Source organism: Diorhabda sublineata, chromosome 3 (genome assembly GCF_026230105.1).
Source record: "Diorhabda sublineata isolate icDioSubl1.1 chromosome 3, icDioSubl1.1, whole genome shotgun sequence".
NCBI classification, from domain to species: domain Eukaryota; kingdom Metazoa; phylum Arthropoda; class Insecta; order Coleoptera; family Chrysomelidae; genus Diorhabda; species Diorhabda sublineata.
Genome location: NC_079476.1, coordinates 12177768 through 13286233, shown reverse-complemented (window position 1 = coordinate 13286233; position 1108466 = coordinate 12177768). Strand labels below are relative to the sequence as shown.

At 30.7% G+C, this 1108466-nt stretch overlaps 16 protein-coding genes, 3 long non-coding RNA genes and 1 pseudogene across 22 annotated transcripts; 10 read left to right on the top strand and 10 right to left on the bottom strand.

Annotated features, from left to right (window-relative positions):
• Positions 1-17191: 17191 nt before the first annotated feature.
• LOC130441200 (protein Spindly-like) lies at positions 17192-19476 on the bottom strand. The gene is made up of 2 exons (XM_056774768.1): positions 19222-19476; positions 17192-18749 (listed from the first exon to the last, which is right to left on the bottom strand). The coding sequence occupies exons 1-2, from the start codon at positions 19357-19359 to the stop codon at positions 17607-17609; spliced, it is 1281 nt and encodes a 426-aa protein (XP_056630746.1). The 5' UTR covers positions 19360-19476; the 3' UTR covers positions 17192-17606.
• A 29804-nt stretch (positions 19477-49280) lies between these two features.
• On the bottom strand, positions 49281-51647 carry LOC130441668 (zinc finger protein 512B-like). The gene is made up of 2 exons (XM_056775449.1): positions 51636-51647; positions 49281-49946 (listed from the first exon to the last, which is right to left on the bottom strand). The coding sequence occupies exons 1-2, from the start codon at positions 51645-51647 to the stop codon at positions 49281-49283; spliced, it is 678 nt and encodes a 225-aa protein (XP_056631427.1).
• A 54473-nt stretch (positions 51648-106120) lies between these two features.
• Positions 106121-144373, top strand: LOC130441667 (keratin, type I cytoskeletal 9-like). Its single transcript, XM_056775448.1, has 6 exons — positions 106121-106169; positions 107534-108371; positions 115886-116461; positions 120675-120821; positions 122681-122772; positions 143509-144373. Exons 1-6 carry the CDS (start codon positions 106158-106160, stop codon positions 144256-144258), a joined length of 2415 nt encoding a protein of 804 aa, XP_056631426.1. The 5' UTR covers positions 106121-106157; the 3' UTR covers positions 144259-144373.
• A 42362-nt stretch (positions 144374-186735) lies between these two features.
• Positions 186736-192015, bottom strand: LOC130441896 (facilitated trehalose transporter Tret1-like). 2 transcript variants are annotated; one of them, XM_056775744.1, is made up of 3 exons: positions 191906-192015; positions 191248-191398; positions 186736-190237 (listed from the first exon to the last, which is right to left on the bottom strand). In XM_056775744.1, the coding sequence occupies exons 2-3, from the start codon at positions 191375-191377 to the stop codon at positions 188886-188888; spliced, it is 1482 nt and encodes a 493-aa protein (XP_056631722.1). In that variant the 5' UTR covers positions 191378-191398; positions 191906-192015; the 3' UTR covers positions 186736-188885. The 2 variants fall into 2 exon arrangements, with proteins under 2 accessions (XP_056631722.1, XP_056631721.1); XM_056775743.1 differs by having other exon boundaries at positions 191248-191408; positions 191906-191940.
• LOC130441897 (uncharacterized) lies at positions 191531-204149 on the bottom strand. 2 transcript variants are annotated; one of them, XM_056775745.1, is made up of 3 exons: positions 204102-204149; positions 200038-200178; positions 197725-198518 (listed from the first exon to the last, which is right to left on the bottom strand). In XM_056775745.1, exons 1-3 carry the CDS (start codon positions 204115-204117, stop codon positions 197824-197826), a joined length of 852 nt encoding a protein of 283 aa, XP_056631723.1. In that variant the 5' UTR covers positions 204118-204149; the 3' UTR covers positions 197725-197823. The 2 variants fall into 2 exon arrangements, with proteins under 2 accessions (XP_056631724.1, XP_056631723.1); XM_056775746.1 differs by lacking the exon at positions 204102-204149 and having other exon boundaries at positions 191531-198518; positions 200038-200259.
• LOC130441666 (facilitated trehalose transporter Tret1-like) lies at positions 197308-197790 on the bottom strand. Its single transcript, XM_056775446.1, has one exon. It carries the CDS (start codon positions 197788-197790, stop codon positions 197308-197310), a length of 483 nt encoding a protein of 160 aa, XP_056631424.1.
• An 8043-nt stretch (positions 204150-212192) lies between the features above and the next one.
• LOC130441665 (uncharacterized) lies at positions 212193-215030 on the bottom strand. The gene is made up of 3 exons (XM_056775445.1): positions 214103-215030; positions 212888-213949; positions 212193-212755 (listed from the first exon to the last, which is right to left on the bottom strand). The coding sequence occupies exons 1-3, from the start codon at positions 215028-215030 to the stop codon at positions 212193-212195; spliced, it is 2553 nt and encodes an 850-aa protein (XP_056631423.1).
• A 57572-nt stretch (positions 215031-272602) lies between these two features.
• Positions 272603-276127, top strand: LOC130441664 (uncharacterized). Its single transcript, XM_056775444.1, has 4 exons — positions 272603-272617; positions 274494-274683; positions 274786-275129; positions 275426-276127. The coding sequence occupies exons 1-4, from the start codon at positions 272603-272605 to the stop codon at positions 275987-275989; spliced, it is 1113 nt and encodes a 370-aa protein (XP_056631422.1). The 3' UTR covers positions 275990-276127.
• A 23145-nt stretch (positions 276128-299272) lies between these two features.
• On the bottom strand, positions 299273-1046505 carry LOC130440979 (neurobeachin). Its single transcript, XM_056774400.1, has 40 exons — positions 1045994-1046505; positions 878868-878972; positions 712454-712580; positions 691774-691874; positions 678019-678114; positions 637837-637958; positions 622181-622307; positions 622003-622122; positions 616525-616671; positions 609201-609329; positions 595804-595944; positions 586119-586264; positions 583589-583802; positions 578717-578969; positions 576721-577108; positions 575552-575688; positions 574286-574602; positions 572275-573095; positions 570495-571123; positions 567741-568054; positions 567465-567644; positions 560214-560357; positions 559348-559455; positions 557385-557559; positions 552578-552796; positions 548893-549011; positions 543214-543318; positions 540361-541098; positions 539137-539463; positions 538962-539082; positions 537671-537807; positions 329730-329847; positions 329168-329386; positions 313492-313745; positions 309307-309834; positions 308808-309066; positions 308316-308753; positions 305293-305489; positions 305017-305168; positions 299273-303620 (listed from the first exon to the last, which is right to left on the bottom strand). The coding sequence occupies exons 1-40, from the start codon at positions 1046150-1046152 to the stop codon at positions 303530-303532; spliced, it is 9222 nt and encodes a 3073-aa protein (XP_056630378.1). The 5' UTR covers positions 1046153-1046505; the 3' UTR covers positions 299273-303529.
• On the top strand, positions 385912-389346 carry LOC130440983 (protein mab-21-like). Its single transcript, XM_056774405.1, has one exon. It carries the CDS (start codon positions 385958-385960, stop codon positions 387053-387055), a length of 1098 nt encoding a protein of 365 aa, XP_056630383.1. The 5' UTR covers positions 385912-385957; the 3' UTR covers positions 387056-389346.
• Positions 399387-401498, top strand: LOC130440984 (protein mab-21). Its single transcript, XM_056774406.1, has one exon. It carries the CDS (start codon positions 399567-399569, stop codon positions 400662-400664), a length of 1098 nt encoding a protein of 365 aa, XP_056630384.1. The 5' UTR covers positions 399387-399566; the 3' UTR covers positions 400665-401498.
• On the top strand, positions 654555-658861 carry LOC130440986 (uncharacterized). Its single transcript, XR_008909576.1, has 3 exons — positions 654555-654714; positions 658360-658444; positions 658577-658861. It is a non-coding gene; the product is annotated as an uncharacterized LOC130440986 (long non-coding RNA).
• On the top strand, positions 916197-924216 carry LOC130440980 (myrosinase 1-like). The gene is made up of 6 exons (XM_056774402.1): positions 916197-916397; positions 918205-918284; positions 918722-919407; positions 919925-920359; positions 920444-920547; positions 923795-924216. Exons 1-6 carry the CDS (start codon positions 916342-916344, stop codon positions 923979-923981), a joined length of 1548 nt encoding a protein of 515 aa, XP_056630380.1. The 5' UTR covers positions 916197-916341; the 3' UTR covers positions 923982-924216.
• On the top strand, positions 932103-935243 carry LOC130440981 (myrosinase 1-like). Its single transcript, XM_056774403.1, has 6 exons — positions 932103-932174; positions 932578-932657; positions 933001-933686; positions 933823-934257; positions 934343-934446; positions 934939-935243. Exons 1-6 carry the CDS (start codon positions 932122-932124, stop codon positions 935081-935083), a joined length of 1503 nt encoding a protein of 500 aa, XP_056630381.1. The 5' UTR covers positions 932103-932121; the 3' UTR covers positions 935084-935243.
• LOC130440982 (lactase/phlorizin hydrolase-like) lies at positions 946615-970366 on the top strand. Its single transcript, XM_056774404.1, has 8 exons — positions 946615-946711; positions 948544-948827; positions 955635-956027; positions 956086-956180; positions 967036-967332; positions 967425-967562; positions 969332-969435; positions 970023-970366. Exons 1-8 carry the CDS (start codon positions 946662-946664, stop codon positions 970159-970161), a joined length of 1500 nt encoding a protein of 499 aa, XP_056630382.1. The 5' UTR covers positions 946615-946661; the 3' UTR covers positions 970162-970366.
• An 11242-nt stretch (positions 1046506-1057747) lies between the features above and the next one.
• LOC130441663 (uncharacterized) lies at positions 1057748-1058533 on the bottom strand (annotated as a pseudogene).
• Positions 1058534-1065775: 7242 nt separating this feature from the next.
• On the top strand, positions 1065776-1086765 carry LOC130440985 (ribosome-recycling factor, mitochondrial). The gene is made up of 4 exons (XM_056774407.1): positions 1065776-1066637; positions 1066697-1066834; positions 1067163-1067373; positions 1086379-1086765. Exons 1-4 carry the CDS (start codon positions 1066460-1066462, stop codon positions 1086617-1086619), a joined length of 768 nt encoding a protein of 255 aa, XP_056630385.1. The 5' UTR covers positions 1065776-1066459; the 3' UTR covers positions 1086620-1086765.
• A 5270-nt stretch (positions 1086766-1092035) lies between these two features.
• LOC130440977 (uncharacterized) lies at positions 1092036-1093274 on the bottom strand. The gene is made up of 2 exons (XR_008909574.1): positions 1093101-1093274; positions 1092036-1092976 (listed from the first exon to the last, which is right to left on the bottom strand). It is a non-coding gene; the product is annotated as an uncharacterized LOC130440977 (long non-coding RNA).
• LOC130440976 (deoxycytidylate deaminase) lies at positions 1093193-1096220 on the top strand. Of its 2 annotated transcripts, none has more exons than XM_056774399.1 (5): positions 1093193-1093249; positions 1093599-1093858; positions 1093910-1094145; positions 1094834-1095047; positions 1096065-1096220. In XM_056774399.1, exons 2-5 carry the CDS (start codon positions 1093836-1093838, stop codon positions 1096189-1096191), a joined length of 600 nt encoding a protein of 199 aa, XP_056630377.1. In that variant the 5' UTR covers positions 1093193-1093249; positions 1093599-1093835; the 3' UTR covers positions 1096192-1096220. The 2 variants fall into 2 exon arrangements, with proteins under 2 accessions (XP_056630377.1, XP_056630376.1); XM_056774398.1 differs by having other exon boundaries at positions 1093200-1093322.
• A 2215-nt stretch (positions 1096221-1098435) lies between these two features.
• LOC130440978 (uncharacterized) lies at positions 1098436-1104173 on the bottom strand. The gene is made up of 2 exons (XR_008909575.1): positions 1104038-1104173; positions 1098436-1103631 (listed from the first exon to the last, which is right to left on the bottom strand). It is a non-coding gene; the product is annotated as an uncharacterized LOC130440978 (long non-coding RNA).
• Positions 1104174-1108466: the final 4293 nt, after the last annotated feature.

Here is a 1108466-nt window from a genome sequence, read left to right as displayed (position 1 = left end):
AAATGGAAAATAAATTTAGAATTTTCAAACATTCTGTACTCATTTTAAAAACGAATCATCGCGACAAAATTAGTTTAAAAATATGCCCACTTTTTTTATCTAATCAGAAAACACCCTGTACAACATTTCATTCGTTCATAAATCTAGTTAAGAGCTTTGGTACTTACCACAGTTCTGATTCAAACGATACTCAACAGCAACACCTTGTCACTAATTTCAAATATTAACTTACACTTGCTTGCACTTGATTGTGTTTATGACCAGTCTTATTGTACGTTGATTAAATTAAATGAACATTTTGAAATGAAAATGGTTTATATATAGTGGTGGTGAAGTAGAAAAAAAATTCCGATGCCGCATCCCTTTAGCTTTGTCCAAACAATTCATTTCTTATCCATAAATAAAACCGCTAAAATAAAGTTTCTTTTATTCTTTTGACCAATGACCTGCGAACCGCTTGCCGACTTTGACATATATAGTCTTTACAAAGTAAATTGACACGGCGAAAAAAAATTGAAAGGAGGCCGCAGCGGCGAAACATTTGAAAAAAAAGCCGCCCGGCGAACAGCAGCACGTTTTTTTCAAAGGTTTCGCCGCTGGTACCTCCTTTTTTTTGCCGTTCCAACTTACTTCGTAAAGACCATACGTACATAAATAAGCCGCCGCGCCGCACACAGAAACCAAGCATACTTAGTCGTGTCAAAAATATGGCCCTCAGCTTTTTTTATAGAAATTTCAATTTTTTATGCTGCATTGTCAGTTAGAATATATGTGTTATTAATTTGTATGGACAACAAAATAGAGCTTACGCGATATTATTGTATGAACTAAATAAATATGTGATATTTCATAACTAGGTCGAATGATTATAATTAACAAAGAAATATGTAACTCTTAATGACTAGGTTAATTATTTATAATGCTTTATATTTAGGTTAGTAAATTATTTTAATTAAATAAAAAAACACTATGGTTCATTGCAATATAAATTTAGTACCAACATTAAGTACAAGATATGATGTCAAAATAATATCTAGACTACATTCAAATAACGAGTCTTCGTTTTGAAGTTATAAGCCAGAGGTGGGGAACCTTTTTACCATTAGAGGCCACATTTAAATTAGGCAGCAATAAGAGAGGCCGCATAAGCTGATTGACCTAAGAAAGTGACTTTTGTGAAATTATTATAATTTTTCTATAGATTTAACAATTTATTGCATTATATAGAAAAAATAAAATATAATGTTACATAATTTTAAATATAATATACATATAAAATAATATAAAAATATTAGCTGACTAATGAATGGCTCTGTGTAATCGATGATACAACCAATCAATATCGATGTTAACATATCGTCTGCTAGCATGTGGCTGCTCTGTATGACAAATTTTGTAAATAGTATTTTGTAATTTTACTTTATTTTCAAATAAATATTACATAGAACATTATTCGTTTCTTTTAGATATGTAAATTACATAAACAATGTGGAATTTTCAGTAAAGTGTAAAATTATTTATTTGGATATAAAGCCAACATTTCGGCAATACTCTGAAAAAAGTATAATTGCTTTCTGAAATTCTTAATATCCGAATAAATAATTTTTCAATTACCTGACAATTCTACAATTTTTTAATTCCCAATATTCCTTTTAAAAAACACTCTACCATTTTGTACTAGGTGGCAAAGGGCCGCACAAGAATCTCGCGTAGGCCGCAGGTTCCCCACCTATGTTATAAGCTATCAACTTTCTTTTATACATAATTTCTGAACTATGAAATTTCACTTTCGCTAAGATTATTATATTGTTAGTTTCCGTCACATGTTTCTGATATCATGTGTCAACATTTTACAAGGGTCTAGGTGTTATATTAGTTTTAATACTCAAATAAAAAAAACTATTTTCGTTGTTGGGGAACATGGAGAAAAAATTATTTACAGTTTTAATAAAACATTATTTTTGGATATCTACAAATGTAATCCAAAAGAATTTTTTCGTGGATATGTCATAGTAGAAGAAGGTTGCGTACACCACTATACAGAAACAAAAATTATTTTTTCCATGTTTTGAAAAAATTGTTAACTCACTGAACTAAGTGTGTTGACTTGAAAATAGGTCATGTTGAAGAATATAACATTGTCTCGCAATAAAGTAACTTTTCCATAGAAAAGCCACTTTGTGTTAAATTTAAACAAGTACAATCTAGAATATCTGTAATTCCAAAAATATATTGTTTATATACCCCTAAAAATATATGACTATTTAAAAAGATGAAATGAACTTAGAAAGAGAAATATATTTTACACTGAAGTGTGTGTAGAGGATCTACTGCGTCATATTCTGTAATATAAAAAGACATTTTGTGACTACTAGTTGACAAAGCTTCAAGATAGTAATAAAACGCGACATTGTAGGCATTTTTAGTCAATATTTCTTGACACTTTGAAGATAATTTCAAGATTATCTTTTATATCGTCACAATGGAACCTTATTTAATTCCATATTTGATTGCTCGTCTACATCGAACTTGAATAGACCAACCTATTGATATTATCTCGAAACATTGACAAAAGTTGAATTCTAGAATCAAGCTGGCCATGCGAATGTGCCCTCTCCGTCCAATCAATGCATTGGGAAAAATGCTTTATTCGATTGTAACATGCCATTCGGCTTGTTACGTTTTTCTTCAAACATTTTGAATATTCCTTTGTTCACGTATTGTGGCACAGTAGTCACTTCGGATTTATTTATTCTAACTTTCGAGTTTTTGAAGAAATTAATTTGTTATCGACCTCCCACTCCATTCGAGAAATTCAATAAAACTTCTTAATTGATTCGAATTCTTCCTCTAGCTATCTATACTTTAAGTAAAAGTAAATTTTAATAAATTTGTGGTGATTTTATTCTTTATATTCGCTGGTAAGTTTTTCTCTGCTTTTTTTTATTGTGCTCAAAAAAATGTCAGTTATTTTTCTAGATTTCCTTTTGTTTTAAGCAAATTTTGAATGATAGTTTCCATATGAACTCGTATTTTCTGTTTATTTGGGGAACAGAACGAATAGAATAGATTCCTGTTTGGTTATATTTAAAAAAATATAAATTCAGTTTTTTGATATGTTAGAACATAAGCACCCTTTGTTCAAATCTGTTCTTTCTACTCGTTCCTTCTCCCTCAATTTCCAACTGTGCTCCCGTTTCCTTCCTCATTATAATTTTTCTCCCGCAGTTCAACAGCTGCCAAGTTGGGGGATTCCACAACAAGGATACAACCATCAGACTACAAACTCAACCTCAACTCTAACATCTGGGAATCCAGTTAAGAGCTGCAACCATTCCGGATTTCTATAGATAAGTCCCAGCCTTATCTTTAATATATAAATAAGTCTGAGTTGTTTTTAATTTATAATTGCTTTTGTTCGTTGTGCTCTTTTGGATATGCAATTAATGCGAATTTATTATCTTTTCAATAAATTTATTTGTTGCCGAAACTTTTTTTATTATTCTTAGCAATAAATATTAATTTGGATAATCGTGTCCGGGAGTAGTTTTAGATTGTTTAATTTTTATTTTCAATTTAATTCATAAAGTGGTTCCAGCTTATCCGCCTTTTTTTTATTAATTTTTAACGTAGTTCGTTCAAAAGCTGGTGGCGTCCAATTTAATATTAATTGTTCACCCCATCTGAGTACCAGTTTTTATATACTTTAACTGAGGCCGAATACCACTTCCTGAGGAAGAGTCTCCTGCCGGGGATTTAAGGTTACACGATACATCAATGGAAAAGTAATAACAATACCATTTAAAATATTCGCATATGACGAAAGCGGTGTTGTACACACTTTGAAACAAAGAATATTTCTAATACTATTTCGACCTGTTCTACTAGTCTTCTTTCAGATTGGCTTTTTCTTGTTCCATCTTGGTCAGGAATGGTGTCCATACTCATAACTTGTTGTAGTATTGCTACCTCAATGGACACCTGAAGACGGATAGGTTTAGCAGAAAGTTATCCTGCAGAGAACTGAAACTTCTAACCTCATCTTCTTGAAGTGAGAGAAACTAAGGAATTTCAGAGCATAATACCTTGGAGGAAAGGAAATAGAGGACGAATATCTCTGGCAGCTAGAGCCATCGCAACCGATTACGCTCCTCATTGACTGATTCTTACTGCTAACATCTTTAAAATTTTAGAGGCGTAGTACTTTTAATATTAGTTTTGTGTTTATTTGACAATTCACAGTCAGAATAAAAACTGACTTGTAAAAACTACTAATGTATAATTTGTATAATTATTGTTCATATAGTATCTATTTCATATCTAGTGCATACGTTCGGTGGAAATTAAACTCTGAATTTGGGGAATAGCTTAATGAGATGAACTATGAAACTTTTGCAAAATTTACCTACTGGTATTGTTCTTATTTTGAACAAAATGTCTTGTTACGACTAATACTCCGCAGTTATATTTTATTATGAAACATGTGAGACCGAAACATAAATGATACTACATTGTGGACAAATTAATGAACGAATGTAGAGTTCTAGTTTAGTTCGTGTTGTCTAGGGTATTATTAATACAACAGTCGGTAGGTAAGATGAAAAGTTTATATCAACAAAAAAGGTAACAATATAAAGTTTAAAACTAAAGAAATGACAATTGAATTATAAACGTACCGAAATAAGAGAATGGTTCATCCACACGTCTACGTCTGAAATTTGAGCAATCCGTCGTCTTTACGTCTTTAAAAAAAATAACATCTTTTCCGGAAACTGGACGTCTTGCGGATTCACAGAATATCTTAAACAACAGTGCTTGCCACTTCAAAGCAAGTCTTTAAACAAAGTAATACCGTCTTCTATGGAAACCGTACGTCTTTAGGATTCACAGAATATCTTAAATCGTCAGTACTTCGAAGCAACTAACTAACTCTCGCATGCTTTTCGTCCAATTATTATATTATATGACTGACTCTCTTACAATGAGCTCATCGCGATGCTGTTGGGTGTCACAAAAACTACTTGGGTACTTAGTTAAAGTTAAAAGAATATAGATGGGATAAAAATTAAAACTAAGTGAAAAAGAAGTCATTAAGAAATTTTTGTACCTCATTCTCGAAAAAAATGAAAAATTCCATCTATGCGGGATCGAGAAGCATACGCTGATAATAATTGATCAGCCTTTATGAATACTTGGTCAGTTTAATTTAATATTAAAAAAAGCAAGTGAAAGAAGTAAGTTGTCACTGTCGTAACGCACATGTTTTGAGCCATTTAATTATCAGGGAAGTGAGTAATTGACCACACTTCTTTACTATGAATCAGACGGGAGAAATATTTCTTTACAATCTTTTTTTTTTTCAGGAAAACAATTAGACATGTACTATATCAAATATATAATTTTGAAGCAAGAACAGGATATTTTTTAACTACGTGAAGGTCAAAGTGCATGCATAGGATTTGGGGTATGCCCAGTTCACTTTATTGCTTTCTACAGGAGAAGCAAGAATGAATGGGAGCTGCATGATAATTAATCAACTAAAGAAGTACGATCCCACGATTAACCGTCTACTGCGATTTTCATTAGAAGAGATACAGTTGTGAGAATTCAACCAATTGAAAGGAAAGGAACCGAAGAACTAATTTAAGTAGTATATTGAGATATAACTAAAAACGTTGGGGCTGTAAAACTTAAATTAGAATAAACATATTTTAGAAATAAATTTTCATGGTAATTTTTCACGTAAATAAAATATTTCTAGGTCAAAAAATATATTTTGATATAAAATTAATAAATAATAAGGTAGTTAACTTACATTTCCCAAATCCTATGCATGCACTTTGACCTTACGTAGTTTAAAAAATATCCTATTTCTTTCTTCATTATTATAAATTTGATAGCAGTATATGTCTTATATTTTTATTGAAAAAAATATTTCGTCTACTCCGTGTGGTTCATAGTAAAGAGCAGTGCTCACTGCCCTGATACAATTAACCGGCCCAAAGCGAATGAGGTGCTATAATTTTTTCAATAACCTTGATCCTGAAATTTTTTAACGCTGACCAATTAATGAGACCAAGTGGCATTTTATGAACAATTGCTGACCTTTCAGATGCTATAATTGGTAAATCGAAATTCTGTAAATGAGGTATTAAGATAGTGTAGCTAGAATATAGGTAGGTACATGAAACATTAGGTTAAAACTGTTAATTAAAATTAAATCAAGTTTGCCATAATTTACATTAACATTAGAATTGATCATTAGGAAATTAAATTGTATTCTGTTTTCAAAACAACAATTCCCACAGAATCAACTAAAATGAAAGGCAGAGGTTAATAATTAAATTTTGAACATCTTATAATATTATATATTTTAAGATGCCAAAAAACTATATGTAGGAGCTAGGGCTCAAGTTGTGAGCTTTGGCTGCAGTTGAATAGCTGCTATTACAGAGGAAAAAGTGATAAAACGATTTTTCATCAAAACATGAATTTTTGACAAGAACATATGTGATCTTCAGTTCTTCAGGAACTGGTATGACAAATTAAGAGGATTGATATTGCTTGTTGATTAGGCACATTCTGGTAGGCCTTGTTCTTTTACGCAATTTAGGTAAAAATCCAAAATCCAAAAATCCATTAATTTTTTGGAATCATGACTGGCTCAAAAATTTTAAATTCTGTAAGCTTCGGTTACAAAAGTAAGTTTAATAATTTGAACATAAATAATAGGAGTATCATTTTCTTCTAGTTTTCTTGTATCTCAAAATATATATAGTTACCGATGTATATGTATCTGAGCTAATTATTATATCACATGCAAACGAATTGATAGTTTATTTTTATAGATAGTTTTTGTAGTAGTTTATTTATTCTTTTAATTACAGCCAACAATATTAAACGTCATTGTTCACGTGGAAGCGCGTTAAAATATTTCTAACACAGTGTTAAAAATATTCTCAACAACTTTGTGATTATTTGAATATTAAAATTCATCTTGAAATTTCATTCCAAATTCTCCTGTTTTATTATCAAGAAACGGTAGTTATACAAAAGACGTTGTATGACATTTGTGTTATAAGTGATACCATGTGTTTTGTGAAATTGTTCAATTCGCTCCGCTCATTCTAGAAACTTTTTCACTCACAACATTTCTAACACTCATATCAAAGATAGCTATTTCGTATGTTTATAAATAATATTTTACCACAATGTGTCGAAAAAGTTTTAATTGTAACAGAAAATTTGTTACCTCAAATTTCATATCTTGAATATCCCTTGAATTTTTCAATATAAACTCCACAAATTTGACTATATTATTTCTAAGATGAGCATATTTCTAAAAGTATTTTATATCCAAATGAGATTGCAATGATTTGAAAATACTAAACAAGTATTTTTAAATCGATTTGCATAGAAGTCTTCAAGTAATGGCTTATGAGAAGAGTTTTTTGTGGTGCCACAGTCGCTCAATATAATTGTTCATTTGTGAATGTTTTGACCGCCTCAACAAAACGGTCGGGTAAAATGGTTCTATTTAAATAAATAAGAACTATTTAAATAATATATGTTTTCACACAAATTCTAAAGTTTTTTTATGAGTATTTTTATAACAATTTGAATAGTGTTCAAGTTAGATATAATAATCCAGCTTAATCCACGTGGGTTAACAGAAAAGTGATAAAATCATGAAATTTTATAAGTAATTTTGACGTATGTAATCCATGTTTTCCATGTGTCACCATTATATTTTAAGATATGATCAGAATTGCTTAAAATGAACAATAAAATTGGAATAAAATCACATTTTAATGTACTTGAATATCAACAATAATGTTTTTATGTAGTTATATAGGTACTGAGCTTGGGAAATTAGTATGGGAGATTAATATAAATTTTATGTTAAAGTTTTGCAATTTGATAAAAGAGAATTCTTAGAATATTGTTATCAACATAAACAATTATAGGAGAAGTATCTGCATTCAGGTAGAACCGTTTTCATAATTTTTTATAATTCTATGCGAATTGGTTCCATTTTTCTGCTGTCTTTCTGTGAGTCTATTACATTGATAATACATATACAAAGGGATTAAGAGAAACTTGACATATGAAAATTCAAATTTTGAGGTTTATCTATCTGCTTTCTTCATATTAAATAACACTCTATATATTATTACGTACCTATGTCGAGGAACCCATTCTTGATGATAGTTTAAACATAAAGTTTTGCTCCCCTTTACCAGTTTAACTAAACACTAATTTCATTATAAAACAGTGTCCGAATTTTTATAAACAAATGTGTTTATATTTTGTTTCAATAATATGGACTTTGGACTGCGTGACTCAAATTTATATGAAGTGAAACAGATTTGTGTATAATATATTTAAATATGAAGGAATAATTATAACATAAGACAAAGATCTTGTGAAAATATATTATTTTAAATTTCATTGAATATTTCGGAAAAATCAATATTCATATTAAAAAGTTCTCATACACATGGAAACTATAAAGTTTGGTGTTATAGACAATTGATAGCCATTATTGCAATACACTTTATATAACCACTAAACAAACACATTCACCGGCGCCCGCGTTTCTATAACTAAATTATTTGTTATATTGTTATTTGTATCTTATTGATACCGAAGATCCCTGTGAATATGAATGTTGTCGAAGTGGTAATATGAACTGTAAACTTAGTTAAACCGATTTAACCAAAAATATCAATATATTCACTACAAGTCGATATAATAACTTAAGTTTCATTTACAATAGCTAATAAAATATTTACCACTATTAGATCGATTATCACATTCATATAGCATGTTCAGTTACATATTGTAATAAGAAAAATTGATTGTTTGAATTAAAATATGAAAATTATTATTATTTTTCAAAATATCACATCAAATAAGGAGAAAGTGTAAAAAATTGAGTAATTTGTATGTATTTTATATTTCGATACGATAGAAATGATGCATAGAGCTGAATATCAAATTCTTTCTAAAATAGTAACAGGTGATGAAATACATGTCTGTATATTAATCCTTCCCGCCAGGAGAAGCCATAATATATTGTGTAGATGTCATATGTCATATGCACATTGCACAGCAGACAGTGAAATTTTTACATGAAAATAATTTAAGAGTTATTAAACATTAGCAATTCATCATTTTTTTAGTTTTCTGTTTTTAAAATTCGGATTAGACATTAGTAGATTGTAATTGTTTGGGGGAGTTATTTTGGCATTTAAACCACTCTGTATCTACACCTAGAAGATATTTTGTACAAGACCACCTCTGCTAGGGTATTGGTATTTAGCGGTGCATTGACCTGTCAGAAGACCGACGACCAGTTAAATGTGTATTGTCATGAAGAAGTTTTTTTAGACTTCTTAGCTGATAAAGTTATGAATCTTTTGGATTGTCTTAGGCCCGGAGTGTAAAAACTCTATTTTTAGCTATCCGTTTAGTTCATTAGTAGCATTAGCAGGGTTCTGGTCTAAAGTATAAAGTCGTTGCTCCTCCTTTTTTTGGTGAAGCTGTTTGCTTTCTCATTACCTAGTATACTAGATAGTGCTTCTTAAGGTTGTTTGCACTCTCGCGCTAGCTTATACGTACACTTTCGTCTTCTTGGCCGTTTGGAATTCTACATAAAAAATAATTAGTGATTTTACTAGCGGTATGAAGGTTGGTCCAAAAATGCCCAATCGAATTCTGCGCGCAAGCTTTGAATCATCTGTATGTTAAAGTTTACGGAATATCTTTTTTGACCAATGATTGATGGTCATTGATTATCACTTCGAATTGGATGTCTATATCCTTCTCGTTATGCATTTGATCCTTTAGTTTGTTACAGCTTTCTAGCTTATCAACTCAACAATTTCTGTTTGCATTACACTTCGTTATCGTGAGATATGCATCAGTAATTATTATATGGATTAGATCGACGCGCGACCGTTAATGTAATGTGTCTTAGAATATATTCCAGTTTGCGTTGTTTTATTTTATTACTGTGTTGTAGACAATAAAATTTTTGTATACAAGAAAGAAGTAGAGCGATTTTTACCGCGCGTCCAATCTTGGGTTAAGTGGTGATGGAATTTGTGTACGTGAAATTCTAAACGCTAAATACTACAAATTTGTGACATTAACAAATTTTTGTAACTGTAAGTTGTCCTAAAACAGTGTTATACATAGAGTTCTATGTATATAATTAAAGGTTTTTAAAAATCGTTTCTCAATTTTTTTAAAAGTTTTTTTTGTCCTAACGCGCTTTGATCATAAAGAGATGGAATCATTAGTTATTTGATTGAAAATACTATCATTAATCTTAGAAGTAAAACTTATCGGAACTGAAATAGTCAAGATTAATTATTGTTGGCATTACGGGTGATAAAATAGAATCATTTTCTTTCTTCATTATGTGTCCAGTACAATTTTTCCATATATCATTATCATGTTCCAACCACTACAGCACTCAAAGTAGGTAAACAATTATATTTGAGTAGTTTTACCTTTAATGCACTCCAAAGTATTTTTATAGGATTAAAAACACAATAATATCGGAACAGTATTAATAAGGTGTGCAGAATCTTCGCAAACAGGAATTGGGGTTGAAACTCAAAGATCCTACTGTAGATGTACACAGCAATTGTGAGACCAATCATCACATTTGGGCATTGTTTTGGGGGTACTAAAACTAGTTTGAATACCAAGAGGAACAATCGCTCGAAGGTAGAAGACTGGCTTGCAAATGTGCAACCGGGGCCATAAAATCATGCTCAATAGCTGCATCAGAAGTGATTTCAAATCTCCCACCTCTGCACATAGTATTGGAAAGCGAGGAGAAAAAACCATAGAATGATCAGAGACATAATAACTAAAGAAAAACCTTTTACTAAATAATGACCAAATTTGGGACATGCCTCAGGATAATATACCAAAAAAGTTTAGCTTTAATAAAAAATTTATTTCAATATTAGGCTGTAGAAGTAAGTGGGATTGAAACACCTTACAAGAAATAACTGCTATTAAATGATATACGAACCTAAATTCAAACACTCTGATAGCCTGGACAACACACTAACGATTTTTCAAGTAGAAATTTATACAATTAAAAAAATGTTCCCAGTTCAAAGTAGATAGTAACGATCGCAAATAGGAAATAATCATCCTATCCGATAGCCAAGCAGCCATCAGAGCTTTAAGTTCTAATATCATAAATTCTAAATTTGTCTAGGATTGCCTAGACGATCTAGGCAAAATAAATAAAGTTACCCTCCGGTGTGTCGCTGGATTCCGGGACACACCAGAGTGAAGGGAAATGAAATAGCAGACAAGCTCGCTAAAGCCGATGCCGATGAATTATATGTCGGATTTCAAACTTTTTCGGTAATAAATACACACCATTCTCATAGGAATTATCAATGTTCACATTTCGTTAAGAGTAACTTGATCTCTTTGGAGTTTTAGAATAAATTTAAATGTATCATTTTAAAGAAAGGTTCTCTTCAGAAGTGTCAGATAATATTGTTTTGGATTTCCAAAATAACCATGATAAAATTAATGAATTGTTATTTTCTTAATGTTACCTTTTCATTGAGGATTAATTCTGTATTAGTCAACATAGTTTTCCAATTGCATTTTTTTAGAACATAGAATGGCTATTTTTAAAAGATTTTTTTATATATCGAATTAGTCAGCATTGGCTTCTTTACATTTCTCAAGACTTCCAATAATTCTCGTCAACAATTAATACGTAATCGTGACGTAAAAACCTCCTGAAAATTCATTCGGCAGTTTTTGAGTTTATTGCGGTCAAAGAGATGCGGCGGATTCTGTTTTATAAATTGTAATGATAAATTTGCCACTGAATTTTCATTGAGACATCTGTTTCTTGAAAATGTAACCAGGAAGATAATTATTAAACTTTTCTAAGCTTCACGTCCATGATACCTTCCAACACTACATACAGAATAAATTATTTGTTAGAACTGAAGATAATGATATAATTAAATTCCAATAAACTGGTTGAGGATGAGAAATTATATTTCAATTTAATAAGTATAGAATTTATTTTATCTGGTTGTACCTGAAATATCAATACTTACCTATATGAAACCTGAATTATGTCATAGATATCAAACACAACATTTAAATTATTTAAATTGGCAGTTACAATGTTTAAACAAGATAATTTTAACCGATAATATTTCTATGAAACGAATCGCTTATATTAACTTTATTATGACAAAATATTATACTTATACAAGGATTGTCCCAAAATTATCGAGCTCACCTTCATATATCCGCATTGATGATATTCTTTATAATTCACTGAATGATAGTCTTCCTAGTAGTTCACATTTAAATTAATAACTCATTCCCAGAGGTCTTCTCACTTCCTTCAGTTCTGTAAATCAATTTCCGAGATTTTCTTCAGTTTCAACGGCATTTTTAACCTGGGTAAGAGTCAAAGCAGGAGTCTTGATCGGAGGCGAACTATTTGGTGCTTTGTTGAATATTACTGCAAATGGTTGAATAAAGGCGCTTGAACTTTGTCGTGAAGGAGCTATGGCTTTTCATTTCGTCAATCTATATTTTCAATACATCGATGTAGTACTCTGTAGTAATCGTGTGAATGATCGGAGCATATTCATGGTGTAAAAAACCTTCATAATTAAACAGTTAATAATTTAATGTCCTATTTTGGACTTTGTGATTCATAATGTTGATTTATACTTTGTATATTGTAGCTTTGTTTCGAGATCATAGCAATGAAGCTATTATTTATCTACAATAATAATCTTATTGAGTATATTTTTATCATCAGAAACCATTTTCAAGTTGTCCTAAGCGATTTCATAGGTTTGTCATTAGCAATTTATGCGATAAATTTCATACAATTGTTAAAGTCTGTTAAAATTCTCCCAACGGTAATTTCCTTCACACTAAAGAAGAAAGCGGGGTTTGATTCTTAAATATGTCCGACTGAAAGAGAAAACTACAACTTTCCACAATAACGCTTGCAAGCAATTCGAAGACGATCCAAAAAGAAAATGTAATTATTAAAATTACATAAGGAAAAATAGAAAAACGGGTGGTGAATAGATTGAAACGAAAATTATCAAAAGTAACCTAAAAACGTACATTTTATTTCTTAAATTTGGAGGCAATGTTTTGAAAACAGTGCTACTCTACCCCACACAAATTTCCGAATTTTGATACAAGCTCATTTTGAAGTATCACATTTGTATGGACACTTTTACACGCAGACATTAATCTTTAAATACTATATTCATCATCAAGACTAACATAAAACAGTGCTTGATGCAAAAGTAACCAGTGAATTTAAATAAATTATAGAAGTAGTGATAAGTTAATTATTATAGTGTCTAGGTGTGTAAATAAATTAAGTGAGTAAGAGACAGTATGTATGAATTCACCCCACCGTTAGACAGTTTAAATAAATACGAAAAACATTACAATATATTGATTTATTCAACTTTCGCGAAGATTTTGCAAATACAGCTGTAACTAGGAATTCTGGCAATGAGGTACAGGGAATATTAATAGAAAAATACTCAGCATTTCTTTAGGATCAAAAAAAAATTACAACACGATCAATTTGATATGAGAAAGTTCAATATCTATATTACCAAGAAAACGAAACTTATGATAATATAAATATCACAATATGGGCTATATTACATGATCCTCAGAAACCAAAATTACCTACCTAAATCGAGAATGTCATTTCCGTAATGATCAGGATTTTTCGTACTTAAATAACTAAACGTTCAACAAGAAGCTGGTCCGTGGTAATTTTCTATCATTTGTAAAATTTGGTTGGAATTGATTCTCCGATTATACTTCTAAGCAATACAGAAAAATATGTTTCCGGAGATATTTTTTTATTGAGGTTTGAGCCTATACAAAAATATAAACCATAATTTTTAGGCCTTGTACTGTACCACTTTAAAAGGATCCAACTTGATAATCTGCCAACAGACAAACAGATGTTGTCTAATTCCACTACATGATACATTTTTTGACGAATTCCACAAATTGTGATTACATTTAAATTATCTTCATACTAAAATAAATAAAAATATTGTGTTTCCTTATTTTCATAAGTGACCACGCTCAAAATCCTAAACTGAAATTCCAAGATTTTTTAAACATTTTTTAACACAAAACATTTACTCTAATTAGGCTGGCCATAAAAACTTTATTCAGAACCGGGCAGTCATATTATTTTTGCGGTTGAGATGAAGGGTACAAGACAGAACTCAAATTCCAACATTTATTTTGCATTCAAATTTCGAAGCCTTCAAAACATCAAAAGCTGCAAAATATTTTTAGGATGTTTAGTACTGGCCTAACCCAAAACTAAATAAGAATGTTTTATAGTTAAGCGTGTTTATGCAAAACACTCATGTTTATGAAATTATTGAAACAAAATACAAAACATGGTATTTACAAAACAAACATCCTTTTTCAATTTTTTTTTCCTTAAATAAAACAAATCAATATGTATGTATCAATATGTACAGCAGTGACAGTTCAATCAATATTTTCACTTGAATGTTCTAATTGTTGTGTAGTTTCTTTTTCTTGGTTCCAAAAGTACTTCTGGGAACTGCTTATTTTTTCAATACACTTTTGATTTTCATGAGCATTTCGTAAATTTCATCAACATGGAATTTACCGTCTCGATCTGTAGACGAGATTTTTCAGATTACCAAATGTTATTCATCAGGGAAAATACACATTCAACTGGAGCACTTGTTCTTGGGAGGCACATCGCAAACTCAAGGACCTTGAGAATTACATCATAGAAAATGTCTTCATTACTCAGTTTGGAAAAAACCTGTTTCCACCTTTCCGCAGCTGCAATTTTTAACAACTCTATTCCACTTAGATAAATTTTCTGATACTATTTTGATCTGGTTGTTATCAAACGTATAGAGGTTGCTTTGAATGTCATCCTATGACGGAAGGGTTTGTAATAAGACTTATTGTAGTTTGTGAGAGCCACCCACATATTTAGGTAGTCAACAGTTATTTCTACTTCCTTTGGCAAATTCACCAATAGCGATTTTACATTGCAAAGGATAAATCCTTCATTCTCTCTTGACACTTTTCAGTGAACTGATGCGCCAAGCTACTTCGGTTGCTTGCAGATCTGTTATATTTCTATCTTCACACCGGTTTCTTCAAAAGTGAGGTAACAAACACCAGCCATAGTTTGAAACATGGGTTTTCAAAGTGCTGTTTACTAAAAACAGGACGTTTTTTCTGGGAAGGAAATGAAACTTCAATCCCTCAAAAATTTTAAGAATGCGATCAATAGCTAGGCCAAGAGTCAAAAAACGGATGTTCCCTTGTTCTAATAATTTTGAAAATTCCACTCCAGCAAATCCACAGAATTTCTTCAATTTCTCTGTTCGCACTGTGTATATGTGGAAGTACTTGTACACCTTACTTACACATTCACTAACTGACAGAGACAGAGACAGACACGCCATTAGCCTCCAACACAGGAGAAGGGATGAGGGAGAGGAAAATGACCTTTGCACCATCCCAATGCCCAAAAATTACACATATCCTGACGCCAACTCGACTCAGCGTATGAGCAGTAGGCGCAATAGAGCTTAACAAACATAAATTAGCATACATTTTTTCGAAATCTACATGAGGATTTATTTCATTATTGATATTCTAGAAGTGAATCTAAATTTTACCTAATGTGTAATAAGAAATTAGCAAGTAACAGTTTTTACTTATTTTATAAAACTCAAGTAATTCAAATTTTCGTAATACTGGCAAAAAACGGGGCTTTTCGTAAACCGACGAGACAACCAGAAAAACCTAATAACGGGATTGTCCCGTTAAAAACGGGACGTATGGCCAGCTTAAGAGCGCTTGTAGATGTCCGTTTCTTTCACCGGTCAACGGACCGTGTTTTTTGCCGGATTAGCGGTGGTGTATGATTTATAATGGATATGTGTACATGCACCGGACATGGATCCGGCGAACAATATACGCCGGATGCACCACCGTCGCTTCCTCTCAGCGCAACGGACACCATTCGGGCGTAAGAAAGTGCGGTCATCGACGCCTGTTTTCTGCCGTCTACCTGCGTTATTTTATGGCGACTATTGACATGGAATAAAAGTTAAAAGGTTTCTTTCTTCAACCTAAAGTAACTGTAAAATTTAGTTTTATATTCTCCCAACTGTGTAAAAAGAGTATGAAATGCATGATATAATTCGAGTATTTTTTCTTATTGTACATTTCACATGTGCGTAATCTCTGACTACCAGTTTAAAACTATTAACTAGCGCATGTAAGGTAACATCCATCCGGTAAAAAAAATATATGTATACAAGGATAGCCGTTTATTGACGGTCCGCTGTCCAGTGAAAAAAATGGACTTCTACAAGCGCTCTAACTCTAATCATTTTAAAGAATTTTCATAGTTCCGGACATTAAAATGAGTTGAAAAAATATGGACCAAGTCCACATCAAATGATAAATAGTAAAAATCTTCAGGTATTTCAATAGGAAAATCCAATATAAAATGACAAATATACTGATTTTTTGTGATCAAATTTACAAGATAAAAAACTTTATGAAATATGTTTGGGTATAAAGTAAGAAATGGAAGATTGATCATTTTATAATTATGCAATACTTTCAATTAAATCGTGAACTATGTATTTGTGTACAGAATAAGTTCTTTACCTTAAGTATCAATACAATTTTATATTATGAACAAAATACACATTTAATGAATATTATGTGAGTATACTCTTAATATATTTTTCCTTTTAAGTGGGCTCAGAATTTAAAAACAATTATACAGTCCGCTTAATGGTGAGCCTTAAGGTTGAAAAATGGTGATTTATAAAAGACAACCTGTAAATTTAAAAGACCTTAAATAGTAAATTGTTGGTACATGTTTTAGTATAAATAAGACAAGATACGAATTTTTTTTTAAATATATACTAATTTATGTAAAATCCATTTCACAAATTTTATTGTTGATATTTGAAATTTAAAAATAATGAAGCATTAATTTATTTATATATTATGTATTGAAAACCACTGAGATAAGAGGTTGATGTATTAAGAAGAGCATCAATTGATTCAAGTGCCATTTGATAAGAAAAAGTTTATATTAGTTTCTACATTCAATTTATTTGTTTCCAAGTTGAATGTTAAAATTATAACATTGGACATATGATATTGTTCAATCTTTTATTAACTTCAATGCAACTTTTAGATCAATTTCCCGTCTTAATTTCGACATATATTAATTGTTTCCCACTAACAAAAGGTAACCGAATTGGCATTGGCAATATTCATACTGAACTCACTGTTTACAGTACCACTACACCTACACTCACAATTAACTGTCTAACTGGCGTTTCGATAACTAAATCATCATCTTCAGACAATGAAGGTAAACTGATTACCTTTATTAGTGTAGTGGTAGTGTTAACAGTGTGTTCAACATTAACAAAAGGTGTCAATGCACTCATACATATTATCAATACTATAAGTAACATAATTTATTACTAAATTTATACAGTTCAACTTTCATAGGTACATGGTTTTTTCAAATCAAGTAAATGATTTTTAATAGTTTTAAATCTTAGATTTTCTGCATCTTTTATCTTGACATATTCATTTTGAAAATGCTCTTTCAATTTCCTTATATCATTTTCATATTGGGCGATGTCATGTTTGAATTGTAAATTACTAGATAATACTTCTCTTTTACTGTTAGATATTTCTTCTTTTTGTTTTTGTAATGTAAATGTCAATTCCTCAAATTCTTGCTGAATGTCTTCAATTATTTTATTCAGCTCTGAATATGCAGCTAAATAACAGCCCTCAATATCAATCAGTTTTTTTCTTTCATTGTTTTGAGTAGATTTAAGAAGGCGCAGTTCAGCATCTAATTTTTCTTTTTGGGTTTTCAGGTCTTTCAATTGTATATCCATTGAAATATGTTGATTTACCATATCAGAATTGAAATTATCAGGTATAGCTTTCAAACAGCGACTAAAGTGATCTAAGATTTTTGATTCGTACGTAAGTACATCCTCCATGTGTATAACATCATTTCTTAATGTCTCATTTTCAGATTTCAATTGTTCTTCAAGCTTTTTCAAATTTGAGTATTCTTCTTCCGTTATCATTTCTTCTAAGCATTGTTTTTCTCTGGCTGATAAAACATTTATTTGGGAAGTTGTCTTATCTACAGATATTTTTAACAATTCCAATTCTTTTTCTTTCTCTTTTATTACTAGTTCTTTTTCAGCTCTTTGTGCACAATATTCTGCATGTAAATTCTCCGTTGCTTCAATATTTTTTTGTAATCTTTCCTTATCTTCCAACAGTCTGATTTTTTTCTCTACATATTTTGTGATATCATTGCTGATTTCAATTTTCTGCTCATTTAATTTATCATTGTCTTCACGCATTTTTGTTATATCTCCACTAATTTTTTCAAAATCATGGAATATATTTTCAAAGTATGTTAAGAAATGATTGCAGATACAAAAAAAACTTTTTGTTCTAATGTATGTGGGTTGACAAATATCTCCTAGGAGAAATTGAATATCTGCACGTTTGAATAATACGTTAAATTTTTGCATTTTAAACAACACCAATTCTTCTGGACTTAGATCTGTTTTGGCCTCTCCGTAAAATCCTATTGTATCTAAAATCTAAAAGGAAAAAATATTCGAGAATAAATAACAAACAAAAAGTTAATTTTAAAAGTGAAAAGGAAGATGCTAACTTTTTCTGAGAATGAAGATTGGAATAAGATGAGGAAGGAGCCTTCTCAGTGAAGAAAATATTTATAGGCCAATTGCATCTTTGGATAAAATAGATTTTTTCAGAAAATTGGTCTAACATTGCTGTTAGAATAATTTAGCTGTTGCTCATGTTATGGATAGAATTAGACCATAGTCTGCCTAGTAATTTATCGTTTATCATGCATAATAGACTCAATTACTTGTCCTAAACTCATCAGAATTTGAAGAGAATATATGATATTAGACATAGTACCAAGATACCAAATAATATATTTGATATATATCCTCATCTATATAGGATAATTTCAGATATACATATAAGTGTTTTATGAATAAAAAGATGTGTTCATAGTATATTACTATTGAATAATTGACTTACTTTTTCTTCGCAGTCCATCAAAAAACTGGTATAAAATTGAAATACTTTGTCTGGAGTTGGACGTTGAAGATTTTCTTGTGTGAAGCTAAGATCAGGCCAACGCTCTTTAATTTGTTCAATTAAATTTTCGTCAGGCATTGTAGTTTATAACTTTAATAAATTAACCTTCCTATTTCATTTAAAAACACGAAGGTTATAGAACTGTCATTATTCTGTGCGTACAACTCCTATACGCATAGACTAATTTTTTAGCCTATCAAAAGAAGATTCTACTCAAAAAGCCGTTAAAACCATAGAGAGCGGAAAAGTATAGAGGTTCAACTTAAATGACTCTATCTAATACGTAACCAGTTACTAGTAACTATAAATAAAAGATCTTCAATTTCTTATTTCTTAGACCTTTTGATGCATTGATAGAAGATCTTAGAGCATTTGTCATATTATTCAAGGAACTAAACCGTTGAGCAGCTGTTATAAAAATCTAGTGGTACCTTGGTGGTACATACAAGGATGTGGTTGATATCGTCTTACAAATTCCACACATTTTAGAGCGGAGTCCTTTTAATTTGTGCTAAAGTTAGTGGAATTTAAACGTGAAAAACGTGATCAGATATGGATACAGAGCCACACTAGGAATATGTTGAATTTACTGTGCTCTGTGAGCAGACGTTAAGTTTTAGCTTTTCAGGAGAAAAATTATTGAGTTTGTTTATGAGTTTATTTATTCTTTAAAAAGAACTAGATTACTTTTTGTTTAGTTTATTTAAACGAAATTCTTTTCATTAAACTCAAAAAGTGTTGCATTATAAATTGATAAATGTAGTAGTATTTGGTCTAGATGCTTTTTAAAGAATAACGAGACAGGGGTCCGCTTCATAGCGTGTTGAGTTTGTAGCGTACGAGGATGTATTGATATCTAGTTAGCCTAGACCAGTTCCATGCATAAACAAAACATAGCAACGAACAATAACTTATTAGAAGTGTCAGTGTAAAGTTTGACGTCAAAAAAGTAAACCAGACTTACGCAATAAATTAAAAGAAAAAAATGTCCACCGAGATTGTGAAAATCGAAAAATTGGAGTATCGAACCCTCATCAAGTACCTGTATTTAAAAAAGTTAAGCGGTAAGCAGATTTACGAAGATATACTTAATACCCTTGGTGATCAATGCCCTTCGTATGTGACCGTGAAAAATTGGACTGCAAGCTTCAAAAGAGGTAAATTTTCCATTGAAGATGATGACCGATCGGGAAGGTCAGTTTCTGTGTCATCCCCCGAAAATATCTATGCAATTCATGACATGATTTTATCAGACCGTCGAATTGAGTTAAAACGGATATCTGAAGCACTGAATATTTCATACGAAGTCTTCCATCATATAATTTACGTCAATTTAGACATGAGAAAAATTGCTGCAAAATGGATCGCGTAGAAGCATCGCGTTCGCTTTGAAAACGATGTAGACTTCTTAAACCAAATTGTTACTATGGATGAGACTTAAGTACATTTCTACGATCCAGAAACGATGCAATAATCGATGGAATGGCGAGACTCTGGTTCTCCAAGACCTAAGAAGTTTCGTGTCCAAAAATCTGCTGGAAAAGTTCTTGCTTCAGTTTTTTGAGATTGCCATGGAGTAATCATGATTGATATTTTGAATAAGGATACAACAATGATTAGAGATTACTCTTCGACATTACTGACAACTCTACAGGAAAAAATTAAAGAGAAAAGACGCGGAAAGCTATGCAAAGGTGTTTTGTTTTTGTAGGACAACGTCCCTGTACACAAATCTCATATTGCCATGCAAAAAATTCGTGATTTAAGGTTTGAATTACTAGAACACCTCCCTTATTCACGAGATTTGGCTCTGTCCGACTATCATCTCTTTCCTTAACTGAAAAAAAGGCAGAGCAAGAAGAAACATTTTTTTTAAAGGTCTAGAGACGTTGCAGGTTCGCAGTAATAAATGTATCCAATTAAGAGGAGAATATGTTGAATAATAAAATATCTTGACATTGAAATTTTGTTTGGTTCTATAGTAGGTAAAGAATTTTTCAATATATCCTCTGATGTACTACCATACGATTCCGCTAGGGTTTCACAACAGTTTCTCTTCGGTTAGCGGCTTTTTATGCTTATTTAGAAGTTTAAAAAGCGTACGTTTTACAAAATATTTTTCGCTGTATTACACGTGTTGTATTGTACAATACAACATTTTCTGATTAATGAGATAGATTTAGTGCGCCTCTTTCAATAGTCTAAATGATTTTTCTAACAGTTAAAAAGAGTTACGGTAATTGAAAAAATTAGCTTTTTCAATTGTTTGTATTTTATTTATATGATTAACATCAACATATTAAGCAACTCTTTTGAAGAAAACATCAGTATAATGGGCGAATAAGTTACAAAATCCAAAATTAATATTAGCCATTCTGGATATTATTTTAGAGCTGATTTTTTGCAGGATGTCTTGGATTTTATATGAGTAGATACATTTTACTTAGTTGACAAAAGTGACGTAATATTTTCTTTATTAACTGGGTGTCCACTTAACTAAAATAAAATTACACTTTATAAACTAATTTATATTAGATTCACTCTAGTAGATTTGAAAACTAGGTGAGTTATGATATGCTTCCGCATGTTGTTGCGCCATTTCTAGCGACCTAGCTGAATCAATAGCTTGTGACAGCTTCAAAGTATTGTATTCCAAAAGTCTTTGCTTTATACATGATGAACTTAGACGTTCTATATAAGAATCTCTGTTTTTATTATTAGAAACAGTTTGAAAATTGCAATACCTGCTCATCTGTATTAAAATATGTACTTTTTTCCTCAGGTACATCCTCTGTTTTGTTTTAATCGAGATGTCCACTGAGTGGTATTGAGAGAGTTGGATTATTTTTCTTCTTTTTTTTAACGGTATATACCTATGCTTGTGAATTAAGATGTTTTCTAGCCATTTTTTGAAAATAACTATTTGCTAATATACTGTTATAAGTTTAATACAGGCACTTGTTTGACGCAAAGTAGTAACATGAACATTTAGTAGCAAAAGCGTTTACAAGTCGATGATGTATCATATTTCTATTTATCGATGTAGAATTGAATAAAAAGACAAACAACACAGTAAACAAAGCTCTCGCCAAATTCAACTTTTAGTAGGTCAGTTACTCACGTTACGTCAATTATACCGTTGTCTCTTTTCACGATTACTACTGTGAATTTAAAGAAACCATTACATATGTCTTGTAGTTGGTCTTGTGAAGAGAGCAATCGATCTTATTTTGTTATGTTTGATTTCTATGGATAGAATAAGATAGTATATAGAAAAAATGTGCTCGATAAATCGTAGATTGGGTAACGTAATGGAAGACCTCTACCGTTTCTAATTTATTATTGGATAAACATTTTCTTCAAATTCTTTCAATTTGAAACATTCTGCCAAAATATTTTTAGCCCTGTAACGAATCGGGCAGAACAACAGAAAACTATGCAAAATAGATCTAACAAAATTAAAAAGTCGAATATTTGAAGCAAAGAAATCGAGTTTGGCAGATTTCTGTGAAAAAACTGGAAAGAGACAGCAAAGGAAATCAGAAATTGGTTCAAAAAACATGTAGATCTTTAGAAAATGATAAGAAACGGGACGAAACACACATAAAAGATGAAATTGGTATAATTTTAACAGAGGAGGCAATAATAATAAAAAGGGAAAAGTCGTATTTCAAGCAACTACTGATGGGAACAGAAGATAACATTGAGGAAATTGATAAAATAAATGAAAAAGAGGACCACGATGGAAATGAAGAAAAATTAACGAAGTATGAAGTTATTGAAGCGATCAAATGTTTGAAAAATGGAAAAGATGCGGATGTCTACATCGAGTTCTAAAAAAATATGTTTTAAAGGATTAATTTTAAAATGACCTAGACAAATATTTAGTTTTTTAACCGCCGCATATTTCAGAGCACGTAAAACTTTGAAATCTGATATATTTAATTTCTATATCACTCAATTTTACGTAACCTCAGTTAAAAAATGTAATTAATGCTGACAGGTAATTTTAGTGTTTCTCCCTTTCACATCAAACTATTCGGAAACAATTTAGTTTGGTAGTTGTGAAGTAGAGCAATGCAAGGATATTCACCACATAATATTATTCGGTTGCGTACATTACATGAGAATTTTGCAAATGCTAGTGCAATTGTAAGAAATTCAAAAAAACTTTTTATACGGTTACAAATTATTGCAATCGAAACCGCACTTGAACTTTTTCAATCGCAAGGAATCTTTTGGAATTAGACGTTGTATTTTCCTTCCAATTCAAATATTCCCCCTATTGACAAGAGAAATCTGTGCAAGTGGAAGTTAATACATCTGCTTTGGTTCAGTTCTTTTTCGAGCTTTTAAACTTCTTTCGAAGCTGAAAAGTTTCAAAATATCTATTATTGGATTCTTAGAATTAGTTTGTTAGTTAGACCAGTTAGAAATTCTATTATTCGAGATTTCAAAGGATCGAGATTTTTTCAAAAGGAAAAATATACGTCAGTGATTCGGTCAAACAACTAGTTAACTCTTCCGAGCTGCAGTGAACAAAATTATCATAGCCAACATGATCGCCAACGTCCGATAACGGACTCGGCACTATAAGAAGAAGATAGAAATAAATTATCAAACCTGTTCAAAAAACTAATCAAATCATTTGATTTTTCATGGCTTACTTAAATAAAAATTGTTCCTATACTCGAATTCCCTCATTTCCTCAATTATTATTCTCTTGTTTCGAATCTTAATAAAGCAAAATGCTTGTTTCTCCCTGTATCCCCTGCCGTTTAATTATTAGAAAGGTTGTCGCTCTATCTCTTGCGGGGTCTTAAATCCTTCGGCGCCCTATGGGCCACTTGTCTCTAGCTATTTTGACCATTCTGTCTTCATTCATTCGACTTATGTGTTCGTTCCACTATCTCTTCCCAATATCCATTCGTTTACGTTGTCAATCTTACATGTTCTTTTAATGTCCTCGCTTCTCTACCTACCAAAAAGTGTTTTTCCAGCAATCCTGCGCACTATTTTCATTTCCATGGATTCCAATTTTCTCTTTGTGTTCGATCTGTATGGTTTGGTTTTCGCTGTGTACGTTAAAATAGGCCGGATGACAGCCTTGCAGATTCGGGATTTGGTGTCGATTTCGAAATATTTGTTTCGGAAGATTGTATCGTTCAGGTAAGCTGAGGTTCGTGCTGCTTTTGCCGCTTGGTTTCTTACCTCCGCTTTGATATCCCCGTATCCTGATATTTCCATTCTTAGATATTTAAATTTCATCTCTTGTATAATTTCATCATCTACAACCAGTTTGAGTATGATAGGTGTTATTCAGGTGGTCATACATTTCGTTTTTGGTGCAGATATCTTCATTTTCAAAATTTTTGCCGTTGAGTTGAATTTGAATAGTAATCTCTGTAAGTCATATTTCTGCAATCAGAACAGCATTATCGGCATAGCATAGGATCTTGACGTCTTTGTTCCCCATATCATACCCCTCCAGGTTACGAGTGCTTTTTATTAATTCGTCTATAGCGATGTTGAACAATAAGAGAATCTCCTTGTCGAATAGTACAAACTATTTTAAAATTGAATTAATTTTCTGCTAGAATCAGAATTTTCCACTGCGCATCCGCAGAAGGTACGACCATTGGAGCAGCTGATCCGCCCTTAAAAATATATTTTTATGAATAAAGCTATTTACGCTTTGATTTATTCAAAATGTTGCCATTTTTCTGCCACCAGTATACGTTTTTCTAGAGCACGGTTTTTCTCATTTTCTTCAGTTTTTTGGGGGTGCAAATAATTTTATAGTATTTTTCTGGTATATACTGTGTATATTACGAGAGAATCTTGATTAAAATGCGCTCATTCCTTATAAAGGAAGGATCTGTCAGCATAAGTTTTCTTGCCGAAAGGGTTTACGTGAGGCAGTGAAAACATACACACATTAAGTCGTTCAGACAACCAAAAAGACAAGAGTGTATAACAAACAGGCTAACTCTTAATAAAAAGATAAGACCTATCTACAGAATCTCCCAGGGGAAAGAAAGGGAGTCTACGTGGGAAACTGCGATGTGAACGAGGATGAGGACCTGTCAAAATGACAGGGGGTGGAGGAATGTCCTTCTTTGCATCCATCCGTACATTCATTCTGGGTGTGTGCGTGTGTGTTTATACAGTTCCACTTGATGCTCGTGTTTTGAGTCTTTGATTATGTATTTTGTTACTTGATATTAAGGGATTTATTGTGAAGTTGAATAATAACACGTTTTATTTAGATTATTTCTATTAAAACTCGATATATCTACATTTCACGTAGTAAGGCAATAAGTCCTCTTACAATAACTTATTTCTATTATAATATGATTACAACTAATAAATTTCCATATTTTTTCTAATCTTTAGTGATGATATATATAAATTTGAAAGTTTATTAGTTTTGAGGTAGCACTATGGACTACTACTACTACGCGACAATAACATTTAAATTTACCAGTATTTTATGAAGAATGTCAAATTAGTTGTTTTGGTTCAGACCCCCAATCGATGTCGATTTGTTTACAACAGAAAACATTGTTATGATCCATCTGAAAATATGTGATCTGTGGTAGAGAATCCTCGTACATCCATTTCCAAAACTGCATTACAATATGATATTACTGTAAGTTGGATCTATAAAATTACTGGAGTTATACTAATCCTAGGGTTACCTAAAACTTTTGTGTACAAGACAAAATGTAACGAAAAACTGAAGATATATATTCAAAAAATATTTTAGTATTACGTCAAAGACAGTCATATTGTAACATGACGTCAGAATACTAGTCTGAAACGGATCCTAGTACGCATGGCCCACAGACCATCCGTTTCAGACTTGGACACTCAATGTTAATTTTTTAAACAGTTTTCAGCGCCCCCAAGTTGCAATAAGAATGAACTAAACGAAAAAAGCCGGCTTATCTGTGTGTGTGTTTTCTTTTTTCTTATTTTTTTTCTTTTTTTATTTAGAAGGAATATTGGGAATTAAGAAATTGTAGAATTTTCAGGTAAGTGAAAAATTATTTATTCCGAGATTTCAGAATTCCAGAAATCAATTATGGTTTTCTCAGAGTATTGCCGAAATGTTGGTTTTATATCCAAATAAATAATTTTTCACTTCACTGAAAATTCCACAATGTTTATGTAATTTACATATATATAAAGAAATGAATAATGTTCTATGTAATATTTATTTGAAAATAAATTAAAATTACAAAATACTATTTACCAAATTTGTCATACAGAGCAGCCACATGCTTGCAGACGATATGTTTACATCGATATTGATTGGTTGCATCATCGATTACACTGAGCAATTCATTAGTCTTGTCTTTGCAAAAAAAATTTAAATTAGCGCTAGCAGCGTCAACTACCTTGTCTAAGAAGTAAACAAAACTCGGTTTCAGATCTCCCATTTGAGTGTCACATCTTGCTTTGGCTTCTCTGACTCTCATTTCTCAACGCTTCCCTGTTGCGATCTTCAGCAAACTGTAGTTAACAGTGCGTGCTTATAACAGTTACACGGTTTTATTGTATTTCTAGAAAGTATACACTTTGTTAAAGATATTATTTGATATTCGTTTTTTTATCCATCATGTCAAATAGTAAGGGAAGAAAATTAGGTGATGAAAACAGAACATTTAATGTAGAATGGGAGTTAGATTTTTTCTTTACTGCTGAGAAAGATTAAATGATGTGTTTGTTGTGCAATATAATGTGCAATAAAAAAGCGCATGCAAATAAACACTACTTGACTCATAAAGAACATAAATATTTCGCTTTAGAAGGTGAATCACGAGAAGTTGCATTTCAAAAGTTGAAATATGAGAAGCATCATCAGCAGGCATCTTTTAGTGCCTTTGTAAATCAAAATTCCGCTGCAGTTGCTGTTACGTATAAAATAGCACATATACTTGGAAAAAGGGGCAAACCATTTAGTGACATTGAAATAATTAAAGAATGTATTGTTGAAGCAGTGAGTATGTTAGATCCAAGAAATATCGACAAATACAAACAATTACCTCTTTCAAGAAGAACTGTAACAGATAGATAGCACAAATTAGCGCAAAATGTAACAGTCAACTTCATACAATTATACAAAATGAAGATGTTTATTTTTCAATTGCTTTAGATGAAAGCACTGATAAAACAGATTCGGCACAAGTTTTATATTCTATTCGTGCTATAACTAAAGATTTTCAATGTTACGAAGAACTTCTTGCGTTGGGTACACTAACTGGAAGAACTCGCGGAGCCGATATTTTCGAAAACTTCAAAGAAGTATGTAATAAATTACAATTGAATGTCAGTAATTTAGTCAGTGTCTGCACCAATGGCGCACCTTCCATGAGAGGCAAAACTGAATGATTCGTTGCTTTGTTGAATAAGGAAAAATTAAACTTGAAAAAATTGATATCATTTCACTGCATTTTGCATCAGCAAAATCTTTGCGCAAAATCTACCATTTTGCAAGACACTCTGGATAGAACCATTGCCATTGTCAACTATATTCGCGTAAATGCAATGCGTCATCGTGAATTTCGGCAGATGCTCTCTTTAGATGAGGAAACGTATAGTGTTGACCTACCATACTACTGCAAGGTTCGCTGGCTATCAACAGGTCAGGTTTTGATAAAAGTTTTGTCTTTGTGACGACAAATTTTAAACTTTTATCAAGAACAAGGAAAACAATGTGATCTATCAGATGAAGTATTTCTCAGAAACCTTGCATTTTTGTCTGATATGATGACAAAACCAAACAATTTAAATATTTGCCTCCAAGATGAAACGAGGTATATTTATGAAATGTGGAAAAAGATCCAAGCGTTTAGAAAAAAATTATCATTTTTCAAAACATTGCTTTGTCGATCGGAAATATCTGCACAACACTTTTCGAAACTAGCTAAAATGTTAAATGAGCAGAACTGTGAAAATAAAATATTCTATGAATATGTAGGTGTCTTGGATTGTTTAATAGAAGAGTATACTAATAGATTTTCTGATTTTGACGAGCACACTGCTGCTATGAAACTGGCATTTGAACCACATTTAATAGATATATCCGAGGCTCCTGCAGAACTACAAATGGAGTTAATTGATTTATGGGAAGATAGGATCATCAAATCCCTTTTTAATACTAAAATGGATTTACTTTCCTGCTTCGGAAGTACCTACTGTTGCGAAACAACATTTTCTCTCATGTCAAAAATAAAAACAAATTTAAGAACGCTAATTACAGAGGATGAATAATTAAAGCTGTGTGTTACGAAGCTTGATCCAAATATACAATTACTATCAAACAAAAAACAAAGCCAAATAAGTCACTTAGTGAATAAAAAAATATTTTTTATTGTATTTTTTTATAATATTTTATATGTATATTGTATTTAAAATTTTGTAGTATTAGATTTTATTTTTTCTATATAATGCAATAAATTGTTAAATCTATAGAAAAACTATAATAATTTCACAAAAGTCACTTTCTTAGGTCAATCAGCTTATGCGGCCTCTCTTATTGCTGCCTAATTTAAATGTGGTCTCTAATGGTAAAAAGGTTCCACACCTCTGATGTATACGTTTAACAGTGTCAGATCTCTTGTTTCAAATTTCCCGATTTCAGGTTGTTTTCTATATATTTTTTTTGGTTATATTTATAATTCTGTCGATAGGGCTATTAATGCTATTCTTCTAGAATTATCCCATTTTGCCAGGTTTTTTTTATCACATTCTTTATTTATAATCTAATAAAAACTAGTTGTATGTATTTCCTTTTTTATCTTTCAACGATCATTAGAACATTTACATACTAGGTAAGTAAAATTGCACAAGAATTTAGAAATCTAATCATCAAAATAACAAACATCTGTTAAAATATTTTGTAAACGTGTGTAAATAATTTTTGCTGTTTCATCAATATTTCAAATCGTCTTCTTTCATAATATTGATAATATCGTTAGTTGCCACGTAAACACTGAACTCTTGTATATTATTTCTAATCTCTGAATAAGAATAACCGAGAAATTGAGTAGGAAAAATTCATTAGAGACGGAGAGTGACCCGTCGATTATTTTTACATACAAAAATGATGTATACACAGTGTCCTAATTTATAGATATGTTGACATCGATGATTTTGTTAAATGGTAATACTTTCATTGAAATGTCTCTATTTATAGGTTATGTGAAGTTATGCATAGCTGCCAAATACCTATTCCTAACCTATTACAATATAATAAAATGTATCAACGTTATGAAAAACAAGTCAATAAATAATTGAATTTATTTCAAAACAAACGCTCATAATGTTTGTTGGCCTCTTACTATATGAGAAAATCTTGAACTACATATGGCTTTCTAAGCACATCATAAAAAGAAGTCCAAACGATTGAGATCTGGGGATCTTGATAGCTACTTAATAAGCCTTTTTTTACCTTCCCATCTGCCTAGAAATATAGCATCTAAATACCTATGAACAGGTCTTGCAGAATAGAGAGGCGCATCAATATATTGTAACCACTCTTTATTCAGGATATTAACATATAGAGGGTTAGGAAACAAATTAGCCAATGGGGACTCTAATTCTTCTGGCACGAATTACAAATTTCTTACTCTAGTGAGGATTTCTTCAAAGAATTTACTTTTCTGGGATATGTATTTTGCCTCTAATCGTCACCCCAATTCTGGTACTCAATTCTCATTACCTTCTTGCTTCGTTGTTGGTTTGTTTGAAAGTGAATCCACAATCTTGCGACACAATTTTAATTTTAAATTTGAGGTACTCAAGCACCTCAAAATCTTCCCAACAGACTTACTTATTATGAATACCTTAATGCGCTCTGAGCTTCTTCTGCCAGTTTAGATTGAAAACTTTTTTGATTAAGTACCGCCATGAAGAGAAGTCCAAATTATTGAGCTCTGGAGGTCTCAGTGACATTTTCTATTTAATCCCTCTGCCAGGAAAACAGCATCAGGATACATACTCAAGAAGGAAAGAAAATGTGGAGGTCAATCATCATGTTGAAACTATTCGAAACATTCGTATGTACAAGGTAAAAAACAAATAAGTTAGTTGCGGAATGGTTTCTTACTGATATATTCTAAATATCTTACTTCCGCTAAGAATATTGGTGTTGAAGATTGATAATCTGTTCACAAATTTGCAGTTTCTTATTTCCTCCAGTAATTTCTAGGAGATTGTAGTGTGTAACCATGTAAAGCTTTTATTCACAATGAATATTTTAAAATTATTAAAAACGACAGCAATACCATCTTTTTTTTAATATCTAGACCGTTTTTTACTAAAACGATAATGCATACAACTTGTACAATTAAAAAAAAGTGATATCCAAATTTATTTTTCTTGTCCTCAGTAAGAAGGTTTTTGATATTCATTTTTCCCATACCCTATGAAATTAACCATTATAATGATAGTGCTGTAATTTCCCAAGATAAACGTTGTCATCATATCTTTAAATGGAAATATCCTGTATATATTTTTATTGTATGTAAGAAGTTAATATAGAAAATGATATTCGACGGATCCAAGTGTTCTTCAAGAGAAAAATTATTAGTATTGGAGCTATTGTATTTATTCCAAAAACAGACTCATATTTTATATATAATAAGAAGATATTTTCACATTGATCACCTGTTCACCCATCGTAGATTCTTAATCGGAGACGGGTGAAAGTATTTGGTAAGTACTCCTGTTTAAAGAATTACCCTCTCCAAATATTAGTATATATACCCACCTTCGCTGAAGGGTAGGCATCAGTTAGTTCCGTATCGAGTTTGGTAGCAATGAAGCCTTTTTTGGTAAGACTGATATCGTTTGTCGCGATTGAAACTAATATTTTATAATTTTATAACTACATGAAATATTGAGTAACGAAAAAATGATGGAATCTTTCAGATTGTTTCCATTTTGAATATTTACTTTTATAACCCCCCTAAAATATAGGTACTTAACTTTTCACCTACAAATTTTCACCAAAAAATTTATTGAAAAAAATTATTGAAGCCTGAGAATTAATAATTAGGGATAGAAGAAACATTTTCTTAATAATATTCAACAGGCAAATGTGTTTAAAATAACAGTATCATTGTAAACGGTCAGATTTTTGTTTTTTCACTAAACACATGTATGCATAAAAATTTGTTTGTGCTTAATGAGTATTCATCCCACCTGTGATTTATACAGGGGAAACACCGAAGGGTAATAATTATAACAAATTATATAATTTCATCATTGCTAGGACCAATACAATGCCTAGCTCTTTTAGGAAGTGGTTCTGGAATCCTAATAATATTTTAGAATTTGTGTCGACTAACTTGTTTTAGTTCACAAGGAATGTTTGCTAATTGTATCATTTGGATATGTAAGAAATTCCTGGGTTGATCGTAGCAATGGCCATGATTCTAAACGATATAACTTGAGGCTCCCTTTGCAAATAGCTAAAGGTTGCTATACACATTACGGTTCACCAGCTGCAGGTAGACTGGATCGTCTGTGAAATTTCTTAATGAATTACATGAGGGATATAATCTCGAGATATTATACTATTTGGACATTTGGTAACCTAACATATTTATTTAACGGCTCTCACACGCTATCATCGACACTTTTTAGTCTATTAGTGTCCATGATTCACAGCCTTAAGCCAATATTAATTCAAAAATTGCTGCCTGAAAATTGAGTCTTCGTCTTTCTTGAGACTTTTGCTTGCTTGCATTCTCTAGTTTTTAATTAATGATGTGACCACTTCAATCACCACAACATTTCATTCATGTCTTTCATTGAAACATTTTTTCAAATCTAAAAACAGCCAGTAGTTGGGGGGACCCTTGTAGGATATCGAAATATCAACTTTGAGTAATAACTTTCTGCATCGATATTTTTGTGTTACTGTTACTTAATTATTCTGTGCAGCTCTTCAAACTTCACATACATTTTAATTTTGAACTTTATTCGATACTAATTGACGATAGAAAGTGTTCATCATCTATTTCTGTCTAAAATTATTAAATGATTGCTTCATCTATATTCTATGATTAATTAAACATTTGCGTCGATATCAATCTGCATTGAAATTCTGATAGCTTAATTGATATATATATATATATATATATATATATATATATATATATATATATATATATATATATATATATATATATATATATATATATATATATATATATATATATAATATAACATTTGGTTTTCAGATATGCGAAAACAAAATTTTATATTAAGTTTATGACAATCAGCTATGTATGTAGATATTGTGGTGTCATATATACTCCTATCCAAAGGACCTTCAGTACCTAGTACCTTCAGGTGTCCATTGAGACGACAGTGCCCCGATAGGGCTTCTGTTAGTATTCGCATATTGTTCTTACTTATGTTGATACATTTGGTTATAGTTTCCCAGAAGCTTCTGTCTCATAAATGCAATCCCAAACGGTATTGTATTTTAAAAAACTGGAGCTTGAAGCTCTAATGGCTGCTGGCTATCGGACATTGAGGTGAACTTTTATTCAAAGTTTAACTTTTTTGGTACATCATTCTGAGGCATGTCCCAGGTATGGTCTTTAGTATGGTTTTTCTTTGGTGATTGCGACTCTGAACATTCTAAGTTTTTTTCCCTAAGTTCTCCAGTAATATGTGGAAAGGTAGGAGATTTGAAATCAGTTCTAGTGCAGCTGTTAGGCATGATTTCGTGGCTCTAACTGTACATATGTGAGTCAGCCAAAAGTAAATGCTTAACTAAAAGGAACATAACTTAAATATTTCTTTGAATACAATTATTTTTGAATTTTGCTCATTTAAGTGTGTTGAAATAAACTAAATTTTTTTAGGTGGTTACGTTAGTTCTAGCAGCCACTGGTATTGTGAGATGTGAGGATAAGAAAGGAAAGAAAAGTGAAAAACGAGGTATTTTTTCGAGTGATTTCGGAAGTGGCCATAGTGGAGGCTCTAATCTAGACATTGGCCGAGGAAGCTTCGGAGGTCACGGAGGTAGAATAAAATTTATTGGGTTTATTGGGAGAACTTACGAAAATTTTGAATCAGTTAAATAAGTATATTTATATAATATATAATAATGCATCTAAATATTCCTGATTTTAGGTCTCTTCTGTTTTAAAATTAGTTTTCTTTGATAATTTTTAAAAGAAATCATTAAAAAAATTTTTTTCAACAGAATAGACCTTAAATCAAGAACATTTGGATGTATTAATATATTAAAAGATCTAAGAAATAATATATAATTTGATTGTGAAAATAAAATCTGCTGCTTATAGAATATAGACAGATTCAAGCAAGCAAAACATCTCTAAAACCTGCCTCCTATTTTGATATTTCGTAGATATTATTGTTGTTAGATATTCCAGAAAGTGGAAGGGTGGAGAGAGAAAGCTTCTATAATGACAAATAAAATCAATGGTATGTCCTGAAAAGCTTCGTCAATGATAAAAATATATTTCACTCTTATCATTTGGCTTGTACAGTTTTTTAGTTTAGATTTATTGGATAATAAGCAGAAAAAGAAAACATTTTTTCCTCTACTTTTACCCCCTCTCCATTAATGGAATTTTCTTCAGTTGATAAATATTGATAACCAATATAGAAACTTGGAAAATTGATTCTGGCATTATAATTTTTTCTAGGTAGTTTTGGTGGATACCAAGGAGGTAGCCTAGGAAGTGGATTAGGAGGTGGACTAGGCGGTGGACTAGGCGGGGGACTAGGTAGTGGATTAGGTGTTGGACCAGGTGGTGGATTTGGTGGTGGAAATGGTGGAGCTACTGTTACCACGGTTAGCCGTACCGTCCCAGTGCCTGTCCCCCAGCCTTATCCAGTTACAGTTAATAGACCAGTTCCTGTACCAGTACCTCATCGAGTAGAGGTTCCCATTCCAAGACCAATTCAAGTAAGTGATTTCGAAGGAACATGAACAAAAATGTTTCTCAAAAATATCCATTTATAGATATGCGTGAGTACATTATTATAACTTTCACTATATTTCAGGTTTCAGTACCAGTTGCTCAACCAGTAGAAGTACCGCGACCATACCCAGTCGTCGTTAGACGTCCAGTTCCAGTAGCAGTTCCCACTCCAGTACGTGTACCAGTTCCACAACCAGTTGGTGTGCCAGTACCTCAACCATATCCTGTCACCGTACCACAACCCGTTCCAGTGAGAGTACCACAAACCGTTGTAGTTCCAGTTGCTCAGCCTATTGTTGTTGGGGGAGGTGATGGTGGAAACAGTGGTGGTCTTAGCGGAGGATTCGGTGGGAGTTTTGGAGGTGGATTCGGCGGTGGACTTAGTGGTAGCCTAGGAGGTGGATACGGGGGTGGTTCTATTGGAGGTGACCAGTCTCTTGGTGGATATGGTAGCAGTTTATCATTGGGAAAAAATTATGGAACAGGATCATCAACATCATTTGGAAATTCACTATCCGGTTCAATCGGAGGTCATGGAGGAGCCACCAGCTATTCTACCTTTTCACATGGACACTCCAAATATTGATGATCTTAAAGACTGAGATATCTAATTTTTGAGCATGAATTTGTTTATTCATGTAACGTGTAATGTGATTTTCATATTGAATAAATAGATATTTTTTTCAATTGAATTCTATCATTTTTCTAAGAAAATTATATATAAATGAAAACGAATACTGAAAAAACATTTGCATTACATGGGATACTATTATAGAACCCTTTATTTGTCCAACATATCGTATTCCATGACCTAATTGTGATTTATGTGTAATTCTTTAAGATCAGTTTGGATACTTTGTGGATCATTCTGATCTTTTCATCTATTGATTCTATTGCGTTCAATGCCCCTGAGTTGAGACAATTGATAACAAAAGTTTTAGAGAAGTACATCCGTCTTTACTGTAAGCTGGTGACCATACATCCAAAAAATATATTGTTTTTTGACCCATTAGGTTTTTTGGAGGCTTTTTTAAGATATTGGCATTGGTGATAGCAGAAATTTTAACAAGGTGCGGGCTGATTGTGGGACTGAAGTAAATTGTACGATAAGGAAAATTGTTCAGTAAATTTTCACTCTGACGCCTCTACAGGTAGACATTAAGAAAAGCAAACTTTATACTTTTCACTGACAGTAGGAATAGTAATTCAAAATAATATTGTTGTTCTTCGTATTACATTTAGACCATGTGTGAATAAATAATTATTATTTGATTAGTATTAGTATAATCACTTTCACTGTCACTACTAATTCCGTTCAAGATAACAAAAACTCGAAGGCTGTCCGCTGAGTACCTAATACTCAATGGTATCTTAAGAGTTTACTATCCAAGTGGTTTTGTTTTGATTTCGTGTGGAAGCGACTTGACTCTTATTTGTGGGAGGGAAACTGTGCAGCTCTGGTGTATGGTGAATCTTCCTTAGATGGCGACCGTCAAAAATTGGTTTAAACATTTTCACCGTAGTCATAAGTTAATTTTTAATTAGCTACGCACAGGTATCCCGATAACGGTTACCACGGAGAATAACGTAAAACTGCTGGTGGGCGTTGCGTGAGGTATTTATTTTGTTGAATGCCAGTACTGTAACTTCGAAAGTTTTTTTATAGAGTGTATAAAGTTTACGTACCTAACTACCAAATATCAAATTTGTATTCCTTAGCAATTTTTGTGCTTGGTGCAAAATTAACATCCACTCATTTCTTATGCTAATCTTACAGTTTGAAACAACAACAAAATTATTCAAAAATATTGAATTTCTCTATTTGTTTAAAACAACTTCATAAACAAATAAACATAACATAAACTTACTAATTACTGCCTTAATTACTGCCAATGTTTGATGTCTAATAGACCAGTTAAATATGATTTGAAAAAAAAATAATCACAATTTTTTATTTATTTAATTTTGCAATAGTTATAAAAAATCATAATTTACATTACAACATTTATCGTAGGCTCCACGAAGTTTGAAATTTATGGGCCAAATATCATAACTTTCATCCCATACCATTATTAAATTAAAATTATGAATAATTGAGAATTTCAGGAGTTGGGAACTTTTTATTGGAAATTTCCTCTTCTTTAACGAGCTTTTTCAAAACTGCTCAAATTTTAATATGTTTCGAGTTATTTTTTCGTTCAAAAATATTTTACTAGAGGTTATTTCGAATCGAATGAGCTATCGCTCATATTTTTAGGACCTTTATCTTTATTTTTCACGTTTTTAAACTTTTAGACTATACTATGTCTTTCTGTTGTTCCCCTTCGATCTATGGAAGATATAAACAGGTCTTGAGAAATGAGGCGACTACCATCTTGTTAAGACATTCGAGACATTACATAAACAGAGTTAGGAAACAAATTAGCCAATTGCAGCACTAATTTCTCTTGTAAGAAATCTAAATATCATATTTAATGGAGAGATTCAGATAACTTGAATCCATATAATCCCTGCTCCAAATTCAGTTTTTTGGGAATTGAATGACCAGTGCGGATTCTCATCATCCACAGTTTGTTTCAAAAATGTAGTTGTTTATTAGGATCATCTTCCAGTAACTATTGCAGCATTGTAAGTTTGTAAAGGTGCTATTTAGATGCTTCAATAATTCATCCTATTGGTCATTGGTTAATTTTATCAAAATTAGATTTTCTTTAGCAATTAGATGTATTATAGTATTATATTTTAATATATTCACAGTAATTTTTTCATACATACCTGTTTTCATTAAATTGCCTATCTCTTGGATTTATGTATTTTGTTTTCAGAATAAACATGTGTTGCGCTTTCCCTCTTTCTTTATCTTTACATTAATATTATTTATTTCTTGTATTTCTCTAATTGGTACGGAATACAAATTCAATACTTGGAAGTTATGTACAACTTTACACACCCTATATTAATAGACATCATAATGAGAGTGTTGCCTTTTAAAAAAATATTCGATGATGTTATATTGCCCCACCGTCGCCAAAGGGTTAAGTTTGCCAGACATTAGTTTATCATCTAATATTTTGGTATAAAGTATATCATCATTTCCAAGTTTTCCTTTGTATAGAGAACTAACGGAAAAAATATGAAATATAATATTCTTTCATAGAATCAAGATATATTTCCTTTAATTTAATACTATTTTACACACAAAAAAGAAAAGTAAAACTAAGCTAAATTAATACATAATAATTTTTGAGGAAATAGACGAACCTTTGAAATCCTATACTATGCATATTCATTTTTTGTGAAATTGATTCACATAATACATAATTCAGTGCTATCTATAATTTATTCATTCCATTGATTGCTGACCTGTGAATGCCTCCAGCGTTGGTGAAAGTCCAGCAGAACAATTCCGTTTGTCATGAAGTATTTCTCACTACAAAAACCGTTTTAAATAAAAAAAAATGTTTAACATAACATTGAGTTTTGCTGTAGTTCATTTATAGTATTCAATATAACATTAATTAGATGGAATTTTAGCCAAATATTAGGTCTCTGAAAATATTAAGAATTGGGAGAATTTATAGATGTAAATGGGTTAACAGCTGATACAAAGGTCTAAGTCTCATGAATATTTATCAAAATATTTTCATTATCATATGTTAGCATCAGTAGACAATATTTTCAATAAATTATATTTTTTGGTACTGGAGGTCACCTACTCTATTAAAATTGAGAATTGTCTCATTATTAGAAATGGACAAATGATGAAATCAAACTTAACATATATAAGAAAGATGTTATCGACATTCAATATCATTTATTGATCATCAGTTAATTGTAGGGCATCATGAAGATTTTAGTGAGTATCATTTAAAATTATTTGAGTCTATACCTTAACACAATAATTTTCATTCTCATGACAATAATATTAAATATACAAACTCAGTTTTCAGAAAGGAAAATTATTTGTCAAACGGCTTTAACGATTTTTATAAATTATGGTTTGTGAGTGTTTCAAAAACAGCTAATATTATGGTGGTACATATTTACATTTCTGGGAGATTTCTTTCTTTTTTATTCTGAAAAAATAAGATTGTTCAGTATTTTTCTTAATATTTTTTATTTCTTAAAAATTGCTAAATTATTTTCATGTAACCTTTCACAGTATTTCTATATCTAACTTATACTCGAATTGGAGCGCATGTTTCACGTCTTTAATGGAGTTTTGTGAATTTGGGATCATGTTTTGTAACTCCTCATACAACTCATAAGGTTGGAAGTCACTGATCTCACCTACTTTCAGGACTGTGTGTAATTCCTGACAGTTTTTTTTGGAATTTTTTCTATACTTGTTTAAGTCATAAAGAGATCCAAAATTTTCAAAATGTTGATTTAAAGGCATAAATCTCGATGTTAGTTATCACAGAATCAATCATGGTGTTAAAAAACTTTATTTCATACCGGCTATAGGTGATCGCTGCATTCAAAACCAAATATCCTTTTCTTTTTGGAAACTCCTTTTTTTTTTAAATTTTTTGGCAAATCATAACTGTTTTTCTCAACAAATTGACGAGCGTCACACAAGCATGAATCCAGTTTGTCGATATTCTTTGATCCAGTCACAAAACGTACGCAAATGTTCAAGAGTAATGCTTAAATGGACTTGTACAGATTGCTATAATTTACTTATTGTATTGACACGCGTTAATAACTCATGCCATTTATGTAATGATATGATAAATTCAAAACTAAACATTTCGTTTAAAGCGGAATCGCATTCATCGAGTGTGTCCGATTGTTCCGGTTGGCATTTTAAGTTTCATAGTATGCTTTAATTTATCTTCGATTTTTTTTACGGTCAATCAAAAGATTACTTTCGATATTGATTACCTGTAAAATGTGAACGCATAATATACAGTAATTACGGAGATATTGGGATCCAAAGATTTTCTAATGACGTCACACAAGCATGCCCGGAATTAAATATTATTATTAGAATAGAAGCCATTTACAGAGTAGAAGGCACTTTCCAGTAAATATACCCTCAAATGATTACGGAATGTGGGAAAAGATGATATCGATTTGATTTCAATTGGCTAGGGATTGTGCATTTTTTGCATTGTAAAATATTGAGTCCTTAACTAATTCTGAACGTAGAGTAGGTAGATAAAGGTTGTGCGCCGCGTTCCTAAGTAGATAGCCGTGCAACGATTTTTCTGAAATTGGAGAAGCGTGCTTACGAATTAGGCAACCGGATTCAAAAATGAATAAGGCAGGAATTTTTAATCTTTTAATCCCTGCAGTGAGCCCTGCTGTTTAGTCCGAGTAAATATCTAACAGCTCTCTTTTGTAGTTTGAAGATTCGCTCAAATTGAGTCGCACCACACGTACCCCAGAAGGGAAGGGCATATCGGAGATGCGACTCAATAATGGTATATTAGACTGTTAAGGAGGTGGATAAGTTCAGTTTTTTAAAAACTAATATCAGCGCATAAAAGAAGAAAATTAATTTTGTAGAAAAGGTAGCAATATGTAATTCCCATTTCAAGGAATTGTCCACAACAAGCCCTAAGAATTTTACAGATTCAACGACTTTAATAGTAGTGTTATTTAATAAAAAAGGCTGCAATGTATTTTTTTATGATAAAACTTTGGTTTTAGAAACGGTGAGACGGGAAAGATTAGAATCGCACCATGATTTAATGGTGATTAGGTCACTAGATACGGTCCTATGAAGTGCCGTAAAATCAGGGTTGCTCTAATGTATGATGTATTATATTCATATTTACCGATGTAAACGTAAACTGGAAGTCTAATTAGTTCTTGAAAGAACTGATTCAAACAATAAATACATGTTAAATCCAAAAATTAGATAAAATATGTCTTTAAAGTCTTGCGAAATGCGGTAAAAAATGTTTTAAATGTGATTTCAATTTGCAAATTATTGTGCATTTTTTGCATTGTACATACACTATTGAGCGCTCAATTGATTCTGAACGTGGTCTAGGTAAATAAAGGTTATGTTCCGCGTTCCTGAAAGGATAGCTGCGCAATGATCTTTCTTAAATTTGAGAAGCGTGCTTACGGACTTGGCAAACGGATTCAAGGATGAATAATGCAGGAGGAGTCAATATTTTTGATCATTTGAAGAATTATCTGCAGTGAGACCTGCTGTTTAGTTTGAATAAATATCTAACATTTCTCATTTGTGATTCGGTCAAATTAAGTCGCACCACACGTACTCCAGAAGAGAAGGTTATATCGGAGACGTGATTTAATAACAACATAATAACTGTTATAGAGGTGAATAAGTTTAATTCATCAGAAAGTATTCTTAGCAGAAAACAGGCAGATCTTAATCTAAACATTGAGACACAGAAGATTAAAATTGCATAATGATTTAAGGGTGATTAGTGCCGTGACATCATGGTTGCCTCGTACTAAGCCTTGAAGCACTCCAAATTCTATTGGCCTGCAAGAAGACATCGCTGTACCGTAGTACTGTAATTTATTAAGTAAATTATTATGATTAACTTAATCCAAATCCTTACAGTTCTTGCAGCGAATTGATGGTTGTTTATGATGGATGGATGGAGTAAACATTATTTAGGAAAGAGAATATAGTATTATTTGTGCTTAAAATACTTGAAAATCCAAATTGATGGGTAGCAAATATTGTATATTGTGAACAGAAATTGATGTAAGCCTTTTTTGACTCTTAGAAAATGTCGGGAGGTAATTGGGAGATAGTTCTATGCTTGATCTTTATCTCCTTCTCTGTGCGAAGGTATAATTATTGCCGTCTTGAGGCTGGAAATAGTGCTGTTTTGAAATGAAATGTTTATTGAAGTGATAAGGTGATTTAATATGCATTTTGGCAGACTCGAAAACATTTTAAAATTTCACTTCATTGGTACCAGATGAGGATTTATTTTTGAAATCATTAATTTTACTGCGAATCTATGCTAAAACTAAAGACATAAGGAAAAAACGGCGTAAATTCGCATTTGTACCAGGGAGATACGAAAGCGGATCATGAGAAGTTGCTATAGAATTCGATAAATTCTTGGCTACATTCACAGAATAATAATATATAGTAGTAGAGATTGTAATCGACAAAGCCTTATTTCTTAGATCATTCACAATAGACCATGATTCTTCCACAACATTACGAGAATTGACCAGTCTCCTTTTGTCATAAATATCCTTAGCGACTTTTATTCTCTTATGAGAAATTTTTCTGTATAGTTTTAAGTGATTTTTAATACGCCTGAGGGGAAAAGAAGAGGATGCCAAACTAGTTAATGTTTTTATGAATCTAGCATCACCAGAGAGAATGTAATTGTGGTAATTGTATCAAATATATAAACATAAAAATATTATTTCACTGGACCTTGAGCACTGCACGCTTTTTTACATTGAAATATTTTATTAATCACTTCACCCTTATTTAAAGTGTAAAAAAATTATAATTTAATTTTTAATATGGTTCACTTTTAAAGGGTTTCATTTTTTAAAACTAGTGTATTATATAAAACTCGAGTTTGCTGGATGCTTCCAGGAAACTTTGAACTAAAAGTTCAATGTATCGATTTTTCAATTTTTGGTACAAAGAGTTTTCGCATCTAAATACCTCACAACAATAAATCTTACAAAAAAACATTCAGTATGTGTAAAAATTTATTCAACTGTTATTTTTTTAATTTGAAAATAATCCATTATTTATAAACAAAGTAAAACTCCATTTTGTATTAGATTTTCCAATCTTTGATTAATTTTGTCTATTAAATTATTATGGTATCTGAGTAATGGTCAATTTGATGGAGTGTATTTCTTTGTTACAGGTCTGTATATTGCTGTTAACTACTGTAACATTAGCTCAAGAAGTGGTCGAAGAAAATATATCACCATTAGCTTTATCAATTATCAGACTTTTATCTTCCGCAGGTAGTTCGGCGGAAAAATCTTTAATAGAAAGACTAATAGCACTTTTATCTCAATTAAAAACAACAAATACGTCACAATCACCCCAACGATCAAATTTGGATCAGAACTCTGATTTAAAAAGATCAGTGAGTTTAGGCTCAGCTCCACTTGAAAATTCCATTTTTCCACCCCAGTTTAATCCAAAATATTCAGAGAAGCCCATATGGAAAGGACTTGCTCCTTATAAAACTATTGCTAAACCTGCGTCGGTTTCAGAATTACCAAATTCAGATTCAGTTTATGTACCAATATCTGTGCCTGGAAACCCTCCAAACCCATTCAATATACGCCAGCCTGATCTCGTCAGAATTAATACGCAGCCATTTGGTTTAGCAAAGAAACCCGTACAATTACCAGTTTTTTTATTACTCGGAATACCTGTATTATCTAAAGGAGAACCACAAACTTTCGGAATTGATCAAGTTCAGGGTGTACCAATTAAAGAACATGTTCCAGTATTAGAAAAAGAGCCTGTTCTCCAAAGAGTTGTGAGAGGGCTAGTACCTCAGCCATACGTGGTAAGAGAACAAGAAGGTGTACCTCAACCATACATAGGCAGAGAACAAGTTGGTGCATCGCAACAATATGTATTGAGACAAGTACCAATTGGTAGACCGTTATTGTTCAAACAGCAAGTTTATCAACAATCTCCAGTACTTTTACAATTTCATTAATAAACTATAGAGTAAATATTTTGTAATTTTATTTCGAATTATAGCTGCATTGTCTACATTATGTCTTAAATACATGTATCGTAGAATGTGGATCACTTAAACAATAATTTCATTTTAATGACGAATCATTAATGTTATTTCACCACAACCATATTTTTTGGAAAGATTTATTTCGTATGTAAAAGATCTATACACTCCGATTCAACGCCAAAAAGATATGTGTAGATTATGTACATTCACATTACAGTAGGTAGGTATACTAGAGAATTTCTAAACCTTGATTTTAATCAAGGATTATAAGTAAGTCAGGTAACAGAAGGTAATAGAAGAGTGCAATAAATATGCTGATATTTTTTGAAATAGAAAATTCGACATTCATCTATTCGCATGTAGTTTTAGTAGATATTTGCACCAGTATTTGTGAAGTCAATCGATTTAAAAAGTCTAAAACACCTCCAGTCTCTACATACAAGTGAATATTAACGAATAGAGTTTAAGCTCATTCATCCTCGTACTGAATATTATGTATATACGTCAATTTAAAATTTCTCTACTATTCATTCAAATAATGGTCTCTCGCTTCCACCCGATCTTGTAAATGTTTGGTTTAACTCCCCTGCACTCCGTCTAGCTCATACTGAAGAGCTCGGCGTGAGTGCTCATTGTCCTATTCTAATTCAACAGTCCAAAAGCATACGCATTACGACAACCTATTTAATATTAAATTAAATTGATTGAATATTTATGTAAGCTGACCAATTAACAATGAAAGCTTCTCGATCGCACAGAGATATTTTCTTTTTAGGGAAATAAAGTTCTAAAATTCTCAATGACCTTGAGAAACTCCAACTGATAGAAATTTTTCTAATGCTGCCCAAATATTAAAACCTATTAAAATCTAAACCATACAACAGAATCACTAGTTAGATAGAAAGACTGATCTTTATGGCCCGTAATAGTCATTCCGAGGGTAACTACATTTACAGATATGCGTTGCTATATAGCTATTCAATATAAAATTCATATACAAGAATTTATCGCGCTTGAGAGCTCAGTCAACAGAATAATCCTATAAATTCTTACTAAGCTTACCATCCTCGTTCCATACGACGTTTAAAATAGGAAATTCAAAATGAAATTAAAGTAAAATATATAATTCTAATTAATAATTTGACAGTTGCATCAAAGATACGCAACTGTTAGATGATTACGACATTTGATGCTCGGTTTCAATATTCAAATTCAGTCTGTAATTAGAAGTTACAGGGGCTGTTATGTGTCATGGCTTATCTGTGAACATATATATATATATATATATATATATATATATATATATATATATATATATATATATATATATATATATAATGTTTATACAGTTCAGATCGAAAAATTTCAGTTCCCCATTTGAAATATTGGAACATTTAGAGTTCAGAGAAGACCTTGTCATGACTTAAAAACTAGAATATCTGCGAGATTTCATTCGGAATAGATAGCACAATACCAAGTTGCGACGCTAGTAGTGCTTATGTCATCAAAGCCGACTTTAGAGCAAAGTTTTAGAGTTGTAGAGGACTTAACTGATTGTAACTCGTTAGGTACTGATATACTGAAATGATAACTAACTCATTATTGGGAGAAATAATATTTGCAGCGTGTAGTATTGGACTTCATCCAGTCTTTACTTTCACTCTTCCACCAACAACCCTTACTTTTTAATATAATTTTATATTTTTCAATTCCCTGTCGATAGTTGATCAATTAACACTAGATCAACTATCCCCGTCACGGGTCTACCGGTGACACAACTCTCGTAGTAAACACACAAACAAAAAATAAAATATATTTTCATACTCCGGAAATAATTTATTTGTCAAAACAATGTTTGCCGGAACAGCTAGTTATTTAAACATATGAATTTCTTTAATTCCTTACTTCTTAGACCTCTTTTATATGGTTTAGTAGATAAATTATCTTGATTGTAAGTCCCTATCTATCAAAATTTCGTATAAAAGCATATAATATTGACGTTTCGACTACTTTCATTCTCTATCAAAATATCATTTGACACTGACAATTTACGTATTTATATCAATCAATACATGACCTACGAGATGAATACAAAATAAAATCAAAATAGAAACCTCTTCTAACAAGAAAAATGAATATTTCCTTAATTTTAACGTTTAAAAAATATGTAGCTCTATAATTTAGGTATTTTTTATCATTCCTAGCTTTCTTGTTTGCATGTGAACCACTTCTAAAAATTCTCTTTTCCATGTATTTGATTCTGTTTCAATAATTTCAAATCTTTACAACTGACTGTTTTTTTTTATATTTCGTAGTTCGTTGATGCAGTTTTATTTTTTTATCGTGCAGATGGCCTTTTAGTTTATTTTCTAAATACTGAGATGTTTGTCCTATGTAGACAGCGTCACAAGGATTACAAGCTACTTGATATACAATTTTACTTCTCAAGCACTTAAAAATAAAATAAGTTATATTATATTTTATAATGATTGTGACGCTGTCTACATAAGGCAGACATCTCAGTATTTAGAAAATAGATTATGGACATCAATACGATAAAAAAATAAAACTGCCTCAATGAATATATATATATATATATATATATATATATATATATATATATATATATATATATATATATATATATATAATATGAAATATCCTTCGAATGGTAATGATTATTTTACATTTCTTATGCTGTTTCTATTCTATAAATAAAGTGTAATTCATTATGAGAGAACTAGCTCTTAGCATATATACCATAAAGTTTATTCTAACCACTCAAGAAACTGCTTATTGAATATACAATTTTGACGGGAAGTAACCGAATATACTTTTCTATTCTCGATTGACTTTATTTTATATTGGCGATTTAATGTTATCCATAGTTGAGTAGCTTTTTAAAATAAACTTTTTTACCAGTTTAGCAGTGATGAGCTCTAGTTTTTGGAGTAATATTTTCAGAATAGTTTTGCAGTTTACAGATTTTGAGTCTCTTGGTGTAATATAAAAGTATTAAACAACTTGATCTAGAGAAAGAAACGTATTTGAAATTATTGGAACATATATACAAGTATTGATCTTAGTCTTACTAATTTTCAGTACGCTTATATAAGCTTCACCTGTATGTGAGATTGTGAGCTTGTTTGTTTGTTTGTAACTGTTTTTTGTGGCTTATTCCTGTTAGTATATCCCACTACTTTAATTGCGTTTGTTCGCCGAGCGTACTAAGGCGTCATTCCTCCGAATTTGCCAGTCGTGGTTTTATATTCCGTTCACGCTATAACAAAAATTTGTTTGTTTTTGGCAAATTTGTTTAAAGAAATTATGACTGCAAAACTTCTCTTTACATCGAAATAAATTTTACAATTATCTGCCCTTTGTTGGATTTTTACAATACTAATGACTAGAACTTGAAGAAAGATTTCAATTTTGACAATAAATCGAACTAAAAAGTGGAAATTAAATATAGTTTAAAAAAAATCAAGAAACACACTTTCATAGCATATGAAAATAAAAATGAAAAATAAATAGTTTAAGAAAACAAAAAAATACGTTATTAAGATACTAAATTGTTGAAAATAATTCTTTTAAAATAATAACGAATAAAATATACTTGTATTATTGTGAAAAAAGCGTAGGGCGCTTATACGCATATTTTGCACAAATTATTGTTTTAAGATTATTTTTAAAAAGAATTTTCATCTTTTTAGTTTAATGTGCTTTAACAGCATGTTATTCAGTTTTTTCAAACTATATTGTTTTATCAATATAGAAATGTATTAATGGTAGTGCCGAAGTATCATGTTTTGTGTAAATAAAAATTAGAGGTAAACGTTTTACCCTTCTTTTTTGTGGAGACAAAACAATTATGGATGAAGAAAACTACAATGAACTAATAAAGTGTTCATTTGGATAACATATTAACTTCTTATGTTTGACACTTGGCATCTTATTGAGAAAAAAGTCTTGAACTATTGTTAACCGTGATGTACTTTATCTATTTTTCCTTGAAGGACTATAGAAAGTATCAAAGAGCTGCTACCACCGCAAAATTTAAATACCAGAGTGAGTATTAAAGAAGCGTCTGTAATACCCTTTTGCACGACAAAAGTGGTGCATTTAACTAGTTTTACGTATAATTTGTAGCCCGGTAAGGAATCCAAGTGTTGCCAAAGAACATGTTTTCCTGAAAGCAATTAGATCAGAACGCCATCTGATTACTGCCCTTTAGCCGTCTGATCATTTCAAAGAAGTTCCCGTATTTGCGTTGAATAAAATATTTTTGGTTTCAACTGTTGAAAGTGTCGATTTGAAGTAGATGAAACACTATCGAGTAGTGAAAAAGTGTTACTACGGAAGTCAGTCGGAAATTTGTACTTACATTTACTTGTCCTATGACAAAGGATAATTTCAAATATATTTGAGTACCCAAGACACAAATATGGAGATTAGTAGGAAAATCTATTATTGAACGATCTACTTCATTTTTTATTTTTAATCGTTTTGTACAAGTGGGAGATGTTATAGATCATACACTAAAACATGAGAAAGTAAACTGAAAACTAATAAAAGTGAAGATACAACCAATGTTATTCAACAAATGGTATATGACTTTTATGAAGCCAATTTAGTGCCAACTTTGGACATGATTCAGAACGAATTGCATACGTACCATTATTATAATCATAAATGTTTAGAGATACTAAGTTTTGTGGTTTTAAACATAAAAAACTTTACAACAGAATAGTCATTCTACAATCTTGTCATATCGTTGACTTTCTACAAAAATATTTGAAAAGTATTAAGACATACCAAGACTCGAACAGAAATATAATGTATTTGGACGTAACTTGGTTTGATACAAAAGAAGTAGTTAAATATGTATTTCTAATTCTGAAAATTCTGACAAATACTCCGTGCTCAAGGGAAAACGAATATCTATTCTTCATAATAGCTGTAAAGATGGTTCTGTACCAAATGCTTTTATTCGCTAAACATCCTATTCAAATCCTATGCTAAAATGGTTGACCTATCAGCTCCTACCAAATATTCCGTCAAATTTAGTAATTGACATGAATAACCAAATATCGAACACATATTCGAATAGTAAATTGAGAAAATAGGAACACAAAAATTGCCACAAGTAAGATATAATATAATTATACAAGTATGTTGATAGAATTTATAGAATATACTTTATTAAGGCTGTGTTAGTATTTTGTTTTTGTTCAACTACTTTGGGTAGGATAGTGATTGTCTACGTCAAGTTATATAAGAATTTGATGATATATGAAAAAAAATTCTATTTTATCCCCGCCAATAATGATTAATTTTAACTATTCCAATTTCGAAAAGTTTTATTTTCCAAATAAATACGATAGTAATTTTTTATATTTAATAGAGATTTATATGATAGTAAAAAAGAAATTATACATACGAAACAAATGCATGGGAAATAATCTAATGAATGTGAATGTGAAAAATTTGAATTTTATAGCAAAGGTTAGGTTTAAATTTAATTAATTTAAATTTAGTTTAAATTAAATGCGAGCCAGTTATCCAATATCCTATATAGTAATTTTCAAAAAGCACAAATAAAATACACAGATTTCCAGTTCAGAAATTATCTTATTACATTATTGTCTTTCATAATACAACTTTGTTATTTTAATAATGGGACGACGCCGATTGCGGCAGAATCCTTCCCTTTTCCCTATTTTTATTGTTTTTTTGCTCCTCTAAGTAACAATGGAAACATCATATCGATATTCGACAGGTGATAAAAAATTTTTGTCCTTTATTCCGTCATACATTGGGTTTAGAATCCAACTAGGTAATTGAAGGATACGTAATCACATAAAATCGCTTTTAAATTCTGCCAATGAACATACAGTTTGTCATCTTTGACAGTGAAGACGGATAACTGACGAATTTGTTCGTATATCGATTTTATTCTGTAGGATCATGTTATGTCGACAGCTTATGGTATATGTTGGCGTTCTATGTTTATATCAGATAATGAAAAGGCAGTAAGAAATTTAAATCATGGATTTCTGATCAGTTCCACTTTAGACGATTAACTCTAAGTGCAGAATGCTATAATACACCAAGAAAATGTCAAATACTCATTCGAAAATTCGAAAAGACACACATTATTAGAACACAAATTTTCTTTATAACCTTATTATTACGGGTATACTTATTGGATGATTGGCAATTGATAAAACAATAGAGGTGAAACAACTTTATTTACAAATATTATTATCATCGTGACATGGTGATTGTGTGGTGGTCGTTGTTAGCCTTAAAGATAAAACCAGTGGTACAACTATTATTTATAAAGAAATGGGGATGAAATTGGTATTGGTATCGGTCTTGGAATGTCAATCGGATAAGGATGTGGTATTCCTACTCTATAAGGGACAGGGAGTGCAACTTTCACTGGAACTTTAACCGGTACTGGCACTGCCCTATCAACAGGAACCGGTACATGCTTATCTATAGGAACAGGGAAAGGTTGAGCTACATGTATAGGATATGGGCGATCTAAGTGTATCGGTATCGGTTGTGGAACGGCAAATGGTATTGGACGGTTGATAGGAACTGGAACAGGTTGACTAATTGGATATGGCACATGTCTGGTGATAGTTGTGTGAATTGATTTTCCTAAATCACCAAACGGAGATCCCAGGCCTAATGTTCCTAGACCATAATATGGTGAAATTAAAGAAGATCGTAAAAAAGGTGATCCAAGGCCTAAGGACGAGTCCCAACCTATTGGAGATCCTAAGAAAGAGTGACCATAGCCTAAAGGAGAATGTAGGCTCAGTGAGTCACTTGGATGAGATGGATCTAATTCATATGAAGAAGGTTCTGATGACTCGGCCTCTAAATCTTCCTTCTTTTCTATTTCTTTAGCTTCTTTTTTCACTTCTTTTTCTGCTTCTTTCTCTGCTTCTTCTGCAGATGTAATTACAGCTAGGACGAATAAAATTACCTATAAAATAAAAATAGTTTAAAATCAGATATAGACTAATATCATATAGGAAGATCATTTTTCTGATGTACATAAGAATTTTCTTGATATTTAATATTCATTGCACATTAAAAAGAAAAGTCGATAACTAATCTCAAAAATATGATTATTTTCTCAGAGCAGCAGGGAAGTTAACAATTTATTACTAAAAAATGATGTATAATATGGCAGAAGTCTTAGAAATAGCAACAAACTTATGTATTCTTTTTTCTCGTATTTAGCTACGCAAAGGTTTTCGTTTATTCCAACAATAAATGTACTTGGAAGACTTGATTTGAAAAGGAACAATATTGCCACGAAAATTCCAATTACGTAACACCAACCTCACTACTCAAATTTTAATATTGACCTGGATGAATATTGGCTTCTTAGTATATCAAACTTGTTTGTAGTAAAGTAACTACCAGGATTAAGAAACAGAATTCAAGTATGGTGATAAAATTAATAAGGGCCTCCTCATCTCAATATTTACAGGCTCTTGACCACGACTTCTAATATTTCTTGTGTAAAACTATACATAATTCTTAATTATTTTGATAAAATTTTCCATTAAATTCTAATGTGATCTTGTTCCAACATATTGCTTCTCCATTTCTTGTATGTTCTATTTTTTATATTGATTTCTAATTCTAAATATTTTCTGTTATCGGTGGCTATTTCCTAAAAAATCCTAAGGAATATCTTTTTTCTATTCCTCTATTTCATCCGTTAATTATTTTCCTCTTCGTACCTTCATGTATTAATTTAAATCTTCATCGATTCCACGACTTTTTACAATAATTCGTTATATATTGGGTTATTTCAAATCCCTTCTTAATATCTTCTCCTCTATACCTATATTACCATCGTTTTCTCTCAAAAACGTTCGTCCCATCTTCTCCTTTTTGTCAACAATGCTGCGTTTTTTATTTTTCATTTTATTTCACATATCTATTCAAACGTTCTAAATATAGTAAGTGATGCCCAAAATCGAATATAGTGATGCAAAAAAGCCTTCATATTTATCTGAGCGTTATTTTTAGAATATTACTAATTATTCTGTTTTCAAAGATAATATTAAGACCTAAAATATATAGATAAATTCAAATGATTATTTTTTATTGCGTCTTGTGACATATAGCTAGAAAATTGAAGAATATGATTATATGAACACTTCACTAGGCAGCGATATACAGTGAATGGTATTATGTGTACGGTAGTTTAACAACGTACTGTTCCTTGATAGATTTCATAAAAAAAATTTAGATTCTGAGGAGCAGAGGGATAGTCGAATCGGTTTACTCAGATTTTTTTCAATGGCATCATAATTATGAGTACTAAAAGACAAAAACAGAGTGGCACTTGACACTAATATCAAAATATTACTTACATTAAAACAATTGTATAGTGTATAATGAAAAAAAAATTTGGAGGTTCGAATTTTGTCGGGAGAATTGGCTTAGAATAATATTTTGTTTTCAATAAATTTTCCTTATATTTAATGCGAGGCCAAACATCCCGCTCTATTTTTTAACTTGTAGTAGGCTAGATATACATTATTTTTTCAAATGATGCTATCACCCTGTTTGGTAAAGAGAAAAATTGAAATTTGAATAACTATACAAAAATTACTATGATCTGAATTGTAATTTTTAAAAAGTTTCGGCTTACCAATATCTTCATGATGCTTTTAGAAACGTTTTCAACAAAAAATGATACTTTGTGAGTGATTCGGTATTCTTTTATACTGAATTAACATCTTTAAAATTAATAAATATATATTTATACGCATTTCAACATTGATCCATATGATACTATTTTCCATATAATTTTGAATGCCATTTTAAATAAGAAGTCATTTTTTTTATTAACGTACCAATGAAATGAATTATGCAACTATGAGGACGATAATAAATTACGCAGATGGTATTAGAAGACCTTCAAAAGTGCGTGTTTGGGTGGTTCATGGAACTTGTAGTTCTTGAATAAAGTATTTTTATGTCATAACCTTGGAAACACCCCAAGATGTGTAAATGATAACTATATGTCAAATAATCGATCTAATTAATTGTATTGATTTATTGAAATCACCTCACATTGCCAATTTGTTATAAAATGAGGACATGATGTATCACACATTTTTTTGAATACCTTTAGAATGTGAGGAAATTTTAATATAAATTATTTTCACTAACTTTTGTATAACTTATGTCGTGTACTTTTGTTACCGATCATCTATTTCTGGCATTTCACTTCCATATTTGAGAGAGGTTCTAGATGATCTGTACACATTTTATTCGGTTAACGGTTAATGGAATCCAAAAATTGCCTGAAAGAGGGAAAATGTCATAGCTTCAAATGGGCAATATTTTAAATAATACTATTGTACATGTTTTTCTTAAATAAACGTTCGAATTTTGAAAAAAAAAAACAGCACGAATTGATTTATAGACCACAATATATTTTGATCGTAGGATTACATGAAATAGACAATTATTGACACCACGCGAAAAGCTAGGTATTTTTGGGCATATTCAGAGGAATCTGTAGTAATAGATGGAAACTCAATCCTAAAATAACCTTGAATCTACCACCTCTACATACATATTTTCGTAGAGGTAAGGCCAGATCTGTAATTGACCAACTAATGCTCAATGAACAGGAAATGTAACTAGATAATCCATTGATTTAATAGTCACAAGATTAATAAATTTATCAACAACTCCAGAATAGCTCAACTAGGTAGGGAAGATCGGAAGGGAATACACACATCAATACAGGCAAGAGCAATCTAGGATACCAGCGATCCAAAAACATTGGAAGATGTAGGAGTAGTAGTAGTGATGCTAAAGTAAAATATATGCATCGCAATAAGCTCAACAACGGACGTTACAATTTTCCAGCCAGATATGGCAACGATCCATTAATGTGTTGAAGAAATCAAAAAGCAGGAAAGAAATATTGTTTCATCACTATCTTCACTACTAACATGTAGGGTGACCATAATAAAGGCACGGTGGCCTGAGTACTAATGCACGAAGGCCATAAAAGCATCGAGAAGGTGGACAATATGGTTAAACAAACTGCATCATTGCTATTTGTTGGACAGGAACCCTTTTGTGGCACTGTAAAATTAGTTAGTAAAATGGTCACAAAAATGGGTAAAGAAAAACGGCCAAACTTTTGTGACTGTGTTGACATAGCATCATTTCTAAAATGTGTGAGATTGACAAATAAGTACTTATGCAAATTCTAGATCAGAAGTGATGGCGGAGCACATTTTGTGTAGTATTGTGACAATTTAACAAATTCACGGTTTTCGACACTGAGTATATAGAAGCCATTGGAAAGGAACTACATTGAAGATTCGGTCTCTAAGCTGAAAGACTTCATAAGGTGACAGGATATTTCTGAGGGACATACCACAAGCCACCTCTGTTGAATTTATATATCCCTTTGTTAATCCTATTCGAATGATAATATCAACAATTTATTATAGGATGTATGGGTTTCTTCTAATTTTTCACAATTTGTTTTTGTTTTTGGAACTGCGCCAGATAAATAACACCGTTCATACAATTTCAGTCTCAAATTTTTTATTTTTAATATATTGCCTGCCACGCCAAAATACATTCATGAATATGAATGTGACTTTAAATGGAGAGAGATTTCATATTTTTATGCCTCTCGTGTCTCAGGAAACGCAACAAAAATTAATTAACTGAATACATTGCTGGTCCTACTTAAAGATTTTATTTTAATGACTCATCCAATATCAATCCACTCTACGCTTTTGAGTGGCTCATCTTTTCAGACATCGCATTCAATTATCAATAAATCCACCTCATAATTTGACATAATATTCGATATTTCATTTTTTCCAAAGGTATTTAATGTATACTATACTGCGTGATTCTTAAGTAGTCGTCATAACTCTATTAGCTGACAAAACCATCTTGGCCTTGGCCGAAAAGCTCTCTCATACCTTAGCAATGCTTCTTTACTAAATATATATTCACGTTTTTCAAATTTTTCTTTAAATACTAACAGAAGTCAAATAACAGACTATGCCTGTTACAGTGAATAGGCGGAAAATTCAAGGATTAATTCAATCGCTCTAGTTTGATAACTGCTTGTTAAATACCACTTTTTTATTAATAAAATTGCGAATGTATCGTATCACAATCGTAAATATTCATTCCAATATTAATGTAGTTTAAAAGATAAACATCTGTAGCAGTTTAATCGCCATAAATATTCATTTTTCAATGTCCAATCAATAAAATTTTTCACCATATGGTCTCAACAGATGATTATTTTCCCAACCATTATTATTTTTTACTCAATGAGTGAATTTTTTTGGTTTAAATTAAATATTACTACTCATTCACGACGAGATTAATCAAAGATGAATATTAATTGTACACATTTTAAATATATAAGAAAGGAGATGTAAGGTCAAATATCATTTTTGATCATAGCTTCGCATCATGAGAATCCTCGTAAGTATCATTTAAAATTAACAATTTTATAATAAAATCAAGTTACTAGTTTCATTCCTCATATGTTATAATTGATCACATTTTCACTTTTGTGATTATTTGTAAGCTTTCCTCAATCTCAACAAAACATATGGATATTAAAATAAATTTGCAAAGACATGAACATATTTATGAAAAGGTAACAATAATTTTTTTGGAGCGCTTTTTGAAATTCTGTTTTATTGCTTTTCAATAGGACAGGTCAAGTGGCACTTTCTCCAGTGTTCGTTCACAAATTGTCATATTGCTTAATGGTTGCTAGCTTGTGCCCTTTCTTCTATTTCGTATTTCAAATATTCCATTCTATTTATATTTTTTCCATCCCCTCTCATTGTTTTGATTTTACTGTTAGTCTTATAACTGTCATATCTAATAAATGTTAAACTTACATTTCAGCCGGTTTGCTTAGGCTGATCTAGAGCTGGTTATAGTTCATTATCATGAAAGTACTGAAAAATCACTTTAATTTCAAAAGCTCAATTTATACTACTGTAATAGAATGGATGAGAAAAATAAAATGAATCGGAAGAATTTGAAATGAGATTTTTCATCGATATGACTTTGTATGAATTTGTTTTGAACTAATACGCAATAATTTATTGCAGGTTTATTTGCTTTTGTTCACTACTGTCTCATACGCTCAAGAAAATAGGAAGTTCGCACGACCTCGACCTATTCGTGAAAATGAAACAGGAGGAAGACCATCGCTAATATTCAATTTACCTAGACAAGGTTCATCTTCTAGCGGTAATCAGGTGGATATATCTTCAATAAGAGACTTAATTGCGCTTTTGTCTTCAAAGAATCCTTCATCACAGAGTTCTAACGAGAATGAAGTGTCTTCGAGGCCTAAATCGTCAGTGGAATTACCGGCAAATTACAGAAATTCTGGTAGATCTGGATGGAGTTCAGGATTATCTGCTTATAAGACTGGTACTATTCCTAGAATTACTCCGATTTCAGAACCTAATCCTGATCAAATTGATGTACCAATACTACCACCCACAAATCGTCGTTATTCTGTTGCTGTACCTCAACCTGATTCCGCCGATAGTGAAAAACAGACATCTGAAACTGGAAAAAATCCAGTTAACGTTCCAGTATTCATACTAGTACCTGTACCATATAAAATAGATGCATCCGAAAGTTCTAATAATAAACCGTCAAATCCTGAAAAAGTTTCATTGCAGACACAGGAAGAATTAGCTGAATCAGAACAAACGCCAGAACAACAACCAGCTGAAGAAGATGAATCAGAAGATGCTTCTCAGCGAATTGTGAGAGCCCATGTGGGTATACCACAATCATACATAGTGAGAGAACAGGTTGGAATACCGCAAACATACATAGGAAGAGATCAAGCAGGAATACCTCAAGCATACTTATTAAGAGATCGACTGCCAGTTGATAATCCTGAATGGTACAGACAACAAGTTTATCAACAACAGTCACCGTTGTATTATTAATTTAAACTAATAAATTTATGTATTACTGAGTTTTTCGTAATTTAATTTCACATTACGGTTATGTATTTGTAAAATTCTCTAAACAGAAACTCTTCAATAATTATTTGACGGCAGAAGCAAAAAATATTATATTACACAAAAAATTTGTTCGCTAAACGAATTTATCATTCCAAAGATGGTGTTTATTATTCTAGGTCGAAACAAAAATACCTTTTATAAACTCAAAGTTTCAATAGAAATATCAATATATGTCTGTAGGATAGTATACTGGTACTATTTCTCCGCAAGTCATTATGAGCTTATTGCCATACGAAGGAATGCTAAATAAATGGAGTAAAGAAAGGAGAAAATCTCAATGAACCAGATTTTTAAAAGAATATATAACTATGTTAATGAATAAAGTGATAGCTATCGACGTCATAAATCTTCCACCGTCTACTTGGCAGGCTTCCATGCTATGATAAAACTCAATATCGCTATGCTTGTTTTTATAAAAAACCAGGCAAGCCTGTTTAAGGAAAACAACTGAGGGATAACCTGTGATTGAACCTTAAGCAGTGTAATACAATGAAGAAAAACGTTGGTCCATTTTTTGGGTCAGTTTTTATCAATTCGTTGTACAAGTCAATTTGAAAAACTGTTTATTATTCACAGTTTGGAAGTGTTCTTTTTTCATGTCTCAAACGAAAATGCTCTTGTCAGAGATAAAGAGTGTCAGATTTATTCTATATATTTAATGCAAAATATCCGAAAACTCACATTTCACGGGATGCTTGAAGGGCAAGTTATATTGAAATTCTTGCAATTGCCTTATTTCTGTAGGTAGTTCCACATTTCTCAACGGTTTCCTTGCCTGACAATCATGTATCTAGACTTATCATAAAGCCACCCATTTAAAGTACTAATATCTTATCCAAGAGATTGTGTTGACGTTTCTGTGAGCCGATGAACCCATATGACTGAAATAATAACTTTCCACTGAATATACTTATTTTTGCCAAAAGCTTTTTATTTAAGTGCACTATCTAACAGACGTTTAGTTTTTAGAGTCACATGGATATGTGAAACTGATTGCTTTGAATATAACTGCATAGGTAGGTCTCATCAATAACAGAATATTGGGTCCATACTTTTATGAGGAGAAAATCACAGCTAAACGGCTAGCTAAATTGGAGAAAACAATTCAAATACATTTAATAATTCGAATATAACAAAAAAAAGAGTCCTCCACAATTTGATTTGAAATTTACGGAATTTTGATTGCAATATTAGTGATTTATATGATTCTATTAAAGTATCCTCAACGTAATCAAATCACAGAACACATGATAATGAGAATGGTATATGAAATTTTTCATTATTACAAAGTTTTGGATCCAAAATTATGGGTAGAGCTTAAAAAACCTTTCCAATATACGGTTACAATAATTGGAATCAATTAGAAACAATTTTGAGAATAAATTTAGAGAAGTGAAAACAATCTTAGTCGAGATCTAGTTGACTAGTACTTAACATTTCAATGCCCAACTACCACAGTATTATCACCGACAATTTAAAATATTATCTATGATTATTTGAATAATTCTTCCAACAAAGAAGCTCTAACCAAATTTTCCTCAGGTCTCAGAGAACTCTTAGGCACAACTATTAGAGCTATGTGACCCACTATTCTAGCTCTACCTCTAGAAATATATCCAAGAGAAAAATAAATACGAAAATACGAATCAATGATAAGCTCCATTTTTCAAATTTGTTCTCAAAAATATTCTGTTACTATTCCGAACTTATAGAATTCAAAAGGAATTATAATTTCAATTTGAACTTATCAATTAATGAAAAAATATCTGTTGCATATTCACGAGAGGCATTAACTGAAATAAAAAATGGAATCATCTATATACAGAAACTGTAACAGAAAAGTAGATATAAATTATTTTATTCGAAAAGATCATATAAGCTATGAAGAAAAGAAGAATAGCATAGAAATGGAATAAAAAGTTTCAGATTCCTTTTTTTGACAACACAGACCCCTTACTTTTACAAATAAATTAAAACAACAGATGAGATATCAGTATAAAAAATCTTATAGTTATCCTTATATACACAAAGAAAAGTTTAAGTATAAATTGGATCAATGCAATCATAGTCAATCTGAACATCATTAATTTGGGTAGTAACGAAAAAACCAGAAGAAGAAGAAACTTCGCATCAAGGAAAGTTACCTACCCCTTATAATTCGTCTATTATAAAACTTCTAAAAGGAGTGGACAAGTTGCATTATAATAATTTATTTATATTCATTCGATACGCAATTAATATTTATTTAGTACATAGTTGTTACCATGTTGCAATCAATAGATTATTCTTTTTTAGATGACGCTGACTGTGTTGAATATATATATTTTTTATATATCGCACTTCTGCTGAAATAGTGTCATAAGACATAAAAAAAGCTGATAAATGCTGGAAATTAGTTCTAACTTCGTTTTTCACTTTTCGGAGGCTAACTGTGCGGAGGTGCGATATAAATATAATGATAAAAAATATAGCTTTGACCTGATGTACAGTTTGTATTTTTCACTTTCATTTGAATAAATTCGTTTTCAGCAAATCGATTCGAAAAGCTGTACTTAACTAATCTGTACACTACTTTGAGTATGGTATCATAGTGTTTTTATTTGAATCAACCTTTGTTTGGTTTTTTGAAATGAATTTTGTTATCCAATAGTCTTCTTTTTCATATTTGCAGGATTTATGGAAAGGTATTTTTAATGTGGTCAAGTTCTATATCGCATCTATTTACCATTCTAATTAACAACACTTGAATTCTGGATATCATCCACTATCAAAAAGTATGCCAGTTGACTACAAGTGTACATTGTCTTATATTATGTAAATATTGCTTTTGCTTCTGACACATAGTTGAAAGCTCTAGAAGGGTTGAATATATTCGATACCAACATATGCTTCTGATATACTACATCAGCGGTTCTCAAACTTTTTTAGTGACGGAACCCTTTTGGAAAGCGAAATACTTGACGGAACCCTACAATAAAACAATAGTCTCTAAAAGTATATTCTTTATTAATAAGCATAATAAACGTAGAATGTAACATATACTTATTACTTACTTACATAACAAGTATAATAATAGAAATAGAAGATAATAAAAAAGAAAAAAAAATAACTAATGGGAGGTATGAAACTGTTTTTTATTTTTCATTAATTGGTTGATATCAGGTTTGATAGAAGACAGTTGAAGTCTCATATCAGGTTCGGCGTCCAGTCTATTCCGGTATTTTGTTTTCGTGGCTGCATAGGTTGAGAATCCTGTTCTGCACAAATATGTTGTTGGAAATGGAAGAAGAATATTCAGAGCCATTTTGGCAAGCATTGGGTATTCATCACGGATTCTGCACCAATAATCGTTGAGAGATGTCGTTTTGAACAATGACTCCATACTTGTGTCTGATGACATTTCTAAAAGAGATTCATATATCTCATTTGACATACTTTCGGGCTTTTGCAAGGTGGGTAAAAAAGGATTATGAATCCATGAATTCAGTTTCAATTTTGTATTCTGTTCTTCGGGAAAATACTTTTCAAAAGATGCGCGCACCGAAGTGAGATATTGGACCAATTCTTCAAATACATCATCTTGAAACATTTCTGAGTCGTTATCGCTAACAAACTCATTGAATAACGTAAAGCTTTCTATTTCTCTCTTACTAACGCAAATAATCCAAAAATCTAATTTTCTTTTAAAGGCAGTTAGGTATTTTGTTACAGGCCTGGAACACTGTTGTCTGTTTACCTTGCAATGATAAATTTAATTCGTTCAGTTTTTGAAAGATATCCGCCATGAAAGACAGTCGGAACAACCAAGTTTTATCATACAAACGGTCTTTCAAATTGAAAGAAGTATCTGAAAGAAACATTTGTAACTCGGCTTTAAGTTCAAATAGCCTTGTTAAAGTTTTACGCCGAGACAGCCATCGCATTTCTGTATGGAACAGTAGTGTTTTATGTTTGCTACCATAATCTTCACACAATAATGAGAACAATCGGGATTGTAGTGGTCGTGATGTGATAAAATTAATAATTTTTACCGCTTCATCCATTACTAATTTTAGGTTTGACGGCATTTGCTTCATTGCTAGTGTTTGTCTATGCAGGAGACAATGATTGGAACCACAATTAGGTGCTTTTTTTGTATTTTAACTTGCAATAGGTTTGCCATAAAGTTTAATTGAAGAGCGGCGTGATGTTAAACTCTCCTCGTAAAATGCACTGTTTCAAGTTAGAATGAAATTACTTTACTGTGCTGGGTGGCGACTGAGTTCTAAATTCTTGCTGGGGTTTCGCGGAACCCTAGGTACTTTGAGTATGGCGGTACTACATTATTAATTTCATGATTTAGTTTGTTGTCTAATTATTTTCGAATTATTTTTATGATTATAGAAACTAATATTTTTCGACTTTTTGAAATTGGCCAAATAATTTAAGCCTCCACAAGGTCTCATTTATTTTCTCGACGTCAGAAAATCCGTTTCATCTACTTTAACCTGTTAACAAATTAATAACATTTCTTTCTAACTTCTCTGCGATGGAGATTAGTAGTAATAATATGCATTATAAGATGGAAACAATTTTATTTGAAAACATTGATACATAAATATTGTGATGTTTCATAGCAGCAATGAGGAATGATGATGATGGCTATAAATATAATTTTATTTTTTTAAAATTGGTAGTTGGAAAGGTAATTGCCCTCTTAAAAAAATTGACTGTGGTAGACTAAAAATGGATTGAGGTACAGGTACATGTCCTCTATAAAGGGCACGGTGTGGTAGTCTAGCTTGTGGCGTAAAAAGTGCTGGAGATGGAACTGGTACAGCTACAGCTCTTGGGACCGGAACTGGATATGGTTGCGGTACACCCACTTTATATGGTACAGGAATTACAATTCTTACTGGTATCTTCACTGGTACAGGTACTGCTCTTTCAACAGGAATGGGCACTTGCCTTTCGACAGGAATAGGATAAGGTTGAGTGACATGTATAGGATATGATCGTACTACATGTACTGGAACTGCTTGTGGTACAGCAACTGGTACTGGTCTATTGATAGGAACGGGAATAGGTTGAGTAATTGGAACTGGAACGTTTCTAGTTTCAGCAGTGTAAATTGATCGACCCAAACCAGCGAAAGGAACGGTATAGGGAGACACCAGATGAGAGTTCCGTAGTCCGTATGGTGTAGGAATGTAAGGAGATCGTATCAGAGGTGATCCATAGCCTAATGGAGATTGCCAAGCAGCTGAAGATCCTAATAATGAATTTCCAGGGGCCAAAGATGGATAGTAACCTATTGGTACGCCTAAAGACGACAAAGGAAAACTATATGGTGTGTGTATTGCCTCAGGTGCCTTTTCTTCCGATTCTTCAGGCTTTTCGACTTTTTTAGTTTCTTCTGCATGTGCAGAAATAGTCAAGAAGAGTAGAATAATCTGAAAAAAAAACATATATCATCGTTACAATTTCAAAAATTATACATTATATACAATCATATATTCAAAAAAAATTTGTTCGGAAAGGCAGCAGATTGCTTGATTTGCTGTTATTCAAGAAAGCTTGAAAAATGGCAGAATGATTTTTTCTTCAGTTTATTTCCACTACTATTAACAGGTGAAATTTAGATGAAAATTCAGTTTGAATCTATTACTTTCGAAACATTACTCACCAAAATCTTCATGATGGTGTTCAGAAAAGTTATGATCAAAAATGATATTGATTTGATGTTTACCTATTCTTATATACTTAATAAACATTGTTAAGGACGATACATTCCTTCAAATTTCAACACTGAAACAGATGCTACATTTTTGCATAAATTTTGACGCAGTTTTTAAAGACTGTTAATTTATAGCAATTTTTATGAATAATCTCAATTATGAAATGATCCTTTATTACACTAATTAATTAAACAGATGCTCATGTGTTCCCATATTACTTGCCTAGAATTCAATCGATTTATGTAGATTATTGTGTAGTAAATTTATATCATTCACTGAAACTACTGTTTTAATTTCCATATATATAAACAAATTGAGTGAGAATATTTTTGATAAATACATATCAAGTTCTCATCCTCATCAATGACATTGACATATTTAAATTAATTATAAAAAAATACCATAATCAAACTTATCAAAGTAACGTTTATACTTATTATTCGCTAAGTAAACAATAATATACCGAAAATATTAGTTATAGTTGAAAGCTGTGAATTGTATTTACAATTTGATAGATATTTCATATTTGGCCATACCCAAAATTTGCATTTGCAGGTAGGAATATTAAATTTTAATTACTCGGTTAATTTCCTATGAACATACTTATATGGTCACATTTGATATTAGTTTCATTTTTTCTCACACTCAATAGTAAGTACATTTTGGGTTTACGAATTGTACAAATGTTTCCAGCCTAGTAATCGAAGAGTGTGATTCCAATCTTGGTACAAATTGTCTTATGAAGGTTTGTCAAAATGAATTCAGAATATTTTTTTCTGTTTGCGATCTAAACATAGATGAGAAATTCAAATTTCGTGATTAAATACTAGAGAGAGATGAGTTTATGATTGTTTGGCGATTTTGCTTAGGAAGATTGTGATTTATATTGTATGCATCAGAGACGATGGATCTAAATTGGGTAAATACTTATGCGTGATAATACTAAAAAAAAAATAAAATATTGAATAAGTATAATCAGGTTTTACCCGATCTAGTTTAAAATTCACATTCATAAAAGAGAGTTTACTAGTTCCGTTCTTTTATGAAGACAAAAAAATGAGTTCTACTAGAAACTGCAGCCCTTATTTCTTTTAGGAGCTACTTAAGGTATATTTTAAGACCTGAAATCAAGAGCATTAGTAAGCATAAATACGAGGATATATTGAAAAACTCTTACCCTACTATAGAACCAAACAAAATTTCAATGTCAAAATAGTTTATTACTCAACACATTCTCCTCCTAATTGGATACATTTATTATGGTGAACCTGCAACGTCTCTAGATCTTTCAAAAACATTGTTTCTTTTTGCTCTGGAAACCAGACCCCCACGGCTTTTATTACCTTCTCGTTGGAAGAAAATTTACGACCTTTTAAACTTTTTTGCAGTTGAGGAAAGAGATGATACTCGGACGGTGCCAAATTGGTAAATAAGAGGGGTGCTCTATTAATTCAAACCCTAAATCACGAATTTTATGCATGGCAACATGAGATTTGTGTACAGAGGCGTTGTCCTGCGAAAACAAAACACGTTTAGATAGCTTTCCGTGACTTTTCTCTTTAATTTTTTTCCGTAGAGTGGTCAGTAATATCGAATAGTAATCTCCAGTTATTGTTCTACCCTTATCTAATAAATCTCATGATTACTTATGGCAATCCCAAAAAAACTGAAGCAAGAACTTTTTCAGTAGTTTTTGGAACTTCTTAGGTCTTGGAGAACCACAGTGCTGCCATTCCATCGATTGTTGATTTGTTTCTGGATCGTAGAAATGTACCCTCATCCATAATAACAATTCGGTTCAAGAAGTCTACATTGTTTTCAAAGCGAGCACAGAACGAACGCGATGCTTCTACCCTTGCACGTTTTTGGTCAACATTCAAACATTTGGGGATTTATTTTGCAGCATTTTTTCTCATGTCCAAATTGACGTGAACTAATTTGATGTACGTGCAAATTTTCAATGCGGGACGGATAAAAATCATTTTTTTTGCGATTGGAATGAAAGGAAATAGGAGAAAGCGAGATTATATGAGTATAGTGAATAAGTAATGAGTATGGTGAATAAGGCATTACCTTCAACTTGCGTTTTAGATTATATTCTCCGTCTTCTGTGATCAAAAATAGTTATGTATGGAACCTTTGAAGCATGTTCGTTTGACTTGGTTCTGTTCGGTCAGATTATGGAGTACCCTAACGTTAGCTTTGCTTATTTTTCCAAGTTGTGCAAATATTCTTAGTAGTCGATCAATGTTATTTGAGGACATTTAAAAGATCCTCGATTATCTGATCTAGATTTTCTCCCACTTCTGTTTCTATAATGTCGTTGTTTAATGATGTTAGTCCCCTTAATCGATAGGAGTCAGTGAGATCAAAATTACCAGATCCATATCCACTAACGTCTAATGCACTTAAATAAATATCGCAAATGGTTTTGCAGAATACACTTAATGCTTAATGTAACTGTAAATGTAAATTTACAAAACATATAATGAAAAACTAACATTCAAAATCGAGATAATTTCAATAAAGATTTTTTCTATAATAATTCAATATTTCAGATTTTATGCTATGTTCTAATTTGATTGTCTTATCTTATATTAAATAGTTTTAAATGACTTATCATTTTGCATTTCTGCGAGCTCTTCTTGATACTACACATTGGATATATTAGACAAATTAACTAATATTGATTGCATCATCCACAACGACGTATATAAGGGGGGGGTTTAGGGGGTTTAAACCCCCCCATATAACCGTCCATGCATACAATTATTATCATCATCCTTCTACGTAAACAATTATTCAATCTAAAAACTAGACTTAAAGTAAACAAACTTATTTTGAATGCATGAAACATGGATGATTCATCCATGTTTCAAATCAGAAAATCTTTCTCTCAAATGAATGACAAGTAGAAAACATGAATAAATTTTACGAATGAAATATTCAAAAGTAGATAAAATTGGTTGTTATATCAGAAAAAAAAACAGATTAAGCAAAAACAAAATATAGCTTACTTATATTAAAAGCAAGATCTTTCTTTCCCTTTCACCTCCGTAAAAAATGATAACATTAATTGAAAAAGAAGCCTAAAATAATACGAAGTCTACGACTAAATACACAGTGGCTGTGAAGAAATGAAATGCTCCTCAGACTCATTTGGCGTCGGTCAGCTGATCTGTGACATTTGAGACTGATCTTGGCTTACGGCACCACTTGCCTAACTCAACTGCTTCCGAGTCAGGTGGTGGTTTGTGAAAAGAATAAGGTGGTTTATCTCAATTATTCAGTCAGCTATACAATTCATTTTAGGTTGCTTCAATAATGAATATTTTAGGTGCATGTCGTGTAGTAGAACTGCACAATACAAATTATAGTTTTAGAATACCATACATATATTTTTATTGACAAATACAAAAACAAAAATTATTAGAATTTCGGACAATTTTTATACCATACTATTAAATCTTCCTCCTATCGATATTGAAAATGATATTATTCTTTAACATTGAAAATGAAAAATATCACTGTGAAAGAAATAACTTGTGTAATGGACAAAGACATTGCTATATTTTTAAAATTATTAAGTTGGACTTATAAACTCTACGTTCGCGCCCACGCTGTCGTTCTTGTTAGCCTTACGTTCTAGTTCACGTTGACTAGGCGTTGTAACGCGAGCACGGACGTTTGTGATTATGACCACATTTCGTAATATGCTGAACGCGAACGAAGGCGCCAACGCGGGCGTTATAGTAAAAGTTGGTAAATTGACCTTTAGATTATAATTTACATATGGGAAATTGTTTTGGTTGTTCGTTAGTAACGTTATTAGTAGATGCAGGAGGTGATATAACTTCACTGAGATGCCATGGGGTTGGCAAGCAACTACTGTGCCTAATGGATAAGTCGATGATTTCAAAAAGTTTTATAGAACCCTAGCCAACAACATCAATAACAATAAAACAATAAAGTTGCATAATTTAGACTCACATATTCAGTTTACTTATCACTCAAACGTTCAAAAAAAACCTAACCTAACCTAACCAAACGAGTGTACCCATCAGCTGATCGCATATACCAACATGGTCTTTGACCCGATTGCTTTGTTGAAACGAATCTAGTTTTCTTTCCGAGCATTCAGATCATGATCGGGTCAAGTCGATCATTGTTTCTGAAAATTCTGAAAATATCGTCAATGTCAAAATATTGGGATTAACCTGAAAGCATCTGAGCCTTATCTTCAATTATCAGAATCAATTGATGAACAACACATTCTGCTACACCTCTAAAAGCATACTTTAAAAAATGTTGCGAGCAAAAAATATAATTTATAGATCTTAAATTGCTATTTAATGACAACATATCTATAGCCTATAAGGTTTATATTTGTTTGAAATCTATATCTGCTCATATGGTGAGAGATTTCTTTGGTTGGTCATTATTTGAGAATTCATATTGTACCTATATAACAGTAGGCGTAAACCAAGCAAATGATTTTTTTGCAAATTTATTTTTTTCTAAATTTCTTCTTTTCAAACTTATTGATAGATTGTTATATAATATAAAATCAACATACATCAATTCTAGTTCCAAGAGGAACGTACTAAAATTTTAAATATGTGATCAAATGTTAATTAATTATTATATTTGTTTATCTTTCATTGGAGTTATTTATCATTTCCTTGGAATGATTATTTTATCTTGATACACTTTTTAACTTTTTAGTAATTGGGCTAATTGGGCTAAAACGGATATCTGAAGCACTGAAAATATCATACGAACGCGTTCATCATATAGTTCACGTCAATTTGGAGATGAGAAAAGTTGCTGCAAAATGGATCCCCAATTGTTTGAATGTTGACCAAAAGCGTGCAAGGATAGAAGCATCGCGTTCGATCTATGCTCGATTTGAAAACGATGTAGACTTCTTAAACCGAATTGTTTCTATGGATAAGACTTGGGTACATTTCTATGATCCAGAAACAAAGCAACAATCGATGGAATGGCAGCACTCTGGTTCTCCAAGACCTAAGAAGTTTCGTGCCAAAAAATCTGCTGAAAAAGTTCTTGCTTCAGGTTTTTGGGATTGCTATGGAGTAATTATGATTGATTTTTTGGATAAGGGTAGAACAATAACTGGAGATTACTATTCGACTTCACTGAAACACCCCCGTTATTCATCAGATTTGGCTCCGTCCTACTATCATTTCTTTCCTCAACTGAAAAAAAAGTTTAAAAGGTCGTAAATTTTCTTCCAACGAGAAGGTAATAAAAGCCATGGAAGAATTTTTTTAATATATCCTCGTATTCAAGTAAAAATAACTTAAGGGGCAAGAAGGTTTTGTATTATTTCTCATTATTAATTTTATCTAGTGGGAGAGCAGAGAAATTGATTTCATAAATTGGTCAAGTTGTGAGGGTGAATTGAAGCATTTTATGATAAGAATAAATCCACATACTCGATAAACATAACTTATAATATAAAAAATAAGTATATAATAAGATTAGACAAATAACTTTTCTGATAAAAATCTACAGCATCTGTTTTCAATAAAAATTTGTGTTTAAATGTTTTGGTATATTTCTCCTATTAATTCGATGATGTCAACATTGTGTTGAAATAGAATTATTCTTCATATACTAAATATTATATCTAATATATAATAATAATTGGAGATAAAAAATTGTTAACAGCTGACACTATAGTTTGACTGCAATACATATTAATTTTCAAATTTCCATAAAGAATTAGTCCGATACCATATGTTACCATAGAAGATAATCAAAGTATTTTTATGTTCAATTGTAAACATTAATAAAATTCATCAATATTAGTGTTGAAATTTAACATATATAAGAGAGAGGATGATGAGCTCATGTATCATTCATCCCTCATCAGTTTCTTATAACACATCATGAAGATTTTGGTGAGTATAACTTGAAATTATGGCTGATATACAGTATTTAAGTGATAATTACAATTTTGTTTATATAGTTTCCACATTTTGTACTCCCATTGAAAATGACGTACATTTTAGTTTTGATTTATTTAAGCATACTTGCTTTCTATCTTTTATTAATTATCATTAGTTCTCCACAATTTCTTCTGTGAGTGCGATCTAAACTACTTTTGGCAATTTGTAATTCTATATGTTTTATGGATGCTCTCCATATTCTATATTTTTTCGCTGCGTTTTAGAGTCAGCTATGCCGTTTTTAAGCTTTGCAACAGAATAGTGTTATTAGTTGATCATAAAAAAATTCATTCTCATCCCTTAGTATTCTCTGGATATGAATTAAAATATAAAGTCAAGATAAAAATTGAGTGAAAATACTCAAGTGGACTGAATATCGAAAAATCATCAAAATCGCAGAGAAAAGTGATAAAATACTCAGTGTGATAGATGACTCTGGTGGCTTTCCTCCCATTTAGCTAAATCTGGTTGAATATTGATTGAGTTGCAGCTATTTGTGACCACATTAACGATTTTTTCAACTAAGTATGATGTTAAAGAATGTAATAAGGTTTATGTGTGGAAATATTCCAGAATTCAAAATACTGTGCAGTATCCAGAACATCCGATAGTTAAATTTATACGTTAAATTTATGTGGAAGCTCCTCGTCTGTGCTGATGTTAATAAACTCTTTGCATCATCACATTGATTTCATCTATGGTTGTAGTATTATACGGTTTTATTTTTATTTGAGTATTGCAGCTGTTGACTTGAGGAAAGTCTATTTGAAATGCTGGCATTAACATACTTAAATGAATTTAAATTATACACAAAAATTTTGAGATCATCAATTCATAACTTTATTGAGAACGACCTTTATGTATAAAAAATATAAAACTTGGAAATAACTTTTCCAATTCATTGATAATAATGTGAGAGTTGGGAGTAATTTTATGTGGTTGGAATTGGAGTAGGATAACCTGTATATTGTTCAAACAATGCACATTTGTGGTGAAAAAATAAGTTGATCTAATTATTTTCAATTGCAGGTTTTTACATTCTTAATTGCGGCTTCATTTGCCGAAGAAGCCAAAAAATCAGGAGAGCTTGGAAGCTCAACGGCGGGTAGCTCAGTGGACAACTCATTAATAGAGAACCTAATTGCTCTCTTATCATCGAAAAATCCTTCCTCATCTATTTTGTCAAGAAATGAAGTACCATCTCAGAAGTCACGTTTTGATATACTTGCTGCTCTAGGAGCACCAATAAGGCAACGATCAGTTGAAAATTCCCCTTCACAGCTTTCTGATGAAGTACCTCCGGAAAATTTGAAACCTTCAAGTGGACCTGCATGGAATGGGGAGAGAACTTTTTATACGACTATATTAACAAACCCTAATCAAGCTTCAGAGCCCCAATCTAGCGCCGATTCGACACCTGCACAAGTTCCAGTCGAATATCGTCCTATATATCGTCCTTATCCAGTTAATGTACCTCAATCTATTCCCGTACAACTTGATACACAAATTCCTTATACAAAGAACAGGCAAATAGCTATACCAATAAAAATACTATTAGAGATAGGATTACCTGAACCATATGGTCAAATTGAAGAGCAAGTCCCAACGCCTGCTCCAGTTGTAGAAAAAGAACCAGTATCTGTTCCTCAATCAGTTGATGGGTCACAGCCTAATGAAGTTAGAAGACGTAGAACCAACTGGTACAGTTTTTAGTTCCAGTATGATATTATCAACATATTTATTAGTATATTTATCGACATATGAATAATAAATTGATTTAAAAGTATATTTTACAGTTATTTTATTCCACATATTAGATCGAAATTACCTTAGAAAATCTACAACGGGACTGCTATTTGATGAAGTATAACTGTGAACTTCGACTATCTAAGAAATATTGGAGATATCACTTGCTTCGTCACGCATATTTTGAGGTAAACGCAAATTTTGAGCAATTTCTTTTGTGATATGTGCCTGATACACGGCAAGCATACATTGCAATAAATATCTTTGAATGTCTTTTGATGTAACTTGCAACACGGTAGTTTGCTGCAAATGAAATTCAGTGAATATTCGTAATTCTCTAAATATACCAAGGTTTGCAGAATCTTACTGTTGACCGAAGAGTAAGCTCAAAAGCACGAAAAAATTTTACATGGTCTATAATTTTATATACAACATACCTATTATTCTTTAATTGGTCGTTATATTTTGGAATTATTGATCTATTTAATTTTTGTCGTATATTTTTTTACCTGAAAATCGAATTCTAATTTAAAATAGAAATGTAGCTTAAAATTTTATGGTTTTTAATTTTTTCTTATAGATACAGTAGTGTCATTACTATACTAGTAGTTGGATTAGTCGTGTCTTAGCGGCGATTACATTAGTACAGTAAATGGATTTTCCGCTTATACTAATAACTTGCAAGAGAGATACTAATTCAATTTTAACATCCTCCCTTTCGAGAAACTCGCACGGCGATAACTAGTCAGTCATGCGTGGAGGGGGCCAGTTTAGGCCGGAACAGTGCCGCGGTTTCTTTGTTTTGATTTTGATTTTCATCCACTTTGGAAACTGACAACCCCTTTAGATGTGTTACTTACTTTTAATCTAAAAAGAGAACTTTCCCGGGTAGCAGCTTCTAGAAGTAACTATAACAATGAAAACGCCGCTCAAGCTCGCGAGTTAGTGGCCAGTACACTTGATCAATTTGATTTATCCCAAACGTGTATTGTTCAGCAACAATCAAATTTTTTTTCCAAACAATTCACTTTCAACACAACATTGTACTTTGTAATTTCAAATGTAGTTTCTTTAAATTATATACGAATATGGTGACTTCACTAGTTATGACGTGGAGAAGTGAATTTATTTTTTTTGCATATTATTTCTATAGAGTGAATAAAAATTAATTCTAGTTTTTAAATGGAAATTTTGCTGCTACTGTTAAAAATTATTATAAATAAGCTCGTGTGGTTTAATGTTTCAGCTGATTTACCAACTATTTAATAAACTTCATCTTTTAGTAATAAAAGAGAAAAATTTAAGAAATACACAAAAACATAATAGCAATTAATCGTCACAAATCAAGCTGCTATCAATCGGTGAACACCAAGTTGATTGCCTTATGTCGAATAAAAAAGTAAATTATGGATACTTTTAGTGGAGCCCAACGCAATTTTCGTAGGATATGTGTATATAACTAAAACTTAGAGAAAGTGGTCGTTCATTCCTTATTCTTGTTGTATGTACATAAGCTCTTTTTGTTTATGGATCTCCTAATTGTCTAGGATATTTTTGAAAATTTTTAAAGCTCCTCTGGCCTCTGATAGTTCGCTGCCGTGTGGCTCTGGGTCAATTACTATTTCATATTTCTCTTTTTCCAGTTGTTATTTGTTGACTGTTAGTGCTCCAGTTTCTCTGACATCAGACCATTTTTCTCCGTCGTTTGCTGGACAAAATCTTCTATTTCGAAAATGGCCTTTTTTATTTCGATTTTTGCAAGGTTGTTTAGTTTCATCTGCTCATCTATTCTTTTCTTAAAACCTCCCTCTTTTACTTTCTTTTAGTTCTCTGTCTGTTTTCGTTTATTGTCTTTGATTGAGCATCAAAGCTCCAGTGAGTATCAGCTCTGTTGTGGAGGTGACCTGATAACCTTTCTACTGATATTTCCTACCGAAATAGTACCTCTTTTGTTGTTTTTTTCAAAGTTTCCTTATTTCCACCTGTCTACCGCGCTGGGAACTTGCCGTTCACCCCCTCAATTCAGGTTAGGACTAAATATAAATTTCATTGTCAAGAGTAAGAAAATGAGAACTGTAATTACTTTTAAATATTCTTTTAATAATTTATTATTATTATATTATATTATATTATTATTATATTATTCACCCCATTTACTTTACTGAAAATATTATGACAATGTATGACTGCTGCTTTCCTCGACTTATAAAATTGGATTCTGATTACATAATAATGAATTATTTCCATGTCCATTTGAAACTAATGAAAGTCTAGTCTACAAAAATACAAACAATGAAAAAGTTGATATGAATAAAATCAACGTTATGATAATTGAATTAGAATTAGAACGACAAAAATAATAAAGAAATGGGATAATTCCTTAAAAATCCTAACACGATACGATGATTTGGTCCCTTCATTTTTTCACGTGAAAATTTCGATGTAGATTCTATTCTCTATGTATATTCAGAAATACTATGTCACAAAATTTGTGATCCCATCCCTAACTGCTATCGACTCAGCTGACTATGACTGTCTAAGAGTGGCACAAGTCTATTTAGAACAAATTTTTGTTTGTTATATCATACATTATGTCATACATTTTTCAGAACAAGAGTAACTTATTTAGGACAATTCAATACGTTTCAACATTTCATAACTATTTAACTCATATTTTAGCTGAATTTGTTTATTGTTATACTCGTATTTTAGCGAAAAAAATTACATTGATTTACTGATCATAGACATGTGTCACAGGAGGTTTTTGTTAACAACGGTTAATTAGGGTTCGAATTACCAATTATAATAACAAAAACCGTAATATCGCTAAATTACAAATTAAAATTTGAAAGTTAATGTGAAAATCCAAACTTTAACATCTCGTAAAATACAAATAATCGGTTAAATTATTACAATAACGGAAATAGGCGGTTTGATTCTCAAGAAGAAAAGGGCAAAAAACTGGCAAATTTGATCCCAAAATTATATATAGGTACATGAAAATATATTTAATCTTAGCATCATCATGCATCACATTTTAAAAGAGATAACCAGTTGAATGAAGCTGTAACATTGAATAATTTTCCTCTATTACATAAAATTGAAAGTGTATTCATTATAGACATAGGTCACATAATATGTAAAAGACTATACACAGTGGAATGAGATACATTCAATAAAATGTACATGTTTTATTTCCTTTCGGTCTCAACCATATTTGTAAAAAATCTTACTAGCAATTTCAGCATTTAATCATAATACAGTTTGTAATATTTCAAATGAATCGACACAAAATCCCAACTAACTCAACCTAACCTAACTCAACCAGCTCCATCACATACTTTGTTACAGCAAGATTGCCAGTTGACCAACATTTAGCACATATATTTTATTGTCACAACTATGCAAGTTCGCTGTTTTTTAGCCCTTGACAATTTCCCTTTATAACTAGTCATATATAGCTAACTCATATTTTTTTTTCTCGCTATAAAAATAGGTTTTTCTATTAAAAGTTATTTCTATTTACCCTGCACCTTAGCCTTTATCTATACGATTATACAGTTATTGACTATTATAGACTAAGAGAGAAGCGGGGATTAGCTATCAAAGTTGCTCAAAATTCATTTGCCTATAGTATCAATTTTATTTATGTCCAATCCGAATCACTTCAATTATATGGACAGTGTCTGTAATACCTCCTAGTTTTCTTATATATTCTGCTCTTTACGTAAACGTTATTTCCACTCGCTTATCCTATATTTTTTCTGGAGTCGTCTTCACTATTGCCCTACTTTGAACGTTTTTCTTCTTTGCATCTTCCATCAAAACACCTCTAGCATTGCCATTAAGTAGACCTTGCTCATTGAATCCAATTGGCAATACACGGGTGCTTTAGATTTAGATTCTGAAATCAACTTCAATGAAAAGTTTATGATTTTCTCTGAATTTCATTCGCAAATTTTCACCAACATTCTACCTCTATCGCATGCTGCTTCTATAACCGAGTCACTAATTGCTAGTCTAGGTTTCCAAGAAACAGTCTCTAATGTCTAGGACTGGATGTAGACTTCTATTCAATTACTCGGTTAACAGTCTATATTTTCTTCAGTTCCGATGTTTATAAATTATCTACCACCTGGGAAACCGAACGTTTCTTGCTTCGGCAATATAAAATATACACAAAAGATAAACATGTCCATCTATTTCATTCATTACATTTGAATGATGTAATGTATGTAATGTAATGAAATGTAATTTCTAATTACTACTATCTGCACTCTAATATGAAGTTATGATGAAAATGGTTGGGAGGAATTTACCCATTGATAAAAGGTATCTATAGAAGGTTTTATATCGTACTATATCTGCTATAACCGAATTTATCAACATCCAAAATTGCCAGTACCATTCACAAATTGCGACAATTTGGAAAGAACTAAAAATTGATAGTGTTAGGAACACTGTTATGAAAGAAATTTTTATTTCTTCCTAAATTAAAGGATTCCAAGGTTCTAAAAGTTGTTCTCTGCATAATATACATAACTAACGTAACGTTTATTTATACATAATAGTACGATTGTGACAATATCAACTTGAAAAGAAACCCAATCCCATCATTTTATATACCAGTGTAAACTTCAGTAACAAGATTCACCTCAAATCAAAATGTAGGACTGTATTTCAGTAATTAGTAATAATAAAGCGTATTAATTCTACAGTATATACAGTAATTTAAAATGAAATGGTGGATAAAATTCTGTGTACCGGTTGGAGAAATATAAATTAATTTGGATTATGAGAATTCCAGACGTCACTGAACAACATATTTTGAAATGGTAGAGCTTTGTGAAAAACGTTTTTATGTAGAGAATCGAGCTATAGGAATAAAATTATAGTATTATATCTATTTTATTATAGTATTATATAGTATTATATATTAAAAAACTGGGATTGAATAAAAGGATCTTCATTTTGTAAATCAATAAAAAAACGTAAGCATTCCATACTTTATACAGCAAATAATCCTAACACGGTTAGACATGTCTATTTGTTTCAATATGAATAAAAAAATGTAAATCAATTTCTAGGACCTATATTTTACAACTCAGGAATAAAATTAATAAATAAACATCTTATAAAACGAAACGGTAAAACTGTGGAAAAAAGATCTATATCCACCCGTTCGTGAGGTTCGAACAAAGTTACGGAGCTATGGCAAATATTTGGAAACTACGCAGCTTTAAACAAAATTTATATATGTTATTTCTGATTAATTAAAAAAATGGAGGTTAATTTCTGGAAACTGTTTATTGTGGAAATAAAAATTTAAAATATTTAAATGTAACTCACAATGTAAAATTTTCCAATTTTTGTTTCGTTAGACAGTTGTACATTATCATATAAGCCTGACTGTTTTTTATTGCGGTCACAAAACTCAAAATATTAATTTGTTTGCTTTTGACTAGAGCTTCAACATTAATTTCAACTATTTATCTAATAATCACCCGTAAATATTGCTATAAGAGATCGTGGACTACCTCAAGTTTTTCGTGTATGATAGCAGTTGCAAGTGCTTTATCTGAATATTCATCTGACACAATTATCTAACATATTTAAGCTTACTTCAGAATTTTCGTGAGGATCAATTAATTATTTAATCATACGTTCTTCAACAGGATTTATTTTGATACAAAGAGGTGACTTTCTCGAATTTGAACTTCTATTGAAAAAACGGTCGGTTTTCAGCGTGAGTCTATACATAATAGTTTTTATATTTGAATAAAATTTGATGAGATTAACTTCTATAAATGATAAATATGTGGAAATTTTACAGTTAGTCTATCAAGCCATCCTGAAACAGCAGTTAAATTATGACACACTTTTTGAATTGTTATATTCACCAATTTTCATAAGGAAATGCATAATTTGCAAATTTTTTAACAATTGTTGAAGATGTTAAGATGGCTAAATATATATTAAAAATTTTATAATATTTATTTCTTCGGTGAAAAAAAGTTATAGGTTCTACCTCGATTCAAAAATTTTAAACTGGTAAACAAGAGAATATTAGAGTTCGCCGGATTTAGGTTACTGCGGTGCATAACTATTACGCACTTTGGTGATATTCACATAACTTTCTTCTTAGTAGAATACATTTCCATAATTGTTACTAAATAAGTAATTTTTCTTTTATATAAGAATATTCAAATGTGTTGATATAAATAATGATTTGACAGTTTCTACCATATAAATTTAGTTCCGAAAACACGTAAACAAGATTACGAAAAGACCCCATCTTTTAAATATCTGTAATGTGTTATCCGGAAGAAAGAGAAAATATGTAACTAACATATAAAAACACTGGACATGCCACAAAACAGCGTCAGTGATCTGCCCATTCTAGTCATTGTTGTTAAGCAGAATGAAGACTGTTGTAAGTGTTATTTCAATTTTACGATAAATGTGTACAGATTATTGAAAAAGTAATCAGGTTGTATGTACCCTTCATATAAAATTTGAACAATTTTTCAATAGTTACAGATGAAAACTTTAGTGTATTGAACGAACCTCTTCATAATAATAAGTGAAAAAATTTCTCATTCATTATAAATAATGTTGAAACGAGTTTTATGGAGTTTGAGGGATTCAATTTTTTTATGTTTTTCAATTTAAGCATAATTTTTCGTAATATGCCAATTGAATGAATTTAATTCGATTCAAAGCGAAAATAATCCCAATCATAAAATATATATTGAGTGACTAATTTCTGACCTCAGAAGTATTCTAATAATATAAATTTTCGTGTAAATTATAGTGTTCAATTGCTTTTTAACTTCTTAATCCAAATATAATATTAGGAATATATTCAATTTAAGTGAGTGTTTTGAGTTCAAAAAGAATTGGAGGTGTTTACACACCTCAAAATTATGTCACAAGATTGTTGAATCACTCAGAAATAAATAAACAACGAAGCAAAGTAAAAAAAAGAATGTAATGATTAGTAAGTTTGTTATCCTCAAATAATGATCATGATCATTTGTCTAAAATTTATAACAAATTTTTTAATAGAAGTAATTCATTTTATACATTGATAATTATATCTGAGACTGAAGATTAATAATGGAACACAAAACCACACAACACACATTAGAAGCACAAAACAGTCTATTTCTATTTAAACTAGATCTTATCTTATGAAATTCATTTGAAAATAAGAATATTAGGATATGAAAATATTATTTATTACCTATATATACTACTCCATTACAAAAACCTTTATCAATTCGAGCAAAGAAGAAAAATTTGAAAATAGTTCTCTCTAAAAAAAAAAAGACCTTTATTAATAGATTTTCTTCTTATCTGTAGTTTTTTTTAAATTGCAATTGTACTGCTTTATTATTTCTTAAAACTTATGACAACAAACTTTGACAGCTTAAATCGGTATCTTATCAAGAATATAAGCAACTGTTCAAAACTTGAGTATGTTGCTTTAATTCGATTTTAAAAGCTGGAAGAAAAAAATAAATTGTATGTTTTAAAAGGGTATGTGTTCAAAATGTTCAAATTGTTCAATAAATTGTGTGCAGTTTCCACCCAAAGTGGAAGAGCATGATTTCTAAGCTTCAATTTCACAAGCATTTTCTTAGTGATCAGATATCCTGTGTGGAAGTGGTAGATGAAAAAATATTCATATTTTGGGGTCTACATCAACATGATATTGATGCAGAATGTTAGTAACAACTTGATCTCTATATAAATGCCAAGTCAGGTTTCTTGTACCTTCATGAAATGGGCAAATTTCTTTAACTGGCTGTTTATGCGAGGTCGTCAATGGATTTTGTCTACTATCTGAAAACAATAACGAGAGTCATATGTGCAGATCCTCCATTTATTACGTCAGTGATTGTGCTTTAATGCCTTAGTCTTTGTTGCCTATGCGCAGGAGTCAGTGGTAATCTACTTCAAGTCCCATGAATCTTGAATTACCATTACTTTCAGATTGTTTTCCAAGCCGTAAGTCCAATTAAGAATTAAGTATTAAGGTTTAATGAGGAGGTTCTCCAATAAAACCATAGAAATAGTACAGAAGCACTAAAGTACCTATTAGTATAAGACTTTATTAAGAGAAAATTATATTTATTGTTAGAACTCATTGGAGAAATTATGTTCATTACTATCTTGAAAGGTTACACCGCTCTTAAAAGGAAACAATTTCCTGAATAGTATCGAAATTGAGCAAAGAATATAATTCTTGCTTCCGTATGGTCGATGTATTATTAATTGTACTCTACATATTGGTAACATTTCATTCGCTTGTTGCAGATATTTTTCATTTTGGTCAGTGTTGTAATCACATTAGCTGATTCCAAGAAAACCAAGCGTGGTGTCTTCGGAGAACACAATTACAACACTGATCCATCTCCGCAGTATGGCCCACCAGATAACTACAATAGTCCGGTAGGTGCTGATGGTCCAGGAAGTTTCAGTGGTCCAGGGGGCTTTGGTGGTCCAGGAAGCTTCAGTGGTACAGGATTCAATGTACACGTAGAGACCGGTACTAGAGAAGACTTCGGTGGTACAGGTAGTCCTGTTGGTATAGGATTAGGTGGAGCAGATATTGGAGGACCAGGATCCGGAGATCTTAGAGGAACCAGATTTGGGGCACCGGACTTTGGAGGACCAGGATTTGATGGACCAGTATTTGGAGGTCCAGGATTAGGAGGACCGAGATCTGGTGGACTGGGCCCGGCAGGTACAGGATTTCTTAACAATCAAGCAATCAACGGGCCTCAGGTAGGACCGGATTATCCTTTGGGTACCGTAGTGAATCTAGGAAGAGAAGTTCAAAACCATGTCCATGTAATAAATAATGTTGGGGTCCATGTTGGAAGACCGATAGGGGTACAAGTTGAAAGAAAAATCCCAGTTAAGATTCCCCAACCGGTAGATGTACCAGTTCCAGTAGATGTACCAGTTCATGTCCCCGTAAAAGTTCCTGTAAAGGTGTTTAAAGATGTTCATGTTCCAGTTGTTCAGAAAGTACCCGTACCTGTTAAAGTTGGACACGTTAAGGTGCCTGTTCGAGTTCCAGTGAACATTTACCATAAACATCCAGTACCCATTCATATTGTAAAAAAGGTACCTATACCTGTTCCAGATCCCATTATTGTTAAAAAGATTCATATTCCCGTGATCGCTAAAACTATTCTTGAACCTCTTCCTCAAGAATGGAATAGTAGGTGGCGATAAGCTTTATAAAAATTTGTTTTTGTTCTGTTATTGAATTCCAGTTCTTTACGATTAATGTAATTATTTTCCACGGCAGAATTGTCAAAATATTCTTGGTTCAACTCATTATAGTCCGATCAATTTAGACATTCGAAGTTTCATAAATTAACACCAATCTGAAAATCAGTAAAATTGCTTATAACATAATTGAAAATAAAACTGGAAAGTTCCCCGTCATTCCTGTGCGTGGAAAAAATATTATTCAAGGTCAAAGGTCAAAAAATTAGTTTTTCGCTATTTTCAACGAAACGATGTTTTATCATAAAAATACCTTAAGCAAAAATATTGGGTCATAAAATTATCTACATAAAACATATTAAAAGAATTTTTGTGTGTTTCTGAGATATAATGATTCAAAAAATTGTAATCGTCATAATATGCACGCGTTTCCACGCCACCTATAAGGTATTATACTTAACGTGTTTTTTAACGTAGTTCCAGGTCTAATTTGAAACTATTGCAAAATAATTGAAATTGACAGAGATTGAAAAGATAAAAGCGATTTAAATTAAAAAAAAGTTGTGAAATTTGATCGTGCGAGTCGTAACTTTTAATTCTTCTACTTGTTCTTCTTATTCTCATTCTGAGTGCATGTACATTTCGTCAATAGCGATGTATCGCATGTTGCCTCGCTGGAATCAAAAGGATCCTTCACTGTTGGTGATTTAATATTAAAGCACGACCGGCTAAAGTACAAAATAGTCTGATTTTATTGCAAACACATTTAGCACTGCATCAATTTTTGCAGTTGCAAAACAATCAAACCCCAGTCTGTGGGATGTAGTTGATAACCAAGCGACACTTGAACTTGGTAATATACCCGAAAAATATGTTGATGAGTAGGAACTGAGGTTGGACGATGACAAGCCAAATGAACTTGTTATTAACTTTTAGTATTTTTAACGAAACATGCATATCGATACTTTTCTAAGTAGGTAGTTTTTTAGGAGCTCCGTACATAGAAAGAAGAAAGCGAATGCCGTTGGTAATAACTTTTTGTCGAGTTAAAGCATTGTTTTTAAAAATTTCAGTACATTGAACTAAATCTTGTTTTTCAAACAATTTGAAAACTGTAAAATGCAGATGTGGTATCACAGCCAGTTATTTCGTGTAAAAATAGTATATGATTTTGACACTTTGCAAAAGTATATAAAATTTTTGATGTTGAACTTTTCCTGGATTTAAGGAGAAAATGGTTTTTTCAAATTTAGTTCGAGCAGTATAAATTTACATATTCACCACCAACATATACTACAACTCTAAAGATGTATATACGAGTACGTGGCGTATATATTACAACTTTTTGAATAGTTATATCTTAGAAACAGTGACTCGTAGGAAAGAAGTATTGAACTTTCCTTTTTGCTGAAAATGGCGAAAATCCCATTTTTTTACCATTGATCTTGAATGAAATTTTTTCCATATATGAGAATGATGGGGAACTTCCAAATTTTATTTTTAATTATGTTTTAAACAATTCTAATGATTTATAACTTGATGGGAATTTATATAGCTTCACTCTTATTTTTTGGTCCAATTTGACCGGACTATTAGCACTCATTATTTTCCATATCTTCTTTTTTGGTTATACATATATTATAGCAATACTACCGACCCTCATCTTTCGAGTTTACATAGTTATTTTAAGCTGCCGATTTAACATATTGATAAACCCTGATTTCTAGTTCGATAGGAAAAAATTCAACCATTTCAACGAACAATAATGACAATGATAAAAATCAACTGCAAAAAATAGGAAGAGAAATAATGATAATAATAACTAATTGAATGATGTGCATATATAATCCAGATCTCACTGTTGCTCAGAAGATTTGAGTACTTGTTTTCCATAGAACCTTTCAAAAGCTAGAAACAAAACCGAATACTACTTTGCAAGTTGATAAATAATTGTTTTTGTTTTGTTACATGAATAAATATTGTTTCTAAAAATTCTATTTGAGTTTTATTTGCATACATTGCTGAGATATTGCAATTTAAGAAAAACTATACATAAAAACGTACTAATTTTAAAACTGTTTTTTAGAGTACTAAAACATAATCTGGTATCTACACAATCGAATATTATTTAAAAATTTGGAAAATTTGGTTGGATTTAAAGCTGTTTTTCTGAATTAATGAGGAATAAATATTTGAAACTACTACAAAAAATATTGGGAAAACACTCTCAATAACATAATTATTTCTTCATTTAATATCATCAAGGGATCTTCCATATTTATTTTCGAATTATTTTTTTGAGAAATTTAAAACAAAATGTTTATCCACATTGTGTTAAAAGAGCCTAATGAATTAATGGAAAAAATGACCTAAATGTTTCGCAGACTTACAGCTAAACAGCTGATGTAATGACGTTGGGTGTTATCAAAAGCACTCTCTAGGTCAATGAATGCTGCTAGAATAGCCATTGGGCTTTGGCTTAGATATTGTGCTTGAGATACTCTACAGTATTTCTCTTAATAGCTTGTTCCTCTTTCCGCCCATTTCTATGGATTGTCTTTGTGGACCTTTTTTTTCATATATCAACTTGAGCATGACAAGTGATCGAATTCTTTCGAGTTCCTCTATCGTTCTGTTACTCTTGCTTACTGGCATTTATCAGTCCGTTATCAGAAAAGGCTGACGCTGAGGCTATCAATATTTGCCTCCCACTGCCATTCATTGGTACTTCAATAATAGCAGTTGTCGAATCTTGGCTGATGAATTCTGGAATACGTACTAATTCAAAGTTAGTTCTAGGTAGTAAAGCTGCATTTATCTGTCTTGCTCTTTGCCAAATATTAACATACATGATTTGATGTTGAAGCCTTGAATATGGTCACTTTGTGCCCATATTTTTTTTAAATTCAATGCTAATTTCTTCTCCAAATATTCTTTGCCTGTAAGAGAAACCTCGTTCGATACCTGGGGAAGGTATGCGTTGGCTAGTCTCTTGATGCGCTTGGCAGCTTCCTTGCACAACCACTGTTTTTTTGGGCGGATGATCGCATGACCAAAATTTAACTCATTTAATGTTTTTCGGTCTCTTAGGAGTCGCGCTGTTCACCTAAGAAAATGTAGGTAGCGAGATGTCCTTTAGTACTGCATCTGATGACCTTCCAGTTTGTAACATTCAGAGCTTCGTTCTGAAATTCAATGTGTTTGACGATTTTCTCTGTGAAAGCCTTTGAAAACCTAGGTATATCGGATTCCTTTACCATCTTAAGAAATATTTCTTCCTAGAGCTTTATATTGCTGATTACGTTCTGTAGGCACCTGTTTATTTTCGTAGACAGGGTCTATTATGGGCACTGATGAACTTGAGATTTGTCTTTTCAGTCACAAATTGTTCAGCAATGGCTTTAATTAGATCCACTGTCTTCTCATTGCTCTTCAATTATAGGACACCGAGCTCCTTAGCGAGTTCTTTGTCGGTCAACATGCTGAGCACCGGTCGATAGTCACCCTTAAAAATGACGATCGACCGCTCCGCCTTCTCGTCAACGTCAAGATCTCGCATCTCCTCCCAGAGATGTTCATTTCCCCAAAATATATCATATATGTTAGTTCAGTAAATCAGTAGTTGTGAATTCTCATACTCGATATTAGTTCCCTCGCTCTTGTTGATACTGTTCGGGTCTGATTCTAATAAATAGGACAGAAGAATAGAAAGACATAAAAAAGCGACATTGTCAAAAAGATTTTCTTAAATTACGATGGTACAATTGTTCTTATATATTAATTGAACTGTATCGTAATTTTTAGGATGCAATCCTACACATAACCGAAAAAGAACGGAATATTCATGTTCACTGAATTTATTGTGTTATAACATTTGATATGGATGTGGCACAACCATATCTAGTCTTCTATTCTAGTCTTCTTCTTCTCTTGTAATAATATATATATATATATATATATATATATATATATATATATATATTGTTATGGTATTAATAGTGTGTAATGTTTATTTTTATATTTTTTTTTTAAATAAAATCAGATTTTAATTTGGGCGCCATTAATAATTATTTGAATTTCTTTATTTTATTATGTTATTATTATTTTTTTTATTCTCAGGGTATTATATTGTGAGGTCAAATTAAAAAATTTTATTGCGATAAATTGTTATGGTTATAAGGTCAGATTATAATAGTTTTAAGACCGGGTCTGTTCTTTATAATGAATAAAATTTTTTTAATTGGAAATTGTTACGGCCTTGCAGAATAAACAGATACTCCGCTGTAGTTCCACTCCTGTTCTTTTCCTTTTCACAACTTCTTTATCTTGGAAATTGTCCCTTTGTGAGTATTCTCACTTATTTCACTTTATTTAATTGTTTTCACTAATTTCTTATTACTACACTTATACAATTATTAATTATCAATCCTTTGAATGCCTTTTTTATCAAGATTTTAATTTTTTTAAATTTCAATTAAAATTATTTTACTCTTTTTTCTCTTGCCAAAAAAAATTTTTTCTCGTTGTTGATTTTTTTCTTCATTCCTGTTTTTTTTTAAACAAACTTTTTTTTTTCTTTTAACCAATGATATTTATTTTAAAATTGTCATTTCTAAATTTTTAAATTATTGTGACTTTATTCAAATAATATTATTCTATAATTTCTTTGTTGTATTTATTTCATTCCTATGCTATTAATTTTATCATTGCAGTTGTCAAAATTTTTATATTTTATCATTTATAACCTTAATATTTATGTTGGTATGTCACACAAATTTTTGAAGTTGGTGCTCCTGTTTTTATCTGTCAATTTATGGATTAAATTCTTTGATTATACAGGATTTGTCAAAATTAAATAATAATTTAGAATATAGTGTTGGCCAAAACTTAATATAAAGAATGTTATTTATTTTATTGTGATAAACTGCTCTAAATAACCGAATAACAGAACTGAACTTATTGCTTTATTTATATCTTATTATTGTTTAATAATTTATTTTGGATATATTTATACCATAACAACATTCCCAAAATTTGTTTTCTTGATTTATTTTATTTATAAAAGAAATAAGAAAACCAAATTTTAATTCTTCTTTTTTATCCTCTGGACAATCCATTATAACTGCATCTTCCCCTTCTTCTTCATCATCATAATTTTTATTCAATTCTTCCTTGTACATATTATTAACTACTTTACCTTTTTCCTTCAAAGCTATTATTTCAAAGTTAATCCATGTTCCATCCAATTTTAATCTTCTTTCTTCAATATCTATTATGGCTTTATGTTTTTCTAGCTCATCATATCCTATTATTATTTCTGTCTCAATATCTGGAGCAATTAATACTTGTAAATTAAATTCTTTTCCCTTAATATTAGCGTTTATATTTATTAATCTATTAATTTCACATATTTTCTTTGAATTAGCACCTATTAAATTTATTTTTGGGATTTTAATAATTTTATTTGTAGGAATATTTAATTTATCAACAAAATTTTCATTAATCATTGATGCTTCTGATCCAGTATCAATAAGTAATTTAGCTTCTAAATTGTTAATTAGCCCATTTATAATAATTAAACTATTATTCCCATCTGTGTCTATATTTTCATTTATTTTTATAAATTCATTTGGATTTTCATATTTACAAATATATAGATTTTGTTTATTTGATGTGTGCGTATTTAAAAATTTTCATTGTCATTTATTTGTTCAGTTGTCTGTCTTGTATTTTCCCTATATATTTGTGCTGTATGTAATCTTGTCTCATTTATTTTTGTTACATCATAATCTCTGCTTTCTGATCTATTTCTTCTATCTTGATTGATTCTTTGAAAATTTACTCTTCTTGTCTCTTGATCTCCATTTCCTCTTTGCATACTTCCTTCAGAATTTCTACTCTCCAGTCCTCTATATTGTCTATTGTTCCTGTCATTATAATTATTTTGTCTGTATGAATCATTGTTGTTTCTATTGTTAGTATTAGTATTGTAGTTTCTGTTATTGTAATTATTGTTATTATTAATTTGTGCATTATTATTATAATTTCTATTATTATTAAATCTATTATTTGTCCAATTGTTATTTTGATTGTTGTTTCTCTGATTATTTTCATTGTTTCTATAATTTGTTCTTATATTTTGTTGTGAATTTTCATGTCTGATCAAATTTCTCTCTACTCTTTGTAGATACATAGATAATTGATCCAATTTTCTTATATTTTGTATTGCAATGGTCTCAGCCAATTCTGCCTTGAAATGCCTTGCTATGAACATAACGATTTCCTCCTCAGGGATTGGTGGTTCCAGATATTGTGTCATCGCATGTAGTTGGATTGCATAATTGTTCAAACTATGGCTTCTATTTTCATCAAACTTTCCGAAATATAATTGTTCCCTGATGGTTGATTGAGTATTTTCCCCCCAGAAATATTGTAAAAATGCCGTTTCAAAATCTTGAAATTCCGACATATCTTTTTCCCTGGCAGAAAACCATATTAACGCATGATTTTCTAAATGATCTCTTATTATTTCCTTTATGTCTTCAATATTATTTATTCCTCTTATTCGATTTTTCAAAATTCTTATGAATATTTTTGGATGTATTTTTTTAATATTTCCGTCAAATTTTTGACTAGTTGCTCCATAAATTGTTTTTACTCCTCCAACATATTCCATACTCATTCCTTTTTTCTCAATTTGTTCTATTTTTCCTTGTATGTTCTTTATTTCCATTTTAAATTCCCTTTTTGTTTTATAATTCTCTTCTTCTGCTATCTTAAAATTCATTTTTATTTCTTTGTTCATCTCTTCCTCCATATCTTGTATATTTTTATTCGTTTTCATTATTTCTCTATCTAATTTCTTTATCTTCTCAGTATTTATTTCTATTTTCTTACTATTCCCACCTATTTCCATTTTTAATTCATTTTCATTTTTCTTAATATTTTCCATTTCTCTAGATTGTATTTTTTTTACTTCCATTAATCTTCCTAACATTTCATCTCGAATTTCTTGTTTTGTCTCTTGTATTTTGTTTTCGGCATAGCTTCTTACTTCTTCCAATTGTTTTCTCATATCTTCTATTTTCTCTTCCATTCTTTGACTATTTGTATTCATTTCTCGTTTCATTTCTTCTTTAGATTCATCCATTTTTTTTATCATAATCTGGAACATACTCATTATATCCATCCTCTCTTTCTTTTTCTGTGAATTTTCTGCTGTTTGATTTTCTATCATTTCTTTTGTTTCAGTTCTCTCTGTTTCTTCATTATGGTCTTGTTCCATATAATGTACTTGGAAATCACCCATTCCATGTCTCCTTTCTTCTTCATCTGATTCTCCTTCTGCTCTTATTTGTTTCCCATCTCTGAGTGTCATTCCTTTTTCCATTTTTCTTGTTTAAATTTGTTATTACTGTAAACTCTTCAATGCCAAATTTTGTTATGTCCAATTTTTTTTTATGCCCAATTTTTATATATGCCCCACGTTGGGCGCCATATTGTTATGGTATGATAATAGTGTGTAATGTTTATTTTTATAAATTTTATTTTAAATAAAATCAGATTTTAATTTGGGCGCCATTAATAATTATTTGAATTTCTTTATTTTATTATGTTATTATTATTTTTTTTATTCTCAGGGTATTATATTGTGAGGTCAAATTAAAAAATTTTATTGCGATAAATTGTTATGGTTATAAGGTCAGATTATAATAGTTTTAAGACCGGGTCTGTTCTTTATAATGAATAAAATATTCAAAATATACAATTTCTTAACTAGCTATTACAATTATTTTATTTTACAAACATTCATTCATTCATTCATACCCATAATTACATTCATAAAACTAAATTATATGGAAATGTGAACTCAAATATTATATACTAAAAGAAATACTTAAACTTAATAGAACAGTACCTTAAGTGTTTGTTATGTTGTATTTTTTAATTTTTTTTTTTTAATTGGAAATTGTTACGGCCTTGCAGAATAAACAGATACTCCGCTGTAGTTCCACTCCTGTTCTTTTCCTTTTCACAACTTCTTTATCTTGGAAATTGTCCCTTTGTGAGTATTTTCACTTATTTCACTTTATTTAATTGTTTTCACTAATTTCTTGTTACTACACTTATACAATTATTAATTATCAATCCTTTGAATATTTTATGCCCTTTTTATCAAGATTTTAATTTTTTTAAATTTCAATTAAAATTATTTTACTCTTTTTTCTCTTGCCAAAAAAAATTTTTTCTCGTTGTTGATTTTTTTCTTCATTCCTGTTTTTTTTTTAAACAAACTTTTTTTTTTCTTTTAACCAATGATATTTATTTTAAAATAGTTACTAAATTTTCATTTCTAAATTTTTAAATTATTGTGACTTTATTCAAATAATATTATTCTATAATTTCTTTGTTGTATTTATTTCATTCCTATGTTATTAATTTTATCATTGCAGTTGTCAAAACTTTTATATTTTATCATTTATAACCTTAAAATTTATGTTGGTATGTCACACAAATTTTTGAAGTTGGTGCTCCTGTTTTTATCTGTCAATTTATGGATTAAATTCTTTGATTATACAGGATTTGTCAAAATTAAATAATAATTTAGAATATAGTGTTGGCCAAAACTTAATATAAAGAATGTTATTTATTTTATTGTGATAAACTGCTCTAAATAACCGAATAACAGAACTGAACTTATTGCTTTATTTATATCTTATTATTGTTTAATAATTTATTTTGGATATATTTATACCATAACAATATATATATATATATATATATATATATATATATATATAAAATTCTCGTGGCACAGTTTTTGTTGCCATACTCCTCCGAAACGGCTTGACCGATTTTGATGAAATTTTTTGTGCTTATCCGGTATCTATGAGAATCGGCCAACATCTATTTTTCATCCCCCTAAATGTTAGGGGTAGTCCACCCCTAAATTTTTTTTTTATTTTCTAGACAAAATTTTTAATTTCTATTTTTTTATGATACAACATACAAAAATACATACAATCCTCAATTTTCACCCTTCTACGATCAACCCTTATTTTTTAATAGCCATCTATTGATACAGTTTGCGACGACAGCGAAGCAGTAAATTCTCCCACAGAGTTTTTGAACTCACTGGATTTGCCAGGCATGCCACCGCATAATTTACAATTAAAGTTTGGATCTCCAATTATCTTGCTTCGTAATTTGAACCCGCCCCGGCTGTGCAACGGTACGCGATTAGTCATTCAAAAATTAATGAAAAACGTGATCGAAGCCAGGATTTTAAATGGCAAGTTCAGAGGTGAAAATATACTCATACCACGGATTCCTATTATACCTACAGATGTGCCAATTCAATTCAAACGTATTCAGTTTCCGATTAGATTGGCATTTGCAATGACTATCAACAAATCCCAAGGTCAAACGATGTCTGTTTGTGTTAGATTTGAGAACACCATGTTTTTCACGCGGACAATTATACGTGGCATGTTCTCGAGTGGGTAAACCATCCAGTTTGTTTGTATTAGCTAAAGATGAACTAACAAAAAATATAGCTATAGCATTAAGAGATTGATATTGTTTAATAGTGTTACTGTCGTAATTGTTTAATTAATGATATATAATTTTAAGGAATAAATTATAATAACTTAAAAATAATGTTTGCCTTTTGTTATTTTTATATTCCCTCATCGTTCACAGCGCTCCATGCTTATTTCACGCATATACCACATTCTTACATACATATAATGTACACATTCTAACATACATACATACTTACAATAAGTAAGCTATTTTTTGTCTACACTAGAAATTACTAGGAAATTATTTATATGGCAAAACAACGTTTGCCGGGTCAGCTAGTTATTTTATATATTTCGTTATCAAATTTGAAGGATATCGAAGTAACTGTTAGTCCTAGCTTTAATACATTCGTCTTTAGTTATGTCTGTATTTTTTATAATTTTGTTCCTCAAAAAGATTTTTATATAGAGGTTTAACCAATGAAATGAATACATGTTAATTTGGTATAAAATATTTCTCAAATAATTAGATAATGGTGTAAGAGGAATAACGGTAAGTTAAATCTTCGTAGTAACAATTAATATAAGGTGCAAACTCATAGCGAGAAACTGCTAAGTATATGCCGCACATACGTAGATTTCTAGGAATTAGGCGGCCATAGTCGTAATTCCAATAATCGACTAATGACAAACAATTTTTTTCCTGGAATAGTAGACTACCTGATGAACAATATCCAACCCCACCCACATCCCTAGACTGCATTACTAGTCGAAACTTGATTGTCGCACTTACTGGTAAGGTAATACAGGTAAACCTTTATTAAATTAATATGAAATTGTATTAAATATATTGTCAATAAATGACTTGATGAGCCGTCAATAATACCCTTTTTTAGAAATGTTGTTTCTTTATTTTTCAATTTCAATCGAAAAAAAACTTTACTTCCGCACCTTTCCGAGTTACATTTTTGATTTCATTATATAGTATAAAGTCTTATAAAGAAAACTGCTTAAAATCAGCTGCTAGTTTTTGCTAGTTTTAAAAATAAACGAGTTTGAAATTTTTTTGACAAAAATAGGAAAAAATCGGATTTTATGTTTTTGTGCTAATATTATTTTTTATTGTTATAGGTTCACCTGGCTGCTCGGGGGTTAAAATGTTGACTCGTAAATACCTCTTCGATAAAATGAACGAGCAACATTCATTATCGATAATGAAAAAATTAAATATTTAGAAAATTATTTACTCGTGTGTAACGGGGACATAGAAGAACATAAAAATGTGATAAAAAAGAAGTTTTCGTATTTTAAATGTTATTTGATAAAGAGGTGGTCTCGGGCGCATAGAATACTTGAAAACTTTTTGGCGGCCAATAATTCTTGGTTGGAAGGAACATTTGAGATCCCCGTAGACACGCATCAAAGGCCAGGATGACCTACCAAATCTTTTACCGAATTTTAATGATTTAACAAAAAAAATGATGTATGCCCTGAAGCTCTTGAATTTGGCCTTTCCGTATTACATGCAAGAATCCCGATAATCGAAAGTGTGCTGCATTTAGCACATAAATTGCCCGTGTAAAAATATCGCGAAAGACGAACCGAAGATGAAAAAAATCTAGAAAAGCAGAAGAAACTTGATATTCAGCAAATATTTAGAGAGGAGACAGGTCTCTTAGTCGATATGCCAAAAAGTAACTTCGGAAACACAAACTATGGAAATACCAGCAGAAGATTCTTCGAGAACCCTGAATTGGCTGCAGAAATCACTGGGATAAGTTATGACTTGATTATTAGATTAAAAGTGATATTAGAAGCCATATCAAGCGGCCATAAGATTGACGTAGCAAAATATGATAAATACGCCATGGAAACTGCGAAACTATTTGTTGAGTTATATGGAGCTTCAATAATAGAAAATTCGTTACTATTAACATCCGACCCATTTAGAGAAAGACCAAAAAAACCGCTTCAAAATTATTTTTGCCTGAGACAATGCAGCTATTAATTCCTGCTGAGTCAAACCGACCAATGGAAATTGATGAAAGCGGTGAAAATTTAAATGTGGATGAATAAGTCTCCAATGTATGATTGATTATTTTTAGTGAATATCTTTTTAGCTTATGTAACTTTAATATTGTATAACGAATGTAAAGATCCTTTTAATAATATAATATATTTACTTACTTATTAGAACAAAATAAACTTTGTTTTATTTAATAATACATACCTGAAAGTATTACTAAAACGTAGTCCCTCCTTGGGGAAAGCCGTGAGTATGTCATATGTATTTTCAATATAATATTAAAAAACACTTTGAAATTAACTACGATCTCGAATAAAATATTTTTTGATAAAAAATCACAAGTAGGTGCGCCTAACCACCGTGAATTAACAAATAATTTCGATAAGTTATTCCAAACACAGAATTCATTTTATGTAACTATTTTGTAATATAAATATCACATAAAATAATTTTGGCCACCTAAATCCTGAAAAACGATCTATGTGTGCCGTTTGTTTGCAGCAGTTGTCATATTTTTCAAGTTCATGTTGTAATAGGTTTATCTTTACTTTCTACCAGCATCAATTTTTACTTACAATTTTTTCAAGTGTATATTTTTAAGATAAATGTACAATTCTAAGTGAGTAGTGTTATTATTAGTAAATTATTGCAGTTAGTTAACAGATGCGTATGGAGCATTTAATTATATTTAGTTAGTCCAGCCATATACGTCAAAATAAGGAATATGCCTCGGAATGACAGAAAATAGCTGTTAACTAATGGATTAATCAAATATTACAACAATCCATTAAAGATGAAATGTGATGAAATTGGGAAAGTGAACTGATTTCAAAAATTGTATAATTTTGTATTAATAAAGGATTGTGAATGTAGAAATTATGAGATTCTCATAAATAATAATAAAATTACTAGACCCAATTTATTGTGAGGAGATGTAGTTTTTGTGTAACAAATACATGAATATAATAAAAAAATTCATGTAAGAAATTATATAAATGGTATTAGGAAGTAGTTGCAAGTTCTTTTTTAATACAAATAAGTTTACCAAGAGAGGAGTAGTTAACAGTTTAAAATATTAATGAAATATATAAATTCCACAGAATCTTATTTTTTGCTGAAATTACTTTCTATTCAATTATCATTTTTTATTCTCATACTTACATATAAGTTTTAGAAATTATCAGTTTATTGAAGGACACCTGTTGATCTTTGAAAAACGAGCTATTGTTATTTGTGAGCGAAATAATACCAATTCAAGTACTTAGAGATCTGTGATATGGTTTGTAAATTTTTCTTGTTTGAGATATAATAAACCAAATAATGAGTTATGGTTTTAAATTCTTTCCAGCTCTTTGGCTATCGGGATTTATTTGGTTTCTATAGTTCTGGAATATTTGTTTGTCATATTTGTATTTGTTTTTCTTATCCATCAGTGTGGTGTCAGCCATGTTGCGAGGAAATGTTCTCCCCGATTACAGTATTTTGTTCCAATATATTTTTAGGTATTCATGCATTTTTCAGAATTGCGTATTCATGTTAGAATCGAGGCACGGTTTTGACATTTGGTTAGTATTTTTATGCAAATTGCCGTGGGGTGTTATTGGCAACTGTTTTATTTATATCTGTGGAGGTATTTGGTTGGTGACAAAGATATGTAGTCGTTTCTCTTTCTCAGAAAGACTTCTTTCCCATTTGTCATTTAAATCTTAGGACTGATAATATATACTTTGGACTGATTAAAAAAATCGACTATTTTTTTCTCTTAAATATATCGAAAACATTGTTGGAAATAATGAAAAAACTCTTTCGAAAACCACAGCCCTTAATATTAATATTAAGATATTCCGCAAGAGAAATTTCAATTTACCCTATGAATAACATGGGAAGGCTTGTTTTTTGAGTTAAGCATTTTATAACTTTTTAAAGATTCATCACAAAGGTTATATCAAATCATTTTCTTATATATAATTGAACGCTCAACTTCAAAATCGTTGAGGAGAAATAAAACGTGTTAACTATATCGGTTAAATTTTTTTTCATTATGGTTCCATTTCCTTCATTATTTCTTCTCTTTTCCATAAGTTTGAAATAATAGTTTATTCGTCCATATTTTGAAATTTAACTTCTTTGCGGTGATATCATGCAAAGAGTGACTATACAGATTTTTTGGAGATGTCAGTTATTTTAGGAGTTGTTCCAAAAGAAAATTTTTCGTTTAAAAGCCCAGGAACCATGAGTTATGCTTGTTGGATATCTAAGGCAATATATTGTTTAAATATTTTCATTTTTCGGAAAGAATTCTCACAACTTCTGAGATAAATAGCTTCCGAGTGCAAGTTTATTACAACAAATTATGTACCAGCGTGGTTTACTTCGACTTCAGAGACTTTGGTTGTACAACAATTTTTGCATAAAAATTGAATCAATACAAAGCAATAAATTCAGTAACATCTACTGCAACTCCTGAAAAAATGGAGAATCATCTATGGTATTTGTAAAATGAAGTAAAAGAAGAAATATTGTTAATTTGAAATATCTGAATGGTTTTAATACGAAAGCCAAAAAATTGGGGATGAGTTAAGAAGACTTTGAAAGATTTCTGCAGAAAGATATGAATTTTTTTTTATCGAAAGATTTTATGTTGAACTGTTGACCTCTTGATGAGAGTTATGATGAATGTGTGAAGTTTTTGATAAATTGACGTTGGTTAACGATTGTGATAAAACTACTTTAATGTCAGAAAGTAGAAATACGATAGAATTAGAAATTTCATAGTTAATGAAAGCATCTATTTAACCACAAAAACTAGAATACAAAAAAATTGTGTTTCATCAAAAAATTGGAAAGAAAAGAGAAAATTATTTTTTCAAGTTAAATAACTTCGAAGCTGGTCAGTTTGTCGAAAAATTATGAGCTTTTTGTGGAGCGTTCAATTTTATATATAAGAATGATTTGGTCTAGCCTTTTTGTTGAACTAGTAACAAATTTTAAAACTCTAAATTCAAAAAAAAAACTTTACCATGTTAATCATACAGAAAATTTAAATTTATCATAAGGGATATCTTAATATTAATATTAAGAGCTATAGTTTTCACAGGATTTTTTCCATCTTTTCCAACAATATGTTTTATATATTTAAGACAAGACCAAAATTATCGATTTTTTCGATTAGTCTAATATACATGAAATAAGTTTTTAGTTGTTTCTGTATGAGTTGTTGATATATATTTTCTCTCTATTTAGACTTAGATTTGGAACAGTTCTAAAAGAGATATCAGTTAGTGACCTTAGTACATTTCTTATATTATGTGATTACTCCTTATTAGTGCAATAACTATACTTAAATGGTTTACTTATACAATATCCAGTGTATTTAAATAGCGTATAATACATATGGAACATTCGATTGACCTCTGTATTTTGATTGGGCAAAATTTTTAGTTGATATCGTAACTGTAATATACTTTATTACTTTGCTTTTAATTATTATGTAATTCGCCATTTTTAATTTGTTGGGCTCAATTATAGAAAACATGTCCTCGATACCAAAAAAAGTAGTTTTTTTAGAAAAAAATGTTCCCTAAATTGGAGACGCGCGATTTTCAAAAACAAACTACGTAATAGGATGCAGCCAAAATTCTATTTATTACTAGTTATTATTATTATATTTTACTCTAACAACAACTAATCTACAAAGATATGAAAGGTCGTCATAAAATTTTGGATAGTCTGGTAAAATTCTTAATTTCAAAAGTTGAAGGTAATAATTTTCCGTTTTTTATTTGTCGACGAACCGTAAACAAATGAGGTAATTTTTTAAACGCATAGGGGCAAATTTTTTATTATATCTTTTGTTCAATATGTCCCATGAATTGGTAAACTTGTGAATATCTAAGCGCCTTCAAATCAGGGATAACAGGGTCACCAATGGTTCTACCGTGGCGTATTGAAAAGCAAAAGTTCAATTTAAATGTTTCTTATTAGCAACTGTTATTATAATGTTGTGTTGCTTCAATAATATTTAGTGCATAAAACCATGTACATTGAACGACGAAGAAAAAATAAGAATTAATTAGTTTTATTTTCTATAATGGGCCTAAAACTGGAAAATTAATAAATAAGAAAAGTCACCTTATATATAAACAGCTTCCTTGTTTCTGTGATAACACACAAGGAAATTTGAACAGCTGGCACTGTTTGTGAAACCTATTTTTTACGACAAACAACACATATTTCCTTTTCTGTTTATTTTCATAAAATTTCAGTAAATAGGATAAAAAAATGTTCGTCTCAGAGGTAAGTGTTTGATTGTTGTTCTATCACTTGTACATGTATATTCAAGAACAAGGAGGAAAAGTATTTTATTTATACCACTTTACGTTTTTTCATTTGTAGCCCTACATCATCAACTCCTCCTTGATATCAGTTCCTATAGCTATAAATTTCAATATATATCCTGTCAAACAGTAACAAAATGTTCACGTAATCTATGTTTGAACGTTCAGGCCACTGTTTACACTACCACTATACCAACACTCATAATTACACTGTCTGACTTGCATTTCGGTAACAAGTTATCGTCCTTTGAGACTAAAGGTAAACTTTCCATTTTTTACATGGTTCTGTGCCAACTCATACCATTTTTGTTTATGGAATAATTTAATGCAGGTTTCCATCGTAAGTGAAAAGCAATGAAAAGAATCTAGTACTACAGTATTGTAATATTTGCTTCATAACTATTCTCTGTTTTCTTATTGGTTCTTCTAAAAATAATTGTTTTTTAATTTTATCTTATAAATAACCTCTATGTTCATATCTAGCCAAAGTGATATTATTGAGACATTTAGTGATAGATTCGAATTTTCAACAATCAGAATTCAGCCCAGTAATCCCGTGATTCCGCTTTTAAATGTTATTAAAAGGCTTCAGAGATCATGCGTCTTTTGCGTATACGTCGAGCCCTACTTCATAATATTTTATTTCAAATAGTCTTCAGGAAGTAAATTATTAATAAAATCATGAATAATTGTACTACTTGACACCTTAAAATAAATAGAATGAAGGAACTGAATTCATATTGCGCTAATGTTTTACCTACAGCCAAAAATATCAATTCGATCTAACGATATACAATCCTTTAATGGTTCGTTTGAAAAGGAAATAACTAATTCATTAACGGGTCTCAAATCTGATAGTCTAACTAGATAACTATTGTTAATCTAGTCATTTTGCCATAAAATGAGGTCAACTTCGGAATGAGAGACGGTAAAAATTTCGGATACACCTTTCTTTTGCTTTCTAACAATTAGAACCAAAATCTAATAGATATCAAATAATTTTTATTATTTATCAGTTAATGGATAAACATAATATCCTATATTTTAAATAGATTCAAATAACACTCACATGCTTTGTGCGTTTTTAAAAAATAGATAATATTATTATATTCTTTCTGTATATCTTGAAAACATATTAATTCAGTAGTAGAAGAAAATATATCAAATTTTTAAATTTTATCTTTATTTAACAGTTGTACATTGTTTACAATTCAAATGTGAAAGTATCAATGATATTTTTTCTTCGTCATCTTCTGGACGTTCGTGAATATTTGTTCTATTTTGATGAACTAAGTTGGAATTTATGGAGCCTTGGTGATGTTTCGATAAACTTTGTCGTCTTCGGAGGCCAAAGAGAAACCAAAAAAATATGAAAATAAAATCTCTCCTCCATGCTATGGCCCATGTTGCAAACAGTCATGTTCTTATCGACATTTGTTTCCTTAGGGCAATACCCAACCACTAGAGGAAATTGGACTTGCCATTTCCAAAATACACCTAATTAATAAAATGACCCTTTATACCTGTTTCTTTCAATCCTTATCGAAGATTCTCAAAGTTTAAAGTATGCAAAGATTGTAATAAAAAAGATAAATTCAATTTGTGGAAAAAATGAAAGAAAGAAAAAAAATATTAACTGAGCAATGAAAAAAAATGGAACAGAGAGGAGGAACAGAAATTGCTAACATTTTTTCACAATCAAGGGGAGGTAACAAATGTATTCAAAAATAACGGAATGAAGATGATATTTAAGTGATATGTTTGAAGTATTACAACCGGAAAATCTCTTTTCTTTTACAGTTAAATAATGAAAAAGAACCCAGAAAACTCACCTTGAAACATAGATAGAATTAGAATATATAGATACCCACTTAGGTCACGGGGCTTCATGTTTGGTTCTTGAAAATGCCTGCATAGGGGGCAAGTTTAAGATAACTTGTAGTGCTTCCGTGGAACATGATTGCTGTGACTCTGTAATTGCAAGGCAAACGTTACTTTGCAGCTTATCTAGGGTTATTTCTCAATTCCGATCTTTGTTTATGGACAACATATAAAAGCTGCATAGAAAATAACTGATCGAATTAATCGTTTTGGATTTTAAGCCCCGTGTTCTTCAAACAATTCCACAGTAGTTATATAGACCATATCAATCCTTATGATTTACTGCTTGAAAGTGCTAACTCCAAGTCCCCAGGATGATATTTAAGAGGTTTATACTCAGACAATTACTAGGATATTTTTAGAGTAGATTAAGTAGAGTAGTTTTATCCCATTTGTCACTCAGATCGAAGTCGATAATTCTACTATCCAGGGTTGCCTTAATCGAAGCCATCATGCTTCTCGTGTTACCAGGGCCTTATGGATGGAATGTGTTGCCGCAGGAGCTTCTTAAAAATAATTTTTTCAATAATTTGGGAATTATTAATTTTTCTATAGTGTTTGAGATAAAAGATGAATTGATGGGAAAATATTATTAAGCTAATGAGCTAGGTCTCATACCAGCTTTACGGATGAAGCTAACTCTAAATTCTTTCCAGGACTCAGGCACTTCATATGATTGACAGATTATAAGATGTTTTGTTTTGCGCAAGGAGATCTTCATCGACCTATTGATGTTTCAAAAATAGATCTTATATTCTCAGAAACTATGATCCTGCGTTAACCACAAAATTTTTCACAATTTACGAGAATAAGAGAGAGCTACTGTACCAAAGTTGTTATCTTGAAGCAAGCTTAGCGATTTAATACAAAATCACTAAAGTATTAGCTTCAAAATTGAAATAAAAATTATTGGGATCAAATATCATTATTACAGTATATATCAACTGTATACAGAGCAGGCCTATCAAGAGAGATTATAGGTCACTTGACTGAAATCATCCACAGTAATCTGAACAAGGATATCGAAATGTGTGCCTTCGGTAACATAATCGTTTCGACTGATAACAAAACATACGTCTTGGTCAGAGATGTATTCAAACAACAAAAGGTGAAGAATAATGTTATTAAATGGGTATATGGGCCATTGACAACGTTAACAAGTTATTATAAAGCAGAAATAAACATTGGGAATATACCTCTCAAACTTTCAAGAAAAATACGCTTAATTGAGTCAAAACCGAAACAGCAGCTGTAGTATAAATGATTATTTGAGAGCGAATTACTTTGGTAGTGCCTTTCGTGACTGAATCACTTAAAAAGGTTCTTTGTAAATTTAATACTGGGAGATCTATATCGAAATTTTAGTGAAACTATGCTACAACTTCTTCCTGACTTTCTTACAGGAAATTGTTGCCTCAGAAAGTATATACTGAAACTGAGTCTAAGATAAATTAATAAGTGTGGATTCTGCGAAGAAAGCAAAAAACTTCACCTAGCTACAGAATTATTTGCCATTATAAGATAACGCAGAAAAAACGTGGAGTTTGGAAGGATTCTAAAAGGGAAAGACAGGTGTAAAATTTCCTGTGGAGAAAGTAGCTCTGGTAGGGGGTCAAAATATATCTTGAGGCCACAATATATCGATATCACCTGTACAATGTAGGATTCGTTAAATTCACAATCTTCAAAAGTTCAATCTCGTATATGTTTCGTTAAATATACATAAACCATCCATCAATAAATCCCCAATTCATACAAAAACAATTTATTTAGCCAAATTTTAGTTGATGTATCAAGAAAGTTATTTTTGATAATATATAGGTTAACTGAGTGGTTAAAGTTGCGTTAATTAATGATAGGCGTTTATCTGCAAAGTTTAAATTTCTACCCTCTTAACATAAATCCCGGCCTGCTCGTCCATAATTCAAGTTTAGTATTCATTAGAGTATTGAGCTCTATTGAAAAACAAATCAATGAAAAGGTTGTTTCAGCACATGTTTGATTTATTTTATAGCCTCAAATTGCCAAAGACTGCAAATGCAGATTGTCGGCAATATTAGACGAATAAAACAGTTTCATATACATAACACTTCTTTTGCTCAACATGTATAGTAGTTTCTATTTCAAATTATCGGTAAACGTGTTTTTTATATAGAAATTTAGTTTTGCGCTGACCACGGCAATATATTTTAACCACTACTTCATATACCACCTTCAATACAGAATTTCAATAGAAAAAGTAATATCCTTGGTGAAACTATCATGTATTAAGATTCCTTTCAATATCTGCATATATTTTTAAAGGTTTTTAAAGCACTCAACCTTAAAGATTGTTTTCATTTCATATATTTAGCGTATTTAAATTGCTTAGGTTTGTGTGAGATTCTTATGTAATTTCATATTTAAGCAAGCTTTTAATATTCCATGGTCTAGTTAATCAGTACCGTCTATATATTATTAGCAAGCTATACAATTACATTTCAGATTACCGCACATCCAAGAAACAATTGATTTAAGAGAAAAGGGAGTGTTAGTCATAAAAACGAAACTAATTTCAATAGAGTGTTGAAAATATTTTACGTAAAAAGATTCTTGGTGAAATCGCAGAATTTGATATAGTTGAATTAAAACTAAATTACATATTCATGAGTTTATGTGAAATATTTATGGAGTTTATTGAGATATATATTTTTAGGAAGAAATAATTTCAACAACTATTATTTTTTATCTAAATACATTACAAGCTGAGACAAACAATAATTGCTATTTAATTGAATTATGTGATTAATGGAACCATTAGTCAATTTATCGAATTCTTGAAGTGGAACAATAATTGAAATATTAAAATCATATTGTTGTTTCATTGATCAACATAATATGATATACTTATAGATTTTTTACATAGCCACTACTCCTTTCTTTGTTTTACTAGTTTCATTCCAATAACAACTCATTTGAAAAGTTTATCAATTGAAAAATTTTCCTAGCATGCTTATTGGACTTCTTACCTAAACAACTCCAATATTATATTCCCAATGATAATGTGATAGTCTAATAGTCAATATCTACTATTATTCATGACAAAATGGTGTGTGTCTTGGATAATATTGCTTAATACTTCTAGTGAAAAGTCAGTATGTGGATTTAAAGTTTTCCTTGATTGTGAGAAGAGAACCGTAACGTTCAAGTCATCTTATAAGGTACATTTGCTCTTTTGGAGAGGCAGATGAAGAGAACGCTAAACTTTTTAATCGTCACAAGTATATTCCTTAAGGCAGTTGATACATATTAGATTAAGTAACTAGCTTAAGTAATGCAGTACACTACTGCGGAATTTTCCTGACTTCGCTGAATTAGAACTAGAGCAAACCACATGCGTTTCTGCCCTTATCAGGTTAGGAAGATGAGTGGGAGGTGTAAAAATATCAGTTAAATTTATATTCTTATGGTGATGTATGTATATATGGATTTGAGGTCTCATATACACTGAGATCCAAAGGATCTATTATGTCCCCTTTTTTGCTGTGATATTGGAGAACTTGGATATTGGAGATTTTTGTCTTCAATCTCATACGCACCCAGATGTAGTGCTCTAGAGTACCTTAGTGTTTAACACTTCGAGAGAATGTGGGTAGAGGTTTCGTCCTCTGTGCGACAAAATCTGAACGCCGCATTATCTGCTAGTTCTAGCGCCTTCATGTGTTTGTTAAGGTGACAGAGCCCCGACAGAACTCATGTTAGTATTCGTAGACTGTTCTTAGTTAGGTTAATACATTCAGCAGATCTACCCGGGTTATAGTTTTTCAGAAGAGTCTTTGCCTGTCTCAGACCCTATAGGAGTCCCAATAATTGGTTTTGATCATATCTACCTTCTTTTCCAGTGCCTTTTCCATTGTTCTGTAGCCGATACTACAGAAGGGTTCGGTTCCCATGAAGGGCTTGTCTGCCTCCGATTTAGCGAGCTTATCAGCTATTTCATTTCCCTTTGCTCCGGTGTGTTCTGGAGTCCACTGTAAGGGTAATTTTTTTACATATCCACATTATTCCATGTTTTTCAATGTGACGCACAAATGAGCTATATATTTTTATGCGTTATTTCAAATACAAGGGTGGTTCAATTATAAATCGGAAATTCTCTATAAAAAAGTTTGTTATTAATTTACAGAGTTAAAATTTTTCACAGTTTTCCTAAATAGTCTCCAATACACTTTTACCACTTCTTCGGAACTATTCGCGCACGAAGGATGCTACTACCACATTGGTGGAATAAATAATAGTAACATAATGAAAAATCCTGAATATAAGAAGGGTATTCCAGTATTTCTCAATCCAATTCTCTTAAAGCTTCCATCGTAAGTTATATAGTATACGGTCTGGCGTTGTTTTGCAGGAATATCGCACTAAAGATTGGAATATCGCGTTGTTTTGATCTGTAGATAGGTATCACCGTGTTTATTAGGAGGTTATTGAAACTGCGCGTTCGAAGTTCGTTATTCATTGAAAAAATCAGCGCCAATTACTCCTCTCAGTTCCTAAAACACTGTACGCAACGCCTTCAACACTGACAGTGTAACTGTTGCGCCTTCGTCTTCCTTCCTTCACTCCATAGACGCGCGTGCTTTCTCTGGAATATAATGGTGTACTCAAGTCTCGTCTATAGTGAATATTCGGTACTATTTCAGAAATGTATATAGCAATAAAATGGGGAATTCCGTCAAGTTCGGTGTCGGCCATAGGTGTAGGTCTTGAAATATTTTGTAGGGATTACTTAGGTAGTATATTTACGTATAGTTACGTTTTGCGTTTAACAAGTACCGTTTAACCTTCTATTAGGGCCTCTGTCTAATTCCAACCCTATTTCAGATTCGGCTTAACCATGCGCCGTAAGGGCAATGGTGCCTTACCCAAAATTTTTAGACCTTTATAAGTATATTTGTTTAGTTTAACGCATCAGTATTTGCTGTTAAGCCCTAAATAGTGTTCACACTATTATGTGATTAGTAATATAATGGCGACATTTACACCATCGAAAAGATGTTCCAATAATTCTCCACTATCAGTGAATGAAAAAATTATTATTTTAAATGTACACGATTGCATCAAATACGATTACCCGAAATTTACTGTACAAGAAACTGTCGACCGATATTTCCAAATGACTGGAGTTGGAAAGTTCACCGTTTTTAAATTAATGCAGGGGAGAAAGATAGCAGGCCAAGTGGAACCTCCCAATAAAAGTCCAGGAAGACCAGTAAAGTCCTTGATGAAGACACCAAAAGTGTAATTGGAGGAAAGTTCACTCTTTTTATTTTAAAAAAAGAAATACCCACCCTAGATAAGATTTTAATGGAGTTTCGCCAGGATGACAGTATTCCGTTGATAACTAAAAAACTTTTATGGACCACTTTGATAAATATGGATTTTGCATTTGACTTGAAAGCGATGAAATTGTTTGCTGGCGACGAAAATACTTAAGAAGTATACAGAAGTACAGAACAGAGCAGATGAAAATCTTTTATCTTTATGATACGTGGATTAATGGTATACAGTACCAAAAATGCGACAAGACAAAAATATAACCAGTGCTCGCCAAGCTTTCATGGAAGGCCTATCAACAGGTATTAAGGTGCCTTCAGATAAACCAAACGGTTAAACGTGTTATGTTCTTGGGTAGTGAATTTTCATCAATTATAGGTTTCTGTGACTGTTTTTCACAAAACAGCAATTTATTTATATACTCGGAAAGAACACACAATTTAACTTAGGAACATATAATTGTTAAAATTGATTTCAATCACAAAATTATATCAAAGGTTTCCAGCTTATTTCACAGGTTTCCGTCTTAGATCCTCAATATCAGAAAGCTGCAGTTTCATATCGCGATATTGTTGCAAAGCATCTAATTTCATCTTTTTCATCAGCGTATAACTTTACAGAAAGATTGTGATTTGTCAAGAAAATTTTGAAAATTCAGAGATATGACTTGATATTTCACTGTGGATCATAGTTAGTTTTATTATTCACCATTAATGAGGGGCAATAAGACATTTTGCAAGTTGCGAATTTTTATTTTTTAATTAAAAAAAGTATTCGCACGAAGCCTGCTCACAATCAAGAAATTATTGGAATTTTAGTTTGGAAATATTAACTGGTCTTGTTTAGGAGTATGGTAGTTTATGAATATTTGGTTGCATATAGTAAAATTGTAACAATAAAAATCTTCTTAATGTGGACCTTTTTCCCCAACACTTTTGCCAATAGATATACATAGAAATCGAAAAAAAATATACTTCAAAGCATTACAATTAATTAAGTATTAAAACATAGGTTCTGGAATAAATTACATATTCCAGTTTAGTAGAATAGGGATAGTAGTGTCTGTACGTTTGGTTGCATATAGTAAAATCATATATTAATAGAAAATCTTTTTTGATGTTAAGAGAATAATAATATTCATTGTATTTCAATGTATTATAATAAAACACTTAAGACATTCATTTCTTATTTAAAAATGACATACTTTTTTCAATTAAGGTTCATAATGATTTCCATTAGAGTAATGAATGATATTATGAGAAAATTTGTTATGATAGGCAATAATATACAAATTCATTGACTGAAATTAGTTATTGCATTAATGCAATTTGTTTAATGTTAGATATAGACGTTAAATTTATTACATTATTATGGTTGCTGGTTTGTAAAATTTCAGTTCGCTCTACTTATACCTGTTATCATTGACACCATACCAAATAATTGTATTCTCTTGGAATAATTTTACATTTGCAATGATCAGAGCAAAATTAACATGGTTAATAAAATCGATTAATAACTATAAATATGAGAACAAATTTATTTCAATATAAATATAAAATTTTACCACATCTGATAGGATTCAGTTATCAATAATATGATCTATTAAATATCTTTTCCACCTTGCTTCGTATTTTTTCACTGTTTTATAATATCAATTATAGATGTTTTCTACGTGAGTTTACTATCATTTTTACTATACACAAATACAATGCATGTTTCTATTGAAAAAATTATCGTCTTGAGAGGTCGAAGGTAAGAGGGTCAGTGAATTACACAATAGTTTCAGGAATTTCAACCCAACTTCTGACATTTTATTTTAATTTCAACTAATATAATTACGGTTATGCAGGTTTAAATTACACCTCGCAAATTTAGGTTGCACGATATTTTTATTGATATCACTAAGATGTTAAAATGATTATTGACTGGTGGATAAAGGAAGATTCTATGTTGAGCCACACAAGAACCACATATATGTCAAAAATAATCACAAAGAGAAGGTTTAGTTAGTTCAATGATAAAGGCCATATAGAGACACTCTAATAAACATACACTATTCTCTACACGAGTTACACCTAACAAGTTTGAGAGAAACTGAATTCATGTATACTTTGAAATATTGGTATACCAACTCACAATAAAAAAAATATGTGAAGAGTACTGATTTCTTGTTTAATTACACAATTATTTTGGTTAGGTTAGGTTAGGTTAGGCATATTTCCGTAAAATTGTGAACCTTGGGGCTGAAGATAGATTTTCCATAATAACATAACAAATAATAAAACCGAGTATGTGCTGTCTAATAGTGATTTATAGCTGAATAGAGGTGAGCTTAATACGTGGACTTTAATTCTTTCATCATTTGAGGGGCGAGGTGAAGAAAAAAGAAACTGTTATTAACGCATAAATTCAGCATATCAGTTTAGTACAAAAAAATGACGAAGGAAAATTATTCAATAGTCAATATTCTAAATGAGGAGAAACTGAATAATTGATAGAAAAGTTTGAAGCTTCAGTCTCTGTAAACGATTACTTGACCATCGAAACGCAGACTAAACAGTGTATTTAGTACGAAGTGATCCATGCTTTTGAGAATGAAGAAAAACAGAAAATAAAATCGAATACCAGTAGAGGTACATACACTTGTGAATCAATTAAAGCAACGTGATAGTTAAACTATTCCATTGGTTGAGATTGGTTGAGATGTACATTCATAATAATTCCGAAAAACAATATAGAAATTATAGATTTTTTTCTCATATTCCATATGCTCAAATTACTTTTGATAATTACACTCCCTTATACGACGAGAAAGTTAACGAGATTTTAATAACACTTTAGATTCAGTAATGCTTTCTTGGTTGATTCCAAGGCTTCAATCTGCCTACTTCTTGGAGTTTCTCCGTGGTAATGAAAAGCTATAACAAAAAATATAAAATGATTAAAATAGAAAATAAAAATAGTATGCTTACCATCGAGAACACTTTTGACACTAACACAATCACTGCTGGTCTTCAGTTAACTGGTTAGCTAGATGCCTAATTATAGGGGACCTATTTGCAATTTATTGGTTTTTGGCGCGTGTGAGAAATATATTATTGGCGAGAGGGGTGGAGATCGGTTTCTCTGGAGGTTTTAAAGGAAATGTTATTGTTGGCCGGAGTGCTGTAGGAGCGAAGTAGATGAAGAATGTGCTTCCAAGTTGACGATAATATCTGGCTATCGTCCCTGCCGTCCCGGAGCAACTAAGAAAAGAGGTGATTCGTTACATACGGACCACGGAATCGGATCGCTTCATAACAATTAATGAATAATCACCTTCTCTTGATAATGGCTTTAAAGCGGAAGCCGAAACTTTTTTGTAAGTATTTATCAAAATATTAACTTAGGAAATGTCGAAGCTTCAATATTTATCTATCTTTTAAAAATTATTAAAAAACTAATTTTGAAACAAAAGAGACCTAAAGTCAAGAACATTTAGAAACAAACATATCAAAAGGTCTAAGAAATAAAAGATATGGCGTTTCGTCTAATTTTAAGTCTTTATCAAAATAAGATATTGACACTGACAATTTGCGTATTTATATTAATCAATAGATCGCTTAAATCATGAACATCAAAATAAGAATGAAATCAAAATAGAAATTTGTTTTAATTAGAAAAATTAATTTTTTCCTCAGTCCTTACATCTCAAATATGTAGCAGTACTTAATCAATCATCAAAACCAATTTTGAAACAGAATAGACCTAAAATCCAGCTAAGAAATAAGAGAGGAAGTAGTAACAAATATATAGAAAAGGGTCTAAATTTATCTTTATCTTTATTTACTTCACTAAACTAACATCTAAAATGTATGGTTCTATTTTATGAAACTGCAAATAATTCAATTGAGGCTGCTGTATATTTTTGAAATGTAACAATTAACGAAAAAATATTTTATGTGATTTTTATTTGGATATTCATGTTATATGTTGATTAATATAATATCGAAAGGTCAATTTTTATATATCATATTTCACATATCTAAATACTATACTATAAATTCTTAATTTTTTGCGATCAATGAGAATAATAATTTTTAATAAGTCATTGATCTAGATATATTATAAAAATTAAAATGATCGTTATTAGTACGAAGGAAGCGATTTTAAAAATAGATTGAAGACGGTGTTTCACAAGGTTCCAAATTTTTTATTAACCTAGATCGCGGGGGAAGAGGGAAAGTATTTACCGGTAAACACTATCACCACAGGGAGGATGGTATTTGGTGGCTAGTATAAATACAACCGCGCCCGTCTCAACTGCATCAGTTCCTCTCTACTTGTTTTTATTAGTGAACATGAAGATTCTGGTGAGTTCGCCAACTAGATTATTAAAAAGGCGGTATTAGAATGTTAATCGAATATAATTTAATAAGCAAGTGCTACACAGATGTTCAGGCTTCAAACTTAGAAATTATTTGCATTTTACGTTATGCCAACAATGGTTTTATTATTTGTATTAATGAATACATTTTAGAATAAATCGACCGTGTAGAAAAATAATCTTTGAAAAAAATGTCCTTTAGTTTTTTTGAATACTAATTTGTAGCTTTTCTTTCAAATTTCAATCATTTTCAATCAATCTTCAATGAAATATGATATTTCCCTTCTATATTTGACAGAAACGATTGATTCCTATTTATTTAATCAGAATTCGAAATATAGATTTTTATTCTTAGTCATTAACTTCAACCTAATTTGTAAACATTATATTTCAGTCAGTTTGACAATAATTTCAATGTATTTTTACAATTAATTTGAATCAAATAAATTAACTAGTTACTTTATTAATTTTGTATTGAGGTATGATTTAATTTTTCATAATATATGATAAAGTTATACTATAAAAATTTATGATTGATTTTATTGTAAATTTGTTAATAACGTGCTAGTTTCATTAATTGGAGTCAACTATATTCGAAAAATTATTTCATTAATACGTAATAAACTGCCTATTCGTAATCGTGAACGAAAGTACATCCTCTATTTTTTATTTCGGAATATCATATGAGGAAATTCTTACATATATGGTATTGGTTTTGAAATACAATTAAAAATAGTAGACTTCATCATTCATTTTATTCCATAATACCACTTACATTTAATAAGACCAAATTCTACAATATATTATACATTACATTGATATATTCCATAGATTTTATATTTTTCTTCTCAATACAACAGTATCTGATCAATTAAAAATAAATCAGCCATTTAGTCTTCTGAGAATAAATAATTATCTCATAGCTGTATTGTAAATTGTAAATATAAAAACAAATTCTCGTCGGATATTACTCAAATATTACGAATCTCTTGAAATTTTGGTAATAATGTTTTGATAATAACTTTTTTCATCGAACAGCTATTCTTTTGATACTTTTCTTCTATATCTCACTTTCCAGTCGATATTTCGGTAGGAACTATATAAGCGAATTTATTGCAATAAAATTAGATGAATTATATAATTTTATCTTAATGACATAACTTACTGCTCTAACACCGATACAACTGGCAGAATCAAATAGTCAGGTTTCATGTTTCTTATTAATATCTGATATATTATCTATAACAGTATTTCTATCAAAATTCATATTATCTAATTATTCGTAGAGCAATTTTTAAGTTGCATAATGAATACTTATTTTTATTAATACCCTATATTTCCTTTTTTCAGATTTGCGCTATTCTTATAGCTTCTGTGCTAGCTGAAGAAGCACCAAAGAAAAAGCGAGGACTTCTTCTTGGAGGTGGTGACAGCTTTGGTCATGGTGGTGGAAGTGGCGGATATGGAGGTATCAGTCTAGGAGGAGGTCATGGTGGATTAAGCGACCTTGGAAGTAGTGGAGGCGATTTTGGAGGACAAGGTGGTTTTGGCGGTGGAATTGGAGGTGGTATTGGAGGAGGAATCGGAGGAGGTGATGAAGGTCACATAAGTCACATAACTTTACACAAAACTATACCTGTACCAGTACCCCAGCCCTACCCTGTTCCAGTTGAGAGAAAAGTACCTTACCCTGTTAATGTACCAGTAGCTGTTAAAGTAGATAAACCTTACACAGTTCATGTACCTAAGCCATACCCAGTTCATATCGATAAACCATACCCCGTCAAGGTTGTTAAGAATGTACCTGTACCCGTCAAAGTACCCTATAAAGTACCAGTTCCAGTGAAATACCCTGTACACATTCCAAAACCTTACCCAGTACCAGTTCATAAACCAGTACCAGTTCACGTACCAGATGTTCAGATAGTGAAAAAACCCGTTCCAGTTATTATTAATGCTGGTCATGGTAGTGGAGACTTTGGTGGTAGTGATGGAGGATATGGGGGACTCAGTTCTGGAGGATTTAGTGGACACGGAGGATTTAGCTCTGGAGGATCAAGCGGATATGGAGGATCCAGTTATGGAAGTCTTGGCGGCCATGGAGGATTCAGCTCTCTAGACTTAGGTAGCCATGGAGGAATCAGCTCTGGTAGCTTCGGTGGATATTCTTCTTCTTCTTATGGAAGCGGTTATGGACATCATTAAAACAATTGTGAAAATCATTTTTTTGTATGCAAATTAGAAATAGCTTCACCGTTGAGAAGGTGAAGATTTTTTCTAAATTGCTGAGAACAGATTCTTCATGTTTTCTCATGTGATAAGTCTTTCTTTCTCGAAAAAAATAAAACATGTAAAATTTCTACGTATTTGTTAAAACAGTGAATAAATGATTTATTTTTTTTATAAATAAATTTTTAATTGCTCTCAACTCATCATAAAATAATATTATGGGGTAACCTTCATTATTGATAAGATTCCATGAACTTTGTGCCCATAATGATACTTTTGTGAGATAATAGGTTATAGTTGTGCCAGTAATTGAGTAAAATGGGCGAACACATATATTTAGCAGATTATTAGTACTTATTTTAATCAATTCAACGTAATCAACTAGATTACGTTGTTGAGAAACCAAATAGAGACAAAACTAGCACATCTTAACCTCTTTTGAAAGCCTTGTGTCTCGTGTAGTGTTAGATGGTACTTTCTTTTTCTCGGTTTTGTGAATAAACTTCCATTCACAATAATTTGAAAAATTAGATAATCATTCCCAACAATATTAAGGCATAATTTGTTATTTGGAACTTTGGATGGAAAACCTTTAATATGGGTCTATTTCATTGTCATCCAAGATTTCTGTATGATATATTGATTCATAAGATGAAAAGTTATGAATGTTTGCAGAACATGTAATTTGCTAACAATCTAGCTCTGTAGCTCTGTAGCTCTGTCCTAAAGAATCATAGTCTTGCCCCCAAAAGGTGTACTGCAGATGGCTTCTCACTAGTACAAGTAATTCGAAGATGCAGTACATTTATCGATTTTTAGGGTATTAAAAAGAGACTGAAGGAAATCAAAGAAGGCTAGGTCAATACCGTGGGCATATCACTAATTCGTGTCTGAGTCGATTATTGCTTCTTCAAATAAAAAGACGGAATACGTATAATTGTTTCGAGAAGATTTTAACTGAAGACGTTAACAATAAATAAGGAATATGAATTGTCACTTCAAAACTTGTACATTTGTACATATTTATTTTCTTAAATTGTGTAAAAAATATTGACGGCGCAACTTCTCCATTGTAGTTCATTAATAACAAGTGTAACACCTTCCATAATCCCTAGACGCACTACAATCATGGTTTCGCTTCGTACAGCATCTTCCTGAACCGTTGCCATCAGCGTGCTGTTCTCATATGAATGAAGGATTACCTCTTCAGACTGAACATACTGTTTATAGTACCACTACACTAGCACTTATTCTGTCTGACGCGCATTTCTATATCTAAGTTATCGTCCTCGGGGACTGAAAGTAAACTAAAATCTAATAATTTGGCTTACCTGTATCGTTAGGAGGGAATCTTCACATTTAGTCCTAAATGAATTAATTTTCGCAGGAGAAGGTTTATTGGTGGGAAAATTCAGTATTATTAAACAGGTTAGTCAAGTTATTAGGTTTTAGTTTACCATCAGTCTTTGAAGACGAAAACTTGGTTATCGAAACGCGAAAGACAGTGTAGTTGTCAGTATTGGTGAAGTGGTAGTGTAAACATTAGTGTGTTCAGTATAAAAATCACCAAGTTAATACCTCTTCATACCACTTTAATGGCTCTGTTTCTAAAAATCGATTGGAAACTATATAGATTCATTACCACTATTTCCAGAATCACGTCTTTTTCCATATCAGTAGCAATTTCCTTTGCGTGAACTTTTCTGCATCAATTTTCAATTGGATTTGTGTTTCTCCGTTTCTTTCAGGTCACTTAATGTCTTAGCCATGTTTATAACATTAGTTATTTAAAGTATCCCACTTCTGACATTTATGTTATCCTTATTTATTCAAACAGTTTTTCAACGGGGTGGTGATTTTATGCACACGGTGTATCTAAATTACTTAATTCATTTTTACACTTGCAATAAATACACTAAAATATTCACTATGTACTCACATTCATTACTAATCACCAATTGTTAAAGTGCTAATTTATTTGAATTCACTGATTACTCCTTACTATTCCGACGTGTTCACTATGGTATCTAATTATTTAGTGACTATTGTGGTAAATAAAGACTCGTTTTTATACACTATAATCATAAGCACAATGTTAGAAATCTCTAATTTGCCGTTAACAAATGAAAAGGTCTTTCTAGAAATTCAATCTATAAAAATAGGCACATTATACTGTAAACAGATTATAAAAGCAGTATAAAGAAATTGCTGTCATAAACATATGTAAATGGAAATTGTATCCGGTGCATCCGTCAAACTATAGATCCTATTAACTTAATACTACAGAAAATCAAAGAAGCTTATAGAAATAGAGAGGTGAGAAATTTTTATCAAGAAATAAAGAGGTGAAGGCCAAAACCAGGCAGCATCTTATTTTCTGAAGAGCAAAGATGGACCACTACTAAATTAATAGAGTTATCATTGTTTCTTAATGCTTTTTTTTATCTTGGGTAGCGCAAACAGATCACACGTACGTCGATTTTTCGGAGGTTTTCCGACCTGTAAAACTTCTAGCGTTATTACAGCGTTCTTATTTGAGGTTCGGACTCCACGATCCAAGAGTTTTCACACGTGTACCATATGAGGTTTTCCAGCCCATTTGTTCGCCGGGGAAAACCGACTGGGATTTTCATATTTGACCTGTACAGAGTGCCAGAAATGCCGGTTGGTGATGTACTAATTACGGGCCCCCCATTTCCAAGCTAAAATGTCGTGTACCTTATCGATGCTGTTTATATAGCCAGCTCCCGACTATTATAGGTTCCGTATACCGGTCAGATTAATTTTTTTTTCTTTATTTCATTAGTGGATTGAACATATATATATATATATATATATATATATATATATATATATATATATATATATATATATATATATATATATATATATATATATATATATATATATTGTTATGGTATGAATATATTCAAAATAAATTATTAAATAATAATAAGATATGAATAAAGCAATAAGCTCAGTTCTGTTATTCGGTTACTTAGAGCAGTTTATCACAATAAAATAAATAACATTCTTTATATTAAGTTTTGGCCAACACTATATTCTAAATTATTATTTAATTTTGACAAATCCTGTATAATCAAAGAATTTAATCCATAAATTGACAGATAAAAACAAGAGCACCAACTTCAAAAATTTGTGTGACATACCAACATAAATATTAAGGTTATAAATGATAAAATATAAAAATTTTGACAACTGCAATGATAAAATTAATAGCATAGGAATGAAATAAATACAACAAAGAAATTATAGAATAATATTATTTGAATAAAGTCACAATAATTTAAAAATTTAGAAATGACAATTTAGTAACTAACTTTTAAAATAAATATCATTGGTTAAAAGAAAAAAAAAAGTTTGTTTAAAAAAAAGGAATGAAGAAAAAAATCAACAACGAAAAAAAAAATTTTTTTTGGCAAGAGAAAAAAGAGTAAAATAATTTTTATTGGAATTTAAAAAAATTAAAATCTTGATAAAAAAGGCATAAAATATTCAAAGGATTGATAATTAATAATTGTATAAGTGTAGTAATAAGAAATTAGTGAAAACAATTAAATAAAGTGAAATAAGTGAGAATACTCACAAAGGGACAATTTCCAAGATAAAGAAGTTGTGAAAAGGAAAAGAACAGGAGTGGAACTACAGCGGAGTATCTGTTTATTCTGCAAGGCCGTAACAATTTCCAATTAAAAAAAAAAAACAAACACTTAAGGTACTGTTCTATTAAGTTTAAGTATTTCTTTTAGTATATAATATTTGAGTTCACATTTCCATATAATTTAGTTTTATGAATGTAATTATGAGTATGAATGAATGAATGAATGTTTGTAAAATAAAATAATTGTAATAGCTAGTTAAGAAATTGTATATTTTGAATATTTTATTCATTATAAAGAACAGACCCGGTCTTAAAACTATTATAATCTGACCTTATAACCATAACAATTTATCGCAATAAAATTTTTTAATTTGACCTCACAATATAATACCCTGAGAATAAAAAAAAATAATAATAACATAATAAAATAAAGAAATTCAAATAATTATTAATGGCGCCCAAATTAAAATCTGATTTTATTTAAAATAAAATTTATAAAAATAAACATCATCACACTATTAATACCATAACAATATATATATATATATATATATATATATATATATATATATATATATATATATATATATATATATATATATATATATATGTCACCTACGCCATTGCCCTTAGGTGGACAGTATATTGTGCTGATTAAGAACTTATTCTATTGTAGAATTGCTTAGCTTGTGTTTACTAAAAGATTATTTAATTCACGATTGTAATAAAAAATATCAGTCTTGTAATTGAAGTTGTTGGTAGAATTTATGTTAGAAATAAAGTTAGTTTTTGAAAACACGGTTCCAGTAAATTAAAAGTTAAGTGGCGCAGTCAGTAGGATAGTCAATCGGAAGTTAAAGCATATAAAGTTCGGTTCGTTTCTACGATTTGTTGACTATTCGAACAAGTAAAGTTAAATTATTGGAACTCTTAGTTGGGTGAACTGAGTAACTCAACTAGAAGATCTGTGTTGTGCTAGAAACCGGAAGAATCAAGAGGATATTGGTTGTTCCTGTGCAGTCCGAGCCAATGGAAAGGATCTTCATTCTATTGCTGTAAGTGTTTTAATGTCATATAGAGGAAATATTAATTATTTACTTGACACATCTGACGATTCTGACTCAAATTCTGATTCAAATAACTCAAATTCAGGCTCAAACTCTGTTAATACTAAAATAAAATTTAACTTAGCATCACCAAAACTTTTTTCTACGAACAATTTTAATAAAATGGCTACTCCACAATTACCTATTTTAAAAAAGGAGTATCTTGATATGATACCCGAATTTGATGGAAACAATGCATTACTTCCTAGGTTTATAGAAATTTCAGAGAAATTAGTAAGTAAGTTTTATAATACTGTGGATGTAGGGGATTTTCAAAATGAATATTTGATGTCCAGCATTTTAGCAAAAATAAAAGGTGAAGCAGCCATAAACATTTCTTCTTGTACGATAAGAACTTGGGAAAATCTAAAAGATGCACTTCTTAATACTTATGCTGACAAAAGAGATATTTACACTTTAAGTATAGAACTTTCAGAAATGAAACAAGGTAATGAAACGCCTTTCGAATTTTATAATAGAATTCAACATTTATTAAATCTTCAAATTTCTTATCTCACGACACATTCTAATGTTAGTGAACATTTAATTTTGGGTAATTACTATAAAAATTTGGCTCTCAGAGTATTGCTACGCGGTTTAACAGAACCTTTAGGCAGATTAATGCGTACGAAAAATCCAGAAAATTTGAATATTGCTTTAAATGTTCTTAAAAATGATTTTCAAGTTTATATGACCCAGAATAATCATCCGAAAAATATTTTTTCACCCTTGAATACGCAAAATAATTCACATAAAAATAAAACCAATTTCCAAAATAATGTGGCATATAGGCAGCCACCTCCTAGGCAAAATTCTATTCCGAATTATCAATATACTAATCGAAATTCCGCATCAAACCCGCAAAATCGTCCTTCAACTTCTTACACTCCTTCTAATAGGAATAATTCAAACTTTTCTAATAATGGTCAAAACGTCTTTAAACCCAATCAGAACCAAAAATTTCCAAATCCAACTCCAATGAGTATGTCTACAAGAAATACATCTAGACCCCCTCAAAATTATCAAAATAGGTTCCAACACAATCCGAATCAACCTAGAAATTTTATCTCGGAAGAACTCCATAATATAGACGATTCTGATTGCACTAATGATGAATCCGATAATTTTTTAGAGACACCAGCCTCGGAACCAAACCAACATTATCGAATTGTTAAACTTAAATAATTCAGAAAGCGTGTTACCCTATATAATTTTTCCAGAACAAAATCTTAAGGTTTTAATTGATACTGGTAGCACAAGATCCTTTGTGACACCAGCAGTTGCTGAGAAATATTTCAAAAAATCTTATGTCAAAAAACCCTTCCATGTAAAATCTGCCTTTGGTAGCAGTCAACAAAATTTCTGCACACTCATTCCAATCCCTAAAATGTTTAATTATAGGAAACCGCTCAATTTAGAATATTGCGTTTTCAAATTTCACGATCATTTTGATTGTTTGTTAGGATTGGATAATTTAAAAATACTTAATGCAATTATCGATTTAAATAATAATTTGCTTATGACTCCTTATAGTCAAATTAAATTGAATTACTTTGACATTAAAACTGGATCCACAAATTGTATAGTAGTGCCTCCACGTTGTGAACAAGTAATTAAATTAAATATTGAAAATGTAAAAAATGGTAATGTAATTATACCATATACACGAATTGGGAAATTAGAAATCCCTGAATGTTTAACAAAAGTTGAAAATAATATAGCTTTATGTACAATTTTAAATCCTTCAGAATCCAACTTTCGAGTAGATTTAAGCCCTTCTATTAGTGTTGAGACATTCGATGAATACGAACAAACCCTCAACCCAAATTTTAATGAAATTTATTGTGAAAATGTTAAATTTGATGTTTCGAAAGTTAGAACTGAACACATGAATTCCGAAGAGAAACAATCTATTAAAATTAATTCAAGAGTATAGTGATATTTTTCATGTTGAAGGAAATCAGCTCACCTTCACAAGTAAAATAAAACATCACATTAAAACTTCTAATGAAATACCTATTTATTCAAAATCATACAGGTATCCTGAGATTCACCGAACGGAAATTCAAAATCAAATACGAAAAATGTTAAGTAATAATATTATTAGACCATCCAATTCTCCATGGTCTAGCAACATTTGGATAGTCCCAAAGAAGCTAGATGCTTCTCAAAAGCCGAAGTTTCGACTCGTTGTTGACTATCGAAAACTGAATGAGATCACAATTGGAGATCGATATCCATTGCCAGATATTACAACGTTACTAGATAAGCTTGGACGTTGTCAATATTTTACAACATTAGATCTCGCTTCTGGTTTCCATCAGATCGAAATGGCTGAGGAGGATATTCCGAAAACAGCCTTTAATGTAGAAAACGGGCACTATGAATATGTGCGCATGCCTATGGGTCTGAAAGGAGCTCCTGCAACCTTTCAAAGGGTCATGGACAATATCCTAATGGGTATACAGAACGAAAAATGTTTGGTGTACCTTGATGATATAATTGTGTTCAGTACCAGTTTACAAGAACACATCACAAATTTAAAAGAAGTATTCAATAGATTAAGAGAATCTAATTTTAAATTACAAATTGATAAATGCGAATTCTTGCGAAAAGAAGTAGCATATCTGGGACATATTGTCACGCCAGAAGGTGTAAAACCGAACCCAGATAAAATTTTAGCAATTCAAAAATTTCCAATACCAAAAATTTCAAAACAATTAAAAGGTTTCCTTGGACTCCTAGGATATTACCGAAAATTTATAAAAGATTTTTCAAAATTAACTAAACCATTAACTATTAGACTGAAAAAAGATGCAATTATTAATGTAAACGATTCAGATTACGTCGAATGCTTTGAAATGTGTAAAAATCTGTTGATGAATGAACCAATACTTCAATATCCAGATTTTACAAAACCCTTTAACCTTACCACAGATGCCAGCAATTATGCTTTAGGTGCTGTTTTAAGTCAAGGCAAAATAGGCTCTGATTTACCTGTGGCTTACGCCAGCAGAACCCTAAATGATTCAGAATGCAACTATTCTGTAATCGAGAAAGAACTTCTTGCCATAGTTTGGGCAACCAAATACTTCCGCCCCTATCTTTTTGGCAGAAAATTTACAATAGTTACCGATCATAAACCACTCCAGTGGTTATTCTCACTTAAAGATCCAAGTTCAAAACTTGTTAGATGGCGCTTGAAACTTGAGGAATATGATTATGATATTGTATACAAAAAGGGTGCTTTAAATACCAATAGCGATTGTTTATCCCGAATTCAAATAAATATCAATGAAACTGAATTACAAGAACCTCAATGTTTATATGGAGAAATTTAATAAAAAACTCTCATCAACTCCCGACGATAATGTATCGCTAATAGTTGAAACAGATAACGAAAGTAATAATAATGAGAATGACGACGAAGATATAACTGTTCATACAAATGAGGAAAATCCTGCAATTGGTATACCAATTTCAGATTCAGCGATAAATGTTGGTAAAAATCAATTAATATTTTCGGAAGTAAATTTCGAACCAGCCGTACCTACTATTATGAAACTATATGAAAATAAACAAAGAATTGTTGTGCAATTATCTAAAAACAATTTTGAGCAAGATGTCATTAATTTCGTAAAAGAATACATAGTACCAAAAACTAAATATTTTATTTATTTCGAAGACCCAATTTATGAAAAATTCAGTGTCGTTCTACAAAATCACTTTCAAGATTCTCAAATTGACTTTGTTAAATGTAATAAAAAATTAATAGATGTTCCCTTAAATGAAATTAAAGAAGTGATTCAAAATTACCACGAAGGTAAGACTAATCATAGAGGACTAGATGAAACTGAAAATCAATTAAAAACTTTGTATTACTGGCCAAATCAAAGAGCATCTATACAAACTTATATAAACAAATGTGAAGTTTGCCAGTTAAGGAAATATGATAGAAAACCAATAAAACCATTTTTAAATGTTACCCCCACAGCTACTAAACCTTTTCAAATTTTGCATTTAGACACGATAACCTTAGAAAATAGTAAATTTCTTACGATAATAGATTCATTTTCCAAATATGGTCAAATGTATGAATTAAAATCTAGACAAGGAATAGAGGTAGCTCATAGTCTAATTAAATATTTTACACGCCACTGTATACCAGAACAAATAATTTCGGACAATGGAACTGAGTTAAAAAATTCTGTTGTAAAAGAACTATTAGAAACGCATAAAATTAAAATTCATTTCATAAGCTCTCAACATCCAGAATCGAATGGAATTGCTGAAAAATTCCACTCTACGATTATTGAACACGTCAGACTTTTGAATAATCAAAAAGATTTTAAAAATGAGACTATTGAAAATAAAATACTTTACGCATTATTAGCCTATAATAATAGCGTTCATTCTGCAACAAAATGGAAACCAAACGAAATAATTACCGGACACATAACCAGTAACACACCTTTCGATATAGAAATTGATCAACAAGTAGTTAATAATTATATACAAAATCATAAAGATAAAATGAAAATTATATACTCGAATTTAAATAAAAAATTACAGGAAAATAAATCAAAAGTAATCTCTAAAGCAAATAAAAGCCGTGAAGAATTACCAGATACAATACCCACTAAAGTGTATGTACGTAATAAACAGGCACAAGGTAAAACCAAAAATAAATGTGTGAAATGTGAAAAGTGAAGAAATCAAAAGCAAAAATAACCGACTAAAAACAGCTAAAATCGCTACTAGACACAAAAATACTTCAGAAAATATTCATCTTTCAAACATAAAACGTCCTAAAAAGACTCCTTATAAATTTATTTTAGGTTCGTCATCGCCGAAGACGCAACAGTCAATATAAAAGATGTTACCCATACTTCCCATAAATCTTGGATATGCCAAGCTGCAGAAATCCAGTCATACTTTTGTTCATTTTTATAATTTAAGTCCACTACTCGTAGAATATAATAAGTTAAGTATACAATATAATCACGTTAAATATAATATGTCTAATAGTACATTTTTTCATTCTGAAACAGAAAATATTGTAAATATAATAGAGTACACTAGGAATAGTATAGAAGAAAAATTTGATAACGTTAATATTCATTCTACCTTAGATACACCAAAGAGAGGGTTAATTAACGGTCTTGGATCAATAGTAAAAACAATAACAGGAAACTTGGACTCTGAAGATGGAGAAAGAATTAATTCAATTATGGAACATTTAAAACAAAACCAAGAAAACTTGCAAAATCAAATAAGAATGTAATATTCTGTTAGTCGCCAAATAACTGATAATTTTAATAAGACAATTCAGGACATTCAGTATAATGAAAAATTATTAAAAACGAAAATATTTGAGATAAGAGATATTCTAGATTTTCAAGCAAATGCGGCAAATATTAAATATTTAAAAGAGTTATTCAACGAACTTCTTATCACATTCAATGTAATTCAAGACATTTTAGAAACGGTTGAAAATTCCTTGACCTTCTGTAAACTTAGAACATTACATCCAAGTATTATAAAATCTCACGATTTATTTGTTGAGTTGCAAAAAGTGCATTATTACTACCAAGCGGAATTACCCTTTGAATTAAAACATAAAAATATTTTAGAATTTGAAGCCGTCATAGACGTAGTTTGTAAAGTAGAAAATAATCAAATTCAATATTTTTTATCGATACCCATTAACTATGATATTTTATTTAATCTTTTTTATATGTTACCTATACCTACAGAAATTGAATCAGAATACGTAACATTAATACCTAATTCAAAATTTTTACTTAAATCAAATAATGTCATTAAACCTCTAAATGACATTTGTACTCGCGGCAATATATTTCAATGTCCTAACCATTTGCAAGACAATAATAATTATGGATGCGAAGAGAACATATTGCTAGCAGGAAATTCTACATATTGTCAATATACAAAAATTGAAATAATTAAGAATCACATTGAAATTATTCCGGAGATAAATCAATTTTTGGCAATTTTTCCCGTAGAAGAAAAATTAATCATAAAATGTAAGCAAGAAACTGAAGTGAGAACTCTTAAAGGCATTTATTTAATAGAAAATTCAGCATGTAAAATTATATTTAGGAACCAAGAGTTAATATTTCAACAAAAAACGTTTGGACAACCTTTTGTAGTAAATGAATTAAATTTGAAATTAGATCAATTACACGTTTCTCCAATGAGGATTGATTTAAAAAAATTAAAATTAAAGGATATTCCAAATCAACTGGTAACGCCAATATTCACGGATAACACTAATTTTCACATTCCCAGTATTTGGACTATTCTTCTTTATATAGCATTAATATTGGCCTTCTTGTGGATTTTGTATAAGAGGAGACATTCAGGAAGAACAAGTAAGAATCACCCGCAGGCAACAGAAGATGGGATCCAGCTTCCAGGAGAAGCTTCCTTCTAAAGGGGGAGGTGTCACCTACGTCATTGCCCTTAGGTGGACAGTATATTGTGCTGATTAAGAACTTATTTTATTGTAGAATTGCTTAGCTTGTGTTTACTAAAAGATTATTTAATTCACGATTGTAATAAAAAATATCAGTCTTGTAATTGAAGTTGTTGGTAGAATTTATGTTAGAAATAAAGTTAGTTTTTAAAAACACGGTTCCAGTAGATTAAAAGTTAAGTTATATATATATATATATATATATATATATATATATATATATATATATATATATATATATATATATATATATATATCTTTATATATCTTTTAACGGTAAGGTGGGGGTCACACCCGACACACTCCCTTCCGTATTGAGTGTCTCGTCCCCCCCCCCCCAACTATTTGTAGTACGAGAGCCTAAGGAACCGTATCAGTCGGCCTCGAGGGACGCTCGGTGCTAGATACATTGTTCTAGCAAGTAAGATTTCACTAACTGGAGCAAGTTTTCACGCCTACAGTGGGGGCTGGGTCGTTCTATTTTATGAGTGGTATCCCGTACGTTAGAAAGGAGATAAGGAAAAAGAAAGGTGATTTGCCAATTCCTGCTCAATATGTTCTAAAGTTTAACTCAACAATAAAAGGAACTAATAGGAATGTAACCATTGATAACTGGTTCACTTCCTTTGAATTGACAGATGTCTTTTGTGAACGAAAACTGACAATCGTTGGTTCATTTCATAAAAATAAACCACAGATACCGTCTTCTGCTCCACAGGGTTCTACCGGTACCAAGATAACAAAATGATTCTTGCTCATACACCAAAACCTAAAAAAAAGGCTCTACTTCTGTCAACTTTGCACCAAAAGGGGGAAGAGAACGGCAACTCAGGAAAACCGGTGAGTTTTATAACTCAACAAAAGGTGGTATAGATGTTTTGAACAATCTTTGGCACGATAAAACAACAAAAAGAAAGAGCAGTAGATGGCCCATGAGGTATATTCTTGGAATCCTCTACATGGTAGATGTAAATGCATTTGAAATATTTAAATGGAGCTCAGATTGTGAGGAATTCTCAATTCACGCACTTGCAGACTTCCTCAAAAGCCTTACTTCTGGACTGGCTGAACTACATATGGGTCAACGTCTGGAGAATCAATGCATTTTGAGAGCATTGCAATTTGCAATAGAAGCCATTTTGGGCAAAGAACCTCCACAATCGTTAACTACTGCACCAAAAAGTAATATAGAGCAGAAAAAAAGAAAGTACAAGTTATTGTAATCCTTCAACAGGGCAACAAATTTTGTGTAAAATACAACAGCAGTTTGTGTGAACAATTATTTTATGTCCCAAATGTGCTACTAATGATGAACATTTTGATTAGTACCTTATTACTTGTGATTCAATTTTTTTATTGGTTTATTTTTATTGATTGTAACACATGAAACATGTTTTTGGAACCGAAAAAGTACTAGTCGTATAACTAGTTAGAAAAGTGGTTTCAAAAGTACTACACTTTGTTATTTGATAAGACTCAATAAAGTCTACATTTGATAGTTTCTATATATTTTATGTTATTATTGCTGTTACCAAATGACAACCGAGAGTTGCCAAATAGATATTATTTTTGCTTCAATGTAAAGTTAAACTTTTAATGTAGTTTTCTAATTGAAATAATTATTTTATTGGTATGGAAACTGAATGTGATTGTTCATAGGTAGAATAAAAACCGTTATAACAAATTACCAAGTGACGAAAGTTCCTTATAAAATATTTGTTTTGGAAAAAGTTATAAAATGTATTCCTGATTTTTTGAGTTATCAGGTTGGTGGTGAAAAATGAATATGAATGTGGTAATTCGACTGATGTATTGTTCTATAGAAAATAAATCGGATAGTTGGGGGGGGGGACGAGACACTCAATACGGAAGGGAGTGTGTCGGGTGTGACCCCCACCTTACCGTTAAAAGATATATAAAGATATATATATATATATATATATATATATATATATATATATATATATATATATATATATATATATATATATATATATATATACTTTTTAATGAAGAATAGTTTGAAAGGCAAAACAGAAATAAGTCCAAAATATAATCCATTACAGCTAGTAGTATAGGTCATTGGTAATCCAAAGATTTTATAATTTTAGATTTTAGATTTTATAATTAGAGTTTCTCTATTAAGTATATAAGTGAAAATTGCAAACTGAATCTGTTTATTAGATTATTCCCTAATACTTGTACTATTGAAAACCAGCATTAGGTTGACACATTAAAAATAAAAACTCTTCCACAATTGTTCATCTGCACATTGACGTCAAATTTTGTAATGCTGGTAGCCTACAGTTTAGTAAACCCAGTGTATTAAATGAAATTTTAATACATGCGTTTTCTGTTTATAGATGAATTATTTATGTCCTGAATCGAAAAAAAAAAAAAAAAATAAAAGCAACTAAAAATATATTAAAGAAAAAGTTTGTAATAAATACTTTATTTGTTCAGTTTGTCAGTATATAATATTAACACAAATTTTCTTTTTCATCAAATAGGTAGGCTATGAAGGGAACAGATTCCTACATTTTCATAAGTTTCGTATACAAGTCTGTAATTTGAAATAAATTCAAAAGTTCAAATACTCTTCTTCAGTGTTCGAAACTGTAGGGTAGTAATTCCAATGACGATCTATCACATGAAATATGAGGTGTCCCAATTAAATGATATGACGTCACTGTCAATTTTTTTAAATGGCATAGAAAGGTATCAAGTGATTATAAAAATTTCTAGTCCTCATTAGTTCAAATTCTTACTGTATATAAAAATACAGTTTTGAGAATAAATTGTGGATTAATTATGCTTATGTGTAATGATGGTGAATTTACACAATTTTCTACATTGGGTGGATGAGATTTCACATGTGATGAGACACTAAGCTCAACTTCCCGAGAAAGTGAATGTATTGTTGAAAATTGTAAGATATTAAGTTATAGGATTAATATTCTCTGACAAAAGTCTGCTTTCAGTAAGATTAGGTGTCTACATTTCGCAAAGAACTGATCGTAAATATTTCAATGTATTTCCAGACAGACAGATAGGAGGGTCTATTAAATGTGCACTGAAATCTCCACAGTTTGATACCACGGATTTCCTTTTACGTGTTTCTGTGAAAAGCAAAGTAAATAATAGCAAACAAAATGTTGAAAAGCTAAAACCACGAAATAAAATAAGAAATGCTTAAAATCAATTTCTATTTCATTTAGGTTATTGTCAAGTAGTCAAAAGTCAATAGTTATTTGTTTTTTACAGCTTTCTTACTTTCACTCACTCTTAAATGAAAATTTTGATAGTGGACACTTCACACACCCTATAAAATAGGGAAAATCAAAATTCCAGTACTTCATTTTAACAATATGAGTGAGACTCTCCAAATTGGAACAATCTGTATTAATTATCATTCCATGTAAAAAATCGTGTCTGGAAGTACTTAATGACTAATGTGATTATTTTCCAAAAAATAATTTATTATTTGAACTACAAAGCTAGGAATTGGAAAACTAATTGCTTAAAAGTGATAAAAACTGGTTAATGGTAGAAATCGATAATATGAATAAAAATGTGATTATAAAAGATAGATAATGAAAAATAGAAAATACTAAAATAAATTTATCATCAACATTAACACTAATAGGGGAAACGATCGAAATGTTTAGGGGTTGAAACCAATTGCGACATCACTTCTTCCTAAAACTTCACGATTGAATTCTTTTTATTTTGATATTTGAATTTCATCATTTATAGGATCTTCCTCGTATCCTTCGACCATGACAAAGGATTTCCTCCAAAAGAAATATTTGTATTGCTATTAGACTAGGCATATTTTTAGTATAATTCAACCTTTGTAGAACAAATTTTGTTCGTAAGTGGTGAGCAAAATAATTTGGTGCGACTAAAGTAGTATTTCACGCTCTAGATACCATAATAACTATAATATTTTATATTATCTTCTTCGAAACATTATTATATCTATGATTCATTTATGGCGGGCACTCATAATACACAGAATGACACTGCTATTGAATAGAATGTGGTGCCAATTTTAGCGAGTCTCTAATTTACGTATTACAGTTCAACAACTCCAATAGTAGAGTTAAACATTCATTTAATAAAAAATGTGCAATAATTGAATACGCAACATTTATTTATAATAGTTTAGCTCCAACTTTTGTGGGTATTACCTTCTATTTAATGCGAATTGTTATCCGACTAATACCAGTAATCATGTAATATTATTCATGAATATATTATTTACATCGATTGCTTCGTTGAACTGTAATTTTTTATCAAGACCACCTTCTTTCAATTCTTGGCGTAATTGTACTTAATGAATATGGAATTTATTTTTTTAAGTATCCTTCTTACAAATCTCTCACTCATTACTTTATTTATTTCATCACAAGTTTTGATTCTGAATTTTTAGATTCTTCCTATACACTCAGAATTAAATTCAGTCCATCATGTTCATTTGTAGCTGTTGTTCCTTGTACACAATCAGAAATATTTTTCACACTGCCAATTTCATTATTTTTCGTAAATTCCGAGTCTATGTCGACTTGGAAATTGAAAATTTCATGCTGTACATAGCAACTTGCAAAACTCATTTTGGCATCAAGAAATGATGTATGATAAATAACTATTAAAATTATTGTTTGCATATAATACATTCTAATAACAATAGTATCATCCTTCATTATTTTGTTAGCTTTTAGAAATAAAAGAATACTACTTCAGTTCAATTCATTGTGAAATTTCCTAAAATAACATCACAATGAAATTTAAATAAAAAATTTGATTTTAATTTCACCAAAAGATCAAATACGTGGTATATTTGAAACTGTAACGCATCGTCTTTTAAATGAAGGTATTATTTAACACTCTTTTTTCATTTTAGGTGTTGTTTCCACCCATACTAGAGGGTTGATGTAATCTAGTTTAAAATCAACCTACAACTGTTTCATTTCTGTATGCATCTATGTTTGCATTATTTAAGAGAGCGAGATAAGCATTGTTCAAACATTACCATTTCTAAGTATTTCTCCAGATGTTCATAATATTTCCCTCTGAGCATCGTCTCTTATTTCTACCATACTAAGACTTTTATCATGATATTACAAAGAAATTTATCTTCTTAGCGCATTTTTTGTAGAAATCAAATAAAATAATCAAAATATGATTCCCTTTGCCAAAAAACCTCAAATGACATGAATTGACGTGAATCGATTTCAATCGACGTCAATAGACATCATAAGACATCGATAAACGTCATATGACAAGATTGGCTTCAATTCATGTCATTCGAGGTCATTTTTCGTTCCATTAACCGATTATAATGAAATTGTCAGGATTCAATGAGGGTAACATTATTATTGATATTTTCCTGGTTTCATTCAAAAAATGCCTTAAAATATTGGTCTTAACATGCATAATTCTATACTGTCTGTAGGTAATAACTATGTTGAATATATATCATGTATTTATATAGAGGAAGTAATTACTTTAAGATATTAAAGAATTATTTTTACTACATTTAGAACCAAACAAAATACCGTGCGACCAACTATGCATTAAGAACAGAGCTTGTGAAATTATTTCGAAATATTTCGGATGTGATGAAATAAATTAAGTTGTTGAGAAACAAACTATTTATTCTTAATACAGAGCACTTATCTAAATTTCATTAAGAGTAATGGTATGTTATCGAGACAATCTTTTGTAAGACATTGTTTATGAAATATTCACTTCATTACCAAGATATTCAATAGTCGTATTATAATGTCGAGGGGTTGACATAAAAAAGTAGAAAGCTAGAATTATTCTTAAATAATTGAAGGTCAATTTTTAGGCAATTGTAGTGAGTGAGTGGAAGAAATGAATTTTTCATATTATGTGTTTATAAATAATTGAAAACCTTGATGATGAAGAATATAATTTTTAAAAAGAGTTCGGATTTGTTATACGAGATAGGGAAAAATTATTAAAAATATACCTATTTCAAGTATATTTTGAAACATACACGATCACTTATATTGATACAGGCAACTAGCTTTTTATTTTTCCAAATAAAACACTCAATTTTTATGGAGTAATTTGAAAGATAAAGGGAGATTTTGTTATTATATTGCTGCAACTTCAGCACATTCGAGCACTACAAAGATTAAACAGACGTTGTCCTGCATGATAATAACGAAACATATTCATTTCTATACACTAAAATTAAAATGTCAAATAATAAACGAAATGATCCAATAAACACAAAACTTGAAAGAGTAAAATAATGCCAACCTACTGTTCGTAGAATACAACGGTATTCAACATCAACTGCATTTTAGTGGTAGTAGTTTAGATAAATAAAAAGAAAACCGATCCACTCATATGCACACAAAAATGGAACGGCGCTTACCGTGCTGATTTAAGAATGGAAATTTTCCAGTCCTCCACTCGAATGTATTCACAAAAATTAATTCAAATCGATCCAGCTGTTTAGCTGCAGTATAGATAAATAACCTAGATACCGTCTGTAGCTCCATCTGTGCATCTAAACCATCCAGGCCGCCACCCAAACGCAGTACAAAAACATTAATTCAAATCGAATCAGACGTTTAGGAGGAGTTCAGTGATATAGACACGTACAGTAGAATTATATATAAAATTGAAAAAATTATATAAATTCATTACTCTCTGATTCACAGTAAGTGAATTATCAAAAGAGAGTAATAGTTAAGATGGTTGTAGTATAAAATGTTAATGGAAAGAGATAATAGACCATATGGCCAAAGTCTTGAAAATTTGACTGATGCATAGCAGATTATGGATAATCTAAACAACTAATAATCATTTTATATATATTTTAGTGAATTAAACTAAAGTTTAATATTAACTTGTAACAGATCAAATGAAAAGAACCTCGAAACTATTACATAAAAATTGAATTCGCAATGAGTTATTAAAATAGCCATTTCCGTCGCTCCGTAAAAGCAAGCGATGTTCAAAAATACTTACCAATTTAAACTTATGAACTCATTTATAATATAATTTCAGAATCCGGATTCCAGATATCCCGATCTATTTTTTACAAAAATATCTGTTCAAATGTTACTAGAATATTATTTTGAGTTGGAGCGATATCATCTTATATCTACATTCCCTGACAAATATTCAAATTAGTAGTATTTATCAAATTTTTGGTAAATTGTTACCTAGGAAATATTAATACATTTTTCTATTAGTTGGTATTCGTGAAAGTGGATTACACTGACATAGTAATAATTATTAAATAATTCTATGGTCATCGCTTTAAAATTTCATACAATAATATTTTACTTGCAAAATCAACCAATTCGTAGTCGCCAAAAACCACTATTTTATGAAAGTACCGAACAAGAATAGAAGTTATTTTTTTCTTTCTCTAAAATTGAGACATTACATTCAAATTCAAATTTTATTTTGAGAACATAAAAAATAGTAGTTTTCGCTTGTCAAATTTCTGAAACTTGGCTTGTAATCAATATTTCTTGACAAAGTTTTCACGTCAGTCACTTGAACTACTACTAGAAGCAACAAAGTTATCCGTAATACTTTTCGTTAATGCGGAAAATTTTTGAAATATTTTTCCGTCTCTTTGACTTTACAAGTGTAATTGAGAATGTTGTGTTTAAATATGCTCATTTGAAGAAGTTTCTGAGAAAATTTCAGCCAGATATGTGCATTAGAAAAAACTACGGCGACTTGAATATGAAAGCTTACTCCGTCAATTTCTTGCATAAAGTTTGTAATATTACTGATACTGCGCAGCTGCCAGCGACCATCTATTTAAAACTTGAAATTTTCGAATGAAGTTCACCTCATTTTTGATAGTTACCATAACGCAACTCTCAATCCAAAACAAGAAGAATGAGAACGCAGGAGGTAAACAAATTGATATTTATGAAAATCGACCTATCGATCCAAAGAAAGCTCTTTCTAGTAATGAAAATAAATTGAACTTCAACAAATTGGTTTCTAAATACCTTATAGCGCTGCATTTATTGATAAAAATTTCTCTGTAACCACATTGATGCGGATACAGATACATGTATTATTTTTAATATTACTATATCGAATGGACTCCCTAGCATATTGATCAACCTCGTAATCAAAATTCATGTACTTGTGGAAAAATTACGCAAGTCATTAATTACATCAAATCCAGTGGTTGTGACACTATCGGTGCGTTCTTTACATTGGAAAAAGTTTACTCTCTCTTAAATGAAATGATTGATTCAAATGAGAAGTATGTCTTAGAAATGGTTAGTGATTCTATAGCTATTATTTGTGATCCAGCAAAAACTTTATATCAATACATTGTTCCTCAATTCTCTCGGGTACAAACATTCTTTTAAAAACATTTCGGAAGCAGAAAATTACCTCTATCACATTTTGCTTTAGAACAGCATATATTACGTCCACTAAAGCAAATATATAAATGGAGTCAATAAGCAACAAATTTGAATGACAACGAATGGTTTGTTAGAAACACAAACTATTATCAAGGTATAACCGCGATGGAGCTACTACAAAATTATGTTTCTAACTAAATCCCTTTAAAGCCCCATGTTCAATTGAAGTATGTCCTTGCAAAGAGGATAATTTAGAATTTGTGATGTTTTCGAGTGAGAAGAGACTTGAATATATAGAAATAATATAAAATGAAGATGATGATAATGAAATGAAATATCTAATATATGGAATATATATGGAGAATATATGGAGCACTAAACCTATAAAACGAAAATAATAATGTTACCGAAGTTACAATGTTTTAGTGAGTTTTGGAAAAACTAGCTAAAGTATCACTTCGAAAACTGTCCCTTTAATTTGACAGAGTATTTATTGAACGTTAACAAAGCACCTAGACAGCAGTTCCGAAAAGTCCCTCCTTGCAATTTTGGCTCCTTCCAAGATTGACAATGCCACTCACAACAGACCAATGAGTTGGGACACAGTCGGTTGAAACTGATGTGACAATGTATTGAAAGGAATTTCAAGAGCTCACTTCCAGGACTTCTTCGGAAAATGGATATACAGTTGTGGATGTGTTATTCAATCAAATTGGAGCTAATTTGAAAAATGCTTCTTACCAAATGATAGATAATAACACCATGAAAGTAGGCTAAGAAATTTTGGGAAATTACAAGGTTTTAATGTAACTGGTTGAATATAGAGTATATGTCGAAGGATTTTGATCACAAAGACTTCACATGTCTGTATTCTAATATTTTCGACAAGCAACATTTTTTCCTATCCAGATGCTGTCTATTTTTTCAAATCTTTAGTAAATCAATTTGTTATGTATTTTACCCGTGGCGTTCCAAACAACGTTCGTCGATAAACACACCCTGGCCTTCTTTTTTTCGGCGTTAGTTTCATCTACGGTTACGAAACAGCACAAACCGTCCAAATTGCCAACCACTACTGCGAAATTGTCGTACGATTGGGCATACGGAGCATCCATCTGTTTCGTGCCCAATGGTCATTCAGCATTAAAACATTGAGGTATGTGGGAGTTTCAAGAATTTTTCGAAACTCAAATCTTCGATCGATCAACACCATATCGAGAATTTCTTCATTTGTTTTTGTCCCACAGACATTAAATGAGTATTCAGAACGTTGAACATCTTCCGAGCTTGCAAGGTTCAACGTTATTCAGTAAAACACCAGCCTTTTTATAGTATTTGTATAGTATTTGTTTCTTTGAGTGATGTTTCGGTTCCAACAAAAATAATGGTTAATGAGCAGTTGAAATCCACTTTTAACCATTTTGAGTTAAATGATATATAACTGTTAACAGGGGCAGAGTTGCCCTTTCTGTTTAGAGAAATGAAATTTCAAAACCCATTTATTTCTTCCAGAATTATCAGATGATGCTTCAGACCTCCGGTTGAAATTTTGTGATCGACCGATGGAGTTTTGCAATACAAAATTTGATGAGACTAATCCTTTTCGAACGGAATCACCATATTTAAAGATTCTAGTCAAATATTACTATCGTTCAAGAGAATGGCCATAAATTTTTGGGTTTACCATGATGAAGCACCCCTGCTTGATTCCCGGATTTCAATGCTGTAGATTTCACACTTCGAGGTCAACTGAAATCTCCACATCAAATGACCAAAATTCTACCTACCGACCAATTCGTTACTAATTAACGTGACCTCTGAAGAAGAAAGCGTAGCTTACGAATTTATCAATAGGTTTGCATATTATAAGAAGGAGGACAGCGAGCATTTTTCTTCTTATTGCCACCAAACTGTATAGGGAACAATTAGTAGATTTTGTGATATTTGCCAAACTTCTGTTTTTGAAAAGAATCGTACTTGGCCTCATACTCTATTAAAATCCTGCTGAGGATTTGACGAGTGATATTTCTCCTATTAAGCTGATTTTATTGTTTATTATTTTGCCTATTTATTGCTTCTTCAGTTTTGAGATAGACAAATAAAAACAAATATTCATATTGTTTTATTGTTTTTCAAAATGTTTTCTATTAAGATCAATAAACTTTTGCATTCGTTTAACTCAATTGTCAAAGCAAGCAAAAGAAGAAATAATTGGGTGCCAAACAAGGACTGTTCCGCGGATGACTTATCAATTCGATGTTTCAACTGTGTATTGTCGTGGTGGAGGATTATTCGTCTTCTGCGATTGGTTTCCCTGATTTTTTCGAATATCTCTGGTAATCAAATACTGGTGTATCATTCGGAACTGACCTTTCTACGTTGCTCTAATGGAACGGTGGCGACCTAGCTAGTTATTCCAAAAAAACAGCTGACCCCTTGCTTCAAAGTGCTTCTCTTGGGAACTTTATTTAGTTGTTGTTTAGTTTCCGGTTTATATGCAAAGATCCATGATCTTATAGATGTCTTGTGGAACACTGCGCTTGAATTTTTTCAGCGTTTCTTAGCACCAATCGAAACAGGTTTTTTTGCGATTGTCAAATTATGCGATTATTCTGAATGTAGGTGAGTGGAACTAATGCTCAAGTATGCGTCAATCTCATGGTATGTGACATGACAATCTAGCAATATCAGTTAATGCAAGCATCGATGTATTCGAGCAAAACAGTTGATTTTGGATGACCTTCAGGAAATTTATCCTGTAGCGAGTTGATCGGCACAACGCTGTTGGTTTAATCTATTTCGAAATTCATAAAAAATCATCGCATCAAAATGTTCGCCATATTTTGACCAAGATGAATGTTTCAAGTATCTGTAAACTACTCAAATAGCACTTATATAATACATTCACTATTAATAATCTTTATAATGGCAATCAAAATTGATATATTTACATTAGTGTCTTAAACCTTAAGTAGCAGTAATTATAAATGATTCTTGGAGCTCACTATTTAAAAAAATCGCATACGTTGAACTAAGTTCAGTAAAATCACTAGAATATAAGATTTGGATTACTCGAAGCTAACGGGAAAGAAACACTCTAAAATGTAAGTCCACTGATAGGCCATAAGGTTTATCTTTTTGTTATCTGATTTTAGAATTACAGTTAAAATGAAATCAAAAGAACATGAGAATTTTGTTTACGAAATTTTAACAATAAATTACTAATAAGTAAGAATTGTATTATAGTGGAACGCCCAGGGGATTTCACCTCGAAAAATGGTTTCAGTGAATGATTTTTTTGGTTGAGGTGGCATTTTCTTCTTTATACTATAACTTGTGAAGTTTACCAAAAATTTTCTTGTGCTTTTAATTTTTTCATTATTTAATTGAAAGAAGATGAAAAGATAATATTCCAGCATATAATTTAACTTCAGATAGAATTTGGATATGACTGGAATAGGTATAGAAAATTATCTTTTGAAGATACTTGGGTCTATGAAGGGTCATAGAGACCTTGGGCAGGTAGTTAACGGGAAGGAGAGAGGAAAGGTTGAAGGGACGGCAGCGGCAGCTGCAAAGTACAACAAATGTACGTGTCCTGTATATATTGTTTATCTAAATTAATCACAACAGCTTTAATTGCCTATATAATTTATACCAAAGTGATAATTTGAAATTTCAAACTCTATCTATTATCATACAGTTTCCTCATTGGATACCGTCAATATGTTCAGATTAAATTATTCATTCAGATAAAAAACTGCACGTTCTACATATTCAATATTGTAGAAATTATCCTAATAGAAATACTCTGATTATTTATAAATCATTAATTTCTCCACGACATTTGCTACTATCGAGATTATATAAAATAACGTTTAAAATGCCCAACAGTCAGCCTGTTAGTGTTTTGCTTTCTAAATATTCTTTTATTTTCACCGACTATTGACATTCTTTGCTACAAGGAAATGATTAATTGTAAACAGATAATCGGGTTGAAATGTGATCTTGTTATTCAACTCAATAGAATAAAGTTGGAAGTATATTATAATATAATTTAATTAAAATATAAATTTTAATTAAAAGCAAGGATGGTTTTATAAAAATTCTTGGGAAGAATAAAAGAAAATGCTATCATATACTCCATTTACCACGTGTAATCATTATGTTGTGGGATATTCATCAGTTTATATTTGCATGTTAGAATTCCTTTTTTCTCCATAAAATTGGAAAATATTTTGACACTCCACATTGAGAGGAGTGAATAAAAGCAAACTGTATTCGACTGCAACGTATGAATAACAAATTTGTCCTGTTTTATACTACCAAAATACAGATTTCTATATTGTTCAGGACTTTTCATTGGTAGGTATTCTCATTATCTCGTTATGTTCTAGATAATCTCATCCATTATAACTCTAAACTAAACAGGACCTGTGTCTGTCTCTATAGTAGTCTTTACAAATTTCCAGAATTCTATTCTATATCAGTAATTTTTCTATTTTTTCCAAAATATAATATCTTTAGTCTCATGTGCTTCTAATTTCCCTCGAAACTTCCTACAATGAGAAACGTCAAGTTACTCATTAGTGCCATTTAATTATTCTGGTTGGGGCCGTTATATGCATGACCATAACAAAAAATCAAAAATTAACTGTAGATATTCTTGTCGAGCACACACACAATAATCAATATTCAGATCTCCACATAGAATTAGTTTGCTTTTTAGATCTAACGACTCCAGTAAGGTCAGTAGTTTGTGACAGAAACTTTGCACGTCAGCGTCAGGTGTTCTATAAATACATTATTGTGATACATTGGAGTGCTGTCATGTAGATCTTACATTTATTGACAATTTCAAGAGGATCATCTCCAAGAATTACAGAAAAGTGAACACAGAAATCTTCAATAATGTCACAGACATAGAATTATATTTCAACTTGCCCTTTGCCTATATAAATATGTAGTTAACGAACATGTGTAGCTGTTCTAACTATGTTGTTTGAAAATCGTTTTAGCCAGAGAAGAAGTTGAGGAAAAGGAAGATGGAAGTGAAAATTTCAGAAAAAATGTTGAGTAAAAATTTCTGATTAATGATTTTTGTTGATCATAATTTCTTTGATCAAGAATCATCCTTTTTATCTGATTATAAAATTGTGTTTTCTTTCTAAAATGAACTTTAATAATTTATATATTATAGTAATTCCTGTTACCAGTAAAATTGATATAGATGCATTTTGCACAATCTTAATTCAATTATTTGTCTCCTGCAAATGCCTTGTATACTTGTATTTGGATTATCTCTACTACTAACCATACATCGACTCCATTTTTCAAGTTAAATTATTTTTATATACCCTTATTTCCATATGCTGTATCACCTGTACGGCTGAAACAATCCATCACTTTTCTGTTTTTTAGGAGATCTTTCAAGATACATATCAGCTATAAGATTTGACAATGTTATTAAAAAATAATGAAAATGATACGAATGGTAATAAAGTACCAAATGAAATCTAAAAATTTATTACATAGAATAGCTCTGACTTAGATGATCCTTCTTTCTAAATTTCAAATGAACAAAATATAAGAGCAAGTTCTCAAAATGATTTCCAAGAAAATCCATGAAAGCTGCAAATTACTGGTGTGTCTCAATCATAACTAGTGTTATTTGAATCCACATATCATATTATAGGAACAAAATGCTAATATAACTCCACACAGAGGGGAATATGTTCATAATTACCAATCCATCTATTTGGAAAAAGCTGACCAGCTTAACCAAACATGTATTATAAAGTGACTACCATCCTGTGGCCGGAGGATTGAATTTTGTTGTGCCAAAGGATCTTTCTCGGGTGATTATTAAAAGGTAAATAGGTTACTTTAGTCTATGTACTCTAATAAAATTTCCATGGAATACCCCACATGTACAATTTGCAGTCTAAATTCACATGAAACTAGTTAAACAAACCTAGTGTGTATTTTCGTTCAAATAATAACAGACATTATGTATTTTCACCACACCATTGCTAAAGAAGTACCTTTCTTGACTTAGAATCTGATGTAAAAGCAAGGAATCAGCGCAATCGTAACATCAATAACGGGATAAAATCTCATTTTCTGTTAAAGGTTTGTATTGAATGACTTTCTAAAGGGGAATGTGTTTTCATAATTTAAATTTTCTTAAAGAAATGTAGGGGAAATATCAACATATGCAAGCACCTTAAAAACATTGTCAATTTGTCTGAAGACATTAAGAAACCGTTCTTGGTACAAAGAAACTACTCGTTGTGTATATTACTGACTTAAATCAGTATTTATACGTATATATACGTATTTATTTCCATTGTTGTAAATGGCATTGTGGGTACTTATAACAACAATTGATATTGTACTCTATAACGTGAAATTGTTAGAACTTTTTCAACATATGAACCAATTTTCAAAACAAAAAATATGAATCCACTCCTATTGATTTCGTCTCTATGAACCATGACACGCATTAAGCTTTCTGTTGGGGTGTCCACATCTTTACTTATAACTGTTCAGCCTATAGAAAAAAAACTTTATAAGTTGCAGTAATACATGTAAAATACAGAATATAAATATCTTGTTTATGTTTAAGGATAATTCTGAACTCGCTGTATATTGAAAAGAGTTTAGTATTTTATTACAATTTCCCTTCAATAATCACATGGCTTGAGGAACTAGAGACGTATGTTTCGTAACAAGTTATAGTTAAAACATATTATCTTAATAATTTTCGTCCGTATGACAATTGTTTAACGAAATAAAACTATTTTATGATATAACTAAAAATTATATTGTTTCAATATATGATATAACTGGCAACAAAAGAGAATTGCCTAATATAATCAATCCCCACATTTACTTAATCATGTACTTCCAAAAACAGATGGATACTATGCTCTTTGTTAAATCGAACTTATTATGAAAATCGTTAAATAACGCTAAAATCTTACTGACTGAGGTTTTTAATTTTGATTGATGTACCAGACCATGACCTGTATGAAATCATTGTTATGATACAAAAAGAATTAACGGTTCAAAAAACCTCAGTATTTCTAAAAAAGCAGGAAATATGTACTCAGAATATATTAATTATGAAGCAATTAGAGTAATTGCGTTAATAGAAGTTTATGAAAAAAATTATCGATATAAAAACTCAATAGAAATGTATTGAAATCTACAAGTTTAAATTACAGCTTTCTAAACAACATTGTTGTAAACACAAGTTTTATACACAAATGAATCCAAGTCGAGAGAAAGATACATACATACATATATATATATATATATATATATATATATATATATATATATATATATATATATATATATATATATATATATATATATATATATATATATATATATATATATATATAAATACATTTTATTAAAACATAATATCAATATAGATCACACAACACATTATCACCACTATTCACTAAACTAAAAAAATAGAGGCAGTAAAAAATCAAATATCATATACTTAGTTCAAGACAGAAACTATGAAAAACTATTAATCAATGAAATGGTATGCATAAAACAAGTTAAGTTTTTAAGAAATCTACTAACATGTTTTTATCTATCTACAAATATTTTTATTTCATAAAGTTATTATTCTTTTGAAAATGCTCCCAAAGAAGGAGCGAAACGTTAAGTTATGTGTAGTTAAGTAAAAATATGAAATATAAACGATGATTGATTATTTTATTTCATTCAAACAACCTATGAAACCCTAAAAACTAGAATAAAAATTAATATCATACTCAAATGGTTGAAGAAATTTATATTTAAAAATCGGGTTCTCAAAACATCCTACGACGTTGTCCGTCTATCTCTGCAGTTCTTATAGTTCGGATATTGTATATTCATTGATTTTCTCATTCCATGCTTCCATGATAATGATGGACGTCATATCTTTCTGTTCCTCCACTTCATTATTCTTTTTGGCAATATATCCTGCAATATAACTGCTTTTCCTCAATATATTCTATAATTGTTTCTTTCAGGTTCATTCGCTCTTTTCTTGTGTCTTTTCTGACTCGAATTAACCTTGACATTTTATTTGCTCTTCTTAGGTTATCCATTTCTATATTTTTTTTATTGGTGGTTTTCTTATTCTCCACTTTTCTGATCCATATACCAACATACTCCTAATCATTGAACTGTATATCCTTAGTTTTCGCTATTTTCCTATTCCAGTATACCATAGTACTCCATTTAGTAATTTAGTTATTGTTCTTGCTCTGTTTATTATACATTCTATTTCTGTATCATCTGTCCCATCTTTGTAAAAAATAACTTCTAGATATTTAGTTCTCGCATCTCGTTATAATTTCGTTATTTTCTAGTTGTATGTCTGTTGAATCCTCTTATGTATATGAATACTGTGTCTTTCTACGTTTATCTGCAGTCCCCATTTTCCGTATTATTCCTCAAGTTTGCGTGACATGTAATCTATATCATATCTGTCGTTTGTACATATTACCTGATCATCTGCAAATTTGAGGATGTATTAACAAAAAAAAATCGTTCTGATCCGGCGGCGCTATGTAAATAAGCTGGTGAAGAGGACTTATCTAATCTGGTAAGACCGTTCTGGAAAGCTTATATTTCTTTCTCGTAGTAGCAATTCTCTACTCTAGAAGAAGGTTTTGGACAATACAAAGTGCTCTTCTCCTGTGTGTTGACCTTTTCATTTCTCCTGATCCCTCTATGATCAGAAATGAATCGAATATACAGATTATATTGTTTTTGCCTGTTACATTAAACTTTCTTCGCTATTTCAATTAAAACTTCCAGTTGATGACAGTATTATCAACAAAATATGTGGTGATTATCGATATATTTGTATTGGACACATTCTTAAGGCTTTTTCTAGGGCTAATTTGCCTTTCTTTAGAATGCTTTCTCACAATTAAGAAGAATATCTATAGCATTTGCATTACAGCTTAACCAAAACTGTCTATTGTTTTACTAGCAGTAATTCCAGCTTGTGTTTTTCAGATATAATCAACTTTAGAGTTTCAGTTTCTGATGTGATAAGTACCATATTTGATAGAAAGACCTTGAACCTTATAATTTTCGTAAATTTTTTATTTTATTTTAAAAAAATCGATAATGTAGCTCACTTTTCTCAATTTAGTCCATTTACCTTTTTCTGCATTGAGAGGGTTGTTACAAAACCAGTACTTTATTACGGTCCGTTCGCTGTAGAACTGGAAGCGATGTTTCATATTTGAGCCTCTTGCCAAACCTGATTGTCGTTCTGGGTAAGCCGCCTAATGTAGTCTTGTTTAACCTTATTGAAGAGCTCATGGACCCCTTTCCTGAAGTCAGATACTCTTTCTTACCAAGAAGGAGTATCTTTGCCAGATCCAGAAATTGACCAATTCATAGTTACCCAACTAGAAGAAAAAATTTATTTGACAATACCCACCACTGATCTGATGAAAAATCCCATCATCTTCAATGCCAAAACATTATTCAATCAGCTACCTTCAGAATCAACAGTGAGAAATACATTTAATAAGTTCTGGATATTGACAAAGTCATTTCTGCTTAAAAGACTTTAGGGCAGAATTCTACAATCTACCATAGACTGGCATAATTCAATATTTAGTATAGAGTACGATATTAATATTGAATTATAATTATTACTAAGCCAAATTGTTATTTTATATTATCTAATATAAAATTGTATTGCTTTGTCCGTAAAATTAAAAAATTTTCTTATGGCAATAAAGCTTATCTCCCTCTCTCTCTCTCTCATTATTTTTCTAGATCTGTCCTACTTTTTCTTCTAGATCGTATTTCGAATGATTAATCCGATTCGATTCAGTTTGTGATGAGCAGATTAAATTCAGAATTGCTTCTTTTATTTGAATAAAAATATTGAATAACTGTACAAAACCTTTAGAAAGATTCGTTGATTTCAATAGTGCTGAGTGTCTCCTAGGGCAATTAAATTACTCGAAGCTGGCTCAATACAGACGGATGCTGCAAATTGACTAAATATGTCCCAATATACCATTTCGAGAATGCTTAATCGGTTTCAGGAAACTAAAACTATCGACGAAACATGGAACTGGAAGATCCATAGTAATACATGTAGAAATTCTTGTAATACCTGTACAATCACTTTTTAAAACCATAGATGTACCGATTTTAGTATCAAAGAAAATAATATGTAATGTTAATCAAAATCTAAGCGACTGCATCATTGACCGCAAGAAAGGCAAACGAAAAATGTTGGCTGTTGCTTGAACATTCTTTTGTATTAAATTCCTATAATTTTATTTTTCTAAATTGGAGCTCAATTTATTCTTCAGCATTCAAAGATAAGAATGGAATACTTATCACATCTTATATAATACGCGGATTGTCACAGAAGTACCTGTCCTGACCTAAAGAGGCGTTAGTTGCTGAAAAAATGCCACTGTATTGGAAAGTACACATGTTTCTATCGAGTATTCGGCAATGTTTCATAGATATAAAGCTCAATTTTTACGCCGTTTCAAAACAATGGATGAAACGTGGGTCTATCACTTCAAACCCGAAACAAAAAAGCAATCTAAACAATGGGCTGAAAAGGTAGAACCGGCTCCAAAGAAGGCAAAGACCGTTCCATCTGCATACGGTCGGTTTTTGGTTAGGTTGTCAATGATTTAAAGTTTGAATTGCTACCTCATCCACCATTTTCGCTAGACTCAGCCCCCTTAGATTATTTTCTGTTCCCAGATTTGAAAAAATGGTTCAGTGGTCAAAGATTTTCCAACAATGAAAAGTTAATGTGGAAAGTTATTGGTTATTTTTAGGAACTTGGCGATTCTTATAAAAAAGTTATCGAATTTATTGAACATCGAGGAAAAAGTATATGGAGCTAAAAGGATGTTACGTTCAAAAATACTTGGGACCAAACTCGTACATTATACTTCATTGAGATGTTACCGGCTCTGGTACGCATATTGTATTTTGTAGTTTTAGTTGTATCCAATAATCTTAAATCTTGTAGGATACATACTAGAAAAGATGTTCTTACAATCACTGTATTCCGTTTTTTTGAAATTGACTATATTATTAATCAAAAAATGAGATTATCTTGCAATTTTGTCGTGTTGTTTCAATACTGTTTAGATAATAGATATGATGTTTCTATTTGCAGTTCGTTATCTATACTATAACACCAGTTCACAAGAAAAGGTGCAGAGTACACCGTTTATTCAACGCTATAAACGTCCCACGTTGCCTAAATGCCCAACAACTATTGTACTATTAAACGCGTTCAAGAAATGAATTAATTAGTCATTCATAGAGAATTTATTTATATATAATAATTGATGCCTGACGAATAAAATTAAACCTGTACTAATTACCGTTATTTACTTCAATTTAGCAACGATTCGAAGCAAAGTTAATCATTCCGCAAAATCTACATATCACTCGCAGAAAACTACATAACAGGTAGGTAATTAAATTCTTGAGCCACTGTGTCTCACGCACAGTGAAATCTTAATCAAAACAGTGGCGTAACTTAATATCATACATCAATCATTGACAACGACAACGTACATTTCTCTATACTATAAAATCCCAAAAACTAAGGGAACACACAATTCTTTGATACAAGTAAAATAAGTTTTAATATTAATATGGATGCTTATACCACCAGGTAAAATTGAATGTGTTTTGTTAAAGCTAGTAATGACCAATTTTCTTCACAAATATTTCACTTACATGTTTTCATGAAAGATTATTATTTAAGTACATTTTAATTTTTATTAAATTTTTTTAGAGTGCTATAAATATTAGAAAACAGAATTGCTGGTAGATTAACTAGGAGCGGGGATACTGATGCGAGATGCTATTAGACCGATTGTGAAGAGTGAGAGTCAAAGATGTAGAGCAGTACAACAGAGGACCAAGACCTAGCATAAGGTTATCTGGGATCGTCTCTAGATTCTCAAAACGGTTTGGGGTTTATTTATGCGAGACATCGAAGAAAACGAATTTAATAGTGCCATAACCATTAGCATGAAATTAAAATGGAATACTATTGTCTCTATTGATGAATCGTGGATTTGGCTAGATAGTGTGATGGTCAAGAGATGGTGAGAAAAAGACCACAAGAGCTTTGGAATAATAGTTACGGTATGTTGCCTTTCTTATGGCTCAAAGTGTCCTTTATTTTCTATCAAACCAAAAATGAATACATAGTTATATATTCAAGAAATATTGGAACGTCTTCTGATTTTTCACCTCGAGATATTCAACAATCAAACTTTTCAGCAAAATAACGTCATATATAACGCGGATGCCTCGAATGCAAATAAACTGGGAAGTCACTTTTGTATCTTGTAAATCATCCATTCTGTCTTTTGTCACAATGAAAAAACAGTGATTGTTATCGAAAAGATTTTAGTAGCAATAAGATGATAATCAAAATTTTGATAATAAATTTGTTAATTACGTTTTAAAATAATATTTGGGCAACTACCGGCAAAACAATATTTTTGGACTTGATGAATATTCGCAGACGCTTGTCATCAGGAAATCTTTTGTTTTTACTATTAGATTTTCCATATAAGACCATCAGATTCAATAATCATTACACTCTTCAAATATAAAGAATAATTAAACTGAAGAAGAAGTAAGTTTCTGACTTTTCTCTAGAAAAGGACAATGATGGTTAAGGAAAAATTTCATCAGCAATAAGGTGGAAATCAAAATTTTGAAAATATTGGTCAACTTGTTGATTATGATTTAAAAAATTATATGCGTAATTGAAATTAAAACAATATATCTGTACATAATAAATGGTCTCAGCCTATCCCAACAATTTACATTGTCACCCGGAAATGTTTTGTTTCCACTACTACATTCTCCATATAAGAATATGAAATTGAAAAATCATTGCGATAATTTATCAATTTATAATAACTGCTACCCAAAAATTCATGTATTTGTTTGATAACTGGACATATTTCCTTCAAACTATGAATATAGTATATAACTTGCAAATGGTTCTAAACTTTTGATTTGGGTTTTGGTAAATTTGGTTCCAGAAATTGTTAAAAGGTATAAAACTTTGTAAAACCCTCATCCGTTGTTAAATTTCTTATCAATCATTTTCATTTGTTCTTCCTATATCTTGATTATTTCTATTTATTACAAGAAATTAATCTGGTATCAGTTTTCGTTAGGTTACATTTTAACTTTTGTTCTCTATACGTTTTTTTTATAAAAAATAATGAATGTCAGCTTATTTTACTATCCTTCTCTAAAAATCTACCCTAACCATGACGATATCGATATTTTTCTCAAATCTGGATTACGTATAAATTTAGTAGTAGAATTGGCTAATTATTTTTAACCTCTCTTGGGAGGGGATTGGCACATTCCTCTCATTTGTCTGTGGCTATTTGCATGTTTTAATGATAATATCTTGGTCATCTTCGTACTTAAGTTCTAGCTGAAACTATTTTTCTCTATAATTAAAAAAAAACCTTGAGAAATATATTGATAGGCGCTCATGTATATGGTTGGTGGAGTGTATCAAAATATTACAGTACTGTAAAATAGATTCTATTATTGTAGACATATGCATTCACTACAGCTTAAGGTGGGGATGTTAAGAAAGCAAAAACAAACATTTGACATATATATTTCGCCATTATATATACGCACCAAGTTGAGGGTAGCAGCAACAGTCGTTCAAACTCACATCAGTGGCAATGATGGGCCTCCAAGTAAGTAAAATAGTGTTTTGGGTGAATTTTTCGAATTAATCGCGATTTAATGAGTTACTCGAATTTGTAGAAAAAATTTCACTGATTGATTTGATTTTAACATATTTTACTAAATATTTATTTTTTTATAAATACAAAATATTTTGATAAAGACTGAAGTAACGTCGAAACTTCAATTTGTCTCAATCTCTCAAAAATTATTAAAAAAATTTATTTTAAAACAGAACATTTAGAAGCATTAATATATCCAAAGGTCTAAGGTATAAGAAATTAAAGAAATTTATATATTCATGTTTCTAAGTCTTCTTGATTTTAGATCACTTCTGTTTCAAGATTTTTTTAATAATTTTTTAAAGATAGATTAAATTGAAGTTTTGACTTTTCTTTAAGTCTTTATCAAAATACATATCTATAATATTACTACTTAAATTTTTAAGTAACTCAGATTTTAGACCACTAAAATATTTTGATATTAATATTCACTAAAATTATTAGAAACCGAAAGTGAAGATAGAAGTTTCACCTTTTGTTGTTCAGAATTTGTTGATTGATTATAATTCTTTTGTATATGATATCTATCACTTATTGAGGATATTCATTCAGTTAAATGAGCTCTATCTACAGCTCTATCGGAAATGGGAATCCGATAATAATAATTACTGATTTATTAGTAATTACTTTTTGAACAGATAGGATGAAATATTTTAAAAAGTTTATTAACACTTTGAATAGGTACCAAGTTAGTTTGTATTTCGGTTTTTGTTATTGTTTTTTTTACAAAGATTGATATGAATACCATTTTTAGAACAGCATTAATACAAACATTTATCCACATACCTTATTTGTGTATATTATAGAGTTAAGCAAAGTAGAAGCAATATCATCACAATAGTACAATAAGCTGCAATTGAAAATAATGTAAAAATCAACAAATATAAGTTACACAGCATATGTGCTGAGGCCTGTTTCGCTGAGTGCAGCCGAGCAATTAAAAAACGCTAAAATATTTAAAAATAATTAAGTATGGCCGGTTTTTAATTATTTCATTGAATTGATGAATATTAATGATACTTATAACTATCATCATAAGATGGTTTAATAATAAGATCTCCGTGCTCCAATTGATTTGATGAATATTAAAGTGATTAATTCTCTCTCTCTCTCTCTTTCTTTCTCCCCAATTTAAATTATTTTTGTATTTATAATAGAAATCGAATTAATTGTTAAGTACAACTTTCTGCCAATATATTTGCATAAAATTAAATTGACTAGCTTAATCTTTCTTACTTAAGTTAGAAGAAGTTAATTTTGAATGACTAACAAAATTTGGCAATATTTTATCCGATTCCTTATTGCACAATAGACCAAGTGGAAAATTCACTATTAACTATTTAATGATAGCTAACTTCTTGAAAGACTAAATAGACTCTTTATCAGTAGCTTGCAATTTAATATGAAATAACAATTGATTGCTCTATGGTAGAACTGATATTATAATTTGTTCACATAAATGTAGTTGATATATTTTTTTAAAGTTTATCTGCAGTAGAAAAGCACCAAAGAACTCGTTACAATAATATTTGATATCTGCTAGGTCTATTCGGCATGATTCAATTTGATATGATAAGCTCAAGACAAACAGTTGTTTCTACGCATCATTCCTCTATTTTAGAATCTCATCATACTTTTTTATTTCAGAACTGCGTTTTAGTCTTCCTGGCGGGTCTTTTGTTGGTATCCGCTCATCCTGGAACCGAATCAAAGGCTGAAGCTAAGGAAGAGAAAGTTTCGTCAGTTGTCAGTAAAAAACAAGATAAACGTGGTCTTATCGATCTCGGTTATGGAGGACATTATGGCGGTGGTCTGGAACTTGGTGGATATGGTGGTCTAGAGCTTGGTGGACACGGTGGACTGTATTCAGGATATGGCGACGGAGGTTACGGTGGAAGCTACGGTGGAAGTTACGGAGGAGGTTATGGAGGATTCGATGACGGTCATATTAAGAGTGTTACCATCACCAAAGAAGTTAAAGTACCTGTCCCAGCACCTTATCCAGTTCATATTGAGAAGAAAGTACCTATACCCGTTCCTTACAAAGTAACTGTACCTGTAGATCGTCCATACCCTGTCCATGTACCAAAACCTTACCCAGTCCCAGTTGAGAAACCAGTACCTTATCCCGTTGTAAAGAAAGTACCCTACCCCGTGAAAGTACCAGTTAAAGTACCATACCCAGTTCCTCATCCAGTACCAGTGCCAAAACCTGTACCATATCCAGTTCACAAGCCAGTGCCATATCCAGTTAAAGTACCAGTAGTCGTTGAAAAGAAAGTACCAGTTTTAATCCATAGCCACGATTACCACGGATATGGAGGTGGTTTTGGAGGTGGATTTGATGGTGGTTCGCATAGTTTTGGAGGTGGACTAGATTTTTATGGCCATCATTAATGCATAAAAAATGAAAATGCGACTGTTAATTCTATCTCATTGTTTTTATTTCTTTGTCAGTATTTTTGTTGCACAGTTGTTTATTGCTCATCTTTAACCTGTAAGATATCTTTATTTATACACTTTACTACGTGAATAAAATCGTTTTTTCTAATCCATTTCTCACTTATTTAATCACAAATTGTTTTTGGATTACATATCAAAGCGCATATACACAGTATTATTGAAATTGTATGGTAGTGACTAAATGCACAATTTATTTAAGTTGCAGCTGCTTAAAAAGGATTGAATGATTTGTTGAATCTGATTCCATGTACATTCATGTAATGAAGCGAAAGTTACTAGAAAGCATACTTGAAAAAAACAAACCATGCATGTATGTATGAGAGAATTTGAAGGATTACGACTTCATCATTACCATCGATGTGAAAAGTCTATAGTATGATCCAAAATAATGTCAAAACTTTATATAAACTTTGGCAGCACATGCCCCAAATTATAGAAACTTGTACTTTTGATTGGTTTTATGGGAAGATGAAAATTCACATGGTATTAGCTAAATAGAGAAGCAGTACCTTGTTAGGAACAACTTTATTGACGGTACTTTGACTTCGCAAAAATATTTGGATTTTTAGTATAACCAGCTCTGGAAATTGTTTGATGATGTGCCACTAAATACTTATAGAAATTTATAGGTGGATAACATGTAAACACAAAGTTTATCAATACTAATAGACAGTAATATATAAAGAAACATGCAGATGGAGCAATTAAAATCGCTACCGCACTAGAAAATGTTGAAAGATAGTGGCGTTTCATCTCATTAGATGGGATTACTGCCGACTTGAATATGAAAAAATTGTCGACGAATGTCAACATGATACACACAAAAGACATACACACACACACACACACACACACACACACACACACACACACACACACACACACACACACACACACACACACACTATGTGCCTCTGACTTCTACTGATTAGTCTCAAATACCCTGTTTAACCTGTACAGTACGATAATATCCAACCAAAATACTTGAAAGGTACGAATCCTATTAGTTTTGATATATCTAATAGATAAATATCTGTTATAGATCCCAGATTTCATATCAATTTAAATTTCCCATTGTAAACAGAAATTGAAGATCTTCACCAGAATAAAACACTTCTATAAGTACAAAATATAATCTTTAGATTATACTACTTCTTATTATCATATTGACTGAAATAAATACCATTGGCAACTTTTGATGCACCATACATGTGATCACTGACGAGAATCAAAAGTACGAAATGCTATAAGTGGAGCAAAAACAATTAAAAATTGTATTAGAACTATAACAAATCATACAAAGCAGAGGAAAAAGCATGGTGGATTTCCCCAATCTATTATTCAAACAACTGAAGTTGATTAGGAATTTCAGACGATATCGCAGTCGATATATATTAAAACTTTGGAGAACATTATTATACTTAAACTTATAGAAAAAATTTTTTCATTGAATGAAATAGAAAAGAGCTTGAAAAATAATACACCAAGCAAACAAAAAAATCCTAGTTATATCTTTGAACATGACGTCCCTTTGGTTCCCCATAGAACCAGCAACAGAGGAAACTTCTTTATAATTTAGACTGAACTTACTTTTTTATTGAATATTTTATTCTATCTTCATAGTCTAGACAACTTTAACTGAAAGTCGGTAGAAATTTATTAAATATGCGACTATACCTCGAATTAGACAGCTTTAGGTGATGAAGAATAGTTTATCTTTATATGAATGAATAAATTATGTTAGCGTCTATAGTATGTTTTATAAATGTTTGGTAGTTGTATGGCATTACCCATAGAGGAAAGTTTTAAGGGCACAAGCTTGGCCCAGTCATGGTAAAACTCTGGAGTGATAACGAAGGGCCAAGCTTGGTCGCCAAGACTGGGCCAAGCTTGGTCACCAAGACTGGGCCATGCTTAAATGCCAGGGCTGGTCCAACCTTAACTGCCAGCACCGGGCCAAGTTTAAATAACAAGACTTATTCATTATAAAACTTTTTCTTCTTTATCGTTATTTCATTTCTTCATTTATTTTTCATTCAATATGATTTTCTTGATTTTAAAAATAAGCGAACATAAATCTTTATATTTAATCTTACTCTTACTGTAATTAACAACATAATAATATCAGTTAATTAGTCAAATAAAAGTATTAAACGCTTATAGATTGCACAAGTCTGTACCACTATCGTTAACCTCACTCACTGAGCTGACGTTCACACTTAAATTATTTAAGCTTTGCCCGTTCACAATTGAGTTTTTTTTCTCTATTCAATGCACGTCATCTTTGAACTAGAAGTTACGCATCAGACATGGTTACTTTTAGTAGTAATAAATAAAAAAATTTGATAAGAAACATACACACTGAATAAACTACAGATCGGATTGATTAGACCCATAATAAAAAAAAAGTATGACAGCCTGGGTTGACAATAAATGGTCAAGGCTGGCACAAAAGTAAGTAAATCAAACTTGACTCTAACTGCCGTACAAATCGTTCATTCTATTTAAGCTGCTTACTACATTACATTGTTGATTTCTCATTGGAGAGCATTACATTCTTGGTACCTAATACGAAAAAAAATGGATATGTAGATGCTTGTAGTTATTAGTTTTTCTATTTGATATATTTTTTATTATTTTTATGATTTATTGAATCATGTGAAATATTGCTACTTCAAATTTTATTCTAAAATTGAAAAACTACTGTAACAAGCTGGTATGCTCTTATAGAACGTTTATTTACAGGCTTTCGAACAACTTAAGAAAATGTTCTACAAAAAGAGTGCGTACTAAATCACTTAACTCATTACTAAGCACTACCTACATAAACGACTTCTAAGAAAATTTGAAATATCAAGGAAAGAAAAATTTATATGGTAATAGTATATAATCACTCCATCTCAATTTCGTGCTTCATGGAAGAATATATAATTGCAAGAATCATTCTACACATATATCTCTTCAACCTTTTTGAAAGAATTGATATATTTATCCATTTTTGTATATATACAGCATTAATACCTTGCAGATGAATATCTCGAATATCCACAAATTCAAATCTATTATTTTTTTCATGATTGCAACTGAAAAAAATCCACTTGTTGAATTTCCTTCTAAGCCACACTTTAATCATTACCGAATTCATTTCCTAATGGTAGTGTCGCATTTTTCTTGTTTTGATTCCAATTTTAGAGGGCCATCAGCAACAAAACCTCTTCCAATATGCATATCAATCAACCAACAAATTTTAAGCCTTCATATGCCCAAGTTATGAACGAATAATATATTTACTTTATAATTTATGTGTTATTACTATATTTGGACACATTTAAACCAAGCCATTTTCTAAATTTGTTGAGCGATTCATAGATAAGGATGTAAAAATATAACAGAGGTTAACGGAATGAAAATTTATGTGCCTTACAAGTAAATTTGATTACATTAAAATAGCTAACAATTATTATTAGATGATCATTTCTCAAAAATATTATGTTCTTCTGTATATTTTTAATCGATTAACAATAAATGTGAGCAGTTGATAAGAAATTTATTGTTTGCAAAATTTTATTAGCTACTTTTTATCAGGAAATCTCATTGTAAGCTCCAGCAGTATTGTGTAGCCGTATTATGGCGATCCCATCGATCTTATCATCCATGCGTCATGGTTTTCGATGTATTGGTGGAATCATCATTCGTTTATCTTATTTGTAATCTCTTTGAACTGAAATTTATCTTAATGACTGCACTTCCTATAGCACAAAGCATAACCACAATTCCAAATGATTCATATACTTCTAATACTCTTGATGTTTTTAAAACATAATTCATAGGTATTGGAGCTAATAACCACATGCATACAAATTGATTGATTTCTCTCGTTTACAGTATGGCAAACTTAAAATACAATGCTCTATCACAAATCCAAATTCTTATCACCAAACTTTGATAACGCCACTGAAAAGTAACTAACGTATTCCTTATCAACATAATTGTGAATAAAATTTAGAATACGTATTCTAGGTAAATTTTTATATATGAAATCACATTTTCTGAATCAAATTATTCACCATCTTCTAAACCTCTAGATCTCACACACACCTCTAAAAATTGTGAGATGAAAAAATTTTATTTTATTTAAACAAGTATCCTATTTTAATTTACTTTTCGTCTTTAATACTTGTATTCCATAGTTCATATAGAAATTGACAATTTTCAGTTTCAGAACAAAACGCTTTTTATGAGTTGCAGAATATCTAATGTCTTCCAAACTTCACATCTAATCTATGACAGGTAGAATAGAAATTCCAACAATTTAAGGCAGTTGAAGATCCTGACGTAATGTAGCAAATGTGTTTTGTTTTATGATACAACTTTAAGAACATTCATTTTTTTTAAATATTATACTTTTGATCTAATAATTAATTGTAGATATTAGAATTGTACTATAACGGCATGCCTAGCCCTAAAATTTACAAACTCTGCGTAGAGCTCGACTTTGGTATACAGTCCACCACATTTGATAACGAACTACTGGACTAGATTCGCAACTCCCAGTATCGAATTAAAGAATTTGATTCAAATAGTTTCATAATGCATATAAAAAAATGGTTTTTCAATATAACTACATATTATTAATTGAATGAACAAGTTAACTAATCCATCAACCTAAGGCTTAAATAAAATTAAGCAAATACAACGAATTTCCAATGCAGTTTGAAATCTTATAAGTATGTATTATTTATAATTTTCTTATATACACATTTTCAAAGCTTTCCTTGATTCGTTCATTCGTTTCATATCTCCAAATATCATACCCCCAAATATCATGCTCAGTTGCTTCTTCAGTTTTTCTGGTACCCGGTTGACCTTAACTATTTTTTCTGACCTTCCAGTTTGAATAAGACTTTTATATTACCAAATTGAGAGAATATATGGGAATCATTAGATTGGTTTTCTCGAAAATTAATATTATACCTAGTTCTAACTTCATGCCAGTATATTTACTCATATTATTTAGGAGAATTATATTTAAAGTTTGAATAATGCTAGAGTCGTTATCAAGTTTTATCAATGCATCCTTGAATTATCATAACAATGATTATATAGATTATGGTTTAAACGTACGTACTTCAAAAATATATTTACTCATACAATTCAGCAGAATTCCTCTTAAAGTTTGAATGTTTTTTCAATAATTATGCTATAATAAGACTTGGAAAACTTAAGACGCAACTAATGCTAGATGTTAAAGGTTCCCATGCAAAAAAACCTTCATAAGTAATTCAGTAAATTTGTCGCCTGAAAGTATGGTTTTTTGCACTTGGTTATGATGTCGGCCTGGTTTATTCTTAACCCTTAAACATCATCGATCTTACTTATCATCTTTTTTTTAATGTCTTATCATGAAAGTACAGGGATTCGTTAGTATAATCTGGGTGAAAATTCAAACAGGAGACAGAATTACAAAAAATGGTCGAAAAATATGATAAACTTTAAGAGGCATAATCTCGGAAACTATTGGGTCTATAGAGACATTTCTAGTATAATATTGTAGCGAATTCAGTCTACTTTGAAAACTTACTGAGAAATTTTTTCCAAAATTTAGTCCTTTAGGTTTTTAATCGCGAAAATTAGAAAAAACGGCCGATTTTCAGGCGTTCTAGAATTTTCAAGGTCATAAAGTTATAATTCATTAGGCCAACATCATAAACAAGTCTGCAAAAAATCAGAACAACCGAATTTAATGCATACTATGATGTATAAAGAAATTAGAACTTTATACCGTTGATTGTGTCGCTACTTGGAATGCCACCCTTATGCGTCGCATTCGCTACAAACCAGCTGTCCTGCTAACAATAGGATTAAGGTTTGAAACCTTATCTGGGTGTTATGAAAAAAAATTAAAACACAAAATATTATTGTATTGTCCATTGTTATATTTGAAATTTGTAAACAAAGCTAGTTATGTTTTTAATTGAAGTTATCTAGGTATTTATTTCTGATAATAATATATTATATAATAACATTTTGCAAGTAAGTCACTTAAAATATTTAACTCGCACGTAAATAGTATTAACGACATATGGTCACCGAGATGGCATTTTTATATCCTGACTTCTCAAGATTCGGTAATCAACTCAGAGGTCGGTTACGTGTTAATTCGTAGTTAAGACATCAAGCGCTAATTCACGATTAACATACTTTAGGTAACACTATTTATGCTTCTTCATTCGTTGAAAATTGGATCGGTAAATAGAACAGTCTAGTCAGGAAATCTTTGGCTTTCAAAATTTCACAACATTATTTTAGTTTTATTTAGAGAATATTTCTAATCACTGACGTAACCCTTGGCATCATAAATATACAAGTTATCCCAAAATTAATACAGATAATATTGGATACGTTATTTAATCTTGAATGTTCCAATCCACTTCTATAAAGTTGATTTTAAAGAAAGTCCTTTTATCATACATATGTCAAAATTTTAGACTACTCGTAATTTACTAAAAATACTTTTAATCTGAATTAATTTTCATTTGAATCATTTGTAATGGTTCATATCATACATTATCCCCTCTGTACAGAGTACCCGCTATTCTAATAAATTGAGCTCTTCGAAATAAAGTAAACTGTATTATAAAAACAAAAAATAAACAAACATTTTTCTAGCATATAACCAAAAAAACTCAAAATAGAATAAATTCCATATGATCATGGACATAATAAACAAGAAGTAAATTTGAACAGAAATGAAATTAGAAATCCTTAACATTTCCTCACTTTGAAAGGCTACGACTTTCAATAATATCAAATTATCCATTAATTGATAATGCACAAAGCTTTGAAACAGCTCGTTTCACTTAACTATGTTTAGTTTTCAATTTAACTACGCGCACAAGTCATGTTTTCAACATCAGCTGATCAGACTTTACATTTGGAGTACTTTTGTTCCACTTAGTACGACACTGCAACTCATTCACATATTCTGATGACCATCGAGTTAAAAACTGCTGCAACAGAACCTAAACTTTCTGGTACTGTGACAGACGAATAGATAGGAGAATTCTTTTCTAATGATCGCAGTCCAGCTTCCACAAACTGCCAGAATTTGAGGAATTGGCTGATATAAATCTCCACAATATGCTCTAATTTTCAAAAATATTAGCTAAAGACCCACTATAATTTTTAAGGAAACTCCCTAAATCTGAAAGTTCTCTATTAGCTTCAACAAAACTTGACCCATTATCTGAATAAGCTTCCAACGGTTCCCTCTCCTTGCAACAAATCTACGAAAAGACGCAATGATGGTTTAAGAAATCAAATTTGATTGGTATCAACAATTTTGCACTGGTTTATCTTTTATGAAAATTGGGTTGACATAATGAACTCCTACAGAACTAAACGGAAAAGATGATGAGACTCTTGGTTTGGGTAATATGCCCATGTGCTGTGTAAGAGTGGTGGGATTTGCCCCAAAATAAGTTATGCACATAGGAGAAACCTTTCTTGCAAGATTCTACCCCCTGTAACCCAATAAGTTTGTCTATTAATATTTAATAAGGTTTGGGGACCTACTTGAAGCAATTTACTATGTTCATAATACAATAATTCTGTAAATCAATGTTTAGAAGCTTAGAAAATGTGTAGCTCCGTTGCAGAACTTATCAAATCTCTAGATGATTGAGAATATCAATCATTGGAAGTGATAAATCAACATTGAAAAGAAAGAAAAAATGTATTCACTATAGAAGAAATTAAAAGTGAGTTTAATATTCACAAATTATTTCCACTTTAGAAAATTATGTGAAATAAAGTCAAATAGGAATTTATTTCTTTCGTGATGATTTGTCTTGATTTTATATTTTTTTTTATGAAAATTAGTTTAAAATAACTGGTAAAAATTTGACGACTTCGGTCTTTGTTAAAATATGACTTGACACTGACGAAAAATGTCTAAGAAGTGAAACGTTAAAGCATAATTTAAATTTATGCATCTGTCAGTTTCGTTCTATCTAGAACCGATTAAAATAAATTGTTCTTATATCTAAAGGTAAATCATTTCTCGCCTCTCCATTATGAAATTTCAATTTCTCAACAAAGAACAATAAACACATAATTTCATATGAAATTAACAATAATACACAAGGGTGTGTCCCTCTAGATAGTAATAATGCTCACTATATCGGCTTATTACTCATATATTTCTAAATAAAACAAATAATAAACATCACGATTACATAATTCTACGTATAATATGTAACAAAAAGTGCGTCTTAACGAATTAGCATATCAAGCTACCTAAGGAAATTATGTAATTATTACGACGGAGCTAGAAATCCGAACTGAATTAGTTTTGACTGCAGTAAAGTTAAAAGGTTATTATTATACGTTTTACACGGTTAATTATGCGTTTGAAATTGAAAGTATGTGAGAGCTGTACAAATTCCGTGTTGACATCAACTAGGTCATTTAACTCAGCAGCGTAGGATTTTCGCGAAAAAACTATTGGTGCAGCTCGTGATTACTTAATTCCTTAATGATAGCTTATTAAAATAATTGTTATATAAAATTAATATTGACAAAATGATTCCGTTTATGAGATAGTTGATTAATTTAGAAGCACGAGGGTCGTCTAGAAAGCTTAAAACCTCAACATGAAGATGACCGCAGCTGGAAAATATATTTATTCATACGTTGAGAGATTTTCTCCAAAATTTCAGCCAGTAGGCACTTCGTTTTTGTATAAGTGATTAGTTGTGAAGATTTTTCTGAGAATGGCATCAGTAATCTGTCTGCTCTTTGAGCGCCACGTTTACTCATTTTGGAATAAAAGCGTACTCGAATGAGTATTACTCAGGCTTTATTGACGTGGAATTAGCGAAATGAGTCAGTTCTTTTGCATTGAGTCATAACTGTAGATGAAACCTGGACATACTACTTAGCTAATGAGCACAAAAGGCGAGCCTGTTCCAGAAAGGAAATGATGGTTTTATCGACCTGAAAAATGATAGTGATAGTCATAAAATGTTCATATCGACTATCTTATAAAAGTATATCATTGCTTAATAAGTGAAAAAAGAAAGCGTCCGCATCTGAAAAAATAGAAAGTGCTTTTCCATCAGGACAAAGCACCTCCTCACAGTTCAATGATCTCCATATCTAAAATTCACAAATTTCACCTCGAATTTGTTGATCACCCGGCGTATTCACCAGATCTGACTCACAGCGACTTTTTTCTGTTACCCAACCTTAAAGTTCCACTTGCGCGAAAGAGATTTATATCAGACTATGACTTTAACGCATATTTTGAGATAAAAAACGCCAACTATTATTTGGATTACTTAAAAAGGTTATAAAATTGAGGAAAAAGTGTATATACTTAAAAGCAGACAAAGTTGAAGATTAAAAATGACGGGTGGTTAGGTTGACTGCTCAGGTTGTCACTCCATCTTTTCCTAGGTCTTCCAAAGCTTCTTTCTCTATCCATTAGTGTTCTTCCCGCTATTCTTCGAACTATTTTCATTTCTGTATCCATTTCAATATCCGTTTCGTTTTGGAGGTCTGAGGTCGGGTCTCTGCTGCATAGGATAATATAGGTCTGATTACGGTCTTGTATATGCGGGCTTCTGCTTCAGTTCGAATGTATCTATTTCGCCAGATTGTGTCATTTAGGTGTGCTTCTGCTTTTGAGGCTGTTGTAGCTTGGTTTCTTACTTCCGTCTCTACGTCCCCGTGTCCAGATATTTCGATTCCCAGATATTTAAATTTCATTTCCTGGTGTATTTATTTTGTTTTCCACCACAAGCTTACATCTGATCGGTGTCTTAGAAGTAACCATTGATTTTGTCTTTGCCGCTGATATTATCATATTGAACTTTTTTGCTGTTTTGTTAAATTGGTACAGTAGCCTTTGCAGATCGTCCTCGTTCTCCGCCAACAGTACCGCATCGTCTGCATAGCACAGAATTTTGACCTCTTTATTTCCCATTTTGTATCCTCTTAGTTTGCGTACTTGTTTTATGATTTCATCCATCACAATGTTGAATAGGAGCGGGCTGAGAGCGTCCTCTTGCCTAATGCCCCTATTTGCAGGTATCTGTTCAGTTAGGTCATCATTTATTTTTGCTTGGATCATATTTTTTGAGTATATATTTTCTATTATTTTAATGACATTATATGGTATCTGACATCTGTCTATCATAGAGAAGGTTTATTATGTCTTTTAATTGTATTCGATCGAGTCAATGAAACACATGAAGGCCGGTCGATTATATTCGATCGATTTTTCCGTTATTTGTCTTATGACAAATATTGCGTCCGTGCAGGATCTTCCCGATCTGAAACCCTATTGTTCATCTGCTAGTGAGATACATTAAGTTATTTTATTTGTTATTATCTTTGTGGTTAATTTCAGCGTTGTGCATAGTAGATTTATTCCTTTATAGTTCTCGGCCATTTTTTTATCTCCCTTTTTAAATAGTGGAATCGTAATGCTATTTCTCCACTCATCTGGTATTCTGTGTTGGGCGAATATTTTTTTGATTAGCGTTGTTAGTTGTTGGTTTAGCTTCTCTCCTCTATATTTAAGTAATTCGTTGGCGATGTTATCCAGACCTGGGCTCTTTCTGTTTTTTAGTTTTTGGAGTGCTGTTTCTTTATCTTCCTTTTTTATATTAGTCTCATCACTTATTACTATCTCTGGTGTATTTGGCTCGGTTTCAGTCTCTTCTTCCTTGTATAGTTCCTCTAAATATTTTACCCAGGTATCTCTCTCTACGTGTCTGGTTCTGATGAGCTCATTTACTTCTGTTCTCTGATTTCTTATTAATCGCCAGATTTGTTTTTGTAGCCCATAGAAGTCGCTCTCCATTCTTTTGGAGAAGGTTTCCCAGTAGTTGTCTTTCATTTGTCTTACTAGTGTTTTTTTATCGTTACGGATTCTCTTGTATTCTTCATATGCTTCTGCCGTTTGTGACAACATGTAGTTTACGTACGCTTTTTCTTTTTGCACTGTTCTTAGACCTTGTTGGAGAACCACGATGTTTTGTTCGTTCCTTGTTATTGCGGTCTTATAGTCCGAGTTCCAAGCGATTAACTTGCTGCTTCTATGATATTTTCTTTTAATCTCTTCCAACTGTTGTTAATACCATCATTTTCTTCTATGGGGTTTTTATCGATTTTCCCTTTTAAACGGTGTTAATATAGTTCTTTTATGGTTGTGTTCCACATGGATTCGATGTTTATTTTTTCTGTATGTGCTCTTGGTTCTCTATTCCTTCCCAGGTTAAGTTTCATTTTGATTTTGCCCAGAAGCAAACTGTGGTGACTTACTGTATTCGCGGAGTTTAATTTATTGGTTACGATGTAGTCTATTGTTAATTGTTGTTCCCGGGAGTTACGGAATGTGGATTTGTACTGTGTTTTGAGATCAAAGAAGGTGTTGTTGATTCTTAGATCACATAGCGAACATAGGTTCATCAACAATTCCCCATGGTCGTTCAATATATTTTCGTTAAAGCGTTGTTTTACGCCTGGTATCACTTCGTTACCAATGCGTGCGTTAAAATCTCCAAGTTGTTCATAGAAACTTTCTCTCTCTTGTTTTGGCTTATCATCTTCGGGTGCATATATCGACATTATATTTAATAATTGAGTTTCTGTTCGCAGTTTAACGATTAGTATGCGAGATGATGTATATTGACATTCTTCTATGCTGTTTGTACATTTCTTGTATATTGCCAGTGCCATTCCTTCTTTCGCACGTTCGTCCTTGCTGACTCCACTGTATATTACCATGTAATCGTCATATATTCGCTGTCCATTTCCCTTTTTTTGGTTTCTTGAAAGGCGCAGATATCGATGCGGTGGTCTTTTAGTTCTATCATAACTTCTTGCTCGTTGTTGTTAAAAGTTTTTATATTCTAGGTAGCAAATCGCAGAACATCTCTCCTCCTCCAATTCGTTAGTCTTTTTTTCTCATGGGTCATCGTCTTTAAATCAGTCCTATTCCGAGGCAAATTTGTGGGTCTATGAGCTATATTCGGTTTTACGGTGGATGGGCTGGGCTGCTAACCCTTTCCACCAACCCTCCTCCTTTTCCCGGGCTTGGGACCGGCAATACAATCGCTAAGCTACTCAATCCACCCAGAGATCATGCAGGCGGAGTTAAAAATAAAATTACATTAGTTTAAATAGTTAATTGTGATCTATGTTCTACATATGTATGAATTAACATTAACTAGTTATTTAACCAAATTTGGCATTAAACCATTATATTGAGGATCTAATGAATCGTATGGTGGCCCCGATTGGAAGTTTTTTTCACCTGTTACATGTAATTAATTAAAAAAATACAGGCCTTAACTGCATTAACAGCTTTTTGGTTAAATATTTCTGCTTGAGCAAATGATAATTATATATATATATATATATATATATATATATATATATATATATATATATATATACATTTTTTAAATCGTATTCTTGACGTTGATAGAAATATTTCAATTTTCAGTTTTCAAATTTTTCACAAGAATACGATTCAAAACCAGCTATATTATTAGCGGTTTCTTATTTTCTTGAGGTGGGGTTGTAATTTCGAAATTTATCCTCATTTACCATTTACCATTTACCATCGGAATCTATATTATCGGCGACTACACTAGATTTCTATCTAAACAGTGATTCCATTTAGAAGTGAGGATGGCGCCACTTAGTGTTCGCTAGGAAATGTTTAACTACATGTACCAGCGACGCCCTTTAACGTATTCAGTTCGTGTCTCAAGTCCAACTGAGAGTTGTTAAACCGCTCTGATGAGATGTACAACCACTCATTGCAAATTGCAAGTCATTGGGAATGTCAATATCGACAAAAGGGTCGAGACATCACGCGTTGTATTCCAATATTCGTCAAAGTATTATCCAGGAGAAAAGTTTTCTCAATGTAAAATGGCAGAATTCATTTTAGAAATATTGAATTTCGTAATGGTTTGAGGCACTACATAGACAAGTATTCTGATCCGCTATTTTGAGTCTTTGGAAAGCTATGAAGTAAAATCACTATATATTTGTTAATTTAGATGTCATCTGCTACTTATAATCCAAAATAAGTTTTTTTGTATAATTAATAATTACTTAGCAAGTAAATGCATGATTTGGTGTTATTTGATATTTGATACGCATTGATGCACATAAAATAAAATGTAGAATTAGTTATTGAAAATTTAATTATTTTAAATAAAATGCAAAACAAACAATTATTATTGATCAACAACAACAAGTCTATATGTTCTGCTAACTTAGCAGCTACAAGTTTTTTTAATTTTTAAACCAGCAACAGTTTGTAAGCTACTGCCTGGCGAAGGAACCAAAATGGCTGAGGAGAATATCTACTTCTATAGTACTTTAGTTACAAATGCACAAGAAAAGAAAAAAGCCAAGTAAAAATAGAAAACATAAGTCGGATATTGTTGTGTATTGCCCATTCTGTACATTTATTTTGTGTTATATTTTTGAAAGGAAATGTATTTAATAATGATATTTAATAATTTCAGAATTATTTGAAGATTGAACAAAGAAGGGGCCGTATTAACTAAAAATAAATAAAACTATAAGATGTAAAAAATAAAATCTTTGAAGAAATACTGGGTAATTATATAATCAAAGTTTATTAAGAACTACAACGACATAGAGAGTTGATGTGTAATTGTATTGCTGTGACAATGGAGAAAAACAAATAGGTTTAGGAAAACTAAACAGTAACTCAAACAAAATATTTTATTAAAAAAATAGAAACAATGAAATCATAACAATCAGTCTACCAAATTAAATATTACAAAAAATAGCTCTAGTGTTCTCCTTGCTCGTTAGGTTGCCAATTTTGAGTCTGTTGCAAACCATTTACTTCTTGTTCATTGATGGCACCGTCCTGAGCTGGTTCTTGAGTTTCATAATTTGCAATTGCTAGAAAAATATGAAATTCTAATGACGATTTTTTCTGAGAATTTTGCGATATAACACTCTCAATAGGTGCTAAGATCCAAGTTTCTTCATACTGAAACCTTGGATCTTGAAAATTGAGGAAAAATGTGATATTACATAAATGAATATTTAGCTGATAGTTTGTTGACCCATGCACAAATAGAAAAAAATGATAATTTGCAAAAGTACTTGAATGTTTAATATTTGTTTAAAAGACACTATCATAGGAGAAGCCTAGAAAATTTAAATATTTTTGGCAAGTGATGCGGTGTGCTTATATGGAGCAAAATGAAAATTTAATGTAATATTTCAAAATGTCGCTGTTGTTAAGAAAATTCGAATAGCAAACATAATAGTTTATATCCGGAATGACAGGTATTCTAGGAAGAACAAGAAAGTATGGTTGAGAGTTTACATTGGTGGAAAGAAATACATTGAAAAAATTAGATATATAATGATATTGTGAAAAAACAGAAGGCGATATTGTACAGCCATATATAGTTTGCGACGTAAGAAATACTCTTTTCCCACGATATGATCGTAACTGATTGTTTGTAGAAAAAGCGGTGGCTCTTTAGAATGGCAATCAATCATTGAAAAAACGAACAAACTATACGTTACAGAGGTGTCAGAGAATTTAAAAAAAACATGTTCATAAAAATTACTCCACATACCTTGATTATCTGCACCTCCAGCTTGTATTCCATGTACAGGTGACGATCCAGCCCCATAAGAATCATGGTGTTCACTTACAGGTACTGGGTACGGTTTTGGAACTTCTACAGGAACAGGAACGTGCTTAACAACTTCATAAGGTACTGCATGTGGCACTTTGATGTATTTAGTCTCAACTACAGGGTACGGTTTAGAAATGTGGACAGGGTAAGGATGAGGTACTGGAATTTTCACAGGGTATGGCTGTGGTACTCTAACGGTTTCATGTTTGCTCACATGAATTTCATCTCCAGGAACAAATCCTTTGGAATATTCACCGAGATCAAGAATGTCGTATTTGGGATAACTAATGGCGCCAAAACTCTGAATATCTGGAATACCTTCAATTCTTGTGTGCCCTATACCTGGCCTTGCCTTTGCTGTTACAGCTAAACAGCAAATTGCAATAATAGCTCTCTGTAATATTAAAAAAACACATTTCAGCGATTGCATGAAAGGAATTATTGAATACTACAGGATGTTAAGTAAATTTTGCGTCAGAAAAAGTTGATTTTTCAATTCTACTGGATCTAAAACATATTATTCACGGGGTGGCATCAAACTCCAATATTTTCTAAAAGGAAGAGTAACATTTTTTTAAGTAAAGTGTCTAAAAAACTTTTTACTGTAACTGAGATACTATAGGAAATTATTCTTAACAGAATGTTATGTCACACCACATAAATTGAAAAATGAATATACTTGCTGGTATCGTTGGTATGAATTTATTATGTTATCAAAGTGAATTCAAAATTCCAAGATAATACTGCTACATCCACAATTATTATCCTGAGTCGATCGATGTCACATTTTTCGAAAGACTTATAATTTAGTATCAATGGAAATTATTATTTTCACAACACAATATATAGTGCAAACATGAAAAAATGGGAACACAAATTTGATAATCTAATCAATAATTTCATCATGTTGTTAAATTTTAAATTTCTAATATTCCTAATGTTATTTTTGTTACGTTTTATGTGACATATTTTGCTGAAAATTCAAAAATAATTTCAACTTTAAATTTTGCTCCATATTTTGTACAGTTTTAATTATAGTTTTGTTAATATTATATGTACTTCTTGTGATAATATAAAATATGAAATAAAATTTGAAGAAAATCAGCCAAAATTGAGGCACTGGACTGACGGAATGGTTTAATGGATATCTTGTCTTTACAATGTAGAACAAATAATCAGAAATAATGAGACATTGATCGCAAAGAGAAGGCTGTTAGTCACAAAAGTAACCTTGAATTGAATGGCGCCCACAAACAATTGATAGTTTTGTTTGTAGGAGGTCAATATTGTTTCGAGTGGATATTATGAAAGATAGCTTGTATCGTTCTCTTTACAACTAAGATAGAGTAAAAAATATTACACTACACAATGTATTTCAAAGCCAAAATGACTCACTTTCTTTTATTTTCACTTTCACATAATTTTTGCCATTAAACTGAATTATTTATAAAATAAATCGTTAAATAATATTCTTACTAAATATTATCAAAATTATGTAATAAGTGAATGAAATTAATTGCAAATATTACGTATAACCGAAAATTTTTTGTAAGAGGAAGTGGAAGAAGATAAAAAATGAATAAAAGTTGTGAAACTCATAGAATGATTATTTATATTAAAGATACTGAGGCCTGAATTCCTAGTAATTTCCTTGCAGTTCCGCTTTGTTAATCTAATCTATTGATGGTTTGAATAAAAAGCTCATGATTGGCAATTTGTTATTCTAAATAACAATCTTTTTTCAACATTGGTGGCTTTATTTGATTTTCAATTATCATTGTTTTATTAATAAATTGGTCTTATTCCGTTTTATAGGACTAAATCGTTTTGAATCTCTTTTTATCATGCACTGAATGTGACTGAGTTTCAAAAATGTAAAGTGATATTCATATTTGCTCTCCAAATTTTGCAGTAATCTCTTATTTTCCAATTATTGAACTAAAAATAGAAGTTTTTTGTTGCTAGCTGCGAATTTAGCATTCAATCAATTCATAGAAACGTTTTTTCATGTTTCATTATGGTTAAAACAAATGAAAAAAGTGAAATATAAAACAACATCTATTTGATGATAAAAAGTTTAATGAATTTTGAAAGTATTTAGCTGGGTAAGATTTCTTCGATTTCTCGTACATATTTCTTTGTGAAAAAACTGTCATTTTCAATAGAATAAGGGTAGAAGAAATTTACATTTGTAGTTCAAAGAATCTAAAGTTTGGCACGCGCCAAAATGATAAACCAATCGTTTATAGATAAAATAGGGACACTATTATAAATGTGCCAAAAAAAGGAAGCATCCATATTACGAGCTTAAAGTTAACTGTTCAAATTGGTTTTTTTGAACTGGAAAATTATTTTTTATTTATAGTATATAGGATATATATATATATATATATATATATATATATATATATATATATATTCATTAAAAAACTAAAAAATCTTCACCTTAATTTCAACGATTGCCTTAATATTCGATGGTATCGACTTCAAAATGAGACCAGGAATTACGAAGCATAAATCACTCTAAAGGAAACTTTTAGAAAACAAATTGTAGAATTTATTGACAAGTCTCTACGCTTTTACTTCGAAGGTTCCAATTGTTGATTTTTTATTCATTTGACCTTTGTTATACACTCAATTGTTTATGTGGCATAGACCTAAACAAGCTGAACATAAAATATTTTTTATCAAGCACCCTTTATTAGAATCCATACCAATTCGTGATCCTCAATGAAAAATACAGAGCTGGCGATTTTTAAATAGATTGAAACCAATTCTAAAAAAACTAATTTCATTATTATCTATATTGTCAACAATTTTGATATATCGAGATATATGCATAATGTAAAAGGTTGCTCCATATTTTTTAATTTATTCAAATAACCAAAAAATATTTTCTAAGAAGCACCCTCTAATAAAATCACTACCAATTCGTGATCCTCAATAAAAAAATACAGAACTGGCCATTTTTTATATATTGAAAGAGTATCTAAGCAAAATTAATTTCATTATTATCTAGATTGTCAACAATTTTGAAATAATATATGATGTATATGTTTGGTGAATGTGGGTACCTTTTGTAATTCAATTCCAACTGAACGCCTTTTCTAAATAATACAGTGATTAAGATACTCACGAGCGTATGATTGAAAACTGTAATAATTGGAGTGAAGGGAACTGCATTCAAACTATAATTATTTTTTTCCTGTGTAACAAACTCTACTTCCACTTTCATTTGAAGGTATACAAAAACAAATTAATAATCGAGACATGGCAGTCGTAAACAATTTTTGAAAGGAGTAAAACGCAAAATAAACAATTTCCTTCTGGGAAGTTTATTTGTTTATAATCGATAACAACGTGAAGCTGAATTTTCGTAGAATTTCATTCACACCGATAATATTCGTGCATTACAGGAGAAAACAAGATACCTTTTAGTGTGTATAGTTGAAATATTTTTCATATTAATTAAGATGAATAGCTCTTAACAATGATTGGTGACAAGTAAACTCGGATAATAACGAGATTAAAACTGATAAAATTAGAAATACCTTATGGAAAGAAAGAATTGTAGGTGCATTATAAAACGACATGAACCTTTATAATATATAGAAAAGATTTTAAAGGAATACGTACATATAAAGTGAGAAAAAGTTATTTTGGAACTTAATTAAAAAATTATCACTTAGATAGGTGAAAATTAAAACAAAACAAAATGCATATATCTAGTACAATCTGATAACAAAATACTTGAATCCTTCCGCAAAGATATTTAATTTAGAAATTTTAAACGACAAGAAATATTTTTTTTCCATTATATTTATGGAAGAGGTTTACCATGATTAAAATGAAAAGGTTTTATTAGCTTGAAAATAGAGATATACATATTTTCAGGCAGCTTTATGTTTTCTATCTAGTTCCGTTCCTTCCTTTATTTCCTGAGCTTACAAATTCAATTTAAATAAAACTTGTTACAAATTCAAATATGAAAATGAGAATAGAGTTTTTGAATAATGTCCTCTCTATATTCATTCAATAGAGAAATTCTAGCTAAATAATAATTATAATATAATATAATATATATAATATAATATATATAATATATATAATAATAATAAATTATTTATTTATTTACATTTGATTCAAATAAATTGTTAGCATTGAATTTTTAGGTTAAATATTAAAAAACATCGATGATCGAATCCTTTATGAAGGCTTGAAAATTGACATTGGTATTGGTATTTTAGGTTTTCAACATTTATATCCGAAATTATTAGTTTTCAACTAATTTTGTCCTTATAACTATTCAAGGGACCTGGAAGTGCTGATATATACACATTTCCACACTGTGGATAAGTTGGGATTAATGATAATATACATACATTATAGGTAAAGATAAAAAACCTCGGGTCTTGGCATTTTGATTAAATTTGTTAATCTAAGGTGTATCATAAAGTAAATTCATCAACTAATATATGGGTTCCCCTTATGCAGTCGATTTTAGAGCTTGGAAATTCTCATAACTTATCATAACTCACACTCAAAACCATTTATTTCATATTATATGAATAGTTATTACTTTACTAAATTGGAAGTACTTGAACTTCATAATATTCTAGATGATTGTTTATAATAGTTGATTATTACTTTGTATTTTTATACCCGTTTTACCCGATCAATATGTATGTACGAACAGAAACGTTGCAAGTATCTGTTCTTTCATATCTTATCGACTTTCAAGTGCTACGCAGTGTTTCCAGTTTGTCTATATTTGAGGATACATAATAGTGAGTATAAACTAAACGATATGAAAAACTAGAAGTAAGAGTGGGAGTAAGTGCAACGATTCTATCATACACATCTATCATATACAATTCACGAACACTCAAGTTATTATGAATATCATATAATTTTCCAATTAAAAAAGTCCTTTCTATTAAGATTATAAACTTCAAGAATAATTTTATGTCCAATAAATGTATATAGCGAATCTATTCGTAATCACTGATTGTGAAAGCCGGTAGAATAAATTATCCTCGGTTTTAACACTTGTTACATTTCATTTATCATAACAAAAACAATAAAACTGTCAGTGGTATTCAAAAAAATCGGAGTCAAGAAACAGAAAATAATGAATCATTTATGATATTTACAAAATAAATTTATATTTTGTGAATGATTCCAAATTGTAGAGGAAAAATTATTGAGGTTTATCTAATGTAAAATGAGTTGGTAATCATATAACTATTCAAATTCAAATAATAGTTGATTATGATTTTTTTCGTAATTATAATTTTCTAATTACAGAAAATTTTCAATATACTTACAAAGGTATTCATGTTAATATTACACTTGATGGTTTGGTAGTAACTGCGGTGGTGATAGGGGAAAGAGCTTTTATATCGGAACCATTATTTCCGGTATCTATCTCCCTGATTCTTTTACATTTACTTCCACTTTCTTCAAAACCCGAGTGAAAGAGGATAGCTATACCCATTTTAATTGTAACAGTTCAATAGTTAATAGTTGGATGACGAAGACAGACTTATTTTTACTATCACCTAAAACTAATTTCATAGATTATGTATTAGTTAAATGTTAGAATGTATTCGTAATCTTTGGGTTACGTTGCCAAGCGATTTGGTGACAGTATTTTACATTCATCACTTAATAAATTCATACAAATGCAAAATGATGTTCTTGAACGGAAAGAGCTTAAAATATGACAGTATATACAGGTAGTGGTCGTTATGTACGAATTTTCTAATCAATAAAGAAATTAAACAAAGTTTATACAAGTACTACAATTCTTGTATAGAAGCAGAGCCATAGTCATATTAGTAATGGTGAAATTCAATAAAAAAATATTTAACAACTCTCACTAAAACACATCTGGTACAAAAACATTATAACTATCCGGTAGTAGTATTGACCAACGAGCGGTTTAAATACCTGATTATACTTCGACAACAGCTGAAATTAAAACTAGTGTATTTACAAGTGACTTACTCAACAGTTAATTATACATTTATGTATGTTTGTAGTACAAATACTGTTCGTTTTGTTTTCAGTTCCATTAACACGTTTCCTGTGAATAAGATTAATAACACAGATCAAAAAATTTGTACCGCAAATTCTACGATTGATTTCAAATGTTTGTATTTCACAAAAGCCACCTAACCTAACCTAACCAGCACTAGGTTTTAAGGTTAACAAGTGTGTTGGAAACCAGATCTTTCTTTCTCTATGTACTAATATTAGATGCAACCATCAAGGATATAAACATATGCAAGGTACCTTTTTGTCAAGGAAAATAACTTAGTGGTGCTATAGAATAGATTCCAGATGATTGAAACTCCTTTATTGTTTTCAACGGGAACAAATATGGATAATTTGAAATTGGCAAATAAATTTGATACTGAACTGAATAGACAAAATATCCTTACTTTTGCCACCTAAAAATGAACATGATAATAGCAATTGGTTACAAGGGATTAACGATTTAGGGACAATAAAATATAATCAACAAACTTTTGATTAAAATTATGTGGCTGGAGGTAGTGAATTTTTTGTTGTAGTGACAATCGATCATTTAAAATTTGAAAGCATGGTTTCCACGAAGTCTATTTTAAGGCGGATACAGACGTAACTACAAGCTTGACAAGCATACATGATCAAGCTTTTTGTGAAAGCAAGCTTGAGCGTCTCTGGAAAAATCTGCACGAGTTTCTAAGTTGTAAAAGCTGCTTGATGAATGAATGAATTTTAATTATGCATACTTGAACAAACGGGGCCCGCACAAGCAAGTTTGAACGTGTGTACTGAAAATGTAGAAGTTTGCACAAACGAACGTCAGTCGTGAGAGAGTTTTTATTGTTAGCACCATGTCTAGCAATCTGAAAAAAAGCAATCGGGAATTGTTAGAAGACTTGACTTTATTCGAGTGTATCAAAGTCAACCGTGTCTGTGGCGTGTTAAATCCAAAGAGAGGCAGCGTACAAAATGTATTAGAAAAATACAGATTAATTGATGCCAATGCCAACAAGGAAGCATTTGTAAAGAAAATAAATTCCTTTAGAACTAATCATAGAAGAGAAAAGAAAAAAGTTGAAGAATCTCTTCGCTCTGGCAGGGGTACAGACAAGATATATTAAGCCCTCCTTTTGGTACTACCACCTATTTGATTTTCAGGGGGATCATGAAACTTGAGATCTTCATAACTCCTTCCGGTCGCAAGAAAACGCAATGTCGCTGTTAATATTTCATGGGGTGTTATAGCTTCTCTCATGACTGATCAAAGGTGTCACAAGGGATAAAAGGTTCAGGTAAGCTTCTTCATCCATTCTAAGGTAATTATGCCAGTCACGCGGATATCTCCAACTCACTTAATAAATTAATGTGGGAATAAGCTTTTCTTCTCCTTAACCAGTTTTTACACCACACGCTACGTTTCTTTTTTTGCATTTTTTATACACAAGGAAACAAGCAGCCAAAGCAAGAGCATCGTCGTCATCCGAACTTGTCCGATATGCTTGTACCGTGTGGTGGCGAAGGGAAAATGCGCTTACTTGCACAAAAGCTTGATCATGCATGCTTGTCAAACTTGCAGTTATGTCTGTAGTCGCCTTTATATTTTGCTTTCTGATGTCCAAATTTCAAAATTTCTAACTACTTTATCAAATGAACAGCAAACGTTTGGATTCTGTCTTGTTTTTGTTTTTCTCGCGCTACTCCCACGAAATGTACCTGATAAGTGCGTCAAACAATTCTAATTTCGTTTCAAAGTTTTCACAAATTCCTTCATCTGTCTGTATACAATATACATAATATACGAAAGTAGATTTGTTTTATTCAAATCATTATATCTCTTGAAGGCCAATTTCTGTTACAAACTGTTCATTTTTAAGTCCGCTATTGCAAACGTACGAAGGTACATTTTGTATAATTACTCTAGTTTCAAATGAGAACATTTGCCAATTTTTAAGGAACATAGATTGTCTATGTTCTTCGAACTTGATATTTTTCTGAACAAATTTAATAGTTTTTCTTAGTTGTATAATAACCAATAGGAAATTATATTTGTTATATTACGTATTGCACTGTCAATATAATCCATCTTCTATCAAACACATTTTTCTTAGTATTTTTATGTTGTTGAAAATACCATGTTATGATTTTAGCAAAAAAGGATACTCTAATCTTATATTAGAACTTGGATAAAGTAAGATTTCTCCTTTTAATCTGGATGCAGATTTCTCAGCACATTTTTTTGAGAATTTCATGTATATTTTAAAGTCGTTCAATATTTATAATTGTTATTAAAGATTCTATCTTCTGTATATTCTTTCCATGTAAGTGGAAAATATTTAATTGTTCTGCTCCAAGTGATACTCATATTGCGTTATAAATTGTCATCATAACCTAATAATATTTCACGATCATCAGAAAATAAGAAATATCAGAATATGAACATTTATCGAATATCAAATGACCAATACAAGAGTGAGCGAAAGTTACGACTGGTAGAGAGAAAAATACAAAAAAGTCACAATAAATAGAAAATACACAAATCGAAATCCAACGGACATAAAAGTCTGAAAAGTTAATTGTATTAAGTTTTTTTGAAAAATTGCTCATTTAGAAGGAATCACCTCAGTATGTTGTCTTAACATGAGGCTTTTAATCGAAGTTTAGTTGAAACCGGTTGAAAACAATGATTTGTTTCCGTTTTCAAATAACTATCTTGAAATACGTTCACTTTAAAATCCCCCCTAAACTACCCGTATCACGTTACTTTCAAGAAAAAGTTCGATCACAAAGGGGGAGTCTACCTAGTAATCAATCTAAAAATATTGATGGTGACTTCAATCGAAGGTTGCATTCATTTATTTATATTCATTCCGATTAATTTAGAGATCTATTAGTTTTTTTTATTTTGTTGGTAATTCGAAATATTAAGTTCTACGTTAGTAGATAAGTAAGATAATGTGAGGAGTTCTTATTTGGATAAATATATTTTTTATTAATTTCTACATATTAGTGTATATCTAGAACTACTTCATTGCATTTTTATGTCAAAATTCTTCAGTCATACTCTTTAAACGATTATTCGATAAAAATAAATGAAAACACGCTTTCATATCAACTATAAATGAAAAAAAGGTAGAGTGATTAATGTATAGTATATTGTTTAATTATCAAGGAATGAACTTTCCTATGGCTCATGCCTTAAATCATACGTAAAAAATTAGCAATCTATGCGAGTTATATACTATAATTTTTCTATAGCGATAATAGATAATAGCGAGATGATGTTACAAATAACATGAACTTCAAACTCAATGTCATTCAAAATTTTCATTTAGGTACAATAGAAATATCAATTACACAATTTTCATGCTTTTTAGAAGGTTTGAACAAATAATTATTCACAATATTGATGGTTACATTTTTACAGTAATAAAACTTAGTAATTGAAACCTATAGGCATGGTTATGACATATCCGTATTCTTTTTTAATCCAAAATATTTTATTTTAATTAGATAGTAGGTTTTCAGAGTTACTTATTGAGCTCAGAATTTTATCGGCGTTATTAAATTTATTTTTCATGAAATCGTCAAACCTTCTGCAATTGTGGTAGATTTTCAACCTCCATGTCTCCTAAATGAAGTGAATTCTTCGCCAACATATATATGTATTGTTGCTGATGATCGTGAAAAGTATAAAGCTTAGGGCTTGGAATATTCAAGCAATTAGCATTTGTTGTTCCGGTATGACCACTTTTATTAATACCAACTTTCTGTACTGTAAATTTTCCTTTCTGATAATTTACAAAAAATTTTTTTTGTTCAACGTGTCCAGGGCGAAAGTCGTTGTATTCTTATAAATATCATACAGTACACCAGTTATTGTGAATTTTCTTGGTACTTTAGTTTTTGTATTAGAACTGAAGAATCCAAGTCTCTACAATCTGTTGTTGCAAGTTTGTAAAGTTCATCCTCATAATTTCCAGAACCAGTGTAACCTGAAAAAATTTAGAAAAAAATTACTATTAAAAAAGACCCGTGAGTGCGGTTAATAATGTGTAATTGAAAATTATAATAACTTACCTTATTAAGTACAACATTTCAGGCGCGTTTTTAATGAATTTGTCGATTTCTTCTTTACATTTGAAGGAGTAACAATATTGCAATTAATAAAGATATCAAAATATTACATCTTACAACTATGGTGAACTCACGCGATAACTATTCTTGAGAATTCCCACAAAAATATATGGACTAATAGAGTAGGCCATATGTCTAACAATTAAAAAATATTAGTGGAAATAGAAGAATATTAATGAATGTAAAAATTATAAAATATTTCAACTACTATTTTATCAATACACAATGTCCGTTATACGTCATCAAAGAGATTAGTCTTAACATAATTGGAAATAATGGAAAATGATCCTAGCTTAGCTAATAATCAAAATTATTACCATTATTCAGAATATTATCTAAAATTAATATAAATATTATAACATCTATAGTACCCAAAAACCAAAATAATATTCTGCACTTGAATAGTGTTTTGCGGCCTTGAAACCCGTTATTTATAGTGAAAAACATGGTAAATTGACAAAAGTGATTTAGAAATTTACATTCAGCTTATCAATAATTTAATTGTCATTGTCTTTTAAATATTTCAATAATTCTTTAATCTTGTTTTTACTTATATTTATTAACTGTTGTTTTGTGGAGCTTTATTATAATATGAGTATTTTTATGAAAAATGATTGAATTTTGCAGGAAACTGTAGTTCAATCATTTATAAAAATAGTGAAACACACTTTTTAAATGTTCTTTAAGCAGTAGAATGAAAATATTTATACAATGTTCCTCCAACATCAGCAGCGATATTAATTAGTCTGGTTGAAGCAATTTTGCCTCTCTATGTCACCCAGTACCGTTACTGAAAACAGAAATCACGAGAATACCTACACAATAATTTCCATTCTAGAATACAAATATTTTAGGAATATAAGTTGTGAACTCTCCAATTATCTCGATTAATAATTGTAAATATGTTCCTATGATTTAGTTTTCAACTTTATTTCGTTGATTTAATAGTGTGTTTCACTTTTTACTTCAATGTAATTCTATCATAAACATTTTTAGTAGGAATTTAAGTGATTTGATACATTCTTCGTGTTAATTCTGGAAATCGAGGCAATCCAGCTTGTTGACAACACCAACCTAGAGAGAAGGCCTTTCGAGTTAGTTATCTAAGTGCTCGGTGAAAAAGCAGAGAAAAGTGCGGAAGTTTACATATTAGTGTAGTGTAAATCATAATAATTGTAGTTATGGAAATTCAAGGAGCTTCTACTGAGTATAACCCTTAGTTTCCAGATATTTATAATAATGTAGGATAGATAAGTTGATCAAGATAATGATTACATTTCAGGTTTTTATAAAAAATAAAAAAAAATCTTTTACCAGGTCGTTATTTATATCATTATTAGATGGTTGCTACACTACTGTCTTATTTTAATAGAATATCATTATGTCGATTATGACATATCTAAAATTGATCAGGTCAGGTCTGCTAAAAAATGTAAAAAACTGTAAATGAGACATTTAATAACTATATCGTACATGCATACTACATTATTATCCTGGAATGATAATTGTGTAATCTTAAGTTGATATAGACATACTTAGTTACTACTTAAGGTATTCATGTTATTTATCGTTATTAAATCCTTAGAAATATCGAATCTAGATCAATTTAAAAATACGTTAACATTCGCTAGATTGACGGGTTGTGAGTAATGTTTCCATACATGTAGTGTAAATAATTAATGTTGAATAATTTTGATACATTTTTTAAAAAATTTTTTTCGAATAATATGTTATCGAGTGTACGCATGAAATAACTTTAAGGTGATCATATGTGAGGTATTGATGAAGGATAAAAGATTAAAAAAATACTGTTGTAATAAAATATTACTAGATACAAAACAAATGAACATACTTTCTAAGGTTTGTCTATAGCAAAATATCATGTTATTTATGAATCACTTCTATTATCCATTTGGTCAATCACATCTAACTTTCTTAACGTGAACTTTTATTTTTGGCGTTAATAGTTTAATATTCCCATGCTCCTACATTTAAAATAGTTGTCTTGGAAGCCTCTAATCTTTCAATTCCTATCCTATCAAAATAGTTTACGAAAGCAGAAAGCATCTCATGAACTATGATATGAGCTAGAAATCCGACCTATCATCCACTTAGTTTGATATGGAAGTGTCGAGGAAAGCTAATGAAACAGACAATAACAAAGGAGTATTTCCTATTCTGGGTTTCTTAATATTTATTAATCAAAGGATATGAATTGAACAGGCCTATTCACTTTTCAAAAAAGAAGCATAAACGGCTTTTAAGACATTAAACTGGTTCTTTGGTGTGAGATAGTAGAAATAGTTTGGAAAAAAGGAGAAAGCCGAAGTAAAATAACTCCAGCCTTATTCTCTTACGTTGAAACAAACGGAAAAATTCCAAAATCCAAAAGGAGATCAGAAAACAAACTTCAGTACAGATTTAAACTCCTTCATGTCATCACAGATATTAAAGCTTATTAGTACTCTGGATCTGGAAAGATAGTTGTAGATTGTGATATACCTATCGGCCTATAACGTTTTTTTGTCAAATATTTTACTGATTTCGTTAATAAATTATTATGGCATAGTTGTCACCTGTTTTTCATACACTTCCAAATTAAAAAAGAAGTTGTTGTCGTGTCTCCTTCTATTCGAAAGTTTCGATAATATCAGCCTCTATTTTAAAATGTCCTCTTTACCTACGACGGCTACACTGGTTGCTCTATTCGGAGAACCAAGGATAAAACTTGTCAATAGCCATATCATCATTAACGGCGGCAACTTCGACAGCTTAGATAGCTGTTGTATTCTACATTCATACCGTCTTTCTTCAGATTCGATCCATACAGGGTATTTCGCAAAAAAAAACAACACAGAGCAGAGAGGCATATGGGATTAAAACCAATTTACCTCTATACCAAGCTGCATCCCTGAGGAGAAATAGACTTAAAGCTGGACCAAAAATTTTGAAAAAAATTAATTTTTTAGCAACCCTTCACTTTAAACACACCAAATTTGGCACAATGTATGACACTGTCGAGGGCTTTAAGTAAAAGTAGAAGGCGATCCAAGCACTCTGAGGTTTAATTACAGGTGATCCAACATTAAAATTGCACAGACGGTTTTTATCTGTCATTTGATTAAAAAAATTATTTTCTTTTATAAAATTTTGTCATTTGAAAGAAAAGTTGCATTACCAAAGACATATTTCCTACCATGTTATTAAAGAGTTACAAAAAAAGTCCTGTGGTAGCTATATATCAAATTAGACAATTTGAAATTCATTTCTTGTAGAACTTGAAATGTCATGATTTTTTTCTCACACGAAATTATTTTTCGCCGAAAATCAAAGTCTACTCTGGCCAGTAGCTTTTTACTATATTGTCTGTAATGTGATTCCACAATTCTTATTGGGGAATCATTTGAAGAACAGACTCCTTTAACGTCCCCGTAATCACTTTAATGAGGTCCAGTAACCGGGGAGGCCTATTTTGAGGACAATTTACATATTATATATATATATATATATATATATATATATATATATATATATATATATATATAATTAGCCAAATTCCAATAGATGCAACATATTTATTATAAAGTAAGTACGTGGTCTGCTATTTTTCATTTATGTTGTGAACAAATCCAAAAATTTTAGCCAAAATAAGAAATGTCCGTTTCATGTCACCAAGAGAACAATATATTTCGTATACCTACAAAAATTGGAAGAATTAAGAAAGAAAATTCTCGACTTTTCTCGACAAATAATCTCTTCTGATTCAATGTAATTAAATGTTTTGGAGTATTTTCAATATGTCTGAGTTTTGGAATATCATGAATTGTCATTTTCATAAATATTTTTTTCTGAAATTAATGGAAGTTACGTTAGTTTAAATAATTTTGAGCGGGTGAATATTTTTTAGCATTTATATAACATAATCTTTTCGTTGGGAAATTACATCATACAATTGCTTCTCAACATATGCTATTGACCATTATTAAAATAAATGTATAAATGTTAATTTTACCTATTGATTTAGAACAACACGCATCAAATCTCGACTTATCCAAAAGTATGTGAAACCATTTTTTGAAGTGACATTTTTCCAAAGTTTTGCATATTTATGTTCACTAATTATCCTTTTATTGCTTAAATTTTGAATAGAAAATAATTCTTTTTCAAAACTTAAATATTCAAATATAAATTCTAAATACAATGTTTTATTTAAAAAAGACAAGCTGGAAGATCATCAAAAAGATCATGTGACTTGAAGTATACATAAATACTGCTATTAAAATTGAGTATAATTAATAAATAATATTAAATAAATTAAACGCCTAGTATACTCAGCATTTTATGTAAATAGATTTGTACTTTTCCTTTCAACAGATAAAGACTATATTGCAATGTACATTGTACACCTATACATCAAATGAGACTACTTAAATCCTACTAGCATATAGTTGTTTTCTGATATTCGGTTTACTCAGTGGATTTTATCCTCGATGCAGTTTGAAAAGTGAACGGTGTACGTACCACTTTCGCTCATCATTCTTAATTAATTTTTTGTAATAATTTTTTATGCGTTAATATCTAATTCGATGCAGTGCCTTGAACTTCCGATTTTGATTATTGACAGTGATCTCTCTTACATAGATCATCAAGATGGAATCTATAGATACAACATGGAGTTTCAAACGGAAATATTTTTTTATTATCCTATTTTAGGTAGAATTATCCGACAACTAAATACACTGCAACAATAAAGCAAGAAATGTGGAAACTGAAAAATATATCCAAGTACTATGAACAAGAACTAAAAGAATGGAACAACAAATTTGAAGGCAGTAATATTAATTATTAAAAAATGTCAACCACTATTATTTGAAGAAGCTGACTTTGGAACTTCCTACTACCTAGGTGTACTCTTAGAGTAGACCTAAATTGGATCTGTATTTCACCTGAACTGATCCGATATCTGCGACTATCACGGCCGACGTCGTCTGACATGAGTACCTACATTGAACGATCCGATCTAGTTGTGAACCTCTTACGTCTTTCAGAAGTAAGGGTGCATGACTTTAACTTGGATATATTTGGAAGAGACTTTTTATAATAAGTCAATTTTCGCAGAATCACAATCATAAATTTCAAATATATCACCGAATGGATTCTTGAAGGTATAAAGTACCGTCTGGAAACAAAAATTTTCGAACGGCCGTCTAATCGGGAAGTGATAGAGAATCATCGAATCGGGTTGGGAGTGAAGAAAGACTGTAGGTTGAAGTGCTAGTGTTTCTAGCCAATGAATGTCGTGTTACAGGTTAGCTGAACTTTTATAAAAATATATATTTTGCTCAATACTAGATAATAAGATAATAACACAAAAATACAGTACAAATATTGAGTATATCAATCGTGGATCATCAACACATGATTGAATTAAACTATGTTCGTATTGCATAATATATGATGCACTTGGGTTAATTCTCTTCATTAAAGCCTCTTGTACCATATGATCACAAACAGTCAAGGATTGGCCTTGCGATTTTTTAATCGTCGGTCGTTGAAAAGGCAAGACAAATCGGATCCTTGGAATCCTCGCAATTAGAATTAAGAATTTTAAAAATCTTTTAACTTCATCTTCGTATGTTACACAGTCAATAACCATCTGTTTTTTTGTGATTAGTAATAATGTTAGGGAAAATTTTGATGAAGAGCTGGTTTTTCAGAAGAAATGATATTAATTCGTTCGATTTGTCGACAAGAATGTGGTATTCACCAATATTCAGCAGTTACTTAAAATAATCTTTCAAGAATGCAACTCATATTTGCTGCCACTACCATCAAAAATTCTCGACTTTCATGCATATTATATAAACATTAATCAAGATCGAAGCGTTTCAGCAACTTATACTTTGGTCCCAGATGATGATTCTTGACGCTATCACTTGTTTTCCAATGTCACTTGTCAGTTGTTCAGTGGTGTTCAAATTTAATGGCAATTTTACGAGGTGAATGGCCATACGACATCCTTCTATCTAACAACAATAATATTATATATTATATATATATATATATATATATATATATATATATATATTATATTATTATATATTATATTATATATAATGGTATAATGCTCGCCTATTTTTTTGGCATGACTGGATATGTCGCCGTTTCATTAGAGCAACGAAGAACAGTCAATTCCGAAAGATACAACCAATATTTGATTACCAGAAGTATCAGGGAAATCAATCGCAGAAGATGAAACATTCTCCACCACGACAATGCGAGCTCTCACACATCAGTTCAAACAAAAACGTTTTGAACAATCAAAACATCGAACATCTACACCTGAAGAAGTGGTTGATGCGCTCAAATTATATGTTTTGTAGGTACCTCAATCGGAAAAAATGTTTCAACAAATGGTTCAAACGCATGCGAAAGTTTATTGATCTTAATGGAGAATATTTTTAAAAACAATAAAGCCATATCCAATTTTAAATGTTTTATTACTGATATTATTCTACATTTTGTAAACTAAAATATGCCATTATCCGCATATTGTACATATATCTTGTCAATTCAAAACCTATTATTTACATTTGTTCTATTTGATGGGAAATTTTATATCAACGCTATGAATATTAAATGCTTGACAGTCACGAAAGCCATGAGCATTTTGTATGTGAAAATGTTGTTTCTTTTATTTTTTTTTATTAATTATCCAATGTTTTCATACTCTGCAATTCAGAATCGAGGTAAATACAAAAAACCAATCAAATCGATCCAGCCGCTCTTCGAAAACATTAATAGTAAGATGATCTAAAATTTGACAGCAATAATTGATATTAGGATCCGTGGTTATATTCCGTCCAATTAATATCAAACAAAACCTTTTGCGTTCAGCACTTAACTTGAACTTCATAATGACAGAATAATTATTTCATAAAAATCTGAACGGAACTGAAAGCTTATGTTCAGTAGAATAATGATTAATGATGGTGTGATATAAGATACTAGTGGAATGTACTATGTGCATGCAAGGAATAAACAATTACATATATTTAAACACAATCCGATGTATACACAAATATATCAAATGCTGCAATTTTTATAAGACTTGTTATATATAAAAATCGCCACTTAATTTTTTTTTATTTTGCAAGCAGGTCGCAATTAGCTACAGGAATAATAAATGTGTTATATTTGAGTTAATATATTAATGTCGTTCAAATATTTCAAAGACATTTTGGATATACCAATTTCTGCCGAGTGTTTGTTCTATAGCAGCGTTTTCTAAACTATGCTCCGCCGACCCCCAGGGCTCCGTGGCGATTCAAGGGCTTCGCGAAGCTTACTTGATTTTTTCATAAAATTTCATAATTCAGATAAAATTGACGCTCTACGAAATTGAGAAATGAATCAAAAGTAATCGTCCCATTATATTCATATATACTTCTACTGTTGAATTACTGTTTGAATCATCGCTCCTTCTTGAGTTTAATAGTGGGGGTTGTCTACCTCAACCTATCATTATCTTACTCACTGCATTGATCATTAGTGGTATGTTATTATTTTTATAATTCTAACCTAACGTGACATAACGTGAAATCTAAGAGATTTTATTCAAAGGTACATTGAAGTGTTTAAGCAGGTTTGTATGTATTTACTTATGGATTTATGTTCAATGTTGCATTATTTAGCTATAACAATTAAATTATTGTGAAAATTAGTAAATAAAATCAGCGCTGCTAGAAGTTCGAAATGAAAACTTTATCGTCAACAATAGGGTGAAAGAAACGTTTTCACAATTACAGCATAATAGATATAAAAGTAATTTACGATTAACTGCATTGTTCGAAGTTCAAACCTTTAATATTTCAGAATATATGAAATGTATTATTAACTGTTTCTTTTTCCGATGTCAACCATAATATAAAAATGTAAAAATTGGTAACCATCTAAAATAAGTTTTAGAATCTAAAGTTTATGCTGAAGTCGTATTTTTTTGTATCGTAAAAATTCTCAAAATTTTGTTGCAGGATGGAAGGAGGCTCAAAAAAGGTACTTTAAAGCGTAATATTGCAGATGTTGGCTCTTCATATTCTGCTTCGAACTCAACAACTACCCCTTCCGCTAAAGATAGCGATGGTTGTAGTAATGAGAGTGCAGTAAATAGAATGGCTACAAATGAAGAAACGCCAGATATTTCTTCTAAAAGTAATCAATCGAAAATAGATACAAAAAAGCTTAGAAAGTATGATGAAAGTTATATATCTTTAGGATTCATAAGCAGTAATGATAATCCTCAATGTGTTTTATGCAGTTCTTCTGAATAGCTCTTTGTTTCCCACTTAAATTCGCCGGCATTTGGAGTGTATTCATAGCGAGTTCAAGGAAAAAAATACGTTATTCATGCGAAAAAGTGAAGAACTCTCAAAACACAAAAGTTTCATGGTTCAAAACACAAAAACAGTTAATGAAAATGCAACTGAAGCGTCATACTTAGTCAGCTATCAAATAGCAAAACAGAGTGAAGCAGAAAATCTTATTAAATCTTCCGCCATATATATGGTAAAGTGTATGCTGGGTGACAAATTAGCAAAAGAAATTGCTAATATTTCACCTTCGAATGACACTGTATCAGGGATTTAGCAGCCGATATAAAGAACGAATCAACTTTTTCGCTTAAAATCATGCGAATTTTCATTACAAATGGATGAATCTACTAATATAGCTGGGCTCGCAATATTAATTGTCATTGTTAGATATAAATATGAAAGCGGAATATTAAAAATGTCGCCAGAAACTGTTCTAATAGCCACTGTATGATTCACTTGCTGCAAAAAAGTTGCTCTCCTCTTATAAAATTGCTCTTAATGATGTTAGAATTGTAAATTTCATAAAGTCTCGGCCGCTAAATAATCATTTCAAATTCAAAATATGTGAAGACATGGGAACATCCATCTTTTCTTTTACATACGAAAGTTCGATGGTTATCCCGCGGAAAGATTCTATCCGCATTTTTGAACTAAAGGTCGAGGTCTGTGTATTTTTTCTGGAACAAAATTTTGAGTTTAAAGATCGATTATTCGATAGAAATTGGTTGTTTAAAATTTCCTACTTGAGCGACATTTTTAACAAAATAGATGAACTTAATTTAACTCAAACTGTAAAAAGCTTCTATCATTTGCGACTACATATATGTGTGAAGCGGGGTTCTCCGTTTATATATCTACTAAAAATAAATACCGCTGAAAACAGATTAGATGCCGAACCTGACATGAGAATACAAGTCTCATCCATAAAACCTAATATTAGAAAGATTTGCGAAAATGAAAAGCAATATCATTCATTTTATTAATATTTTCCTGTTTGAGTGCCTTTATTTATTTTGAAGCAAATAAAAATTCTAGGTAATTATAAATACTTTTATTTCAAATTATTCATTAAAACCATAGAATTGAAGCGCAGGCTCCGCAGAAAAAGTGGACATTTAAAAGGTCTCCACTCATCAAAAAGTTTAAGAAATGGTGTTCTATAGTATGTTTAAGGTTATTGTCTTGTCTTGATTTGGGCAGTCAGTTATTAGGTGTTTTACAGAGTGTGGGCTATTTGTAACCTAATTAATTTAACTTGGAGTGTTCTTTCGCTGATCGACTGCAACGAGGATGTCACTTCGGGTTTCACATCGCGTAGTTTCGATTTCAATGGTTGCCACTCGTTTTGTTACAGTTTTTGCACTTTTATTTAAGTAGTGATGTCAAATCATTCCACACTACCAGTTGCACTTTATTCACGGTTTCACTAAGCACTGCTTGTCGAGCAGTGTGGTCAGCTTCTTCGTTTCCTCCTATGCCAATATGAGAAGGAACCCAAAGTATTATCACACAATTTTTCATTTATTGCTGTTTTGTACGTTCAATGCACCGCCTTTTCCATCAGTGGTTTTGGATGCATCTGTATATGCGAAGTGAGATTGGGTAAACTTATTGAGTCTAGAGGGAAATTCTCTTCTGATTGGGGTCATTGTTGGAAAATATTTGACCAACGAACCATTTTTTCAAGTCTGGGAACAGAAATAATCTGAGGGGGCTAAATCTGGCGATCAGGTGCGCGAAGTAGCAATTCAAACTTTAATTTATTAATTTTTGCTATTTCAATAAAGGATGTGTGAGCTAGTGAATTGTCTTGATGAAACATCACTTTTTTCTTATTCAAATGAGGCCACTTTTGCTTGATTTCTTCACTCAAACGTTGAAATAACTTCGCATAATACTCGCCGTTGCTAGTTTTTCTTTTAGCATGGTAGTCAATGAAAATTATCCCACGCGCATCTCAAAAAACCCACGACGCTAAGACGTTGCCTGCAAATGGAACAGTCTTTTCCTTCTTTGGAACCGATTCTCCCTTTTCAGTCCATTATTTTGATCGTTTTTTTTATTCGGGTGAGGAACCCAAGTTTCATCCATGATTATTCGGCTTCATTTCTGTGAAACGTTGCCAAACATTCGATGGAAACATCTTTACGACAATGTTTTTGCTTCATTTCGATGTTTTAGAATGTCTACTAAGTCTGCTAGCTCGTGCTTTGTGAATTTTCTTTAACATTTCTGGAGTCAGTACCTCATTTGGTCGCTGGTCTTCGCAATATTTTTCTGTTAATAACGAAAGTCTCACCCTGAGTAGAATCCAGTTCAGCTTTCATATTTGTTGAGCTAATGCCTTTCAAATAAAAGTATATACTCGTACATACCAAAGACCAAGTTTACAAATTCACTGAAAACGTTCACTATTAATGGCTGCCAAACAAATACTAAACAACGTGGCGTCTACCAACTTAAAACATATGCTGTATAGACAGTGTACTTTCTAATACAGCGGTATTTTTCAAGCAGCTACCGCCATCTCTAGGTCAGGCCAGGACCATCCTCGTATTATTAACTTGGTACTAATCCGCATTCAGTGAGTAGTTCATCAACTATGTCATTGCTAAAGTTGGATAATGGAGAGTCAAATTACTTCTCCGATGAACACGAAATAACTATTGTTATTTTTCCAATGTACTTGTAATTTCTTGATAATAATGATGTAAGTAACTCAAATGTACAAGCAGCCACACCTATTGTTTCAAAAACTGTTCAATACCATAAATCTTGAGCTGTCGATTTTCATCTTGGAAATGAAGGAATGAGTATTCAAATGAACTGTGTTAAATTACAAGTGAGTAGATAGTAAAATAGAAAGAAGCAATTAAAGAACATTTTATTAGTTATATTAGCTATGTGAAAGAAGAATGTGAAAATAAATTCAGTATTAATAATGAGTTGCAATCTACGGTTAATGATTTATCTAAAATTGTGGAAGGTTAGTTTGAAGAATTAAGAACTGCGGATGATACAAATTCTATAACATATAATCTCTTATAGAAGTAAGTTGTGTGGGGTACACATTCGATAGCTTTTCATATTTTCGGAATATCCTGTATATATATATATATATATATATATATATATATATATATATATATATATATATATATATATATATTAAAATACGTTGAATTTGTTGGAAATACTATGACTTTCTAAAAGACTACATCATTACTTGTCACTTATAAGATCAGCAAATTTTCAAATAGTAAAATCTAGTTGGAGATGAATTTTAGGGGTATACTGGAGGTATACAGCCATACTGTTCTGTTTCTACTTATTTCATAGTTTATTTATTAACAAATTGTTCAAATGAAGTTTGAAGATATATGTTAAGACTAAGCATATAGAAGATATTCTAAGGAACGTAGCTAGACTTTATCAGGATTTGAATGAGATCCTTGCAATAAAAGCACCCTTAGTTATCATTGTGATCTTTCATCAAAGTCTTTGCAAGGCTTATTGAGTTAAATTGAAAACTGATTAGAAAAAATTACAATTCCTGAATTATTATCAAAATATATTGAAGTTGTCTATAATAAGCAAGTTACGGACCTGGAACTTGTTAATCTTTCATAAAATAATCATTGTAAAATCAGCATTCATTCCATTACATATACTTGTATTATAGAAATATTTTTTGATGTTAGTTCTCCATTTGATTTAAGATTTTGATTTAATATTTTGATCGTAATTTTATCTATAACTTATAATCGTATAAAGTAAATAAAGTTGTTATTTGTTTTTAAATTAAGTGTTTTGTATAAAAAGTGACAATTCTAATGAAATGGTATCTGGAGAATAGATAGAATTGAATGTTACACAATCAAATCAAATTCTTTTCACTTTCTTAATGGATATTATTCCTATAGCCTGTGTTTCCGAATATAAGTTCTCAATAAGAATGTATGATATCAGTATCTTTCAAAGTGATTGTGAAATTTAAACATTCATTCCACAAAATAATCTATTTCATGGACTAGTTTTAATTGGTTATACAATATGGGAACTTATTTTTGTAAATTTTCCAGAAAGCAAAACTAATAAAACAGGAACTCTTTTTGTCTTAGTTCGCAAATTTTTATTCAAATTTATAGTTTTGATTATCAGTATTCATTAGGATTTACTGGTAGCGTCCCAACATATCAAATGCCACGAAATGAGTGGGCTCAGTTCAATAGAGATATAAAAATTACTACAAGAGCTCTCGCCTGAGGTGTAGTCAGGGACTTGTTCAGAGTTGGACAAGAAAGAAAGAAATGCAAAACTGATTAACCTTAACATAATTTAGACTTAACTTGCGAGAATTCTCAATAAACTTTGCAAAACATTTTTTAAAAATTTTCCTCTGTTATTCAACTGCATTTCTATGAACACTCAGCATGCAAATGCTATGTTGTATGACTGAAAAGAGAACTCGAGCTTCCTCAAATAATGTTACCAATTTAATTTCCTGTGGTTTGACTTCCGACAAATTTTTTTTCCCCAACTGGTTCAATCAGCTGCAGTGGAGAATTCCTCCGAATCATGTCGCAAACTATCAAGTTTTCTCAAATAATCTCCCTACTTCATAAGCATTACTTGAGAGTCCAATATAAGCGGATGAGTTCTTATCAGAAAAACGTTATTCCAAAGACATTATTAATAAATCTAAGTATAGTATAATCAACGATGTACAATACTCGACTTCGAAGCTACTTTTGCAGCTTGACCCGCAAATTCATTCCCATATATTCTAGTGTTAGATGGGGACACAATAGATATGGGTCTGGGTCGCAGTGTATATGATACCCCAATATCCACATATATACGTACATAGTGTCAGACGGTAACCAGACTAAAGTAACATTAAAGCTTGCCAGATGTTTGATAGAGTCATTAACATCTTGATATACGGGATATATTTATCTAATACCGCCATACTCAAAGTGTGTTCCGCGCAACCCTAGGGTTCCGCTGTAGGGGTTCCGCAAGAATTTAGAACTCAGTCGCCACTCAGCACAGTAAAATAATTTCATTCTAATTTGAAACAGTGCATTTTACGAGGAGAGTTTAACATCACGCCGCTCTTCAATAAAACTTTATGGCAAACCTATTGCAAGTTCTTTACTTACACCGATCCCTGTACAAAATACGAGAGTCAGAAGATTAAAAAAATATATCTCTACAGTAGCCCAAATATTTATTCAGGACGGCACGGGCCTAGATAAAAAGAATAGACTTAATACTTAAGTTTAAGGTGATTTATTTATGCTTTATGTCTCACAGATGAGATCCGCAAGCCGCTTTAGCCTTTGTCTTGATGAAAACCGACCGCCGATATCTACTTGTGAGCGCGCAGTCACTTTGATAACAGCCGCCGCTGAGATTAGACGCTATAGTTGTAAACAAGCGACTTTCGGCTATATAACTTCAAAACAAGTCGAGATTGTTTACACCGCATTTTTTGTATTTCTATTTTTATTTCGGCTTTTTATTTATCAAAGGCGCCGACTCGAGTATTTTTAAGAATGTTCGAGATCGAGGCTATGACTATAAAAGCGACGACCGCGCTTCGACACTCGAGTCAGTCGACGATAAGCGTTCGGAGCGATAAGTACCTATTTGCTAAAAACGAAGGTTTTTTTGTTCTACTGCTGTATTCTGATTGTATCAGTTTTGTACATATCTTCTTTGGACTAAACTCTTCTACTCAGTAACGATCGTGCGTTAATTTGACCCCACCACCCTGACAAGTAATTATTAATAAAGAAGAATGGAACGTTGACTTAAAGGCGTTAAACGTGTTGCAACAACATCTTCTAACGAAGCCGAATGTTCAAAAGCAGTATGCGCGGAGTGTACAGCAATTATCGATGATAATGATGCAACGACGTCAAGTTCCACGATTTCAAAGGCGAAAAAAAGGAAGTATGATGAATTATATATCAGTTTCGGATTTGTTGATTCCAACGGCTCACCTCTCTGCATGTTATGTAGTAAACTGCTTCCTAATAGTTCCGTGGCACCTGCCAAGTTGCGCCGACATTTAGAAACTGTACACCCCGAGTCTAAAGACAAGAATAGAGAATTTTTTGTACGTAAAAAAGAACAGTTAATGGAAAGTCAAAAAACTATGATGCAAGTAACCCAAACTATCAATGAAAAGGTCACAAACACATCATATTTAGTTAGCTATCGCATTGCACAAGAAGGTGAAGCGCAAACTATCGCTGAGATTTTAATAAAACCATGTGTGTTAGACATAACAAAATGTATGCTTGATGAAAAATCTGCAGAGCATCTTTCTACTGTGCCACTATCAAACGATACTGTTTCACGTCGAATTCATGATCTGGCAAGCTACGTCAAACAAGAGCTAGTTACACGTCTACAAAAAACACGATTCGTCTTGCAAATGGATGAGTCTACTGATGTCGCTGGTCTGGCTATCTTGCTGGTTATCGTGAGATATCCATATGAAAGTTCTTTTGAAGAAGACATGCTTATGTGTTCACCGTTGCCCACAAACACTACCGGAGAAGAAATTTTTACTAAAATAAATATATTTTTTGAAGAAAATAATCTCAGTTGGAACGATTGCATTGACATTTGTACAGATGGGGCCAAGGCGATGACGGGTAAAACAGCAGGAGTCGTGTCACGAATACAAAAAAAAGCACCTAATTGTGGTTCCAGTCATTGTCTCCTGCATAGACAAACACTAGCAATGAAGCAAATGCCGTCAAACCTAAAATTAGTAATGGATGAAGCGGTAAAAATTATTAATTTTATCAAATCATGACCACTACAATCCCGATTGTTCTCATTATTGTGTGAAGATTACGGTAGCAAACATAAAACACTGCTGCTCCATACAGAAATGCGATGGCTGTCTCGGGGTAAAACTTTAACAAGGCTATTTGAACTTAAAACCGATAAAACTTGGTTGTTCCGACTGTCTTTCATGGCGGATATCTTTCAAAAACTGAACGAATTAAATTTATCATTGCAAGGTAAACAGACAACAGTGTTCCAGGCCTGTAACAAAATACCTAACTGCCTTTAAAAGAAAATTAGATTTTTGTATTATTTGCGTTAGTAAGAGAGAAATAGAAAGCTTTACGTTATTCAGTGAGTTTGTTAGCGATAACGACTCAGAAATGTTTCAAGATGATGTATTTGAAGAATTGGTCCAATATCTCACTTCGATGCGCGCGTCTTTTGAAAAGTATTTTCCCGAAGAACAGAATACAAAATTGAAACTGAATTCATGGATTCATAATCCTTTTTTACCCACCTTGCGAAAGCCCGAAAGTATGTCAAATGAGATATATGAATCTCTTTTAGAAATGTCATCAGACACAAGTATGGAGTCATTGTTCAAAACGACATCTCTCAATGATTATTGGTGCAGAATCCGTGATGAATACCCAATGCTTGCCAAAATGGCTCTGAATATTCTTCTTCCATTTCCAACAACATATTTGTGCGAAACAGGATTCTCAACCTATGCAGCCACGAAAACAAAATACCGGAATAGAATGGACGCCGAACCTGATATGAGACTTCAACTGTCTTCTATCAAACCTGATATCAACCAATTAATGAAAAATAAAAAACAGTTTCATACCTCCCATTAGTTATTTTTTTTTCTTTTTTAATATCTTCTATTTCTATTATTATACTTGTTATGTAAGTAAGTAATAAGTATATGTTACATTCTACGTTTATTATGCTTATTAATAAAGAATATACTTTTAGAGACTATTGTTTTATTGTAGGGTTCCGTCAAGTATTTCGCTTTCCATAAGGGTTCCGTCACTAAAAAAGTTTGAGAACCGCTGGTCTAATGAATTGTAAATTTTCTTCTGTGTAAACGCTAGCGAAATTCAATTAAGGCACAACTTCTGCCAGCCTTGGATTTAATATTTAGATACTTTAGTATACAAAATTAAATTATAGTGATTAGAATTAATTCGTTCCTAATTTAGAAATGTATTAAATTTTGGTTGTTGCTTTATTCAAAGAGGACAGGATGAGGTAGGAATAGAAGCTATCTCAGACAGATTTTATTTTGGTCATGAGTATTACTAGGATTGATGGAACAGGAGTTTAGAGTCAGTAAACTGGATTCTCAGGATGTGCAAATATTTTTGCACAGTTTGACATGAGAAGTAGTTTTCATCTCAGCCATAAAAGTTTTGGATTTAAGATTAGTTGCTTTCAGCATGACTGTATGTAAAAGTTCCAAGGCAATTTCTTAAAGCTGTATTGTTAACGGAATTAAGAGTTTTTGATTAAGATTTGATATCTTATCATTTATGGCTATTATGAAGAGCGTTGGAGCAATCCTTGGAATACGCCATTATCTCGGTAGTATTTCAAGGAAATTTAGCTATTGGTGGATATCTGGAATGATCTATCTATTAAGATATATTTAAAAGTGAACATGTTACCTTAAATGCTGTATTTTCAGTTTAAGTATTGTTGATTTTGACAGGGTATCAAAAGCACTTTCAATATCAAGTGCAATAGCTACATTCTGTTTTTCATAGACGGAATCTGCAATAGATGTCTGTAGATAGATAGAATTGTCCATATTAATTTTTTTGTGTTGTTCCAAATATTTTTTCATTAATCATCTTTCATAATAATTCACACGTTGTATATATTAACACATCAAATGTCTCTTTTCAGTCATATTATTATGAATTCGGTTGATTCTTGTTCTCAATTTTGTAAATAATTTTCTTTTCTCTTATCTATAGTTCTATCTATTCTATGAATCACTACCTTAAGCTATTCCTCAAATTCGTTACAAAGAAACCAAAAAAATTAATATTTCTAAATACATATTATCAAGCTTGCGATTTATCGACACATTTAATTTCTTAATTATTCAATTCTCCTGTATAACTTTTCAATATAAAACATTATAAAACAAAATATTCAGAAGAAAGTGTTGCTCTCTTTCCGTGACTATGAAAATTCAATATTATTCAATAAGAACACTTGTCCAAAATGTACTTGTCACACATGAAGATATCAATACATTTTTTTCTCTCGCTTGATCTGAGAAAACATTCTCTTTCTCATCTAGATAATTCACAAATATATTACTTTCTCAAAATGTATTTCTGAATAGTTCATCTCACACGCATTTGATTACATGATGACATTCAGCACAGTAAAATAGTTTCCTTATTGTTGAGAAGAGAAAATATAATTTTAAGAAAACAATGTGGTCTCTTTAATAGTTATTTATAACATTTACACTCCAAGAAAATGTAAATTGCTAATGCATTTTCAAAGTGCTATAATATACTACTATATCATACATTGTTAGAGCCAATATTCAATAATTAAAAAAGTTTTTAGTTAAATTCGATATTTTTTGACCTGAAGCAGATAAAATATCTTTTTGTTTAATTCTGATACCTACTTGAAAACATATCTATGGCTATACACTTTATCATTTTATCTTATTTGGGTCACAGAGACTAACATTAGACCACTAATAATTACAAATAGGTATATACGAGGTAAAAGAAAAAAATTCGAAATTACTCGAGTTGGTTTTCTAAATATTTCAACCAGTAACATTTGTTTGTATTATAATCGACATTGACGAAGCTATTGCTTCAAAACACAAACAAATATATTTATATTTGAGTTACTTATTTCATTTTTTGCTTAGACTAGATATACAGTGTGTCCACGAAACGCAAACTTCAGATACCAGATATGATTTGATATAACTTGCTTTTTAATCATTATTGTTTGAAATATGCTCCAAATAATAGCCATTGGCCACAATATATAAATCCAATCCTTACTTTAAGGATCTACTTATTAAAAATTCTTAATCATTCCGAATTTTATCACATTCATCATCCACTCTTTTCAGAGATGTATTAGATATTGTATAGTTACATCAAACTGATTTTACCTAGCCGCTGTATTGGAGGTAAATTGACTGGTCCTCCTGATCAAATACGTAGTGTTAAGAAATTGATGAATTACTTGACTAAAATAAGAAGAAAATTATCGTATGTGAACCATGAATTTGGTTCACATAACCTAATCTCAAAAATTATTTTACAAACGAAAGGTAAGAGTAGTTGATTGTCGATTACACGTATCAAAACATTTTTGATAAATTTTTGCTTATGTTTCGCCTCTTTTATGGCATGCAGATTTTCAATATTTCGAGCAAACCTCTAGGATTTGTAGTTTGCGTTTCTGTATTCTATTATAGTATGCACAATTTAGTATTGGATGTAAAGCATGAATTTTTCTATTTTTTTTTGTAAAGAGAATATGCACACATTCTGGACAATCGATAAAATTTATAACGAAGAATCTAGCAACACCTGACATCTAATTAAACTTATCAATATTTACATGAATAATTTTCAAAGTGAGTGATTGAGTCTAGATTTAATGTCTTAATAAAATAATGAATTCAATGGGAACACTTGCATCAATCTATTTTGTTATTATTTCCAAATCCTTAAGATTAACAAGGAATAATCTGTTGATTATTTCACCTCAACTGGTTCACTGAGTCGGGAATTCATATAATTTATGGTAAGTTTTAAATTCAAATCTTGAGAAACTTGTAAAAACTAAGCGAAAGCTCTGATTTTATTGCCAAAACATTTGTATAGTCATATATACAGTCTATCACCAGCAAGCTCAGGTAGGTTCTTACAACGTCTTGATGTTCTTCATTAGTAGAAGAGTCTCAATTAATTGAAGGAGATGATAGTGATAGTTATCTGAGGTAGGTGACTTCTCACTCGATTTCAGCAAAGAAACACATCATTTTCGTCCGTTAAATTTTAATCGATTTTTTTTTGGTTTGTTGCTGGAGTGTGTGTGGATTCATTTCACCTACGGTCAATTTCATATATTATTGTCTCGAAGCACAGTCATTGATACATTACACAGCGATGTTTATCCTCAGCTCTACATCCTTCAACTTAGCGAGAGTAACAATAGTATTTCGACGACGACGCAGGGATAGGAGCCCGAAATGAGACAGTTGCATAGCAAGGGAATTCGCAGACACACTTCCTACCACTACGTAATTTAGTTTTAGAACAAAAAACCGAAATTGAAAAAAGGCCTCGTGTTATACAAGTTTGAAGTATTTGAAGATTAGTACATTGATGTAAGTGATCAATCTCTGTACCCCAATGAATTATATAGAAAGATAAAATATTTGCCATAATAATTTATAGAACTCAATCAATCTCGATTGAATTCATTTATTACAAAGTGCTTTAATGTTCACTTGTATTTCGTTGATGCTTTTCCCGCTAGTTTCCGGAATTATTAAGTAAATAATTAGGGCGGATAATAAACTTAAGGATCCGTATAACCATAAGCACCAATGCATGCCTATATATTCAACAATATAGGGATAAGTACCCGACGAAAAAAATAATAACATTGAAAAAACTATAGATACAACAGATATACCCGTCGATCGAACATCTGGTGTAAATAACTCGCCAATAGTTACTAATGGTATTAGAAATATTCCGAAAGATGACAAAAGAATATAACTTATAATACAGGCTAAAGGTAACCATTGCATTTGGTGGATTAGAGGAGATTCGATATATTTCAAATAGAAGAAACAACCTAGTATCAACAAAGGCACTCCTGATCCCATTGCTGAAATTATAAGTAGTGGTCTTCTTCCGCATTTTTCCACGATAAACGACGCTGCAATGCAAGCGATAACTTTGAATGAAGCTGCAATTATAGGTAAATGACTACTGTTGAATTTCGTTTCAGTCGCTATGAAAATAGGTTCCATAAACGGTATAATGATACCGAATGCACAAAATATTTGTAAAATGGCTAAAGAAGATGCCAACATTAATGAGTATCTTTTTTCTTTTGTACTAACTAGTTTTATTAACAACATTTTTTCTTCCGATAGTTTCTTTGATGTTTGAATATTACTATAGATGTTACGTAAATCTATTTGCAATTCTCTTTCACTTTTATTATGTCTTAATCTTTTAATATCTTTCATACATTTTTCTATTTTGTGTTTTGATAAATTATAAATTGGAGATTCGGGGGCAAGGAAGAAGAAAATGAATAATAATATCATTGGACTTAATTCGACTAAATTGAAATTTTTAAAATTTAGAGCTGCTCCAATGCTATAACCTAACGTGTAACCGATGGGTGAAAAAGCAAGAGCTAAACAACTATACTTAGCTCTGTTGTGGTCCTCGCAGATTTCTATTACATAAATAAAAAATACATTTGCTGCACCAGTAACAAAAAAAGAATAACCGCATCTAAAAGTTATAATACAAATGATGTTCGTACTAGATGATAACGCTAAAATTGAAATAATTATTCCGAGACTCGCAATTTCTATAGATCCTTTTCTTCCAACTAATTCCGACACATAACCTATTACTATTGGTCCAAGTAATATCCCTATTATCGGTAGGCCTGCTAACATAGAAGTTTCAAAAGTCGTTATACGTCTGCCTAAAGGATTTTCTTCGGTTACATTAGATTCCAATTTTGGTATTACTGACGAAGGCCACACGAATGATAAACCGAGATATAGAGAAAACATTGATCCTAAAATACGAGAAAAATATTCATGATAGTAAGTAATTCAATATGTTTTATATTCTACTAAATTAAATATGTAAAACAGAAAACAAAGTTTTAGGAATGAATTATTAAGTCCAAGGAAGCGGGAGAATGTAAAATGTAGTATTACTAACGTCAAATAAAATTACAAATAAACGTTCCAAAAACTTTATTAAAATATTCAATGTTCACGTACTGGTAAGAGGTGACGACAGTTGCTGATTTCCATGGTTGTTATGAATTGTTATGAATTTAGTCTATTGCCACTATTCGTCTTAATGTTAAAAGAAATAGAATGAAACATGTTTTTGAGTTCAGTTCAAGATAACGTCCAATTTGCAAGGTAATTATTTGAAGATGATTACAGCTCGTTCAAGTGTAACTGTTGTCTTTGAAATCACATAAAAAGCAATATTTTGGTAATTTAGTGAAATAGTAATTATTCCTGCCATCACATCTCCATATATCTCCATATAAAGCTTCCTACGTGTCATTTTATTGAGGTTGAGAAAAGAAAACAATCGAAAAGAGCCGTATTAGGTGAATATGGCAGATAAGATGAGATCATGCTAGGATATTATCATAATATTGATCAGTTATCGTTTTCTTCTTTTCTCAACAATAAATGAATATTGCATCTTTGGAGCTCTAAAACACTGTGGCAATAAATTTGGCCGATGAAAAATGATTTTTGCTCTCTTGAGAGCACGTTTATGGTTAGGTCAGGTCAAGACGACAAATTTATTTGGATTACCTTCGAAGATGTCTAAATAATAATTCTAATTTTTAATGATAGCAAGCTCTAGATCAGTTTCAATATTGCCCACATATTGATGAATCGAAATTCCACGTTCACAACAAAGTGGATCGTAAAATTGCATGTATTGGAATAACGAAAAATAAATAAATACCTAAATACCTAAAGACCTACATACAATTAGAGATAGAGACGGGGTAAATTAATAATCATGAGATTGTTAAAAATAGCAATTTACCTGAGAGAACAATGAGAACTAGAAATCCTGTATCATTTTTCCTGATAACTTTAAATTTTGATGGTTCATAGTTACTTCCTTCAATAACATCTGTCTCTTCTTTTAAGGGATTGATTTCTATGTCGTCCATGGTTTCATAAAATTGTTATTACTAGAAATCACTATACGTATACGTTAATTACTACTAGATAATGTTAATGATTACCATTTCACAAATCAACAATTTCAATTTTGTTTATGTGGGATTTGGAGTACCGTGGTAAATTCAATTGATAACTGTTCATTTTCATTCATAATTTTTATTATTAACACCATCACTCATTAACAAATATAATCTTAAATATAATATTTTTATTGTATTTAGATACAATGACAAGGAGATTTGAAGGAAACTGTCCAATAGTGTGAATTATCTTAAATGTATTAAATTCAGCTAAGAGTTCACGAAATATTGTCAAGCAGTTCTTTATATTAATAATTATATAACAATATTTTCCACAATATCTGAAAAAACTCCCAAACCGTTTATTTGCAATATAGTACGGCATGAAATTTTTAAAATATTCTAATATATGTCAAACAAACAAAATTTATGTGGTAAATATGAAAATCACAAAAACAAATTATAAAAACAAAGTATAAAAATTGCATTACTTACTAAGATTATCCAACTTAGGTATATACATAAAATGCAGTAATAATAATGAGATCGATAACAGCTCAACATAGATTTTATATAAGTTAAAAACAGGGTTGACCTGATTTAAGTCGAGCGTTTCAATTCATTTACAAAAGTGGTTTTTGCGAATATTAACAGCCTGGTATAGCTGTTGAGAAATATATTTATGCATGCCTAGAGAGATACTAAAATTTCAGCCATTTTGGACGCTTAGTTTCAGTTTGACAATTGTGTAAATGGAAAAAGTAGAGTATAGATCTGTTATCTAATATTTTTTATGAAAAGTAATACCCTTGATGAAAGAGGACTCTGCATCATCATTTACAACCGTAAAATTCTGGGCGGCCGAATTCAAATGTGGCCGTATCAACTTGACTAACGACGAGCGTTCGAGACTGCAAAAAAAATGCGCCTGCCAGCTTCAGCCACCTTCGGATTAAGGTTAGAGAGATAGGAGAGGCTATCGTTATATCAAAAGAACCCATCTTCCATATATATTTTGACTGAAAAAATATGTATGCGTGAGGTATTCGCCCGTTGGGTGTAGCGTTTGCTCACTTTATATTAAAAGCGTATTTCCTACATTTCCTACGCCTTGATGTGGTTCAAGCGAAATGAGTCGGATTTTTTGCGGCGATTTACAACTGTAGATAAAATTTAAATCCGCTACTCCTGAAACGAAAAACTGTTGAAACAGTGGATTAAAAAGAGTAAAGTTTTCATTGGCCGGAAAAGAATGATGACATTTCGTTGATCACGATGGCTTGAATTCACGAACCGCACTTCGAATCAGTGCACTATCCACCGTATTTATCACATCTGGTCCCCAGCGATTTTCTTCAGTTTTCTGTTTTCCTAAAATTTTACTTGCAGGAGAGACATTTTCATTGGACGAGGACATTCTGGCATACGTAAACGCCTATTTTAAGCAAAAATACGGCAAGTATTCTTGGAAGGGTTAAAAAGGTTAGAGCATCGCTGAACTAAGCATATAGACCTAAAAGGAGACTATGTCATCTTCCACTAAGAAATGATTTTGTAAGTAGAATTTTCAAATTTTGTATTTAAGCTGAAAATTGAAAAATAATAACGTCTTATTTCAATGTTTGTGAAGGGATTATACAAAACAGATAGCTTTTATAAGATATTTCTCCACGTCTTCGTACCTAATTTTGGTCAATTTCATAAAACATATCATATTTATTCTAAAAATGGAAGTAATGAAATATTAAACTTATATTTTCTAGACAAAGCCGCTACTTGTTAGTAGTAACAACTAACATATTTTGAATTAAAGTGTATTCAAATGAACTGATAAAAATTGTAAATTGACTAATTATAATGTAAAAATTTGATAACATTCATCTTTTACAGTCATGATATTAAAATTTCTAACTAAAAGTCTAAAGGAACTTTATATACTTTTACCCATAGAGCCCATCTGGGGCAATATCATGAGGATACTGAAAGGTGCCTTCTCTTTTTTCTTATCAATTTATAGGGTGATTTGTGAAATTGACCATAAATTTAAATAAGCTATAATGTTTACTCAGCTCATTTAATTTTTTGGATGTTTTCATGATACAGTACACTTCTATCAAGTATTCGACTAGTATTGGCTAAACTTAAAAATTCTAGGACCCACTTTGGAAAAATCAATTCAGGGATTCGTATTGAATAATATATTTTTTAATGCAGTGATGTCGCATCGTTATCAACAAATATTTAGTAAAAGATCAAATCTTTATTGTCACTTTGTTTTGTCGCTAAGGGGATAATCAATTATTTTTAAACAAAAATGCATTGTTGCATTCTAGTCGATAAACAATAAATTAAATTGATTGAAATGTCCTCATATATGTGTTAATGTGTGTTTATTATAAATTATTAAAATTGTATATCATATAATAATACATTGTATAAACTGTAGCAAAAAAATAATGATAAAAAACCTTAAAACGTTTTAAAATCAAATTGGCGTTGACCGTTTAACGTTTGTTGATATCTTATACCCATTGTCATTATCAACCGTTATTTGTGTGTAAAAAATTTCTTCGGTGTGAATCTACATTACGTATTATTGTGTTAGCTTTGGTAACGCTTTTGTCACTTTCGTTCAAAATGCCACATCAGATTTTGACCAAGACGAATATGCCCATAACTTTTGTTTATGGGTTCTGTAATAGTACCAGGAGAGAAAATATCTCAGGAGATTAGCTGATCATCGAACTTCCACTAACATTTGTATCAGTTTTTAAATATTTGCAGGGAAACGGCACTTTTACTAGTGAAAAAAAAGAACAACATGAATCGCAGGAATATGACGTTATTGCCGCTGTTAATATGGACCCCACAATAACAAGTCAGCGACTACATTCTGGAGATGAAATCCGTAGGTTAGAATTTTGTGGATGGATTCACAATTATCGACAGATGAAGCCAATTTAAATAATTCCCATAATTCACATGGACAGAAGAAAGTACCAATGCTATTTGAGAATGTCGTTCCCAGTTAAGGTTTCAGTTAATTGGTGTTATAAATTACTGATTAGTAGATTTTCAGTTTTTTATGGTACTTTATGAAGACAGGTCTATTTTACCAAATTTTCTTGTCAGAGCGAACGTTGTATCCCGAGGGATGTATTTTCAGCATTATGGTGCATCCCTCCACTTTTTAGTGGCAGTAAAACCACATCTAAATAATATTTATGGCAACCGGTGGATAGGATGTGTAGATCCTATTTCATGGCCTTCCCTTATTTCAATTTCGTTGATTACCATATTTGGACACGATTGAAGCAACTAGTTTACAGAGACAACCGAGAACAACTACTTGACATAATTATAATTTTTTGTAATACTATTAGAAATGATCCAAAGCGTATCCGTTATTCAAAACGGCAATTCGGAAACAAAGATGTGCAGATACTGCTGGGCTCCATTTAGACAATCTATTTTTAACTATTTTTATTTTGTTGCAATTATTGTACTTTTTTCAGTTATTATTTTTGCGTCCTAAGTACATAATTTTAGTTATTGTTTTAAAATTGTTACTCGCCATTGTTATTATTTGCTGCTTTTTGTTGTTTGGTGTTTGTCGTTATAGTAATTTAATAGTTAATCATGTTAGTTGAGAACTTGAAATTTATAACATTTATTTAAATTAACACCTTATACATCACTATGGTTGTTCCATGTTTGATAAGACCTGATAATACACTCAAAATTGGATAAAAATACATTTTTGTCGCGTATGTGAACAATAAATCACTCTATAGATTAATAACGACACTTTCTAGTAGCCGCATGGTATCTTCCCTGAGGTACTATACATATAGTAGAAGTATGTAAAGTTCCTCATGATCCACTCTGTATATAGAGCAGATATTAGAAAAACTTTTCAAGTATTTACCCTATACTAGAGGTTTTTCCAAATAATAATGGTATCATAATATAATATTATTCGTGTAATAGGTGCAACAATGGGTACATTATTGCGTAAGAGTTACTCGAAAACATACATCAATTTTTATATTATCTCTAAACTTTTTCCAAATCATAGTTTTATCGTAACATTTTAAAAATTATAATTCCAGACTTTGTAGGAATATAAAAGAGTGTAAATCAATACGAAAAACGTTACTTTATCTATATTTTGATTCGGTATATTCTGGATAATTATTATTGGCATAGTCCTCTATTTGAACTTGGATGGGCCAGGCAGAATTTTCTTTGCTTTTCAAATCTTTTTATTAGTATCAACTTCCATATAGCCATCGGCAACTATGGAACTCTCCAACTCCGTGTCGCTTTGAGTATGTTATATAATCTTAATCATTCAGTGGAAAAGTACCTAGCAAATAATCGGATATATATCAATCTTATAGATTTGAACAAAAGCATGTTTTACACCTTGTATTGTTCGAAATTTTATTTATATTAACAGGGAGAAGAACTTAAGCAGGTCTGTTTACAAAGTAAGGGACATTTGGAGTAATACGTTAAGATAAGTTTATCTGCATTTGGAAAAGCGAATGAAACTCAATTTTTCTCCGAAATCATCAAATAAATTGAAATACTTATTATAACGATGGACAAAATCCTTCATTGAAATTCAACCACTCAGTGACGCGCTGTGCTATGAAATTAACTAGGTGAAAGATCAGGACCATGCGGCGAATCAGGAAGAAACTGTGTGGTTTGTCTTATGAAGTCGGACTTCATGCAGCAAAAAAATTTATTACGGAAGACGTTTTTTGAACAGCTTGCCTTAAGTTACCCAAAGTTTTAGATGGCACTACTTCTTTAGTGATAAGGTTTACAAACATGTTCTTGGTTTTTTAGGGCAACTTATTTGTCTCCACCCTATGTAATATCTCACAATTGATGTGTCTTTCCCACGTCTCGAAGGCAATTACGATTTGATCCAGTCTAATGTAGACGTCCAGGAATGTCAAGGCTGCCCCTATTCGCTTTATGAAAGTTTGTAAGCAGTTTTGAAATCCATATTGCACAAACTTTGTGATAGTTCAACGTTTGTTCCCAATTCAAAACCAAAAATCTTAGGACACTTGTGGAAACTAAGTTGAAGCTCCGATTTTACCACCAAAACATTTGTAACATTATACAGTTATCGCCAGTAAGATCAGGTAGGTCCTTACAACGTGTTGATACTCTATATAAGTAGCAAGACCTCCAATAATCGATAGATATGATAGCGACTTAGTGCTGGGTTAGTACTGTAAATTGAGAAGTCCTTGCTCGAGCTTTTGAAGAAGTTCTATTGTGATATACCTGAAGTCAAGAAAAGACACGCCATTTTCGTTCTAAAATACCGTAACCACTTAGTCAAAATATATTTGTTAAGGGAGTGTATGTGCATTAATTTGACTTTAATAATTGCAACTTCATCTAAGACCTTCGGCCAATTTCTCACAGCACGGTTAGTAATACATTACACAGCGATAATTATCCTTAGAGAAAGTAACTTTGCGACGACTGGTGGATTAGAGCTAGTTCTGATGGAAGTTGTAACATGGGAACGGTGATATCTAACAACGCGCCGACCTGTTTCCTACCGCTAGGAAATTTACTTTTAGAAAAAACGAAAGTTGAAAAAACAATCTTCGTATTATATAGGTTTAAAGTATTTGATAATTAGTACATTGATGTAAGTGTTCAATCGTTTAATTTTCATAGTACCCCATTGTATTGTCTAACAAGATAAAATATTTCCAATAAAAATTAATTATTACAACGGGCTTTAATGTATGCTTGTATTTCGTTGATGCTTTTTCCTCTGGTTTCCGGAATTAATAAGTAAATAATTAGAGCGGATAATAAACTTAAGAATCCGTATAACCATAAGCACCAATGCATCCCTATATATTCGACAAGGGATAAGTACTCGACGAACAGAATAATAAAATTGAAAAAACTATAGATACAACAGATATACCAGTTGTTCGAACATCTGGTGTAAACAGTTCACCCATAGTGGCTTGAGGTATTAAAAATATTCCTGTAGTAGTCAAAATGGTATAACCTATAATACAAGCTAGAGGTAACCATTGCATTTGGTAGATTAGAGAAGATTCGATAGATTTCAAATAAAAGAAACAACCTAGTACCAACAAAGACGCTCCTGATCCTATTGTTGAAATTATAAGTAATACTCTTCTACCGCATTTTTCCACGATACACGATGCTAAAATGGTGGCGACAACTTTAAATGAAGCTCCAATTATAGGTAAATGACTACTGTTGAATTGCGTTCCAGTCGCTATAAAAATTGGTTCCATAAAAGGTACAATGATACCGAATGCACAAAATATTTGTAAAATGGCTAAAGAAGATGCCAACATTAATGAGTATCTTTTCTCTTTTGTAGTCACTAGTTATATTACCAACATTTTTTCTTCCGATAGTTTCTTGGATGTTGTAATAGTACAATAAATGTTACGTAAATCTATTTGCAATTCTTTTTTACTTTTATTACGTCTTAACCTCTTGAGATCCATCATGCATTTTTCTGTTTTGTGTTTTGACAAATTGTAAACAGGAGATTCTGGAGCTATGAAGAAGAAAATAAATATAACTAATAGTGGACTTAATTCGATCAAATTAAAATTTTTAAAATTCAAAGCTGCTCCAAAACCATAACCCAACGTTTGGCCGAAATGTGTGAAAGCAACAGATAAACAACCATATTTAGCTCGGTTATGGTCCTCGCAGATTTCTACTACATATATTAAAAATACATTAGATGCGCCATTAACGAAAAAGAAACTAACAAATCTGAACGTTATTATACAAATTATGTTAGTACTAAATGATAAAGCTAAAATTGAAATACATATTCCCACACCCGCAATTTGCAACGATCTTTTTCTACCAACGATTTCGGATACATATCCCATTACTATTGGACCAAGTAATATCGCTATAGTCGGTAGCCCTGCCAATATAGAAGTTTCAAAAGTCGTTATACGTCTGCTTAAAGGATTTTCTTCAGTCGAATTAGATTCCAATTTGGGTATTACTGACGAAGGCCACACGAATGATAAACCGATATATAGATTAAACATTGACCCTAAAATACGAGAAAAATTTATTATTTATCCGTGATTTACTACTGTGTTTTTTCTACGATCAAATTAGATATATGGAATGGACAACAAGGTTTAAAAAATTAAATGAAAGAGTGAGGGAATAAAAAATATCCATTTTTCAGGTCCCAAAAAAGTTATTCAATATTGTTCTCATTGCTTACAATCACATCAAAGTAGTACGTCGCCACACCAAGCAATTTCTATAGTACTTATCGTTGGATCTGATCTTTTGTCTTTCCAATGTCATAATAGTAGCGGACGTTAATCGAATCGTAAATGTCTGGTTTTATCATTCAGTTTAATTAAAAGTGCAATTTGAAAGGGTCATGAATAATTTTTTAACACCAACTACTTAATTGGTACGCTTCCTCTCAAAACACCGTAAGAATACTTAGTTGTTAATTAGATGGGAGCAATGATAAATACATCTTCACCAAACTCACATAACTAGGTCGGTTACAATAAAACTCCGACACCATTAATATCTTGGAAAGTCGGATTGTGTAAGTTTGTGAAAGAAAATGGCTTAGAAGCATGTCCTTCAGCAACAGAATTTTTCAATGATTCCACATAAATATTAATTTCAATATCCTTGATACAATTTGTAATCAACAATTAGATTCCATTAGATTCCATTTTTTCTCGATATCATATAAGTGTTAATCGCAAAAATCACATCATCTACTAAAACTAATGCTAAATCAAAGAGATACAATTCCATTAATGGAATGGACGACTTTCTTGAAAGCATATGCCTTCTTGGTTAAATCATTTTTTCACTACCTTCATGAATGTTACGCAAATGAGTCTATATAGATCCCTTTCTTTATCTCCAAAATTCTTTGTAATATCGAATGAATAGTATGCATAGACAACATCTTGTACTGCTCGGATATTTTCTAAAAGTGAGTACAACTTGTTCGACTCTAGCCGTTGTCTTTTAAAACGATGCAAAAATACAATCTTTTGGTATTTCACTAAAATACATGATTGTTTATACCATCACCTCTTCCTTTTTCAGTTTCCTACGTGTCATTTTATTAAGTTTGAGGGCAGAAAACAATCAGAGAGCCATATCAAGTGAATATGTCAAACCAGATATGAGATCATGCCAGGAGATCACCATATTATTGGTCAGTTATCGTTTTGTCCTCTTCTCAACAATGCAGAAGATTGAATCTTTGGGCTCCCGAAGCAATGTGGTAATTGATACAAAGTCTTTCTGCTTATATTTCTGGGATGTTTTAACAAATTTGTTGTTTCTGGGATTCAACGGTGTACTTAGATTTCATCTACTGTAACATATAAACGACAAATTAATTTTGATCACGTTCGAGGATACCAAACAATCGTTGTAACTTTTAATGATAGTAAGCTGTAGATCAGTATCAAGTAATCGTGGAATTCACTATTATAAGTATCGCCTACCTATTGATGAATCGAGATTTCACGTTCACATGTAGTGAATAAATTTGCATGTATTGGAATAAATAAACAAACCTGTGATAACAATGAGAAGTAAAAATCCTGTATCATTTTTCCTGATAACATCTAATTGTGATGATTGGTGGTTACTTCCTTCAATAACATTTGTATCTTCTTTTAATGGATTGATGCCTATGTTATCCATGATTGTTATTACTAGAAACTACGAATACCTCAATTACTATTAGTGTTAATGTTAATATCATTTCCCACAATAATAATATTTCTCTTGTACCAAAGACAATATATATATATATATATATATATATATATATATATATATATATATATATATATATATGCATGGTTCTTAATTGTCGGTCGTCTGGAGCGACCAAAAAAAGCCAACATATCAACAAATAAACAATAAAAGCAGCCTGACGTTTAATCGTTGCAAAAGTGTTCATGATGTCCCGTTTAGGATTTATTAATTAAGATTATTTTAATTTGCTGGTAATATACGGAGAATGTGATAGGGTTATTAAACGAGACTGCGATACTTTCCGTTTGGGATATCCGAATAGCTAGACCACCCTTGATACACTTACGCAGCAGCAAATTGAAACCTGTCGTAGACAATGAAGCCAATGAAATTACAGTCTTGAGATACTTCAGAGCGTATCCTGAAAATTCATAACCGACACGGAAAGAGATTTGGGAATATCAGAGATAAGTATTCACAGGATCCTTAAAAAACACAAGTTCCATCCGTATTCAATTTCGTTGGTACAAAATTAAAAGCCAGGTGACGATCAAAGAAGAATTGCTATTTGTGAATTTATATTAATTAAAACTCAGGAAGACGAAAATTTTTTAAAAAACTTAATTTGGACCGATGAGTGGAAAATTCAGAAGAATGGAAATTTAACCGGCGTAACTCCATATATTGGAGTGATACTAATCCTCACATGTTCTCACATGTAATTTTACTATTTAAATTTGAGGATGAATTTCACTTTAAGCTTTTGTTTATTTCAGGTAGCAGATATTTAGAAATATTAGAAAATGACCCACTAAATCTGAATTGGAATCAACTGTGGTATAAGCACGAGACAGTGGTGCGCTTATAAATAACTTTTAAAGACTCATTTTGAGGCCCGATGGATAGCACATGATGGACCGCATCAATGGCCTCCACGTTTGATTTTTTTCTTTGGGGTCGTATAAAAGATATCGTGTATGCTTCGCCGCTAACTACAAAAGACGATTGTCAGGAAAGAGTTCGGAATACATTTTGAACTCTTTCACCACAAGAAATTCAAAACTCCACTCAGCACGGGTTTTTAAGAAGAATCCATAAATGTTTGTAAGTTGGGGGCAACCATTTCGAACATTTACTTTAGTTTAATTTTTAGTTTAGTTCTTCTCGTCTTTGTGTAGTGTTTTTAAATATTTTTTAGTTGACTAAAGTATTTTAATTTTTAATATGTTAACTTTTGGTCAGGTTAGTTCGCCATCCGCAGGTTAATTTTAGACATATGAATTTAACAACAAAGACCACTTAATTTAAAGCGTAGACTCCTATGGTAAAGAAGAAAATGGGGGTTGCCATTTGAAAAAATTAAGTTTTTAGATAGCGAAATTCGGCACCCTATATAAATTTTTGTCAAGGTTTTCACAGATTTTGTAAACTGTAAGTGTTATTTGTTTGAATCCCAAAAATATTAGACCTGACTCTATTAAACTTAGAAATATAATTTTTTTATTGGAAGGTGTGTGTGTGTGTGTGTGTGTGGGTGGGTGGGTGTGCGTGCGTGTGTGTGCGTGTGTGTGCGTGTGTGTGCGTGTGTGTGCGTGTGTGTGTGCGTGTGTGTCTAAAAGAACTGGACGTTAAATCGCGTTGGAATTTTTAAAATTCTCGACATTTCGGCTCTAGCTTTGGAGCCATTATAAAGAGAAGGGTGAGGAAAGAATGGTTATTCGTTCATTTGGTAGTTTTATTTCGAAGGTGAAATTCGAGAGAATAGGCAGATTAAGGCCTTGAAATCAACCAAGAAAAGAGTTGATCTGTTGTGTAGAATAGGCTGATTGAGACCATGGAATCGGATCACTTCTTACCAGTGAATGAATAACCACCCCCTTCTTTTGATAATGGCTCCAAAGTGGGACCCGTAAACCTAGTTCTTTTCTTCATAATCATAATATATATGTTTCTAAATTTTCTTGATTTTAAGTGATAAAAATTTGAAGTTTAAACATGTTACAGTCTAAACAGTGTAAAAACATATCAAAATATGTGTTTACACTGACAATTTGCGTATTTATATTAATCAAGAGATCACCTTTATCATGAATATCAAAATAAAAATATAATCGAAATAGAACACAACGTAACATAAAACGTAACATTTTTCTTTAGTTTTTATATCTCAAAAATATGTTTTACTTAATTATTTATGTATTTTTTATCATTTATAGCTTTCTCGTTCTTATGAATGTGAATTATTTCTAAAAATTCTCTTTTTTCTGTATCTAATTCCGATTTAGGAATTTTTGAATCGTTTTATGGGAATTTATGTTTTTTTTTATTTTTCGCGGTTTTATTTTTTTATCGTATTTATGACCTGTTAGTCTGAAAGGTCATCAATACGTTAAAAAACACTAGCTACCAATGATAAAAAAGGTAAAATTTATAGATTTATTTTATAAATTGTAATGCAATTACGATTATTGTGATAGATGGTTGCTACATATTTTTGATATATGAAAACTTAATAAAAATTACTTTTTCGTGTTGATGCAGATTTATACTATGCTGCGTCTGTAAAATATTAGGAACATTTGACTAAGTAATTACAATCAGTTCTTTATATTGAACATTTCACAACAATTTTCTTAAGAGCAAAAATTATGTGGTATATTTTCTAAGCAAAGAAGTTAAAATTAGAAAACTAGATCTTGAAAATTTCACAACTTACTTATATCCAATTTCCAAACCAAGTGTACTCGTATACTTACATAAAATGTAGTAATAATAATGAGGTCGGTTATAGCTCAACATATTTTATGCAAATTAAAAACAGGGCTGGCTTGATTCAATTGGATGTATCCAAAATCCAATGTGGTTTACAAGTAAGTACTTTTAAATTTACAATAGACTGATTATATAGCCAAATATATAAAAGAACTACTCATCCTATCATGAAGGTTCCTTTTACAGCGTAACCTCCAACAAAGAAAAGACTTTTGGATTTTAAAGATAGATTCTTTCAATTTTGAAGTCATGTTGAATTTAAAAAAAAATAACTAGAAGAGTTGTCTGGAAAGTTTTCACTTAACAAAAATAATATATTTTATTTTCAAAAATGATTTTTAATTCCTAGCTTTTGAAACCTTCAAAAAATGAGTATTTGCTGTCTTTCTCCTCAAACTTAACATATGTAATAACATTATGATAAAAATATCTTTTCTATAGCGGAATTTTTAGACTAGGAATCTGGGGACCAAATATAGTGAATACTAGGGGAGGTGAACCAATTCGAAGTGCAATTTGTGAATTTTAGTGATGTCGATCATCGAAGTATGAAAAGACTTTACCAAAAAGACACTTAACTAGGAATACATAAATTCAAAACACCTATCAGTAATTGTTATATTACTGTGTGAGAATGATACAAAAGCATGATAAACCGGAGGAAACAATAAGGAAATGTATAAATCAATCTTATTGTACCTTTCGGTATTTTTCTACGTCCATATTCCCAATTTTACCCAAAATCATAAAATATATCATTTTTATGCTAAAACGGAAATCCATATAATTTTAAATAACTTTAAATATATTCAAATGAGTCATTATCAAATCGCAAATTGACTCATTATTTTTAAATACATACAGAGTGATAAAAGGTGATCTAGGATAGATAGAAAATTGAAAAAATATTTGGAGTTCACCCAATAAAACACCATCCATATTCAAGATAAAGGTAGTCGAAGAAAAAAAAATTGTGCAGAACTTTTACGATTAGTCCGCAATTACTAGCAACATTGTGTTAAAATTTTATACGAATATGGTAGCTGATATATCCAATGAATTTATCTGATTCTCATAGAGGGAGCTAGTTACACGGTTTTCATACCTTTGCAATATTGCATTTATCAACCAGAATTGCAAGTAATTTTAAAGATAATTCAATTTTACATCAAAAAGCTACTCTTGATAAAACTTAATGCTGTGTACCGTTTTCGAAAAAACTTCAATTTGAAAATTATGGAGTAATCACCGATGGTATAAAGTATTAATACATATCAATTAAACGAAAAATTACAAGAAGAAAATTAAAAAAAAAAGTTATAACATGAAATGGAATTAAATTAGAGTAGGTAGTAGAAACGAAAGCCCTCAGTCCCAATTTTTTTAAATGTATCCGCTTTATCAATGGGATCTCATTTACGCGACAAAAAATTTTCTATTCACATCATGCTTACTAATTAATAATAATTATTATTAGCTTCATCAATACTTTATACCATCGGTTTTCATAATTTTCAAAATAAAATATTCCGAAAAAGGTACACAGTATCGAGTTTTATCAAGAGTACCATTTTGGTGTTAAATTGAATGATGTTTGAAATTGCACGTGCAAAAATGAAGTAATTCTAATGTAGGATCTTGAAAAAAGTTGTCCATTAATTTGGATCGTTATCCAGAGTTCAAAAAATACTCTGCCGTGACTGCGGAAAGAAGACATAAGCTCAAGCAACCCAGTTTTATTGTAGTCGTCACCTAAGATTAGGTGATATATCATTTCATCTTTAGCGTAAAACTTGTTCAGAGCCTCAACTCATATTCTGTAATAAAAAATTGATATTATTTTACAATATTGCTTACATTATATGAACGCAGACCATCTGCAGCAAATTTCATTGCATTGTAAGTTATTTGGGGCTCCACATCAAATATCTATTAACCGTTTTGAGAGGTCTCGCTACAACCCTCAAGTTGACATTGAGTCGCCATGGCTTTCTTTTTGTTAAATTATCATTTGTCAATATTTGAAATATAATTATTTTTACTTGCTTTGAGATTATATGATGTGGATTTCTCATGAAAACATTAATTTTGACACATCACTTCAACCAAGACAAAGAGCTAGGATCAGCGTCACATAGACAGTTTTATGTTTTTCCTACTTGGTGTTCATTATAATTACAAAACACTAAACTCAATGTGATACTCCTTGATTATGACTATTTGGAAGACGAAAGAAATTCTATAACAATAATTTTATTGAACACATTGCAGACCACTTAAAGTTTCTTTATCATGTGCTCTTACAGCAACTTAAAAGGTTTCGCGTTTCATTCCATAAATTTCTGCTACTTATTTGAAATGAGTACTTAAAACATTATGACAGAATATCGCGTACATTTATTCTAATATTGGGTTTTTTTTAGGAAATTATGACGAAAAGAACTCAAATTAAATAATTACATCATGTGAAGATTTCTTAAACTCTGCTACAAAAACCACAATGGCAAGTTTATGACTAGAATAACTTGAGAAGCGATATATCATTGAAATATATCATAAATTCTGATTTATAGAAATTTATGTCGTTACAATAGCTCATTAGTGCGAATAAGATTAGTACAAAGGTTTGAGCATAGATGGCATAATTATAATTATCAAATGAAACTAGAATGACTTACAACAAAATTATATTGCTAATACGTACCTTTGTCCATTAAAGATTGGACCCTGGTAGACATACATATTTCTTATCTCTCTTAAGTCTTAAGCATTAGTTCATAATTCAGAATGATACATATCCATTTGCACATATCTATGAAGACAATAATAGTTAATGCTAGTTAATGTTATTAAAGTTTATTAAGGTACTTTGATGGAGACTCTCCTCAAATGTGGTAAAGCATTTATGTTCTAAAGTAGTGTTAGTAACTTGAGGTCAATTAGAGATAGAAAAGTGTATAACTAACAGAAGATGAATACAAACAAAACATTTATAGAAATAAATAGAGCCCGAGTCGTAGACTTAGTTATTAATAAAGTGTATCTATTAAATAGATCGACTTTATTCGTCAGCGATTCGCAATTCTTCAATGAGACATCAATTATTTATCAAGTACTAACAAAACATTATAAATAATTCTTCAATTTTCTATTAGAACATTCCGTTATTCAGTGAGGAGCGACATCTTAATATAGTGATTTAGGTTATATAGTAAAGATAATTAATTTATTATGACAGCTTTCAGATTTCGAAATTGTTTCTATTTACTTTATTCAAAAGTAAAATAGTCAACGTTTTTTTTTAACAGTGACTACCAGTTTTGGGTGCGATTACATCCAATAAAAACAGCTGTATTCAAGAAATTAAATATTTTTAGTTTCGTTCAAATGCAGAAAACCAAACATTTTAGAATTTTTCAACACAACAATTGCTTGTAACTTTTAATTTGATTTCGTCGTATTTTTGACTTGATGTCTTAAAGTGATTTATTTTAATATACAAATTTTATTATTCTATTTTATGATTTTATTAAAGGGGGAGTCATATATTGAACAGAGTCGTGTAAAAATCAGCTCTCGTCGATTAATCATTTTACAAGTGTAAATATAGTTATTTAGTGAAAAAAAAATCTACAACCATTATCGCAATCATCACCCCATCTCAAAGTAAGCAAATTTAAAATCTTCATAACGAATTTAAAATTTGAATGCTAACAATCAAACACGATTGTTGTTAGTCAAGGTACAAAACCTGTTGCCGCTTATCAGCAAAACAACATTTAGAAACCAGTACCGGTTAAAGTACCAATATGTTAATTAGATTCAAAGAAGATGGATGAAAACAGCACAAACAATTTTACTTTTACCCTACCTAATAACCCTCCACAATCTTATTCATCCATTACAAGCCAACAAAAAACAATTTTTCCACCGAAACAACAAGCAATAGTAATTAGCTCACTAAATCGAGTAAAATTAGAAGAATACCTGATAGCCGTAGGCACTATTATCAATCCCAGCAAAATTATATTTTCATCAAGAATAACCAATAATAGAATATGCATATATCTAAATAGAAAAGAAGACGTGGACGAATTCTTAACAAAATGCAATGGAAAAATCAAAGTGAATAACGAAATTCTTTCTATACGTCGACTTATAACGCCTAGTGAAAGATTACTACTATCGAACGTCTGTCCAACTATACCTCATACAATTATCGAAAAGGAACTCAGACAATTGGGCCTCCATCTGTCGTCTTCCATAACATTCCTCAAAATCGGTACTTCTAACCCAAACTTTAAACACATTCTAAGCTTTCGCCGTATTGTTTACATATCTCCCACACAAATTACAATACCTACCCCGATTCTTTTTAATTTTGAAGATACTACATACCGAACGGATCAGGACATAACTCTAATAATTGTCAGAACACATCAATAAGCAACAAGATCAACAAACATCGTCAATCAAATCTACAACAAACCTTCAGATTCGAACTAGACCACAACAACACATATAGCTCCTACCAACCTCAAACATACCACTCAATCCACAACCGATAGCAGAAATTCTAAAAAACTAACCATATCAACAGAAATACACATGGATACAGATACAACGAATACAAAACGCATCTTATCTGAGATCACAACACCTACACCACATCAAAGGATACATTTAATAAACCAAACGAACAAACAATTAAGAAAGCGAAAAAGATAGTAAACAACAAATCAAATACACAAACAAGTACTTTCTACAAATTAATGGAGTCAGCACAACAAATATTTGAAAACGAAAGCCAAATCTTAACTTTCGCGGAAGCCGTTGATTTCTTCGAAAATGCAATAGGAACAAAAGATCCATTAAGTATATCAAAAATATATACAGAAGATACAAAAAGCTTCTTAAAACTACTCGCACACATGCATCCATATTTTACAAACAAAAGAATGAAAAGCATCAGTACAAGAATCAGGAAAAAAATCATGGGCAGCTAAATTTACACCCGTCAACTATCGCACAAGAAATAGAAGAATACTCTGAATCATCAATTGAATCATCGCAGGAATAATGACTAATAATAACTCAATTTTACAGTGAAATCTAAGAGGATTCTACAGAAGATTCGAAATGCTTAAAAACCTACTCTCCGAACTATCACCAAACATAATATGCTTACAAGAAACCAATTTTAAAAATCAACATTATTACAACTTGAAAAACTACACCTGCTTCTACAAAAATAGAACGTACAATGGAAAGGCATCTGGAGGTGTAGCAATATACGTCCACAATAAATATAACACACAACAAATCATTTCTATATCAAACAATATTGAATTAATAACTGTAGCAGCTGATATACCACAAAGAATATATATATCCTCTCTATACATACCCCCAGACCAAAATATCGATACGTCAGAACTTGAACAAGTTCTAAAAACTATTCCAAGTCCTCGATTGATTTTAGGTGATTTTAACGCTCACAATACACTATGGGGATCAAACTATATCACAGCCCGAGGCAAACAATTGACAACATGATAAATTCCCTAAATCTTAACATCTCAAATGACGGAAGACCGTAGATCGTAGATGCTGTCAAAACACACATAGGATATACTAAAATATTATTAAACCATAAACCACTACCTTGGTGGAACAAAGACTGTCAAAACGCAATCAGAATTTATAAGTCCTCTTTTAACAAGTTTAAACGGAAGAATACTGTAGAAAATTTAATTGAATATAAAAAACAAAGAGCCCGAGCGAGATATATTATGAAGAAGAGTAGACAGGAGTCATGGATTAAATTCGTATCTACAATAACATCTTCAACTCCACCATCCTTAGTTTGGCAAAATATTCGGAAGATGTCTGGAATAAAACAATCCCCAAGAATTCCATTTTTAGTTAAAAATAACACTCTGATCACAAATTCAAGTGAAATAGCGGAAGCATTAGCTTCACAATACGAATATAACTCTAATGATTCAAACTATGATGCAAAGTTCATAAAGAATATAAAAAATATCGAAGAAGAAATTTTGGAAGATTTTAGTGAAGAACAATCAAATCCTATTAACTGCGCGTTCAGCCAAATAGAACTTTATGAAGCTCTGAAATCACAAAAACATACTGCCCCTGGTCCAGATCAAATACCAGTAGTATTCCTACAAAAACTTTCAGATAGCACCAAAAACTACCTATTAAAACTGTATAACTACATTTGGACTAATAAAGTCTTTCCTTCAAGCTGGCGCGAAGCTGTGATAATCCCACTTTTGAAACCTGACAAAATAAGAACAAAACCAGAGTCTTACCGGCCAATATCCTTAACGAACGTCCTATGCAAGATTATGGAGAAAATGGTTAATCGTAGACTACTCTGGGTACTAGAACAAAATAATTTATTGCCACCAGAACAAAGCGGATTTCGCCAAAATAGGTGCACAGCTGATAACCTGATAGACCTAGAATCCGAAATAAGTGAAGGTTTTGCCAATAAACAAGAATGCATAGCCGTATATATGGATATCACCAAGGTATATGACATGGTTTGGAAACACAATATAACCTCAAAACTACAAAAGTGGGGTCTAGGAGGGAACATTCTACACTTCATAAAAAATTTCCTGACAGACAGATACTTCCAAGTGAGAGTAGACAGAAGCCTATCAGCTAAAAAACTACAGAAGAATGGGATTCCACAAGGGTCTACAATAAGTACCACTCTATTCCTGATTGCTATCACCGATATTCTTGACAAATGCTCTCCGCTAGTCAAAGGAAGATTATACGCCGATGATTTAGTACTATTTGCAAAAGGGAAAAATATAACCACTATCCAAATACATTTACAAATCGTACTCGATAACCTAAGCAACTGGTCTAACACCAACGGATTGAAATTCTCGTAAACTAAAACAAAATGTATTCTCTTCTCCAGAAAGTACATACAAGAAAAACCTATATTAATCTTGAATAGTCAAAATCTAGAGTTCGTAGAATATATAAAATTTTTGGGCATAACTTTTGATAAAAAACTCACCTGGAAACAACATATTGACTACCTTAAGAAAGTCTGTCAAAATGGTCTGAATCTATTGAAAACAATTGCCAGCCATAAATGGGGCGCGGATTCCACCTGTCTGATAAATCTATATAAGGCTCTTATAAGATCAAGGATCGACTATGGCTCCATAGTTTACGCATCATACGAGAAAACACACCTCAAGCAACTTGACGTATTAGAAAACACTGCACTAAGAATCGCCACCGGCGCATTTCGAACAACACCGATAGAGAGTCTCCACTGTCTAACTGGAGAACCACCCCTTCGACTGCGAAGAATGCAACTTAGCATAACCTACGCAACATCAGTAATATCAAATAGAAATAATCCAGTAAATTACAACATCAAAACAGATCGCTTTAAAAATTTATTCGGAAACAAACAAACAACGATTCCCTTCTACGAAAGAATTCGCCAATACACAAACATCTTGACAATCGAACTACCAGTTTTCTTTCCAACCAATATAAAAACTCCTCCCCCTTGGATAATCCCTATTCCTACCATCAACGTTAATTTGAGTTACTACAAAAAAGAGGAAACAAACCACCCCCTGATAGTTCAATCATTTCGCACCCTCGTTGAAGAAAACCTCAAAGAATACCATCTTATGTACACTGACGCATCCAAAACACCTAATGGCGTAGGAGCAGCAGTTATACTAGCAAACGAAAATTTTGCATTTAAGCTATCTCCTCACAATAGCGTCCACACCGGCGAACTTTATGTTATATTTCAGGCATTAACAATCGCCAGTAGATATGAATATAAAAAAATTGCAGTAATTACTGATTCTATGAGCTCCATCAACACCATTAAACAACTCTTTCCCAAACACCCAGTAGGCTCCCTCATTAAAACCCAACTATACCTCCTCCACCAATCCAAAGCGTGCGTCCAAATTATCTGGGTCCCATCGCACACCAATATCCCAGGAAACGAAAAAGCGGATCAATACGCCAGAGAAACAGCAGATAACAACAAAGCAACAATTGTGCGCGAAGTGATGGTCAGTGATTTCAAAGCGGTAATAAAAGCGAAAGCTCAGTGTAAGTGGCAAAGTGAATGGAACAGGTCGCAGTCAATATTGAAAACCATTAAACCATACGTTAAACCATGGAAAGGTAGCCCAAAAAGTCGCGCAGATCAAATAAAAATCGATCGCTTAAGGCTGGGTCATACTAAAGCAACACACTCCCATCTATTTAATAGAGAAAACCCACTGATATGTGAAACTTGTAACGAGAACATTAATGTTGAACATTTATTGTTAAACTGTCGAAAGTACAGAAATGAAAGAATACTTAACAATTTTTTAGACAATATAACCACCTTACTCAATGAAAATTGTAATAATGCAAACATAATTAAGTATTTGAAAGACACCAAATTATATCACAAACTATAATTGACATGTCGCTAATAACCTTTGTAGTTGATGCGACAATAAATTTAAAAAAAAAATTTATTAAAGGAATAAATAATATATACATTGAATAATGAAACAGATAATTATTAAGGGAGGTAAATAATAAAATGATAAAACAACAATATTTCTAATAATATTAATCAAAAAGGTAACATAGCATAGACTTCACTGTCAAACCAAATATATGTTTTCACATAAAACAACATTTTTTTTTTGAAATTTGAATTGTTTTCAGTGCGATTCTTGTCCTTATGTTTCTCACGAAAACTTTTCTATTTCTGGTTAATGTCTAATTACTTTTAATATTATGTTTGAACTATTCGCAAAATCAATAAAAATATTTATTTAGTACAATAAGATCTGTTTATAAATAAATATAAGTAAAAAAATTAATTCATTCTAATTAGGGACTCATGAGTAATATACGAATATACCTGATTATGCATATGAAATATCGGTTAGTACCGGAGTATACTTCTGGATGGTACAGTTAGACTAGTCAAACGAAATATCAGTTACCGTATATATATATATATATATATATATATATATATATATATATATATATATATATATATATGGTGGCTAAACACCCCAGATGGGGTAACGCCGCTCTTACGAGCTTTCTAGATCTTTTTTTTTCTTTGTTTCGGGGTAGATCAGTCCCCATTCTCTTCTGTTTATATCTTGTGGCACATATCCTGCCAGGCTCGTCTATCTTTCGTTTTTTCTTGCCAGTTACACATCCCAGTTCTCTTAAGGTCGTCTTTTACCTCTTGCCACCATGTAGACCTTGGTCTTCCTCTTCTTCTAGCACTTCCAGGGGTCCAATCTAATATTGAGTACGCTACTGTTACCTCTCCTGCTCTCCATACATGTCCCAGCCATCTTGCTCTTTGTTGTTTAATTTTTCTTACTATGTCCTCTTTAATTTCTTGTGCTATTTCATGGTTCATTCTTCTTCGGTACTCATTTTCTGTTAGTTTCACTGGTCCTAATATTGTTCTTAATATCTTTCTCTCAACAATTCTTAAGTCTTCTTCTTGCTTTTTTGTCATAGTCATAGTTTCTGCAGCATACATCATGACTGGTCTAATAACTGTTTTATATATTCTCATTTTTATACTTTTTCCTAGTATTTTGTGTTGCAGTAGTTTTTTGTTACCGTAATATGCCCTGTTAGCTGCTGTTGTTTTTTCTTTGACTTCTGCCTCTTTATTTCCGTCACTACTTAAGGTTGTTCCTAAGAACTTGAATGTATCTACTTCCTCAAAATCAAAATTTCCAATTTTTATTTTCTGTTTACCTCCTATAATACGTTTATCTAGCCTCATTATTTTTGTTTTCTTTTCATTTATTTTGAGACCCATTTTACTTCCTTCTAGTACTATTTCCTTTAGCATTTCTTCCATTGTGTTTCGACTTCTTGTGATAAGTGCTATGTCGTCTGCATATGCTACTATTTGTCCACTTCTAGTTTTTATTGTTCTCTTGTCTATTTTACGCATCACATATTCTAGTGCCAAATTGAACAGCGTCGTTGATAAAGCATCCCCCTGTCTTACACCCTGATTTATTTCAAATTCTTCTGTGTTCCCCACTTGTGTCCTTACTGTGACTGTTGTTTTCTTCATTGTACACTGTATTAGTTTTCTTAGTTTGGGGTGTATTCCCAGTTCTTTTAGTGCCGACATGAGCTTACTTCTTTTTATCGAATCAAACGCTTGTTCAAAATCTATGAAGAGTATTTCCACTTCCATTTTATACTCATGCGCTTTCTCCATTATCTGCTTGACCGTATGGATAGCATCTATTGTAGATTTTCCAGATGTAAACCCGGTTTGGTACTGTCCAATTATGGTTTTGGTTTGTTTTGAAATTCTTTTTTGTATGAGTGTTGACAGTATTTTGTATGCGGTGTTTAGCAGCGTGAGTCCTCTGTAATTCTTACATATCTGTTGATCCCCTTTTTTGTGTATAGTAATAATTTCACCAGTTTCCCAATCCTCAGACATTTTTTCTTCGATCCATATCTTTTTGATCAATTCATATAGCCGATATTGGAGGTCAAAGCCTCCATATTTTATTAGCTCCATATTAATGCCATCTAATCCAGGTGCTTTTCCATTGCGGCTTCTATTGATTATTTCATAGATTTCCTCTCTTGTTGGTTCATCCGTATTTTCGGTTGCATTTTCTAGATCTTCTATTTGTTGATATTCTTCATCTTGGAGTACTTCTTTATCTGTAAGTATTTCCTTAAAATATTGCGTCCATGTCATTTTGTACTGGTGTTCATCTTCCGTAACTTTTCCGTTGCTATCCTTTATGCCTTTTATCTTCCCTTTATTTACCTTATTTTGTTCATTTATGCTCTTATAGAACTTCTTCGAGTTTATATTTATATTTTCCCTTTCTATTTCCTTTATTTTGCTGTCTATCCAATTTCTTTTTGCTCTTGTATTAACGCTTTTTGATTCTTTTCTTAACTCATTATATTTTTGTAAGTCCTGTTGCTTGCCAGTTTGGATCCATTTTAGTCTTGCCCCGTTTTTTTTTATTTAGTATTTCATGACAATTTTCATTATACCAGCCTTTATTTGTTGTTTTATTCCGACATGTTCTGCTGCTGCTTCTTTTATACAGTCTTTGATTTGTACCCACTCCGTTTGTATATCATTTGACTTTGTCTGTTCTCTTAATTTTTTTGTTAAAGTATCTCTGTATTTTTTTCTTGCATTTGTGTGGTTCAATTTTTCAATGTTCCATTTCTTTTTTTTTTTAGCGTCTCTTCTACATCTTTTAACCTTCTGCTTTATAGTTGCTGTAACTAGAAAGTGGTCCGTATCTGCGCAAGCTCCCCTAAATGTTCGGACATCCTTTACAGAGCTTTGTTTCCTTCTTGTTATTAATATATGGTCTATTTGCGTGAATTTTTTGTTGTCCGGGGCACTCCAAGTCACTTTGTGGTGGTACGGATGCTGGAATTTGGTGCTGCTTATGACCATATTCGTACTTATAGCTAAATTGCACAATCTTGTTCCATTATCATTTGTTACATTGTGTACTGTATGTTTTCCTGCAACTTGTTTTATGTAATCTTCTTGACCTATCTGTGCGTTAAAATCCCCCAGTACTATAGTTGTATCTTCCTTGGGTATTCCTTCGATTTCCTTCTCCAGATTCTCATATAGTTTTTCTTTTTCTTCTTCTTCACCATTTTCTGTTGGTGCATACACGTTTAAGACTGATAGGTTAAAGGGGGTTGCTTTTATTCGTAAATACGCTATTCTCCCGTTTACCGCCCTAAAGTCTATTATATTATCTTTTAGTTTTTTGCTTACTATAAAACCTGTCCCACCTTGCCCTTGTTTCTCGTTTCCTGAGTATAAGAGGGTGTACTCTTTTTTGTTTATAATTCCCTGTTCTTTCCATCTAATTTCTTGTATGGCTGCTACATCCACCTCATATTTTCTTAGTTCAGCTGCTATTTCTTCCATTTTTCCTGGAGCCAGCATAGTTCTAACATTCCATGTACTAATTTTAATTTCCCTTTTTTATTTATTCTTTTATTTTTTTTATTTTTAGTTCTATTTCCCATTTTATTCTTGTTTTTTGCTATTTTCGGTATTGTTTCATTATCCTTTAGCACGTCCTTGATCTTGCCATTGTTTTCATTGCATATTTCCATATTACCATGGTTCATTAGTTTTTTTCGTCTCTTGAGATTTTATTTAAGTGCGCTGTCTCCATTCCAGGTGATCGTTCACTTGTCGTTCTTTCCCCACTATTTTTTAGTAGGTTCCTTTCCATGTCCATCTGATCTTTTTGAAAACTATACATATCATAAACATTTCCTTCCACGTGCAGCTTATCGTATTTGATATGCGCTCTTTTTCCTTCTTGCCTCGCCTTCTTAAGGTAGGGTATTAGTACTTTCCTACTTTGTTGTACATTCTTGGTATAGTCCTCGTTGATCCATATATTCGTACCCTTAAGTTTTTTTGCGCTTTGTAATATTTCCATTTTCCTTTCTCCTCTATTCATTTTTACAAGTACAGGTCTATTCTTATTTCCAGCAAAGTTTCCTATTTTTCTTATTTCACTTGCCTCTACGTTTAAGCTTACATTTATGCCTGTTTTATTTAGAGCACGTTCGACTTTTCTTTTAACCTCTTCCAATTTCTCGTTTTCATTATCTTCAATGCCACGTATCGTTTGTCTTAACTGTTCGTTTTCTGTTCTTATTTTTGCCATTTCTTGATTATTCTGATCTAATTTGTTGTCAATAGCCATTATTTTTTCATTTAAAGCTATAAACATTGCTTTTATTTCCTCCATGTCTTCATTCCTTTTTTCCATTTTTTGTCCGCTAACCACAGTTTAACAAATCAAGCGTACCGGAGGCGCTATTAGTCAAAAGCCTACTCGGTTAAACTTTCCACACGCCAGAGATCTGACCCAGTTTGCCAAACCGTCGTTAAATTCTTAATCCGCTTCTGTATTTTTATTTCTATTGGAAGAGTAGATGCGATAGCAGCTGGTTTTCGCTTATCTTTTGCTTCTTTTTTTCTGATGTTAACAATTATTACTTGCTGAATTTTAATGGATTATAAATTTACTTTACTTTTATTATTTTATCGGTCAATCCACTGATAAATAACTAATTAAAACTGACTTACTGTTATGATGTATCAATCCTCAAAGGTTGTACACTATTTTTATAATTTATTTTTCACTTTTCACTAGTTTTTCTTGGGTTTTATGTAGACCGATCTAACACACTTCTGTTCACTAGCGAGCCAGGGCAGGTTACCGTTATAAGTTTTAATGAAAATACATTTTAGATTGTCCATTAGTCCTTTGATCCCAATAGACAAACATTTTATTATATCTATTCATACGCTTAATATGACAGCTGTTTGGACAAGAAAATGTTCTTTTCATGTATTATTAAAATTTTACAGATAGTGGTAATATTACTAAATATTCAAAATAGAATTGAGATGAGAAAATGTTTGTCTAGCAGAAATTAACGCAAACAAATATCTTTATGAGAATTACAACAGAATTTACTCCTTTAAAGCTGTTAAGTTTATTGAAATAATGCATATCTATACTTTCTATTATTAGTATAAAATGCAACTCCTCATATGAATCTTGGAATTTTGATCCTTATATTAACAATCTATTTGTTAAAGAGCATGCTCATTTGGGAATTATATATTATAGGTATGCATTTATGGATATGATGCAATACAAGAACTATCTTATATCATTCAATAAATCACATAAAAAATAATAATCAATGTATTCAAAATTTGGAACAGTTTATATAATAGCTATCACAAATGCTTCCCGAATAATTGATAACAAACAAAAGTTTTTGGTTCAGAACGTTTTTATATGATATTATTTATTATAAATTATAAAATTTGCACAAAAATTTTTAATAACTGTATAAAGTGTTGATAAATGAGTATAAAAAATGTGGAAATTCTCTCCGTACAGCTCAAAATATTACAAAAAATTGACCTAGTATATGAAGTGCCTATCAAAACTAGAGTAAATATTATGCGTCCACCGTTAAATAATATTGGTCTCCTGAGCATTTTTGTACCGAATAGGCTCTTTATAATCGATTTCGATGTTGGTTAACTAAATTAGGTATATTATTTAAGCCCTCATTGGAATAAAATTTTATCTGAAATTTTTTTTACATCTTTATTTCCTTTTCTTATGTTATCTTCAAATTTATTCCAATTATTTATCATTATTTATTCCAAGCTACTGTGGCAGAAAGATAAACTATTTTTAAATTATTTGTGATATGTTTTGTCCAGAGTTTTCTTTTTAATACAGTATATTATTGAAATTAAATAATTTGAGCGGATATATAACTTTTTAAAAAGAAGTTTTTATTTAAATAGAGCAATAAACAATGAACAATATCATTATGTATATGGAGAGAACAACGTTCCTTTAAAGGTGAAAAGTAAGTCTGCTCTCCTTATCGCCTGGTGGAGATAATTCTAGTGGCCGTTTATCTTAATGAGTTTATGATTGTGACTCAATGTCCAAGTTCCTTAGCTTTGATTAAAAATTCTTCGATGTATAACTTCTAGCATGTGTTTTAATACCGATCAATTTCTATTTTGATAATTGAGGTACTCAAAGAATGGATTGTGAATCTAGTAATATAGCTTTTTATAATCTATTGTAACGTTCCATTGAAATCCACATTGATAAATTCTTGACGTAGATATGGTTTACTTAATATTTGTAAAATTCATTCCAAATTTTTGTTCAAGCATTCATCTCAAAATGGCACCAAGATTTTTCTTTGGTTGAATTTTTAATTCACGTCTCGCTTTCGCGAACCATTGGGATATCTTAATTGTTTTACGTTTGAAATTTAATTTGACTAAAGAATAATATGAATTATTACTTTCCCAGAATATCGTTATGAAATTTGTGGAATAAGTTAGATTGAAAATACTATTATTGAATAAAAAAATACAGAAATGCGTATTTCCCAATCAGAGTGAAGCCCATGATGAGCAAAAAATGCATATATGAAATAAGAATATTTAATATTATCAATTTTTTATCGTTTTCATTCTCTTAATAATAACACTTTGAAATTAGCGACGCCAAGTAGATATAATGAAATTTTGAAGCTTGATATAATAATTTTAAAATATTCTTTTCCATATAGAAATATAAATACTAATTAAAAGTTGATTTCAAGCTGCTTTTTCCATTCTACTACCACCTAGAACCACTCCTAGAATACTTTAAAGGTATAGTCCTATGTATATTCTTGTATTTGAATCCGTTTCAAGACATTTGGAATTTTTGTGAATGAATGCATGTTTTCTGATATATTATGGTTTGTTAATGCAGATTTTTTTTGTATCGTATTGATGACCTTTTAATATATTTTTGAAACACTTAGATGTCTGCCTTGTAAAAAGTGTGTCACTATTGTTACAAAAGTACTTGATATATAATATTACTTCTTTTGTTTTTTAGTGTTAGTGAAATATCCCGTGAAATTTACTAGGCCCTTAATGACATACTAATATCGTATTCATTGAAATAATTGGATAGTTGTTGGGAAAAATCCTTGTATATACTCGTATAGTAAGAAAAAATGTTTAACGTTTTTTTACAGTATATTTTTGTTCGAATGCAGTTTTGGTTCACTCAATAGCTAATCATCTAATCTCTGGATCTGTGGTTGGATAACTCTAACAATCAAACTTATAATCAATGATCTATCTTTTTTGTGACATAGGATTGCATGATTTGAAGTTATAATATCTTGATGACCAAATTGTTTTGTATATCATTCTGTTCTTATGTTATTGTTAATTCTATATAATGTAACATCAAGAAACTTTAACATTTTGTTCCATTTCGATTGCCAATAGAAGTTTTCCATAATAAGAGTGGAATTTTTGTTTTCTGTTTCCAATTTCATTTTTAGATAAAACAGTGAGGTAATCATCTGCATAGCGGCAATAGAATGAGATATATTTTATTGGGATCTAAAGATGAAACTTCATTCACTTCATTTGGTATTTCAGTATCAGTTAAGTTGTTGATCAATTTTTATGCCATTTCATGTGTATTTTTATGAATATCAATAGATTGTTTTCTCAATATTAGTTTATCAATATTTTTAATTTTTTTTGCCTTTTTTTAAAATTTTTCTAGAATTTCATTAAAATTAGATTACCTATTTTAATTTTTATCTTTGAATTCATTTTCTAATGGCCTAATTAGAGTTGTTGCGTGATTTGAATATTAGTATAAGTAATAAAGAATATCATACATTATCAAAATATTTCATTAAACTAAAATTATGTCGCTGTTTACATAGGAGAGACACCCCAGTATGTAGAAAATGGATTGAAGGTCATCAATATGATATAAAAATAAAATTGCATTAACAAACTATGAAATATCATAAAACATACAACCAATTATGAAAACTCGAAAATTCTTGAAACGGAATGAAATACAAGAAAAAAAAATTAGAAATCATTCACATTCATAAAAACAAGAAAACTATCAATTGAAAAAGACCTAAACATAAACATTCATACCTCTATTTTATAAATTTGAATGAAACTACGAATAATTTAATTGATGGCTGCTCCATATTTTTGAACTATAACAACTTATGAAAAATTATTTTTTGTGGTTTTTTATTTTATTTTTATATTATTTTTATTTTCATGTTCTATAAATGACCTATAAAAATATATTTATCTTAATGCGATTATGTGCCTTTACTCTGCACATTATATCATGCAAATATCTCATCAACGACTATGATATCAGTAAATTTTTGAGTTTGATAATGAGTTGTGACCGTATTCATGGAATAATCACAATAAAATAAATACCAAAGCAATTTTAAGATCCAAGAAACATATTCATCAAGTACAATATGATGTTTATTTATCTATGATAAAATATTAAAAATTCAACAAGTATCCGTTATGTATTTCAAATACTTTTTGTTTCTCACTTTTCGAATAGTTCAAATTTACGTCTATCTGTATATCTAGTAACTGTAAAATATCGATTAGTACCAGAGCATACACCTAGATGGTATAGTTACACTAGTCAAAATACACATCAGTTATCATTATAAATTTTATAAAATACGTTGTATGTTGTCCATTAGTGTTTGGACCCTGATAGACAAACATTTTTATTATCTGTTCATACGCTTAATATGGCAACTATTTTCTCTAGAAAATGTCCTTTTCCAGTGCCCTAAAGTCTTCCATATTATTAGTGAATAGTAATAGATTTAAAATTGGAATAAGATGAGAAAATGTTTGTCTAACAGTAATTAATCCAAACAAAATATTCTTACTTCGTCAAAACAGTCGAACTAAAAAATTTTATATACATTCATTATACATATATAAATACAAATTATAGGTAAACTCGCGAGTGATGTTATTTTTTGTGCAACAATAACAGTTGCTAAACTGTGAGCTAAACTATTTATTTACGTTACTTTTTGGAATTTTCCGGGGTGACATGGTGATCTTTAATGACTTCTATATCCAGTATTAACAACTATAATCAAGTTCAATTATTACCAACCGAGTGGATTATTGAAAATTTATTATGAATTTCACTGCTCATATTATCTGAAATTGCTTATTAACTTCTGAATCCTAATAGACAGGCATGTCTTAATCTAATCATATTGTAATGTTTTTCTTATTTATTCACACTCTTTCTATTCGTGGCGCTAATTTATATATTTCGTCCCATTCACGTCTACATCCACATATACACTGTCATTGTGACATTTGAGAGAAGCTATCAGAATGAGAGGGTCTTTGGAACGATGTTATAATATAACAAGGCCAATATTCAATTGAATGACAAACTTGAGCAGCTGGCAACGTCGTGTACCAGCTGTAAATTCTTTAGACTGGGAAGTGTTTATTTACCTAATCCGTTGTCTCAGTGCTGCAACTTCTACAGATTTTTGTAACAAATTTGCTTCGGTCCTCATCATACCATAATAACATGAATGGTTTCACATTATGACAAATATGTGATCACACAGTGAGTGATCAGAATAATTATGGGAACAAAAGTACAAGATATGATGATTGTATTATATAGGTATATTACATAGAACTAATACTACTATGATAATAACAGAAATACGTCGGTAAAACTAAGACAGATCACGTCCATTGCTATTTGAAAACTGATCGAGTTAATCGGGTCTGTCGTCATCTGATAGGATCGATCCTCTCTGCTCCAGTAGACCAGTTGCTAAATGCGATTATTGCATTTCATTTCATTTGTTTATTTTTTTTTTCAACTAAAAAATTGTTTATTGTTCATAAATGGCTGTCTTCTATTAAATCTTTTAAGCAGCGTAATTCATAGGATTGAGTTTTACGGTTTTTATACTTCTCGACGTTTTAGCTTTTAGTTTTAAAAATTAGGGCAAAATCCGCGTGATGTGGTAAACCGTTGAAAACTGCTCGATTTCAATTACCAATAATCTAGAATCTATTATGCAATTATATAAATATGCAAGAATTAACGCTCAAAAAAGTAATAAAAATCATACCATATTTTAAATTTGAAATTTCATCTGGAGATTGAACGCGAGGTTCGAATACTGTGGTCTGAATCTCGTTCTGGGTAAGGATCGGTAATCAGCTGGTAGGTGATTCGAAAAGTCCTGGAATGTTAATATGCTGCGTTATTCAATTTTTGTTTAATAGCTTTTCGTAGGAGAAGGGTACATACAAAAAAAATTGTTAGAAGTGAAATTTGTGACAAGATTAAGCATTATTTTTGAGAAAAATTCTATCTTTCAGAGTCTCACGTGACTCACTGGTCTCAATTTTGCATGATTACTTGGATTATGAAAGCTTTTTACAAGATAAAAGCTGAATTTGCTGATAAAATCAATAAACAAAATTCACAGATGTTTTGGCTTTATTAACCGCAATATACCTGATTCTATGTGCCGTTTTGTGGCCATAGACGAAGAATGCATTCATTCATTACAACATACCAGAGACCAAATAGCAATCAAATAAATGGATTTCTTTGGGTGAATCGGCTCCAATGAAAACCAGAGACCCAATAAAATCAAGAGAGATTATTCTTTGTGATAAACATGGTTTAATCCACTACCTTCAAAAGTATGAAGTAATCAATCTAATCATGCCAATTTGACGAGGATTTGAAAAATCGGCCGATAGAGATTTTATTTTTACTGAAATCATCTTACTAACAAATACATATTTTGATAGCTTCGACAAATCTCAAGATTAGGAAAGGATAAAGAAGAAAAAAGAAACGTCATACGAGGATAATACAAAACTTTCTAATAGAAATTGCTGTGTTTCATTCAAAAAGTTAGGAATTTGTTCACATACTCTCGTAATAATAGATCAATTTGAATAATTATTATGATATTTACTTAATAAAACGAATTTTTTCATTGTTTTTTGAAATTAGAATATGTCTCTTTTATGTTTTAATAAATGAAACCAATTATTTTTATGGTCTTTTTATGAAGAAAAATAAAGTTAGACTCTATTATATCGTTATTGTTATTTCAAATTATCGTAGCAGTTATGAGTTGAGTATATAATAGTTTCCTTTAATTTCTATTTGAATGAAATGAAAAATATGACATCAGTCAAACTATTAAAAGAAATTTGGGAATTTCTGTTTACTACATTCAATCAATTGAAACATTATGAATATATCCTTTTTAGAAAAGGGGAAGGTATAGTACCTAGAAAAAGATAAACCCAATATTTACTACCTGTACCCACCCTCTTAACACTTAGACATGTCCAATAGTTATTCAAATTATTTTTGCAAGTTATGTTTTTCCTTTTAAAGTGAGAATATTATTATAAGTGATCTCTTAACGGAATTATGGGATCATCGAGTGAGGAATTAACAACTAACTTACCATATTATTTTGGTAGTATCGATTTAATTCGTAAAGAAGCTCTAAGAAAGTATAGAGAATCTTCTAATAGAGAAAATGAAATCGAATATTTTCACATCAACGAAACGATGAAAAAGATGATTATTGCCAAATTAAGGACGGGAGATCGTTTATGTGGTTCTGTGGACGCTGTACAGCAATTCTATAAATGCTTAGACAATATAGTGAAACATAACGCGAAGTGTCGTTTGATATGTAAATTAGAACCTAATCCCTTATTCGAAGTGCACCGAAAAGGCTCATCAAATGCATTGAAAGGATTGTTCGCAGTTCATAGAAATATTCAGGATAACGTGCAACAAAGATTACAGTGATGGTTTTAGGGTAGAATAGTATCAAAGTATGTATGCGCATATTCAAAATTTGTGATAATTGGAGCTGTGTAGTATTATTGCTGAAGGTTGTTCGAGTTATTTTTATATAATATATAAAAATGTTGAGCACATTGTTTAAGTTTAAATTGTTGTAGAATGTATTGAAAAGATTTACAAATATTCTTTATGTGTAGCATATATGAAAATTTACTAGTTAGAAATATTTGAGAAATTAATTTAATTGATATTTCGATATTATATAGTGTGTGAAAAATTATTTTATTGAAAATTGTTATGGGTTTTATGAAATTACAAAAATATACATTGATATATATATATATATATATATATATATATATATATATATATATATATATATATATATATAATTCATAAAATATAAATATAAAATATTTTATTCTTCCATTTCCATTTAATTTTTTATATGTACGAAATATGAGTTACAATAAATACTTTCGAAAACTTGTACAATTTGATTTTGACCCTTTTCAGGTACACAGACAAAACAATTATAAAATTCGAATCCGTAGATAGTGGCGGAGTAAGAAATAATTTAATATTATACCTGAAATTATACGCAAATTGAACTGTGTATTTACTGAACATTTTAAAAAGCAATTCGATGTTTGTGTGTTGCAATAACATAGTGATTCACAACGAAAAAAGGTTTGTATAATTTTTGGAGCAGGAGTTTACTGCGGACAACAGGAATATTCCAAAAACACGGAAATAATTTACCCAAATAAATAGGAACGCTAAAAAATAATAACAATGGGGAAAGTGTACACAAACGATAAAACTCAGAAAATAATAGAATGTATGGATGAAGTGAGTATAGAAATGGCGATGACAAATATTTAACGACGTCAGGAAAAAAAAGGTAATAGTAATCATACACAAAACAAGACTAAGAAAACGTTATGAAAATTACCAACCGATATGCTCAAACGTTAATTGAATCTATATCAAATTTTAAAATTGAGACAGTATGAGAAACACAGGTTAGAAGAAGACCAAGTAGCTTTCTCCTTGCAGACAAAAAAGCGATACCATACATATACTCAGACAAATGATATTCAAAATACATAGACTTAAGAGCGTTTATCACCATAGGTAAAGAGAAAAAAGGACAATTATAAAAGACATTGAAATACTAACAATAAATATCTTTCAGTCATAGAAAGAATTGGGATTAAATAGAATGGAATAAAATTAGATACAGCAATAAGACCTGTAAATTCGGAGCCAGCTAGACTCACTAATTTGTTATGTACAAATGAGAAAGCATTTATTCAAAAAGAAAAACCATAATACAAGAGCATATTAGAAACGAAACACACAAAGTTGAAAACATCATTTACAGACGTCACAATCATCACAAACTTACATAAACGTGCTTTTAGTACTAGCGATTTGTGCCCCTACATGTAGGCAACACATTATAGCATTTCTCATAAAATGAGTCATGTTTTCTTAGCTTGTTATGGAAATATAAAAACTAGGAAGCTCTCTTCGCTATGAGCCATTTGTTCGATGCTAATAACTACAATAAACATTAATATAGCAGATTAGCCCAGCTTAGTAGCCCTAATGAAGTGGAAATTGGATGTATTCAGAGATAAATTAATAATTTATATGCTATTAAAGCGACTTGAGATTTATAGAATTTAACGGATATAAAATATACCATACCACACATCCTGACAATTACTCCAAAGAGGGTAGTGCAGTCATAATAAGAGACGGTATTATCCTTTTTGAGGAGATGGAATACAAAACAAGAATAATACAAGTTACATCAGTAAACATTAAAACAAAACGACTTGACTAACGACACGTTTACGGAATACTCACTAGGGAAGGCAACCAAAAGATGAGGCCAATCACCAAAATACTCCAATCAACAATCATGGTGGTAGTTGGTCTAAAAACAATCAACAAAAGCAAATAGATTTGCAGAACATTTAGCACACACTTTTACAGCTACTGAAGGAGAAAAACACTTGAACAGTTAATACAAAATCGAGGCACCCTGAAAATATCTTATACTACTACCAACGAACTATCCACAATAATTTAAAATCAACTGAAAAGATCAAAGTCTGCTCCTCTGTTTTCTTAAACGTGGCTCACGCATTTGACAAAGTTTGGCTTGAAGGGCTCAAATACAAACTGACCAAACTCTTTCCTAACACTGTAAGTCATGAACACCGGCAACACCAACCTTGACAAAAGACTGAGGGGCGAAGCCTTTTGAATTATCTATGTGGTTAGTGTAAAAGCAGAGCAAAGTGCAAAATTTTACATATTAGTGTTAGTGTAAATAATAATTGCAATTGTAATAATTGACGGAGCTTCTACTAAAACCCTTAGTTTCCAGACATTTATGGTAATTTAGGACTGAAAAAATATTTCTTTAATCGTGATAATGATCAGATTAAAAAAATATTAAAGCAACTTGTTGGCTGGCAATGTTTTACAGGGGCGGAAGATTCTATGAGTGACTCTCTTAATAATTATTCATGTATCAACCGGTTAAGTAGATGATTATGTTCATACCAAGTTGAGAGCCTCTGGACCTAACATTCGTGAATCCGATTGTATTCATGGTGCGCACAAACTTCATACCAGTTCGTCTTGAAAAATAAATATGAATTTTTTGTTTAATTTGATTTATCATTCATTATTATTGTAGGCGTTTTTATTGTTACGGAGATAAGTATTCAAATGTTTAATTTGTCAAAGGGAAAAATTAAAAATAGAACAAAATTTTGAAATTCTCGACGAAATTGCAGAAGGCGGAAAAAGCAACACAAAAGTTGGTTACAAGTAAAATCCAGAGGCTCTTATAACAAACAATTTTTAAGGATTATGTCAAAAAATGGTGTAAAAAACTTATCGAAACTGTGATGTTGGGTACTTCAATTATCTATCCGAAAAATTCCTCTGAGCTATCTCTCTGCCTAAGAATATTAATAATTGTAATTATCACAAATGATGTGAATATTTGAAGTAAAGTTTAAAAGAATCTGGATCTTTGTTCTCTTCACAGACACTAGAGACCCAGGCGATTAATCATCAACCAACATTTGCTGCAAGAAACATAACCCTCAGTGGAACCTTCCAAATTGCAAACTAATAAAGAATAATATTACGAACTCGTCCATAATGTAAACCGTGATGCCGCTCCTATTTGATTATTTCAAAAGAATTTGAACTTTGGTAGATGCGTAAATTCGCAAAAGGCTATTTACATGTTTTTTTACACCAGCGGCTTAGATATATTTTTAAATGTTTTTTCTAGTCAATAATTGTAATTTTTACTGAACAGCGTTGATTAGATTCGGTTTTGTACCTTTTGAAAGCAATCATAATTAGTTTCAGTATTACAGCTCCATAGTTGTAACGTCCATTTAAATATTTGTATACTAGGACATTTTTAAATAATAAGATTCTTCCTAGATCTCTATATAGTTTTTCATATTCGAGTTTCAGCTCTTCCTCTTTTTTTTCATAAGTTTTTACCACTCCAATTTGCTATCCAGATGTAGTCCTAGATATTAGACTGTTTTTTATATCGAATAATTTTATTGTTCAATGTAACTGGGAGATTAAAGAATAAAATTGTTATGTACAAATCTTTTTAGTCCAGATATCAATTTTGTTTATTGAAGTTTCTTCTCTAATTACTTCTCCAATAGTGCCGTCTGCAAATGCACTACTTTAATCAGTCGAAGTTCTCAAAATTCGCTTTCATGTTTACCTTTGAATTTAAGGTTTTCATGGTAGGAGTGTACTAGCTGAAGATTAAGTATTTTCTGATTCTTAGTTACAAACCCTTGTGCTTTAGTTACAAACTCTTTCATTTTTAGCAGTGTCTGAAAAAACAGCATAATTTATTTTCTTCAAGAGATGTCTCTATCATATTTTGTATAATATGTACTTGATCTGTTACGTAAGGCAAATTACCGGGGTAGAATAACTTCGTTTTTATCAAGGATTGTTTGCTTTTTTATTTTTTGTATTATCTCAAATACAAAATTCTAGATGAAAGGGACAGGGACGTTTAGATATGACGTTTTTAAAATTGCAGTTTTTTCTCAAGTTTTATCACCCAAATTTCATTGTCATAGCAATCATTATCCGTTATCGTGTAGAACCTCTTGATTTTCTCTTGAAATGATGGAAAAATAAGAATTTCACACATTTGAATACATAAGAAATTATTTGCCTCGGTGTGATGGATGGAAACTGGTGGCGATCACTATTTAGAAATATAATGAACAGTATACAAGTGATTTATTGTCATTATTTTCAATCATAGTGAGAAGTTGCATTTGGGTTTTGAATAATTTTTTGTTCTACCACTACAAAAAACAATTTTGTGGCTATACCGCTTCCATTAGAACTACCCAGTGGAGTGAGACTCTGGAAATATATTCAATAAAACTGACTCCTGAAGAAGATGTCTGAAACAGTTTATAGTTTATAATATTGTGAGCGTATTTATATAAACTGACTGTTAGCTGTAATATCACTAAACATAATATGTAGTTGATACCTTTACGCAACACCAATTATTTCATTGTGTAATCACTTTTGTGCTATAATAATTAAAAAATATAATTCAAAGTTTTATTTTCAACCTTGACCATAACTGGGTTAAATTTCTCCTATGAACTTTGTAACTGTAACAATAATTTTTGTAATGATTTGATCTTTTTGATTTCTGACAGAATTTTTTTAAACTTTATTCACTTTAAATTAACATAAATATTGAGTATATACTTTCTACAATTTGCTTAATGAGGTTCAAAATGAAAAAAATTATACTAAAACTATAACAACTAATATGGTGTTAGTTTGTGGTTTGTATAGATGTACATTCATCAATATAGCTTTGCAACCTACCTTAAAATTCAGAATGGAAGAGTGAATAGCAAAGAATTATTATCGAAAACTAAATGAAAAATGTTGTTTGTGTGCTAGTAGAAGAAGTCTAAATGATATTAGAAGTTCAAATATATTTTCGTTATACGAAACTTCTATCCCCCTAAGATTTCGTTTAGACCTACCTTTTCATTCATCCCTTGAAATTGGTATATTATAAAAATATATTTTGATAAATATGAATAGGTTGACATACCTGTTTTACATATTGTGTCAATATGTATAAACGAGTATAAATTTAATCATTCTTGTAAGGATTGACAGACAGTCTTTTGATGATATATTTAAAACTTTTGAAAATTGTTGAATGTATTTATTGAGAGGTAGAAAAAATTGAAAAACAAGACAAGACTTGCGTAAGAATTGGGATAATAATTAAAAAAAGGGCAAAATATGCATTCAAGACAGGAATCTGCTTACCTTGATCAAAGGGTATAAACTGTAAAACAACGATCAATATTTTTGATGTCATCTAAGCTTCTAAAACAGACTTTTGCTAAAGGAAATATACTTGTTATTAATCCATAATATAGAATAAGATAATTTCACATAATTAGTTGTATCCAATTAGTAATAATTCAATAATAATACATAACACACTTACTTTGATTCGTAACTAAAAAGCCTACTTTTCATAACATGTGATCTGAACTGGTATTCAACAAATTTATAGAGTAAATTCAATACATAACGACCAAATTATCAACCTATGAAGATGACTAATAATTTCAGAGCATAGGACTATCAATAAAAAGATGAAAGGTTCTGTCTGAAATTGTCAGTTTAAAAAATTTATTGTTAACGTATAAGAGAACGTTAACGCATAGAGAACAGAACTAAAATATCGAACACTACACAGAAACATTATTCTTCATCAGTTTTGAGTTGGTACATTCAATTATTAGATCATATAAAAAATAGTTAGATACCAAGTTGGAATTTCTGGAACTGTGGACGATATTCATACTGAATACACTGTTTGCATCTCCACTACACCAACACTCACAATTACACTGTCTGACATACGTTTAAATTATTCAAAAAAGCGTACGAGCCGATTCTTTAACTCTCTGTTAAATCTCCACACAATGTGGTAACATCTTCTAATATCACACCTGGACTTCTTCAACATAATTCTTCATATACTGATTTTACCATGTGTTTTTCTTTTACAGATAATCAGCTCCTTTTTAATTAACAGATGTACTACTATTCACTTGAGTTTCCATTTTTTTTGACAAAAAATTGTCTGTACACAACGCAACTATCCAGGTATGCCCTTATGAAAATATGTCCAGAAAGCTAGAAGATAACAACACAGTTGCCATATGTATTGCAGTCGTAATAACACGTCCATCATAGATAATCCTCTAGCTGTCCTTCATGTGGCACAAAAATATATCTCGATTGTATTGATATGAATATAATTATTATGCGCTGAAGTAAACAGTAAATTTTGCAACTCTACGAGTATTTCAGACCTTAATAGATGTAAACGGCAAAACCATCACTTGATAGGTGAATTTGTGTGGAAATGAATAAGTAAATATTTAGCCGCTCTTCACTAATGTTTCCCGAACTAGAAAATGAATCCCTGACAATTCTATTGATTTTGTACTGTAGGAGGTAATAAAAGCACCGAAAAGAAAAACGCGTTAAAAATTTCAATGTTTAGATTGTGTTTTGCCATTTTGTGTAAAAACACGAATCCAAGAGCTATCTTGGATTCTTTCTTTTAATGTCACTGTGAAACCTCAATCCATTTCGTTCAAAATCAACGAGCACAGGTAGATCTTGCTAGTCAATCAGTCATTCAGATAAAATGTTTTATGTTGTATTTTCTATCGTCTCATTATTCTAGAGTTTTAATATTAATTGATAAATGTGTACCTAACTATTTTATTGTATTCTAATAGGTACTATACACGAAAAGCTGACGTTTATATTTTATTATGGTCTTCTCAAGAATGGCTGCATCTAAAAATACAAGTTTTTTTTACACCGTTCGTTTGAAAAACTATAAACACAAGTACATGTTGTATATTCATTTTTTTTAAATAAAGTTTTCTCTGTTACAACAACGGATTGCTTATCACTGGACAAAAACTGCCTGTTTTTGAATTAATCAATAACATGGTATAATATTCCAATGTACATTTTAGGGATTACCTACTGTTATATCTAATATTTATCCTAAAATTATACGAGGATAGATTGAAAAATTCTTAGGTTATTATAGAACCAAACAAAATTTCAATGTCATAATATTTTATTACTCAACATATTCTCCTCTTAATTGGATACATTTATTACAGCGAACCTTCAACATCTCTAGACCTTTATAAAAAATGTTTCTTTTTGCTCCGCAAACCAGACCTTCACAGCTTTTATTACCTCCTCGTTACAAGAAAATTGACGACCTTTACACTTCAATTGAGGAAAGATATGATAGTCGGACGGAGCCAAATCTGGTGAATAAGGGGGGTGTTCTAGTAATTCAAACCCTAAATCACGAATTTTTTGCATGGCAACATGAGATTTATGTGCACGGGCATTGTCCTGCAAAAACAAAACACCTTTGGATAACTTTCCGCGTCTATTCTCTTTAATTTTTTCCAGAGAGTAGTCAGTAATGTCGAATAGTAATCTCCAGTTATTGTTCTACCCTTATCCAAAAAATCAATCATGATTACTCCAAGGCAATCACAAAAAATGAAGCAAGAACTTTTCCAGCAGATTGTTAGACACAAAAATTCTTAGGGTTTGGAGAACCAGAGTACTTGAGATATCCGTTTTGGCCCCAATTTGACGGTCTGATAAAATCATTTCATAGAATGCATCGATATTTTCGGAGACTGACACAGAAACTGGCCTTCCTGATCAGTCATTATCTTCAATTGAAAATTGACCTCTTTTGAAGCTTGCAGTCCAATTTTTCACGGTCGCATACGAAGGACGTTGATCACCAAGGGTATTAAGCATATCTTCGTAAATCTGCTTACGTCTTAACCCTTTTAAATACAGGATGGATAATTGCTGGGATAAAATCATTCTCATTCTTGTCTACCTTGTATATAAAATTCCTAACAAACCATAATTGTACATTTCATATTTTTTAAAAACCTTAATTACATAAATATGTTAATTCAATTAAATGTACAAATATTCAGAACATGTTAAATATTTTTCATAACTTTTATTGAAATAAAAATTCATGTTTATTTAGTCTACCGAGATATCGCAATTTTTAAACATAATATAGTACGAGTATTACGAAACAGCGACAGATGTTTGCTAGACGCTATTAAAAGTACGGAACTCAGAACTTCCCATTTTTGTTCAATGAAATAATTCTGTGGCGATTAATATCTACCTAACGAAACAGGGAGTCTCCACTAATGCACAATTTATGAAAGAATAGGAAATGAAAGTAAATGTAACATTCATTTGATCTTGTTTTTTTACAATTCATTCTTAAACGGTATGAATTTGTTACATTAATTAAGGAGTGGCACAGCAGGATGATGCTTTAATTAATACTATTAAACTATTTCAAGCACACCAATTTCTTATTACATAATTTGAAAATATGATTCGTTTTTTATCTTTCTAAAATAGGTTCAGCCAATAAATTAGATTATTGAATTTCAAAGGATTGCACGTGAAGTAATATCAACTTTATTTTTTTTTTTTTTTTAATATCATTTCTTCTATTTTTAGTCTCCACTTTTTGTATGGCGCGTCAGGAACAGCAAAAAATGCTGTTGTTGTTTCAGGTAATTTGATCATTTATCAAACCGTTTTCACGTATACGGCGTCCTTATTCTGTTCTCTCTTTATCATAAGCGCAGTCACGGAACCACGGCTACAGCCTTTTCTTCTACAGCAACCCTGTCTTTGCCACTAACTTTAGCGGCCGTTTCATACCAAATATATTTTGAGGTCTTTTGATTCAATGCATGAGGAAGTCTTCTTGCAGGGATGTTGCTGAAACTTACCTCTTGGTTCTTGGTTAAGAATACCGGATTACTCTTTTTCTAGTTTCTCTTAAAAAAGTTAAAGAGCTGACAAGAATGTAAATACTACCATATAATAAAACCTTGATAGTCCAAAGTTTATAAAAACCCATAATTCATTTTCGAAATAATTTTTGTAATTTAAACTTGTATTTCCAAATATTCCATTTGTACACTCTATTCATCACTTTTCGGTTATTTCCCTGTTTATAATTACATATTATAGATTCATACAAAGTCATATGTGTACGCTCATGCTGTATTCCGAATTTTGTAACCTTACTACTATATTTTTGTAATGGAATATCAAAGTTTACATTCAATTGCTATATACCTCTTACATAAGAAGTCTGAAGTCGGTTAAATTAGCCAAATCAAATCAATATCTGATATGTCAGGTATCACAATTGTTTCTTCCTACTTAGGTATGAAAATAATTGATCTTAAAAAGAATGTTACCGTAATATTTATAAATGGATAGAGATTGGGTCACCAGATATACCACATAAACTCTTTGTTTAAAATGGACGATGCACTTTAACAATAATTAACGAATGGCCTTCATTTTTCCAAAGCTCATTCTAAATATAGATTCGCAAAATATTTTATGCCAGAGATCATTAATCCAAAATAAACATACCTCATATTTCCATAGCCAAATAACTTTTAGAATCCTATCTCATTTCATTGGTACAAAATATTCACCAATATGGAAACTTTACTTGAGTAAGTGTTTACTTATTTTCTATACAAAGTTTAGCAATCTAAATAAACATAAAATTCATTGAATATCTAATAAATGAGTATGAATAGAAATAACGTAAAAATAATTGAACACAGTGGCGGACTAACGGAGGGCCTGCGATCTTGGGGGCCCCAAATGCCTCCGAGTTATTTAGATCAAATCCTAAACAAGACTAAAAATGTGCTTAGTACCATCGAAGTTTTAAAATAAATGAAAGGTCCCACAAGAAGCGTACTTTTGAAGAAGTTCAAATGAGCTATAATGTCTCATCACCTCTTACTCCTTCTCAGAAAGTAAAATGACCTACACATCTTCAGTGGTAGTGCAATAAAAAAACCAAAATAATGCTTTTGTGTGGTTTCCCCTTGGGTAAAAACATAACAAAAATGTTTAGGAGAATAGATGACTAACAAATCGGTCGCCTGATGGTAAGCGACACGCTTGTCTATAACAATTCATTGCCGCGCAGAATGTTGCACTATCCTCGTCACCATGAGATATTAGTTGTTAAATCTCTAAATTATATTCGTTCTTTTCGTCATCTACACAGAGATGGCAAATACTGAAAGAGAAAAAATTTAAAACGTTTATCGGATACTCGCTGGAATGCTCATTACGAGTCAGTAAAAGTTGCAAAAGAAAACATAGAGACAAGATCCAACAAAAGAACATCTAGATACAAGATCAGGAGCAAGCCTGCTCCTGCCGGCTCTTTGTAATTTTACCTTTCCAACCTATATACAATTCTGTCTTTCTATACTGGAGGAAGTAAATTTAGTTCAACAATATTTGCAGTCTCTAAAAATGACTATGGATTCAGGAATCACCAAACTAAACGCCTTGAATGAGTATTTAGTGACCGAACGAACCACGATTGTAGACAATGCTGTAACTTTTGGCATGAAAAAATGCAATGACATGGACATCAACATCGAGAAACGAGGAAGATAAAAAGAACGATGCCGGGTGAATCAGCTTATGATACTAGATTATCAATTCAAGAAGAAATACGTCAGTCAATGTATGATTGCATAGACCGATTTATACAAGAATTGTCGTCACGGTACGGGGCCATGAAACAAATCAATAATATTTTCCAAATTATTGAAACCAAATTTATGCTTCAGATGACCATCTGGCTGTAGCGTTTGAAAATATGATACAAATTTATGGTGATTTTGACAAGAAGCAAGTTTTCCAAGAAATAAAAAGGTACCGCAGGCATGTAAAAGATAGTAGAATGGACGTTGCTGCCAAATGGAGAGCCCAGGAAATTTATAATAAAATGGGATTTCAGTGAATTGTTACCCTGTATATCGCTTCAATAGTTTTGGACCATTTGCATCTCGGTTGCATCATGCGAGAGGAGTTTTTCGAAACTTAAATTAATTAAAAATTTTCTTCGATCTAATATAGGTCAAGAACAACTGGCTAATCTAGCCGTGCTTTCAATAGAAAGAAAATTTTTAAAAGAAATCGATTTCATAGAGGTTATTGAGGAGTTCAGTAAATTGAATGCACGAAAACATAACACGCTACAAAAAACTATCTTTTATTTATTTTATCCAATTTTTTTATCGATCCATTCTTAATTTATTTTCTTCGCCCATATCCATTCCATATTATAGGTATATATGTTTATTTAGCCTAAATAATTTAAGTCGAATTCAAATTTCACTTGCCAGATTATAACGAAATAAACATACACTTATTTATACATAAAAGCTTGTAAAACTACATTTTTAAAGCTGGGGGCCTCATTCAGCTTTGCCGCCCCGAGCCTCTAACGGACTTAGTCCGCCACTGCTTGAACAGCTGGAATTTTGCTGGGTAAGAGTCTCTTGACAGCCGGCGGACTTTTAAGTAAAGAAGTAACCGAATTTGTATAGGGTTTGTATATGGGAGGAATAATCTGATGTTAGAGTACCTTATCCATTTCAAATGCGCTGGATATTTCTCTATCATAGCCCATAAGGGTTCTCTCTACCTCCCTGAAGATATAACCACTTTACCAAAAATAATGTATTGTTGTTATTGTATCAAGATAGTTTCATATATCACAAATTTCATTCAATTTCTATGTGGTAACATAGAAAATAGTCTTGTATACTTTAGAGTAATAGTAGTTCAAAGTATGAAGCTTTATAACAAAAGTGTATATTTAATTTAAGAAGTTGAAGCAATATTTACCCAACACAGAATACCAGATGAGTGGAGAAATAGCATTACTATTCCACTATTTAAAAAGGGAGATAAAAAAATGCCCGAGAACTATAGAGGAATAAATCTACTATGCACAACGCTGATATTAACCACAAAGATAATAACAAATAAAATAAATGAATGTATCTCACTAGCAGATGAACAACAGGGTTTCAGATCGGGAAGATCCTGCACGGACGCAATATTTGTCATAAGACAAATAACGGAAAAATCGATCGAATATAATCGACCAGCCTTCATGTGTTTCATTGACTTGCAGAAGGCCGTCGATCGAATACAATTAAAAGACATAATACACCTTCTTTACGATAGACAGATACCATATAATGTCATTAAAATAATCGAAAGTATATACTCAAAAAATACAATCCAAGCAAAAATAAATAATGACCTAACTGAACAGATACCTGCAATAGGGGCATTAGGCAAGGGGACTCTCTCAGTCCGCTCCTATTTAACATAGTGATGGATGAAATCATAAAACAAGTACGCAAACTAAGAGGATACAAAATGGGAAATAAAGAAGCCAAAATCCTGTGCTATGCAGACGATGCGGTACTGTTGGCGGAGAACGAGGACGATCTGCAAAGGCTACTGTACCAATTTAACAAAATAGCAAAAAAATTCAATATGATAATATCAGCGGCAAAGACAAAATCAATGGTTACTTCCAAGACACCGATCAGATGTAAGCTTGTGGTGGATAACAAAATAATACACAGGAAATGAAATTTAAATATCTGGGAATAGAAATATCTGGACACGGGGACGTGGAGACGGAAGTAAGAAACCAAGCTACAAGAGCCTCAAGAGCAGCAGCATACCTAAATGACACAATCTGGCGAAATAAATACATTCGAACTGAAGCAAAAGCCCGCATTTACAAGACCGCAATCAGACCTATATTATCCTATGCAGCAGAGACCCGACCTGAGACCTCTAAAACGAAACGGATATTGGAGATTACAGAAATGAATAGCGGGAAGAAAACTACTGGATAGAGAAAGGAGTGAAAACATAAGACGAACATGCGGGATAGATAATATCAATGACTGGGTACTGGATAGAAAGATAAAATGGAATGAGCACATTGACCGCATGACGGAAGAACGAATTATGAAAATATCAAGGGACAAATCACCAGCAGGACAAAGAAGCATTGGAAGACCTAGGAAAAGATGGAGTGACAACCTCCCAGGTGACTGAGCAGAGGCAATGACGTGAAGAAAAACAGGCAATGATGCCTATACACAGCAGGAAGAAGAAGAAGAAGCAATTATCAAGACATATATAACCACATTACATGTTATAACCCCAAAAAATACAAAACAATGGACTTCAAATGTATTCTGAAGAATTTTATGATAATAAACCAACCCCAATTGTTGCTGATACCCTCTATTTTCACATCTGCTTGAGATCAAATTATAATTAAAAGAAAATATAATTTCTTAGTTGAAATGAAAAGTTAATAGACATTAAAAATTTCATCATCTGTATTATTTATTTCAGTTGCTGGTTATCCTTCTGACTTTGACGATTTGTCTGAATCTCTGGAAGGTTTCTGGAGTATCCACGATAAATGGGGTATATCTAAAAGAGTACCACGTCCTCCTTTTTTTTGAAAGTGATTCGTCTTCTGGTTGGGTAAAGCGGACCCGGTACGGTCAACAAAATTTGCACTTCCACGGGTGTTCTGGACTTAGTTCAGTTGTAGGTATTCTAAAAGAAAATACCATTCTATCACTAAGAAACAGAACTTGCTCCTCTGGAGCCGATATTATCAGAACTAGGTTCATTATTAGGTACACCAAAATTTTACATAGTTGGTGCAGCTACAACGTTGCTAACTTAACACTGACCAAAAGGGGACTTATTCTACTTGTATGCAGATCCTTCCATTTATTAAATATTAAAACAGTAGAACTCATAACAAAAAATAAATCACAACAGTTACTCAGATTTTCTGTAATATAAAGCGAAACCTCACGCTCTAATGGTAGTTGAGCATCTGTTGAACATGTGTTAAAATGGCGGATGTAAAAATTAAACATAAATTGTGAGGTCAACGTTTTTCTACACCTGAAGAAGGGGTTGATGCGTTAAAATCACATGTGGTGTAGGTCCCTCGATCGGAATGAAACAAATGCCTCGACAATTATAAATATTTGTTTCTATTTGTCTATCTATTCCTTAAATAGTAATGTATGTAGTTTGTTTGTTCGAATATGAATAAGTTTTTATCATCCCCTCTAATTAGTAACTTTAACTTAGCCTTCTAAACTATAAGTAACAAAATCACGTGCTTAATATATTAGCGATATGAATAATGATAATAAAATATTGTATGGATTTCCAACTCACATAATTAATTACATGGAATAAAATGGAGAATAGTTTCATATAATCAATAATTGCGAACTCGGGCTATAATTCGTTATGATATAACCGGATATCATCTCGTATCTTATAATGAAAAAATAAATGAGGCTCTCGCCTTTTCAATGATAAATCAAGTAATCGCCTCTCTATGATTTCCTCAATAAAACACATCATCCCGATGATTTCAGAACAAATGAAAGTAAACTTGGGTGTGGTGAGATCCAGATTACATCAAGTGCCAATAAATCAATAAATTCAGTGGCGTATCGAAAAGCCAATCGAAAAAAATATATTCACAGTTGAGCAAAAATTATGTGTACCATTCATCAATAAGCTCCTTAGCTATCTGATAGAATCACGATAAATCACGTGTTTATATTTTTCCCTTATCTTTTTTCAAACAGTTATCAAACTTCATTCTATTCAATAGTTAATAATCTCTAAATTTTTCTAACTGGATAATATACCTTTGTGACAGAGATGTCTATTAAAGAAAGTATTATATTGATGTTTCTCCAATTCAAATCAAACGTTATTGACTGATATGCGGTCTTTAAAGAAACCGTACAACTGAAAAAACTACCCCAAAGGATGGAAACAAACCCTCTATAATTGCAGTTATGTGGAATTTGTCTCTATATATGTATTATAATTAACAGAGAACTGCTACTGAGCACCTTCCTTGACATGCAATAATAGTACAGGGTATTAAGTCAATCAATTTACCTAATGTATATACCTTTGTAAATAAAATTGGGAAAAAATGAATAATAGTTTTTTTGTTTTCAAATCAGATAATTCTGATACACAATAAATACTTGGTATTCAACTACATCTTCTCGCGATTTTTGTGCTTCTTGGTAAAAATTTCTTAATTTTTTGTTTTTATAGTATTCTTCAATATTTTCTAGTTTATTGCCCATGTATATTCTTTTTTCTCTCCAGAGTATCTTTTTAGCGCTCTTTCGTATTTTTAAATATGTTTTAACACTCTGCATCAAACCATCTTTTCTTGTTATTATCTTCTACGAGCCTATCATTTACTCTGCTAACTTTTCCATTATTTTTTTTGCTAGTATCCACTCCATTACCATATAGTCGCCTTTGATATTCTTGGTATCTGCTGCTTCATGTTTACGCATCTTTGCTTTTCACATCTTTGACTACCTTTTGATGTTTTCTCTCTATTAACATATGGCACTTTGATATATTTATGCTTTTGAATGGTCTTGATTTTAGGTCTCTTCTGTTTTAAAATTAGTTTTTTTTTTAATAATTTTTGAAAGACAGTTAAAAGTTGACTTTTCGATTTATTTCAGTCTTCATCAAAATATTATATTAGCACTGACTATTTCCTTCGAAAAATTTAAGCCAACCAAAAAGCTGTAATATTTTATGTTCACCTAGCAACGATCAAATTTCAGCGATAATACTGCACTAGTGCAAATTATCGATAATTTGCACTAGTGCCAAATTTTCGTCTAGGATTAATAAACATCATTTGGTTTTAATTTTATATTTTAAGAAAAGGAACAATTATTGTTTATTTTAAATTAAATTTTTCTCAGGAAATAGTCTGCCAAAATGCCCTCTCGTGCATGTCAAATTGTCTCATAATTTCCTCTCGTGCACATTCGCGCACGCGAGAAAATTAAATTATCGACAATTTGACATGCACTCGGGACATTAATATTGACTATTTCCTTCGAAAAATTTAAGCCAACCAAAAAGCTGTAATATTTTATGTTTACCTAGCAACGATCAAATTTCAGCGATAATACTGCACTAGTGCAAATTATCGATAATTTGCACTAGTGCCAAATTTTCGTCTAGGATTAATAAACATCATTTGGTTTTAATTTTATATTTTAAGAAAAGGAACAATTATTGAAAATGCAATTAGAATATACAACTTTACTGGAGGCCGACGATGGTGTTTCTATGCTGCTTCCACCACTTCTTATTGTTAGTTCGCTACTGTCATTTCACATTTTTTGTACAATTTCCTCGTGGTGTTTGTTCACTATTTACTTGGAGGTAACTCTTTATCGAGGCCTGATTTGAGTGTCCGTAGATACCAATTCAATGCCAATATGATGATCGTCAACTACGGTATAATTTAAAGAATAACAAATTTTAAACACAAAATTAAGTTTATTTTAAATTAAATTTTTCTCAGGAAATAGTCTGCCAAAATGCCCTCTCGTGCATGTCAAATTGTCTCATAATTTCCTCGAGTGCGCGAATGCGCACTCGAGAAAACTAAATTATCGACAATTTGACATGCACTCGGGACATTAATATTGACAATTTCTGACTTATTTCTATTAATCAATAGATCACCTGCATTATTAACATCAAAATAAGAATAAAATCAAAATAGAAGTTTGTTCTAATAAGAAAAAATAATTTTTCCTTAGTCTTTATATCTCAAATATGTAGCAGAAATCAATTAAATTATTATTATTATAATAGTTTTATTAGAATTTACAGAGGGTGGTCCTACATCTAATGTAAGAAGTATACAGTTAAATGGAGGGAATGACAAAATAAAATTGTGAATAGAGTAATAACCTATAATTAAATTAAACATTAATATCAACAAAAAACTAGGTATTAGACAAATAAGAATTATTAATATTGATAATCCAAAGAGTGATAAATATCAACAAAAAAAGCGATAAACAAATATTGTTTAAAAACCAATAAAAATAAAAACTCAAACTGTAATACATACAGACCCGGACTAAATACAAATAGAATAGCATAATTAAGCCACAGTAACATAGCTAGACGAGTTTTGCCAGCCCGGGTAAGTGTTGGGGTCTGAATTGAGTACGAGAAAAACTGAATGGGACGCGAAACTCGTTAAGGTACGTTGAGCAAAAAAAAATTAATGATAAAAATGAAAAGGATAATATGGAACCAATAAAAGAAATGCTCTCACAGGTAAAATATGGTCTCAAGAGTATGGAAAAAAATAGACAAAAATGCATATATTAGAGATGAATTGAAGCAAGAAATTCAAAGGATTAATCAAATAATAGCCGAAAAGAAGAAAGACTAGAAAATATAGTAAATGCTAGTAAATAGCGAAATATAGGGAGCTGAGGCATATATGGAGAAGAAGTCGAGAGAAAATGACTCAGAAAATGGTGGGGGAATAAAGAGAAGTCAAAAAACTAGTAATTAAAGAAGAGAGAATTGATATATTGGAAGCCGACAAAGCAATGAAATGAATAATGGCTAAAGATAAACAAGGAAAACAAATGGAAGGATGTAGTGAGAATGGCATCATTGAATACCAGCATAATGCTGGCAATGGAAAGAATGGAAGAAATTGAAAAAGAAATTTTGGAATACAAAATAGACCTATTGGCACTCTATTTTATGGCGGAGAAGATGAACAAGGATGGAATAGTACAAGGTTTCATGATCAGCAAAAGAATGAAAAGAAATGTGCTAGAATATGAAGTTATAAGTGGGAGAATATCAAAGCTAAGAATAAAAAATAGTATAGCAAACAATAATAAATATTCAGAACAACAGAAGAAGCAAAAGACGGAGACAAAGATGAATTCTATAAAAACCTGGTTAAGGTATGCGAGGAAGTCAAAAGACATACATTGTTAATTATTGGATATATGAATGCAAAAAGGAAAGGAAGACTCCTTAAGTAGTGTGACAGGAAAACACACCTTACACGAAACAACTAACGATAATGGAGGACTCATATGTAGTCTAGCCGAGGAACTCGACATGTATATTAGTAGCACACCTAACTAGCTTTAAACATAAAAAAACATAAAATTACGTGGATGATACCAGGGAAACTAAATAGATCACGTCTTAATATCAAAAAGAAGATCAAAAATTGGAAGATCACACAAAGATATTGAGACTGATCATCAATTTAAATCAAGAATGGTAAATATAGTGAACAAGGCGATGAAAAGCACAAAATGGAATTTGCAGAAACTGAAAACGATGGAGGACAAATACAGAAAAGCAACTACAACTACTATTGATGAGCAACATAGGTACAAAAGATGGATCGGATCTTGATATATCAAAAAAAAAACAAATTCATTCGTAAAGATTCAAAAATTCTGGGAACGGAATCTAATACACAAAAAAGAGAATTTTTAGAAACGGTTTATATTCTGTTGAAACTAGCTTCTGTGTGTGGCTATAGAATCCATCAATTTTATAACACACCCTTACATGCTATTCTTTAATTTCACTCGTTCACCAGTATAAACAGTGTGTTCATTATCTAGATTCAGTTCGCAAGGAATTGTGTGAAGGTGCCCTAATAGATTGCCTTTTGGCTGTAAAAAGTCCCACGTATGGAGATATGGAGATAAGCAATCCGATTTGAGTGAAGATGTCTCCGAATGAACCTAATTCTACGAGTATAGTTTCAAACTTTGTAATTCAATGGCTTATCATAAAATAATTAGTCTGTAGCAACAGTTTTTTATTTGAATATGATCAATTGTGTTAATATTCGTATAATTAGAGATAGGTTTGCGTTAAACCTCAGATCACTTAGGCACTAAAATATCAAAATTAAAATTTTAAAATATATGCAATTTGGATATATGGGTACAGTTTCAAGTAATTACTTTTGCTCTAATTAAATAAAATAAATTTATGATAATGTTAAAATTTATACCAATGATGCATTAAATAACAATTTCCATTTATAATTCTACCTTTTCTTAATCCTCCCATGATTATATTTTTGTAAATAATAATATTATTGACAAATGTTTTATATTCATCATGTTACAACAGTAGATATCTTAAAATGTGAGAATGGTCGAACTTTCCCAATTAATTAGAGATTAAAATATGCTATAACAAAGAAAGATACGCTATAATCTCAATAATTTCTAATTATATTTCATGAGGAGTTTACGTGTTCTTTTATTAATTATGAAAGGAGATATGACGAAATTTGCTAATACATAATCATATGACATCATACATTAATTAGTTGCCAACTTTTCACAACACGCATGGGAAGTATCTATATAACAAAATATAAGAAGATATTCAATATATCTACCCTTCTCCATGATATATTTTGTCTCAAAATATATTACCAATATGTATAAAAAATAATTTAGGGTGTTTTTTGTCAGAGAAGAAAATTCGGCGGTAAACTTCAGATGATGCAATAAATTCTTGAAGTATTACAGAAAACAACAAAAGTTGAGGATAAACTCAAAACATTTTTCATTTAAGTGAAAAATTTCAGAATTTTTTTTCGTTTTCTCTCAATACTTTTGAATTGAAAAAGTTGTATGAGAAAGTTTTGAGTGTCCAATTCTCAAAATAAAGTAATGAAATTTATAGTTTCAAGTAGTTCTTGCTAAATTCTTAGCTCAATACGTGCATTAGGCATTAACTCCGCAAGGCTGGTTGTAAATATTATTAACGTTGTCAATTCATTTGATAGAATATTTTAATAAGTTGCTTGATTCAATTCATATATTTGTCACATTGCTCGTAATATATCCTTCTTTAAAGGAAGCTGGTATGGAAGAAATTTTACACTGGTGACTTTTTTCGATATATCGGTTGTACCTTGATGGAATGACAACGTCCGGCTTACCCTAGGCTCCTCTCCTTGTTATTCCTATCTCTCTTGAATATCGAATGTGTTTTTTTCGATCACTTGAAATTGCCGCCGAGCAAAATGCATAAACCGGTTGTCCACCACGTCGCGTCGTAGAGAAAAGTGAATAAATATACTGTTTGTTATCACTTGTCGGGATGGGCACATTTTTTAAATTAAACTCAGCGTTTTAAGTTTGGTATGGATATAAAATGCTATGAATGTTCTAAAGATTTATGATATCTTTTGAATTTTGTGTAATTTTTTTGTTCCTATGACCATCTAGGAGTACGATAAAGTTGCTACTAATATTTTTAGATGTCAATGTTGGAAGCAGTTGTCATTTATAAACAATCATATCAATGTTAATAAGACTCCTACTGAATTTAATTATAAATTGTACGTACGCGAATTACGTTTTCCTGAAGGAAGTTTTATATAAAATCTTTGTTGAGGTGTCAAAATATAGTAATTAATACTATCAGCATAGGTCGTATCCCAAAACAGCATGGATGAAATAATGCCGATTAATCAATATAGTATATAAGGGTCTCTTTCAATCCAAGGTATGATTCTAAAAATAATATTTTCTGGCCTCTGGAAATAGTCAAGAGGATTAATATCGGGTGATTGCGGAATCCAATCCATTTTCTGAAATATTGATTAACATTACCTGAATAATAACGTGGAGTTCCATCTTGGGATAGTCAAATATTATAATTTAGGATATTTTTGATACCTAAAAGTTTCAAATTATAACATCACATACATTTGGAAGAAAATGAACCAACTTAGCTATAATACTATTTATCAATAAATTCATATATGTTGGAGCCTTAAGGTAACTTTTTATTAAAAAGTAGTCAGTCACATTATAACTTGTAATTCCAGCCCATTTATTAAAGGTTCGTTCGACGATGGTTCCTTGACCTTCAGCTATAACAATATTGATTCACTCATAAAAATTTTTGGATTGTATCAAAACCATTCCTCACGTGCGTCTATGCAATCATCCGATAACTCTTATACCAACCTTACTTTGTATGAATAGACTTTATCATCATATAATATACTCAATACAGATCTCAAATATCAAAATCTCTGTACTTCATTTAGGATTTAAAGTATCAAAGATATTACACAAACAATATAGTTTCGAGAGAAGTGAAAGATCCCACAATAATGTAAATACAGTCCTAATATCGGCTATACCTCAAGAACTTTGTGAATAAAAATTTATAAACATGCAAGCCCTTTCCGAGATAAAACAAACTATTAGATTTGATAATTTTAATTTCATTTCTCAACATTTACCACATAATTTGGTAAAAAGTAATTCTCAGCTTTTTAAATGTTTATTCCTAGATTATTTTATGAAATTATTTTGGAAATTATATAGGAAATAGCCTTTAATTAAAATTGTTCGTTACGAAGTTGTTGAATAAATTTAGTACAAGAATTTTTCATTAATCTACACTTATATCAAACAACAATGCCACTAAATCAAGCCAAAAATCTTCCATACAGTAAAAATTCGAGTTTCTGTGTATCTGATATCAAAATGTCAAATTCTGTCGATTTATTAAGAACATCTGCATTTTTTTAGTTCCTTTCTCTTGTCAATTCCGAACGAAGTTTCTCAATTAAACCAATCGCTAAAAGATAACATTAAATGCAGGACTAAAAGTGAAGTAAAAGTATAAATTAAAAAATAAACACTCATTGCTCATAATTATTTCTATATTTATCTCGTGACAGGGATTTGTGATGTCAAATATTTATTTTAAATTTTCTATTCTGAAATTCTTGTTTTACTTCACAATTATTGAGGTCCTCAAAAAATTTGTAGGAACACAAGAATGAAAATAGCATATTGTGATAAAATGGACCTATACAAATACGAAAATATGAAAAAGATAATTGTAACGCGTAAGGTTTTTATGTTACATTTATAGAACCATATTAATTGGTGAAATATTTATTAAAAAAATAATTTCACGTTTTTAAATCGTATATATTGACAATATTAATACTTTAGCTCTACTTTTTCCTCTTATGAGGGATCGCACGATCTCTTTTTAAAAATCAACAGTAATCACCCATCATGGCGGAATCCCATCGTCCTTGATATCGAATTTCCATTGTTCTAATATCTTGGTGGAAACTGTCACCCTGCTTATCACTGACAGCTCCCAAATTTTCGGGAGAAAATGTAATATGGGAATGAAGGAAATAAATTTTCAATAACATACAAGAACCAAGGGATTTGTAGGCGTCTAGAAGTTCATTAACTAATTGTTGGTAGTTTGGATCCGTATTATTGCTCAAAAATCCCCTCACTACTCTAACAAATGTCTTCCATGCTCTAAATTCCTGCCTGGTGAACTTTTTTGCAAAATTGTGATCGTCCAGAAATTTTCTTATTTGTGACCCAATTACCTTCCTTTAATTTGGCATTACCCAAATAGGGAAATACTTCTCCAAGGTATTTGAATCCATCACCCTCTTAATCCATAGCCTTTATAAAGTTTTTCATCAATCCAAGTTTAATGTGAAGGAGGGGCAGAAGGACATTTTTGGATCTACAACGGGTATAAACTTAACATTTTAAGATCCCGGTTGTAACTCATTTCTTGCTTGCCACTTTTTTTACATATTGTTGATCTACTGTCCGACTGCCCATATACAAAGATAACAGCAATGTTTCGTAAACCCTCCCTGAAGTCCCATTAAAATTTCCATCACCTTCAGGTTCCCACATATCTGCCACTTATACTTGTAGTTAATTTTGTCTAAAAGCAAGCGAACATTTTCATGAATTTCTTTCATCTTTACAGAATGAGCAACTTTTATAGACGGTTTCAAATTTCCATTGTTAATAACACTGCTTTTAAACTGTATTTAGACGAGTCAATAAATAGGCGCCACTCACTGGGATTATGTTCAATATCAAGTTCCTTCATTAGGCCATCAATGTCCGTACACTCACACAACGAATTTACCATACTGTAGAATGCAGAAAATGTAGCATTTCTTTTTCTAAAGGCCGTAATTTTTGTCTAACAAGTTTCATTCGTTAAGACGGGAAGCAAGAAGTTCAGACTGTTGCTTTGATAACCCTAAATCATGTGCTAAATCATTCAACTCACTTTGAACAATCAAATGTGGCTCGCCGGACCTGGTACTTGGAGTAAAAATAAGGTCGGTTCTTCGGAGCTTCCTGATGATACGTTATCTCCAGTATCTTCTAAAACAATATTTCGCGAATCTAAAGGCGCAATCGGTACTGGTAAATCTTCGTTATGGGGAACAGGTCGTGTAGCAGACGGCAAATTTGGAGCTCGATCTGGTGCTTCCTTTTCTTAGAATAACCTTCAGTCTTTGTTATACAAAAATAGCAGTCGTCAAAATGGTTAGTAGGTTCCCGTCGTATCATTGAAATTACAAAGGCATGCTTCCCATTCATCTACTGCACCAATGATACGTTACAACTAACACAGCACGTGTGGGGGGCCCACTGCTTGTCTTGGTCTCCAATTAAAGTACCAAAATATCTGAAGTAGGCTTTTTTCACATTTTCGGAAAAGGCCTGGCTTGCAATTTCTCAATAAATTCTCCATAAATATAGTAAAATTTGTCAGGAGAAGTTTTGCAACTGCAGCGCGTATGCCTCGACATTTTCGTCTTTATAATCAATTTTTGCACTATGAACCACTTACTACGAAACTCATCAGAATACTAAGTTTTAATGTTATTTTTATGTTTATTATTTTGAATAATACAGTTCAGGTATTTTTTTGCCATAAAATTTGCCGATATTAACCGCCTCTTTATAAAATTACCTACCTGCTAATGTAAACAGAGATAATTAAGCTATTGAAAAGTATTATGCGTTAGGACTTAATAAATATTTCTTCTATTATTGGTATTTAATTGGTATTTTAATAATAAAGGTCTCGCCTGTGTTACGAAAGTCTTGTCGGCCAGTGTTATTATTACCTGATAACTAATAATAAACTATTAAGTATGATTAACGAACTATTTTTTTATTCAAAATTATCTGCATACATCTAGTGATTAACGATGGCAGAATAACGATTTCGATATACAAGTAAATTTTATATTTTTGTTATACTGCACTAGAACTTCAAGAACTATTTCTCCAGTATCAACGTTGTTTGCAACATCTACTTGCTCCCCAATGCCGGGGTTCTTCAGTATCTGTGCAGGTTGTAAAGAGGTTAGATCTATGCTCTCACAGGCCATTATTAGCATCCTTTGAGGGTGCTTGTTATAAAATGGCAACTAGTTGAACTGGAGCTTCTTCTCCCATACCACAAATATGAACTCATTAAGTTTAGTGCTTCTTGAAGCGGCAGTCTCCTGTGATAAAGTTAATTAGGAACTTGATTCTATTGGGATCTCAATACACTTTGGATCTAGTAGTATCAGAGCTTCAAAGAAGATACATCCAGAGTGTTTCTATTTCGGTTTCCTACCACAAAAACACTTAGGGTTATTAAAAGACATTATTACTTCTTTCTTGGTGAGTGTTATGATCTCTTAATTTCCTTTGATGCCTGCATCCACAAACCCAGATTAGACTTAGCTAAATGAGACTCTATGATTCTTGTTTATTTTATGGAGTACTTTTATTCATGGATACTTATTTCAGTGGAAAATAAGTATCCATGAATATATAATTTTGTAATCTAATAAGAATCACTTTTAGCGTTAAAATTGAATTTTTTCTCAACATCACTGTTGATTTTTATCAGCGATATCTGACAATGGTATACAAATTCTCACCAATATTTCCAGATATACCGTGACGTGTTTTGATTTAACTTCAAGATTATCAGAAATAGTCACTACCCTCAATAACAATATGCGAAGGAAACGATATAAAATCAACCAATTTGTTATCGGCTTTTTAAAAGTTCATTCAATTGATTAACTTAATATAATATAATTCTACTATAATCAAAGTTGGCTAATCAAAAACGAATATTGTGTAATTTTTGAGCTTTGGAAGGGTAGTTACGCAGCAGTTGCGACCAAAATAACAAAATAGTTTTCTTCAAATCCGGTAAATTTGGTCTTCTGCAACACGACAATGACAGGCCGCACTGTGTTAGACAAACCTTGGAAAACAGTTATGAATTGGAGTGGGAGGTACTGCCTTACTATTATTTACCAATGTCGCACCCTCAGATTTCTATTTATTTTGATTGCTACAAAATTTTGTTAGTTTGTTAATGGAAAAAATTTGTATACTTAGATGATTGAAAAATCTAGTCGTTTGAATTTCATTTAAGAGAGGGACATTGTTTTCCGTACTATTTCTACTTGGATAATAAATTTAATTCTGCTTTAATAACAGTATTATCGTGTTAAATCCACTGTCATTTGAAGTGGAAAAACTTTTTCTTCGATGTTATCCATTACAATAATAAACCAAGCTTCGTCACGTTTGAGGACGGACACAAATTACAGTTAAAAGAGGTCTACACTCAAGTCTTCGTGATAATAGTCAGTTTTTTAGATGTCGCTAAATGTTTCGATAGGCAATTAAGTTACTATCGTTCGACTGTTCGTGATTGACAACCTAAGAATAAACTTCCAAGAGCAGGTTTCAGATTGCTTATTATAATTATCATCATCAACTCGTACTTTTTCAGACATAGAAGTTACAAAATCTATTTTGTTGTTAGAATTTCTTAATTAAAAATTTTATAAATTCTCGTTCTCGAAGATGTGTGACGATGACACTTTTGCCACACTTCCACAATAACTTATGTTTCCACCGTTGAAATCGTTTTTCTCAAATATTCATACATGTTAGACACATTCTGTTATAATTGAAGTCCTAAATGTTTACAACCACATTTTAATGTATCTGCACTTTATGTACTGGGTTGGAGTTCCATTTTCATTGGGTAGTCCTTGCTAAATAATTTAATTCCTATGACGCTGTTAATATAAGTATTCACCTTTATTTTTTGCGACAACTTTAAAATATTTAAAGAAAACTTTAACAATTTCACTAAAAATACATAAAGAATGTCAAAATACTAATGATCACTAAAAAAAGCTGTACTTATAGTTTATACTCGTTATAATGCTTCGTTTGCGAGTGTTTTCAGTAACCCTTAATGTAGTTGACTAATTGCATTTTTTGTTATATGAACGGTAAGGAACTTCTAGGCCATTAACATGTTTGACGTGACAGGTAATCAACGTCTGATAGAATTGTAAATTTGCGCACGTGTTAATGTACTCATTAATCAATTGTTCCAATTGATACCAACATTTTTAATTCATTTACCTGTACTAATAGGACCGCCGTCAAGTTTTCAATTAATTTTATTGGTTGGGGTCTAATTATTTTGTTGATTTTTACATCAATTTCGGGCTAATAAAATAATCGATATTATTATTTTTGCTATTGCTTATTAAATTTGTTCCTTTATTCTGAAAATAAATTTCTTAGTCAAAAATATTACACCTGATTTCAAGCTTACAAACTTATTTAAATTAAGGTATCTTTTAATATCTAGAAGCGATCTCGCAGTAGTTCCTTTCACTGAAACAGAAATAAAGAATAAACGTAAAAAAACTTTCTCAATGATAACTAATTTTCATTTATTAATATGTATTCTACTATTAAAATAGAAAATTAGCTTTTTATTATTATTTTTACATTATAAATTAGAATACAATTAAAATAAATTAGATACTTTTATAAAAAGTTTATATCAGTGAGATAAAACTCAATCCTTCAAACCATTGTTCCAGAAGTGTTGGGCTCTTCAAAGTAAATTTAATTAAAATATTCATCTGAATTCCACGGCAAAATATGGTCACTAGAGAAATTAAACAATTTAATATTGAAATTACGAATTCTGTTCATTGCGTCCTCAAAATTTTATTCATCTGCCTGTTGAATGCCCTTCGAAAAATAATTATTTCAGAAACGACGTGCATAGATCTTCCGTTTTCTGTAAATATTTCAATATTTGTTTTTGGTATAATTGAAATTGTTGAATATTTTTCATTGTGATATACTTAAGTAGCTTAATTGCAGAAATTTAGCTAGATTTGCAATCCCACCGTCAAATGTAAATGATATATTAAGTTAGGTCTTATTGAATAAACCAACTGGATGATTTTTTATAATATCCTAACAGAAATCTCATAACAAAGTCTACTTCGATTCCGTATCGAACCGTCGTAGTGTACAGTCATGTAGGATAAATAAAATAAGTAGTTATAGTTTATTTCAGAAAGGTATAGGGTAATAACACCTCATTAGGTATGCAAAGGGACCACAGAGTTATCCAACGAATATTTAAGCCCCTTTCATAGTTTGGCATTGACTTCATTGTAATTTTTTTTTATCAAGTGCAGGTAGTACTACCCAGGTTGTGGTTAATATATGGGTTTAGCCAATTGTAATCCATTCACAAACACTGAAAATAGTGTGCCAAAGGCGTGCCAGTAGGATACTCGTCGAAAGGAAAGCCGAATCTGAAATAGGGTTGGAATTAGGCAGAGACACTAATAGAATGTTAAACGGTACCTGTTAAACGCAAAACGTAACTGTATAATCTACTTCCTAAGTAATCCCTACACAATATTTCGATATTGACACTTCAGACCAGAAAACATACTTTTTCTAATTCTCTTACGTAATTACTTGAAATTTTAATATTAAAAACAAAACTATTTCAAGACCTACACCTATGACCGACACCGAAATAGAGCCGAACTGGACGGAATTCCTCATTTTATTACTCTATACCTTCCTGAAATAGACTATAAAACTAGTGAGTGCAAATTCCAAAGTGAATCAAAACACACAGTAAGAATTCCAGTTTAACTTTTTTTAAACAGCAATAATTTGACAATTAAAAATTCAACTAAAACTAAACCCTCTTTTGATACCTGGTAGAAAATATTCTGCCAGATCCGTACTGAAAAATTTGAACGATACTCAAAAATGGATAACAATATACCTCAAAATGAGTATACGCCCACTAAAAAAATAAATCAACAAACGAAAACATACTCTTCAGTAGCAAACCAACCAACTAAAAGAAACAACTAGAACCCATCTAGAAATCAAGCTATCCTATTTGAAGCAATCGAAAACACTAAGCTAGAAGATTCCTTAAGGCTCTAAGCCAAACCATACAACAAACAATATAATTGTTTGCTCAAAGCTATCCAATAATATAATATGTATATATTTGGCAATTATATACAAAAAATTGCCCAAACACCATAACTACTTCAACGCACTCATACCCAAAAACCATGTCACCAAAAAATTTAGTCGAAAGTACCAAACAACATATGTAATGATCAACAGTATCAATTAAATACCCAAACAGCTGAGCCACAAACCTTGAATGTTCATAAATCTAATTATATCGAAACTTCGAAAAAAAAAGACGCACACCGACAACCAAACCGAGCTGGATACCGATACCTCAATTGAAATCCATTTTAATTTGTCTACATAAAACAAATTTTAAAAATAAAATCCATAATTTGAAAAATTTTTTTGTTACAAATCAAGAAAATGCTAGAATAGCTAATGGAAGAGTAGCGACCTATATCAAACATACAATAGATATCACACTAGTCCACCTTACAACAGGAATTGAAGCAGTTAACGTAAGAAAGAAAGATACGATTACCTTTTCATTGGGTAACATATATATTCCCCCAAATAACGAGCCTACGATAGAAGAGATTACTGAGCTACAAGAGCAAATTCCAGGTATTCAGTTAATAGTATCTCAACCTCCTGAATGATGAAAAAACTAGGCATGACATAAAAACTGACGATGACTCTGCTTTGGGTATAAAGATGTGTCATACATTTCTCTCATATAAACTGAATTGGAATGGATCAACAAATTTATATGATAGTGACCACTATCCTATAATAATCGCTAATGAAAAGGAAATTATACCGCATCCAACTACAAAATGGATAATTAACTCAGCAAATTGCAGCGAATTTCGAGAAATCATTCAAAATCTCAATAAAATGAATGAAAACGCAGACATCGATAAAGAAATACACTTTTTTACCGAACTAATACATACGCAGCAAACGAATATGTCGGACGGTACGACCATAATAACAAATACGGTTGCTGGTTGAACTCTAGCTGCCAACAAGCTCATTTAAAGAAACTGGAGAACTACCACTTTCTTTCCGAAGACAATATCTGAGCATCTCGTACGCGGACTCCGTACATATTACTGCGTGAATTGCGGATTTTTATTAAATAGATTAATTCACATTATTGTCTACGTGTGCACTTTCCATGAGTGCCACGCATTTTTTATGTATTTAAAAACATACGTTTATAACATTGATTGCTCGAATGCAGCTTCACTGGTAGGTTTATCAGAATAATATTACATCCAATTGTTGATATAATCTAAACCTACGCTTTCCAGATTATCACCGAAATGGCTAAGCTTGTAAATTTCACTTCAACTTTACACATAAAGTTGTTCGAATACTATTGATATGATACAAGTATCGATACTTTCTTTTGAAACCTTAAAATTTGATATCAATTCCAACTCTTCACTACTTGTACTTGTATCTATATCTATATCTTGGAGTTCATTGTGGCTAGAAAAAATTTCCATCAACGCACAGGAAAGCGAAAGACAAGGCAAGGAAAAAATAACTTAAAACGATCCATCACTTGGTCTGATGAATCAGAGACGTATATGTAAATAGACTGCGTTTCATTAAGCCAAGAGTAGAAAAACTATCGAACAAGCGGGAGAGAAAAAAGATTTTTAAAAATATTATCTGTATTCTGTATTTTACTGAAAATTTTTATTATTAAGTTGTTTGATACAACGACATTTTTTAATATTTATTTAAATTGTTTATTCAATTTCATGCTTTTAATCTTAATATGTTTTCTTCCTGTTTTCTAACTGAAAAATAACAAATAACCATACTTAACAAAACTATTTTTTCATTTTAGTATTCTAATGAATACTGAAGTATTTATTGATATTTCGCAGATTTCAAATAATTTTCAGTTAGTGTTAAGAAAAAATGTTATTACATACTTAATTGTACGTATAATAAGAAATTTAAGAAAAAACTATTTACGTCTGAAGAAGTAAGGAAATCATGTTTCAATATTCTGGAATGAATTTTGGAAAATGTTCTTGCATGACATAAGAAACATATAACATATGATATCCAAATACAGAAAAATACATTTTTTTAGATGGTACCATTCATTATTAATGCCATAAATATTTTTTAAAAAATTTTAAACGAAGGAATTTTCAAAAAACAAATTTCTGGATTTAATTTAACTCCATTTCGTATTAGATGAGAAAATTTCACACTAAATGTGTGCAAAATAAATATTTTTTTTTTATTTTAACAATGACTCTCATTTTTCTTATGCTCACCAAAAAAGTTTCAATTGACTTGGTTATTTTTGTTTCCAGGAACCTCAACCTAGTTGTCAGCTTTGCTGTTCTGTTGCAAGGCATAATAAAAATTATTTTCTTTAACTGTTATCACATACGTATACTTAGGTAAGTAATTCGAGTATGAAGTGGTAATTTCCAAACTTTTGCGTATAAAAATCATATGAGTTTATGGAGGGAATATTCTTGTTGGAGAACTGACAATTATTTTCAAGATAGCAGATTTAATCTGCGCAAAAAAATTCAAAAGGAGGGTGTTTTCTGCAAGTTTCATAAAATTGTAAAGGCCGCTTGACATGATGCAATATAACTTGCGGTGCAATGCAGGACGCAATATTTCTTGATCAAAAGTGTTCGCAGATGAAGTTCAACAGTCTAGTTACTTCTTTCTTGTTCATTTAACTTAGCTTTGTTTTAAATTGGTGTAAAGGGGGTTACAAAATATTTAATAAAATTTGACGTTAGGTATTTGTTTAATTTACTTATGGAATTTTTGTTAGGGACAGCCATCATTCAGTGATAAGAGATTTGTCAAACGACATCTAATATTATTCTATGAAATATTCTGACTTTGGAAAAAATGCATGCAATTTCTGGCACGTTGTCTTGCACCTTGTCAATCTGCCTAAAGTTTTACTGGCAACAAATTGTAAAAATATTTTTTGATACAATCGCAAATGTAATCTCTAACATAGGAGTTTTTCGCATGGCATAATTTGATTCTTTATAAAGTGTAAATACGTTTAAATAAAAAAATAACATAAAAAAACTAACTCGAGAAAACCTTTATTGTTATTAATTTATCACTTCTTACACTTGTTTCTTATATATGAAATTTCCGATAAATTACATCGGAGCTATGACAACTTGTCAAAAAACTCATATTTATGGGTTGAAATTTCTCAAAATAGTATATTTCTATTCCAAAACAATGATATGGACATAATGATTCGAACAGTTCTGAGGTCTTCAAACCTATTGGTACACTAAAAAATGTAAGTGTATAAACTCTTACCCAATGGTGAAATCAAGCTTTTAACAAATTTGTTTCAACTATTCTCTACTCATGATTATTTGTAGCGGTGTGTGATTTTGAGAATAGTACAACTTTTGGTCTCAAATATCCATGTTCTAATAAAAAGGTTATACGTATCGACCTATTATTATCGCCGTTTAGCATTTACGTGTCACTGAAAGTCCTTCCACATACTGCACAAAATATATTTGAAGAATGCCCTACGGCATCATAAAGATTCTATTACTACAAAATTATCAGGGCGTGAACGTGTAACAGGAAATTAAGAATTGCATAAAAGATAATTTCATTCACAACCTTAGATATAACATTCTCTTGTAATTTCGATGAATTCACAATAACATACATGGAGAAGACTGGTTACAAGTGCTGCTGATTTTATAACTTCCTTTGTTTATAATTAATCAGGTCGATGAATTATGAGATAGGGAATTATAATTAAAACTAGTGAAATTATTAAAAAAAGTTACATTGTTTTATTATTATTATTAAAAATTTATTTACAGGCTGGGGCTGCGTCGTCTTATGATTTGTTTGTATGGTAAAAGTTTGTTTGGTGCAGAGGGTTTACTGTGTTTGCAAATTGGAGGGTAAAGTCTGCCCATTGCAATCTTAGCCTTTTGTACTTGTTTAGCAATGTGAGTGTATGCATTTGCATATCCTAGCACGTTGTACCATAGGTATTTAAGGATGCCGTTTGGAAAGATGATTTGTCCGTTAATGTAAAGATGCGATTGAATAAGCTGCTTTTCTTAGCTATAGCTATATAATTGTTTTATTGTTTCTCTTTATTACAATAACCAGAGTTATATACACAATTATTTGATTTTCAAGTTAAATTCGGTTCATTAATACACATAGTGAGTCAAGTATTTAACGACTCAATTATCTCAGAATCGCCTTGAAAGATTTTTGTGGGTGTTATGTAATACCTGTAATATCTAATTCGCAGATTGTGCAAGATATATATCCTTCATACTTAAAGTAGCACATTAGTTTTGCAACAATAATAACTTTTATTTTCCAATGAACTATTGATATTAATATTAATATTATTTGAGTCTTTCCGCAAAATATTTCCATAAATCACTCAATTAAATTCTAAATGCAGTTGTATATTGCACTTCTATACTTATAAACTTTTGATGATGAAACAAACTTTCCAACGCTTCTCCCTAATGACTAAATATTATGAAAAAAACCTGTTAAATATGTTAACGCCCATAAAATTTTAAAAAACAGTAATGTGTAGAATAGTAAACATATTTCTACAGAAGATTCTATACAAAAACTGTAGCTTGAGAGGAAGAAATTAAAATAATTTTATCCTAAACAGTTACGTATGAAAATAATTTACGAGGGCTGCTACTCAAATTTTGAAATAGATATACATAACAAATATCTATAATTAGATATGACTTTATTGTTTTTCAAAATGTTCTCTATTAAGATCAATACATTTTTGCATGTGTTCGAAACAATTATCGAAGCTACCTCCAAAACGCATTAACCGCTACTTCAGGTGAAGAAAAAGTTGACCACGCAATTTATTTTTTATCTGTAGGAATAAGAAGAAATCATCAGGTGCCAAACAAGGATTGTACTGCATATGAACGATCAATTCGATATTTGCACCATTCAAAAACGCTTTCACTCATGAGTGGAAGCTGGCATTGTCGTGGTGAAGAATAATTCGATTTCTGTAATTGGTTTCCCCGATTTTTTAGAATTAACAAATGTTGGTGTACCATTCAGAATTGACCGTTCTACGTTGTTCTAATGGAACGGTGGCGACATGTCCTGTTATTACGAAAAAATAGGCAACCATTTGCTTCGAAGTGCTCCTTGCCTGAGCAACTTTGTTAGATTTGGTTCGTCTTGAGAGACCCACACAGCCGATTGTTTTTTATTTTCGGATACATATGCATAGATCCATGATTCATCGCCTATCACGATCTTATATACGACTGAAGCATCGCTATTGAATTGTTTCACCATTTCTTTGCACCAATCGACACCAATCGAGCGATTGTCAAATTATGCAGTATCCAACGAGAACAAATTTTTTTGATAACCAAATGTTCATGCAGTATCAAAGTGGAACTAATGCCAAGTATGCTTCAATCTCTCGGTATGTCACATGACGATTTTTCAATATCAGTTTACGCACAGGACCGATATTTTTTGATACAACAGTCGATTTTGAACGAAATTGATCCTGTATTGAAGTGCAACCACGATTGAATTTGGAAAACCAGGAAAATACGGTGGATCGAGAAGGTGCTTCATCACCAAAAATAGAAGCGATTTCAGCGGTACACCGCTTTTGTAAGTAATAGAAATAAATCGCCAAAATGCTCGCGATTTAATTCCATTCTTTGACCAAGATGAATGCTACAATTATCTGTAAACAACTTAAATAACACTCATATAACAACACATCCTAAGTACCATTAAAAATGTCAAACTTTCTGATGACAATGTCAGATTTGACATATCCACATGAGGGTTGCCAAATCTCAAAACTTGAGTAGCAACCCTTGTAAAGCACCGTTTAACAAGATATCAACCGACAATTATGATTTTGCCGAAATAAGTGAATTAAATATTTAACTGCTAAGGAAATAGTCGACTTAAAAATCAAGAAAAAACTAATAAGATTTTCTAGATATATCTAGAATATATAAGGAGGATAAAAAATATGAAACCTACTACTTAACCTCACCTGGAAATGCTCCTATTACCCTGAGAAAATATTCTCACAAAAATAAGAACAAAATCAACGATATGCAGTATATATGTAATTGATAAAGGAAGAGTCCTTTTTAAAAAATATAGTCAAACTAAAAATTGACTTTCCGACATTCCGACAATGTATGTTCGCTACTAACAACTAAAAATGGTTTTCTATATTATATTAATTTACATGACATAAGCAAGTTTTTTACAATGGCATCATATTTTCTTATATATCTGTATTAGGTGAAAATGACATAATTCAGTCAATAACAGTAGTTACAATAAGCATAAAGGTATCTCACAATATATGCTAATAGAAACTAATGGTGATACATTGTAGATCATTTCATAACTGCATTGATAGGTAAATAAATTATACCACCTCAATATTCATTAGCTACCAGTTTATATATTTCGGCTTCAATAAACTTGTTATGGTTATTAGTATTGAGATATATATGTAATTACACAACTTCTTATCCAGCCCTGAACAATCGATTAACTAATTCCGTGGAGCGAATATGTATAATATAGATTTGCATCGGTTTTAAGCTTTAATTCTTGTAAAAATCTTAAATTCATGGGTTTCAAAGTTCAATATTCCAAATGGCGTTTTATAGAAATATTCATTGATATTTAATACTATCAATATTTAAAACCACCGCAAATCGGAATTAGTTATTGTAAGTAAATTTTATCATTGTTATACATTTATTATTGTACTTGACCATAGTTTCAGTCCCAGACAATGAATACAAAAGTATTCGAAAGCTGGAATATATAAAATTAAAAGTTAGTCTACTGTGATATTTCATTGCCACATTCCCAGCATGATGTCAATCGACCTTTTTTGTCGATATTAACATTCCCAATGTCTCGCAATTATAAGAAAAGGTAGGTACTAACTAGTTTCGATGCTATTACATCTCATCAGAGCAATTTAACAACCTTCGTTCAGGCTTGAGACTCGAACTGAAGACAGCGACACTCTTTGACGTTAAAATGTTAGCATAGATCAAATGAAAGATTGAAACGTTGGCACTTTAAAAAATCTTGGACAGTTTTATTTTGAGTCCTCAACCCGCAAACACTTTTCGAAATTATATATTATTAACATTAAAGTAAGAGAATTTAAAAACAATCTTAGACTAATTATGGGACTGGCTAGTAAAGTTAACTAAGTGATCAAACCACTGTGAAATGTACAAAAAGAATAAACTGACCAATTCAACAGATCCCGCCAAATCGATTGGAAGATGAATCTTAGGCACGTAATTGATAAATGTATTTGCCTCATATTTAGACAATGTCCCTAAACTCCTGAGTCAAAAAATAATGATGGAACGTTACCGGGGAAGGCCATTGTGAAACCTCATAAATTCAGCTTCGATACGTGGAACGTGGAAAACAGCTGAAGTAATTTTGATTTCCAAACCAGGAAAACCAGTGCATGAAGTAGATCTACAAAAAATATCATTTTTACCAACTATTTTAAAGTAATTTGAAAAGATACTATTAATAAGAATGAAGACAAAATATGAACAAAACAAAGTTATTCCATTTCACCTGTTTGATTTTCGCAACAGGCATTCCATAATAGATCAAGTACATCCTATAACTATAACAGATAAAATCGAAAGATCTATTGAAGAGAGAACATGCTCAATTGTTATTTAGAAATTTTAAAAGCATTTGATAAGGTGTGGCATATATGTTTATTATTAAGAATAAAAAAATAGACTCGTGCGCATTATGTTCAGCTAGTACACTCCTAACTGAAATATTCAAACAAGAAAGCGAATGTTCGGAACTTCGCATCAAACATTTTGAACTTGTATGAAAAGTGATAGTAAAAACACAGTTTAATACATAGCAACCACAATAGCGAAGTTCGTATAATCATTAATTTCTTAGGTGAACCTTTCGGAATACCTAGGACAGCAATGTACCTAATAGATTAAGTTAAATGTAATATGTCGATTAATCTCGAGATTATGTGCATTTTTTCTCTCATAAGAAATATGTACCATACGTAATAAATAAAAGAAATCATATAATACAGTAAAATCATTCGAGTAGCGTGAACCTTTCATTCAAATCAAATCCACACATTCAACGGATTAAGTGGATGCGACCATACGGCATACAAAACGTTGGGTAATATGCTCCTCCTGAGCGAATCCGAGACAGAACACTAGTGTGTGGTGAAGTAAAAACGTTTAGTGGAATATTTTCTCCTAAATTTATTTTTAAGAGAAAGTCTTAATCACAAATAAGGAACCAAACCATTTTCCTTAAACAGACCTTACCCGCTCAATAATATTGACAATACGGTATTGTGTTGACAATGAAATTGATCGTGTAAGATGAAAATTTGAGAATTAAAGACGATATTGATGAAAATCTAGATATTCTGAGTTTAGAGTATCAATATACAAAACTAGAGGGAATATTAATTGATTCAGTAGAGGGGATGATGCGTGGGATCGGAAAAGTAGAGAATTAAGTGTAGGTAGATACAACTAAAAATATAGGTACAATTTTTTTCACATATTGTGGTGTGCGTTAAATAACTTTTGTGTTGTATTTTGTATTGTATTCCAGGATTTAAAATTAAAAAGAATTCATTAATGGTGACTACTAGAGGGAATCTGAGAATTAAATTCAATTAACTCGGTTTACAGTATAAACGTCACTCGAATGATGTCCAGTAGCGAGTATCTGAGAGTGTGGATGGCTAGCACTCCTAACGCAGCCGCTCACCAAGGCACGTGTCGAGAGCACTAAGGAAGCGCGTCTAGAGAGTCTGGACTGGGCAATAAAACATATTGGTATAGTTCGTTCCAACATATTTCGTCCTGATTCCAATAAACATCGAATAGCAATTCTTGAACAGGTAGTTGATAATCAAAAATTAGTACTTACCACGTGTTTTTTATGTAGATATATTTTCTAAAAAATAGTGGATTGAAAACAAAAATCGACTTGTTTCGGAATTCTATCATTTTATTTAGCTAATATTGACTTTAGTCGTGAAGCGTATAATGAGAGGGAAGAAAACAATGGTGTAATTCAAGTTTAGTCTACAGTAAGCTAATTTTATTGTGAATTGGCAAAAACAGAAGCAAATTGACAAAATTATATTAACTGTTTGTAGGAGTTTATGTTCATAAACTTAACTTCCTTTGTAGACACGATGTTTTATGTTATCAACATAAAGTAGAAAGGTAACATAAAATATAAGAAAATCACCTTCAAGGTACTACCCTTGGATTACCAGAAATATCCTGATATTATAAATCTGATTATAATCATTTTCATCCGCGTCCTGCTAGCGTGTAAGCAAATGTTTTCGCGTTTCTTCATACATTTTTAACCAGTATATCCCAATAATATTAAAAAAGTAATTTCAAATAAGACATAACATGTCTAAATGAATCGTTACATAAGAATTTAACGCATCTGTGCACCAAGTAAGTTTATAATAGAGCAATCTCGTACATCGGAACCAACGGCTTGTAAAGATTTTGAAAATTATTAACTGTTAGGAACTCGAAAACTATAACTAATTGCCTGTGGGGTGTGATGCCCATAGATCAATCACGTGATACCTCACACTACTAATGGAGCGGCGAGTTAGATATACAACAGTTTATTTCATCAAAGAAGCCCATGAATGACAAATTTTATATACCCGAATGATATTTTTCCATAAATAGCTGTTTTATAGTTGTATATACATCTGAACTTCCTTCATATAAATCATAAGTCTTGCTATAAAAAATTATGAATTATAAAACATATAGGATATAGAGTGTAAGTTTGAAAATATACGCACTCTCTATCTTTCGGCCTCATTAATAAATTCTAAAATGTGAAGTGCCTCATTATTTTTAATTGTTCAGTCTGTAAACTAGTTTTGGACATATTTTTAAATTTCGGACTGAGTTAGCCAGACAGTCCTTAACTGGGCATCAGAAGGAAGGGCAAACCTGAAATAAGTACAACTTTAATATAACCAACAGTTTCCTTTTATATATATAATATAGATTAGTAAATATTTATATCTTTACATTCACTTCTCTGACTACAATTTCACACTAAACACATCTACGCCAGACAAATACTCATCCACTCATCATATTATTTCAATGCTGTCTTGTGATTGGCCGGACAACACAGCCACTAGTGTTACCTACCATCAAATCTATAAATTTATTAGCGCTAATGAACCAAGAGAGTGCGCTAATGTTTACTTTCCCCTCCCGCACCGGCGAGTTTCCATATTCCCCTTAGCTTCATCGATGTTATCGCAGACCAATATATACATATAGCTTATAAGAAGAAGAAATGTAATGATACAATGTATTTCCTTATCAAGCCTTGTGTCGTCTTCATTGGAATGTTGTATTTCTATAATAAATTTTGTGATGTGATGAAATATTTTGTTTTTAAAAAAGTTCAATGTGCCCGTTCTGATTCACGATATTTGCATAATTGGTGAATATGTGCAAATTCGTGATGGTTAATTGGTTAATCACTCGTAAATAACTGAATCAATATAAATAAATAAATAAATTACAGAATAAACTTTGAGGAAATCAGGGCAATCCTCTCTAGTGAACGTTTTAAAATATTTGTTTATGTAATGGAGATGTTAAAAATATAAATTATATCGTTTTAATCCATTACAGAACATCTTAGGAAAGTGTAAAATTACTAGTAAGCTGTTTCGAAGTTGCGAAATCAATTCGACAATTTGACTAAAGGTGTGTTTATTTCTGCATTAGTTTATTTTACAGAACTATTATATTTGAATAACAAATTTTACTACGAACTTTTTTGTTTTTTATATTATACTAGAAATAAATGAATGAATGCGGGTTTCGTCCATTTTCTAATTTCAGTTTAAAATACCAAAGAAACTAATTATTCTCTAACTCCATAATCAACAATTTGGTTTCTACAAGGGCCGAAAATTTAACTTTTGGCCCGTGTAGTATATACGATTTTTCTTCATAGTCGGTCGAAAGTACGTTATTACTTTCACTTTTTATGACATTAATAATTATTTATTAAGGTTGGAGGTTGCAATACTAATGACAGCAATTAACAATTTGTCCTAGCAACAGAATAAATACTCCCTATATACTAGTGTAATTACGCATGAGAAATTTTTTTCGTCCAGGGAGTAAATGTTGAACTTTCGTCCCTGTTACTAGGGACGACAGAACGTGCTTTCGACCGAGGTATGAAGAAAATTTTGTTTTCTTAGTACTGCCGAATCAATCAACTTTTAGGCGCTTTTTATAGAAATTTATGTATAAAATTCATTAATTGTCAAAATTTTTAACAGTTGACATCCATACGCCTCATATGGTATACTATTCGTACATCCCTCTCTGTGTTGAGTTTTCAATATCCAATTTGTTCCTGTGAAATTTGCATATATGTAATACTTCTATATGGACAGTTTAAATTGGAAGGAATTTCCCACTATTAAGATGCCTATAATACAATATTTTATTCCTCGTTTCAGATACCTCGTACACGTTGCGCATGCATGAGAATGCGCAGATCCGAGCTGAAACCTCGGAGGATAAAGATATCGTTTTTATTCTGTCTTCATCAGTGGAAACAGTTTCCACTTATAGAAACTGTCGTCATGCTATCTTGTGAGTAGTTGTGCAAGTTTGCTTTTTCTTGTCCAAGGTCATTGTCATTTTTGTTCATCTATCTTCGTTCATTCTTGCGACGTTCTCCGAGCACTCCGAACAATTATTCATTTTTATTTGTTTTCTAATCCATTTTATCGTCTTTATAGATTTCAAACGAATATCGAATCCCTGTCACAGTAGGTAACTTGGAATTTGAGAGTCATATTTTTCGATTATGCCCAAAGCTTTACACCATATAGGAGCACTGGGACTAAGTATCGCTACATCACTCTTATCCCCATTCTCATTGAGGATTTTAAATTTTGCTTCATAGGATGTGACTAAATTCATCGAATGCTGTCAACACTAACCTTACCCATTCCTCTGCTCAGTAATTTTGTTTTTGATTATGTAACATCTCTTATCTTCTTTGAAAACATCGTCCATTATTAGTATAAAGAGTTTATATTCTATAGCCTTGTCTTATGCCTTAATTCAGTTGTATAGGATTTAAGATTACATGTGATTCTACTGTACTTGAACATAATTATATTTATGATATTGTATTATTTCTTATGTGCCCAGCTTTATACTTTTCTCTAAAACATCTCCAAGTTCTTTGTTTGCTGGATAATTATAGTTGTTTGTACGCATTCAATAATTTCCCATTCCGATTACGGTATACACTTTTTAACTGTTATTTTAATCTATTCTTTTCCATATCAAATTTTTATCAAATAACGTTTCATCTGTATATTATTTTTACCTACTCCCTTGTTCAATTCTATTAATTCAAAGGTTTTGTTCTCTGCTGGGTTAGTTCTGGTCTTTTTTGTAGTAATTTTCCTGTTTCTGCACTTATTCTACTTGTCATTAATTATTGTTATATTGTTATACCAGAAATTTCGCCCTAATGTGATTTGAATTGAAGGAATATTTATGATTGTACTATTTTTTAACGTATTTGCCATATTTGTGAACGGATAAAAATTTCATCAAAGGCCGGTTAATGAAATTGAAAGTATGATTTGCAAGTTCGAAAGTGTTATATTCGTAAATAATGTAAATATATGATCATAATATTTGAAAAGTTTGGATGAAGCTCAGTTTTATGCTAACACAGGCCAATAAAAAAAAGTGTTGGTGCTGGAAATCCAATAATTGATGGTTTTAATAAACTAGTTTCAAATTTTTGCTCTAGATATTGAAAAACACCTTAATGGATGTTTGTCCTGATACGATACAAAAATTTCCTACCTAGAATTAAATTATAATTGCCAAATATATAAAGAATTATACCTGAATCATCCTTAAACGTTAAGTAAGGTTAAACGATCCTACTGAATTTTGGAATTGCCTATGACCCAGGACTATCGTTCTAAATACGAGGATGTATTGATATCTAGTTAACCTAGACCAGTTCCATGCATAAATAAAATTTTGAGTTACCATAGCAATGAACAATAACTTATTAGAAGTGTCAGTGTAGTTTGACGTCAAAAAAATTAAACTAGAGTTACGCAATAAATTTAAAGAAAAAAGATGTCCACCGAAATTGTGAAAATCGAAAAATTGAAGTAACGAGCTGTCATCAAGTACCTGTATTTAAAAGGGTTAAGAGATAAGCAGATTTACGAAGATATGCTTAATATCTTTAGTGATCAATGTCCTTCGTATGCGACCGTGAAAAATTGGACAGCAATCTTCAAAAGAGGTAAATTTTCAATTGAAGATGATGACCTATCGGGAAGGCCAGTTTCTGTGTCAGTCTCCGAAAATATCGATGCAGTTCATGACATGATTTTATCAGACCGTCAAATTGGGCTAAAGCGGATATCTGAAGCACTGAATGTTTCATACGAACGCGTTCATCATATAGTTCCGTCAATTTGGACATGAGGAAAATTGCTGCAAAATGGATCCCCAAATGTTTGAATGTTGACCATCATCTCTTTCCTCAACTGAAAACAGTTTGAAAGATCGTAAATTTTCTCCCAAAGAGGAGGTAATAGAAGCTGTGGAGTTCTGGTTTGCAGAGCAAGAAGAAACATCTTTTTGAAAGGTCTAGAGACGTTGCAGGCTCACTATCATAAATGTATCCAATAGGAGGAGAATATGTTGAGAAATAAAATATTTTGACATTGAAATTTTGTTTGGTTCTATAGTAGGCTAAGAATGTTTCAATATATCCTCGTATATTATTGAGTTTTTAAAAATGAATTTGGGATATCATCTTATAGCTTTCATCGATTTATAGTGTAGTTTTAAACACCCTGCGCATAAATAAATAGATCCATAAGCAAACGTAAAGTGTTACGATCTGACTTTGTAAAAAGAGATTATCCTTCCTATTGATACTTAAAAACCTTGATCGAAATGTATTCTTTTCATAGCAAATATATTTCAATTCCTAATGGTCTTTCCCCCATCGCGTGTAAAGAACAAATATGAAATAATTACATCGAAAAAGTAAAAAAAATAATATCTAATAGTTAATTTGTGTTGATTTGAAAATTATAAACTTCTTGTTTAGACAAACAACAAAATGTATATACAAAGTATGCTTGCGTTTCATATTTGGATCAGCAGATCTACAAATGAGCATTTGTATATTAATATGAAGCTGATCAAGCAGTGTGTAGAATAAAGCAATTTGTTAAAGATTCAAAAGTCACTATTTCACCATCATTCCATCTGGAGCTACCTAGGTCGCTTTTCAGAAAGCTTGAGTGACCAATATAAGTAAATTTTGTAATAAATACTTAAATCCATGTGTCTTACTTCGTAATTAGTAGTAATAATAGTTATAACGTGAAATTTACACATATATAAACAGAACATAAATAATAGATGTACCATATCCCCAAAAATGAATTTGATAGCACCCAAAAATTGAAAACACTAGTTGGAAGATCGTAGACACCAAAATGTATGCTTATCTGTGAAATCTTTCAGCCCCTATTGTTAAGTTTCCAGCAGATTAAAGTCAATATAATGTCTAAAATTTTCACGACTGTGTTAATAGTAACTTCATCATGAGGCAAATTTGAGTTAACAATTCTATTTCAATTGAGGGAATTATAGCTACAATTGATTTTAAGACTATCGGATCCATTAAGCTATCAGAATTAAAATTTTCCAATTAATTTATATGACTGGCAGTTTGACTGGACGAAAATTATAATCAATCTGAAAATTCAGCTAATAATGTTGGAAGAGAATCAATTGATTATGACACGGATCATAGAATTGGTGATAATGATGAGGAACTTGACTATTTTATGTGTGAACAATTTGAAAAAATAACATATCAAGCTCATATCAGCTTTTGCACCCCAAGTGTCGATTTTAGTAACCTTTTTTGGATATTCGAAAAATTAAACTCTCTTTTTGAACAATTCGAGAAAGTAGTATGGCTACCAATTATGTATGCTTCTTCAAAGCATGCTTACATGAACCTCGAGAAAAAACCAAAAATATATTTTATAACGAGACAAATTTGAATATATATAACGTTGACTAATAATGTCTAATAATGTAATGTCTACAAGAAAGTGAACAACAGTAATTTTTTTACCGACCAGCTATGACAGTTCTCTATCAGAATTTATTTTTCAAAAGTTAACTAAGCTCATATTTCAGAAATTGACTTGAAACTCTATCGACTTAATGTAATGGCATGTTAAAGCTTCATAATAATAATTTTATCATAGCAAAGAATAAAAAGTCAAAAAGAGCAAAATTAGTTATTTATTCAATAAGATTAATAAGAAAATTCTCAATTTTTACAGTAATATCCTCCATATTTTCTATAAATTTAGTAGCAAATGTCGTTCAATGTATAAGAAATTAAGCTTTCATATTCTTATTATTCTTTCTATCTTTGCAATGAAACAAAAATGCACTCATTCAGGTATTCTCTTAAACAGAAACTTTCCACTAAATGCAAGTATTGAATGATTAATATTTACTTTCATTATATACTATAGATTCGGAGAACAAATCTAAAATATCAGGATATTAATTCCTTATGAACCCTATTAGTTGCGTATGTATCTAGCAGATACATGCTCTTGATAATTACAGTTTTCTCGATAAAAAACTGTTGGATTACCAAATGCAATGTATTTTCTGTCCAAGGTATCTTGAATCAACTCTAGAAGGCTAGACTCAAGCGGCTTTCAAATGGCAACAACATTGCACTTACTAGATAAAACATGACAATTCTCGTTGCACTTTGGTATGGCTCAAATGTTTTGAAGAACGTATTTGCTCTTTGAAGATATTCCAAGTTGTGAAAATAGGTTATTAAGCATTTATTTATGAAATTGGGTGCAAAAGAGTAACGAATTCAATGATTAGGAAAATAAGGTTGAAACAGAATCTATTGATTTTTACCAAACTCCTTGATTCCACAATAAGGTGAACGTGAAACGTAGCGGGAATGAACTCACAAATTATGTTTTCTCGTACGTCAGAATAAATTCATAAGTATGCCTATAATACGAATACACGTAATCCTCAACTAGACTCTTAACAAGGAACTTAGAAGTACTCAAAAAGACGACGCTATACGTTACAAATTCAGTATAAAAGTGCATTTGAGTCCTGTTTTATTCCAATCTATTAATTTTCTTTTCTAAACTGAAAGAGTATGATAACAATGCCTTCCTTATTTGTTCATACTGTACTAGGAACGTTGTACGTTTATTGAAATGTGAATTGAATAGGACGAATGGGTCGTTATATGTGTACATGCATCTAAGGGTATAAACATATGGACCGACGAGTATGTATGGACGGACGAGCTGAGTTTTGGAACAAACCGAACAACGGAAATAGATTTAAAATTTAATTTATCGCTAAACATAAAGGAATAAGTTTATAATCATCAGTTTCAACACAACTTAAGCCGATATGAGTTACACATTGATAGTCTGGGAATGTTTTTCACATGAAATTGATTGGAAGAAACACAGGCCTTACAGTGTAAATATGGTGAAGTGGTAGTGTAAGCAGTATGCAGTTCAAGTTATCTTTTGTTTATCCCCTAAACTAAGTTTCAAAAAATTTTTGATGTAGAATCAAATAAAGGATGATTATAATGTATCAGGTTTGTAGGGAAAATACCGATTATAAGTTCGTTGAAACTCGAAAAACTAAATTAAAACTCACTTCTATTTGCCGCTTTTTGGGGTGATATCTGGAAAGGGAAAGTACGAGGACATTTTAATTTTTGTTTTAAAAAAGGTTCATCATCATTTCATATTATTATATGGATTTTTTGCATGAATTAGGAAGCACCCATATATGAGTGTTTCATAAATTATTAAGGAAGTGACTTTTTTTGTAAAACACCCATCTCTTTATATTCTTTATGTCATAATTATTAAATCTTAGATAACTTATATAAATTAATAGTTTTACAAAAATATGTAACCATGTGCTAAGGATATTTCGCAAACATTGGTACAACAATGGATATAACTAGTTTCATTCATATTTTATGCAACACATTACAAAACCCAAGAAAAGAATCAAAGCACTGTTACATTCGCTTAGTTTATCAATAATCAGTTCATCTTGCACTATTTCGTAGATAGAAAGATACACGGTTAAACGAATGTCACACGTTCTTAGATTAATCATTAAATACATGTTTTACATTTATTAGTCTCCTCTAATCGTATAAACCGATCAAATCGTGACTTCAATTTATAAATAAGTACCTATTAGTTTTTGCTACATATCTAATTTTTCTATGTATGATGTTTTTAATTTATAGGAAACTTTAATCATTAAATAAGAGAACTTTCGGTTCCTGAATTTCATTAACTATAATGTAATACCATATTTGTAGAGACTGATTAATGTTGTAAAGAGATTTTATGTACCAATGAAATGAGAGGTTTTCCCTAAAAAAATGTTTTTAATAAATTATGATTAAATAAATAAGACCACTATAATGTGAAGAATTGTTCAACAGTCGCTATAAAAATAACCGGAGAGTTTGATGTGGTATATTATTATAAAAAGAAATTACGGAATACGAACAAATCAAATATGATAAGTCGCGAAAAAGGCGCTGGTGTGGAATAGGGTCTCTAAACTTAAAATTTATTGTTAGGGATCAAAGTATGATAATCACATACTTAAAAGATTCAAAACGATTTACTAAACTATTTCAAACAAAATGAAGTGAAGAAATAAACATGAAAATATTATCATCAAATTTTGACCCTAGTATTTTATTGTCGACAGTCACTTGATTTCACAATATTTCATCAGGTTATATCAAGCTTAATAAGAGATGGCGTCTAGTTCTTTCGCTGTTAAAACTTAACCTCTTTGCATATCATTTACAATCGAAACCTATACTTGATCTTCACTAAAGGAACAACGATATTGCCAGCTATTTTGTCAACCACACAATTTAGATCTCCCTTCGCGTTTTCACATATCTTTCTGAAGTAGTTTGCGAAACTACTGCTAGTTTGAGTATTCCACTGCTGTTTTAGAGTTTCTACAGCTTTTAAATGTTGGCGAACCATCTGAAATTGAAATAAAACTTAGAATTAGATAATTGAATAAAGTATGTGTAATTTGAAGAGGAACCCCGTACCGTCACACCCTATTTAACAAAAACACAGAACAGAGAAATACACTCAACTGTTGGCATGCACTTCTTCACTGCTGTGTGATAAAGTGCAGAACTTTAGTAAGCAATAACAGAAAAGGGTAATATCATCGGTCCCCTGAAGAGGGAACTTTCAAACATATCTCGTTTTGCTCCTATATCCTGTTGCGCCCCAATTAGTAAATGAAGCAAGACAAAGCAAAACAAAACTTCTCATTGTCACAAGCAATGGGAAACAATTTATGGTTGTGCATACAGTTGGTGGTATAGGTTTCATAGATTATAATGAAAAGGTGGTTTTTCACAACACTATATCAAGCAATTATCGGTATTTCATCGATTATCAATACTTAAAGTTCTGATTTTAAAAATGTCTTTTGAAACCTTCATGTCATATAGAATAATTAAAAAGAAACCCAAGTGTTTCATGGAAAGGTGCAAACTGCTGGCGATCGAACTACACTTAAATCACTGAAATCGTGAGTAGCGAACTAATGAAAATGTTTATTCCCAGGAAACGATAATTGATTGGATACATCCACTTAATTTTAATATTAAAACAGTGAACAGTCACAGTGAGTGAATAAAGCTTAAAATAAAAATGCTATGAATCTTAGTAAAATCATGTTTATACTACAATTTCAAATTATTCTACTATTCATAGTATCTAATTTCAGAAAATGGTATGAAACTTATTATGGGTAATATAATGGACAATGTGAGCAAGTCTTTTTAAGTTTATAATTTATGAGGAACCGTAATTATATATTCATATATTGCAGTCATTGTAAAGATGTATAATCTCTGCGATTTTTTGGTTAAGTATTGATGTTTAAAAATGAACAAAATGATTGCTAATAATTTAAATTTAGCCTTCAATTGCTTCATGTCGATCTCTTTAAGTGATTGTTATTGATTAGGAAAGCTTGCCGGGTAGTGGCTAGTGAATTCACTTAATACTTAATGCTTAAACTTTCAGTCAATTATGTTATGCTCCAAATTTGGAAATATAGCAATGATTTGATCAGTATTAAAACTGATCATTGGTTTGGTGAATCCAATTGTATTTTATGTCAAAACAAATAATTTAGGAAGCCTTGTGCTATCCACTTCCTCAAACGTATATTCATGACGGGTATGAAGGTTGACTGTTGTATTGAAGTAAACGGAAAACATTTTGGGTCTTCTCAAGTTCCTTATTTACTGACTTCTCAAAAGAAAACCTTTTTAACATGATATGAACTATAAAGTGTCTTAAGTGATCGCAGGTTTTCTGTGGTACGATCGTAACAGTTGACTGAAGCAATTTCGCTAAATATTTCTAATAATACTGACAACAATATTAATTATGAGATCTTTGTTAGGGTATGAATTATTAAATATATGTATAGATAATTTTATATCAAAGATATTCAGCATTTTTTGAAAATTTCCAAATTAAAATAAAGTACAGAGTGGTTCATTATATTTCCAGGCAAACAGAAATATTACAACTATGTAAATACAAAATACAATCATAATATCGTTTATATCACAATACTAACAAACTAATATTTATAAAAATCTTGCAAGCAGCTTCCGAGACAATTGGGATGTTTCCTGTTCAAAACTCAAAGTATTAACGAAAAAGTGATTTCAGTTTAAAACTGCAGAACGGATTAATACTCCAATCTGAAAATAAATAATTTTGTTTTGCTTTGAACATATACACTGCTGAAATTTGTTGAAATGGAAATTCAAAAAAGCATCCAAAAGACGAACGTGAATTTTTTAATATGAGTCCATTTTAGCATAAGAATGATTTATAATTAACAAAAAATGGAGGAGTGGAAGTAAATAATTACGAACTACCTGAAAATCAATTTATTCGCAATATCTTGAAAGCATTGAAAGATTTAAGAAACTAGATATTAATATTCCTTCTAAAAATGTTTTGGATCTTTTATTTAGCTTGAAAACCTATGAATTTTACTAGTAACAAATAAAATTTATAGGTTAGTCGCGCGAAGTATTAAAAAACTAAGTCTTTCAACTTTTTTGTTTAAATTAATCAATGAAATCTTTTGATCTCAGACATTATTTATTATTTTATATATAAGCTTGGAATATTTACATTTTCGGAAAAGAAAATTCTCGATCAAAAGTATTATTTCAATCAACTAATAGCCTAAAAGTTTATTAAGAAGATACAGTTTACGATAAATTTGCAATTTGTGGTCGAACAAACAGTTCTTCGAAAACAAAAATATTTAAGCTTTCAGTAATGATAAATATATCTTTGACACTACTTATAGAAACGAAAAAAATTAAATAAATCGAAAAATTAATATATTTTTATTTTACAATATTTCAAATAGGTTAAAGGTGATTGATAAAATTTTATATTTATATTTATTCTCCACTTTTATGAAACCGTCAATAGAGTAATTTTAAATGAGCTGTTACATGAATATTCTCCTATTTATATTATTATACCTATATATTAAGTTCCGCGATGATCCATAACTCGCACCGATATACATAAAAAGATATTCTTGTGTGTTCACTAGTGCATCCTAATCGGATAACACCCAGCCTAGATTAGCAAATGGAGGCGGGTGAAAGTAAATAAGTGGTAAGTACTCCTGACTGAAGAAATACCCTCTCCAAATATTAGTATATATACCCACCTCCGCTGAAGGGTAGGCATCAGTTAGTTTAGCATCTTAAGTTTGAAAGCAATGAAACCTTTTTTGGTAAGTACGGAAGGTTTTTGAAAAAATGAGTTTGGAAAATATACATTTTATTATAAATTTCGAAAAATATTAATTTGATTTCAATTACGAAAAAGTTGGATATTCAGAAAATTTTCAAGCAATAGTTTGTTTCTTTAGATTGGTGAAGAGTTTTAAGTGTTAAAAGATACCCTGCTCTTGAATTAATCAATAAAATCAAAAATTAGTGAGGTAATTCATAAAAGAGAATGAACAGTTTTCAGAAAACAATCATTAGCGTGGTTTCTAATTTAGTATCAGAATTCAACTATGTAGCCTTAAAAAATCTCTTCGGTATTATTACAATTCCTTTCGATAATACAATTATTTTTATTGTATTCTAAATTCTACCGATTCCAAATACAACGGCCAAAAAGAACCGACAAATATGATAGAAATTGAGATAGAAAACCATATATCAAAGAACAAGCCAAGTTTCATTCTTTATCAAGTTTTATAGATTTATGTCATCTTTATTATTACCTTATCCTTTTCTTGATATAGATCTTGCTTGGGTTTGGTTTATTTTCAATTCACCGTTTTAATTCTACCGTTCTTAATATTCATTCATAGCATAAAAATAGCTATAAATATGTATTTCTACTTCAAAGATACATTTATATGAATTATTACTACAATTATCTGATAACATAACTATTCAACGGTATTCATTTTAAAATATGCAGAGAAAATTGCTAGTTCCTCTTTTAAATTAATAGATTTATAACATCTTTAGAGAAATAAACCCAAAATGAACATGTTATAAGTTTTATGTAGAAATTCGCTTAAATGTCTGATAGAAAGCCAATTATTGAAGAATAATGAGAAATAACTACGGCAGTAAAAGAGAGAAATTATCTAATTCAATAAGTTTTAGTGGAAGATGGTAATTAATTAGCGATTCAAATTATCTCGAAAAATAAATTATATTCACATTCTACAGTTCGAAGATATACCAAACTTTCTTTTTAAAAATAATGAATTTGAAATATATAACGGAGAGCGATAAATTTTGTTAAAATCAAATACTAAATTATTTTTGTTTAACACATATTTGATGAATAATTTGTATCTTTACTTTCAATATTCAATAAATTTTCTATTCTCTGACTTTTGAAAACACTATACTAATATTTTCTTTAGTCAAAATTCTGAACTTTGTGTCGTAAGAATATATTAGAAATAACTTTTCGTATGAGAGATTCTCAATATTTTCCTCTAATACCTGACACGGTAATGACACAATAAATTATTACTAAATGTTGGGAGAGTAAATTTAAAAATAAACCAAACAATTATCTTCTTATTGAAGGAACTAGTCCATTCGATTGTCTTTTATTAGATTTCTTTTGTTCTACAGTAAGATTAGATATTTTTGCGTATGTCTTTCTAAACACATTCTGGCTACCTTTGGATTCTATGTTTTCTTTCTATGTCCATCATTCTAATATCCTATTATTTCTGTTTCTGTTTTATATCTCCTATCGATCTAAACTCGTCCATTTACACGGGATCTTTTTTGTTCTGCTCATATTGTACCTACCACATATATTATATATTTTCACCTTAATTTGCTGGATTTTTCTTGGTACCATTTGCTTCATTACCAGTTTTATGATATTCCCTCTATTTTTAGTTGATATAAGTTGACCTCCATTCAATTCGGTTTTTCTCAACTTTATGATTTTTTTATGCTATGCTATTCCTATTAACTCAATCGAAAGATCATTTTAGGTCAACAATGTACGTCAACAAAAATTTGTTGTACTCAGTTATCTCTTCAACAATTTTTTTAATACGAGAATGTAATATATGATTAATTTATAAATTTAAACAAAAATTGCTTCCACTTTTTCAGGTTGCCACGCTAATTTTAGCAGTCGCCTGCGTTGTTAGATGCGGCGAGGCTACTAAAGAAAAAAAAAGTGAAAAACGAGGTATTTTATCCAGTGATATTGGAAGTGGATATGGAGGAGGACATGGTGGAAGCATAGGCCTAGACATCGGTAGTCATGGCATTGGCGGAGGAAGTTTAGGAGGCCACGGAGGTATTATTTATTTATAATTATATGAAACAAATATCACGACTCAATTTATTGAAACATATTTTATAGAAATAGCTGAAACAAAGGTTAATTAATCTGTTCTAGGTGATCTTGGAGGATATGGAGGTTCCCTTGGCGGAGACTACAGCAGTGGAATAAGCGGTGGATATGGTGGAGGATACGGTGGTGGATATGGAGGAGGATATGGAGGTGGATTTGGAGGTGGTCTTGGAGGCGGACTTGGAGGTGGATTTGGAGGTGGACTTGGAGGCGGACTTGGAGGCGGACTTGGAGGTGGACTTGGAGGTGGAAGTGGAGGAGCCACAGTTACAACAGTCAGTCGCACTGTTCCAGTTCCTGTCCCCCAGCCTTACCCTGTTACTGTAAACAGACCTGTACCTGTACCAGTACCTCAGCGTGTAGAGGTTCCCGTTCCCAGGCCAGTCCAAGTAAGTAGTGGACTAACTTTAATATATTTTCCGAGCTTGCGAATACTTATATATTCATCATCTGGAAAATAATTAATTAGATTAAGAATAAAAATTTTTACAAAAATTAATACAATTCAAAACCACCGAAAATCTAATTATTTCCCAGACGATGAATACATAAGTATTCGAAAGCTCGGAAAATATATTAAAGTTTTCCCAAATTGGTGTTTCATTGTCACGTTCCCAAAGAGAAATCGTTCATAATATAGTTGGCAAAGACTTCGTTACAATTAACATTAAATATTTAATTTTAGGTATCTGTACCAGTTGCTCAACCAGTAGAAGTACCAAGACCATACCCAGTCGTAGTCAACCGTCCAGTTCCAGTAGCAGTACCAACTCCAGTTCGTGTACCAGTTCCACAACCTGTCCGTGTTTCAGTACCCCAACCATACCCAGTTACGGTTCCACAACCCGTACCAGTTAGAGTACCACAAACCGTTGTAGTTCCAGTTGCTCAGCCAATCGTTGTTGGAGGAGGTAGTGGAGGAATTGGAGGAGGCGTAGGAGGTGGAATCGGCGGTGGATTCGGCAGTGGATTCGGCGGTGGCCTCGGTGGTGGATACGGTGGTGGATACGGCGGTGGATACGGTGGTGGATACGGCGGTGGATACGGTGGTGGATACAGTGGTAGTTTTGGAGGAGGATATGGTGGTAGTCTAGACGGTGGACTAGGTGGACATGGAGGTAGTTTCAGCAGCGGTTCTCTGGGAGGAGGTTATTCTCTTGGAAAATCAATTTCCTTCGGTTCGTCAGGAGGTCATGGGGGTGGTGCCACCAGCTATTCTAGTATTTCACATGGACATTCCAAATACTAAAGATCTAAATAACTAGCTCATGCTGAAAAATTTGATATTGGAATATGTTTTTGTTTATTCGTTTGAGTTGTGTGATATTTAAGTATATGTATATATATTTTTTGGAAGTTAAATAAACATATATTTTTTTATAAAAAATTTAGTGTTATCTTTCATTTAACAAATAGTATTCCTAATGAATCTACCCATGACTTTTGAATAAAAGGATAAGCAATTTCGGAAACAGTACAAAAATATATTGTCTATGGTAACAATAAGAATACTATAGAAATATATGACTTATTTAAAAAGACAAGAAGAACAGAAAAAGGAGCTACAACTCGAATAATAGTGGAACTACTAATTTAACTCATCAATCTTACATTATTTAATATTTCACTAAACTATTACACCCAAAAACAAAAGAAGTGATATTAGAATAGACTGACATCTCAATATTTAGAAAATATATATCTGATTTACGAATTAAAACAAAATATAGCATATAATGAAAATAAATAGAAGTCAATTATGTGTATTATATTGAACATAGGATTTGGAATTGAACCAAATTTAAAGAAACAGTTGAGCATAACATTACAAGAACATGACACACCTAACTAGAAAAATAAAATTCAACAAAAACGGGTTTGACATTAGACACTGTTTCACTAAAGAAAAACACCATTTAACACTTAATTTGACTAATCAGTGACTACTCAACAAATAGAGGTACCACTAGTTGCTTCAAAATTATACAAATCAGTTATAAAAATAACAATTTGTGAAAAAAATTCTATGTCTACCCATAAACATAAAATTTCTCTTTCCTAACTTTGAACATCAGAAAACGTCGTTTATATCGTCATATTTAATTTCTTGGACCAGTTGAGTTTCAATAGGCAGTAATGCAAGACCGTCAAATCTATCTTGGCGCATGCCCACACATAAATATGCTTTTACTCTTTTTAGAATGGAAAAATATATTTCTCCTGAAAAATTTTTAGTCAGAACACAAAAAATTAGGAGAGCAATACATTGCATATGTTTTGTGCAGGTACATATTTCATTTCTGCTAAGGAATCTTTGAATTGATAATGGAAATGAATTGCCCAACATCTATTCCAAATTGTCAGGATACTTACTGACTAGTTTATTGGTAAGATTTTTTAACTCGATTGTATCTATTTCAGATAAATTATCAAAAAAAAAAGAAATTTTCAGAGAGTTCTTTACATGCACTTTTACATCCGGCTAATTCTATATTGTGTCTAGAATAGGGTATTGAAAATTTATGCGGAAATTTTCTTATAGGTGTTCTTTCACTTACTCGTGAGTCATCTGGCTGGTTGTTTCTGTTTTTTGGCAACGATTATCATAACGATAATAATCATGAACTTCAGGTAATGCTTTGGCTTTATCTTCATATTCAGAATATTGTCTGTCTCTGATATCTTAAAGAAAGAAAGACAGAATTATAAACCTGCAAAACGAATAAATTAGCCATAAATTGCAGTGCATCAATTATTGCGCACCACTGTTTTTCTAATGTGTAGCAAGCATCATGTCAACCAGACCAACAAGTTTAAGAAAGACTCTTATCTTATGAATTTGTACGATGCACCAAGATACCATCAAATATTGTTCATTTCCTAAGATTTCCTCCGATTTCTAGTAATAGATCCATAGGTATGTATGTAATTTTTGGTGCAATAGTCCTAATAAAATCATAGTTCCGACAATATCTCTAACTTTTCACTCTTTTAGAAAAACTTCCTTTCAGATCGCCAGGCTTCATGATCTGCTGCCGTGGGACATAAACGTGTCGCGCCGGTTATTGGAGGCTTCCAGGTTTTCTCGATTTGTTTCTTCAATTTTGGTGTTTGTTCTTGGCGAATATGAAATCTGCTTAATTTATGATAGTTCGCACAATGGATTTATATACATTCTTACCATCAATTTGTGTCTTAGACTCATGTTCCTCCGATCATTCCAAAGCATTTCATTTCATGCGTTACTACTTGCAGGTGCTGACTCCTTGTCGGTCTCTGGTCGAAGATCACCCCGATATTTAATATCAGGCCAATGGGTTAATTCAGCCTCATTCATTCTGAGGGGCTTCGAAACATACTTGTTCCTTCTAGTGATTAGAGCTGAGTGGTCTTTGAGAGGTTTATACTCAGACCTTCATTAGCACACCATTGTTGGGTGATTATTAGGAGATCATTGCATTTGACCCCATACTGTTTAATCATGTTTACTTCCCATAATAATTGCCAGGTCATTCGAAGACTCCATATCATTTTTGTAGTCCGCCTCAAAAAAAATTCTGTTCTCAACAACATGTCTTGGAATAAGGTATCATACCTTAGATAAGATTTCATAAGAAACATTTTTCTAAATTATTTTTTATAACAAAAAAATGTTTTTCAATGTTAAACAATTGCTTTATAATAGGTTTTAAATTTTAATAATGTATGAAAGTATATTATATATAAAACGTACATCTCCTAATAGTATTGGTAATAAAAGATTATTAAAAATAGTTAGATCTCTGTCTTCCGTAACATTACTCTTGTACACTGTTTGTATTGCCAAAAGTGCTAGAAATTTTATTTTCATCTGCCTCATCTTCCTGAAAAATTTGTTTTTTATTAGTTTTGGGATCTCTTGCACTTACTTTATGATAAATGTTTTTATCCGTTGTCAATTTATTTTATCTGAGCTAGTATTTTCAAATTTTAGAAGTTTCTAATTTCTTGTTTTTCTACGTTCATAACTACTTTTTCGTTTTTATAGTCAGAGGCCTTTGTGCGTTTTTGTTCTTTTGTTGTTTTATTAGTTTATGTTATATTTTCGTAATGACCTGTAGTTGCTTGTTTGTGGGTTTGGGCGGATGTATTTTGGGCGCTAAAGGATTAATGAACTTTTTACAACATGTAAACTAGGCGCCAAGACGGGTCATTTTAATCCTATGTGTATTTTGGGCGCTAACCGACTGAAGTACATGATTTATGAAATACAGTTATTTATTAAATCACCGACATTTATAATAAGATATATTTTGGTATTTTTAGATTTTCCTATAAGAGAAATGACCCATTATCACTTAAGGTCTGAAAAAATTTACCGTTAGAGGGGGCTACTTTGCACTTTTTTTAAGTGAAAAATCTGCCCTTAATAAAGTTTCCTCACAACATTCTTGTAACACTCTACAGAATAAAGTAAATGTTATATTTCTTTATATTTTTATTTAGTACTTAAGTACATATTACATATAAAATAAGAGACTTACATAACCTAACCTAACCTAACCTAACCTACTTAAAAATCTATCAACTTTCCCTCTATGTCGGATTATCTACCCTTCTTGGTCAGACAGGTAAAGAAGGATGGCTAGCGCCCAAATTACACCCGCCAGTGGGTTTGTACGTAGTCTGAAATTATTATGTGATCATTAAGGTCAAAAGCGATTGTCCTTTTATTACCTCTAACGGTGTATATTTAGTGACACCATGAATCGAGTTGTTTTATCCAAGTATAGCCCGTTTTATAATTGATCTGATGTTCCGATTTTGTGTAGAATGAAACCTTCCTACTGTTTGAATTGCTGTTTCTACCAGTGGTTCACTTCTAAATCTGCCGTTTTTTTTGTGGGTAATCCATGATGTTGATTTATTTTACAATGTTATCGGACATTTTTGGCCAATAAAATAGTAAAAGTAAGTGTAAAATTTTGTTTATACCGCGGTGGCAAGTCTCAGTTTCATGATAAAATTTAAGTTTCTCTACTTGTGCGTACTTTTTGTCTGATTGTTTTTGTATGTTAGGAACTACGTTAGTTTTTTTATTTGCAGTGCTACTAGGTCCTATATTAATTAGTATTTCTTCGAGATTAGGACTATAAACTTTTCTATTATTTCGTCGGCATCTCCTACATTATTCATTATTAATTCATTATTTATAGCATTTAATTCTACGCATGAATTTCTGTAACTGCGACGAGTTTATTTCGGATGGATTGAGGACTTAATGCAAAGAAAATTGGGTGGTTGTTTTGTGAAAGTATTGCACCTATTGCGTAATTAGAACTATCTGTTGTTATTCAAATTCTTTATTGAAATTTGGATAAGTGGAAAACCGGTTCAGATGTCAAGATATTTTTACATGTTTCAAAACAATCTATAAAATATTTTGTTTGTATTACTTTTTCGTTTTCTTCAGACATTTGGTAATAGCTTTTGTGATTTTCACGAAATGTTTTATAAATTTACGGTAGTAACCTAGCAATCCCAGAAATGTTTTTATTTCTTTTTGTGGTTTTGGCTTCGGTTTTATCCCGTTTGTTGTTACTATATGGCATAGGAATTCTACCTATTTTCATAAGAATCTTGTTTTATCTAATTGGATTTCAAGTTTCGCCCCGCGTAATTTTGTAAAAACAATTTTAAATTTTGATGATGCTCTTGAAGTCCGGTACTGTATATTATTATATCATTCATATAGGTAGCCCATATACATTTTGTTTTGAAGGTTTTTCGAAATTAATTCCATAACGCGTTGAAACGTAGATGGTGAGTTTCTAAACCCAAATGGCATTCTAAGAAACTCATAATGGCCGTTAACGACAATAACGTAACGATATTTTTTTTCCTGATTGGTCCTATTTCTTATTGACTACCCAAAAAGGGGATGATCACAGTGAAGTTCGGGGTCGAATTATACCTTTATCTAACACTTCATTTATCTGGAATTATTTATTTCTTATTTGTAAATATAGGGTTAACTATACGATTTACAATGTATACGAATTTATTTGGTAATTTTAATTTCGAGTTTTGTCTTGCCGTTAAAAATAATCTATCAACCGGTTTAAAGCAGATGTCTGAAAGTTTTCGAACAAGTTTTAAGATTTCTGTTTTTTTCTTGCGCATTCATGAGATTTGTTCTAATTAATTTTGATATATCCATTTTTTCTTCTAATTTTCCGTTGTCTTTGTTTTTTAAATTAAGGAACGAATTAATATTAAAAATATCATAACTAGATGTTTCGAATGACACTATATTTTTAAGGGTTATTTGAGATTAACTGAAATTATTTGATCTGTTTTGTTTTGGATTATTTAGATCAATATTAAATTTCATATCCCTTAAATCATTTAATCCTATTTTACCATTGAAGTACTCATGGAAGTCAAATAATTGAAAAGAGATTTGGATTCTAAAATTCTGGAAATACTCCAAGTCTTTATAATTACACAATATCTTCACTACCCAAAGCTGTCTTAGTTTGTGCATTGATTCGATTAACGGAATTTGGATAAGTTTTTTCTATAATATGAGCCGTTTATTTTGAAAGTGGCTTAAGTATTGAAATATCTTAGTACATTTGAAAATTTTACATCACGTACACTTTCAAAATAGTATAAATACTGAAAATCCTAATTTTGGAAGTCCACTTTTTATGGACGATGTCGAAAAGTGCGGCCCAAAATGTTGAAAGCAGTGATGAAGGTAATTTAAATTTTGATACGTTTTGATATTAAATTGAAATTTAAAAAATAATATTTAATTTAAAGAAATTATTAAACCTATGGTTAAGGACAAAATAACAAGATTTCTTGATTCTGAAGGTGACGAGGAATTAAACACATTCAACAGATTTAGAAAAAGAAGAAAAATTTTAGAAGTTCATTCCTCAACAGAGGAAGAGGAAGTAATTGAGAATGAGAATTTACAAAACATCACTTTCAAAGAAGGATTCAGAGAACACACAGAAGTGGTACTTATATCCAGAAAATTCGTAAAATTAAACGGAACTCAGTAAAAAGATACGATACACAATCGGGAAAAATTATTCCTGCCAAAGTTTTTCAAAATGAAAATTATCAATGCCGAAAAGACTGCTTGAAAATTTTAAATGAAATAGAAAGAAAACGTATTTTCGGAATGTTTTGGAACTTAGGAGACTTTAATATATATAAAATATATTGCTATACGAAGCGACCGGACGCAGTGTTGTAAAAAGAAGATGTCAGAGAAACGGAAAAGGTTCATGTAGAAATGAGAGTTTTTACGTATTGGTTAAATTCTAAAACAGGTTGCTGTTTGTAAAAAATTCTTTTTTGATACTTTTTAAATAAGCGAAGGACCATTGATACGTGTATTAAAATCTGAAAACGTTGGCAACGATTTACGTGGGCGTTTGCCTGGATCGTCGAGAAAAATATGTGATGAAGCAAAGATGATTGTTTAAAACCATATTAACAGTTTCCCGAAATTTGAATCCCATTATACTAGGGACCATAATCCCGACAGAAAATATCTTCATCCTGAACTGACTATAAAAAAATGTTTAATTTTTATGAGCTTCACTGTGAAGAAAATAATTTAAAAGCAGTTAATGAATGGACTTATAGAAAAATATTCAAAAAAGATTTTAATCTACATTTCCACCAACCACGCAGACACATGTCAAAGATGTGATCTATTAAACATTAAAGTCAAAGCAACAGAAAACCATGAAGAACAGAAAAAACTTATGGAAGAACATGATATTCATTTGAAGCTAGCAGAATCGGCTAGAAATGCGTTAAAACAAGATCAAGAGCGAGTATCAAGTAATCCATCTCATTATTCGATTTGAAGAAAGCGTTACGATTCCCAAAGTTAACTACTTCAGAAGCTTACTATAAATGTAACATGTAGATTTTAAATTTAGGCTAGAGGACGTTATTTATTTATTTTTTTAAATCTAGCTATCCTTGTAAAATGTTGAATGGAAACATGCAATTTTAATTATAGAATATAAACGTAGAACAAATTAGCAATAGAATAGCGAAAACTGCATGTAAATATCTTTTTCGTATTACGAGATATCTTAAGAAATGTCTAAATTTTAAGCATTTTCCTTTAAACATAAATTACTCCGGTTTGAGTGAACGGATTTTTTGACTCCTCAAAATTGTCTTTCCTTGTTCTATTAATAATACTTCCAATTATTATGACAATATTACTTATGCTGTCACCGGGAAAGTGCGTTATGGAAGTTAAAATGGAAATATATAAAAACAAGTAGTGGGCCATGAAAAAAACAAAACAAAAATATATGTCTTGTGTTAAATTAATAAGCCTAGTAATTTGTTTATTTACGTGTCATTGCGATTTGTGTGCATTAAATTCTATATAAAATTTACTTAAAAGTTATATTTAAGATGATTCTTACAAACGAAGAAGCATCTGATATAATAGGCATTTACTTTGAATGTATGAGAAATGCAACTGTTGTGGCGAGGGTATATACTATACAATATTCCCAAAGACGTCGTCCCGGTAGCAAAGTTTTTCGTCGATTCATACACCGTTTAAGAACGACTGGAAATGTAAATATTCCTGTATTTAGAAGACGCGGCAGAGGTCGTTCAGAGGAAAACACAATAAATGTTTTGGCGTATGTGCAATTTAACCTGTATTTAAGTATTAGAACAATAAGTAGAGACTTGGAAATAAGCAGAACCACCGTTCAACATATTTTGGTAGGACACAGGTAAATTATGATTTACAAAGATATGTTTCTTATTCAAAATATACCAGCAGTGGACATGGTTATATGTTAACATAATAATTTATTTATCATTCTGGAAAGATATTTAATAGGACATTATATTTCTTTTAGATTTCATCCATATCATATAGTACTGCATCAACAATTGGTTTATCGTGATTACGACAGAAAGTTGGATTATTGCAACTGGTTACTACATATGGTATATGACGACCCTCAATTACTGTCACATATTTTGTGGTCAGACGAAGCTACATTTAATAGTGATGCTACGGTTAACCGGCATAATATGTACTATTGGTCACAAAATAATCCACGCTGGATGGAAGAAGCTCAGAATCAGGGGCAATGGTCGGTGAATGTATGGTGTGGTATTGTAGATGGTCAGATAATTGGACCTTTTATTTTTGACAACGCAATTAACGGGGAACGCTACCTAAATTTTATAAGGGATGAATTACCACTTCCTCTAGAAAATGTATCACTAGCAACTCGTAGGTCTGTGTTGTTTCAGCACGATTGGTGTCCGGCGCATTTCTCCAGACAAACTAGAGAATTTTTAGATAATGCTTACCCTGGTAGGTCCATAGGACGTGGAGGCCTATTTTTTGGCCAGCCTGGTCACCAGACTTAACCGTCTTAGATTTATATCTGCGGGGCCGGATTAAAGACCTTGTTTGTGCAATTAGACCCACTACTAGAGATAACATGATCGAGAGAATACGAAACGCCATTCAGAGTATTTCGAGACCAGAAATTGAGACTGCTGTTCAATCTACTCTTCAAAGAATAAACACTTGTATCGAAAATGATGGACGACAATTTGAACATTTAGGTCGTCACTACCGAAATACCTTAAGTTATATTTCCATTTTAACTTCCATAACGTAGTTTCTCGGTGACAGCATAAGTAATATTGACATAATAATTGGAACTATTATTAATAGAACAAGGAAAGAATTTTGAGGAGTCAAAAAATGTTAAAATCCGTTTAGTCAAACCGGAGTAATTTATGTTTAAAAAAAATGTTTGAAATTTACATATTTCTAAGATATCTCGTAACACGAAAAAGATATCGACATGCGGTTTTCGCTATTCTGTTGTTAATTTGGTCTACTTTTATGTCCTTCAATTAAAACTGCATGTTTTTATTCAACATTTTCCAAGGATAGCTCGATTTAAAAAAATAAATAGCGCCCTCTAGCGTATACGCTACTCAATAGGTTGCTTCGAAATTATAACTCTTACATTGGTAGAAAGGAGCTTTCTTCAAAAAGACTAAGTTTGCATAGATAGGTTAAGTAGCACTGGACTCACAGGCGTTTTTCCATAATAAAGTTCCCGCTTCCCCCCACCTCTTATTTGAAGAGGTAGACTAATACTTATAAAATCAAATATACGCTGAATTTCTTAAAAAATAAGATAATCATAGTTTAAATTCATCTTAATTAGACAAAATTTGTAAATTATTCATTTTATAATTTTTGGTATTTAATTACGCCTTCTGGCGGTGGACCTACAACTCTGTAAATACTTTCCAGGTTTTTCTCGAGGTCACTTTTGTTATAATTTTTTTTACCGAAGCTGTACTATAAACGGTTCCCGAGATATGGGCGAGAGCAATTCTTATTGGGACACCCGGTACGTTTGGGATGAAACAAAAGCTTCTAGAGGTTCCCAAAAAGTGGCTTCATACCTCTTGAGACACCTAAAAACCCTGAAAGGTGAAAAACACATCATTGCATATAGTGACATGTATGGAGGACAAAACAGAAACATCAAAATATCTTTAATGTGGTTAATAATTCTATCGATGGGAAATGATGTGGAAATCATAGACCACAAATTTTTAATATCAGGGCATTCATTTTCAATATTGTATTGCCATCGTTATATATAAGGTTTAATAATTGAACGTGAACTACCGGTATCTACAAGTAATTTTAATTTAGAATAATTAACATCTGATGGAATGTTAAGTTCTATAAAGGTGTTTCTTGTCGTAGGCTTGTTTGTATAAAATTTTCATTTTCCGTTTTTTCATAGTTTAGTTTTCGACATAGTACGTTTGATTTTGATCATTATCACCTGTATTCTGATAGTAATTTTGTTCGTCCTGATATTGATCTGATTGATTATAGCCGTTTGTGAATAGTTCTTTGGAAGTAAAATTTGGATTTTATCCATATTTTCGAAACGGTTGATTTTGATTATATGTAATTGTTATTATTTTGTGATAATGTGGAGGGAATTCTGAAGGTTGTTGATATAGGTGTTGGTTTAGGAAATTGATTCATGGCGCTTTAGTTCAGTCTGAAAACGTTTTGTGGAGGTCCAAATACTTTTCTGTTCGTCGGATATCGGATATAGAAGACATTTGTCTAGGCTGGACATTTATAAGTCGACTAGGGAATTGATTAGCTGGTTTATTATTAAAGACCAGATTTATAAGCACAAAATTACTAAAAAATCGTAAAAAATCATCACATTCCGTGAAGAAAGCAAATATAAGACGATGTTGAAAAAATACAGACAATAATTTTTGTATTATCAAAGTATTCAGGTATACAAAAAAAAGTTACTACTAAATAAAATCTAATCGTTCTGAAAAAAACTTTCCACTAAATACTGTTCCAAATGCTCCATTGTCAAACTATGTATTTTATCATCTAAAAGATTTATACTAGAAAAATCTTCTTTCCACATTCACACTTGTAATAGGGGCGTATTTAAAGTTTGACATGGCATCTGGATAAAAATTTAATTCTGGAAAATTTTCGCACTTAAAACTTGATATTTTAATCAATATTTGAAATTAAATATTTTTGCAAATACCTCTCTATTTTATTTGCAATTAAACTGCCAATATATCCCGGAACAGCATTAATATTGTTTTTAAAATCCTCTATTGAGGCAACTGAATCAATCAAGGTACTTTTGTTGCTTTTCAATGATATAATTGTTTTGCTAATGCAACTAAAATTGGTTTTGATAGAAGCCAAATTATTTCGGAAATCTCTATTGTTAAGAACGATTTGACAATCTTTTATTCATTCACTTGAGCTTTTGGAAATTATATTTTCAAAATTTTGGGAATTTTCGGCATAATATATGGCAGTATCAAGCCATGTTTCCTATCTGGTTAACACTGGTTCTGGAGAAAATGGAATATTTGGTTAATGTTCTTTAAAAATTTGCACTCTCAAAGGTGCTTTAAGAAATATTTTTTACCATTACTGATTAATTATTCACTATTTGAAATTGTAAACGTATGGTTTCGGTAATACTATTAATCCCATGAGCTAAACAGGTGCAGTGAATTAAGTTGCTGTAAAATACTTTCAAATTTGTTGACGCCTTGACCTTGTAAGCAAATGCATCTGAAAGCATTTTCACTTAGTATAGCTTCCGGTAATAAAAGTTGGTTAACACTTTTTGTACAAATTTGGACATAGTGTTACTGTTTGTTTTGCTTAATTCTTTTGAACTAATTAAAAATCCTTTTGTGAGAACTTCGACGCACAAAACACTTATCAATAACTTTGCGATTCGCCGACCACAACTATCTCTAGTTTCATTAACTGTAAACCATATATAATTGCTTCCAATTATTGCTTTAATTTGTTTAATTTTATCGCAATATACAGGAGAAATATAGTTTTTTGCGTTTTCGTCTGGTAGATGTGTATATGTCGTTTGCAATGTTTTTCCAGGAATTATTTGAAGTGATTCTTTATTTACTTCTTTAAAGGAATATTTGATTTTATCATGGCATTGCAGATATTTAGAATAAATTATTGTTGTTCATTACCATTTCGACCGGACGTAGAGGAACCAATTGTTTGTTGCTCAAACTTATTAACTTTGTACTTTTTCATTTATTCGAAGTGTACTTTTGTTCTCAGATGTTGAGCTATGTCGCATTTTCTAACACACAGTTTACAATAAAGCAGTTTTTAGCTACCTATATGAAAAAAAAATTGCCGGGTAGGACATACACCCTGGTCCAAAAAGCAAGTTATGTGAAGTTATTTTGCTCACTTTATATAAAAATATCTGTATCAGATTTTAACGATAAAAGAACTTTATATATTCATGACCATTCATTTTCAATATTATTCTGTTTGTAGCTCTGAAACTGTAAACTTGTTTTAAATAAAGTTTATTTTTAAAAATATATTTTTCATACGAAATATCATAACTGGCGCAGTCAGTAGGATAGAGTCGTAGTTTTGTGTTTTCGAAAAGTCACGGCATCGAGACCGCTTTTGTGAAAAAACGGAACGTGAGTTTCAACTCTTAGACGAAAACGACCTACACCAACCAGAGAAAGCAGAATCACGTAGGGAGAACTTCAAGAAGTACCTGTAAGTACCGAGTTTTCCTATTACACTTCCCTAATTTTAAGATAGGTAAAATATTTCCCGGTCGGGAAGGTCAACTACCTTTTATATTTAAGCATTAGAAAAATATATATATATATATATATATATATATATATATATATATATATATATATATATATATATATATATATATCCTGTTTATTAATTAATGAATAATTCTGACATAAATATTGAAGAATTGATTTCAAGTTTCAATAAATCAATAAATTTAGAATATACTTAAGAATAATAATATTCAAATTCCGATTTTTTATGATTTTGATAAAGAAGATTTTAAAATATGTGTTGACTCACACGAAATAGCTGCCGTGAAAATTCCAGTCAGTTGTTTCAATGGAGAAGTCATAATACCCAGTCAAAACATAGATAATCTTTATTTCCCAGAAACTATTACAATTACAAAAAATGGTTTCGCGAAAACTGAAATAATAAACCGCAGCGATAAACGCGTTGAAATTATAATTAAAGACAGACTGAATGTGATACCTCTTACTAATACTATAAAACAAAATTATAATTTTTATTATACCAAGGATATTTTACAAAATAGATATTTGGAAAATTATGAAGAAAATATACAAAACTTCATTAGAACAGAACACCTGAACGAAGAAGAAAAAGAGGCTATTCTTAAATTATGCAACGATTTTAAAGATATATTTCATAAAGATAAGGACAAATTGACTTTTACGAATGAAATAAAACATGAAATTGAAACATTGAACAAAGTACCCGTACACACGAAATCATACCGTTACCCCTATATACACAAGGAAGAGGTTCAACGACAGATAAAGAAGATGTTAGACGATGGAATAATTAGACCAAGTTCTTCCCCATCGAGCAGCCCCGTATGGATAGTCCCGGAGAAAACCGACGCCAGCAATAAAAAAAAATGGAGAATCGTCATAGATTACAGAAAAGTGAACGAGAAAACTTTGGAAGACCGTTACCCTGTACCACGAATAGAAGATGTATTAGACCGGCTAGGCAGATGTAAATATTTCTCAACCATAGACCTGGCTTCAGGCTTTTATCAAATCCAGATGCATGAGAATTCCATATCGAAAACAGTATTCAGCGTAGAGAACGGGCACTACGAATATTTACGTATGCCATTTGGACTCCGGAACGCCCCTGCCACTTTTCAGCGTGTCTGGACAACGTCTTGAAAGATCTCCAAGGAAAAATCTGCATGGTTTACATGGACGATATAATTATCTTCAGTTCAAGCCTAGAAGAACATATAGCTAATCTCAAGCTACTCTTTCGACGACTCAGAGAAACTAACCTTAAAATTCAACTAGATAAATCAGATTTTGTTAAAAAAAAAGTTGAGTTTGTAGGCCATGTCATCACACCGCAAGACGTTAAGCCTAACCCAAAGAAGATAGATGCCATAAAACAATTTCCTCTACCTAAAAGGCTAAAGAAATAAAGTCATTTTTAGGATTACTAGGCTGTTATAGAAAATTCATCAAGAATTTCGCGAAAATTACGAAACCTTTTACCAAATGCCTGAAAAGGGGAGAAAAAATTGTTCATTCCCCCGAATTTATCGAAACATTCGCACTTTGTAAAAATTTGTTAACAAATGACCCTATCCTACCATTTCCTAACTTTGAAAAACCCTTTAATGTTACAACCGATGCTTCCAATTTCGCATTAGGTGCCGTGTTAAGCCAAGGACCGATTGGTAGCGACCTACCGATTGCTTACGCGGCGCGCACACATAATCCCGCCGAAATCAATTATAGTACTATAGAAAAAGAACTTCTAGCAATCACTTGGGCTGTAAAGCATTTCCGACCATACATTTATGGGCGCAAAGTGAAACTAATCACTGACCACAAACCCCTTAAATGGCTCTTCAATCTAAAAGAACCCAATTCGAAACTAATACGATGGAGAATTCTACTAGAGGAATATGATTTCGAAATACAATATAAGCCCGGTTCGCGAAACTCTAATGCCGATGCCCTGACCCGAATAGAAATCAACGCAATGGACATCGAGAACGAATCTTTATTAGGAAACCCAGGAGACATAGACGAAATAATAGGAACATATGCGGACGAAAATACCACTAACAATCAAAACCTAACGGAACAAAAGAAATAAGGGACGAATTGGAAAAACTTTTGAATTCAAATGATAAAACTCCTATCGAAAAAGATGATGACGAAACAGTACACTCAGCACAAGAAAATCCAATACTAGGTATACCGTATAGCGAAAATATAACTAATTCTTACAACAATCAATTAATAATCAAGCAAAACGTACATAAAGCTTTCAACATAACTAAACAAACTCCATTTGACACAAAAACGCGAATTTCAATTAATTTGACTAATGATTTCGAAAAAGAACTAATCATGTTTTCAAAAACTTTATAGATCCGAAAAAACTATATTGTCTACATATCCCAAATTCCTCAACCGATTTAATCCCAAGATTAATTACTACTCTCCAAAAAACTTTTAAAAATTACGCATTCAAATTAGTAGTTTCGCGTAAATTTGTCAGAGATGTAGAAATGGCCGATGAACGCAAAGAAATTTCACAGTACCATCACGAAACTAAAACATGCCATAGAGGAATAAACGAAACTCTAGAAGCTTTAAAATCAAAATACTATTGGCCCGACATGAAAAAGGACATATCTTAATATATAAATGCATGACATTTGTCAACAAGCGAAATACGACAGACACCCTCCAGTCATCAAATATTCACTCACGCTTACTCCCACAAAACCATTCGAAATGATTCACATTGATGTATTTCAGATGATGAAAACAAAGTTCTCAACATTTCTAGATTCATTCTCTAAATATGGCCAAGCTTATCTCTTAGAATCAGTAAACACAATATCAATAATCGAAGGTCTATCTCTTTTTATATCTCACTTTGGCGTACAATCAGCGATAACTTGGTGATAGTGGAACTGAATTCCACTATCAGCTATTACAAGAGTTTTGTAAGCTACACAAAATCAAACTACATTTTACTACACCCAGAAATTCTAACAGCAACAGTCTCGTTGAAAGGTTTCATTTATCATTATTAGAAAATGCTCGCGTTATTCACTTGCAAAATTCAAACATGTCCCCCAAACAGATCATTCAGAATGCTGTGTTAGGATACAATTCTTCTGTACATTCAGTAACTAAATGCAAACCTTTTGATATAATCCTAGGTGACACTAAGGCACTCGACCCTTTCGACCTTACCGAAGAAACTATTATAAATGACTTTTTAGAGAATAGACGCAAACGACTTAGTAATCTTTATCAATCAATAACAGAACGGTCATTAAACGAAAAGGAAAAAGTAATTTCAAAACAGAACGAGAATCGCGAAGACCCTATAAATTTCGACGACAATCAGACAATATTCATTAAAAACCGTAAAGCAAAATGAAATAAAATAAAACCTCGACACGTGAAATCTAAAGTAAAACGTGACTTAGGCACAAAAATACTTTTAGAAAAAAATAAATAGATTCATAAATCTATTGTTAAGAAACCTAGTAATAAGTAAACTCCTTCTTTACAGAATTATGAACAGAACAAAAACAAATCTTATCCTTACCCTATTTCTAATCCTAATTCCCATCTCAATAACTTTCGACATAGAAATTCATGAATTGGACACTCCAAGTATGCCACATGACTTAGGACCAACTAAAGTGATTGAAACGAAACATACATTCTTACACTATATTCAAACAAATCAACTAACTAACTAACTACAAAATATAGAGTACTTTTACGCTAATTGTGCTAAAAAGGATATATCATATTTTCAAAGGCTTTTGGCTCAAAATTAAAACAAAAAAAATTTATGATGTCGACCGTATCTGTTTCCGATAAAGCATTAGAAGCTAGCTATTACATTGCAAAATTAATAGCTCGTGAAAAGAAACCTCATACTATTGGAGAAAAACTTATTAAACCAGAGCATGTATGGAAATTGTGCGAGTTATGCTTGGACCTAAAGAGGTTCAGGAAGTGAGTAAGGTTTCACTGCCAGCTGAAACTATTAAAAGACGTATTGGCGACATGTCAACAGATATTTTGAACACGCTTATTTTGAAATTGATCGCAGCTAACAATTTTGCTCTTCAATTTGACGAGTCAACGGATATTAAAAATCAAGCACAATTAATTGCAATTGTACGTTTTGTTGACGAAGATTGCATAAAAGAAAATTTTTTATTTTGTAAAAAACTTTCCGAACGAACTACTGGAGAGGATATTTTTCGAGTAACTGATGATTTCTTCAAAATACATAATCTACAATGGAGTAACTGCATGAGTATTTGTACTGATGGCGCCGCAGAAATGACTGGTAACATAAAGGGTTTTGTTGCCTATGTAAAACAACAAAATCCGGCAATACAATTTACACATTGCTGCATATATCGGGAAGTATTGATGGTGAAGAATTTACCAGAACAACTTTTAAAAACTATGAATGAATGCATCAAAATTATAAATTTTATTAAATCAAGAGCTTTAAATACAAGAATTTTCGAAATGCTTTGTGAAGAAATGGGTTCAGAACGTAAATCTTTATTATTTTATACTGAAGTACGTTGGTTATCCCGAGCAAAAGTGTTGGCTAGATTGTTTGAACTTCGCTGTGAAATGCATCAGTTTTTACTAAATCAAAATATGCCCGAACTCGGCCAGCACTTCGAAGATAACAGTTGGATCGCCAAACTTGCATATATGGCTGACATTTTCGACCATCTTGATGAACTTAATAGAAAAATGCAAGGTCCGAATGAAAACTTATTAACCTGTTCCGACAAATTGCAAGGGTTCAAAAATAAACTGGAAATTTGGCAGAATGAACTAAGTAACAACTCTTTAGAAACGTTTCAAAGGGTTCATAATACAATAATTGAAAATAGGCAATTAATTATCGATCTGGCCCAATCCCATTTAACAACACTGGAAAATAAATTCGACTACTATTTTCATTCGATTAAAAGTGAAGAATATGATTGGATTCGCAATCCTTTTGCAACTAATGCAAAAAAATCTGTTGATGCATTTTCTCTTAAATTTAAAGAAGAGTTTATTGAACTGAGTAACGACGGAACGTTAAAACTACATTTTGGAGAAGTTCCATTGGATGTTTTCTGGATTCCGGTTAAGAATGAATATCCTCAAATTTCAAAACAGGCTATTTCAATTTCAATCCCCTTTTCAACAACATATTCATGCGAACAAAGCTTTTCGACACTTGTTAATTCAAAATGATAAGCGGTCTTGCTTAAAAAATCTCGATCAAGAACTTCGAGTTGCACTATCAAATATCGAGCCCAGTATAAAATACTTGTGTTCCTTGAAACAAGCTCAAGTATCACATTAATTACCCTTTTCGCCTATTTTTTTGTATTATTGTAGTTTTGTAATTAATTATATATGTTATGTACATATAATACCTTAAATATGTAAAATAAAACGAATTAAAATATTAATTAATGTATTATTTTCTGATGTGTATACGTGTTGTTTTATTATATTTATACCTATTAAATTTGGTGTACCGTGAAAACCAGAAAAAGCTTTTGGTGTGCCACGAATAAAAAAACGTTGCGGAGCACTGAAATAGAGAAATTGCTAGAAAATCAAAATTCTATCAAGCATCAATTAGAACTTCAGACATCATTAAATTTCAACCTTATCGACCACTATAACAGAACCGTTCTAAGCCTAAACAAAAATCAACTCTCAATAAAAGTCAAACTAAAAGAACTCTCTACAGAATTAAGTAATTTTACCGAAGATATATATATATATATATATATATATATATATATATATATATATAACTATGTAAGATTTTCCAACGCTTTAGATCAAATAACATTAAACTGTCAAAATCTTATTAACTTTTTAGACAATTTAGAAAACGCCATCATGTTTGCTCACTCAGGAGTTCTACATATATCAATAATACCAATTAGCGAACTACTAAAGTTAGTAGATCATTTAAGTAAAATCTACGGAGAAAATAAAATCATTAGATTCAATAATCCATTTTATTATTATGAATTAGCTGGTATACAAACTGTAATCCGAGAAACTAATATAATCTTTGCAATACACTGACCTATCTTAAAAAACGATAATTACCAAACCTTTCATCTTATCAGCCTCCCCTACCATAATTCCATAATTATTCCCGAAAAATCCTTTTTAATACTCGGTACAAGCAGCCACCAGTATGAAGACACACCCTGTGTCTAAAGCTGAGCAGTCTCTACTTGTGCCAAAATCATGAAGACATCAATGCAGACTCCTGTATTATTCCATTATTAAAAGCCGGAAAACCCACCTGTCAAGCAAGTCCAGCAGTTTTGACCCATCCAGTCATTGAAAGGATTGACGAAAAATTCATACTAGCATTACCGACCATCGTCCCAGTCAAAATCGAATCAAACTGCGACAAGATACTATTGATTAAACAAAATACCCTAATCAAAATTCCTACAGGTTGTCAAATCAATACGGAAAATTCCACGTTTAGTAATACTCAAGAAACAACCGCTGTAAACCCTCTAATACTCCCAAAATTTGATTTGGAATTCGCTGGAACAGAAAAGTACACAAAACAACCTATTAAACTAGAAATAATCGACCTTCAATCATTCAAGGATTTGAAACTCCAAGCTGAATTATTAGAACCAATACAAAATCAAACAGTACACCCTGCAATATGGAATATTCCCGGACTTCTAGCAATCATAATACCAGCCATGATAATCTGGATATTTTGGAGACGTTTCAAACTGAAGAAGATGAAGAAAGTCAGTCAACAACCCAAACAAAACAACTCCTTTGACGGTGTCGTTTTATCTTAAGGAGGGAGGAGTTATGTGAAGTTATTTTGCTCACTTTATATAAAAATATCTGTATCAGCTTTTAACGATAAAAGAACTTTATATATTCATGATCATTCATTTTCAATATTATTCTGCTGTTTATGAGAGTTTATGAAGACTTAATTGATTGGAACTATAGGACTGAACACAAAAGGTATTCCATCGACATCGAAAACTAACAAAAGATATTGCATTAATAGATTTTCCTCGAAGTGACAGAAAAGAACTAGTAAAATTCTTAAAAAAATTATTTAAATGAAGATTGCGAAACCAGATAAATAGGAATAAGTAACAATATAGAATTTTCAGATAGATCTCCTAATTTATCGCCTCTAGTTAATTCTCCACAAACAATAAAATACGAATCAAACACCGTGCTCTATATTGAAAGAAACTGGTTTGAAAGGAGGAACAAAATTGGTGTCCTGATTACAGAGTAGTATATGTTCCAAAATCTGCAATATAATGGAATAATATTAACCTCTCAATTTGTTGCCACATTTGTTTTGTATCGATATAGGATCAATAAATAATTTAAAAAATTACTCATATTTTTGAAATTAACGTTTATACTCGCTATACTCGTTTATAATGTGGGCGCAATGCACTCGATTTTGTTGCTGTTTAAATGCCAATAATTCTGGAATTTAAGCCGCAAATCTTTAACAATTAGACCTGTATAGAATATTTAAAAAAATCAGTTGTTCCTACGAGCATAACCATTCACTAAGGAATAATTATAGTTATTCTTATTTTTGCGCTGCTGATTACTATACCCGTCAGTTATCACGTTTTTACCACATGATTCTGGAAAAATATATGCAATCTTGTACCTACAGGTGGTGAGTTATTAGCCCCTTTCTTTAATTATTGATTATAGTATAATTTGGAATATTGTTGAATGTGAAATATATGAAAATATTTCACTATTTGTAGAACAAATTTAAATAAAATGATTAAAAAACGTTTATCCAGCATTCTGTTTTATACTAATTAATTACTGAAAATTATAACAATAGTTATTTAGACTTTATGCTTATTACAAAATTTCTAGATTTTGAAAATATTGTCATAAGATCAAATAAATTCTTGTCAACGGAGCCTTCGTTTAGAAATTATACGTCTGCCTCTCAGGTTTCGAAATTTATGTTTACACTTAATTTCTAAACTATAAATTGGAACACTATAAAATTTTTGTGATTGATAAAGTGTTTGAGGATATTTAAATAAATAAATAAATAAACACAGTGTAAACAAACTCTCAAAAAAGACAATTATCACATAATTTAAATAATAATAATAATCTAATATATTTTCTATAACTATCTTGAAACAAGTTTTAATACTTCGCAATCACCTTTTAATACCTTGTTAAACAGCTGCAAGCGAAATGCCACAAAGTGCGTTCAGTAAAGTCAACAAGTTGAATCATTTTTCTACTTTCCCATTCACGCTGTTGTGGTATAATTGTTCATCTGGGATACACGAACGTGTTCTGCGCACTCTTTCATCGCCCTCGAGTACCTACGCTATACTATAACAACATACTATAACAAAGTGTTTGTGATTTTGTGGAGTGTGGAATTTTAATTATAATAAATACAAGAATATTTTTTAGATAAGAAGAAAAGATTGAAAGCTAGAGGTAGTTTATTGCGAGATATTATTTTAGAAAAAACTGTTGTAAGTGAAGAAACAAGCTGCACAAGAAAATTTACTCAAGATATTTATACACAAACAGGTTGGATCTGTGGTTGTAACCAAAAAAAGTGTTATATTGTTATATAGATGTCGCTGATCTAGAGCACTTAAGTTTAAAGATAAAAAGACACGAAAACTCCAAAAGCCATCTTTCTGCTTATTGATCAAATATACCCAGACACAATGAAAATGAATCGAAGAATGGGTATAAAATTTTCAATTGTATCAAATGTTGTGGACATTTGAATTGATTCTTCGCGTACATAATGAAAGCGATGCTTCCTATAATCGTGGGATATTTCTTGGAATTATAAATTTTTCGGCTGAATCAGGTCTCTAAGTTAGCACCTAAAAAACTCTATATCCAGAAGAACCTTAAAAGAAATACAGAACGATTTATTACAGTGTCTGCTAGAAGTCTGTAATGAACAAAGAATTGAAGAAATTAATACTGTTGGCTAGCAAATTGAACGTTGAACTACTTAATTATTGGAACATATAATACAGACACTGTTTAGTTGACGAAATTTTATACTGTTATAAATCCTTCAATTCGAAATTCACCAAATGGTACAAATGATAAGCGGTCAACATACAGGTCTTCAAGCATTAATTTAATTATATATTAAATTCCATTAATATAGCAATGTACGTACATTGCTATAACCATTCTAATTTGATTATGTCTAAAGTTGCTTCTACAAATTTACAAGTACGTGTGTTGTTTGAAGAGTATTGTGGCAAATTTCCCGAGGATAAACTCACTTTTGCAATGTTCCCATTATCCCACACCTGATAAAGAACGATTACGAACTGAACTGCCTATTATTTATTCATTTATTCAAAAAATGATCACAGGGCATTGAATTGAGCACTACGACGTCTAAAATTTGTGATAAAAAGTCATCTACCAGATACACTGAAAGAGACTAAAGAATTATTAGATATTTTAATAACAAATTCCATGACATCAGAGGACGAGCAATGAGACGCTAAATCAAATTAAAACGTTTCTTGGAAATTCAGTAACAGCCATTTCTATGTTATAAAAAAGTTTATATCGGAAAAAGATATTTTTAATGACAAAGTGATTACAAAATATGTGAACGAAAAAGAACGTAGGATACAGTTAATTAAAAAAAAATAGATTGTAACATCGCATCGAAGGTTCTGCCCTGACATAAAGCATATGAACAATCTCTCTACACGTATAAGTTATGGGAATTGTTAAATAAGGTAAAGTCGTATATCTAATCTTTTCGAAAATTGAAACACTGCTTATTTTTAGAACGATAAAAGTAAAATATTGAAGTATAGTACAGACCTCGGTAAAAACTTCACGAAAGGGATACAATCGATGGAAATTTTACATAGACGACAAAACTTGTACAAGATAAGTTTTTTCTAAATCACAATCATTTTTTGGGGGTATCTTAAAAGCTTGGTCTATTTAACAATGCATACAAGGAACGAAATAATGTAAAAATTAAGGTTTCGTAATTACGTTATAAGGACAGGAATACTTTAAAATACAAATATCCCATGTACTCAGAACATAGATAGAAGTACAAATTCAACATTAAGTATAGTAGGTTTATTTTTATTTTCTATTATCTTATTATTTTGAAGTTTTGATATCTAATGTGACAATCGCCATCTCTGTCATCATGTTCTAATACCCTTTAAAGGATTATGATTAAGTAGTAGCAACCAGACTTTTATGTCGAAATATTCATTGCTCTCTAAACTTTTGAAAAAAACTTTACAGTGTCTCTGGTGGCTTTTAGATTCTTGAAATTCTTGTCAAACAATTGAAATTAAACAGGAAACGAGTGGTTTCTATAGAAGAATTCTACAGCGACTTCATATCATACCTTTGACAAATTACACTTTTACTAAAGCTAGGTTTATGCAGCCAAAATTAAAACTAAATTAAAATTAACATTGGACTAAACGTTCTTAGTGGTAATTTTTTAGTTTATGAAGAAAATTAAAGATAATTATAAATTACTAATAAACCGATGACATTCCCTGTATAGGTTTTTTTTGTCATACAAATATGGAAAGTTCCTGACATTGTCTATCAGTGTTCCATCGTCTAAAGGACATTACAGACATTGTTTTTTCGTATTTTTTATATCAGTTTTAAAAATAGATCCTCACAGCGGAAATCGATGCAATAATGCGAATACTATTTTCATAACTGAAGAAAAGTATGTAAAAAAAATAATACCACCAATACAGACAGACATGACGTATTCTGTGCTCATAACCTCACATAATCAAGGAATTCAACTAAGAAGGTAAAAGTTTGCGAAAATTTTAATTTAAATTTACTGTTAATTTTATACTTGAACTATACCATTTCAGTGTCTTTTAACTAGTAATTTAATTTGTTAGTTTAATGTTTAATTTTGGCTGCCTAAAGGAAACTTAAGTAACCTTTCAATACTTGATTTTATCAAAAACAACTGTTTACCTATGAATCTGAAAAAAAAACAAATAAGTAATAAACAATGGGAGAAATTTATATGATTTTATAGCTGATTCTGTAAACTGAGCTCCTGAAAGCTATATTTCTTGAGAAATTTATAGAGTTCAATTTTATACTGGAATGAAAAAAGTGAAGATTTTTAAAGAAACGACATTCAAAGTGAAATTATATGTTTTGGTTGTTATGTAACTAGGAAAAGCTGTTTTTTAAGGTGGTTTTAAATAAAACGAAAATACAATAGTGAACAAAACACATTTATTTAATAGTTATCATGTATACAAATGAATGAAACATTATTGCTAACATCAAACATATCATATTTCTTACAGTTAAGTACATATTTCATAAGTAGTAAAATAATAGGTTAAGTAAATATTTCAACACACGATTAGTTGACAGCGCTTCATAAAAAAGGAAACAATCTTACTTATTTACAATAAGTTTGATTCTCTTGGACAGATTTGCAATATATTAGGTAATATACAATTGCTGGAGGGAATGTGTTTTTGGGTCACAGTATGTGTAATATACGTAATTTTGAATATCGCACATACCATGTCGAAAAAGTGCGCCGTTACGGCCTTAACAATTGCTGGTATCAGAAGTGCAAGCTGTAAGCAACACTACGGTGCTTATAAACTTACATTATCGAAAGAAACCAGACCAGCCCACAGTGACATGACAACTAATCAACTTATCAAACAAACATTTATCTAATAATCTAAATATTAGTCGTTCTGCAAAATGTCCATCACACAATTATGTAGAATATAGCCATACTTCTATAGAAGAAGTAAAAGTTTTATTCATTTCAATTTTTTGAGTGTTTAGGAATTTTAATGGTACTTACAATTTTATGAAATAATAATGACCATTTATCTCTTGAAAAATTGATCCAAATAATACTGTGGAAAAAATTGTTTCTCAACGATTATCTTTATTTAAGCAACTATGAGCTATCATCGTCGAGCGTATTAAGAGATATAGAAAAACAACATCATGTAGGAAAACATACTTTATTCCAGATGTACGTACCAGACTTCATCTATGATTTTTGCAACTATAACTTAAGAAAAATGGCAGTTTTTAAGTTAATCTTGCACCATTTCCTTCAAAAGAAAAAAGAGAATTCTGGCAAATGCTATTGTAGCATTTTTTAAGTACGTTAGTGACCTTTTCACATTATATTGAGCTAAAATCGTGAAATACTTTTCAACAAGTAATTAATGGCTATTAATTTTTTTTTTCATTATTCTGATTAGATGAGCTAGATCTGCTAGATCGTTCAAGGACATACACATAGCGGATGTACTCAATAGAGGCAAAGTATTTTCCATAATATTAATCTGCCGCGACAGATCAATATAACAGAGTCAGATGAATTCAATATTAGAGAATTAAATTTCAAAATAGAATCAACTTTTCAACGACATAATAAATATCTGATCATATTCCACACTCAGTAGTTAACTACGATTTTGCGAAATTTACGTGAAGGTGACTGCATCATTTCACTATATTAAATTTCCTCAAGTGAAAGAGCAATATATATCAAATTACCTTTCTATAAGTTGATATCTGCCATCCTTATCTACTAAATTACACATTTATATTTTAAAATTTATTCATGTGTCAATGCTAAGTAAAAAATACAAATTGAAATTCAATACTTTCTAGTTTATAGACTTCAAATCATGAATAAAAGGAGAGGCAGAAATGGAAATAATTATGTAATGAAGATGTAGAATATATTTCTAGAGAAAGTTGAGACATATGGTGATGAAATATTGAATAAAACTTTGAAGTTGCTTAGGAAAAACCAAATTTACTAATATTTATATAGAGGAGTACTGAGAAATATTAAGTAGGTTAAAAATCTTTGAAAATTTGAAAAAATTTAGCAGCTTTATAAATAAAATGTGAGCATATAATTTGCCCGTTGGATGAAGCAGTTCAAACATGTCGATTTTATTCTTCGGCCAAAATTTTTTGTTGTACTCATATTTGTTGACATCCTCACGGTTGAAGTTAAGACGTTGTTACCATTATTTTAACAAAACTATGCTATTTTATTAGTAGTATATTTTCTAAACAATAAATTATAGCAGAAATTAATTCAATTAACGCTGATACCATCAGAATATTTTGCAAGACTTTCAACATCACCTTGCATTTTGTTAATAGACAAAAGGTTCACACTTCAAGGAATAATTAAATTGATGGTAGTTTTATTCAGTCATGTTCATCTGTTTTACTTTTTATAAATTACATTAACATAGAAAAAACATGACAATATTTAATACTATCAAAAGAGGGTATTTAAATTTAAAAAGAAATGATAAAGACTTCATAATGTGATTGGACAAGACATCAAAAATATGATTTAGTTCAACCGTTTCGTACTCCCTAGATGTTTATAGCTTTTCAAAGTATCTATGCAATCAATATTTCCAAGAATATTAACAAAAAAGTTTCATTTTTATTGACCTATCATCAAACATCTTGGCAGAAATTTTTCCATGAATCACGAACTCACAGTTAATTAATAATATTGTACAATAAATATTGTCAGTAAGAAGAAATCAATTGTACTGTCACTGCAGGATTGATAACTTTTTAGTACTTGCCCTTGTCTTTTCTAGTAAGTACTTAAAAATGCACGTTAACAACCTAAACTACGTTTACTAGCATGTCACTTCAATATAATTCTAATATTGTGTATTAATTTAAATCAAAACCACTGGAACTTTTATGAATAAATTTAATGACACCATTTTTGCGTAAAATGATAACAGATAAACAATAATTTTTATAGTGTAAATTGAAGCTGATTTAAAAAAGAGTTCTTGAAGCTTGTGTAGATTGGAATGGAGAGTAAATAAAAACATATTGATTTACACAATAGTAGGAAGAAGTAATAAAAAACAGGAAGATGAATAAATCAAAACTAACGAAAAACTATTGGAAAGTGAGAAATTATCGACAAAAAAGGTCGAAAAAGTTGCCTTATGGATATTCACTTAATGTAACAATCAAACAAAATTGAAAATTAACATATAATCAGCTAATCAGTTTCTTATTTAAAGTGAGTTTGGAAGTTAAGACATAACAGAAATCGGTTGATTATGGAAATTATTTGAAAATATATTAATTCCAACATCTAAAAAACCATCTAAGACTTTTAGAGCACGTCATTTCCCACCCAAATAAGGAAGGTGGAAGTCATAAAATGTTATTTTCCAACGATCTCCATGAAATACTTAATAGCTCACCACAAGAATTAGTACAAAAAGTTGTGTATTTTGCGCCAATGGGAAATACGGAAGATCTTGTGTTGTTCATTAGAAAAATATAGCATACAACAGGTGCAGATGCTGGATATTTTTTACTTTTGTGACAATATAATGAAGTTTGTTAGTTATTCAATATACTACTATTTAAAATTACCCATGGAATATGGGTGTTATGTGCTTGTTGAATAATTAGATATTTATTGATCATACCCATTAGTGCTATTTGGTTAAATTCCGTGAAATCGTTAAAATAATGGATACTTATTAATTATTTATAAAACATAATTAATTAAATGCGGTCAGGAATAATTGTTTATTAACAATATAAAAAATTAATCAGTCACGCCGTAATAATAAATATTTTCCTACGTAAAAAATATTAAGTACAAGCATTTTTATATTAATAGTCACAATAGTTATTGGGTGCGTAACTATTGTGTCAGTAAATTTTATAAATATAAAAAATAATTGATAGGGACGAGGGCAAGTATAAAGCCTTACAATTAACAAATATGATAAAAACACAGGATGGTTCTCAACAACAATAATTTCAAAAGACTTCGCGATAATATTATAAAACATTGTATCCTTCGCATTTTAGAACCGTACCTCAATAAGTGTCTGTTCTATATCTCTTCTTTTTGTCAAAATGCGATTTTTGCTATTTTCTAGAATCAGGGGTATGGTAGTTTTATTGAGAGAGAATGAATTAAAGAATTGATGAATATCGGCATGAATCGAAAACCATTTTAAATATAAATTTAGAATAATTTTTAACAAGTATTCCATAATATACAAGCGGAGAGTTTCAAATGTTCTTTATCATTTATTAATGATAAAGTTTCCAATTAACAATAAAAACCATCAAATGTTTCTATTTATTCTCAATTACGCTACACAAAACAAATACAATACATATTTCAAAATGGTTAAATACAACTACAATGATTAAAATTCAATATTTAAAGTATCCCACTGAAAGAAATACTATCTACAAATTCTACGGTAATGGTAAAACTCAATAATCTTATTGACTCATCTAATGAAAAAAGCTATATTGCACAAAAATAACTAGATATGAATACATAAGATATAAAGTATTTGAATAAATTAAAGATATAAACAATCATTTTTAATTTAAGTACCTGCAGGTACTAATTAATAATTGTTGATTTTACTGACAATTTTTAATTTGTCTTCTAATAGCGTTGCTGAAACTCGTGGTGCCATCTATTGAAGTCTATGTGGAAAACTACAATTGAACCAAGAACCAAACCGGCCAACAAGAATCTAAAAATAAAAATCATTCAATTGACCTTAACGAGGATATTTGTTGTTTTCAAACTATTTGTGAGAAAAATTAGACTACATAACTAAACACTTCCATAAAGAATATTTTAGTTTAAATTAGTCTAAGTATAGTGTCAGTTGAGTGGGGATTTCCATTGATCATAATCACCATGACACTACTATAATTATAAATTTCTCGTTACAATTTTGACGTTTTTTTTTTCATCTGTCAACTTTACTGGTTTTATAGTCAATCCGATTATCTGGAATAGTCTCGAAGACAGTCAGAAGAGCTCTAGAGTATTATATAACTGCATAATTATACAGAGAGAGAACAAGGTGCGGATAAAGATGAACAATCTCCCAACCTAACAATATCTCTAGCCTTATTACATTATTCTAATATATACTTTAGTGTCTTATTTGGTGAACTGTCTGCATCACATCAAATATACTGCTGCCAACAATATACATACCTTTGAAAATTCGAAAACTCGATATCGCTCAAGAAACTCGAATACATCGATTTTATTTGGATGCTTTCTGATTTTGGGGTGTGGGAATACAAATTTCATAATTTCAAACCGTAGCCCTGGCATGGAAGTCATTCTCAAAAATGAACACTAAACAATGGATTTGAATAGTGAAAAATCAACAATCACACCTCGAGAACATAAAAGATAACATTCTTCTCATACTCATATACAACAAATATTCCAGATTCAAGCACAGTTATTCAGTGTTTAAAAGTAATCTACTACAATGTAAACCCTCTAATGTTGCAAATAATATTCCACATTTTTTGTTTGAGTGCCCTCTATTGGACAATAGCTTAAATTGTGTAATATACCTTTTCAATAGTTTACGTGATAAAGCAAATTCTTGTTTCAACCTTTAGGATAAAATGCTTGATTTATTTTAGAAAAACATCATTTTTAGACATTATTGTTCACAAACGTTGATATATTTCAGTTCAAAATAAGCTTTTTTGTCAATAAAATTTATAAAAGTTTCTGGAAACAGAATAAGTATTTATAAGTGAAGTAACATAAAAAATTATTGTCAACAGAGAGCAAATTATTTTTTGTTCTTTTGTTTTCAGTATCGGTTTCCAAACATTGATTATTGGAATTTCATCTCTATCTCTGCATATAGACGAAGAGTCAATAAAATAAGGATTAGAAAGAATCTTGTATAATAGGCTAGGCTCAGGCGGCGCTAGTTGGCAAAAAAATCACCTATCGAATACACAATATTATTAAGAAATAGATATTCCATTATTTTTTTTCCTAATCTTTTTTTATCTTAAGTTTCTACAATTGATAACAGCGAAAATAATAGTAAAAATCTATTAAAGTCAAAAACCATTTTCTAATAATAATAAAGACAAACTTACTTTTGATCATGCGATAAAGCAAGCGATCTGACGCTACTATCGCATGCCGGAAAGGCATACAATAGAGCCAAGTTGAAAGTTCTCCATACTTCCACTATTCCCTTGTCGCCACCAGTCATTAAATATTCTCCATCTCGACTTAGTAGTAGGCACTAAAATATAATAATAAAAAATAAGTTCAATTCAATATCTAGGTTTGAAAACAAATTTTATACAATTTATCAATATTTTTTCTAGTAGAGATACTTAACAATTTTATTTATAATAAATACTCACCTGCAAGTTATCATTGTGTGATTCACTGCGTAAGCGTTTTCCATTAATAGTGAAAGCTGCTATATTCCCTTTATCATAATTAACAACAATTACACCTTCTCGAGACATGGCAATATTTTCGGGTGAGTTGAATGTATTAGGTGGTTCCAGTGAACGAAGTAAATCACCAAAGGTTGTATGCACCAACACAGGACCAGCTATAAAATTTGTAATATATATAATTAGAGCTTCAAGCTTATTCTAACAAATAATAAGTCAAAAAATCGAAAATTAAATAGATTTTTTGTAACCTTAACCCCATTGAAATTTTGACACGCAAAGCATTAATGCTTAGGTGCTTTGGAAAGAAATGTATAGGTTAAATAGAAATCAGAACTAGGTATTATGTTCTACCTTCCATTACTGGAATGTAATAGATAACATTGAAAAAAAAACTATATCTGTTCTAATAAATTCTAAATGGAACATATTATACGAAAGAAATATCGCTGAACATTATTCAGTGTACAATACACGTAACTTAGTTTTCATTATTCTCTTTACAACCTTAAGCCGTATTTTTATTACTAGCAGAAAGATTTCAAGCAATTGTTTATAAGGCGCTATATCTCTTATAAGGAATATAAGGTACTTAACGGAGTTAATACTCCAAATATGGATTTACTTAAGAGAAAGTTATGGTATTATTGTTAAATGCCCATAAAATTATATAATACTACTTATACATCACTACTTCTAAGTATACGTTAACATTGAGACACACAATTCGAAATTGACATTAGTCTGGCCCAGTAGTTTTTCATATCGGATATATTTCACAAATTATAAGAAAATTCTCTTTGGCTATGGGGATGATGAGTGCCTGTTTATTCTAAAATACGATGAAGATCTTTGAGTAGTTTCTATGAAAATGGTAAAATAAAAAACTGAATGATGCAGATATTCATAAATAGCCCATCAAATAATGTGTGCTATATTCAATATGAAGGATGTGAATGAGAGTACAATTTTCGGGGTCTTGAATTAGAGGAAAAGTGGAGACAAAAAAAATTCAGTAAGGTAGTCCATTCAATCAATAACTTTCACAATACAGCCATTTGGAAAAAGTTCAATCTTTTTATATAAATAAAGATATTCCAACACAAAATATGCGTATGTAAAAAAACATGAAGAAAATTATACGTTGAAAAAAAACTTGATTGATAACAAGCAGGAAGTATCGACCTGTAGAAAAGACAACTGATTATTTGTACAAAAAATTGCTTTATAAAGAATATATTGTGCTAGTAACAACAATACTTTCAAATTGGGTGATGTATGTCATCTACATTCATAACTCCAATCATTGAAGAATTCAAACTGAGGATGTTCAAATGTAAGTTAAAAAAAAGACAGACTTGTAGCATATGACTGTCCCTGATACTCATGACTAGTTTAGGGATCATCTGTCATTCAGTTTATTTGATCCGTCTGTTTATCCTTATAGTTTTTGTTATAAAGATAAACTATAATATATAAAAGTGTATTACAGCAAATCTATATTGGTTAGCAACTGATTTCGAAACAATTCTATTGGTCATGGAGAACAGAGCAATTGTTTTGCTAGAGATATTTGAATCATAACTTTATGTTGTCCATCACCAAAAAAGGTGGAAAATAGTTATTTATATACTTGAGCCGCAAAATATTTTTTTAGCTTACTAAAAAGAAACTTAATGGCCACCGCCCTTGGCGGCTGAGGCAGAACAAACTTGAGGTAGCTAAAATTGTTGAAGGTATGGTATATATACTATTTTTCATGCAATCCTCAAAATTATGGAACTATGGAATAAATGATTCATTTAAAATCAACAGCAGCTCAATTTTATTAAAAACATGTAACAATATTTGGAATATTTCTTACTTCACTTATTGTGGCACAGTAGTCACCCCTGATTTATTTATTCCTATGTACAAGTTTTTGAAGAAATTGTCGTTTCTAAAACGTCTTCTATTTACATTTTTCAACTGAAGTTTGAAATCAAAGTAAATTTAATAAATTTGTATTTGCTGATAAGTTTTTCTAATATCTTTTAACTTTGCTTTTTATATGTAGTGCTTACAAAATTGCAATTATCTTTCCTTTCATTTTAAACAAATTTTGTATACATATAAAAACTGAATTGATACTTTTAAAAATATAACCATACAGGAAGGTGTACTATTCTATTCATTCTGTTCCCCAAAATGAATGGAAAATACGAATTTACACGGAAATGATCATACAAAATTTGCTTAAAATAAAAGGAAATTATTATGATCTAACATATAAAAAACTGAATTTATATTTTTTTAAAATATAATCAAGAATCTGTTCTATTATATCCGTTCTATTCTTCAAATAAATAGAAAATAAGAATTAACATGGAAATAAGTATAAAAAATATGCTTAGAATAAGAGGAAAGATAATTGGAATTTTCTGAGCATTATATAAAAAATCAAAGTTAAAAGATATTAGAAAAACTTACCAGCGAATATAGAGAATAGTATCACTACAAATTTACTTAATTTACTTTGATTTTAAATTTAAATAAAAATATTACTTGAAGTTGCCATGGTTATTGGACTTGTGTGTGTTATTAAGTTATTTATTTGGTTATTTGAATCCATACGAATGGTAAAGTACTCGATATGATCGCCGAGACTATGAGAAAAAGACTATGTAAATAAAAAACAACTTTCTAACTCAATTTCTGATGCGGTAATGTCTTGTTGGAATGTGAGTAATGCTACTCCCAAATAATATAATGCGATGTCGATAAAATAATTATTTCTTGTTATTTGAAAAATCAAAACTGTGCTGCATAAAAAATAATATTCTGACTTATTCTCAAATAGCTAAATTTATTAGAACACGTTTGGTTTGGTGTCCGTCGCTATGAATAACAACTGCAAAAATTAACTACGAGAATTGTATTGAGAATGCGAAATACACTCTTCGCTTTAGGTTATACCTACAAAAAAACTTTCTTTAATTACTCACCGTACGAACCAGAAACAACTAAGCCAAGCTCTGCTGATATTACAACAGAAGAAACTGGTTGCTCATGACCTGTTAGCGTTGCTCTTGGTGTTGGAGTTTCTCCTTCTCCGACGATTGTTTGTGTTCTGGCATTCCAATGCCACAATAATACAGTACAGTCAGCGGATCCAGAAGCAATATAACAATCAGAGGTTATATTACATTCAGAACGAGATAAACATGTTACCACTCCATAATGTCCGAATATTATTTGAACAATTTTGGCGGTTTCTGTAGAGAAAACACGAAAACTATTATCCCAAAATCCGCAAGCTACTAAAAATTTACTATCGACTGTAGTTACGAAGCAATTTGAACGTATCTTCAAATTTTGACTAAAGTTATCTCCCAAGTGACGTCTCTGCATTTGATTTTGAGTATTACTGTTATTACTAACCGCTAAAAAATAAATATATTTAGTTACGTCTTACTACCAATCTTTCACATACTCACAAAGAACAGTATCCATTGATAGTGGTAAATTAGACGCCTGATTTTGTGGAGTATCTGCATAGCTTGGAGATTGTGCTACTGCAGCATACGCCGAATTCCATTTGTTCACTGCAAACTGTTGATGCATAGTAACTGTTACTACTGATGGATTTGGTAACTGTGGATAAGTATTGGCCGATATATGAATAATAGGACTGTTGGAAAGAAACTTCATCGTCATACAAATGTCATCCGGAATTGTTGAAAACATCATTGGCGACTGAAAATATGATAAATTTTTTTGGTATACCTACTAATTCAAAAAAACTTGCTTTTACAAAAATATATTTGACCTCTGTCATTAAAGTATAAGAAGTATCTAAGTTAAATTTTATAAAACAAGTTCCATTCTTGCATTAGTTTCAGCAAAAGATTTAACTGTCTCTTCACTTCCAAAAGTTTCCTGCTAATACATTTTCATGATTAAGGGGAAATAATAAATTCAAGTTGTAATATTTACCAGATGCATTGCTGAACTTCTCGGTGGATGTGGTTCCATTAATAACTGCGAAGGTGTCTGTCCAAAGTTCCTAATTTGATTTTCGATAGCTTCTTTCATTATCTTATCCTGAATGGACTCGAGATCAACACTGCCTTCGTATGTTAAGTAATAGAAGCAGTTTGTCGCCCTAATAGCTTCCGGTCCTTTTTGTTTGTATCCAAAAATTAAATCAATCCATTGATGAAGTTGACATGATACAAATTCAGATTCAAGGGCCATTCTATTTATTCTAACGAATTCTTCTGGAGAGTTAGCCCATGGCGGTAACTCTACATCTCCAATTGGTTTACCTTCATTTATACCTAATCGATAGCGATTAGAATTAACAAACATTTCAGGAAGGAAAAAGAATTCTGGAATTAATTCTTTTACGTCAGACGTATCTCTTTGGCAGTTTTTCCATGATAAAGATATAGAGGAAAATAATCTATTCGGATAATCAAATTTTCCACCTTGTAATGACAGAAACATCGTAGTAAACGGTTCCTACAAAACAAAAATATAAGTTACAATTATTCCATAAGGTTTTTGATAAAGAAAATGGAAAATGTTCCATATTTAGTTCACAAGAATACGAAATTCCAGTACAATGTGTATGTTATTATTAATAATATTTATAATACTTCACAAATTATTTGAAAAATGTGATCAAACCCCGATTGGATTCACTCAATAAGTAAATGTTAACAAATTCTCAAAAGCTAATTTTTGTTTCCAACAATGAAGGATTATATAATTCACAATATCTCATGATCAAGATTTATATTACATAATATTGACGTTTAGTATTAAACAATATTGAATTAATTTATGGGGAAGATCCTGCATTTAAAGAATTAAGAGATGAACTAGAATGATAAAATTAAAATTAGGAAATACAAAACATTGTGTAAAAAGAGAAAAGGCGAAAGACGTTGATTAATTATGTTCTGAAATATAGCATCAGAAAATGTAATAGAAAGTGGAAGGAATCAAAAGGTGCCTAGCATTAGCTGAAGATATTGCGGAAGAAGAGAAAAGAGAAGTAGTTATCTGGCTGAAACAGAGGAACATGGGGCTGGAAAAGATACTAAGTATATTAAATGGACTAGGAGTGACGAAAAGAGGGAGAGGAAATCTGGAATAATTGCTGGAAAGAGGAACATTTACACTTTGTAAGTTTCATTGTCTAGCCTAGTTGTATAAGCTAAACATTTTCTCAGTAGCGAAAAATTATTTGGAACTGCTTAGATAAAAAACTTTTCTCTTTTTTAAAATTCAGTAGTGAATCTTGGATGAAAACAAAAAATATTAACTACTAGGAAAAAATAGATGAAATATGGCTAAGACAAAGCAATAAAGAGGCTAAGGACACAAATTAAAAATGAAATAAAATTAATGTAATAGAGTACTCAAACATAATTAATGGTTGGATTTGAAGATGGAAGAAAAATAAATGAATTCAAAGTGATGTGGTTGGATGAGGCGATGGATATTAGCGGATTAAAAACAGGAGCAGTTTGAGGTATACCAACTCATGAGCCCTTTATGCCTGTAGTGCTATTATACATATACATGGAGAAAACGATTGGTTATAATTTGAAGGAAGAAAAAGTATGTGAAATATGAAATATCAAATTTGAAAATGAAATCCTGTCATCTTATTTTGAGCACTTAGAAGAAAAATTTCAGATGATAGTATCAACAGGATCAAATAATTGTTGATTGTAAAAAGGTATCAGATTGTTAATTGCTAAATTTTCGCTGAATACTTTCGAAATTAAAATTTTAGTTACTAATAAAAATCTGTCATATTAGAAACACAAACTCGAACAATATAGACATAAAAGCTGAGTCCAATACTTATAATAATATATAATTCAAAACTACATTGACCAAAAATATTTTTTAATTAGAGATACCAACTCTATCCTCGCAAGAAGAATGTAATTTCACTCGTACATATAAAAGATTAATTATATGAAGTTGTTTGTTTTTTTGTTGTTTATTATCTGTGTATATTTACAACGAGATGGCGACAGTTACAAAAATTAGGAAAATTAAAGTAACGTGTAAGATATACTACCCAATGAAGTTCTATTATTTGGAATTGACATTTCTATTTTTATTCCCATTGTTGATAAAAAGCTGATACGAAAATTTTTTTCCAAAATTCTAGTCAAGGTCAGTAATTACCATGACAAATAGTCATCATTTACCCTAGGCAATATATTAATATAAACGTAGATTAGCCAAATAGGTATACGAGCCATTTCACTTGCCCCACTAGAAAAATTCGAAATTATTAAACTTTATATTAAAATACCAAAAAGGAGCTGTTAGTAAAATGTTTTAAACTTTTAGTTTTACGTCTAAAATAGGTTTTGGATGAATATTGTCAAATATTTTGAATGATATTTAATATGATGGAAATAGATAGGTCTCGATAATCATTTTTATGCATATACAGTTGTTTCCAAAATTGTGTTCAAAGTTTCATTAGGTCTAAAATACGCAAATAATAAAGTAAGCTGTGTAAGTCATATTTTCACAAAATGTTTTTTTTTAAGTGACAGATAGATTTTTGAAGTAATAAGGTGAGTATAATTTACAAAATGGGTAGAGGAAAAGTTATTCATGAAAAAATTCGATTAATCGTATTACACTTATTCAAAAATGGAAAAAAGAACTCGCGAAAGTTGTAAACATGTCAAAATACAATGTACAAAATATAATTCCCTTGTATAAAGCAAATGGTTCGATTGTCCCTAAACGCCGGTACGAAAGAAAATCGAAATTGTCAGACAAAGATAAAGGAGCGTTAAAAAGAATAATTCAACAAAAAAGACGTGCTAACTATCGTCAACTAAGTGTACTTTGGAGTAATGCAGTGGGTTTCAAGATCCACATGTCACAGAGAGGCTCAAAAATTATGATTTCGGACATACAAGGTGAATTTTGTAAGAACTTAGTTTAATGCATAATTTTCTAAATTTAAATTTTCTTTACATAGGCCAAGGAAAAGTCATTATTGACTAAAATCCAAAAGAAAAATAGACTTAAATGGGCCAAATAGCATAAAAATTGGAATTTTGAACAGTGGAGCTGTATACACTGGAGTAATGAGTCTCGTTTTGAAGTTTGCGTTGGTGACGATCGAAGTAGAGTTATTCGACAAAAAAATGAAAGCTTTTCATTCAGATTGTTTGGAGCGGAAAGTAAAATTTCCGGCATTTGTGGTGGTGTGGGGCTCGATATCTGCAAGAGGAGTGGGGAAGCTGCATTTCATAAACTGAATTATCAATACTGAAAAGTACCTGGATATTTTAGAAGAAACATTGTTGCCAACAGGAGAAGTAAGTTCAACCGCTGGGAAAGCCTTCAATCTTTTAGCAAGATGGAGCAGCATGCCATAAGTCAAAAAAGGCCTTAAAATAGTTCTCAGATAACAATATTCCACTTTTAAAGTGGGTTTCAAGTAGTCACCCATAGAAACACTTTGGCATGAAATGAAAAAGCAGTTGCGTGCAAATCCAGCTAGAACTGTCATGGAATTAAATGAAATATTACAAGAAATTTGGGATGATTTTACTCCCGAATACTGCCATAATTTAATAAACACCATTCCTCAAAGAATTATGGCTGTTATTAAAAATAAAGGGAATGTTACGCAATGGTAACTTTCAAAAGTATGTTTAATATTTAAGCTTTTCTGATTACATTTGGTTTTTGTTTTTTTTTATTTGTAATTATAATATATGTTAAGACTTGTAACTCCTTTAAAAGTATCTAAAATGTTTATAGAAAATATAAAGTGCTCAAAACGAAACAATTTGCCGGTTTTTAATAGCTGAAAAAGCAGTAATTAGTAATTTTTTTCAATTGGACCAACTGAAATGGGACGAGAACAAAAAAATCTTATTAGATCTTACTGCGTCAGTAGTGTCTATTTGATGGATACAAATATGTAGAAAACTGTCATCGTTATTGATGGAATAAGTTGAAAAATTAATCGAATGAAAAAAATGATTATAATATTAACCATAACAAATATCCAAGAGACTAATATGACTTTAAAGTTGTAACAAAATATCTGTGAAATAAATGAATAGCACTTCTCCGTATAAAATCTGTGAAATTGAACTAGCAAATGAGACTACATACCAAACGAATAAGCCAATTGTACACAAAAGCTGCAGTGGAATAGTGAGTTCCATAATGGAATGGTGGAATGCTTTCATGTTCCCACGTGGAATATCTTTCTTCAAAATATGCTCTTCTACTAGGATTCAACGCCCCTATTGGTTTCGAAAGGTCCCTATAGTTACTAGGCTGACTAAGATCTAAATCCTTGGAGTCATAGTTTGTTAATACCCATGGGAAAACCGGATACTGGTTGAGATCATTGTAAGTACGTCCTATAAGAAATAAAAATTGTAATTTTTCATAAAAAAATGTGATGTACGTTAAGTAGAATAATTTAATTACATATAAATTTTCTATATACAATAGGGTTTCATATTGACATTTAGAGGGGTAAAACACTGTAAAAAACTTTGTTTGTTAACTTAAATTGCTACACATATATATTAACATACTTTACCGAAAATTAGTTTCATATATTATGGGAACTAAAAGTGATGTTACTTCTGCGCATATCGATATTTATCAGCTCATTGTATACTTTGAACTCGAGTCAAAGACATTTGAAGGTTATTACGACTGGTTAACTTTTTATTTTATTATTGAATAATAGACTTTTTTGAAATTCGGGGTGAAATGCCTAGCTAAATACCAGAAGAGCAGATCCAGCATTTTATGCTTTTTTAGATGTTTATTAAAATGCCGCAGATTTGGTCATTTTAATCTCTCTGACTCCTATCTATCAGGAAAACCAACAACATCCTTTACCAACCTTGATTGTCCAAACAAGAGCCTTTGTGGCAGACTGGAAAAATAAGCACAGTAGGTGTTTGAGCAAACAAACAAAGCCAATCGATCTATCAGATGTAACGTAATGCTTCAACTATATCATACAAAACCGTTTTTTGATCGCTTAATTATTGAAGACGAAAAACGGGTCCTATTTGATAATCCAAAAATATCGAGCAATTATCAACAGAAAATACGTTATTCTGTAATACTACAATGCAAGTTCGTACGGTGCAAGAAATAATGAATTGGGGTGGAAAGTACCCTCGGATTTTCATTAATTCCGGTCGCTGGGTTAAATTATACATATACCTCTAATTTTACATGCAAAATTATCACAATAATTTTTTTATATTATTATTTAAAATCAAGTTTTCAAATTTTCGGTGTATGGTGTTGCACTGATGTCAGTTTATGATAAGCTTGTAAACAGTTAACGGCATTGTTAAGTGTTCATTTGTTTTTCTGTCTTTTGAAACTTATTATAATTGGCTTATAGTGTCTCAGTGTACCCTACTAATACTTCAATTGAACTAAGCGTCCACTATATCTTGAATTTATAATTGTGAACATCACTTTTATTCAAGTATAAATTATTTTGTTCATTTTTCTAACTTTATAATAAATATTTTGTAACCATAAGAAAATAAAATTACTGGTACATGGATAGCCAAAAAAATTAAATAGCTTCAGTCATACTGTATTAGATGTTTACTATTTACTGACATCAATCGCAACTGATTAGTGTATTTTGTCTGTATATGATCACATGACAAAATGTTCAATTTCTTTCATTAAATATTATCGTTTATAACAAATAATGGGAGAAAAAAATTATTATTTTGGAAATTTTTGAGACTTCATCAATGAATAAAAAAATATATATTCATTTTCCACCACTGTCAAATACTCTATTCTTCTATTTCAAGGCTATTTTATTAGTAATCTTTTAATAGTACAGTGGTCAATAAGAGATGGACAGTCACAGCTATCTGGCAAACAGGTACTAGTTAACTGACATCAGACAATTTTTTTCCAACAAAAAAGTAGTTACAGAATTTATTACTTAAAGTTTTTCAAATTTCGAAATCATGAGTTTTTTAAATAAGTAAATGTGAGCAGAGTAGAGAAAAATAATGAATGTTGAAAAATGATACTACAAAAATAATTTAATGTAATGAAAAACCACTTTTTTAACCAACTTTTCAACATTAGTCATTATCTGAATCACCTTATTCTACATCATGATTATCCGGCTCGAATAATTCTGCATCCCATAATTCTATGAAAACTGGCATAACATACTGTAAATAAGTTATAAAAACACTATCAAGAAATTGTCGCACTTTATAAACAACGAGATTCTTTTCCGCCAAAATTTAGATTCTATTAACATAATAGAACGGGACCGGACTCACAATCTACATCAGTATATTGTTCATATTTTTATTATATAAAGAAGACTATCACGGTGGTATGATGTCGAAACTCTTAGAAAATTGTTTCTACGGTAAAAAGTCGTGGCAGTGAAAATAACTTTCATCAATTGAAAATATTTGTACGTTGTAAACAATCGTTACTAAATGGTCATGTTTTCAATATGTAGATAAAAACTAACCTAAATACTATCAGAATTCATACGTTTTTTAAGCTACGTAAAAAGTATTTCGAACTACTTTCTTAAAGATACAAATTCAGAGGAGTATCAATTTTCCCACGCCACTATCATTGATGTAACGATAAAAAAACTAAATGCACCTTTGTATCGTAAGTTAAGCATATTTTGATGAATGAAGGAAGCAATTTTTTGCAAATATAAATAATAGCAATCATCTATTATTTCCACGTCAGTTTATGACACATAATAAATAAAATGCAACGATACTTTGGTGTCAATCAATCAAATCAATATCTCTATGCGAAAAAATCCGTTTTTTTACGAAAATGAATTTTATTAAGTACACTTAAAAAGTACACTAAAAAACTGGTCGTCAAAATCAATAACAGATTTCTAAAATCACATAAAAACTCTTTTAATCGTATTTTTACAGCACAATTAACAATATCTAGGTATCGCTCAGTTACAGGGTAGCGATGACCAGAAACAAGAAAGGCAAGCTTATCCAGATAAATTCTCAGTGATGGATTTACCAGCAGGCTGAGTAGGATGTAGCCTAGGCCAGCAAATTTTGTCCGGCAATTTTATATTTCGATTGACAAAGAGAATCTGAGAAGATGAGTGTTGATGAGCCCAACAAGAGAATTTTAAGTATATCGACGAAAAGGCAATGGAATTACGCATATATAAAATATACTCGAGAAATGAAAAAAGACAACAAAATAGAAAATTTTATGGAACACCTGATGACTATATTGGAATGGCTGCTTGTGATTACTTCAGAATTAACACGTTTCTCGTTGTTATACACTCAAATTCGAGTTACCAAATTGTTAAAAAATTTTCATTCCTTATAAAATTGAATATTGTTACCATCGGTTCTAACAGAAAATTTAGTTTTCAGGAAAAATTGTATCATAATGATTTAGAATCGGATTTAGTTCAGAAATGCGTACACTTTCATCTTTTATCACATATTACTCTGTGTACACCAGCGTAAAATTGTACTGGTGTGCGAAGCTTTTCTTGGTTGAGAACTATTTAATACTAATCTATGTCGAGAAATACTTGACGCTGTAGCTCTTTTATACATACATACAATTAGACCCAATGAAGAAGTTTTTATTCGACAATAAAATTATTTTGTTAAACTGTGAGTGTAAGCATACTTCACATTACTTAGTACATGATTTAACTTGATTTAAAATAATATATTTCATCATATAAATCAATAATTTTTTGCTGTGCAAATAATCAAGGATCTTATACGGATCCTTATTTTTCAAATTATTCAGTCAAGATTTTTTTGATAACAAAAGAAATTTGAGAATTGTGAACTGAAATATCGAATTTTAGAAGTTAGTAGAGTCGGCGGAAAATTAATAGCCTACAGACGGAAAATCTGTAAAGCTGCCATTGCAAATTCTCCATATTAAAATGTACATTTAGGTACAAATTTGATTGGTTATTAATAGAGTGCAGTGAGAAAAAGTCATTAAAATCAATTTAATCTAAAATAGCCATGACAGCTTTGCGATATGTTCATTAATTAATGAAACTTAAGAAAAACACAATATGTCTCATCTGGTTATCAGATGGGTGTAAGTCGATCTCTCAATAGCTCTTTGACCATTAAATCAGGCACGTATTTTCTCGATGTCGACGGACAGTTCCGCATGACTTGCTTTGATGCTTATGCAGATCTGTTCTAGAGATGGACTGGTATAGAATTATCGATAGTATTCTGATAATAGGATTATGCCAACAAAAATAATCATATGAAAAGCTAATATGTTTTTCGAAGGATGCTTCACGGGTTTTGCAAGGACAATATAGCATCAACCTTGAAAAAAATGAATGGATCATCATTATAATTTACATGCCAAATTTATATAAGCCCATAGATTTTAAAAATGATAATATGTATTACTATTACCCAATAGCTAGTTTTTTAGAGAAGTTCACAATCTCAAAAATTTAAGAATAAAGAAAACCAAAACATCACCTAATTAGTTTAACGATAAAGATTCAAATCCATTGTTCAACAGGATCATGCCGAACAGTTCTAATTATAGCACGAATTTTGTTGTTCAATTCTTCAATATCATCGAGCCGACCGACGTATACTTTATACGCTTAATAACACCACAAGAAAAAATTTTGAAATTACTCAAAGGTTGCATCTCTTTTTCCAGTAATTGTTAAATTGATTTAATCAATAGAAAGTAATGGATTGTCAACTTGGCATGGCTATATCAATTATTTCTAAAACAAAGTAATTTATTATTAGCTTCAAATTTAGTAATTGTGACATTTGTAATTAGGCTGAATCAAAAGCTTAATTTGATGAAGTATTTATATTTTTTTTTTCAATCAACATGAAATATCCAATAGGGTGGGAAGATTTGATAAAAAACAGAAAATATTGATTTTGAGAGGGCACGACGGTATGACTCTAACATTTTCCCAAATAAACAATATATTCAATAACAAATATCCAAATGCCACTCACGAAATCAGGTATTTTCAAGATATTAAGAAGGTTTAAGCAAGTTAAAAATATGAAAACTTTTTTCGCCAAAAAGTACCTTTAAGCATGTTAATCGATATGCAACTGGTTTATACACATAATATACAATTAGTTCATACTTATTAAATAATCTCGCAAATAATTTTTCATTGGTCTGTCATAGACACGCAACTAAAATATTGGATTTCAAAATAGTACAACAATACTTATGTTTCATATATCATTATTAGAATGTTCTCAATTTTTCATCGACAAAATATTAACTTTTTTCTCATAGTAATAAATGAAGTGCATTGCATTCTATATTTTCAATATTTCAATAGTCAATATAACATCAATGCAGGAATATTTTAACTTATTCACATTATAAACAAATAACAAGTCTACCAAATAGAATACTCATTGTGGAGCAATTAAAATAACACTATCTCATCGAGAATTCAAGAGTTGAGGCAAAAGAAACTTATAACGTGAATATTAAATATTCAAATGAACCATAATTTTCTGTTAGTTAACAAAACCACTATACCAACTTTCACAATTCACCCTCTGACGTATTTAGTTTCAACAGGACTAACGAGCTTGTGAATAGTGAACGTGAAATATAAACTAGTTTATCGGCCTGCCAGGATAAATAATAAGTTAATAGTAAATAAAATATATTTAAACATCATTATGATGTTGATTCCAGTGAATAATGTAATTCGGTGACGCTACTGATTAACATATATATCAGACGAACACGTGATATATACGTTTTTAATTTAGAGCCAGCCTTTCTTGACAACTGCAAATTTTGCGTGCGACGTTCCTAAGAAAAAATTACCGGTCGTTATTTACGCATCGTCAACAGCCGAAATTATTTCCTCGTTACCGAGAAACGGAAAATTTTTCCTTCTTTCTTTTTAATGTTAATTCTCATACAGATTTCACTTAATTAGTTAAGGCATGTATATTTTCGGCTGTCTTTTAATGTCGCGGCATTAACCGGTTATTAATACAAATGTGAATAGAAGTACATTGAAGTTTGATTTGTGATTTATTCGATGTCGTAAGTAACAAAAAAAGGAATAAAAAAAACCCAAAAGGTATCTTTAGCTTTTTTTACTGGCAATGTTTGAATAAAAATATCTCTTGTAAAAATAATACTTTATACAGATGGTGTCCAAAAATTTAATATTGAAATTTGAAGAACAAGTAGGTGGCAAATTAATGAGTTCAAGTAAGTAAATTCGATGATTTATTTTATTAAAAATAAATTCAAATGGCCTATTTGAACGAACATTTTTGCCACTTTTTGCACATGTTCATCTGATTATGAGGTCACAGGAATTGCCGATCGTTCCTCATCCTTAACAGACCTATTTTCATTTTAAATCGATCACTGGTATACTACATTATCTCCATAGAGTCAAAAATAAATAGTTTGCGAAAATGTTGATTACTGATAGTACAAAAACTTATATTTTCAATATCACAACATTTTTTTTCCTTACGTGAACGTCTTCCTACCCCATATCTTATTTCGGAAGTTTGTGTTGCAATATCATGAAGTTAAAATATCATGAATTTTAAGATAAAAAGGATTTTACATTTGTCTATTTGAATTCGTTTTTGCATTTTTCAAATCTGGTATTCATTGAGATTCCATCATAAATAATTTATGTTTATTCACTTTCATATGTGATTTTCATTCCTGTCGAGGAAGAATGGTATAACATAAAGAGTTTGCAAACTGCAGCGAACAATCATTTGGGTAGAACAAAGACTTACAAGAAAAAATGATTCAATGAAAGCTGTATAAGTGTAGTAGAAATCAGAGTCAGATCTAGTCTAAGATGGATGAAAACGAACAGAAATGAAAACGGAAAGCGATAATAAATTATTAGAAAGGAAAAGTGAACGTGAGTGATGGATAATAATGTTAGAGAAATAGAAAAGGAATACTGAATAAAGCACGGAAAAGGACGATTAAACGAAGGAGAATGATCAAGGAACATTATCAGAAAAAATAACAATATAAGAAGTTAGGGAGATCGTAAATAAAATGAGAAATGGGAAAGCACTTGGTAAAGATGAATGCTTTTGTTCGTGGTTTCAAACACGAGCATTAACCCGGTCGCGATTTTACTGAATATACTTAACACTAGCACAAGCCACGCCTACCGCACATCCGCACTAAATATAATGTAACGACATTAAAATCAAAAAGGTCAATCGATTCACCATACAGAATGACCGTTATCTGAAGGATGGATTTTGTGCTATAATTACGGTAGGTTATTATTTACTATATTTATTAATTTATTTATTTATTGTGGTTCTACTAAACATTTTGCAGGGTAAATAAAAAAACATGTAAATGTAATTTCAGATTAAGTTCCAACATAGTCATCGTATTGAATGTGCAGAAGCGTTCAGCTACTTAAATATGTCAGATGCCACTAGGTCACTTTTCTTTTCTATAATTACTTTGATGATGGATTGGCACCAAATGCGGCAAAAAATTTGCACGAAATGAAACTTTTGAGTGCAATCGCAAAGCAAGACATAGCTTATCAACTGGCCGATTCGCAGATTAATCCAAGAGACCGTGAACATATCTCTTTGATAATTGGAGGTATTTTGGAAATTAATTTATAACAGTAATAAAAATATTAAAACCTTATTTTTAGGAAGGAACATTACGGCGAAAGAACTGTCGAGAGTGTTCTGAAACTAGTGGAGGAAAAGAAAAGGGCCAATGCTGAAGATGGGATCGACATTCTTGTAGACAGATATCCGTTTGTTATCATCATTTTGACACCCATAATGAAGCGGTCTCATGAACAAAACTGGTCATCCGAAGTTTGTTTTGTTGATACAACTGGATCTTGCGATCAAACTGCAACATGTGTTCCATTTATTTTGGGCGCCCACAAAATTGGAGGTATACCTTTAGCTTGCTTGTTACATTCTGGTCATCTTTACGAAAAAAACTACCAAATGGGTTTGGAGGAAATGGTTTTCCAGCGGTTTTTATGACGGATGATTCCCAGACTGAAAAAAAAGCTTTGTCGACTATGTTTCCAGAATCTCATCTATTACTCTGCTCGTTTCATGTTTGCCAAGCGTTTTGGAGGTGGCTGTATGAAGTCATTGAAAAGAGTCATCGCCGGTCATTTATGATGGTATTTAGGGCGATTTTGTACACAACTAACGAAATTGATGTCGCATTATTATATAAGACACTTTTCGACGATTGCAAAAAGTACAGCTTGTTGAATACCTCAAAGCATACTGGGTGAGACGCACAGAATGGTGTCACTTCATAAGAAACATCTTCTTACTAGAGGCCACAATACCAATAATTATGTCGAAGCGTCAATAAGAGTTTTTAAGGATGTAATTTTACAAAGGTGTAAAGCATTCAACTGTATTGCGTTGCTCGAATTTGTTGTTAAAGTATTAGAATCGTATCATACAAGAAAAATATTGAATTACGCAAACAACAGAGCAATTCGGCACGATATTTTGTTCGACAAATTTAAAGGTGCCGCAAGTAAGCTGCTAGTGCAAAGCATAGATAACGAGATATATAATGTAACCTCATCAACTGATTCGCAGGTACTTTACACGGTTAACTTTAGATGGTTTTACATGTTGAGTTTGCTTTAGTGGATCTGGCGGTGCATACTGCAAACACATATGTGCCGTAGAACAAAACGCTGGAGTACTAACAGAATCAGCTCCAGTATTAACATCTGATGACAAATTTACTTTGGCTTACATTGCTCTTGGTACAAATATACCAAAAATAGATTTCTTTAAATGCATGCGACAGAACAGTCAAACGTTGAGAGCGTTGCGGGTCCTGTAGTCGATACTCGATGTGTCAACATGCATATGGGTGTAAATAAACCGTGTGTTTCACGCCTATCACAAACTCCTTAAAATCGCAGTTTGATCGAATACTAGGCCTAACAGAGAAAAATATTAACAGTTACAACCAAAACATTGTGGTTAAATTTGTAAAATCTTTGGAATGTATTACGATTGTATCTTAATTAACAAATTTTTATCCTATAAAAACGAAGACAACACGACGTATAGGAATACAGCCTACATCTATCAGTCATCAAAAAATACTGAGCGCTGGAAAAAGAAGAATACAGTCAGGCCGACCGTCCAGCAAAGAATATAGTCAAAAAAAGAAACGTACCAGTGTTAAGCGGAAACATGATCTAATTGGAAATATTGAAAAAAATGTACCAAACGATAAAATACATTGATTTGATAATAAGTTACGTCAGTGGTTCGGTCAGACAACTAGTTCACTCTTTCGAGCTGCAGTGAACAAAACTATCACAGCCAACATGATCGCCAACGTCCGATAACGGATTCAGCACTATAAGAATAAGAAGAAAAATGAAATAAGCATATAGCTAATGAAGTATGGAAAAACCAAACTTCAAGAATGAATATACCAATTAATTAGGAAAATATGGTTTGCATCTGAAATTCTGTAACAGTAATAAAAACGACTAGCTACTAGCACTCATGAAATAGTGGGAGAATATCAATGCAGCTTCACACGGGGTAGGTCAACAACAGACGCAATACATACAATAAAACAAATAATGGAAATAGCACAAGAGCATCAAATAGACCTAGAGATGCTCTTAATTTTCAACAGGCCTTTTATTAAATAAAAAGAAACAATTTATTGACAGCACTAAAAGAACAAGGTCTAGATGCAAAAATGCGAATATTAATCAAGTTTACTGTGTGCGAAACAAAGGTCAGCATACTAACCAGGAGAATTTGATAGTTGGGGATTAATAAAGGAGTAAGACAAGGAGACTTGCTATTGGTAACACTATCCAACTTAACGTTAGAAAACATAATAAAGAGAATTCATAAAGGGAATTAAGGACAAGTGGTAGACAAATAATCACTCGCGCTGATTATAAAGTACTTGTAACCAAAACAAGATCTTTAATGGAGACAATGTTAAACGAGATAGTTACAGAGGGAGAACGGATGGGTTTAAAAATCAATGAAAACAAAACAAAAATGATGAGATTTGGAAAGCAAGGGGGAAAGATGAAAGTTGGCGATAATGAATTTCTGAAAGTAGAAAAGTTTAAGTCCTTCGGCATTATGATCCATATTAGAGGAGACAAGAGTATTGAAATTGAATGAAAAATAATCAATAGAAATAGAGCCTTCCATCTTAATAAGAAATTCTTGAAAAGTACACTACTCATAAAACGAACGAAGCGTTTTCTTATTGGGAACGTGGCAATGAAACACACAATGAAGATTATCAGAATAATAATGGGACCAGTAGAAGTTAGCTAAGGGGAATAACAATAAGAACGAACCGAATAATAACTGACGAACTTGGCGGAGAAGATACTGTAAAAAAATCAAAGCTCAGATGTAGAGGGTATGTTTGCGGCGCAATCCCATAAGGGAATTATTATTATATGATGTTCTGACTATTTAAAATATCGACATCACTTTTCAGTCAGATGTTAAGAAGGAAGTATTATTCAAAATACTAATCCTAAAACATTTTTTGTTGCTGTTATCGCTTGGTTGAGACTATCACAACTAATGAAAAATGAAAAAAAAAATTACAACTATATTTGATTTTCCAACGGTCTCACATTATAAGTCTATCATAAAAATAGAATTGAGTTATAATTATTTTACTATGTTCCACTAGATATAGGATTTTTATTTACTTATATCGTTCATTCTTTCTCATAATATTTTTAATCTGTCGCAAATATAGATAACTGTCATTATTTTCGGTAACAATAATTTAATTTAAATAATGATAAATTTAATGGGTATAGCCGAAATTAAAGAGATGATGTTCGAAATTGTACGCGCTTATAAGTCATGGAGTCGATAACATTCTGCAAGCTGCAAAGGAGATAAAAAACTCCTATCATTGCTGCGAGTATCTATGTACTATTGAACAAGTCCCATCTGCCGAATAGAGGGCACCACAAAGAACATTTTTATACTTTTCTTATCTTTTAGAAGAAACCTTTTGAATTTTGAGCTCATTCACTCTGAAAGTATGTTAGAATTGAGAACAACAATTCCGAAACAGTGAAACAAAAAAGTGCGTTGTTTGAGCATTGTCTTCTAACTAGAAAAATTTGTTTACGCTATTCTATTTTTCAATATGGAATAGATTCTTTGCAAATAAATGAGCTGTATATCCTCCTTTCCCATTGAAAAAAACATTTTTTGAATCAATATATTACCGGGAGCAAACCTGGAGATGCCACTCTTCATCTGAATCAAAACGGCACTCATATCATATAAGTTTCGCAAAAATGCAATAACCGAATATATTGGGATACACTCGTCTAGTGTTTACGATACCATATGCAGTAAAAAAATGTTAAAAGCAATATATTGAACTTAGAAATGCTTATGTACCAATTATATTCTAATATGGCCTCTGTAGGATGCTTTTAGACCTGAATAAATTTTTTTAAAATGTGAAAATGATTGGATAAGCATTGGCTGTATCACAATCGAAGGAAACAATTTGAGCAAATGAAACAAAATTTGGCTAATTAATTTGTTTTTTCATGGTTCAGATACTTGTTATTCAGGTACACTTAAAACCTGTCACTTTTTAAAGCTTTCTATGATTTTTTTCAAATGTTTCTTTGTCGTATTCATTGATGAACTAAGTTCATTTGTTTGACTGAAATAATGTGCTTTTCATTAATTCATCTTTCAAATATATCAACCATATTTTTTTGACATTAAGAATAAAATATCACAACTGTATTGAATAGATTTACCGATTTGAGGTTAATTTATAAAAGAAATTCATTCATACTACTGAATTCATACTACTTTGAAAACTCATTCTAAAATAGAATAACAAAAGGATGAGTTATGCCCACAATTATTTTTTGGATGCACGTGAACCCCCGAGTTTTTAAGTACAATACGTCGCGACGCAAAATGAAAAGCGGAGGAAATACGTCGTTGTGAATTAGACATCACCTCAGTCAAGTTAATCCACAACAGACAGCGGATTACTTTCTCCCCTTTTTTGTTCTTTCGATTTATTCTTCAATGATGCCATAAATATACATAGAAACTTACGTAGTTACCACACTATAATAAATATCAATTAGAATTAGATTCATCGTAATAGGTATGTTTGTAGATAAAACTGCTAGATTTTAGGTAATATTCTTAAATTTTGAATAAAAATTATTAAAAAAATTCCCTTATTCATGAAACTTTGTTACCTTACAGATTTACCTGGTATTTACTGATTTTATACATAAGATTTCTGAAATTGATAGGTATGCAATTAAGTGGATGCAGAGTATTGTATACCATGTTCTTCATTATAGAAACAACTGGAAACTATTTCTGCTAGTTTTGATATCTACAGCTAGAGGAAGTAATTCAATAGAACAAATGAAAATACGAAATTTTACAAAATGATACTAATCGAGAGACATAATAAAAACAACAATCGAACTCTGCATAGGGATGTTGGAGAGCATTGTTATGAACAAATGTCTGCAACTAACAATTTTTTTACTTTAATAAATGTAATCATTCGATATGAATTAATGAGTAATATGCACACAATTTAATTTTTTTTAAATCGAGATATGTAAGAGTTTTAATGACTAATTATAAAAATAGACCTGATTGGCAACAGAATAGCGGAACAGTACACCAATATACAGGGTGTTCCAAAATTATTGCATGTATTACTGCAACTAATAAAGTTTTTTTTCAATAGGCTGAACAGTTATAAGTGAAAATGTGGACATCGCAACAGAAAGCTCAATGCGCGTCATGGTTCATAGAGACGAAATCAGATACACAGGTTCCACAGAACTTCAGGAAAAAATTCCAAAGAGTCCCACCATCCAGACCATCCATCCGTGCATGGCACACGAGCTTCATGAGCACCGGATCAGTATTGCATAAAAGTGGAGCCGGACGACCCAGCACAAGTCCAGAAAATGTGGAGCAAATACGGCAAACATGCCAGCACAATCCGAAAACTACAATTCGTCAGGCTTCAAGGCAACTCCAAATGCCTACAACCACAATCCACCGGGTTCTTCATAAACAGTTGCGTCTGTATTCCTATAAGGTACAGTTGCTGCAGGCACCGTTACCAACAGATCGACCAAAACGTGTGGAATTTGCCGTAGACATGTTACAACGTATTGAGCAAGATGAAGATTTCTTGAAAAAGATCTGTTTCAGTGATGAGGCCCCGTTCCATGTGTCTGGTACAATAAACCGCCACAACGTACGAATTTGAGGTTCTGAAACCCCACATGCAGTAGTCGAGCTTCAACGAGACAGCCCAAAGGTTAATGTGTGGATCGGGCTTATGCGCAACAAAATCATTGGTTCTTTCTTCTCAATAGAAACCACAGTTACTGGCTGCGTGTACCTGGATATGCTTCAAAACTTTGCTCTTCCTCAGTTGGAAGAATTACAGCCGATTGTTTACTTGCAACAGGATGGTGCACCACCACACTGGTTGACAGCAGTTCGGGAACACCTCAACGAAACTTTTCCCAACCGATGGATTGGACGGGATGGCCCAATTCCATGGCCATGGTCTCCGGACATAACACTCGCCGACTTCTTCTTGTGGGGTTATTTAAAGGACATTGATTACCGGACACCGGTTAATGACATTGATGACTTGAAACGCCGAATTACACACGCTTTTAATACAATCACAGGCGACATGTTACAGCGTACCTGGCTTGAAAATTACAGACTGGAATTGCTTAGGGCCACCAATGGTGCGCATGTTGAAGTGTACTGAAAAAAACTTTAGTAGTTGCAGTAATACATGCAAAAGACCGTAGTTTTTACCTGGCCTCTACTTAACTGCCAATCATTGCCCATTGCCAGTTTATTTCTGATTAAAAATTTCCACCTAAGCTATCTTATTAAAACGACCTCTTGAACTTTTATAAACTTTATAGATAAGTTTTTTAACGAAAAACATAAAATAAATTAAAACATTCATAACTAAAATCGATCAGAAATCTACCTCCACATAAATGAAGGTTTATAGTTTACTTCCCATTAATAATTAACTGTGGGTTCTTGCCGGTTTACGAGACAATTTTTTTTTAAATTTCTTCTCCTTTCAGCTCTTGCTTCTTTTCGAAAGTTGCCCCTATAAATACCAATTTTTCTTTTTAATTTTTGTTTGTATGTACTCTATTAACGTATTATTGTTTTTAATACGAAACAAAATTTAGTTTCGAGATAGCCTTAATAACAATATGAACAAAAATCGCGACGTTTTCCATTTTTTCAGAACAAACGAAATAAGTTTCGTGTGCGCGAAAAATTTATTGTGAATTGTACCTACTCCTTTTCTAATAAAAAAAAGCCGAAAAATCCAGTAACTCTTTTATACGGTTGCTCCTATCAATAAAAGTGACCTAAGTAAAAGTTGCTGCAAAAAGGGTGTGGATGTGGAATCAATTTACGACGTCAAATCATAGAGTTCCGATTAAAAAAAGAAGTGTCTTCTGGGTCACCCTGAACATCAAAATTAAAATTTAAACACAAGTCGCCTTATGCAATCTTTTCCTAAGTATATTCTACTCTCCCTAACAATCTTCCTTGGAACTTACTAAAGAAAATACTGTTGATTACTTAAGTTTTATGCATCCCAAAAATTGTTGATATTAGCATTATCCATTTTTGGTCAATTTTAAGTAAATGAGCTACATGATTGACACAAAAATAAGTATACTCCCATTTTTGAATTATTTCAGTGTTTCAATTTCAGTTTTCTGGAGATTGGAAATAGATATTTTAGATGTATTTATTTGTTTTTGTGCAAAAGACTATAGTATGAGAAAACGTAATTTCTTAACAAATTCAGATTTAAGTATTGAGAGTTTGAAACCAGAAATGTGTGTATGAGTGTGAAGAAAGTTTAATGAACCAGTATAAAGTGCTATTTCAACGTTTTTTTCGTATCTTTCGAATTATAATATAAAAGCTAGATAAATTTAGAATTTGAATATTGGTGTTTGTAAACTTGTTCTACATCGTTAACACATGACGTTATGGTCTTCTTCCAAGGACCTCGTAGCCAAAAGATTGCATAAAATGCTGGAATAGCTGGCTCACCTAACCTTATAATCTGTCATTTTCATCTATAAGGTATATACTACTGACAATTTTGATATTTTAAGACAGAGTCCTATTATATAATTAGTAATATGTGAAGTTTCTTAATAAGAAATCCCACTATCGAAAAATAAACAAAGTATTTGCTTCAAGTAGGTATTATCCTTGAGATTGAGTTTTTTCATTATATCTATGACTTTCACGTTATCTATCAACGCTTGTGAGCTAATTAACGATGGAAAACGTTTCTTTTCTAAATTCGATTAATTTGCGTAGAACTGTGCGAGGAGGAAAGAAATCTTAGATATAGAACTGGCTAATGGTTACCTGTATTTTGAAGTGCCTTTTTCATTATTCTTTTTAATAATAAAATTCAGAATACATTTTTTATTTTCAATTTGTTACATTTCATTTTCAGTGCATGGAAGAGCTTCATCCTTTTCATTTTGAGACTATTACTTATTATTTATCGATACTCTTCATTTGAAAAATAACATGACATTTAATATTTATATTACTATGAACTAGTATAAATATAATTAATTTGGATACAACCAGTATGCTGTGTAAAATTTGAGTTATTTACTTACCAGCTATAGTATTTAGGAACATTAAATATTCAAAATTTGATATTTCTCTTCTCTGCCACTTTTGAGTCATGTTTGAATTTCTCATTAGCTGTCTAGCAGACATCATACTGGCTCTTCTGGTTTGTTGAATTCCATATTTAATGCCTACACCCATTCTAGGAAGAGCTTTAATAATTTTCTTTACAGTAGCCTGGTCAGGAAAAGCGAACATTATCGAAGCTGTGGAAAATGAAAACAATAATTTGATTATATCTTAAATAAAAGATGAATAAATGGCAAAAAAGATTTTGTAGGATAGAATGGAATGAATAAATTTATTGTTACATATAATTATTGTTCGGAAGTTTTGAAACTCTCTCTAAATAAAATAGAATTTGAAAATTATTTATCACAAAATACGTGAAATTATAAAGTTTTGGCATTTAGTTACATGAACAACTGAAAAACTACCAATTTCAAAAGAAGTGGATCGAGGAGTGGACATGGAGATAAGTTACCATCAAACATTACAATATTGCATCAATTCAGAATAGTGAATCACTTCATCTATATCTATACTCACTTCTACTTGCCAAAAATATCTCGATTGCATTATTCTGTAGTAAATATCTTCGGGAGAATATAGCTCTTACTTCTGAAAAATACCATTTTCCATGAAGATGGTCGCAATATTTCAATACCTGAAACAAAATTGGCGAGATTAGTAAAATTATTTCTCATGAATTGTTCGAAAAGACATTTCTTTGTGAAATTCTTGAAACAAAACTCCAAAAAATAATAAAAAATATATATATCAACTAAGTTTACGACAACTTCAGAAAATCAAGCAATAGTAAACCTTCAATGCTTGTATTCAGAGAAATTCAAAAGGCCAGTGAAAACATACTCGTAAGTAGATACAATTACAAAATTGAAATTACAAAATTTCAAAGAAAATCACGCGAAATTAAAACAACATGGAAACATAAATTCAACAAACATGATTGTAGTTTCCAAAACTATTTAAACAAGTTTAAGCAAAATATATATATTTCATTGTATGTATGTACATTTTGGAGAATCCATATTTGTTGTATGATTTTTTATAAGCATAATCTAATTTTTTATTTTCTTTCAAAGGAAATATAGAGTTAAAATTAGTATAATCGTGATAGACATGAAAAATTTTCTCGATTTATAATTTCATATATCATTTGTTAGGTATTCTAATAGTGTTACTCTGCTCAAAAAATTACATTAGGTTTGGATATTATAAATGAAGGATTAGGATAATCTTCCTACTTATACTTTAAATATTTGAGGCGAATAATTGAGACATATAACTGCATACGTATAACGCAAGCTGTGGTTTGTCTACAAGTTGTCGATCAGTCATCAAAATTTTTTTTTAGTCAACAAAAATGCCTACCAGTGAACTAGAAGGCATAGACACAAGTTTGTTTAAAGAAATTCGGATGTTTCAGAACATTTTATTGATGATGTATGTATGGTGCACCGTTATTCGGAAATTAATGAACATTCATAGATTTTTTAAATAATACATAATATATATTTTCGGTTTTTTATGATCTATCTCAAATTTAAAATTCAACTGTTAAGAGCGGACAATTCGATCTTCCATTTTAAAGCTATTGAAAAATTATAGTCCGAGGAAACGTTAGTCGTACAATCATAATTAACAGGAACAAATAACTTCATTTATTTACATGTTTACAATATCTTCTATTTGAGAGTTTCTATTATTAAAAGCTGATATGAATTCATGCAATCGCTGAATCGTTATCTGATGAGCTGTTATGATTATTGTATTTCTCAGTTGCTCACATATTTTGTTTTGTACACAATTTTTTTTTCTAATCCTCAGGAAAATAGTAAAAGGTGATAAATTGGGGAACATGGTTAGCCACAACTTTTTCAATCAATCTGTCTTGGAAAACTTCATTTAAGTAGTTTCAAACAGCAACACTAAAGTGTAGTAATGCACCAGCCAAATCTGATTGTAATTGTTATCAATTGCTATTGCAGGTACTATTTGATTTCTTAAGAAATCTAGATACTTCCGTACGTTGAAATTGTCTTTTCCAAAGAATGGTCCAATAAGAGTGATGCTGAAAATACCAGCCCAAACATTAACTTTCAAAGATTCTATATTCCATCTGGGTAGTATCACTGTAAAATAAGTTAATAAAGTTTTTGAAAGGATGTTTTGTGAAAAATTTTCCTAGTTTGAGTGTGATTTTTAGTTTAATCTATTCCTTCCAATAATTTCACAAGTTTTGTTTATTTGGTTATTATTTGAATACGTAAAAAATCAGTTAACTCATCTTTTGTGATCACCGTTACCTATAATCATAAAAATCACTATTCTGCCCTGTTCAGTAAACCTATTAAATATTAAAAGTATTTAATTACAGTAAATACCCTAATAAATACTTTCCACTAAGGACAATAAAAGAATAAACCATGAGACTTAAATACAATTAATATTATCAGATGAACCTACTACTTCTTGACATAAATATATTAATATATTAATTTCAGTTATAATTAACTGTGATTGTGTTGTAATTATTAGGGTTTAGCATGGTGGATGTATCCACCATCTAAGTCCACCTTCTACAGATATCTCTGAAAGGTGGTGAGTAAAATCATGTGTTAATTTTTTATTATTGTCACTAGGAGCAGTTATTTCCAACATTTACAATAAATAGTTTCTTGTATTCATCATAGTAGAAGAAAATTGAAAATGTTTTTATCTTAATGTTGAAAAACACAATTTTACTCACTCACTTTATGTGAGTGATATCTGGGAAAGGAATTTTGTTACAGAAAAGATCGATTATAATTTCATTCGGGAAACTACTTTCTTTCATCTCAATCTAGAAATACCCTGTATATAAGAAATATACACCCACATATCACCAATTGAACTACTTTTGTCCTTTATTTGTCTTAATTATCAGTAGCCGGTTTTAGTAATACCCACGATTGTATGCAGCTAAAATTATTACACTCAATGTACAAAAGAATTATTAGAAAATGGCCGCTCTTTTATGGGAGGAGTTGCATTGCTGCTTGATTACAATTTTTATCGATCTGTTTACCAGAACGAATCAACTGTTGTTTTTCGGGACATGCGCCTTATTTGATAGAAGCTGTGAATTGTGAAAACGTTACAATTTACAGGTAAGGGTGAACATATACATTCATATTCGAAGATATTCAAATCACAGTAGTGTTTTGTTTCCAACCAATAAATAGTGATTATGTTTCCTGGAAAAATAAATTGAAAAAAATAATTACTCCAGGTTAAAACGAAATGGTGAACGTTCTGAGTTTTTGATAGAATTTTACAAATAAATCAACAGTTTTCTATATCTAGTACCGATTTTCAATTTTGCATTTATTTTAGTTATTTACACAGATTTGACTATGTAATCTAATATTTTTTAATGAAAACAAATATGGCACATGGTGTATTCAACAATGGAATTTAGAAAAAAAAAACAACCAAAACTGTGTCGCCTTCATTTTTCTAGATAAAATTCTAATGTAACATTAAACCTAAAAATCCCGATCTGCTGCCTATCTTAAGTTATCAACATTAAAAAACCAAATAAACAATACTGGACATCTTTTAAAATACTAAACCAAGATATCAATATTTTTTCTACGACTACAATCATTACTTTGATTCAACTATTGAACATTTATTATACATTATTTCATACTACACAGGTTGCTAAGCAAACCGAAATGAATAGTAAATATATACCATAACGAGACAAGAAGGTAAAAAATTTCAACGAGTGTGAGAAGTTTACAATTGCATATTTTTGTAGATATTTCCTTGGAATATTACACAAAATTAGTTGAACCTACTTTTCTCCACAAATATGAGAAAGTAGTTTGTAACACGATAAAGTATGGGACAGTTAACATAATCTCCACATGCAAAAATCATCAATCAATTTGGTCAAATTCAGCATAAGATGGTTAATTACATTTAGTTCGCCGCAACACTGTTTTTTATTTATTCAGTTATTCATTTTTGGCACATTATTCACAAAAAAACGTGCTATTACTAGCCTTTTGTCCGTACCTACATCCATCTGTCCGTCCATTTGACTGTAGCAGCGATATCTCCTCACAGGAAGCATGTAGTGAGCTCTATTGCCCTATTGCATATAATTCTTTTATAGCTGTAGATGAGCCCAAAGGAAAGAAATTTTGAGCATTATTAGAAAAAAATTAGACAGGTAAAAATTGGACGTTTTTACCTATTACGGTTTTGATCAAAATATTATTTGACATTTTTGTCAATGTTAAGTAATATTTTGATAAAGGAGGAGAAAAAGTCTAAGAAAAAAGAAATTAAAGAAATTTATATATACATCTACATGTAAGGTGAGGGTGGGCATTTTTTTTTAAGTTAGCTGGAAGTTGATTGAATTGTAATGACATTTGTTTATTCAAAAACTTAGTCTAACGGTAAAAAATGCGCTATAGTGTCTCGCGCGAGAGTGCAACGACTTTTTCATTTTTATGTTCTTCACTTTTTTGTTTTTTAAAATTTTTTAAACAGATATAGGTACATAAATATTTCCACCTTTATTCTTCTGAGAAATCATTATGGCTTATATGCTACTGTTATTTTAGTTGGGGTGGGTATGGATATTGGTATGAACAGCGCGAAACTCAGTTTGAGACATTTTTCAAAATAACTTGACTGAGTGGTCGTTCGAGCTCTACTACAATAAAATGGATCAAAGCATCAAGTTAGAACCTTTTTTAAAACTTGTTGCAACATCTCAAAATTTCTGTGAACGCACCCTATTTACTATCTGAGACCAGGAACTCCTTCACCGCACTACGTATATAATAGAGTAATATTTTTGATCGTGAATGTCAGTGGCAGACCTCTTTGCTTTTCCACTAACCTTCTACAATAAATGATTGATAACAGTGATACAATTTATATTTTTAAATTTTATCATTAATTATGTAGTTACAATTAGAAATTAAACAATGAAACATAAAATAATTTTTATGAACAGTACTTACAAAACAAATGATTCTTCTTTAATATTTATTCCATATAATTGTTGAAAACTAGTTAGATTAGATATTTATATTTCCATTTCTACAACTGCCAATTGAATCTTTTTAATCGTTTGCCTGTCCACTCCATAATTTTTAGGATGACATTGAATCACATGGCACTTTTTGGCGTCCCAAAAAATAAAGAAAAAAAAACAATGGGTTTACCATCGAAACATCGCAGTGTTATCTCGGAATTCTTATCGAAACAAGTCCACATAAACTAGCTGTCAGGTGGCAGTCCTCTTAGTTATAAGGTAAAAGATTAGACAGTCGTGCGGACAAGATAGCGTAAGGAATCCGTCAGTGAAACAAGAGAGTCTCTCATTATATATAACATACCTTTTCTAGGAATTTTTTATCGATGAATTTTTTTGAACGTAGTTAATTTGATTTATTATTACCTCAACAAGACATTTTGTCATAAAACTGTTAGTGGTTTATTTAAAACTAGTTTTAAAATTTATTACTGAAAATAGAATATATTGCGGTAATATCATCTTCTACCAAAGAAAAGACCAAAATTACCTTTAAATAAAAATATGGTGCAGAGTTCTTCTACATATTTTGTCTTATTAATTATTACAGTATTCAATGGATAAACAAAAATTAACCTACAGGAAGCAATAATAATAAAGTTTTCCAGAGTGTTTTTTTAAGATACATGTGTACTTGCATAAATTCGTCTATACCGTTTTATAATATTTTATCTTGTCCACCTTTTATCTCCAGGAATCTGTAACTTTTTGGGTACATTGGCGATACATTATTGAAAATCAATCGAAAAACTCACACAGCATATTGGTTCTACAGATTCCTCTACCATATTTACCATATTTTCAAGCTACTGTTCCTGTCAACTTACGAGTTATATAGCTTTCTCTTTCAAGTTTTTAAAATAATAATAATTGTAATAAAAGTTGTCGACTATTTTCAAATTGTGACGAGACACATATTCTTTCATTTTTGCTAAATTAAGTTTGATCAGATTCAGAAAAATTCATAAACTTTTATTGCTGCTCTAACTGACAAAGACACAGTTTACTAAAAAATTATTTTATATCTACCTAACCAAATATTGAGCATATTGTTTACCAGGAAGTAGATTTCATGTTATGTCAAGTAGGTACCCCTATTCCATACAGTTATCAAGAGCCGAAAATTTGGATAACTTATTCTATATCTTTAAGTGATATAGTTATGATTTATCAATATCAACACTTTCGCACATGTAAAATTATTATTATAATTATATATATTATTTAAATTTTTACATTAACTTCGGATAATCGATTGCATTAGGATCATAGAAAAAAAACTATAAAATTCTTCAAAATACTAAGAAAATTTATATCGTTTGACAAATATTTCAAAGACACATTTAAGCTGTTGTGTGTTGCTATCTAAGTTTTGAAATATGGCTGATGTGACATTTTTAATGGTAAACGTACTCAGAACGTGTTGTCATACGAGTGATATTTGAGTTGTTTATGGATCACTTGAAAACATTAATCTTGGTCAAAAAAATGGAATTAAATCGCGAATAGCAGTATGCCGATCAATTCGCTTTTGGTTATGAAACACAGTCTTGAGCTACCTTTATTGCATGAACATTTGGTTGTCAAAAGCATTTATTCGCGTTCGATACAGCATAATTTGACAATTGCTCAAAAAACGCTTGTCTCGATTGATGCAAAGAAATGCTGAAAAAATTCAATCGCGGTGCTCCAAACGTCTATAAGATCGTCAAAAGCGACGAATAGGTCTTTCAAGAAGAGCCAAATCCAACAAAACTTATTTGGGCACAAAACATTTCAAAGCAATTGATCGCCTGTTTTTTCGGGATAACGGCATGTCGCCACCGTTTCATTAGATTAGAGCCATGTAGAACGGTCAATTCTGATTAGTGTTTTGTTTGACAGAAGTGAAAAAGAAAAAATTAGGACAATCGCAGAAGACAAATTATTCTCCAACACGACAATGCGGGCTCTTGCTCATCAGTTCAAAGAAAAACGTTTTTGAACAGTCAAAACATCTTCATATTCCCGAAGATCAAAAATAAATTGGGGTTAACGTTTTTCTATACCTGAAGAAGCGGTTGATCGGTTCAAATCACATGTTTTGGAGGTATCTCAATTGGAATAGAAAAATGCTTTAACAATTGTTGAAACGCATGCAAAAGTGTATTGATCTTCATGGAGAATATTTTGAAAAACAATAAAGTCTTATCCAATTATAATTATTTGTTCTTATTTGAATATCTCAAAACTTAGGTAGCAGCCCTCTACAGCAGAAATATTCCCAATAGAATTGGAGGATAAAGCTTACCAGTATCATACCAAATTGAGAAATTGCATAATTATGTTATGAAAACTATGTGTATGAATCGACGTTTTTCTTTTTAACCTCCGATAAGTTATAAGCGAGTTTATATAAAAAAATAAATTAATTAGCAAAATTTTTCATAGACTTAAGTTTAGTTTGCGTTGTTTTGAAGGTCTTCGTTATTTTGAAGGCGCTGTCCTCCTGTCAATACCTTTAGTTCTAGAAAAACTTGAAAGTCACCGCACCGCACTGTACAATGGATGAATGAAAAGGTCCCATTTAAATAATTCAAGAAACCTTTTGGTTGCTCCAGTAGTGTGTGGACGAGAGTTGTCATATGTATATTTATGTCAGAAGTCAGCATTCCTCTTCGTTTGTTCGGAATGGCTCTCCACAAACGTCGTAAAGTTCAATAAACAACTACAATTTACCTTTGCCATGAAAATAATAACCAATAATGGCAGACATGTTTACGTGGCCGTATCATTAAGCAGAAACTCCCTTTATATCACCAATATAAGTATGTAGTGCAAGACTCGTCCAGTCGCCTACAGTGCATGTCTTATTATTCGTGTAGCGTCTATAGTGATCGATCGGTAGATGGAAACAATGTATGCGTAAGCGTATGTCAAATTGACAATTGACCTATCCGGTCTATAAGTCCAAGCCACCTGACATCTTAAAGATAATTCCAAATGATTTTCTCAAATTTAGTATATATTTACGATGAACTAGAAACGTTTTAGTTTACGGCTAAGTGTTGGTATAGTGACAGTATGGCTACTGAATAACCAGAATAAAGACACAATATTGAATTCATTCCCACTGACGATCCCTGTACAGCTCCATACGATGTTTACATTCTTGAAAGCTTCTATTAGCTGGTTGAAAACCTACGTCGTTATTATTTCAATTCTTTTCAAACGCGCAAATTTGTCTAGTATAAACGGACTGACATCTACTTTCTATAATAAAAATTTCACTTTAGGCGCATAAAAAGTCGGAGGTTTAATTGTAGGCAGCGTGGCAGTTGTTTCTGATTTAGTAGTTGATCGATAGACTTTTAATGATTCAACCACAACTCAATTTACAATATATATAACATTACATACCTTACTGCTCTGTATTCATTATATTATGTAAAATGCGTGGCAAGCTCCATTTCTGTATATAAATAATATAGACAAGGTTCAAAGACATCGTGACAAATTGTTTTTCTAGTTTCAGTGTACGTCATATTTCACTAATATATTTCGAATATTATTATCCTTGTTGAGTGACAACTGGTAAATAACACAGCGGGGCATAATCCTCACAGAAAATAGTAGTGTCGAATTACGAAGGGTGGTACATTGTTTTTGTGTCCGTACTGACTGAAGATAAATACTGAATAAGCAGCGTTGCCATTTCATTAAACAGTTGAAACAGGGGGCTTCAACATATATGCTTAAACAAAAATGTGTATTCCTAATATTTTATGGTCGTAATTAAGTTGTAATAATGCTATATCACATGGTATTTACGATGAACAGAAAATGAGAAAACTAGATATCATAATTATTTCAATAAAAACTACTACATTTGGATATTTGGCAACATCCAATAGTAGATAATAAAATATTAGTCAGTTGGGAGTTGTACGTAATCGAAGTGCTACCCTCTTGGTCATTAGATGAAAACAGGAGAGAGATTTTATGTTGTTAGACACAAAAGAATTGAAATCTGGCTTTAAATATGCAATCAGTAGGAATAAAAATGTGATGAATATTTTATAAATAAAATTAAATGTGTGAAACATGTTTTTATGATCTATATCACAGAAAAAGAGGTGTTGTCACGTGATGATTCTGCTATTCCAAAAAATTGTATTGCTAATGATATTTGAATCAATTGAAAATTTTGATTTTTCTGATAGTTAAGCCCATATACATTGACAAAAATATATTATTTCTACAAGATAGAGTTACATCAGATTATGCAGCAGCAATATGAGATAATAATCAAGTTACTCCGCAGTGATGGATCGGTAGACGTGACTAAGTGTAAAAACTGATTAAATAGTCTTAGATGTTGCGAAAGAATTCCAACATCGTGTATTTTTTTGATAAGACATGAACAGTTTGAGAATATGATTTAGATTGAAATTCATAATCAGAACTTAAGCCGGACACAAATGATACTTAACTAAGGATAGTTGACCTTGGGGCGAATTTAGGTATAAACAGTCACAGTTACAATTCAGATTAGGAATTATGTTGACAACGGAGATCTGCCAATCCATTTTGTCAACACGATTATATTCATTTTATTCTCATTCGAAAATGTGTTCTGTTCGTTTATTAGCCATATTTCTAATTCTTTTAATTTATTTTTTTTTCTGCAAATTGCTGCATAATTACTAAAGCAGGAACAAATATAAATCTATTATTCCAAGAATAAACTCTTTTAGACAATAAATATATTATTCTATATTATATCTAACAATGTAACTTTAAACAAGGGACTGGAACTTTGAATAACTGCTGCTACAACCTACTCTCCAAACTCACAAAAAACAGTTCATTGAAATATAAATTTTTGTTACAATTACTATCAGATATGTAGATTATAATACTAGAATATATGTTTGTGGGCATTTTGCATCCCTTCATTCGTTCAGTATATCTTGGTAGTTCACTATAAGATTTATTTATATTATGCTAGCTCACAGACTCAAAAGCTTGGGCTTAAACCAACCAAGGTAAACGATAAAAATCATCATCTACTAGGGTTGCTACTAAAGTTTTGAGAGAAAAAGAAAAAATCATTGGGTGCCAAACAAGGACTCTACTGCGGATGACCCATCAATTCCATGTTTTGACTGTTCAAAAACGTTTTTGTTTGAACTTATGTGTGAGAGCTCGCAATGTCGTGGTGAAGAATCTGGGAAACAAATGCTAGTATATATAGAATATACGGTTCCACGTTGCTCTAATGGAATGGTGGCGACATGTTCAGTTATTCCGAAAAACACGCTTCATGCGTGAACAAGTTTTGTTGGATTTAACTCGTCTTGAAAGTCACATAAACCGAATTTTGTTTAGTTTCATATGCATAAATATAGATTATAGACGTTTTTTGTATCAAAGCAATTGAATTTTTCCACGTTTCTTTCCACCAATCGACAAATGCTTTTTGGAGCGTTTGTCAAATTTTTGCGATATCCTACACTTACAAATATTTTTGACAGTCAAATGTTCGTGCAATATTAAATGTATGGGAGTGGACATGATGCCCAAGTACGCATCAATATCACAGTATGTCACATATTGATTTTGCAATATCAGTTTACGTACAGCATCTATGTTTTGTAGCACACAACCGACTTATGACGACTTTCACGGAGTTCATCGTGTAGCGAAGTGCGACCACGATTGAATTCGGAAAACCAGCGAAACACGATGGCTTGAGATGGTGTTTCATAACCAAAAGACGAAGAGAGTTGTTCAGCATATTGCTGTTGGTTTAATCCATGTCTGAAATTCACAGAAAATCATCGCATGAATATGGTCGTGATTTAATTCTATTTTTTGACCAAGATGAATGTTTCAAGTATCTGTAATAACTCAAATAGCACTCGTATGACAACACGTTTTGAGTGCGTTCACCATTAAAAGTATCAAACTGTATGATAGCAATGACATATTCTCAAAACTTATGTAACAGCCCTATCTATGAAATAAAAGAAAACTTTCATAAACTATGTTTTTATAAATTAGAAACAAATATGATTTATGGGTTAGAAATCTTTAGTCACTCACTTTTTCTCTGTTAACTGTACCGTACAATAAATACTCCTCCAGAGTATAAATCTCATTTTTAGACTACACTTGTTAATATTCTTGATTAGGTTAACATTATTCTAATCTGTGGTTTCATTGATAATAATTATGAATTAAGCAAATGAAAATCTATTTTTCTTGTTACAAACATCCAGAAATCTATAACTGCTAAATAATGAACAATGAATAGAACAGCTTTTTAAACTCGCTACACCTTTTCATTAGAATTTTCTAGGGATAATTGAATGTGCCTAATGAAATGCAATAACTATTTGATTGCAATAAAAATTCGTTTAAAAAATTTTTCATCCGAGCTTTTAGCCTTTTAACATTTGTCGGTTGGAACTTACAAGCTTAGTTTTTTCATGTACCCCCAGAGAATGAAGTGCAAAGTATTGACATCTGAAGAGGTCGATGACAATGTTATGATTTTCCTTCCACCTATATATCTTCTACACTAAGAGTTTTGTCAAAGAATATTGTTCCTATAATTTAATTTATACAATGCCTGCCAAAAAACTAACATTTTGCTGTTGAATACAGCCTTCCCTCGCCCAGCATGCTTCTCATTCGTCTAATATTGAGCCAATTTGTTTTTTTTATTTACCTCATTTTAGAAACAAAATATTCTCTTTGAGAATATTCGTGTTTGGTTGATCCATGAATTGTTTAAAAAACTACAGTTTCCTACCAGAATCTGTTTCCTGTAATTCCTTTGGAAGTTTGTATGGATGTAATTTATGTGCTATAAGAATTTCTACTAATTTCAACATCTTGGTTATCTGCTTTGTAGATTTAGAATAAAAATTAGGTAGTAGTTCACATGTTCACTGAAGGCTGGGTGTCGATAAATACATGTATGTGTTACATGCCAATTTTCTCTAAATTATCTCCCTCTTTTACTTCCAGTGGACTGGAATTGGAATCTTATCGTATTAGTAAAATAAGCAATTTTCCAAAATACTGACATTGGAAAACTACTTTCTGTTTATTTGAAATGCTGGTTTTTAATAAAGTGTGTTTTTTTAAAAATTTGATTGCTCTTGTAATTAATGAGAAGTGAAAATTTGATATTTGGAAGCTTTGTATAATCTAGACACTCTATAATAATAGCTATCATCAAAATGACACAATTCCCATTTGATAAAATAAAGGATAAAGTCATATCTTTAAAATTATATACACCTTATTATTGTATGAAAAAACTCGTGAGTGAAGATACAAATTGAAAAATCGGAGAAATTAATTTATGAACTATCAAATTTATTCCAAATCATAGGCTGTTCATATAATACAGAAACAAAATTTCATTGAAAAATTATGTGATGCAATAAATTTAATGCACACCAAAATATCCCAGCACCTAAATATCCCAGATATTTTGAAGGGAATAACTTGTTAATTTTATTTCTAAGATGAGGGCTTGTTTCAAATTAGCTGCTATTTTCAAGGGACAATTTATTATAGTAAGTGGTAGTGGCGCTAAGACTAAAATAACTATATCCGCATCCTGTCTACCATGTGGTTCGCCATTATACGAGGGAATTCTCGAAATCAGTGTTAAAATCAAAAATAAACTGCACTGGTTGTTACATTTCAAATTAGTTAATCTTATTTTAATTTTTAAATTGAGAAGAACTCCAACAAAGCAAGCAGACCTAGTTCTTCCATGAATTGGTACACTTTTTTAATAAAACAGTAGCAATTGGTCAATATTTCAATTATTTTGTTCACCAACTTAAATGTTTTGAAATTTCGACTTTGCTATGTCCTTACTCGCACATATTCTTGGCTAAGATGATGTGACTGATAGTTTACCATATTCACATAAAAAATTAAAAGATACATATATGTATGTATTTCCAATCTTTATTTTCAACTATTTATTGATATTTCCTCGTATTCTTTGTACATCAATAATACTGAGGTGGGTTTGAAAGAAACACTTTGGGAATGCTAAATATGTTGTGGGTATGCCATGTTCGCAGTTGAGAAAGCCCTCACACAGTCTTTGAAAACTATGATATTTTAATTAGTTATTATTATGAAAATTAATTAATTGAAAGTTTCCTGTTGTGATTGTGTGTATTATTATACCGGGTGACGTTAGACTACCTCTAGAAGCCTATTAACGAAATACTCAGTTTATTGAAAAATTTTTAATTATTATTTAAATTGAAAATATTAGTTCTGTCATTTCTCAAAATATACAAATACAGTTGAATATTACCAAAACTACATAAACACTATATAAGTTATTTTAAATCAAAGTTTATTTTTTTCTCACCTTTAAAATTATACGTAGAATATATTGTAAATCACGACAGTTACGTGATGACAGATACGAATTCAGCTCTGATATTTTTTATGTTAACAGTAGTATTAGTAGCAAACCACAACATGAATGAGACACATACGAAAAATCCATATGGTATACATAAATCTGCGTTAAAGTGATTTAAATAGCTCTAGGAAGCATCTTTTAAGGAAATGTCAGTTGATCTTAAGTGGCGCCTTTCATTAAAAATTACAATTTATATTGAGATGGTCAAGGCGTTAAATGATGACATGTTACAAATATCGAATTATGTCACTTAAATTAATGAAATTTTCGTTATCAAAAACAGATGTGCATTTTAACCTATGCCATATTTTTCCTTGTTCTGTTTCACTGAGAATGAGAAACAAGGTTTTTTAATGCCTGATAAAATAATGAAAAATAAAGGTAGGCACTGATTGGTAAAACTTTGGGGCTTAATAATAATAAAATGAGTAAAATGAATAATAATAATAAGTTATATCGAACACCAATGGTGGTTTGACGCACGTTAAGAAATTTAGAGTAATAAAATGAAAATAAATTTTTTCTGTGTGTCAATGAAAAAAATTGTAGTAATTCTCATTGTGAAAAAATAGATATTGTTAACAAATATTCACTATAATTTTTTTACCATCATATAATATTTAAAGCACACAGCAATTACTGGTATATTTCTAATAACAATTATTATTAGAAATGGTGAATAAGATTTTTGATCCTATAAAGACTTTTTTTATGCAAAGTTCAGCAGATATCAGTGGTTAAATATGTGGTCCGTTATTTATCTTGATGTTTTGTATAACTGTAGAATGCTATATAATTTACTTATCAATGAAACAACGATTTGATTAGTTGACCATGAAATCATTTATTTGCTTGAATAAAATTTTTGAATTTAAGGAATCAGGAAGTTTTTCATTTTCATTTATACATTGATGAAAACATGTGTTTTAGATTCATAATTATTGGTAGGTATATTAGTCAAGAAAAAACATTTATCAACTATGTCGCTTTTTCTCATATCTGTCTACAAGTGCATCAAAAACATTCACTCTTATTTTCACGAAAAACGCCAAGAGAATATCAACCTTTGTCGATGTTTTCTTTGAAATTACAACAACTACGTGAGCAACTGAATAATAGAAGAAAAATACGAGGATTAATAAAAAAGTATATTTTGGAGACTGTGGCTCAGTCCACATCGAGTCATCATGATATTCCAGTTTTAAATATGCGCCAGAATTGGAAATCTAGCCAGGTGCAGTTTGTAAGACGGTAAAGTTAGTTCCGTGGGCAAAAGGTGTATTCAGTTTAAAAATGGCGGAACATTCACGTTGAAGAGAATACTGGACGCTGCAGTATTGTGACTGAAGAGCTTATTCGCTAAAGTTGATGAAAATATTCAAGAAAATTAACATTTCACAATAATAAGCTTCACTGACTTCGATTTTTATATTTCTTCCAATTTTAATAATCAAATTAGCAAAATAGTAATTTTTTGCGATTCTCTTCATATTACCCTACCAGTGATATAAATTCATGTTGCCATGGGGTAATTCCATGCCATATTGTATAAACCAAAATTGTTTAGATAGTTGTGAAGAATTGTTATTTTTCAACCGGACAATTTTTTTATATTATTCATTGAAATTCAAATAAAAAAGGTCCTATGACTTTTTGCTATTCAATAGTTAATAATAGTCTTAATAGAGATTTAACTCATGCGCCGATTCCTTAGAAATGAAAAATGAGGATTGGTCTCACCATAAAAAAAGCCAAAACCTTTATTGTTATTAAATATGTATTAAAGATCTGTAACTTTTTGGAATATAATTACAATGATTGCAAAACTGATAAGCGATACGTTCTCTGACGACAGTTAATGTTTTAAACATGGCCTTCATGCGTTCAGTTTTCGAGTATTTGTAATTTTCGTAACATTCATTAATCTATTTTAGGATCATTGCTTTTTTGTATACACTGCTCCTTGGTCTCTTTCAAATTTGATTAATTTTCAATGACAACAATATTTAATTCATTGTATACCTGGTCAACTAAGAAAGGCTCATTCACTGTTTAAAGTTTCAATTTTTTAACAAGGAAGAATAAAAGCAAACTTTCAAAGCAAAATCTTTGATGGATACGAATCCTTAATATTAGAAATGAAGATTCATATTATACCATGGACTTCAAAAGAAAAAATACCGGAGAGGAAATGACAAGGCCTATGAATTTTGTCGAGGAATAAATTTCATTTGACACTTCAATATAAATAAAAACAAGGAAATAAGGGTGAGACCATTAGTTTGGTTAAGTAATAAATTGAATTACTTTGGTATGATTGCCCCCTGGAGAGAATGAAACCATTATACACCTAAATAGTTTTGTTCTAATTGAAGTGATGTCTTTACACTTTCAAACTGCTCCTGATTTTTATGAAAACAAACCATTTTCCAGATAGTTAAGGGCAAAGGATCTAGTTATTTCAATTTGCAGCATTTAAGTCGCTAGTTTGCAAAAAAACATTTTTTTGAACCATTGCTTTTAAAGTTTTCAATTTTTGTTGCTATAATTTATTCATATTTATTATTGTCGCTACACATGATATCTCAGAAGTATATTCATGCCCGAGCAAGTTCGTGATAAGTACGGTGCATATAATTAGCTTTTCACCAATCATGTAGTTTTAGATAAATTATGCTCCGCCTTCGGTAATAAAAATATCCGGTGTTGTTGTCTTTTCAGTCTTATAAACCTAATTTATTTAAAAATGGTATCAACGGCCGATTATCACATTTACTTTTAAAACAGAATATTCAGTTAATTTAAAACATAGATAAACTATAAATAAGTTCAATTTGTTTGCCTTAAACGAATTATTAAGAAACCAAATGAAATGTGTTTTAATTGTATTCCAGAGACAACTCCGACAATTAACAAATCCCTTATCCATAAACATCATAGTTAATAACTGAAAAGTTTTTATTACATTTATGTATTTATATAATAAATTACCGTTGTTAATTGTATAAACAATTATGCAAACTTCATATTTATATTTATTGCATTGAGAAGGTGATTTGCCAATAATTTCAGTATTATCCCATAGTTGGCATAGTTGCACAGGTATGTGAATGATATTTTATTCATAGTTCATACGAAAAGAACCAACGTAAACGATTTGGAAACTTCATTCAAAATGTCCAACTATAAAATAGGATATAATGAATAGTTGAGATTTTTAAGTACCTTCAATTTTTTCTAAAATTAAGGGAACATATCCAAAATTGACTATTAAACTCAAAATTTGAGAAAACTATTCCACGATGTAATGGCGAATAATTGATATTTATGTATATATTTCAATGAGACATTCTTCAATGGAGACAATAAAATTACGTTAAACGATTTTTACATAAGTGCTCCCTGTCACGTGGTTCGAGTAATGTTCCAGGTGCAAGAATGGCCGTCCACCATATCTCAGTAACGGATTATATTACAGCTTCAGGGGGAAAAATATAACGAAAGTCGCCCTGAGAAACGAATGGAAATTATTTTCAGGATTTTAGGTCCACCACACAAGTGCGTATACGGCGAATATGGAATGAAAAAATTTACCCAATCAAGTTGCACTTTATATTCGATGATCGATTTTCTCAACAAATTGTGCCCATTTTTCATTTTACAAGTTACAAGTCTCTCTTCAAATCTTCAAATAAGACGTAATATCAATTAAAAACTCAAAAGTGGAAAATAAATAGTTTACAAAAAACAAAAATCATGCTTTAATATCATATGAAACTAAAAATTACGCACAAACTAGATAGTTAAAAATAACATTTAAAATGAGCTTAATAAAATAATGAATGAAAAATAGTAGTATTATTGTTGAAAAAACGTGGGGCGCTTTATTCCATATGTCTCGTACATCGAGCGCCCGTCGCTTTTTCAAATACTAATATTTTTCATTCATTATTGTTTTAAGCTTATTCAAAAAAATATTTTCAACTTTTAGCTTGATGAGCTTTGAAAGATTGTTTTATAAACAACACGACGAAAGATGAAAAATTAAATTTATGCTGAAATAAAATCTTATAGTAATCAAATGGAATATTTGTTGTTAATTGAATAAATTTAAAATTTATCACTTGCTTTCGCGACCCGACAACGCCAAGAGATCTCAAAGTTTATAAAATTATATAATTTGTTTACAAATAGTTATACTACTCATAATTATTTTATTTACCCTTCTATTTGCAAATGATCTCCATTACAGCCCGCTTTATTGCAGCATATATTGAGAGCATTGGGTCAAATAAGTAAGTAGAGGCAAGCGAGAATCTAGTAAAAAAATCAGTAACAGTAACATATTATGGATGGCTCATTGGATTATCTTATTTGATGCGGTAAACAAAATATAAAAATCAGTAATAATCAACACTATGTTCATTAACAATTCCACAACACATTTACACTATCTGACGCATGTTTCGATAACCCATTTATCACCTTCAGATATCCACGATTCAAACGTTATATTTGATGAAATTGACTTTCATCTTAAAATTACAAATATAATTTTGACACTTACTTAGTTAACATCATTATACAATAAATAAACAACCCGAATAGATGATGCTAATTAGTTATTACGTGGGATGAAGACGTCATGCGAAAATCAAAAAAAAAACACGTGGAACTAATTCATCGAACCATATGGAGGCTTTTCAGCAGACATGTCAGTTACGGTTTTGTTTCACTTTGAAGCAGTTGATACGAAATGAGAAAAAAAGTTGTTAAACTGTACAGCACGTAAATTAATATATAAAAGTGTCACATTTCCAATTCTAACCAAAATGAATACGCCTTTTTCTAAAGAATTTTTATGTGTTACGAGAGAAGAATAATTTTTTCATGGTAATATATTCTGTGTCATATCTTACAAAAATGAATATTATAAACATTTCAATAGTTAGCAATTTATCGCATTTATATTAGGCATCTATCGAAAATAATCAATAAAATTCCCCCTGAAATCTAGTATAAAATCATTTCCCGTGGTTTGGAAACAATAAATTTATGGCTTTTCACAATTTAATTCAAGACATTTTATGCTTAGAGTCTGATGTACTAAACTAAATTGAATATCATGATAAAGGCCGCTCAATATAACAAACCGTTTCGAAAATTTTCAACAATAACAATAATAAATACACAAATATTTTACGTGTGTAAATACAGTGAAGGAAAAGCAACTGATGTCAGTCGTCAAGCTTCTGGGAACTATATTACTTTTACTGAGCAACTACATTACTTTTAAAATAAATTAAAAAATAGTTAAACTCAATTAAAGAAAATGTATCAAAGTAAAATGCAGTACAATCATGTTTTAACAAGAAGTAATTCACTTCATCTTATTTCCTTCTGTTTTATCAAGTATTCGATATGATTTTACCGGTTCCTTTTGTACCCTTTTTCCTATACCATTCTATTTCTAGTCATTCTTTGTATTTGGTCTGCGCAATTTTTGACCTATTTCTCTTGGTCGATCCATTTACATCTAGGCATTTTCTTCATTTGTTATTTCATATTCGATACTCCATTTTATTTGAGTAATCATATCTTGCTGCATTCTTATAACATGTCCAATGCAATTTAGTTGCTTTTTATTTATTCTCTTTATTTATTAAATTAAATAGGTATTCAAATGTTACTCGTTCACAGGATATTTATAATTTTTTCCTTCATTGTTTTCCTCTACTCCACTCCAACTCTACTATCAGTTTTTCTATTTCTTCTCCTAATTCATAAACAAATATCCAAAGGTAAAAATCATAAATCTGTTACTGCTTAACAACCGTATAAGACTGTGATAGGTTAGCCGTAATAAAACATTATAATGGAACAGTTTTAGAATTTTGAAGTAAATACAGGATATATATTTCAATCAATTTTAGTTTGCATATGCAACGTTCGTTTTCTATCCATCGTCTTGTCAATTCTTTTCTTCAAGCAGAAATTTACTGTCGTCATTTTCAAGAAAGAAAAAAATGTTCTGCATACCTGATGCAAATCAAGTGGACACAAACGAAATCAATAGTGTTTCATTTCATGTGGAATGTGTGTAGTAACTGGAAAAGGGACTAGAGTCAGGTATAATAAATAAACAAGCTGGAATTGTCTGTCTTTTTTAATTACATTAGTGAGATCAAGAGATAGCAAGGATGGCATCGTATATCAGAGTCAACCATTGGCGCGTACATGGCTAAGGGCTAAAAATAGATGAAGACTATCGATAAAATGCTATATCTACTTAGAGATCATTAAGCTATGTTAGGAATTGAAGCATCGTAATCGTTGACGAAACATATCGAAACAATATATGTTATCTTCAACTTACCCAGTTCTGTATTTTAAACAAATAAAAATAATGATATGGTACACAAGTTTTAAAATATAACTGGATCAGAGAAAAATTGAACGAGATTGCTACTTGAGTTTTATGATGTGTCAAATGTGACACTGCTATTATAAAGTTTGACGTTTTTAATGATAAACGTACTCATAACGTGTTGTCATAAGAATGCAATTTGAGTTGTCTACAGATACTTGAGACTAAGACGTTCGACGTATGCCGATCACCTTGTTTCGACTTCTGGTGATGAAGCTGTGATGCCAGAAAACATCGATGCTGTGCTTAAACTGATACTGCAAGATCGTCATGTGACAAACCGTGAGATAGAGGCATAATTGGGCATTAGTTTCTCTCGCACACATTCAATAATGTATGAATATTTAGCTGTAAAAAAGATTTGTTCGCGTTGGATACCGCATATTTTGAGAATTGCTCAAAAAAAGTTTGTGTCGATTGGTGCAAAGAAATGCTGAAAAATTTCAATCAAGGTATTTCAAAAGAACTCGAAACTAAGCAGTAATCAACTGTATGGGTCTTTCAAGACACACCAATACAACAAATGTTGTTCGCGCACGAGCAGTTCGAAGCAAAAAACAGTCTGTTTTTGGAATAACTGAACATAGATTAGAGCAACGAAGAACGGTCAATTCTGAATGGTACACCAGCGTTTGTTTACCAGTTCTATAAAATTAGGGAAACCCATTGCAGAAGATGAATCATTCTCCACCACGACAATGCGGGCTCTTACACAAAAAAAACATCAAATTGATGGGTCATCCGCCGTACAGTTCTTGTTATGCACCCAATGATTTCTTCTTATTCCCGCAGATTTCGAGGTATAGGTTTTTCTTCACCTGAAGAAGCAGTTGATCTGTTTAAATCACATTTTTGGTGGTATTTATTTTCATAGATAATAATTTGAAAAACAATAAAGCCATATCCAGTTATATATATTTATCTATCTCAAAAATTAAGTAGCAGCCCTCATAAATAAGATGTGATACTTGATTTTGATCTATAAAAATTATTCACACCTTTTATAAAAGACACCATTTTTGAAATTCAACGATTCAGAAATTAAAATAATTGCGTTCTTTATTGAGAATATAGAAATCAGTCTGAATTCTAAGACACTGAAGAAAGTCGATTGTCTGATTCATACTCATTCAATACTAAATTGACCTAAATTTCGAACTATGTAAAAAACGTTGAATATTTCTTTTCAATCAGAAGCTCTGGATTTGTTTCAAAATCAATCAGAATAGTCCGAAATCTCAAATTATAATGTCCAAAGTTCTAACAGCTACGTGAGTATAAACTAACCCAGAATTGCTCGATAATAGTGATTGGTTTTTGGCTCTTTTTAGAACTGCTTTTTAATAATTTCTGAAATTTATATTAATTTTTATTGTGCACTGTACACATAATATAACACTAGCATTCGCTTGGTGAAAAGGTGAAAAAAACGACCGAGAAAGAATTGAAACTGTGTGCTTCCACTGTGTGCTTCCTTCCACGGAATTTAATTATATTTTAATTATCCGGAGTATTCTTACAAATTTTTAGTTCCAAGAATTTTGCCCTTTGCATGTCCTATTCGACTTTTTGTTGGTTTGGAAAAATATTAAAAGCACTATCAAAGACGAGAGATAAGAAATTCATAGTTGTGTGTTGAGAATAATAATAATAAAAATAATAATCCAACCTCCTAATAAATGCAGAAGATCTCTTATTTAAACTTTCATTATTAATTTAGTCCTGCGAATCTTTTCGCCCACATTTCAACGATTAGTAGATAAAATATTACATATTGTCATAATAATATAGGCTTCTATTAAAGATTTCTTGAATAAAAAATACAAAATATGAAATAATATAACATATTTAACAATTATACAAAACATAAAAAATCATTTTTCTATAGTCAATTATCAAAATTTCTCATATCCCCAATTAGTTGCCCTATACGTTCTAGTGTTGTATCGAATGCATCTTCTAATATATATATATATATATATATATATATATATATATATATATATATATATATATATATATATATATATATATATATATATATATATATATATATATATTGTCGACTTTTCATGAAAAACTTAACATTCTAACTTGAAAGTTTTGAATATACGGGTAAGATGTTTCATTCTCATTTACATTTCACGGAATGGCACATAACTGCCAATTAGCATTCACGTTGCTCGAACGATAAAAACATTTTATAAAACTACCCGGATAGTATTTCAGTAGAAACAACCGTCAATTAAATTTAATTTCATTAAATCTGTACCGGTTTGGTTCTTATCAGATTTACAATATTTTATTTCCACTTTCCATAACAAGTACAAGGCTATAGTAATTTTTTTCAATACTGTAAAAGCTGCCAGGTATATATTTATTATTTATTTAATAATAAATTGAATTATGTGGTAATGAGTCTATGATTTTGAGAAAAACTCAAAAAAAAATACCGTATTGCCAATTATCAGTAAACCAGCTAGTGACATCTAGATCTTTTTGAAATATGTTGAATAATAAGTGAACTTGACACGTCACTAATCGATCAGAAGCCATTTATATTTAAGTACTACCTGGTACTTTTCATTCTCTGTGAAATTCCATCTATTTTTTCCCACATTTTGAAAACTTTTTATACAATTTTTGTGAACTTTTTGAAAATCATAAATGAGCAAATATTTACAGACAGAAAATTTCACTTTTCCACGGGACAGCGAAGCGAACAGATCTCTTACGCCTAGATTTCAATGAAGCTACGCTGGTCCTAGAGATTCAGCACGCGTTATTTCGTTTAATTTAATGTTTCGTATATATAGTCGCGTCAATGAATATATAAAACAGGCAATCTTCGGTCCACAAGAACAGCTCCGATTTTGATGTTTTTTTTTAAAATTTTGTTTTTTTTTATTCTTTAAAATCAGAAACCTCTTCGAGTGGGGACGGAACTATTTATCTCGTTTAAACAATATCTGTGATATTTATGAACAAAAAAAATTTCTCCTATACAATATCGATTAAAAATTTGTAAATATATTAATGAATGTTATAAACAATTACCTATAAGTTTGTTCTGTGTAATAATGACATGGAATTAATTTGTGGACCAAAATATAAATTTTTTATTGACCATAGAAAATTCATTATTTTATATACAAAAAAAGTACATTTAATTTTCATTCTCATTTCGCGTTTCGGAGACTTCTTCATCTTCTTCAACTATGCAGGTTGGTGAGCAATGAAGACCACATCTTGTTTTGCAAGAGCAAAATATCAATTTTAAAATGTTGTCAGGTGCTGCTAGTTGTCATTTTGATTAGTTTTAAATAATTCTCGTTTCGCCAACCCCATGCTTCAGGTGGTATCGATGAATTATTTTTCCATTGCTGAACTTGTAAGTAGTTCATTCAAGTATTTGGCAGTTTTAGCACCATACATTGTTAGAATACAATCAATACCATCTATAAAAAGCACCTCTTCATTTTGCTCTTCAACCATAAAATTTTCAGCTGCTGCATATAATTTTTGATTATCATCAAAAACTTTAATAAAACTACTTTTTCCTTTGTTATAGAAAGCGGATGTAGTATCACATCCAGTGAATTCATGAATAAAAAATAGATGGTTTTTTTAATATTTGGATATTTCTCTAATATCGTTTTTGTTGAGTAAACTCGTTTCAAGATATTATGTTTTAGTGGTTTAACGAAAACATTTCTTTATCATCAGGTGCTAATGCCATCAATAAAACTAACACATCCATATCTTCAGCTACAACAACTATTTGAAGAGAGGAACAATCTATAGCAGATTGCACATTTAATCGATCAGCATCAAATTGGGCTTGGGTCCACTCATTATTATTTTCGCCTAGTTTTTTGCAGAGAAGATTAATAAAAAAATTTCTCTCAGACACTTTGGTTCCATCATTATTATATCCACCAAAAACAACTTTAACATTAGTGCCATAATTATTACGTAAATATCTAATATAATGTTGACAAATATCTGCAATTTTTTATTTTTTTCCCATTTTAATCTATGGAGTAGCATACCACCATCAATAATATAGAAAAATTTAGTAACATCACTAAAATCCGTTTGGAATTGTACAAAGGCATCATAATGCTGATTTGGTGGTTCTCCTCGTTCCAGCGTTATCAAACAGTGAAAGAGGATAGGGAGTCAGCTCGTAGTCAAAATGTTACAATAAGATTAATACATGGAGATTTTTTTACAAAAAAATAGAGACCACACTGAATTTTCCGTCCCCGCTCTAAGAGGTTTCTGATTTTAAATAATATAAAAAACAAAATTTAAAAAAAAATTCATCAAAATCGGAACTGTTCTTGAGGGCTTCCGAAGCAAAAGCTTCATTGACGCGACTAATACTTTGCTATCCTCAACTTTAAGGCTAGTTCCTATATGTATACAATCAGTTACTTGTTAATAAAAATTTTACTCGCTCTAACGTGTCAAAGCAATGTCCCAGATTGAAAAGGCTATATGACTGATACCTATAATCTGGCCGCTCATTACAGAGAGTAATCACGTGCATAGTGCGTGAGAGAGAAATTGTAAGCCTGAATCACACCATACACAACATTTTTATTTGAATTTTAAATACTTTATTTTAACATCATATCATATAAACAATACTTTTATTTATCAATTGCATAGCATTCATACATTAAAATCTTCGTTCACTTAGTTAACTACTAAATGTTATACCTACATATTTCACACGTTGCCTTGATTTTTTTAAAAGTATCTATAAATATAGATAATTATTATTTTAATCGTAATTTTGTTTTCCCTAACCTTAAATAGCTAGACGGTTTTTCAAATTTATGGTATATTAAATAATCTAATACTGTAAAGTAATATCTAAGAAAGAAATGTCGTACTACATATATATATATATATATATATATATATATATATATATTTTCAATTTGTCTAAAAATACTTCTGTCACACTAAATCAAAAATTTCGTTTAAAAGTTTTCTGTATTTAAAATTGAAACGACATCATTTTGAAGTATTGATAAATAATTATCGCCTTTCAAATTATCCAAAAAAAAAAAGGAATTAATGATATAGTATCCATCGAACTCTCAACAAGCTGTTAAGAGTATTGTGTATAGATTTTACGAGTTAGTGAAAAAGTATAGTTCCTGTATATGTATTTTTGGTACATTTATTATGGCTGCATTCTTATATACGAAGTTTTCTACTCAAGTTGTGATATAGACAAATAAAAACAAATTTTTATAATTGGATATTGCTTTATTGTTTTTCAAAATATTCTTCATTAAGAAGCATTTTTCCATTTTGATTGAGGTACCTCCACAACATGTAATTTGAACACAACAACCGCTACTTCAGGTGTAGAAAAACGTTGTCCTCGCAATTTATTTTTGATCTGAGGGAAAAAGATGAAGTTATTGGGTACCAAACAAGGACTGTACGGTAGATGATCTATTAATTCCATGTTTTGGCTGTTCAAAAACGTTTATGTTTGAACTGAATTGCTTCCCTAATATGTTCGAACACTTCTGGCAAACAAATGCTGGTGTACTATTCAGAATTGACCGTTCTACGGCTCATCTTGAAAGACCCATACAGTCGACTGCCCTTTAGTTTCGGGTTCATATGAATAAATCCATGAATCGTCGCCTGTCATGATCTTATGGACGTCTTTTGAAGCACCGCGGGTTAATTTTTTCAACATTTCTTTGCACCATCGACATGACCTTTTTTTAAGTGATTATCAAATTATGCAGTATCCGACTCGTACAAATCTTTTTGACAGGCAAATATTCATGCAATATTGAATGTATGTGAGTGGTACTGATTTCTAAATCCCACGGTATGTCACAAGACGATCATGCAATATCAGTTTACGCACATAATGGATGTTTTCTGGCACAACATCCGATTTTCGACGACCTTCACGGAATTCATCCTGTAGCGAACCTCGATTGAATTACTCACATTAGTGTTGCATATCTTAAAACTTAAGTAGCAACCCTCGGAATATAATCACATATTTTCTTGAGTATCTATTTTGTTGTTCATCTAATATGTCTAATTTCGCGGATTCTGCTACTTCCTATTGAGTTAGTGTCTTTTCTGCTAAAGCAAGCCTTTGGACAATTGTAGGCTGTGAAACTTTGAAATAATTTGTCTATAACAGAAGTGGGGAACCTTTTTACCATTAGAGGCCACATTTAAATTAGGCAGCAATAAGAGAGGCCGCATAAGCTGATTGACCTAAGAAAGTGCTTTTGTGAAATTATTATAGTTTTTCTATAGATTTAACAATTTATTGCATTATATAGAAAAAATAAAATATAATACTACAAAATTTTAAATACAATATACATATAAAAAAATATAAAAATATTATAAAAAAATACAATAGAAAATATTTTTTTATTCACTAAGTTAGTGACTTATTTGGCTTTGTTTTTTGTTTGACAGTAATTGTATATTCGTATATTGTAGATTCGTAACACACAGCTTTGATTGATCCTCTAAATGTGCATCTGTAATTTGCGTTCTTAAATTTGTTTTTATTTTTGACATGAGAGAAAATGTTGTCTCTCAACAGTAGGTACTTCCGAAGCAGGAAAGTAAACGGCGAGCATGTTCTGGAAGGCATGGATATTCAACAGCATTTTTCCAGATTTCTATGGGATCCTTTTTAGCGTTAAAAAGGAATTTGATGATATTATCTTCCCCTAAATCAATTAACCCCATTTGTAGTTCTGCAGGAGCCTCGGATATATCTATTAAATGTGGTTCAAAGGCCAGTTTCATAGCAGGAGTGTGCGCGTCAAAATCAGAAAATCTATTAGTATACTCTTCTATTAAACAATCCAAGACACCTACAAATTCATAGAATATTTTATTTTCACAGTTCTGCTCATTTAACATTTTAGCTAGTTCCGGGAAGTGTTGTGCAGATATTTCCGATCGACAAAGCAATCTTTTGAAAAATGATAATTTTTTTCTAAACGCTTGGATCTTTTGCCACATTTCATAAATATACCTCGTTTCACCTTGCAGGCAAATATTTAAATTGTTTTGTTTTGTGATCATATCAGACAAAAATGCAAGGCTTCTGAGAAATACTTCATCTGATAGATCATATTGTTTTCCTTGTTCTTGATAAAAGTTTAAAATTTGTTGTCGCAAAGACAAAACTTTTATCAAAACCTGACCTGTTGATAGCCAGCGAACCTTGCAGTAGTATGGTAGGTCAACACTATACGTTTCCTCATCTAAAGAGAGCATCTGCCGAAATTCACGATGGCGCATTGCATTTACGCGAATTTAGTTGACAATGGCAATGGTTCTATCCAGAGTGTCTTGCAAAATGGTAGATTTTGCGCAAATATTTTGCTGATGCAAAATACTGTGAAATGATATCAATTTTTTCAAGTTTAAGTTTTCCTTTTTCAACAAAGCAACGAATCCTTCATTTTTGCCTCTCATGGAAGGTGCGCCATCGGTGCAGACACTGACTAAATTACTGACATTCAATTGTAATTTATTACATATTTCTTTGAAGTTTTTGAAAATATCGGCTCCGCGAGTTCTTCCAGTTAGTGTACCCAACGCAAGTAGTTCTTCGTAAAATTGAAAATCTTTAGTTATAGCACGAATAAAATATAAAACTTGTGCCGAATCTGTTTTATCAGTGCATTCATCTAAGCAATTGAAAAATAAATATCTTCATTTTGTATAATTGTATGAAGTTGCTCTGTTACATTTTGCGCTAATTCGTGCTATCGATCTGTTACAGTTCTTCTTGAAAGAGGTAATTGTTTGTATTTGTCGACTTATCTTGGATCTAACATACTCACTGCTTCAACAATACATTCTTTAATTATTTCAAAGTCACTAAATGGTTTGCTCCTTTTTCCAAGTATATGTGCTATTTTATACGTAACAGCAACTGCAGCGGAATTTTGATTTACAATGGCACTAAAAGATGCCTACTGATGATGCTTCTCATTTTTCAACTTTTGAAATGCAACTTCTCGTGATTCACCTTCTAAAGCGAAATATTTATGTTCTTTATGAGTCAAGTAGTGTTTATTTGCATGCGCTTTTTTATTGCACATTATATTGCACAACAAACATCATTTAATCTTTCTCAGCAGTAAAGAAAAAATCTAACTCCCATTCTACATTAAATGTTCTGTTTTCATCACCTAATTTTCTTCTCTTACTATTTGACATGATGGATAAAAAAACGAATATCGAATAATATCTTTAAGTGTATACTTTCTAGAAATACAATAAAACCGTGTAACTGTTATAAGCACGCACTGTTAACTACAGTTTGCTGAAGATCGCAACAGGGAAGCGTTGAGAGATGCGAGTCAGAGAAGCCAAAGCAAGGTGTGACACTCAAATGGGAGATCTGAAGCCGAGTTTTGTTTACTTCTTAGACAAGGTAGTTGGCGCTAATTTAAATTTTTTTTGCACGGACAATCAGCTGACTAATGGATTGCTCTGTGTAATCGATGATGCAACCAATCAATATCGATGTAAACATATCGTCTGTTAGCATGTGGCTGCTCTGTATAACAAATTTTGTAAATAGTATGTTGTAATTTTAATTTATTTTCAAATAAATATTACATAGAATATTATTCGTTTCTTTATATATATGTAAATTACATTAACATTGTAGAATTTTCAGTGAAGTGAAAAATTATTTATTTGGATATAAAACCAACATTTCGGCAATACTCTGAAAAAAGCATAATTGATTTCTGGAATTCTGGAATCTCCGAATAAATAATTTTTCACTTACCTGAAAATTCTACAATTTCTTAATTCCCAATATTCCTTCTAAATAAAAAAAAAATAAGAAAAAAGAAAAAACACACACACAGATAAGCCGGCTTTTTTTCGTTTAGTTCATTCTTATTGCAACTTGGGGGCGCTGAAAACTGTTTAAAAAATTAACATTGAGTGTCCAAGTCTGAAACGGATGGTCTGTGGGCCAGAGCCTCGCTCATGCGTGCTAGGATCCGTTTCAATATGTTACAATATGTCTGTCTTTGGCGGGATTTTTCGCGCAACTGTCATGGCGTTGATGTACAATAGTTGTTTGAAACGAACTCTACCATTTTGTACTAGGTGGCAAAGGGTCGCACAAGAAACTCGCGGAGGCTGCATGCAGCCTCGAGGCCGCAGGTTCCCCACCTATGGTCTATAACAACTTATATTCCAGTTATAAGACTATTTAATTTTCTTTTATGTTCATTTTTGTACTAAATATGAAATAGATTGGTCTTTATACATGATATAACTATCTCAAACTCTTAATTTTAGTGAAAAAAATTGGGTGTTGTGCCTGTTATTTAGATAAGATGTTTGTCTGTTCTCTACTGTATAAAAAAATAATTAGTTAAAATTTAAGTAGTAGAGTTGAAAATAACTTCAAAACTTTGATTTACTAAATAAAAGAAAATTAACATAAAAAAACACATGACTAATATTTTTAAAATAACTTAAACAAGTAATTTTATGGGATACCCCCAGTTAGAGTTTTTTATAACGATGTTATTTTTAACGTGACAAAAAGGTTAATATAAAATTTAATGTGGATCATAAACTGTTCTATGTGTACTGTATCAAATTATATTTATGACTGCATTCAAACTTACAGTGTACGCCACATTTCATCTTTAATGCAGTCATTTGCCTACTTGGATATCTTATAATCGGTTATAATCTTAAACTGCGACTTGATTTCGTACGAATTACGATAATGCAACAAAAGTATGATGGTTTAGATGTTGGATGCAAAATTGCTCACAAAATATATGAGTTTAAATTGTCGGGAAGTATTTTAATGTGAGATCTAAAGCATAGTATATATCTCTTTGGTGATAAGGTGAAAAAAGCTGTTTCTTTGAAGAAAAATGATCAAAATTTAGATAGTGTACTGAAAGCTGAAAAATAGTTTGTTGCTATAATCGGGCCGGTCGGTAGTGAGAGTGATAAAAAACGCGTGATCGGCTCATGGGATGCTAGTGGTACCTTTTATAACAATTCGTATTGGCTGAAGCAATGTCTGATAAAGTCAAGTTCACACAGCTGCACGTTACATAAATTTATTATTATTATATTCTAAAAATTTTATATTAATAATTATTCTAAGCTTTTGTTTTATTAAAAATTAAACTACATTTCTAACATGCGCTTTTACAGTAAGAATTATGTGACTGTATAATAGCGCATGTTAAACTGTGTTTTGAAAGAAAAAAACGTAATAATTAATTGGAGAAGAAGATTTCCAAAGGATATTAAAAAATTCGAGGAGGAAGGAAGAAAAATATATTATCTTGACGAGACTTGGGTAAATGCCGGTCACACAGTGAACAAAGTGTTGACTGATACTACAATCTTAAGTGCACGAGATGCATTTATCCGTGGCCTTTCAACGGGCTTAAAAAACCCGACGGGCAAAGGACAAAGATTAATAATCTTACATATTGGTTCCGAAAATGGTTTTGTAGACATGTTTCAATCCAAGAAATCGGGTGACTATCATAAGGAGATGAATTCAGATAGGTTCGAGGGTTGGTTTAAGGGAATTTTAAATAAACTTGAGGACGGATCAGTCATTGTAATAGACAATGCATCCTACCATTCCAGAAAATTAGACCAGTGTCCCACAAGTTCCATAAGAAAAGCGGACATACAACAGTGGTTAAGGGAACGAAATATTAATTTTGAAAACAATATGGTGCGGGTAGAGAAATATTGGCATTTGTTAAAGAGAATCGGCCATTAGTCCAAAGATATGTCAACCCAATTGAACTCATATGGGCACAAATCAAGGGTGAGGTGGCAAGGAAAAACACAACATTTAAAATTAGTGATGTCCAAACTTTATTTACTAAAGCTTTAAATAATGTTACCCAAACCAATTGATAATTTAATGAAAAAACAAGTGAAACCTCTAATAATAAATTTAAGAGCTGATTCGTCCTCGTCGGAATCCGATTCCGATTTAGATTAAAATAAAAATTCATCCGCCCTTGTATCCCTCTCAACCACCTTTTTTGAAAACAAAGAATTTATTCAGGAAAGGACCTTGTGTTGTTTATAAAGATTATTATTATTTATATCGTTTTGTATGAATTTACTTTATAACTATGTATATATATATATATATATATATATATATATATATATATATATATATATATATATATATATATATATATATATATATTGGGAACGTGGCAATAAAAATCCAAAGTGGACTTTAATATATTTTCCGAGCTATAAAATAATTATGTATTCTTCTTGTAATACCTAACCATATAGTATGTTGGTGGAAGAAATTGAGAAGATAAAAAGTAAAAAATCTTAAAAGCTTTATTGTTTATATTTCTACAACTCAAATGTAAAACATATTCAAATGCGAACCCTAGGGTTGTGGATAAAATTTAAAATAAACTTGTTATACCCTCTCTAGGCTGTCCCAAAAGTTCAATTGAGGATATATGGACTGCTATAGATTTTTCCTAATGTAGGTATATTTTCATAACATTGGAAAAAATGCACAAATTCGACGTCAAAATAACTGTGAAATGTTGCTGCAAATTTATATTTATATCTAACTTTTGAGTGTCTGTAAACTTTCTACTGTTACTAAAATTTCAATTATATTCTAAATTGATAAGGGTTCGTATTTTTATTCTCAAAATCTAATGTTAAACTAATGGATAGTTTCATTGCTTTAAGAAGCGGTCGAAGCATTCGAAAAGTATGTCTCCTACTGGGTAGGTCTTTGAAGGATGGTTCATAGATTTAATAGCAACGACAATATTTTCGATGAAATGCATCGATTTGTTCCCTCTATTCTCAATATATAATAAGAAATTCTAGAATTACTTTGTTAATTGCTCATCCAATGAAACACAGAAATATGTAAAACAGATTCTTTCTGAAATACAATCTTTCACTAAAACTTCTATAGCAATCTACCTCATCATTCCGAAACAGGTGCTTTAAATGGAAAATATTATGGCTGTTCTAGCTATGGCTTGGTTGAATTTTTAAACATAAATTCTTTCAAAAAGGTGCGTCTTCGTAATGCACATAACAATTATTTGAAGTGATTCTTTGGAGAAAAGGATGAAACGCCAGGTATTGTGATCGACCGGTATCGAAAAAGGAGAATTAACCTTCTAGAAGTAGTCCCAAATAACAGCAGTCATTAATAGTCAGAGAATGTATGAACTATAGCGAACATACAAAATAAATTTACAGATCGCAGTGCACACATCTCTTAAATTTTAATTCAAACTAATATAAATATAAATATAATACTAAACTACTGATTGAAACGATATCAAAAATGCAAAAATATTTTAACAATATCTAAACATACATATTTATATTCAATAAATTCCGCTATAACTACTTATTATATTTCTTGTACATTTCTTCCATTATTACTAAATTGTAATGAAAATCAAAAAAGTACAACGGCTGTCTATGAGTAGGTACGTAGGCACATTATCATGAAAAAAAATTTACATCATAACAATTAAGGACACTAATATCTCAAGGATACATACATAGAATAGGCTTAAATAGAATTATTCATTATTTTTACTGTCACTATTTTAAATTGGAAAAGCGAATAGTGAAAAAACAAGGTGAGAAGAATCAAATAAGTTTAGAGATTCCTTGATACTGATTAAATAACTTTTTTCCACGTTGTCAAACTTTCTATTTGCAGAATACTAAAAAATAAAGTTAATATTATTAATTGTATAGATTTCTTCATTTTTTCACAAGCTAAATCTCGCCTTGCCATTATCATTACTATTACAGAATAATACATAAAATCTCAAAAAACATGAGTCATTTTGATATATTTTTGGGGTTAACAATACTGACTGCAACTACAACTTCAACAATTTTTCAATCAATTGAAAATTCCAGTTATTATTTTTTGTAGTAATTTTTCTTAACTTCCAATGTGGATTATCTCGAGTCGAACAATGAACTTAATTTATGCGATGAGCCCTATCCTACAGTATTGTAATAAACTAGTTTAGTAAATTCAGATGTGAAAGATCTACATAGCTATTTATTTTTTGCTAGAAATCATTGCAGAAATTCATCATAGCATATAAAGTATTCATACTGTTTTTCAGATAATCGAATTTTGATTTCACAAGAAGAAGGACGAGTTGATAGTCTATTTATCACCTATTAACTTCTTTTTATGTCCACGCATGAAAAACAGACTGTTTCATCAATGGTTTTCAACACCCGATGATTTTGCTCTGTGTTCAAATTGGATATTATGGAGCGAAAATAATGTTTTTGAAATTGGTTGAAACACATGAAAAATGTATTAATCTTATTGAAAAATATAAATCGTGAATAATTGTTCTCCATTATTAAGATAGGAATATAAATGATAACCCTCGTATTTTCCTGGAATTATAAATATCAACTAAAAAATTTTATAGGACCTTTTTTGCAATAGTTACAAGATAATTGATAAACAAATATAAAATGGTTAGAAATGAAAGAGATATGGTATACATAATTTGTCATCTGATTAAAATCGATCTTTGCAGACCCAATTAATTATTACATCAAAACCTGCAATCGATACCAATTGAATTACAAAACAATGAATCAACAACGCATCTCTCACTAATGCAACTCCAATATTCGGTCCATGGGGTCCACGTTATAGGGTAGAAAGAAGAGAGAAAGCACTAGAGCATGAACCATTTGTAACGAAATTAAGAACGCGTAATGTCGCATTACTCGACACTAATTTTATTTATTGTAGTCGGTTCGCCCTCCCCCATTTTCTCTTTCCTTGTTTTTAATTCGATTTTGAGCAAATTAATGCGATTTGTACGGGTTTTAGTCAATGCATTACTTTCGCCCCTTTCCATACATACATGACCTCAACGATGCGTTAAGGCAAGTGAACTTTGGATTCTATCAAATTAAAAGAAAAACTCTGAAAAATATGTTAATTACAGCTCCATATACGATCTCCAGACTGCACTTAAGGAACAAACTTCATCCATTTATCATATTGAAATGTTTTTATAAGATGAAAATCAATATTGAAATATCACACTCGTATCATTATTATTTATTCATTCCCTTTCATTCGGATTTTATAAAGTTGAAATGTACAGTTAAAAATATTGTTATTGTAGGGAAACCAAAAAAAGGCAATATTATTTTTTAATTAATTTAATTAGGTTTATAGGTTAATGGCATGATAAGCCATTCAGCTCATTCCTTTAGGCAATTCTTGATTGTATTCACCTATAGGTGCCAGCCATATTGGACTCATTATTGAGAATTTCGAAACGATAACTATTAAGTAAAGTAATTTATCCACACAGCTGTAATATTTTGAAATTACAATCGAATAAGTTTGAAAATTTTCCTATAAGTTTTCAGTAAAAATTTATTACTAAAGTAACAGCGGGAATCTCATACTCGCACTCAAACTCAACGAGAAATATCCTAGTTAAACTTATAATATATATAAGAATAACATGAAAATTACAATATCTTTAATATTTTCCGTTATTGTAAACCCTCGTGATTCAATTTTGTACTAAGTGTTGTGATTATTACTGAGTATCTTGATTGAATTCGAACTCAGGAATTTGATGTCTTGATAAAAATGGCCCCAAAAACATAGAAAATAAATTGTATAAATTACATATACCAAATTGTGATAATTATCATAAACATGTACTTTTGGAAACATTTTATCCAAATTCTAAGTTAGTAGCTACATTAGTAATGGAAACATTAATTCCACAATTCGTGTAAATGAAATGTGAAAAGAAACAAAATAAAACATAACTATAAATTATTTGGGAAACTTACCAGACCCTACAACTCGATTAGAGATGATTTAATGTACACGAGTGCCCCTCGTTAATGTGATAGAGCACGAAATCATTGTGCACCCTTCTCTGATCAAACATCAAGAGAATAGCGTTTTCAATACACTTATAGTGTTTACATTTGGCTAAATGTTTGGGGTTGCATAGTGTGATAAAACGAGTGACAAAACAAGATACTTCAACCCTCAAGTATCTAATCGTTAAGAGTAACAAATTGCAATGATTTAAGGGTAACTGTAAGTGAGATTGTGAATTCCTTAAATCTTAATGTTGAAATGGAAACAGTCCAAATGCCACAGTAGTTGATGAAAAATTCAATATCGAAGAGAATTAATAATAAATAATCCATTGCATTTAAACAACTTGTATTAAAATGAGTATGCTTCAATCCTGGTAGAGAAAAATTTTATATTTTGAGTCGTGCTGTTTTGTTCATAATATGCTGATCCCCATTTTCTCTTAAACAATTTATGTCAAATCTAATAGACAAATGACGACATAAAAAGCAGAAAGCGGAAGAGATAGGGTGACAGAGTTTGTATGATTCGTTTAGTCTGGGGGCAAACACAGTTATAGTTATCTTTTATGAAAAGCTCAAACAAGTAAAAAATACTCAATACTATATGGTAGTAAAAAATTGAAAATATATTAAAACATAATAATTTACTTGGACAAACAAAAAATAATTGCAGTAAGAAGTTAAGTATAGTTCGCTCCATGAGATTTCGTCTTGGCCCCAAAAATAGTATAGATCAGTAGGTACCGAGGACGTCGTTATAATTTTACATAGGAAATAATATTACCAGTATCTGATCAGGTAATTATAAGTCGTCAATTTAAAAATGTTATTACATATTGTAATCATTTGAAATAAAAAGTTTAACAATCTTTAGCGTTTTGTTGAAAAAGTGCATCCAACTTCTGGTGAAAAATTAATTATGAAAAATATTGAGGTTTTCAATGAATAGCCCCAAATGAAGTAACGCATCATTAAAACCAACCACATCTACAGAAAATATCTTACTGAAACCTATTTGTAACCAAATAAAAAAGTGATAGTATTCGAACATACATGCATTACAAAATTCCTACCTCAGATTGTATTAATAACGACAAAACTAATATCCAATGTGGCCATTTTACACTTTAGAAAATTATCTCGCTGAGTTGAAATACTGTGAGTTCTATAAAAGATGCAGCAATAATCGTGTCACACCGTTCAATAATCTGGCAACAAAATTATTTGTTGGTCATAGAAAAGTATATAAGTGGAAATTAATGTTACTGAGGTATATATACTCGAAATATCGGACAAAAGCACCATCGACGCATTACAATTATTACTGAGAAGGAGGTTGGATTACAAATAAGCTGTTGCTACCAACACTTCACATTTTTTTGCAAATCTTATACGATATTTGAACGAATCGTACAATAAAAACACTTTTTTGTCCCTACGTATGTGCAAAATACATTTGTGTCAAGCAGCAGATACTGTCAGTAAAACGTCAAAAGTTGTCTCAAATTAACCATTTTGACTATATTTATTTCCTCACAACATTGGTTAGGAAAGGCAGTAATAATCGTTTTTAATAATAAAAATCGTTTATTGGTCTTTTTGGATCAATAAAAAAATAGAAACTTTACGAAGTCTTCAATGAAACCATAAATTGAGATGTAAAAAAGCATGTTTTCTTATAAATCAAAGTAACTTTTATATCGACATATTTGATACATATTTCTTTTCTCATACATAAATATAGTGAAGTAGCGCTCTGACTATTGAAACAGTAATGGCGCATTAGTCCAGATTTCAGATATAAGCCGGTCTTGATCCTGCCAAATGGAATGTTTGGGAAGTGAACATGTGGCTGGTACTGAAATTAGAAGGAAAAGCCTCAGGGTAAACCACCAACGAGTAGAAAAGGTGGATCCAGGTGGTGAGCTCCACGATAATTCACTGATATTAAGCGTCACAAAAGCCATAAATTAAGCGTGAATCGAAATGTATGTGGTATAAGGGGAGTTCACTCATACAAAAGCGCACGTCTATATAATATACGAAATAATTAATATATTGAACAGTAACCAGCAATTGCGAAGAAAATCATCCCGTTCATTTAATGTTTACCAAAATATCCGATGTATTTATATAATAAAATTACCTCAGAATCGTAATATGAAAAATGAATGTATTTTGAGAGAAAATATTTGAAAAAGATAAAATGATTGTTAGTAAAATTTAGCGAAATGAATAATGTAAAATGAATAAAACGATATTCAACTACACAACTATCACAACTCACAACATAAGGTACGAGAAAAAAGGGACTGTTGGAAAAGCTTGACGATGTCTTGCTGTTGGAATTCACCACGAAAAAAATAATGTTTCAATGAGTGGATATTGTTTGGAATGACATATCCAAGGGATAGATTTTCGGATCGAACAAGCACTTTAAACTGGTGAACTATCTACCATTATATATATTTTTAACAATTCACTTACTTGTGTGAACCTTTCCTGTTTAATATAGTCTTTTTTAATGAATCAGGGAGTAATAAAATGATGAAGCATTCTTAATTTCCACCAGTCCAAACCTTCATCTATTTTTCTGTATAGCTTATAGTTATAAAAGACCAATAAAAGCCCTAATTACCTAAATTTTAATTAATAAATCAAATTCAACTCAAATTTTGTCAAGACAAAGTTCAAATAACGAGAAATATTGTATCGAAAAATAATCACTTGAATAAATTCAACATGCTAAGAAAGAAGCACCTTTAATCTGAATTTCCTACAAAAACATTCACACGAATTAGTTGACGTTATACTCCCGCCTGAGAAAAAATAAGGTTTCTAAACGTCGGGTCACCACTATATTATTCTCTACAATTTGGCTGTGGAAATGTTTGCCACCGCCACCATGAAGTTCTGATTTCAATCCTTCGGTTTTTGAAATTTGTGACAATCTGACAATCTGTGAAAATCTAATTTCCTTCTAGAATTACGTAGGAAAATTGTGAATTTGATCAAAAATAATAGACAAGGGTTATTTAATGTGTATTGAAGATAGTGGGAATTTTGAAAATCTCGTCTGAAGTTGTTTATTTAAGATTAAGAATCAAATATATGGATTTTTTTATAAAGAAATAACTCAACAAATATTTTCTATTTTACTTAGATATCAGATGAAAACTTTACTAAAATCCACAAAGTATAACTAGTGCTCTACTAAGTGTAAAAATCTATATTTACCTAAATCTATATTTACCTAAACTTTTTAAACGTGGTATCTCGAAACTAGCAACATTAAATAAACACTTCATCGATTGGAAATTCTTAACGAAACATCCTAATCAAGAGTTAATATTTATTTAACTGAACATAAAGTGAAACTCCATTTTCCCCTTATTGGTTTTCACCTTAATTTGAGTATTGCGAAAACGAAAATTAAATTTTCCATTTTCTACCTCTAATTAAGTGTTTTAATAAGATAGCCACTTTCATCTCCTAAAGGCCGCTTCGCATGATGCAATACAACGTGTGATGCAATGCAAGACGCAATATTTCTTGATCAAAAGCATACGCAGATGAAGGAAGCTCAGCTGATTGTTTCATGCAAGATGCACTTGCAACATTATCGGTTTTATGTCATTTTTATTGCAGGAGAAGTCTAGTTACTTTTGGCTTAACAACCACCAAATGTCAAACTCAGATCAGATGACCTTCGTAAAACTCAGGTTTGTTATATTCATTGTTAAACTAGGCACAAAATATTGAATAAAATTTGAAGTTAGGAATTTTGGTAAGTAGCAGCCACGATGCAATAGCAAGAGACTTGCATGATGTCAAGCAACGTGCAATATTCGTCCATGCAATATTTTGATTTTGCTAGAAATTGCATGCAATTTCTTCCACAATGTATTGCATCAAGCGGCCATAAATATATATTAATAACGCATTGGATAAAATTTCAACAAATGGTCAATATTTATTTACATTATGTTTAGAGGCAACAAACGTTATCTTTAGTTTAGTAAGTTATTTTCAGTATACCGAGCTGTCTACTAAAAGTACAAAATATATCTATAAAACAGTATTGGTATAAAAAGTATACCTACGTACAAAGAAGCTGGCGCCAAACAAAATGACAAATAGGACAAGGGACATCCATCCTATAATTTATTTCTTTGGGTTTTTATTTTAACGGCTATAAAACAGTATGTTAACGAAGAAGATAATCATCTTACGGTAGGTTCTCGTGAAATAATGGTCCTGTTCAAATTTTCTAATTTTAAGAAGTGTCATCATATTATCTGTTCATTATTATTTACTAATGAGGATAAGCGAAGGTCTAGCATTCCTGAATTTTACATTAGTACCAGCTCATTAAAAAAAGAATAATGTATGATACTTCCCTTATAAATAAACAATTTCATAGTTCAATTATTACGGAATATTTTGCTGATAATAAACTGAAAAAATAATCCAATGTTCAAATTAGTTTTGAATAAACATTGGGAGTTCTTTTAAAGTGTTCTTATGTCACAAAGGGTAGAAACTAAATCATAAATCATAAATCTTTTCTCTACATCTTATAACCACATGCCAAGAAAATTTGTTTATTTTCCAGAAATTCAGAAAGTTTGGAAATTTTCGAAAAATTTATGCGTATTTATCATAAATAAATCTTGAAATATAAGAAAATGAGTTTTTAAACAAAGTTCTATAGCAGCATTATAAAATTCATGGGTCTTCACTGACTATTCACCAGTCTTAGGATCGAGGATCACGAAGTTGTAAACAATGCTCAAAGTGTTATTTACTACGTAAAACTTATACAGGGTGTCCCAGAAATTGCACGCCAGGCTGACACGGGAGGTAGAACAGCTTTAGATCTATCAAATAAAAGCAACATGACCTCAGTAAAAGTTTTTTAGTTTTCGAGATATTAACACTTTTAGGTTTTTTCAGAAAATCTCTACTTTTTGCCCTATTTTTGTCTGTTATGGGCATAAAAAACCTCTAATTTATAATTCTTTTTTTTCTGGGCTACCACTAATAGTTGGTTGAGACAACCCAGTATTCATTTTAATAAAAAGTAGCACGACATTAACAAAAAAAACAACTCAATCTTACCTTTTGTTTCAAAGCGAAAACCTTAACTAAAGTTTGGTTAGCGACTGTGAAAAAAAAATGTACCAGACTGAGTCAGAAAATGTTCTTAAAAACTAGCCTGCTTAATGCTCCTTCCAAAATGGTACAACATTTATAGTTTTTTTTTACTAAAAATTGAATAATACCACGTTTTGTCATTGAAGTCGTAATTCTTCGAAATTAAGAAACTAAAAAATAATAGTTTTAATTGAATGTGCAGCCTTCTTTTGTCTCCATATCACTGAGAAACTGAATGACCTTAAACATTTATTGACTATCTGGAGAAGCAAGAGGAAGACCCAAATTTTTTCAACTACGTCTTATGGAGCGACGAGTCGGCCTGTAAAAGAGATGGGTATCTTAATCTACATAATATTCACAGTTGGCAATTAGAAAATCCGCATGAAGTAAGACAAGACCGTTCGCAGCACCAATTTAAAATAAATTTATGGACCGGGATCCGGGCAAATAATTGGCAAATAATTGGCCCATTCGAACTCCTTGCTACCCTTAATGCAGCAATATATTTAGAATTTTTACAAAATGATCTACCCATTCTTTTGGAAGATGTGTCTCTTGAGACAAGAAGAAGAATGTGGCTGCAGAATGATGGGTGCCCTGCTCACTATGCCCGAGCAGTTAGAGCTTATCTGGTTGACACATACCCAAGAAGATGGATTGGCCGGCTAGGACCAATTTTGTGGCCCCCACGCTCCCCAGACCTAAACCCACTGGCCTTTTTCTAGTGGGGATGTTTAAAAGATAAAGTGTACAGTAAACCAATTCGATCGGTCGATGAATTGCGGCAACGAATCAATGAAGCAGCTCGCGAAATTACTAATTTAAGTTTAGGACGTTTAAAGACACAGTTTTTAAGAAGATGCAGGATATGCATAAGAGCAGGTGGCAGAAATTTTGAAAATCTGCTATAATAGTTTATTCTAAATTAATTCTGAATGGTAAATATTTATTTGAATGTTGTAATTGTAAAATCTAATGAAAATAAAAAAAATACACCCCTATGTTTTGTACCCAAATTATTTTGATGCCAGCCTACAACAACAATTGTAAAAGGATAATGGATAACTCTATTAGACATTGCTAAACTAAAAAGCGATTACAGTAACTAAAAAGTTGTAAGTTGAAGACAAAAGTCGGCTTAACTTTGTATTACGTATTATTTTTTATTTGAAGTATTGCGAAAGTAGTACGACTTCAATGACTATACTTGATATTATTTAATTTTTAGTAAAAAAAAAACTATGAATATTATACCATTTTTTAAAGAGCACTAAGTAGGCTAGTTTTTAAGAACATTTTCTGACTCAGTCTGGTACATTTTTTTTTCACAGTCGCTAACCAAACTTTAGTTAAGGTTTTTGCTTTGAAACAAAAGGTAAGATTGAGTTGTTTTTTTTTGTTAATGTCGTGCTACTTTTTATTAAAATGAATACTGGGTTGTCTCAACCAACTATTAGTGGTAGCCCAGAAAAAAAAAAGAATTATAAATTAGAGGTTTTTTATGCCCATAACAGACAAAAATAGGGCAAAAAGTAGAGATTTTCTGAAAAAACCTAAAAGTGTTAATATCTCGAAAACTAAAAAACTTTTACTGAGGTCATGTTGCTTTTATTTGATAGATCTAAAGCTGATCTACCTCCCGTGTCAGCCTGGCGTGCAATTTCTGGGACACCCAGTATATATTAAAAAAATACAATAAAGTCACAACGGATCGAAAGACGCCGTATAACTTAAATCAATATATAGTGAAAAATTGAATAGTCCATTTTCCCCGCGCGTGTCCGAGTTCTAACAGCAGCGTCGCTGAGATAGAGTTGAGTCAAGAATCGTTCGAGATGTGTTCGGGGAGACGATTAAGAACATTATAAGAGAAAGGCAACTTTTTATTCCTAAAATAAGGCAACTTGGAATTTCCTAAGTCAGGCGTCGTTCAGTCAGGTGGCAAAGAAATGTTGTTTTATTGAGATAGTTGCTTGGGGGAACGGTCGAAGAATGAAGAATGTGAATAGAAGTGTACCTGTATTATGTATTTTTAAATACATCGCGAGGAGTCACGTGGCTTGGTCGCCACAATTTGATGAATGAATAGTTCCATGAGGTTAAATGAGGTGTAGTATTTAAGATAAACAGGAGGTTAATTACTCAATTCAAAATAATTTAGTGATACTAGTTATAGTTATAGTGCAATTCACACCCAAGATATCTTTTATTATTTTAAATGAAACATTGAATTTTACATCATCATTAAAAATTAATTTTACGTTGGTGAAGTATTCCCTATATATAAACGGTTAAATAGTTATTTCGATTTCTAAGCACAAAATCGATATCATCTGTACCTAATAAGTTCTTTTATTTCTTTCCTTTATTTCTCATTTGCTTTATCTGATTAATTCATTCATACTCGTTGTATTTTCCTCGGTTTACTGTAAAATTATTTTCCAAATCAATCAATGTTGATTCAGTCTCATTCTATATCCATATTAATTTCACTGTTTCTTTCATATCCCCAAATTTTATATCAATTCTATCAACGTCAATTTGAATATTGAATTTTGAAACATGAATTTCAAAATTTTTTACAAGAATTCCATTCAAAACCACCGAAAACCTTAATTAATTATTTCCCAGACGATGAATACATATATATTCGAAAGGTCGGAAAATATATTAAATTTAGTCCACCTTGGTGTTACCACGTTCCCAATAAGAAACCGCTCATAATATAGCTGGCAAAGACTTCTTTTCAACCTATTATGTTAGTTTTAGTATCAAAATCTATTTGTTTGTTGTCTAGGATACTTTTACTTAGTTTATCATTCTCTCAACCTTAGTTATTCACAATTTGCATTATATTTGCAGTTAATACTATGTCAACTACATATATAACAAATTACTAAGTTAAACTGGTTCTAAATTTTTGTATACTATCATTATATTCGTGTATCCTATGTATTCAACCATTTCTATTCTTTTATCCATTACCAAAATAGATAGCACGGGCTTAAACTGTCTTTTTCTTTTATCCTTATTTTCATTCGTTCTTTCCCCTATCTGCATTTTCATATTCCCATTTATAGCTTTTAAAGCAATTTTTAGAGTTATATATGTTGGATACAAGTCTTCTCCTTACTAGATATTCTTTTCTCTCAGGCTAAGTCTTCTGTGTACATTTATTTTATCATTTGTGACTAATCGGAAAAAAACTACTTGTTCTTATTCTAAACTATGTTCCACATATCCTCTAAATCTTAGTCTAAAACAATGGTACAGAGTTGAAGTTACGAAAATTATTTGTTTTTATACAATTCATTGCGATTTCAGCTTTCGCTTTCATCATTTTTTTTATCTTCTGTGCGTATTTCCTTTCTATATTTTTGTGTATATGTTGTGTAATATTGTGTCCATGTTGTGGCGAAGTCAGAAAACGAAAAGCAATCTGCAGATGTTGCTTCAACTTTGTACGGACAAACATGTTCAACACAAGACGTGAATCAAATATAGAAATACACTTATCTACATCGAATACTGACAAAGCCGCAAAACCAACCCAAAAAAAAGATACAAAAGCAGAGATCATTCAGATTCTGATTCTGATTGACATTACAGTATTGAAGTATAATAGAATCCGTCTTCCATCAACGTCTAAAATATTTTGATGAAGACTGAAATTAGTCGAAACGCCAAAATTTTTATCTGAATTTCAAAAATTATTTAAAAAAAACTAATTTTACAACAGAAGAGACCTAAAATCAAGACGATTTAAAAATATAACCTAATAAAAGGTCTCATTAATAAAAAATTAGAGAAATATTATGTAGTATATGTTTAATATACAGTGCTTTTCAGATAAAAGTATCCACCTTTAATAACTTTTGTAATACTGGTATTTAGAAAAAATACAAAAACACGTCACTTTATGTTGGAAGGAGCAAGCATTATGGCTTATATAAACTTACTGGAAAAGCCACCCCCTCACCCCTAGCAGCATCCCCTTTATTTTTTTAAATTACTTGTCATATTTTTTATGTAAAATTTGGATACTCCTCTTTGAGCTGATTTCAAAAATGTATAATACTTGTAGGTTAAAGTGGTTAGTTTATGAGATAAACAATTTTTCTTTTAAGAGCAAAAATTTTACTTATTATTTACTTTCACCTTATTTGCCTGTACTAAAATGGGTTGTACAACAGTTCAAACTCTTTAATCTTTTTAACTGTGCTATTTATTATGAAGTTACAATAAGTGTTCAAAATGAGTACCATTCACTTCCATACAATGGTATAATCTATTTTGAAATGCCTCTCTGACATTGCTTAATACGGTTGGATTTAATTGTCGACATTCATTTTCTATCCTCTCTCGTAAATCATCCAGAGATTCTGGTTGGGTAGCATAAACTTTTGTTTTTAAATACCCCCATAAAAAGAAGTCTAGGGGTGTTAAATCCGGTGACCTAGGTGGCCACTCCATCATCTGCCCCCTTCTACCTATCCAACGAGCGGGGAATGTTTCGTTTAAAAATTGTCGGACAGGCATAGCATAGTGTGGGGGAGCTCCGTCTTGTTGAAATACCAGTAAATCTTCGGAAAGGTTATCATCATTTTCTATTATTGTTGTAATACGTGGGTCAACCCCTTCCCTGAGTAACTCAAGATATGATTCACCATTTAAATTTCCGTTGATGAAGAAAGGTCCGACAATGTGGTCACCTAGGATACCACACCAAACGTTTAACTTTTGGGGATGTTGTGTATGGAATTCACGCATAATATGTGGATCACTTTCAGCCCAATATCTACAATTATGCCTACTTACTAAGCCATTTAATGACCATGAGCATTCATCAGAAAGGCAAATATTGTTTAACAATTGTGGATTGTTATTGATAATTTGCGTCATTGATTCGCAAAACTCTAGACGACGATCAAAATCATCTTCATTCAACTCGTGCACCAACTTAACTTTGTATGGGTGGTACTTGAATTTATGTAGAACTTGGATAACTGTAGAAGATGAAACACCGATCGCTCTACTTATTGTTGACAACGATTGGGGTTGTTGAGCCTCTAAGCTGACTTGCCCTAAAATTGTCACTTGGATTGCTTCGTTATTTACGAGTCCCTCTCGCTTATGCACTTTATTGCAAACAGACCATGTTGTGGTAAATTTCTCCATCAGTTGAATTACATACTTATGAGTTGCATGTCTTCCGTCATGTAATTCGTTAAATATTCTAGCAGCAGCTCTTGCACAATTATTATTTTGGTAGTATAAACCTACAATTTCAATTCTTTCTTGCAAAGAGTAAACCATTTCAGAGAAACAAAATAAATAATGTATCAAATTACACTATCAATAGTGACTACAAATTCTAGTTGACAATGTCAAACTTTAATAAAAAGTAGTGTTTTTTGTTGTTTGGATTTTTTAAGTAGAATAAATAGCACAGTTAAAAAGATTAAAGAGTTTGAACTGTTGTACAACCCATTTTAGTACAGGCAAATAAGGTGAAAGTAAATAATAAGTAAAATTTGTGCTCTTAAAAGAAAAATTGTTTATCTCATAAACTAACCACTTTAACCTACAAGTATTATACATTTTTGAAATCAGCTCAAAGAGGAGTATCCAAAATTTTACATAAAAAATATGACAAGTAATTTAAAAAAATAAAGGGGATGCTGCTAGGGGTGAGGGGGTGGCTTTTCCAGTAAGTTTAAATAAGCCATAATGCTTGCCCCTTCCAACATAAATTGACGTGTTTTTGGATTTTTTCTAAATACCAGTATTACAAAAGTTATTAAAGGTGGATACTTTTATCTGAAAAGCACTGTATATTATATATAATATATTACATATTATATGTAATATATGATATATATATATATATATATATATATATATATATATATATTATATTATATATTATTCAATACCATCCAGTCGAATACTTGGATTGAAACTAAAAACACGGAATGTACCCAAGGGAACCAAAAAGGCAGAATACTTCATATAACATGTATGAGCATAGTTAATAGCATATGAAATAATAATAAAATAACGTCTCGTTTTCTTAACTATTAGATTAAAGTCTGCTTACACTTACTTCATGTAGTATTATTTATATACTGTGATTTTTCACCAGTTGATTAAAATGTGATATCAGAAATCACAAAACTGGTAAGTTTGATCATACAGGTCATGTCATTCCATGTTTTCCTTTCACGGAGTAATAATTTATTGATTTGATATTGATAGAAAAAATTGGTAATGTGAAGTGAAGTATTACTTCAGGCGGTAGATATTGAAAATAGAATATATTTAATTACACAGATTATGTAGTTTTAAGCCGTTTATTTTTTAGGGAAACATGTTACTGCCAAAGCAATAAATGAAGAAATGAAAAATAAGGAAATTATTTCTGTTGAAAGTATCTCCTTGTAGAGGTTACTGAAACATTTAAAATTTTAATATAAAAAGGAAGACACCAGAAGAGCAATTATAGAATGAACAAATATTGCTAGCCAGGGAGCAAGATTTCTTCAAAAATATAGTGTATCTGAAGACAAGTTATATTTGTAGTTGTCTTGGTAGCACAGTAACATTAATTTTGGATTTTGTAAATTATTCACCCATTCTATCGATATTTTTATCCAAAAAGTTTTGCTGAATATGTCCATGTTAATCATATAAATAAAATACAAACAATTTAAAAAATTATTTTCTAATAATAATGATAATTTCTACTGAGTTGACAGAAATTTTGATTTGATTCATATGAATATTGGTGCTGACCTAATGATCACGTCACGTAATGGAAAACCTCCGCCGTTTCCACTGGTAATATTTTTTTTTAAATTTGTAGACGAGTGCAGACTGCATAAAGAAGAGATTGTCTAGTGACTTGATAACTTTCTTTAAATGAATCGCTTTAAGTACCAAAGTTGTTATTACAAGTTTAAAAGTTTACCATTCTCTTTGTGCAGAGGAATAGCAAAGCATAAACATATAATGGAAAGACGAAATTTAAACAGGTACCTCAACATAAAATTTGTTAGGATTCTTCAAAATTTTTGGCTATCTCCCAAAATAAATTTTCGAGATAGTAGGAATACAACGAATAGATTCACTGTTAGTGTTTATATTTTCGAATAATAGATAATAAATTTTTTATTTATTCAAATACTGTTGTTAACTTTTGAAAAAAGGAAGTAACGTTTATTATTTATAAAAATGATATACTCACATTCAAAATATATATTGTTTGTTTGCTGACAACATACATTTTTTTGTAAATAATCCTAAATTCGTTATTTTCAGAGTTGCTACTTGGCATGTGATGAATGATGTATTTACTGTAATACATTAAAATAATAAGTATCGTTCCTCTCTTGTGTGAATTTATCACATTGTATTTTTGTAAATTTCTAACAAAAACTGATAACTCAATTCTCAAAATATATCTTACGTTATTCTAGACTGTTTTGGAGACAGAAATATGAAGACACGATTGAAAAGTAATCTTTTTGTTCCTTAACATTGTTTGTAATAGGTAAAATATATTGATATCATAAGAGTATATGAGTATATGTTTAGAGATTTTTATTCATAACCACTTTCACTCTTCTTTCATCCAACCTAACAGTAACATCAAACAAAATGCCCAATGTTTAAGATAGAGAGAAGGAAACTCCACTTCATATATTATTCAAATACGCTTCCCTCCGAAGTATTAGAGAAGACAACCTGGAAGCGCGGTGGAAAGGAGCGCGCGAGAACACATGGAAATCAAGATATATTTACGCTTCTTACCTTAGCACACTAAGTAGGTGCCTATAATATGAAACTCCAATCCATGAATTTAGAATCCAATTCTAGTTCGAATCCAAATTCAGTGACAAAGTTATCAATTAAGAATTCATACTTTATATTTATTTTATAGCGTATAAATTATCTCCAAGTTTAAAGGTTTTTTTTATTACAAAATTTGCATCAACCGTATACTAGTTATTAGCGATTTAGTAAAGATTAAGTATTTTATCTATGAATAATTGTTAAATTAAATTTATGATAGAGATCTGGTAATTTTTAGGGTAAGTAATATTGTATTTTGGTCCTAAAATTTCACGTATTGTTTGATTTGATGATGATCTTTCTGAGTGAGAGATGATGTCTGAGATGATGAGTTAAGAGATGGACATTCTGCAATTATGTGTTTTATAGTCAATTTGCAATTGCAGTTGCTACATTTTGGTTCAGGTTTCGCATCAAATAAGTAGCTGTGCGTCAGTCGCGTATGGCCTAGACGCAGACGTATTAGAAGAACTTCATCTCTGCGATTTTTCGGTAGTATTGTAGTATTCAGAAGCGATTTGTTTGCTGTTGAATATACAATTGATCCATAATCTAGTTTTGATTGAATAAGTGTTCGGTACAATGTTAGTAATGTTTGTCGATCTGCACCCCATTCTTTGTTCGTTAGCGTTTTCAGTAAGTTCAGTCGTTTGTTGCAAGCTAGGAAAAGATTTCTAATATGATAGTTCCAGCTTAGTGTGTGGTCGAATAGTATTCCGAAAAATTTTATTGCTGTTTCCATTTTTATGTCTTCATTATAAAGTTTCAGTACCCGTATGTTTGGTGTGTTCTTTTGTCTTGAGAAAAGAATATAGCGAGTCTTTGTAGTTGAAAAATTAAAACCAGTTTTTTGTAACCACAGTTCTAAGTTATGGATAAAAGCCTGACTTTGTGAAAAGAGGTTTTTAATATTTTTTCCTTTACAGTAAACAACCAAGTCATCTGCGTATAGTCGAGCTTTTACTGGTAACTTTAAGTTTTTCAGGATGTCGTTGATTGCGATGATAAAGAGTGTGGGACTTATGATTGATCCTTGGAGTACACCATTATTAAAATATATTTTTTTGGAGGTGGTGCCGTTGGTTTTAACTCTAAATGTTCGATTTCGATAATTTTTTTATGATGTAATCATGCCTTGCAGTGTCAAAAGGTCGGTTAATGTCAAAGAAAATAGCTAGACAGCTGTTTTTTAGGGCAAATGCTTCGTTGATTTCACTTTCCAAGTCTATTATGTTATCCAGGGCTGATCTATGTTGTCTAAATCCGCTTTAAAGGTTCTGTCTAATCGTTCCGAAGTTCCTTTTATGTTCGCCACAAGTTCCATGGGATATAACACGCTGAGGTATTGTTGTATTGAATAAGAGTATGAACACAAACACAATCAAAAAGTATGATTATACATGTACAATATACAGTGCAAACAGCCTTCATTAGAATTTGTAACTTTATATTTCGCAAATACATAAATGGAAAATGAATTGTATCATGCTACGGTAGAGTGGTAGTTAATTTCCTAATTATTTTCCTACTTTTAGTGTTAGAAACGTTTTCGTTTTATATAAAATTCATGATACAACTATCTTTACATTAGAATAAAACTGCTTCAATTTCACAAAACGTTTATTGATAAATTTGTGTTGGCTAATCCCGGTACTGCATTGAATGTCCAAATAAAGGCAGGCAAAAAATGCTTGTTTACAAGTATAATGGAAAGTTGTTCTTTTTGCTTTTTTCAACCTTTACAAAAGTATAAAGACATCTTAAGTACTCAGATGATCTGGTGTCCACGAGCGGTACATAACCACAAAAGAAACGTTACTTATTGTCGTGTTTATCTTTGTAATAGATGATGCCGACTTGAATTGGTATTCTAAAAAGATTTGCACAAAAGAAATTCTTGGTTGTTACCCTTATTGGGTTTTATCTTGGTATTATAGAAAGTAAAGAATAACAATAAAAACTAGTATAAATATTTACATTTATGTACGATTCATTTCAATTATCAAACATTCATGTATAATACTTTTTGAATTCGTAAAACACACTTAAAATGAAAAGTGTGTATTGATTAAATGATCCGTGAACAATTCTTTCAATAACTCAAGATTGAAAAACGCTTTTTCAATGACTCGGACGCATGACTGCATTGTTGTAAAATTATAGGCTGCATAAACAATTGTTCCAATATGCATTAACTTCATTAACTTAGTTCCTAGTAAATGTAAAGTAAGAGCAGAAATTAAGGAAAATTTAATTTATTAGTAATAATTGAATTCATTCCGCATGCTGTATGAGGGATAGTGAAAAAACACAATTTGAACACTTTTTGATGATAAGTATGAAAAAGTGTCAAACTATGTTTCAAATCTATGCGAATAGGGTCAGTGAGCGAGAACAACTAATTATGATATTTTTTTTTAAAACTCATTACTTGGTATATGTAGAAAATGCTTTCAAATTACGAGCCAAGATCAGAAAGTTGGTTTTCTAGGCGTGTGTAATAAGGAAGTCTAGGCAAGCCGATGATTTATGCCACACACAGCTGGATATCAGATTTTCTGAACGGATATTAAACGTAGGTTATAAAACTGCGAATGAGAAGATCCTACTTTCGACTAGAGAAACAAGAAAAAGATTTTACTGGTTTTGTTTGATTATATTATTGATTTTAAAATTAATTTCTTTATTCGATTGTTATAATCCTATTTCGGATTATATTTACGGTTTCAGTCGCTTGATTAAATTTGTTAGGACTTTCATCAATTAAAATATTGTACCAAGATATTCCATATTACCAATAACTGGGAAAATTTTGAATTTTACATTCGTAAGAGATAAAAATATGGCAAACGGTTTTGAACCCTTGTTTAGCATATCCTGTTAAAACTAAAAATTATTTGATTGAAATGAGTTTCCGTTATCCATCCACAATTTTTTGTGGATGATTATATCAGAAAATGGTGTTTGCAGAAAACTTCATATAAATTTTTATTCAAAAAGTTTGTAGTACATTACAAAAGTAATATTTTCTCAAACTGATTTGATTGAGTGGCATAGTTACAACACTGCATAGTAAATTTATTAAATGATTAATATTCTGTTATTTTATTTGACTAACCCAACCCAATTGCAAGTGTGCATTATTATGTTATATGGAATTTTACAAATTACGGCTACCGCAAAATTTGAAAATTCATATCTCTAATGTTTGTGTATTCTGTTTAGTACCTACCTAATGTTGAAATACAATTTAAAGGATTTAGAAATTCTAGGTTTCAATTTTTGGTTTTTCCAACTTTACAAAGCAGATGAGGTACTAGATTCCTGGTAATACTCTTAATGAATCCGTCACGAGCTATATTATGTACTCGGACTACCTTTGTTGACGTATCGTTATCTCAACGGATTATAAATCGTCATGGGTTGCAGTGCACCTAGAAATATGGATAGTCATCCGGAACAATTTACTCCTATATGGCTACATGTACTTCTTATTTTTCCACTAGATGTAAGAAGAAAAAGGTGATTCAAGCAGAATGGAGATCATTTTCCTTTACTGGTTACAAACATTTAACTATAGGATCAAAAATGGATGGAGTATTTAAGTTTCTTCTTTTTATGTTAAATTGTTTTCAATCGGGTTTTAGTCAATTAAAATTTTCGTCAAAAACTACCAGTAATGTTGATACGTTCATTACGTCTGTTGTCAGAAAGTTATTTCAACGTTCAATTAAGAGAGAAATTAAATTATGAAGATAAATGTTCTACTAATCTTTTGAACTACCATATTTTCACAGACAATATCTCAAAAAGAAAATTAATCTCTCACTCACCGCCAACATCGACACTCAATTTATGTAGTGACTACTAAACAATCGGGTAGTGACAACAATCTGTGGAAACTTATTAAATACGACGGATGTATTAGAGAAAAATCATACCTATAATTGGATTGATTGTAAACATGTATGTATGTAGCATTTACGATTTCAACATCTCAAAATTTTCCTTATTATAAGAAATTCTTATTTGAATTCTAGTTCTGTTATACATTTTCAAAGATATTACCTAAAATTTGAAAGCCCACTACTAGTTAACAAATAAGGCAAATTTTCGATGTTTCGCTTCACGTCTGAGATACCGAAAAATGTATGTATTAAAAAAAGTTGTTCAAAATATTATATTAATCCCATATATGAACTGCTTTCCATGAAAAAATTCAAATTTCCAATTTTTTTATTAATTCGATATATCCACGAAATTATTTCGAATTCCTTTTAAAAACATTTCTCCTCACCATATGTACAAAGACTTTCCCAACAACTATCGAATTATTTCAATAAATATGATATTAGTCAAAAAGACTAAACTAAAATCTAAAATACACAAAATCAAGAGAAATAATATCATATATCAAATACCTTGTAATGGTTGTGACGCTGTCTACATAGGGCAGACCTCTCAATATTTGGAAAATAGACTAAAAGGTCATCAATACGATGAAAAAATAAAACTGCATTGACGAATCACGAAATATCAGAAAAACATAAATTTAATTTTAAAGATTCAAAAATTCTTGAAACGGAATCAAATACACGAGAAAGGGAATTTTTGGAAATTATTCACATTCATAAGAACGAGAAAGCTATCAAGGATAAAAAAGACCTAAATAATTTAGCAACTATTTTGTAAATTTTGATACAATTAAACAGTTAAGAAAATTACTTTTATTTAGAACAGATTTCTATTTTGATTTTATTTTTATTTTAATATTCATGATGTAAGTGATCTATTGATTAATATAAACACGCAAATGGTCAATGACAAGGCATATTTTGATAAAGACCGCAGCAGGTCGAAACGTTCAATTTTTATTTTGTCTCTAAAAAATTGTAAAAAAACTAATTTCAATTTAGAAGAGACTTAAAATAAATATGATTTAGAAACATAAACATCCATATTAATAATACTATGAAATTGTTAGATCAGTTGAATTCATTTCAAACAATTTTGTTTTATATTTAGAAAGTTCTTTATCTTAGAATAAAAATGCACATAACTTTAAGAGAAAAAGTTGAAATAATCCGAATGTGAGAAGATCTTGTTCGTAGCGATACGGCTATTGCTAGTTAAGCGTGAGGAAAGCAGCTGCAATTTGGGTAAATATGTATTGGCAATATATATTTCTTTCAAAATAAAGATAACGAAAATGATGAGTACATAAAAATATTTGCTAACTTATTCCAATTCCACTGAAATACCCCATGTATAGTATCTACAAGACTGGTAGTCACTTCCATTTTATGCTGGGACATGAGGACAGACGAAAACATGTCTAGTTTTTATTTTGTGTATGTTCGAAAGTGCGAACACAGCCTTTAGATTTATGATGCACTTTGGAGAGTGCGAGATGAAAAACACTTGTCGGCGATAGCGACCGAAAAGACGCCGCTCGAATCCCTTAATGAAATATTCTAATATTAGGACGAAAAGTCGTCCCATTTAACACTTATCGTGAGAATTTATTTCCATTCCATTAAACTGTAAGTTATATTATTTAGTTTACATTCGAAAAATCTATTCGCAAATTTTTAGATGTTTCAATTAACAAATCTAAAACTCAACATGAATAAAGATAATAATTTAATAGATAAATTATATAAAATGCAATAAGTAACTTTTCAATGATTGACCACATGAAAGGTGGTAAATAAAGAAGCTATCCGTAAGATGGCTGCCACAATTACTTGATGCATTGAAAATACAAAAGAATATCTGGATACCTTCAAACGCAATCAAAGTAAATTTTTTCGTCGGCACGTAGATGAAATACCAGAAATCGTTTTTCGACCAATCAGGTAATAACCACACAGGGTTTTGGGATAACAAATTGATTATCGATACAAAGAGAAAATGCTAATTTTCTATCACGTTCTAATGAAGAAAAAAAACAAGCACATTTATTAAAGAATGAATGTTGCAAGAAAATTCCAAACTACGTAAGAGAATTGTTTGATGTAAGGTGATTTCAGAAAATTAAAGTTAAGGTGTAAAGTTAAAAAAAGTTATGTTGAGGAATGAAATATTTTTTACAGAATGTTTCTTCCGTTGAAAAATCACTCTTCTGTCAAACTGTCCTCGTACAACATAAATGTGCAAAAGTACTTTGACATACAAGATATTTTAATTTTGGTTAAATTGTAATCTTAGTGCTATAAATAGGTATCCATAGATTTTTAGTTAATGAGACTAAAAATCTATTTATACTAAGGGGCGAAAATAAAGAAAATCATGACATGTGCGAAGTGTGATCAAAAATACAATGAATTATTTCTTTTGAAATTAAATGAAAAAGAACCAATAGCTTTCAATGAAAATCCTTCGAAGTATCTATTCTTGGTTGAGATTGAAACTTATAAAATTATCAATTAGTCCATTACAGTTCTTTCAGAATGTACCTAAACCGGAGCTAACAAAAGAGTGAAAATAAAACTTCTGACTTCCAAACAATTCTTAGTAACAAAAGTAGAAATTAACCAAAAAAAAAATCATTTTCACATATAATGGCACATACATAGAAAATTATCCAAATATCAAAATTGCAAATTCTGCTGCCCAAATGGAACTCTGAGAAGTCAAGACCAATTTTTTATCATGAACTTACAGTTTTTCTAGTTGCTTCAACAAATTAATCAGAACAAGATTGAGACTAGGTCATACTTGATTAAGGTATGCTAATTGGATTTTCAAAGAATATAACCTAGTATATAGAATACCAGTAGTATTTTTTGTTGCACAAATCGTTATAAATTTTTATTAGAAAATACTAGAAATATTCCAGAGGTTCGATAATCCGAAACACGAAGTGGATATGATTGAGTGATATGAACAAAAATTTGTCAAAAACACAATCTGTTATATAGTTAATTATACAGGTACACCTTTTCAATACAAGGCGTTGATTTTCGTTGACAGCAAATTTTTAAATACAGTTATCCTACACGTGAACCTTATCGGAGGGTATTTTAAAATATGGAAAAACGTAGGGTCAATCAATAACAATATTTCTGAAATCATATCGAATCAAAAATAAACCTACGTACTGTTATCAAGTGGAAGACATAACGCTATCATCATGACTTTCACGAAAAACAAGATTTACCCGATAAATAGGAACTAGTTATGTGGACCAAACTAGCTGATCTTCCCCAATAGCTTTAAATTAAAAGAAAACTAGAGGTAATCATAAACAAAAGAACCAGATATTATATCGGAGATTACCTTTATTTGACGAAAAATATATTTAATGAGTTTTTCATTTTATAATTGGTAATTTTCACAGAAGAATTGAATTGTATGACTTGGCTGGGAAGCAGAAGAAAAGTTGAATATCTATTAACATAGGAATGTGTGAATTCTTCACTGAAGAGGACAATCTGTATGGGAACACATGTAGTTCACTTATTACGTTAACTACAACTATAAAAGTAGATACAGTTTAGCTCAGGAACCTAGCAGGGAGATGGGTCGGGTCTATGCTTTTTCACTTTTTGGAAATTTAGTCACAATGAATCCCTTCACGGAAGAGCAACGCGCGCTAACTATAAAACAAAACAAAAATTCTTATATCATTACTCGCTACTTATTTCGATCGTATTATCGATTACACAATATTAATCAATGTTCAACTGTAAATTCAATTAGATAAAAGATAGGTTAGAAACTTCGTAGCAACCAGCACGACTAATGAAAACGGCATAATTTTATGCTTTAGCGATACTCCGAATAACTTTTCGTCGGATATTGAACTGCATCCTTTCAAGATAGAGTTAGTGTAGAAATTGAGTGAAAATTATTTGAGGGGGAGGAGCACTTGAATGGGCATGTCAACAAACAAATTTGCTGATTTTGGAGTAGAGAATTCCCTAAATTGAAGCACCAAATACTTACACATTCTTGACAAATGACGTTTTGAACTGCGTTATCTTCAAAATACGTTATTGACCGGAAAATATGCGCGGCGGCGATTGAGTTGTTAACTCTGCAGAATATAAATAAATGTTACCAGATTTTTACAACCACAGTAGCATACATTATTTTTATGGTTACAACAATAGAAAATGAATGCAGCAAGATGGCACAAACTGTTGAATATCCAACAAGATTTTACCTGTGTTCTTAAACACATTGATCTCCCGCAGAATAGATATTCCATGGTATCAGTGCAGCCTAGTCGAATTTCCAGTCAATTTCAATTTCGATGGGATTTTCTTGAAAGTGACTAAACCGGAAAAAGATTCAGGTAACATTCACATACCCAGTGTTATATGTGGAGGAGTTTCATAAAATATAAGGGTCAGGTTTAAGGAATTACGGTAGCGAGACAGACACTTGGACCCTATTATTTTTCAAAAATAATTTTTCATTCTACATTCTTTATTTATATGGACATTTGTTTGAATACAATATGTTTATCTTCTTCATAGCAATTCCGAAATGTAAAAAATTATAGCCTACCTGTATAAAAATAAATACATAATACGAATATATATTTTTTTATTATATAATAATTATTTCTGTGTAAACTACAATGAAACTGAAAACTTATAATATATACCTAAGATTCAACTGACATTCTAAAGGATCGATAACATCTCTGCGCAATTCATACATACTAATAATATAGGTGGAGCATGAAAACACGCCTTTCGCTATGCCACACCTCACAAAATTCTACGGGCACCACTCTAGTACAAACCCGACGGTCCATGTGATCGGGCAAAAATATCAAAATGCTGGTCCCGGCCGATATGCTGGCCGCCCAGTCTAAAATGCTCTATCAAATAAACAAATATTATGGTGAACGAGTGCAAACTAGAATGACAACAATCGCAAAAACAATTAGGGAAGTATGTAAAGTAGTTCAAGAAGTTCTCAAAGAAGTGGAAGTGCAAGAACCCAGATTTATATCTTCATTGACAGAATGTAATGGAAAGTATGAAGGTTTGGAGGTTATTTCGCCGATAGAATTCGAGGTAGTGCTTTATTTAAATCAAATGGGTGTGTTTAATTTCGTCGATGACGGAACATTGCCGGGGTGTGCCGTATTGAAATTAAGCGACGGAAGGAAAAGATCAATGTCTTTATGGGTGGAATTCATTACGGCATCTGGATATTTGTCGGCGAGAAAAATACGGTCGAGATTTCAAACACTGGTTGCCCAAGCTTGTGATAAATGTTCCTATAGGGATAGTGTGAAAATGATTGCAGATACTTCGGAAGTAAAATTACGAATTCGTGAGAGATACGTAGTGCAAATTACACCTGCTTTTAAATGCTCCGGAGTTTGGCCTAGGTCTGGTTCACATTGGCCGTCACCGCACATACCCTGGCCACATCCAAATCTTGTAGCAGAAGTTAAAACAGAAGGTTTTGATCTTTTAAGCAAAGAAAGTGTCGCGGCGCAAGGTAAGCAAACTTCTATGGAAGGTGACGCGTGGGTTTTATCGTTTTTAGAAGCAGAAAATCGCCTTTTACAAGGAGGATGTAGGCGAAGATGCCTCAGTATTCTAAAAACACTTCGTGATCGACATTTAGATCTTCCTGGTAATCCCGTAGCCAGTTATCATTTAAAAACATTACTACTTTATGAATGCGAAAAACATCCAAGAGAAAGTGAATGGGATGAATCATGTATAGCAGACAGAATCAATGGCATATTTTTACAACTAATTTCATGTTTGCAATGTCGACGATGTCCCCATTATTTCCTACCTAATTTAGATTTATTTAAAGGGAAGTCACCGAGCGCTTTGGAAAATGCAGCGAAACAAGTATGGAGGTTGACAAGAGAAATGTTAACAAATACTAGATGTTTGGAAAAATTATAGACAAAAGTTTTTTTGTTGTATTTATGTGATTATTTATATCTTTGTTTTTGTTAACATATTGGTTAAAAACTGAAATATTTCAACATAATGCCATATTGTTATAACTTGTAAAGTTATGTTCATATTCATGTCCATTTATATGTAGTTTATTTTGTTAATGAAATATTTTTTTATTGTGTAAGATCATATTGTGTTCATTATTTCTCGACATTTAAAAAACAAGTGACTACACTATACAAAAAAGAATTATTGAGCAATTGAATGTATTTAAAAAAATTCTTCTCAACGAGGAAAAGTTGTATGATAATATTTTTTGTGGTAGGTAGTCTTAAACATTTTCAATATTAATCATTGGAATAGTTAAAAGTGATATTTATACTAGATTTTTAGATTGACACGGAAGTTTTTATTATGAAAAATAGGGAAAAAATTGAGATTAAAAATAAAAAACTCTTTGAACATGATGATTTCATCATTAATATCTTGAGTAGCCAAATAATATTTTGATAATCGAATTCTAATGAAATTTTATAGGTACCTATAGAATAATCTTGTGTAAGAATGTTTATTGTTTTTATGTATTTGTTAATATTAAAATGTTTCACTTCGTCTCACGAATTAAGTTCTGCGAACTACATATAAAAGCAATTAATCTCTCAAAAATATGCCTTATTCTTTATTTTACATTCCCACTCAACTTTATGAATTTTAAATGTATTAACTGTAACGATATGAAACAAGCTTGGTATACCTACCTATATACAACAGTAAACTGTTACGTTTTTACTAAAAATGAAGGGAAAAATTGTAACTTCTTCACTGGTTTCATTCGATTGACCTTATTGCTTTCCATTCTATTGTTGTATCCTATACACAATTATTATTCATTGTAAAATTCTCTTTCCGATTATATGTCTTCTTAGTGACTACGGGTGGCAATTATAGCCCACCATAAACTACTATGTATTTTAAACTGATTTTCTACTTTCAACCAATGATTGCGAATTTCAAACGATTTGACTAGAAACGTAATTTGAAGATTTTTTAGGTTTACTTTCGAGTAATTTTCTTAACAAAGTTTCTATTAACATATATTAATTTCATATTATAAAGGTATACACGTTATTTTTATAACAATTTATGTGCATTTTCACAATGATCTTATTTTTACTCACTGTCACTTTCTCTGTCATTAATAGTAAAGACGTGGAAATGGAAATAAACATTTTTTATTATATCGATATTATCAGTGCACAGCAAAAGATTACAAACTATTTGAGTGTAGCTTTAGCCTGAAGTTATTGACCATGCACATAAAACATCTTATTCTGCAGATAATGCAAACTGTAGTTTATGGAAGGCAATTGTAACTAATAAAATCATCTATCGGAGTAATTGAAAAATCCTTTTTTTTTTCTAATTTTCTAAAGTTCTAGTTTATTTTTTATTTTAATAACATTTCTTTTATTTGTGATTCGTTTTTTCCCCATCTTTGATGAAAATTTGTATTTTCCATAAATAAGAATATTTCCTGATTAATCATTGTAAAATTGTTTCAGATGTTGGAATTGCAGTGGTTGCTTTTCTATGTGGTAGAAAAAATTGATATAAAACTGGTTAGATTATCATTAAAATCCGATATTTAGCCATCACATGCCTATATAATATATCTATACTCCTAAAGTTATGGGAATACTTTTGATTCATTATTACCTCACAACTAAACTCTAATACTTGATGTGAATTGTGAAATAGATGAAGGATCTCAAAAATTCGCAATCATTTCAAAAAGTATGAAATATAAACAAAAACGAATTTTCAAACAACGAAAAATATGGTTAACAACAACAACAACTTTTACATTTATTATATAACCGAATAATAGCTCCAACACGTGTTACATAAACGGTTGTAAAAAAATAAACAAAACTTGATCAAATTTAGTATCTGCGTTAAATTTAATTAGATATACAATTACTTTCGTGTAATTCATTGATTTATAGCTTTAAATAGTATGTAGGACAATGATATTATCAATCAATCTCGTATTCTAGTGCCATCTACCGGTATATTTTGCATTTAAGATATTGTACATAACATACATTCTAAATGTTACATCGTATCAATGTAATGTATATCTTATTTTAGTCGTATTTAATGTTTATTTATATTTGTATTCAGAAGACTGCGGTTATATGTCAAAAATAAATATTTTGTTGAATTTCTATGTACATTTTCAAATTAATTTATTAAAAACGTACTATAATTATATCTTTTCTTGTGTCCTTTAATGAATGAAATTCTTAATTCTCATCATCTATTTACACCTTCATTTCAAAAATTTGGGAAAAGTGAAGAATCAAATTTCTAATCTATTAAATACAAATAAATAATAGAAGGCTGTAAGTACCATGTAGACAAAATTGTGTACGTCAGAGCCATAGTCTATTTTTGGGTACCTACTAGAGTGAAATAAAACCTACTTACTAATCCAAAACTAAAATAAATGTACCTGAGCTAAGTTGTCAGGCTTTTATTGGTATTTTGTAACCATAAGCTTTACATAATAATAGATCTGATCAAAATTACGATGTTGTATCATTTTATTACTCTCTTATACATGAAAATAGACTATAAGACGTAAGTCTAATTATCGTCAAATTGAGTTTCTTACTGATTTATGTTTATTTCTACTTTACCAAACCATAACAAAATAAGTCCTCGAAAAGTTTATTTTTAGGATATAGCAATGATTACAAGAAGTCACATCCTTTTATGGTAAAGAGCCACAAAACAAAACTCCATTTACTACCCAATCTGACCAACTCACAGAGCTTCTATCTTCGGTGGCTCTGCACTTCAAACTGCACCGTCCATGACAACCCTAACAGTTTTCTATTGACATCAACCACCACGACAAAATGGACTCATTTCCTTACCACTGGCTATTCCTTCCATTCAAATGACAATGAAGAAAATTAGTAGTAATAAATATAAAGATCTCATAACGCTAGTCCAGGTACCAGATAAGTACTAGCCATACTTCCAAGCAATAGCGCATAGTGATAATGAACCCGACTTTCCTATGTGGAAAACTTGCTTCCAATCTTGCTATAGTTTACATTTATGTGAATTAAAACTTAGTTCAGACGGTTTTTAAGGAAAATGTTGAGTTATATAGAGTTCCAATACAAATTTAAAATAGAAATTATGTATAGTCTATTTTTATGTACGAGAAAGTGATAAAATCTAATTTTCAATGCAATACTTAGTACATTCATTTTAATTCCATGAATCTCTTCACAACATATTTCACTAAAAATACAATGGTAGGTTTTTTTCATTTTTTAATTGTTTAGTTTAATTTCAAGGTGCAGTTTTCAGAATCTAGTGTGATTATGGGAAATTTGGGAAATCCAGGAAAACCAAAATTTCAAATAGAAAATAATTTGAAAGGAACATTTCGATAATAGACAAAGTTCTTCCCAAGATTCGAGATAGTAAGGATTACCCTGAAATGAGTCGAGGCATACTATGAAAACTTTAAATAAATGGGTTTTTGCCGGAAAAAGCATTCCCCAAAGTCGATTTTAATAGAATGAAGCGATATTGTAGTATGAAAAAGAAATGTATTTCATTTAAATGGTCCAGATTGTGTATTCTTAACAGTTTAGTTCTGTTGCAACTTACAAGGTGCAGTGTGCAATCTATTGTGAACTCTAGTGTGATTATGGAATCTTTGGCCGCGTTAGAGATGATAAGGATTACTCTGAGCTGAGGCGAAACACACCTTGGAAACTTTTGAAAGGAATAGGTTTTTTTTCGCTGGAAAAAGCATTTCAGGAAGTCTAAATCAAATAAGAAATATGTTTTATTTAGATAAAACATGATTAGATCTCAAATAAATTTTGACAAAATTATTACAAGTCGAAGACAGTCTTTTTCAAATCATTTATCTACTGGTTTAGATCCACTAATAGGAAAGGGGCGTAGACTGATAATAGTACACGGCGGATCAAACGGTTTTGTTAAAGGTGTTTAGTTGCCTTGTGAATTTACTCGTACCGGTAACTATATACCACGAGGACATGAATGTTACTGTCTTCAAACATGGTTCAAACAAAGGATTGTATTGTATAGTAGCAATGGATAATGCGAGTTATTACTCGAAACTTATAAAAATTGACCCCAACAAAGTGGTTAAAAAAAGATTTACTCTCTCTTACTTACTTACCCTCTCTTCATATTGCTATCAAAAATCATCACTTAACTTTTGATTTTTTCCTTGACCAAGCAAAGAAGAAACTGTATCAACAATAACATGTGAGATGAAATGAGATGAGATTCTGAGCATTTGTTTCAAGTTCTTCGAAAAAATATCATGAAAAAATTGCTGATATTTTTGAGGACTATTTCTTTTAAATGACAGATTTATCAGCGATCAATTTTGTAACAGCAATGGACAATGATAGTTACCATTCGAGAAAATAAGAAATCTTCAATCGGTTGATAATCGAAGAAGTAGTGGCAGAAGACGGATTACTTCAAATATTCTTATTGAAGTCACACCAATCATTAAGTACTATTAAGTAGCAAAAAAATAGAGTTGTGGTTACCACGTAACACCAATGAACTCATGTGGACTTAAATAAAGGGATATGTTGCGAGATACAACATTAAAACTTTTGAATGTTTATTAACTATCATGCAAGTCGTCTATCAAAGGCTTGAATATTGTTTTTTTCGATTGTGAGAGTATAGTTCCATCAGTGTTCATTTCAAAGGGAAACAACTGTAAACTTTAATTTTTACAAAGATATATACTATACACATTTCCACCTCATTCTTCTAGATTCAAGATATTGTAGTTTATTTCAGAAAGGTATAGAGTAATAAAATCTCATTAGATATGGGACCACAGAGTGACCCAACGAATATTTGAACCACTTTCATAGTTTGGCATTGATTTCATTATAAATTTTTTTTATCAAGTGCAGGTAGTACCACCAGGGTTGGGCTCAATATATAGGTTTAGCCTATTGTTATCCATTCACAAACACTGAAAATAGTGTGCCAATGGCGTGCGAATGGATACTCGTAAAAAGGAAAGAATTTTATTTTAACAGAATAAAAATTAGGCATTATGTACATAGTATTAGGTACACTTATTTTTCATTGAACATTATACAAAAAATACATTATGCAGAAATTAAATTATAAAACATCATAATACTCTTCGTCATCTGAGGAACTGTTATCTCCTCTTGACGTTATAATTAACGGGTCGACGGTCCGATCGATCAAGTAGTCAAGATCCCACATTTTCTCCTCTTCTTTAATAACACGCTGGACTGCTTTTCGCCAGTTCTCTGGCGTCACCTCCTTAATGGCTTGATCAAATAGTAGCTCAACATCTTTCATTTTGAATGTCGTCTAGTGTCTTGCTACAAATCCTTTCACTTTCACTGCGCCCATATAAATTCTAAAGGATTTAGTTCGTAATGATATGGCGGTGTGCGCAGCACAGTTGCACTATGTTTTTCTGCTGTATTTTCCACGGCGTATTTCATAAAATGATGTTTGTGTGAATTTGCTATAGCTAATATTTCTTTTTTATATCAAATTATCTTCAAATTCAATACTTTTGGAGATTAACCAGTCAATAATTTCTTGTTTTCTCCAAGATGAAGTCTTCTCTATGCGTCGAGAATAATAACTTGCGTTATCCATAACTACTACTGAATCAGCCCGAAGATATTTTATCATTTCACCAAAATAGTCTTCGAAAACATCCGATCCATGTCCTCGTGGTAATCTCCCGTTTAGGCATGACTGAAAGGTTAGCAAACCTTCTTTTAAAAATCTCTCTTCGCTTCCAATATGGACGATTATTAGTCTTTGCACTTTACCTGAAGGCACCTTAATACCCGTTGACAGGCTTTCCATGAAAGCTTGGTGAGCACTGGTTATATTTTTGTCTTGTCACATTTTTGGTACTGTATATCCACGTCTCATCAAGATAAAAGATTTTCTTCTGCTCTGTTCTGTACTACTTTATACTTCTTAAGTATTTTCGTCGCCAGCAAACAATTTCATCGCTTTCCAGTAAAAGGGCTTTACTTTACTATAACTTTTGTCGAAAAGAAAACAAAAAATGACAAATGCTTCATATGTAACTTAGTTGTTTACTGGTGCGGTGAACCACAGAAAACCCGTTGTCCAGCAAATACAAAGTAGAGAAATTCTTGAAATAAACTGTTGATAAACGATCGAGACAAGATAATGGTTTAATACTAGATTTGAATTTCAGGATTAGCAATAGTTTCGTTGGTTGAAAATCTGAATAGGATTAGCTATTGGCATGGTTTTTGATATTCTATTATATTTATAATGAGATTCTGCAAATTTGAATTAATTTTATATCCATTTGATTGGTTTAAATACTTAGATCTTCAAACAAAGTTCCTTTTTTTAATATTTAAATCTAAAATCTTAATCTTAAGAAGACCATGGATTGCACGATTATGAGTATATTAAACAGAATCATATTTTTTGTTTTAGAGAGAAGTATAATTTTTAAGTCTAAAGAAGCTAATTACTATACGGAATGATTGTTGTCATTATTTTTATAATAATATTACCCTGAACTTTAGCAAAAAATGCACCTATTTGTAACACGACAGTTTTCCTTATTAATAATGCACCGTCTCATACAATCTTTAATTAATTATTAACTGTTAATTACTCAACAGTTTTATCCACTTCTAAATTAATAAACTAAATAAGTCGTTAACGTTATTTCGTTATGTCATAAAATTATCTTGTACAAGTTGAATTAATATAACTTGACAGGTGATCGCTTTCAAGCCGCAGATTTAGATTAAACATTAGAGATACCATAGCGTAGTTTTTCTATCCATAATTTTTCAATGGTAGATAGTTTAATTGCCAGTTTCTTTTTTTAAATACGTGAGCTGTTGAAAAATTCAGAACACATATAGTGCAATATCTAGTCTTTAAGTTCGCAACATAGTGTTGGACACTTTTTTATTAATAATATGAATCAAAAATGGATCTTTATAAAATGTTCTGCATGATGTAAAAATTAAGATGTAGCCATCGTATATTGAAACTTATATTGCTCAAATGTAAGAAATAACATAGAAAGTATTGAAAACTTGAGAATGTAAATTAAATAAACTTATTTTTATTAAAATTTTGAAAAGCTTTTAATTTTCCAACTTTTATTCATAAAACAAAATTATTTATTTTATTATTTATTATAAATAAGGTTATAAGTAATTATGCAATGAGTTGTTTACAATTCACTAAAAAAGTAGGTAGTTACAGGAATTATGACGAAAACCAATTTTTTAAAAAAAGTTCGTAACTCGGTCTAAGACACCACATCCTTCAGTCAGATAAAAAGACTTATCAGCGATCATTTTATAATATATATTCCGTTCATTTAGTTAAGACCAGACCTTCTGTAGTATTGTTTAACTTCATGATTTCTATATCGTATTTTTTTCAATTTGTCCAGTTCGGTACTTTGTATCATTTGAGAAAATGAATTTGGATTTTCTCTAAAACGATTTTCTTTACGAAACCCCATAATTGGTGCAGTCAGTAGGATTCGTGCAAGTTGCGGAATGACTATAATTAGTACACTTTCGTCAATAATAATTACCTCACCACTACATCAATTTTTCCCCTTAAAAATAAGTGTGAAGTTGCTTTACATATTTTAGAATTTTCCATTAGGGCCATATACAGAAGTTGCTACGATTTCAAGTTTACACCCTGTACTTATATATAAACAGAGAAAGTTTCAAAAGAACAATTCCATACTGTTAATTTTCAATTTTTATAATAATTGATGTTGGCGATGTATCTATTAATTGAACCTTCTTTTGTAAAAGTAAATTGGATTCTACTCCTGCAGGTATTTTTTGAAGTTTAGTAACATTTTAAACAAAAACTTTCACTGTCGGGTAAAAAAATATTTTGACTCCTGGTGTAAATTTTATTATAAAAAAAATATTTATAAAACGTTAAAGAAACAACTGAAAGATACTGAACTGAAAATACAAATCGTATTCAAACCTAATTGTAACCGGAAAAAACTAATATAAGTAATTGAATGTATATACACAGAATTAGGTATAGAATTAATTTTTTCAAACATTCTGTTCTTTTCAAGCGTCAATTAAATAAAGTGACATAGATATTATGTTAGGTTAGTGTCAATTGTAAAAGGCTTAATATCAAATGCCAAAAATACTTATGCATTTGTGTAAACAATATTCATTTTCATGTGGAAATTACGGTACTTACTTATTTTTGAAAATAGCTAATTTTTGTATGTATTATAAGTAACCGAACCCGAACGGGAACAAAAACCGGAACGAATCAGCTTGTTTTTCCGAACCGTGAACCGGAGTCCGGAACGTTTTTTTTCTGCTGAACCGAAACTCGAACTGGTTCATCGGGAATTAAACTTTATTTATAATAAACATTAGAAGAAAAAAATATAAAATTTTAAAAAAGTAAAGATGTCGTACATAAGTTTTAATGCAAGCGGCCCACGGACCGTACGTTACTCATCCCTGGTATAGTTTATTGCCATGCTGGTTTCCAGTATTGGAATGTGATGCTAAGAAAAATGCCGACAAACGTACCGATTTTCATCTGAAATGTGCATTGCTGGGAAATTCCCTTCTTTGTAGTTTTTACATTTCCCACCCTTAGTGTAAGAATTTGAGTATTTAAAACCATTTTTTTAATCAGTGTCAAACCATCTTTACGACAGCACATTCATAGAAAGTGGAAGTTTTAGTTAGTGAATAAGTGCCACAAAAAACTATTGTATGCATTAAAACCTTTATTACATACAATGTAATAATAAGATTAATAAGTACTAATGTTAGCAAAATATTCTATGCACGCTACCTACGCTACCTAAGTCAAAGTGTCGATTTAAAAGTGTTAGTGTTCATTTCGCATATTTCTAAGAACCTCTCGCTATAAGATTACGTGCGCATCATACATATATGTATGTAGTAGTTGCATTTTTCTATAATCTTTAATCTAATAAACTTGTAGTGTAAGTATATTTCATTTTCATTGTTAATAAAAAAATATCAGTTTTTTTTCCTATTAATAATAGTATTTATTTTATTAGTAATTTCAAGATGCGTGAAAAAAGAAAAAAACAGTAGCATCACCGATTTTTTTAAAAAGAAACTCAGAACTAGCAGCGAAGATACGTCAATGACTTAGTAAAATGCAACATTGAGCCAAGTATCCAACACCAACTTCAACGCTGATCTACTGGAATCTGTTGCAGCCATAGCATCAACGTCAACGACAACAAGTACTTATAATGATAACGATTCTGACGAAGTCTCGTGGCCTAATATTTGGAGTGCGGAAATGTAGTTAGAAAAGAAAAGACCGTTTCCTTGGTTACTTTCCGAATCCGGAAAATTAGGTTGCTCTTTTTGTATCTAAAACCCGTGGTGTAAATATTTCAAAGGAATGGATTTCCACATCCGTTTCTTACTACGGTAAAGATAAAAAATCGCAGTTAGAGTCATTAAGAAAAAAAATTTTGAACAAGCGAAAACAATGGCGCACATTAATTCAGAAAAAAATTTAAACAGCGAACAGCATCAGCCAATAGAAAATGTAATAGACAATTTAAATAAGGCGTCTATTAAGAGCATGTCTTTAGTATTTAGAACTGCTTATTATTTAGCCAAACACGACCGACCATATTCGGATTATTATAATTTATTGCAATTGCAAGAATTAAATGGAACAATTTTGGCACCTGGTTTACGGTCCAGATATACCTGCATAAATATAATTAATCACATATCCAATAATATGAAATTAAGAATTTGTTCAGAAATTATTAAAACAAATGGAAAGATTTCGATTCTCATTTTTGAATCTACAACATAAAGTAAAAAATCTACTCTAATTATATTTTTAAAATTCGAAATAAATAAAATCAGCGAACCACGATTCCTTTTTTTTTATTTAATAGAATTTTCCGATCAAACGGCATCCACCATTACAGAATACCTTTTAAATAATTTGGAAAAATATGGCTTCGACGAGAATGATTTGAAACAAAACTTAATTGCATTTACTAGTGACGGAGCAAGTGTAATATTAGGAAAAATGTCAGGAGTGGCTACAAAATTATTGAATAAATTTCCAAAAATAATCATGTGGCACTTTTTAAATCATCCTCTGGAGCTCTCAGTTAACGATTTTCACAAATTTATGGATAAATTATATACCAATTATCATTAAACTCCTAAAAATCAACGCGAACTTGAATCATGCGCGGAAAATTTGGGAGAAGAAATTAAAAAAATAGGACGTGTTTTAGGAATAAGGTAGATGGCTAGTTCATTCAGAACTGTTAATGCAGTTTGGCAAAATTTAAAATCTTTTGCTGAACATTTTCATCAAGCCGTAACTGATTAAACTCGTTCAAAAATTGATCAGAGTTTTATATAAGCTTTCCATCTTGTTTGAAGCGTTACAGAACAGAAGTGTAACGATAGCATATGCGAACAAACTGATCCGTCGAACTATTCGCTATTTGGAATCACTAAAAGACGTTAAAAAAGGAAACAAACTCATAGAAGCATTAGAGGCTGTCAAATTAGGAACATTAACTTTAACAGATTAACATAAAATTACTATTATTAACAGAAATCAATTCCTTGTAAGTCTCATTAATAATATGACTAGAAGACTACATACAGAAACTGATTTGATAAGTAAATTTCGAGTACTAGATCCAACGGAGTGGCCAACAGATATTGAAATTGGCTATGGAGAAAATGAAATCCAGTCATTATGCACCAGATTTAATTCAACATCACCGATGCAATGTATCAATGCGTTTAGCGATTATATTGATACTGTAGGCAAAGTAATTCCTGAAGATGTAGAAATCTTAATTCGATACATAAATATTGTACCTTGCAGTTCGGCAGAGTGCGAGCGCGGATTCAGTGATATGAATATTATTTTAAATGAACAAATAAATAAAATATTAATTGAAAACGTTCATCGTTCAGCGGATGACAACAAAACAAGAAAAATTCAACCACAGTTTTATAAAAACCATTGGCGTTTTCATGTATTGTTAAAAATATTTATGAAATATTGTTTGAGTACTTATCTACTATGCGTATTTTATAATTTGTTAACTAATTTTTATTAAAGTTCCTATTATTGTAATAAACATATATATAAATAAATATAAATATATATATATATATATATATATATATATACAAAATGGGTTTCGTAATGATTTTAGTTTCCTTTCTTTTATGCTATATACAGGGCCGATCCTGGCGACGGTCGAAAATTGGGGGAAATCTCTCCCCGTCGTCGTCAAATTTGGGACATGAGACCGCACAGATCGGCCGCCTACCCAGGGTCGGCCCTGTCTATATAATTATATATACGCGTTCTGGTAAAAAAAATTAGCACAACACCACTGGTTAGGTGAATTCGTCTAAAGAATGTCATACAGAAGCGTCATCGAATAGAGAACAACTACAAATCAGTATATACAGCTGAGTTTTTTCAAATTGATTTTCTTCTCTTTAGAGCGAAACATAGAATTTTTGTGAGAGACAACGCACATCTTTACAGCCGAAATGTACTTACGAAGCACCAAATAGAGCAAATAATTAAAAAGAAATCCATGTTGAATGCAGTGTGGTAGATTTAAGAAATACGAGGTTAATATTCAACTGAAAACAGACAAAACAAACAACAATTTAATTAAAACTTAAGTTTCCTACATAAATGACAACAAGTGATAGTGAAAGAAAATAAGTACACAATACAAAGTACAAAATTATTTTTGAATTTCGAAATATGTTTGTATCTATATAAAATTTCAATAGAACGATACTTGTATAATTGGGATTAGAGTTTCATAAAATTTTTTCGTTGTCTCATTTAACATATTATTCGAAAAGTCCATATAGGATATATCGTTATTCATGGAAAAAATATCTTCAACACTCAGGTCATTTTTGCCGTAAACTTCTCGTTATTATCAACAACAAACCACTGAACTGTATATACTTCGACTATTTCTATTGTGATATCAACACAATCGATCACTTTTCCCCCATCTCAAAACTCCCATCGAAAACTCTATAGCAACCGTATACGTTGGCTCCCATTGGTTATGTTCCGTGGGAGGGTCATAGGGTAAGTATCAGCCCAAAGAAGGAGGAGCCTACCTCACCTGTTCCTTTCTCATTTTCCATTAAACAGTATTGTTACGACAGTGTTAGCTGATTCATCACCGACAACCGCGAAGTATCCGATAACGATTCGACATTGATATCAACGTTAAAGGAAAACATTCCACCCCCACCCCGTTTTACCCGAAGAAAACATCGTAATCAAGGTGGCACCGGCGGAAAAATTAGGCTCTAGTAGCCACGAAACCGCGAAGATGCTCGTTCCGCCGGATATGTTGGCCGCTCAATCCAAAATGGTTTATCAACTCAACAAATATTATACGGAAAAAGTACAAGCGAGAAAATTGCAAACTTCGAAAACGATACAGGAGGTGTGCAGAGTAGTTCAAGACGTATTAAAAGAAGTCGAAGTACAAGAACCGAGATTCATATCTTCTCTCACCGATTACAATGGCCGATTTGATGGATTAGAAGTTATATCACCATGTGAATTTGAAGTGGTGATTTATTTGAATCAAATGGGAGTGTTGAATTTTGTCGACGACGGTACGTTGCCGGGGTGTGCTGTGTTGAAGTTGAGCGACGGAAGAAAAAGATCAATGTCTTTATGGGTAGAATTTATTACAGCGTCTGGGTACTTGTCGGCGAGAAAAATGAGATCGCGATTTCAAACTCTTGTAGCACAAGCTTGTGATAAATGTTCGTACAGAGATAGTGTGAAAATGATAGCAGATACTACAGAAGTGAAATTGAGAATCCGTGAAAGATATATAGTGCAGATAACTCCAGCTTTTAAATGTGCCGGTTTGTGGCCCAGAAGTGCAGCGCACTGGCCTCTGCCTCAAATCCCTTGGCCGCATCCTAATATAGTGGTGGAAGTGAAAACAGAGGGTTTTGATTTACTTTCGAAAGAATGTATCGCTTTGCAAGGTAAACAATCCGCTATGGAAGGAGATGCATGGGTATTGTCATTCATAGAGGCTGAAAATCGTCTATTACAAGGTGGTTGCAGACGAAGGTGCTTAAGTATATTGAAAACACTTCGAGATCGACATTTAGATTTACCAGGTAATCCTGTAACTGGATACCATATGAAAACATTGTTACTTTACGAATGTGAGAAACATCCGCGGGAGTCTGAGTGGGATGAATCTTGTATCGCCGATAGAATCAACGGTATCTTCTTACAGCTCATTTCGTGTTTACAGTGTAAACGGTGCCCACATTATTTTTTACCCAATTTAGATTTGTTTAAAGGTAAATCACCTAGTGCTTTAGAAAATGCGTCTAAGCAAGTTTGGAGACTAACAAGGGAAATGTTAACTAACTCTAGATGTTTTGAAAAATTATAGTTGTTAAGAACACTGTAAGTATTCTATCTCAACCTCAAATTTATTAAATTATTTTTATAATGATCAAATTTTTTATTTGATTTCAATATATTTCAATATTATATTAATAATACTAAGGTTTTTGAGTACTTATGATTATTAGGTAAGTATTTGATATTTTTTCTGAATAAAGCATTCGTGTGAATTCGATTATTATGTTTATATGGTCGGAAGCATTGACATAAAAATAATTTAATAAATTATAAGTTGAGATCATCATTGTTTTTATTTTTAACTAATCAATTGTTTGGTTAGCTTTTGTTTTTTTTTTATTAAATTATAATAAATATCGGAAACGATGAATTTTCGATATGCTAGACTGTGATTTTTATATATCTAGTATTTTTAAGTAGTATATAGTATATTTATTTGAAAAAATATTGTAAAAGTTTTTATTATAAAATTGGAGTTTGCTCTACCACGTTGTTTTTTGTAGTAAAAACGTTGAGCACAATGTGGTATTTTTATAAAAAATAAAAATATTTACAACAATTGCCGTTTTTCATTATAACTTTTGATAGACAATTAAAAAATTGATGAAAGCTATGTTTTCGCTGTAAATAGTTATATTTATGTGAAAATAAGTCATTTTGGAGTTGAAATTAAACTCTTATCTTTAGCTAAGTAATAATCAATCAACATTAATTGAGCAAGGCATTCAATCGTATATTAGACAATTATATTCAGTTACTGTTTTTCATCATATAGTGAAATAAATTTGTAATATAAAATTATAATATTGTTTTTTTTTTAATATTATTATCATCAGATTTAAAAAATATGTACATATTAAATCTTTAAAGAAGAAAAATTCGTTTAAGTGATTGATTCCACATTTATCAATCAATTTAACAAAGATTTTCAATAGAATCATAAAGTATGTACCACAAATCAATTTGACTCACGAGTTATTTTTCGTTTTGTTTCGATTTCATCTTCCTTATCAATCAATTGTATGAATTTTTCTTATATAGTCATTTTCATAAGTTCCAACATCGTATATACGTATTAATATGAGTAGTTTTAATTAGAATTAGACGCATCATTAATTTCCCTGGTTTCAAGATATCAATTTTGTTATGGCCCTTATCAATCTCTGAATTTTATTTTATGAAAAAATTTCAACATATCCCTCTTATCCAATTTCCATCTACCGCGTCTTTTCAAGTTGGTTATAAGGTACCAAGCTCAAGTACCAAGTACCAAGGTACCAAGTTCAAGTCACCTACGTACAAATCCAAAAACGTCTCGAAAGTAAAGAAGTTCAAAGAACTTAAGTTTAATTTTTAATTAGAGAAAAATCAAACAATTTTTTTGTTCCCAGGTTCAACACTCTCCCCTTCTATCGATTTAATAAATCATTCCCAAATTTATATTCTTGGCGGTTACAGAAAAATCAATTCATTAAGGCGTTTAAAACTGACTTCCTTTACCACGGAATACCTTAAATACTTTAGTTTAATCTATACCTAAATGTACACATATACCTAAAGTAATTAGACGTTAATGTTAATTTATGATTTAAATTTTATGTGTTTCCGAATTTTTTACGGATATGGAATAGAATATATCAAATAGTGAATTTATGAAGTTGGTTTTCTCCACATTCCACAGTAATACCTGGATCGGATCTAGATAATAAGACGATCCAGGATATTTTACTTACGAAGCCTTTCTATTTTCTAGTTATTGTTTTAGGATAAAAAATACCACCTCAAACCCCATGTGCATAAATATATCTACTATTTAACATGAAAATTATTAACCAAATAAAAGTTACTATTGATATAAGTCTTATGTCGATGAATTGAAAACTTTGGTAGTGCTTCTTTCAAATCCTTAGTAGGTACCTAGAATATGTATGCATTCTCTGTCCAATGATAGTTATAGGGTATACTTTTTTTATCAACAAGTTGTCTACACTTCTTCTAATATGTTGTCTATTCCTCTTTTATTGATCTGTCTCTCTATAGGATCTCGATTGGATTTTTTATACCTTTTTACATGTCCATATTAAATTAAATATTTCTTTATATTTGCAATTGTTAGATTCTGTTCAAGTTTATTTTAACAAGTTATCCAATCTATTTTTACTGATATCGAAATTACAAGATCCATTATCTCCTAGATTTATTCAGATAATTATAACATGCAAAAACCGAAACAAGTATCTATTGTTTTGTAGATATTGCAAAACATATAAAGGAATAAATTGACCAAAAGAAGCACTGTTAACTAAATAAATTAAAGATGCCGCTCAAATACGTGGTTGTTGAGAAGATTTATATATTGATAGTCAATGAACTCAAAATGATTTTTCCAAAATGATGATTGCCGTCTATGAACCTTGTTTCGAAACATTTATTATGAAAAATTACATCGATTGTAAGAAAGAGCGGTAGCAATTTTCATGAATTATCTGTCGACTCGTGTTAGATTCTTTCAGATTTTTGGCTACTTGCCATATCAATCCCTCACTTATATCTGAACAATTATTCTTAACACAATGCATAGCTCCGATCAACATCTTACATGATTTTTCGCTTTTTTTCAGTATTCGTAGTGTTTTTTTGACTATGAAAAGTGTGAAATGAGAAATTGATTCTTAACATTTATAAATGTTAACTTATTACAGAGGTCAAAAAATAAAAAGAAATGGTTTCGAATATCCAACAACTAATTTCAACTGTTTTTTTTGCTAGCAACTCTAATCTTTGAGATATGGTTTAGTTGAGTTTTACTGGTCAAAAATAAAGAACTAAACATAACTTCGACCGAAATTAATCAGCCAAATATATATTTGTATTATACCTGAATCAACCTTATTGTGAGACAATTACGAACTTGGCCCTTGGTCGTACTCGATTTTTCGCATAGTTTCATTTAAAAATATAATATAATAACAGTGATCTAAACAATGGCACAAACAAAGAGTCGTAGCTGTATGAATCATTCCAATATTTTTGGTTATGTATGTGGCAACTACAGTGTAAAAGAAAACAACAAAATTATTTCTCACTCATTCAAAAGGGAGCAGGATAAAAATTTCATCATAACATTAAAACCACGGAAGATGGGTATCAAGGACGATAGGATATCCACATTCTGACCCTCTATTGTTGGAGCCTTCAGCATTATTACCCTAATAAACTCCACACTAGAAAATCATAAATAAACAAATACATGAATCCAATTTTAAAAATTGTTTATAGCAATGGACAAAATATAGAAGCTACTTCGGATTCTGCCCCCAAAAATTAATCAGGAACAGTTGCAAAACCGCGGGCAAAAATTTTTTTTACCTGTATCATTTTTAGTCTGTTATTGTCATAATTAATAATTTCAATAGTCCTTATTACATATAAGTTGCAATGTATTGTATAATTGTCGAAAACGATGTGTTGTATGCATAATTGTCTTATTAGGTATACTCCCCTAGTGAAATTGCCCCTTAAGTTTGATTTATAAAATGGTTCACATGAATTTATATAAAATTTAAATCTAGAGCATTGAAAATTGAATAAGAGGAACACCTTTTATAAAATTGACTATTATGATTGATTATGTGTATCTAAAATATAAACATGATGTTTCATCTGATACAGGTTCTATTAATTCATTCAGTTTCCAGTGTTTTTCTTGAAGCTTATAGAAGAATGATATCCGAAATAACTAAGATTAGAAGTGGCTTGTATTGTAGTATCTTCAGTTATTTCGATGCCAAACAAATTTTCTTTTATTTGACTTAGAGAAAGAATACTAAAATTTGTACCCCAAAATGTTTCAAGTTTTGAAAATTTCAAGAAAAGAAAAATTTTTTTTATAATTTCAAACTTCTTTTTATCTCTTCAGGGACTACAACTACCAAATGAGAAACCTACCTATACTAATCAATACTTTTAGTTCTTCAACTAACATACAGTTTTAGTTGAGGAAAAAATTCTCATGTTTATTGACATTTTTCTTTGATCAATTCAGTCCCAAGTTTTAGAATGATTTCCTAGATTACAAACAATTATTAAACGTTACTATAAAAGATAGACAACCGAAGATTACTTACTACTTACAAAAGGGTTTTCTGACAGTCCCTACCCATAGAGAGCTTCACAAATCTTGTCGGATTTATGTAACAATTAATGTCTTTTGAATGCTTCTGATGTTACGGTTTCAATTAAAATAGTACCTTGTTATCCACATACAACTAATATATAAGTATCCAGGAAAAGTTTTGAGTATTCCATGAACACAAATTCTCGGGGTGGTTGTGTGCTATAAACTTGTGAGTCACACGTCGTGACCAAAACAGTAATTTTTTAAGCTAAATCTCAGAATTTATGAGTTTCCTTAAATTTTATAAGTTAGTTTCGATACAATTTTCAAGCAGTTTATTTTAAATCACTTTCAATAAGTTTAAAATTTTTCTCAGTTGACAATTGTAAACAGCAATATTATAGTAGTTCATATCTTAGTATATTAAGAAAATATATACTAGTTCATTAATTATAAATTTACTAATTGTTAATAATAAGAACTGAAAGATTTAGTCAGTGTTGGATAATCTTCTAATAAAATTACGTAATTTTGAAATGAATAGTTTAATAATAATTATGAGGCGAATAACTATCATCATATTCACATATATGTATCTGAAATAGTATATTTTATTCTGAAAAATACTAATATTGGTTGAAATTTTTGGTGATTTATTTATTTGAAAACATGAGTAACGTATAGGATAGTAGTTATGAATATAATTATTAAAGCCGGTTCTGTAAAGGTATTTGGGAACAGCACATACACACGTCAACCGTCGGTGGTTGAGGGCAGGTCTGACACAGCAGGGGTCAGGCGCCACTAAACTACACGCCACTGCACAGGAGCTAAGAATTTTCATCTAAAAACTATGGGTTAAATGAAGTTAATTTATTTTTTGATTTGATCACGATTATTATGACACCCTATAAAAAACAATGTATGGATCAGATAAGTATCTACAATGTATTATGTATGTATAAATATAATTTGCTTGCGAATGGTGGATTTTCAATAGACACGTAAATATCGGATCAAATTATCTTTAGAATTGGAATATTTGTATTTAATCTGTGAAAATTAACAATTAATGCTCAGTTTCTCTAAATAATTTGTCATTCTGAATTCATATTTCCAATCTCCTTCCGGGACAATCTCGATAATTAATTAATTAATCAATTTGTTTTTTTTGTCTCCATTATTTTCCTTATACCTGATTCGGATACTCTTAGATTTTATTAAAGCTCTTAGTTAACGCATACGGATGTCAGGTGGTCTGTGGTTCCATCCAAGCGATAATGGGACGCGGTAATCATTTTCCGTTTATTTTTGGAAAAATTCGTTAATTCTACATAAGTGAGTCCGGGTGGATGATTTTCAAGATACCAAACCTAAATGAGTATCAAAACTAAGAAAACTAATGCTATAGCACACGAAAATGGAGAAAATATTGCAAAATAATGAAAACTGTATCTACTAAGCGGATGAAACTTGACACCGAAAAAGGGAAAGCCACAGTGAGTGCCCACAAAAAGAGAATGTTTGAACAAGGATTAGGAAATCAAATTCTAGGACCAAAATTCTTTGGCGAAACTTCATTTAAAGTATTTATAATTTGGAATTAGTGCCGCATTTCGCCTATTTCTTTCCTTACCATACATGCTAATGATCGGTTTAGAAACATCGGTTTTCAACAAGATGGTGCGCCTCCCAATTTCACAAGACCTGTTCTTGATCATCTCAAAGCTGTATTTCTAGATAACTAAATGGGATCTATTGAATGCCCACAGATTTTCCCAAATATCAATACTTTGGAATTTTTTATGAGGATACTTGAAAAACAAATGATTTACCATGAAAAGAGTATAGAATAATTTTCTTAGAAATGTTAACCACGAACTTCGATCGCGTAATGGATTTTGTGAAATAGTATTGATTGAAGTAATGTAAGATGTTTATTGCAAGAAGGGTTGTTACCTAAGTTTTGAGATATGGCAATACCGATGTGGATATGTCAAATCTGATATTGCCATCATAGAGTTTGACATTTTTATTATTATTCATTACTTTAAATGAAGGAAACCAATCACGGAAGGCGAATCATTCTCCACAACGTCAATGCGAGCTCTCATATATCAGTTCAAACAAAAACGTTTATGTGCTTATTTGGCACCCAATTATTCCTTCTTATGCCGTAGAAAAAATATATTGCGAAGCCAACGTTTTTCTATACCCGAGGAAACGATTGATGCAATCAAATTACATGTTTTGGAGGTACCTCAATTAGAATGGAAAAAGTACAAAAGGGTATTGATCTTAATGGAGAACATCTTGAAAATCGATAAAGCCATATCCAATTATATATATTATATTATATTATATGATGTAATCAGACAATGAATCAGGTACGACATATTAATTATAAAATGAAGCAGCTCTCAATACGAATCATTTTTTTTCTGAGAAATATTTCTTGTATATAGATACTTAACTACTGTGGTTAAAATATCTTATTATTGATCACTACCTACAGGAATGAGCAACTGGATAATCGCCTATAAAAAACACGAGTAATTAATTATTCAATGAACTATAAACGTTCAAATATGTGGGTAAACAAAAACAGCCTATATGTTCGCCAAGAATAGGAGAGTAATGTCCCGCATCTGTCACATTTCTAATCGAATTTATTCAATACGTTGAAAAATTAACAAAAACCATTATAAACATTCCTTAGTGAATACCTTATAATATAATTTGACGTCAAAAAATAACATTCATACCTATATCTCCGTGATAAATAATGTAATTCATTAAGTGCATTAATATGTTATTAATTATAGTTAACAATACTTGCTTAATTTTATAACGTTTCAAAAGTTAATTCAGCTTTAATTTATTGAAACAAACAAAATTATTCAGTACGTGATACAAAATATTTTAATACATTACAACAAAAAGCTTCTAAGGAATTTTTCAGTTTCAGCTACTTCTTCTTTCGATTTTGTGCTGCATTTTTTCAGTAGACCAGTTTTTAACTATTCTGGAATCTTCTTTCGCTAACAATCAACCAATGAATGAAAGGTAGCATTTTCACATTTACATATATAGAGGGAGCTAAAATTGAAACGAAAGATACCTACTAATTGTTTAAAATATCTCTTCAAGAAACTTGTTATTAATTTTAGAGACCTTTTAAGGCTCAAAAATCTTGCATAATATTAAAGCGGTGTAGGAGAGCGACTGGCCGATTCTACTAGCTAGTTGCTATTTTGACGATAACTTTGATTTCCTAATTGATGTGTTGATTTAATTAAAATTAAACATGTGGCTGTTTGATGTGGTTTAAGCAATATGTCCTATATAGGTTCCTTATAAATGTCCAATTATTTTTTACAAATAATTAATTCGGACTACAGTAAAATGCTTTGGGTTAAAATCAACATTATCTTCAGTAGGGTTTTTCCATTATCATCCATTGTTGTTGAATTGACAAATTACAGATTATTACATGTCTCTGAAAACATAGAAGCATATGCATCTGATGTTATTTTTTTTATACATACTGTTTTGCTTTGTCGCACAATGTGACAATTAAACATGAAAAAGTGATAGTTTCGGTGATAATTTTCAGGAATTTATTGATATGATGGTGATCAATGTGTGTTGCAACAAAAACTGAAGCATGTTTCATTTATATTCCGTTTCTAAATCATACTAAATTTTCGTATATTGTATAGATAAATATGTATTAAAAATAGGAATTCAAAACCCACAATTATAGATGTTCACGAGTACAATCAGTGATGTAGTAGACACAATGGATACCCCGTTGAATGAGAAACACCACAAAATATTTTCTGTTTCGGTATTGAAGTATCGGAGTATTGTTATTCTCGCACGCATTTCCGCACCATTTACTTCAATACACTTTATGATCCGCTTTCGTAAAGATCTCTTAATATCAAATAATCCTTGTCTATTATTTTTAATTACATCCGCGGCTTCTTCTATTTTGCGTCGCAATTGTGAAAGAGAAGTAATTTTTTCTTTGTAAACTAATGCCTTAATTTGCGACCAAATTGAAAAATCCAAACGATTTAAATCAGGGCCTCTTGGTGGCCAAGCAAACTCACTTCAAAGATGCGGAAACTGTTCGTTTAATTATTGACGAACGTGCAAAACCCACATATTTTGTCTTAAAGCGAGGTGGGCATTTTGAGCATATGCTTTGAGGTTTTTTTATTTTTGTTTACAAATTTGTTATTGTTACATATTAAAGGAATAATAAAATTTTTTATGAAAAAATTAAAATTTATTGAACTTTTTAGAACTCGATAACCAATTGAGTTACACGAATCAAAGAAGAGTAACTTTTTTTTGTAGAATTTAACGTTTTTTAATATTTTTTATTATTTTAGTTGTAAGTTTAGCCCAAAAAAAGTTTACTTTGATTTAATTAACACAAACAAGTGTAACTAGCGCCCTCTATGAGCAATGTTAAATTAGAGTGCAAATTATGATTCCTCATGCCAAAAAACGTAAAATTGCCAATTTTCAAAGAGAAATTGTGAAAACATAAAAAATTATTGTGAAAATCAAAATTTAAATTTAAACTTTAAACGCCCCGTATCTCGGAAACTAGCAATATTTGCATAAGGCATATTGAGCAGAATCATCATATTTTGAGGTCTAGAATCTACAGTTCAGAGATTGGACAGTCTTAATGAATCACCCTGTAGATAATAAAGAAAGTGACTAACAATTGAAACGGCCGGTATTCATTCACATTTTTTCTTGCAAAGGCTATTCAAAAAGCAAAAACTGCATTGAAAAAAATAATTATCCGTAAAAAATGATAAACAACATATTCAAGAAAAGGATAAACATATACTACAATCAATTTAAAAACAAAACTGAAACGAAACATCAAAACATAAAACATTTATCCTTACGATATGTACAAGGATTTTACAAAAAACTATCGAATTATTTCAATAAATATGAAATTAGTATAAGTTACAAAGGACATAATACATTATCCAAATATTTCACTAAACTGAAATCTATATATATATATATATATATATATATATATATATATATATATATATATCTTCATAAAACAAAATAAATTATCAGTTAATGATAAACAAGACAGAAAATCTTGAAAAAATTTTATTATAATTTAATCAATTAATTTTCAAACTTATATATCCAAGGTAGGTAAACTGATATCTAATATTAATCTTCTCTAATATATTATGACATTATTTTTTGACATTTAAAAAATATTTCTAACAAATTAATTTTATTTCATATTTTATCAAATTTATATAATATTTATCAATTATTATATAAATTTGCGATTTTGCACGAAACGCCAAGATAAGATAACATTCTAATAAAAAAATCACCCTCATTGTATATATGAATATTTATATAATGAGTGGTTTCTTATTGGGAACATAGAAAGGAAACACCAAACTGGACTTAACTTTAATATATTTTCCAAGCTTTCGAATATTTCTATGAACGTTAATATATATATTTAATTTTGAACTCTATTATTTTAAAAATCCTCATTAATTATTTCCCAGAGATGAATACATAAGTATTCGAAAGCTCGGAAAATCTATTAAAGTTAGTCCACTTTGCTTCCTTGATACGTTCCCAATAAGAAACCGCTCATAATATAACATTCTTTACAATTCATATTATATATATATATATATATATATATATATATATATATATATATATATATATATATATATATATATATATTAATTTTTTCTTAGCCCTTACATCGCAAATATTAAATTATTTGTAGTTTTATTAGAATTTACAAAATAGAGCTATAAATTTGACTCAAATTATTTAGGTCTTTTTTAACATTTATAGTTTTTTCGTTCTTATGAATGTGAACCATTTCTAAAAATTCTCTTTTTCGTGTATTAGATTCCGTTTCAAGAATTTTTTAATCTTTATAATTGAATTTATGTTTTCTAAATACTGAGATGTCTGCTCTATGTAGACAGTGTCACAATGAGTACAAAGCATTTGATATATAATGTTACTTCTTTTGTTTTCGTTATTTGTTGTACATATGGTAAGGAGAAATATTCTGTTTTGATGTTTTGTTTCTATTTTGTGTTTCAATTGATTGTAGTATCTGTTTATCCTTTTCTTTAATATGTTATTTATCATTTTTTCCGGATAATTATTTTCTTTCAATGCAGTTTTTGCTTTTCGAATAGCTAAGCATCTAAATTCAGGATCGGATAGTTGGATAGATCTATCATCCAAACTTATCATCACTGATCTTTTTTGTGACATAGGATGACATGAATTGAAGTTCAAATATCTTGATGACCAAGTTGGTTTTGTATACCATTCTGTTCTTAAGTTATTGTTAAATTTATATAATGTGACATCAAGAAAATTGATTGAATTTTTTATTTATGTTTTCAATTTGATTCTTTGGTACGGCAGTAATGCAATCATGTACATCCCGTAAAAAGAATGGAATGGAAGTTTGCTTAACACAGTTTACTCAAGATCTACCATTACCAATTGTGCTATAACACTTGATGGTACAAAATTAAAGAATACACAGAAATACAAAATTTTTAAAAGCTATAGAGCTTACACTTACAACAATGTACTTCAAATATGAAAATGAAATACACAAACAAATTGATGGTTGTGCTATGGGTGCTTCGATTTTAATACGAAAAAAATAGAACGGCATTAACGAACCTTGGAATATAAAAAAAATATAAATTCAACTATAAAAATTCAAAAATTCTTGAAACGGAATCTAATACACGAAAATGAGAATTTTTAGAAATGGTTCACATTCGTAAGAACGAAAAAGCTATTAATGATAAAAAAGACCTAAATAATTTAAGTAAAATTTATATCTCTATTTTGTAAATTCTAATAAAACTACAAATAATTTCATTGATTACTGCTAGAAATTTGAGATGTAAGTCTAAGGAAAAATTAATTTTTCTTAGTAGAACAAAGTTCTAGTTTGATTCTATTCTTATTTTGATAATCATGCTGAAGGTGTTCTATTGATCAATATAAATACGCAAATTGTCAGTGTCAATATCATGTTTTGATATTGACTTAAAGAAAAGTCGTAACGTCAATTTTATCTATCTTTCAAAAATTATTTAACAAAACTAATTTTGAACCACAAGAGACATAAAATCAAAAAGATTTAAAAGCATAAACATATCAAAAGGTCCAAGAAATAAGAAATTCTTCATGCTGTGTATTTTCTGTTATTATTAATGGTTGGTAGTTAAAAGTAGTTAAAACAACTAAATTACTATTTAATTCATAAATTGCCCTCTTCTATAGACAATATTCCAAATGTCGTTGCCTCATACATATAATTGTTTGACCAGCTGTGTACGGCGTATGGCTGTTTTAATGAAATAGTTAAACCATAGTTGCATTCTTCAACAGATAAATATATTCTAGGTTTAAAATCGAATAGTTTTCTTCAAAAGTCCCAAAGGTTAACTACCTTTTAGTTATAACTGTGAATTTACAAATAATAGGGTAATGTAATTCCCAAAAATACCTTTTACAATTTGAGTTATCTGGAGAATAATGTTAACCGAGAGATAACTACGAGTGAAGAAAGTGGCCATTAGATTGTCTTAATACGAGAAAAGTCGTTCACTTGAAGAACAAAGAAGACTTCCGTATACAAATTATTGTCGATTCCTATGTTGGATTGTGCTTTTTTATACATTTTTCAAAGCTAGCTGCTTTCGGTTTATTTTATCACAAAACTGCCAAATATAATATACTTCAAATGTTGCCTCAATCTCTTGATCGATTTTCTTTGACAATTTTGTTTATAATTTGAAGTGATAGAGCCAACTTTTTATTTTTACATTTGTTTGAATATAAATAAATTGTAATGTACGCCTTTCACTATTTTATTAAGATTAAATTTTATCTAGATCATTACAGTACCTAAAATGATATTTTTCTGTAATGATGAATTCATCAATAACTAATTATTATTTTCGCTATAAACCTGCCACATATGTAACTCAGTACTAAATACCTGCAAAACCCGCAGAGAATATACCGAATAAAAATATTTCGAAAGGCTATAATTCACTCTGTATGAGCACATGACCGTTCAGGAGATTATTTATAATAGTAATAGTAATAACCACAGATGAGCGGAAAGGATGAGAATAATTTAATGTTGGTATTTTGAACAAACGTGCCGACAATGTGTAAAACACGGTTTAGGAAAATCAATCAACAATAACTCGGTACAAAACCATACTTGGATAAAGCGGTATGGTGGGTAGATTAGTCTCAATCACGCAGATATCCATTGCGTTTGCGCACTCAATTATCAATGAGCGTATTGAACAGATTGTGAAGACATGAAACATTAACTATTTAATTAAATTAAAAGCAAATAGCACATAATATAGTACCATTTCATAAACGCATATGAAAAAGACAGGTGATATACATATATTAATTATTGGTAAAGGTATGAATAAATTGATTTTGGTTTTATTTTTTTATTATTTCTAGTATAAAAACTTTTGTTTGAAGTTTTGATTTTGATTTTTAAAAATTTTTAAAAATGTCTGTATATATGTATTTTAAACTATTTTTCACAAATCACATATTATGATATGCATTCTTTCGATATTACAGATATTTCTAGTAATCTGCAAGATATAAAAGTATATCTGATTTATCCCTTTCTTTCAATACAATTACCATTAGGCAATTTAGTTGAACAACTAATGACGCGCCACCACCTGATAAGCGCAAAGCTGAATTTGGGCTTTCCAAGGGGATTTTTTCGCTACCAGATGTTTTTCTATCTCGCCTTTTCGTCTGAGGCCAAAAAGAGATGAATGGACAACGTCCAATTCAAGTGGCAGAATGTTATGGAGGTCCATTGTAGAGGAGGCCTACACCGAGCTGTAGTGCCGCGCGATAAGGAAATTATTCTATAGTTGATTTGCTCTTCTAAAATCCTTCATAAGTAGTCTCATTACATTTTATGTATCAGAATATTACCTCACCTTTCATTATGAGGGAAATCAGCACGATATTTTTATGATAAAAATCAATGGGGATCGGAAAATGAATTATGAAATTCATAGTTTTTTCTCTTTTGACATTTATCTTGTTGACTCTTGTTTTTTTTCTAAAAGGTGTATTTTTATTAGAGGTTCACGAATATAATTTGGCAACTCTGATTTATTTGACAACTAATTTATTAGCTTCTATTTAGATTGGTATTACATTTCATTATGAATAAACATACACCAACGCAACGCTTGCAAGTTATTGAGGTTTTTTATCATAATAATTGTTCTGTTCGTCAAACTTATCGTGCACTTCGTCTATTTTATACCGTACATGATCGTATATCTTATACCGTACATTCAGAAAGCCGTTCTCAGCAACTTGAATTGTATCCTTGCAAAATTTGGCTCAAAAGCTGTTGTCGATTAAATTGAAGAATTATAAACAAAAATGGTTTCAGTCTGATTGGATATGTACCTACATATTTTATTAGCAATCGTTCAGAAGTGTTTCAAAATATTTAGATACGTTACCTCTTATTTACGTGTTCCATTAATTTTGAAGTGGATTGTTCCAATAATGCAAAGTATATAGGATTAAAACATTTCATATAATAGTTCCATTATTTGGCTCCGAAGATTTTGCAATTCAATCCCACTGGATTATTTTGTTTCAGGTTAAGTAAAGCCACGTTTCCAAGTCGATAAATCAGAGACAACACAACAGAAAAAATATCCCTACTTCTACTAATATAATATTTTGCTCCTTTGATTCAGATGAGCTTCAGCACATTTTTAATTAATTTTTTTTTCAATATTTCTGACGCCCGCGTCTTGCTTAAACGTATGTATTGATGTACTTGGTCTACTTAAATGCATATAAGGAATGAAACGCTGTCAAAAATAAAGTTTGTTAACGTTATATAACAGAATTCAGGATTCGTATCCAAGTAGCATAGAAGTTTGTTTAGTATTCACAACTAAAATGGCTTTCGATGTACCTAATAGTTTTATTATATTTATAAATTCTATGGCAGATTTTCTGAGATTTCTCATTTAAGCACAATCTAATTCAAAAATTCATATATCTCCCACACCATATAATTGGTTGACTTCAGACAACAGAAATTATATATTATGTTTGTTAAAATTACATTGGGGATGTTAATATCGACAAAAAGGTCGATTTACATCACGCTCTTCAGAGGAGTGATTCATTATTCGTCGTTTATATTTTTGAAATATTGAATTTCTAATAGTTGCAGCTTCCTATGTTAATAATTCTTCTTTCCATAGCACAAGAACTTACAAAATAATCGATTATTTGATAAGTAACAAGACGTAATATGTGGAAAATGACGAGAGCGTAGTTCGAGTGGTTTTAAAGGGTGACAAGTGAAAACTGATAATCAGTTAGCAATAAAAAATGTTTTTGATAAGCTGTTTTCTCTGTGAAGTATTTATTTGATTGTGTTATGTTATATCTTATACAAATATTTAATCAAAATCAAATTCTTGTTATATCAATCGTCACGATATTGATCGTTCAAAGCTTAATATAACAGTTAATTAACAACCAAATCCTTGGGTGTTTTATGAGAGATAGCGTTACTACCATTTTTTGTCAAATGTTGATGGATCATTTTTGTTTTATATTTAACAATAAAATGCCTCAACTTATTCTGCAGTATTTGATTGATGCTTTGAATTGTTTCCAGTCTGGAATAATCTGTTCTTGATTGTTCAACTTCAGATCATGAGAGAAATAACCACTATAAATTCATATTTTCGTGAGTTGAGTAACTTAGTGATATTTGAAAGGTTACATACTTCATAAAGGATAAGTACATAATTTATATAAGATACTTATAGTATTTTCGAATATATTTACCGGATGACTAAAATATAAACTATCTATAAATATTTATAATGAGTTAAACTTGCAAGAATACCATAAATCGACAGAAATTATTCCACGTATTTTATGTGCATCTATTTCTGCATTTCAAAACACCGAATTATTTCTGTCTTTTTACAGTCGGACGAAGACTATTTTAGGGTTGATTCACGGATCTAGTCGTTTTGAATGACAAGAATCGTTCATCAAACTTCCCCTCACCTCGTCTAGCATTGAAATGGTCGAAGCAGTGTTTTACGAGGTGAGGTATAATAAATACAAACGTAGTTTTGGTTTCAGTTTTATATTGAATTTTTGTTAATGTTATAATAATATAAGTTATAATGAATTATTTTTTGCGGGAGAAGCTTTATTGGTAGGAAAATTTAGGATAAAACTGGTAAGTTAATAGGTTTTAAGATAACTTGGTTATTGAAACGCGCTTCAGACGGTGTAATTATGAATGTTCGCATAAGCAGTGTGTTTTGTATAACATTGTAGAAGATAAAACACCAATATTAAGATTAGTTAATACGATCAGAAGTATCTAAGGAAATTATAAAATGAGAAAATAACGACAATAACAAGATATTATCAATATGAATTTTAAAGATAAGATTATAAAACAGGAGGAAAGAAAAATTGTAAAGCGGTAGAGAAAGATGTATAATGTACGGAAGTAATATTAAAAGTGAAAATGTTCAACATATAATACAAGCGCATCCGTGCGAAGTAGTTGCAAGAAAGACGAGTCAGTATATTTAGATAATTATTAGCCGATAAAATCCTTATATCAGTCATATCAACTATTCATCTGAATAAACAAAGACTGTATAGGAAACTTAAGATGTGATGTAATGTAATTGACACAAAACATACTAGAATATACATTTTATATTTCAAGAAGAAGTTGGATTTAATAGAAATCTAAGGACAGGATCAGAAATACACTTTTACAATGACTATATTAACTAGAGAGATGAATTGCAATTAAAGAAATATACTCTATACAGAGTATAAGTCTCAGTGTTGGTACGGATGCATCATTCTCCTTAATCTTGGATTGAGCCATAGATGCGTCGAAGTTCCTCTCCCATGAATTGAGTCTCAGTTCATCTCTAGCAGTTATTGCCCAAATTTTAGAAGCATACATGACAACTGGCCTTAGTGCTGAACAGTAGATCCTTTTTTGTGCGCTTGCTGACTGGACGGGATTTCAGCATCTTCTGGGCATTTTAATACGCCTTGCTTCCAGCTTGTTTTCAGTTATGAAAGAGCCAAGGTACTCGTATTTAAATTTAGAAACATGCTCAAAGGTGTAACAATGAGCCCTGTTCGATTGGAATCTTCATTCAGTGTCCGGAAGCCCTCTCTGAACACTATTTCCCTTCTACTTAGCAGGTCAATATCGTCTGCGTAGGCCACCTTCTGTCTTAATCGTTCAATTGGGTTCCTCTCGGGTTGGTCCGCAGCCACCTAAATATTTTTTCCAAGGTCAGGTTGAACAGAATACACAAAAAAGCATCCTCTTGCTTCAGACCTATTCTGACGTTGAATAGGCGTGACGTTGTGCAGCCTACCTTCACCTTGTAGTTGGTGTTGCATAGGGTCAAGACTACCACTCTTATTAGCTTGTCTGACACACTAAGTATACTCAGTGTTTCATAAAGATAGCTTTTTTTCACGCAGTCGTTAGCTTGCCGGTAGTCTATGAAGAGTTGACGCACTTTTATATTGTATTCGTAGCATTTCTCAAAGATACAGCGGATGGTAAATATGTGATCTGTCGTGATCTGCCTCCAGCCTTCTAGACAGTATCCTGGCCATTACTTTTTAGGAGACGTTCAGTCAGTCATAAGAGACATAGTCACGCATAAACAAATTCTATATCATTTTCGTGTACTATATGTATATATAGTTAAAAAAAGCCGTAAGCATCACGAAAGTCGAATTTTTCGTCGAATGAAGAATTTAACTAATACGCAAAAAAATCTTTCCATAAAATGAATTTCTTGGAAATGATATCAATTCTCAATCTTATTTCTTTATATGGAAAATTTGCTATTCCTCAATAACTTTTCATTTCACAAGTTAACTCTCTCTCTAATGAAAATTCATAATTTCAATAGACCCGGTGGTCTCGAACCCTCTTGTTCAATTCCAATTGACAACAAAGAAAAAATTGTCATAATGACAAGAAATTTCGAAAATGGGAAGTAAAAAAAATCACCCTAGCAACGATCATACTCGTATTATTCATTAAATAGGAGGCGGTCCAGTTCAACAATTACAACGATTTCGGGCGTTTTGTGCTAGAAGAACTGAAGAAGAAAACTTTGAACTTGAGGAAGACAATTCTTCAACATCACCCCTACTTGCATGCGAAGTTCGAACCCTCTAGTTAAACTTTTTCTGGCCAAAAAATAAGAAAATATAACAAAAATGGAGAGGGGTGGAGAGGGAAAGTTTCGACCTTAGACAGGAAATCATCTCGCAACAAATTGAACCTACAAGTGAAATTTCATTTTTCAGTCGCTTTTCCTTTGACCTGCAGAGGTGAGCTAAGGTCAAAAACCACTTTTTTGCACTGCGACCCCTCGAAATATTCATTTGTTTTCAACCAAACTCTAATAACATCAATCCGCCGCCATAAAAGCGAAAATAAGAATTGTAGCTTAAACAGATATATATATATATATATATATATATATATATATATATATATATATATATATATATATATATAAACTACAGGCATTCGAAAAACCATCATAATCGTGTTCAGGAGATCTCAAAACATGGGAAAAATGATGTGCGCCCCATTCTTCTTCTAGTCATGCCTAACGTAATAGTCTAATTTTTCATTGAAAAATTCGACTAAAAATGTATTTAAGATTTCCTCATACGGCTCATCAACTTTGTGCGAATTTTGCGAATGAGAATTTTCAGTATTTTCATATATCACACATATTCAGCATGTTGATACATTTTTAAGCTAAACTTTAATTATCCTTTCCATCAACAGCATACTCGTATGCTCTAATCTTCTTTTTTAGTCTATGGTTCTCTATCAATTGGAAAAACTATCTTGTATATCATTAGTTGAAAGTGGTCAATCCTGTTTCATACATTATTAAATATATTAAATACAAAATAGTAAATTCAAATTAACTTGTGTCCAGATTTTTTTAGCTTACCATATAATTGGCTAATCAAAAATTCAAGGGTTTACTTTATGGTCGCACATTTTTCCAATTTGTAGTAACAATATCAATAATGTTTGACATGCACAACTTAATTTTCATATTCATTACTTATTTCATTTAAAATTATTAGATATTCTGAAACTTAGAATATTTTACGCGTATTATGTAACGTTGATTGGGCATTTATACATTCAGAAATTTTTAAATAATCTACATATACATCATTCAATCAAAAGAATTAACGAATACAAGAACAGAAACGTTTTAATAGGCGAAAAGGAGTTAAGCTTTAATTTTGATTGTGTGCGATTTCATAGCATATGATTCATTTTAAAAATGTTTACCATAGCCATAGCCATATACTTTGGAGTAATTATTAGAATTAGAAATGTTAGAATATATTTTTATTACATATTGTAAACTAAGATTATTTTCTTTATCAAGCTTCTCTTGTTATCCATTATGAATAATTTCACATTTTCTGTTTACTACAACTGCTACGCACCTCTGTTACTTCTTATTTTAAGAATATTTTTTAATACCTAGTATCATGAACTTCACCTAATCATTATAATTAGCTATAAAATCGTATAATGAGGAGTTGAGTATATTAATCAAAATGTCGGTACCTCGAGGTACTAGACAGATGTTACGACCAGACTTCTACCTACGTTCACTGAGAATTATTTATTTATGTATTTACAGTACGAGCAAACTTATAAAAAAAATCGATAAGCATTTATTCGATCGTAAATCAAACGGTACTGGATTAAAATTTGCCGCACCTTAGTTTGCCTTGGTAATTTAGAAAAAAAATTGTTGCAATGAAGAACAGACAAGGTAACAAAAAAGATTTTAGTGTAAGAAACTATAAACTATTGAAATTCTATAAAGATATGAAATAAAATGCTTCTTATCACAGAAGTATTCATAAATATACATGAATCAAAAGTTTATGTCCATACCATTATTGACTATTTTTAAAAATGACCAGCCTCAACAGGACGCCCCGCGTTGAATTGATGGAGATTCATTGTTTAACTACATCGTAGTGAATTTCCGTAAAAATTTTTTTTGCGCAGGCCAGATATAAATATAAATTACACATTCATAAAAATAATAGGTAATTAATATATATATATATATATATCCATTATTATTACATAATCGTAAGTATTGATAATAAGAAGTTTTTTAGAATTTCGGTAGATTTTTTCATCAATAGGAAAAAGAATTTGACATAATTTAATGCATTTATTTATTTTCAATAACTCACTTCATGCAATATAACTTTTTATTAATCTTCCCGCAGTTACACCAAACAATATTTGTGTTAACTTCAATAAACCTCATAAACGACTTGAATAATAGCCAGACAATTAAATTTTAAATAATTTCTTTCTTCAATATTTAACAGCCACTTAGTCCAAACTCAACACGGTCTCATCTGGTTGACAGCTTTGTAAAAAGAACGTTTCCCGGATGATCTATACCCGTCTAAGTGGTAAAATGTGTTAGTTATAGGTCGGCAGATAACCCATAAAAGGAAACCATATCAACCGAAAAGTATATATTCCAATTCTGGTTCTTAGATAACGGATTTCTAGGAGTAGTCTGATATAGTAAAATTTCTAATGAAATAAAAAAGAATATTATTAAAAGTATATTAAAAGTAAAATATTGATTTTTTGATGTTAGTATATTATTTATCTCTTTTCCGAGTCATCGACATAATTTTTTTTTAACTGTTTAACTGTACCACATATACACCATTCGTTTAGTGTGAAGAAATTTTTAACCTGACTGAAAGTAATATAAATAAGACCAATCTTCATCATCCCTAACCGCATATTTTAATAATAATACGGAGTACGTAACAATAGTATGGAGGCATTATTAATAATATCTATTCAATATACGTCACCATTTTTAAACTTGCCAAAGAACGTGGAATTACTGTTCCTAGGATGCCACCATATCATTGGTGGCCATACGTGGCTTGTCATAATACAATATCTATAAATGACAATGTGTTATTGCAATCATTATCACAAATTACCAAAGAAAAGTGGCAAAAAGCTATAGAAGAAGATACAGGGTGAATCACGTGAAGATGACCTCGACTTTCCAATAAAAAATATTTTAATAAACTTTTCTATTTTGTTCATAAGTATATCATTTGAATTCTTCATTTGATCTAATTAGTTAATCAATGTTTCGCTTTTGACCATAGAATTTTGTACTTGAGCCTTATTTATGTTTTATTATTTAGGTACCTAAAACGTTACAGCTTGTTGAAGAAACAATCTGGTCGAGCTGAAATACCATAAAACTATATCAACGAGTGTATACGAATAAATATCCATTTTAGATGGAGCCACCATGTGGCGTCTTACCGTAATTGCGTTTACTTAGGTTGAAATTTACTACATATAACCTTCACTATATATGAGGATCTGTAATATTTCCATCCATCTTAGTTTGACAGCTGTTGTGCGCGAATATATTTCTATATAAAATTTTGGCCGTCTAACCATTTTTTAAGTGGCAGTAGGCATAAACCCAAAACAAATAATCAATTTTTATCGAAAATGATGTCAAAACCGAATCGGTTAGGTCTTCCGACAAAAAATTCAATGGGAGGACACAGCAACTTCAATATCCAAATTTTTTTCTAAGCAGCTTTTAAAATAGTGGGTACACAGTGATAAGCTGTGTATCATTGAAAATATATGAATATTTTGCACCGTCTATTTATTAATATATGTGTTAATATTAGATTTATGAAGTATATATTATCAAGGATCATAATAATGATAATAGCCATGAATATTTTAGACAACCAAGTACAATAATATGGCGTGTGATATAATGATTGTTGACAAATCGATTTTTATAAGTTTCTCTTTTTTTAATAAGGCGATCTGGTATAAAAGTAGCTAAATTTTAGTAATGACATTAGCAACCCAGGACAACTTCTATTCTCATGACATTTGTGTCTAGATCTCCGAATTTTGTATAGGTCAAATTTACCGTCTTCACCAAAATCTCTTTCATGCGCTGAATCATTGAGCACGCTTATTACATTGATCTCCATTAAGTAGGAATTTTTGGAATTATTGGTTATATTCATATTGAATACACTGTTTACTTCTACTGCAGCACTAATACTCCCAATTACACTGCCTGGCGCGCGTTTCGATAACTCAAGTTATCATTTTCAGAATAAGTTTCAGTTTACCTTCGGTCCCTGAAGACTATTACTTAACCGGACACGTGTCAGATAGTGCAATTGTGAGTGTTGATTTGGCAGTAATCAGTGTGTCCATTGTTGATCCCTATCGAAAGAAAATTGCTAACCTCGATTTCCTACATTCGTATAGTGAATGACAACCATTCTTGCAGGTGTATAATATTGTATTCAGTAATATTGTCGTTGGTGATCCTATGAGTTAATTTCGTATTATCTAACCCCATGTTTTATATCCAATTTAGGATATGTTCAATAGTTGGAATATAATTTTTTTAATGATCGAATCCTGTACCCAATTGCGACTTTGCACACACAATAATCAATTGTACGTGGAGTCCCAATTTAAAAATATGATGTCATCGCTGATTTTTTTATATGACAAGACCGTCATTTTGGACTTTAATAGGTTGTGTAAAGTAGTTATATTTCATAATTACTAAATATCAAATTTTTCTTCCTAATTAAATCATAAAAAGTAGCAAACTTATGAAAAAAGGGATTGGAATTCTTTTTGAACATTACTAATAACTTGGTGGAATTGACCTACACTTACTTCTTATTGGTACTTATAGTCTCTTAACGTTTACCGATTCAGTCTGATAAACTTTGTATTATAGGTACCTCCAGAAAAAAAGTCGAAAGGATTAAGATCTGTATTTTTCGGTTGCTATTGGATTGATTTGGTAGAAAGACTATTCAATTGCTTGGAAATGCAACATCAATATACTCACAAATCAGTCTTGTGAAATTGAAAGGCACACTATTGTAAAATTGTAAAAATTGTAAAAACCAGGTTAATCTATTTGAGTTTCATTAAAGAATATTGTCTTATAAGTCGATATCTCTAAATTTCGATACTCTGTACCCATTATGATTATATTTAATGAATTGCGATTGGAAATATTAATCAGATACCCTTCATTTTTCACAACAAATAATTATTATTGGGATTATTAACTTTATTCCAAACCACTGACTCATATTATAATTTTTAATTTGCCATTCTGATATATCACTTTGTTAGTTTCATTGAATATTGTGCTGAAAAATAATTTTCGTATTTCTATATTATATTTTGTATTTTTATGGATATTGGAAATTTTTACGTAGATGGTTTAATTTGGAATCTCTTACACAATTTAAACAAACAGCAAAAAAGTTAGTTTTGTGAAAAATCATTAGTGGACGGATTTGTCTCAATTATTACAAAAATAGTTTTAAAATATTAGTGTATGCTGTTACTCGGTGATTTAAAATGAATCAGAGTCTAAGTTTATTGAAATTTCTGGAATAAATAGGCGTCTCAATATGCAATTAATGGACTCTGATTGAGGGTGTTAAAAGCCGCTGTAACTCTTTTTTTCTATTTGTTTTATTCAGAGAAAAACTTTCATATATTTTGTGACTTGATTTCCAATCTTTCTCTCCAGGCCTCCCTTCTATCGAGAAATTCCTAACCAAATTTTATCACCAAGATCATTTTTATTTCGTCAGCGTTTGTGGATGAAATGAAAATTTTTCACAGATGAGTCTTTTTTCCTAAACCACGTGTAATAGTAGTCATTATGTAAGAATACCATTTCAAATCAATGTTATCGAAGATTTCAAGAATTCAACTAAATTTGAAGATGGCTAAAGGACTTCAATAATAAATATAACAAAAACTTTCAACTCAGAAAACAGTAGGTTGTGGCATTTATCTATTATATTCTCCTTTTATCTTTCCTCTTCGAGCTATTATGTTTTTTTCTATTTTTCGCCCACATTCCGTTAATACATTTGTATATTGGATCACTGCTAACTTAACTGGTTAAAATTTGATTCACTGATAAAAATTAATTAAAAAAATATGGTAATAATTGTATTGAATAAGAAAACTTTTTTCGTGTCAAATGAATGCAATATCTGAAGGTAACTTTTACTTCTGTAAAATTATTCTTCCATTAGTATCGAATTCATTAACTATTTCTATCAATGTTGATTGCACAATAGTTCTATACGGATGTCTCTTATTAGAAACAGCTATATGCGTCTAGAAATTTTCTCATTCACTAGTTAAAACTAATCTGCCGATTTCAAATTATATTTTAAAATCGACTAAAACATTATGACGTTCATTGACAGATATAGCTTGAATGAGCTTCCTATATCACGTAAAACTTCGTTTTACAACCGTAATGTACACTGATGTAAATATGTCAAATCTGATATTGCCATCATAAAGTTTGACATTTTTAGATGTGTTGTGATACGAGGGCGACTACGACGACGGCGAATTTCAGTCTTCGATGATGAATGAATCCGTTTGTATTTGAAAACTCGGAATATAGTATATAGTATATATAGTATACATAGTATATATAGAAGATTAAAAACAGTTTGGTGTTTGATTCTTCAGGAAGAAATATATATATATATATATATATATATATATATATATATATATATATATATATATATATATATATATATATATATATATATATGAATAAATTTCTTCAATTTCTTATTACTTAGACCTTTTGATATATTAATGCTTCTAAATGTTCGTGATTTCAGGTCTCTTTTGTTTTAAAATTAGCTTTTTTTATAAAGGTTGAAGTTAAGTCGAGCGGTTTCTTATTGGGAACGTGGCAATAAAACACCAAAGTGGACTAACTTTAATATATTTTTCGAGCTTAATTAATCTTAATTAATTATTTCCCAGACGATGAATACATAAGAATTCGAAAGCTCGAAGAATATATTGAAGTTAGTCCACTTTGGTGTTTCATTGCTACGTTTCCTATAAGAAATCGCTCATAATATAGCTGGCAAAGCAAAGACTTCTTTGCAACGTTACGACCTTTCTTCAAGTCTTCAATCAAAATGTTTTGAAACAAAAGAGACCTAAAATCAAGAACATTTAGAAGCATATATATATATATATATATATATATATATATATATATATATATATATATATATATATATGATCGACTTTGAATTGATATTTTATATAAATATACAATGAGGGTGGTTAAAGTTAGTAAATGATCTCATTCAGAAAATACAATAATAACAATAAAAGCAAATCGAAATTTCAAAACAAACATTAAAGTACATTCTTGATCCATAAGAAAAATGTGAGAGTTTAAAAATATTTTCGCACATAAATAACAGCAAATAAACAATGTTCACATGATTTTTTAATAAATTATGAAGCATTTCACATAGAAATATTGTTAGCAATATAGATGTTTTATAATTAGCAAATTTGATAGGTGATAATGATTAATCACTTCAATTTTGTTTAGATAACACGTAAATAAGAGATTATTGATGTTATAATTATAATATCAGGAGGAGTTTATATTAAATTTATTTCCTATCATTTTTTAATACGGTGAAAGACAAGGTGAAATCGGAGCAAGGTGTAGTAAAGACAGATTTGGAAAAGGAAAAATTTTAAGCACCGTAAAAAAATTTCCCTTTAGAACTTCTTTTAGATAATTCACAAAAAATATGTAATGTAATAGAATGTTTTTCTATAATTTCGATTCCACCAAGCACCAAATAATCCGTTTGTCATTTTTGATGAAAAAAGCCTTTACTAGGTTCTCATCACATAGAAGTAAACTAATATCGATGGTATTTATTTGCATCTCCAATCAGAATTAACAATCGACTAATACCACAAGAAGTAATTTTTTTATACTCATGTTTCGTCTCCAGTAGCAGCAACATTAATGTAATTTGAAAACAAAAAATTTCATTGTAATCTATTTATATAAAGTTACGAATATATCAAATTGTTGGAAGACATGCACATAAATAAATATTTGAAACCCTCAAAATTTACCGATAGTTTGGTTAGAAACGATTCCTATTGATTCTTATTTTGATACATAGCATGTTAATTACGCAAGTAAAATTTCAGTAGCACGCCGCTGAGTTAATATCTTACAAGAAAAATAGGTGTGATGGAGTAGAAACACAGCTGGATTTAATAGAGTGGGATGTTTGAGCTAATGGAGTCGACATTGTCGCCAGCCAGGTCTATGGTGTTATGTCTCCGATAAAACGAGGACAGCTGAAGACGACAAGAAGTATATAGTCACAAATTTATAAACAATATTACAAACTTTTACGGAGAATACATAAAACAAAAGTCCTTTATTTGCCTTAAAGAGGATATATAGTTCATAATTATTAATCTATATCTTGACTAGGTACTTCAGTTCAATCAACAGTAAATACTAGGACGGTTATTAATCCGGTCAAGGAACTGATACGATCTATCTAATTATATGTGTATAGGGATATACCTTAAATGGGATTCTATTTCCATATATGTTTCTCAATTACTGTACGAACGAGTAACACAGGCACCAATACACATGCTAACGAAACAAATAAATAGAAATTCTTAAAGTCTTAAAATGAAGACAATATATTATGTTCTACAGATATGCACTAACAAAAAATAGCAGTAGGAATTATATTAATTATGACTCGGTAGTAATAATTTTTTAATTGCTTTAGTATATTGTTTTGTTTGTGTTTGATTTGGTCGTCACGTCAAAAATTGGAAAATGGAACAATAACAATGATAATTTCAACAGCTAATACACAAAAATTATGAAATTATGAGGTATATATCCTAGTTATTCCAATCGCCGTAAAAATTTTAATCAAGTTGTGATAGGTCTAAAACTAACGAAATATTGAAATTCATATAAAACTTTGTGGACTTACTTTGGGGATAGATGTCAATTTCGAACATTCATATTGGCACTAATAGCGTAACAAAATTTTATTTTATTTTGATTTCAACATTATTTTTAACAAACAAGCTGAATGACGGGAAATCATGTGAGATATGAATTTTTTTTTTTTCCAAAAGTTGGAAGAACTTGCAATTTTTTAAAGAATAGCATATTCTTAGGATCACTTTCTCTGCTAAGAAAACAAACACTCGAAATTTCATGAGCAGTATAAAATTCAATAATCATAATTGTTTAATAAAAAAACTGGAAATAATTCTGATTATCAATATATCTATTCTAGGTATTTTCTTTCTCATATATGTTCCAATATATGTAATCATGAAAATGATACATTTTTTTATCCTTGTGCTGACAGATTTAGGAATAATAGTGTGATATATTTATTAAGTATATGTATAATGACAGTAAACTTCCGATGTTATAGCTACTTGAAATGAATTAGAAAAACACTTAAGACAGCGATTACACAACTCCACACCTGATGCTGCCATTGTAGCAAATTTTTATTACCTTGAAAATGCTTTTGGGGACGAAATAATGCGCATTAATATTTCAGATATCTCATATAGTTCACATAAAACAAAAAAAAAATAGATTTACATTTGTAATGTAACATAGATTTTGACTATATTGTTAACTTGTCGCAGCATTTTTTCTATTCCGATTGAGGTATTTCCAAAATATGTGATTTGAACGCATCGACTACATTTGAACGTTCTCCAGGCATTAAAACGATGACCTCCAATTTATTTTTGATATGCGGAAATAAGAAAATATCATTAGGTGCCAAACAAAGATAGTACGGCGGATGACCCATCAATTCGATGTTTTGACTAACCAAAACATTTACCATTCAGAATTGACCGTTGTATTTTGCTCTAATGGAACTGTGGCGACATGTCCAGTTATTCCGAAAAAACAGGCCACCATTTACTTTGAAGTACATTTGGCTCGTCTTGCAAGACCCATACAGTCGATTGTTGCTTAGTTTCGGGTTCATAAACGAGGCTGAATCGATATCTAGTTAGCCTAGACCAGTTCCATGCATAAACAAAATATTGCGTTACCATAGCAACGAATAATAACTTATTAGAAGTGTTAGTGTAGAGTTTGGCGTCAAATAAGTGAACCAGAGTTACGCAATAAATTAAAAAAAAATGTTCACCGAAGTTGTGAAAATCGAAAAATTGGAGTATCGAGCCATGATCAAGTACCTGTATTTAGAATAGTTAAGTGGTAAGCAGAGTTACTAAAATATGCTTAATACCCTTGGTGATCATTGTCCTCCGTATGCGACCGTGAAAAATTGGACTGCAAGCTTCAAAAGAGGTAAATTTTCCATTGAAGATGATGACCGATCGGGAAGGCCAGTTTCTGTATCAGTCCCCGAAAATATCAATGCACTTCATGACATGATTTTATCAGACCGTCAAATTGGACTAAAACGGATATCTGAAGCACTGAATATTTCATACGAACGCGTTCATCATATAGTTCACGTCAATTTGGACATAAGAAAAATTGATGCAAAATGGATCCCCAAATGATTGAATGTTGACCAAAAGCGTGCAATTGTAGAAGCATCGCGTTCGATCTGTGCTCGATTTAAACCGATTTGTAAAGAAGAAATATTTTTTTTAAAGGTCTAAAGAAGTTGAAAGTTTGCTGTAATAAATATATCCAATTAAGAGGAGAATATGTTGAGTAATAAAATATTTTGACATTGAAATTTTGTTTGGTTCTTTAGTAGGCTAAGAATTTTCCAATATATCCTCGTATAGATCAGTCCCCGAAAATATCGATGCAGTTCATGACATGATTTTATCAGACCGTTGAATTGGGCTAAAACGGATATCTGAAGCACTAATTATTTCATACGAACGCTTTCATCATATATGTCAATTTGGTCATGAGAAAAATTGCTGTAAAATGGATCCCCAAATGTTTGAATGATGACCAAAAGCGTGCAAAGGTAGAAGCATCGCGTTCAATCTGTGCTCGATTTGAAAGCGATGTGGACTTCTTAAACCGAATTGTTACTATGGATAAGACTTAGGCACATTTCTACGATCCAGAAACAAAGCAACAATCGATGGAATGGCGACACTCTGATTCTCCAAAACCTAAGAAGTTCCGTGTCCAAAAATTTGTTGGAAAAGCTCTTGCTTCAGTTTTTTGAAATTTCCATGGAGTAATCATGATTGATTTTTTGGATAAGGGTAGAACAATAACTGGAGATTGCTATTCGACATTACTGCCCATTCTACGTGAAAAAATGAAAGAGAAAAGACGCGGAAAGCTATCCAAAGATGTTTTGTTTTTGCAGGACAACGCCCCTGCACACAAATCTGATGTTGCCATGTAAAAAATTCGTGATTTAGGGTTTGGATTACTAGAACACCTCCCTTATTCACGAGATTTGGCTCCGTCCGACTATCATCTCTTTCCTCAACTGAAAAGAAGTTTAAAAGTTCGTAAATTTTCTTCCAACGGGAAGGTAATAAAAGCTGTGGAGGTTGGTTTGCAGAGCAAGAAGAAACATTTTTTTGAAAGGTCTTGAGACGTTGCAGGTTCGCTGTAATAAATGGATTAAGAGAAGAATATGTTGAGTAATAAAATATTTTGACATTGAAATTTTGTTTACTTCAATAGTCGGTTAAGAATTTTTCAATATATCCTCGTAAATTTATCCATGTTTCGTCGACTGTCAAGATCTTATAATAAAAGTCTTTTGATCGCAATTTTTCAGCATTTCTTTGCTCCAATCGACATAAGCTTTTTTCAGCGATTTTTTACAGCTAAAATAACTTTAGGTTTTGTGCATTAGCATTTCCGTGGAATAAATTTTATATATATATGTATTACTGCCGCTCGAAGATATCGAAAAATGTATCCGAGTTGCATCGAATAGCTAAGTTTTATGTTTAGTCTATTACTTAATAGTGATCAATTTATTTAACCCTAAAAGCGATGTGAGTTTATTTTTAATATACGCGCATAAAAATAAGGGTTTGGGTGCCAAATCAAGGCGGTAGGGTATTAATCGTTTAAGCAACGTTTTGAGAATTTGCATTATTATTTAGAAAAATGATTTGCCTTTTCTTCAAGTTCTTCAGAATTCCTTCTAATCTTGGTGAAAATTCTACGATGTAGAAGTAAACAGGAAAAAAAATTTTCATCTAAAAACGTCAGTTAATAAATCATAAGATATAACATTACAAAGATATATTGCAACATCTTTCGTAACAAATTTTAAGCGTAATCTATGTAAGTAAGGTAATTATCAGTAGAAATAACCCAAGGACATTGATTAATGTTCGAAAAAATTTTATAAAAGATTTCGGAATCTCGTTCCTTTCCTTAGGTGGAGGTCTATTGTCTATAAGCAATAAGCTTTCGGAATGTGTTATAAAATTTTTGAGCACTTGTCAATGTTCGAGGGTTATTCGGATAGAATATTTTGCTAACAGAAAACATACAGAGCAAAACCGATTTATTTTAAGGTGCAATTAACAAAATGACAATCAGAAAAATTAAGTGAAGATCCAGACGTGTTAGTTTCTATAGAAGATGTATTTCCAATTCGAATAGGTTTTATTGTGTTGGCATTATTGTGACCCGTACGCTCTTACTTTTGTAGACCACTTTTGGCCAATCAACTAACCGCCGTCGATCTATTGGAGTGATAATAATTTTTTTTTTTTTAGTATTCAAGCCACTCGCTTCGGCAGATGATTTCAACCAATTTTGAAACCTATTTCCTCCAATGGGCATATTATCATTCCAGTGATCATTTTCGGATTTCCGGTGACGATTTATTCTTAGGAATAATCTGTTTCTACAGAACTGTCTAGCATTATTTCCTATTACAGGGATCTGATTGCAGTTTTCGTCGTATATAATCGCGGGCAGTTCGCGCTTGTTGAAATACAACACTATTGAATGGATCAATAATAACTTTCTTTTATAACATTTTTTTTGTAACAGCTTACTTGTTAGGTTCCACATGGTTTTGGCCGTAGTTTCTTTAAACTTTATACCATCTTTTCTTGCTATTCACAGCCCAACCCTTTGGAAGCCAATTCTTCTGCCGGCCGATTTCCATCTAATTAATACTTTCTATCATTGCAAAAAGCCCTAAATTCGATCAATATTCTCGTCAGTATTACAACCAAATCTTGACATTGTGAAATATTAAATATTTGAAACGTCAAAATCGCAATAAATCAATATTTTTCATGGCAACGCGTTATCCTGCAAAAACAAAATACCTTTGGATAGCTTTACGCGTCTTTTCACTTCAATTTTTTCCTGCAGAGTGGTCAGTAATGTCGAATAGTAATCTCCAGTTATTAATCTACTCTTATCCAAAAAATTAATCATGGCAATCCCAAGTGTCGCCATTCCATCGATTGTTACTTTGTTTCTGGATCGTAGAAATGTACCCAAGTCTCATCCATAGTAACAATTCGGTTTAAGAAGTCCACATCGCTTTCAAATCGAGCACAGTTCGAGCGCGATGCTTCTACCCTTGCACGCTTTTGCTCAACATTCAAACATTTGGGGATCCATTTTGCAGCAATTTTTCTCATGTCCAAATTGACGTGAACCATATGATGAACGCGTTCGTATGAAATATTCAGTGCTTCAGATATCCGTTTTAGTCCAATTTGACGGTCTGATAAAATCATGTCATGAAGTGCATTGATATTTTCGAGGATTGACACAGAAACTGGCCTTCCCGATCGGACATCATCTTCAATGGAAAATTTACCTCTTTTGAAGCTTGCAGTCCAATTTTTCACGGATGCATACGAAGAACAATGATCACCAAGGGTATTAAGCTTATTTTAGTAAATCTGCTTACCCCTTAAACCTTTTTAAATTCAAGTACTTGATGGTGGCTCGATATTCCAATTGTTCGATTTTCACAATATCGGTGGATATCTTTTTTCTTTTAATTTATTGCGTAACTCTGATTCACTTTTTTGACGTCAACACTGACACTACTAATAGGTTATTGTTCGTTGCTATGGTAACGCAATGTTTTCTTTATGCATGGAACTGGTCTAGGCTAACTAGATATCAATACATTCTCGTAGCTTCGTTGTTTGAAACGCAGAGTTGATTAAAAATGTAATCGAGAAACTTTAAACTTGGTTGACAGTTCAAAGAGCGGCGTTACGACTTCTATAGGACTGGGTCGAAATTTTTTAACCAACTTTTGTTCAGCCTTGACTTTGCTCCTAGCGACTCCAAATCTGAAAGTTTTTCTTGAGGACCAAAGGTAGAATAGTGATGATGAATATATTTTTCAAGATATATGTACGGGCGCAACGATTTATGAAGTGTATATATAAAAATCGCACTATTACAAATAACTGGAAATACACCAGAGCCATACTGAAAACTAGTGTGAGAGTTGAGATAACGAAAAATTACTACAAACATAGGTTTATCCCAACGATTAAATAGTAACAATTATTTACATAACACGCTTGGAATATGAAAACAATTTCAACACCCATATTTCAGAATACATAATGAAAGAAATAACAAAATATTCGTAACCAATCAAGACAACTTTAGCAACAAATCAAGACAACAAATAATTTTTGGAATCAATTGCATTATTCACTATTGAGGGATTTTTTATGAAACATATTGATAAATGTAACTTGGAGACTCACGATACGTATACATTTTTTTGATAATATTTTGTAATTTTAATATAAGCACGATAACGTAAACGACAATATAATCATAACATTATGATATCAATATCCCTTTTGTATATCCAAATTTTTTTAATTTTCTGAGATTACAATTTTTTTTAATTAAAATTCCATCGAAGAAAATTATGTTACTATGAAAATCTTCTGTTTATTAAAAATTATCGATCAAATACCGACTGAAAAAACAAGATACAAGTTCATTTAAGATACTTTTGAAGTGTGAAGGAAAGAAAGTGAAATTAGAATCTTTTCGCGTCTACCGTTTAGGAATAAATAAAAAAAGCAGTTTTTAACAGGTTGAGACACAATACAAATCAATTTGAACCACGAAACAATGGCTTGTTTCCATCGGACCGATTAGTAAGTTTGATTCATTTGGATCGGTTAGTTTTTAGAATGATCTGCGCATATTTTTGTTTCACCTTGTAGTTCGTTAATTATTTAAAAGCTTTTTCGAATGAGATATTAATTTCGGCACATATCAAAACACTTTAAAGAGGGATTCGCATTTGTTTTTTAGCTAGGCAGTACAGTGTACCAGGTGTAAGTATCACTAGACAAAAAAATTGAACTAATTGAGCTAATAAGTTGTGAATATAATCTGTTGAGGCTTTCTATTTTCAAAATGTTTGTTTAAGCAGTTACAGATAATATTTCCTATTTTTTATATTATATAAATCTTTACATTAGACTAGTCTATTGTTTTTCATAATATTGACCTTTATTCTCTTCGTTCCATCATTCTATCTCTTGATTCCTGTTTTATTTTTCGTCTCTTCATTTTATTAATGCTGTGATCCACTTATTCAAGCTTTCATTGTTTTATTTTGCATTTTTCAATCATACATCTATATTTTCTCTGCTCTTTAATATTATTATAAAGACAGAAGAAAGACGATGTAACAACAATAATTTTCGATATAAAAATAGTACATCTAAAAATAGTTGAAATTGTTTTGGACTCTAATTTCTCGAGAAACTCATTCATTATAGAATATTTATATAGAAAAACGAAATTGAAATAATTGAAATATTCAATTCTTACTATAAAAAACTTTGATCCACAACCAAGATTGATGTCAAAAATATTTGAAATTTTGGAAAAATTCCCGTTCTCCTCGTAGGATTGTGTAATAATAATTTGGCCCTTTCTTTAAAACCTCCTTCTGTCGATGTGATCGAACTAATTCGTGTAGACCATTATCGTTGTCAATTGTTTCTTTTAACGGGCCCTGTTCCAAGATATCTAATTTATTGAAATACACCGTATGGTGTATGTGTTCACTAATACATCAAGTTTGCCGTAAACAAATAAAAATGTCTTCTTAGAAATTATCTCTATAAAACCTGCACAATGTGAATAAGTAACAAAAATTTATAATGTATATATAAATAGTTGGCGTGTTAACCAACCTTTTCTGCTCAAATTTGGAATTCAAAAAGTAGTTGGACCTATCAAAGTTCCCAAAAAGTTGAAGAAAAAGGACAAACCAAGTTTATGTTATTTTAAGATATGCTTAAAGCGGCCATCTTTAAACGGGGGCCTTTTGGATAAAGGAAATTAAGGTTAGATGGATTTAAAATGAGTGAATGAGACAATATTTGGCAAGAGAGTTTTGGGGACATCCAGTTACATAAGGAAAATATTAACTGCCACCAAGGAGCTTAGATTTGAATCTCATCATTCCATTATTTTAGAGATTTATAAGATATATTGTTTTATTATAATAAAACAATATTTGAAAATAATACACAAATTTCAGGTTTGCTCTTTTGGGAGCATTTTCAATAAAATAAAATAGCAATAAATAGAGCAATAAAACTATGGTTAGAACGTTCAAATATGAATCAAAAAGTTAGAGCTAAAATCATTTCAGCCTACTTCAAAATTTCAAATGAGAACTTAATGAAAAGTCATGAAAACTAACTTTTACTTCAAAATTGAAGTATCTTAGTTTGAAATAATTTAACTAGACTAGATGAATCCTAATACTTCTTTAATTTAATTATTGAAAATAACATTTTAGAGATTTATAGTTTATGTCGAGTTCTAATTAGATTATTTTTTTCCTTATACAAAATCCAATAGATGCACACTTCCCTCATTCAATGTATAACGTAAAATGGTAAATCTATTTTAGAAAGTTGTCAGTCTCATGGGAAATCAGTTGAGAGCTCATGAGGTACTCATGCAGCGACCGAGCACAATATAAAGTTTTAGTAGATTTAAGGAGAGGAATAGAGCTGGGACTACTTCAATAGGTTACATAAAATGCCACGATTGTTTTGTAGTTGAACATGCAGTAGTTTCAGTTAATGAAGAATATTTTTGATTTCTTGTATAAGATTTTTGTTTCAATAATAGGTATATGGAGTAAGCAAATGAAGATCAATTATTTCTATGTCAAATTTTGCCAGTCAATAAATGATAGATACAGAATACTTTGATGATAATTTAAAAAAAATATTATTGAACTATATTTATGGACATGAATTATTAATTAAAGGGAATATATGTCATAAATGTGATGACAAATTTCTTAATTCTTAGGTATTCGTTATATGCTTTTGCTGATATAAACAGTCTATATTATACTGTGTACTCCCAGCTTTAGAATATTTATATATATATTATTTATCTACGGAGACTAAAATAATTATCGTCATAAATTTTCTAGAAACATAGTGTTATGAATCTTGGTATATGAAATTATTTACATTAACTAGTTAACATAGCGCTGAAGTAAAAATTAAAATATTCTAGACATTAATGAAGGTTAATATATAATTATAATTTTGTTATCATGTGTAAATTTCTTTTATTTTAGAATTGAAACCTATTATATTAAAGTTTCTTACGACTGAGGTTAAAATTCTAATAAATTTGTTTCCTCGAGTCTAAAAGTTAGCCATAGAGTAAGCCTTTTCAAAATACGTGTTGATCAAATGCAGGGTATAAGTTACTGTCAGTTATCTTTGAGAAAGACCAATGTATTTTTTGTTTTGTTTGTGCAAAGAATTATATAAGCAATTTTAGTCAACTTTTTGTTCGTGTTCTATTTTTTATTTTGATATTTGAATTGTATTGATGGAAAAATGGCCACTGAAAAGATGGTAATAATATCAACCAGAAAGAACCAAACGTAGCAGAAAACCGTCGAGAAGTGAGGTGATAATCAGTCATGGAAAACTATTAAGTATAGTGGTTTGGAGGATAGGTTTACTTTGAGAAGAATTAATATACTTATCAAGTATCTAGAATCCGCAAAAAATAAAAAAACGTGCTATGTGGGTTTATAAGTTACGATTTTTCGGAAATTACGTACTAAACCTATTCTCAGATGCAAAAGATAACTTCAAAACGACTTTGGGATTCTCAAGAACTACGATCTATTATTTGCTGTTTTTAATTTACTCGGTTTGAACTTGGCAATTGAAAGTTGCTTTTTTATTTTTATAAAAAATGTAAATAGTCATTGTTGATAGTTTCTTATCACTTTCTGTAAGAATTATTAAGTCATCCAAACAATTTGTGTTCAAAGTATTCAATATAACATTTTGTTTTCAGTTACTTTGAAATGTACGTATTAAATACATTTTATTTCACCAAAATAACTACCCATCTCGGTATAAGTAGGAGATATACTAGCAAATGAATCTTCTTTATAGCTTTGCGTGCTTGAATTAATATATACTACAGGTATAATTTATTTTCTTGTGAAATAATTAACTAGATCAATTCCGGCGGTAATGTGATCCCAATCGGAAGGGTTAATTCACTCAAAGGAATAAAACCATTTGTTTCAAGATAATGGAATATAAAATACAGCTACATTTTATGAAGTACGAAGGGTTGATTTTTACTTTTCGTACGTATCCTTGCATTACCTAATCTAATAAATATTCAGTTCAATTTATTTATCTATTACTCTGGATCGTAATCAATCTGAAATAGTTAGAAATTCATATCGATTTTTTACATCGTTTACAATATTTATTTCTATCAAAATCGGCACGTTTATTAATTACCTAAGGTGTTTACAGTCACGGCAGTTATATTGTTTGTGAAGTCTAATTAAATCAAACATACTAGACTTAACTGGTTCTCACAGGCGGCGGCGGCTTGCTAATTTCTTAATGTTCAAGCTGTCGTTATTACGAATAAATTAGAACTAATTCGATATATAAATTGTCAACTGACACTCATAGAAGAATGTGCTTCATGGATTAGATTTCTTTATAAAAACGTCCGTTAAAAGTAAATAAAACAAAATATGATTGAACGAAAACAAAAATGTTGCGACCAATTTTCGAAAACCATAGATAAACACAATTACACCTTTTATCTATAGTATAAATAAATTAGTACCCATTTCATTTGATTGCCGACAACAAATACCTGTTTAAAAGAACGTACATTAAATGTGGAACAAGATACTAAAGTCGGTCATATAATACAATTGGCGTTGAAGGCAATAAATTCTAAAAGATTTTTAAGGTAAAAAAATTATTTCATGTAGGTATATATCGGTATTGGTCCGATATTTTTCTTCGGCTTATTTTTTGACGTAATTTCGTTTTATTGTTTATGCAACATGTTAAGTTAGTCTACTTTGGTATTTCATTGCCACCTCCCATTTTTCCGAGAAAATGTAGAAGTTGTTTATATTTGTTTCATTACAAAATTTTGGCAATCGAAAGTGTTGCAATATTTATGGTGGATACAGGAGGTAATGAGGCATTATTCATTCAAACTTTTGATCAAATAAGGACGAGCATAGTGGTAAATAGTATACTGTCCAAACTTAACTAAAACAATTTCTTACGTCTTGGTGTTACCTCAGGTAAAATTATACCAGAAAGTGAAGCATCTGCATTGCACTGGTTATGATGAAACACCGCAATAATTATTTCTACAACTGATGTCTTTATGATATGTTTCAATTAATAATAAGTGATAACGAAAAGTCGATTTGGAAAGAAGAAAATAACTTATGTTATCATAGAGCTTTTATATGAAGAGGAAGGATGGCAAAAATCATACAGTTTATAGTTCATAGTGGAATGTTGCGTGGTCAAAGACCGCTGCACACATAGATCTTCTGATAGGCCCGTCGTGCTCTACCTCAAAATACCAATGGATCATTTAAAAAGCCAATCAGGCACTTGTACCTGTATCAAACTGGGAGGCTTGTCTAAGTGTTCGAACATTACAGGTGTGAGTGCTGATTACTCATCGATGACGTGATATGCAGATTCTTCCTCCTTCATGCACCTGCGGCATTCCTATTGTGTAGAGATGGCATCTTAGATGACCGTGTCTGGTGAAAATGCTAGTTACTAGTTGAATTTTGCACCTATTTAAGGGGAGCAGTTGTTTAGTAAGAAATGCAAAAGGCCTCTCTATATGTGCCTTAACTTGTTTCATGTCAGGTATTTCCATCCATCTTCGTAGAGTTTACCTTACGAGCAGACTACTGAGAGATGTAATGGCAACACTTTTGGCTGCATAAAGAATGGATTCTGAGCCAATTGATTGATTTGCTGATCCCTATCTGACGAGCGAGTCAGACTCGTCGTTGCCCTTGGTGCTCAAGTAAGCCGGAACCAATACTATAAACACCCAAACAAGAAGACAAAAAAATGCGAAACAAAATTCAATTGATTTGAGGACTTGATCTAATCCGTAGAGGGGGAAACGCAGCAAAACAGAAAGTGCACTTTTCTAAAAAGTTACAATAATTGAATGGCAACCTAACTGGAAGAAGTAAATACAACACAATTTTTTTTAAAAACATACAAAGGTCTAGCTCAAAAACTCTCGAAGTGTCAATGTTTGGTCACAGTAATCTTTATGTGGGCCTGGTGAATAGGTTATTTACAAAGCTTGTACCGGATGGATTACTAGAATTACTAAACCACTACTACTACTTACTATTTGTATCTGTTAATTTTTATTGAAATAAAATCAATTCTGGATGGTACAATATTATATTTAATGGGGCGAATGGAATAATAAACCAAACGATATATGGAAAGAATAGGGCTTGATACTGTTACAAACAAGATTACGCTCACACAAATGGATCAAGTAGTATTATATGGCCCCTATTTACAGTTGGAAGACCAAGACCATGTTAATTTATCCAACAACGTAGAACAAAAGCTTTTTATGTTATTGTTTTATACAATCTTACATACAATACATGCATTTTTTTAGGAAAATACATATCAAATCCTATATAAATTTTGTTGTCATTTGACAACGAATTGAATCAAGGAAAGTAGGAAGTAGGAAGAATCCAAATTATTCGCCAGAACAATAAAACTCATACAATTATTTAGTAACATATGGCGATAAAATATTTTTGTGGATAGTATTCAAAGACATATATCTATATAGTGTATAAGTTTTTTTACATTTTCATTATTAATTTTTGTAGTAATAAATGTGGGTTACGTGTAAATTTGCTTGCAAATACCTAAATTTTACTCAAGTCGTGAGGTTTTACTTACCCTACACACAGCCAACTCTGATTGGTGAAAATTAATTGAAATTGATCACTTTTTCATTTCAATCGAATAAAACGACCAGTAAGTGACTACATTACCTAGGCCGAGTCGACTCCTTTAACGTAGACATGAATACCATCTTTTTCGTACCTTAATTGGCTGTCATAAATCTTGCTGACATGTGGTTTCAACTGGACGGAACCAACAACGCGCGTTACAATTAATTTACTCAAGAAACATTACATAAACGAATCTAATGCGGTTGGCTCCACGACTGAAAACTAGCGTTCGGCGAATAATTAGCAAAAAGTTTATTGATATTATTTATACGTATTTCAATTTTAACTTGAATTTGGCTAAGAATTACAAACACTCTAAACTTTTCAAAATACATTATTTATCGGATATTATATAATTATAAGGATCGAGAAAAAATTTAAACTAATTTTTTGTCATCGACAAATTCAATTCATGATTGTCAAAAACTTATAATCCCAAGTTCGATTTCCTATGTTGCAAAATTATTTATTTATTTTAAACCATAATTTAATTTTTGAATCGGATACCATTTTATCGATACAAAAATGTGCAAAATATTAATATTTCGAAAAATTTCCATTAGGAAGTTACATTGTAACTGAATTAACATTACATTTTCAATTCGGCAACTTCCTGTATAACAGTGGAAAGTGTGATTTTGTGAGTTTTTAAAAGTCAAGTAATAAATAAGACTTTTTCAAATTTATGCAATTCACGATTTTATCTATAGTTCCTATCATTTCTAATTGATTGCACATGAGCTAGCATAATAAAGTTAAAATAATTGCGTAATTGGATATGAGATCCGTTAGTAGGTAACTAACGACAAGTTTATTATATAGAATGCTTATTAGTATGCAAGCTCGGTATATTAAATCTCTTGGTCTATAACATAATCAATTTTTAAGATCTAAGTAATATAGAAACGGAAATATCTACATTTACGTTTTATTTTGTATATTTTAATGTTTCATTATTAACAATCATTACGTGGATTGAATGAATTACTTGATAACCATACATGAATCAAGATTTTTCCGAGTTTCCTTATAAATATCCTGTCGAAAAAAGTATAGGAAGGGAAGACGAAATCTGTATATTGAGTTCAAGGAATTAGCACACAGCTTTCATTTATTCATTACTCGTTTGATAACGAAGTACCATAACTTTTGAATTAATCTTATTTTAAGTACTTCCTTTGGCAAGCAACACATTTGTCACAAACTAATTTCATTTAGAAATCATCTGTTAAAAATTCCTTAATTGGACGTGATTATTGCATATTTTCCTTTTCCTTTCCTCACGATATCCCACAATTGAAAAGCGTACAAAATTAATGATTCTGTTGTTATCTAGTATGATTGATGCTATAAAAATTAATTTCCAGTATTTTTTGGTCACAACTCTTACATCTATACGAGGATATATTGGAAAATTCTTAGCCTACTAAAGAACCAAACAAAATTTCAATGTCAAAATATTTTATTACTCAACATATTCTCCTCTTAATTGGATATATTTATTACAGCAAACTTGCAACTTCTTTAGACCTTTAAAAAAAATGTTTCTTCTTTACAAATCGGTTTAAATCGAGCACAGATCGAACGCGATGCTTCTACCATTGCACGCTTTTGGTCAACATTCAATCATTTGGGGATCCATTTTGCATCAATTTTTCTTATGTCCAAATTGACGTGAACTATATGATGAACGCGTTCGTATGAAATATTCAGTGCTTCAGATATCCGTTTTAGTCCAATTTGACGGTCTGATAAAATCATGTCATGAAGTGCATTGATATTTTCGGGGACTGATACAGAAACTGGCCTTCCCGATCGGTCATCATCTTCAATGGAAAATTTACCTCTTTTGAAGCTTGCAGTCCAATTTTTCACGGTCGCAGACAAAGGACATTGATCACCAAGGGTATTAAGCATATTTTCGTAAATCTGCTTACCTTTTAAGCAGTTACTTGATGATGGCTAGATACTCCAATTTTTCGATTTTCACAATTTCGGTGGACATATTTTTCTTTTAATTTATTGCGTAACTCTGGTTTACTTTTTGACGTCAAACTTTACACTGACACTTCTAATAAGTTATTGTTCGTTGCTATGGTAACGCAATATATTGTTTATGCATGGAACTGGTTTAGGCTAACTAGATATCAATACATCCTCGAATATGTGTGCCTTTTAGGTACAAGGTGTACAATCGTAAGGAGCACATACAATTATGAATTGTTATTACTGTTTGTAGACGTATTTTCACGATTTCGTGATTCCTCTTTCTGTCCTAATAACTGGTAATTTGAATTTTGAAGATATAAGTCGATTCTATGCTCCAAAATATACCTAATAGGTGTATTTTGCAAGAAATTGTTTGAGAGATAAACAGGGGATCATCACACTAGAGTAGGTTTTACAGTAGTGTCATTGACCATCACTAGAAAAAAAAGATTAAATATAACATCCGAATTCATCTGATCATTTGTACTTCATAGATTTCAATAATAATAATAATAATAATAATAATAATAATAATAATAATAATAATAATAATAATAAAAACAATGTATTCTTGAAGCTACCATATTATAAATACGTTAGAGCCAGTAACTTGCCACGTTTTATAAAATTTCACTATGATATGTGATTGCTGTAGAAATGAAAAATATTTTGTAGAATTGCATTGTATGTATCATATGTATGTATCTCATAAATTATTTTATTTGTATAAAAAAAGGGTTATACCGTACCTATTGAAACTAAACAATAAAACGTAATAATTGAACCTTAAAATTATAATGATCATAATTAATTGAAATATAAAATTTACGATTTACTTTTAACTGGTATCGTTATCATTGTAAAAATGCCCTTTAGGCGATCACAATCGTCTCATCACGCGATTCGCCGTTATCGTCTTGTAGACTATTATGTGTGTTATAAGAAGAAGCGGTGCCTTTTGCGCCGACCCGCAAACTTGTAGCCCACCGAGTGATTTATCATCTCTTTCAAAATAATGAGTCGATATTAGTTTATGCGGTGCCTTCAGATACCAAATCAACGGTCAAAAACTACTTTGCATCTGCCTTCGTTAAAGGGGGTTGGAGATTTAATTGTAACAACGGGCCTGCTCTTTTTGTTAGTATTTTTTTATGTTCATTACTTGCAAAAGATTCCAAATCAATTTCGAGTAGATATACTTTTAGCTGTTGTTTGTTCTTAGATATGCAGTTTTCCAGCATTTATTATGTAAATATTTCATTTTGTTTCAGTGTAATGATGTTCCACAATTGGTATTGTAAATGAATTAAGAATTAATAGTTAAATGTTGAGAGAAGGTTGTTTTAAAATTCGAGAATTAAGGGACGATAGATACTACCCCGATAGGTATCGCTTCGTCTAGTAATATTCTAGAATCTAGATTATAACAGGAGCTTAAACGAGTGTGCCAACGAGTACGCACATGAAACTTGTAAAAAATCAAACGATAAGTTACCTTAAGTTCACGTTTCGGATCAAGTTCTAGTCCGCTAGACAGATGTGAGATGGAGAAAAGTTGATGTTTTTGAGTAAGGGTTTGTGCAATTGAAAAATAAAATGTGTCGTTCTTAGTGAGTTAGTATGAAACTTGTATAACTCGATGAATACTACAAATAGACTGAGATACTGTGTTTCCGCTCGAGTATACTTTTTCCGGCTTTCTTTCAAAATATCAAAGTCGATGTTTTAATTCCTGTATCGGAATTGGGATTGTATCGATAATCTCGATCGATATGCATAAATATTTCTGATAATCCATCTATCGGGAGCTTATTAGAGAAACCAGCCGGTTACTCACGTTGACTGTAGTATTCGATTGAATTATTCTATGCAAGAGTGACAGAAATTTCTTGTTGAACTATCTCAACAGAAAGGTCTTTGAACACCGAAAACGTATGGAGCGATCAATGTAGGGATTACTCAAACTAAGCAAAAGTATATATGGTGGGAATAAAAATTGTTATGATTTCAATTTCGTTAATATCCACAGTCTGTATAAATTGATACTATTTCATTTTATTCACGGAATGCAGTTACTTTATCGTAACTGATTATAATGGACATATTCCAAAAATAAATTGAAAAATGTTGAAAAAATTTCTGTTACATATGTTTGATATAAAAATAAAAAATATATCTACATCTTCAAACTTCAATATTGAGTTTTTAAAGTATATGCTGCAGCATATATCATTAAAACAAAAAATATAAACAGTCAATTAACAAAGTGCACGAAATCGGGAAAGCATATTTCATACGGCATGAAGCCATTTTTCTCTGCCACATCAAATAACTTGGGAAATTCCGACCAAGCGCGTTCAATATTTTTATGTTTCCTGCTAGCTCCTACGGGACACTTAAATGAAAACAAATGACATCTACAGTAACACTCCTGAATATTGAAGGGTAGTGGAGGAAGATAATCAGGATAGGAATAGGATAATTTAATATCTTAAATGAAATATTAATTTTCTTGAATAAACTTTTCTTTTCGCCAAAAACTTGTTGAATAGAGTATACAAAATGATTTTAATTCATCAAGTTCACTTTCTTTTTCTTGGTCCACTTTTCAATGTTACGCTCTCCGATTTTGATTAAACTGATCCAAAGGTTAATAACGATTCTATTTACTGGTCTACATTCAGTAATGATTTAGAAGCGTTTTCAAAAGTCGACACACTCTTTCCGCCAAGTTGTGCTTAAGTTTGTTTGCATTCTAACTAAGCTTCCACCAAAGCATCATCCCTCCTTTCTCATTCTCGTGAACATCTGAATGATCTGTACATGCTCAATAAAACATGTCTTCGCTTTCCATATTTTCATTGGGCAATTTAACATATTGAGGCTGGGGGAACCAATACATTATTATAGCAGTTTTATGACATTCCGTTGCTATTATCTGTAGTTTAGTTAAACACAGAACATCATGAACTGTGTCCCTGTATGTATGATTTCTATTTTGTTATTTTAACTACTTGGTACTTTCCATCAATATTTTGGCTGATATCTTTGTTTGGAATCTCACTAAGGCGACTTACTTTGACATCTGCCATTTATAACTATTACTTTGTCAAACATCCATGGTTACGTCGGTGAAAACACCAAAATTGTAACAATAATTTTATTAGGCGAAATAATCAAAACAAATGAAATGGCATTTTTTTGTATTCTGATTTAACTGCATTACTATCGCTATTGAAAGGCCGAATTGGGAATAGGAATTTTCTACTTCCATTTCAGCATCTTGGTATCAACAATTCCTTTAGCAAAACAACGATTCGTTTCTATTCTTAATTACTGCATGATGCATGTTTCTGACTTTCCAAGGATAATCTTTATGGTGCCATTATTCTACCGAAAAAAGTATTGGAACTCATATTTTTTGTACGATGGATAAACCAACTTTTTGACTCCAGTGAAGACTTGAGAGTTCCAGATCACTCAAATAATATAAATGCTAAATTTTTTATTTCGTGATAGGAAGAAATCGAACGATATTATTTATTAGCTGTATATTGATGATTTGTAACATCTAATCGAATCAACTGGCAGATATTTCCTAAAAAATGTAATTGGTGTAGCTTATATAATGGTCGGTAATCAGAAAGACCAAGTAACTAGGTGTGTTTCTTATGTTATATTGACACACTTTCAACATTTTTTTTTCGGTGTTAATTTATCAAGTTTTCATTTTATCCTTCCAGTGATGGCTCCTTTATCTCCATCTTGTCCTCTTCACAAACGGCAATTCCGGTTTTACCACTTCACCTGGTTCTATCTCCATTTCGTTCAGCACACCTTCAATAATATAGTTGTTTCTCCTTTCAGACATTTCTAAAATAATTGATTTATTATAATCCATAAAAAAGGGTAAAAGGGGCTCCTTCTAAGTGGATTATGATTATGGTAAATTTTTTTTAACTCGATCCTACAGAGAAAATGGAAAACAAAATAATGTGAGACAGATATTTCATACCAATGGACATTGATATTTAGTATATCATATAAGGATTTTAAATATTGAAATATCATAGAAGTATTGAATTGACTATTATTGAATAATAAGACACTTAATTGATGTATTCAAACCATTTTTGGAATTTGAAATATAGTCCAAAGAAGAATTGCCACCTAATGTACAAACTAGTGGAAATTAACCTATTTTTAGTAAAACAGAAAGATCGAAGAACAGAAGGCCCCTAACAAACAGTATATATAATAGAGATTATGAATAAAAAGGTTAAATAACTTAGGAAATAATATTCCTTCGGCGTAACTCTACCTCTTACACTACGACAGAGAATCACTTCATAATAAAGCTCTTTTGAGTTGATTTTTCTATTTAAAATAGATGGAGCTTGCAAATGTATCATTTTTTAAGATATAATAATATATGTTGAAATTCATACTTTTGGAAAACGATGACAAGACGAGCTGGTCAATAGTAGACCCGTAGGTCATCCATTGTGTACGTCTCGGAAGTATATACTGGACCGTGAGACTCTGCAGCGTTAATATTCTGGTAAGAAGTTACAATTTTTTTAATTAATGATTGGTTAGGTAATTAATGATTCATTTATAAATAATTGGAGTTCTTGCATGATAATTTTCATTAGTTACATATTTTAAAGTGATTCAACTCATATTTATATTGATTTACCACTATAAAATGCAATAAAATAAATTTCTTTCAATGCTAAGTTTATCTGTCACAAATTAAATTATGTATGCAATTGAAGTTATGTTTCTGTTATATATACTATTAACTGAAAACAGATAGTACTAATAAAACAAATTCAGAACTAATCGAACATCATTATCAACCCGCGTCTGAAGGTAAGTTTTCTGAAAAATAATTGTGATACAACATAGAGCGTTGAGTATCAATATATTTATTGCGTGCGCAATTTCCACTTATTATCTTATTTGCTTGCAGCTCATGAGGCTGCAAAATTATTAACACAAAAATACGTTTATTATAATTAGAGACTCACTAATTATATTCACTTCAAAACGTTCTTACATACATAAATAACATAGTATCAATTTATTGTCATCGTCATCTTGATACCATTTCCAATTATTTATAACGTTTTGACATCACGTTATGGAATCTATACATACCAGTACAAAATTTGAGAGATCACAAATAACAGTATTTGGCCGATTTTAAGAAAATAAAGTCTTTTGTCATTTTTCCATATAATGCATAGTGAAAAATTTATAAATTTTTGAAATTCAAAAAATCGACGATTTTTACTAAATTTCGAAGTTAATAACTTGAACAGCTGAACATTTTTTAAAATTGAAAAACCTTACTTATTCTTTGAACCTTACTCTACAAATTGGTATAATTCGATAATATGGCAGGTCTGACGTTAGGCACTTATCTCAATTGACAATTAAGCGCTTTCTCAACGTTTCTCGGCGTTGCGGCGCGTGGCGTATATATGGCGTATGAAATACAGAAACTGAGAATTATTAACATTTTACTTCGTCCAAATAAAGGAGATAATTTTTATGGTTTGTAGACCCTACTTTACTAGTGTACTCTGACCCAGTCAAATGATGAGCAGCTACTATACATCGGTATTTTTCCATTTCCATTATTTTTGCAAACTTATGAACAGGTAAATTTCTTGTTGTTTTATCAAACAGGAGGGCAAAAAAAGGTAAATTAGTTAAATCATTTTCAACAAATGTTGCTTGATCAAATAAATGTACGGATTTGTCTATTCTATCTTATGAACAAAATTCACACTTAACCTTAATTTATCGCTACACAGTGCCGCACAATCACAGTACATGTCAAAAACATGTATAAACATGCCCATACCGCGAGCAGAAAAAAAACACACAAGACTTGTCTTGTTTACTGCTACTCACGAATGGAAACCCGTGAAATCTTTTGAATTTTGATATTTAAATTATATTCCTATGATTAATACTGTCATTAATATTGTACAATTTCCACACTTCTATGTTTTTTTCATTTTTTCCATTTCATTTTCTCAATTGTCTTAATGATTTTATAAAGTAATAACAATAAAATCACTATGTAATGTAACAACTAAAAGTTATTGACAAATATATATTATTATTATTATATATTATATTACTAGTAATTAATTTTATTTTTTTATTTATTTTATTTTATTTACATTTAGCTTAAATGCGTTTACTTACAATAAATCAGGTTGTAATTTATTTGCTCGTGTAATTAGAGAGTAAATGGAATGATATTGTTAATGTTAATGCGATAGTTTTGTTGTTGATCTTTTTTTTAAGGCAGATAGTAAATTAGCGACATCAAATGCGCGCTAGAACAGAGCCACCTGCGTTCGGCGCGCGGTGATCGAGGCTTGTCGCCACACGCTGCAACGTTGAGAAAGTGCTAAATTGTCAATCCCGATAAATGCCAAACGCCGCCGGACCTGCACTAATATCGAAGTATATCAATTTATAGAGTAAGGTTCAAAGAACAAGTACGATTTTTCAATTTTTTAAAATGTTCAGTTATTAATATCGAAAGTTAAAAATTTATAAATTTTTTTATATGCATTATAAGGAAAAATGACAAGCGACCTTATCTTCTTAAACTGGAGCATACTTGCTTAAAAAAATTGTCCGAATCGAAAAAAACCATTGGTTCATAATTTGTTTAAACAATTGCGAAATAAAGTACTGACAAATGACTTGATATCTTGCTGCTATTTGATATGTAAAATGCAGGTACATAAATTGTAACGAGAAACTATAAAGTGAAAAAACCATCCATTTAAAAGAGCATTAAGTGTTTATTTTCATTTATTAAGTTCATTATTATGGATATTTGTGAAAAATCGGAAGATGGCTAACCCCAAATTGGATCAGTGTGCTAGAGACCCTTCGTTTGAAAATAGTATTTAATTTTCTTTTTCAAACTACCATTTATAATGAGTATTACAATCTCGGTGACTGTGATGTTGATTGCGTTGGATAATAATGTATGTATTAATTTGTGTCAGATTTTGTTGCTGTCTTAATTTTTCATTAATATTTACTCAATTCAACCATTTGTATTAAAATATAAAAACTCGTCGAATCAAACCTTTTCATCCTTATATAGTTAAAAGTTTGAGACAGAAAAAATATATACACAGTTATGTGCCAATAATAAGCGAAATTCAAATTTTTTAGATAAATCTTTTTTATTTTCAAAAACAATTTGGTTAGATTAGGTTAAAACGATATATGGAGATCTTGCTAGGTAATGACACTATAATGTGCTAATACATATCCTGCCGGTTCATATAACATTACCTGAAATTTGTCATTTTCCTTTAACTGTATATAGTTTGCCATTACCGATACAATATAATTTTAAAAAAGGAGAAAAATTAGTATTTTTCCATTATTTTATAGTAGGAAATGTCGGCTACTACAAACATTTATTTTCAAATTTCAAAATAACACATTGATAAATAGTATTAGATATAAAAAATTATTTCAACGTAATTTCTTTATTGGAAAGGTTAATATTCTTTGTTTATTAGATTCTGCGATAACATTCAAAACCATGGCAGTTTTGAAGAGAGAATGAAAAGACATTTCAAATGAGATATCACAAGTTGCAGTTATCACCCAAAGGGTTATTATGTTATTAGCTATCAGGAAATATGGTAAAAATGGAGATTTTCCATTATTTCACATGATATATAAAAAATATTTCCAAAGGAATGGAAAGTTTTGGCGTTGTTTGAATTATACTAAATAATATCAAGAAAATTTGTATCAAATAACCACGTAAGTTGAGGGTGAGTATTTATAATTTTAACAGGGAAGTAAAATATTTAGATTTCAAGAATTTTTTTATGTAATGGTTACGTTGAACTAAACGATACGCATAGTTTACACACAAAAATGGCTACATAAATGAACACATCCTTTTAAAGTATCAGACACCGCGATTCCATCCCTTCGTTTTTCGCTTGACTTAACTAAAAGGATGGGTTTAGGTACTTTTTCTTTATTGTTAAGCTTTGCTTTACATAAAACTAAACCAAAAAGGTATATCTTCCTTTAGTATAATCTCTTAACAAAAGGCCCCACTTGATTTTGAGCACTGCATTATTTTGAAAAAAAACGTTTAGATTATGTAAGTTTGAATGCTTCACAGATGAAATTTTATAGAAAATGATAGTGAAGCCAATCGTAACGTTTTCTTTATGTTGATAAGATAGATCATGGGATCAAAGCGAGATTATTTTTTTTACTTTTGGTTGACCTATTCCTATCTTAATTTTACAAACGTTCAACAATAATATATAGTACTCCTTTAACTGATTTTCTGATGAGACTGTTCACAGAAAAAAAAAATAAATTATAAAACATGATTTCGTGATTAACACTTATAATTATGAGAAATTTAACCAAATACTATATAACATTAGAAATTCCATCCTTAACAAACATTAATTTATACAAAGTGAGTTTTGAGTATGAAATGCCTTTCGAAGTTGGTTTGCTCAACTCTTCTAAAATTGGGTATTTTTGGAAATATGATGTATTTTATTATTTTAACTAGATTTTTTTATTTAATATTTTTTCCGATCATTGTAATATTCATATGATCAAATTATTCGAGGAAGATGATGAAATTTTGATGATAATAAGAAACGGGTTGCTACTTAACTTTTGAGATACGACAGATAAAAAAATATTTATTATTGGACATGGCTTCATTGTGGTTTACTATTTTCTATTGAAATCAATACACTTTAGCAGTTTAAATTAATTCCGAAACTTGCTCCACAACATGTCATTTTAACGCATCAACAGCTTCCACAGGTCACAATTTATTTTTGATCTGCGAGAATAAGAAGAAATCATTGGGTACCATGCGAGGACTGTACAGCGGATAACCCATCAATCTGATAGTTTGACTGCTAAAGATATTTGTTGAACTGATTTGTGAGAGTTAGCATTGTCGTAGTGAAGAATAATTCGTTTCTGCGATTGGTTTCCCTAGCACCTCTGACAAATGGAACGGAAGCGACATGTTCTGTTATTCAGGCAATAATTTGTTTCGAAGTGCTTCGGGCGCGAACAACTTTTGTTTCATTGGGCTCGACCCATATAGTCGCTTGTTATTTTGTTTACAAGAAGCACCGCGATTGAATTTTTTCAGCATTTCTTTGCACCAATCGACACAATCTTTTTTTCTTTGAGAGATTGTCAAATTATGCGGTATCCAACGCGAGCAAAATGTTCCTGCAAAATTGAATGTATGTGAGTAGAACTAATGTCCAGGTATGCCTCAATCTCGAGGTACGTCACCTTAACGTAATTCATCCTGTAGCGCACTGCGACCACGATTGAATTTGGAAAACCAACGAAACAGTAGCTGGAGATGGTACTTCATCACCAAAAGTTGAAGCGAGTTGATGAAGATGAATATTTCAAGTAAATATCTATTTTATTTCTTACTTTTTAAAATAAAGGTAATCCTTATTAAAAGTTCTATATTGTCAAAAACCTAAAATACTATAATCATATATCGAAATTTAGCAGTTGTATACACAGTTTGTCAAAAAAGTAATTTTTGCTAAAGAGTAAAAAAAACTTTGTTTCTGGAAATTATTATAAGGAAAAAATGTTTATAATTGATATTATGAAAAATATAAAATACTCTGTTTACGTAGAAAAAATTACGACATTTTTCCTATAAAAACGTGTACTTTATAGCATCTATGATGCACTGCCTTTTTATTTCAATAATAAATATAAATGCAGGGTGATCACATGTATTATACGGCCTCTAGCGAGCTTACGCTTAAATTTTTCTTACAAATTCTCTCACAACTCTATTAACATTAATTATTAATTAGCGATTCTACATGGAAACTTGAGTTAACTTCATTACTTCAATGCATTACTATTAGTTTTCTATCATTTCTCATGATTGTTGTGTGTATTGTTTCATCAATGCTCCTAATGTCGATTTCGAACATCACGTATATTTGAATTAGTAATTAATCAAGAAAATTAGTGTTGCATATCATGAATTATATTGTAATTTTTTTCTTATTTATTTAAACAGTTTATAACGATGGAGTGAGTTTATATACAATGTTTCTTTTTTACTTACTTAATTTGTTTAGGGGAAGGTCGGGCAAAGTGGATACCTCAAGGTATTTAAGGTTATAGCAAAAAAGGTATACAATACAAAAACAAAATAATTATCACAAATCAGTCTTTATTTATTGCTCTTGCAAATCAAAATAATCAACTGCAATTAAAAAAAGTACAAAAGTATTCGCTTTGCCCGGTACCCCGGGTAAAGTGAACACAGTACTTGGGCAAAGTGAATACCCATATTCAATCTCTGAAATAACTTTGATAAACTGAAAAAAAAACCATAACTTGACCATAAAATTAGATAATTAAGATTGGCAATTATCACAGGTATACCCTTGAGTGCCATCAAATGCAGAACAATCTTCGTGACACCATTGTTGACAAATGTCACATTGCATCCAGTTTTCAATTGGTTTACCGTCTTCTTCAATATATATTTCACCGCAAAAAAAAACATAAAATATCCTTAAATTCTTTCATTTTCTTTGGCTGCTTAACCTTTTTAGCAGTTCTTTTGTCTTTCTTCTCTGTATTAGTCTTCTTTGTATTAGTCTTCTTAGGAACATTTTTTGACTTATCATTCAGTCTTTTAGTAATATTCTTAACTTTATTTTTGTCATATTTCTGCTTTTGATCTTCCTTGATCGGGATACTGGTTAATATTTCCGATTTTTGTAATTTACTTGTCTATCCCGATGTGTTCGGGATAACATCAGATCATTTACCGACTGTTTATACAAATAAGGATTTCTCAATAATTCGGTTCTAGAATATAAACAAAGAAAAAGGCCTTCCTATAAATTGCTTCTATAAAAACGGCTATACATAAGTTATACCAACAAATCAAAAGTTTTTCACCAACAAATCAAAAGTTTTTCGTTCTTAAAAATTTGAACCTGGCTCGTCCACTATACTTCAGATTCCATTAACATAATTGAATAGGGCCTGCTTCAAGTCCAGGACATGGACGAGTTGATAACAGTATTTAGCTTCCATGAAAATAATATTGGGGTACTTGGATGGTTTCAGAAAAAAATAGCTTTGGATAGTTTCTATTCAATTTTTATTATATTTTTTTTTCAATTCTTTGACCAATTTTTATTGAGAAAAAAATGATTGAAAATTCAAAAATTTTGTAGGTAGTTTAAACAATTCAGTAAAGCCGTCATATTGCGTAACGTTATAGGTATTTAATAAACCCTGAATATATGATACAAAGTAAATACGACAGTTATTCGCTCGGTTATTCTAAAATAAGTATTATTATTAAACTTTAATTAATCTGGAAAATGGTATATAAATCGTGTTTTGTGTCATGTGAAAATGGCACGACTAAAACACCCCAAATTTTTTATAATACAAAGAAATTCAAACATACAACAAAAATGGTTTGAAAGTGTTGCATCGTTTTGACGATCTTGCGAGATGTAATTATTTTTGTTGCCAGAATCATTTTAATGTAAGATTAAAATTTAACGCATTATAATATTTTATAGTAATTAAATTTATTATGCTTTTCATTTTTAACGTGATTAAGTGATAATGTAGGAACTTAACCTATAAAAGGTTTATTCACTCTATTCTATTATACAGAAAAATGTTTTATTTATTAAAACTTCTTGAGCTCTTACGTTGATTTATACGTAACTAATAAATAAAAACTGTTTTTTAAAAACTGTTGTATAAAAACTCACGCTACGTTGCTTATCAAGCAGACAACTGCTAGTTACATACGCCGCTTATCAAGGAAACTTAAAAGCGCAGCAGAAACATTATACTTTCTGAGAAATTGTTACTTAACAATATATGTAGATAAATCTTACTTTCTTGTAATATCATTTAATATAATTCATTCTCTGTTCACATCTCTAACAATAAACTTGTAATTGCTAGAATAAATATATTTTTTAAAAACGAATTTTTCGTTAAGAAAACCACAAATTGGCGCAGTCAATAGGATCGCGCAAGTCGTGGAAATCAAAAATCACTAAAAAGTTTACGGGCATACGGTGCGTAACAAAATTTCGGATCGTGTGAAATAGTTTAGTGACTTCACGGCTTTAACGTTTCAACGTTTTAAGTGCGAATCCAACGAACAATATTAGACTAGCAATTATCGTGCAATAGCCCTTTAGTGGTGAACATTGGAGGTGACAGGGAATCATCGAAGGAGAAGATTTTAAAAGCCTGTTCTTCAGAAACGTAAGTGCCTTATTGTCCTCTTCTTGCCTTTCCTTCTTTTTTTTGGATTTCGGGAAGATAGTATTGATTATTAAGTTTTAAAGTTTCAAAAACGAATACAATTAAAAAAAAAGAAATTATCAATTTAGGAGTGAATTAAACTCTAGTAATCTCGATAACATAGTTCAATTGTTCAATAATATTTCTTTAGTCGAAAGTAACGTAGAACAAACTAATACTAACAAAATGGCTCCTCCTGCAATGAATTGGGATCTTTTCAAATCCAAATTATCAAATATAAATCCTTTTAACGGTGACAGCGAATATTTGATTAAATTTATTACAAGGTGTGAGCATTTAATAGAGTCATATAGAATTTATAATGATACAGAATTAAATTTATACATTATAGAATGTATTCAAGAGAAATTAGAAGGTAGAGCAGCCTTCATGGTCGGTAACAGAGTTGAATTAAATACTTGGCCAAAATTAAAAACGGCCTTATTACAGTGTTTTGCTGATAGAAGGGATTTAAATTGTCTTGTGCAAGAGTTGATCAGAGCCAAACCATTAAAAAACGAGCATCTTATTGATTTTGGAAGTAGACTTCAATTAATTCGTAGTAGTGTAATTCAAAGAATTAGCAATGACCCTAATATAACTGCCGAAGAAAGAAATTGTCAAATAAATCAATACGATAAAACCGCTTTAAATACGTTTATTGCAGGGTGCGACGGTACTCTGAAAAATAATATGCATTTACGAAAACCACATTCTTTAGAAAACGCGATGGCCTATGTGGCCGAATCCGAAAATTTTGAAAGACTGTACGGTTCTTGAAACGATAAAAATAATCGACAAAATACACCAATTCAAATTTTTACAAAAATCCTAATACGTATCAAAATTTCGTACCAAATAACAGACCTGTTAACAATTACCCGAATTCTTATAGCAATCGTCAATACTACCAACCAAATTTCGTACAAAATAGAGAAAGTTGACCAAATCAGCCGATACCTATTCAATCCATACCACAAAATAAAAGATATTTTACTAATCGACAAGTATTCGGCCGTCCCAAAAATGTATTCAAACCTAACCAAATTCCACAAAACCAATTACCAACACCTGAACCGATGTCCACGACATCACGTAATTTTACTGAACGTACTCGAAAACCTATCAATAATAATAATAATAACAATAGATTTTTCCGATCAAATCCAAACGCTAAACCAAACTTCGTTTCCGAAGAGTTATACTTAAATCAATATGCTAATTCAGACTATAATCACGACAATCAATATGATGAATATGACGAAATAGAAATTGACGGAAACGACGAAGCTAATTGCGATGAGAATTTTCAAGCAGCTCGTCCATCAGACGGGAAAACATAGAAATAAATATACTTTCAGTTAATCCGCTACCATATATAGAAATTGCAAATCCAAAAATTAAATTGCTAATCGATACTGGTAGCTCTAAATCAATAATAAGACCTTCTATTGCCGAAAAATACTTTCTAGATACAATTTATCATTCTGATACTACTATATCTATTAGTCTTGGAAGTAAAAACGTTAGGTATCGAGCGCTTATTCCTGCATTTCCTGAACTAAAAAATAAAAACTATCAAATCGATTTTATACTATATGATTTTCACAATTATTTTGATGGAATTCTCGGTATTAAAGATTTAATAGGTATGAATATAAATATTGATCTAACTAATCGAGAACTATTAGGACCTCACTTAAGATTACCTTTTAAGTATAGAAAAGTAAGCGATATTGAGTTTTCCTTTTCAATAGACCCCCGAGATAAAACGATAAAGAAATTACCCGTAAATATAGATAATGGGATATTATTGTAGACGCTCGAGAAATAGAAAATATAATAATTCCACAAATTTTATCTACAGCGAGAAACGGTTTCGCACCAATAGAAATTCAAAATCACACAAATAATTCGATAACGATAACATTACAAAAACCAATTCAGGTTACTCCATTTAAATATTCACAATATGAACTCTTTAAATTTGAAAGCTTTGCTAATGATTTTGATGAAAATAATTTTATAAAACCTAATGACAATAATAAAGAAGAAAAACAAAAAATTATTTCGTTGTGTAAAGAATATTCTGATTTATTTTTAAAACCAGGGGATAAATTGACTTTCACTTCAAATGTTAAACATATTATAAGAACCAAAGACGAGGTACCGGTTCACACTAAATCTTATAGATATCCCTACGTCCACAGAGAGGAAATTAGGAGACAAATTCAAGAGATGTTAGATAAAAACATAATTAGACCATCCTGTTCCCCTTGGAGCTCCCCGATATGGATTGTTAAAAAGAAAATGGACGCATCAAATACCCAAAAATGGAGACTGGTAGTTGATTACCGGAAAATTAATGAAAAGACAATTGATGATAGGTATCCGCTTCCCAATATATCCGATATATTGGATAAATTAGGTCGAGCCCAGTATTTTACTACCCTCGACCTGGCAAGCGGCTTCCATCAAATACAAATGAGCGAATGTTATATAGAAAAAACGGCTTTCAACGTAGATGGAGGACATTACGAGTACCTTAGAATGCCTTTCGGTCTTAAAAATGCCCCTTCTACATTTCAAAGAGCTGTAAATGAAGTCCTTAAAGACATCCAAAACAAAATAGGCATTATATACATGGATGACATCATATTCAGTACTAGCCTTCAAGAGCACATACAAAATTTGAAATTGTTATTTTCAAAACTACGCCACGCAGAGCTTAAGATACAACTAGACAAGTGCGAGTTTCTTCGCAAGGAAGTAGAGTATCTAGGTCACGTTGTAACTCCTCATATAAAACCTAATCCGAATAAAATCAAAGCAATTCAAAATTTCCCTATCCCAAAAACCGCTAAAGATATTAAATCCTTTTTAGGACTAGTAGGTTACTATAGAAAGTTTATAAAAAACTTTGCTCAAATTACGAAACCGATGACGATATGTCTAAAGAAGGATCACATAATTAAACACACAGAAGAATTTATTAATTACTTCAATACTTGTAAAAACATTTTAATTTCAAAACCAGTCCTTGCGTATCCCGATTTCAGTAAACCTTTCGAATTAACTACTGACGCTTCTAAATATGCCATAGGTGCTATTCTATCTCAAAATAATCATCCTATTTGTTATGCTAGTAGAACACTTAATTCAGCAGAAATAAATTATTCTACAATCGAGAAAGAGTTACTTTCGATAGTCTGGTCGTGTAAATATTTTCGACCGTATTTATTTGGTCAAAAATTCACAATTTTTTCAATAAGTCAATTACAACTTTAAATAAAAATCACGCAAACTTTAATAATGGGTTACAACTATTTTCAGCCTCTGTATATAATAGAATTGAAACACTAGTTAGTTATCTAACGTTTCAAGGTATGTTGTATCAGATTAATTTAGACTGTCAGTCAACAATAACGTTTATAGATAATATTGAGAACGGCAGTTGTATTTTCGAAACTTAATTCTGTACATACGTCTATAATTTCTAGTTACGAGATACTGGACATAATTCAACATTTAGGAAAACTATATTCGGAAAAACAGATTCCTAAATTTTCTAACATTTTAACATACTATCAATTTCTTGGAACTCAAGTATCAATCATTGATTCCAAATTAGTCTTTGCTATCTACGTACCTATACTCATCTCCGAAACATTTGAATTTTACCATCTTTTTCCCATAATCCAAAATAATAAAATGTACACTCCTAAATTCCCTTACCTGGCACGAACGCAAAATGAAACCCAATCAGAAAAAGAAGAATGTCCACCACTCGAAGGTACATACTATTGCCGTCAAAATTTTGTCTAAAGAGATAATTGCATCCTTAGTCTACTTGAAGGGAACACTCTCGATGATTGCCAAATTCTAGAAGTCAATATCGAAGAAACAATCATTCAACAAGTTACAGCAAAAGAAGTCCTGATAATGCCGATTCAACAAGAAAAAATACTTTCAAAATGTCAATCCGATCGATACCTCGAAATAGAAGAACCATCACTTGTCAAAATCCCAAAAAATTGTGAACTATGGATCAATAATCAACGATACATCAATGACGACGAAATCAGTTACGGTAAACCATTTGTCCTGCCTAAATTAGAAACAAACAAATTATCAACTTCAAAACACTACGAAAAATATAACATAACAAATCTCAATCTCGGTGATCTTTTCCAAATCAACGAATTGTCAAGAAAATTGAAGCCGATCCAAGAAATTTCCAATACACAGAGTCATACAACAATAATCGAAAGCCTTTTAGCGATAATATTCATTATTTTAATAGCAGGTGTCTTGTTCAAATTCAAATCAAAAATTTTAGTATGCAGAAAACACACAAAAGAAAAAAGTCAAGAAAACCTGGAAAGGGCCCAAAAATCGAAAAGTCAATCCATACTTTTCGAGACTTAAGGAGGGAGGAGTTACATACGCCGCTTATCAAGGAAACTTAAAAGCGCAGCAGAAACATTATACTTTCTGAGAAATTGTTACTTAACAACATATGTAGATAAATCTTACTTTCTTGTAATATCATTTAATATAATTCATTCTCTGTTCAGATCTCTAACAATAAACTTGTAATTGTTGGAATAAATATATTTTTTAAAAACGATTTTTTCGTTAAGAAAACCAAAATTTGCTTAATGTTTTTATTAAAACTATGACTTCAGAACTGAAAACCAAAGACAATCCTTTTCTTATATATTTAAAAATTTGAAAGTTTTGCGATTTTCAATTAAATATTTAGATATTATTTTTTCACTTTTAATTAAATATTTTACTTTTTGACATTATTTCATATCAAGAACAAAAAAATACTTTTTAAATAATGCAAGTTCACTATTCAATTTATCAAATAGTGAAGCAGTTAAACGACTAACAAAAATAGAAAAAAATTAAAAACCTCTTAACATGCCAGATTCAATGTTCACATTTCTAATACAATTTTCAATCATCGGGAGTACCCGGTGGGGTACTATACACAATATTTTTAACATACTACGGCCAACTGCATGGACCTCCCCGTCCTATTTGGAATCCATCGATTCTGTGAGTCACAGTTTAAAAAAAGTGTCTATATTCAGAGTCATAATAGTGAAAGTTATGACTTATCACTAGACCGTTTTTATGGAAAGTAGCTGAATATGATTCAGATGGTAATTGTTCGTTACAAGAATTTCAGAGACACTAGAATCCTGTATGTCAGGCAATTTTTCGGTTGCCTGACATCGGCTTTGAATGATGTTAAAATCTTTAGCGTTCAGGAAATTTTTGTGCAATACACTTGACGTCAAAAGGATGTTTTCAAGACATCCGTCTGTGATTACATCATAACAATTATTTCCTGAAGAGATCATTGTTTCAACTTTTAAAATGTCGTATCGTTTAAAAAGTACTATCGTTCAAATAAAATCAAAGTAAACTAAAATATCCAGCTAAACTAAACAATATTATAATTTAAATGACAGGTTCAGACATAAATAACTGCCAAGCGACTTGACAAAACATTACTAATAAAAAAATACATTATTTTTAATAGTGTGAATAACTTAACTAAACTCTTATGCACTAACGGTAATTGATATTCATATGGCTTTTAAAAAATATTTTGAAAAATGTTAGCCTATTAGAAATCGTATAGATATAGGTGACTCGCCCTGTATTATACTGAATAAACTATTTGTACTACCATTTCACCAACACTTAAACGTTTAGTTTTACCAGACTGTGTAATTGTGAGTATTGATGTAGTGGTATTGTGAACCGTGTGTTCCAAAAGTCTAGCTATATTAATAATAATAAAAATTAGACTTGTGAAGATGTACATGTTAAATTTTACAAGCAACACCAAACCATGACAGAAATTAATGACATTGCGTCGCAAGCTGTGCTAGCAAATCTCAACTACTGAGCATCCTTCGTTGTGAAAAAAGGCGATGTAAAAACATATATAGAATTGAAGATTATGAAAAAACATATATAGCACCCTTACAAACCTCAACAAATTCATACTTTAAGGTCAGAGCATAACGATAGACGATTTGACATCTGTTGTGACATACAGTAAAACCCATTTTTATCAAGATGTATCATTTCGTTGGATGGAGCAACATTCTCTTCAAATGTGAGAGTTTATAGCAAAAAATGACGTTGAAGGAGTGATACCAATAAACAAGTATAGTTTCTTACTCTTTCGAATGTACTGTTACAAACTAATTATAAAGCAATTGAGAATTATTCAATAAAAAGAGACCATTGTCTTGATAACAATAATTTTTCAACTAGAAATGGTTAGAATTGTTTTAATTTTAAATTGATAATTATCAAATGTGTAGTAAAAATGAGCAAATTTCAATTACAAAATCTTTTTCACAGAAAATGTATCGGAAAAATTTTTTTTCAATATTAATACATAATGTTAAGTAATTGATAGTTATTTTTAAGTTCAAACATTTTTTCATAAAATAATAGTTATTCATGTATCAAGGCACTATAGTCATACTTTTTGTCATGAGCCTGGAGATTGGAGATAACCAGTTAATGACAAAAAGAGACTTTAGTGTCGCGTTACAAATTATATTTTTTTCAAAATTGCCCAAATAAAAAAATACTTGTGAAAATATTTGAAATTGAGGCGAGCAGAATAGGTGCCTCGTTTTTTACACAGCTGAACAATATAATTTTTTAAAAATCGGCATGCCAATCTTTTCTTTTTCATTCATTTAAATTAATGGTAGTAGAACAGTTTGAATAATTCGTAATGTTTAAGTGTTGTAAGCTGGTTGATGTGTAATCGACTGATATCGAACATGAAGTGGATGTCAGTTCAATTACTTCAGTGCCTAAGTACTAAAAAGAGATTTTCATCAACCAATCGGCATTCACATTTCACCTTACTGAAACTACTGCTAAATTTTGCTATCTGATGGTTGTATTTTAGTTTTTGGACCATGCTTTCAATAGAAAAAAAGTTTTCCCCATGCCTACAACTTCCGTCGACACACAGTAGTGATATGTGCAGAAGTTAAAAAGAAGGCAATATATGCTCTAATTTATATATCCTAACCGAAATCCCATACAAGATTGTCTATAATTTGATTATCACCAAATTGGTGGAAGATATATTCAAATCAGGGCGTAGAGAAACTGCATCAAATGAAAACAAGTATTGTATAAGATGTTTGAGTCGTGTTAGGAAACGATACTTTATAAGAAATGCATGCCCTAAATACATCCAACAGTAAAGGAATATGAAAGATGGAAAAAAATAAGTCACCTATTTAAAAAAAAAATTCAGAAAAAAAAGCTTAACAAAAGAACTGAAAGAGAATTTGAAAGATTATGTTTTTTCACGATTACCTACAGAAGCTGATCATATAATAATATGAATCTTTGATTTGCCAGAATCAATGGTTTCATCTAAACAAAGATGGGGTAACTCGAAGCCATGGACATACTGTAGTTTTAGATCAAATATTTTCTGGTAGTTCGATAGGTAGTCAAAACCCAATGTTGGAGTCGCTATGTAGTCCCTTTAGATTTTGTGAGGAGATATATAAAAATCTAAATCTAAAAATTTTTATCCAACAGTTATAACAAGTACACGTGAGCAAAAAACCCCTTTCTCTTATTATAATTTTTTACGTATTTTTTCATTCGTCTAACCAACGTTGGCATGAGCAGAAAAGAGTTTATCAATTACTGTGAGCAATTACTACTAAAACTAAACTAATTGATGGATTAAACATTGATTCCTTATTTTTTTTCACAAAGTTCTATGTAATTAGTAAGATAACGCGGTATTTATGAAATATCAAAGATTAATCAACGTATGTTACGATTACCGAGGGTGGCCCTCGTTTTGGATTTAGGGTTACGAATTGTTCCATTGTGAATTGAACTACGGTTACTCCTTCATGATTTATGAAGACCCTACAGTTCAATTGATGCACTAAAAAGGATATGAGGTCATACCCTTCTAACACTATTCCCTTGAGATCCGTAGCATTGAACTAATGCATACTGTTTTAGCAAATGACAAATAATGATGATAAAATAATGATTACAATAGAGTGATGAAAATTCTTGAATTAATTTGAGTTATATTGATTTCAACTTTGGATCACGGAATGGCTAGAAGTTACAATAACACTCAATTTGTGAATTGAACATATTAAGCTAGTTAAAAAGTTAGTTAGAAGGATATTTCAACTGTATATACTAAGGAACCAATCTGGTTAAAATCTAGTCAAAATTATATTTTTTCGATAATGTGTGAAGTAATCCAAACTGCATCAAACCGAATAAGAATAGTATGCTCTCCAACTTTAACAATAGGATACTCATAATAAGGTAATTCATTCCACGCCACCTCTGTGTCATGTCTGAGAATCGGGTTTTAGGAGGACACTGTAAATTTCTTGACCTTCTACCGATTATGTCTCACACGAGTGCAGTTGGGTGCGATTACGGGGATTTTGGGGAGCCAAGGAAGGTTATGAGTTTGAGCTCGGTGAAAGTAGTCCAAAGTTTATCTGCTAGAAATCAAAAATGTTTCCAATATTTCTAACCTCCCATATTGGCCATGATGACAACTTAAGATGATCTTGATCAATCAATAAGTAATGATCTCAACAACGTTTACCTCAATTCCTTCTTAGACCTCGCTAGACTGTCATGTATAAATTTATCACTGTTGAACTTCACAAATAACACCAACTGGGCACGGTATAAGTAAAGTCTATCCTTTCTACTTCATCTATAAGCACTTCGCATTCCAAGAACCCTTCCATGTATTCTATTTCCTTCTATGTGTTTAAATGAATATTTCGAATTCGAACTGAACAATATAGATTGCCACATGTCAAGACTATCACTGACAGTTCTCAGTTTAAATTTACATGAAATCGGTAAAGAGTCAAGTAAATGCGATGTAGAAACGAAAAAAACGAATTATACAAATACCGCATATAGATGATTTTATTTAAGTTTATTACCTTTATTCTTTCTTCCATTCTGTTTTCGTCATCTACAGTTAGTCTTCAAGATTTAGAGTTGAAATGAATTCCTCCAATGCACATTCATACACAATAAGATTTTGTCCATAATATCCGATGTTGCTTGGCAAGCATTAAAAACATTAATTAATCTATCGGCACCTTCCTTTTAACTATTAAGTCTAATATATCTGATGTCATGAAAATATTTTGTTATATATACCATTCTAGTTGTTAATAACTACAGAAATATTTGTTATTGGCAATTTTCGATCCATGAATTGGATTTTGTGAATATAGAAAGAAAATTTGATCCACCAAGTTTTTGCCGAATATCACCCTCGTATAATACATATTAATGATATTTACCTAATAGGCAATTTTTTCTTTGGAGAAATATCGTCTTAAGTTCCCCTCTGTTAACAAAACGGAGCTAAGCTAAGTAATTTTATTATGATAATGCATTTTGTCGTCTTAAAAGCACTCCGCCGCCACCATAAATTTCATTAAATTGGCGATCATTAACAAAAATACCATTAATATTAGATTAGTAAATGGTGTAACATTAACGTTTATCGTCAAGATGGTGAAATATTTATTGTTTGCAAAGTACCTGCATAATTCTGCACCTGTGTATTAAAAGGCTACGGTAATAGTAACAAAATAAGAAAATGTAACTATCCATTACATATAAATACAGCTGCTATTGCGAGTTAGATTCAAAAAATAATAATATGTACAATTCCAACTAAAATACAAGTATGTATAAAACAATTGGATATGTTGTTGGAAAAGTAGATTCTCCAATAAGAATCAATTCGGTTTTTTTTAGTGGCAGTTTTTAGATATACGGTTGTATTAATGTAGCATTCGTTTTACATTTGTTAATGTTAGTTTACCATATTTCCTAGGCAGAATTATCTGATGAATAATCCTTTTTTTATGTTATTGTTATACTATTCAGAAATTTTTATCAATAATATTGTACCGAGATAGGATAGTTTATTCGTTGGGTCGGTTATTCTTCTTTTTCCTGTAACTTATCCTTGGCCTATATAAGTATGCAGTTATCGAATATTCTGGAGATGTTCCGACCATATTCAAGATTATATAAGATGATCATAAGATGTTTAATCCGAACATAAACAACTTCTGGGCCTACAAAAGTTGCTCGGAATTTGTCAAAAAAATTTACATATAGAAATTTAACCATAACGAGCCAGCAGACGATAGCTGACCTAATTAAGAAACGGGATATTATAAATTTAATTGCAAAATATTTTTCATGAGTGTTCATAGTAAGATCTTTGTTATAAAGGTCGTTTCAATAAAATATATTTATTTCTATTTCAATTACAACTTTCTTTATAGTAAGTGTATTTTTGAAAACAATTATTGATGGGCGTCAGCTTGTTTGGAGGAGATGTAAATCAATATTCATCAGGGTATTAGGAAAAGTGTTTTCACTTGGTAATTGTAACTTTAGAAGTGTGTAGTAGAAATATTATATTTTAATATATTGGATGTATAGCATCAAGAATATTAAATTTACACAATATTTTGAACTGTATGAATTCAATATTATTTCATTATAAAATTAAACCATAAATTTCAATCAATTAACCTCCCGATAATCAATACATAGCATATTCGAAAGCTTGGAAAACATATTAAAAAGATTACACTAGAATTTTATTACTTTCAAAATGATCAGCAGGTGCAAATTAATTCTTTCATCACATTTTTTGCAAGCACAACATGTATTATAACATGTTTTTCATATCAATTGGCGTTGCATGAAATTTGTCACAGCTATTCATACGCCATTCTAGTCATCATTTTATTATTTGTATTTTATTAAGCCACCATATATTATTTACTGCCAAGAAATATGTGGTTGATAGGGACGTTAATCTTAATTGAATCGACCCGCCTTCAGTGGATCGAGATCAAAGTAACCGATATAACGATAGGACCTCCCAACCGCCTCCTAAACACCTACCCAGCTCATTAAGAATGAACCACACGATCTGTGTGACTTAAGGAAACAGTTAGTCTTTTACTTCTAGGGTTTCTATATTAGTACCTGTGAAAAGCTTTATTGCCAAAAATATAATAAAGGTTTACTTGTTTTGTTGGTTGAGGACATTATAATGCTGTAATATGTTAGAAGCTTCTCTCAACGAATTGAAAATGTATCATCAATATTGTAACCATTTTATTCAGATGGTAACAAGTATCCTCCAATTTTGCAGTTGTGATCATTTGATATAATATAACTGCTTAAACTGCATATAAATTTATCTCTGTCATACATAGTGTTTTTTTTTGGTAAATATCAATAATTTATTTTTTAAAGCGAATTCCTCTATGCTCAATTCCTTTCATATAGTATAAATAATAATATAATAATATAAATTTCGAAACGTAATTAGTACTTCATTGTAAATTTTCATAGAAAGCCGAGTGAAATTTTAATAAACTTACTGTATTTTCATTTTTTCATCAGTACCCTACTTATTAGAATCGAAATTGATCAGTATCAAATAACAGCACGAGAGATTATAAACGATAATTTGTGAAATGAAAAGAGGGATATTACCAATAATTGAGTATCTAATGTAATATTTAAAAAAAATCTATATATATTTTATATTTTTTCAAGTTCTTTTATTGAAATATAAGATGTAATCGTTATCCTTTGTTACTCATTTGTTTAATAAAATATTTATGATAGCAACAACAATTCATAAATCTTGTAGAACTTAATGGTTTTTCAGTACCAGTTAATGGATAATGTATTATTAAAATTTTTTATGAACTTCTATCTAAGACCTCTATACTTTGTAGTGAGTCTTCTTTTTCCATAGTAAATAGAATATATGGATCCCCGCCGTCAATATGCTTTATCAAAATAATTTGCGGGAGTAATTTCGCCCACATTTTTTGTGAAGCTATGTCAAAAAGTAAAATTCGTAAAAATAAGTAATAAATTTACTATTAAATATACCTATTACGAGGTTTGCTACTTAAGTTTGGAGATAGATAAATAAACACATACATTTTTAATTAGATATGGCTTTATTGTTTTTCAAAATATTCTTAATTAAGATCAATACACTTTTGAATGCGTTTGAACCAATTGTCGAAACATTTTTCTATTCCGATTTAGGTACCTCCAAAACATGTGATTTGAACACGTTAACCGCTTCTCAGGTGTAATAAAACGGTGACATTGCAACTTTTGATCTGCGGGAATAAGAAAAAATCTGATCGGCAGATGACTCAACAAATCGATGTTGTGATTTGTTCAAAAGCGTCTATATTTGAATTGATGTGTGAGAGCTCACTTTGTCGTGGTGCAGAATAATTCTGATAACTCTTATGCGATTGGTTTCCCTGATGTTATCGAACACTTCTGACAAACAAATGCTGGTGTAGCATTAGCATTGACCATTCAACGTTGCTGCAATGGAACTGTGGAGGCATGTCCAGTTATTCAGAAAAAACAGGCGACCATTTTCTTCGAAGTGCTTCGTGTGCGTTCAACTTTTGTTGGATTTGGCTCGTCTTGAAAGACCCATACAGTCGATTGTTGTTTACTTTCGGATGCATATGCATAGATCCATGATTCATCACCTATCACCATCTTATATACGACTGAAGCATGACGTCTTTTGAAGCACCGCGATTGAAGTTTTTCAGCATTTCTTTACACCCATCAACACGAGTTTTTTTGACAAATTATGCGGTATCCAACACTAACAAATCTTTTTGACAGCCAAATGTTCATGCAATATTGAATGTATGCGACTGGAACTAATGCCTAAGTATGCTTCAATCTCTTTAGCGAAGTGCGACCACGTTTGAATTCGGAAAACCAGTGAAACACGGTAGCTAGTGATGGAGCTTCACTCAACTCGCTTCATGTTGAAGTTGATCGGCACATGGCTGTTGGTTTAATCCACGCCGAAAGTAATAGAAAATCATCACACGAAAATGATAGCTATTTAATTCCATATTTTGACCAATATAAATGTTTTAAGTATCTGTAGACAACTCAAATAGCACTCGTGTGACAACACGTTCTGAGTACGTTCACTATTAGAAATATCAAACTGTATGATGGAAATGTCTGATTTGACATATTCACATCATTGTTGCCATATCTCAATACTCAACCCTTTTATAGTGATCACCTAGTTTTATATATATTTATATATTTTTTTCTGAATAAAGTTGATTGTCTGAATGATACAAAAAATACATGTATTAATAGCTCCTATAACCGTATTATTATTATTCACATTATCGAGTTTCATATAATTCCATATCACGTTTCTTTATTATAAGAGGACATTCGACACGTTCTTTAATTCACTGTCGTTCATGTCAGAGAAGCGTATCATACTTAGAATAAAATACGTAGGGAGATAGATGTTTAGGTAAACCATATGTCTAGTAGTTTCATAATGCACTAAATAAAATACCGATTTGTAAAGCTAGACATTTTCACAATACCCTAATATGTTCACGCCAAACAATACTACAAACATACATAGAGGTAGTGACGCCCATATTCATGAGGGGTGCATTTTAGGAATGTGTGATTTGTTTCAAATAGAGATACAGAATGATGATTTATAGGAACCTAACAAATTTAATACATTTTTTCGTATAAATTGAACAGTATAAACTCATTAGAAATGGTCACTGTTAGTTGAAATACACGTTTCATATACTTTGTTTCAGTTCCTAAATCAATATTTCAATTTTTCTCTAATAATTTAATTATTCCTTTTATTACAAATATTTTATCACTGCAAAGATCAATAGATTTTCTTCTTATTTTTAACTTGAATAACTTATAGTTGTCTTCGATTTTTATTTTTCCAAAAATCTCATGCTTGTAATTTGTATACTGGCTCTTTTTATATAGTCTATGAATTTTAGAATAATTTATTTCAATTTCACGTTATGCTATTTTTAACATATTTTCTAGTTTTTTTAAATATTTACCTTAAGTTGTGCGGTTGTTCTACTAAAATACTATAACGTTTATCTCATAATATTTATCACATAATTCGAGTTTTTCTTTTCATTACATAAGATATTACGCTTCTTACACTTTCAGTTAGAAATATTCAAAAATGTATTTTCATCCTGTGATACACGAACTAGAGCTGTAGTTTGCTCTTTTTTATTAATTTTAGCGTAAGTGTAATTCGTGTTCAAAAAATAATTTTATGGAGCAATAATAAACTTGTGTTTTATGAGTATTAATACAGTTTGTTGACTACCACAGCTTACCACTTGACAAACGATTTCTCATTTTGCCAGATGGTTTTAAATTTTTTAACTTTGTAATTCTCGAATATATATTCAGATCTCAAGTGGAACAATGAAGTTGTATATAATATATTGCCCTACCTATATACAATCTATTGATGCTCAACTATTAAAAAAGCCCAAACCTTATCAAGAGAAAACAATAATCCAGAAAAAATGATAAATAACATATTCAATGGTAGGATAAACAAATATTATAACCATAAATTCTGAACATATACCTTTCTTTACCAAAGGTAGAAGAGAAAGACATTATTTTAATAAATATGATATTAAAAATCATAAAAGGCATACTACATTATGAAAATATTTCTCTACACTAAAATCATAAGTATGTAAATTATAAATATCATATATGACGTTTTTGTAATAATTGTGGACACATGACAGATGTGCCAATATTTAGGAAATAGATTAAAAAGTCATCAAGTAACATGAATTCAATTATACAAATTCAAATATCCGTGAAACCGAGTCAAATACAAGAAAAAGAGAATTTTTAGAAACAGTTTATATACAAAGAAACCAAAAACCTATTCATGACACATACGACATAAACATTTTGGGTGAAAGTTTTCTCTAATATCACAACTGGTGATAAAAATGATTTGGTTAATTTTGATATGGAATATGATCTATTGATTGATATTTGAAATGCAACTTGACGTAAACATTGCAAATGTTGTATATTGAGTCACATGAATTCAATAATTCATTAACGTTAGTTGACTTTTCATTTAGTTCCAGTAAATACAAAATCAGGAATTTTGTATTTTATTTTGAGAAGTTTGATGCATCCTTCCGATATACATTCTGTGAAATTCTAATATTTGAAAAAATTGCTATAAAGTAATAAATTGTAGTTAATTAAATTCAAATCTAGTAATTACTTCGAATAATATTTGTAGTAATTTTAATTTTAAATACAATTTTTCACATTCATCTATACATTCAACATAACAACAAGTTGGTTCTTCCAAGCGTGAAGCACATATTTTATTAATTTTCCTCTCGCTCATTTACTTTCTACGCCAATGCAAAATCGATGTAACCTGAGAAGTTCACTATCGCTCGAAACAATCGACGAGAATAAAGAGTTGGCCATGTATTATACCGGGTATTCAGGACCTTTTATAGGATATTAAGAAAATTTTCAAAGATACCTTGAGTGTGATAAAAACCACAGTGAAAAAAAAACACCATGTGCTATGCTTCTTTCGCTATCACGTTCTCATGGATATCACATTAAATGTGGTATAAAATCATTTTCCAGGTCCGCTTCTATTCGTAGATATATAATCCTTGTGTTTATTCAACAACGTAGAATAGAAATATAGTATTGAATTTAACTACTACCATTAGTGACTTTAATAATTACAAAAATTAATTTCACAAATAGAATGTAGAAATTTCGATCGGGTGTGAAAATATTTCTTCCCGAAGAGATTAGCTTGTGACGTCTTTTCCTGTAATTGAACTACCCGATATCATTGCCATACATGTGAAAACTGCGATGTCAAATATAGATGCAAGCCAATTTTTCAGACAATTTTAACAAAATTAGTGAAAAATTGATATTGATATTGTTGCCGCAAAAATAGCACCTTTGTAAAATTGGCAGCGACAAAACGGGTTTTATCTCAGAATGATTTATTAATTGCATTTCTTAATCAGTTAATCAATTACAAAAAAGAAGTCAAGAAGTAAGAAAACGAGAGAAATATTTTTTCAGTAGAAAATGCTAAGCAATTCTTAGAAAATGCTTCAGATGAGATATACTCCGCCACAAAAGTAATGAAAAGCATAAGATGAATAGTAATTGTATTTTACCCATCTTTTTTATATAATTATTTGTACTTAAATGTTATATATATATATATATATATATATATATATATATATATATATACGTATATATGTATATATATATATATATATATATATATATATATATATATATATATACATAAAGAAGTTTGTGAAGCACAGTTGAGTTCAGTTTATAATAAATAGTCGTAGTAAACAGACCGAAATATAAAGTAATCGAATAATGTAAATAAATTATTTTTATTAGTTAAGTGATAGTGATAAGTCAATTATATTGAGTTAGTGTAGTGTAAAGTAATTGAATAAATTGAGATACTAAGAGACAGTGTTTATTAATTCAACCCACGAATATAAATCGTATAAAACATTACACATGGTTGACATAGCAATTCTTAAGAAGATTCAAACAAATGATACAATTGAACAATTATACGAATATTAAAGATATGAATGAATGAAATAGTGAATTAGAAACTTCACAATTATTATCGGTCAATATGTTTTTGTTTCTAGTCCTCAAGAAGACTATTTATTTCTACTTGTCATTTCCTTAGTATATATGTAGGCACAATGCAAATGGTTTACAATTTCTATTAACCTTATTAGTAAATCAATTTTCTTGATTATTAGTTCTAATCTAATCAAAAATGTGTTATTTAATAGCAATAATTTTATTTTATACTTTATTTTATAATTATATACGTTCAGATAAAAAACCCTGCTTATTATTTTATTATTTGCATTTAATAAAATAGTTTGGTTTCGGCATTCAATGCATTTTATAATTATTTCAATTTGTTTTTTGATTTCCAGTTAAGTTTGCGATTTTTCTATTTAATTTATGAGTTTGCTTTTATTATTATAGACTATTTAAATTAATTGAGGGTGATGGCTTTTTGTGGACCATATGAGGTAAACGATACAGTAAAAAAATGTAACGGAAATCAATCGACAGTTTCGATATAAAGATTTACATGTCCAAAGTCTGTTTTAAATATGTATAAAGCCAATTAGTGTCAACATTGGAGATGATTCAGAACAAACTGCATGTATACCCTAATTATAAAGAGATATTCCGAAGTATTTTATTCGCAGTGATTTTAAACATAAAAAATTTGACAACAAAATTGCTATCAAGGAAACATGACTTCGAGAGAAGTATTAAGACATACCGATAGAAATACGGTGTAAATATTTGAATGAGTTGTAGTGCATTAAAAGCAAAACTACGCAAAGATGATGTTTACCTACTATAGGTGCAATAGTCTTTGAAAATAAATGTCAAGGTATATCGAAAGTTGACAAGAATGTAAGGGAAAATTATGTTAACACGTAAAAAAGAAATAAAATTAATATTGTATTTTACCACCCGTAACGCCCATAAAAATTAATCTTGGTCATGCAAACATGCAATTGAACATCCAAAAGCTTAGCGAAGACCTTAAAATATCGTATTTGGAAAAGAAAGTCGAACTTTAAGACAATTTTTTTTCATCTTGGTTTTTCCTCCCGCCGCTGTTCACTTTTGATCAAGGTGTTGGCGTCTAAAAACTGCCTTATTCACCAAATTTAGCGTCAAAAAAACGTTTCGACACTATTTCTAATATTAAGATGGTTACGACAGAGCTGATAAGAATCGAAGGAGATCATTTCTATTCGCTCCCAACATATTGGCTTCAAAATCCTAGGCCCAACATATTATGTTTGCACTGTAGTATTCTAATATGTAAATTCAACTTTTTTTCGAAAATATTTGCAGTACCTTAATTGAAGTCAAACCTTTATTATTATTATCCTGTGCCATTACGATGGATTGAATAACGTATATGTAATCAGGGGCATCCGTCAAAAATAAATAAGTCGGGATTGAGTCAGGTGGCGAGAGGGAAGAGTAATTTCACGCGCCACTAGAGCGTCCCATTGGACCTCGTCGTGAAGCTCTTGTTAAATGACTCCTGCAACATTTTAGGTTCATTATTTATGGTAGTGGGATGCCAAGCAGGATAATCACGCTTCAACGAATCCTGATTACTTCTTTATTCAACATGTGGAGAAGTAATCCCGGTTCTAGTTCCGAAGGGATTTTAAAATGACATTTGATATTTGATGGCATCATTACAAGTCTGTTATACAGCGAAAATAAAAATTGCTCAAAAAGAAAATTGCATTTTATATAAACATTATTTCTATAATTAATGCCTAGAGATTGATAAATCAACCAAATGATTATTTTAATAATCTTGTGGATACCTGAGTACGTCATACACTCCCAAATACTCATCCATTCCTATCAATTGATAAAAAATTTCCAAAAATAAATAATATTGTATTTAGATATAGATACCAGACATCAAAAATAACGAACCAATTCTTCCCAATATTTGGAGAAATTACATTTCTGCCGTTTCCTTTCGCCCTGGTTAAGTAATTAATACAGTAAAAACTCTTTATTCGCGGGGTATATGTTCCAAAAATATGCGGCGAATACAGAAACCGTGAATACGGAATGGTAATTTGGATGGGATTATGGGGTATACGTTTCTAGGTGACAAAATAAATAAATAAATACATAAAAAACAAATATATAAAACAATCAATTTTATTTAAGTTTTTGAACATTTTGAACGGTTTGAAGAATTTTCTTCTGGATATCGCTTGGCAGTTTTTAAAAGCTCCTTCAATTTAGACATACGGAGCAGTTGCATTAGCAATTTGCCTCTTAAAAATAAGGCTTCGTTCCATAGACGGATCAATGTCCATAAAGATATCGCAAAGCTCATTTGTCATTCTTAAACCTTCACTAAGATTTTTCAAATTAAATGTCACAATTCCAGTGCTTGTTGAAGCCTCTTCTTCAATAGGCTGTGAATTTAACATTTTCTCCAATTCAGTTTCAGTCAAATCTTCATCTTGCGATTCAAACAATTCCTGAATGTCACTTGATTCTATCTGCTCGAACCCATCTCGTCCTATTCCATTCGTGATTTCGGCTATGTTTGCAGTCATAGTTTGAACTTGCACAGATTCTTCATCATTTTCCACAGTCAGAGCTGGCCACAGTTTTTTCCAGCATGACTTCAATGTGAGTGGCTTCAGTATAGTGGATCCTTTTATTATTATGTACGTACTTATAAGATCCGCGAATAAAGAAATTTTTAGCTGCGAATATAGGAATTGGGTTACATTTTTTTACTCCGCAAATAATGAAAACGCGAATAAGGAACTTTTATTGTATTTCACCATTCATTTATTTATACGGCGTGTTTTTAAAGTACTGTTCTTGAATAAAGCCGCCGCTGCACTGCATTTAGCGTATAGGTAAGGTACGATACTGCTACGAAAGATAAGTTTCTATTACGAACGACCAGTTATATTATCTCCAATAAGATCAACACCCTTTTGCATGCGATTGAGGTACCTCTGAAACATCTGATTTGAATGCTTCAATTTGTGGCGAATTGAATTTGGAAAAGTGATAAAAAAATCATTGCACGAAAATGTTCTATCCCATTTTTTAAACAAGATGAATGTTTCAAGTATCTGTCAACAACTCAAATCTATGAAAAATACGTTCCAAGTACGTTCACCTTTAAAAATGTCAAACTTAATGGTGGCAATGTTAGATTTGACATATTCACACAGTTGTTGCCAGATTTCGAAACTTAAGTAGTAACCCTCGTATTGCCACATTAAACATTTAAATAGACTTTCTCACGCATTTTTTTCATCAAATGAATTTTTGGATGTGTCCGATTTTTGTTTTTCCAAGAATGTCAATCATTTCTTTCAAATACTCCTACTTTGGAGTCTTCTGAGACGCAATGTGCTGGGAATAATTTGCATAACTACACTGGTTCTTTTTCAATACTATATGAATCGTTGAGCAACTCATTTCACATCACATGTTACTTTCCCATGACTGAACATTTTTCTGTTTGAACATTTAGAATGTATATTTCATGCAGCCATGAGCTTGCCGAGTGGTTTTTTAATTTTGGAACTATGCTACTTCTGTGAGCATTACATTTTCTTCGCAATGAAATATATAAACTGCGTATTGGTGTCTTCTTCTTTAACTCATATACACACCAACCCATCAAACATTTATTAATAAGAAAATAAAGTCCCATATGTGTCAATAACAATAATATCACTGTCACTATCAAAAAAATGATCACAATTTGATCATTTATTTCAGATCACATCGTTATATTAAAAATTATTTATACGAAATGAGTCACTATGTATTCTATTCCACACACTAAAATAAAACTTGAAATGCAAATGAAGCGCAAAATGCCAATACAGTTATTGTATAATAAAACTGTCACAGTTAAAGACTCGATGAGTGTATAAAAATTGGCAAGAGATGACCGCCGAAATTCTCAATCGTACCCCTTAGCACACCTGACGGAATTCCTCTACGAGAACCGAACAATTAAATCAACGTGTCTCTTATGTCGGTGTCAATAACGCGAAAAGTTGATCTTATTGAAACTAAAGGTTGCCAATTTGTTGTTTCAATAAGGTTTCTTCGGAAAATATGTAATTTATATATGTTAAGTATTTAAGTATGTTACCCAGTTTAATAGATATTGCGCAGAATTTCCTAATCCTTTCTTTGATGTTGACCGCCATAAATATTCACACAGGTACGAATCCAATCATTCACGTTACGTGGTTTGTTTGTGTGCACCAGTTTAGGAAATGAGGAAATTTATCAATTTCTACTGTTGTATTTGGCCCCCCAATTCGAATAGGGTTGCGCTGAATATAGGTACAAGTCTTTGGATCGAGGATTGTAGATCATCACGACAGTTAAAATTTGATTTGGCGTCGTTCGAGATGCGTTCGCTGCAATGCCAGGTAAACGATTGGTTTGGTCAAAACTGGGACGACGTTCATGGATTCGTATAAGTGAGGAATAGGAGGTAGTGTCATGAAACTGTGTGGAAGGTAAGGGGACGTAGGTATGTTTGTTTTGTGTTATATATGCTACAAAGTTTATTGTAGAGTATTAGGTTAATTACTAGTAATTCTCTATTGAAAGCGTTGTAACGGAACTCCGTTGGGCTGAACTTCTTTGAGAAAAAGGCCAATGGCTGCCAAGTAACGTTGATATTTTATTATAAAGCCGCAATCACTTAGAAGTCCTAGATGTTGCAGACACATGCAAGTTCTGCACCGGTTTTCGGGTGTGTCAGCTTTTGCTAGGTCTTGTTCCGTAAAATTCAAGATGTCGAGGTTCTGACGTAGCTGCTTACGGCTGTGGGTAATCAATGGTGGTATATACTTTCTCTGTCGGTGGTTTCATTATGTCGTTGTTGATGACATAACCAAGGAACAATTTCTCGTTGACACTAAATACGAACTTATGTACGCTGAATTACGTCGCCATATTTTGCTAACCGTTCAAACACTTCTCTCTGGTTTCCACAAGTGGATTGTTACACTAGTTGATAGTAGTTTTGACTAACAATAAATAAGCAACACCTTTCTAAAAGTTAGTTTTGAACCGGTTTAATAGGTGTCAACACGGATTAGCACGAACCCACAGCACTTACGTTTAAAACAAATCAACTTTAACGAATTGGGATTTGTAGCCATATCTTGGGCACGGATATATTTCTGGCTCTTATGTAACATATTTTTTTATGAAAAAACTAATCAGTATAATAAGAAAGATCCGATTTTTTAAATCTTCTCCGGATGTATTAATTACTGTAACATTAATTACTGTTGTGAGTAAAGATAAAAGTAATTGATATAAGAAGTTAAGTATGTCCACTGCCTAGCATATCAAGAGGAATACGATGGACCACATCAATCCAAGTTCATTATTTATAAGTATACAGAAAAACTATTTTGAAATTACCGTGAATATAGATTGATGTTGCAAAGAGGCATAACTCAATTTGACCGGCATATCCCAATAATTGAATACATTTTCTTAAAACAAGATTATTAAGTAGTACAGTTCAACTTCGTTCAAAATAAAAAAAATTAATTAATATAACCTTGAACTTTTCCCCGAAACACGTGTTCTAATTTCAAGAAGAATTAGTCGCGTGTACTAAAGTCAATTCTCAATTTTGATTCTATTGCCGTGTGTGCAGCATTTCAGAAAAAGTTTATTAGGGGGAGGGGTACAATAAACTTGGTTAAATACACATTTTGTATATTGCCGTTCAAGATGCATAAGGGTATTCCTTTTAATTGTGTTTCGTCTAAGTTTTGCTTAACTGTGGATGCTATATCGTTTAATGAACCCACTATGTATTATATTTTATTTATTTTAGATTGCAGCATTCACTTCTATTTCATGCATGTCGAGGGAAGTTAATTGATATTATAATCGTTCATATGTGGATAATCAAATCAAAAACCTAAGCAGTTTTCATTCATTTCTATCCAAATTTATCTCTTTTTTTATTTTGATTGATGAACAATTCGTGGAATACTTTTTTATTATTAGTTATTAGGTGTTCTATTTCTCTTAATTTACCAGAACTTTTATTTCTTCGCAAAAAATTTGATTGAAATTCCCTTGATAGTTCTGTTTTACTTTTATTTGTTTACTATGCAAGTATTTTCGTGTTCTCTAAAATAACCCTCCTGAAGAAACAAAACAAAGGGTACACTGCATAAAAATCAAAAACTTTAACCAGAGAAAATATAATAGAATTCTTGTTACATTCACCCGATGAGACATATCTCATATGGAAAGTATGTATTATTACTTATTAGTTTTAATCTTATACGAAGAGTGGTTGTCTTTTAGATTTGTCTAATAATAGCTGTTGCGGGCGGATTACGATGGGATGAATTAAGAAAATTAAAATTGAATGATATTCAAGATAAAAATGATGTTTTAATTATAACAGTACCAGAAAGCAAAACTGGCAAACGTATCTTTACTGTAACAAACAAAATTTGTCTTGGTATTAATCCCATCTAATTGTTTCGTAAATACTTAGCATTGAGACCTCCACACACAAATCAATCAAATTTCTGTCTCAGCTATCATAAAGGCAAGTGTTCAACCCAAGTTATGGGAATTCATACCATGTAATATTGCTAAATATCTACATTTAGGAAATCCAGAAGATTATACAGGCCACTGTTTTAGACGCACCTCAACGTCTCTTTTAGCTGTTACTGGCGCAGACCTTCTGATGTTAAAAAGGCATGGTGGGAGGGCTTCTTCCACTGTAGCGGAAGCTTATATAGATGACTAAATAACAAACAAGATTGAAAGTGCTAACAGAATACTTTCTTCCACTACAAATACGAAGAATCAATCAACAAATTCTATCGAAGACATGAACACATCTACAAATTGTATCGAAATCACAAACACATCTACACATCCAGAGATTCCATCAAAATCTAGTAGAGATATACATATTCCATCTGCATCCAATTCAATAAATATTAATAATTGTCCTGGAGGTACAATCAACATTACTTTTTGCAAATAATAAATTAATATTGACATTGCAAAGTACATTATATTGTTCAATAAATAAAATGTTAGAAATTCTCTATTATTTATTTTCTTTCCTCAGTGTAATTGAAAAAGTTTCGGATCTTATGCGTCGTCTAAAAAATGTTGTGTACGCCTCGGCTGAAATACTACTTTGTTGGACTCGTCTGTTGCTCGCCTCGCTACGGTCGTCTCGCAATTTTCAGACTCGCCCAACAAAGTAGCACTTTCAGTCCTTGACATACAAATAACTATTTGTATAAGATGTATTCAAATAGAGACTGTACGTTTTAAATTCAAAATTATTATTTAAATATTTTGATTATTTTTTAATACGTTAATTAATATCAATTTTATATATCCATTATTGCTAACAAACCAATCCCCCGATTCTTATAATTCAATTTAATTTTTGGAATGTACCATTATTCAAACAAAAGAAAAATAACTCATTCCCGTTTGCCACCAAGTCATGTGAAAGTCTTCACCGGTTCCCGTGGTACAAGCAACATGTGGCCATTTACAAACAATCGAGAATTTCTTTAAAAAACCAACAACACTGACAGTATCACCAGCAGAACTCAGAACCGCAGAAACCGGTAAATGGAGATGCTCTTCGGTAACACGTCTAGATCGATGCCATTTCGCCTTTATTTCTTATCATTCGAAGAGTATAAGAAACAATGGGCTGTTTTGCGCAACAAACAAAACCGCCGAAAACGACAAATAAAAAATTATTCGCATACCGAAAACTCGGAACAACACACCATTCAAGATATAAATTGTAAGCCAGTTTAAGAACTAGTTTTTAAATATTACACTGTTGCCAATAACGTTTTCCTTTAATAATAATAGAGATTCAATGATGATCCCAGTAGGTCATGCATTATTAGTTATTTAACGAACAAGTGTATTAATAATTCATAATCTAGAATAGCCATTTTAATTAATGTCTTCGTTACAAAACTTTTGCGTCGACTACTTTTCAAAAATAGAGATATACTTTCAATTTTTATATATCTAACAACAAACAACAATCACTACTTCTAATTTATATTAATTACAGTTCCTAGTGGTAGTTTGATTTTTTGCTGTATAGCATTTTAATAGATCACTGTTGCTACAGCAGTAGATTTCCAAGAACCAAGTTTAAATAGCTAAAAAGTCTGCACCAATATTACACATTATCTACATTAAAGGGCGGCAATTTGGAAAAAGTATTTATGCCCACAGGTTGTTTGAAACATTTTATGAACAATGTTAAATCATGTACGCCAACCAGAAAGTTGTATTCCGTGGTTGATCGTATTGAAAATGTCATTTACTTCCTTATTTACAAAGATAAATATCCAATTATTATATATTTTTTATGCTTTAACTATCCTTAGTTTTGAACTTTTAATATCAAAATATCAAATACAGGGGAAACTCGATAACCGGACTAATTGTTGTCGTTAGGGATTCCGATAATCGAAAGTCCGGATAATCGAATGTAAGTATGAAGAAAAGCGGGTTTTGTGAATTAAAATAAGTTTAATAATAGTAATATTTATTAATAAATAATAATATTATTAATAAAAATAGTAATTTTATAATAAGTTTGATTTGGTTTAAAATATTTGGTAATATTTGGCATTTGACGTAAGGTACTTTTTCTCTTCATTGCTGCTATATCACGAATTCGTTTCAGCTGTATCATTTTTCAAACAATTTGAGAGCTGTTTCCAGAGCCTGAAGTGCTTCATCATGAGATAGTCCTACATCATTTTCCACGTTTAGAATTTCTTCTGTTTCATCTTCTTGCATTTTCTGATGTTCATTTATCTGCAATATGTTTGAGCTGTAATGCTTTTTCACAGAATAAAGGGCCAGATATCGGTTGCCCAGTTGACCGTTTTGTAAAAACCAACAATACAAGTCGTCTTCTAAAAGTTCGTTTTTCGGTTTTTTTATCATTTTCCGATGTTTATTCTTCCTAATCATCACTTATCGTGGATGTACCTACACCATACTCATCAGCTAACTTACGACCAGTTTCTTCTTTTCTAAATGAATCAATAATATTTATTTTGTCTTCAAGCGATAACACTTGACATTTTCAAATATTTAAACGCGGCACGCACATCAGCGTGGGGCAGCGATCCCGAGGGGCGCGGGCGGGGTAATGCCAGTTCCGACTCGTCCGAGCTTGCATAAATTCCACTTTTAGTACATATGTTAAAGATTTTGTAACTTGGCTCAATATTACTTAATTATTTAATTGGTCGCAGTTGATAGTCCAGATAATCCCGAACCCGTATGACTGAGGGCCAGATAATCGAGATTCTACTTTATATAGATTTAATTCACTCAGTGGTTGACATTTAGAAACAGAATAGGAGACTAATTCCCATACTTTCTAATTTTCAAATTCTTGTTATTTCTTTATAACTTAACCTGTTTCTTATTCTTGAAAACCACAATGGGCTTGGAAAATTCAAAAAAAGTATATTCTTTTTGAACGAAAGTAAATATATAAAAACTTAATTTTAAATGAACAATGGTGTTTATTTCAAGTCGATAGAACCAGTATACCACCCGAGGTCCGTTCCAAATAGACACTACGTCATCAGCGCCGATTGTGTAGGAGAGCGGCAGGCCTGTTTGACAAAATGCCACTGGCTAGAGTGACTTGTCGTTATTTTGAGGACAATGAATTAACTTGTTGACAAAAATGGAGCAGTATTTTTTTCGAGGTCTATCATACAACTTGCCCCAAATAGATTCCCTTGCAAACGCTATTTATTTTGTCACAAATAACGATTTTATGACTGTGGAAATCGCGGCATAAAAGCATCAAGGTCATAAGTTCAGATTATATATCAGTAATTATCAAGGTGTTTGATGAAAAAAATACATGTGAAACTGCTCTTTTTATTGAAGAATATGAAACCTTAGATGAGTTTGCAATTGTTTAGATCCAGAGAATTCTCTTCTTCTAACTTTTATTTTATGTCTCATACGATTATTATTGAAAGCAATCCTTCATCAGATCAATAGCATCAATATCACTACTACAATTAACCCACTTCCCTTCTTTGGAAGTATGTGTAACATTTGCTAACTCCATATTTTGGAGAATTTCTATGCGACGTCTTTTTGCTGCAGCACGTTTTTCAGATTTGATAGACTCAGAACCTGACTGTTGATACTTGAAAATATAAGTTGAAACACCTTTTCTGTGGTACGTTCCCGCCCATCATCTTCCATTTCATATAATTTTCCATATCAGTTTCAAGCTGGAATAAAAAATCATGGAATACTATTACTTTTCTCTATATGTTTTTAATATTTTGTAAATGTTTTTTTCTGCAGGAACCCATATATCAAATATTGTAATGTTTTTCTTATTTATTCATACTCTTTCTATTCGTGGGTGAATGACATTAAAAACACTGTCTCTTACGTACTTAATTTATTTAAACACTTTACACTACACTTAACTAACTCATAATAATAAACTCATCACTAACGCTCAACTAACTTATATAATTCAATTAAATTCTTCGGTTAATTTTCTATTTCGTTCCTTTCACTATGACTATTTATTATAAACTAACTAACTCCGCTAAACAAACTCGTTTATATACCCAAAAAGAAATTCTCAGATGTTCTAGAAAGTAAAGAAACAACAAATGAATAAATAAACTTTCCTAGAAATTAGTTCAAAAGAAACAATGTAAAGAAATCGCCGGATATGATAAAAAACAAACATCAAACGAGTTCCGAGTACATCAAACGTGCGCCGTACGTCTTCGTCGAATTTTAAAATTCCACTACATCCGGACAGTCTTGCACTTTTTAGCGTGATTTGGATGGAGCAATAATAAAAAACTTTCCTGTTTTTCGAACCCAACTTTAAAATTAGAAAATGTTTCTCTGTGAAGAGCCACGCGGTTAGGACACCATCCAAATACATATATTCACTCGTTCGCTAAATTAGAATTTTCCACTCGTTGGAAAAAAATCAACAACAAAATGTAATCACCAGAAGAACTGAGTTGAAAATGTCTAATTTGTTCTATAAATTCATGGCAACTTTTGAGTTTTTGTAACTTTTTAGATAACATTATTGAAAACATGTCTTTAGTTATTCGACTTTTCCTTGAAAATGAAAAATTAGAAAAGTAAAAAAGTTTTAGAATTGAATTAACCATGATATGAAAGTGAAATTTGTTAAATCCACTTATAGATAAAAAACTTTTTTGTGAAATTTTGAAGTTAGGTTACTTGTAATTAACCCTCCTAAATATGAAGATATAAAAATTCAATGTCGTTAAATATGGAGGTGTTACAACTTTTTTAGATTTTCAACTTTTTGTTGTAAAATCACGATGACGACCGACCAGGAATGTGTTATTTGTACCAACTAACCAACCAACGTTAAAAAAGAAAAAAAAAACAGAAAACTGGACACAAATAATTTTAGGTAACAACTTTTCTAAAGTAGTTTAAAAAATGCTTGGAAAAATTTTAAAACTTTTTCAGACTGACGTGCTAGAATAACGAAAAAGAAGGTGAAGAAACACGAGGTACATTACGAATTTGAAACTACAATCAATTTGTTAGATGTTTCAGAGACTAAAATTAATGAATGATCAATTACCGGTATTTTTCGGTCTTCATATTTATATTTGTCAACGATATACTATAATAAATAGTATATAACGAAATGCAAATTAATACACTCGTTTATTTCCAAAGTATTGTTCAACCACTCCCAACTAATTATTTCAAAAACAAATAGTTTCAATTATAGATACATGCTTAATTTAATGCTTATTTTTTGTATTATGTTAAAATTTTAAACAAAGACAAAAAATGGCAGTGATAGCCTAGAATGATAAAATGCACAAGTGGCATAATTTTGCAGTTTATATGCGGATATTACAGAGCGAAAGTTGCAGTTACCTGTGAAATATTCTGAATGTTTAGGAGTCCTATTACTCGCAACTTGTTCACACGATATCATGATATTTTTTTAAGTATGTTGCGTGAGAATTTTATCATATAAAATTATTAAAAAAGCGTAACGTTAAAATTTATTCTTGAAAACATTAAAAAGGTAGTTTTACCAATACATATGAGCAAAAATTTAAACAAAAATTATAGAAACGTATTTTAGCGAAGCTTCTGCAAAAAAAGTAGTCTCCAGATTCAAATCAGAAAATAAAGACAGCATTTTAAGATATCAGAAATGTAGGTACGCCAAAAAAATCTAGGTTTGTAGTTCCAGCGACCGAAGTCATGGGCAAAACTGTAGAAAACTACGATAAAAACTCACATGACGGCTTACAAAAAGGTTCTACCAAATATCTCCCATCGAGATCGTGTCGGCCGAGTGCCTAAGGATTAAATTTTACTTGAGTTCAAGCGGTGTAGTTCACATTTTTCCAGTACGTTTTCGAACCGCCTCCGATCTTGCTACAAATCCAATCACATTGTACAGTTTATTCGTTGTATTGTAGGATGCCTGTCGCTGATCAGTTTTTTGTCATACAACGTTCTAAACTTACTGGCAAAATGTTGTCGTCCAGCATTTGTGTTAAGAGTACTCTTCTTCTGTAGATCTTGTTTTCTAAACAGAATATACCCACAATTTGGGTTTTCTGGTATTTTTCAATAAATTTTCGCCATTCTTCTTCTTCCAAACCAATTACTATATTTTTTAAACATACTCGAGTAAGATTGTTGCGATATTGTTGGAATTAAGACTGGCCTTAGCTCCGGCGAGTTTAACCGAAAATCGGATATGATGCAAAATAATTTTTTTTTTAATTTTTTTCATATTATATGTCAAATTAGTTGTGAATGAAAGATAGTCCTTCCTGATAATTTAATGTTGAACTTTGAAAAACTGCATATTTGAATATGGGAGGGCCTTATATAGTAAACACATATACCCAAACATTTTTTATGGAGGCCTCTTTCATACAATCAATCACTTAGAATTCTATATTTTGACATAGAAACTATTGTTAATTATATGAAGGATCACTTATCAGATACCTATAAGCACATTCCAATTATTTAAATTTGATTAATTTTGTAGAAATTTTTCTAGAAAACATTTTATTTTCATTTCCTTCGACGAAAAAACTAATATGAATATAATCTACAGTGTACACAATGTTTATTATGAGTATTATGAGGTACGAAATAAATGATTTATTGATCTTGGGCAAACTACCATTAGCCCAACATATGATAAATCTTCCATTACCTTTTCAATAACAAACTTGGTATCAAAATATCTAAATTCATTTTTTTTTCTGTTCTACTCAGTGATAATGCTAACTAACTATTTTTTCTCGAATATATAAGCACAACCAATTAAAAAGAAACAACTATATTAAAAGAAAATACTTAACATATTTATAAATCGGTAGTAGAGGATCCCAAAAGGGAGATTTTGGGATTTACTCGAAAGCATAACGTCGGCTTAAGTGGCAAACCTCGTACAGTAGGCACAAAAACTTAACGATGAAATAATAGTCCCAGAGCTGGCTACAAAAAACAGGGTCGATAAGGTGCGCGCCATTTCAGCTTGTAAACTGGCGGTTCCCACTTAATACATCACCGAACGCCACTTCTTAAGGTCAGCACAGGTCGGATATGAAAATGCCAGCCGGTTTTCCCGGACGAAAAAATTGGCTGAAAAACCTCATAACGGGCGCGCGCGAAACCTTTTGTAACGTGCAGTTTAAGCCTCAAATAAGAGCGGTGTAATAGTGCAAGAAGTTTTGCAGGCCGGAAAACCCTCGTAAGAAGTGATCGAAAGTGTCGGAAAACTCATATGAAAAACCTCATAACGTGCGCGCGCGAAACTTTTTTATTAGGTTTTTTGGGTCTCAACTAAGAGCGGTGTGATAGCGCAAGAAGTTTTGCGGGCCGGAAAACCCCCGAAAAAAATTGAAGAAAATCGGCGTATATTTGAAATGAAAATTTTTCATATTCGGCTTAATGGAAAATTATTTTTGATGTCTTTATTCAAAATACCTGTTTGAGCTACCCGAAATTAAAAAAAAAATCATCAAGATACGATGAAAACTCGGAATTGGAAACTGAAGCCACATACGCTTCAACTGAAAGATCTGTTCTTTGTCCAGATGACATCGAGTTATCACGTGAATGTTTTACTGGTGTATCATACGATAATTTTGATCGTTTTACAGAAACCAGTAGTGGCAAAGATACTTTGCACGATACAGTGGGTATAATATATCAAAATGATTTTGGTGATAACCACGATGCTAGAGATTTGTTGAGCAGTGACATTCGCGAATTGATGAACAAATACTATCCCAATTTTGATACAAGAACCGCTAATCCAAATAATGATGATGATTTGTCTTATAACTTGCCCAGTAATGATTCGGTCGAAGCGGCCATTGATCTCGACGTTGTAGTAAAGCCGCCTCCTCAAAAAAGACGCAGGTTTGAAGGTGTAAGTACCGCCATCGAAGACTACATAGGAAAGCCAAAGTTGAAAGCTAATTTGTTACCGGTTGATCATGAATTAAGAAAAATTAATGACTCATCATACAAATTCGCGCGTAAATTAGACAAATGCTGGATGCTTAGTAAATATTTTGAAGTTCCTAGAACACCAATGTGGGTTGGTTTTAACAGTCTAGTTATTATTGATAATAGCATAAAGCAAAGAGTATCTTATTTAACGCCAATCAATGAGTCACCAACAAGTCGAAGTGTCGTCGCGGCCACACTCAAAATGAGTGAACAAATCGCGATAGAATGTAACCAACCAGAAATTCAAGTTTCGTACGATTTAGCAATAGCGAAACTGGCTTATCAAATCCAAGGACATGAAGTACTGAAAACCAATTTGTTGGGAGGTCGAGTCGTTCCAAAATATCAAACTTTATTTATTCATCTTGGTGCATTTCACATTCAAGCCGCGTATTTCAAGGCTATGGGAAAATTTATTGATGATTGTGGCTCATATGATGATTGAAAGTGAATTGTTAGCTTCCGGATCTGTTAATGGTTTTTTGACTGGAAAGCACTTTAATCGTTGCAGAAAACTCCACCCGATTGCTGCTTTAGCTATTCAAATTTTACATTTTGAAAGTTTTATTAAGCTTCATGACATTCATATTGGCAATGATCTTATGTTATTATTCGGAAGTTTGAAAACCAAAAAAATTGATGAACATCTTTTTGAAAATGAAGCATACACTGAATTAAATGACTTGATAAATAAATACGAAAAGTATGTGCAAGAAACTTTGAACAGAGAATATGGGCACACGCCAAAGTATTATTTGATGTACGTGGAGTACGTTAATAATTATCAAACGTTTTCGCGAAGTATTCGTGTAGGTGACTTTGATATGTACAAATTTATTATTAACATACTTTGTGATTTATTTTTCGTTTTTAATCTCGTCAATTATTGTCGATGGATTCTTTGTATCTTGATAAGCTGTTAAATGTTGTTCAAACTCATCATTATGTAGCTTATCAACTGCAAAAAGGATTTTTTGGCATTAAACGAACCGATAAACCATTTTCTCGAATGCCTATTGACTTGACTCTGGAACAAACGTACAATGCTGATGCAGGTAGACTGCTTACCGGAATAAATTGTTTTACTAATTCAATTAGCGCACGTCAAAAATGGTCCAAATCGCATTGTTTTCGATCAACATGCACCACTCATGTATTTATGGAATCTGGAATTAAGAAAAATCAAGACACAACAGCAGATTTAGAACCGCATAACATAATCAAAAGCAATGACAGAGTGATAAAATTAGTAGAGACTATAAAAAGGAAGTTGAATCCTTTTGATCAACAAATCGACAAATCTTTATTGTATAACATCAGTACGGGAAAGCCTGCTACACCGGAGATTGCTAATTTTCTTTTAAACGCAAATATTTCTGGTAATAAGTTGAAAAATGATTTCATTAAAGAATGCGCTGAGTCACAAGATCGATTCGAAAAATCTATCAAGTAGAACAAAATTTTTAATTTCGTATCGGCAAGTAAGAAACAAACTGTCAAGGTAAATGATAAAGAAAAGTTGATCAAAATGCAGAGGGATTTATTTGGTAGAATATTGGTAATTGCATTAAAGAAGGTACCAGATGTTCAAAAAATTTTATCATTTCCATTAACTCCTGTGCCAAACAACTTTTGTCACCTAGATGGAACAATGTATTCGACAGAAAAAAGCAAGCTTTTGAATCCCATTGTTGGTCCGGAAGATTCGAGTACAGTTACAAATTTGCAATGCAATGTGATGATAATCGATGGATTTTTTTACCTTTATGGTTTACGAGAGACTGAATTGACGTATTCAAAGATTTCTACAACTATTTTAAAAAGAATTGTTAGCTTTAAAGCTCCAATCATTCATCTTATATTCGATCAGTATTTTTCCCCTTCAATTAAAGATTACGAACGAAACAAAAGAGGCCCACCATCAGACCGTCAATATATCATCACAGCAGATATGAGATTGACATCCACTTTCTCGGCTGAATTACGTAACACAAATTTTAAGAAAGCACTTGTACAATTTTTAATTGAACATTGGAAACAGCCAGAAATGGCTGTCTTTTTGGAAAATAAAACAGTCTTTCTAAATTATGATGAATGTCATCAGTACACACGAGGAATTGGAGAAAATGGTGAAGTAAAAGTTGACCATTCTATTAATACGACCTTTACGGCGCCTAGACACGAAGAAGCTGATACAAAAATAGTTTACACTGTTTGTAATCTTGAACTTCCGATCGATGAATCTGATTTATCAAAAAAAAAATAGGGCTATGATTAAATGTGATGATACTGATATATTGATTATTTTATTGGGGAATCTGCATAAATTGAAACAAGATATCCAAATTACTTTGTTATTTGGTGTTTCCGACCACATGAGACTTATTGACGTGAGAAGCATACATGCTGAATTAGGAATTCAATTATGTAGGGCACTTCCAGCTTTTCACGCCTTCACAGGCTGTGATTACAATCCTTCTTTCTTCAAAAAAGCTAAACAAAGACCGTATAGCATCTTGCGTAAATCAAGCGCTTTTCAATTGGCATTTGCTAATATGACTGACAACGATAATATGGATCAAGAGAGCGTTTTTTCTGTAATTGAAAATTTTGTATGTCGCATGTACTCCCAAGCTAAGAGCGTTGTCACAGTTAATGAAGCTCGATACGCAAAATTTATGAGCAAATTTAAATTCGAAAATACCGATGAATGTTTTGATAAGTTAAGTTCCTTGAACATTGATTCCACAATGATGCCACCTTGCCAAAGAGAACTTTACCAGCATTTTTTGCGGACTCATTATATAGCTTCAGTATGGGGAAACGCTGAAAAAGTAGCTCCAACCGAGCTGAAACCTGAAGAATGGGGCTGGAAGAAAGAAAATTCAGCCTACGAATTGAATTGGTTTGATGGCGATCAGTGGCCACCTACTATCAAAGATGTGATAATAGAAGAAATCGCAGAAAGTGATGGTACGCGATTTAATTTTTTTTATAATTTATCGATTAGTAGAATTTCCCATGAATCAAATTATTTTTATTTTCTAGATGAAACACCTGAAGAAGAGGAGGTAGATGAAAATAGTCCATTGCGTGCCGAGAGCGATACTGATGACAGCGATGATGACCTGGAGAACGAGAGGGATGATTGGGATGAGTGAAGGAAAAATTATGACCAACCTTGGATGTTCATTCTATATTATTTACGTTTCTGATGTTAATAAATTTTACTTAATTTTATTTATTGATCATACAGCTCAATTCTATTCCTTTTATTATAATATTGCATCTAAAAAGTATCATAATAAATTAAAAATGAAATGCGCGCGTTAGATAAGTAAATACTTTAACGCATTTTCGCAATGATAGAGGCGAGCGCCGAGATTATCATCTTGCCTCAACGTTCCTCAAAGTTTCTTGGGGCATCACGAGCCGTTACTCAATACTGAGTAACTTTATCAAAAAGTATAACCAATCCCAGAAGTTTTAAAAAAAATTTGATCAAAATCACTTGATAATTGACGCAGTAAATGAATTAAAAAAAAAAAAATTAGAAGCCCGTTTTTGCGTTGTTGGCGGCGGCTCGAGTAGGTGGAAAATGAGTAAGCGCTATAAAATCACGCGCGCGATAAAAAATGATTATATTTCAGCGAGTTTTCATCGTATCTTGATGATTTTTTTTTTAATTTCGGGTAGCTCAAACAGGTATTTTGAATGGAGACATCAAAAATAATTTTCCATTAAGCCGAATATGAAAAATTTTCATTTCAAATATACGCCGATTTTCTTCAATTTTTTTCGGGGGTTTTCCGGCCCGCAAAACTTCTTGCGCTATCACACCGCTCTTAGTTGAGACCCAAAAAACCTAATAAAAAAGTTTCCCGCGCGCACGTTATGAGGTTTTTCATATGAGTTTTCCGACACTTTCGATCACTTCTTACGAGGGTTTTCCGGCCTGCAAAACTTCTTGCACTATTACACCGCTCTTATTTGAGGCTTAAACTGCACGTTACAAAAGGTTTCGCGCGCGCCCGTTATGAGGTTTTTCAGATGAGTTTTCCGACACTTTCGATCACTTCTTACGAGGGTTTTCCGGCCTGCAAAACTTCTTGCGCTATTACACCGCTCTTATTTGAGGTTTGAACCCCACGTTACTAAAGGTTTCACGCGCGCCCCTTATGAGGTTTTTCAGCCAATTTTTTCGTCCGGGAAAACCGGCTGGCATTTTCATATCCGACCTGTGCTGACCTTAAGAAGTGGCGTTCGGTGATGTATTAAGTGGGAACCGTCAGTTTACAAGCTGAAATGGCGCGCACCTTATCGACCCTGTTTTTTGTAGCCAGCTCCCCGTCTATAAATTGAATGAAGAATTGACGTGTATATTATACCTTTAATAGAACGCTAATAAAAATAAGAATCATTTCATACATACGAAACTCATACAGTAAAAAAATACACAGTATGATTCTAGACTTAAAAATCACAAAAATTCAAAAAACCTAAGTGATGTGTTTAAAAATTCATTTTGCAAATGTGCCAGTTAGCCATATTTTGCGGGATTCTCCGAATATAATGATTTTTCAATAAAAATTCAAATAACCTCAAATATTTCCTAAACCATGCGGAAATCAAATAATTATCTTTGTTCTTATCACTAAATCAAAAAGAGCAATAAAATATGGGGTTAAAAATTCCAAAGTTGATGTGGATACTGAAGAATTGAAACAACCTGTATAATCCAAAAGTCAACAATCTAAAACTTCCTTCAAACACAAAGAACTTTTTGATAACTCTTACAGGTTGGGAGAAAAGTATATGGGTCATCTTCTGTTTTCACCCTGTACAACAAAGCAAATATATGAAGATAATTCGAAATAATTAAACTGATATTAACAAGAAAAATTTTTTAGCCTAATAAATTCGGCAACTGATGCGTCGGTTTATAGCAAAAAAAACCGTTATTATCCACAGCAATACTTAAACGATTCTGATTATAGATATATTTTAAAAATTGTATAATTACTGCCAAGAATAATAGAATCACAATCTGCCTACATAAGAAATAGATCATTGTACTATTAGCGATAATAAGAATATAGCGAAAAATAATGATTAATCTTACATGTTACTTTGTAATGACTTTTGATCGACGAATTTAAGTAAATTGTTAGGTATACGTGGGAAATAACCATAACGCGCAGTAGCAGACGCGAGATTTTGAACTCGAGACTACTGTACGAATTTCACTAGTTCGTACAGCTACGTCTATTCAGTTAATGATAATAAAGTCGCACGGGTAATCAACGATTGGTATTCATGTGCTAGTCACGAGGAAGCAGATACATAAATTGTATTTTCTCTATGTCAAATGAAAGAAGATTCAAGAGTTGCTATAAGAGCTTCATGATGTTCTATAATGCACATCTACGACCATCGATTAAAATATGGATAGGAATTCCTGCCGTTATAACGATGCATCTACTTTGTATACTAAGCTCGGACCAATAATTAATATTATTATTATACGCAGCAGGTATTATGATTAGGATATATTGTTTTGTTATCGATGACAGAAGCTTTCTTCTGATCGACCCAATGATCTATTGAAAACTTGACAAAGGCTTTATTGAACTTGATATTTTTCAATTATTTGTCCAAAATCAAGTTTTCCAAATCAAGTTCATATTTGTTGAGGACCAGAGATGTAGAAGTCTTTGTCATATACAATTCCAGTTAGCGAGCTTATTGTCTGTTGGCGCCGAAGACACTATGGAGAAGATGTGAGAGAGTTCAAAATATGGGAAAACTGAAGGGGACAGAGAGGCGAGGAATGAGGAATACATGGTTTACCCCAGTTGCATGTTCGGATCTTTATCAGCGATTTTTATAACTTTCGTCTTACTGAAATTCAGATAATAGTTTTATTGTTATTATGGCATAATTACTTCTATAAAGAAAATTTTTTTGCAATTAGTTATCGTCCTACTACCTTAGGTTACGCTCTGGTAATCAGATTGTTGGAGTATAGCAACGATGCGCACACTAAATATAATTGTGCCTGTGCGAAATGAAAATGCCAGGTAGACGGGAAACCAAGAGAGCCAAATTTTATTGCTCTTCCCCTTCCGTCTGAAGAGCCCCGAAGGATGACCCACCACGGTCAGTCCGCCACCAGCCCACGCGACAGCCAGTCGCATTCAGCAGTTCACATCCAGTTATCAGTGTTTATACAAAAGTGTTTTTTTACAGTCCATTCATTTATAATTAAACGAAAGACTTTTTCAAGTGCATTTTATATACTGCGTTACGTGCATACTTTTATTCATGTATTATTGTGCTTCATTTATGTATTATTAATAAAGTCAATCTAATAATATTTATTGTTTATTAACATTTAACAACACAGATTAGTAAAATAAGAAGTTGTTTTAAAATGATTAACCTCCCTTATCTTAATCTGACGCACTCTACTATTCCAGATGATATGACGGGACTTCCTTCCCTTTATATTAAGTGCTCATATAGGCTTGAAGTACTTATCAATAGGTAAGGTCTCCCACCTATATTAATCGATGTTATCGGTTACAAAATCCCCCCTTCCTTTAATTAGAGCAAAAACAAAGGTTTTCAAAAATTGAGTAAGTAGCAATGATATTCTAATAAAAAATTTTTATATTATAAAAGTTGTTTTAACTGTATAAGCAGTTGCACGGTTCCTGGCGCATTCACCATTTTCCAGAATGATTATACACTGCAAAATACATTTAAGCGTTAATCAACGGTTACAATAAACCAGTACATTGCTATTCCTATAGCTAATTTTTTAAAAAGCTTCAAGATTTGGGCAAATTTTTGTAGAAACCCCTAATTATTAAAACAAAATATTTTGTACGGTCTGAAAATTCCCGCTATACTTGGTTTTAAAACAAGTCGTAGATGTACAACACATTAAAGCTGTAATGGATAAAGCAAAAATATGTACAAAAGTTTGAAATACATTTGTTAAGCGCAATAAAGTAGGTAGGATCCATTCTTTCGATAAACGTTATTTATTCATATCAATCTTCTGATGAGAAATAGTTGAGTGACTAATTCATCGAAGACTCTTACTTTATGACGGTGGTATTCGGCTGTTTCAAAAATAGTTTTTAAAATTTTTGAATAGTTAAGAATATCAATTATTTAAATTTCTTAATAAACACCACACTGTACAGTTGTGAGGAAATTTCAGTAACAGAAGAAAAAACAGCGATTGAATCAGCATTCAAATATTTTGTTTCTAATGAGAAGGAGTCAGCAGCCCTTGTTTGGTTATGAATCCTTATAATAGGTAGTAATTGAATAATAAATAGAGTTTGCGTTATGCATAAGTCCGAAAAATAATTACTTGGTGGAATATTTCACAATTAAAATATTTGATTTGAAAATGATACCTAAAACCAGAATGTAAAATAATATGAAAATTGATTATAATAAAATTACTACAATATATAGTTTAAGTAATAATAGTGGAATTTTTGTTTATACTGCAGCTTTTTGATTTAGGGCACGATCATAATTTTATTATAGAAAGAAACAATTATATTTGAGTAAATACTAAAACTCATTACCGCTTATGTAATTAATATATAATATTAATATACATATAACTAAATAATTACTGTGAATATTTGAGAACTATTAAATTTAAAATGTAAAAATTTGAACAATAACCAACAAATCAAAATAAAAAATCACAAATTCTTTTTCGAAACCGATAATAAATCAAACAGATAAGAGGTTAGTGAATAACGATGTACGAGTGTACGACTGTTATTGTATGCGAGCCAGGATCTAAAGATACGTCAAGAAGAATGCCAACATGTTTCTACCCATCATTCCTATGATTGATCTGGTTGGTTCGATTGGATACTTTGTATATATGCATAGCAGAGGAAGCTTTACAAGTCAAATTGTGCACTACACTACCTAAACAAATATTGTTAAAAGTTGAATAAATATTCTCTATTACAAATAAAAAAAAATAATGATAAAACTGAACGTGTATGATATGAATGTATTTTAATATTCCCATCAACTTTTCTTTATTAGTAATATCAATATTGCAAGACATAATTTTTAACTTGATGAACTAAATCACGAATTTTTTACATGGCAACATCAGATTTGTGTGCAGTTGTCCTGCCAAAACAAAACATCTTTGGATAGCTTTCCGCGTCTTTTCTCTTTAATTTTTTCACGTAGAGTGGTCAGTGATGTTGAATAGTAATCTTCAGTTATTGTTCTATCCTTATTCAAAAAATCAATCATGATTACTCCATGGAAATTTCAAAAAACTGAAGCAAGAACTTTTCCAGCAGATTTTTGGACCCGAAACTTCTTAGGTCTTAGATAACTAGAGTGTTTCCATTCCATCGATTGTTGCTTAGTTTCTAGTAACAATTCGGTTTGAGAAGTTTACATCGTTTTCAAATCGAGCATAGATCGAACGCGATGCTTCTACCCTTGCACGTTTTTGGTCAACATTCAAACATTTGGGGATCCATTTTGCAGCAATTTTTCTCATGTCCAAATTGACGTGAACTATATGATGAACGCGTTCGTATGAAATATTCAGTGCTTCAGATATCCGTTTTGGCCCAATTCGATGGTCTGATAAAATCATGTCATGAACTGCATCGATATTTTCGGGGACTATCACAGATACTGGCCTTCCCGATCGGTAATCATTTTCAATGAAAAATTTACCTCTTTTGAAGCTTGCAGTCCAATTTTTCACGGTCGCATACGTAGGCATTGATCACCAAGGGTATTAAGCATATCTTTGTAAATCTGCTTAGCTCTTAACCATTTTAAATACTGGTACTTGATGTTGGCAATCTTTTTTCTTTTAATTTATTTTGTAACTCTGGTTTAATTTCTTAACGTCAAACTTTACACTGACACTTCTAATAAGTTATTGTTCGTTGCTATGGTAACGCAATATTTTGTTTATACATGGAACTGGTCTAGACTAACCAGATATCAATACATCCTCATAATTTGTGTTTTAATGTCGTGACGTATTATTGGAACCTCGCAAACGGTAAGATACTCTCTACTTTATTTATCCCATATATCTTATATGTACTTTGAATTTCTGTAAATCAAACAAAAATATTTGCTATTATATAACTATCCCCAGCATATTTTTTTATAAAAAATAACTACATAGCCCTGTATACAAAAATACTGATGCTATTTTCAAATCAACAAACTATATTTTAGAATGTTCACTTTTTTGTCGATACTCCTTGATGATACACAAGGACCGAAAAAATAGCCCCTGGAAAAAGGGCGAACGGCTCGCGTCGCAGCAGGTACCTACGTTAGAAAATTGTTGCTCACGGTAGTAAACCAAATATTGCGTCAAGTTTCAATTGTCGTCGTGCATAATAATAATAAAGATGGTTTACGAGTGGGCTTTATTTTTTGAACCTCTTGACGTGTACACAATGGCATCCAACAGAGCGACAGAGAACCCCTACGGAAAGATCCGTTCTCTGCCTCAGAGAGCATGAATGCATACTTTTACTCCTAAGCTAGAGTGATCGTTTATAGACCAGAGAATGGGTAATTGAAGAATTAATTCGCAAGCTAAAAGACATCAAAGATAGTTGAATATAATTTGGAATATACAATATGATACCTTCAAAAATATATCGGTAGAATAAATATTTATATTCCATTAGTTTGATACAAAGAAAACGCATAGCGATTCGTCAAAAATCCAAGTACTTTTAAAACCAAAATTATGTTGTTTTATTTTGCCCGTGCTTTTTTAGATATACAGGGTGAGTCGGAAGGAGCGCACCAATTTCTAGGAGTGTATTATACACGTGAAAATAACGTAAAAAAATCATATGTTCTTATCCGATTTTCATTTGTTTTCAAATTATAGAATATTAACAAATAAACAAACATATAAACAAAAATCTAGTGGTGTGAGGTCTGGAGATCTTGCAGGCCAATTAATGGGACCTCCACAATTTTCAACCTTCTCGAATATATATTTCCCTATTTCCCTTTTAGTATCCCTTTAGTTCTACTTCCCGTTCGATCTTCAAGAATATTTTCTTCAGACTCTTCACACTTCTCGATATTATCGCTAGATCATCTGCGTATGGGAATATTTGAACGTCGTTATTAATAATTGTACTTATCAGTTTGCAGTTCTATATTAATTAGAGTTGTTGATAATCCGTTATCCTGTCTGACTCCACGAATTATATAGAAATCTTTAGTTTTTCCGTTTCTCGTAATTACATGTGATTCAACATCAATCTGTTGAGCTCTGTTAATGTTTTTGAGACATGCAATTTTGACATGTTAATAGTATGTCACTTTTCAGACTGTCGAAAGATTTAAATCTACAAATAGAATGATAGAATGACATGGAATGGAACCAAAAAATCGACAATTGTTTGTCCAAATTGTCTCAGAGAATGTCAAAATTTTGCACCAAAATAATAAAAGGAGTTAGATCAATGAATTAAAAATTTAATTTGATGAGAATTGCCGTGTGTTTGATTTGTTGTGTATGAAGCAAACTATAGGGTGGGCAAAAACTTTTTAACCGGTAGTGTATACATTACACTTTGATTATACTTTTAGTCCCCGGAAATTATGGAAATAATTCTGCATTCCCCTTTTATTTTAGAAAAATTATTTTAAAATGATAAAGTACTTCCGTGTATGAAAATAAATGAAAAATAACTAACCTCAATAACAACAGACGAAAACACATAAGTAATAGTTATTCCCTTTTTTTCAATAATATAAGTGCACCCGATTCTGTTAGTTCTAGAGTTATATTAAAAAGGAAATAAAATCAAAGTGGATTGATTAATGGGAAAATCAAATGGATTATAATTATAAACAATGAGGTCCATATGTATATTGGATAAATTTATGTTTGGCGTTTTGTTGTTTAATTATGTATACCCCATCGAAAAATTTTAATATAAAACATTTTAGTAGATCGAACAATATTTCAAATGTAAAAGAATTAAAGAGGGAATTATTCAGATTATACAAAATAATTACGAGGATTCCACAGTGGTTTCGGTTACTATCAAATTTAATTAAACATGCATAATAAAAATGAAGCGATGTTCTTCAAATCAAAATTTTATATTAATTTTCTCAAATGTGATGCTAGTAAATTTAAAAAGCATATTCCTAAAAATCCATATGAAACAAAGTTACACGATGTCAAATTGGGAACAAAAAATAATCTAAAAATAACTTTATTCCATAGATATGGACCATCGAAAAAATAAAATAATAATCTGGATATTTCATTCATTCGCGTGGTTTTACAGAAGGTAGCTCAATTTTGACATACCAAAATGTTTATTTGACATTGGCAAACCTAATTTAAAAATATGTCACTTACTACATAAATATCAAACCACAATTTTTTTGATTATATTATGAAGACTTGTTAAAGTCTGGTTTAATCCACGGAGTAGTTAAGGATCGAAATTATCCAGAACATAATTATTAAGTTTATAAAATAGTTAATAAATAAAATATAAAATTCATAATATAAAATAGTTTATAAAATGTGTTGCGTTTAGAAAAAAAATATATATATATATATATATATATATATATATATATATATATATATAATTCTTTTAAAAAAGTGCTAAATTGAAATCCAATATAGACCTATTTCGAGATTTTTCATCCCACTATTTAATTAACTTATAATAAGCTTATAGGTTATTTATATATATATATATATATATATATATATATATATATATATATATATATATATATATATATATATATATATATATATATATCATATATTCTCAGTTTCACAGAATAAAAACTTGCAAATTTAAACCACAGTTGACATCGTCTAGTTAGTTTCCCATCATAAAACGATGTTTATCTCTTTTGATTTAACGTAGTCCTGACATTTAGACCGTCGTATATTTTCTCTTGTAGACTGAAATCTAAAGTGCCATTTGGACTATCATAATCAACGTTGTGTTAAGATATTAAAGACGGTATTGAAACAAACATTTTCTTAATCTTCCAGTAAGAAAATAAAGTGAGAAATAGCTAGTAGTGTTAACAGATTTTTAATTTGGTCGTAAGATATGATTGTATGATTTAATATAGTCTAGGGCAAGGGTTCTCATCCGATAGGTCAAGAGCCTCAGGAGGGTCATGTGACGGATCTAAGGGTCGCGAGGAAAGGTGACAATTAAAAGTAAAAAGCATTCAGGCCACAGATACCATTTGAGTGGCGGATAATAAATGAAGCGACTATGTATTCAAGAGTTGAGTCCGATTGTTTAATATCAATTGTAAATAATGCAATTTAACTCTCAAACGCAACTATGATTAGCTTCCAAGAACAATTCGAGGTTAAATCTTAACGTAGGCATTATTATTGTGAGACAAAAGACAGACTTCGCGAAATACATAGCAAAATTGCAAAACATTTTTGATAAAATCCAGCAGAACGGCTTATTGAAAAACTTGGTTTTTTCCGGACACAAAACAGGAAATCCTTTCACACAATTGTAAAAAGTAGAGAAAGAAGAAAAGAGCTTCAAATCTACCTGGAATATGGAAGCCTGCATTTAGCGTTTTGAAAAGCTTTTTCAGAAAATGTTTTCTTATTCACATAGATCCAATTGTATTTTTAACAGAAATATAATCATTCAATTGCTTTATCATGGCTTCAAGACGTAGTAATATGAGTAATTAGAGGAATGTGTGAATGGATGTCACCAATACTTGAGACATACTCTTTGAATTCTTGTGTAAGTTTTCATTTTCAATTCGTTTATCAGTTATCAATAAATAAGTGCTCATCAACGTTCTGTTCTGAATAATGCTGGTATATTTACATGTTTCAAAACAATTTTTATTACTGTCTTTTTGTGTGCCGACGCCTACTTTATCATTTTACTAGAAGGGGTCGCAAATCTTCTCAACTTAGAAGAAAAAGTATAGTCTACATACATTTCAATTGCATAAGTGTATCATACCTTCAACTTATAATATTAACTTTCAGCTATCTGTTTATTACAACAGCGGTTCCTTTTTTCAATCAGACAATAAAAAACGTTGGTTAGCTTAGAATCATGAACCAACTGGTTCCTTATATAAAGATCATCAAGAATATTTCACCTTCTTCCCCTCCGGTTGGTTTTCTTATTCTTCATCGAGCATTTGATATCTGTAACGGTAAAACAATAAAACACGGCGGGCGGCGTTGGCCCATGGGCGACGGGCCATGGCCCGATGGTAGATGCTTGTGTGCGTGTAGTCTGGTCGTCAACGGGCGGTCGACGACGGCGCCACTCATTTCTTCTCTCCCCTACGCTTGGAAAGCTACGTCGTATAAGCACATCTACAGAGGAATTCTGAATATGTAGATGGAATGGTGGGAACTTCTTAAAATTTGGTTAGCTACTAAACTTTAATAGAAGAATTCACAAAAAACTAGATATTGTTCAATATCGACAACAATTTTATCAGTAATCTAATAAATTAGTTATTTATTCTGTAGACCTTTTTTCTACTTGGATTTTTTAGATACGATTCTAAATGAACGAATATGAAATGAAATGAAATGAAATGAGTAATAGGTGAAATATGATTTTTAGATTGTGTACAAAAGTATGTAATTTTCCCCATTTTTATCCAGTTTTTGGAATATGAAATTTATTTCGACGTACGACACATACTGAAAATATAACGCTTTCGTTATTGATAACTAAGTTTCATTTTTCTATACACAAGAAATATTTTTAGGTAACAATGTTTACCACAATTTGAAGAGTAGACTGAGAATAGCTTATTACTCATGTACTATACGGTTTTATAAACGTTGTGTCAGTGGCAGATTCCGAAGATGATCCGGCATTAACTAGAATCTCACTAGAAGATGGGGGAAATAGGTATTCATTGTTTAGCGATTCTATATTTCACTATATATATATATATATATATATATATATATATATATATATATATATATATATATATATATATATATAAATGCATCTAAATGTTCTTTTGGAAAAGTCGAAACGTCAAAATCTTTCTTTTAAAAACTATCAAAAAAACCTACTATTTTGAAACAGAAGAGACCTAAAATCAAGAACATTTAGAATAGAAACTTTACTGGAAAGCTGGAGTTAAAATAACTACGTCCAATATTTTTCAATATTTTTTCTAGACTCATTTTCAGAATATAATGGATAATAGCTAATAATGTATGAACTCAATATAGCCAGTTTCATATAAGAATAACTTTTATGAATAATCATTGATGAGCTTCTAAATTTTAGATATTTCTATTGTATATGCATGTAGATTCAAAACAGTGATTTCTAGACTGGGCGATTAAAAACAGTATGGAAACTACTGCGAAATGCCATGAAAAACCAGCAACAGCTGAAGACAAATCTTTAGATGTTAATGTCATATTAGAAGATTGAGTAGCAAGCAAATAAGAGAACATAAGGTAAACGTGGTAACACCAGATGCCCAAAATATAGTCCGTATAAATCAGTACAATCATGTGATTTTGAAGCTTTCAATACGTATTGTAACATCGCTGACTGTTCAAATTTTTTCAACTCTACCTTTGTATTCCCGAATATTAGGAAAGTTTCCATTCACAAACAATGTTTTCAGATAACTATGAAGGTAATTCATTTGTGAAAAGTGGTAGTGTCGATTTATCGTAATTGTAAATCTACAGCCAGGAATAGAAAATTTAGCTAATTATGTAATTTGATGTCACAAGATGTATGTTGAGAGCCTGGTACATTTACTTTTAGCCTATTACAAAGAATAAACGAGACCAAAAATTTTACTGAATAAATGTTTCATTTAAAATTTATATAAGAGGAAGGAAGAATCTTTTCCACTAAAATTGTGACAGATAATGAGAACAAGAAACCGAAAAGTGACAAATAACCAACCAGAATCTTGCGGAATTTTCTACGCTGCGCTATCTAATATTGGGTTAAGTTCTTCAATAATAGACTTGTTAATTCAAATTATTACTTATCGTTTATAACATATTTTTTAGATTTTTTCCTAGTAAACCTAAAGTTTTTTCTTGATTATAGTACTCCATTTAAATCGTCAATTGTTCGGATGATTCCACATAGTAATTGTTCCTTATGAACGTTTTAATATTGTTAATAAATATCACTCTATTCAGGACGGAGTGGTACATAACGTAAGAAAATTCACTCGTAGCCACGAGCTGAAAAATAAACAGAGGTTACCTGTTAGTGTAGTGGGCCGGGTAATTACTATCTCCGAGATGATGAGCCTGTGTCAGTACTTGAAAACGGGGGTTCTCACAACCGGCGACGGGTTGACAGACGCTGCCTGCCAAAGCTAACATGATAATGATAGGCTTAATTAGGAGTGCGTTTTGACGAGTCGATGTTTGCTCAAAAAGCTCGCGCTTTGTGCGCACTGATTATCTGTAAGGTGAGTGTGGTTTTGTTTCTTCTTTCATCGAGATTGCACAACCTTTGGCTACAGGTATAAACTAGTTGATACTGTAATTACTATCTGTAGTCTTTATATTTTTAAAGATTGTTGGGTGGCAACACGTTTTAAAGAGCAAAAGGCGATTTACTACATCTGGTATATTCCGTTAAAATATAATACGGAAACTGAAATACGTTTATACAGTAACAGAGGTTTTAAAGTAGTAGTATCATCAATATCAGAATTCACAGAAGGAATTAATACTTAAATACTAAATGCTACATAAAAAATTCATGAAATATATGTAAAATCATTTTTCAATCGCCAATTATCAAGATAGTTGCTATTTATATTTCTGATACGATGATGGAAAATTTCATTAATTTTAAATAAGATTCATATGCATTTCAACAAATTTTTGACGTACTTCTTCAATTATATATCGATGTTGAAAGCACAATCGTTTTTCCGAATCGTTGACCGCATAAGTTATTGGATGTCAATGTCATTATCATAATATAAAATATTTCGACTCTATTCTCCTTTTTATTTTTTTATTTATAATTGACTGACTTGTATTGGTCAATAATATCGCAAAAGCAAGCAAACATCTGCATTGACATGCCGCCTCCTTGAATAATATTGCTGTATTTGTCTCATGTTAGAAAAATCGCCAATTTTGTTGTCTTGAAGAAAGCAGCCAATTGTTGATTGCATTTTGTCAAATTGAAATCTTGCTTCATCATAAAACGATGTCGGACGATCTTCATATCTTCTTGCACTGAGACTAGAATGCGTTCAGCGCACTTTCTATTCAAATTTAGAATTCAAAGAGACAAAATTCCATTAACTAACATGAATATCACTGCGAGACCGGTAATATCGTTTTTGTGGTAGTAAGTAAATGTGAATATTTTTGCACTTGGATTGATTGGTACTACTAAACGAAAGTGTCTAAATTTCTAGATTTGCACCGTATAATATAATACAAATGCCTCAAATTTTGAAAGCATATAATACGAAATATAACGAAATCTCAACGAATTTTGAGAAAGAGTTTACTATATAAATACGAGACAAATGGAAAGTTCACTTTTGGTAGTGCGACAAAAAAGAGCTCGAAGCGCTAGCAGAAAAAATAAATTAGTAGTTGGTGAATAGTGCGTTATAAATAAAAATTGGTTCAGTAGTAGTGAAACCTGTAAATATATAAGAAGTAAGAAATATTTATTATATTTAAATTTATATCAATATATATCAATAAATATCCATCATAAATAACTTTGCAAAACAGCATTATGAAAATAATCATTAATTAACTAAAATACAATATTGGTCTTTTATGTTTAAGGTTTCATTATATTTTATGGATGAATTAATGGAAAATGCCAAAATAGAAAACTTAAAAGGAAAATCCGAAGTAACAGATACGCAGTAACCCAAAGTCGCAAAGAATTATTGAAGAGATGCCATAAGTAGAATTAAATTGAGATCATAAACTAGATAAGCACATTATATCATAGAAGGAATAGTAGTCTAAACTGGAGAGTAGAAAATAGACCATCAGAAAGCATAATGAAATTTTCAATCTTTGCAATTATTATATTAATCGTTAATATGAAGCTACTGTTCACTCTATAAAATATCGGATTATGAATAATTATATTAAATAAATATTTTTTGTTTTAGTCAAACAAGTATTTAGTTAAATCGATCTTAAATGTAAAAAAATCGGTTTAGAAAATAAATTCAATTTGTTAATTGTGTCGATATAGTTTTCAATTTCTTATTTCCTCTTTCTAATATTTATTTGTTTTTGTTCAAATATTCATTTGGAATAAACATATCTACGTTTAGAATATTAACGTCCAAGAGTTACAAAGACCAATTATTCATTTTATTTGACCAAGTCAGTTTTGACTAGAAAATTAGACATCTTGAAAACAGGTAGATTCCCTTCCCACTATGGGGTCAACTCATTTTCCGTGTTGTTGGGTTTGTGTAAATATTTGACAGATGTTATGAATAATGCGACTGGCTCCTGTTTAAATTATCTGGCTATTATAAACAATAATTACTAGGCCATTTTGTAGCCTTCATAATGGAATCCTCTAAATAGTAGTTTTGATGAGCAGTCAGTCTACGAGCTACTGAATTGAGTGTGTCTTATTAACATGAATGGTATGTATTAATAGAATATTATAATAAGTTACTTAAACATAATTATTACATTTTTTCAGTAACTAACTAATTAATTGGAATTTAATAACTAGCGGACAGCGGATTCTGGGGTTTCAAGCAAGCAAGATAACCTCAATATTTTTTAGAAAGAAACGATATTTGAATAATTCTTTTGTTCTTCAAAAGTTAGTAAAATGTGGAACTTGTAAGCATTTTTAAATACTAAAACATTATTTTGATGACAGCGTGTCATTGGTGACAGTTCAATCAATTAACTAATTCACACCAAGAGCAACATGAACGAGCATCCACCAGAGTTATGCTTTATACATATACAGATGTTATACATATCTGAAATACCTCAGCAAATTTTTTTAACATTTCAATGTACCAGTCGAAGCGAGTCACGTTATGTCGGATCCAATGGGAACACATTTTTAAATTACCAAATGAACATACAGGATCTTGTTGATGCAAGTCATATTAATACCGAAGATGACGTCAATCTCAAGGTATATCACACATACATCTTGTTTAATCAATTCGTGCACAATATCGATGTTCTTAGTCACGACGGCAGATTTTGAATGAACTTCAATGATTCCATTTGAATTTATTAAAACAATATTTTACGGTGTTTTGAAATAAGGACGTTGATATTATGTTCAACAATGTGAAATTTACACCAGTCAGTGACAATCAGAAACAATCATTTTTTCATATTTTATACTATAATTTAATAGTATCACATAAGGAGACTTGAGAAAATTTTAAAGACCCCACCACCCCCCGAAATCCTTTGCAGTATTGACGAATTTATATTTTTTGAAAGCAGATGCCTTGAAGTGATGTCGTGAATTTTGAGAAAAGAAGCTTTACCAAAGATAAAGGAAGGTTGTTTGATAATATTTTTTAGTCATTAATAATTAAGTTACAGTGATTTTTTTGTTTCTTTATGGATTCATTTTTCTCATTAGATTCTGTTACACAATTCGTCATTACATAGTAAACCGTTAGTTAGACTAGTCATTGGAACCAATACGATTAAGTGAAAAATAAACGAAGTTCAATCGCGAAGAATCTACACCATAATCTAAAAAAACGTTACTCAAACAAGTTTATTTTATAAACGATTAGGTGGTGATACGAAATTATTGTTTCTAGTGATATTTTTTTTATACAATATTGATAAAATTATTTCAAAAGATAATAAAATTTACATTCATTGAAGAATCATTGTTTTGGGAAGTTTGCCATAGTTTCGTAACCCATAACTGACTATTAAATATGCAACTACGCATAGATATTTGGTTTCATGCAGTCAATATCTTTTAAATTAAAACCGTAAACATAGATTAGTAAATATGAAAATTAAATATGCTGTATTATTTTTTTGCTGTTTCATTGAATTTTTTTCTTATTCTGGAAATTAACTCAAAATTCGAGATATGTAGAATAATACGATACATCAACAATTTTGAACACCATGAGCACTAGCTTCTGTAGAGACATGAGCACACTAAAGTAAGGAGGAGCGCGAGCATTTCCAAAAGAAAATATTATTTTGAAAAGTGGATTAACTGACAGGCGACTACTGTCGCTAATGCTAGCTCAAACGATGATCTTTATGATCGATGCTGAAATATGCAACGTGAACTTTTCACAGATTTTTAAAAAATTTTATGGTTTTTCCTGTATAAATATGAAAGTGGTGATTTGTATCACGCAATGTAACAACAAGAAAAACAATTTCTTAAAGAATATTAGGATAGCAGAGACATCAATGAACAGTCAAAGCAATGAATACACGTACACCCAGCAAACAAAAATTTAAACAGAGTTTGGTCAAAATTAATTGTTGTTTTGAGACGAAAAAGGCGTACTTGTTTGTAATTTCATGAAATAAGGAACAACAATAACGAATGAAACCTACTGTGACTACATCGCTTCCGGTTTCCGATACAAACTATTGTAATGTTTTTCTTATTTCCGAATTTATTTAAACGGGGGGGGGGGTAAATTTATACACACTGTCTTTTACTTACTCAATTCATTAAAACACTTACACTAGTCTCAATTAACTTATATAATAATAATTAACTTATAAACACTAGTGTAATTAAATATGCACTACTTATATCTACTTTTCTAATTTATTTAAATTCATTTATTACTTCAATTTTGTTCCGTTCACTATGACTTTCAATTATAAACTAAGCTCTAACTGCTAAAAAAACTAGTTGATATACCTAAATCGAATTTTTCAGAAATTCTAGAAAATAATGAAACTCGCCGCTATGATAAAAACATGCAATGAAGTCCATATCAAAGAGCCGCATTTGAAGTATTCGCCAAATTTTAAACCCCCATTATAATAGAACAGGACCAGTTTCACGTCCATGTCGTGGACGACTTCGTAGCAATATAAGAAAGCACGACCGCATAGCATAGAGAGGTATACAAAGTTTCGCTATTAACGGAAAGTTTTAGTCGAATTATCATAATACCTCAGTACGTCTCTTATTTATAGTTTAACGAAATTCTTGAAGAATAGGGTGATCGGAATTTAGTTAAAGAATGCTGTGAGTAAACTTGTTTCATTATGATTGTTTGAGTTTCTGATTTATCATGGTAGATGAAGCTTAGGTCAGCAATACGGATAACTATTGCTCTCTGGGAGACGGATAGTCAAATATTGGAATATCATGAATATTTGGGCGAATTTATTTAAGACAGATATGTTTCGAGAGTTTGGAATATAAAGATAAAATTCAATAATTATAATGTCACCGCTCTACAAATATACTGTTTTTCAAACTATGTTTGTCGTTTTGAAGGAAAGTTTTGAAGAAGTATGGAAAAATGTTTAATAAATGTAAATTGTTATTGTATATTGGCAATAATAAACTGTTACAGTCTCGCTGTAGCAGTTCATATTAACATTAGTTTGTTTTGTTACTGGGTGGTACAGGATAATAAGGAATGACTGCGCCCTACCGTGCAGGTGCTCTTTTAGGGATAGCCAATTATTTGGTTACCTGCCGCGAATATATTACATTTAAATGTCCCGCTTTTTTATCAGTGCCGGATTTGAGATAAAATTAGGAGGTTTATTTGGCACGCACTTTTTTCAAGTATGATTTTTGAAATTCATTCAACAATGTTGAATTACAATTGTCAGCAGATATGAAAATATGAGCTAGATAAGACTTATGAAAAATCCAGGCTGTCATTATAAACATACCTCTGGCCAAAAATGTTACACTCCTTGTATTCTTCAAAAGTTGACGAGTCAAACAACCTACTGTAGAGATGGAGATATTTCCCATCTTCATAAATTAAGGAGAGCTGCTAATAAAGAAAAAACGAACAGTAAAATCGAAAAATAGTTATATACGAGTATGAGATGTAGCTCATAGCTCGAGAAGCAAAAAGAGAATCTGTTATAGTGGTAGTCATGTGTCTTGATTCACGACAGTTTGCGCTCACTGACCGGCACTTAACCATTTTTCCGTTATTTAATGAGTTCAATACCAAAAAAGAAACTTTTGCAACATGAAAAACACGATAATATAAATATGAGACAGGTAATCCCAGAAGCGCATTAAGTCAGCAATGGGTAGGAATTGATGGGGAATATCCAAACCGAGAATGTTTAAGTAGCGACTGAAGGCAATAGTGATAGTTTCATTCGATCTCCTGTCAGAGAAATAGTGGCTATATCAGCTTTCTAGAGCAGCAGAGGTCACGAGTTTTCGAGGGTGACCCCAACTCGCCATATGATGCTTGATGCTGTAAGACGACAACGCCTACATCATTCGAAATGTAGACAGAGAAGTAGATTCCTATGTTTTAGATTTTACATAACAATATAAGATTATAACAAAAAAAACAATATAAAGCGAGAATGGAAACTTGATAAGTGATTAAGAGGAGTACAAAGGATAAATAGTGACTTGGGGATCGAAATTTTTGAGCATCTCTCAGCTGCTGATAAGAGTTCTTCTTAAAAATGCAGATTATATCAAAAAATATTATCCAAAAGCTAAAAAAGCAGCAGATTACATATCAGTAATATAAAATACACCAAAACAGCAAAATATGGTTAAATTTCTATTCTGTAGCATACAAATAGCTAACACCAATTTTCGAGAAAAATTGAGCATCAAGGCACCAACAAATAGGAAAATTGTACAAAGTTCGAATATAGAACGAATCGAAATGATCAACTACCTACGTATTGCGTTTTTTCGACGTTCCTCCTCTAAAGATATGATTCCACGTTCACAAAGAAGTCAAAAAAATACTGATTATACTGTTTACACCACCACTCTACCAACATTCACAATTACACTGTCTGACGCGCGTTTCGATAACAAAGTTATTGTCTTCAAAGACAATAACTTGGTTATCGAAACGCGTGTCAGACAGTGTAATTGTGAGTGTTGGTGTAGTGGTGGTGTAAACAGTGTATTCAGTATGAATATCAACAACGGTTCCAGAAATTCCAACTTAGAAATGAAAGAAATGGTGAAATGAATAATAAGCTACATAATTATCACTCCAGCTATCCATTTGATAGTTTTATACATACTATCTCTAGTTCATTTCTTACGGCCTCTATATCGGAATCATTATAATTTAAATTTAATGTTTTTAACAATAAAGCTGATTCACGTTAATATAGCAATGAGTTTTCCACTGTATCTATTGATTTCCGGGTCCTGAGAAAATATTTCCACGAGATTTGCGATTAAAATGTAGTAATGGTTACTGAATTATTAGTCGAATTTGAACATTTTCTTCACTCACCTCACTCGATATGATTTATCAACTCTTAAAGGTTAAATCCGGCGCTGTTGATCTTTTACTGTTTTTTTCGGCTACGTAGCCTGATGGAGTTACTTCTTTTTGTTTCTTCTTTCGAAAATTCATTTACATAACTCGATCTCGATATAATATGTAAATTTAACCAAGAATTTTGATACTACGGAGCTACCAGTAAGCCTGGCATCGTAACAACATTCAATTCATCGCCTAATCCATTGTTTTCCGTTAGTAGTTAGTTATTGGTTCTTTATATCTCGTTGTATGTAGGATTTCAGCATTCTGAGTATATAAACAAAAGTAAATGGAATTATGTGACTTATTTCCCTATTCGATTCAACTTTCCAAAGGGATTATTTCATCAGTCTTTTCTAGGTAAAATTAATTAACAATAAATCAAAACAAACGTACATTTACAAGTAGAAGATAATGGTGATAGTCTTTTGTGATTACATGCTTATTTACAGCGTGTTCAAATACTCAGAATGTCCATTATATATTTCCTATAGAAAATTTTCAAAGCCACGTTACACAACATGGTTACAAACCTCTACAAAACTCAATAATAACAAATACTTTTGAAGGGATCAAGTAAAACCGTAAATGCATCAAGTATTTGCCAATAAAATATAGTTATTAAAAATTAACAAATTTTATCGTTCGAAATAGCGTCCATTATTTCCTATATAGTGATGACACATGTTGTCAAACTCTCGTTGCACGTTATTGTTATCTTGAAATCTTTCAAATCTTGAGGTTGGGTTTTATGAGCATTTTATAGATGCCCCATCAGGGAGAGAACTACAGGACCGGAGTTATTTGTAAAAAGTATATTATTTCTTGGAGAAAAGATCACTAGTTGTGTTCTCCTCAAGAATGAAGGTATATATAATAATACTATTCCCAAAAATACCAACCCAACCAGCCGTTGTCTTTCTTTTCATTACTCCAGTAGGGATAATTTTACTTGTTAACATGCATTAGGAAAATACGTACAATCATCAGTAAAAAAAAACATTACGCAAAATAATCTGGTTTTCAATTATAATAGCCAAATTCAATTCTTCTTTATCTAATCTCAATATCAAATCGAGAATTAAACTGAGATCTTAACTCGATTTTTTATTGACAGGATTTTTTTGTCTCGCTTCCAAATTTCTCGTGGTTCCCGTAAGCGCTTCACTTTGGCAAAGAATCTGTTCGCTGCGTGCCGGGTGGTACGATGTAGCAGCATGCAAGTAGATTAAATGTGACCTGTTACTCCATGAACACCACTATTTAAATATCAAATGCGACTACCACACGTGTTATAACATCTTTCACCTACATGTCAGTGTAAATTTGATGAGATTTTATAATTCCCCATTGAGCAATGAAGATTTAAAAAAACGTATAAAAATTGAGCATGAAAAGATTGAAAAAAGTGAGTTTTATCAAAGCCTTTTTTATTAGTGGAAAGAATCGTGTACATTTTTGATGTCGGATATCTAGTGTCAATTTCTTATTGGATTTTATCACTGCACTTTGTAACGCCAGGAGCAAATTTCACTAACTAATAAATCTAAATCTTCCCCAATTCCCAAGTTGGTTTATATATTTCAAATGAGGTATAAGTGGAGTCATAGCATTTGACATTTAAAAATTGAGGTTGTTAGAGGTTAAAGGATGAACTTGAGAAAACCACTTAGCTGTCAAAAAAGGCATTTCCAAGAGAATATTGCAATGTATTGGAGTTTTTTTGTCACATGGGTGGTAAGGTTTAATATGCAAGTATGTTTTGTTTTGAGCATTAACTTTTAGTTAAATATTCTCCTACAAAAGTTGGAATATTCGAAATATTTTCAAGAAGAATTTTTCAAGTAGAATGATTTACTCTCGTTGTGTCTCGAAAGTCCATAGAAGAATACTAAATCTTGTCTTGAATTAATGTAGTAAACAAAAAAACGTTTTAAGATTTCGTGAAACAATAATAAATAGTATAAAAATATAAATAATTTATGATAGTAACAAATTAATAAATATTTTTTAGGTTCAACTGATATTCTTAAGACTCATAATAATTGGTTTCTTATGTTAAACCAGTTAATCCTAAGCCAATTACCCCTAAAGTAACGTTAACAATAAAAAAACATGTTCTCAATTAGCGAATCGATGCAATTTGCGTTGAGTTTAGTTTTGCAGTTGTTAAATATCTTTGTTTTTTAGAAAAACCATTTATCAGAGACAGCGTTTATTGAAATTAGGTATACGGGCTGCATATTTATTGAGAAGAACAATAAATCATCTTCAGGTAGGCGTGTCTGGTTGACAGCCTTATGTAAACATACTTAAAATGTTATAAGTTGAAATTTAATTATGGACTCAATGGTCTACCTCGATGCGATTTATTCGTGTAGCATCTACAATTACCGTTTTTTTTACTACCGATAATTATACTAGTTTTTTGGAACTTTGATCATTCTTATAGTGAATATCAAGGGCGAGACTGGAGTTTTCTTGTTTTGAGTTCAGAATTATACTTTAAACATTAAGTGAACTCACACTCGTGTTTACGAATAATGAACCATAACACTGAAAAAAGTGTGCCAGTGATGACAAAAAAAATTACTCATTAACGCTCTATGGAACCATACGTATAAATGTTAAGAAAAGGTAATAGTACATACGGTAACACGTCGAATAAGTGCAGTGATTATGAATAAGTTCAACTAATGAAGATAGAAAGCCAAAATGCCTTTACAAGGCATTAAGCAATATAGTTCTGGAAACAAAAGAATATAATTGAATGCGTAAAATACAGAAGTAATCCGAAAAACTACTTTATTAGATAGAGACTGGATGTTCCACCCAAAACATCCAGTAAAATCGATACTATGCAAATTAATTCTAGTGTAAACATAGCAAGAAAAGGTATGGAAAACTGACATATGGACTACTCAACTGAGACCAAAGGGATCGAATGTAGAAATAATTTGAAATTTTCAGATATACAATAACGTCTCGCTGATCCAAACCCTGGGTAGTTTAGTACACGCTGTAATCCGTACATGTCGCAGTATGTCAATCATTTGTTTATAGTTACTTGACAGTTTTTTATTTATCACTTTACAGTGCTAGTTACATCATCAATAAAAGACAAATTGCGTATATTGAAATGTTAGATAAAGATGCTGCCATTGCTCGGAAGTTTGGTATAGGTATTTCAACTATAGGCGATATAAAGAAGAGCACAAATTAAATCTGGAAGTTTGTTAGCCAAAAGAAACCACGAAATAAATAAAAAATCCTGTTTTAAAAGATGCCTTGTACACATAGTAAAGTAATTGAATTTGTAAATAAATAATTCTTGATCGATAATATAACAATCAGAATTTGGTACTTGCTCACACATTATCACAAGTCCAACATTTAAAACACTCACCACCAACGAAATTTGTATTGCTTGGTTTTGTGCAAGCAAATTTGCAAATATCTTGTAACGCAATTTTCATTTTATTGCATTATTTGCCGCTAGAGGAAATTTTCTAAGCCAAGCCTCTACCAGAAATCCCATTAAAATTGTAAATTTTAGATACGAATCAAATAAATAGTGGAGTATCCATGATGCTTACCTATCAAATGTGATAATACGCAAAAATGATGTAAGCATTTTTATAAACCAAGAAAAAAAAGAAAAATTTTGTCTTCAAGTTATAAACAAGCATACCTGCTTTTATTAAAAAAAAAACAATATCGCACCCCAATGTTATTTAGTTCCTATCGATCAGCACAAGTTCGTTTATTATATGTGAATGTATCAATATATAACATTTTGTGATTAAATGAAAGAAATAAAAAAAATTCAAGTTAAATTTGTGTCATTTTTTATAACTTACTCTATATATTTTGAGAGTTGAAATAACCACCAATACTAATCATATACAGGTACAATTTGACAAGTGACACAAATAATAATATATTCACGAGGAGCAGAAGCTTAAATATAAGTTATGGGCAATTCTGGTCATTCTGTAAAAAAATAAGTTACTTTCTAACACCTTCTTCCAGAGTCATCTATAAGTACAGGGTTTATAAAATAACTGCTAGTTCTGTTATAAAAAAGTTCAGTTATAAAAACTGAATCCCACATTGGAATATAACAATTTAAATATGTTAAATGGCGCTTAATAATGGTCCACAAATAATAATGTGTGCTTAATAGTAAGATAAAATTTATTAAGCACGCCCGTCGATTTCAGCTGATTGTTATTATTTATTAGTTTGTTCACTTTTTAACTCGATACGATGTCTAACAATCGCATTGAATTATGCAAATAACATACATTTATTATAATCGTATAATGATAAATGTGAGTTTTTGAAGTGGTTTAAGTTGAAAATAATTTATGTACAGAAACTTCAATTAAAAACATGATTAGAATAATTATTCTAAAATTACAGCAAGATCAGATTAACCACGATGATAGATGGAAATTATTGAGTCCAGTCTTTTATTGCTGATCAATTTGATTTCATACTTGAATGACTGGCGTAAGTGGTCGAAAAACAATTGTTAAGGAATCTTGAAAAACTGAGTGTGTAATCAGCTTACAAAAATAGTATCTACCTCAATTTTCGAAAAAAAGCTTCTACAGCACAAAACGTAAATCGGCTTAATTTTATTTTATAAAGATAGAGTTGAATCGACATTTGTTCTTTTGTATATTCTCTGGATCTGAAATTATTTTTAGTAATTGCCAGATATGTGAAGAATAGTTTCTCTCTATGATTTTGTTCCAAAGTGGACAATTTGTTAGCAACTGGTTGCCTTGATCACATTCCATTTAATTCTATGGCTCACTTAATATTAAAGGATGTGACGGTGTCAAACACAGGAAATAATTAAAAGAAACATATAAAAAATATTGAATTACTTACATATATGATATGATAAGATATTGTGAATAGTTACTTTACTGTAGAAAAATATTTTTCGAAATAATCTGCTTTTAACTACCTCTGCCAGCACCTTTTCATTTTTCTAATATATTTTTGCACAAAACAGATAGTAAACGGAGGGAGCTACAGTGGATGTAACAATAAGTCGTAACGCAAATGGTGATGGATTAAAACTATTTTGGTTTGGAATCTTAGAATACTGTGACCATGACCTCACAGCTACCTTTTTCATATATAACCTTCAAGCATAATGCATACTAGTTGGGTTAAAACAATGACTTTCATGAGATGAAGTACTTTCAGGAAAATATTCACGTAACTGTTTCTCCAATTGTTTAACACGCAAAAAATACTGTTTAAACAACACTCAAAATTGTCCATATGTAAACTTTATAAAGACTTAAAGAAAAAGAAAAGACCTAAAATCAAAAAAAAAACATATATATATATATATATATATATATATATATATATATATATATTATATTATATTATAAATCCACCTAAATGCTCTTGATTTTAGGTCTCTTCTTTTTCTAAAATTAGTTTTTTTTGATAATTTTTAAAAGAAAGACAAATTTTGACGTTTCAACCTTTCTTTAAGTCTTTATCAAAATATGATATTGACACTGCTTTGCTTATTTATATTGATTTATAGATCACCTTGAACATGAATATAAATAATCTGAGTAGAATTTATAGTTCTATTTCGTAAATTCTACTAAAACTACAAATAATTTAATTGATTACTGCTATATATTTGAGATGTAGGGACCAAGAAAAAATTAATTTTTCTTATTAGAACAAAGTTCTAATTTGATTTTATCCTTATTTTGATGTTAATGATGACGGTGATCTATAGATCAATATAAATAAGCAAATTGTCAGTGTTAATATTATATTTTGATAAACTTAAAGAAAAGTCGAAAATTATCAAAATCAAAAACTAACTTTAAAACAGAAGATACCTAAAATAAAAAGATTTAGAAACATAAATATAATATATATATATATATATATATATATATATATATATATATATATATATATATATTATATATATAGAGTATATCAAGTATTGGTGAATAGTGTTGTTAAGTATTGATTGTTAGTTTATATATGAATTACACAAGTAAGATACACCGTCTGTATAAATATACCCCAACTTTATAAAACTGTTTAACATTTCATAAACCACCATAGAATTAAATGTAAGCTTATATGTTTATTTGTGGTGGATTTTCTCATTGCAGCATATGATGTCTCGTAACCAATTTTATAATTTTCAAAATAAATACTAATTATCATCAACTTACCAAGTCCACTAAAAAAATATGACTTACCTGAAATTAAAAAAATAAAAGTATTAGATATTAGTACAGATCAATACAGTAAGAAAGATTTGTAACAAGATGCAGTTCCTGAAATAAAATAGTATTCCCAATCTTTTGAATGTACTACTTATTTTCGTGCGAGCTATATTTCTTATTTATTATACTAATCTCATTTACTACTATATCTTATAAACTGGTAAGGTTCTCACAGGTATAAAAACTTATAATTAAGGAAACCACCTGGATAGGACAAAATGAACACGGCTATGAAAATATCAAACAAAGCAGATCTCATGGCCGGGCATCTCGAGCATAACCGAGAATAGTGTCCAAAGTCTGGAGCCGAGTACACATTGGATTCAGTCTAAACAGAACGATGCTAATTATGAGATATCTAGGAGAAACAGCTATAAGGGAGGACAAGAATATAGCTGCTGCTTCAAATATCCAAAACAGATATAGAGATTGAAATTATTTAAAATATGCAGATATAAAAAAGGTTCATAGAAAAAGGAGTAGGACCGATACTTACATAGCGAGGAAAAATGGGCAAAGATAGATAAATCAAAACAGAAATGTAATACTATGAAGAGTTAGGTTATGAGAGATTTGTGAGAGACGTTGGAGTAAAATTTTAGGATCCATTAAGCACGTTTTTGTATATTAGTCAGATACTACAGGGCAATTTTAGCACTATTTAATTTTGACAATAATCTGGTGAAAGTAAGACGTAAACTAAACAAGAAAATTCTCCTTGATTTCATCATAACCAGTAGTCCTAAAGTAATCTTTCAACAAGAGATCATTTGAGTACTTTTTAGCAATAGAAATATTTTAAATATCACGGAAACATTCTGCTACGGAAACAACGCATAGATCGATACTTTTTAAAGTAAAAAACACAAAGCATTCATACGGTCAAAACACCAAGACTAAGACTTGGTGACAGACTTTAATCCTAGCAGCAATGTAAGGAAATATCACCAAAGAATGATTTGCACAAATTTATTGTTGTCGTAGAAGAGAAGAATTAAATTTAACTATTCATATAATTTCGAATTGACTTGAGGTACCAACAAATTAATTGTTTTTAGTTTTGTGTACGATAGGAGTGACTATTGATGCTGCTGAATAACGAAATAAGAGAAAAAATTGACAAAAAACAAGTCGTTCGGTATATTACATACTATAAATATTAAATGGAAGTTGATTGATTATTGTAGCTGAGATCAGGTGAAAGTACATTGTAAAATGAGAATGATTCATTATAAATCGAAATTATCCAAAGATTTGAAAGAAAAATTACAATTTATTTTTACATAAAATAAACCGGTTACATCACATCAATTCTTGTACTACTCAATCATTTTCTCAATAACCATTATGCAAATGAATACGTCGTTTATGAAATGCAGACCTTATTGTAAAATAACAAATACAAAACGATAGAACAAAACAAGTTTGGTTGCATTTCTTGTAAGTTCTAGAGTCTGTTCATTCTGTAGCCGACATTCATTAACATCTTTTTTGCAAAAGTGTTTCATGTAGACTTTCAATACCTTTTCTTCTGACTACATATGAATTGCAAAATTTTTCCGGCGACCTCAGTTAGTCTAGAATCTACTAATTGATTCATTTTCAACATACTTCTGACATTCTACACCATCAGAAAATTGCGAACTCATCTATGTATTTCCATTATAAGCATTTCAAATCATACACGAGTTTTGGAATAAAAGAACGAAATACAGAAAAATTTGTTACCTACGTCTGAAAGAGTTTCGGTCGTCAAAACAATAAATTGCTAGCTATTTCTCCAATCTTGGAAACAAGTAAAAATCACTAGTGCAAGATTTGAATTATAGGGCTGATGAGAACTTTCTTCAGCGCTTGTTTCTAACTTTCATACTAAAGTTGCGCGAAGTTTGACAGTACTGCTCGAAAGATTCTTGTAACACCACGTTAAAAAAACCAATCACAACCAACCCTTGTCTATACCAAAACACATTGGTTATAATCTCTCATGCTGTATCCCTTCTCAAACTCATGCAGGTCTGTAAGCAAATTTTGGCACCCATCTTGTATAAAATTTGTGATAGCTTTTAATGACAACTCTTAACTTCAAAGTCCGTGAATCTTGTGAAAACTAGCTGAACACCGTGAAACAGCAGTTTTTACGAGCAAACCAATTGTATTTATACACAATTTTCGATTAGAACTTTGAGTCATTATGTCGTACATGTCCCACACAGTTTTTTGCAGCGTGGATATTTCCTTGTTGTGATAGCAAATGTTACTACCCATAAAAAAAATTACTAGTAATCAACAATCAACAAGTATAAACAAATAGTTAACGGTTTCCTAATGAAAGATGCTCAAAGTGTTGGTAACGTGCTACCTGGAAATAGTACTTGTATTTTTAAAATAATTTGTTTCATGTTCTATTAATATTAATGGTTTTATCGATAGCACCAAAAAAAGTAGAGTCAAGCCAGGCGATCTTGTCGACACCTTTATACCACCCTTTCGACCACTCCATTATTGAGTGGGAATGCAAATCGGTCAATAGTTTGTGCTACTATTATATTGGATATACAAATTTACAATTGAATTAACACTCCACCATCTATACCACAAAATAGTGATAGCACCGTCATCACAATTTTTTTACTAAAGTCAAAACATCAACGCCACTTGAATTTTTAGTATGAAGGTATTTTGAAGAAGGTGAGTAGTAACCATTTTTTAATTAATACCTTCGAACAATTTCATTTCTTAAGATCTGTGAATGACATTTCAAAAAACTGCAAATCGACATATTTTAATTTCGACCCAAAACATTCTTAGTTTGGAAAATATTGTGATTTAATAACAAGTACAAATCATGATTATACGAATCAGTTCTGCTTTGAACTGCTTTGGATGGTTCTCTATCTATTTTTTTCAAAACACAAATACAAGGTCCGGGCAGAGTTTCTACAATTCTGCAGATGATAGGTAAGTTATTTCTGAAATATAATATTTATCTTATTTTTATTTGTTGTAACACACATTATTGAGATTGATTGAATAAAACATTAAATTCTGTTGTTTTGGTACAAAAAATACCCTTTACTTGAACAAGTAACATGCAAATTGTTTGTATAGAAGTGCTATTATAGATATATCACGATGAGTATAAATAAAAAGTCTCACTGACCGAGACCTGAACCAAGGGAATTTCCAAGTTACTTTCTTTTGGGAATTCTAAGTCATCTTTCTTTTACAACCTCTTAGTGTCCTAATAGCATGCAATTAATTTAATCCTCTTGGATATATCTGGTACACGCTTTAGGAAAAGCCAACACATTTATAGGAACCCAGGCAAGCTAATTCTGTCTCAGGGCAGCGAAGCGATCAGAGCTCGATTGCCGAGATCTCAGCGGATCTACGCAGGTTCCAAATATATAATTTTATGTATATTATTTTGTTTGGTATATATAGTAAATTTGAGTTGTTATCGAACTTTCATTATTGTGCTACCTCTTGACAGTCCTCGACTCTAAAACGAGCGCCCATAATATAAAGTAATGTTAATGTAATATCTGGCATACTTCAATATGACATCGCACATCATCACTTGTTAAAATTATTTCAGGATAAGTGAAATTGACAGCAGCTGTAAATGACCGATTTCTCGTTTCTGGTGCTTGAAAAAATGTTACGGTCGAAAGTTTATTTCTGAACTGGAAGTAATTAGCAAAACATAACAATTGATGTTGCAATGAACTAGTCTTGATCAATACTTTACCTTTTACCCACACTGAATGGTTAGTGAGTATCTTGACAGATTAAATGAAATCTTAAATAAATCACATTCTTCTTCCGGTTGATAACGCTAAAAAACTACTGCCAAGTTGCCATAAAATTACTTCAATGGTGCGTGTGGACCATCATATCGTGAATGTTTTCAATTGTTTCGTATATAGAGACCTGAACCGGTTGTTCAGAACGTTCGGCAACTTCCGTGTTTGTACAACCCAAAAAATTAGTTAATGCAAATGCCTGTTCACAGGAGTAGTGTTTTCTCAAAGAGATGGAAAATGCAAAAAGTTAAGGACTTATCGATCCACCCTCGTACTAAAACCATATTATTACTTCTTAGTTAATAACTTCGGTTATCTTCTGATATATTTTAGTGAAAATGCAGCAAATCAGCGTTATTCAATATACGTATACATCAACCCTTGTTAGCTCTCATTTAAATCAAAAAGAATTAAAATATTCAGTTACTAAGTTGGCGCTGACTCATTGTTAGGGTACATCCCATCACATCCATCGTAAGTCGATTTCAATTAGCAGTTCCCGATGAAAGGCAAACAGCCGCAGGCCCAGTTACGGCCCAACCAAGTCGACGGCCGGCCGGCGTCCGGCCCCATTTACCGATTATTTATAACATAATTATATGTGTATTGTGACAGGGTGTTGTGAGTGTGCGTGGGACTTCAGTAGTCCGGACCCAGACCACCGAGTCGGCACTTGTTAATGCTAGTGATTATCCTTTAGAGGAGAAAAGATTCAATGCGTCCTCCCTGATCTATGTCAGCTACGTTTGTATTTCAGTAATATAATTTATTGATCTAGATATTATAATGATTGCCAAAGGGTCTTTTAGATCAGTTTCACTACAATAGAGTAGGTATAGAGTAGGTATCTAGAGATACAAAAAACTATTCATGACGGGAATTTAATTGCTTGGATAAAAATCATATTCACGATAACGCGAATACAAACTGTTGGCTCAGCTACTGATGTTAATCTTCACAAAAAATGGTCAGGATATTTTATTGAAAAGCACATATTAGTTAGAACGACAAGCAGGCATAACTTTACTAAAATAATTTTCGAGACATTTTTTACATCTAATGTATATTACGATGTGATGGAAAAAAGAGAATTCCGTCCAGTTCGGCTCAATTTCGGTGTCGATCATAGGTGTAGGTCTTCAAATATTGTGTAGGGATTACTTAGGTACTCGATTATATAGTTACGTTTTGTGTTTAACAGGTACCGTTTAACCTTCTATTAATGCCTCTGCCTAATTCCCACCCCATTTTAGATTCGGCTTAACCATGCGCCGTAAGGGTAATTGTGCCTTACCCAAAATTTTTAGACCTTTATAAGTATATTTGATTAGTTTAACGCATCAGTATTTGCTGTTAAGCCCTAAATAGTGTTTACGGTATTATAAGATTAGTAATAAAATGGCGATATTTACACCGACGAAAAGATGTTCCAATAATTCTCTATCAATTCTCTATCAGTGAATGAGAAACTTATTATTTCAAATGTGCACGATTGTATAAAATACGATTACCCGAAATTTACTGTACAAGAAACTGTCGACCAATGTTCCCCAACGAGTGGAGTTGGAAAGTCCACCGTTTTTAAATTATTGCGGGGGAAAAAGATAGCAGGTCAACTGGAACCTTCCAAGAAAAATCCAGGCAGACCAGTAAAAGTCCTTGATGAAGACACCAAAATTTTAAAAAAGAAATACCCACCCTAGATAAGATGTTAATGGAGCTTGACCAAGATGACAGTATTCCGTTGATAACTAAAAAACTTTTATGGACCACTTTGAGAAATATGGATTTTTCCTGGGAAAAGCATAACCGTAAAGCACTTTTACTGGAAAGCGATGAAATTGTTTGCTGGCGACGAAAATACTTAAGAAGTATAAAGCAGTACAGAACAGAGCAAAAGAAAATATTTTATCTTGATGAGACGTGGATAAATGAAGGTTATACAGTACCAAAAATGGGGCAAGACAAAAATATAACCAGTGCTCGCCAAGCTTCCATGAAGGCATGTTAACGGGTATTAAGGTGCCTTCAGGTAAAGGGAAAAGACTAATAATCGTTCATACTGGAAGCGAAGAGGGATTTTTAAAAGGAGGTTTGCTAACCTTTCAGTCGTGCCATACGGGAGATTACCACGAGGACATGGATTTGGATGTTTTTGTAGACTATTTTGGTGAAATGATAAAATATCTTCCGGCTGATTCAGTAGTAGTTATGGATAACGCAAGTTATCATTCTCGACGCTTAGAGAAGACTCCAACTTCATCTTGGAGAAAACAAGAAATTATTAACTGGTTCAACAAATGTATTGATTTTGAAGATAATTTAATAAAAAAAAGAAATATTAGCAATAGTAAATTCACACAAACATCGTGTTATGAAAGACACCGTGGAAGATATAGCAGAAAAACATAGTGTAACTGTGCTGCGCACACCGCCATATCATTACTAACTAAATCCTATAGAACTTACATGGGCGCAAGTGGAAGGATTTGTAGCAAGACATTCAAAATTAAAGACGTTAAGCTACTGTTTGATCAAGCCATTAAGGAGGTGACACCAGAGAACTGGCAAAAAGCAGTCCAGCATGTCATTAAAGAAGAGGAGAAATTGTGGGATCTGGACTACTTGATCGATAGGACCGTCGACCCGTTAATTATAACGTCAAGAGGAAATGACAGTTCCTCAGATGACGAAGAATATTATAATTTTTTATAAATTAATTTCTGTATAATGTATTTTTTGTATAATGTTCAATAAAAAATAAGTGTAGATGTAGTAAGTTTTCTTATCAAGAGGTTGCAATCTGCGTAAAAGAAAAAATTGCATCAGATCAAGAATTCTAGTTGGTCAATAATTCCAAATTTACTGTAACGAAATTTGGTATGGAGAGCTTCTTGGACAATTAGTAATATGGAGTTTGGTCCTGCTAGAAAATTGAACGAACTATTTTCTCTTTCCATTTTTTGAATTCGGGACCGTCTTCTCTCCACTAACTTATAACTAATTTATAACGATTTATTACAATTAATGTGGAATGTATGCTTACTTCGAAATTTTTCTCAATATTACTAAACATCTTTACGGCGAAGTCAACGCGTTATATCTACTGGCATCATTTCATATTGTAGTTAAATTTTGTAAGCATGTAATTCAAGAAGCTTATGAAGAATATTCTGAATAATTGTTTAGTTATACCAAGGTCCAAACTGATGCTAATAAAAGTTCTACTAAACTCAACTCATAGGTATAATATCGTGCTCACTCCATGATGAAATCTGTTAAAAATTTGTTGACATGTCATGACATGAAAACCTGGATAATGTACCTAACCGATCTTGTGATATACTGAAGATTAAAGTATCTATAAGCATTAGTACTACCAACATCAACAAAATATAAGATCATTTGACCGTAAAAAAATATTCCTGTTGGATTAATGTTTTCAACACCCTAACAAGCTAAATGAGAGTATTTTACAAAAAAATAGAACTAACAAGGACTTGTTTTATCTTTGTTAGAACAGAAGTATGTTTAGTAACACTAAAGTAATTTCTTTCTGTTTCTTAAATCCAATATACAATTTTTAAAAATATTTTTTTTATTAAAATTACTTCCTTAAACTACCCATTTTAAAGGTCGGATGTTCTTTGTAGTTATATGCAAATTGTACACAGCAACAAGTATCCACACCTTGGCTGGTTTCATTTTGGTATAACGAAGCTCTGATCTTTGTCTACTTCCGTACTTATTTTTCTACTCCACACCAAGATATCGAAGTTGTAATTGGGGTTTTTATACGAACTCCAATAAATAATATGATCAAAATCACAATAAAAATCTTTTTAAACTTAGATAGACCTTTTTTTGGGAAAGTGTGATTATATATATATATATATATATATATATATATATATATATATATATATATCTTGTTACTTCGAGTTATTATCTTTTTTTTTGGAAATATTGTCTGTTAATGTCTATTAAATTATTACAGAAAGATATAATTGGTGTTTGAAATGATTTAGAATGTGCATAAAAAAGTATACATCCTACAAATTTTGAGTGCAACTGAAGTGAGTATTTTACAGGATTGTCTATTAAATTAACACGTGCGTTGATCAACAACTATACTAGGTAACCTACAAATCTATTTGTGTAGCTAATTCAAAACAAATTATAAAACTTTTTTATTTAACATTATTTCTTATAGGAAGTATTAAATAAATATTAAAAGGTAAAAAACAAAATTACACATTATTTATTTACAATTCGATACAATAAATTGTTTCAGTCCTATTACCTCACGGTCAATTATATGTTGCGTGTTCCAGAGTTGGTAAAACATCACATTTATTTGTTCATAACCCTCAAGGATAAACCAAAAATATTGTACATTCAATGGCATTACTATGAATTTAATAAATACACATTTTATGATATAGTTTGATTTTCAAGTTTAATTAACATAAGTTTAATTTTTGATGCACACAGCCTCTACATCCTCATAGTAAACACATACTCACACGCTGTCGATTGGTCGAATTATGATAACCATATATGTAATTACGTTAGATATTGTCATAACTTTTTAATAAAAATTTTTGAATTCAGGGGTCTTTTCTAAAAAAAATATTCCTCGGCCCGCCTATTTTCGAGATATCACCCTTAAAAGGTGGTGTTTCTAGAAAAAAATTTTAGAAAAAAAATAAAAACTCAATTTTAGTCACCACCTTTTAGGGGTGAAAGGGGTGGGCTGGTATTATTATTATTTATAGTATAATAAAATACAAAAAAACATATGATGATAATTGAACATAGAAAAACAGGTTGAAATAGAAATTTCAAATTAAAAATTTTTCTGTTTTCCATATTCGCGACTGATTTTTTTATCCTTATGAACAGTGAATATTTTTTTTAATCTTTCACATAAAGAATATATGAGCATATTTGTATTACATGTTTTAAGTTCTTCAAATGGCACTTCTGCAGTTTTAATCCCAATGGAAAATAAAGGGAGTAAAAATTTTCTAACACAATTTGTGTAAGTGAAGGTACATATCCTCCAAGGAAAGGGTGTGTATTTACTTTCTTCACCACCTCCATATTTACGCGCCTGATAATTACTGTATTGAAATAGTTGATCAAAAAATCACGTACGAATTCAAAAAACTTAAACTGATGATAAGAAATGACTATATAATACGTAGATATTATTAAAGACAAAGAAAAATGACAATAATTTTTCCATTTGAAAGAGGCACTTTATTCATTTTACATAATATTTTCTTGTACTTAGGGCTCTGTATCAACGAAATAAAAAGTAAGATTATGTACAAAGTTTAAGTAGCTTTTGTTTATGCTTATATTTTACATTTGGAATCAGGCGGACTAAAAATTTGTTATATCATTTACTTCTACGAATGTGGATACCACTCGTGTGCCCAATGGAATCAACATTAATGAACGAGAAAAACATAGAGCTGTTTGCAATTATTTAGAAAACTTGAAGTGAATACTTTTAGTTGACTGGATAAACATGAATGTTGAGATATTGATATAAACACAAGGGAACATAAAAGCGCCATTTGTGGTTATTGGCAAAAAGGACACTGCAAGTAAAATAGCTAGTATGTTTGTCAAAATAAAATCTAGGGCAAATGAAAACTGATTGCAGGTTATTATAGGTTTTGCGTTTTCCCTGACTCTCAAATAAATGTACCGTACTGGTAGCACATTAGAAAAATAAAGAAAAGCAACGGTAGCCTTTGTTAATATTTAATGAAAAATATGACAAAAATAAATATGATGGAATCTAAACTGAATAAATCCATAAGCGTAATGAAAAAAAACTGACCCATACTTATGTCACTCATGATTTAATAACAGCTATAAAGCTTTTAACATAGTATATCACAGAACTAATAGCAAAATTCTCAGTTAGTTGACAGTTGGAAGGAGTTCTCATCAAATAATGAACACATGATTATACATATTACTAAGGTGCAGGTGGAATACACCTGTTGTACAAAATTTCTGAGAATTTATGAGAATTTAGTTGGGTGTTTCAAGAAATGTAGGAATACTAATTATATATATTTATCAACGAAGAAAGGTATAGGATAGGAAGAATAAAAAAGCGCATCTATTACACAAAAATGATTGTTGACAGAAAAAATTCTCCATAGAACAAACGTAATAAAATAGTGTCAGCACCATTACATGGTTTTACAGCTTGCAACATATTACTATTTTTGTTTTCATGCGTTTAGTATTAGTGTTGATATCATCATGTTAAGTAACTTGGATGAAATGCTTTAAAGAGCCTCTAAGGATAGTGTTCGTTATTCGCGATTAGGATCGTATTATCGATATGTCTTTCCTCTAATCCACGTAATTTTTTATCTTTTCTTTTAACTACGATGAAAAGTGGGCTTTTGTAATGTCCTTTTCTACCAGCATTGGTTCAGTTAGTTTATTATGAATTCCCAATTATGATTGGGTGGTAAGAAAGCTGCTCTGAGTGAAGAAAATATATGATGTGGTTGTCTGAACCGCTGAGAGTCTCTTGTGTTAAACACTAATCCATCCAAGTAACGCATAGCATACTCTTTCATTATCGAATTATTTTATAAACATCATATAACTATGTGAGGAACATTGCAGGTTTTTAAGGGTAATTTGGAGTACGTATTAGCTTAGTGTACCTTTAGTTGGTCGATGTATATTGTATAAACAGCTTTATTGTTGTTTTTTACGTACCATTGTTTGTACATAGAAGCTGCTTTCTATTTAAGAGATCTACAGGTATAAGAAGTTCCATTTCGTCTATACAACCATTCTTATAACCATCAAGATTCGATGGAAGTAGTATGTAATTGATTGTTAATATATCATTTTAGCTTTATTATATAATATGTAGTGTGACACCTCTACTTAACTTATACTTTCTTTATATGACATTTTCCATTTTCTTTCTAGATGAAATGAAATATTAAAAATAAGCAAACAGATGTTATAAATTCATTTTAAAAAAAGTTAGGTGTAACTATTAATCAAGGATGTGTGAATGCCACTAAACTTATTCGGACAAAAAGGCAAACACGTATGTATAAAATTTTATGCCGCTATTTCTTCTTTGTTAATGACATTGCTAAAAAACTTCGGAGACAGTATCGAGCACGGTTATCTTTCGACATAAAAACGATATTACCTTCATGATTTATGGTCAACAAATGTGAAATTGTATGTATACAGAGTGTCCAAATAAAAAAAAGGAATTTCAGATAAAATTCATGTATATTTGTTTCGTATGTATTTTCATTTAAGGATTACTAAAACTAAAACAACTACCATTTCAATAGAATATAAAAAAGAGGTGGAAATTCGGAAATTACAATTCAAGAAGACGGCGATAATATATTATAGAATGATCACTAAACCAATTTATTAGAGATGCATACCATTAACTTTATAAGCAGTTTTGTCAAATATTGACAATAGGAATTCATTTTTGAATTCACATTAAGTGCGCTAATGGAATTTGGTCAATTGGTTCATTTATTATTCCGCCGAATTTATGAAGAAACTTTAAAAAAAAGATGGGTATGCACTTTCACCAACTCATTACAATGTAAACAAAGGATGATTCTACTTCAGTCTCACTGTTTAGAAAGTCATATTCCAGGAATGTAATTACAATGTACAAGGAACTTATTTTTATCTACGATTTGAAATTTCGTTTATCAGGAGAAAATTAAAATTAAAAAAGCTCAGTTTGAACAGAACGCACTTGTGTGTATTTTTTTCTCGTCATTTTATTATTTAATATTTACATGTACTAAATTATACACTGAATTTAACAGGATGCTTTATAATAATGAATATTAAATCTAAGTATCATATTTTGAGATATATACTCCTCGATCTACGTATGCCTTATATCGACCTCAGTTCAAAAAAATTAAAAAAATGATAACCTCTATGTTGCTCAATCTATGCCCCTTTTAAACTTCTGCAATTGTAAATGGAACTACACTACCAATTAAAATCAAAAATAACATGTAGATATTCGATTTTCCCGGGATAGTTATGAATAAATAAATTTATACATAGGTCATAAATTTCGGATGAATGCAAATTCAATGGTAAATTAACAATAAACTGCTTTCTTCGATCAAAAATAGTCAGACTTGTCACAAAGTAAATGTTTTGTATACACTTAGCAGGAGCATAAAATGCAACCCACGTCAATGTTTTCAAGTAATAAAAGTATCATCTCAAATAGGATCATCGGTTTGAATGGAATTTATATCAAAATAAAACGAGTCTGACTCTCAAACTGGTATATACTAACAGCCAAAACAAATAGAAATTTGCATAATGTTGGTGGTCGTTAATTTTTAACTGACTATTAAAGTGAATGGCCGTATAGATTTAAAAATCCATTGAACGTCAATTTGTAGTTTCATTTTTTTTATATTTTAAAAAATAACCGACTCATATATAGTTTAATCAACGATAAAGATAATTGCATCTATTGGGGGTGATCATTGAAAAAAAAGGTACATTGTAGGATAACCAAATCATTCGGATTTACATACAGAATAGGGACTCGGCGAAACAGTTGATCAGATTCTGCCGTCGGAAGGATACAGTAAAATTTGCATGTCCCTACATATAAGATTTGAATGAAACAAACATACATAAACAGAAGCTTTCAAAATTATTCTGATTTTGTTTTGCTCTTTAAAAAAATAAAAAACGGCATTAAATAAAATAATCCAAATTTCCCATCAACATTCAGTCGGACTCCTTGATTAAAACTAGAAACAGAGGGTGAACCCGAGGGAACCAAAATGGCAGTACGCAATACCTTATATAACATGTATGAACGAAGTAAGTAAATAAACATGAGAAACAATAATAAAATACCGTCCCATCTTCTTAACGATTGGATTAAAGTCAGCTTACAATTTGAATAAACTTAGGAACACACATCATAGTGCATGAAGTATTATCCATACAATGTGATTTTGCACCAATTTCTTATAGTGAGATACTTGAAACTCTTTGAAAACTGCTTATTTAATGTGAGTGTAAATATACAGATTAGATAAATTTGAACTTTTTATTTTTTAGGGATACAAGTTACTGTCAAAACCATAAATGACGAATTGAAGAATAAAAAAAGTATTTTTGTTAGAAGTACCACTTTATCGATTTTATTAGTACATTTAGGATTTAAATATAAAAAGGAAGACAACAGAAGATCATTAACAAAACGAATAACTTTTATGAACTACATAAATATGTACATATTTATATAAAATCTTTGTCAACTTGCAAAAAATCTGCTCTCCTGTAGTAAGTCATATTAATGTTGGATTTTGTAACTAAACCAGTATATCGATATTTTTATCAAAAGAATTTTTCTAAATATGTTGACGTTAAACATATAGAATACCAACAACCAAAAAAGTTAAATTTGTGAAATATTAGTCATAACGGTTATTTTGATTTAATTCATATGAATATTATTAGTGCTGACGTATTAGTTACGTGATGGAATTTCTTGCAATTAATGGAAAATCATGGGAGTTTTGGTACATTCAAATGACCATCGAAAAAAAAAACAGGACCTATTACATTATTCTCCAAAATCTGACAAAACACTTTTATGCTCCTTCGATTGTGATTGTAGTGAAAGTTATGATTATTTCACAAACCTTTAATTGGAAAGTAGTTTTTTCTGTGAAAAACACAAATTTGGGGAATGTTATTCCTCTGCGACTTGTTATATAATAACGACACATTTACCGACAAAATAACTTTATATTCATAATCACTTTTGCAATACTAATCTACATCCAAAAATATAAAATATTGATACTAACAAGAACAACAAACATAAATTTCCAGTCATGATCTCACTACAGCTGGTTGAAATTTAAATGAAAATTGTGGAGAAAAGTTTATTTTAAATAAAAACATTTTTTTCAAAAACCAGTTCTGATTTTCAAGAAACAGTTGGAGCTCCTGCAGTTACTTGTTGCTCGAGGAATGTGTTAAATCACACTGATTATAAAAATTATGAGTTGTTCCATATTTATTCCAAGTTATTTATAAAAGAAAAAATGAAAATTAATGTTGTTGGTTTGCACACGATAGCGTTATAAAAAGTGGCATATGAAGAAATGCCTATTAAATGACGCTACGTATTCACAAAATTTGATACATATCACACTCTAAATGCATAGTAACACTTTAGAATTTCTATATATAGTAACATGATATTTATAGAATTTTATCGACAACTCCCACAAATGTTGATTTTTCCACAAAGTTGGAATACGGTGAGCTCTTTAACAGCATTAATATTTAGAAATGTGAATGCAGCATCAAGAAGTAAGATCAACAGTAACATACAGTAATGTGAACGATCAGGAAAATAAACAGACAAAATCATACTACTACTACAGTCTAGAATTCAAATTGTAGTTATAATTTGTGAAAAATTTTAGTTTCCAGTATCAGACTTACAATTAACAATATTTGTTGCTCATTGAATGATCCACTATTTTTTTGTTCCTATCTCCAATTATATAATATGTTTTAATTTTTTTGGATTTTATCCCTGAAGTAATTATTCTTAATCTTATTAAATATCGTTTGTATTAGAATAACATTCAACAAAAGTTCTGGATTTAAAACTAAGGAGGTATCAAGAAAACTGTGAAATTGTGAAATTAAAAAAATAATAAAGGTGGAATGAAGATTAAATATATCGAGAGAAGACAAGACAATATAACATATAACTTGCTTATTAATAAGTATCTTCTCTTAAAGGAAAAAGGTGACTTTAGATTTCATCCGTATAATAATTAGATTCGGTATCTCATTTTCATTTCATAATTTGTGGTTATAGACAACAAAAGAGGGTCAAAAAAATCACGGTGGAAAAACGATGCCAGTTGAGATGGGAAGTTCTACCACAACCTTCATATTCTCCAGATAATGTTCCCATCTTGAGGGTACCTTAAAAATGCCTTGACGGATTTTTTTTTGGTCATTATTACCACAAAACTTTTAAAATAAAGAGATTTTACATTGAACACAAGTAGTTGAAAACAACGGTAGCTAAATCCACTCAATTGTTTCATTTTATATAAATAAAGCGACATGGTTGTTACTAAATCCGTAGATATTCAAAATGCGCCAAAACGGTAATCCAAAAGTTAAAAACATGTTGTAGCTCTATCTATTCTACCGATCCTTGCTTGCATATCCAGACATTGCGTTTGGTAATGTGAAGTGTGTTCATCCAATGAAGATTTTCTGTTGACCAGTAGCGACAATTATGATATATTCATTATTCCCAAAAATAAGTTCCCTTATCAAAATTATCTTCCAGTAACTGATTTATTTTATAAAGTATCCCTCGAAATATCGAGGTGGAGAGTCCGGAAAATTAATTCCAGTTGTATTCGTTTTTTATCTCCATAACCACTCATTTGTAAATCACATTTTTATGTATAACTTAACGTTTCGCTCCTTCTTTGGGAGCATTTTCAAAAGAATAATTAATATTTGATGATTAAAATCTTTGTAGAATAGATAAAAACATATTAGTAGAAATCTAAAAAAATTATACTATATTAAAAATATAGTATTAGAATCAGTGTATTTACCTCGAAATTTCAATAAAACGATATTATACCAGGTAGATTGAAATAAATTAATTGATCAAATTATGATAAATTTGGCTGAGGTTTTTTATATATTGTCTATAATTTACAGAACATTTATCTTGTTTTATGTGTATTAGTGTGTTAGTGTTTATGTAGAGCAGTCGATGCATTTTTGTTGTATTTGTGACCATTTATTCTGTTTTCTAAATATTGCGTAGTCATTCCTATATAATTTTTAGGACAATTAAAAAAACAAAAATCTTAGCTCATGACACTAACTATCAATATTTTGAAAAAGACCGAAGTAAGTCGAAACATCATTTTTTATTGTTTATATTATATTGTATCTCTTGAAGGTTGCCATAAGAATTTTAAGTATTTAAGGGGTGTTTCTTTTTCGCCCGTGAGTATCCAGGTAAAATATCTTTACCTTTACTAAATCATAATAATTTTGACAAAATACTACTAATCAGGTTAGCTCTTCTCAAAATAATCTTTCAATTAATTTTAATTTATGATTTTCTGTCCGAAGGCTTTGAAAAATTTCTTCCTATATGTTCAATCTAATAAAATTTCTTTTATTCATCGACTCTTTGAGATACTTGTCAAATTAGTTCCTTGTTTCTTATATCTTTTCCTAATTTTTCATTGGTTAAATTCCTCATTGTTTCTTTTATTTCTGTCCATTCCGTTTTTTTATTTTTTTGTATTTTTCAACATTCCAGGTTATTGTCTATTTTGTATACAAGCTGATGTGTTGAATATTAATTCTACAGTTTAGTTTCACCATATTTTGGAATTTCATTATTTATTATACTTTGACTTATTAGAAAGTTTCCAAATTTGGTGACAACATAACTAAGAAAATCAATTTTTATAAACATTCATGAAATAAAATATTTAAAACAACTCACTCTTTGACTTAAAATACGCTTCATCTTCCAGAATAACCCTTTCTTCCCAGAAGCGCCAAAAAGGAAGAATAATGTTAATAAATACGAGTAGATCTAGTTATTTAGGCTCTAAAATTTCTCAATTGTCTACCAGAAGTACTATATTGTTGACTCTAAACTCATTCTACATGGACGTTTATGAAGCAATGATAGTGGTAAATCGTCACTTAAATAAAAATTCAATGTTTATTAAAATCAGTTATAATATCGCGAATGCCCACTCAATCTTCTTTTGCTCATAAATGAGTCGCTCCCTTTTCTTCGTTTTCAAATCAGTAATAAAGCAAGCACTATTTTAGCCAACTCATTTTACTGTGAGTGTGGTGAAACGTCTACATGGCCATACATTCGTACGACTGCAGCACTTTTATATCGCCGTATCAGTACGGTTGAATAAATACAAATGAACATTTATGTATCCACTAAAGTTTTGAGCGTGAGAAAATGTTAAAAGCGTTAAGACACAGCGGACTACTCAAAATCGTGATGTCGATAGCCAGCTACAAATTTACGGCTCATATACGTCTGTATACAGGACAACGCAGCAGTAGCCGGCCACAAAGCGACTACGGATACGATTAATATTATTTTGTTTTTGTATCAGAGTACCATAGATTTATAAATGTTACATTCGTGAAACTAAAAGCTATAAACCTACCATGTTCATGCAGAATGGGAAAGGGAGTACTTTTTCAGTTGGAAAGGAATAAAATCATAATTTCAGGATAGTACACATTAGAATTAAAAAAGGACGCTAAGAAAAAAAAAACAGAATGCAATCGAAATTTCAATTAAATGAGAGTAACAATCAACAAGACTGGAACAAGGCAGCTACAGAGGCGTCATGGGAAACCGTACAAATTATGGTTAGTTTCTCTTTTAAAGCTGCAAATACATTGTTTGATACCTTTCAAAACAAAGCTGAGATAATCTCTTCTATTAAATCTGATCAGCTTTTTGCTAATAGAAGATTTTATCCAGTTTAAATATGAGCACTTTCCTTATATGGGCAAGATCGTTTACAAACAAAATTTTTCACAGTACAACAGCAATACCCAAGAATAAGTTGATATTCTTACAGATTTAAGACTACAATTTGATCAACGATTCCAATATGTTAAAAGCAAATCGATTGTAGTACAATTCGTCAACTCTCCTTTTGTAGAGAGAAATTTGTCGACTTTCAAAAGAATTTTTAAGAACCTTTTATAATACTAATCCAATTGTAATTAAAGTTCAAAGCTATTTTCAGCTTTATTTCCTTCTGTGAAGCATCTTTTTCAAATATGAAATCATGAAAATCAAACTTAAAAAAAATTCTTTCTAACCAAAAAGAATTCCAGTTCTGTCAATGAAATGAACATTTTAATTTACCATCACACATATAGATTTTTAAACTATGAATGTAAGTTTATAGACAATTAAATGTATATTAATTCTATTTCTTAGCAGCTCTCTAGAAGATTAATATATGCTATAATGCTAGCTCACAGAATCAAAAGATAGGCCATTGACAGTCATTTTTTGGTTCTGGCTGACTTCGGTCTCAATAAAATTTACAAAATGAGTCTCAAATATTTACTTTTTATCAATAAATCGTAACTATAGATGAATGATAATTGAGGATATATCGCAAAAGTTTCAACCTCAAGATATAATTTATTTTTTCTGCTCCTATACTTTGATGAATTTTTTAAATATGTACCACTACCATTTTGATGATATTCATTAAGAGTTTGTTCATTAAGGTACAAGTTTATAATCAATAGAAATGCAACATCTTGCATATTTGGACTACAACTAATGCCATGACCACCTTACGTATCTGAAATTTAACAACTTCAACAAATTGTAGCAAAAATTTCCGATTCGAATTCAATTTTTAGTTTTTTAAAAGTAAAATCTGTGAAAATAGTAAAAGTTATATCCAGAATTTAACTCCTTCAAATATTATAGACTAAGCCAAAAGAGCCGCAAATAATTTGTTGCCAGTAAAATCAGCTAAAGTATACGATCAATTTTACTCTCAATTTATGGACTGGAAGGACAAAAATAAGACTTATTTAGAAAATTAAAGTCTATGGGCATATTATTCAATTTTAAAATCTTTCCAACAAAAATGGACATATCCAAATCCGAAATTCTTCATTTTGTAGCTTACACAGTTTGCTTAGATAAGTCTTCAATTATTACTCACAATTTCATTATAAGTTTAATACATTTTTGAAAATAAAGTGATTATTTTTATTTATTACGATTCGTCGTAGAAAACACAGTGTACGGAGGTCGCATTTAATATTTATTAAGACACTAGTATTCATTACGACACTCGCCAAGGTTCCTGTCGTAACTTTCATACATGGTGTCTTTGATCTCAATAAAATTTAATAATCTACTATTAATACATCGATACCTATTCGGAAACATAGCGTCAATACTGAGACAAGAAAAATATCGAATAAATCAGGAAAGAAAACATCAAATTTCTGGAACAATAGTTGGGTTAGAAGTTTAGAACAAGTAGAGGAAGAAATTAATGGGTTATAATCCGAATGGTGCAGCTTTGTCGCAGGCAATTATGCGAAATTAGTTTGAATACAAAATCAACATACTGTTTGAATTAATATAGAGCTCCGAAATACTATATATTTATTGAGTTGTTTGCATGAATGTAAAAGTACGTTTCTACAAAATTGAATATAATTAACATTTTTATGGTGTATATCAACTGAAGAATACAAGGTGTTCTACCGGAAGTCTACTGTAACTTTGTTATTTTAAATGGACCACTCTGTACATTAATACATTTTTTAAATCTACGTCAAACTTTAGTATACTTTTGTCTTAAATCTTTCTTCGAAAAATGCATACTTTTTGAGTTTTTGAGTTTTCATATCTTTAAGGGTATCTTCGTAAAAAAATAATTTATGAGTCTGCAAGGGTCAAATGTTTTACCAAAAAATTAATAACTCAAAAAGTATGCATTTTCGAAAAATTTTTATAGACAAAAGTATACAAAAATTTCACGTAGATTTCAAAAATTTATTAATATACATCCATTGAAATTAACAAAGTTACAGTCGACTTCCGGCCAACTTTGAAAATATTTTTGTTAAAAAGATCGTATCCGTAAACCCAAATGTAGAAATTTTCACGATTTTACTATAAGTATTTTGCCATATACAGATAGTTTTAACTCGTCGTGGGACATCCTATATAGTTGAACACGTTATTGAGTGAATAAGTGTGAATTCTTCAGATAATTTAGGAATAAATTTACCGTTACTTCAAAATAACGGTTCAAAACATATTTTAAATCGCACTCATTGCATATATTTTTCATAACATATTACTTTACAAATATATTTGTCAAGAGCACATAATTTTAACTTTATTTGTTTTACACTTATGAAAAAAAAACGTTTATGGAAACATGTTCTAACAAAAATAATTAACAGGTATCAATAACTTATTGATCTTATTTAATTCAATTGTAAAATTGCCTTCCTTCTATTTGACAGTATAATCGTAGTATAAGAAGTTAATATAGAATTTCGTAACTGTCGGAGGGCTTTCTCAGTTCATGTCGATTATCAAGTTTTGTCTTTTACGCAATGTTTTTTAGATTGCCCTAGGAAAATTAATCTGCATGCCCAAACAATAATTTTCAAAGCTTTTATTTTCTATGCACCGCAATCATCTAGGATTAGTATAACTCCTATATTTTCAACTGTATTTATTATCTGTATTATTTGACACGTGGCTGCATCGAAAATGATTATCTTACTAGTATAATGGAGGTCTGCATCCACCTTTTGCATATGATTTAAAAAAAATCCATTCTTCCGTTTTCTCAGATAATTCGTCTATTGTTACTTTTTGAGGAAACTCATATTTCTTGATAATCTTAAAGATGGATCCTACGCTTCCGTATTTTACCAAATGGATGAACAAGAATTTTTTACCAAACCTCACAGAAAGTCCAAGAATTTTCCATTGTTAGGTATGCTCTTCGGTCGGCTAATTTGAAGACACTTTTCAGTTGAACCTACTTCTTCATAAAGTTTCACAATCCTCCAATCTGCAGTATAGATAATTTTATCGCATTTTGTAAATATAAACATGAGTAAATAAGTTACCTCACCATTAGTGCTTTTACAATAACCTTGTATCAGAAGAATTGTTATTATTTTTTTTTCGGTAAACATAATTCAATTTTCAATACAACACCTTTCACTAATGGAAATAAGAAATAATTTACATTTGGAAGCAATTAATGACTTACTACTTTTTATTTAAAAAATGTATAATTTTAATTTTATACGACTGTAACTTTGGATCCCACAAATAAATAGTTATTTACCGTTACGGTTGTATTTATAATGTAATATATAACGAAAAACTGGAAATTATAAAAGGTGTACTGTTTTGAAAAAATATATTAAAAAGATATTGTGGAGTAACGATATTTTAAAATATTTATTGATTTTAAAATAGTTTATGATATAGTGTTTCATTAATAATGGCAAATATTTTTTGTTATTGAATTCTGAGATCAAAACATTAAAATTAAAGTAGACATATTTTTCTTTGTTATTTTTACTTCGTAGAACGGTGATTCATATGAATTTTTTAAAATAATGTTTTTAGTACTATCTTACATATTCTCGTCTTATTTAGCAGGACGTGTAGCTACTCTACACTATACTACAAGAATGCTTAGGTACTAAAAATGTCTGATTTCTGATCGTTATCAACTTCGTAGTCACATTTAGTTTCCAACATCATGAGTTTCTGATTGTAATGAGGTTAATTTACCATAATTTAGTAGGGTATGAATTTGTAAATTATGTTATTTATTAGTCGAAATTTTATATTGGGAATACTCATAACCGAAAATTTATTTATTTTGTTTAATTTTTATGTACTACTACCACTTTAATGATATTCAGTAAGATACAGATTATTCAATAAGATACAAATTTATAACCAATAGAAATGCAGCAAATTTTACTCTCAATTTGTGGAAAGGGAAAAAATAAGGCTAGCAGCTTTTCAGAAAACGTGGTAATTGTTTATTTTGATGAGCAGAAAAATTGAAATCCCAAGTCTACGGACACATTATTATACACTGGCGAGCAAAAAATTGAGGTTACCTTAAAATTTCCATGTTCTTTGAAATTTTACGTTTTCAAATAGTATTCGTAAACTATACATCATTACATGTGTTTTTGTAAGTTGAATGTGATACTCTATGCTAAAGAAAAAGGCATTTTTTTCTTGGATTTTGGAGCCATTTTCTTTGAAGACCAACTCTGTACGAGTTTGTGCAGTAATTCCCGCTCAAACGATAACTGACCCAATGGAAGATGCTCGTCAATGCAAACTCCAACATATCTTTCCCCAGATCTTTTCCACACTCGTCGACGTCCATCTGACCCAGTGAGGCAAAAACACGACTTATCTAAGAACAATACCCAGCTCCAGTCATCATCATACCAACAAACGTGATCACTGGCAAATTTCAATCTTAACGGTCCATTCACTAACGTTGACATTTCTCACTTCTTCCAATTGATTTCGCAGTGAAACCGCAGTAGCTGTCTTATTCCGCACACTTGTGGACACCAAAAAACGGTCATCCTGTTCAGTGGTAACTCTTTTTCCCCCTGACCCTGGTCTTCTAGTGATCAGGCCAGTCTCCAGAAAGCGCTGGTACACCCTTTACACACCACAAAGACTAGCACCAACAATTCTTGCAGTTTCACGTTGCCCCCGACTATCTTGTAACAGCGCAACAATTCTTGCCACAAAAATCGGATCTAAAGGCATTATAGGCCTGTTAAATCACTACACTTTGCAATTGTTAGGTTTTACACAAAGAATCAATAGTAAATTGGGAAACAGGCAAGGGAAATGTGAATGTTCAATTAGCGCAAAGGCACATTTTTCATCAAAGTCGTACTCTAATATATCGAATGACAGCTAATCACAGCTGTCAAGTCTCGGAAAAAATTTGCTTTAACGCCTACTAATCTTTATCAATATTGAGGCTAAAATGATTCGCAATCTCTAAAGTGACCTTAATATTTTGCTCGGCAGTGTATTTTAAGGTCTGCACTATCTTCCGATTATAAACGGAACATATCCTAAATTACATGTCTTACTTTAAAGAACTTGAAACGTGAATTATTTTGAAACAACCCTCTTAGTAACAATTAAAGATTCAAAAACAACAATAAGAAAATTAACCGTCACGGGAAAGTATTATGAGATCTGGAAGAAGTATATGAATCTTTGTCCAAAAATCCTTTTTTTTATAAATTACATCAACTGAAAATGAATCAAACAGAACGTGGGAATAAACAAATTTGGAAATATATGAGAAGAAATTGCTTCTTACTTAAATTTTCCACATCCTAATCTCACAATATTAATTAATGCAGGTGGTGACATAATTTAAACATCATCATAATTTCAAAATAAAATCAATGCAGACAAACAAATTTTGAATTCAATTGAATGCAGCCAAGCTAATAATGCAATAAACATTACCCCATCCAGATCAATAATATGAAAACTAATGACAAATTTGGCGAAAGTAAAGCAATTAAATTTAATAAATGTACAGTCCAAAATTATTTATATAAATCAATCGTAATAATTATAAAAAACTAGATTTTATAACTTGTAATAATTTCATTATAAGTTGAATGAATTTTGAAAATAAAGTTAGGGTTTTTCATTATTATGATTGATCATAGAACAAATAGTGTATGCAACTCGCATTTAATGGCTGTTAAGACATTCGTATTCATTACGACACTCGCTAAGGCTCGTGTCATAGCTTTTTTGCATCGTGTCTTTGTAATATTAAGGCTAAATTAAGTTATATATTATGTTGTATCTTACCAATTATTGGATCTGAAATTCATTCATGCAAATAATTGAAAAAGATCATTTTATAGTCAACGATGTAAAACATATTTTCCGGTGACCTACATGAATAACTTCACAGTATTTCGCCCTAGGAACTAGCATGAAAGTTGTGCATTTTGCATCAGTACTATCAAGTATTTCAAGTTGGTCGTCGGAAAAGTGTAGACAGGAAACTTGGTACTATGATCTAGTTGCACAATATGCTATTCATCAAGTATAGCAGGGAATCTAAGATCTAGTGCATGCCAGAGGAATGTGAACAAGATATTTCATATATAACAGTTTTATCGACATAAAATGACTTATTTGGATGAACCTGCATACCTATGAAAACAGTGATAGATTTATAGTATTAGTTTATATTTGGAAGCGTTTGCAGAATCGCGAGAAATTGAGAACTTAAACAGTTTGATTAATTGCTTGATTATGTTATATTTGCCACAAAACATTTTTTAAGTTCTGGATCTAGGTACCAACTACTAACAGATCAAAATGTTCTATAATAAACTTGAAACATTGAAATTATCTAGAGCTCACCTCACTGTCTATCTTCTTGAATTCTTCGTCGTCCTCATCCACCTCAAAATAAAGTTCTGCAGATGTAATTGATACCATACCAGGAGCAACAAGTCCAGGAGCAATAAGTTTTGCCTTAGTGCTAATATTTACAGGACCTACAAAAGCATATTTCTTCAAGTATTGAGATTATAGAGAGACAATTGTGTTATACATGACTTATGGTAAAGCCAATCTTTAAATTTAGTGATAGTTTGAGAAATACCAAAGTTACCAAAGTTCTAGTTTTTCAAATTTTATTATATAAACAATTTTTGCAGTCATAGTTCCGGTTAAATTTTCTCCACAACAAATATTGAAAAACTACCTATGGCTGATGGTTTAAATCCAGATTATGGTATATTGACAGAGATTTGGGATGAAAGCAATCCTTTTAGCTAGAGATTACACTGACAACCAATAATTTTGATAGAAGCAGGTCATACAAATGTTATTCCAGCGATTCTAATAATTTCGGATATATATTTTAATTAAAAACTAGCTACCAGGATATTTAACGTTTTTTATTTCATTCTAAATCTATTTATTTTTATTGCATTTTGGTTGTAAGATTGGGTACAGTTGGTAATCGAATTGAAAGATAGGCCTCACATATTTGTTGTTTGTTTTCCTGGCATGTTAGTGAAAAAAATTGAGGTAAATGAAATTTAGGATATAAATAAAGTTAAGAGAACTTGAAGATTTTCTATATCATACAAACTAGTTGAATTTCGCAATTTTTGATCAATAGAAAGTCTGTTACAAGCAGCAATGTATGTTTGACCACAATTAACATTATCGCAGTACATAAATAACAGGAGTTATTTTGTGTTATGTTCTTTTTTTCTATGTTATTAATTTATATTCTCTTGGTTTACTTCCATCCTTAATATCTTTTATTAATCAGTAGTATCTAACAGCAGTAGGTAAAACTACTTTTTTCATTTTTTGTTTTATAATATAACTTGATGAAACTTATGAAATTGAAAGATTTACTATGAAAAGTGGTCTAAAGTCTTCAACGATTGAAATAAATAAATTATGTTGACATTTCATCTAAATTTTCTTGATATGGCTTTGTTTTATCAATATTTATGTTAGATGTCAAAGTTCAGTAGTAAATTTTCTATTGCTTTTTATTTTATTTTATACTTAAGGGCAAATTGATGAATCGACAATAATCCCCTATTATATTTTAATGACTAGAGATTCTTATCGGACATTTCTTTTACTACAATAACTATAAGTATTTTTATTTCTTGTAACTATTTACCATTAAGATCTGTATCTAAATCACGGTCGTCAACCATCAGTTCACTGTCATCCATGAGGTCATTTTGCATTTGTTGTTGACTTCTAGTGGCCGCAAGATGTGCATGAAATTCTTCTCTAGCCTTAAAAATTCAATCATGAAATTTATGTACTATAACAAATAATATTGTACTTACTTGTAGAATGGCATCCTCAGGGGCCCCATGTTCAATTGCAGCCTTTAAACTAGCCTCTGGATGAGTAGTTCCCAAAGGATTGTGAACAAATCGCTTCCGACGTCTTGCATCATCTTCCCAAGCATCTAATTTCCAAAATTCCAGTACTGTGGAGGTCTCTACCCCTTCTATATATCCCCAAGCACCATGTTTGTTAGACATTATATTTCTGACCTTTTCTAAAAGTTTGCTGGCGGTAACATTATCACGTCGCCTGGCAGAAGTTATCAAGTGATCACACATTCTTTCTTCTTCTCTTCTGTCAAGTAAAGTTTGAGCAGATTGTGACTGAAAGACAGACAATTCAATATTTTATTAATCTGGAAATTAATGATAGGAATAGATAGTAATAGCTCTTATATGGTTGTATAATGTTCAACTCATTCCTTTTGAGCATAGCCTTTGACCCTATCCGATCTCTTGTCTTCTTGTTCTTTACGATTTCAAGTGTTTCATTGTTTAATAAGGTATCTAGTTATTCGTTTACAGCAATTTCCCAACATCTGCCTTTTCTTGTTAATGCTGATTCGTAATTTTGTGTAAGGTAAATTTAATTGACCTCATACACTGAGTATTTTTGTCAAGAACGAATTTTCCTTTTCGGTTTATCATTGAGTAAATTTCCTTCATCTTATTATTCACTTCATTTCTCGGCTGCTAACTTCTGGTATCTCAAATAAATTTACATATATGACTGTATCTTTTCTTCATTTCATTACTTTTCTGTACAGATGATGTTACCAAAGGTTGCTTGCTAATCATATGACGCTAACCTACTCTATTCATCCAATAAAGATACAACTAAATTTTCAATTATTTGTATGGTGCCTGTCAATTGATAGCAAACTTACCCCACATAAATTTTTTGTAGTAATGTACTCAATATCTTAATTCATTATTGCAATGTCAGGTAATAATATCCAGTCTCTTTAATGTGGTTTTTAAGATTTTGTTCTTAGAAACATGGCATGCAGTCTCTTTGTTGCATTTTATATTGGTAAGACCTTTTATGCGGCAACATATCGTCAATGCAAAAATTTGTTATATTTTCTATTGATAGATTTCGGTTTCTTTTATATCATCAGAATATCTTAATACACTTCCAACCATATAAGTTTCAATAATTTTCTTATTAAACTATGTAGTAATAATTTGGAATATTTGTACAAGTTTTACAATACTCACCTCAAAATCTGCATGCTTAAGAACGTCGTCAGCTCTCATTCTGTTCAATATAAATTCAGCTTCGTTCGCAACTCTAACAATATGATCTTTCATAGCATGAGACAACAGCCTACCTTCGTTAATGAGCTCTATAAAAGCGAGTCCAGCATGTTTCTGTAACGAATTTTGCCACTCTTGGGAACATAACAGCATAACTAATTCTACTACAGAATTGCTATTTTTGAAGGTAGTTAAGCCTTTACCTTCCATTAATAGTTCTTGACCGTGGGAGCCAACTAAAGTTTTCGATAGAAAAGGAGCAAAGTCGACCATTATTTCTCGCAGTAAAGGGCATACAGAACCAAGAGCCATTTCTAATTTTTGTGTTAGAGACGCTTCTCGTGATGGTGTAGGAACAGATATGTGATCCACTAAATTACTAACAGGCAATTCATCAGGTCTCATTTGAACTGGTGTTTGGATGATTCCATCTGGAATATGAACTACTGAAATCTCAGAATGGTGTTTTTCTCCTCTTTCAGAAGATATATTTCCTTCAATATCTAAAGGTGAATGTGAAATATTTTGCAGATTTCTAGTTTCTTCTTTTGAATCCCCTTCTTCATTCAGATTTATGTCGGTCCAATTTTCATCAGTATTCACTTTTTCGTTATCATCTAGGTGAGTTTCACAATTGGAACCAAGGTTATTGGTATCAGCAGAATGTACAGAATTAATGTCTTCCATAGAATCAGAACTCTGAAACGTTAGATATTTCAATTAGTTCCATACACAAATTGATTCTGAATATATTTGCAATTTTCAAGATGAGTAATACAAATTTAACACAGATGGCATGAATGATTTCATAATAAGCACACTTAGGGTTAAGACAACAAGACACAGAGGTCGGCAAAAGTCAGGTAAGAAATTTGCATTAAGAGAAAAAAATGGAGCGTTAAATAGAATTTATTAAGAGAAATTACAAAAGGAATTCAAAAAATGGTTGCTGTAAGTGCATTGATGCTTATCTTGGTAGAGTGTATTTACGGCTACGTTTCTCAACGGAGAGGCAGGTCCGGTGAAGCATGCCAAACTGTTCTCGAAAAATTTCAAATTCTTCTTCAATTGCAGTTCGGAGGTCGAGAAAGGTGATTGGTCCTCTTATAAAAACGCGGTCGTTGAAAAGGTCCCACAGGAAGAAATCACATGGTGTGAGGTCTCATGGCTGTGCGGGCCACTCAACGAATCCTCATCTGCTTATCTATATTAAAGTAATTCCTCACACATTACGCATAGTGTGGCAACGTCATGTGACCCTCAAAAAAGTATGGACCCACGAAACCTCCCGCATGGATACCTTCCCACACACACACCTCAGGCCGGTTTAAGTCCTCTTCAATGAAGACGTGAGGATTCTGGTCATTCCAGTACACGCAGTTATGCCGATTGACTGTACCGTTCAGCTTGAAGGTTGCTTCATCCGACCACAAAATGGAATGCTGGAACTGCGAAATCATCCTCCTGAAGTGCGTGGAAGAGACGCAGATGGTAAATTCGTTAGTGCATACGTTTCAGCATTCGTCGTAAAGAACGATCGGATAGTAGAAGTTCTGCCAATAGCCGCATTGCAATTGGTTCGGCTGCTCAACTAACGACAACGGCACTGTTTCCATATTTTCATATTTGATAGTTGTTGTCCAGAACGCGGCTCGTCACTCACAGAGCCTGTTTTTAAGAATTTCTGGTACGTCTTCATACTGTTTTTGAAATTCGGGGTAATTGTACAGGTCTGAAATCTATTGAATTTTTGAGTTCTATAACTTGGTATAAAAGATATCAAAGCGAAGTTATCATATGTATCAATTACTAATAATGTGTTGACAGGCAATAAAATGACTGATTGGCTCCCTTAGAAGGGTATTTAAGAGAACGCACAACACTACTAATAAAGAAAATGGTTTGAAATCGGAATATTCGCATTAATAGATATTGTGTTGTTAAATTTCCAGAAACGATGTGTAGAGAGTCTTCAATCTAATATATAAAGCCAGTTTAAGTTCAAGTGATTCATTACACTTTATAATATATTTTGATTCACAAATGTGGATATATACATGGATTTTAAACACTAAATACAAATGTATGGATGAAGCAATAATTCATAGAGCATGCAACTAAGAAGTTCATAATAAAAGCATGTTTATGAATAACAGTAAAACTCCATTGTACCAAAAATCAAATACTTCAGAATTCATCTTGACAAGTTGACTATGTATTTTTATAGATGGGTTATGGAGGCATTTATAAATATCAAATATTCCTTGAAAATGTGATAAAAACAACATACTAACATAGATACGCACAAATGGGTTTTAATTATATTATTAATAGGATAGTTGAAGATTTTAAGTAGTTTATCTTACAAACTAGTGAATTTAGGAATTAAAACTAAAAGAAAATTAACAGAAAAATTGTATGGGCAAAAATTTGTATCGAGCCATACAAGAGAATAATGGATACTAAATAAATTAACTAAAAGTTAATTGAGGAAATACTGATTGTCTTATAGAAAATTCATTACAAATATGATAAAGTATGATGAAAATGCGTTGATGGTGAAAATAACTAAATAGCTCTCATTTGGTATGTATTAATATGAAATTGTTAATCATCTGTAGTACAGAGTACTCCAATTCATTTTCAATATGATAATGTAAATATTGGAGCAAGCACATGAAAAACTGAAATTCACATCTTCTACTAGCTAATAAGTTGAATAGAACAAAGAGAATTGCTGATTACTGCAAACATTCATCAGCAATTAAACATTGTTCTACCGAAACTCAGTTCTAATCAAAATGCATTCATTACCTTTTTAATACGAGCACTGTCACAACCTCGAGCATGCCTAATCCCATCCAAAGAGTAATTTACAGTGAACCCTTGAGTCAGAGAAGGGCGCTGCCTCGCATTTACCTATTAAGATGCAAGCAGCATGTAGCAAAAGCGTTGTTAGTTATACCACAAATAATGTAATTTTACTTTAGGTGGGTTAGTCTTGTTATTTGGAAAGATTATGTTAAATGAATAGCCAAACACAACTATTACATATTTAAGTCAATTCCTAAAAAAGTCTGGAATTTTCAGTAGATAATACTTTTTACCAATAATCATAAATATAATTTCTATAATCGCTTCGAGTTTGTTTCGACAAACATTGAATTGCGTCTCCTCAGACGTTGATCGACTCCGTCAATATTAACATTTTTAATGTGTTCCGATTGTAAAGAAGGGAGATTATCCGTCAACTAATCTCAATATTTTTGGATCTCTTCAGGATGGTAATATTATTCAATATTAGCAAGGTAGAGATTTTAGTATAACATCTAAATTAATGAAAGAGTTATAGATAAATCACTAGGAAAGAGGCGAAACAATGAAGAAATCAAGTGAGATAATCAGTAGATGTTTATTATTTGAAAGATATATTTTCTTAAATATTTATTTTAGGTATATTTTTAAAAATTACTTATTTTTTATATTTTTGACGTCTCGGTTAAAATATAACCTGATATTGACATGAATATTAAAACCAGTTTTTTCTATTTCACTTGAACATTACCAGACATAGAAGTTTGCTGTATTTTCCACATTATAGATGTAGCGAGAAATTCTAAGATTTTTCTATATTACTGATAAATATATTGCTTGTTTGTACAATATAAATTCTTCAAGATAAATGGTTTCGTACACACACACATACACCCCATTTATTTTTATTTACAACCTGTTTGGCACACTAAGGAGCCCGAAATTGTAGTTACATGTTCTCTATATTCTTGAAATCGTGCTCCTGGTAGAACAACTATTTAAACTAACTTGTAAGAAACTACATAAAGTAATATCTGTTTAGTATATATAGTATTCATTATTCGAAACATAACTTTCAATAAATTCTCACATTTTTTAGTTTCTTTTTATTTATATTCATTCAAGAGAATCTGCTTTATTTTTTGACAATGTACCAAAACAGTAGATTAATAAAAATAAATGTTGAAAGATATGAATATGATTATATATGAAATTTTTTGCAACACCCTCTAAAAACCTTCTTTTTGATGAAAAGGCACTGGGAAACTTTTTTTAATACAAAATAACACGTGCTTATACACAATATAAGTTAATTAAACATGAAACTAATGCAAGAGTACAACGATTTGTTTACAAAAGATGAAGGACAGAAACAATTCCTCATTCAAATCTTAGATGATTATAGACGAGAAGACATTAAAAATATGGAAGAAAGCTCACTTAAAGCTTTGAGCAAAGAAATCTAAATATTGAAATAACGGTTGTACTAATGTAATTTTAAAATAAGCATATCAATTTGAATATGTCTCATTTTTTATTAAAAATTATAATTTATAAAATTTTTGAATATAGATTTTTGTTTATCGTTATTGTTATTTTGATCAAATATTGTTATTTTTTATTTGAGTTGAATTGTTTTAGAGACAATTATGAAATTGTCTTCTTTTCCTTACTAGACTATTATAATGTCTAAATATCTATTAATGATGTTTCCACTTTTTGGATCTTTTTATATAATTAACGTAAAATATCGTCTTGATTTTATATTTTTTTCATATAAAATCAGAAAAAAATAACCAGTAAAAATTGACGTTTCGACATATTTAAGTCTTTCTCAAAATATGACTTGAAATTATATATAGATCACCTACAGCATAAATATCAAAATAATACTCTATTTTAATCAGAAAAATAAATTTTTCCTTAGTAGTTACATTTCAAAAATCTCTAGTAGCCATTAATTAAAGTACTTATTCGTAGCTGCATTAAAATTTATAAAAGAAAACTCTAAATTGTTTAGGTAAACCATTTCTAAAAATTCTGTTTTTCATGTATTGAATATCGTTTCGAGAATGTTTGAATTTTTATAATTGGTATATTTTTGGTATTTCATGGTTTGTTCATGCAGTTTTAATTTTTATAAGCATATTGATGACCTTTTAATCTATTTTATAAATACCTATGTAAACAGCGTCACAATCATTACAAGGTATTTGATATTATTTCTTTTGTTTTCAATTCTATATTATTTCGATAATGTATTGTGTCCTTTATTGCTTATACTAATATCATATTTATTGAAGTATTATGATGATTATTGAGAAAGTCGTTGTACATATGACAAGAAAAAGTGTTTAACGTTTTGATTTTGTTTCTCACTTTCTTGAATATATTATGAATCATGTTTTCAGTACAATTATTGTCTTTTAATGCAATTTTTGATTTCGAATAGTTAAATATCTGAATTCAGGATCTGAGTGTATATATTTCAGCCAAACTTATAAATCACTGATTTCTTTGTGACAAAGGATCACGTGAATTGAAATTCAAATATCTTGAAGATGAAGTTGGTTTTGTATACCCATTCTATTTTCATGTTATTGTTAATTTTATATAATGTGTTACCTAAAAAATTAATTTATCATTTTGTTCAATCTCAATTGTGAATTGTAGTTTTTATGATAAGAATTGAATTTTCTATTTATATTTTCAATTACATTTTATAGTATAGCACTAATGCAGTCCCCTCCATAACGGAAAAAGAATTAAAAATTTATTTTAAGTTTGCTTTAAAACGGTTTCCCCATTCTCAAATAAGTAGGATATTGTGAATGTTAGTTTTTTTCTTGGATAAATTCATGTATTCTTTGGTTAGGTTAGGTTAGGCTATTATAATCGCCCAGTTTACTATTACGATATTCTAACTAGAAAACTAAAAAACTTTTAACAGTTATAAACATCTAACACTACAAACACTAGAATATGAGTGCTGGCTAAAAATTATCGTATAAATATTTGTGCATTTAATTGGAATAACTCAGTAGTAGATGGTCACTTCAATCAGTTAAAATTGCGGGTTCAGTTCTTAATCCTAATTATCGCAAATTCTACTATTATCCATTAGATATTCACAAAATACTTATAGTCTCAACCAATATCTACCACTATCTTTTAATGGGAGTGTCGCTAGTGGAATATAGGTTTATACCATACCTTTCACAATCTGTGCAGAAAAAATGGGCAATTGATAAAACGAACTTAATATTATTTTACAAATAATATCAAGATTTTTCTCATAATTAATGTTAAAGATTTTTTTACTAAATATTTAATAGTTGTTATTAGCTTTTTAATCACGTCAATGCATACATGAAATAAGCAAGTCTCCAGAAACAGCTCCGAATTTAATGATAATTTTTATTTCGTTCCTTTAATTGGCAGTCAGTAGAAAAATAATTATTTTTCTTTGTTTAGCATGAAAGATACTTAATAAAAAATTTACTAGATGTATTATGACATTTTCCATATTACATCACTATGCGCACAATAGAAATGTTTTATTTTATTACCAAGACCTTGATTCTGAAATTGGTGGGATATTTGATACAATTAAAAAATGATAATCTCAATTCGGTATACTGAAATTTCTAATAGAAATAAACTAATTTAATGGAAGCAATTATAATCTATTTCAGAAAGGTATAGAGTAATAAAATGGGGAATTCCGTCCAGTTCAGCTCAATTTCGGTGTCGGCCATAGGTGTAGGAAATAGTATTGTTTGTAATATTAAAATTTCAAGTAATTGCGGAAGAGAATTAGGAAAAGTATATTTTCTGGCTTGAAGTGACTATATCGAAATATTGTGTAGGGATTACTTAGGTAGTAAATTATACAGTTATGTTTTGCGTTTAACATGTACCTTTTAACTATCTATTTCAGATTCGGCTTTCCTTTTTACGAGTATCCTACCGGCATGCCTTTGGCACACTATTTTCAGTGTTTGTGAATGGATAACAATAGGCTAAACCCATATATTGACCCCAACCCGGGTGGTACTACCTGCACTTGATAAAAAGAAAGAAATTTACAATGAAATCAATGCCAAACTATGAAAGTTGCTTAAATATTCGTTGGGTCATTGTGTGGCCCCTTTGCATACCTAATGAGGATTTATTACTTTATATCTTTCTGAAATAAACTGTAGTTTTTTCTTCTTCGGAAGTCGCAGGAACATGTTTTGTGGAGACATTGGTAAACAAAGAATTGTGTTAATTTGATCATCAATGAATTTCAAATACAATTTTTCCATCATTTTTATCGTAAACAAGTTTTTGGTGGAAATCTTGTTTTATTCGCGACATTTTTATCTCTTTTAGCTTATGAAAAGTGATGAGTTTTTTGCAATCATTTTTTAATCTTTCTCCTCGTTAACTGCTCAACTAGATATTTCGATTATATTAACTTGTGTCTAGGTTGTCTTCTGCTATGCCGCTTGTTGAAAGTTTTCTCATTAATTTTTTGCTGGATTTTAAAACTTTGAAATGTCTTTATTGCAGTTTTGACCAATCTTTGGTGGAGCGTTGTCAGAATTCATCATTGTTGGAAAACCAAATGTAATACCTAAATATTTTTGAACTATAATAGGAAAACTCAAACAAAAATATAAAATTCTTTTTTTGGGCATAATTTAATGAGAATGTTAATTTTACTATTACATTCAAAACATACACATATTTTCATTTTCATTTTCATTAAAATCGGAGCTTTATCTGAGGTTTACCTAGAGAACAGCTTTATTGTCGTTACATTTTTTTCAGATTTACAGTATTACATAAGTGACCAGCTCTGAGGTTTTCAAAATGCAAAAATTATTCACACCTCCACAATCATAGAAAATGGACCACTTTGAAGTGTCACTGCAAATCAATAACATATGTGAACAATATCATAATTATGATATGATATGAATGTAAGATATGAATACACTATTATTTTATATATTTGAAAAATTGTAGATTAATATTTACATTATATTTACATTAGTAATACAAATATAGAAAAAAAGCCTTTAGTACTTTTATTGTCTATAGAAATAAATAGTTGATGTTTCGCGGGAAATGGGGATAACTCCAAAGTATCTTTTGGTGCGTATACACAAACCAAATATGTGCGCAGTTTTCGAACGGAAGACTATTACAACGTTCTGAGGAGATCCAAAAAGATCAAAATTGGTCTACAGGCTATAACTTTCTTCTTGCTGTTACATACTATTAAAGATATCGATATCGTCATAAGGGTCAATCGGCACAACGTTCTTCATGGGATACGTATATCAATATTCGTTGCGTATAGTTAGGAAAGTGGATGTTTACTCAATGAAGAGGAAGTCAGATCTTTGTTTACCATTTATTAAATTGGAAACAAAATTTCGAAGTGACAATAGGAATTATATAAAAAAAAATACTTGATAAGTAGCTGCCGTGTATAAATACACGAATACACATATATGAGAAATGAATTCATATCGATAATGTCTCATATTAAAATCAGCAGCTTTATATGGAGTAAAGATAAAAATTCATTAGCAAATCAAATACTTATGATCCATTTTATATGTTCACAAAAACCAGAGTGCATAGAATTGTTAATCATTGCTTATTACAATATGATAAGCTTACCTTAATTGATGCCGGTCCCGAGTTTAATTCGTTCTCTGTATGTAATGAATTATTATCTTCAACGTATGCCGTAATGATATCAAAATCATTGTCTTCTTGAATTTGAATTGATCTAGATGCTGAGAAAAAAATATTAATGAATATGAGATACAGTTTTTATAACATTCCATGCTTTAGATAAATAGAATTGTGGAGAAAAATAAGCTAATAAGAAATTCAAATTTTACAACAACTAGCGTACTTTAATGAAGGAATTAAGATAACGGAATAAATAGTATATCAATTTTAACAAGTAACAATCCTCCATTTTAGGCTTTATTTCAAGCTTTGAATTCAAAGCAGAACGGCTAGGAGGTTCCAAATTATTTTTCTTATAAAATTGAAATAAATGCAAATTATTGTTTGCTACTTGAACAAATTAAATTCATATTATAATGTAAAGGATTTCTAGTGAAAATATTATTCGGTTTTAAGCTACACTGAAAAAAATAAAATTGTAAATAACTGAAATTATTACTGAAGTTCGTACATTTTGGGAAAATCATTGGTAACCTAAGAATTGAGAAAAATGAATGCAATTATGATTCCACTAAAATTTGATAAAATATGTTGAACATACTGGAATCTACCGATACATACTAAAAACTTCCAAGAAGCCACAGTGTTTTCAATATATTAACCGAATACCTTGTTCATTAGAAGTTTTACTATTTCAAATTCTACTAATTTTTATATTATTAATCACGCTGACTTCTAATTTTTTTACTGACTTTCAATTTGTTATCAGTAGTAGATAAACTAGTCAGTTTCAAACCTAAGATTTTTATTCATAGTATATAAATATACTTTTTTAATCAAAATGATTGGAATGAAAACACTCAGTTTCTTGAATTTAATCACATGTTACAATCTAAGATATTACACCAGGAATACTGGAAGTTCTGAAATAAAAAACACATATCAAGCAGGGATTTCATATTTGGGAGTTTTTTAAAACAAATAAATTGATATAGGACATACAGAGAGATAAAGAAAAAGAGAAGTGTCCACTAATTTGCTTACTTAATTATGTCCATAACTTACTTTTAATGAACAAATATAAATTGCAGTCGAGTGAACCTCATAATATTTAACAATATAGGTAACAGACTTCGATTCTGAGGGCTCTTTTCAAAGCAGTTTACAAAATATATTGACATATTTGAATTAACCTAATCTAGTTAATTAAATTAAAGGTAAGCAAACCACTACAGAATTAGTTTTAAAAATACTGTAATTTATTAACAAAATTAAAATAAGTAAATAGTAAATAGGTGGCATTTTCGATACTGCTACAGTTTCCATGCTTCTTGGGGTCATCCATATAAGAATAAGTTGAAAAATCAATTACACTGACAACTTGGTCTTATTTTAATAGTGATGGTTAACAGCAAACTTAAAGCATAAAACATGATTAATGTGAAAAATAAACTCACCCATTTTTTTATTAAATGAAAGGTTTTTGTAATATTTACATAAATAAATTCAAGAATTGTGAGTAGTGGACACATCTCTACAGACAAATTTTATGAAGCAACGTGCAATACAATAGAAAATATTTAATCAGTTCAAGTTTCATTTCTTCACGAATTATTGATAATTTCTTTAAGTAAGATGTAAAGTTTACATTGAAGACTTTCATAAAACTCAACTATTAGTAATAGTCGGCAACTAATATTGTGAAGAATAGAATCATTGATGGAACAACAACCAATTTTTTACACAAGGTATCTAGGTATAAGGATAAGCATTAATTTTTTGAGCCAGATCTATTGAGACTTATAAATTTGTCTTATTTTTTCTATTATTTAGATAACCATTAGTGTGAGATTCATTTGTACACAATTCATTCAAACTGATAAAATGAAGCAAATAGCATCAGAAAATTTAAAGATTCTTGCATTCAGCAAATATTTAATTAAATTTAATAGAGATACTATATAGAAGTAAGTGTAAAAAATGTTTAATTACACATTCCTAGCATTTTTTAATTAATATAAAATAAAAATATCCTTGGACATAACATATTTATTATATAAATTGATTACCCAATCCAAATAAAATTATCAGTTTGTCTCTAACATATAAAAATCAAACTGACGATTTGAGGAAATAATTGCTGTTAAAATTGAGGAAAGGAAAATGGAAAGAAAATTTTTTAGTTTATTTAAAGATGATGAATATTCTATCTTTTAAAAACATAAAATGTATATAAAACAATATTTTCACTAAATTTTGTCTAGATACTTATTTCGATTTATGAACTTTGAAAATTAAAGTCGAAAAATGTAACAATTCTATAAGTCTTCTCAATGAATACAGCTACTAAATGCAATAGTGGTAATTAGTGGTAATTATAGACCGCCATAAACTACTGTTCCTTCAATGAACAGCTTCAATACTCATATGGTTTGGATTTGTAGCTTAAAGATCTAAGATTGCCCGTAATAAGTTAGACATAATTCACTGTCACCTGTGTTAACAGTGATGTTGATGTACTCCATCCATTACCGTTTCCTAAGAATATTTTTTTCTAAATTATTTGGTCAAAATTTTACCATTTTGCTCACCTTGAAATACAAGCATATATAATTTCTTACTTCACATTTCTCTGCAATTCTTCTTTTATCTTGTTTTTTACAGCAAGTCTCATCTTATTATCCCTTCTCCATAATATTGTTGTTGGTGTGTGAGCAAACCAGTAACTTTCCTTAGCTCGCTTTTGTTTAATGAAAGGGCCTTTTGAGATCAGTTGGTGGGTGGAATGAGAAAGAAAATTGTTTCATACTTGGGGTTTTATTCCATATTTCTGATTTCTGCTCGTTCTCCCACTCTTTTACGACCATGACTTGAGAAAGTTGTAGTCCTGTGAAAGGAATTGCTCGTCACATTTTTTCGTCAGACGATCGGCTTGTTCAATGTCGAATACTCCGGCGTGGCCAGGTACCCACATTATAGTTTACTTTCATTAAGATTAAAGATTCGATGTAGTCCCATACAAACTTTTACTCTATTTGATAATAATCAAGAGCTTGAGGGGGCTACTTTGTTATCTGATGAGATCTTCGCATTGTGGTAGTTACGTTGTGCGCAACGAGCTGTACATGTAAGGATAGCGTATGTTTCCGTCTGCAAAATAGAGTCCATTGGTTCCTGGGCCATATTGTAGGTCTATTTTCGTTTTCGTAAGCTAAGAGGTCGTTAAGAAATCGTGGACCTCTTGTAACATATTAATATCACCTAGGTAGGAGGGAAAAGAATGCTTTCTGAGAAATTGTGGGATTAAACAAAAAACTATTTAGTTAGATTTTTATAGAAAACCAATCGAATGCTTCTAATTTAGCAAGTCGATGGTGAAAATTATTTATTAAATGCATATAGAACGACAAAGAATGTAGAGAATGGTGTGCTGTATCACTAAGTTATTCGTCAAAATAATTGAAAAGGCTTTTATTATTTTTTTGTAAAAAAAAAGATACTGACCTGAAAGCTGACTCAAAAAATTTTATAATGATTTCATGTTCGAATTTAATATAAATATTGTAAAATAATGAAGAAACAAAACTAAACATTGCAGGGTATTAGAGGACGTGCAGGTATACTTGGAAAAACAACAATACATGTAACTTTCTCTTACAGGAATTACCTGCGCGGCTTGCAACAGAGTTGCGGTAGAATCGGTGGTCATTTTTGTGGTTGTGGTGGTGAGAATGATGGTTATTATTAAGGTTATAATGGTGTTTAGCATATGAATGTCTGTGTCGCACATAATTATTGTGGGCCACTGCATTCGGATGGGCGCCTGGGAGGAATTGGGGATATACATGATGGGACCACTGGGGAAAAAGAGGTCTTGCACTCCCCTCTGCATGTCGTGAATTGAAAAAAAAAATATTAATTATATCATCTTCACAATGAAGATAATGTTAAATTAGTATAACTACCCACAATAGGAAAATAATGGAAATATATAGATGTAACTAGTGTATATAGTACATTAAATAAATCAATAGATATGATATATATATATATATATATATATATATATATATATATATATATATATATATATTTATATAATATATATAATAATATAAATCTAGTATATTATAGCTAAATAATTCTTATATAACTTATTGTTATGAATATTACAACTTTAATTCCTAAAATGGAGTATATATATTAACCTCCTAAGTCTTGGTTGGGTTTAGAGTTGAATAAATTGGATGATTGCTTAGTATGTTTTCATGTTAACCAGACTATTTTTGAATCCAATAAACGGATAAGCTGACCACTTAACGTTGAAAATAAAGAGTATCCTGGATCACATTTTGACATCTGCAATCTGCTTCAGTCAGTTAATAATCATTAAAATATATTTTATTTCACATCTTACATCCAGTTTTATTTGGTAATTTGAAATTCTATTTACTGGTTTGCGTCTAGTTGAAACGACAGAAATAATAACAGAAGATAATCAGACACATACGTTCACAATATATAATTTACCGTTAAAATTGTGAGCGTTCGTGTAAACAGTGCATTCAGTATGAATATCGCCAACGGTTCCAGAAATTCCAACTTAACCGTTAGAATGCAGAATATGTTGCTGTGCACACTAATTAGGTAATCTGCAGATTTTGTGATACCATCGGATAAAGTGTGGTGTGGAATTTAATTTAAAAAAGATTATATTTGCATGGTAACGAATAGTACATCGTTAAATTGCGGAGATTCGTACAATTTATGAAGAATCATACTTGTCGTTGCAGTATTAAAAGAAGTCCATAGGAAGCCATGTTTGGTCGTCTTACAAATGTTGGATTGGCTTCATCTATTATACCACAGGTAAAATTTCACTCGCTACATAGAGAAGAGGATCTTGAAAAATTAAACATTGCAGAAATGGATGTGTCCAAAAATACACCTTTCCACTTAGTACAGGATGAAACCACCGAAACCCTAACAAAGAAACTCACTAAAGGCAATAGTAATGTTACTGTGGTTCAAGATCCGGTTATCTCACATCAATTATCTTCAAAGAATCAAGAACTAGCTGACGAGGGTATTAATTTTATTAGCTTCGATACTCCAATACATATTCAACTAGTTATCGATTCAGTCCTGTGTATTGTTTGCTCTAAAGAGTCATCAGGGGCTCATACCTGCATCGAATGTAATTTGTGGTGATCTAAATCTAAAGAAAAAGGTTACGGCAAAATGATTTTATGCAAAATTTGTGAAAACAATATGAATCAAAAAACAACGTAAAAAGGCCAAGGAAGGTTCAGAAAAACAAGCCAAGAAAATGATATCCATTTGTAACGCTAATCATCCTATAGCGGAAGAGAGAACTACAATCAGAATAAAAATACCAAAGTTGACAAATCAAAAACTGATCCTCCTTTAATTTTAGCCGTAATTGAAAGATCTGATGACGGGCTCCGCAAACTGGACAGTAAATTGAAATTTTAAAGCAATTATATGCAAGATCTCAATTTAGCGTTTTTCAAGAAAAATTGATAGCAAAAGATGATTATCTAAATGTGAAACTAATGTGCGTAAAAATAATTTTTTGTGTAATTCGAAATGTCATCAATCTTTAGAATGCACTAATAAGTAATTCTATTACGTGGAATTTTCCAATTTTATTACCTATGAGCTTTAGACTGGTTCCATTGATTTTTGTGTAATTGATTAGGTTTTTTACATTTTATCAATGAAGTAACATTTTAATTGATTGATTTTTTATTTCTTTATTTATACGTAACAGAAATTGTATCAATTACCTACATCTAATTAAGATGTTTTATTCAGATACAAAACTGTTTTATGAACTTTACCTTATGAATTTTCGTTAGTCTGTAGATTAGATAGTAAATCTGCTAACTAACTGATTTACGCAAATGAACGGTAACTTATATATAGGAATTTTAGGGAAATGTGCTTTCTTTTAAATTGTGCGATAAAAAATAGAACACAAATGAAACTTTGCATATTTTGGGAAATTATAACTATATTTTCAAAGTGTTTCATTGTAATAACCTTCATGTTAATTAGGTATTCATCGAACCCAATTCCTCAAAATTGATAATAAAAATACCTAATTTTAATCATATAAGTATTTTATTTTATACACTGCCAAAATTGTGTGGTGGAATTTGCTTCTTAAATCTACTTGTATAGGTAAATTTTTTACGTTATAAGAAATAGTTACTCAAAATTAGATGGAAAATTCCAATATATCAATATAGCTACGTATATGTATGACTTATGACTTCTGTAACATACAGGTGTTTCTAAATTCAGGAGGTGATTGCTCATATGAAATTAAGATGGGTTTTTCCCTTTCACCCACAAGTGGTGACTAAAATTGAGTTTTCATTTTTTTTTCTAAAATTGGTGAGTGAAATTGGCAACCCTCACTTTATTTCATATCAGAACTTTTTTTCAATATGAAGTTTTATGAAATAACATTATATCTTATATGTAAAATGTAATACGATTCATAATAAATACTAGAAATAACTACCTCAGCCTTGATTTTAGTTATCAAATTTTAGAATAGTAGGATATTGTTACTTCGACAATTCATTTACTTTGTTTACTTAATGTTTATTCGAATTTTGGTGGTAGGCTGATGCCAAACACAAGTTTACTTGTAAGTTTGTAGGTTCTGAGTTTTACGTTATCTGCGTATTGTAACAAGTATACAAACGCTAACATGGCCGACATGCATTTAGTTTGTGGCAAGTGGTAATTCTCAACAAGTCTTTATGCTCAAAAATTTTCGCAACGAATGACGCCTCATCGTAATCGCTTTTCCAAAATTGGAATGTTAAAAAGAGATTCAACCAACACTGGTTGTTTCGTACACACGGAAACAAGCACTGAAAACATTGCTAACACCCTAAATATCAGCCATTCATCTGTGTGGCGAGTTTGAAAACAGTAGCAGTTATATCGTTATCACATCCAACGGATTCAAGCTCTTTTACCTAGAGATTTTCCTCAATCAGTTAGATTTTGTATACGACAAAATCCTTAATTTTTAAATAATGCATCATTTATTGACGAGGCAATATCTATCATTATTATTAATTTTCATGGATGGACAGACGAGAATCTCCATGAGATTATACAGCCATTAAATGGAATATTTTAAACCAGTTTTCTTGAAAATTATACCTATGAACTAGACATAGCACTCAATATTAGACAAAACATGTGGTTCATGCACGATGGTGCTCCAGTACACTCAATCGGACTGCGTTTGCAATGATGCAACACATCCCAAACGTTGAATTGGGAGAGTGCCAACAATGGCCTCCTCGATCTCCAGAGTTGAATTCTTGTGATTTCTGTTCATGGGGTTATTTTAAATCATTAGTGTATACGACACCCATAGTTGATAACAACGATTTGAAGAATCGTATTCAAATAACGTGTGACACCATACCAAGAAATACACCTCAATTCTTCGATTTATTATAAATCGTATTACATATTACATCACTATTGTTTTCCACTTAATTTATTAAAAAAATTATTAATTATTGTGTTCATTTCATTTTTTCTGCTATTGGTTTTGGGAAAAAAATATAAAAATAAAAAACCTTTTTAAATAAAACTATGATTTTATATTGTAATTATAAATAAAAAATATAAAACTTCATATTAAAAAAAAGTTTTGATAATAAATAAAGTATATTCATATAAGATTAAATGTATCAATTATCTTAACAAAAAATTTATATTAAACATGACTGGAATCGAAATTTCCAATTAGGAAATTTTTAATTGCAAGATTTAATTTGTTGGCTTCAACAATAACTGGTTTCAACATCAGTACAAACTTCAATTTTTCGTTTTCATTATTTTTCTACATTTCCGAATATTTTGGATCCAACCAATATTTTTAATATTTTTGAATAATCTAAATAATAGTCGATCGTATAGTTAATACTCTATGTTATATACGAGTAGTTTGTAGATTGTAGATTATAGATTGTATAGTTATTTTTTGATATGAGTGACCTTTAAAATACCGTTTTAATATTTGTATTTTCACTTCTTTTCTATAATTTTTTTAGAATTACAATATGTTAGCTAATGGTAAACTAACTTTAAAATTAATGGAAGCAAATTCGAGACAAATCCTAAATCACATAATTCGACCATTCTCGAAAGAGTGAGTGGGAATACTGAGGAGCAGTGTTTGTTTTTATTTACCTGGACCTTCTACGGATATTTACAGTGGTATGTTGGAAATCAATTAGATACAGAATTCAAATTGAAATTATTACATTCTGCAAAATATTTGTCAATACTGTATAACACAATAATATATAGATTACATGAATAATTCACAAATGTGTATTTATAAATGTAAAAAATATACCTGTCAAGTTTATTGAAATTTATTAATAGTTTATTAGAACTAATAAATGTACCTTGTGGACTACCGGAAGGTTGGGATGAAGTACCATTATTTCTTATCACGGGAACCGGACTGGGTACTTTCACCGAGACGGGTGGTTCCAAAATATCTCTATATTTCGACACCATGAGTACAGATATAAAGTAGACGATAGCTAACGATAAAAATTGAGCTTGTTTGGTTTCCTCCTATTAATAAAATTATGATTAATTATCAAACTTTATCCATTAAACTTATACAAATTAAATTATACTTAAATTAATATAAAATCGATACCAAAAACTTGTGTTATAGTTGACAATCAAACAACCTTTTTCTAACATAGTCTGTACATATAGAGTTGGTCAACTTTGATCGTTACCTTGAACAATGATATAAATAAAAGTGTACTATAAAAATTTAATTTATAAATCAGACTGGATTAATTAGAGAAGCTTTCAGAAATCTTTTGAAATCAAGGAAGATATCATGATATCGAATAAAGGATGAGTTTTTCACCTAGAAACATTTTTTCATTATTCCATTTTATTCTATATATATATATATATATATATATATATATATATATATATATATATATATATATATATATATATATCTACTAATCCTGGCATTCACTAAATATATGTTATCATCGTATAGACAATGCTAAGTAAAAAATAATTGGTTTTTCTCTTCAATATTCAAATTTTATGTCTACTTACACAAAAATGCATCTAAAATAAAGAACAAAACCATATTATACATAGCAAGTCACAACAGCAGCAAAATAAAATCTTTTTCACATTTCCAGTCATTTCACATTGGTGAAATGACTGGAATAACGGATTATAATGAAAAAATTTACAAAATATTCAAGATACACAATGTTTTTGTTTCCGAATTTTAAAATTTATATATAAGTAAGGCCAAAATTAAGAAATAAAATGAATATTTCAGGATTTTTATTTTTTTTTTTACTTTTTTTGTACAGAACGAGAAATTTTTTTCATTTTGAGACATAAATCTCCAAAGTAATGACTCACACCAAGACTAAGCAAAAGGAATAAATGACATAAAAGTCTGCTTTTAAAAAATATCGTTCCATGTTGATTAGAAATGAAAAGACAGTGTAGTTTAGTATTTATTACCCTATTTATTTCGATGTTGTTCATGAATAAAATTCTTTTCCGATGCAGCCATATTTTATCAACATGGTAAAGTTAATCGTCAGAAGTAAAAAGAGTCCAAATCGTATTATCGATTGACACACGCAGTCCTTCAGAAGATATGGGCAGAGATAACTAATGACAGATTCATTGGCTCAGTGATATAACTTTTTTTAATAAATACACTTAAGCCTGTCCTTGCAAACATTTCAATGATCCAAATTCACTTAAGTAAATATGTAATTTCAGCAAAATGGAATCACCTCGCATTTTGCAGTTCTGAAAATACTGCAATCCAAGTAAGTGGAACAGTAGATGGGGCTATAGATAGTGGTCATAAGGTCGTCTGATTATATGGTATAAGTAAATACACCACGAAAATATTATAGTTACTCCAGATATCATCAACTGGAAGAACAATAAGCCAATGGAAGGCATCTTCAATATTTGATTTAACATGGATATTATTCACATATTATTTTGTTTAAAAACAGATTAATTAAAATCGTGGAATTGTTGAATTTAAATAAAATATTTCGCCAGTCTGTAGAAATTAATTCCCTTATAAATTTAATAACACTAAAAGAATAGAAATCTATTACAAAAGAGGACGCATGATACATTTCATTTAAAGAAATTAATGATTAAGTCAGCACACCATCTTTAGTAATGTAATTACTACTACTAAAGGTTAATGAGAACATGATATTTGAAACAAAAATCGAACTGTTTATTGAAGATTCTTGTTTCACAAATAATCCTTTTTATTCTATAATTTAGCCGTTCACTGTTTAGGTTAAAATGTTAAGTTTTTAAGCAAGTGCATACCACATCTCTATAAATTACAGCTCGCAGCCGATTGACATCCATATCTTGTAAGAGTTTTTCCGGGTCTTTCACAGGACTTGAACTGTTTGATAAATTATCAGTAACACTCTGAAAATAAATCAATTGATTTATGATCATGTCAATGGAGTTAGTTAAGTATATAAACCAGCTTAGAACAGCTTATCAGTAAAACAAAAAATAGCAAGTTGTCTGGAAAATAATAGTTGGGCATGCAACTGATCAGTATTATTAAATTTTTGTTTCTTGAAACTTCTAATAATAAAATTGCGGTTCAAACAAAAAGTGTCAAATCTACTAGTTTTCAAAAAACTTTAAACTATGAATTAAGGATAGATCAAGCAACATTTAAGCGAAAATGAGGCGAGGACAAATAAAGAAATTCCAATAAGTAAATACATAAAGCCATCGATGTTATAATCTAATGTATTAATAACTTTGCTAATGAATCTTAGATAAAAGTAAATTTTAAATTTTACTTTAAAAAATCAAACCAAAGAATAAGAGGTTCGATTGGAATGTTTATTGATGCTACAACTGATCTACCTGATAATGTATTTGTTTAAACGTTCAAATATTTAATAAATAGAGCTATTACATTCCTAATGAATCAAATACATTATTTTGAGGTTTGAATTTGGTCAACGGAACATTGAATATTTGACAAATCTATTATAAAATAATGAAACAACAAATATCACGATTGATAGTTCAGAAATTGAAAATATATTACATTAGAGAATAGAAATAATTATTCTACCAACGAATCCATTTTGTTTTTCTCTCTTGATCACAAAGAAGCTGGTTTATTTAACTGTAGGAACTGATCATGTTTATCCTACACTTACCTTTGGCGAATTTTGAACACCTCTTATGAAAGATTGAAGATGTGCAGCTTTATGGCTAGAATTATGTGAATTAGGTGCAATAGTGTGGTGCGGTCGACTTCTTTCTTTACACTCCAAACAATTGCGAACTGCACATGTGCATACCTAACACAATTATGTATTAACAACATATACTATACAGGTATAACAAAACGCATACACAGATAAAATATATAATATATTCTTATATAAATATGTGGACGAATTTTGTGGAATCGAAGTTTTCAACTGAATTAAAATTTTTGGAAGTATTACACAAAATATGTGAAAAATATCGAGCTCCTGTGAGTTTTTAAATACAAAAATATTTAAATCACATCAAATTTTTCTTTATGAGTATTCTGAATTTTTCAACTTAATTATTTTTTCTTAGAACAGTAAGTGAAACCATGATAAATTTATTTGAATTATTAAAACGTTTATTTCACATTAATATTATTTTTCATCGAACTGATTAACTTGACCATCTTTAAAATTTTATCCAGTTCAGTTCAATCTTGTATATGAGAAAGCTGGCAAAAGCTTAACTATTATATTCTTCATAGGTATAATTTATATATAATATTTTCTCAACTTAGGAAAAAATATGACTTTGTCTCAACATATCTAGAAGTAAAAGTTATTTTCAATGACATAATTTTTCATATAAAAAAAAATGTTTTCATTGTTAAGTAAATATAGAGAAAAAATGATTTCAAGTATTTATTAGCTATTTTTTACGTATAACAACAATTGCATAAACAGGGAAAATTAGATAAATATTATCCTAAAAATGATTAAAACAATTCGATCTCTTGTACTATAACGAACGAAGTTAAATGTCGCAAGAAATGTTACATATAAAACAGCTATCTGCAAGGTGGGCGTTGCTATCACAAACTCACTCTCGTAAAAAAATTCAAACGTTTGTATATTATGAAACGTTTCCAAGTGAATTTTTCCGTCGATACGTTAAGAAAATGAAACTCCTCATTATAGGTCAGAAATAAAAATAAAGTCAACAATTAATTTCATCCGAAGAACGTGCTCCCAAGGAACTCAAAACCGTTTTACAAAATTATAGTTACTGGATTGTGGGATTCCAAATGTGTTGATTATTTAGAAAATGGAAAACGATAAATGCAAATATCAAGATAATTTACTGATACGGTTTAATACCGAACTTAAAAAAATGATCGCTTGTGTAAATAGAGTTTAGTTCCATCACATACGCCCTTTCGGCCACTGTTGCAAAAAAATTAGTCAAACTGCGTTACGATTTATTTTTCATTCACCATATTCACTTGATTTGTCTCCTTCCGAATACATCCTGTTTCAAAGCGTAAAAGAATGGCTTGGATTTTAAATAAATTATGAGGTGAATGCAGAGACAAATGCATATTCACATAAGAAAGATCATTTTTGGATTAAAAAAAATTAGCAGCTCACTAAATTAAATATGTAATGAAACATTTGTTTTTACAGCAAGATGACTTTTTCATTAAAAAGCTCTTTCGTCAAGCCACCTTCGCTATGTAACAAGCAATGTAAACATTATGAATTATGGATGGTATTTTAATGCATTGTATGAACTTTGAGAATTATTACATAATTTTCCTACATATACCTGGACATTATAGAGAATGGTAAATGATAATTTAGTGAAGCATGGAAAAATATATAAGGTTAATATTATTTATGTACTATATGTATTTAGAAAACATTTTTATGAAAAAATAATTGCTGTATAATGCATGTTTCAAGGGAAAATATTTTTATAAGAAAAGTTTTCATATTAACCTACCATGGCAATAAGACAGGCTTGTATGACATTTTTAACACCTATAAGATTTTACACGGAGACATTTTGAATTTGGGATAAATTTGGTAAATTATTGGCTTAATATAATGGAAACAGCAATATCAAGAGCTTAGAGTAATATATATTCAGCAATATTATGTTCCAAATAAGTTGGTGCATCATGTGAATAGTTATCTGTTATTCAACTGTTTCAAATTCATTTAGTTCCAAGTCAATAGAAAATCTTGTTCTAAATAAACTATTTTGGCTTCTATTTCCACCATATTATTGGTATTCTACTAGTTGCAGAGCAAGCAATTAGAATATTTGTAAGTTTCTCCTGCAATCAACCATTTCTTTGTTAAAAAATTCGTTGTAAAATTTTCTGGTTTATATTTCTAGAATTATTTCAAAACGTTTTGTAGCTTCAATAGAATTCTTATATTTATGCAAAGGGTGAGAAAATATTTACTAGTAACGACCACAGTTACTAGAAACAGAGACCTCTTTAGTAAACACATATTATTGTGTAAGTTCAATCCATCATCACCAATAATCCCCAGATGTTTTTTAAATATGCCCTTTTTACTGCATAGTCAGATTACATCACTACTTTTCCATGTGATCTTTATTCACTATTACTTCTAGCTGCTTTTCAGTATTCATGTATAACTTGGAAAATCGTTTTCTGATAGAAAATACGTTGTGAGTTTATCTATCTTTTTGAAATTAAAAAAGGCCCATTTCTTCACTCCAGCAATTATAATTGTTATCCTGTATCCAAGTACAGAGCAGACTTTTGAACCTTTCAACAGCTGGCATAGTACATAATGAATGGTAGTGATTACTATTTATTTTATACAGAGCTCCCTTAAGCTGATAATCATATTGGTATATATCCTATTGTTTACAGCAATAGGAATATTTTCATTAAGTTTTGAATTAACGTCATCAGCTCTTTTCGACTTAATTATGTCAAAAAACAATGAGTTTCAGAAAATACCTTCTGTAATAAATTTTTCAATTATCTGACAAGATTCACAACGGTGGATGTACATTTCAATGATCTGCTACATTATTTAAGATTATTATCTAATTGAACTGTAGAAATAGGTGAAATAAATATAAGTTTGTGATATGATAATGCATTATACTGATATCTTATTCAAATGATTTTTTTCTTATCTCTTACATTCTTAAAATAATAGTAATTAAGCAAATAAAAGTTTCTGGATTTCTTCTTAGTACTCATGTACATAATTGCATTTCTTGATTCGCTTCAAGAAATAGTGTTTACAGGAAAATTGATTCATTTTCAAGTTTTCAATTTGTGATGAATTTCATACTTGTCAGATTGTCAATAAAATCTCTAAATAGTAACTGGGAATTGTGTGGAATATGAATTGTTTCATATTTCTCATTTGCTAAATATGGCATACTGTGATTTGATTATTTATCATGCTTGCCCAGAATACTGAGCTTTCTACATCCTCTACAAATTTTGCTTATTACAATAGCAACCATTTTGCTCTTAATCTTTACATGTAGGGTAGACATTGCGTCATAAAAAAAATAATAGTTATACATATTCTCATTGCTTGATTTGAGAACAGTAGGATGTCATTAATATGGTGGAAATACAAAATGAAAAAGTTTATTTCGAACAAAATTGTCCACATTTTTTCTATTGATCTGAAACTAAATTAAAGGTGGTAAAAAATGCTACTTAAGACTATCATATTGGCCAAGTACGTTAATATCAAAATTTTTCATATAAAAATATTTTCAATCGAAGCATACACTTTCATTTTATCATTCATTTAAAATAATATTTGTTAAAGACACTCTTATTATTTTTGAGAAAAATATTTTTTCTACGCTCATGTCCGTAAACATCAAAAGTCGCACTGTTACATTCCTTGCAAATGACATTTAAAAAAACATGCATGTAATGAGATCTCATAACATACACGTGCGTTTTGAGAAGAAAACTTGAACTTCTTGGTTTAATTAATTACAATAAAATTTTTATTTATGTAAGACTTTATTTGGTTTATTTACACAAATTTAGTCAATTAAAAAACATAAAAACTTTTAGCATTAGCGAGATATATTAAGGATTGAAAGAGTGATGCCCCTAAATGTAGGCAGCACATTATGCAATTTATTTAAAAATAGGACACGTTTTCTTAAGTAGTATGCTATGAAAATAAATGTCATGTCATTTACATTGTCAATTTCTTGAACAAAATATAATTTTATCCGAACATTTCTGATAATAGTGAAAGTGATGAAATATGAGAACTCCACCGGAGATTTTGTAAAAAGCTCAAGCTGCCACACATAATTTGTTACCACTAAAATCCAAAGAAAGGTACGAAATTACCTATCAAAAATTTATGGATTGGCGACACAAGCATAGCGTTAAATCCTTTTCGGAGAATACTTTCTTTATTTCTTAATTACAGAAATGAAAAATGCATAAAACAGGTTGTGGGGATAAACACAATCGGTAATACACCACGTAAAATTGCTGAATATCTTGAGCTGCCGGAACCAAAGCAATATACTATCATTAAAACGACTTGGTGGTTGTCAATACTCTACAGTAGCTAAAGGCTATGTGAATCAATCTCTTAAAAATAAAAATGAATAAAAATACTAGTATTATTATGAAAAAAGCGTCGTGCGTAAGAGAAAACCACGAAATCCACGTTTTTTCCACAATAATACAGTATTTTTCATTCATTATTATGTGCTTTTTAGTATTTTCAAACTATTTTATTTTTCAATTTTAGTTTAATCTGCTATGAAAGCTTGTTTTTTTGGTTTTTTAAACTATATCGATTTTCCACTTTTTAGATCGATTTATTGTCAAAAATAAAGTCTTTCTTCAAGTTCTACTCATTAGTATTGTAAATCTTCAACAGACGGTGCACGAATGTAAAATTATTCTCGAAAAAAATGATAAAATTCAAGGTGTTAGATTCTAAAGTAATACTGATGCAGGTAGTATGGTAAATCTCTAGAGGGTAGACAGCTGTAGAATTTGTTTCGAAGTAAAAAGAAAATTTACCATGATAATTACTATAAAAAATTTGCCAAAAAAAAAACATTTTTTTACAGCGTGAACGGGATTAGATTGGTGGGATATACTCAAAATAATAACCCTCAAAGGAGAGTTACAAACAAACAGGTGAAGCTAATATAAGCGTGTTAAAAAGGAATAGGCAGTAAAATAGCTAATACAAGCAAACAAAAAGGAAAAGAGGCAGTTTCGAATAAGAATTACTACCCGCCGGGGGACTGTCTACCAGTCATAATATAGTACTTGTAGAATTTCTTGCTAAAGCGCGCGAAGAACCTTACATTGGAGAGCCCAAGGAGTACATAAAGGAGCAACTAAAACAAATATTGCAGAGAAAGTGGAAAACTGGGAAGTATGGGAGATGAACCTGACAACTCATACTAGATATAGAAACATAGCTAGAAAGAGTAAACATGGAAGTCAACTATTACCTGACTCAAGCCCTATTAGGTCAAGGATGTTTCAAGAAATATCTATTTGATAGGTGACAATACCCGATAAAAGGGTAGAAGGACGTGAGGATTTTCCTTCCGACAAAAAGACAGTATAATTATGAATGTTGGTATAGTGGTAATAGCAGAAAGTACATTCAAATAAATACCACTAACGATTCTAAAATTTCAACTTAGGTTTGCCGATAAATAAAGTATATTTTTATTTACTTGTAAAATTGTAGACTGGGTAAGTTTATGTAACTTATTAAAGATTTAGTTGGTAAAAATGTTAAATATATTACCAATTATGGAAATTTAGTTTTTTCTTTCTGGTATGATAATGAAGTGAACATATGAATTTTAGATAACTAAATTGGTTGTTCGATAAAAAGTTCGTTAGAATATATTATTAAACATAAAGATTTAAAATCTGACTAAATTTGTATTCATTTACAAATGTGCACATAACAAAAGAATTTGTTTAAACTAAATAACTGAAACATAACTATAGATTAGAGCTACTTAGTTTGAAGTGTATTATTAAGGACAATAAATACACTCATTTGAGTTTTAAGGATGGAAGAAACATTTTTATAAACCTGTCTACCAATCAATTGGTAAATCCTTCTGGAAACAATTTAACTGCATAGTACAAAGCAGCCAATAGCAGACATTTCAAAATAATCTCGACAAGTATAAACAATAAAATATATTAATAATACAAAAACTTAATACCATTGCGGATACAGTTATTTTCCGCGAGTCCACTTATTTATACACCACAATCAACCTGCCTCAGATTTGTAGAGATAGCAGGGCGTATTATGTCAGCACATTGAGCTGTCGTAAGAACTCATCAGAATGATGCGTCGAATATATGGATTAGATTTAAATGTAGTATAGTGTATCTCAATGTATTTTATTATTTAGACATCATACAAAAAACAAACAAAAATATTTCTTTCTATACAACAATAATAACATCTGTCTGATTAAGTGACAAAAGAAAATATTTTGTATGGGAGTATCACATCAAGTGAATGGATATAGTAATCTATTGTTGAAAGATAGATAAGTGCCGTCATGCATATTCTTATACATATTTCAAAGAAAACTATCTCAACGTTTTGTTATATCTCTAAGTTTCCAGGCGGTTTGACTTTTACCAGCATTTTCAACAGTTTTCACAGTTTGCACCAATGGATACAGTGATTCCATACTGAAGACGAGGAATGTCACTTCTGCTATTTGACTTGGTTAAGTCTACCTTGACTAGCTAACTGGAACCAGTAGTTGCAAGTTTAGGTCTTATTTCTTGCAGTTGCCAGCAATCGGAGATGGTGGAATGGTCTAAATAGCCGATTTGTTTGTGATAAACTCACAAACTACTGACCAGTTCTTCAGGCGGTTTTCAATAACAGACAGTTCTTAAGATATACAGTTTGTAAAATCACTATTCCTATCTTTTATATCATTTATGAGTTGAATGAATTTTTATGAAGTTAAAAGATAAAATTGAGGCATACAAAAATATATTCACCGATGACGGGAGTGCTGCAACTTTCTGAATAAAGAAAGAAAATTTAATGAAGCATTTTTTGTTTGCTATATGTACATAATAAAATACTTTAAAATACTACAAGTAATATAAATATCATTTTTCCTTTAAATCTAATCCCCATAATCGACGTATCAAGATGATGAGACCCCACAATAGACAAAATGATTTAACAACATTGAAAAGTATAGAAACGAAAACCAGAATACTTGCTCGTACAGAAATGCCCACATTTATTTTTCAACGATCGCGAAAATGTGAAATGTAAACATTATTATGTAGTTATTTCAAACATCAAACTAAACTCTAATCTATTAATAAGCAAAGAAGTGAAACATTATTCTATACCAACCAATCTCAAACACTGCCTAAGAATTCCTCCACTAGACATATTCTTCTCTGCTTCTAACTCACTAAAATTTAAAGAGCTAGCGAATATTAGTACGTCCGCCATATTGACAAGTCTTTGGAGGAAACTGACAGCTACCTCTATTGGCATTCCTTGAGTTGGTTCAATCACATCGAGTTCGCTCTATAAAAAAAAACAAATTATATGTCCTATAACCTATATCCCAAACTTTTTTCAGTAATTTAAATAATATTGAATAAGTTTACATTCAATACTCACATTCGGTGAAGTAGCTGAAGCCAATAATGGGAGGAGACCCCCACAAGCAATGATGAGGTTATCTGCTAATTGTGAGATCAAGTGAACAGTGTTGACAACAAAAATTGCATTATCGCTACTATTCACAAAATCCAATACAGATTTTGTAGAGTGGCTTCTCCAAACTTGTATGTCAGTTTCTAGCGAGAAAAGTACATCAGATAATAGACGTTGGTGAATGTAAGACCACTTAAATTCGGGTATTCTGAATGGTGGTCTTGTAGGTCCAGGACTGAACATGGGTCTTGATAGTCCGGGCTTAGTACTTTTCGTTTCTGAGGAAAAAATTTAAAAATATTTGTTATTAAAATCTACGCAATTCTGATTTCTACAAGGATTGCATTGATGGATCACAACGATGTATTAACATAATTAAAATCAATTTATTATGAATAACTAAAGTCCACATTATTAACAGATTCCGGGCAACCTATATTGTTGTTTTGAATAAATATCAACTCTTATTGAAATTTTGACCTTTTTTTGAAGGAGAAATTATTATTCAAATTGTGTACCTAAAAAAATGAATTTATTTCGTCAACATAATGCTGAAGCCCTTTATTTCTATAAAAAAAACAATCCAAATTTAGAATAATGTTTTGAAAATAATGATGTTGTTACTAGTTATTTTTAAATGTAACTAACAGTTAGGTTGCTACTTAAGATTTGAAATTTCTATCCTGAGCTTTATTGTTTTTAAAAATATTCTCCATCAAGATCAATACACTTTTGCATGCATTTGCACCAATTGTCGAAGTATTCCAGAACATGTGATTTGAACGCAGCAACCGCTTCTTCAGGTATAGAAAAATATTGACCTCTCAATTTATTTTTCATCTGCGGAAATAAGAATAAATCATTGGGTACTAAATAAGGACTGTACGACGGGAGAAAATATCAATTCGATATTTTACTGTTCAAAAACGTTTTTGTTTGAACTGATGTAGAGTTCGCATGGTCGTGGTGGACAATGATTCGGCTTCTGCGATTGGTTTTCCTGATTCTTTCGAACACTTCTGACATACAAATGCACAAATGCTGTTGTACCATTCATGCGCATAAAATTTTTGTTGAATTTGGCTCGTCTTGAAAGAACGATACAGTCGATTGTTGTTTAGTTTGGAGTTTATATGCATACATCCATGATTCATCATCTGTCACTATCCTATAGACGTCGTTTGAAGCACCGCAATTGAATTTTATCAGCATTTCTTTGAACCAATCAACACGAGCTTTGTTTTGAGCGATTGGGAAATTATGCGGTATGCAACGCGAACAAATCTTTCTGACAGGTGAATGTTCATGCAATATTGAATGTATGTGCGACTACGATTGAATACGGAAAACGATGCTCAATACGATGAGACGAGATGTTCCATCATTACCAAAAGTCGAAGCGAGTTTATCGATACTGAGTACGTTCACCATTTAAAATGTCAAACTTTATAATGGTAATGTCGGATTTAATATATCCACGTCAGTGTTGACATATCTCAAACTCAAGTAGCAGCCCTCGTACATATATTAATACCATACAGAACAAGATTGACTCAAGAAACACAAAATTACAAAAAGTAGCAGAGTATGAGGTAGTAGTGAGTTTTATAATGAACATCAGCATGTAGTTACAGAAGTAGTGCATAAGTGTTAAAGCATCTCGGAACGAGAATAGATACTGGAAGAATGGGTTTACAATCCCAAAATATTAAAATAAGGGGATCCTTCAAAGAAATATCATAATTATAAACAACGATTAACAGCAATAATTTAAGAAATATGAACACAGCATATGGAGAAAAAAACCGAAAAACATATGAAATATCCATCATAATACAAATATCAGGAAAAAGTAATGAATATAATAAAAATATCATATTTTGATACAATAAGATAATAATTAATAGAAGATGTATAAATTAAAAACAGCATGAAAACTTATAAGATTAACAGACACGACTTTAAAAAAGTCAGAATCCAAACAATAACTATAAAAATGTCTGCTACAGTAGGGCACTGTCACGAAATGTGTACTGGTTATTGCATATACGATAATACAGTTTGGACCCAAAGAAAAAAATAACTTTGAAATGTTAGAGAAGAGAAAAAAAGGGCTGAAAATCATTTTAAACCACGTACATGCATTGTGGAAAATAAGAAAATCAGAACCACAAGACTAGAGATAGAAGATGGAACATTTAATTGTATAGAAATTATATAGAATAGTGGATATTAAGTTAGAAATCAAAATAACTCATTTTTCCAAATACATATCAACAAATAAGTAAAAAGATCAAAATGTGTGATAACATACAGACTAAAACATTAAATTTAGTTTAAAAAAAACTGTGTAAATTTGATGAAAAAATGATACAAATGACATATGGCAATAAGCAATGCAGCAGTGAGGAAAATAACAAAATGGAAACCAAAAGTAGAAAGGCCAACAAGTAGATAAGATGATGAATAGTTGAGGAGGTACACTGAAATATCTGAAAGAGAGTAGGGATAAATGTGGCTGGGTGCATTATAGAAGTTTGACCTAGTTGAAAAACAATTTGAATATATAGTCAAGAGTATATCGAGATAGTTGTAACTTTTTACAGCGATATAGGATATAATACAAGAAATAAATTAAAAATAGGAAAAAATTATTGTTCTCAGCTAAATAGACAGATTTTTGAAAATTTTGGCGGGTTGATCTATTATTTAGCTTACCAAATAGATTCGGATCAACTTGGGTAGATGTTGAAGCACTTCTGGGTCTCTTTTGTGGCGATAAGGTTTGATTACTAGATCCCCTATTATAGTCTCCAATCGGATTTTCAATATGGCATGTTGGTAAACTAACTCTTCTTTTTATTTCGTCAACTACATTTTGTGGACTTTCAGTTTGATTGGTGATTGGTGTTTCTACATTTGTAACAACAATATCTGTAGTAATTGCATTATTAGAAGCATCATAATGACTAGGATCACAGTATTGTGAAATCGTTGATATATTTTCAACCTGAGGCACTTCAGTTTCAGCGCCATCTGCTAATTTAGAATCATTATCACTAGACTGAACAATTGCTGCTTCTCCTAGACTAGATTCTTTTTTGGACGGCTCTAATTCTACGGACACAGCACTATTTTCAACAATTGGCACAGCTTCAGAATTATTTTTTAAAAGTACTACTTTATCACTAATATTTTCATCAACAACAACGTCACTTTTAACGTCTTCATTCTGTTTTATAACACTTTTAACAGTTCTTAATTCATCATCACACTTGTCAGTCTTCTCTGTAGATTCTATTTCAGTTTCTTTCTTTTCTACGATTTCATCAGTTGGTGTTAGGTACCTTTAAAAAATTAATGAATAATAAATAGAGCAAATATGTGTCTTTCGAATATTATAGCTCAAATGTTGAAAATCTGATTTAAGATACAAGACTGGTTAGATATGAATATGGTATTTTCTACATTCTCCGGTAAGAATTGGATTTAAGTAAAAGGTTCTTACAATCTGGATAATAATTCTGTATTCAGAATTTATTTGAGTGAAAGTTATTAAAATAAATAAAATTGTGGAAACAAGCATAACACAATAAAAAATAGAATTTTGAGGCTGACAGATGAATTTAGATTCATAAATTTCTAGTCATGACTATATCACTGAAACGAAGTTTCTATTCAAATTATAATTATTCTCGCTTAATAATATGCTAGTGATATAAAAATATTTGAAAGATTATTGAAAGCCTTATTTTGATCAATAGTATATTGACGATTACTTTAAAAATAAGATAGTACAATTAGTACATAAGATACTGCAATGCAAAATTAATGCATAATTTTAAAATTAAAAATTATTATATCTCTTCCGAAGAACGTGACTTCTATTGACATTTTTGTCGAATGCTCGCAATTATGATATATTAAAAGCATTTCGTATATCATCAAATTTTACCCGACCGCAGTTTGGATTTTTGTACATTTATAAATGGTTTACACTATTTAAAACTGTGTATTGCTTATCCTTGTTCTAATATCTACTGCTTTAAAACGTTTTATGGCACATTTAAAGTTAGCTTTATAGCTGTGTGTTGATCTGTCTGACTCCATATTTCTACCAGTTCTTGGTTTTAGGTGAAGGTAGTTTGGTTTTATCTGTAAGAACCATATTGTCCCACAAGATCTTATAGGCCAAATCACAATTGCAATTTCGCCTTATTGAAGTAAGTCTATAGGTACTACTCTTGTTAATGTATTATTATGCATTAATATTATTAACAAAATTAGTTCCACATCAAGTGGTTGTAAGATATTTATTATAATACCTCAATTCTCGTTAAGTATTGTAATTTTTAATATTTATGTATTTATATGCGATTTCCAAAACTCAGAGTATTAAAAAGGCATATATTTTGGTATTTTATTATCAAAACCCCACAACAGTCCAATTAATTTTATTTTATGTATGCATTAATAGAATAAATCTGTTAACCCTTACCTCTCAGATAAATCACTATCCGGAATTTCTCTTTCAGGATTTGAACTTTCATTTTTAAAACTAGGAAGAGATCGATCTTGCTCATTATTTACCGCCTCTATCGTCGTTTTACATTCTTCTACTTTTTCTTCCACATTTATTTTATCCCTGTCTACTTCTGGAATGTTATTCACAACCTCCTTGATAGCTTGAGCTATTTCCTGATCTTGCAAGACAGGAGAATTACTTCTCAAATTAGAATCAGAGCAAACTTCAGAATGTGCCTCTAGCAACTTCTCCGATTTCGACAATATTTCTTGAAGGATCTCTTCAATTACTTCGCTTTTTTCGTTTGATATTTTGACCGGACTACCAAAACTGGGACTGCTCTCTGTATGTAAACCATTACAGATTGGAGAATCTCCACTTCCCCCATCATCTACTTTAACCGGAGAATCTTGTGAATATGGGGATTCTTTACTGATTTTACCGTCACTAAATATGTCACTAGTCCTGGAGTCTAAAGACACTAACTCACTATCTTCATGCTTAACAATATAAGACACGGGGCTGCCATCCGATAAAGTAGAATTGTAATCACAACTACATACTTGTTCTGATTTATCATTCTCATTAAGTTCAATTTCTTGAAGGGAGACTCTGGAATGTTGCCATCTTTCATTTTCTGAGTGACATCCATTGGGTCCTGATTCATGCCAACCAGAAATTGTACTGATAGGATGCTGTTGTCTTACTAAAGGGTCAGTTATATTATCTGCCCTATGCATTTCATATCGTTCATACATTTGAGCAAATTGAAGTTTAAATTCTTCATAAGAAACCTAAAAATATATCAAAATTATCTTATTTATGTTGGCAAGTTGCTTAAATTCAAAAGTAAAACAAGAGACTGCAATGTGGAATGAATGTTCATCTAAAAAAACTATCAATCTATTAATCGGTAGAAATAACTCTATACAGAAATATTGGACGGGAAGAAAATTGAGCCATTAAATGAAAAGGTTCTCATTGAAAGTGTTAGCCAAATAACAAATAATGCTATAATTTTTCTAGGGCCTGTAGAGTCAAAACAAATGTAGAATATATCAACAATATGATACAAAGATTTCTTATATTTTTTTAAACAGGTAGCTGGAATTTTCTATGAAAATGCTCAGAAATACTGTAAATTACAGCTTATTCTATAGTTCTGGTATATAAAAAGCAAAAACATCCACTCACCTACATTATCATAATGAAATAGATGAGATGGTGATATATTTAAAGATTATTTTCACTGTATCTCATTGAAACAGATTTCTTTTGTTTGGTAATTCTATAGGGGTGTGATCATTTTTTTCTATATTTTTAGTAAATTTATAAGAAACATAATAAATAATAAAAACCTTATTAAAATCTCTAGGCTGATAGAGAGTCCTGCAGTTAATATAGAGTTACATAGATACCTTCGAGATGAATGCCTTATAATGGCTAAGGAATATGAAAGTTTGGGAAAAGAAAAGAATTTTCTGGAGAGGTGAGTCCGATTCTTTTAACATCATTTTTTAGAGTAAGTTATGGAGACGGTTTAGTAATAGAGCGAAGTGGTGTGAGTTTTGAAGCTCGATTGGATTCGGTTATAAGGAGCTCACTAGCCATGACAGCCGTTAAGTACATAACATAAGTCATAGACATACCTAAACCCAGTTGAGCATGTTTGGTTGACTCCTTCAAAATTACAGTAGCCCAGTTTTAAATGAGAAACGGAATCATACCCACCAGGCTTTCATTCAAATCTTAATTGGAAGCGATGTTTTGCAATTTGTTTTCATTTTGCTCTCATTATGTTTGATGTCAAGTTTTTGTAAAGTTATTGTTATCACCACAAATCACAACTCAAATTTACATTAAAAAACGTTTTCATCAAAATATTATGATATATTTTTTACTAATTTGATCACATAGTGGTAGATTTTTTTTTACCACTCTGAGAGTAGATATACAGAGATAAAAATTTGAAAAATTAACTTACTTTGGAATGTACGATAGCCAGTGTATCAACCCAGACTCGCCAGCCCCCATATTCATATTTTATTGCATGATGAAGAAGCATCCTGAATAAAGAATATACCATATCAGAAAGTTTTTGTTCTTCAGTGTTTTTTGGATGAATGTAAGCCATAGCAATCAACCATTCTTGCCATACTGACATTTGCAAAACTGTTCTTCTATTCTCCCTATTATTATTACATAATAAAGTCATATCTGATAAAAACAGTTTCTTTACATCCAACAGTTGTTCTGTTTGCTTTGATTGCCGAATAAGAGTAGCTACTACTTTCAGGATCACTAAAAAAGAATTTTACATTGATGCGTTATAATTATTTGTTGTATATACCTTTTTAAAAATATATAACTGTTGCCATATTATTGAACTTAAATGTTTGGTTCATTATTTCTACAATAATCTTATAACACAAATAGTTTTGACCTTCAACTAAGTTTAATTTTTGAACCATACTGCCATATAGTGATTTTAACAGGATTAATGCTTTTCAAATCAAAATCAAATAGGATTATTCTTATTCCCTTTTTATTCGAATGTGAATGTAAGTAAAATCTAAATTCTTGTGTAAATTTCAATGTGTTATTATTATGAACTTGTTTTTTATTATACAGTACTGAAAAACATTTTGAGCAACATAGAAATATTAATGTAAAATCTTTAACCAACTTCATTATCCCTAAAATAGACCAGTGTAAATTTCAATAGATGTCATGAGAAATTACAATGAACTGTTCCTCTTTGACCCTACTTTGTTATATTTTGATAACTTCCGAGTAAAACAAAATAACAATTTTTGTATGACAATAATACAAATACGTAAACTCTTGTGTTTTGCCAGAATGGTTTAAAAATAAAGTAGTTTTCAAGAAATTAAAAATGAAAAAATCTTATTAGTTAACAAATTAAAAATGAATTTAGTCAATTTTTAGAGTGTGTTAAAAAATACGACAAATATTTGTTGCTTTGTTTTTGATTCATTGATATTTAGTTGGATATGTGTTTTTTAGTGAAACATATGAGTTCCTGAAGAAATGAAGACAATAATTATGATTTTATTTAGTCGTATACTTATAGTAACAGCATCATTGTAACAGTTAATACAACATTTCTTTGGGACTATCCAATAAATATGAGCCTATAAGTTAGTACAAACAATAGTCTTGGACTGATAAAAAACTTTTGAAAGAAGCGTTTTCCTTTAAGTAAAATATTTGAAATGATTTAACTTACTAGGATTCTCCAATCTAAAATGGGATTCTGGTTCAGGATGCCGAGTGTATAATATTTGTTGGCTGATGTGTTCTGTCATAATTTCATATAGCACGTTATACGTTGGCAAAGATAAAGTATCTTCATTCAACAGTAACCTAAAAAGTGATATAAGTTAACGATGGTACAGTTCATAGTTAGGTTAGTGGGTGGTCAGGGACCGTTGCGGTTATAGGCCTTCTGAAACGCTCGTCGTGTCCCACTTAAAAATATTAAAAGCCGATGTTTATTGAAAAGCTAATCAGACACCTTGGCTTGAATTATTTAATACCAGAATGCATCCTATGAGGCTTCTCCTAGTGTTTGAGCCTCTAACTGATGACTTGGTCTGTAGGTTCTTCTTCCTCTAAGCACCAGTGGCATTCGCAGGCATATTAAAATGTGCCTTTACTTGTCTTTTACCAGGTGTTTCCATTCATCTCTGCAGAATTTATCTTACAAGCACAATAAATAGAGATGTAATAACTATACATTCAACTAAACCAAGAAAGGGTTTTGCTGATCTCAAGTGGACAGCGAATCAGTCAAGTTGTTGCTAAAGTGACTGGGCATCCAAATAAACTGGATTTTGCAGCCAGTGGATTTCATAGTAGAAATAAAGAAAATCGCAGAATATTAAAGAGTTCATGGAGTAAATTTTGAGATTAAGCATATAGCTCATTTATAAGTACGACAAAGAACAGATTTTTATCTTCATAATCGCTAGAATTTGGATGTATAGCGATTATGATATCATCCTTAAGTAAAACTCATATATCTTTCACTTGGGCCACACATGGCAATTAGGTCAGGCAGACTGTACATTTGGTAGGGAGAAAGAAAAGTATATGTTTTTATTAAGTTATTTCGTGTTGAGAATACGAACTATAAATATCAAAATATCCATCGATTTGCATTTTTATCACTTAAAAGCCTGAAATAATCAAGGAATGTACAAAAAGTGAAGATTTTTCAGTAAACAGCAGAATAAATAAATCTCATATTACATTATTATAATTGTAATGTGAAATTATTTTTAAACTGTTTTTGAAAAAAAATTTCATAAATTTTGAATTATATGTATTATTCATTAATAGAACTTTCTGGAATATTTACCATACTATCTTAAAATACAACTAGGAGATTCTTACCTTTCAGCTAATAATGTGTATAGATTGTAGGGACTCATTACATCATATTTACGTTTATGAGTGCTCCGACTCAAGAAAAATCCAAGTAGCTTCAACGCTTGGAGGCGAATAAGCTGGCTTTCTGAAGCTAACAATTTAAAAATAGTTCTGACGCCGCACTTTGTATCGAAAGCAGGAACCATGGATGATGGATGTTCAGACATAAGTGATATAAGCATTTGTAACACATCATGCAAGTTTTCGTCTTCATTAATTGTTGTGAGGTAGTTCAAGATACTTTGTAACTCGTCATCTTTAACTCCGTTACCGACCATTATCAGCTGCTTCAGGAACAAAAGAATATAGGAACGTATAGCTAAGATATCCTTCTGTGCTGGCCTGGGACCGTCTGGAATAATAAAATGACTGAATATTCATAAAGACAATTTATGTGGTATGAAATAAATTTTGAATTAAAAAAAAATACCAAATAATTCACGAAAAAGTAAAGGGGAATAAAAAGGTCAATACAATCGAGATTTAGAAACTGTAATCAATCAATCAATAATTAGGTTCTATTCGATGTAAAGTCCAATCATAATGTTGCTGAAGTAAGACTAATTATAAAACATGTTACATCAAAAAGTTTCCTCAAAAAGACAGAGGAATGGATACATCAGAAATTAGATTTTTGACTATATTACAGAAGCTTCATGGAACAGTACTTATCATAAATAAAGTATTCATTTTTTAAACATTAGTAAAGTTTTTCACAAGGTTAGATACATAAGCCCACTAAATATTATTTTCTTTCAAAAAATAGAATTTCAACGTTATCAGTTGAAGATTCTTATTTTAATCAATTATTTTTTGTCCCAATATCAGAATTCGGAATTGTATTGTAGTTTTAAACGATGCTTTAGAAGAATTTATAAGTTTATCATACATGGAGTGTGGCAATTCCTCAAAAATGCTTGTAGAATAATTAGGAGAGTGGATACTATTGTCAAATGTTATCAGACAGCGAAATGGCCCAGTACGAAAAGCCAAAGGAATAGAATGGGTGAGCCCGATAACCAGGGCCGAGATTGTCACCCAAGCTTTAAGAGATTGTTTTTCATCTACAAGTGCAATAGTAACTCATTAGTTTGCAGAAAAGGAAAGGGTCCTTCCAATGTTCACAATGTGAAGTGTTAATAGATGGATAAGAAAGTTGGGACCTTTTTATACTGACCTTGTTTGCCGTTACCTTTAACTGGTGAGTCTAACCCTTACGTTTTTGTTAAAAAGCATATACTTGGCATTGTTGGAATTATAGTACGGGCTGCCATTACTTATGGTTCAATGTCATGGTCTTTGTGTTTGTCAATGGTAATAGCAAGCACCTTGATACATTTAAGACATACTTAAACCTCATCTGATTCGTTACCTTAGCACACTTCAATGTCCAACTGGCAAACCTTGGATTATTTCGACCTGGCTCAAATTCACATCTTACCTCAACCCCCAAGATCTCTGAATTCCCAATTGCACACATGTGGGACTTATTAGATAGAAGATTAAGTAATTTCCAGTGTTCTCCTCAATCTCTTTAATATAAGAGCTTCCATACATTACATACATATCATAAACTCCCTAATATGTATGGCATTTGTTTTTAATATTCGATCTTATTACAAACGTCCAATGGCAGTAAGAAAAAAGTGTACATAATGAATAACGTGATTGAGATAATAAATCACAAGCAGATTATATCTTCAATATTTAATTACCTTTTGTTGGAACTATTTGAGGCTGTCTATATAATACAATGGAAAACAAATGCGTCAAAACAGGAATTAGGTAAGCAATATTGTCGGAGACGATATAATAAGTCCTCATGTACCCAGGAAATAGTCTTTTATTTTGATGTTCAAAGTTCAACAGTTTCTCCACAGCAAATATTTTAATTCATTTCAGCAACATAAATAAGTAAAAGACAGATCATGGTTATGTAACTATAGTAAACAATTCTTACCTAATCCCTTGGGCGATATACCGCTTTTTGCTCTCGGACTTACGACCCAGTAATAATATTTCAACGTATGAACTGTCTGGAGCACAGTAGACACTCTTCTAACGTTGGAATATATTTGGGTGTCAGATAAAAATTCAGTCGCTAAATATGAATAGAGCCGACTTTGCACTGAAGCTGGTGTGTAGATCCAAAGAGCAGGATTGAAGAGGACATGGTCCAGTAACTGCCATGTTAGGAATGAAAAGCAAAACAACTAAATCAAAATAGTTCACACTGTTCCTGTACTTACCCATTCACATGTATAATTTTTTTAACAATTTCTGATTGATATTTTACATCTTATAATTCGTTAGCATCAAAGTAATTACTTTTAATGTGTTAACTAACCTCTGATTTATCAAAAGTATGAAAATTATTATAAATAATCTTATTTGCCTATTTATTCTGAGAAACAAGAAAAACTTCGAGGCAATTGATAAGAATAATATCATTTAATGTTCTCAAGTATTTCCCAGTATAAATTTAGATCAATTAATGGAGCTATTTGTTGCCGTGGGCAACTAGAAAATGAGCCAATGTATCTGTGCTTGGAGCTATTGATCAATCTGGAAAGTATTGAACATAAAACTACTTAAGCACGATACGTTAAAGAATATCTAATTGAAATTTTATGACTTTCAACTTCGTGCATATCATGAAAAGCTTCTAAAAATTTCCATTGGTGCCCTATTTGACATAGAACAGTAGTTTGTATTACCTTTAATTAGTGGGGAGATGTAAGATTGAAGAAAAAAATCATGAACAATATTTCAAATGCACCAATATTCTCTTGTTAAAATAGGAAGCAAGATCTCATGTGAAGTACTTTTAATTTTCTAGCAATTTTGGGATTTATTTCTCGGTAGCAATTTATTGCCATTTTTCATAAGGTATGTACTATGGCGAATATTTCAAATTTGATCATAGGGAAATCATAAATACAAAATTATTAACTTCGCTAGTACAAGGGCTAGAGAAATATAATATGGAATGTTTCTATATTTTTAATTAGTTTCCAAATAAAACTCAGAATAAATAGGGTTCCATAGAGATAAAAAAACAAAATACTTCAATTCCGTTTATGAATATACATGTTATGTTATGACCAAAAAGTTTTGAAAATTTTGAATGAACCACTATAAACCTATATGAAATATCTTTCAAATATAGGCACAAGTACTCGTAATTGTACATTATTCAATTCATGTGCAAAAGATCACCAAAAGATAAGGGACTCTCTGCAGAAGTCTAAAACGTCTTTTAATACAGAGATGTATAGAAAAAGTATACGTTGCCTTAGTGATAAATTGCGAGCTGTATTCAATAAAATAAACAATTGTTTTCTCTAATAAATAAATATGAAGAGATTGTGCACAATTTTCCCCAACATAACAAGAAAGAGGAAAAGCAAGTCATGTTGGAAAGAAATTTGCACATACAAGTTTTATTAATTTCTGTAACTTTCTGATCATAGAGAACATAACATCATCAAAATTATTTTCTCATATGCAAAATATTCAACGCTCCAATTTTCTTATGAAAACCTAAATTTGTTACTTCAAAATAAAAATCACTTTTGGAAAACTGCAAAAAGCAATTTAATAGATAAAAATGCAAAAAAATTGAGAAAGCTGAAAAATCTTACTAGAAATGCTTTGGCATTTGAACTACCAAGTTCATAGAAAAAGGCAAGATTGGATAAAAAATTGTACATGCATGGATATAAGTACAGTTCATAGTTGGGAATAAGCTTATGAATATGCATAACCATTATTTCAAATCCGAGTTGGAGAAAAATATATTATTAAAGTTTTTTGAAAGAAGGAAAAAAATTTCCTGGGATGAAAATGCCTTAAATTGATACTCAACTTCAGTTATTATACATAAAATAGCAAAGGAATAAAAACAATATTTTATATGTTGTAAATTTTCTTCCTCATTATGTGATTTTAATAAGTAGTAGAAATGATTATTGGTTATTTTACTGGATGTTCACAGGTCCTACTCCCTCCTCAAAACATCTCAATAGATTGATTAATGTATTAATAATAATTTTGTTCTACGATTCTCTTGTATAATGCATAAGCGAGGGCAAAAAAGGTAAAATACATATATTTTGAGTGATTTTACTTTTTCAAGGATATCTTCCTTTTTCTGAGAATTAAAAAGCAATATTATGTAATAATGTAGATTAGACCCATAGATAATTTTTCTGTAGTAGATACTTTATGATTCAATTTTTTTGTTATTAAAAACTACAATACGAGTGAGTCATAAGTGGTATGTCACCTACTTTTTAAATCATAGTATTTGGAAACAAATATTGGTAAAATCGTTGCAAAAAGCAAAGTAGAAAATGTTTATTGAAATGAAGAAGTGAGTTTTCATTGTATTCAACATTTCATTTTAAATATGTTAATGTCATAATAAAATACAACTGAAATAATATATTTCACCCAACTCAGTTCAAATACTTCCTGAAGTTTTGAAAGGAACAAAAACATAGCAGTTTAAGCAAGAAGAATTTGAACTTTCACAGTCACGACAAGTGAAAAATATTTGAAATATCTTTAATACTTGTAGAATTAAAAAGTGCAAATAGATTGAAATTATATTTCACAGCAATAATTGAGAATAAATAAATTATACTTAAATAATTAAAGTGTCTGAATAATTGAAATAATATAATAATATTGATTGCCAAATTTCCATTTTTCCATCCATCAGTTTGTAAAAACAAGATAATTGATAGCAACTTCTCTAGACCTTTCAAAAAAATGTGTCTTTCTGCTCTACAAACCAGATCACAGCTTTTATTACCTCCTCGTTGGAAGAAAATTTACATTTTAAACTTTTTTTAAGTTGAAAAAAGAGATGATAGTCGGACGGAGCCAAATCTGGTGAATAAGGGGGTGTTCTAGTAATCCAAACCCTAAATCACGAATTTTTTGCATGGCAACATGATATTTGTGTGCAGGGGCGTTGTCCTGTAAGAACAAAACACATTTGGATAGCTTTCCGCGTGTTTTCTCTTCAATTATTTCCCGTAGAGTGGTCAGTAATGTCGAATAGTAATCTCCAGTTATTGTTCTATCCTTATCCAAAAAATAAATCATGATTTCTCCATGGCAATCCCAAAAAACTGAAACAAGAACTTTTCCAGCACATTTTTGGTTACGAAACTTCTTAGGTCTTGGAGAACCAGAGTGTCGCCATTCCATCGATTGTTGCTTTGTTTCTGGATCGTGGAAATGTACCCAAGTCTTATCTATAGTAACAATTCGGTTTAAGAAGTTTATATCGTTTTCAAATCGAGCACAGATTGAACGCGATGCTTCTACCCTTTCACGCTTTTGGTCAACATTCAAACATTTGGGGATCCATTTTGCAGCAATTTTTCTCATGTCCAAATTGACGTGAACTATATGATGAACGGGTTCGTATGAAATATTCAGTGCTTCAGATATCCGTTTTAGCCCAATTAGACAATCTGATAATATCATGTCATGAACTGCATCGATATTTTCAGGGACTGACACAGAAACTGGCTTTCCCGATCGGTCATCATCTTCAATGGAAAATTTATTTCTTTTGAAGCTTGCGGTCCAATTTTCACGGTCGCATACGAAGGACATTTATCACCAAGGGTATTAAGCATATCTTCGTAAATCTGCTTACCTCTTAACCCTTTTAAATACAGGTACTTGATGATTGCTCCATAATTTATTGCGTAATTCTGGTTTACTTTTTTGACGTCAAACTTTACGCTGACACTTCTAATAAGTTATTGTTCGTTACTATGGTAACACAATATTTTGTTTATGCATGGAACTGGTCTAGGCTAACTAGATATCAATACATCCTCGTATATTCACACAGTTAAAATTCGCTGAATATCTTTAAATAGTAAATGAATAAATAAAATCGAAAGACTACAAATTACTACAAACAGAAAATTGTAAATTCAAAAGAATGTTACAATTGAAAGCACTGGAATACAGTTTTAAAGATTCTCAATAAAACTTGTAGCAACTAAGAAACAAATGAAGTAAGGTTAACTGTGATAACGTCATGTACAATATTTATAGAAGCCATAAAATTATGCAGGTTAGTACATATTTAATTAGATTGTTTATCGTTGTAGAGAGAGCGCATGATCTCTTATATGTGTGGAAGAGCTCATGCGCTCGACTTGTATCTTAACAAGCCAATTCTATGTATGGTGCTCTGTTGACAAGATGTATATTTTATATTCTCATTAACAGGCAATAAAGTCTTTTATCACTACTGATTGTTTAATTAAATAAGTATCTTAACAGATAAACATTCATAAAAATATTTTTATTTTAGGGAATCGACTTATTGCCAATTCTCTAGCATGTTTCCTTCAGACTAAAAACGGGTATTAATTTTTAGTTGAGAATACCTTCACAACAGCCATGTAAAATGGCCGTTACCAAAGAGTTAAATTCATAAGGTTCCTATTTCTACTATTTCAAGTCAAGAAATATGTATATGCTCAGTTGGAAGGCACCAATTCAAAGATTTTTGACAGGATTATATCACATCACTAGTTTCAAATAATTTTTTACAGTATTTTCAGAGATTTTGCACAAAATTCAAGTAATTCGACACTACTCGACTGACAACGTGTTTCAAACTCAAAAAATTGTGAAAATTGATTTCGATATACAAAGCTTGGCGGTTATCTATTCCCATTAAAAAGAAATCATTGACCAAACATACAAAATGGTTGAAGAGGATTTCTGGTTGCAGAGCAATAATAGCTCTCAATTAATTCTTTGCATATTTCAAGTATAACAATTAACATACCTGTTTCAACAGTAATTCGCTATTGGCACTTAAACAGGTAACTAGATACTTTGTTAAACTGAGAAATGATCCTAGAACATCTATGGTCAGGTGGTCTCTAGATGATCTCTGCAGTATAAAACTGATTACCAAGAATCCTCGATTTTGTATCATATGCTGCTGAACTGTTGGAGACGTTTCCACCAACTCGCAGATAAAACCCAGTAATTTGGAACTGAAAAAGCAGGTGGATTTATTGACAAACATTTAAAATACTGACATATATAAAAATTAGTATCTATGCTGGTGAAGTAATAAAATCTAGAGAAAAACAAAATTAGTATGAAAGCTTGTTAAAAACTCTATTTTCAAAGAATATTCTTCATGTTTTGACATGTTATCTGGAAGTTGTGGAAGCAATAAATATAATATGATGGAGATTGGGTACAAAGTAGTGAATTTTTCGCATGGAATATTATTATCACGAAAATAGATATCTATAATTCTACACGTCCATTTTTTCTCCGGGTAATAGAATTTGACTATTTGAAATAGTTATGCTGTTATTAATTATGTTTTTATGGAATAAACAAAACTAGTTAATGAAAAAATTCACATGAAATGTCAATATATTGAAACAACATTATTTACAATTCAAGATTTTTGTTGCAAGCTATGATATATTATTGTGATCACCCCCAAAACACTTTTTACTAAGCGAAATCGATTTCAAGCATATAAAAATTTCACAATCCAGTTTTATGAGTATATAAATCATAAACCAATAATAATCAACAAAACAAAAAAACTCGAGAATAAAAACTCATTTCCAGAACTAAACTGACTGAAAACTGAGCATCCTACTTAACAACAACAAAAATAATACAATATCTAATGTAGTTAACTGGTACATAGCTGAATACTAGGATATAAGGAGTGCTAGTAAGGCAGTAGAAAGCTTACAATTTATAACCTCACAACCTTATGGTGCGGAAACTGAATGATGTTTGTTGGGATGAGGCAAAAAGCTCAAAGGGTGATAGTGTCATTATATAATCGATCCCATTAGATTTCCCTTCTCAGCAATGATTTTTTATATTTGTAATGTCTAAATAGTAGTATTTCTAATACATCTGGATGCTTAGTAGTTAAAAACTTGTAACTTATTTATTTTCCGTTTTCATTTCATCATTTCTTCAAGAATTTTTTGTAATTCACATATGTATCTTAAGATGTGCATTTGATTTAATTTTTACTAGTAATCTCCGTATGTACAGAGAACATGTGGAATCATTACTTAAATTTATTGATCATAATTGGCTTAAACTGCTTTTTTTGTTGAAAAAGGAGCTTCTTTTTTTCTTTCTATAAGGTTTTGGTTGCTTATTAATAAAATAATCATATTGATATTCATTCACGAAAATCCGATTTGTGTCTAATTAAAAGAAGTGTAGTATTATTATTAGTGATGGACAGTAATAGTGAAGAAAGTTTAAACCAGAAGATGTTGTTGAATCGGCTATGAATATTCTCCCTGGAAAATCCAGGGAACAATATTTGAAGGAACATAAATTCTTTTATAGAGTGGCGTACTAAAAAAGTGATAAACAGCTTCACAGAAAGAGTGTTACTAGCTTACTTTGAAACTAAACGAACGACTTATTCAAAGCTGAAAGGCACCCTAATGGTAAAAACGACGTAGACATCAGTAAATACTCGAAGCTCATTGTATATGAAGAAATTGTTTCTGTTGCAAGCTCCAGACGATAATTATCTCATGCATAAGGTATGACAGAAAAAATTTTTAATGTAAAATTAGATATTTGTAACATCTTTCAGGTTGATTTAATATTCGGAATCGCAGGAGCTCTGCGGTGGGAGGAATTATATAAAATTAAGTGAAACGATATTAATAATACCGTAAATGTTTTAATTATCACAGTACCTAATACAAAAACTCATGTTCAACGTCGATTTATTGTTTTTGTTGAAATATCTGACAATAGATTAAACTAAACATTTATAAAAAATATAAAAACTAACGACCAACAACTGTCAAAACAGATCATTTCTTTTTCCAGTATAGAAATGGAAAATGCGAGACCCAAGTTGTAGGTATCAATACCTTTTCTAAAATTCCCTCGCTTATCGTAACATATTTGAATTTACCTAATCCAAAAAATTTCACTGGGCATATATTTTAACGCTTTTCGGCGTCTCTATTAACGGATTCCGGTGGTGATATAATTCAACTAAAGAAACACGATGGGTGGAAATCCAACACAGTTGCGGAGGGTCACGTTGACCACTCAATAAAAAACAAAATGGATTCCGCAGTGAAAATTTTAACGGGAACAACTAGTTCGACTTCAAAAGCAACATTGTAAATGTTCACGATTCTACCAACAATCCAATAAGTACTAATACAATTATAGACGATGTTATTTCTTTAAACTCGTTAAATGTTGCCAATTCAAGTACCAATAGTAATGTTTCTTCTTCACTTATATATAATATATACTCAATCAAGTCAGTAATATAATATTCTTACCATAAAGTAGGATCTCTTTTCAAATCTGATGAACCATTAGATTCATAAGGCAGGTCCAGTTGAGAAAATAAAGGAAACAGAACTTGAATTCCACCAACAGAGTTCAAAGTACTATGAATGGAGTGTGTAATCACCGCTTTGACATCCTATAAAATAAAAATTAAGAATTTATTTGAATACTACAGTATCGAAATATTAACACTCACATAGGAATTATATAGGTATAGGTAATATAGGTAACGATCACAAAAAATTAATTTCTGGCTCTTTATTGATTTTAATCGTTACGTTGGTTCAATCTATGGTAATATAAAAAGATGTAAAGTTTGTTTGAATGCGCTAATATCGGGAGATACTGATTCGAATAAAAAATTAGTTTAATGTTGGCGAGTCCAATAGGAGCGGAGCTTCAACGAAAAGTTTCTGAATACGAAGAAACGTTACACAACCATTAAGTAGGAAGTAATTATTTCCTTTAAAAAGTTCACCAAAGCTATATTCTTAGATTGATTCAATATATGATGAACAATTCTAAAATTGTGTATTATATGCGAAGGTGGTATTAAAAGGATGGTGATAATCCCCATCGAAATAAATACGTTATTCATCACAAATCTTTAATATAAAAAAATGCCCTTCGTTATTCCGAGAAACAGTGGTTCTAAGATTTAGTAAAGGTCTATTTCCCCCACAATAAACACGACTATGCCGTTATCATTGGATGCATAATATAAATAAAACTAGAAAAGGAAACTAGTAGATCATTTTATGAAACGATGTAGTCTTGAGCAACAACCGAGAATTGTTACTTCTTTTGCTAGAATTTGTGAAGTTACTACACTTAGTTTTGTTTTGATAAAACAGTAAAAACCGTGGTTGCTTGTATTGTGATCATGATTTAGTTGTTGCCGAAACTAGGTTTCATAATTATTGTAATATGGATGTTATATTTACATACATCGAAATCAGTGATGAACGGCAGTTTACACGCCAAAAGATTAAAAATGTTTTTGAAAATTCGAATGTAGATAACAGAACTATTAAACTATGATTGACAATGGGAAATTCTCCTCAATTTGGGTTTTTGTATTAAATGAAAGTTCACATCAAATAACTATAGATTAAATATAAATTAATTTTTAATTCACTCTCTAAATACCTAAAATAATTATTACAAATGTTGGTTTTTAATCTTTGAAGCGTTTTGTTGCTACAGCACATGTTGGCAACAGCGCTTTAGCATGCCTTCTCCGAGACAGAAACGGAAGATCCCAAAAACACAAACAAGACAGAGAAGGAAATGAAACAGCTGTTTATGGAATACATGTGGTCCTATGCCATAAATAAACTAACTTTTTGTTACGGTTGTTGTTGTTGCGGTTATACAAGTTAGTTTAGTTGTGATTTTTGCGAGTTTATTGTGAATTTTATGACTTATTAGTCGCTGATTTAAATTTTATGACTAGATACAAACATATTATTATTTCATTCCCTCATTGAGAGTAAGTTTAAAAATTAAAGAATGTAAGGTTGATTTTTATACAGTTTGTATTTTCAGGATAAATAATCAATATTTCAATATGAAAAAGCTGTGTTTTGTACCTTCATGTATAAATTCATCGGAAAGTACACCTCATAAATTATTTATATTTGTTCCGAGAAACCCAGTAGTGAGAAAAACTTGGTTTGATGTTGTTGGGCGTACATTAGTAAAAACAACATCATATTGTTGTGAAGATCATTTTAATGTAAGTAATACAACATATTTAATATTGTGTTTATTGAAAATACTATAATTTCAGTTAAAAGAAGTGTTACGTATATGACACTTCACAGTGCCATGTACTAGCTTGAATGTTCTATGGTCATCTGGCAAGTGACAGTTGGGAAGCGGGATCCTTAGATAGTTAGGTTAGAACATATAGAAGATCGAAGTAAAACGTGTTCTCTTTCGTCTTTACCAGCAATTATTGAGTCATCAAAATATATTGGGATATTTAAATCTCCGAAAATTCTTTCATTTACTCGTTGGAAAACTTCTGGACTACATGATAGACCAAAACATAACCTCTTAAAACGATATTTACCGAATGGTGTTATAAATGTGCATAATTTTTGGCTATCTTTGACCAATCCTATGTGATAGAAGGCATCTGACATATCTATCACACTGTAGATACTTTTCCCTCTTAATTTTAAGCCTATTTCTTCTGTTGTTGGTATAGGATGCCTATCTATACAAATATACTTATTTAAATGTATAGGGTCTAAACAGATTCTTAACTTGTCTGAATTAGGTTTTTCGACACAAACTATATTACTTACCCATTCTGAAGGTTCATCGACCTTCTCAATTATATCTTTGTCTACTAACTCATCCAAAGTGTTTTTTAGCTTTCCTTTAATTTTTTCAGCGACTCTTCTGCAATTACTTACAACTGGTTTGTAACCCTCTTTTAATAAAATCCTATATTTAAACGGAACTTTACCAGTACCTTCAAACAACTTTTTATTCTGATTAATGAAATTTTCTTTATGATCTCTTTTATTCTTTAAGTTAACTTCATCCAGCTTGCATATTATATTTAATTTTACACAGGTTTTTAATCCAAGAATAGGTTTGCCTCGTATATCTACAACCAAGAATTTTACATTTTGAATATTATTTTTAATTAAACATTTTAAGATTATACTTCCTACAACTCTGATTTTATTGTCGCCATAGGCTATAATACTGTGCTCTGAATGTATTATGTCATTCTCCCTTTCTAATTTTTTTATATAACTTATTGGAAGCACATTACATTGAGCTCCAGAATCAATCTTAAACTTAATTACACTATTATCAATACATACATTTTCTGTCCATATTTTTTCAAGTTCTGAATTATCATTCTCATAAATGTTGAATACAGTTAGATTATTAATAACAAAATCTTCATCACTCGAATCATTTTCATCAACATTTACATGTTGATTACTATTTATATTTCTATTGTGTCTGTTAAAATATTTACCTTTGTTCTTATTTATCTTACTGTTACTAAAGTTATCTTTTTTATTGTATCCTGTTTTGCATCCTACAGCAAAATGTCCTTCCAGTCCACACTTAGCGCAGTTTTTTCCGAAAGCAAAACACTTGCCACATTTCAAGCAACTGTTCTCTCTTCCGTTATTATTGCCGCTGTCGCTAATACTAGGGTCACCTTGACTGTATCCTCTTCTTCGAATTAAATTCACTTCTTCCTTGTTTAAATCTTTTGCTTGAAGCTTAGTAGCTTCTATTGTTCTACAAGTGCTTTCTGCAGTTTCCAGATTTAAATTATTTATTCCCAATAGTTTTTCTTGCAAATTATGATCTTGGACCCCTAAAATTATTCTATCTCTTATAAGACTATCTTCTTGAGTTCCAAAATTGCACGGTTTAGCTAATAATTTCAAGTCTTTTATAAAATGATCCATGCTTTCTCCCTCTGCCTGATTTCTTGAGAAAAATTTGAAACGATCAAACGTTTCATTATTGCGTGGTTTACAATAATTATCAAAAGCTGCTATGACTTCTTTGTAATTTCCTTTTTGATCTTCTGATAAACTTAATGTGCTGAATACTTCTATAGCCTCCTCACCAGCGGAGTTTAAAAACAAAGCGATTTTGCATTCATCTGACTTTCCACTTAATTCGGTTGCTTTTAAGTAAATTTCGAAATGTTGTTTAAACTTCTCATAATTTTTATGAAGGTTTTGATCAAATACAAGATTTGATGGCGGTTTAAATCCGCTTGAATCCATATTAAAATCTTATTCTCAACTAAAGTTCTGTATTTTATATTTATTAAACTCACTCTTCTTATTAATTCACACCTGACACCATGTTTCAGGTTAGCTTTGATATTATTATTTAAATAAAACACGATTAGTTTGAGAACACGTTTTACTTCGATCTTCTATATGTTCTAACCTAACTATCTAAGGATCCCGCTTCCCAATTCTCAAAACAAGAAGATTCTATAGACTTTTCTTTTTACATGAGAACTGGGATAAGTCCACGTATTAAAACTGGCATCACACCTCATTTATTTCTATAAGATTGTTGCAAAGATTTCAGTTTTTCACAACTTCAACAAAAACAAGAAATATCATCTGAGAGTGAGGAAAATAGTGAACCTGAACATCCATGCATCTCAACTACATCTAAAAATACTAGAGATGAAATGTACTTGGAGACATTGCCATCTACTTCTTCTAGTACTTCTTCATGGTTACAAACTACATTTAGTGAAGAATAATTTAACAGCGATCTAAGTGAACACGAGGAGCAAAATGTAGACTTTAAAAATTTGAGTAAAAAAAGAGAAATCCTTGTGATTGAAATGCACCCTCGATTTTATTTAGGTTTAAGTTTACTATTTAGTGAAAATTATATATATTCATAAGCATATATCAGAAAGAGACATACTAGTAGTTTTGAAAAAGGTTAGATTAAACGATACATTTTTTCGATTAGGTTTGGATTATTGAGATTGTACTTTTATTTTTCCTATTAAACTTACTATATATTGCTGTTTGTTTTTAGGTGTATATACATATTTAACTCTTTTTGAGATAAGTTATGTACAACTAAAAAATGAGAATACAACATTGTGAAACTATTTTATTTATAAATCCTAGTTAACTTTGGAAATATGTATTTTTTCCAGAATAGTAAACTATTTTCAATTAACTCGTTACAATAAATTTCATTACATGTAACATTATGTATATAAATTTTATTATTTGTTTCAAATTCTGGATCTGCAACTGCAAAAATTGCTTTAGTCTTCTTACACATTTTCATTTGCAACTGCATCTGACCCATGTATTTTTCAATAATTTTTCCATCCTTGACAAAATTACTTATACTAGTCAATGGGCATTTCACTTCTAGGACTGCATCACTTAAAATGGCATCAAGCGAGGCTCCAAAGACTGGTAACATATTATTTAAAACAAGTCCACATTTCGTTGTTTCAATTCCACATATATTTTCAATGCATTTTATAACTCTGTCTTCTAATTCTAAGCCTTTCTCCATGGCTTTTGTCTGTACAATTTTTGTAGCACCAAAAATTTTCTCGAGTAAAGAACCTTCTGTTTTACATCGGCTTGCCTCATAATTCTTTGAAGCTGTAATTCGTCCAAATCTTAATTCATACCAGTTTGTATTTTTGGGCTGGTTTCTTGTAGCCTCGGAAGCAAGTGCACAATCATTTGCATCCTTTTTTTTTGAACAGTACTCTAAGAAAAATTCTGGAGTTATGTCTATATCAGCATTTTCTATTTGACAATGAATAAATAGCTGGTGTAACGATAAAGTAGGATACAAAGGACCTTTATCCATATTTAGTAACAAACTATCTATGGATTTTCCTTTATTATGTTCTCTAAAATTACTACAGATGAGTTTTCATCAGTCATTGATGGAACTTTTACCATCTCAGACAATTTCATAAATTTTTTCAGCGAAGCTACTTTCGATAATTCTGATTTCTTCCAATAACATAACTGTTCTGTAGGAGATGGTTCCTCACTTCTCCTATGCAACCAAAATAAAAACGCTATCGCATGTTTACAGCCTCCTTTGGCAGCAGCACAATCCTCACATTCACATTGATTGATTATATTCTCATTTACTATGACATTTACATCATAAGCTTTTGAATGTACTTTATCTTCTGGTGTTATTTTTGCTTTGATCAAACAAATATTATTGTTCCTTTTTAATTGCACATATCCAATTGCAGAATCTCCATATGATTGTCTTGCTAATCTAAAATCAAATTAAAAAAACATTCAGTATATGAAAAAGGTATTTATTTGCAAATAAACTAAAAATAGTAAGTTTATTAAATATTTTAATATGCTATATTAAAAATGATTTCTTACCTCATGTATTTTTTCCACGTGATTCCCCACTTATATAGTTTGCATTTTCAACAAAATAATTTACTATCATTTCTGAAGTAACGCGGGGTAAATTGCTTGAATCAGCTTTAATAAAATCAGTTCAAACCTTAGCCATTTTCACACTATTACACAACTATTTTCAATCTTCCACTTTGATAACTACAAAATTCATCAACAAATATGTAAACAAAAATTTGAGGTTATATTTATATATGTTTATTAAAATACAGGGCTTGCTTTCTTTCTTTGTCGTTTTAAAAGTAACAGAGAAGGAAAGACAAAGTAAATAATCAGATTACAGATATAATCACGTCTACCTACGTTATTCAACCAATTAGAATTGAGAACAAGTATCACACCCATGCGAGGTTGCCAAATATTGAACTAGAAACAAAAAGCTTTAAAAATTAAATGTCCAATCTTTTTTATCAAATTTAACAGGGTAGACATTTCTTTTTAAAAAAAGTACCTGATATGTGTCGTCTAAAATTCGTTGAACTTTCATTATTTGTAATAACTTAACATGACTTTGGTTATAGGAGAATTCCCCATTATCATATTTAAATCAAACTTGGAGTGAAAAACAATTCAATGACAAATGCGATTTAAGCTCGAAGCTTCGGTAATAATCAAAAGATATTTAATCAATTCTAGAAGAAAGAAATCGAACGACAAAGCCATTATTCTATCAACATTGAATAAATAGATCATTTAGTAGCCCTACTGGAAAAACGCATAATAGGTAGCATGCAAACATGTGCATATTATGTGGTATAGATTAGTAAATTTTGAAATTATTTAAATATATAAATAAAATATTTGTTTTATAGGAAATTTTTTTGCATACATACGGTAGCAATTTGATTATAAAATCCCTAACTTTAATGTAGAAATACTTAGAAATGCTGGGGTGAATGTATATTTTGATATACTCGTTTGGAATACAGAGCTTGATTGTGATTTTATATGCTTCCCCATTAGTCTCCAATTTTTTCTTGCCCAGGATATAATTGTATTGAACTTATTTGCATCACTACTTCTAAATTATTTGTAAACGTGACTATTTAGCTCGATTTAATTTTGGTGTTATATACCAGACATTGAAGACATCCAATTAAAACTCTCTGGTTTCAATTATAAAATATCTAGTTTACATCCATATTAATAAATTTTGATTAGAGTTTGAATATTAATATTTTATTTTGTGTTAACATGAATATAATTTTCAGGCTATTTCTTGAATTTTGAAATATAAAATTTGGAAGATTTCGGCAGTAATTGTTGTTTTATGTTGTTTTAATTTTTATCTACGAGTCACAATTTGGCTAGGCCAAACCTGGAGGGAATAAGATAAAAGTAGAATTTTCAAATAAATCAATAGTGCTATAATTCACACCAAGTTCGTGTTCTCAGTTTTATCTTAATTCGACTGAAATAATCAATCAAAGTCGACATAAGGCAGACATTTTTTATACCTTCCTTATGTGGTGTTTTGAGAGATATTTTCTCTTCATTACGTTTATTAATCATTTTGTCGCAGTTTACGATGTTATTTTATAATAATAAGAACTGATAACAAAAAATAAGAGAGGAAACCGAAAGAATTGTGTGTCTTTTTATATCATCCCAACATTTGTCTAATTTTCCCTACTGTTGAGGTTTACGATGGAAATAGGTTAACTAAAAACGATTTTCAAGCTCATCATTAAAAATTTTTCACGGATTTAGGCCTCTTCAACTATCAACAAAGCAAAAAGGAAATTCATTTATATTCGTAACACTAACGATCATAAGCTCGAGGTAAATCTAATTTAAATTAAGAAATATAATCTCATTAACTACAGGAAATATTAAGTTACCTTGTTGACTTCAATTTTCTTGGAGATCTTTTTGTAGAGCCGTGCTTTAAAACTAACTTAATTCTTATTTTTCACCGTCGGCGTCGCTTTTATATTGCGAACAAAAAGCTTTCTTGCCAAATAAATTAGATTTCACGAATGGGCAAAAAGAAGCATGAAAATGAAATTCACTAGGTAATCAATTATACATATACCATTAGGATATATAGGGGTTGAACCGCGTTAGAATTTCGAAAATTCTCGATGTTTCGGCTCCCACTTTGGAGCCATTATCAAGAGAAGGGTGATTATTCGTTCATTGGTAAGAAGTGATCCGATTCCGTGGTCTCAATCTGTCTATTTTTTCGGTTAATTCTAAGTCCTCAATCTGCCTACTCCTTGGAATCTCACCGAGAAAATGGGAAGCATCAAGAACATTGGAGGAAGTCGCCTGGACCTTGTGATTATAGGGGACCTGTTGGCGGGGTTTGTGGTTTTGGCACGCGTGTGAAGTATATTATTGGCGGCAGGGGTAATGAATGTGCGGAGATCGGCTTCTCGGAGGGTGTTAGAGGAAGAGTTGTTGGCCGGAGTGGTATTGGAGTGAAGTGGATGAATGTGTTTCCAAGCTAACGGCAAAATCAGGCTGTCGTCCTTTGTGTTCAGACAGTTTGGATGTTTGTCTACTTCGATAAAAAGTTCTTTTGTAATATATTTTAAATTTGAAATTTCCACCCAAAATTGAAAATTTGGGAACTGTGTATAAATCTCTTTCTGGTTTAGGATCCTCAATCAGATGATGAGTGATCTACCTGAACTCAGATAATAGTTTCCGAAAAGTCCTAAATATAGACTGAATATATATATATATATATATATATATATATATATATATATATATATATATATATATATATATATATATATATAATAAAAATAAAATACAATAAAATTTGAAACACATAATTTGTCGCTTAATTTCTGACATCACTGCTAACTTCGAATAGAGTGAAATATTCAAAAATATCAAATTGAATTGAGGCAGCTCATGAATAACATAATGACATTACGTTATTCATGATTAATCGCTGTGTAGATTGGACAATATTGATTATATTGCTTCCATCCTTACTCTATAGAAATTGTTTAATAGGCTCTTGAACAGAGTCATTCTTAAATATTTGTCAATTATTTGAATTTTGATAACTACTGATTACTGATCGAAATAATATCACCATCAATATGAAAGACACTCCAATTTTACTTCATTCTTTTTTCCTCATTTTCTTATTAATTATGCAAAGCAACAGTTTCAATGCATATGATAAACATCTCCAATCCATATAAATTATTTTTTTTTCTAGTGAATCTATTTCTCGTTACATTCTTTAAAATTACTCTCATAGGTATTGGTACAGCTTGACTGCCCGCGGATAGTTCGTTTGGGTAAACCTATAAACGCTTTTTGTTTAAATTAGACAATTACTGTATAATGAGGTGCTGTTACTTAACTGTGAGTAAAATCAGAGCTAACAAATGATTAGATATGACTAATTTTATGTATAACGTATGTAGGTATCCAAATTACGATAAAAATCCAAGATTTTAAATGAGAGCTTTAGGAAGAAATATATTATAATTCCATAAAATTTTGTCAAAACTGAATGCCTACAGTATAAAATTGTTAATCACATATATGTAGATAAATTTTATGTTATTACTGATACTTATATATTTTTGTGAATTTGTGAATACAAATTAACCAATGAAACTAATATCGCAAAATTCGTGTCTACTTGTATTATTTTTGATTTATCTAACATAAAAATACACACAAATTAGTTCATTGTAAAAATATATAACTTATTTTTTCGAACTAAAATGAAATATATTTTATCACTTACTTGCAACATGAGTGCGTGTGGTGTATGTACGAAGTAAGATATATTTCCTCTGGGAGCCGATTGCAGACAAAGTTGAGTATCTGTTGCCACGGGGTTGTACATGAAGACAATAGCACTTGACAACTTGCCATCATAGAGAACCTGTTAGTGAATTATTATGTTAAATATTAAGTTTATTCAAAAAACATTTGAAATAATTGCAATCGTGAATTTACCATTTACACACGAGACTACGCGATACTAAATTGAAATTGATTCGATTTAATAACAACAATCACTTCTATTGTTTTGATTATTTATTCACTCAATAATGAAATACGTCTTAGAGAGCACTAAATTGAGGCACTTATTATAGTGGTGGAGAAGCTTCTACGGCTCCTCGTCGTCCTCAAACTGTTACATAGTTTTTGGAAATGAGCAGTGCAAGATCGGGAGGAGGAGAGACATTCCGTATATTTTACACACTTGCCGATGAATATTTTTAGATTTTAGGTTTTTCCTTCCAAAACCATATCACACATCGCACCTCACATCTGTTAAGATATTGCGCATACAGTTATTATATATGGATAAGCACGCCAATAGGTGTCAAAAATATACTGTGTTTCAATTATTTATTCCAGAAATCGAGTTTTATGACTTTTTACTTCAAATTTTTACTTATAGCTCATATTGATTCAAGTTTTTATTTCTCTTCGATACCTCTTTATTTGGAATTAATTTCCATTTATTCTATGAAGAAAGATATATTCTTGATACACTCCTTATTCTCATATCCATGTCTACCCGCTGATCTATATTTCTCTTTTCAAGTACTTCAAGTTCTATACGTTAATCTGTTTTAGTTTTGATCTTGAGTGGTAAGCTCCATCTCAAAGAGATCAATTGACCAATTTTTTTCAATCTTCTAAGTTTTAGGATTCTAGGTGAAGCTAAAGAAATACATTGAAGTAAGTTACGTCCATTTTAATATCATATTTTGGAGCCAGATCTGCTTTTGTGTATATACAGCTTGGGGTCGTTGTGTAGTGCTTCATACGTTTATGTACATTAGAAGCTTGTTTTCAATAGTAGTTTGAATTTCCTCTTGTTAAGTACTTAGTATAGTTCTCTCTCTTGTATGTAGATTTGTTTACTTTATTATGTTATTATTACTATTATGTTCTTTCCATGCGGGTTGATTTTTATTTTACTATAACGGAACCATGCGATATTGTTGAGTCCCCATATAACTTTGAAAGCATCGTATACGGTATTGAAAGTGGCGAATAGAAAACACTGCTTTGAGGGATACCAGCTTTTATTAAATTGTTTTGTATATATTATTTAGATTGTGGTAGTTTCAACTATTCTGTTCAAAAATATTTTTTAATTTTTGTCGCTGTGAACTTTATTTTGATTCTATTTTTTTGCAAACATTTACTTCTAATGGAAAAGCTCTTAATATCCATTATAAGTTTCTGAGTATTCTGTCGAATGCATTTATTACACCAATGAAAGTGGTATAAATATTTCTGTGTGATCATTTCATTCCATAGTGCGACTTATTAAATCTAGTAAATATTTTACAGTATGTATCCTTTTTTATCTATTTTGAGAGTTATCTAATTGAGATACATCGTTTCTCTGTCTAGTAAGGACTCTCAAATACTATTACTAGTGTTATTCTCCTACATTGAGCGCAATTCATTCTTTTCAATTGGGAGAATGATGCCGACTACCTTCTTTGAACCGTTTAATTTCATTGTCCCACTCTTCTAACATATTCCGTTCATTTACTCTTTTGTTCAACATTTCTTCTGTAATCTGATTTAAGCAGACGACTATATTTTATGGGTAATTTGAAGTGATGAAAGATCTTTTTTGAAAAGAATGATTAACACGGAAACCTGAAATCTAGGAAGACATAAATGTGTTTCACAGAATTTTCTAAGGCCTAATTCGTTATTGTTATTGAGATGCATCTATATAATGAATAGTTTTTTATTGGGAACGTGGCAATGAAGCACCAAAGTGGACTAACTTTAATATATTTTCTGAGCTTTCGAATACTTAAGATTTTGTCGGTGTTTTGAGTTGTATTAATTCTGTTGAATATTCTAAATTCATAGGTTCAAAAATTCAATATTCAATTTGACGTTGATAGAAACAATTTTTAAAAGTTTGATGAAAATCTGACGTTTCGACTTAACTTCAGTCTTTATCAAAATATGATATTGACGCTGACAATTTACGTATTTATATTAATCACTAGATCGCCTACATCATGAGTAACAAAATAAGAATAAAATCAAAATAGAAATTTATTCTAATGAGAAAAATTAATTTTTCCCTAATTTTTACATCTCAAATATGGAGCAGTAATCAATTAATTTATATGTAGTTTTATAGAATTTTAAAAATAGAGCTATAAATTTTACTTGAATTATTTAGGTCTTTTTTATAATTTATAGCTTTTTGTGTGAACCATTTCTAAACATTCTCTTTTTCGTGTAGTAGATTCCGTTTCAAGAATTTTTTAATCTTTATAATTGAATTTGTGTTTTTGACATTTCATGGTTCGTTAATATCTCGCCTGCAGATGCCCAGAACGTCAATTTATAGGAGAAGTGCAAGCCTGTGGAATCAGCTTCCAATGCACGTCTTTCCCGATCAGTACAACCTAGAGAAGTTTAAGATCGTTATCCAGAATCACCTCCACATGATAAGAATCTCTCGAATTATTCGAGTGTAGTAGGGTTTACCTTCTTGAGCTTGCTTTTCATATAAAAAAATAAGGTTTCATATACCTAAGCTTTGTTGTTCGTAGATATTCCACTTAACCCAATGATATGATATACCCTAATAAAAAAATCGATAGAAGTTAGATCTGGCTGAATAACTGCAAGGACTTTCCGTTCCTATCATCCATAGGTACCATCTTTGCTGTGAGTTTTAGAGTAATATACTTCAAGAAATCCAAAACACATATTTTAAGAATCATAGACAGTGTTTTCAATTTGAACATTCTTCTTCCACGACTCGATAAAGAGCTAGTCTATTCTATGGTGTAACCTATTGCTCTATAAATAATGCTGCTGAATATGATAGCAGCACTTTTTCAGTTGATGGTAACTATCACCATCTTCTTCTACACAATATTTTCAAGGCATTCTCATAAGGTTTAAATACCAGTTCTTTCTCTTTTTATTTTCAATTTCACTTCGAAGAAATCTATCATTATCTATCGTTAAAATTATACCTAGTAAAAACTGAAATGAAGTAGCTGAACTAAATAATATTGTAGATAGAATGACAGCAAACTTGTATTCATTTAAATTGGACGGATTACGTTGGATTGTAATATAAATCCTGGGAATATGAAACCTTATTCAAAGCTAGTTTTATTTAAAAAATCGTATGTTTAATATGTTCAACTACTTTTAAGACAAATTTATGACCATAAATAACTAGTTTAACACTATGTATCATCACCAGATGTTAACAGGGTCAAACCTATTTCTCTGTGGGAATCTAAAGATATCTAAATAACTATTTGCAACTATCAGAAAAATTGGTGGGTCATGCAATGTTTATTTCTTGTTTTACTAGTGAATAATTAAAGTATATGTGTGATATTAAAACCGTTTAATTGACATAATTTTGAAAGTATCAGAAATTTTTTAGTCTATAAATTGGAAGTTTTCAACAAATTCTCAATTCAACAGAGGAAAATATCAAGAGATAATAGAATTGGTTATAAAAGCAGCACAACAACGCATGGAAGTTGACATATAGATTTGGGGAAGCGTCAAAACTTTGAATGGAAAGTTAGAAACCTTGATTTCGTGGACTTTGTAGATAAACAAAGTTTCATACCCCGATGCCTTACAAATTAATATGAGGTATAGGGTTGTTTTAACGAAGAAGTAAATTTATAACACACCTGGGTTTTAAGCTCCGTTCATCAACAGGTATCTATCAATTTCACTTTAATCGTGCGCTACTTTTTTGCTCATCCAATTTATAGTCCAACGATTATTTTAAATAAATAGAAAGGTATTTATTTAAACGTATTTTTCATTGCGCTTGTTGTTAAAGATTGATCTGTTTAAACCTTTCAAAATTCACAATTTTTTGTTATTAATACAAGCAGTGTGTTAGCATAAATTATTTTGCAAAATCCAATTTAAACTGCCGTAGCTGGATAATTACTGAATACTGAATATGCAAATGTGAACATGGTTGCGTTCGTATAGACAAGCTGTTCTTCAAGCATCCCTGTACTCCTGTATCCTCAAACGAATCAATAGTATATGAATGAGTTCAACAGAATAAACGAAAAATAAATTTTGCTAAACTATATTGATACAGTAATTAATAAATGAAAATTTATGAAATGAAAACAAGGCAAATTTCAAAATTGTAGGATAACCTAGGATGTCATTCGCAACACCAAAAGATAATTCAACATTCTAATTTGCGTTACATGCTCGATATAAATTCGTGATTTTTCAATTTAATAATATAACTACCACTCAAATAATAATGAAATATTTTGTAAGAAAAATATTTTCAGGATATAATACATAATTTGAGAATGATGAAAAATTTATTCTTTTTGGCGATTATTTCTGAAAAAGTTTTCAAAACCTGATAGTTAGGTGAGTGTCTAAAGCTGTGCGAATAAAGTTTTTCCAGAGGATAAAATTATCGAATCTAGATAAATATTTTTGAAAACAAGTTATTGGACAAAATAATCATTGGTGAAGAGCTTGGTTGTAGGTAATAATACAATTTTGTAAAAAGAATACCCAAACACCGATATAGAGGACGCGGAAACAGAATATAAAACAACAAAAATATTGTGAATGGGAATATACCAGAAGTTACCAACATAAAAATAGAAATGTACAGATACAGTAAGAAAAAGGTGACAAAACTGATTTTGAAATAGAAGAATAACGATTGCTTAGATTGCAAGTGAAAATGAAAGGATATTAGAAACAAGATTTAGAGACCAAACAGGACACTTACATAGATCACAAAGCGTCTTTAAATCATCTATATAACGTTAAAAATAAAACAAATTTCTAAAACACAAGAAAAGAATATACCTTTGCTTCATAAATTTTGAAAAAGCATTTGACGTAAAACCAAGTGCAATAGTGTCAAGAGACCTAACCAATTGTACCCTCTACACCAAAATATTTTGATAAAAACTGAAATAAGTTGAAACATCAATTTCTATCTGTTTTTCAAAAATTATTTAAAAAAAACTAATTTTAAAACCTAGAGAGAGCTAATATCAGAACATTTAGAATCACAAATATATAAAAAAATCTAGAAAATAAAAATATAAAGAAATATATAAAATAATTCTCAGTGACAAGAATTCTCTGCAGTCGGTGGGGATGTGCTTATCAGTCACAGGAACTTGACTCGGCAGAAGTTCGGCAGACAGGACGACCTTCTGACGACATCAAATAGCCGTGAGTAAGTTTCGTGTGGTTGATGCAAAGTCTTCTTATTGTCACAGCTTCTCTCCTATTCAAAAAGTTTAGGGAAATGTGAGAAGTAGATGGGTGGATGTGAGTAATGCTGTAGTACTCTTGCTCCATGTATCGCGCCAAGATTTTTTAATGAGATGTTTGAAGTTAATCTTCAGATCATTGGCCAGCTGAACTGGGATTTCAGGATGATTCTTTGTGGCTTCTTTGGCATGGCGATCGGCACATTCGTTTCCAGCAATTCCAGTGTGCGATGGAAGCCAGATGAAAGAGACTGTTATATCAAGAGCAATGAGGATTTGGTAGATGTCATGAATGTTTTGGACTATTGGATGGTTGGTGAATATGGTTGTGATTGACTGTATGGATGAAAGAGAGTCAGTACATATGACGATACGTTTATGGGGGGGAGAAATATATTTGAAAGCTTGAAGGATACTGTATAATTCACCAGTGTAAACACTACACTTCGAGGGTTAGCGGAAAGAACTTATGAGTTCGTGGTTTCTAGTGACTGCGCAACCCACACCGGATTCAGCTTTGGAGGCATCCGTATAGAGAATTAGGTCGAAGGATTTTTTATGCAGAATTTTCAAGAATGCTTTCTCTACAAAAAAGCTAGGGGATTCGTGTTTTTGAAGAAGGTTAGTGAGGTATCTACTATGGGAATATTTTTTATCCAAGGGGGAGAAGAAGGCAAAGAAAGTATAAAGGTCAACGAGAGGTTGGTATTTTGGAGTAGAGGTGCGAGCAATTGAGGGACTGAATTTACAGTTCTTCGTGAGTTGATAGGTACGGAAGTGGTGGTAAGTAGTATATGGACAGGATTATAAGGATTGGAAGACACTTTAGCAGTATATGACAGGAAAAGACATTGTCGTCTTAAGGATTGTGGTGGCTCATTAGCTTCAACATTGACACTAGCGGCGGGGCTTTAGCGAAAGGCGCCAAGGGTTTTAGACTTGGAAGCGGACATATACATAAAACAACCATAGTCAAGCTTTGAGCGTATGAGAGCTCAAAGAGAACTTTTAGCAGTATAGATTCATTGAAGCCCCATTGAAGGTGGCTAAGGGTTTTAATTATGTTCAGCCTCTTTAGGCAAATACCTTTTACATTATGAATATGGTGATTCCAGTTGAGTCGAGTATCAAAAGTCATACCAAGGATTTTGCACTGATTCACAATACGTAGAGGGGAGTTATCAAAGAAAATTTGAGGTGAGTGAATAGATGTTCTTCGAGAGAATTTTATCAGCATGGATTTTTTTCGGGAAAATGATAATCCTAGGTAGGGGGATCTCTCTTGTAGTAGATTTATTGCGTTTGGGGGCAGTTGGCATGTAGAGGGGACGTATTTACCATGGCAATAAATGATTAGGTCATCAGCGTATTGGACATATTTTACGGGAGATGGGAAGTTGTCACATAGCTCATTTATTGTGAGGATGAATAAAGTAGAGCTTAATACTGAACCTTGAGGGATGCCAGTATTTTGTGGATGAGGAAAGGAGAGCTTACCGTTTGCGGAAACCCTGAAAATTCTATCAGTTAGGAAATTATGGATGAATGATAATATGTTACCATGTAGATTGTACTGAGTAAGTTCATTCAGTATTGCACTTCTGGAGTCAAAAGCGCCTTCAATGTCGAGAATAGTTGCAATGACTTCCTGATGGTTATTTATGCAGAAGAGATATTTGTTTGCAAGAGAACAAGGTTGTCATATGTTGATCGATTACGTCTAAAACCCGATTGTGCGTCGGAAATAAGTTTGTATTTTTCGAGGAACCATTGGAGTCTTCTAATGATTATTTTTTCAAGGAGTTTGCAAGTAGAGCAAGTGAGTGAGATTGGACGTAAAGACTTAGGGGATGATATGGATTTACCTGCTTTTTTAATTGGAATGATTATAAAGTTGCGCCATACATCAGAGAACTGGTGAGTATTCCAAATAATGTTATAGATGTCAAGGAGCTTGGAGAGGGACGAGTCGGATAGTTTTTTGAGAAATATATTTAGGACATCATTATTACCAGCAGCAGAATTTTTGCAGGACGATATCACGAATTTAGTTCATTCAAATTAATAGGAGCATTGACAGAGGCAATATCGAGAGGATTTAGCTGGAGTGTGGAGGAGGGCTGAATATGTGAGTTATGAAAATCGGATGCCGGATTATAGATACTGAAATTTTCTTCAAAGTGTTGAGCGAGTGTGTCAGAGATTTTTTGGCTGTCGGTGATAAGCAGATCGTTAGATAATAAAGAAGGAATATATTAGTTTTTTTGCCTTGGATTTGTGCAATTTTTTTCCAAACTTGACTGGGGTATGTATTGTGGGTAAGGGATGAAGTATAACTTTGCCAAGCAGATTTCTTAATTTGCTTGACACTAAATTTAGCTTTAGCTTTAAGTCTTTTATGTATAATAAGTATAATAAGGTTTTCTTGTATTTTGTGACGTTTAAACCTATTAAGAGCATGTTTTGATTCACGTATGGCATTCGCACAATCCGGACTCCACCATGGAACAGCCCTACATGCCGAGGAAAAGACCGTTTTACCAATGTGAACCTCGGCAGCCGCAAGTATGCTCTTAGTGAACATATCTAGCGTATAGTTTATATTCGTAGAAATGATCAAAGATGATAAGTATGCTTCGGAGAGAGAGGTAAACTCAGGCCAGTTTGCATTTTTATTATTCATATCCGTAACAACCAGATATGTATTTATCTCCGAAGTAAGAATATCGTGGATGATTTTATCAATAAACATGATGGGTGTATAAAGATCAATAACGAACACAAGCGCGCAACTTATCAAGTGAAACACTACTTTCATCTAATGTATGTCTCACCATTCCACATAACGTACGACATAAGTAACTTGAACACGTCGGCTCTAAACTGACCTCTGCAATTTCTTAGTTAAGAATAATCACTATCAACTTCGATTATAAAATATGTTTAGTTTCAAGAGATAACTACATTAGAGTCAAATATCTTTAAAACCCACAATCGACTTTTATGTACATAGAAGGAAGAGCTGGTCAACTTAGTACAGCCAAAGTGTATACCCGTGATATAATGAAACAATTGCAGCTCTTATCTATTATCGATACACAGACCCACCTTCAACCTCCAAATAAAGACCAATGTACTAAAGCAAAAAAGAGAATTATGTAACAACTGAAGCTGTCGGAAGAAAAAGATGCCGAAATCGAATGTTTCCTCACAACATCTCAGTAATTCTTAACTGAACAATTTCACCTTTAATTTACTTCAACAAAATATTACCCAGAAATTGCCCCAAAATGCTCATACATGTAACTTCTCCAACGATTATTTGCTTTCAAGGAACTAACTTGAAATACCCCATACGAAGCAATGCAAATTTAGAAGCTATACTAATTTCTTATAAAAACTAGACATCACTAAAATTTCCAGGCAAGTTCCATGTGATTCCAGGTGATTTTTACAACCACAATACTATTTGGGGATCAACAGGCTTCAACGCGAAAGGCAGAATAATAAAAAACATCCTAGATGCATATATATATATATATATATATATATATATATATATATATATATATTTCCTGGGATACTATGCCGTATTTGTATGGAAGAGACTATAAGATCCGCGATCTTGCCATCATTAGACAATTTAATTGATTTGGAATCTAAAAGTCATGAATTTTTTGCAACTAAGCAGGATTGCCGAGTCTTTAACAATATCACAAAAGCTTTCGATCCCACATTGCGGCATCAAAACTATTCATTCATAATTCGTACTATTTTCATGTCCTAGCATCACTTTAACCTTAAAACAACAAACTAACTAAGCCCTAATGAGTACAAGCCTTTGTCTGATTGCTATCAATGATATATTAAATCATCAATCTAAACTAGTGATTATGATCTGGTAATATTCTTCAAGAGGAAGAACATCCACTCGAGTCAGAAACACATCCAAGAAACTTGAAGCTATTTTTAGCTAAGAATACCAAATGAAGACTCTCTGTAGAAATACTTTGAGCTCATAATGGTCTCTAAGGAAACGAAGAAGCTGACTAAACGCACGACATGCAGTGATTAGTAAAACCACCTGGGAAGTACAAACGGTAGTGTACAACGATATAAAATCACTACTTACACCAAAAGTGCAAAAATTGTGGCAAAACGAGTGTGCAAATATCCCAATCGAAAATACGCGAGGGGAAACCGGGAGTAAAATCTCACTAAGCTTACTCATAGTTACTTAATTACGAAGGGGGAATACCCAAAATGTGAGTTATATCATTCTCTAACACCTTAGTCACGTCCATCTGTACCTCTTAGACTGATTCTTGTCTCATCAGTAAATAAAACTTGGCACTCATTTTCTAAATTCCATTCTAAATGTTGCCTTGCAAATCTTAGTTTAGCAACACGATGCTGCCTGATTAGCAAAGGTTCTCCAGGCTCTTCTGCTGTGTAGACCAGCATTCTGAAGGTGTCATCTTATTGATCTATCAGAGATATTTACATTTCGGACTTCTCGTAAAAGGCTGTTGAGTTCGACACTTGTCATTGACCGATTTCTTAATTAATTTAATTGCAAAAAACCGTCATCTCGAGGAGTTAAAACTGAAGGACGTCCTTGTCCAGGCCTCCTAGAATGTGAACCGGTCTCTCGAAATCTTTGATAACTTTGTACCTGTCCAACTAACTCGGCTATTCTTTCAACTTCGCGTTCACTTAACTGTCTATAGCTTTATTCATTTTTTGTTTAACTAGTTTCGACTTTAACACACATTGATCGACTCAAATTACTGCTGATAAGAAATTTTGCTAAATTTTATCGCTAACGTTTAAAATACTTTAACTTTTTGTAATAGAAAAAAAATAAACAGAAAAGATTAACATTTTAGGTTTTGATATTAAAATAAATGGTGGTGCGTTATTTATGGCCTAGAATTTATGTTGTATTTCCAATAGTTTGATATTCGACCAATACTTTTACATTCTATAAATAAGATACAATGATAAAATTGGTTCTTTTTTGGTCATTTACTGGTCACAAACAGATCAAACACTGCGTTCTGCAGCAGGTTTCAATTATAAAGAGTATAGCCTAATATAGATATCAACGTAAAATGTGAATAATGAATGTAATGTCAAAAACTGTCCACTGTATACTAATAAATTGAGAATATATGTAAAAAATTTTGGGAACTTTAATAAGGAATCGTTTTTTTCTCTACCAATATGTCAATAAAGCCCAAATTCGAATATAGATAAGATCTTCAAAAGTTTCTCGATGTAGAGCGTAGGACTCTATCTTATGAAAAAGCAGCCAAGATATTTAATGTACCAAAATCAACATTTAAATACAATAATTTACTGCATGTATTGAATGATCTAAGTTCTTGAGAAAAAAGGAGGAAGAAATACATATAATTTTGTTGTTCGATTATTTTATTCTATTCTAATAATTTCATTATTAACTTGCAGCTCATAAAAATTGATAAACAGATATAGGTACTCAGCTATTGCTTGGAAAAAATGTTCCACATTTACAGTTTTAAGGTTTAAATATATATATATATATATATATATATATATATATATATATATAAATGCATCTAAATGTTCTTGATTTTAGGTCTCTTCTGTTTTAAAATTAGTTTTTTTATAATTTTTGGGTGAGTAACTGTAATTGAATAGGACATATGTTTGATCACTTTTCTGATTTATTCATTCGAAGAATATTTAGCTAAAAGAAAAATTATAAGGCTCGGTCAAAATCTAACAATAAAAAATTTTTAACTGCTCAAATACTGGTCTGTTTATCCCAATCGATTTTCAGTAATTGTCATTTTGTGAAGTAGAATTGATTATAAACTCTCTAGACAGTGTGAACTTAGGATTCCTTTGAATAATGACTTTTGGAAGATATCGTTTTACTGAACAAAAGTAATGACAATGACTAAAAGAATGAGTTCAATATCTTTTTCACTTTTTCTTTCCATGTTAAATATTTGAGTTTGTTCTAATTCATTTGTGATCTATAACAGTTCTTACAATAGACAAGTCATGTTAAAATCATTACAAATTGGCATGCTTAAATAAATCCTATTACTTACGTCTATAATTAAATAAATAGATTCATTAGTATTGGAAAGAGTCAATACATGTGACATGGAATGAATCCTTTGAGTGTACTATAAACTGTTGTTTTTACCAAGAGGTTGGATACCAGTCTAATTGGATGAAGGTTTAACTTGTTTGCTTAAGTTATGGTTTTAATCCACTTAATCCACGCAACGGTCCTTGTAAGTTATAAGAAAGTTTAACACAAACCATGGGGCATCTACAGCAATTCGACTGGAGTCGCTTCTCGATGTCAGTACTAGAATTGGTTACTGATTCTCGTGATGGGACTCCCTAGGTCCAAATATATTCAAAGGTTGCCTATAAATCAGTACTTTGTTTCATCCAGAATAATTTAGATGAATCCCATAGATAATAAAGAAATTATTTGTATTTGGTAAAAATGTGTTTCTACCATGTTAGTTGCTTATCCAGCTTATATATTTGGAGTGGCTTCTAGGCATTTACCTTTGCAATATTTAATGCTTTTATAGGATCCTCGTATGCTGTAAACATGTCATCTGTAAATGTAGCTGTTTATACACCATTGTTGGTTGATAGATCTGCTGTGAAGGTGAGATAAAGCAGAAATTCCGGCAAACTATTTTGAGTAACTCTAGATGTCTAGAAATGTGATATTCTACTGACTATTTCCTTCGAAAAATTTAAGCCAACCAAAAAGCTGTAATATTTTATGTTTACCTAGCAACGATCAAATTTCAGCGATAATACTGCACTAGTGCAAATTATCGATAATTTGCACTAGTGCCAAATTTTCGTCTAGGATTAATAAACATCATTTGGTTTTAATTTTATATTTTAAGAAAAGGAACAATTATTGTTTATTTCAAATTAAATTTTTCTCAGGAAATAGTCTGCCAAAATGCCCTCTCGTGCATGTCAAATTGTCTCATAATTTAGTGACTCGTGCGCATTCGCGCACTCGACAAAATTAAATTATCGACAATTTGACATGCACTTGGGACATTAATATTGAATATTCATTTATTTCAGATTTTTAGTCAATTAGGGAGTGCTCATGTTCTCATCCAAATTGATGATTTCAGAATTATTGATTGCATTTTCTAGGTGTAGTTTTTCTAAAAATTCTCCTCTCATAAGTAACAGCCGTACAAGGTCTTCGCCCCTTCTGAATACTTTCCAGGTATAGTAGTAAAATTTGTGCCTTTCCATTGTAAAGGGAAAATTACTGAGGATATAAGCTACATATCTGATGGTTTTAGAACATCACTATTGTGATATAACAATTATACGATCGTACTCTGGGGTTTCAGTAGATTTAACTAATAGCGTCTGGTCAATGATTTTTCAATCGAAAGTACTAGCTGAAAGAGTGAAAAATCAAACAACTGAATATTCTCGAACATTGATTACAAATTTCTGCCAAACAATATTACTTTCTTACTAATAATCATGACCTTCTAATTTTTTGCAGCACAATATCAAAATAAATAAGTCACAAACACTCAAAGATAATACGTAACGTTATTATAATTTTTTTGTAATAATTGTGATGCTGTTTACATAGGACAAACTTCACAATGTAATATAAAATACCGATAATCAGCTAATAAGTTTATTAAATTCCAAACCTACTCAGTATATATAGGAGAGCTGAATAGAATGTACAATTTAATTGAAATAAAAACAAGCGTAACACTTTTCAATCAAATGGCTGGTGTAACGTAATATCAATAGATTCATTTAAACATAAACACGTGCAGAAATTAAAAAAAAAATACAAAATGCTTACGGAACGTGCATCTGTTGCAGTCAAAGGCAGAGGCATGCTAGATGCTGGTAACTGACTACTATTTTCACTCACCCTCTTGTGATTGTCTGGCAAATTTATATTGCATTCATTATCGAACCGAAACTGACTCTGAAAAAATATGGTGTTAATATCAAATGGAAATAAAATGTATGTTTACAATTAAACAATCGATTTATTTTTTTTATATAAGTGCTTCTTTCGATTCTGGCAAATAATTTTCAAGCATATACATAATAATAGTTAGCATCTATTTTTTCGATCTAAGATGAATTTAATAATACACAGGATGCAATCGTGAGTTCAATACATCTTTGGAAATACATTTCTTTATATCAGTGACGTTGCGGGAGAAACGGAATTTAGTTTAGTTAGAAACATGAAAGATTGGTTCTTCAAGCATTTAGTCTATTAAAGAAAATTTATTTTTTAATGTAGTCTTCTTCTGGTGTAACACACTTTCGACGCTCGCACCTTCTTTGTACCATTTAACAAACACGTTTTCTGAGGTCCTCAAAGTAAAGCCCCATTAGGAGCGATGAATTCAATTCAAATTTTTGTTAGACGAATGACATTTTTTTAAACAAAAAAAGTCACAAGAGGCCAAATCTGGAGAATATACCGTAGACTACAACAGTTCGTATTCTAATTTGAATAATTTGGCGGTGGGTGAGTAAGACGATGTGGTACTATGGTGGAATAGCCCCTTTTCTTTAAATTCGGCATCGAATCGGCCCAATAATTCGACATAGTATAGCCCTAAAATCGTTTTGCTCTTCGTCTTGACCACATTCGCGTGGGGAGGTTCTTGTTTCTACAATTCGAAAGTGTATTAATGTTTCCTCTATTGAGAAGTACACATAAATTCCCTCCTTGCCAAATAGTTGTTTCATGGATATGCTTGTTGTCTAGAGTAAGCAAATGTGGCACTTATCGCGCCGATAGCTTTTTCATGTCTTAAATTCGATGCAGAATATGAACCAAGCAATATTTTCGAATATATACCTTGAATCTGTGGTTTGCCAGTATGAGATTGTGGATCTTCCCATGGTAAACGTTTTCGGAGCTCCTTGACATGACTCACCAAAAGCCGACATGTCATCTTAGAACAAAAGTCATCATACACAAATCCGATGCTGCTAAAATTTCAAAGAGGTGTGCTACACGGTTGTAAATTGCTATAGCGATACTTTCGCCAACGGGCGATGAAGATAAATTCATATAGAACTGCCTTCGTATGTAACATAACATATTTTGTTAAAAATTACTACATCATTTTCGTCATAACCAATTATTGTGGAATGATTCGTGGAATAATCAATTATATTTTATGGTTCTATGTCTTTCATATCATTATTCAACGAAGACTGATATAACTTTGTAGTTTACACTCTATAACCAAGGTATGTGATGTTTCAGTAATTTAATCAATACAATGCAAATCGAGAATATAAATAATTCCGCTTTTATTAGTATTAAACAGGGTATAATCAATAAATTAAAATATTTTGGAACAGCCAAATGGAATGAATATGTTAATAAGTAAATGAGTTTATTACACATATTCTCTACATTGAACTAAAAACATAAGAAGTATGATTATTTCTTAATAATGTCAAAAAACAACGCCACGTCTTTTAACATTACTTAACACCTCAGGCGTAACTGATCTAATCGCAAGCGTGATTTATCTTTTTAAGTTAACTAAGTTAAGGGATTTACTTTTGTATACAATACTGTCGGAATATACCCACAATGGTTTCAGATCAGGAAATTGTGCCGCCGGCCATTCTATCAATACGATCCTCCCTATCCACCGATTTGGAAATATTGAGACTGTGCTTCATCTGAAACCATACTACATTCGCAGGAGCTTATAAGTTTTCTGGATCAGGATATAAGTTTCTCAAAGATGATACGACATTATTTTGAAGCAATTCCAAATATTTATCTCCATTCAAGTTGCCATCAATGAAAAAGGGAACTATGATATGATTTCTATCAATTCCTGTCCAAACATTAACTTTTTCGGGTTATTGCGCATGCTTTTCTCTTATCCAGTGAAGATTCTCATTAGACACATAACGCCAATTTTGACGATTGATATAACTGTGAAGTGTTAATGTCAGGCTGGCCATATGTCCCGGTTTGGCCGGGACAGTCCCGTTTTAAACCACTTTTTTGGCCGTCCCGTCGGTTTCCGAAAATAATCTACAATGTCCCGGTTTCAATAAAATAATGCTAAAAATAAATATTTTTACAAATCTAAGTAATAACTTATTTATCAACAGTTTCATCGTATCTCATAAAAGCTTACAGCAATTGGAATACAGTCAGTACAGTATTAAAAAGTGTACAAGTATTCATAGTTTCTGTGCTGCTTCGGGCATATTTGTGTGCAGCGACTGTACTTCGCCAAGAGCATAGCTTTTCTTGATGACTGTACCGCCGCGCCTGCGCAAGTCTGTGACAGCCGCCATTGCCAGTCAAGAGTTCTCGCTACTCACCAGCAGTCGCCAGTCTGGTCTGATGTATTAACTCTGTGTGTACAAGTACAGTCGTATACGTGTGCTCGGTTTTGTGAACTTCGTCTGTGTAAACTTGTGATTTGTAAGTGTCATATAGTAATGTGAATAATGTCTCTCTCAAAACATCAAAAACGGTTATGTGTATGTATGACGATTTGGAGAGAGAATTTAAGTTTATTAAAATTTATTAAAACTGACATTTCTACTACTGACAGATCAAAAGTAGTGTGCAAAACCTGTGGTGTCCATTTTTATGTCGCTCATGGAGAAAGAAATGATATTACTCAATATACAAAAACGAAAAAACATAAAGATGCTGAGAAAGCTACCAGCAGTTCTTCTACTTTGCAACATTTTATATTGAAAAAGGACACCGATGATAAAATTTCTGCACAAGAAGGCATCTTTGCTTATCATGCAGTTGTTCATGGACACAGTTTTAGGTCAAATGACTGTCTTTCCAAACTGATTAAAAACCTTTATGAGCCAAAATATTCATCCGGAAAGACCAAAAGTGAGGCAATCGTGTGTAATGTCTTGGCGCCGTTATCCATTGATGAAGTGGACCAAGAGATGAGATCTTGTGGGTCTGTTTCTCTCAGCATAGACGCCTCAAACAAAAAAGCAGAAAAATGTTTTCCTGTACTTGTTCGTTATTTTTTGCCATTATTTGGAGTCCACGTTAAAATTATTTCATTTTCGTCACTGCCTAATGAAGAATCTGAGACCCAGAGCAAAATGCTTGAGGAACTAGTGAAAAAAAAGTCTCAATGAAAAATTGGTGGCTATGTGTGCTGACAACACTAATACAAATTTTGGCGGGGCCGTTAGAAAAGGGAAGAATAATGTGTGGCGACACCTTCAACAAAGTCTAGGGAAAGAGATAATCGGAGAAGGGTGCGGTGCCCATGTAGTCCACAACTGCATTCAAACAGCTGTCGACACTCTGCCGTTTGATATTGAATGCTTCACCGTTAAAGTGTATAAATACTTTCACATTTAGACTGTTAGAACAGAAGAGCTGAAAGAATTTTGTCAGTTTATTGGAGTGGAATACTCAAATTTACTAGAGCATGGAAACGTTTTCTGTCCCTTGGCCCAGCTATTACACGTATTCTGAAGATATTTGAAGGCATGAAGTCCTACTTTCTCTCCCAGGACAAATTTCCATACTTTATAAGCCAGCTTTTTGAAAATCCATGTTTTAAGCCATGGCTGATGTCATGGCAGATTTCAACTTTCGAAGAAACCATTTTGAAGATAGAGAAAGATAATATCTCAGCTACGGAAGTTGCTTGGCGCACAAGCTCACTCAAAAGTGTGATGAAATCTAGAGAGGAAGAGGAATTTATTCCAACTAATGTGATAACACTAATATTAGACTTAGAGAAGGAAGGAGAACTGAATGTCCAAGACTTTAAAACAACTGTGAGAAAGTTTTACAAAACATGTGTTAACTACTTAGACAAATGGGAATCGAGTTTTGGTGGCGTACAAAACTTGCAGTGGATTTTACTACAAACAGTTCCGTCATGGTGCGATATCCAGACCAGCCTGTCTAATCTAAATGCTAAGCAGATAAAGGAAATATCTGAGGATCAAGCTGAAGAAACCAAACTCTTTGACCAGTGGCAGTGTGTAAAAGAGACTGTGTCTGAAAATATAAAGGAATGGAACAAAGTGGACAAAACAAAGGCTAAAACTCCTGTTGACGAGAGATGGAAGCAAATATTTTCAAAGCTTAATAGTGAGGACATTGCATATGATGCTATTTTGACAGTAGTTGAATTTGCAATGTGTTTGCCAGGAACCAGTGCTCCCGTAGAAAGAGTTTTTTCTATTATGAAAAATTTGTGGACATCTGAAAAATCACGTCTTGATGTTATGACAATGAGTTCAATGTTGATGGTTCGAGTAAATTTTAAATACACTTGTGACCAGTTTTACGAGATGCTTTTGAAAAACAAAAATGTATTGAGACAGATAAGTTCTTCCCAAAAGTACTTTTGGTATGATAAAGATAAAGCTGATGAGCAGGCTGGACCCTCAAACAGACTAGGGGGTCCAACAGACAAACAAAGTTTTTATCTCAACAGACTTTCCATGTGTAGCCAAAGTTACAAATATTACTAAATAATTAAATGCAAACTATAAGTTTTATCTACAGTGGGAACAATAAATTGGAAGAAAATAAATAACTAGTTTTGATTCTAATGTAAACCGCCCTAATTAATTACGATCACCTACCTAATACCATTGATTTTAAATTCTTATTTTGTCCATATAATAGCCTCCGTCAAATATTTTAATGTATGAAATTTGTTTTTTGGAATAAGTTACAGACTGAGAAATATTTATATAGCTTTTTACTTTGTTTGTACAAATAAGAATCAAAGATCAACGACGGTATTATGTAGGTGACTGCATTTATGGTGTTACTGGTTTACCTTTAGGTTTTCGGACTACACAGGACACCCCCCCCCCCGAAGTACTGCAATGTCCCGGTCCAGAGACTAGGACATTAACCCTAGTTAATGTTCTCTCATCACAAAACAAAACATATTCTTATAGAATCACATTGTTATGTAACATTGCCATCGTTTCTTCTATTGTCTTCCATGAACTCCTCAGCTGATATCATTTTATAGGAATGCATTTTATATTCTTTTAATAATCGAAAAATTGATGCGAGTCAAATCAAAATTACTTAACAAAATTCAAACGATAATAGCAGTGACACTAATCACTACGGTCTTGCAGGCAGATAACAAGTTTAAAAGAAAATAAACGAAACTTTTGTTGTATTTTTGTTTAATGCATATCAGTAAAAAGGAACGCAATATAAAGAGTATGGGAAATAAGTACTGAGTGTAATGTAACGAATTTGTGAAATGAAATATTTCTTTTTTAATGTTTATTTTTGTAATAAATCTGAAAAATATTTCCGAAACAGTTGAAGATAAGCATAGGACATTGTATATGAATATTTCTGAAGAATCCAAAATATAAATAATATACAGGGGATTGCATTTAAAATAAGAAAATTGGTATTGGCTTCTGACATAAGAAATATCCTGTATAATTTTTTTGGAAAAAATGCGCTTTTGAAAGTACAAATCGAGTGCCTAAGCGTTTTCCCCAGCACGCCTCATTTATTTATAAACAAATTCATACCATTTGGCAGTTGCACACCGGTTATTTTTTCCATCTCCTTATCTTCAATATTGCTTTTCTCATAGTAAACAATCCTCATTAATACTATATTTTTTGTCGAAATTTCACACTTATTCAATACTGTTTTTCTCCAAATAAATAAATAATTTCGTCTATACTATCAGCTTTACCATCAAAAATTCTAAACAAATAGTTGTTTAGATCAAATTTGGGACATCAGGTAGTAGTTTATCTCATTTTAGTTTTTGTGACGTATTCATTTACAAATGAATTTAAATCATTTTTGAGCTTTTTAGGAAATCCTTAGCTAATGCCTAGAATCATTCTCCTCGTGAAATCTTTTCGAGCAGTAGTAGATCTGGAACATTTTTCAACTGGCAAAGAGCCAAAAGTTGCATGGAGCTACGACGAAGCGGTATGGAGTCTGTAAAGGTGTATAACTTAGAGCTTTGTTCAATATTGCTCTACAAGGTTCGATGAATGCGCTAGCGCATTGTAGTGGTAGGACAGCCTATCCACTAACCACTTGTCCAACACGCCCTGGTAGCTTTCTTCTGACTTTGTAACGAGAAGTTATCGTCTGATCTCTCAGAATAGAGTCGTAGTGAACAACACCCTCATAATAAAATAGTCAACACTATTTTCACTTTCTTAGACTATGATGTGATTTTTGGTCTTGGCGATTCAGAATGCTTCCACTGTAAAGACTGCTGCTTTGTTTCTGCGCTATAGCTTTGAACCCCTAATAACCGTAGTTTATTTAAGATTAAAACAAAATTTGATACAAATATTCAATATTCCGTAATTTTTCACAATAAAATACACAATCGAAAAAAAACACTACCAAACAACGCAGCCAATGAAAGAGTTGGAAATAGAATATGTTACTGTTTGGCGGCGACCCAAAACTTAATCTTCATCGCCTACAAAGATAGAGTAGCGGATATACGCACGCAGGCTCAACCTCATGCACACATATAAAACCGCCAAAGTGATATCCATCTACAGTATAATGTAGGCATTCCTGTATCTTCAAGTTTTTTGATAATTTGAGCTTTGAAGGTCCAAGTTTCCACTCTCATGTCTTTCCTTCATCACTTTCTGAAATACAAACTGAGAATATAGATTAAGTAACTGTGTAGAAAGAACGCAGCCTTGACGAACTACCTTTGAATTTCGATTTCGTCTGTCTCCATGTCCTCAAGACGCACTACTGCCGTATGATTGTACATAATAGATATTTTTGATTAATCTTATATCGCTTAGATCTAATAGTTGTTAAATTCTCAATAGGTTTATCGTGTTGGACTTTATCAAAGGCCTTCTGGAAATCAATGAAACAGACATAAACATTTTTGTTGTATTCTCTGCACTTCTTTAGTAGTACTGTGATAGCGGATAATGCTCCTTTAGTTCTTAATCCTTCTCTAAAGCCAAACTGCGTTTCATCTAGTTCTTCTTCACATTTTCGATATATTTTCTGCTGATTATTTTCAAGAGTAGTTTTAGTGTGTGGCTCATGAAAATGATCATCCGATATTCGTCACAGGATTTAGAGATATAACAACATTCTCAAGAAAAATTATTCAAACAATAGTACTTACTTTATATCCTGGCCCTAATCTATGCATGGCGCATATTTGATGAGTTGTTAATGCCTCACTGAACAGATAGATTGCTGACATTTGACCACAAAAGACTCGTTCTTCATCTAATTCTGGCGTTGCACCGATGTAACACTTATCAAATACCTGTTTCAAAAGATGCATTGCTGTATTAATCGCTAATACTTAATCAGTCTAGAAAGGTTTGAATATAAAGAGCGACCACATTGAACGATACTTTTGTTGAAAACAGAATTATAATTTAAATTTATGGTATTTTTCAACATTGAATAATGAGACCATAACTTTGATGATTTCCATTGGCATTGGCTTGAATTTTCCGAGAAATTTGCAACAAGAACATTTTCCGTGCAATTTTCGATTTTTTTACTGTCACACGAATCTAAAAAATCGCAACCTTTCGGATGTTGTGATGAAACTACCGTTTAAAAAGCATTGTTCTTTTTCACACGCTTTTAGGCGTATGTATAATTTGTAATTTCACGTATTTACTAGGATATATTGAAAAATTCTTAGCCTACTATAGAACCAAACAAAATTTCAATGTTAAAATATTTTATTACTCAACATCTTAATTGGATACATTTATTACAGCGAACTTGCAACGTCTCTAGGCCTTTAAAAAAATTTTTCTTCTTGCTCTGCAAACCACGCCTCCACAGCTTTTATTGCCTCCTCGTTGGAAGAAAATTTACATTTTTTTTAAGTTAAAAAAAGAGATGAGTCGGACGAAACCAAATCTGGTGAATAAAGGGGTGTTCTAGTAATTCAAACCCTAAATCACGAATTTTTTGCATGGCAACATGATATTTGTGTGCAGGGGCGTTGTCCTGTAAAAACAAAACACATTTGGATAGCTTTCTGCGTATTTCTCTTTAATTTTTTCCCGTAGAGTGGTCAATAATGTCGAATAGTAATCTCCAGTTATTGTTCTACCCTTATCAAAAAAATCAATCATGATTACTCCATGGCAATACCAAAAAACTGAAACAAGAACTTTTCCAGCACAGAAACTGGCCTTCCCGATCGGTTTTCATCTTCAATGGAAAATTTACCTTTTTTGAAGCTTGCAGTCCAATTTTTCATAGTCGCATACGAAGGACATTAATCACCAAGGGTATTAAGCATATCTTCGTAAATCTACTTACTCCTTAACCCTTTCAAATACAGGTACTTCACTTAATTTCAGGTAACGCTGGTTTACTTTTTTGACGTCAAACTTTACACTGACACTGAGTTATTATTCGTTGCTATGGTAACGCAATATTTTGTTTATGCATGGAACTGGTCTAGGCTAACTAGGTATCAATACATCCTCGTATATAAGTTTTCAAATGCCTAATTTGAATGGCGGTCGTAGATAAGGATGGATTAGTGTGATAAAGCTCACTACCTCCATTGTTCTTTGAGATATCAATTTGAAAATTTGAGGGTTACAGCCATCATTAGTGTTCAAATTTTCAAATTATTCACCATCTTATGTTCCAGAATGCTGTACTATATCAAAGTTACATTTTCTAAATGAAAGACCCTAAATTTAAATGCGGGATATTTTATTATAAGTTACAAACAATTCTCATTAAAATCGTAACCAGTTCAATACCCTGTGCAATGTAAGAGAAATTAAAGAATTAAGATGTCTAGCGGCCAAAGCATTCGTATGTAAAGTAGTAAAAATTCTGGAAAAGTATTTATTTCGTTAGAATTCATACATCTGATACAGAGTGAATCAAAATACTAATACATTATTTTCTCGGTTTATCAAATGGATCATTTTATGAGAGTATGGAAAAGTATGAGTTCTTAAGATATTGTGTTTTCTCTGTGCAAAACAATGATTATTCCAATCATTTGAGAATTAATTGTGAGTTGGCTATGATTTATTTGTTCATAAATTAATATTTGACAATAACAATAACATGACAATAGGTACATTATTGTTGTTTTATTTAGCGGTTTGGTACATTTTTTGGTGTTTTGAAGAATTTGATGTAGGGGAAAAACCATTTTCACTAGTGATGAAATGATAGATATGATCTAGATATTGGAAGATTGCAATAAAAATGCCTCACTGCCTCACTATCAGCAAGAGTATACCATGAACGTTTTCCTGAATTTATTGAGCGGTTCAATCACACGGGTTCAATTAATTATAAAAGCATGAACAATTAGGAACTTCTATTATAGAAGAAAATGAAATTAATGTTTTGCTGGCAGCTACTGAAAACCCACACATGTATAAGGAGTATTTTCTGCGAACAAGAACTGAGCTACTACAGTGTGCAAAGAATCCTTGATTAATACAAAATGCACCCATATCACATTAATTGCAACAGGAATTAACTGAAGTTGATTTTGAAACCAGACTAGCATTTTTTAGGTGGGCTTTACGAAAATTTATGCAACAGAAAGACTTTTTCGACTACATTCTATTTGGAAATGGCGTCACGTTTAATAGAAATACTAGTATTAAAAGACAAAACTTTCACTATTCACCAACTAATCCATATCACATAGTGACACATAACCATATCTAGTAGGACCATATTTTTTGAGGAACATTTAAATGCTGAGATTTAAATTTTTTACTAAGCCAATTACTTCTTTTATTGGAAGAAGTCCCACTTAGTACACGTTGAAAAATTTGGTTTTTACATGATAGTGAGCCTGCTCACGGTAATCAATTAATTAATGGTCAATTTAATGAACTATTTCCTGGAATATGGATCGGAAAAATGGTCCTGTGCAGTGGCCACCAAGGCCACCAGATTTCAATAAAATAGAGTCATTTTTCTGGGATCCCTTTAAGAATATCCAATAACAAGACATGACATGATGGAGAGAATACGGAATGAATTTAGGAATAATTCTATATAAATGCTTCGTAATATGGGCAACTCTTTCAAGCATGCATAGATGTCTTAGCAGGTCATTTCGAACGCCTATTATCATTATCAAGATGTGCACGTATACTGAAGTAAATGGGATAGTTTTTTGATGTTTCGTTCCTGTAATTATTTGAAATATACTAGTTTTTTCTCTCTATTTGCAGTTCAACCTCTACTGTATCAAACAGCAATGATAGAAGTCTGTTTTTGCGAATAAATTATAGCCAACTCACCACTAATTGTTAAATGAGTACATATAGGGTGATTCATTTGAAAGAGCTGAGAAAATAATGTATTAGTATTTTGATTCACCCTGTATCCGATTATATGAATATAAGAAATAAGTCATTTTCGAGAATTTTTACAACTATACGAACGCATTGGCTGCAACATATCTTCATTCTTGATTTTGTCTTACATTGCACAGGGTATGGAACTTGTTACGATTTTTAAGTAAAATTGGTTATAACTTTTCAAATACCCCGTAGAATACATCACAACCTCATATTATTCTAATGAAGAAGTAACTGATTTCAAATATGTAATACAATATAGGGTGTTTTAAAAAAATGTCACTGTGATATTGCACAGCATTCTGTAATACCCTGTAAGATTGTAAGTAATTTTAAAATGTGAAGACTAATGATGACTATAAATCCTTAAATTTTATAATTGATATCTTAAAGAAGAAAGGAAACCCTGAACTTTATCTCACTAATCAATCTTCCTTTATATCTTCCTAAAGTTCATTTCCACTTATCAAGTGTATGTTTTTAATAGCTTCATGAAAAAGATTCTTAGCTTCAGAAAATTTAAATGTTTCATTTCGTTAGACACTTGAGAAGATACTCCCGAAATATTTGCCGTTTTGGAATTAACGTCATCAACATTCTTGTCATAATTTTCTTGCATTCCATTTTTATGATTCATAATCATTTGTTTTTCGCTAGCGTTGAAACGAAGTTTTTTAGTTCTCGGGGTATAGTTAATGTCAATGTCACCACACCATAAGTAATACCGTCGATAATTGAACAAATAATAAACGGAAATTAATGGAAAATCTTGCCAAAAACAAGACAAAGCCAAATCAAGCACCTTAAGAACTGAAGTCACAGACTATGGCGTATGACAAACGACGAAAAAACTAAATAGACTGCAACTAATAAATCGTGATATCGACACTCCTTTAGTTTAATGGACAAAAAGGAATCAAGATAAATCTAAGGTATTAGCGAAGCACTTAGAAGTCTTCAAACCCAACCAAGTCGAAGTTTACCGTAAATCAGGTCAAAAAATTAATACAGCAGTTAAGCCCCAAAAAAAATTCCAGATATAACCTGATTAATGGCAAAATACCGAATGAACTATCAAATAAAGGGTCTAAGTTAGGAAAACCTACTTAAAAAACATCTTACAGACCAATTAGATTATTATTACTATACCAAAATTTTGGAAAAATTACTGATAGAGCAAATAAAACTGATTATGAAAGCCTGTTGATGAAATTTAAATATTGTTCGGCTGTCTCCTTAGACATTGCCCAGGTATTCGACAAAGTCTGGTACGATGGACTACTATACAAGGTAGGAAAAACCTCCTGAATAACCTTTTCCTAATTCTAAAATTCTACCTGCAAGGCTGACACTTTAAAAACAAAATTCAAGATCACATAATTCTGCATCCAATAATGTCGGGCGTTCCACAAAGGAATACACTTGGCCTGATGCTCTATCTTATGCCCACAACGAATATTCCCACACATTACTGCAACATTTGCAGATGACATTGCTGCGCTAGCATCACAGCTTTCCAAATATTGTAATAACTCATGGATAAAAATTGGATAATTAAAGTGAATGATAATTAATACATTCATCATACCAAACCCAAAGGATAGGATGTTCAACTATGATGTTAAACGGGAATCTATTGTAACAAAAAGAAAGTGCAAAATACTTTGTAATTAATCGGGGCCGACTAACTTGGAGAACACACATACTAATCAAGGGAAAGCAATTGGGCTTAGAAAAATGTAATTGGTAATAAAAATCAAAAGCAAGCTTCTACAATTCAAAGTCACACTGAAATCTATCTGGAGTTGTCGCATTCAACTGGGGCACTGAAATTTACACATACATAGCAATTCAAGAGATATCTGAGTCAAAACTTCTCATAATTCTTGTGAATGCTCCATAGCATGTACCCAACGTTATTGCTTGTGACCCTCAAATGAAGTAAAGTGAAAAATAAATGTTTCACTTATCTCAGAAGTATGCGCACCGCATAGAAAATCACCCTAACTCATTGGCTCAATTGTTAATGATACCTCCCATCCAGCGAAGGCTGAGAAGAAATTTTAGTGTAATAGAGCACGTGCGGTGTAGTTATCCCTTAATCAATCTATATTACTTTTAACTGATAAGCAATTGTTATTTCTATTAAGTTTTTGCTCTTCGTAAAGTGCAAATAAAAAAATGTTGTTACAAATTATCTTAAAGAGTATTTATTCTAATATAATTTCAGGAACATATTTTTAGCGAAAAATCGTATTTTTGTATTCTAAACTCACATCATTTGTCGAAACAAACCAGGCCATTTCGGTGCTCGAAGCTAATTGACCATTGACCAAACACTTGATTTCGCTTTTCGTCCACCTATTGTAAATATAAACGACAGCTAGCATGTACCACTGAAAAAAAGATTAACGCGATGATCAATGGAACGATTATCGTTAAATTATACTATACCTTTCTGGGTTGAAATTCGTATTTAACGCAATGTTGGAAGCCCTTGCCCTTTATTTTCATTGAAGTGAGTACTAGACAGTTTCCTACAAAATGAGCGGTGTAGCCGACTCCTTTACTAGTCTTGAAGCTGGAGTATAAATAAAAGATCAACTTTAGAGTAGCTCGAAGTAATGGTGGTTGAATAATTGATAATTACGGTAAAAAGCCCGGGAGCATGTACAGAATAATTTATATAACATTTTCAGTTTTCAAATGTAAATAAACTCAAAGAGAAAAATAAAATTTGAAACAAATTATTTATGTTTATTTTTGCTATCAACAGTTTAATTTCTTTTTATTATCTTTCTGCTATTATGTTTGTTAAGATCAGTCTACTTACACCAAAGGCATTCAGAAACTAGAATATAATAGTGTATTCATATAGAAGAAGCAGATTAACTATCAACTAAAATTAGCAGAACATAAAAAAAGCAAAACAATAGTACATGTACAGGAATGGGACAATAAATTTCTAACTTTTTTATTTCCCGCTTTTTAATTGGAAGGGCAATACTACTCCTATCGACATACATTTGTCATTTTAGCAAAATGTCTTATTTAGAATGTGTTTAATAGCACTGGATCTCGGACTACTTCATGGTATGAGTTGAAAGTTAAAAAACATTTCGTGTATTCATTAAATATCATTTTTTGCGAAAAATCATCAAGAAAACCAAATAAATACCGTGATTTTGTAAATTTCTGTTTTAATTGTACACTCACGGAATAAACCGAAACAATTCACAATATAGTAGATCGGAGATTGACAGTGCGGAATTGATCATCTTCAAACGAGAATAACAATCAATGGCGAATATTATACCTGGTTACCGATTTTAGTATTTAGAAAGAACAATTCAATTTACACTGCCAATTCCGCCATAATAGATATGAAGATATGAAAATCCATTTCATTTTTAAAAATGATTAGGTATATTTTCTGCTTATCCACTTGTTATTACAATTTCAACAATACGACATGCTACAATGGTAGTAGCAGATCATGATCATGATCATCTTATTGTTAACTTAGCAGTGAACCTTAAAAGTTACACATAAGCTTTGAAAAAATAGGCTCATCGACACCTGTTTAAATTAATATTGTTAAATTTCAAAAGAGATTATAAATTTTTTATCAGTTTTGTGTTAATAGAATTAATTTGGCAAATGGTTCTGACGAAAGTGAGAAAACATTTTTCAGATAAGGAGTATGAAACTCGAAGAAGAGCACGTACTTAAAATTAAATTGTTAGTAATGTATATTTTTAGGTCTTAATTTATGTTGATGAAACTTATTGAAATCCTCAATAAAATTATAATGGGTAATATTTTTTTGCTTCATAACTTTCGCTATTTGTATTGAGAAATCCAATAAAATGAACCAATGTAATTTTTGATCAGAAAACTATAAATAAAAAATAAATTCTGGATTGTTATTTGTAAAATGTTTTTTTCGACTTTTCAAGATACAAAATATATAAAATTCATCTAGTTATTACAATTATCCAAAGCCCCTTTGATTTGACACTGGTGTAGCAAGCCCCATACCATCGTAAAATAGTTTTCTATCTCTATTCAGACATTCTCTTCTTGGCTTGCGGGAATCCAAACTTTGGAAGTGCCAAGGATAGGGTAGAGTTTTAATCACATGAATAAATAATAATACATCAGAAAAATAATATATTAGAATCTACTGATATATTTATCCGAAAAGTAATATACTGAAGTTTTCCGAGGAGCTAATTAAGGTAAAACATTTTAATTGATTTCGGTTATAACGGAAGTGAATTCCAATTTTCTTGTTTAAAATAACATTTTACGCAATGTTGTTAAAATCTTAACAGATGTGGAGAAATGCACTGTTTTTAGAGCACAATTATGCGCCAATATTATCACGGAGATGTCGCTGTTACAGTTGAACAATAGGTATTTTTCCATTTTATAGTTGTGATATGAATTTTTCAAGTAATGGGTTATCGTAGTGTATTGTTTTCACATGAGTAAAAGTGAACTTAATTGTGACGCATCTGTAGGTTTAGCAAATTCAGATGTATCATTAAAGTATTATTTCCTATGATACTTTCACTTCAAATGCATATAAAGTGTGAAAAATATTTAAATAATATACGTTTTGTCAAAATGATATGTTTAAGCTTTTGATTTTATAAATTATTTGACAAGTTTTTGATGTCAAGAATAATTTTTTGAGATCATTTCGAGACTTCAAGTGATGATAATGACTTGAACCCATATGAAATAAAAAATTTCCGATAATTTATAGCTCCGCCTTTCGATTAATAATAAGACACACGAGGAAACTTTTGTACAACTTTTGTTTAAAGTACTGTCTTTCCAGACGGGATTTTTTTTGAAGAATGGTTGTCGCACACCAAGGAAGAAAGAAATTCTTCTCTACTTTTAGGTCAAATTTGATTTAGAAAATGTTAGGGGTGACTCACACACACAGCATTTTTGACAATTGATGAAAACACATAGTACAATCCCTTTTCAAAAATGAAGCAGGAGATTTATTGATTGTTCACCGTAAGATAAGGATAAAGAATATTTAATGAACTAACAATTCAATTTACAATATTCTCAAACTTTTAAATAATTTTACGATAATTCGCTAGAATTAGGTATTCGGTTTCTTGTCTTGTGGCATAACATGAGATTTTTGTATAATGGGTTATTAACATTTCATTATTGTTCTCACATCAATACTTAAACGAACAACATTGATTACCGATTATTTTAATTCCAATTCTCTTAAGTTTCAAATCAAATTGACTTTTCCCCCTATATTCCGTCAGAGAATTTTCTTCTTCTTCTAATGCTTATCCATTAATGAATGTTCGCGACCACATTTTTCATGGCTTCTCTATCTCTAGCGGTATGGATCAATGTCTGAATATCTTGTATACCCGTCCACTGCCTCACGTTCCGTAACCATGACATCCTCTTCCGTCCCAATCCTCTCTTACCTTCAATCTTGCCCCTGGACTATCAGCTGAAGGAATTGATATTTATGGCCTTGCAATATATGGCCAAGATATGCAGTCTTTCGTTTCTTCACGATGTTAAAGAGTTCACGGTCTTTATTGATACGCCTGAGAATATCTTCATTCCTCACTTTGGCAGTCCATGGTATCTTCAGGATTCTACGATATACCCACATTTCGAATGCCTCTAATTTGTTGATGTTTTTCACCTTAAGGGTCCAACCCCCCATCCCGTAAAGAAGCACTGACCAAACGTAGCACCGCACAAGTCTCAGTCTAAGATCAATATCAAAGTCGGTACATGTAAATACATTTTTAAATTTTATGAATGTACTTCGAGCTTGTTCAATTCGGCATTTTATTTTACCGTCCGACGACCATTCTTCATAGAGCCATGTTCCTAGATATTTAAATTTTTCTACCCGTTCTATAGGTTTTCCATTATATGTTACTCTAAATTTTCTAAACGTATTCGCTTCCCTAGTGATAATCATGAATTTAGTTTTTTTGATGTTGATGTTTAATACTATGTTTTGGCTATGTCCGCCTACTATATTAATTAGTTGTTGTAGGTCATCTATATTATCTGTAATCAGTATTGTGTCATCGGCGTAACGTATGTTGTTGACCCAGACTCCATTGACTTTGATCCCAATGTCTCTATCTTCAAGTGACTATCGAAAGATGGCTTCAGAGTATATATTAAACAGGAGCGGCGACAATATACAACTTTGACGTACTCCTCGCGAATCCGAACTTGCTCAGTTAGACCATGATTTACTTTGACTTGCGCTTTTTGGTGCCAGTACAGATTTTCGATACAACGAATCTCTTCTTCGTCTAAATCCAATTTTTTAAGGAGCTGCATAAGTTTGTGATGTTGAACTTTATCGAAAGCTTTTTCGTAGTTTATGAAGCATAGACAAACATTTTTTCTTTGGTTATAGCAGTTCTGTACAAGGACCTGTGTTGCGACTATTGCCTCTCTTATACCTAACCCCTGTCTAAATCCAAATTGCGAGTAGGTTATATTATTATCACATTTTGTATGTAATCTCTGATGTATTATTTTTAGGAATATATTTAGGGAGTGGCTCATAAGGCTAAGAGAATTGGAGAAGCTGAAAACACGACAGATTTTGTGATAAGCGAAATATTAATAATTAATTAATAATTTATTGAATTATGAGGATTTCAAATAGTCATTTATTTGTATTGTTATATATTGATTTTATCCACAATTTTCGATAGCTTTATATCCATATGTGTTTTGAAAATAACTAAATCAATTAAACGAATCACACAACAGAATGATGTTTAAAAGAAAAATTAGACGTTCCCCCATATTTTATCATCATACTTATCGAAATTGTGTGGATTCATTGGAAAATAAAAGGCAATTAAGGGAGAATAAACAGTCAATGAAGACAAATCTTGACATCTTTTCATTGTAAGACTGTTTAAGACATCAAAACAGGCGTGTTATCCACTTAAGGAATGTATTGTAGTCTGTCTTTTCTATAATGAATAACTTCTATTATTGATTCTCATGATTGTTGCCGATTATCCATTTGTTAATTAGTTATAAGTCCTTGAAACTCTCATCAATTTATAGAGATTGATATTCATATATACCGCATGATTAAATCAGCATTCCATCATGATAGATCCACAATTCCCAATCCCAGTGTTGGGTCATGCAGTTAACGTATAATTAATGACGGGACTAGTATTAATTAGTAACGGATATTGGAGTTTATTAGTATAAGCGGTCCGTTTGATTCTACAGTCCCACACATATTAAAATCATTTTAGTGTAAACGCTTCTATCCAAGTTTCGTTTCAAACAAGTAATAAATTTGAATAAATCGTTCAGAATTTTTTACGCCGAGTAAAAATGACGTATGAATAACTAGAATTTTCCTAATATTATGCATGAAGCCAAAATTGGAAAATCTATCCAAAATAGTTTCCTCTTAAAGATTCAGTAACATTGATTCCATTAAAATTACCTGTACTTTTCAATATACACGTCAACACAGATCATCATGATATAACTAATCCTTAGCTGCCACGGTGTTTTAAATCCTTATAAACTTCTTTCGTTAAGCCAATTTACAAAAATCAATTTTTGTTAAATATGTGGCTCTTTATGTTTTCAATTGCATATGTTTCTTCTTCTTCTTCCTACTCCATTTTAAATAGATTGTCTGTTCATTCTTCGTAGCATTGCCTCAATTGATGGTAAGATTATAATTCCATCTTTTTCGTGGCCTTCCCACACTTCTTCTCCCCAGTGGTGAGTTTCGTTACGCTGATGCCTAACGAATGGAAATAATTGGTACCAATAAGACGATATAATCAATTTAATTTCAATGACAAAACGGTACAAAAACCTTTTCTATAAGTATTATATTTCATTCAAATTTGTGGATTAAGGCCGAATAAACCCGGAATAACTCAAAATGAGTAACAAACTTTGTATTTGAATGGGGGAACTACAGATGAGGCAACTGGTTGCCAAACAGTCGGCAACGCGTTGGCAACCGGCGCCATCCTCACTTCCAACTGGTCAGGTACAAATCTAGCGTAGTTGCCGATAATATAGATTATGATGATAAATGAGGTATTTAGAATGTATCCAAATACAGGATTTCTACTTCTCACCTCTGAAATAATTTCGAAATCAATACTTCGAAAATGAGTTCTGCCTTCTGCCGTTCTTCAAAGGAGAAGGTTAGATAAGGATAAGTTGTAGTGAATGATTGGTTAATTTATGGATAACATTAAATTTTAATAATTTAATTAAATAATATATATATATATATATATATATATATATATATATATATATATATATATATATATATATATACAGGGTGTCCCAGAAATTGCACGCCAGGCTGACACGGGAGGTAGATCAGCTTTAGATCTATCAAATAAAAGCAACATGACCTCAGTAAAAGTTTTTTAGTTTTCGAGATATTAACACTTTCAGGTTTTTTCAGAAAATCTCTACTTTTTGCCCTATTTTTGTCTGTTATGGGCATAAAAAACCTCTAATTTATAATTCTTTTTTTTCTGGGCTACCACTAATAGTTGGTTGAGACAACCCAGTATTCATTTTAATAAAAAGTAGCACGACATTAACAAAAAAAAAAACAACTCAATCTTACCTTTTGTTTCAAAGCGAAAACCTTAACTAAAGTTTGGTTAGCGACTGTGAAAAAAAAATGTACCAGACTGAGTCAGAAAATGTTCTTAAAAACTAGCCTACTTAGTGCTCTTTAAAAAATGGTATAATATTCATAGCTTTTTTTTACTAAAAATTAAATAATATCAAGTATAGTCATTGAAGTCGTACTACTTTCGCAATACTTCAAATAGAAAATAATACGTAATACACAGTTAAGCCGACTTTTGTCTTCAACTTACAACTTTTTAGTTACTGTAATCGCTTTTTAGTTTAGCAATGTCTAATAGAGTTATCCATTATCCTTTTATAATTGTTGTTGTAGGCTGGCATCAAAATAATTTGGGTACAGAACATAGGGTTGTATGTCATGTTGCTTTTATTTGATAGATCTAAAGCTGATCTACCTCCCGTGTCAGCCTGGCGTGCACCCAGTATATATATATATATATATATATATATATATATATATATATATATATATATATATATATATATATATATATAAATGCATCTAAATGTTCTTGATTTTAGGTCTCTTCTGTTTCAAAATTAGTTTTTTTTGATAGTTTTTAAAAGAATGATAAATTTTAACGTTTCGACTTTTCTTTATAAAAATATGATACTGACACTGACAATTTGCTTATTTATATTGATCTATAGATCACCTTCATCATGAATATCAAAATAAGGATAAAATCAACTTAGAACTTTGTTCCAATAAGAAAAATTAATGTTTCCTTGGTTTCCACATCTCAAATATATTAAATTTATAAAATTTACAAAATAGAGCTATAAATTTTACTTAAATTATTTAGGTCTTTTTTATCATTTATAGCTGTTTCGTTCTTATGAATGTGAACCAATTCTAAAAATTCTCTTTTTGGTGTATTAGATTCCGTTTCAAGAATTTTTGAATCTTTATAATTGAATTTATGTTTTTTTTTTGATATACTGATATGTTTGCCCTATGTAGACAGCGTCACAATTAGTATAAGGCTCTTGATATATAATATTACTTCTTTTGTTTTTTGGTGGTTTAAATTTTAATTTAGTGAAATATTTGGATAATGTATTATGTCCTCTATGACTTATACTATTATCATATTTATTGAAACAATTCGATAATTGTTGGGAAAGTCCTGGTAAGGAAAAATGTTTTATGTGTTGATGTTTCGTTTCAGTTTTGTTTTTAAATTAATTGTAGTATCTGTTTATCCTTTTCTTGAATATGTTATTCATCATTTTGCTATTTGAATAGCTAAGCATCTAAATTCAGAATCTGATCGTTGGATAGATCTATCAGCCAAACTTATTATCATTGATCTTTTTTGTGACATAAGATGACACGAATTGAATTTTAAATATATCAAGTTGGTTTCGTATACCATTCTGTTCTTATGTTATTTTTAATTTTATATAATGTGAAATCAAGAAAATTGATTCTATTATTTTGCTTAACCTCGATTGTGAATTGAAGTTTTTTATGATAAGAATTGAATTTTTTATTTATGTTTTCAATTTGATACTTTGGTACAGCAGTAATACAATCATCCACATATCGGAAAAAAATGGAATATCAAGTTTGCTTAGGACAGTTTCCTCAAGATCTTCTATTACTTATTTTGCTATAACACTTGAAATGGAAGTTCCCATAGCACAACCATCAATTTGTGTGTATAGTTCATTTTCTTATTTGAAATATGTTGTTGTAAATGAAGAAATTTATATATATATATATATATATATATATATATATATATATATATATATATATATTTTCACAGAATTTTAGAGAATCATGTTAAACTTACACAATCACATATTTAGATTTAAAAGAGCTATATAGTTTTTTTTTAAACTTTCAGAATTAAAGACACACAACTCTATTTCAAAAATATTACCATATTCGAGTATCAGCTGAAATTTTGTTAAGTGCTATACGAAATAATAATAATTCTTTCAGTGATTTGACATATTCTGTAAATCACTCTATAAAATCATTTTTTCAAGTGTGACTATTGTCGCACTGGAGAAATATACCGGCTATCAGTGAACGTTTCAAAAGGTTATATTATGACGTGAAGATGAATGTTTTTTCGTGATATAATCTGTGAAATAGAATCGGGAATGTTCTCTTTTATAACAGCACATGGATTTTTTATGTTATAAAGATTTCTTGAAAATAAAATTTGATTTTTGATTCAACTTAAGTTGAGGTCAAAACTCCAAATAACTTTCCATTTGCTTTATAGTATAAATCAGAAATCTATTTTAAAAATCTTATTTCACTCCTTTTCTAAGCTGAATAATTTTTCTTTGGTACGTAAAAATACTTGTTAACATTCGTAAAAAATCACAAATCACAAAGGATGAATATTATGAATGAAAGCAAATAGATTTTTGATGTGAGACAATTATTAAAATTTGACTATCGCACTGCTCGGATAACGGTTCTATATATATAGTTCGAGAACTTGAATTCACAGACAAAAGTAAATTGAAGCGAAGTGATTCTCTGATCTTTGGTAGTGCAGGTAACAGCCTCTTCAATTATTTAAATGAGCAGGTCTATTTTTAGAGCAGATAGGAAAGAGGAGATTACGCAGAAATCTTGAGTAAAATATTGAGATACATTAACTTGAAATAGTGTAAGATTTTGAATGGTTGACAAAAACAATAGATAAGATATTTAATATATATATATATATATATATATATATATATATATATATATATATATATATATATATATATATATATATATATATATGTATGTATGTATGCCAAAGTGTTAGTTTGGGGACAAAATATTTCCGTAAGTGATTGTTTGAGGACATTTTGTCAATTTGAGGACTATCCCCAAAGTTTTTATATGCCTAACTGTTGTTTTGAGGACTTGGGCAGTTTGGGGACTATCAAATTTGGTGTTTGAGGACACTATTGAGCAAAATGGGGACCACACTGAGCAATTCGGGGACAGCATATTCGAGGACTGAATCGAATAAGAGAACGATTATTTATTTAGCATAAAATCCAGCAAATTTAAGGATGATTCGCGTTAGCAACTATTCTAATAGAGACTCAATCATTTGGACGATTATGATTTTTCTATTAAAACTTAGGAAAGTGGCTAAGATAGTCAGACGATTCTTGTTATTTGCCTAATAACAAAACCCGTTCACTCTCATCAGTTCTTGAACTTTGGCCAAAAATTTGAACCCCAAATTGTACTTTATCGTACGTATCAAAATTTTCAGTTTTAGCAAATAATTAGATTTATGTTCTTTCTTGTGACATTCTCCGTCGTTAGACCAATTTATTTTTTAGGAAAGTAAGTTACAGGGGTTGTAATTACAGAGATATTGATAATAGAGACGTTAGAATTGGATATTTGTACCTACCTTTGCTCTGTTATGATATCATGTTTTAGGAAAAGAGTAATGCACTGAATTTATACTTGTTTCTTTCTAACACATTGTCGCTTATGGACTGTGTGTAGAATCCTATGTCACCATGAAATATTCCTAACACCTATATTTCAAGAAATGCTGCTCCAAAAGTAGTGTAAATATGAATGAGAAAACTTATAGTATATTTTGTGACGAAAACCTCTATGAAGGCTGTGAGTTTAATACTCGTCATTCAAATCATTTCATTAAGACTTCTATCGGTTTATTTCGTTACCCGTTTGCTTGAAAAGAGAACTGTTGGGTATTGTCTAAAAAAAGTTCAATATTTTTAGCAGAGACTTTATTCAGTGTTTACCTTAAGCACCAGACGAGACATTTTTGGTACTCATGGTGTATGAGATCGATTTTTATTAAGAATTTTCAAAATATAACCAATAAACACAACGTACCATCATAAAAATGGGTTTAGTAATTTGACAGAATGAGATTAATCATATAGTATATGCGCCAAGGTGGGTATGTGAGGTATTATTGTCCATATATTTGTCGAAAAAGGTAGGTACCTTATTTATTTTGTTACTTTTAGTTCATATGAAAATGAAATTTTCTAAATAAAATTTGAATTATTTCTTTTTGTGAAAATTAATTTGGCACAGAACTGCATCGGGAGTACTTATAATCTGACAGAACAACGAGTGAGTTTATTTGGATGTGTCCACTCACCGATCCCAAGTTAAGATAAGTAACCATTGACCAAACATACCAACAGATCCCCAACCGTCTACTTCGAAGTAAGATAATCATAATGAAAGTTTTCAAGAAGCTTAAACTTCATCGACCTTAACGGCAAACGCCAACAGTCTAACGAAGGAAAATAATTTTAACTTTATAAATAGTACAATTAATATTAACCCGTTCAGTATTACTCGACTAACGTTTAATATGACATCCAATATATAATAATTTTAAATAAGTACCTGAATAATCTAGTTTATGTTTAGAATTAGGTTATTGTTTGTCGGCTGGATTTTGGACGGGTCCTAGTCACTCCCGTTTCACATAACAGCTGTGCACAAGGAAGGCAACTCAATACAATAATTTTTGTTTTGGTTTCATAATATTGTTGTTGTTGTATACTTGGACAAAAATTGTTACAATTAACAAAGTCTTTTGAACAGTTTAAGCTTTATTTACCATTCAAATATTTTCAATTGTATGTATTTATGTGATGTTATAGAATATACAGTGTTAGGAATATTTCGTGGTAACTTGGGATTTAACACACGGTCCATAAGCGACAATGTGTTAGAAAGAAACAAATGTACATTCCTTGTATAGTCTAGTATCCTTATTTTAACTTTAATAATCTACGCTGACTTTAGATTGTCTATCTCACTATGTCTCTAATACATTGGTAATGCTGTGTAACCTTTGCATTTTCCGTTGAGAGTGGGACGATTATTGTTTTAATGTTAAAATCAAATGACGAACGATTTTTGTTATCATAAAAAGGAATATTGTATGGGAATATACACTTTCAACATGTAGATTGAAAATGAAGAGGAAGGATAGATAAAAATACAACAATTACGGCTCTAGACCAAATCGTTTTATTATATATTATAACATTTCACTTTCCGTACTTCGAGATGGTTTTTGTAAGCCTTTAAGGGATATAGATAAAATTTGTACAATGACAGAGAGCACAATTAAAACTGAAATCAATTCATCAGTTACCTATAATGATAAAACCTATTCGAAAAATAAATATTTCCAATATACTAATTACTATCATTTTTAGAAGACACCAAAGACTAGTATCACTATTTTTCTCGTTTAAAGTATTTCTTTAGTTCTTAAATAAAGTAGTGTAATGATATAGATTCCTTTTATGCATCATCGTGCAACGCCGCCTAATCGCCTAAAGGAACTGGCGTATATTTCACATATATATTGTTTTTTGTATAGACAGACCTTTTGATGTATGAAGACCGATAGAAAGACCATTTTATTTTGTAAATGAATTTTTTTAATTGTCCTTTGCTTTTGAAAACGACAATGTATTGTGTTGATGATATTTTTAATAATAAAAGTGTGTGTATGGACCGCGGTTGGATTGCTTTTTATATAACACTATAAAACATAAATATATAATGCAAACGCAAGAATTTATATATTTTAACACTAAAGGACAAGGAAATAAATATCTTTCTCTAATAACTCTTGCTTAATGGGAAATATTGTAAATCTTTGTCCAGTTTCAGATGGAAATTTGTACATACGGTACCTAGACAATAATAGGTAATTCACTTTTCTCCTTTGGCGCATAAATACTATTAAAAAATAAACTTTTAATCGCAAAATACGATACGCTTTATGTTCAAGTATAGTCTATAAAGCCAAATCACCAATAACACTTCTGATATATATTATATTTCACCTTAATATACCTATATAATATAACCGATTTTAAGCAACAGCATTGTTGCCACTTTTTCTATTCTATTCTATTTTCTTACGCAAATATATTATAAGATTTTCAAAATCAATTCTTGTGATCTACCCATTTCTCTACAGTCTAAACTACTGAACTGATATTGATCAAATTCTGGGGAAATTTGGAGACAACACTCTTGATGTATAGTGCAAAATATAATTTGTACCTAAAAATTTGCATCCACCTATGAACACTTTCGTTCTAAAGTACTATGCAAATTTCATTCTTTGTTATTGAATCTTCAACTTTCTGGAAGGTGTTTAATACTACCACTAAGCTACAACGTCATATTTTGTATAAAAAAAGTCATTATATTGTGTATGTATGTTGTACCCCGTATATATGTAAAATGAGAATCATTTCCTTATCTATTCAGGTATTCACTAAATTGCTAAACAAAAACACAAAACAAATTTTATATAGGTACCTACATAATTTAATATATGATTTTTATTGTTTTCCCTTTATCACTCTGTAAGAAGCAAAAGGTACTTATTAGGTATTGTGCAATGGGTATGTATAAATTCACAAAAGAACCTAGGTATGATGAAATGAGTAAAAACAGCAAAGGATAAATAGTTGGATTGAACTTGTGCAAAACAAGTAAAAGAGAGAATGGTTGGAGAATTGATGTTATATGGGCAATCCAATTTGGTGGTCGATATCTCCGATTTTCACAGACCTAATTTTCATATAACATTGGTAGTAAATGAAGTAATTTTTTTCGCATTTACGGATATTTAGCGATGTAAACGTGACAATATCAGTTCAATTTGGTTAAAACGTGTTAAGCTTAAAACATATATTTAAAGAATGTTGGTTCTCCAATCCTGCTATTTCTATTGAGTAAAATAAAGTATTTTTTGCATTGATTACTATCTTATGAAAATAAATTTTCGAAATATTTGGCTGGTTTGAAACTGGTTCTGAAATTTCATAATTTTGAGAAAGGAATTCACTCTCTCCTGGGGAACAAATCCAATACGCAGAATATTCGTCATTTATTACTTACTGGCCGTTATAATAAGTTTACAAAACATCATTCGATCGTTGTATCAGTTGGCTCCACTTCCATGCGTGTGGGAATCAATGTACTGTTGCGCAATGGAAAAATTGAAACAGAGATCAAAGGTGCCGACCACGAGTGAACAATTGCTGTAAACTGTGACTTAAATAAGTCATACGATTTAAGTTTATTTTTGCCAACACCAAAGTCAGTCAAAATTCAAGTTAACTAGTCCATCTAACTGCATGACATGAAAAATTACTAAAAACAAAGTTACAATGATTATTTTGTGAAACACTGTTCCTACTCTCACAATAACTCGTTTTGTAGCACGAGTAAAATTTTTTATAATAATAAAATGAAATTAGTATCATTACCTATTTTGTGTTCATTATCTTTGTACTGAAGTGATATGTGTAAGATGTATAAAGTTTGAATCTCAAATTTCAAGTCTTCGTTTGACTCATCGTAAAATTAACTATAAAATGTAAAATAAAAATACATACAATGACCAACTGTATGATACTAAAAATTTCTAAAAAAAATTTCAAAGAATTTCAATTGTATCACTGTAAATAATGATATACCTAATAAAGTCTCTTATAAACACGAACTACAAGAAGTAATTTCTTAATAATTCACATATATACAAAATTTACTCTGTGATATCGGAAACAGAGTAGTAGAATTAGAAGGAGTTTCAACATGTCAAAATAAAACCGAAAAGAGTGGCTGTAATATTATCAAAAGCGAAGCCAACCTAACTTTGGATAATAATTATAATAATTACAAAAGATTTTGAAATCTATGTAAACGTTAACACGTAAATACTACTTAATTTTATTAAGATTATAACTATTTGTATAACAAGGGAGCCAGCCTTGACCCAACCAGCCTAAGTTTGGCTATTCACTAGGAACCCAGACTTGGGACAGATCTGGATAATCCAGCCTTGGCCATGCCTGTGGTTTCCCAGTCTTAGTACCAGAGAGTCTAGCTTTGGCCGTTCTCTAGGAGCCCAGACTTGGGCCAGATCTGGGTAACCTAGACTCTTTTACAAAAACCTCCCACTTTCATTGCTACCAAATACAAGGAAGTATCCGATTGTGACCGACGTTATAAAAGAAGGTAAGTCCCCAAATTCATGCTTCATATGTTTACGTCTACCGGCGATTGCACTAGTGCCCAATTTTTTCTAACTATATTTTTAAGATAAATCGTATTGTTATCGTATGTTTTTCAATTAGCTTTGTTAAGTAGATTTATAAATGAATTATTTATAAACAATGTCTAGTTCATATCGAAGAGTTGAGATGTAGCGAGTGTTAAACAAAATAAAGAATACTGTTAAGTGGAAGAAACCATTCCATCAATAACATTTGTGTTATTCGCAATAGTGATTCTTCTGATTCAGAGCCATGTAATTTACCGATTTGTGATAATGATTTTGATGATAATAAAACTAACTATTCTGATACTACTAATTCTAGGGATGATAATAAAAATGACTTTTTTCTAAATGTTCTTGATTTTAGGTCTGTTTTGTTTCAAAATTCGTTTTTTTAATAATTTTTAAAAGATAGATAAAATTTGACGTTTCGACTTTTCATTAAATCTTTATCAAAATATCATGGGTTCCAGAATGAGAAATTTTTTTTAATAATCTTATAAAGGTTACCTACTGAATATCAAAAGACACTGCGTTTTCTTTACTAGCATGTAACAAAGCTTTACTTCTAGTTTTTTAAAAGTAGTCCGAAACGGACATTTGTCTCTAATGTATCGATATACAAGTTTACGGGTATTTTATGGTCTTGCTACTGTTTCTTTTATAACCACCGAAATAATATTAATGGGATTATATTCGCAAAGGTAGGGTGGTACCATTGTTAATGTTTTTATTTATAGCCATCTTAACACAATATTGCTTGTGTCTTGGAAATTATTGTTTGAACTACATTAATCATTCTGATTGTTAAGGAGGTTACAGTACCTACTCTATTCTTTGCTGATTGCAGTTCTAATTTTCTTCTCAATCTTAAGTCTATGATAATAGAAATTATTTACCAAACATGGTCGTAGTACCATTACAAGTTAAGTATGTAAGGTTATCGCAGCAATTTCTGTTCTAAATTCTTTGAAGGAATTATTTCCTCAACAACCTTGTATGCCGTTCGAATGATTTTTTCAGCTACTACATTTGAAACGAATTCAATATTTTTATTATTATTATATTATTTTTACCAAAAATTGAAATAACACATTTCTCGATTAATTAATTCCCCGATAATGAATACATAAATATTTGAAATCTTGAAATACGCATTACAAAGAATATACTTCGATGTTTTATTGCCACAACAATCACCTATATATTTATATATAGTACGGTGAGAAATTTCCACGAGGATAAGAATACAAAATATTTTTATGGTCGCACTACACATCTGTACATACTTTCATTAGAGATAAGTTCGTAACTACATCTAAAAATAATTTAACTTACCAATATAAATAAGGTTTTTCTCTTTCGATATTGACTGAGTTTATCGGATCTAATCGAAACCAAGTTGTGAAGGTGAAACCATTCTCGTAAGGCCATTTCGCCAGAGGTGGTAAGACGATCGCCTGAAAAACGTGATCAATCAATCTTAAAACAAATCGCAAGAGAAACATAATATCGAACCGCCAAATCCATCATCTCCGTAAAAACAAGACAGCAGAACAAATAATGGAAACATTAAATTTATTTTCCATCATAAATTCGTTTTCCATTCCACAAAAAACATATTTCTGTCAGTAAAGCATATTTTCGAGAAAAGAAATATTGGGTCTATTGAAGGTTATGTTTTACTCAACTGATATTTGTATGGCTCATTTATGTTCAAAACCATATATTGCTAATACTATGAAAAATATTTTTTATCATGGTACTCTACATAGATTTATATGCAGAATCAACAAAAATTGACAACTTAGTTAGCTACTGTTCAGCTTTAAGGGTTGGCTTTACAGAGGAAATTAAATATCATTATCGCAAATCAAAAAACCACGAACATCTAGTGCAAACGGAAGATTTTTATAAATTATGAAAAAATTATACTATTTATCCATCAACTATATTAATGAACAACCACTTGAATTCTATTGCAATAGAGATACAAAATGCACTGTATTAACTGAAAAGGCATTACTTTTCAGGTTTGACAAGACAAAATTGTACGAATTTCACTATTGATTTTTATTTTTAATAAATTTTTGGGGTAGGAAGTGGGATATTGTGGTGTTATTTTGAAACTGCTAACAAAAATACGAGAGTTGCTACCTAAGTATTGACATGGATAAATAAAAACAAATATTTATGATTGGATATGGCTTTATTGTTTTTCAAAATATTCTCCATTAAGATCACTACACTTTTTCATGCATTTGAATCAATTGTCGAATGATTTTTTCCATTCCGATTGAGCATGTGATTTGAACGCATCAACCGTTTTATGTGTAGAAAAACGTTGGACTCGCAGTTTATTTTTGATCTGCGGAAAATCATTGGGTGCCAAATAAGGACTGTACGACGCCATCAATTCGATGTTTTGACTGAACTGATGTGTGAGAGCTCGGATCGTCTTGGTGCATATTCGTTTTCTGCGATTTGTTTCCCTGATATTTTCGAACACTTCTGGCAAATAAAATGTTGTTGGTTCAATCCCCGTCGAAAATCATAGAAAATCATCGCACGAAAATGTTCGCGAATTAATTCCATTCCATTTCAAATAGCACTCGTATGTAAAGACGTTTTGAATACATTTACCATTAAAAATGTCAAATTTTATTAGGGCAATGTCAGATTTGACATATTCACATCAGTGTTGCCCTATTTCCAAACTTGCTACTAGGCAAACCTATGATTAAGTTACAATCTTAAATTTGTTCAGAGAAAGAATAATCTGCAGCATGGTAAAAAGTACTTTGCTCACTACTAAATTTACCATTCCTATACTCATAAGAAGAGTATAACTTTCTTCATTCGTTGCATAATATACCAATTTGTATGAAACGTTTTTCTCATAATAAAATCCAAATTTTCATTACATTTATATTGATATAAATGGAATGGTTTGATTTATATTAAAAGAAATATAATAGTATCTAATGTGGATTGAAATGCCAATTTTATTCTACTTTACTCGTAATTACCAAAAAAGTTTTTTCTTTGGTATCATGGACACTACAAAGCCGATCAGATGTTGATTAAGTATTTACCCTTTATTTCTCCAGGCGATAAATCTTCAGACTTATGAAATCACGATGCTGATTTGCACTGTGAACTTTTTTAATATTACTATTTATTCCAATATAATTTAGAATAATTATTAATATATCGATCAACCGTATTCCATAATAAAAATTTAGTATTTTTCTCATGAACTTTCTGCAGTAACCGTCACCGTCGTTTTATTTTAGTTTTCCGAACTCGTCTTTCTATTGTACGCAATTTAGGGAGACCCTAATTTAGGACCAATTCGGAGCTACAGAAAAACTTTTTGTTAAATCTTTGAAAATAGCAGCATTACATTTGCCAAAGAAAGCATTTGTGTAAAATAAAATCTGCAAAAACTGTTTGAAGGAAACATGCCCAAGATTTAAATTATTCCAAAAGAAAATAAGCTCTTGGTCTTTACTGTACGGTACGCCGAAAATCAAAGGAAACGACATTATTTTTTAACAATTTTTTTTCAAGAAAATGCGGGATAGTAAAATTTATTCCTTATATTTACCGTCGACTATATTTATTTTATTTATTAATATAGATTTAACTCAATACATCTAATTTTGTTATTTTTCTAGTATCTTTTTTCCTTATCGTGTATTATTAAGTTTTATCCGTTATTCTCATCATTTATCTTAATTGTCCTATTTTTTACTTGTATTTTATAGCCACTTTAATAATTTTGATTTTCAGATTCATGCCTATATTTTTATCCCTATAATGTTCAACTCATAATCTTTTGACGAATTGTTCGCCATTTTTGCATCTAATTTTTCCGTCTTCTATGAAGATACCAAAATAATCTTGTCTTAGACTTTCTGAAGTATTGTACTATTGCATTATCTTTTGTTCATTATTATGAGTTCGATTTAATTTAGCTACTTTCATCCATATGTATCGAATATTTGGCTTCCATAATATTTGAAAATATCCTCCAAAATAATGACCTGGGCAGCATTTATCCTAACATTGAATCGATGACTGGCAGTATAGCTTGCATTTACTCTGCTTTTCTTAATGTCAGAAATAATGTCAAAACGTTTCCCTTTTAGCAATTTATTTAGGTAGACCCGGTAGTTACATGGTACTAAATCTGATGTAAACGGTTAAGAAGACTTTTAGTGGATAAAAACTCGGAAATTAAAAGCGACTTTGCCTCGGTGCGTTGTCATGATGAAGAAGAAAGCTTTTGGTCGTAATTTTTGGGTATCTAGTTGAACGAACTCTGATTGCATATTCTTTTCACAATAGAAGAAAACATTGACAATGATATATAATGTTAAGGTTCGATTTTGATTGAAGAACCGTTTTAGAGCCAGATGAGTTAATGTTAAGTATTATCATTATAAATAGACTCTAACATTTCATGAGCTTATTTAGACTTTTTGTATACTTGAAATAGAATTTGAAGTTGGTGCGTTGTTTTATGACAGACTGTGAAAAAGATGACTAACGCCCAACATTGCAAGTAAATTTTAAACTTCAAACGTCAGTTTAAACTACAGATATCAATTTTTAAAAAATGGCATTTACGGACAAACTACGGTTAAAACGTTACCAGTGGTCTGGGGATAGTTTAAAATTCAGTTTAACATATAACGTAGGATCCGAACCTAACTTTTTCAAATTGTTCACATTTTTACAATATTATAAAGTGTGTTGGTAAAATTATTCAAGATTTACACTTTACATTTGAGGAACTCGACTATGATAATGAACATTTCTTGTATTTTTTTCACAAGGTTAACCAGAAGTACTACTTGGTCATTTTTGATTATATAACTTTTTTAAATTATTCAACTTTGAAACAAATATCGAAAAAAATTTTGGTTATATTTTGACGCTATATAGCGAAAACTGGCAGAAAAATGAATGTTTAACTGTAACCCATAAAATAAAGCAATATTGTTGATTCTTGATTTGAACTTAAGATTAAACCATAATTTAAACTTTGGTTTAATCTCCAGTTTTACGTTAGGTTGTAAAATTGGCCCTAAAGCTGGTTCCGCCTTGTCACCACAACACATAATAGTATGGGACAAGATGGAATAGAAATTGCTGCTATAAAAATTTGATTAAACATATTTTTGATAATTCTCGAATGTTGTAATTTCTTGTCTTCAATACTTTGTATCATTACGATCCTTTTTCCCGCCATCTTAATAATATTCGTTTTAAAAGAAAAAGTTATGATTTTATTTCTTTTTTATCCAAGATATGCTAGATAAGAGCAGAACGAAGTTTTATATACGTTTGTGCATTGCTCAAACTACTTTAGTAACTCGGGTTTTAATAAAGTAGTTGTTAACCGTAAAAAAATTTAAATTTAGATGTCACATGAAATATTGCTTTGCCAATAGTTTAGCCGAACCGAACAAGGATACAAAAAATATGCTCGCAAAAATATTTCTCTAATAAATTTACTGGAATTAACGTCGCTAGTTTATCAATAGAAAATATCGCAATCAAATGACTGGAAAGAGAAAAGGGTCAAAACAGAAAAATACAGTAATTGTTCTGTATACTGAATTAGCTGAGTTATAGAGTCGACAAGATTATTTAATATGTTTTAAATTAATTTGTGAAAGAAGAATTCCAATTGCTCAATGACAATTTTTGAGACACTCTTTTCATTACAGAAATTAAATTGTTTAATCTATTGAAAGTGAAAATTCTCACATGAGAAACTAACAAAACGTAACACAGTGAACAGACTAACTGTAAAAATGGCCCTCAAACACGGAGTGAGTGTAGAAGACATGTTTATAAGAGAGAAAAGAATCCATTTGCAAAATTGAAATTTGTTCAAAAGCTGAGCGTCGGTATGAAATCTCACCATAATACGAGTATATATCCCACAAAAGACGTATTTTGAAGTTCTGGTAATCGTCGTCTTTCAGTGAACGGAAAGTACATTCGATATGTCTGAAAGACTTTCAAACCTAAATTCGTTCCATGATTGATAAAAATCGTTGTTACAATGCGAACTAAAATTTTAACCGGTTCAGAGGATTTTCAAATAATAAATTACATGAATCTTTTCACGAAATAAAAAAGGCTTGATCCTCTTGTGGATTAATTAATAGCAATTACTATATTATTTTGAGCCACACTTTGCTTATGATGATTTTAAAAATATGTATAGATAAATATTTTCGAAAACATTTTTCGTAAAATGTTTGCATTTATTGGGCACATATTTTGAGAATGAATACAAAGGTAACGTTTTAGCATGCCGCTAAGTGATATTTGATTTCATAGGGGCGTCTTTTTTTACATTCAATTCAATTCAATCTTTTTATCATTTTCTGCTGAATAATATACTTGTCTTATATTGGAAAATGGTAATATTAAACGATGTTTCTGAATGTAGGAGTTAATAAAAATACTCAGAACGTGTTGTCATACAAGTACTATTTGACTTGTTTACAGATACTTGAAACATTAATCTTGTCAAATAATGGGAGTAAATCGCAAACATTTTTGTGTGATGATTTGTTATGACTTCGATGTGGTTTAAACCAACAGCAGTGTGCCGATCAACTCGTTTCGACTTTTGCTGATGAAGCACCATATCTAGCCACCGTGGTTTTCCGAATTAAATTGTGGGCGCTCTTCACTACAGGATGAATTTCGTTAAGGTCATTCAAAATCGACTGTTGTGCCGGAAATCGATACTGTGCGTAATCTGATATTGCAAGATCCTCATGTGATATACTGTGAGATTGAGGCATACTTAGCATCAGTTCCACTCGCATACATTCTATATTGCATGAACATTTGACTGTCAAAAAGATTTGTTCGCGTTGAATACCGTATAATTTGACAATCGTTCAAAAAAAGATCGTGTCGATTGGCGCAAAGGAATGCTGAAAAAATTCATTTGCGCTGCTTCAAAATTATCAATATATGAATATGAACCCAAAACTAAACAAAAATTGACTGTGTGGGCCAAATCCAACAAAGTTGGTCGAGCACGAAGCACTTCGATGCAAATGGTCGCCTTTTTTTTCGGAATAACCAATAACCAATAACCAGAATACGAACAATTTTCCAGCATGTCAATGTCAGCTATCACACATCAGTTCAAACAAAAACGTCAAAATATCGAATTGATGGATCATCCGATCAAAAATAAGTCGCGAAATCAACGTTGCTTCGACTATTAGTTGTATGAACGCATGCAAAAGTGTATTGATCTTAATGGAGAATATTTTGAACAACAATAAAGCCATATCCGATTATAAATATTTTTCCATATCAAAACTTAGGTAGCAACCCTCGTAATGTAATTCACAATTGCTTATTGGACTTTTTGTTTACTTCATATCATTGTTTTTTAAACTTCATATATAAAGAACATTATAAATCATGATATTTCTGCTAAATAAAACAAGAATGGTAATTATAAATTTCGGGTTTCCAAATTTATTTTTAAAAACTTTATTTTTGAATATTTATATGATTACAATTAATCTCAAGATCGAACTAATTATAAACATTAAATATCATCGAATTGTTTACAAACATCTTATTTATAGTAAAATAGTGCTGATACATGTTTACGTTATTTGATACAAAAATAGAATAAATGCTGATACATGTTCTCATGTAACTCCTCCATCCCTAAGAATGAAAAATGACGGAGGTATTTTTCATCCTTTGTTGTCTTTCCTCTTCTAATTCGATGTCTTCTTTCTTCATTTCTTCTATTTTTTGTTTTCTTACAAACTTATATTTATATTTACGAATTATCCAAAATATTATGAAAATTATACAAATTATTATTATTACAGTAAATAGTCGTATCGATACATGACTTTGTGGATTATAAATTTCATGAATTGGTTTTATATTCTTAGCGATGTTATTAATTTCATACAATTTATTAAAATCTATATTAGTTAAATTAGGGGATTTATAAATTTCATTATTCAAAAATTTAAAGTTTAATTTCGGTAATATTATTGATTTCCCTTTTTTAATTTGTACATTGGTTGAGAAAATTTCACTTCCTACTTGAATATTACAATTTTTTGGAATTTTTATAATTTAAAATAGTGGTCTGATACACATTTAGAAATTACATCAGTTTCAAAATTTGGAATCACTAAAAGTTCATCATTTGTTACTTGTTCCAATATTGTTTCCTGAAGATTAATTTCACTAATTACACAATTTTTACCGGAATGTCCATTTAAAAGTTCAACAGTACAGTTATCTTGTAATTTGAAAGTTTCTTTGCAATAATATTTTCCTTCTAATTCGGGGCATTCTTCTTTGATGAAAGTAACTTCTTTTTGACTTCTGGCCAAGTAAGGTTGCGGAGGGATAAATATTGTATGGTTTTGAATTACGGGGTATAAATGGAAAAATTCATAGGTTTTAGGTTTTAGAATAGGAACATGGGTAGCAAATATTATTTTGGATTTGGAAAAGGTTACTTGTGAACCAAGAAAGAGATAATATGTCAAAATATTACTAAATTTTGGTATTTGTTCTTCATTATAAATGGTACTTAAATATTTTTTCATTTCTAAAATTTCTTGGCTTGATATAACTGAACTGTGAATTGTATTTAATTTAGAAAACGTTATTGCATTTTCAATATTATCATTTAGTGTAATTAAACTCTGACAATCCAGATTAATTTGTGAAATTGTACTTTGAAATGTTATAAAATTATTTAAAGTTATTATTTTGTTTTCAATTGAAATGTGAAATTTCTCTATACATATTATCAAAAAGTTTCCGTTGATTATCCCATAGAGTCGTAATCGATTTGTTATAATGATCAATTAATTTTTTATGTAGTGATATCTGTAAATTAACTTCGTGAATGATTTGTTTCTGATTTTGTTGTAGGACATTTATAGCGTTATTATATCTTTCTTCATCGTCCGAATCTAAAGTTCCAAAAAGCCATTTATCTATTTTGCCTACAGCATTTATTAATCCTCTTTTCAATCTTAAATGTGGGTAAATATTTTTATCTAAAGTGTTAATTAAAATTTCTGTTCTACTCAATGATTGTTCAGCTAAGTTATGGTACGAAATAGGATTTGTTGCGTTCGCTTGAGATAAATTATTTCTTAGGTTATAATAATATTGTTTTAAATTATTGATTTGTTTATGAATGAATTCTAAATCTATAATAGTAGATGAAAGTATGTTTAGAATGTATAAGATTACTGGTTCCTAAATTGATAGGTAATAATAAATTATTTATGTTCGTAACTGTTATGTCTTCTGTTTTGGTCATCTTGTAAAGTAATAGTAACGTTAATACTATTGTCAGCTTCATTATCTGTAACAATTTTTTTTGTTTTAGTTTTTTGGTTTTCTAATTATATTTTTATGATATGTCCCTTTGTTTGTTTCTAATAATATGCCAGAATCTTTTACAATTTGAGTTTTTTTGAATTTAGGTAGTTTTTTGTCTCGAAATTTTGTTTTTATGTAGGCTATGTTTTGATTTTCATAGGATAGGGGATCGTTTCTGTTTTCATTTCTCTTATTGATTATTTTTTCTTTAATGTTAGCATTTCTATCTTTAATTTTTTCATATAATAATTTGAAGGTTTCTTTGTGATTTTGTATGTAATTAGATATTATTAAATGATCGTCCAAGTCGAATGGATCAGGGTTATTTATATGGCCTTTAATAATTTCAAATGGTGTAAATTGTGTTACTGAATGAATTGAATTATTATATGCTAATATTGAGTGTTTTATCAATTGATCGGGAGTCAAATCATTATTATTTTCTTTTATGCACCTAAAATGTTCGATTAAACTGGAATGAAAACGTTCAACAGGTGAATTAGAATTGCTATTTTTAGACGTGGTATAATGTAACTCAATTTTGTGTAATTTGCAAAAATCTTGTAGGTCATTATTTTTAAACTCTGAACCACAGTCAGCTGTTATTTTATAAGGTAACCCATGATGAGTAACGTAATTTAATATGTTATCAACAACTGAAGTTCCATTCATACTTGACATTGAATATGCTTGACTGTAAGAGAAATAGATACATTTTCTCATTATTGTTGAATATGAAAGATTTACTGTCTTAATAACATTGATATATTAAATCAAATTTAATTGAAGGGTTTATATTATATTTATTCATTTAACACATTTCACAATTATTAATAAAGTTTTCTACGTCTTCTGAACTCATAGGTTTGTTTTGATTAATTTATTTGTATCTATTTTATTTTTGCACCAATTAAAAGTTTCGTGCCAATTATAATTTTCGTTAATTAGTTTTTTATCTTCTTTTGAATAATTAAAATTGTGAATTTCGTATTGATTTATTTCAAATGGTTGAGCTTTAAGGGGTTCATTTAAAGTTATAGATATTGTTTTAAATGATTCATTTGTGTTATACTGATTATGATTTGAATTTTTATATTATTTTCTGTTTCCATTATTTGAATAAACAAAGTTATGAATTATATTATTTAATTTCTTATATATATTCTTATAGTTTCTTTTAAAAGTTTACTAAATTTTTTTTTTATATATTTTACTGTTTGATTTTGTTTTAATTTTAGTTTTAATTTTTTATTTAGAAATTCATTCTACTCTACGCCTCTGGCAGTCTCTCTTTCTTCGTTACTTGTCGTTTTTATGTTGGGAGACGAGAACGCAGTATATGTATTATATAGACCGAAGTAAGAACGTTTGGTTCTAATAAAAAGAAGCTTTGCTTCCAGAAAATAAATGGGACTTTGTTTCATTTATAATAAATAGAAAATTTAAATACAAAATAAAATTATACAGTCCACTTCATTCAATACAACATTTTGGTCCTTCGAGCCGGATGATTAACAAATTATAAATAAATAAAATTGTGTTGTGCACAAGAAGATCCTTTCAAACTACCGCATCAGGAAGAAGAAACCTGTAAGTCCTTTCCATTTTATTATTTATTCCTCCTCATAGTGTCGTCGATTTCTGATGGAAGAGTTTTTTATTATTGCTTTGCAGTAAATAATATATAGTTCAATACAATTGCAAGATAAAATATTTCAGGTTAACGTTAAACAAAACCATAGGTATTACCTTGTCGGTAAGGCACACTTATTTGACGTAAATTTAAATACAGGTAAAAATTGGTTTCAATATAGGAATATAGTATTGTTCTTTACTTTATTATAAAAAAAATTGCCTTATTTTCTTGCTCAAATATTATCATTCAATATTAAGGTATCGAGATGAATTCACAAGTAATTTGCAATTAATATAAATATCGATTAATACACAACAAATTATTTTGAATTATTCATGTTGTATCTTTAGAAAGGTATTTGCAATATTTGCTTCCTAGATCCTAGTAAGAAAGTAGTATACTCCGTTTTTTTATCATTAGCCAAGTAGACAAAACATTCGGACGGCGCCAGCGGAGCGGCTAAGTACAAAAAGGTCGCAGTTTTTCTGTAAAGTTATTACTAATAAACAAATCAAAACTCATAGGCGCGCGATAAAAATAAAATAAAATGGCCGAGTCGGAAAAAATGAAGAATTTATATAAGAAAAGGTCTATTATTAAGGCATCAGTTACAAGGTTTGAGAATTTTTTGAAGGAAAGCGAACAAGATTCCTCAAAAAGAATTTACGTAGCCGATAGATTCGAAAGATTTAAAGTATCTTTAGACGTTTTTGAAACAATTCAATCGGAAATTGAGGAAAATTTAGAAGATACGGAAAGAAATTGTTTTTGATAAGGATCGTAGAGAATTTGAGAACAAATTTTATGAGTTACTAAATGATGCTAAAACCTTGATGAACACGAACGATGGTGTATCAGATATTGAATCTTTGATAGTCGATAGTTCTAGGCCGCGATCAGGTATATCTCATAATCTAAGATTACCAAAAATTTCATTACCATTTTTTTCGGGTGAAGAAAATTGTTGGTCATCATTTCATGACCGATTTAAATCACTAATTCATGATGATTCGAGTTTGTCTACAACAGAAAAATTCTTCTATTTGCAATCAGCAGTAAAAGGTGAAGCTGCAAAATTAATAGGTGACTTAGAAAGTACTGATTCAAATTATGAAATAGCATGGGATATGTTAAAAGACAGGTACGAGGATACAAAATCTTTGATTAAAATCCATTTAAAAAATATTTTTGATTTGCCTAAAATCAATAAAGAAAATTTCTTTGACTTAAGAAATTTCTTAGACATATTCAATTTAAATTATAGAGCATTAAGGCAACTAAAAGAACCCGTAGATGAATGGGACAGAATTTTATTATTTTTATTAGAAGAGAAACTTGACAAATATACACGTAAGGAATGGGAAACTAAAATACATAAAATAAAATCCCCGAAAATTGATTTATTTGTTGACTTTTTACAGGAAAGATGCAGCATAAATAAAAATATAAATAATAATACCAATGTAAAACAGAATAAAGTGTTAAGTCACGCTTCTTTACAGACTAAAGGTCAATTTTGTATATATTGCAATAAATCTGATCATTTAATTTATAATTGTGAAAGTTTTTTGCGGTTAGATGCAGTCTCTAGGCTAAATTCAGTAAGGAAATTAAAGGGTTGCGTAAATTGTCTTCGCAAGGGCCACTTTGCTAATGTTTGTAGAGGATACAATTGTAGCATATGTAACAAGAAATATAACGTATTATTACATATAAGCTAGTAATGCAACTAGATTTTTTAATACTAAAGGAAATTTGTCTAATACAACAAATAACGAAAATGAACTTGAAATTAAATCTACAATCGTCAAAAGTGGTGAAACTGCATCCGAAATTAATAGTTTGAGTTCTACAAGTATTTTTAATAACTGTGTTATTTTATCCACTGCATTGATAGATATCTTCGATGTTAATAATAAACCAGTGCGGTGCAGAGCTCTTTTGGATTCCGGAAGCCAAAGTTCATTTTGTACGACCGAGTTAGCACATGCATTGAATTTACCATATAAATCTGTTTCAATTCCAGTAGTAGGTATAAATGCAACAAATTCTACGAATGTTTCTAAAATTTTTCAGGTAAAAATAAAATCAATTCATACTGAATTTGAAGCAAATTTGCCATTTTTAGTCATAGATCAAATTACAGGCAAGGTACCACAGTTTAATATAGATCTTTCAAACATTAAAATTCCTAAAAATTTATTGCTGGCTGACATTACTTTTGATACATCAGCTAAGATTGACATTTTGCTTGGTTGTAATATATTTTACGAACTTTTATTAAGCAATCAAATCAAGTTAGGAAAGAGGCTACCTATTCTACAGGAATCGCATTTGGAGTGGATCATTTCAGGAAATTTTACAGCCCCTTCAATGGCTACATTTTGTAATCTTTCTAAAATAGACGTTCAGGAATAATTAGAGTCCTTTTGGAAAATTGAGGAAGTTTCTAATACGAATCAATCCGTTTACCCAGTAGAAGAAAATAATTGTGAGGAGCATTTCGTAAAAACCTTTTATAGAGAAGGTGATGGCCGATTTGTTGTTAAATTACCTTTCAAAAAAAACCTATTTTTGGCCAAACTAGGGATATAGCTCTAAAGCGACTGAAGTCTGTAGAAAAAAGGGTAATAGTTACTTGAATACGGAATATTCTAAATTCATGGAAGATTATTATACCAATATGTCCTTGGTAAACGAATCTTTAGGGTCAGAAGTTAAATTCATTTTACCTCACCACTGTGTACTAAAATCTAGTTCTTTGACTACTAAAGTACGGGTAGTTTTTGATGGTTCCTGTAAATCAACTAATAATATCAGTCTGAACGACGTTTTGATGGTGGGTCCAATCATACAACCTGATATATTTAATACATTGTTAAGATTTAGAAAGCACCAAATTGCCTTTACGGCAGATATAGAGAAGATGTACCGACAAATAAAGTTACATCCCTCGGATCGACAATTTCAAGATATATTATGGCGAGAAGATAAGTCCAAATCGGTTCAAGAATATGAACTTAATACTGTAACTTACGGCTTAGGTCCTAGTTCATTCTTAGCCACCAGATGCTTGAAGCAACTGGCTATAGAAAATTCAAAGGATTTTCCCGAGGCAAGTCACATTATAGAAAACAATTTCTACATGGATGATTTAATCTCAGGAACCGACAGTGTAGAAGACGCCATTTATTTAATCAAACATTTGATAAATATTCTAGATTCTGCTAAATTTCCACTTCGAAAATGGACGTCAAATAGAACAGAAATATTTGAAAATTTAAATCTGGATCTCTCTTCCTCTGAATTTATGATTAAGGATGGATCCAGTACAAAAACGTTAGGAGTCTTTTGGTTCTCCTTAGAGGACGTTTTTAGTTATTCCGCTAACAAATTAAGTATAAAAACTTATACCAAAAGATCGATTCTATCTATAATATCACAAGTTTTTGATCCGTTGGGATTAATCGCCCCGGTAACAATAACGGCAAAAATTTTACTGCAGAAATTGTGGTCACTCAAGGTAGATTGGGACGATGTTTTACCGGATTACTATGTTAAATCGTTTTTAAATTTTTATGACAACATATGTGAAATTAATAAATTAAAAATATCACGTTGTCTGATAATCAATAATGCCATTGAATTAGAACTTCACTGTTTCACTGATGCCTCCACAAGCGCTTATGGAGCAGTAATTTATATTTTATCCCGAAATAATATTGGCTATAAGGTAAGTTTACCTTGTGCAAAATCCAACACCTTTGAAAACAATTACCCTTCCCCGTCTGGAGCTTATGGCAGCACTTTTAGGCGCACAATTAGCTTCAAGGCTACTGGAATCATTGAATTTATCCTTTGATAAAATAATGTTTTGGTGTGACTCCACAATTACATTGGCGTGGATAAAAAGGGAACCTAGTACTCTCAAGACTTTTGTAGCTAACAGTATATCTCAAATTCAAAGCTTAACGATGAACAATGAATGGAGATATGTGCATTCGTCGGAAAATCCAGCCGATTTCGTATCAAGGGGAGTACAACCTTCAGAAATTAGCTCATATAAAATGTGGTGGAATGGGCCCTCCTTTTTGCCGCATTCTAGCCAATGGCCTTTAGCTCCAAATAATGGTATTACAAATTTACCAGAAACAAAACTTTCTATAAATTTAACCTTGGGAGCACAGATATGCAATGATTTTGACATAATATCTAAATACTCTAATTACAAAACTTTATTGCATGTGACTGCGTATTTATTTAGGTTTGAATCGAATTGCAAAAGTTCAGTAAAACTCAGAAATTTAGGTGAACTAACTTTGGAAGAAATTAATATCGCTAAATGTACTTTGATAAAATCAGTACAGTACAAGAATTTTAAACCAGAAATAGACAAACTCAAATCAGGAAAACAGATTTCACGTAAAAGCAAATTGCTTCCTCTTTCACCATTCTTAGATTCCGAAAATATATTGAGAGTTGGTGGCAGGCTGAACAAATCTGATCTATTTTATAACCAAAGGCATCAAATTATCTTACCTTGTAAGGATTATTTCACAGAATTAATTGTTAATCATGAGCACAAAAGGCTTTTTCACGCTGGTACTCAAACAGTACTAGCTACCATTCGAAATGAGTTTTGGCCTCTTTCTGGTCGCCAAGCTATCCGCAGAGTTTTACGAAAATGTGTAAAATGTTTTCGAGTACAGCTTACTGGACTAATTCAAAAAATGGGTGAACTACCTTCATCAAGGGTTAACCCATCAAAGCCATTTCATACGGTAGGTATTGCCTATGCTGGCCCATATTTAATAAAGGACAGCAAGCTGCGTAACAAGAAATACATTAAGTCTTATATATGTTTGTTTATATGTTTTTCTTCCAAGGCCACTCACTTAGAACTAGTTAGTGATCTTACCGCTGATGGCTTCCTTAATGCATTCAAAAGATTTATTTCTCGTCGTGGTTATGTAGGCACATTTATTCAGATAATGCAAGTACCTTTGTAAGGGTAAATAAGGATTTATTAAAGTATTTTGAATTAAGCCAATCTCTAGTTGTTCAAGAGTTTATAACCGATAACTTGATTACTTGGCATTTTAATCCTCCTTACTCTCCTCATATGGGAGGATTGTGGGAACGTGCAGTTCGCTCTACTAAACACCATTTGAAACGTGTTTGAAACGCGACCGCACTCATCCTACTAACTGAGCCAATTATAAATTTCGGGTTTCGAAATTTATTTTTAAAAACTTTATTTTTGAATATTTATATGAATACAATTAATATCAAGATCGAACTAATTATAAACATTAAATATCATCGAATTGTTTACAAACATCTTATTTATAGTAAAATAGTGCTGATACATGTTTACGTTATTTGATACAAAAATAGAATAAATGCTGATACATGTTTATGATATTTGATACAATGGTATTGTTTTAAAAATGTCCTTCAGAAATTCTTCGCATGTAACTTGGTATCCAACTTTTGTATAAATCAAAACTGATTTTTTCCACATGTGACCTATATTACAGTTACAAGAACAGACATTTATAATAAAAACCTTTTTTTTATAAAAATCAATTTGGTACAGCGAAAATAATTCATCATGTTTACACTAAAACAGAAATTTATGCTCTTATCAGAAGATACATGATTATTATTTTATTCCAAGTACTCTAAAAACTTCATTAATAATGAAAGTTCACTTCATAACAACTGCGAGCATATAATGCTTTTATCACGAAGATGACGTTTACTACACAAGTCATAGATAAAGCGAGATAAAATAGGGTTATTAGAGGATATACTTAGGAAAACAATCTTTTGATAACTTTGAGGACATTGAAACAAATATTTGTAAATACTGAGAAAACAACCTCAATAACGCTTCTATTTTTATGTCAGATCGATAGATTTTGTGCTTGGCTAGAATATAACATGAATTTTATGATAGAGCTAAAGTGGAAACAGTGGAGGTTTTCCATCACGTGACTCAGTCTACGATTTATCGAATACATATTTTCTACATACTAAATTTACTAACTCAATATGACGTGAACTTTGTGTACTGTGTTGTTTATAGCAAATTTTTGGATTTAACGTGTATTTACTGTAGAAATCAGTTATTATAAGTACTAACTTGAACTTTTATTCAAGTTTACATCGGTAGGTACGAATATAATACCTACATTATCAGTTTGACATTTTAATATACCTAAAACGCCGTAAGACAGGAAGATTACAATGCTTATTCAACTACTTATTAGTGGCAAATAGTGTTTGTATTTTTTTACAATTTATGAATATCTATAGAATTTACAAAATTGCATCAAACAAGTGCCCGATTATACTTGTAAGGGTATATTAACCAACAGTTATTTACAAAAAATGTCTGAAAAACAGCTTAATTCACGAGGCCAAAAGATTGTTATCAATTTGATTGAATATTTTGAGAAAGAAACAAAACAAAAAACAACTGCGGGCCTTTTAAACCTCTTCCATCTATTTAGAACATGCTATATCAAGTTAACATCTGTTTATATTAGGAGGATGTATTGATATCTAGTTAGCCTAGATCAGTTCCATGGATAAACAAAATATTGCGTTACCATAGCAACGAACAATAACTTATAGTGGGGCACTGTAAGGTTTATACCTCGGAATCCTGGGCCAGTCAATGAATCTTTATATAAACGTTGGAAATATGTTTTTAATAGTATATATAGAAAAATATTAAAAAAAAAATTTATGCGCTCTCAATTTTTTAATTATTATTATAAATAATTCTTCGTTTTTTGGAGTTTTCTTTCATTTATATTAGTTTAAAGTAATATTTCAAAAAGAACAACTATTACAAACTTAATCTTGGATCTGTAGGGACTGCTGGTATACCGATGAAGATTGGGGAGGGGAATAGAGGGGATAACAGCAGCTGTTGGGTATTGTAAATGCGGGTCCTAAGAGAATAGTACACGTGGTAACTTGCTAGGCTTAATACGTAGCTGTTGTTTTCGTTCCGAAAAATATTTATTTCAGATTTTTGTTTATTTACAATTAATGTTTATATTATTGTGCAGTGAGCATGACGAAAGTTAATTACTGAACATTACTGAGTTTTACAAACTTTGAAAATAGTGGCATAGATAGTAAGTATTAGTTTTTTATTTATATTACATGCTTTTGACAACAATTATGAATATTCAATTGTATATTCTATAATAAATCGATGTTAAAGTTGATTTTTTTTATGTGAAAAAGAAGCAGAAACAACAAAGTCCAAATCGTCAAGACAACATATCAGATACGTCACTACTTCTGATTTCAAGAAAAGTATTTTAAGTTTGATATGTGAAGACAAAAGTGAATATTGTCGCAATATTCTAAAAGAATTGTAGGCGTGTTAGTAACTCAGGAAGCTAAATATCACACTAAAACAGACCCAGAGGGACAAAAAAATTCATCCAGTAACAATACAAGTAGATGAAGCAATGGAGCAGATTTTCAAATATATTGAAGAAAATGATGACTATCAATTTTCACTGGCAGAATTAAAAAGTATTGTTACAATTGAACATATTCCTGACGATAAAACAATAAAAATGAGGTTAATGAACCATTATGAGGATAATATTGTATTCTCCAGTAAATTTAGGTCTAATACAGTTATATATTTTAAAAAACAACAATACAACATATTGTCCGATAACTGGTACAGTGAGAAGTCAAAAGATGACGAAGAAGAAGAATATCGTATTTTTTAAGCTGCTGGTGAAACCTTACGACGGCACATCCGGAAATCTCTACCTTTTTTTTGTCAGAAATAATTCTAACTGATAAAAGAGGTAAACCAAAGTATATGAATCTTTATGAAACGAAATGTACCTCAATAGCTCATGCGATAATATCTGCAGTAAGGCCTCGTTCATTCATATCACCACTACATGTAGCTTTAGCTGTTACTCTGCATAGAAAATTTGGCTCCAAAAAAATAATAGAAATATGTAACGCTTTAGGCTTTTGCGGATTATACAAAGAAGCAATAATCTATAAAGCTTCTGCAACCTTCACAGATTCTTTGAAAATAAAAACAGGTACTTTTGTACAATTCGTGCACGATAACGTAGATTTTAACGTCAACACACTGGATGGCAAAGGTACTTTCCGTAATTTGGGTTCGATTGAAATCGGAACTCCGAGCGATGGAAGAGAAACCAATTAAACGAGAAATCAACAGAGACAACCATTTCTGAACAAGGTCATATATCGCTTCAAATATATCCTGCTTTACTGGTGAAGGATAGAGAAAACTTCAAATCAAAATTTCGGAGCAAGAACCTAATTTAACCCACACAATTTCCTCAAAACTAAACGTTCTCTGGAAGTATCTAAAATTCAAAACTAATAATGACTTCCCAGGATGGAACGGATTTATGAATCTGTTAACTAGTACACATGGTTTTCACACTTTGTCAATAATATTCTTACCATTCATTAACGCATCTCCAAGTGATTATAATACTTTGTATACGGCGATGAAAACATCAGTAGAAAACGCACAGTCGTTAAATATGAAGACATGCATTGTAACTTTTGATCAACCTTTGTACATAAAATCACGAGATATATCTTCAGCGATATGTTTATCAGATGAAATGTTTACTGTTGTCAGATTGGGTTCTTTCCATACGCTGATGTCCTATATGGGATCTATTGGTTATATATAATGGCCGGAAGTGGAATTGAAGAAGTTCTCCCCACGACTTATGCCACAAATACAATCGATCATTTCATGTCTGGACGAGCATATGCTAGAGCGGTACGTGCACATATACTTCTGCAGCTAGCTTTAACAGAATTAATTTTCGATGATCTATTAAGAAATAATTTGGAATTTAAAACTGTAATTACTGACGATACGAATGCTAATATTTTTGAAATGTTTAATTATACCGAAATAATGGAAAATATGGGATTTCAATGTTTAAATGAAATTTTCAAAAAAAAATTACATGATTTAGAGAGTAAAAATGAAACGTCCAGATTATGGATCAGCTATTTTCGAATGGTATCAGTGCTGAAAGATCAGGACACTTTCCGTATGCAAAGTCCGCGCAACTGTACTTGCAAGAAATACAGGAATTATCTATCAAAATGGACCCAGAAGAGTTTCAAAAATTCACACAAGGATATTTTACTGCTAGACGTTCCGATGTTTTTTTATGGAATTTCCACGGACCAAACCATTGAACAAACTTTAATGAAATCTATGAGTGTTGAGGACCTTTTAAACGTGGTGTAAAGTATCGTCTATAATTGGATAAAAGGTGTTATTTTTTCAAAAGATATAATAGAAGGTATAGAAGAATTTTGTAATATATCTTTTAAAAAAAGTTATCAACACACTGATTCAACTGATGCACGAATCAAAAGGGACGACATTGACGTGAAAAAATTGGAAGAATATTTTATTCAACATTCTCCATTTCCTGATGTTAGTGTCATTATGTCTATCGCAACTGGAATAACTGGACAGGAAAACGTGAATTGCTACGCAGCTTTTGAGCAAGATCTAAAAATAATGAAGAAAATTAAAGGGAAAAATTTTAAAGAGATTAAGTTATGAAGAAAAGAAAAGATCATTCCTTTATTGGCTTCCGCCCGCAAAATCAAAGTGGATGATGATATTATTCCAATTGATTCACTATTGTTATTTCAACGTGCATTAAAAAAATTAAATGAAGAACTAAAAAACTATTTGACTTATGAATTAGCTCCTTATCCTCTTGCTCTCTTTGAAGATGGTGAAATGCGAAAAACAGCAAAATCCACGTTTTATGACCTATTTCCAGAGGTATCAGTGGATGTGAACGATGTCCGTAAATTTTCTTGATGTACAGATTCATTGACTGGCTCTGGGTTCCGAGGTTTTACCATTTTTATGCATTATGGCACTCTGCTATTATTAGAAGTATCAGTGTAAAGTTTGACGTGAAAAAAGTAAACCAGAGTTACGCAATAAATTAAAAGAAAAAAGATGTCCTTCGAAATTGTGAAAATCGAAAAATTGGAGTATCGAGCCATCATTAAATAACTGTATTTAAAAGGATTAAGAGGTAAGCAGATTTACGAAGATATGTTTAATACTCCTGGTGATCAATGTCCTTGGTATGCGACCGTGAAAAATTATCGATGGAATGGCAGCACTCTGGTTTTCCAAGACCTAAGAAGTTTGGTGTCCAAAAACTGCTGAAAAAGTCCTTACTTCAGTTTTTTTGGTATGGCCATGGAGAAATCATGATTTATTTTTTGGATAAGGATAGAACAATAACTGGAGATTACTATTCGACATTACTGACCACTCTACGAGAAAAAATTGAAGAGAAAAGACGCGGAAAGCTATCCAAAGATGTTTTGTTTTTACAGGACAACGCCCCTGCACACAAATCTCATGTTGCCATACAAAAAATTCGTGATTTAGGGTTTGAATTACTAGTACTTTATTCACCAGAATTGGCTCCGTCCGACTATCATCTCTTTTCTCAACTGAAAAAAAGTTTGAAAGGTCGTAAATTTTCTTCAATCGAGGAGGTAATAAAAGCTGTGGAGGTCTGGTTTGCAGAGCAAGAAGAAACACTTTTTTTGAAAGGCCTAGACACGTTGCAGGTTCGCTGTAATAAATGTATCCAATTAAGAGGAGAATATGCTGAGTAATAAAATATTTCAACATTGAAATTTTGTTTGGTTCTATAGTAGGCTAAGAATTTTTCAATATATCCTCGTATATATTTCAGAGAGTGTCAACTGCACTGGAATGTATCCGAGGCAACCAAAATAGCATAACATGTATGAACAAAGTATTTGATGTAAGTTAAGTAAGTAAGTAAATAATTAAGTAAGTAATAATCTATGTTTACAATTGGTACTAAAGTGTTACTTCATCCTGTTAGATATTGAAAATAGAATTTTTTGGCTAAACAGTTTAAAAGTTTTAAACTTTTTATTTTTTAGGGAAACAATCTACTGTCAAAACTATAAATGACGAGCTGAAAAATAAGGAAATGTTTTCTATTGGAAGTATCTGTGTTTTTGGGATCTAAATATTAGAAAGCAGACAACAGAAGAGCCTTAATAGAATGGACGAATATTGCTAGCCAAAGAGCATGTTTTCTTGGAAAATATAGAGAAAATCATAATAGTGTATTTACAAGTTATATTTGTGAATGAAACATGGATATATGCGAAAGGAAACAAATCAAGTTCTTCTGAGGACAAGAATGTTAAAAGCGTACGTAAGCCAGGAGGTTATGACGGTAAACGTTTTATTATTGTTCACGCTGGTTCATGGAAAGAATTTGTAGAAAGTACCTATTTAGTATTTTCCTCTAAATAATCGTCGTCAGATTACCACGGTGAAATATTTACAAAGTATATTTGCAAAAAAACAACCTTCCACGTCTTCAAAGTAATTTGAAATTATCACTTTTAAAGCCAACAATGTTGAGTTTATTAAAAACCCCTTAAAACCTAAACTTTTACAAATTACTAAAACGAACCAAAAAGATAGACAGAGGTATTGGAGAATTGTAATGCAAATGTTTAGGATAATTGAAAACTGGTTTACTCGCGAATGAAATTTGGGGAATATAGATATTGAACCTGAGGTAATGAATACTGGGAAGACAGCTCAAAGTCAGCCTCGGCTGAACTCTAAAGCAAGATTTTTTGGTCCAATTTCACAGATTTAGTCAAATATTCTGTTACATGAGTGTGGATATACTAACGTTATAATATAAATCGGTTTATGAAATGCAATTTTAATTTAGTTAGAGGCACCCAGTTGATAAGATTGAATATTAAGTCACATTTGTGAACTACATAAATATGTACTGTATATATGTATATATAAAAAAAATTAGCCTACTATAGAACCAAACAAAATTTCGATGTCAAAATATTTTATTACTCAACATATTCTCCTCTTAATTGGATACATTTATTACAGCGAACCTGCAACATCTCTAGACCTTTAAAAAAAATGTTTCTTCTTGCTCTGCAAACCAGATCTCCACAGCTTTTATTACCTCGTCGTTGGAAGAAAATTTACGACCTTTTAAATTTTTTTCAGTTGAGGAAAGAGATGATAGTTGGACGGAGCCATATCTGGTGAATAAGGGGGGTGTTCTAGTAATTCAAACCGTAAATCACGAATTTTTTGCATGGCAACATGAAATTTGTGTGCATGGGCGTAGTCCTGCCAAAACAAAACACCTTTGGATAGCTTTCCGTGTCTTTTCTCTTTAATTTGTTTCCGTAGAACGGTCAGTAATGTCGATTAGTAATCTCCAGTTATTGTTCTACCCTTATCCAAAAAATCAATCATGATTACTCCATATCAATCCCAAAAAATTGAAGCGATAAGCAGATTTTTGAACACGAAACTTCTTAGATCGCGATGCTTCTACTCTTGCACGCTTTTGGTCAAAATTCAATCATTTGAGGATTCATTTTGCAGCAATTTTTCTCATGTCCAAATTGACGTAAACTATAAGATGAACGCGTTCGTATGAAATATTCAGTGCTTCAGATATCCGTAGCCCAATTCGACTGTCTGATAAAATCTTGTCATGAACTGCATCGATATTTTCAGGGACTGACAAAGAAACTGGCATTTCCGATCGGTCATCATCTTCAATGGAAAATTTACCTCTTTTGAAGCTTGCAGTCCAATTTTTCACCAAGGACATTGGTCACCAGGAGTATTAAACATATCTTCGTAAATCTGTTTACCTCTTAACCCCTTTAAATACATTTACTTGATAATGGCTCCATATTCCAATTTTTCCATTTTCACAATTTCGGTGGACATCTTTTTTCTTTTAATTTATCGCGTAACTCTGATTTACTTTTTTGACGTCAAACTTTACACTGACACTTCTAAGTTATTGTTCGTTGTTATGGTAACGCAATATTTTGTTTATGGATGGAACTGGTCTAGGCTAACCAGATATCAATACATCCTCGTATATACAATCCAAGTAATCCTGCAAAAATAACCGCTTCAGCATGGCTAATAGAAAGTTTTGAATTTTTTCGATGGTAACCATATAAATAAATAAATAATTTTTTTTTTAATTACAAATTCGGAATTTCAGTCATAACGATACTAAGTTGACGAAGATTTTGATTTGATGAATTGATGAATATTGTTGCTGACGTGTTAGTTACGTGATGTAAAACCTCCACCATTTCTACTCTGTTATCCATCCATCGGAAATAAATCATGAGTACTGTTTTTGTTATTCGCTTTAACACAATATCAATAATAGATACAATGTCTTAAAAATAGACTCATTTTCTTTTTCACGTTTTCTCATGACTGGAATAAGAAACTTTGTTTCTCAATTATTTGCTCAACATAATGTTTGATGTTTTTTTTTTGTTTTAAACTTAGCTTTAAACGAGACTGCTCCTCCCTAACCAAATACATCTCATCAGTGAAACTTCCCAGTGAAGAAATGGATAAGAAAAGAACTATAACATCGTGCTAAGTGGGAATTATACCCATATAAACTTCCAAAAGGAATATCATTGAATGGAAAAAAGATGATTCAACAACCACCACCTAAGGTGTCTGGTCAAACAGGAATCAAAGAAAATGAAGAGCCCAAAACACTTGTTAGAGGAGAAGCACGAACGCCTTATTTTGGTCTAGTTTCTATAAAACATGATTTCCGAAGAAGAAGGAAGACTTTAGACCCACCTAGTTTTAGAATGCCACGTCATTGCAAGCATACATAATTTTTTCAATCAAATGTTTGATCTCCTTCATGCCAGAAGAGAGATACTAGAATTTATCAGAACTGTGAAATTGGAAGGCAAGCTGAAGATCTTGAAAATTATTCTGTAATGGGGCACAATATACTTGCAGGAGCAATGTGAGTCTTCAACTACAGCTATAACTCATAACTACATGTAAATGTTGATTTTGAAAATGTATTGCTTCTTTGATTATAGATTGATTCAATATGCATGAATATGTTTTGATCGAACTTAAAACACTTATTTTTCTCCTTTACGATTTTCAATATCACAAAATTAATGAACGTATGCTCGAATTGATTATCCAAGCCAAAATAATAGACAAACGGTGTATAAACAATTTTAGCTCCTTCATTTTTGCCAAGATCGTATGGTAGTTATTATTTTTGTATTGAAACGGCTAATATATGCCCAACTCAAAAGGGATCGTTAGCGATTATTTTCTTTTAGTACTAAATTGCTAACGAAAGCACATCGATCGTGCTGCGTTTCTTTTAGTTGGTAAGTTTCCCTACAATTTTTTGTGTAAGTTTTCTTTGTGCTGAGCATTAATTTTTTCTAGATCTACTAAAACATTTTATTCTCAATATAGGACGTACAATGTAGAGCCGGCTTTTAGGATAAGTTTAATTATTATAAGATAAATATATTAATTTGTAAATTTCAGTTCTTTCTAGTCATTTCCTTCAAAACTAATTTTATTTATAGGATTCAACTCAATAGCAATTAAAAACTATTTATAATCATTTTAACATAGATATAAAAAAAAAGAATGGAAATAAACGTTTTTATAGGAATCGATATTCATAGCTAACAATTAATTTATGCTTATGATTACATTTCTTTAATTCTCTATAGTTTTTGTTTATGCTGATAAATGTTTTTATTGTAGGTATCTATTTATTATTGATTTTCTTAAAAACAATATTTTTGACATCCCGAATCAATAAAATATATGTCAAATTATATTTTGATAGCAACCGAAATTAAGCCAAAAATGTTTATAACAAAATGCATTATTAATTAAAAGAGACTACGTAACCTCTACTTATTTCTTTTTTACAATCGTGTATGAAATTATTTTAACCAATCCATTTCAACCACCTATTGACCTGTGAAAAATATTTACATTTGCTTTACGAGGTTCATTCTAAGATACTTTGAATTGGGTTAGAATTTTTCCAAAAAGAGATTGAATTTGGTGTATTTCTTCTTTCCAGGACGTCTTAGAATCGAGATTCCAAGATAGTAAAATTGGACATTTCAGAATAATTTGCCTTTTTGGTAAAAATGTTAATCGAAATTCATAATACATATTTTAACAGAGCAAGACAAGGGCCGATTCAGATCTTTTGATTATTTCTATTCGTGTGCTTCTGGAAATAAATGTTGTCCTTCTTACTCTTTCGGTTAGAGTTTGGGCGGTCTGCCTGCCGGTAGCAGTTGCGTTGATTACTACGCACCCTACCTGTACATGTAATAATCTTGGATTTTTAAACCATTTTTACAAACTTAATTTTCATATTTTGGCCTTAAAAAATGTCTACCAGACATAAATTTCTTATTGCCAGATATTTTTATTATTGTTAATCATGTGACAAACGACAATTTTTTATTTTTTTTTTATAAAAAATTTAAAGTATTTTTTAATGTCTGTAATTTTTATACTATGTTCCTTTGAGATAAAAAAGTCTAAAATTAATTTGCCAAACGTTAATTCGGTTGTTAATCTTAAATAAAAATTAAAAACTCATGGAAGGAATTACCGTATGATGCTAGAAGTCAGAGAGAGAGAGAGAGAGAGAGAGAGAGAGAGAGAGAGAGAGAGCTCAAAGTGCAAGAAAGATAGGTAGTGACGTCTGCGCACCGGCAAGTACACAACATGGCGTCAGTCTAAAGTCACATGTTTGTATTTGTGTTGTTTTTAATGTTTATTTATTAATTTTTACAATGTCTAACGATAAAATTAAATGTGTTTTTTGTAAAGGATCTAAAGATAAATTAATCCTTTTTGTGAGTGATAAATTAAAGAAATGCCAGGACGTTTTGAGTATACGTGTTAAATATAAATTAAAATACTGTGATATTCGGCTGCCTACAGAAATAAATAATATAGATGGATATCATAGACAGTGTTACAGTAGTTTCACAGCTTTAATGGCAAAATATCGTGATTCTTCTTCAGAAATAGATTGTACCAGTAATCCTGAAAATATTACGAACAACGTAACTGAAAAGTCGAGCAGTGAAATCGCTTGTGAGGTTGCTTCTTCTAGTTTAAATCGTCAAACAACATCAGGAAATTCTTCAAATCTCGATAATCAGTGCATTTCAGGGCATTCTAACCCTAGCATCAACAATGAGGTTCCTTCAGAAGATGTTGCTCCAAGTGTAGATACTCAGTTAACGTTAGGAGATGTTGCTACCAGCTCGACAATTGATTTAAGTATCAATGAAACTGACGTTCATGATGATACTTCCGACATGAACACAGAAGAGATTGAACCAGATCGACCACTGAAAAATGTTTGCTTTTATTGTAATAAATATTGTAAACAAAATAAAGGTAAACAACAAAATCTTCACTCAACAAACGACACAAAAGTTTATGAAAAAATTACTGAATGGATGGAAAAACTTAATAATGAAGAATTATTACGAAAAATTAATCATTTAAATCTGTTAATGAAAAAATTTTGTATCATCACTTTTGTGAATTGCATTATTTAAATGAGTACAAGTAGTTTCTGATACTCCACATACTACGTGGCATAAAAATCGTCACATCCATAAAGATATTTTTAATCACATTGTATCAACAATAGAAGAAGAAGTTATTAAAAAAAGGAATTGTGTATCATTATCATCTTTATGTGATACGTATAATATTGAGTTGAGTTATGAGCAGAAACTTCATCCTCAGGCTGGTATTAATTTAATAACTAATCATTATCTGGAAGAGAAAATCCAAAAACATTTCAAAAAAACTATTAAATTTATATCCAAACAAAAGAAAAAAATTATCATCCATAAAGATTGTAGTTTAGTTGAAGATGATCTTAGCAAACTTGAAAAAAAAAACGATTTTATAGATAAAGTTGCATTAATCTTGTGAGATACTATTTTAAAAATTGAGAAATCTAAACTACCATTAAAAATTAAAACAACCGACTTAATTGCGGGTGAATGCGTGATTCCAGATAAATTAGACCGATTCTTCAGAGTATTTATGGGAGGTAAGGACATCAGACGTAAAGATGGTATAAATTGTAAAAGACTGAGTTCCTCCATGGCTGCCGATGCAATTTTTTGTGTGAGTAATGGTAATGTAAAACCATCTAAACACATAACTCTTGGTATGACCATAAAAAGTTTAACAAGTAGTAAAAAATTGATAAATATTTTAAATAGATTAGGACATTGCTGTAACTATACGACTCTAGAAGAATTGGAAACAGAAGCAACCATCTCATCGGTAAAAAGTTCATAAGTTTGTCCTCCAGACATTATTCTAAAACCTTCACTATGCACCGGAGTAGCCTTTGATAATTTTGACAGATACATCGACACCTTGGATGGAAAGGAAACTTTACACGACACTGTAGGAATTATTTATCAAAACATTCATAGCAATGATTCTCATATGGAACTGATGCTAGCAATGCCGATCTAGATTTATCATCAACAGGACCACGACAAAAAAGAAAACGATCTTTGACAGAAATAACTCATGACATTGTTCCGTATGATAAGCGAATAAAGATGATAGGTTGCTTAACACCTGTTGAAATTGATCAATCACCAATTTTACCCCAAAATTTTTCATCTATACAAACCATTGATCTACTACATATGCTTTCAAATTTTTTTCACGTGCCAAACACACCGTCATGGACAGGATTTAACAGTAGAATTATCCATGACAATAGTCCGAAGCAAATTATATCTTATCTAACTCCTATCAATTCATCACCAACAAATGTATCAGTCGTAGCCTACACCATGGAACAAGCACAAAAAGTTGGTCAAGAATGTGGTCAAACTTATGTACAAATGACTTATGACTTAGCAATAGCTAAAATAGCTTATAAAATTCAAGCAACTGAAGGTCTCAAATTTAGTAATCTTTTTATCCATCTTGGCTCGTTTCATTTGATGATGGCTTTTTTAAAGCTGTTGGTACTTTCATAGATGAGTGCGGATTATCTCACATGATGATTGAGAGTAAGATCATTGCTTCTGGGTCGGTGAAAGGAATAATAGAAGGTAAACATTTTAATCGATGCAAACGTCTGCATCCGTTAATGGTATTAGGCTTACAGATGTTACATTTTGATGAATTTTTAAAACATAAGAGTGCGGAATACGATTTTGTGAAGGGACAAGTTTATGAAGATCGTTTAGAATATCAGGACAAACAAATTTTATTTTCATCTTCATCAGAAACTAATTTAGTACCTAATCAAGTGTTATCACAGCTGCTCGATTCTTATAAAAGATATGTAGCAAAGACCAGAGAAGGCAGACATGGGAAAACAGCACAGTTCTACCTCATTTATGTACAGTTGATAAGTTATTATATTAATCTTTCAAGAAGTATACGTATGGGTGACTTTCAAATGTTCAAGCACGTGATTTCGAAAATGGCTAACTTATTTTTCATTGTTAATCAACCAAATTACGCTAGATACTGTGTTAAATATTCCGATAATTTAAATAATGTCGATAAAACTCATCCGGGACTAGAAGATGATTTTAATAAAGGATGCTTTGGCGTCAAGAGAACGGATAAGCCATTTTCGTGAATACCAGTAGATCTAACTTTGGAACAAACAATCAATGCTGATGCTGCTAAACGACTAAGTGGCATCGCTCACTTTACTAACTCTATAGCGGCACGTCAACGCTGGACTAAAAGCCACAGCATAAGAGCAACATTAATATCAGATGTTACGGCAGAATTACAACCGAATAGAGTGAAAATTTATGATTTCATTGAAGTTTTTGAAAAAAATTGTAATCCGTTTGATCCGACATTAGACAAAGAAAATTTGTATAATATTCCTACATCAAAGTCTGCATCTCCTGAAATTGCTGACTTTTTATTAAATATCGAAGAGAATGGTGAGAATATAAAGAACCAATTTATCAGTGAATGTGTTGTTGATGAAGGTAGATTTGACAAGCCTATAAAAAAAAATTTTAAATTTTGCTGAGGCGCCAAAGAAAAAGAAGTTGACTTTGGGCAATAAGGTTGTTGAGCTGCGAATGCAAAGAGATCTATTTGGTAGGATGTTGGGAATTTCCCTCACCCACAAGGTTCACATCGAAAAAATTTTGAGATACCCGCTTACCCCCATGCCGACGTCAATGTGTCATCCAGATGGTTCAATTTGCAAAACGAATAAATCGCAATTAGCAAAGCTAATTGAAAAGAAATTGGAAAATAGTACAGATCAACCACCGTCATCTTTTGATGTTTGCCTTGTTGGTGGTTTTTTTTTGTTACATCTCATGAAAGATGTACCACAAATGTATGATGGTATAAGTAAGAAGTTTTTGAGTATTATATCCCAGATGAAATCTACTCGGATTGACATTATCTTCGACCAATACTTCTCGCCGTCCATCAAAGACTGTGAACGTTCGCGACGTGAAGAAGAAACAAGTCCGGTATCAATTGGTCCAAATCAAGTTCGGCCACATAATTTTTGAATTAGCATTCAAAAACATTACTACGGATGACGACAACATACTTGACACTACCTATGCTATCCTTGAAAAATTTATTTGTGAGATGTATGGAGTTAAAAATTCTTCGGATGTTAATGATGTTCGATTTCATCTATTCTCCAGTAATTTTCAGTCTAAGAAATCCGATGAGAAGTTTGATAAAAAGTTTAGAAATTTTGATTCATCCAGTTTGCCACCTTGTAAAGCAGAATTGTTCCAGCATTTGTTGCGGGTTCGCTACGTTACTAAGCTATGGAGAAATGCTCACTCAAAACATCCAACATCTTTATCTCCTGTTGCTTCTGGTTGGAGAATCAACGATGACAAATATGATTTTGTTTGGTTTGTGGGACAGCAATAATTCAAAGTAATTATAAAATATACCATTTATCAATAGAAACTAAAATACTTTATAACGAACGAGAATTACAATAATGTTAATTTTTTTATATTATAGATGATAGAGTATTAGAAGACGACGACAATTCCCAAGAGGATGATCTAAATGATGTTTTCAATGAGACTGACGACGAAGATGACTATGACGATGCCGCCTTTTACTGTGACACTGTTATAGACTGAACAGTACTTTTTAAATAAACTAAATGTATGTAATTCGCGTGTGTTTTAATTTAATTTTAATTTATACTAAATATATAAAATAAGTGAGTAATGTATCTTTTCTATCATGTTCTGTCTCATTTTCGATAATGTTTTGTAACTGTCTCTTTCTCTGACTTCTAGCATCATACGGTAATTCCTTCCATGAGTTTTTAATTTTTATTTAAGATTAACAACCGAATTAACGTTTGGCAAATTAATTTTAGACTTTTTTATCTCAAAGGAACATAGTATAAAAATTACAGACATTAAAAAATACTTTAAATTTTTTATAAAAAAAAATAAAAAATTGTCGTCTGTCACATGATTAACAATAATAAAAATATCTGGCAATAAGAAATTTATGTCTGGTAGGCCAAAATATGAAAATTAAGTTTGTAAAAATGGTTTAAAAATCCAGGATTATTACCTGTACAGGTAGGATGCGCAGTAATCAACACAACCGCTTTCGGCAGACAGACCGCCCAGACTCTAACTGAAAGAGTAAGAAGGACAACATATCAGAAAACCAGCTGACCTGAAATTCTCTCAAAAACGTTGCCAGCTCCTATACTATTAGGAGTAGTTTTGTGCCAAGCGTATGTTGCAGGTCCGTACTTGGACTTGGGTATAACTTTCTCTATGTACTTTCTATTGATGTACGAAGTACAAGATTAAACATGTAAAATCTTCAAGGAAGTCTTAGAGTTCTTAAGTTATCCGAAGAATCGGTTACTAGTATTCTGTTCTTCAAATTGAATAAATTTGCCGTTTATAAAAGGTCACGCACTAGTGATATGTCATACACTTTATTCAAAAATTGACTGTTAATATCCGCCACAACTATAAAATGCATCCGTGCCATATTTTACCACACTAATAATTGACAGACGATGGATCTTTTTACAAATGGGCTCGAAAGCAAATACGCGTTGATAGATTTTTAATTTTGTGTTTTATAGCGATAGGGCTTTTTAGGAGAAGAGAATGGTGAACAACTATAATTTTTATTATGCCTCTTAATTATTAGTTATTTTAAAATGTAGGTTATTAGTAAGTTATTTATATGAACACACCAAATGAAATGAGGATGGCGCCACTTGGTGTTCGCTGAGAAATGTTTAACTACATGTATCAAATAGCGACGCTCTTTGACGTTGTCTTCAGTTTGAGACTCAAGCCCGAACGAGGGTTGTTAAACTGCTCGGATGAGATGTAATGACGTCGAAACTAGTCAGTAGTTACAACCCTTCCTAGCAATTTCGAGCCATTGGAGATGTTAATATCGACAAAAAGGTCGATTGACATCACGCTCATCAGAGGAATTGTAATTCAATATTCGTCAAGGTGTTAGCCAGGATAGTATTTGTTTTCTCTTTTGAAGAACGGCAGAATTCATTATTGAAATAATGAATTTCGGAATGACTATCTTGTGTAAGTGCATCATATATTACTGGTAATTCCGTAATATTAATATAAGGGAAAAACTGGATATAAAACAAATCAGATTTATCAGTTTCGATAATTCCTATAATAACCTGAGTAGTGCTGCTAAGGCAGGGTGTTTGCAGCGGTATTGTTTAACAGTTGAAGGCATAATTAGGGAATGTAAAATCGATGAAAATATCATTAATAAACCAATACAAGTAAATGCTTATACTGATTATTCAACTCTATTAGTAAGAGACCGAAAGACACATTAGAAAGAATTTTAAGAGAGGCAGAAAAAAGAGGATTGGGAATAAGTTAGAAAAAGACAAAATATAAGGAAATTGAAAGAAAGAAGGAAGTTCACAAACACGAAACAGTGAAGATAAATGACCTCATCTTCGAAGTAGTCGACACCTTTAAGTACATAGGAACAATGATCATCAACGAAAATGACACAAAAAATGAAACAAGACAAAATATTCATGCAGTATATTGTGCATATGAAAAGGACAAAATTATAATGCAGAGCAAAAGAATAAGGCGAGTAAACAAATTAAGAGTCATACGCCACTGAACCTATGAGACTAACAAATATAGACGAAGAACAAGGATATAAGAGAGGAGAATAATTAAGAAAATCCATGGACTTACGAACCATGAAATTAAGAATATATTAGAAAATGAGGATGTAGTGAATACAAATAAAGCAAAAATTAGTATATTAAGTATTAGTGAATAATTTAGTGATAAGTGTTGTGTATAGTTTAGGGCATTTACTGTTACTTTATAAATAAATTACTTAAGTAAGATACCGCGTGTATAAATTCATACCATCGTTTGAAAAGTGTTTAAATAAATGAGAAAAACATTACACTTCTTGAGGTTCTTTCGATGACTGGCGGATAAGTGCGATAGTGGTGATTATTATAACTCGCTTTAAATATTGCTTCCTATTCAAACCAAACTTCAACAAACAGCTGCAGTCTTCGAAATGGTTTTGTTAGTTTGTTGAAACATTTCATCTTCACATACTTAGGAGGTACATGCTTAATACCTTCCAGAAAATTGAGAAAGTAAACAAAAAATAGTTATTTCCAATTATCTCGTAGGAGTCATATTAGAGACACTATAACTTTAATGTCATTATAGTTTACCACTTTATTTTGAATTATGCAAATGTATCATTTTCTGATCTAATTTTATAAAACAATCAAATTTGGTATGATTAATGATTATTATAAATAATTGGTGTTTGTCTCTCAATAAAGAATATGCCAAGTTTGACAACTTTAATGATATCAGAAATATTTTATTGATAAAATATATCTTCCTTTGTTATTAAAATTGGAAAAAATCTTAATAAACACTTTAAAAGCAATAGCTCCTGTATCCGGATGTTGAAGACAACAAAAAGGAACAAGTCAGCCGGGCGAAAAATCAAATGGGTTTACGGACAGTCTATTTGGCGTTGTAAAAAAACAAAATGCGTCTTTCAAAAGATCTCAACCAAAAACGCCCTAAAAGAAAAATATTCTTCACAACTATATAAATTTTCAAAATGTACTGTAATCATATTTAAAAAAATATGTTTTAATATATTATATCGGAAATTCAAATTATTATACTACATTTACAACTTATATGTATTAAGACTGTCCTGTAAGCTTATCCAATTTTTATTTTTGTTATTCAATGCGATGTGATATATAATTCACTAAAGTATTAAGACAATAAATTTACACTTATAAGTACGCCCGCTTTCATGAGTATTCTTGTACATTTTGCTTGTAGAGTGTAATATACAAAAGGGAAAAACCACTTTGTGTGTCTTTTTCTACTTTGAAACGATTCGCATTTTAAAACAGAAAGTGCAGGACCACGGAAGTGTTTACTCAAAAAAAATGAAGTGTTTCCACTCGCATACATTCAATATTGCATAAACATTTGTTCACGTCGAATACCGAATAATTTGACAATCGCTCAAAAAATTCAGTAGTGGTGTTTCAAAAGACATCTATGAGATCGTGACAGGCAACGAATCATGAATATATGCATATGAATCCAAAACTAAACAACAATCTACAGTATGGGTCTTTCAAGACGAGCCAATCCAAAAAAAGTTGTTCACGCTTGAAGCACCTGTTTTTTCGGAATAACTGGACTTGACGCCACAGTTCTATTAGAGCAACGTGGAATAGTCAATTATGAATGGTACAGCAGCATTTATTTGCCAGAAGTGTTCGAAAAAATAAGGGAAACGAATCATTTCCATTACGACAATGCGAGTTCCCACACATCACTCCAAACAAAAACGTTTTTGAACAGTCAAAACATCGAATTAATGGGTCATCTGCCGTACAGTTCTTATTTGGCACCCAATGATTTTTTCTTATTCACGCAGATCAAAAATAAATTGCAAGGTCGATGTTTTTCTACACCTGAAGAAGCGGTTGATGTGTTCAAATCACTTGTTTTGGTTAGTTCAAACGCAAACAAAAGTATATTGATTTCAATGGAGAATATTCTGAGAAACAATTAAGCCAGATCCAATTGAAAATATTTGATTTTATTTGTTTATCTCAAAACTTAAGTAGCAATCTTCATAATACCATAAAGTGTAGGAGTTTGATGTCACAAACATTATCTAGACGTTTCACATAGATGAACCAGGGTTGAATAAATTTTAGAGCCTTAGATGGATCTGCTAGCATTAGTAGATGTGACCCAAAACTGGATAATTTCATGTTGGTAAGCATTGTACAGATGTACAGTTTCTCTTGATACATTAAAGTTGTGTTGTACTCGTGTTTTTGTGTTCTTCCTCGTAACGATTTAAATGTTTTAATGAAAACTAAATTAATTGCAAGGGATTTATTATGAAGTGCAAGTTGAAACATTTACTAAAGTTAGATCTAATGATTTAATGTATACCTTTTTAATTAGCTATTTTTTATGCAATATTGTATATAAAAATATATATTTTCTTTCTATATTTTCTTCTTTTCTAAGTTTTATTTTCACCTTATTAATAAATAGGAACACGTTTTGTTCAGGTTATTATTATAAGTGAAGAATTATCATATTACTAATAAAACACGATTTGTCCAAATTTCACTTGAATAAAAAACAACTTTGATATTTTGATCACAATACGATTACAACTAAAAAATTCACTTTATGAAAAGGAAAAAAGTTCTGGGAGTAAATGAATTATTGCAGAATTGGAAATCAACACTTGATGATTACAATAAAAAATGCATATAATAAATATTAAAGAAATTTAAACAATGACGTTGCTTTTAATGCACACATGTATAATATAGAGAGAATAAAATTTATATATGCGAAAAATTTTTGAAACTTCATAGGTAATAAATGAAGCATCATAATATCCAATCTACGATATTTTTCTTAGCTCCGTTGGCAATTTAGAAAAGTAGCTTTTATTTCCCTTCGTTATCTGAAGTGACAAAACTATTGAAAAGATAGGAGTACTTATGCAGCATAATGAACACAGAACATGATTAACATATTCCAGAAGAGAAAATGGATACTATTTTAACGCAATTTGACAAAATAATAAAAGAGTTAAAGAAAGATAAGCGGAAACAGAAAACAGAGGAAGCATCTGACTACACAAGTTCAGGAGATGAGTATATACAGCAAAACAATAAAAATAGGAAGTCAAAAATATTCCCCACAAAAGAGAGACTACGACAAACAGCAGGTATAGGCCCAACTTCATTTGTGATTTTCAGAAATAGAATAAAGAGTCACTGTATCCAAAAAGGGAATAAATTATATATTATCTATGGTGAGAATCTCTGAAGGCGCTTTTTCAAATAGAAATGTGTATAAGTATTCAACGGACAGAAATGCTTAAATGCTTTTGAATATAGTCTATTTTTGTGTACGAGGAAGTAATAAAATCTAATTTCTAATGCAAAGCTTAATACAGTCATTATAACAGAATAATCTAAATATTCCCTAAAATTTTAATTGATGTACCTGAGCTAATACAAGGTTATTATTGGTCTTTTATAACCAAAACTGTACAGAACAATAGCAAAAGTTTTGTGTAGACCAAAAGAAAGGTGTATTGAAGACATAACTGTATCATGTTTTATTTCAATTCCAAGAATCTCTAAACAACAAATTTCGCCGAAAATACGATTGTAGCTTTTTGTCCATTTAGTGAAAAGCTCAGAGTTTTGCATACGTAACAGTTTACTATAATTACAACTTTCAATTGGAAGGGCCGCGTAAAGGCCGAAAAATCTGCCCCTCAACAGTTAATGAAAAAACATTAATATGTAATTGTTTTAATTTTGTTACAGACAAACATTTATGTAAAAGTGTTAATGTCACATTGGAATTGGTTAGTAGTACGCTTGGTGTTGGGAAATCTACGATTTACAGAGTTATAAAAGAAGAGAAATATGTCGAGTTTTACAGCACGTAAACCTCCAGAAAAACCAAAATTTTAAATAGAAATAGTAGTTGGAAATTACCTGAGTAATATATTTGTTCAAGAAATGAGAAAACAAAAAAGAAATTAATTTTATTCAAACCAAACATGGGACATACATCGAATATATTTGGCAAGATGAAACTGTTGAGTCGAAGATGAGATTTTTTAATTATTTACCTGCAGGTTAAGGGAACGTAGTACAAATCTGCAATTCAAACAGTTTTGTTAAAGGTGGTTTATTGACTTTTGAATCTACTTGTAATGGTGACTACCATGAGGACATGAATGCTGATGTCTTCAAATAATAGTATGGACAAATGATGGATAGACGTAGCACATCTCAAAAAATTAATCTGGTAGACAAAATCTTGGGTACCTCAAATTCCGCATCCCAAAAATTGACCATGAACAAGTAAAAAATGTGTTGGTTTGTATGATCTAGAATCACTCAAATATCAACTCGGGCACACATTGAAAAGCGTATGGCGTTGTGGCAGCAGTGATTAGAAGATTGTTACGGAAGATTGATTATCAATGAAAAACTGATTTTGCTGCCAAAAAAAAAACTCTACACGCTTAGTGCAATTTTCAATATTATTAACACTCCAAATAATTATCTATTGGAAGCGTCTTTGTCATCACGTTTTCAGTTATTTAAAACCGCTTTCTACCAAGCCATTTTCTAAATTTTGGAAACAAAGTAATCGGAAAGGGGCAGATCAGCTCAATATGGTGAATGAGAAAATAAATCGTAAAGTAGTTCTGCTAATTTTTCTACAATAGCGGGTGAAGGCACATTGTCATAATGAAACACATCTCTAGTTCTACAAATGCTGTCCGTTTTAATTGAGTTAGGCATCAAAACGTATTAGAAAATCAGAATATTTGGCCAGTTATTTTTTTGTCCTCGCTAAATAAATCAAAACGATTTCTGTTTTATTGAAAGCACGTTTCTCGGATGAAGGCCGTTTCTATGGTATAATTGTGTACCCAAGTCCCATCTAGTGTGATATATCGACGGAAAATGTCGCTTGGATTACTATTATTTCATTGGTTATCTCACTCACTTTCATTCGACGATCGCTAAGTAGGTACAAGGGCAAATATTTTAATAATACCTTAAAATACAGAGAACCTCTCACACATAATTCCAAGGAATAAAGCACTTTCAGAATAATATTCAAGTATGTCATTCACGGTTTCTTCAATTGTTTTTCCACGTAAAAAATAGAGACTGAAACTTTGTTTCCTTCCATATTTACTGAATAATGGAAACAGTTTTGTTGATATGAGTATTTGGACTAATCTATCTGCCACATTCATGTAAACTGTTTACAGATGACATAAGATATCATGGCAGATTCACCGTAGTGAACGTGTTGTCCACTAAGACGGTCATGATGAGCTGATACGATTCCGAATTGGAATCGGACGAATCTTTTAAAGAACTGTTTTTGTTTTATATGCCGAATGAGTCCTTGTATGAGAGTAAATATCAAAAAAAAGTGATGAATTCATTTTATCATCGTCAGTTCATCTAAATTCTTAAACTATTTCCCCTTGAGTTGAACGTCATTTGCATCAAACAACAATATTATATAATTTTCTTAACTCTTCTGCTCACCTTCACAGTGAAAAAACTGTGTCCCAAACCACTGCAACAGTCATTTTTGACATATTGCGGTTTTATCCAAGTCGAGTAAGAACGAAACATGCATGGCAAAAATATCATGAGAAAGAAAGAGTGATAAGTAAAAAGTTTTATGAGATTGTCGATTGTAAGTTTTCTCAAAAAATTTGTCATTTGATAGTATGAGACATAGTAGTTGGAATATATGCAGCGCGAGTATTTTCTGCTATAGAGAAGTACAAAGAACAGCTAAGATTCTAAATTATAATAATAGTAGAACAATTCAGATCGCTCCACCACTGGCTCTTAAATTCGGATGTTTTTATGTACAGATAATGGTGCTGACTACAATCAGTCTCATTTTATTCAGCTATACAGAGTTTTTAAGAAACTATGTGTCAATCAGAGAACTAAAATTTTGAATAAACACGTAATTTGTCTTTATTGTGACAAACATTGCCATTTTATTATAGGAAAGCCTTTTTATTGATCAACGTTATCATGGAAAAAATGTACCAAAAGTTTTTCAATCTCATTGTATACATGTACGATTTGTTTTATATCTAAAATGCAAAGTGCCATATCTTGGAAGCCGTATATACATGCAGTGGAAAATTTTATGTAGACCATATTTTCAGATATTCTTAATGATCACCAGGGTACTTTTAAAAGTACTACGCAGTTTCAATTCATAGAAAAACAATATGCGGTTTCAATCCGGTGTACAAGTAGCTTCAGTACGAGGGGATGAATTTTCTATGAGAACTGTTGAGATTATTGGTTCTTCCAAAATAGTAGAAACCAGATTGCGGCTTTATCTAGCTGTTGTGGCCTTGTATTTGAAACTTACACAAACGTTTCTCGCAGTTTCCCGTTAACCATGACTATTTTGTATAGCCGTGACAATTCGTTTCACAGAAACAGGATTTATGCTCTTTGCAAAACACAGCAATAATAACACGACACAACGTGCAGTCAACAGATAGAGACAAAAGACATACTGATAAAATCACTTTTAGAATTTAGATGTTAGTTTTTTCATAATGTAAATTTGTTACAGTCTACTTCCCATAATGAATTTCAGCAAAGTTACTTCGATTCATGTTCCAGAAAGATGGTTATTTTCGAATTTTTATTGCAAATTTTGTGTCCTAGCTCTCGACGGTACTTGAAAAAAAGGCAAATCCCTTTACAAAACATTCAATGTTGCAAAGTAATACTCAGATGTTAACTTTGTTTCAATGTTTGTTTCGCAAATGAATACAAAACTTTTTAAAACTTCATGTGAGCCAAAATTTGACAACTGTTTATTATTAACCTTCTTACAAACGTAGCCACCGACCTTAAAATTTTTTGTATTTTTGTTGTTTTTTTTTCGTTTTTAATATGCATTCGCTCTTTTACCTCGTGTCTATTAGCTTAATTATTATTTAGTTTGTGATTCATCATTTCCAGACTGATAATTTTAGTATGATTAATATTTTATGTCATCGCTTCCAATTTAGTAACTTTTGTAGTGATTTCTGGTGGTGTGTTTCAAGTTTCATAAAATTGTCTTCCTAATTTGAAAACAGGGTATAGCACATATGAATGAAGTCTAATATTACTCTAATTCTTCAAAGCTTTCGACGTAATTTGAAACCGCGGCTACAGAATTTTGTCGTTTTTCAACAACTTGTTCCTTAATGTGTTATTAACTTGAGATTTGTGTATCATAACTTATAATTTGGTTAATTTTAGTTACATTACACTCATTAAATTTCCTATAGTTTTCAGTAGCGGCTCGTGACTTTGAAAGAAGGTAGTGCCAAAAGTCGAATAACATTCATAACGGGTTCATTTTTTTGTCATTTCTATTCAAAACAAAAAAAATTCACAATTTTTCATATACCTCCACAATATATTATCGTCACTGAACTTAGTTTTGATTTCAGAAGTGTTAGATTTTTATATGAACGATGGTTGAAATCCATTGGGCGCTATTCTTTGTTCATCGGTATTGTCAATATTATGAGAAATTGTTTTTTGACATACAGCATTCCCAAAGCGGATAATCTTTCTTCTTACATCGAATTTGTCAAGTAAATTTTTTTAACATCGAGAAGCGACGTTCCGACTGTTGTTTTGAAGATATAATTATGATATCCTTATATTCATTAGCTTTTATAATGTGGACCAGTTTGTTTCTACATTCTTAAATAGTATTAACTCCTATAGGAAAGAAATAACACTTAATCTGACGATTCGTAGCAATCTCTCGAGGATTATTTCATTAAGTATTTGAGTTCTTTGAGAAAATTTTGAAAAAGAATAGAACAAATTTCTGATAACGCTGCATGGGAAATTGTTACGGATTTGTTGGCTGTTCATGCTACAGATATTATAATATGCACTTGATGTTACTACAGTGTATATATTTGGAATCAGAATATTTATATTTTATCATTCATGACTGAAGCACTGTCACAACATTAGGCAAGTAATTTGTGGAGGAATTCAGTAACCAGGAGATCAATTACTTTTAAAATACTATCAGCATTACGACCGACTGTATTCCACTAGGTTTAGGAGGAACATTTTATTATTTGAGATCTCTGATGTACTAGTCAATTTTTGAGTGGATCACCAAAAGAACAATGATTATAATTAATAATTTATAATTAAAAATAAATAAAAATAATACGTGAAAACGAAATTTGCTATCTCAAATACTAACCCAACAAATCAAATGAAATAAGTATATGATAATATATATGATATACGTACCGATCCTTTTCTTCCAGGAAAACTAAAAAAAACATCTGGTCCTGTTCTTTGTGGCATTTGTCTCAAAACATTTAGCAGCTTAGCGGAGTGACGTGGCTGTAAATTAAAATGATAAGTTAATGTGGATAATTATTTTTATTAACTACAACATATAATAACAGCTGACGGGGACGTTTACCAAGTGACATGAAAAAAAAAATTTCCCGCTTCAAACCAAGACGTATCAGGTGTGTGATAGCAAAAATAGAGCGAATTATATTCTTATTACATAAAACAAATTGAAAAGGTAGCGTGAATTTTAAACTGATCTTATTAAAGTATTGAACACAGCTAGCAATACACTTATGCCAAAGTAAAAGCTTTGACTGGGAATATTTCTCAAATGTTTCTTTCTTTAAAATAATTTTTATTTTCGGAAGGAGTTAGGAATCCCATGGTCTCAAATCTAATAAGCATGGACTGGGAGATAAATTTTTACTGGCACTAACTCGAGAATCAAAAACGACATGTGAAGTTGTTATCCTATAGTCTTTGTAAAATTGGAGTTTACAGTTGTTTACATTATATTGAAAGGATATCTGTTGTCCAAAGAAATCCTAATCGTTCGTGTCCTTAACTAACTTAGTTCTCCTTACTGTTACTAAAAATAGGGAAGCCTTGTCGGTCTTAATTGCCTGAGTAGTCTGCCTGGTGCCCCCGCTTTATCCGGTAGAGGCTTTCTGGAATTGACTTTGTAGCAAGGCTTTTCAACTAGGTCTAACCCTCGTATTTTCCTCAGAGTGTTTCCCGTCGATCCTTTATCTGTAATGACTTACTTACGCGTGCTTTTTAAGTAGGCCTACTTGACCTCTACTCAACTGTAGATCTTCTTTAATTTACAAGTGAGGATTTTCCACTGCAGGTTTGGGCCTTGTCAGTGACTGAGTATCTTCAAATGAGGCCAGTTCGTTGGCTATTCATTGCCGCTAAGTACCCTATATCCAGGATACCGAGCAGCTTTACCACCCTCCCTTCAGCCTATTTTTACTTGTAAATCGCTAATATTCTTGGACATTATTACCACATCACAAATTTATAATTTCATGAGCTTTTTTGGAATTTTTTTTTTCAACTTGAAATAAATTTAGAAGTTTCAATCAGCAAAGGTCAACCGTCTATGTTTGACATATTGTTTCACATTAAACCACTATCAATAACCAGTATGTATTACTCATGTTTTTACGCCGCACCGTTTGAAGATAAGATTCATCAGATTCATCATAAGCTTATTAAAGAATACTTTAACGAAGTAAATCACATTACTATTGCCAGAATATATATATATATATATATATATATATATATATATATCTTGATTGTTTAGTTAGTGAAAGTCTAATTTTGATTGACTGTTCTCAACCAAATTTCAGCGCAGTAGTCATAAATTTATCACATTTCATATCTATTTCATTATAATCGATTTTCGCTCATATTTTTACATTTGCGAAGTTAATAATGAAGAACCTTCTCTATTTCCTGAACGAAATATTGGATTGACTTAGTTCTAACAATATAATAACTCAATTTGAAATACTGTTTATTATGTATGTTGTTGACAAGCATCAAAATGATAAATGATAGAATAAACAATTTGAAATTTCGTTCATTGTATAGATTTTGTAGTACACTAAGCAGTAGAGATGGATTTTTCTGACACATATTAAGTCGCAGACGTAGAAACAAGAACATATTATCGAGAAAAAACAGATATTGAGATGTAACATTCAAGACTATCTCAATTTCGAGAATCTTCTTGTCGAAGTGCGAGACTTTTCGGTTGATAAATCACAAAACTTAGTGAGGATCTGGAAATCAGCACACGTTGGGCATAGAGAAAAAATGTGTCTGGAATAATATTTTTAAATTCTTCGTTTTCATCTTATGATTCAACCAGTAACTCATAATTATGATACTTTTTTAATTTCCGTTGAAACTTCTGCGATGTAAGAAAGTTGATTGAAATGAATTGAAAGTTTGTAGATTTTGATAACAATTCTTCTAGTTGAGGTGTCAAAGGTGTATATTGCTTATAAAGATACTTATGTACTTAATGGCATGCGGTAAAAATCAAGCATTTCCAGGAAACGACAAAGACATTTCCATAGTAGTTCTATTATTTAAACACATTTAAGATGTTATTCTCTGACACGAATAACAGCAGCAGAAATAGTAAAACCTTTAAAAAGCACCTCAGAAACTTTGAACCCACTTTCCTATGTACTGTACTGTCTGAACTGTATTTCTAAAACATGATCAATAATGATCTGGCTCTTGTTAGTATTCTAATTTACAATGCGACAAGACGTGTAAATATGAAGATTTAAATAATTTCGAGTTACGAATTGTCATTTTTCCAATACCTTCAACAACCAGAATCTGTTCATAGGCATAGACTCGATGTTTGAAAATAGCGTATAACCATAAATAAAGAAAGTGGAGTTGTGAATATGACGGTCCTCCGTGCATAAGCCCAGATTTCACTTTTTATGGGCCGCGTTTTTTGCTTGAATAAATAGTTACGATATTTTTTATGGCTGACAACACAATTTTATGTAATACAATATAACTGATAGAATATACTGTTTCAAGCGTCGTTGTTGAGCACGCGCTTTCATTATGAACGTTCGATTTTCGAATCTAATCCGCAACACACTTATTTTCGAGCAATAATACCAAATTCCATTAAAAAGTTTTTGCGAGAAATCCAATATTACAGCTTAGATCGATTAAAAGCTCCAAATGCTCCACACGGGTTTCAATCCAGAACCGAACTTAGAATCATACTTTTAAAATTTCTAGAATAACAAGAAACTGTTAGAAAATAATCAAATCAGTGCAAAAAGTGTGTCAAGTTTAATTGAAATATACTGGAATAATTTTATTTTAAGCTGTTGAGAAACGTTAATTATTGAAACATTAGAATTAACCTACCGGAAATCCCGAAAAATAGTTTTGAACATCATTGTCATAAATAGTATTCCATTGTTCGAATCTGTACAGAAATATGCTAAACTACTGGAGATAGAAAATAAAAGACGAAATGGCAGGATTTCAAGGATCAATAGAGCTATCGATCCCCTGGACGAAAGGGAATCTCTGGATATATTTAAAACTATTCATATAAGTGCTATACTATTTCACAACTTTTAGTCGATCGTTTCGAAATACAACTTCACTCGAATACGATCTTTATCCTAATGGTAATTCTATTTTGCGATCGAAGTGAAATTTGATAGGAAGAGTAGTTTCGATAAATCAATTACATATTTTGACAAGGGGGTGAAATAATAAATTTTCAAGGTACACATGGGGTTAGAGTACCATCCACCCGACTAATACTTTTTCCTAATTTTCTAAAATACCATAATGATCTTATCAGATAAAAACAAGGTTAACTTTATTTGGACAAGGTCCACGTTAGGATCACATTAGGTTAATTCATTTGGAAATAAATAAATTTTTCTTCAGACTTTCCTGGTCATGTCCTTGCAAGAAATCTGTCAGTATTACCTTACTAAAGTAAAGATTATTTCTTATCAGTTTATCCTGACGCGTAACACACGGATTATTAAATTATTATTCATTAGGTCCTCCTGATCATGTCTACACAAGGAATCTCCCAGGTTTGCCTTACTGGAAAAATAAAATTTTGGTAAAAAATTTGGATAAGTCCCGATTATGTCTATTATCAAATCAATTATTTTAAACCATTTAATAGGAATTTCCTATAAATTTCTGTACAACAGTACTCTTCTCTCACTTTTAGAAATTGCTTATTCATTTGGCTGTTCGATTGGGTATCAAACTAAAGTGTAAATTACTCCAAGAAAGGCAGTTCGTCAATAATATGAAGAAAAGTCGAAATTAATATAAATCAGATCTAAATCTTTGCGTGAATAGAAATTTCTGAATATAGTTAACATCATAAAATATAATATATCGCCTCTATTATTTCATCTAGTTGTATGAAATTAACATTCTCAAATGTTGAACGCTTCTAATAATTTTTCTATTTTATTTGAAAGTGTTTTGTAAGAAGTGAATTGTATTCGCAAGGTTTTTCTATGAAACAATAGAAAGACAATTTCATTTTATAAAAAAAAATGTGGAAACATTTATCAGATTCAAAAGTATCGGAAATGTGAAAGTAGGCTAAAGAAACATTGAAATAAAGAAAAAAAAACATTCAAGGGCAGTGTTTAAAAAATAATACTTTTCTTATTATATATATATATATATATATATATATATATATATATATATATATATATATATATATATATATATTAAGTAAGTACCGTTTCGCGATACCGCCGTCGCAATCTCAAAGTCGGCGTTCCGCACATGCGCGCTGGTTGCCTACATCTACGCACTTACGCACTGACGCCATTACAGTCTCATTCTTCATTGTGTATGTTGTTTACTGAGTATTTAAGTTGTCTCCGACAATCGTAAGTCCCGCCGATTGTGAAGTACGGGCTGTTATACGATTTCTTAGTGGTAAAGGCGTAAAACCGATCGATATTCATCGTCAGATCTGTGAAGTTTACGGACAAAACATTATGAGTGATGGAATGGTGAAGAAATGGGTGAGAGCATTTAAAGATGGCCGCACAAATGTACATGATGAAGAACAGAGTGGGCGTCCTTCGTTCGTTAATAAATATTTGGTGCAGAAAGTGGATGAAAAGGTGAGAGAAAACAGACGCTTTACGATTTCATCATTGGGCGACTACTTTCCTCAATATTCTCGTAGTGTTTTGTATCGCATTGTGACCGAGAACTTGAAATTGTGTTCACGTTGGGTTCACAACCTATACTACAAAGTCAGTAGGATTGTTTATGCCAAACCGAATTTATAGTGCTCAAATAGTAAGTGAAGATTTCTTATTTATTTTCACCACCCAAGAATTGTGAAAATCAATAATTACTGTGGATGGTTGAGTAATTGTGCCTTGTGTACCTATATTTAACAGTCAAGACCATAGGTGGGGAACCTGCGGCCTCCGCGAGGTTCTTGTGCGGCCCTTTGCCATCTAGTACAAAATGGTAGAGTTCGTTTCAAACAACTATTGTACATCAACTCCATGACAATTGCGCGAAAAATCTCGCCAAAGACAGTCATATTGTAACATGACGTCAGAACATTAGTCTGAAACGGATCCTAGCACACATGAGCGAGGCTCGGGCCCACAGACCAGACTTGGACACTCAATGTTAATTTTTTAAACAGTTTTCAGCGCCCCCAAGTTGCTAATAGATTTTCTGATTTTGACGAGCACACTCCTGCTATGAACCTGACATTTGAACCACATTTAATAGATATATCCGAGGCTTCTGCAGAACTACAGATGGAGTTAATTGATTTAGGGGAAGATAGTATCATCAAATCCCTTTTTAACGCTAAAAAGGATCCCATAGAAATCTGGAAAAATGCTGTTGAATATCCATGCCTTCGAGAACATGCTCGCCGTTTACTTTCCTACTGTTGCGAGACAACATTTTCTCTCATGTCAAAAATAAAAACAAATTTAAGAACGCAAATTACAGATGCACATTAAGAGGATCAATTAAAGCTGTGTGTTACGAAGCTTGATCCAAATATACAATTACTGTCAAACAAAAAACAAAGCCAAATAAGTTACTAACTTAGTGAATAAAAAAATATTTTTTATTGTATTCTTCTATAATATTTTTATATTATTTCATTTGTATATTATATTTAAAATTTTGTAGTATTATATTTTATTTTTTCTATATAATGCAATAAATTATTAAATCTATAGAAAAACTGTAATAATTTCATATAAGTCACTTTCTTAGGTCAATCAGCTTATGCGGCCTCTCTTTTTGCTGCCTAATTTAAATGTGGCCTCTAATGGTAAAAAGGTTCCCCACCTCTGGTCAAGACTATTAGTACGCTAACCAAACGGACTGGGAGAGCTTTTTCGATTTTAGAACTCTAAATATTTTGAGACACTGTTGAGAAGGCCTAATCAAGTGCCATACGTGTGAGGATTAGCTCTGATCGCGTTTTCAGTAGTCATTTGGAAACCGACATTCATCGGTATAACATTAGCAGGGTGGTAGAGCACACCCAACATGCCGCAGAAGCAATGAACTTTTTATTATTTAATGAAACTTAATTTTGTAGTATGTTATGGTGTTGCCTGTTTCAAGTATATACAGGGTGAGTCGGGAGGAGCGCACCAAACTCTAGGAGTTTATTATACACGTGAAAATAATGTAAACAAACTCATATGTTCTTATCCGATTTTCATTTGTTTTCAAGTTATGGAGTAAGTAAAAATGCTCATCTAGCTTTCCACTTATATCTGAATTTTAACATTATCAAAGTATGCCATGTTCGAGGCTCAAAGGCATTTGATAATTCTGACGTTTTGACGAACTGTCAGTGTACAGTGAACAGTAACTGAACGTTTAATTTCGAATTTATGTGATTGTTATTGTTGGAAAATGCCAGATACTTATTCAAATTTAGAATATGCAATTATGGTGTTTGTTTATGGTTTCTGTAATGGAAATGCTACAGCTGCTGCTGAAAAATATCGTCGGCGTTTTCCACACCAAAGATATCCTGAGTTTTTAACATATTGTGCGGGACTAGTAAGCTTCCCAGTGCTAACATATCATCTGAACGCGCTACTCGACAAGGTTTGGTAGAAGTAAAAAATATTCTGCATCTATAGCAGAAGATGCAACTACTAGCTAACGGAGAATTGCCACTCAATTGGGAATTCCACAAAAAAGGGTGATAAACACACTCCACGAACAAGGCTTATATCCTTATCACGTATAGAGAGTACAGCATCTACAGCTAGAGGATTGAGCTAACCGTATGGAGTTTTGTCGGTGGATAAATAATAATCATCTTGTTTTATCGAGTATACTCTTTACGGATGAATCTACATTTACCCGTGATGGCATTAATAATACTCGTAAGTATCATGTATGGTCGAACGAAAATCCCCACGCAACAGTCGAAAGCAATTTTCAACATCGGTTTTCTGTAAACGTGTGGTGCGGTATGGTTGACAGTTCTTTAATTGGCCCTTTCATTTTGGAGAATTGTCTCACAGGAGACAACTACCTAGATTTCTTAGAAAATGAATTACATTACAAGGCCTAGGATGTTCCTATAAATATTAGAATGCAGATGTACTATCAGCACGATGGAGCTCCTGCACATGTCGCTCGTCGCAAGCAACATTTGAACGAACGTTTTCTAGTGCGTTTGGATTGGTCATGGAGGTCCCATTAATTGGACTGCAAGATCTCCAGACCTCACACCACTAGGTTTTTGCTTATGGGGCTGGATGAAAATTGTCTACAAAATAAAAGTGGACACACGGGATGCACTAATTAGACGAATTGAGAATACTGCAGCCCATATTAAATAAGAAAGAAATGAATAATTGCGACAGCAATAAACGCTCTTCGTAGACGAAGCAGAAAATATTTAGAAGTCGATGGCGGTATTTTTGAACATTTATTGAAAGAACGCTATGATTAAGAAAATTTTTAATATTCTATAACTTGAAAACAAATGAAAATTGGATAAGAACATATGAATTTTTTTACATTATTTTCAAGTGTATAGTACACTCCTAGAGTTTGGTGCGCTTTTCCCGACTCACCCTATATAGTGATAATTAATAGAACAAAATGAAGATTCTAATTACTTGGCAGAACGACTTAAATATGCATAATATGCGTGCTATGATTTTGTTACTTCTATCGTACAGTAACTTACTAATGTTTTAAATGAAATGTAAATAATCCTCGGACATTTATTTAGTATGTTTAAAATAAACACTGTTTAGTGTAAAATGTTTATTTATCTTAGAAGCTGATATTTTATTAGTAATACGTTGAAAATGCAATAAAATTTTTCGTACCAATGATATAGCGGAAATAAAAGAAGGTAATAAATATATTATCTTTTGTAATTGAACGCTAATATCTTTTGTACTATAATAAATATAAATTGAGGCAATTACTCTCTATGGAACCAGAGAAACTGGTTATAAATGTATCAGCTATCGTTAGTCAGTGACAGTTCAATTGTCTGTTGCAAATTTGTATATGCACATAATCTCTAAATACTTCTTCAATTAGTATTAACAGCTTTAATTTTTTTTATTTTCGTAAATAATAATAAATACCCAATAAAATGTGCTCTATATATATTTACAATATTTTTATTCATAAGGCGCACGAAATTCTGAAATAAATAAAATTTTTTAGTTTGTTTTCTTAGCAATCGCATTTTTTCTAATTATTTCTACATCTATTCATTTTGTTTTCAAAGCTAAGAGAAATAGCTTTTATTCAGAAAATCGAATATTTACATTACAGTTTCTGAGTCGTATATCTTCTATTTAGCATAGTTTAAGAGAAATGTGCGTTTAAATGTAAAAAAATATGTATGAAATTTTTTACTTCCATTATATCGTAAACAATTTTTCTGTATAGAATTCAATTCCCTGTCAAAAATCATCAGAAAACTTTTTCGTATTTCTCATATTTGCCAAAAATTTTTTTTTGCAATACTGAATACACTGTTTACACCACTACTACACCAACACTCACAATTACAGATCTGATAATCCTGATGATACAGACCTAAAATCAAGATAATATCAAAAGTCATATTTTGATAAAGACCTAAGCAGGTCGAAAAGTAAATGTTCACATGTTATTTTAAACTGACTTTCACAGAAAACAGACCTAAAATGAAGACAAATTATCATGAATGTTCTGTTTTAAATTTAAGTTTTTTTTTCAATATATACACATTTGGCAAGATTTGAATACTAAGAGTTCACGAAAGTCTTTTCATGAGGGATTTTCAACTGGCTTAAAAGCATCTTAGCGTGAAGGAAGTCACATTATTATCTATATAGAAAGTGGTACCGTTTTTTAAAAGGAGATTTAAATGGGCTTAACTACGAAACGGACGACTATCTAAAGGATATAAACTCGGATGTATTTATGGATAATCTGTCGTCGTTTAGAAAAAATTCTTTAAAGCAGACATTGCAGACGTATGAAGTGTTCTGAACTAAATTATGATGTAATAGTAGAAAATTCCTGTCGTGTTTGTATAGGAAATAACAAATGATAATATAATATAAAAGTTCGTATCTTTTCTATTTTATTTCATCTGAAAAGTGATGTGCGCAATCGTGAGATTATTGATTATTATTTTTGCCTCACCACTTTACTTTTGAGTATTTTCATTAGGAATACAATGAAAAAATATCTAAAATCACAATATTCGAAGTAAACACTGTTTTGGAAGCTTTATTTCATGTATAAAACCAACTTATTTTTTAAATTTCCCTTCTCCAGTTTGCAGTGTAATTCATAATATGTATGCTTTTGGGGTGACTATTCAGTTAGAGTAGAGAGTGAAAATTAATTCAATTCAAAGAGTACATGGAAAAAACGTTGATACCTATAAAAGTCTATTCTTATATCTCCAAACTACTCATCGTACATATTTCGATTTTTCAATGATTTGTTCATGACTTATATTCGAATAATAAATGGAAAATCTTGCACAGAGAAAATTTCTTCGTAAAACTCGGGTAAAAGCACGAATGAAAATTCGAAAGTTATTCGATTATCTTCAATGATTTTAAGAAAATCGTTCTGTACAATTCTGACAGTTGCTTGAACTGTTGTTTAATAAGTTTCCCTGTTGTTGAATTTCAATTTTCGAATTTCTAAACGAACCACTTCAAGCAATCTTCCCTCTTTTAGTTGAAAACATTCTAAAACCGAAGTTTGAGAACAAATTTTTTCGTTTAGGATTAAGATGTCAGTAAGAAAATAATTCCTGAAAACAATTTTTTACAAAACAACTTAAATAAAATAGTATAGAAGGGATGTTCTTGTACATTTCAACATTGTTTAGTCTCATGTGTTTTCTGAAAATGAGCAGTAAGAATTGATAAGTTAATGCTAATATTTAAGGTGTTATTTCCACGGGCCACTTTTTGTGTTGGCGTCGACGACAAAAAGTGTTTCAGTAATGACCTACCATAATCAGTTTGCTGTTCCATTTAACAGTAATCTATTTCAACTTTGATACTTTGATAGTTTTTCTATCATTGAACTTGTGTCTGCTCTGTGAATAGTAGAGTCCATCAATGACAGGTCAGCAGCGCCGATATTTTCCACAAGACACGTGAATTGTCTATTTTCAAGCCCTCAATATTAGAGATAAAATTTCATGTCATAATTTAGAGCGTATGAAATTATTCAAACTGAAGCCAAGGTCTAGATATACGAATGAAAACAAATCTAGAAGTTATTTTTCGTTTTTAATAAGAAGGCTTGATCTATTTATTGTTTTTTCGTTTTCAGTGGACTTCAAACGTGAAAAGCTAAGAATTTATTTTTTTTATATCTACTAATATTAAATAACATTCTTTGATTTGAAAAGTAGTGCAAAATGCTTATTTCACTAATATTATGAGATACTATTGAAAATGGAGCTACAAATATTGAGCTTTTAGAAAAATTTGAAAACTAGCACAGACTTTACACTCATCATACTGCTACTACCACGACTGATTGATCCAATTTCTAGGCTATAGTCACCTGGAGATTCTCAGTGTTTTAAACTGATTTATTCAACCCACTCCTTTCAAAACGTTGAGAATCTGGGATTACTCTAGCTTTCATAAGCTCCCAGTTGTAACGCTTCCGTAGTCTCTCCCACTCCAAGGGTATGTGTATAGAGGTTTTGTAGCAGAATTTGCACGTTGCATTCTCTGCTCAACCTAGCATTTTCACGTATACCAAATTCAATAGATTTTTTGGTATAGTTTCCAAGCTGTCTCAACTTCCATATATTGTTCCTGAAACTGACTTTTTCCTATTCTTCTTTTTATTTAGTGTTTTCTCTATTGTCTATAGTGGATTCCATAGAAGAGTTCAGGTTCTACGGAGGGTTTATCAGTCCCTACATTAGCAGGTCTGTATTATTTTTGAGGAAGGTTTTGGTTTATCCCTGATGACTCCTTCCTTGAACATTCTAGTGAAGTTTTTTTCACAACACTTTCCAATAATATACGGAGAGATGGAAGATTTCGAATCCCTTCAAATGCAATCGTTAGACATGTTCATATAGTCCTGGTTGTACATATGCACAGTCTTTAAACATTCGAGAGATTGATTCTCGCTAAATCTGGTAAATATCTTTCCAATTTACAGAATATATTTTTTTCTATTTGAATAATTGGAATAAATGGAATTTTTAACCTATCACGTGTCTTTGAAGTAATTGAGATTTTGAGGCAAATTATCTGCATGAAGCTAGTTTATATATTTATCGTACGGTGAATAATGTCCGAAATAAACACATACTAGCAATACAGCTTCTTCTTCGTGATAACGTGCCGAATAACAGGTCGCTTTTGATTCGTGAGTGTTTGGCCACTAAAAGCTTCTTGTTTGATCACTTCCGACCGTTTTTAATTAAATATATCATAGTACGAGGATGTATTGATATCTAGTTAGCCTAGACCAGTTCCATGCATAAACAAAATATTGTGTTACCATAGCAACGAAAAATAACTTATTAGAAGTGTCAGTGTAAAGTTAGACGTCAAAAAAGTGAATCAGAGTTACGCATTAAATTAAAAGAAAAAAGATGTCCACCGAAATTGCGAAAATCGAAAAATTGGAGTATCGAGCCATCATCAAGTACCTGCATTTAAAAGGGTTAAGAGGTAAGCAGATTTATGAAGATATGCTGAATACCCTTGGTGATCAATGTCCTTCGTATGTGACCGTGATAAATTGGACAGCAAGCTTCAAAAGAGGTAAATTTTCCATTGAAGATGATGCAGTTCATGACATGATTTTATCAGACCGTCGAATTGGGCTAAAACGGATATCTGAAGCACTGAATATTTCATACGAACGCGTTCATCACGCAATTCACGTCAATTTGGACATGAGAAAAATTGCTGTAAAATGGATCCCCAAATGTTTGACAAAAGCATGCAAGAGTAGAAGCATCGCGTTCGATATGTGCTCGATTTGAAAACGATGTAGACTTGTTAAACCGAATTTTTACTATGTATGAAACTTGGGTACATTTCTACGATCCAGAAACAAATCAACAATCGAGTGGCGACACTCTGGTTCTCCAAGACCTAAGAAGTTTCGTGTCCAAAAATCTGCTGGAAAAGTTCTTGCTTCAGTTTTTTGGGATTGCCATGGAGTAATCATGATTGATTTTTTGGATAAGGATAGAAGAATAACTGGAGATTATTTTCGACATTACTGACCACTCTACGAGCAAAAATTGAAGAGAATAGACGAGGAAAGCTATCCAAATGTGTTTTGTTTTTACAGGATACCCTCCTTATTCACCAGATTTGGCTCCGTCCGACTATCATCTCTTTCCTCAACTGAAAAAAATTTTAAAGGTCGTAAATTTTCTTCCTTCGAGGAGGTAATAAAAGCTGTGGAGGTCTGGTTTACAGAGCAAGAAGAAACATTTTTTTTGGAAGGTCTAGAGACGTTGCAGGTGCGCTGTAATAAATGTATCCAATAAGAGGAGAATATGTAGAGTAATAAAATATTTTAACATTGAAATTTCGTTTGTTTCTATAGTAGTCTAAGAGGTTTACCTTATATTTGTTGATCACATATCGTAAAGGAAAATTAAACGATATTTTGAATTTATTGTACAATAAATTATTCCCAATAACAGCATACATGTTTCTGACTCCTTTGCTATCATCAGTGAGTAGTGACTAGTGTAACTTTATCCCTTGTCTACCAGCTTCAACATCTAATAAATACCATTCAGAATGCTATAAATGAACCCTACACATGCACAGCGGCGATTACTGTTTTTTATATATTTTTGTTCTGTTTTATCGAAATTTTTTTTCTTATAACGGAGAAGCAAAAAGTATTTTCTATATATTGAATTATTTACGAAACTACTTCAATGAATAAGAATAAATCGAATCATGGAAATAGCCGTAGATAATTTCAAGATTACATAGGTGTGCAAAAATTTTTCGTATTCTTTGAGAAGTGAAGTTCCCTTTACACATTCGAGAAAGAGTTGAATATTTGTAGTATTAAAATGTTCGGAATCATATATATCCTTACTGGAAAGACTGATGTGAAATGTCAGTAAAAAAAGGACCAAGAAAAAAGAATAAATCATTTAATAAAACGGCTACAAAAGTCCAATGGATTGATATTAAGCTAATAAAAAGGAAAAGGTTTTGGCGTACAAAAGCAATCCCTTTTTAATTACAAACATAAAGAAATGAAATGCGTGTCGACAAAAGTACCTACTATAATTTCCAATGAAAGATGGTTTATAGAATTGTTAGGAGAAATTCTGTAATTTAAATAAAAAAAGTTTCACAAATGCCTACTTCATTGTAATAATTATTTGTTTGTAAAAAATTGTAAAAATTTGTTTCTTTATTCGCCTGTGATCCATTCTAAGCTCAAACGTTTTCGTACTAAATATTTTCCAATAAAAATTTTACAGTATGTAATGTATAAACAATTCAACTCACAAAAGAGTCTGAATAATAGCGGCTCTACATAAATTTCAGAATGTGAATGTGTCCTCTTAAAGAATTTTATCCCGTACGCAAACAAGCTTGCGGTGAATCTCTTTTTGGGGATCTAAAATGCACTTACCCATTTTCCGGTAACGGCTTTCATGGCACCGAATAACAATTTCAGCTCTTTTACTGTTATGCTGTAGCTCGCGAGGACGCCCAGCATTTCGATGAGTAAATCTGCAAAAAAGTGTTTCATCAGAAAAGCTTTTTTAAAAATCTAGAGATAAATACGAGAGTGAGCATAAATACCATTTGATGACATCTCCGGTATCGGGAAATTCACGGGAATATCAATAGCCCACTGAAATCTAATCTAACAAATCAACCGTAGCCATGAATTGTAATAGAATGATCGTTTTACTGCATTTTTATTACATTCTTTTTGTGATTTTGTTGTTTGAAAAGTATCAAAACGGGATTTAACATGTGTACCTTCCAACGTCTTAATTGGCAAGTAACACTGCTAAAGAAGGTATATTAGGACTTAAGATACTTAAAATGGAAAAAAAATACTTTATTATAAATTTAGTATGAAATATTTATTTAAGTCATTAGTTAGTTATGCAACAAGTGAGTAAAATAATACTTTTTTTCACAAGTAGGACGGTTTGACCGCACGAGTCGAAGTGCGGCAATTCCAACGAACGAAAAAAAGTTTACTCACAAGTTTCATACAAAAATTTTTCTACGTCCGTAGACTTAAAAAAATTCGACAAAACTTTTATCAATTTGTATTTTGTAATAGTAATATTAAATGTACAACTGTGAGCATTATTAATTTGAAGTGAAAAGTTAAATTACTATTGGTACTTGAATTGGCAACATTTAACGAGTTGAAAGAAATAACATCGTCTATAGTTGTATTAGTACTTATTGGATTGCTACTAGGATCGTGAAAACATTTACAATGTTGCTTGAAGTCGAACTAGTTGTTCCCGTTAAAATTTTCACTGCGGAATCCATTTTGTTTTTTATTGAGTCGTCTACGTAACTCTCCGCAACTGTGTTGGATTTCCACCCACCTTGTTTCTTTAGTTGAATTATACCACCACCGGAATCCGTTAATAGAGACGCCAAAGAGTATCAAAATGTATGCCCAGTGTAGTTTTTTGGATTAGGTAAATTCAAATATGTTACGATAAGCGAGGGAATTTTAGAAAAGGTATTGATACCTGCAACTTCGGTTTTGCATTTTCCATTTCTATACTGCAAAAAGAAATGATCTGTTTTGACAGCTGTGGGTCGTTGAGTTCTATATGTTTTATAAATGTTTACCAAGGTTCATCTATTGTCAGATATTTCACTAATAACAGTAAATCGTCGTTGAAGATGAGTTTTTGTATTAGGTACTGTGATAAACATTTCCGGTATTATTAATATCGTTACACTTCATTCTATATAATTCCATCCTCCACAGAGCGATTCCGAATATTAAAACAACCTGAAAGATGTTACAAATAATATCCAAGCTTGCATTAAAATTTTTAACTGTCATATTTTATGCACGAGATAATGATCGCCTGGAGCTTGTAATTTCTTCACGGGCAAATGTTTTAGATTTTTTGGGTCTATAGCGAACTGATTTATTATTCAAATATACAATGAGTTTCGAGTATTTACTAATGTTTACGTCGTTATGTACCATTAGGGTGTCATTCAGTTTTGAATAAGTCGACCGAAGACTTCCACATTTTGGATTTAGTTAGTAATCTAGTAACACTCTTTCTGTGAAGCTGTTTATCACTTTTTTAGTACGCCACTCCATAAAAGAATTATATTCCTTTAAATACTGTTCCCTGGATTTCTCAGGAAGAATATTCCTGAGTCGCAGTTGCCAGTTCAACAACATCTCTACTCTCCATCACTAATAATAATACTACACTTCTTTTAATTAGACACAAAACGGATTTTCTTGAACGAATATCAAGAAATAAAACTGTGACAGTTTATCGGAGTAACGAATTGACATGAGAAAGAAAGCGTTCACAGCCCACTATTTTGATAAAACAATTTTATAACTGCGTAAAAAAATCACACGTTACGGCACTTATTTAACGCGAAAGCGTGAAAAACTGAACCGCTACGGTACTTTTTTTACGCTTTTCGACCGATTCAGAAAATACATTCTTTATGAATGTAACAAAATGAAAAAAAAAACGTGAATATTATGACGGATGTACAAAAAATATTTTATAAAAGTTACCGAAACGCTTTCACAATAATAGCAAACAAAGATCGAATAATTAATTTCTTAGATTTCTCAAATTTTAATCTACTGCTTCTTAGAATTTCCCTGATAGTTAGTTTCTTCATAATATATATTTTTTATGTATTTTGTGTGGCTGTTACATTTTCTATATCCTTTTGACAATTACTTTCGCCAGGGTATACTGAGAATTTCTTTTTTCGTTCTAAACTAGACGTTTCTTTCATGTAAATCTCGCATCTTGGAACAGTTCTGCTTGTGGTGCGACTTCAATATCTTCTATTTTGGAAAGTTGTTTCGATTTATAGTGTTTCCACTATTCAAATTCTCCGGACATCACAACAGGCTGGGAAAATAAATCTTCAAATTACTTTTCAATTATTTTTCTTACAGTCGTTCAGAATTTGCGGCCATTTGTTGGTCTAAAGATTGACTTAAGCGCAAGCTGTTATGAAGTAGAAAAATAAATATTGTTTTCTTCCCAACTGCAAAACTCCAAGGAAATACGGCCAAGTTATATCCTATCGAAACTTTTTGATTAGAAGGTAAGAAGTTGAATAGCGAAAGTGGAATTTCAAACAATCAGACTTTAAATGGATTGCTATCGAACCATCAAAAGCGAATTCTATTATATTTTGTATTAGTGGGTACATCCTCCGTCCAAGTCCCTTCAAAAATTATCAGCCTTTTAGACGACATATGTAGCAATTTTCCACGCAAATGTTTCGATTGCTTTCTGATAATAATTTTGGTGCACCCCGGTTGATCTATAAAATTAACTTCGTCGTAATTGTGTATAGTATAGGGAGTCACGTATTCAAGAACAAGAGAACTTTTCAAAGTAAGTATTAATTTCTCATGGTGAACTATGGATAAAACACTTTTTGGCAGTTGTTGTCCACGTACGAATAATAACAAATACCTTATTTTCTGTCAAGGCAATACTACGACCAGTCTTATGTGTATACGGTTGATTAATTTTTCCCAAGATATGCCTCCCTTAATTGAAGTAATATTGATACAACTTCAACTAGTCTAAGTAAAGCCTGACATGATACTAAAACTTAAGTGGCACCACTGGACTAAGCGGCTAAGAGTTATTAGGAGCCCTTAATAATAAATGAGAAACCAGCAATTAATAAATATCTATGTTTCGACGTTTTTGAAGCAAAATTGAGGTCACAATTTTAATAACAACGCGCGTTACTGATAATATTTTCTAGCAATATGTTAACTTCTTAATTAAACAATTTGTCGGTAACAACTGTTTATGAAATTGTGTTCGTAGGCTGTAGAGTAAGTCGGAAATGATCAAGTACCATTATTTGTAAGAAAGCATGACACGTTTTTAATCTCGATAAAGTTGAATCTTTTTGCGACAATGGATATTTCAACAAACAACTTGAATAATTTGTTCCGCTTTCCGAAAACGCGAAGGGAAAGTGTTACTGATGAGAGCGTCAGCGCTGTAGAAAAACTCATTTTGGAAGAGCGACGCAGTACTGTACATGATATGGCTGAAGAATTGGGCATCAGCGTAGTATTGAGCAAATATTTCATGAAAAGCTCGGTTACCGCAAAATTTCAGCCAGACTTTTGAATTTTGAGCAGAATTTCATATGCTGGGATGTTTGCACAGGCCTCCTGCAACGGTATGAAAAGAAAGGAAAAAGTTATTGAACCGAATATTCAGATAAGATAAGACTTGGGTACACCACTATAATCCGGAGAGTAAATGTGCGTCTATGGAGTAGAGGAAAAAAGATGAATGTGCGCCAGTTAAAGCGAAGGTTACATTGTTATGTACCGTGTTTTGGGACATGAGAATGCGGTTGATTTTCACACTGATTAACAAACTGTGACCGTGCAATATTATGGTAACCTCTTATAAAACACGGTGAGACCTGTATACAGATCAAAACGACGCGATATTCCCATCCGGAATGCGATATTACTGTAAGACAACGCCAGACCGCATACAGTTCATACATACAGCATACATAAGTAGGCTTAAGATGGAAACGTTGAACAATTTGAGTTAAGAAGCACTGGAATACCCTCCTTAGAGTCCCAATTTGTCGCCATGTGATTATTATTTATTCAGTCCCCTGAAAGATGCACTTGGCCGACTGCGATTCGAAAGCAATGCGTAGGTAGAGTCCTTCTTGCGCGAAAGGTTAGGCCCCTTTCACACCAAACGAATCAATCTGCATCACTTCGAATCAAGTTGAATCCTTTCATCCTTTAACTTTTAAAATTAATAACTCCACGTCCATCTCGTATGGTTGTTGATTCAAGACTGACCGGACGAGGAATCTGACAGGTTGAATCAAGGGTGACCTCGAATCAAACCTAATTGAACCAGATTCGTCCGGTCTGAAGGCGGGAAAAGAGTCCCTTCACATTTAAACGGAGCGCTCGAAGCCAAATCTTGGTCAATCAGATTCAACTTGATTCGGAGTGATTCTGATTCGATTGGTGTGAAAGGGCCCTTACGTGACAAGCCGAGAGATTTTTAACGAAAAAGGCATCCGAAAGCTTTCCGAGAAGTGGCAAAAGAGTGTAGACTGGGACGGAGACTATCTAGAAAAGCTGTAAAAAATTTCAGTTTTGTAGCTTGACAATAAAATTTTTTATAGCAAAATTGCGGTTTATATTTGAACCACCCTCAAATATTAATGCTGTTCGTTAAAGTTTTTTCCTCTCTCAAAGTTATGTCTATAAACATTTTATTTTTAATAAGTATTCCAAGTACCGTACATGAGTGTTTAGGTTAGGTTAGGTTTATTTTTCTATTAGGTCGATAATTTACCGAAAACGTAAATTTACCCCTAAACAATCTATTTTCACAAAATTTGCATCATATTTACCCGAACTCGTTAACTCTAAATAGATCAAGGTCAAGAAATTATTCCTTTCGTCCTCAACATTTCTAATGTCACTAAGTATACATTTCAAGAATTCTTACTCTTATTTTCCTTGTTAGTAATTATACTTGGTTTGATTGATCCATTTAGGATTGATTCCTAGCAACTGTTTCATCTAACCGTAATTATTATCCTCAACCTAAATACCTTATGTAGTCGAAGTTGTCTTCTGTGGCAGATTTATCCAAGTTCTCAAGCGCCAAATCAATTTAGTTATATGAATTAAAATATACATAGATATTAATATTTATTTTGCTATTGGCAAAACGTAAATCATGAAAGATGTATATGTTTCATTTGCAGTCACACCCTTAGATTTTGGGCAGTTATTATCTATAACTAAATATAACATATTAAGGGTTGATTGTGTTTAAAAACTATTCACAATTCAATCGTTGTCGCACTTCGCTACAGAATGTTTGTCCATAACCGGCTGTTGTGGAATAAAACATTGATGCTGTGCGTAAACTAATATTGCAAGAACCTCATGAGACATATCGTGAAATTAAGACATACTTGGGCATAAGTTCCACTCGCAAACATTCAATATTGTATGAACATTTAGCGGTAAAAAATATTTTTCGCGTTGGATACTGCATAACTTGAAAATCGCCCACAAAAAAGATAGTGTCGATTGATGCAAAGAAATACTGAAAATATCCAATCGTGTTGCTTCAAAAGATATCTATAATATTGTGATAGGCGACGAATCATGAATCTATGCATATGAACCCAAAACTAAATAACAGGCGACCGTATGAATCTTTCAAGACGAGCCAAATCCAACAAAAGTTGTTCGCGCTCGAAGCACCATGGCAAAGGGAGCTCTCACTCATCAATCAAACAAAAACGTTTTTGGATAGACAAAACATCCAATCGATGAGTTATCCGACTTGATTGTGAACCAATGATTTCTTACGGCTGATTAAAAATAAATTGCAAGTCAATGTTTTTATACACCTGAAGCGGTGGTTGATGTGTTGAAATCACAATATATTTTATGTTTTGGAGGTATCTCAATCGGAATAGACAAAATGCTTCAACAATTAGTTCAAACGCATGCAAAAGTGTATTGATCTTAATGGAGAATATTTTGAGAAACAATAAAGCCATATCCAATCATAAATATTTATTTTTATTTGTCTATTTCAAAACATAAGCAGCAACTCTCGTATCGTTATAACAAAAGTACATTACCCTCTATTTCATTTCATTTCTGCATTTAACAAATTATAATTCCCATAATATTAGAAGGATATGAGAATTTGATGTTTATGTAATGTATTATTTTTTTAGAAATATAAATTTGTCATTAAAAAGATTAATACATTAAATCTCTCGTAATGTTCATGCCTGTGGCGACGAATGTCGTTTACGAGAATTAAACTACGACGCGGAAGGCAAATCTCGCCGTGCCTAAATTGTAAAAGAAAATTTAATTTTGCGGAAAATCTGTATTAAAATTGAATTATTCTTGTGTGAAGTATTACATAATTTTGAAATATTCTAGAGTTTGATGATGAAAAAAGAATTTGATTTAATACATCCCGTCGTGAAATAGTTTTCAAAATAATAATTGCAAGTTATATCAAAAATCTTTTGAAACGGACTATCAATACGATTTTAGTGAGATATTAGAATTGTGTGATTAATATTTTTCTTTTAAATCTACGTTTAAAAATATATTTAAGGATTATTGTAATGATTTAAAAAAGATACATATAAATGCTTATTATAAGTACTTCCATAGTATTCCTATTTTATATTCAGTTAATCAAGTATTTTTTATCTTTAACAGAACAAAAATAAACAAATAATTTGTGACATGTTTTCATATTGGACACTTGACACAAAACTTTGACTTTGACCGAAATTTGTTGATTCTTGTGAGCCTATTCGTAGGGTGAATTAATAAACACTGTCTTTACTTATACACAGTATACACTTAATTTAACTAATAATTTACTTATTAATATCACTCAAACAATTTCTGCGATTAGTTTTACTAATTCGATCTTTTAACTACGATTATTTATTTAAAACTAACTAACTCGGCTACAGAAACTTTTTTATATAACAAAAATAGAATTTTACAAAGTTCTAGAACAAAAAGGAACACAAGATATAGATAAATAAACTTTCCTAGAAATTATTTAAAAGAAATACTGTAATAAGCCGCTTTCTATAATAAAAAGTGAAGTTCACGTCATGGCATTTTTTACTTCATTTAGCCGTAAGGATTTGCACGTAAGCCTGGTTTAATTACTCAAGACCAGAATCAAACAAGTAGTCATCCGAGCGGATTGAACCAGTAAAATCGTGTGAAGCAAGTTAAAACGCAACAATTGGGTATCGCTGTACATAATTCGACTGATAGAAGAAGCAGAAGGAAAATATTTTATTTCACCAAGATACATCGTGTCATAAGTCGATGGAATCGATTGTGAAATTCAATTAATTAAACTTCTAATGTTTCCCGCACCCACCATCTAGCACCCAACGATTACTTGCAGTTTGGGGACCCGTGAAAATTTTTCCAAGAAAACAAATACCAAAAAAGGATATCGTAGTTGAAACAGAAGCCTATTTTGAAGTTAAACAAAAATCAATTTCTAAAAATGGGATTTGTTTTTTGTTTACTCAACCGGGGGCTTATTGATCCATGGTATATTTTATGACCTTGGAACCATTCCACATAGCATTACAGCAAAGTTGCTGTGTTGCACCAATTTGTCTAGTCTTCTTTGCAAACTTTTGTGAATATTTCTAGTTCTGTAAAGTATATTCTAAACTTAACGAAAACGGTGGGTGATAAGTAAAGAGACAATTTTCATTGGGAATTTTGAAACGTAATGTGCTTGAAAATCCTCAGATTTATGCTACGGATACTTGGTTGAAGTTTGGTGAGGATAAAATAGATATCACTATTTTTAATGTCACTATATAGGATTTGCTGTGCAAACCAACCATTACTACTATCAACTATGAAATAATTGCAGCATTGCTACAAACGAAGTAAAAACATAAAGGAAAGTTGAAGATAGAACTTTCGAAAGTGTCTACATATAAAACAGGATCTTCAAGAATAATCAGTTTTAATGGTGAACGAACTTAGAACGTGTTGTGATAGAGTTGTTTACAGATACGTGAAACATTCACCTCAGTAAAAATATGGAACATTTTCGTGCGATGATTTTCTATGACTTTGACGTGGATTAAATCTATAGCAGTGTGCCGATCAACTCGCTTCGACTAAGGGTGATGAAACAACATCTCAAGCCATCGTGTTTTACTGGTTTTCCGAACTAAATCATAGTCGCACTTCGCAAATCAGCTGTGCTAGAAAACATCGATGTTGTTTATAAACTGAGATTGCAATATCGTCATGTGACATAGCGTGCGATTGATGCATACTTGGCCATTAGTTCCACTCGCCTACAATATTTGGTGGTCAAAAATATTTTTTCGCGTTATATACCGCATAATTTGAAAATCTCTCAAAAAAGTTCGTGTCGATTGGTGCAAAGAAATTTTGAAAAAATTCAATCGTGGTGCTTCAAAAGACGTCTAGAAGATCGTGACAGACATCGAATCATGAATTTTCGCATATGAACCCGAAACTAAACAACAATCGACTGTATGGGTCTTTTAAGACGAGCCAAATCCAACGCCTGTTTTATTTTGGAATAACCAGACAAATCGCCTCCTTTCCATTAGAGCAACGTAAAATGGTAAATTCTGAAACTAGACAAACATTTGTTTGCCAGAAGTGTTCGAAAAAATCTGAGAAACCAATCGCAGATGAATCATTCTCCACCACGACAATCCGAGATCCCACCTATCAGTTCAAACAAAACATCTAATTGATCGGTCATTGATTTCTTGTTATTTCCACAGATCAAAAATCAAAAATAAATTGTGAGGTTGTGTTTTTTTAAACCTGAACAAGCGGTTGATCTATTCAAATCACATGTTTTGGAGGTACCCCAATCGGAATGGGAAATATGTTTCGACAATTAGTTCAAACGCATGTAAAAATGTATTGATCTTGATGGAGAATATAACAATAACATCTTTACTCTCCAAATTATGAGACCATGATACAATTTTGGGATATATATGGCCGATAAATGTATGCGTTTCTTATCCAATTGTTTGTTGTTTGATATACTGTCTATTTTTACACGCCATGAATTTGAGTCTCATTTTCAAATCGAAGTAAAGCAATGAGAAGTGGTTGCCTCTTACTTTCCATACTGATTGGTTGAATATAATACCTAACCTTGTGCAATATTGATTGATTTCATAAATCCAAATTCAATCTCAAAAATTTACTTATACATTTATCTTGGCCTTTTGTTTTCCACATAAATATACATATTTACTAAAAATATTAGTTCCAATATTTTACACTTAACTTATATGGAATATATGCATAAGGTGGAAAGTGACACAAAAACTGCTATAAATAAAGGTGTACCTACTATATAATTTTACCCATTTTACTTTATATTTTGAAATAATTATCGTACACTGGCCCATCTATAACATTTATTTATTCTAAAAAGAATTGCTGACCTAAATTAATACTATGGTATTAATTTATTTCAAGGGTTCACTTTGAAGGTTGAAATATTTAGTAAGAGCACAGAAATGCAAATTGGGATTAAGGTATTATTTAAGATCTCTGAGATCTTGATATGCGAGAAATGAGAAGCGTATCATCTGGCCACACTGGGAAATCCTAGCGCAGTAAACTCTGACGATACAAAACCTCGTCTGTCACTCTTGAAATATATTAGGAGTATCGAATGAAACCCCCTTGAGAGATTTGGGTCGAAGCTACAGATTTAATGTAATTGTTATATGATACCATTCTGTAGGTAACAAACCTATACATAAGCTTTGTAACTATACGCCATAACTAATCTTGATCCAATTATATTTTAATAAAATAAAATTATCTGGACAAATATGATATACTATTATTTAGTTTTAAAAAATATATGTTAACAATGAAAGTACATACTTTAGATTACCGAAATTCTAAAATGAGTCTAAAACATTTTAAGCGAGTTCACGCAATAAAAAATTTGTATCATTTAAGCCAATTTATAACATAATTTTATACATGTGAGTATTAATATATAGATTTGAAAATATCGAATAAACTGAATGTTTTCCTAAAAAATTCCGAGATCGGCTATATTATATCGTCTCATATAGTTTGCAATTACAAAAAAAAATAGACCACGGTTTAAGCTCGTTAGTAAGGGGGATATGTTTTTTTCTTATAATCTCCTAACAAAAAAGGGACGACATAATTAATTTGGAATTTCGGAATACAAACAAAACGTCCCATAGAGCCAACAGGGTGACAAAAAAACAATTTTTTGACATTTTGACAAATAAATACAAACATTGTTTTACACCACCACTACCCACACTCACAATTACACTGCCTGCCGCGCGTTTCGATAACCAAATTACCGTTTCCAGAGATTAAAGGTTACCTAAAATCTAATGACTTCACTACCTGTTTTAGACTAAATTTATCCACCGATAAACCTTCTCCCGCGAAAATTAATTTCAGTGGGAAAAACTCCTTGGCGGGAACCTTCATATTCATTCTTTGACTACTAAACTATAGAGTGTATGGAATTGGTCCTTTGTCCCTATTTAATCTACTCTTACATCTAGCAATTTCAATGCTTTCAAATGCATCCAACTATTTATTATTGGATAAATTTTTTAACAATTTTACATTATTAATATTTATGTCATGATTGTGACTGGCAGCATGATTGGCAATACCTAATTTACCGGTCCGTCCATATTTCAAATGAGTTATGTGCTTTTTAAACTGGACAATAACGGATGTCTTAGTCTGCCCAATATACTTTCCGTCAAAATCACCACAGCTAATTTCGTATGTACCACTCTTTTCCACATTTAGTATTTTATCTTTAGGATTGCCCAACAATGGTTTTAATATACATATTGTTGAATTTATAAGCCAATTTAAAACCCACTCTGCTAAATATTCCTTCCCATTCTTTCATATAGATAGGATGGAAAGGTACCTATACTAGAAATGTATTATAAAGATTTTTATCTTCGTACGTAATAAAATTGATAAGTGAAATTTTACAAAGATAAAAAGAGACAAATATATATTTTATTTATAAAATATGACTTGAATTTATGAATGAATGCATGCATGAATATGCAACATATATTTTACAAAGAAGATTCCTTTCTTTTTTTAAGGCAATATTATCCTTAATGTTACGAACAAGCTCGTGAAATGAGTCCTTAGGCCAGCCCTGTCCAACTACAATGGAATATTAAAATTCGGCAAATTTCCGCGGCGCCATTCATCTGTTTTTAAATAAATAGCGGTCACGCCTTTGATGAACTTTTTATTATAGAAGGCTGTTTATTTATAGTGGTCCTTACAAATAATTTATGGGAAAGTCTATTTATTTATTTCTTTTGTTTCTTTTTGTACTAGAACTCTGTAGAATCTCATTTAGGTATATAAATGATTTGTGTAAACACAGTTAGTTTAAAATAAATAGTTATAGTGAAAGAAACCAATAAGTGAAAGTAATTGCAGAAATTATTTAAGTGATATTCGAAAGTACATTAAGTGTATTGTATAGTGTGTAAATAAAACGTAAGAGACAGTGTTCATTAATTCCCCCCACGAATAAAAAGATTGTAAATAAATACGAAACACGTTACATTATTTTTACATTTATGTATATCACATACATTTCACAAGATATATTTCTGTCTCTGACACTGAATATTTTATGCCCCTCCGTTTTAGGAATTGGTTAGCTTGAGAAACACGACTCTCGCTCTGAACTGTAAAATTTTAACAACGATATGCCTGTTAATTTGTTTTGTGGAAATTAAAAAAAAATAGAGTTAAAGATCCAACTTTTTTACTCGATCATCTTTTTGTTTCCTTAATTTTCAAAAATAATTTTTTGAAATCTAAAGTATCATATATTTCTCAAGTTTAAACCTTAATTATTTTCAGTGATATATTTTTATACCCTTCGCGAACGACAATTTTGAAAGTGCGCGTGCGATCGGTCCCTAAACTGGTTCCGAATCAGACCCGACGTTTAAGATTATTCGAGAAAGACAATTCTACAAGTGGCAGTACTAAGTAGTTGTGAAAGTATGACAAGAGAATCATCGTCTAGGTGCCACAGATACATTAACAAGAATGAAAATCTAATGAATTTCATAAGATCTCATATAGGAAGAGATAGCGGTTTTCTTGGAGGCCAGGAGCATGATATTCGTATCTAAAAAAAGACATTAACGCGGATTGCTTTCAACAGTGATATGTGTCCATACTTCAACGTGCTGAAGATTCGTCTATTATTTTTCTGTAGTCAGAACGAACGTATTCCCACTTCTAATTGAAATGCTGGAAAACGACAATGGATACTGGATACGATAATACTGCAATTAAAGCAAAGTTAATAGTATATATCAAACTACATCGAAAAAATTACTTTCAATGCTTTGTCAACGTAATGGCCCGTAGAGGTGGCATTAATTTTATGACAGTCGTCGTATCATTACGACAGAGTTACATGGCGCGCCACAATTTAACCACCACTAGCACTTTTATTCGAATGTTTTTTATGTACCGATAATTCAGACTAATTTAATTTGGAGTTCGTTAGACGAAATCGCTACCATAATATCTACTAGTTCAATGCTTTGCATTTTCTGTTTTTCAAGCAATCGTATATATATGAACATAGAATGAATTGAAAATTTACAACAAATGAATATTTTCTTCTACATCTTCCATATATTGAAAATGGATGTTTCTGGGAAGCAATTATTCAATATCAGAAACGTTGTGCGATAATGTTTGATGAATTCTGACCAGAAATAATAAAACGAATCAAAAAAAGATCACGAAGTAGTAAACATATAAAATATAAAAAATAGAAACACAACACAAATAAAACAATCCCAATATAGGAGGGCAAAGAATTCAACAGAGAGGTATGTAAAAATAGAAAAATTACGTAATGCTTAGTACCAACCACACGTCAATTATGTCGCAAAGTGTTAGGACAATAGTTAGGATGATGGTAAAACTTGCTATTGAAAACTGTCATGAAAAACATAATTTTCATGGCAATTTCTTCATCCACTGATGCTAACAATTATTAAAAAATAAAACATTATGACTATGTATTAATAATAATCCAAAATTTTGATTTTTATTATCAATAAATATCATTTTAGGATGTACTATTTAGAAGTAATCTAAATATAAATATAGATTTTCGTTAACATATCGCTAATAATAATGCTCTATTTAGAAACACGAAAAAAATAGATATTGAGAATTTGTAGGTAAGTGTTTTTATAGTTAATAATAAAAACGGTAAATATCGGTAAATAACTTAGAACTCACGTATAGGTTTTCCATATAAATAAGTCACATAGTAGGTAGCTTACAACAAAATCGAATAGATATAGCAACCTTTTTCCTACTATTTGACACTTGTTGATCAAATATTTTTCACAAAATAAATTTTGATTTTTTTTAATTTGGATTCATACTTCTTGATTGTTGAGTTAAAGATATTTCTAAATTCATGAGACAATATTCAGGAGGTAATTGGTCTTATGAAAGTAATATATAACTATAACAATAACAAGATTGCCTCAGCCCACCCCTTTCTGATTATCACCCTTAGAAGTTGAAGACTAAACTTGGGTTTCTATTTTTTTCAGTAAAGCTGGAAACTTGAAATTCTGTAATTTTTGTGCAATCGCAAAGGACTAACCATGGGCATTTTTTAATATTCCTGTTACATTATATAGAGGTGAAATCAGCAACCCTTACTTTATCTCATATCAAAATCTTTTTCAAGATAAGGTTTTATTCAAAAATATTTTTTATTCTTAATTTTTTTCCCAAAACCAATAGCTGCAGAGAATAAAACTAAACACTATAATTTATAATTTTTTCAATAAATTTAATGGAAAACAGTAAATAAGGAAAGTGTAATACGATTCCTAATAAATTGGTTTTGGAAAAAAATTCAAGAATAAAAAATTTTTCAAATCAAATAAGAATTTTATTTCATAGAACTCACTCTTGAAAGAAAGTTTTGATGAGAAATAAAGTGAGGGTTGCTAATTTGCCCGCGCCCCGTATAATATAACGGGAATATTGAAATATTGCCCGCGACTAGACCTTTGTGAGTGCACGAAAATTACAGAATTTCAAGCTTTACTGAAATTTCAGAAAAAAAATTTACTTTTAGTCAATATCTTTTAAGGGTGATATCTCAAAAAGGGGTGGGCAGAGGAAATTTTGTTATAGAAAAGAACCATCTTAATTTCATTTGAGCAATGACCTCCTGAATTTTGTTGCATAAATTTAGAAACACCCTGTACATAAAAATCGGGTCCACATCTCACATAAATTCTTGTGTAGCGTAGCATTCGGCAAAATTTTTTGCAATGATTTACGTCAAGTGTAGAAGAAGTAACGCGTACATTTCGTATGCAAAAATTTTTATCACACATGACGCACGCTATTTTCTACAAGGATTTGATAGTGATGTATATGTGGACGTACTAAGTGCCGTCACGCAAATTCGTGAAGGAAATTTACGCATTAGATTTCCAAGTTTGGTTTTTCTTGTTATGTGTTGTCTTTTTTTTGTTTTCAGTGCTATATAATGGCTGATTAGAATTAAAGAAAAAATTTTCATCACTATGAATCACCTCATTACCAAAAAGACTAAACAAACATGACGTTGTTGGACGAAGAATCTGCATGTAAATAGAAATGAATATGGTTAGGTTAAGGAACCATTCACTAAATATATTATCCTTGGATGACAATACTTGTAATTTTCGAAATTTTAATAAAACCAAACTGACCTTTTATGACCAATTTCTGACGTTTCAAGTGGTATTCTTAAACCTAGTTTAAGTAGTCATAGTTTAGAAAAAAAAACCGTATCTAATATTATTTTTTGTGCAGATTGAATACAGAGTTTATAAAAAGTTGTAAAGTATAGTTTAACATTTGCTTTTAAATGGTATTTTTGCAAAATTAATAAGTAATTTTATATTGCTTTTAATAAAGATTTTGATTTGTGAATTTGAAACAACAAATAAAAAATATAACAAAGTTTCATATAAATCTCAAACCCCCTTTTACACCCTCAGGGAGTATTCAAAATCATTAGTGGGCTCTCTGCAAATTACATGCATCTTCCTCAAGAATCTGTCATTTACAGCCGAGTTTCTGAATTTATTGAAGTGCTAAAGTTCTGAAAAAATGATGGAAACAGTTTTTAATACGCCGTCGATGGTATGCATCCTCGTAAGGGATAGAGGTGTGACTATTATCAATTATCAATTAATAAATTGGAAACTTTTCTCATACAACTTTAGGTCTATTTCTCTCCTCAAGGCGTGAAATTATTAAAAATATAATGTGTATATTATTTTATATTTAGCCTACGCGCAGCAATGGAAAGTTATAACTTCAAAATTGCTAGACTTTCAAACAAATTTGTATCCCCCCAGAATTTAAACCCGTTAGGGATGGGAAATTGGAATATTACTTCTTAGTGGAAATTTAAGTTGTAAAAGGGCCCTACTGTCCAAATTATATGATTGCAACTTCAGTAGTTTCGGCTATACCATAGGTGGGGAACCTGCGGCCTCCGCGGGGTTCTTGTGCGGCCCTTTGCCACCTAGTACAAAATGGTAGAGTTCGTTTCAAACAACTATTGTACATCAACGCCATGACAGTTGCGCGAAAAATCCCGCCAAAGACAGTCATATTGTAACATGACGTCAGAATACTAGTCTGAAACGGATCCTAAGACGCATGAGCGAAGCTCTGTCCCACAGACCATCCGTTTCAGACTTGGACACTCAATGTTAATTTTTTAAACAGTTTTTAGCGCCTCCAAGTTAAAATAAGAATGAACTAAACGAAAAAAAAGCCGGCTTATGTGTGTGTGTGTGTTTTCTTTTTTCTTATTTTGTATGTGTGTATTTTTTTTTATTTAGTAGGAATATTGGGAATTAAAAAATTGTAGAATTTTCAGGTAAGTGAAAAATTATTTATTCGGAGATTTGAGAATTCCAGAAATCAATTATGCTTTTTTCAGAGTATTGAAATGTATTTCTAGAAAGTACTTTATTAAAGATATTATTTGATATTCGTTTTTTTGTCCATCATGTCAAATAGCAAGAGAAAAAAATTAGGTGATGAAAACAGAACATTTAATGTAGAATAGGAGTTAGATTTTTTCTTTACTGCTGAGAAAGATAAAATGATGTGTCTGCACCGATGGCGCACCTTCCATGAGAGGCAAAAAAGAAGGATTCGTTGCTGTTAAAAAAGAAAAACTTAAACTAGGAAAAATTGATATCATTTCACTAAATTTTGCATCAGCAAAATCTTTGCGCAAAATCTACCATTTTGCAAGACACTCTGAATAGAACCATTGCCATTGTCAACTATATTCGCTTAAATGCAATGCGTCATCGTGAATTTCGGCAGATGCCCTCTTTAGATGAGGAAACGTATAGTGTTGACCTATCATACTACTGCAAGGTTCGCTGGCTATCAACAGGTCAGGTTTTGATAAAAGTTTTGTCTTTAGCGTTTAGAAAAAAATTATCATTTTTGAAAACATTGCTTTATCGATCGGAAATATCTGCAAAACACTTCCCGGAGCTAGCTAAAATGTTAAATGAGCAGAACTGTGAAAATAAAATATTCGATGGATATCTCGGTGTCTTGGTTTGTTTAATAGAAGAGTATACTAATAGATTTTCTGACGAGCACACTCCTGCTATGAAACTGGCATTTGAACCACACTCAATAGATATATCCGAGGCTCCTGCAGAACTACAAATGGAGTTAATTGATTTAGGGGAAGATAGTATCATCAAATCCCTTTTTAACGCTAAAAAGGATCCCCATAGAAATCTGGAAAAATGCTGTTGAATATTCATGCCTTCGAGAACATGCTCGCCGTTCACTTTCCTGCTTCGGAAGTACCTACTGTTGCGAGACATTTTCTCTCATGTCAAAAATAAAAACAAATTTAAGAACGCAAATTACAGATGCACATTTAGAGGATCAATTAAAGCTGTCTGTTACGAAGCTTGATACAAATATACAATTACTGTCAAACAAAAAACAAAGCCAAATAAGTCACTAACTAAGTGAATAAAAAAATATTTTTTATTGTATTCTTTTATAATATCTTTATATTATTTCATATGTATATTATATTTAAAATTTTGTAGTATTATATTTTATTTTTTCTATATAATGCAATAAATTGTTAAATCTATAGAAAAACTGTAATAATTTCATAAAAGTCACTTTTTTAGGTCAATCAGCTTATGCGGCCTCTCTTATTGCTGCCTAATTTAAATGTGTCCTCTAATGGTAAAAAGGTTCCCCACCTCTATACGCTATACGATAATGAATCAGTCTGTCAGTCATAACATTTTCATTCTTATATTTACGAAAAGATATTCAAAATAAAAGCTACATACTCTTATTTTTCTCAATCACATCATTTGCTTTTATTTCAATCACATTCTCACTTTTACATCTCGTATTGATTTTAATTACCTATCTTAGGATATTAAAAAGTGTCGTATAATGTTTGAAACTGTTTCGTTCTGCTCAAAAGTATGTAGAAGATAGTATTAAATACTGTTGGAAATATAGAAATCACATCACATTATTCAGAAAATCGAAAAATTAATATTAGTAAGATCTTTCGAGTACTCCTGCAATATCATTACAGATTGAGATATTGTAATTGAAAGAATATATCAATAAAAATCACTCTAATATGCACTAAAAGTGAAAAATAAAGCCAAAACTTCAACAATGGATAAGCTGGAGGATAACGGTGTTAAATGTTATGGCACAATCACGGAGCATGCCGAACATTCTAGATGCCCAATCGATGCCGATCGGAGCTTGAGAGTATGAAAGATTGAGGTTTGAGTTATGAGAAGAAAGGTGAAACCATCAACAGCAATATTATGCCAGCTAATTAGGTTGATTTAAAAAATATTCTATAACAAATTTACTCTAGGAAAAGTTATTTTGCACTAAGGCAATGCAAGAAATACGCATTGGCCTATTAACCTCCTCTGTCCTATTCTCTGTATTTAGCATCGAGTGAATATTTCTTGTTTCCAAATCAGAAAAGATATTTAATTCCATCAATAAAATCATCTCACAAACAAACACATATATGTAACCTCGAATGAATTTTAAATGTATAACAAAAATGGAAAAATGTTAGACAAAGTGGGTAAATACTGAACACACCGTTTACACTGACACTATACCATCACTCACAATTACACTATCTGACGCGCGTTCCGATAACATCGTTTTCAGTGCCTAGTAACTTGACTCACCTTCAGTCACTGAAGACGATAACTTGGTTATCGAAGAGCTCGCCAGGCAGTGTAATGGTGAGTGTTGGTGTAGTGGTAGCGTGAAAAGTGTGTTCAGAAAGAAGATCACCAACGGTTCTAAACATTCCAACATATATCACGACGATTGGAAGTTTCTGAAGCTAGTGTACGACGCATAAATAAGAAAATAAAGTTAGGGGAAGACTTAGCCCAAAAATAAAGAAAAAATGCGGTAGAAACCGATTTTCACTCCATGCTCAAAAAGATAACTAATGACATTCTAATAGTTGAAGCGAAATTGAATCGGATTAAAGGGAGGCTTCTAGTTTTAGTATGGTCGTTCCCATTTATACTATTTTTCACTTTCATGGAAAATAAAATAATAAATAATTATTGTTCTATTCGAATTAAGCGCTGTACGAGGATTATACTGAAATACTTTTGTATAAATTCGTAAAATGAAAAGAATCCATAATCTTGTAAAAAAAAATAAGTCGATTAAATTAAATATCAGATGTATTAAAATTAAACAATCGCTCTGGACAATATTGATCTAATCTAATCTAATTGAGAATTTCCATTCGTGAGCAAGTAGAAGAAATTGAAAACATCAATTTAGTAGAAAAGAAGATGATAGTTTTATTGTTCAAAATTGTATATAATAGAAAGTAGAATAAATATGTCGATATCATCACCAATCAAATATATAACATTTTTAATTAGAATTATCAATTCTAAATTCCTTTCGCTACATTTTTGATCCCACTTTTTATAGGTGATCTGTATATTTTTCTTCTATTTTTATATTAACAGCGACAAGACTTGGTAGGAGATGTTTTCAAATATTTGCGCAAATTTGGATGTTCTATTTATCCTTGTTCTTATTCTTTATACATGCTCAGACAAGTACAATTGGATTTAACTCAGTATGATAGGGTGGTAGCCTAAGTGCTTCAATGTTTCTACTTTTCATCAACATAAAACTTTTCGTCCCTTAGGAAATATAAAAAAGTTGAAGTGGGTATTTTTCTCGTAGAGCAAACTATGAAATGACTATGGTGAGGTACATCAGTACGTTCTTCAAATACTAGTAAATTTTTTTCTTCGTGATATTCTTCGGTTTTTCGATTTAAATGACAAAACATCATCGAATCCTTGTTTGCTTCCAATTTTCAAAAGGATGTTATATTCATGTTATAACTATTTTATAAGACAAGAAGCTCCTCATCGGGGATTGAGAAGTAATCTAAAGAATTATTTATTAATGATCCATCAAAAATATGTGCTACTAGAGTGTCCGCTCCTTGTAATTTTAATGAATAAAAAAAAGTAGTAAATCTGAACATGTAATTTATTTGGGGTTTTCATTTATACTTTGCTATAAAGGTAAAATTTTTGTAGGACAATGGATAAAAACAAATTTAATGTATGATTATATGATAGACAGAAGAAGAAAAGGAGGAAAGAGAGAAACCGCAAAAGAAAAAAATTAAGATATCAACCAAAAAACTCATAATATTGATGTATCTTTTTATTATTAGTACATTAGTACGGTTAGACATTTTTTTGTAGAGTTTTTTCCGTCCGTCTCTCCGCCTGTCTCCTCACAGGAAGCATATAACGAGCTCGTTTTTTTTGCTTTCAATTCCTGTATAGCTGTATGCCGAAAAGAGAAAAAAATTGGGAATTATTATGGAAAATAGGAAAATCTGGGAAAAAATATTATCCACAGGATTTTGTTATTACGATTTTTCATTTTTTTATTATAATTATTTCGCAAGAATTTTTTATCCTTTGCAATAAGTAAACTTTTACTACTATTGTGCAATTTGCAATTAAAATTGCATGTACTTCCTTTCTTCAATGAAGTAAGTAGTTTATAAGTGAAAAAACAATTGAAAGTTGGCTCTAATTATACGTCCAACACGCTTTGCGTGGATGCACTCGCAATTTTTCAATTCATTCTCCGATTGTTACCTTAATATTATCCGCATTTCATGTTTGAAAAATTATACAGATTTTTATCGATTAAAATCTATAGTTAAACCGATCTATTTAAATATGATGCTACTTATTCCGGTTTTAACATGGACTAAGATCTCGTTTTACATTTTCTAAAAATTTGAAAAATAATCAATTACCTGCCACAACAAGATCTGCATTGCGTAATCTTTTAAGAACGTGTTCGATGAGTCCGACATCAGTACATGCTTGGAGATTTCGAACGCTTTTTCTGAGAATAGCAATGAAAACACTCCATATCTCCGCCTGCAACAAGTAAAGAAAACCATTTTATTTCAAGCAACTGAATTATATAAGACCAAGACTGAATGAGCAAAATTGTTGGTAGTTATATTATTTATATTTTACTACAATCCAGAAATGAGTTCCTTCGGGGCAATTTTATCAAACAAGTTTTTCAAATTTAATGTAATTTCATAAAGTTTAAGGTGTTTTTAATGGCATTATTATACACTATTCGGCTATGCCCCATGCAATAACTGTAATTCATAAGGCGTGACCGTGACTAATGATCAAATATAATGGAGCCAGAGTGAATTAATTTGGAAATGGAATATATATATATATATATATATATATATATATATGAATTGTAACGAAGTCTTTGCCAGCTATATTATGAGCAGTTTCTTATTGGGAAAGTGGCAATGAACCAAAGTGGACTAACTTATATTATAATATATTTTCCGAGCTTTCAAATACTTATGTATTCATCGTCTAGGACTGAAAAAATCGTTTTGATTTTAGGTCTCTTATAATGTCTATATAATGTGCGATTAAGAAAATTGACTGTTATTTAAAGAAATGGATGTGTTCGAAAAGCAGTTTATCGATGTTGGAAATCTTACAATTTGAACTGAAAGTTTCTGTGTCTTGGAACGATTTCAGATAATAATCAATGGGAAATTATAGATAATTTTGAAATCATCTGGAAATAACTGAATTGGATTGAAAATAACTGAAATTAGTTTAAAAATGAGAGACATTTATTGTAAAATGACGCCACTGTTATTACGTCGTCACCTTTGAATTTTGTATGTATGTAGGTATATATATATATATATATATATATATATATATATATATATATATATATATACATATATATATATATATATATATATACATATATATATATATACATATATATATATATATATATATATATATACATATATATATATATATATATATATATATATATATATATATATATATATATATTCTAAGGAATTATATTACATTCTAGGTCTACTAAGGTCTTCGATAGAACCGGCTACAAATAAAACCTTGTCACAACACGAACACAAACGAACCGAAGACCTTAGTAGACCTAGAATGTAATATAATTCCTTAGAATGTTGTATGTATGTATGTAGGTATATATATATATATATATATATATATATATATATATATATATATATATATATATATATATATATATATATATATATATATATATATATATATATATATTCGTACGTTCAATCACAAAATTCATTCTTTCTTTATACACTCTGTTGTCCTTTGATTGCTCTTTTCATTATTTTCCATAAGCACCGGAAAATATTAATTCAACCATATTACACTCAAATGTACAAATATAACAAAAACACTTTTAAGCAATTAGATTGTCAAGTTTGGATATATGACTTTTCACTTATCATGCTGAGTTAATAATAGTTGAACACAATGTATATTGCCGCACAGAATATTTCATTAGTAATGCAAATTTTAAGAAATGATTACAAAATTTAACATCCTCGAGCACTCTGAATAGAGAAAATAGAGCATTGTAGTAAATAAAGTTTTAAATTATCGATATTCTATATTATCTTGAGGGTGTGTACATTCAAGTTACAAGTAAGATATTAATCGAATACACATTTGTAGCGATTTCACATTTATATTTAATAACAAGACCAATTACATTAAATCAGTACATTGATTAATACAATATGTGACGAATGTATGTCACATTTCATTCTTAACCTCTGTAGGTATATCAAAATTAGACCCTAAAATATATCAAAGAATAGCAATTTACCGTGGAATGACGACGGAGCAGAAAATGCTATCTCATTTATGTTCACATTTTTCATTTCTTTGTACAATCAAGACACGTACTTCACTTCTGCCAACTCCTGCTTATCTCCCGCAAGGCGAAATGTTCAATCTCATCAGCGAGATTATCTTGCTTACATTTCGAACTATAGTCCCGGAAAACAAATAATGAGTCTTTTGATGTTCTACGCAATGAGTCTATAGATGTATTAAATGGAAATCCTGCTAGAAGTCCACAGATAATTTGTCTGTTATTTCATCAACAATTCTAATATTTCTCATTTTTTGTAATATAAAGTAACTACAGAGACAAAGACTAAAATAAAGCATAAAAATCTACATCTACATTTTGTTATTCCTGTTATTCTGGGAAAAGGTAAATTGAGAAATGAAGTATGACAAAAAATTTGTGTTTTTTTTCGAGATGCTCGCTATTTTTAGGGATTCATTTTAAAATGAACTGAATATTAAAATATATCCCGTCTACTACGAGTTCATAATTAGGCAAAATGTACAAAAAAATTGTTGAGAAGCACCAGATACCGATTTTTACGACAAAATTTGCATTTGTAACTTTGTCATATTTTGATACACACACAGATGCAGATGATTTATCTCCACACTTTCTATGAGTTTTTAATGTCTCTATCTATATCTTTACTATTTTTAATTTGTATACTTGTTTTTGTGCGTTTCTACTTATTGTCATTTTTCTTTATATCAAATCTAACGTTAAGAGCGAGAGAGATCTAACAGAATTGAGCGTTCTGCGTTGCTCTAATGGAAAGGTGAAAACATGTCCATTTATTCCGAAAAAACAGGAGCTATGAAGTGCTTCGTGCGCGAATAACTTTTGTTGGATTTGACTCATCTTGAAAGATCTATACAATCTATTGTTTTTTAGTTTCGGGTTCATATGCTTAGACGTCTTTTGAATTTTGAATTTTTGAACGCGACTGAATTTTTTCAGCATTTCTAATAACGAGTTTTTTTTGAGCAATTGTCAAAATACGCGGTATCCAACGCTAACAAATATTTTTGACAGCCACATGTTCATGCAATATTGAATGTATGCGAGTGAAACTAATGATCAAGTATGGCTCTATCTCACGGTACATCACATGACGATCTTGCAATATCAGTTTATGCACAGCATCAATGTTGAAGCGAGTTCATCGGCACATTGCTGTTGACTTGATTCACGTCGAAATTTACAGATAATAATCGCACCAAAATGAATGTTTCAAGTATCTGTAAACAATTCAAATATCACTCGTATGACAACATGTTCCTAACCATTAAAAATGCCAAATTTCATGATGGCAATGTCAGATTTGAAATATTCCCATCATATCTCAAAACTTAAATATCAACCCTTGTATGGCACCGAAATTATCGATTTTAGAATCTAAACAAGCTTATGAGCAAATTTCATTGTTACTTACATTATTCTTAAATACTTTATGTATGTAGTTGAGAAGACCTCTTTATTGAATTTGACAAAAACTTGATAAGTTATTTAAATTCAGTTGAATTTATCATAGATACACACTTTAAAAGAGTCGTGATAATTTATTTTGGTAAAACCATTGAAGAGATGGTATACACTAAATTACTAAAGTTAATATAAGAAGTTTCACGATATATTTTGATAAAGTGTAAGCACGGTAAATGTATTATAGAGTTTGTTTGAATAACAATGCGAAAATATGGGATCCGAGCATGTCCATGATTAAGAGGGTTCTTGTCGCTCCTTTTACGATGATAAAGCCAGAACGCTCGGACAGATAAACGACACGGATCTTCGTAATATTAATACTAACAATAACAATAACCAAGAATGTTAAATATTCAAGTTTATGATCACAAATGTATGATATTCGACGGAAGGGTTGAATGTGTAGATAAAATTGCTTTCACTACATTAGATAAAAAGATTTCATCAATACAATTAGTCATATTTATTATATCGATTAGGATAAATTAATTATTTGCTGTAATATAATATAAGCATCGTAGTACCTTTATTTAGAGAGGATGTTTATGGTGGTAAATATTGTAGGTTTTGTGTTTCTAATTTAAATATTGTAATAATTAGTCAGAGACATTACAACTGAAAGATTGTTAACATTTTTATGTGACAAATCATTACTCCTACCAAACAGAAGCTTAGTAGGTATTATTGAATCATTGGAGATTTTATCTACCCGTAAAAATTATTTGGAAAATTTTCTTTAATAAATGGAATGTGATGTATAATTAAACGACAGTTTTAAATTATATAAATTGAAAATCATGTTTTTATTCAAATTATTTCTCAATATAATTGCAATTAAAAATCTATGACTATAAAAAATATGCATTCTAGTAAAATATTTAGAAGTGCTAAGATAAGGTATGTAAGTAGATTCTGAAATATTTTGTATTATTTGGGATTGAAACTTAGATTTAACAAGTAAATAAATATTATAGGGCAGTATCAATTACAAATTACAATATTAATCTAAAAATAGCATTGACTAAATAACACTTTTTGAGAATATAAGTACGCTACAATCCTGTTTTGAGAATTTACAACCATTATCTTTTTGGTCATTGAAACGTGGTGGAATTTTTAAAAAAATATTGAAGCATTTTTAGATTAAGTTATCTATATGTTTATTTAAACCAATCGAGTAGACATTCAAAACCATATTCCATTTTGAATTATTCTTATGAGAACTACCTCAAACTGACTAATTACAGATAATTAAATGATAGCAACGAAAAAAAGATAATTTCTAAAAAAAAAGGAAATTATTCGTTAGTTACCAATTTTTATATTACGAAATATCTACCTCCAAGTGAATACTCCAGTACTTAGTAATAAAATATTCATTATTTTCTAGTTTTATTTTTATTAAAATTTCTTGTACTAGCGCAATTCTTTCGTATGGTAGTCTACTCACGATTATCCCCAGGCGTGCTTGACGATACAAAAGATGTAGGTGGAGGCATTATTATTGAAAGCCAAAATATTAAGTGGCCAGTTTCCACATATCTGTGCTAAGATTCATATTTATGAAATAGTAGCTACAAAATCTCAAAGCTTTCTAGACTGCAGCAAAGCTGATCTAATACGATAACAAGTATATAATATATGAGGGTTGCTCAAGTTTTGAGATATGGCAACACTGATGATAATATGTCAAATCTTACATTTTCATCAGAAATTTGACATTTTTATTAATGAACTTACTCTGAACGTGTTGTCATAGGAGTGCTATTTGAGTTATTTGCAGGAACATTAGTTTTGGTCGAAAAATGGAATTAAATCGCGTACATTTTCGTGTGTTGATTTTCTATTACTCTCTCAACGTGCTTCAACTTTCAACAGGATGAATTTCGTGACGGTCGTCCAAAATCGGCTGTTGTGCCAGATAACATGATTTAGCTTTATCACAACCTAAATAAATATATAAATGTGATTTAAATTTTGTGCCAAACAATTTAAACCTGGCGCTAATGAGACTCGCCCAATGCGCACTGATTGACTGTACACCTGTTATTCATTTATCATTAGACTGTCGATTGAAAATGAAATTTATTTCGAACATATGACAGTTACTACTTTTTAAGATATGATAACAATGCTATGATTTTCTATAATTTTTGACGTGGATTAAACCAACAGCAAGGTGACGATCAACTCGCTTTTACTTTTGATGATGAAGCACCATCTCGAACCACCGTGTTTCTCTGGTTTTTTGAATTCAATCGTGGTCACACTTCGCTATAATTTCGTGAATATCGTCCAAAATCGGCTGTTGTGCCAGAAAACATCGATGCTGTACTTGAACTGATATCGCAAGAACGGCTTGTGACGTACCGTGAAATTAAATATTGCATGAACATTTAGTTGTCAAAAAGATTTATTCGCGTTGGATACCGCACAAATTGACAATTGCTTAAAAAAGCTGGTAGATAGAAATGCTGAAAAAATTTTGTCACATTGTTTCAAAAGATCGTGACAGTCGATCAATCATGGATCAATGCATATGAACTCAAAAATAAACAACAATAGATTGTATAGGTCTTTCAAGATGATTCAAATCCAACAAAAGTTGTTCGCGGACGAAGCACTTCAAATCAAACAGTCACCTGTTTTTTCGGAATAACTGAACATGTCGCCACCGTTCTATTAGAGCAACGTGGAATAAAAATGAAAAACCAATCGCAGAAGATGAATTATTTTCCACCATGATAATACGATCTCTCACATATCAGTTCAAACAAAAACATTTTTGAAAGTTAAAACATCGAATTTATGGGTCATCCGCCTTACAGTCCTTATTTGACACCCAGTGATTTCTTCCTATTACCGCAGATCACAAATAAATTACGAGGTCAACGTTTTTCTACACCTCAAGAAGGGGTTGATGCGTTTTAAACGTATGTTTTGAAAGTACCTCGATCGGAATGGAAGAAATGCTTCGACAATTGGTTCAAAGGCATGCAAAAGTGTATTGATCTTAATAGAGATTATTCTGGAAAACAATAAAGACAGGTTCAATTATAAATATTCGTTTTTATTTGTCTATGTCAAAACTTGAGTAGCAACCCTCGTATTAATCATTTCTCTTCATTTATTGTATCTGATACAGTTCAAGAATTTAATTTTAAGAAAAGAAATTAAATGAGCGATTCTGTTTCATTAGTTTCCTGGGGCGCATTCTCTTCTCCTCTACCATCAATTATTGAGGCAACATTTAAATTCATTTAGTAGTGATTTTTCCCCTTACTGCTGAGATTTTTGACTCATTCAATTTATTTTCTTTTATTGTACCGTTTCTTTTAGTTTCCTCATTCAATTCTGAAAGCGATTCCATCTGGATTCTAAATGGGCCGACGTATATTATTCCATTGTTTCATAAAATCTATCCCAAGATTACACTGTGTGTAGCTGTTTTTCCGAGTAGACTATTTATTAAAATAAATAATAGAATAATAGAAATATTAGAAAAAACGGGCTTTAATATCATTTTAATATAAAAAGTGTGGGGTATCAAGTAAATCTTGCCGAAGCCATTTTTGTTCCAGAAAATCTTCGACTAGTATTGTTCAGTGTAGTAGCGATAGTATCATCCCTTCTTTTGTCTGTATAGTGTGCTAGTCAAATGTGTGATTCTGATAAATTCATATATTAATCTAGATTCCATCGGGTGCCTTATTGTATCGAGAATATTTCTGCTCCACATTACAATATCTTATTGTTTTTAGGTCCACTGCAATAATATCCCCAACTATCCTAACTGATCTTATTGAGTAATAGATCTGGAAATTATGTTTATGTAATACAACACATTCTTTACTTGATCAATTGTTTGACTTCAAGTCCAATAAATATAAAGCAATTGTGATTGGCTAAACCATTCTCGGGTTATAATGACAGCCTGACAGTTATTAGCAGTATGTTTCAAGTTCAAATATGAACAGAAAGCGGAACACATGATAATCAAGTTAATAAAATAAAAAATATTACTAGTAATTCTGAATATAATTTTGTGAAAAGATCTAAATGTGATGTTCCAAGTGGTTAAGATAAAATTATTAATAGTAATTTAGATAAGATTGAATATGAATTGAAATACTCGATTCATATCTTTCTCGCTGTAGGAATATTTCTGAAATTACAAATGATTTTCTACTATTACACATCTAATCAGAAAGGAAATAAAAATAATATGTGGTTACTTTCTCAGAATTTTTCATTTCTTTATATGAAATTTTTTTCTTTCTGAAATCCCAATTCATAGTTTTTTATCTATACTATGATATTTGGAACATATTTCAACTAAAACAATTTATATGTCTCGAAAACATTGAATTCGTTTCAACATTTAAATTTTTTTCTTACCAAGTCTTTCAAGAAACACTAGACGTTGCAAAATATATGTCAAATTAATGTTATTTCTCAATTTGTACAATGTAAAATGAATTCGATTAATATAATAAAATGAATTTGATTAATATTTTAGTGTAATTTTGCTGATTAATAAGTTGTAATAACTTTTTTGATTAATTTATTTAACATTTATTATTAAAAATTAAAGTATTTTCTGATATATTATGTCCCCTTTTCCCTTGAGTTTTCGGGAAATGAAACTGATGTATTTTTAATTTTGATCATTTCATAAATATGTAAATAAATAAAAGTAAAAGTTGATGATTATTATAATCGACTGAGGAATTACTTTTTTATTATTGAATATTTGATGTTCCAGTTCAGTGTATCATTATAAATAATGAAAACAATTCTCATACATGTCATTGGAATAATCCCCAGCCTTATAATTTCATAATATTAATATTTAAAATTTGATTAATTATTTCTTCTGTAACAATAATTGGTGAAACGCATCAGAGAATACCATCATAAAGCCTCGTGAACATCAGCTGCGGTTCAGTGGGGAGGATGGCTTCCCACGCACGAAGAGCCAACCAGCTGACTAACACAGTTACCTCAGCTGGTGGTATGAAAAAAATATGCAACTGTGGATAAATGGTATATTAGCTGGCTATATCTTGGTTAGGTTAGGTTAGGTTAGGACGAGACGACAAAAACCTACTGAAAGACAGCTCTGACAGCGACTGTGACAATGAAACAGAGAATGACAAGAGTAACTCAAACCATAGCGAAAATGAAGGAATTGCATTTTTATTCTAATTTTATTTTTTAATTACTTTCTTATAATAAATATCTTTTTGTTGAATTGAACTAAGCTAATTGATTAATCACTTATTCACATATTTCTGAAATTATTTCATCATTTAATTATTCATTTCAAATATATTGATACGGAATGTTTATTTTATCTGAACACTCATATTAGAGCGCAATGCAAAATAATTAAAGATACGTCATTTTCTCCCAAAAAAAATTTGTAAGTAAAATTTGTTATGATGGATGAATAAGTCGAAATGCTGATGCATTTAAGTAAGCAATAGATACTTCCGTTCAACACCTACAAAATAACTTTCAAATCAGACAGTTTTTTCGCCAGGTTACAGCCAGATGACCTATCCATGGATTTAAGCAATTATCAGAAAAGTTTTTGTTTGAGAGGAAATCAGAGGAAGTATAATTTTTTTTTTCATGTTCGATACAACTCTTTAATGCATTCGACAATTAACGCTTAAGAGAAACTTGGTCATGTAAATCTGTAAATCAAGCTTCTGGACTATAAGGTTTCAATTTCGATACAAAACAATGTCGATTATTTTAGAACAATTTTAATGCACTCCGGAGTCGTACTTCCTGTACTTAATTTTTATAACACAAACAATGTTTCGAGATACATTATGAACCCCATCACTATTACTAACCTTTCTAACATTATCTATTATATCGTGTAACCTGATTGAATTATTTTTCTCAATATATCTACTTTTAACTCATCTAGATTTTTTCTAGCACTTCGTATATTATGGTATAAAGCAGCAACCATATTATTGTTTATATAATGTTAAACAGTCTAATTTTAAGTTTTGAATGAGTTTTATCTAGAATATAAGGATTCATTCTAAATATATTTAATTTATTGCGATCCCAAGAGGTTACTCATTAGAGTTTATTTCTGCCCTGTTCTCTTCAAAGAATATTTCGTTTAATTTTGAATTATTTCCTGTTATAAAGCACTATGATTGAACTATTGATTTACGATATTGTTTCATATTCCTTTTCTTACTTTGATCGTGAGACATTTTTCAATGTTGTACTTTGACGTTGTTGTTGCGTATATCACTGACTTCCTCAGGTTGGTTATCTTTATCCTGTCAAAAATTACATTACCCAGTTCTTTTACTTTTATAAATTTGTACTTTTTTGGGAAGCTCCGTTCTCATTTTTTAAGAATTTTAATTGCTTGTTCAGCTTTTCAGTTTTTATAAAAAGAATTATCACTGTATCATATAATACTCGTTTTAAACCTCTTTTGCAGTGTTTGATCTTTCTATAATTTTTTTAGTAGTCTCTCTTTATTAACTTATAACTTTTCAACTGTCGTGTCGCTTCATTAATAGTTTTGACGTGGTAGAATTAAAGTGGTCTGCTTTAACTAGGAAAAAGTTTTACGGCCGTCGAAAGTTCCAATTCATGTTTAAACCCATAAAACGGACAAAAAAAAGGAAAAAATTCTTTTTAATATTCCAGAATCCAATTTCAACCGAAATGACATTAATTACATTTGTTTCGTTACCTTACGCTAATTCGTTTAATTTGCTACCTTATTTATAAGAAAAAAAAAAGGTTTCGTTAAATACTTGTAACAAAGTAGATAGTTGTTTATTCATGATTCATTTGTGATTTGGATTTTTCTGATTACTTCCATTATCATAAAGCCTTGACCAATCACTGGCAATGTATTGTCAGCGACTATATTTGTATGTCCAATTCAATTACTATGAACTATGTATCTCATTTTTTATGAAATATAAATAAATTATTTCTTCTAAATATTGACTAAATAATTGAAATTTCTCAACACAGTTAGTACAATCAAAACACGTATATTCATTTTTTATAAGCATGTATTCAACTCATATCACATCAGTACTTTCCAGAGTATGCATAATCTACTGTCATTTACATATTAGTACCACTTCCTCATAAGTTACGGCCAATTATGCCTTTAATGAGAACCTCCTATACATGAATTGAGCTCCTCCTCTAAGTTTATTGTTATTGAAGTTCGATAACAATACTCATTTAATCGTCTATTCATTATAAATATTGAAGCATGACATCAAACACGAGATGAACACTGGCGGTGCAACAAAGGTCAAATAGAAGGGTTTATCGAGTATATTGTGTTATGAAAAGACATCCTAAATCAAAGCATGAGTTTTACAATCGCTATGTGTCAACAAAGTTACTACATGTGGTAAAGATATAACTCAAGTAACAAAAAATGCGGAGGTACTTACCAGAAGAGTTTGGTAACAATATTATATTAACAAAGTTATTAGTTGAAAAATATTTTAAGAATCTACGAGGCATACTAAAAACTTATATCAAGATAGAAATCAATTTAAATATTAGAGCGATTTTAATAAAATCGACTTTATTTGTTATATATCTGACAGGTACGCACGCGCACAGGGTGCCATTAATAAAATGCATATTCTAAAGTGCCGTCTTTTAATAAAGGAAGGTATTAAAATCGGCTTTATGGTTCTACTTTTTTAATCGATGGCTAGTTGCCAAAATGAGGAAGATATTGTGTTGTTTGAAGAAACGAAATCATCAGAAAATGGGTTTCAATAACAATGATATAATCCAATATTACTCTTTCAATGGCATCATGATCAGCTCCCGGCAAAGCTGATTCTCCATGAACCACTTATTTTATTTTAATAATTGTAATTAGCTAATGGATTTATAAAGTACGTATATAGGGCGCACTTTGATTATATAATTAGAATTTCCTACGGGTATATCTCAAAGTTCAATTTTTTTAATGACCTTTAATTCATCAAATGAAAAAAAAAATGAAAATTAACTACCACTTATTACAAAAAAGACAAAATTTCAGATTAGAAATATCAGCTATGTGGTGAATGGGACAATATTCCGACAAATCCATTTTTTAAAGTTGATTTTATTAAAAGTGAAAGCAAGTAAAGTCGGCTTAAATAAAATCCGATAATTCCGTATAATGCAGAGATGTAGAGTCATACAAAGTACCCAAGTAACATACAAATTACTCTTTTATTACCGAAATGTTTTATAAATATCATATAACTGCTGTGTGAGGAATATCTGTTAGGTTTTTAAAGTAATTTGGAGTACGTGTGAGCTTATTATACCTTTCGGTGATCGATATATGTTTTATAAACGTTTATTATGATTCCCAAGCTTTCATAAAACACCTTTATTTTTGTTCTTTAGGAGCAAAAAAACTTTAAAGTCATTTAATAGGTCATCCAGTACCTTCGTTCGAATCGTTTATACACAGAAGCTGCTTTCTGTTTAAGAGATCTATAAAAGGTTTTATATCGCCTTTACAACTATTCTTATAACCTCCAAATGAGTTGATGAAATAGATGAATCAACGTAGTTATTGAAGTATGTTAATATATCATTTCAGCTCTATTAGATATGTAGTGTGACGCTTCTACTTATATTTACTTTATACTACATGTTCCATTTTCTTTCTAATTCAGTTGATCGATTCATGTTACGACCTTAGGCAATAAAATGAGCAGAATGTAAGTGATAGTGTCATTTGAGTCTCTTTACGGAACTGTTAACTGAAAACATTACTAAGGACATAATAATGAGCTCGCATTGAGTCATTCAGGTAGCCTAACGGTTATTTCGATGTAGAGAACAAAATCTATTCATAGCCATATTCTTTCATTCTGAAGTAATTCTATGATGATATCGATTAAAATGGTCATATTCAGAAGAATAAGAATTATTCATATAATGTAAAGACTTGTTTCTACGGATTTTGACCACCATTCAGCTACAGAAAATTGTGATGTAAACGGTTATTTTTCGTTAATAAAACTAGTTGTGCTACTTGGGCACTTTAGATCGAGTTTACGATATATATTTGAAAAAAAAAACAGATCTTTTTCTATAGCTTTGAGGGAATATAGTATGTTTGGAAAAAGAAATATTTTGGTAGCAGCTGAATATTTAAAAATGTGTGCCAATTGGGGTGGTTAGGTTAGGCTTTTGCGAAAACTCATATATAAAAAGTCCATCGTTAACCTGATATTAGTCTCAAAATACTTATTTAATGCATATCTCATCTTCTTTTTGACTAATATTAAGTTTTCTATTGCTTACGGTGGTAGCCTCTATTCGCAATCTTATTTTGTGATAATAGTTTTTGTTGCATTATAATTATCATTGCTGTTTTGTTGCATAATAATGTATTATTTAAAATTGATAATTGAAATGTAAACTAAGCTTTGGATACAATGGACTTCATCTATCAGTTAATTAACTGGATTGCACGTACATCACTAGTTACAATAATATCTGCAATGTGGTAGATAGATAGGATATTAAAGCATACGTGTTTATGCTGCAGTAATCGAAATACAGAAATAAAAATTTCTACTAAGTACTTCGAAATTTGGCCTTTCTTTCAATTAGAAGTTCATATCTTGAAAAAATCTACATACATAAACTATTTTATACTTCCGCTGTTATATCGCAAGATCGGCATATGACATACCGTGAGGCTTACTCGGGCATTAATTCCACTTGCACATATTCAATATTGTATGAACATTTAACTGTGAAAAAAGATTTGTTCGCGTTGGATACCGCATAATTTGACAATGACTCAAAAAAAGCTCGTACATAGAAAATTTAATCGCGGTACTTCCAAAAACGTTTATAAGATCGTGACAGAGGACCAATCATGGATCAATGCATATTAAATCGAAACTAAACAACAATAGACTGTATAAGTCTTTTAAGATGAATCATATCCAACAAAAGTTGTTCTTCAAAGCAAATAGTCACCTGTTTTTAAGAAAGAAGTGGACATGTAGCCACTGGAATAGTCAATTATGAATGGTAAAATAGCATTTTTTGCCAGAAGTGTTCGAAAAAATCAGGTAAATTAATCGCGGAAGACGAATGCCTCTCCATTACGACAATGTGAGCTCTCATTGCGAGATTTCCTCATTGATAAACCTTTAATTTTGTGATCCACTTTTGAATTTCTCATGTGACTTTATTTAAATATGGTAAATAGTAAATGTGAACCATTAAATAAATATTTAAAAACCAATATTATTACCTAAAATTTACGATATTAAAAAAATTTTAAATTTTATACAGCAAGAACATTTCGACTTATTAATAATTATCCACAACACTCTCAAGAGGTTGTGTATACAGATAGTATTCGTATTAGAAGGGATTATGCTTTGACACCAAATCAAGGGATTATTATGATGTCATAAATTACCGATATTTCGAAAGCTGGCTCTAAAACTGTCTTTTAAAGCACTTCGGAAAGCCATCGACAATTACTTTGGACGTATCGTGTAAAATATCTAAAGATTCTTGGTAACAAGCACAAATTAGAAACTTGACGCCATAAAAATCACAACATTCAAATCACCAGAAAAGATTTGAAATGACGATGATAGGTGTTACTTAATAAGAGACGCAGCACTTGATGTAATCCAAAAGTATATAGTGGACGAAGAAACATTAGGATACTGCTATAGAAGTTTGAGATTACCTCTTTTCCTTGTTATTTTATTGCTATAAAAGTAACATGGTAAAAATATAAATAGTATGACAAAAATATAAGCCAATCGCTACGCCGCGCGCCGCCTGGTTATAAGCAAGTAAAAGAAAATGGGAAGAAGCTCTCAAACAAATTCCTTTTAAGAAATGACCACCGAGAAAAAAATAAAAAACATTTATTCCCATTAAAGGGTAGGTATTTGATGAAGTTCGTGCAATAGTATTAACTGTTGACGCAGTGGACCGAGATAGTGAGTGAAAATAGCTTATGGTGAAAATGCTCATGAATTATAAGAAAACAATATTACAGATATTAAAATTTTCAATATACCCGTAAGTAAACTAAAAAAAGATTGAATTTTGCATGAATTATTACGGGTAACTTTTAATTCATAAGTATTAAATCAAACCATTTGAGCGCTGTTGGTTAAAGGACAGTAGTTTATTGCGTGCTATTATTAACACAAATGTATTCATCAGTCGGAGCCGTTGAAAATACCCATAGAAACATATAATATAATTATAAAGGAGTCGAATATTTCTTTGTTTTGTCCATGAACCATCTTTGAATGAAAATTCAATAAAATTTAAAAACACGCGTACGAAACAAGAAAATACTGTTTCTATGTCTGTAGTAGTTAATATTTATTTGATAATTTTAACAATGATATTTATTTTTTTCAATATTTATGTTGGAAAAAGTTTATCTACGCCATTGCCAATATATATTATTTAATTATATGTAATCAAGTTAAATTTTTAAATTTGTCATTAAAATTGTAATAATAAATTTTATCACAAAAAATATCACGATTTATAGTCAAAAAGGCAGTAAAAGATCGTTTGCATTTGGAAGAAATTCATATCTCTAGCAAAAATTAAATACTATTTAGCCCCGCTTGAATTTGTTCGACTTTTTAAGAATATATCTACAAACTATCTAGAAAATTTGATAAGCCTGTTCAGAGGAATTTTTAAATTTCTCCTAATTATTGAGTTTGCTAAACTATTCCCTATACTCACACAATCGAGCAACACCTGTTTCCAGATTAATTAGTGTTACATACGTTGATACTTGATATATAGTTCTTTTCAGAATACCACTGTATAATAGCATCTTCTTAGAAAAATAAAATATCCAAGCTAGTCTATCTGTTATCTATGTATTGACAAAATCTATATTTTGTACCTCATATGTTATTATTAGTAACACTCCATGAAACAATAGTGTTGGTTAGAAGAATACATTATTAATATATGAAGTTTTATTCGTTTTCAGAGAATCATATCAATTTATTTTCAATATCTAAAAAAATTTAGAACCCCTTGTATACCGACACTAGTAATAACTAATTTTAAGCATTTGTTGACAAACGCAAGTTATGCAATCGATCGCTGATTTTCTATTTAATTAGGAACATTTTTATATACTAACAATTACAATTTAAATAACTGATATCACAACTTAATTTTCAATGCTAATATTTACAACTTTATAAAATTTTATTAGTTATGTGGCAACGGCGATTAAAAATAATTTCCTGTTTATTGCTATTATACTCTTTTTATTATTCTAGAATTTTATTACAACAATTATTCTATTTCATATTCAATAGATGAATATGAAATACTGATTTGGTTAATAAGCCACTTTTTAAAGGTTTCATGAAATAATACAGTTTGTTTTGGTTAACCTCAAAATTGAATAAACAGAAGCAAAAAAATATCTTACCGTTTCAGTAAATTCGCCAATTTCATTTTGTTGGAAGCACTTTCTAGTAGTTTCACTAATATTTAAGTCTGGAGGCACTTTTTTTGAAATTATAATGTTAATTAAATTACTTATTTCCAGCTGATCTAACTCTGTATATGCACTCACGTTCACCGCCATGTTGCCGATGTGAAACTACATTCGATGTTGTGAACGTGTGAATGTATTCGCCAGGTTGGCAAGTTCCGATCAGGTAATACCAATGATTTTATTTAATAACTGATTGATATTATTCACTGCTCTCTAATCGGTAAAGGGTTTAGCAACGTTTTAAGATTGTGTGTAAACTAATTCTTATTTACACTATATATATGTAATTAATAATTACGTCAATAAACAGAATTATAGAGAAGATTATTTACCTAACAACAAATTAATATAAATGTGCAACGATTGAGAACTGGGTAGGATACCAACTTGTAGATGAAAATGTTTCCAGCTATAGATTAATTTCATAATCATTCAACTTGATTATCGGTGCAAATATTTATTTGTAAAGGACACGCATAATGTTGGTTGCCTAATTTAAGGGAAAATTTGAACTACATATCATCTCTTTACAGTCGAATTACAATGTGAAATTTATACCAGGATAGCAATTTATTGTTTACACATTTATATTGTTACGATTGAATTGAGAATACTGAATAGTTGAAAATACTGGAAATATTATGCGGAAAATTTTTTTGGGTAGTTATCACTATTTCTCTAGTAATTTTCTATTAGATACATAAACAGATATTTTATAGATAAATAAAATCAAGACAAATTATTACAAAATATATGCAAAATGTCTAGGGAGTGAAAAGTTAAAAAGTGCTAACTAACAAGTATATTCTCAGTTTGTTTATGTTTGTATAAAACCGTAGATGCGTTTTAAGTATATTTGTAACAATTTCTCTATTTTAAAAACTATTTTGAATTGCTTACTTCAGGTAAAGTTTTTTGGATGATGTGAATCATAGTTTAATAATTTTTCTATTTTTCATTCATATGGTTTTAGTGAGTGTGATATCCAGAAAATGCATATTTTTATTTTTTTTTTAATCTATGGTAAATAGAATTCCAGAATTAAATTTATTGATAGCATTCCATAGGTCATATGGAGGTGCGCTATACCTATAGGTAGCGGCTGCCTTCTCTAAATTTTTGTTAAGTAAAAGAGCTGTTGATGTTTTATTAAATTTAAGTTTTTTAAACATGTGTTTTTGAGCAATTTGTGTCTTTGTGAATATTTAGAAAACATATAGGGGTATGTTGGGTAGTTATAAGGAATTTATATTGTATATAAAAATTGTTGAGTATAAAAGATTCTTTTACACAGTAATTTTCAAGAAATATATTATTTTTTTTTGAAAGATTTTGGTTTTATCTAATCAATAATAAACACCTTTGTCACATATTGAATATGGTTTTATTTTTGAAATAATCTGTATTAATTGATGTTTTATTACATATATGTATCTGGTTGTGATTTGGGGATTACATTTGATGAATTCTCTATTTTTTTTTCTAAATATTTTTACAATATCATCTTTTGATTGATGCAGATTCCTTACTTGCAATATTTTGTGTAAGATACTCAATTTATTTTGAATATTTCATAGAAACGTATATTTGTATTGGAGATATTTTCAAACCACATATCAGTTCCTTTGATTCTTATTTTGATTTGTCTGTTTCTACATATCTTGAACTAATTCAGTTATATATGAGATAATTTTTGATTTGGTTATGTTAAAAATAACGTAAATAAATAATATTTCTTTCTATAGTACGTATGTAGATAACAAAGTTTGTATTGGCAAGCAAATTTGACAAAGTATTTTGTAGAAAGTCCAAATAGACCTGTCATCTTAAACGACTATCAGACAACTGAGGACCTACTGATTGGTCATTTATGCCACCAACACACACGTTAATCGAAAAACTTAACTGGGAACGACATTCTCGAATAGCACGGGGCTTTTTTTCTGCCCACACAGGTAAATTACGGGAATTATTAATCCCGTCACTTGTATATTGAGCTTCATTCGTAAAAATCTACAAAATTTCAATCTTCTTCACTAACTTGTCTAGTGCCTATTGTAGAGTTCATAGTAACAGCGTCAACAATGTCATCTTTCTGCGCTTTATTTACATGTCGTTTTGTTGTTTCACTAGGGAAAATATGATTTTTTGCAACTAATTAAAAAGAGATGATTGGTAGTTCGACGATCAGGAAATTTTCCGTGCTATTCTCTAGCAGTAGCTCTATCATTACCATTACAAAACTCATAATTAAAAATTACATTGGCATATTCTGTGGTCGAAAACTGATGTGGCATTTTGAACGAAAGTGACAAAAGTTCTTCCAAAACTAACACAATAGTAGGTAACGTAGATACATACTGATAAAATATGTTGTCTTGTACACATTCACATCTTCATTTTTAAACTTTCTGAGTAGAGTTGCTGGTTATTTTTATTTGGTACAGTTGATCCAATTTATTATTATCTGACATAAAATTTTAATAATTTACAATCAACACACATTAACACATTCATGAGGTTTAAATTTAAAAAATCAATGTACACACTACATCCAATTAAAATGTATGGTCAACTTCACAAATTATCCTGTGATCTAATAGAGAAGAGGACACTTTTTATTAGCCTCATAATATCCTCCTTCGGACGCTCTTCATATGGTAAAATTTCTCATGCCATATGATTTAATGAATTTCGCTTAAAATATCATTTCATGTCTCTCACAGTTATGGTTCCATAATTTTCACTGTATTTTCAGCATATGGTTGTTGTAGATAATGCAATCTAGTTCCTCGCAATTTGTATAATTTTACTTATTTATTTACCAATTGGTGAATCTCAACTTATTCACAATAAAACAATAAATTTAATAGTGATATTGAAGCGATTGTACATGTGTTTGAGTCTTCTCCAAAAATAGAATCACTTCTGTTAATATATTAGGTGGGGAAGTCAGCTCCATTTCGACCCATTCACGGAAAACTTTTTTCAGTGCCAATAGACTTCTATTTATATAAGCATTGATACAGCGTCCATTACCAGCTAGATCATAAGAAAAAATGACGTGTTTTCTTATCGTGTCTTCTTGACATTATTTGAATAAACGCATGAGATAGCGAGGAATTTCTATTGATTGAAGTTTGATGGGATAATCGTTTGAAATTGCCTCTCTGTTTCAAATAAAAAATTAGTTGCTCCGATGATTTGAATTTGCTGTTCACCATCTAATTTACGTAGTCAACTATTACAAATTGTAGTGGAAAGTGTAGTGAAAGACAAAATATTTGGAAATATGAACTTCAAAACTTTATTTCTCAAATTTTCAGGTAAAATGCCATATGATTTAATAAATTTCCCTCAAAATGTTATTTTTCGTAAAAATAAAAGTCAATCATAAAAAATAAAGCTAAATTATGTTATACAAAAGAAACAAGAGAAAACGCAATATTAGGATTACGAGTTATATTTATGAAAATAACTTCTTCTTAATATCACCTGAATTGATTGAATAATTTGAAACTATGCAATAAAATAATTCATATTTTCCAAATTGAATGAATAGAATCATTGAACGACGAGTCAGTGTAAATTTGAGATTATGATGTAACCTCTAAAACTTCTCCCAGTTACAATAAGTACTAAGATGGACAATAAACAAGTACAAGGCAAAATTAAAATTAATGTAAAAGCGAAGAAATAATAGTTGAAATATGCAACTGACAGCAGCTAAAATCGCTACTAGAAACATCCGTCAAACATACAACGTCTTAAAAAGTATCGGTACAAATTTATTTCAGGTTCATCACCACTAGAGACCCAACAGTCAATATTAAAGATGTTATTAAACCCACAGCTTGGGAATACTTTCATATCTTGCCAAACTGCAAAAATTCAGTTAAACGTTTGTTCATTACTAAAATGTAATTACAAGTAGAATAAAATAAGTACCTAAATATAATAATGGAGTACTCTAAAATAGAATAAAAGAAAAATAGTATAAAATATCAATATTCTTTCTACCTTATCCAAATTGAAGTGTAATAATTTCCTTTTTACTAAATGAATGAAAAACTTAATCCACCTAGGAATTCTAAGTAACGGTTTTCGTTAAGATGAATTAATTGGATTAGCCTGTAACATCACCATTTTCTAACAGAACACAAAATTTTCTGACACAATGCTTTGATGCTTTATTATGATGTCAATGGCAATGGAACATATTTAATACTTTCCAACTTCGGAAATAAACAATAATTTCACAAAATCATGTTTTGGATTATTATAATTAATATGAACAAAAAGTTTCAAAAATTGGTTGAATTATATTTCTATGGTGCACACTTTAAAATTTAATTGAACCTAACAATAAGATGTCTTTTCGAATTGATGTTTATAGATAATAATGAATTAGTCACGGGAAACGCCAGAAAACCTGTAGTACTGTGGTTTCCACATGTCAGAGATAATGGGCTCAAATGAAAGTAACAGTGACTTATAAGTTTGGTCACACTTTTGATTTTCATATACATAAATTTTATGTAGATGGCAAAGTCGTCAAAAGTGTGTCTCGGAACTAAGAATCGGAATATCACTAAAATACCATAGATTCTAGAAAGCGAGGGTATCGTTTATGTCTTTGTATCGAAATCAAAAATTTAGGAGGCATAAAACAAAACAAATAAAAAGTACCAATTGCTTTTCGAGAATAGAAGCGAAGTTATGAGGAGATACGGAGACACAAGATTCTCAACATCCTACTAGATAATTATTATCAAGAATTCACTACTGAAAAGTGGAAAGACACCCAGAAGTAACCTCGAACTAATGTCCACAAATATGAATTGCTCAAAAGTGATTCTGACAAAAACAATTAACCAGACAACTTTCTACTAATACTAATTAGATCAAGATAACCAAATAATAAACAGTTATAGATTTAATAAACAAATTATGCTGATTTACTAAATTTCGAAAGAATCCTTCATCAGTCCATTATTGAAAAAAAAGATAGTTATCAATTTGTGACACAAATACCACCTAATTTATACACTATGTATGAACAAATCGTTGACTACAAAGCCATGGAAAAGTTCTAGTTTAATACTCAAACTATAGAAATATCAAATGAGTATTACCTAAAAAAATTAAGCAAATTATATAAGCGTCCCCGGATGTAGAACGAAAATCGAACCACTAATAAGACAATCAAAAGTATATTTGTAACACAAATGACGAAAAGTAATACCAACACTAACTCTCAATGCTCACTGATGTTTATTGGTAGCCACAGGCGCTAATCCAAATCCTTGGGATAAATCTAAAAAATCAAATCCAAAATAACTATATTTGAAAAACCTTTCAAACAAACTAAAAAGGCGCATACTATTGTCATTCGAGGAACTATTAGAATACATTTAAATTTAGAAAATAACAAAGAATCTGAATGTATATGAGAAAATCAACGCAAACTTACACGCAGGATGTACTTGACAAAGTGAGAACAATTCATTATTCAAGAATAAGTTGAGAAGACAGACGAAACCGGTCTGTGAAAACCACGGATAGCAATTAATCCGTCTCACAATAAACCGCCCATGCGGACCGGGAATAGAATAGTCGCTATAACACTAGACTTTTCATGCATAGAAATATAGCAGCAGCAAACTGTCTAGTAATGAAAATTTCTACGCTGTTACTACATTTGATGATTTCATAAACACGACGCTAAAGCTGCCAACAATTACAATTCAAATTTCTTATTCAAAAATTCGAATCCGCTAACAATTTACAAGAATTATATGTATCGCCTATAGACCTATTCAATTATATGCAACAAACTAAAAATCTATATATTACAACAACTTTATATAATACCAAAATATAATCAATACCATCCACATAACTACTATACTAAGGCTTTAAAAATAGTTGTCGGTTAACCTATTCTTTATTAACAAAATAAAAAATCATAAACCTATGTTTTTATGTAATTTAGTTGGATTAACATATATCTGCTAATAGCCTTGAGACCTCATTTTTTAGGATATGCTGTCTTCTAAAAACCCTTCAGCAACTGTGGTACTCTTCCATCCACCATGACCCAGCATAGTCAAATCTGTTCCATTTTCTACAAAAGGGGTTGTCGACGTTGGATGTGAGCAATGACCACTGAACTTGTCGGATTTATTCAAACCTAAATATTTTACAATAATATGTGGTTTTTTTCAACAGGTTGTATAGTACGGCGGCTTTATCTGTGAAAACTAGTTGTTTGTTAGTTTTGGTTTCTAGCCCCGTTACAACAATATTAATTTTCTTATTTTTTACATATGTTCTTGCCACATAACTTCTTGCCACCGACATCCACTTCAAAAATTGGTTATATTCTTTGTCGTATAATTCTTCTCTGGATTTTCGTGGTAATAGGTTGGGAATGTCAAAATTCAAAATATAAAGTATTTCAATATTCACTTCCCTTGTAACAGATATGTCAACGTAGAATGGTCACCCACCAGTATCAGAGAAGTTCAGAACAATGATCCTTACCTAAGGATGATTCGGTAATAGAAGGAAGAAAATCGGCGACCTACTTGGCAAGAAGTCTCAAGATATTCACCGATAATTAAGACATATTGGGACTTTTTTGTCCTGGGAAAAAGTCTTACGAAAAGAATCCTTAAAAACGACTATGGTTCTTAGGAGAAAAGATAGCTAGTTATTCTGAGAATGAGAGTAGCTGAGGTAGTAAAGAAGTTACACGACATTCCGTCAAGAGTTCATTTTGAAATGAAGAAAACATTTCACCGAATCAGTGAGAGATTTCGTTGGATGAACAGCTCCGTTGATTATATCGCAAGAGAAAGGCCCCCATGAAACAGTAAAGTGTTGATTGTCTTATATGGACTATTTCCGACGACAGAAAGCGGTGGCAAATACATTTAAGTTGTAGTGGATCATTCCACAAAGTAAGCTGGGAATGAAGAAGACTAGGACAACCGCTCGTCTTCATTACTTACCTAATGAAGTCAGTATCCTGTTATTTTAGTAAGATGGGCAGTTATAAGATAGTTTAGTGTGTTAAAAGTTAGTTATAACGATTGCATAGAAGATAAGTAAATCACCAAGAAACTAGAAAAACAAGACTCTTCAGGAACAGTGAATAAAAAATCCAAGATAAAAAGTACCAAAAAAGCTGAAATAATATCGAGCAGCTCAGATTCAGAAGATTCTGTATATTATGACGACTCGGCTGATGAAGAGGATAACAATGATGCTGAATTTTTGTTTTGTCAGGAAAAGTGGGCTAGATGTACTACTTGTTTTATGTTGTGCTACAAGGAATGTGGAGAGGTTGAAGGCACACAGTTTGTTTGCCTTAGGTGCGAGGAAAATCAAGAAAAAAAAGCTTCTTTTCCATTAGATTTTAGTATTGTAACAGTTTTATTCCTAATATTCTCAACTTTTAGCAAAATAATAACAATAATTTTATTTTGGTTCCTCTCCTTATTTTTCTATTTTCTCAGTTTCCTAATATGGGAAGGTCTTTTATTAGGAGCTCACACTATCTCATATAAGGAGACCAGTTTTTGAAAATAACAAAAAGTTACTTTTTCACTTGTTACTGCTATAAAGAAAATATTATTATTTCAAATAAACTTATGTTTTAAAGTAAAATGTATACAGGGTGATTCATTAAGAATGTCCAATCTCTGAACTGTAGATTCTAGACCTCAAAATATGATGATTTTGCTCAACATGCCTAATGCAAATATTGCTATTTTCCGAGATACGGGGTGTTCAAAGTTTAAATTTAAATTTTGATTTTCGCAATAATTTTTTATGTGTTCACAATTTCTCTTTGAAAATTGGCAATTTTACGTTTTTTGGTATGAGGAATCATAATTTGCACTCTAATTTAACATTGCTAATAGAGGGCGTTAGTTACACTTGTTTGTGTCAATTAAATCAAATTAAACTTTTTTGGGCTAAACTTACAACTAAAATAATATTAAAAATATTAAAAAGCGTTAAATTCTAAAGAAAAAGTTAATCTTCTTTGATTCGTGTAACTCAATCGGTTATCCAGTTATTTGCTTCTACAAATTTCAATAAATTATAATTTTTTCATAAAAAAATTTTATTATTCCTTAAATATGTAATAATAACAAATTTGTAAACAAAGATAAAAAAGCAAATGCTCAAAATGCCCACCATTTACTTACTTCAATACACTTTATGATCCACTTTCGTAAAAATCTCTTAATATCAAATAATCCTTGTCTATTATTTTTAATTTTCTGGATACAATTCTTTTTACTGATAAGGCAACATTTACAAGACGAGGAATATTTAATTATAAAAATAAACATTTGTGGGATTTTGAAAATCTACATGCTATGAGGGAAACACATTTTCAGCACGAGTTTGAGGTTAACATTTGGTGTGGTGTAATATGTGGGTATTTAATAGGTCCTTTTGAACTGCCAACCAATTTAAATGGACCTCTTTATTTAGATTTTCTTAAGAACATTTACACGAATTACTAGAGGATATACCTCTAGCTTTAAGACAAAATATGTGGTTTTTGCACGAAGGAGCACCACCACATTATTCTTTACAAGTTCGTCAATACTTAAACAGTTTCTGCATCGATGGATTGGTCGTGGAAGTGGAAGTGGAAGCTTGGCCACTAAGAAAAAATTATTCCTCTTCCACAACTGCGACGGAAACTAGAAGAAGCCGCGGATGTAATTAAAAATAATAGACAAGGATTATTTGATATTAAGAGATCTTTACGAAAGCGGATCATATAGTGTATTGAAGTAAATGGTGGTCATTTTGAGCATTTGCTTTGATTTTTTTTACTTAAGGAATAATACAGTTTTTTTATGAAAAAATTAAAATTTATTGAATTTTTTAGAAGCAAATAACTCGATAACCGATTGAGTTACACAAATCAAAGAAGAGTAAATTTTATTTATAGAATTTATCGCTTTTTAATATTTTTTTATTAAATTATTTTTAATTGATACAAACAAGTGTAACTAACGTCCTCTATTAGCAATGTTAAATTAGATGCAAATTATGATTCCTCATGCCAAAAAACGTAAAATTGCCAATTTTCAAAGAGAAATTGTGAAAACATAAAAATCTATTGCTAAAATCAAAATTTAAATTTAAACTTTGAACATCCCGTATATCGGATACTAGCAATATTTGCATAAGGCATGTTGAGCAGAATCGTCATATTTTGAGGTCTAGAATCTACAGTTCAGAGATTGGACATTCTTAATGAATCTAGTACATAGCGCTCTATCGTTTTTATATAAAAGAATTTTATATTTTTTATTGCGTGCCTTTCTTTTAATTTGTTTATTGTTGGAAAATGATATGATCACATTTGTAGCTTTAATAATGTTTTCAGCATCATGGGACTTAGGCTCAGATATTATTTATTATAAATCCATTATGGCAGTCAAAGAAGAAACATCCCTTTTTCTGTCTACATCTTTGACGGATATTTACTTACATTTCTCTAGAACATTATGGGTAGCTGGTCGGTCTTATTGCCGATTTTTATTCTCTATTATAATCATTAATTCCTTTTAATGTTCCACATCGATCTAAACCATAGTTATTTCATATATTGTTTCACGTACTATTTTATGGACATCCTTCTTTTTGAAGTATTAGTTTTTGATGAGAAAAAGTCATAAAGTGGGTTAAGTCTGAGCTTTCCGTGCTGGTTTACTAATGGAACCACTTAGCAGAAATAAATCGGCCTCTAGGATCGCTAGTTAAAGACCATCATTACTTACAACAGTTATACTATCTATATATGAGATCAATTTACGATTAATCACGTATTTAATCTGAATATTTTGCAGTTTGCAATATACATGTTCAAATCATAAATTATCCATAATTACATAAATAATATATGATTATGGATGAGTTGTTACAATTATTGACTTAACAAAGCTTGTAAATTTCCAGAATATGATGATTCACAAATACCTCATAATTCCGATGAGCCGACGATGCAGGAGTTACATATGCCGCTTATCAAGGAAAATTAAAAGCGCAGCAGAAACACTATACTTGTTATTGTTCATTCGGCCCTCCCAAAAATGTATTCAAACCCAACCAAATTCCACAAAATCAATTACCAACACCTGAACCGATGTCCACGACATCACGTAATTTTACTGAACGTATTCGAAGACCTATCAATAATAATAATAATAATAATAATAATAATAATAATAATAATAATAATAATAATAATAATAATAATAATAATAATAATAATAATAATAGATTTTTCCGATCAAATCCAAACGCTAAACCAAACTTCGTTTCCGAAGAATTATACTTAAATCAATATGCTAATTCAGACTATAATCACGACAATCAATATGATGAATATGACGAAATAGAATTTGACGAAAACGACGAAACCAATCGCGATGAAAATTTTCAAGCAGCTCGTCCATCAGACGGGAAAACATAGAAATAAATATACTTTCAGTTAATCCGCTACCATATATAGAAATTGCAAATCCAAAAATTAAATTGCTAATCGATACTGGTAGCTCTAAATCAATAATACCTTCTATTGCCGAAAAATACTTTCCAGATACAATTTATCATTCTGATACTACTATATCTACTAGTCTTGGAAGTAAAAACGTTAGGTATCGAGCGCTTATTCCTGCATTTCCTGAACTAAAAAATAAAAACTATCAAATCGATTTTATACTATATGATTTTCACAATTATTTTGATGGAATTCTCGGTATTAAAGATTTAATAGGTATGAATATAAATATTGATCTAACTAATCGAGAACTATTAGGACCTCACCTAAGATTGCCTTTTAAGTATAGAAAAGTAAACGATATTGAGTTTTCTTTTTCAATAGACCCCGGAGAAAAAACGATAAAGAAATTACCCGTAAATATAGATAATGGGGATATTATTGTAGACGCTCGAAAAATAGAAAATATAATAATTCCACAAATTTTATCTACAGCGAGAAACGGTTTCGCACCAATAGAAATTCAAAATCACACAAATAATTCGATAACGATAACATTACGAGAACCAATTCAAGTTACTCCATTTAAATATTCACAATATGAACTCTTTAAATTTGAAAGCTTTGCTAATGATTTTGATGAAAATAATTTCATAAAACCTAATGACAATATTACCGAATTAATTCGTACAAATCACATGAATAAAGAAGAAAAACAAAAAATTATTTCATTGTGTAAAGAATATTCTGATTTATTTTTAAAACCAGGGGACAAATTGACTTTCACTTCAAATGTTAAACATATTATAAGAACCAAAGACGAGGTACCGGTTCACACTAAATCTTACAGATATCCCTACTTCCACAGAGAGGAAATTAGGAGACAAATTCAAGAGATGTTAGATAAAAACATAATTAGACCGTCCTGTTCCCCTTGGAGCTCCCCGATATGGATTGTTAAAAAGAAAATGGACGCATCAAATACCCAAAAATGGAGACTGGTAGTTGATTACCGGAAAATTAATGAAAAGACAATTGATGACAGGTACCCGCTTCCCAATATATCCGATATATTGGATAAATTAGGTCGAGCCCAGTATTTTACTACCCTCGACTTGGCAAGCGGCTTCCATCAAGTACAAATGAGCGAATGTTCTATAGAAAAAACGGCTTTCAACGTAGATGGAGGACATTACGAGTACCTTAGAATGCCTTTCGGTCTTAAAAATGCCCCTTCTACATTTCAAAGAGCTGTAAATGAAGTCCTTAAAGACATCCAAAACAAAATATGCATGGTATACATGGATGACATTATCATATTCAGTACTAGCCTTCAAGAGCACATACAAATTCTGAAATTAGTATTTTCAAAACTACGCCACGCAGAGCTTAAGATACAACTAGACAAGTGCGAGTTTCTTCGCAAGGAAGTAGAGTATCTAGGTCACGTTGTAACTCCTCATGGGATAAAACCTAATCCGAATAAAATCAAAGCAATTCAAAATTTCCCTATCCCAAAAACCGCTAAAGATATTAAATCCTTTTTAGGACTAGTAGGTTACTATAGAAAGTTTATAAAAAACTTTGCTCAAATTACGAAATCGATGACGATATGTCTAAAGAAAGATCACATAATTAAACATACCGAAGAATTTATTAATTGCTTCAATACTTGTAAAAACATTTTAATTTCAGAACCAGTCCTTGCGTATCCCGATTTCAGTAAACCTTTCGAATTAACTACTGACGCTTCTAAATATGCCATAGGTGCTATTCTATCTCAAAATAATCATCCTATTTGTTATGCTAGTAGAACACTTAATTCAGCAGAAATAAATTATTCTACAATCGAGAAAGAGTTACTTTCGATAGTCTGGTCGTGTAAATGTTTTCGACCGTATTTATTTGGTCAAAAATTCACAATTTTTTCAGATCATAAACCGTTGCAATGGCTCATGTCATTAAAAGAGCCCAATTCACGTCTTGTACGCTGGCGCCTTAAACTTGAGGAATTTGAGTACGATATAAAATATTTGAAAGGTAAAAATAACAAAGCAGCTGATGCATTATCTCGATATCCCGATATAAATGCATTAGAAACTGCATCAATGGATGTCAATTTAAGTGTCATCGATGAAATAATGAATGAAAAATTTGAAAGAATTAATTCCAGTACTCTCCCGAATTTAGATAATTTAGATCTTACAAATATATTAGATTTAAATAAATTTAACCAAAACGATTCAAACATAGAAAATCTCTCAAACAATAATTTACCAATATTACCTATAACGGAAGAACCAAATCCTAATAATAACGAAGACATTGAAACAGTACATACATCTGTTGAAAATCCTATTCTATCAATTCCAATTACCGAAAAACCATTAAATATGTATAAAAATCAAATATATCTTACTAATGGTCAAATAAATACCTTTAAGGTTAGAAGAGAGAAAGTATTCGAAAATATTCGTCTATACGTTACATTACCGGTAATTGACATCGAAAATAATATAATAAACTTCATTAAAGAATATATTGACCCCAGGAAAAATGATGCACTTTATTTCCAGAACGAACCCTTATCGAGAATATTTATTGTAACTGCACAGAATATGTTTAAGAATTCTGCATTTAAATTTACAATGTGTACCAAATCAGTAACAGATATTGAAACAAAAGAAGAGCAATTAGAAAAAATTAAATATCATCATATATATAAATCAGGTCATAGGGGCATAAACGAAGTTAAAACATTTCTTAGTTGTAGATACTACTGGTCGAAAATGATCGAAGATGTAGAAAACTTTATCAATAATTGCGATACATGCTTGAAAAATAAATATGATAGGAATCCCCCTGTAGTCAAATTTAGCCTAACACCCACAGCGTCTAAGCCTTTTGAGCATGTACATATGGATGTTTTTAAAATTGCAAATAAAATTTATTTAACAGTAATTGATTCTTTTTCGCGTTACGGACAAGCTTACCCCATAGTAAGTGTTACAGGATTTTCCACAGTAGACTCTTTACTAAATTTCATAACTCACCATGGACTACCTCAAAAGATAACAACAGATAGTGGTTCTGAATTTAAGAATTTCGATTTAGAAGACTTTTGAAAACTTCACCATATAGAATTGCATCATACCACAGCGAAAAATAGCAATTCCAACTCGCCAGTTGAACGATTTCATTCAAGTATTTTAGAACATTATCGATGTATACAGGAAGATAATAAAAATTTGACACCGGATCAAATAATGAAACACGCGATTCTTAGTTATAACAATTCAGTTCATACAGTAACAAAATTCACGCCTTTCGAAATTATAAAAGGACATATAAACAATCCTGACCCGTTTGACCTGAATGATCATTTAGTTATATCTCAATACGTTCAAAATCACAAAGAAACCAGTAAACGCTTATATGAAAAAATTAAACAACAAAACGAACAAACTAAACAAAAGGTTATAGAGAAATTAAATAGAAAAAGGTCCGAACCTTTAGACTATTCAAATCAAAAAACCGCCTACGTAAAAATTAAATTAAGAAATAAGAAACTCCCTAAATTTAAACAAACTAAAATAATCACAGATAAAGGTATTCTGCTTAAAACCGATAAAGGTACGTATCATAAAAGTATTGTCCGAAAACACTGTACAGAAAAAATTCGAAAATTTGAATCCTCATATCAGAAATCGAAGAGGTTTGCTAAATGGCGTTGGTAAAATAAACAAATGGCTATTTGGAAACCTCGATTCAGATGACGAGATAAAATACGATAACGCAATTACTTTATTACAACAAAATCAAAAGAACATTATCCATGAAACTAACCTTCAAATTTCTCTCTATAAGAAACTCATTGATCATTACAATAAGTCAATTACTACTTTAAATAAAAATCAAGCAAACTTTAATAATGGGTTACAACTATTTTCAGCCTCTGTATATAACAAAATTGAAACACTAGATAGTTATCTAACGTTTCAAGGTATGTTGTATCAGATTAATTTAGACTGTCAGTCAACAATAACGTTTATAGATAATATTGAGAACGCAGTTGTATTTTCGAAACTTAATTCTGTACATACGTCTATAATTTCTAGTTACGAGATACTGGACATAATTCAACATTTAGGAAAACTATATTCAGAAAAACAGATTCCCAAATTTTCTAACATTTTAACATACTACCAATTTCTTGGAACTCAAGTATCAATCATTGATTCGAAATTAGTCTTTGCTATCCACGTACCTATACTCATCTCCGAAACATTTGAATTTTACCACCTTTTTCCCATAATCCAAAATAATAAAATGTACACTCCTAAATTCCCTTGCCTGGCACGAACGCAAAATGAAACCCAATCAGAAAAAGAAGAATGTCCACCACTCGAAGGTACCTACTATTGCCGTCAAAATTTTGTCCAAAGGGATAATTGCACTCTTAGTCTACTTGAAGGGAACACTCTCGATGATTGTCAAATTCTAGAAGTCAATATCGAAGAAACAATCATTCAACAAGTTACAACAAAAGAAGTCCTGATAATGCCGATGCAACAAGAAAAAATACTTTCAAAATGTCAATCCGATCGATACCTCGAAATAGAAGAACCATCACTTGTCAAAATCCCAAAAAACTGAGAACTATGGATCAATAATCAACGATACATCAATGACAACGAAATCAGTTACGGTAAACCATTTGTCCTCCCTAAATTAGAAACAAACAAATTATCAACTCAAAACGCTACGAAAAATATAACATAACAAATCTCAATCTCGATGATCTTTTCCAAATCAACGAATAGTCAAGAAAATTGAAGCCGATCCAAGAAATTTCCAATACACAGAGTCATACAACAATAATCGAAAGCCTTTTAGCGATAATATTCATTATTTTAATAGCAGGTGTTTTGTTCAAATTCAAATCAAAAATTTTAGTATGCCGAAAACACACAAAAGAAAAAAGTCAAGAAAACCTGGAAAGGGCCCAAAAATCGAAAAGTCAATCCATACTTTTCGAGACTTAAGGAGGGAGGAGTTACATACGCCGCTTATCAAGGAAACTTAAAAGCGCAGCAGAAACACTATACTTTCTGAGAAATTGTTATTTAACAACATATGCAGATAAATCTTACTTTCTTGTAATATCATTTAATAATATTCATTTTCTGTTCAGATCTCTAACAATAAACTTGTAATTGCTAGAATAAATATATTTTTTAAAAACGAATTTTTCGTAAAGAAAACCAAAATTCAGGTTTTCTTTTTCAGAAGGGAAAAAAGTAAATTGTGACGAAACTGGTATTCTGGAATTTTCATTGGCAGAGCAGAGCGATTTTTTAATGACTGATCGATTGAAGTTACTTTGTAGTTTAGGTAATCATCTACTACACATCCCATAGCATGGCTAAATTATATAAACAATATTAGAAATATACAATTCAACAACTCGTCGACGTATTAAAGGTCTAATTTTAGATGTCTGTTGATTATTAGTAAATTTTTTTGACAGAGAATATCATAAAAATTCAATAATTTCTGGAGAAAAGTTAAATAAAAAGAAAAGATAATTTCAAAAAAAGGCCACAAATATAGAGACGAAAGAGCTATCGATGATAAAAATACCCAAGCAATTTAAATAAAATTCGTAAATAAATTTATTTTATAAATTTAAAACTACTATAATATTGAAATTATATTCGGAAATTGAACCAAACAAAACCAGACGAGTCACGAATATATCCTCCAAATAATTAGAATATATCCTCCAAATAATTATGAAAGAGAAAAACCTTATAATTTTCCTACTGAGAAGAATAAGTTGATACTTGAAATTCTCTCATATATAATTTACAAATACTCGTTCTTAACATAAATATCAAAATCAAGGTTTATCCAGGTGTATTTTCCAAATTATACAATTTTCTTTCCCGAATCCAGTACTTTCATAATCGAATTTGAAAAGGTATTGAGACACATATTAATTAAAATATTTTAAGGTAATATAAAAAATGTTTCCTATTTTTCCCGCTTGTAACTATCCGCTTTATAGCGAAACCTTACCTGTAGTCCGTGCATTCGTATAACCGTTGTAATTTGCACCTACGTAGAATTTATATTGAAATTATATTAGTAAATGTGGAAAATCCCTTTAAAATAATAAACTAACATATCTACTACTATAAATGTTTATAAAAAGAAAAATGGTTAATTGTAAGGATATAGAAAATATGAAATTATTACAAAGATGCAAAAAAATTCAAACGTTTATCGAAAATATTTATCTATTCATATTAGAATACACTTAAAAATAATTGATGAAAAAAAATTAAAGTTGAAATTGACAATTATTGCAAATAATTACTAAATTTTTAGCATCCAGAATATATGTTATCTTTGATTGATATTAGTACCAAAGACAACAAGCGAAGTATTCGACATAAAGCACCACTAATTGATCACTCGGTTTTTGGTCCTGATCAAATCAGACCAAGTGATTTTACCAAAGACATGTGAAATATCAAATATAAGGAAGTTCTTATTGATCATTGCACTGTAAATTGGGCAATGGATGATGTCGCACCATTTTTGAAAAGTGTTGATTCAATCTTTAAAATCGGCAGCCATAGTTATTTTGACTTTTCGGCATATTATAACATAAAGCGGCTGTAAAATTCACTTATTTTTTATAAATGGCTCACCTGAGTAATTTTTAGGTTTTGGTAGCTATAAAAATTCTTTAGCACCAAATTTCCAAAACTGTTAATACCAACAGATTGAATCGAACATTTTCCTTTTTTATAATTTATAATAGATTCAAAGGTGTGTTTCACAATCTGGTATAAATTTTTCATTTCGTTTATATGATCAATAATCATCGTTGTTAGTGTTTTGTGTACACGCATCTTCTAACCCAATAATTGTTGCTACGTGAAAGTAAAAACAAATTATGTTTCTTCCTTTCAAAAAATGCGATAACCTTCGGAAAAGTGGATATGATTACATCATTTTTGCCTAAATTGGTATTTTTCTGCATCCATTTCTGATTTTTGTGCCAAATAAGCCAAACTTACGTCTTTGAATCTTTGGATCCATCCATTTCATGGATTAACTTGGAATAGTTTCGTACCTTAATTTTAATTTTTCGGGTAGTAAATGTATTGTAGCAACAGCTGCTGCATTAATAATTCCGTCAGGCACATTTTCAATTCACCTTTATGGCTGCTCTCAATTATTTATTGCTATAATCGCCACAAAAAACCATTCAAACTTTTGAGAAGAAAAAATTTAAATTGAACATTTATGCCAAATAATCAATTCTTACTATAAACTCCAATGTATAATCGAGATTGAAAAAAGTTGAAATTAATTTTCTTGGTGTCACCTTATATCAAATTAACAATAACATAACAGAATGGTCTACATAACCAACTATCCGATCCTGAATTTACATGTATAGCCATTAAAAAAGTAAAAGCGGCCTCAAGAAAATAATATAACATATTCAAAAGGGGGATAATCAGATACAGATCGTTAATTAATATATATATATATATATATATATATATATATATATATATATATATATTAGAATAAAATTTTTTAATAAACTAAAATCTAAAACTTTGATAATATATGCGATTCTATGTAACGCATGTATGTCGTATTTACATACGACATACAGCTCAATAATTGGTAAATAGAGTAGAAAGTCATCTATCCAAAACATCCATTCAATTACAATAATGTTGAAATATGGAAACAAAGAAGTCATAAATCTTACAAGAGACCTAAGCTATTTGGCTGAAATTTATGATTCTGTTTTATAAATTTCAATGTTACAATGAAAAATTTGAACAGGGCTGCTTTTTTTGTGATAAAAATTTTTAGTATGGTCGAAACATATTTTTTTTATTGTCATGTTGTAGGTGATATATTATTTGATTAAATGGTAAGTTAACAATGCCAAATTATATTTTGATAAAGACCAAAATAAGATCGAAACGTTGTATCTATTAAAGTCAAAATCACAAAAGATCTAAAATCAAGACGATTTCGGCTCCCAAAGCAACTCTCCATATATGTTCCAGCTCCATTACGCTTGCTTTTTTATTTTTGTTACCAAATTTTCTTTCTTCGCGAATTGTTTGTCTTATGTTTTCAGTTTAAGCCATGATGGGCGTTATGGTTTTGTTTTCATTTCTTTGCAATTCAACATTTTTATATTTGCACCTACCCGCTGCGTATTTCTAATCTGTTATTTATTCTTGATAAAGTGGTTAATGCCTTAACTAAAGTTATTCACAAATAGATTTGTGAATCAATTATTGATTCAAAAGATGCAAATATTTCGATGATTAGCTTTTCAGCTTTAAAGGTGATTTTTAATCACCAGTTCCAAATTATCCTTAAATCATCCAAAAGTTGCATCTGTTTTTATAACAGCTTTCGAATTTCATTTGTTCACTTCAGTACATTTTTCTTTTGCTATTTCTTTTTCCACTCAAAGGCAAAAATTTAAATAGGTATCGATGGGTAGAATTTCCGTGATGGAATAAATCCCGGCAAATTTGCAGGCAGAAGTAACAAAATTCGCAGCGAAATTGTATCAAAAATGTGTATCGGCATGGAAAAACGTTTCTGGCGGTCCGGAAAACCTATCTCGCTTCGTATCATTCCAATTCGGTGACCCGCAACATCATTTTCACGCTATTTCCTTATAAACAGCGATCTGGTTTCGGCGGATATTACATTTCCAATCGACGATTTGATATTGATAATAATGAAAAATAGTCTTTACTTTATCACCGACAATTAATAAATATGAAGAAATTTCGTAAGATATTATAGGAATTTCATAACATTTTTTTCTCAATTAAGAAATTACTTTGAGAATAGCCAAAGACAACTTAATGTCACTTTAGAGAAATTGATTTTCGTTAGTCGCATAAAAACTTACTAATAGTCCAACTAGAAATTATAATAAATTAATATATTAGATTTAGTATTACGGGATTTCTATCAAATTCTACTGTTCAAAATTCATAAACTCACTCTATTAGCTAGATCAATTCTAGCAACAATTAATACTCCAATTAAACTTCTTACTAATTTTTTAACTGAAATTTTGACATAATATTGTAATTATTTTTTTTATTTAACAAATTTATTTACTAAGTAAATCATAGGTGAATACAGAAAAAGACTTGTGGAGTAGTAGCCTATGGTTTCTTCCCTAAGTGTATAGTTCATGCAGCTACATATAAGTATCACAAAAGATGTATGAAAAATAGGTTAGAACAAAATAGGCATAATAAAATTGTTGAAGTTGGTTACAAGATAATAGTTAACATTACGTAATTAACTTTCCTAGTCAATTTGAAATTAAATATGCTAAAATAGTATCGTAGGTCAATAGATAAGTTGGGATTTTAGCTAATATCGCACGCATGCCTATTCTCCCGGAATATTAGCTAAATGCCGGACAATAGGTTATTCTTCGAAAAATGATCAAGCGTTTATCTATTCTCCTGGGAATTTAGCTAAAATTCGGATAATAGAATATCTATTGAAAAAGGCCAAATTATTTAATAGTCAGAAAGGTAATCGCGGTATATGTGATAAAGAACAGTTAGACAACGTAAAGCAAATTTTTATCGCTGGTCCTCAAGAGAGGGAAGCTGGACCCAAAGCTTTTATCTTCAATTTGTCTCGAGAAGGGAGCAATTCTAGAAGTTTTCCTATTGCACTTTAAAAAGCTCAGATATTCAAAAACCAAAAACCTCATTGAAAGAAAATAATTATCCGAAAAAACTATAAACCACATATTCAAAAAAAGGATAAACCGATTATATAATCAATTGAGAAACAAAACAGAAACTAAACATCAAAATATGAATTAATTTTTCCTTACCATATGTAAAAGGATTTTCCCAACAACTATCGAATTATTTCAATAAGTATCATATTATTATAAGTCCCAAAGGACATAATAAATTATCCAAATATTTCAATAAACTTAAATCGAAAACACCCAAAAACAAAAGATGTAATATTATATATTAAGTACCTTGTACTGATTATGACCCTATCTACCATAAGGCAGATATCTCCGTATTTAGAATATAGACTAAGAGGTCATCAATACGATAAAAAAATAGAACGAGCATTAACGAGCCAAGAAATGTTAAGAAAATTCAATTATAATGATTCAAACATTCTTGAAATGGAATCGAATACACGAGAAATAGACTTCTAAAAATGGCTCACATTCTTAGGGACGAGGAAACTATCAATGATAAAAAAAATCTAAATAATTTGAGTGAAATTCATAGCTCTATTTTGTAAATTTTAAAGCAACTACGAACAATTTGATATATGCTGCTACATATTTATTTTTATTTCCATATTAATGATGTAGGTGATTTTGATTAGTATAAATACGAAAATTGTCAATGCCAAATCATATTTTGATAAAGACTAAAAGTAATCGAAACCTCAAATTTTTTACCTGTTTCAAAAAATAAAAAATCACAAAAAAGTTGTCGTCTCCAACTACTGCACTCTCCCCCACCTAATTAGATCCATCAAAGATAAAATATCCAATGAACACCATGGAGGGTATGAAATCCCCTGCTCAAATTGCTCCCGTTCCTATATTGGCCAAAAAATCGACTTATTTCCATCAGAGCAGAGGAGCTCTTGTTGTCTGTCACTAATTTCGATATTTCCACCACCCTCGGCCAACATCGTGTCCATACCGGACACACAATCGATTTCGATAGAACTAAAACTATCGCCCCACTCCGCTCCTTCAAGTCCAGGATTATTCGAGAAGCTATCGAAATAGAGAAACGTCCAAACTGTCTGAGCAGAAGGGACGATAGCCAATAATATACTTCTCACAGAAGAGACCTAAAATCAAGAACATTTAGAAGCATTAATATATCAAAAGGTTTGAGAAATAAGAAATTAAAGAAATTTATATCATCATGAATATCGAAATAAAAATAAATATATAGCAGCATCTATCAAATTGTTCATAGTTGCATTGAAATTTACAAAATAGAGCCACGAATTTCACTCCTCAAATTATTTAGGTCTTTTTCATCATTGATATATATATATATATATATATATATATATATATATATATATATATATATATATATATATATATATATATATATTTGCATAATGTTTTATTAGTTTCTGACTTCGTATTGAGTAGCTGGTATTGGATGCGACTTATGCAATTTGGCACATCATTCTAGATTTAAAGTCATGAATTTCCTATGTTGCTCACCCTGAATTTCAATTGTGTTTTATGAGCTCAGTGTCGCAGCGAAATATTTACACAGTCAAAGTCGTCAAGTTATATATATTATACTATTTTCAAATCTATGGAACTTAAATACATTATTCCACTTCTATTAGAATTATATGATATATGATTATTAAATGAGGACTTGATGAAATTTAAAAAAAAATAAAAACCTTATAAACAACATCCTATCAAATCGAATACTTGATGTAGTAGCCTAAGTATATCAATCCTAGTCCCCACAAAAATATTGCCAGTTATTAATCTATTCTATTGTGAGAAAGAAAGAGTCGAAGTAAGTATTTCCTTCATAAAGTTAATTTTGCATTAACTACATCCAAAAAAGTTTATCATCATCCAAAAGAGTTTATTTAAAATGTTTTCAAACCATTATGCAATAATATTGAATTCCTTTTTTCATGATTCTATTTCGTTTTTTTTATTTTAACACCAGAAGAGCTACTTTAAGTCAAAGAATGTTACGGGGACTGATTTTTATACAATATATTCATATCCATAGAATTTCATATCTATTCATACAAAAAGAGTTGTGTATGTGAATGGGAAAATGTTTGGCATTAGACTAAGACTAAAGGCTATAGATTTGTTTAAAATTGTATCTAATGAATATGCACGATTTGAAGAACTATTCTTGGTTCCTTAATAAAATTTATTATGGTATCTAAAGTAGCTTTATTTGTGCATGTCACATCAGAGCTAATATTTAGTGGAAGAGGAAAGTTACGGTCAATTAAAGAAATATATAAATTGGATAAAGCCGCTTTATTTGCACTCTAGAAAAATTTTATTAGTATAATAACCGACCTTTGTCGTTGTCGTTGTCTCAGCCGCAAAGTGGGGCTCACAATAAGTCCCTGAGGTAAGCCGTGATATACTGTATGTGGACCATGTAGGATGGTTTTATGATCACGTGAAAATATTTTTTTACTATGAAAGAGATTTATAATATTGACACAAACTGTTTTATAAATTCCCATATTTCTCCATTGTTATTTATTTCACGATAACATTATATACGAGTTAATAATTTTCCATAAAAATGTATATCGTTCTCCAGAAATTCGTATATCTTTAGTTCTTGTTCTTACAATGATATAATGATTTTTTATTCACACTTAAGTGTTTAAAACATCAATTTATGGAGCAGTTTAACATTTAATTTTTATGAAACTTTTCATAAAACACTTTCAAGTTATTTAACAATATTGTTTCAATTAGAAAGTTTCCGAACAGAATGGGAGAAATAGAAAGAGAATGAAATATTCCAGAAAAATGAATTGACAATTACTTCTCTTATTTGAAGCTCTCTTAAATCTTTATAACCTTCGATTAAATCGTTCGATCTTGAGTATGCGAGTCACTGTTTCCCTGCTATTCCATTTATTTGAAGTAGGTACACTGAATAAACTATTTACTACTACTAAAATTTACAGTTACACGAATGCATAGAGTGATTCATATTTTCCACGTAGACTTTTGCAGGTCCAAGGGACTAGGAAATCGATGGCAGTAATAATCATCGAAAAAATGTTACATATAATATATTCATAGTTCATTGTAGCATTGTGGGCGACCAAAGGTCCCTTGAGCACATAAGCCTTCAGTTAGGCCTGTCGGGCCCCACTTGATAATATCAAAGGCCGATGTCCTTTGAGAAGCCGATAATGCGCTTATGCGATAATGTCATTAGGCTAGCTGTGAGGCTTGCCCAAATGTTCGAAATGTCTTCCTATTATTAATGTTAACAAAAAATATAAATGACAAAACAAATGTCAACATTTTTATATGAGTACTTATCACTAACATTATAACAAATTATTGTTTCAAGTACATTCGAATGTATAATATATTTTTTGTATATCATTGTTATAAATTTTAATATTCTTTTGAGATGATAGTCAGAGTAGCAAATTGTTCGATTGATTACTTATTTCTATCAAATATAAAATTTCACTTTATGTTCTATACATTAAATTTTAAATGAGCTATGTGCTCTTTAAACTGGATAATAACGGATCTCTTAATCTGCTCAATATACTTCGCGTCACAATTAGCACAACTAATTTCATATACTATTTTATACTATTTTATCCTTAGAATTGCCCAACAATTGTTTCAATGTATTGTTGGATTTATAAACTAATTTAAAACTGACTCTGTTAAATATTGAAAAGTTTAAGAGCAAATTTTTTTTTCAGACTTTTTTAACCCATGACAATTAATTAACTTATTCACAAACATAATTGTTGAGTAGAGCTATATCCTTAATAAAGGTTTTTTGCTTATTGTATCTCTCGATGGTAAGTGAAAAGTGGATTAATCGATGTACCAGGAAATGGAGACTGGCCATCTTATGGTGGATACAATGAGAAGAATCAGCCGGGATGTACTTGCAAGTAGCGGTGTTTTTCATAAAAACATAAAATTCTAGCCTATTACTATTCCTAATTACTAAAGAATCTAAGAATGGTTAGTGTCCATTATTTTCCATTTCATAGGTGAGCTTTCTAGATGGATATTTTGAGTTGAGTTGAGTTGTAAGATGAAATCACGTAAAAATGGAACGATTCAAAGAGGATAGTGCTATTTCATAAAATTAATGAAAACGACAGCAAAATTGGATTGAGCTTCAAATTCCTTCAGTATTCTCCAGATTTGACGCCCAGCGACATTCTCATGGACTCAGACCTCTAAAGGATACTCACTGAGCAGAATTTTTTGCGTCTATAAAAACGTTATTACCAAAGCTGAAACTAACTTTGAGTCTAAGCATAAATATTATAAAAATTGCACTGAAAAATCGTATGACTGTTATAATTGTCATATTGCCCTCGATATAATATTTTCCTCTGCTAGCCTATACATTTGCTTATTTACGCATTTTAAAAAGTTGCTAGCCAAATAAGATTATAAGATAACACCACTAAACGAGTCTCTACGAAAGAAATATGAATGAACAGGTATGAACATTTTTCTCTCTACGTACTACTATACGAATAATTTAATCCAGACGAAGCACACCGTGTATATCCGTACATAAAAACTGTTATCTGCTTTCGAACTCATCTTTTGTTGTGTACTGAAGGGATGAAATCTATTCAACGAAATAGCGCGGAGATTTGACATTGCATCACACTGATCCCATTGAAGTGACATAGTAAAATATTGCCAACATATTCGTGGCTCGTCAACATTCTCACAGACAATCTGTACGACTGTCATAAATCCTATGTTTAGGTGTAATTCATTACGTCACCAACACTGATTAAATTTCATGCTTTTGACACCGTTTTGTACTAGTACAGTTCATGTACTAGTAAACTCAATTTAGGATTCATGCAAGAAGATAAATATTTCCAAAGATTTGGAAAATGCTTCAGATAGTCCCTACTGGGGATGCATTTTCTAAAGCAACTGGTTCACTTCATTTCAATTAATATACATATTTGTAAAACATCCCGAATGATATGAAATTTAAACTGTAAATTGAAGTTGTCCAACGAGATAGTCCGTGAATAACAGGAAAAATTTTGAATTTTTTAAATGAGAAGCATGGGTTTGTGTGTGAGGATTACGAGTATATATAAAGGAGACACTGCAACAACTTTGGAGGTATTTTATATGATCTTGGCCACCATAAGGACCGACGCTAAATCATTTTTACATCATCTAGTCTGCTTATTTGTTAACGCCAAACTCGAGACGTGGGAAACGCTGTAAGATATTCACAGCTTGTATTGTTGATGTATATATGACTAAATTCTTATTGAGAAAAGGAAAGTAAGAGCGGCTCAAATAATAGGTAACTGTGTCATTAAAATCGTTATATAACAATTTTCAAATTGATTTTATGAAGCTCCAAATGGGGAGGTAACCCTCCTAGTAATCATTTCACACATACTGATGGAGAATCCCTGAAATCCCGATAAGTACACATATACAAGGATATGTGGTGACAAGTAACGACTGTTTGAACTGGATACGGCATATACAATTATCATCTAGGACATGGTTATTGAGGTTTCTCTTGGTTCGTTCAATTATGTCATCTGCTGAAAGCATCTTTTTAGGACAAATAATCAGAATTTTTGGGAATCGCAGAAAAGGTAATCTATTGGGAATAATTATATATATAATAAATAATAATATTCAATTTTTTGTCCTAAATCAAGTATTTCTTTTGTTTCGCTGGTATTGTTTTTCAAATAAAAGAAATTGTTTACACAAAATTCTAACTATATTGTGGCTGGATGCTACTACTATTATTTAACACAGAGCTAAAATTATCTGCTCGTACAAGGAGGTTGGAAGGAGCTCACCATAATATTTTTTATATGTTGTTGATTCTGAATAATAACAAAGACTCCAAATAACTTAACACTTTAGTATTAGTTTCGTCTCTTCAATATGATAATTTAACTTGAGTTTTCTGTTAAAATTAGTTACATTTCTGATGAACTACTTGAACCTTGATGATTTCAAGAAATTGTTCATAAACTAAATGTACTTTCGTGGAAAGGCCGTTAATCTTCGTATAAAACTTTTGTTAATTAACTTCTTTGATACTTCAATGTGCTTTAATTTGCAATTTTTAATACATTTCTCTTCGTCTGATTCATGAGCGCTTTTCTTTATTATTGAATTTATTCCACTACTTTTGATGCTTTTTCTCTCGCCAAATGCGTTTCGAAGGCTATAATTTGTACGGGTTTCCTTCCTGAAAGACTACTCAACTTTCGTTAAGACTTTATGGCACTAAACAGTACATTGTATATCTTATCCATTTTATATTAATTAGAAGCAAATACTATACACATGAAATTATTTGGAATATAATAGAAACGTTAAGTCTATTAATTTTGCATGGCGATGTCATGAAATATTAAGTGATTGCCGCCAAAATAATATTTGTGATGCCTTTGAAGTTTTTCATAAGACTATTTTTCTTCAAGTCAATACTTTAGCCCACCGCTAGAGCACCAATGGCTAAAAGTTGAAACTACTCAGCCTCCCTCAGATAAGTTTCCTTATCGTATGTCTAGCAAATACGAGTTTTTCTACTGTTCAACAAAACGTTTAACCTGATAAAATTGTTTGAAACAAATGCTCATATTTCTAAGATACCCATTGCTTGAATCACCCTTTTAGAGAAACTTGACGCATGTATTTCCACTCTATTTTGATACCTACCTCTTTTAATCTGATGTGTTCGGAAACATTTGAAACTGGAAGATACTAAAAGTGATGTGGGATGTTCTAAAATATTAATTGTTAATGAGGAAGGTTATCATTCTGAGATTAAGACTCGCCTAGAGGTTTTCCTTTAAAATGAAAATTGCTCAGTGAATAGTATCAAAAAATGTATCTATGGCGACGAGGTCACAGTTGTATTTAATTAAATAATGATAATTAAATTTAATTATTATAAGAGATCGTGGTTTTTGTCTATCCGAATTCATAAAACACTTCTGCATATGACAGTGATATTGGTTTATTTTAAGGTGAAAACTTGAGTGCATTAGCTCTAACAACTGACAAATGGAATAAAGAATGGACCCAGGTGGCAAGTGGAGGACTATGTATTTTTAAAAGACCAATGAAAAAAGAAAGGCCAAATTCGTCTAGGCGCTTGATCGTTTAAGCTGAAGCGTTAAAACAGTGTGATTTAGATATTCCTTGAGGGTGATAAATAATATCAGATTTGAACCACATATATTAAACATACTTTCTATGAATATTCTGCTAATATCACAATATGGGCGGGTAGCAAAATAGTACAAACTGATATGCGCGTTTAAAATGTATAAAATAAGAAATAATTACTAGCAATAATATCTTTTCTTGGTGTGATATTTAAAAAAAACATCCTCCCTTATGAAGGAGCCCATTATAAAACTGGCATATGAAACAAGTTAAACTTTTGATGGTTCTTTTTTTTGCCTCCTGTTAATATTTTTACAATTTTTGAAGCATGTCCAACTTTTGTTGTAAAGTAAGTATGATACGATTGGTGAAATTTTTTTTATACGATCACATCCATTGAAGCAAGTTTCATTATTAGAAAAATGCTACGAAAACCATATTTGACGGAAACGATCTCTACACATTACTTGCACAAAAATTGGGGTTTAAATTGTTCTGTCAGTAGACCAATATTCATCCCTACTACCTTTACGACCTTGACCATAAGTAGAAGTAGTTCCAACGTTTTTTTTTTCAATTCTTTCCTTTTCATAGATTTTTCAAATCTATCAATATTTTGTGAGTGATATCGATTAGTTTCTTTTGCCATGTAATCAAACAAATTATTCCCTAAGAAAAGTTCAACTACTTCAACCACAATCTCCGAAGTATTTGGCATCACAACAACGCCACTTCGTGTCAAAAATTGTTAAATATCTGAAGAAATATCATATTCTGTCCACTCAACTTCCAAATTGTCGTTTTGTTCAGAATCACTAGACAGTATTGGTAATCTGCGTAAACTTCACTATCACTATCAGAAGCCATTATTTATTTCAAAATAAAAAAATAATATAGAAAAAAGGTAATCAACCGTAGTCAAATAAATACTGAACTGAAATTTATATTCAACACCCCTTGCAAGTAAATGTTTATCTGAAAAATTGGAATATTCCAGTTGGCTTTGTATTTGAATAGATTTATGATTGTATGTTCTGTATAAAATCATCTTTAAGTCGACGCAAATGTATCTTTATTAAATAAATCTTTTTTTGTTTATCTTTATTATGTAAATAAAAGTTTAAAAATACAAGTTATTGCATCTAATAAGAAAATAAGAGATAATTCTTTCAGTTTCGCATGTAAACCAATAAAGTAAAATTATATTACCACACTTTTAAAGCAAGTCCATTCAAAACGGTAAAAATACGCGGCCCGCTAATAGGCAACAGTTCTCAAGACAGGAATTTTTAACCTACCCGCTTGTAATGTGATACGAGTTGATACCTATGCTACCATGTAAATAAAGAAGTTCGATTTACTTACAAATGTAATTCAAGATCTTTGAAGTTTTCAACTTTCAACTTATTAAGCACATTAAAAATACGATAGAACGTATTACATTTTGAAATGTTTAGAGAAAGTAATAGTCCAGTCAATTTAGCTGTTTTTTCAATGAAACCTCTCATTATTCCAAGCGCTAGTCACTACCATGTGTTTTTAAGTGTCTGGAGGTGCTTTTTCCAATGAAATAAATCTGTCTTTAATAAAGTGCCAAAATAAGGGAAAATAGACATTTTCTTCAAAAAAAAAGGAAATTAACGGAAAAAGAGTATTCTGATGATAAAAAATTGAGCGCATCAATCGAGAGTGGGTAAAATTTTGCTAAAGTAAGGTATATATTGCCATTAATGAACTTCGAAACTGTGCCATCAGAGGCGTCCCATTTTCATTCTCCAAGCCCATATTTTTATTTTTTCATTATTTTTCTTGACAATAATATATGGTTTATTATTTTATTTTATCGTGATTAAATATCTAATTACGCTTTTTAGAAATGACAATGAAATTAGAATGAAAGGGTAAAATCTATAAGAAATTGTTACAGTATTATAATTTTTATATATTAAAAAAATATATTATATTTCAAATTAAAAAACAAAATTTTCACCATATTATTTGAAACATACGAGGATGTATTGATATCTAGTTAGCCTAGACCAGTTCCATGCATAAACAAAATGTTGCGTCACCATAGCAACGAACAATAACTTATTAGAAGTGTAAGTGTAAATTTTGACGTCAAAAAATAAACCAGAGTTACGCAATAAATTAAAAGAAAAAAGATGTCCACCGAAATTGTGAAAATCGGAAAATTGGAGTATTGAGCCATCATCAAGTACCTCTGTATTTAAAAGGGTTAAGAGGTAAGCAGATTTACGAAGATATGCTTAATACCCTTGGTGACCAATGTCCTTCATATGCGTGAAAAATTGGACAGCAAGCTTCAAAAGAGGTAAATTTTCCATTGAAGATGATGACCGATCGGGAAGGCCTGTTTCTGTGTCAGTCCCCGAAAATATCGATGCAGTTCATAACATGATTTTATCAGATCGTCGAATTGGGCTAAAACGGATATCTGAAGCACTGAATATTTCATACGAACGGGTTTATCATATAGTTCACGTCAATTTGGACATGAGAAAAATTGCTGCAAAATGGATCCCCAAATATTTGAATGTTGACCAAAAGCGTGCAAGGGTAGAAGCATCGCGTTCGATCTGTGCTCGATTTGAAAGCGATGTGGACTTCTTAAACCGAATTGTTACGATCCAGAAACAAAGCAACAATCGAGGGAATGGCGACAATCTGGTTATCCAAGACCTAAGAAGTTTCGTTTCCAAAAATCTGCTGAAAAAGTTCTTGATTCAGTTTTTCGGGATTGCCATGGAGTAATCATGATTGATTTTTTGAATAAGGGTAGAACAATAACTGGGGATTACTATTCGACATTACTGACCACTCTATGGAAAAAAATTAAAGAGAAAAGACGCGGGAAGCTATCCAAATGTGTTTTGTTTCTACAGGACAACGCCACTGCACACAAATCTCATGTTGCCAAGCAAAAAATTCGTGATTTACGGTTTGAATTACTAGAACACCCCCCTTATTCACCAGATTTGGCTCCGTCCAACTATCATCTCTTTCTTCAACTGAAAAAAAGTTTAAAAGGTTGTACATTTTCTTCCAACGAGGAGGTAATAAAAGCTGTGGAGGTCTGGTTTGCAAAGCAAGAAGAAACATTTTTTTTTGAAAGGTTGAGAGAGTTACAGGTTTGCTGTGATAAATGTATCCAATTAAGAGGAGAATATGTCAAATAATAAAATATTTTGACATTGAAATTTTGTTTGGTTTTATAGTAGGCTAAGAATTTTTCAATATATCCTCGTAACTAATTCTAAATACTATAAAGAATATTCTGAAGATCTAAGAACTTGAATTTAATCAAATAGATTTTTAAAACTCTTCAAGTTTATTGAACATACAGTATAAATCGTCCTCTTTATCATCTAATATCTTCATTTCATCGTCCGACACTGTAAATCAGAAAAGAATATAAAATATTGCCGTGCTATTCTTCTTAATTTTTCACTAAAAAAACCTGATTGATGAAGAGACAACTTAGGTATTGCGCCAATGTACAATAATTATTCAATAAGAATCTTGGAGCAGCTGAATGTATATTAAAGAAACATGCTCCGAAACGTTGTAGTATGCACACAAGATAGAACGTATAATATGTTGTCTACCACAGAGGTTACGTGTATGCTGTCAGCACAACAAACAACTGACTTTACGTTGAGGATTTGACCCTCTTAGGCTTGTCATACGTAAATAAAATTTTGGGGGGCGTTTACAATATAATGAATTTACAGGGGGTACATTTTTCCCTTATATATTGAGATCGTAGTTGCCAGACCATTTTTCTCGAGAAGTAGTCAATATTTCCAATGGCCTAAGAAAATGATTTCTATAGATTCCATAAAGATCAAAGTTCACGGAATTTTTTTATGAATCAGATAGATTTGGCATTCTGAGAGTGAATTGAAATCTCACTTCATGAGCTAAAAATTTGGCGCAGACAAAATAGGATTTTTAATCACGAATAACTTTCGCTGTGTAAGCTGAATTATGTTGTAATTTGGAGAGATGGTTAATAATATGTCAGTATTAATGTTATTAAGTTAAAACGATGAAACTTGAAAATTTTTCGGGCTATGGCCGATTTCAATTTTTTCTACGACTACAAATTGCGGAAACGAAAAAATATGTAAAATATTGCATCTCTTTTTGCAAGTCCGACAATCGATTGATCCTAAAATACATCCTCTTGAACATAAATTTCTGCGAGTTATAGCAAAAAAAGTGAATTCAGTTTTAGAAAATTACTGTAATATAAAATAAGTATACTTTCTACAGCCAATATCTTCAGAACGGTCGATCGAACGAAATGACTATCTTTAATTATTTGCAAATTCTACCAATACTTATCTTACATGAATCTTCTTTTGGTGCGAATTACAGTTACATATCTTCAACATAACTGTTTAAAAGAATGTCATCAAGTTCGGAATTAAATGTGAGTTACTTATGCAGCTATTACATGGCGATTCGTTATTATAATAGGATTGTATTTTTTCTGTTAGAATTCTTGGGATATAAGTTTTATTTCAAAAATTATCAGAATATTTTAGGTGGAACTTCCAAAATCTTCTGTTTTGTCATATATATCCTATTTTCATGTGATTGAGGTTTCAATGACATAATAAGTTTTTGCTTTTGATAATTTTTTGTTCAGGATCACCAAGGGATAGCAGGTCCTGAATTGTTGAAATTATTCAAGTTAATGAACTAGAAACGTATCAATTATTGTTAAGTTTTATTCTAACTTCACCTACAATTCTGACTCATATACTTCCGAATTATCCTGTATTTGTAGTAGGCAAAGTCCGGAGTTATCGATTTTCCAGTTAGCTGATCGCTGCTTCATTTATCATGTATTCGGTGTAAAAGAAGTAATGTTAAATAATTGTTGCTGTGGTTGGAAATTTATAAGCTTGTTTCTGGCGGTCAAAATTTTATCTGGGGTAAAACTTACGTATTTATAAATTAGATTGTTATAAGATTTCAACGTCAGGTAATGAACATCGTCGAGTTTCTCAATACCTACAATAAGATATCAATAATTTTGCCTAACTTAGATTTATGTCTGCTCAACAGTGTATTTGGTTGTATTATTATAGAATATACTAATTTACTTATTTACTTAGCTACTAAATTGGTGAGTAATTTAAACTGGGAATTTGTGGAAAGCAGTATCTTTACTTGATTAATAGCCCGCAGTTGCATACCTCGGTATAAGGACAAGTTATTTGACCTCGTAATATTTATCAGTGCGATGTGACAACCGATTACAATAAGATAGGCGTCTGTGAAATTGTTAAATTATTGTACCAATACACATATACTATACTGTATCATAAAATTGGCATTTTGTTGTGATCTACCTCGTAATAATTGGTTAGGTTAGGTTAGGTTATTGGCTGTATTGGGATTACTGTATGCAAACTATGCTGCAGAGTATATAATTTGCTATCTTTATGTATAAATTTTAATTTGTAATTTAAGCACACATTTAGTTGGATTTGTGATATCGATAATTCTGGAAATCACTGTATTCAAACTATTTATATTGGTATATAGTGTTCAAATTAAAATAGTTATTGATCATTTTGAAACTATTTAGTTTCTATTTCATACTGTGAAGGATCATGAATGTTCCTTGTCTACCGGTTATTTATAGTTTGTAACGTATACGATAAGATTTAGTACTTAACGCCGTTTGTACACTGACCACTCCTAATGGGAACTAACCTCATAGTTAAGTGATTCCAAGTGTCTCTTATTTGCGACTACACACTAACATATCAGATTATTTACTTTCATCTTATATTGATGTGACTCTAAACGACCATCAATATCAATTTTTATAATTATTTATAACTTTTGTATAATATAAGATTTAGTATTCAAGGCAGCTTGTACACGGATACTGGGTTCTTAATAGTTTTATATTCGTCGAGTACGCTAATAAATAGTTTTTTCAAAGTAGTAAATGGAGTTATTCAACTCACTTAGTCATAATGGACCTATTAAAGGGATTTTGAAGGTTTTGTTTATTTTATCTATATTTCAGTTCTTGCTAGACTAGTATTGACATATTTAGTCTAAGTAGTTATTTTTTAATGTCTCCTGGCGCACTGTATCAATATATTTTTGAATTATCCAAGAATATTATATTCTAGTCTAAAAATAAGCAGTGAATAACTGAAAAAGTTTGAAAAAAATATATACAAGGTCTAGGTCATGGGTGGGGAACCTGCGGCCTCCGCGAGGTTCTTGTGCGGCCCTTTGCCACCTTGTACAAAATGATAGAGTTCGTTTCAAACAACTATTGTACATCAACTCCATGACAATTGCGCGACAAAATCCCGCCAAAGACAGTCATATTGTAACATGACGTCAGAAGATTAGTCTGAAACGGATCCTAGCACACATCAGCGAGGCTCTGGCCCACAGACCAGACTTGGACACTCAATGTTAATTTTTTAAACAGTTTTCAGCGCCCCCAAGTTGCTAATAGATTTTCTGATTTTGACGAGCACACTCCTGCTATGAAACTGGCATTTGAACCACATTTAATAGATATATCCGAAGCTTCTGCAGAACTACAGATGGAGTTAATTGATTTAGGGGAAGATAGTATCATCAAATCCCTTTTTAACGCTAAAAAGGATCCCATAGAAATCTGGAAAAATGCTGTTTAATATCCATGCCTTCAAGAACATGCTCGCCGTTTACTTTCCTGCTTCGGAAGTACCTACTGTTGCGAGACAACATTTTCTCTCATGTCAAAAATAAAAACAAATTTAAGAACACAACTTACAGATGCACATTTAGAGGATCAATTAAAGCTGTGTGGTACGAAGCTTGATCCAAATATATAATTACTGTCAAACAAAATATTTTTTATTGTATATAAGTATTTCGGTTACAAACAGATCAAACATATGATGTTACGTACCATATTTTTTATATATATGCATTTTAGAAAGATATTTTACAACATACTTGGCTTCAAAGGAATGATTATATTCCTCCACTAAATTTTCAGATTGAAAACACAAAAATGGAGTCGCGAGACATTGCTACATTTTGTAATGAATCAGTAGGTGTCTCTTTTATCTTTTTGAGTTTTACGAGAAACCTTCATTTTTATCCCATTCAAGTAAAGTTGATTTCCAGCTGGAAATTATTCATTTTCGACCGAAGAGCTATTGATCAAGAGTTATGGTAAATGAGATTTAACTTTATTGTTGGATGAGCTGTGACGATTTTTTCATATTATCGGTACTTGAAAAAGTTACTAACTCTTGACAAGGAAGCCTAAGTTCTCAATTACTTCGTATAAATTCAACTAAACCCAGACGCACCTCAAGATGAATAAAGTATTCAAACAAAGCTGTTCTATAACATGCAAGCCGAAACATATAACAGAATTATTGATGTAAAATCGTGAGGAAACTACCATAAAGTGAATGTATTACATATTAATTTTCTATAATTTTTCCTATAAGTGGATGATTAAAATGTTGCTGGAAATTGTAATCTTTCTTTTATTTCATTTTTGAAATCAGTTATTATCAATGTTTACAAATAACTATACTACATAAGTACACAAGACTATATATTAATATGAAACAACTTTAAAATCATAACAATCATATCAAGGAAAATTATCATTTGTTTTTATAAGGAAGATTTTAAAACTAAAAATTACATTTTTTGAGTTGTGCGGCGGTTGGGTTGTACTCGCCAGTTAAATTGTAGTGTTAAAAACCTTGGTCTCCCTAATTTGAGTCAAATAGGAAAACTCATTTCATGAGTAATTGTGCGTAGCGTAGGTTATTGTTGAAAATTTATTGCATTTATTAGTACAATATCAAATTATCGATAAATGAGATTGAATCCTCACTTGTACCTCAACATTCTGTATTAACACTTTGGCTGCCACGTGCCGACCGATATAACAATCACTTAGCGATATTATGTAATAACATGTGATCCTAATGACCCAGTTGGAATTTATTAGTCGATAACTTACCTTAACATATGAAAAATAGGGATTTATATTTTCATTTAAATATTATTCTTATTTTCACTGCTTACATTTACTCGATGAAATTCCGAGGAGTAGGCAGATTGAGACCTTAGAGCCAAAAAATGAAAAACGATCTTAACTAACATTAATATTTATGTCTTATTGTCAGCATGAAATACACTATGTTGCTTGATTGCAACAGTGTACTCTTGCTCATATATATTCCAAGCATCATGAGGGATTAAAATTATGATCAAAATATAACATTATATATACAGGGTGGCCCATTAGTGTGTGGAAGTGCAATAACTAAGATAAAATATACAAACAAATTTTTTAATAAAAGTTGTTATATTGGCATAGATACATATTTCTAAAGTATCCACAAAACTAAATTAAGCAAACATCACCTTGCAAACAAATGAAATGAAAATATCCATAGTTTTATCAAGTAACCTCACGGTTTAAGTCAGAGTTATTAATTATTATCTAGAAGTCTTACAAAGAACGAGGAAGCAATTAAGATTAATTTTAGGTCTCTTCTGTTTTAAAATTAGTTTTTTTAAATAATTTTTAAAAGATAATGAAAGATTAAAAATTTGGGACGCTTGGGTTCGGGTTTCAAGCTCGTACGAGGGAGTTAAAATGCTCTGATGAGACGTAATAACGTCGAAACTAGTCAGTAGTTATACCCTCTCCGTGCAATTGCGAGCCATTGTGGATGTTAATATCGATCTTTTTGTCGGTATTTATTATGATATATATATATATATATATATATATATATATATATATATATATATATATATGTGCTATCTCTTTTGTGCGAGGTTATCCGATTGGTGAATGACTTGTTCGGATGACCTATGGACAATTTAAACAAAAAATTTCATAAACTATGTTGTTCAAGTTATTGGTTAGTGGTTTATCTTTTATTTTACTAAAAACATCTTGAATATCAGGGGTTTCAATACACGCTATCTTAATATTATGTTGTTAAGAGATTCCGGAAAGTTTGGAGGTAACTAATTTTATATATGGCAGGGTGTACAGTTGGGTAAGACAGCAGAAGTAGTAATATTTTGTTATCTCATGTCAAAGTCACGTATTATATAGAATTCGTTTAAGAAGATATGGATATGAGTTTTTATAAAAAAAATTGTAAAGTTAATGGCTTTTTTATGATATTTTGGATCAGAAATTTTAAGGACTCTATTTTTGAACTGTTTGATTGTATTGATATTAGTATAGTAGTAAATAAGAAATAAGGAATTAAAGAACTGTTCATGAATACTCAGAGTGTTGTTAGAAAAAGGTGTAAGAGGCTAGCAAAGTCACCATCTCGATCGGGGAATTTGGTTGGTTCATTTATAAGCTAGATTAGACCGTGACTATTGGCAGAATCTCCAACTTCCCGTCCTGATGAACAGCGATAACAATATTTGCGTTTGGATGTTTTGATTACAGGTAATCGATTTTATCTGCAAGTTCGGAAATAACTCCCTGTAGCGTATATCGCTAGGGAGACTGTGCGAGTATAGCAAGCAAAACAGTTTTGTTGTTCTTTTAGTAGTTCTTGTAAACCACGTAACATCGAATTCTGAAGCCTTAAGGTTCTCTTCCCGCTGGCAAGATATGTCGTCCTTAACGAAGACGGCGAGCTTGTTAAAGTCAGAATATGATGTTTATATTTGTGTTAAAACCTCGAATATTGCAGAAATTTGTTTTACCTGATAGATTCTCCAGACCAGCCTCTACCCTGAGATCCGATTAGGAGCTAGTTCAACTGCGGAATATTTTGGTCTAGAAGGTGCCATCATGCTTTATTTTTTTCACTCTGGAAATTCGACACTGTGGCATAGCGACGAAACTTCACGTCAATTCAGATCGGATGCGGTGGTATTTCACCGGGCCATGCGAGTGGGGTCTAAATCTACTACCTCTAACACTCAGTTATTCGAGCCTGGAATAATATTCAAAAGAGTACACTTATATATAGTTTCTACACTGTATATAAATTGTGTCTTGTCCAATATTCTTGTTTGAGTTAGTTGAGTTCCTTTTGTTTGAAGAAAACCTTCTTCGTCACAATTGCCTCATTACCATCTCAATTTATTAGAGAATTAGCTTCGCAGCCTGCTCTACAAAGTTAAAATTAGGGATATTCCAAAAGGGGAGTTCATATAAAATGATTACCTGAGAGGAATTTCTCAGAAGGATTCTACTTGTGTAGAGTACATGACGTTATACAGGAAGGTGGTGCTAAAAATTACCAAAATTATAAGGGATTATCCAATTTTTATCGATCATGGTTTGTTTGTTACATGAATCCTCAAAATTCCAATTCTTATTAAATTTATTCCTGTTATTCATTTAATAACTTCTATCGGTATTGTACCATTTTACTTGATTAATTCACCTCTAAGCTCCAAAGACTAAATGTTGGTGTAATGGTGACGAAAGCTGTGTGTTCAGTCATTGAACATTAGTTTTCATTTTTTGATCTGTAAAATTCGTGAATAATATCAATATTCATTAGATTGTTTTACAATGTGATGATAAATGACTGGGAATTTATTATTTGAAGGGTACACCTAACGATACTGGTTTATTGATAAAAGCTGTCGGCTACGCTATCCCCGGATGTGTCTTTAACTTACATTCCCGGAGGACTTTGTTATTCTTGGCTGAGAAAATCAGCTTACTACTATTCTATTCAATTAATTTCATATAGATCGAAGTGGCCTATTTAATTTCCTGTGTAAAATTAATCTTATACGTTTTCGGTTGAATGATGTTTAGAACCGAAGTATTATCTTCGTTTCACTTATTTGTATACTTTTACATCCAAAAGAATTATTGAGTGAATTTTGTTACATAAACTTATATCGTATTTTAGATCCCCTTGAAAAAAATTTATTCGGTTTTGAAAGTGCTCTGGATGAAGCATTTAAACAAAAGAAAATAGAATATCACAAATGTTGAAAAAGTTATCAGTTCTGAAAAGGGATATGAAGTGTCTACAAAGTAATTAGTGATAAGTTATAAACAATTTTATAAACTGGGATCTTAATTTTTTTAATTATAAACTCAGTTAAATAGCTATTATACCGGGTATGTTCAATATGTATCAACCCATGTATGATAAAGATTTAAATATTGGGCAATCCACTTCTGGATATTTTACGATCAAAATAGACAGATCAATTTTACCGAATAAATTTCATAAAATATGATACAACTACAAATGCAAATACAATAAATAATCCCACCATGTATGAAAACTCAAAAATTTCTCAAAATCCAATAGAATCTATGAGCGAAAAATATGAATGGTAAACAGTCAATAATGTTTAAAGAACTAGAAGTCCCAAAGAAACCAAAAACATAAATTAGTGAAAGATTTGACACTCTATCCAGCGAAAATAAAGGAAACCAGGCAGAAACACGAATACTGAGGAGTCCACAGGCCATAAACCACCTCCCATCGGAGGTAGAAAATATAAATCTGTTAATATCGCTGTTAAACGAAATAGCAGAAAATAACTATATACTGAATGCGCTAAATGAAATTAAGATACAACCAAAAATATACACCATGTAAACTAAAATCGTTAGAGCACGAGCAAACAAAAACCAGAAAGAAACTTCCGTGTGATTCTTAAAAATCTACATTATTCCACCAACATAAATCAAACAAAGCATCGAATTATTAAGACATGAAGCACCTTATACCAGGAAGGTGATGTTTCTATGCATCAAATTTTGACATACTAAAAACTTGTCACTTGTGTCAAATGTGGAATCTCATTAAACAATTTATTCAGGGAAAATAAAAGACAATCAACTGAGGTACATCGGAAATCTCCCTGTAAATTATAGAGAATGCGTGGTATATAAACAACTCCAACAGAAATTTTATCCACAATTAAGAAGTAATAATAATAACAATCATAATGTTTACCCAAATTACTAGCCAAATCCGACAGTATCTAGCATAGCCTATTCACAGAAATTACGTCCTGACATTACTGAATTGAAAGAAACCCGAGAATTTGTATAAAAAAATAGGTTATTTTGTAATAACGGTACATCCTGTGTACTTCTAATCGATATATGCAGATGGATTTGATGCTTTGAGAAATCTTCTATTCAATCTTTTTTCTGTTCGCCTAATGCATATCGAAGTACCATAAAGCTACTTTATGAATACACTCTGACACATTAACTAATTTTATCCAACTAACCAAGGGGTATTTTGTCTGTGGAATACTCAGACTAGACATATTTTTCGAATATTATACTTGTAGAGAAACTTGAAAAAACTTCGCTGCTTCTCTGCCTATGGATTACGAAAGGAATACTGAATTGTTGAATTTTTTAGAGTAAATTTCTATATTCGAATTAACTCAAAGACTCAAAGAAGGCTAATTGATGCTACCTTGAATAGAAAAAAAGGCTTTACATCAATGTGGGTGATTTGAAAATTTCAAACTAATACTGTAGTAATTTTATCATATACCTTTGTATATTAACATTTATTCATCTGAATTTAAATAACAAACTGGGAATAACGAAAGGTTAAAAGGAAATAAAGTTTTATAATCAAATACTTGAAAGTTTTGCTTCATTGGAAGAATAACACAAGTTCAAATATCTAAAGTCACACTACTTAATATTGAATAAAAATAATGAAACGTCATTCATCTTTGCCAAAAAATGGAATTGAATCGCGAACATTTGCGTGCGATGATTTTCTATGACTTTCGGCATAAATTGAACCAACAGCGGCATACCAATCAACTCGCTTTGACTTTTGGTGATAAAGAACTATCTCGAGCCACCGTTTTTCACTGGTTTTTCGAATTTAATCGTGGTTACACTTCACCACAGGATTCATTTCGTGAAGGTCATCCAAATCGGTTGTTGCGCCCGTCGCCCATCGATGTACACTGATATTACAAGATCGTCATATGACATACCGTTGATTGAGGCATACTTGCGGTGCTTCAAAAGACGTCTATAAGATCGTGGCAGTATCATGGATCTATGCATATGAGCTCGAAATTAAATAAAAATCTACTCATGGGAGATAAACCAAATCAAACAGAAGTTCTGCGCGCATGAAGCTCTTCGAAGCAAATGGTTGCCTGTTTTTTTCGGATTAACTGGACATGTCACCACTATTTTATTAGAGGAAGTAGAATGATCAACTATAAATAATACACTAGCATTTATCTGTCAGTAGTGTTCGAAAAAATCAGGGAAACCAATCACAGTATTGATTTTGATATAGAATATTTTGAAAAACAATAATTATTTGATTTTATTCCTCGAATCCACACAAATATTATATACTAAAGTCCAGAAGAAACTTTTCTATATAGAAAGCGTCACATAAACAGAAATTTTCACAAACATTAACCAAGTAATTCATTTTTTCCTCGCTCATTTTTATTTATCTTAAAAGTTTTCAAATTTATTTGGTTATAGAATATCATTCATTTTATAACAATCTACCATGTTGGAATCTATCCTATACAAACATACTGTGAAGTTCTTTGTCTACCAAAAACAAATTTCAAAAACAATAATAACGAACCCCTTCAGCAAATTGAGAATTTCTGCGAAAAAGGAAATTTTGCAGAAATAACTCGCAGTGGTGTATAACAACATAATGACAAAAGCCAGGTCGAAATATGAAGGAATTGATAAAAAAAGCATTAATATTAATTAACAAAGATTGAAAGTCACGTCCATTCATCAGCTAAAATATATAAAAAGGTCTGATAACTTAGAAGTTAAATTGTGTTAATATAGGTGGTGCCATTTATTTATGATATAATTTAGACTTTATCAATATTGACATCACCAATGGTTCGCAATAGCAAGGACACATTCGTTATAATGTGGCCCTGAGAAAGTTTATTGTAATGGTTATTATTATTATTATCATTATTATTTTTATTATTATTATTATTATTATTATTGTGTAGATTTTTCATTGCATTTAATATATTTTTTTTGTTTCATTTTAGAATCTTTGCATCTGTTCTAAGGGTCAATTTATATTAAAGCTAATTCATAGAAAGTAACTAACTTAAGGTTTACCTCACATTGAATTTCTAAAAAATTCAATATAAAAAAATCCGTTCATAATCTTTTTCTTAGACTTGATCTCTGATACCAAAGGTGATTAGGAGGGTTGAAATTAAGTTTTGAGATAGACAAATAAAAACAAATATTTATAATTGGATAAAGCTTCCTTGTTTATCAAAATATTCTCCATTAAGATCAACACACTTTCGCTTGCGTTTAACATTTAGATTACAACTCTCAAGATCCTTCTTTTTGGAGGGCCCCATTCTGGCACTGGTGCCTCTATTTGTAATTATCCATGTTACTTTTGGTCCACTTTTGGTATTGCTGGTTGTATTTATAACTGAAGGCTTTTCCTACTGAATGGATTGGTTTATGGCCCACTTTGGAAAGGAATTCTAGTGTGGACAATAATTTGCGAAAACATCGATAAATATAGATTAGTGCATGTAGCATCTTCAATAACCTTAGCAAGTGAATAATAATAACTAACAAAGTTGAATAAAGATTTATAGAATAACACCAGACATAAAATACGAATTATTTCAAGAAGAAAATCATTTGCTTTATTGAAATGAAGAAGATAATAATCAAATTGAAGTTTTGTTAAAATATTTTGATAAAGACCGAACTAGATCAAAACGTCATAATTATTGAATTGAATATTACTAAAAATCAAAAATATATGAAAAAGGTTCCCAAATCAAATTAACTATATATTTAAAGAACATTTTTGTCATTTCGGCAATTAAAATGATTGTTTTTCCAATAGAATTCTCTATATTGTTTTTAACATATTTTCCGATACTTCTTATATTTATATAATATAATATAACCATAATTTTAGTGCTCAATGATAACTATCAGGCATCTGGAAGTTGGGCTGGTATTGTCTTTAATCCGGATTAGAGATTTCGAACATGGGGTTTTACGCCACTCTGATGAGATGCAATATTGTCGAAACTAGTCACTAGTCCTTGCAAGCCATTAGGTATGTTGATGTCTACAAATTGGTTAATGGGATCACGTGCTTCGGAGGAAATGTAATTCAATATATGTCAGGAGTAGCTGACGAGCGGTAGATCTTATTATCAAACCAATACATTTAAAAATGATTTTCAGAGGTACATCTTCCTGACTTGTTCTGGTTTTTATCTATATAATTTAATTTTTTTTTTGAAAAAAATCATTAAATTTATACGATTCAAAAATCAATATTCAAATTGACACTTGACATCAATATTCGAATTGTTGTGAATTCATTAGTTAGGTTATGAATGATATTAAATTTTGATAGGTTAGATTGGTTAGGTTTATGTATATTGCCTTTAAACTTCAGCATTCAAGTACACAATTTTATTAACGACAGAAATCCTGAAAATTATATATGTAGCTTTACTTAACATGCTTGCAGGTTCTGGTAATTCTATAATGAAAATCTTGTTATACATATACTTATGTACGAGTATACTTCGACAAATATTTGATGTGCGATAAATCCATTAAGCACCTATCCACAAACATTTCAGAAATAATTTGTTAACCATATGTTCATAAACATAATTTTATAATAAGCTGGTAGTTTATTCATAAAATGTACTAGACAATTTATCGATTAATTTATACAGTTAGCCATTATTAAAATGATACCTTCTAGTACAGTTCAAGCATAGTTGCTGCAGTTGATGTCTCTATAAGTATATACGCTAGCGATATATTCCGGGAATTTGTGCAGGAATTTCAGGCATATTATATTTCGCTATATATTCTGAATAGCTTTAACCATCAATTTGTTCGACGAACAAAACATTGACATATTTCCAGGATAAAAACATATTTGATTTTCTGGAAACAACAAAGAATAGAGGTTGTCAATCAAGCTTTTAGGATTTAACAGATGTGGCCTGAAAATAAATATAATTTTTTACGTTTAAAAATAGGAGGAAGAGTAAAGACCGAATGTTCCATACAAGGTGAGTCATGAGGAACTTTACATATTTCTACCATATGTAGAGTCCCTCAGGTAGGATATCATATGCTACTATAAGTATCAGCTCTTCTTCTTTATTCATGTACTATGTATATGATTTCTGAAACTGACCGAAAATTTTGATTAGCTATAGTGTTTACACAGCTCATTTGATTTTTTAAATTTTCCTATGATGCAGTACACACTATCAAGCATTCTGGTATTAGCTACACTTAGAAATCCAATCAATAGAATATTGTACCCTATATAATATTTTTAAATGCAATAAGTGATTTTCAAACTACATAAATCAATGAAAACGACATATGCAACACGGTTGTCGCATTTTTATTCAATGCATTATTGATAGAACAATTATAATGACGTATAACATAATAAGGTATTATTTTTAACAAATGATATGAATTTCCTCTGAAATGATAAAATGTATCGAATTACAACAACGAAAAAGAACAAAAAACACTAACTAATAACAATAACGAGCAGCAAGACGCATAAATAAGAATTGGAAAAAATATAATAATTGCAACCAAATAAAAATAATTTAAAGAATATTCTCGAAATGGAAACACGTTCCTCTATACATTTTTTGTTGCCGAATTGTCAATTGCAGTATGGGGATCGTTTTTAATAGTATTACAAAAAAGTATTATCCTTTTAATTAATTGTTGTTGGTTATAAACATTCTCTGTGTGAAATAGTTGCTCCAATCGTCCCCAATTATGATAATTAATGAGATTAAAATCAGGGGGTATTAAAGGACACGAAATAGGAACTTCAGTACTATTCATCTGATCACAAACATTATTTAGATGTTATCTCAGTCCCATCATACTGAAAATAAATCCCTCGTATAACAACGTTCTCGTTGGCAAGCAAATTTTGAAAAAGATTTTATAAAACCCCCAAATAGACCTGTCGCCTTAAAAGACCATCAAACAAGTGAGGACTAATTATTTACTTTTGATACCAATCCACACGTTAAATGAAGATCTTCATTGAGAGCTACATTCTCGAATAGTAAGGTGATTTTCTTCTGCCCACACATGTGAATTACGGGAATTATTCATCCTATCTCTTGTAAATTGTACTTTACAGCGTTGATCGGATTGTTAATCCATCTATAGAATATAGAATACTACATCCCCGGGATGTAGTCGATTAAACATTTTAATATGATATGGGTAGGATCCATAGCAACAGCGTTAGTAATGTCATCTTCCTGCGCTCCATCTACATGTCGTTTTGTTCTTCCACTCGGAAAAGTGCCATTTTCTCATAAATAATTAGAAACTAACCCAAATGTTGAATGACTGGGACAAATATATTGACGGCATATTCTATGGTTGAAAACTGATGTGGCATGTTGAACGAAAATAGCCAAAGTTCTATCAAAGGTAACACAATAGTATGTAAAGTAGATACACACGTAGAAAATATATATTCTTGTACACATGAATTACGATTGATAATGATAATGGGTATAAAATATCAAGAAACGTTAAACCGTCAAAGCCAAATTTCATTTAAAGACTTTTTAGAGTTGCAATATGCTATTAACTGACATACAATTTTAATCATTTACAATCAAAACACATGAACACATTTACATTAGGATTGACTTTTCAATCAATTCAATTCATTATTTATCAGAAATAATCACACAATGCATTTTTTTTATAAAAATACAGAATTGAAAAACAAAAGATTCTATCCTTAAAGATAATACAATGGGACAATAAAGTTAGATATGGTTGAATTTATACGTATAAATTAAATTATGTTGTTGAAATTGAATAAAAATGCAATAACTATGTCGCATATGTCCCATTGGTCATTTTTGTAGTTTGTAAATTACTTATTGCATCTAAAAAATATTATACAGGGTGCAATACCCGAATCCCTGATTCTAGAATTTCTAAATTCAGCTACTACCAGCCGATTGGTTGAAAGTAGTGTACTACATGAAAAAAAATTTGAAAAATCAAATATAGCACTATAGCCAATTGAAATTTATAGTCAATTTCACAAATCACTACTGTAATTTAATAAAGAAGAAGTGTTGACACTTTTAGTAGCCTCATGATATCGTTTTGAAAATTCTCAACAATTCGGCTCTTACTACTATATATTTTGATTCAGATTTTCATTTTTTGAGATCACGGAATCAGGAAAAATTGGTGAGTCTGTAATTTTAAAACGGTGGAAATGAGCCATGAAACATCCATGTCTTGTCAGTATCTGAGTCAGGTGATAATTTACACATCCGTGTTTTCTATTAAGGCAAATTTATATACCTCCTTTTCCTTTCTCTTTTTAGTTGCATTATCTTCACCATGTGTAAAGCTTCTTTCCCTCACCAGTAGGTATTTGCAAAGAAGTACCCTGGCCTATGCAAACTCCAAGGTACCTTATTTATGGTTTCACGTGTGTTTTTCACTTCTATGATTACTAGCCTAACTATCCTACTATCGCCCTTGATATTTTATGTATTGCAATATATATCAGGGTAACCAATATTTCTTCTGATTGTCTGGTGACCACCACTGCAAAATCATCAGCATAAACTATGAGAGATAAGTGTATGCGAAGATTTAGCAGTCTTTCTTACCAATAACCAGGTAAAACGAAAATGAATTTTGGAAATTCCTCCCGCGTTCTTTATTTTCTCTCATTAGCAAATTTTGTCTTCACTTCTTGAAAATTATCTCAGGTGGAATGCAATACGGTCTTTGTTCTTCGAGTTTTATTCTGCTATATGTCTTATTCAACTCTTCTGAAGTAAAAAGGGGAAAATTATTTTTCATCAACATTTAATGGGTCCCAATTTATAGTTTATAAATTTATAATATAATTTTCCGAACTACGGCTTTTCGTAGATTTTGCAGCTCGTACTCTTTTATTGAACGTAATTATGATCTGACTGTTTTCTTTTATCGGACACTTTCCAATACAGACTTTTGCTTTTTGCCTTCGGTTACGAAAGTAACTCGCTACTCTCAACGGTCGGTTCTATTCCCCTATTGACTACCACAAGGTTCAGTTCAGAGGCCAACTCTGAAATATCAAAATATTTTGATAAAGAGTCGAAACGTCAAAATTTATCTTTCTTTTAAAAACTATCAAAAAAACTAATTTTAGAGCAGAAGAGACCTAAATCAACATTTAGATGCATTAATATATTGTTATGGTATGAATATATCCAAAATAAATTATTAAATAATAATAAGATATAAATAAAGCAATAAGTTCAGTTCTGTTATTCGGTTATTTAGAGCAGTTTATCACAATAAAATAAATAACATTCTTTATATTAAGTTTTGGTCAACACTATATTCTAAATTATTATTTAATTTTGACAAATCCTGTATAATCAAAGAATTTAATCCATAAATTGACAGATAAAAACAGGAGCACCAACTTCAAAAATTTGTGTGACATACCAACATAAATTTTAAGGTTATAAATGATAAAATATAAAAATATAAAAATTTTGACAACTGCGATGATAAAATTAATAACATAGGAATGAAATAAATACAACAATGAAATTATAGAATAATATTATTTGAATAAAGTCACAATAATTGAAAAATTTAGAAATGACAATTTAGTAACTAACTTTTAAAATAAATATCATTGGTTAAAAAAAAAACAATTAAGAAAAGAATCAACAACGGGAAAATTTTTTGACAAGAAAAAAAAGAGTAAAATAATTTTAATTGAAATTTAAAAAATTAAAATCTTGATAAAAAAGGCATAAAATATTCAAAGGATTGATAATTAATAATTGTATAAGTGTAGTAATAAGAAAGGGACAATTTCCAAGATAAAGAAGTTGGGAAAAGGAAAAGAACAGGAGTGGAACTACAGCGGAGTATCTGTTTATTCTGCAAGGCCGTAACAATTTCCAATTAAAAAAAAAAAAAATTAAAAATACAACATAACAACCGCTTAAGGTACTGTTCTATTAAGTTTAAGTATTTCTTTTAGTATATAATATTTGAGTTCTCATTTCCATATAATTTAGTTTTATGAGTGTAATTACGAGTATGAATGAATGAATGAATGTTTGTAAAATAAAAGAATTGTAATAGCTAGTTAAGAAATTGTATATTTTGAATATTTTATTCATTATAAAGAACAGACCCGGTCTTAAAACTATTATCATCTGACCTTATAACCATAACAATTTATCGCAATAAAATTTTTTAATTTGACCTCACACACACCTTTGACCTGAGAATAAAAAAAATAATAATAACATAATAAAATAAAGAAATTCAAATAATTATTAATGGCGCCCAAATTAAAATCTGATTTTATTTAAGAGAAAAATTTATAAAAATAAACATTACACATTATCATACCATAACAATATATATATATATATATATATATATATATATATATATATATATATATTTTGTTTCATTGAAATTTGAGGTAAATACATTGATTCTAATACTATATTTTTATATTATAATGTTTTTATCTATTTTAATCTTCATATATTAATTACTCTTTATTATTCTTTTGAATATATATATATATATATATATATATATATATATATATATATATATATATATATATATATATATATATATGAGTTAACAAGAGAATGATAAGAAAAGCGCACAAAAGACAGTTGAAGTAATATTGACAAAAGTCAACGTTGAGATTTGAAACAAATTGTCGGAGATCAACAAGAGTACGACATTTATTGTATATAATGGTAGATTATGAATATTGTAATGATATGAAATGGGTATATACAGGGTGTATCGAAGATGATACTATCGAAGTCAAAAGGGCATTAAAAAGGCATATACGGAGAGTATAGATAAAATACAATGGATGTCAAAAGGCCATTAAAAGACATATAGAGAGTGTATAGAAAATAGTATCGATGTTATAGAGGCAATTTTGTCACTTACAGAACATAATAGAATGTATATTGAAAAATGCTACTGATGGCAAACAGGCATTATTGTCTCTGGTCTTACGAACGGCCGACATCGAGTGGCTGAAAACGGCACTTATATAACATGTATAGACAGGGCGAAAAATCGATGACACAAAGACATTACTATCTCTGGTTCTACGAATGGCCGTCATCGAATAGGCATTTATATTCAGGATATTATACAAACCTCATATAGTCACGTGACGAACAGCATCTATCAGACATAATAGCCGTCATAATATATCAACACATACATTATTTTTATGATTAAAACATTTTGGCTTGGAGTATTCTAAAGGTGGGTGCTTATCCAACTCAAAAATAGGTGTAGCACAATAAGTTTCCAAAACCTTTTCCCTTTCTGTCAATCAATTAATATGCCCTTGTATAACATGATCTAACCTAACCTATGCCCATGTATAACATGATCGTTTTTGAAGGATATGAGAGGTTTTTTAAGCAAAAGTTCATACAAACAAGATGTGCCAGGATAGGTAATGCCCTTAACACTGATGTTAGTCCCAGCAACCTCTCTTCGGGTCATTAATGGTTTGCTAAAAACTACTAATTGTATCATCTATGTATTATTTCTAGTTTCATAAGTATCTTCATTTCTCAAAATACTGGGCGGCTTCATAGGTGTGCTGCTAAGACGCTCACTGGAAGTGACATATGCTAGTCTATAAAATAGTCTAGTTGATTGTCTATATGTCGATCATGGTGAGGCAAACACATCTGGCTGCTTAGAAGATTCCAATGGTTCTGATTTGACATATTCCTACTTATTTGGTCTTTCAATTTTCGTAAGTAACTGCTTAAGATGTTCAATTACTGGTTGATAAGTTTTTCTAGTGTGGACTGGGCAAAAACGCTCTTAATTCTATACTATACCAACTAAATTGAAGAACTACGTCTGAATACAAAGTAATGAAAATTTGCCGATGAAATTTCGCTCCTGGCAAATTATGGGATATTCTTAACTAAATAATTCTACAAGACATACTTAGGCTGTTAAAACGAGTACAAAAATTCAAAATCCAATGCATGTTATCGTAGCCTTTCAAAACAAAAGTAGAGGAGAAAGTACAAAGTAGATGTTTGTCAATTTTCAAGAGTCCTCTTACCATCTTCAAATAAACCAACTTATTTTTACTCTACAAGAATTTAAGGGTGATGCTCATTTGGTACACATTGATTGTTTAAGACGAAAAGAGTAACTCAAACGAGATCGCGACTCATAGAAAGAAAAATCAATAACATAAAAATATGTGGAGTTTACCGGTTATTACGGATACCAAATGTGTCATTACATTTTTAAGGTAGCCTTTCCCATGTACTTACTAAAGCCTGAGTTCCATAGATAGGTTACTTGGTTGATTGTGTGTGTGAGTGTGTGTGTGTGTGTGGATAGGATCGTGGGCAGTCAAAGAATACGTGCTCTGCGTCTTCATTGATTCCTGGGCAGGACGGGCACTCAGGTGAATCATCATGCTTGAAGCGATTGCCATCGTGTGATGCTGTTCTGCCGTTCTTCAGCTCTGAGTTCCTCGGCACTTAGTGTAGTTGACCTCTTTCGTTGGTAAAGGTTCCTTCTTTCCTCAGCTAGAACTCTGAGTGACAGAGTTCCGGAAATGACACAGACTGCTTCCTCCGATATTGTGCGGAAGGCGCTGGCTACTCTTACATCATTTAGACGATATACTGGTCCAGCCTTTCTCCATGACTCTTGCAGCTCCGGCGCATCTGCCCAAATGGATTTTACATAAGTTAGCACCGATGTGACAACTGATGATAATAGTAGTCTTCTGCTCTGCTTTGGGCCGCCGACGTTAGGCATCAGTCTTGCGAGACTAGCTCTTACTACCGATGCTTTGGCACTGACGTGTTCTACCTACTGCTTGAAGTTGAGTCGGGCATCAAGCATCACTCCCAGATATCGGATATACGGTTGTGATGTGATTTCTTGTGTACCGAATTTCAGCTTGATGGTCTCTACTGCTTTTCTGCTACTAATGAGCACTGCCTCAGTCTTGTGCTTCGCCAGTTGGAGATTCATTTCGTCCATCCATTGGTTGACTTTGTCAAAGGTGATGTCGAACATATGGCTTATCTCATCAAGATGTTTGGCAACGATCACGACCGCTACATCATCTGCGTACGCTATCAGTTTGACGTTACTTGGTAGTTTCAGTCTTAACAGTCCGTCGTACATGACATTCCACAGGAGTGGGCCTAGAACAGAGCCCTGAGGTACACCTCCTGTAATATCGTACTCCTTAGGACCATTCTTCGTGTCATATTTGAGAACTCTATCGGTAAAGTAGTTGGCTACTATCCTACACAGATATTCTGGAACGCTTGTCTCTCGTAGAGCTTGCATGATGCAGTTCCAGTTGGCGGAATTGAAAGCGTTTTTGATGTCTAATGTCGCCACCAGGCAATACTTCTTTGTGCCGCCTTTCCATCTGGTTCCTACGATCGCTTCCTTAGCGATATTAACAACCAGATTAATCGCGTCCAGTGTTGATCGTCCTTTCCGAAATCCATACTGGTTGTCTGCTAGGAGTTGATCGACTACTTCTTCTATTCGTTGATGAATTATACGCTCTAAAATCTGCTGTATCTAGCATGCAAAGTGGACGGTAAGATGACGGTTCATCCGGCGGCTTTTTTCCTTTCGCAGTACCAGTCGTTGCTGTTTCCACTTCTTTGGGAAGGTCCCTTCTTTGAGGCAGATGTTGTACACGTCTAGGAACAATGTCGGTGCTGCCTTTAAGATGGTTTTCAAGGCAATATTAGGGATTCCGTCCAATCCCGGCGCTTTATTATTTCCTACACGGTTACAGGCCTCCATCAGCTCCTTTTCAGTGACAGATGGTATGTGGTCCAGTTCACTTGGAGCCAACTGGTAATCGAAGTTTCTTTGCTGTGGGAACAGCGCAGTGACAATTTTTTGAAGGAGATGAGGACACGTAGGTGATGGCATTTGTTGCTTTTTCAAGTGGGTCATGACCACCTTATAAGGTCTACCCCACACGTCTTTGTCTACCTCGTATATAAGTTCTTTCCAGCATCTTCTTTTGCTCTCTTTGGTAGCTTGAAGATCTTGAGTTCATGCCACGTTTACGAGGCATACTTGCATCACAAGCATGTGTTACTCTCCTCATCAGGTCCTTAGTCTGTTCTTCCGCACATCCAAAGTTGATCGGATCACTGTCGAGAGCTATTAGCAATAATTCTGTGTCAAAAGACTTTACTTTCCAACCAACGTTGTTAGATAGCTTGATATGCCTCCTGAAGTTCTGGTTGCTTGATATTTCCCAGAATATTGCATGATGGTCGCTGGCGGTGTAGGTATCCAATACTTCCCATTTGTCGTTACCTTTAGCAAGGCTACTACTGACAAAAGTGAGATCTACAATCGAGCTTGCGTTGCCCTTGGTGTAGGTCGGCGTGTCACCGCTGTTGAGCAAGACTACATCTAGTGTAATAAAAGCCTCCAGCAGTGCCTTCCCTCGTGCGTTGGTATGTTTGCTACCCCAGTCGACTGCCCAGGAGTTGAAGTCTCCGGCTATCGCTACTGGATGGTATTGCTTCGCATCTTCGATTAGTCGATCCAGGAAATCAGTGAAGTCACCAATAGTGAGGCTAGGTGGTGCATAGCAGCTATAGAAGCGGATGCCCTCTACTGATGCTGCTACAAAGCCGGCATTGTTGTTGTCGACTGCGTTCTGGAAAGGGAGCTTGCCACATGACCAGATGACAGCCTTGGATGTGCTGTCCGATTCCCAGGGCTGGGTGCTTGGGTGTTTATATGGCTCCGCTATCAGTACCAAGTCAAGCTCTAATTCGCGCACCGTCTGCATGAGCAGGTCATACGCAGCCTCACAATGATTGAGATTGAGCTGCAGTATCTTCATGTTCTTTTGCTTGTCATCCTCTGAAGCGCCTCTTGGAATACCGGGCATTTGTGACTGCCGGCATTGTGAGCAGCATTCTCTGCACCTTGGTTCTCGGCGCATAATGCACATTTGGCTGGATTTTTACACCCGGCGATCTTGTGCCCTTCTCGTCCGCACCTGATGCAAAGCTTAGAACGATCTACTTTGCTTTTGCATTGAGATCCATGATGCCCAAAGTGCCAGCACGTGAAGCTTTGGATCGGTCTCTTCGTTGCTCTAATTCGGCAGTTTACCCAGCCGATCCGGATTTTACCGCTTCCTTCCAGGATCTTCTTCGCTGCAGCTGCTTGTAGTGTCACAACAGCAATCTGAGTACCTCTGTAGGCTTTTCGGATCCTAATTGCCTCCAGTGGTATCTCGCAGGACTCTCCAATTTCCATCTGCAGGGCGGCTTGGATATCCTCCCTGGTTGTGGTATCGTCAAGATCTCGAAATTCGACATCTTCCTGTGGGCCTTTACAGATTACTTTGGTGTCTTCCTGTAGGATGTCCACGATAGTTTTCTGCAAGGCCTTTGTCGGTACTTTTCCTAGAGAGCGTTATCAGCATATTTCCGGCCCTGGTTTTGTGGATCTTATCCACGGTGGTACGGACCTGCTCTTCGGGGACGTCCTTCTTTATTCGACGCAAAATCTCTGCGTACTTCGCCGGCTCAGATGGGTGGATGATTAGTGCATCTGGCTTGATCCGTTGACGCGAATTTCTGCGCTTAGGCTCCGGCCGGGGCTTCTTCGATGGCTTCTCCTTCCGTAGTTGTTCTTCCTTCTGCTTCTTCAAGTCTTTCTTGGACTGAACAAGCTTCCAAGCCGTTTTGGTCTGATTCTTGTCAGCGTCGAGCGTCGCTAGTTTTGTCGGCGGATTTTGTTTCGCGTCCAGCTTCTTCGTCACTTAAGTGTCCACAGGATCAGGTGAACTCCGTACTCTTTTGTTATTCTTCTTGGGGACATTTTTATTGAGGTCACCAGCAACTGACTCAGTGTCAGCTTCTGCTCCGGTGTCCATCGCTTCAACAGGTGGTAGTTCCGCTTGTTTTGGCGTCGCCGTCTGCAGTGACTCGCTTTGTGTGTGTGTGTGTGTGTGTGTGTCCTTTTTCTATGATGTATATATCATCTACTTTACAACAATACCATCTGACTGAAATAAGGATTGTCGCAATTTACTTCTAAAATGTCTACAGTTACTTCCCAGTTTCTTCGTGTTTAATTGGGGTCCCGTGACTACACCTCTGTCGAACGTTGTATGAGGTCTGTATAATAACGGTCATTCGTAAAACCACAGATAGTAACGTCTTTTTGTCATCGATTTTTCTCCCTGTCTATTCATGTTATGTAAGTGCCGTTTTCAACCAATCGATGTTCGGTCGTTTGTAAGACCAGAGACAATAATGCCTTATTGCCATAGATAGTATTTTTTTCGGTACATGCCTTTTAATGACTTTTTGACATTCGCAGTATGTTTTTGATACATCCTGTATATGCCTTTACAATTCCCTTTTGAAATCGATAGTATCTTTTTTGATACACCTTGGATATGCCTCATTTGACATCGATAGTAACTTTTTCTATACACCCTATATATACCCCTTACTTTATATTTTGAAGTCACAAAATATATTTTTAGAATCTTATTCAATTTATTTTACACATATTTGATTTTAATGTTACTACAATGAGTCATTCACTAAATGTATTGCTGACACAGCAGACTAACGACCTCGTACAAATAAAACAATGATATTGCGGATTATAGGTAAATTCCATTCCATAACTCCTCCCTCCTCAAATGGAACTCAAGGGCGTAAGGGCGGTGGAGTAACTTGAGTGATGTCGGGGCTCTTGGGAGTTTCTTTTCTTCTACACAAACTCAATATCAATTTCTTCCTAAATAAGTAGATACTGCATAAGATTAAGATTATTTTCATGACACTACCAAGGCCATATATAGAGATGTTCCAGTGGGTTCGAATTTCTTCTAATAGATTTTCGTCCTTTTCTAGAAGGAGTACTTGATGAAGTTTATCCAGGCGAACTTTCTCCATTTTCAATTTTTGTACCTACATAATTGGGAAAGAGGTTTCCATAATCTCTTTTAATGTTAGGGCGTGTCTTGTAATCGTACATTTTTCGATCGAATATGACACAGAAGAGGTTTTAATTTGGTAGTTGGGTGGAATAATAAAAAGGTAAGTGCCATGTAAAATTGCGATGTCACTATCTTCGCAATTCAGTTGCATATTCGTTGGTTCTGAAAAAATACCGATGTAGTGGCATTACTTAGTTCTTCTATGAGTTGGAAATTCGTCTGGACAGGCACTTGCTTGCAGTTATTTATGCCACTGAATGAGAGTAGAGATGTCGCATAGTCTGTTTTCTTCGTTGGCTGGACTCGATTCTCTTCACATAGAAAAATTGATTGCAGATCGGTACATTCTTTTTCTTGGTATTGGTACAAATTGTTGCTCATTATAAGGAAAGGTGATGGGGGATAATAATAGTTTGATTTATGTTTGGAACGGAATAGAAATGATAATGATCAAAGGAGTCTGGGTGGACCAGAGGAAAATGTATATAGGAAATCAACTTATTGTTCGCATAAACTACTTTTGTTTTCACTATCTTATAAAAATTTAAGAAGTCATCCGCTGACAATAATATTTGATTTTTATTGTGGAATCTGTATAAACTGTTATAATTTCTCTAAAATTATCTGAAGATATTAAGCTAGGTTGTATGGCATTTAATAAAGAAGAACCTATTGAGTTGTCGATATCTGTTAAAAATCTTAAAATTAGCTATGAATATTTGCTGATCTATATCTCTTATTTTCTAAATATTGATTAACGTTACTTCTAAATTCGCTTAATATTGTTTGTGTTTCTCTTATTTTGTTGAAAATTGATATTCGGTTTCTGTTCAATGTTGATAATGTACGATTTAAAACATTGGTTTAATGAAATATGATTCTTGAGTTTTCTTATAATTTTATTTTGGCTATTTTCTAATTGAAAAATTCTGTTGTTAATTTCTATTGCGTCTTGTTCGTCTAGGTTTCCTGATAAGAATTTTACGAGAGATCCTAAAGGATTGATCAATGCTCTTTTGTATAATTTGTTAGGGAAAATTGAGAACATTTTTTGATTTATGTTATCAATTTTAAAATGTAAGTATTTGTACATTGTAAGAAGTGCTAGTCTATTGGAAGCTGTGGAGTTTTCAATTACAGTTCTTAACTGTCGAAAAGAGGAAGTTTATTTGGTCTTGAAGAGCTTATAGTGAAATCTAGTGGAGAAAAGTGTGTGTAGCAGTTTTAACGTTAGCATTTTCTAATTTGTAAGGCAGAATACCGGGGTTGTCTTTAAGATTATGCTCCTGAATTTTCTGATTCATTGTCAGTGGGAGGATTGTCATCCTGTAAAATAACGTTAGTCAGCTTCCTGGAAGGTTTAAACAAAAGTCTGTGGTGGGTATTTTGAGGAGTTGTAACTGTAATCCCTTCTGATTTCAGAACATGCTCCGGTTTGTAAGGAGGTTTAGGCTTTGCTTGTCTGTCTGTTTGTTTTTTTGTAACCTATGGTACCGGGTTCGATAACAGGAGGATCAGAACGTTTTTCGTTTCGTTTTTGAGTAAATTTCAATTTGTTTTAGAGTAAACTTTTATGTAAATTGTGATATAATATTTTCATTGTTTCCTTATGTTCATTGAATTGATGATTTATAAGCTGTTCGTCGGAGTTTATAATTAAATGATCTTTAAGTTCTAGATATCCAAAAATTAGATCTGTTGGTTTTTGTTTTGTCACGGAGTGTATAGAATTGTTGTATTCTATAATTAAATAATTCAGTTTTTCGAAAGGGGTAAGTTTTAGTTTAGTGATTGGAAGAGTTCTCATATTTTCAAGGAGTGTTGATTGAAACCTTTCGGCAATTAAATTACTACTTGGATTGAATGGACAAGTGTATTGATATTATATAATTTGGCAAATTCTTTTATTATATTCTGGCAGAACTCAATTCCATTATCCTAGATTATATTTTCGGGTATTTTAAAACGGGAAACGAATTTTAATAAAGATTGGTACAGGTGAATAGCTGAAACTGATGGTTTGATGTAAGCTTGTGCGAATTTGAAAAACTGCCGCAAATTGTTAATGCCATAGTATTATCGAAATTAAAAACATCTATGTGCACAGTTTCAAATGATTTAATAGAGGTCGGAGTTAGCTGTAATTTTATAAAAAGGGGATTGATTTCATATTTTCCTTGTATGCTGTAATTATTTACAAAATTTTTTACATCTTCATTTAATTTGAGCCAAAAATATTTATGTTTCAATTCCTGAATATTTACATTTATACCTTTGTGGTTTGTAATACCTTCATGACAGTTTTTTATTAGATTATGTTGCCTATATATAATATATATATATATATATATATATATATATATATATATATATAATCAGAATGTATATTTCTAGAATTCTAGAAAGTAAATAAGAAAAACAAATAAATAAGAAGACCATGAACAACTTACCGCTGTTTTAGAAAAACATACATCAAAGGCAATATCAAAGGCACCAAATCAAACGATTCTCCAAATTTTAGAGTTCCATTATAACCGGACAGTCCTGGCTTCACGGCCTATGTCGTGGACTAGTTCGTAACAATATGATTTGACACCTCGATCTTGCAAGAAGTATTACGTTGTGCAAGTCTTTTAAGAAAACTATATTGACGTATTTATGTTGATGTTCCATTGCGCTTTGCATGTACACAATTTTTCAGTCTATAAATACATGCAGTGCTCTTCTTGTTACTATGTTTTTCCATTAATTTGTGTTATAAGATTTGGTAAATCCGAAATCCGGCTTCATATATTGTGGCATAACTAATTATCGTTCTATAGTTGGAAAGCTATTGTTCGTAACGAGCAACAATTTATTAATTAAATTATTGTGTTAATGAAATTATGCACAACATCTTGATGCTTATGTAACATTACTAAATCACTAACTTAGTTAATGTATGCTTTATAATATTATTCCATATGAAACTTAGTGATTTTAAGGTGTGAAATATATTATGTACTGTATGTATAATTTCCACATGGTGACTTTATACCTATATAAAACTATTAAAAAGTGACAGTAACATTACATGAAACATACTGGTGAAAAAATTTCTGTTGGTGACATCATGCTGAACACCGACTCAGCTTTTTTTATATAATAAGAAGAAACTTTTGGACTACAAGTTCTGGTTCCGACTTACGACTATTTGTTATTTAAAGACATCGCCCATCTACAAATTAGTTTCCCGCAACTATCTTTCCTCTATATTTTGATACTTTTTTTGTCCGTGATTTTAAAGAAAGTCTGTATCGAATTCAACTGCTAATCATAACTTATTCAATGTGAAGAGATTTATTGCTTTAAGACAAAAAACTTCCATTCAAAGTATATCAGCGCGCTTCCACATCGGGTATTGTGATTGATGGGTTGAGTGAACGCCAAGTTGTATAAAAAGTAAACGTGACATTGTGAGAAATTTTATGTCATATCGAGATACGGAGTATCAACCATAACTATTATAAGTTAGCAGGAAATGCTGCCGTCACTAAGGAAGACAATGCGAAGCATTTCGAAAGATAAACTGATAGTAAACCAAATTATGTCTGGTTATTCCTTTCAGATTGCATGTATGTGTTGTGAACTCCACGGTTCATCACTAAAATAGAATCTATACTAAAATTATAGTTTTATAACTAATTAAGTGAATGTGGAAAATTATCTTGCTAATCAAAATTACATAAAAAGGAGAACGAAACTCGAGATATTGACACATATTTTAAAAAAGCATTTAAAAATAAAGACCTAGACTATTTTTATGTGCGAATAAAAATTGTTTTATTTAATTTTATTGAGATTATTATTAAGAAAAATATGAAAATTCCTTGTTTATTTTTACAATATTAATATATACATATGTGTGTTAAATTACGACGATATAATAATTTTAAATTGAAAAATAACATGATACAGATTTCTTAGTTTTAGTTGTCTTACAGTAAAACATACTTCAATTGTTTGCGAAGTTGCTTATATCTCCAATGAAAGATATCCCTTGTTCCAAATACCTTCAAACGTTTGTTTAACCGATGAGGTTTTTGGGTGAACATTCTCTACTTGACTCGGAAGAGTCTTCATGAATTGACAGAGCATTTTCATCACAGCTTAGCTCTAACTTTTCGCAAATGTCCCGTTTCCTCAAAGTTATGATAGTATAAGTTTAAGACATATTTGAAATATTTATTATAAATGTATTTAGATGAATTTGAGTCTAATTGAGTTACCAGAGCAGAAATGCATGATTATGATTTGGGGAAAATCCATTTAAATGTTTCCATCCGTATTCAAATTATAACGAGGAGCCAATCGGACATAAGTAGCGATACAGGATTACTGGAAAATCTAACTATAGGTCCATTAAAGTTAATTTGAAGTCTGCATCCCTTAAAATCACATTATAAGTTTCATATCACATCAGAGGCATCGTCAGAGAGATTAGATTAGTTGATAACTATCAATTCAAATATGCAGATTTGTAATTGCTTTTGCGTCGATTGCTGTTGAAAATCATCTTATACGGCAAATGTATTCGTTCATCTGCAATTGTTTATTCTGTATGTGAAATCGAACTTTCTTAGCAGAGCCTCAAAATCTAATCGTTTAATAGAAATGACTAATACTGACTGCTTAATTATAGTCAAAGATCCGAACCTAAATCGACCTTCATCGAGCTAATAATGGAATAAAGCTTATTTTATAATAAATTTAGTGTATTAGATAATATATTCAAAAAAAATCCTGAATAGAAAATTTGCAAATATTTCTCATTAAATGTTGCAACGTGAAGATAATAAGAAAATTTTATTCTGACCGGAGTATAAAACATATAGAATGTGCAGATGTTATAGTCTATTTCAGAAATGAATAGAGCAATAAAATGGGGCATTCCGTCCAGTTCGGCTCAATTTCGGTGTTGGCCATAGGTGTAGGTCTTGAAATATTGTGTAGGGATTATTTAGGTAGTAGATTATACAGTTGCGTTTAACAGATACCGTTTAACCTTCTATTAGTGCCTCTGCCTAATTCCAACCCTATTTCAGATTCGGCTTAACCATGCGCCGTAAGAGCAATGGTGCCTTACCCAAAAGTTTTAGACCTTTATAAGTATATTTATTTAGTTTAACGCATCAGTATTTGCTGTTAAGCCGTAAATAGTGTTTAGATATTATAAGATTAGTAATAAAATGGCGATATTTACACCAACGAAAAGATGTTCCAATGATTCTCCACTATCAGTGAATGAAAAACTTATTATTTCAAATGTGCACGATTGCATAAAATACGATTATCCGAAATTTACTGAAACTGTCCACTGATGTTCCCGAATGACTGGAGTTGGAAAGTTCAGCTTTTTTAAATTATTGCGGTGGAGAAAGATAGCAGGCCAAGAGGAACCTCCCAAGAAAAGTCCAGACAGACCAGTAAATGTCCTTGATGAAGACACCAAAAGTATAATTCGAAAAAGTGTTCACTCTTTTTATTTTAAAAATGATATATCCACCCTAGATAAAATTTTAATGGAGCTTGGCCAGGATGACAGTATATTCCGTTGTTAGCTAAAAAACTTTTATGGACCATTTTGAGAAATATGGATTTTTCCTGGGAAAAGCATAACCGTAAAGCACTTTTACTGGAAAGCGATGAAATTGTTTGCTGGCGACGAAAATACTTAAGAAATATAAAGCAGTACAGAACAGAGCAAAAGAAAATCTTTTATCTTGATGAGACGTGGATAAATGTCATACAAAAATGTGGCAAGACAAAAATATAACCAGTACTCGCCAAGCTTTCATGGAAGACATGTCAACGGCTATTAAGGTGCCTTCAAGTAAAGGAAAAAAATTAATAATCATCCATATTGGAAGCGAAGAGGGATTTTTAAAAGAAGATTTGCTAACTTTTCAGTCGTGCCATACGGGAGATTACCACGAGAACATGGATTTGGATGTTTTGTAGACTATTTTGGTGAAATGATAAATATCTTCCGGCTGATTCATTAGTAGTTATGGATAACGCAAGTTATCATTCTCGATGCTTAGAGAAGACTCCAACTTCACCTTGGAGAAAGCAAGAAATCAGTGACTGGTTAACAACCAAAAGTATTTAATTTGAAGATAATTTGATAAAAAAAGAAATATTAGCGATAGCAAATTCACACAAACATCATGTTATGAAATACGTGGAAGATATAGCAGAAAAACATAGTGTAACTGTGCTACGCTTACCGCCATATCATTGCGAACTAAATCCTATAGAACTTATATGGGCGCAAGTGAAAAGATTTGTAGCAAGATACAACACGACATTCAAAATGAAAGACGTTAAGCTACTGTTAGATCAAGCCATTAAGGAGGTGACACCAAAACTGACGAAAAGCAGTTCAGCATGTCATTAAAGAAGATGAGAAAATGTGGGATCTTGACTACTTGATGGATCGGACCGTCGACCCGTTAATTATAACGTCAAGAGGAGATGACAGTTCTTCAAATGACGAAGAATATTATGATTTTTTAAAATTTAATTTCTGTATAATGTATTTTTTGTATAATGTTGAATAAAAAATAAGTGTACCTAATACTATGTACATAATGCCTAATTTTTATTCTGTTAAAATAAAAGTCTCTCCCTGTTACGACTATCCTACCGGCAAGACTTTGGCACACTATTTTCAGTGTTTGTGAATGGATAACAATAGGCCAAACCCTTATATTGACCCCAACCCGGGTGGTACTACCTCCACTTGATAAAAATAAAGAATTTCACAATGAAATTAATGCCAAACTATTAAAGTGGCTTAAATATTCGTTGGGTCACTCTGTGGTCCCTTCGCATACCTAATGAGGTTTTATTACTCTATACCTTTCTAAAATAAACTATAGATTCTAAAACAGCATTTTTAAATGGTTTATTAAAGAAATCGTTTTTATGGTCTTAACCGAGCGATTCGAAACATCTGGTATCAATACAGAAAACAAAGTTTTAAAATTAAAAAGGGTATTCTAAGGTCTGAATCAATCCTCGAGTGCGTGGTATAGAAGGGTTGATACGTTTTTTAGAGAATTGGGTTATAAAAGATCAGAAATTGAACCAGGTATTTACTAAACAGAGAAACAAGTTTTATGACCATTGTCATACTTTATGTGGTCAGGGCAGGTTTAGGTATAAATAAGCATTGTAAACTTTTAAGTAAATTGAGTATATTTAATTTAGATTCAGATTAATATTTCGTCTTAGTGAGAGTGTTGAATTTAACACGGAATATGTATAAATATAGCGTCATTGCATGGCATTCCCTTCTTATTGGGCGCTATTTAGTGCCGTTACCTACTACCAATATGTAATATCAAATATTACGATACTAATATGAGTTTCGTAATGAGTAATAAAGTAACTTTACCGCACTAGTGGAATGAACTCATGAATAAAAAATTTAAACCTCATTTATTATAATAATTAAACACAGCACCTGTACAATTAGTGATATTTATTCCAGCTGACGTGGAGGTAATTGAAAAATTGTAGTTTTCAATTTCAATTGAATTTTTTACCAATTGGTTGAGAAAAACATTTTCCATTTTTATATAAAATAAAAAACCGGTCATGGAATATATTTTGAGATCGAAGTCTAACATGTTTTCGGACGTTATTCAAGCAGTCAAAACCAGCGATATTTCCTCTAGTATTAGTAAATTCTCTTTGAATTTTAGTTTTAGTATTCGGTATTTTGATCGTTATGAAAGTTACTTCGTCAACTACATCACCAATTTTTAACTTAATCAATTCTTCTCTTCGGCAGGCGCCAAACACACCCACGATTAAGGAAACCTATAAAAATAATATGCTACATGGAAATGTCACCATATTTATGTATAATCTTACCTTCATCATCAAGAATTGATCATCATTGGCTTCTTTCAAAAATCTGTGTATATTTCCCTTTTCAGCTTGTGACCTTCACTTTATCCCTTCAAAAAAGCCAATAGCTGTGACTATTTCCTTCGAAAAATTTAAGCCAACCAAAAAGCTGTAATATTTTATGTTTACCTAGCAACGATCAAATTTCAGCGATAATACTGCACTAGTGCAAATTATCGATAATTTGCACTAGTGCCAAATTTTCGTCTAGGATTAATAAACATCATTTGGTTTTAATTTTATATTTTAAGAACAATTATTGAAAATGCAATTAGAATATACAACTTTACTGGAGGCCGACGATGGTGTTTCTATGCTGCTTTCTATGCTATAATTTAAAGAATAACAAATTTTAAACACAGAATTAAGTTTATTTTAAATTAAATTTTTCTCAGGAAATAGTCTGCCAAAATGCCCTCTCGTGCATGTCAAATTGTCTCATAATTTCCTCTCCTGCGCATTCGCGCACTCGAGAAAATTAAATTATCGACAATTTGACATGCACTCGGGACATTAATATTGACTATTTCCTTCGAAAAATTTAAGCCAACCAAAAAGCTGTAATATTTTATGTTTACCTAGCAACGATCAAATTTCAGCGATAATACTGCACTAGTGCAAATTATCGATAATTTGCACTAGTGCCAAATTTTCGTCTAGGATTAATAAACATCATTTGGTTTTAATTTTATATTTTAAGAACAATTATTGAAAATGCAATTAGAATATACAACTTTACTGGAGGCCGACGATGGTGTTTCTATGCTGCTTTCTATGCTATAATTTAAAGAATAACAAATTTTAAACACAGAATTAAGTTTATTTTAAATTAAATTTTTCTCAGGAAATAGTCTGCCAAAATGCCCTCTCGTGCATGTCAAATTGTCTCATAATTTCCTCTCCTGCGCATTCGCGCACTCGAGAAAATTAAATTATCGACAATTTGACATGCACTCGGGACATTAATATTGAATATTTACTTATGTATACTATATGTACTTTTTCTCAGCATACTATAATGTATCTGAAGTGAACGCGTCAAAATTGACAGACGTAAATCAACAATGAGCGCAACGCCTGCTTATTACATGATTCTAATATCATTAATTTCAAGAATATTTCTGATAATATAATTGAGTGAATAATAACCATTATTGGTATATTCGTATCGCAAATTGATATTACGATATTCAACGGGACAAATTTCCCATCTCATTTCGTAATATTTACGACACTAAATATAAGTGTCCGTACTTATATGATACACTTATACACTTATATGATAATAAAAGTTAGTCTATGCTTAGAAACCGAAACGTGAGTTTTACTATTACAATAATGGCTAATGGGGCCCTATAACTCTTCAAGGATTAAACTTGACACCGAGATGAATTGCGTCATATATTGGGTTCTCATATACGCCTCTGCTCTGTTTCTCATGCGGGACACCATATATATGTCTTGATAAATCGTTTCGATTTGAGATTTCTTGATAGAAACTTCAATAAATAGTTAAAAAGACCGAATTAGGCTGAAATGTTACTTTTTACCTGTTATCTTAAACTGATTTTCTATCCAAAATAAAGACGATTTTTCACGAAATACATATAAAGAGGTTTAAGCAGTAAAAAGGCAAAGAGAATTCAATTAATAATTTTTGAATATTTTATATTTAATTTCGTTGAAAAATCGACTTGATTTTAAGGATTCTCTTACATGAAAATTATTGTTTAAAACAAACAAAAGTATTGATGTTTCATCCTATTTCGGTCTTTACCAAATATAATTTGACATTGACAATTTTAAAATTATACATCATATTAAGTACTAATCACCACATTCTTGTCAAACTTATTGTAATATACTAATAATAAAAAAATGGATATCATTTCATCTCTTTCATAGGAATAGATTGATAATGTATGTTTACGATATAAATATACAATTTAGAGAGTATTACAGCCGATTTACCGAGGATAAACCCTTTGCTTATTTCTACCATCTCACACTCGATAAAAATGATTACGAACTTAATTGTCTGTTATTGAATCAAGAAATGATTGGAGTGTATTAAATGACTCACTACCGCTTCTAAAAGAGCCATCTAGCAGATACAGAAAAATTCTAGGAATTGTAGTAGCAAATTGAATAACAACATGAGTTAAATGATATTTTTTATCGCTAAATTGAAGAAAAACGTTTCTGAAGAACTCAATGATGAAGGATCGTTAACAGCTTCTTCATATCTTCATATCCATTTGGAAAAAAATATATTTGAAATAGACAATTTTAATGATAAAGTGATTTAAATATTTCCGAACCAAAACAAATGTAGGATAGATTAAAATATCGCAATGAAAGTTCTGTCCTGAGTCCAGAAGCATAACTTAGCTTAGTGAACAGTTTTGAACATTATTGAAAGTTATTGAAAGTTGGAACTTTTTTAAAATAAATCTAAGTAGTAAAATATACTAAAGACATCAATAGAAATGTAAAATAGTACTTGGAGATTTATATTTTTTTGTCTGGCATCCGTTCCAACAACTCATCATTTCAGCAAGGGAGGGTCGATACAATCAATAAAAATTTGACAAAGACGACAAACCTTTCACAAAGTATTTTTGGAAATAATATAGAATTTCCAAAATTTTTTGCAATGGTTGCCACTGAACTCAAGAGAAAATTTGATTATGCCAAAAACATACTCTATTGAAGACAAATTTGTCGATAACTAAGAGTGGTCCAAATATGAAGCTACTTTAAAAAGGTAGCGTTAATGTTTTGCTGTGACAAGGTCGCTCATAAGATTTTTATCCTATCAAACATGTCTGATATGTGATAGGAAAAGTAGAGAATTCTAAACTGGCTATGGGGCAGTTAATACATGAAGTTAGAATTTCTTGCAACATTTATCCCAAGCAGACATCATTCAGCTATATTTTTCGTCACCTAGAGATGTAGATAAGTGTATTCATTTATTAAGTCGCCAAACATATGAATTTGTTTCGTACATGTCAATAAAATAACTTGCAAATGTTGTAATTCCTTTCTTCATTTAAAGCTATCACTTTTAATGTCACAAAGTATGTTTCATTTTTCCAGCTCAAACACGCGATTCAATTAACTAAGCAATTTTAACGTATGTTTAATTAAAATAAGGATAGATAGGTTCATATCCATATATTTTCAAATCTATGGACAGTATTTATTGTTATGCATAATATTATGAAAACTACAGTAATACTATAATTTTTCACAAGTAAATGGAGAATGGTTTGCAAATTCTAATAGTCATGAAGCCGACAGCTGCTATCCACAGTATAAAAGAAATAAAATAGAATGCAAAATTCGTCAGTATTCACTACAAAAAAAATCAAGAATCAGAATCCAAACAAACCCCTGTAGTTGATTTGGAAATTATGAGTTTTATTATAAATCATGAAGAACTCGTATGGACACTACCATAAATTTCGGTATACGAAACAGCGCGAAAAGAATTGCAGTAGATAAGATAAGAGGTTGAAATATTGGACAAATATTTTGGGCAAATATGATTAAAATTCATATTTTACTTATTTGTATAATTTTGTGTAACTATATTATCAAGAAGAGAACAGGAAATACAAGTCACAGAAAAACTAGTTCGTTTTTCACGTATGCCAAAGGGAGATGGAAGTGGAAGTGCAAACATTATATTTTTTTGTGAGTCTGTCGTTCTAGAATCACTTTCGTTGTTAAATAAATCTAGCTTAAGGGTCTGCGGCTTCCGACGCGTACGCGTAATGCTTTGAAATAGGGAGAAATTTTCTCATAATTAGTTTGTGTAGAGAGAGGTGAAGCTATCCATTAACTGGTAGTGATGCTTATTGTACGAAGTAGCTAAGATTTTGTGTATGCGAATGAATTGGTTCAACCTGTGAACCTACTAAATTTTCCTTTAATTTTTTTGCTGGATCTTAGGTATCTTCCAATTAATAATGAATTTTCTAATCGACAAAATTTTTTGACCTATTTTCGGTTCTTATAGAAATATTTTGATCAAAATTTGAATAAGTGGATCCCTAATATTTGCTAAGGCTCTGAAAACATTTGAAAATCCAGCTTTACAAACTACGACGGATTTGAAAGTAAATATCCGCATGACTATAAAACTGTTTAAATAAGCTATAGAAATTAGCATCTTTCACAAAATCCATAGGCACCATGGTGTCAGCGGCTATTGTATCAAGAATTCTCTAGCACAGCGTACTTTCACCATCAAATGAAAAAGTTTCATCACTGTTTGTAGCCCAGTTAACTTATAGTAAAAATGGTGGATCTCTTCCATCACGTGACTCAATTTACGATTTATCGAACAGATTTATCTACAGACAGATCTCTTCTTCTATCAATAGAAAACATAACTGACCGTACTAAATTTTAATTAGACATTACCGCATATATGTTGTTTACTGTGTTGTTTTTAGCGAATTTTTTTATTGAACATGTATTTATTATTAAAATCACTTCTTTTAAGAAACAAATTTGCCTTTTTATTTAATTATTCATCGTTAAGTACGAATATAATAAATCACCAACTTTAAACTTTTGACATTTTATAAAATCTAAAATACCGTGAGACTAGAATTTTACCATTTTATATTTTACTACTTATTAGTGGTAAATAGTGTTTATAATTATATACAATTTGTAAATCTCTGTAGAATTTTCAAAATACATCAATTAAGTGCCTGATTATTCTTGTAACGGTATATTAACCAACAGTTATTTCCGGAAAATGAATGGACAACAGCATAATTCACGAGTACAGGAATTTGTTATAAATTGAATTCAATATTTTGAGGTGGATAAAAAGCAACGGCATCTTTTTACTGTTCAGGAGGTATTATACTAAAGTTAACATCTATTTGAGAACATTTCTATTCATATTTTATTACAGAAAGAGGCCATTATACTGAAAATATCTGTAGAAACGGTATGATTCGCTTAGAAAAGGAAGGAAAATAATTTAACTTTTCCAACACAACTACTTACTCATTCGGTATAACAGAAAATGCTTCGGTCGAAGACAATGTTCAACTGGAGTCATCTTGGCACTCGATCATGGATGATTATTGTTTAAGTTCAGGTATATTGTCGCTGGCTGACGTTGCATTCGCAATGGAAATAAAATGAATCTAGCGTCATTGTCTCAATAAATTTTCGCTGACTATTCGCCACTGAATCGTTCGAGTTTATATATACTGTCTACTCATGTCCGTTCTAATCCATCCTACTCGACAAACTCACGTTCATTATCATTTAACATCTTGTCACGATGATTTTGTCTATTGGACTAATTACATAAACTGATATATTCGTAGGTCTAATAATTCATAACAGTGACTTATGGTAAAACCGGAAAACAGATTTTATAGTTTCATGATCGATTGCAAAAGTTTTTATAAGGAGCAAACAAAAGCTCATACAAGCTTATACACAAAGTAACGGAATGAAAATCATATTTAATACCCCTATTTGTCCAAAGCAAGCGACAATGTACGTTGACTTGATTGACGTGCCTCAAAATGGAAACTACTTGGCGTCCAATTAATCGAAGCAGTAAATCGTTTATCAGTGATAAATTGTATTTACACGGTCGATAACTTCAAGGCAATAATTTTTTTTATTTTGGTGTGTTGAAAAATGTGTCTATTTTCAGTCACAAGAAAATTAAACTGTACAAAACCATTAACTCAACAAGTTATTTTAAATATATTCTTGTGATGTGGTCCAACTATGAAGCTACATTAAGAAGGTGGCGTTAATGTTTCGCAGTGACAACGCCAGTCAAAAGATTTTATTAGTATCGAGCATGTCTGATAAGTATTAGAAATAGTTTTTGTGCAACTAATTTTGATGTGATGACCATATCAAATATGAATTTATTCACAAAGATTTCCATATCAAACTTAACAAGTTATTATAAATATATTTTTGTAGATTATAATGAAAAAGAAAGAAGGCGTTAACGTACAAATATTTATTATTTATACAGGAAGAAGATGGTTGTAAAATTGGAAGTTACAGGATGAACTTGCAGTTTAACCAGATTATAATCATACCAGTGCAACGTGGAAACAATGCATCAATTTCTAATGATAATGTAGAAATTTCTTCTATTCATGCCACGACCAATATGTAGATGCTTAAATAAAATTGATAACCTCTGTTTATGCTACTGTAACGATGCGATGCCTCCACATGTTCTTCAACTCCGAAGGGAAAAGTTAAACATTGATATTCAACAGAAACCTCTGATAAATCTTTATATCTAAACAATAAAGAAATACTCATGTTGTCACAGATATATGACTCCTGTTTACATTTCGAATTAACTATAAAACAATTGAATATTTTTGTGAATTTTATTTGATAGAATTAAAATAAAAATTGGGCTCATGCGATTTTTGTTTCTGAGGTTTTCTAGAAAGCAACTTAAAAGCATTCTTTTGAATCTCAATCAAATATAGTTTGACTTGACAGAAAATTTGTTAATTAGTTTTCACCAAGTATATACTTATTTTTCAATTTTTTCTGTAGGATTGAATATATTGGGAAAAATTTTATTTACTCATCATCAGGCTTTAGTTTCATTTTATGGCGGAAAAAGTTTACCTAGAACATGAAAAAATGAAGAAATATATAGATAGACACTAGTCTCAGGGTCGAGGATGCCGAAGCATACTAATCAAAATTCGATAACTACTTAAAACTTATTATATATACATGTATACCAACATTATTTACAAAGATATATACAAGACGAAAAAGTAAACTACTCGAAACGACTAGGCGTTTGAGATGTTCTCGCTTTGCTGTCCCGAGGAAGAATGACTTTGACACTTCCATCCAAAACGAGATATAGTTAGTTTTTCTTGAAATGTGTCACTTTATCGGAGAAGATTATAAAAGAAAAATGACTTAGAATTACCAAAAGCAGGCAACTCTAAATTTCGTGGGTCAAGCATTATTGAGAAAGTTGTTCTTGGAATCTGGTTTGAGAGAACTATGTCGTGAATGAAAGTGTACCTGTATAATGTATTGCTTATATAATGCGAAGGCAAATGCGTGTTTGCCATATATATAATACTTCTATATGGACAGTTCTCGTGTCCAGTGAAAGCTGTTCTGACTAAGAAAGACAGAATAATAACGCTTCCTCTATCCTCCGAAGTTCCAGCTCAGTTCTGCGTATTTTCAAGCATGCGCAACCTGAGCGAGGTATCTGGAACGAGAGGGAAAATAGTATATTGTCGGCACCTTAATAGTGGGACATACCTTCCCGTCTAAACTGTTCATATAGAAGTATTACATAATATATGATGTTTGTCACAAATTTAATTTACTCAAATTTCCAAGAAGTTGGTGTAGTCGTATGAAAATCTATCTAAAGGAATAAATTATGGTTATTGATTACAATGAAGCTTAGTCCCTGGTGTTCATTTTTATTATTCTTCATAAAAATTATTTTTTCTCACCACCAGTTAAAATTTTTATGTGAAATATATGCATTATATCTGTATCTGACCTATATTCCTTACGTTTCACGTTATTTTCTTTAGACCTGAAATAGTTAACTACCAATAATTCTACACAAGTAATAAAGAATAATCGTTCTCTGGATTTATGTCTGAAACTATCAACTTACTTATAAACTTATTTAATTATGCATTCAGAGGACGAAACCATTGTGCAATTTTGTACAACCCTAGCGGAATCGTTCGGTGACACATACGCTACAAACTCAACACGTTCTGGAGCGGACGCCATGTTTCGGAACGCTTTTAATTTGTGCGGTAGCGGTAGCGAAAGTGAAATTTGTTAAATCTACTGTGTTCTGTGATCAAACGCCAAGCTGTAACCTTTCTTAGAAGAGAAATAATTGAATTCGTTCATTAAGATAAAAAAAAATGAATTGGAACTGAATCAACTTTTCTCTATAATTTCGTTTTGAATTATAATGGCAATCTTTATATACATATAAAAGTGGGTGAGTGATGGATATACCTCGTTATTCTTTGAAAAGGAAATAGATAATGTATCTCCACATTTACCACTTAATGTAACACTTGGTAAGATCAATAAAGATACCGAAAGAGCCTCTTTTTTGAAAATATATCTGTCATAAACAAACGAGACACATAAAACAAAGAAGTGTTGACAGCGAACGCTCAACATGTTCCAAATCGTAACCGTTACCGCTAGGTAGCGGTAGATCTATGCACTACGTCCGCTGAATGTGACCATTGTTATCGTCTAATGAGAGAAAAAAAAATGAAAATGAACATTTTCAAATCAACAAATAATTGAAATTTTCATACTACAGTAAATTTTAGTTTGAAGAAAGGAATGGAAAGACTACTTACCTACATTTTTTCTACACATTAACATGATTTTCAAGTTATTAACTTTAAATATATTCCTTAAAAACTTGGAAAAAATTTAATTATAACTTAGATCTACTGTTACAAGATGGCAAATTTCATAAATACTTTATGCGCTACACCTCTACACCACCTTCCAAACTTTTCGAACAAAGCTTCATTCACAAAATTAGACAAATACTCGTACCAGATACAAGGGAACTTCTAAAGGAAATGTTTGCAAGACACGAATATATGTGAATCTGAATAATGAATAGAGCCGAGAACATTAAGATTTATATTCATTTTCTAATGATTTCGCATCTTTTTACTTGGTTTTTCCGATTTTACAATGGTGCTTGAAATTTAGTTTTGTGTTTCTTTTTGTGACGTATGAGGTTACTGCAAGGTCCTTTTCACGAATAATTTCTGCTTATAGGTTTTGTTTCTTAGAGCTTTTTACCTTTTTTTGGTTTTTGCTATAAATCATTTATGAAGGGTAGCATTTCGTCTCTATGTATATAATATAAGTCTTATATTAGGGGAGATCAAAGTCAAAATGTAATGGAAAAGTAGCAAATGAATAATTGTTAATTTAACGTAGTAAGTAGACGAATGTTGTCTTGATTCTAAAACCACTAATAGCAATCATTGTGGGACTTCTGATTATTCACATGGTTTCGCATATAATTATTATTCAATAAGCAAGAAAAGAAACTAAATCTTTATGGAATTTTGTATTCGATTTTCAATTAATTTTTTAACTTTTATATATGAATATTACTAAAGGTTCTTTTTTGTTTATATAACTTCACTTGGATCTCCTATGCTTTTCCAGTTTCCAGTAAATTATGATTGCGAAAAATGGTCATGTCATGAGTTAGAGCACCATCGTATATGAGCCACTTCGATTGTCGAATATTATGGGGAACATTATTAACTAATAGTGATAAATTATTCTCAAGGAAACTACAGCACCATTCATGTATTTTCCAAAGATACATATACACGAGATAAGACGCAACAATTTTTCAAATAATAGTACCTTACATTTTATCGAATGAACTAACTAAACACATATAGCTATTATCAGGAATCAAACTCTATATTTATTGCAATAAGTGTCAATACGAAGTTCTAGCGGAACAAACAGAAGAGACAAATACTTCTCTTTAAGATTAATTCAGAGACATAAAGGCCTTCATCTAACAGTTCTACCGAAATAATTGTACTGATACAGCGTTCCCCAAATGCCATTATAATAACTGATGATGTGGTATATAATAAACGATAAGATTGAGTATTATATTAATCCTAACTGTACCTATATAAACAAGTTTTCACTTTGATAATGCCATTAAAAATATTTCAAATGGATGATTAACAATATTATAATAATAATATTATTAAACAATGATACATCTTAAAAAAATTAGACAAGACCCTACGAACTCTTATCAAAAACAAAATAATGATTTAATTCGATCTTGAGAAGAACAACTTTTTTTATTTCGCCATCAGATGCAAAAATTCACAATGCCTTTTTGTTTACCAAAACTGCTTAAATCTGACATTTCCTTTCGACCGATTGTTTTAAGTATTTTTAAGTATTTAAGTCCTATCTAATTATTTGAATAATATTTTGAAAAAACTTATATATTATAACAAATACTAGATCAAAAACACATGAGATTTTAAAGAAAAAATTAAGTATAAAAATTCCTAACGAATACGTATTTATTTCGTTAGATGTGGTTTCTTTATATAAAAATATTCCTATTACCATTGTGAAAAATATATTAATAAAAAAATGGGACCAAATTAAAGAGTATACAGAAATACCTCAAAACGAATTTATAAAAGCTATAGAACTCACACTTACAACGTACTTCAAATATGAAAATGAAATATATAAACAAATTGATGGTTGTGTTATGGGAGCTTCCATTCCAAGTGTTATAGCACAATTAGTAATGGAAGATTCCATTCTTTTTCCCATATTTAGATGATTGCGTTACTGCCGTACCAAAGAATCAAATTGAAAATATAAATAAAAAATTCTCATCATGAAAAACTTCAATTTACAATAATAAAATCAATTTTTTTGATGATGTCACATTATATAAAATTAACAATAACATAAGAACAGAATGGTGTATGAAACCAACTTGGTCCTCAAGATATTTGAGCTTCAATTAGTGTGATCCAACGTCACCATAAAAAATCCTTCATAATAAGTTTGGCTGATAGATGTATTCAACTATCAAATCCTGAATTGCTTAGCTATTCAAAAAGCAAAAACTGCATTGAAAGAAAATAATTCAATTATCAATACGATAAAAAAATTAAAACTGCGTTAACGAATCATGAAATATCAAAAAAACATAAATTCAACTATAAAGATTCAAAAATTCTTGGAACGGAATCTAATACACGGAAAGAGAATTTTTAGAAATGGTTCACATTCATAAAAATGAAAAAGCTATAAATGATAAAAAAGACCTAAATAATTCAAGTAAAATTTATAGCTCTATTTTGTAAATTCTAATAAAACTACAAATAATTTAATTCATTACTGCTATATATTTGAGATGTAAAGACTAAGAAAGAATTAATTTTTCTCATTAGAAAATTTTCTATTTTGATTTTATTCTTTGATCTTTTTTTTTTTTAAACTAGAATTTACTAAAAACTTGTTTGGTAGTTATCGTATTGTATATACCACTTAATCAGTTATTATACTGGCATTTGGAGAACGCTGAATCAGTAAAATTATTCCGGTAGAAATGTTAGTATTTTTTTTGTTTCTAGACATTTTTCGAAATATATACAGGGCCTGATTCCTGATAATACCAAGCTGCATTTAGTTAGTTAATTCGATAAGATATTATGTACGAGTATTTGATTGATTGATATCACATAATGTTCCACAATGAAAGTGGCTCACATTCGATGGAGGTCTATTTCATGAAAATGCCCTCATTCACAACCATAGTTTTCCTGGAAACTAGAACAGAGGTGGAAAAGTAAGATAGATTACGAGTATATAAACAACAAAAAACTTTGCAAATAAAATAAATGTTGGAAGATGAACCGAAAGGGAGACACATATATTACAAAGACAAGAATATAATCCATTACATAATCTGTTAGTATTACCCAAGTAACACTAGGATTAATTCAGTCAAACAGATGAAAAAAAGGGTCTTTAAAATTTCAAATCCAATATTTGATGGGGAGAACTTAAAAACTTTTTCATTGAAACTAATATACTTGAGGATTATTATGAATTTTTAGTTGCCAAATGAAGTTTTGGTGAATATAAATTACGTGATAGAATAAACATTACATCGACTATCAGTTTCATTTACTAGCTTTACATAAATAACAATATGTATGAGATAGGACAAGCGAAAATTGGATATAAAAATGTGGTTCGTGTCTGTAACATAAAGAAAATAAATTGTAGGTAAACCAGTTTAAATTGTTCGCTTGAATAGTGAAGAAAAAATATTGCTTATGTCACTTCTCACGACGTACAATTTATGTTCCACGAATTTTATAAATGTTCTATCTATTACAGTGAACCTTAACCTTACGACGGAATGCTTTACGTCGCCTTTTTGGCGTATAAAATTTATGTTTTCATTTTAGGTGAGTTGTTTTTAATAACACAGATTTTGTGTTTCCCTTCTACAATTGAAATCAAAGTCAAAAATGCGTATCTAGAATAGCAATATAAATTTTTTATCTATTTATTTATTTATTTATTGGGTTTATATAGATAGAATATGCTTCCAATAACTTTTTGGGTGGCAGATTCGAGAAATTGTTGCAACCCAAATAAATAATGTTGCATATTCAGTTTATTTTGTTGACAATACGGATAATGACTGGAGTATCACATACAACATTACTAAATTAAAGAACGAAAAACAGGATATTAATATATTCTAACTAAAATTGAAGACATGAAGGTCTTATTTACGCAAAACTGCACTTACATTGTTTGTCTCAACATATAAAATCTATAAAACAATGATGTCTCGGAAGAAAAAAAATGAAATCCATTCTATAACAAGGAATTACTGTACCCTATGTTCGATGGAACACTACAGTGGGTACAGTGGACTAACTAACTAAAAAATATTATTGTTACAAACTTGTCCACTGATATATATATCGAGAAGCCGGTGCTAATTCAATATGGTATCGAAGCTATGGTTTGGTGAATGCGCCGATTCTACGGTGTCTATTTCCGTGTGCTCTTTTTATGACCTGTTTAAATAACGTTGTAACTGTTTTTACAGAAAGTATTTCTAAGAAGTCCTTTTAGTCTGTGTACAACAAATTAAAGATTTCCAGGAACTCGGAGATTCTGAAACCTGATGATAGTGTACATAAACGAGTATCTTGCTGTATCTGGTGAGTATCTGGATAGTGAAAAGTAGGTCAAAAGATGTATATAAATGAATTAGTGTGCTAAGTATAAGTTAATAATCTAGTGGTAAGTGTTAGTGAATAATTTAGTGTGTAAGTGAGGAATAAGGGTTCAAATAAATTACGTAAGATATACCATATATTCAAATTTTTAAATAAATAAGATCATTACATTATGGTAGTCCTAACACATAATTGTCGATGTTTACTGAGAACGCCTCTGTTCTTTTTGTTCCTTCACACTTCAAAGGTTTGGATAATACTCTTTGAATATCTTGTATGTCATAACGGTGTTCTGTTTTGGAAAAATTTAGTGATTAAGTTCTATTCCATGCCCCAGCAGTATTGTTTTTACTCAAAGAAGGCGGTAATTTCAGATTATTGTGTGTCCTAATTGATATGCTAGTTCTTTTTTTTCATTTTTTATATGACAGTATATATATATATATATATATATATATATATATATATATATATATATATATATATATATATATATATATATATATATTGTTATGGTATGAATATATCCAAAATAAATTATTAAATAATAATAAGATATAAATAAAGCAATAAGTTCAGTTCTGTTATTCGGTTATTTAGAGCAGTTTATCACAATAAAATAAATAACATTCTTTATATTAAACTTTGGCCAACACTATATTCTAAATTATTATTTAATTTTGACAAATCCTGTATAATCAAAGAATTTAATCCATAAATTGACAGATAAAAATAGGAGCACCAACTTCAAAAATTTGTGTGACATACCAACATAAATTTTAAGGTTATAAATGATAAAATATAAAAATTTTGACAACTGCAATGATAAAATTAATAACATAGGAATGAAATAAATACAACAAAGAAATTATAGAATAATATTATTTGAATAAAGTCACAATAATTTAAAAATTTAGAAATGACAATTTAGTAACTAACTTTTAAAATAAATAACATTGGTAAAAAAAAAAGTTTGTTTTAAAAAAAAATGAATGAAGAAAAAAATCAACGAGAGAAAATTTTTTTTGGCAAGAGAAAAAAAAATAATTTTAATTGAAATTTAAAAAAATTAAAATCTTGATAAAAAAGGCATAAAATATTCAAAGGATTGATAATTAATAATTGTATAAGTGTAGTAATAAGAAATTAGTGAAAACAATTAAATAAAGTGAAATAAGTGAGAATACTCACAAAGGAACAATTTCCAAGATAAAGAAGTTGTGAAAAGGAAAAGAACAGGAATGGAACTACAGCGGAGTATCTGTTTATTCTGCAAGGCCGTAACAATTTCCAATTCAAAAAAAAAAAAATTAAAAATACAACATAACAAACACTTAAGGTACTGTTCTATTAAGTTTAAGTATTTCCTTTAGTATATAATATTTGAGTTCACATTTCCATATAATTTAGTTTTATGAGTGTAATTATGAGTATGAATGAATGAATGAATGTTTGTAAAATAAAATAATTGTAATAGCTAGTTAAGAAATTGTATATTTTGAATATTTTATTCATTATAAAGAACAGACCCGGTCTTAAAACTATTATAATCTGACCTTATAACCATAATAATTTATCGCAATAAAATTTTTTAATTTGACCTCACAATATAATACCCTGAGAATAAAAAAAATAATAATAACATAATAAAATAAAGAAATTCAAATAATTATTAATGGCGCCCAAATTAAAATCTGATTTTATTTAAAAAAAAAATTTTTAAAAATAAACACATTACACACTATTAATACCATAACAATATGGCGGGGGCATATATAAAAATTGGGCATAAAAAAAAATTGGACATAACAAAATTTGGCATTGAAGAGTTTACAGTAATAACAAATTTAAACAAGAAAAATGGAAAAAGGAATGACACTCAGAGATGGGAAACAAATAAGAGCAGAAGGAGAATCAGATGAAGAAGAAAGGAGACATGGAATGGGTGATTTCCAAGTACATTATATGGAACAAGACCATAATGAAGAAACAGAGAGAACTGAAACAGAAGAAATGATAGAAAATCAAACAGCAGAAAATTCACAGAAAAAGAAAGAGAGGATGGATATAATGAGTATGTTCCAGATTATGATAAAAAAAAAATGGATGAATCTAAAGAAGAAATAAAACGAGAAATGAATACAAATAGTCAAAGAATGGAAGAGAAAATAGAAGATATGAGAAAACAATTGGAAGAAGTAAGAAGCTATGCTGAAAACAAAATACAAGAGACAAAACAAGAAATTCGAGATGAAATGTTAGGAAGATTAATGGAAGTGGAAGAAATACAATCTAAAGAAATGGAGAATATTAAGAAAAATGAAAATGAATTAAAAATGGAAATAGGTGGGAATAGTAAGAAAATAGAAATAAATACTGAGAAGATAAAGAAATTAGATAGAGAAATGATGAAAACGAATAAAAATATACAAGATATAGAGGAAGAGATGAACAAAGAAATAAAAATAAATTTTAAGATAGCAGAAGAAGAGAATTATAAAACAAAAAGGGAATTTAAAATGGAAATAAAGAATATACAAGGAAAAATAGAACAAATTGAGAAAAAAGGAATGAGTATGGAATATGTTGGAGGAGTAAAAACAATTTATGGAGCAACTAGTCAAAAATTTGATGGAAATATTAAAAAACTGCATCCAAAAATATTCATAAGAATTTTGAAAAATCGAATAAGAGGAATAAATAATATTGAAGACATAAAGGAAATAATAAGAGATCATTTAGAAAATCATGCGTTAATATGGTTTTCTGCCAGAAAAAAAAAATTATCACAAAATAATTATTGGAATAAAAGACAACTGAACAAATAAATGACAATGAAAATTTTTAAATACGCACACATCAAATAAACAAAATCTATATATTTGTAAATATGAAAATCCAAATGAATTTATAAAAATAAATGAAAATATAGACACAGATGGGAATAATAGTTTAATTATTATAAATGGGCTAATTAACAATTTAGAAGCTAAATTACTTATTGATACTGGATCAGAAGCATCAATGATTAATCAAAATTTTGTTGATAAATTAAATATTCCTACAAATAAAATTATTAAAATCCCAAAAATAAATTTAATAGGTGCTAATTCAAAGAAAATATGTGAAATTAATAGATTAATAAATATAAACGCTAATATTAAGGGAAAAGAATTTAATTTACAAGTATTAATTGCTCCAGATATTGAGACAGAAATAATAATAGGATATGATGAGCTAGAAAAACATAAAGCCATAATAGATATTGAAGAAAGAAGATTAAAATTGGATGGAACATGGATTAACTTTGAAATAATAGCTTTGAATGAAGAAGGTAAAGTAGTTAATAATATATACAAGGAAGAATTGAAAAAAAATTATGATGATGAAGAAGAAGGGGAAGATGAAGTTATAATGGATTGTCCAGAGGACAGAAAAGAAGAAATAAAAATGTTAATGAATAAATATAATAATTTATTTTCAAAGGAAAATAGAATTGCGAAAGATTATGTACATAAAATAGAAGTCAATGAAGATATTAAGAATTTCAAAGCTAAAACTTATCCTATTCCATACAAGTATAAAGATCAAGTGAGAAAATGCATAAAAGAACTATTGGAAAATAAAATAATAGAAAGAAGCAACTCACAATACATTAATCCTATTGTTGTGATATTAAAAAAGAATGGAGAATTGAGACTTTGTTTAGATGCAAGAAATATAAAGAAGAATTAAAATTTGGTTTTCTTATTTTTTTTATAAATAAAATAAATCAAGAAAACAAATTTTGGGAATGTTGTTATGGTATGAATATATCCAAAATAAATTATTAAATAATAATAAGATATAAATAAAGCAATAAGTTCAGTTCTGTTATTCGGTTATTTAGAGCAGTTTATCACAATAAAATAAATAACATTCTTTATATTAAGCTTTGGCCAACACTATATTCTAAATTATTATTTAATTTTGACAAATCCTGTATAATCAAAGAATTTAATCCATAAATTGACAGATAAAAACAGGAGCACCAACTTTAAAAATTTGTGTGACATACCAACATAAATTTTAAGGTTATAAATGATAAAATATAAAAATTTTGACAACTGCAATGATAAAATTAATAACATAGGAATGAAATAAATACAACAAAGAAATTATAGAATAATATTATTTGAATAAAGTCACAATAATTTAAAAATTTAGAAATGACAATTTAGTAACTAACTTTTAAAATAAATATCATTGGTTAAAAGAAAAAAAAGTTTGTTTAAAAAAAAATGAATGAAGAAAAAAATCAACAACGAGAGAAAATTTTTTTTGGCAAGACAAAAAAAAATAATTTTAATTGAAATTTAAAAAAATTAAAATCTTGATAAAAAAGGCGTAAAATATTCAAAGGATTGATAATTACTAATTGTATAAGTGTAGTAATAAGAAATTAGTGAAAACAATTAAATAAAGTGAAATAAGTGAGAATACTCACAAAGGAACAATTTCCAAGATAAAGAAGTTGTGAAAAGGAAAAGAACAGGAGTGGAACTACAGCGGAGTATCTGTTTATTCTGCAAGGCCGTAACAATTTCCAATTAAAAAAAAAAAAAATTAAAAATACAACATAACAAACACTTAAGGTACTGTTCTATTAAGTTTAAGTATTTCCTTTAGTATATAATATTTGAGTTCACATTTCCATATAATTTAGTTTTATGAGTGTAATTATGAGTATGAATGAATGAATGAATGTTTGTAAAATAAAATAATTGTAATAGCTAGTTAAGAAATTGTATATTTTGAATATTTTATTCATTATAAAGAACAGACCCGGTCTTAAAACTATTATAATCTGACCTTATAACCATAATAATTTATCGCAATAAAATTTTTTAATTTGACCTCACAATATAATACCCTGAGAATAAAAAAAATAATAATAACATAATAAAATAAAGAAATTCAAATAATTATTAATGGCGCCCAAATTAAAATCTGATTTTATTTAAAAAAAAATTTTATAAAAATAAACACATTACACACTATTAATACCATAACAATATGTTGCTTGCTGAAATTATATAATCCTTCAAATCATTTCCTTTTAAGACAACTTGTTAACGTGATAGATTGAGTATAGCTTTAAATTCGTTCTTTCGTCTCCAGAACAGTATGCTCAAAAATGTTTAAGTTTCTCTAGACATTCAATGCACGATCGATACAAATCGAACATTTTCGCTGTTCCATATAGATTGAAATTACCATGACATTATAATTATTCATTCAATATCGTTCGAATAATAAAAGTATAGAAAATTTCTATTATACTGGTATTCTCTACTTTGCTATAAATTGTTTGAACGCGAGTCTAAGGTTCGATGTTGATTTGATTTTGTACGGAGCTTTATTAAAAACTCAAAAGTCTAAAGATTTCGGCTCTTTCTTCTGTTTTGTGTCTATGAAAATGATTTAATTCACTATCAATTCACATATATAAGGAATTTTGATCAATTCTCATAAAATACAAATTCCAGCACAATAAAAGCCGAGTACTCATGAGAAATCTAGAATTGTTTTTGAAAAATATAACGAGTTTAATATGTACAACTGGTCGGAGTGATGTATTTCATGGTATTTAACAGAGAATTCATATATAAGATAGTGAATTCAATCAGCTTTGGGATAGAAAGAGTCTTAGGGATCGGACAGATAGTTTTGGAGTAGAGATAGAAATGTACAATACAGAAAAAAAGGATTGCACAACAGTTCGAGGTTATCAGCAAGTTGTCCATGTATTTCCGTATAATTCATACGCTGGCGTGAATATTTCACGAAGTAAAAAATTCAGTCAAAATAGTATAGACGAACGTGATTTCGCGGAGATTTCGCACTTTTGCAAGTCTCCCCTTCTGGCGGACGATATCTTGAATTTCAATGTTATATAAATAATTTTATGTTCATTAGAAAAACACTTCGTTTTCGAGAAACATAACAAACAACCTAAGATTTATTATTGTTAGATATTGTTAAGTCACTTCTGTTGCTCAAATGTAATTTTGAAAATTTGTTGTATTTTTAGAGGTTTGTCAGTACTCATAGAATTCGAGTTAATAAACATTGGATCTTTTTCATTTGGTCTAGGAGATCAATAACATTTGTCCCCTAAAAATGGACAGCTCCATTACCGTGGCTAGTTAGATTTTCAGAATTGAATAGCTTATATTAACTTTTTGATGATATCTCAAAATCTTGGTCTATTCAACTCCAGTGCATACATGTTGAACTCGTCAAGATTTCATTTTGACAAAATCTCTGAATATTCTTTAAAGAACAGAGAAATATTCATATAATCAGAAAGTAAATGGGTCATTTTCAAAATTTAGATTTTTAATAAGTGGTTCCTGTTGAGATTATGTAATATTAACCACTTACTTCAAGCCACCTCTAGATTGCTGCAAATAATATAAATTTACTTACCGCCAAGCATAACAATTGGATATACGTAATCAATCACTGAAGTTTTATTATTCTCAATTTATGGTTTGTAAATAATGTCTAAAGTTAAGACTCCAAAATACTCTGAAAAGTTACATGACTTGCTTATAAATAATCTATCTACTTATAAAAAGAGCTTCTTCAACCCAATTTCAGTTCTTCCACTTTTCTTAATGAATCTTATCATATCAGTCTCTCGTGACTTGCAGTATTCATATCCTTCAATTTTTGAAAATCTTTCTCGTTACAGCTAGTGGGCTCTCATTTTTTTGTAACTGACAATGTTCTCGTAAAAAGATTAATCCTTTTAATCTGTCTGAAACGTGATCAGTTTTCTCAATATAAAATATAATAAAAATCCAACTACTTATTTTTGTACGTGATAATACTATTGGTGTCAAAGTCAACGTCAAAAGTAAATATAAATGGAAAACCATACAATAAGAAATTTTTCTTGAATAAATAAATAAAAGATATCCAAGGTAGTGTTTGGATAGCTACCCCCAACATACAAAAAAAATCAATAATGAGGAATTACCTACCACAATATAGATATAGGAAAATCTATCATAACACACGAGACCCTCAAGATAAAACGAAACTTAACACAACAAGAGCTGAAAAGAATGCTCAGTGAACACAAAACCACCGGGAGACAAAAATATATGAACAGCTTAACGGCAACTCTAACCACAGACCTCTTACTCTAGAAGGCAACAAAAAAAATAAAGCAACCACAGCTACATCGCACCCCAGTTAGGACAGAAGAAGGAAAGGCAAAGATGCTGAATTTATCGAATTTCTACAATCCCCTTTTCAGCTAGAGCTTCCGATTGAAAAATTCACCATAGGACAAGTAACAAACGCTATCATGACAAAGCTAAATCCACGTAAAGGCTCTAGATACGATCTAATAATAGCTAGAATACTGCAAGAATTGACCCCAAAGCCATAAAATACTTAACTTATATCTTTAATGCTACGTTATGGATGGTCACTTCCCATCACAGTGGAAAGTGGCACAAATTATACTACTTCCCAAACCAAGTAAGCCTGTGGAAGACCTATTAGTCCACTACCTATAATGGGCAAGTTCTTAGAAAAACTACTCGTCGAAAAAATACAACCAATCATTGACCAAAGAAATCTAATACCAAAGCATCAATTTGGCCTTGACAAGGTTTGGTATGATGACCTTTTATTTAAAATGAGAAAATACTTGCCTATTAATTCCTACCTCCATGATCGCTATTTCTTTGTTAATTACCATGATGAAAAACACCACTTAATAAAATAAACGCCGGAGTTCCTCAAGACAGTATCCTGAGACCGCTGCTTTACCTCATCCTCACGGCAGATCTACCAACTAACAATGATGTATTAGCAGTTACATCTTCAGATAACACCATCATACTAGCATCACACAGAGATCCTATAATTGCATCGAATACATTACAGCTCAATCTCAACAAAACAGAAAAATGGCTGAAGAAATGGCGTATTAAAGCAAACGAATCTGAATGAGTCCAGGTAACCTTCACCAACCGCAAAGGCAAATGCCCAGTCACTATAAACAATCAAGCCCTACCACAACATGATGATGTCAAATATCTTGGCATGCACCTGGACAAATGATTAACCTGGAGGAAACACATTCATCGAACGTAAATCATTGAGTTTGAAACTAAGGGATTTATACTAGCTAATAGGTAGGAAATCTCAATTATCTTCAAAAAACCCATTTGGACCTATGGGGATCAGCAGCCAAATCCAATATTGAAATTCTGGAGCGATTCCGATCAAAAGTTCTACGAATTATCGTAGATGCTTCATGGTTTGTGCCACACTTTGTCATAACTACTGACCTTCATGTGCCAACGGTTGAAGCGGAAATAAAAAACTTATCCATAAGGTATAAAAATAGGTTAAGCTTCCACCCAAACAAACTTTTATCTAATAATAATGGTGCAACCAACAATTCAGCGTACTCAAAAAGCATATTCTTCACGACCTAATTAGTAGGTTTAAACGAGTGTTAGTGTGTTCCCAATAGCCAAACCTAATTGAGCTAGTTTTTAATTATAGCTGCAAGAGAAAGTAATCAGTGGATTTCTTTCGAGTATATAAATTTGTACTGTATTGTCACATAATTTGCTTATTGTAATAATTGTAATAGATTGCAAGTCTCAAGACCCAAGACAATGAGATTAAATTTTTTTCAAAAATAGAGGTACCTAAGTACATTTTACAGTTTCTGTTGATAAGCCCTAAATTTAGTATTGAACCTATAATTACTAAGGTTATTTTAATTAATACTATGTTAGCGAATATTGATTATATATCCTCCTTCACAGAAAATGAGTAAGAAAGAAATATCCTTATAGTTAAATAACTAACATTTTATGTAACCATATTCTTGAACCTAAAAACTCTTCTGTATTTAGAGTATATACATAAAACCAAAAATTTTCAAGAAAAAATCCAAATTAAACATTATACTATATGACAAAGGTGATGTCACTGTTATAATGGAGAAACAATAATATTTAGATTTATCCTGAGAACCAATTAATAATAATACATCACATAAAGAACTCACTAATGATCCAACTGTTGAAGCAACTAGTAATTGTAATAAATTCATAAAATGAGTTTTTAACACACAACAAATTGACAAAGAAACTAAAGAGAAATTTATAACCTAAAACGGTACTTTTGCTAAGTTTTATGGTTTACTAAAAATTATCATGTATACCAATTGTATCATCAACAAACACATTAATTGAATAACTTACTGTTTGGTTAACTGAAATTTCTAATTTTAAGAGTATCTCAGATAAAATTTACAATTTGAACATTCCAAATCACGTTTCATGTAAGTTTATTATTCCAATCATACAACTATCTATTACCGAATCCATTACTACATATACATGAAAATTAAAATAGGTAAACTAATTTCTAATAACATTTTACAAAAGTTTTAAGAAAAAGTGAGGTGATAAACAAAAAATTATGAAAGGACTTATGTTACAGAATCAAATAAACATTTTTCATTGCAAAGTACTATTTGCTTCACATTGCGCTTTTCAAATCGAAGAATACAAGATAGAGGACATGGAAATGCATTTGAACAGGACTCATTCTTTTCTGGAACCACAAAAAATAGTGTATGGAAACAAAAGTCACCTAAAATAAATTTCTCTTTCGACACCAGTAAAATATGACATTTTTATCCGAAATTTTGAATTTTTTCACGGATTCATTTTGCTATAGGTAGCAACAGTAAACACTAGCAACACAAAAATCAATTTAATTTTCACTGAAAGTGTCAGTAAATGACTGATTAGATGTAAGATAAACAATGTATTTACCTTGCTATTGTTATTTAAATTCTAATATTCCAGTGAAATGAAATTGAATATTTCGTTTCTGTATATTTTTTAGCTTTTTAATATTTCAAAGACTACACACAAATTAGCCGATTTAGTCGATATCATCTTATTTCCTAATAGCTCTATTACCTCAGGGTGTACAATCTTACGAAATCTAATAATTGGGCTTAAGCATAAACATTTTAAGCAATTAGTGGAAAACACATCGTATAATCGTACACATAATGTTTATACTTTCAAGTAACTCACATACGAGTTTCTTAGAATATACTTCAAAGGAAACTCAGAAAATAGTAAGATATAATAAGAACATAATTTTGGGCGACCAACGAAAAATTCTTCCAATCTTGAAGTATACATGAAGAAAAATACGTCTATATTTGTGAATATTGACTAATGACTACTTTCTACTTTTCTCAAAATTGTCAGACATGTAATGAATGAAAACCTACAAAAGATCATTAGTCATTTGTTGCAATTATTGTTTTATGTATTCTGAAACTTTATCGTGAATTGTATTGATAATCGACACGAGAAAATTTTACTATAGACAATTTTAAATTGATAGGATATTGAGAAGGAACACGTGATTACAAACAGTAGCTGCCTTAAAGTATTATATATTTGATGCGAAATTGATCAGAGGAAAAAACACAGAATAGCTTTTTTAAACTTCTATATGAACTTTGCTCCTCATATCCAATGTATTTCTGCGTTTGATATCTTTGCATTATTCACCTTCTTAGTATTTTTTTCCCATCCTTCTCCATTTTCAGGTGATCTCTCACTCACGTTCGTTTTTTGTCTTGGTTTTACATGTGTGTTAAATTCCCTATTCCATAGGTGATGTCATTTATCACTAATTTGTCGGACTTAAGATTTGCTTTTTTACCTTCTTGTCTAGCTTGTGTAAGGTACGGTAGTAATCTTCTTAGTTCCTTTTGTACGTTTTTGGGTCAAGCCATCCGTTATCTATATATCAGTACCTTTTAGTTTTTTGTTTGTTTATATATTAACATTTTTATATTCCAGGTGCTTGCTTTTATACGAATAGGTTCCGTTTTCCCAGGCTCAAAAATACTTAATCTTTCAATTTCTAAAAGTACTTCTCCAGGTCTGTTTTGAATTCTCTCTGATCTATTACTTTTTTTTCCAGCGGATCTTCGTCATTGTTTTTATTATCAAGTACACCTTATTACATTATGTTATTTTTACTTGCGTCTTTTTCTAAAGTAGTGAATCTATCATCTTTTTATTTTTTATTCCAACTCATCATTTTTATGCCGTAGAACATTTATGATCTCCGTGTTTTTATCTAGGTTTTTTCCATTACTATTATTTTGGATTTTATTTGGTTGAACATCTTCTTTATTCCTTCTATCATTTTTATTCTAACTCAATTCTTCAGTCTATTCCCAGTCATCAAAACGCTGGCGTCGTCTATACATTTTCTTTACCATACCTTCATTCAATTCGAATTCTGGTCTACACAGAGGCTGACTTGTATTCGTTTTCGAGTAATGAACACGGAAATGATAAAAATGCGAAAAATAAATAAGAAAAGAAAGGGTACAAATAAGAACGTCATTAGAATAGGTACATGGAATATAAAAATAATGCTAAGACCAAGAAAAATGGAGAAGACAGCTAAATGAATTATTAATCATAATATAGAAATATTGGTGTTACAAGAGCTAAGATGGAAAGACGAAGAAAGAATAGATAAAGAAGAATTTACGTTATTATATGCAAGAGAGAGGAAACAAAGAAGAAATGGAACAAGAATTTCATATATAACACTGAAATCCAAAGTAGCTAATATCACAATTATAAATGTATAAGCGCTTACAGATGATGCGAAAACAGAAAACAAAGATGTATGCCAGTTTAAAAAGAAACATACTATTGAAAGATATGTGAAAATTCCAGGTCTCAAAAACATTATTAGAGCTCACAGAATGATTAGACTGATTGTGAATTACATGTTATTACCAAGGACAGAAAAACTAAACACAATTATTACTAATATTGGCAAACGTACATGAACTGGCGATAATAAAGAGAAGCGTAAAGAGCCTACTGGAAACATTCATGAAGATCGAACAATAAGCTAGTAAAAGGGTAATTGAACTATAAATGTCGGGAAGACTAATATACGGAGTTGAAAAGGAAACAAAATGGTGCTAAGCACCATTAACAATTTTACATACTTGGGAGTAATTATTAACAACCAAAGTGAATGAGAAAAGGAACTCACTCAAAGAATCCACGCAGCCCTAAATTGCAGCCACTAATGATATGCAACAAAATCAGTAGACGTACCAAAATAAAAAAAAAATACAGAACTGCAATAAGATCAACAGTAACCTAAGGAAATGATGAACTTAACACCTTGGAAAGTAAAATGATACGAAGAATAAATGAACCAAAAAAGTTAGGTGACGAACAATATAGAATCTTATGAATGCTAAAATCTCAAATGAAGAAACCATCACCAGATTTATAAAATAGAAGCGAATACGATAGGTAAGACATAAAAACGAATAAAAAATAATAGTGAAGTCAAAAAAATAACAGAATGAAAACTCTTAGGAAACCGGCCAAGAGGAATAATAATTAATTAAGATTTAGCATCGGTTTAAAATTTTGTGAATTTCTTTAAAAACAATAAATTTATGAGTTTCAAAATTCAATATTCGAAATACGTTTGATAGAAATATTGATTCTGGTTACTATAGGAACCATAAAAGGAAATATAGACTTTTTGTGGGTATCTTCAAAATTTTATTTGGTAACGAATCGCAAAAATCCTATTTCCTAGTTAAATATTCATATATTCTTCCTTAAAATGTATTGTGTTTTGTGTTGTTCTGATTATATGATAATTCCATGATTCGCCTCATTTCATCATTCGCCACGTAATTTTAAGTTATAATTGTATTTATCAAATAAACCTCATAATAAATTTAATGGGAAGAAGATAGTACGCTTCAAAAGAGGGAAGCTGATGCTTAGTTATTCTAGACACCTTAGTACTTATAAAATCGCATTATCAAAATAAATCTAACCTTTACAAAAAAGTCTTTACTACCATGAAGTTAAAGCTTTTGATTGTGTCAAATGTTTTTTTCAGTACTATACAATTATCAAAGGGAAATTTATTGAAGGTATTTTCATCGTGACAGTTGCTCATTGTCGATGATTGATGAGGGGATAAGTATTTCTCAAAGCAATGAAGAGTAGGGATCGATATTCTCACTACCTGTTCGCTTTTTGATTGATTTAAATTTCAATTTTATCTCCCGAGGTTCAATGGTAAGGGATATTAAATGTTTTTGGAGCAAATGCAACTTACCGCTTATCCGGAAATATGATATTTATATTGTTGCAATAAAGTCGGTTTATGTTTGTGATGGAGATTTTTGATAAAACAACTCAAGAAAAAATATTGAGAGTGTTGTCGTTAAGCTTACAATTAGTTCAAAAGTGCTACAATATCAAACAGCAAGTGTAAGTGCGGTAAAATTAGACAAAAATAAGTGTCAAAAATGCGGATATACACAGAGAAAAAAATAAGTGTCCGGCGTTTAATAAAATATGTGCACGGTGTCAACAAATAGTATATTATATTATAAGGATTAAAAGGGCATATTTTTTTACAAGCAATATTTGCAGTTGCGAGGCGGAGCGCAGCGCAGTCGATTGAATGCAAAATTGCGAGTAAAAATAGGCACATTTAGTCGGTATGATATATACTGTTTTTTCTCCAACCATGTCAAAATTAAAATAAAGTTAGTTTTATTCAAAAATCGTTAATAATTTGGTAATAAATTTGAGCACCTATTAATTATAACAGCGATAGCAAGTCGGTAGTCATGGATATCTGGTATTGTTGGTAAATATCGTTTGTCAAGTAGACGTCAGTAGACGTACTAATCATATAATTTTTGTAGTAGTTTAGTTGTACTTTTAGTCCTAGTCCATTTTAGTCCATTACAAGAATGATTTATCTCTTCTTTTGTAGATAAGGCGCTATATCATATATAGTCTCCTGTACACGTTGGTCGATGATTGTTAATCCATCTACAAAATCCTAACCCATATATTTTATCTCCAGGATGCAGTCGCAGAAATATGAAATGAGGTTTTAGTTCTTAATCAATTTAATTTATTATTTATTACGAATAATGCTCGAATCCGGTTTTTGTCTAAAAAAACCTTTTACTAATTGGTTAACTGGAATTTTGACATAATCTTATAATTATACCAGTTATTATTATATCAAAGACTCTTTGAAAGTAATGAAACTTTTAATTATAAGGTAATATCTCAGAAGTATTTTTTATTAGGATTAGATGTGATATCGCTATTTAGTAATTTCCACGTACAGATAAAAAATAGCTTCCCTAAAATTTCAAATCCAATTTTTCATGAAAAGACTAATAAAACTTTACAAACTTTTTTACGAAAAATGATAACTCTTAAAACAAATTCTATATAATACACCTTTAAGTCACTTAGACATTATAACAGTGTATGACCAGTAGCACCAAAGAATATTAGAAACACTAAACAAATTTGCGGAATATTGGGTATTATAAAATCTTGAACATTAAACTATTCATTCATTGAATGCAAGTTGTTAATTCAGACAATTTATGAACTTTAGTTTGAATCAAGTTCAATAAATAGCTCGAACAATAAATATGTTAAGCTAAAAAAATGTCTTATGAAAAAGTTCAAAATAGTGCGAAATGTGTAACAGATGGCGAACATCTTAACGGGTGGTGTAGTAAACTCCAACTTCGTAGTGCAGACAAAAGAGCACATTGTGACAAAAAATTTAAAAGTATTTTTGTATATGATGGTAGTGATAATGATATTCTCGGTCCTGAAAATCTTCAGAATTTACAAAAGAACCTTAAAATACTCTACAAAGTTTTTTGTGAAAACTCATAGCCTTCATATCTTCTGAAACGAATTCTATATAACATATAAAACAGATACTTTGACATCGTACCGATATCATTTTCAAACGTCAATATCTACATTTCTCTCGCACATATTTATAAACTTTTACCATATATAAAATTAGTTACTTCTAAATTTTCCGGAATCTACAAATAACAAAATATGATAATAGCGTATAGTGAAATCCTTGATATGCAATTTTTACTAAAATAAAAGACTACTAATGAATTGCTATCCAGTTCATGAAATTCCTCCTTTAAATTATGACAAAAAGAACATTTGTCAGTCTAAAAGGTCACCCACCAAATCGGATAACCTCTCACTAAAGCGATTGCATATCACATCCCGATAGGTATTCTTTAGCTAGGCACGTTTTTCATGATGGACATTTTATGAATTATGAATCTATCAAAGTTTTCACAATTGAGAACTACAGAAAACGATCATTTTTAGAAACAACATATATTGCTTAAAATAATCAGTGTATTAATGAAAAAACTTATCCAAATAACATTCCAGTAATCTATGCATATCTTTTAGATTTAGAGGTAACAAAATCTATAAAAGAAATTCAATATCATCAATTTCCAACTAAATCTATTAAAATTCAGCTTTCAATATCATTCATAACTTAAGCAATAAGAATTTACACAAATTTGGATAGCATTCAGAATCAACATTTCAATATTTGTCACAAGTCAATTTGGATATTTATTTTTGAAAATTATGTTTCAATGTTTTTTTAAACGATAATCTGTAATTTCAGTCCCAGATAATGAATGAATACATAAGTATTCGAAAGAACGGAAATACATTATATATAAATATATATATATATATATATATATATATATATATATATATATATATATATATATATATATATATATATACATATATATATATTACAGTTTTCATTAACTTGAAACAAGTGTTCGACATTATAAACTCAAAGTACGATTGGTAAACATGACTACTAAATTTTAGGGAAAGGCAGTGACAAAAGACACATCTGATTAATTGGGAAAAAATGCAACAAATGGGGTAAAGCAAGGTGAGGGAATCTCAGCGGTAGTTTTTAACATTGCAGTGGATGGCAAAATAAGGGAATGTAATATCCATGGAAGTATCATCAATAAATCAGAACAAATAATAGCATATGCTGATGATTTAACTCTAATAGCTAGGAAATGATGAAATATTGCAAACAATTGTAAGGGAGGCAGGTAGAAGACGATTACAAGTACATCAGAAAGAGACAAAATACATGGAAATTCAAAGAAAAGAAAGTAATCGAGACCTCTATATACTTAGGGTCAATAATAAGCAACAAAAATGACACAAAGGATTAGACCAGACAAAGAATTAATGCAGTATATAAAGTATATAAATGGTAAGTACAAAATTATAATGCAGAGTAAGAGAATAAATAGACCAAGAAACAAAATTAAGAGTCTCCAACGAACAACAAGGAAATATGAGTGGAAAATAATTAGGAAAATTCATGGATTAGTGAAGTTGGAAATAATTAGTATCAAAGACTATGAAATTAAAAATATATTAGATATATAGTAAATTCAATTCAAAACGTACACTTTAAATGAGTGGAAAAAAGACGGGAGACAAGGAAAATTGCAGAATGAAGATGGAACAAGAAAATATTGCAAGAAAAACCAAAAAATAGATGAGAAGATCAGATTGTACAAGATTTACAAAGTCTAAGAGTACGTGACTGATGCAGAACAAAAAGAATTGGAGAACATCGGTCGACCCTGCAAAACCGTAAATAAGTTATATAAGTAGTGATGATATGAATTCACAGATTCATGAGAATTATAGAAAACCACTCACTCGAAATGTATGTGCAATATAACAAACACACACCAATCAAAATGAAAATGTGAGACAGATATTTTTAGTATTATGATAAACGTGGGATATTCGTATTTTGAAGGATATGACGATGATTATACAGATATACTATTACATGGACTTGCATAATAATTATAGAAAATATGCATAATTTGTCTAGTTGCTAGCGACAGAGCAGATCCGTGGGTGCAGTGAATGGATGTTTAGTGTAAGCGAAAAGGAGATTGCTTTAATTTAGAGAAATCACAATAACACAATGTATTCATATTAAGGATTATAGCGTGCTGTTGTTTTTCGTTATCGTTTAAAAAACATTAGGTCGTTGTGAATGAAGCTGAATTTTATACATTAAGTTGGTAATTGATGATATTGAATTTCTTTTATAGACTTCGTTACCTCATAATCTAAAAGATATGCATAGATTACACGAATGTTATTTGGATAAGTTTTTTCATTAATACACTGATTATTTTAAGCAATATATGTTGTTTCTAGAAATAGACGTTTCTGTAGTTGTTCTTTGACAGATTCATAATTCATAAAATATCCTTGAAAAACGTGCGTGGCTAAAAAACGAAAGCTTTTATCCCATTGGTGAGTGACCTCTTAGACTGACCAATGTTCTTCTTGTAACAATTTAATAAAGGAATTTCTTGAACTGGATACTAAATTCATTAGTTGGTGTTGTATCTTTTATTTCAGTAAAAATAGATTGCATATTTCACTATACGCTATCATATTTTGTTATTTGTAGATTCCGGAAAATATAGAAGTAACTGATTTTATATATGGTAAAAGTTTATAAATAGGTGTGAGGGAAATGTAGATATTGACGTTTGAAAATGATATCGGTACGATGTCAAAGTATCTGTTTTATATGTTATATAGAATTCGTTTCAGAAGATATGAAGGCTATGAGTTTTCACAAAAAACTTTGTAGAGTATTTTAAGGTTCTTTTGCAAATTCTGAAGATTTTCAGGACCGAGAATATCATTATCACTACCATCATATACAAAAATACTTTTAAATTTTTTGTTACAATGTGTTCTTTTGTCTGCACTACGAAGTTGGAGTTTACTACACCACCCGTTAAGATGTTCGCCAACTGTTACACATTTCGCACTATTTTGAACTTTTTCATAAGACATTTTTTTAGCTTAACATATTTATTGGTCGAGCTATTTATTGAACTTGATTCAAACTAAAGTTCATAAATTGTCTGAATTAACAACTTGTATTCAATGAATGAATAGTTTAATGTTCAAGATTTTATAATACCCAATATTCCGCAAATTTGTTTAGTGTTTCTAATATTCTTTGGTGCTACTGGTCATACACTGTTATAATGTCTAAGTGGCTTAAAGGTGTATTATATAGAATTTGTTTTAAGAGATATCATTTTTCGTAAAAAAGTTTGTAAAGTTTTATTAGAGTCTTTTCATGAAAAATTGGATTTAAAATTTTAAGGAAGCTATTTTTTTATCTGTAAGGCATATATTTAATTAATATTAAGCCGTTCTAAATATTAAAATATTTTGATAAAGACTTGAAGAAAAGTCCAAACGTTTATATTTATTTTCAGTTTTAAAAAAAATAATTTTCACACAGAAGAGAACTAAAATCAAGAACATTTAAAAACATGATAACTATATTTTGAATGTTATATAAAACTTACCACATACTTCGATTTATTGGTAAAGAAATATCGCCAGAATAAGTTCATTTTACCTGAAATAAAACAAAATTTACTAAGTAAACTCCGTAATAATAATAATAGTAATATTGATGATAATACTATGAATGGATAGCATATTCGATTTTTGAACAACTGAACAATAGTTTCGAAAGTGTGCAGATTACAATATAAGCACAATCATTAGGATTTATGTGGTTAAACTTCCTATATGAGATCTGTAGAAAGTTTGAATCTAAAGGATATCTGTAACTTGTTGGTGTACTGTAATTTTCTTATTTATATAAGCAGTATTTAATCACAAAACGAGTGGGATGGATTTATGACACGTCGAGACAGGGACTCGAAATTTCGGTGACTCACACCCAGTTAATTTCGATTTTAAAATAGTACCCTTAAAATAGTTTAATCCATCTAGCGATCTGGCCCTTGGGATCTGAATTAAGAACTCCCATTACTTGTTACTGTTTGTCGGTTGGTTGGGGCCATCGCTGAATGGAGTTAAGTTTTACACCACTCCTTCATTGCTCACTTTATGACCTAGATAGTTGACACGATTTTGGAAAAATTAACACTTTTTCGAGTTCATCATGAGCTGGGCAGCTTGAAGTCGTTTGAATATGTTATCTAAATTCTGCAGGTTTTCTTCAAATGTCTTCCATCTCACTAATTATTTTTCCAGCTTTCTTTATCTTCGCTCGTGGTAGTCTGCGACTGATTGCTTGATTGGCGTGGCATCACCAATGTGATGTTGTGTTTGAAGGTTGATGTTCTACCAGTATTTCACCTTTCTTGTTACGAATAGATCTCGGTATTATAGAAGAAATTGTCTCATTCGCTTTTTCTCAGCTCGATTCAATAATTCAACATATTTTCGAATCGGTCATGGGAATTATCAGTTCTCGTTGTTTGGGGAACTATACACGTCACCGGTACGCAGAAACCAACCCTTCTTGATGTCAATTGGGTGATAGTTTACGTATATGACACGTAGTGGGATTTAAGTTTCTTATACATGACTAATGATTTTCCAATTAGTTCTTCTTTTCTGTCTTCTCCGTCGCGATTCCATCGCTTCATCATTGCTATCATATTATTGTGCGAAACAGATCTTTTTGTACAGGGTCCTTCACGACGAGCTGAAACGATATGCATACGGGAAACTACTGGTTCTAGTGTTCTGAAAATTTGCTCGCATGGGTGTTCCGAAATACTCGTTTCAGCTAAAATAATTTCAGTTATCTGAAACTTCCGGTTATACCGGAAGTGGACCCAAATTTCGTTATTTTAAATGGAATGCTATGATTTATATTAAATTTTTGGAATCTACGCGAAATTTCAATATAACTTTATATGAGGCATCGTATGCCTTAAGTTTTTTAATTATTTCACATTTTTGAAATTTTTGGTTAAGCAGCCCTCCACTAAAAAAATTATATTTCTTAGTTTAAGTGAGTCAGGTCTAATATTTTTGGGATTTGGACACATAACACTTACAGCTTTCGAAATCTGCAAAAACCTTGACAAAAATTTAGATAGGGTGTTCAGCAAATGGTGCCGAATTTCGCTATCCAAAAACCTCGAAAACTCAAAAGGTAACCCCTATTTTTCTTTCTACCATTGGATTCTACGCTTTAAATTAAGGGGACTTCGTTGGTAAATTCATTTATCTCAAATTAACGGTTCCTGTAGAAACTTGAAAAAACTGAAATTTTCATGGTTTTTGATTGTTACCTGCCGATAGCAAACAACGAATAACAAAAGTTTCAAAAATTAAAATACTTTAGTCAATTCAAAAATATTTGAAAACACTACACTAAGAGGAGATAAACACAACTAAAAATTAAACTATAGTAAATGTTCGAAATGGTTGCCCCCAACTTCAAAAAATTTATGGATTCTTATTAAAAACCAATGCTGAGTGACGTTTCGAATTTCTTGCGTAATTTCGTAACGAATTCCGAACTCTTTCCTGCCAATCTTCTTTTATAGTTAGCGGCGAAGCATACACGATATCTTTTATACGACCCCAACTAAAAAAATGTAATGGGGTGAACGGGGAGGCCATTATGCGGTCTATCGTGTGCTATCCATCAGTCCTCATATGAGTCTGTAAAGAGTTATTTACAAGCGCACTACCGTGTGGTGGGGCTGATACCACAGCTGATTCCAATTCGGATTAAGTGGGTGTAAATAATTTTCTAATATTTCTAGATATCTGTTACCTACAATAAACAAAAATTTTAAGTAAAATTCACCCTCAAATTTAAATAGTGAGGATTAGTATCACTGCTATAATGAGAGTTACGCCGGTTAAATTTCCATTCTTCTGAATTTTACAATCATCTGCCCAAATTAAGCTTTCTCTTTCTACATCGGTTAATGAATTTTCAGGATACGCTCCGAAGTATCCCAAGACTGTAATTTGGCTTCTTTGTCTACGACAGGTTTCAATTTGCTGCACGGTGCAACACACTTACCGTGGATTTCACAATTATGAATGAGCCGTGTAAGTGTAACAGGGATGGGTCGTGGTCTATCCGGGTATCGCAAACGGAAAATATCGCAGGCTCGTTTAATAACCCTATCACATTTCCCGTATATTACCAGCAAATTAAAATAATCTTGATTAATAAATCTTAAACGGGCCATGAAGAACACTTTTCCAGCACTTAAACGTCAAGTTGCTTCCATTGTTTGTTTGTTTGTTCATATATAAGCTTTTTTTGGTCGCTCCTGACAACCGACAATTAAAAACCATGAAAATTTCAAGTTTTTACAAAAACCCTTAATTTGAGATATATAAATTTACCAACTAAGTCTACTTAATTTAAAGCGTAGAATCTAATGGTAAAGATAAAAATGGGGGTTGCAATTCGAAAAAATTGAGTTTTTGAGGTTTTAAGATAGCGAAATTCGGCACTATTTGCTGAACATTCTATATACATTTTTGTCAAGGTTTTCACAGATTTTGAGAGCCGTAAGTGTTATTTGTCCAAATCCCAAAAATATTAGACGTGACTCACTTAAACTTGAAAATATTTTTTTTTAATGGAGGGCTGTATGTGTCCAAAAATGTGAAATAATTAGAAAAATGGTGGACTTAATGCAAACGATGCCTCATATAAAGTTATATTGAAATTTCGCGTAGATTCCAAAAATTTAATAAAAGCTATAGCATTCCATTCAAAATAACGAAATTTGGGCTCACTTTCGGTATAACCGGAAGTTTCAGGAAACTGAAATTATTTCAGCTGAAATGAGCATTTCGGAAAACTCATGCAAGCAAATTTTCAGAACACTTCAGCTCGTCGTGAAGGACCCTGTACAGCTGCCAACACCGTGCATATGGATGAAGGAATACCTTTTCTGAACCCATTTCTATGATCCTTTTTCTAAAGTCCACAGTTACTAGTGTCTAGTTTTATATATTTAAATCATCTTCTCGGACCTTCGGATTCTAGATTGTCGTTAATTTACGAAAATCAAGCCTTCAAATTTATGTAGGCTGAATATTTGTTAATGAAACACCCTGTACATAGAAGAATGTAGGGAAAACAAAACTTGAATATTAGATGAGAATTGCGTTTTCAATGACGGATAGGAAAGTCGCCCTTTGATCATGATATGATATCAAGTATTGCCCTAAGGAAGAGACCTTCTCTACGTGTTTAAAAGTACAGCGTTTCAAATTGATATTTTTCTGAATCACGAACGAGTTTTCTAAAAGAATATCCAATGTTGTATATCCAGGAGAGAAAAAAAAAAAGAAAAAATCATCTAGCTCAATTCAAAGACGTCACTGATGTCCGCACAGAAAGAAATTTCCAGAATATTTTTTTATGGTTTCGAAGGGTTTATTACCATCAACTTCATTTCAAGCTGGCAACTGTCTGTTTAAACAGATGCAACAAACTATTAATTAGTGCAGAAACGTATCATCTTGTGTATAATGTACCAATATCAATATTCATATAGAGAGTAACTAAGAAATATTCTTTATGTATTATGTCGATTAGCTCTATTTTCTATAATATCTAAATAACTATTCAACTTTCAGAGTATTTTGGTTTTGTTCTTAGTATAAAAGATTTAAAATGTAGTTGATAATGTTTTGGTAGATTTTCGATGAACATCTGTATAATTTTCTTCTAAAATATAATGCAATTATCCCGAAAACTAGTTTGTGTAACTCTAAAGCATAAAAACATGCATTAATGGAATAAGTATAAATCTATTGATCAGTCATTCTGGTTCAGTTGACTTTGATTGAAAGATATATGTGTTAATGTGTGTTGATTGTGAATGATTAAACTTTTATATCAGATAATAATTGTATCAAATGTACCAAACAACAAGTAAAAAAATCAACAGACTCTCAGCGTGAGAGACTAGCGCATTTTTCACACTTAGAAATCAGCAAATATTAAGTTTTCATGAAAAATTCGATGTTTCGAGGTGTTGTGGTTTTTATCAAAATATTACTTAACAATGACAACCTGCTAAATTATATTGATTACTAGATCACCTACAACATTAATATCAATGCAACTAGAAAAATTCAATCAATAGCTTCTACTAATTTTTGAGAAATAACAACTGGAAAAAAATTATTGTGGTTAAAATAGACTATTTTTAATATTTATGTTGTAGGTGATCTATTAATCAATATAATTTTGCATGCTGTCAATGTAAAATTTGCAAAATTATATTAATTTTTTCCTAATAATGCCCAAAACTTTTGTTTCGGTATATCTAGAACTATACAGGAATTAAATACAAAAACCTGAGCTGGCTACATATTCCCTATGAAAAGACAAGAACAGACAAAACGCTAGTTTTCTTGATATTTTATACCCATTGTCATTATTGATATTTTATCAGGCTTTATTTATGTGTTAGCTTTTGTTACTTTTCTTGTACAATACACTATTTACAGATAAAGCACAATTTACAAGAGAGTGCACAAATAATTCCCGTAATACACATGTGTGAGCAGAAGAAAGTAGGTCCTCCTTTTTCAATGGTACTTCAAAAGGAAAAATCTATTTGAACTTTCTACAAAATATGTTGTAATTTGAAGGATGTACTTTCAGCATGATGGAGCATCCCCCCACTTTCTACTGGTAGTGAGACAATATCTAGATAATGTTATGGCAACAGGTGGATAGGACATGAAGGTCCTATTTCATGGCCCTCAAGATCTCCTGATTTCAATCATATTTGTAGACGATTGAAACAACCAGTTTAAATAGAGAATATTAATAACCCAACGACCGTTAATTGATAGAATTATACTTTTTAGCAATACTATTAGAAACGATTCCCAGAGTATTTGACCGTTACATATACCGTAATTGAATACGGTAATTAACAATTCGGCAACAAAAATGTATAGAGGTAGCTGGATTCCATGTCGAGAATCTACTTCAAATTATTTTCATTTTGTTGCCATTATTATATTTTCTCAGTTCTTACTTATACGTAACTAAATAATTTTAGTTATTGTTTCAAAATTGTTATTGCTATTGTTATTAGTGATTGTTTTCTGTTGTTTGTTGTTTCTCGTTATTGTTATAAGGTACAGTATTCAATACGAATTCCTAAATTGATTTTTCAAAGCCGGTACTGGATTTTCTAGGCTCAGCTACTTAAAAATCAAATTACCTGTGTAAACACTATATCCAATTAAGAGTTTTAGTCAATTTCAGAAATCCCCCTGTGAATTATTGAAAAAAAGAAGTTAACATTTTTTAGTAGCCCGTGGTATCCTCTCTGAGAGATTCGACATTTGGTAGAGTAGAAATACGTAAAACTCCTCAAAACTTACCCTTCATAATGAATCACTCTATTAACTAGAGAATTCTGATATTTGTGAGTTTAGTGAACTACTGGCATTTTTAAACCAAGCTACGATTCCCATAAATCCAAAAAGTCCATAGAAGAAGATAATGAACAATATTTACAAAAGGTAGAGGATAAAAATATTGTCTATTTAAAGTAATAATGATAATAGATATAAACCAAATTTTGCTTCCGGAGAATTATATATAAACAGTTGAGTTTGTCGAAAATTTTTATTTTGCTTCTTCCAAAACAAAAGAGAAGAAATAAGTGTTATTTCCTCAAAACTAAACTATTGATTGAAACTGGTAGACCTATAAAACAATGCTAAAACCTTCTATAATCGAAAAATACTTTCCCCGTACAATGTATCATTCCAACATTGTTATTCGTAGCAAACTTGGATAAGTTGGATTTTAGATTTCAAGCCTTTGCATCTATATTTAGTATGTTAAAATTGTTATTTAAATTTTATATCACACAACTTTAAGGTATGTTAGGTATTAAAGAGCAATTAACTAGGATTGCTATTTTTATTTGTGTTCAAATTTGCTGCTAGCTTTATGTCCACGATCACATGTTATGTATTACAATTAAAAAAAGAAGAATTTTGTTTAAGATTAGATCATGGACCTTTAAAGGTTATGGACAAGCCCCAGAGAGAAAGCCGATAATTTAGCAGAATTCCGGGAGTTATACGCATGCGTAGGAGAAGTATGATTTTTCTTCGTTTATTTGAAATGAGTAATAATTAGTGTTGTGTTTTAAAACAGAAAATTCTTTAAAAGGTATAAATTTACAGCTGACACATCTGTTACTCCTCATAAAAGGACTATTAGAATAGGTATATACTATAAATGGACAATTCACCCAAATTTTTTTTATTCATAAAAATATTGTGTATTCATATCTTATTATCATATCATATCAAACATTACATATTGGCAACAAAACATGATATTTACCAAAATTCAGATTTACATTACTGTATATTTTGACTTGGGAATCACAAAACTGAAATATAATTTTGTATTAAATATCAAAATTATGTTCAGCATCAGTAATGTTAAAAATAAAACATTTTTTTATCCAGATATACTAAATATTTACAGCAAGGCATGGAAAAGACAAAATTATTATCACATAATATTTCTGCAATTAAAATTTTCACATTTCTTCATTAGGTTAGGTTAGGTTCGTTACCAGAGCTTCTCTCTGTAAATGCTTCATAATTTTAATATTCAGTTTAATGACTCCTTGTTCTCTTCTTCCTGTCAAAAAAATGATAATTACTACTTTAGGGCCTTTTTGGTGCCAATTGAAACATTACCAGTTTGGTGCGTTTCTCAGTCTTATCCATGGGAGCTGCAACATCCTCATCTCCCACTAACACTACAGGAAAACGCACACAATTCGGTGATAAATACAGAAAGCTACGGGAAAGCGCACAGTTGACACAATTATGTTAAATATTATATGTATGTGCATATATAATACATTATTATTCATAACTTTTTTTTATTTAAAAAATAATGCCAAATCCATATGACCATTTATAATACAATACATTTTATACGATATACACATAACATGAAACACTAACTTGAGCTGTTTTTCACTGCCTCACATGTTTTAATGAGCCTATCATAATATTTCGAATTAAATTCTTTCTCGCAGGCACAGATCTTGGGAAATTTTTTTTTCCGAGTAGTTTCCTGTAGGTCTGACGACATCTTTTCACCTCTGTACAGAAAAGAATTGTAAGCATCAAAGTACGTGAACGTATACAACAAAGTCATATGTATTTTTTTAAAAATTATGTTTGACACGCATGCGCTAACTCCCGGAATTTTGCGAAATTACCAACACGTTTAAATCGATGCCAACACAGTGCAAGAGAGACAAGAAGGATGGAGCTGTGAAGGGTAAAATGAAAAAAAATTATATCTGTAGCTTGAAGTTTATTTAGTTTGTCTATGGTTAATTCATCTTTAAGTACCTGGAAGGTATTTAAATGTTAGTACTCTTATTATCTGGCACTCATTTTATTTTGGGATAGGTATAATTAACAAGGTTTGGAGTGATTTTTGAGAAATATTTTGAGTTTGAGGTTTAAAGATGGTTTAATCTCATTGTGCCATGAACTGTACGGCTAGAAAGATAAAGAATTATAATTTTTCAAGTAAGAATGCCAACATCATTTTTAATCCTTTTTATCCAAATAAAAATTAGTAATTTGTAATCATTACAATCAAAAATCATTAAATATATACCTATATTTTAGAATACCAAAAGACCCCAATCTTAGGAATAAATATATAATACAGTGAAAAACACAAAGAAGATTTTGAAGTTAATGTATATTGGAATAGAATTTTAAAAACAGGATCAGTTCCTTCTGTTTTTGATTTTCCCTGACACTTACAAAAAAAGAACAAGAAAGAAGGTCATTGGAAAGGGAAAGATTAAGCAATGAAGATGTTGGTATGAGGAGAAAATTAGATTGTACGGTTAGATATTTCAATAATTTGCCTAAAGTAAAATGATTTCTGTTAATATTTAATAAAATTTTTAGAAACCAGTACTACCACAGATACACTAGTTGTGGATACTGAAATAACGGTAGAATTTTATGAAGATTTACTGAAGGATCTAAATGTACAAAAAACTACAATGACTGTAGATTATGACTCGATCCCTCGAACCTCTAGAAAGAAACCTTCTCCCAAAAGGTTTGCATTTATATTAATATTATTGTCTACCTGGTAATTAACTAGTAACTAACAAGTTTTCTCATTGGAATCTTAGAATCCAAAAAATCCCGGAGATTTTAAAGAAAGTGACTTAGATGAAAAAATGAAGAAGTAGCACATGATATTATTCTCAAATTGGGAATAGTTTTGCGGGTTGCGGACTTAAAATAAAACTATCCGGAATATGTATATGTATTTTATCTTTTGACTAACGTCTAATAATTTAAAGAGCCTTGATAAAGATCAAGTAGAAGATCGAAACGTTGGCATTTTAAAAAACTCTTGGACAGTTTTATTTTGAGCTCTCAACCTGCAACATCATTCGAAATTACATACTAGGAAGGACAATAATTTCATCAATGACTATTTTCAAATCTAACAAACGTGGATGTATAATCGGAAAATGAAGACAGAAAATGAACATAGATCATTACTATTTAGACAGATTTCCTGGCTTTAATATTACAATACAATACTATAGACTATAAGCTCATTATCATTAAGACAAATAAGTTTTATGATTGTTGTAACCCACCATGTATAATGTATATATTAAATATAAGATTATCTTGTCTCTTCATTGTTAATTAATTTTTATTATTATTTATTATATGATTCAGGGTTATTACATTTCATATGCTATTTTATTACATTTGATGTACTTGTCCTAAACAAATACTATTAATATAATCCCTCATTTTTAAACAAGAACATTACATTTTAAGAAGACATTCAACTTTCAAACTGTTTAGATGTAATAAATATTATTATTATATTTTTTGAGTAAATCCCTTCAAATTTATAAATAAACTAGTTGGCTTGAGGTCTTTTTCTTATTTATCATTTCTTTGAAAACATCCCTTACCTTAAATGAAATATAAAATTAATTATATATGAGTTTTTAGTTTATTATCTACCAATCAATTTAAAATTTTACAAAAAGTGTCATTTAAAATCAAATATTTGAACAGTTTTGCTGATAATCCTGTTTATAATCTACAGATTAAAGTGGCTTTTTGCCGTCTTTAGCTCTATTTCTATTTTGAACCACCCTTTCTAATGTTGGCATCTCGAAACTATGTGTGAAAAGATAGGTAGGGCAAGTCCATAACTTTTAATAGGTCCATGTGTTAGATAGAATGAGTTAATGTTAGAACAACTTTATTCAAAGAGTTTGATTTATCAGAACTATGAATACAATGTAAAATATTGATATTTATAACAATTCAATTGGTAATTATAATAAAGAATTACATCAAGACAAATTCGAAACTTGTAACGAGAAATGAAATTTAGACTGCGGTATGATAAAGAACACACATTTTTATAATTCTTAAGAAAATTCTAAACCAATGAGAGCTGAAAATATTGCGAAAAAAATATTGATAACGTGATTTTAGATACTTGTCAACCAAAGCTTGATTTCCTTTGGAAAAAACAAGAAATTGAAAAAATTATGGAGAAATAAGATTGTACTCGCAATCACTACTGATTACTGATTATATGAATACAGGATGAAATACGAAGGTACAATATCACACCAAGAATTTGATATCTGTTCAAAAATATTTTTTCTAACCATTCTTACTTTGTCCTAGAGATAATTACCATTTTTTCCTCATTTTCGATGTAAGCATCAATTCACCCTTCTGGTGAAACTTTGTTATCGCTCCCCATACAGATAACCTAAAGACAACTATTTGAGTCCAGTTGAAAGGCCATGGAAAGTGCACTTGTTATATTTACCATACTTTTTCCACTTCATATCAATGTCTTAACCTTATAGCTGTTCGATAGGGGCGACTGAACGTGATTATTGCTTTTTCAAATTAATAATAATGTAGAAATTCTGCACTACAAGAAAAAGTATGCCAGAGAAGCGGTTTTTCAAACATGAATAAAATAGATTATCATCAAATGCCTGAAATAACATGAAATGTGTTATTCTAAGCAATAAGATATCAATATTATGTGATTATCGAACGCAAAAATGTTACGCCTGCGAATTGAAGAGATATCATACATCACTACTACATTATTAATAAGATGAATGTAGGTATAAATAGAATTGCGAGCTCCAACATTGGTAGTTTGAGATAATCAGAAAATGATTTACGAGTTTACTGATTTCATTCAAAATCAACTTTTCAATTATAATAAATCATGTATTATTTATAATATGCGTCAGCTTTCAACTCTGAAGTTTACATTTCAGCTCCAAATAGATACGCCTCTAGGTATCAATTGACGAGGTTTTCACAAAAAGATAAGTATTTCATTAGCAAAATATTACACAGAAGCTCCACTATCCACTTGCGGAATAGAGAAATGTTGGAAATTACGCGCTCAATTTAATCAAATACGTCGAAACAGAGTTTCCTGATTGTTACGTTCTTCAAATCAACTCATATTTTTTTTCGTAATTATGTTACTTATCGTAGTCGAGAAAAAATACTATTTTTGAACTTTTTATTCCCATTGTGACCTCATTAAGACCCAAAAAATATACTAGTCAATAACTAACCCCAGAACTGCAAAATGATTCTAGTCACTTATGCAGTTGTCATACAAATTTCAATAAAGGTACTCATTTATCCTATATGCTATACTACTACATGAAATGTAGAATTATTTTCATCACCTATTTTGTTTCTCATTATTTATAATCCATTGAAATAATGATATTGTTTCGGTCTGATCAAAGAAGCTGAATATCTTCGTACTATATCAATATATTCGTGACTTCAAAAATAAACTGACAACTCCACAATGTTATTATTGATTTTACATTGTAGTTCTCCATTCTGATGAATACTATTGCTCCACAATGATATTTATGTATGTATGTCATGAATCCTTCTTTTCATGTGTTTCCAAGGAACTCATTTTGTTAAAATTTGTAAAAATTGAAAATTTTCTCACGTCGGTGAACATGATGAAATAGTTATGAATTGGCATTACTGCAGTAGGACTGAAAATTTCAAGGCAATATTGATAGCTTCAGTTCCAATTTGTTAATAATTCTAGACATATACTAGTAACAAACATGCGTCTAATGACTATCAGATAGAAGTAAATGAGTAACATCACGTAAGTTGGCTTGTTAGGTATAACGATGTTTAGGTGTGTAACAGTGATATGCAATGATACCCAGATGGAGAAGTGACATAAGATAATGGAATCTTAAGAACATACGATATGTTTCCGGATGTATTCCACTTTCTTATAAACTATGGTGTGTAATACTGGAAAAAGCTACGGTTAATAACTATTTTCATCCATTAAAATTAGTACTCAGATATCCGTTTTAATTGCAAGATACCAATCTCATCTGATCTTTAGATTTATCTATAAGTCTACACATATCCATTGACCACAACAATTACCATAGAAACTTGTGCTATTAATTTGTATATTCTGAAAATAAAATTGATCATTTACATTGTCGGTACATAAAAACATCTCAACAGATCCAGCGCTATGAGTATAGGGATCTGAGTTAGAATTTCTGGAACTGTTGATGATATTCATACTAATCACACTGTTTATAATACCACTACAGCAATATGCAGATTTACACAGTTACCGTTTTCAGACCGAAGGTTTATCTTGTGATACGATTATAATTCAAAACATTGGTTATAGTTTTATACATTTTTGCTATACTTAATGTTTTGTAATTACAACATTTTTATAGTGAGCTAATGATGTTTTTTATGTTAATCTTTTAGTTTCCTTTTTTGATATAGGGAACTACTATATTGTTTCTTGTTATCAGACACTTTGCTATTATTAGTCTATCATTTGTCTGTATTTCTGATACACTAATCTCATAGCATCAGTTGTGAATGTATATTCTTAAACTTAGTGGTATGCAGTAGTATCTTACATCTTTCCCCTTTCATCTATCTGATCTAATTCTCTTAGCGTATTAAAAAATACTGGGAATTTTTTTTGAATTCAAAACAACACGTGTCTCTATACGATCTAAGTTAATTTTTCGGTATAATAATCTTTTTTGGAATTTTTTTTAGGAAAAATACAATTTCATTCGAAATATATAAATTATAGAGCTCAAATCAATAAAAATAACAATATTTGATCAAAATAAACAAAAACCCAAATTAAAAAATTTTCCCAGTAGATTTAATCTATTGGATAAAAGAATGATTTAAATGAGGAAATGTTTCTGTCCTTCATCTTTTGTAAACAAATAATTGTACTCTCGCATTATTTTAACGCCTCCCAATGCAACATGTTTGCTACTGACAAGTTTTTAACAGCAACCAAACAGTCTTGATAATTAGTCTTCTAACCATTCTCACAATTTTCATATAATCAGCTTGTATTTGGTCCAAGTTTAGAAAAAAATTGATGGAAGTTTCATTAACAAACTGTTCTAATCACTTTTCAAATATTTTTGGAATATCTGCACGAGATACTACAGCCTTCATAGAAATCCGGTAATTACCTAACCTAACCAGCGCATGTACATCTTATATTTTCTTCCTAGTATTTTTTCATGAAAAACAAACGTAACTTAAGATAAAATATAGAAGAAAATTTCCAAATAAACGTTGTTATATTTGCACAGGTACACATTTCTAAAATATTTTCCCTAAGCATGACAACATGAAGTAAAGTTTTTTTTACATTGGACATTTGGTCACCATCAAATTTAGCGTGAAATTCTGCATCTATCTCTGTCTTTTCTTTTCCCATAAATTGTGAGCGAAAAATATGAAGATTTTACAAAAATTGATATACTATAAATACTGCCTAGTAAACGTTATTAGTGACAAGTAACTTAACTTGTTTGGTAAGTCGAAGGTAAAGGATGGCTGAAATATCTGAACAGAGTAGAAGTTTCGTTTGTGTTCAGGGTATTTTTTAGATAAGCATTAATTCAGGAGATTTCAATTAGCAAAAACTTAATTTTTTAAATGGAATATCCGGTATATTATTTCACCATCTTATAAAACTATTCTATCCCTTCAAATTATGTCCAATAATGTACACTCTAAAATTGACCTGTATCAAGTAACCTGTGAATTTGACATTTTCACAGATTAAGTCAAAGTGACCAGTTATTATCTAGACGTATTACAAAGAGCGAGGAAGCAATTAAGGTCATGAATTTTCTTATTCAAGAATTGACAGATAAGATTTTTGTACTGGGTGCCAGTGACAACAACTGTTTACTCGCACAAAGGATTTATCAACAGAAATTTACAGATAGAAGACCGCCAAGAAAAGAGACATTGGCAAATTTGCTTCAACGATTTACCAGAACTGGTAGTGTAGTTTACGAAAAAAGCGAAAGGTTGAAGAATGCAATGTCACAGGACAACGAGATGACCGTAATGTTAAAAGTTACGGAAGATCCTCATGTCTCGACACGGGAAATATCAAAACAAACAGACATGAGTCGTACTGTTGTCCAAAAAATTCTATCTAAGAACAAAATGCGTCCTTACCGTATGCAGCGAATGCAGGAACTATTGGATGATGATTATGAAAAGCGGTTTTCTTCTGTGAGTGGGCTCAAGAACAAATTCAGCAAAACAGAGATTTTTTCAATTTTGTATTATTTGCCGATGAAGCAACATTTCATAAAAATGGGTTTGTTGATAGACACAATTTCCATTATTAAGCAACAGATCAACCGCATTGTATACGGACTATCAGTCAAACAAGGTGGTCATTAAATGTATGGGGTAGAATAATTGTGAATAATGTCATAGGCCCATATTCTTTGACGGAACTGTTAATAGGCAAGTTTATTTAAATTTCTCACAAAACGAATTACCCCAACTACTTCAGCAATTACCTGCTCATAATACGCGGCGAATGTGGTACCTACTTGACGGTGCACCACTTAACCATACCCAACTGATCAATACTCATTTAAATAATGAATTTCCCAGACGATGGATAGGTAGAGGAGAACCCCGTAAATGGCCACCTCGTTGACCGGACCTTACAAAAATGGATTTTTTTAGATGGAGTTACGTCAAATCAAGAACAAGTGTACAAAACACCAGCGACTTCTAAGGCAGTAGAGCTTATGAAGATCGCATACGTTATTGTATGGAAGTAAATGGTGGTTATTTTGAACAATTAATAAAATAGTTATCTAAAGTTTTCAGCTCTTTCTTATTTGTTGTTAGTTATTTTTGTTTATTTTGAGTTTTGTAGATACCCTATTTATTTTCTTACAGTTTTGTAAGATATAAAATTACTGGTTTGATTTTGTCAAAAAAACTAGAAGTATTTTAAACGTCACATTGAGTGTTTACTTGTTAAAAAGGTGAATATTTTTAAAACATAAACTAAAAATGCAATTTTTTTAAAAACGGTCAATTCTACAGTGTACATTATTGGACATAATTTGAAGGGATAGAATAGTTCTATGAGAAGGTAGAATAAAATTCTGGATTTTCATTTAAAAAATGAATTTTTTTTTGCTAATTGAAATCTCCTGAATTAATGCTTATCTAAAAAATACCCCGAACCCCAAACGAAACTACTCTGTTTAGACATTTCAGCCATCCTTTATATTCGTACTTACCAAACAAGTTAAGTTACTTGTCACTAATAACGTTTACTAGATAGTATTTATAGTATATCAATTTTTGTAAAATCTTCATATTTTTCGCTCCAACTTGGCAACGTCACAATTTATGGAAAAAGAAAAAGACAGGGCTAGATGCAGAATTTTACGTTAAACTCGATGGTAAACAAATATACAGGGTGTCCTATTTAAAAAAATTTAAAAACTTACTTCATGTTGTCACGCTTCGGCTGAACACCTCAAAATATTCTAGAAAATTGTATCTGTGCAAATATAACAACTTTTATTGGGACATTTTCCTCTATATTTTATCTTAAGTAAGTTATTACACTTTCACACACTAATGCACCACCCCGTATATATATATATATATATATATATATATAAATTTTTTTAAATTAGATTCATATATGCCAGCTATACTATGAGCGGTTTCTTATTGGGAACGTGGCAACGAAACACCAAAATGGACTTTAATATATTTTCCAAGCTTTCGAATACTTATGTATTCATTGTCTGGGAAATGATTAATCAAGATTTTTGGTGGTTTTGGATAGTAAAAATTGTATAAATTTTCATACTCATAGGATTCAAAATTCAATATTCAAATTGACGTTGATAGAAATATTTCTATCCATAATCTAATATGGTTTTAAAACACTGAGAAACTGATTTATTATGATTCTTACCACATATTTTCATCTTTATCAAGTCATTATTTTTAAATCAAGTTATTTATTAGAATCACAAATACTTGTGATAATGAGATAAATTGTGGAATGTGATAATATGACGAAGCAGTATCCAAATGGCATCTAGAAAATGGAAAAGAATTGCGACTAGTGTTCTGAATATTTCTTTGCATGGGTTTCAGCTAAAATAATTTCAGTTCTCTGAAATTTCCGGTTATACCAAAGTGGACCCAAACTTCGTTATTTTAAACGGAATGCTACGGTTTTTATTAAATTTTTGGAATCTACGCAAAATTTCAATACAACTTTATAAAAAGCATAGTATGCCTAAACGCCCCCATTTTTTAATTATTTCACATTTTCGAAACATTTGGACACATGCATTCCTACACTACAAAAATTATATTTCTAAGTTTAAGTGAGTCAGGTCTAATATTTTTGGGATTTGGACAAATCTGTGAAAACCTCGACAATAATTTATGGCAGCAAATGGTGCCGAATTTCGCTACCTAAAAACTTCGAAAACTCAATTCTCTCAAATGGCTTTTATCTTTACTATTGGATTCTACGCGTTAAATTAAGGGGACTTCGTTAGTAAATTCATATATCTCAAATCAACTGTTTTTGGAGAAACTTGAAAAAACTGAAATCTTCATGGTTTCTAAATGTCGATTGTCTTGAGCCACCAAAAAATGCTAACATATCAACAAACAAACAAACAATGAAAACATCTTGACGTTTAAACGTTGCAAAAGTGTTCATAATGTCCCGTTTAGGATATATTAATGCAGATTATTTCAATTTGCTGATAATATTACGGGGAATAAGGTTATTAACCAGCCTGCGATACTTTCCATTTGCGATACCCGGATAGACCACGACCCACCCCTGATACACTTACGCGGCTCATTCATAATTGTAAAACTCACAGTCAGTTTGTTACACCGCGCAATCTTGGGATACTTCAGAGCGTATCCTGAAAATTCATTAACCGATGCGGAAAGAGATTTGGGAATATCAGAGATAAGTATTCACAGGATTCTTTGAAGGCACAAGTTCCATACGTATTCAACCTCGTTGGTACCAAATTTAAACAAAAACGAATTTCTTTTTGTGAATATATATTAATTGAAACTCAGGAAGACGAAAATTTTTTACAATACATAATTTGGACAGAGGAGTGTAAAATTTAGAAGAATGGAATATTTTAATGGCATAACTCCCATTATTGAAGTGATATTAATCCTCACATATTGAGTGGAAAACAGTTTCAAGGGTACTGGAATTTCACTGTTTTTGCTGCGATAAAAAATGACAGTCAATGTTATTTGTCCAAATCCCAAAAATATTAGACCTGACTACTTAAATATAATTTTTGTAGTTTAAAATAACGAAGTTTGGGTTCACTTCCGGTATATATTTCAGAAAACTGAAATTATATTAGCTGAAACGAGCTTTTCGGGAAACCCATGCAAACAAACTTTCAGAACACTAGTCCTAGTACTTTGCCATATGCATATCGATTCACCCCGTCGTGAAGGGCCCTATACCTATATTCTTCATATAGGAAACGAATGAATTTATAGATTCTGTAAGGTGAGTCGAAATAACAGGAACATTTAAGGTAAGATGATGAAAGAAAAGTAATATATTGGCAATAGCAACAGAGGATAGTTATAACAATTAGGTTATATAAACTGCAGTCCAATTTCACAAAAACAGTAATAATTTTTTATCTACAATCACTTCATATGCCTCCATAATTCCAATTCCATATGATAATAATGTTAGCATCGCTGCTGATCATTGGAAAAGATAGAGCACCTTCACAGTACACTTTCGAGGTACATCAAATCAACTTAGCGACAAAACATTTCTTGGTCGTTGGATAGCAAGACATGACTTAATATTCATATGACTACGAGTATCTACGTCAATCTCACTATACTTTTTCATGTAGATATCTGGAAATCTAAATCAATACAAATAAGTCGGATTTCATAGATAATTCATATCAGCATATAAGCAATGTCTGCAACGATAAGTTACTTTGAAGATCGATTATAATATTATTTGTAAAGTGATGCTAATTTGTTAAAATTAAACTTTAGTAAACAATAAACTAAAATTATTCAAAATAATCAAGTGTTATAGTGTGAGTAACCCACATTTTGCTCCCATAGCCATATAAATTATGGCTACAATCTAAAATTAGTTCCTGAATAAGTTCAATGAATGAAGCATAAAATTTTTTGAATGGAACCTCCCATATTTGATCACAATATTTAATTCTATATGGAAAATTAGGTGAACTTTGAGGTTTCATGTACCTAGGTTTTAGAGTTTTGGCGTAGGAGTTTGAGCCTGATGATTCCATGCAATTCAGACAAGTGAAGTTCAGAAAAGTGATTCAATTATCGATCAAACTTGTATATTTTCAATGCATTGAATAAAAGTCTTAGCTTTACATGGTATTGCATAAGAATTCCGTATACCTATCTATAATCGTTCTGGGATAATCACAACTGAGATCATCCGCAAAAAATAAATTGCTGACAGGATTTCATGCTACAGGTACTGTTACTTAAAAGAAGAGAATGACAATTACTATCGACAAATATAATAAATTCTTGGTGTTAAGATCATTAGTTCGAATCCGAACACAAGTACCAGGAAAATTGCCAGCTATACTGGTATAAGTCAATCCATAGCTTCTAGGATTCTTAAAAAGCATAAATACCTTCCGTATCTTTGGAGCATCCGAATCTATGAAACATAAATTCGTTTTATGTGATTGAAGAGAATCGTTTATTGTAAGATGTGGAAAGCAGTTAGATGACACAACGGCGCATTTTTCAATTAACTATATCTACGAGGATATATTGGAAAATTCTTACCCTACTATAGAACCGAACAAAATTTCAATGTCAAAATATTTTATTATTCAACATATTCTCCTCTTAATTGGATAAATTTATTATAGCGAACCTGCAACGTCTCCAGACCTTTAAAAAAAATGTTTCTTCTTGCTCTGCAAATCAGACCTTCACAGCTTTTATTACCTTCTCGTTGGAAGAAAATTTATGACCTTTTAAACTTTTTTTCAGTTGAGAAAAGAGATGATAGTCAGACGGAGCCAAATCTGGTGTATAAGGGGGGTGTTCTAGTAATTTAAACCCTAAATCACGAATTTTTGCATGGCAACATGAGATTTGTGTGCAGGTGCGTTGTCCTGCAAAAACACAACACTTTTAGATAGCTTTCCGCTATCTAATCCATGATTACTCCATGGCAATCACAAAAAACTGAAGAAAGAACTTTTTCAACAGATTTTTGGAAACGAAACTTCTTAGGTCTTGGAGAACCAGATTGTCGCCATTCCATCGATTGTTGCTTTGCTTTAGAAAAGAAAAGTTTTATTCCTTCGAACTCGATGTCATGAATGGTTGCGCGGACGACACCGTACCAAGCCTATGATCTGCTCTCTCTATCGAGTTTCTTTAAATCGTCGTTTTTGCGCATCAACATGTTACTTCACGACTTGAATATCAAACGCATAATAAAGCAGCAATAAAACAACACTACTGTAACAGACAATAACCGATTATTACGCGTTGAAGAAGGGTGAAACAAGACTAAAATAAGAGAGGAGATTATTTACGTCTAGCGGCGTATTATTCGCTAACATGCAAGTTCTTACCCTTTATAAAAAGAGCCAGATTACTGGAGGCCCCGGAATAGTGCGGGGCGGATTTTAGAGGAACGACTGTGGTTTTGCGTGGCAGCCGTAACTGGTGTTCAAATGGCTATGAAAAATAAATTTTGAAAAATTCACCCCATATATTTTAGAATTTTCTACTCGTATTTATAGTTTCTCCTTTATTACAAAATGAAACTAGTCAAAGATATATACGATTTCGACCGTTGGGTGCAGTAATAATTGAACGTCTCAACAACAATCCTAATGTACATCTGCTTCATCAATGAATGTTAATTGGAACTAAATGCTGACATTAACGGGCACAATTAAAAATTTCATGTAGAAAATGAAGTGCACGTAATGTGGCAGTTCCATCATCACACTACTAGAATTAAACTGTTTCTTATAATAAAATTATCTTTGAAGTTATCATACATTGAATGAATCAGAAAAATACGATATTTATATTAACACATAAAGAGAATAATAAAATTTGAAATGTATCACTCTAATAGAAAGAAATCTGGGAGAAACTTAATATCAGCAACTCCTCTTATTGATTACGAGTTAGAAAGGAAATTGTCCAAGCAGTCTTTCTAATAATGCTAGAATAGGAAAATGTTCGAATGAAAGGCACATCATCTTAATTCAACGATTCCTTGGGGTAAAGAATATACGGTCTTTCAAAGTAATACCCTGCCAAATCAATCTCTACTATCTGGGGAACTGATCGCCTTAATTTAAGTTAAAACCAGTTGGACGTAAAATATACAATTCCAATACTTACAAACTCGAATTTTACTTTAATGATGCACTTAAAACATGTTCGGTACTATATATTAATGGATTTATATGCCAAATATTGAAATAGTTTTATTAAATCATTGGAATAAATTTGTTACTTTTTATTATTTTGTAATTGGCGAAGTTTATAAATTTGTAAGTGGTAGTCAAATGGCAGTGTTATCATCAAACTTAATAAATAGTGTCAAAATACCCTGTAAACATAAATATTGTATGCTCAAAAATGTAGCGTGATCGCGGCTATTATAAAAATTAGTTCTCATTCTCAATTTTCAAATGGGAAATTTTTATCAGCTGTTACTGTTTCGAGCTCATCTCCGCTCTGGAGCTGGTCCTGGTGCAGATAGTAGAAATTCGGCGAAGGCGCTGCCTTTGATGAAATACCTGAAATTCGTTAATTCGTTTGATATTTGTTTTTATATAACTTTTTATATCAAGCGTTTTATTTACATCGTTTCTTCTGAATAATTTCTAGGAAGGTCTATTTATCTATTGGTTTTGTTTCTTTATTTTTCTAGATCTATAGAGAATAATTTTTGGATATATAAAGAGTTTTTGAAACGCATTTTATCTCAGTTTATAACAAATAGTCGTTGTGAACAGAATGAATTTGCAAAGTAATCGAAGAATTAAAATAAATTATTAAAGTTAGTTAAGTGATTGTGGTAAGTGAATTATTATTATTGTAGTGTATAGTGTTTAAATGAAGTAAGAACGTAAGAGACAGTGTTTATTCATTAACCCCACGGATAGAAATCATATTAATAAATAAGAAAAACATTACATTACTTAAAATTTTTTGGTTTTACTGCAATAAAAACTCACATGTTCTTTCTGCTGTAATTTTAATAATGGAAATTTAGGAAGACGAACAAAATTGATTTGAACAAGTAAAGCAAAATTTATAAAAATTGAGTATTCAAGAACCATAATTCACATAACTGGGATAATAGGTACTTACAGCTGTTTCCGAAGAGACAATGTCAAAATTACTAAATCTTCAATGTTTATGTTCTAATAAAAACTGACGATAAGCTTGAGATCTATTTTTAGCAAGAAAATTTGAATGATAAGTTAATTGTTGATCGAAGGATACTATTAAATAAATATTATTCTTTTATTCGAAATTATAAAAAAAATATTTGTATGATTTACATTTGAACTGGAATCAGCTATTGCACAAGCCCCTACTCATAATATGGCACGGTTTAGACAATCATTTTGAAGATTAAAGAGCTCTGGTTTCCAGTAATTTCAATAGTAGTCCTATTTGGGTCAATTGGCAATAAACAAATGTTAGGGTGTCAACAATTAAGGTTATTAAATACTCAGTTGTTGCCCAGATAGATAGATCAGAGCCCACTAGCGATGTCTTGATGTGGTTCAATTCATAATTTAAAAACACACTGGCAGTTTTTTTAAATGCAAGAAAAAATAATTGGGGTTGCCTTTGACATATTTTAAAAATGTGACATGGATGAGCACAGCTGAATTTACAGAATATTTAACAGCCAATTAGCTATAGAAGGTCCTTCAAAAAAGATAAGTTCGAAGTTACTGGAGTTTCAATGTTTATTCTGTAATAGAAATTGACAGTGAGCTTAAGTTGCATTTTAATGAAAAAAATTAAATGGTAAGTTCATTTGAGTGCTACAAAACTATTTCAGGTGAGAGATATCTCGAAATTTAAGAAAAATGTTTGAATCAACTGGATAGCGATGTAAATGGGTTATGTATATATCAACACATCAAAAGAATACCCTTAATAAACTCTTTACAGCCGTGTCAAGTTCAAGAAGTGCATACTTGTTAGTTTCTTCAGTAAAAAATCATTTGACAAAAAAAAAACAATCCGCTTAATCGATAAATAAGCTGCTACATTAGGAAACTTGTTAGTGCTAATTCCGATTCTTATGAAAATATGAATTGGCCTGTGCTATTTCTGGTATTACGCAATTTTTGAATTTCTTTTAAAATGCTATGGCTATAAACATGTCTAATTTTTCACTAAAAAAAAATCCATTCTTAGTATTGGCCACTTTTTCATTATATCAATAATAATTTCTATGGTAAACACATTAACTATTTATTAGTTAATAATATCATTTTTTAATACAAGGAATCAAAGTTAACTTGTGGAAAAACCTAAAAATATTGCTTAAAAGCAAAAAATTATATAGACAATAATTTCATTCTCATATATTACATAACTTTTGCTTTTACAAAAATTCAGTTCAATTAGAATACATTAAAAACATGAGACCGTTTGCTATAACAATAATTTATTTGTTTTTAGAATAGAAAATATTTATGGATTACGCGAACTTTTTTAAATTTTACAAATATTATTTATTGAATATATGAATAAAAACTTAATTAATGCTTTATACTTCTAAAAATATATTGATGAACTCTATTAATAATTTTCAGTATGAAAAGAAACTATGTGTAAATCACAAACGGCATTGTTTATAAGTAGTACAACGCTTAATGTGGCATTAAAATAAACATTTATAAAAACAAATTTTTGCCAAGAACACAAGTCTAAATTTCTGAGGTTTATTTTTTTTTGTTTTAACCAGATTAACCTAAGTATGGGTATGAAATCTAAATCAATATGAATAACCGAATTTAAACAAAAATGTATTCATTCACATTCTTTCCGTGATAACTATATAAAATAGTGTACTTATTTTCCATGCCTACGGATCTAAATCTAACACCGATTAGTATTCAAACATGATTAATCCTTAATTAGAGAATTTTCGTTTCGATGCATATGGGAGTTAGATTTTTAGGATGGTAAATAAAAACATTTTTGCGATATGCTTAGAAAACTTCACCGTGCTTTACCATCAAAAAGTTTTTCTTCTTTATTGGCAAATCTTTCCAGAAGGTTGAAGAACACCTGCTTGAATTAAAAAAGGTAAAGTAGACGATTCATTGGTGAAGATATACTGCATATATATTCATAAAATTATATATTCATTTAACCTCAACTTTACGTTAGAAAGTTTCACTTTTTATAACATTATAATTTCCTCTCAAAAAATGTCACATTAAATCGTATTTTATTCGAACATTTGGAAACTAATTACTTTTGGGAGGAATTCTGTTAGTTCTTAGTTAGGTTTTGTTCATTTTATTTATTTTTTCACAAATAAGTGAGCATTTCCTCAATCTTTTTTCTGTTTTTTATAAATAACTAAAATTTACCATATATAAATAATTTTTCACCTAATATTTTTTGTCTTCTAGTTCTCTTTTTAATGGCATTTAAACGGCTCTTACCCGAATCGAGGGGTGTCGTTTATTTCATACATACCAAAAACTGCCGATTGCGAGTCTAGTCGATTCAGTGAGCGTACACCTAACGCTTAACGCTTTCACCACTATAATAAATAAAATTTTCAAAAAACAGTATTCCTCAAATTTATGAATTTGTTAATCGCTATAACTACTAGTCTCGCAATATAAATTTATCGTTTTATACAGGGTGATTCATTAAGAATGTCCAATCTCTGAACTGTAGATTCTAGACCTCAAAATATGATTATTATGCTCAACATGCCCTTTGCAAATATTGCTAGTTTCCGAGATGTTCAAAGTTTAAATTTAAATTTTGATTTTCGCAATAATTTCTTATGTTTTCACAATATATTAACAATTATAAATAATTTAATAATTAACAAGTGTAATAGTTATTTATGAAATAATGCCTAGGCATAACGATTTTTCCAATAATGAGATGCGCAACATGATTTGTGTGTTTGCTCAGTCAAATTATAGTGGCCCAGTTGCGGCTCGAAGATATTCACAATTATACCCAAATCGAAGGCAACCCAATTACAAACTGTACCGAAAACTTTACAACCGTTTAGGTGAAACGGGGTCTTTATGCTCTAAAACTGAGCACGGTGCTACAAAAAAGAATCACTGCCGATGAAGAAGATGAAATTTTAATTTGTGTTACGGAGTATCCAGATATCAGTACTCGCCAATTAAGTCTGCAAACAGGTATAAGCCAATCATCTATTTTTCGAATACTGAAGAGGGAAAATTGCATCCATATCATTACACTCCTGTTTATCTAAGATTTACCTAAGCGTCTACAATTTGCCCATTTTTTGCAAGATAAACAAAATGTTAACCCAGATTTTCTGGATACAATTCTTTTTACTGATGAGGCAATATTTACCAGACGAGGAATATTTAATTATAAAAATAATCATTTGTGGGATTCTGAAAATCCATATGCTATGAGGAAACACATTTTCAGCACGAGTTTAAGGTTAACATTTGGTGTGGTGTAATATGTGGGTATTTAATAGTTCCTTTTGAACTGTCAACCAATTTAAATGGACCTCTTTATTTAGATTTTCTTCAAGAATATTTACACGAATTACTATAGGATATACTTCTCGCTTTAAGACAAAATATGTGGTTTTTGCACGACAGAGCACCACCACATTATTCTTTACAAGTTCGTCAATACTTAAACGAACAGTTTCCGCATCGATGGATTGGTCGTGGAAGTGAGTTTGCTTGGCCACCAAGAGGCCCTGATTTAAATCCTTTGGATTTTTCAATTTGGTCGAAAATGAAGGCATTAGTTTACAAAGAGAGAATTACTTCTCTTCCACAACTGCAACGGAAAATAGAAGAAGCCGTGGATGTAATTAAAAATAATAGACAAGGATTATTTGATATTAAGAGATCTCTACGAAAGCGAATCATAGAGTGTATTGTAGTAAATGGTGGACATTTTGAGCATTTGCTTTGATGTTTTTCATTTTTGTTCACAAATTTGTTATTGTTACATATTTAAGAAATAATAAAAAATAAAATTTATTGAACTTTTTAGAAGCAAATAACTCGATAACTGATTGAGTTACACGAATCAAAGAAGAGTAACTTTTTCGGTAGAATTTAACGCTTTTTAATATTTTTCTATTATTTTAGTTGTAAGTTCAGCCCAAAAAAGTTTACTTTGATTTAATTAACACAAACAAGTGTAACTAGCGCCCTCTAGTAGCAATGTTAAATTAGAGTGCAAATTATGATTCCTCATGCCAAAAAACGTAGAATTGCGAAATATTGTGAAAACATAAAAAATTATTGCGAAAATCCAAATTTAAATTTAAACTTTGAACATCTCGGAAACTAGCAATATTTGCATAAGGCATGTTGAGCATAATAATCATATTTTGAGGTCTAGAATCTACAGTTCAGAGATTGGACATTCTTAATGAATCACTCTGTATAATTCACAAACGATGTTAATGGGATAGCTCCATGTACTATTATTTGTGAATGTAAATATGTGATGTTAAAATTCACAAAATACATCAACATATCATTTTCTAATGAATTAATTATAAGAGAATGAACAGGACCATTGGCATATATCTGTCCAAAGTAGTTTCCAGCCACTAGAGAGATTGGGATCACTATCTATTTAGAATGGCTTAACGATTTACTATTAATGAGTCTGGTGAAATTAATAGCTCTTACTTTATTTCATATGAAAACTTTTTTTGATATGAAGTTGTATTAGATAAAATTTTAACTTAAAAGCTTTGTTTTATTTGAAATATTTATTATTCTTAATTTATTGTCTCAAAACTCAATAAATTGAGTGGAGAACAGTGAGGATGTGAAATGTAAAAAAGTCCTTTGCGAAAACACAAAAATTACAGAAGTTTCTAGCATTTCTGAAATTTAAAAAAAAAATGAAAACTCAATTTTAGTCACCTCCTTTGGTGAAATCTCGGAACGGAGTGAGCTGAAAAAATTTTGTTATAGAAAACACCAATCTTAATTTCATACGTTTCATAGTTTACGTAACTAGTGTGGATATAATGACACGAGGATGAAGTTTGAGCACGACGCCGTAGGCGATATAAACAATCCACACGAGTCGAACAGTATATTTATCACTTAATTCAATTTTAGAGAATCTTCAATCTACAAAAGAGAGATGCTAGATATTTCTTCGGGTTAAACAGCAGGGCTCACTGCAGGGACTTATTCATCTTTGAATCCGTTTGCCTAATTCGTAAACACGCTTCTCCAATTTCAAAGAGGACGTTGCACGGCTATCTACTTAGAAGCGTGGAGCACGACCTTTACCCACCTACTCCACGTTTAGAATTAGTTAAGGGCTCAATATTTTACAATGCAAAAAAATGCACAATCAATTGCCAATTGAAATCGAATCGATATCATGTTTTCCCTCATTCCGCAATAATTTGAGGGCATATTTACTAGAAAGTGTCTTCTACTCTGTAAACGACTTCTATTCTAATAATAATATTTAATTTTGCAATGGACTTATAAACTAATTATTACTTATTACTATTACCTATAATTTTATTACTATTGTGGCTATCTGTATATTGAAATTTTATTTCATTTGTTTCATCTTTATTTAGTTATATTTAAGTATTTTTCCAGCTTTTGTCTTAAAATTGTAACAATATTTGACAATAGAGCATCTCTCTCTATAAAGAAAAATCTTGAAAATGAATATTTTATCGAACTATATAACAAATTAAAAAATTGAAAAAAAAATTGAATCTGCGTAGTTATTTCCGTCAATACTATTATAAATAGATGTTGATTCTATTAAATGCTGGTGAGTGTTTTTGTCAACTAACCTTACAATAGTATTAGCGATGTCAGTTTTTTACTTAATGAATGTTCTTTATACGTTTCTATTACCGTGGTTGATTTCCAACCACCGACATTTTTCACTGTTAAAGCATCACCTTCTGCATCTGCAAGGATAGTCATTGGTAATTTCAAAAATTCAGCAATCAATTTAGGCTGATTACTAATTTTGTTAATTCCGACTACTTGTTTGGTACATTTTCCTTTTTGGTAATTAACAAAAAATTATTCTATACCTGGTGGTATAGCAGAATATATTTTTGGAGACCTCGTAAAATATATCAGGAATTAGGAAGGATCGATCTATTTTTGTTTTTGTATGAATTAATATAATCTGAAATTCATATTTTCAAATTTTTCAATTCTTGACGACGAAGAAATTACAAAAATCAACACTACCTAAAATTTTCTGGAAATTACTATTTATAATACAATCATAATTAACAAAAAAACCGCCTACAGCTGGGTGAATCAACCATATTTCTCTCCGTATACACGTACGTTAACAAACAAACAAATAACTTGAAGTATTAATAATATACAGCATCGTATAGACACCTACTACTTTTAAATGATTAATGATGTTTTGTAATTTGTATGGATTATTTTATTTAAGCTTACTTCTGTAAATAAATACTCTTGATCCGGTGCTTCTAAGAAAAACTTTTTTATTTGTTCCGGAATTAAAATTTTGATATTTTAGTCTAATATTCAGTAGATTGTAATTTAAGAAAGCAACACAATTACAAACAACTTAAAATGCCAATGTAACTTTTAATATTTATCATTGTTCTTAACATTCAATATGTTGTACAAAGAGTCGAGGGCTTGGTTGCAATGTGTTATATGTCTACTTTGCGGCTAAGCGAATATCTGGTGGTGTATTAGTTATTGATCATGACTAATTTTTTACTAATATTTTTTCCTTAAAAACCATAAAAGTATTTTGACAATTTATTTTGACGTTACTTTGAAATTGAAGAAAGAAGATATGAGGGGTACTGAACACAAATGCTAATTAATGGATTTCATACATATTTTCGGAGATATATGAAATCATATCCGTTCGGTTAACCGAAATATTCTATATTTCCAATCTGTAAATTGTGAAGAAAATAGATAATATATTTGTGGGTGCAGAAAAAAATATTATATAATGGTTGAATATCTGATAATACTACTAACAAACCTCTTGTACTTGAATCCTAACAATTTTAACAGATGTATGGATTCTCATTTCATGTCGAACTCGATCATATTTATTCCCGTATGTTCCGCGACGAACGCTTGGCTTTTTCAACCTACTATTTTTCGTTATTGTTATTCCATGTGCGCTTGAATTCTAATACTAAATAAAATCCTTCCATTTGGCTTTTATGTGTGTTTGAAAGTATGGATTTTGGCTAGAAGTGCATGTCTTATGGAATTTATTTGAAAAACACAGATAATATGAATTGTGTGATATCCTCAGTAAGACATGGTTTGTTCCACTGAAATCATTATTTTGGTTTGTTGAAATGATCTAAATTGCGAATTTCAATATTTATTGCATAACATTAATTTGATTCATAGTAAATTTCAACAGAACTGGAATATGTTACATATATAGGTATACAATCGTAGTAAAATCATTATAAAAAGAAAAAATATACCACGTAAAATCATTCAAGGTGTTTTAAAGTTTTCGCAAAATTATCATTAATTCAGTCATTCGAATATGAGTTTGTGGCATTATGAAACTTTCTTTTAATATATTTAGTTACATTAACCTTGTTAATTTTTCTCAGTCGAATATAAGAGAAATGGACCATTCAAATATCCAATATTATTGATTTAGAACTTTTTCCAAGCTTTGTTGGTGCACAATTGTATCGCAAAATAATTAGTAATACAAAATACTTTATTACGCAAAAATAAATACAGAATCACCAGTCCGACAGAATCATGTTTATCGGCATACCGTTGATTCATGGATTGGGAATGTTAAAGGCAGCTGTCCAGAAGCTACTTTACTTTCATTATAGATACTTCTTGGTAAGAAGCAAGAAAATAACTGTCTATATACTTATATCTAATATCCATAAAGTTTCTGCAATTCAATCCCAAGCATGTTCAACTGATTCAACAATTAAAACCAAGACAAAGAATCTAAATGTATCACTTCGTTTTTTATTCAATAATGCTTTAGATACTTTATTTGTGGCTAAATCTATTGGTATAGAACAAATTTTATGAAATGGCATAAAGACTACTAATACAAAAGTACTAAGAAGAAACTATATACCAAATCGATTTAACATGTATATTGATTATTCACTCATAACTTTCCAAAATAAACAAAAATAAAACAAACATGTTTTCAACTCCATAAATATAATGAAAAATAGAGAAATACAAATTTCACGTTATAAGTTACTTTAAAAGTAACGCACAGAACAAGTTAAAAGCCTTTCAAAATTCAGAGAATTATTCTTCTATCATCGTTTCATATTCGTTATGTGTAAAACTTATTTCCAAGCGAACATAACATCATACAAATTTAATAATGGTCTAGCTACTTATTGTACATCTTGTCAATATGGATGCAAAAAGCTTTCGATATATAGATTAATTGCTGGTTTCTTATACTTTTGATATTAACAACATATTCATAACAATTTAGAGTAACATAAACATTACAGTATAGTACGTAAATAATTAAGATTCTAAATAGATTCTCTCAATGTATAATTTATTCATCGAGCCTCAAGATTGTCATTGCCAAGTCAAATACGGTTTGTTGTTATATCAACCGAAAATTGATCTGACCTCTATAGATAAAGAAATACAGAATAAAATATCCGCTTACTTTGGTTTAGTACTTAGAGAGTAATAGAACTGAATTGCCACTTCGTTTTTTCAATGCAATGATGTAGAAACATAAGTATTTTATATGGAAATGAATGTTAAAGAGTTGATTTATTTCTTTATTTAGCTTCAATATTTGATCGTATATACCAAATCAGGCATAGAACAACGAAACTATACTTAATAATGCAAAACATATTACTTATATTGAATGATATCAGCTAAATTCCAATCTTTCTAATTAGACTAGAACCATAAACCCAGATGAGGAAGTGTATTCGATAACAAGAATATCCATACACGACAGTTTTTTACATAATCATTTACACCTTTCGGCATAGTCTACTTTGGAGTCTTCAGTAATTATGCATAATACTTTTCTGTTATTGTTTTATCTTTTGGAAATAGCTTATGAAATAATCCCATTACTATCCCGAAAAATGGACTTAATTACTTATTTGGTTAATAAAACCATATTTATGTTAGTTCGCTCTTGGCAATCCACTGTATTAACTATTTCTCATTTCAGGAGTATATTATTAGATCCAGATATTATGCATATTTATGAATCAGATAGAATGTATTTTTTACGTGAAATATATGGAAACAACATGACGGACTTATGAAGATGTGCTTCAAATATACAATAGAAGTACTCAAGCATTTTTTGTGATAATTATTTTCACTTACTCTGCTCTCACTAATTTCCAAATCAAATTCTTCCACTATATTTGTGAGTGTGTGTTAAAGTTATATCATTGTATTCAATAATAGGGAGAAACGTAAAAATATGAAATTAGATTTTTCAGCCTACCCTATTGAGGCTTGTCGAACTTTTGAACTCTTTCATAACCGGCTTGTTGTAATCAACAAAGTTTCAAGGGTATTTCATGAAAAACAATCAAGAGTCAAGAGATATTTTCATTGTCGGGAGTCGAGAGCAATCTCTATGACTATGTTATTCGTTAAAACACAATACTTCCAATTAATGTTACGGAGTTCTTTCAGAACGAGTTTATAGCATATAAATGGATAAATTATATAAATTCTCTCGCGTGACTAGGTAAACCTTGTGGTTGTGATTTTAAATTATTTACGTTCATACACGATGTATTGATATATAGTGAACACTATGATAAGTGAAATGGAAAATAATGGATAGTTACCATTTTTAGATACTTAGATATTGGGTAGAATTGTAATAGTCTAGAATTTGAGGTATTTGGAAAAACGCCACTACGTGTAGGTATATCTCGGCTGATTCTTTTCATTGTATCCAACATAAGATGACCAGTCTTCATTTCCTAGTAAATCGATTAATCCACTTTCTACTGTGGTATAATAAGGTCATTAATAAAATGAATATTTTTTTTACAAACCATTACCTACTTGCTCAACACCTTATCCTAATATTTATAAAAAAAAATTATTTCACGCAGAATAAATACTCTTGTTTTTTAGGGCATATTGTGTTTTATTTCTCTGCGCTGAAAAGACTACAAGTCTCCTTCTTCTTTTTAAATATCAATATCACATTGTGGTATAAGGTGACTAATCGAATAGCACATCTTATTTTCTCAACACCTTGTCTTAATATCCATAAAAAAATAATTATTTTATGCAGATTACTTAGTTTTGTTTTTAATGACGTACTGATTTCTCTACTCTGAAAAGGTTACTAGTCTTCTCCTTTCTTTTTTTTTAATGTCAATCCCACACTGTGTTTTTATGAGGTTACTAATCAAATACATCATATTGTTTTTACAAAACATTGTTCTTTTACGCAGAATACCTACACAGTTTTGTTTTTTATTGCTCGTGTTTTATTTCTCTACTCTAAAAAGATTTCAAGTCTTCTTCATCTTTTTTATGATCAATTTCACACTCACTAAAATTATTATATTTCTTATTCTAAAGCACGCTTTATGAATCATTGTATTGCCCTTCTATTGCTTCGTTATCCATTACATATCTTCAAAAATTTGAAGAGAATCGAAATAAAGATATAAATAAGATATCAACCAACATAAAATAACTGACGGCCTCATTTTTATTGTAATTTTTATATCTATATTTGAAAATCGAGCTGTGCAATTAGATTTCTTACAAATATGACATAAATGTTTCCCACTAAAACACTGGTATGCAACAGATCTTTCTTTGTTTTTGTTTGCATTTTCTTCAGATAATAATCTTCAAATGAAATTTTCTAAGGTTCATTCAGCAACACGAGTTGACTCCAAAACAGTCTTAAAAAATCTAAATATTTCAGGTGATGTGCTTGATATTTATGAAATCATCATTGTAGTGTCTATAGTGTGTTGCTCAAGTCTTCATGCTAAATTGTATACCTTACCCGATTGAGTCAAAGCTAGAACTAAAAAATCTTCTAACAATTTGCACTGTTGTCCTTAATTGTCTTTTAGCGCTTTTGAGTCTCTTTGTTTTCAACTCTTTTTATCTTTTTCTTCAGTCAAACGTTTCTTCATGATTCAGTATTGCTTTAAAATACACAGATGTTTGAAAAGCCCACATTTCAAAGAATTCAGTTTATGAATATTTCTAATATTGTCAGATTTATTTCCTCCCCATTTTTATGGTTGTTATTTATTTTATTAGTGTTAAAAAGTTACGTTTCTACTTTTTTTAAACGTCAAACTCTCTTAGACAAAAAAAGAATCTCACAATATGAAATAATAAGTTCACTGAGAAAATACATCTTATTTCATTTGAAACTATTACTTTCTCAACAACTGAACAGTATGACTATCAGTCTCCCGGTAGATGTATCACAAAATAGAGTCAGTGAGGAACGAGGTCTCGGCACATTTCAGAGGGAAAGAGAAGAGTTTTCTCGAATAATCCTTTCGACTCTTTTTCTTGAGATTTTACCAGTTATTCAAACGTGGGGCAATACAGCGTCAATTCGAATAAAAGTATCGGCACGCCATTATCGGTAGCTTTGCTATGTTGTGTGTCTATTGAAAATTTTGCGATGATAGATAATCGATTGAGCTCTATTGGTGGAAGCTTATCTCCTTTTTTATATGCTGGTTTCTGCTTTATGTCGATAATAAACTGATACCCTTTTCAAAAAAATAAAAGTGTTGAATTGCGGTGTATATAACGAGAAGCTCACAATTTTAGCCTGCTAAGAACTTAATTTTGAAGACTATTCAGATGAATATAATGGTTACCAAACGTGAACAAGCTAGTAGAATAAGTGTAGATGTATAACTTACTGAATGACATTCATGAGTTGATTTCAATTGTATCAAGCAATAGAGCTTTGTACTCAGAGGAATGAGAAAATCTGCGATATATCTTCAGCATAATTAGGAAACGGCAATATTCTTATAAATAGTGTCGCACGTGCTTTTCTGAAGAACTTTTCTTGAAGACCAGCAATTTCAATGATGACGCAGTTCATATTACAATTCGATTTTTTAAATGAGTCGTTGTCGGTACCTTAATCTCTGGACGCTGCTTTAAAGTGTGTTGTGGGAGAGGGAGAGCCAGTGACCAATTTTAGGTGGTCATTTCAAAAGTCATGAAACTTATCACAGTCAAACCTCAATACCTACAGATGCTGAAAAGCCACTTCTGGCAGCCCTATGTGGCCGGGGTGAACTACCCTAAATTTATAAAGAGGGTCAGAAATAAGAGTAAAGTATTTTTGTTAAAGTATAAGTCATAAAATTCTAGGAAATTACTTTCGACAGTATTGTTACTTCATAAAATTTTTTCCAGAAAATTTACATCCCTCCTAATTGTTGACAGAATATTATAAATATTTATAATAAAATCCAATTTTGTCATTTTATGAGTCTTGAAATTTCAACAGAATAAATAAAAGAGATTAATGTGGAGAGTAAAATATACATAAGCTGGATATATACAAGTAAAAAAACCTTTATTATTTCAATTAAAAAATACAAAATTCATGTTCGTGAAATTATTCTGTTGTTTGAGTCTTCATCCTCGTGTGCACTATCATATTGGCCGTGATCCTCAAAGAATACTGATTAACATTCCCCTACATAATTTTTCTACTGTGTCAAACGGTGAAATTTTATCACAATTTTGCAAATTGCACAAATCATTTTTTAAAAATGCAACTGTAAAACTGAGTTTAAAAAAAAGTCTGTAGCAAACGATTCTGAAGTGTTTTATAATGGAGCAAATCTATACACGTAGGATATACCTCACGATACTTTATAATTGTCTTTACACGAATATATTGTCAATTAAAAAAAAAATTATTTGCAATACTTCAGTTTAAAATATTTATTCTGATAGCAAAATTAACGCACGAGTAAAACTGAACTGCACTTCAAAAATGTTGAGAGATGTTGAATCGTATGCAACACCCTAAACCGTTAGATCATCCCTAGTTTTTGTTCATACCTGTGTTTAGGGCCTTCGAAATGGAAAGAAAAGAACATAGGAGTACGTCACAGGTACAGGTAAAAGCAATAGACCTAACTCCCAAAAGAATACCTAGAATATTACCCGTTTTAATAATTTCTCACTGTAGCCTTGTAAATGACCTGAAGAATATCTGTGTCAAATATACAGAAATATCTTTCAGAAGTGAATATACGTCCAATAAAGTCTACAGATGCCCAATAAGAGTTGTCACTCTAACTCACAGGTTTCCATATGCATTACCCGCATTCGCACTTTTTAAAAATTTAGGGTTGCCAGATGTGGCTTTTCAGCATCTGTAGGTATTAAGGTTTGACTGTGAAAAGTTTCATGACTTTTGCAATGACAACCTAAAATTGGTCACTAGCTCTTGGTCTAGTAGTTGATCCAGATTTTTATCAGTGAGTTCCGCCAGCTTATAGAGCGCCAATTCAGACTGCGACATAAGAATAGTCTGAACGTTTGACGAAAGAAGTTGACGCTAAAGCTAACTACCCAACCGGTAGTTAACGTGAATTGAGAAATGGCTTGTTTATAAATTTCAATGCTTCTGAAAGTTGAAAATTTGATTGTTCATTGATAAAAAAGTATTTGGAACACTGTTAAATCAATGTTTAGATTTGAAAACAAATTTGAAACTCATCCTCATTTGTTTAGAGGATTCAATACTTCATAAAATTGAATGTAACATTCCAACTCATATGTTTAATCAGATTTCTCCTTGTTAATCGGTATTTATGGTTTCCAACATCAGCATCACAATATTTTCATCGTTTTTAGATATTTTTAAAGGATAGTTGTATTTTCTAGGTACGTAATTTATACTAGCGCTTGTTTGACATCATCATTTTTAAAACAAAATATAAATATAAAGATGCTGTAAATATTTAAACGAGCCAGAATTTATAAGATTTTCATATTTAACTAGCATCCATGAGTTTTTGGTACATCAGTTATCATCGGCCTTTTTTTTGGAATTATATTGAGATTTTTGATTGTATCAAAGTTTAAAATGAAAAGCTATCGGAATAGTAGTGCTGAAGTTAAACTTTTTATAAAAACCATCCAATCGGACAAATAGAAGTTCTTGATCAATTATCAAATTCATATCTAAATAATAAGAAATAATAAGAAGTAAAAAGTTAAAGAGCAGATAAGAATTGTTTGGTAGAAGTTCACACTATATATACTTCAGTGAGACGTATTTGCCACATTGGTTTCTGTTCTCAAAAATTGTTTTAGTAATTCTCATTTCTTCTTTAAAAATTGAACTTGAACCCTATACATTTGTGTCACACTTTACACCCATAACTGTAGTAGGTTATTTTTGCCTCAATATTTGTAAATCATTCGCTCTCTTGGAAGTACTAATGGACAACTTAAAAGGAAACAGAGGGCCTTAGCTCGGAAGATATGTACCTTATTTAGATTGGAATTTAATTTTTGTTTCAAATCGCTAGGGAATACAGTTTTCGTAATCATGTTGAAACTGAAAAATGAGTTCAGCAATTTCCGTTGCCCTTAAACTGAATAAGAAATGAATAAAAAAATTATCGAGAAACTTATTGTTAATTATAACAGATTATTTTGAAATTGACTTTTTTGATAATTTTTAAATACTGTATTAATGAATAATAATATATTTGAACGTAAATTCCTTTAAAGGAGTTGGCTGGAAGTACATTCAATCTATAAGTTGAAAAATAAAATACCAAAAATTTTCCAACTGCCCGAAGGAAATTCAGACTACACAAATATGTTTATTGATCCATAAAACTGAGCATCTTCCATTTTCCAATTGATTTAAGTTTACAGTTCCGTTATTACGTAAGTTCGAGATTAATTCCACTATTAAAACGGAGGCGTACACAGTTCAGTAATCTCTATATTTTATACAGTCGTATTAAACTAACCAAAATTACTCATTATGAATTATAGATATAAAATAAATTCCTTTTTGCATTCGATCTAAATTGTTTTAGTTGATCAAAAAGGACAAGTAACATAATTTTCCAAACTTCATTTCTTTTTATTTTGAGAATATTTTTCTTATAGAAACTGGAACCCTAATATGAACTGAAAAATGTACAGTTTTAAGTTATTTGTAAATTATAGCTAACAAAGGTGGATAAGAATTTCCATTTTCTTAACTCATCTATCAGCAGCTTCTATTAATAACTATATTGGAAAAAAATTTTTGGAATAAGAATTTCAATTGAAATTTTCTTCAATCTACCATGCCTTAGGTATAAATTCCAATAATATTTTTCGAGGCCTAATTAAGATTTAACATCTGCTATATTTGGAGCTCCTCATCATTTTAGATTGGATAATTTGGTAAAGATTACACTTTTCTCAATATTCTCAGAATTATATCACTGTTTATTTCGGTTTGTGAGAACATTTATCTCCACAAAATTTATTATGTTGGGTCTCATTATTCAATATTACATCAATTTATGATGAATTTGGTGCAAACAAATATTATTACAAGAGCAGCCTAAAAAATCTCAATATATTATCATAATGGTCTCTTATCTTACTACTTCTATATCTGCTCGAAGGAACCAAGATGCGTAAGATGTTCAGAAAAACAACGGAATGTGATCAACCAAAAGATACTCCATCAAAATGCGTTCACTGTTGTGAAGTTTATCCAGCTAACTATGGCAGAATCGGAGTAGCCAAAAAATTACAAAAAATAAATAATGAGCAAAGTTGAGCAAGAGTTAACTTAAAGGGTTAAGGGAACAAATAAAATAAAAAAGAGGAATCACAAACTATAAATCTTAGAGAGCAAAAAGGTACCGGCGATTCAGTCAAAACAAAACATATAGCGAAGTAACCATAAATAAAGAGAAGAACCCTCAAATTCAACCACTTCCACAAGAATCAAATACTGATTTTATACTATAAAGAATCATAGATAGATTAGATAAGATAGATGAGCCCAAGGAGCGATTCCTAAATTTAAAAATAAGAATCGTAAAACAGGCATGGGACCTGAATTCGGACTATTCTCCGATACTTCTTACAATGAGTGATAATATATAATGATAATAAGCAAAAAGCAAATAGTTTCGTGAAACTTTTAGAAAAAAACCTTTAGACCAACGAAAATGAAGAAATACAAAACTGGAATGAATCAGAACAGGAGGATTCTCCAAAAGAAATTTCTACAGAAATTATGACTGACATAAATTCTAGAAAAACCCCTAAATTTCATCTCATCACTGGGGAAATCCCAAGGGAACTTCCACACAAAGCTATAAAGGTAGATGCAGTAAATATGCCCATGTTAAGCAGAAACCTTGTTTCAAATTAGAAAAAGTAAATATGTACATTGATATTTTATAGAAAGCGTACCCTCATTCTTGAAGATATAATTTATGGATATCAACACGATTATTTGTTCTTTATTTTTTCATTATATCGTTTGTCAATACTGATCATTCATGGCTTATTACCAGCCCTGTCGTTAATATGCCCATCAAAACATAAATCTTTCGTTAATAGAATAAATTTATTTCAAAAAACAAATTTATGATGACAATAACTAATACTAATAACTAATACTAAACTAATAAACTAAACTAAGTAATATTTCTGAAGAACTGAATATAAATTTTCATTCGTGCGTAGATACGCTCTGAAAAAATAAGTAAAATGTATCACATCAAAACAAAAAAGATACACATACAGTGACAAAATTAGCAGCAATCTGAACAGACAAAATTTATTTTATCATTCTTGGTGAGCCCTACGCATTCTTCGTGAAAGTACACCGAACACACCGAGCACAGTCGCATATCTTTTTTAACGTCTTCTTGGCAAGCTTTGCAGTACCATGATTCTTTATGCCTATTTTTTTCTCCCAGATCTTCGTTCTTTGAATAGATTTTTTCTATTTTGGTGACTTTTACTGGCGCTTTGGTAACTTTTATAACTCTGTTTATAGCCTTTTTTTCTGATTGGTTTTGGATTATCCTTATAGGGTGTCACATTTCAGTAAAGCTAACGTTCAGGAAGCTTTCATCTTTATCACTACTTGCCTTTCTATTATTGTTTTCTATTCCAAGTTGGACTTCTGAGTATTTATCTTCATTTCCTTCATTTAGCTTTCTCTGAATGTTTTCCGCGACAATATTTGAATTTTTATACCCTTTTTTTTATGCTCGTCTTCTTAGCCTTTTCATCGGATGTTCTCTTTTTGATTTTGTTTTGCTTCGTCTTTCGAGGATAAGGTTTCTGTTAAAGTCTCGCTGTATAAAGAAATGTCGTCTAGGATAACTTTCTGGCTGTTTTGATTAGTATAACGATTAAGTGTCCTGCGAGGTATTTTAGAATTTTTCGACCCTCCGTTTTGTACTGCTATTAAGGCCAATTTAAGGTCATCTTCTATCCACTGGGAACGAATTTTTTGAGTTTGATAAGGTGACTTCTTCAAGACAATAAGAGAATAAGCTGGAGATGATATGCCTATATGAGTTAATTTGAAAATATTTTTATTTGAGTTTATTACTAAAAGAATGGTAAAAAGACCTATTTAGTTGTACTTATGTTATTGTAAACAAACATACAAGAAATGTATAATCTATTTAAGCACGTGAAATTTTTATTTTCAACAGTGCCAATTACATGTGAACCACTTATAATCTCTTGGCAGACTGATAGTCCAAACTGATTTTCCTTGTAGCACTGTGGGGTAAAAATTCAACATATTACTCGCCCTCTATTAGCAGACAAGGTAAACTATTCAAAATGGCAACGGATGGGCATATTAACAGCATGGGCATATTCCCCACACCTACCTTGTCAAATTAACTAATCTTAATGCATCATTCAGACTGAGATACGTACCCGTACCTATGGAAAGTAGCAGAGGTTATAATGATAAGCCAGAAAACCATATAAGCCGGTAAGAGGTTATATGCTATCAGTCTATCACTTTGTTGCCCGTTATTTCGAAATTGTACGAAATCTTGCTCCTAGAAAGGCTAGAACATTTCATAGAATCACAGACGTAATCTAAAAGTCCTTGGAGGCAAATAAAGTGAGCTCTGCAGCTTTCCAAGACGTGGACCAGACCTTGATAAAGTTTGGCATAAGTGTCTAAATTACAAGGCACGACATTATTCAGAACTACCAAAATCTTAAATATCGGACAGATATTTTAGAGCAAAATAGGAAGAAGCATACTCTCATCTAACAGAAATGAAAGCAGGAGTACCTAAGGGTAGTGTACTATGCCCTATACTTTACTTAGTGTATACCAGCGATATACTAACCTTATATATATATATATATATATATATATATATATATATATATATATATATATATATATATATATATCAGTGCTTTTCAAATAAAAGTATCCACCTTTAATAACTTTTGTAATACTGGTATTTAGAAAAAATCCAAAAACACGTCAATTTATGTTGGAAGGGGCAAGCATTATGGCTTATTTAAACTTACTGGAAAAGCCACCCCCTCACCCCTAGCAGCATCCCCTTCATTTTTTTAAATTACTTGTCATATTTTTTATGTAAAATTTGGATACTCCTCTTTGTATGTATAATACTTGTAGGTTAAAGTGGTTAGTTTATGAGATAAACAATTTTTCTTTTAAGAGCACAAATTTTACTTATTATTTACTTTCACCTTATTTGCCTGTACTAAAATGGGTTGTACAAGAGTTCAAACTCTTTAATCTTTTTAACTGTGCTATTTATTCTACTTAAAAAATCCAAACAACAAAAAATTCTACTTTTATACTCTTATATTATTTGTAGTTTATTCCACAAGAATTTCTATTTAGCTGTGTAAGATAAACTGCTGTTGGAAACTCTTTATATAGATGCGGTTCTCATCGAAAGTAACTTGTACTTCGACTGAACCGTATTTATTTGTATAAAAGTTGAGTGAAATACTAAAACTTACCAAAGGGATAATAACGAATTCCTGAGGGCAGAAAAGGGCTCTGGCGATGCCGATACGATCAAGATAGCAGTTTGGCTCAGTCAACTGAATTGGTTATTTTGGTCCATGGTTTAGTAGGTGGAAGTTTTTATGACATTCACCCGGAATTCTGAATATACAGAACTGTTAGTTTTTTTTTGGACATCATAATATATAAACCTCAAATTAAAAATGGGTTTCAATAACAGTTATTATATGATAATAGGTTTATCAATTTCATGTCACTACTCACCTTCATATTAAAAAAGAGATATTTGAAGAATAATTGTTTGTTATTGTTCACAAGTATCTGGAATTTTGATAGAAATACGAAATGTTTTAACATTTTAACGGTAGAGAGTTGCTCTTATAATAATTAAATAGATATCACGATTTTCTATTTATTTTTGCTCGAGGTTATATATTTTTGAAATCATCCCTTTAGACGGCGATCATTAAAAAATTTCAGAACTCACTATAATTTATTCCAAATATCTATGCATGAAAATGGGTAACAAACACTATGACACCAATGTTTATTTTATTTATTATTTTCCTCTAAGTGCATTCGATTCTATTGAAATTTTGAATTTTCTGGGTAAAACTGTTAAATTATTTTTCTCGCGTTAAGTACTTGTTTTAGATAAACAATTTTGAAATAACATAATATTTTAAATTTCAGACATGGGAAGATTTGGTATTTATTATTGAACTTTACTTTTCGATTAAAAATTTTAGTGGTGTGGTGTTTTTCATTTAATTCGAAAAATATTTCTATTCAATTTTTTCTTTGTGAGATAATATTCGGTATAGTCTAATTGATTAATGAGAAAAAGTTTTGAGATAAGCACCACTGATTTTTTTTTAATGTCTGAAGAGCAATCCTTCATTTTGAGTCGATTTTCCATATGACGTTACTTTACTTCTATAGAAAAAAAAATATTTTATTTATAAAACTCTCATAAAAATAAAATTAACACCTCGTGGAACTGATTGATTTTAATATTCCGGAGTAACAACCTATGCTGGTATACAGTAATGATAAAGTTATCAGGTACTGTTATTATTATTGATTATTATGCACTATTTGGATTCAAAATTTTCAATTGGGATTGAGGACATCAACACTTATTTACCTTAGGTGAGTCTTTAGGAAACTCTAGTGCAGCTGTTATGCATTATGCAGGAAGTTTCCTAGAAGAAATTTACAAAGTAAAAATATACTTAGAGCCACTGTACGACGTTGTATAGGAACTGATAATCGGAGACAAGAAAAAATGATTTTGATTTAGTCAACAACAATAACGGAAAAATATTATGTTAATTATAGCTGATCAAGAATTGATAGTTAGTGTAAATAAAATGGCAAGATAAACAAATATGTCTTCTTCAAGTATTTGGGTATACTTAAAAAGCAGCAGCTACATACTAATCATTACAGACAAGTTAAAGATTTTTTGCCAAACTTTAGAAGCAAAGACAGCTTTAAATCAAAATTTATCAGAATGTATTCTTTATTGGAGAATACTTAAAAGAAGCAGCAGCTACATACTAATAATTAGAGACGATTTCAAGATTTTTTGCCAAGCTTTAGAACAAAGACAGATAAAGTATGCTGAATTTCTATAATGCACACTACTGTGATGAGAATCCACAAGTTAAAAGGGTGTCATATTACCAACACTTACTAAAGTTAATGTTTGTGCATTTACTTTAGGTAACAAATTAATAGGTTATCACATCCTACCTGGAACATCCTCGGTTATGTGATCTTTCGGATTACACAGTTTGATCGTACCCTAAGTAAAAAGTCTATGTTACAGAAATAAATTCCCGTCAAGAATTTGTTGACAGAATTGAACGTCACTTCAGTAACCTCATAGCTGATCCTCAATCGCTTAGATATGTATATTTTTGAAAATGGACGAAATGTTTTACACTTTATAATTACTTCACACAAGCAAACTTAAATAAAGTTCAATACTAGGTACTTGGTACGAACCGCTTAACTAGCACCTTCTACGAGTGTAGGATATGAAAACAAATTCACGGGATGTATCAGCTCCCAAAACATATCTATCATACCTCCACCAAACCTCATGCTAGTTCATAAAAAAATAATAATTAAACTTTTTCGGATGGATTTGAGTCCATTGATGTCCGTTGATGAGCTTTTAATATAGTTTTGAAATTGTATTCTAATAATCGATTTTGAACAGTTGCCAACCCACTTTTTGATGGCAATTATCTGTAGTGAAGTCTCCGGCAAATTAGTTCTTAAGTTGTCTCTACCACATGTAGAGCTTGGGCTCGTAAAATTGAGTAGTTTTATATATTTTAATATAATAGTGAAATTCACACCACACGTCAGTTGATCAATTTGCTATCACATAAAGTAATTTATTATAGGTATGTATTTCTAAGATTTCACAAACTTAACGATAGTTGGGATTTAATCTAATATGGAATGGAAGTGAGCATGGAGTTCACTCTTAAATTGAACGTTTGCTATATTATGGATGCATACACTACAAAGTTCACATATATATATTTTATAATGTTTATTCATATTGTGTTGCAGTTTCCCAAGAACATTTCCCAAAAGCTTGGAATAGTATATAAGAAGAGACAACACCGCCAATGAGCATGAGCACTCGATGGTCGTAGCACCAACTTCATTCCCGAGGTATTAATCAGCATAGAAAATGATGATAGGAATGAAAAAAAAAACAGTGTTAAGATACTCACAGGTATATATATATATATATATATATATATATATATATATATATATATATATATATATATATATATATACAGTTTCTAATAATTTCTATAGCGGAATGAGTCCCAGTCCAGCAATCCGATATTTCAAAAATTATTCAAATAATCTTTTACAATGAAGTTACTAAGTAGAACAATGAGCGATGATAAAAACATAATTTATAGTTTGAAAATTTTTGGAATAATTGAAACCGTTTAATATCATTTAATGCACAAATCAACTATTGAAACAATATTTTTTTTACAAATAGGCAAAATGAAATTGAATTTTTTCTAGAAATCTTGCTAATTTTTCCCCAATTCAACAAAGAACTGAAAGAAAATAAATAAAAATTTCAATTACAATAGGAAAAGGATCAGTACTAGTTTCAGGATTAGAAATACAAATAATTCCCAAATTGCAGAGAACGGTATCTGTACCATACCAACAAATAAAGAGAAAAATTGGATGGAAATACTCGTATTATTTCATGATAGTAGACTACTTCTCATAAACATGTTATGTTAAGAGAATCCCAAATCCCGAGGAAAAGTAGCCATCATAATCCTTTGCAAAGTACAAGAATATTTTTTACGACCAAACATGTAATTTAACTTCAAACAAGCTGTGAAATACAAGATTCGTCCCACTGACGATAATTCTGTTTATACAAATTCATACGGTTCCACCTCAAAGAAGAAATACAAAAACAAATAGAAAAACTATAAGACGATAAAATAATTCGACTTTCCATCATTTTATAGTAGTCGAGATGTCTCTGGAAGACGTAGAAAAAACTATCTGTTCCAGTAAATAGATAAATTTATAATGGATGCATGAAGTTGGTTCGTTTGGAAGAAGCGAAAAACAAAAATCAATTCGTGAAGGAGGAATATGAAGTTAAATTAATATAAATTGTTCAATCATTTCTTATATATATATTTTTCTTTGGTAAAAAAATATCTCAACATAACACAAAATCCAAATGAAATTTCAGAATTGGATGAGAAATACTCATGTACTTGGATAACATCGATTTTTAGTATAGAAAACCTTTATTCAGAAATGAAGTGAGAGTCTGAAAGAACTTTTGGGGGGTTATTTTCTTCTCAATTTCAAAAACCATGAAGCTGGAGCTGGAACAATATTGAACTAATAAAGGAGTTCTGTATTTGTGCTCATAAAAGTTCGTAATAATGCGTCATCATCACGAACTGAAATTGGGCAAATCAATGTATATATATATATATATATATATATATATATATATATATATATATATATATATATATATATGAAAGTGATCTATTGATTAATATAAATACGCAAATTGTCAGTGTCAATATCATATTTTGAATAAAGACGGAAGTTAAGTCGAAACTTTGTTTATTTCTATCTTTCAAAAATTATTAAAAAAAACTAATTTTGAAACAGAAGAAACCTAAAATCAAGAACATCTAGAAATATAAACAATATCAAAAGGTCTAAGAAATAAGAAATTAAAGATATTTATATATAATGGGCTAGGTCATTGTGAATTGAATTGAATTTTATAAGGGTAGACAAGGTTAGATGGTTACTACTGACGTTAAAGTTTGCCTAACATACTTATTGCCTAACTAATGTCATAAATACCACTATTTTCTAAATTTCATATTTTATCCTTTGGATCACACCAAAATTTTTATTCAATTGTTATGTTTACCAGAAACTGCATTAAATATCAAATAATAACAAACATTATTTAGTTTCAATACGAGCTTTTATACTGAGAAAATGTATAATGTGAATTAATATGAGTCTCTGAAGACGCACAAATAAATGCAACTTTGAAATTGACTTGAATGTCTATACAAGATCTACCTAATCATCCCAACGGCTCCATTAGAAGTAATTCTGAATCTTCCACTTTTCCATATATTATTGAAAACAGTAGTGGAAAAACATCAAAACCTCACACACCACAAACATGTTCTCAGAAGGTGAATAAACCAAAACCTACCATAAAAATTATCAAATTTGGGATATGCTTAAGTTAAGGAAAAGTTTTGGTTTTGAAAAAACTTCAAAATCTCAAACATGAACTGGAGGAGCAAACTGGATCGAAACACCATACCAGAACAAAAATGCCATCAAATGGTTTACGGATGGCTCCAAAACAGCAGACGCACTTATAATATATGCAATTGAAAAATGTACTTAGTTCAACTTATTATAGCAAACAGGTCCGATATTTGATTGTCCGATAGCTGCCATTGGAGATTTGAGCTTCATTGTTATAAGATCCAATCTGGTTCGGGAATATCTGGATAAGTTAAATGATCTACGTAAGATTTATATTCGGGACCCACTACATTGGAGAAAAATGAGATAGTAAACAAACTTGCTAAGTACGTGCAGATTAATCATTCATAAGATCTGAACCCTGGAATCAGATACATGACAATATGGAAAATATGAGAAAAGTAGATAGATATGGAAATACCAGTTATCTGCAGGGATTGAGACAGCAAAATACTCCTATTATCTTGAAAGATCTGTTAAATGTATCAACCTAGATAAGAATAATCGTTGTATACTAACAGGATTCTTATTTGGGCAACGTACAGATCCTGCTCTGTAGAAGACGAAACCTCTATCCACATTCTCTCAAATTGTGAGAGACTACGGAGTTCCAGAACATTACACCTGGGAACGTATTATAGTGGTAGAGCTATCAGGTATACCGAACTTTCAAAAATGAGAGTGAGTACTATTTCCAGTGAATAACAAGAAAGGGAACACAATAGATCCTTTGAGTCGCCCAACATACAATATGTTTTATTTACTGTTTGTACTATCTATCAATATGGAAGAGATCAATTTTGTTAAAAATATTGCGATTATTGACAAGGATTACTTTTGTTTATGCTTTATATGCATGAACTTGAAAATTTAACATAATTTGTAGGTAAGTATCGAATACTTTCTTTCAATATACCCTTCAATAGAAGATTGATTGGAACCAAAATCACATGATATTAGAAAATTCAATCACATAATTTCTACTAATTAAATTCCATCAACACTTATTAAGGCCTTCTTTACATTGATAACAAGAAATTGTTTTCAAAGCTCTATTTGGTCCATTATGTGTTAGTTTCTATGATCTAATCCTTGAGGTTTATGTTGAAATCTGAAAATCCAAATAATTTTCTGATTAACAAAAACTCTGAATTTTGTTAACGTTTATATCGGTAAAAATTTTGAAAATAAGTTAAAGCATGCAACATTGCGATCGGCGACGGAGTCTGGTATCTGCATTTTCAAGTTTTTCACTACTTGACAATGGCATCGATTACACCCAGTGCTGATAAAAGTCAAATCTTCAGGATATTTGAATTTTACGCTTCGAGGTAAGACTCGTTTCTATATAATATAAAAATATCATTCATACATAAAAAAAAATCTCTTTGTTCGAAGAGTTTTGTTCACAAATATGTACTGTTAATTGAATCCTCTTGTTAACACGTTCGCACTCACCAGCAACAACCGTAACTATGAGACGTGTCGACATGTTTGACATCGCCGCCAGTTTACTACATAAATTTACAGTTTTAATGTTACCGTGTTTAGGCGAGACATGAGCCTTGAAATATATATACATAATAAATAGTAGATATAATGGAGACTACTCGACACACGCTACTGCCTGCTTAGCCCATTAGCAATGGAAATCACTTAGGACTCGAGGACAACGACATCTAGCGGAAGAGTTAACGCTTCACTGACCAGGAGAAAGAGTAGATTCGAAACTTGGATAATTCAGCTTTAAACATGTGTATGGAGAATAAAATATGTATGGAGAATAAAATATGGAGAAAAAAATATGTATGGAGAATGAAATATGAAAATTTCTGAGGATAAACATAAAATCTGCTAATTATAACACATAAATATATTAATATTTTTCCAAGACTACAACATTTCACAAGCTAAAGCTATTAAATAATTAATTTCATATTGTCATAGTTAAGTTAACACGAGTATTAAAGAATTAAAAAGAACCATTAAAAAACCAATGTATTATTTAGAGGCTATGCTGTCAAATGCTATCAATGATACGAAAGTGAAAAAAAAATATCAGGCTATTATATTTACAATAGTTTGGTAAAAAAACGTAACGATCAACCAATGGTGTGGCTTCTACGTCGTATCGTTTTTTTCATTCTGTCACTGGCAACTGGCAAAGATCTGATCGGACCAATTCGTGTGCAGCGTCCATCCTACTTCTCAATTGAATCACATAATCTTCTTTCGCTAGATCTTCTCCAGGCCAACAGACAAAGTATAGGATACAAAAAAACCTCATTTCACGTCCAAACAGGACGTTCGCAGGTGTTCCACCAGTAGACTTATTGATAGCAGATCGATAAGTGATTGAAAATGAGGAGATATACTGGTCCCAATCTTTCTAGTAGCTGGAAACCACTGTAGATAGGTATCTTCCAATGGTCCTGTTCGAAATATCTTCATTGATAAATGTCGAGTTTTGATAAAGACTAAAAGTCGAAACGTCAAATTTTCATCTGTCTTTAAAAAATTATGAAAGAAATAATAAATCACCTTCATCATGAATATCAAAATAAAGAATAAAATCAAACTAGACTTTGTTCTGATAAGAAGAATTAATTTTTCCTTAGTCCTCACATCTCAAACATATAGCAGTAATCAAGTAGAGCTATAAATTTTACTTAAATTATTTGGATCTTTTTTATCATTTATAGCTTTTTCGTTCTTATGAATGTAAAACATTTTTAAAAATACTCTTTTTCGTATATTTTAAGAATTTTTGAATCTTTGTAATTGAATTTACGTTTTTTTGATATTTCATGGTTGATTAATGCAATTTTATTTTTTTATCGTATTGAGGACCTCCTAGTTTATTTTCTAAATATATAGACAGCGTCACAATTAGTACAAGGCACTTGATATATAATATTACTTCTTCTGTTTTTGGTGTTTTAGATTTTAATTCAGTGAAATATTTCGATAACGCATTATGTCCTTTGGGACTTATAATAATATGATACTTATTGAAATAATTCGATAGTTGTTGGGAAAATCCTTGTACATATGGTAAGGAAAAATGTTTTAAGTTTTGATGTTTCGTTTCTGTTTTGTTTTTTAATTGATTGTAGTATCTGTTTACCCTTTTCTTGGATATGTTATTTATCATTTTTTCCGGATAATTATTTTGTTGTTGGTCTCTTATACCTTATGTTATTGTTAATTTCATATAATGTAACATCAAGAGAATTGATTTTACTATTTTGCTCGAATCAAAATATTTGAAATTAAAGCAAAGTCAAAACGTCAATTTTTATCTTCCAAAAATTATTAGCGAAACTAATTTTAAAACAGAAGAGACCACCTAAAATCAAGAACATTTGGACGCATTAATATAACAAAAGGTCTAAGAAATAACACTTATAACAACCTAACTTATTGAAATTTAATGTTATCAATAAATTTACCAATCAATATTGAACATCATTCACTACAACTTATCCTTATATAATCTATAAAAATTCAACGTCATTCATAATCTAACCAATTAAAAATTAATGAAAATTTGAACATTGAATTTTGAATTCTATGATTTTAAAATTTTTACAAGCATTAATAATATCAAAAATCACCGGAAAACTTGATTAATTATTGTAAGTAAAATTTTGTTATTGTTTTACATTTTTACATATTTCTTTATTGTATTTGACCAGACGATGAATACATAAGTATTCGAAAGCTCTGAAAATATATTAAAGTTAGTCCAGTTTGATATTTCCTTGCTACGTTCCCAATAAGAAACCGCTTATAATATAGCTGGCAAAGACTTCTTTATCTAAATGTGCTTGATTTTAGGTCTCTTCTGTTTTAAAATTATTTTTTTTTGATAGTGTGATATATCCAAATATTTCACTAAATTAAAATTTAAAACACCAAAAAACAAAAGAAGTAATATTATTATATCAAGTGCCTTGTACTAATTGTGTCTACATAAGGCAAACATCTCAGTATTTAGAAAATAGACTAAGAGGTCATCAATACGATAAAAAAAATAGAACTGCGTTAACGAACCATGAGATGTCAAAAAAACATAAATTCAATTATAAAGATTCAAAAATTCATGAAACGGAATCTAATACACAAAAACGGGAATTTTTAGAAATGCTTCACATTCATAAGAACGACTATAAAATAATTATAAAATGATAAAAAAGAACTAAATAATTTAAGTAAAATTTATAGCTATATTTTAAAAATTCTAATAAATTTAATTGATTACCGCTATATATTTGAGATGTGGGAACCAGAGAAAAAAATTAATTTTTCTTATTGGAACTAAGTTGATTTTATTCTTATTTTGATATTCATGATGAAGGTGATCTATAGATCAATATAAATAAGCAAATTGTCAGTGTCAATATCATATTTTGATAAGTCGAAACGTCAAAATTTATCTTTCTCTTAAAAACTATCAAAGAAAAAACTAATTTTAAAACGGAAGAGACCTAAAATTAAGAACATTTAAATGCATATATATATATATATATATATATATATATATATATATATATATGAAAAACAGGACTAGGTTAGGTTCTGGAATTCTAAAATTCGGCGAAGGCACACGACACGTTTATTATACGTTTGATGCACCCGGAATTTGTCTAATGTTTGTTTTTATATAATTTTCTATCATAGCGATTGACTTGTTCACATTATGTCTTTTGAATTAATTTCTAGGAAGATCTACTCATTAATTTGTTTTATTTCTTTATTTTCTAGAGCTCTTGAAAATTTCGTTTGGATATATAAATGAGTTCGTTTGGCGCAGTGAGTAAGTTTATAATAAATAGTCATAGTGAACAGACGCGATAGAAAGTAACCGAAGAATTTGAATAAATTATATAAGTTAGTTAAGTGTTAGTAATATGTTAGTTATTATGAGTTGGTTGAGTGAAGTGTACAGTGTGTTCAAATAAATTAAGAAGTATTTAAATTAACCCCACGGATAGAAATAATGTGAATAAATAAGAAAAATATTACATTGGTGTCGGGTGTGGGGCATTGTAAATAAATAGTGACATTAACATGGCGAAGAGACTTGGTGACCTGGAAGTGACGGACCTGAAAGCCGAGTTGGGGAATCGTAAGTTGGAAGCGTCCTGTAAGAAGAGAGAATTAGTAGAAAAATTTAATGTGGCATTGGTAAGTGAAGGCTTTGATCCAGAAACACCAGTCTTCTAACTTGATCTAGTTAATTTCTACTAAATTAAGCGAGAAGATTCCGACATTGAAAAACGATATTTCTATCAATATGGATGACAAGATTTCGAATATGGAGGACGATATTTTAACGCTAAAGAATTATATTTCGGCCAATATTGACGAGAAGATTTCTACCATGGAAGACGATATTTTGAAAATGAAGACGGTATGTCGAATCTGAGGAACGATATTTCTGCGAATATTTTGTCATTGACAACTGATATAATTAACGGATAGTAAATGGAAAATAATATTTCATTACTTAAACCAGATATTGAAAATAAGATGACAAACATAAATGAGCACATACAATCGGATATCGACAAACGATTAATGAGACAGAAGACAATGGCAGTTTTACACGGTAAGACGTCTTGGACGGATTATATTAAGCAGTTCAAAACAGCCACTAGAGTGATTAATTGATCCAATAAAGATAAAGCAGTGGACTTATAACGACCTAACCACTGCACTAGAGGAAACACCTTAGATGTACTCCAGAAGAAACCTCTTAAAGAGACTGATGACTTCGAATAGCTGAAGAAGATGTTGGGCATGAGATATGATCACGTACATCTTAAACACCTGTACCAATCGCAGCTGAAGAGCGGAAAGTAGAAGCGTGACGAAACTCTTCAAGAATACAAGGTAGACATTGCCCAATTCAATTATCCATCAGCACGGAGAGCATTATGGAATGTTTGAGCATCCACGCATTCATTGATGGCCTGCGCTATCATGATATGCAGAGGAAGCTTCGATAAACCATTCCAACAATCTTAGATAGATATCCTGACTACTGCTCTTGAATATAAAGAAGCCACGATGGACGTCAATTTGATAAAAGATATAGTTAAGAAGAAACCAAAAAAGATTGGATACTGGAATTGTGGAGAGCTAGGTCGGTCATGTACGGAGTTTGTGTATGCGTAAATGAAGAACTACAGGCACAGGAAAACTAGAACGGTCAACTACGAGGGGGCAGCACCAACCCAGGATCGTTCCAAAGACCTTCTCATATTGATAGCTTGGGCTACTTCAGATTGAACAACCAAGTTAAAGGTCAATGGTCTGTGACTATAATGAATTGTCTTCCAAATGTAGGGCCGAGAGTATTTATATGCCCATGTGACGGCGGAAGTTCTTTTTGATTGTACTATATATATTGTTTAGATTCGTTGAGCATGAGTGACGCATAAGCCATGGATATATCTTGTCCAACGGTTTTTTGTGATAAAGTGCCAAATTTGATACGTGTGTTGTCAATATAAATGGTTTCGCAGAATATTGTAAAACAGGACTATTACATAAATTTTTTATAAGTATTAAAACTCTTCATGATTTTTTTTATTATGAATTACTTTAGCATTCTTTTCAAGATATACGGTCATTAGTTTTGTTATTTTTGCAAAGAGTTTTATAAATTTGTGGTAGTAACACAAATATCATTATTCAATCCTCTTAAAACATTGTCCATAACTCTCTGAAAAGTCTTTAAGTCCTTCACCAAAGTTTTTCAAAAACTAGGTTTCGTTTCGCTAAGAATTGAAATTACGACTTTCTACCATTATTCACATGAAAAACGACTCGAAACAATCCTACTCCTGCGCCAATTAACGTAGATTTTGTTAAAAAAAAAGCATATGTTAGTTAGAGTTATCCTGTTTCTTCTTGGTGGCACCTACACCATATGGTAATTAGATATTTAGAATTAAGAAGTCTCTCGAGCAAACTTGGCTTTACCAGCTTCAACATTCACTTCTTTACTTTACCTTTACTGTACCTCTTTTCAGGCTCCGTTTGAACAGCAGTGCTTCGTCATTCGGTTTATCTTATATCTCCTCAATTTCCCCTTAGTCAGCTGTGTCCACGTTTTCTGTAATTGAATCTTGATCCTCATATCTTCTCTCAAGTCTTCTTGACGTGTGCCCAATTCTTTTCGCTTTCTTCATCTCTTCCTAGGCAGTTGTTGTCAAATCTTTCAGTTTTTTCATCATCTCGACCTTCATCAAAAAACTGCTGTTTGCTATTCTTTGTCGTTGAGTTAAAAATTCGGTAAGTCTTCCAATCAAGTCCTATTTAATAATTTTATTTCACTTCCAGCAACTAATTTTAAGGTTTCTTGGATAAGGTTACTGGATAAAAATGTATAAGTTTTATTAAACCATACTTATAATAGTAATTAAAACACTATTAACAATTCCACATATTTCCGATATTCAACTAATGCTCTACTGGGAGCTCCCGCCTTATATATGCTTTTCAGGTATTCTAGAGTATAGTCCAGAGGCAGTGAACCTTTTTACCATTAGAGGCCCCATGTAAATTAGGCAGCAATAAGCTGATTGACCTAAGAAAGTGACTTTAGTGAAATTATTATAGTTTTTCTATAGATTTAACAATTTATTGCATTGTATAGAAAAAATAAAATATAATACTAGAAAATTTTAAATATAATATACATATAAAATAATATAAAAACATTTTAAAAAAATACAATAAAAAATATTTTTTTATTCACCAAGTTAGTGACTTATTTGGCTTTGTTTTTTGTTTGACAGTAATTGTATATTTGAATCAAGCTTCGTAACACACAGCTTTAATTGATCCTCTAATTGTCCATCTGTAATTTGCGTTCTTGAATTAGGTTTTATTTTTGACATGAGAGAAAATGTTGTTTCGTAACAGTAGGTACTTCCGAAGCAGGAAAGTAAACGGCGAGCATGTTCTCGAAGGCATGGATATTCAACAGCAATTGTCCAGATTTCTATGGGATCCTTTTTAGCGTTGAAAAGGGATTTGATGATACTATCTTCCCCTAAATCAATTAACTTCATTTGTAGTTCTGCAGGAGCCTCGGATATATCTATTAAATGTGGTTCAAATGCCAGTTTCATAGCAGGAGTGTCCTCGTCAAAATCAGAAAATCTATTAGTATACACTTCTATTAAACAATCCAAGACACCTACATATTAATTGAATATTTTATTTTCACAGTTCTGCTCATTTCACATTTTAGCTAGCTCCGGGAAGTGTTGTGCAGATATTTCCGATCGACAAAGCAATGTTTTGAAAAATGTTAATTTTTTTCTAAACGCTTGGATCTTTTGCCACATTTCATAAATATACCTCGTTTCACCTTGCAGGCAAATATTTAAATTGGTTTGTTTTGTGATCATATCAGACAGAAATGCAAGATTTCTGAGAAACACTTCATTCGATAGATCACATTGTTTTCCTTGTTCTTGATAAAAGTTTAAAATTTGTCGTCGTAAAGACAAAACTTGCAGTAATATGGTAGGTCAACACTATACGTTTCTTTATCTAAAGAGAGCACCTGCCGAAATTCACGATGACGCATTGCATTTACGCGAATATAGTTGACAATGGCAATGGTTCTATCTAGAGTGTCTTGCAAAATAGTAGATTTTGCGCAAAGATTTTGCTGATGCAAAATTCAGTGAAATGATATCAATTTTTTCAAGTTTAAGTTTTCCTTTTTTAACAAAGCAATGAATCCTTCTTTTTTGCCTCTCATGGAAGGTGCGCCATCGGTGCAGACACTGACTAAATTACTGACATTCAATTGTAATTTATTACTTACTTCTTTGAATATTTCGAAAAGTTCGGCTCCGCGAGTTCTTCCAGTTAGTGTACCCAACGCAAGTAGTTCTTCGTAACATTGAAAATCTTTAGTTATATCACGAATAAAATATAAAACTTGTGCCGAATCTTCATTTTGTATAATTGTATGAAGTTGCTCTGTTACATTTTGCGCTAATTCGTGCTGTCGATCTGTTACAGTTCTTCTTGAAAAAGGAAATTGTTTGTATTTGTCGACATTTCTTGGATCTAACATACTCACTGCTTCGGCAATACATTCTTTAATTATTTCAATATCACTAAATGGTTTGCCCCTTTTTCCAAGTAAATGTGCTATTTTATACGTAACAGCAACTGCAGCGGAATTTTGATTTACAAAGGCACTAAAAGATGCCCGCTGATGATGCTTCTTATTTTTCAACTTTTGAAGTGCAGATTTTCGTGATTCACCTTCTAAAGCGAAATATTTATGTTCTTTATGAGTCAAGTAGTGTTTATTTGCATTCGCTTTTTTTAAAGTATTTAAAACTGTATTGCACAACAAACACATCATTTTTTTCTTTCTCAGCAGTAAAGAAAAAATCTAACTCCCATTCTACATTAAATGTTCTATTTTCATCACTTAATTTTCTTCTCTTACTATTTGACATGATGGATAAAAAAACGAATATCAAATATCTTCAACAAAGTGTATACTTTCTAGAAATACAATAAAACCGTGTAACTGTTATAAGCACGCACTGTTAACTACAGTTTGATGAAGATCGCAACAGGGAAGCGTTGAGAGATGCGAGTCAGAGAAGCCAAAGCAAGGTGTGACACTCAAATGGTAGATCTGAAACCTAGTTTTGTTTACTTCTTAGACAAGGTAGTTGGCGCTGCTAGCGCTAATTTAAATTTTTTTTGCAAAGACAATCAGCTGACTAATGAATTGCTCTGTGTAATCGATGATGCAACCAATCAATATCGATGTAAACATATCGTCTGCTAGCATGTGGCTGCTCTGTATGACAAATTTTGTAAATAATATTTTGTAATTTTAATTTATTTTCAAATAAATATTACATAGAACATTATCCGTTTCTTTTAGATATGTAAATTACATAAACGTTGTGGAATTTTCAGTAAATTGAAAAATTATTTATTTGGATATAAAACCAACATTTCGGCAATACTCTGAAAAAAGCATAATTGATTTCTGAAATCCTGAAATCTCCGAATGAATAATTTTTCACGTTGTAGCAAATTTTCCAATGTCTCTTTTCTTGGCTGTCTTCTATCTGGAAATTTCTGTTGATGAACAGTTTGTGCTAGTAAACAGTTCTTATCACTGGTACCTAGTACAAAAATCATATCTGTCTTGTATCAGAAAATTTATAATCCTTGTTGCTTCATCGATCTTTTTAATACGTCTAGATAATAACTAATCTAATTACTCTGACTGTGAAAATGTCAAATTCACAGGTTACTAGATAAAACTATGGATATTTTCATTTCATTTGTTGGTAAGGTGATGTTTGCTTTATTTAGTTTTGTAGATACCCTATTTATTTTATTATAGTTTTTAAAGGTATAAAATTACTGGTTTGATTTTGTCACAAACACTAGTATTTTAAGGTGAATATTTTTAAATCATAAACTAAAAATGCAATTTTCTCTAAAACAGTCAATTTTAGAGTGTACATTATTGGATATAATTTAAAGGGATGAAATAGTTTTATAAGATGGTAAAATAATATACTGGATGTTCCATTTGAAAAAATGAAGTTTTTGCTAATTGAAATTTCCTGAATTAATGCTTGTCTAAAAAACATCCCGAACCCCAAACGAAACTTCTACTCTGTTCAGATATTTCAGCCATCCTTTATCTTCGTACTTACCAAACAAGTTAAGTTACTTATCACTAATAACGTTTACAGCAGGCAGCATTTATAGTGCATCAATTTTCATCAAATCTCCATATTTTTCGCTCCAACTTGGCAACGTCACAATTTATGGGAAAAAAGACAGGGCTAGATGCAGAATTTTACGCTTAATTTGATGGTAACCAAATATACAGGGTATCCTATTTAAAAAAAACATTACTTCATGTTGTCACGCTTATGCTGAATACCCTGTATATCTCAAAATATTTTAGAAATGTGTAGTGCAAATATAACAATTTTTATCTAAAAAAGTTTTCTGTATATTTTATCTAATGGGCTACCCCGTATGATAAACATTTTGTGACTTAATTATTTAATTTGTCGCGGTTGATAGCTCAGATAATCGAGACCTCGTATAATTAACAGCCTGATAATCGAGTTTCAACTTTATCATAGAAATTGCACATTCCTTGATTGTTGCTCCATATCAGTAATGATCTTAAATTCACAGTTATCATGGCTCTAAATGTTCAAAGTCGGCCCATTTAATTCAAACGAGTAGTATTAATTTTCATATCAAAAGCCGAAATATTAATTTTTAATCTATTTCATAGTGCAGTAATTGAAATTTCACAATTATAATTGGAATAGTTATTGATTTCTTACCTGCAGATTTGGAGGACAGTGATCGAGTAATTCAAGCATATGCCTAATGTTCTGAGCATCTTGGATGACAAAGTTCAGTTCCATATCGAATTCACCGCCAACTAACTGCAAAGGAAAATGAATATTACAGTTTTGTATTAAAATGAGAATTTTCTTATGGTGGATGTTCAACCACAACCATTTGCTATATATATATACAGTGCTTTTCAGATAAAAGTATCCACCTTTAATAACTTTTGTAATACTGGTATTTAGAAAAAATCCAAAAACACGTCAATTTATGTTGGAAGGGGCAAGCATTATGGCTTATTTAAACTTACTGGAAAAGCCACCCCCTCACCCCTAGCAGCATCCCCTTTATTTTTTTAAATTACTTGTCATATTTTTTATGTAAAATTTGGATACTCCTCTTTGAGCTGATTTCAAAAATGTATAATACTTGTAGGTTAAAGTGGTTAGTTTATGAGATAAACAATTTTTCTTTTAAGAGCACAAATTTTACTTATTATTTACTTTCACCTTATTTGCCTGTACTAAAATGGGTTGTACAACAGTTCAAACTCTTTAATCTTTTTAACTGTGCTATTTATTCTACTTAAAAAATCCAAACAACAAAAAACTCTACTTTTTATTAAAGTTTGACATTGTCAACTAGAATTTGTAGTCACTATTGATAGTGTAATTTGATACATTATTTATTTTGTTTCTCTGAAATGGTTTACTCTTTGCAAGAAAGAATTGAAATTGTAGGTTTATACTACCAAAATAATAATTGTGCAAGAGCTGCTGCTAGAATTTTTAACGAATTACATGACGGAAGACATGCAACTCATAAGTATGTAATTCAACTGATGGAGAAATTTACCACAACAGGGTCTGTTTGCAATAAAGTGCATAAGCGAGAGGAACTCGTAAATAACGAAGCAATCCAAGTGGCAATTTTAGGGCAAGTCAGCTTAGAGGCTCAACAACCCCAATCGTTGTCAACAATAAGTAGAGCGATCGGTGTTTCATCTTCTACAGTTTTCCGAGTTCTACATAAATTCAAGTACCACCCATACAAAGTTAAGTTGGTGCACGAGTTGAATGAAGATGATTTTGATCGTCGTCTAGAGTTTTGCGAATCAATGACGCAAATTATCAATAACAATCCACAATTGTTAAACAATATTTGCTTTTCTGATGAATGCTCATGGTCATTAAATGGCTTAGTAAGTAGGCATAATTGTAGATATTGTGTGGTATCCTAGGTGACCACATTGTCGGACCTTTCTTCATCAACGGAAATTTAAATGGTGAATCATATCTTGATTTACTCAGGGAAGGGGTTGACCCACGTATTACAACAATAATAGCAAATGATGATAACCTTTCCGAAGATTTACTGGTATTTCAACAAGACGGAGCTCCCCCACACTATGCTATGCCTGTCCGACATTTTTTAAACGAAACATTCCCCGCTCGTTGGATAGGTAGAAGGGGGCAGATGATGGAGTGGCCACCTAGGTCACCGGATTTAAAAGCCCTAGACTTCTTTTTATGGGGGTATTTAAAAACAAAAGTTTATGCTACCCAACCAGAATCTCTGGATGATTTACGAGAGAGGATAGAAAATGAATGTCGACAATTAAATCCAGCCGTATTAAGCAATGTCAGAGAGGCATTTCAAAATAGATTATACCATTGTATGGAAGTGAATGGTACTCATTTTGAACACTTCTTGTAACTTCATAATAAATAGCACAGTTAAAAAGATTAAAGAGTTTGAACTGTTGTACAACCCATTTTAGTACAGGCAAATAATGTGAAAGTAAATAATAAGTAAAATTTGTGCTCTTAAAAGAAAAATTGTTTATCTCATAAACTACCACTTTAACCTACAAGTATTATACATTTTTGAAATCAGCTCAAAGAGGAGTATCCAAATTTTACATAAAAAATATGACAAGTAATTTAAAAAAATAAAGGGGATGCTGCTAGGGGTGAGGGGGTGGCTTTTCCAGTAAGTTTAAATAAGCCATAATGCTTGCCCCTTCCAACATAAATTGACGTGTTTTTGGATTTTTTCTAAATACCAGTATTACAAAAGTTATTAAAGGTGGATACTTTTATCTGAAAAGCACTGTATATATATATATATATATATATATATATATATATATATATATATACATAAGTTCCATAGCTTTTATGTGCTTTTTGTGCCATTTTGTTATTAATAAAAAACATTATACCGGCATGGATGAAATATTGCCTACCTATCATACATTGAATTTGCATATGGAACTGAAGCCAAACAGAAACAGAAAAAATCTTCCACCAAATTGCAAAACAAAATAAACCGAGATCAGATGCAAAAAAATTGATACTTACATTTCTAAATTTAAAATTATCCCATATAGTCCAGGTGCTGGATGGAGTTGAGTATGCAAAATGTAAGGACCGGCAACTATGCTCAAATTCTTTTACCTGAGACTCTAAATAATAGAAAATCACATGTTGGCGGCAGTTGTGCTGGTCCGTCCCTTTTCCTCTTCCCCTTCTCCCTGCTCGGCACGTTGCGTCATAGCGCTTGGAGTAGTCAGTAGAAAAGAATTTGTAGCCCATAATGGTACATTTTTGCGTATTTAAGTAATAATATTTAAGTTTTTTCGCAGTCGACTGTTTTATTAGTGTTATTTATTTAAATAAAAGCACGGACAATGTCACTGCTCATTAATAAGTATGGTCAAAATGTTTTATTTTCATATCCGAGTGACAGATCAAAATCATCATTGGTGTTTATGGGCAATATACCACTGGATGAAGCGGTATACGTACCGTAAATTCAACAAACTACACTGTTCAAGTAGCTAAACTACTCCGAAAAGAAATATTAAATACTAAAGTAATACCAGATGGATATTTATGTGATGAAATTTTAATTGAACAATTTTTACAAAAAGGTCAATTACCGAATACTTGGCAAATGTTTATGCAAGCATTATTCAGTGCAAAGAATAATAAATTAAGTGAGAATTATAATCGAATTTATTAAAAGTTATTTGCACATCAGATGCTCTACATTTACATCTATTAAGAGCTTCAGCACTAACATATGTATGGATAAATGCTGACCAAACTCAACTACAGCCAATTGATTACACCTTCTTAGGCTATGAAAGTAAGGATGGTAATTTGTACCCACGACCAAACAACCACTGCCGGAATTGTTGATTCAACAGTGTAAATGTGCATCCAATTGTAAAACAATGGCTTGCTCTTGTGAAAAATTACATATTTATTGTATTTCTCTATACAAATGCATAAATAACGATTGTCAGAATAAAAAAGATTGATAATTATCATTTTTTCATTTATAATATATGAAAATTTGATTTTTTTGAATTGAAAAATTTTTTTTATTAATAATAAATGTTTTTATTTTTAATTTTCCTGTTGTTTTTTCACTTGACTAGCTGTAAGTATCTTTAATCATAAAAATCAATTGGATATTCTCACTAAAACAATCGTTATAATGATATCAAAGTATGTGTTCAGTCCATTTACTAGATGTCTAAGGGGATGGGGTGTAAAATATGGCTCCTGGCAACATCCAGAATCATAATCTTCATGCTTTTCTGAGTTTAAAACCATAGACCGAATGCGGTCCTCACATTTTGCACACTCAACTCCATCCATCGCCCGGTCTAATATAAAATTCACAAATAGTAGCTTGTAGCAGGAATATCAAAATCATGTTTTATCTAGGTTCATTTATCAAATCTTACAACTATCTATTACCGAATCAACTAATCTAAAAAGAAATTAAAAAATGACTTGAAAAACATAACTATTAAAAATTCCTATTAATATTTTAGTAAAATTTTAAGAAACATGTCGAGAAGGAACTGAATCACTTTTCAATAAATACAAAGAAAAAATATTAAGAAAATTGATAACCTAATATTGGAACAAGAGCCTATTGATGAAAAAACAAATGAAATAAAATCAAAACGGATCGAATTTAACTGATACTGTCATACCAAATGAGGTGAGGTTTTATCTTTAGGTCCCAAGTTTGCACAAAATATTTCTAGTGACAAATATCTTATATAATATTATAAATAAATATAAAACCAATCATACATATGACGAAATCTGATACTTGTAATTTTATCACTAATTTTAAAAATAGATTGAAAAATAAAAAAAAAAATCAATATCAAACCTCTGAATATAACTAAAACCAAAGAATTTATCAATTAAAACAGAAATCTCAAATTTTTAAAAGCAGATATATCTAATAAAACAGTTATTATGAAATCAGAAGATTATAATTATTAATTATCAAAAACAAGATAATGATCTTATTCGATTTGGAGAAAAACAAGTTTTTAATTCGTCATCAGATGCAAAAAAAATGAATATTCATAATGCCTTACCCCCAAGAATATATGGTTTGCGAAAACCGCACAAACCTGACATTCCTCTTCAACTGACTGTTTCATGTAATCAAACTCCTCTTACCCCATTATCTAATTATTTGAAAAATATTTCAAAAAAATGAAAACCAAAACCAATACTATATCAAAAAGACATGGAATCAAAATTGTTATAAATATTCCATTCGTTTTCCGATATGTAGATGATTGCGTACCAAAGAATCAAAATGAAAACATAAATAAAAAATTCAATTCTTAACATAAAAAACTTCAATTCACAATTGAGGTCGAGCAAAATAATAGAATCAAGTTTCTTGATGTCACATTATATAAAAGTAACAATAACATAATATTTGAATTTCAATTCATGTCAGCCTATGTCACAGAAAAGATCAGTGATAGTAGGTTTGGCTGATAGATGTATCCAATTATCAAATCCTGAATTTAGATGCTTAGCTATTCAAAAAACAAAAACTGCATGCAAGGAAAATAATTATCCGGAAAAAATGATAAACAACATATTCGAGAAAAGGATAAACAGATACCTTAATCAGTCCAGAAACAAAATAGAAACTGAACACTAAAACATAAAACATTATCGTTACCATATGTACAACTATCGAATTATTTCAATAAATATGATATTACTATAAGTCATAGAGAACATACCCGGTGTCTTGTACTAATTGTGACACTGTTTACATAGGACAGACATCTCAGTATTTATAAAATACTAAAAAGGTCATCAATATGATAAAAAAAATGAAACTGTATTAAAGAACCACAAAATATAAAAATTCAATTACAAACATTCAAAAATTCATAAAACAGATTCAAATACACGGAAAAGATAATTTTTAGATAGGGTTCAAATTCATAAGAACGAGAAAGCTATCAATAATAAAAAATTATTTAAGTAAACATAATAGCTCTATTATGTACATTTCAAAACCACGAATAATACCACGAATAATTTTATTTTTTCAAAATCATCGAGTTTATTTTTATTTTGATTTTCATGATGCAGGTGATCTATTGATAAATAGAAATACACTGATTGTCAGTGTCGAATCATATTTTGATAAAGACTACAACTGGTCGAAATGTCAATTTTGATTCCGAAAATTGAAAGTATCGTAGATCTCTGCATATAAAATCAACTCATAATCTGATAAACAATTAACTAATAATTAAGATATTTTACAAATAACTAACTATCTATTTAATATATAACACAGAAGAATCCAAGAATAAACGTGGTGTCATTTACGATATGAGAGTCAATTTTACGACAGAGATTATTCTCTTCCTATCTTATTTTCAAAATTCACTTTAAAATGAAAAAAATAACGTTGTTATGTTAAGATTAAACAAACATCTTGGTTAGACTTTGATTTCCCAATGCGTTACAATGAAAGTCAGCTGGCAGTTATGACTACACTCAAAAAAACGTTCAAATCTCGTAACAGGATTTGACGGGCTGTTTCAAAATTATGAATGATATTTCCTCAAAAGATTGAAAGTTTGTTCAGGATATATATTAATTTTGATCTCACAGAATCCTATTTGCTGAATTCGATGACGTGAATATTGAAGATGCGGATAGATGTCTTTAATGAAATTTCCGGGATACACGGGCTCCGAAAATGATTATAAGAATATTCCACCCTATTTAAATATTTTATGCATTTTCATACTAATATTCCACCCTATTTAAATATTTTATGCATTTTCATACTAATATTCCAGCAAGAAGTATTTTTACCCTTCATGAAATTGCCTAATAAAATCTATGACACTGTTTTCCTTCAAAATTATCTCGTCTTTTCATATTCCTGCTAGTAAAATTTTAAATATTAAGGTCATGTCCTATCTACCTAAATCTGAAAGTCCTATTTCATACAAAAACGCATCTGTCAAATATATAATGTGGTCCGTATTTTTTTACACGTGTAGTCGTTATAATTTTCGACCCCTCCTTACTATAGTGACTGCTTATATCCTCTTAAATGAATCATCCCCTAAATTTTTGCACAACTAGATTCTCATGTGGATGATATGTTGATGATTATTTCAAAATAATACTAGAAACAGTTAATAACAATAGGAAATAATGTGTTCAAATTGATTTACATATAACACTAAAAAGATTCAAATGCTTCTCGTACATTTCGGCTTTTTTTCGACAACAATCCAATTATGTGAATTTATTATAGCTTCTACCTGAGTGGTGGTCATATTTCAGCACTGAGCCTTGTTTTCTTATCCTATCAACATTTCATCTGGGTAATTGTAGTTGAAAATTTCCTTCAAAAATTGTAGACAATATTAACCATAGCATGAAACTCTCAGATGAAATATGGATAATTTGCTGCCCATTATCTATAATTGTGTCTGTTTACTGTAGCATTCAGTCCAAATAGACATTTGAAGGCGAATTTTAATGTTTGTTTCAAAATACTTTTTCTCTTCTTACTACTTGCAAACCGAGTATAATGTCTGAAAAATTGAAATATTAAAGTGAACAGTTGATCGTACTTCTTAATAAAGATTATTTATTTTTGTCTCGTTCTAATTTAAGTTAATAACCATAAGGTTAACAGCTGCATTTGCTTTTGGTAGAAGGACATTAAAAAACTGTTGGTTATGACATGATTAGGTACTGGTGATATAACATTTAATAACAATTGAAATTATATAAAGATAATTTCAAACCTATAATTATCTAAGTGCTTCAGATCGCCTTCAGTACTAACAATACTAGCTTAGGATTATCATCTACCTCCTTAGGGATTATCCCATGTACTCGATGCTCATTGGAATCAAGAAGAGAGATCTTGAAAAAAACTACAGAATAACATTTGATACTTCTCTCACCATTTCACAAAACTTTGGAGTCTGATCGATTGTCCTAATGTAGTTTCTAGACTAATTTTATTTTGTACCTATGGAATTTGGGTCTATGTTAAATTCTGAAAACACTGCAGGCCTTTTTGTTGGTATTGACTATTGTTTTGAGACATAAAATATATTTAAACGGCAAACTGCATAGATTTGTTGTTAAATATTCTATTGGTATGATGGGAGAAACTTATAGAATATGCTCATGAACAAAAAAAGCCCCCATTTAAACAACTTATGACGCATCCCTAATTTCTGTATAATCAATCTTTAAACTTATAACTAGGATATCTTATCCTAGTCTCACATCTATCTATCTGTGCTCCAATCTCAAAAATATTCTTATTATCAGATGTAACAATATTTACACTGCAGATAATTATACTGTATGAAATAAGTACTTGTTTTTCATCGATCTTTTATAGAGCATTTTTAAGTACATTTTCAGAAATTTTACCATAATATAGAACTTTTGTGTATTTTATCTAACGACTGAAAACAAGTGATAGTTGCAAGTACTGAGTTATATACGCCGCTTATCAAGGAAACTTAAAAGCGCAGCAGAAACATACTTTCTGAGAAATTGTTACTTAACAACATATGTAGAAAAATCTTACTTTCTTGTAATGTCATTTAATATAATTCATTCTCTGTTCAGATCTCTAACAATAAACTTGTAATTGCTTGAATAAATATATTTTTTGAATAGGGAACAGGGAATCATCGAGGGAGAAGATTTTAAAAGCTTGTTCTTCAGAAACGTAAGTGCCTTATTGTCCTCTTCTTGCCTTTTCTACCTTTTTTTGGATTTCGGATAGTATTGATTAATAAGTTTTAAAGTTTCAAAAAACGTATATAATTAATAAAAAAGAAATTATCAATTTATGAGTGAATTAAACTCTAGTAATCTCGATAACATAGTTCAATTGTTCAATAATATTTCTTTAGTCGAAAATAACGTAGAACAAACTGGTACTAACAAAATGGCTCCTCCTGCAATGAATTGGGATCTTTTCAAATCCAAATTATCAAATATTAAACCTTTAACGGTGACAGTGAATATTTGAATAAATTTATTACAAGGTGTGAGCATTTAATAGAGTCATATAGAATTTATAATGATGCAGAATTAAATTTACACATTATAGAATGTATTCAAGAGAAATTAGAAGGTAGAGCAGCCTTCATGGTCGGTAACAGAGTTGAATTAAATACTTGGCCAAAATTAAAAACGGCCTTATTACAGTGTTTTGCTGATAGAAGGGATTTAAATTGTATAATATGTGTATGTAATGTAATGTAATGTAATAATAATAATAGATTTTTCCGATCAAATCCAAACGCTAAACCAAACTTCGTTTCCGAAGAGTTATACTTAAATCAATATGCTAATTCAGACTATAATCACGACAATCAATATGATGAATATGACGAAATAGAAATTAACGAAAACGACGAAGCTAATCGCGATGAAAATTTTAAATCGGACGGGAAAAAATTGAAATAAATATACTTTCAGTTCATCCGCTACCATATATAGAAATTGCAAATCCAAAAATTAAATTGCTAATCGATACTGGTAGCTCTAAACCAATAATAAGACCTTCTATTGCCGAAAAATACTTTCCAGATACAATTTATCATTCTGATAATACTATATCTACTAGTCTTGGAAGTAAAAACGTTAGGTATCGAGCGCTTATTCCTGCATTTCCTGAACTAAAAAATAAAAAATATCAAATCGATTTTATACTATATGATTTTCACAATTATTTTGATGGAATTCTCGGTATTAAAGATTTAATAGATATGAATATAAATATTGATCTAACTAATCGAGAACTATTAGGACCTCACCTAAGATTGCCTTTTAAGTATAGCAAAGTAAACGATATTGAGTTTTCTTTTTCAATAGACCCCGGAGAAAAAACGATAAAGAAATTACCCGTAAATATAGATAATGGGGATATTATTGTAGACGCTCGAAAAATAGAAAATATAATAATTCCACAAATTTTATCTACAGCGAGAAACGGTTTCGCACCAATAGAAAATGAAAATCACACAAATAATTCGATAACGATAACATTACGAAAACCAATTGAAGTTACTCCATTTAAATATTCACAATATGAACTCTTTAAATTTGAAAGCTTTGCTAATGATTTTGATGAAAATAATTTTATAAAACCTAATGACAATATTACCGAATTAAATCGTACAAATCACATGAATAAAGAAGAAAAGCAAAAAATTATTTTGTTTTGTAAAGAATATTCTGATTTATTTTTAAAACCAGGGGATAAATTGACTTTCACTTCAAATGTTAAACATATTATAAGAACCAAAGACGAGGTACCGGTTCACACTAAATCTTACAGATATCCCTTCGTCCACAGAGAGGAAATTAGGAGACAAATTCAAGAGATGTTAGATAAAAACATAATTAGACCGTCCTGTTCCCCTTGGAGCTCCCCGATATGGATTGTTAAAAATAAAATGGACGCATCAAATACCCAAAAATGGAGACTGGTAGTTGATTACCGGAAAATTAATGAAAAGACAATTGTTGATAGGTACCCTCTTCCCAATATATTCGATATATTGGATAAATTAGGTCGAGCTCAGTATTTTACCACCCTCGACTTGGCAAGCGGCTTCCATCAAATACAAATGAGCGAATGTTCTATAGAAAAAACAGCTTTCAACGTAGATAGAGGACATTACGAGTACCTTAGAATGCCTTTCGGTCTTAAAAATGCCCCTTCCACATTTCAAAGAGCTGTAAATGAAATCCTTAAAGACATCCAAAACAAAATAGGCATGGTATACATGGATATTATTATCTCGATATCCCGATATAAATGCATTAGAAACTGCATCAATGGATATCAATTTAAGTGACATCGATGAAATAATGAATGAGGAATTTGAAAGAATTAATTCCAGTACTCTCCCGAATTTAGATAATTTAGATCTTACAAATATATTAGATTTAAATAAATCTAACCAAAAAGGATTCAAATATAGGAAATCTCGTAAGCAATAATTTACCAATATTACCTATAACGGAAGAACCGAATCCTAATAATAACGAAGACACTGAAACGGTACATACATCTGTTGAAAATCCTATTCTATTAATTCCAATTACCGAAAAACCATCAAATATATATAAAAATCAAATATATCTTACTAACGGTCAAATAAAATACCTTTAAGGTTAGAAGAGAGAAAGTATTCGAAAATACTCGTCTATACGTTACATTACCGGTAATTGACATCGAAAATAATATAATAACATTCATTAAAGAATATATTGACACCAGAAAAAATTATGCACTTTATTTCCAGAACGAACCCTTATCGAGAATATTTATTGTAACTGCACAAAATATGTTTCAGAATTCTGCAATTAAATTTACAATGTGTACCAAATCAGTAACAGATATTCAAACAAAGGAAGAGCAATTAGAAAAAATTAAATATCATCATATATATAAATCAGGTCACAGGGGCATAAACGAAGTTAAAACATCTCTTAGTTGTAGGTACTATTGGCCTAAAATGATCGAAGATGTAGAAAATTTTATCAATAATTGTGATACATTCTTGAAAAATAAATACGATAGGAATCCCCCTGTAGTCAAATTTAGCCTAACACCCACAGCGTCTAAGCCGTTTGAGCATGTACATATGGATGTTTTTAAAATTGCAAATAAAATTTATTTAACAGTAATTGATTCTTTTTCGCGTTACGGACAAGCTTACCCCATAGTAAGTGTTACAGGATTTTCCACAGTAGACTCTACTAAATTTCATAACTCACCATGGACTACCACAAAAAATATCAACAGATAGTGGTTCTGAATTTAAGAATTCCAATTCGCCGGTTGAACGATTTCATTCAAGTATTTTAGAACATTATCCATGTATACAGGAAGATAATAAAAATTTGACACCGGATCAAATAATGAAACACGCGATTCTTAGTTATAACAATTCAGTTCATACTTTAACAAAATTCACGCCTTTCGAAATTATAAAAGGACATATAAACGTTCAAAATCACAAAGAAACCAGTAAACGCTTATACGAAAAAATTAAACAACAAAACGACCAAACTAAACAAAAGGTTATAGAGAAATTAAATAGGAAAAGGTCCGAACCTTTAGACTATTCAAAACAAAAAACCGCCTACGTAAAAACTAAATTAAGAAATAAGAAACTCCCTAAATTTAAACAAACAAAAATGATCAAAGATAAAGGTATTCTGCTTAAAACCGATAAAGGTACGTATCATCAAAGTATTGTCCGAAAACCAAGAAGTAATGTTCGGAAATTGTTACAGGATATCGACGAGCACGCGAATCCTGATGCTTTACCTGATTCTTCGCGTATTTCAAGCGACCTGTAGTGTAGAAGATATACAGGTTACGAAAATTCAAAACTTCCTTCTTCCTATCCAATTAGGAAATGCTAGATTAGTGTATAGTAAACATACGTTTTTACATTATTTAGATTTAAGCCAACTTATTAAGCAAATAGATAGTCTAGTTACGCATTTCAATTACATAAAAATAGTATTACAACTGTAACCACTACAAACACTATATCCTATCACGCTTTAGCACAGAACATGTTAATAAGAACCGAGTATTTGATCAACATTATACAGAAATAATTCGAAAATTTTAATCCTCATATCAGAAATCGAAGAGGCTTACTAAATGGCGTTGGTAAAATAAACAAATGGCTATTTGGAAACCTCGATTCAGATGACGAGATAAAATACGATAACGAAATTACTTTATTACAACAAAATCAAAAGAACATTATCCATGAAACTAACCTTCAAATTTCTCTCTATAAGAAACTCATTGATCATTACAATAAGTCAATTACTATTTTAAATAAAAATCAAGCAAACTTTAATAATGGGTTACAACTATTTTCAGCCTCTGTATATAACAAAATTGAAACACTAGAAAGTTATCTAACGTTTCAAGGTATGTTGTATCAGATTAATTTAGACTGTCAGTCAACAATAACGTTTATAGATAATATTGAGAACGCAGTTGTATTTTCGAAACTCAATTCTGTACATACGTCTATAATTTCTAGTTACGAGATACTGGACATAATTCAACATTTAGGAAAACTATATTCAGAAAAACAGACTCCTAAATTTTCTAACATTTCAACATACTATCAATTTCTTGGAACTCAAGTATCAATCATTGATTCGAAATTAGTCTTTGCTATCCACGTACCTATACTCATCTCCGAAACATTTGAATTTTACCACCTTTTTCCCATAATCCAAAATAATAAAATGTACACTCCTAAATTCCCTTACCTGGCACGAACGCAAAATGAAACCCAATCAGAAAAAGAAGAATGTCCTCCACTCGAAGGTATCTACTATTGCCGTCAAAATTTTGTCCAAAGGGATAATTGCACCCTTAGCCTACTTGAAGGGAACACTCTCGATGATTGCAAAATTCTAGAAGTCAATATCGAAGAAACAATCATTCAATAAGTTACAGCAAAAGAAGTTCTGAAAATGCCGATTCAACAAGAAAAAATACTTTCAAAATGTCAATCCGATCAATACCTCGAAATAGAAGAACCATCACTTGTCAAAATCCCAAAAAATTGTGAACTATGGATCAATAATCAACGATATATCAATCAGTTACGGTAAACCATTTGTCCTGCCTAAAATAGAAACAAACAAATTATCAACTTCAAAACACTACGAAAAATATAACATAACAAATCTCAATCTCGATGATATTTTCCAAATCAACGAATTGTCAAGAAAATTGAAGCCGATCCAAGAAATTTCCAATACACAGAGTCATATAACAATAATCTAAAGCCTTTTAGCGATAATATTCATTATTTTAATAGCAGGTGTCTTGTTCAAATTCAAATCAAAAATTTTAGTATGCAGAAAACACACAAAAGAAAAAAGTCAAGAAAACCTGGAAAGGGCCCAAAAATCGAAAAGTCAATCCATACTTTTCGAGACTTGAGGAGGGAGTTACATACGCCGCTTATCAAGGAAACTTAAAAGCGCAGCAGAAACATTATACTTTCTCAGAAATTGTTACTTAACAACATATGTAGAAAAATCTTACTTTCTTGTAATATCATTTAATATAATTAATTCATTCTCTGTTCAGATCTCTAATAATAAACTTGTAATTGCTTGAATAAATATATTTTTTAAAAACCCTTTTTCGTTAAGAAAACCAAAATTACTGTTAAGTCTTTCATAAGATATTCATCATTTCTCCTTCACATTCAAAAGTTTGGTTTAATTTATAAATTCCTTGGTTTTTGTTATATTTTGAGATTTAATATTACTCTGTTATTTTTTTTAAATTAATTTCAAAATTAGTGATATTACAAGTATCAGATCTTATTTTATTTTTAATTTTGTTATTTAGATGTTATTCAAATTTGCAAAATATATTTGTCACAGGTAATAATGCTATTAGAAATATTTTTTATTATTATTGAATATTTTGATTTTATTCTATGTGTACGAGGATATATTGAAAAATTCTTAGCCTACTATAGAACCAACAATTTCAAAATATTTTATTACTCAACATATTCTCCTCTTAATTGGATACATTTATAACAGCGAACCTGCAACGTCTCTAGACCTTTCAAAAAAATGTTTGCTCTACAAACCCAAACCTCTACAGCTTTTATTACCTCCTCGTTGGAAAAAAATTTACGACCTTTTAAACTTTTTTTCAGTTGAGGAAAGAGATGATAGTCGGACGGAGCCAAATCTGGTAAATAAGGGGGGTGTTCTAGTAATTCAAACCCTAAATCACGGATTTTTTGCATGGCAATATGAGATTTGTGTGCAGGGGCGTTGTCCTGCAAAAACAAAACACCTTTGGATAGCTTTCCACGTCTTTTCTCTTTAATTTTTTCCTGTAGAGTGGTCAGTAATATCGAAAAGTAATCTCCAGTTATTGTGTTACCCTTAGCCAAAAAATCAATCATGATTACTCCATGGCAATCCCAAGAAACTGAAGTAAGGACTTTTCCAGCAGATTTTTGGACACAAAACTTCTTAGGTCGTGGAGAACCAGAGTGTCGCCATTCCATCGATTGTTGGTTTATTTCCGGATCGTAGAAATGTACCCAAGTCTCATCCATAGTAACAATTCGGTTTAAGAAGTCTACATCGTTTTCAAATAGAGCACAGATCTAACGCGATGCTTCTATCCTTGCACGCTTTTGGTCAACATTCAAACATTTGGGGATTCATTTTACAGCAATTTTTCTCATGTTCAAATTGACGTGAACTATATGATGTACACATTTGTATGAAATATTCAGTGCTTCAGATATCCGTTGTAGCTCTATTCAACGGTCTGATAAAATCAAGACTGAACTGCATCGATATTTTCGGGGTCTGACACAAAAACTGGCCTTCCCGATCGGTCATCCCCTTCAATGGAAAATTTACCTTTGTTGTAGCTTCCAGTCCAATTTTTCACGGTCGGATACGAAGGACATTGATCACCAAGGGTATTGAATATATCTTCGCAAATCTGCTTATCTCTTAAACCTTTTAAATACAGGTATTTGATGATGGCTCGATACTCCAAATGTTCGATTTTCACAATTTGGGTGGACATATGTTTTCTTTTATTTTACTGCGTAACTCTGATTTACTTTTTTGACATCAAACTTTACACTGACACTTCTAATAAGTTATTGTTCGTAACTGGTCTAGGCTAACTAGATATCAATACATCCTCGTATATCTATTAGAAGGCTATTTTTTCGATATAAAATTTATGGTTGTGCTATGGGGGTATCCATATAAAGTGTTATTGCAAATTAGTTATGGAAAATCTTTAGAAAACTATCTCAAACAAACTTAAAATGAATAGTCTATTTTTGCTGTTATGTAAATTACTTAATTATTGCTGTACTGAAAAGTAATATATGAAAAGATTCAATTCTTATCATTAAAAACTTTTCTTGATATTACATTATACAAAATAAATAACAAAACAAACAAAATAGTTTATTAGTAGGTGTTTTGACTTTTATTTCAGTTGAAATAGATGGATATAAAGGATTTGACTGTACGCTATCTTAATATTATGGAATATATGAAGGATATTAGTTGTCAAAAAATTGTGAAGTGTTTTCATGTTCTTTTCGAGGACTCTACTATTTTTCATCTGTTCAATGAGATTAATATAAGTATTATGTGGGTGATAAGAATGATAATTTATTTATCTTCTAGAACTTATTCATTTATAATAAATTTGGTATCAAAGGAAGGTGACGATTGATCTCTTTCTATAGAATACGAGGATCAAAGATTGTTGGGATTATGGATTAGGTAACGGTGTATTTATGAAAAAAATACTAAATACGTTAGCAATTGGAAGATTATTTTATTTTTCGTAGAGTTTCGAAGGTATGTCCTTACAATGCTAATGATCGGCGAGAGCTAAACTACCTACTTCCTAAACTTAATACATTTTGGATTTTATTAATCATTCTATACATAAATCTATACCTGATTTTATGACCTGTAGCTCGAAAAAATTTTTTTCTTTATTTTAGGACATACCAAAATATATTCTTGGACGAGGTTAAAATATGTTTAATAGATGTTTCAAATTAGAAAACTCTACTTCCAAAGTTATATTAAAATCAATATTATAAAAGTAAAATATCTTCAAAGAGAAAAATTTTTGCATTAAATATTCTCATAAAACTATTAAAGTAAAATAGCAAATTGTCAATTTCATAACATGGAAGGGGTGAAATAATATCATCTACATACTTTTTAATTAAGAATAGTTTGCGAGACAGAACAGATGTTACAAATTCCAAAATTGAAGAGCCCAGTGTTCCAAAGATTTGTTGGTAATTTTTATTATTATAAGAAACATATTATGTATAATTAAAAATATATGTTATCGATTCTAAAAGGTTTTTTTCTTAAGTTTGTAATTTTTACATATTTCACTGCGTTTTTGTTATAGAACTATTAATATTGTTGAATATCAATTGAAACAGTTTAAGTTGGTACAACAACAATTTTTTAAATTAGTTTTAGTTATGTCATATATGATTATAGAATATAATCACTCGACATCTGTGACTTTTTCCATAATAACATAGGTTATGAGCACAGAAAGAACCGAGAAAGTGATTCAATTTGATGGAAAAGCATACGATCATTGGAAATTTCGTATGGAAATAATTCTACACCAACAAAATGTAATAGGGTGTATTAAAAAAGGAAATCTAGCACCTGATGAATAGTTCTTAAAAAAAGACAAACAATGTAATTCTTTGTTAATTCAATGTATTGCTAATTCACAATTGCAGTCTGTGAAAGATAAAACTACCGCATTCAAAATGCGGTATGCTTTACTAAAAGTATTTCAAAGAAAAGGGATTGTTAACTTTAGAACTAAAGGAAGGTCATAGCTGGAAAATCATTTGAATTTGATGATGTCGTAAGAGAGTTAAAAAACGTAGGTTCAAAATTGGTAGAAGCAGACATCGTATATCATTTGTTATTATCGTTACTAGAAAGTTACCGCTTTTGAGACAATAGAAGCCGAGTAATTGACATAAGACTTTGTTAAATGAAAATTACTAGATCAATAAATGAAAAGAAAACATAATAAATTTGAAACTCTTTGATCGACTTCCTTCTTCCATAATTCTAAAGGAAATGAAAATATCAAAAAACCAGAATCATCTGGAAAATTCAAACAACTCAAGTGTCATCAATGTGGGAGAAATGGACATACATGCTCCGAATGCTGGTTTAGTAAACAAGCACATGAAGCAGAAAATTATTCGTCAGATGAAGAACATGTTTAATTCTAGCTGCAAGTGAAATTTTCAAGATGATAAAGGTAGATGTGAGATTAATCATTGGTTTATAGACTCGGATGCAAAGAATCATTTGGTAAATGACCTGGAATATTTAGATAATGTTGAAGATTTAAAAACTTCTATGAAAATTTTATATTGCAATATCAGAAGAATTCTTAATAGCCACAAAAATAGGTGATATTATAGTAAATTGAAGAACTGTGAAACTTATGAAACTGGGATATAAAAAATGTACTGTATGTCTAAGATGTACTTCATAGCTTACTCTCCGTTCAGTGATTAGTTAAACAGGGATTAAAAATTTCATTTGAAACAGATAAAGCAGAAATACATAAGAATTCTGTGATGTTAGCTATAGGAAGTAAAGAAATCATTATTGTTGAGCCCAGATTCTGGGCAAAACATATAATGGGTCTTCTGCTCCAAGTGCCATGCTATTTTTTCTTCAAGCCAAGTACATTGAAATTCTTCTACTTGAGACATTTTTACAATTCACTTTTCAAAACTGACAAACATCAAATTAAATAAAAATTAAATGACAGTTCCTGCCTACTTGGTTACAACGCCCTTGATAAGACGTTGCTATTGTTTCTCATTATTTTGTCACTAGTACAATAATGAGCGAGACATTTGAGACTCCTTTTAATAGAACTTCGTTAAAAAAGCAAGAAGACCTTTAGAATCTATACACAGTGATGTATGTGGGCCAATAATCCCTACTACACATGATAATAGAAGGAATTTTGTTACTTTTCTTGATTAGTTTCCTCATTTTACAATTGGTTATTGAATACAATATAATATAATAACATTTTTGAATGTTTTTAAAGGTATGAAGCCTATAAATCGGAAAAATTTTTATCAAAAATTTCAATTCTGGTTTGTGCTAAAGGCAAAGAATTTCTAAATAATAATTTTGTGAGTTTTTGCACAACCAAAGACATTCAAATTAAACCATCTACACCACAGTTAAATGGTGTTAGCCATGAGTGTAGAATTATTTGTTGATAATATTCAATTAGCTTAGAAGAATCAAGACAAAGAAATGACTATAAGATGTGAAAAAAAAACTGTAGCAGAAGAAATTATTAACCAGAAACTACATTTGGTCACTGGAAAATAAACCAGATAATATTTCATTAATTGGCAGCAATGGACAACAAAAGAAATTTATTTATATCAAAAGGACTATCTTGAAAATGTTGTAATTATATTTAGAATGTAAGATTGTAATGGATCAAGAATTCTTTTGAACAATACTTTGAATAGAGCTAAACTAATTCCAAGAAACCTGTTCGTGAATTAATAGCATGCTTAATGTATGTGACAATAGTTACACATCCTGACCTAAGTGTTTCTGTTAATTATTTTTAAAGGGAATCCCAAGATATATAAAATATATATAAAATCTACAATTAATTTCGAATTATTTTTCGATAAAACAAGTGATACTAAAATATATGCAGTATATGCTGACTCAGATTGGACAGGAGATGAAACTGATAGGAAATCTACCACAGGATTTCTATTTAAAATGTTTGGAGAAACTTATGATAGAATACCAAGAAACAACAGTTTCTATTTCTTCAACAGAACCTGAATGGATAGCTCTGACTGAAGCAGCTTGAGAAGGTATTTGGCTTTCCAATGTATTGAATGATTTTGGTTTTGGACAATTTTCACTATTTATAAAGACAATCAGTCTTGCAAAACATTCACCAGCAAATGGAAACATAAAAGATTAAAACATCATTTCATTTTATAAAAGATTTAGTATTAAATAATATTCTATCAGTAGAATATATTAATACCAAAGAACAATATGATTTGTTTGAAAAACCTAGAAATAGTTTGGGTTTAATTGAAACGTTGGTAGGCTAAAATTGTTTTATTTAAGGAGGTGTGTTGAATATCAATTAAAACATTTGAGTTGATACAACTACATTGACATCCTTGTCAATGTCAATTTTATTAATTAGACTTAGTTGTGTCATGTTAAAGAATTATCATTTTGTTTCGTTAATGATAAAATATAATCACTCAACATCTGTGCCTTTTTTTCACAATAACAACAGACATATATTTAAGTGAACATTAATAAAAAAGGGATATTACATCTAAACCTAAGAGAACATAATTCTGTGATAATACCATATATTTCAATATTTAAGAAGTCTTTCATTCCTCTTTGTTATAATTATAAGATTTTGTCAAAATTTCAGTTAACCAAATAGTAAGATGTTCAATTGGGGTGTTTATTGATGCTAGTATTGCTCTATCTGATAATGTAAGCTTATGAATTTTGGTTAAACAATAGATTTTAGAAGTAAAACCTTCTTCAACATTTTTAAGAATATTTGTATATAAAGAAACTACCTCTAACAAAATAAATACATATGTGGAAGAATTTCCATAGTTTCCATTTTATTTTGAAATCCCATTTGTTGTTTATATATTTGTTTTGGTATAAATTTTTTTTTCAAAATATTTTTTATCTAGATGATTGGTACTTTATTCAATATTTACACACACACAAGTATTTTTTTGTTTAGAATCTAGAAATATTTTGTGCAAAATTGGAACCTCAAGAAGATATATATATATATATATATATATATATATATATATATATATATATATATATATATATATATATATATATATATCCAATACACGAAAAAGGAAATTTTTAGAAATAGTTCACACTCTAGTTCCGTTCCAAGAATTTTTGAATCTTTATAATTGAATTTATGTTTTTTTGATATTTCATGGTTCGTTAATTTTTATTTTTTGTCGTATTGATGACCTTTTATTCTATTTTGTGAGTAAATATTGTGAGGTCAGCCCTATGCAGACAACGTCACAAGGCACTTCATATATAATATTCCTTTCTTTTGTTTTTTAGTGTTTTAGATCCTAATTTATTGGAATGTTTGGCTAACTTATTACGTCCTTTATGACTAATATCATTTATTAAAATAAATTGATAGTTATTGGGAAATTTCTTGTATATATGGTAAGGAAAAATGTTTTATATTTTGATGTTTCGTTGCTGTTCTGTTCTGTTTTTTAATTGATTGTAGTGACTGTTTATTCTTTTCTTGAATATGTTATTTATCATTTTTTCCGGATAATTACTTTCTTTCAATGCAGTTTTTGCAAAGCTTCTAAATTCAGGATCTGACAATTGGATACATCTATCTGCCAAACTTACAAATCACTGATCTTTTCTGTGACATAGGCTGACATGAATTGATATTCAAATATTTTGAGTACCAAGTTGCTTTCGTATACCATTCTATTCTTATGTTATTGTTAATTTTATATAATGTGACATCAAGAAACTTGATTTTATTATTTTTTTCGATTTCGATTGTGAATTGAAGTTTTTTATGATAAGAATTGAATTTTTTATTTATGTTTTCAATTTGATACTTTGGTACGGCAGTAATACAATCATCTACATATCGGAAAAAGAATGGAATATCAAGTTTGTTAAGGACAGTTTCCTCGAGATCTTCCTTTAGGTACTAATTGTGCTATAACACTTGAAATGCAATCTCCCATAGCACAACCATCAATTAGTTTGTATATTTCATTTTCATATTTGAAGGACGTTGTTGTTATTGTGAGTTCTATAGTTTTTATGAATTCGTTTCGAGGTATTTCTGTATATTCTGTCCAATTTTTTATCAATATATCTTTCACAACATAAATATATATATATATATATATATATATATAGTATTTATTTTGGTACAAAATGTTTTTCAAAATATTGTTCAAATAATTAGATAATTTTCCATTTCATCTAATGACGAAAGAGAAATGTTGTAAGTGACCTACAGTTGATATAATTATACAAATTGGCAACGTCATATTATATTTTAATACTAACCGAAATACCATGAAATGTCAATATTTTTACTTATTTTAAAAACCAATTTTTAACCAAAAAAGACCTAAATTACGTCTAATTATCAACAAAAACACATTAAAAGATCAAATGAGAAATGAAACAAATTTCTAATAGCATGGATGAAATAACGCCAACCTCCCTTAACGTTAAACTTGTATACGGAAATGATGCTAAACATAAACTGATGAATTAAGAAAATAATTTTCAAAAAATTGCAAAATAGAAAAATAGAGGAATTTTTCTACAGAGATGCACGAAAGATAAGTTGATACCTCAAGTTTTATTTAGGTTTATTTTTAAAATTATGGAAACTTCTATAACCAAATCAACTATTCTAACAAGAAAATTACGAAACAAATTGGAAGGCACTACAATTAAAATAGGTTAATTCATTCCTAGGAATCATTTTTTAAAAGTTGCAAATAAATAATATTGAGAAAATTAATAACCTAATATTGACAAATCAACCTATTAATAGAGATACAGATGAAATAAATGGAAAAAAATTTAACTGATACTGAAATACCAATACCAAATTACCTGTATCTTGCAACGTTGAATATAGCTCTAGTGTTCTTACTAATTTTAGAAATAACTGGAAGAACATAAAACAACAGAGTTATATCAAATTCCGAAATATGACTAAAATCAAAGAGTTAATTAAATAAAACAAACATCTTTAATTATGAAAACTGATAAATTTAATAAAACTGTTATGATGAAATCAGAACATTATAATAATAAAATGATGAAATTATTAAGTGGTAGAATGATTCACAAAAAACAAGACCCAAGACGCGTTCAGGATATAGATAGTGGACATGGTTCTAAAAATGAGCTACAGACTTCCTCAGCTAACGGCTATCGCTGCGTGACGCCATATAAGGATACTATGATAATCAACACAATAGAGGAACACCCCACTAACCCTTCTCCACCAGCTCTTAGTGTTTTTAAGGCGACGCAAGTCAATGTGCCTACGACTACAAAAGCCGGATTGCCTAGGAAGCGCATGAATTTTATTACTCAGTTGAATTCCTTACTTTTGCGCTCCTACTTCAGAGCAACAAAAATGGATCTGACCTACCGATACGCCATTCGCCGTGATTTTGTTGAGAGGTACCTAAAACGGATGCCCGTAAAAGAACAAAGAATAGCTGACCAGAGAAGAAGTGTTGTGAAGAGCAATGTGCTTCTGCACCTATCTTGCAGCAGATACGAAAGTCCTTCTAGATAATCACAGAACAGATGATCATCTCACAGCGCAACTTGCGTATGGTTCACACGGTGAAACCCACGGGAGTGGCGGAGAAAAGGAAGGAATAATTACAGACAATCAGAATACTTCCAATTTTGACAAAAAACTTAACCAAATAGCTTCGATGAAGTAACGCTCGAAATGCGCAAGGTATTAGCAGAATTGGAGGGCATAAACACTATACGTTGTCCAAAAATATCCAAATTGGGGACCAAGAAAAGCTCTAATAATTCAGGGAGTAGAGCCATTAATAGGAAATCTCTAAAACCACTACAATACGCTCGAGAAGCTTCATTTACTCATTTATTGTGCAGCTGTTGCTCACAAAGTTCCATACCAATAATATCAACAAAAAACCCTGGCGTCAATGGCGCCTACAACAATCCATCGATACTGTTAGACGTAATTCAAAATACTAACAACTGGAAAATACCGAGAGTTGATAATATCCAAAATTTCAAAGTGTGCACAAAGAGTTAGAGAAACAATTGACCCACCTTCTACACAATCCAGATGACATACCAACGTTTCTATTACTGGGCTTCACTCATTTGCTCTCAAAGAGCTCCCATACGGATGACCCCTCTCAGTACAGTATAACTAACTGAATTTATAGGCACTAAGGGTACAAAGAACAACTTGCTGTACACTCTGTGATACTCGTACTTCAACAGGCACAAAAAGATCACCGGAATATACATACTACTTTCGTGGTTTGGACTGTCTAAACGCAAGGCTCTACAGATCTACAGGTATTGCCATGAACGGAAAGGTGCAACTACCCAAAGGAGATATTGTAGAGGCAATGGAAAACGGCGAAACCTACAAATACCTGGAAATTCAAGAGGCTTACTTATTGAACCACAAACAGGCGAAACCTAGAATCCAGAGTCAATACACCAAAAGAGTGAAGTGACTTATTAAATGCCACTTTCAACGTTCTCTTTTGAAATTCTGAATTGGACGAAAAAACAGGTAGAGGGTATTCATAGGTTGACACTATTAGCGCAACATAACCGAGAAAAAAGGGTGGAAGAGACCTCAATTCTACATCGGATTATATCCGAAGTATTAGTCACTTCTGAAACTCGCCTCGACAGAATCAGTTTAAAAGTTAGAGCTAGATACTCAGAAGATAGAGCAATGTTCACACACAGCGTTGCACGGTAAACATAATCACGACCTAAACCAGCCGCATATTGACAAAGAAGCTTCTAACAAATAGTTAACTAGCGGAAACCTATTCCCAGGGTCCGAGGGCTCCATGATAGCTATGCAAGGTCAAGTTCAACATATAACATCTGCTTGTAGTGTGTTAGCTTATACTGACTAATCAAATTTGCAATATCATCCACCACAAACCGGCCAACAAGCTTGCTCTTCTCATTACCTATATTCCGTACTACAAGTACCAGTCGCAGCCGAAGGTTCTCGAAAATGACAATTTCAGACTCTACTACGATCGGTTAATTATCACCGATAGACAAACAGGTAACGAATAACAGATCTGTCATTGTGGTGGCTTATAAAGAAGTAAATTCAGCCCTTGTCCTCGACGTAACAATACCGAACACACACAACATTCACAACAAACACCGAGAGAAACTAACCAAGTATGTGGATTTCGCAATTGAGATTAGACAAATGTAGCACAGAGAAAGACCCTGCACGATAGCATCACCAAACTGGGATTACCAAAAAACCCCATCGCCGACATCCAGGAGGCTGTGATATTAAATACTTGCCACACAGTGCGCAAGTTTATTATGTGAACTTATACTTTGTATCCGGGATAGGTAAATGATACCAGCTATGCGCTGAGTAGTGCATAAGTCATTCGCATAATAATAAAAAAGAAACTGAAGCACTTGATATAGACTGTCAAGACCAATCCATTGCCACAAATTACATGGCAACTAAACTAACGGAAAATAACAGACGAAAAATGCAGATTATGTCGAACATTCAATTAAACGATCTATCTTAGCTAAACGAATATACTTTCGAAGACACAACATCGTTGCAAAACATCTATATTGAAATATATGTGAAGAATTCAACATTAAAGTTGACGTAAAGGGATTTCAACATAATCTCAAGTAAATACAGAAGAAGTTACAATAATGTGAGACAAACAAGTATATACTGACGGGGTATTAGCAAACAACCGGACTTTATAATAAAGGATAAGAAAAGGAGATTGATAGATGTAAGGAGGACCCAGTAAAACACTACCTCGTATAAATGCAGAAGGCACAGTACAACAAAAATAGTACGGAAAGTGCTATTAAAAATTCACAGAGTACATCAAAATAAGTAACATCCTAGAACACAGTTAGCAATCGGTATTATCAGAGCAATCTTAGTACAGCTAAGTAAAAATTAAAAATAATAATAATAACCGTTGACTAGAAACTAGCAGTGATAGAGTAATGACCACAGTGTTCTTGATGGTAAGCACATTTTCTTTTATTTATATTTCAATCATTTGTTTGTTTTTTTCTTCAGCTTTTATCTCTTTGGTAAATTTCCAAAGAGTGGGCAGACTGACGCGTTGGAATCAACCAAAAGGGGTGATTGCATTGATAGGTAGGTATTTTTATTTATGACATGACTCTGAATGGAGTATATACCTTACATCCTAATTCATCTACCTGGTTATGTAACCAAAGGTTATATATTTCAATGCGAAACAGGGCGTTGATTAAAACGTGCACCCACTAGTGTTGTGCAGAAAGTCTATTGACATCAAAGTATTTATATTGGTATAAATGGAAATAAACTTGATAAAAAAAGGTTCAGTATTCTATAAATAACTAATTGCTCTCAAAATTGATATTTCTGAGAATTTATATATTCACGACGTGAATTTTCTCAGAGTAAAACAGATAAATACGTATTTATTTACGTAATACTTATATTCACTCGTCATACTGATCCCTCTAACCTTTTATCTTACATTTTAATTGAAATGGAACTTCCCCCAAATCTATCTATAGATATATAATTACGAATATTTAGCAACAAGTTATTTTAACGATAAAGACAAAAATCAACAATTAATTGACGGCTGAAAAAATAGTAATGTATTAACAATTAAAACCGCTATGGGAGCTACGTACACATCAAAATATCCAACAATGGAATGAGTGTTAGGATAAGATAATAAAGTTAACAAGACTACTTCATAGATAAAACAAGAAATAATGGTAATATAGGTATTGGTATTACTTCGTCAAAGAAAATGAAGATGAAAGAATAGAGAAAAATACAAGACAATTTAAGACTAATAGTAGTAACAAGAAATATTATGGAACCAGTGTCAAAAATATAGAAAATGATACCGATATAATATACAAAGCAAATAGAAACGAACAGATCACTTTAAACGATATGAGATTATTTAATCCAGGTGCTCAGTAGGATAGAGGCAGTAAGAAGGAATTTGAATGATAATGTGAAGTATCGAGGCAATTTTATTTTTAACTACAAAATGCAACTACAGAACAAAAGATAATATAAAGAGAAAACTGGGTTGTATGGAAAGAGAAAAATTCTGACATATCAATGGACAATACACTCAAGTATCAGATTTTTGAAGATAAGTCCACATTGCAATCGAATATAATGAATTTTTATGGATAGATGTACATGTATGTCTACCCATAAAAATTAGCATAAAAAACATAGATGTCAATGTATGACATATTCAAAATGCTTACCGCGAACGTCTTGGGAACATGCTAATCTGGTAAATAAATGTCTCCTAATGTTTCTCAACATTTCAGTCCTGACTGAGTTAATCGCAAGGTTGCTTCGTTTTTTTTAATCACCTAAGTTGACTGGTTTAGTTTTATATACAATACTTTTGACATATTTTTTTAAAAAGAAGTTTAATGGTATCATATAAGGAAATGGTGCTGGCAATACAATTGATCCGCGAATGATATTTCGTCACTTCAATAAATACTTTAAAAAAAATCCGAAAAATTACAAATGAAGACATTTATTCACTGAATTACAAACAAACAATTTAATTTTTTAAATAACCTAATTTTTTTATACCTTCCATTAAAATTATAAAGTAAGAATTTATTGTATTATTACTCAGTTTTTTGTATTTCTTAACTTCTCCGGTCTAAGATAAAGCTATGGGGTTTCTCCAGAGTTTGAAATAATTGTGAAAGTCTTGAAATCTCTTTTTCCTTGTTTTTCCTTGTTTTTCCTTTTCTCCTTAATTACACCTCTTTTGTTTTCTTCTGTATACCATAAATATTACTAACATCATGCTTAAAAGTACTATAATATATAATAAGATTGTATGATAACTGATTTTTGTTAAATGAACTGGAACCAGGTCTAATTTTGATAGTTTTCATTTGTTTTCCTAAAGCACTCGTTGAATGTTACTCAATTTGTCTAATTTTATTCAGTCTATTTGCACGTTTTTCAAATAGAAAGGTTTGATTTTTCTCCTTCAGAAAATTGTAATTTGATAAGTAGTACATTTTTATATTTTACTGTAGCACTCGAAAAAGTTTTTAATGTATTTAATGTTATATTGTATAAGTACCATTCATTAAGATATTGTTAATTACTTTATTGCACTTTTGGTTTTCACATTACCTATTGTCACTGGAATTTGTTGACATACATTTCTTGACTGGAAGTATTTTAGAAGTTGTACTTTATAAGGAGTGTGTGGACCAATTGGTAATTTTTGGTTATCTTGAAACATGAATCTTGAGAAATTTCTCTACAGATTTTCCGTGAGAAGGTGTAATGTTGATCGGTCAAAAGGATAAACTTGGATTGTGGTATACTTAATTTGATGGAATCTTTTGACGTTGTGGGTAAGGAATAAAGATGATAGTAATTAAATTGTGATTTCTCATCTATTGGTATTTCTAACATAAAATAATATTGTCACCTTAACTATAACTTTTGATTTTTATAATTTTTTCGAATAATAAAATATTTTCTAAAAATAAACCAATTGGAATGTTTCATGATTGAACTCGATGCCTTCATCAACAAAGATATCCATATGAATAATTTAAAGGTGTTGGTGGCTGTTTCTATCAACATCAAAGAGGAACATAAGGATTATGTCTTGAATTTTAATTTTTTTGGCAAATAGTACAATTAATGACATAGTTTGTGACTGTTATAATATTCATATTTTTCCAATAATAAAGTTTACGTAATGGTTTCATCAATTCCTCTCTGGTTATTTTTACCTTTATAATTTTTCAGCCAAAATATTTGTTATTTAACGTATGTAATAGTAATTTTGTACATTTAATTAATTTTGGTCCGTTAGCAGTAAAATGTTGTAGATGAGCATTTTTGAAATCACGATAGAAATTTTCATTATGAATATACATGTAAAAAGTATTATTCAAATCGGTATATTGCTAGAAAACAGAAAATAAACCTTTCAATATCTTCGTCGTTTGAATCAGGTTCTGTGCAAAATGGTTCGTGAGTATTTAAGTCATTACGGTCATTATTTTTTAAAAAATTTGGGGGTTGTATTTGCACCCCAGAAATAATATTTACTTTTGATTGATTTGTATTACTTGTACAAGGTTTCTAATGCGTTGATAGGAATTCAAGATAAACAATCAACAATGGAATTTAATTTACTTTTTTTGTAGAAAATTTTATAATCATATTCTTCTACCTTTAATCGCCATCGAACTAATTTGGAATTAGGTTTAAGATTAAATAACTAAGAAAGAAGTTTGTGATCTCAGTAAATATGAAATTGTCTGCAGTATAAATAAGGCCTGAAATATTTTCATACCCACACAATGGCAAGCAATTCTTTTTCGAAAACTGAATAATTTATTTCTAATTGATTCAAAGCCCTAGCTAATGGGTTTATCATTGGGTACGTTTCCTTGGGATAAAAAGGCTCCTATTTTATACTTGCTGACATCAATTGTAAAAATAAATGTTTTTGGATATCGGGATATTGCAAAATTGGGCCATTGATTAGTATTTCTTTACAAGTTTGGAACGAATTTATAAAATCTTCGTCATGTATGATTTTGGATCCTTTTCTTAAACATTTTTTCATCGGTTTTGTTAGTTTAGCAAATTCTGGTATAAAACGTCGGTAGTAATCTCAGATTCCTATAACTTTTAATTTCTGTCTGATTTTTGGAAATCGAATAATTTTTTATTGCTGAAATTTTTTCAGAGTTAGGCTTTACGTTGCGCCGTTAGGTGTGATTATTTGCCCTAAATACATAATTGTTTTCTTCAAAAATTCTGATTATCAAGCTAAACTTTCAAATCTATCGCAAACAGATTTTAATTTTTCTAGACGTTCCTTTAGGGATGTGCTATATATTAAAATATCGTCTTAATAAACTTTGCAAGTCTCGTTAATCAAACCTCGTAGTGAGTTATCTATGACGTTTTGGAAAGTTGATGAACCATTTTTAAATCTGAAAATCATACACTTGAAGTGAAGATGTTTTTGTGGGTTGCTGAAGGCAATTTTGTCGATATCTTGCGCGTCAATTTCTATTTATCGAAATCCAATAGCAAGATCAAGAGAGCGAAATAATTTGCTTTACCTATTGTTATTGTTTTGAGTTTTCTATAGTCAATAACAAGTCGCCATCCAATTTTTTTGGAACAATCCATATTAGTGAGGAAAAGGGGTATGTGGAAGGTACAATGATACTTTTATTTAACATTTTCGTGATTTGTCTGTTTACTCCTTCTCTATGGATTTCAGGAAGTCTGTAAGATTTCGTGTATATAGGTGTATTGAAAGTCAAGTTGATTTTATGTTTTATTTGCTGAGTGGTATTTTCTCAAAGAGCTCCCATACGGATGACCCCACTCAGTACAGTATAACTAACTGAATTTATAGGCACTAAGGGTACAAAGAACAACTAGCTGTACACTCTGTGATACTCGTACTTCAACAGGCACAAAAAGATCACCGGAATATACATACTACTTTCGTGGTTTACAAGAAAGCATTTGATAATGTACCTCATTCCTGGCTTGTTTAGATTTACAAAGCCAACTATTGTAATCTTCTATTTGAAACATGGCGAACAAAACTACATCTGCAAATCTGTGCCATTTTCTCTAATTGGACGATATCAAGCAATTGAGCGTCAATCAATCACCTTCTTGATATAACACATCGATTCTCCACTTATATATGTACGTAGTTTGGACTGTCTAAACGCAAGGCTCTACAGATCTACAGTTATTGCCATGAACGGAAAGGTGCAACTACCCAAAGGAGATATCGTAGAGGCAATGGAAAACGGCGAAACCTACAAATACCTGGAAATTCAAGAGGCTTACTTATTGAACCACAAACAGGCGAAACCTAGAATCCAGAGTCAATACACCAAAAGAGTAAAGTGACTTATTAAATGCCACTTTCAACGTTCTCTTTTGAAATCCTGAATTGGACGAAAAAACAGCTAGAGGGTATTCATAGGTTGACACTATTAGCGCAACATAACCAAGAAAAAAGGGTTGGAAGAGACTTAATCGACTTCGTTAACCTACACTCTCGACAAGTAATTAAGCTACGTGAATTCAATCACAGGAAATCTGACACCTTAACCCTACATCCGAATATATCCGACACAGATAAGGATTACTCACTTCTGAAACTTGCCTCGACAGAATCAGTTTACAAGTTAGAGCTAGATACTCAGAAGAAAGAGCAATGTTCACACACAGCGTTGCACGGTAAACATAATCACGACGTAAACCAACCGCATATTGACAAAGAAGCTTCTAACAAATAGTTAACTAGCGGAAACCTATTCCCAGGGTCCGAGGGCTCCATGATAGCTATGCAAGGTCAAGTTCAACATATAACATCTGCTTGTAGTGTGTTAGCTTATACTGACTAATCAAATTTGCAATATCATCCACCACAAACCGGCCAACAAGCTTGCTCTTCTCATTACCTATATTCCGTACTACAAGTACCAGTCGCAGCCGAAGGTTCTCGAAAATGACAATTTCAGACTCTACTACGATCGGTTAATTATCACCGATAGACAAACAGGTGACGAATAACAGATCTGTCATTGTGGTGGCTTATAAAAAAGTAAATTCAGCCCTTGTCCTCGACGTAACAATACCGAACACACACAACATTCACAACAAACACCGAGAGAAACTAACCAAGTATGCGGATTTCGCAATTGATATTAGACAAATGTAGCACAGAGAAAGACCCTACACGATAGCATCACCAAACTGGGATTACCATAAAACCCCTTCGCCAACATCCAGGAGGCTGTGATATTAAATACTTGCCACACAGTGCTTATGTGAACTTATACTTTGTATCCGGGATAGGTAAATCCGTCGCATTATAAGATGTCTCTACAATAATTATAGCATAAATTTCTGATAGCTTCTTTTTCTTCTTATATTTTCTAAATTTTCTTTCAATTTGTTTTGATGAATAATTGTCAAGACCGTATCAGATTCGCTTTGTTATTTATCAACAAAATTCGCTTAAGTGGATTTATAATTTCGATTTTAAAAGGTTCATTAATATTTAATTGCATTGGATTCTCATTGTTAGTTATAATTGTAGTTATAGCAAAATTATTATCAATATTTACTAAAGTTCTAGTCATTTCTAAGCCATTTCCTAAATTTTTACATAATGAAGTATACCTACACCATTTGTTTCGGTTACCGGAATTTTAACAATTTGAATTTTTTATTGCATTATTATTTATATTCGAATCAAAAACTAATTGATGCTGGTGTCCTAATTTGTTTTTAGTGAACATACATGCCTGAATTCGATCGTTTTATCAAATCTACCCCAATTATACCATCAAATTTATGGCTCAATTTAAACAAATAAAATTTATGAGATTCTTTTAGATTAAAAATTTTGAATAACGAAATGTGAGCTATTTCATTATGATAGGAAATTCCATTTACTGTTTGTATATTAAAAGGTTCTTCAAAAATGCAGTGTTTGTAAAATTTGTAAGTTAAATCAGGATTGATAAGAGATAGGGCACTTCTCGTGTCGACTAAAAATATATATTATTATTATTATATATTATCAACTGTGTAAATCTCATTAGATATGCATTTAGGTCAGGGATGAAATATAGTAGTGCCTAATGATGTTTTCATAGGTTCTGGTTTATAGTGTGAATTATTAGGTCTACTGATTTGTTGTCTAGGAATATTTTGACTATGAGAATCTGGTTGATGACAATGGTTTTGGAAAGTCGGTTGACGGTTTTGCTTCGGGCTCGTGCTACAAACTTCCACACTCGTTGAACTTTTCTCACTTGTTGCACAATATACTATTGCAATGGTGCGGAACACTATCTTGCCTACACCATATTATATTCGCAGGAACTTGGAGGTTTGCTGGATCATGATATAAGTTTATTAAAGCTGGCACGACAATATTTTGGATCAGTTTTAAATATTTATCTCCATTCAAGTTATTATTAATGAAAATAGGACCGACGATATATGCTCCAACAATTCCTGATCAAACATTATAATAGAATTAGATATGTAGGTTTTCAAGAAACTCAAGCTTTTCATCACTTAATGCATTTGCAGCTCCCTTTTTTTCTGTCTTAGATAACCAAGCTTGCGAAACTGCTTTTCTATTTTGCAAGCTCCATTTGTGTCTGTGTTCATTCATTTGTAGAATAGTTATTTTCTGCATTTTTGAAAGTAGAAAACATTTTTCTGATATTACAACAAGTTGTTAAGGCTATAAGTTTTAAACAAAAATAAACAAATTTTTTTCACAAAATCTTATCAATAAAAAGGAACGATGGAATTATTTTTGTTACTTTCTCAATATCAAGAGCTAGATGGGAAATAAATATTCGGTATAATGTAGCGAAATTGTGAAATAAAATTTTCTTTTTCGCAATGTTAATTTTAGTCATAAATCTGAAAACACTTGATATTTCCGTATAGTTTTAGATAGGTATAGGATATTTTACATGAATTGTGTTCAGAATTTTCGAATACAAAAAATAAATATTATACAGGGGATTGCATTTTAAATAAGAAAGCCGTGTTTAAAAATACAAATAGTGCCCAAGTATTTATTAAGAAATTTATTCATTTTGGCTGTTCTACATCGTATATTATATAATATGAAGATAATTTATCTCTTTTCAATAATTCAATTCAGATATTATTTGTAGCAATGGAAATGAAAAAAATACGCTGTGGTAATAATGATAAATTGAATGGATTGTCGCCTCTGACGTAATATAATTATAGTATATAGCTATAATTAACTTGATTATGGCAATTCTTGCAAAAACTCTAGATAATATAATTGAAATGATTATAGTTTTCAAAACTATTTTTATAATACGATGTTTAGTTTGTAATTTGCGGGGCAATGGAATTTCCCCATATTTAAATAGATAAATTCCTTTATATTACAGGTTATGGCAAGCAATTGGAGTAAAAGTATTAATCTTTTTGTTATAACAAATTTATGTGTTCACGATTCAAGATTACCTCTTCTAGTTCTAGTATTTGCCTTGTTATTGAAGGTTATTCGTGATTACTCACATATTTGCTAAATTCCTTTCTCATTTTATGGTCAGAAATTATTTCTCATTATCTTTTGACCACATTTCTTATCATTTGTTCCTCTCATTCCAATTCCAGATTAATAATAGACAAAATAATGTTTCAATAAGGGATGACGAGTCCTTCCTATCAATTGCGGAACACTTATAAAAAGTAATTTCATCCTCATTATTCAGAAGTAGAGAATAGAGTAATGAATAAGTAACTTTATTTTTTAAAGTTCTATTAACATTTATTCATAGAGATGCCGTGCACGCATTGAAAACTATGACCTTTCACTTTATGTGAATGAATATATTCCTCACCAATTGCAAAAAGTCAGATCACAGATAGTACTCATACGGTACGAGGCCTTGCTTTAATGAACTACCAGACGACTTTCGATGCAATTATGATTTGAGCAGTATTTGCGGCAATAGGTGAAGCAAGGATCAATAATGTATATTCGACTCCAATTGACAATGTCGACAAAAAATATTGTATAGATCAGGTTCAACGATAAGTCCATATATAAACTAAAACTGAGCTGAGACGTACGCCAAGGGAATGCATTCCCACAAAATTTCTCTACCGCAACATGGGAGTATGCCTTTAAGAAGCTGAACTAAGAACTGTAAAGTGAATGTGAACAGTTCTTGCCTAAGTCACCTGTGAATTGCAGAAGACTTGCTATTAAAAAGTCAAGACCCCTAAAGAACTTATCAACATTTTTATGTTCTATAAAAAAATATAGAATTGATAATAAGTATTTTCAAATCTTCAGTGCTGAGCGTCGACAGCTAATGACATCGATGAATACCAAACATTTCGATGTACGTATACCTGGTCTACACTATGAAATTGAAAAAAGAATATTAGACTACCGAAGGCTGAATTAGGCTGCTTTTAGAGTATATGGAATTATTTTTGTGAGAATCGCTGGAATGCGTAAAAGTGAGCCAATCATGAAGCAAGAAATATTACCCTCTTAAGATGGAAACTGCATTGGAGACCAAAAGAATCCCTTAGAAGTGTATTGAAGATGCACCACTATAAATAACTTTGAAAACGAGAGACGGGACAATTACTGAAGGTGGCCTTCATATAGAAGTACATGGGAAGTGGCTAACATGATCGATTATAACCTCCACAATAATTTGGAGTTTGATAATTTATTTCAAAAATCAATGATTCTATGGGAATAGTGATTTCAAAACGTTCACGTTCCTCAACGAGGACCTAGAATATTTTCATAAGTTGTCTAGAATAGTTTCAAAATACAGAGTGATTAATTAGTGTAATAAAGTTTAGTTCCAGATAAGATATCTACTTGGAAATTTGAGGGGTTAGAACCATAACTTGTCTTCCTATTTCAAAATTAAACACAATCTCACAGGGTGCTCCAGAATGCTGTACCATATCAAAGTTAAAGTTTTCCATAAAAATCGTAACAAGTTCAATACCCTGTACGATATAAGTGAAATTCAGGACTGGAGATCTGTTGTGACCAAAGCATTCGAATAGTAAAAATTCTGATAAATCATTCATCTCGTTAATATTCATTGAATCTGATAAACAGTAAATAAAAATTATACTACCTTAGTTTCTTGGTTTATTCAAATGAATCACCCTGAATCACCCTGTATTTTATATGAGTATCGAAAAGTACTAACAACATACTTCGTTTTTTATTGAACATTCCCTATACCACATATTATTACTTCTTGAGATATGTTGATTTTTCCGTGCAACCCAATGATTATGTACCTATATCTAATCATTTAATAATTAATTGTGAGTTGGCTATGATTTATTTTTCAATACCTGATAATTCGCGGAATGTTACATACTGGTATTTTGAAGAATTTGAACTAGGGCAAAAATACATTTTTCTAGTGATGAAATGTTTGATATGATCTGGATAATGGAAGAATGCAATAAAAACGCATTACTATCAGCAAGAGTATACAATGAACGTTTCCCTGAAAATTTCGCAACCTTCAAAGCAAGTATGGTTCAGTTAATTATGAAAATCATGAACGATTAAAAGCTTCTGTAACAGAAGAAAATGGAATTAATGTTTTAGTGACAGTTACTGAAAAACCCATACAAGTGCAAGGAGTATTTCCAGCGAACAAGAGCTGGACTACTAATGTGTGCAAAAAATCCGTAACAAAAACAAAATGCACCCTTACCACATTTACTTGTAACAGGAATCAACTGAAGTTGATTTTGAAAATAGGCTAGTATATTGTGGGTGGGATTTACGCAAAGTTGATCAAAAGAGAGACTTTTTCGATTATGGTATATTTGGAGATGAAGCCAGATTTAACAAAAAAAGTTATGTTAACTGGACAAACTTTCACTACTATTCATCAACTAATCTATATCACATAGTGTCACACAGTCAAAATAGATTGTCTTTGAATGTGTGGGGTGATATTGTTAATAAATATGTTGTAGGACAATATTTTTTTGAAGAACATTTGAATCTGAGATGTCTTCAGTTTTTCTAGTATACCTCTTTTATTGGATGAAGTCCCACTTCGTACACGTCGAAGGAGTTAATTTTTTCATGATGGTGCACCTGCTTATCCTAATCAATCAATTAATGGTGAACTATAGACTATTTCATGGAAGATGGATTGTAAGCAATGGACCAGTACAGTGGCCACCAAGGTAACCACGTTTCAATGAAATGCAGTCATTATTCATTTTTGTTTCGGTAGGTTTCTATAAGAATGATTCGTAATGTGAGTAAATCTTTGAATTATCTCTTTCAAGCATGCATAGATAGAGGTCATTTCAAACATATATTATGACAATCAAGACGTGTACGTATACTTTAGTAAATATGATGGTTTTTATTTGTTTCACTCTTGTGATTTATTTGAAATATACTCATTTTTCTTTGTATTTGAAATTCAACCTCTACAGTACCAAACAGCAATGATAAAACGTCATTTTTGACAAATAAATTATAGCCAACTCACAAGTAATTGTTAAATGATCAGATACAGGTACATAACCATTGTTTTCCACAAAAAAATCAAAATATCTCAAGAGCTAATAATTTGTGGTATAGGCTTGAAAAAAAGTGTTTTGGCAATACTTTTTCATACCCACATAAAATACATGGTGATTTGTTTGACAAAACCGAGAAAATAATGTATTAGTATTTAGATTCACTCAGATGAATAATTTACTACAATTCGCTTTGGTCTCAACACTTCTTCTTTCTTGAAATTTACTTACATTGTACGATAGACAATTTTATTAAAAAAAAAAGAATGTAACTTTGATTTGGCACAGCATTCAGGAATATACTGTAAGATTGGGAATAATTTTCAAATTTTTTGATTTGATATATCGAAGGATAAATGATATACTGAACTTTATATTTTTTGTCCGAAGATCACAAGCTTTTTGGTGAAAGGGTTCATTATATTTCATTCTATCCTTCAATCGCAGTATTTTCAACTTAAGCGCTATGATGGGAATAAGTAGAAATCAAAATACCATTCAACTTTGCATAGTCACTGCTTTCTGATGTTTTTTATTTTTTACAAATGTAACAATATAAATCAATCAGCAAAAAAGCTTCTTAATCAGATTTATAAACAACAATCTGCTTTGGAAACGTATAACATTGTATTCAAATTTGAATATTCAACATAGTTGTCATTCACCATCTGATTCGGAAGATGAATGCTCGTTAAACTTGTTAGCGTTGGTGATATTTTATATTTATATATATTTATTCAATAAACAAATTTTGGACGAATGAATGCTGGGAGTTACCAAATTTGAGACTTTATAGTAGTGGTAGAACGAAAATGTTTTCAAGCTTGGTATGTGATAAGTATAAAAATTTTATTTTTATTTCACTTTAACTATCTTTATTTGATAAATTGATAAAGACTGAAGTAAGTCGAAACGTGAATTTCATCAATCTTTCAAAAATTATTTAAAAAAACTAATTTTAAAACAGAAACCTAACATTAAGAAACATTAACATATCAAAAAGTCTAAGAAATAAGAAAATAAAGAAATCTATTAATATTTCAATTGAAGTTGCATAGCCGTGTCATGTGTTGTCCAAACCTTCTCTGATTACGTTTTGATTAACATAATATAATCTTTTCTTAATATAAATGCTTCTTTTTTGATACTTCCACACAATAAATCAATTATTTTTCAGTAATTCGGTACAGTTTTTCTTCTGATTTTTATTTTTAATTTCATCGCATTGTATATCTAAAACCACCTCTGTATTAGTAATCAGTCACGTCGCATCCAATAAATTATGAAATAATTGAAAAGAATTCAATGCGTCAAACTTAGTTCATAAACAAACTTTGAGAATAACACGTTGCGCTAATCTGATGTTTCTAAGGATATCGACAAGTTTTCTGATATATATATAAATATGTGCCGGGTTTACTTATAGATCATAGTAAGAACAATCATATCATGAACATGTATTTCAAGCCAATGCTTATTCTACTAGTTTTAACAGTTTCAATGCAGTAAGTCAAATATGCTCTTATATTATTTTGTTAGTGTCAATATAACTTTTTTGTGTATTTTAAAGTGTGCATAAGTGGGATAACTTTTTTGTGTTTAAATACTCCGTTATGTAGTGAAATATATCTCTCCTTATTTGTATTATGCTAGAGCAATTATATTTTAAAATCACGTTCTCCATATTTCTGTAGACTGTAAATTGTGTTATTTATTATTCATAAATTCGATTCAACCAAACTTTTTATCAAACACTCTGGCTAATTCATATTGCAAGCAATCACACTTGGAATGTATTGTGGCCAAATGTTTTGTGAGAGTTGTCAAATCATCAATCACTATCATAATTATTCAGGATATTATTCATATTTTTTTTATGACCTTAGAATTTAATTATTCTGTAACTCCACTTCTTCTGAATAATGCGGTTCATATATTCTACTTAAAGATATGCAATTTATGAGAATTTCTAAATTACATAAAATATCTACTAGTTATCTTATCAATAACATTAACAAAACTATTTTTCAATTGGAAAGAATGTGAATGTTCTTATTACATTGCATTTTTGTCTTGAAATTTGTATTTTAAAAATTTAAAATATATGTATTCAAATCAATTTATATATATATATATATATATATATATATATATATATATATATATATATATATATATATATTGTCTTATTGGGAACGTGGCAATGAAACATCAAAGTAGACTAACTAACTTTAATATATTTTCCGAGCTTTCGAATTGTATTAATACTTGTAAAAACTTGAAATTCATGGGATTCAAAATTCAATATTATATATTACGAGCTTTCAAAAACTTATGTATTCATTACCTATTTGAGAATTGTGATGTCTTGAATTTAGTTTTTTCATTAATAAAAAAAATTGAATTCATAGGGGTCAAAAATAAAGATTCAAATTATTGATTCTCGATAAACTTATTATTACTGTTATTGATAAGCAATAAACTCAATATTTTGGTTCTCTTTTGTGCCTTAATTTATTTATCTTGAAAGTGGTATTTATAATTTTTTTATATTATAATTATTGAAAATATATTTTGAAAAACATTTTTTACCAAATTAAATACTATTCTAAACACATGGTATTTAATAAAAAAAAGGAAATATAGAAACTTTTGACGAATATGTATTTATTTTGTTGAATGTAGTTTCTTCATATACATAAACACACTAACACAGCTCAAATCAATTTATCAGATCTAACAGTCACAACAACATACTTCAAATTTGAGAATGAAATATGTGAACAACAACTTAATATGATTCTTTTTCCGTTGATTACTGCTATATCGAAAAATGAAATTGAAAATATGAGTGAAAAATTCAATTATTATCATGAAAAATTTCAAATTCCAATCGAAATAGAACAAAATAGAAAAATCAATTTTTTTGATGTCACAGAATGGTATACAAAACCAAATTGGTCTTCAAGATGTTTACAGTTCAATTCACGCCATCCTATGCAACAAAACAGATCAAGGATTATTAGTTATCCAACTATCAGGTCCTAATTATTCTAAAAAAATTATAAGTAACATATTATCAATAAATTAAGAAACAGAATCAAAACATAAAATATTCACCATTACCATGTGTACAAGGACTTTCCCAATATTAGTATCAGTTATTAAGGCCATTATACATTATCGATATATTTCAATATTAAACTTCAAAACACCCAAAAACAAAAGAAATTGTGAGGCATATCTTAATGAATGTATCTATGTACTTGATATTAATAAAGCAATGTGGTTGATCAATAACGCTTTTTACAGATGTTCGTTTTCTTTGAATCGTAAAAAATTCCCTTCCTATTTTATGTTTGGAACAGCGACGGCCGCACATCAAGTGGAAGGTAAGTTATCAATCATTCTTCATAAATGGATTTAGAGGTTTAGTAGTTTTAGCCTAATTCAATTTGTGTCTGGTACTATGACCTAAATATAATGGATTTTTCATGAAATTTATTTATATTTTATTCATGTATGGTTTAGGTCGATGTTTATTGAAGTGTCAAGTGTGAACTTACTGTTTCAAAGCAACTACGTAAAGATTCTTCGATCGAATTTCATCATGCACCAGCAAACATTTCAATGAAACATAATAATTAAACTAAAACACATGAATTCCCTATTGAAATTATGTATACAATGTAAATGCTAAAATTAGACACGTAATCATTCATTTTTGCAAATAGGTTATTGTGTTATTGCTATTTTTCATATAAAAGTTTGAGAACTTTTAAACGACATTCAATCGGATTCTTATGAGATTATTTTTGTATTTCAATAGGTGGATGGAACGAGGATGGAAAAGGAGAGAATATATGGGACAGACTGTCACATTCAACTACACTTGTTTTGAATAACGAAACAGCAGACGTAGCGTGCGACTCATACCATAAATACAAAGAAGATGTGGCTATGCTAAAATTTCTGGGAGTTAACCATTATCGATTCTCCATTGCTTGGTCTAGAATTCTACCAACAGGAATCAATAACCAGATAAATGAAGCAGGAATAAACTATTATAAAAGCCTGATTAAAGAGCTTAAAGATAATGGCATTGAACCCTTAGTAACTATGTTCCATTGGGACACTCCACAACCCCTACAAGATGTTGGTGGCTGGACAAATGAAATTATAATTGATATATTCGCGGACTATGCCAGAATACTTTTCGAAACATTTGGTAGTGATATTAAGTATTGGTTAACATTCAATGAACCGAAACAGACTTGCCAGGAAGGTTATGGATCTGGCGTTAAAGCTCCTGCTATCACATCGCATGGTTATGGAGAATATTTATGTGCCCACAATCTTATAAAAGCACATGCTAAGGTGTGGCATATGTATGATAAAGAATTTAGGAATGAGCAACAAGGCTTAGTTGGTATCACGATTGACTCTATGTGGATGGAACCAGAAACAGACAGTGAACAAGACAAAATTGCTGCAGAACGGAAAATTCAGTTTACGGTGAGCTACAATCAGATGTTAATATTCCGAATAATTTGAACAAAATACGACTGTTAGATCATAGAAAAAATGATAAAAAATAGTTTCTTCTCCTCCAGATTTGCTCTTCTACTGATCGACATTACATTTATCCCTCTTCAATCTAAAAGTTAGCTGACGTATTTTTTCCACAGGAGACTGTTGTCTTCTACAGTATTCTTATTGATTAATTAATTTACAATCCAGATATCTTCGATTTCTGTTTATTCCTTTATTTTCTGTTAATATCAAATTTCTGCCACACTTAAAATATTATGACACCACTCAATTTTTTCCACTATAAAATGAAATAATCTTCATTATTTGGTTATAAATTAGAAGTTGCCTCTAAAAACATCCTTCCTTGATGCTTAAGTAACAACAATATCTACATTTGAACAGAAGTATGTAAGTCAATGAAAATTATTCGATAGAATCAATTCAGTCCCTTGAAAAGTTTTTGTAATTTTGATTGGTAATAATGTATTTTTTTTTTCAGTTTGGATGGTTTGCTAATCCAATAATTAACGGAGATTATCCATCTGTTATGAAGGAATATATCGCTAAAAGAAGTATGATACAGGGCTTCACACAATCTCGTTTGCCCGAGTTTAGTGTAGAAGAAATAGAATATATTAAGGGTACTATTGATTACCTTGGTGTTAACCACTATACATCCACTCTTGTACGCCATGTGGAAGATTCAAATAAAACTGAGGTTTCGTGGGAAGCAGATTCTGAGACATATTTGTACCAACCTGAGCAATGGGAGTCCACTGCATCAGATTGGTTGAAAGTAACACCATGGGGGATAAGAAAACACCTTAATTGGATTAGTGCTACATATGGGAATATACCACAATTAATTACTGAGAACGGATATTCAGATAATGGAACATCACTTGAGGATGATAGACGGATATATTATTATCAGGTAAATTAAATGATTTTTGGATGATTATAACATTTTTAATTATAACAATATCAATTGGAATATTGACTCCTGTATTGTTTCCAGGAATATTTAAGTGGAGTAAGGGATGCTTTGGACGATGGTATTAATGTCATTGGATATACAGCTTGGTCACTTATGGACAATTTTGAATGGCTCAGAGGATTTTCGTAAGTATATTCTATTCCAAAATATATGAAAAGTAAATTCATAAAAAAAGTGAATAATAGAGAAGAGATGTACACCTACAAAATATTTTTTCTTCTCATCAGTCCAATTTATATACCATACCTCCTTAATTGACATTAATTTTATGCTAAAATTGTTGAATCTTTAAAATGGTCCCATTGTATTGCAATTTTATTTGAGTCGTCTAATCAATAAAATGCGTTCCAAATATAATATATAAGGTCACTAATCTGGGTCTGTTTTACCGATGTTACTTGTACTTATTTTTAACATAAAAGAAAACGCGGCACTAATTTCTCTATTAGACAAACTAATAATCTCACAATTCAAAACTCAGTATTTAACTAACTGAATATTGTAATATTTTTTGTATTCATTTACACACTTTCAATTCGTGGGATAAATTTATAAACACCGTCTCTTGCGTTCTTAATTTATTTAAACATTTTACACTACACTTAACTAACTTATAATAATTAACTTATCTCTAACACTTAACTAAATTATATAATTTATTTAAATTCTTCGGTTACTTTGCTATTCGTTCTATTCACTATGACTATTTATTATAAACTAACTAACTGCGCCACACAAACTCTTTATATATCCCAAAATAAATTCTCAAAAGTTCTAGAAAATTAAGAAACAAAACAAATTAATAAAAAGACCTTTCTAGAAATTATTCAAAAGAAACAATATAAATAACCGCCTGGAATAATAAAACTTATATAAAACAAACATCAAACGGATTCCCCGGTTCATGAAAAGTAAATAAGTAGTAAATAAAAAAATCAAGGCAGGATTGGCTCCAGGGCGGAGACACGTTCATAATAATATTCACTAACAAGTACTTCAATAGTTTAAACTCCCTAAAAATCTAAGCGACAGTTCATAGTTTGAAATATATATGTCATTGTATAAGAACGTCATTCGTGACATTGACATGAATGTGGTTATTTTTTATACTAAAAGAGAACAAATTTTTGAAAAAATAGTAATCTCTTGAAAAAGGAAAAATAATTTTAGCAATGACAAAGTACATTCGGTTCAAGTTTCCTTTGAAAAATAAATAACCTTTGATCGGGATGTTACTATATGTAATATGACGTTTTATGAAAAATAATAGTTCTTTCTGAGAAATTTGGATTGAAAAAGAGGTCAATCTGGATAATGACTCACCATTTAATATCTGTAGCAAATATCTATGTAATATTGAATTAAAAAGTTAACTATAAGATCAGCAATACATATTATAAACAAAAGATTATCTAAAAAAAACAATATGACTAATTTTAAAACAAAAAAAAATAACTTGACAAAATTTAACATTTATTATACCTGGACCAAGATTAAAATAAAAACCTCATTGGTTTTAACTAGAAAAAGTTATTATTTTGATAACATATACAAAGCATTGAAAATTTCATAACAATATGCTACCAAATATATTTGTATACTAAAATTGAATAGATAATAAACTGACATTATGATGAATGAATGAATACATAACATGGAATCAGAATGTTTCATAAATTCAACCTGCTTCTTAATGCACCTCAAATAAGATCATGGACACAGTAATTGAAAAAATTAAAACTGAATTGGATAAAAAATAATGAACGAAATATTTAAAATCGAGATCAACAATAGATTGAAAAGCCATAAATACGATGGAAAAACTACATTAACACACCATGGAATAGAAAAAATCATATAAAAAATTTCAAAAATTTGCAACATCGCTAAACATATTAAAACTCCTTTCCCTTACCTAAACTAAAAATTCAAATTTCAACAATAAAAGATTGAAGGATAAAGATGGTTGAACAAATTCATTATCAATAATGGAACGTACCAGAACTTTTGATGATGGATATACGAGGATATATTGAAAAATTCTTAGCCTACTATAGAACCAAACAAAATTTCAATGTTAAAATATTTTATTATTCAACATATTCTCCTCTTAATTGGATAAATTTATTATAGCGAACCTGCAACGTCTCTAGACCTTTCAAAAAAATGTTTCTTCTTGCTATGCAAACCAGACCTTCACAGCTTTTATTACCTTCTCTTTGGAAGGAAATTTAAGAATTTTTAAACTTTATTTTAGTTGAGGAAAGAGATGATAGTCAGGCAGAGCCAAATCTGGTGAATAAGGGGGGTGTTGTAGTAATTCAAACCCTAAATCACAAATTTTTTGCATGGAAACATGAAATTTGTGTGCAGGGGCGTTGTCTTGTAAGAACAAAACACATTTGGATAGCTTTCCACGTCTTTTCTCTTTAGTTTTTTCCCGTAGAGTTGTCAGTAATGTCGAATAGTAATACCCAGTTATTATTCTACCCTTATCCAAAAAATCAATCATGATTACTCCATGGCAATCCCAAAAAACTGAGGCAAGGACTTTTCCAGCAGATTTTTGGACACAAAACTTCTAAGGTCTTGAAGAACCAGAGTCTCGCCATTCCATAGATTGTTGCTTTATTTCCGAATTGTAGAAATGTACCCAAGTCTCATCCATAGTAACAATTTGGTTTAAGAAGTCTACATCGTTTTCAAATCGAGCATAGATCGAACGCGATGCTTCTACCCTTGCACGCTTTTGGTCAACATTCAAACATTTAGGAATCCATTTTGCAGCAATTTTTCTCATGTTCAAATTGACGTGAACTATATGAACACTTTTGTATGAAATATTCAGTGCTCCAGATATCCGTTGTAGCTCTATTCAACGATCTGATAAAATCATGTCTGAACTGCATCGATATTTTCGGGGACTGACACAAAAACTGGCCTTTCCGATTGGTCATGTTCAATGAAAAATTCACCTCAGTTGAAGCTTGCAGTCCAATTTTTCTCGGTCACATACGAAGGACATTAATCACCAAGGATATTGATCATATCTTCGTAAATCTGCTTACCTCTTAACCCTTTTAAATACCTCCAATTTTTCTATTTTCACAATTTTTGTGGACATCTTTTTTCTTTTAATTTATTGCGTAACGCTGGTTTACTTTTTTGACGTCAAACTTTACACTGACACTTCTAATAAGTTATTGTTCGTTGCTATAGTACCGCTATGTTTTGTTTATTCATGTAACTGGTTAAGCTAACTAGATATCAATACATCCTCGTATATCTGCGATCCCTCTCCTGTCTATTGGTCTTATCATGTTTCTAATATAAGATATTTCACATATTTTGATTATTTATATTTTTTTTTAGAGAGAAATTTGGTCTATATAGTGTCGATTTTGAAGACCGCGGAAGACCTAGGTATCCAAAAAAATCTGTTATGTATTTCAAACACGTGGCAGAATCAAAATGCATTGTTGATGAACTAGAATGCGTAGGAGAAACCAGTGTTGACGACATAGCTAAATATGTTTATAAAAATATGATCAATGTATAAAACTTCCTGCATTCAATTAATTTATTTTAACTTATTTAAATTATTTATAACTATTTATATTAGAATAAAGATAAATTATTAGCTGAAAAGTTTGTAATATCATTCCCCAATTATTTTCTTCTAATTATGGTATGAATGACTTATTTTTAATTCTATTTTTTGTTTCATATAATAAAATTTTGAAGAATAAAACAAATTCAACGCCATCGGCAACGAATTAGCCTTACGTATAAAATTCAACTTCTTTCAAACATAAACAAACCTATGCAAATTTGATGTCATTTATAATCTAGCTTATAAGAGAATTGAATTTCATTGATGGTCTAACCATCACTGTCATTCACAGTGACAATTTAAATAGCAAAAGGAATCAACAAAGTTTCATATTTTTATTCCGTGCCAACTGCAATATTTAATTTTCATAAAATTTTAAAATCATTACGTTCAAACAACAATTTTCTAAATGACAATAAATATAAATACGGAGTTTACTGATTTTGATTGCTACTCAATCCTTTTTTTTTCGAATAAAATCCATCCAATTAAAAATTATGAAGGCTTAGGTTGACGGATGATTTTGATAGATTATGTCGTTACGTATATATTTGAGTTTTAAAGACTCTATTTTTTCAAAATCTAGTAGATCTAGTAGATCAATTTTGAGCAATATGCTGTTTCCCAAAAGAGTCGTTTTTAGTAGTTATTTTCAGTTATTAAAGCTTTAGCCGATTCATTTACTATAAAATAATCTTCAAAAAAACATATTAAGCTAGCGAGCATCTATCAGAATATAATTTGCTGTCACTTTCTGAGAGGTTATCCTATTGGATACCTTTAGACCAGCGGTGCTCAAACTTGAACTGCTGGCGATCTACCTCAATATTTTTAGACTACTTACGATCGACTCTGAGAGGCTGCAAGTATGTATGATGCAGGGTTGTCGTATATAGATATTAGCTTTCTGCACAATATAGGTACATTATTTTAGTCAAGGTTTGGGTTAGGTTTAGTTAGGTTCTTCTCTACAATATCAATGAAAAAACTCATAGTTATTCAAAATTGAGAGTTTATTGGTTGTTACAAAACAAAAGAGTTACATATGGTGTTAAACCTAACTAAAGAGTGGCTTTGGATGTTGAAGCGTGGCACTGCATGTCCTCGGCATACTTTTCATAAGATGGTACGTAACCACTGAGTGCTAATCGCAAGCATGATGACATATGATCGTCAGTTAGTCGATTGCGATATTTTGACTTAATTATCTTCATTTCAGAAAATGCAAACTCGCACTAGTAAGTTGACCCAAACAATGCCGTCAGTTGAAGGGCAATTTGCCTTAGATTCGGATATTTATCTTCAGATATAAAACACCAGAAATTTGTATCAGATGCTGTAGCTTTGAGATGTATATCTGATATAATCTGCACCAACTCATTTTCAACAGAACATGAGTTCATATTAAACTGACTTGCTATTTCAGTAGCTAATTCCTCAATGTTTTTACATGAAAAAGGATAACTCATAAATGATGCTATATTTTCCAATTTACTGCAATCATAAAAACGCATTTCGAATTGTCCCAAAATATTTGATAAGTGCATTGTGATGTCAGTCAAAAATGCCAAATCAGTCAGCCATTTTTCGTTTCTCAAAATCTGAGTGTCATCACCTCTTTCGTCTAGAAAAGCTGTTATTTCGGGCAATAATTCTTAAAACCTTTGTAGGAACTTTCCGCGACTCAACCACCTGACGTCTGTATGAAGAACTAAATCAGTGTGTTCAGCTGACTCCCTATCTTCCAACTGCAACTGAAAGAGCCGCCGTTGCAAGCTACGTGCACGGATGGAATTCACAATTTTTGTTGCAATGCCCATAATTTCCTCCGTGTTTAAAACTTTGGAACACAAAACTTGTTGATGTATAATGCAATGGAATGAAAAAAATGAAGGGAATTCTTCATTAGCTCGACACAATGCCACAAAACCGTTTTTGTTTCCAGTCATTGCTGGTGCTCCATCGGTTGTAATGCACACTAATTTATATATTGGTAGCTCGTAGTTTTTTACAAAATTAAAGAAAACTTCATATATATCTTCGCCACGGGTCTTCCCCTTCAGAGGAATGATTGTCAAAAATTCTTCCTTAGCCGACATGTCATTGAATACCATCCGAATAAAAATACACAGCTGGGCAGTGTCTGTCATATCGGTGGATTCGTCGAACTGTAAAGAAAAGTATGTACATTCCATGATATCATGTTTTAGTTTATCTGCGATGTCCTGACTCATGACTTCAATACGCCTTATGACAGTCGGACGAGATAACTGAAGTTCTCTAATAGCAGACATGATTTCTGTTTTATTTTTAAAATCTCCAAATAAAGTCTCACCCAATTCAATAAATGCTTCCTTCACCACCGATCCATCTTCGAATGGTTTCTTGTGTTTCGCCAATATATGAGATATTTTAAATAACGCGATCGTAGCAGCTTTTGATTGTTTGGCTGGTCTTGTGAACATGGTTTGTTCTTTTTTCAAACAAGATAAAATCACATACTTTTCGTTTTCTTAATTCACTCTGTGGCGGAAAATCCTTTTGATAGTTTTTATGAACCGTTTTATGATGCCTCTCTAAGTTACCACGCTTAGGTATTGCAACTGACGCACGACAAATAACACAAATGCATTTATCCTTCACCATACAAAAGAAAAATTCTTCCTCCCAATCCTTATTAAAATGATACGTTTTAGATTTCTTCACTGCACTCATTTTCCACTATTTAATAATAAATTTTGTATCGACGTAGTATCGCTATCAAGTTACAATTCTGAATGACTCCAATTCATGCATGCGCAATATTTATATCGGCGTGAAAGAAAGTCTCGAATGTTCCCGTCAACTAGACAGTACAGTCTAGTTTAGAAACAACGCGGCTTTTCTTTGACAAGTGCCGCGCGTTCCTTTGATAAAGCCGCCTTTTGCCGCAAGCAGTGTTATTTTATTACGTAATACATTTTTGTAGTTTAGTTACCTACCTAATTAATAAAAATTTTTTTCTTCTCGAGATCTACTCAAAAAGCACTCGCGATCGACCGTTTGAGCACCCCTGCCTTAGACTAACCAATGTATTTTCATTACAATATAAACAAAGATCTCATGTACTATGTTGGTTAGTTAATCGTTGTTATTCTGTTATTTATTTATTGAGCATAGATTGGTTAACTGAAATTTTAACTAAATCTTATGATTATCACACAATGATTATTATATAAAAGACTCCTTTAAAATCAAAGAAACTTTTAATAATATGATATTACCACCGATTTACGTATTGTTAAGATCTACAACATAAATGGAGCGATATAAGTAAAAATTGTAAACTTAATAAAGAAACTCTATTAGAATTAATAACATTCATTTTTAAAAATACATATTTCTCTTATAATAATAAAAATTACCAACAAAGTTTTGGAACACCAATGGGGTCTTAAATATACCCTATATTAGCAGATTATGTAATGGGTCATATCTTGGACTTTGTAATATCTGTTTTACCCTTCAAATTATTCTTCATTAAAATGTATGTAGATGATATAATTTTATCCCTTTCATATAATGAAATTGATAATTTATTATTTTACTTCAATAGTTTCGATCCCTATATACAATTTACTATAGAAAAGGGGAATACTGAAAAATCGTTACCTTTTCTTGATACTAAATTTATAAGAAACGAAAATAATAAAATTTAAATTGACTGGTATAGGAAACCAATAAGTTCTGGAATATATATTAATTATCATTCATATCACCCACGTAACAATAAAATTAAATTAATCAAACAGATGGAAAAAAATTTCTGATCCAATTTTTCATAAAAAAACATTAAAATACTTTTTACTATAAACTTTTTTATGAAAACTCATATCCACCATATCTTTTAAAACGATTTGGTATAATTCATGTGACATTGACTTGAACATCATTTTCAAAGGACATTTCCAACATTTCTTTTCCATATATTTATACACCTTTACCATATATAAAATCAGTTACTACTAAACTTTCTGGAATCTTTAAAAAACACAATATTAAAATAGCTTACAGTCAAACACTTAATATTCACTATTTTTACTAAAGTAAAAGATAAAAACCAATCAATAAATTGCCTAATATAGTATATGAAATACCTTGTTAAAATTGTGACAAAAAGTACATTGGTTAGTCGAAAAAGTCACTGATCAGTTGGATATCGTCTCACAAGAGTGATAACAGATTATATCCGGATAGATGTTCATTAGCGACTCGTGTCTGTTATGAAGGACACAATATGAATTATTAATCTGCCAAAGTTTTGACCACTGAAAAAAACTACAAAAAACGTTTATTTTTAGAAACAACATATATTGCCCAAAATGATCAATGCATTAATAAGAAACTGATTTAAATAACCTTAGTGTAATTTATGAACATCTTTTAGATTTTGAATTCTATGAAAATTCAACGCCATTAACAACCAACTAACCTTATCCAACCTACAAATTTCAACTTCACTTATAACGACCTAACCTATAAAATTTATTGTCATTTCTATTCTAGCCAATGAATATTCAACCACATTCATAACGACCTAACCTATTGAAATTTAATGTTATCCATAAATTTACCAATGAATATTGATCATCATTTACCAAAACTTATCCTCATCTAACCTACAAAAATTCAACGTCATTCATAATCAAACCAATTAAATAATTGAAAATAGTAACCAGAATCAATATTTCAATTAATCAATATTTCCATAAACGTCAATTTGAATATTGAATTTTGAATTCCATGAGTTTGAAATATTTTTACAAGTATTAATAATATCAAAAATCACCGGAAATCTCAATTAGTAAGTATTGAACTAACTTCAATTGAAATATTAATAGATTTCTTTAATTTCTTATTTCTGTTTCAAAATTAGTTTTTTTAATAATTTTTTAAAGAAAGATAAATATTGACGTTTCGACAAATTTTAAGCTTTAATCAAAACATGATATGACAATTTGCGTTTTATATTAATCAATAGATCACATTCATCATGAATATCAAAATAAGAATAAAACCAAAATAATTGACTATGAAGTCAATTGCTGACTTCATAGTCTATTATTATTCCAAATCCAATATTTGGTCTTTCATTTTTTCAGGATAATATTTTCTCAGTGCAGCCTTCATTTTTTTCAATTACGATGTCCTTGATATGATAATGGATAAATAGCTCTCGCATTGATATTAATATTCAGATTCTATGTTATGTAGACTTTGTATAATATGGGCCTAGTTTTGGTGATTTATAAATATGGATTTGTCATTGTTTTTCTTGTTAATCCGAATAAGGTTATTATTCAAATTCTAGAACAAATTCGGATATCTGCTTTACTTCATAAACTTTTCGATATCAAAACTGTCATATTGTTATTGTTATTTTTAAATTTTCAATTGTTTCAAATTGAGTGATAATGTTTCAAATATATGATCCTAATCTATTGCTTGTTTCACTTTACAGTCAACTAATGTACAAGATTATTGCCATAGATGATTCTATTAAATGGTGATTCATTCTATAAGTTAAATAGATGGAGAGTTACATCTAAAAAAATCCAAACAACTTCAAAAATTAAAACGTAAAAGATTATATTTAATAAATACTCAATCATCATTCATTTCAATTTCAATAGGAATTGTTGTAAATACTATTTTAATTAATTTTGTTGATTCATTCATATAATGACTTTTATTAATTCAATCGTTTGAAATTATTGTAATTCTTTCACCATTAGTAACATTGTAACGTGTTTTCGAAAGTGAAACTTATAAATGGCGCAGTAGGATTCGTGCTGTCGTATATTTTTACGTAAAATGTTGACACATAACTCGATTCCGTAATTTAATACGACAGCAAAGACCTACGATTTACAAGGAACAATAATTAGGACAGAAATTTCAATTCGATAAGAAATGATTAGAATAGTCAATATAATGAGTCAATAAACAATTATCCGTATCATAATCAATATAATAATAATAACAATTATAATAACAGAAATCAATTTAATAATCCAAGAAATAATAATTATAATGAATATAATGATAATAATAATAATAACAATAATTTTCGTAGTCAACCATTTAATATAAACCCTTCTCCACAGCAACGTCACAATTATCTGACCAATGCACAGGTGATTGGAGCGAAAAAAAATGTTCTCCGACCAAATCAAATACCTATGCACAAACTACCTAAACCAGAACCGATGTCTACGATGAAGAACTTTCAATGATATATTATATACAGTAGAAGAAGATAAGTTTATTTTAGTAGAAAAGAACTCTAAAGAAAAGATTCTGATGGAAAAGGAAATGGATAATGGTACAAAAAGAGAATTAGAAATAGAATTATTTGATAAAGGGAAGTTAGACATTATACAGGATTAGATGAACTAAAAATATATGAAAATGATACTGAAATTGAAGTAAAAGAAAATGCAATGGAGTTAAATAGACACATAAATATAATATAAATAATGATATAACAATGGAAGCAGAGGATCTAAATAAAGCAATAAAAATGGATAATTAAATATTACAGAACGAATTGTGAAACATACATACAGAATCAAAATAATATGATTGATAAAAGAAAAATGAAAATGAAACAGTTTAGAAACTAGAATAATAGAGAAAATTATTAATAAGAGTATTCAGAAAGTTCATAATTTTGTTTATTTAACTGAAGTAAAGAAGAAAAAAAAAGAGAAATGAAACCTATAATTGGTTCAATATAAAAGAAATAATATAAAAAACTGATATAAGTAAATTATAGTTCAATTCATAAAAGAATTTATTGACCTTAAGCAATTATACGCATTATACTTTAGAGAACCCTTAAAACCTGAACAATTTATCGCTATTGTACAAAAATATTTTAAAAACGCTGAATTTAGATTTGTTTATAGCATAAATGTTGTTAAACATATAATGACTATTGAGGACATAGAGGAATTAATAATCTTAAAAATTCATTAAGTGCAAAATATTATTGGTTAAAAATGTCAGAAGAAATAGAAAATTTCGTGAATAATTGTGAAATTTGTCAAAAGAACAAATATGATAAAAATTCCTCGGTTATCAAATTTAGAGAATGCATCTACCTCACGTTGAGATCAAGCATATCCTCTTCAAGTATAAATGGCGTTTCTGTTGTTTCTAAATTATATTACTCATCACGGCTTACCGTATAAAATAACAGTTGACTGGTTCAGAATTTAAAAGTAACAATTTGCAAGATTTTTGTATATTACATAAAATTATTCACATTATATCACTGCAAAAAAGGGTAATTCCTATTCACCCATTAAACATTACATTCCAGTTTAATTGAACATTTTCGATGTCTTAGAGAAAGTAATAAAGATTTAATACCCGATCAAATCATGAAATATTCAATTCTTTCATATAATAACTCAATTCACATCTTTTGAAATAATTAAAGGAATAATTCAGATCCTTTTAATTCAAATGATCATTTGGTAATATATATATATATATATATATATATATATATATATATATATATATATATATATATATATATATATATATATATATATATATATATATATATATATATATATATATATATATATATATATATATATATATATATATATGTTAATACCATTTTAATGAATTTTGTTGATTCATTCATCTAATGAGTTTTATTAATTCAATCGTTTGATATTAATGTAATTCATTTAAAATTTGTAAAATTGTAACATGTTTTTTGTTAATAAAGTTTTGAAAGTGAAACTTATAATTGGAGGGAGCTTTTTCCAAATTTTTTTCCACAAGATTGAACTGATTTCGTTTCACTAATTGCGAAAGATTATGTCAATGTTAACAATACAAAGCGCAAATTCTAGTATATAAATAAGTAGAAATCTTAAAAATAAACACAAACTTATCATTTAATTAATTAGTTCGTTCATTCTCATGTTATTTATAATTAACCAACTTTGTTATCAAAAGATATATAAAGAAAAATTTTTTTTCTCAGCAGTATCAACCAAATAACCGAAAACAATTTATAGAGATGAACTTTCAAGAAACTTGTATGTTGATATTATTGATTGCATCTAACTTTGTGTAAGTTATGAACCCATCAATAATTATATTTTATAGTATATATACTATACTATATACAAATGAAAATAAATTACTGAGTTAATCATCTTGGTTAATTCAATTTATTTTGTTTCTTTTATTCGAGCAATAAACTTCACTCAACTCAATTTGAGTGAATTATTTGCTTTTCAGAGGCAACTATTAGTTTTGTTCAATAGAAGTTTTGTCTTTTAAACAAATATATATTCCACTCAATAATCAAATTAGTACCAGTTATGACCACTGTTTTAATTGATGACGATAATGTCTATTCGTTAGTTATTAGATGGGCAATTTGAAATTATGGCTTTCCATAACGTTCTAAGAATAATATTCAAACTAGCCAGCAATTATAACGTAATTTTATGGATTTTGTACTTTTTAGATCATTGCAATCTTTGAACACTAAACAATTTCCTGCAAATTTCATGTTTGGAGCGGCAACTGCTGCACATCAAATCGAAGGTAAGAACATTGATTGATTCAACTAGATTTTACTTGGTACATTCCATTTCACATCTGTTACCATTCTTCTTTTAATAATCGTTTCCCATAACAGTAACGATTAGAAAACGTAGAAAAATTAATATATTCTGGTAGATGAAATGGAGGACAATGTTGGGTGGGTTGATTATGAGAAGTAATGAAAGATATTTTTGGAAGTTAGTTACACAATATGATAACTGAACTTTATAATAATGCAATAGGTTTCCATGAATCATTCGTCAACAATGCTTTTTATACTCGAATTATTTTCCACCCATTTTTCAAGATATCACATCAATATATTGTCAAAAATATTTTTTAGGTGGTTGGAAAGAAGATGGTAAAGGGGAAAACATATGGGACAGAATAGCCCACTCAACCAATGCAATTCATAATCATGAGAATGCTGACATTGCTTGCGACTCTTATCACAAATACAAAGACGATGTAGCAATGTTAAAATATTTGTCAGTGGACCATTACAGATTTTCTATAGCTTGGTCAAGAATATTACCGACGGGTTTCAGTAATCACGTAAATGAAGCAGGAGTAAATTACTACAAAAAATTAATCAAAGCACTTCAAAGCAACGGTATAAAACCGATGGTAACAATATTTCATTGGGACACCCCACAAACTTTTGAAAATATTGGAGGTTGGACAAATGAAATGATAATCGATAGATACGTAGATTACTCAAGAGTTTTATTCGAAACGTTTGGTGGTGACGTCAAATATTGGTTGACATTCAATGAACCTAAACAAATTTGTCAAGAAGGATACGGGGCGGGTATTAAAGCTCCAGGTATTATGTCACACGGTTTTGGAGAATATTTGTGTGCACACAATGTTATAAAAGCACATGCGAAAGTATGGCACATGTACAATAAAGAATTTAGAAATAAGCAACAGGGTCAAGTTGGTATTACAATTGACTCAATGTGGATGGAACCTGAAACTAATAGCGAAGTAGATATATTAGCAGCTGAAAGAAAAATGCAGTTTACGGTAAGTTTCCATCTTCTGTTTTTACATTCTGCTTCCTAATGTTTGTATTCATTGGCATCTACCAATTAGTGAAGTTCTTTGTTTATAGTTTCCAGTATTAGAATCTATTGCTTCTTCACGCATATTTTTATTTCAGTTTGGATGGTATGCAAACCCTATAATTAACGGAGATTATCCTGCTGTGATGAAAGAATTTATTGGTCGAAGGAGTATATTACAAGGGTATAACAAATCACGTTTGCCGGCATTTACCACAGATGAAATACGTTATATCAAGGGAACTATTGATTATTTAGGTATAAATCAATATACAGCTATGCTTGTACGCCATATAAATGATACAGATAAAACCGAGATATCTTGGGAGGCCGATTCTGAAACATTTGAATATCAACCGGATTATTGGGAAGCAACTGTTTCCGACTGGTTGAAAGTTACTCCTTGGGGAATGAGGAAACAACTTAACTGGATCCGAGCTACATATGGAGATATACCACAAATAATTACTGAAAATGGATACCCTGACAATGGAACGGTATCATTAGACGAGAGGAGAATTAATTATCTTAAGGTAAAGTTTAATTTTTGTGCATAATGAATTTAATATTAGTGTATGAAATTTCTGCACACTTTTACTGAGCAATATGAGTTTTTAGCAATACCTAAGTGGGATTCGAGATGCGTTGGACGATGGAGTTAAAATTATTGGTTATACTGTTTGGTCGTTAATGGACAATTATGAATGGTACAGAGGTTATTCGTAAGTATATTTTCTTCTGAATATATCAGAATCTCATCACTTCCATTTTTCGACTAATTAGACTTATTTAGAGTTAATCATTTGTTTTTTATATTTCGTCCTCCAAAAGATTTAATACCTAAGATAATAGGTACAAGAGATAGTCTTAAATCAAAAAATCTAATGGCTATTGCAACAAATTTTATGAGTAAATGTGGAAGCTGATAAAAATAACTTTAATATTGAGATTACGGTCTTGTGATTATAATAATTCATTCACAAATCGTGCTTCAGCAATAAATACGAAACAAAGCAGTAATTTGAAAATAAGTTTTTTATCTCATAAAAATATTTACATTTGAAGTGACACTACTCCTTAAATAGGAATACTATACTTATTCACAAATAGAAATTAACAATAAGATAAAAAGGAATTAATTTTTTACTTGTGTTTTAAATTCGAAATCGCAGTGTTACAAACGATATTGAATTTAGAAAATTTCTTTGTTACAGAGAGAGATTTGGTTTGTACAGAGTGGATTTCACTAATCCCGAAAGAACAAGAACGCCCAAACTCTCAGCAGAATATTTTAAAAATGTATCGTCAACAAAATGTATTGTTTATGTGTCTGAATGTATAGACGAAGTTGTAAAATAATCATACTATAATGTTAATGAGAATCAATATTAGTAGCTTTCATTCATTAATTATCTAATGTATCGTTTAGTATTAATTTATTTATTTCAATGTCTCATTTCGCATTATATCTCCTTTTAAATCCAATAATTATAATAAATACAGAATTTTCTTTACAGTTTACTCAGCAACCTCTCTTCTTTAACAACTTTTCCTCTCTAGTAAATCTGTTCCAGAACCATAGAAGGGTTGTGGGCTATCTTCCGAAGCAGTCTCTTTGTATAGTTTAGGATTCCTCGAATGCACATCTTTTAAATTTATATGGGAGTAAAGCAAACATTAATTTTCTTATGTGACTCCTGATGACAGTTACATACGCCGCGTATCAAGGAAACTTAAAAGCGCAGCAGAAACACTATACTTTCTGAGAAATTGTTATTTAACAACATATGCAGATAAATCTTACTTTCTTGTAATATCATTTAATAATATTCATTCTTTGTTCAGATCTCTAACAATAAACTTGTAATTGCTAGAATAAATATATTTTTTAAAAACGAATTTTTCGTAAAGAAAACCAAAATTGGCGCAGTCAGTAGGATCGCGCAAGTCGTCGAAATCAAAAATCACTAAAATGTTTACGGGCATACAGTGCGTAACAAAATTTCGGATCGTGCGAAATAATTTAGTGACTTCACGGCTTTAATGTTTCAACGTTTTAAGTGCGAATCCAACGAACAATATTAGACTAGCAATTATCGTGCAATAGCCCTTTAGTGGTGAACATTGGAGGCAACAGGGAATCATCGAGGGAGAAGATTTTAAAAGCCTGTTCTTCAGAAACGTAAGTGCCTTATTGTCCTCTTCTTGCCTTTCCTACCTTTTTTGGATTTTGGAAAGAAAGTATTGATTATTGAGTTTTAAAGTTTCAAAAACGTATACAATTAATAAAAAAGAAATTATCAATTTATGAGTGAATTAAACTCTAGTAATCTCGATAACATAGTTCAATTGTTCAATAATATTTCTTTAGTCGAAAGTAACGTAGAACAAACTGGTACTAAAAAAATGGGATCTATTCAAATCCAAATTATCAAATATTAAACCTTTTAACGGTGACAGTGAATATTTGAATAAATTCATTACAAGGTGTGAGCATTTAATAGAGTCATATAGAATTTATAATGATGCAGAATTAAATTTACACATTATAGAATGTATTCAAGTGAAATTAGAAGGTAGAGCAGCCTTCATGGTCGGTAACAGAGTTGAATTAAATACTTGGCCAAAATTAAAAACGGCCTTATTACAGTGTTTTGCTGATAGAAGGGATTTAAATTGTCTTGTGCAAGAGTTGATCAGAGCTAAACCATTAAAAAACGAGCATCTTATTGATTTTGGAAGTAGACTTCAATTAATTCGTAGTAGTGTAATTCAAAGAATTAGGAATGACCCTAATATAACTGCCGAAGAAAGAAATTGTCAAATAAATCAATACGATAAAACCGCTTTAAATACGTTTATTGCAGGGTGCGACGGTACTCTGAAAAATAATATGCATGGCCTATGTGGCCGAATTCGAAAATTTTGAAAGACTGTACGGTTCTTTAAACGATAAAAATAATCGACAAAATACACCTAATAATGTTAATAGACAGCATGCGCATAGCCAAAATTCTCAAAGAGCCAATTCAAATTTTTATAAAAATCCTAATACGTATCAAAATTTTGTACCAAATAACAGACCTGTTAACAATTACCCGAATTCTTATAGCAATCGACAAAACTACCAATCAAATTTCATACAAAATAGAGAAAGTTGGCCAAATCAGTCGATACCTATTCAATCCATACCACAAAATAAAAGATATTTTACTAAGTATTCGGCCCTCCCAAAAATGTATTCAAACCTAACCAAATTCCACAAAACCAATTACCAACACCTGAACCGATGTCCACGACATCACGTAATTTTACTGAACGTACTCGAAAACCTATTAATAATAATAATAATAATAATAATAATAATAATAATAATAATAATAATAATAATAGATTTTTCCGATCAAATCCAAACGCTAAACCAAACTTCGTTTCCGAAGAGTTATACTTAAATCAATATGCTAATTCAGACTATAATCACGATAATCAATATGAAGAATATGACGAAATAGAATTTGACGAAAACGACGAAGCCAATCGCGATGAAAATTTCCAAGCAACTCATCCATCAGACGGGAAAACATAGAAATAAATATACTGTCAGTTAATCCGCTACCGTATATAGAAATTGCAAATCCAAAAATTAAATTGCTAATCGATACTGGTAGCTCTAAATCAATAATAAGACCTTCTATTGCCGAAAAATACTTTCCAGATACAATTTATCATTCTGATACTACTATATCTACTAGTCTTGGAAGTAAAAACGTTAGGTATCGAGCGCTTATTCCTGCATTTCCTGAACTAAAAAATAAAAACTATCAAATCGATTTTATACTATATGATTTTCACAATTATTTTGATGGAATTCTCGGTATTAAAGATTTAATAGGTATGAATATAAATATTGATCTAACTAATCGAGAACTATTAGGACCTCACCTAAGATTGCCTTTTAAGTATAGAAAAGTAAACGATATTGAGTTTTCTTTTTCAATAGACCCCGGAGAAAAAACGATAAAGAAATTACCCGTAAATATAGATAATGGGGATATTATTGTAGACGCTCGAAAAATAGAAAATATAATAATTCCACAAATTTTATCTACAGCGAGAAACGGTTTCGCACCAATAGAAATTCAAAATCACACAAATAATTCGATAACGGTAACATTACGAGAACCAATTCAAGTTACTCCATTTAAATATTCACAATATGAACTCTTTAAATTTGAAAGCTTTGCTAATGATTTTGATGAAAATAATTTCATAAAACCTAATGACAATATTACCGAATTAATTCGTACAAATCACATGAATAAAGAAGAAAAACAAAAAATTATTTCATTGTGTAAAGAATATTCTGACTTATTTTTAAAACCAGGGGACAAATTGACTTTCACTTCAAATGTTAAACATATTATAAGAACCAAAGACGAGGTACCGGTTCACACTAAATATTACAGATATCCCTACGTCCACAGAGAGGAAATTAGGAGACAAATTCAAGAGATGTTAGATAAAAACATAATTAGACCGTCCTGTTCCCCTTGGAGCTCCCCGATATGGATTGTTAAAAAGAAAATGGACGCATCAAATACCCAAAAATGGAGACTGGTAGTTGATTACCGGAAAATTAATGAAAAGACAATTGATGACAGGTACCCGCTTCCCAATATATCCGATATATTGGATAAATTAGGTCGAGCCCAGTATTTTACTACCCTCGACTTGGCAAGCGGCTTCCATCAAATACAAATGAGCGAATGTTCTATAGAAAAAACGGCTTTCAACGTAGATGGAGGACATTACGAGTACCTTAGAATGCCTTTCGGTCTTAAAAATGCCCCTTCTACATTTCAAAGAGCTGTAAATGAAGTCCTTAAAGACATCCAAAACAAAATATGCATGGTATACATGGATGACATTATCATATTCAGTACTAGCCTTAAGGAGCACATACAAAATCTGAAATTAGTATTTTCAAAACTACGCCACGCAGAGCTTAAGATACAACTAGACAAGTGCGAGTTTCTTCGCAAGGAAGTAGAGTATCTAGGTCACGTTGTAACTCCTCATGGGATAAAACCTAATCCGAATAAAATCAAAGCAATTCAAAATTTCCCTATCCCAAAAACCGCTAAAGATATTAAATCCTTTTTAGGACTACTAGGTTACTATAGAAAGTTTATAAAAAACTTTGCTCAAATTACGAAACCGATGACGATATGTCTAAAGAAGGATCACATAATTAAACATACCGAAGAATTTATTAATTGCTTCAATACTTGTAAAAACATTTTAATTTCAGAACCAGTCCTTGCGTATCCCGATTTCAATAAACCTTTCGAATTAACTACTGACGCTTCTAAATATGCCATAGGTGCTATTCTATCTCAAAATAATCATCCTATTTGTTATGCTAGTAGAACACTTAATTCCGCAGAAATAAATTATTCTACAATCGAGAAAGAGTTACTTTCGATAGTCTGGTCGTGTAAATATTTTCGACCGTATTTATTTGGTCAAAAATTCACAATTTTTTCAGATCATAAACCATTGCAATGGCTCATGTCATTAAAAGAGCCCAATTCACGTCTTGTACCATTATCCTTATATCCCTATGTTTATAATAATTATAAACAAAAGCAATTTACATTTTCTTGTTGTACTTGTTTCTTCGAGCAATATACGCATAATTGTGCTTCAAATGATTTCACTTGAGTGGAATTTTCTCGAACCACAGGTACAAATCATTAAATGATCCCTGACCTGTGCGAATTTATCAATTTATATAAGCTTTCGTATGCATTAATTTATAATCTACAACACAGTTTTGACATATGTTATTGAATTTGATAAAATTTCATAAAGAAGATAAAGTAAACTTTCAGCTTTCATACATTCAAAAAGTATGGACAAAAAATAGATCTAAAGCTTCAAACTTAACATCCATTGGAAAAAATTATTCTTATTTAATTTGTATTACAGCCAACTTTCTGAACGGCCTAGCTATCATTTACCAAGTGCTGGAGTGTAACATGGGTTTGGAAATATGTTCCGAAAATGCCCTAAAACAAATCTAAAAAAATTAAATCGCAAAAAAATGTGTTGATATAATGTTTTTTAAAAACTATTAGAGAACTAGCCAAATAGCACTATTAAATATTCTTAATTTAATTTAATCTTAATTTGTCTGTTAAAAACTGTTAAATGTTGGTTGCAATTTTTGAAAATACTTATTCTCATGCATTTATAACGTTCCAACCAAATACGAGATCCAGAAGTTCGAAAAAAATGACTTGATGGCATTTTCCAAATTATGCAGATGATTTTATTCTGAAATTCATGTGAGTATTTTAATTTGAAACCTACTGTGATTTATAAAAATGAGTTTTTGATTTTCTACACTCTTAAAAAATTTTTACAGACTTCTCAAATCTCAAAAGCTCGTCAAATGAGAAGTGACTATTACTTGTTAGAGTTCGATGGGAAATTTTTCAATGCATTGCAGGGAAAAATGATGGAAAGGCTGTTGTTCTCAACTGTTAAAAACTTTACCTATCAAGAAAACAGCTTTTTGTAGTGTATTGATTAAAAAAATTTAACTTGAAACTTAGCTATTGTTGATATACTTTGGTTTTTAATATTTGATATGTATACTCACACTTTTCTTTTCCGTTGTTTACTTTGGAACATATATCTCACAAATTGATGTTGTTTCATGTTATATTTGAAAAGAATTCGTAAATTGGTTAAGTTTCTGTGAAATTAATTTTAGATCTCATTTTCTGAGAAGATTCTAGCAAGTGATAAGGTCTTCTATTTTGAAGAGCTTTTTATATTTAAGAAGTCTGTAAAATATTCTGCTCAATTTGCAAAATGACATCAAGTCAATTTTTTTAAACTTTCGGATCTCGTAATAGGTTGAAAAGTTGTAAAAGCATCAGAATAGATGTTTTCAAAAACTGCAACAAAAATTCAACAGTTTTGTAAACACCTATTCCAAGATCACCTCGAAAACATTATCACGAATTTATAAATTAATTTGTTCCGACTATGTAAAAGTTGCATAGGGTGTTTCTAAATTCATGCGACAAAATTCAGGAGATGATTTATGGGTATTTCCTATAACAAAATTTCCTCAGCCCACCCCTTTTCAAGATATCACCCTTAAAAGGTGGTGACTAGAATTGAGATTTCATTTTTTTTCTAGAATTTCAGTAATGCTACTAACAAAATTTAACATCTTTACTTTTTAAAACTGAATTTGTTAAGAAAATTATTAATTATGGTGAAATTTTTGTTATAGGAAAGACCCATCTTAATTCCATACAAGAAATCACCTCTTGAATTTTGTCGCATGAATTTAGAAACAGTATATACAATTCCAATGAATATTTTTCTAATAAATGATATTTAACCAAAATAAATTGTCAACCAAGTATGTTCTGTATTTGATGTGTCTAAATTCATATATATTCGTTTTATTTGTCAAAATCAGTAGTTAATCATGTTTTGTACTCAACTCCTCTACAATGTGTAAATAAGCATCATTCATGATTGTTGCATAATATCCTAATAATACAAGTTTGCAAAAGTTTTGGAATTTTTTCCCGAGAATAGAGATTCAACTTGATTGCAATTTTAACGATATTCCGGATGCTGCAAAATAAAATTTTTCTTAGACTCAATATATAATTTTGATTAAAATTTTAATGTCTATAACAATTGACCAAAATTCAATTATAGGTTAAACAGACTTGTTTTTGAGGACAAATTAAGTTTACGTAGGCGTATTGTCATTATAAAAGAAATATTTGATGACAGCTCGAGGCTCAGTTTTCACCATTTTTTATAAAAATTTTCAGAACGAATCATTTATTCGATCATCAAACAAAAAATAAGCATCCAAAATGACTGAAATTTCAGTGAAAATCTCTATAGGGGCAAACATATTTTCTAGCTTATATTGATAGATGCGTCATCTTCAGGTTGAGATCTGAAACTTTCTAGACAACTCTCGTATAAGTATAAGCTATAATCCACCTAATGTTTTGTAGCTTTAGACTTTTAATTTTATAATGACCGTAATTATTTTGTTCCATCATTTCAAATCTTTGTAAAATGTACTAGTTATTCAAAATATATTTTACAAAGTATACAATTACTCTAGAAATGACGTCTCTTATGTTTGTTTGATAATATGAATTAAGTAATATTGAGTAAAAGATAGTAATTTTTATTGAAAATGTCAAATTTACCAATATTTATTAGTATATTTTAGATATGTTTATTCAAGATGCTCTTTTTGCTTCATGCATTTGAGCCTTATCATAGTTATGGTGTTAGTAATAACAACTTCATTATTGATAAAAGTTCATTAAAGATAAAATTTGATGATACCAATGGAATTCAGCATAGTCTAGTGATTAGACCAGTACTCTTGGTTATCCTTTTCACTCGAAAGTAAGCTTTATCAGTGAGGGCAAATTCCAAATCACAATTAGAAAAAATGATTAATTTTCGGATATACAATTACCTTAGTCTTTATTATTACTATTGTTCATTGTATTCATTGAACCTGATGATTTTTTTAGATAGCAGTTTTCGATAGATATTGATTAAATCATATTGTTGGTTCGGTCACTATAAATGATAAATTGATTGTCAATATACTCACAAACGGTAGGGATGTGTGAAATTTAGATATTTGAGAACTTTTGGGCAATCTACGAAATATTCGATCAACTGCAACCTCGGAGATAATTTTCAGAGTAGTTTTTAGTGGCTCTTTTCTTAGATTACAAAGAAATCCAAAAAATTGACCATTTCAACCTATATATAGTTATTTTCATATAACAATTCATTGTGAAGATAGTATTGATAAGGTTTGTTTAATAATCATTGAATTTGGAGTATTGTTTATCTATAAATATTCTCATAGCAGAGATTAAAATGTATATAAAAAACTTCTATGAATATATTTTGAATATATATCAAGAAAATTATATATGATTCTGATATCACTTAAAAATCAACTAAAAATAGAACATAAATGGGATAATCATTGAATAAATAGTCAAAAGTACATATACTATGCACAAATAGGATAAAGCGAATGGCTCCCAGCCGTCAGTCGGATCAGTTTATAGTACAACTGTTTTTGAGATGTTCAAGCATACAGTAAAGGACGTGATAGAATAGGGAATATGAATTTCAGCAGATTATTTCATCTATTGAGCAATGAAAATTCTGCGTGGTTTTGATCTAATTTCATTTTATTGTTACGAGCAAAAGTTGTAAACCTTATCTATTGCACACAGTTCTTTAACACCAATACAAGATACACTTGGAATCAACCATAAATAATGTTGACGTTAGGTGGTGAAATACTTATATTTCTCCATACGCATGTAAATTTGTAGCACTTTTCATGAATTAACTATTGTGAATTATTGATATTTTATTATCATTTCTTATTGCTGATGATTTTAATTCGTTTATTGTTAGTGTTAGAGTCACTAATAATCGGCATTGTGAAGAAATATATTGGAACATTACAACTAAAAGAGATAAAATTTTTAACATTACATTTTACCAGAGACGCTCGCTGAGTTGGACTAATAACCCAGGTAGCGCAATGTCGTCTACATCAAGTGAATATTTCGTTATTTTTTTTTGAGACGTAATATTTTAATATTCAATATAATAGTGTTAGGTCTCTTCTGTTTCAAAATTATTGAGTTATATATTTTGATAAAGACTTGAAATTAGTCGAAACGTCAATATTTATCTTTCTTTTAAGAAATTGTTAAAAAAGCTAATTTTGAAACAGAAGAGACCTAACATCAAAAACATTTAAAACATATCAAAAGCTCTAAGAAATAAGGAATTAAATAAATTTATTCACACACACACACACACACACACACACACACACTATATATATATATATATATATATATATATATATATATATATATATATATATATATATATATATATAAATTTATTTAATTTCTTAATTCTTAGACTTTTTGATATGTTTATGCTTCTAAATGGTCTTGATGTTAGGTATCTTCTTTTTTTAAAATTAGTTTTTTTTAATAATTATTGAAAGAAAGATAAAAATTCACGTTTTCACTATTGACACTGACAATTTGCTTATTTATATAAATCAATACACCGAAAAACAAAAGAAGTAATATTATATATCAAGTGCCTTGTGCTAATTGTGACGCTGTCTACATAAGACAGACATCACAGTATTTAGAAAATAGACTAAAAGGTCATCAATACGATAAAAAAAATAAAACCACATTAACGAACCATGTTCGAAACCTTAATTCAATTATAAAGATTCAAAAATTCTTGGAACGGAATCTAATACATCAAAAAGAGAATTTTTAGAAATGATTCACAATCATAAGAACGAAAAAACTATAAAATGATAAAAAAGAACTAAATAATTTAAGTAAAATTCATAGCTCTATTTTGTATATTTTAATAAAATTACAAATAATTTAAGTAATTTTTAACTGATGCTGGAATGATGTCTTCCTAACAAACTAACAACATATCTCGTTGAATATACTTTTATATATATATTATATATATATATATATATATATATACATTCTTTGTCGGTCCATTGTTTTACTTCATATACTCCCAAATGAACTTCCAAACATGCTTGTAATAAAAACAAGTACAATCAACAGTTTGCTTCTAATAGAAGCTTTGCTTTGATTAACACACAGGTTTAATACAAATAACTGTCAAAACAAGATTATATGATACTATAGTTAACTTAAATAACTGTCCCTGTCAAAAAAGATCCAAGACCTACTTGTCGTATAGTAAGTTATCAATAAATAAAGAATATGAAGAAAAATATGAGTGGTCCGTTAATTTTTGTGTAGGAGTTTATATATAAGTAACAAATATCTCAAGAAAATAAGAAAAATATAAAAAAAATTCAATTTATTCGTTCTTTCCATACCTAAGCTAACCAAAAAAATGTTTTTGTATAATTTATATTAACTGAATATATTAATATGATATTGAGAACAACATAAGAAGGCCCAGTAAGTTTCTGTCTTCTTGGTAGCCAGCTAAAGTGAATTGACGAGTGCAATCCATCCATTTTCTTTGGTAAACAGAAACGTACTTCTCTAATAATTATTATAAAAATGTAGGGTTAGATTAACTATAAAGAAAATGAACGAGAATACGTATAAGTAGTCAGATATTATTTAGATGAATAAGATACTTATAATGACTTTGACTTACTTTGACAAATGTTTATTATTTATCTAGGATGCATTTCGATAAGAAAGGACAATAATTGTTGTAAAAAATGTCTGCAAACCGCCAAATTTGAAGTATTGCGAACAAAAAATTAACAGTCGATGATTGCAAGGACATAAGAGTGAATCAAGAGTAGGAACTTCTGCTCCTACAAATCTAATATAAGAAAATCATACAAGATTTCTGAATAAAAGCTTTTTGCTCTATATAACTTATTAATTAATAAGACAGTTAAAATAAAATATATCCATACCATGTGCTTATGCGTTATATATCACACGTCATAATCATGTCATACGAATTACGAAAAAAATGATGTAATCAAATGACGACAAATTAACGTCAGTTTTTGGTCACTTTGCATTGCTGACGAAATATCACTCAATAATGAGGAGAAAAAGACGACGCCGTGCTACCTGGGAGCTTATTGACGGCTTTATCTCTCTATATATAAGATTTGGAAAAATTTCTTTAAAAAAATGTAATAAGATATTTTCAATAACCATAGTTTTATAGTGAATATTTGAAAAATTTGTATACAATTAAATTTGATGCCAGTAAGAAAGTTCATTAAATCTTCATTAAAGCAATAAATACCAGATGTTGTTGATTGTTGCGATGACGGTCTCGTTCGCGTTGGAAACTATTTATAATTTTTTTGACTTTACTTTGTCACTAGGGATTTGATTGGCTGGTCCTGTTTAGACCAATCAGAAATATCATTTCACCTGGATACCAATTGTCATTGAATAGTCGCTGAAGAGCGAGCGTCAAACATAAAAATTAGACATCTACCCACGCGAGCTCGGCGCCAACCTGAACACGAGCGCGGCTGTTTGTATTTATAAGTCACACTTCGTAATCTGTTTAATTCATGTTGAGTGCGAAGGAGGGCATCAGCGCGGGCGAGAGCGTAAAAGTTTATAAATTGACTTTAAGATTTACAGCTCTTGACAGGCAATGACAAACAATGAAAATTGAGGTAAGAACATAGCCCATTGAAAATAAAACAATATTCTCGTAATATCTCTAGTTTTTTCTTGGTTAGTGCATGACTTTGAATAAAAAGTGAAATTATACTTTTTAATTTAGTTACTTTGTCAGAATTGACTACTCTAGACTTTTATATCTGATCAACAATTAAAAACATTGTTTTTCCACGAGTCTGAACAACATGATCGATAAAACATGAAATTATATTTGAATGTATGGAGATATTGAGAAGAAGATTGATTTTATCTATATCTATAGTGGTTTCATTCATTGTGAATGAAGTGAATGTTTGCAACAAGATCAAGTCTGTAAAAATCAGTTGAAAAAAACTCCCAAAAACTTATTCACGAAGACAGACTTGATTGTTGGAATTAAACAAGCGCACTATATCTCAAATAATATGGTATAATGTTCTTTGCCGAATACTTTGAACATTTAATTAAATAAATCCGATAATTATTCTCATTTAATCTTCCAGTACATAGCTCTGTTTATTTTTTATAAGTACCAGACGAACTCAGATGATCAGTTAAGATATTGTGGTGACATCGATTTATTACTTTATCAATATCTCAATGACCAGTATTTATATAAAAGGTGGTTAATCTATTTTGGATAGATAATATACAGTATGTTTTCTGTTAAAAATTTTGTGTTACACTATTTGATGCTCTATGTGAGGTAAAATTTTTCAAATTATTTTTACTCTATATACATCAGGCCATAACTTATAAAATCATAAATGAGGTAGTAAATAAGCTGCTAACGGCTGGATTTATTGTTCACGAATAAATATCAATTGTTCATCGCAATTATTAAGTTTACTCGTATTTTGCAATTAAGAAAAAAAATAAAGAAGATGATCGTGGCAAGGTAGTTACAAGTAGTAGGCTTGAGATATCGAAAAAACAATATAGTTCATAGTAACTAGATTAAACAATATAGGAAGTTTCGGAAAGATTTGAGCAAAAAACTAGGTTCTGGCTTGAGCGGCGTTAGACTTTTGAAAATTCTCGACATTTCGGCTCTCGGTTTGGAGCCATTATCAAGAAAAGGGTAGAAATTGGATGGATATTCGTTCATTGGTGAGAAATGATTCTATTCTTAACCTAGTTCTTTTGTTCAACAATATAGGAAGTTTACAGGAGCAAGATTGATCGAAGGAATAACGAGTTTCAAAGAAATGAAGATGAAAAAATGAAGAATAACATTTATAGCACTATATTTGAGGATAAATATTTCAAAACTTCTGCAACAACTGCCTAATGGTATTATAAGCAAGTTTCTAAAGTTCATAGTCAAATCTATTATTTTCAACTGAAATGATAACATGTAGTGAACAGGTTCCTATTTCAAGCATTGGTATATAAATGTAAGTAGGTGGAACCGTAGATGAAATTAATACTGCATACACTGTTTACGCTACGTTTACTACGCTAAGAGACAGTAGATGAACTCAAATTCATAAACTTGTAATTGTGGTTCCGCAAACTATCGAATGGTAGCATCAATTTTTCAGTGCATTCTTGAAAACCGGCAAAAAAAGTGATATAACAGTATTTCCGGAGTATTCAAAAGCTCCTTTCTTCCAAAGTTACTCTTACACTATAATTACACACATTATATATATATATATATATATATATATATATATATATATATATATATATATATATATATAATGTTCTTATACTAATATGTAAATGTTCTTGATTTTAAGTCTTTTTTGTTGTTAAAGTAGTAGTCTTTTTAACAATTTTTTGGAAGAAAGATAATATTTGACGTCAAAACGTTCAATTGGTCTCAGTCGAGGTACATTAGGAACATTGCTTTTTCTTTATGAACTGCATTAATATAGATCCTACACTCTTTTTGATATTTGGCGGATACAGAATTTCCACAACCTCGAGAAGATATCGCCAAACATAACAACACTTTTTGTATCTTTTGAAAAATAAATATTCTTCCTAGCCTGTCTGATAATATTAAATCTCTCATTTGCCATCTCATTTCCGTCAAAAGTAAAGTATGACTCGTCATTGATAATAATTTCCAAACCTTTGGTAAGCGGAAACTTGTAACTGAGAGAGTTTTGATTTTTGTTCCAAACGTTTCTTCTTAGAATATTTCTCAAAGTCCTTCGTAAGTCGTCGTAACCTAAGCTTCTCTCCTATTTTTTTGTCATTATTTTGCTTTTCTACCTATTCTATCGTAAATTGTTTGACTGGTTATTCCCATTCTTATAAAGTGGTTAACCATGAACGATTTCTTCAGATCTTCCATTTGTTCATAAAACAATTATTTTATGTTGTTCATTTTCTTTTAGATTCTCCATACTTGAAACTAAAATATTAACAGAGACGTAATGTTTATTCATTGGGACATTTGACAACTATCAAATTACAAGAAAAAATTATTAAGATTCTCAGTCAACGCTCACTTTACTTGCTAAGCTTTCTAAAAATGTTCGGATTGTTTGTACCCATATCATTAGATAATTCCAATTGTTTCAGTTACACTTGTGGGGCGCTTAACAATAAACGATTTCCTGATAACTTCTTATTTGGTACTGCTACGGCATCGTATCAAGTTGAAGGAGCGTGGAATATTGATGGCAAAGGTGAAAACAATTGGGATAAAGTTACTCATTCTACACCATCTCCTGTTCGTGAAAATGCAACTGGTGATATAGCTTGTGATTCTTATCATAAATACAGAGAAGATGTGGATATATTGAAAACTTTGGGGGTGAACCATTATAGATTTTCTATATCATGGTCAAGAATTTTACCAACAGGTAATTATTCATATCTCTAGGCGTTTAATGGACAAGTGATGAATGAATACATGTTTTTATAATGAAATCAAGGAAATTCTTATGTTGAAATATGAATGGGAAGTTTTTAGATTTTAAAAATTGATCGAATATGGAAATGACAGTTCTGAAGAATCAGGATGCTAGCATATCCAGAAATGTAACATAGAAAGACTGGAGAAGAGAATTTTTTAAATATAAAATTTCATCTATAATTAACAAATACTCGCTTTCAGAATGATGCATATTAAAACTACGTATAGTCCGAATTTTTCAAATAACACTGAATATGCTGTATAAGAAATTTTTTAAATAATATTAAACAAATACTCTAAGAAGAATGACAATATGCAGTTGATACGCAAAGAAACAATATGAGGAAATATTCAATATTGGAACCAAATACTTTTATAAAATATAAAATTATTACTAATTTTGAATGGAATATTTGAATCAGAACTATCTCGTAAAACCATTATCACTAAGATTTTTTTATATACGCATCAACCAGGCAGGGTTATTAGCAAGTTATTAAGGTTTGATACATTCGATCGTTAAATATAGATTTTACTGTTTAGTTTGCAATCTTTCAGGTAGTTCATAAGTTTCTTTGGGTCTTCTTAAAATAGCTTTTCCAGTGAATATGGTAGTTGATTCATTTTTCGTTCGTTGTCATATTTTAAACAGTCCATTAGGAGGTGTTTCATTGTTAATTCACTATTGCACAACACGCACGTTGATTTGTGATTTCCCGCTTATAGGTATTCATGTGTGATACGAGTATGTCCGATTCTTAGGCAGGAGAGAATCTCTTGTTCTCTTCGACTTATGGAGTTATAGTCGTAATATTTCTTGAAGGTTTCGTAAGGATCGTGTTGGTTCTAATTTGCTTTTTCTTGCCATTTTTCTTAGATATTCTTCTTAAAGAATGCTTTGAAATCTGTATGTACTATATAGTCTGCACCCCAGTTTTTGAGTGGTAGTGATCTGAGCAGGTTAATTGCAGGCTGGCATTTTTTCTTTAATGTGAGAATTTGTGTATCTAGCAATGGCTCTCAAGCGTTTGAATTCGATTGAGTTTTTTTCTGTTCTACTTTTTTACCTATCTGTTGAAAGCTGCCTTTGATCTTTCACGGCTTGTTGGCAGTTAGAATTCCACCAGGCAACCATATGGTGTTTGTTATTATGGTCATATCTATTAACGGCTTGTTTGCAGCTAGAGGTCAACCAGGCAACCGTTTTTGTTATTATGTTCGTACAGTCCGACATATTCATTTGCTGCCTGTATTATTAGTTCGGTAAAAAATTGTACTTTTTTATCGATGTCTGCGATTGCATTTATTTCATGGAGATTTTCTTGAATGAATTTTCGAAATTTGCTCCAGTTTGCTGACCTAATTTTCCATTTTGTTGTTGGATGCGGTATGATTTCCTCTTCATTAGTCATTATTAGTGGATAGTTGTAACTATCATATAAATACACGATACGTTCCAATTCAGATTTTGTGAGAGAGATGGATGGCATATCGTTAGGTCGATAGCAGAATCATCGTCAGTTTTTATATCATGTCTAGTTTTTGTCAGTCATTCAGGTAATTGAGATTGTAAGTTTCTAACAGTTTTTCTAGTTTTTTCCCAAAAGTTGTTTGTTTTTGTGAGCCCCAGATATGATTGTGGGCATTAAAATCTCCTACTATTAACTGAGGAGATGGAATTTGCTCTAGTAGCTAGTAATCTCTTCGGTCGTAGGCTCGTTGTTTGGGGGAATATATGTTACACAAAGAAAAAGTAATCGTATCTTTCACTTTTACGGTTACTGCTTCAATTCCTGTTGTATATTGGATTGGTGTGGCATCTATTGTATTTTTTATATAAGTCGCTATTCTAGCGTTTACTCGATTTTTAACAAAGCAACTGTAATCTTTCAAATTATGGATTTTATTTTTAAAATTCGTTTCTTGTAGACAAATTATTATGGGTTTATAATTTGAAATTATTAGTTGTAGGTTCTCTAGGTGGATATACTACCCATTTATATTCCATTGAGTTAAGGTGGTGAATTTTAAGGACGGTAAATAGGTTTCAATTGAAATATCTGTATCCAGTTCGGTTTGTTTTTCGGGATTTATCTGTTTGAAAATTTTGTTCCTAATTCGAGTGCATCTTGTTTTGATCTTTCTATCTTTTAAGTAAGGATATATTGTGGTTAGTAGGTCTGCGACTTCTGTTATTTCTTCAGTATAGATTTTCACAATACTAACAGGGTCTGTGCAGCTTTCGGAATTTTCAAATAGATTCATAAGCTCTTCATAGGTTAAAGGATAGTTATTGTCTGTTTTCTCGAAAAGTATTTTAATGTGACTTAACATTTCTTCTAATGTCTTTTTTATTTAGTATTTCCGGACTGTTTAATTTTCTTCTCGTTGTTTTTTGGTTGTGTAAAGGTAAGTGTATGTTCAGATGTTATAGGGGACGGTGAGAGTTTTGCTGCAATTCTGTGTTTTTGGTTATGGTTTATGGTTTTTGGGTATGAGTGCTTTGAGGTAGTTTTAGTGTTTGGGCAATTTTTTGAGGTATGTGTAGATTGTTTGCACTGTAGGCATTCTTGATTATCAATGGACAAAAATATTCTATAAGTGTTTTGTTCGTATGTGATTAAGAATGAATCAGGAATATATTGGTTGTTCAATGGAGATATAAATATTTGTCTTCTAAAACTTAGGATGACATTCCTAGTTTTTTTAGTACAAATTCAAGAACTGAGTGGAGGATAGAGGGGCAATCATTGGATAGGATCAATCTTTGACTTGGAATGACTAGTCGACACGCCTGTAGTAGTTGTTGGTTAATTTGGATTTTACCGTGGTCGCTTATAAATGTATTCACTAAATTTTCATTTGCCAAATATATACATACATATTCTATTATTGGATAGCTTTGAGCAAAATATTATATTGGTTGGTTGTATTGTTTGACTTAAAGGCTTAAGGTAATTTGCCAATATTTCGACTTTTTTAATGGCAATAAATAATATTGTGTATGAGCAATAATGTGTAGAAATATCGAAAAACGAAATGAAGAAATCAATGATTAAATAAAGTTTTTGAGATTTTGTAAAGTAATGATAGATCAATTTTGTTATTAAAATATAAAATAAATATATAACTCGCATATGGTATACATAAGATATTAGTATTACTTATGGAGATAGATCCATACAAAATGGGATAACATCAGGTTTGTTCCAATCCGCTAGTCGGGACCGTACTTGAAACGGTTATTGGAAGCGTTTATAGATATTTTCTACACAATCTCCGGCTATGCACGGTTCTTGTAACGGTATGTACTTGCTATCAACCAAGTAACGAAAAGACAGTCCCAGAAACGGTTCACAAACGATACCTAAATCGGTTGGAACACAAATCAGGATCGTTCGTATAACGGTAACCGCCCGGTTGGAACACGTAATCTCTATTGCGCAGAATCGTCACAGTACCAGTAGGTTGGAACGAACCTATTATTTCTGTTGCATAGGTGGCTCAGATTGATCTTTTTAATGATGACGAATTCAACAATCGTTTATTTCTGATGTTCAAGACTAAAATTTTGCAATTCGTAGAGCTTTTTACATTTAGTTTTTTAAATATAGTTTATATCTCTTCTATATACAATGTGTTTTTTCAAAAATATAATTACGATTCGACCTAATTTTGGACCTTATATGACTTTACATTGAGAAATCTTATATAAAAAGTAAGTCATGAGTACGAGAAAATGGCAATTTTGCAAGAGGAAGAAAAGAACGACATGTAGATGAAGGGTAGGAATTTGACATTATTGACACTATTACTATGACCCTACAATAAGTAATAGACAAATAAGCCGAGCATTTAATGTAATTCAATCAACAGTGAGTAGACTCTTTCAAAAAAATAATCTGTATCCATATCACGTTCAAATGGTTCACCGATTACATCCTGAAGTTGAAATCCATAGGCTGGAATTTTGGAGATGATCATCGATCAAGCTGTACAAGCACAATTCACAAGAGACGAGATAAATAATTCCTACAATTCACATATGCGAGTCATAGAAAATCCCATTGCTATTTGAAAAAATGTTCCCTGTTAAAATGTACGGTTAACGTGTGGATTTGTGTCATAAAGTAAGTTCTCACTTTTTTGATGGCGATAATATATAATGTTTATGGCAACTGGTGGATAGGACGTGAAGGTCCATTTTCGGGGCCTTCAAGATCCCCTGATTACAATCACGTTGATTACCATATTTGGGGTCGATTGAACCAACTAATTTACAAGAGACTATTAATAACCGACAACAATAAGTTGATAGAATTATACTTTTTTGTAATACTATTAGAAATGATCCCCAGAGTATCCGTAATTCAATAGGGCAATTAATAATTGGGTAACAAAAATGTGTAGAGGCTGCTTGGTTCTATTTGGAAAATCCAGTCTAAATTATATTTATTTTATTGCAGATATTATAGATTTTAGTTATTGTTTTAAAATTGTTGCTCGTTATTGTTATTAGTTACTGTTCTTTGTTGTTTGGTACAATACTCGAAATTTATTATTATTATGGTTGTTCGGTAAAAACTGAATAAAATTGCGACCACACTGATACAAAAATAACTTATAGCATTTAAAAAAAATATTATACAGAGTGCAATATTCAATACGAATCCCTAAATTTCTTTGTCCAAAGGCAATCCTGGAATTTCTAAGTCTAAGTCTAAGTGTTGTGTTAACACTTTTTTCACCCTTATGATATTCTCTCTGAGAAATTCTACAAATGGTAGAAGTATGTCAATTTTTCATCATACACTCTGTATAAATTGCTAGATTGCCAACCATATGATTATGTAGTTTAAAAATACGACTATCCAAAATGATACCATAGATAAATCAGTTTTTTATTAATATCAAGACTATATTGACCAATGTATGTTGTTTCTGAAAACCTAGGTTTTTTTAGTTATTTTGAAATGTAATCCAGTATTTTGAATTCACCAATGTATTCCTTGTTTCCCATTACCAATCTATTAGTTGGTGTATTATTTTTGATTTTACTAAAAATTTAAAAGTTTAAATTAACCTCATTATTACTTGGGTGATAATTAATATATTCTCCAGGGCATATTGGATTTCTATACCAAACGAGAACATTTTATTGTCTTTGTTTCTGATAAGTTGTGTGTCAAGAAAAATTGATGTTTCCTATTTTTACAGTGAACTATATGAGAGGATCGAAACTATGAAGTGATATAGTATGTGATATAGATTGATATGAACTTTTGATATATTTCAAATACAGAATTTATAAGTAAGAGAGAGCTTTATTGTCATTAGAAAATTTTATAATTTTATCAACAACGCAATACAATTTTATATTAGATAATATAAAAATATAAAAAACATAAAAATATAAAATAACAATTTAACTTAATATGGTAATTATAATATCAAAAAAATTAATTCCATCTTTCATATGAATAGTTGTCTGTACATCGATACCATAACTTCAGTGACCTGTGAACAATTCTTCAAAGTAAACCAAAATAAAATCTTCCTCAACATATCGGATCTATTCGTCACAATTAAAGATGCTTTTTGTATTTCTAGCGACTTCTCAAAATTCAATGTCAAATTCTATAGAAATCATTCTATGCTTTCATTTAAATAAACCTTTGAAAGGCACTTCAAGTTTTGACTTTGAAATGACCTATTAAGGAAGTTTATACATTCATCACATATTTGTTTTATTCGGAAACGCAGCATAACTAATAATCCAGGAACTTTATCAATAAAGTTTGGATCGCAGCAACAACGTTAGTTACTACTATTTTTCACAAAGTAATATTTCACAAATCTTATGAATTTCATGCAACAAATATGTATAATTAATTAGATTATTTAAATAGATGGAATCCAATTTTGATTATGGAAACAAAACATTTTTTAAATTTTTGACTGAATTAAACGGAACTTCTTGAGCTCGTAGGACGATTTTCATTTGAATTTTATTTTATTCATCATGACATTAATTTTTGAGATAAAAAAAATTCAGCAAAAATGTTCAATGCATATTTTATCCAATTTATATCATATTTTTCAATTCCTTTAATTATAATTCTTTTGATAATGCTACTAGTGAGAAGAGAAGTTAATACTATAAAATGATATCCAAATAAAAATCAACTTACGAGCTCAAGAAGTTTCAATAAAATATATAAATTTTATTTTTTTTTTATCATATTGATGAGGTTTCAGACTATTTTACATTTCAGTATTTACAAAATAGATATAAAAATACGTATAATTCTTAATACATATTTTCGTTATACGAATAAGAACTATGTCTTTTCTAAAATTCATGATATTTGGAGATTCTCCAGGTAATTATGGATAAGATAACCATACTAATTTCACACCACACCAGACTTTCAAGTTTTGTTATATTTGATCACGAAACTGCCTCATTCCTAATTTCTGCCCTGTATCTACAATTTTGTCTTTTCATCTCTATAAGTTAGTTCCAGGATCATGTGAGGCTACCAAATTAGATAATTGTGGTATTAACTTTGTTTGGCATTTCAATCAGGATGAGTTCAAGATGACCTTAGATATGATTATCTTAACGATAATATATAAACAAAAAGACGTCACTTTGTATGATTTTCGATGTTCCATTTTTATCATTCATATAGAATGGATAGTTTTCATTGAACCATAATTGAAAAGCTCTGAATAACTTGTTCGTTTCCAGGGTTCACTAATAAAATTAACCAAGATGGATTAACTTATTATGCAAATTTGATAGAGAAGCTGAAGGAGAACGATATTGAACCAGTAATCACCATTTTTCATTGGGACACCCCTCAAGATTTAGAGAATATAGGCGGTTGGACAAATGAAGTTATAATAGATTTGTTCGAGAAATATGCGGAATTACTTTTTAAAACTTACGGTAATGACGTTAAGTATTGGATAACGTTTAATGAGCCTAAACAAACGTGTCAGGGAGGATATGGATCTGGAGAAATGGCGCCTGTTATCAAATCGCCCGGAATTGGAGAATATATGTGCGTGCATAATGTGTTGAAAGCTCATGCAAAAGTTTGGCATGTGTATAACGATCAGTTTAGAGAAAATCAAAAAGGTAATTATATTAATTGAACCGTGCTTAAAATAATTTTTGAAACTTAATTTTCCTGTAGGTCATGTTGGAATAACGATAGATACTCAGTGGGCTGAGCCTAACAGTAACATTGAAGAAGATGTACAAGCTGCAGAAAGATTTCTTCAATTCACAGCAAGTAGAAAATTCACGTATATTGTAAAAATAATTGATAGAATCTATCTTTAATTGTTGAGTATATTGTATGATGCACCGGGTGGGCAACTAAGAACGGTCGTCGGCTATATCTCAAGATCATGTCACAATTCAGGGGGAAAAATTATAACAAGAGTGGTCCCGAGACATACGTGGAAATTAGAATTTTAGGTCCACAACTAGAGAGAGTATTTGAAAATATCAAATTAAAAAATCAAAATTTTTAACAATTTACCCACTTAAATGTTACTTTCTATACGATGATCAAATATTTCAATAAATACTGTTCATTTTTCATTCTAAAAAATTTAGTCAATCTCTTCAAATAATAGGCAGGGGAGAATAGGAACATTTCTAATTTTTATAAACATGATGTTGTTTGAAGGAAGCTTTTGTCCAGCAATACAAAATATATTAATTCTAAATAATTTAATTAGCATGAACGCTAGGGTCTTTATTTCACAGATTTTAAATATTGTGATTTCTCTTGACAAATTTAAACACAAGCATAAAAGTTGAAGTAGGTTTTTATTTATTCTAAATGGAACGTTAGCCTACCTGCAGTAATTTGAACTGTTCTTATAACAATCTTATTATTGCCGTTAGATAGTGTTATGTAGATATTACTAACAATGAAAACAAATGATCAAATAAACCACGTAACAAATATAGAATTAATGACTTTAGATAACTACGTTAAAAGTGTTAAAAATTTTCTATACATGAAATCAGTCGCTGATGGGAAGATAGAACAGCAGTTTCAATTTTTGCCATTGAAATACTTGCTATTGCCTGTCGTATTCGTTTAACCTATCATCTGTTTTCATGGGTCTATCGATGTAAAGGAGATCTTTCGTTCGGTCCCACAAACAAATATCTAAGCAATTTAGGTGTGGAGATCTGGGTGGCCAAATAAATAAACTTCCACGTCCTATCCACCTCACCGGGTATGTTTGACTTAAAGAATGGAATATGGAATAATGTGCCGGTAACGGTACTAAGACATATTGAAGTCTTTCGTTGGTACTAAATTTTTAACATAATATTACATGTTAATAGTCAATTATCATTTTGAAAACAAGAACAATATATTCTTCTTAAGAGCATAAGATAATTTTGAATAATAATATGGTGTTTTATTGAAATTTGACAGAAAATAGCGGTATATTAAATTAACCATGTTGTCACACTCAACTTTGATATATTGACATTTTAGGTATGATTTAAATGAGATGAAAATATAAGTAAGGAACTGATCCACAAAAATGGACAAGTGAATAAAATATTACGAATAAAATATTACTAAAGCAGTGAGTGTCCCTTTAAAATAATTCTATCAGTGGTTTGGCATATTCCGAAGTATCTGGCTATTGTTTTAGTTCTTGAATGGGGGTGATAAGCATTCAATTACCATAACACATAAACAATATTTTCCTCCGTGCGACTTCTACGTTGCCTTCAATACACGGTATGTGGATCGGCGGAAAACTCATCTGCTGTGATGTTGCCTGTTTGGGTACTGCATCGGATGCAACAGTTGCATTTATCATACGTTTAAAATAAAGGTTAAAATGTCAAGCTATTCTTCATTTTTAGAATCATATTTTTCTGTCTGATAACTGCAAAAACTAATAAATAACTTCAACACGATGACATGTGAAAGTTTTCAACAGGCCATCAATTATATATATATATATATATATATATATATATATATATATATATATATATATATATATATATATATATTGTTATGGTATAAGTATATCCAAAATAAATTATTAAACAATAATAAGATATAAATAAAGCAATAAGTTCAGTTCTGTTATTCGGTTATTTAGAGCAGTTTATCACAATAAAATAAATAACATTCTTTATATTAAGTTTTGGCCAACACTATATTCTAAATTATTATTTAATTTTGACAAATCCTGTATAATCAAAGAATTTAATCCATAAATTGACAGATAAAAACAGGAGCACCAACTTCAAAAATTTGTGTGACATACCAACATAAATTTTAAGGTTATAAATGATAAAATATAAAAATTTTGACAACTGCAATGATAAAATTAATAACATAGGAATGAAATAAATACAACAAAGAAATTATAGAATAATATTATTTGAATAAAGTCACAATAATTTAAAAATTTAGAAATGACAATTTAGTAACTAACTTTTAAAATAAATATCATTGGTTAAAAGAAAAAAAAAATTGTTTAAAAAAAAAGGAAGAAAAAAATCAACAACGAGAAAAAAATTTTTTTTGGCAAGAGAAAAAAGAGTAAAATAATTTAATTTTAATTGGAATTTAAAAAATTAAAATCTTGATAAAAAAGGCATAAAATATTCAAAGGATTGATAATTAATAATTGTATAAGTGTAGTAATAAGAAATTAGTGAAAACAATTAAATAAAGTGAAATAAGTGAGAATACTCACAAAGGGACAATTTCCAAGATAAAGAAGTTGTGAAAAGGAAAAGAACAGGAGTGGAACTACAGCGGAGTATCTGTTTATTCTGCAAGGCCGTAACAATTTCCAATTAAAAAAAAAAATTAAAAAATACAACATAACAAACACTTAAGGTACTGTTCTATTAAGTTTAAGTATTTCTTTTAGTATATAATATTTGAGTTCACATTTCCATATAATTTAGTTTTATGAATGTAATTATGAGTATGAATGAATGAATGAATGTTTGTAAAATAAAATAATTGTAATAGCTAGTTAAGAAATTGTATATTTTGAATATTTTATTCATTATAAAGAACAGACCCGGTCTTAAAACTATTATAATCTGACCTTATAACCATAACAATTTATCGCAATAAAATTTTTTAATTTGACCTCACAATATAATACCCTGAGAATAAAAAAAATAATAATAACATAATGAAATAAAGAAATTCAAATAATTATTAATGGCGCCCAAATTAAAATCTGATTTTATTTAAAATAAAATTTATAAAAATAAACATTACACATTATTAATACCATAACAATATGGCGCCCAACGTGGGGCATATATAAAAATTGGGCATAAAAAAAAATTGGACATAACAAAATTTGGCATTGAAGAGTTTACAGTAATAACAAATTTAAACAAGAAAAATGGAAAAAGGAATGACACTCAGAGATGGGAAACAAATAAGAGCAGAAGGAGAATCAGATGAAGAAGAAAGGAGACATGGAATGGGTGATTTCCAAGTACATTATATGGAACAAGACCATAATGAAGAAACAGAGAGAACTGAAACAGAAGAAATGATAGAAAATCAAACAGCAGAAAATTCACAGAAAAAGAAAGAGAGGATGGATATAATGAGTATGTTCCAGATTATGATAAAAAAAATGGATGAATCTAAAGAAGAAATAAAACGAGAAATGAATAGAAATAGTCAAAGAATGGAAGAGAAAATAGAAGATATGAGAAAACAATTGGAAGAAGTAAGAAGCTATGCTGAAAACAAAATACAAGTGACAAAACAAGAAATTCGAGATGAAATGTTAGGAAGATTAATGGAAGTGGAAGAAATACAATCTAGAGAAATGGAAAATATTAAGAAAAATGAAAATGAATTAAAAATGGAAATAGGTGGGAATAGTAAGAAAATAGAAATAAATACTGAGAAGATAAAGAAATTAGATAGAGAAATGATGAAAACGAATAAAAATATACAAGATATGGAGGAAGAGATGAACAAAGAAATAAAAATGAATTTTAAGATAGCAGAAGAAGAGAATTATAAAACAAAAAGGGAATTTAAAATGGAAATAAAGAACATACAAGGAAAAATAGAACAAATTGAGAAAAAAGGAATGAGTATGGAATATGTTGGAGGAGTAAAAACAATTTATGGAGCAACTAGTCAAAAATTTGACGGAAATATTAAAAAAATACATCCAAAAATATTCATAAGAATTTTGAAAAATCGAATAAGAGGAATAAATAATATTGAAGACATAAAGGAAATAATAAGAGATCATTTAGAAAATCATGCGTTAATATGGTTTTCTGCCAGGGAAAAAGATATGTCGGATTTTCAAGATTTTGAAACGGCATTTGTACAATATTTCTGGGGGGAAAATACTCAATCAACCATCAGGGAGCAATTATATTTCGGAAAGTTTGATGAAAATAGAAGCCATAGTTTGAACAATTATGCAATCCAACTACATGCCATGACACAATATCTGGAACTACCAATCCCTGAGGAGGAAATCGTTATGTTCATAGCAAGGCATTTCAAGGCAGAATTGGCTGAGACCATTGCAATACAAAATATAAGAAAATTGGATCAATTATCTATGTATCTACAAAGAGTAGAGAGAAATTTGATCAGACATGAAAATTCACAACAAAATATAAGAACAAATTATAGAAACAATGAAAATAATCAGAGAAACAACAATCAAAATAACAATTGGACAAATAATAGATTTAATAATAATAGAAATTATAATAATAATGCACAAATTAATAATAACAATAATTATAATAACAATAATTACAATAACAAACTACAATACTAATACTAACAATAGAAACAACAATGATTCATACAGACAAAATAATTATAATGACAGGAACAATAGACAATATAGAGGACTGGAGAGTAGAAATTCTGAAGGAAATATGCAAAGAGGAAATGGAGATCAAGAGACAAGAAGAGTAAATTTTCAAAGAATCAATCAAGATAGAAGAAATAGATCAGAAAGCAGAGATGATGATGTAACAAATATAAATGAGACAAGATTACATACAGCACAAATATATAGGGAAAATACAAGACAGACAACTGAACAAATAAATGACAATGAAAATTTTTAAATACGCACACATCAAATAAACAAAATCTATATATTTGTAAATATGAAAATCCAAATGAATTTATAAAAATAAATGAAAATATAGACACAGATGGGAATAATAGTTTAATTATTATAAATGGGCTAATTAACAATTTAGAAGCTAAATTACTTATTGATACTGGATCAGAAGCATCAATGATTAATCAAAATTTTGTTGATAAATTAAATATTCCTACAAATAAAATTATTAAAATCCCAAAAATAAATTTAATAGGTGCTAATTCAAAGAAAATATGTGAAATTAATAGATTAATAAATATAAACGCTAATATTAAGGGAAAAGAATTTAATTTACAAGTATTAATTGCTCCAGATATTGAGACAGAAATAATAATAGGATATGATGAACTAGAAAAACATAAAGCCATAATAGATATTGAAGAAAGAAGATTAAAATTGGATGGAACATAGATTAACTTTGAAATAATAGCTTTGAAGAAAGAAGGTAAAGTAGTTAATATATGTACAAGGAAGAATTGAATAAAAATTATGATGATGAAGAAGAAGGGGAAGATGAAGTTATAATGGATTGTCCAGAGGATAAAAAAAGAAGAATTAAAATTTGGTTTTCTTATTTCTTTTATAAATAAAATAAATCAAGAAAACAAATTTTGGGAATGTTGTTATGGTATAAATATATCCAAAATAAATTATTAAACAATAATAAGATATAAATAAAGCAATAAGTTCAGTTCTGTTATTCGGTTATTTAGAGCAGTTTATCACAATAAAATAAATAACATTCTTTATATTAAGTTTTGGCCAACACTATATTCTAAATTATTATTTAATTTTGACAAATCCTGTATAATCAAAGAATTTAATCCATAAATTGACAGATAAAAACAGGAGCACCAACTTCAAAAATTTGTGTGACATACCAACATAAATTTTAAGGTTATAAATGATAAAATATAAAAATTTTGACAACTGCAATGATAAAATTAATAACATAGGAATGAAATAAATACAACAAAGAAATTATAGAATAATATTATTTGAATAAAGTCACAATAATTTAAAAATTTAGAAATGACAATTTAGTAACTAACTTTTAAAATAAATATCATTGGTTAAAAGAAAAAAAAAATTGTTTAAAAAAAAAGGAAGAAAAAAATCAACAACGAGAAAAAAATTTTTTTTGGCAAGAGAAAAAAGAGTAAAATAATTTTAATTGGAATTTTAAAAAATTAAAATCTTGATAAAAAAGGCATAAAATATTCAAAGGATTGATAATTAATAATTGTATAAGTGTAGTAATAAGAAATTAGTGAAAACAATTAAATAAAGTGAAATAAGTGAGAATACTCACAAAGGGACAATTTCCAAGATAAAGAAGTTGTGAAAAGGAAAAGAACAGGAGTGGAACTACAGCGGAGTATCTGTTTATTCTGCAAGGCCGTAACAATTTACAATTAAAAAAAAAAAATTAAAAAATACAACATAACAAACACTTAAGGTACTGTTCTATTAAGTTTAAGTATTTCTTTTAGTATATAATATTTGAGTTCACATTTCCATATAATTTAGTTTTATGAATGTAATTATGAGTATGAATGAATGAATGAATGTTTGTAAAATAAAATAATTGTAATAGCTAGTTAAGAAATTGTATATTTTGAATATTTTATTCATTATAAAGAACAGACCCGGTCTTAAAACTATTATAATCTGACCTTATAACCATAACAATTTATCGCAATAAAATTTTTTAATTTGACCTCACAATATAATACCCTGAGAATAAAAAAAATAATAATAACATAATGAAATAAAGAAATTCAAATAATTATTAATGGCGCCCAAATTAAAATCTGATTTTATTTAAAATAAAATTTATAAAAATAAACATTACACACTATTAATACCATAACAATATATATATATATATATATATATATATATATATATATATATATATATATATATATACATGACCTTATTTTATTTTCATTAATTATAGTTATTACTTCATATTTTAAATTTTACTTGCTACAAATATATTGGTTTTTACTTATATCTTATGCTTTGATTCACTGGCAAACAAATATAACATTTTTAAATAATGAAAAAAATTTAACAAAGCTCACTTAATTGTCCTACCAGACGTTTGAAGAAAAATTCCTGCCATTTACATATTTCTTAAAATCTCATGTTTACGAAAATCGGTTCAACAGAACCGAACCTACAAGCATTTTTTCATAACAAGGTTCCCACTCTCCCCCGCCTCTTATTTGAAGAGATTGACTAAACCTTATAGAATGAAAAATGCCCAGAATTTGTTGAAGAATTGGAGCAATTTTTTTAAAAATTTGCTCTTTCAATTTTATATTGGTGGACAAAAAATTCTCAAAATAATTCTACGTGTTTGGGCGTTTTTACATTGGACGCCTCGACAACCACAGCGATGTCGGTGGACTGGACGTTTTATTTCATGTAACTGAATAGGAATGATTTCACACTCGCCGATATGTCGGTATCGTGTCGTTGCAAGCAACGACATGTCGGCGAGGAGCAAGCAGTCCTGTCGTGTTGTGGCGATTTTCCTCCCAGTTGCACGTGAGAGCATTTCTTCGGGTGGTATGCTCAATCTAAATCCAGTATCTCCATTATTTTCTCTAATATGTAGTCAAAGGTATTTTTGCTCATACGAAAATAATTAAAAAACTTATTTGGGTCTTCAGCCAACATCTCAAACAGAGTATAATAAGCACGCTTTAAATATCGCACTTTAATAATTGGATGTACCCATAAATTCCTTTGCTCGCATCATTTTTTGCGCCTCAAATATAATAAATATAGTAAATACAATTTGTTAAGTCATTATGAACGACACACAATAACTGCATGTACCGTGTCGTTGATTGTGTAAATCAACTGTCTGATATCGTGTCGGCATTGTTGTCGTGTTGTTATCCTGTCGTTGCCGTGTCGCTAATGTGGAAGCGCCCTTTCTCGGAGCCACTTTTTTATAATATTTTCCCTGAAGTTGTAATATAATCCATTCCTGATATATAGTATATGGCCGTTCTTAGTTAGCAACCCGATGTAATAGTAAGACTTTGTCTAAATTTCTCATCATTAATACTATAAAATGAGTAATTTGAATTATTCATGAAGCAGAACCAACAAAGTGTGCAAAAAAAGTAGGCCTGCAGTGGATAAATGTTTTTTTCGATGAATAATGTGGCTTTGAAAGAAAATGTATTCGGTTCAACCCTTAACAAAGTCCAGGAGACACAACAATCTCAACTCCATATTTTTTTTCACTAAATATTTCACAGTTAGGGAGCGGATTAATCATTTTTTCGTTGATAACAATCTATGTTTAGTGAAACAGGTTTGCAGACATATTTTTGGGGAAAGTATAGGTTTTCTGATTTTTCAATAGACGAATTTGTTCTCATTCAATATGGTCATAGCTATGGAGCAATTCAGAAATCTTTTTTTAAAAAAATATCAATTCAACAGTAGTTTCGTCAACATTCAAATACAATTTGCAGAGATGCTATCACCTTCACCTTCACTTCCAGCTGCGAACCAATAATCAAGTAAAAATAGCCGTAATGGGCGACGGTATGAAATAAATTTTTATAGCAAATAGCAGGATTTGCTGGTGTTGTTCAGTTGTTCAGTTCGGATTAGATACTAAGAACGAGCAGTTGTTACGCCATTCTGGAGAGAAGCAAAAATATCGAAATTAGTCAGCGGTTGAAACTCTGTCCTTACAATTGCGAGCCAAGCTTCAATCAAAAGAGACCTAAAATCAAGACAATTTATCAAGAAACCAAAATTATGAAAAATTATTTTCCAAAACTCGGAATATATTAAAAGAGGAGTACACTTTGTTGTTTTATTTTCACAAAGAAAACCTTCATAAACTAGTTGGCAAATAATTCATTCCAATTTATAAACGTTCATCCAGGTTTTAGTTCTGGGATTATAGCGCATCAAACTCATCAAAGTATATTATTCTTTTTAAAATGTATTTTAAGCTAATACTTATGTATTCATTATCTAAGACTGGGATGATAGTCAAAGTACAATGTAAAAATATTTAGAAAAGAATAACTATATTAGAATATTGAGAATTAAGGTGTTCTGGAATATTCTCTTTAATTTAGCAAGATTATAGTCGTTAGACCGTCAATGACATTGAATCCTCCTATAGGGTAGATTCTTATTAACATGAAATTTTTATAAGAGGGATTTGAGTTGTTATAAATGTTAAAATTAAAATTAAAAGTTAAATTTCATAGGTTAGATAAGGTAAGGTAACATGACGTTGAATTTTTTATAGAATTTGATTTTCTCACTTAGGTTAATTGTATCATTTTTTTTATTAATACACCAATCATTTTGAGCAAGGTATGTCGTTTCCAAAATCAGGTGTTTTTGTAATTGTTTTCATTTGTCAAAACAGATCCATAATTCATAAAATGACCTTCACAGATTTTATTTTACTGTCAATAAATTGACTCTATCACAAACCTCTCACAAAAGTGATAGCAAATTATATCCCAATAGGCTCTTTAGTTACACATGTTTTTTATGGAAGACATTCTATGAATTAAAAATCTGTTAAAGTTTTGACTATTGATAACAACTACAAGAAATGTCTATTTTGAGAAACAACATATATTGCCCAAAATGACCAATGTATCAATAGATAAACTGATTTAACTAACCTTATTGTAATATCTACATATCTTTTAGATTTTGAAAAAACAAATTCTATAAAAGTATTTCGACACCATCAGTAACCAACTAAGTTTACCTAACCTATGAAATTCAACTTCACTCATAATTACCCAGCCTATAAAAATTTAATTTCATTCATAATCTAACCAATAAATATTCAGCTTCATTCATAACGACTTAAGCTTGAAAAATTTATTGTTATTCATAATATAGCCAATGAATATTCAACATTATTCATAACGACCTATAGCCTAATCTAACGCATAAAAATTTAATGTTATTCATAATTTAACCAATGAAAATTGGCAATTATTTCAATGGTAATCAGAATCAATAAGCTCATTGTTTCTATTAAGTGTCAATTTGATTGATTGAAAACACCGCAATTCTCAACTAATTGATGTAAGAAATTTTTATTATTGTTCTACTTCTATAAAATATTGATTTTTGGACTTTATAAATTTAATAGTTTTTTAAAGGAATAATAACATGTAAAACACCGTAATCTTCAGCTAATTAATGTAAGTAATTTTTGAAATGTTTATTATTGTTATATTTTTATAGATATTTTTACATTGCACTTTGACCAAAATTTCTGTTGCCGATGATGTATGAAAGCTCGGAATATTACTATGAGTGATTTTTTGGCTCTAGTATAATTACAATCCTATTTCACCAAATACTGGTGGTTATCTTTTGATGATTAATTTTGGTCCTTGGAAGATATTTTCCCATTTTTCTCAAATTTGTATTTATTTTGCTTTGATGATTTTTTGTTATTACGATACTGTTGACACTTGCAAAGAAGTTATTACTGTATCATTATTAGAGCTGATATAATGAACTCACTTTACTAAGGAAAAACATATGGCTAATAAATTCATCATTCACAAAATTAAAAAATTAAGTCGTTAGCATACACTGATTGTCTAAGAAATAAAATACCTAAAGAACTAAACAATTATTGAAAAACATAATCGGACAAAATGGCATCAACAGCACTATAGACACAAAGCACTGCAACTAAACATTAGATCTCATATTAGTGAAACAAAAATCATAGTTGGGGATAGTACCAGTGAATAATCTTCCAAACCAGTTATTTGAACAACTAATACAATATATGGTTAGCATTTTATTACTTCTGTACTCGGGCTACAGCTATAATACCATATTATATTTATACAGTATCTAGAAAACAGGTGCATTAAGTTTAGATCAAAAATTGAAAATAATATTTTGTTAATTTATTATAGTTTGGTTGGTATGCCAATCCCATAATTAACGGAGACTATCCAGAAGTGATGAAAAAATTAATTGCCGATAGAAGTGAGAAGCAAGGCTTTGAAAAATCACGATTGCCGGTGTTCACTGACGAGCAAGTAGAATTTATCAAGGGTACTGCTGACTTTTTGGGCGTTAACTACTACACCACTCGAATGGTGCAACACACAACCGATCCTCAAACAATGGTATATGACTGGATAGCAGACATGGAGATACACTCATACCAAAAAGATGAATGGCCTTCAACTGCATCAAATTGGCTAAAAGTAAGATCCTACATTTAGGGGTTGTCTTATGCCAAGAAATTAAATTAAATTGGAAAGTTATTACTGGTAAACCATTTCTTTATTATTTTTAGATTGTTCCTTGGGGATTTAGGAAACTAATGAATTGGTTGAAAGCTACCTATGGTGATATACCGATATTGATAACGGAAAATGGGGTATCAGAAGATGGTAGCTCATTGGAAGATGACATTAGAATTTATTATTTTCAGGTATCTAATATTCTAATGATCTCACCTTTCTTAAATTTTGATCCTGTTGAGACATATTAAACCACTGTTTACAATACCACTACACTACATTCATAGTTATACTAAATTTTCCGTCTAACGAACCTCTCGCGAATAACAATTCTAACTGCAAAAACTACTTCGGCGAGAAATTTCACAATCATTACTTAACTAATGAGTTTAGCTGTAAGGAATAGCACTTAGTCCATATTTAAACTATTCTTACATATTCAACAACCTCAATACTTTCAAATGTATCTAACAATTTATTGTTGGATACATTTTTCAAAAAATTTACATTATTTATATTCATTAAATGATTATAACCAACAGCATTCCAGGCAAAATTCGATTTTAGAAATGTTTTCTGACCCTTTTAAATAAACCGAATTATGGTATATTAGACCAAATGTTTCCTTTTTTCAATTTTTCTTTTAGTAGGATTTTTTCACAAAGAAATTTCTAAAACGTATGTCTTTTCTGTCCACGATGAGTTAAAACTATCTGTATATGGCAAAATACCTATAGTAAAATCCTGAAAATTCCTACGTTTGGGTTTTCGGATACAATCTTTTTAACTAAAATATTTTCAAAGATGACCGAGTTCCGGTTCTACCAGAAGTCGACTGTAACTTTGTTATTTTAAATGGAACACCCTGTATATTAATACATTTTTCTACGTAAAATTTTAGTATCTTCCTCTTAAAATTTGTATGCATACTATTTGAATTATGAATTTTTTTATAAAAAATTTGACTCTTGCAGATCCTTATAAATTACTTTTTTACAAGGATATCCTTAAAGATGCGAAAATGGGTTCTGTTTGGTTGTTTTTAGCAAGGTCAAAAATATTTTAATCTATGTTGAAAAATTTTTCATTTTATACAAGGTGTGTATAAAAAGTGTTCAAAGTTTAACTTCGTAAATATCAAATATCTTTCTATTTTCGTTCTATTTTTTAAAATAGAACCACTTGGTTTTTTGTATTTTAATGCATTCAGTGGGAAATAATAAGGCAAATTCATGTATACTTTCCTATCCCTAAAACTTACCGTTATCCAGATATTAAATGTTTTCTGTAAATTTTTAGAGATGCAGGTGTTGTCTAAATTTTATTTTGACACTTAGAAATTTTATAATAATTAATATGTAATTTCTCACCAAAGTAGTTTTTCCTATTGGAATTGTTTTCCGTGAGAAGAGGTACATTGGTGGAAGAATTCAGTATAAATAAGTAGGTTAAGTTAGAAAGTTAAAGTTTCTGAAGAAATAACTTGGTTATCCAAACGCACAACAGTGTAATTTTGAGTATTAGTGTAATAGCATCGTAAACATTATTTTAAAAGGCAATAAAAATTGTATTAAACTATTGAAATATATGCAAATAATCCATACTTCATTGAATACGATACTTTGTATTACAATAGCTCTAATATATGTCGGTATTGTTTGTTCATCATTCGATTTGTATTTATAATAACAAAAAAATCACAGATTCTCTCAGAACAAAAGTTTCTTCAAAACTCCGATACAAAGTTTGTTTACGGTCTATGTAGCAATTATGCAATAAAAAAAAATAAAATTAGTTAGGTGGCAATTTCAAATCATATTTTGGTTACATTAATATTGGATATGATTTTTGGTCGAGTCATGTTTCTTCAGAAAGACCAAGAAATTATATATCTATCTTAGCTGTTAAAAAAAAACTATTGACAGACTTTTATATCAATCTATTGAATTTCAATTTTTAGGAGCACTTAAGTAATTTAAGAGATGCTCTAGATGATGGAGTTAATATTTTTGGTTATACGGCTTGGAGTTTGATGGATAACTTCGAATGGATGAAAGGATACACGTAAGTATTTATATTTAAACTATGATCGGGTTTCAAAAGAGTCCTATTTACTTGACATTGACAACTTGCAAAATTATATTGATTAATGGATGACCTACAACATGATTATCAAAATAGAAATTTGTTTTAACCACTATAATTTTTTTCAGTTGTTATTTCTCAAAAATAGATAAAAGCTATCAAATGAATTTTTGTAGTTGCATTGAAATTTATAAAATAGAACTGTATATTCTAATTAATTGTTTAGATATTTTTTATCCTTGACAGCTTTCTCGTTTCAAAAATTTTTGCACCTTTATATTGATCTTGACCTTCATTATATCGTTTATGATTAATATCATATTTATTGAAGTATTCCGATTGTTGTTGAGAAAGTTATAGAAACTCAAAGCTACACAATCATCTGTATTTTCATTACTTTCATTTTCATCCTTATTTGTCAAATAGTTCCACTTTAAGTCAGCAGTTATACATCCTGGCTTTTTTATTACTTTTTTTTCTCCTTCACAGAGCTTGTTAAACATTTTAAAGTATTGACAATATGAGTGAAATAATGAATAATATTTAATACCATCATCTACTTTTAGGGAGAAATTTGGAATATATAGTGTTAACTTCTCAAGTCCCAACAGGATAAGGACGCCAAAAAAATCGGCAGATTATTTTAAGTACGTAATGAGAACGAGATGCCTTGTACAAGAATCCGATTGTGTAGATAGTGTTTGATTGAATTCTCAGTTTTCTAATATCTACTAAACAGATGTTTTCAATTTCATTTTGAAGATGTTTTTATTTTCTATAAGAAAAGTGTAATTCAAATAATTCAAATATTCAAGTTTCGTCAAATCATCCTACAATAAATAATAATAGAAAAAAATCACATAACTAGCTCCTATTGAGAAACTAAAAATTAAATGAATATTTGATGAAGTTTTGTTTTTTTGTTCACAAACCTATAGTATTGATATTTTCTCAGTCATATGATGTATAATTGTATTTATATTCATCGACTCGACACAGTCAAATTAAGCAATTGCCTAGGGCATCACGTCTGTGGGGGCACCAGAAGAAGCACAAAAATAAACCGTCCTTAGGGCATCATGTCTCACTCTCATCTCACGTCACCAAAAACCAAACCACAAAAAAGTTTCTAGGACTAATTTGAAAATTCGCGCGTTTTAAGTTGTCATAGAGTCGGACTCTATGGTGGAGTCCGTCCTAGGCCGTGTTCCGAGTCGAGTCCTTGCTATGAGCGCTAAAACCGCTCATGCTGCTAACTTCATTTAAATGAATTACTACCGTATCAAGGTATGAGACTCCATACAAAAAGCGCGATTTGACCTGTCATTGTAGTGGTAGACGTTCTGTACACGCGCGCATGTGTGGGAGGTTAGGGATGGTTACAATATTATCAGGCGTCAGGTAACATAGTCAAAGAAAGAAATAAAACTAAACACACACCCTGGGATACACTAAGCAGTACAAATGAAGTGATAATGACTCAATAAACTGCTAATATACCTCTAAAGTCGCGCTCTAGTACAAGTTTTCACAGAGACTGGAAATTTGTAAAAATATCTTTGGTTGTAATTCGATTCATTACACAGAACAAAATTTCCGCCCTATTATAAAAATTTGATTAAACTACCTTTCGAATGCGTCCTCACCCCTTCGAACTTGCATCCCGAGTGGCCCACGAGCTCGGGAGTTACATGCGAAGAATTCCTGAAGGACATTTTTAAAACAATACCATTGTATCTAATATCATAAACATGTATCAGCATTTATTCTATTTTTGTATGAAATAACATAAACATGTATCAGCACTATTTTACTATAAATAAGATGTTTGTAAACAATTCGATGATATTTTAATGTTTATAATTAGTTCGATCCTGAGATTAATTGTATTCATATAAATATTCAAAAATAAAGTTTTTTAAAAATAAATTTCGAAACCCGAAATTTATAATTGGCGCAGTCATTCGGATTAGTGCGGTCGCGAGTTTACGCAAAGTGCGATAAAGTTCCGGCTAAGTACTCCAGTACCTCAGCACTAGATCTACGTACTCAACGAGGGACAGGACTTCAGATAGCTGTAAGTGCCAAGTCTCCTTATTATTTTGATTCCTTATTATCCATCCTTATCAGAACTTTGAATAGGGAAGAGATAATTTAATAATTTTAAACATATTATTTTATGAACGATTTTGATAAATTATTGAATACATTCAGTGAATTAAACTTAAAAGATAATCCAGAATATATAAAAATGGCAACGTCAAATCCAAAAACCCTAAATTGGGATTTATTTAAATTAAAGCTAGAGAATATTAAACCTTATGGAAACAAAAATACATTAAATAAATTTATAAATCGATGTGAGAACCTTATAGAGACGTATTCAGTCTATAATGATCAAGATATTAATAATCACGTATTAGAATGCATACAAGAAAAGTTAATAGATAAAGCCGAGTTAATGGTGGGAAATAGAATTGAGTTGAATACATGGTTTAAATTAAAAGAAGCCTTGATTCAATGTTTTGCAGATAGGCGTGATTTGGATTGTATTTTACAAGAATTAACGAGAACACGACCATTTAAAAATGAAAATTTGATAGCTTTTGGTAACAGATTGCAATTATTAAAAAGTCAGACTATACAAATTATAAGTAATAATTTAAACTTAGGAGAAATCGATAAAAGATGTCAAATTAATCACTGTGAGAAAACAGCTTTGAACACCTTTATTGCGGGATGTTCAGGCGTTATACGTAACAATATGTACTTAAAAAAGCCTAATTCTCTAGAAGACGCTATGGCTTATGTAGACGAGTTTGAAAATTTCGAAAAACTTTATGGTCAATTTTACGAACCTAAAGTTAAATATAATAATAATAATAATACTAATGTTCAAATGAATCCATCAAGAAATAATAGAAACAATCAACATAACAATTATAATTCTTTCTACCGACAACTTAATAATAACAATTATGACAGATATAATAATTATGATAGATATAATAATAATAACTATTATAATGAAAGATACAATAATAATAATAATAATAATTTCCCTAGTCAACCAATAAATGTAAATCCAATACCGCAAAGAAGACAAAATTACCCAACGAATGCGCAAGTATTTGGTCCTAGGAAAAATGTTTTCCGCCCGAACCAAATACCTGTAAATCGTTTACCTAGACCTGAACCGATGTCAGCCACATCAAGAAATTTTTCTGACATACCAAGTAGACGTATAAATAATAATAATAATTATAATAATAATAATAATACAAATAATAACAAATATTTTAAATCACGAAATGAACCGAATTTTACTTCTGAAGAACTATATAATAATAATTACAAAAATAAAGAAGAAGAAGGAGAAGAAATAATTGATTTTCACCATTTGTTTGAACGCGACGAAGATAATGATCGAATCGTAAATTTTCGGAAAGAGCCTCGGAAGAAAAATTAAAAGTAATTGAAATAAATATAGCCGCAAACAACCCTTTACCTTATATTGAAATTAAAAAACCAAATTTAAAATTATTAATAGACACAGGAAGTAACAAATCAATACTAAAACCTTCAATTGTAGGGAAATATTATCCTCAATGCATATATAACTCAAATGTAGAAATTAGAACATCATTAACTAGTAAAATAATTCGGCATCAAGCAAAAATCCCAGCATTTAAAGAATTCAATTATAATGATACAATAGATTTTATTTTATACGATTTTCACGACTTTTTTGACGGAATATTAGGTGTAGAAGACATGATGAGAATGAAATTAAATATTGATTTTACTAACAAACAATTAAATAATAAAAACGTTTCAATTCCAATAAAATTTAGGAAACCAACTGACATAAAATTCTCATTTGACATTGGACCGACTGAAAAATTATTAAAGTCTGTACCAGTAAATGTATTAAATGGAGAAATATTAATAAACAAAACACAATTAGGAAAAGCATATATTCCAGAAACATTAACAATAGCTCGAAATGGTTATGCTATAGTTGAAATTATAAACGAATCATTTAAAACAATACCTATAACTTTAAATGAACCCCTGAAAGCTCAACCATTTGAAATAAATCAATACGAAATTCACAATTTTAATTATTCAAAAGAAGATAAAAAACTAATTAACGAAAATCATAATTGGCAAGAAACTTATAATCGACAAAAAAATAAAATAGATATCAGTAAACTAATTCGAACTAGTCACATGAACGAGGAAGAAAGGAACAATATAATTAAACTATGTAAGAAATTTTCCGATATTTTTCTAAAGCCAGGAGATCCACTAACATTTACATCCAAAATAAAACATTCAATAAAGACAACAGATGAAATTCCTGTACATGTAAAGTCTTATAGATACCCATACATACACAAAAAAGAAGTACAAAAACAGATCAACGAAATGTTAGAAAAAGGAATAATAAGAGCATCATATTCCCCTTGGAGTTCACCTATATGGATCGTCAGTAAAAAATTAGATGCATCTGGAAAACAGAAATGGAGATTAGTAATTGATTATAGGAAATTAAACGAAAAAACTATTTCTGATAGATACCCGATTCCAAATATTACTGATATATTAGACAAATTAGGAAGAGCGCAATACTTCACAACATTAGATTTGGCCAGCGGTTTTCATCAAATCCAAATGTCGGAAGAATCAATAGAAAAGACAGCGTTTAGTGTAGATAATGGACATTACGAGTTTCTTAGAATGCCCTTTGGACTAAAGAATTCACCCGCAACATTTCAAAGAGTAATGGACGAAATTTTACAAGAACTACAGAATAAAATTTGTTTAGTATACATGGATGACATCATAATATTTAGCACAAGTTTACAAGAACATATGCAGAATCTACAAGCAATATTTTATAAACTAAGAGAAGCCCAGTTAAAAATTCAATTGGACAAATGTGAATTTTTATGCAAAGAAGTAGAATTTCTTGGACACGTTGTTACACCAGAAGGAATTAAACCTAACCCGAAAAAAATTAAAGCCATAAAAAATTTTCCTATGCCTTATACTCAAAAACAAATTAAATCATTTCTAGGATTATTAGGATATTACAGAAAATTTATTAAAAATTTCGCAAAAATTACTAAACCTATGACGACATGCTTAAAAAAAGATAGAAAAGTAGAACATACACAAGAATTTATTAATTGTTTTAATACTTGTAAACAACTTTTAACATCAGAACCTATATTGGCCTACCCAGATTTTAATAAACAATTTGATTTGACTACTGATGCATCAAACTACGCAATAGGAGCAGTATTATCTCAAGAAGGACATCCAATTTCTTATGCTTCAAGAACATTAAACGACGCAGAAACGAATTACTCAACAATAGAAAAAGAACTATTAGCAATAGTATGGGCATGTAAATATTATCGACCCTATTTATTTGGAAGAAAATTCACTATATACACAGATCATAAACCTCTACAATGGCTAATGTCACTCAAAGAACCAAACTCAAGATTAGTAAGATGGAGATTGAAACTAGAAGAATATGATTATGAAATTAAATATTTAAAAGGAAAATCCAATCTAGTAGCAGACCCATTATCACGAATAAAACCAGATTGTGACGTAAATGCTTTAGAAACAGAATCACTTAATGTTAATATCGACGACTTAGATTCAATAATTCAAAGAGAAATTGATAACCTACCAAATGATTTTGAGCCGATAAACGATGACTTATTACCTGACTTATCATATTTAGACGATGTCGAAGAAATTATACAAAATAAAAATAAAAATAATAACAAAATAAACATTATATCAGATATTCAAATACGACCACCGTTAAATAGAGATTCAGATTTAGAAACTATACATTCTTCTTTAGAAAATCCAATATTAGAAATTCCAATTTCAAATAGATCATTGAATACATATAAACATCAAATCTTAATAACAAGCGGTGAAGTAAATAATATAAGGATTAAAAGAGAAAAATGTTTTGACAACACTCGTATATATGTAATCTTATTTAAAAGAGATTTAGAAAGCAACATAATTCAATTTGTTAAAGAATATATCGACCCAAAATTACTCTATGCATTATATTTTAGAGAACCCCTAAAACCAGAACAATTTATAGCCACTGTACAAAAATATTTCAAAAACGCTTCATTCAAATTTATTCATTGTATAAATGTAGTAAAAGATATTTTAACTGAGGAAGAACAAAAAGAAAAATTAGAATATTATCATATATATAAGAAAGGACATAGAGGGATCAATGAATTAAAAAAATCATTAACCGAAAAATATTACTGGCCTAAAATGATACAAGATATAGAAAATTTCGTTAATAATTGTGAAACATGTCAAAAGAATAAATATGATAGAAATCCACCGATAATAAAATTCAATTTAACCCCAACAGCTAGTAGACCATTTGAACACATTCACATTGACACCTTTAAAATAGCAAACCAATCATATTTAACCATAATAGATGCTTTTTCTAGATACGGTCAAGCTTATTCAATGTCAAGTGTGAATGGAACTTCAGTTGTTGATAATATATTAAATTACGTTACTCATCATGGGTTACCTTATAAAATAACAGCTGACTGTGGTTCAGAATTTAAAAATAATGACCTACAAGATTTTTGCAAATTACACAAAATTGAGTTACATTATACCACGTCTAAAAATAGCAATTCTAATTCACCTGTTGAACGTTTTCATTCCAGTTTAATCGAACATTTTAGGTGCATAAAAGAAAATAATAACGATTTGACTCCCGATCAATTGATAAAACATTCAATATTAGCATATAATAATTCAATTCATTCAGTCACACAATTTACGCCATTTGAAATTATTAAAGGCCATATAAATAACCCTGATCCATTCGATTTAGACGATCATTTAATAATATCTAATTACATACAAAATCACAAAGAAACCTCCAAATTATTATATAAAAAAATTAAAGATAGAAATGCTAACATTAAAGAAAAAATAATCAATAAGAGAAATGAAAACAGAAACGATCCCCTATCCTATGAAAATCAAAACATAGCCTACATTAAAACAAAATTTCGAGACAAAAAACTACCTAAATTCAAAAAAGCCGAAGTTATAAAAGATTCTGGTATATTATTAGAAACAAACAAAGGGACATATCATAAAAATATAATTAGAAAACCAAAGAACTAAAACAAAAAAATTGTTACAGATAATGAAGCTGACAATAGTATTAACGTTACTATTACTTTACAAGATGACCAAAACAGAAGACATAACAGTTTCGAACGTAAATAATTTATTATTACCTATCAATTTAGGAACTAGTAATCTTATACATACTAAACATATTTTCATCTACTATATAGATTTAGAATTCATTCACAAACAAATCAATAATTTAAAACAATATTATTATAACCTAAGAAATAATTTATCTCAAGCGAACGCAACAAATCCTATTTCATACCATAACTTAGCTGAACAATCATTGAGTAGAACAGAAATTTTAATTAACACTTTAGATAAAAAATCAGAAAATATTTACCCACATTTAAGATTGAAAAGAGGATTAATAAATGCTGTAGGCAAAATAGATAAATGGCTTTTTGGAACTTTAGATTCGGACGATGAAGAAAGATATAATAACGCTATAAATGTCCTACAACAAAATCAGAAACAAATCATTCACGAAGTTAATTTACAGATATCACTACATAAAAAATTAATTGATCATTATAACAAATCGATTACGACTCTATGGGATAATCAATGGAAACTTTTTGATAATATAGAGAAATTTCACATTTCAATTGAAAACAAAATAATAACTTTAAACAATTTTATAACATTTCAAAGTACAATTTCACAAATTAATCTGGATTGTCAGAGTTTAATTACATTGATCGATAATATTGAAAATGCAATAACGTTTTCTAAATTAAATACAATTCACAGTTCAGTTATATCAAGCCAAGAAATTTTAGAAATGATAAAATATTTAATTACCATTTATAATGAAGAACAAATACCAAAATTTAGTAATATTTTGACATATTATCTCTTTCTTGGTTCACAAGTAACCTTTTCCAAAACCAAAATAATATTTGCTACCCATGTTCCTATCCTAAAACCTAAAACCTATGAATTCTTTCATTTCTACCCCGTAATTCAAAACCATACAATATTTATCCCTCCGCAACCTTACTTGGCCAGAAGTCAAAATGAAGTTACTTTCATCAAAGAAGAATGCCCCGAATTAGAAGGAAAATATTATTGTAAAGAAACTTTCAAATTACAAGATAACTGTACTATTGAACTTTTAAATGGACATTCCGGTAAAAATTGTGTAATTAGTGAAATTAATCTTCAAGAAACAATATTGGAACAAGTAACAAATGATGAACTTTTAGTGATCCCAAATTCAGAAACTGATGTAATTTCTAAATGTGTATCAGACCGTTATTTTAAATTAATATATCCATCACTTATAAAAATTCCAAAAAATTGTAATATTCAAGTAGGAAGTGAAATTTTCTCAACCAATGTACAAATCAAAAAAGGGAAATCAATAATACTACCGAAATTAAACTTTAAATTTTTGAATAATCAAATTTATAAATCTCCTAATTTAACTAATATAGATTTTAATAAATTGTATGAAATTAATAACATCGCTAAGAATATAAAATCAATTGATGAAATTTATAATCCACAAAGTCATGTATCGATAGGACTATTTACTGTAATAATAATAATTTGTATAATTTTCATAATATTTTGGATAATTCGAAAATATAAATATAAGTTTGTAAGAAAACATAAAATAGAAGAAATGAAGAAAGAAGACATCGAATTAGAAGAGGAAAGACAACAAAGGATGAAAAATACCTCCGTCATTTTTCATTCTTAGGGATGGAGGAGTTACATGCGAAGAATTCCTGAAGGACATTTTTAAAACAATACCATTGTATCTAATATCATAAACATGTATCAGCATTTATTCTATTTTTGTATGAAATAACATAAACATGTATCAGCACTATTTTACTATAAATAAGATGTTTGTAAACAATTCGATGATATTTTAATGTTTATAATTAGTTCGATCTTGAGATTAATTGTATTCATATAAATATTCAAAAATAAAGTTTTTTAAAAATAAATTTCAAAACCCGAAATTTATAATTCGGGCGAGCGAGGGGGCGTGACGTCACGAACGTGTTTTGGTGCGGGGCGGAGAGTGTCACTTCTTTCTGTACGGAGTACTAATTCTGTGACCGTATGAGTGCTATGAAGTTGCAGCGTAAGCGTTGTAATCGTGTCAACGAAACACGGCCCTAGAGTCATAACCCCGGGCTCTTACAATTTTTGTCGACAATTCATTGTGTTGTTGTATATTTTTAACCCATTTTTAAATGATTGAAATAATTAGAAAGGAAGTATTTTGTCTTTGTTTGTGTAACAGGCTACTAACATATATCAGAACCAAGTTCTGTTTATAATATTGTGTTCGCTTAGGTACGTAAAGTTTTATTTTGTTTTGATAATGTCCAAAGTCAAAATAATATCTAAAGTATTTTGTTTCATTTAAGTAATCACTTTTGGTTATGTAAATTTACTCAAACCAATCGAAGCTGAAGGTTTCTGCAAGCTTCGAAATATGTAGTTTTTTCTAGGAAGGTAAATTAGTCTAAGAGGTCAATGACCGCACGTCAAATGATACCTACTAAAAACGGCTACCGATATCTAGCGATCGGGTGTGTTTCTTTAATTTAAAAGCTAATAGATATTGTTACAAGCTTTTACTAAACTTAAAGTAAGTTTATAATTTTGTACGGGCGGAATATTGGGATCGATTTTTTTGAGTGAGTTCCAGCAACAGCGGTCCGATTGAGCTGAAATTAGGTATGAAGAACAATAAATACTCAAGATATTAAGATGTCTTCCCTCCCGCGCGGTGACAATCAATAGGTTCTATCTATTTGATCTGATAATCAGATCCAGAGAAGGAGCTGCATGTACCCGATTCGTCAATTGTTTTTACCCGACTGCGGGAGGGTAATGTGTTTGTCAGTCTATGTATTTACTTAAGTAAAAGCTCGTGACTAAAATTTTTTTTTCGATAATTACTTATTTTAAGATAATAATCATAAGGATGATGAATAGAGAAGTTCGCCGTTGCAGTTTCTTTCTTTAGAATAGAATTTTCAAATGTCGCTAAGATAGGCATCGAATGTTTTTCGTTTGCAAAATAATAGGCTAGAATAGGTACATAGCTAAAAAAATAATATCTAATTACTTAATTTTAGCTTGAATTGAATTGAATTTATAAGGGCTTTGAAGCCTTCGGCTCCGGAGTAATTAGGTTCCATTTTACAGCGTTTAGTCTTTTTAATCATTTATTTTTTTATTTATTTCTAGGGGTATCCCTAGATTAAATCATGAAGCGTTCGCAATTGAGTGGTGCACAAAAACGAAAACACGCAGAAGAGAGATAAAAAAATAGCAGAAACAATAAGTAAAACAGAAAAGTTAACAAGTTTTTTCCATCCCGATCAATCTGAACCACCTCCATCAGTTGACATTATAATTCCAGGGACATCAAAAAACAGTGAAGAAAATTTTACGATTCAAGAACCTTCTGATTCTGAAAGCTTCAATAATACTGAAGATAGAAAAGACGAAACTGTAATTAGCAGAGCACCAAATCAAGAAAATGACCCAGGGCTATGGCGTGAATTTTCAAACGTTGACGTGCAATATTGGCTATCTTGCGGACCAAATGACTGTCAAAATTATAATAGTTCATTTGAGAAATCCCGTCGAACTTATGGTTCAACGTCGCGTTACTGCCATGAAAAAGTATTTATTGGCCAAAAGCCTAATTGCGAAAACTACAAAAGAGAGTGGCTACTTTATTCGCTTTCTACAGGATCCCTTTACTGTTTTGTATGTAAGCTTTTTGGTTTAGATAAATCTTCAGTTTTTGGTAGTTCAACAGGTTCTAGTGACTGGAGGAATACCAAAGTAATGATTGAAGGTCACGAAAAGAGTTCTAGTCACAGAGATTGTCTATTAACATATTTAACACGCAGGAAAGGTTTGAGCTTGCACCAAGGTTTTGATAAGCAAGTTCATGAAGAGAATGTTTACTGGGAGCACGTATTACAGCGAGTTATAGCTGTTATTCGTACATTGGCAGAAAGAGGCCTTCCTTTTCGCGGTGCAGTAGAGAAATTTGGAGCTCCTCAGAATGGAAATTTTCAAGCGTTACTGGAACTTATAAGTCAATTTGATCCCTTTTTAGCGGTACACATAACCAAATATAGAAACACCGGTAAAGGAAACGTCTCTTATTTATCTAAAACGATTTACGAAGAGTTGATTATGATAATGGCCCAAGAAGTACATGGGAAAACTATATCGCAGATAAAAGATTCTAGATATTACAGTCTTTCAGTAGATTCTACGGCGGATTTGACGCACATGGAGCAGCTCTGTGTAGTTATTCGCTATATAAAAGATGGGCAGCCAGTAGAGCGATTTCTTACATTTATTGAGTTGAAAACGCATCACAAAGGAGATGAACTGGCTAAGCAGACTCTTCAATACCTTGAAGAACATTGTGGATTAGATTTTTCAAAATGTAGAGGCCAGTCTTATGACAATGCTTCAAATATGTATGTATGTCTGGGCGTTACAATGGCATGCAGCAGAAGATTCTAGAGGCGAATCCGTTTGCAATATATATCCCATGCGCAGCCCATTCGCTCAATTTAGTGGGTCGAAGCGCCGTGGATTGTTGCCTAGCAGCTGTAAATTTTTTTTCATTAGTTCAAAATCGATACAATTTTCTTCTGGTTCAACCATAAGGTGGCGCATATTAACAGATCATTTGGGTAATGAAAGTGTTTTGAAATATTTATCAGAAACGAGGTGGGAAGCACACGCTAAAGCGACATCAGCTATTTCACAGACATATAACAAAATTATAGATGCATTAGACGTCATTTCTGTGGATGACATGCAGAAAGGAGAAACCAGAAGAGAAGCAGCTAATTTGTCGAATAAACTACAAGAATTGGAGTTCGTACTCATGTTGGTCATGTGGGACAAAATTTTGCAAACCTTCCAAAAAGTCGGCAAGGTATTACAAGACCCAGAAGTTACTCTAGAGACTTGCGCTAATCTCTACGAATCACTCGTGAATTTTTTAGAAAAATTGAGGTGCGGCTTTGATTCTTTCGAAGCCCGCGCAAAAGAAAAGCTACCAGATGCGGAATATAAAGACAGCCGTCAAAGACGAAGAAAGAAAATGCCCAATGATGGTTCAACTCCTGAAGTAAGTTTCAGCCCAAGAGAACAATTCAAAATAACGTGTTATTATAGCATCATTGATAAATTAAATGCAGAAATGCGAAAAAGAGGAAAAATATACAAAGAAACAGCAGACAAATTCTCATTGTTAAATAAAATACCCGATGCCGATAAGATTATGTGTCCCGATCAAACTACAGAATACAGTGAGCACAGCACAAATCTAGTAAACACATATCCAGAAGACCTTAACACCGAATTAATAACAGAAATTCAACAGTTTCATTCATATGTCATAAGTAAAATAAGTTCCAGACCCAGTGATTTGGCTCCCACAAGTTTACATCAAACTCACGCGCAATTGTATAAAATAATACATGATTATAAGATTGAATCAGCTCTCCCTAATGTGGAAACAGCCCTGCGTATATTTTAATCGCTTATGATAACAAATTGCTCAGCGGAACGTTCTTTTTCAAAATTAAAAATATTAAAAGATGAAAAAAGGACAAAGATGATCCAAGACAGGTTCGATAATTTATCAATATTGACATAGAGTCCGATATGTTAAAAACGTTAGACGTTAATACTATCTTGCGTGAATTCAATGCCCGGAAAGCCGCAAGGAGCATTTCAATAAATAAATAAAATTATGCTTTGGTTTTTATTGTTGTCGCACCTACTCCACTTCTAAAGTACGTTACATCTCGTCATCTTATTTTACAAAAAACCAATATTTTTAGGCGGTAAAGATTTAAAGACCGATTCTAGTTGGCATACGGATAGGGGGGCCCACAGGCATGGATTGCTTAGGGCATCAAGTAGTCTTAATCCGTCACTGACTCGACATCGATAAACGGGGTAGGCGATGACATGCAATCATTGTCATCAAAGTCAATATTTCATAGTTACTCCCAAAATATAACCGTTTGGTAGAAAAAATAAGGTCTTCAATCAATCAATGAAAGGTGAATTCCTATAGTAAGAAATAAGTTAGTGTCGAAATAACGTTACTTGAAGATCCATAAACATTCAGAAAATACTGTCCTACCATATCGTTGTTATTAAAAATATTTCTGGAAAGTAGAAATAAATATTTATTCAATGAGTAACCTAACATAAATATTTTTTTCAAAATGTTTTTAAAATAGGTTATAAAATAGGTATTATTATCAGGATCAATTAAAGTGACGCTTATCGCGATTATAAATAGAGATTATCGAAAAAAGCCACTGGTTGACTCATCAAAAGTGAATTGCACTAACTATAAACTACAACTAATGAAGATAACTAATAATATGCAAAATATTGATGATTGGCGGCAATCAAAGCACTGGTTTCATACTCGGCCCGAAGACGCATCATATCATAAATTTAAATTAAAACTCAAAATGTTGAAGTGATTTCTGCATTAAGGATTAATTATTGTTGTTTCATTTGAATATCAGAACATAAGACAGCTGCACTCCAGTATTAGTGGTTTACTGGAAATCGCCGAAACCAAAAACATCACACATTACATTACTGTCAAATTAGGCAACTATTTCAGAATACTTCGATTAATTTAAGTATAACTCATTTTCTCATCAGGAAATTACATTTTCCATAGCCGGAAATATGTTTTTAAAAAATTTATTAAACTCAAAATTACAATAATTAGCGAAGCGAATTAACTATAATTCGTTCATTTAAAAGTTATCTACAAAATTCGTATTTATAATAAAATAAATGCTGACAAAGTGTTTATGATATTTGATCCTATTGCGTTTTATTTAAAGAATCTTCTGGAATTTTCTCCATGTAACAAGGGTGCATTTTTATATATCTTCCGTATACTAAAAAGTATGTTATGTAGTGGTGATATGACTATGACTATATCAGAATATGACGAAAATGAAAATAGGAGAAAAAAAGAATCAGATATATACGGTTAATCTTTTAGAACTTTGATACACACTGCAAAAGCAGCAATAAAGATTTATGAACATAATTTCAATTATTCCAATACAAAGTATATAAGTAACTTAACTTCTTATTTGAACCTTGATTTAATAGCTTCGCTTTTTGAGACACAAAGAGAGAGAAATGCTTTATTGTCAAAAAATTGTTTACAATTTGTAGACAAAAGCTTATAAGAAACTAAGAAACAAACATACAAATAACTAAATAGGAGACAAATAAAATGATTCTAAATATAAAGTATTCTTGTAAGTACATAAGAAAACTTTAATGAATAAACAAATTACCTTTGAAAATATACATATCAAAATTTATATATTTTTATATACATTTTATAGTTATAGCTCTGGTTACTCGCTTTGTATTTAAAAGAAGATCTGGAGCTTCCTTGTAGCATCTCGTGTTTGCAACTAATACTAATATCGCTGCAATTTCCTATTACTGCATCCTATCGAATCTGGTAGTAGAAACAATAAAGTCTAAATTATATTATTCCATCTTTTTCAGAGAATATGCAATCCAGTAATTTCCGTTATGGAGCTGGAAAAAGAATATTTGTAATTTTATGGTTTCTGTAAATACCTTGTAGAGGAAAGCACTCAATGAGAATACTGAATTTCTTTCCTTCGCTGCTAAATATATCGAATAATTGTAGAAGCCGAAGGAAATATCTTAATCAATGCAAATAATCCGAAAGCTTTGAAATAATTCGCTAGCTGTTTTATATGAACACACGTGTTCTTTGGCGACAATTTGATTTCATACCGGGGTAAGAGTTTGTTGTTTATTTAAAACTCAGCCTGGCATATCAGTTTTGCGGTCGGAACTCTTTAATAGTGTTTATAGTTCTTCAAATAGGAATACATTGTGATTTTTTTCTCATACATACATACATATATATATATATATATATATATATATATATATATATATATATATATATATATATATATATATATATAAATGATGCATCTAAATGTTCTTGATTTTAGGTCTCTTCTGTTTTAAAATTAGTTGTTTTTTTAATAATGTTTGGAAGAAAGATTAAATTTGACGTTTCGTCTTTTCAAAATATTTTGATAAAAACTTGAAGAGAACTCGACCACCCGTTCTCGTTTTTCCTGTGACTGGAATTTTTTGCAAGACGCTTACACGATCTGCGTGCATGTCCTGCCTTGATACAATTCAATGTCTATCTCGTATTCCTGGAGAGTTTCGTCACGCTTCTGCCTTTGGCCGTTCAGCTGCTATTGGTACTGTTGTTTAAGATTTTTTTGACCATATCTCGTGTCCGAGCTCTCCTTCAGCTACTCGAAATCATCAATATCTACAAGAATTATCGTCTGAAGTATATCTAGGCGTCTCCTCGCAGTGCAATGGTCAAGTTCATGGCTTTTTCGTTATCAGGCCAATAATTCACTCTAGCGGCTGCCTGAAACTGTTTAACGTAACTGGTACAAGATATATTACCGTCGAACTAGTGTTTCTGAAGATTTCGGGTGTTCGATCTCCTTTTCTTTTTTTAGAATATCTTCTGTTCTCAAATTTGCAACGTTTCTTCCTAAATCCTTGATTTACTTGTCAATCGTTGTCATTCTATTCTCCATATTCGATTGTATCTTCTCATTCATCGTTGTCACCTTATTATCAATATCAGTTTGTATCTTGCCATAAATTGTTTTCATCTTATTTTCGATATCCGATTGCATTTTCTCATTCCTTGATGTCATCTTATTCTCGATATACAATTTTAAGGATGACATTTTGTTTTCCATGTCAGCGGCTATGTCAGTTTTTAATAAGAAAATATCCGCAGAAATATCGTTCCTCAGATTCGACATACCGTCTTTCATAGTAGGAATCTTCTTGTCAATATTGGCCGTAATATCATTCTTCATGAAATATCGTCCTCCATGTTCAAAACCAACGAGATCAAGGTGGAAGCCTAGTCTTTGAATTAAAATATGTCTGGATCAAAGCCTTTACTTACCAGTACCATTTTTAGTCTTTCTACTAGACTTACTAGACGTTTCCACCACGGGATTCTGCGGGTCGGTTTTCAGTTCCGTCAATTTCGGGTCACCAAATCTATTAGCCATGTTTATGTCACTATGTATTTACCCGACACCCCATACCAATGTAATGTTTTCCTTATTTATTTTACTCTTTCTAATCGAGGTGTAAATTTATAAACACTGTCTACTTAGGTTCTTATTTATTTAAACACACTTCACACTATACTTAACTAACTTCTTCGGTTACTTTTCTAATTCGTTCTGTTTACTATGACTTATTTGTTTAAAAAAAACAATATAAACAAATTACCTGCTATGATAAAAACAAATATCGAAAGAATTCCGCGGTATATCAAACGTACGTATTTCACTCCACGGCCCATATCGCGGACTTGTTCTTAAGAATATTAAGTATACTTTGCTGAACGATGACTAAGTTTCATAAATATGACTTGGTTATTAATCAGAATGCCGTTTTGAGACTGTCCGATATCTTCATCTTTTGGATTGAAGAACAAGATCATCTTGAGTTGAACTAGTAGATCTATTATGTCGAAACCAGATTTAACGATTTGAAGCTGGAAATAATTTGGAATCTTCCAGGAAACTATGAATGCCTTTCGTCTAGAAGTTTATAGGTGATGCTAATAAGGAAAAAATAGGCTTGCATTTTAATGAAAATCAAATTGCACCATTCACCTCACTATTTTAGGTAATTCATATAATGTTATTAATACTGAACACACTATTACTATACCAAAACTCACAATTACACCATCTGACGTGCGATGCAATAACCAAGTTATCGTCTTCAGAAACTGAAGTTTACCTTACCCTTAGTTGGGATGTATTGTGGACATTGAAGTTATCAACAAATATTTATAAGCTTTATAAGTTTATTTTTGTACTTCGCGGTAGAGGCAATGGTGCTTACTTTTGGTAAAAGTAGAAGTATAGGAATTGCTTTTTGTAAATATTGATGCGCCACCGGTGCAGTTGGTCAATATTTACTGATACATTTTCTTAAGAAAAAAATAATTGGGTTCGTAGAGGAGACTGGGTAATTGCAACTTCTTTGTACGGCTATGAATACTTAAATAGAATTTGACAAATATTTAATTTGATAATAATGGAGAGTCAGAGTTAACAGTTTTGTAGAAATCAGCAAGACGCAGGATATAGCTGGGTTGGAAATTACTTACATTGATTAACGAACATTGCGGTATCATCTTTTTTATGATATATTAAATTCATTTGATCTAGGAAATAATAATTTCAAATTGAAAATTCAAATAATTGATACAACTAATGACTATTTTCGAAATTTTTTCTAGCAAACAAGTTGTTTATGATAAATTATTCCATTGAATCAAAAACTGCAAAAAATAAACTTAATAATATAAAGAAAATTTCGCCTTCAAGTTACCATTACTTAATACTCTTAAAAGTTTCATACAATGTATCAAATTTAATTTTAAGTTGAAAGGTTGCAAGGAATTTACTTTTTTTACGAAATTTTGGGCCCTACTTTAAGACACTAAAAATTCAAACTGTGCTCTTCCCTATACTCCTCTAATCTGCGTGGATTCTTATGCGGGACATCCTTAGTATGTATCAACCAAGTAGTTACTCAAGACGTTGATTATTTTATAGAATTTATTTTCTCAAAATATAAAATATGTATAGATTATACTAAGGTTATTTATTACTCAAAATAATCATTGTTTCAATAGAAAAAGTGCTTTAAATAAGTACAGTGTAATCTATGCCCATCTTTTAAGATTTTGAAAAAACAAATGCTAACAATAATTCAACTTCATCAGTAAATACCTAACCTTACCCCCCATATAAAAATCCAACTTTATCCGTAACGACCTAATTTAATCAAACCTATAAAAATCTAATGCATTGACAATCTAAACTATGGAGCACCTACTGAATTTATTGTACAGTTTGTGAACAATATTCTAACAAATGTATACAATTTAAATCATTATTATTCTGTGAAGGATTCATTTAATGTTTCTAATCAACTCGACAATATTAAATTACTAGACAACTATGTGTTGACTAGCTTAATTTTACTTTTCAGTAATGTGCAAGAGTCATAGACAAATATTGGGAACAGATCAGAAATCATTGAAACTCTTATGAAGACGCAATTTTAAATTTAACAAATTTTTTTTTAATAATACCTATTTTATTTTATTTTATTTATTAAATTTTATAAACAAACTTTTGGTACGCCAATGGCTGCTTGATGTTGGTGATATTATTGATTAAGCGCCAAGTGATGGTATAAAGAAAATCTTACATACTTTTGATAGTTATAATCCAATTCATCATAGAGTGGAAGACGTCGATAATTCCATATCATTTCTGGACACGAGGTTTATTCGCAGATGGAATACTTCCATCGTGCTAGATTGGTACAGGAAACCGTGTAGCTCGGATAGATACCTGAATTACCATTCATACCACAATCAATATATGAAACATTGATTATCTCTAATCCCATTTTTCATAATAAAATATCTTTTTATATCTTTTTCTGGAAAACTCTCATCTTCGCAAACGCTGTTCAACACATTATCATAGATACATGAGCATAGTTCAAATTATTTAAATTCAAACTAATATAATTTATACTTCAATGTTAACAATTTTAACAATTAAATCTATCTTTTCCAAAGCAAAAGATGAACTTCTCCTTTTTCACTTACAAATGTTATTTACAACATATACTAGGGGAATAATGAGTATAATATGGAAGGGGAGGAATAATGAGGGAATAATAATAAGTTAAGAGTTTTTGGATCTAAAGTGTGGTATGTGCAATTACTGAAGGTAAATAAAATGGAAGCAAGAGAAAGGGAAGGTAGGATGGTAAGATTTCGAATTTGGGACCCATAGGTAAATAAAATTTTTATTTCGCAGAATGTAAATTTGAAGAGTCACAAATTAATTTTTTTAAAAAGAATGTGGATGAACAGAACATAACAGTTAAAAAGAATCAAATAGAACCAGAAGATTTTGACAAAGTGTCTTCAAGTAACTATACTCAACAGTAGAAGTTTTTGAAACAAAATTAGCAAATTTAGATGTGCCTAAACCACGAATAATATGCAAGTGTAGCCTAATTTCGCATCAAATCAATAGAAATGTTCGGAGCGAATTTTGGTGACGTTTAAAATAATGGTGAAAATGAGAATTTTCTTGATTGAAAAAATCAAATTCAATCAAAGTGATTCTAGCAAAGTTCGGTGGTTTGAGCATAATCAATATATTTTCACATTTTTTTACGGATAAATATAGTTGTAAATGTAATAATTTTCTCTTAGGTAAATTTCTCCATAGTGTCATGTCATTTCCGTGATAAATACGTCGCTGTGTTAGAGGGTATACGCAATAACATTAAACTAAGCGAGATAGTGAAGAGGAATGATGGCGCCGAGAGTCCTGGAAACAGGGAATAACTGGAACATCGAACAATGGAAACAATATTCTTCCTCGCTTTCCAATTTTTGAAGCTTTGTTCGGAGTGTATATGCTGAATATATATGTATATGTTTATGTATATACATATATACATATATATATATATATATATATATATATATATATATATATATATATATATATATATATATATATATATATATGTATATATATATACATATATCTATATATATAATAAAACTAAGTCTATAAAATGTGCGTGCCGATAAAACTTAAAAAGGAGTCCCGACACGATAAAGGGACTTATGTGGTGTGATAGCCCTTTATCCCTCCTCGAACAAGAAAGTTCCCGTTTTAATCTAAAGGGCATGTTTTAAGGGATTTTCCGACCCTTCAACTTGAAAATTAAGTCCAGTGGCGCCATCTGTTATCGAATATTTGAACTTCGTTCAAGACAACTATGGAGACTATACACTCCAATAGTCATAGTGTATAGTCTCCATAGTTGTGAGCCATTGCAGCATGTGTAGTAGTGGTGCGAAATTTAAAATTCCAATTTCAATAAAATCTTAAATTTCATTTGTTACTATAATAAAGTTGTTAAATTTTGTGTATTTATACGTCATTATTTAACGTATATTTTGGAGTTAAAGCGACATAATTTTAGTTACCCAAATTAGTTCTCAAAATATTTAAAAATTTAGGTTTTTAAATTTCGCGCCTTTACTACATACGCTACCACTACAGAAGCTAGAAAGTTCCCGTTTTAATCTAAAGGGTGTGTTTCTAAAGATATAAGGAACTTTCCAACCCTACAACTTGGAAATTAAGTATAGTGGCGCCATCTGTTATCGAATATTTGAACTTCATTCAGGACAACGATTGTTTGGGTTGCATTTCCAAAAGTGTTGAGAGCAATTGTAGCATGTGTAGTAGTGGCGCGAAATTTAAAATTCCAATTTCAATAAAGTCTTAAATTTAATTTGTTGCTATAATAAAGTTATTAAATTTTGTGTATTTATACGTCAATAGCTAACTTATATTTTGGAGTTAAAGCGACATAATTTTAGTTATCCAAATTAGTTCTCAAAACATTAAAAAATCGTACTACTCAGAAATCTCAACTCCCCAAAATTATGTAATGGAACTAGAATGATCGTAAAACAGCTATCGAATAATATCATTGAAGCTGAACTTATTTCTGGAAAGACCAAAGGACAGACAGTATTTATACCTAGAATACCTCTGATCTCTTCGGAATTGCCATTTCAATTTAAAAGACTGCAAAATTAGCCTTTAGTTTTACAATTAACAAAGCGCAAGGACAAACTTTAAAATATTGTGGCATTAACCTCAAAGAATCCTGCTTCTCTCACGGTCAGCTATATGTAGCTTGCTCAAGAGTAGGAAATCCAAAAAATTTATGTATTTATACTCCGGACAATAAAATGAAAAATGTTGTTTATAAACAAGTATTGTAAATAATGAGAAAACGTTTTCAATAAACTTTTTTTTTTACTTTTTACGTCATAGTTTATTTTTTTATTTCGACTCTACCACGTCATCTCATATCAACTCCCGGGCGAAGCCGGGTTTTTTGTTTTTTAGCTAGTATATATATATATATATATATATATATATATATATATATATATATATATATATACGAGGATATTTTGAAAAATTCTTAGGCCTACTATAGAATCATTATCATTACTCAATATATTCTCCTCTTAATTGGATACATTTATTTCAACGAACCTGCAAAGTCTCTAGATCTTTCAAAAAAAATTATTACCTCTTTGTTGGAAGAAAATTTATGACCATTTGAACTTTTTTTCAGTTGATGAAAGAGATGGTAGTCGGACGGTGCCACATCTGGTGAATAAGGGGTGTGTTCTAGTAATTCAAACCCTAAATCACGAATTTTTTGCACGGCAACATAAGATTTGTGTGCAGGGGCGTTGTCCTGCAAACACAAAAACCCTTTGTATATCTTTCCGCGTCTTTTCTCTTCAATTTTTTCCCGTAAAGCGGTTAGTAATGTCGAATAGTAATATATATATATATATATATATATATATATATATATATATATATATATATATATATATATATATATATAAATAATAAAAATAGATTAAATATTAAGTGTTTGACTGTGGTGGAAATATTAGAAATGACGTTTGAAAATGATGATTCAATGTTCGTGTCAATGTCAAATGAATTATATATAATATTAAATTCGTTTCAAAAGATAAAAAAGTATTTTAATGTTTTTTTCATAAAATATTTCAGAAATATATCAGAAATTTTGTGTACTCTATTTTTCATCTGGTTATCTGATTTCATCTGATTAATTTTAGTGTAACGTGGGTGATATGAATGATAATTGATATATCTTCCAGAATTTATTGGTTTCCTATACCAGTCAATTAAAATTTTATTATTTTTGTTTCTGATCAATTTAGTATAAAGAAAAGGTACCGATTTTTCAGTATTCTCCTTTTATATAGTAAATTGTATATAGGAATCGATACTATTGAAGAAAAATACTTTCTAATGAAGAATAATTTGAAGGGTAAAACAGATATTATTGGTATTCCAAAAATTTGTTAGTAATTTTTATTATTATAAGAGAAATATGTATTATTAAATATGAATGTTATTAATTCTAATAGAGTTTCTTTATTAAGTTTGCAATTTTTACTCTATTTATGTTGTAGAGCTTTAAAACATATATTTAAGTGTACTTTACTAAATAGAGATATTACATCCAATCCTAAAAATACATAATTCGGTGGTTATAAGATATTATTGAAAGTTACTTTGATTAAAATCAAAGAAACTTCATCCCTATTTAGTAACATACATTTAAATATACGCCTTACAGCTCTACAACATAAATGGAGCGATATAAGTAAAAATTGCAAATTGCAAAAGAAATTCTATTAGAATTAATAACATTCATTTTTAACAATACATATTTCTCTTATAATAATAAAAATTACCAACAAATTTTTGGAACAGTGGTGTCTTCAATATCCCCTATATTAGCAGATTATGTAATGGAATATATCTTGGACATTGTAATATCTGTTTTACTCTTCAAATTACTCTTCATCAAAAAGTATGTAGACGATATAATGATATCCCTTCCATATAATTAAATTGATAATTTTTTATTTTACTTCAATAGTTTCGATCCATATATTTAAATACCTTCACCTTATATAAAATCATTTACTCCTAAACTTTCTGGAATCTTTAAACAACACAATATTGAAATAGTAAAACACTTGATATTCAATCTATTATATCATGATAGATGTTCATTAGCGACTCATGTATATCATGAAGGACAAAATATGAATTATGAATCTTCCAAAATTTTGACAACTGAGAAAACTACAAAAAACGTGTATTTTTAGAAACAACATATTTTGCCGGAAATGATCAATGCATTAATAAGAAAACTGATTTAAATAACCTTAGTGTAATTTATGCATATATCTCTTAGTTTTTGGAAAAACAAATTCTATGAAAATTCAAGGCCATTAACAACCAACTAATCTCACCTAACCTATAAATTCCAAATTCACTTATAACGACCTAGCCTACAAGATTTATTGTCATTTATATTCATTCATTTATATTCTAGCCAATGATTTAACTACATTCATAACGACCTAACCTATTCAAATTTAATGTTATCTACAAATTTACCAATCAATATTGAACATCATTCACAACAACTCATTCTTATCTAACCTATAAAGATTCAACGTCATTCATAATCTAATCAATCAAAAATAATTGAAAATTCCTATAGTAACCAGAATCAATATTTCAATTAATCAATATTTCTATCAACGTCAATTTGAATATTGAATTTTGAATTCTATGAGTTTAAAAGTTTTAATAATATCAAAAATCACCGGAAATCTTAATTAATTATTGTTTATCTAAATGTTCTTGATTTTAGGTCTAATTTTAAAACAATATAAACCCTAAATCAAGAACATTTAGATGCATTCATGTATTAAAAGGTCTAAGAACTTCTCCAAGCTTTCAAATACTTATGTATTCATCGTCTGGGACAATTATGGTCACATACAATATAAGAAATATGTATAAGTGTATAAAAATAATAAAATTTCTACTTATAATAAATGATTAAGATTCTCGGTGTAAATTTTATAATTTTTATACTTATTTCTGATATTGTATCTGACCATAATTTCGGTGCCAGACGATGAATACATAATTATTAGAAAGCTCGGAAAATACATTAAAGTTTGGTGTTTCGTTGCCACGTTCCCAATAAGAAACCACTCATAATATTGCTGGCAAATACTTCGTTACAATTACTGTTACTGTTTTTTAATTGCTGGTAGTCTTTGTTTATCCTTTTCTTGAATATGTTTTTTATCATTTTTTTTACTTTTTGAACAAATGAGCATCTAAATTCAGGATCTTATAGTTGGATAGATCTATCAGCCAAAGTTGATATCACTGATCTTTTTTTTTTAGTTAAAATGACACGAATTGAAGTTCAAATATCTTGAGGACCAAGTTGGTTTCGTATACCTTATGTTATTGTTAATTTCATATAATTTGACATTAGGAAAATTGATTTTATTATTTCTTCCGTTTTCGATTGTGAATTGAATTTTTTTATGATAAGAATTGATTTATTATTTATTTTCAATTTGATTCTTAGATACGGCTGTAATGCAATCATCTACATATCGGAGAAAGAATGGATTATCTATATCAAGTTTGCTTAGGACAGTTTCCTCGAGATCTTCCATTACTAATTGTACTATAACACTTGAAATGGAAACTCCCATAGCACAACTATCAATTTGTTTGTAAATTTCAATTTCATATTTGAAGTATGTTGTTGTATATCTTTTATAAATTCATTTTGAGGTATTTCTGTATATTCTTCAATTTTTTCCCATTTTTTCATTAATATATTTTTCACAATGGTAATAGTAATATTTGTATATGAAGAAACCACATCTAACGAAATAAATACATATTTTTTATATTTTCAATTTTTTCTTTGAAATCACTTGTTTTTGATATAGTATTGTTTTGGTATAAATTTTGTTTCAAAATATTTTTCACATAATTAGATAATGGGGTAAAAAGAGTTTGAATACTTGAAAGAATCGGTCGAAGGGGAATGTCAGGCTTTTACAGCTTTGGTAAACCATATATTTTAGGGGGTAAGGCATTGTGAATTTTCAATTTTTCTTCCCAAGATCGAATGAGATAATTATTTTGTTTTTGATAAGGATTCGTAGGGTCTTGTTTAATTTTTCGATCTTGGAAAGAACAACTCTTTATTTCGCTATAACATGCAAAAAAATTGAAAATTCACAATGCTTACCTCGTAAAATATGTCACAAGCCTGACAATTCTCCTTCGACTGATTGGTTCAAGTATTCAAACTCCTCTTACCCCATTATCTAATTATGTGAAAAATATTTTGAGAAAAAAATTATAACAAAACAATACTATATCAAAAATACAAGTGATTTCAAGGAACTTCCATTTCAAGTGTTATAGAACAATCAAAGAATCAAATTGAAAACATAAATAAAAAATTCATTCTTATCATAAAAAACTTCAGCTCTGAAAGTGAGATTTGCTTCAATTACTAAAAGACTATTTTAATTTTTTTGGTTATTTTGAAATTGTTTGTTGAGAATTTCGACCTATTCCGTTTGCTGAGATCTAGGTTTTATTTAATCTTAAGAAACACAACCTTAATTTTTTGAAGGGTAAGACACTCATCTATGTTTTTTTACACAAATTACATTGTTCGGGTGAATTTTGACTATGTCTATGAATAGGTAAATTAATTGCCCTGCGATTACCGTGAAATTTATGGTTTTCTTAGTAATTTAATTAAAGTTTACATCTGATTCGTGAAATAGACGAAAGGATATTCATTGGATTACCAGCCTCAACATCAACATTTTGGCATATTTTTGGATTTAGACAGTTAATACGTATTTGTAGTTATTGTTTCTACAAGACATGTTTGTATTACCTTTTATCAGAGGTTAGAAAATTTCGCATGGAGGCAACATCAACTCACTAAGAAGAAAGGAGACTCACAAAAGACAAAACTCACTAGCTAGCGGTTGTACATTGAGAGCCTCAAACTACATCTGAATGAATTTCCCTGAAACATAGGAATGGCAGAAGAGCTACAAGAAGCTTCCAACCACTTGTACTACTTAATCAATGTGTAAATGAATCGCAGAGTAAAATCAACGATAAATTAAAGAGACGTCTCTTGGTAGTACGCGGACTAAAACTTGAAGCTAGAAAGCGGTTCATTAACGCAAAGAATACTGACAATTGGATAAACCATAGAGCAGCCCTACGAAACTAGGTCAAGGAACTGCGAAAATTAGTTGGAGATAGATATGAGATTATTGCAACAACAAGTAAGATTGTCAAGACAATATTCTTTCCTAGATCAAAAATCCTGAAAAATAGTGAAAACGATAAGAACATACTAGAGGCTTCAAAATAATGAGGAAAGATTTTCGAAGCTAGTATGATTCAAGGATACATACTCAAAATATGGAAACCAGAAGATCGACCAAAGTTCGATCAGCCTCACTTCCTTTTTCTCCGAAACTATGGAAAAAGCCTTAGAACAATTCATCTCAAACACAACTCTCGCAAGAAGGCCATTGTCTAGTTGCAGACATAGAAAAGGCTATTGACAGCAAATATATTGCTTGAGCAGCCCTCACTGACAGAGTGTGCTTTTAACAATACTTAAAATGAATCTTTTGAATCTATCAAAAGGGTATTGGAACAACGGGAAGTAGAGATCCCTATTTTCAAATGGACCGGGCGATGGAGTCCTATCATCCCTACTGTGGTCACTGGTAGACTTAGAAGTGCTGTATTAACGGTTAAGCCTATAACCGATGATCTGGTAGTTGTAGTGAGTAACAAATATGAGGGCATAATATCTGCCAGGATGCAAACATAATTAAAAATAAAAACACGTTAGTACCCTTGTTAAAACCCGAGTGATACTGTAGAATATTTAGGTATCACCCTAGATTGAACATTCATTCAAAACAATCATCTAGAGAATGAATATACCTATCCATAAACCTATTATCATTGACGCTTGTTTGATTGCCGAAACTAATCAAACAACAGATCAGAAAAAAAATTCAAATGCCAATCTGTTTGTCGAAATAAAAATAAAAAAGACGATTCGTTTGGTGATTGTCCATTCTTTACAGGTCGTGGCGTTTTGTCTTTTACATATAAATATAGGAGTCGTTATCTTGATATTTCTGTTACACATGAGCGTGTTTTTGTAATCATACGTATGGTGCACTTATATTCACGGCTAAACCAATTTTTGAAATTACGTACAGTTAGAAATTCTAAATGAAAATATCTATACATATGTGAAGTAGATAATAAATAATTCATTTTAATAGTTTTCATTGATCCATGTATCTAATAAAAATTCTCAGACTTACTTTGTAAAGAGATAACTTTGTTAATGTCTGGAACTTACCTGAAACAAAATAGTTATATTATAGCTGTTCTTAACAAAAAATGCATGAATGTTGCTCATTAAACTTTCTTATGCATCTTATAAAATAGCCTCACAAAATGAATTAAAGTTATGGAAAAGTCAACTTATTGAATATTTTTATCATAAAATAAATTTCAATGTAAGTATGTTGTTTTAGCAAAAATATAATTGTCACAACAGTTATTATTTGTAATTGAAATTTGAAATAGCTTTCATTATTTAGCAATACTTCAATGTTCCTATTCAGTGCCGCGGGCCACAAACATGAAAAATGTGATGGACTATTGTATTGAATTAAAAGAGGAGTAATGTGATAGGCTATTTGAATAATTCTTTTGGAAATAATTTTAAAGTAATATTCAATACATAATGAGCACATACATAAAATTAATTGTTAAATTAAAAATTTTTCAACAGCGCTATACAAATTATTTCTGTTATTGCACTGACCACGTGACACATCGCATGTGAGTAAGCAGCTATAAAATAACAGCGCAACTGAAGTGAAATTTATTATTGTTTTTTATTTATTGCATATTTTAATGTGCAGTAACACAGTTAAGAATACTTCCATAACTAGTCCACACAAACTGTTCGTTCATATTCTAAAGAATTATATTAAGGAATTTTAAATTATTTACTGGGTAGTAACAAAAAAACAACATAAAACTAATTCCTAAGCTCTTATAAACGCGTATTCTTACAGCATACGTTAAAGTGATCTTCCAGCTCTACATTGAAACAAATTACCGGGCTTTGTTTAATTTAATTTAAATGTTTTATGCACCTAATTACTCCAAAGTTTTTTTTGGCTGTCTAGAAATATTTTTTCTCTTGCCAAACATAATATTTAAGTAGTTCACTTAATAGGTATATCGATAATATATAATATGGATTTAGAAATGGTAAAAAATACAAAGAGCTACTAAGTGGGCTTTAGTTATCAAAAACTTCTGGACTATGGAGCTGAAATATTTAAAATTTAAAAAATATGAAACCCTATCAACAATGTGTGGGCGAGTCCATCATAACTTGCATGTCACCATAGTAATTACAGGGCGTTCCCGTCAAACATAAACATTAAATAATTATCATATTTCATTTTGTTCGGCTATTATCTGAAACAATTAAAATTATTTGTAGTATATTTCAGCGCGTCAAACAGTCAATTGTATATTAAATATATCTCATTCTTACCGAAAATGCTTTTAGGAACACCAAACATTGTATAATACCTTCCATTGTATCCCCTGTAAGACAAAATGTTCCAGTGAGGTGTCGACCGCGTCTACCGACTGATGCAGTTGTGGCCAAACTAGCATGGACTAAAGCTCTTCTTGGTAACGTTGAACCAGTGGCAGAAATCGCGACGGTTCCTGGATAAATTCGAGTTCCATTTGTCAAAACACCGGAGTATATCCGATTGCCAGGTTTGGCACTTGAATTCATAAAGCGTTCGAGAGAATCCATGGCGATTGAATGATCATACACACATTATTATGATATAATTAGTATATTCTTAAAATCATTTTTGATAACATTTCTCAATGTTGCATCAGTAAGTTACTACGTTGTTGAAAGCACAAAATGAATTAATCTGTTGTACATTATGTGTCTTGGGAGAATAGTCCGCATTTTAAAAAATACAAATAATAATTATCAATAATGATAAACATTAAATTATTACGAAATTCTATTTTTCTATTGAGACTACTCATAATATAGCTGGCAAAATTCTAATAAATTCTAATAAATTTAATTGATTACCGCTATATATTTGAGATGTGGGAACCAAAGAAAAAATTAATTTTTCTTATTGGAACAAAGTTGATTTTATCCTTATTTTGATATTCATGATGAATGTGATCTATAGATCAATATAAATAAGCAAACTGTCAGAGTCAATATCATATTTTGATAAAGACTTAAAGAAAAGCCGAAACGTCAATTTTTATTTATCTTTTAAAAACTATCAAAAAAAACTTATTTTAAAATTAAAGAAATATATATATATATATATATATATATATATATATATATATATATATATATATATAAATTTCTTATTTCTTAGACCTTTTGATATATTAATGCATCTAAATGCTCTTGATTTTAGATCTCTTCTGTTTCAAAATTGTTCTTTTTTTAATAATTTTTAAAAGATTGATGGTAAGGGGCAGCGGCACTGTGTAAAGGAAATACGTCCTGCAATCCCGTTTATCGTGGGTGCACAAATATATTCTGCGGAAATATTCTTGTATCCGCTAACTAACTTCTCTCACAATGTTTTTTTATTTCTTCGTTTATGTATAAAATATTATTCAAAATCAAAATATAATATGCATATAGCTGGGCGCTCCTTTGAAATTTCCGAACTATTCTCTGGTCCGGAAAAATACCGGTGTTTGATTGCAAAATTTGGAAGTATCTGAATAATTTCCGTCCAGACGCAGTAAGCGAGTCGCCATTATAATACATCCTTCACCTACAATATGTTTTATACCGTGCCGACCTATTCCACAAGTAATAGGTATCAAACCGAACTCTTAAGCTAACTCCCCCGGGAAAACTATTGGACTCGTCCGTCCACTCATGATCTAGAGTTGCGCACTGCAGACTATGTATAAGATATCGCCCACGCGCACGCGCGTCCCTACACACACATACGTACACACTACACTAATGGGAATCGCCATTTCTAATCGTGTATGCCTGTTGCAGTTGTCTTTCGACTTGTTTTTTTCGTCTTTTCGAATTATAATTTCTTTTCTGATTCTTACAGTGACACATTATAGTAATTTTCAGCAGTGTGGGTTACAATACCCATAGTGAAGTAATTTACCACTGATTATTCAGTTATTAGTACTGTACAGTACAATGTCTAGAAGGCTACAACTGAAGCGCTGCTTAAAAAGTACCAAAGCTGACATCATATGTCGTTCCTAGTTCTTCATCTGTGATGAACGTGAGTAGAACTAATGAACAACCATCAATCCCAGATTCAAGTCCTATTGGTGAGATTAATGTGAGTGAAGCTGACAAAATATTACCAGTTTTCGTATGAAGATTCAGACGAAGTTAGTGGTACCATGGAAGAGCTTTTTAAGAGAGATGTTTTCTTATCCCTTGTTGACAGTGTTGACTACATTTCTTACAGAACGAACCGCCCAGCTAAACAAACACCATTCTCTATGGGGTTTTTTGTACGACTTGGGAAAGCTGCCAGAAAAAGAAGAACTGATGAAGAATTGCCTAAACCTTCAAGAGTTTCTAACATTCCAAAATATCAGTGACATAAATGGAAAAGACTTGTACAATGAAATTATTCATTTTAAAAGTATAGTGAACCATGAAGAAAAAAAATCGTGTTTTGTCTACTATCAAGGTATTAAAAAGTATAGAATCACATGACCAAAAGGACCTATTTACTAATTTGTGGATTGCTCTAAGTATCATGCTGACCATCCCCATGACTGCGGCGAGTGCTGAGCGAAGTTTTAGCAAACTAAAACTTACCTTCGCTCCACTATGAGTAAGGAAAGGTTAAATGCCTTGGCTATTATATCTATAGAAAATAAGGTTGCTAAAAAATTGGACTTTAAAGACATTCTTTCATCATTAGCTAGAGCCAAGGCCAGCAAGTTTCCTGTAAATGCTTAAAGAAAAAACTATAAACATTTGGTTTATAAATTTAAGAAGTTTGTAACATAAATATTTTTAAGAAAAGTTTGGTTTGTCATAGTTACAACAAATATGTATCATACTTCGTAAATATAACAAAAACAAAATAAAAAAAAATTTTTTTGTAAAATACTTTCTTACCTAGAAATACAACAATTATAGCACTGCAGAAGTCAAGGCAAAAACATAAAGAAAAAGGTCATGTAAAGTAAAATGGTATAAATAATATTTCTTAAAAATAATTTATGTTAAAACAACCAGAATGGCCTTTTATTTTTATAATTGTATTACCATATACTGCCACGTGTTTCGAGAATTAGTCCATGTTCACAGTGAAAATAATTAAGGAAATAATAAATAAATAATAAAGGATTTAAAATTAATAACATTTATTATTATTAATTATTTTAAAGTTTTTCAATGGTAAATTTTTTGCTACATTTGGGCCAAGTGATCATGGTTTTTTGGATGGTTGGGTGGGACGGGGGCGCCATTGAAAATCTCGTCCCGGGCTCCTTCTGACCTCGGGGCGGCCCTGCTTATATGGGCGCAAGTGAAAGGATTTGTAGCAAGACACAACACGACATTCATGAAGCCATTAAGAAGGTGACACCAGAAATGGCAGCGTGTTATTAAAGAAGAGAAGAAAATGTGGGATCTTGGCTACTTGATCGATCGGACCGTCGAACCGTTAATTATAACGTCAAGAGGAGATAACAGTTCCTCAGATGACGAAGAGTATTATGATGTTTTATAATTTAATTTCTGCATAATGTATTTTTTGTATAATGTTCAATAAAAAATAATTGTACTTAATATGTACATAATGCTTAATTTTTATTCTGTTAAAATAAAATTCTTTCCTTTTTACGGCACGCCTCTGGCACAATATTTTCAGTGTTTGTGAATGGATAACAATAGGTTAAACCCATAAATTGATCCCAACACGGGTGGTACTACCTGCATTTGATAAAAAGAAAAAGAATTTTACAATGAAATTATTGCCAAACTATGGTTAGGTTAGGTTAGGTTATGGTTTAAATATTCGTTGGGTCAAAGGCATTAATTCGGTTTTTATAATGTGATGGTTTAAAGTGAAGGCTCTATCAAACCTTGTACTATTGGAAAATTGGTACATTTGGAAACAAATTCTTGATCTTGGCCTAAGTTGATGAGTAAAGGGGGGGATTAAGTTTTTTAATGGATAGTTCTTTAATGATATATTCTTGTGCTAGCCACGCATGTCTCCAATTGATTGGAAGTTCGCTAGCCTTCGCTAGAAATTAAGTAGTTGGAGTTGAGGATATAGCACCTGTCACCACACTCAAATATTAGAATTGAATTTTGTTGTCAACTTTCGTTGTGAAACATTATTAAATAAAATAAACCCAAAATCTAGGTGGGATTTTACAATACACTTGTAAATCATAAGCAGAGATTTAGGATCCGCCCCCACCAAGCTGTAGATATTTATCTCATAACAATTATGTGTTTTGTGAATTTTTTATCTAATATAACTCCTAAGTATTTGAATGATGTAACAAATTCAATAGCCTTCTCCATTAATTTCTTTCTATCTCTGGTATCAATATTGATTATTTCCTTTTTTGCAATAAAGCTTTTGATTTGTGAGCCCAGATCTGCAGAAAATGCTGTTCTAGTCATTTTCCTATATTATGTGAAGATTCATTCATATTCCTGATTGTTTAATAGATGTTGGTGCATTCTGCTATTAAGACAAAGTCATCGGCAAATGCCAATAATTCTACTCCCTTTGTCATCAAATCAAACATCTTATTCATGTTAATGTTTTATAGTAATGGACTTAAAGCCAAGCTTTGAGGTAATCCTTCACATAATTCCTCTGGTCTTGATCTTCTTCTACTACAAATATGTTTAATTTGAATAATTCTACTAGAGTAGAGGTTGTTTATTATATCAATAGTTTTTTGTGAAATATTCAGCTTTTCCAGTTTATTTAATAGGATAGGTATTCTTACATTATAATAGGCTGCTTTAATATCAAGGAAAATAGCTAGCAATCTTTTGTTTGTTTGTAAAGGATAGAATTCTTTTAGTTTCTAGTAAAATCAAATTGTCATAAATACTTCTTCCCTCCTTAAATATACTTTGATTTTGATCAATTTAGCGATTAATTTTCCAGATTATATTCTAGCCTATTTTTAATTAGGTTTTCAAAAACCTTCATAACATAAGATTGTAGTGCAATAATTTTCTATTTCAAGAATCATCCGGAATATTTCATCTTTCGTAGATGTAGTTGAATATTTTTGAAAAACTGATTTTACATATAAATTCTTTATTTGAAAATAAATGATGCCATCAACAACTGGAGCAGTATCCCTCATTTTTCTATTTATTACTATATTTTTGGATTTTTGGACACGAAAGGAAAGGAAAGGAAAGGAAAGAAAGGACACTTCTTAGGTCTTGGAGAACCAGAATGTCGCCATTCCATAGATTGTTGCTTTATTTCCGGATCTGATATTCCGTTTCTGAAACGTAGAAATGTACCCAAGTCTCATCCATAGTAACAATTCGGTTTAATAAGTCTACATCGTTTTCAAATCGAGCTCAGATCGAACGCGATGCTTCTACCCTTGCACGCTTTTGGTGGTAAACATTCAAACAATTGGGGATCCATTTTGCAGCAATTTTTCTCATGTCCAAATTGACGTGAGCTATATGATGAAAGCGTTCGTTTCAAATATTCAGTGCTTCAGATATCCCGATCGGTCATCCTCGTCAATGGAAAATTTACCTCTTTTTAAGCTTTCAGACCAATTTTTCACGGTCGCATATGAAGGACATTGATCTCCAAGGGTATTAAGCATATCTTCGTAAATCTGCGTACCTCTTAATCCTTTTAAATACAGGTACTTGATGATGGCTCGATACTCCAATTTTTCGATTTGCACAATTTCGGTGGACATCTTTTTTCTTTTAATCAATTGTGTAACTCTGATTTACTTTTTCGACGTCAAACTTTACCCTGTCACTTCTTCTCACAGTTATTGTTCGTTGCTATGGTAACGCAATATTTTGTTTATGCATGTAACTGGTATAGACTAACTAGGTATCAATACATCATCGTATATTTTGTCATTTTCTCTGTTGATACTGTTGCAAAATTAAATAAAACTTTTTTTTTGTTGGATTTAAGGACTTTTGCTCGAGCCACCTGTAAATTGATATTTATATAGTTTTCTTCTGTACTATTATTTAAATATTTTTGTATAGCTGATTTTCTTTCTTTAATCAACTACATTTATCATCTCACCATATGGTAGGCTACTCTTTTCCTACTTTTTTGGTATATAAACTGCCGAGGCTTTTTCAATAATGTTAATTATATATCCATAGGTTTCATCAATTGTCTGGTTTACCATATTTCCTGTTGAAAAGTTATATTTACCCCAGTCCGCTAATGTAATTGTTCACCTCAGGTAAATAAATTTTTTTGTGAATTATTATGATAAAATGATCACTATTTCCCCTGTCTGTAGGTAATGTTGTCCAAGACCAGCTAAGTCCCAGCTCTTCTGTGCAGAATGTAAGGTCGGTTACGCTTTTATTTTGTCTTGGAAGGCTAATCCTTGGGACTGAGCCGTCAATAAGACAAATGTGTCTTGATCTTCTACTTTGATGATTTGTAGTAGTTAGTCCTTTATCCATAATGGGCGAGCTTTACGGCTCTGTCTTACTTCCAAGTCTTTGTTTAAAGTCACTAACATAAAAACTAACTTTGACTCACACTAATTTGGTTTAATTGCTCTAATTTTCTGTTTAAATTTGCACGATATTTATAAGAATGTTTTAGATAAAGACCGGCATGACTGTATACCTTAACCTTAAACAAAATATTGCGTTACCATGCAACGAACAATAACTAGAAGTGTCAGTGTAAAGTTTAACGTCAAAAAAGTAAACCAGAGTTACGCAATGAATTAATAGAAAAAAGATGTCCACCGAAATTGTGAAAATCGAAAAATTGGAGTATCGAGCCATCATCAAGTACCTGTATTTAAAAGGGTTAAGAGGTAAGCAGATTTACGAAGATATGCTTAATACCCTTGGTGATCAATGTCCTTCATATGCGATCGTGAAAAATTGGACTGCAAGCTTCAAAAGAGGTAAATTTTCCATTGATCAGGAACGCCAGATTTTTTGGATAAGGGTAGAACAATAACTGGAGATTACTATTCGACATTACTGACTACTCTACGGGAAAAAATTAAATAGAAAAAACGCGGAAAGCTATCCAAATGTGTTTTGTTTTTGCAGGACAACGCCCTTTGCACACAAATCTCATGCTGCGATGCAAAACATTCGTGATTTAGGGTTTGAATTACTAGAACACCCCTTTATTCACCAGATTTGGCTCCGTCCGACTACTATCTCTTTCCTCAACTGAAAAAAAGTTTAAATGGTCGTAAATTTTCTTCCAAAAGCTGTGGAGGTCTGGTTTACAGAGCAAGAAAAAACATTTTTTTTTTGAAAGGTCTAGAGACGTTGCAGGGTCGCTGTAATAAATGTTCTTTTATTTCTTAGACCTTTTGATATGTTGTAATATGTCATTTAATTCTTTATTGATATATCATTGATAGCTTTTTCGTTCCTATGTGTGTGAACCATTTCTAAAAATTTTCTTCTTCGAGTATTTGATTTCGTTTCAAGATCTTCTGAATCTTTATAATTCAAGGAATTTTTTTAATATTTATATTATTCATATTTTACAGTTATAATGGAGAAAAGGCGCTGTTTATTAAACCAACTTGACCATAATACATCATATAAAGAATGATTAAACAATGATTATCATATCAAAGAATCCTTTAAAATGAATGAAACCTTCAATGATATGGTATTACCACATAAAAACGTTCTCTTTGGTTTGTGAGGTTTTGTCTTTAAGCTAACTTTATTTTATTGTGTTTCAAGATTCTGAAAAGTTTAGTAGTAACTGATATATATGATGAAGATGTATAGGTAGACTGCTGAATATAGATAATTTCTATATTAAACAGTTGTGCCAATTTTAGAAAGAAACAGCCTCTGATCTAAAGTGGATCTATCTGTTCCGCTGTGCGGTGCTTGGTAATAAGAGATAAAGAAGTAGAGAAATATATGATACATGAAATTAAAAGGAACACTTGACAGAGATAACTTTAACGTATCTCATTCTAATATTGGAAGACGAATTTTATTGAAAGCGCAGTCTAGTATTACTTTGTCTATGGTTAGAATCATTATTAGTATTAGACGGTAAGTCTCATCTGATATCAAGTCACTGTCAGATGTATGATACAGAATTCGTTTCAAAAAGTATAAAGGATATGAATTTTCATAAAAAAACTTGTACATTATTTTTAGTTTTTATTCCTGAAATATTATAGGACTAGAAATTTCAAGAGCTTAATATTTAGGCTCTCTGATTGAATTGATCTTAGTGTGATGTGAGTGATTTTTATGAACAATAATTAATATATCTTCTAGAACTCATTCGTTTTATATACCAGTCAATTAAATTTTCATTTTATCCATTTGGTGTTGAAAAAAAAATGATGATTGTCTAGCATTCTCTCTTTCAATAGTAAATTGTACATATTTTCATTGTACTTGGCCCAGTTACCAATGATGAATAGATAAGTATTCACAGCTCTTAATATACATTTTCACCAAACTTTTACATTGCCTACTGCTTGTTTTATGAAGTTAGCTCTATTTTTTAACCGAAACTTCATAAAGGTATTTACAATTGTAGACACGAAAATATTTTTTTATATATTTCACTAACAAAGTTTTTCTTTTAGTGAAAGCTATTTGTAATACTTCCTTATATATTTTAAGACTAGATATAAGCGAGGTCAAAATTAGAATTCATTGCAGTTATTATTTGTCAGATGATTTACTAACCATAAGATGGCTGTAATGTATGTGAGATTGATACAGGATATTTGCCGATATACTTACTCGTAGAATCGAGAATTTACGGTTTTAAAATTTATTATTATTTTAATAACCATTGAACATGTATTATTGTAAAATCGTAAAATATCTCAACGCTCGCATATATATCTTGGGCTAAAACACATTACGCACAACTAAATCGTGAAATCGTGAATCGAAAATAAATAATTGTTTCTTCACGTAATTCGGGTAAGAATTATGATTTTGAACAATTATCTTTGGATGAAGAAGAAGAGGATGTAATTTTTTAATAGAATCAAAGAGAGCAAAAGATAATGATGGAGGTAAGTGTAAATTGTTAGCATCATGAAGGGAAAAAGTGATAACAGAGAAAAAAAATGTCATTATCACATTTCATCTAAAGTTCAATGTTCGATAAAGTTACAAGGTGACTTAAAAATCATTTCTGATTTTATTATAAACATTGAATATATAAAAAATATATTCTCTAATACACCAATAGCGATATTTTCAAACTCAAGCCTTCTTCAACATTACCAACATGAAGCAAATAAGAAAAAATGTATGTTGTGAAATTGGAAGAATAATTGAGCGATAAGCAAATAGTTCTTTATGGACCGAAATTTATTTTTTCTATTTGAATTGATCAGGTTAAAATTTTTACCAATTATTATATACAATTTAATCTACATAAATTTTATCATAACTACAATGAAGTCATTGTCACAAAATTTATTATAAATAACAATAATGAAATATCGTATTGTTGATACAGCAGACTAACGACCTCGTATAAATAAAACAATGATATTGCGGATTACAGCAACTTGAATCATGTCAGGGCTTTTGTAATTCTCCTTTCTTTTACTCCAATTCAATATCAAGTTTTTCTTCCTAAAAATTTAGATGCTGAAAATGATTAATATTATTATCATGATACTACTTAGGCCATTTAGATAAATGTTACGGTGAGTCTGAATTGTTTCTAATACAGTTTCGTCCTTTTCCTGAAGGAGTACTTGATGAAGATTTCTCTAAAATTCATCATTTTTATAATCTGGCCGGTCGGTAGTGAGAGCGATAAAAACGCGTGATCGGCTCATGGGATGCTAGTGGTACCTTTTATAACGATTCGTATTGGCTGAAGCAATGTCTGAGAAAGTCAAGTTCACACAGCTGCACGTTACATTAATTCATTATTATTATATTCTAAAAATTTCATATTAATAATTATTTTAAGCTTTTGTTTTATTATGTTATTTATTTACTTTGATAAAAATTAAAAATTAAACTACATTTCTAACATGCGCTTTTACAGTAAGAATTATGTGACTGTATAATAGCGAATGTTAAACATGTACTTTAATTTTTATTATTCTTTAATATGTGGTATTATAGTTATGTTATACATTGACTATCCTCTATTTTAAAATAAATTTTATTGTTAAAAGTGGCTGTGATATTCATGGAACTAAGTTTAAACTGTCTATTTACGTTATTCAATCTGAAGAACAATCATTTCTAAACGCGTCATTGCTTTAATACTTTTAGAATTTTGACAAAATGCATCTGAGCCACCTTACCATTATTAATTCAACCCAACTGAACTCATATGGGCACAAACCAAGGGTGAGGTGGCAACATTTAAAATTAGTGATGTCCAAACTTTATTTACTAAAGCTTTAAATAATATTACCCAAACCAATTGGAGTAAGGCAATCCAACATGTCCGCTTTTCTCGAAATAAAATTTGGGACATTGATAATTTAATGGAAAAAAAAGTGGAACTTCTAATAATAAATTTAAGAGCTGATTCGTCCTCGTCGAAATCGGATTCCGATTTGGATTAAAATAAAAATTCATCCGCCCTTATATCCCTCTCAACCACCTTTTTTGAAAACAAAGAATTTATTCAGGAAAGGACCTTGTGTTGTTTATAAAGATTATTATTATTATTATTATTTATATCGTTTTGTATGAATTTACTTTATAACCTTTGATTACTTTACAGTATTAGGTACCCTTACATTTTTATTTAATATACCATAAATTTGAAAAACCATCTAGCTATTTAAGGTTAGGGAAAACAAAATTACGATTAAAATAATAATTATATATATTTATAGATACTTTTAAAAAAGTCAAGGCAACGTGTGAAATATGTAGGTATAACATTTAGTAGTTAACTAAGTGAACGAAGATTTTAATATATGAATGCTATGCAATTGATAAATAAAAGTATTATTTATATGATATGATATTAAAATAAAGTATTTAAAATTCAAATAAAAATATTAGTTTGAAAAAAGCATGTAAAATTCAATTCAAATTTGCCACTAAATACCTTTTAGTGTTGTGTATGGTGTGATTCAGGCTTACAATTTCTCTCTCATGCACTATGCACGTGATTACTCTCTGTAATGAACGGCCAGATTATAGTTTAATGAAATATGAACTGAACCTTCAAATCTTGTTACTCTCTCGTAATTTTTGTAAAATTTTCTTTAAATTAACGATTAGTTCCAGAAGGGATGTGGAAAACGCTATTTCATCACCCAAATATACAAAGCAGATTTTGTTTATATATTCTCTTAGAACATTATCCATTACCCTTTTAAAAGTTAAGGGTCCGTTCTTTATTCCGAATAGCATATAAAGGTATTCATAGTGACCTTCGTCTACACTGAAAACAATTTCCTCAATTTCATCTGGATGTATGTTTACCTGATCCAAACCTCTAGCTAAAATGAAAAGTTGAGAAAAATTTACAGCGGCCAAGTTTGTCGAAAATTTCAGTTGTATTGGTAATGGGGTAACGATAATCTATGTTTTTTTATTAATTTTTTGATAGTCTACTACGGTGCGTCATTTTTTCTCAGAAGAAGTACCACTATCCAAATTGTGCTACTCCAAGGAGAGTTACAGTATATCTGTAAGATCTCATGAATACAGGACTTTCGTCAGTAGTTTGTATTTGATTTGTGAAAGTTGATAGAGAATTTTCTCTATGAAATATATCGGAATATTTTCTACAATGTTTGGTAATATGAAACTTTTCATCTTGATTAAAGTGAGAAGAAGAACTCATGTTCTCGTATGTCGTTAACGTTATCTAAAGAGGGTGTAACTGATACATAATTTCGTTTTCAATTGGAGTCATTTTAATGGGTTCGTATGAGTATTTCTGCAATTTTATCTGTATGGTTGATAATATTAACAGGGCATAACCATTTTCAGCTTGAGAAATTCCATTTCTAGTACAGGAATCTTTACGGATTCAATAGAATTCGGTTCGATTCTAGAAAATAATATTTTTTTTACATTCGTAGTGTAACAACAGAATTTGGGCGTTAGTAGTTTTTGAGATATAGTTCAGTGGTAACCGATAAGACTATCGACACAATGATGAAATGTCTTGTTAGGATTGTGTTGGAATTGCACAATAATCTTTAGTTGTTCTTTTATAATATATCTGAAGAAAAACAACTTTCGACAAGATTGGGATTAATGAATGATCTGGTAGCACTTGTGTCAAAGTTTCAAATGGGCGTTCATAATTTTAATATGAGAAATTCTATTGTTATAGTCTATTTCAGAAAGGTATGGAGTAATAAAATGGGGAATTCTGTCTAGTTCGGCTAAATTTCGGTGTCGGCCATAGGTGTAAGCCTTAAAATAGTATTATTTGTAATATTAAAATTTCAAGTAATTGCGTAAGAGAATTAGGAAAAGTATGTTTTCTGGCCGGAAGTGTCAATATCGAAATATTGTATAGTGATTACTTAGGTAGTAGATTATACAGTTACGTTTTGCGTTTAACAGGTACCGTTTAACATACTATTAGTGCCTCTGCCTAATTCCAATCCTATTTCAGATTCGGCTTCCCTTTTTACGAGTATCCTATCGGCACGCCTTTGGCACACTATTTTCAGTGTTTGTGAATGGATAACAATAGGCTAAACCCATATATTGACCCCAACCCGGGTAGTACTACCTGCACTTGATAAAAAGAGAAAGAATTTTACAATTAGATAGTATTTAAAAATACCATCTAATTTTAGAGGAATCAATTTGCTGGGTAGCACTCTGAAACTTACGACAAAAGTCATCACAAACAAAATAAACAGTCTCATCACGTTAACAGATGAGCAACAGGGATTTAGATGGGGAAGGTCGTGCACAGATGCGAACTTTGTCATCAGGCAGATCACAGAAAAATCGATTAAGTACAACAGACCAGCGTTTATGTGCTTTATGGATCTACAAAAAGCCTTCGATCGAGTACAACTAAAAGACGTAGTACATCTACTATACGATAAACAAATCCCCCATGACTTGATAAAAACCATTGAAAATATAAGCATGGACAACAAAATCCAAGCCAAAGTGAATGGAGTGCTAACGGAGCAAATAGCAGTACATAAAGGGTTTCGCCAAGGAGACTCCTTAAGCCATTTGCTTTTCAATATCAATATGGACGAAATAATTAAGAAAGTAAGAAAGTTAAGGAGCTACCAGAGGGGGGATCGAAATATTACAATATTATGTTACGCTGATGATGCCGTTCTAATCGCAAAAATAAGGATGATCTTCAAAGGCTTTTACATGTGTGTAACTGCACAGCTAAATCTTTCAATATGATAATATTGTATATTATATAAGTCGTATGGATAACAATAGACTGGTCAAGATAGCGCGCGATAAATCCCCATTGGGCTGAAGGAGTACCGGCCGACCCGGAAAAAGGTGGAGCGACAACCTTGAAGCAGGATAGGAGGCAAGGATATTAAAGATATAACAGGCGAGTACGCCTAATACACGGAAGAAGAAGAAGAATTTTACAATGAATTCAAAGACAAACTATGAAAGTGGCTTAAATATTCGTTGGGTCACTCTGTGGTCCCTTTGCATACCTAATGAGGTTTTATTACTCTATACCATTCTGAAATTATTATAACTATTTTAACAGTTTTCGTTATTTGTATTGTCTAAGATTTGTTCATCGTCATAGTAAAAATTTCTTGTATTTTCTTGTGGTGAATAGAATGAATTGAAATCGTCATAATTTTTTTCTGGGTTTTGTGTTATTTTATAGGGATATTGGAATTCATCTAAATTATATCATTCTTCTAATACAAAGTTTTGTTGAGATAGATATTGGTTTCTAGGAGCTTGGTTTCGATATAGTGCTGTGAAAGGACGGTTTATAGAGAAATTAGAAATTACGTTCATAGGAATAGGTCTTTGGAAATTATTCGGTGATTTTCTTAAAGTATTATTTGCAATTTCTCTAAAAGGAAAAAAGTTCGGAAATGAAGCTTATAGGTTTGGTTTAAACGAGTTCTGATTTCTTGAAGCGCCAAACACTTGATTAGTGAAAAACATTTGATTGTGAAGGACGTGTTTGTATATTGATTAGGCCACGGGAAAAGTGGTTAGGAATTTGGAAATTATTTTGAATATTTTGTGGTGGTTTGCTCAACTGGAAGAGAATTTTTGTTAAAGTTTTATTTGTACAGGACTAGCCTTGGAATTATAAACTTTTTTTTCTGGGTTCAGCTATTGTATTAGGTTTCATAGCATAGACTTGACTGTTATATTAAGACGCATAAAATATTTTCAGAGAATGAGTATTGTAAAACGTCTTCTTTAGTCTAACAACGTCTCCTATTTCGTGAATGTCCGCATAATTATGCAGCTTAAACTTGTCATAACACTTGTATAAAAATGTGAAGGATTTCCGGTATTGCCTTGTCTCAATTGATCTAAATCAAAAAGTGAGCCATTCTCGTCACGTTGATGCACATGTGCAACTAATGCTTCCTTAACAGATTTCCATCTTTTATCAATAAAAACAGAATAAATACTTCTTTTGCATTGCCTACTAATTTTGTATAAATTCCTTGAGTAAAACTTAACAGAAGCAGAATTAACGGGAACCCAATAAGTATTTATTAAAGTATTATTAATATTTATGGAATAGATATAGAACAGATAGTTCTAAAAGATTCCAATCTAATCTTGGAGCTTTAGTATCTAATTCCGGAATTGACATTGTTGAATTACTCATATCACCTGGACTCGATATAAAAAAATTATTAATTTAATGTTAATTAGATCAAATGCGGAATTATTTTGCTAGATTAAATTATATGTTGTTTTCTAAATTACTTATATTAAAACGATTCGCACTAAGACGATTTTCTTCCATAGATGAATCAATAAGCGAGAAGAATGACATAAATTAAAAGAAATGAGGAATTACAGGGATGTGGTTAACTTCGTCCCTTTTCTAATTCTTCTCAATAATTCTGCTTTCTTCTATCTTGCTACGTAGATTCTTTTCAAGACTGAACTAATGGCTTATAACAAAGGATTATTTACTATAAAATTCCTTTCAGTATCCTACTAATTGCGCCATTTTTGAAATCACAAAATATATAAAAATTCAATTTAATTTACTGTACACAAATTTTAATGTTACTACAATGAAATATGAAGTTGTTCCCACAAAATTTATTATAATTAATATTAATGAAATTTCATATTTCTGATACATCAGACTAACAACCTCGTACAAAATTTTTCTATTTCCATGTGAAAAACCAATAACCAAATTATAAATATCTCCTTTAACGTGTGTGTATATACCTCTACTGAATTTTATATGTTCCTATTCCATTTTGGATTGAATTCGGGGTACAGTACAATACTACATTCCGTTTAAGTTCTTTTCCGTATCTCATTCATTCACTTTCCAAATAAATTAAATGGCGCAACTAATTATTATCTAGTGTAATGGAAAAAATTCTGTTGTATGCTTATCTACGTGAGTTGATTTATCTAATCAAAGTGAATTCTGCCAAATATATTTTCATAATGTGATACAAAAATCACTGTACATCATTATCTATTCTAAGTTTGGTCTGTCAAGTATCTTATTCTGCCTTTCATGTTAAAAAGCGCCAGAAATTGCTTGAAATTATAGTGACGGTATTCTTAGATATTGCTCTATTGAAGTAAATTTTTATAAAATATTTTCCGTGTAACAAATAATTTAGTTTAATTATTTAAATTCCAGAATTTTTTCTTTTCTTTTAACAAGAAAATTCACAGCTACTTTTTAAATCACTAATCACTGAACTATAATCCTGGATACTTCGCCAATATCTATGATTTCTTCTGATGTGAAATTCTAGAAGTAGAAAAACCATATGCTGAGCTGTGAGTCTACAACAGTGCTCCGCAACGTTTTTTTATTGGTGGCACACCAGAAGCTTTTTCTGGTTTTCACTGTACACCAAATTTAATAGGTATAAATATAATAAAACAACACGTATACACATCAGAAAATAATACATTAATTAATATTTTAATTCGTTTTATTTTACATATTTAAGGTATTATATGTACATAACATATATAATTAATTACAAAACTACAATAATACAAAAAAATAGGCGAAAAGGGTAATTAATGTGATACTTGAGCTTGTTTCAAGGAACACAAGTATTTTATACTGGGCTCGATATTTGATAGTGCAACTCGAAGTTCTTGATCGAGATTTTTTAAGCAAGACCGCTTATCATTTTGAATTAAAACAAGTGTCGAAAAGCTTTGTTCGCATGAATATGTTGTTGAAAAGGGGATTAAAATTGAAATAGCCTGTTTTGAAATTTGAAGATATTCATTCTTAACCGAAATCCAGAAAACATCCAATGGAACTTCAACAAAATGTAGTTTTAACGTTCCGTCGTTACTCAGTTCAATAAACTCTTCTTTAAATTTAAGAGAAAATGCATCAACAGATTTTTTTGCATTAGTTGCAAAAGGATTGCGAATCCAATCATATTCTTCACTTTTAATCGAATAGTAGTTGAATTTATTTTCCAGTGTTGTTAAATGGGATTGGGCCACATCGATAATTAATTGCCTATTTTCAATTATTGTATTATGAACCCTTTGAAACGTTTCTAAAGAGTTGTTACTTAGTTCATTCTGCCAAAGTTCCAGTTTATTTTTGAACCCTTGCAATTTGTCGGAACAGCTTAATAAGTTTTCATTCGGACCTTGCATTTTTCTATTAAGTTCATCAAGATGGTCGAAAATGTCAGCCATATATGCAAGTTTGGCGATCCAACTGTTATTTTCGAAGTGCGGGCCGAGTTCGGGCATATTTTGATTTAGTAAAAACTGATGCACTTCACAGCGAAGTTCAAACAATCTAGCCAACACTTTTCCTCGGGATAACCAACGTACTTCAGTATAAAATAATAAAGATTTACGTTCTGAACCCATTTCTTCACAAAGCATTTCGAAAATTCTTGTATTTAAAGCTCTTGATTTAATAAAATTTATAATTTTGACGCATTCATTCATAGTTTTTAAAAGTTGTTCTGGTAAATTCTTCACCATCAATACTTCCCGATATATGCAGCAATGTGTAAATTGTATTGCCGGATTTTGTTGTTTTACATAGGCAACAAAACCCTTTATGTTACCAGTCATTTCTGCGGCGCCATCAGTACAAATACTCATGCAGTTACTCCATTGTAGATTATGTATTTTGAAGAAATCATCAGTTACTCGAAAAATATCCTCTCCAGTAGTTCGTTCGGAAAGTTTTTTACAAAATAAAAAATTTTCTTTTATGCAATCTTCGTCAACAAAACGTACAATTGCAATTAATTGTGCTTGATTTTTAATATCTGTTGACTCGTCAAATTGAAGAGCAAAATTGTTAGCTGCGATCAATTTCAAAATAAGCGTGTTCAAAATATCTGTTGACATGTCGCCAATACGTCTTTTAATAGTTTCAGCTGACAGTGAAACCTTACTCACTTCCTGAACCTCTTTAGGTCCAAGCATAACTCGCACAATTTCCATACATGCTGGTTTAATAAGTTTTTCTCCAATAGTATGAGGTTTCTTTTCACGAGCTATTAATTTTGCAATGTAATAGCTAGCTTCTAATGCTTTATCGGAAACAGATACGGTCGACATCATAAATTTTTTTTGTTTTAAATTTTGAGCCAAAATCCTTTGAAAATATGATATATCCTTTTTAGCACAATTCGGATGTTTTGAAGTTAGACGGCGATTTAGTTTACTGGGCACCATTGAGTCGTTTGTTAATTGTTCGTTGCAAATTACACATAATGGTTTCGGAGCCGCTTCATCGCCGCACCAATAAAAGCCATAACGAATGTAGACTTCGGAGTATTTTCTATTCACAATCTTTCTTTTCTTAGCAATACTGCTTGTGCAAGGTTCATCATCTTCTGCCGGAGAAGTAGATTGTTTTCCAAATAAAAATTTATCCATATTGAAATGGGCACAAAAATAAATCACGTTAATAACAAACACGAATGGTTAATTTATAAACTTCTGCGATTTAATTTATAGGGGTAAGAAGTGATCTGGTTGTATGTGTCCAGTAGAAATTCGTATCTAACACTGACAATATTATATTAGGTTCGTTCTAAATCCTAAACAACGCTGTCTGCTGACTATTGAATTCTGCGCAATCACTATTTTTCAGGAACAGTCGATATAAATATTGTGCAGGTGGTTAGGAGCGTTTCTATTGGTTGTGATGACATTTTTAGCTAGAGCCGTATTCGCAAATTTAATCTACCACAATACAAGTTCGATCTAGTTGCTACGGCGTTTGAGCTCTTGTTGTAACATTGTATTTATGCTTGAAAATGTAAAGTTTTCAGTACGACCCAGACTACAGAGTCCATCTTCTATTTACTTCTATTGACATCCATTTCTTCTATTGTGTGAATACATTATAGCAAGTGCTAAACAATTGTTATTTTATTTATGGTTTTGCATTGAAATATAGTAAGTATATACAATTCGTTTTTATAAATTGTAAATTTGTATTAGAGTACATTGCATTAAAATAAATATGTTGTGTAATTTCAAGCGGCGGCACACCTGTGTTTCAGCGGCGGCACACCTGTGTTTCAGCGGCGGCACACAGTATAGACTCCCTCCTTGCCAACTAGAGGAGAACCTGGGAAAACCCCAGTTAGTCAACTTTGGAGCGGGAGCACTCATACAATCATTATAAAGGATCTATTGCCGACGATGTATAAAATTATTACGCCCTCAAGAAAATACATCAAAACAAACGCTAATTAAGAAATAATAGGAGTAGCCGAAGAATCCAATGTAGATATGGAAATTGAATTGAAGTTAGAAGATTTATCGTAGAATGTTCGTTACGGTTATCATAGATATTGGGTGTGAATTTCATGAGTCTTTACAAGGAGCAACTTAACTTCCTTCGAAGTTCCAGGATTATTCAGGAGACCTAGCTTTTCTCAATATTTTATTAATTTTTCCACTTGTACATTTTGAGCTTAAGTGGAAACCCAGAATATTAATTATGTTTGAATTTTTTAATGTGACATATAGACATGATTCTCAAATAAAATATGAAGTCAGTGTTACCATTTTTTACATTTTCATAATTTTACCTAGTGATGACTATGATTTCATCTCAAAAATTACAAACTGTCCATATTTTTGCAATGCTTTTTAGTTTAAAGCAATACTTAAGAGTACTAAAATTTAGTTGTAAATAAATACTACAAATGTGTTATATTTTGTGACTGCAACTAAGCTGTTCAGAACATAGTCGGTGAATAAATATTTTGTCTCCTTTGAAAAAGTTTTACAAAGTCGAAAAATTATGATTTCTTAATTTCGACAAAAATATAAATGTTTATTTCAATGACAAATTGGTTACGAAACACACTGTTTACCACTACACCAATACTCACAATTACACTGTTTTTGCCTGACGATAACTTGGTTATTGAAACTTATGTGTGTTGTATTGTTCAGAATAAATATCACCTATAGTTCTAGAAATTCTAACTAAGAGAAATATGGGATTTTCTAGATAATTTCTCTCATATTCAAAATTTATATATATTATCATGTTTCAACTTGAACAATCACTGCCTCTAGTATAATAATTCATACTACTCGGGCAGTTGATTTGAAAAGAATTTAAAACCTCAAGGAGATTCACTAAAGACCTCATTACTCACTTGAATATAATCTATTCTGCAAACAATCAATAGTAATTGATTTGATTATTACTGAAAGACACAAATTGTAGATTTGTGGACCGGCAGAAACTTGAATTACTCAATGAAACCATGGAGTATCGTCCGAAATATAAAAAGTTTTATTACTATTCTATTGAATTCATTATCATTATTGATAAATATAGTTAATCATAGGAATTTTTACTTTTGATAGGAAGAATAAATGAAAACAGTGCTAACTTTCCACATATTTATTTTCACCGATTCAGTTATAAACAACATGCACATAAAAATTAACAAATTTCTGACAGTACTATCAATATAGGACTTCCCATATATTACATAATAAACAAGTATTCAATTTATATTCTAATTTAATTGAGAATATATAGTTTCTTCGCCCTTTTTTCAAAATAGAACTTATTTGATGTTAACTTATAAAATCATTCGCTCATTTTCATAAACAGCCATTATAAATTTTGTCAAAATAAAATGAAATTGCTTAAATGAATTCGAATTATCGAGCATAAAATAAAAATCTTTGTCAGCAAATAACTCCTGAATTCCAAGATCTTACCAATTGTTCAATAATTGCAAAAGAAATTTTAATAGATCGATTTGCTTCAAACATTTAAATTAATTTTCATTATATACAAAAACTGCGGGAATAATCGTTATTTTTCAAATAGAAATACATGTCATGCCAAATACTTTATGAAAGGGATTTTGTTCTCTAACTAATCGTATGTTCATTTTCGTATGTGATGTTCAATAGACATGTAAAAGTTTATTCTATTTAAATTCAGAATTATTGATAATATTTTGCATCAGTTGATTTTGAATTTTGAATGATTAGACTCATTTCGTACGTGATTATAACTTCAAGTTCTGTGAGTATTGAGGTCTATTATTGAAATAGATTTCCGATCCACCTTCATTGGAACTGTTTATAATTAAACTAACATGTATAATTCGAGGGGGCTCGTTCTTATTGAAATCAGATACTCTCATTAGGTTAATTGTACTCCACTTACATGAGTAATAATTTGATACTAAAAAATGAGTACACTAATGATACTAATATCCTTCACTTGATCTGGCATTTGAAAAAAACTTCATGATTGAATATTTTTATAAGCAGTTTTAACATTTTTCTAATGCGTATAAGCTTCCAAATAGAAGATATAAGAATAACATCCGTGTTAAGATCTAAATCCTATGAAAAAGGAATGAAAATTTGATATTCTTCATAGACAGGTAGTATTTAAGTGTCACTATTGTTGCGAGTTGCATGTGCGATTGAGGTGTGTGGTGCTGTTTGTTCATGAAACGTGAAACTATTATTTTTGGGGTTAGAAATATTGACATTTCGCCTTCAGTCCAGAGAAATGGTCATCCTTTAGTAATGTCTATTTTTACAGATATACCCGAGAACAATTTTTATGATTGTTCCAAAAAAAATCCAGATTGTGTGAAACACCTATTAGACATAAATTTAAGTGTTATCGCATCTAAATCTAAGAAAACAATATTTGGTAATACCATGCCATTAAAAGATTTGTTGATTGGAAAGAAGTATTTGGTGTTATATTCATTGTTATAGTTGTAATATTTCGTCAAAATTTCATATAAACAAAGAGTGAGAGGTTCAATGGGGGTATTCACTGTCCAAACACGTTTTCTATGAAAGACATTCTATGGATTATATATCTGCCATGATATTAACAAAAAATAACTATACAAATGCCGGTTATTAGAAACAATATTTATTACTTAAGATGATCATTGCATTAATAAAAAAACAATACAACCTACGAAAATTCAATGTTATTTGTAACGATCTAAAGTAACCTAACTTTTCATTGGGGAGATTGCAAAAAATAAATGGAGAATAGGAACAAAAATCAACAAACTGTAATATTTATGTCCATTGTCAGTTTTTTTAATCAGATTTCTTGATTAATTGATGAGAGTAAGTTTCAATTTTTTAATATCTTTGTAAAATCGAAGAAACTCAGGGGTAGGTTGACTTGCCTTTAATTAATACAATTGAATCAATAATAAGGAACTTCTGTAATTTGGAAACTAGTGAAAATATTGTGAGCATTCTTTTAAATGAGACACAGAATTTTTGGAAACTTGGTCACCTTTATCATCCATAGTGGACTATAATAATACTTGTATATAGATAATTCAGTATTTTCATATTTAATACCACACACCAATATGCCGTCAAAATAAATTTTGTTTTTATGAGAATTCACCCTTGGTATGCATCTTAATGATTCTTTCGAAAAATGTCACATAGAGTAAATTTTGAATTTGGATCCCTCCATGTTTCTCTGAATCATGATATGACAATATTATTTTTATCATGGAACAATCACTAACAATGGTACATTTAATATTATTCTCGGCAGATGCTGTAGCATCCATATCTTGCTGATCATTTCTTTGTTCAACTTCTCCATGAATTATTAACAACGCACTCCATTGACAGTTTGTACTAAACAAATACAAATATTCATATCATGGTGACATATCTTGAAGTCTCTGGTTCGAATCGATTAGGTTATTTTTATATATTTTTCTTCTGTAATTTTCACATATTAAATTAAACATTGGACTACTAATCCTGGCAAATGAAAATTATTTGACAATGTTTTAATAATCTTAAACAAATAAGTAAATACAAGCAATAATCGTGTTTTCTGGGAATTAGTTGCAATATGTTTTCGGTCGGTGGAAAATATGAATCTATACACTTATTAGAATTGGAAATTCAATAAAATTATCAAAAAAAAAAACTTATAGAAAGGTATAGAAGTGAAGAGACTCCTTAGCAACGTATTATTTTTTAAAAAGCAAAATTTGATTATCTGGTAAAACATGGAACCATTAGACCCATACAATCACTACCTAACAATGAATACATCTTAAATAAAATGAATTAATTCTTTTTATCCGTTTTGTCCATTGCTCGATCAGTCATCAGAATTAAACAATTGTTTTAGATATAATACTGAAATGTTTATTTATTATTGTTGGAAAATATTTATGGCTGAATTCAATAAAAACATGCCAGGTTCATGTCTCAAAATAGTTAAATATATTATAATTTTTCTATGTCAACCTAAATGGATGGGAAAATAGTCGTAATTAATTCCTTTATACGATTCGACTAATTCATGACTATTGTGCAAAATCATTTGATGTTCTTCGAACACTGCTCAGTATTACTTTTACTGCTACTATTTAAAAGTTGGTTAATATATTTTGAGTTTATGTTCAAATTTTTGTAAACTCAATAAAAATATATAAGTAGCTTCTAATTGAGGAAATCCCAGTTCTCCCAAGACGCACAACATTTATAAAACTCAAATTAGTACACAATATGGCACTTCAATTACTTAAATCTTTATGGATTCACTTGTCAACGTTTTGACCAAAATGTCGAGAGCCAGATACCGTATAAATATTTCGTTTTTCATCGAGGCAATCTTCTGATTTTATTATATTGCATTGATACAGAAGCTCACAAAGTTCATAACACAACACACACATTCCTATGATTAAAAATGTTTCCATTACTTAACACATTCGTTGTTCAACGACTGCTTATGCGAAACGTACAACTATACAAGATACACGAGTTAAAAATATGTCCTCGCTTGGATCAGGACGACGTAAAACTAGCGTATGGTCCAGGATTCTAAAGGATGCTGAACGATGAAAGCCGAACGTAACCGAATAGGGTGTATTTAATTAAATTATTCTAACATATAAAGGCAGCAAGGAAGAAGAATGCATAAAAATACTGATCTATTTACAAAATGGTATATAAGTTATAATTGCCCATTGGAAATCCATTATAAAAAATAATAATTATAAAATTCCATAGGACAGTTAGTAGTCAATTCACGAAATTTTTTATACAAGCTTGCTGCTTCTATTCCTATGAGATTGTGCATTTTTGGCATGGTTATTGATTTTTCAATGAATATGAGATGATGAGATCTATGAATTAAGCGTATCATTAGATCCTGAATATGTTTGCGAATATGACATATGAACAAAACAATTATTGCTAGCATTTTGTATTTTTGTAAGTAGAATTCGCAATGTGCTCTTCTAATTCAACCAAATATATGAAGAATGGCTTGCTTTTTTGTAGGTTGAGAAAGTTGAAGAATAAACTTTCTGTAATTATCTAATTGCAAAATATACGGAGGATAATTGTTTCAACCGACATAACAGCTTCTATTGAATTCATATTGTTCTAATACTCGTATAATCTAAAATTATGTTGGCATTCATTTTTTTTATGTCAAAGTTGTTAGTACTGCTGCAACTGTATGTATCAAGTAGGTGTGGAAAGATATATAATTAAACAAATTCTGTTCTCTACTAAAAATATTAATTTGGATATTTACAATCACTACTTTTATTCTGATACTACTAATAAGGCTGCACAATAGGTATGGGCTCAACCGAATAGAATCGTGGGAATTCGTGCTAAAAACAAGTGAGTATAGTAACATAGAAGTGACAGTTGTGTCAATTCAAGATGGGGGCAACAATTTGCAAATTAAACCAATCAAATTGAAAAATGTGAAAATTCCAAATTAAAGCAGTTTTGATGGCAAAGGCTTATTCCAAATTACCAGTGGAAATGAGGTCAAGCCAGAATAGAATCTTGTCGAAGAAACATTCAAAGCTAAGACCCTATTAACCTCAGCTCTGCAAAGCATATTCTAGCAGATATTTCTCTTACCCTCATAGCGCACAAAATGGTGGGAGATTCCCTACATACTACTAAACACATATTCATCTCAATTCCCTACCCCTGCTCTGACTCGCAAATTGTTCTCTTCGGAATGAAAAGTACTCCCACCTTATTAGATTCCTTTAACCTTCTGAAGCGAACATGCCGTCTCTGACAACGAGAGTTTACAATTTTTCCGAAAATTTACGATTGTGCCACGCTATATCCCGATGGTTTCCAGTACCTTTCTACCCCAAACAACTCTCTTCAGTAGGTACCTACAAAATTGCGGGTTACAAGTGTCAAACGTTTCAGTGATTTTGAGTGAATTCGGCCTCGGCGACAAATGTTACCTTTCGTTTATATTAACACGTGCTCGGTCCTACAGACTGACGTTAGCCTCATGGTAGATGTATAATGCTGAAAATAAAGTAAGTCAAAAATTTATTTTGAAATACATTTACTAATCCAATTACGTATCCTATTATTTATTTAGAATTTTTTGAAGAAAATGGCTTCAGGAAGTTATGAAGACGAACAGAAAAGACTGTCCAGCATCTTTGGGATGAAGCTGAATAAAATTGAAGAATCTTGTGACAGTGACAGTAGTCTTGAAGAAGATCATGTTAAGTTGAGAATTCGGACACAGAACAATACATATCTGATAGGGAGGTAGATTCATTTAAATTGAGAAGACATAGTGAGTCTTACTTCATATCAAACGATGGCACCAAATGGAAGAAACGTTTATGTTCAAACATCAGAATTCATGCTGACAATATAACTATAGCTGCTGGAAGTAAATGAAGAAGTTAAACAGAAGAAGTAGCAGCTGAAATATGGTCTTTATTTATCACAGATGGCATGATACAAAATATTGTAGCACACACAAATATGGAGATTGAATGGACGCAATACTCAGAAACGAACAAGGAATTCGAAATATTCAGGCTGACAATGTCATTAGAAAGATTCAAATTCTTGCCTCACAATTTCCGACTGGACGATAAAACAACAAGGTCAGAAAGACAAAAATATGGAATGGTAGCGGCGAGGACATTTTTTGATGAATTTAATTCTAACCTATCGAAATACTCGTTTTCCCAATATGTAACTGTTGACGAAATGTTGTGGGCATGTCGAGGACGTTGTGGACTCAGAGTATATATTCCATCTAAACCCAATAAATGCGGGATTAAAGTAAATTCTCTGGTCGATGCAAAAATATTTTATACGCGAAAAAGGAGATGTATGTGGGATGGCAACCAGCAGATCTATATTAATACTCATAGGTACCCTGAGGAAGAATAAACCTAGTGTCCACGAAAGAACAAAAATGTATTCCTTTTTTCTACGATGCATAGAGACGCCATTTTATTACCCACTCATTATCATTTTACAGCATAAGTTCTACAAAAATAACAACTACAATTACTTCCCACAAATCATGTCCGGCTTTCACCTACACCGCTATACACCCCTTCATTCCTTTCCGATGACCAGCATGGATTTTGCTTTCAGTTATATCGTTAAACTTAAAAAAAAATAAATTCTACATAGCTTCCTTTGTATACCACGCATCTTAAGCAATCTTTTACAATTAGTATCCGACATATGTGCAGAATCATTTATGCTTCCCCGAAACGCTTTTATTTCCCGACAGGACTGTAATCTACACCGATTATTTCCATCAAAAAATGAAAATTGAAAGTGAAGTTCATGGTACTAATACACAGCAGAAATTTTGGAGAAGGTAGCCATAAGTCAGACAAAAAAGTTCTAAATGGAGAGCCATTGATTCTAGTAATCTTGATAGACTAAATGAAGCTTATCAACAAACAGGATAAATCCGAGTTGTAGTTAATGTTAAATAAATCAAAAATTTGAGTGAAAGCATCAATTCCCTTGAAGTACCCTTTTATTCAGTCCAAATGGCTTAAATATCGGTGTGAATGATTTATTAGGACCTATCCATCATTATTTTGATGCTGAATATATTTTGCGTGTTAATTTAACCATTAGAGATAAATAACTTTTGCTCAAAAGAAATAAAATTTTTATGGACTGACTCGATCCCAAGAGAAAATATCCTCCATTCTTTAAAAACGATCATTACCCACTTCTAGGCAACAAAGTTCTAAAAACATTCAAGAGCTCAACCTATGATTTATTGAAATACAATGAAGTTTCAGAAAATATCAATAATTTCCAAAGGAAGAATGAAGTTATGAATCAATATATCTAGGGATTTAAAATCGAGTTTTCAGAATTCTCATACTTGATAAAAAAAGTGTACTTCTGACAAATCTGGAAATCTAGCAAATTACTGAATTGGTCTTCTTCTACTTAACTCTTGCTTGAAATTGATTATTTAAGTGACAGTAAATTAGAGAATTGTTGTTTATTGGATCTTTATCATGAAAACACCACCACGATCGCTGACGTATTTGGAAATTTATTGTAAGTTATTGGCATCAGAGTGTGAGTTGATCACCTTGTATATACATACATTTTCTCCATGCGATAGAGTTTGTAGTTTACATGTTACGAACTTACTTTGTTCATAAATGACAAATTATAAGACTTATTTATGGTCCATCAAATATATAATTTCATTCATTCGTATTACATTTGTCGGATAATTATACATAAGATTACTAATTACGCGAATTTTCAATTCCCTTCGAATAGAAACTTGAATCATTTTAGAAGATTTATAATAAAACTTCCGTATCGGTGATTACGAATGATATATGTAGAGTCAATACAACACCCTGTGAGTATTAAAATTTTATATTCTTCACAGCTTTATCGATTCTAACTTGGAAATTCTGTTACAACGCCATCTAGTGAAATAAAGTTTGGAACAATAAGTACGCAGATGACGTCAAGAGGTAATTCAAAATCAATATAACGAGCTTCATATAACTTACGGTTAGAAGACCACAAATAGAAGTTTCTGCCATAGATGTCACTACATATATTCCAACGAACATTCCTACATAACACCTCAAGTATTATATGATAGAAATCACAAGGAAAATTAGGTTTCTCATCAATATACGTACTGAAAAACGACAAGTTGAACCCTAACAACAAAAACGACAAATTTTGCATAAAAATATACAAAATGAATTCAATTAAAATCAATAGAGATATGGATATTTTATTACCTATTCAGATCTGACCGTATTGAATATAATATGGAGAATGAAAAATACTTCTAAATTCTAAAATGACCATTTCCATTGGGAATTAATAGGTGAATATTGCTTGAACAATATCATACTGAAACGTGGAGTTGTGTTATTATTTTCTAGAAACATGAGGAAATGGGTCGTGAGGGAACAACTTGTTAACCTTATTATTCCCAGTCGAATAGAAGCTTTTTCGTTCATTCAACAGTTAATTTTATAAAAAAATTCAATGGAGTTGTATTAACCAAAATGATCAAAGTCACATTGTAACATTACTTTTTGGTATTGTTAAAAAAATAATTTTAACCAAATTTTATTTCATATTTTATCCAAATTATATCACATTTTTAATTCTGTATATTATATTGACACTGACGTCTATCAAAAAGACTGAAAAAGTGGAAACGTTAATTTTTATCTTTCTTTTAAAAAGTATTAAAAAAACTAATTTTAAAACAGAAGTGTTCTTGCTCTCTTCTGTTTCCATTTTTTAAAATAATTTTAAAAGATAGATAAAAATTGACGTTTCGACTTTTCTTTAAGTCTTTATCAAAATATGACTGACTATTTGCGTATTTATATTGATCAATAGATCACCTTCAACATGAATATCAAAATAAGAATAAAATCAAACTAGAACTTTGTTCTAATAAGAAAAATGAATTTTTCCTTGGTCCTCACATATCAAATATATAGCAGTAATCAATTAAATCGAGGTCGACCAAAATAATAGATTCAATTTTCTTGAACATCAAAATATAAAACATTTTTCCTCACCATATGTACAAGGACTTTCCCAACAATTATCGAATTATTTCAATAAATATGATATTAGTATAGTTCATAGAGGACATAATACGTTATCCAAAAACTTCACTAAATTAAAATCTAAAACACCAAAAAACAAAACAAGTAATATTATATATCAAGTGCCTCTCAATATTTAGAAAATAGACTAAAAGGTCATCAATACGATAAAAAAAAATAAAACTGCGTTAACGAACCATGACTTTCAAATTATTAACTTGGAATATACTTTTTAAAAACTTTATTTTACACGAACTAATTATAAAATGATTACAATTGATTGTAAATGACCACAACTGACTAACTACAAATGTGTGGGAATGGTCGAGATAATTCCTCCTCTCGTAAATTCAACTTCCGCAGCTAGCGAGGAAGTTGAACCGTAGAATGGTCCACCTGAGAAGAATTTTCTTCGGCGGGGTTTACAAGTTGTCGATAATCATTTCTTGTAAATACAAAAAAATACAAAACTAAAAAGTCCATATGCTAGGATTTTTTGAAACTTCTCCAAATATTAACTTGGGTTGGTTTTCTATGAATTCGTTTTTTTAAAGGTTGAAGGTTGTCGAGTTCTATTTCTTCTAGATGGAAGTCGAAGTTTGATGATGTTGGATGAAGAGTACTGTTATCCAGGTTTAACAGCAATATCGGTTGGCTAAAGCTGCTATATAATTTTTGAATCTTTATGAAGTGTATTATGTGCTATTACTTGACATCCCAAAGGTACTTCCGAAAGATAAGTACCAGTTGTCAAGTACTTAGTTTCTTCTTGATTGAATATGCAAAGTTAACGCCTTTGGTAATTAAAAATTTATTTTGAGGTATTATCACCTTAAACTGACTTTTGGGGTATGTTATCGGAATATTCAAATCATAGTAATGTATAAGTGCATAGTTATACATTTCAATTTATTACAGTTCCTAATTTGAGGGGTAGTAGCCCGGGGTTGTCAACTAGATTTCTAATTGTTATTTTATCCTGGAGTTCCAGAGTTCCATAGTTACTAAGTTTTGAAAAATGTGAAGAATATTTTAAATAGTTTATATCTTTTAGAATTTAAAAGTCTTTTTTCGGGGGCGTTTTATATTGTCCATATGTACCTTATCCCTATTTCCGGTTATACTGTTTTATGTGCGTGGTTGACAGTTTTGAATTATATTGGGGATGGGTCAGGAGGAGTGCACCAAACTCTAGAAGTGTATTATACACGTGAAAATGTAAAAAAACTCATGCTCTTATCCGATTTTTATTTGTTTTCAAGTTATGGAGTGATCAAAAATGTTCACTTAAATCTGAATTTTAACATCAAAGTATGCCATGTTCGAGGCTCAAAGGCATTTGATGATTCTGACGTTTTGATGAACTGTCAGTGTACAGTGAACAGTAACTGAATGTTTAATTTTGAATTTATTTGATTGTTAGTGGTGCAAAATGCCAGATACTTATTCAAATTTAGAATATGTAAATATGGTGTTTGTTTATGTTTTCGGTAATCGAAATGTTACAGCTGCTGCTGAAGAATACCGTCAACGTTTTCCACACCAAAGATATCCTGATAAAAACGTATTTATTAGAGTTTTCAACAAATTGTGCTAACATATTATCTGAACGCGCTACTCGACAAGGTTTGGTAGAAGTAAAAAATATTCTGCATCTAGCAGGAGAAGATGCAACTACTAACTCACAAGGCTTATATCCTTATCACGTATAGAGAGTACAGCACCTACAACCAGAGGATTACGGAATTTTGTCGGTGGATAAATAATAATCATCGTGTTGTATCGAGTATACTCTTTACGGATGAATCTACATTTACCCGTGAGGGCAACAGTCGAAAGCAATTTTCAACATCGGTTTTCTGTAAACGTGTGGTGTGGTATGGTTGACAGTTATCTAATTGGCATTCTGGAGAATCGTCTCACAGGAGACTACCTAAATTTTTTACAAAATGACTTACATTACAAGGCCTACTAGAGGATGTTCCTGTAAATATTAGAATGCAGATGTACTAGCACTCAGCACGATGGAGCTCTTGCACTGTCGCTCGTCAGGTCAAGCAACATTTGGACGAACGTTTTCCAGGGCGTTGGATTGGTCGTGTAGGTCCCATTAATTCGCCTGCAAGATCTCTAGACGTCACACCACTAGGTTTTTGTTTATGAGGCTGGATGAGAAATGAAGTCTACAAAATAAAAGTGGACACACAACACACGGGATGCTCTAATTAGACGAATTGAGAATACTGCAGCCCATATTAAAGAAGAAAGAAATGAATCAATTGGGACAGCAATAAACGCTCTTCGTAGACGAAGCAGAAAATGTTTAGAAGTCAATGGCGGTATTTTTGAACCTTTATTGAAAGAACGCTATGATTAAGATTAATTTTTATGTGATAAATTGTTTATTTGTTAATATGCTATAATTTGAAAACAAATGAAAATCGGATAAGAGCATGTGAGTTTTTTTACACTATTTTCACGTGTATATTACACTCCTAGAGTTTGGTGCGTTCCTCCCGACTCACCCTGGATACACTTCCTGAGCAAGCGTAAATATTTCTGGTTTGTGCCGGTTCTTATTAAGTGTACTAGCGATTTTTTCCTTTCGATTAACTAAGTCGGAATTAATTTTTGAGTACAATTTCTTTTCTCTTTATGACTATTGATGTAGTCATTTAGTATTTTATTTATATCAATATCATAAACGTCATTGTTATTAATATGTCCTTTTACTATATCTATTGGTTTCATCTTTGTGCTAGAATGAATCGAATGGTTGTAAGCAATTATTGCATATAACATTTTAATTTTAATTGGAGTTTTTGAGAAGCCTTGAGTATTTGAGAGTCTTATGTGTTATACTACAGTTGAATGAAGTCTTTCTATTTGCCCATTAGATTTAGGATGAATGGGAGAGGTAACATGAACTTGAATTTTGTGAAGGCTTAATAGTTCTGACAACAGCAAATTTTTGAATTCAGTGCCATTATCAGCTATTATTTGCTTCGGTATGCCGTGGTGGGAAAAGAATTTGATAAGATTGTCTACTACTTCTGTTCCGGAAGCAGAATTTATATGATACGCTTGGGTGTATTTGTAAAAGCTGTCAATAATCGTTCAAAATTTTGTTTGTTCCATTGTGAAATAATCTAAATGAATGATTTCGAAAGGGTTCGAAGCGATCGGAGTAATATTTAATTGCATGTGCACTGGGTTTCGTTCATATTTACACTGGTAGCAAGTTTCATATTCGGTTATAAATGTTTGTATGCATTCTTTTAGGTTAGGCGAATAATATATTTCTTTTAGTCTCAAAATAGGTTTCATCTATTCCTCGGTGGTTGGTTTTTCCTGAATGATAGTTTTGATTTCTTCCGGGTTTGTTACATCTATTAATTTTGTGATACAACGTTTCAGTCGAATTAAATTTGATTTGAAATATTTTTGTAATACTGTTGAAAGCGGCTCGTACAATTCAGGGCTTTTGAAATAAGCATATATTTAATACCTAGAGAAATGAATTCTTTAATAAAATTGATTACATCTTGCTCCAGATTATTTTTTGATATTTGTACTGTGATTCGTTTCTTTTTCTTGAATATGATTCTAATTTTAGGTTTTGAATGTAAAACAGAACTTATTATGATTTGATTTTGTCCTGTGTTAACTGCACATTTCGCGATGGGAATACCAATTACCGGATTTTCGTCGGAATTAGAATGCATTGCAAGAGATTCGTTATCGTCTACGTTGTTTGTCTCGTTGTTGAGTTCTTTTTGACGGTCAGGAGTTATATGCTGTATTGCATAGTCAGGATTGTTGTTAGTTGAGTTCGTTGTCGGTGAATTTTCATTGTCTGGGTCAGTATCCAGATTTACTATCAAGGAGTCTAGATCAGGGTTTTCTTCTTGAGTTGTTTCTATCGTCGGAATTCTCAGCTGAGTTTCGATTCTAGTTGGTGAAGGTGTATTGAGGCATCGTTATGATTGGGATGAAAATGGTACGTGATCGAAATCTAAATCGCGATGTAAAATATCATCAATTTTTTTCCAAAATTCTTGATCATTGAGAGTTTCTTTGGTATTAATTTCAATTCTGGATAGTGCATCTCCATCAGTATTAACTTTTCCACGTTTGTATACAATTTTATAATCGAATTCGTCTAATTTGATTCGCCATCTAATGAGTTTGGAATTTGAGTCCTTTAGAGAAAAGAGCATTGGAGCATTGGAGTGGTTTGTGATCGCAAAAATGGCAAATTTTCTGCCATATAAGTAAGGTCGGAAGTATTTTGTGGCCCACACAATGGCCAAGAGATCTTTTTCCGTAGTATCATAATTACGTTCGGAATCGTTGTGTCCGTTATGCATAAACAATTGGAAGATCTTTTCCGATAGGCACTTGAGGGCTACGTTACTGGCGTCTGTGGTCAGATTAAATGGTTTTGTGCAATCGGGATGTTGGAGAATCGGATCGTTAGTCAGGATGTTTTTGCATGCTTCGAAGCATGATAGAAATTCGTCATTGTGTTCGATTTTTGCGCCTTTTTTAGGCATTTTGTCAGTGGTTTAGTCAAATGGGCAGAAATTTTTATGAAACGTCTATAGTATTCCAGCAGTCCTATGAATCCTTTTATTTGCTTTGTGATCTTGGATATAGGATAATTTTTAATGGCTTTTTATCTGGGTTGCATTTTACTCCATCAGGGGTGATTACATGCCCAAGATAAGGGATATCAGGAATTCTGATCTATCCAACTGGATTTTGAAATTGGATTCTCTGATTCGATCAAATACACATTTTAGTCTCTCTATGTGCTCTTGGAGTGAATTGGACAAAACTATTATATCATCAAGGTAGACAAGGCGTTTTTCGTTTTGTATACCTCGCAGTATATTGTCCATAGCCTGCTGTAAAATAGCCGGGGCATTTTTCAATTCGAATTGCATTCTGAGAAACTTCCAGTGTCCAGATTCGGTACTAAAAGCTGTTTTCTCTATGTTCTTCTCGGCCATTTCGAGCTGATGGAACCCTGAGACTAGATCCAAAGTTGTAAAATATTGGCATCTGCCTAATTTGTCTAATAAGTCTGTTATATTAGGTAGAGGGTATTTGTCGTCAATCGTTTTTTCGTTAAGGCGTCAAGAAATTTTTGAATTTGTTTATCTACTTCGTTTTTGTAATCAAAAGGATATCAATAAGTCATAGAATAAACAAGTATTTCGTCAGAAGTTCGTATTTCATGTTTAATTTTGTTTGTAAAAGTAAGTGGTGTATTTTCGTTATGAAATATGTCATAGTATTCAACACAAAGTTTAAGTATTTTGGATTTCTCCTCATCGTTTAAATGATCGATTCTAATTTTATTCAAATCTAAACATTGCGTAGAGGTTTCTTCTAGGTAATTTAATTCGAAATTTTGAAAATCATTATTATCAAATATTTCTACAGGAAGTGGTTCTGAAAAACTTAATTTTACCTGATTTGTGGTAGCATTCAAGATTGTGGTGATAGCATCTCCGTTTTTTGCGATTGATAAAGATTCTGGTATTTCACAACCGTGAAATTTTTGATGTGGGATTAAAATTTCGCCATTTTTTACATTGGTTTTTATTTTTTATTTATTTTCACTTTTTCCATTATAGGTTGGAAAGTAATAGTATTTATGTCCTTTTGAGTTTGTCCTTTGAGTGGGCGTCCTTCGGTCGTTAATGAAGATTTGGTGCAGAAAGTGGACGAAAAGGTGAGAGAAAACAGACCGGAAATTGTGTTCACGTTGGGTTCCATTCATCATCACTCAAAAAGTGAAGTTTGAGCAAACAATTTCTGCCCGGAAAATCATGTGCACAGTTTTTTGGGACAGAAAAGGAGTATTGCTAGTGGAGTTTCAGCCTCGTAATGAGACAATCAATGTAGCGTCTTATTGTGAGACATTGAACAATCTGGGTCATTCCATATGAAATCGTCTAATGCAAAGTCGACTCAATTTAGATTTTGGTGTAACTTTGAGAAACTCTTCTCTAGGGTCCCAAAGAACAAAATTTACAAGAGTTTGATTTTTACAAGTGCTTGTTTTAGCCTATTTAAATAAAGACTTTTAAAAATCGATATTTTATCAACTTTTGCTGTGAATTCATAGTGGAAAAGATAGTAGTTTAAGGGTAAATGAAGATGATTGGCTCAGACAATTCCTTTGAATAATAGCAGCGTGCTGAAAATGAGTGTTTTTTAGTCATTTTTCGTGAATTTCAATCAACTCTAACGTCTTAACAGTTGAGAATTAAAAACTCATGCTCCGCGGGAATTTAGTATACATGTCATAGACAAAATTCAGCCACAAGTTGACTCGAGCTGTCCACTCTTCAAAGAAAACTTTGCTCGAAGTTTTGAAATTTTAAAAATCCCAATTTTCAGGTTATGAAACGATCGTGTTGACTGCGATAAAAATCTGATACCTCCAGAATCTATTGTTCTTACCTTCAACTTTAAGCGACTACATCACTTGTTTTGTTATACTTTATTTGTAATACTTAAACTTGTATAGATTTTCAAACTCATAGGATTCAAAATTCAATATTCAAATTGACTTTTGTAGAAATACTGATTCTGGTTACTAAAGGAATTTTTATTAATTTTTAATTGGTTAGATTATGAATGACGTTGAATTTTTATAGGTTTGATAAGGATCAGTTGTAGTGAATGATGTTCAATATTGATTGGTAAATTAATTGATAACATTAAATTTCAATAGGTTAGGACGTTATGAATGAAGTTGAATATGCAATGGCTAGAATATAAATGACAATAAATTTTATAGGTTAGGTCGTTATAAGTGAAGTTGAAATTTATAGGTTAGATGAGGTTAGTTGGTTGTTAATGGCGTTGAATTTGTTTTTTCAAAAACTAAGAGATATGCATAAATTACACTAAGGTTATTTAAATCAGTTTTCTTATTAACGCATTGATTATTTTGGGCAATATATGTTATTTCTAAAATAAACGTTTTTTGTAGTTTTTATCAGTTGTCAAAACTTTGGCAGATTAATAATTCATATTGCGTCCTTCATGATAGACATGAGTTGCTAATGAACATCTATCAGGATATAATCTGCTACCACTCTTGTGAGACGTTATCCGACTGATCAGTGACCTTTTTGACTGACCAATGTACTTTTTGTCACAATTTTAACAAGGTATTTCATATACTATGTTAGGCAATTTATTGATTGGTGTTTTATCTTTTACTTTAATAAAAATACATTAAATATTAAGGGTTTGACTGTATACTATTTTAATATTGTGTTGTTTAAAGATTCCAGAAAGTTTAGGAGTAACTGATTTTATATATGGTAAAGGTTTATAAATATATGGAAAAGAAATATTAGAAATAAGTGTCGTCGAAACATCTATTTTATATCAATCAAATTATTAAATAAAACTACTTTTGAAACAGAAGAGACCTAAAATCAAGAACATTTAGATGCATTAATATATCAAAAGGTCTAAGACCTTTTGATATATATATATATATATATATATATATATATATATTTATATATATATATATATATATATATCTTTATGGTATAAATATATCCAAAATAAATTATTAAATAATAATAAGATATAAATAAAGCAACATTCTTTATATTAAGTTTTGGCCAACACTATATTCTAAATTATTATTTAATTTTGACAAATCCTGTATAATCAAAGAATTTAATCCATAAATTGACAGATAAAAACAGGAGCACCAACTTCAAAAATTTGTGTGACATACCAACATAAATTTTAAGGTTATAAATGATAAAATATAAAAATTTTGACAACTGCAATGATAAAATTAATAACATAGGAATGAAATAAATACAACAAAGAAATTATAGAATAATATTATTTGAATAAAGTCACAGTAATTTAAAAATTTAGAAATGACAATTTAGTAACTAACTTTTAAAATAAATATCATTGGTTAAATAAAAAAAAAATGAATAAAAAAAAAGAAGGAAGAAGAGAATCAACAACGGGGAAAAAAATTTGTTTTGGCAAGAAAAGAAAAGAGTAAAATAATTTTAATTGAAATTTAAAAAATTAAAATCTTGATAAAAAAGGCATAAAATATTCAAAGGATTGATAATTAATAATTGTATAAGTGTAGTAATAAGAAATTAGTGAAAACAATTAAATAAAGTTAAATAAGTGAGAATACTCAAAAAGGGACAATTTCCAAGATAAAGAAGGTGGGGAAAAAAAAACGGGAGTGGAACTACAGCGGAGTATCCGTTTATTCTGCAAGGCCGTAACAATTACCAATTTAAAAAAAAATACAACATAACAAACCCTTAAGGTACTGTTCTATTAAGTTTAAGTATTTCTTTTAGTATAAAATATTTGAGTTCACATTTCCATATAATTTAGTTTTATGAATGTAATTACGAGTATGAATGAATGAATGAATGTTTGTAAAATAAAATAATTGTAATAGCTAGTTAAGAAATTGTATATTTTGAATATTTTATTCATTATAAAGAACAGACCCGGTCTTAAGACTATTATCATCTGACCTTATAACCATAACAATTTATCGCAATAAAATTTTTTAATTTGACCTCACAATATAATACCCTGAGAATAAAAAAAAATAATAATAATAACATAATAAAATAAAGAAATTCAAATAATTATTAATGGCGCCCAAATTAAAATCTGATTTTATTTAAAAAAAAAAAATTTATAAAAATAAACATTACACATTATCATACCATAACAATATGGCGCCCAACGTGGGGCATATATAAAAATTGGGCATAAAAAAAAATTGGACATAACAAAATTTGGCATTGAAGAGTTTACAGTAATTACAAATTTAAACAAGAAAAATGGAAAAAGGAATGACACTCAGAGATGGGAAACAAATAAGAGCAGAAGGAGAATCAGATGAAGAAGAAAGGAGACATGGAATGGGTGATTTCCAAGTACATTATATGGAACAAGACCATAATGAAGAAACAGAGAGAACTGAAACAGAAGAAATGATAGAAAATCAAACAGCAGAAAATTCACAGAAAAAGAAAGAGAGGATGGATATAATGAGTATGTTCCAGATTATGATAAAAAAAATGGATGAATCTAAAGAAGAAATAAAACGAGAAATGAATAGAAATAGTCAAAGAATGGAAGAGAAAATAGAAGATATGAGAAAACAATTGGAAGAAGTAAGAAGCTATGCTGAAAACAAAATACAAGTGACAAAACAAGAAATTCGAGATGAAATGTTAGGAAGATTAATGGAAGTGGAAGAAATACAATCTAGAGAAATGGAAAATATTAAGAAAAATGAAAATGAATTAAAAATGGAAATAGGTGGGAATAGTAAGAAAATAGAAATAAATACTGAGAAGATAAAGAAATTAGATAGGGAAATAATGAAAACGAATAAAAATATACAAGATATGGAGGAAGAGATGAACAAAGAAATAAAAATGAATTTTAAGATAGCAGAAGAAGAGAATTATAAAACAAAAAGGGAATTTAAAATGGAAATAAAGAACATACAAGGAAAAATAGAACAAATTGAGAAAAAATGAATGAGTATGAAATATGTTGGAGGAGTAAAAACAATTTATGGAGCAACTAGTCAAAAATTTGATGGAAATATTAAAAAACTGCATCCAAAAATATTCATAAGAATTTTGAAAAATCGAATAAGAGGAATAAATAATATTGAAGACACAAAGGAAATAATAAGAGATCATTTAGAAAATCATGCGTTAATATGGTTTTCTGCCAGGGAAAAAGATATGTCGGAATTTCAAGATTTTGAAACGGCATTTTTACAATATTTCTGGGGGGAAAATACTCAATCAACCATTAGGGAACAATTATATTTCGGAAAGTTTGATGAAAATAGAAGCCATAGTTTAAACAATTATGCAATCCAACTACATGCGATGACACAATATCTGGAACCACCAATCCCTGAGGAGGAAATCGTTATGTTCATAGCAAGGCATTTCAAGGCAGAATTGGCTGAGACCATTGCAATACAAAATATAAGAAAATTGGATCAATTATCTATGTATCTACAAAGAGTAGAGAGAAATTTGATCAGACATGAAAATTCACAACAAAATATAAGAACAAATTATAGAAACAATGAAAATAATCAGAGAAACAACAATCAAAATAACAATTGGACAAATAATAGATTTAATAATAATAGAAATTATAATAATAATGCACAAATTAATAATAACAATAATTATAATAACAATAATTACAATAACAGAAACTACAATACTAATACTAACAATAGAAACAACAATGATTCATACAGACAAAATAATTATAATGACAGGAACAATAGACAATATAGAGGACTGGAGAGTAGAAATTCCGAAGGAAATATGCAAAGAGAAAATGGAGATCAAGAGACAAGAAGAGTAAATTTTCAAAGAATGAATCAAGATAGAAGAAATAGATCAGAAAGCAGAGATGATGATGTAACAAATATAAATGAGACAAGATTACATACAGCACAAATATATAGGGAAAATACAAGACAGACAACTGAACAAATAAATGACAATGAAAATTTTTAAATACGCACACATCAAATAAGCAAAATCTATATATTTGTAAATATGAAAATCCAAATGAATTTATAAAAATAAATGAAAATATAGACACAGATGGGAATAATAGTTTAATTATTATAAATGGGCTGATTAACAATTTAGAAGCTAAATTACTTATTGATACTGGATCAGAAGCATCAATGATTAATCAAAATTTTGTTGATAAATTAAATATTCCTACAAATAAAATTATTAAAATCCCAAAAATAAATTTAATAGGTGCTAATTCAAAGAAAATATGTGAAATTAATAGATTAATAAATATAAACGCTAATATTAAGGGAAAAGAATTTAATTTACAAGTATTAATTGCTCCAGATATTGAGACAGAAATAATAATAGGATATGATGAACTAGAAAAACATAAAGCCATAATAGATATTGAAGAAAGAAGATTAAAATTGGATGGAACATAGATTAACTTTGAAATAATAGCTTTGAAGAAAGAAGGTAAAGTAGTTAATATATGTACAAGGAAGAATTGAATAAAAATTATGATGATGAAGAAGAAGGGGAAGATGAAGTTATAATGGATTGTCCAGAGGATAGAAAAGAAGAAATAAAAATGTTAATGAATAAATATAATAATTTATTTTCAAAGGAAAATAGAATTGCAAAAGATTATGTACATAAAATAGAAGTCAATGAAGATATTAAGAATTTCAAAGCTAAAACTTATCCTATTCCATACAAGTATAAAGATCAAGTGAGAAAATGCATAAAAGAACTATTGGAAAATAAAATAATAGAAAGAAGCAACTCACAATACATTAATCCTATTGTTGTGATATTAAAAGAGCTGGAGAAAAAATTGTTAAAAGAAAATCAAAAGAAATAAAAAGAAGAGTAACATTTAAGAAAGGAGATCTAGTAATTTTGAAAGCATTACTGGTACCAAATAGAAGAGACAACAAATGTGCAAAACTACAATTGCCATTTGAAGGACCTTACGTTATTAGTAATGAGGAAGGAATCAACAGTTACATTTTGAAAGATCCCATTAGTAAGAGAATAAGAGGAATCTTCCATGTTAATCAGTTATATAGATTTTATACATAAAACGAAAGGACATGACTGATAAATTTATTGATATTTCATTAATACTAAAAAAATTATAACTGGGAATTTATCACAAAATAATTATTGGAATAAAAGACAATAACTGAGAACAACTTATAAAGAAGAATTAAAATTTGGTTTTCTTATTTCTTTTATAAATAAAATAAATCAAGAAAACAAATTTTGGGAATGTTGTTATGGTATAAATATATCCAAAATAAATTATTAAACAATAATAAGATATAAATAAAGCAATAAGTTCAGTTCTGTTATTCGGTTATTTAGAGCAGTTTATCACAATAAAATAAATAACATTCTTTATATTAAGTTTTGGCCAACACTATATTCTAAATTATTATTTAATTTTGACAAATCCTGTATAATCAAAGAATTTAATCCATAAATTGACAGATAAAAACAGGAGCACCAACTTCAAAAATTTGTGTGACATACCAACATAAATTTTAAGGTTATAAATGATAAAATATAAAAATTTTGACAACTGCAATGATAAAATTAATAACATAGGAATGAAATAAATACAACAAAGAAATTATAGAATAATATTATTTGAATAAAGTCACAATAGTTTAAAAATTTAGAAATGACAATTTAGTAACTAACTTTTAAAATAAATATCATTGGTTAAAAGAAAAAAAATTTGTTTAAAAAAAAAGGAAGGAAGAAAAAAATCAACAACGAGAAAAAAATTTTTTTTGGCAAGAGAAAAAAGAGTAAAATAATTTTAATTGAAATTTAAAAAAATTAAAATCTTGATAAAAAAGGCATAAAATATTCAAAGGATTGATAATTAATAATTGTATAAGTGTAGTAATAAGAAATTAGTGAAAACAATTAAATAAAGTGAAATAAGTGAGAATACTCACAAAGGGACAATTTCCAAGATAAAGAAGTTGTGAAAAGGAAAAGAACGGGAGTGGAACTACAGTGGAGTATCCGTTTATTCTGCAAGGCCGTAACAATTACCAATTTAAAAAAAAATACAACATAACAAACCCTTAAGGTACTGTTCTATTAAGTTTAAGTATTTCTTTTAGTATAAAATATTTGAGTTCACATTTCCATATAATTTAGTTTTATGAATGTAATTACGAGTATGAATGAATGAATGAATGTTTGTAAAATAAAATAATTGTAATAGCTAGTTAAGAAATTGTATATTTTGAATATTTTATTCATTATAAAGAACAGACCCGGTCTTAAGACTATTATCATCTGACCTTATAACCATAACAATTTATCGCAATAAAATTTTTTAATTTGACCTCACAATATAATACCCTGAGAATAAAAAAAAATAATAATAATAACATAATAAAATAAAGAAATTCAAATAATTATTAATGGCGCCCAAATTAAAATCTGATTTTATTTAAAAAAAAAAAATTTATAAAAATAAACATTACACATTATCATACCATAACAATATATATATATATATATATATATATATATATATAAATTTCCTCAATTTCTTATTTCTTAGACCTTTTGATATATTAATGCATCTAAATGTTCTTGATTTTAGGTCTCTTCTGTTTCAAAATTAGTTTTATTTAATAATTTGATTGATACAAAATAGACGTTTCGACGAATATATATATATAGCGCTGAGGATTATGAAAGACAGAACTACATTCATGGGTTGAACCGCGTTGGAATTTTGAAAATTCTGGACGTTTCGGCTCCCACTTTGGAGCCATTATCAAGAGAAAGGTGGGGATAGGGTGGTTATTCGTTCATTGATAAGAAGTGATCCGATTCCGTGGTCTCAATCCGCCTACTCCACGCAACGAATCACCCCTTTTTTTGATTGATTCCAAGGCCTCAATCTGCCTACTCCTTGGAATTTCACCGAGGAAATTAAAAGCTGAAACAAAAAACATAAAATGATTAAAATAGAAAATTAAAATGAGATGCTTACCATCAAGAACACTGTTGACACTAAAACACACTCACTGTCGGTGAGATGCATATATATATATATATATATATATATATATATATATATATATATATATATATATATATACATATATATGCATCTAAATGTAAATGTAAATTTCTCGGAAAATATATTAAATTAGTCCACTTTGTGTTTCATTGCCACGTTCCCATAACCACTCAAAGACTTCTTTACAATTCACATATATATTTATATAATATATTTCTTTAATTTCTTATTTCTTAGCCCACTTGTTTATTCTTCTAAATATTCTTTATTTTAGGTCTTTTCTGTTTTAAAATTAGTTATTTTTAATTATTTCTTAAAAGAAAGATTAGATTTGACGTTTCGACTTATTTCTGTCTTTCTGTTAAAATATGATATTGATACTGACAATTTGTATATATATATATATATATATATATATATATTAATCAAAGATCCCTACATCATGAACATCAACATAAGAATAAAATCAAAATAGAAATTTGTTCTAATAAGAAAAATTAGAGATTAAACATTTTTGATACGGAATCTAATACACAAAAAAGAATTTTTTTAAATGGTTTATATTCATAAGAAAGCAAAAGCTATAAATGATAAAAATGACCTAAATAGTTGAAGTAAAATTTATAGCTCTATTTTGTTAATTCTAATAAAAGTAGAAATAATTTTATTAATTAATGGTAATAATAATAATATTTGAAATATAAGAACTAAGAAAAAAATGAATTTCTATTTTGATTTTATTTTTATGTTCATGATGCAGGTGATTGATATAAATTAGCAAATTGTCAGTGTCAATATCATATTTTGATAAAGATTTGAAGAAAAGTCGAAACGTCAATTTTTATCTTTCAAAAATTATTGAAAAAAAACTAAATTTAAAACAGAAGAGAACTAAAATCTAGATAATAAAAATTGAGAATTGCTATTGCAGTGTCTTTAAATGTTTTTCTTTTAAATTTATATTCAAATTCCTACGATTAAATAATTAATGTACAAAATAACACGTGACATAAATATGAAGTTTGTCGATTCTTGTTGCAATTCAAATTGTTTTTGAATTATTTTAGGTTGGATTATAAATGACATTAGAGTAGTTTAGGTTAGGTTGTTCTCCTAAGTTTTTTTGTTATGCTTGTGTTGCATATTTATTCAATATTAATGTCCCGAGTGCATGTCAAATTGTCGATAATTTAATTTTCTCGAGTGCGCGAATGCGCACGAGAGGAAATTATGAGACAATTTGACATGCACGAGAGGGCATTTTAGCAGACTATTTCCTGAGAAAAATTTAATTGAAAATAAACAATAATTGTTCCTTTTCTTAAAATATAAAATTAAAACCAAATGATGTTTATTAATCCTAGACGAAAATTTGGCACTAGTGCAAATTATCGATAATTTGCACTAGTGCAGTATTATCGCTGAAATTTGATCGTTGCTAGGTAAACATAAAATATTACAGCTTTTTGGTTGGCTTAAATTTTTCGAAGGAAATAGTCAACGTAATTTATCATGGTGTTCAGCACCCACACCACCGCCAAGGATGACAATGATACCAAATGTATGCACATAATCCATTCTTGGAAATGGACTTAAAGCTCAAAGGAAATATAATTGAGACAGACGCTTCTAGTCTGCACCATGGGATTTTAAATTTACTATATCCAATAATTTTTAGGGAAAATTGAGAAATTGCCCCTTACTATAATATTCTTGTCCCAAAACAACCTTTTTTCAATCATAATGTGAATATTCTTTTGTGTAGTAATCAGTAATTTCTTTTTTTTTTTTTTTCTATTAACGGTTCAATAAAATTTTCGACATTGAATATGTTACCTATGTTTTGTGAGCTTACGATTTTGTGAAAAAAAATTTGGTTTTCATCTTCTGCATAGATTAAATCATTTTTTGAAAACTATATTACCTTAGGCAATGGAATGAATAAGAAAAAATAAATTCCAGTTTTGAATATTTCTCTTTAATGATACTAGTGCTTTCTAATATATATAACCTAACCTAAATTATCTCCCACTTCATCGTTTCACTTGGTAGTTTTCTTTTTGATTTGATAATGAGAATTCTTATCTAAAAAAAAAAAAAGAAAAAGTAAAAGAAATAAAAAAAGGTAAAAGTATAGTATATAGACTAGACATACTCAAATCTGCCATAAAAAAAACAAATAAAATAAAGAGGTTTACTGATTCTGGTCACACAATTTATATAAGTAAAAATCAGAATCTTTATTTACATTGATACAGTAGTAGTCCAAGAGCCCGCAACAAAATGTTCAGCCGATCAGTCAACAGAAAAAATGTTTCAAGAATGTTAGTACTTACCATTGCCAATAAGAAAATGTCCCCCTGCCTGGTCTGGCATTGTTTCATTTATGACTAAATCCTCTCTATGATACATTTTCAGAACCATAACTTCCCCGATAGAGTAACACTTTGAACCTACTATTAAAATTTAGTTTTAAGTGAGGGAGAAAAATATATAAATAAGTGCTTAATTAAATCCCGTCCGTATATCTTGGCATAATCTTTTTTTTTTTCGATTTTTTATGACGTATTTTTCTACCGATCAGCATAAAATTAAACATTATATTAAAGTTTGAATATTTATATATACAAAAAAATATACCTGCTTCATTAATATTTATTTATTTATTATTAATACCTGAAATAAAGCGTTTTACCTCCCCAAATCTCATGCTATGATTGATATAAAATATTACATATAAATTTAGGGATAAATAATTATTGAATGAATAATAGCAATTTATTTATAAGAAGTATACATTTATTTGAACACTTTAGTAAATATAGAGATAATACTATTACATATATCTTACATTACATTAAATCGAATTTTACATATTTGTAAACATACACTCGAGCGTATTTGTATTTCTCATTATGATCATAATAATCACTATTGTACGTATCATTAACAATCGTATTTCTTTTGCATTATTACAGTTGATACCTTACAATTTACAGGTATATTTTTGTAAAATCTCCATGCTTGTGAAATAATTGAATTTTAAGATATTGTTCCAATCAGCAAACATTTTTTGAACTGGATAATTTCATAAAAATTCTTTATACAGGACTTTTCTTTTCCTGTAAAAACTAGCAGTATTATTGCATCCTGTGTACATGAGAAAAGCAGGTAAAGCCCGAGACACAAGATCATCAAGTATTTCAGCTAATTTATTACAATTTATAAAATTAATAATATGGATCTTAAATCCCATAATACTTAAAATATATTCCTAATTGTATTAATTTGTGAATATTATTGAATATAATGAAGAGAATATCAGTGTCAGACACTTTAACTATGACTTTATTATCTACTGGCAATTTACTTGGTATATGATCCGAGTATTGACCTCTTCATGATCACAAGCGAAATCTTCTTCAACTGTTTGTACTATGCCATTATTAACATTTTCATAATAAAAACATTGATTTTTGTTTGTAATTTAAACTTGAAGCTTCTTTAAATTTTACATTAATCACGTTTCATAAAAATGGCTTCATCTTTTTTGTGATGGTCCTATTATGGTATAAAGCGTATTATTTCAATACCATCATTCTGTATTCATTAAAGGTACAAAAGATTGATCAAAGATAATTTTGTATTTGAGATGAATTTGTATTACATATTTTAGATAATATTAATCCTGTTGTTTCACCAAACGTCAGGAGAATTGTTTGTATCTGAGTGAGATAACATTACAAGGAGTACTATGAATATTATTCAAAAAAATTATAAATATCTCTGTAATTATACTTACACCTTCTGATTGTAAAATTCTTTCAAAATCTTGTTTATACATCGCTTTCAGTATATCAAATTTTCCATAACATGAATGATATCGAGCATCACGAATTATTGTAGGAAAATCAAGTTTATGATGTTCATGTTTCATATACGAAATATGACCATACTAGCCTTTTCAAATTTCACTTAATCAAATTCTTTTACAACTGTACTACCATGACCACACAATAAGCACAATAACATTCTTTATTGTTTTGTAATACTTTTTGATTAGTATAAAGTGAAGAAAAATACTCCAAAAATTATTTGACACTTGGCAGAATATGTGTGTACTGTACCAGGACTGGTCGAATAACTATAACTAAGACACTTAATGTTGGTGTCAAGCATAGAAAGTGTCACTATTTATTAACTTGTTTTGATGAAATATCTCACTTAATAGCATGGATCAAGCATTCAAGACAAGTCTAGGCGACCCTATGACAATACCTAACGGTCATTCCTACTTTCAACATACCTGGGATGAATCATGCCTCTTAACTGTTAGTAGAAATGTGAGATTTGGGGAAGTAAAAAGCTTCTTGCCAGGTATTACAAACAAGTATGAATGAAGCAGAAATATTTTTTTTGTATATAAATATTTAAACATTAATCAAGTTTTCATTTTATGCTGTTGGATGATCTATAAACAAGGGCAACAAAAAAATCTAAAAAAAAGGTTGTACCAAGATATCTGGACAGGAATTAATTAAGCACTTATAGATTACACTTCACTTAAAACTGAATTTTAAGCATAGTTTCAAGGTGTTACTCTATCGGGGAAGTTATGGTGTTCAGAAAATGTATCATAGAGAGGATATATTCATAAATGAAACAAAGGCAGACCAGACAGGGGGACATTTCCTTATTGGCAATGGTAAGTACTAATATTCTAAAAACAATTTATTCAGTTGACTGACTGGCAGGAAATTTTGCTACAGGCTCTCACTCTATAGTATGCATGTAGAATTTAAGATGAGCATATAAAGTACAGTACATTGAAAACTAATTGTTAATACAAAAATTTATTACTAAAGTGACCAAAAGAAACTGCAAAGTATTTTGAGATTTCTAAGATGATATAAGAGAAAATTTCAAAAATCACTGGAAACTAAATGCAAAAAATTTTACTTTCATAAAAATATAGTATGATGATACTTAAGTACTTTATAACTGGATATCTTTTTGCTATCCTAAAATAATTGAAAAGAAAATTTATTTGTAATAAAATGTGAGAAAGACACTATTACACCGGAGTTCATCCCAATTTATTGGTTCCTTTTTTAAGGTTCAATGATAAAACTAACTGTTACAAATGCGAATCTCTTATACCAATCATTCCACACATGATTTAATGATTCATGGATGTATGTAGTAGTTGTATTACGAAATGAACCATTGAAAATATTCTAAAGGTGTGATATTGACTGCTGATAGACATGGAAAAGACAGTGGAGTGATAGTAAGTGAAGAAGTTAATTTGCATATATGTCTTATTTGTCTAACAACAAAAGATAGACTTGTGGTGTGTTAAAATACAAAAACAATTAGTCAGCTATCAATGTTTGTAAAAACAATCTGAAAAGTTTAAACAAGAAATTCCATTTTATATGTAACAAAGATAAAGAGAAGGATGATTGTTTTAGAGTATATACCTTAAAATCAGCAATGTTGTGATTTTTCTCACAAAGTCATTTTTCCTAACATTCAACTATTTAGGAGTGAAATGTGGTTATTAATGTACAAGATATTTTGAAGATCAATTTTCAAAAATCATCAAGAATAAAGTACCATTTTCTTAAAATATCATTTACCATTAAAAATTTTTGAGAATTAAAACTTACAACGGATTGTTGTGATTTTTTTGTTGAAATCTGTCCAAAGTGAAAAAATGCATTGACTGAATTAGCAAGTGTCTGGTTGTTACATAAAAAAGTAAAATTCAGATTTTTGGCTTTGCAATATTCATATATGTTTGCACAAATGGAGTAAATAATAAATTCAATATTCTCATTGTTCAAAATTCCACCATAATTTTAGATCTACAGTAAACAATATTTGGTGATAAATTGTGACATTCAAAATATAGTTTTACACGGTAGGTACTATTTATATGTAATTATGTTTACTGATTACAAAAAGTGAGAACAGATACAAAAGAAGGGATTTGAAAATTAAGAGTTAGGAAAACTTACCAATTGTAATACTGTGTTCACAACTTCTTTATTTGAAACTTGTCCCACTTCTATAAGACCTATTAGAACTGCAAATTTCAGGCTATCATTCATAGCCATTCTCACCACTTCTTCAGGATGTTTGATATCGCTAAGTGCAGATTTTGCTAATTCTGTCATAGCGATTAGTTTTATTTTCGTAAATATTCACTAACACAATGTTTTACCACTAAATTTACACCGAACACGACAACTTTTTCGAAACATTAAATCATCGCAACTAACTTCTGCCATGTTGGAAAATGAGTGTATAACTTGACAGACCGACAGTCACTTTTCCAATACAGAAAATTAGTGTAATCTGCAATAAAGGTTGCCTATTTTGATATAAAACAGCTGTTTTGCATTGCCGTGTTCCCGGTAAAATACATCCTAAACAAACAAATTTTGGAATTAATTTATCAGCATATATTTCAAACGATCAAGATTTGATTGACTTATATCCACTCTTACTCAAGAAATTTGTATTTCATTTATAATACTTCACCGTTTTCAATTTAGTAAATTAAATAACTCAATTCACCAACATGCTTTTTAAAATCAATTTATTTAGCAAACTGAGGATTTGATAATTTAAAGTTACAATTAGTTACACTAATCTGACTGGCGTACTAGACGAGTTTCAAATTGAATGAATAAAATATTAGTTATAGACTTGTTTATATATTAGTTCTTATCTTATACCATAATAATTATAAAATTAGATAAATATATTTATGGTTCATTATTGTTACATTAATAATAATTAATTGAAGACGATACCTTAATGGGGTTGAAGAAAACTTACAGACAGACTAAACATAGACAAAATTTATAGCAACGATAACTTAATTTATGGTAAACATATCTTAAATGGTTCCCATCAGGAGTGGTGAGATAATTAGTAGTTGAAATATAAATAATCGAGATATAATGAATGGTGCCATTTCAACCTTCAATGAGATAAAAACGGTGTTTTTGAATTATCTCGCAACCCTTGATGGGAACCATTTAAGATCTGTTAACCATATATTAAGTTGTACAATATGTCTCTTATTCTATGCTCCATTAACGTATCGTCTCGGATTACCTCATTTCTATCTTATATTAATGTGACTGTAAAGAATCATAAATCTACCTACTTACTATGTATTGTGAGATTTATTGTAGATTGACCGTCCTCAATGTCTTATTTAAGTGGTTCCATATGTCCCTTAGACACTTGAAGTTCCATTAACTAACCAAATTATTTATTTTCTTAATGTGACGTGACGACCATAAATATAATCAATTATAACCTTTCTATAGAATAGAATCAGTATTTAAGAGAGAATAAACTGGCATACAGGCCAGGTATAATAATAATATCCGTCGAGAACGGTAGTCAAATCATTTGAAACCACTTTGTTTATTTATATTTTATGTTAATAAATAGTTTTTTCAAAGTTGTGAATTAAGTTACTTAACTCATGTGAATTTTTGGTTTCGAGTTAGTCGAAATTGTTTTGTTTTGTGCGTTTACCTTTTTTATTGTTGTAGGCTTGTTAAATGCATTTGCTTGTTTTTGTCTTTTGTGAGTTTTAACATATGCCTTTTGATTCTCTTGAAAATCTCTGGATCATCACGATTTTTATTAATTTTGTAAATTCGTTTCTGTTTTTCATTCAATAAGTCTTCATTGTTTTTAGAGTATAGAATTTTAGTTCTTTCTTTGTAGTCATTGATGTATTAAAAAGGATTTTTTCAATATCTCCGTTGAAAGGATCATCAGAGTTTGAATGGTTGTAAGCCCTGACTGCATAAGGCATTTTTAAATTGATTGGTGTTTTAGAGATTCTTGGGTATTTAACAATCTGATGTATTCTAGAATTGTTGAATGTAGTCTTTCAATCGAACCTTGAGATTGGGTATGTTCTTGGATATGGATAAGAAAAATGAATTTTAATTTTGTGCAAACTTAAAAGTTCTAGAATTACAGAATTTTTGAATTTGGTTCCATTGTCTGTGAATATTTGTTCAGGAATGCCATGATGAAAGAAAAAGGTTATAAGGTTATCAACGATTTCGGTGCTAGATAAATTGTTTAACAGGTATGCTTGAGCATATTTTGAAAATGTGTCAATAATTTTGAGGAATTTATTTCCTTCAAGAGCAAACGTATCTAAGTATAAATATTGAAATGGTCTCGTTGCTGTTGGGGTTTGATTCATTTTAATTGCTACGGGATTCCTTTCATATTTGCTTTGTTGGCAAATGTCGCAATTATTTATGTAAGTTTGTATCGAATTGTTCATGTAAGACCAGAAGTATTTGTCTTTAAGTCTCATTTAGGTTTCATCTATCCCTCTGTGGTTTGTTTTACCTTCATGATAATTTTGTATAATTTCTTTTACGTCGTTTTCATTCGTAATATCTTTTAGTTTTTTGGTACACCTTTTAAACTTTATAGAAGAATTTTTAATATATTTTTGCAAAATTACTAGAAATTTTTCAAATATGTTGGGGTTTTCGAAATAAATATATTAAATGCTATCTGGATTAATATGGTTTTTTATGAGGTGAATGACATCTGATTCAAAATTGTTATTAGAGATTTGAGAGGAATGGTACGTGTTTTCTTTCCAAACAAAATACAAAATCCAATACAAAAGTACGTCATTAATAATTATTTGGTTTTGTCCGTAATTTACGGCTATATATATATATATATATATATATATTTATATATATATATATATATATATATATATATATATATATATATATATATATATATATATATATATATAATTATTGTCTTGTCAACAATTTCAAATTCCGCGATGCCTGTTATGTTGATTGTTGTTCGGGTCGATATTTGTATTTCCGTCTACCTGTATTTCTAGGGATCTATTGTCTGTGTTGTTTGTTAATGATACATTAGGAATTGGTCTATTTTCTATATATTGGTCAATAAGGTCATTGTCACTATTACCTTGTTGTGGCCGATCATAATTAAAAAGTTCTTGGTTGCCATAATGGACTCGTCTCCTTAGTGTGGAGTTCATTCCTTGATAGAGCGTCAGCATTTAAATTTAGATTACTTTTTTTATATATTATGTTGAAATTAAATTCTGAAAGTTTTAATTTCCATCTAGTGAATTTGGCATTTTCTTCTTTTAGCGAAAAAAGCCATTTTAGTGGCCAAAAGTTCTTTTTCGATAGCCGAATAATTTTGTTCAGTATCGTTAAGGGTGCGAGATGCATAGGCAATTGGTAAGTCCTTACCAGTTTGTCCTTGAGAAAGGACGGTTGTAAGGTTGCAAGTTTTGGAAAAATCGGGGTATTGTAGAATCGGCTCATTAATTAATACATTTTGCATGTTTCGAAGCAATTGATGAATTCTTAATCATGTACGATCTTTACTCCTTTTTTCAAGCATTTGGTCAAGGGCTTCGTTATCTTAGCGAAATTTTGAATAAATCGGCGGTAGTAACCTAATAATTCTAAGAATTCCTTAATCTGTTTTGTATTAGATGGTAATTTTTTATAGCTTTTATTTTGTCAGGTTTAGGTGACGTGACATAGGTAGGCTACCCTTTTTTCTTAAGAACTCTGACTTATCGAGTTGAATTTTAAAATTTGACTCTCTACGTCGCTAAAAAATTTTTTAAAATCTAGATAAATCAAACTTTACTCGTTCTAGAGACTACGTAGTATGTTGTCCATAACACGTTGAAATGTCACTGGTGCTCCTTTAAGTCCAAATAGCATTCTTAGAAACTCCCAGTGACCGTTTTCAGTCGTAAACGCCGTTTTCTCAACGTCATTTTCATCTATTTCGATCTGCTGGCCAGGCCAGATCGAGGGTGGTGAATTACTGACACCTACCGAGTTTGTCTAGCAAGTCGGTGATGTTAGGGAAAGGATACTTATCATCTACGGTTTTAGAGTTTAATTGCCTATAATCCATCACTACTCTCCATTTTCGTTCCCCTGAGATGTCCATTTTTTTTTTGGAACATCCCAAATTGGAGATGACCATGGTGAGCTACTAGGTTTAATTATTTTATCATCCAACATCTTTTTTATTTGTTTTCTAATTTCGTCCTTATAAATAAAAGGGTATCTATAGGGTTGTGTATATATAGGTATTTCATCGGTTGTATTGATTTTATGTTTAATTTTATTTGTAAATGTCAAAGGCAAATACGTCTGCGTATTCTGTAATTAAATCAATTCTTTTAGTTTTTTCTTCTCTATTTAAATGATCAACTCTAAATTTTGATAAAACCAAATTGGATTTATGAGATTCATCAAAATAATTTAATTCAAGTTGTTGAATAATTTGTCTATCAAACTTTTCTACAGTAATGGGTTCAGAGGAATCTAGAGTGATTGAATCTGTGGAACTATTAGAAATTGTGGTTAAGGCAGTTCCGTTGTTTCCTATGCATAGAGATTCTGGTATTTCACAGTTTCCAAATTCATGATAAGGAATTATTATTTCTCCATTAGGAATATTAGTTTTCACTTTTACTATTTGTACACATCGACGTGCTATGTTTATTAAATTTACTTCATTGTTAGTGGGATGATAGAGCAACTTATTTATGTATAAAGGGTTGACAAGTATCTTTTATTAATATATATATATATATATATATATAAACAAAAAAAAATTAGTATGAAGGTTCTGATAACTTTAATATTTTTGACATAGGTATTAAAGTGAATGGGTCGTCTTTAATATGCTTAGAAAATAATCTAAGTGCTACATTTGGGTCAACAAAATATTTTGAATACCCGGAATCTATTAAAAACTTTAATTTGTATTTAGGAAGAAATATATAGGACAATTTACTTTTATTAACATTATTAAGAGATATTATTTGTGGTTCTACGTGGTTGAACTGTTGTGAGGCTGGCTTTGAAAATTTATTTCGGGATTGTTGAAATCAATTAGATTATCCCCAATAATGTCTACTTGTGTATTATAGGGATGTGAATTAGAATTTTGAAGATAAAAATCCTTATACTGACATTCTGCATTGAATAATTCTTCGAATACAAAATTTCTTCGAGGTTGATTCTGGTTAGAATAATTGCGAAATTTGTACCGTTCCTGGTATTATTACTTATTGGTGTACCTCTTGGGAATGTATTACGAGTAGAAACGGATATAGGCGTTGGATTCGGTAAGTTTTGTTTTGGTATTTGATTAGGTCTAAAAATATTGATATTTCTATTTCGATTAAAAATTTGAAAGTTGGTTGGAAAATTTTGATTTCTTGATCTCCGACGTTGAATATTTACGGGTCTCATCGGAAAAGAGTTTTAGACTTGAAAGGAATTATTATTTGAAAAATTATTATTATTTGGGGTTTGTACATTATGACCTATGATTGAAGAAGGTATTTTTGTTATTAAAAATATTTCGATTATTGAAATTGTTCCTATTCTTTAAGTTACTTGGGTTTTGTTTATTTACATTGTTATTTTGAAAGTTTTGAAAATATTAAATATTTTCTTCATCCAAAAAATATTGTAAAGCTTGATTTAGAGATTCTGGCTTCATACAACGTATTGTTGTTCCAAGCGGCTCTCTAAACCTGACAAGAAGGTTTTCAAAGCTAAATTGTTATACAAGTCCTTTAACAATTTATTATGATGTGTTGTTTAATGTAACTCAATGTAACTGCAAATTAAATTTAAAATTTGTAAAATTCTGTCATAGAAATGTTGAGGTCGTTCGTTATTTCTTTGTCTTACAAGATCACGATTGGAGCAGGCCTCGTCTCTTTGATCTGCAAAATTTCTTAAGTGATGTCCAAGAAGTTTTGAATATTTACGGCCAGCTTAGCATTACCACGAAGTTTTGAAATTAAGGAATTTATCAAATATAAATTCTGGAAATGATTTGGTTGTTCTCTATTATAAAAATTATTAATAAGTGATTCGCATACGGATTAGTACCTATTGAGTTCATTCATTAAGGTTACCGTCAAACTCTGGTACGCAGTTTAAATACTCTTGTTTGAAATCTGCCATATTATTACAATTATATTTGGATTCAATATTTCTGTTTTTCAATCTTTTATTGAATCTAGAACAACTTCCTTTCTCTGGTCTATAAAGATCGAGACATGACAAAGTTAATTAAAATTGCTTACAAAAATATTATGAATTTGAGCATTTTCATATCTAAAATATAAGGGTGAACAGTACCTTTTCTTGGGTGTGCACTCCTTACAAGGCTGAGCAATGTTTGTCTCAACTTTCGACGCTAGATGTTGTGGTCCTCTATAATTGAGCTTCTCGATTTCTTGGGAACTACTCCACTGCGAACGCCTCCATTTACTAATCGCGACATCGGGTTCGATTTCCAATTAATCGTTGAATCGAAATTGTTACGTTGGATACGCGACAATTATGGAAATCCAATCTAACTGACTTTAAAGTTACAATTAGTTATTATCTTATACCATAATAATTATAAAATAAGATAAATATATTTATGGTTCATTATTGTCACATTAATAATAATTAATTGAAGACGATACCTTAATGGGGTTGAAGAAAACTTACAGACAGACTAAACATAGACAAAATTTATAGCAACGATAACTTAATTTATGGTAAACATATCTTAAATGGTTCCCATCAGGAGTGGTGAGATAATTAGTAGTTGAAATATAAATAATCGAGATATAATGAATGGTGCCATTTCAACCTTCAATGAGATAAAAACGGTGTTTTTGAATTATCTCACAACCCTTGATGGGAACCATTTAAAATCTGTTAACCATATATTAAGTTGTACAATATGTGTCTTATTCTATGCTCCATTAACGTATCGTCTCGGATTACCTCATTTCTATCTTATATTAATGTGACTGTAAAGAATCATAAATCTACCTACTTACTATTGTATTGTGAGATTTATTGTAGATTGACCGTCCTCAATGTCTTATTTAAGTGGTTCCATATGTCCCTTAGACACTTGAAGTTCCATTAACTAACCAAATTATTTATTTTCTTAATGTGACGTGACGACCATAAATATAATTAATTATAGCTTTTGTATACAATAGAATAAGTATTTAAGAGATAATAAATTTGCATAAATAGTCATATATAGGTTTAATATCCAACGAGAACAGTAGCCAAAGTATTAAAACCACTTTATTTATTTATATTTTATGTTAATAAATAGTTTTTCAAAGCTGTGAATAAGTTATTTAACTGGCGCAGTCAAATTGGATTTCCATAATTGTACCGATTCGAACATAACAATTTCGATTCAACGATTAATTCGAAAGCGAACCCGGTATCGCGATTCGTAAGTGGGGTCGTTCGCAGTGGAGCAAGAAATCGAGAATCTCGTCCATAGAGGACCACTACGATTTTTCACAACGTCTAGCGACGAAAGTTGAGACAAACATTGCTCAGCCTTTCAAGGAGTGCACACACAAGAAAAGGTAATGTTCACTATTATATTTTAGATATGAAAATGCTCCAATTCATAATATTTTTGTAAGCAATTTTAATTAACTTTGTCATGTCCATTGACTTATTCGGTGATTTTGACAACATAATCGATCTTTCTAGACAAGAGAAAGAAAGATGTTCTAGATTCAATAAAATATTAAAAAAGTGAAATATCAAATCCAAATATAATTGTAATAATATGGCAGATTTCAAATCAGTATTTAAACTGCGAATTAAAGTTCGACGGTAACCCTAATGAACGCAATAGGTTCTTATTCGTATGCGAATCACTAATTAATAATTCTTATAATAGGGAACAACCAAATCATTTCCAGAATTTATATTTGTAAATTCCTTAATTTCTAAACTTTGCGGTAATACTAAACTGGTCATAAATATTAAAAACGTGACTTTTTGGATATCACTTATGGACACCCTATCTAGAAATTTTGCTAATTTAAATAAAAAATAAATAAAATAAGGCCTGCTTAAATCGTGATCTTGTTATGATGAGACAAGAAAATAACGAGCGACCTCAACATTTCTAGGACAGAATTTTACAAATTTTAAATTTGATTTACAATTACGTTAAGTTACATGAAACAACACATCATAATAAATTGTTAAAAAAGGACTTGTATAACAATTTAGCTTTGAAAACCTTCTTGTCAGGTCTCAGAGAGTCGCTGGGAACAAGAATACGTTGTATCAAGCCTGAATCTCTAAACCAGTACAATATGTTTTGGATGAAGATAATATTCAATATTTTCAAAACTCTCAGAATAAAAATATGAATAACCAGAACAAATAATAAATTTAATAGTAGGAATAATTTTAATAATGGAGGCAATTTTATTGATAGAATTACCTTCTACAATCAAGGTCATAATAATGTACAAACTCTAAATAACAATAATTTTTCAAATAATAGTTCCTTTCAAGTGCCAAACTCTTTCCTAATGAGCCCCGTAAATTTTCAACCATGGTCTTCAAGAAACCAATATTTTCCGACCAACTCTCAAACTTTTAAACAAAATAAAAATATTAAAGTTTATAAACCGAATTAAATACCAAACCGAATCCAACGTCAATGTCCGATTCTACATATAATAACATTCCAAAGAGCACCACGAGTACTTATACCAAGAACGGTACAAATTTCGCAAATTATTCTAACCAAAATCAACCTCGAAGAAATTTTTGATATTCTCTATATCTAGTTCATAAAACTATCCGAACTTGAACAACCTGCAAACTCCTTGAAAAAATTATCAATGAAAGATTCTAATGGTTTCTCTAAATACAAAATCATGCCTGACGCCATATCGGGTTTTCGGCGTAATCGAACTACTTACAACAATACGACAACCTTGTTTTCCTTAAAACACATAACTCTTTTGCAATAAAAATATTTTCATTGTTAAGTTAAAGTGTTAGCAAAGTGGAATTATCACAATTACGCCCTAACTCATCTAACCTTGCTATAAATAAGTATCAGGATCTCATTGCAGCTATCTTAAATATTTAGGGTGTTCTTTACCTACATTTCCTTACTGATAGAACTTCCAGGGTTTTCGCAAATACAAAGCTCTCCCTTTCCCATTCACAAAATGCTTGTGTCCCTCAAGAATCAGTATTGAGTTCTACTCTAATTATCCTCACAATAAATGAGTAATGCGACAACTTCCCTGTTACCGAAAAATACGTCCAATACGCTTGACCTAATTCTCCACTACCAGTCCTCTGTACGTACAAACTATTCCGAAATGCCAGACATCTACTCCGGGAGAAATCTCTCTCAACTAAGAGTAACATTTTCCCATAACAAAACCAAACTTCCCTCTAACTATCGTAAATTAGTGTAAAATCCTCGGTATGACTATATTATCGACTATTTAAATTTATTTAAAAATTTTTTTTCTCTTGGGTTCTTACGAACATTCTTCTATAAAATTTAAAAGGTGTATCAAAAAACTAAAAGATATTAAAAATGAAAACGACGTAAAAGAAATCATATAAATTATCAAGAAGGTAAAACAAACCACATAGGAATAGATGAAACATAAATGAGACTTATAGACAAATACTTCTTGCCTTACATGAAAAATAACAATTAAAATGAACCAAACCCCAACAGCAACGAGATTTTTAAATACCCAAGGATTCCTCAAAACACCAATCAGTTTCAAAATACCTGATGCAGTTATGGCTTATCCATTCAATACACTTAACGGCAAAAAGAAAACCTATAGACGTAATTAACGGTCATTTAAATTCTAATGACCCAGAGGTTTTGTGTTTGTGTTTTGTGTTTAAAACTTTCCCACACAGTCACCTTTTGTCACATACTTGACAAGGATTCAAAAGCCTACCAAAACTTCGTCTTGTTCTTTCTGGGTGCCATATTTCTGATCTGTAAACGTAGCGATAGTTACACTACCCATCAATTTACTTGAATTGCGGTTGCTTCTCTTACATAGAACTTTGTGAGGAGCCATTTCGGTTTGAAATCCTGTCTTGTAGCAATTACAAATTTTTCGCTACTTATTTTGCAAATAAAGGATTTTCTCTATCTACACTGCCTCAATTGTAGTCTGTCAAAATCATAGCCCCAATCTTCCTTAAGACGGTAGGTCTTCCCACTCCTTTGCATTTATAGCCTTTTAAGTGATTTAGGAGAGTTGTCCTATTAGTGCTAAATCAAACATCTAAATTAAAAAAAAATATTGTACAATTCGCACTAGTGAAAGCGGAACATTAACACCCTGGCAATGTTTATCGAGGGGTCAAAGTTAACCTAAAAAAGAATTTTTTAAAATAAGGAAACAATTTGAAACCACAGCATATTATATAAAAACTTGATGACTTTTTTCAATACAAGGTCTGAACTTCCCTTTATATGCTAAGGAAAGAAAATAAAAACAATTTTATAAGTTAACCAATTTGCACACTATAAAAGTGCTTACACCAGTTTATACAAACCACCATAAAAAGGCGACGATCATGCATAATACGCTTTTAGGTTATGTTAATAGGTAGCACTGTATATGGAGTTTGTTGTAGTAAATAATAAATGCAATTTCAGTTGCAAAACAAATTCTTACATTTTGTTATTGTGAGCTTCAGAGAGATGCCATTGATTTCGTGAATGTGGTGATTCAGGATAAATTTTTAAATAAATTTAAATAGTCGAGAATATAGTCATACCGAGGATTTTACACTAATTTACAATAGTTAGAGGGAAGTTTGGTTTTATTATGGGAAAATGTTACTCTTGGTAGAGAGATCTCTCCCGGAGTTGGTGTCTGGCATTTCGCAAAAGTTTGTATGTACACAGGACTGGCAGTAAAGAATTACGTCAAGCGTATTGGACGTATTTTTCGGTAACAGGGAAGTTGTCGCATTACTCATTTATTATAAGGATAATTAGAGTAGAACTCAATACTGATCCTTGAGGGACACCAGCATTTTGTGAATGAGAAAGGGAGAGCTTTGTATTTGCGAAAACCCTGGAAGTTCTATCAGTAAGGAAATGTAGGTAAAGAGCACCCTCAATTATTTTTGATAGCTGCAATGAGATCTTTATAGTTATTTATAGCAAGATTAGATGAGTTAGGGCGTAATTGTGGTAACTCCACTTCGCTAACACTTTGACTTATTGATCTATTGTGTACCCTAGACTATTAACCAGTGAAAATATTTTTATTCAAAAGAGATATGTGTTTTAAGGAAAACAAGTTTGTCGTAAGTAGTTCGATTACGCCGAAAACCTGATATGGCGTAGAACAGCTCTACGCAACTGTTCTTTGCTATAATCTTTATAAAGGCGTGTGCCCACTTGTCTTTTATAAGTTTGAACCATTTTATAAAAAAATAATTCAATGTGGGCAACTGTACCAACCGCAAAAATTATTGGAAATTTAGCATCTAGAAAACTGTTAGTATCAGAAATAGGATTCACATATACACAGGAATAGGTGATGTTAAAACCAGAATTCAAGATTCATTAGTTTTCACGAGCTCCGGACTCGTACTGCCTGAGCAGTGTTGCCACCATCGGTTGTAACGAATTCGGTAGATGCTTCGTAAAAAATCGGTAGATAACTACAATTTTCCGTAAATTTTAAAAATTAGTATTATTCACTGGAACTGGTAGGTAATTGGCTAACAGTTTATCTCCGATACCGTAGAAAATAAAACGATTTTTAAAATAAAACACAATAAAATAATTTTGTTTACAAAGCAACTTTTATTTAAACATAAATCTTAATCTTCAAAAGAACTTTTTGCTTTTAAATTAGCATCAGTCATTTTTGAGATGAGATTTTTTCCAATTGGAAAATTATGTCATACATTTTTTTGCATGTACTGTTCCGTATACAACAAAGCAGAGATTCTTGTTGTTTCTAGGCGATTTCTCACTTTTGTTTTCAACAGTTGTAGCTTGAAAAAACTCTTTCCTAATTTGCCGATGAATGTGGTAAGCATAGGAGATTTTCCACAAATTGCACAGTGTTAGAAATAATGGCGCCTAAATTGTTGCTGAAGCCCTGCACTTCCTTAGATTTTCTTAATAATCTCCATTCATCTCAATTTTTGAAGTTCACTCTCAATGATATGAGGAAATAACAGGGCAACATCAACTATTGATGGAATACCTCCTTGTTTAACTTTTTTTGGATCTATAATACAAAGTTTTTGTAAAATATTGTTGTCCAAAGGAAATCTTGATATTATATGTGTACAGGCCTCTTATATAAAAATCTAAGCAACGTAGCTTAAAATTTTCAATTTCAAGAGCTGCAATATTTTTAGAATTCATTAGAATGACAGCTACAGTTGCTTCAAAATATATATTTTCAATAGGTGTGTCTTGTCAATATTTGTAATAGTTATTTTAACGATATAGTCTCTTTTAAGGAAACAATTGAACAGGCTTTGTATCACAGGTTTTACTTTTTCATATAAAAGGTGAATTTTTGGAGATTCGAATTGCATTTCCCGATTTAAATGAATGAAAAATGGCAGAACACAATCCAAAAACTGAAAATATAATTTGTTCTGTGGTTTTTGTAATTTTTATAAGATTAAATTAAAAATTAAAACGTCATTTTTACCACTTACTACTAGATGCACACAAATCAAAGGAATGGCAGCTACATTTCATAACAAATAACCCCGAGATATCATTTCTTAATAATTGCATCTGAAGCAAATCCGATCAAGTTTTGCTTATAGGGTATCCCATATTTAGTAAAATTTTCAATCAAGATATTGTTTGACTGAGCTTTAGCATCTTCAACTTCAACAAATATCCAAAAATTATCTTTTACAGAATGTTCTGCTACACACCTCACAACAATACAAAGGTGCTTTTGTGTAGACAAATCAGTGGATTCGTCGATTATTATTGAGAATTTCTTATTTCGTAAATTTTCGCAGATGTTCTTGAAATTTTCATCACCAATGACATTGTTTATCACGGTCGTAGACTCGACCATTTGCAATTTTTGAATCCGGAAATGCAGAAGTATACAACTGAGGCAAATTATCCATTAGTATTATTGGTAAATTGTATTCCGCCAGAATAGCACATAGTCTGATCTCAGCTGTAACAATAAAATCCAATTCATTTCAATAATCGAGAAACTATTGAGTAAACAAAAAAATACCTTCTTTAATACTCCAATCCGTCGTAACTTTTGCCGACGTATCGACTACAAATTTACCAATGGACTGTTGACCACGTTGAAGTTTAAGTTTTTCTATATGTAGTTTCGAAATTCCATGCTTTATTAATGCATCTTTGCAATATTTAATTCTTTATCTTTATTCTACGACATTTGGCATAGTTTTCTCCTTTACTACCCTTCATAAGCCAGCCGTTGAATTCAGGTTTTTCTTCTCGGTTTGTTTTGTAAATTTGAGAGTATTTTGAAGGTTATTGGTGATCATTAGGGTGGCTAGCATTAGCTAAATCCATTGCAATTTTAAAAAATTAAATTCATTCAAGGAATAATCTTCCCGTTCAAAAATGTAAGGATATTAATTTCTGTATTATTAAATACTAATGTGACACAAATTCTGCATACCCAATTTAATACTCAACTTTTAATAGTCGCTACAAAAATAATGAATCAATGAATCTACTATTTATATAATATAACAAAACGAAAGCGCCAGTATATATACAGGCTGAAAACTTGAAAAACATATGTACGAAATAATAAATAACAAAATTGTACGTACCAATAAATGTATTATTTGTAGAAATGCAAATCGCCTCGTAAGCATCTCCCTTCTTCATTGTTACATAAATTATGTCGAGATTTCTTAGGGATTCACCAAGAGGTTTTACACAAAAGACGTGAGAATTTCCGAGTGTTGAAATTAATTTATCTTTAACAATTAATAGATGGCGGAAGCTGACGCATTTAATTTACCTATTTCCGAACTTAAATTTCTTGAAAAGAATGAAAACATAAAATATTATTTTTTTAAGCTTAAAATTCGGTAAAATTCAACGTTATTTCGGTAGATCGGTAAATTGAAGGAAATATCGGTAGATCTACCGAAAAATCGGTAGAAGTGATAACACTGTGCCTAAGACCTGTTGATCGCGTAGTATTTTGCCACCAATTGCAATAGGGCAGCGTTGCCGGATTTACAGAAAATATTTTTTCAGTTTTTTAAGCAATGTTGCCACGGCTGGCAAAGTATACCCACTTTGTGTGAAAATAGATCTGAAATGGATGCTGTCAGTTTTTTTCGAATTCCGCCTATTACGTCGTTCAAACGTTCAAATTTAAGTAAATATTATCTTTTCATTGAAGCATATCTTTAAGTTTTACTAGAAGATACTGAAAGTCCATGTACAAATACAGAAAGGAGAATTTCCATGTGGATGTACTCAAGAAGTACAGACAGATTTATCATCAGAAAACATATCTGATCCTTTTAATAAATTGGCTCGTATGAATATATTATTAAAACATGCCCTTTCTAGAGAAACTTTAAGAAAAGATGAGAAGAAAAATAAATATTATACAAGCTTAAATAGATACAATAAATACAATTATTTTTAAAATTACCGTAGGTACCGTAGTCACGCAAGACAACAAAACGCACGATTACACTGAAAAAGTAGCAAATCCCAGTGGTCACAATAGCATCAAATAAGTTGTTTGTCGTCTAGCGACCATATTAGTATTGCACAGGTCATGGTTCTGGAAACTTTTTATTATTTTAATTTTATAAAAATTTTGTTACATGAATCTTGAAGCATCTACATTGTTCCCGAATTATTATATTATCTTATTTTTTAATCTAACATCTAACAAATTAAGCTCACTGCTAATCTAACTACTAAAACTAAAGTCATGTTTTTGAAATTTAACAGTCAGAAGAGGTTTAGTAAAAATATCTGCTTCATTATTTTCTGCACTGTGAATGTCCGTTTTCAAACATACATCTGCATCTTTCATAACTAGTTTGTCGGATAAATTTTTGAAATACAGAACTTCCTCAATTGATTCGATAGCCGCAATAAATTCTGCTTCAGTGCCACAACAGGTTGTTTGCAGGAACACCCACTGAGAGGTCCACTACCATAAAATATAATAGCTTGTTGTGCTGTTTCTGGTGTTTTTTTCTCTAACAAAGTCAATGTCAATGTAAACTTCAATTTTTGTATTTTCTTTACTCTTTGTATAAAAAATGCCTCCTTCTTTTGAACTTATTAAGAAACGTAGTATTTTCTTCACATTCTGAACATCCAACAGCATAGGATATGTATGGCCTTGTTCGATTTGATAAATACAGTTCTTCTACGTTGTTTAATTTTTCTTCGTAATCTGTGATTGGAGTCAAAGCTCGCTTAGCATTTTCCATAAAATATTTTCTAGCACAGTTTCGGTGTAACTTTCTTGATCTAATTTTATTGAATATGTAGTTCTGGTCAATCCAATTCTCTAAAAACAATCAGCATTGTTAAACTTCTTTGTTCCAAATTTTTGTTCGAGTTTTACTAGGAATGGGATTCCAGTTTTATTTTCGAATATACATTGCTCAACACTTAAGATGTCGTTTTATCTTAGAAATTTTGTATAATGTTCATTCCATTTCATTGGAACTTGCTTTAAACCGTAAGTATAATGATTTTTTAAGCTTACATATTTTTCCTGGTATTTCGTCAGAAAAATGTTTTTAATATCAAATTTCTTCATCTGGTAATTATTTTGTACACATAGCTAACAATATTCTCAGAGAATTTACATTTACAACTGGACTAAAAACATCATTACGAGTATAATCAAGTCCTTTTGTCTGTTCAAAGCCTCTAACAACCAACCATTCTCATATTTTCTCAAAAACTATTCATTTGTCAAGATTTTCTTATATTTCACTTCTACATACTCTCATGTCTGGTTTTTTCTTTCCAGCATTAATTTTCTTCACTTTGCATTTCTTCATTATACAGAGTGAGTTTTATGTATGGAACGCCTCAATTATCTCGGAAACGGCAATTTGAAAGAAGTTGTAATTCTATGGAACAGCCAAACTTCAAGCGCATAGAAAGCTTGTAGAATTATAAGCAAACAATATCTTGGAAGGAGAATTTGATTCAAATCTAGGAATGGACTGAAATGAAATAGGACAGCTTAATATAACTTTGTGCGGACAGATGTTATTTCTGCAAGACACATTTTTAACAAGCTTTTCTTCGTTCTATAGCTTGTTTCATTTACTATATTCATATATTTCTTTCCAGAATTTATAATAATTAGAGTGATAAATTTAAAATAACTCTAAAAGAATATAATTTTTCATTAATTTTTTAAAATATAATTAAACTGATTTAAGTAATGGTGCATTCGATAAGTTTTTGGAGAAGTGTATTTTATGTATCATACTGTAACTCTCTTATAGCAATATTCTATTCCTTTTTAATTATTATTACACAGCCTGTAAAATAATTTTAGGTCAAAGTTATACGTCAAGTATTCTCTATAAGGTCAGTATTATTTTCTGGTGTTTCAAGTTTTGCTTCAAATTTATCACTCATCATTCCACTATTTTTTTAACATATATTTCTTGCATTACTAATCACGCATATGTGTGGAAATAGAAATAGGGAAGAACTGAATTTCTGACGTAGCTTTCAATGTAGTTTAAAGCTGTTATGGGTGATATTGCAATAAAATGTTTTTTTAACACGTTGAGTCCCAACAAAAATTGATAAATTTCCCCCAATTTTTATTTGTTTTTACACTCCATATGGGGTGTTTATCCGAGGAAAAATTTCCCGCTCAAATTTTCCCCAGGGCCCAGAGTGGTCCTATTGAAAACGAAAAAAAAAACATGATTTTTTGTACTTTTTATTCTAAATAAATGTTTTCATTATATTTCTTTGAAGGTACCTACACTCTACTTGCAGTATGGAAAAACAAAATGTTATTTGCTTTTTCAATCCTAGAATGATGATTTGTGTTTTTATGTAAAGTGTACAAAAGTGTAGGATGTGTTTAGACAAATATACGAGATCAAAAATAATGCTTTCGGTGAGATCATATATACTTATCTGCTATATTTATTTTGTGTTAAAACGTTTAGAAATATGCGTGATAGACAATTCTAAGTGACTCATTTATACCTTAAAGGGTTGGTTAAATTAATTTGATTATAAAGTGGTCATTTCTCTATAGGTATCCTTAAAAACAAAATTTACAAAAAATGTAGAATTGCAGAAAACAATTTTTATAATTTTTTGTGTACAACGGTTTTGTAATACGGCCGGTATTATGGTGATATTTACATTGTCAGATCTTTCCTTATTCCGGAAAAATAATGGACTTTGTTATTTCAAGTGGATCACCCTATATATTTTGTATTTTCCTTAAGTAATAGAGATTAATTTTTATGTGATATTATCTAGCTACATTTACAGTATCTCCACCAAAGTTACAATATATATTGTACATTTATATGGCTACGATTGGATAAACTCGTTTAATTGGAATATTGTTTAATAATTCATGTGCTAATACAAATTTCGTAACAAGGTCTAGTGTCCGTGAATTAGTTTAACGAAACTAGTACAATAAAATATTTATCCAAATCATGGCACAGAAAACCTACAGCCTCCAATGTTTGTATCAGAAGTAGATTCACATTTGTGAAGTAGAAAAATTACGAATTTAGAACATATTGTAAAGGCTATCACAGCAGTATCATCAATATTATCAGTATGGATAATTTTCAAAGCTCCTGTAGCTATTGTTCTTTCTGAATTAAATCGAAATATTGTTTGATGAGCTCTTACACAAATATCACATAGTACCTCAAAAAACTCATAATCTTTACTTTTAAAGGCAATCCCTGATACTATCTCTAAATCAATCATATTTTTCGATACCGCCCTGACTCATTCTTTCTTCCTTCATATATTATTTGATTATTTTTTAAAACCATAACTTTATTTTCAGTAATTGCTTATACTAATAGCAGATTTTTTTTCAACTCCAGTACGTATAAAACATCAATTTCTCTTTCTATGGTACCAATACCCTATGATGTCATTTGTAAGTTTTTTTGCAGCATTTATATTCTCAGCTTTATTATTCAGATTTTGAAACATTTTAATGTCATTTGCCATATGAGAACTACGGCCTGAATCAATAATAAAAACTTTCCCTTCGGAGTAATTTTCATTACCTTTCTCATATTTAATTTTAAGTTCAAAAGCTGGAAGCATTATTAATATATATAGGGAATGCCCTTTTCCCTTTATTATTAAAGTTAATCCAAATGGCAAGTAGGATTGGTAAATCATTGAAGAAATATGTTTTATTTATTATTTTATACCTCATTATCAATCGGGTTCAGTTAAGGTGACAATTAATGAAACACATGTGGGGCATAACAATAAATTGTGGAATAAGGGCTTTTCAAATTAGACTAGGAAGACCAATCATTGCAGAAAATTTTCGATACTACTACAACACTTGGACCAAGATTATGTGTGAAGAAGTAAAACCCAGAAGATTACTTTGCACATGGCACACACACACACACACACTTAATACAATTCAATGTCTACCTCGTATTCTTGGAGAGTTTCGCCATGCTTCTGCCTTTGGCCCTTCAGCTGCTATTGGTACAATTGTTCAAGATGTTCGTAACCATATCTCGTTTCCAACCTCTTCTTCAGCTGCTCGAAACCATCAGTATCGTCTGATTTATATCTTGGCGTCTCCTCGCAGAGCACTGGTCAAGTTCACATCTTTTTCTTTATCCGACTAATTATTCACTTTAGCGGCTGCCTCAAACTGTTTAACGTAACTGATCCAAGACGCCACGCCGTCGAACTAGTGTTTCTGTATTGCAAGATTTTGTCTGTTCGATCTTTTTTTCTTCTATTAGAATATCTTCTGTTCTCAAATTAGCAATGTTTCTTCCTAACTCCTTGATTTACTTGTCAATCGTTGTAATTCTATTCTCCATATTCGATTGTATCTTCTCATTCATCGTTGTCATCTTATTATAGATATTAGTTTGTATCTTGCCATAAATTGTTTTCATCTCATTTTTCATATCCGATTGTATCTTCTCATTCTTTGTTGTCATCTTATTCTCAATATCCACTTTTAGGGATGACATTTTGTTTTCCATGTCTCGGCTATATCAGTTTTCAATGAGAAAATATCCACAGAAATATCGTTCGTCAAATTCGACATACCGTCTTTCATAGTAGGGATCTCGTCAATATTGGCAGTGATATCATTCTTCAGAGTTGAAATATCGTCCTCCATGTTCAAAACCAACGAGATCAAGGTGAAAACCTAGTCTTTGAATTAAAATGTGTCTTAAATCCGTCACTTACAAGTCTTTCTACTAACTCACTCCTCTTACCGGACGTTTCCACTTCGTGATTTTTCAGTTCCGTCACTTTCAGGTCACCAAGTCTCTTAGCCATATTTATGTCACTGTTTTAGATTTTAGTTTAGTGAAATATTTGAATAAAGTATTACGTCCTTTATGTACAAGAATTTTCTTAACAACTATTGAATTATTTTAATAAATATATTAGTATGAGTCATAAAGGACATAAGCTATAAATGAAAAAAGAGACCTAAATAATTTAATGATGTAGGTGATCAATTGATTAAATAAATACGCAAATTGACAGTGTCATTGCCTCCTTGCAAGTAGATTTTTATTCCTTATGCATCTCACTGTATAAATACATCGGAAACAAAACAAATTGACACTTGACAGTTGATTTTCAACAACTACAGCATTGTGTTTAATTTGGTGGGTTCCGCATGCAATTGGTGCAACTTTCTGATTGGCCTGGAATGTGTGTCAATTAGCATATGCTTATCATATGGCATGCCTCGTTTACTTTATTCAGTTTTCCAGCGTTAGTGAAAGTGATCAGTGAAATATTATAACATTCAGATGGTTTGTTCCAGCATTGTGCTCTGATCATATAATATATTACGCTCAAGTACTTATCAATTATTTTTAACACAGGGAGGGAAAAGTGGAAAACAATCATTTTGGTTTTTATAGTTTCACTTCCATCTCCAATACTGACTAAATACTCTAACTACATTTTAAATATATTACACAACCTGATAAAGCTCGATACAATTTCTAAAATATGTGTTGACTTTCGCGGATTCATATGTTCATAATTTATTCAAAAAATTTTTGCTCGTCTCGAACTACTACTGAACAAGTTCAATTTGTTGCTGGAACGTAAAGAGTTTTTATTATTACTTGATTTTGATACAACTGATATCACGCATGATCAAGTAATTATAGTCTACTGGAACAAACCTAATGAAAGGATCATCACAATCGCAGTTTACGAAAAGCTATAATTTTATTAATAATTTTTCCACACTACGGGCATGGTAGAAATGTCAGGGTTGTTTATATTTTACAACATTTAGGTATTTAAAGAAATACAGAATGTTCGCTAATCGGATTATTAGAACCATCACCAATACAATTAGTAAACATGCTTATGGTCCTTCGACAAGAGCAATTAATAGTTACTCTAACACTATTTTTCTTAAACAGAAAAGTGCATATAACTTTCTATTAGTTAGGAATTATGCCAAAGGAAAAGATAGGAAGAAAGAAAAGGGTGCATATTAATAAATTTGTAGGAAGTTATTCAGTTGGATCACATTTTTATGATTTTAGGCAAATCAAAAGTTTTTATTAATGAAAGTCAACTAACTGATGTTATCAATTTGGATTCTATGAAAAAGCAAATGGAAAATGCTATCGATACATTAAAAGAAAATTTTATAAAACATTTATCAATAAGATCAACAACAGGTATTTTATTGAAACTATTTTATGATTAAAAGCGATGTAGAATTGATAATACTGTAATTAATTATTGACATATAGGTATGTAAATTCAAATATTCAAAAATATAGTGCTTATTTCATTTGAATAATGTGACTAGGTGAATTTTTTTCAATTAAAATAGAATATTAGGAATAAAAAATAAATCTATTTTAAATAATAGTGTTAAGGTTGAGAAGGAATTGAGGTATTTGCGTACCCCAAAATTATGTTGTTAGATTACAGATTTCACTCACAAACAAGAGCAGTGAAGGAAAGAATGTGAAAGTAGACTAATATTTCTTTAATTTTCAGGTTCCATCGAAATGGTATCTGTGAGTTTAGATGGGAATGAACACCTTCTTCAAGAAATTGCTCAAATTGTGAGAAAAAATCCAAAGACAGTAGTAATAAATATGTCTACATTTCCTCAGGCAATCCCAGCAGCATTAAAGGCATTAGCAAAATCAGGAATGAACTTGAATCCACAGCAGGATGGCACCACAATTTATATTCCAATTCCAAAGTATGTATTTTTCTTCAGATATTTCACTTTACCAACTACCATATTTACATTTGACTTACATATTTTGTATGACAGGTGAATAATTTTATACTCAACATAAAATGAACAAAAACTATTATATTATCGGATCTTTTCCTTATTTTGACATATATTGATATGAGAAAAAATGAATGAAATTTTGAATCAAGCAATTTCAGTAATTATTGAAATAATGTGCGACCCTTGAAACAAAGGACATTTCAAAATTATATGTATAAGCAATTCAAACTCAATTATAATTGTACAAGTGTATAATATGTAACAATGTTCACCTTTCACTCTGTTTAGAGCTAACTTTATTTAAGGAAGGAAATAAAGAGATAAGGTACACGAAAATTTATTTTAATGTGTTGGGAATTATACCTGATTTTTCCAAATTCAGAAAGGAATGTAATATGGATAGTAAATCATACGTATGTAGGTATTTTGTCGATTTGAAAATTAATTGTTGAACTAGATGAATTTAATATTTTATTATTGAATTTTATACCACAAATCTCAATTAATACTCCGAGGAAGGACACATACTTCTTCAAAATATCAAAGTATACCCTTTAGTATATATTGAAAGCTTTCGAATATTTATAAATTCAAAATTGGGGATTGAAATTGCATATACACTGGTGATTGATAAATGAAGTTCAATAAAATCACAATCTTACATGGTGTTCCAGAATGATTAGTCATATCAAAATTACATTTTTTTAATTGAAACACCCTATATTTTATTGCATATTTGGAATCAGCTTGACTTTCCCATTTCAAGAATATAGGGTTGTGACGTGTTCTACAGGGTATTTAAAAACTAATAACCAGTTTTCCATAAAAATGGTAACAAGTTCAATAGTAAGAGAAATTCAAGAATGAAGATATGTTGCGACCAAAGCAATTGATAGTAAAAGTTTTAGAAAATTATACATTCCGTTAATATTTATTGAATTTGATACAGGGTGAATCAAATTCCTAATACATTATTTTCTCGATTTTTTCAAATGAAATACCTTGTATTTTATGAGTATCGAAAAGTACTACCAGCATACTCTTTCTTTATCAAGTATTCCTTACAACGTAAATCATTACTTCTTGAGATATTTTGATTTTTCTGTGCAAAACAATGATTATGTACCTATATCTAATCATTTAACAATTATTGTGAGTTGACTACAATTTACTTGTCATAAACAAATAATTGACATGACATTAGGTACATTAATGTTTTTTGATTTAGTGGTTTAGTACATTTTTTAGCGCTTTGAAGAAATTGAACTGTGGCAAAAATGAAATTCGGTAGTGATGAAATGTTTGATATGATCTGGATATTGAGAGAATGCAATAAAATGTGTTACTATCAGCAAGAGTATACCTTGTAACATTTTCCTGCAAGGCAGCAACCTATCAAAGTAAGCTTGGAGTGGTTCAATTGTGCTGTTTTAGTTAATTATGAAAAGAATGTATGATTAAAAACTTCTGTGAGAGAAGAAAATGAAGTTAATGGTTTGCTGACAGTTACTGAAAACCTACATACAAGTGTGGATGAGTTTTCAGTAACTGGCACCAAACAAGAACTCAGCTACTACAGTGTGTAAAGATCCTTAACAAAAATAAAATGAACATATTTACTTGCAATAGGAATTAACTGAAATTGATTTTGAAAGACAAGATTTTGTAGGCGGGCTTTACGATAAGTTTATCAACAGAGACTTTTTCGACTATGTCCCATTTGTGATAAAGTCACATTAAATAACAATGGTGTATTAATAGGCAAAATTTTCACTAATATCAAACTAGATTGTTGTTGAATGGGTGGGTAGATATTATTGGTGAATATGTAGTAGTACCATATTTTTTGAGAAACATTTCAATGCTGAGATGTATTTAGATTTTCTAGTATGTTTTTAAAATATGACTACTCTAATCGATCAATTAATGGTGAACTGAAGGAACTGCAAGGTGGATCTGAAGAAATAGTCTAGTATAGTGGTATAGTGTCCTCTAAGGCCACCATGTTTTATGAGAGAGAGAGAGAGAGAGAGAGAGATAAGCTTTATTGTCATTAGAAAATTATACAATAAAAGAACAATTAGACTTGATTTAGTAATTATAATATATACAGGGTACTTCACGACGAGCTGCATTGATGTGTATATGGGAAAGTACTGGGACTAGTGTTCTGAAAATTTGCTTTCATGGGTTTTTCGGAATGCTCGTTTCAGCTAAAATAATTTTGAAACTTCCGGTTATACCGGAAGTGGACCTAAACTTCGTTATTTTAAATGGAATGCTATGGTTTTTATTAAATTTCTGGAATCTACGCGAAATTTCAATTTAACTTTATATTCGGCGTAGTAAGCCTAAAGTGCACCATTTTTTAATTATTTCACATTTCAAAATTTTTGGGCACATGCAGCCCTCCACTAAAAAAATTATATTTCTAAGTTTATGTGCGTTGGGTGTAATATTTGGATTTGGACAAATAACACACTTCCAAATGTGTGATAACCTTGACAAAAATTTATATAGGGTCTTCAGAAAATGGTGCCGAATTTCGTTATCTAAAAACTTCGAAAACTTAATTTTTTCAAGTAGCAACTCCCATTTTTCTCTTTATAGTCTTTAAGATCACGATATAAAACGACCTTCACAGAGCTGGTTAATGGATCAAACATATTTTTTTATGTAATTTAATGTATCAAAAAATATATTGCATATTTCAGTCCAGGATATTTTTAATTAATTAAAAAAAAAACTTTTTCTAAATATTTCACCGGTTTGGTTAACAGATAAATTCTATGCAACCCATAGTAGATGCAAAAGTTAGGCTGTTCATTTTTTTTCTTGTCACAACTCCTGGGTTGCCAGGTATGAACAGGTAAATCGAAACTAGTAATTAGCACCTGTCTGGTTAATGAATGAAACTTGAATAGAAATAAAGTTTATTTTATTACGAACACGGTGATATAGGGTTGCCAACATAACAGCTGATTGTAGCCCGGCCTTTTACAGAGAGAGAGTGCGTATGCTTTGTACTCTTGAAAAAAAAGGATAGCGATTGACGCGTACATGCTGAGCATCATTTTGGAGTAGTTTCATATTAAAATAAAGGATTAGTATTTAATTTTTTTTAATCAATTAATTATATATGTGTATATATTTTGTTACATTAAAGTGTATATATATATATATAAATATATATATATATATATATATATATATATATATATATATATTATATATATTTAATAACAATTAAAAAATACTTACAAACACTACACTAAGAGGAGGAGAACAAAAAAATTCCAGTACCCTTGAAACTGTCTTTCACGCAACATGTGAGGATTAGTGGATCACTTTTTTATTAAACACACTGTATAAAAATTTCAGCGAACATTATTTGAACACCATCGCTTATATTAATAGAAAAAAAATGCCGTGAGCAGCAGAGCTCCATCACGAAAGTCGAATTTTTCGTCGAATGAAGAATTTAACTAATACACAAACAAATCTTTCTATAAAATGAATTTCTTGGAAATGATATCAATTCTCAATCTTATTTCTTTATATGGAAAATTTGCTATTCCTCAATAACTTTTCATAATGACAAGAAATTTCGAAAATGGGAAGTAAAAAAAATCACCCTAGCAACGATCATACTCGTATTATTCATTAAATAGGAGGCGGTCCAGTTCAACAATTACAACGATCAAAATGATTTCGCTAGAAGAACTGAAGAAGAAAACTTTGAACTTGAGAAAGACAATTCTTCAACATCACCCCTACTTGCATGCGAAGTTCGAACCCTCTAGTTAAACTTTTTCTGGCCAAAAAATAAGAAAATATAACAAAAATGACCATAAAATGGAGAGGGGTGGAGATGGAAAGTTTCGACCTTAGACAGGAAATCATCTCGCAACTAATTGAACCTACACGAGAAATTTCATTTTTCAGTCGCTTTTCGTTTGACCTGCAGAGGTGAGCAAAGGTCAAAAACCACTTTTTTTGCACTGCCACCCCTCGAAATATTCATTTGTTTTCAACCAAACTCTAATAACATCAATCCGCCGCCAAAAAAGCCATGTATGTTAATTTTGAACAAAATCGGACACATAGCAATTGCTCGAGAGGCCAAATAGTCTTAATGAATATCATATTAGCATCAAATAACCTGCCAAAGTGTTTTATAATGAAAGTAAACTTTTCTTCACCTTGGCCTTCTTCTGGGTCCTTTCTTTTCAAGACCAAAATTTTCCTAAGAAAGCCGAACTAACAATTATGAATATGACTTTTTCATATTAAAATATTTTTTTTTTTATTTTTGGTGTACGGAACTTAGAAGCGCGTGGCGGCTCTGATAATTGACTGTAATATCTAATCTAAGTCTGACGAATCAGTTGAAGAACTGTAGAAAACAAAAACTAGTTTTCTTTTTGATGTTGCCGCTGAAAATCTTATACTATCTTCTCTTTAAAAGTTGATAGAAAAATTAAAGAGACGTCAGAAACATGTGCTGGCCTTTCATCTATCAGATATTGACACGATACTCCCTAAATTCAGACACAGGGGGCAAGACTTGAATAGATACAAGTGGTTGGTCGATCTGGTGTTGTAACGTTGCCGATAAAGGTCTTCGAATTACAATTGATGGAGCATAAGCATCTTCGAGTATTACATCAGAATCAAGGGGATATAAACCAGTGGCTTTGATACCTTTCCTTACATTGGTTTGAGTCATACATTTTGGCTCTGTTTGAGAGAACATTGAAGGTAAGCAGTAGAGTACTATATTATTTTTATCTGCTTCTTCTAGGGCCTCATATGATAAATGAAACTGCGCCATCAAAGATGAGCAGGTTCTTTATGTTGTGCTAAATGTTGAATGAACTCTATGGCCAAATAATAATTTTGAATGGGTAAACATCGGCAAAAAAGTAGGTTAGCTGATAAAATAAAAAAAAACTAATAGTGATAACCAGAACAGTCTTGATTTAATATTTTTAGCGTTGTCGGATTGTGTAAAAAAACAGATGTTAAATACTGGATAAAAGCAAATTCTCTGAACTGTTGAGGTGGAATATGCTTTTAACGCTTCAACTTAGAAAATGGAGATACTTAAACGAAGTAGCTAATTGGCACAAATATGTGGATCGGTGAAGATTACTCAAAAGAAATAGTCGAAGAAAAAAACTACTGTACCAACAATAGAAGATCGCTAGAAATAATGGTCACAAAACATATATCAAATATAATAAATTGATTATAAATGACGATGTGTACGAAGGTAAAAGGCTTACTACAAGGCAGACAACAGGAAAAAGATAAAGATAGAAAAAGGCTAGTACAAGAAAGATCTCCGGAAGCAAGCGCACTAAGTAAACAATTAAGAAAAATTACGCGAACGTCAAAAAGCTAATAAGTCAAATGAATAAAATCGAAAAACATGAAAATAGCAATGAAAAAGGATATGACAAGGAGAGTGGAACAAATTATATGAAAACGTAGAAAAAAAGAAAGAGGTCCAGAAGGGGTGATAAAAGAACAAAAAAAGGAAAATATGACGAGAAGCATAGAAAGGATGAGGAAGATAGCAACATGGAACATTAGAGGATTGAGAGTAAAGAAAAATGAACTAATAAAAGAATTTGAAAAAATGTTATATACATTGGAAATTACATAAACAAAAAAGAAAATACAAGTGGAAATAAAACTAGAAAGTGGACATTTGTCACTAATTAATGGTGTAGACACAAAAGTAAAGCAAAAGAACTGGAATTACAAAAAGAATACTTAAAGCAAAACTGAAGTTGTATCATTAGAAGAGATGTGGTATAAATTCAAGAATATAATTCTAGAGGCAGCAATGAAAGTATGTGGTATTACGGGAACAAAGATATACAGACCAGACTAAATAAACAGAAATGGAGAGAATATCTACGAAATAAAACAACTTTAGAATAGGAACATTATAAAATTCCAAGAAAAAAGGCTGAAGACATGGTAATCGCAGCAAAAAAAAGAAGCAAGGGAAGATTCTGGCCAAAAGATAGAAGAAGACAGTAAAGGAAATCAGTAACTCTTCTTCAAGGATCGAAATATACTAAGAAATGGGAAATCGAACAACTTAAAACAAATAAAAATGGTGTTGTTTGTATTGAGACAAGATGAAGAAATTATAGAGCGATGGAGGGAATACTTTGCAGGACTACTTAATGTAGAAGAGGAACCATTGGAAATCGAAGATAAAAGGCATCTAGATAAAGTCGAAATGTCAAAATTTATCTTTCTTTTAAAAATTATTAAAAAAAAACTAATTTTAAAACAGAAGAGACCGAAAATCAAGAACATTTAGATGCATTAAAAGGTCTAAGAAATTAAAGAAATTTATATATATATATATATATATATATATATATATATATATTTGTAACGGAGTTTGGGTTAAACATGGCGACCACTCACAATCAAGCCACTTTACTAATACGAACATGGTAAATTCGTTAATGTGACTACTTTTTGGGCTGAAATTGTAATTAAAATTTCTTCGATTTTGAACAGTTCTATTTGCCCTATATCTTCTATTATTCTGTTATCATTAAATCTATTGTTATTTTTATTAATTTCATTGCATTTGTATCAATTCGTATTTTCGACAATTCTTCAAATTTCATTCTGTACTTTCCTGATATTATTTGTGTTACTATATTACAACTTAATTATTTATGATTATTCTGACTTAAATGTGTTTTTACCTTATACATGAATCGCAGAGTTGCTAGAATATTTTCATATTTTATATAGCTATTGTTTCTATGATGCCTGGAAACATTTCTTCAGATCATTTCTGATTATTTATTTCACCATCTTTCATCATTTTTATTTTGGTTTTCAAAGTTTGTGTTGTACAGTTTTTATGTAGCGGCTGTTTGCGGAAACTACGGTGTTTTTGTCATGTTAATAACATTTTCAAGTTCTGTCATCTCGACTTTTCATTTTTACTTCATGTATTCCGATTTACTTGTAATTTGAATTTATTTTGTTAAGTACATAATTGAAAACTAAACTAACGTTTGTTTAGATTAGAACATGAAAATCACATCAGTTTGGATAAAAACCTTTGGGTATATGGTCTCATGTTTCCTTTAAATTTTGTAGCACCTCTACCCGCCACACAGCCACCAGTAATAATAAATTGTTTTTATTTGTATTGTCGGTGCTCTCATTTCATTAATAATGTGACGACACAAATTGAATTAATTATTGTATCGTCTGCTTATTATATTTCCAACCTTTGATGAATCACAGAGCAAATAGGACTTTCCGTGGTCGTGGACAGAATTTATGTGATGTTTATGAATAACGTAAATAATAATCTAGATCAAATATTTTAATAACCTAAATTGTCGTTATCTTAATTCTGCCAGTAATGATAGTTGTGACAGATGTTGAATTTAGAGTTTCCAATATGTTCTCGTGCTTTAATTCTTTAAATTTCTTTCGAATCAATATTTTCTTGGTTCTACTGCACTCAACACTGACACACAGAAAGTTCAATTTTTAATTTTTTTCGTCACCCTCACGATAACTCGTAACAACTCTCGAATTATAAATTTCGGGTTTCGAAATTCATTTTTAAAAAACTTTATTTTTGAATATTTATATGAATACAATTAATCTCAAGATCGAACTAATTATAAACATTAAATATCATCGAATTGTTTACAAACATCTTATTTATAGTAAAATAGTGCTGATACATGTTTACGTTATTTCATACAAAAATAGAATAAATGCTGATACATGTTTATGATATTAGATACAATGGTATTGTTTTAAAAATGTCCTTCAGAAATTCTTCGCATGTAACTCCTCCATCCCTAAGAATGAAAAATGACGGAGGTATTTTTCATCCTTTGTTGTCTTTCCTCTTCTAATTCGATGTCTTCTTTCTTCATTTCTTCTATTTTCTGTTTTCTTACAAACTTATATTTATATTTTCGAATTATCCAAAATATTATTAAAATTATACAAATTATTATTATTACAGTAAATAGTCCTATCGATACATGACTTTGTGGATTATAAATTTCATGAATTGGTTTTATATTCTTAGCGATGTTATTAATTTCATACAATTTATTAAAATCTATATTAGTTAAATTAGGAGATTTATAAATTTGATTATTCAAAAATTTAAAGTTTAATTTCGGTAGTATTATTGATTTCCCTTTTTTAATTTGTACATTGGTTGAGAAAATTTCACTTCCTACTTGAATATTACAATTTTTTGGAATTTTTATTAGTGATGGATATATTAATTTAAAATAGCGGTCTGATACACATTTAGAAATTACATCAGTTTCAAAATTTGGAATCACTAAAAGTTCATCATTTGTTACTTGTTCCAATATTGTTTCTTGAAGATTAATTTCACTAATTACACAATTTTTACCGGAATGTCCATTTAAAAGTTCAACAGTACAGTTATCTTGTAATTTGAAAGTTTCTTTACAATAATATTTTCCTTCTAATTCGGGGCATTCTTCTTTGATGAAAGTAACTTCATTTTGACTTCTGGCCAAGTAAGGTTGCGGAGGGATAAATATTGTATGGTTTTGAATTACAGGGTATAAATGGAAAAATTCATAGGTTTTAGGTTTTAGGATAGGAACATGGGTAGCAAATATTATTTTGGATTTGGAAAAGGTTACTTGTGAACCAAGAAAGAGATAATATGTCAAAATATTATTAAATTTTGGTATTTGTTCTTCATTGTAAATTGTGCTTAAATATTTTATCATTTCTAAAATTTCTTGGCTCGATATAACTGAGCTATGAATTGTATTTAATTTAGAAAACGTTATTGCATTTTCAATATTATCGATCAATGTAATTAAACTCTGATAATCCAGATTAATTTGTGAAATTGTACTTTGAAATGTTATAAAATTATTTAAAGTTATTATTTTGTTTTCAATTGAAATGTGAAATTTCTCTATATTATCAAAAAGTTTCCGTTGATTATCCCATAGAGTCGTAATCGATTTGTTATAATGATCAATTAATTTTTTATGTAGTGATATCTGTAAATTAACTTCGTGAATGATTTGTTTCTGATTTTGTTGTAGGACATTTATAGCGTTATTATATCTTTCTTCATCGTCCGAATCTAAAGTTCCAAAAAGCCATTTATCTATTTTGCCTACAGCATTTATTAATCCTCTTTTCAATCTTAAATGTGGGTAAATATTTTTATCTAAAGTGTTAATTAAAATTTCTGTTCTACTCAATGATTGTTCAGCTAAGTTATGGTACGAAATAGGATTTGTTGCGTTCGCTTGAGATAAATTATTTCTTAGGTTATAATAATATTGTTTTAAATTATTGATTTGTTTATGAATGAATTCTAAATCTATAATAGTAGATGAAAGTATGTTTAGAATGTATAAGATTACTGGTTCCTAAATTGATAGGTAATAATAAATTATTTATGTTCGTAACTGTTATGTCTTCTGTTTTGGTCATCTTGTAAAGTAATAGTAACGTTAATACTATTGTCAGCTTCATTATCTGTAACAATTTTTTTTGTTTTAGTTTTTTGGTTTTCTAATTATATTTTTATGATATGTCCCTTTGTTTGTTTCTAATAATATGCCAGAATCTTTTACAATTTGAGTTTTTTTGAATTTAGGTAGTTTTTTGTCTCGAAATTTTGTTTTTATGTAGGCTATGTTTTGATTTTCATAGGATAGGGGATCGTTTCTGTTTTCATTTCTCTTATTGATTATTTTTTCTTTAATGTTAGCATTTCTATCTTTAATTTTTTCATATAATAATTTGAAGGTTTCTTTATGATTTTGTATGTAATTAGATATTATTAAATGATCGTCCAAGTCGAATGGATCAGGGTTATTTATATGGCCTTTAATAATTTCAAATGGTGTAAATTGTGTTACTGAATGAATTGAATTATTATATGCTAATATTGAGTGTTTTATCAATTGATCGGGAGTCAAATCATTATTATTTTCTTTTATGCACCTAAAATGTTCGATTAAACTGGAATGAAAACGTTCAACAGGTGAATTAGAATTGCTATTTTTAGACGTGGTATAATGTAACTCAATTTTGTGTAATTTGCAAAAATCTTGTAGGTCATTATTTTTAAACTCTGAACCACAGTCAGCTGTTATTTTATAAGGTAACCCATGATGAGTAACGTAATTTAATATGTTATCAACAACTGAAGTTCCATTCATACTTGACATTGAATAAGCTTGACTGTAAGAGAAATAGATACATTTTCTCATTATTGTTGAATATTAAAGATTTACTATCTTATTAACATTGACATATCAAATCAAATTTAATTGAAGGGTTTATATTATATTTATTCATTTAACACATTTCACAATTATTAATAAAGTTTTCTACGTCTTCTGAACTCATAGGTTTGTTTTGATTAATTGATTTATATCTATTTTATTTTTTACACCAATTATAAGTTTCGTGCCAATTATAATTTTCGTTAATTAGTTTTTTATCTTCTTTTGAATAATTAAAATTGTGAATTTCGTATTGATTTATTTCAAATGGTTGAGTTTTAAGGGGTTCATTTAAAGTTATAGGTATTGTTTTAAATGATTCATTTGTGTTATACTGATTATAATTTGAATTTTTATATTATTTTCTTTTCCCATTAGTTGAATAAACAAAGTTATGGATTATATTATTAAATTTCTTATATATATATATATATTCTTATTAATAATAACTTTTTATTATTATAGTTTCTAAAAGTTTACTAATATTTAATTTTTATGTTTTACTTATTTTTTATCCATTAATTCTAAATCTTATCTATTCTTATAACATAATAATAAAAAAGAAAGAAAAGTCTTTGTATAAAAATCCATTTTATAATTTCTTGAATTGCGTACCATTTCAATGAATGATAATATCTATTTTTCCAAAATTGTTCTTCTATTATCTTTTCATTTAATATAGCATCTAATTTTCTATTGAAATATTTTGAACTTATTTCATTATTATTTTTATCAAATTCTTTGTTAATTGTTTCATAATTAATCTCAACTTCGTCATTTTCATTATTTATTTTTCTTTTATCAATGATATTACTTTGATTCTGTATATCTAATATATTTGTATTTAATTCAGGTTTTATAACATAACATTCTTTTTCTAATATATCATTATCTATTTTTATAACATCATTTATATCTTTTTCGTCCTTTGTCATATCATTATTTATTTCTTTTATTTCTCTGTTTAATTCTATTACATTTTCTTTTACTTCAATTTCATTATCCTTTTCATTCATTTTTATTTTATCTAATCTTATATTGTTTAATTCCACTTTATCAAATAATTCTAATTCTCCTTTTGTATCATTATTCATTTGTTCTACCATTATAATATTTTCTTCTGAATTCTTTTCTGTTACATTTAATCTATCTTTTTCTTCTTTATCAAATAATTTACTAAGATCTAGTTCTACTCGTTCATTTATTTCTTTACAATGATTTAATTCTGATTCTTTTATTTTTATTAATTTTTTAATTTCTGGTGATGAATTATTAGATGTGAAATTTATTTCAATTACTTGTTCACTGGGTTACTTTTAATTTTTCTTCCGAGGCTCTTTCCGAAAATTTACGATTCGATCATTATCTTCGTCGCGTTCAAACAAATGGTGAAAATCAATTATTTCTTCTTCTTCTTCTTTATTTTTGTAATTATTATTATATAGTTCTTCAGAAGTAAAATTCGGTTCATTTCGTGATTTAAAATATTTGTTATTATTTGTATTATTATTATTATAATTATTATTATTGTTTATACGTCTACTTGGTCTGTCAGAAAAATTTCTTGATGTCGTTGACATCGGTTCAGGTCTAGGTAAACGATTTACAGGTATTTGGTTCGGGCGGAAAACATTTTTCCTAGGACCAAATACTTGCGCATTCGTTGGGTAGTTTTGTCTTCTTTGCGGTATTGGATTTACGTTTATAGGTTGACTAGGGAAATTATTGTTATTATTATTATTGTATCTTTCATTATAATAGTTATTATTATTTCTATCATAATTATTATATCTATTATAATTGTTATTATTAGGTTGTCGGTAGAAAGAATTATAATTGTTATGTTGATTGTTTCTATTATTTCTTGATGGATTCATTTGAACATTAGTATTATTATTTAACTTTTAGGTTCGTAAAATTGACCATAAAGTTTTTCGAAATTTTCAAACTCGTCTACATAAGCCATAGCGTCTTCCAGAGAATTAGGCTTTTTTAAGTACATATTGTTACGTATAACGCCTGAACATCCCGCAATAAAGGTGTTCAAAGCTGTTTTCTCACAATGATTAATTTGACATCTTTTATCGATTTCTCCTAAGTTTAAATTATTACTGATAATTTGTATAGTCTGACTTTTTAATAATTGCAATCTGTTACCAAAAGCTATTAAATTTTCATTTTTAAATGGTCGTGTTCTCGTTAATTCTTGTAAAATACAATCTAAATCGCGCCTATCTGCAAAACACTGAATCAACGCTTCTTTTAATTTAAACCATGTATTCAACTCAATTCTATTTCCCACCATTAACTCGGCTTTATCTATTAACTTTTCTTGTATGCATTCTAATACGTGATTATTAATATCTTGATCGTTATAAACTGAATACGTCTCTATAAGGTTCTCACATCGATTTATAAATTTATTTAATGTATTTTTATTTCCATCATAAGGTTTAATATTCTCTAACTTTAATTTAAATAAATCCCAATTTAGGGTTTTTGGATTTGACGTTGCCATTTTTATATATTCTGAATTATCTTTTAAGTTTAATTCACTGAATGTATTTAATAATTTATCAAAATCGTTCATAAAATAATATATTTAAAATTATTAAATTATCTCTTCCCTATTCAAAGATTTGATAAGGATGGATAATAAGGAATCAAAATAATAAGGAGACTTGGCAAACTCTTGAGTTACATTAGTAGTAGTCATTAACTAGTAAAATAATTCGGCATCAAGCAAAAATCCCAGCATTTAAAGAATTCAATTATAATGATACAATAGATTTTATTTTATACGATTTTCACGACTTTTTTGACGGAATATTAGGTGTAGAAGACATGATGAGAATGAAATTAAATATTGATTTTACTAACAAACAATTAAATAATAAAAACGTTTCAATTCCAATAAAATTTAGGAAACCAACTGACATAAAATTCTCATTTGACATTGGACCGACTGAAAAATTATTAAAGTCTGTACCAGTAAATGTATTGAATGGAGAAATATTAATAAACAAAACACAATTAGGAAAAGCATATATTCCAGAAACATTAACAATAGCTCGAAATGGTTATGCTATAGTTGAAATTATAAACGAATCATTTAAAACAATACCTATAACTTTAAATGAACCCCTGAAAGCTCAACCATTTGAAATAAATCAATACGAAATTCACAATTTTAATTATTCAAAAGAAGATAAAAAACTAATTAACGAAAATCATAATTGGCAAGAAACTTATAATCGACAAAAAAATAAAATAGATATCAGTAAACTAATTCGAACTAGTCACATGAACGAGGAAGAAAGGAACAATATAATTAAACTATGTAAGAAATTTTCCGATATTTTTCTAAAGCCAGGAGATCCACTAACATTTACATCCAAAATAAAACATTCAATAAAGACAACAGATGAAATTCCTGTACATGTAAAGTCTTATAGATACCCATACATACACAAAAAAGAAGTACAAAAACAGATCAACGAAATGTTAGAAAAAGGAATAATAAGAGCATCATATTCCCCTTGGAGTTCACCTATATGGATCGTCAGTAAAAAATTAGATGCATCTGGAAAACAGAAATGGAGATTAGTAATTGATTATAGGAAATTAAACGAAAAAACTATTTCTGATAGATACCCGATTCCAAATATTACCGATATATTAGACAAATTAGGAAGAGCGCAATACTTCACAACATTAGATTTGGCCAGCGGTTTTCATCAAATCCAAATGTCGGAAGAATCTATAGAAAAGACAGCGTTTAGTGTAGATAATGGACATTACGAGTTTCTTAGAATGCCCTTTGGACTAAAGAATTCACCCACAACATTTCAAAGAGTAATGGACGAAATTTTACAAGAACTACAGAATAAAATTTGTTTAGTATACATGGATGACATCATAATATTTAGCACAAGTTTACAAGAACATATGCAGAATCTACAAGCAATATTTTATAAACTAAGAGAAGCCCAGTTAAAAATTCAATTGGACAAATGTGAATTTTTATGCAAAGAAGTAGAATTTCTTGGACACGTTGTTACACCAGAAGGAATTAAACCTAACCCGAAAAAAATTAAAGCCATAAAAAATTTTCCTATACCTTATACTCAAAAACAAATTAAATCATTTCTAGGATTATTAGGATATTACAGAAAATTTATTAAAAATTTCGCAAAAATTACTAAACCTATGACGACATGCTTAAAAAAAGATAGAAAAGTAGAACATACACAAGAATTTATTAATTGTTTTAATACTTGTAAACAACTTTTAACATCAGAACCTATATTGGCCTACCCAGATTTTAATAAACAATTTGATTTGACCACTGATGCATCAAACTACGCAATAGGAGCAGTATTATCTCAAGAAGGACATCCAATTTCCTATGCTTCGAGAACATTAAACGACGCAGAAACAAATTACTCAACAATAGAAAAAGAACTATTAGCAATAGTATGGGCATGTAAATATTATCGACCCTATTTATTTGGAAGAAAATTCACTATATACACAGATCATAAACCTCTACAATGGCTAATGTCACTCAAAGAACCAAACTCAGTAAGATTAGTAAGATGGAGATTGAAACTAGAAGAATATGATTATGAAATTAAATATTTAAAAGGAAAATCCAATCTAGTAGCAGATCCATTATCACGAATAAAACCAGAATGTGACGTAAATGCTTTAGAAACAGAATCACTTAATGTTAATATCGACGACTTAGATTCAATAATTCAAAGAGAAATTGATAACCTACCAAATGATTTTGAGCCGATAAACGATGACTTATTACCTGACTTATCATATTTAGACGATGTCGAAGAAATTATACAAAATAAAAATATAAATAATAACAAAATAAACATTATATCAGATATTCAAATACGACCACCGTTAAATAGAGATTCAGATTTAGAAACTATACATTCTTCTTTAGAAAATCCAATATTAGAAATTCCAATTTCAAATAGATCATTGAATACATATAAACATCAAATCTTAATAACAAGCGGTGATGTAAATAATATAAGGATTAAAAGAGAAAAATGTTTTGACAACACTCGTATATATGTAATCTTATCTAAAAGAGATTTAGAAAGCAACATAATTCAATTTGTTAAAGAATATATCGACCCAAAATTACTCTATGCATTATATTTTAGAGAACCCCTAAAACCAGAACAATTTATAGCCACTGTACAAAAATATTTCAAAAACGCTTCATTCAAATTTATTCATTGTATAAATGTAGTAAAAGATATTTTAACTGAGGAAGAACAAAAAGAAAAATTAGAATATTATCATATATATAAGAAAGGACAAGAGGGATCAATGAATTAAAAAAATCATTAACCGAAAAATATTACTGGCCTAAAATGATACAAGATATAGAAAATTTCGTTAATAATTGTGAAACATGTCAAAAGAATAAATATGATAGAAATCCACCGATAATAAAATTCAATTTAACCCCAACAGCTAGTAGACCATTTGAACACATTCACATTGACACCTTTAAAATAGCAAACCAATCATATTTAACCATAATAGGTGCTTTTTCTAGATACGGTCAAGCTTATTCAATGTCAAGTGTGAATGGAACTTCAGTTGTTGATAATAAATTAAATTACGTTACTCATCATGGGTTACCTTATAAAATAACAGCTGATTGTGGTTCAGAATTTAAAAATAATGACCTACAAGATTTTTGCAAATTACACAAAATTGAGTTACATTATAACACGTCTAAAAATAGCAATTCTAATTCACCTGTTGAACGTTTTCATTCCAGTTTAATCGAACATTTTAGGTGCATAAAAGAAAATAATAATGATTTGACTCCCGATCAATTGATAAAACATTCAATATTAGCATATAATAATTCAATTCATTCCTTAACGCAATTTACGCCATTTGAAATTATTAAAGGCCATATAAATAACCCTGATCCATTCGATTTAGACGATCATTTAATAATATCTAATTACATACAAAATCACAAAGAAACCTCCAAATTATTATATGAAAAAATTAAAGATAGAAATGCTAACATTAAAGAAAAAATAATTAATAAGAGAAATGAAAACAGAAACGATCCCCTATCCTATGAAAATCAAAACATAGCCTACATAAAAACAAAATTTCGAGACAAAAAACTACCTAAATTCAAGAAAACTGAAATTGTAAAAGATTCTGGCATATTATTAGAAACAAACAAAGGGACATATCATAAAAATATAATTAGAAAACCAAAGAACTAAAACAAAAAAATTGTTACAGATAATGAAGCTGACAATAGTATTAACGTTACTATTACTTTACAAGATGACCAAAACAGAAGACATAACAGTTACGAACGTAAATAATTTATTATTACCTATCAATTTAGGAACTAGTAATCTTATACATACTAAACATATTTTCATCTACTATATAGATTTAGAATTCATTCACAAACAAATCAATAATTTAAAACAATATTATTATAACCTAAGAAATAATTTATCTCAAGCGAACGCAACAAATCCTATTTCATACCATAACTTAGCTGAACAATCATTGAGTAGAACAGAAATTTTAATTAACACTTTAGATAAAAAATCAGAAAATATTTACCCACATTTAAGATTGAAAAGAGGACTAATAAATGCTGTAGGCAAAATAGATAAATGGCTTTTTGGAACTTTAGATTCGGACGATGAAGAAAGATATAATAACGCTATAAATGTCCTACAACAAAATCAGAAACAAATAATTCACGAAGTTAATTTACAAATATCACTACATAAAAAATTAATTGATCATTATAACAAATCGATTACGACTCTATGGGATAATCAACGGAAACTTTTTGATAATATAGAGAAATTTCACATTTCAATTGAAAACAAAATAATAACTTTAAATAATTTTATAACATTTCAAAGTACAATTTCCCAAATTAATCTGGATTGTCAGAGTTTAATTACACTAATTGATAATATCGAAAATGCAATAACTTTTTCTAAATTAAATACAATTCACAGTTCAGTTATATCAAGTCAAGAAATTTTAGAAATGATAAAATATTTAAGTACTATTTACAATGAAGAACAAATACCAAAATTTAATAATATTTTGACATATTATCTCTTTCTTGGTTCACAAGTAACCTTTTCCAAAACCAAAATAATATTTGCTACCCATGTTCCTATCCTAAAACCTAAAACCTACGAATTTTTTCATTTATACCCCGTAATTCAAAACCATACAATATTTATCCCTCCGCAACCTTACTTGGCCAGAAGTCAAAATGAAGTTACTTTCATCAAAGAAGAATGCCCCGAATTAGAAGGAAAATATTATTGTAAAGAAACTTTCAAATTACAAGATAACTGTACTGTTGAACTTTTAAATGGACATTCCAGTAAAAATGGTGCCATTAGTGAAATTAATCTTCAAGAAACAATATTGGAACAAGTAACAAACGATGAACTTTTAGTGATCCCAAATTTTGAAACTGATGTAATTTCTAAATGTGTATCAGACCGCTATTTTAAATTAATGTATCCATCACTTATAAAAATTCCAAAAAATTGTAATATTCAAGTAGGAAGTGAAATTTTCTCAACTAATGTACAAATTAAAAAAGGGAAATCAATGATACTACCGAAATTAAACTTTAAATTTTTGAATAATCAAATTTATAAATCTCCTAATTTAACTAATATAGATTTTAATAAATTGTATGAAATTAATAACATCGCTAAGAATATAAAACCAATTCATGAAATTTATAATCCACAAAGTCATGTATCGATAGGACTATTTACTGTAATAATAATAATTTGTATAATTTTCATAATATTTTGGATAATTCGAAAATATAAATATAAGTTTGTAAGAAAACATAAAATAGAAGAAATGAAGAAAGAAGACATCGAATTAGAAGAGGAAAGACAACAAAGGATGAAAAATACCTCCGTCATTTTTCATTCTTAGGGATGGAGGAGTTACATGCAAAGAATTTCTGAAGGACATTTTTAAAACAATACCATTGTATCTAATATCATAAACATGTATCAGCATTTATTCTATTTTTGTATGAAATAACGTAAACATGTATCAGCACTATTTTACTATAAATAAGATGTTTGTAAACAATTCGATGATATTTAATGTTTATAATTAGTTCGATCTTGAGATTAATTGTATTCATATAAATATTCAAAAATAAAGTTTTTTTAAAAATAAATTTCGAAACCCGAAATTTATAATTCTCGACTCTTTTTTTTTTCGTCTCCATAACAAAATTGTCATTGCTGTTTACAATCGCGTTTAAAATTTTTTTAGTGCTCCCTTGAGAAACGCCACACTTTTTTTATTACCGTAGGATTAGGAATTTTGATAATATAGGTTTGAACATTAATTCACAAATTGTATATGATTGCGAAAAATTAATATATTGTTTCCTTTTCCATACGTCACCTTTATTTTATATCAAAAAGTTTCCCCTTTCATTGTGGAATTCTATGTGATTTTAATTTTGTTGTTTAAATTTTAAGGATTGGCAACCCATGAAAGGGACAAAGGATGCAACCTCAAGTTAAAATTATTCAATGATTAATTTGTTATTAATTTTTAGGGTTACGAAAGAACATAGGGAAAATCTAGCCAAAAATGCTAAACAGTTTTTTGTGAAATGCAGAGATGATATAAGAGACGTACAAATTAAATACGTCAAGCAAACAAAGAAAAAAGAGTCTGTATCTCAAGATTTAGCCAGAAACATTGAGAATCAAATAATTTCAATAGCTGATGGTTACATAACTCAAGCAGAAACTATTTGGGAATCCAAACAAGAAGAACTGATTGCAAAAGAATAAGACTTCAGAACAAATATGTATGAATTATGAAAAATTTTTGTTGATTTATCGATAAAACAATGGTGCTACAGTACATACGAACCTTCCTTTGCAATTGTCAACTAACAAATTTTCAAATAAATTTCATTTGTGGTTATGAAATATTTGTTATTCATTTTCTCTATTGCTGAACTTAGCTGAATAGCTGCGTATTCTAACGGCCTATAGATTACAAAATCTCTAACAACTGTTATTGAGTAATAGTGAGGAGATGACATAATGGCTTTTCAGAAACAATGAACCTGTATCAGATGGATCAACTAATTGCGGATGAGATTTTTATTAGTATCTGAACGTATAAAACCTTTTTTTTTAGTTTTGTGCTTAAATATTTCATTAATTCGCTAGTTTATCGTTTTATAGATGTAAATTCAGTTATATAACCATTATTATTGTTCAATAATTATCAGCCATTTCGTATGTGGGAAATTAACTCTTAAGTACCAAAAAAAAAAAAAAGAAATAACCCTTCACCCTTAAAAAGGATGGCTCGTTCAGAGTCAGTACGACAGTGGGTATGATTTCTAAATACTTTTTGTTTTACATTTTGGTAAATCTTGACTTTTCGACATGATTTATTAATGCTTCTAAATGTTCTTGATTTTAGGTAAAAACTTTTTTATCAATCTTTAAAAAATTATTTTCAAACAGAAGAGACCTAAAATGAAGAACAATTAGAAGCATTAATATATCAAAAGGTCTAAGAAATAAGAAAATAAAAAAATGATTTATTATACAATTTTGTGTGTAAATTGATGATAACTATATATGTATATGTATGTAAATGTGCACAACTCCGATAATTCGAACTTTTGCTACGGTCCCTTGCAGTTCGAATTATTGGAGTTCGACTGATACATTACATGGTGTTTCTATATTCGACCGACAACGCTCTACCACAGAGAGATCTCAATAAATGATTCATTTTAATATAGGCATTTGAACCCTTATGAGGCCTAGTTGCGGAGATATAGGGTGTTCAAAATTTTAAATCAAAATTAAAAATTTGCCATAAATCAAGAAAGCCTTTCATTTTTTTTCAATTTGGTGTCCAATATGCTCCTTAATAAAGTAATATTTTGACATAAAACAAAGTTTGGAAAAATTTAACCAGTGTCAGGGTTAGTTGTCACATTTATCCTCCTAATTTTTATGCCACTGGAGCAAATTCTTTTTTTAATTTTGTTTTAAATTGTCTAAGTATTTGGAGTTAAAAAACTAATAACACAAATTTATATAGAACAGAAGGAACAAGTAAAAAACGTAGTAAATGAAGCTAAGGCTAAGTCGTGGGTGGAGATTGGAAAAAAAAGGAAAAAACGCAGCTGGTATTGCAAAAATGATTATAACATATTCGGATCATTTGGCAAGGAGAAGAAAAATCCAATTAAATATTGTAACCAAAGAAAATTAAATATTAAACAGATGGAAGGAATACTTCAAAGAGCAGGACATAAAGAAGCAGAAATAAATGAATAGCAATTAGAAATAGAAGACGGCAATATAAAAGAAACAAGTACAATATGAGAAAAGCCAAAAGCCAAATGAATAAGAGCGAGGTAATAAAGGGATAGAAAAATTGAAAAGAGAGTGAGCACTGGAAATAGATATTGTGTATGAAATTATTATAAAAAATATTACTACCAGCCTGGAACACTAGCAAACAATTCCAGAGGAGTGAATTATAGCAATAATAGCCACAAAAATGAAGTTATAATGATATGACAAAAATAACAAAATATACAGGATAGGATATCAATAGTACTATGAGCTACATATCAATTGTATGAACCTATAGTTAACCACAGACTAAGACTAGAGGTAGAAAACACATTAAACGATACACAAGTAGAATTTAGATCCAATAGATTAACGCAACTTGGAGGCAAATAATAAAAAAGACTAGTTGTAAAGAATTCATAAACAAGAATATCTATAAGAAAACAGAGAATGTGGTATACGTTATTAGAAAAACAACAAATAGTTTTGTAATTGACAGAGGAGGAAGACAAAGAGGAGTTTAAGCCCATTGTTGTTTCTATTAATTATAATTAAAATAGCTAAATAAGAGCACAAAAAAGGAAAGAAAACACATAGGATAGGGGGCCAATTTCAATAAATGGACTAATGTATGCTGATGATCTATTAATATTTGATTAAACGAAGGAAGAGCTGCCAAACAAAATAAATAAGTTAAGTAATACAACGAAACAATACTGGTTGTAAATAAACATACAAAAGATAGAAATATCAAACATACCAGAGGAAATTACTGTGAAATTACAAGAACAGGAGAAGAGCACTACAAACCTTAAGTTCTAGTGACAATTGTAAAACCAGAGGCAAGAATTGAGAAAGAGATAGTAATTATAGTGAACAAGACAATATCTACATATGCAGCACTGTACAGAGCGTTATCCAAAAAAAAGATAAAACAAATGTATAGAAATGAAAATCTATGAGTGACTACTACTCCTATTGCTGATCTATGGTTACAAATCCTAGATGCTAACCAACAGAAATGGAGATACTCATAGAAGTGGGGAAGAGGCTATAGAAAATAAGGAACAACTCAATTAGACTTGAATTAAAAGTAGTGAGTACAGTGCAAATATTGAAAAGTTGTAGTGGTTTGGACACAGAAGTAGAATAAAGAATGTTAGAACAAATAAGATTATATGAGAAGCGGAAATCGAGAAAGAACAAGGAAATCAAATACCAGACAAAGCAAACAACCTGGACAAAAGACGGCTGAATGGGGACAGGCTAAAGAGGAAACCAAATGGATAGAACCAAATGTTTAAGAAATAAACATATAGTAGAAGAGCTTGCCAATAAGTATAAGTAGTTAATTACAGAACACTTTCACAATAAACTAAGTGCAATATTAAATCAATCAATACATAATACATAATTTTCAGAGTAAAGTAAAATCACTTATGTATCCTTGAAATACAACTATTAATTTATTATTAAAAAAATAATAAACTCAGTTGAGTACTTTTTAGTTATGATAAAAAAATATGTACAAATGTTGCATCTGTTGACCATATTAAAATCATACGATTGTAGTATGGCCATATTATCATCATCCACCTTCCTTTAAACCTTTTCTGTGCTGGTCCTAATATTGAATAAGATGTATCAATTTCATTACAATTTTACTTTTCTGTATCTTTAATGGAAGGAATAAAATACTGATCAAAAAATTATGTGAATTTCAGACGAAGTTATATTACAAATTTTTGATAATATTAATTCTGCTAGTTTATCGAACGTTCGAGGAACTGAAGGACCTAAATAATATAAAAAGTAATAGCCATCAATTAAATCTACATTTACTTGAGTTGGTGATATGTGATCAGTAAAGAGGTGTAATATTTTTATCAATGCGGATTTATCTGTTTTGTGCATTTCTCCAGTACATTGGACCGAAGCAGATGGAACTGATGATAATGGATATGAGAGACAAGCTACCATATTTATTTTCTTTTCAAGAGCAATTGTCATCAAGCGGCCAAAAATATCGCGCTCCATTGCAATTGATAGTCCTTGACTAGCCTCGCTATATGAATACTAATAGTATAGGGCTTGAAGGAATATAAGGTATCGTGCTATGCATTTGTCACTAGAATAGAAGTGGAACTAATGTATTTTCTTAATAAGAAATGTTTAAACTTTAATTTGATTATAATTTGAAGCGGTTACTCGATAGGTACGGTAACGCAACAAAAAAAAATTTTAAAAAGTGTCCTGCCATGGGATTAGCACCATATTTAACAGGGCACTTGTTCATAATTATTTTTTACTCAATTGAAACTAAGTTTTAAAATCAGTTTCAAGCGGTTACTTGATAGGTAGTTTATCTCCAAAAAATGTACCGTGAGAAAAATATAGCAATTTTGTGCACCCTGGCACTAAATGATTTATTCAATAGTTACAGTGAGTAGTATCATTTAAAAAATACTCCATCCTGTGACTCGATAGGCCAGGTTTTTTGCAGCCAGTTCTCGCTCTAGATTATGAACAAACAATATACAGACTAAGTCTGACGTCACAGAGACGGGTGGAGCTTATACCGACAATTTCGTTGATAATGGTAAATACCCATAATCAACTTTTCACTTAGCGTTTTCGTGGTTAATGTGATAAAATAAGACTTTTCAGTTGAATACATTGTTGAAGAAACGTACTATATAAGAGGTTTTTATTAGTTTTCCCCAGGTGAGTTAATTTAACATATTAATTCTGCTTTAAAACTTGTTGGGGTTATGTCTATTTTATTTTTGCAGTACCTTTTTGTTTGTTTTATTTGCAAATCCTTTTGTTGTTAAGAAAATAATGGCTTTTAAACATGTTAAAGCATCAGTGCTTTTATAGATAACAAAAAAATTATAAATAGGGGTGAAAACGCCTTAAAGTCCAGTCATGTGTAGAAAATGGATTTTGACTCTGACTTGCAAGTAATCAGAGGGGAAGTATTTGCTAGTATGAAAGACAAAGCTACAAGGTACCTATAGGTAGGTATATATACGTTTGTTAATGTAATATGGAATTAATCCGGTTATAATTTTATTGTAGGTAGTGTTAGAAAATAATGGCGACATTAAAGAAGCCACCTGCACTTGTCCCAGGGATATAAAATACCATCACATTGCGACGTTGGCACTTTTTGGGAATTACAATATATCTGTAACAGATAAAGCGTGTGCTTGGAAGGCACTACCTAAACCGAAGGTTGGGCCAGTGAAATCTGCAGAAGAGCTTTACCCACCAAAGCCCTATACACTTCTTGAAGGTGGGGTATCAGAAGCATCAATCAACCGATTGAAGGAAAGGCTACACAGCTTTGGAAATATGTTGGTTTTACTTGGCTATTGAACGAGGAATCAATAAATTTGCTGGAAAATGGATTTCCGGTAATTGAAGAAATAATTTCTTCAAAGGACTTTTTGGAGGCCACAGATAAACTGATTGTGTTCAAAGAAAAATGTGCTGTTGATGATCAGCTAATAAAAGAAATCTCTAGTCTCATGTTTTTCAATGTAATTTTTGGTTATTATATCGTGTTAGCAGATAGAGTATACAGTTGGAAAAATCTTTACTATTTAATTTAGACTGAAAAGCCCCTCTAAACAAATTTTTGTTTGCTGAGGATATCAGAAAATTGTTTTTTAATATAAATGTACAATGCCATTTTGTCAATAAAGATTTTTGAAACAAACTTTAGCTACTTTGAATTGCTATTTGAATGTACTATAGTTGTGATTTTTTTTCTGCACACAAAACTTGTAAAATAAACTAAAACACTGCTTGTAGCTTAATAATTTATTTAATGATTGTAAATACTGTAGTCTACTGATAAGAAATCAAATTGTATTTGTTTACTTTATGTTTTATTGTGGTTGGATTTACAGGTTTTAATCAAATTAGAAAAACAGTATTATTATTACTTTTAACAATAATTGTATTAGATCAGGTCATTTATAAATTAAGTAAAATCTAAATATACATTTTTTAAATAAAAATTTCTAAACTTTTTACAAAAAAAATAAGGAAGTAATATAAGGAATAAGGAAATATATTGCTACAATAAAAAATATTTAAAACTCAAAATTATAATATGTCGTACTTTGGCTCAACTCCGTACGGTTAATCAATTCAGTTCACGTTAAACGGCATAACCTACAGTATAGATCCTACCATTAATACTCCTCAACTTCTTTAATTGGGGGATATTGCAAGTTTGGGAGGGCTACACACTATTGAAAGATAATTGAAATTTGTGATATATATGATTGAACTTGCTGCAAAATATTATAACACTTTATTCTCCTGATGGTCCATTCCACATGAATTCTAGCCTTTGCAATTTGCTGAGTTTCATATACTTGGGATTCTGTAAGCTGTGGTGTTGTTGTTTTTTTATCATATGTCTACCCTGGATAAGCCTGATTACACCGTTTAGTGCAACACCTACCAACATTTTCCATGTGTTTCAGTGTTTGTATGAACTGTATGTCAATCTCTGATTTTCCATGTTTGCTGGAACTGCTGAATAAATTTTGGTGCAATCCAAAATTATCCTACAATTTTTTAAATTATATAGTTTTCATCAAATTATTGAAAAGGACTTCATGTAGAACATATATCCACGTTATTATAATGTTGTAGTTGCTGATGAGAGAAATCCATCTATTCCGCTCGGTCTTGTTTGTTGAGAACCGAAAAAAACTTACATGGATGCTTTGAACTGTAATGTTTACAGTCTGGAACAAAGCACATACCCATTCTGAAGCAGTCCTAGATCTTAAAAACCTAAAAATTAATTTATTTATACTCGAAAACTCTTGACTTTTAGGTGATGATAGAGACAACAAAAATAAAATAGACATAACCTCAACAAGTTTTAAAGCAGAATTAATATGTTAAATTAACTTACCTGGGGAAAAACTAATGAAAACCTCTTAAATAGTCCGTTCCTTCAACAATATATTCAACTGAAAAGTCTTATTTTATCACATAAGCCACGAAAACACTAAATAAAAAGTTGCTTATGGGCATTTACCATTATCAACAAAATTGTTTGGAGTCGGTATAAGCTCCGCCCATCTCTGTGACGTCAGACTTAGGGTGTCTGATACATAGAGATATTACAGATAGAGTAGGCATGCTTTAGGCGCCCATACAAGTGGGAGCGTCTGGCCGATAGAAAGAGAGAGAGAATAATTTATGTATTGCTGTCTCTGTCTAATGGCGCATGCGCGTTGATTAGATTTCGTGTACGCACTTTACCGGTGCCCGTTGAATCAGAGACACGCATGCGCAGTACGCAACAAAAGAAAGAGATAGAAATACATAAATGATTCTCTTTTCATTCGCGAGACGCTCTCACTTGTAGGCATGCCTACTCTATGGTAATATCTCTATGGTCTGATAGGATAACAATATGGCGGCCGTGACGTCACGCTCCGGTTTTATAATATTCAACCGAAGTCACCGCGTTTTATAGTAACCATATCTAAGTGTTTGTTCATAAATCGGAAACGGTCGGAGTAACCTGTCGAACATGGTAAACTTACCGATGTCACCATAGATCAATCACATCCTGGATTTAGAGTTAGATATTGCTTTGAAATAAAAAAGAAGAACAAAAGTTATACCATTGTTTTGAATTATGGAGGAAACTTTAGGTATAAGGTAAATATTTTTAGATACTTGTCCTGCTATTCGTACCTAACCATATTTCAGGCATATAAATCTTAAAAGAAAAGATTATCTGGAATGGGAAGATTATTTTATGGCAACAGCTTTTTTAGCTGCAAAAAGAAGCAAGGACCCTTGTACACAAGTAGGAGCATGTATTGTTAATAATGAAAATGTGATTGTTGGAGTAGGTTACAATGGAATGCCTAAAAATTGTCATGATGACAATTTTCCGTGGGGAAAATCATCTAATAACCCGTTACTTAACAAATTTATGTATGGTGAGTCAAAAATTCGATATTTGTATAAATAAATTATTGTAATTTCCCTTACGATATTCGATATATTTATAGTACTGATATAGTCTTGTCTATCAAAAGTTATTGTTAATTACTGAAATCACATGAGGTTAGTTTATAATCACCATCAAATATAGTGAATTGCATCTTTTACAACCCTTAATTTAATTTTTATTGTAAAAATATCGCCATAGCGACGACTTTGGATGTAATACAGAGTTCCAGTGTAGTACTGAAAAGTATTATGTATTGATTGATTTAATATTGCACTTAGTTTATTGTGAAAGTGTTCTGTATTAAATACTTATACTTACTTATTGGCAAGCTCTTCTACTATATGTTTATTTCTTAAACATTTGGTTCTATCCATTTGGTTTCCTCTTTAGCCTGTCTCCATTCAGCCGTCTTTTGTGGTACTACTTTTGTTTGTTTTGCTACTTTTAATTCAAGTTTAATTGATTAATTGTTCCTTGTTTTCTATAGCCTCTTCGCCATTTCTATTAGTATCGTCATTTCTGTTGATTAGCATCTAGGATTTGTACATTTGTTATATCTTCTATTTTTTGAAAAACCCTGTACAGTGCTGCATATGTAGATACATTAGACCATTAGACATAATTATAGATTTTGTTGATTTCCTTTTAATAAAAGAATATATATTTATTTTTAGTATGTCATGCGGAGGTTAACGCTGTTTTAAACAAGAATAGTGTTGATGTAAAGAACTGCAAACTATATGTTGGTTTATTCCCATGTAATGAATGTGCAAAAGTCATTATACAATCTGGAATCAAAGAAGTTATATATTTATCTGATAAACATTCTTCAAAAAATAGTACTATAGCTTCAAAAATGATGTTTGATGCGGCCGAAATTAAATACAGGTATTATTCTATATGATTTATTTGATAAACTCTGTAAAAACCAACCACCACAATGCATAGGATGATTGTGGAAATTCAATGGTAAAATTATACAAAAAGTTATCAAAAACATAAATATCCAATTAAAAATCTGTTTCAACCACAAAAAGTAATTTTCTTCACTTGTTAAATTTCAAAAATATTAAGCATCCATCAATGGAATTAATTACAGCAACTTTAAAATTTATTAAATATTTTATAAAATTTATAAGATAGAACTATAAATTTTACAGGTCTCTTTTATCATTGACTGCTTTTTCATTTATATCTTTGTCATCCATTTCTATAAATTCTCTTTCTTGTATTTGAATTGTCACAAAATCTATAACTCTAATTAGAAAATTAGAGAATGAATCCACAAAAATGTAAATTGTGAAATATAAATTGAATATATAAAATAAAACTATATGAAGGGCTATGAGAAGAACGATCACAGTCCCAAATTCAGCATTGCGTTTTTTAAGTTTGAAGTCAAATAAAAAGCTTAAACATGGAGGTAATTAAATTTTTTTTAATCTTGATGCTTTAATACATTATTTATTACATAATTGAGAAATGCATTCAGTACATTGAACCTAAACACATTATTTGAAAACTCCTTTTTATGTAGTTCGTGTGTGTGTGTGTGTCTTTCCTTTTCAATTTCCATGGGGTAGAATTTCGAATACAACAAAATTTTTTAATAACCTGACTAGAAGTCTACTGAATAAGAACGGGCATACGCATAAATGAATTGATCATTTGTTGGTATAAATGATTCCCAAGTACAATTTTTATATCTTAGTGTTATTTTCTGTAAATTTCTAAAATTATGATATTAAACCTGCCACAATGAAAATGGACAAATAAGCAAGTCAAAGAAATCGCCCTCTTGTGAATTGGGAATCAAGTGGAGCAGTTCAGTTTTTTATAATTTATGATGATGATCTATTGAAACTTATTAGATTAGGATTAACCTTGTTAATCCTTTTGTTTCAGGCAATTTGTTCCAAAGCACACAAAAATTGTGATTGATTTTGAAGAAATAGATTGGAATAAGATGCATCAACTTCCTGTAAGCCCTATTAAAGATATTGAGACTGATCAGGAAATTCAAGAAAATTAGCATTATTGTCAAAGCATATATATATATATATATATATATATATATATATATATATATATATATATATATATATATATATCTCCAGTAAGAGTTGATTATAAAAATATTTATTTATCAAAGAACTAACTTAATAATACGTGACTTGGCCCATAGGCGATAAATTTTCTTTAGAAACATAAGAATAAATTAAATCGTTCATCCTTAGTTTACTTATTGATAATTCTAAGCTTTACAATCAGTCTAAATTATATCTTTGAAATATTTTTTTATGAGATCGTTATACTATCTTTATACAGTTATACAGTTTTTGACAATCTAAACTTACAGCAGCTAACCTAAACTAACCATACATTTGCTTGTTACTTTGGAAGTTATTGCACATTGTAATTATTTGAATTAATTGCAAAAGCTCGTGGTTGTGGATTAGGAAGGATCATGGCGACATCGGTGATATACAGAGTGTGTATGTCTTCAATATCAGGGAAAAAGGATGACCATGATGAGCCCGGTTTCTTCCGAAGATAAGATACTTTCAGCTCTGTACCCGAATAATGACTGAGAACTTTTCCGACGTAGTATACAACATAAGTCTTTTTCTCAAACTTTACCAACACAAAACAATTATCTTTCATTTTATCTGGAGTCACATTTAAATTATTATCGATCGAAATCAATTGGAGATGTTAAACTCTCCTGTAAGCTAAATTGCGATCCTTCAGATTCTTCTGAATCTTCATCACTTTCTATTTGCTTAGCTTTCTTTTTATTATGTATTAAATTATGTTGGTAAACTACGTTTCACTGCTTTGGCTCTGGCTTTCCTTTCCTGTTCTATTTTTTTCAATTTTTTCTGTCTATGTTTCTCTTCTAGTGCTGTTTTTTCAGGTGTATCTGTATATATACGGGATTTACCAGGTTTTCTTCCTTTATTGGTTTTTCTGTTTCTAACAACTGTAGGATAAGGTCTAATGACTTCTGGTGTTACGGGAAGACAAGCACTTGGTTCAGATTGTGTCTTAGTTACAGAGGTGGAAGGTTCGTCAGTTCCTGTAAAAATATCTTGGAAGATTTTGAAGCAAAGAAGGTGACTCCTCACGAATATCTGGCTCATTAATATCAGTAGATGGCACAATGGTGGAGGGTTGTGATTCCAGAGCGACAGTACTTGTTTCTGGATTTCTGAAGTTTTACCAGTTTAGGTATGTTTATAAATATTGACTGTCTTGCCAGTATTCGACATACGCCAATTGTTAAACGCAACTTTTAACTTTGCCTTGAATGGGCCGAACACTGCAACATCTAAAGATTGCAATCGATGACTGGTGTGCGGGGGAAAAGACACAAAAATTATGCCATTGTCTCGAGCATATATCATAGCCTGTAAGCTGATATGGCTTTCGTGATTATCACACAATAGTAAAATTGTATGCTCTGTAGAGCTCAGAGTGTGTTTCTGAATGTGCCTTAAAACCGAAACAAATATGTCAGCATTTATCCACCCACTTCAATTAGCAGCCGAGGCTTCCTTCAGGAACCCCTTCTAGAAAATGGTTCCCATAGTGTACACGTGGAAACACAAATAGCGGAGGAATAGTATTGCCGTTTGTAGAAATAATTGCACCAAATGTTACTAGTTCGCCTCTTTCCGGACACCATTTGTCCCACTTGTTTTTGAGATTTAGGAGTTTCTAAAACTGTAGATACGCCCGACTCGTCAAAGTTATATATTCTGTTGGCAGCAAAATTATGTCTTTATAACACTTCAGCTAAATTATTATAAAACTCTTGGACTGCATGCTTATTGAAGGCGAACGATCTAGCTGCACTTGTCTTCTCCAGTTTTCGCAGACTGCGGTTGGTGTTTCTCTCTCTATATTTACACATCCACTCTACGCCGGCCATTTGGTTTTCATTACATTTCGTGGGATATTTTAAATTTCGCGTATTCGTATGCAAGGTTGGAATTTGTACTGTTGTTAGCCCATAATGCAGTGTCTCTTCTTCCAAGGAGAAGACTTGTAGGCTCGTGAACTTAGAATGAAATGTTCGTGAAGGTCCATCGGTGTTAGAGCTATCTTTAAATTTCTGGACTCTGCTTTCCAACGTCGATGTCTTGATGTTATATTTCAACGCGGTTTTCCTATACGACAACCGTCCTTGAATTATGTAATCAATTGCTAATTTCATGGACTCTTCGCCAACCTCTTGAGTACGCGAAATAAAATTTTTGGTAATCAAAAATTATTTTTAAAAATTTATTTAATACAAAAATTACAATTAATCTTGTATTATTGAATGGTTACAATTAATCTCTCAAGCGAATTAACTATAAACATTACTAAGGTGTTTACATTCTTTCGTTTATATAATCAAATTATTGCTGACAATGTGTTTACAATATTTGAAACTATTGCGTTTTATTAAAATGACCTTCTAGAATTCGATGTCTTCTTCAAATTTCTGTTTTCTTATAAATTTTCTTTTATATTTTTGAATTAACCATAACATTATTAAAATTATACAAATGATTATAATTATTGTAAATAGTCCTATTGATACATGGTTTTGTGAATTGTAAATTTCATGGATTGGCTTTATATTTCTAGCTATTTTATTTATTTCATATAATTTTTCAAAGTCTGTTGGTTAAATTTTTCTAGCACTGGACATTCTTCTTTGATAAAAATAACATCTTCTTGATTTCTGGCCAAGTAAGGTTGAGGAGGGATAAATATTGTATTATTTTGGATTATAGGGTATAAATGGAAAAATTCATAGGTTTTAGGTTTCAAGATTGGAACATGGGTAGCAAAAATTATTTTGGATTTGGAAAAGGTTACTTGTGAGCCCAGAAAGAGATAATACGTTAAAATATTATTAAATGTTGGGATTTGTTCTTCTTTATAAATAGTATTTCAATATTCCATCATTTCTAAAATTTCTTGACTAGATATTACTGATCTATGAATAGTATTTAATTTAGAAAATGTTATTGCGTTTTCAATATTATCAATCAATGTAATTAAACTTTGACAATCCAGATTAATCTGTGAAATTTTACTGTAAAATGTTATAAAATTATTCAAAGTTATTATTTTATTTTCTATCGAAATGTAAAATTTCTCTAAATTATCAGAAAGTTTCTGTTGATTGTACCATAGAATCGTAATCGATTTATTATAATGATCAATTAATTTTTTGTGTAACGATATTTGCAAATTTACTTCATGAATTATTTGTTTTTGATTTTGTTGTAAAACATTTATAGCATTATCATATCTTTCTTCGTCGTCTGAATCTAGAGTTCCAAAAAGCCATTTATCTATTTTGCCTACTGCATTTATTAATCCTCTTTTTAATCTGGATAAATGTTCTCTGATTTTTTATCTAAAGTATTAATTAAAATTTCTGTTCTACTTAGTGATTGTTCAGCTAAATTATGATATGAAATAGGATTTGTAGCGCTCGCTTGAGATAAATTATTTTTTAAACTATAATAAAATTGTTTTTAATTATTAATCTGTTTATGAATATATTCTAGGTCTATATAATATATACTTAGTATATATACAGTATACTTAGTATAAATAAGGTTACTGGTTCCTAAATTGATAGGTAATAATAAATTGTTTACTTTCGTAATTTCTACATCTTCTGTTTTAATCTTCTTGTAAAGTAGTAGTAATATTATTATCGTTGTTAGTTTCATTTTTCTATTACAAATTTTTAGTGTAAGTTTTAGATTTTCTGATTATGTTTTTGTGATAAGTTCCTTTATTTGTTTCTAATAATATACAGAATCTTTTACGATTTGTGCCTTTTTAAATTTAGGTAATTTTTTATCTCGAAATTTTGTCTTTATATAAGCTGTATCTTGATTTGCATAAGAAGGGGGATCATTTCTATTCTCATTTCTCTTATTAATTATTTTTTCTTTGATATCGGCATTCCTATCTTTAATTTTTTCATATAGTAATTTTGAGGTTTCTTTATGATTTTGTATATAATTAGATATTATTAAATGATCGTCTAAATCAAAAGGATCAGGATTATTTATGTGGCCTTTAATAATTTCGAATAGTGTAAATTGTGTTGCCAATGCCAATATTGAGTGTTTAATTAATTGATCAGGCGTTAAATCTTTATTAGTTTCTCTTAAACATCTTAAATGTTAAATACGAGTGATTAGCTATTTTAAAAGTGTCTATATGTATATGTTCGAATGGTTTGTTAGCTGTTGGGGTTAAATTAAATTTAATTACTGGGGGATTTCTATCATATTTATTCTTTTGACATATTTCACAATTCACAAAATTTTCTATATCTTGTAACATTTTAGGCCAATAATATTTTTCAGTTAATGATTTCTTTAATTCGTTAATTCCTCTGTGTCCTTTTTTGTATATGTGATAGTATTCTAATTTTTCTTTTGGTTCTTCTTCGCTTAAAATATCTTTGACAACATTTATACAGTGAATAAATATTCATGTGATTGGTTCGAATTAATTTACTTATATCTTTTTCGTGTTGATTGCCAATTATATTTTCGCCAATTATTTTTTTCGTCCTTTTTCAAATAATTATTCATATTGGCTTATTTATAAAGAATAAATTTTAAGAGGTTCATTTAAAGTTATTGAAATTGTTTTGAACGTTTCATTTATGCTTTATTGATTATAATTTAAATTTTTATATTATTTTCTTTTTCCATTAGTTAAATAAACAAAGTTATGAATCATATTATTAAATTTCTTATATATATTCTAATTAATAATAACTTTTTATTATTCTAGTTTCTAAAAGTTTACTAATTTTTTTTATATTTTACTTATTTATTAGGGGTCATCCATAAATTACGTCACATGTTAATGGGGGGGAGGGTATCATCGGAATGTGACATAGTGTGACAAGGGGCAGGGGGGGTCAAAAACTTTGTGACATCACATGTTAAAATTCAAAATTCATCACGCAAAATTTAATGAGTCGTTTGTTGCTTCCTAACTAATCGTTTGTTTTTCTGTTGTCTAAAATATTTGACTTCTTTATGTTAATTTTATCAAAGATTATATAATAAAAGTAAGAAAAAAATAAAAATAACTGTTTTCTTTTGATTATTTTTGAATAAATATATAAATTTGAAAAATGTGTGACGTCACATCAGGGGGGAGGGGGTTTTGAAATTGTGACAACCTGTGACAAGGAGGGGGGAGGGGTTAAAAAGTCCTGAAATTTGTGTGACGTAATTTATGGATGGCCCCTTATCTATTAATTCTAAATCTTATCTATTCTTATAACGTAATAATAATAAAAAAGAAAGGTCTTTGTATAAAAATCAATTTTATAATTTCTTGAATTGCGTACCATTTTAATGAATGATAATATTTATTTTTCCAAAATTGTTCTTCTATTATTTTGTCATTTAGCATAGCGATTAATTTTCTATTGAAATATTTTAAACTTATATTAGTATTATTCTTAACAATTTGTTTGTTAATTATTTCATAATTAATAACCATTTTCTCATTTTCATTATTCATGTCTCTTTTATTAATCATATTATTTTGATTTTGTATATCCAATATATTTGTATTTAATTCAGGTTTTATAGCATAACATTCTTCTTGTAATATATCATTATCTATTTTTATAACATCATTTATATCTTTTTCTTCCATTGTTATATCATTATTTATTTCATTTATTTTTCTATTTAATTCTATTACATTTTCTTTTAGTTCAATTTCATTGTCATTTTCATTCATTTTTAATTCATCTAATCCTGTATATTTTAATTCTATGTTTAATTCCACTTTATCAAATAATTCTACTTCTAATTCTCCTTTTGTATTATTATTCATTTCTCTTACCATTATAATATTTTCTTCTGAATTCTTTTCTGTTACATTTATCTTTTTCTTCTTCATCAAATAATTTACTGAGATCTAGCTCTAATTATTATACTGGTTAGCGATGTTCGAATCTTTACATTTGAATGATGTATACATAGAGGATGATGTTATTCAACAATTGAAGGCTTTAATATTGATTTGTTACTTCCTGTATCTATTAATAATTTTAATTTTGAATTTTTAATTTCAATATATGACAACGGATTGTTTGTTACGGTTTTTATTTCAATTATTTTTAATTTTTCTTTCGAGGCTCTTTTCGAAAATTCACAGTCTGATCATTATTTTCATCTGGCTCAAATAAATTCTGAAAATCAATTATTTTTTCTTCTTCTTCATTATCGTTACAATTATTATTGTATAATTCCTCAGATGTAAAATTTGGTTTTTGATTTCTTGATTGGAAATTTTTATACTAATAATTATTATTGTTATTATAATAATTATTGCGATTAATATTTACATGTCTACTGGGTTTATCTGAAAAATTTCTTAATGTTGTAGACATCGGTTCTGGTTTTGGTAGTCGATTTACAAGTATTTGATTTGGCCGGAAAACATTTTTTCTTGTGCCAAATACTTGTGCATTTTTTATTATTATATTGATTATTTCTAATATTTTCCATTGAATTAGTTTTAAAATTATTATTATTATTGTACTTAACTCTGGGCTCGTAAAATTGGCCATAGAGTTTCTCGAAGTTTTCGAATTCATAAACATTGTATTAGAGCTTTTTTTAATTTGAACTATGCATTTAGTTCAATCCTATTTCTTACCATCATTTCTGCTTTATCAATTAATTTTTCTTGGATACATTCCATTTCTCACATCTATTAATAAATTTATTCAATGTATTTATATTACCATCATATGGTTTTATATTGTCTAATTTTAGTTTAAATAATTAAACCAATTAAGGGTTTTTGGATTAGCTGTTGCCATTTTTGCGTAATCTGGATTATCTACTAAGTTTAAATCACAAAATGTATTTAATAAAGTATCCAAATCTTTCATATACTTGATAAAAAAAATTAAAATTAATAAATTATCTCTTCCTTACTCAGAATCAATAAGGATAGATAATAAAAAGGAATAAAAATAAGGGAACTTGGCACTTACAATTATTTGAAGTCCTGTCCTTCGCAGAGCTCGTGGATTTAGTGCTGAGGTACTGAAGTACTTAATCCGAACTTTTATCACACTTTGCGTAAAACTCGCGACCGCACTATCCTACTGACTGCGCCAAATATAATTTTCGGTAATAAAAAATTATTTTTAAAAATTTATTTAATACAAAAATTACTATTAATCTTGTATTATTGAATGGTTACAATTATTCTCTCAAGCGAATTAACTGTACTAACTATATAAACATTACTAAGGTGTTTACATTCTTTCGTTTATATAAAAAAATTATTGCTGACAATGTGTTTACAATATTTGATACTATTGCGTTTTATTAAAATGACCTTCTAGAATTTTCTCCATGTAATTCGCGTACCCTTCTTTTCATATTTTCGTACCATGATTCTGCAATAAAATATGTATTATTAGTTTTAATTTATAAAAATATAACGCTTTGTTCGAAGTAGAATACTTAAAAATATTTTATTGTGGTGTCTTTACGATAATTTTAAAAGGTTTCTATATTTTATTCTATAAAAATCTAATTTTGAAGTTCTGGTGGTTAATAAAATCTAAAGGGGAGCATTCGTACGCGTAGGAATGTGTCCCCTGGTTGGCTGTCTGAATGCTCCCCATGCCTTGCATAAAATTCTAATACAACTTTACACAAATACTAATTTAGTTTCAGAAATATAACAATTAAAGCTCAAAATAATCAATATTAACGTTAATATTTATCATTACTATTTTGTTAAAAACGTAACAACATTCTTACAATTGCGAATTAAGATTAGGTAAAAAATTTACTCACCGCTCGCGAAAACACGTTACGCCTTGTCAACCGATACACCGTGCCGCGACTGGCGTGATACTCTGCTAGCAACATGGCGGCCGGTATGTCTATGCACACAAGTAAAAGCGTTTAGTTTTTCTGTTATACCTACTGTACGAATGTACCCCGCGTACGAATGGTAACCACTTTCCCCTACTAGACAGAGTTGATTAGACCTAGGGAAAGTATACTCTTACTTCCTTGAGTTAGTAAAAGTTGACTTTTTGCAAGGGGAAAACCGATTTGGCCATGGTAAAATCGACTCTTACTGATATTTTCAGGAAAAGTTGATTAAATGGAAACAGTGATATTTTAATCAACAAGAAAGTCAGAGTTGACTATATCTAATGAAATTATACTCCTACTATCTTGAATTAGTGAAAATTGACTTACCGTAAGGAAAAACAGTCTTCCTAATAAATAAATAAAAAAAAATAAATAAAAAAGCAAAAACTCCAAAATAAAAATTTTTATTGGACAATGTTTTATTATTTATTACAACAAGAACATTTGAACACTCCTTGTCCATTTCCAAGCGATTGTGAAGTTGCAACAGTCCTCAAAGCAATAATTTTATCCATAGGTTTCAATTTTCATTAACAATGTTTGTAGGACATTTACTGAATTGACCTGAAAAATACAAAAATTTAATATTAGGTACTGGGAGAGAAAGAGAGAGAAGTTGCCTTGAAAAAAGCTGCTTCAGAATTCCATTTCTTGTTTCGATTCGATAGAATTCATCATCGTCGACCTCCAGTATCATGGTATTTTTGTTTTGTCCAATGATATTAGTATTTCCATTCTCGTTACACATTCTGTTTCGTTTTCTTGTTGTTGCTGCTCCTGTATTTGATTAAAAGCACATTGAAGATCCACTTCTATTTCTAAATTTGTCAATATCTCAGTAGGTAGTTTTGAAATGGATCAGCCAGGTCTCGGGGGGCAACCGAACATTGCCTCATACGGAGACCTTTTTATCCCACTATGCAATGCAGTGTTTTTCATAAGTTGAATAAACTTTAAGCCTTCACTCCATTTTGATGTTTTGTGGTCTTGCATCCAGGTGGTTATCATATTCTCTATGTTTTGGTTGGCTCTCTCAACACTACCTTGACTTTGACTATGTCGCGGTTTGCTATGCACCATTTTGAAGTTTGGCCATACAGGAACCAGATTGTCAATAATTTTATTAACGAATTCTCTGCCATTGTCAGATTGTAAAATATAAGAAGCGCCTAACAAAGTAAAAATATCAATGATGTTTTCACATACTTCGTTTGAAGTCTTTGATTTCAGTGGACTTAGTACAACAAACTTTGTTAAATGATCCTGGTACACCATTATAAATTTAAAATATCTATCGGGTTGCGACTGGAAATCAATCAAATCCACTTGACATCAAGAATTCATTTCCTTGAATAACAAAGGCTTTACAACCAGTCCTTTCTTCTTATGGTTCAATTTTTGAATAAAGGTTCGCACAAGCTTAAAAGTAGTGAAATGTCCTTTATAGTTACATTTTGGAATTTTCCTTTCAATTTCTCAATCTTGCGATCTCTTCCTCCATGTCCATTAGATATGTGCGCCTCGTTTAGAACTCCAAACAGCTCTTTATCAAAAACATAATACTAATGTTTTCTTGGTCTGTGACAGGGTGAATTAGTTTTGTAATACCGCATACTTCAATAATATCATATTGCCTTGAAAACCTAAGATCATTGCTTTCTTTTTTACTCGAGGTCTTTAGATTTTAGATAATTTTGGTATTAATGGACAATACAAATAAGTTTCAATTATTACGAGTGAAAACAATAGCAATCGTTAGTACATTCCAATGTTTGTTATTTTTAACATGCTTTGTAAAAAAAGTGAACTAGCCGTTAAATTGATTTATTAAAACTTTACATTAACAAACGTTGGCCCATTTGATTTCATACAATAATACAGAATTTGTTCAAATCTATTTCTAACATTTTGTAGTATATCAGGTGTTATGTTTCTGGACTCCGCTGTAATCCGCTACAGGAGCCACATAGTGCGGAGGTGCTCCATCTTGCTGAAAATGAAGCCGACCAGAAGTATGATTTTGGATCTTCAATTATTTGTGTTATTAAAGAATTAATTGTATCTTCAAGTATGTTTAGGTAGACTTAACCAGTTAAATTTCCAGGAATAAAAAGTGGTCCTATGATATGATTTCCTGATTTGCCACACCAGAAGTTTATTTTTTGAGGATACTGGGTATGAACCTCACGAAATAAATGTGAGTAACTGCAATTGTGCCTATTGTGTGCATTCTTCGGAAAAACGCATGTTAAATAATATGCGGATCTTCAATTAAACGCTGGCTCATTGTTTCACAAAATTGCAGCCTTCTATTAGGATCATCCTCATTTAGTTCCTGTACTAGTTGAATTTTGTACGGCTTGCCTGAGGCTTCAGCTAGTTGACGAGTACTTTGAGTATGATCCAATTCAACATGCCCTAACTTCAACAGCTTCATTTCAGATTGGTTTCTGCGGTTGGTGTTCTACATTACAGACAAATCCGGTATCTACAAAATTTTTAACTAACTTGCCAACGTACATATCATTCACATTTTTATCGGGATGACTCTTATTAAATAAGCGAGCCGTAAGTCTAGCACAACTATTATTTTGAAAATAAAGTTTAACTATTTCAACTCGTTCTGGAATGGAATAAATCATTTTATACCGTAAAATTAAAATAATTTGAAAAGCAACAAAACTGAATCAATGAATAACTAAAATAAACTGTGTAAATTCTTTTCCTACACGTATCTGCAGTTTTTATTTCAACAAAAAAACGCAAACGATTTGTGAGGATTTAGTTCTGATAAATAATGTCGTGTTTTTGAAATCCCATTTTCCTTTAAATTAGATAATTTAGAAATGATTGTAGTTGTTTTCACTGGTGAAAATTATTTGTATTTTTCGCTAATACCAAAATTATTGGCTTAATGTCTTTAAAGCCGTTTTCGCATTAACTGTTTTAGTTAAATACGTAAAAATGTTAAAAATATATAATTAGATGCTTCTTTTATATGTCTTCAAAAGAATCTCATTGAAAAGTTCCTATTTCAGTACACACTGTCATTCAACTATAATCAGATGAATTCTGCAGCATATATCTTGGCAGTAGTCAAGTATATGTATATCGAGTTAAAGCCTAAACTGATAATAACTGTCTTTTTTATCCAACACAATTCAAATTACAATGATTTTGTGAGATAGGTGGAATACATTGGAATACTACACAACTTATTGGAGAACTGATTATTTCCTAATAATGATTGAAACCATGTATCAAGTTTTCAAAAGAAAAATGAATAACTATAAAGCTGCAATGCCTTTTTATTCAGAATAACAGAATATAGGAAATTTTCCAATAACGACGAGAGCTTCTATTTGTTGTTCTCATTTGCATACAACCCTTTCACCTACTGAATTGAAAGGTTTAAGAGGCAATGGTCAATAGTCAAATCAAACAGCAAATTTAAAATTTTGGTTTATTCGATTTTGGGCACATGTTCTTATAAAATGAGAATAGATATATTCCTCTATTTTTCAACTCACTAGATATTTCATTTGTTGAAATCTGTTGAACACAAAATGTTTGATAGCTATTTCATGTTATCCTTAGATATATTTCGTCTGCTGGCTCTTTATCTAGAGGTTCAGATATATCTAAAAATAATACTGAGAATGAAAATCCGATTACGGTTTACAACAATCAAAAGGATTTTCAGATATTGGTAATGGTGAAAGAAAGATTTGTTCCAACACCGATATACATGATGCATCATAGAAAGTAAGATTCGAATGCTCCTACACCGAAATTCAAAAACTTTCAATGTTGCCATGTGTGTACTTCTATTCTACTTATTTTTCATTTAAAAAGTGGCAACAGTTGACAAGAGAAATAGAAAGAGATGACCTCTACTAATGTAACTTCTAGAACTTCAATTTTGATTAGCAGATACACAGAAGTCAAGGCGATTGCAATAGTGACTGAAAATACAGTTGTAATACAAATTATCTACCAAGACTCTTCTGTTTTCCCCCATTAATCTCATAGCAAACAAATCTTTTTATGTATAAATAATGTAGAAACGCAGTTCTAGCATCCAAATCTGAAATAAGTTACAAGCTCAAGCGATTGAAATGACAGTGGTTTATTATGAAAATAAAAAATAGTTAGTATCAAAGATGTACCTTATGTGATTGGTACCTAAGATATTAGATTGTGCAGCTCTTCTCCTAATTATTTTTGATGTGTCAGCTTTAGGCATTTCTATTTCGAAATACAATCGAGAAAACGAGAAAAAAACCTATAAAAGAATGTTTTCAAATAGTTATAACTTTTATCGCACAAATTCAAATGATAA

Coding starts and splice junctions, on each gene's coding strand:
- LOC130440982 (XM_056774404.1), top strand. CDS start 946,662: ATGTTTTCTGTTAAAAATTTTGTGTTACACTATTTGATGCTCTATGTG. Junction 948,828..955,634: donor GTCAAGAATTTTACCAACAG/GTAATTATTCAT, acceptor GTTCGTTTCCAG/GGTTCACTAATAAAATTAAC. Junction 956,181..967,035: donor AAAGATTTCTTCAATTCACA/GCAAGTAGAAAA, acceptor AATTTATTATAG/TTTGGTTGGTATGCCAATCC.
- LOC130440980 (XM_056774402.1), top strand. CDS start 916,342: ATGAACATGTATTTCAAGCCAATGCTTATTCTACTAGTTTTAACAGTT. Junction 918,285..918,721: donor GGCCGCACATCAAGTGGAAG/GTAAGTTATCAA, acceptor GTATTTCAATAG/GTGGATGGAACGAGGATGGA. Junction 919,408..919,924: donor AACGGAAAATTCAGTTTACG/GTGAGCTACAAT, acceptor TTTTTTTTTCAG/TTTGGATGGTTTGCTAATCC.
- LOC130440985 (XM_056774407.1), top strand. CDS start 1,066,460: ATGTTCGCTAATCGGATTATTAGAACCATCACCAATACAATTAGTAAA. Junction 1,066,835..1,067,162: donor ATCAATAAGATCAACAACAG/GTATTTTATTGA, acceptor TTTAATTTTCAG/GTTCCATCGAAATGGTATCT. Junction 1,067,374..1,086,378: donor ATTTATATTCCAATTCCAAA/GTATGTATTTTT, acceptor ATTAATTTTTAG/GGTTACGAAAGAACATAGGG.
- LOC130440979 (XM_056774400.1), bottom strand. CDS start 1,046,152: ATGACAGAATTAGCAAAATCTGCACTTAGCGATATCAAACATCCTGAA. Junction 578,970..583,588: donor GCGAATTACTGTTGAAACAG/GTATGTTAATTG, acceptor ATTTTGATTTAG/TTGTTTTGCTTTTCATTCCT. Junction 313,746..329,167: donor GTTCCTAAATACTATAGCTG/GTAAGTAAATAA, acceptor TATTTCTTATAG/GACGTACTTACAATGATCTC.
- LOC130441667 (XM_056775448.1), top strand. Junction 120,822..122,680: donor GTTAACTACTGCACCAAAAA/GTAATATAGAGC, acceptor ATGTATTTCCAG/ACAGACAGATAGGAGGGTCT. Junction 122,773..143,508: donor GTGTTTCTGTGAAAAGCAAA/GTAAATAATAGC, acceptor TTTTTATTTCAG/AACTGCGTTTTAGTCTTCCT.
- LOC130441665 (XM_056775445.1), bottom strand. CDS start 215,030: ATGCTGGCTCCAGGAAAAATGGAAGAAATAGCAGCTGAACTAAGAAAA. Junction 213,950..214,102: donor AAAACAACAAATAAAGGCTG/GTATAATGAAAA, acceptor GAAATTGGATAG/ACAGCAAAATAAAGGAAATA. Junction 212,756..212,887: donor GGAAATAGTACTAGAAGGAA/GTAAAATGGGTC, acceptor TCAAGTTCTTAG/GAACAACCTTAAGTAGTGAC.
- LOC130441664 (XM_056775444.1), top strand. Junction 274,684..274,785: donor AAGTTTAGGAGGCCACGGAG/GTATTATTTATT, acceptor AATCTGTTCTAG/GTGATCTTGGAGGATATGGA. Junction 275,130..275,425: donor CCGTTCCCAGGCCAGTCCAA/GTAAGTAGTGGA, acceptor ATTTAATTTTAG/GTATCTGTACCAGTTGCTCA.
- LOC130441200 (XM_056774768.1), bottom strand. CDS start 19,359: ATGCCTGACGAAAATTTAATTGAACAAATTAAAGAGCGTTGGCCTGAT. Junction 18,750..19,221: donor TGATGGACTGCGAAGAAAAA/GTAAGTCAATTA, acceptor TTTTCCTTTTAG/ATTTTAGATACAATAGGATT.
- LOC130441897 (XM_056775745.1), bottom strand. Junction 198,519..200,037: donor ACTTCTCATTGTTATCACAG/GTTTGTTTATTT, acceptor CTCGTATTTTAG/GGTCAATGTTTAATCTATAT.
- LOC130440981 (XM_056774403.1), top strand. CDS start 932,122: ATGAACTTTCAAGAAACTTGTATGTTGATATTATTGATTGCATCTAAC. Junction 933,687..933,822: donor AAAGAAAAATGCAGTTTACG/GTAAGTTTCCAT, acceptor TTTTTATTTCAG/TTTGGATGGTATGCAAACCC. Junction 934,258..934,342: donor GGAGAATTAATTATCTTAAG/GTAAAGTTTAAT, acceptor ATGAGTTTTTAG/CAATACCTAAGTGGGATTCG.
- LOC130440976 (XM_056774399.1), top strand. CDS start 1,093,836: ATGGAGGAAACTTTAGGTATAAG. Junction 1,094,146..1,094,833: donor ACTTAACAAATTTATGTATG/GTGAGTCAAAAA, acceptor ATTTATTTTTAG/TATGTCATGCGGAGGTTAAC. Junction 1,095,048..1,096,064: donor GCGGCCGAAATTAAATACAG/GTATTATTCTAT, acceptor CTTTTGTTTCAG/GCAATTTGTTCCAAAGCACA.
- LOC130441666 (XM_056775446.1), bottom strand. CDS start 197,790: ATGTTGGCATCTTCTTTAGCCATTTTACAAATATTTTGTGCATTCGGT.
- LOC130441896 (XM_056775744.1), bottom strand. CDS start 191,377: ATGGACGACATAGAAATCAATCCCTTAAAAGAAGAGACAGATGTTATT. Junction 190,238..191,247: donor AGTTCTCATTGTTCTCTCAG/GTAAATTGCTAT, acceptor CTCGTATTTTAG/GATCAATGTTTTCTCTATAT.
- LOC130440983 (XM_056774405.1), top strand. CDS start 385,958: ATGCTGGTCCCGGCCGATATGCTGGCCGCCCAGTCTAAAATGCTCTAT.
- LOC130440984 (XM_056774406.1), top strand. CDS start 399,567: ATGCTCGTTCCGCCGGATATGTTGGCCGCTCAATCCAAAATGGTTTAT.